The 1073442-nt window shown below is 38.3% G+C and overlaps 35 protein-coding genes, 6 long non-coding RNA genes and 1 other non-coding gene across 72 annotated transcripts; 22 read left to right on the top strand and 20 right to left on the bottom strand.

The window, feature by feature from the left end:
- Positions 1-2051: 2051 nt before the first annotated feature.
- Positions 2052-234552, top strand: LOC126380110 (dipeptidase 1-like). Of its 2 annotated transcripts, XM_050029347.1 has the most exons (14): positions 2052-2143; positions 35239-35266; positions 86617-86664; positions 102794-102935; positions 103820-103976; positions 163473-163605; positions 165957-166113; positions 188892-188946; positions 196327-196503; positions 202830-202914; positions 226200-226275; positions 228193-228331; positions 228948-229048; positions 232199-234552. In XM_050029347.1, exons 3-14 carry the CDS (start codon positions 86655-86657, stop codon positions 232245-232247), a joined length of 1281 nt encoding a protein of 426 aa, XP_049885304.1. In that variant the 5' UTR covers positions 2052-2143; positions 35239-35266; positions 86617-86654; the 3' UTR covers positions 232248-234552. The 2 variants fall into 2 exon arrangements, with proteins under 2 accessions (XP_049885304.1, XP_049885303.1); XM_050029346.1 differs by lacking the exon at positions 35239-35266.
- Positions 146941-152166, bottom strand: LOC126380121 (actin-like). 2 transcript variants are annotated; one of them, XM_050029366.1, is made up of 3 exons: positions 151834-152166; positions 150584-150755; positions 146941-147771 (listed from the first exon to the last, which is right to left on the bottom strand). In XM_050029366.1, exons 1-3 carry the CDS (start codon positions 152009-152011, stop codon positions 147003-147005), a joined length of 1119 nt encoding a protein of 372 aa, XP_049885323.1. In that variant the 5' UTR covers positions 152012-152166; the 3' UTR covers positions 146941-147002. The 2 variants fall into 2 exon arrangements, with proteins under 2 accessions (XP_049885323.1, XP_049885324.1); XM_050029367.1 differs by lacking the exon at positions 151834-152166 and adding an exon at positions 151095-151332.
- A 56553-nt stretch (positions 234553-291105) lies between the features above and the next one.
- LOC126380107 (cytochrome b-c1 complex subunit 1, mitochondrial-like) lies at positions 291106-292581 on the top strand. The gene has a single exon (XM_050029339.1). It carries the CDS (start codon positions 291106-291108, stop codon positions 292501-292503), a length of 1398 nt encoding a protein of 465 aa, XP_049885296.1. The 3' UTR covers positions 292504-292581.
- Positions 292582-292809: 228 nt separating this feature from the next.
- On the bottom strand, positions 292810-308750 carry LOC126380114 (zinc finger and BTB domain-containing protein 14-like). 2 transcript variants are annotated; one of them, XM_050029357.1, is made up of 11 exons: positions 308680-308750; positions 308023-308225; positions 306225-306398; positions 305529-305716; positions 303631-303738; positions 303297-303367; positions 302778-303018; positions 302115-302186; positions 299532-299651; positions 298710-298775; positions 292810-298521 (listed from the first exon to the last, which is right to left on the bottom strand). In XM_050029357.1, the coding sequence occupies exons 2-11, from the start codon at positions 308206-308208 to the stop codon at positions 298425-298427; spliced, it is 1323 nt and encodes a 440-aa protein (XP_049885314.1). In that variant the 5' UTR covers positions 308209-308225; positions 308680-308750; the 3' UTR covers positions 292810-298424. The 2 variants fall into 2 exon arrangements, with proteins under 2 accessions (XP_049885314.1, XP_049885313.1); XM_050029356.1 differs by lacking the exon at positions 308680-308750 and adding an exon at positions 308335-308673.
- A 5000-nt stretch (positions 308751-313750) lies between these two features.
- LOC126380136 (UDP-sugar transporter UST74c) lies at positions 313751-317499 on the top strand. Its single transcript, XM_050029392.1, has one exon. It carries the CDS (start codon positions 314025-314027, stop codon positions 315012-315014), a length of 990 nt encoding a protein of 329 aa, XP_049885349.1. The 5' UTR covers positions 313751-314024; the 3' UTR covers positions 315015-317499.
- Positions 317500-320580: 3081 nt separating this feature from the next.
- Positions 320581-329406, bottom strand: LOC126380071 (ephrin type-B receptor 1-B). The gene has a single exon (XM_050029267.1). The coding sequence runs from the start codon at positions 329057-329059 to the stop codon at positions 326024-326026; it is 3036 nt and encodes a 1011-aa protein (XP_049885224.1). The 5' UTR covers positions 329060-329406; the 3' UTR covers positions 320581-326023.
- Positions 329407-329900: 494 nt separating this feature from the next.
- LOC126380184 (uncharacterized) lies at positions 329901-331862 on the top strand. Its single transcript, XR_007568444.1, has 3 exons — positions 329901-330506; positions 330618-330726; positions 331485-331862. It is a non-coding gene; the product is annotated as an uncharacterized LOC126380184 (long non-coding RNA).
- Positions 331863-331961: 99 nt separating this feature from the next.
- On the bottom strand, positions 331962-341578 carry LOC126380168 (cubilin-like). The gene is made up of 4 exons (XM_050029441.1): positions 341419-341578; positions 336307-336441; positions 334137-334262; positions 331962-332347 (listed from the first exon to the last, which is right to left on the bottom strand). Exons 1-4 carry the CDS (start codon positions 341468-341470, stop codon positions 332289-332291), a joined length of 372 nt encoding a protein of 123 aa, XP_049885398.1. The 5' UTR covers positions 341471-341578; the 3' UTR covers positions 331962-332288.
- Positions 341579-346835: 5257 nt separating this feature from the next.
- Positions 346836-375944, bottom strand: LOC126380147 (phytanoyl-CoA dioxygenase domain-containing protein 1). Of its 2 annotated transcripts, none has more exons than XM_050029406.1 (6): positions 375821-375944; positions 363161-363307; positions 357471-357587; positions 356009-356159; positions 351209-351454; positions 346836-349992 (listed from the first exon to the last, which is right to left on the bottom strand). In XM_050029406.1, the coding sequence occupies exons 2-6, from the start codon at positions 363245-363247 to the stop codon at positions 349808-349810; spliced, it is 786 nt and encodes a 261-aa protein (XP_049885363.1). In that variant the 5' UTR covers positions 363248-363307; positions 375821-375944; the 3' UTR covers positions 346836-349807. The 2 variants fall into 2 exon arrangements, with proteins under 2 accessions (XP_049885363.1, XP_049885362.1); XM_050029405.1 differs by lacking the exon at positions 375821-375944 and adding an exon at positions 374356-374503.
- Positions 375945-380565: 4621 nt separating this feature from the next.
- On the top strand, positions 380566-536561 carry LOC126380059 (otoferlin-like). Its single transcript, XM_050029233.1, has 26 exons — positions 380566-380859; positions 433138-433196; positions 439779-439967; positions 483927-484252; positions 485587-485853; positions 489299-489485; positions 499337-499399; positions 514887-514971; positions 520857-521013; positions 523205-523391; positions 523845-524031; positions 524356-524479; positions 524800-525074; positions 525354-525544; positions 526071-526262; positions 528645-528761; positions 529072-529224; positions 529462-529662; positions 529744-531132; positions 531228-531362; positions 531511-531953; positions 532031-532320; positions 532477-532675; positions 532831-533069; positions 533570-533849; positions 534333-536561. Exons 1-26 carry the CDS (start codon positions 380781-380783, stop codon positions 534511-534513), a joined length of 6195 nt encoding a protein of 2064 aa, XP_049885190.1. The 5' UTR covers positions 380566-380780; the 3' UTR covers positions 534514-536561.
- A 3468-nt stretch (positions 536562-540029) lies between these two features.
- Positions 540030-589859, bottom strand: LOC126380063 (GRB10-interacting GYF protein 2). Of its 6 annotated transcripts, none has more exons than XM_050029251.1 (27): positions 589740-589859; positions 587862-588126; positions 583943-584078; positions 583711-583862; positions 583144-583317; positions 582888-582991; positions 582690-582801; positions 582476-582585; positions 582250-582389; positions 581764-582179; positions 580826-581690; positions 580407-580751; positions 580088-580186; positions 579674-579775; positions 579407-579526; positions 555980-556270; positions 555322-555549; positions 554391-554471; positions 554118-554221; positions 553418-553490; positions 552623-552844; positions 551976-552056; positions 551465-551588; positions 550868-551053; positions 550027-550150; positions 549515-549623; positions 540030-548213 (listed from the first exon to the last, which is right to left on the bottom strand). In XM_050029251.1, exons 2-27 carry the CDS (start codon positions 588080-588082, stop codon positions 548103-548105), a joined length of 4830 nt encoding a protein of 1609 aa, XP_049885208.1. In that variant the 5' UTR covers positions 588083-588126; positions 589740-589859; the 3' UTR covers positions 540030-548102. The 6 variants fall into 6 exon arrangements, with proteins under 6 accessions (XP_049885208.1, XP_049885209.1, XP_049885211.1 ...); XM_050029252.1 differs by lacking the exon at positions 589740-589859 and adding an exon at positions 589559-589698; XM_050029254.1 differs by lacking the exon at positions 589740-589859 and adding an exon at positions 588271-588499 and having other exon boundaries at positions 583943-584069.
- A 1816-nt stretch (positions 589860-591675) lies between these two features.
- On the bottom strand, positions 591676-593090 carry LOC126380189 (uncharacterized). The gene is made up of 3 exons (XR_007568449.1): positions 592672-593090; positions 592000-592039; positions 591676-591831 (listed from the first exon to the last, which is right to left on the bottom strand). It is a non-coding gene; the product is annotated as an uncharacterized LOC126380189 (long non-coding RNA).
- Positions 593091-598604: 5514 nt separating this feature from the next.
- Positions 598605-600659, top strand: LOC126380182 (uncharacterized). The gene is made up of 3 exons (XR_007568442.1): positions 598605-599535; positions 599921-600043; positions 600470-600659. It is a non-coding gene; the product is annotated as an uncharacterized LOC126380182 (long non-coding RNA).
- Positions 600660-600730: 71 nt separating this feature from the next.
- Positions 600731-605424, bottom strand: LOC126380177 (uncharacterized). 3 transcript variants are annotated; one of them, XR_007568436.1, is made up of 3 exons: positions 605406-605424; positions 601894-602024; positions 600731-600920 (listed from the first exon to the last, which is right to left on the bottom strand). It is a non-coding gene; the product is annotated as an uncharacterized LOC126380177 (long non-coding RNA). The 3 variants fall into 3 exon arrangements; XR_007568435.1 differs by lacking the exon at positions 605406-605424 and adding an exon at positions 605287-605304; XR_007568434.1 differs by lacking the exon at positions 605406-605424 and adding an exon at positions 602118-602719.
- A 1532-nt stretch (positions 605425-606956) lies between these two features.
- Positions 606957-634887, bottom strand: LOC126380100 (proton-coupled amino acid transporter-like protein pathetic). 2 transcript variants are annotated; one of them, XM_050029326.1, is made up of 6 exons: positions 634478-634887; positions 612885-612970; positions 611420-611560; positions 611058-611330; positions 610265-610822; positions 606957-610115 (listed from the first exon to the last, which is right to left on the bottom strand). In XM_050029326.1, exons 1-6 carry the CDS (start codon positions 634535-634537, stop codon positions 609701-609703), a joined length of 1533 nt encoding a protein of 510 aa, XP_049885283.1. In that variant the 5' UTR covers positions 634538-634887; the 3' UTR covers positions 606957-609700. The 2 variants fall into 2 exon arrangements, with proteins under 2 accessions (XP_049885283.1, XP_049885284.1); XM_050029327.1 differs by lacking the exons at positions 612885-612970; positions 634478-634887 and adding an exon at positions 612342-612865.
- A 15968-nt stretch (positions 634888-650855) lies between these two features.
- On the top strand, positions 650856-683265 carry LOC126380251 (protein AF-10). Of its 12 annotated transcripts, none has more exons than XM_050029518.1 (30): positions 650856-651160; positions 655289-655425; positions 655496-655575; positions 655691-655855; positions 655935-656010; positions 656100-656227; positions 656914-657060; positions 658295-658385; positions 658595-658645; positions 659484-659606; positions 659813-659951; positions 660602-660779; positions 661164-661256; positions 661803-661921; positions 662329-662401; positions 663848-663943; positions 664559-664618; positions 667339-667451; positions 671831-671979; positions 672695-672796; positions 675102-675138; positions 675799-675970; positions 676279-676390; positions 677626-677775; positions 678286-678401; positions 679207-679281; positions 680003-680092; positions 680175-680264; positions 680350-680436; positions 681372-683265. In XM_050029518.1, exons 2-30 carry the CDS (start codon positions 655317-655319, stop codon positions 681405-681407), a joined length of 3057 nt encoding a protein of 1018 aa, XP_049885475.1. In that variant the 5' UTR covers positions 650856-651160; positions 655289-655316; the 3' UTR covers positions 681408-683265. The 12 variants fall into 12 exon arrangements, with proteins under 12 accessions (XP_049885475.1, XP_049885478.1, XP_049885479.1 ...); XM_050029521.1 differs by having other exon boundaries at positions 677641-677775; XM_050029522.1 differs by having other exon boundaries at positions 677644-677775.
- LOC126380247 (sericin-1-like) lies at positions 681513-681998 on the top strand. Its single transcript, XM_050029513.1, has one exon. It carries the CDS (start codon positions 681513-681515, stop codon positions 681996-681998), a length of 486 nt encoding a protein of 161 aa, XP_049885470.1.
- A 5602-nt stretch (positions 683266-688867) lies between the features above and the next one.
- LOC126380778 (sensory neuron membrane protein 2) lies at positions 688868-720493 on the top strand. Its single transcript, XM_050030378.1, has 9 exons — positions 688868-689046; positions 689376-689533; positions 690420-690561; positions 694033-694293; positions 696030-696262; positions 702167-702348; positions 719133-719251; positions 719890-720015; positions 720179-720493. Exons 1-9 carry the CDS (start codon positions 688930-688932, stop codon positions 720386-720388), a joined length of 1548 nt encoding a protein of 515 aa, XP_049886335.1. The 5' UTR covers positions 688868-688929; the 3' UTR covers positions 720389-720493.
- On the top strand, positions 705773-707715 carry LOC126380777 (mucin-5AC-like). Its single transcript, XM_050030377.1, has one exon. It carries the CDS (start codon positions 705889-705891, stop codon positions 707590-707592), a length of 1704 nt encoding a protein of 567 aa, XP_049886334.1. The 5' UTR covers positions 705773-705888; the 3' UTR covers positions 707593-707715.
- A 662-nt stretch (positions 720494-721155) lies between the features above and the next one.
- Positions 721156-752527, bottom strand: LOC126380762 (uncharacterized). 2 transcript variants are annotated; one of them, XM_050030353.1, is made up of 6 exons: positions 752380-752527; positions 741256-741424; positions 736085-736225; positions 733961-735960; positions 724608-733773; positions 721156-724178 (listed from the first exon to the last, which is right to left on the bottom strand). In XM_050030353.1, the coding sequence occupies exons 4-6, from the start codon at positions 735942-735944 to the stop codon at positions 722363-722365; spliced, it is 12966 nt and encodes a 4321-aa protein (XP_049886310.1). In that variant the 5' UTR covers positions 735945-735960; positions 736085-736225; positions 741256-741424; positions 752380-752527; the 3' UTR covers positions 721156-722362. The 2 variants fall into 2 exon arrangements, with proteins under 2 accessions (XP_049886310.1, XP_049886311.1); XM_050030354.1 differs by lacking the exon at positions 741256-741424.
- Positions 752528-753053: 526 nt separating this feature from the next.
- Positions 753054-759520, top strand: LOC126380787 (galactosylgalactosylxylosylprotein 3-beta-glucuronosyltransferase S-like). Its single transcript, XM_050030390.1, has 4 exons — positions 753054-753570; positions 754102-754362; positions 754445-754715; positions 754813-759520. Exons 1-4 carry the CDS (start codon positions 753476-753478, stop codon positions 755221-755223), a joined length of 1038 nt encoding a protein of 345 aa, XP_049886347.1. The 5' UTR covers positions 753054-753475; the 3' UTR covers positions 755224-759520.
- Positions 759521-760384: 864 nt separating this feature from the next.
- On the bottom strand, positions 760385-770769 carry LOC126380788 (uncharacterized). Its single transcript, XM_050030391.1, has 7 exons — positions 770605-770769; positions 770352-770469; positions 764882-765043; positions 763566-763799; positions 762541-762672; positions 761963-762135; positions 760385-761456 (listed from the first exon to the last, which is right to left on the bottom strand). The coding sequence occupies exons 1-7, from the start codon at positions 770685-770687 to the stop codon at positions 761369-761371; spliced, it is 990 nt and encodes a 329-aa protein (XP_049886348.1). The 5' UTR covers positions 770688-770769; the 3' UTR covers positions 760385-761368.
- On the bottom strand, positions 766265-770345 carry LOC126380771 (uncharacterized). Its single transcript, XM_050030370.1, has 2 exons — positions 769458-770345; positions 766265-769139 (listed from the first exon to the last, which is right to left on the bottom strand). The coding sequence occupies exons 1-2, from the start codon at positions 769542-769544 to the stop codon at positions 766560-766562; spliced, it is 2667 nt and encodes an 888-aa protein (XP_049886327.1). The 5' UTR covers positions 769545-770345; the 3' UTR covers positions 766265-766559.
- Positions 770770-776773: 6004 nt separating the features above from the next.
- On the top strand, positions 776774-800442 carry LOC126380766 (alpha-mannosidase 2). 2 transcript variants are annotated; one of them, XM_050030364.1, is made up of 8 exons: positions 776774-776956; positions 779711-779842; positions 791504-791583; positions 791954-792037; positions 794517-794609; positions 795284-795478; positions 796089-796200; positions 796279-800442. In XM_050030364.1, the coding sequence occupies exons 2-8, from the start codon at positions 779719-779721 to the stop codon at positions 798978-798980; spliced, it is 3390 nt and encodes a 1129-aa protein (XP_049886321.1). In that variant the 5' UTR covers positions 776774-776956; positions 779711-779718; the 3' UTR covers positions 798981-800442. The 2 variants fall into 2 exon arrangements, with proteins under 2 accessions (XP_049886321.1, XP_049886322.1); XM_050030365.1 differs by having other exon boundaries at positions 791507-791583.
- Positions 800443-801496: 1054 nt separating this feature from the next.
- LOC126380797 (alanine aminotransferase 1-like) lies at positions 801497-812042 on the bottom strand. The gene is made up of 10 exons (XM_050030406.1): positions 811312-812042; positions 810667-810756; positions 810100-810194; positions 809275-809465; positions 808436-808638; positions 807791-807919; positions 806134-806340; positions 804491-804634; positions 802718-802832; positions 801497-801679 (listed from the first exon to the last, which is right to left on the bottom strand). Exons 1-10 carry the CDS (start codon positions 811534-811536, stop codon positions 801531-801533), a joined length of 1548 nt encoding a protein of 515 aa, XP_049886363.1. The 5' UTR covers positions 811537-812042; the 3' UTR covers positions 801497-801530.
- Positions 812043-812145: 103 nt separating this feature from the next.
- Positions 812146-815146, bottom strand: LOC126380795 (ADP-ribosylation factor-like protein 5B). The gene is made up of 5 exons (XM_050030403.1): positions 814803-815146; positions 814066-814274; positions 813590-813715; positions 812575-812684; positions 812146-812430 (listed from the first exon to the last, which is right to left on the bottom strand). Exons 1-5 carry the CDS (start codon positions 814846-814848, stop codon positions 812382-812384), a joined length of 540 nt encoding a protein of 179 aa, XP_049886360.1. The 5' UTR covers positions 814849-815146; the 3' UTR covers positions 812146-812381.
- Positions 815147-815308: 162 nt separating this feature from the next.
- LOC126380764 (alpha-mannosidase 2-like) lies at positions 815309-822741 on the bottom strand. Of its 3 annotated transcripts, XM_050030355.1 has the most exons (7): positions 822675-822741; positions 821733-822568; positions 821563-821655; positions 820457-820651; positions 819973-820084; positions 816730-819876; positions 815309-815836 (listed from the first exon to the last, which is right to left on the bottom strand). In XM_050030355.1, the coding sequence occupies exons 2-6, from the start codon at positions 822534-822536 to the stop codon at positions 817208-817210; spliced, it is 3873 nt and encodes a 1290-aa protein (XP_049886312.1). In that variant the 5' UTR covers positions 822537-822568; positions 822675-822741; the 3' UTR covers positions 815309-815836; positions 816730-817207. The 3 variants fall into 3 exon arrangements, with proteins under 3 accessions (XP_049886312.1, XP_049886313.1, XP_049886314.1); XM_050030356.1 differs by having other exon boundaries at positions 821733-822735; XM_050030357.1 differs by lacking the exons at positions 820457-820651; positions 821563-821655 and having other exon boundaries at positions 815310-815836.
- A 613-nt stretch (positions 822742-823354) lies between these two features.
- Positions 823355-826828, top strand: LOC126380776 (breast cancer anti-estrogen resistance protein 3 homolog). The gene is made up of 6 exons (XM_050030376.1): positions 823355-823739; positions 824003-824230; positions 824318-825312; positions 825393-825561; positions 825757-825934; positions 826225-826828. Exons 1-6 carry the CDS (start codon positions 823737-823739, stop codon positions 826584-826586), a joined length of 1935 nt encoding a protein of 644 aa, XP_049886333.1. The 5' UTR covers positions 823355-823736; the 3' UTR covers positions 826587-826828.
- A 154-nt stretch (positions 826829-826982) lies between these two features.
- Positions 826983-832670, bottom strand: LOC126380779 (protein DDI1 homolog 2). Its single transcript, XM_050030380.1, has 10 exons — positions 832150-832670; positions 831648-831860; positions 831475-831541; positions 831178-831336; positions 830989-831087; positions 830703-830865; positions 830431-830620; positions 830016-830093; positions 829608-829702; positions 826983-828844 (listed from the first exon to the last, which is right to left on the bottom strand). The coding sequence occupies exons 1-10, from the start codon at positions 832409-832411 to the stop codon at positions 828764-828766; spliced, it is 1407 nt and encodes a 468-aa protein (XP_049886337.1). The 5' UTR covers positions 832412-832670; the 3' UTR covers positions 826983-828763.
- Positions 832671-832979: 309 nt separating this feature from the next.
- LOC126380786 (transmembrane protein 198) lies at positions 832980-864997 on the top strand. 2 transcript variants are annotated; one of them, XM_050030388.1, is made up of 10 exons: positions 832980-833212; positions 835368-835598; positions 835749-835859; positions 836030-836181; positions 848710-848782; positions 849909-850000; positions 851520-851703; positions 854996-855132; positions 855876-856070; positions 856719-864997. In XM_050030388.1, exons 2-9 carry the CDS (start codon positions 835418-835420, stop codon positions 856062-856064), a joined length of 1119 nt encoding a protein of 372 aa, XP_049886345.1. In that variant the 5' UTR covers positions 832980-833212; positions 835368-835417; the 3' UTR covers positions 856065-856070; positions 856719-864997. The 2 variants fall into 2 exon arrangements, with proteins under 2 accessions (XP_049886345.1, XP_049886346.1); XM_050030389.1 differs by having other exon boundaries at positions 851520-851664.
- Positions 864998-865442: 445 nt separating this feature from the next.
- On the bottom strand, positions 865443-925705 carry LOC126380775 (nostrin). The gene is made up of 14 exons (XM_050030375.1): positions 925537-925705; positions 880433-880667; positions 876307-876392; positions 873682-873825; positions 872932-873013; positions 872517-872647; positions 872122-872322; positions 871854-871989; positions 870767-870931; positions 870236-870388; positions 869452-869604; positions 868861-869200; positions 868373-868528; positions 865443-867632 (listed from the first exon to the last, which is right to left on the bottom strand). Exons 2-14 carry the CDS (start codon positions 880550-880552, stop codon positions 867517-867519), a joined length of 1983 nt encoding a protein of 660 aa, XP_049886332.1. The 5' UTR covers positions 880553-880667; positions 925537-925705; the 3' UTR covers positions 865443-867516.
- Positions 925706-927745: 2040 nt separating this feature from the next.
- On the top strand, positions 927746-950565 carry LOC126380249 (uncharacterized). Its single transcript, XM_050029516.1, has 20 exons — positions 927746-928022; positions 928605-928756; positions 929595-929781; positions 932968-933213; positions 933710-933838; positions 935483-935612; positions 938570-938709; positions 938942-939096; positions 939271-939455; positions 941476-941639; positions 942060-942282; positions 943056-943167; positions 943695-943811; positions 944738-944849; positions 945660-945790; positions 946873-946980; positions 947744-947874; positions 948649-948709; positions 948965-949192; positions 950428-950565. The coding sequence occupies exons 1-20, from the start codon at positions 927746-927748 to the stop codon at positions 950563-950565; spliced, it is 3126 nt and encodes a 1041-aa protein (XP_049885473.1).
- Positions 950566-951926: 1361 nt separating this feature from the next.
- On the bottom strand, positions 951927-958996 carry LOC126380784 (autophagy-related protein 13 homolog). Its single transcript, XM_050030386.1, has 6 exons — positions 958539-958996; positions 958027-958375; positions 957744-957930; positions 957439-957601; positions 957118-957255; positions 951927-956865 (listed from the first exon to the last, which is right to left on the bottom strand). The coding sequence occupies exons 1-6, from the start codon at positions 958716-958718 to the stop codon at positions 956632-956634; spliced, it is 1251 nt and encodes a 416-aa protein (XP_049886343.1). The 5' UTR covers positions 958719-958996; the 3' UTR covers positions 951927-956631.
- Positions 958997-961575: 2579 nt separating this feature from the next.
- On the bottom strand, positions 961576-963399 carry LOC126380781 (uncharacterized). Its single transcript, XM_050030381.1, has 2 exons — positions 963084-963399; positions 961576-962859 (listed from the first exon to the last, which is right to left on the bottom strand). The coding sequence occupies exons 1-2, from the start codon at positions 963223-963225 to the stop codon at positions 961595-961597; spliced, it is 1407 nt and encodes a 468-aa protein (XP_049886338.1). The 5' UTR covers positions 963226-963399; the 3' UTR covers positions 961576-961594.
- Positions 963400-965434: 2035 nt separating this feature from the next.
- Positions 965435-968824, bottom strand: LOC126380796 (ubiquitin-conjugating enzyme E2 G2). The gene is made up of 5 exons (XM_050030404.1): positions 968619-968824; positions 968272-968353; positions 967919-968037; positions 967439-967579; positions 965435-966866 (listed from the first exon to the last, which is right to left on the bottom strand). The coding sequence occupies exons 1-5, from the start codon at positions 968659-968661 to the stop codon at positions 966742-966744; spliced, it is 510 nt and encodes a 169-aa protein (XP_049886361.1). The 5' UTR covers positions 968662-968824; the 3' UTR covers positions 965435-966741.
- A 2509-nt stretch (positions 968825-971333) lies between these two features.
- On the top strand, positions 971334-974731 carry LOC126380782 (zinc finger protein 28 homolog). 2 transcript variants are annotated; one of them, XM_050030382.1, is made up of 4 exons: positions 971334-971985; positions 972486-972653; positions 973298-973533; positions 973606-974731. In XM_050030382.1, exons 1-4 carry the CDS (start codon positions 971884-971886, stop codon positions 974447-974449), a joined length of 1350 nt encoding a protein of 449 aa, XP_049886339.1. In that variant the 5' UTR covers positions 971334-971883; the 3' UTR covers positions 974450-974731. The 2 variants fall into 2 exon arrangements, with proteins under 2 accessions (XP_049886339.1, XP_049886340.1); XM_050030383.1 differs by lacking the exon at positions 972486-972653.
- On the top strand, positions 972937-973008 carry Trnal-caa (transfer RNA leucine (anticodon CAA)). Its single transcript has one exon. It is a non-coding gene; the product is annotated as a tRNA-Leu (tRNA).
- A 2682-nt stretch (positions 974732-977413) lies between the features above and the next one.
- LOC126380785 (uncharacterized) lies at positions 977414-979128 on the top strand. The gene has a single exon (XM_050030387.1). It carries the CDS (start codon positions 977554-977556, stop codon positions 978685-978687), a length of 1134 nt encoding a protein of 377 aa, XP_049886344.1. The 5' UTR covers positions 977414-977553; the 3' UTR covers positions 978688-979128.
- A 6672-nt stretch (positions 979129-985800) lies between these two features.
- LOC126380791 (forkhead box protein F2-like) lies at positions 985801-1004722 on the top strand. The gene is made up of 2 exons (XM_050030394.1): positions 985801-986544; positions 1002909-1004722. Exons 1-2 carry the CDS (start codon positions 985830-985832, stop codon positions 1003160-1003162), a joined length of 969 nt encoding a protein of 322 aa, XP_049886351.1. The 5' UTR covers positions 985801-985829; the 3' UTR covers positions 1003163-1004722.
- A 1872-nt stretch (positions 1004723-1006594) lies between these two features.
- On the top strand, positions 1006595-1009049 carry LOC126380774 (protein SERAC1-like). The gene has a single exon (XM_050030374.1). The coding sequence runs from the start codon at positions 1006698-1006700 to the stop codon at positions 1008942-1008944; it is 2247 nt and encodes a 748-aa protein (XP_049886331.1). The 5' UTR covers positions 1006595-1006697; the 3' UTR covers positions 1008945-1009049.
- A 6896-nt stretch (positions 1009050-1015945) lies between these two features.
- Positions 1015946-1016693, top strand: LOC126380799 (uncharacterized). Its single transcript, XR_007568537.1, has 2 exons — positions 1015946-1016158; positions 1016341-1016693. It is a non-coding gene; the product is annotated as an uncharacterized LOC126380799 (long non-coding RNA).
- Positions 1016694-1055518: 38825 nt separating this feature from the next.
- Positions 1055519-1057924, top strand: LOC126380798 (uncharacterized). 2 transcript variants are annotated; one of them, XR_007568536.1, is made up of 3 exons: positions 1055519-1055730; positions 1055815-1057520; positions 1057654-1057924. It is a non-coding gene; the product is annotated as an uncharacterized LOC126380798 (long non-coding RNA). The 2 variants fall into 2 exon arrangements; XR_007568535.1 differs by having other exon boundaries at positions 1055815-1056862.
- Positions 1057925-1073442: the final 15518 nt, after the last annotated feature.

Raw genomic sequence — 1073442 nt, forward strand, 5'->3', positions numbered from 1 at the left:
TTATAACCTTAGTAGCATTTTATAGATTAGCCCGTCCGAGTGAGCTAGCCAATACGTTCTGTCAATCCTGTCGCTGTTTGGTCGGGACTGCTTATTTTTATATTCACAGCTAACCATCATATCTGATGAATAGTTAATCCGTATAAGAAAAATAACTCAGTACTTCCTATACCTACCACGATATTGAGCGACTTTCCAGGCTACGTTCTCCAACAGAATTATAGATGGCGCTGTAAAAGTTTACCCTCGTTTAACCTTCCAATTTTATGAATAACAGACATATGCATCGTTTATCTTTGTTTTTAGGTATAAATGGCCACCCTTTTTATTATCCTCAAGCACAAGCACAATACATCTTCCACTTAATTATTGTGATCAAAATAAAGAGAAGCAAAATAGCAGTCTTGGTAGGTGGCAACACTTACGTTCGTCATCTGATCCAAATATCAAGCAACAATTGTTTTTTTTTTTTTGTATGTTTCTAACATTACATTGTTTTTGAATAATTATGTACCTACCCGAGTAATGAGATGATTACCACGTTAAATCACTGTTCTCCAAACGATGGAACATCTTACATCGAGTCCTGCGTGCCCGAACACCTGCACGCAGGAGGATCTGATGAGCGCTGCAGATAGCGCCATACTTGTTGCCAAGTTTTGGGCCTATTTAGTTTGCCATCGACACGATAAGAAGAAGACCACGTTAAATCTGGACAGCGCGATCTACGTAGTCTGAAAAGACTCACTGACTTATTCCGTCTCGGCGATTTCATTGGCGACCGCTGAAAATTAAATGTGCCTAAACGAACAAGCGTGCGTTGTTATCGTGTCTCGCCGCGCGGCCGCGGGGCCGCAAACAGCCTGACAACTGCTCGTACTTTCTCCCGAGTGATACTTAGTGCTTTATCCTACACCTACAAGGAAAATAAATAGCTAACATTTTTGTATACCTGATTATTTACATTTTTAAAATTCTAATTACATACAACAAGATCGTTGCGCACGTTTTTTTATTGTCTTATTTTTTATCCGACCACTATGTTTTTATGTCTTACTTTCTGTCCCCTTTTCAAAAAAGAAAAAAGGCTCTTTTTGTGTAGGTGTAATATAATATAAAGAGATGTAAAACATCACATATTCAACGTTTCTCTGTCATAAATGCAGAAAAAAGCACATAATAAACCTGTGCCGCCGCCACAATTTTGCAACCCTCATTTTTTCCTAATTTAAAACCATCCGCAAGTCCCTTTACTGTAATAAAAAAGTTTCACACTGACTGCATATTATACGAGCATGAACGTCAAGCCGCCGTTAGCGTATGAGATGTTTAAAAAAAAATGTTGTTCCGAATTCAAATCGCGGCAAAGCGCGCGTAGTTGCCATTTTCAAAACAAATGACGCGCGCATTCCGTGTGCCAAGATATAGACGGCCAGAATTTGGAGACCTGTAGATTTTTGATAACGGCGCCTTCAGATTTGGGTTTCAGAGGCTAAAAGAGGGGGAAGAGAGGATCTTCAAATGTTGGAATTGCGTTACTTAAGGCACGTGCCGGGTGAGTTAACCTGCGCACAAGTTCGTGAATCAATCAACGTGGTAAGTCTGCTGGGCAATCCTTGTGGGTGTACTGTACGCATGCGTCGACTAGTGATGTCAGCTCAACTGTTTCCAAGAACCCCTGAAGTTAATGTCGATGCTTTCTTGGGCGAATGATTAAGTAGGCCTTGATCCAGTTTCACAATATATTTGAATGAAATTTCAGACTTTTATCACGTCTGGTAGATATTTGATTTTTTATCAATAACGTATTTTATCGTAATCCAGACTACGGTTAAACTTGTAACAAGAAGTGATTTTAGCAGTCAGTAGATATGCGTCTCTTATGATAACATTTTGATGAACATTTATTTGCACGATTATCTGCGTAGTAAGTATAACAAAGTATGTATAATAAGTGGCAAAGTCCGACCTCAAGTTGAACCTATCGATAAGGCCACGTGTTAAGCCAAAGCGGTACGTCACTGAACGTGAGTCCCGCGAAAACGCTCAAAACGCGCGCGTTTGCGGCAGTAAGAGCGCGCAACCGGTGCGAGCGCCCGACCGATGCAGCCCGCGCGTTCCCGCCAACCTGCGCCCGAACAAGGTACGTCACTAACATACTTCACATTTTTAAAATTCAAATTTTATTCCTTTTCGCATCTCATTATAAAACCTTCCTACATACTTTTCTTCACACCTGCCAGTCATTTTCGGCGAAATTTCCGTATCTAAGACGATTAATATTTCGGCGGTTTGTTATCTCAAGAATAATATTAAGGACATTGGGCTGTTTACATTTCTTTCTGAATAGGACACGGGTCAAATGTTTATACATATTATTATCTTTTTTATATGATAACGAACTTATTTGGCGATTTTGCGGTACGTAAACAAATGTTTGACATTGAGTTTATCGAGTTTTTAGCGGTGGTTTACTGTATAGTGTTAAAAATTAAAATAGAGTGGTGTTATAGCCTAGCCTAGGCAACAAGATATTATAATATAGAAAATACCAATCGAATCAAAACATAACCGTTTAGCTTCCCGCAGTACAAGGGTCTTAGGCTACTTGCAAAACATTATTTGCTAAGTAAAAAGTTCACGAGTATTCCACGAGGAAGACAATTTGTGGTCACCCAATGTTAATATTGAGTTTTTTAAATAATAATGTAACTCTGTTATACCTAAGTTTATTATGACCTGTGGTCGATTTGGTATTTAATGTCACACTTACGTCTGCACCTATAGAAAACAACTTGCAGTCACTTTTGATGTGGGATTTTTTAGTTCAATATACTTAGGGAAAAGCCTTTAAAAAGCGCATTTTTAAAAATCACATCCGCATAGGATTTGAAAGAGGAAAACTTCGTAATAGACAAGCTACTTTCAAACCACGTATAAAATTCTCTCTTGTCACGTAGGTCAGCTGGAAGAAATCTCTTTGTTTAGAGATAAGCTTGCCTGTACTATCTGTTTTCTTTGTACGTTTCTTGTGTCTGTTTTATTGTGTAAAAATAAATAAATAAATAATTTTTTTGTGGTGTCAAATTTTACCCGGAATTAAATTAATTGAAAGAAATCAAGGTTTAATTGAAGAAAATCACATCAAAATGTGGTTTTTCAAAAAGTCGCTTACGCAGTTTTCACTATGAGGCAACGATACGGGGAACGTATTATGGTACCCATTAATAGCATAGAGGCAGCCAATCAGCTCGCGACACCAAACACTTCAGGACCCCGATACCGACCCCACCAGCGTAGTCGACGACTCGCTGTCGTCGCGATCAGCGCTTATCGCTATCGACCCACTAGGGTCGATTAGTTCTTTCAAATATTTTTCCTCTCAGACAACGCCCTGAGCCGAAGGTTCACGCTCAACTGGGCACCTCCAGGCCTGTTGTCTTAAACGTTGTACCGGGTGAGAGCCTTGAGCGCTCCTCATTTGTCCGGCCAAGTAGCTAATGCCAAAAAAAGGGTACCTATTAACAGGTGCTCAACCCGTCGCCATCACACAGTATCATTATCCTTTGCGTAAAACCAATATCTAAGTTTCCGTCTGTAATCATGTCATAATGATTCACATTAACATAACATATTACGTACAGAAGAAATGCTTAGCATTGTCGCGGTCATTGTATAAAAATATATTCAGACGACTGTTTATCAACACGCACTCTGATCCATCAATGGTCATGTTTAATGTTAACAACTTATACATTATATTATTTCCTGGGGACCAGAGTAGAAACACAGAATGCATTCACAAAGAGGAAATAAAATCGAAAAAATCGCAGCTCTTGTCAGACCGGGACGAGCGTGTTAACCATTACACTGCCGAGCCCTTCTCCTGTGCAGAAATGCTTTCGATCTATGCATCGTGACTAAGCCGACGCAGTAAGGTGTTTATCGCGACCTGGGGCCTGTTTAATAAAACTTACAATTGTAAATTACAATGACAATTTGATGTACATTGCGGAGTGTGTGATCACGAATATTTTACAGTTTCATATTATTTACGTAATGAACATCAAATTGTCGTTGTAATTTACAAATTTTACAATTGTAAGTTTTATAAAACAGGCCCCTGGGGCCTTAGGCAAGTTGCAAACGATGAAGAAAATCGAAAGAGACAGTGATAAAAACATTATGTCGCTTCTTCGATGGCATGAGCTGAGGCTCGCGACCAACTGTGCACCCTCAGGCTTCTTGTTTTTTTTTTACCGGTTTGAGCACCGCTCGCTATTCGTCCGGTAAAGTAGTTAGGGCCAACTGAGAAAACCCTACCAATAAGTTAAGTGCCTACGTCAAATCGCTTTCTGAAATCGTTTGCTACTTGGTTAACTCTTCTGGATATCCTGGGCTCTATTTGTGAGACTGCTCTATTTTTAGATTGAACACTAACACATTTGCTTGGGAAGACATTTTTGTCCGGCCAAGTAGTTAATGCAATCAAATCTACAATAAGTCACGTCAAAAACAAAACCGGGAAAAGAACTTGGATCTTCACATCACGAGCCGCATGGTCTAACCACTAGGCCACAAAGTCCAGTAGGTATTTCCAAATATTAGTGTGGCTGAGTGGAAAAATATATCCTTTGAGTGATTGACATGATAATATTAAATCTGCCGAAAAGGAAAAGTACGAAAAATCGTCATGAAAAAATAAGGTCGGTCTAACATCAATTTAAGGTTGTCTACAACCTCTTAGAATTTGATATTTACGTTTATTTAAGCAATAAAAATACATTTAAGAAGTCAGTAAATAAATAAATAAAAATAAATTTAAGTCCAGAAAAGTTCTACCAAAAGTCAGTCACACCATTTCCCCAAAATGTTAGAAATTCTATCTGACAGGAAATATCAGAAACTGGTGAATACGGATTTATCTTTTCGCCTGACTGATTCGGAAATATAAAAAATATAACTGCTTTATTATGACGGATGGACTCGGTAATTTTTCGGCGCAATGGCACAATTACATGGGATTACGAAGGTGCGGATCTAAAGTAGGTTATCATAGCTTTCACAGCAGATCAGATTATGTGTTCTCCAACGTAATGAATTAATTAATATTGCGATGGAGTAGATAACGTCTCGTTTCCGGCCAAATATTTAATGCCATTTGCGGCATATCTACAATAAGTCGTGTTAAAAAAGGTAACCTCTCGTCTTATTAGCTAGTGGTTGAGCGCTGGGCTCACGATCCGGAGGTTCCGGGTTCGATTCCCGGTGAGGACATATCACAAAAAATACTTTATGGTCCCTAGTTTGGTTAGGACATTAATGGCTGATCACCAGATTGTCCGAAAGTAAGATGATCCGTGCTTCGGCAGACACGTTAAGCCGTCCCGGTTACTACTTACTGACGTAAGTAAGTAGTCGTTATATGAGCCATGAGGGGCCTTTAGCGGCTCAATAGTAACCCTGACACCAGGGTTGATGAGGTTTGGTCATCCATCTCGCAACCCACACGATAGAAGAAGATTAGTTTTTTTTATTCAGGTAACACTCACACATTATATTGATTTATCACTTGATGGTAAGTAAAGATGTGGACTAAGCTGGTACATGCTAACCTAGTACGCCTATTCGCTCTTGTAAAATACGAGTGCCTTTCCCCCCTCACCCCCAATATTACAGTGGTGAGAAACAGAGGGATGGAGGCGGTAATTTTTGAACGCACTCGAGTAGAAATACGGGAGATCACACGGGTCGAGAGCCACGTCGAATTACTCACGTCAGATCCACAATGTCGGTGGCAAATAACCAAACGCGATCAGATTGGTGCCAAAACATCGTGCCTCATTTGGCAATGCTGGATGTAATAAAAATATTACGGGTATTCCCTTCCGTTTTTAGCTTTTTTGCGTACCTACTAAACGTAAAGTCACGCCTGTAATCCCTAATGGCATGGACAGAACCAAAATGTAACAGAAGACTTTCTGCCAGTTTTGACATGAAATCTTACAGTATCCTATTTCAGTTTTTTTTAAACTTTGATGGGTTTGCTCTTGGCCCCAAATTTACCCGAAGGCATTGACGAGGCCTAATATGGAGCCCAGAAGGTGCCAGCAGATGCAAAAGGGCAGAAGGTGGTGAAATTTACGTTTTTAGTAGGTATTAAAATTAAATATTTAACATTACACATGCACACATATATTCATTTGTAAGTAAGTAGTCGTTGTATAAGCCATGCCAGGGGCCTTTGGCGGCTCAATAGTAACTCTGACACCAGGGTTGATGAGGTTGATAATCCACCTCACAACACACGATAGTAGAAGAGAAGAGAACATTTTGAGTTTTCGAAATTATTCGGTAAGAAAACAAATAAAACAAATAAAAGAGAAGGTACAGGTCGTGTCGTATCAGGAGGTGAAGGTTTTGGCGGGAAAAAGAGAGGAATGGCGATTGCTCCACCAACAAGAGCACAGCTCTTAAATTAAGAGGAAGGGGGAGGGGAATTATTCGGCATCTATTAGACACGAACATGGTGATTCTCCTTGGTCTTTTTAATACCTTTATGAAAGACAAAACAGTGGTATAACCCCAGCAGTTTGATCAATCAGGGAGATGATGTCATCATCGGCCCACGATTCGAGTTTTCATCGAGTACCTAGAGTTTAGCCTGTTTAGTATTCAAAGTAAGTTCTGGTTCAAACGAATGAGACCGAAACTCGACTGTAATAACAAAGGAAGAAAATGTTCACTTCATACCGAGTATCATCTATCTGTCTGTCTGTTACCTTTTTATGATTAAACCGCTGAACCGATTTAGATGAAATTTTGTGTGGATATAGTTTGAGAGTTAAGGAAGAAATAGGATAGCCTTTATCCCGGAAATCACACCCTAAGGGGACGAAAAAACATGCCGCGCACGATAACTGCAGCCCACGTGGACTAAGTCGCGGGCGTAAAACTAGTCTTATATTTAATATATTGCAACCACTTTTGAGATAAACCGTGTGGTGATAAGCATGCTGGAAAAGAGAAAATCCCTCTACTAGCATTTACGACGGGTAGATAAGTGGCTGAGCGTTCTATGTTTTTTATTCGCTTACATTCTAACATTTTCCATTCCAGTCTATCAAAGGCCAATTCCTTGACTTCCCTATAAGACACGACGTTAACCTTTTCTTTAATCTGTTCCATTGATTTATCACTTGATGGTAAGTAAATGAGTATGCTACACCGACAAGAGCGTGGCTCTTAAATTGATGATGATGACATTCTAACATAGATGCACCTTAATTGCATTTTACCCTAACGACTAAGTTGTTATCAAACAGCGTTTAACAACCCTAAATTTTATCATACATAAATTACCTAACTTATAGATTTACTCTGAATATTCAACACAATTAACATAATCAAATCTCACATATATCAACACAGTTTAACAGTGCAGGATTTTGATTTCATGTCCGAGGGGGTGAGGTAAACCTAGCTCAGTCGCTGGTGGGGAGCGGAGAGTTGCCGTTGTAAACGTAGTATTATTCCGTATTTCTATGCTAGAGCGGCAGTAAGCATTAACACGATTGGCATATCAGTTTAGGATCTAGGACAATAATAGGCTACTTGACAACCTAGTCAAATGAGATACTTTTTACGAAACGTCAAAACGAAAGTTTTCTTTGTAGTTTGTAACGAAATACTGTCCTGTGACGTCATCAATCAAAGCGGTCAAACAGCGTACTCATTGTTACTGAATTCATAAATAAAATTCGAAAATAAGTCGATAAGTAAAATGAGACTGATTTCTGTTCATCTTGACTGGCTTCTATTTCTAGATTAGCATTTTATATTTTATCTGTGATCAGTCAAATACCCAATTCTTATTTGACATTTCTTGACATTAATTTAATATACAAATGTCAAATTGCAATATTGCTTTTTAGAGGGGATGCTTCTATGTTAAAAGCCACATAACACCCCCCAGTTGCTACACTTAGGTAAACTGGTAATATGGTACAGTTATTGAATGAATCATCACATTTTTTGTTTAGTTTAGTAGTAGTTTCACCAGCTAGAGTCTGGATCCACGTTTGTTTTGGTTTAGTCCCGTGCTTTGCAACCATCGACCAAATACTTCCTTTAGTTTTCCGGTCGCCTTTAATTCCTCCTATCACTCGAGGCTGATGTCAAAAGCAGACATATCACTGTGCTATCTTTGAATCGCAATAAGTGCCTCCACTTTTCTCTTTGCAAATACAACTTTGCTCAACAGCGAACGTATTGGTGACTAAACGTTTGTGATTTAAAAATGGGCAGTCCAACAATAAGTACAGTAACATTCAGATACTATTACTTGTAGTAATACACGCGAGTACTACTACAAGTAATAGTATCTGAATAACTAAAGAAGTATAATCTAGTAAAGTAGTATCTGAATAACTAAAGAAGTCCTACGATGCATCTAACTTTTAGGCTTACACCAATGATTGTCGAATTTGTTTTCGAATTCATGTTTGGATCATAAATGACTATTACGTGCTCAGCGGTAAAGGAAACATCGTGAAGAAACCCACATTCCCGAGAAATGCATTTTCGGAGGTATGTGACCTAACCTGTATTGGGCTGGTATGCCCTTCGCGGGTTGGAAGACCAGGCAGGCACGCTTCTGTAAAAAACCGGCCCTGTCAAATCTTCAGGTTAGGTAAACGGACCCTGTGTAAAACCTTTTGTATACTATGATTTGGCTCGCCAACACACCATCACTCTGTACAGGCAGACCGTCCTGCATTGACTGACTGTTTGTCTTGCTCTGTATTTAGATGAATTATGCGCCCGAGTAGTTAATGCCATCTGCGGAAAATCTACAATAAGTCACGTCAAAAAAAACTTGTCGGTGTAACATTCTCCATGCTACTTTTTAGAGAAAAATAGGACAGTGGTTTCATTCTTGCCTTCCGCCCCGCATTACTCTGTGACATGAGTGGGATGGCGCCCAGAGTAGTCAATTTCTAAGCCGTACTTGGAATCATGTCCTCCGCTTCGCTGTGATTCTTTGTTCAATGTACAAATATTATTCATTCGGACACAAATCGCGCCCGTAATCCCGTCCCGGATATATGCAACCATCTATAAGTAAGTTATATATTATTATTTAATGGACGACGATGGGGAGCTATATTAACTTTTTTCATTTTAACTTTTTTTTTCTTTATGTACACAGACAAGTTATTATGATAAGTGGATAAAAACAAAGAACAAGGCGAGCTTAACAATTTAATTTTTATAATGAATGTCTAAGCCACCCTTTCTGCGCCTACCCAACATGAGGTTAGCGGGTTTACATCATGAAAATTCATGAACTTCATTTATTACACGAATGCTACACTTCCTACTGAAGAATAACGTGTTGGTCTCCGTGGTCGTGGTTGCTCACAATCCCCTCCGGATTCCAATGCCGATGAGGTCATATCACAAAATTAAATATCACTTTGTAGTCCCTAGTGTGGTTTTGGATATTGCAGGCTGTTCACCCGATTGTCCGAAATTATGACGATCCGTGCTTCTGAGAGCATGTTAATGTAAATAAGTCAGTCCCAGCTACTAATTACCTCTTCTACTATCGTGTGTGTTGTGAGGTGGATTACCAACCCCATCAACCCTGGTGTCAGGGTTGTTATGTCGCCATGGGCCCCTGGCATGACTCATGTAACGACTACATACTTATATCAGTAAGTAGTAATCAGGACCAACGGCTTAACGTGCCTTCCGAAGCACGGATCATCTTACTTTTGGACAATTAGGTGATCAGTCTGTAATGACCTAACCAAACTCAGGATCACAAAGTGACGATTGTGATTTGTTCCCACCGGGATTCGAACTCGGGAACTTCGGATCGTGAGGCCAACGATTAACCACTGGACCACAGAGGCCGTTTGGGAGGGAGTATTTATTATTATACTTCGATTTTGATTATTGATACAACTAATCATGAAAGTGGGTTAATAATGGTTTTTATTCTAATTTGTTTACGCATTACTTAATACTGCTTTTGACCATGCGTGCACATAAGATATTTACATTTATTTATTTATGTTTAAAAATAAATATTAGAGAAACCGTTACACCCGTCTCCACTTCTCATCCTCACGTAATCTAATGTAATCCCAAAAGCATGTTTTAAAATATGCACATAGGGAAAAGCAGACATAATTCGTTTTAAACAAAGCATTTAGGTACCTATACCAAGTAGTTAATGCCACCTGCGGCATATCTACAATAAGTCAAGTCAAAAAAAAAATGTCGTATTACTGGATGGGTTGGATAATAGAGAATTACAAATCGAAATACTACCTTATCATTTCACAAGGGCGTTTTGTTAATCTCAGAGTAATCTCCAGGTATCATCTTAATATAAAAAAAAAACAGGTCAAGTGCGAGCCGACACGTGCTCAGAGGGATCCATACCGCCTCATATAATTTGTATTACGTATTTGGAAAAAAAGTGTTGTATATGCTCATAAGGTTTCTACAGCATATCTTAGAAATATAAATGAACTGTGTAACTTGCATTGAATAATAAATAAAAAAATAAGTTTTTTTTCCACTCTGACTCTCTAACTCCACTTGGGCGGTTGCTTTTTATTTTAGCCTGAGGGATAATGCTCTATCAAGATGGAAAGGACAATCAGCTGGTTTTTACGACAAGCCTGGGAAGTTAGGCAGCTGAAGGCGCTTTTTATTCGCTCCAGATTTTAGGCTTCCAGGTCATTTAATCAACAAAGAGAGATGATGATGAAGCGGTCAGGTGAGCAGGATATATTAAGGTGCGCAGACGTTTGCGCAAAACACAGGCGCACACACTCGTCTACCCCTCCTTGCTTCAATGGAACGGAAAACCGATACGACTGAAGGAGAGGTCAGATGATGTATCTGGCCGACGATAACTATTTGCCCTCTGCCGTCGCCCTAGGCCATCCACCGTGCCTTGCTGAGTCGCCAAGTCAGCCAAGCCCTTTTGAATATCTGCATTGGGTTGTCTTTCTCACCGAAACAGACTTTTTGCGCTTTGCGCGAGGGAAGCGCATACGAAACTTGCCCACCGAAGTAGCAAGCCCCTCATCCAGGTTTAGCCCGTAGACCAAACTAAAAGTTAACAAACGTTAGTCAACAAAGAGTAGGTGGCGTACGAAACACATTGCCATAGCGGGCGTTGTGGCTAGTAACAGTAAGGAGCCCTAAAAATGTGTTTGTGTCCTTATATACAGGTTCAAAGGATTCTTTGAAGCTTTGACGATATAGGAAGTCTCCTTTGTACCCATCCTTATTGTCGTCTAACGGCTGTGACTGTTTTTTTGTCATTATTTGAATACATTGTATTTAAATGTCGTAATCGTAAGTTTGAGAGATTTTTAGGGCCTGAAAATTTTTCAAACGTACGTCTAAGTATAAAGAGAAATTCGAATTGTAGCGTGGACAGCGATTCCCGGAACGGCGACTGCTTGACATCACATCTGTCATTTACATGTACAGTTCAAAACACAATTTTAATCACGCTACATACAATATTTTTTTTCCACTGAAATAATTGCATTTTTGGTTCATTTTGTTTCATAATATTGAAAACCTTCCAGCCTGTTTTATAAATGCAGTAATCTTATGGGATTAAATATGTGATACAAAGCTACTAGGTATATATACTTACATCTTATCTCGATATTTTTTTTAATATATACTTATATCTTTTCGGATGGCTGGTTACTGGCACCTACTCTCAATTATCAATACAATCTTGTCTAATCTAGCCTACAAGATCCGACTGCTGAGCAAAGGCCTCCTCTTCCTCTTCCCATCATCGCGATCCTGAGCGCATTCCAGCCAGTCCCTCCGGCAAGCGTCCATGTCGTTGCGCCATCATAAGACACAACGCGTGACGATCCGTGCGTACCGCTCAGCGTGCATGCGACAAGCATGTCCGGCCCAACCTCATTTAAGTCTGTCATCAATACAATACAAAGTGCTTATTGGATACTGAAGAAACACATTATTTAAACAATCTCAGAGTAATAGTTGTTACAAAAGCGGCCTTATTGCGTAGCTAGAACTTTATGCTGTTAGGTATAGGATATAATTAAGTTTATCAATTAATATATAAATGATAGTTTTAGTAGCAGCAATGATGGATGATGATGTGATAACTTTTAAGAACCGATGTGGAGAGGTTTAAATTAATAAAACACATTGTCATCAATAGACTCTTATTTATATATATATATATAACGTTTATATTTTTAATAATTCTAGAACAGGCGCACACACATAAGCTTCGACGTCCTTTCGTGTTCTTCTCGTACACTGTGTGGCGTATTCTCATTATCTCTCTAGTACTCGAAGAACCTTTGAACTCTGCAGCGGGTTCGCTGGGAGAGCATCACCTCGTCAATTACTTATAAACGTAAAAATAGATGAATCCCACCTGATGTACTTTCAAGCAGCCGTAGCTTTACCGTACTTGTTAGGCGCTTGCTGCTATAGGTCCACTCCGGCCTGCTATCGCTTCAACATCATCCTGCGCCCACGTGGTTACTCTCAGGCATTGCCTAAATTCTTATCCCGGACTAAGACTTTTCACCTCATCACCTCAGCATACAAGTAAGTTCGCACTCAGTTGGATCATGAGCAATCTTGGTGGCTTTTAACAGATCAATAGCAACTTCTGTTCCCAGGGAAGAGTGACACTCTTTATGATACATAACGATGATAAGCAGCAATGATTCGATTATTTAAGTATTTTTATGTAAAAATAAATAGTGGATACCTAGGTATTTACATATATTTTAATAGCAAAGGTAAGTATAGCCGAATTACCTTATTGACAAACCTTTCCTTCAACTCTGAAATTGGTAAACGGATGCATTCGTTGTCTTCCAACTTTTTGAAAAACTGGTGACTTTCACATCAGAGAGTAACGTTCAATGAATTTCGTCCAACCTTAGCATATAGGTAACTCGACCAGTCCAGTATCGACCATTCTTTTTCTTGATTATTTGGCAAAATTTATCAACGAATAATTCCAAACACTGATAACCACACAATAGGAGTACTTTGTTTCATCCTTGTTTCACAATTTTTTGATACTTTTATTGAATTTTTACAATGAAATTGAAATTTATTCTATAAAAATAACAATAGACATGACAAATGCTTGACATGACAGGAACATTATTTATTATTTGTAATTTTATTACTTATAATATACGTATACTAAACAGTCAAAACATACATACCAAAAACTGTAAATTAGATTGAAAGAAGATTACATGCTATGATAATTTATTAAAATTGTTCAATTTTATTTGATCCTAACTAATAAATAGAACAGAATAAATTCGAATGTGAGTTTGATTGTGTGTTACGTTACAGCACAGCAATAACTAATAAAATAGTACTACCTATAGAAAACACTCTCCACGCGTTTGGAGCCAGGGACAAATATTTTAGGTACTTATTAGGTATTACTTATCTAAATCAAAATTCATTTTATATTATTCAGGCAACGGGTTTAATGATTATAATCATGGTACCTACTTAAACATAATAATTATGTTTGGTATTCTTGTAACACCTGTTTTTAGACTTCCGACAAGGCTGAATCGCATGCGAGTTTTTTTTTTTGACGTGACTTATTGTAGATTTGCCGCAGATGGCATTAACTACTTGGCCGGACAAATGGGGAGCGCTGAAGGCTCTCACCCGGTAATCGCATGCGAGTGTGTGCCTCCGCGCTTGGAAAAAGTTGTGTCAAATTAACATTTATCGAATGACGATGGCAACTTAAAAAATATTAAGATGACCAAAGACTAGGCTGTATGGGTTAAGCTCCCTTTGCATGCCTTATTTTTAAAGTGGTGTGCCACGTCAATGATGTTGAAATGATGTTAAAATCTTTTGGTGAGTTTTTTTGTGATTATTATCTCTGAACTTTGGCTAAAATAAGTTCCACATGTCCATGACAATGGCTTAATCTCACTATCTTTCTTTCAGTGTAAAACCCTCAGAATAATAACTGTAAAACCACCTAAAAATCAATGGCTTAGTACATTGCCTATCGATTATGCTGTTATACCGTCACACGTAATGTGGTTTACCTATGTTTCCGCGTCTTAACGGGGTAGGCAGACCTGTAATATGTCGTTTTGTTGCAGGGTTCAAAGTCCAACTTGGATGTCTATCTTCAAGGGCTACCTGGGGAGTTCCCCATTAAGATAATGTTGTGCTTACACTCGGAGTAATTGTCTTCTAAGAAGAAGTAATGTTAATATACATTTTTTAAAAGTGAAATTTTTAATTCCATCCCCTTTGCTTTGCTTGCAATAGGAGAGTATCATGTTCAAGGCGCCCAATCCTACTCTCTATTTTTTTGCACTCTATTAAGATCCCTTTTATTCTCTGAGTTCGGCAACTAACACCTATGCCCTGGGACCAACCCTTTCTCAATGCCCTGCCGACGGCGTCCTAGAGGTAGGGTGGGCTCATCCCCACACAGAGGCTCCGCAGGAAGTTTCATCCTTCGAAATATCCATTACAAGATTTTTAAAGCAGAATTTAACTTAACGAGGCCTATGTTTGCGCCAGCCTGTATTTACATGATAAATGTACTTAATTTTTTTTTTCAATATTCTACCCCTTCGAGGATACAGACGTGATGCTATGTTATGTCCTTTATTCCCTGTAGTTCTAACTGATCAGTTCTACCGTAGAACTATTGTATTATTTCACAATATAAAGAAGGTATAGGTCTTTTTAAAACAATGTTTATAAAAATATATTATTATATCAAAATGGAGTTTCATTAGTTGCAGCCATTTTCTCCACATAAGTACCTATAATTATTATGTTTCTTAAAAGGTAAGTAGCTAGGAAAATAATAAGAGGAAAATTAATTGTAAGTATTTGTCTATTTAAACCAAATCATAAATAAAAAGAATAGGTCTAATACTACTACTTATATAAAAACAACGAACTGAAAAGTATAAGAAAACAGTAAAACAGTTTTTACCATAACTGTACAATAACGTCAAAACTCGCTCGACGTAAAGGGAAAATAAGGCCACTCGCCGTAAAGAGAGTCGCCGTAGCGCGGGTCGCCGTTCGGAAAGTCGCTGTCAACGCTACAATTCAGAAATTCGTAAGGAATTTATTACACATACAGGGTGTTAGCGACATCGTATCGAATACTGAAGGGGGTGATACAGAGCATGATTCTGAGTTTATATCGCGCGGAATTTCTATGGCAAAATTCATGACATTTTTGTGTCTCTTTTTTATTATTTTCAATTTCATACTTTTGCTATGAAAAATTCCACTTGATATTAACTCAAAATAATGAACTGAATCATCCCTCCTTAGTATTCGTTACGACGTCACTTACGCCCAGTACAAGTACGACAAGGAGCCATACAAGTGCGTATGAGTGTTAGTGACACCGTAACAAGTACTGAGGGGGATGATTCAGACCATGATTCTGAGTTGATATCAAGTGAAAATTTCTGTTGGAAAATTCATGAAATTATTTGTGTATTTTTTAATTATTTTCAGTTATATCAACTCAGAATCATAGTCTGAATCATCCCTCAAAGTGTTCGTTACGATGTCTCTAACGCCCTGTATAATAAACTCATCCGTAGGTATTTTGGAATAGCGAGGGCAGCCACAAATGGTAAGATGTGCTGATAGTATCACACACACACACATCAACAGCCTATATACGTCCCACTGCTGGGCACAGGCCTCCCCTCAACCGGAGGGGGTATGGAGCATACTCCACCACGCTGCTCCACTGCGGGTTGGTTGGTGGTGTAGACTGATAGTATCAGTCTACACTTATATTCATTATAATTTAGCCTATTTGATCCAACTGCTGGGTAGAGACCTCGCCTTGATCTTTCCACTCTTCTCGACTTTTATATTATGAAGAGGTAACGTCTGTTTGTAGTAGGTAATTAAACCGATTTTGTTTTTTTTTTCAGTAGGAAAGTACATTATTTCTGAGTGACAAAGATATAATCTGAATCATTTATTTGCTTAAAACATGGTATTTTAACATGGTAACATGTGTAAATAATTACATCATGTTTTAAAAATAGGCATGCAATATTGGTAGTGTAATCGGGTACGGGTAATCTTAAACAGTTTTATCTTATAAATTCGTCAATTTTATATTTTTTTTCATTGAGCCAGGTGTGATTGTGGTTGCAAAGGATAATGTTTGACTCAACAAAGTAAGTACGGGCCAGTTTATCTACACTAATAGGGATAAAGTTTGTTTGTGGGACATAATATCTGATAAATAAAAAAACTTTTGTACCTATTTACATTATTTATGAACAGAATAATTCAGTACTCAATAATAAATTAGGCAGAATAGTTTAATAATTTATTAGATAAGTCTGGCGAAGTAGTGAATAATTCCAGATAAAGCTTCAAATAACTCAGGTTAAAAGTTTGGTTAAAACCTAAATAAACGGGCAGTAGGGAGAAGGGCTGTGTCGGATATTTATGGGTTTGTACATTGCTTTATGGTTCCGTGATTTGACAGGCAAAGGCTGCCGCCGCAACTTTTACATTATTCCTAGTTCGGCGAGGGCAAAACAAGGTTTTATTCCCGTTTTATTGCGTCAGGGGACGGCACGAAGACACGTGTTATTTTTAGGGTACACAAAAATCTATCAAGACACATATCGCGGCGATTATCTTCCGTATATTGGTCCGTCTTCATAGGTTATTAAACTAGGTACCTAATCCATATGGCTCGATGCATCAAGATCACGGGTTCACGCATCAAGATGGGAAAAATCAACGCTATTAGACTCGCTCTAAATCGTGGTTAAGATTTTGGCAGTCTCCGTGACCTTGTCGACGCATCGGGCACGATGGATTGGGTACCTACTCTTATAACCGCTTTCTTCGATTCCATAATTGAGGTACTTATCTTCATGACGTTACCTTATCCCGTCGACCATCCATCATCATTAGCTTCTTAGGGCCGTCCCAAGTTGACTTAGTAACTGGATATTTTGATCGACTAATTCATCTTAGGTTAAAAGCAAATAAAAGTAAAAGCTTTCTCAGTTCTCAACGGTATCGAATAACATAGCGTTTTCCAGTCGGCATTTCGTCGGCGCCGCTTTCCCGTTTCACAAATCGTCTACAGTACCTACAGACGAAACTTGAGAAAATAGTACCGAAGCCGGCGCTCCGTTTCTGTTTACCGTAAATAAGGCAGCGCGCGTAAAATGCGAATTTACGGGATTCCAGACAATCGTTCGATACTACGCGACTTTGTTTTATGATAGTACCGCTTTCTGCTGATTTGTGGAGAGGACGCTTGCATGCAACATAAATTTTTCGCGGCTCTAATCAAATATTTCTCTCGTGGAATACGGTTTTATTTTGTATATCCACTCGGTTCATGTGAGGTAGAAAATTAAATAATATAATAACAAACATTTTCACGACCGCTTAACTGGAATTGACAATTTTATTTTTGTCGTTGTGCTTCTAATCGCATTTACTAGGTACCAGTTTGAATGAACTTTATGCTTTGACAAGGACGTATATTTCTTTTAATCTAAAAATTCAGGACACTTATTGCGATTATTTTACTCGTAATTATAAAATTCCGACCACTCATTGGCCTATTAGTCCAGCCTACCAGTCGAGAGCCATCAGCGCTCGCCATTAAGTCCGTCCATAATAAATGCAGTCAAAAATACCACAAATGATAAAATAAATTATGAAATGAATTGTTTTTTAAACAAAATTTTTCTTCCTATTATTCCCCTTTGTTCATTGATAGACAAGGAGTATAAATAGATCGGGAAGTACCAGGGAGAATGCGCGAGTAATTGCTCAGAATCGCATGTGGTTTTTGTCGAGTCACCGCCCGTGTGACATGCGGGGCGTGAGTGAGTGAGAGACTCAGTGAACCGTGCATCTGTGCTCATACTGTGTTTAATAGTGTAGTCTGTGAGTTGATGTCCGGTTTCTGTCACTGGCTATGCGTTTGTCGAATGTATATCCTCTGTTAGCGACATCGTAACGAAAACTTTGAGGGACGATTCAGACCATGATTCTGAGTAGTTATCAAGTGGAACTAGAACATTTGAGAATTAAAAAAATAAAGAATTGAAAATATCAAAAAGAATCATGAATATTGCGTCGGAAAATTCCATTTGATATTAACCCAGAATCATGGTCTGTATCATCCCCCTCAGTGTTCGTTACGATGTTACTAACACCCTTTATACAAATAGCTTTCCGCCCGCGATTCTGTTCTTGTTTTCTTTAGTCTGACGGTAGGAACGCTGTACCTATCTGTCGCTGGGTTAGTATCTATCTATGTGCCCAATTTACATCCTTATCCGCACTTTAGGCGTAGAAAGTTGACAGATAGACAGAGATATTTTAATAATATTAGTGTACTATGTAGGGTTGGGTCATTTATTTTAAACAAATATTTTTTTGTGAATTGTATATTTTAAGTATATTCATTTTTTAAAAACTGACTCTCTTATTTTCATAATCATGTTATGACAGTCCTATAAATATTCGATTACACTGTCGTTTCTCCTCATCGTTTGCAACTTGGCTAAGGCCCCAAATTGTACTAGGTACAATCTTAACCTAAACGGGGCGAGCACTGCCACAGGTTATTACTAGACATTTTCCACGTGTCATAACAATATGGGAGTTTGAAAGTAATCACTTAATAGCAGCTTAAGCAAACAATCGCAAGCAGCCATGTTTGTTGAGACTTGAAGTTGTGGTATAATGTTATTGTTTCCAACGACACACCCCGGACACTTCGTACAAACAGCCTCGTTTTACACAGACACTACACATTGACGTTGTCGTACACGCGCATCTGTGTGGGTGTCGTCTGAGGGCTGCCTATTACAATACCTAATTTAACCGTCATTACATACGAAAAGCTTTTATAATCATCAGTTAATATTTATTTATTTATTTACCACATAAATCATAAACAAAAATGTTGAATTGAGATCAATTTTATTGATATTTTTTTAAATTATTAGCATGTTTCGATTAATAATCACGACGAAAAATAAATATTTATAAGTAGGAGCCACGCGGGCGCGGGCACGGGCAAGTACTCTGAGATAAAATATTCGAATCAGACGAATGAACGTCGACGTCCAATTCCAAAATTCGAACATAATAACTAAAAAAATAAAAAATCCGTGCAGACTTCATGATTCAAAACTAAAGTATAACCATCGGGGGGAGGTAAGCTCAAACGCTGGTGGGGAGCAGAGACTCACCGTTCTATACATAGTATCGTATTATTTCTTATTCTATGCCTACGACTCGCGCACAGGGGCGGAGGCAGGTCGCGCACGCCACTCAATCCACTAAATTATCACTGAATAAGAAATTAAGTATGTTGCCCACTCTACCAGTTGCTCTGTCCTCTTCAGGTCCACGTTGATATTATATTTTTATTTTTATAACACCTCATTTAACAGCCTCTGTGGTCTAGTGGTAAGAGCGTTAGGCTCACGATCTGGAGGTCCGGGTTCGATTCCCGATGGGGACATTGTCGAAATCACTTTGTGAGACTGTCCTTTGTTTGGTAAGGACTTTTCAGGCTTGAATCACCTGATTGTCTGGAAAAGTAAGTTGATTCCGTGCTTCGGAGGGCACGTTAAGCCGTTGGTCCCGTCTATTAGCCGTAAAAACACCTCCACCAACCCGCAGTGGAGCAGCGTGGTGGAGAATGCTCCGTACCCTCTCCGGTTGATTGAGAGGAGGCCTGTGCCCAGCAGTGGGACGTATATAGGCAGTTTATGTTATGTTATGTAACACCTCATTTTGTCTTCTTCTATCGTCTGGGTTGTGAGGTGGATTACCAAACCACATCAAGCCTGGTGTCAGGATTACTATTGAGCCGCCAAAGGCCCCTGACATGACGATACCTACTGATGTAAGTACATAGTCGTTACATGAGTAAACGGGACCAACGGCTTAACGTGCCTTCACGGACCCTCATTTTGTAAAAACACAAAACATTTACATTTCTAGTTCTAAATTTCACACCTATTTAGAGCCAAACGATGAGCTGTGGGTCATTAAATTTGCGACGCCAGACTAGAGAGCCTAACCACGTCACAAAAGTTTTAATGTTTGTAACGTATAACCCGGTGGAATTAAATGAACACCTTATGTTTGGGGATCGATGTGCACTACCTGCGCGGCGTCTTGATACGTGTTAGTTATACGGGTAGGTCGCTGAGCTGTGCGTTGCTACGACGTACGTGTTGCGTTGTCGTGGCGTGTTGTACGTCGCGACAACGCAACTGAACGGTAATGGCTGCGTACTTAACTTCTCTGCAATAGATAATTTAAACTAATTTAATTTGAATTAGTACTTAAGTAAAACAAGATTTGTAAAGTTAAGTCAACGCAGAATCTAATTAGTTCAACTTCAGCTTTTCAGTTTCCAAATGTTTATGAATCTTGGTACTGTTATAAATTTCAATCTTGTAGAAAGCCACGTTGTTAAACGTTCATGCTACTTCTTCAAACGCCAGAATATTCTAGAGTTTTGTCTTTATGTATATCGCCATCTAATGTAAGTTCTAAACTGGATGTTTGCAAAAACACCAAAGATTTTAATTTGCATTAACGACAATGAATTTGACGAACGGTGTTCGAAGATCTACCCAGATTATTTTTCATCATCACCAGCTCATTAACGTCCCCACTGCTGGGGCACGGGCCTTCCCTATGGATGGATTGGGAAATCGGGCCTTAAACCACCACGCGGGCCCAGTGCGAATTGATGGTTATTAAGGACTGCTAATGCAGCCGGGACCAACGGCTTAACGTGCCTTCCGAAGCACGGAGGAGCTCGAGATGAAAACTTTTTTTGTGGTCACCCATCCTATGACCGGCCTTTGCGAAAGTTGCTTAACTTCCACAATCGCAGACCGAGCGCATTTACCGCTGCGCCACCGAGCTCCTCAATAAATATTTCTTTACTGACATAAAAATCTAATGGTACGGAATGAAACATGCGGGCCCCAACTGTCAAATCCAACCCTGCTTCAGGTAATAACGGAACAAATATTTTCCGGTGTGTAAGTTTTCCTACTAAAATAACGAGTTTTTGTTTTCGCATTATCATCATGTGTGGGTAAGGTCGATGACCGCCCTGAACAATTGAGTCACACGTAATTGAACCGTCAAACGAATACTAAAATGAAAGAATATTGACAGCTATAACGACTTACTTCTTCTATCGTGTGGATTGTGCGGTGAATTACCAACCCCATCAACCCTGGTGTCAGGGTTATTACTGAGCCGCGATAGGCCCCTGACATGACTCATGTAACGGCTACGTACTTACACCAGTAAGTAATAACCGGAACCAACGGCTTAACGTGCCTTCGGAAACACGGATCTTTTTACTTTTTGGACAATCAGGTGATCAGCCTGTAATGTCCTAACCAAAATAGGGATCACAAAGTGATTTTTGTGATTTGTCCCCACCGGGATTCGAACCCGGGACCTCCGGATTGTGAGCACAACGCTCAACCACTGGACCACGGAGGCCGTTGAACGACTAACTTATTTTACGTAAATAAGTATATAACATAAACATAAACAGCCTATATACGACCCACTGCTGGGCACAGGCCTCCTCTCAATCAAACGGAGAGGGTATGGAGCATACTCCACCACGCTGCTCCACTGCGGGTTGGTGGAGGTGTTTTTACGGCTAATAGCCGGGACCAACGGCTTAACGTGCCCTCCGAAGCACGGAATCAACTTACTTCTTCGGACAATCAGGTGATTCAAGCCTGAAAAAGTCCTTACCAGACAAAGGACAGTCTCACAAAGTGATTTCGACAATGTCCCCATCGGGAATCGAACCCGGACCTCCAGATCGTGAGCCTAACGCTCTTACCACTAGACTGCGGAGGCTGTTGTGAAATAAGTATAATGGAAGTCAAGACGTCGACGGACAGTTTTTACTATTATTCGACACAAGCATTTTGTATATAGGCGGATGTGACCGTTCTATTAGCACAAGTATTAATCAGTAAATACACAGTGACACGAACGGCTTTAGCTGTTGACGTCTATAGCAACGATGACGCAGAAATATACCTGTTTACTAACACAGTAAACAGTGAGGAGCTCGGTGGCGCAGCGGTAAACGCGCTCGGTCTGCGATTGTTGAAGTTAACCAACTTTCGCAAAGGCCGGCCATAGGATGGGTGACCACAAAAAAAAGTTTTCATCTCGAGCTCCTTCGTGCTTCGGAAGGCACGTTAAGCCGTTGACCTCGGCTGCATTAGCTGTCGTTAATAACCATCAATCAGCACTGGGCCTGCGTGATGGTTTAAGGCCCGAACTCCCTATCCATCCATAGGGAAGGCCCGTGCCCCAGCAGTGGGACGTTAATGGGCTGATGATGACTAAGACAGTGTTAACGGTTCTGTCTACACTACAAAATTTAAAACGACGTCAGATTTTGTACGAAAATACGACGGTTATTAACTGTTTAGGTTATAAGTCACCTCTCAAGCCCTTCAGGATTGAAACCAGGACCTTCAGATCGTTTACCAATCGGTCCAACCGCCTGGGCTGCCAGCCATCACACCCCTTATTTATCCAGCCAAGTAGCTAATATTATTCGAGGATATTTCTAAAAAATACCTAATAAAATGACATCGATTTTTTCTCGTTTTAAATGTTAAATGGAGTTGAATAAATTTGCAACCGTAGTCATCCGTCCATGTTTGAATGAATATTGTTTGTTTGATGTATATATTACCTTGACGGTTCAATTTTAACAGTTTGGCTCTTTGATTAGGTATTTAGTTTTTGTTTGCTATATAATATTGGGAACATTTGATATTTGAACCCATGAACCGCAGATGTCTGTGTTGCTGGAATGAAGCATTATTTTAATCTTTTTGTTTATTTTAATAGATAAATTTTCTCTTTTTATTAATATAATTAACAACCTCCGTGGTCTAGTGGATAGAAAGTTAGTCTTACTATCTGGGTCCGAGATTGATTCCTAATGGTGACATTGTCAAAATTTCTTTGAGCATGGCAGGTTTGAATTACCTGATTATCCGGAAAAGTAAGATGACCCCATAATTAGAAAGATACCCGGTGGTTACGGGTTACCAGTCCAAATACCTCCAACAACCCGCAGTGGAGCAGCGTGGAGGTGTAGCTGATGCCAGCGATGGTTATATGCTACCGAAGAGTCAAAGGTCCACTACGGTTGCAGTCGGTTGTGGCGATAGCAACTGCTGCTCGCGCGTAAGAGATCTAACTGACTGAAAACTTATTTAAGTTTCAGGGAGAGACACATTGTACTTTGTATTTGAATAACAATGAGTGTTAAGACCGGATTATGTTCTCATGCGAGTTTAGTATAGTGATGATTATTTCGGATTATGTAACTGTTAAACACGATCCGGATTCGCGTGGGTAGAACCTTTCTCCGGACATTTCATACAAACAACATTATCGTACACGCGCATCTGTGTGTATGACGTCTAACGCCCAAACGATTGAAGACTAAAGTATGACCGAGGAGGGTTGAGGAGGGGTGAGGTAAACCAAGCTCAGCCGCTGTATATTAGCCGCTGTAGTTGTCGTTCTACATATAGTATTATTCCTTATTCTATTCCCATAGTCTTCTTGGAGAAATGTAGATGAAAATAAACCGGATAAATATTTAGTGGTTGTCGATATACCTAAGCCCAAAAAGTAATGTAATTTCCATGTTGTGGAAGGCAAGTACTATTATTCAGTACGAGCAGTGGTAGCCCAGTTGGTAGAACGCTTGCCTCTCACTTTGAGGTCGCAGGTTCGAATCTAGCACAGGCCCAAAACAATGATTGTCGAATTTGTGAATTCGGATTCGTGTTTGGATCATAAATGATTATCACGTGCTCAGCCGTGAAGGTAAACATCGTCAGGAAACCCACATTCCCGAGAAATGGATTTTCGGAGGTATGTGACCTAACCTGTATTGGGTTGTTTTTCCGTTCGCGGGTTGGAAGGTCAAACAGGCAGTCGCTTCGGTAAAAAACCAGACCTGTCAAATCTTCAGGTTAAGTAAGCGGACCCTGTGAGAAACGGGATAATGCTTGGGGGATGACTATAGTTCAGTACAATTAGTTATTATATGATCTGTCATATGTCTGTTAGAAGAATAGGAGCTAGTGTTGTGACGTTCATTAGCATAGTGATGTATCAGTCACGATTAAGCAGATCGATTTTGTTATATATGCACAGCACGTACATACAGAACGTAGTTGTTATATGCTCGAAGAGTTTACCTCTGGCGGTTCGATAAATACTGAAGGGTATAAACCTTGCCATCAGGGTTGGTAAGCATCGTTACTTTTTTTTATTTGACTTATTGTAGATCTGCCGCAGATGGCATTAACTACTTGGCCGGACAAATGGGGAGCGCTGAAGGCTCTCTCACCCGGTACAACGTTTAAGACAACAGGCCTGAGGGTTTCCAGCTGAGCGCGAACTTCGGCTCAGGGCGTCGTCTGAGAGAAATAATATAACTAGTGGGTCGATAGCGATAAGCGCTGATTGGCCGGCGTGGGCGACGACTTCCCTCAGGAAGTCGTCGCCCACGCCGGCGCTCGGTATCGGGGTCCTGAGCTTCGTTACTGACCTCACAAGCAACACGAGAGACAATTTGCAGCGGGTTTGTTAGGGACACGTAGAATAAAAGATCACGTTGTAAAGCCTCAAAACCGAGATAAGGTTTAATTAAAAGAGTAAGTAGTCATTGCTGGCTAGGGGAGCGAGCCGCCGAGTGGTCCCAATTAAGGGGGATCGTTGCTTGCCGAGGCCCGCGCCCCATCACCCGTCCTTTGTTAACAAATTCTCTGGTTATCCGTTATTTATGAGAACCATCGGGTTACTAAGATAACTCGAAAGATATGCAAAGGCAAATTATTTTAGGCTTTCAGGCTGGACTGAGAGCGAATATAAAACAGATCGCGTTCAGCTGCTTATCTTCCCGGGCAATTTCCTTTCCAACGTGATGGACCATTAAATGGGCGATGGGTTGATCATCTAGCCTCATACAGTTCCTCAAATCCATCTTAGGACTTCGTGCCAAAGGCAGCTGCAAGTTGTTTTGCGATTACTTGTGTCTCTGCCCGTCTGTTATGGGTTAAAGGCGTCAGTTTACTCTTCTTCTTCTATCGTGTTGATTGTGAGGTGGATTATCAACCTCATCAACCCTGGTGTCAAGGTCATTATTGAGCCGCCAAAGACCCCTGGCATGGCTCATGTAACGACTACTTACATCAGTAAGTAGCAGCCGGGACTAACGGCTTAACGTGCCTTCCTAAGCACGGATCATCTTACTTTTTGGACAATCAGGTGTTCAGCCTGTAATGTCCTAACCAAACAAAGGATCACAAATTGATTTTTGTGATATGTCCACACGGGGATTCGAACCCGGGTCCTCCGGATCTGGATCCCAACGTTCAGCCACTGGACCACTGAGGCCGTTTATTAACTATCAGTTTTTTAAAACAATTATTTTCCAACCTATTTATATTTTGCGAGTTCCCTTAGTTGTGGGAAGGTGGGGTAATCCTTTGGTAACTGGGCACCTGCCGTTCAGTGGGTAAAAATGCTCATTTTGTGGGTAATTACCCCGGCCCAGGTTTAAGTAGGACGCGTGAGGGCCATTGTTTATGATAGCCGGCACTAGTGCCCTGTAATACGAAAATAAAGAAAATTATACCAGTGAACGTAATAGTCACAGACCAAAGAAACAAGGAATATGTGCTCTCAGCACTAAATAACACGACCGCATGTCGCATGAAACGGCCGCACCAAGACACTCCGTGGTCCAGTGGTTGAGCGTTGGGCTCACGATCCGGAGGTCCCAGGTTCGAATCCCGGTAGGGACATATCACAAAAATCACTTTGTGATTCCTAGTTTGGTTAGGTCATTACAGGCTAATCATCTGATTGTCCGAAAGTAAGATGATCCGTGCTTCGGAATGCACGTTAAACCGTTGGCCCGGTTACTACTTACTGATGTATGTATGTAGTCGTTACATGAGCCATGTCAGGGGCCTTTGGCGGCTCAATAATAACCCTGACACCAGGGTTGATGAGGTTGGTAATCCACCTCACAACCCACGCGATAGAAGAAGACCAAGACATTTCTGACTGGACCGGTACATAGATTTACCCGCCGATTATTGCATAGTTAGATTTGGATAGCACTTGCGCTACTTGTGGTTGCGCGAAACCAAAGAACCTATCCATCACTTGAAAAGTTTTATAACACATTGCTGAGTAAACATTTCGTTTTGTGAATATTTCGGTCTCATCGGTTGTGCTTCTACGGCATTTTGCTGCCAATTGTAAAAAATAAGCCCATATTTCCTTTTCTTCTTCTTTATTGAGATCACAACAACACAGCCAGTGGCCACGATTACAGAACATTGTCACTTATCTTCCTTTACAAACAGGATATCTATCCCTATAATTACAAACACCTCTCAAACTATTGTTTTTAATACAATATAACTTTTAGAATCACAATCTCAAAAACAGCGGAAATCAATGAATTAATGAATGAACGAATAAATGTCAAATTAGTGTGTTCCAGTTCCATCTGTATCGCTTCATTTGACTCTAATGTGTTTTATAAATAATATCAAAGACAGATAAGAATAAAAATATTTAAAAAGTCATAAAACATGACAAAGTAAATTAATTATAAAACGGTTTTCTAACACTATAGATTTCTACCGAAATGCGGAATCCTTTAGCAACACATTCAAAGACATATCGTAGTCTAAACAGCGATATCCCGCCCGATCCCAAGTGTCCTATTTTGAATGAAAGGTCTACTAACCGTAGTGTGTGCTCTTCGGCCGCGTTCATAACAGAAGATTCATAACTGTCCCTGAAAGTGTTAACACGATCTAGGTACCTACATAAAATCACACTCGTTGCGCCGTGATCTCTAATGATAGGACACAGCAAACTGACCAGGATTTTTTACGACGAATGGACGATCTTAGGAGTCAAATGGCAACTCATCTAAAAAGCAATAAATACCTACCTAATTGCTATATTTTGATATTCGATGGTTTTACACACTTGCTTTTATATGCACGACCACGGTGCGAGCCGAGCTCTTTTAGAATTGGCCGTTTTGCACCGCAGCCGCGCAGTGTGTATTGTGAATCTTTTTATAATGGGTCGACTCGAACCGCAGTAGGTTCAGATCAGTTAAATTTCCATTTACCCAGTAGTAGTCCAAATCGACCCATTCCAAAAGATTCCTGGGGCAATTCGCTCCGCTCTAACCAACGGCGGTCCGAAACGACCCATTCAAAAAGAGCATTAGTCGATACGCACCGTGGTCCGAACCGCTTGTGGTGCGAAACGACTGAATCCCCGTTTTGTTACTTCACGCAACGCAAGGACCATTATTGGGATCAAAACATATAAATACCTATGCCATGTTTTCACGTGACAATCGAAAATGTCGTGTCGTGTCTCGATTTATCACAATTTTATTTTATGATGTACTTACCATGGAAGAGTGACAGACATTTCATATTCATTCAAAACCTTTTACATGTTATTGAAATCGGTTCTTTGTTCGACCCAACTCGTACGTTTGCGGGTCACATAAGCTTATATACCTATATTTTCTGTGTCATAAGTCCCGATGTTTATCGTCAGCGAGGTTTATAGGTATTCTGTTTTTTTTTTTTTGTGATAACAATAGGCTAGCTACTATGTCTTCAATAAACTAAATTGCCTAACTGGAGGGTGGTCGGTATGGATAATTCCGCAATTTTCAAGGAGGAATGCTAAAAAATTGTATGCGGACTAACAAAAAAACGTGCATAATTTTTTTTAGAAATCTGCCCGCAAAGCCTTGAAGGCTTGGAAGGTGAGCTCTAAAACTCCAACCACTAGACCGCTGAGGCTGGTATATTAAATATACTGAACAGAATTGTTAGGCAGGTATCTATACTGTAAAACTCTGAATGACAGAGAGACACAAATCACACCCATAATCGGTATGGGCGTGCAGAACCACGAGCCTTCGGGAGATTAGTCGCAGAAACACGTGACATTAAAGTGATGAACCATTATGGTTGCAGGTTAATAGCCCATCGTCTTTTATGAACCTAGTCTATCATTTTGAAGGGGACATAATCCTATGGCCGACTTTTATGGCTGGCCGGGGTGATAAGTTACCCCGTGTAAGTTACCCAGGCAAACCACCCCCTTTTTACTTGGGGAAATCATAACCCCTTCTGTAAGCAAATTCTACAGCTTATAAATGCAGTCATGCGGTTGTATTTGCAGTAAAAAGGTGCAAATGATATGAAAAAGAGAGCTTTATTATCTATGGCCTCCGGCAGATAAGTATAAGAGTGAAAAATGAAACAATTTTTAAAAACTAGTAGGTAAACGTCATATAAAAAAAACAGCCAGTGTCTTTATTATTACAGACTTTTTACAACAGTAATACAGTCGAATTGCCTTCGGTATGCAGTTTTGATCATCCTCATCATCTCCTTAGCGTTATCCCGTTTCTCACAGGGGCCGGATACCTAACCTGAAAATTTGACAGGTCCAGTTTTTACTGTAGGGAAAACCAACCTAATGCAGTTTCGATGCAGTTGTTTATTTTAAATGCCGTGAAGTAAAATTCGTGTGTAGTAGGTAGCTATACCTAAGAAGACACTGTAATACAAGTATATCGCATTTTCTATGCATAATGTCATTTTAGCGAGGTTCCTCACGGCGCAATTGAATTCGTATAACTATAGTAACTTATAAACATCAATGCGTACGATATCCGACGATTTGAGTAAAGGGTACTTTGTGCAAATTGATAAAGCAAATCCATGATACTTGTATGAAAATAATGTGTTACGACGTGGTCAAATAAGAATATCTATAAGTTTGAAAACTAAAACCCGACAACGGAAAAAACGCGCTCTAAAAAGTATGAAACAAGAAATTATTCTCTGAAATTCTTCGAAATAGTGATGTTTAGCTGTGATTGCGTGCCCATGATACTTCTTTAAAACAGATTGTCATTCGCCACATTGAATTTAGCGTGACGAATCACATAGCCTATAACCACCGGACAATTAAGTCGCTTCTATTGACACGTAATTGATTAAATTCTGACAAGTGGGTTCGAAGTTAGGTAGTAACACACGTGCACACACGCGTACATACATACAAACATAGCGGTCAAACTCATAACCTTCCTTTTAACTTCGCAATCGGGTAAAAATGATAATTATACGTCTATTAGGTGGTTATCACAAGACGCGGTCGACCGCGCGGTGAGGCGGTGCTCGTGTATTAGTAATCGACGGTTTACAGACAAGTCAATACGTCGTGATAACCGCTTTACCACACGGCGTATTTTAAACCCACAGATGACGCGCAAATTACGCGCGTATACGCACAAACGCTATGATCGCAGCCTTGTTACCTTACTCCTTGTCCAGGTGACGCGATTTACACGCGTTGTCATACCACAGAGCACTTAACATCGTATGGATACAAACGTTCATCTCCAAGCATGCAGGAATATATAAAGTAATCAAATTACTCTGTGGTATGAGAACACTAGTAAATCACGCCTTCTGAACAAGGTCTTAGCGCACGGGGCGATCGTGAAACGCGCGTCTACTGCGCGTATCCACGCAGATACAGCGATGCAGACGCGCTGTAGTGGCTTGTAGCTCGTAGCATTGCGGAATAGGGCCGCTTCTTAGTACGCGCGCTCTCGCTTCAAACGCACGAATACGTTTGTATCATCAATGTAAACGCAAAAATCAGCATCTAAGGCGCCGAATACTAAAGCTAAAATCGCATCCATGCAATATCCGATTGTGAGGAACTAGCTACAGTTATCACAAAATAATACACCTAAAGCAACGCAACATTATCCACAGCCATATTGCTGGGCTGACGTTCGTCTAGAATAGCAATTTATGGCAAAACATCACTCGAATAATGTCCCAGGCATAGTTGAAACAAAAACGGTATGTTAACTTCATACAAACTCAACAGTAACAGATTCTTGTCTGTGTGTAATCCAATACAGTCTTATAGTCTTATAGCATATAACCACCGGACAATCAAGACGCTTCTAGGGACACCTCATTTGTTAAATTGTGACAGGTGGTTTAGAAGTTAGGTTGAAACAGACGTGCATACACACATACATACACACAGACCGGTCAAACACATAAACCTCCTTATTATTTCGCCGCAGTCGGGTAAACAAGTATAAAAAAGTGGGGACTTCCTGTTTTACCCAACTGTAAGTATTCCTTTCGTAGAGTGACACCCATGAATTTTCCGAAGATGACCTTTTAATTTAAGAGCCACGCTCTTGTTAACATTTTCCATCTTTAATCAAATTATTCACTCTTAAGTGTTTTAGCTCACTCGTCCCGTTCGAGTCGACAGTTAGTGTCCCTCCCTTAGGAAATTGCACTGCTGTTCTCATGTTGCTGTGGTCATGAATAATGTGGATATGTCAAGCCAATTCTGGCACTTCTCTCTCTGTGATTTAAACTGCAACAATATAATGTACATTGCAATGCAATGTTATCAGAGACTTATTTTTTGTTGTTTTGGTTTTCCCCGAAGGGCAAGGCAAAGGGAACTATGCCCATACAGCCATGTCTTATGTATTTTTTCTTGGTGATTATTAATAAAATGATGAAAGGTGATGACGATGAATGATGAAACCTAAGCCTCCACTCTCGGAGCAGACTCCTACTCCGAATCCCAAACAAATTAACTGAAAAGTCCGCATAAACTTTCAAGTTATAAAGCGGCTTGTTGGCACGAATCGAAAATAGATATAATAACACTATCGCGAATGTTTTCCGACTAACTTAATGCGATCAGTAACTACAAAATACCACTTCGTTTTAATTATTTAGATTATTCAATGAAGAAAGTAACAGTCCCCGTTCCCGCCAAAATGTCTTATCAGAGATTATTGTATAATGTAGACTCAAAGTACTATGTTTAAAGTGACCGTAATAAAGCCAAAAAATAATAACATTTTGGCTTTCATTTATAAAGTATCTGATTTTTTTGGCGATTTTGATTGGCATCTTTTGTTTGCTATTGTCAATAAGACACCAATTATTTTAGCAAAGCGCGGATACGGCAGTTTGCAAAGTCAGCCACGTTATAAGCCTGTAACTGCAAACAATTGTGTAGCTGACATAAAACGAACGACTCATGATATAACAAATTGACAGACGAACAGCTGCATTTGGGGATTATGTATACTTGTTACTAACAGAACAACAAGCGGATCGTCGGGCACGAGATTTTGTATGAAAGCGCAAACAACTTCTCTCCTAGGTTCGATTGTGCTGAGGTCTAACAGCACATTCAAGCAATTCATTTATTATCGAAAGTCAAGTCAAGTTGACTGTGTGTAGTTTTCGAAATGCGGCTGGACATTGGCTTTTAAATAGCAACACCTTTAATAAATCTGGGAAATGTTCTTTTTGAAGAGCACGAACTAGATCATCATCGTATATGGCCGCAAGTTTCATTTATTGAGCACCCAAATCGATTTTCGCGGATCACGACGTTACCTATGACAATCGAGTTAATAAACTAACTTTGATTAAAACCATGGGAATTATTTTATTTTGTTTATTAGGTACAATAATAGATAATCGATAACACATGACGGAATTAATTACTAAGCAATATTGCTTACTTACATGTATTGCTTCGATGTGGCCATTTTAACCCCCCTGTACTCTGTATATTATAATTATATCATGTGTTATCAATTATCTATTTGTACCTAATAAACAAAATAAAATAATTCCATATATATCTACACAGCATGGGCTGAATCACCCCCCTCGGTATTTGTTACGGAGTCCCTAACACCGATACATACTTGTTTGGCACGTACTTGTACGGGGTGTAAGTGACATCGTAACGAATACTGAGGGAGGTGATTCAGCTCATTATTCTGAGAAAATATCAAGTGAAATTCTCCATCACAAAAGTGTAGAAAATAATTATTAAAAAGAATAAAAAAACATGAATCTTGGGACGGAAAATTTCTCCAACTAGGAAATTTCTCCTAAAATTATTTGAACAGGGGTGAAAAATATGTCGAGTAGAGCGGAACAATGCTTAATTTAGGCGTAGTCTCTGCACATTAACTTAATTATTGCTGCCAAATCGTCATGAATTATTACTTACAGTCCGTGGCATTTCATCTCTTTTTTGCAATCTTCGATCACAGCTCACAATCTCAGGGCAAACATCAGACACGTACACAAACGGCGATACTTGTGTACACTGTAAACTGTAAAGTTATATTTACGCGACCCAACTCCATTTTAAACTTTCGCAAATCGAATTCCATCAAAAGGGAGAGGAACTGTGTTGCCATTAGTTTGCGGAGCTCGGGAGATCCGACACGTGGCTACACTGGCAACATTGGCAACACTTCTCAGTTTCCTGCCGACTCACAACTTCGCAACTTGTCATTCCTCTGCTTCTGCAGAAAAGCCTACTTTGCAGACTAAGTTTCAAGTGCTTGTTTAGCTGTACCCTCGTTTTGTTATAGACTTTGCAACACATTTTGGTTTCGTCGTGGTTATTATACTACTTATTTACTTAGTACCTACTTACTAAAGAATAAACGTCTTTTGGATTAAACTAATATTTTTTAGCGATAAGTAACGATAGAATTAATAATTTTTAACATTTTAGTTCGATTTTCGGGTTGTATTTTATACTACAAATTTTTAGTTTACCGAAGGCTGGATTTTCTGGTGATAGAAAGTGTCTTTTTGACGTCTTTTCGTTGCCGTAGATGGCATTAACTGCTTGGCCGGACAAATGGGGAGCGCTGAAGGCTTTCACCTAGGAAATAAAGTAAAATGGCAGTCGTTTCTATAAAAACTCCACACGTGAGCGAACCTCGGATTCAAACGGAAAATAGTCTGTAAATAATTAGACATTCTGTATTTAATATAATAATTATGTATATTGACTTTCGAAGTCCTTACAATCGCATTTCAACAACATGCGAAACTCAAGCCAGTGCAAGTTGTAGAAGTAAAATTCGAACCGCAGTTTTCAGTTAGGTAACTTTGAATTTCACTAGTTTCAACAATTTTATTCTTTTTTGAACTTTCTCTTATTGTATTTATTTAAGTACCTAGATATTTTTTAAAAGAATAAGAATAAAATAAATTTATTGCCAGTAACAATTTACAAACTTATTTTTAATTTATTTTTTATTCATGCAAATGGCCACAGTCATTCAGCATTGCGGAACATTTTAATGCGTCAATATGGCGAAAAATTGTAAACGAAACATCAAAAGCCAAACAAAAATATAAACTATACAAGTCACCGGTAAATGTGGGGACTTATCACAAAAATCACTTTGTGATCCCTAGTTTGGTTAGGACATTACAGGGTGATCACCTGATTGTCCGAAAGTAAGATGAGCCGTGCTTCGGAAGGCACGTTTTTTGTTGGTCCCGGTTACTACTTGAATGAAATGTAAATGAGTAGGTAATCGTTATATGAGCCATGTCAGGGGCCTTTGGCGGCTTAATAATAACTAGGATTGATGAGGCTGGTATTCTACCTCACAACCCACACTATAAGAATGTAATTTTATTTTAAAATACGTCGATAAAATACGAGTGGCCGGCGATTCAGACAGGCCAATATATATATATATGTTTATTTGATACATTTAAGTAATTGAATAACCGGCGAGCATGCGTGACTTTGATAAGAGTGGAAAAAACGAAAGTGTGACTCAGGGTGGTAATAATTGGAAATCCCTAGTCTCTGTCTATCCCAATGGGAAATAGGCGTGATCTTGTGTATAAATGTATATGTAATGATAAGTAACACATGCAAGTTGTCTCCTAGGGCCTGTTCCAAGTTGCAAATGATTGTAAAAAAATACAGTGTCATCATATATATGAAGATTTGACAGGTCCGCTTTTTTTACAAAATACCGGCTTTTTTATGATACATTATACTGAGGAAGTTATTTTGTGTTATATACAGGGTGATAGTGACGTCGTAACGAATACTGAGGGGGATGATTCAGACCATGATTCTGAGTTGATATCGAGTGGAACATTCCGTCGCAAAATTCATGTTTTTTTTGTGTTTTTTAAAAATATTTTTAATTCAAATCAAATCAAATCAAATATACTTTATTGCACACAACATACAAAACAAATTCACACAGATGAAGATAGATACAGATAGATTAAATAGATAGATAGATAGATTAGATAGATTTAATTCTATACTTTTGCGATGGAAAATTTCACGTTTCATGTTAATTTACCTTATTGCATTATTTACTTATACCTGTATTGCACCGTCCCCGCTTCTAATATTTAGCGAGTTCTTTCAACCTAGGGCTAACTGGAAGAAATTGCTATTTAGCATTAAGGCCGCCAATAGAGCTTTCTCTTGACATTTTTGTAATTGTTTTCGTGTGTGATGTGTATGCTAAGGCCCCTGGTCTCTTGTGGCTCTGGTTACACTTCTGTTTTAACGCTTACCCCGAAAGGGATTATAAGTGTGAGTTTTTCTGTCGAAAATTGGGTGTATAATTTACTATGGACATATGCGTATTCCTGCACGCGTTTAAATTGCGTGATCCTAATGTTATGTTATATCCGTCACTCACTGTCACTTTACTGGTTTTTAGTCTTATATACAGGGTGTTAGTGACATCGTAACGAATACCGACGGGGATGATTCAGACCATGATTCTGAGTTAATATCAAGTGGAATTTTCCGTCGCAAAATAAATGTGTTTTTCTTTTGCTTTCGTATTTTTTTTTTCAATTCTATACTTTTGCGATGCAAAATTCCACTCGATATTACCTCAAAATAATCAGCTGAATCATCCCTCTCAGTATTCGTAACGATGTCACTTATACCCCATACAAGTACATACAGGTAGCCATACAAGTAGGTATGGGTGTTAGTGACCCCGTAACGAAAACTTTGAGGGATGAATCATACCATGATTCTGAGTTGATATCAAGTAGAATTTCCTGTCGGAAAATTCATTTTAATTTTGTGTTTTTTTTTAATTATTTTCAGTTCCATACTTTTGCGACGAAAAATTCCTGTAAGTACATATAACCTGTAAATATTATATACACTATATATACGTTGTATGTCAGGAGTCCGAACAAATACTGCGCCATTATTAAGTATTGTGCCAAGCAGGTTTCATTATCGTAAATCAACGCAATCAGTGAAACCATTCAAAAATTAATTTCACGTGCTCTAGTAACGAGAGTTCCAAGTTTTGTGAATGAGTTGCCCCTACCACTGACTTCGAAAGAATTTCATCATTTTTTTTGTAAAAATATTATCAAATTCAATGAATACAAATCATCAAATCCACATTAATATAATTAATGCGAAAGTAATTCCAATCTGTCTGTTACCTTTTCACTCTTAAATCGCTGAACCGATTTAGATGAAATTTGGTAAAGAGATAGTTTGAGAACTTTTTATCCCGGAAATCATCCCCTAAAGGGATGAAAAGGGAATAGAAAAGACGTGCCGCGCACGATAACCGGGACAAAGTGACGGGTTAATAAATCAGGATACAATTTTTGTACTTTCAATATTATAAGAGTGACATTATACCCAACTTTGGGAAGCATAAAGTATGGCTATTTTGTCAACACACACCTCGAAATCATCTTTTTGTGTATGTATGTATACCTAATAACAATACTAATGTATACTGAAAGTAGGTACGCGTTCCTAAAGTAACATTATTATAAATCAATGGTTAGTACTGAATAACAATATCAAAATATATCGTTTCACAAATGACCAAAACATGGACTTTCGACGAAAATATTGGGCTAAAACGTTTGACATCGCACTTGAATGTTCGAAACTCATGGTAACTGAAACAAAAAAAAACTGGTATAGCCACAATCAAGGAGTTAGAAGGTAATACGTGAGCGAAATGATTTCCGTGCGGGATCCAATCTAATTGTTCCACGCAGTTGCGCGAGTGAAGAGGGAATTAGCACGCAACCATAGAATAAGGAATACTACGTATAGAACGGCAACTCTCCGCTCCCCACCAGCGACTGAGCTAGGTTTACCTCACCCCCCGCGGTCATACTTTAGTCTTCAATCGTATGAGCTAGGCTCACGATCCGGAGGTCCCGGGTTCGAATCCCGGTGGGGACACATCACAAAAAATCACTTTGTGATCCCTATTTTAGGGGTTAGGACGTTACAGGCTGATCATCTCATTGTCCGAAAGCTTCGGAAAGCACGTTAAGCCGTCGGTCCCGGTTACTATTTACTGATGTGAGTAAGTAGTCGTTACATGAGCCATGTCAGCGGCCATTGGCGGCTCAGTAGTAACCCTGCCAAGGTTAATGAGGTTGGTAAGATTTAAAGATTGCGTCAAAAGAGACATGAGCTCATTTGGAATTTACCACGAGGCATGGGAGGAGCTCGCTGATGATCGAGACTTGTGGAGGAAGCGTGTGCTCGATGGACGCGACACTCATGATCACACCTGGTTTGACACACTGGCGAGCAGGAGAATGAAACGCCATCTAACTGACAACAATCCACCAGTTGAAGACTTCTTTTGCAGAGTGTGCGGTAGAGTTTGCCGCTCTAGGATTGGCTTGCACAGCCATGAAAGAAAGTGCATTTCTTCGAGGCAATGACGTCATAAATCGTCTGAAACAGATGTATAAGGCCAATGATGATGATGAATCCACCTCACAACCCACGCGGTAGTTGAAGAATCGTATGAGCGTCAGACGCCACACACACAGATTCGCGTGTAAGATTACGTCAATGTGTAGTGTCTGTGTAAATGTGTTACATGAAGTGTGCGGGGTGGATCGCAATCTGACCGACGGAACTTTATGTTGTCTTATAATACGTACGTACTTTTCTCTTTATGACTTTTATATCTCTTTTTTGACGTGACTTATTGTAGATTTGCCGCAGATGGCATTAACTACTTGGCCGGACAAATGGGGAGCTCTGAAAGCTCTCACCCGGTACAACGTTTAAGACAACAGGCCTGAGGGTACCCAGTTGGGCGCGAACCTCGGCTCAGAGCGTCGTCTGAGAGGAAAAATATTTGAAAGAATTAATCGATAGCGATAAGCACTGATTCTTTTTTTTATATCTCGGAGTGTAAGCTTTGAACCTTTTTAATTATTTTGCTTGTTTTCTATCCTTAGCCAAAAATAAAATTAAATACTTACAGAATATTTTTTTGTTAAAAACAATTTAAGTATCTACTTATCTGCTTTTAAGCTTGTTATGCTTAACAACGTCAAAACATGAACATCTATTGAGTTTGTACAAAAATACCTTTTTAGTTAACGACATCAATAGACGAATAAAATTATTTTTGTGCGGGGTCCAATCTAATTGTGCCGGTCAGTTGAACCAGGGAAGAGAGAATTAGCACCCAACCCTACCCGATACCATCGCAAGCTGACCGGCGGAACTTTATGACTTAGTTTATTAGGTACTTTCTCTTTATGTTTTTCTTTTATCTCGGATTGTCAGCTTTGAACCTTTTTATTTTTCTGCTTATTTCTATTGAGATTCTTATTCAAAAATGAAATTAAATACAAAATATTTTATTTGTTAAAAACAATTTAAGCACATTAATGTCCTTTTAAGGTTTATTATCCTCCTAGAATAGATATTCAATGGAATTTGTACGAAAAAACTAATAATTATGTCATCAATACATTAACAAAATTATTTTTGAGCGGGCTCCAACCTAATGGTGTCGAGTATTTGAGCTACCTAATCGAATCATTATTATATCCATAATTTTTTTTCATCGCAAATATAAAGTAAAAAAATCGTAGGCTAGCTTCTAGCCCGTTGTATTTGAAAGGAAGTTCAATCATCTAACAGTTTTTATGACAAACCCGGAAAGGTAAGTAGAACACACGATGACGAACTGACGAACGCAAGATGAACACGCTAAGAAGCATTGCTAAACCCACCAAGAGTTTTCATGTAAGATAAATCTTATCAAATCAAATCAAATATACTTTATTGCAAAGAACTAAATTAAAAAAAAATTAGACTTAACGCATAAATACAGTACAAATTTGGGCGGCCTTGTTGCTCTACAGGAAATAAATGTAAATGCGTGTAAATGTTGCCATCTGCACGCTAGTAGAACACAAGTGCACGCATTTGTGATTGTTTAGTTACCTTTGCAACTATTAACGTGGTCAAGTGTGACATAATAAGAAATAAAAAAAATAACACGCATTGGCTAGATCAACAAATAGTACTTGTATTCATTCGAATCTATTATTACTCTATCTTATTGTAAAGGGCACGTTGATCTGATGCCCCGTCTCTTGACACATGTCAGCTGATTGTATGGGTATTGTTGTGGTTACCCTATTATGTCCCCTCCATGGTCTACTGGTTAGGTATTTGGCTCACGATTCAGAGATCCGGGTGCGATTAGGTAGGCGTACATCGCCATAAAAACGGCAAATAGAAGACGATCACAATCTGGGATGTGATCAGAACTCGGAACCTAAGGCTTTGTAACGCTGTGTTCACAACTCTAGACCAATATTTAACATAGACAAGATTTCATGGACAAGTGTATATCAATGTACTTTCTGCGTGGAGCTAACAGACGTCACGAAGATTCCAAGTACTGAAATAGCTTATATAAAATCACACAACAATACCTCGAAACTGCCAAGAATACTTCGAGTTCCGTTCTAATTCCGGTAGTATGGTGTCACTAATCGCTAATTACCGCTAAATACCGCTATTGTTTGGAATATTTTGCTTCAAGTTGAGCAGTAAACTCCGTCGGAACGCACAACTTGCCTCGCTCACGCTTGTCGACGCTCCACTTGTCAAATAATTACTCCAAGCACTTTCGAAAATTAATTTTAAAGTTAGTGGATTGCTTTAGCTCCGTCAAATCAACAGCTCTTGCGCTCAGTTAATACGACCAGTTGTCGAAAATCTAAAGTTAAATATTTTGAAATATCTGTAGCACACAAAGTTCGTCTCTGGAAAGTATTAAGTACTTATAGCGGAGTCAATGAAAGATTTCACTAGAAGTGAAAACTTGCCAGAGACAGGTCCGATTTTGACGATTTTTTCCTTTGTAAGCGCGGTTTTTTTATATCATTTAAAATCAGAAACATCTTGAGTGGCGCAAATAAATATTTCGATTAAATTAGAAGTTAGTTAGGAAGCTCGGGCTTTATTGATTCCACCAATAAGTCGATGTAGTAGGTACAATAAGTAAGTGTCGTATATTCGTTCCAGAGGTTCGATTTACCGATGTGCCAATTTTCATCCATATCGCTCCAGCAATTTGGTCGTGAACAGTGACTTGCGCGAAATGTTCCAGTAAAATCTCTTTAATAGTAAGGACACTGGCTGCTTTCCTTTTTCAAATTATTATTTCTTGTAGTCCAGTGTTATCTGCTTAAAAGTTAGTTAATAAAGGTCTTTTTACGTAAGTTTTACGCCTTTTTACTGCCGGGAAAATTATCCAAGTGGGAATATTCGCGGGAACGGCTCATCACTGGTCGTGAAAGTGAAACTCGGTAGGTAAATATGTACTTTCGTATTTGTAATAATTAATAGGTACATGCAAAGATAATAACCGTATCTGTCCCAATATAACCGTGCTTCGGATCCCAAGTGTTACACTTAAGCAAGGCTATGCAATCCCGACTGGAGATCGCAAATTCCAGATCCCACGGGATTGAAAATATCAATCCCGCGGATCTCGTCTATTTCATAAAAAAAAATATAAAGTAGGATGGCTGGTAACAATGAAAACTGCTTATTTGTGATAGTGACGTTAAACAAAAGAAAAAAATATTTTTTGAAAGAAAACAAAAACCTTTATTCTTCAATATTACTAACTAAATAATTAAGTTTACTTTGGAAATCAGCACAATCAAAACAAAAAGTAAAAAGTATAACTCAAGGAGATTCGCCCAATCCCGTCAATCTCGAACGGGATCTCGTCAAATTATGCTACGGGATTGATCCCGAAAAATAGACGAGATCTCGCGAGATGCATTTCCTAGTGACACTATCATAAATTCAAGTTCAATGACTCGTGATCAGTGTCCTTGAAAGGGTTAAGTGTGCACATGAAACGTCAAAATGATAGAAGCAGCGTTTAAGCGAGAAGTCCTGTGAGTTTCCGCTTTTATTTTCTGAAGAGGACGGTACCGGTCACGACTGAAGGGGCCAAGCGGTCGACCGCTTGACTTTTCGAGAATCCACATACTTTTATCATGACAAGACATCGAGGCTATGGACCGATTAATAAAGAGACAAACGAGCTGGTGCCCCGAGTTTTATATGAAACAGCAAACAGAATACCCCACTCAAAAAAAAAACTTTCTTGCCAGTTCAGCAGAGAAGAAATATACCTATTTTATATGTCTATGTTTCCATTTTAACCGCCCAGGATACAAATTAGACTAACACGAGACACGTAAACGGTTCAGCTTATTTCTAGTAGAAATTTCTTCAGGCAGACCACGAAAGATACAACTAAGAGAGGGCAGATAGGCTAGTTATACATCGAGGGGTTTGAACACGCAGCGAATGCTACCTACGCGGATAAACTTGGTACGGCCGAAGCCCTCGATAAAATTCAAGGTGCGGAACCCATACTGCGGGCGATGCGTCACGATTTTTTCAAGACTTGAGCTCTGCATAATAAACACAAAATAGCCATATTTCTGCTAAAAATAAATAAAATACGGGCTATGCAATAATCCCAAAATTTCCAACGAATTAAAAACTCATGTCGTTCCAACGAGATAGGGACTATTTGGGCCATTAAATGAACACCTAATCTGTATTAAAATTATAAAACTATTTTTTAAGTTCTTTTTTGAGACCAACTGTGATTGCCAGGTAATTCTGATTACTTGTGTACACACTTAAGATAAATTATAAAATGCTAATCTAGAAATAGAAGCCTGTCTAAGATGATCAAAATCAATCTCAGTTTACATTTCGACTAATTTTCGAATTTAATTTATGAATTAAATAACAATGTGAATGACGTTTGACTGCCTTTACTGCTGACGTCACAGGACAGTATTTCCATACAAACTCCACAGAAAACTTTCGTGAAAAGTATCTTATTTGACTAGATTGTCAAATACCTAAATAGTTTCGCCTGTTTGTGGTAAATACGTCGCATTTTAAATGCCGAACTAGATAAAGTGCCCCTAGCCAAGTAAATATTATTGTTTTTCCGTGCCTCGTCCGCTACAGAATGTTTTATGTTTCATTCAATAGCAAACAACGATGGATGTTAGTTCTTAATTATTCATCCACTGGGTTCATTGATAGTTTTTGACATGCGCTTAGTAAATACATTCTTGTGTTTTTGTAAATTTTGTAATGTACTTAAATATAAAAAAAGAGGTAAGTATGCATTGAATTGATTTGTTGGGTCGTAGAAAATAATCTCAATCCTTATAATTATTAGAAATTATATTATTATCACATATACATACACTGTGATGATGTAACCTCTCATCATCCTGGCTGGCAGGCGCGTTATTTTTACCCGACTGCGGCGCAGCAAACACGAGGGTAATGTGTTTGACGTTTCTTGTTTAACCACGTATCGGAAGCTCGTTATCATTATAAATAAGACGTCAAAATATTTATATTATAAATAAAAGTAAAAGTTTAAAAACTAAATCCAGAATACGGAAAAACTACGCTCTGAAAAGTATGAAACAAGCAAAATAGATATTACCTATGTTTCTCTGAAATTCTTTCGACTAGTTATGTTTAGAGGGATTTACTTTTTAAACTTATATTTTTTTTATTTTATAAAAGGATGCCACACAGTAACAATACAAAAACGTGGTAGCATCGTCTCAGCTGAGCTCCGGCTAAGAAAATATTAGCTAAAGTTAGCTTAGATTCCAAACTTTTGCAATATTTATTAGGTTACGAAAGTTATGAGTCGGTTCGAATCCGCTTTGTCCCAAGATCGATGCTGACCTTTCAAACTCCCAACTTGTAAATGCATATTTAACTTGTTTATTAAAGTCAGGCATTCTTAAAAGTACAAAAGATTTGGATATTTTCCAATTTCAACTCACTTTTTGGGGTAAAATGTTTGCAGTGGCAGCGACAGGGAACGGAAGTTATGTTTTAATATTTATAGCTCTATTTTATACTGTAACAAAGATAATAATATAAACTAAGTAAGAGACATCACCCAATTGTATTTTAAGTAATACATATCACTTTCTTATTCGCCGAAAAGGAAAGGGACGGATGATTGACAATGATTACTTTAAAATGAATGAATAACCCAAACGAATGTCGCTGATATGTAACCCATTTGACGTGTGCTTACAACTTAATTCAGTCAGGTTATTGGCCAATGTAAAATTTTGAGAGGTTTGTTTAAACTGCAAAAATTGACGAGTGTTCCATTTTTATGCCTCTGAATTACCCGTCCCGAATTTTGTTCGGCGGATAAAAACAACAAGGTAACAATAATCCAGACCAGTGTAAGTCCAAAATAAAGTTGAAAAAACTAAAGTTAAGTAAAGAGCGAACAGTATTTGTACATGAACAGTAAGCTTCCCCTTCCACCAAATGGTAATTAGTGGGAGTAAAACAAACGAATGCAGCTGTAAACAGACACAATAGTAGCGAATTAAACACGTCCCGTCCAATGCACATTATGCAAATGTATACCAACTCTACCTAACTCTACTTATCGGACGTCAATTGGAAAGCGGGGCTTTGTATTCTCCCTAGAGCTGGGTTTCCCAAACTACGGGTCGCGACCCACCAGAAGAGATAGGTTTACAAACTTTGAGGGATGATTCAAACTATGATTCAAGCAGATTTTTCGGTCACAAAAGTGTGGTACTGAAACTATTTAAACAGAACATTAAAATTTTTATGAATTTTCCAACAGGAAACTCCACTCAATATCAACTCAGAATCATGGTCTGAATCATCTCCCTAAGTATTTGTTACAAGTGACATCGTAATGAATACTGAAGGGGATGATTCAGCTCATTATTCTCAGTTAATATGAAATGGAATATTCCATCGCAAAGGGTTGAAAAATATTAAAAACAAAAACAATCATGAATTTTGCGACGGAAAATTCCACTTGATATTAATTCAGACTTATGGTCTGAATCATCCCCCTCAGTATTCTTTACGATGTCACTAACACCCTGTAGAGGGTGCCCTGCCTGTAGAATGACCGACCGTGCCAATGGCGGAGAACAAAGTTTTCTATTTGAAAAGTTCTTTATTCATTTTGGTGACGGTTAAATTTCCTGGAAGCGGGTGCCCAGTTGGTAAACTTGTATTTGACGGGTCGCAGTCCATATAACTTTGGGAACCACTGCCCTAGAGACGTATACCCGTACTTCCGATTCTTTATATCCGAATTTTAATTGAACGACGGATCTGAATTAGGGTGAAAAACACAGCAACAACACGCCTGTATCTTCAAGGGGTAGGCGGTGTTCAATAGGTACACCCCCTCTTTCATTAACCAGGCACAAACTCTGGAAACTACGTGATACCTATTTATTTATTATTATTTATTTATTTATAAAGGTACATACAACATTACAGTGTAATCCAATGCGCTGTATGACGAGAAAAAATAAAACAATATAAAAACTAATATACTTAACACAAAATAAACAATGAATGAAAAAAGAAACAAAAAGAAAAATAAGACTATGAACATGAAAAACACTAAAAAAATAAAAAAGAATACAATTTCAAAATTAAAAGGTAACTATCACACAAAAAAATTAAAATAATAATGGAAAAAAAACAAAACAGTAAATCATTAAGAAATCTTCTCGCAAAAAGCCAAACACTCTCTCCATACACTCCACCATCTGCCAGCGAACACATCACAATGTGGTGTCGATTCCAACATTGCGGAGAGGAGACGCAAAGCACGCATGAGAGGTGAATTCGCATGAGACACAGTGCGCAGCGCGGCTGGTGGCTGCGTGCTCTCTTGTAATTGTCCGGAACGAACAGCCTACACGAGTGCTCCACCAGTATCAAACATGGATTCAATCCCAAAAAGTCCAATTCAGTGGTTTGGAGCGCAAGCCGGAATTGGAACCTCTGACACTACGACAGAAGTCATGTGTTCCCCGAACAGGACTATGCGGATTCTCTTCATATTTTAAAGAAAATGTCAGATCAAGTGTAAGTACTTTCTTTAAAAGTATACTTGGTCTGGACCAGGGGGGTTAAAGTGGCCACATCCAAGCAATTCATCTCCGAAAGCAATATTGCAATTTGACATTTGCGCATATAAAAGTAAGTGCGCAATGCGAACAAATGTCAAATAGCAATATTGCTTTCTTAGATGAATTGCTTCGATGTGGCCATTTTAACCCCCCTGAAAACTGTAAATTAAAAAAGAACACAACACACGCGAAAACAGGTCAACAGGCATAATAAATAAACACTAGTATGCAACCAGTGTTTGCGTTTCGTAAGTACGCAAAGCGGATTTTCGCGTAGATGTAAATCCACTGCACAAAATAAAGTGCACTAACTATAGAGTAGATACATAATACCATCCGGCCAAGTAGTTAGCCATCTGCGGCAAATCTACAATAAGTCACGTCAAAAAAAAAAACAAAAAAAAAAGCATAATACCATAACCACTACCTATCATAGTATTACGTAGCGTTTGAGGCTAAAAACTGCCTATTTCTCCTATCAGGTGGTGTGAATTTTAACAGATCCCCGTACTATTTGAGTAAACAGGACAATTTATTTTTATTTCATTATTTTATTTTATTCGGGGAGCTCACAGCTATATTTACAATCTTACATACTTACTTAATATCTAAAAGCCATTAACAAACTTCCACAGATTGTAAAAAAAAAACAAATAGAAAAAGTCTTAAAAATAAAAATATCTAAACAATAGGGGAAACGAAGTCTCTAACAGCTTTTTTAGCACCTTAAATGCTGCCAGCAAATAGAACCAAATTCAAGTCATGACTAAGTTTATTAAATAATATGAAACATCTCACTAAAAAGCCGTTCTTTCTAAAGACATTATTTCTTGGTTATATTTTTACACTACAAACCTTATCGCAGCGTGGAGCTGCAAAATCATTGTATTATATTTATTCCCTAAAGATCGGAAAGAGGAAAACTTAGAAAAACGTATTTTCAATCAATACTGCCTTTTTTCAACTTATGCTGTTTCCTTTTTCGTAACTCATCCTTCAGACGGGACTCTACGCTGCCGTACATTTGAGCTTCTAGTTTTTATATCCTCGTTGTATTTTGTAAGATCTCTGAAAAAATTAAATTACGACATCACATTAAAAACCTCAAAAGTAACAGTATTTTTTCACTATTTAATGGATGTTATCATACAAAATAAACCTTCCTCTTGAATCACTCTATCTATTAACAAAAAGCGCATCAAAATCCGGTGCGTAGTTTTAAAGATTTAGGCGTACATAGGGATATAGGGACAGAAAAAGCGACTTTGCTTTATACTATGTAGTGATTAACCATTTTTTTGACATGACTTATTGTGGATTTGCTTCGAATGGTCTCCGTCATTTGGCTGGTCAGATGGGGATCGTTAAGGGCTTTCGGGGTCCAATGGTTGAGGGTTGCGCTCACGATCCGGAGGTCCCGGGTTCGAATCGCGGTGGGACAACTCGACAATATAATGACACAAAACTCCCCGAGTTTAGGCTTGCTTGAATTGTCTTGAGGAACACTCAAGTGGATGACCACGGACCCCCGACGCGGCAATAAAATATTCAAGTAAACAATCATTATATATTTTTTACATTTTGAAGGCACGTTACATGACTTATTGTAGGTTAAAGAGTTCAAATGTCATTAGCTACTTGAGCGGATCGGAGGTCCTCAAGGCACTGACCTATTCCTAAGTATTTTGTCAGTTAGGTACGTAAATGAAAACAAACATAAAACACATGAACAGCCTATGTACGGCCCACTGCTGGGTACAGGCCTCCCGTCAATCAACCGGAAGGGGTACCGGTGTGTGTGTGTGTGTGTGTGTGTGTGTGTGTGTGTGTGTGTGTGTGTGCGCGTGGGGGGGGGGGGGGGGTGTACGTGTAATGTGGGTTTACCTACATGTTTTCTAGACAGAAAGAACGCACGGGAGACTAAAAAGCTTTATCTTTGTAAATGAATGCCATATTTTACTTACACGGCCATTGCCGTAGCTCGCGAATGGGTGTACATTTTTTATGGAAATGTACTGAAAACATACCTAATATATTTTTGTATTTTATATCCGTAAATATTGCAGAGTGTTTTAATTACTACTGGGGGGTTAAAAAGGCCATATCGAAGCAATTCGTCTAAAAAAGCAAAATTGCTATTTGTTATGCAACTTTACATGTGTGATACGGGATTTGTGCTCGGTTAATGGCTTGCGTCCGCATGTGACTTCAACAAAGCTGGCGAAGTGTGAGTATCGTCTGGATGAAGTATACCCTATACACTTCTGTGTACCCTTTCGGGGATTTCTAGATGAGCATGTTCCAACTTAGGTCAGTTAGAACAGGTACAATATAAACTTTAAGACAATAGCCCGGAGGGTTCCTAGTTAGGCGGAGAGGATTATATTTGAAACAATTAATCGACCCTAGTGCCGTTAGCGAAAAGCGCTGAATGAGGGAAATCGTCGATATCGGGGTAACGCGAAAACTATCTAGTACGTGTATTAAAAAAGATAAGTTTTAATTTGTAGCAGAGGGGCTTGAATAATTCCCTATAAATAATTGTTAACTGTGTAGATCGGCATAGCGGTAATAAATATAAACAAATAAATTAACTGTAAATATACAAACAAATAAATAATGAAGACAGACGGACGGACAAGAAAGTGATTTTATAAGGCCGGGTTTCCACAGACGCGGAGATGGGCGGAGAAGAGCGGAGATGAGCGGATTTGACCAATCACAGCGTTCGAAAGAGCGACAAACGAAGACGTTCTGTCACTCTCTCCCTCACGGTGATTGCTCGATTCCTGCACATCTCTACTCGTCTCCGCCCAGCTCCGCGTCAATGGAAACGCAGCCTAAGGGTTCCGTTTTATCTTTTGAGGTTCGGAACCCTAAAAAAATGTTGCAGAGAATGCGTATAATGTTTCGAGCGCGTTTCGTTTTTGTCACACCTCAGTCAGTCCATACAAAAATTTAATTCTTACCGTGTGCCGCCCTATACGTAAGTGCGAGAGAGACAACCGCGCGCGCTCCTTACTCCTTACCGGCTAATGGCTAATTAAGACAAAAAGACGACGCAAATTGGTGCGGGATGGAAAGTTGCCGTTCTGAACGGAGTATTATATTTTTTATTCTATGTTCTTATCTGTTGCGGCTACAGATCCACATTACGACTGCGACCCGCACTCGCGTATACTTTACGACAAATGTAGCTAATAGAAATAGTTTTAAAATCTACATGATTCATTTCCAGGTCAGAAAACTACGGCTAGTATTTCTTGTTTATTACATTCGGTAATGAAGATAAACGTGTTTTTTTGCTATATACAGGATGTTACTGACATCGTAACGAATACTGAGGAGGATGATTCAGACCACGACTCTGAGTTAATATCAAGTGGAATTTCCTGTCGGAAAATTCAAGTGTTTTTTTCAGTTTCCTACTTTTGCGACGGAAAATTCCACTTGATAACTACTCAGAATCATCGTCTGAATCAGTTTTCGTTACGATGTCGCTAACACACTCTATGGCGTCAACTGATAGGAACATAGAATAAATAATATGTACAGAACGGTAACTGTCCACGCTGCGACAATTCCATATTCCCGCACCCGCACATTGTTTTTATGATCGCCCGAATAATGTCTTACTAACACTAGTTTAGCAGCCTCCGTGGTCTAGTGGTTAGAGCGTTAGGATCACGATCTGGAGGTCCGGGTTCGATTCCCGATGGGGACATTGTCGAAATCACTTTGTGAGACTGTCCTTTGTTTGGTAAGGACATTACAGGCTTGAATCACCTGATTGTCTGAAAAAAGTTGATTCCGCGCTTTGGAGGGCACGTTAAGCGGTTGGTCCCGGCTATTAGCTGTAAAAACACCTCCACCAACCCGCAGTGGAGCAGCGTGGTGGAGTATGCTCCATACCCCCTCTGGTTGACTGAGGGGAGGCCTGTGCCCAACAGTGGGACATAAATAGGCTATTTATGTATAACACTAGTTTATAAGACGTTTGTATACTAACATTCTATGGACTTTGTCCGAAATAAACGATTTTTAATTCGTGTCGGGTGCCGAACTTACACCCGCTGGGTCTTACTTTAGTCTTAAACGACCATTAGCCGCTAAGGAGCAAGGGCAAGCATTCGCGGCTGTGTTTTGAAACATACTTACTTAGTGCTTTTATTTCCTTAATCTCACTCGGGAATTAACGCATTTCCGAAAACAAATGGTATTCAATATTAGTGCTAATGCGAATGTCCACCTTATGTATGTATCGCAAGTATGAATCGCCGCCCTTGTAGAAGGCATATTAAACTGTAATTTATTAAAGACTTTTAGTCGAAATGCCGAAAACGTAAGTTGATCCTGCCTATTAGCCGAAAAAAAAACGTCTACCAACCCACAGTGGAGCAGCATGGTGGATTATACTTCATACCCCCTCCGGTTGACCAACGGGAGTTTTGTGCCCAGCAGTGGGAGTTATAGAGGCTATTTATGTTATGTAAAAAAAAATATTCGATTCTTATTGTTTTCACATACCTGTTAAAAAAATGTCTCAAAGCCTGCATCCATCTAATACGCATTGTACCAGGTTGGTGTCATCACTTCCCTGTAAACAAACTTTAATTACGTTAGCCTCAAACTCTGCGTTTGCCACCGTAAACTTTAACCGATCTGACAGTTTTAATTACTTCACTAAGGAAAACGGTGCGCTTGCTGCTTTTTAACTGAACTAGACCATAAATCATAGTCTTTAGTGGGAGTAAAAGAAGGTATAGTGATGTGTCAGGATCGTAGTAAGTGGCTTTTTGTGATCTCTGCCTACCCCCAAAAAGAAATAGGCGTGACTGGTACCTGTAGAAGGAATGCTCCCCGCACTGATAAGAGCTTGATTACGTCACCTATATTTTGTGATTTCATGGTATCGCTATCGACCATCATCATCATCAATTTAAGAGCCACGCTCTTGTCGGTGCAGCATTTTCCATTTCAGTCTATCAAAGGCCAATTCCTTGACTTCCCTATAAGACACGACGTTAACCACCATAGCATACGAAAATGTCGTCAATATTCTATACTGCAGCTATTCTTTCCCTAGCACAGCGTGAGGTATTAATAAGTCTTCTTCTTTTATCGTGTGGGTTGTGAGGTGGAACCAACCTTATCAACCCTGGTGTCAGCGTTACGCCAGAGGCCCCTGACATGACTCATGTAACGACTACGTACTTACATTAGCGGGGTTAAAATGGCCACATCGACGCAATTCATCTAAAAAAGCAATATTGCAATTTGACATTTGCGCATGTAAAAGTAAGTGCGCTGTGCAAACAAATCAAAAAGCAATATTGCTTTCGTAGATGAATTGCTTCGATGTGGCCATTTTAACCCCCCTGTAAGTAGTAACCGGGATCAACGGGAAAAACCCGGGACTAACGTGCCGTGTGATTTATAAGTGAATAATGAGTTTGATTTTACATGTATTTATAAAATAATAGTAATAAAACACTTTACTGCACACAAATTTACAAAACATTCACAGGATATACTTATGTGGAATTATCCCCTTCACCTATTGTTAACATATTTATTTTGTACAATGCGGGACTTTCTAGGTTACGTTCCCTAATTAAGTAGTATTAATTTTCTCATTGAGGAGCTCGGTGATGAAGTTAAGCAACTTTCGCAAAGGCCGGTCATATGATGGGTGACCACAAAAAAAATCATCTCGAGCTCCTCCGTGCTTCGGAAGGCACGTTAAGCCGTTGGTCACGGCTGCATTAGCAGTCGTTAATAACCAATCCGCACTGGGCCCGCGTGGTGGTTTAAGGCCCGATCTCCCTATCCATCCATAGGGGAGGCCCGTGCCCCAGCAGTGGGGACGTTAATGGGCTGGTGATGATGAATTTTCTCATTGCACGGGGTAGATAATTATTCAAAAATGTAATGTAATGCCAGAGGCATATAAGATACTTAGATCAGATATGTTTAGAATTATGTTGCCTCCTACGTTGTATTGCTTCACTATTTTTTGATTACAATAATAATGTGTGGAAAACATGTTGTGCCTGGGTGTAACAACCAGGGTCATCATTTATATTTCTAATACACAAAAAAAACATAAAAAGGTGTCCTATGCGGGTTATTAAGCAATTAGAAGGTTAAACGAATGCAAATCTCTACAGCGCCAACTATTTTTTTTTTGAAGAACGTTTTCTTGATAGTACCTTATTGTTAATCCCATGAAAATAAATAAATCAACAAATAGCTGAAGTTACAGGCAGAAAGCTAGTATTTCTTATACGCTTCAGACGTATTCGTATTACGTCGGAGTAAGTTTTCCACATCGCTGACTCCCACTCATCAAGAGTTTAATATCGGCCCACGTGGATCCAGAATCAAGGATTTAATCCTTAGGGATGGTAATATTACTCTGCATAGATCGTTTTCTACGTATTTACATAAACCTTTCTCAATAAGGATTACGAATGGAAGTTTACACGTAAGTACATAAGAGTGAAGCCACACGATACGTAGCGGTTTCGTTGCGACGTCGCAGCGCGAGCGGTGACGCTTCGTCGTTCTCATCATCATCACTAATTTAAGAGCCACGCTCTTGTCAGTGTAGCATTCTCCATGCTACTTTTTAAGGAAAAAATAGTGGTTTCCCTTTTGGATTCCGCCCCTGACGCAAGTGGGATAGCGCCCAGAGAAGTCAACTTCAAAGCCGTACTAGGACTCCTGTTCTCCGGCTCTGAATAGTACTGACAGTTACTGTTGCCCTCTGTCAGCTTCCCGATTACAGTCCCTGTGACTTGCCTCTTCCCTCTTCTTTTTTCTCCTCTTCGCTCTCTTCTTCTTCGTCGTTCTTTCTACATATGTATAAAAAATCGATGAGGTGAAGAAGTTAGATGAGGCGGAATATGACTCTGGTAAACTAGCGATTCAATCCAGCTTTAAAAAAATAAAAAAAATTACAGTAAAATCGCATACAAATACATTCTGCCTACCCCGTTGGGGATTTCAAGCGTGAGTTTATGTGTATAATCAAATAACCACATCGTCGCTTGGTGTTCACAATCAACAATAACCTTCTTAATTAAATGTTTCAACCGACAGTGATCTGAATATCGGATTTACAACTGTGACAGGACCAGTGTTGTCATACCAATAAAATATCGATACACCATCGATAGCCAAGGAAACCGACGATATTTAAATATCGAAACTTATTTAATAATATTGCCTCACTGGTTTTGAATTGCCGATTTTTTTTTTGTTTTCCCCGAACTATGCCCGTAAAGCCATGTCTTATGTTTGTTTTTTGGTGATGATTAAATTAATGAAATGATGAAAGGTGGTGAGGATGAACGATCAAACCTAAGCCCCTACTCTCGGAGCATCCTCCTACTCCGAATCCCAAACGAATCAACTCAAAAGTCCGCATAAACTTTCGAGTTAAGCGGCTTCTTGGCACGAAGCGAAAATAGATAGGTAGGCACACCTTGTTTATTGAATATTCTGATATAATAACACTATCGCGATTGTTTTCCGCCTAAATTAATGCGATCATTAACCACAAAACACCACTTCGTTTTAATCATTTAGATTATTCAATGAAGTAAGCAACCATGTCGTTCACGTTCCCGCCAAAAAGTCCGAAATGCCGATGATATCGAATACAAACTGTGTAACATTGCAGTATTTCTGATGTCGATACAAAAAACATTTTTCTTTTCTCGATATTTTTAGATGATCTGTAGTTTTTGAACTGAAAATGGCCCCGATTCCTGCAGACACCTCCTAATTTTATTTTAAGTTATACCCGTCATTTTATTATCCGTTTAAAAGGAAAGGGACGGGTGATTGCCAACAAGTTAATTTTAAAACGAATGAATAAATAACCCATGGGGAATAAAATAGGCATCTCGCTGGTATGCAATGCTTTTGACGTGCTGTCGTCTACTTAACTCTGTCGGGTTATTGGCCGATATAAAATGACTGCTGCTTTGGTTTTCTGTTCCATAAAGTATATGCCTGTCCATTACCCGTCCCTTTTTTTTCAGCGGATAAGAGAATGACAGGTATTACTTAAAATGAAATTAGATGACATCTGCAGGAATTAGCACCAATATATTTATTATTACATATATGTTAAACTACTATTACGCGTAGTCGTTAGGTACATAAGCCATGACGAGCCCCTTAGCGGCTCATTAATAACGTTAGAGGTCTGACACCTGACACCAGGGTTGATGAGGTCAGTCATCGACCTTACAGCCCTCACGAGAAGATAGGTAGTGGTACGTTAGTTCGGTGACAATGGAAATACTCGTAATCCCCTCCCTCGTGCCAGCGCCGCCTGAGGCCCAACGAACCATTTTAACTGAGTTATATTAAAACATTAGCTTATGCCCACAAACCCACCCTAGTGGAAAATACTGGTATGGATTAATCTTCGTTGCAACCAACTAAACAGACGCCATCCACTCATACACTGTTGAAGAGAAAGTCAATTGTAGTCAACTGGTAACTTAAAAAATACATTAGTATCGTATATATACAGGGTGGCCCAGAAGTTCAGGTTCAAAATGAAAAAAATAGATAGAGGGACTCATTAGCTACCAGAAACACCCCCACGTATGTTCAGCAATTATTTACGGTTTAGTAGATATGACCCATTTTGTACCTTTTTCTAGATTTTCTACCTTACTTCAGAAATAATCATTTTGTCGCTATCCCTTTCTTAATAATTCTTTTATTTTACTTCATAACTATGCCTAAGGATATGTACCGCTAGGTGAAAAAATGAAAACAGTCAAATCAAAGAAAAAAAAAGGTATTGGAAGTCAAAGTGAGAATTCGACCAAAAAAAAATTGTTAAAACTTCGCCGAAGAATAATAAACACATGAGATTGTCATAGACCCTGAAAGTATATCTAGAAACTGCTCCATTTAATAGGCTTTTAGAAACATTCAAAAAGTACCCTTAATAAGGGCATAGAACTAAGTAATTAGCCCTCAAAGATTGCAAGACAGACAGATTTGAAGGATAATTTGACATTCTCATACAATGTAGCTGCTTCTTTCTAACGTTGTTAAAGGTGCTCAAAGACACATTAACAATTTTGGACGAATTCTCACTTTGACTTCCGATAACTTTTTTTTATCTTTGATTTGACTTTGATTTATCTTTGATTGAGCGGTACACAGCCTTAGGCATAATTGTGAAGTAAAATAAAATAATTATTTAGAAAGGGATAGCGACAAAATGATTATTTCTGAAGTAAAGAAAATCTAGAAAAAGGTACAAAATGGGTCATATCTCCTAAACCGTAAATAATCGCTGAACATACATGGGGGTGTTTCTGGTAGCTAATGAGTCCCTCTATCTATTTTTTTCATTTTGAACGTGTACTTCTGGGCCACCCTATATAACTCAGAATCATGGTCAGAATCATCCCTCAAAGTTTTCATTACGATGTCACTAACATCCCGTATATATAATATATATACGGGGTATATACGGGAGTTAATATCAAAAGAAATTTTCCGTCGCAAAAGTATGAAACGGAAAATATTTTAAAAAAGCACTCAAATTTTGTTTTTAGTACAATCAAATAGACGTTCCATTTTTTTTCGTTACAATAATGTCACTAACACCCCGTTTATATGTATGTATGTACCCTTTTGATATTATATATATGTACGTATATTGTAATGTGTATATATTTCGCAAAAGTATTCCGTTATATAACGGAAGATAATTATAAAACGGAAAATTCCATTTGATATGAATAATATGGTCTGAATCATCCCCTCAGTATTCGTTACCATGTCACTAACATGATAATTATGCATAATAATAATATATGATTGTTGACTAAAATAGTTGTTTCATTCGTAATGTTCACTGAAGACTATTTTTACATTAACTTACAACGAAACTCATAATCTACATAAATAAACGGCTATTTCCGACTGGGGTAAGCAGATGCTATGGATTTCCATTAGTTTTGATTTTAAAATATTCACTTTTCTTGTTTCGCCTCCATTAATCAATTCAAATTCAAATTCATAAATATCTTTATTTAATAGGTAATAGTTACACTTCGAATCGTCAATTTTTATATAACGAATGTTTCTTAAAAAAAATGCATAAATTATTGTTATGTTTCACTGGCATTGATTGAGAGTTCATTAAATATTATCTATTTTTGATTATAAAACATCTTGCGTATCCATTCTCTCGGGTCTGTGAGACCATCAAAGAATAGTTACTCAACCTTTGCTTTTGTTTCCCTTACTTCCCTTTGAGCTTTCATAGTGTTCCTTCTGTAATTACATTCAGTTTTATTATTTTATTTATATAGTAAATATTATGCTCCGCCTTTTGTTCAGGCTTAAGATACCTATGCGATGGTACGAGAATAGCTAGATGGTGAATGTAAACATTAACTATTAAACAAAGTCCATACCAAACATCAAATCAACCAAATGACCAAATTTCTAATGCTGCTGACCCACTGCGAACTGTACCATATTTATTGCAAATACATTAATTATGAATTATGTTGTTCAGCTGGTGACAGACGTATTTGAGCCCAGAGCTTTGAACTCTACCCGCCCGGACCCTTTATATTGAAACGGCCCCAGCCCTATATTAATTCAAAGACATTAATTAAATCTTAGCACTAAAGCTTTCATAACATCCATTCGCGGCGTGGCCATCCTGTCACAAGCACAATTAATATGGAAATTAATGAGAATAAATAAGATTATAATTTCAATCAAGCAGTGCTTAGGAACGATTAACAAGAAAGCTGCAATATTGTAACATTGACAAAGTTTTAAATTAAAACGCAAGTCAAACTATAAAACAATATTCAGTGTTAACAAAACATGGTAGGCCGCGTCCCAGCGGCGAGCAGTGTGAACATCCTTACAACGAACACGACACATCAAGATGCAACCGAACGCTTAAAGAATAAGAACTCGATAAAAGATTCTGAAATCCGTTTCGGGTCCGGGATCCGCGAGTGCGGACAAACCTCCTGACAACTACATAAGTCCGTAATGCGTAGGGTACGATTGTATCGACGTAACGCTTTGTAACCGGGCTTGCCGGGGTCCGTAACATCGGGAGAATATCGATTTTGAAACACACTCGCATATACAAGTGTACATTTTATCTCTTACGAGAGTGAGATTTATAATCCGCACATTTTACGTTACCTGCTTTGCCAGAGACGAAAATAAAATACTTATAAATATAATACATAAAGTGTAATCCGTGAACAATGTAGTTGTAATACTAAATATCAGACAGATTTTTTTACTAACCCATACTTATGTACAGTTGCTTTTTGTAAATAATAAATAAACATAAACCAAATTGAGTTAAGACTCCTTTTTGTAGGGAAACGTGGCACAGAAAAGTGGGTAGTTTCCTAGGCCAAAGACGTTATTAGGAGTAGGTGATTTTTGATAATATTTATCTACTTGTTTTTTTAAAAATTGCTCTATTTTTCTTTCTTCTACTATATGTCTAAATGGTACATAATAAAGCTCTCTTAGAAATTCATAACAAAAACAGCCAGTGTTATTATTATAAAAGAGTTTTTGCAACAAAAGATAAATGATTAAATTCTGATTACTAAATAAAGACAGACAAAAACGTTACTTTATTTCTATTTAACTGATTTATTGATTTTAATAAGGCATCACAGGTTGGATTTTTGTACAAATTCCATAGTAATTTTGTGTTTTGACGTTTAGTAAAAAGTTATTGATTTGGCTAGTTGGAAACTAGCCTATTGCTGAACGAATATTAACTGTATAACAAAAAAGACATAAATTAAATGCTAAAAGCGGTGCATTATTAATTTAAATGGGGGAGGGGACATAAACGAACCACGGGTCGTTTGAATGTACCAGTTTTAGTTTTGACTAATGCAACTCTAACTTGATTGTCGTCTCCGTTAAAAGTGCGTATTATAATACCTAGCGGCCAATGCAAGGGCGGTGAGTTGTGTCAAGTTATAATAAATGTATGGAGATATTGCAGCACTAGCGCCAGTGGCCGCGGGACTTCTTTCGTGGCGCGAACTCTATCACTAAACTAGACGATAGATTGTTTACCTGATATTACACAGAAGGGAAAATAAGTGCGGCTATAAGGGTTCCATTTTTCCTTTCCAGGTCCGGAACCCGAAAGACACCTAATAGTTTATTTTCACCTACACCATACCTTGTCAGGGGCTTGTTTAGTTAGCACTAAGCTTATTTGAATTAACGGACCGTAAATCCCTATTGGGGTGGCCTGAACTACCAGCTGGGCATCAGAACTCCAGAGAACTTGTATAGTACCAGGTACCTATTTAACATTTTAGGTATAATACTGTTCGGAGTCGGAACTTACATAGTAATGTGTCCCGGTGGGGACATATCACAAAAAATACTTAGTTTGGTTAGGATATAGCAGGCAGGCACGTTTAGCCGTAGGTCCCGGGCTTCTAGCCCTAACACCACCACCCCTCACTGGGTTGACAGAAGACCTGTGCCCTATTGGGATTATGGGGAACCTGTTTATGTTATTTATTAGCAATACTTATACCATAGGTATAATAATAATACTCACCCAGCTTTAATGACCAACAGGCTCGAAATAATGAGTTTGCTACAACTTTTCTTAATTAAGAACCTCGTACATCGAAGTTAATTGCAACAACAGAGAAGGGCATAAGTTTTAGTAAAAACGTTCACTTAGCAACGTTGAAAATTAGATACAAACCCCTCATTTTCAGAATTTAAATACAAGAAAAAAATGTGCCCCACATATGGGCCATGCACGTGTGAGTTTCAAATTTATTGCCTCATATGTTGTTCATACACAGTGAACGTGTTAAATTTCGGAGTAAAATCCGCCAGCTTCTGTTAAAGCGTACTCAGTTTTAATCTGGCGAAAAGTCTGATATAATCAATATGAAGCTTCGGGCATAGTTTTAAACATAAGGTATAATGATCCCTGGGATAAAGATCTTAACTTCGAGTCCTTTATATCCCGCATAACAGGCTGACTCGAGTAGTGAATTACCAATAGGAATTGAATTTTAAAAAACAGAACTCACTTAATTTTTCCCGCATTAAGAAGAATTTTGAAAGCTCACCTGTAGTTTTTGTCAAGTTTACTACTAGTTGAATAACAAGTTTGCTAATGAAAAAAAAACATTGTAGTATTCGAGTCCTGGATACCCGAGCCGGTACTCCATTACTTATCCAAATCCCCGGACTCGAGCAACAACGAACCGGGATTGATATTTAAAAGTCGCCATCGCCAGGTACCGTTTGGTTGACATATTTGATGACTCCTATTGTCATCTTTTTCTATCGCGTGGGTTGTTAGGTGGATAATCAACCGCATCAACCCTGGTGTCAGGGTTACTATTGAGCCACCAAAGTCCCCTGACATGGCTCATGTAACGACTACTTACTTACATCAGTAAGTAGTAACCGGGACCAACGAATTAACTTGCCTTCCGAAGCACGGATCATCTTACTTTCGGACAAACAGGTAACAGCCTGTAATATCCTAACCGAATTAGGGACCACAAAATATATTTTGTGATATGTTCCCACCGGTAATCCTATTCCCGGTGATCTGGGATTCTATTGTCATGACCAGGCAATATAAGAATACCTACCGCTATATACCCGTACAAATTACGTAAGTATCATAAGATGTACGTGGTGTATTAATGTGTTATTTATTACGCTTCATTGGTCGGTTAATACGGCATTGAAACCGAAACAGTAGCAGGTATATTAATCTGATTCCACAATTTACATTCAACCACAATTGCATACATCCCTCGTCAAATACAATGCACCATTCCGATACTATAACACACACATCACAAACCCTCTCTTTCACACACAATACATAACAAATACTTACATGAAATGCCAGATCAGGAATACTTTACCCAACGAGTGTGTATGAAGACTTTAATGACAGTTGATGAATAGAAAATGGTCTTGGCTTAGCAAGTTGAATTCCTTTGCCTACCTCTGTTTTTTTATGTGACGACGATTATACATTCCCCGCCACTAATAACGACCAATTATAAAAAAAAACATGAAAAATAGGTAATCTGAAGTGTAAAATCATCATTAATTTAAGAGCCCCGCTCTTGTCGGTATAGCTGTAGGGAGCGCTGGTAATTTTAATAAAACCCCACACAAACAATTGAATGAACTGTATTACTTAGGATATTAAATTAATTACAAGATCCAAACATTGAGACGCGTTGGCTTGCTCGCGCTAGAGATGTGACTGACCATAAATGGTAGACTATTAGGTATGTCCCATACAATAGCATTCTCCATTCTTGTCTATGAAGGACCAATTATTTAAATTCCTTGTAAGACACGACTTTCGCTTTAAGCTCTACTTGGCCTTCTTCTTCTTCTCTTTCCTTCTATCGTCCTTTCTATGACGTTTTTTATAAACTCGTCGTGTCTTATTAAGTGTCCAATCATCTTGTCTTTTCTGTCCTCAATAATTCTCAATATTTGTCTCACGTACTCCTTCCGTCCAAATAATTCCATTCTTCTCCATCACCACACTCCAAAGGCTTCGAGTCTCTCTGTCTTTCTATGTCAGTGTCCAAGTTTCACTTCCATAGAGGGCTATACTCCATACGAAAGTTTTTTGATTTTGGCTACCTTGGCCTTGAATATGCACCCCTTGTTATGGAAGGCTTGTTTTACCATTGTTATTCTGGATAAAATGTTCAATAAAAATATATATTTTTAGTTATTTTTAGTCATATCTATTAAAAATCTTCAATTCTACTTCTCTTCGCTCTTATTAATACCAAATTACTCAGCAACCGTTACGGCGCGATTTTGTACAAAATTCCATCTGTAGGTCCAAACATGGGATTGAAGAGATTATAATTATACTTACACGATTTCCAATGCCCTAAATGTAAAATCGTAGGATATATCGATTGCGCTTACTAAAAGGTACTATATTTTTTCTCCCAAGATGCAGGCTTAGAGTAGGAATTCCACCTAGTAATTATGGTAGTACCTTCTGTACAGATATCTGTTGCGTCGGTGCACCCTGGGAAATCTGCAAAGATACCCTTTGCAGATTGGCGAATCCGATCACTAGGTACCTATGCAGCGGTAACTTGAATTCCGAAGGATATCACGTGTATAACGATATTACAGACACACACATCGTTAAGCTTGTGGTAGAGGAGTTTCGATCCACAATACCGTACTGACTCTTAATCTTCAATGAGTTATTATAATTATTTACATGATAAGCAATGGATCAGACTTGCACAGGACCGGAAAGGATGGCGTGAAAGAGAGGAGGCCTATACCCAGCAGTGGGTGGACACAGGCTGAGTAGATAGACATGATAAAATGCAAAAGTGTTATAGGTACTTGCCGTTTTTAAACCCTCTGACAGAAGGAATGTGTCCTTTCTACCATGATGGTCAATAGTTGTTATGAACTATACCCTGATCCTTTGTCACTATAAGGTTCATCATATCTATCTTAGGACTTCGTATTGGTTGGAAGTTGTCTTTGATTTATTTCTTGTGGCTTTGCTCACCCCAATAGGGATTACGGGCGTATATTCTGTATTTTTAGTGGAACAGCCTCCGTGGTCTGTGGTTAGAGCGTTAGGCTCACGATCTGGGGGTCCGGGTTCGATTCCCGATGGGGACACTGTCGAAATCACTTTGTGAGACTGTCCTTTGTTTGGTAAGGACTTTTCAGGCTTGAATCACCTGGCTGTCCGAAAAAGTAAGATGATTCCGTGCTTCGGAGGGCACGTTAAGCCCGTTAGTATTAGCCGTAAAAAAGCACCTCCACCAACCCGCATTGGAGCAGCGTGGTGGAGTATGCTCCATACCCCCTCCGGTTGATTGAGGAGAGGCCTGTGTCCAGCAGTGAGACGTATATAGGCTTTTTTATGTATGTATGCATTCTGTATTTACATATATCTGCTCCTGGATTCTTTACATTTGTGCTTTTAGAGAAAACCAGTGAATACTTAATCTATGATTTATACTGCCTGCACCTGCAAATTCTTGGCATCATTTATCAATATTAACTGCTCGCGGTCCGATAAAACAGATTTTCGCCTGCTGCAGCAAAATTTAAAATCGTAGCTTGCTTTTTAATATCAATAACCGAATATTTTTGGTCTTTGGAATCGTTTTATAACATACTTATCTTATTCGAATGTGCCATTATTTAGAGGCTAGTGCCCTCGCATAGGAAAGATAAAGTCAGATAAAGGTCATTACAATCAGCGGTATAATTTCTGTGAATTAATTCGGATGAATAAGAAATATAAATGAAAAATATATACATTGTTTTAAGTTTACGCGGTTATTATCATAATTAAAGCACATAATAACGGGTTCTTACCGCGTTTAAATGGGGATATGAGACTCCCGAATGACAGTCATCCCGTGATCATGGCACTTGCAACAGTGTCGAAATATCGGGAGTCTCATATCCCCATTTAAACGCGGTAAGAACCCGTTATTATGTGCTTTAATTATGAAAAATATATATTCAAATAGTCGTCGTTATAAATACATACTACTGACTAATGGAGTATTAATGGCAGGTGAACTTTATTATCTAGTGCAGAGTGGACACTTAAAGATATGGGCCATTAGACAGGGAACGCAAAATTGAGAAGAAAATCTTCTTCTTATCGTATGGGTTATAAGGTGGATTACCAACCTCATCAACCCTGGTGTCAGGGTTATTATTGAGCCGCCAAAGGCCCCTGACATGGGTCATGTAACGACTTTTTTATTTTTATATTTTTAAAGAACGTCTAGGGCCCTGTGCCGAGGTTTTTCTTGCAGCTTCTTTTCCCCGGCTATACAGGTTGTGAGAAGCTGCAGTAGTTTTAGGCGGATGAGACGTTCGTTATGTAAAATTGACGATTCAAAGTGTAACTATGTTACCTATTGAATAAAGATATTTTTGAATTTGAATTGAACTACATACTTACATAAGTAAGTATTAAACGGGACCAACAGCTCAACGTGCTTTCTGAAGCCCGGATCACCTTATTGCCGGACAATCAAGCCTGTAATGTCCTAACCGAACTAGGGATCACAAAGTGATTTGAGTGATGTCCCCACCGGGATTCGAACCCGGGGCCCCGGATCGTGAGACCAACGCTCAACCACTGGATCACAGAGGCCGTTGAGAAGAAAATGGAATATTCATTACTTATTTTCTACGTTATAGCTCCATAACCCCAGCGAACTATGCTAAAGTAACGATAATCAAATATCGACGGAATGCGCACCATTTAACCGGGCAAAACTTTCTTACCCGGCGAGGGAAGTGCCCGTTATAGCTGCTATTACACCGCATGAATTGAACGATGACTCCGACGGGTTTGTTACTAAATAGACTTCTCTACGTTAAAGCATTTACTTACCCTTTAAGCTTGAAATAAATACTTTTATAAAATGTCTCTGATATCATTCTTTCGAATGTCATTTACTCATTTTAGTGTTGCTGGTTTATTTCCTAAAAAAACATTTCCGTATTGATGAAAAGCTGATTTCCAAACAGTTTTTACCATGACTGTACTATACCAAAATATCGCGATGTCAAGCCATTCACCGTAAAGAGACTCACCGTAGCGAGAATCGCCGTACGAAGAGTCGCTATCAACGCCATATTTCGTCAGATATTGACTCGCATTCATCCAGGAAAGAATAAAATAAAGTCGTTTAGAAAATACTTAGATATTTCAATAACAGTTATATTTTAGAGTATTCGAACCCGAATTCCTTAAAACATAACTGTGAAAGTATATTTTCAAAATATTGAAGTGAATATCGTAACATTAACTCAATGAACTGAATTCTTGTGACGCAATAAAAAATGTCTTCAGAAATTTATAAAAGCGCCAATTCTCAATATCGAGTTTTACATTGACGACGTATTATATTATAATGAAATACTTATAGAACCAAATACGTATACTCCCGCCACCAAATTGGCAGAAATTTAAGGAAAATTCATTTCAAATAAAAATAAATTCAAATTTATTTCTCCAAGACAAGGCATTTTTTTTCAAGTTGAGGAAACATCGGTCGATATCTGATGTAACCAACACAAAATAATAAAATCAAATATTATTATCGAGCTCTTGCCCACGAATTTCTAAAAATCGTACATACGTATTTAAACCCACGCAGGTACATACTCCAATTAGCGGTCTCGACGACCCGACTACTCTAGCCATAGAGGCGGCCAAACAGCTCGCGATACCAAACACTTCAGAACCCCGACACCGACCCCGCCGGCGTGGTCGACGATTTCCCTCATTCAGCGCATATCGCTATCGACTCACCAGGGTCGATTAATTCTTTCAAATATTCTTCCTCTCAGACGACACCCTGAGCCGAGTTTCGGGCCCAACAGGGCACCCTCAGGCCTGTAGTCTTAAATTTTATACCGAGTGAGAGCCCTCAGCGCTTCCCATTTGTCCGGCCAAGTAGTTAATGCCATCTGCGGTAAATGTACAATAAGTCACGTCAAAAAAAAAACAAGGCTTGGATACGCCAAAGTGAGCCATGGCCTTTATTTGAAGAAGAAATCATTCAGCTTTTTTACTCTATTTTCTAAATGTCGTTGAAATGCTGAGCTTGCGTTATAGGTACCTAAGTTACTCTCCTGAATTTTTATGAATACTGGCTGAGATGACGTCAGCGCGGCTAACCTTAACATATTAGCTGTCACTTTTGAGCATACGTTTTATTATAATACTAAATAATTATATGTAAGTTTCAGTAGTATGTATCTATGTACCTATATACCGCGATGTCCGTGGCCTCACTCGGCAGGGCCCGCAGAACACCAGGGTCGTGGCTCACGCCGCGAGTAATGCTGAGCGAGGTCCTTTTATTTTAGACGCCACCGCAGATGATCGAGCCGTCAGTGCGTTGCATTTAGGATACTTACTTTTATTATTATTATTATTTTGGTTTGTTTTTTTATGATTTTTGATCTTCGTTTTCTTTTTGTTTTTTTTTTTGTTTTTTTTCTTTGTATTGATTTCCGTGTGGTTTCTGTCCTGTGTTGAATGTAATGTACCTGTCTGTCTGTGTCTGTGGTGTCCGGAAGTAATAAATATTTCTTTCTTTCTTTATATCATACCATGTCATGACTCATTATATCCCTCAACAAAATATCGCCGATTGTAGCTAGAGGTAGCGAGCCTTAAAGCGTTAAATAAAGTTAAAACCAAGTACAAGTGAACCTGTATTTAAGTTTCTCCGCTCGGCACGGTGTAAATGGTGACTATTCGGTAAACAAAGGCTCAACTTCGTCATTGTGCTCGCGATTAAATTTTTACACATTAATCATGCTCCTTCGCTGTTTATGCTCAGATTTTTGTTAAAACCCTGAATGGCCCGCCCCCGAGGACGTGTTTAGGGGAGGACAATGACCCTCCTTATTCCACCACAGCTGTACAAAACAGCATTAAAGAGCCCCAGTACCTAATACCATTTTCATTCAAGTATCGTTATAATTATATTATACATGTACCACCCTAACCTCGGATTAAATATGCCCCCCCCCCCCCCCATTTCAAGTACACCCTTGCTGCCGCCATTTCCAACGCCACTTTTAATTTTCGTGACAAACAAAATGTGGGGTCTGATGTTCTTTCAACTCTTACGTCATAACCTACGCGATCGTGAATCATGAAATAAAAATAAATTCAAGATCTTCTTTTATGAATTATTATTGTCTTTCTCTACAGCACTTAAAAGTGAGAAAAAGCAGCTGTGTGACTTGAGAACGTGCGATCATACCTCGTTTCTTGCAGCCGAGGAGCATTGTAATATAATTTCCTTCATTGTAATATCATTTTCATCGCAAGATCTTCCGATAGCAATTACAGGCACCGCTTGCGTCTTTATGTCCTGTACACAATCCTGGTCGTTTAACAATCTAAGTTTCTAAGCCCCAGAGCTTTAAGTTCAAAGCTATTTGTTTCAAAGTGGTCTGCTTGCGAAACTTTTTTATACGACAATACTTTCCTAGCGCGCTTAGTTGTACCAGCAAACGGCAGGGCCCAAAACACTGAACTGGCATCAAACGGCATATTATTGGCAATAAAAAATCATAAGAAAACAACTGTCATACCAGCTAGTGTCGAAACTAACTTTCTAGAGCAAATATATTATTTGAGTGCCGCCGAGAGGAAACCGATGTTTTCACTCCAAACACACTTGCGCTTGATAAAATAAATCTCAAATTCCGAGAAAAGACGCCGGATGTAATAAAAATAAGAACAAAAATAACGTTACTTGTCTAACAATACTTATAACTTCGATACAGGAAAGTTTGCTATACTTAAGAGATTGGGCTTTTATGTGACGAGACTTAAGTATAACCAATTGATGTGACAACGAAGTATTTATCAAACGTCTTAAACGCGCATTTTAAATAAACTTAGGTAAGTAAGTACTTCATATTTTCTGGCGAAAATTCAGAAACCGATTTGCACGATCGCTCATGTTGATGGTATTTCGGAAGCATATTTATATCAAGCTTCCACGCAATTTATTTGGAGAAAATCTTTTTGCGTGACAGCTATTGTGTACAGACAATATGGGCAGGCGAGGAGTTAGAGCATTTCCACATTCACCGACACGATATCGATATATGTCGCCGATACCTACTAATCCTAATCGAGTAAAATGTTAGAGACTGGTACGTGCCCTTCAAGAACATTCTTATTTCAATCGTTACCTCTCGGTGATGGATATACTTCTGATTCCTCAAATAATTGGGAATACTGTCGTGAGCCTATTATATTGTATTTAAGTAGGTACTGAGTTATTACAATCGGTATCGATATAATTTTGTATTTGAAGGATGTTACTGCATGATTGCGTCAACAACTCTGCCCGCGTCTCTTTGACAATGAAAGTTTATTTTTGTTTTCATTTTGTCAAGGCAACATGCCTGAGGACGCCTTCGGCTCAGGGCGTCGTCAATGAGAATCATGTCTGAGAGTAGCGGCCCGGAGTGGGCCAATATCGATAAGCGATGAAAGGGGAAAATATGACAACCACGCGGATGACGTTAATATCGTTATCCTAGAAGTATTTGCTATCGCATAGGCAAAGATCTAACAAAACGCACTGACAATCTTTATTGGAGTTCATTCATCAGTGTTGCCTGGCATGAAAACGCTCTTATTGTTTAACTTTTGTTTAGAGAGTCTAATACCACACTTCGATACCTTGCCACTTTGTAAATGGAAGCCACTGGAATTCAATTTTGGTGACCTCTTCCGTAAAAAGGCAATTCTCTTTGGTCTTTTTGACATAAAAGCGGACGGCATTCCATTTGTTAATTGGGCTTTTAGTGCTCACCGTCTACCTCACAGACAGTAGAGCGTTTAAATTGACATTATAAAATCAAATAAAATAACAAGTCAAATCTATATAACACATTATAATCATTTATTAATTTAAGTATGCATTTTTTGTTGTATTATCTTCGGGGATAGGGGGAGCTTCATTTACAAATTAATACAAAGGTAGTTAGCAGAATGCGTAACTACTACCTTTGTCAACTACAAGCTTCCACATGTAGGTACATCAATGATTATGACAATCAGTCAGAATAGAAGTCTGCCTGTTTGGGCTAACCTCAAGAACTAAACGAGAACGAAACGCATACAGTTTTTAATATTATTAAATATTAGAGTAGGTAAGTTATTTATTTAAACTTCATTATTTTTCTCAAGCTATATCGTACCGAATTCCGCTAACCAAATATTTAACAGCGCCAAGTCACATATTTGATTTACTTTTTGAGTTCAGTGTACTTTCTCAATTATTCATAATTTCAATGAAATTATTTTTGCAATTCAGCCCGGGGAGTGACTTTATTGAAGTAGGTAAGTATAATTCAATATTGGGGCTTCATTTTATTTGCTTTTATTTCTGGGAACGAATATAAAAGATAACCTACAACTACAATTTCGACCGAGGGCTTGTGCTATTTCTGAATTGATGGATTTATGGACGATGGGATGATGAGTGGAATATGACTACCTACGAGTAGATACATTAAAGACTACATCGCAGAGCGAGTAGATATCATTGATCACCTGTGAATGACAGGCTGTTAGCATATGCTCGGCCTCCGCGGTCCTGTGGTTGAGCTCACGATGGTCCCAGGTCCAAATCCCGGTGGGGACATATCACAAAAATCACTTTGTGATCCCTAGTTTGGTTAGGACATTACAGGCTGATCACCTGATTGTCCAAAAAAGTAAGATGACCCGTGCTTCGGAAGGCTCGTTACTACGTTACTCGCCGTTGGTCCCGGTTACTACTTACTGGATGTAAGTAGTCGTTACATGAGCCATGTCAGGGGCCTTTGGCAGCTCAATAATAACCCTGAAAATAGGAAGGATTTATAATATTGTTCATTGTTTGTAGGTTTTCTAGACCTTCAAGTAGTGGCAAAAAGGTGTAGAACTCATTTAGCTTAGTTTATCTTCTTTGTTTTTGTTTGTTTTTTAGCTTAGTTTTTTTTTTGTTTAGTTTTGCTTAGTTTAGTTTGTTTCTTTTTTTTTTGTTTTTTTTTGGCCTGTGCCCAGCAGTGGGACGTATATAGGCTGTTTATGTGTTATGTTATCTTTACAAACGTAATAATTTCGATCACCGAATGGCATGGCTACACTTACGCCATCTATTGTCGCTGAAGTAGGAACACCCTTAATGTATCTTTGATGGATGTAAACGTAACAAAATCAGATATGGTATATTGATATTATAATACACGTGCAAGTACGTCGATTCGTTCAAAAAATCCATCAATCAGTCATCAATGCCGTCATAGTACACAATGAAGCCCGTCCCACGTATTTACGGACTAACTAATAATCTCTTTCTTCTATCGTGTGGGTTTTTCAAAGTGGATGACCAACCTCATCAATCCTGAGAACCCACACTTATTACTGAGCCACCAAAGGCCCCGTGACTCAAGTAACGACTACGTACTTACATTAGTAAGTAATACGGGGACCAACAGTTTAACTTGCTTTCCGAAGCACGGATCATCTTACTTCTGGAGAATCAGGTGATCAGCCTGCAATGTCCCAACCAAACTAGGGTTCACAAAGTGATTTGTCCCCACCGGGATTTGAACCCGGGACCTTCGGATCGCGAGCAGGTCGCTCAACCACTGGACCACGGAGGCCGTTAACTACTAATTAATTTTTTTTTAATTCTGCCTTCACCATTAAGGATTACGGGGAGTTTATGTGTACATTATGAATGTAAAGTAGGTACACAAATTACATTCACATCCTAAATCTCGTTTTAATTTCTGGCTAGACATTTTTTGGGCATTCGCGTAACGAGCGGAACATTCGACGGCGATTTCTCCCCCTAAAATGAAATTTTAATCTCATGACGCAAGTGTTGCGTTAATCGGAAAACATTGTAAATGCAGCTTTATCACGGATATAATTCTGCGCTTTTTTCTTATAAAAATACTTTGTGGTAAACAAACCGTTTTATCCGTGCGGAAGTACCGAGTAACTATACTCGCCGTCTTCCCTACTTGCCACTTCGGAAATCCCTCGAGATCCGGCCACCCTTTTACTTTTAAGCCACACCTAAACCTTCCCATACAGTGACTGATCACTTTACTCCACTCAACTGGCGAAACAGACTTGCTAAAAATCCGAAGTCAAAAGCCAAGTTGAAAATGGATCAAATGAAACCGCTTTGAACTGGTTTAGGGTTGCCAAAATCTGGATATCTGGTTTTAGCTTTTTGTATCTTAATGGTCTCCCACGAACGCTCTCTGCGGTCGCACTTATTTCATTTTTCTAAGAAACTTGCAGAAGTTTCCTAGGAACGGCACTTTACTACAGCTTTTGTTACGGACGTCGTTTATGGCGGCAATATGATAGTGTTTTCTTAGCGATTTTAATGTTTTTGATGTTCTGGCAGAGATGTTTTACTTTTCATTTCAGTGGCAAACTATTTTAAACTGTTAAAGAAATGTTTTGAATGAAATTGACATTCTTGAATCCCTTTGACCAGACGCTGACGCTGAAGATGTTTAGATTATGAACTCCTTTATTTTCATCTTCAACTTTATGGTTGTATGGCAACCGGTCGTCTTAGAGAACAGACAACCGTTACTGTCAATGCCCTTCTTTTATTTAAGTAAGTATTTCAATATATAAGTTCTATGCAGCCCCGGCATGCCAAAAAAAATAATATCTAAACGATATGTCAATGTCACCTCAGACGTTTCTCGGGCAGACATTGACAGCCCTGAAACTGTGATCGTTAAAAACTTTTTTAGTTGTAAATTGGAATTTCATCGCTAAGTGCACTCGTAATGCTACGTGTTTCCAGATGCAGCTCGACTGTTATACCGTTGCTATTCTCGACCTGCAAATGAGCAGTATACCTACCCTACCTATTACAGTAGCCGCTACTCGTCACTGTTAAATACTAGCATTGTATTGTAGCGCGAATTTAAGTAACGTCGTACCAACCTCAACAATCTACCTATGATACGCAGTAATGTCTAAGAAGAATTATAGTAAAAGAATCTAGAACTAAAATAGAAAAATGCTTTGCAATTTTCCTCTCTACTCTGATCATTCTGAGTGAGAAAAATACAACGTAAAAAAGCAAAAAAAAAAACACTTTCAAATACAACTTCTTTCGAGTTCCGCCGTTTAGATGCATAGTTTAAGAGCACCTGGCTAATTAAAGTGGAGTTGGTATTAAATATTTTATTCAAGTACCTCGTAGTGAAGGGTTCCCAGAGGGCTCTATGGGGGGCCCTAGGACGCATGAGAAAATAAGGCTCGGTTGGAAAGTGAAAACCGATCAAGTGTGAATCGTACGCACACTGAGTGTTATCATCCTGGTTTGCGCGTTAGTCTAATAAAAAAAAGATATTTTACATCTCTTGTGACAATGTATTTGTGAGCGGTGGCAGCCCAGTTAGTAGAACGTTTGCCTCTCTCTTTCAAGTCGCAGGTTCGAATCCAGCACCGGCCTAAACCAATGGCATTCATGTTTGGATCATAAATGATTATCACGTGCTCAGCGGTGAAGGGAAACATCGTGAGGAAACCCATATTTCCGAGAAATGCAATTTCGGAGGTATGTGACCTATCTGATTTCCCTTCGCAGGTTGGAAGGTCAGACAGGCATTCGCTTCTGTAAAAAACCGGCCCTGGCAAATCTTTAGGCAAGCGGACCCTGTGAAAAACGGGATAATTCAATTCAAATTCAATTCAAATTATTTAAGTATTTCAGATTAATATCCATAATTATGAGTACATTAGATTAGATTCCATTATTAAAATTAAAATTAAATTATATAAAATAAAATAATGAAATCAAATTTCAGATTAATATCCATAATTATGAGTACATTAGATTAGATTCCATTATTAAAATTAAATTATATAAAATAAAATAATGAAATCAAATAATCATAATATAATGCTTGGGAGATGATGACATCTCTTGTTACAGAGAGTGTCGATGGCGCCGGGCTCTTTTTCTATATACTTTGCATATAATTTTCCCCTTTTACAATTAACGTGTTAAGTATTAGTAAAAAAGCGAAGGTGAAGGTTATTTTATTGTTTCGATATTGTAAAAGCTTAGAGAAAAGCTTAAATAAACATAATGCTGTGAACATACCCTAATGTTGACAGCCAATTGTGTTAGTGAAAATGCTCTACCATTTAAGACTTACTTACAAATCTTCTTACCTACCACCGCGATGTACAGTTTCGCTTAAAATGGTACAGTGACATCTAGTGGTAAGAAGAAATACTAAATGCCTTTATAGGTACAAGGTGTACATATACATACAGTGGTTCTACAAGCTATGCGTTATTATATTGAGAACTAGACTCATACTTGACTTGTATTTATTATTTGTTGTTATATTATAGACCTCATTTAATTATGTCATAATGTTAATATCAACAAATAGAAAAAGGGCAGCCCATTTTTTATAATATAATCACCCACGTGAGAATGGGGACCTAGAGGCAAGGCCCCGTTTTCACTTGTGCTAAATGCGGCACTGGCAGCCGGCTTTAAGGCTGTTACACATGAAGCGGGTCGGAACGCACCACCGGTCCGTGACCACCCGTTGCCCGGACTAATGTGCCCGGTTTTTACAATGCCCGCTTTATATCCCGGACCCGGGTCTTATACGGTTTTTAAACTTTACCATGTTTTTAACTGCCCGGAAACGCTAGTGTACTTAATGGCCGCTATTTTTAGTGAGATTTTTTTTTTAATCTTTATAGTTACAATATGATGTTATATCTTTTTCATCTTTTCAACGTTATGCAAAGTCTGTTTTTTTACTGAAGCAACTGCTTCTCTGACCATCCAACCCGAAATGAAAACCTAACTAATTCTTACGGGGTTTACATACTTCCTAAAACACATTTATCCGGTTTGTGGGTTTTGCTTACGATATTTCCTTCGTCAGTAGTTGTTTTCAAATTTTTATGACCGATGCATGAATTCGAAATTATATTCAAATTCAGTGGTTTAGAGGCAGACGAGATTCAACCAGTGATGTTACGAACTGTATGTTTTTATTGCAAGAAGGTACCTGAGGGGTTAAAAAACCACATCGAAGCAATCCATCTATAAAGCAATATTGCAATTTGACATTAGCGCATATAAAAGTTGTTTTTTTAGACGAATTGCTTTGATGTGGCCTTTTTAACCCCCACTTTGTTATCACCATTAAATCAAAACCGAAATAAATAAAATAGAAAGAGAAGAGTTTCTTGCACCGAAAAAATGCCTACGAAAAAAGGACAAAAATATCCGGGAAGAACTGGTCTTCACGGACGGCCGCTGGCCCGGCTCGGAATTTCTCCCGCGTAAATCTTTCATTTTCGACGCGGCGCCACAATTTATCGCAGATTCTCCGAGAATGGTCCCTTCCTCCCACAATAGGTGTCCGCTCGACACTCTTATCTTTTGTACTAATATGAATAGGCCCGAGTTCATCTCCAAGGAAGCGATTTCACGCGAAATTTTCTAATAAATTGCACGTTTGATGCATTGAAAACTAAAAAAAAACGTACGGTACGGTATATATTTATTATTAGAGGACGCCATAGTAAAATACAAAACCTTCACAAGAATAAAATAATACATACACAAAGAAACAACAAATACATATACAGTTATCTCATTAAAATGTATATTTTAATGAGATAATAATATTTAAAATATATATTTTAATGAGATAATATTATGAGTTCCTTTCGTCTTATAAAATTATACGAGTTCGCTGAAATATATTATTTATTTATTTACATTTCACGACATTGAAGTGCAGAGGCACATTGGCATGCGCCGTGAATCTTTCATTATAATAATAAAATCAGACTTAAGTATAAATAAGGTAACTTAACTATGTATACTTAAAGAAACAGTATTATGTGTACCTGATAATTAGTAATAGGTATGTTCAGGCATTTTTGTCCCATTGAAATAGTGCAACAATATAAATAACAAGGCCGTTGAATGTCTGTATTCCACGAAGTATTGTTTTCGATGCGGTTTCCCTGAATACCATACATTTAATTACATTTAAATACCAGGGCAAATTAATTGTTAGTGGGTCGTTCTTCTTTTTATCGACAATGATCTGTCCTTCGTTCTAATAAGTTGTATGTTTTGAAATCTTATTATACTCAAAATACTAGCTAAATACTAATCGGTTCCTCGATTAGTTATTAACGTAGCTTGATTGTTTTTCACAAAATTCTGTGACAGAGTGGTAAATCGAAATGCAGTCTCCGATAAAAAGGGCCACTCTGTCACAATATTTTTTGGAATGCCCCTGCAAAGAAAAGTATGTTACCAAGGTAAAGAGAAATACTAAATAGTCCTCTACAGACACATCGTTATAATTATGATGTTTTAAAATATTTATTGCCGTTATAATTTTAAGGATGTGAAAATGTCTTTTTATTGTCGATGAAAATGATAGAACGACTTGGTATTATTATAAAAAAATCTGCAACCGACAGCCGCAAACATGGCACTCAGGAATGAAAGTTTAGCTACAATAGGTCTCTGTAGTCCAGTGGTTGAGCGTTGGGCTCACGATCTGGAGATTCCGGGTTCTAAACCCGGTAGGGACATATCACAAAATTCTCTTTGTGATCGCTAGTTTGGTTAGAAAATTTAAGGTTGATCACTTGTTGGCCGAAATTGATGTTGATCCGTGTTTCGATGGCACGTAAAGCTGTTGGTCCCGGTTACTATTTACTGATGTAAATTTGTCTCATCGTACATGAGGCTCAATAATTCAAATACAAATTCAAAAATATCTTTATTCAGTAGGTAAAATAGTTACACTTTGAATCGTCAATTTTTACATAACGAACGTCTCATCGGCCTAAAACTAGCGCAGCTTCTCACAACCTGTATAGCCGGGGAAAATAAGCTGCAAGAAAAACCTCGGCATAGGGCCCTAGACGTTCTTTAAAAAAAAACATAAAATATTGTTATGCAATACAATTTAGCTGCCTAATATCAGTTCTCAGACAGTTAATCCCATGCATTCATATCTTCTAACTAATCACTAACTTAACCCTGAAACCAGGGTTGATGAGGTTGATGATCCACCTCACAACCCAAAAGATGAATAAAACCGGTACTGGTGGACCTCAGCGCACCGCAAACACACTGATGCATGACTGAACAATTTAATTTAATTTATTCATTTATATCAGACAACACCATCCATAGATGGTTAGTTAAGAGTGTTAGTAACAATTCAACTTATAGCTATGTTAGTATTTATTAGTAGGTAAAACAAATTACGTTATTATCAATATATATTTAACATTATTTATTATTTCCTATCGCCACCTGTATCCAGTGATGCTGGATGGGACAATCAAATCGCGCCGCTATCATTTTCAAAATGCCGTTGCAGCTGTTTCGCAAACGCTGCAGCAGAGAAGCTGCTTTTTTGCGAATAATCGCATAAAAACCATCCGTGTGGGCTTCGGCAAACATACCTGATGCGCTACAGCGGGGCGGAAGCCGCAACAGCATTCTGAAAGCATTATTATATTGGATTCGCAAGACGTTGTAGGCGTGTTTGGTATATGCCACCCAGAGGCCCGCCGAGTAAAAAGACTGACAATAAGCTTTAAAAAGTGTTATTTTAACTTCACGTGTACATCACAATGTTGTTTGAATATCGTATTCCGATGCTTTGTTTTGAAGAAATATAATGTGAAGTGTGGTGTCTAGTTGAACAAAGGTAGTTTCTTCGATTTCATGATCAAACTCTCATTGTAACTCGGATAATGTCTTCAATGTCGGAAGATACTTCGCGAAACCAAAAACACTGTGATATTCGAGTTACATCAATGTGACTTGTAAAATATAAATGATTTTGAAATTCACTTGCGAGTAACTAGATAAAGTCATAAAATTGTATGTGGAAGTTTCCAATTTATATACTTTAGTTTTATTTATACTATTAAGACGCTGTAAATTTCCCAAATAAATAAATAAAATAAAAATAAAAGCCATAATTGTAACAGCACAATTTTGACAGCAGTTTTTGGAGGCTAGGAAACCATGATGGTTAAACCGAACAAAAAAACAGTCTCAAAAAGTTATCACAATAAGTATTTTCATCTATTGAAAACACATAATACCTATATTTCGCCGTTGGATTAAGTTCAGCTTTTAAAGAGTACCTTTTCAAGCCACTAGAACTTATTAAAATGACAGTTATTGTATACAAAGAATATATTTAAGTTTACAACAAAATTGTCTTTAGCAAAAAGTCCTCATACACACGAAAAGCACTCAGATGTCGACAGCGCCAACTGCAGTTGCAGAAGCATCGTAGCCAGTTTATCGACAGATGTAAGTTATTTACTCTGTCAAGAGCAAAGTGCTTTCTTTAAATATTTTTCTTTGAGACAAGTGTTCAAAAAAAGAATGGCAAGCAAATTTTAAAAATTGTATAAAACATGTATTTTTTTTGTAAGACTGTGAGTCTCAGTTTTTGCGGCAAACTGCTTGCAGAAAAGAAGTGTTCTTCATTTGAAGATTAAGCACATTATTACGACCAACAAATTGCGGTGCACTGGACTGGTGCCATTTGGCCAACAAACCGCTTAGTACTCACACTCAACTTTTTGCTTTCAACCATTATTGCTATCCGACCAAGTAGTAAATGTCTTCTGAAGCAAATCTATCATAAGTCACGGGAAAGTAAATACATGGCTATAAGTATATATCATCCCGCTACAGAAAGTCATTAATAAAATAAATAGCAATGTATGAAATATTACCCGTTTGCCTTTGTACGGTGCTGAACTTAATTTTTATTTCGTTGACCGTTTCAAAAAGTGTGCTTAATTACCAAAAGTACAAGAATGAAATAGAGCTAGTTTAAGACCTAGCAAACTTAATTACAATTCCTATGTAAAACCCAATCTTAGAGTGCTATTTATAAACTAATCTCAGCTGAGACTGCCCTCAAGATCATGCTCAAGTCCCTGTTTTTATATAAGAATTGTCACATTGACATGATCTTGAGTGCAGTCTCAAAGCCGAGATTAGTTTATTAATACTACCCTTAATTGTTTTGTCTCGAAAAATGGTTTACGAGGTTAGGTAAGAGAAAGCTCGTAGCAATTCAAATATTACCATAAATCAATATAATTGTTCATAGGAATATTATCTTCAGAGGATAATAAAAGAGGACGGAGCAATAAAGCCGTCCGGCAATGAAACATGGGTAATATCCGGCCGATCAGCTACTCGTTCCTATATCGAATAGCTCCCAGCTCTTTATTATATCTTAGGAAGAAAGGCCAAAGGAAATCTAGAATAATAAAATATGACGCATAAATTCACTCATACATAAATTCTCTCCCGTGTTTCCCTATACATGTATGTATGGTTTCAATAAAGACAAATCGAGTAAGAATAAAAACTTTGGTTCAAAATAAATTCATTTTTTCATTATTAGTTTTTATTTTCATTTGTTTTAAGATAAAAAAGAGTTATAAGGGTAGCACAATTCACGCCAATTCGTAAGCGCTGTCAAAAGTTTTGAGCTAGGTTACTCACCACGAAACAAGTCCTGAAGAGTTTAATGGAACTAATTGACAAGTCATTATAATTCTATGCAGCAGACACTGAGAGTATAGCTACTGAGTGTCAACGATTACGATTTGAAGCATTTAAGAAAACCTTTAGAAGCAATTTTCTATTTCAAATTGGATCTAGCTTTAAAAACATTTCTGCAATAATATCACAACTACAGAGAACTTGAAACATAAATTGCAAAACTAATCGTGCCTTTTGCTACCCCAAGGAAAATTATTACCTTTTGTAAAAACAATCCTTTGAGTAAACCTTTGAAAATTCTGAAGCAGGAAACACAAAGAAAATGTGCATTGTTTTATTTTTACAGTTTAAATAAAACCATGCAACCGCGTTTATAATATTTTATGGTATATAATGTCATGCGCACAAAACCTCTGACTGATAATAATCAGTCAGCCTATTCAGGGTGTTAGCGGCATAGTAACGAAAACTTTGAGGGATGATTCAGATCATGATTCTGAGTTGATATCAAGTGGAATTTTCCGAGGGAATAACAAATATAAACCGTCCCAGTAGTCGCAAAATTCATGATTATATTTTTTTAATAATTCAAATTTACTTTTGCGATGGAAAATTCCACTTGATATTAACTCAGAATAATGATCTGAATCTTACTCAGTATTCGTTACGAATACGCTTTATACTTGACGGCGGTAACGTTAGAAAAGACAAAATCCCTATAACTTTTTATGTTTGTTACGAGTATGTCCCAATCTAGATATATGCACAAAATGATAATAATTATATTATATAAGGCAATGATCGTGTTATAAAGTTTACCACATCATTCATTGCTTCTTTGGTATGGCGCAACCAGAACAAGCGTGTGTGTTACTGCGCAATGAACGGCCGGTGAATCGATGTAGCGAAAAGGCCATAAAGGTAATAGTGAGTGCATATTTCTCGTTAGTTAGTGTTATATATAGTGTTATATTCCCTATTATGAACGAATTTTAGCATAGCATAGCTAGAATAAGTGCATATTATTATTGGCCTCTCTGATCTAGTGGTTAGAGAGTTTTGGGCCTTTGTCTAGACGGCCTAGTGATACCACATATTTCCACATTGCGAAACTATCCCTAAATTGGTTAGGAAGATGTGAGTGACGTCACTACCGACGCCTTTGACGGGTAAAATAATAGCCCTAATGCAGTCAAGAAGAAGTTATTTAATCTTAATATTAGTATTCAAAGATTCCAATAACTTAGTGCAGATGGCGATTTCCTTACAAAGAAAGAGAACAGATGATATCTAACTTCTTTTATTACTTACTCAATGTAATATTCATTGGCTCAACTTTCATTACTATTTCATACTCAGAAGTACCGTATTTTGTAATAATAATTGGTTTTGAAGTATTAGGTATAGAATGGTACTTCTAACGTCCTATTATTAACCGCTAGAGGCTATAAGAAACTACATTTTCAGAATAATAAGTTTCTCGAGGACCACAATACATCATAAAATGGAAGCTCAGTGTCTTCTATCGTTCATACGAGTATTCTCGGAGACGATCAAAGGCTGTGGCCACAGTAGCAGAGATGAGCGGAAAATTGAATCGACTATTCACATCGAGCATAGCGCGCGATGAATCTTGTCTCTCGCTGCCTCGCTCTCCGTATTTGGTACACGAAGTACTATATAAATTATGTGGTATTATTACCTGCCTCCGCTTCAATACAATAGCACTGCGTCATCCGGAGGTCCCGGGTTCGAATCCCGGTGGGAACATATCACAAAAATCACTTTGTGATTCCTAGTTTGGTTAGGACATTACAGGCTGATCACCTGAATGTCAGAAACTAAGACGATCCGTGCTTCGGAAGACAATTTAAGCCGTTGGTCCCGGTTACTACTTACTGATGTATGTAGTCGTTACATGAGTCATGTTTGGGGCGGCGGCTCAATAGCAACCCCGACACTAGGGTTGAATGAGGCTAGTAATCCACACAATCCACACGATAGAAGAAGAAGAGTGTGATTTTTTGAGTGCAGCTTACAAGCTGCACTGCTACGGCGTGAGTGCACACGATGGTCAGCACGCCAAACTGAACGCTGTAACCACACGTTGATCGCGGCATACTACATGCTACAAAGACACTTCAAACTAAGGATACCTAGTGTCGCACGCCCAAAACGCCCCACCGCGCGCAGATCGCAACGCCTATTCGAAGGTGCCACCTAAGTGTAGCTCAGTGCCGCGCTAGATTGAAGCCTCGACCAAAGTTATAATAATGTCGATATAGTGGAACCTGGCGCTTAATTTTGCAGCATAACTAAAGAAAGACTTAGTTCCTTTACGATAGATAACTTATACGGTTCTTTCTAAAGTTTATTAGTTGTAAGAAGTACGTCTAAATTATTAGATATTGTATAAATACATTTAAGTATTGTTAACAATACTCAGCACCGAAAATTGTTTACCATTTTAGTGGTTTAATTCGCAAAAAAGGCCTTCTATATACCCGGTGGTATAAAACTATTCGCTGACAAAGTAACGTCAGTCAGTCATTTACTTATGTACATGTACTTCTTCGCTACATAACATTTCACAAGTTATAAGTCAGTAATTGTGAGAGATTTTGGCCCCGATTTTGGCCCTGCAGACACTTTTTAGTTTTTAGTTATACCCGTCATTTGCTTATCCGCCGAAAAGGAAAAGGGCCGATGTTTAACAACTGTTAATTTTAATGAATGAATAACCAACAAACCTGAGCAACCCGTACGACGTGTACTGTCCACTTATGCTGTCGGGTTATTGGCCAATATAAAAAAAAATGTTAGGGTTTTTAAATTCCTGCCTAAAATTGACGTGAGCTCCATAAATTTTATGCCTGTCGATTACCCGTCTCTTTCCTTTTCGGCGGATAAGAAAATGACAGGTATAACTTATAATAAAATTAGTTGATGTGTTCTGGAATTAGTTCTATCACATTATGAATAAAGCGTTATCGTATTTTATCACCATATTTGTAGCGGGTAGATGTGATTGTCGTGTACTCCGATGATGATATTTTGATTGTTTTGTGTGTTTTCTCAGATTCTATTTCGGCAGGATAATTTATTGGCATAGGTTTTACAATAATAGTTGTAGACGTTAACAAGATATAGAAATACACCGGCGGCGAGCGGAGACTTTCTTATTTATCTCTGTTTAGTCACAGTTGGGTTGACAATTATAGATAGCAATACGGCTCACCACTTATCACGTTGGTCTCACAGAAATCTCAGTGAGATGTAGGTATTGTGGGTGTACCCAGAGGTACATTCATCGCAAGATAGTTATAGTTGTGAGCTTAAGTTTAGGTACCTACTATTTAGAACAATTTAGGTGCAGTTCTTTTGAATAAATATTTCATTAATATGTGCGATACTATATAGGAGGTATCAACGTTCACATAAAACTTTACATTTCATTATGGCTTCTAATGGCGAACGAACTATGGTATCGAGTTACAACCTTATAATTAGGCTCCTGAAAGGCAACACTGTTAACAAAATATTTTTAAGTAATTAATTATAATGTAAGATAACAAACAACCAAGACAAGAGTTCAATCATCGTCAAGTCCTCGACGGGTAAACTCACTTCGAAATAATATTATGCAGAGTCTTCCAGACCTTATTCGATGTAACAGCCACTCGAGAAGACTTCGCGTAATATTGTATATTTTCCTGCGAGATAATTATGTAAATCGAGAACTCACTGAAACTCCTGAGAGACAATGGCTATTAAATTCCTCTTAGTGGAAGCATTTCTTAGAATATCAGCCGTATTATAATCCCACCTGGGCACTGGGCTTAATCTTGATTTAAGATAACCTTGAGATACAGAACGACGAATGCCTGGAACAGTTTTCCGCAGCGTAATTTGTGTTTCCAAAACTTTATAACCTTAGTGTTTTCAAGCCCTTAATAAAAGGCATAGATGTATAGCATATACAAACCGAGGAATTGGTTTTGTGGGGTTTTTATTGTACCAATATTTTCTGTATTTTTATAAAAAATAAACATTTTACTTACTTACATAAACATCCACTTTTTAGCAGCTATGTTGAAGTCCCATGTACTCGTAATAAGGGCGAGGATATTTTCTTAAACCGGGCACAAATTCAAATATGAGTTCAAACTCATAAAGTCGAATCAGTGGTTTAGAGCCCGAGATGCGATTCGAACCCGTGACCATACGGTCACTAAACAGGGCCATCACTTACCATTAGGTAAGATTGTGGTAAAATGTCAACCAATAGCATAAAAATAAAACGTACTACAGAAACACTCTATCTTTCTCTCTTTGGCCTAAGGTCTCTCTTTTTTGTTAGCCTCTTTCACTTCACTCTATCGGACACGTGCAGATGGTGACATCTTAATTGGAAGGAGCTGTCAACAGCGGTCTAATGACGGCGAATCATTAAAATTTCAAACGGGGCTTCTGTCAGACGAAGAAAGTTTAATTTCTAGCGCGGGAGGGCTAATGACAATAACGAAAAGAAAGCGACCAATAGCGAGCCGGGATTACTCAATTCGGGTCCGTAACTCCTTATAACAGTACCTACAACAACCGGTTAATTAACTAAAATGAACTTTATTTAAAGTAGATATAGATCTTCTTATCTATTATCGTTATTTTTCAACAATAGGTTTTCAATATAGCTTATTATAAGATTAATGACTACCTAAATGACAAAAATGTCTGGTACTGAATGTGTTCCTCTAGTTATTAAATAACTTGTAATGTATACCCTCATTGTTCTTTAAAAGATGTGTTGCTGATGCAGTTTCTTGTCATTTCTTCTCCTCAGCCATAACTTGCCTTGCGAAATGACGTATATTCAAAAATGTTATATTGACCTTCAACAAGTTTATCCATGATAATTGTTGAATAAATGATTCTGATTTCTGATATATAAAACTCAAAAATAACTTGTACACACAATTATATTTCTTGTACGTAATTAAGCGGCTTAATATTGTATCCCGGACGGTTTTCCTCAACTCTGCCCACCCTTTATGTAACTATGTCTGAACATAACGGTAAAGAAGTAATTATCTTGGGCAAGTTGCGACTCGGCAGCGGTCTCGATATGAAACTATCCCGGATATTGGTATCCGAATTGAAACTAAACTTCAAAGACGGTGTCTCACCGGGAGCATCTGTATTACCCGGTAAAGTCAACTCGCCGCCTCTTTTCTGAAAAGACGTACTACAATTATTATTCTTCTTCTATCGTGTGGGTTGTGAGGTGGAGTACCAACCTCATTAACCCTGGTGTCAGGGTTACTAATCAGCCGCCAAAGGTCCCTGACATGGCTAATGTAACGACTACTTACTTACATCAGTAAGTAGTAACCGGGACCAACGGCTTAACGTGCCTTCCGAAGTACTACGGATTACTATTTATTTTATACACATATACTTTATTACACCAAAAAAAGGAAACAATGAGGGACTTTCCACGCTACCTTACCCAAAAAAAAAAAAAACTCTGGATGGCGCTGTACAGTTTTATCTTCGTTTAACCTTAATTCATGGATAACAGACAAATGCATCTTTTATCTTTGTTTTTGGGTATAAATTTTAATGATGACCTTTGTTATTACACTCAGGCACAACACATCTTCCACCCATTATTATTCTGATCAAAATAAGATATATTGGTAGCAACATAATTCTATACGTATCAGATCCAAATAGGAACTACACAAATTAAAGCACATAATAACGGGTTCTTACCGCGTTTAAATGGGGATATGAGACTCCCGATATTTCGACACTGTTGCAAGTGCCATGATCACGGGATGACTGATGAGATTGGAGTGGAATAGGTAGATCCATAATTTTCTACCCTCTTTCGTTGCCGTTTAATGCGTTTTTGTTTTGTGATTTAATTATGATAATAACCGCGTAAGCTTAAAACAATGTAGGAACTACACTATTTATACTTTACTACTTACTTACTTATAAGGCCAATTTATGTTATCTTAGTGTTTACGCGCTGACAAATAGAGCTGAGATAGAATGAGAGCTGCACAAAGCCGTCAAATTGCTGAAAAACGGCAAGAGTCCCGGTGATGACGGAATTTCTGCGGAACTACTTAAGATTGAGTGCCTGCATCCCATACTGCACAATTTCTTAGGAAAATGTTGGGAGCACGAACGTTTTCCACAGGACATGCGCGATGCAAATATTATCACCTTGTACAAGGGAAAAGGAGACCGCGGTGATTGCAATAACTATCGCGGCATTTCCCTTCTCAGTATCGTCGGCAAGTTGTTTGCGAGGGTCATACTGGCTAGACTCCAGCAACTTGCTGAGCGCGTGTACCCTGAGGCGCAGTGTGGTTTCCGTTCCGGAAGATCTACGACGGATATGATATTTACTTTACGCCAGCTGCAGGAAAAGTCTCGTGAGCAGAATAGCCCCCTGGTGATAGCTTTTGTAGATCTGAACAAAGCCTTTGATACTGTTAGTCGGGAGGGTCTTTACATGGTACTCAGTAAGATAGGGTGTCCCCCAAAACTTTTAAATCTGATCAGGTCCTTTCACGATGGCATGGAAGGTGCCGTTGTTTACGACGGCAAGACATCTGCTTTATTTGACATGCGGAGGGGTGTGCGGCAGGGTTGTGTTTTGGCACCGACACTTTTTGGCATCTTTTTCTCCCTGCTTCTAAAAGTTGCTTTTGGAGATTTAGTCCAGGGAGTACACCTACACACGAGAGCAGACGGGAAACTTTTTAACTCCTCCCTACTAAGGTCTCGTACTAAACGCGAAGACTTACATATCGACTCACTGCTCTTTGCCGACGATGCCGCTTTTATTGCCAAGACTCCGCAAGAATTGCAGATTCTTATGGACAAATTCGCGCGTGCCTGTTCCCTCTTTTCCATGTCCATTAATGCCAAAAAGACAGTCGTTCTGGCACAGGGCTACAACCAGAAACCGACAATCATGTTGGATGGTGCGCCTCTTGATGTAGTCGACCAATTCTGTTACCTCGGCTCGACTATATCAAGCAATCTGTCGCTGGACTTGGAAATTGGTAGTCGACTGGGAAGGGCGGCTACGACGTTCGGGAGGCTTAATGCACGAGTGTGGAGTAACAATCATCTTACAACGAAGACCAAGATATTAGTTTATCAAACTTGTGTCTTAAGCACACTCTTGTATGGAGCTGAAACCTGGACATCGTATGCAAAGCAGGAAAGACGGTTGAACGGTTTCCATATGCGCTGTCTTCGCAGCATATTAAACATCACTTGGCAAGACAGGGTTACGAACGAGAGAGTGTTGCAAATTGCACAGCTTCCCAGTATCACCGCGATGCTTAAACAGCGAAGATTGCGGTGGCTGGGGCATGTGCATCGAATGGACGCCACCCGCTTACCACGACGTACCCTGTTGAGCGAAGTTGCCTTTGCAAAAAGAAAGGTGGGAAGGCCGTTGTTGCGATTTAAAGACTGCACAAAGCGTGACATGCTTGCTTTTAAGATCAGCCCCGATAAATGGGAGGACCTGGCCAGTGACCGGAATAAGTGGAGGACGTCTTTGGCCGATGGGTGCAAAGCACACGATAAAACCTGGTTCCAGAATCTAGCCGACAAGCGCGAGAGGCGACACAGAAGTGAGAGGGCCGATTTACCACCTGTACCATCTAGTAACCCTCAACTACAATGCCAGTCGTGCGGCCGCTACTGTCGCTCTCGCATTGGACTTTACAGCCATTTTAAAAGCTGCCACAGAAACGCTGTTTGAATCATCTGATAAAGATGTAAAGGCCTGAGATAGTGTTTACGAGAGTATTTTAGTACAACTTGAATGGCAGGTTCTTTAGTGATGTACAGCGCTCCAGTGAACGTTTACATTTCTTCCAGTAGAGTATAATTTTGAGCGCTTGTGCACTCTCCTAAAGATTTTACTAAATTACGTGTTTACATACAACGAGGGAAGGGAAGAGTAACGCGCCGGGGATTGTGCGGGCGCGGGGGGAGTATCACTTGAAACAAAAATAAAAAGCTATACTGTTTTAATTCTACTTGAAAGTCAAGTAAACGCATTAAAGCGAGTAGCGTTTACATTTTCAACTAAAGCACTCTGCTAAATACTTAAATAATGTAAATCGCGCTTTATACTTTATTTGTTTGTAAAAGGTCTATTGCAAGTTGGTATCATTTAACCCTTTCACGGACAGAGACCATAGGTCATTGATGGCTCATAATAGGTAGTATGACACCTTGGAATCGGAACGTCCGTAGACGTTCTGTCCTTGAAAGTGTTAACTCTTATCTCTTCGGATTGTTTAGTCATCAGTTTTACGGGCCCACATACTTATTTTGTACCTACCTTACACTAAACGCTCTCGGTGAGTGACCGCTTTATAGATATTGTCCTAGTATTGTTCCCAACTTGCAAACTTTATACGGCATATCTATAGTTCCAATAGCTTCGACTTTCCAAGTACCTTCTAAATACTCTATTAGATCTGAATTGGATCGCCGGGGAAGTCCAGTGTTGGAGAATGCCTTTCTTTTTACTCCGACGCTGGTATATGTTCCCATATGTCGTGCAAACATAGTTCCTACAGCCTTCAGATAAAAGCCTACTCACATTCAATCGTACGTCACTCCCGTAATCCCATATTGGTGTGAACAGAGCCGTTTCATCGATTAATTACAACGAACGAATCCCATCACTTGAATAAGCTAGTCTGTCCTATAGAAAAAACATAGTTTACAACCTATATTTTTTAAAATGTGCTGTTTCATGTGAGAAAATGAAAAGCGAATAACGGCGCATTTCAAAAACATCCAAAAGGCATTAGAAGCATGTGGCTTTACTAGGATAATACAAATCTCAATTCACAAAGGCGAAAATGCTGAAAGCGTTGTGCGGCATACCGAAAATTGCGGCGAGACTCAATCGCACATTGGCGTAGACTAAACGCTACGCGGGTACTATGGGCTACGACGCCAAGAGCTGCTTTATAATGGCCCGTGTGATTTATGGGCGTTAGTCTGTCATCGGCTACGGCGTAGCAGGCTCGGCGGCGCCCATACGAGCTATCGACTCGAATAGACCGCCTAGAGTTTAATGGTCTGTTTCTGAATGCCTCTGCTTCAGCGCCATTCAAATTTTATCTCTCACTAAAGCAATGGAATCACTACTGTAACGGCGTTTGATTACTTATAGAATAGTCCCTGAAAGCGGAATGGATAATAAAAAGAAATATTTTCGAAAGGATAATAAATGATGACGAGGACCTTAAGTTACTTAACTGTAGTGCTTCATTGAAAGCAATTTATGTCTTGATATATTTCAGCATTCCGGCGACTTCTCAATCGTTTGTCAAGCTCAGGACGGAGCGATCCAATTTAACCAAGCCGTTGCTCGAGCCATTTGACATACAAGTAGCTCTTATGAAGTCATTTTAACAAGAAAAATACTGTATAATTTTCAAGGAAGAGCCATTCCCGCCATAACTTTCAACGGAACTTGGGTTAAAAAACCAGTTATGACTTTACAAATTGATTTGATAACCGAGCGGGTATGTGGTCTGGATCTTCTATTCTTAAATTGCTTATTTTTATGTAAGTATATAGACAATTACTTACATACATAAACTTACATCATTTTTCACTACGAATTAGAATCCAATTTGTTTCCTGGAGGAAATTATAATACCGATAATTCAATCGAAATCGTCATTCATCAATCATTTATTTTTGGCGCCAGTACAGAGTATTATTAATTCCTTAATTCAAGAGCCAGACTCTTGTCGGTGTAATAAGTAAACACTAAATAGCTGAAATAAATGCGATTGCTATTCACCTGGTCAGTATCATTAATTACTTTAAACTTTTTATCGCGAATGCCCGGGCGACGGAGTCACAGTAAAAAGAGATCAGCAGAGCAATTCAGTAATTAATGCTTCTGTATTCCCATGTAATCTGTGTACAAGACGCGTGGTGCCGCGTGTTGTCTTAGAAGTTGTATTATATTAAGCGTCACGCTGTGTAAACTTCGAAAGCGCGTTCCAAGATTGCATTCAATGTTTGCGCGCCATCTGTTGGTTATAGGCGGAACTATCTGGTCTTCTGGTTGAGTCCGCCACACGACGTATATTATACTAACACGCCTGTAAACCTTGGGAGTCTGCAGGACCACAAGTGACTTTTATGCATTCCTTTAGAAAGGACACAATTCCTCCGACGGTTATAAATCCGTGATAAGATTTGTTATAAATAAATTCAACTGCACGTGAAATCAGAACAAACTGTGATACGATATGATACTGTCTCAAATCAGTTATATCTAAGTTATAAAGAGCTATTTAAGAGATAAAGTTTGTGAGTTCGTTTTTTTGTACGAGCTAATCTCTAGAACTACTGACCCGAGTTTGATCGTTTATGTATAGAGCTACATTATTCCTGAGTCCACGTTGACGGAACCGCGGGCGGACAGCTAGACTAAGATATGGGATAAGATCACGATAACATTAATTTGATATTCCAAGATGACTTCTACAATACAGCTTGCATTCGATAAACGAGAATTGGCGTCGTCAACAGAAGTTGTGAAATCGTGAAGGAAGAATTATTAATTGTCAATTTAAACGTGGCTACGCTTCATAGCACCTCCGAGAATCTTTGAGAATTGACCTATGCTCAGCAGTGAGACGTACATAAGCGTTTATGTTCTCTTTGGAAGTACAAATACGATACTTAATTTTCAAATAGCGACTGTTTTTTAGAACAGTGGTTACAAATTTAAGCGAATGGAACCACTGTATTTTTTTAACTGTGTCAACTGGTTCAGTCGGAGTTTTCCGAGAGGGAGAGAAGGTGAGGGTGTCTATTACCTTATCTGAGGCAATTAATTAAAAAAGGTCTCCCCGTTGCAGGTAGCCCGGCCAGGAGGAAAATCAAGCTGGCTAACATCATGACCGGAGGTAAGATTCAGATCTGTGGAGTAAAAGGAAAAGTACTTATTCAGTTTTAAATATTCAAACACTTTTCACATCCATCCTATAGCATTATAAATACGAAAGTAAATCTGTCTGTAGGCATGTTACCTTTTCACGCTACAACCGGTTTGAGATTCATCAGATCTATGAGAGATAATATCAGTCGTTTGCGTCTTACTTTAGTCTTAAATGGCTATATGATGATGATGATGATGAAATGGCTATGTATGAGAGATATCAGAGTAGTTTTCTTTTTACTTTAGTCTTAAATGGCTATCTATGAGAGATATCAGAGTCGTTTGCGTCTTACTTTAGTCTTAAGTATAAGGGTAAGAGCGCGAACTATCTGTCTTGCTCGCACTTACGCGTCACACGTTTTTTTAGTATGAAGTGTCTGGGGTGTGCCATTACTACTATAAAACAAAATTTGACCACAAAATATTACAAAGCAACCTAAAATAACTCTTTTAAAACAAACCAAAGACTTCAATACTAGAAAGTTTAAGTTTACTTTTTTACCTTTAGTCAAGGTATGAAAGGAAATGTAAGCCGTAGCGAGTAAAGTTCAAGAAAGAGAAACCTCGACGGTCTAACTCTGACTTGTGGAATTACACTAACCCAACCCTTACTGCAACTTCGATACTAATAAAAATCTTCCATATTCAGCTTTTTTTTGTTGCCGACATTTTATGCTTCGGACGGCATTCACTACTTTGAAAGGGATTAGGTGGCAAGTCGCCCACTTAATATCGGGCCTGTGGGCGAGTTTACACTTTTTATATAATTTGTAGTGAACTCGCCTGAATGATTTCATGAGACTGGACCAGTTTACTCTGAACGAAGAATAAAGGGGTAATAAGGAGCTTTTCCACATATAAAATATCTACAAACCAAATTACCACTCCACTTTTCGTTCCAAGTAAACTGACCCAATCCCATAAAACCATTGTGACGAGTAGGTTACAAAAAATATTTAAGTGTAAACTCGCGCAGGCCAGATGTTAAGTGGGCGACTTGCCACCTAATCCTTTGAAAGAGGTTATAATGGTCGTTGTAGGTCCGTTACGTCAACACAACGCAATGGGATCTAAATAGAGAGTGCGTCGACGTAACAACGCATCGTGCTGCTTGAAGTTAATTATTACATTGATCGTATAAAAGAGCTTTTTATATCTATTACGACATGGTAGTTGTCGTTTAACGAATTCCCTGTATTTCCAATTAAAATATATATTTTTTTTGTAATTAAAAAAATGTGAGTCGTCTCTGTTCGGTTACTTAGATTTATTTATTTTATTTTCTCATTTAATTGAATTTTTATTGAATCCTTATAGCAGACACGTAGCGTTCATTAATTAAAAATAGATATTTACGGTCTATTTCACAATTTGCTGCTAAGTTTCTAACAGTCTCATTTATAACTTATCTAGTAGGTACTTAGTTGTTCAGATATCAGACACTTATCCAGAAATTGGTTTGGTTGAAACAAGCACCATTAGTTAACCCGCTTATAAGTTATATTTATAGCAACATACATACGTAAATTCACTAGTATTTCCGATCGGGGTAAACAGAGACTGTGGTATACCATTCACCTTTTGCTTCCTCCACATTCATTAATCATTTCATACACGATTAATAAGTAACACATAATAATAATAAAATAAATTGTCACATCAGATTTAGATTAAATTTTGGGGCCTCTACGTGTTGGTTTTGCCCCACGCACGCGTTTCAAAAGTCCAGCACTCCGTAGGCCCGTCATATGGAAATGACATATTATAAATAACATTGATCCAGCAGGCGCCATAGGCCCAAAACCCAGGTATCCCGGTTCACTTACCGCCAAGCCCATTTCCCTTTGTTACTGCAATATGCAATGGTCCTACACGAACCGGGGATTGTCTTTAGGAGCACTCCCATAGAGGGATAAGCGCCGGTTGGTCTCACACAACATTTAGATTAAATTGCCCTAAGAGGCTTTTACGTGTTGGCTTCGGCCCCATGCACGCCTTCCAAAAATCCCGGACTCCATAGGCCCGAGATGTGGAATTAACATACAAATTTTAATATAAATATTGGCCCCGATTCCTGCAAACTAATTTTATTTTTAGTTATACCCGTTATTTCCAGTCATACCAGTCAAAGGAAAGGGACGGATGATAGTCAACAAGTTAATTTTAAAACGACTGAATAACCCGGGCGAATAAAATAGGCACCTCGCTGATATCTAATCCGTTTGACGTGCAGTCCTACTTAACTCTGTCTGGTTATTGACCGAAAATTTTTAGACGGATGTTATAAATTTCTGCTTAAAATTGACGTGTCTTCCATAAATTTTATGCCTGTCGATTACCCGTCCCTTTCTTTTTCTGTAGATAAGAAAATGACAGGTACAACTTAAAATGAAATTAAATGTCCTCTCCAGGAATTAGCACTATTATTTATAACAAGCTTATACACTAAAGCTCATGAAAGGCACTGCCCACAGTGCCTATTTTAGATCCTGTGTCTTGCATACTTAAAGTGTCTATATCGAAATATTGCCTGGACGTGGAATTATTAACGAAACTTCAAACTATGTCACTCAGTCAGGCTCGTCTCGGATTCTTACTCTATTTCTAGAACCATCTTATGTGTTTGAAACACATTAATTGCGGTTAGAAATAGAAAAAAATGCAAATATAAAAAAGTAGGTAGATGAAGGAAAGGACAAATCGTAATCACTTGCGCTGTTCCTATATACCTGAAAAAACCCCAGCTTAATGAAAAAGGGAAACAGTCCAAACTGATAATAATAATATGGTCTAATGGTTAGACTGTTCGACTCACGATATGGAGATTCAAGTTCAATTTTCGATGAGGATATTGTCGAAATCACTTTGTTTAAGACATTGCAGGCAAAATCAACTAATAGTCCGAAAACTTTTTTTTTGACGGGACTTATTGTAGATTTGCCGCAGATGGCATTAACTACTTGGCCGGAAGTCCGAAAAGCGAAATGATACCGTTCTTCGTTGTTTCAATATTCAGACTTAAACGACTACGTAGTCAATTCAAGTATGTAATCAAAAAGCAATTTGCAGCTACTTTTGATACGAAGTTCGATAATGATAGGTATATCAGCCTATGGTCTCTTCCCTAGAGTTATTCTGTACCTCACAGGGTCCTCTTACCTAACTTAAAGATTTGACAGGTTCGGTTTTTACAGTCTGTCTGACCTTTCAATCCGTGATAGGTAAACCAGCTCAATGCAGGTTAGATCACTTAAGAGATTGGTGATCAAACCATCGCATATATTATTATAATTGTCCAACTTGTGAAAGACACAATCCCTTCATCAGATTTTACAATAAATTCGGGAAAATATAAACAGCTGTCAACTAGTTTACTCGCTCCCAATCCAGCACTGAAGCGAGCTAGCTTTATGTTCTCCTTTAATACTTTTTCTCGTATAAATACAGCTCCCCCGCACTCGCCCACAAAAAGTAACGAAGTCTGTCCATTCGTCAGACACATTCTCTTACAAATTGTGCCCGAATAGAAATCACTAATCATCTCTCCTGACTTTATCAGCAAATCCCATCTCTGCTCCTTTACCGGATTGAGAGCTTGACTAGTGGCTCCCCACGGCTTTACTTGTCGTGATAGAATTGTTTGTAAACTCAGATTGAATTCTCTGAGCGAATCACTGATAATTTATTAGCTTTTAATTTGAGCAAAGTGCAAAGGCGTTGCTAGGGTGAGGTTGTAGGCGCGGATTACGTGGTGACATCCCTAGAATTTATACTGTTAAAATAGACCTACTTTCTTAATAGTAAAGTTTGATTTGACAACCATTCAATCTTTGTCGCCTTATTAGAAAACGAATACAAAAGATATACTTATTAACAAGCTAGCCCTGCTTGTTAATGCGCAACGTTATAATTTTATCGATAGATTCAATAATTTTTACCGAAATCGATAAGTTTGTTTTTTCCCTAACATGCGTGTCACGTGATTTTGTTCGTATTTTGACAGAACTACCTGACTTATTTGGGTTCACATATTAGCACCAATCAACGAAACGACATAATTATATCGACAGAATCGATAAAATGATCGTGACAAAATTTTATCAGGTTGTACAAGTTAGCCCTAACATCAATGATATATGAGCCACGCAGTTGCCGGCGTAACATTTTGCATTCTAATTTTTAGCCCTAAGTACTTTTTTTAAAACCAGTAGGTTTTAAATAAAGCCCGCGCCGCGAAAGAAGTCTTCGGATTTTCATGGAACTAATGATTTTTTTTGATTTTTTTTGACGTGACTTATTCTAGATTTGCCGCAGATGGCATTAACTAATTGGCCGGACAAATGAGGAGCGCTGAGGGCTCTCACCTGGTACAAAATTTAAGACAACAGGCCTGAGGGTGTCCAGCTGTCCAGTTAGACGCGAACCTCTGCTTAGGGCGTCGTCTGAGAGAAAGAATATTTGAAAGAACTAATCGACCCTATTGGGTCGATAGTGATAAGCGCTGAATGAGGGAAATCGTCGATTGCGCCGGCGCGCGGCGGTTTCGGTATGGGGGATTTTTTTGATGTGACGTATTGTAGATTTACCGCAGATGGCATTAACTATTGGGCCGGACAAAATGAAACTAATTGTCAAGTCATGATAATTCTATGCAGAATCTGTAACTTTTTTCGTTGCGCGGACTTACTTAATAAACCTGGTAATTATCATTACTATCTTCACTTTTCTTTTTGTAATAAGGAGGTAAACTAAAGTCTAAAGTTGGTTTGTGTCTTAAAGCAACACAGGATTCCGGCGGACCGAGGGGAGTTGCAACCGCAGCGGTGATTCTCAATAGGCACAAAAGATCGGATTTCATCGGATTTCAGCTCAGAAATCAAAGTAATCTATCCGTCTGAGCATTTGGAGTTTTAGCAAACAAATATAGGGTCAATATCTATGGTTTTAGTCGAGTTAGAGATTGCATTTTGTGGTTTGTGTTATAGGATACAAGGAATAGGTTCGAGCAATTAAGAACTTCTTTTGCATTTCAGTAATCATCCGATAGTTAAATATTGCGACATAACCTCACTTTTGCTAAACCTCCATTATCTCAGCTCCCAGATTGACAAAAGTTACAGAATTTTCAGTGTGTGACTGATAAGTTTAAACCTATAAATTCACATCTTTTTCATCTCATTACATCTTGGCCCAGGAATGTATGAAATCACAGTTTTTGCGTCATGTCACTTTGTGGTTATACTAATTGTCGATGTTTTTGTCTAACTTCTAAACTTCATTGAGTGTACCTAAGCCAATCATCAGTATTTAATATTTTATTTTATTTTATTTGGGGAGCTTACAGCTAAATTTACAAAGTTACATACTAACTTAATATCTAAAAGCCATTAACAAGCTTCCACAGATTGAAAGAAAATACAATTTACATTAAGTTTCTAAGACCATATGAAAAAAACCTTAAAAATAGAAATATCTAAACAATAGAGGAAACGAAGTCTCTAACAAGTGCTTTTTTAGCACCTTGAATGCTGCCAGCAAATAGGTCTAAATTCAAGTTATGACCAAGCCTATTAAATAATATATATGGATATTTTCATGTTGTACCTACTTGTCAGCTCTGACACAACAACTTGTCCTTAAAACCTTTAAAATCCCTCTCTGCAAAAGAAAACTTTACGCATACTAACCCTCAACCTCACTTTACCCTTAAGGCCTCACAAATCGGAAGGAGCTTAGCATGTGAATTGGTATAAAATGTCGTGTCATAACCTGCAGAAATTCTCGTAAATTGATAACCTGGGCGATACCGATTGATATACACCCTGCTTCTCTAACCCGCATGCAGATGGTAGCATTACTTCGGGTGTTCGGATTGCCCCGCACGATAGGGTTGCCCACTGCTCCGCGTCCCCGACAAAAAACAAAGATAAATGTTGCCAGGAAAATAAATAATTGCATTATGTTAGGTCTAAAAGTGACCTGAGCACATTATAACAATAATTTATGCTTACCAATACAATATTTTATAGTTTGATAAACTATAGCACACTACTCATTTCATTATTTTGTATAAGTAACAGAAAACATTTTCTGTAAATACTGGTTCGTAGAATCATCATTTTTATCGCTTGTAGGTATAATATCGTCGCTTTATAGTGAAACCCCGCAAGCGTATTTTCGAAAAATCACATTTGGTAGTGTTTTTTTTATCAGAGCCTCGCAATAGACAATCTAGTTTTAATCCAGATAAAAAATTACAATCTCAAGTTTTCACCCGGAATGAATAAAGAATGAAATTGAGTACCTTAGTATTTGTTGTATGTTGTTGAAGAAAATTACATCAGGTTTACACTATAGCCTTTATTTTCTTTCGAGTAATATTTAGTAGGTACTTAATAATAGTCATTTAAATCGATCATACGTTTGATATCTTTATCATTTGCAGTTCAACAAACAATACTCAGAATGAAGAATATGTTCGGTAGCATCGCGGCGCCATCGTAAATCAGTTTTATCACCATGCCACGGTAGATGGACACAATGATCGCTTCAGTGTCGACTTCAAACGGGCACAGAAAGCCAAATAATCCCATTTTTCACATCCGTGGAGTCCGAAATTCCTGGCGGCGACACTGTAACTGTTCCAAAAATAAGGAAGTGTTGCTCAAAAGAACTGAGAATAAAGCTGTAAAAAGTTTTGAAAAAGTCAAGACACCCCTAATTTTATTTTCGGTTTGGTCATATGCCTTAAATTTAACATTTTAATCCGGAGGGTTTCCTCATATCGAGTGCAATAAAAAGGGATATTTTTCCGCATAGGTCGCTTTCTGCAGAAGATTACGGGCCTAGAAATCAATACAAATACATGAAATAGATAGTGATGTATCTACTTGAATATATCAAGAGTCTATTCTAATTTCTGTTATTCTTATCGTTAGATAGAATCACAAACTTGTTTTATAGCGACTTGGCCAGGCTTCCTCTAGGGACTTACTATAATTTTTACTCTATCTTGTTCTAGAAATAACATCTATACTTATAATAAATCTGTAGAGAGGTCAATTCTGTACATTAAATATTTTTTCAAAATAACTATCAGGGGGTGATAAGTGATCGATACTGATGCCAAAAATGCAATCAGTAAAATTTTTGTCTGTCTGTCTGTCTGTCTGTCTGTCTGTCTGTCTGTCTGTCTGTCTGTCTGTATGTTCCTTATAGAAACAAAAACTACTGGACGGATTTTAATGAAACTTGGTACAATTATTCTTCACACTCCTGGACAGGTCATAGTATACTTTTCATCACGCTACAATCAATAGGAGCAGAGTAGTGAAGGGAAATCCTTTTGTATGAAAAATCTAAACCACTCAAGTTAGACGTTTGAAATTTGGCATGCAGGTACCTTAGATACCGTAGAGGTGCACTAAGAAAGGAATTCCCGAAATTCCCACGAGAACGGGAATTAGCGGGAAAATCCTTTTGTATGAAAAATCTAAACCACTCAAGTTAGACTTTTGAAATTTGGCATGCAGGTACCTTAGATAACGTAGAGGTGCACTAAGAAAGGAATTCCCGAAATTCCCACGGGAACGGGAATTAGCGGAAAAATATTTTTGTATGAAAAATCTAAACCATTCAAGTTAGACGTTTGAAATTTGGCATGCAGGTACCTTAGATACCGTAGAGGTGCACTAAGAAAGGAATTCCCGAAATTCCCACGAGAACGGGAATTAGCGGGAAAATCCTTTTGTATGAAAAATCTAAACCACTCAAGTTAGACTTTTGAAATTTGGCATGCAGGTACCTTAGATAACGTAGAGGTGCACTAAGAAAGGAATTCCCGAAATTCCCACGGGAACGGGAATTAGCGGAAAAATACCTTTTGTATGAAAAATCTAAACCACTCAAGTTAGACATTTGAAATTTAGCATGCAGATACCTTAGGTACCGTGGAGGTGCACTAAGAAAGGAATTCCCGAAATTCTCACGAGAACGGGAATTAGCGGGAAAATCCTTTTGTATGAAAAATCTAAACCATTCAAGTTAGACGTTTGAAATTTGTCATGCAGGTACCTTAGGTACCGTGGAGGTGCACTAAGAAAGGAATTCCCGAAATTCTCACGAGAACGGGAATTAGCGGGAAAATCCTTTTGTATGAAAAATCTAAACCATTCAAGTTAGACGTTTGAAATTTGTCATGCAAGTACCTTAGGTACCGTGGAGGTGCACTAAGAAAGGAATTCCCGAAATTCCCACGGGAACGGGAATTAACGGGAAAATCCTTTTGTATGAAAAATCTAAACCATTCAAGTAAGATGTTTAAAATTTGGCACGCAGGTACCTTAGACACCGTAGAGGTGTACTAAGAAAGGAATTCCCGAAATTCCCACGGGAACGGGAATTAGCGGGAAAATCCTTTTGTATGAAAAATCTAAACCACTCAAGTTAGACGTTTGAAATTTGGCATGCAGGTACTTTAGTAAACTTAAAGCTTAGTTGCAACAGGATATTACAAAATTCCCACGGGAACGGTAGTTAGCGGGAAAAAACATTTGTATGAAAAAATCAAATCTAAATAAAAGGAGAAACTGACTGACTCAGTGACTGACATATCAACGCATAGCCTGAACGGCTAAATGTAGGCATTTGAAATTTGGAAGAGACATAGCTTAGGTACCGTAGAGGTGCACTAAGAAAGGAATTCCCGGAATTCCCACGGGAACGGAAATTAGCGGGAAAATCCTTTTGTATGAAAAATCTAAACCGCTTAAGTTAGACGCTTGAAATTTGGCATGCAGGTACCTTAGTTAACTTAAACCTTAGTTGCAACAGGATATTGCAAAATTCCCACGGAAACGGGAGTTAACGGGAAAAAAACATTTGTATGAAAAAATCGAAACCGCGTAAGATAGATGTTTTCAATTCAATTCAATTAAATTATTTATTGCATTCCATGTAGTACAATGGGGTGTTACATAGGCATAGGAACAAAAACATGGACCCTGTAGGGCACAGCAACGTTGAAGGGAAGAGAGGAAGTGTGTATTAAAATTAAAACTCAATGAACAATCAATTAAAAAAAAAAATCAATTCAATCAATTGATTCAATCTAGCATGCATGCATACCTTAGTAAATATAAAGTTTATTTTTGGCTGTATTTTGAAAAATGGGAGTTATTGGGAAAAAAATTGTATGAAAAAATCTAAACTGCATAAGTTAGATGCTTGAAATTTGATATGCACTCCCACACACACAAAGATCTCTCTCTTATATAACACGCCACGCGGACGAAGTCGCGGGCAAAAGCTAGTGTTAAATAAAATGAAACATCGAAACGCTTTTGAATTTTAGTCCAACAAAACACTTGTCCAATTTGAAATTTAAATTTGGAAGTTTACTGTAAAATCTTGGAATATAAACTTGAGAGGTTTTTTGATTTTTTTGGAAATTAGCCTGAAAAATTAAAGTAGGCAAGAACTTAACCAACAGTCTTGATTCATTTGCTTTTGATATTAATTTCTACGAAATATAATTATTTCATCTTCAACCGCAGACAGGTACACTGAGTTCAATAAATGGTTTATATTTTCCGCGGAAACCTTAAATGGTAAAAGGAATAATTTGTATTGCGCTCAATTCTGGCTTCATTCTCTTTGAGTAGCATTTGATTTCCGGTTGGAAATCAAACGTCAACATAAATAGGTAACTTAGTTCAAAGTCTTTGCGCAATTAGTGTACCGAATGGCTTTCATTTAAAACTATTTATAAGCAATAGTAATTTTGCTGTTGAGTCAAACTCGCCTTTGGACATGTATATTTCAGTCTTACTTTTATGTTTTGTTTGTATGCAACAAAGAATCCGGAAAGGTCCGGGTTCGATTCCCGATGGGGACATTGTCGAAATCACTTTGTTAGTCCTTTGTTTGGTAAGGACTTTTCAGGCTTGAATCACCTGACTATCCGAAAAAGTAAGATGATTCCGTGCTTCGGAGGGATACGATATACGTGCACGATAAACCGTTGGTCCCGGCTATTAGCCGTAAAAACACCTCCACCAACCCGCATTGGAGCAGCGTGGTGGAGTATGATGCTCCATACCCCCTCCTGTTGACTGAGGGGAGGCCTGTGCCCAGCACAGCAGCTTATAGCAGTGGAACATAATATGTAGGCTGGTATATATTATATAGGCTGTTTATGTATGTATGTACAACAAAGAATAAGCCACGGAAGACACGTAATGTCGGTGGCGTAAATTCACCTAACTACTTTTATTTTGGGCGATAAGCTAACCTGTCGCAAATATTGATGTCTGTTTAAAGATATGAATTTATGGTACGTGCTCCTAAGTAGCGTTATTGATGCTCTCTTCCGTTTAAGAGCCACTTTAGGCAAATTGAGTAATTTCATCGCATCGGCAGCGGTGCCTAATACATGCACATACTGTACATTCGTGTGTAAATAAGAGCTGAGCACAGGGGCGCAACCAGAAGGCCATCAAGAAATTAATAAAAAAATTGGGGACTCTCTTCACTTCTATCGTGTGTTGTGAGGTGGATTACCTTCAGTGGCCCTGAGCCGCCAAAACCCCTGACATGGCTCACGCAAAGACTGCCTATTTACATAGGTAAGTTAGCCAGGACCAACGCCTTCACGTGCTATCAGGTGATCAGCCGGGCTGAGGGACGTGAAAAATAATGAAAATGGTATAATTATATAAATGTTTGTAACATTGTTTTTATAAGAAAAAAATATATCTATAAAATTTTGTAAAAATAAATGTGACGAAGTTACGTATGTTTCTGATTCTCTACATAGTTTACTTTTTAATTTCGAAATTGTAATGTGCCTTAATAGAAATAAATAAGACAATCGCTGTGGTTTTGGATCTAGAGTGTGTTCTAGTTCGAATTTAACTATAAAATACTAAAATGATATACGAATTTTTAAAAATAAAATATTATTCAAAATATTGTCTAAACAATTAATTAAAGTTGAACGCGACTAGTTCGGTATTCTTGTTAACTTCTCTTGTTCATCCCTAGAAATAAGTACTTTATTTCAATCCCTGGCTACTATTCATAGTAATATTGAATAAATCATCTATGGTAGTGGGATAGCATATTTGTATTTGTATTTTAAACGTATAAATATTGACGTGTGTTAAGGGTCTTAGAGGTAGGGTTCTGCTCAATTTTGTTTGATTTCGTCTGCTTTTTTTTGATGTGACTTATTGTAGATTTGCCGTAGATGACATTAACAACTTTTAAGACAACAGGCCTGAGGGTCCCCAGTTGGGCGCGAACCTGAGCTCAGGGCGTCGTCTGAGAGGAAGAATATTTGAAAGGATTAATCGACCCTAGTGGGTCGATAGCGATAAGCGCTGATTGAGGGAACTCGTCGACCACGCCGGCGGGGTCGGTATCGGGGTGAAGTGTTTGGTGTCGCGACCTGATTGGCTGCCTCTATGGCTAGAGTAATCGGGTCGTCGGGGTCGTATATTACGTCCTTCGCCGATACTTTTCAGTGCCGTCCCTAAGCGGGATGTATTCGGAACCCGCGGTTTCGTCTACTATGTATTTACCTTAGTACGTAGCCGTTACATGAGCCGTATCAAAGGTGTCTAGCGAGTCAATAATTAACATACACCTGGTCGATCAGATCGCCCTCACGAGCTACACAATAGAACAACTAGATGAATGGGTCAATATGGCCGAATGGCTCCCCCATTAATGAGAGTGAGACCCCCCCCGCCCCTAGTGAGACACTGGGTAATTACGCCACTCGATATGGGCAGCGTCTCCGTTAAGAGCCCCCAGCAGACGTCAGACGTCATGGATGATTGAATTCGATTACACGAAAACCTACTTCTTTGTTAAATTCTGACAAGTGGTCCAAAATTTTGTAGGGAACAGGCACATATACATACACCCATATACATACATAGCACATAGCCCTTCTTATTCCGCCGCAGTTACTAGGTTATTAATTTTATTGTTAATGTCAATATTCCAAATTCAAATTGATGATCGAACTCGTGTTTTGTTGAAAAAGATAGAAGTATAATTTAATAGTAGTCTCTTCACTGACAAACTAAATTAAACTTTAGTTTGTGTTCGTGGAATCGGAAAAATGACTAGTGTTTATTCATGTAATCAAAATTCAAGTTCGGAGATAATCAGGGCTGCCTCTTCTTATCGAGTCGATGGCAAACTTTTTATAGTGCGCTCCCTGTATTAGGCTACCGAAAAGGCATTTTCAGTAGCCAGCATCAAGAACTCCTGCGTACAGGCAGGGCAGGAAGGCATGAGGTATTCCATGTCCCAACGAACCGTTCCACATTCACCCTCCGAATTGGAATCTCCTATGAATCTCGTTAATGGATAAGTTTTCCTTACTTAGGGCTGTCAATTGTAAATAAGATGCTAAGTAAGAAATAAATAAAATAACAGAGGGGTGACCCTAGGCATGGGTTAAAATTTGTTCACATTCACATATAATATCTCAAAATAATGTATCATGGCACTCCACTTGAGTGGGTCCGAATTGGCTCATATCTGTTTGTGTGAATGGTTCTCGAAGAGAGACTTAGACCTATGAGACATTTGATAAAATAAAAGAGCTACTTTCACTCGACACAGCCGTCTCAAAACACGCCCCGTTTACCTCTTTTTTTTTTGACGTGACTTATTGTAGATTTGCCGCAGATGGCATTAACTACTTGGCCGGACAAATGGGGAGCGCTGAAGGCTCTCACCCGGTACAACGTTTAAGACAACAGGCCTGAGGGTGCCCAGTTGGGCGCGAACCTCGGCTCAGGGCGTCGTCTGAGAGGAAAAATATTTAAAAGAATTAATCGACCCTAGTGGGTCGATAGCGATAAGCGCTGAATGAGGGAAATCGTCGACCACGCCGGCGGGGTCGGTATCGGGGCCCAACCCGTTTACCCTAAATTGCAAAAAGTATCGTATTCAAGTGGCATTTTATTAGACGTTATTATACCTACCACATAGATTACTAAATACAATATTATAGTTACTACGTTAATCGTACACATCGATTTTTCATAACAATGGGTTTGGGTGTCAAAATTGTTAACGACAGAAATTACATTCGCGTTTATAATAATATTAGTACTTTTTAGTTTATTAGTACAAAGGACCACGACTGTAACTGTATGACCCGTCCCCCCTTTCCAACAACTAATTTATTGTATTTCCAATTAGTTCTAACTTCAAATTCCATAGAGTTTATAATAAAAAATAAAAGAAAAGTCGAAAATCGAAATTAGTTGAAATAATGTTGTACCAAGCGGTACCCAAAATAGTAGTCAAAGACCCAAATTCCGGCTAAACCCCGCGAGAAAGTCGCCATATCAACTCACTAAGACGCTTCAGGTATGTCTGGAATCTGTTGACAGAGGAGGACGTTTTAACTCAGTGTCCTTTGCCTTCGACTGCTTGGCTAAAGCTACTCGTACATGTAAATAACACAGTAAGTAAAAGTCGCTATTTCGAATTATTTTACTTATCTTCTAGTCTTTGACATACTTATAAATTCATTCCCTTTCTTCCTTTAACTGCTGAATAAAAACCTCTTAAATAAAAACAAAACATTATGAGCAGTAAAATTTTAATAAGCATTTTATTCATTTGGGTTGCAACTCCCGAAATTCAAACAAAACCTGGACACAATGCGCAAAAAACTTCTCTTCGATGAACAATGGTCGTTGTGAATAGCATCGTTTCTTCCTTGTTTTATGTTTGCGGTGAAAACTTGACGACGGAAGTCGATACAGCCCAGAAAAAAAATCCCAGCGGGAAAGAAACATCCATAAGGATCAAAATCAATAATGCAAAAAGATTTTAGAATTTCAGAAAGCTCGGCGAGTTGTGTTGGGTACTCACTTCATACATACATAAACTCACGCCTATTTCCCACCCGGGTGAGCAGAGACTATGGAATTCCATTAGCTTCGATCCTAACACACATCTCTTGCTTCCTCCACATTCATCAATCGTTTCACACACGCACACCAGTTCAGAGTAGATCGTACTCAACCTTTTTTTAAGAACATTTCCAATTTGGTCAATGTACATCGGTCTAGGTCCTCTAGGTACTTACTCCATCCCGCGACGAATGTACCTCTAACTACCCCAATTGATAACATAATGCTCACGACTACATACAGTCATGACAATTAATGTTATATTTTGTTACATTTCAATTAATAAATTTTAAGTTGTTTAATATTGTTTGTTCAAATTGAACCCAAATTCACAAAATATAGTCGCGGCGAGTTTATGGTGGCAATTAGTTTCCTTTTTTAAACATTGTTATTTATTTGACTATCGAATGTTGTTGTAGTAAAGTGGAGCAACTTCAGGTTGAGTGACGTCAGTGGGGGATGCTCCTCCCCGCGAGGGGTGAAAATATACGAATTCTGAATTTTGCATTGGCAGATGGCCCTTAATATTCTCGTACGTCTCTGCAAATTGGACGAATGCAATTCGTGTAAATTTTCATCCTATTCATATATGCTTTACTTACCAAATTGTAAGAAAAGGTCGTCCTGAGATTTATAAAATCTTCCAAATAATTTCTACTGGGCTGCCGTGGAACTTTACCATGATATTAGGCTTGATAACAATCCCTTTTCATGCAGGAATATATTGAATATTAGACTTAAATTATGAAAATCAAATTTGCTTTGCTATTACCGAATCGTAACGTTAATAATACTGTGACAATTTTCCCTGAAATGTGTAAACAAAATAAAATTTGTCTCCCCGCGGCCATTCGTTTGAAGGCAAAAACTCTTTTCTGTTTTTGACGGTTTATAATTACTTTTTAAGTCCGTCTCCCTGTAGCAGACCTTTATTGCGTATTCCACAGAAGCTGGGATTACCTGTCCTCGGCGGTGACAATATTACTAATGCTCACCCACTCCCTCTTATAACACGACATGTATTTCCATCTCAAGAGATTTCAAGTGTGTTGTTTACTCGACGAGTTGAAACGGATGAAATAATAATTGCGACCTGTAGATTCAGTTTTGATGTTCTCGCCTGATTAATTACTGGAATTGCCTAGATATATGCTGCGGAGTCAGTGCTGATACAATATTTGAGTAATATAAATAGATTATAGACGTTTCGCAACGCTTGCCTTGCTTCTTTGTACCGCTTGGGAGTATAAAGGAACAATTTGACGCGAGGTGAGCAACAATGGTGAGATACAATGCGATTTACCCGAATGGGATCCGTCGTTTTACTCTTTGCACATCCGACGACAAAGTAAGAATTTTCAAGAAAGGCAACAATAGAATATATCCTTACAGTTGCATCCTCTACATATCCCTGGCTTCGGCCCAAGTCTCGAGTAGTGAGTTTTCAAAAATTGCGACTTTATACGCCTCTAGTTTTCTGACTAGGATATTAGTTTTTTTATAATATTTATCGGTACCTATGGATAAATCGCCGTTAGCGTTTATTTATCTATCTATTCAGCTTTTATCTGCCCACTGCTGGGTATAAGCCTCCATGAATGAGAGAAGGTCAATGATAATTTGTAACTCAAGATCAAACATGTCGTAGTTTCGCTTAATGTGTATCGTCAAACCCTGTAGGACGATTACTTACCATCTTACAAATAAAAGATAAACCAGGAATGAACGTGGGTTTAAGTACATATTTGACAGCCAAGCAAAATTGAATCTAATTATCATACGATTGGACTGAACGTTCACGTTCATCCCCGGTTTATTTTTTATTTGTAAGGTGGTTAGTGTCTAATACTCTTTAACATTAATGTTCTATAGTTTTATATTTTTGGATCACGACGTTCGTGCCACACTCAGCAGGGTCCACATAAGAATAGGAACGGAGTTCAGCCCGCGAGTTCTGCTGAGTGAGACCCTTTTATTTTATGATTTCCACCACCACCTTATGATAATTTCAACAATCGTCTTTTTCGTATCATATAGCTTTGTGAAAATTTAAAATGATGGCATTGTGTTTTTATTGCGTGTGGCGTCCTTTTACAATAAACAATTTATGTTCTTTTCTAAATTGTTTAAAGTTCCCTATTGTGTACGCAGTGAGGATGGCGAATCCGTGCGAGAGACGCGCTGTGGCGTGCGTGTTACTGGCAGTAACTGCTGTAGTCGCAGCCGCATCCTACGACCGTGAGCGGCTGGAGATCGCCAAGCAAATCCTCGAGGAAGTGCCGCTTACTGACGGGTACGTAACATAACCAACATTATATATAATAAACATAACACAACAAACATAACACAACACAGCATAACACTTAAGTGGGATAGGGCATGAAGGAAACGATTATGATTTCTTTACCTTTGTTCGTTTAAAAAGTTTTATAATGTTCTACGGTTTCCTCTTTAAAAACAACCGTCCGCCATTTCTCTGTCTTTTTGCAATTCTGCCTTCTCTCTCGCTCATTCGTCGCTCTCTCTTTCACACACCTTTGCGTTACGTTTTATTCAGCCTACTATTCCTACACTCGGCCATCCTGCTCTCAGTCTGTCCTCAGACTGACACATTCTGATATTATATTTACTTACATTTAATAACTTTTAATGAGAAACATATCATAGCACAAACAGCCTTTACACGTCCCACTGCTCAGACAAACAGAAAAAGAAGAAAGAAGATAACCCTCAGTAAACCTGAAAACGAAAGAATACTAACAATTACTATGGGAAAACACCCGAAATAAATGATTTTTATTTTTATTTTATTTATTTAATAATTTATTATGCTTCTCTGTCGTGTGGATTGTGAGATCACTAACTGACTTCATCAACCTTGGTGTCAGGGTTTTGGTTATTGAGCCGCCAAAAGTCCCTGACGTAACTAATACTCCAAAGCACGGATCACCTTACTTTCGAACAATCAGGTGATCAGCTTACAATGTTCTTAGCCAAACTAGGGACCGATCGAGTCGTCTTTTCGACGTCTGCGACGCTCAAAGCGATTTTTTACTGGGATGTGTCCGCACCGGGTTATGAATCCGGGATCGTGATATTCAACAACTGGTCCACGGAGACCGTTATTGATTATACTGGAAATAGATCTATCAACCGATATCCTTTCTTCTCCATAAGGCACAACGACTTACCGTGGAACATCCGCAAGTTCCTGCGCAACCAGATCAATGAGTTCGAGCTGGACACCGACCTCAGGAGCGTGGAGCCATGGTCCATCTCCAGGTACTCCCATACGGACCTGCCGCGCCTGCGCGAAGGCATGGTCGGAGCACAGGTATGTACTCTTGTTATGACGATATATAGAAAATATGACTGACCGGTTCAAACTCGCAGCTTTTGTCAAGCCGCTTCGAGTGTATAACATTTCAACCACATCTCCATACTGCTCATGCGATTTCTTTGCGATCTGTATCTATAAATACGTAGGTACCTATTATAACGACGCTGGCGCTAATTATACATTTTTGACTGATAAATCTGCATATACAGGTATATTTACAATGAAATGTCTACTACTACTATAGAAGCTGTATCCTAATACCATATTTTATATTAAAGAGGGTGTTAGTGACATCGTAACGAAAACTTTGAGGGCTAATAGAGCCCATAATTCTGAGTTGATATCAAGTGGAATTTTCCGTCGCAAAATTAAGGAACAGAAAATAATAAAAAAAAAACACTAAAATCATAAATTTTTCGAGACGAAATTCCACTTGATATCCACTCAGAATCGAGGTCTGAATCATCCCCTTAGTAGTCCTTATGATGTTACTAACAACCTGTATAGTCCAGACCCCTAACACAGATTAGGTAATAGTTACTACCTACCATAGTATCACTGTGATACGGATAAGTAGTCATATTTATGGTGTCTTCTGGTAACATTATGGTCGTTAGGTATTAGAGACATCTATCAGCAACCATGGACATCCTAATACGGAGTTTTGACAATTTACTGCCATTTTATTATTCAAACATTTGCAATCTAAACTCGCATGCAAATCCTGTTTAATTGTGAAGTAATTTACGTTACATTTCGGGCAGTGGCTTTAATAAGCCGCAGTATGACAGGGGATTGCAGGGATCCAATCTCGGGATTACAGGGGAGAGGGGGACTGGATTAGTGTACCTGTGCTTTGTAGAGGGACTCTTGGTCAAATGTGTTTTACCCGACTGCGGCGAAGCAAAAAGAAGGGTTATGTTATTGACCACTATGTATGTATGTGAGTATGCAAGTCTGTTTCAACCTAACTTCTAGACCACCTGTCAGAATTTAACAAATGAGGTGTCAATAGAAGCGTCTTGATTGTCCGGTGGTTGTAAGCTATGAGACGTCACGCTAAAATCAATATGGTGTCCTATAGAGGATATAAATTGAGGACGAATAAAAATGTGTTGAATGTTAAATTTCAAAATACATTTTTTTTTTCTTTGCGGGTTTCCTTGTCAAGGAATTGGCCTTTGATAGACTGGAATGGAAAATGCTACACCGACAAGAGCGTGGCTCTTAAATTGATGATGATGGGTTTCCTTATATTTATTCGATAATTACGTTGAATTGTCAGCATGACTGCTCAGACGTGTTCGGGGTAAGGTATATCCAAATATTGAATAAACCACCCAACGGAAGCCCGTTTTCTTCATAAACAACACCTCATAATAATATAAATAAAAATATAAGTTTAAAAACTAAAACTAGACAACGGAAAAATCCCGCTCTAAAATGTGTGAAACACGAAAATAGCTATTCAATTCAATTCAATTCTTTATTCATAATAAACATTACACTTCAACAAATATTTCGATGAGTAGGTACACATTATATAGATTACTTTACAATATTTCATATTTCTTATTTTTTTTTATATTTCTTTTTTTTTTATTTTCTGAAATTCATCCGAATAGTATTGTTTACTAGTAGAAGATAGCTGTGGTCATATGCCAATCTATCCAAAGAGTTTGCTTACGCGCTATGACCTAAACACCACTGTTCGGAAGAATTTCAGAAAATATACCTATTATCTTGTTTCATACTTTTTTAGAGCGTGATTTTTCCGTAGTCGGTTGATAGTTCTTAAACTTATATTTTCAGTTTAAAGAACTTTATTCTCATAAAAAAACTATACATAGTCACTTAACATGAGAACTAAATGTTTTTACAAAAGATAGATAAAGTGCCGTTGAGCAGGCAGAGAGGGTATGCATATAAAATTTACCAAAAACAAGAAATACATCGCTTTGATACGTTGTTTACAAGTGTGAGTGAAGTATGACTACCTATCGCTCATCGAAAAACTAGTTAAAGGAAGGGATTGGCGTTCACAGATACAGGTTGTTCATTTAGTTACTTACTTAAAGTTTTACAAGATTATTTTTATCTATTGTAAAGTCAAAATTGGAGATGTCCTTAAAAAGGTTCAATACAATCTACTTTAAACAGGCGTGCGTGTATGAAGCCATAGATGAATGTGGAGGAAGCAAGACAAGTGTGTCAGGATCGAAGCAAATGGAATTCTATAGTGTGCTTACACCGGTGGGAAATAGGTGTGAGTTTATGTATGTATGTTGTGTAAAGTCAAAGCGTATATTCATCATCATCAGCCCATTAACGTTCCCACTGCTGGGGCACGGGCCTTCCCTATGGATGGATAGAAAATCGGGCCTTAAACCACCACGCGGGCCCAGTGCGGATTGGTGGTTATTAACGATTGCTGATGCAGCCGGGACCAACGGCTTAACGTGCCTTCCGAAGCATGGAGGAGCTCGAGATGAATTTTTTTTGTGGTCACCCATCCTATGACCGGCCTTGGCGAAAGTTGCTTAACTTCAACAATCGCAGACCGAGCGCGTTAACCGCTGCGCCACCGAGCTCCTCCACCACCACCACAAATGTTATAATATATAAAGAAATACTTTAGCTGTTGTTTTAATTTCATTTCGCACGTAAGTAATCTATGTGACCTACTGTACCAGTCTCTCGAGGCGGCAAAACCGACAATCCTCAGTCGACGAACGGATAAAGCATCCCTTGTTTTTGTTTTCGTTCCGTTTCCGAAACTAGTTCCGACACACACCACAGTGGCGTAACGAGGGATCGTGAGGAACAGCTTGCCGTGAGCGCTATCAGATTTAGGGTGACAGCGTTAAAAATCAAGTTGTCTTTCCAAACGTGACCCTAATACTCGAGGTGTCACCTCTGGGTTTGTAACTTTAGTTCGAATGTCAGTATGTTAACGAATGATCATTCTTCCGAGTCAACTTTGTATCGAACCACTCTTTTACCGACGAACGGTTGACCGAAGCATTCATCGAACAAGAAATGTGAGTTGTTCGATAAAAGCTTCGGTTAACAGTTCGTCGCTAAAGGATGGGTTCGATACAAAGTTGACTCGGAAGAATGATCGTTCGTTAAAAATATAATTCGAAAAATATTTCAGTCGAAAAAGCATTCATTAAACTACTGACATTCGAACTAAAGTTACAGACCCGTTACCTCTCGGGTGACTAACCAAATTATTTGAATTTAAGTATACAAAAAGCCTGGCTTTTTGATGAAGCCAAGTAGTAAGTGGAATTCCGACAACTTACCCCAATGAGAAACAAATGTGATCTTATGTAGGTATGTTATATTGTGTGTAAATAAAACGTGAATATTTTAGGTCCAAGTTATATTTTATGGACATCTATTCTGATTTTCATAAACGTTCAGCATATTATTCTTGGGGTGAAATCATGGTATCACCTCACCGTGCCAGCCACCCTAGATACGCTTCTGATAGGCCGGCGACCTCCAACATTATATTACGGCCAATAATTCTTCTGATCGAAGCAAAAAACGGCGAACATAAATTCAAATTTTGCCTCACTTACTCGTAGGGACAAAAACACCATATCACTCGTGTTCTGAAACTGGTAGAGGAATTGTTTACACGATGGACCGTTATATGGGCTGATCATCTGTCACCGGTTCATCGTAATATCCATTTTAGGACTTCGTATCATAAGTGGCCATTGATTTATCACTACCGTAGATACAGCGCTTGGTACAAAAATGCGGCGAAAACTTGGCGCTTGTTTATCTATGCATTCGTACACAGCGGTATATACATACAATAAAAACGTGTCTAATTAAGGAAGTAAGCATCGTCTTATTATGTAGCGCGTGGTAATTCGTAACGCGATAGGGTTATACTGCGACTCGGATTGACCGGGAGTACATGTTTTAGTGTATTTTAAACTAAAATAGGTAATAATTTTGATGGGTTTTACGGCGAAAATTAAGATTTTTAAACTACGATAACATGCACAATGTCTTTTTTTTTATAAATATGATGTTCCATCCTTCTTTTTTCGCTTTGAGCCGCGAAAAAAGCAAAAATAAAAATATGCAAATTTCACCACGCACTTTCCCGTGTTGCCAGTTCGGCGCCTAATCGCGCACTGAGGTAAAGTACTGTCAACGTCGCTATATTAACAGTAACTTTGCGTCCCACTTTTTGAGCGCTGATGTTCAATCTACGGTTGTAGTAAATGTATGTAAGTGTCGGCAAACTGTCTTCTGGTTGCTTGTAGCTTTGCGTACCTCATTAGGGATGACACTGCACTGCTTTACGTATGTTTACGAAACATAAAGTGACTGCATGGTTACGTAGCCAGAAGACGAAAAAAATTGGTGCCGAATAAAACACATTCCAGGCGGTTAAAATAAAGAAAGAAAAATGATTTATTTCTTTGAATAATAATATTATTATAATAATTATAAACCCAGTTCCCTTTTTTACCATAATATGCAATAGTCCTACACGAACCCGGAATCGTCTTTGGGTGCACTCACATAGTGCATACAGGGATAATCGCCGGTGCCACACCACATTTAGATTAAATTGTCTTAATGTCTTAATTGTCACGTGTTGGCTTCGGCCCCACATGCACGCGTTCCAAAACTCCAGGACTCCATGAGCCCGAGATATGGAAATGACATATAAATAATAATTATTATATTGTATGGGATATCAAACTTTTTCTATCAAGATAATTTGTTAAGCTATAAGCTAAGCTAACTAAAATTGAAAATTGTGAATGATACGGGAGCAGTCTTAGAGTCAATTCATCTAAAAATGCAATTTCATATTTGCGCAAAGCAAGTGCGCAATATCAACAAATCAAATATGGTCTGCTTTCAGCTTATAATATCAAAACAACAAGAAGGGAACTCGGCGAAACTCACTTACATATTCAGAGCCGCACACTAAACTAAAGTCGCAGCTATCTGTCTGTCTGGACACAATAACTGCACCATTGTTTATACAAATATAGGTACGTATACCTATCGTCACGTCCACAGCTTAGGCGACTTGGGATCAATGATGTGCTTACTCGGGGATATTCCTACTTTGGGAACTTTCGTGGCAGTAAAACTCGCAAAACGTCCGTAAAAAGAGCTTTATTATCTAGTCTTAGGCAGATAAAATCAGAGTAAACGAAAGAAGAATTTGAAAAAGGAAAGCAGCCCGCTTCTGACATGGCTCATGTAACAAATAACTATGAACATTCTTTATTATATATAACACGACGACTTAACGTGCTTTTCTAAGCACAGAAATTAAATAGGTAGGTACCTCATTTCACTCATTTGCGTACAATCAATTCATCTAACTAGAGAAAGTATTTTTTGCTTGACGTGTCCCCATCGGGAATCGAACATAGGATCCTGAATCGTGATCACAAATCTCTAACCACTAGACTCGAGGCATTCATAAATTAATTTGATATCTAGGTTTCAAGTTATTGACCAGTAACTGTCCAACTTATGATAAAGGTAAACTTAATTCGAAACGAGATTTTGATGTAAATTCTAGTTTTAAATTTCTATAGTTTGAAACGAATACTGAGAGGTATGATTCAGACCATGATTCGGAGTTGACATCAAGTTCAATTTTCCGACGCAAAATTTATGATTTTTTTATTTGTTTTTTACTTTTGCAATGGAAAATTCCACTTGATATTAAGTGAGAATAATGAGCTGAATTACAACCCTCAGTATTCGTTACGATGTCTCTTACACCCCGTACAAGTACGTACAGGTAACAAATACTGACGGAGATTATTCAGACCATGATTCTGAGTTGATATCAAGTGGATTTCCTGTTAGAAAATTCATGAAATACTCAGCGATTTTTTTAAATTATTTTCAGTTTCATACTTTTGCGACGAAAAATTCCACTTGATATCAACTCAGAATCATGGTCTGAATCATCCCTCAAAGTTTTCGTTAAAATGCCACTAACACACTGTATTTTAATACCTACTGCCTGCAAATTATTAAATTTAGACTGCTAATGAATGAATTATAACAGCCTTTTAGGTATTTTATATCATAAATTAACATTTTGATAGCTTTTGTGATGGACTGAGTAAATAAGTAACAAAACATTGGCCGCGTTGGAGTTGGCCTTGTACGGTGGGCTAATCAACTGTCACCAAAAGGTTCATTTTAATTCATATTAGGACTTCGAATCAAAGTTCTAGCTAGTTGTTTTCAGATTACTTGTGGAACTGCCCAACCAATTAGCGGACGTGAGTTTGTGTTGTAATAACATTTTCTCGATTCTGCATTATTAACGGCCTGTTAGAAGCCACTGGTTGCACAAGCCTTTTCATGGCAAAGTTGAAAAAGCGCCACAAATTAAACAAAACATACGCAAGCCAATATCGGCCCTCGCACTCATAATTAACCGGATATTTGTATTCCAAATCAAATGGGTATGCGCTCAAATTGAATCATTCGGCTGCTAACAGCCAGTGCCGGAATACACATCTGGTTTTTCATTCTGGGCGCGGACCAGGGAGGGCTGACGATTCGATTTGATTCGACTGTCGACACTCGTTTTTTTTTTCGAACAAAATGCACTTGTATGCCACGAACTCGGACGCCTTGAACTCAAATCGACTGATGAGTTCCATCTTGTTTTTGTAACTAGAAACGTGATAAAAATATCTGACGTGTTTTGCCACTCTACTAATGTGGTTAAAAATACGAGTGAAAAATGCGAGAAAGTGTTATAATTCTTCCTTACTTGCTTTTAACTGTAGCGAGGTAAAATATTTGTACAGGGCAATAGTTAACTTGCAGAAGAATAATATACACTTAAAATGCTAATCTATAAATTAGAACCCAGTCAAAATGAACCTCTTGTTGATGACGTCACATAATCGGTTCTTTATTTTAACGCATAAAAGTTTATGTAATAATTTACCATGGCATAATGTTACTTGTCCTATTATTAGTTACGCATAGTATTAATTTGTCATAACTTTTTAAGCATAAATTTGAAACTCATAACTACTATAAGCATAATAATTAATGGCAATAATGATATATAAGCATAATTATTATAAGCATAAAAACTATACTCCGAATGAGAAAAGCTTTGGCACAACTTTGAACATTTCCGAAACTTATTTCTTCCTAGGCTGCATTTGGTTCATGATTGTGAATTTTTATATTTTTTGACTCTATTTCATGCTGTTGGTCATCATTCAGTATACTTTTTGTGTGTAAGATAAACATGCTGGCGGCGTAGGGGTGGCCCGAGGGCCACCCCCGCCGCACCCTAACCTACTGTTATGCCTTGTAAAAATTATGACAAAACACTATTATTCTAAAAAAGAATTATAGATACCTATTTATATGCGAATCAAATTTATAACAACAAATATTAGTCCAAAAATAAGTTATACCTAACAAACCAGTATTCTTAGATGTTATTATGGGAAAGTACTATTATGCAAAAAGGATTATGATAATTAAAATTATGACAAAACCATTTATGCATTTTAAGAGAATCCCCACATAATCAGTAAAAAAATCCTACTGTTGAAAACAAATAACTATAAGTAAAATGTGAAACAAATTGTAATTGATAACAAACTATTTATAACAAATTATGATAGCCCATCCAAAACTGCTATCTGACACTTACCTGACACATACGCAAAACAAATCTCTGCATTTACACATTAAATTCAAAATATCAATGTCGACACAGAAAAAGTGATCGGCATATAACGCGGATACATGCGGGCGTATTTGCAACAATATGAAATTATGTTTTACCAATATGAACAGATAAATTCAAGTGCAATTTTAAAATGACGAACTGTGATCAATTCGTGATGTTCATGTCGGAACTATGTTATGATACATTCAAACTTAACATGGCCCAATTATGATACACAGGCAAATAATTCGCGCAGCCGCGCGCCGCCCCGTCGCCGCCGGCGGGCCGAACACACACAAATTATAATTTATTCGGATCCATTAATTCATTTTATTTCATGTTTTTGCACTGTTCCCTGTTTGTAACTTGATTAAATTGTCCCGTTAAATTATTTGTTCATCTGTTACAACATTCTTTGTTATTACCCATTAGGCGAGCTCAGGGAAATTTTATAATCACGGGAAAATGGTTTTGTTGAACAAAGCGTAAATGTACATTTGTGTACGCAGGGTAATTAAATTCTATTTTAATGAAATTCTAACTAGTCGTTATGCCACGCTGGTGTTCACAAGGACATGCTCCCAGCAGCCATGTTTTAATATTTTCACATTTTCCTCTTTGTTGTTCTCACAGAAATAGCACAAGTGGCCTAGTGTGTTTCCAATTCCGTTTTTTACCCGACTGCGGCGATGAAAAAAGGAGGGTTATGTGTTTGACCGCTATGTATGTCTGTACTTCTGTTCTAATCTAACTTCTAAATCACCTATCAGAATTTAACAATAGAGGTGTCAATAGAAATGTCTTGATTGTCAGGTGGTTAAAGGCTATGTGTGTGAGCGTGATTTTTCCGTAGTGGAGTTTTAGTTTCTTAACTTAATAAGTATATAAAAAAGCGTTTTATGACTCTTCTCGGATATGCTCACAATTCAATTTCGTGAACGTTACTTTAATGTGAATACACCTTCGTCAATAAACAACAAAAACACACACTCAGAACTGCGTTAAATTGTATTTATTTTATTTGTCGTTGAGGTTTAAAACTTTATTTAAAGTGGCATTTTGAAGCTTTTATAGACTTTTATTTGGTACTGCCTGTTAGGGGTGTATAGGAGCTTCGGTAGAAGATAAAATAAACACGGCTCCTAACTCGCTTAAAACATCAAAGTGGCTGACAATAACGTTGGATTTGAATAAAGGGTTCAAAGATAATCCGCTTGGACATACTTTGAAAGCGATTAACCTATTTCATTATGGAATCAGACTCTTAGTGGCTACTCATCATCATCATAATTATCGTCCAAACCGTATCCGGCGACGGTGACACTTAAATATCTATCCCGGGTCGTTGTTGTGGTGGGCTCTGATGTGGCTGGCGAAACCGAACTTCGACTTGAAGGTCCGGTCACACGGCACACGATAAAGCTGGCCTGGCGAATTGAGTGTGTGAGTGTTATAGGAGGGTTTCGGTCGAGTCTTCCGTATTTGGCGCTTTGCGTCGAGATCTTGTAGACGCTTCAAATAAATTCGCTTAAATAGTAAATTTATTAATTCAAATTTGTAGTGGCTACTACGAGGATCATCAAGGCTTTATTTGTGTGTCGGTCCGCTGGAGGTCCGTGTTGCTCTGTGATGCCTGTTGACTACCAGCTACCGTGTACTGCCAGTTTAAACCTGCGTCCATCAACACTGTCATGAGTACGGTACAGCAGAATAAGTGTATTGCACTTTTCCTTCTTCCACACTTCGTGCTTGTTATTAGATAGTTTTGTGCGGAGTTAAAAACAAATTTTGCAGGTGCACATTGTTGTTAGCAACACAAGTACCTATAAAAATATTTAAGAATATTATAAAATGAATGAAATATTTAAGAATATTTTTATATGGCAATTTTATACTGACTTGAACGGCCGACGCCTCCAATGAAAGTATAACAATTGTATAATTGTAATTCCACTTTCACTGCTGGGCAAATGCCTCACCAAAATCAGCAGGACAGGACAACATAGGTAATCGAGCTTAACATTATGCCATGTTAAATCTAAATCAATCACTAATAGCACATTGCTAACTCATGAAACACATGCCAATAATAGGCAATCATAATTTAACAAGCCCATTAGAATTTAGGTAAACGGAATATCGCTTCGGTAATTCAGATTATAACGGCTATCACTTCAATACTAATCAATTATGTGCCGTGGGTATTCATGCAAATCAATTAAGTGCTATTATCGATGATACAAACTACAGACTCCTAGTTATAGACGAATAATGGCTCACCACTACCATGTGGTTCCACCATCGACCATGTGGAATCCAGTAGTAGGTGTTGTAAAAAGCTTGAAACGGCCTAATGTGGTGAAAAAACGTGAGGACACAGTGAGTGCGGTTTGTCGTAGTGAGTTTGGTGCGAGTTCAGATGGTTCCGAACATTCCGATATCAAAAACATAAACAAGCGGCAAAGAAAGAGGGTAGACAGATATGTCTGCCCGTAGAATATTATGGATCTACCTACTCCACTCCAATCTCATCAGTCATCCCGTGATCATGGCACTTGCAACAGTGTCGAAATATCGGGAGTCTCATATCCCCATTTAAACGCGGTAAGAACCCGTTATTATGTGTTTTAATTAGAATAATGGCTGTTCACAGCCTCTGTGGTCTAGTGGTTAGAGCGTAAGGCTCACGATCTGGAGGTCCGGGTTCGATTCCCGATGCGGGCATTGTCGAAAACATTATGTGAGACTGTCGTTTGTTTGGTAAGGACATTACAGGCTTGAATCACCTGATTGTTCGAAAAAGTGCATCGAAGCCTTTCGTCCCGGCTATTAATCGTTAAACTACCAACCTGCAGTGGAGCAGAGTGGTGGAATATGCTCCATATCCCCTTCGGTTGATTTAGGGAAGCCATGTGCCCAGCAGTGCGACGTGTGTTATGTAAGTTCTGTTAACACATCTGATTAATAGATCATACGTTATATAAGATGTCGTCCGACATCAGCCAATCACGATGACTTATGTGTCTTTTTGACGTGTTTATGACGTCGTTTCAACCAATGAGAACGCGGCATTACGCTTCCTTCACTTCTCTTTCCTAAGCTAGTTGAAATAGCGAACAGATGAACATATTATGTTATCACATCTGATTAATAGATCATATATAATTGTAAGATGCCGTCCGGAAACGTGTCTTTTTTACATATTGATGATCTCGTTTGAGCCAATCAGAACTCTTCGTGCCGCTTCAATCACTTCCCCTTCCTAAGTTAGTTGACAGAATGAATTCTATGGGAAAAACCAACTTTAGGCACATATTTGGTTGTGTCGTTCATTGTGCTATGTTAACAATATTGAATCCGATAATTGGTAATCACGTAGGTTATCTTAGATGCTCGATTTGGATTAGAGAGCCTCCTCACGGCGCGATGGAATTCGTGCGATATCGCAAAATTGACGATATTTTGAGTATTGTAGATATAGTACATAAATTGACGCCTATTTCCCACCCACTTAAGCACTTCTCTTGCTTCCTTCGCATTAATCAATCATTTTATACACGCACGCCAACAACTGAAATACCTTTGCTTTTTGCTAATTATCGAAACAATGAGTTATAAATATATCCGTCAAATAATGGTCAAACATCGAACTCTTTGTTACATGAGGTCTCATAGAAAGAAAGAAAGATGTGTTTATTATGCGAGGACTCACAGCGACAATTATGGAAGACGACGTCATCATTCGGCCTTGTTGAACTTGTCAGATGATTTAAGCAGCATCTGTCGTAGGGTACAATAACGCCACTCATGTTGAAATATACCGAATCTTGAACGACGCTCGGTTGCAATTTCGACACGCAAATTGTGAATCAGCTACACTTGGGCTTCCTGATCATCAAGAAAAGGACATCGTCATCCTCCTGCCCTTATCCCACTTTAAGTGGGATCGGCACATCATGTATTCTTCTTCTATTCATTTCTGTCAGACGTCATCTCGGTACTCACACCTTTCACACACATATTCAAGTTCAAAATATTTATTTCGGAAAGTAGTCCCTATTTAGTTAGTAACAAAAAGCTTAACCTAGTATTAGTAACAGAACATAAAAATAAACTACATGAGACCGGCCCGAATCACCAAAGCCGCGGGCAGCTATGTAACAGCGTGCAACGCACCCAGCGGTTCAGCAGCGGCGAGTCGTACCGGTCCACCATATAATATCCTTTTTTACACAATCCATCCTCACTTTCCCGAGTCGTCTCCTACCCCTATATCCATTCACATTCATACTCATAACTTTCCTCGTTATATGCCTTTCATCGCTCATTACATGCCCATACCATGCTAACCTGTTGCTCCTCAATTTCTCAGTGACCGGCGCTACTTTCAGACTTCCATCATCATCATGATCAGGAATACGACTTGGACTAAAAAAATACATTAAATGGCACAGACAAAATTGTGGGATGGGGCATGAAGGAAACGATTATATTTGTTTACCTTTGTTTATTTGAAACGTTTTATAATTTTCTATGTTTTCTTCTTTAAAAACAACCGTCCGCCATTTCTCTGTCATTCTGCAATGTTCACTACTCTCTCGCTCACTCCTCGCTCTCTCTTTCACACAACTCTCTTTAACGCAAAGGGCGTTACGTTTCATTCGGCCTACCATTCCTACACTACCAGCAACTTTTAGATATCCGATCGCGCCGTGAGGAAGGTCTCTTAGCGAGATGTCCGAGAGGCAGTGGCGCATGATTATTGACGATTGAATCCGATTTAATAATCACGTGGGTAATCTCTGATGCTGTCGAATCGGATTAGCATTAAGACCGCGTCAGGTTCCTTCCCGATCAAAGGACTCGTAAAGCCTATAGATTACTGACGAAGGTCTCGAAGCTTAGTAGATAGGTTATGTTTAGTCCGTTAATTAAGCCCAGCCATGTGGTGAATTCCATTTGAGGGAAATATAACCTTCAAAAAAAGTCATGGTCATACTGGTTAAGAGCCGCAAAGTTCTCAAATTGAAATGATCAAAATTTTCGGGCCGTACTATCTTCTGCACTAATGTGCAGAATAATTGATTAGGTTATTTATAGAAAATTAGGGATTTGGGCAACTACCTACAAAGTTTTTACCTAATTTAACAGAACTACAACTATCTCTATCTGCTTCTTGCAAATCCAAGATGGATATAATGTACCGTATGGTTCCCAATGATTGCTGGTTGCCCATATAATGGCCCATCAAAGGATCCCTCAGTCGGTTTTTATGACATCACCCTAAATATAAATAGTGTTCTTTGGCAGATTCTCGCGTTCGTGACAAATGAATACACCCTTACCTTTTACCTGCCCATATGAAAAGTTTCCAAGCTGTTTATTTACTAACATACCTACGTCACAAAGGGAACGCTGTTGTTTTGTTTTGCCACATAAAAGTCAATCCGATCAAAAATACAACTAACATTGTTTTTGTTTCAATCAATGTCGCTTTGTGCTGGATATTGACAAGCAAAACTTTGACAAGTTTTAGTTTTTTGTTTTTTTTTAGTGGCGGATAGTCTCTTTGTATTATATATTTTTTTATTTCGTACTAATACGCACAGTACAGTTAACTATATACTTAGTTAAAGTTTATGCATATAATAGTAAGAACCGTAGTAGCTCAGTTGGAAGAACGCTTAACTCTCACTGTAAGGTCGCAGGTTCCAATCCAGCATGAACCCAAATCTATGAATTTCGAAATCGTTTTTCAAATTCATGTTTGGATCATAAATGATTACCACGTGCAGCGATGAAGGAAAACATCGCGAGAAAATCCACATAACCGAGAAATGCGTTGCGGAGGTAAATGCGTTGAAAGAAATGCGTTGTGACCTAACCTGTATTAGGCTGGTTTTCCGTTCGCGGGTTGAAAGTTGGAAGGTAAGACAGGCAGTCCCTTTTGTAAAAAACTGGATCTGTCAAATTTTCAGGTTAGATAAGCGGACCCCGTGAAAAACGGGATGATGCTAGGGAGATTCTATGATTACATAGTTAACTATAGTTACTATATGGTTTCTAGTGAAAAGCTTAGTAACACATTGGCAAGTAAAATAACAAATCCGAGATGTAATGAACCGTATGGTGTCAGAGGAGCGCTTCATCGTCTTTTATTCTTCATCAGAGTATAGTATAGTAGAAACAATCCCTTGTAGTAACGAGTGTCAAAGCTGCGAAACATTTTTATTATACAGAAACTGGCGTTTTGTATTCAAATCTGCATTTACGTAAATACTTTGATACAACGTCTTCCGCTCACCTGCTTTACAACAGGTGCGATAAGAAAACAAATAAGGGGAATTGTATGTTTACACTCCTACTTTGTTTACATTTGCAGGTACATTACTCAGAAGTGTGTTTGTAAAACAATATCCAATTTTTTTTACAAAAACCCTTGACGTACGTTCAAACTTTCGGCACACCCCGGACACTTCATACAAACAACTTCGTTTTACACAGACACTACACATTGACATTATTGTACACACACACAAATTCAAATTCAAAACTATCTTTATTCAGTAGGTAACATAGTTACACTTTGAATCGTCAATTTTTACATAGCGAACGTCTCATCCACCTAAAACTACTGCAGCTTTTCACAAGAAGAAGTCTTCAAAACGTAAAATATTGGTATACAATTGAGTAATTTAGCTGCCTAATATCAGTTCTCAGACAGTTAATCCCATGCATTCATATCTTCTAAATAATCTGTGTGTGTGACTGACGCTATACGACTCGAAGTCTAAACTGTGTTCGAGGGGGGGGGGGGGGGGGGGGGGGGTGAGGTAAACCTACCTCAGACGCTGGTGGGGAGCGGAGATTGCCGTTCTATCATCACCAGCCCATTAACGTCCCCACTGCTGGGGCACGGGCCTTCCCTATGGATGGATAGGGAGATCAGGCCTTAAACAACCACGCGGGCCCAGTGCGGATTGGTGGTTATTAGCGACTGCTAATGCAGCCGGGACCAACGACTTAACGTGCCTTCCGAAGTACGGAGGAGCTCGAGATGAAAACGTTTTTTTTTTCTGTGGTCACCCATCCTATGACCGGCCTTTGCGAAAGTCGCTTAACTTCAACAATCGCAGACCGAGCGCGTTAACCGCTGCGCCACCGAGGTCCTCAAGCTGCCGTTCTATACGTAGTATTATTCCTTATTCTATGCCCTCGGAGTGTTAGAAACCCTTCCAGATTAGTTTTCGAAGAAACGCCGCGGTCACAAAAATATAATCTTGGTTGTATATGTATATGCGTGCGATTATTCAAAAAAATACCTTTTGACGTTCAGAAACTGTCGACGAATGAATTCCAGAAATTATTGTAAGTATATATTAATTTTAGCTAGAAATTATTACAAACAAAAGATTTTATTGATTTTTGATAACTTTTGACGTGAACATGATATATAACCATATTTTTTTATATTTAACTATACGTATTTAGGTATTTTTTATATTTTTTTCTTGGTATTGTGTTTTGAAGATTTTAATTTTACAACTTTATTGTTTTTACTTGTAAGTACATTAACAAATTATATGCCTATTTTATGGCTAAATATGCTATAAGTACTTAAGTATTATTGTTACCCTGTAAAATACCATATTTGTGCAATAAATTATTATTTGATTTGAGAAATGTAATGTAGCAGGTAGACCTACACAACGTTCACTTCAAAAATTCGGGATAGACTGTTCAGGCCCGCTCTACTCTTTAACGCCCTACGACCATTCAGAATAAAGTGAAACTCAGAGGGGGGTAAATCTAATTCGAAACCAAATTGACGCGGGGCGGAGTGTCTGTTCCATACGTAGTATTATTCTTTATTCTATGATAGAGCTGCAAGTTTACAGACTATAAGTAACCGGGTCGTGTACTAGTTTCAAAATAAATAATTTCGACGTTATAAAAGATTTAATTGCTGAACACTGCTTCCTGAGATACAGGTCTCCTAGTTCAGGTAGCAGGGTTATACTTCTGTAGCATTTGTGTGTCCTAGCTGTAGTACCCAATGTTGTGTCGACCTTTTTCTATGACAATAAACAATTATTTTTTTTCTCTTAAATTATGAAATTCTGATTACCAAATAAACACAGATAAAACTAAGGAAAAACATTGTATTTTTTATACTTATTTTATGAATTTTAATCAAGAAATACTTATTATTAAGTTCGACATATTATCACGTTTTTCTATCACGTCACAGTGTGCTTTTTCATACATCTGTTATATTTTTACAGTTACATTTTACTCAACGTCAAAACACGATAATACTATGGAATTTGTATAAAAAAGCAACCTCAAAATGTCGCACTTAATTATAATTACATTTTTCATTATTAAAATTCATAAATAAGTTAAATAGAAAAAAAGAAAATGTTTTTGTCACCTTTAGATCTGTCTTTATTTAGTAATCAAAATTTCATAATTTGTCTTTGACCTAGGAAACTGCCCAATTGTGCCCGATTATATGGGAGTTAAACCATATAACAAGCGAGAAGTGGGTGTAATATACTATACACATCTGCCTACCCCTTCGGGGATGCAGGCGTGGTGCTATGTTATATTATTTATATTCATAATAGTTATAGGTAAGAGAAATAACGATATTCTCTCCCTTTTACGTTTTAGTTTTGCTACATAACAACGCCCTATGTGGTATTGTGGGTTCGCTCTACACCTGTTGTCCAGGGCAGCCATAGAAGGTAATTGAACCCATTCATCACTCCCTCATGTCACACCTCCGATGCTCCAAAAATCTCGATCTTACACAGACACTACGCTAGGGATGTTAGGGAACTCCGTAACCGAAACTATCGAATGTCCGTTATAAAAAATCATCCGTAACCGTCACCGAATCCGAAATAAAAGTTTCGGATAAGTTGTTTCGATCGGCTGGCCGCTGCCAGTGCCGGCCGACATACAAGCGCGCATTGTTTGTTTTTTTCTTCTTTTGTCGTTAGAAATAAAACCACTTTATTACCTACTTGTATTTTACTTTTGAAATTCCTTAAAAAAAATATCCGTTACCGAAATTATCCGAAACTAACGGATAATCCGAAATAATTTATTATCCGATCCGGTATAATAATCATTCTTAAATCCTAAAAAAAAAATAAAAATTAAAATTTCATATCCATAACATCCCTGCACTACACCTACACAGGGTGTGCCGCCTCCCGTGAGTGCGAGGGAGACAGAAAGTCCGACAATCCGCGCGCGCTTTTTACTCCAAACGCCTTAAATAGACTACAGATGCCCGCTACGGGGGTGGTGTAATCAAGCTCGTATTAGTGCGGGGGGGAATGTCACTTCTATACGTAGTAATCTACACGCTGTATAGTGTTGTGAGTTTGCACACCTGTTGTCGAGGGCAACCATAGTAATGGAGCCCATTCGTTACTCCCCGTGTAACGATGGGCCGCCACCTCTGCCGGAGTGACGAATTTATCTTGGTCTCGTGGTAAAGTGAAAAGGGTGATTCTACTTTTGTTTAGTTTTCATTCGCTTATTCGTACTAAATTCATTCCTTACTGATCAATCTCTCTTTGTTCGCTCAACCTCCGCAGCGTTAACACGTGTGATGTGAGTTTTAGTTATTTGTGTCAATTTAATATATAACCGGTGCTTATAAAAGTGACATTTTGTTTTCAACGCCCCATTGAAGCCCCGTTTGCAGTGGCATCTAAAAATTTTGATAGCATCAAAAATGAATAACTTATACTATTTCTCACAACTTGTACTTTAGTGAAAAGGGCTTTAGATCTGTTTTTATTTAGTAATCAAGAGTTTCATAATTTATCATCTTTGACTTAAGAAACCCAATTATATAATTAGAATAATACCATTACAGGCATAACAGGTAAATAGGCATTTGGTAGGTAAGCTAAGCGTGATCCACTCTAGACCATATATCGTCACTTGTCATCAGGTGAGATTGTGGTCGAACACGACCTATATGTATTATTAAAAAAAAATAAAGACATAAGTAAGTAGCTTACTACTTACATAATATGTTTAGATAGGTTTTTGACTACCTAGTTCTGGGCACACGCAACAATAAAACTCCCAAGCTTTCAAACTTTACACAACATAACAAGAGTTCTCTGAAAATCCCACATGCAACAGTTCAATGGAAAACTCACTAATACTCATAACGGCTTCTAACGGCCTCCGAAGTCCAGCAGTTGTTGGGCTCACGATCAAAATTTCCTTAGTTCAATTCCCTGTGGAAATTTGCCAAGATAACAAAAAATCTATTTGTGAAACTGTCCTTCGTTTAGTTCGGTGCAGGCTGAAAATCATTAGATTCCAGGTTTCGGAGGGCAAGTTAAGCAACAGGTCTCGGCTACTATTTACTTAAACATGTAGTCATTAGATGATTTTCTTTGTCGGTTCAAAAACAACCCCGATACCGCTTGGTGATGTCAGTCATTGACCTCAACCCAAATAAGCATAAGTACTCGCAATTTCAAATCAATATGTAATCAAAACAAATTACAATGTTTCATTCCTAAAATCGCATTTTGTATTATAATTTAGCTAATTTATAATCAAAATTTCTTAATTAGAACGTAACTCTCAAACTTCTTGGCGGAGTGAAATCTCCTTAATTAAGGCTACTTTACGAGGGTGAAGGTTGTAACGTCATCGCACTGTACCACTGGACGGCCGGACGATAGAACCAACTCTTACTTATTATACCAGTAAGAGTACCTTTGCCTTTTTGCCAATTTTATTAAAATATTGTCGTGTAAAACGACGTTATGATTATCACGTGCTCAGCGGCGAAGGAAAACATCGTGAGGAAACCCACATTCCCCCAACCCCAAGGTACGTCACCTAACCTGCACTGGGCTGGTGTCCCTTCGCGGTTTGGAAAGTCAGACAGGCCACTTTCTGTCAAATCTTCTGTCTGTGAGGAACGGGATAATGCTAGGGAGATGATGACTGTGTAATACTTATATGCAAATCATAACAGAAAAACCAGACATCGAGATTGGTCTAAACATCATCATCGGCCGTACGACGCCCACTGCTAGGCATAGGCCTCCCTCAGGTCTAAACATAATTGGGTAGTTTCCTAGGTCAAAGATAAATTGTGAAATTCTGATTACTAAATAAAGACAGGTCTAAATGTGTCCAAAACGTTTTCTTTACGTATTTAACCTATTTATGAATTTTAATAAAGAGAAATGTGATAATAAGTGCGACACTTTGTCACGTTTTTCTATTACTTTTTAATACAAATTCCATAGTAATTTCGTGTTTGACGTTTAGTAAAAAGTAACTGATTTGACTAGTTGGAAACTAGCCTAATACGAGTATCACTAAATCTAATGGAACCTTACCTAACAGATGTTACCTATATACCAAGGGGTACGTACTCGTACCTAACAATATACCTACTTAATCTAAAAAAAAACCCGAATCACTTCTTCAATAACAACGTTACAATCGCTCGGAACTTTCTCGTAAAACAAAACACGATAACGTAATATTATGTGATTAATGCAGACATCGTTGACGCTCCGCGGGCGTCCAGCACATTTTATAATGTGTGAGTTTGTACGCACGCGTGCACAAGGTAATTCGCGCGTTTTCATACAAATACAAACTCTTTCGCCACCCTGAAGCTGTCTGTGACCAGCCATACATAAACCTTCATAATTACCAGCGAAATTAATCTTTACCACAGTGGTTCTAATGTAGGGCATGTTAGGTTGTTTCAAGGTATGCAAAATTGCTACCACTTTTTTTGTTCTTTAAGTTTTTGACATTTCGACTACTAGAGCCCGCGCAAAAAAAACAAGCAGTCAATCCTGGTGATACTTTTTTCGCAGGTTTCAAGAAGAACCCAAGTTTGAACTCATTCTTTAAGTGTTACCATTTACCTCTTTTTTGGGCCGGTAGGTATACCGCAGGAAAAAGAACTTAAAGTCAAAATGGTAAATGGTACATTTAGTACACCGAAAAACTTTTTATATACTTACTTACCCTATGAAATTGATTGAATGCACGGGAAGTACAACTAGGTTAACTGACAAATGAATTTCTCTGTCTGAGGATTTTTTATTAAACGTCGGTTAAATTAAAAAACGTTGTATAAAAATTTTGTGCGTTAAACTAGAATTCCTTAGTAATAATTTAAAAGCAGCACTAACGGGGAACTTTTTATGTTGTTCTGTTATGTCTGTATTTTTTAAACCCAGATCTTCTGTACTTGGTTAAATAAATAATAATTAAATATTTTTTTTAAGATAGTATAAACACGTTTAAGTATAACTAAATATACAACGAATACTGAGGGGGATGATTCAGCTCATGATTCCGAGTTCATATCAAGTGGTATTTTCCGTCGCAAAATTCCTGTATTTTGAGTATTTTTAAATTATTTTAAATTCTATACTTTTGCGTCGGAAAATTCCACTTGATTTTAACTCAAAATAATAAGTGGAGTACGTACAGGCAGCCATACAGTAGGTATGCAAATTAATCTCAGCTGAGACTGCCTTCAAGATCATGTTCATATCCCTGTTCTTACATAATAACTGTCACATTGACATGATCTTGAGGGCATTCTCCACGCTGAGATTAGTTTATTAAAACCACCGCTAGTAACACCGTAACGAATACTCAGGGGGATGATTGAGACCATGACTCTGAGTTGATATCAAATGAAATTTCGTGTCGGAAAAATCATGACTTTTTTTTACATTATTTTCCGTTCCATTCCTTTGCGACGAAAAATTTCACTTGATATCAAGAATTATGGTCTGAATCTTACCTCAAAATGTTCATTACGATGTCACTGACAGCCTGTATAGCAGTAATTATAGTATAGTTTTGATTATACTAACGTAAAAGCGGCTTTAAACCACATGCGGTTGTTACCCTCTTACAGTGTTGATGCGATCAAAAAAACGCGAGCATGTCGGATATCCCCACGAGTAGGTGGCGTAGTAATTTATTGGTACTTATACTGATTATTAACTTAAATTAATTTGAGGAGCTCGGTGGTGCAGCACTTAACACGCTCGGTCTGCGATTGTTGAAATTAAGCAATTTTCGATTGGTGACCACAGAAAAAAAAGTTTTCATCTCGAGCTCCTTCGTGCTTCGGAAGGCACGTCAAGCCGTTGGTCCTGGCTGCGTTAGCAATCGTTAATAACCACCAATCCGCACTGGGCGCGCGTGGTGGTTTAAGGCCCGATCTCCCTATCTATCCATAGGGAAGGCCCGTGCCCCAGCAGTGGGGACGTTAATGGGCTGGTGATGATGATGATACTCTAATTCACACTCAAGAAAAAAATAAATGTTACAACAAAAATATGGTTAAGTAAAAGCATCTTTATACAAAAGAACCCTGTCACATTATTGAAATTAGATATTTAGTAAAATTTCTGTTTGACTAAGTTAATGCAACAGCGTTCAAAAAAACACATTTTTAACCGTGAATAGGCGAATTAGGCGAATGAAAATGTAATGTTGTTTGGCAGAAACAGTAAGACTTCCTTCTTAAGTAAGCAGCTTACGAAAGTTACGAAGTTTCTTTGAACTTAAACGTTTTTAATCAAACTTTACAGAACCCATTAGATCTTGCTTTTAAAATGAATACAAAGTACCTACTTATACATTTAATTTAGGTAACCGGATTAATTGCGATAAATAATTAAGTATGTAATATATTGTAACGTGATAAGTAATTACCTATTTTCTCATAAATCGTGTACATAATAGCAGAAGGATAATATAAAAAAAATTGTTGCTTGATATTTGGATCACATTATGTATACGTAGAATTATGTTGATACCTACATTGCTTCCCTTTATTTTGATCAGAATAATAATAGGTGGAAGATGTAATTGTGCTTGGTTGTAATAAAAAGGGTTATTATTTATACTCAAAAAGGAGAATAAAAGATGCATATGTCTGTTATTGAGGAGCTCGGTGGCGCAGCGGTAAACGCGCTCGGTCTGCGATTGTGAAGTTAAGCAACTTTCGCAAAGGCCGGTCATAGGATGGGTGACCACAAAAAAAAGTTTTTATCTCGAGCTCCTCCGTGCTTCGGAAGGCACGTTAAGCCGTTGGTCCCGGTTGCATCAGCAGTCGTTAATAACCACGAATCCGCACTGGGCCCGCGTGGTGGTTTAAGGCCCGATCTCCCTATCCATTTATAGGGAAGGCCCGTGCCCCTGCAGTGGGGACGTTAATGGGCCGGTGATGATGATGATGATGATGTCTGTTATCCGTGAAATTAGAAGGTTTAACGAAGGAAAATCTTTACAGCGCCATCTATATTGTTTTTCAGGAACATAGCCTGGATAGTCTCTCATTACTGATTATATTTTAATATCAATACTAAGAGCCGTGGTAGCCCAATAGGAAGGAAGCTTAACTCTCACTATGGAGTCGCAGGTTCGATGCTTAGCACGGCATTGCAGCACAGGTCCATTGATTTTGGAATTAGTTTTCCAATTATCCATCTTAGGACTTCACATAAAAAGTAACTGTAATTTTTGTTTCCATTACTTGCTCCTTTGCCCCAACGCATTACGAAGTATATTTATAGACTCTCACTTATATTTCAATTTAAAAAAAAAGTAAAAAATATTTAGAACGTCTATATCATTCTAGTTGGTGGAGTTTTACGGGTAACAGCCGAGATCAACAGCATAACGTGTTTTCCGAAACACAAAAGTCACAGGAGACCTGTACCAAGCAGTGGAATGTATATAGGCTGGTTATATTGCGTTATCTGTACCTAGGTATTATACCGATCGAACAATTTTCCTGATTGCTGGCTACGTGCGCAGCATTCGTGTCGTAGCGCGTAACGACTGCGTAGCAGGCGTAGCATGACGGCTGACGTTGATTCACCCGGATCGGACAAACCCGGCCGCGGGAGAGATAAATAACGTATTTATTCACTGGAACGGAATAAACCACAGCAAATTAGTCCTACGTCCAATCTAAATTATAATTGGGTCGAATACTCAGTTAGAGATAAACTATAAAATGCTAACACAGAAAAATATAATTTGCCTTTACGAATTTATAGAATAATTACGTAGACTCCTTACCTACTATAAACCGTGATAATCCTGGGGGTTTAAAAAGGCCGCAATAAAGTAGTCAATCCAAAACAGTGATATTGTTATTTGACATTTGTATGAATTGCGCAATTACTTTTATAATTATGCGCAAATGTCAAATTGCAATAAGTATTGTTTTTTTAGATGATTTGCTTCGATATGACCTTTGTTCAGATCAAGACCCCAATCCGGCCGGCGTGGTCGACGATTTCCCTTAATCGGCGCTTATCGCTATCGACCCATTAGGGTCGATTATTTCTTGAGGCCCTGAGCCGAGGTTCGCGCCCAACTGGGCACCTTCAGGCATGTTGTCTTAAACGTTGTACCGGGTGAGAGCCCTCAGCGCTCCCCATTTGTCCGGTCAAGTAGTTAATGCCGTCTGCGGCAAATGTACAATAAGTCACGTCAGAAAAAGACCTTTTTTTTTCAGAGACTCGCGTGTGGTTGGAATGCCGGCTCCGACTCTAAACCACTACAGGCCTAGCACGCTACGTAAGCGCGACGCGTCGCGACATAATGTCCTTAGTACACGCGACTACCGTGACATCCGCGATTTTTTCGCACTCTTTTGACATCATTGTGTGACACACTTCATGGCTGACTTTGCTAACCGACGCATCTTTTTTTTTTGCTAAAGTGATTTGTGTGCTATTGACAATTGTAAAAGGTGTAAATCAATTTGTACAAAATTGCAGATATGTCAGTTGGTTGGGTATTCAAGTCGCTACCAAGTCGGTGCGTGAACAAGGAACCTTTTTTTTTATTTTGGCTTTCCCCGAAGTGCAAGGCAAAGGGAACTATGCCCATACAGCCATGTCTAACTTTTTTTTTCTTGATGAAATTATGAAAGATGATGACGATGAATGATGAAACCTAAGCCCCCACCCTCGGAGCAGACTCCTACTCCGAACCCCAAACGAATTAACTCAAAAGTCCGCATAAACTTTCAAGTTATGAAGCGGCTTGTTGGCACGAAGCGAAAATAGATAGGTACACTTTGTTTATTGAATATTCCGATAGAACGAGGAACCGAAACTTGTCTGTCAAATGTGACAACTCACGCTTTGACATTTACTTACTTTACTCGCGCCGTTAGCGTGGCAGGCCTGCTGAACTCGACTTTGTGAATTTGAATTCATGATTGGTTCATAGATAATCGATATCACGTGGTTTCCGGGATTTGTGCTCGATTAACGGCAATAGGATCGCGCCCTATTCCATGCGACATAAATATAGCGAGGAGCGTGGTACTAGACACTTCTGCCTACCCCCTAGGAGATATAAACGTGATGCTGTGTTATGAGTAGCGTATGAGGGCAGCACTGACTATCAGTACTATTCAGAGGCGGAGGACTGGAGTCCTAGTACGGCTTCGAAATAGACTACTCTGGGCGCCATCCCACTCGCGTCAGACAGAGTACTGCGGGGCAGAAGACAAGGGGAAACCAAACATACATACATAAACTCACGCCTATTTCCCACCGGGATAAGCAGAGACTATAAAATTATATTTGCTTCGATCCTGACACACTTCTCTTGCTTCCTCCACATTCATCAATCGCTTCATACACGCACGCCTGTTCACTGTAGATCGTACTAAACCTTTTCTAAAGACATCTCCAATTTGGTCAGTGTAAGTCCTTCTAGGTCTTCCTCTGCCAGCCCTACCATCAACTTTCGCTTCATATACCGCTTTGGCAATGGAAAACCACTGCTCTATTTTTCCCTAAAAAGTAGCGTGGAGAATGCTACACCGACAAGAGCGTGGCTCTTAAATTAATGATGATGACAAGGGATCAAACAATCGCCCGTGTAAAGGTGCGTAATATTAATTATTGCTTTGACGACATGCCCATGGTTGTTTTTCTGTTCGCTCCCACTCCCGCGTAGACACTTCCCTATATTTTAATCTTGTTAAATATGCTAGTCGCTCAGTATACTACTCAGTTAGGTCGGTTTTAGTATGGCCTTCTTTTTTGTCTAAGGTAATACATCTTCTACGTTGACAGCGGCCCCGGGATTCGATTACTTCAGCAAACATTTTCCAAACCACCTCCCAAACTATTTGCTACTTATCTGCGTTTTAATTAAGTTATAATAAAATATAATCAAAATTAATGCAATAGGCTAACAACGTCGTTATATTACCACGTGACAAGATACTTTTCACGAAAGTATTCTTTGTAAGTTTGTAAGGAAATACTGTCCTGTGACGTCATCAATAAATATATAAATAACGGCCTCTGTGGTCCAGTGGTTGAGCGTTGGACTCACGATCCGGAGGCCCCGGGTTCGAATCCCGGTGGGGACATATCACAAAAATCACTTTGTGATCCCTAGTTTGGTTAGGACATTACAGGCTGATCACCTGATTGTCCGAAAGTAAGATGATCCGTGCTTCGGAAGGCACGTTAAGCCGTTGGTCCCGGTTACTACTTACTGATGTAAGTAAGTAGTCGTTACATGAGTCATGTCAGGGGCCTTTGGCGGCCTATAGTAACCCTGACACCAGGGTTGATGAGGTTGGTACGTCACCTCACAACCCACACGATAAGAAGAAGATCAATAAATGTGGTCAAACCTAAAACTCATTTTTAATTAATTCATAAATATAATTCGAAAACTAATCAAAAAGTAAAAAGGGGTTAATTATTGATCATCTCAGACTCGCTTCTATTTCTAGATTAGCATTTCATAATCTAATCTTTTTGAGCCAGTCAAATACCCTATCATGCATCTAATAAGCATTTTAAAAGATCATTTTCTATTTTATGCACATTAGAATTTTTTTTCCGTGACTTATTGGAAATTAACCGCATATGGCATTAACTACTTGGCCGGACAAATGGGGAGCGCTGAGGGCTCTCTCACCCGGAGTCAATGAAGCTAAACTGGTATGTCTGATTCGTTTTGTAGCAAGACTCCTACTGAGCTCTATATACCTGGAAACAGAACTCTTCTTCTTCTATCGTGGGGGTTGTGAGGTAGATTATCAACCTCAGCATCCCTGGTGTCAGGTCATGAAATATGATGACCACTTCATGAAATGATCGAGCACATCATAAAATGATCAATTCTAAGATCTAGCCCTGACGTACATAATATATGTACACTCTGCCTTTTTTTTGACGTGACTTATTGTAGATTTGCTGCAATGGCATTAACTACTTGGCCGGACAAATGAGGAGCGCTGAAGGCTCTCATCCGGCACAACGTTTAAGACAACAGGCCTGAGAGTGCCCAGATGGGCGCGAACCTCAGCTCAGGGCGTCGTCTGAGAGGGAAAATAATTGAAAGAATGAATCGACCCCACTGGGTCGATAAGGTCGGTATCGGGGTCCTGAAGTGTTTGGTGTCGCGAGTTGATTGGCTGCCTCTATGGCTAGAGTAATCGGATCGTATATTACGTCCTTCGAGGGATACAAGTATGTTTTGAAAAATAATAAATATTCTCTTGCAATAAGCTTCTTATTTACTTGTCCGTTGCTTATTAGTTTCCTAGCTAGGTAGAGTATTTACCATAGACGGGAAGGCATCAATGTGTTTCACTAGGGTATGAATAATGCAGTCGATAACAAGCGGCATGCTTCATCCATAATGTCCGCACCGCACCGTGGCCGACGAAGCTACTTTTTTACTTGCATAAAAAGTATATTATATTTCCACGTCGCTCCTTTCGATCCCCAGCACCAAAGAGCCTACCATGGTTTTACGTTATTATAGTAAGTAGTAGATAAGTTTCCAACTAGTCAAATCAGTTATTTTTTACTTAACGTCATCCTGTTATGATCGGCATATACACACACAAACACAGTTACACAGTCACCATCTCCCTAGCATTATCCCGTATTTCACAGGGTCCACTTACCTAACCTGAAGATTTGACAAGTCCGGTTTTTTACAGAAGCGACTGCCTGTCTGATCTTCCAACCCGCGAAGGGAAAACCAGCCCAATACAGGTTAGGTCACATACCTCTGAAAATGCATTTCTAGGGAATGTAGGTTTCCTCACGACGTTTCCCTTCACCGCTGAGCACGTGATAATCATTTATGATCCAAACATGAATTTGACAACAAAATCGACAATCATTGGTATGAAAAAGCAACCAGTAACGTCATAGAAAAATGTGACAAAATGGCCCCGATTCCTGCAGACACCGCCTAATTTTATTTTAAGTTATATCCGTCACTTTCATATCCGTCCAAAAGGAAAGGGACGGATGATTCACAGCTCTTAATTTTAGGAAGAATGAGTAAATGAATGTGTCGGGTTATTGACTGATGTAAAATTTTTAGACGGTTGGTTTAGATTTGTGCTTAAAATTGACGTGTGTTCCATAAATTTTATGCTTGTCGATTACCCGTCCCTTTTCTTTTCGGCGGATAAGAAAATGACAGATATAACTTAAAATAAAATTAGATGGTATTTACAGAAATTAGCACCAATGTCCCACTTATTATTACATTTTTCTTTATTAAAATTCATAAATAAGTTAGTAAAAAGAAATCATTTTTTTGACATCTTTAGATCTCTCTTTCCCTAGATCTGTCTTTTACTTAGTAATCAGAATTTCATAATTTATCTTTTACTTAGGAAACTACTCAAGTCCTGTTACAAAACAACACAGATGGATTGAAAGGTAGTACAACGTAATATTTGTACTTACCGTACTAAATCGGACAGCACTGCACGTCGTTTTAAATTTTGCAGTAAAGACAAAACGTCTCACTCTGTCTAATAACAATGGTATATAGTTGCGGTTTGAGGTAATAGATACGACACCGATGCTACAGTCGTCAACAGCTATAGCCATTAGTAGCACTGTGTATTTACTGATCGATACTTGTACCGACAAAACGGTCACATCCGTCTATTCAAAAGACTTGTGCCAAAACATAGTGAAAAACCGACCATCAACGTGTTAAGTAGACACCTCGTTCGGTGCTTCGACCTATTTCTACCAAAGTATTTCTCCCAGGGGAAATAGATTTCCATTAATTTCTACTACATTATCAGAACATCCTATTTTGTTATGTACCATCATGTCGACATTCAACACATAAAAATATCACGTAACACACACCGTACACATACCGTATACCTAATACTGAAATATTTTTAACTTTTAACACCTTTTATATTAATAACTATTTACTCTGTTTCTCTTGTAGTTTTTAAGTTATGAAAGGAATTATTTTAAATTTATTTAAAAATAAATATTTATTTTTATAAAGACTTTTGTTTGAGGTTATACGATTATTATTACATTGAAATTATAAAGCATGTTGTATTAGAGCAGTAGAAATGAATGGAAATCTATTTCCCCTGAGAGAAATACTTTGGTAGAAATAGGTGGAAGCACTGATCTCGTCCCTGACACAAGATGTCTATTTAATTCGCACGGGTTATTTTACAGCTCCTCTAGCGATCAATTAAGAATCTGATCTACAATTTTTACGCGATGGCTATGGAATTTATTACTAGTTTTCATACAGACTTAATTAAACTGCAGTTTGAGGATCTCGGTGGCGCAGCGTTAAACGCGCTCGGTCTGCGATTGTTGAAGTTAAGCAACTTTCGCAAAGGCCGGTCATACGATGGGTGACCCCAAAAAAAGAAATTTTTCATCTCGAGCTCCTCCGTGCTTCCGAAGGCGCGTTAAGCCGTTGGTCCCGGCTGCATTAGCAGTGGTTAATAACCACCAATCCGCACTGGGCCCGCGTGGAGGAGTAAGGCCCAATCTCCCTATCCATCCATAGGGAAGGCCCGTGCCCCAGCGGTGGGGACGTTAATGGGCTGGTGATGATGATGATGATGCAGTTTTCACTAACACAGTTGGGACCATTATAGATGGCGATACGGCTCACCACCTACCACGTTGGTCTAACAGAAAGCTCGGTGAGGTGTGGATACTTAGTGTAGTATATTCTAATATTGTGTAAGAGCTTTTTAAGATTATTTAAATATCGTTTTGAAAGAATCACTGTGTTTTTTTTTACTATAAAAAAATAGTTCGTCAGAACTTGAATAGCCCTCTACCGCTATATCTTAGTGTGTATGTGTCAGTTCTTTCATAGGCGTCCGTAGTAATTTCCGGGCCCAATATAGGCTAACCTTTTTATAAACTCGTAAAGCCCGGATTTCCAGACACAAAAGTTAAACAATGGGATTTGGATTTTAAAAGGCACCTGGGCCTTACGACGATAAGATTGTTTACTTTTTACTCAATGACAACTATCAAATTGGATGTCTACTTGCGTTTCGATTTAGCTCTATATTGCGTTTGGTTAATCACTATACTTAGTTCTTCTTGCGATCGATACCTCTTCTTCTATCGTATGAGTTGTGCCTACCTCAATGAGAGACTTTCCAGGCTACGTTCACCAAAAATAGTATAGATGGCGTTGTACAGCTTTAACGTGCTGATAATTGCCTATTTTCTCATCACTCGGGTACATAATTATTCCAAAATACACCGTAATGGTAGAAGCAAATATAAAAAAAAAATGCTGCTTGATATTTGGATCACATTGTGTATTTATAACTCTATAGAGTTATACACTGTTTTAAGTTTACGTGGTTATTGGCCCCGATTCCTGCAGACACCGCCTAATTTTATTTTAAGTTATATCCGTCATTTTCATATCCGTCGAAAAGGAAAGGGACGGATGATTCACAGCTCTTAATTTTAAGAAGAATGAGTAAATGAATGAATAACCCGGGCGAATCAAAAGGTACGTCGCTGGTATGCAATCCGTTTGACGTGCTGTCTACTTAACTGTGTCGGGTTATTGACGGATGTAAAATTTTTAGACGGTTGGTTTAGATTTGTGCTTAAAATTGACGTGTGTTCCATAAATTTTATGCTTGTCGATTAACCGTCCCTTTCCTTTTCGGCAAATAAGAAAATGACAGATATAACTTAAAATAAAATTAGATGGAATTTACAGGAATTAGCACCATTGTCATAATTAAAACACATAATAACGGGTTCTTACCGCGTTTGAAATTCTTTTCTATAGAGTTATTTTCTATAGAGTTCGTTCTATAGAGTTATGTTGCTACCTTTATTATTTCTCTTTATTTTGATTAGAATAATAACGGGTGGACGATGAAATTTAGTGGAAAGTGCCTGGATGTAAAGGGTCATCATTTACACATGAAATTAGAAGGAAGAGCTTATTTAGTTAACCTTTTAGTTTCCAAACGATCTTATTACTAGCGAACATAACAAAAAATAAATCAAATATATTTGAATAAATCAACATAACATAACAAAAAAATAATAATTAAGTAAGTACCTATATTGCAAAATACATAGTCGTGTTGAACTTTACATTACAATCATTCACCAGACAATGCTTGTTATGTGAAATGCTTTTCATTGTCAGAATCATATTTACTTGTGCTGAGTGGAAATCACTCACTGTGTTTAACATTATTACCAGTTATGTGAAGTTCCTGGAAATATTCCCGCTTTGGAAAACCGGCTGTAAGAACGCGCAAAATAGTTTTAAATAACAATAGAGCTTTACTACGCACTACTCGGATAGGATCAGAATACTAGAAACTTCAATTTGATTAAAAAATGCAGCCGGCGCTTTCCTATTTAAGAGTTTTACAACAGGGGGGTTAAAATGGCCACATCGAAGCAATTCATCTAAGAAACCAATGCTGCTATTTGACATTTGTTCGCATTGCGCACTCTTTTATATGCGCAAATGTCAAATTGCAATATTGCTTTCTGAGATGAATTGCTTCGATGTGGCCATTTTAACCCCCCAGGAACATTCTCACTTTGGGAATATTGCCGGAAACGGCACAGCTCTGATTATTACAACCATTAGCAATCAATGTTTTCACACTGACTCCCACGACTAACAGTTCAATTCATCATTGACTCCAACGTAAATCCGCTTAATGTGTGCGAATTGTAAATGCAAAATACCTACATTCAAAATGAGAAATTACAGAAGTTCACGTTCAAAATGAAAAATTAGATATAGGGGCTTTTTGGCCACCAGAAACACCCCCATGTATATTCAGCTATTATTTACGGTTTAGGAGATATGACACATTTCTTACCCTTTTCTAGCTTTTCTATCTTACTTCAGAAATCATCATTTTCTCAGAAATCATCTCTTTCTAAATAATTATTTTATTTCACTTCATAACTATTTTTAAGGATGTATAAAGCTAGGTGAAAAAATAAATACAGTCAAAACAAAGTTAAAAATAAGTTATTGGAAGGCCTTCTGGGTATGAATAAATGCTGTTCTCGGAATCAAATAAAAAACAGAACATGTTCAGCTCGTAACATCCGACAGAGGTATATCACAATACAATCAATACAATATATTTCTGGACAATATTGTTGTGGGCGATAGGCTAATCCCCTATCACCGTACGGTTCATCATATCCATCTTAGGACTTGTTTGTTTGTATACTCTTTATTGCTTTAGAATACAAAGAAAATTTACATATAATTTATCAAACTTATCTCACACTCGATTCATTGAACTCGATTTTTTTTAGGACTTCGTATCAACAGTGGTGGAAGTTGTCTTCCATTGGCTCTGCTCACTCTATTAGGCTTTGGATTTACCTCTGACTACCCCAATTGGACTAAAGTAGTGACGTGACGTGGTGGTTGGACCGTTGGGCACATGATCTGGAAGTCCGGCTTCGATTCCCGATGGGGACAGTATCGAAATCAGTTTTGTGAGACTGGCCGTTGTTTGGCTAGGACATGGCAGGCTGAATCATCTTATTCCTCAGAAATGACTTTTCGTCGATTTTGGGCTCGTTAAGCGGTTGGTCCCGGGCTACTAGCCCGAAGTCCTATACCAATCCGCACTGGAACAGCATGGTGGAGTATGCTTCATAAGCCCTCCATTTGATTTGATTTAGAGGCCTGTGCTCAGTACTGGGATGTATATAAGTTATTTTTTGTACTTAAGTAGTATACTTACTTACCTAAAACTGAGTAAGTAATTATTATTGACTTCAAAGAAATAAAGAAAAGAAAGAAAAAAAATATTATAAGACGCCACAGCTACGTGAAAACGAGACCTCTGTGAAAACGAGCTACAAATTCGAATATAACAAAAAATAAACCCCCCAATTTATTATAACGCTGTTTCGCTTCGTAATTTATTCGAATAAATGATGATTTGAAGCTCCACACGTGTGGGTGTGTAACTTATGAAAGTTACTGAAATATATTTGAATAATTTGTACGATATCAAACTGTGTAGAAAATGGAATAGACGCATACAATAGGCGTATATATACGTAATATTATTTCTCGACGTCAAAGTGATAGACATCATTATTAGGTTTTACTAATTGATATGCTATAGGTATAAGACAACTTATATCATAAGATGTGTATACGTAAGTACTTAACTAAGTTTTCTTATCACCTATACTTAAATTGGCAAGCCAGCGTGAACACTTTGATGAGAATGGAAAAAGCGAAAGTGGTGTGTCAGGATCGTTATACTTAGTGGAATACGTGGTCAATGCCTAACCAAACTGGAAATATGTATCTTATGTGTTCATGTATCTGTCGTAGCCAGATAGTAGAATTGATCATTTCATGACGTGTTCGACCATTTCATGATATGGTAACGGCCTCCGTGGTCCACTGGTTGAGCGTTGGGCTCACGATCCGGAGGTCCCGGGTTCGAATCCCGGTGGGGACATATCACAAAAATCACTTTGTGATCCCTAGTTTGGTTAGGAAATTACAAGCTGATCACCTGATTGTCCAAAAAGTAAGATGATCCATGCTTCGGAAGGCACGTTAAGCCGTTGGTCCCGGTTACTACTTACTGATGTAAGTAAGTAGTCGTTACATGAGCCATGTCAGGGGCCTTTGGCGGCTGAATGGTAACCCTGACACCAGGGTTGATGGGGTTGGTACTCCACCCTACAACCCACACGATAGAAGAGATGATATGGTCATATTTCATGAAATAAAATATCACTCGTTAGCCACATCATGATGTAGTTTGGCCAAATGAATTTGGATCAAATTAACACAAAACGTGTTACGATATGAGCAAGTAAAATGCACGATTACTTCTAAAATGATCGAGCACACCATGAAATGATGAATTCTAAGATCTGTCCACGACATATTTATAGTCTGTAGATTTCTTAAGTATTTATCAACACATTTTTACGGTATTGATAAAAATCAAATCCTTTTGAAAGCCACGTAAAAATAATCCTATTTGCGATACGAAAAACATATCGTGTGGAAGCAATGTGTTTAGCAATCTTCACATTGCGATCTCATTCTCCCCGACCGCCCAAAAAGGAGGGTAATGTTTTGCCAACAGCACCTAGATCCGTTGCCGTGAGTGTGTGTGTATCAATCCATTCGCAAATTTGTAAGGCAAAATCCCGCTCGAACCGAGTTTCAATTACGATACCCCAAAGAACATTCGGAATTCTGGTTCTTATTCAGAGGGACGAGAGCAGAGTTTGCATTTACTCGCCTTGCTTGCTTTCAGCGAGCGATAAAATGTAGATTTGTTTTGAAGAAACCCTTGCCCAAAATTATTATGAGCGCGCATTCTTCGTGCTTTAGACTCTTTTTCTTGTTCTACCGGTAAACAATCACATAACATGTCATCAGTTTTGTTGTTCTATTGTTTTATTTTACCTCCTAGTATCAGTGTGCTAAGCGATTTGTTGCCGTTAGTTTACCTATGATGACGTTACCTACTAGATCGGACTAATGGAAAGCGTTGAAAACTCACTTGTACTCGTACACTCACTACATAAAACTCATTATATTGACGCGGAGCTGTGCGGAGATGAGCGGAGATGTGCAGGAATCGACCAATTACCGTGAGTTTTTTTTTTGACGTGAATTATTGTAGATTTGCCGCAGATGGCATTAACTACTTGGCCGGACAAATAGGGAGCGCTGAAGGCTCTCACCCGGTACAACGTTTAAGACAACAGGCCTGAGGGTGCCCAGTTGGGCGCGACCTCGGCTCAGGCCGTCGTCTGAAAGGAAAAATATTTGAAAGAATTAATCGACCCTAGCGGGTCGATAGCGATAAGCGCTGAATGAGGGAAATCGTCGACCACGCCGACGGGGTCGGTATCGGGAACCTGAAGTGTTTGGTGTCACGAGCTGATTGGCTGCCTCTATGACTAGAGTAATCGGGTCGTCGGGATCGTATATTACGTCCTTCGGACGCCGATACTTTTCAGTACCGTCCCTAAGCGGAATGTACTCGGAAGCCGCAATTACCGTGAGAGAGAGTGACAGAGCGTCTTCGTTTTTCGCTCTCTCGGACGCTGTGATTGGTCAAATCCGCACATCTCCGCTCTTCTCCGCGTCAGTTGGTGCGGGGCGGGGAGTCACCGTTCTAGACGTAGAACTTATTATAGTTTATTCGAAGGGTCGTGTACTAGGTTCAAGATAAATGATTAAATTCTGATTACTAAATAAAGACAGATCTATAACTAACGAAAAACTTTTTCTTTTTTCTATTAAACTTATTTATGAATTTTAATCACGAAAACGTAATAATAAGTACGACATTTTATCACATTTTTCTATGACATCCCAGTGTCTTTTTAACGTCACAGTGTGCTTTCTTCATACAAGTTCCATAGTTATATCGAGTTTTGACGTTTAGTAAAAAGTAACTGATTTGACTAGTAGGAAACTAAAGAACGAAAGAAAAGAAAGAAAAAACTTACAAAAAGAAAAAAAAAGAAAGGAAAGTACTTATAAAACCAAGAATATACATAAATGTGTACCTTGATGACTAATAGTATGGGCTGAGCCACAAATAATCAGTAGAATGCTTTCAGCCACAAGGTAGTTAGATGTTCTAGGGTGTGACGGCAGGATAATAATGGTCCATCATATTGGAATGGACACAATCCTTGCCCGGGATGAAAAATAACTGAACACATCCTATGTTTTTTCAATCTACCCTTTTCTAGTAAACCAGAAGAGAAGTTGTATAAGAGCCAATATTTTTTTTAATACAATTCGTCCGTAGAAAAAAGTTTTGTTATTATTTCGAAGGAAATGTATTTTCAGTAAGTACCTTTGATATATTTATTTTCAGAACTAACACAGAAATTGAGAATAATAAGAAATTTCATTTTCGTAAGAAAGATTGGTATAATACAGCCATCTTTTTTTAGAATACATATGCTATACTTTAGGGTACTTGAAACAAAAAAGAAATAAAAAAGAAACAATTCTTCAAGAGTACTCTACGTACTTAAAATATAATTGAAATTCATTGAAATATCCCCGTTCGGGTTTTAACCCACTGAATTCCACTTCATTTAAAGTCATATTTGGATTATAGATAATTGTTATCACGAGGTTCCCAGAATTTGTGCCCGGTTAATAGATTCACCCGGTATTACCTACATGGAACTTAAAGATAACTGGCGACGAGTGGAAGTACAGTCATGAGCAATAGCATGTACCCACTTTAGAAGTTTGTCGCACTATCATATATTTGACACTTAATGAGACTTACGGTATTAAACTTAAAAAAACCTGTCGCTACGGGAGCGCTCTTCTTCGATGTGGCGAAAGCGTTCGACAAAGTCTGGCACAACGGCTTGATCTACAAGCTTTATTCACTGGGAGTGCCAGACCGTCTCGTGCACATCATACGAGACTTCCTCTCAAATCGAACCTTTCGCTACCGCGTGGAAGGGACGCTCTCGTCACCGCACCCGATACATGCCGGAGTCCCACAAGGCTCGGTCCTCTCCCCTTTACTATTTTCATTGTATACTAGTGACATTCCCAAATCCCCTAATACCGAATTAGCTTTATTTGCGGATGATACAGCCATCTATTCTTCGTGCCGTGGTCGAGTTATGATGACCGGAATCCTCCAACGCGCGGCCAATGCCTTGGGCAAGTGGCTTCGCAAATGGAGAATCGAGGTAAACCCGGAGAAAAGTGCAGCGGTGTACTTTTCAAAGGGCTATTATAACACCCCACGGTCACGCCGTCAACTTAAAATCATTAAGATGTTTGGCAAGCCGATCCCTTGGGAGGAGCAAGTCAAATATCTCGGCGTAGTCTTAGATAGACGTCTTACTTTTAAGGCCCATATCAAACGTGTGCGCGATCGCGCCGCGTTTGTAATGGGCCGTCTTCATTGTCTCCTTAACAAGCGAAGTAAATTATCCCTTAGGAATAAGGTCAAAATCTACACGACTTGCATCCGTCCGATCATGACCTATGCAGAGGTAGTTTTCGCTCATGCGAGTCCCTCTCAAATCCACCGTCTACAGGTAATACAAAATCGTTTCATGCGGAAAGCCACGGGAGCTCCGTGGTTCCTTCGCAATGAAAATCTGCACATTGACCTAGGTCTGCCAACCATTGCCCAATGGCTCAAATTAGCTTCCAAACGTTTTTTCGATTCTGCTCCGCACCACCCAAATCCCCTGGCAGTTGCGGCTTCCGAATACATCCCGCTTAGGGACGGTACTGAAAAGTATCGGCGTCCGAAGGACGTAATATACGATCCCGACGACCCGATTACTCTAGCCATAGAGGCAGCCAATCAGCTCGCGACACCAAACACTTCAGGACCCCGATACCGACCCCGCCGGCGTGGTCGACGATTTCCCTCATTCAGCGCTTATCGCTATCGACCCACTAGGGTCAATTAATTCTTTCAAATATTCTTCCTCTCAGACGACGCCCTGAGCCGAGGTTCGCGCCCAACTGGGCACCCTCAGGCCTGTTGTCTTAAACGTTGTACCGGGTGAGAGCCTTCAGCGCTCCCCATTTGTCCGGCCAAGTAGTTAATGCCATCTGCGGCAAATCTACAATAAGTCACGTCAAAAAAAAAAAAAAAAAAGAGACTTACGGTTTATTTTGTCACAAATATGAATGTGACATGGTATCAAAGTGTATACATATTAGTACCTACTAATACTAATAACACTAATAAATAATAATACTAATACTAGTACTCATGACCGTATATCTGTACTTGTATTATACACCTCTGTTTACACCATCAGGAACGGCCTCCGTGGTCCAGTGGTTGAGCGTTAGGCTCACGATCCGGAGGTCCCGGGCTCGAATCCCGGTCGGACATATCACAAAAATCACTTTGTGCTCCCTAGTTTGGTTAGGACATTACAGGCTGATCACCTGATTGTCCGAAAGTAAGATGATCCTTCGGAAGGCACGTAAAGCCGTTGGTCCAATAGTGACCTTGACGCCAGGGTTGAAGAGGTTGGTAATCCACCTCACAACCCACACGAAAGAAGTAGACCACTTCAGGGATACAGGTGTGATGATGTTTTTGTTGAATCAAATGTACTCATTGAAGCCCTAATTGATGAATAATTATGGTATCTATTGCACTTTACCTAAATGTGGATAGTGCGTGTATACTCAATAATAATTGTGATCCACCGCTGGTATTAATGAATAATTCATTTTCAACAGATTGAATGTATGAATCCAAATTTCACCCGTGTCAGTGAACTTTTGTTCGAGTAACGTTATTCATAACATCGAATTTATACTATCAGAACTCACAACATAACATTAACTCGCTAATATATTCAACAAGAAAAACTTTCTGAAGCCATAAAATAATATATTTATTTTTCTTTAAAATCTGAGTTCAAAATATCAAATATCCGTCTAAATTGGAAACCAATTAAATGAGAGTTGTAAATCGCGCAAGTTTCAAGCTTCTTTTCTCGAACTCTTATAACTCTTAAGTAACAATTTATAGAACTTTCGTAACTCCTAAGGAAAAAAATAAGAATGTAAACAGTTCTAAGATTTCCCTCGGAATAATTAGAAAAGACCGAATGCGAAGTGGGGTGCACTTCGCTTTCAAATCTACTTACTTTACCTTTGTAAAGACCTGCTATCGTTGCGTTCGCCGGGGATTTTCCCGCAATAATATATATTGAATTAGTAAGGATAGAATATCATTGTAAAGCCCCGTACCCAAGTCCCGACACCGGGCTTTATGAGCACGTTCGTGTGAATTTATACAAGCTAAAAGAGTTTGATATTCTCGCTTCAACGCTCATACTGTGTTGGTAACAAGTCAATAAGCTTAACCACGGGCGAGACATTTTCATCTCTTCCAGCATCAAAGCAGGCGACGACATCTAGTTTACACAAGCTAACAAGACATCGGTAAAATGTCGGAAATCCAGTAACAATTTTATCCTGTCGCGCCGTACTTCAGACGCTAGCGTATCCTGTGAAAACAGTCTCTTCAGTTTTATTACTCTGTCTTGTTGGAATTGTGACGGAAAGTACATTGACTTTATTGGAGGTTCGTCTTTGTGAGCAAAACCTACATTGGTGGAAATTAAAATATTCAACTGTCTTGAGGGAAAAATGTAGACATAGAAAACAAATTCATACTTTCCCTAAATGAAAAAAATTTGGATGTTCAAACGTCCCTACGATCTCGTATATAAAGAATCCATTTACAAAGAAAGGTAGAATGGAAATCGTCAACGCAAACTTTTTGAAATTCCGCACTTTTTTTCTGTCCTTATTGCTTGTTGCTTGATTAAGTAGATATTATCATAATCTCTAGTACTCACACACGGTGGAGCGGCTGGGGTGAAATACTCCCTGCCCGGACCCCTTTTAACACTCATTTTCTTTTAATGCTTTGATGTACTATTTATTTCTTGGTTCATACGTGGAGGTAGAGATTAGGCAGATTTTATTGATATAATTAGAAATTGTGTACTTGATAGTCGTCCGGCCAGGGAGAACCACACAGATTTTAGACCCCTTATTGGGTAGTGTACTAGGTTTAAGATAAATTATGAAATTTTGATTACTAAATAAATACAGATCTAAAAGTAATGAGGAACAGTTTCTTTCTTATGTTTAACTTACGAATTTTAATAAATAAAAACGTAATAATAAGTCCGACATTTTATCATGTTTTGCTGTTACGTCACAGTGTGCTTTTTCATACAAATTCCATGGTAGTGTCGTGTTTTGACGTTTAGTAAAAAGTAACTGATTTGACTAGTTGGAAACTAGCCTATTCGGCATTTAGTGAGATGTTGTTTTTTGACAAGTTAGTTAACGTGACAGACATAATTGAGTATTTGACAGGGTCAAAGACATTTTTTTTTGTTTTGGTTTTCCCCGAAGGGTAAGGCAAAGGGAACTATGCCCATACAGCCATGTCTCACGTATTTTTTTTCTTGATGATTAATGAAATGATGAAAGGTGATGATGATGAAACCTAAGCCCCCACCCTCGGAATAGACTCCTACTCCGAACCCCAAACGAATTAACTCAAAAGTCCGCATAAACTTTCGAGTTATGAAGCGGCTTCTTGGCACGAAGCGAAAATAGGCACATACACTTTATGGAATACCCCAATATAATAACACTCGCGAATGTCTTCCGACTAACTTAATGCGATCATTAATCACAAAACACCACTTCGTATTAATTATTTAGATTATTCAATGAAGAAAGCAACTGTTCCGTTCCCGTTTCCCGCCAAAAAGCCGGGGTCAAAGACAAATTATAAAATGCAAATCTAGAAATAGAAGCCAGTCTATGATGTTCAAAAATCAATCTCATTTTTATTTTTGACTTATTTTCGAATTTGAATTACGAATTAAGTAACAATAAGTACGACGTTTGAGCGCTTTTATTGATTACGTCACAAGACGGTATTTCCATACAAACTCCAAAGAAAACACTTCCGTTTTGACGTTTCGTAAAAAGTATCTCATTTTCGTACCGGAGATTAAAAAAATGAAAGGACTTTTTAAAAACGTCAATGCTTCTGTGTATTTACCAAATGAAACTAAATGTGTTGTCACCATTGTTTTAATAGAAATTTAATTTCAATTCTCACATGAAACAATATTAAATTGCTTTCAGCCAAATATATTGCTGTTTTGCCTGCTAAATATTGGAATTTAATAGTAATTATGAATTTAAATTGTTTTTCAAAGGGGATAAAAACTGCTTTATAATTCAGGTATCGCTAGTGTTGTTGAGTATGGAGAGTATTTCTCTTTTGTTTTGTATTTTGGTTTTTCCTGTTTGTGCAATAAAGTATTTGTTATGTTATGAGAACTGACAAAATTTAGGAACATTCGACAGTATTGCCGTCTACATTTGGAGCTTCTTATTTTTATCTTCATTTGAATCATATAACAACTTCTTTATTTAGCCTCATTATCATCTCCCTAGCATTATTCCGTTTTTCACAGGATCCGCTTACTTAACCTGAAGATTTCACAGGACCAGTTTTTTACAGAAGCTACTGCCTGCCTTACAACTATTTATGTAGCCTATTTTCTGTAACAAAATGTTCTGGATTTTCATTACAAACCTACTCCTTGTCTACCAGAATTACCACTTTGGAACCATGTCGCATTTACATACTTAATATTGAATGAGACATTAGATTCAATTTGTCAAACAAGTCAATGCGACATGGTACTAAATTGTATAGCATGTCAATGTTCGCGACCTAAATCGGGTGAGCAGATTTTATCAAGCTTGGGCTTTTGATTCCATTATACTAACGAGGCAACCCTGAAAAAACACTTATTGAATTCTTTTAGGTGCGGTAAAATTGCGAAAAAGGCAGAATCCCTGGAAATAGTTGCAGTTTCTTCTCGTTAGTAGATTTTCTCCCCAATTTAGCAATATGTAGGTGATAATGTGACGTCTTCTAGGCATCATCATCACCAGCCCATTAACGTCCCCACTGCTGGGGCACGTGCCTTCCCTTTGGATGGATAGGAAGATCGGGCCTTAAACCACCACGGGGGCCCAGCGCGGATTGGTGGTTATTAACGACTGCTAATGCAGCTGGGACTAACGGCTTAGCGTGCCTTCCGAAGCACGGAGGAGATCGAGATGAAAACTTTTTTTTTGTGGTCACCCATCCTATGACCGGCCTTTGCGAAAGTTGCTTAACTTCAACAATCGCAGACCGAGCGCGTTTACCGCTGCGCCACGGAGCTCCTAAGGTCGCGCTCTAGGTCTTCTAGGCAAATCATCCTTACTGGCAGTCGCGTTATTTAAAAGTAATCTTTAAATCAATGTCTTATAAGCCGTTGGTCCTGGTTTCTACTTACCTACTGATGTAAGTATGTAGTCGTTACATAAACCATGTCAGGGGCTTTGGCGGCTCAGTATTAACCCTGACACCAGGGTTTTTGAGGTTGGTATTCCACCTCCAACCCACACGATAAGAAGAAGAAGAATCAATATCTGATGACAGGGAGTGTCTATATCGCCACGCGCCTAGTATAATGTTGATCCGTTTACCCAACCTGAAGATTTGATAGGTCCGGAACAGAAGCGACTGCCTGTCTGACTCTCTCTGTCTGTCCGACTGGGAAAACCAGATCTTATTTTCGAAACGCATTTCTTGTGGTGGTTTCCTCACTTGTTTTCTTTCACCGCTGAGCACGTGATAATCATTGTATCTGAGCATTTTATGATCCAAACATGGTTTAGTCCCACACTGTGAACCTCACAGTGAGAGTCGAACGTTCTTCGCAATGAGATACCGAGGCACAGTCAGAGATGTATATTGATGTTTTTATGTGATTAATATAATGATGAATATTTTGACAAAGAATACTTTTGATGTTATTTTGTATTCTCATAAATACCTTTGATAATTTAATTTCCAAACTTATTTCTCAGAAATAAATACGGCCTCGGTGGTTGAGCGTTGTGCTCACGATCCGGAGGTCCCGGGTTCGAATCCCGGTGGGGACAAATCGTAAAAATCACTTTGTGATCCCTAGTTTGGTTAGGACATTACAGGCTGATCACCTGATTGTCCAACATGTAAGATGATCCGTGCTTCAGAAGGCACGTTAAGCCGTTGGTCCCGGTTATTACAAACTGATGTAAGTACTTAGTCGTTGTATGAGTCATGTCAGGGGCCTATGGCGGCTCAGTAATAACCCTGACACCAGGGTTGACGGGGTTGGTAATCCACTCGATAGAAGAAGAAGAAATAATTAAAGTTACGTTATATAAGTTTTGATTTTGATTTTTGATAACTTGTCACACCAACTTTGAGGACAGAGTGCTTTAAATACTTTTTAATATGCTTATGTAACGAAGTTGGTACGGTGCTCGAGTCTAGAATTCATTTAGCTGGTACCTGTGTAACGTGACTAATGTTATCCATTAGCAAGAGTTGGACGACGTTATTACACAGCTTACATTGGCTCCGATAACACCCGGAATTTATTACCAATTTATCCCCTAAGGAACTTTGGACTAAATATAATTTTCAACTTTTAAGATAATATATTTCTCTAATTTTTTTCAAAGCAAGTAAAATTTATTATAATCTTAGAGTAAAATTATTATTACTAAATACACTGTTAATAAAATATATAACATAGTCAAATTCAATACCTACACTACAATACGTCAAAATACACACACACATATATATATATAAAAACCATATCAAGCGTCAAAAGCCCTTAATATTTTCGAGCTTGCAATTATTAAACACTTTTGTCGTAGAGACATTAGGATAATTTTTCTACGTAGCCAATATAGTGTTCTTTTTTATTAACTGAAAGATTAAGTGCCGTTATTTTGTAGGTGAAGCATTTTTCACAAGCATAAGTTTAGTGTTTGTTCACGCCAACGTGAACGCACCGATAATAATATTCACCAACGGCAACCCCGATGACGTTCTTCCGGTTCCGGTCTATTTAGTCTGTGTTCTCTATCTACCTTTTTTTTACCTATCTCCGTTCACGACCAACGATCACGTACGCACAAAAATGTAATGTACAAATAAGTCAATAAACAATCCCCCTCAAGAAACGAAGCTTTCTTTGATGCAATCCCATCAAGCAAAACAAATAAACAATAAACCCACGCCGGAGCTACTGCAGCGCCGACAGTGTTATATGTCGATAAAGAAAACATGAACACGTATATATATATATATATATATATATATATATATATATATATATTATTAATATATATATGTACAATGTAGTGTGTGTATATGTGTAATGTATATATATAAACTCACGCCCATTCCTCATCGGGATAAGCAATAATCAAAACTTAATTGTAATAAAACGTAAAAGTATAATAATAATTAAAAACTAAAACATCATACGGTTCTTGACGACCCTCGCACCGTATTCCTGGAACTGTTGCCTGGTGACCCACATGCGCTGCGCTTCCGGGATGCCGGCGAAGGTAGCGCCGCCCATCCAGCTCACCACGTAAGACTCGTCTGACGTCAGCACCGTCACTGGCTTCTCCACCAGGTCCGTCAACTCCACCCGAAACCTCTCAGCTAGACCCGGGATCATCGACAGACCACCGCACAAAACCACCGCATTGTTCAACTCATCCCTTATGTCCATGTCACATTTCTGAGACGCCATTAAGAAAGCTTTGTGAAGCGGCATGTAACCAGTATCGTAACCCATCACCAAGTCGGGCTGGAAGAACATCTCAGACACCATGAAGGTCTCGTCGGTCACGTCCGTCTTTTGTTTTGTTCGCGGGTCCACGGCGTACTTCCTCACCGGCCTCCTCGGCATCGAGCAGTCAATAGATATGTTCATTTCATTCATCATGACTGCATCTATAATCTCGTTGGCGTCGCAGCCTAAATCTATGCCGCGGCTGGCGAGGCTTTCTCTGTAGAACTTGCAGATCTGTTCGCCGGCGTAGTTGGTGGACATCTGCGCGTAGTGGATGAGGCCACCCTCGTATGCGGGGTTGATGTCAGTACTGTCCCACCCCAGGTCTATGGTGATGCCGGTGGTGAACCCAGACCCGTACAGCGCCAGCACACTAGTCGACTGCATGCACAGCGCCGGCACGTTCAAAGCCTCGAAAAACACTTGACAGCATTTTATTCTGAAACAAAACACAAACGTTACGAAACTATATTTTATTAAAAGTGGATATTGAACAAAAAACGCGTGTGCAAAATTGGCTTCGAGAAATCCGTCGCCTCATTTTATTGAAGGGCGGGATGTGTCCATGATTCTCGGCCCCGACGAGGCGCTTAATGAATATGCAAAACCAACCTATCAGTTTTTATTTACGATCCTTGATAAAGAGAGTTTAATTTAAAGTCGGTGTGAGGCTTCAATTAATTGGTTCTTTGAGGGTTTGCCACGTGAGTTCAAATTGAGTTGAAATCACGTTGTTCTAGTAATGGGAATCGTAGAGTTGAGTAGGAGGAAGTTCACAAACACGCATCGTAAATGTACCTATCACATCACTTACACGTGTCATGGAGAACAGCGTGTTTTATGTTTTCCTTTAGTTATATAATATATTTATTTTTACGAAGCGTCAGAATGAATAATTGCCACCAAGTTTGTATGGGAGTAATGACATCATCAAAACATGGTCGAATACCTATTTACGGACTAAAGTAAGACCCCAGAACCGGCGTGCGTGTATGAAGCGATTGATGAATGTGGAAGAAGCAAGAGAAGTGTGTCAGGATCGAAGCAAATGGAATTCTATAGTCTCTGCTTACCCCGGTGGGAAATAGGCTTGAGTTTATGTATGTATGTATGTAAGACCCCAGAAGTGGTGAACTAAATCTAGCTCAGCGCCCGATACGTATTAGTGTGGTGTGGCGTTCTGTACGCCCAGACATCAAGCCAATTATTAACTATAGGTAGGTCACGAGCATTAATATGTATACACTTTGGTTCCATGTCACATTAACTTTTTTGACAAATTGAACTGTAAGTCTCACTAAATGTCAAATATGTTAGTGCGACAGAGTCCTGAATCGGGTACATTATATTGCTCATGACTGTACAAGGTCTAAATTATCGACTCCTAACTGTTAAGACGTCAATATTTTTTTAACTAGTCATTTACATTCAGTCATTAACCCAACTCGTTCAAATCGTAGAACGCGGCCGTTGGTAGATATTACATCTTTTGCCCCTGTTACTCTTGGACTTCTCCGGAGCTGTTTCAGCTGAAATTATCGCCGCCCTTCGTCAAAATTGACCTGTGAAATGTTGCACGGTCTCTCCAGGCTATTAGTATGCAGGTGGCGTCCTGCAGCCGACCCGGTGCCTTGATGATATCGAACTTGTTGCCGAAATAATTTACTGCCACCCCACACGGCTCTTAAGAAAGAGCGCACACACTGGACACTTCATACAAAGAACCTTGTTTTACACAGATACTACACAATGACGTTATCGTACGCGCGCATCTGTGTGTGTCTGACGCCAGAAGACTAAAGTAAGATCGAGGGGTACCTAAACCTCGCTCAAAAAAAGCCGCTTATGGGGAGTGGAGAGTTGCCGTTCTGCACGTAGTATTATTCCTTATTCTGTGATTAGGTTCAGGTAGTTTCTGAACATAGCCCGGTCCAAAATAATTCAAGAGTGGTTTATAAACTATTACACGCCTAAATATCTGCCCTCGTCTGGTTTTAATTTGTAATTTTCCCGGTCTGCAGGAACAGATTTATAGAATTGTATAATCAGAATTTTCACATTGACAGAAATAAGGTAAGTAAACCGTTTGTCTGCTTTCTTTATAATCAACTTATATTTGTTTCTGTGTGTAATAAACTGTAAAAGGCATATTTATTAATATTAAGGAGAAGACGATACTTATTAGTGAAGGTAAATTGTTTTGCGATAATACTTTCATTCCCATGTTGTTAAGGTTAAGTTAAAAAATTATACCTGTCATTTTCTTATCCACTTCAAAAGAAAGGGACGTAACCGACAGACATAAAATTTACGGAACATACGTTAATTTTAGGCGCAGAAATTTAAAAAACCTCTCCGAAATTTTATATTAGCCAGTAACCCGACCGAATTAAGTTGACAGCACACGTCAAACAGGTTGCATATCAGCGAGATGTCTATTTTATTCGCCGAGGTAATTTATTCTTTTTAAAATTAACAGTTGTCAATCACCCGTCCCTTTGCTTTTTGGCGGATGAAAATGTCAGATATAACTTAAAATAAAATTAGGATGGGTCTGCAGGAATTAGGGCCGTTAGTGGCTCAATAGGTAATAACACTGCAAACTGGTTTAGTGAGGTCTTAGACCACAAAAAATACAATGAAAAGAGGATGTAAGTATAAGCGACGTGTACCTATTTAATCTAATTTGTAACGCATTTAACGGTTAACTTCCGACATTGACCATCATCGTTAACCCTATAATTGTATTAAATACTTTTCTTAACGATGAAAGTTAGATGATTGTAATAAACTGCTCAAATAATAGGAAAAGTTTGGAAAGTAAACATCTCAGTGTAATGGAGGAAAAAAATGCTCTCACTAATTGTTTTAACGCCCTGTTTCTTCAGACCTACCTACATTCACACAGGGTGTAGAGTCACTTCTTCTTCTTCGTACCGAATATTTCTTCTTCTTCTTATCGTGTGGGTTGTGAGGTGGAATACCAACCTCATCAACCCTGATGTCAGGGTTATTACTGAAATGCCCCTGACATAGCTCATGTAACGACTACATACTTACATCAGTAAGTAGTAACCGGGACCAACGGCTTAACGTGCCTCCCGAATCACGGAAGTACCGAATACTGAGGGGAATGATTCAGCTCATGTTTTGGAGTAAAAATTTCCGTTGCAAAATTTAGTTGTTTTTTTAATTATTTCCAATTCTTTACGTTACTTTTTATTATGTATGAAAAAATAGCGTGCACTTACTTTTCCTCAATTGGAGCGCCCGGGGACAAGCAAAGGAGTACAGCCCTGTCTTCCGGGGCGGCTTTCAGTTCCCTATAGAATATGTGGTGCCAGATCCTTTCCATGTTGTCCCACTGCACTATCTTGCCATTCACCACCGGTGGAGTTACCGCCATATCATCATTGTGAACCACTGAAACACCAAAATGCGCTTTAGTGCTATGGATGAGGCATTCTTCTTCTCTCGTGGGTTGTCAGTCAGGTCAATGACGGATCTCAAAAAACTTAAAATCAAAAAAAGAAAAGCATTTCAAGAATTTGCAGGAGTCGTTTTTGTAAAATGGTCTAAGCTAAAAATGTCTAAGCTGCTTCGGCAAAAAATTCAGAATAAAATCACAAAACAAAATACATTATGCACACAAACTCATGCATGTTATTCCCAACGCGGTAGACACAGATACGTTATCCAAAAAATAGTCGGCCACTTCGGAAAGCACTTTTGCGGCTACCTTAACAAGATCAAATAAAATACCATTCAGGCATGCCTTAAATGCCTCTGAAACCAAGCACCAAAAAGATTTGAAAAATCCCTCTCGGCTATGTACGAAACCCGTGCTACTAGCGAAGTCTAAGCGCAAATAAGCTCCCGATCGTGAGAAAACGAATTCAACGTAAAGCGGAATACTATTTTCATTACACGCGCGTGCGCGTACTCTGTACTCCCCATTTTACCAGCCTTATCTTTTGACGTGACTTATTGTGGCCGGATAAATGGGGAACGCTGAAGGCTCTCGCCCGGTACCACGTTTAAGACAACAGGCCTAAGGGTGCCCAGTTGGGCGCGACCCAGAGGGGGTGAGGTAAATCTAGCTCGGCGCCCAATACGAACTGGCGCGGAGACCGTTGTTTACCGTTGCCGTTCTAAACATCTTAATATAATAAAAATCTTAATAATTTGTCAATGCCCTGCAAAACTGTTTAAACAGTTTGCAGGAAAGAGTCTCTACTAATAATATGAACAAAAAAAAATAATAATTTGTAAGTAGGAGCACATTGAATGTATCACATTCTTCAAAAAATTATAATTTAACACGAGTCTAAAAGGTAATGTTTAAGTAATATTTTATATTTACTTTTATTTGGTTCTAGACGGATGTTCTCAGGCAAACTATTCAGTAGTATCTTTTTTAGAGTTCTATCGCCATAATAATTATTGAGTCTAGGTACTACCGATCTCGTATTTATTTTTCTTGAACACAAAAATACCTTACCAGCTTCATCTCCTATGTAGACTTCGTAGTGACCGGCCCGGCCGTATCTGCCAACCAGGTTCCTTGGCCGAGCAACCAGGGTGCGAAACATTGACACCGGATGGTTGTCACACGCAAACCCAGCCTTCATAAAGTGGCTACCATTGTCTATCACCACTGCTGGCTTGTCGAATGACATTACTACTTTATTGTCAACTTTGTGGTTTGTGGCAACCGACTTTACGCTTTGTTATCCACTTCAAAAGGAACAAAATTCTTAGTACTAGATAATCACAATGAACTGACTAAAATCACTTTATGAGGATATATCACTTATATTGGTATCCGCCGATTTGTAAGGTAATATAAAGAAAGTAAGCTGAGAAAATAATTCCGATATTTGTAAAGATGCAGTGATGCAGTGATGTGGATTTCTTTTTATTTGCCCATTCGGGCAGGCAAAGGGAACTTAGCCCATACAGCCTAGTCTTTTGAACCTCATGCGGACTTATCATTGTTTCTTTTTTATTTGCTTATTATTTTTCGTCAATGTCATAGTTTATTGGCGTAACAGAAAAAATACGATAGAAAGAAGAAGAAAGAAAGAAACATTTATTACTTCCGGACACCACAGACACAGACAGACAGGTACATTACATTCAACACAGGACGATCTAGATGCGATAGATTTATATATTGACAAAACATTATAACAGAGACTTTATTACAGAAACAAAGATAATTATTTTATTTAAAATTTAAATGATCGACTTTCACCAAAAACAATATGGATGACGCTGTACCGATTTTTTTTCGTTTAACCTTCTAATTTCAAGGATAACAGACATATTATGCATATTTTATCCTCCCTTTTGAGTATTTAATGATGACTCTTTTTATTACAACCAGGCACAATTTACATCTTCCACCCATTACTATTCTGTTCAAAATAAAGAGACATAATTTTATACATAATGTGATCCAAATATCGTGCGTAAAAATGTATCTCTCCTTCCGAGAAACTGTGAAAGGCATACTTACAATACAAGGAATAAAAATAAAATTGTTGTTCAAAATTCTAGATTAAGTAAATTAAATTCATCTTTTTTGGGGTTATGTATACGTTTTTACAATAAAATACCAGATAATATTTTAAATTTGTCAGAGAACAAATTTAAAGCTCACGTGAAGCTTACTTTATGTAATAAAGCCTATTATAAGATTAATGATTACCTAAATGATAAAAATGTCTGGTTTTGAATGTGTTCCTCTAGTTATTAAATAACTTGTAATGTACTCTCATTGATTTAAAAGATGTGTTGCTGTTGCAGTTTCTTGTCATTTCTTCTCCTCAGCCATAACACCTTGCGAAATGACGTAAATTCAAAAATGTTACATTGACCTTCAACAAGTTTATCCATGATAATTACGTTGAATAAATGATTCTGATTCTGATTCTATCAAGGAACAATTTTATTATTTTTATACATTATGCTTCTGCCATTACATTGTAATTTGGAATAATAATTATGTACGAGCTGAGTAATGAGAAAATAGATTATAATTATCACGTTAAAGCTGTATCTATATTGTTTTTGGTTAACGTAGCCTGAAAAGTCCCTCATTGCCCATAGACACACGAGCAAATTTTCCTATTATAAATTATATTTTATCAATATTCCAGCTTACCCATTATGATTGATAACTGTTTTCCTTTAATATTAAACATTGGAATATTTTAGACGGATAATAAGCTGTACTAAATGTAAAATGAATTCTCTATAATAATATTTTAATATAATTAATATAATTAATGATAATTTGAACACATAATTCTGTTAATACAATTTATAGTTAAAAGAACTTATGATTAATGCGGTCAAGGCCAATATCTTCGTACTCTTCCTTGGCCATCCAGAAACCTCGCAAGTTGTCTAGTGATGCCAGAAGGGAACCCCCGACCCACGCCGCAGACTGCCTCAACGGCAACTCGTCAACATTCACGTTCAACACGTCACCCATCTTCCACCGCTGTGCCTTCCGCAACTCAATACTCAGACGAGAAAGCAACCCGGGGAACAAGGTCGAACCACCGGCTACAACCACATTGTCATACAACAAAGGTTTATAGTCCGGATCACATCTGTCGATAGCTTGGACTATATTGTCAACGATGCTTGGACATTTCAGTCCCCCAACAGAGGGCTGGAACAGAATCTCAGGGCATTGGTACCTCTCTTCGCCCAGAACGATCCGCTGACCGTCAGGAAACTTGTACTCCTCACGGTTTTGTCCAGAGTTGTATTTTACGCTTTCTTCTTGGTAATTTTGGGCAACATAACAACATTTTGCCTGGAAAAATATTGTTATAACATTTATATTTTTTTACCCGTGCATTTTTGGGACATGTCAGGGGCCTTTGGCGGCTCAATAATAACCCCACCCACACGATAGAAGAAGAATATTTTTTTTAAAGAACGGACAAGAAGAAGACTGTTGAGGGCGATGAGCTTTTGTCACAAGTCACAATAAAGGTACACATATCCATTACTTGTGGCTTCCCCCCCCCCCCCATTATGGACGGGCATGAGTTTATGTATGTAAAAGAACAAACAGTAATAAATTCGTACCTTAACATCATCGATTAAATCAAGTGGGATCGTGGAAGACCTCCTGTTTGGTAGCATGGTTCTCAGTCTGGTGCTGAGAGCGTTGCCGATAAAATGCTTGGAGACTATTTCATGACCAAGCGGAAAGCCTTCGTACACCGGCGTGACAAGAGAACTGCTGGCACCACTCTCATACACCACGCCAGTGGTTCGTCCACTCGCGTACAACACGAGATTAGAAGACTTCACGAGGTTCAAGCTTGCCACTGAGAACGACTCGAACAAAATCTCAACCATTTTCTCCCTAGTATAAATAGAAGAAGTGAAATATTTACAAGGGTTTTTTGTGCATCTGTCGGAGCCAAATTAAAGCGGAAAACTTTTGTATTCGAAACTGTATTAATTTATAACAATCATCATTATAGTATGGGGTCGCACGGTAAACCATACCTGTCATGTTTCGACACTAGAGGATGAACAGAATGCAGAATTTTCATTTGCTCCGGCGGCACGTGTAATTCTTTGTAGAATATATGAAACCAAAGTTTTTCAAGCTCGTCCCAGTCCTTGATATGGCCATCTTCCACTGGCCAGGTGATCTCTGTCACACCTTCTTTGGTAATGGCATCATACCCGGCGCATATCTCTGGGAAATCGTCGTGGAGACCAGAATGATGATATCTATAAAATAACACAGGTTACTCCAAAATTGTCTGGGTACATCAGCCATGCCGATATTGTAAATGAGAAGATAATTATTTTCTAGACAAAGAAGATAAATCTTTGTCTCTGTCGTTTTCACGCTTAAAACACTGGAACCGATTTGGATTAAAAATAACACTTTTAGGCCAACCAAATTTAGACGTCTCAAGCAGCAAATATTTACGTAAGTAAAGGTACCTATATTTTGTACCTTTTATATATTTTGTAGTGAATCAAATTATCTCACCTATAATTATATATCGAAGCTCATGGATGGACTTAGAATGAAGAACTGAAGACGAACGTTCTTTGCGCTATAAGGTCGCGAGGTTTCCGAGAAGCCGATGAGCCTTACCGTCCGACAACTGTAGGTAGAACAGCTCGAGGAAAGTACTCCCCGATGAAACCAGCCTTGGTACTTTTGGAGCCGCAGTCCAGTACCACTCCTTTCACATTATCAAAACTCGACATGATTAGTGGATTGTAAGTATTTACTTGCAACTTTATAACTTAGGACATTGATGTTCAAGTCGTGACCATAGTGATTGCTACAAAAAATTGGTCTCATATCATAGCACTGCCGTGTCGGCTTCGATGGTCCAGTGGTTGAGCGTTGGGATCACGATCCGGAGGTCCCAGGTTCGAATCCCAGTGGGGACATATCACAAAAATCACTTTTAAATCAAACTTCACGTTAAACCGTTGGTCCCTGTTACTACTTACTGATGTAAGGTAAGTACGTAGTCGTTACATGAGTCACGTCAGGGGCCTTAGGCGGCTCAATAATAACCCTGACACCAGATTTTGAAATAATATCAAGTGGAAATTTCCATCGCAAAAGTATAGAATTAAAAATAATTTAAAGATATACAAACATCATGAATCTGTCGCAAAACTCATGAAAGTTTTAGTGTTTTTTTTTAATTATTTTTCCAGATATTAATGAAGAATCCACACTTTTTTAAATATGTTTAATAAGATACTACAGATATACCTCACTGACTAACATTAAATGAACTTATGATTGATACGGTCAATACCCATATCTTCATACTCCCGCTTGGTCATCCAGAAGCCTTTCAAGTTGCTTTGCTGGGCGACCATCGACCCGCCCACCCAAGTCGCGACCTCTCGCGACACAAGGTCCTCGACATGAGCGTTAAAAGTCCTTGTATTCAGCCGCTTCTTCAATTCCGAACGCAGACGAGGAATCAAACCAGGGAACAAAGTGGATCCTCCAGTCACCACTATGTTATTAAACATCTGGGGTTTAATGTCAATATCACATTTTTGGGTAACAGACTCCATGATAGCGTCCACAATACTCGGGCATTGCAGGTTAGCAACTGACGGTTGGAACATAGCCTCAGGGCATTTGAACCTCTCATCGCCCAGCAGGATGATCTGGCCATCAGGCAACGTGTAATCCACTTTGTTATTGCTGTTTGCAAAAATCTCGCATTCTTTTTCGTAATTTTGTGGAACGTAACAATGTTTTGCCTGGAATAAAATGAAAAGCGTACTTACATGAGCCATGTCAGGAGCTATTGACGTCTCAAGACTAATCGTCCAGGGTTGATATGGTCTTAACTTTAATAACCAGGGACTTCAAGCGGCTCAACAATAACCCTGAAAGCACGACACCTTACCAGCTTGGTCGTGGACCTTTCAAGGTCCTTACAAAGAAGAACCTTGTACGTAATCAGAGTCAACGACCGACCTCATCAACCCTGGACAATTACTCTTGAGCGGTCAAAGTCTCCTGACATGACTCATATAACGACTACATGCTTAACTTACACAAGTAAATAGTAGTCGGGACCGACTATTTAACATGCCCTCCGAAGCAGGGACCCTTACCTTAATATCATCGACTATTTGCTTCTCAATTGGAGTAGTGAAGGAATATCCTATGTTTGCGAACATGCTGGTCAATCTGTCGCTCATGGCGTCTCCAGTGAAGTGGGTGGGGACGATTGCGTGGGTGAGGGCGAAGCCTTCAAACACTGGAGTGACAAAGGAGCTGCTCGCTCCACTCTGGAACACCAAACCCGTAGTGCGGCCACTGGCATACAACGAGAGGACAGGCGACTTTACCAGGGTTAACCCTTTCACCGCGAACGATTCGAAAAATATCTCCGTCATCTTCTCTCTAAAACAAGAAACCACTACTTACTTATAGTAGACTAGCTTTTGCCTGCGACTTCGTCCGCGTGGCGTTATAAAAGAGAGATCATTGTGTGTGTGGGAGTGCATATCAAATTTCAAGCATCTAACTTATGCAGTTTAGATTTTTTCATACAAATGTTTCTTCCCGCTAACTCCCGTTTCCGTGGGAATTTTGCAATATCCTGTTGCAACTAAGCTTTAAGTTAACTAAGGTACCTGCATGCCAAATTTCAAGCGTCTAACTTAAGCGGTTTAGATTTTTCATGCAAAAGGATTTTCCCTCTAATTCCCGTTCCCGTAGGAATTCCGGGAATTCCTTTCCTAGTGCACTTCTACGGTACCTAAGCTACGTTCCTTCCAAATTTCAAGTGCCTACGTTTAGCCGTTTAGACTGTGCGTTGATATTATGTCAGTCAGTCAGTTTCTCCTTTTATATATATTTAGATATGCATTAACTAGTTGTTGGTCAAATAGGGGGCAATGAGGTCTTTCACTCGGTGAAAAGTTAAGGCATTCATCCATGTCGCCATTTTAATTTTGTCGTAATGATCATTAAGGTGATGGTGGACTTTGAAGTGGATTGTGAACGCTTGCACTCTGTTCTGGTACATACTGTGTTGTCGTAATCGCAGTCATTAACTGCGTCCGTTAGCGTCATTATTATTATTGGTCTATTTTGGTCCGTTAGAATAGTATTCCACGTGAAAATTATGCGATTTGCATACAAACAGGTTTTGAAATAGCAATAACACATAACCTGTCTAAAACTCAAGGGAAATTACAATATTATAAGAATATATAGACTTAGAAAGTATGGCCCAAACTCGGCAAAGTTTTTAGAATGTTGAATGTGCAATCTACATGTTATTACTTTGTTCCCTCGCGTAGCTCATACAAGGAGCAATAACAACGTGGAGTTGGTATATCAATGAAGCCTGATCCGAACCGATCAAGCTCCGGTCATGACGAGCTAAAAAGGGAGGACTTACATCATTTGTTTTTGCAATGTTTCTATTCATTCGTTGAGAATTTGTGTTGCTATTGAGTTTTTTGACATTTCTATCGCTCAGTCATCAAAAAACACTTGTAGAAATTGGATAAACTTTCAACAAGTTTATCCTTGTCAATTACTTATTTGGATAAATGACTTTGAATAAAGAATATTGAATATTGAATTTTAAACTCAATTTTATATTTGCAACTCTGTCGTCCCTTGCACGCACCTTTTCTTAACAAACTGAAATATTGCATCTATTTCTTATTCTTCCCTAAATACAACTCCAGTATCCAAACAAAGAAAATCATAAAACAGTCGTACTTATGTTTATTAGTCGCCAGTGGTCCCATGGAATGCAGGACCCTAGTTTGCTCCGGGGGTATATGCAGTTCTTTATAGAAGACATGGAACCAGAATTTCTCAATTTCCTCCCAATCATTGATCAATCCGTTGACAATGGGCCAAGTGAGGTTTGATAAGCCACGTTTGCTTATGGCCTCGTCCCCGGCGTATATCTCCGGGAAACCATCGAAAAGACCAGCATGACGAAATCTGTAAGATAATATACGATAAGGTGCAAAAGTCCAATCAGTTTCTTGCAAAGTAATAAATTATCTGGTACACTAAAAAGTAAGGTACAGGGTCACTAAAAACCTCCTGGTTACATGTCGTTTCTGTAATAGACCAAAATCACCTACAAAACATAAATTTTATAATGATGACAACTAATGGTTCATAATTTCAGCACTGTTAACAAATAATTCGCTGGGCTCAGTGACTGCACTTTTGCTCTTTAATTGTACATGGTGTAGACACCGTACCGAATACTGAGAGGGATATTATACAACTCATGATTCCTTCTCCGTCGCAAAAGTATGGAACTGGAAATAATATTGAAAAGCACTAAAATTTTTATGTGTTTTACAACAGATTTGAATCACGGTATGTACGAACTTGTACGGGGTACCTATAACTAACATCGTAGCGAATACTGATACAGCTCATGATTCTAAAGTTAATAGGTATCAAGTGGAATTTAACATCGCATAACTATTCGGTCTCTCTCAGACCTTTACAACTTTAACATATGATTCAAACAACGTTTCTGTGGCAGCTTTTAAATGGCTGTAAAGTCCGATGCGAGAGCGATATTAGCAGCCGCATGACTGTCATTGTAGTTGAGGGTTATTAGATGGTACAGGTGGTAAATCGGCCTTCTCATTTCTGTGTCGCCTCTCGCGCTTGTCGGCTAGAATCTGGAATCAGGTTTTATCGTGTGATTTGCACCCATCGGCCAAAGAGGTCCTCCACTTGTTCCGGTCACTGGCCAGGTCCTACCATTTATCGGGGCTGATCTCAAAAGCAAGTATGTCACGCTTTGTGCAGTCTTTAAATCGCAACAACGCCACCTTTCTTTTTGCAAAGGCAACTTCACTGAACAGCGCGCTCGCTTCGCTCAAGTATTCGGTACGGTGTCTTTTTTTTTTTTGACGTGACTTATTGTAGATTTGCCGCAGATGGCATTAACTACTTGGCCGGACAAATGGGTAGCGCTGAAGGCTCTCACCCGGTACAACGTTTAAGACAACAGGCCTGAGGGTGCCCAGTTGGGCGCGAACCTCGGCTCAGGGCGTCGTCTGAGAGGAAAAATATTTGAAAGAATTAATCGATCCTAGTGGGTCGATAGATGGGTACGGTGTCACTAACACCGTATAAGTGTATTATGTTTATAAACAATACAAAAATTGTGTCTGATATCTCGTCCGGAGTATTTTGAAGTAATTTATTGTTTCCACTTTATTACAAGTTCCTCGACACAAATAAATCGAGTTAAAAAGTGTAGAACGAAATAAAACTCCAAGAATACTCCCGGAACAAGACCAATTCTTCCTACACGACACTACGGTCTTTACCGTCGAGTGGCCTCTGTGGTCCAGTGGTTTAAGCGTTGGGCTCACGATCCGGAGGTCCCGGGTTTAATTCCCGGAGGGACACATCACGAAAAATCACTTTGTGATCCCTAGTTTGGTTATAGAACATTGTAATGTTCAGCCTGTAGGCTGATCACCTGTTTGTCGGAAAGATGATCCGTGCTTCGGAAGGCACGTTAAGCCGTTGGTCCGGGTTACTACTTACTAATGTAAGTTATTAATCTTTACATTAGACAAGTCAGTTGGTAATCCACCTCACAACCCACACGATAGAAGAAGACCGTCGAGCAAATAAGAAACGTAGAACCCATCAGCTGCTTATCGTCCTGGGAATAACACAAAAACAGAAAGAGAAAGGTGATTTTTTCTGCAGTGGCCATGGACTGGTCACCTATCGCCATACCATTCAGGACTTTGTGTCAAAAGTAGCTGCTAGCTGACTTCAGCTCTGCCTGTAAGGATGTGACTTTACCGTCCAACAACAGTAGGCATGACAACTCGAGGGAAGTGGTCTCCTATGAAACCAGCCTTGGTAACCTTGGATCCACAATCCAGTACCACTCCTTGCACATCATCGAAGCTCGACATGATACAACTTATCACTTGTTTTGCACTTGAATTGACTCAAAACCCATGACCACCGCGATTGGCGCAAAAAAATAAAACTATGCAAAAGTTTTTAAACGGCTCATGATCAGCGATTTCTTTTTTATGTTGCAAATTTTGCCTTTAAAACATAACATACATAAACAGCCTATATGTACGTTGCACTGCTGGGCACAAACCTCCCCTCAATCAATCCTTAGGGATGTTTACAGTACAAGGAATCAAAATAAAATTGCTATTCAAAATTCTAGATAAAGTAAATTAAACTCATCTTTTTTGGGGTTACGTATACGTTTTTATTCAATAAAATACTAAATAATATTTTAAATTTCTCAAAAAAAAATTAAAGCTCATTATGAGATTAATGATTACCTAAATAATAAAATGTCTGGTATTGAATGTGTTCCTTTAGTTATTAAATAACTTGTAATGTATACCCTCATTGATTTACAAGATGTGTTGCTGTTGCAGTTTCTTGTTCTTTCTCCTCAGCCATAACACCTTGCGAATGACGTAAATTCAAAAATGTTACATTGACTTTCAACAAGTTTATTTAATTATGATAATTATGTTGACTAAATGATTCTGATTTCTGTTTAAAAACACATAACTTCGTGGATTTTGAAAACCTCATGGAAATTCAAAGCGTTCCTTTTCATCCCAAACCATCATTTCAAAAGAATACAAATTCTTATTAAACCCAGCAATATAATCTTGTCGTGACACAATTTAAGCACGGCGTATTATTATGCTAAAGAAAACATCGCTTACCTTTGTCTGCAGTACTACAATAAAGGACTACCTCTTCAAGTTTGTCATCAAAGAAATCTTCCCACCCCCACACGGCTACAAGCGACGGATCAATGCGAGGACAATACTCGCTCACTTCACTTAAAACTGCAGTCCTTTCGATAAAACGTTTTAATTTGTCCCGACTCGTACTACAGAAAGGTTCCAACAGGCTACAATTAACGGACCCATTTTTCACTGGTGTCATGAAGTTTGCTATTAGTTCAGCGCATTTCCTTGGCTTTACTGAATCAGCGATCTGTATTTAAAAGCCCATTCATGAAAACACGCTTTAATCACACGTACACTTTCAGCTTTTTAAAAATACATTATAACCCTGGGCTATGAGGCATTCCACGTTAAATTCACTCAACGTTATGGACATGTGAAAATTATGAAATAATTAAGTATGATTAATATTGGCCTCTGTGCAAATTATTTTTATTTTTATTTATTTTGGTCACGTGCATTTATGGTGAAATAAGACGATCTAGGAAAGAGAAAAATCGCTTTAAATGCGTTTAATCAAAATCAGGCCTGTGACGCGAAGGAATTAAGGTTTACGAAAGCGTGGTATTTCCCGAAGGCTGTTTTTAAAGCTAAAGTTTCTGCAGTTAATTGTTCTGGGGTGGACTTTGACATTCCCTTTAATCATGGTGTCTGACTGTAACTTGCAACGAGAGACTGTTGTCTCGTCTAGTAGCGTTAGTTATTCATGTGCTCAGAAAATCCTTACCGTGATTTTGGTACTTATAAACAGTTTTGATCCTTTGTTTCTGTTTGGTTATTAATACCAATACTGTTTGACTGACGTTGACGAGAAGTAACTTAATTGACCGCCAATGATGAGCTAAAGTAAATTTAAATTGTTCGATTTCAGACAGAAGCTTGTCTATTTTATTTAATTAAAAGTTTTTTTGGAGTAATTATTATAATAAGACTCTGAAGTGGAGATCCTTAAAACAAAGAGCCACTGTAAGAACTATTGTCGGCTCAATAATATCCTCGATAATCCGCCCGAGTGAAGAAGATAGCGGTCGTCGATTTATTAGGTACGATATCACGTACTTATCAGCCGAAAGGAAGAATCTATGTAGTTAAGTGTAGTGGGAAGATCAAAACGATTAACGATTTTAACATAGGATAGACTACAACTTAAATCCGTGATAGCCCTGGGAGGTTAAAATGGCCCCATCGAAGCAAATCATCTAAGAAAGCAATGTTGCAATTCGACATTTGCGCATATAAAAGTAAATGCGCAATGCAAACAAATGTCAAATAGCAATATTGCTTTCTTAGATAAATTGCTTCGATGTGACCATTTCAACCCCCCTGTTCGAGGCATGACTTACACCGTAGTGTCACGGGTTCAAATCTCGACTCGGGGTCTAAACGACTTTATGATTTTGAATTCATATTTGGATCATAAAGAAATTGACATCATGTGGTTACCGTAATTTGTACCCGGTTAGGCGAATCTCACACTGCCCCGCATCATGCTGTCTGTTGCGTGTCGACGCACCTACGCGCATACCTGTGGGAGTGCAGATCTGCATCATCGTGCGGTTTTTCTACGCACTCACGCGCGTAGGGGCGTTTTTTAGATTAACGCACGGCGGCTCTAATGGCAATAGGCTCAACCCTTATTACATGACACTCAACGCAGCTGGCGAAGAGTGGGTTCATAAACTAAACATACATGTTATGTTACAACTTAGATATAAGTACTTACGTTTGTGGGATTGCAGATAAATGCAATGTCGAATAGCACTGTGAGGAAGATCCCTAATGTTATAAGTTTAGTATTAGTGTAGTTTATTATTATGAATCGTAAAGGTGATCTCTGTTTGTTGACAGTTCTGGTCGGCGTTCGTACCATGCGAAGCTCAAAACAAGGACGCTGTACAACTCACCCTAGAACAGATTGACGTCATTCGCCGCCTCATCGACAAATACCCGCAGCACCTGCAGCTAGCGACCTCTGTTACCGGTCAGTAATCAGTAATACATACATTATTATTATATGTCTTTTCCATATCTCGGGCCTATGGAGTCCCAGACATTTAGAAGAAGCGCGTGGGGCCGAAGCTGACACTAGAGACCCCACACCAACCGGCGACTAACCATGTATGCACTATGAGAGTGCACCCAAAGACAACCCCTGGTTCGTTTAGGACTATTTCAGATTATAGTAACAATGACAATTAAGGGTTAGTGGACCGGGATACAGGGCTATGAACCATGGCGCCTGCTCGACCAATGTTAGTAACCAAAGATACAATGAGCAGGCGGTGACTCGCTACTTGCTGGATGGGTCACCTAGCCGACGTCACTGCTAAGGCAGCAACATGTTTGTGAGCAGCTCAACTAGCGGCTTGCGGAGACAGACTGACTGAATTCACCAGGAGCAATGCGGTCGTCACTTCCCTACGCCTTTATTATTATTATTTGAAAAATTACATATTAGCAAGCAACTCACACCCCGCGGCAGAGATCGGGCTTTAAAGTGTATCGGTTTCCGTACACAGGTAACTTGCGCACGCTTCTACCAGTGTTACAAAAGCATAGGGCGAAAGCCATCTGTGGCCCATTTGCACTGAACCTTAAAACGTCCTCTAAGAAATTGTCGCCGCTTAACGATATTGAATTTTCTCCGTCCAGATCGGATCATGGCAAACCCATAAATTAAATGATCCTACATTTTTTTCCAGTCAAGCTTTCGCAACTCCCCACCGTGTTTACACTGCAACGAAAAGTGTTTTTCAATTGCAAACGTCGCAATAAAACTAAAGTTAGAGGTATTCTAGCGGTGTTGCCGCCGGATAAATCTCCGTCGGCCGAGACGAGAACTAATTTAAAAAGTAGCGGGACGAGGAAATAAGAAATTGCTACCGATACAACTAGCAGAATCTGTTTAAAGCTCTCTTGAATTCTTTCCAATACACATTACGTGTACCTCGATACTTTACTCCATTATCGCGCTGCACGGTGTTGAAATTAAGAGCAGAGTCATTAATCTTGCGAGATTCAAATACATCAATCGACTCTATAATGTAGGCCACAGCCTTTTTAGATTGTCACAGATGCGCAGATTCGTTTAAGTGCAAGTATTTTAGACACTTCTACTAATTTATTATTTAAAGCAAGCATTATTGCAACGATAAGCGTTTTCATTTTGATAATTTTTTTCTACTTTTGCTCTGAATCAAACCGACCGTGAATATTCCACTTCTTATTTACCGGCTTGGCTGCAATAGCAACGTTATTAAAACTCGTACACACAACTTATATCACTCCTATGAGTGTTGAGTTGATACCTAAAATATCTATCTACTTCGTATAAAACAATCTCAAAAGAAATAACAAAATCCTCCAGTTAGATTCTCAAAAAGATCATTGTTATTCAAAATATTAACTTTGTTGGAAAAGAATTCTCATTTCCACTCATCTAATATTCATTTAACATCTTTGACTTCAGACGTGTCGACAGAAATTCAATTTAAATAAAGTGTTTTATGAAATTGCTTGCAAAAGTAGGGTTTGAAAACGAAACAATCCCGGTCTTGTTTTGTTATTGAATTAGCTTCTGCCACTGTAGTGCTGAGTGAGTTTGAAGTCTTCTACTTCCGTCGCGTGGGTCGATTACCGACTTTACCAAACGTGAATTATTACTGTGCCTCCAAAAGTGACACGGCTTATTAAACAGCTGCGTTCGTACTTCAACAAAAAGAAACTAAGACCTAACTGTTTAATGTTCCTAGGGCGCTTACAGACCAAAGATCGTCCACACCATTGTCGTTGGTCTGCAAGCGCCCTTACTGAGTCTCGGAGTCTTCTTATTTTCGGTTAATCAGGCGATTCGTGATGAACGTAACCTATCTATAGAGAGTCTTATAAACTGACGGACACACGACTTCACGGTAATAAGCGCTCTGACCACTAAACCATGGAGCTCGTTAAAGTGAGTCTCAACGATTGATTTCTATTTTTAACCCCCGACGCAAAAACGACAGGGTGTAAATGTGTATGTGTCTGTCTGTGGCATCGTACCTCCCAAACGGATGATCCGATTTTAATGCGTTTTATTAGTTTGAAAGGTATATCAGTCGAGAGTGTTCTTAGCTATGTTTGGTGGAAATCGGTTCAGGTCTTCAAGGTCATCAGGTCGTTTGTTAAGTGTGATAGGAATGTTACATGCTCAGTTTGCTTGCAAGCCTATGTGGGATAAGTTATTTTTTGCTTTTTATAGAGTTTAGCAATTTTAACCTTTGTCATAATTGTTGAGTACTTTTATTAGTCGGGGTTTTTTTTTAAATTATAATTTATTTTTTTGTTATGCAGATATCCTGCAGGCGCACAGCGCGCGGCCGCGGCGAATCGCGTCTCTCATCGGGATAGAGGGCGGGCACTCCATCGCCAACTCACTGGGAGTCCTCCGCAGCTACTACCAGCTCGGAGTCCGATACATGACCCTCACGCACACCTGCAACACACCCTGGTAAGTCACTAGCAGCTGACACAAGTTTGCCGACGGTACTTGATTTGATAAACAAATGCGAACTGAATGACAGCGGCAGGGACCGCGCCTATGAATCGGCATGACGTCATTTCACTGCCTGCTGTCAGTTCACGGCCTATTGTTTGTTTCTATAATTGTTCACACTACTTCTTACTTCTTTTATTAAAAAAATAATAAAGAAGTAAGTACCTTTCTGTCATACCATCGGAAAACTTTATAGCATGCTAAGCGAAAAGCAAAGCGAATGTGGTGGCGCAATGTTCTTTTTTCAAAAGTGTACTGAGCTCGTGACTCTCGTTCTACAAATGGTAATTTCACAGGTCGTTTTAAATGCTTTTAATGCCAGAACGCTTTTCGAAGGCATCTACGACATACCTCCGCGTCACTCGGTAGCAAAGTGAACTCAAAATGCATAACATAATAAAAGTGTGATTAATTGCAAGCGCTCGTATCAGATTTTCACTTGTACAAACTTTTAATAATTCGTATTTTATACTTGAAAACCTGAGAGAAATTGAATAGAGACTAGGGTCCCGTAATATATACAAGTACCTCCGTTACGTCCGGAAGACCCTTCGCAATCTGCGAAAACATCCAACACAGATTGCAACCTTTCAAGGCAAATTCCAAGGCGAACTCTGACGAGAAACAGGTTTTGTACCGCGATGGTATGGAAACTTTGATTAAGATTTTATTTTATGTTATTTAAAAATAACTCACCATTCCCCCTAGCGTTATTCCGTTTCTCACAGGGCCCGCTTACCTAACCTGAAAAAAGACAGGTCCGATTTTTTACAGAAGCGACTGCTTATCTGACCTTCCAACTCGCGAAGGGAAAATCAGCCTAATACAGGTTAGGTCACATACCTCCGAAAATGCAATTCTTGAGAGTGTGGGTTTCCTCATGATTGATTTAACACATAAACACAAATAGCCTATATACGTCCTACTGCTGGGCACAGGCCTCCTCTCAATCAACCGGAGAGGGTATGGAGCATACTCCACCACGCTGCTCCACTGCGGGTTGGTGGAGGTGTTTTTACGGCTAATAGCCGGGACCAACGGCTTAACGTGCCCTCCGAAGCACGGAATCAACTTACTTTTTCGGACAATCAGATGATTCAAGCCTGAAAAGTCCTTACCAAACAAAGGACAGTCTCACAAAGTGATTTCGACAATGTCCCCATCGGGAATCGAACCCGGACCTCCAGATCGTGAGCCTAACGCTCTTACCACTAGACCACGGAGGCTGTTCCACGGGGATTGATTTAAAAATAACCCAATTTAAATAAAATTATTGTGATCTCGTTACGTGGAATATAGACCGAGAATTTGGTATGTTTTCTTGGAAAGTTACCCAGATGATTTGAAAAGTGGTGATTTTATAGATTTTAACATTGTCTTTCCGAATTTCAACTTTGTCAACCTATCTTTTCCTCTCGCAAAGAGTGGATGTATATTACTTATACGCCTCTGCCTACCTCTTTGGGATTCCGGCTAGATTGTTGGAGATCAGCGAGAAGAGTGGAGCGCGTATAACCATTTATATGTAAAATTTTGATAGGCTGCAACTTTTGACCCGTAATGCGTATAATATGCAATACTAATAACCACATAGTCTATATTATTCGTAAGATTCGTAACCCTGAACGAGATGGTACCACTAGTAGCACCTTACGAGGCGGTAAGCGGATTTTATGTAAAACAACGGAGTACCGAGTCGAAATTTCCGTTTTAAAGAATACAAACTGAAACGTTACAATTAGTTACAATTACCCATGTGCATTGAGCTTTAGGGAATCCAAAACACGCCGCTGTTTTCCAACCAACTCCCCCGTTCTCCAACCGACTAGCAAACACGAAGCGCACCCTTTGTACTCCCACACAATCAATTAGAACTGTGATTTCACACACTACTTAACTGCCAAAGAACCTAAATAACTGGAATAATCACTAGAGGTATTGTACTCCGCGGATGCGGTACCGGTACCGTACCGTAAATGTAGGATAGTATATGTTTGAGTTTTATACAAGTTCCCGCTTCTACAGAGCTCTAGCCCGCCTGTGTGTGACGTTTTGCATACAATCTCGTAATAAATATTAATAATGTTTAGAGAGTTTTGAAGCTATATATTTATTTTTGTTAATTATTTTAAGTTTGTTTTCTTTCCGGCTGCACTAATCCTGCATCTGTCCGCACATCAATCCGCCCTGGGCCCGCGTGATGGTTTAAGGCCCGATCTCCCTATCCATCCATAGGGAAGGCCCGTGCCCCAGCAGTGGGGACGTTAATGGGCTGATGATGATGATGATTGTTTTCTTTATTTTTTTTATTAGATATAATATACGTACTTACCTCCTAAATTTTCGCATGCTTATGTCTAGCGGATCATCAAAACCATGAATCCTATGCGAATAAATGATTTGATTTGATTTTATAATATTGAAAGTTATCGAGGAAAGAAGAGGCCAAACGTTTGGATAGGACACTTATAAGACAAGACGAATTTATTAAAAACATCATGAAAGAGTAGATAGAAGGAATGAGAGGAAAGAGACGAATCTTTTTATAGTTTAAATAATTCTTTATAAGTCTTACAAAGAAGTCAAACAATAGACCTTTGATAGGCAAAAATGAAGAATGCTACATCGACAGAACCGTGGCTTTTCAATGAATTATTCCACGTTACGTTCCCCAAAAATGACATAGATGGCGATGTCAAAATTTATCAAATTCAAATTCAAATGTATTTATTGCATCGCTACAGGTCAAAAAGGTCTTAAAATATTACATACATCCACTGCAGCATACCAGTATAGGTGTACAATTTTTAATTTAGATAATTAAAACACATAATAACGGGTTCTTACCGCGTTTAAATGGGGATATCACAACAGTCACACAGACAGACACAGTCACATTCACAGTCTGACAGTCATCCCGTGATCATGGCACTTGCAACAGTGTCGAAATATCGGGAGTCTCATATCCCCATTTAAACGCGGTAAGAACCCGTTATTATGTGTTTTAATTATGATAATAACCGCGTAAACTTAAAACAATTTAATTTAGATATATTTAAAACGATTTTTAACGTGATTATTACCTATTTTCTCATTACCCGGGTACATAATTATTTAAAAATACAATGCATTCGCAGAAGCATATACCTACAAAAATAATTGTTGCGTGATATTTGGATCACATTATGCAGATAATTACGTTGGTACCTGTATTGCTTCTCTTTATTTCGATGAGAATAATAATGGGTGGAAGATGTAATTGTGCCTGGATGTAATAAAAAAGGTCATAATTTTTACCCACAAAGAAAAAGATGCATAATGTCTGTTGCTTCTATGCTGTTCTGGGAGCAAATAAAAAACATAGAACACGTTCAGCTGCTTGTCTTCCCGGGCATGTCGTAAAAACCGACAGAGGGATTGCGTCCTCTAACATGATGGATTAATGTTATGGGCGATAGGCTGATCCCTTATCACCATAAGGTTCATCATATCCATCTTAGGACTTCGTATCAACAGTGGCTGCAAGTTGTCTTTGATTACTTGTGGCTCTGCCCACCCCATTTGGGATTACGTGCGTGAGTTTATGTATGTATGTCTGTTATCCATGAAATTAGAAGGTTAAACGAATGAAACTCTTCACAACGCCATCTATTGTTTTCGATGAATATAGCCTGGAAAGTCTCTCATTAAGCTATATTTTGATCGCCACAGCAGCGTCTCGTTATCGGAGCACTCCGTATAAGCACATCTAACTAAATCAACTAACTTACTAGTAAGTAAGCAGTTTCCGATCACTATAGGTACAAGTTATTATGACTCCAATCAGTGTTTGCGTGTTTCTTTTTTTGTAATTAGAAGGTAAATTCAGATTGTTTGTTAAATGGAGCGTTTTCACATCTTGATCATGAACAATATTTATGCGATTTCAGCTTGAATTAAACTAAGTCTTGATATAACTTGCTATGACAATTCCTTAGGTGTACTTACATACAAACTTTCTGGTTTTTGTTACACGTTTTTGTATATTGATTTGATGATTTGCGTAAAGAATAATAAAAAAAAACAGATTTTCTTTTTAACGCAATTACTTTTCACGCTACATAAAGATTTTAAACTCTATTCAATGCTACAAATATTCTATTTTTATATAACAAGATAACTGAGCACTTTAATAGGAATAATATTCTCAACTGTAAAGGAAAAAGCAGGTAAAGTGTTGAGAGTCTTTACAAAGGTCTTAGAATTGAAGACAAATTATTATTTCTAGACTGAACGTCGTTTCTGCAGTGGAAAAATATAAAATTCCTCGGCGAAGATACCTAGTAGGTATTCGTATGGTTTCATAGCGTTGTGATAACGAAACCGAATGCTGTGGTGAAAGTGATATAAACAGTCACAGCTTATCCTTAGGCTTAGCCGAACATAAACAAAATTAAACGAATAGAAATGTGTGGGACGAGATAAACTAAATTAAGGGTGTGTTTCCACGGAAGTGGAGCTGCGCGGAGTTGAGCGGAGCAGAGCCGTATAAATAGGTGGCGCAGGGCTGAGTTGTGTAGCTAGGTGAAGTGGAGCCGAACAGAGCTGAGACTAGAGGAGCGGAGCTGTGAAGTGGAGATGAGCTGAACGGGGCTGTGAATACATTTCCGCTTGACGTCACGGTACCCCTCGCAACCCTGCTCCACCCCGCGCAACTCTGCGCATCCCCGCTCTGCACCGCACAGCCCCGCTTCACCCCACACAACTCTACTAAATCTTCTCAGCTCCGCTAACACTGTTTCCACTGAATCGGAGCGGAGATGAGATGTGTATTTTGAGCAATGTGTAAAGTCAATTTTTATAAGTATCTGCTCATCTCCGCGCAGCTCAGCTTCTGTGGAAACGCACCCTTAGACGACTCACGACGATTTTGCAACGGTGCACTGCGCCGCCAGGCGTTGTTTTCGTATTAGGCATCAGCACATCACATACAAGTCAATGCGAACTTGCCGACCGCTTCACCGCCAACCTCGTCGCTGCGCGGTGTCGTGTGAAAATCACATTTAACAATTTGTTAGCATTTAGTGATATTCAATCCCACGTACTGTTTCATTCGCTTAATTTCGCTTTTTAGACTAAGCATGGCGTTAATCAAATTTAGCTACGGCAAATAGTAGGTAAGATTTACTTTTACCCTGTCTCTGGATTTCTAGAAACATTTGGGTCTAAAGCACCAACACCAGTTCACACTAATGTTATAAACGCGAAAGTAACGCTGTCTCTCTGTCACCCTTTGACGGTTATTAGCTTTTATTTAAATGAAATTTGGAATAGTACAGATAGTTTGAGACCTAGGATAGTCTTTTTTTTGGAAGTCATGGATAATAAGGGGATGGACAAAATGTTCCGCTCGCGATATCCGAAGACCACGCAAATAATCTCATTAGAATGATTTTCTACGGTGACTCCCATGAAAGACCTTAAAAGTACTTGAACACAATCTCTTCTTCTTCTAATCCTTTTATCCCCTGTTGGGTGGGCTCGAATAACAGATTTCTACTCCTCGCGATCTTTTGCAGCCTTCATAGCTTGCTCCCAACATACCGAGACTTTTCAATTCTCAGTCAACCGAGCATCGCCAGGTCTCTTTGGGCTGCCTATTTTGCGTTCACAATTAAAAAAAAAACAATCAGTCGAAGACCAACGATTCAGTCACTGAACTCAGCGCATTATTTGTAATCAGTGGTGAAATTACGAACCATTAGTTGTCATAATAATAAAATTCATGTTTTCGTAGATGTTTTTGGTCTCTTAGACATGTAACCAGGAAGTCTTAAGTGCAACCAGTTAATATAACTTTACTTTGCAAGAAACTGATTGGACTTTGGAGCATATTGTACCTACAAAATCAACGGCAAAATATTAAATCGCTCATTATGATTTAAAACAAAGGTTTGCGCAGTAATACGTGTTGTGCTTTATTGTTTCATTTACCTACAGAGTTGTTTAACAATCCAAACCTTTGTCCACGGAACTATTTCAAAATTGAATCCCAAAGGCGTCAGCTGGATCGCAATATTCGCTCAATGTGTTCGAAATATTATTCCATTCTGTTGCTGTTTAGGTCGGAAATTAATATCTACTACGCGATCCACCGACGTAGTTTCGAAGTATTGTTTTACGGACACAAATATAAGCTCACAATTACATCCCAAATGGGGTAGTGTAGTAGGGTAGTCGGACTAGCTAGAGGTACATCCGTCGCAACAAAGTACTGCTTTCTCTTGTGCGTTTTACGGAATATAATCTATTTTACATTTGTTAATTTTAATTATGAGGAGCTCGGTGGCGCAGCGGTAAACGCGCTCGGTCTGCGATTGTTGAAGTTGAGCAACATTCGCAAAGGCCGGTCATAGGATGGGTGACCACAAAAAAAAGGTTTTCATCTCGAGCTCCTCCGTGCTTCGGAAGGCACGTTAAGCCGTTGGTCCCGGTTGCATTAGCAGTCGTTAATAACCACCAATCCGCACTGGGCCCGCGTGGAGGTTTAAGGCCCGATCTCCCTATCCATCCATAGGGAAGGCCCGTGCCCCTGCAGTGGGGACGTTAATGGGCTGGTGATGATGATGATGATGATGAATTTTAATTATGTTAACTAGCAATAATATTGCGCTGGACAGACGCTAGTTCATCACTAATTTAAGAGCCATGCTTTTGCAGGTGTAGCATTCTCTATTCTTGTCTATCAAAGGCCAATTCCTTCACTTCCTTATTACATCAATTTGGTTTTTTTTTCGAATCAAGTAGGTACCTACTTATCTTACTTAGAAAAATACTGTCTGCTCCTATAGATTGAAGCTCCTAATTAAAAAAATAATCGATTAGGTTTTTTTATAAGTACCTAAATAGGAATTTACCCAGAAAACCGGGGGGATTGGGTGCTTATCTATATCGGATACTAATCAATTTCAAGAATTCTGATCAAAGAAATACGTAAAAAAATAGATATTCTATTTCTAGATATTTTTGAAGTAAGCAATCTAAGCTAAAAAGTAACAACCTTAAAAGCCTACTTACAGCCACTCTTAGGTCCCTATCCCACTAGAACACCACGGTTGCGCCACCACCGGGAAACTATTCGGGATTCGGTTTTCGGCAACAAATTAGTTGCCCAACCAAGAGATTTACTCTTTATATAACTGCGTTGCGCTTGTGAGTGGCGCAACCGTGACCAAGTTTTTTTTTGGCGTGATTTCTTGTAGATTTGCCGCAAATGGCATTAACTACTTGCCGGACAAATGAGGAGCGCTGAAGGCTCTCACCCGGTACAAAATTAAAGACAACAGGCCTGAGGGTGCACTGTTGGGCGCGAACCTCGTGTCAGGGCGTCGTCTGAGAGGAAGAATATTTGAAAGAATTAATTGACTCTAGGGGGTCGATTAGTACTTAGTATTGAAATTCTAAGACTGATAATACCAATATATTTCATTATAAACCCATTTAGGTAAGGTTATCCATAATAATTTTTCAAAGAATTTTCAAGTAAGTAAGTCCTTATGAGATAAAAACTTCGAGAGTAAGTACCTACTTAGTTTATTCAGGCAATTATTCATGCAATCTTTTAGCAAAATATTCGCTAAAAACTGCGTAAGCTTTTACTTTGTATTTTAATATTACTTATCCTTTACTTTTTAAATGGAAAGTTTTATTTAAATTCTGGAATATTTCATGTTTTATTTGAAGATTTACATAGGCTTATTTAAAAAGTAACGAAGGGCACACAATTTAAAGGTCGTTTCACATTGGGTACTTTTTGTTAGTTTGTACATCGATAATGTACGATATATTCTCCGCTTGAATATTTAATCGTATTGTTTTTCAGCTGATCATTGGTGAGCTTGATATTTGAAAACTTTTTACAAAAATAATCTTGTAATTAATGCATGTTTTTCAACGGTAACCATATTAATAGAGGCAGCGCCAACATTCGTAAAATATGTACGTTCTTACAATTTTATAGTACCACGTTCTGTGTTAACGACGTGGTTTACGGTCCGTTAGGGTTCCGTACCCTACAAAGGGGTACATGGAATTTTGTTGCTGTCACTATAGGTACTATTGTAGTTTTAAAATGGAATACCCAGTTTTTTTATCAGTGATAACGGTTTAGGGCAAGAAGAGCCACTCAAGCTGATAATTTAACAAGAGTATGTTAAATTATCAGCTTGGATATCCCAATGCTGCCAACAAAACAAATCTTGCTTCTTTCTAGTTTTGAGAGCTGTTTTATTAATTACAAACGTATTGAAAGTGACCTAGTTGTTTCCATACTTTTCCTGTGTTACGCGGCTAGGACAAATCTCATCATATCCCCTCAACAATAGCTTATTCAAATAAACTCGTAATTATATTCTTAAAGAACAAAAGACCAACGACACCCGACACGACGGCGGCCTTATTGCTATTTAGCAATAAGGCCGCCTATTGTACTTATGTTTTTATTCGTATGTTTATGTCCTTTGTATATGTCGTTGTGCAATAAAGTATTATTGATTGATTGATTGATTGACACCAAACACCAATGACACCAATTGACAATACCACCAATGACCAATGATGATGGAGTGTATTTACCAATGACATGTAGCTTACGTTACCAATAAAAAATTGTATTTGTATTTGACACGGCTCTTTAGATTACTTACAAAAATGTTTTACAACACTTTGAGTCCTGTAAAGTTTGCAACCGCACATGTCCCGCGTCAGCTATTTTACCTTTTACGCAATCGTATAATTAGTTCACGACTCATCAAGCGTGTACTCGCGAATTTGTGTAATAAACTTTAACAAGAAAGTGATCAATAAAACACGCATTTTACGCTATCAAAATTGTTTTCATTTTGGCTCCACATCAGTGTATCAAGATCTTATCATTAAAAGATCTTACACGTCTAGCAAGAGACTGTATAAGACCTAAGGAAAGATAGGAGACAACATCTGTCCCAGAAATCTCACTAGCATGCTATGGTTGTGCCATCGCTAGAAATTATTCGGGATTCCGTTGCCGGCAACACATTATTTGCGCAACCAGATGAGATATCCTTTATACAACTGTATATTGTTGGTGGCGGAACCTTGATGTTTCCAATGGTGTCCTAGTGAGATAGGGTAAAGACACGATAACAGAAGTTCACACTAACGAAGCCGCAGGCAAAGGCTAGTTTTTTTGTGAAACCAAGGCATTTTATTAACTTCTTGGCCGGAAAGGGGGTAGTATAAATATCTCTCTCTCTCTCTCTCTCTCTCTCTTTATTTAAGAGCTGCGCTCTTGTCGGTGGAGTAATCTCGTCCATTTTCATTACTCCATAGATAGGGCGTTTAGAACGGTGGTTGCCCCAATCGCCTTCCGTTCCGCAGATGTTTTAGCTAAACCCCTACCAGAATCCATTTCCTCGGCCTCCAACCAGTACTGATACCGCTGCTGCCTGGCATCAGGGGTGCGATTTTGAATTAGCGGCGCCTACTCACAAGATCGTCATAGAACCTAAGTAGCATTTTATAGGTTAGCCCGTCCGAGTGAGCTACTCACTACGTTCTGCTAATTCTATCGCTGTTTGGTCGGGGACTGCTTATTTTGATATTCGCAGCTAACCATCATATCTGATGTATAAATATAAAGGACACAAAAGGCCCCCTGCTTACAAATTACAGAATAGGTGGTGATCCCTGCTATTTCTCACTGTCATATCTATGCGTAAGTACCTACTCGCCGTGCCGTGACAAATGAACGACCGACCTCGCTACCCACCGCTATTACTGAAGAAAAAGTATATTAGCAATACTACTGCACTCTATATTACTAAGTAACCACACGCCACAAGACTAATGCTTGTGTAGGACAGGTCAAAATTATTTATTAGAAGCTAAATTAAGTCTTCTTCTTTTACGAAGAGGTGAAATACCAACCTCATCAACCCTGGTGTCAGGGTCATTATTGAGCCGCCAAAGGCCCTTGACACGGCTCATGTAACGACTACATACTTACATCAGTAAGTAGTAACCGGAACCAACGGCTTAACGTGCCTTCCGAAACACGGATCATCTTACTTTCGGACAATCAGGTGATCAGCCTGTAATGTAGTAACCAAACTAGGGATCACAAAGTTGTTTGTTTGTTTATAAAATATCTTTATTTATCAAAATAAACATTTAACATTACAACTTAGTGTACATTTATCCTAAGTGAACGTAACCTAATTTAAACAGTTTGCAGGTTATATATAAACCTATATCAAACTTAAAAAGTTAAGTAATAAATACAAAGTATCATAGTAACTGTTAATCAACAAGTAGGTAAGTAGTTGTGACATGATTATTTAAGAATATGTTTACTTTGTTGAGTATACATTTATGGCATTTATGAAGACATAATACTACAGTGTATTATGGTGTACAATATAAGATAGATTAATAATAAAATAACGTTACAAATAAATAAATAATTCAAGCTGGCGTGCGAGAGGGTAGAACTAAAATTACCTATAGGTAGGCAGGCGTTCGAGTCGCATCGGCGCAGCAGCGGCCGTACAACGTGTGACGTCAAGTGCATTCCAGCACGTAGTGATGTGGCAGACGATAGGTACGATATTTATCGATATAAGGTAAATCATGTAACCTACTCCTTCCTATAGATGAAATTAACGGATTACTGTGAACTGGATTTTTAAATAGATAAAAGCGTTTAGTAAGTTTTATTATGAATTCTTTTAAGAACGGTAATTTTATATTATTATGTAATTTACTTAAATTAGTTAGAAATCGGGTATTATAAGATATCTTCAGTGCTTTGTTTTGTATTCTTTGTAATTTTTCGTGATTATGATTTGATGTACTACTCCATATAGGGCAGGCATACGTGAGAATAGGCCTAACAAGAGTAGTGAATATGGCTAGCTTAGTACGTTTACTTAAGCATGATTTTCTATTGAGAATTGGTTTTAGGGCACCTAATGCCTTTAAACCCTTTTGGCATGTTACGGATACGTGACTATTCCAATTAAGCTTTTTATCTAGGTAAACGCCAAGGTATTTAACCGAGCTACTCCATGGTATTTCAAGCCCTTTAATTTTTAACACCCTACGTGGCAACTTGCGTTGTTTAGTGAAAATGATGGCCTCAGTTTTATCTTCGTTTAATTTCAGTTTCCATTTTGTGAAGAATTCGTGGAGTAGATTGATGGATAGCTGCAGCCTGCTTATAACAATATCAACATCAGGGTCTGATGTGAGGCTTGCTGTGTCATCGGCAAAGCAAGCCAGCTGAGTTCGAGGTTGAATAGGGATGTCATTTAAGAAAAGTAGAAATAAATAGGGTCCCAATATAGAACCCTGCGGGACGCCGGCTGGGACATTACGTGGAGTTGAAATAGAACCATGAATATGCACTTTAAATGTACGATTTGAGAGATAAGACTTTATTAGTTTAATATATGGCATTGGTACTTTGTCAATCATCTTATGCAATAACCCATTGTGCCAGACAGTGTCGAACGCCTTTTCAAGGTCAACCAGAACCATGCCCGTTGAATTTCCCAGGTTAATATTATGCGCGGCAAGTTCCGCCACTCGGCCGAGTTGTTGAACACACGAATGATCACGACGAAACCCGAACTGTTCATTCAGTAAAAAGTTATCTGTAGTTAGAGCCAACCGTTTAAGAATAATTTTTTCAAATAGTTTTCCTAGGTTTGGTAACAAACTAATTGGGCGATAGTTTTTGGCAAGTGAGCAGTCTTTACCGAGCTTTTTGATTGCTATTACTTTAGCTTCTTTCCATAAATCAGGGAAGTAATGAGATTGCAAACAAGCATTAAATATTCTAGTTATCTCGATAATTGCTTTGAAAGGTAAATTTTTTAAAAGAATATTGTCAATTCCATCATTACCGGAAGCTTTTCGTATTTTAAGATTATGGATATGCTTTGCAATCTCAGCTGGGCGAACTGGATTATATAAAATAGGCATACTGTCATGGTATGAATATGATACTGGTTGATTAATTTTTTCAACAGATTCAGAAATATTCCTTTCCACTTCATCGCTATCCCAGTTTAGTGTTAAACACAGATTTTCATGGAAGGCTGAAGCTAACTCCTCACATTTTTCACTTGAGCTAGTAAGGAGTGAGCGCTTCAAGGACACAAATTCATCATTTGATGATGGGGATCTAATGGACTTGGCCAGTCGCCACAAATCAGAATTGGGGCTATCAACTCTTGACAGCTTATTGCACCATACGTTATCATTGTATACTTTCATGTATTTTTTTATGTTATTTTGCAAAAAATTGATTTGTGTTTTGAGCATTTTCTTTATATTATTGTCAGTTTCGGTCAATATGTACTGCCGTAATTTATTTTTGTAATTTATTTGACGTTTTATTTTGCGAGGCAAATGTTGGCGCGAGGCATTGGTGCACTTAACTAACGGAACATGAGACTCTTTACATTGGATAATGTTATTTTGTAAATTTGTAATCGCTGAATTAATTTCAGATTCATTAGAGTAAAATTTGGAAGAAAGTAATATGCTGCAGTTCAAAGCATCTCTATAACCATTCCAGTCAGATTTTTTGTAGTCAAACCTTTTAATAACTTTATGGAGATGGGGTTTTTGTTTAGTCAAGGTGAAGAATACAGGTAAATGATTAGATGATAAGGCAGGAATGGCTTTTATATTGCTTATATTGGAGACATTTAGTGATAAAACTAGGTCTGGCAAAGTTGGAGCAAGATCGTGACGATAATGAATTAAAGTGGGTGTTGCCGGAGCATGAATTATATACTCATTGTCCATCATATGATCGTACAATATCTTACCGCGACTATTACTATCGTTACCATACCAATGCGGGTGACGGGCATTGAAGTCGCCCATGAGTAGCACATGCTCACCAAGATTAAATAGAACATCTAGATCGCTTGAAATGAGCCGCTGATTAGGAGATTGGTAGATAGAAACGAGGACGGTTTTGCAATTGTTAATAATCATCTCCAAGCCTACCGCTTCCAAATTCTGCATAGGAGGAATAAGCACAGGGGAATGTACGATACCAGTTTTAGCTAATATTGCAACACCCTGACCTCTTCCACTAGGGTGTTTATCCATGCGATAACATTGATAGCCAGGAAGGTGAAAACTAATGTTTTTGGTTAATTTAGTCTCACAAATAGCAACTACGTCAGCAGGGAACCCACTTGTCAGCATGTCAAGTAATTCAGACCTCTTTCCTCGCACGCCATCAGCGTTCCATGAAAGTACATGCAAATTGAACTTAGACATATTTACCTAAATGTGTGAGAACCAATAACACTTTATCAATCAATGATGAACATGATAAGAAATTATCCCTGAGAGACTTAATGACATTTAGGATAGTGATCATTTCCGTGGTGGCGGCATCTTCATCGGTGATGCGATAACTTGCTGATCGGCTGCGATATTCTTGCTGATGTTGTGATATTGGCTTCTTATTTTCGCCAGTAGCTGTAACTTCAGCCCAGGAACGTCCATCAGTGTGGGCGAGATTTATAACTTTTTTGACAACGGTTGCTTCGCTATGTGGTTTTCGTTTTAGCTTGTTTTGCTCCAGATACTTCATCACAAAGTGATTTATGTGATATGTCCCCACCGGGATTCGAACCCGGGGCCTCCGGATCGTGAGCCCAACGCTCAACCACTGGCCCACCGAGGCCGCTAAATTAAGTACACACCTCTCCTATCTTTCTGTTAGGCCAATGTGACTGTGGTGAGCCGTATTGGGGTATATAATAGTGGAGCCAAATAAATTAATAACACATTCGTGGAAGTCCAGTACCGGCGCTCCCCGCTTAAGAAGCAAGCCGGTGTACCACTGGACTGCAATGCTTATGCTGAAGAGGTGAAAAATATTGTATTAGAAGCTTATAGGTTGGGTTATTTTTGATGGTTCGATTTATTATTTCCCATTTTAACATAGGGAAAATACTTATCGCCATTTTTATTCGCTTCAAGTGAAGCACAGCAGCAACATTATACTGAAAGGAATAAGTAGATATGAACGGTCCCATTTTTATAGCGATCTAGTGGTTAGAGCGTTGGGCTCACGATCTGGAGGTCCGGGTTCGATTCCCGATGGGGACATTGTCGAAATCACTTTGTGAGACTGTCCTTTGTTGGTAAGGACATTGGAAGCTTGAATCACGTGATTATCCGAAAAAGTAAGATGATTCCGTGCTTCGAAAGGCACGATAAGCCTTTGGTCCCGGGCTAGCCCAAACACTTGCACCAACCCGCAGTGGAGCAGCGTGGTGGAGTATGGTCCATACCCCCTCCGGTTTAGGAGAGGCCTGTGCCCAGCGGTGGGACGTATATAGGCTGTTTATGTTTGTTATGTATTTTAATATTGGGAAATTGTTTATTTTTTTATTCGCTTACGCAACATTATACTGAAAGGAATAAGTAGATATGAACGGTCCCATTTTTATGGTCGCCAACACAACGGTGGAAACTCTGCGCAAATGCTACTAGTTTCAATGCAATTGTACGATAGAGTTTCAATGAAAGTGAACAGAATGGAATCTCAGTTGTATGACGAACTCCTCGCCACATTTACGGGTTAAATAAAACAATACGAATATAAAAATAACATAAGCTCACGACTATATCCCAATTGGGGTAGTCAGAGCTAAATCCATCGCAAGATGAACTTAGTACTCACACCTCACCGAGCTTTCTGTTAGACTAAAGTGTTAGGTGGTGAGCCGTATCGGTGTCTATAATGGTCTATATCTATGTTAGTGAACACTGCACTTATAATAAATTAATAACTTATTGGTGTAAGTCTAGTACCGGGGTTCGAAGCGGCGAACTCTGTTTGAGAAGCAAGTCGGTGTACCACAGGACTTTGGAGTTTTTTTAATAATAAACTAATAAAATTATTTGTTATTTTTATTCACCCTGCCCAGCATACTGCGGTAGAAATACCCACGTCATAATCTCCCGAAAATAGTTCCTCGCATTGTTAGCTTCCCTTTGTGACATGAAAATATATCTGCATTATGTTAACATTGTGGCGAATAGCTAGCGAGACACAGGCCAGCTCTTTGAAAAACAAGAGTTTAACATTAGCGTGGAATGTCTACCGCCTAGATGAGGTATAACATTGCAGTAAACTTTGGACGGCGCACAGAATGTTCTCGCTGAGATGGTATTCGTCCCAAATTCGTTTAATTATGCAGGTATGTGATTCTCTAAGAGCCACTTTAGCGCTAACCTCGTGACCTACACTGTGACGTCTGTCAGCTCTATACATATGGTGCATTGTTGTGCGTTCTCTGACGACGACGTCTTACTCACACACTCATTGCTTTACGCCTGTATCCCCGAAGAGAAGACATAATAAATCAAACCATAAAAAATAGCCCATAGAACCCAACCTTTAAGCTGCTAATACAATATTTTTCACCTCTCCAGCACAAGCATTGGAGTCCTGTGGTACACTGGCTTGCTTCTCAAGCGGGGAGCACCGGTACTGGACTTCAAAAATGTGTTATTAATTTATTTGGCTTTATTATAAACGGCAATACAGCTCACCACCTATCACGTTGGTCTAACAGAAAGCTCGGTAATGTCAACAAAATTATTAAGTATTATTTTATTATATTTTTACAAAAATCTCTTTTATTTGAACGGGCTGTCCGTTCAAATAAAAGAGATTATAAAAAAACGACGTTGCAAACGCCATAAGCCAAGGTACTTCCATGCGGAAACCCGATATTGAAATCAGATACAACGAAAATTAAGGCTCTCGATTCCCGATATGATGCTCGTACGAAATTGTTTCCAAACGTGAGGGACCATAATTGCAGATATAGGCAATTCGCCGAGTAGGCTCCATCTAAATTGCTGGTCGTTTAATTTGGCCACCCACACAAAGTCGGGAGGTCAGGAATTAAATACAAATATTTGTATATACGCCAACGCTAACCCCCTACCGCAAGGGCTAGCCCTTAACTATATAATAAGAAATAATACCACGTACGGGCCTTAACAAAAACAAATGTTTTCTTAATTTAGTTCTCTCTGGAGTCTTTTTAGAAGAAAATTAGTAAAGGAATTCAATAAATAACCTATGAACGTCCCATTGCTGGGCCTCCCCCCATTCAACCGGAGGTTGTAAGCAGCGTGCTTTACCACGATGCACCAGTGCGGCTTAATGGAGAGTGTTTGGGTTAGTAGCCCGACTGTTAGCGGCACGAATTAACGATTTAAAATAAAGCGGCAACGTATTTGGTGCGGGCAACCGACTCTCGGCGCCAGATGGCACTCGCCGCACCTGCGCGTCACTTCGTTTCTCTGGCTAACCCCTCCGCCGCGCACCACGCGCTTCGGATGTGTTTTTATGTTTTCCCGTATATAATAACAACGACATCAACGACTTAACATGCCTCCGAATCATCTTATCTACTTTTACTATCAATGAGGTGATTCAGCCTGCAATGTACTTCATAAGTAAGTTAAATAGAAAAAAGAAAACGTATTTTGTCACTTTTAGACCTGTCTTTATTTAATAATCTGAATTTGACCTAGGAAACTAGCCAAATACAATTCAGAAATAAGCCAAAAAGAAAAAATAAATTGTTTCCTTATCGTCATAGGCTGGTTTCTATTTTTAGATTAGCATTTTATAATTTATCTTTGACCCAGTCAAATAACCTACATTGATTTGCGGGTGTTTCACAAAGTTAGCTCTAATTTATCAACCGCGACAAATGAAATTAAAAAAAAGAATAGCTTATGTACCTGTAAATTTTATGTGCATTATTATCCAATAAAAGGATCTTTGCGTCTAATTTTATAACCGGAGGAAATTTATAAAATAAGGTTTTTTTTTAATAATCCCCCTAAGGACACAAGCATGTTGAATTGACAGTGACACTGACATTAATAATTCAAGTCGAATATCGCCTCATATTTTATTACTTCGACACAATATTTTGGGTTACTACGGCTGCGATTAGGAACACGCGGTGCGTCATGCTGCGCGGAGTCAACCGTTTTCTCCGTTCAAGCAGCGCGTCAGACGAAGCGTCAAGCCTTGCTCGCAGTTCAGTGACAATTTATTACTTTCTGATCTTTCTGAAATTAGGACATTACTGGCTGATCACCAGATTGTCCGAAAGTAAGATGATTTGTGCTGCGGAAGGCAAACGTGCCTTCTTAAGCCGTTGGTCCCGGTTACTACTTACGTAGTAAGTAGTCGTTACAAGAGGCATGTCAGGGGCCTTTGACGGCTCAATAGTAACCCAGACACCAGGAGGTTGGTACTCCACTGCATATAACCTACACGATAGAAGAAAAAGTGACATAACGGTTCTTGGCGCGTCACCCGCCGCATCCACGTGGCGTCACCCGCCATTATGTGACAGTACAATTCAAAAAACGCTTGCAAAAACGCTTCGCCGTGAACGCTCAGTACATGATCATACGTTTGTTTTTCCAGCAGCCCGTCTCTGAACGCGGCGTTAGTGTATTATGTAAGAAATGAGAAAGCTTTTGTGAATCAGTGCGCGTCTGAAGATATAATAAGGTGATGTAGTCTGGCCACGTACCGGGCCCGTGGTTAGGGCGATATCCTTCTTATTTATTTCTACTTCAATACAATTGTTTCTACGCTGGACTGAGCGAATAAAAATCTTAGACCCCTTCACCACTTTTATATAAATTGGCCCCGATTCCTGTAGACACATCCTTATTTTATTTTAAATTATACCTGCCATTTTCTTATCCGCCGATAAGGAAAGGGACGGATAATTGGCAATTGTTAAATTTAAAATGTATGGATAACCCGGGTCAATAAAATCTCGCTCCGTCTGACGTGTGCTGTCTACTTAATTCTGTCAGGTTATTAGGCAATATAAAATTTTGGAAGGGTTTTATATTTCTGCTTAAAATTGACGCGTGCTCCATAAATTTTATGGCTGCCGATTATCCGTCCCTTTCTTTTTCAGCGGATAAAAAAATGATAGGTATAGCTTAAAATAAAATTAAGTGGTGTAATGGAATCTGGATTACTGTAGTACTGAATTTGCCGCAAGTGGTATTAACTACTTGATGTACTTATATATTATAATAAACTACTTCGCAGGATAAGTCCCATTTAGTCCTTTTTTTTTACGTGACTTATTGTAGATTTGCCGCAGGTGGCATTAACTACTTGGCCGGACAAATGGGGAGCGCTGAAGGCTCTCACCCGGTAAAGTCCACACCCCGGACACTTCATACAAAAATCTCATTCTTACCAGGAGCCGCCTAACATGTAAGTGCAAGCAACACAGTCCGCGCGGTTTCTCCCTTACTCCATAACGACTTAAGTAAGACCCAGCAGGGGTGAAATCGACGTTCGATACGCTTTGGTGCGGGGCAGAAAGGTAACGATCTTTAGGCTTTCTTTATTCCATGCTACCACTTTACATTGATGGGCCTCAAATTGCGCGTCAATATTGACTAGTGGTGCTTCGGAAGGCACGTTAAGCCGTTGGTCCCGGCTGCATTAGCAGTCGTTAATAACCATCAATCCGCACTGGGCCCGCGTGTTGGTTTAATGCCCGAAGGCCCGTGCCGGGGACGTTAATGGGCTGATGATGATGATGATGATGGTTGACTAGTGGAAGCGTATACAACAAAAGCTTAAACTAATTCAGCGTATACCACGCTTAAAACTCACTTAAACTCTCTAAACAAATAGACTCACATTCGCTAAGGAGATTTTCTAAAACAATGTCCGAACCGTGTTGTAAATACTGGGCTGTTCAAATAGTGTGCAATATCGGTAGTACAGTCTACAATAAGTCATTTGTCCGGCCAAGTAGTTTATGCCATCTGCGGCAAATCTACAATAAGTCACGTCAAAATAAAAAGGTAGTACAGTGTTACACACTGTGTCGCATCTTGTCACAAGCGACAAGATGCGACGCAGACAGATTTTTACAGAGATTGGTTGTCAAAGTTATACTTACTTCTTCAAGTTTTACATTTCAACACCATATAGATTTTAATGATTATGAATAGTCAATTTCGATAATTTATTATGGATTCTTATATGGACCCGTTCTTTTTTTGTTTTTATTTTTATGTTATACTGAAATATAGCATAAGAAGTATAGTTGGCGAGGCGTGGGTGTACTATATACTTCTGCCTATATCTTCGGGGATACAGGAGTGTTGCTTGTTAAAATCAAGGAGGCAACGGACCCACTATGTATCGTGCGACCTCATTTTATACTTTTTACCATTCTTCTATCCACTATAACTAAAAATATCAATACCGTACGTCGGATAACGACAATCGGCTGAACTTTTGAAAAATTTATAGGTTATGTCGTGGCTACGAAAACTACTTCTCCAAAGACTGATACATATTTATGTGCCTTCAGAAATGTTTGAATCCAGTCTACGATACAACGGCCACATCTATTTCGCAAATTGAATACATTTCCTGGCTACACTACGAACGCTATCTCTGTTTTCTATTCGCTCCTAGTCCAGCATAGAAAACAGACATACATAAAATCACGCCTCACGTTGGGGTAGGTAAAGACCACTGAATTCCACTTACTAATGTCCTGACATACCACCTTCGCTCTCATCAAAGACTTCATGCACGCTCGCCGGTCTAGAATACTCTTGACCTGGACTTTCTTTAAAATATCCTGGATCTAACCGTGGTATGTGCGCCAAAGTCTTCCTCTTCCAACTCCACCACTTTCACCCGAATCTTTAATCTTTTTCGTAAGTCTATATTCATTCGCTTTTAAAATTCCCCTTACAATCAAAGATAACTCAAATTTCATCAAGACGAACTTAAAAATATTTTCACGCAGAAAGTTCAAAGACGCATTAGTAAAATTATTTCGGTATGAAAATACTTATTGAAGCAACTCGATTAGACTCGTAACATCAAAGACTTCTAGCAGAAACTTCATAATTTTCATCCTCCAGCCAACCTTAGAAGTTGGCAAGCTCGATTAAATCTCCTTTGTCGTCAGTAATTCAAAACAACTAATTAAATTAAATTTATAACATTTTGGCCTTGTTTCACCACTGTCTGATTCACTGTCTCACCGGATAAGTTCTGAATAGGGTGTTAGTGACATTGTAACGAAAACTTTGATGGCTGATTCAGACCACAATTTATTCTGAGTTGATATCAAGCGGAATTTTCCGGTCCGCGACTTTGTTCGCATAGACTTCGGTGAGAGAGCGCGCCACGCAATTTTTTTCCACTCTCTTTTCGTCCCCTCAGGAGACGATTTCGGGAATAATAATAATAATATCGACTATCATCATACCACATCTAAACCGGTTTAAGCGTGAAAATGTACCAGACAGACAGATAAGAGTTATGTTCACATTTATAATATTAATATGAATAAGTACATTAAAATTTACAGCGTTTTGTATTACGGACACATTTTACTTATGACTGGAATTTAGCCTTTGAAATTATTATGTCACTTTTACCTTTGTGCCGACGGAAAGTGGAATAATGAAGTCCACAAAAAATGCCTTCCTATTTATCTCTTTTTGTAGAAAATATTCATAAAATTAACATGTAATTCGGATATGTTTATTTTAAATGAACATGAACAGCTTGTTTAACTATCACCGCGTGCTGATCTCGGCCTTTGTGGTGTAGTGGTTGAGCGTTGGGTTCAAGATCCGGGAGGTTCCCATTGACTGAATTTTAACTTTGAATCGTGAATTTAGATTGACACGTCTAACATAAAGTCACTTTCTAAGACTAGTTTGTTTGAAACATTGCAGGTTGAAAACCTAATTATTTCAAAAATAAGATGTTTCTGTGCTTCGGAAGAGGGGTGGGGGAAATGTATGCCATTGTTCCCGGCTACTACTTACTGTAGTAAGTACATATGATGAGATCAGTCATTGCCCTTAAAACCCACGCGAAAAGAAAAAAACCTGGTGATAAACAGATTGATAGCCTAACTGCTAGATAGTGTTACAGCAGTACTACATTCTACCGGATAAAGTTGCTGAAACCGATTTAAGATACCTGCAAACTCGCTCAAACTAAATCGCTTCAAGTCAATATTGACTTCTTTAACTAAATCATCAATGACTATTTGAACAACAAACAGTGGTCAATTTTGCGGCAAAGCGGTGGTACCACTGGACTAACTTCTCTGTAGTAAATACAATATCTGAACGAAATAAAGCATGCAGGAGAATTCAATAAACAAAGTTTGCATTGAAAACGGGCGCGACTCGCTCAAAGGATTCCTTTGTACTTTCGCTATCACTCTGCCTTTTATTGTAGATACAATACTATAACAGTACTGGGGAATTTAATTTTATATAACAAATTCCCAAGGACACTGGACACATCAGTGTTTGCATGAATTTTCTCATAGACTGAAAGTGAGAGTTTTAAAATAAAAGTAGAAGTGTAGGGCTAACACCAGCATTGTGACGTTCCCGAGATCATTCCCCGCAGTAAACAGGCGCAAAAGTTATGTAAAAAGACCTTTATAAAACCAGAGTACATCACCAGCCCATTAACGTCCCCACTACTGGGGCACGGGTCTTCCCTATGGATGGATAGGGAGATCGGGCCTTAAACCATCACGCGGGCCCAGTGCGGATTGGTGGTTATTAACGACTGCTAATGCAGCCGGGACCAACGGCTTAACGTGCCTTCCGAAGCACAGAGGAACTCAAGATGAAAACTTTTTTTTGTGGTCACCCATCCTATGACCGGCCTTTACGAAAGTTGCTTAACTTCAACAATCGCAGACCGAGCGCGTTAACCGTTGCGCCACTGAGCTCCTCAAGATTTAATAAGTAAATAAATAATAAGAAGAGAGTACAAGAAAGAACAATTTGAAAAAGAAAAACAGTCAGTGTCCTTATTACTAAAGGGTTTTTCAAAGGCAACATTCCTATACTGGGAACATTGAGAACTGAACATCACTGACTAACACTAACGAACGGCTTTTAAAAGGTTTTTTTTTGTGTTGGTAGAACTGCATCGAAACGGAAAAACGACTGCAATCCAACCGCAATCAAACAACAATAGAATCGTTTCATTTAATGCTGTTTGGTTTGCTGTTCAAAAGGGTTTCCAAATTGCATGGATTGTTTTCACAGATTAACGTAACGGAGGTATGGTTTAGTTTCACCCCAATCAGTTTACGCTAAACACATACGCAGCTGGTACCGGGAACGTTCTGGATTGTTTATAGATAACTGAGAGTTTGTATTTTTTTAAACTTGCACATTACTGAAATTCTCGCACCCGATATCTTCTGTTACCCCTTCTTTCAAGGCGATTCTCACACGAGGCTGTGTTCGTGTGCTAGCCATCAGCAAATCACATACAAGTCAATGCGACCTTACGGTCCGCTTCACCGCTAACCGTGACGGAACACGGTGTCGTGTAAGAATCGCCTAACTTCATTCCAATGCCTTTAAATTAATGCAAGTAATTTTTATTTTAAATGTTCATTTTCTGCATAAAATGTACCTACCTATGTGAGCAATAAGCGAACTGTTCAATGCGATGGACAAAAGCGAACGCCCGTGACAAAGCGCTGTTTTCCCGTATCATTTGCGTTCTTGTTCCCCTACCCCTCGTATACGCATTGTTGCGTCTTGGCCATCGATTTATTTGTGTATTGTTGTGTTTTTCTTAGGGCTGACTCGTCGGCCGAAGCACCCGTCGCGAATGGACTCACCGAGTTTGGACAGGTGAGAAAAAAATATTATTTTTCACTGGTGGACAAAAACTTCGACTCAAGTTTTGTAACCTGGCTTTTAGGCGGGAAGGTAGGCAAGTTGCAAACGATTTTTAGGATAAAAACTACAAGCTCTAATGTAGGTGGCAGCACTGTTCAGTGTTCCTAAATACTCTTTCTAACTAGCTGACTAAGTATCCAGCTGAAATTTGTGATAAATTGTTATAAAATGTGAAGCAACGTGGAGTGTATCCCGACTGAAGGATGAGTTACGACAGACAAAGACAGTTCTGATTGAAAATAGTTTTTTCTAAGTTTTCTTTACGATCATTGGGGAATAAATATAACACTATGATTTTGCAGTTAAACGCTGCGCGAAGGGTTGTACTAGTGTAAAAACATAACCAAAACAATATGTTTGTTTACTTATGGGAAACTGTCAAAATTTAAGAATACTCTACATTAGCGACACCTGATGGGAGAAATAGGCAGTTTTTATCCCTATTGTCATTATTGTTTGCAACCGCCTAATGCCAAAACCTAAAAAAATATATTTATAGACCGAGTTGTTTTCCCAAACGCCCGACAAATGACCTTGATTCGTTTTTTTTGTCCCTCAGTGTACTTTATTTAACAGTGTACATTATTAAAATAGCTTAAGCGAATTACTATTTTATTTAGTGTTTAAGTGCTAAAAAGTTCAACGTACGCAGCCTAGTCCCGGTCGATATAGTCTGGGCCAAAGTCAAACCTCCCGAAAATGCTATCCACATCGTAATAGGTCACAGGAATCAGCACTAGGCAAAAGTATTTCATTATATTATCACAGCGAGTTTATGCGTACAGGGCGTTACTGACATCGTAACGATAACTTTGCCCTCGAAGGAAATTCCACTTGATATCAACTCAGAATCATGGTCTGAATCATCTCCTTCATTATTCGTTACGATATCACTAACACCCATACACACTTGTATGGTTACCCGTACATACTTCTACGGGGTGTAAGTTACGTCGTAACGAATACTCAGTAGGATGATTTAGCTCATTGTTCTGAGTTAATATCAGGTGGATTTTTCAACGCAAAAGCATTGATATAATTAAAAAAACACAAAATAAGTCATAAATTTTGCGCCGGAAAATTCCACTCGATATTAACACAGAATCATTGTTGGAATTATCCCCCTCAGTATCCGTTACGATGTTACTAACACCCTGCGGTCACGAGCATTGATATGTATTTACTTTGGTACCATGTCACATTAACTTTTTTGACACATTGAACTCTAAGTCTCACTAAATGTCAAACATGTTAGTGCGACAGAGTCCTAAAGTGGGTACATTATATTGCTCATGACTGTACACAGCGTGTGTATTTGATATGGACGAATAATTAATTGATCTGATGATACGAATAGTACGGGATCATAATTTCGTTAAATTGTGTTATTAATTTGGTGTAATGATTCCTCTAAAGTGCGCCCAAGCAGCAATGTATTCCATCCCACTTTGTTCGACATAACAAGTTTCGTAATTAGTCTTATGACGTTAGCTACGTTAATTAATGTGGATGCATTACATTGCGTGCTTAATTATTATGTATAACGGAAAAAAAACCTAAATTAAATTCATATGAATAGGTTCCCTAGGTCGGTATCAAATACACACGTTGTACTATAATTATATTTTATAAAATATAAAATCCTGTTGCATTCATATTGCTACCTCAATCTGCAAGTTGACAGCACTTAATTACCAATTGTAACCACACCCTGCACACTCCATACACTGCAAATCTCATTGGGACCGTGTGCTGCCTAACTCGTAAGTGCGAGGGAGACACAAACTGCGTTGTCCTTCTCACTCCTTAGCGGCTTACGGGGCGGCCATTTTAAACTGAAGGAAGACCCAGAGGAGGTGAGGTCGGCGATACGAAATCTATACGTAGTGTTATTCTTTATTCTATGATGTAACTACGATAACGCCCTCTTATTGCAACTAAACAGAACAACCCACGCGTATACCACATTATAACCACGTGAAGTTTCGTTTATAACAATTTTCAATTCGTAAAAAAGTGTTCCTTACCCGTTGTTCTTTAACTGTGTAAATATGAGGAATTAAATTGGTCGCGCTTTGTGTTTGAAACAGTGGAAGCGTCTAAAGAGCATCCACGCCACTGTGCAAGCACTCGAGTTACGCCGACTTGTTACCCGACGAAAGCAAAACACACTCCAGTGACATAAACATACTAAATTAGGACAACAACTTTGTTACATCCCGCTATACGCAACCGTACTAGTCTTTGAGATTTTCCTCGCAGCGCGGTTCGATTCGTGCGATATCGAAACAAATGACGACACAAAGGAGAATGGGCGAATCTGGTCCAAGAACCTCCACTGATGAGACTTATATGTAATGAAAGCTTATGCTTTCCCTATGAATCTGGCAAAGTTCTATCAGATTCTGTCCCGGGGTTCTTTTTTTACGGCCATGTTTGTCCTGGCTAAAAATGTGATAAAATACAGTGGGAGCTAAAATCGGCTCAAGATTTGTTGCTGGATAACTAAGTCTACATAAATAATTATGTATCATATTGCATATTATTTTAAAGAGGATCTTTTCCAGAATCCGAAACATAAAAAAAAACAAAAAAATCTTTATGTAAGCGAATTATAGTCAATTTACATCTGCAGCGCCATTGTTTCTCGGTAGCTAAGTTCAAGTTTCATGCCTTTTACCCCTTCCAAAAGTATCTTACCGATTTTTTTTATGTTGCTTCCTGAATTTGATCTGAGTGATAATAACAAGAAAAATAAATAGACATCTCTCCGATAGAGACCGCCTAAGCTATTGCATATTGCAAGAAATCGTCATCATTAGCAAGTCATTACGGTACTGCATATAAGCTTATCAGCAACTTGGAACTTGGTCCAAGAACCTCCACTGGTGAGACTTGCATGTAATGATAGCTTATACTTGTCCTATGATTCTGGCAAAGTTCTATCAAACTCTGTCCTAGGGTTTTTTTACGGCCATGTTTGTCCTGAGTGTACAGTAGTGGACTGCAAAATCACCTCAGGATTTGTTGTCGAAAAACTATTTAACTAAGTCTATAAACTTACATAATTATATATCATAATGTATATCAATTTTAAAGGGGAAGGTTATCAGAATCAGAAACACAAATAAAAAAATGCATTATGTAAACGACTTTTAGCCAACTCACGTCCGTAGCACCATTTTTCTCAGCAGCTACGTACGAGTTTCGCGCCTTCCAACCTTTCCAAAGGAGACCAATCATTTTTTTCCTTCTTCTGATATTGCATTCTTAACCTGACAAGTGACAACAACAAGAAATAAAATAGATACCATTCCGATAGAGGCCGCGTAAGCTATGGACCTATTGCAAGATAACGTACTCAAAGGCTAGTCATTATAATCCAACAGACGTAACATGATCAGAATGCGGCAGGACGGAAATTCTGAAAATTCTGATAACCTTCCCCTTTAAAATTGATATACATTATGATATATAATTATGTATATAGACTTAGTTAAATAGTTTTTCGACAACAAATCCTGAGGTGATTTTGCAGTCCACTACTGTACACTCAGGACAAACATGGCCGTAAAAAAACCCTAGGACAGAGTTTGATAGAACTTTGCCAGAATCATAGGACAAGTATAAGCTACATGCAAGTCTCACCAGTGGAGGTTCTTGGACCAAGTTCCAAGTTGCTGATAAGCTTATATGCAATACCGTAATGACTTGCTAATGATGACGATTTCTTGCAATAGGCAATAGCTTAGGCGGTCTCTATCGGAGAGGTGTCGATTTATTTTTCTTGTTATTATCACTCAGATCAAATTCCGGAAGCAATATAAAAAAAAATCGGTAAGATACTTTTGGAAGGGGTAAAAGGCATGACACTTGAACTTAGCTACTGAGAAACAAAGGCGCTGCAGATATAAATTGACTATAATTCGCTTACATAAAGACTTTTTTTGTTTTTTTTTTATGTTTTGGATTCTGGAAAAGATTCTCTTTAAAATGATATGCAATATGATACATAATTATTTATGTAGACTTAGTTATCCAGCAACAAATCTTGAGTCGATTTTAGCTCCCACTGTATTTTATCACATTTTTAGCCAGGACAAACATGGCCGTAAAAAAAGAACCCCGGGACAGAATCTGATAGAACTTTGCCAGAATCATAGGAAAAGCATAAGCTTTCATTACATATAAGTCTCATCAGTGGAGGTTCTTGGACCAAGTTTCATACAAAAGTGCCCATTGTCATTTATACACTTTATTGCACCAAACTATTTACAATAAAACTTCTTCAATAATGAAGATTTAAATATAGGCGTGCGATATCGAATCACCCTGCCTATGCCCTCTATGGATGTGAAAAGTGGACGCTGACACAGAAAGACAGAGAGAGACTCGAGACCTTTGAAATGTGGTATTAGAAGAGGATGGAAAGTTTATGTTGGACTGAAAGAGTTACTAATGAGGAAGTGCTAGTAAGAGTAAGGAAAAAGAGGCAAATATTAAGAGTTATTGCGGACAGAAGAGGCAAGATGATTGGACACTTAATAAGACACGACGAATTTATTAAAAAACATCATAGAAGGGAAGCTACAAGGACAGAGAGGAAGAGGAAGACCAAGAAGAGCTTACATACATACATAAATAAACTCACGCCCGTAATCCCTAATGGGGTGGGCAGAGCCACAAGCAATCAAAGACAACTTGCAGCCACTGTTGATACGAACATACATGAGACAAAGAAGAGCTTACATGGAACAGATTAAAGAGAAGGCGAACCTCGTGTCTTATAAGAAAGTGAAGGAATTTGATAGACAAGAATGGAGAATGCTACACCGACAAGAGCGTGGCTCTTAAATTAGTGATGATGATATCGAAACAAATGACGACACAAATATTTATACACTTTATTGCACCAAAAGAGTAGCAATGAAACTTGTTCAATGATGAAGATTTAAATATAGCTAGATATCTAAATGGCTAGACATTCTTCCTACGAATGGTGGGGACGCGTTTCGTGTGTAGTAACTTTTTAGTAATCAAGTAAGACGGTCGTGTTCCGAGCGTTTAAAAAAAATGATCGTCGAACTTCTTTTAACAAGGTGGTCCAATACTTGCTACTGTTACTAATAACCTTTGGTATTGTGATGATGTGTGTAAGGATTTAACAAGTGCCTATGTATTTACTATAATAGGCTAGTTTCCAACGAAGCCAAATCAATTACTCTTTACTAAACGTCAAAACACGAAATTACCACAGAATTTGTATGAAAAAGCGTCATTAGTGATAAAATGACGAATTTATTAATACAACGGCTTCGGTTCCTGCAGACACGTCCTAATTTTATTTCAAATTATACCTGTCATTTTCTTATCCACCGAAAAGGAAAGGGACAAACGACTGACAACTGTTAATTACACAATTTATCTTTGATCTTGGATACTACCCAATTGGGACGTTTTCAGAAGACGATTTTTTCCCTCTTTTCTTATATTTATGATCTCCTTTTTCTCATTAAAAAGTGATTGCGACGTAGCACGTACCGGTCTTTTATTTTATCTGAGAACGTGCCAATTATAGTCAATTCTATGGTACACATTAAATCATCACAGTACTTCCCTTAATGTCGCAGATCTACTACTTACATCGAATCGCGTTGTATGGCAAAGCTATATTAAAATGCACCTACCCTGATTTAAACAGAATTCCCGAACGAAGCAGATGAATTATTCAGTAAATGTCATCACAAAACTGCGAGCATAATAATTATAATAACTTCAGTGAACCAATCATAATAATATTTAAAATATTGGTTGTAAAATAATTAAGTACCTTTTTTGCTGTGACCTATTATAGATTTGCCGCAAATGGCATTAACTACGTGGCCGGGCAAATGGGGAGGTTTCTGACCCGGTAAAATTGGTATTAAATTAATGGATTCAAATAGCGATTTCATAATTATTAGTTTTATTAATTACAACGTAATATCAGTAGCTGCATTCCTGTTGACTGTCCAATTAATATCGTATAAGTATTTGTGGTAATTCATAAGTTACAATATTATTTTGTTAATTTTATTATATTCGATAACGTTGCCTTGTAGTGAAAACCTCGTAACGCAAATTGCGGTGTAAATTTTTCTACATTAAAATTGAGATACGAAAATTGAAACCACAAATTATTTATTAATACCCTGCGTTACAGTGGGAGAGAAAATAATTTGTTTGAATTAAATTCACGAATTCGGTGAAAATTGATTTGAATGTCTTCATTATAGGAAGGGTGGGGAAAAAGGGGGAGGTTGTCGTCAAACCTCTCATTACGATCGTTGGACTGCCGACTCGGCACTAATGCAAAATGTATCGATGTCACTGGTGCGAAACATCACTTGCCATATGACACCAGCGAAAACTTTACGACACATTTACAACAACAAAAACTCATTTTTATACTAACTTAAAAATAAGACATCAAAATTAGAGAAATAAAGGTTAAATTATCTTAATTTTAATATCTAAGTGTGATGAAAAATACGGAGCGTCAATCAATTTTTTAATGAAATAACTCTGTGCCATAACTCGTCGCTCCTCCGACTAAGATTTAGACGGTTATTATTCAAACGAGACGGTCTAACAGCTGAAGCGTCTTCTCGAAGCGGCCCATAAATTATAGATGGCGCTGACTCCAGAATTAATTCTCGCCGCACTGCGCCTCGCACAACCAAACGTTTTATAATGTAATAGAAATAAACTTTGACGGGAAAACTTGTAGTTTCATAAACTTTCTGTGAACTTAGGATCGGAGTTGTTTCCGCGGCCTTTGTTATTCATAAATCACACAGAAAGCAGCTCGGTCCAACAGTGTACCGAATACTTAGCTAAGGTTGTTTGACTAAGAACTAGGGGAGGCTGCAATGAAAAATTGCTCGCAGGTTGACAAAGGGAATCGACCGTCACCATGCCGGCGGAACACTTTGACGCAGAAGTGAGTAGCGGGTTGCATAAAGCTACGTGACTACGCTGTAGCAAATTCGTAGCATCGAGGATGTGCTACAAATGGTACAATAAGACGCTTGGAAAATTGGTTCTGTGCGCGGATTTCGAATTGTATTATATTATTATTATTATGTATTTAGTAGGCATAAATGAATGTAAAGGGTTGTTTTCTTTATCCGCTTGCGTTTTAAGATGAATACATAAAAAAATTAGAAGCACGGCTCTTAAATCGATTTAAGACAATGACGATAACACAGTCGATTTACAGTCTTGTTTAAAGATGACGATTATGAATATGAGAAAGGCCAACATTATTTCATCCTTTCGATTTGTCCACAGAAAGTGGTGCGAGAGATGAACCGGCTGGGGATGTTGATAGACCTGTCCCATGTGGGGGAGAACACTACACGAGCCGCGATCAAACTCTCCCGAGCACCTGTCATCTTCAGCCACTCATCCGTCTACAGCCTCTGCCCCCACAATAGGAACGTCCCTGATGACATCATCCAGTCTCTGGTAAGGATTTCATAAGCTAGGAACCTCAAAGATTACTATCCTTCTGTAGAAATTCATCATCGAGTTAGCGTTATCCCGTTTTTACAGGGTCCGCTTACCTACCCTGAAGATTTGCCATGTCCGATTTTTTACAGCGACTAGGCAGTCTGACCTTGACAGGCAGTGGCTTCAGTAAAAACTGGATCTGACAAAATCTTTAGGTTAGGTAAGCAGACTCTGTAAAAACGGGATAATGCAAGGAAGATGATGATGATGAGGCAGTCTGACCTTCCAACGCGAAGGGAAACTCAGTCCAATGCAGAAAAGAATATTATTACATACTCTTCAAAAAACAGGCAGAGAGAACAGGCAAACAACCCGCCCAATCCCTAAAATATTTCACTTGTACGCAACCATAACGTCCTTAGTGAGATAGGGTCCTAAATGGTTACTATAGTAACACATATGCATCAATGTTCGTAATCTATTCATTAAATATTCTGATAACTTAATTGCATTATGCTGAATAATTCATCAATTCATTGTTTGCTATTTGGTAAATTCGTTATTTTGTTGGCAATATAGGGCAAAAGCACGTTAGGATCATCCGAATCGTACGCGGTGTCATAATTCTCAATTTTGTAATTCCATAAAAAAGCCATGGTAAACCAGTTGGTAGAACACTTGCCTCTCACTTGAGGTTGCAGGTTCGAAGCCAGCACGGGCCTATACCAATGATTGTCGAATTAATGTTTAGATCATAAATGATTATCAAGAAGGAAAACATCGTGAGAAAACCCACATTCCCGACAAATGCATTTTATAGTGTACGGAGGTATGTGACCTAACCTGTATTGGGCTGATTTTCCCTTCGCGGGTTGGAAGGTCAGACAGGCAGTCGCTTCTGTAAAAACCTGTCAAATCTTCACGTTAGGTAAGCGGACCCTGTGAAAAATCGGGATAATGCTAGGGAGATGATGATGATGACTGGCAAAGCTAAGCTTATACTTGAACAGTTCTGTTATACTTCCGATTAAAAAAGAAAACATTTCTTCTCTTCTCGGTTAATGATTTAACATGACTTAAATGTATTATTTTAGTTGAAGTTAGTTTGAAGTACTGCTAAGCTAGAAGTGGCACTAGAGTGTTGCGGACAGGGTGATAAAATGTGTCGTTTTCATTTACGACCTCGTCGCGGAGAAAGGTACCGCGTTGGATAAAACGAGACAACTTTTTGAATGTGCGGCGAGAGTACTATTAAATTTCACATTATAATACCTAACAACCACCCTTGTTCAGTGTCACGCGTTCTTTAATCTAGAAACAGGTTTTTCTGTAAATATGGATTATATTACATTATATTGCTCGGTGGCGCAGCGGTTAACGCGCTCGGTCTGCGATTGTTGAAGTAAAGCAATTTTCGCAAAGGCCGGTCATAGGATGGGTGACAACAAAAAAAAAAGTTCACATCTCGAGCTCCTCCGTGCTTCGGAAGGCACGTTAAGCCGTTGGCCCCGGCTGCATTAGCAATCGTTAATAACCATCAAACCGAACTGAGCCCGCGTGATGGTTTAAGGCCCGATCTCCCTAACCATCCACAGGGAAGGCCCGTGTCCCAGCAGTGGGGACGTTAATTGGGCTGGTGATGGAGTATTTATTAATATATGTACGTATAGTATAGAGTATTTATTATATTAACTTTAGTTTTTTGCATCCAAGTTGTTCGTAAATGTTTGTTTCCTTTTGATGGTTGCCTGGAAGAAATTGCTCTAGAGCAATTAGGACGCCCAAATTGTACTGTATTCATGTGTTATGTCTGATTGTTGAAATTTAGTTCTGTGCAATAAAGTATATTTGATTTATCGTTAATTTTTCATGGTTGCCTATCAATATATAGCCTGGTATTAAATGTATTCCTCAACTTGTAATGTAATTCTACATTGTTTTAAAAGATATGCAGTTGCAGTTTCTTGTCATTTCTTCTCCTCAGCCATAACACCTTGCGAAAGGACGTAGATTCAAAAGTGTTACTTAACCTTTTTTGAACAACAAGTTTATCCATGATAATAAGGTTGAATAAATGATTCGGATTCCGATTCTGACTAGGGAGTGGGGAGGTCACATTAATTCCCGACATCCACCAGTGGGGGCAATGGAAATAGAAGGGGATCCCCTGTGCATCTATTGTCATAGATAAAGACTGGCATAAAAAAAACAATAAAAAAGAGGAAAACGAGCCCCACACGAATATTTTTTAAGCAAATGCTAAAACCTAGCTATGGAATACCATTTATTTAACAATATAAAATGATGCACTACGAAATGTATTAAAAGTTAAATAAATAAAGAAATATTCTAAATACTAAATGACTAAATTTAAAAATGTTGATGGAAACTATCGCAGAAGGTTACGTGCACTCGAAGAACATTATCTTCCTCCTTTGGCAGTCGGGTAAATACTCGACAAAATTAAGCTCAGAAATAATTAGTGTTGCTTCGGAAAACTGTAGGGCGTGTTAGCCAACGAGGAAGCTGTCCCCATCGGCTTCAATGATTTATAAGCACATGAAATGATGATTTTAACGACTAGTGCGCCTATTCTTAAGGCCCTACCTCACTGGCACACCATGATTGCGCCACCACCAGCGGAAAATTATTCGGGATTCGGTTGCCAACAAAATTGGTAGCTCTTCCAGGCAAGGTACCCTTTACGCGACTACGTACATTTTAATGGTGACAACCGTGATGTCCTATTGACATGTCTTTACAGATAATTAACATTTATATTTATTCATTTATCAGTTTATTGTGCACAAAACAATCGGAGAAGAACAAAATCTTTGTATTTAATCATTAATATCATTCATATAATTTTTTTTATTTTCTTTGTTTTTGTTTTTATCATTTTGTGTGTATATACTGTATGTATATGTATGTATGTATATGTTTATGTATTGTATGCCAATGTATGTATGTTTTATGTAGATCGTTTTAAGTTAAATTGCATTATTTACTTATACCTGTATTGCACCGTCCCCGACTCCAATATGTAGCAAGTTCATTCACCCTAAGGTTGCCTGGAAAAAATTGCAATAAGGCCGTCGATTGTACTTCTCTTGTAATTTTCGTCGATTGTACTTCTGTTGTGTAATTGTTTTTAGTGTTCTGTATATAATGTGCAATAAAGCGTTTTTGTATTGTATTAATTAATGAGAAAGTATCCTGCTAAAGAAACCAGAGAACAAAATAACCTAGAAGAATCAGTATTTATTCACTTGACAAACACGAAGTAAACTATTTCGCACATAAACCGCATTTCGCAACGACAAATTCCGGTAGTTAATTAACAAAAGGCGAACATTGTTCGGGAGTTTCCGATCTAGGGTAAAGTGCAAAACGCACTTTGTCGAAAGTTTATATCACAATTTGGAAGTTATTTATTTATTTACATTTCACGACATTACTGTATTATAATTTAAAGAAGAGGGAAAGAAAATGGAATAAAAGTTTGAAGTTGGTTTACTCGAATTTATTTCTAATTCTTCTTCTATCGTGTGGGTTGTGAGGTGAATTACCAACCTCATCAACCCTGGTGTCAGGATTACTATTGAGCCGCCAAAGGCCCCTGACATGACTCATGTAACGACTACGTACTTACATCAGTAAGTAGTAACCGGGACCAACGGCTTAACGTGCCTTCCGAAACACGGATCGTTTTACTTTCAGACAATCAGGTGATCAGCCTGTAATGTCCTAACCAAACTAGGGACCACAAAGTAATTTTTGTGATGTGTCTCCACCGGGAATCGAACCCAGGACCTCCGGATCGTGAGCCCTACGCTCAGCCACTGGACCACGGAGACCACGGAGGCGTATTTCTAATAAAACCAATATGTAACAGATGTAAAATAAGTATAAATAGGTATTTGAACTTTAGGGATTCAAGGCCACTGGTCATTCGTTAAACATTAAAAAAATAAAAGGTGTAGTAAAAACCTCCCTAGCTCGGTTGATAGCGGTGGCAGGAAGGAAGCTGAGCCGACAAGGAGCAGCTACCAATAAATAAGCTGCATCAAAGAGCTGCAAGCTGGTACAGCATCAGGAAAGCAGCGCAAGAGACGCCGTACAAAAGACGTCATAGAACACCCGTACTGAACACCCGTTCAAAATACTCGTTCAAAATACTCGTACAAAACACCCGTATAAAACAATTAAGTATAAATAAAATAAGGTAGGTAGGTATCTACCTTACTACTTACTTTACTTGTTATTTATACATACATACATAAACTCACGCCCGTAATCCCAAATGGGGTGGGCAGAGCCACAAGTAATCAAAGACAACTTGCAGCCACTGTTGATACGAAGTCCTAAGATGGATATGATGAACCTTATAGTGATAAGGGATCAGCCTATCGCCCATAACATTGTTATTTATATTTAAGCCTGATTACATTTTTAAAAACGTTTCACGGCGCATTGGCGCTTCTGCACTGTAATGTACCTATCTAAGTACTTATGTGATGCGCTGAGGCATTAGTCAAGTTCCAAACTATAATAATAATCATCATGCAGAAAGCAACCATCCTTAACACCTGTCGGATAGTACGCAAATTCCTATCCTCCGACATTGACATCATGACTGAACGCAATTATATAATTATTATACCCTCCTTCCAGTAGCACTTGGTCTGTGGCCCGTGTCTCTGGTAAATACCCTCCAAAAGGGTAAACTATAGTTGTAAAAAAAATAATATAAAATTTATTTTCCACACAAAGCCATTTAACAACAATTTTAAAGTTACAAAATTAATAAGAAGCAAGTTACAAAATAATCATTTCAGCTGATGCCTAAAATAGACTCAAGCCTGTGCTATAGGCGTCAGCTACCATCTTAGTGTTACAATCATCATCATCAGCCCATTAACGTCCCCACTGCTGGGGCACGGGCCTTCCCTATGGATAGATAGGGAGATCGGGCCTTAAACCATCACGCGGACCCAGTGCGGATTGATGGTTATTAACGACTAATGCAGCCGGGACCAACGACTTAACGTGCCTTCCGAAGCACGGAAGAGCTCGAAATGAAAACTTTTTTTTTGTGGTCACCCATCCTATGACCGGCCTTTGCGAAAGTTGCTTTACTTCAACATTCGCAGACCGAGCGCGTTAACCGCTGCGCCACCGAGCTCCTCAATCATTGTTGCAATCATTTATAGATATTATTAGATTTTGGACACAGATTCGTGAAACAAGCTTAGCTTAATGTTTGACAACATTTCGACAGCGAAAAGAAAATTTATAAATGAACAGAAATTGTAACATTTGTGTTCTTTTATAAGTAAATTACAAACGCAACTATTACGAAAAAAGAATAAAATAAATGGGGGATGGACATGTTGGCTCCCCATTTGTCCGACCATGTACATAATGCCATATGCGTCATATCTTCTATAAGTCACATGAAAAAGAAACTGTCATTTCTCAGACTCCGCCCTGAGGAGAAGTTCGCAGCCCGGGTGAGAGCCCTCAGTGCTCCCCATTTGTCCGGCCATGTAGATAATGCCATATGCGCCATATCTTCTATAACATGAAAAAAAACTGTAATTTCTCAGACTCCGCCCTGAGCCGAAGTTCGCACCCACCTGGGCACCCTCAGGCCTGTAGTCTCATATTTTGTACCGGCTGAGAACCATCAGTGTTCCCCATAATTTGTCCGGCCAGTCATTTCATTAAATCGTCGCGTTACGGTTTTCGTACTTGTTTGCAACATGGCTTAGACCCTTGGTGTTTGTGGATCAGAGTTCATTAAACACTCGACGTCGAAAGCGGTTCCGTCAACTACTATAAGCGATTCTCTGAACGTTAATTAAGCGCTCACCTGGTGGATAGGCTGTACTGTCAGCTCTGTATATAAAGCGAATAGAGGTGCACTCCACGACGAAACTTTGACTATGACAAAATTATTACTTACTACTAACGGCTTCCGTGGTCCAGTATATGTGCGTTGTGCTCACGATCCGGAGGCCCCGGGTTCGAATCCCGGTGAGGACATATCAGAAAAGTCACTTTGTGATCCCTAGTTTGGTTAAGACATCACAGGCTGATCACCTGATTGTCCAAAAGTAATATGATCCGTGCTTCGGAAGGCACGTTAAGCCGTTGGTCCCGGTTACTACTTACTGATGTAAGTAAGTAGTCGTTACATGAGTCATGTCAGGGGCCTTTAGCGGCTCAATAACAACCCTGACACCAGGGTTAATGAGGTTGGTAATTCACCTCACAACCCACACGATAGAAGAAGATGGTGAAGATTGTAACAAGATTTCTGTTTTTATTTTCCACAGAAGGAGAACGGCGGACTCATTATGGTTAACTTCTTCCCCGACTTTGTGAAGTGCGGTCCCAACGCGACCCTATCCGACGTCGCCGGTAAGTGTTACCCACACACTCTGCGTTGCACTGCACCACACCCCGGGCACTTCATACAAACACCTCGTTTGACACAGACACTGCACATTGACGTTATCGTACACACGCATCCATGTGTGACCTCTGACGCCATACGAAGACTAAAGACCGAGGGGGTGAGGTAAACCTAGCTCAGCTGCTGGCGGGAGAGTTGCCGTTCTACACGTAGTATTATTCTTTATTCTATGACCGTACACAAAATGGTTTAGTATTATAGGTAGGGTTACCACTAGATAGAAAATTATCGACAACCTGTATATTGTACATAACATAACAGAATTTTCTTACAAAAACTACAAATAGGCAGCAGAAGTAAAATTACAATAGAAATTTCTTCCAGGCAACCTTAATGGTGGAACCACTTCAAGTAATTGAAGTCTGAGATGGTGCAATACTTTTATTGGTGATAGCAATGGTCGTATGCCGTAGTAAGCAAACCCTTAAGGCGGATTGGCATAAGACCACGGCTATCTCCTAAACATCACTGTTCAGAATCATTTCAGAGAAATATATAATCTATACTTATAATAAATCTGTAGAGAGGTCAATTCTGTACATTAAATATTTTTTCAAAATAACTATCAGGGGGTGATAAGTGGTCGATACTGATGCCAAAAATGCAATCAGTAAAATTTTTGTCTGTCTGTCTGTCTGTCTGTCTGTCTGTATGTTCCTTATAGAAACAAAACCTACTGGACGGATTTTAATGAAACTTGGTACAATTATTCTTCACACTCCTGGACAGGTTATAGTATACTTTTCATCACGCTACAATCAATAGGAGCAGAGTAGTGAAGGGAAATTCTTTTGTATGAAAAATCTAAACCACTCAAGTTAGACGTTTGAAATTTGGCATGCAGGTACCTTAGATACCGTAGAGGTATACTAAGAAAGGAATTCCCGAAAATCCTACGGGAACGGGAATTAGCGGGAAAATCCTTTTGTATGAAAAATCTAAACCACTCAAGTTAGACGTTTGAAATTTGGCATGCAGGTACCTTAGATACCGTAGAGGTGTACTAAGAAAGGAATTTCCGAAATTCCCACGGGAACGGGAATTAGCGGGAAAATCCTTTTGTATGAAAAATCTAAACCACTCAAGTTAGACAATTGAAATTTGGCATGCAGGTACCTTAAGTACCGTAGAGGTGCACTAAGAAAGGAATTCCCAAAATTCTCACGGGAACGGGAATTAGCGGGAAAATCCTTTTGTATGAAAAATCTAAACCACTCAAGTTAGACGTTTGAAATTTGGCATGCAGATACCTTAAGTACCGTAGAGGTGCACTAAGAAAGGAATTCCCGAAATTCCCACGAGAACGGGAATTAGCGGGAAAATCCTTTTGTATGAAAAATCTAAACCACTCAAGTTAGACCTTTGAAATTTGTCATGCAGGTACCTTAGGTACCGTGGAGGTGCACTAAGAAAGGAATTCCCGAAATTCCCACGGGAACGCGACTTAACGGGAAAATCCTTTTGTATGAAAAATCTAAACCACTCAAGTTAGACGTTTGAAATTTGGCATGCAGGTACTTTAGTAAACTTAAAGCTTAGTTGCAACAGGATATTACAAAATTCCCACGGGCACGGTAGTTAGCGGGAAAATCCTTTTGTATGAAAAATCTAAACCACTCAAGTTAGACAATTGAAATTTGGCATGCAAGTACCTTAGATACCGTAGAGGTGCACTAAGAAAGGAATTCCCAAAATTCTCACGGGAACGGGAATTAGCGGGAAAATCCTTTTGTATGAAAAATCTAAACCACTCAAGTTAGACGTTTGAAATTTGGCATGCAGATACCTTAAGTACCGTAGAGGTGCACTAAGAAAGGAATTCCCGAAATTCCCACGAGAACGGGAATTAGCGGGAAAATCCTTTTGTATGAAAAATCTAAACCACTCAAGTTAGACCTTTGAAATTTGTCATGCAGGTACCTTAGGTACCGTGGAGGTGCACTAAGAAAGGAATTCCCAAATTCCCACGGGAACGCGAATTAACGGGAAAATCCTTTTGTATGAAAAATCTAAACCACTCAAGTTAGACGTTTGAAATTTGGCATGCAGGTACTTTAGTAAACTTAAAGCTTAGTTGCAACAGGATATTACAAAATTCCCACGGGAACGGTAGTTAGCGGGAAAAAACATTTGTATGAAAAAATCAAATCTAAATAAAAGGAGAAACTGACTGACTCAGTGACTGACATATATCAACGCATAGCCTGAACGGCTAAACGTAGGCATTTGAAATTTGGAAGGGACATAGCTTAGGTGCCGTAGAGGTGCACTAAGAAAGGAATTCCCGGAATTCCCACGAGAACGGAAATTAGCGGGAAAATCTTTTTGTATGAAAAATCTAAACCGCTTAAGTTAGACGCTTGAAATTTGGCATGCAGGTACCTTAGTTAACTTAAAGCTTAGTTGCAACAGGATATTGCAAAATTCCCACGGAAACGGGAGTTAGTGGGAAAAAAACATTTGTATGAAAAAATCGAAACCGCGTAAGATAGATATTTTCAATTCAATTCAATTAAATTATTTATTGCATTCCATGTAGTACAATAGGAACTAAAACATGGACCCTATAGGGCACAGTAACGTTGAAGGGAAGAGAGGAAGTGTGTATTAAAATTAAAACTCAATGAACAATCAATTAAAAAAAAAAACAATTCAATCAATTGATTCAATCTAGCACGCATGCATACCTTAGTAAATATAAAGTTTATTTTTGGCTGTATTTTGAAAAATGGGAGTTATTGGGGAAAAAAATGTACTTATGAAAAAATCTAAACTGCATAAGTATGCACTCCCACACACACAAAGATCTCTCTCTTATATAACACGCCACGCGGACGAAGTCGCGGGCAAAAGCTAGTTATCGAATAAATATAAGAAAACCCGTAAGTAAAAGCTATATGTACATATTTGAAATATTAAAATTAATCCCTTTTTTTTGATACCTAAGACACTACCATTCGAAAAAACATTTTTGTTCTCACTTTATATCCTCTAGAGGACGCCACATTGAATTTTGCGTGACTTATTAACCAACAGTTAATCAAGACGCTTCTAGTGACACCTCATTTGTTAAATTCAGACATGTGATTTAGAAGTTAGGTTGGAACACATACTTACATTGCGCATACACATAACCCTCCTTTTTGCGTCATCGTAGTCGGATTACTATGTTTTATCACAGACTTATATTCTTCTACTATAATATTTCTCTGAATAAAGTTGACAACCCTAACTCTAGACGCCCTTACACAGATGATGCGAGTTACAGAGAGTACATAAGCACCAGGGAGTACTTTTAATTTATGATATTACCTACACTTTCCATTTTGTTCCGGTTTATTAATATACAGGCCTTGTCCCAATGACACGATTTACAGGATAATTCGTACCACAGACGAGTACTTTCATAATAAACACATATGCACGTTGTCACTGTTGATCTATAATGAAATTACTCGTAAACTGGATTTCATTATTCTCTAAGGTAGCAAGGGTAGCTGTTACAACCGACGACGGTACTAAAGCAAGATTGTATCTTTTTTTACACACAACAACACAACACAGCCTCTGTGGTCTAGTTGTTGGAGCATTGGTCTCACGATTTGGAGGTCCGGGTTCGATTCCCGATGAGGACACTGTCTAAAATCACTTGTGGAATTGTCCTTTGTTTGGCTTTGTTATCTTCGTTGTCAGAAAAAGTAAGATGATTTCGTGCTTCGGAAGACAAGCAAAGCCGTTGGTTCCGGGCTACTAGCCCAAATACCTCCACCAACCCAACACTGACGCAGCGTGGTGGAGTATGTTCCACACCTCTTCTGGTTGATGAAGGGGAGCCTCTTCCCAGGAGTGGGACGTATATACGCTATTTATGATTTATTTTGACATGACCTATTGTAGACTTTACGGAAACGACATTAACTACTTGGCCGGATCAAGATTTTATAGACGAGCGCATGTCAATAGGTGCATGAGTGTAGCGCTGAAGTTGATTTAAAGGCATCGGCAAAAGCAGTAGCACCGCAGGCGCAGCGCGGCGCATGTTGTAACACTAGAAACTATAATGAAATGCGTTCGGTAGTCGTAAACAATAATCGTTCCCGTAACAAAAAATAATGCGTCATAAAGTTGCGCATCTTAGTTGCATTTGACGCGTGCTCAGCTCAGCGTAGCGTCGTGTGCAGACCCTTATCAAAGAAAGAAAATATTTATTCGGCAAAAAATACATAATTACATATTGTTAAGTGGTAGTTAGTAATTTAACAATAGAATTATCAATAATGCCGAAACGGCTGCAGCTCAGCATATGCCATAGCCTAGCTGTAGCTGTAGTCGTCTTATAAGTCGGATAGCGACCTTTCGTGTACCCCATATTCAAAAAGTCAATTGTTTGAACTTAAGGAAGTAATTTTTTCGATTCCAAACCCCCTATTAGGTAGTTGCGGTTTCCAAATACATCCCGCTTAGGGACGGTACTGAAAAGTATCGGCGTCCGAAGGACGTAATTTACGATCCCGACAACCCGATTACTCTAGCCATAAAGGCAGCCAATCAACTCTTTGAAAAATTATTATGGATTTTTATTTTATTTATTTTTTATTTATTTTTTTTGTTGCACCATCCCGCATCCAAGCTATAAATGTTTGTTTCCTTTTGTTGGTTGCCTGGAAGAAATTGCTCTAGAGCAATAAGGCCGCCCAAATTGTACTGTATTCATGTGTTTTGTCTGATTGTTGATTTTTTTAGTTCTGTGCAATAAAGTATATTTGATTTGATTTGATTTGATAACCTTACCAAAATGGGCTTATAATCTATACTTATAATAAATCTGTAGAGAGGTCAATTCTGTACATTAAATATTTTTTCAAAATAACTATCAGGGGGTGATAAGTGGTCAATACTGATGCCAAAAATGCAATCAGTAAAATTTTTGTCTGTCTGTCTGTCTGTCTGTCTGTCTGTCTGTCTGTCTGTCTGTCTGTCTGTCTGTCTGTCTGTCTGTCTGTCTGTCTGTCTGTCTGTATGTTCCTTATAGAAACAAAAACTACTGGACGGATTTTAATGAAACTTGGTACAATTATTCTTCACACTCCTGGACAGGTTATAGTATACTTTTCATCACGCTACAATCAATAGGAGCAGAGTAGTGAAGGGAAATTCTTTTGTATGAAAAATCTAAACCACTCAAGTTAGACGTTTGAAATTTGGCATGCAGGTACCTTAGATATCGTAGAGGTGTACTAAGAAAGGAATTCCCGAAATTCCCACGGGAACGGGAATTAGCGGGAAAATCCTTTTGTATGAAAAATCTAAACCACTCAAGTTAGACAATTGAAATTTGGCATGCAGGTACCTTAAGTACCGTAGAGGTGCACTAAGAAAGGAATTCCCGAAATTCCCACGAGAACGGGAATTAGCGGGAAAATCCTTTTGTATGAAAAATCTAAACCACTCAAGTTAGACCTTTGAAATTTGTCATGCAGGTACCTTAGGTACCGTGGAGGTGCACTAAGAAAGGAATTCCCGAAATTCCCACGGGAACGCGAATTAACGGGAAAATCCTTTTGTATGAAAAATCTAAACCACTCAAGTTAGACGTTTGAAATTTGGCATGCAGGTACTTTAGTAAACTTAAAGCTTAGTTGCAACAGGATATTACAAAATTCCCACGGGAACGGTAGTTAGCGGGAAAATCCTTTTGTATGAAAAATCTAAACCACTCAAGTTAGACAATTGAAATTTGGCATGCAAGTACCTTAAGTACCGTAGAGGTGCACTAAGAAAGGAATTCCCAAAATTCTCACGGGAACGGGAATCAGCGGGAAAATCCTTTTGTATGAAAAATCTAAACCACTCAAGTTAGACAATTGAAATTTGGCATGCAAGTACCTTAAGTACCGTAGAGGTGCACTAAGAAAGGAATTCCCAAAATTCTCACGGGAACGGGAATTAGCGGGAAAATCCTTTTGTATGAAAAATCTAAACCACTCAAGTTAGACGTTTGAAATTTGGCATGCAGATACCTTAAGTACCGTAGTGGTGCACTAAGAAAGGAATTCCCGAAATTCCCACGAGAACGGGAATTAGCGGGAAAATCCTTTTGTATGAAAAATCTAAACCACTCAAGTTAGACCTTTGAAATTTGTCATGCAGGTACCTTAGATACCGTAGAGGTGTACTAAGAAAGGAATTCCCAAATTCCCACGGGAACGCAAATTAACGGGAAAATCCTTTTGTATGAAAAATCTAAACCACTCAAGTTAGACGTTTGAAATTTGGCATGCAGGTACTTTAGTAAACTTAAAGCTTAGTTGCAACAGGATATTACAAAATTCCCACGGGAACGGTAGTTAGCGGGAAAAAACATTTGTATGAAAAAATCAAATCTAAATAAAAGGAGAAACTGACTGACTCAGTGACTGACATATATCAACGCATAGCCTGAACGGCTAAACGTAGGCATTTGAAATTTGGAAGGGACATAGCTTAGGTACCGTAGAGGTGCACTAAGAAAGGAATTCCCGGAATTCCCACGGGAACGGAAATTAGCGGGAAAATCTTTTTGTATGAAAAATCTAAACCGCTTAAGTTAGACGCTTGAAATTTGGCATGCAGGTACCTTAGTTAACTTAAAGCTTAGTTGCAACAGGATATTGCAAAATTCCCACGGAAACGGGAGTTAGTGGGAAAAAAACATTTGTATGAAAAAATCGAAACCGCGTAAGATAGATATTTTCAATTCAATTCAATTAAATTATTTATTGCATTCCATGTAGTACAATAGGGTGTTACATAGGCATAGGAACTAAAACATGGACCCTATAGGGCACAGCAACGTTGAAGGGAAGAGAGGAAGTGTGTATTAAAATTAAAACTCAATGAACAATCAATTAAAAAAAAACAATTCAATCAATTGATTCAATCTAGCACGCATTAGTAAATATAAAGTTTATTTTTGGCTGTATTTTGAAAAATGGGAGTTATTGGGAAAAAAAAATGTACTTATGAAAAAATCTAAACTGCATAAGTATGCACTCCCACACACACAAAGATCTCTCTCTTATATAACACGCCACGCGGACGAAGTCGCGGGCAAAAGCTAGTAAAATATAATAATCTTAGAATTGGTATTATCAGTCTTAGAATTTCAATACTAAGGGGACATCTCACAAGGCACCCCCGATACCGACCCCGCCGGCGTGGTCAACGGTTTCCCTCATTCAGCGCTTATCGCTATCGACCCACTAGAGTCAATTAATTCTTTCAAATATTCTTCCTCTCAGACGACGCCCTAAGCCGAGGTTCGCGCCCAACTGGGCACCCTCAGGCCTGTTGTCTTAAACGTTGTACCGGGTGTTTTTTTAAGCCTTCAGCTCTCCCCATTTGTCCGGCCAAGTAGTTAATGCCATCTGCGGTAAATCTACAATAAGTAAAAAAAAACAATTGTTTCAATGTCGTACAAATCGTCTCATACTATGAAGAAGGTTCCTAGAGAGGTTAGACTGATCCAGCAATTGTGGTTTGGCAGCTGTATTGCAAGTTTGTCTGAATCCTCACAACTAACACACCATGTGTAGCACCATGTGTAGCACATATAATATACAGGCCTGATAACACAGAATAAAATGTACATTCTCAACTCGTGCGAATCAACTTGTCACCTCAGAGGAATGCAACCCTCCTTACGCTTGCCCGAGCGTTATGAGCTTCGTGTCGATACATCAATAATATTTATTACATTACATACACTACGCGACAGATTATGGTACTAAGGGGTACCGTTGCCGAACTGTCTATTATACTATCGATTGTTGACATTGAAAATCATCTACAGGATGTTAGTGGCATAGTAACAAATACTGAGGGGGATGATTCAAACCATGATTCTGAGGCCATATCTTGTAGAATTTTCATTCGCAAACATGTTATTTTTTGTGTTCTTTACAATGATATGAGTACGTATGGGTGTTAGTGACACCGTAACGAATACTGAGGGGTATAACTCAGACCGTAATCAAGTGGAATATCCTGTCGGGAAATTTTGGTGTTTTCTTAATTATTTTCAGTTCCATACATTTGCGACGGAAAATTCCACTTGATATCAACTCAGAATCGTGGTCTAAATCATCCCACAAAGTTTTCGTTACGATGTCACTAACACCCTGTATACTATCGATAGTATCGATAGCTCATTTAGATCAATACTACAGTTACACAAAAATATCAATTCCATGGATACTATTGCTTCTGACTATTGCAGAAAAGAGAATAGGTTAAAAATGTAAGTCAATAGGTTAAAAATGTATGGGACACACGTACATTTAAAAAAGAATTGTTAAACAACCCTTTCATAATTAACGTTGGAGTATAACCTTGCAGAATTAAGTTAACAGCACACGTCAAAGGGATTGTATACCAGAGATGCTTATTTAATTTTTCCGGGTAATAGTTTATTTTTCGGTATCTGCTTCAATCAGCAGCTAGCACGTAATTAATTAATTAAACAAGTATTCCTGGCTCTAAATGTACCGGCATAGTTTTCAAATTTAGCTAAGTAAACGTTCAGTCGTTGACGCAACTCACTTTGTTCAGTCACAGACGCGATACGAGTCGCTTGCACAGTTAACTTTGTAAAACTACAACAGCATTCTAACTCGAGCCACGAGAGGACACACAAAGTTTTACAATGTCAGATAACATTTCGATTCGTATGTCATTCGGATGTCTATCCTTCTTCCTCTTTGTATTTGACGGAGTTTCTTTACAAACGTACCTGGCGAGGTGTGGGTGCAGGGGAGTAACTACCTCCGTATCTGTCGTATCAATTATTCGGAGCCCCCGGGCCACGGGGGCCCCCAACGTGTGTAATCAAAAATTAATAAAAACATCCCTATTTTTTTAATTTCCCTAATGATAAAAGTCAAAAAAGTAATTTCTTTTTTCCCGCATAAAGCGTGCGTTTAAAAGTTGGCAACACTCTACCTACGTCGGTTATCGCGGGATTTCCCTATTTAATTTATTTACATCAACTAGGGAATTGTTTGTAAAGAATTCGGAATAAGTGTCAGATAAACAATTATGATGAATGAATGTTTCTTTTCATTTTATGCATTTTTTTTTAATTTGTGTGAAATCTTTACTCTATCTAAGGGCCCCCAAACATTTTTTTCTTTTATACGGGGTCTAGGCAGGGCACGCTACGCTTCTGTGATACAGGCGTCATGCTGTATTATGTGTGTGTAGTTTGCAAAACTTCTGGCGTGAAAAAACGCCGCGTCATATCACTGTCACGAAATAAGACTGGCGGGCGCCCAATAATTCAACTTTCAAGAAAAAACTTCGTAGTAACTAAAAGTACCCACCTTAAAATGTAGACGGAGTAAGTTAAGTACATACTACTCTAATGATTTTAAAGTTTCATAATATAACTTAGTTTCTCCACTCGTTGCCTACGACAAAAAAGGTTTATTCCAGCGTTTCATTACTTATCTTTCAAAGTCCATATTTTCAATGAAATCCCAATCGAAGGTTCTCCAAGGGTGTTTACGTAGAACTGAAGCCGGCATTTCGTGTTCGGGAGTTTTGGATAGTAATTGGGTCATGTAGTAGGTTCAAGATAAATTTTGAAATTCTGATTACTAAATAAAGACAGGTCAAAAAGTACTTAATGAAAAACTTTTTCTAATTTAAATACGAATTATAATCAAGAAAACGCAATAATAAGTTCGACATTCTATCACGTTTTTCTATAACGTCACAGTTTGCTTTTTCGTACAAATTCCATAATAATTTTGTGATTTGACGTTTAGTGAAAAGTAACTGATTTGACTAATATAGGAAACTAAGCTATTGATCGAGTCTATCATAGAACTATTAACCACTTTTAGAAGATAACCAAAATATATTGGATTACCAACCCGATCAAATCTCAAAGTTCTATTGGTAGACAATGAAAACCTGTATATTAATTAATTGAGCTAATTAGAGTTCGGATTATTTGTTGCGTAACCAATATACCGTTCAACTATCGTCTTGGCTGTGACGTCATCATCTCTGCCGCGACAGTGACGTCATGAATTACAAACTAAAATCATTACAATACAATACAATACAAAAACTCTTTATTGCACTTGAAACACATTAAACACAATCATCATGATTTTATTGTCATTATACATTGTTTTAAGTTTACGCGGTTATTATCATAACTAGCTTTTGCCCGCGACTTCGTCCGCGTGGCGTGTTATATGTATAAGAGAGAGATCTTTGTGTGTGTGGGAGTGCATATCAAATTTCAAGCATCTAACTTATGCAGTTTAGATTTTTTCATACATTTTTTTTCCCAATAACTCCCATTTTTCAAAATACAGCCAAAAATAAACTTTATATTTACTAAGGTATGCATGCATGCTAGATTGAATCAATTGATTGAATTGATTTTTTTTTAATTGATTGTTCATTGAGTTTTAATTTTAATACACACTTCCTCTCTTCCCTTCAACGTTGCTGTGCCCTACAGGGTCCATGTTTTAGTTCCTATGCCTATGTAACACCCCATAGTACTACATGGAATTCAATAAATAATTTAATTGAATTGAATTGAAAACATCTATCTTACGCGGTTTCGATTTTTTCATACAAATGTTTTTTTCCCGCTAACTCCCGTTTCCGTGGGAATTTTGCAATATCCTGTTGCAATTAAGCTTTAAGTTAACTAAGGTACCTGCATGCCAAATTTCAAGCGTCTAACTTAAGCGGTTTAGATTTTTCATACAAAAGGATTTTCCCACTAATTTCCGTTCCCGTGGGAATTCCGGGAATTCCTTTCTTAGTGCACCTCTACGGTACCTAAGCTATGTCCCTTCCAAATATCAAATGCCTACGTTTAGCCGTTCAGGCTATGCGTTGATATGTCAGTCACTGAGTCAGTCAGTTTCTCCTTTTATTTAGATTTGATTTTTTCATACAAATGTTTTTTCCCGCTAACTACCGTTCCCGTGGGAATTTTGTAATATCCTGTTGCAACTAAGCTTTAAGTTTACTAAAGTACTTGCATGCCAAATTTCAAACGTCTAACTTGAGTGGTTTAGATTTTTCATACAAAAGGATTTTCCCGCTAATTCCCGTTCCCGTGGGAATTTCTGGAATTCCTTTCTTAGTACATCTCTACGGTATCTAAGGTACCTGCGTGCCAAATTTCAAACATCTAACTTTAATGGTTTAGATTTTTCATACAAAAGGATTTTCCCGTTAATTCCCATTCCCGTGGGAATTTCGGGAATTCCTTTCTTAGTGCACCTCCACGGTACCTAAGATACCTGCATGACAAATTTCAAACGTCTAACTTGAGTAGTTTAGATTTTTCATACAAAAGGATTTCCCTTCACTACTCTGCTCCTATTGATTGTAGCGTGATGAAAAGTATACTATAACCTGTCCAGGAGTGTGAAGAATAATTGTACCAAGTTTCATTAAAATCCGTCCAGTAGTTTTTGTTTCTATAAGGAACATACAGACAGACAGACAGACAGACAGACAGACAGACAGACAAAAATTTTACTGATTGCATTTTTGGCATCAGTATCGATCACTTATCACCCCCTGATAGTTATTTTGAAAAAATATTTAATGTACAGAATTGACCTCTCTACAGATTTATTATAAGTATAGATTAAAGCACATAGTAACGGGTTCTTACCGCGTTTAAATGGGGATATGAGACTCCCGATATTTCGACACTGTTGCAAGTGCCATGATCACGGGATGACTGATGAGATTGGAGTGGAGTAGGTAGATCTATAATTTTCTACGGGCAGACATATCTGTCTACCCTCTTTCTTTGCCGCTTGTTTATGTTTTTGATATCGGAATGTTCGGAACCATCTGAACTCGCACCAAACCCGTTACTATGTGCTTTAATTAAAATCATTATCTTCTAAGAATAACTTAAGGTTATGTATCTCCGAGGTAGCGTCATGATGTCAGTGTCATCATCTCATCTTCAATCCCGCGATAACCGACGTAGGTAGAGTGTTGCCAACTTTTACCTTAAGTTATTGACGGATCCTGTTTTCACTAAAGCTAAAGTTGTTTATCGCAGAAGGTAACGAAACCTAGTAACGCCGAAATTGATGTCTTTTGTCCTGATGAACATTAGGCAAGTAAGCAAAATGCTGGAGATTTATTACTAACCCACTGAATCACACATCAAAACTACATCCAAACTGCTACGTAATTTCATTCAAAGCCGTTGAGCTGCTTGAGGCTTGAATAACAAACACAGAGCATCCATCCACTAAGACAGACCGGTGCGAACATGTTTCAAGTTACAACATCCTCCTGTGGCCCAGATTTTCAGACAACAGTTAAACTATGGGGTTTGGACTTTAAAACAAGTTTGGGTCTTAAAACCATAATAAGTAGGATTGTATATTAAAAATAAAAATAATAAATATTGACAGAAATCAGAGATCAGAATCATTTATTCAACAAGTCAATCATGGATAAACTTGTTGAAGGTCAAAAAAATGATAATTTTTGAATTTACGTCATTTCGCAAGGTTTTATGGCTGAGGAGAAGAAATTACAAGAAACTGAAACAGCAACACATCTTTTAAATCAATGAGGGTATACTTTACAAGTTATTTAATAACTAAAGGAACACATTCAATACCAGACATTTTTATCATTTAGGTAATCATTAATCTTATAAGCTTTTTCACATAAAGTAAGCTTCACATGAGCTTTAAATTTATTTTCTGACAAACTAAAAACATTATCTGATATTTTGTTGTAAAACCGTATACAGAACCTCAAAAAAGATGAATTTAATTTACTTAATCTAGAATATTTAATAGCAATTTTATTTTTATTCCTTGTTTTACATTATTTCCACCCCGGTATCGAACTTGCAGCAATGAGTTATTATTAACCATTATAGACGACGATACGGCTCACCACCTATCACGTTGGTCTAACGAAAAATCGGTGAGGTGCGGGTACTTAGTTCATCTTGCGATGAATGTACCTCTGATTATGTACCTCTGGTAGTTAGGGGTACGAGAGGAAACGAGGGGGATATATTCGTGAGCAAATGTTAAGTGATTTAACTAAAAGCAAACACTAACAAAAAGAAAAAAATCGAAAAAAAATCTGTTTCGGACGGGACTTGAACCCGCAGCTCTTGTCAAGCCGGGACGAACGTGTTAACCATTACACCACCGGGTCCACCTCCTATCCATGCGAATTTTTTTCGACCTATGTATCGTCATTATTTGTTTTTCTTTATGAGCTTATGTTATTACTACCATTCCAAGTGTGACTGCAAATAGTTTTCGAACCGGTAGAATTGTTAGCTTGTCAGCGCTATAAATTAGGACAACAATGCTGCTAAAGGATCTCTCATTGAACTTGTACTGTACTTGTGTACTGTATACACATACATACACATGAAATCACGCCTATTTCCCGTTGAGGTAGGCAGACACCACAGAATTTCTCTGACTACGATCCTGATACACTTTTTCCGTTTCCTCCACTTTCATAAAAGTTTAAAAATATGTTGCTGTTGCAGTTTCTTGTCATTTCTTCTCAGACATAACACCTTGCGAAATGACGTAGATTCAAAAATGGTTCATTGACCTTCAACAAGTTTATCTGTGATAATTACGTCGAGTAAATGATTCTGATTTCTTGGTATTCATACTTGCTCGCCGGTGTAGGGTACCCTTGACTTGGCCTCTCTTTACCTAACCTCGTAAATCCGAGGTTTCTAGACACAATAGTAAAATAATGGAGTTTTGATTTTAAAAGAACTGTCGGCGTTACGACTTTAGGGCAACCTCGATTTGAAAGCATGTTACTGATTTGACACAACACTTTGCATCCGTATGTATGAATATATAAATCAAAAGCGCATCTATTATGACGAGCTCTTAAAAAAGAGCACCAAAAGTGTATGACAAGAGGGTTGAGATTTCGCAGAGCAGTGTGAGAGGGAGTCGCGTGGGCGCATTTCGCATTTGCGATTCTAATTCGCCCCGCGTCGGGAATACTAATCGTGGTCTATTGTTGCATCTGCCTGCATCTCTTTAAACGCTGTAAATTAACCCCTTATTTTGTCTATTTGCGGCATTGATAACAAATATTCAGCGTCACGTCTGGCAGTATGTGTGTAAGTGTGGGTGGATTGTGTAAAGAAAGATATGTGTGAAAGGTGTGAGTACTGAGATAACGACTGTCAGAAATAAATGGAAAAGGAATACATGTTTTGCCGATCCCACTGAGAGTGGGCTGAAGCGCTGATGTTTTGGTGAAGGTGTATCCTCCTTTGACTACTTGCACTACAAGCGAGCTGTTTCCTAAACCACTAGCAAACAGCTATACGTACCTATACTTATAGGTATCGGTTTCCAATAATCTGTCCTATTATTTTCTGAAACAACAATTATTAGCACCCGATTCTTCAAATTGTTTTCCTTCTCTCCTTAAGTTCGTTCACAAATCCTCAAAAGGAAACATGCGCTATGCTTTGGTTTCGGATTTGTTACAATTTGTTTTCAATTGTCTTCAGTTGAGTGAATTTTTAGCCGTCTTCGTGTGGGTTTTAACATAGACGTATTATTTTTTTTTCTTTATTTTTTAAGGAGGTTTTTACAAAGACGTATTAATTTTTTTTCTTTAATTTTAAGGAGGTTTTTACAAAGACGTAATATTATTTTTTTTTCTTTAGTTTTTAAGGAGGTTTTTACCTAAAGGCATGACACCGTCAGAATGAAGCACCAATGACATATTAATTGAGCCGCGAAAGATCTCTTTCATGACCCATGCAATGACTAATTAGCCAGGTAATGCTTGTGATGACCTGAACAACCTACACAGCTATATTTGTGACCAAGTGATTTTGAGGTTGTCTCCGTCGTACCCAGGACCTCCAAAAGGTGTAGCTGAACGCTGAAATAAAAAAACAGAACTACTACTTTTTTTTTGATGATGTTGTCGACTTGTCTCGGGTGCCTTGCACTACTTGCCCGGATAAGTGAGGAACACTGAGGGTTCTCACACGTTGTGCCGTAGGGCTCACCAGTGTTCCGGGCAGCCCTCGGCGGAGGGGGAGGCGCTTGACGCGTTCCCATGGGCGCTGGGCCCGCAAGGGCAACCGCCGGCGGGCGGGGACGCGGTTGTGTGCAATTGCGTTCCCGTATCCCCGCCACACAGCGGCAAGGAGGAACACCGTTGGGTTTTAGTGGGTATACCGGGTGGCGACACCCGGGGAGTCCCACATAACCACGTCCATAGTATTCTCATGTTTTGACGTTCAGTAATAAGTAAGTGATTTGACTAATTGGAAACTATCCTATTTAATTTTTATTTCTGTATCATATGGGAATCTCTGTGCAATATTTCTGCTTTGTAGGGTTTGTCAAACCAATAGGTTACCCAATCTTCGAAAAAAACCTAATGGCGCGTCTAAAATAACATGGAATAAAAAAGAATAGTACTTAAACGAAACAAAACAATATCTAAGACAAAAAGTACTTAATTAACCCTTTCACGGACAGAGACCATGGGTCATTGATGGTTCATAGGTAGTAGGTATGACACTTTGGAATCAGAACGTCCGTAGACGTTCTGCCCTTGAAAGTGTTAATATAGGAGATCGTATATCTATATCCCCAAAGGTGTAGGCAGAGGTGTATAAGAAAGACACATATTCCTCGCCAGCTATGTTTTAGTCCAGATAGTAGGGGACGAGCCTATTTCCACTAACACAAATTCTGGAAACCACGTGATATAAATTATCTATATCTTTGTTACATAAATGAATTTAATATAACGTAATCGAATTTAGTGGATGCTAACCTGTGACATTATGATGTTCACGCGCTTGAAAAATAAACTTATTAAATTTTACGACCGTGGCTAACCAGTTTATACCAGAAGAATTGTTCGCTAAAAAGGTAAGCAGATAAGAATTAATGAATTATGTAACAGTCGCTGTGACGGCTTGCGTCGTAATTATAGTTGGTCAAAATGAAACTCGTATACGTGTGTCATTGCATTCGTTTCATCGTGACCATGCTCGCAACTCAATCAGATATGACATCAGCGGCACTCAAACGCAACAGTTCAAGTGATCAAACAACCAAAAATTTTATTGTACATCGAAGTATTAAGGCTCTAGTCAAACTCAGAAATAATATATCATTAACCGGTAAACCCAATGAGTTTTCAGGTAACCATTATTTAAATGAATTTGGAAACAATGGTGGTTCAATCAAACTAACGAGCAATAAATCTAAAGCATCAAGTGAAAATCAAAGAAATAAATCTCCAATCGAAATTGGAGACCTAAATTATTCAGTCGATTCCGAAAATAGAAGTTTTTCAATTCTACCCACGATCAAATCAAGTGCATTCACAAAAAATAACTATTCAATCGAAATCAACAGAAACCATTCTTCAAATGAACAGATGACCAATGATTTTTTTACCGTTCTGAAAACCAATGATTCTTCAGTCAATTTTAAAATCGACAGTTTTCCAAGAAAAGTCGATAAAAAAAGTTTTTGTAATTCAAGTGCATTCAGAAACAATGACTATTCAATCGACGTCAACAGAAACAGTACTTCAACTGAACTGACGACAAATGATATTTTTATCGCTCTTGATACCAATGATTCTTCAGTGAAACTTGACAACGATAGCTCTATAATCAAACTCACGACTACTGACGATATGATTGCATTCAACAGCGACAACTCATCAGTTGCGCAGAAAATAAACGGTTTTACTATTAACCTACTGGCCAATCTTTCATCCAGAATGGCAAATTCTTCTATGTATCTAAGGACCAGTAATTCCTCAAACATGGTTGAAAATGTTAAAACGAATAAGACTTCCATTGCTCGTGTAGACAAACAATTATCAATAACGAAAATACATTTCAATGGTAAGAGATAATTACTTATAAAGAATTTGTATAACCAGTTACTCGCAAACCCGATTTTAGGAGCCTAGTTTAATTTTATAAATAAGGAAAACATCGTGAGGAAAACCCACATTCCCGAGAAATGCATTCTCGCAGGTATGTGACCTAACCTGTATCGGGCTGGTTTCCCTTCGAGGGTTGGAAGGTCAGACAGGCAGTCGCTTCTGTAAAAAAACGGACCTGTCAAATCTTCAGGTTAGGTAAGCGGACCCTGTGAAAAACAGGATAATGCTATGGAGATGATGTTTATTTTAATTTCATCTAAACTAATCCAGATACCTTGACCTTAGCCAAGTTGCAAAACTACTACCAAAAATGACAGTGTAATCAAATTAGTTCCTAATTGAATATCACGAAGAAACCCACATTCCCAAAAAATGCGTTTCGAAGGTATGTGACATTAACCTGTCGGTATTGGGCTAGCCTTCCCGTCATGGAAGGTCAGACAGGCAGTTGCTTCTGCAAAAGACCAGACCTGTCAAATCTTCAGGTTAGGTAAGCGGATAAAAACGGAATAACGCTAGGGAGATTATGATGACGCTGTCGTTTTTACCCGACCGCAGCGAATCACAAAGAAGGTTATGTGTTTGCCGCTATGTATGTATCAATTAATGAAAGGGCTTAATTTGCACATTTCGAATAGGTACGTATGTACACATTACTAGCTTTTAGTTGCAGATTTCCTTATATTTACTTACTTGATAATTACGTCGAATTGATAACATGACTGCTCACGCATATTCCAGATAGGTATTATCTTCAAATCTTGCATAAAACATGTATCGGAAGCACGTTGTCTTAAAAAATAAGAGCATAAATAATATAAATACAAACATAAGTTTAATGCCTAAAACATGACTACGGAAAAATTACTTTCTAAAATGTATGAAACATTCTTCCGAATATTAGTGGTTTTTAAAAGAAAGCCGGTTGTGCGCCAATTTGTCTAAAGAGTTAGCTTATCACGGCATACGACCACGAAATAATATACTTATTTTCTTGTTGCATACTTTTTAGAGAGCGTTTTTTTCCGTAGTCGGGTTTAAGTTATTAAACTTATATTTTTCGTAATCGTTTGCAACTTGGCTACAGCCCCTGTTTTTTATAAATGCCACCATGATTTATCTTCTTTTGAATTGTGGCTCTGTCCTGAGCTTGGGTGAACTTATCTTTGTATCGAGGGTATATTTTCTTACTTGCTTTATTTACTGCTAATATTTTCCCATGGGTATAATTGTTATTATAGTGTCTTATAAAGAGACAGAAGTGGCTGGGCATAAGTGTGAACCATACGAGTGTCGCGACTACATTGACTGCCTAGAGGTGGTTCATTGCATATTCTTTGTGGAGCACCCTCGCTGCCTGAAGACGCCCTCGCGTCTAGGCACCATCTCCTGCTGCACATGCGTTCACAACACCAACGAAAATATCGATGATTCATTTATATTCTTTAAAACACATAGTAAATAAAATATACGTCACCTTTTTCTTTCATTTCTTAGCTTATAAAAGACAATGTTATGAAAATGCACTGCCAAAATTACATAATGTAAAGCTACTTTTAAAAAGCCAAGTAATAAAAAAATAATCGGTACTTTAAAAATATAAACTTTATCTCCATTAAGGTGTCGATTTGAAGAATGTAGGATATAAGACGCTCCATTTAACATTCAAATACCTATTATAACCGCCCGAAGCAGGATTCCAAGTTAATCGTGTTCCAGCGCAAACTCCGCTGAGTTTCGTCGCTATCTGAATAGCACCCCGCGATCCTATCAGAGCCGAATGTGTCTCCAATAAGATACCTTTGTGGAGGAAATTAAGGGTGAAATTCAAAGTGCTGTAAGGGAATTCTAACCGTTTCTCCGAGAATCTTAATGTGACGACGCAGATAGATAACCCTTGGAGGAGACGACTTTCTTTCTGGGTAAGTATTGCTGATATTTCCAGATCGGGGTTTAGGTCAGACTTATCGATGATACAACCTGCTCCCAACACAAGCATTAATATAGTTTTATATTTGCGAGTTACTCATGAAAACTCATGATTGAACAAATACAATTATTAGTGTGAGGCCCTCAATGCTTTATAGATTCATTGCGACGAGTACTAAGCGTCGACGCTTCCATCGCTCTACAATCGCAACTACTTACCACACGATGCGTTGCGATGTCTAGTTGTGGCATTGAGCACGATGAAACAACGCAACGCCCGTGTAGTCTCAGTCTAACTAAGCAATTTATAACAATAAATTAAGTTCTTGCAAGTTCACCGGGCGTAAAAAAATAAACAACTTGACCAACCTCGGGTAAGTTCGACAGAGTTTGCCCACGATTTTGACAACGTTTGCCGATTGAGCCGAGTGCCTGAAACTGTCGCTAATGCGGAGTTCCTATAGAAACCGTATATCGAGCGAGACGCGATAATGTATAATTTGGTATTATACTTTTTAATATAACTTAAATATAAATAACTTGATTGATACTACACAATATTGCAACTACAATGTTACAATATTTACAACAATATTGATGAACACAACAAAAATAACAACATATTTAATTACTATTCAATATTTAAGTAAGATGATCGGTGCTTCGGAAGGCACGTTAAGCCGTTGGTCCCGGTTACTACTCACTGATGTAAATAAGTAGTCGTTACATGAGCCATGTCAGGGGCCTTTGGCGGCTCAATAGTAACCCTGACTCCAGGGTTGATGAGGCTGGTACTCCACCTCACACCCCAAACGATAGAAGAATAATTACTATTTTGTTAAAATCTTGCATAGCAGGCTTTTTTTATTTCTAAAAATAAACTTAGGTAAGTCCCCTGGATCGTTTATCGCGTCGCGCCCGATATGTGGATGTTGTGCTACTGTTATACCTGCCCTGCTAACAACTCAGTTTTCGATATGATAGCAAAGGGGGAAGGGAGAAGTTCCAATCTCCAACACACGAGGTGGACACTTGGGTGCTGACTTTATAAGTTAGAGGAGGTATTTAGTATTTAGACGGAGTTAAGGCAAGCCCGAACTTCACCGATACTATGGTTCAAGTTAGCTTGTATATTGCTTGTAACTCTGCGCTGAGGATCATTAGTTATTATTTTTATAAATAATGCAACTAAGTTCAATTTGATGTGATCCTACCTTTATTTTTGTCAAACCATACAAACAACCTCATTTTACACGGACACTACACATTGACATGGTCAACACGCGCAACTGTGTGTAACATCGGAAGGCTGTCAATTACAATACCTAATTTAACCGTCATTACCTACTTAGGAAAGCAGCTTTTATAATCATGTGTTAATATTTATATATTTATTTAATTAACACAAAAATCACAAACATAGAATTTCTTTTTTTTTTTTGACGTGATTTATTGTAGATTTGCCGCAGATGGCATTAACTACTTGGCCGGACAAATGGGGAGCGCTGAAGGCTCTCACCCGGTACAACGTTTAAGACAACAGGCCTGAGGGTGCCCAGTTGGGCGCGAACCTCGGCTCAGGGCGTCGTCTGAGAGGAAAAATATTTGAAAGAATTAATCGACCCTAGTGGGTCGATAGCGATAAGCGCTGAATGAGGGAAATCGTCGACCACGCCGGCGGGGTCGGTATCGGGGACCTGAAGTGTTTGGTGTCGCGAGCTGATTGGCTGCCTCTATGGCTAGAGTAATCGCGTCGTCGGGATCGTATATTACGTCCTTCGGACGCCGATACTTTTCAGTACCATCCCTAAGCGGACATAGAATTTCGACAATGATGGTAGGCTATACACTTACTTAAATTAAAAGATCACAAAGAATTCATTGCATTAAGAAATGTAAAAATATGTGAATGAAATTAATGATATGACTTAGCGTAGGATAATAATAGTTCCCATATCTACGTATTGGTGTAATATGCCTACTGAATATAAATTCTTTCATTTTAATTTAAAATTTACTCAGTTTTTTAACAATTTATCTTATTAGGTTTTTACTCTGTTAATGTTAAGGTGTGTAAAAGAGAGAACGAAGAGTGAGCGAGAGAGAAGAGAGGATTGCGGAATGACAGGGAAATGGCGATCGGTTGTTTTTGACTTGAAGATGTAATTGTTAGACTGGAAAATAAACAAAATCAGCATACAAAATTTAATCGCTTACATCATGCCCCGTCTCAAAAAAAAATCTGCCTTATTGTAACTAAGTAAGTATGTAATATATATGTATTATTTCCCTGGTCTGTTGGGATGGAAGTCGGTTGGTCGGGTCGAAGGACGTAATATACGATCCCGACGACCCGATTACCCTAGCCATAGAGGCAGCCAATCAGCTCGCGACACCAAACACTTCAGGACCCCGATACCGACCCCGCCGGCGTGGTCGACGATTTCCCTCATTCAGCGCTTATCGCTATCGACCCACTAGGGTCGATTAATTCTTTCAAATATTTTTCCTCTCAGACGACGCCCTGAGCCGAGGTTCGCGCCCAACTGGGCACCCTCAGGCCTGTTGTCTTAAATGTTGTACCGGGTGAGAGCCTTCAGCGCTCCCCATTTGTCCGGCCAAGTAGTTAATGCCATCTGCGGCAAATCTACAATAAGTCACGTCAAAAAAAAAAAAAAAGGTTGGTCGGGTCACCCGATGAAGATGTCAAATAGTTCCGCATAGTACTTGTCAAACTACGTCCGAGAGACGCCAATCCAAGCCGCCTGTGTGGAGCTAACTCAATCTACGTAGCCGGTCCCAAAGTTCTGTGCTAAACCCCATAAAAATTTGGAGAGCCTGAAGTCAGATATTATTAAAGCAATCGCTGAAATAGACATGGGAATGGTGCGTGCTGCGATAGATGACTGTCCGCGGCGATTAAGGGCTGTTATTAAGAATAATTTTAAGTTATTTTAATTCATTGATAAAATGTACTCTTCTATCGAATTCATGATTCTGGTGTCGGAGTTACTATTGAGCTGCCAAAGGCCCCTGACATGGCTCATGTAACGACTACTTACTTACATCAGTAAATAGTAACCGGGACCAACAGCTTAACGTGCCTTCCGAAGCACGGATCATCTTACTTTTACAATGTACTTTATAATAGTATACACATTTTTGAAAAAGGATTGGTACATTATTTTTTATCATTACACATTTTACATAAGTACATTATTATATATGACAGAACTTTGGGACCGACTATGTAATTCGAAAGGGGCATCTCAGTAGGGACCGCATGGCGTGATTCATTCTTATACCGGCCCCAACCTGTTGTGGGGACGCACCCTTACTGATACAGCTCTACCACCTTCAATTTAAAATAGCAACACTGAAGCTCGCGTGTTGTTATTTTTTATGGTTGCTTTTTAATGGTATAAGTACTTATGCTATTTCCATGAACCTACTATTACAAAACCAAAAACGCGACGTAAAAGTGTATTTTTAGTAAGTTATTTGAACCCTTAAGAGTAGTATGAAACTAAATTAAACAGTAGAAAAAAGTTGTGTTGCCTATGTAACACAAGAAAAACTGCAAAATTTAGACTTTTTAGTTTCTGACAATCTTACAACCGTAAACTTATTTTTCGGCCAAAGTCACTATGCACACTTTTAAGTAAACATACATGCATTAACTCACGCCCGTAATCCTTAATGGGGTGAGCAGAGCCTCAAGTAGTCTGTTGATATGAAGTTATAAGATGCACATTATGCTGCACGACGCGCCGCTCAGGTTGATTGAGGAGAGGCACGTGCCCAGTTGTGGGACATATGTGTATAGGCTACTACTTTGTCCGCGTTATGGTTCTAACTTAAAATGACAAAGTTTCAAACAAATTTTCAACCCCTTTTTAACCTCAAGGGTTGAATTTCGGGCACCGACTCCAAAAATAGGTGAATATTGTAAATATTGAAATGAGTTTTAGTGTTGTTTATAATTTGGATGTTTAGATTATTTCAGGCCGATAAGAAATCTGATTACAAAGGTTTGGATAGGAAATCGCAACATCGCAAATAAATATAAAATAATTTTTAGCTTGTTAGTTACCTTATTGGTCAGCAAAAATTTAGCTTCGATCGCCATCGACTCGCAAAGAAGAAGTTACCTATTGTAAGAATGTTGTTCTAATGCGGTTTTTGTGTTTGTTTTGTTAGTTAATGTTTCTTTAAAGGCGGTTTTTTAGTTTCCATTGTTGTTGACCACTAAAGACCCATTGGGAGAATTTTTGATTATAGAAAATTTGATGCTATCATTTGTCCACAGAACATTTCCACTACATCAAGCGGTTGATCGGCGCCGACTATGTCGGTATCGGCGGAGACTTCGATGGTGTCAACAGGTAAGAGGGGATGATTACATATACATACATAAACAGCCTATATACGTCCCACTGCTGGGCACAGGCCTCCCCTCAATCAACCAGAAGGGGTATGGAGCATACTCCACCACGCTGCTCCACTGCGGGTTGGTGGATTACATATACTAATCAGAAATTTTAAAAAAATACCAAATACTTACAGTCTCTATTGATATGTAGTCCTAAGATAAATATAATGAACCTTAAAGTCTTTCATCTTATCGTGTGGGTTGTGAGGTGGAATACCAACCTCATCAACCCTGGTGTCAGGGTTATTACTGAGTCGCCAAAGGCCCCTGATATGGCTCATATAACGACTACATACTTACATCAGTAAGTCATCTTACTTTCGCACAATCAGGTGATCAACCTGTAATATACTAACTTACTGGACTGTAAGAGAAATAAAAACATAGAACACATTCAGCTGCTTGTCTTCCCGGGCATGTCGTAAAATCCGACAAAGGGATTGCGCCTTTACTAACATCATGGTCGATAGGCTGATCCCTTGTCACTTTAAACTTAGCGGTTGGCGGCCTCCGTGGTCCAGTGGTTGAACGTTGGGCTCACGATCCGGAGGTCCCGGCTTCGAACCCCGTTAGGGATATATCACAAAAATCAGACATTACAGGCTGATCAAGTAAAGGCTGTTAAGCCGTTGGTCCCAGTTACTACGTACTGATGTAAGTAAGTAGTCATTACGTGAGCCGTGCCAGGGGCCTTTGGCAGCTCAATAATAACCCTGACATCAGGGTTGATGAGGTTGGTAATTCACGTCACAAACCCACATGATAGAAGAAGAAGACGTTGGTCTAATAGAAAGTTCAGTACGGTGTGAGTACTTAGATCATATTGCGATGGATGTACCTCTGACTACCCCACTTGGGATATAGTCGTAAGCTTATGTTATGTATAACGAGAAAAAGTCACCACTCAGTCGTCGCATGACCTTCTAAACATTATTATTTAGTAGAATATCTTCCGACTCCTTATCCACAAGTTTTACCGGAAATCGTTTATAAAACATAACTTTCCTCTCTTGTATAACAAATAACTAATATTCGCTACCAGGCGCCGGTTCAACATCTTTTTAAATGAAACCGTGAGAAAATATTTCTACATCACTGCACCGAATTGCACACAAATGCAAGTAATAAATACTGCTCCTTTCCTTTCAGTGCTCTTTTCTACTGTAATCCTCTCAAGGAGCTTGCTCTCGTAACTTTGTAACTTAAAGTAAAGTGAAAGTAGTAAATTGTGTTAAATCGAGTGGAAATATAAATACTGTTGACTGCTAATTGAACTGTGAACATTTGAGAAACTCCTGATTCATAAAATAGGAAAATAAAAACAAAATGCTGAAACTCAAATAAGTTGATGGAGTACCTTCCATGAAAGAGAAAAAATGAATAAATTTCTCGATAAGATCTTACACATAAAATACTAGGATTATTTTGGTAGCCAGACTAAAGATGGTTATAAATAGAACAGCTTAACACAGGGCCTAAGTAACCAATTTGTAAATGTTCCTATTTCTACAATTGTTAGCGCATAGCCGCGCAAATCAGAATGCTTCGCAAGTAGCGTTTCCTTTGACCAGCTGGGTCTTCATGACAACCGCGCCGTGCGCGTCTCTAATTATATTGAGCGCTTCGACCAATAAACGATACAAATGCAATCTACGTAGATAGACGTCAAACGGCTATTGGTCGAAGGCCTCGATATAATTCGCGCCGCGCGCGGCGGGGTTTCAGTGCAGAACAGTCGTGTTAATTTTATTCAAAGGGGTATACATTTGCGAGTGTATATGTAGAAACTTTTGCCTTCTGACCAAAGATCAGATCCTCTAAAACATTATGCTCGCAATGTGAAAACCCATGACCGTTGTCCTTCGTTCAGGGTTCCGCGAGGTCTGGAGGATGTGTCCAAGTACCCCGAGCTGTTCGCCGAGCTGCTCCGAAGCGGTCAGTGGAGCGTGCAGGAACTGAAGAACCTCGCCGGCCTCAACATGATGCGTGTCATGCGCCAAGTCGAAAAGGTACACGAAAAGTTTATTACCACTTTTACATATTGAAACAAGATTAAAGGAATCCTAAGGTACATATCTCACTAAGCCATGGTGGCGGCGCAAGTTGCTTGCGCAACCAACAAGCCACCAGCGAGGTCTGCACAGCAACAGCGCCGCACGCGTCGCGAATTTATATCTATCTACGGTAGATAGTTGTCGTATAGCAATTGGTCGATATAATTCGCGCCGCGAGCGGCGCTGTTGCTTTGCCGAAAGAGCAGGTGAGTTAACGTTTTTACAACTCCATACATTAAATTTTGTGTCTGGCGCGGTTGTAAGCACCACCATAATTTTCTAATTAGATAAAGCCCTAGTGAGCATGCTATAATTAGGTAAGTAGCTTCACTTTCCTTTTAATATTTTTGTGGAAATATCTGAAAGATAACAATGCCGTCAAAAGATCTCGAAACAATAAAAAAATCGGTGATATTCAATCAAGGTCAGGGATCTAGGCAGATATTTTTCAAAAATCCCGTGAATTTCTATTGAAACATAGTCCCCTACATTTATAAATCCTTTGTGCCTTTGTGTGTCGGAAGCAGTTCTTTGAAGATTTTATGTATAGTCACCCAGTACCTGTTTTTAGGTCCGTGACGAGATGAGAACTAATGGCGTGGAGCCGGAAGAACACCCTGACTCGCCTAACGACAACGGGAACTGCACCAGCAACGCTTTTGCCTTTCTTGAGTAAGTTAATACTTTATTCTTTAATTTTGCTCTCTCTGTGCGTACTACGTATACTAGGTACAATACAAATACCAGGTGCTGCTGACCAATTTTCCCAGACAACCTTTAGAAATCGGATATAATAATTTTCGCAAAAGCGTAGCGGATTAGCGGTAGGGTAGCTTCCTTACTATCTCTATGAATCCGCCGTCAGAAGACAATTTGACGAAAAATTTGGTACTGTTCTTCTAAGGGCGTATACACAGATTAACAAGCGTGCGGCATATCAGTGGCAAGGTAACCTCGCCACTAATATAAAGGCGAGCCATGAGCCCCTTACGCCATGCACAGCACGCCTTGCAATATGTTTATCAGCCTTAAGGTTAAGTTATCAATATGAAGTTGTAGTCCACAAATAAAGCCGTCAACTTCACTGGACTTAGATGTCTTCTATGACAAACAGGGGTATGGTAAGCGACATAAAAGATCTCAAGCTCTAAAGTTTTCAAACGGCGGTAAATATTTGAAAGTGCCTCAATACTTAATTTCGGAGGAGCAATTTTGTTAATAATGCGACCGTGACTCCTAATGATATTCATTTGTTGAATCGGGTCTATGAGAACTTTACGTATATATGCAGCTAACACTTTAGAATCTAAGAATAGTTTCATAACTTATGAGAAAATAATTTTATTCGCCGTTTCATAATCCCGAAATGACGTCTTTTAATAACCGTCAAAGTCTACCCCTTAAATATCGCATTTTTTTTTTGACGTGACTTATTGTAGATTGGCACAGATGGCATTAACTACTTGGCCGGATAAATGGGGAGCGCTGAAGGCTCTCACCCGGTACAACGTTTAAGACAACAGGCCTGAGGGTGCCCAGTTGGGTGCGAACCTCGGCTCAGGACGTCGTCTGAGAGGAAAAATATTTGAAAGAATTAATCGACCCTAGTGGGTAGATAGCGATAAGCGCTGAATGAGGGAAATCGTCGACCACGCCGGCGGGGTCGGTATCGGGGCCCTGAAGTGTTTGGTGTCGCGAGCTGATTGGCTGCCTCTATGGCTAGAGTAATCGGGTCGTCGGGATCGTATATTACGTCCTAATATACGATACGTATTTTCTTCACCAACCATCACGGGCCCCCTGAACCATCGCTGGTTAAAAAGCATTATACATCACCATGTCCGAGGTAACTTTACCCGCTAGGAAAATACTGTAAGAAATGCGACAAGCGGCCGCCATTTATTTAAACAGAATGAAGCCGTCTCTCGCGCGATGAATAGTGCTTGTTATAGAAAGGTCAACATCAGTTCTCGTTTCTCTTTTTCGCTTAGTTGAAACTAAAAATCGTTGCACGCTTCTCTATTCATTAATCTTTTCGTTCGGTCAATTTGTACTTGGTTATGGTTACCACACCCTAATACCTTCAGAGAGGACACACACTAGAATTTGATGCACTAGGTCACACAGTATTCATATTATACAAACTCTCGCTCCCCAGCCCGCAAACCCGCGCACCGCCTCTGTGTGAGACAGCTTTATCTACACTTGCTTAGTTTGCAACCCCGCTAAAAAGCCTCAAACTTACAACCGCATATGTAACATAAGTTTACATAGAGTTCCAAGCTGAGATTAATTTAGGTTCGGTGTGAATATTCTAACGCTTTGTCTTGTTTGTTTTGCACTGCCACTTAGCAACAAGTTTCAAATGGACGGTACCGAAATTTTATCACTAGCATTTTAGAGTTTATTTTCATTATCTTGCGTAAATTTGCTGTGTTGTACAACGTTTTTATGCTTTCAACAAAGTAGCTAAGTAGCGCCGCGGTTAGCGAAGACTTAAAAGTCAAAAACTAAATACATCAAAGACTCCTTGACAATTTCTAAAGTAGCCCTTGTTTTTTCTGTGCTGCCCAAAATACTTGGCGTGGCCTCAATTTCACCAATCACTTAACCTGCCTCTCATAACGATTGGAAGGTTCAAAGTAAAGAAGTGATACATATAATTAGATTCCATTTCGCCTATTAAAGCTATTGAGCTTCAAATAATTGAATAGCTCTTAACAACAATTAATGATTCGGCTGAATACAGCTGAAACGAGACCCGATGAGATTGAATATTCCGTTTAACAGTATTCAGAGACAAACCATTATACAAATGGAATCATATTACGTTAGCTTTGTAATCAGTCAATTCGAATAACAAGTTGAAACCGATTCCAATATAAACTTGCTTCCTAGCTTTGCAAATTTTAAAATCTGTAAATTAAATGTAAAACAGAAAACGTAATGTTTCAAAAGACGCGAAGCTTATCCAATTTTTCGTCTCTAAATATTTGAAAGCCGTAGGATGCGAATCCGTCGATACAGCGACAGTTCGATTCAAATTGATGTATGTGTTAAGCCGATTGCTGTATACCGTCGAACGTCGGTGTTACTCGAGGATTGATGACGTGTGGGAGGGATTGAAAATATCCCACGCACTGTTATGTACCCCCACAACATCTCCCCTCCCCAAACAAGTCGGAATTTTATTTTGTATTTACTATTTGCGAATGAAATCCATTCCTTGTATGTCCAGAGTCATGTCAAACCTAAGAATCTCTAAGTACAAAGTAATGTCGCTTTCTCGGATCATGTTATGCACTAAAGCATTGCGCTTCTAACATATTATAGACTCCAACATTATTATTTAATGGCGACCAAACTAGGAGTAGTACCCTACTCTTAGGTTGACTTGTAACGTTTTGCAGGTCTGCTCTCAGCAAAATAATGTTTGACTCTTAAATTTATAATATATGCACAGACTTGCAGGCAATAAGATCTTTTTACGCAAGTTGATTGTGTAAACACAAAACTAAATGCTATTGTGTACTTACTTGCTTTCATATCGATGCAGCTTTGCCTGTATTGTCCGATACCTAACCATAGAATTTTCTTTTGAGAAACGAATAAAGATATCTCCTCTGATTAATTTTATCTTTAGCTCAAAGAACTTGGGATCGTAAAAGGAAAGATTAAGTTAAGCGGCGCTCACAACAGAAGCAGGAGACGTTAGTACGCCCATGAGGGTTGCCCGTCATACAATATTGTCTCACTAATTCGCAAGCGGACCCCAAACAATATTAAAAATACTTACAGCTAATCTTGTATTTCCTTTTTCAGGGAATTTGAGAAGGCAGCCTACGCGGCCCTGCTCAGTCGAACCGGGTAGATAACTCGTGCTGTTTAGAATTGAATTATTAATGTAATCAGTGTTGTAGATGCCTAGTATGTGTGCGATGTGAACTAAGCACTTCTTCCTTCTGCGGCCGCGCGTCGCGCGTCATGCGTTGTGACCGCTGTGCCGCGTCGCCGCGTCACTACCTCTCGTCCTCATCGTCTCCGAGTGGCGCCATCTAACGGTGAAATGCAACTAATACTACCTACCTAGTTCAAACATACCTTCAACTTCCCACTTAAATTAATATAAGTATATTTTTTATGTAAAAAGTTGCATTTACATCAAACAGTGTGTTTCAAAAACGTAGGTAGAACCATAATGAACAAATAAAATTTGAAAATAAATAAGGATGTAATGGGAAAGCTTACTTAAGCATTAAGAGAGAGTCAAGGTAAATATTACAAGAAACTATTTTATTTACTTACTATTGTAATAATTAAATAAAATGATATAAAGAGTTGGATAAGAAAGTAGGTAGCGAATAAATTTTAACAATGTTTAAAATAATTATTTCTCTTTTAAATAGTTTTATTAAAATTTTGGGGGTTATAAAAACGAATTGAAGCCATCGGAAGCCGTGTTGTTCTTCTTCTTTCGCTGCTTAAGGTATCATAGAGATTAATATAGGAATCATTTATAGTAGAACATTATATTGCCGTATGTACTTGAGTGTTGTATGCATAACCACGGATATCGTTCAATAGCACTACTTGTAAAATAGACGCACAATAGTCGGTTTAGCTGGACTATCCGCTTAATGCCGCTCAGTTCGATTGTTTATTTGAAACAATGTGCCATGCGCAAAGTTATAATAAGTACTGTAAATTATTTTGTTATCAAAAAGTGTAGCTTCGCCATATATGGATGCACGACAATGCAAAACGGCCAGCTAAACTGATTGCTGTGATACAGTAGCGTAAGTCATGTTTCCTACGTGTCAGTGTGTCCGACAGGTGGACATAATTATGTTTAATAGAGAATCTGTATTTTATGACTCAATGTAACTGTTTCGAATAAAATACAAGCTATTGTGACTGAACACTATATACCCTTACGTCGTTCCCTACATTTATGTTTAAAACTATATTTTTTGTACGTAATCAAGACTCGTTTCGTTAAATGACAATATACCCTCCAAATTTCGAGAGCACTCGATCTCCCGGTTGAGCTGTGAATCTTTTTACACGTTTAAATAGAGTTGTATAATATTATTATTATGATATTGTGAAATTTACTATTTCTTAGTAAAATTACGACTGATAAATTTTTGAACCTTTATCGTGTAGCGTTCTTACGACGTGAGAGCTGGCTGTTATTTTGTGATTCGTTTTGAGTAATATTTTAATGTAATGTGAATATCTTCAACACAAGCGCACGCTCCCCTTGGGTGATGAATTCCACGCTTATATTCTGTTTTTATTACATTCTGTCGTTATTTTAGTATAACAAATGTTCCGCTTACAAATATTATACATTATTTTGTCATGGATATATTTTTGACGCGATGTATAAGGTGGGCTTCCGTCCATTGCGAGTGGCAGTTGACTTTCGTAGCTCGTGACGAGAAACATTAACGCACGCATCTGTCGTGTCGTATACGATGAAAAGCGCGCCCCGCTTCTGATGTATGTCCCGATGTTTCAATGTATGTCAATGTCTAACTCGAACGACAATCGAGCGATTGTGCTTATTAAGGTCAACATACAGATTAAAGGCAGTAACACGAAGAGTTATGAAGCGAAAAGCGGGAGTTTACATGTATCCGTGCACTCGGATTTCTGTGTGAACGGGTGCTACAAACTCAAACATTAGGTATATTAGGTACGTTCCACTCCCAGAACTCTTCTCGCCTGTATTTTTATAGTTCAGTGAGTTACCTCTAAAATCATGTTATTATTAAAAAAGGAAGAAAATATAATGTTATCTGTCTGCCGCGGAAGTTCACCTTTAATAAAATATGGACCTAATAAGTAACTTAATTTAAAAAACGAGGTTAGGTTTCTTTGTGGTGATTTTGCGACGTATAATTACCCGTATAAAGTATGAAGAGCTTCTTTAGGAATTTTATTGTGCGCTTGTGTGTCGCGCGGTGCGTTGTTGTGCCTGTCCCGTTCCGACCCGCACCGCCCCCGCCCCCGTCCGCCTCAGCCCCACTGCCCCAGTCTCACTACCCCCGATCTACTGCCCCATTATCCCACAATCCCAGTGTATTCCGCCCACAACGCGCCAAGCGACGTCTTTTTAAACAATTTATATTAAGACACAACTTGATAAATAAACACTTGCTGTACAACAATGTTGGCATTTTTAATATTACCCGCTTTTACCTTACCTACCTGCTTTAACCCTGTTCATTAGCGTTTAGACCTGCAGTTACTACAGTATATACTTTAAGTAATGTCTCACTATTTATATTCGAAAACAATGAGGTATTTTCCGGTTAAGGTAACTTAAGATAATAAGATACGTGTCTAACAGTCGAACACAAAAATAAAAACAAAATCTGTCCGGAATTGCTATTAATACCAATTTATACCATAGCAGTAATCGCCCTGTAAATGTTTCTGAATGAAACAACTTACCTACATCTATTTTCCTCAATTTGTGTCAGACGCTATTTCCAATTGTATTATCTATTGGTGGAAATAAAACCCTAAAACAAATAGCATGTCGTTCAGTATATAAATACAACTAAGTAATGTCGGTTACACAATTGAGTCTATGTTATGCCGTGAAATCGATTCGAACAGTAATTTGGACGACAGCCAAATAGAATACAAAAAAGAAATATAATATGAATCGGGGGCAGAACACACTGGCAAAGGCAGAAGCAATACAATTAGGACCATTCCGCGCTCAGAAATATCTTGAAGATTTTATGAACACTAAGATTTTATGAAATTTCAGTTGCAACGACTTGTGTTTGTTACTCTAGTAGTGCCGTAGTTTGTAAGCGTAAAATGTTTTATGAACCTACGCTTGAGTAAGTGGCAATCACACTTAATGGTCTTACTTCGAATTACCTTCATATAAAACCTGTGAGGTTACATTGTTTCTATTTGAAGCGCCAGTAGAGGAGATAAGCTACTCTTTAAGTCTCTTGAGCTCTTGAAGACATTTTATTGTGGTTTTATTTGTCCCGTTTATTTGACGATGCTTTTATAAGTTAAAAATATTATCTTGTCTTATTTATCGTACAACTGATGGGAGTCAAAACAGACTCAAGTTATCAGTATTTTTTTCTCATATCGTCTTCTTTATTTTGTGGCTCTGTATAGCTTCCCCTTAAATGATACATACCGATACCTTGTGGCATTGTTGTAAAATATTTTACCAGAGTAACTATTATGGCAAATTTTCAATTAGAAGTACCTATCGATAAAAATAAAAAAATAAAATTAAATAAAATGTTTTTTTCCAAACGCCTTGCAATAAAATTTAAGTCGCTAGCTTTGACAAATCATAAAAAGTAGTCAGAGATATATCCATCGCAAGATGAACTAAGTAAACTAAACACCTTGCCGGTGAGCCGTATCGCAAATAGTTTTGTCCGTTCTAGAAAAATAACTAGGCTATTCGAATTTCAAACTGTTATATTTTTGTTTTTATTTGAACATGGAGGACGATTGATCTCCTCCAATATATCTCGGCTGCCAGCTGCTGCGTTTTGGGATGAAAGTTACAATTTGCTACTATAACAGATTGCAAGCCGAAATTCGACTCGGATTGCGGCCACCAGTAGTGACATTATGCCAATTTACAGAACGAGCGGTAACGAGCGCCATGGGAACGTGTTCGGCGAATTTAGAGTGTAGATGACTGCTAGTCAAAACAACTTTTTTCTAAACGTGAATCCATGGGATTTGCTTTATATTCAACCATAGACCTCGTATAAGAAGTAGACAAGCAATCTCTGTACAAAAGTGTCCACAACGCATCTTGTCACAAGCAACTAATTGGTGGAGGTGCTTTACGACTGATAGAAAGCACGAAGTGATCTTACTTTCTCGGACAATCTGGTGATTCAAGCCTTCAATGTCCTTAGCAAACAAAGGACAGTCTCACAAAATGATTTCGACAATGTTTTCATCAGAAATCGATCTTGGCGCAACGCTCTAATTACTAGACAACGGAGACTCTTGTCTCATTATTATAAACACAAAACGTGTCTATGTTTTATCTCGAAAGACATAAACTTCAGCTCAATCCCATGCCGCCGCCAACCCTGTGACTTGAAACACGCAGGTTGCGAACAACTTTATATGAACTAAGTTCACAATTTAAAGCCTCTGTTTTGATAATTATTTTGCTCCGCAATAACGCTGCTTTATTGCGGTTACCCGACTCATGCCCTATGCCTGCTAAACGTGGATGTGGCATCATATCTATTTGCAATACGATAATTTTCTGCTACTTGCCGCCTGACTGAATTTTTCATAATTACTGCAAAATTAAAATTTTGATGTACATTCAAATAATACTTACTAACTAATAAGTCATTTTTTTTACTAACGGGCTCCGTTATTATATTCTCCAAGGACGCATACCTTATGTAATAAAACAATCATACTTTAGTCGTAGCAGATTTGCAGTAACAGTACGATCTGAGCTGTGGATTATCCACGCAGTGGCTCTGATTTCCATATAAGTTAATCCGACTCGCCATACCCACCAGCGACCAGTCGCGGTTGTTTACAAATCGTAGACTGGACTCGAAAACCCCACCACCGGGCTTCGTTCGGACGACAACCAGAAACTCGCGCCAACCCAGTTCATCCTTATCAGGAGTACCCGACATCAGTTCATTGGCCTGAATCACTTGGTCCAGCTCTAACTTGGCACATTGCGTGTGCTCACTTAAGATCTTATTTATTTGTTCAACCAGATGTCCTGCCGCATCCACCGCTTCCTTCGTTGTCTTCGACACCTCGTTACTCTTTATACACGTGCACCATTCTTCCCCTATACTGGCCATCATACACGTCCTGTTCCCCGGTATTTCAAGAAATAGACTTATTCCTCGATTAGCAGCATAGTTTTCTTTGCTTCTTAATCGAATATTGTCATTTTCAAGTTTTTTTAGATCTGCTAGATCTTCTAAGGCTTCGTGTAAATCGTAAGGGGTTGTTAGGCGCTTAGCGTTATTTTTTAGGTTATTGAATGCGACGCTGTAGTTATTTCGAAATGAAAGCGGTGCTAGCAAGTAAACCATCGGCAATCGTTCCTCTAGACGCCCTTGCTTCGTTGATCTTATAGGACCCCACCTAATGCCGTGATCACTTACTAGAAACATTATAGTATTCTCCAAATAGTGTGATTGTTCTAAACCTTTGAATAACTCCAAAAATCGTTTGTCCATTAATTTTGGAGTATTCAAATGGTCGTGTGACATTGATATCGTCCAAAAGAAAGCGAATAACTTTGACGAACTAACTTTTTCTATAACACTTTCGATGTATTCTAGGAACACTTCAAATACGTATCGTTCTCGAATACACGTAGGTCTTGCTTTAAGATAGGCTTCCGCTTCATTCCAGAATGTATGTACGTAATAGTCAGTGGGGGTCCGGAAGAAGCCATCAGCCAAATAGTTGAAAGTACCTCCCCAAGCACTGTCTTCGACTAAAGCCGTGTAATACCCGGCTCTCTTGTACTGGGTCCAAAGGAAAGGACAAAAATCATAGGTAGCGTGTTTATGTGGATAGCATATTTTTGGTAATTCATGCTGACTTTCATAGCCTGTTAGCATTGGTATTATATTCGGGTATGAATTAAATCCGACTTTTGTATAGCCTAATAACTCCACAACGCCTTTGCTCTGTAAATATTTCAAAGTCTCAGGCATAGTTCTATGAAAGTTCAGCCGGGATAGGGTATCAATTCCCAAAACAATAACATTGTATCCTGATCTATTGATTTCATTTTCTTTGTCATTTTCGTACAGCTTTATAGTTTTCTTCCGAGCAAATAAAAAGAAATTGTTGTATACTTCAATTTCTCGCGAGTAACAGGTAACTTTAACAAATTCATCTTCAACTTCTATGCTGAGGGTGAAGTTTCTACATTCGGCATATTTGACTCTTTCGTCGATTTCAGAGTCCCATACATTATCAACAGAATCTGGTCTGTAGAATTGCTGGTAACAACAAGTGTAATTGTTATCTTCTATATTGTAGACGGCTTTATTTTCGTTTACGATCCATATATGAGTATTGTTTTTTTTAAGCAGCGGCCGAGTCGAGCATTTTATGCGTTTTTTTAGCTGACCATCAATTGGGTGCGAAAAATTTTTGACGCTTTCATCGAACGGTGTCATGTAAGGTATGGAACAACCTTCAGTATTGATGGTGAAGTTTTGTGATGTATCGTTGAAGTAAAGTGATGAATTGTTGAAGTGTCGGGAATGCGACAAGAACTGTAGCGCTGGCCAACGAAGGTGGACTCGAAATGTCTCAGTACTATAGTTAGCAAAGAAGAGTAGAAATGTACAACAGAATGCAATAACAATAAAAAACGTGTAAGCTCGTGGCATTGAATTTTTAAGATTAATAACATTATTTTCCAATATTCCATAGTTTGTAGAAAAATTCATATCGACTGCTGTAGTATTTATTGAATACGCACTCACTCACATCGCCTAATAAACTAATCACTACTTTACCAAAGACCTCATGATAAGAAACTGGTTCAAATATCACATGATTGCAACTTAGTTAATTAGGTGCATGAAGTAATTAAGCCATTAATAGGCGTGAGTGTGCATAATTTGAATTTCATGGATTGCCTTGTAGATTAACACTAAGAAGTTCACATAATAACAAAAGAAGCCTTGTGTCGGTGAGGAATTAGTTATAAGTAAATTTAGGCTGTTGTGGATGGGGGGCATGAACTTAATTATATTTTTTTATCAGTTTTAGACAGTCTTGATCGATGGGGCTGATATAACTTTGTTAAAAGCCCCTAAATAAAAGAAAAAAATGTTACGGCAGAGTTTATTGATTTTGATAAGCATGTCAAGACCAATAGGGAGACCAAAAACTAGATGGACCGATGTGGTCAAAAAAGACCTGCACTTGTGCAATGTCTCCGAACGACGCATCCGATACAGCGCGGTGGAAGAGAAATACTTACGTAAAAAGCACACCCTACTAAGGAAAGAGAGATAGAGTTATACTCGTAAGCATGTCATAAACCCACTTTAGAATTCTATCGCATTAACATAAGCAACAATTAGTGAGACATTTTGTGACAAAATTAATGTGGCATGGCACCAAACAAGAGTGCAGCCCCGATTTACCCAAAGACCAAAGCGGATTTCTATCCTTTTATAAAAAATTGACGAAATATGCCACATCTTCGATGTTGTGTAGTCTTTGACCCGCCAGTTGGTGGGTGAACTTCCGGAACTTGCTTCTGCAAATCGATCCCGGGATTTCCCATTACCGTGTTTACATTACAATTCCAATGTGACTAATTAAAATGCGAATAGTCTTTCTTAAATTATTAGTTTTTAGTATTTTACTTTTTATTACGTTATATATTTTGTAATTACATGATAATTTCACAATTTGGGTAACAATTATGACATCCGAACATGTGGGTCTTCTTCTTTCGTGTGGTTTGTGAGGTCAATGACCAACCTCATCAACCTTGATGTCAGGATAATAATTGACGTTTAGAAGTATGGAGGGAGCAGACGTAAATACACACATACATAGGATACTTAGCGTCCAAACACATAACCCTACTTTTTGCTTCACCGCAGTCGGATAAAAAAACACAACATGTAGTACAAAAATACAGAGTGTTAGAGGCATTGAAACGAATACTGAGGGGAATGATTCAGATCATGATTCTGAGTTGATATTAAGTGGAATTTTCCGTCGCAAAATTCATTATTTATTTTGTGTTTTCTTTTTTTAATTATTATAAATTTTACAGTTTTGCGATGGAAAATTTCACTTGATATTAACTCAGAATAATCAGCTGAATCACCTCTCTCCGTATTTGTTACGATGTTATTTACAGCTATACAGGTACAACAGGTAGCCATACAAGTACGTATGGGTGTTAGTGACACGTAACAAATACTGAAGGGGATGATTCATACCATGATTCTGAGTTGGTATTGAGAGGAATTTCCTGTCGGAAAATACATGAAAATTTTAGTGTTTTTTAAAATTATTTTCAGTTCCATACTTTTTTGCGACGGAAAATTCCACTTGATATCAACTCAGAATCATGGCCTGAATGATCCCTCACAGTTTTCGTTACGATGTCATTAACACCCTGTATTAGATACTTGCCATAGTTCCGAGGAGCTGATTATCTCAAGAATATCATACCACAGCTTTGGGGTCGGGACTAATTGACGTCATAACTAGAGCCATTACAGAGAAACCACCACACCATAACGACCGACCACACAAAAGCCCGCGATTTGAACCACCGATATTATATTATGTCATTTGCACGCTCGAGTCTACGTACCTACTGTACATAATAAATACTAACCTACGAGAATACAAACATACACACACACACACACATGAATATCTTTTATTTTATTCAGTTTTTATTAAACATAATTAAATTTTATTTTTCCGCACGTGCATTAAAAATATATACTTAATTAGAAAATGTGGTTAGACTTTGTGTCCACTTTTGTTTAATGTATTCCCTGTTTATCTTACCGGGTCCAACTGAAAATCAACGCCAAAGCCATAGCATTATGCTGAGGTGGAACCGTTTCGGGATACATTCATAATTGTATTTTTTTTTTCATAATATATGTGAAAACATTAGTAAGTATATCGAATAAATATTTTTCCTTCTTTTCTTTCTTTCTTTAGTTATCCAATAGACCACAACAGGCACACTCGTTCACTTTGTTGACGTACTATAGGTATAATTTGTTCTTCTTGTATCGTGTGGGTAGTGAGGTGAATTACCAAACCTATCAGAAATCAGAAATCAGAATCATTTATTCAACGTAATTATCATGGATAAACTTGTTGAAGGTCAATGTAACATTTTTGAATTTACGTCATTTCGCAAGGTGTTATGGCTGAGGAGAAGAAATGACAAGAAACTGCAACAGCAACACATCTTTTAAAAACCAATGAGGGTACATTACAAGTTATTTAATAACTAGAGGAACACATTCAATACCAGACATTTTTATCATTTAGGTAATCATTAATCTTATAATAGGCTTTTTACATAAAGTAAGCTTCACGTGAGCTTTAAATTTGTTCTCAGACAAATTTAAAATATTATCTGGTATTTTATTGTAAAAACGTATACATAACCCCAAAAAAGATGAATTTAATTTACTTAATCTAGAATTTTGAACAACAATTTTATTTTTATTCCTTGTATTGTAAGTATGCCTTTCACAGTTTCTCGGAAGGAGAGATACATTTTTACGCACATACATAATGTTTTCATAAATATATTGACTTGCGACCGTCAGTATATTTATTTCTTTAAACAGCTCCCTTAAAGAGTCCCGACAACGCAGATTATAAATAGCGCGAACTGCCCTTTTTTGAATAATGAAAATAGTTTCTACATCAGCGGCTCGACCCCACAATAAAATACCGTAAGACATTATGCTGTGGAAGTAGCTGAAGTAGACAAGTCTAGCAGTGGGTACATCTGTGAGATTCTTCTGACGGCATATGCTGCTGAACTTAGCTTGCCCGCTAGTGATACAATATGTGGGCCCCATTGAAGTTTTAAATCTACAGTAATTCCTAAGAAAACGGTGTGTTCAACAAAATCTAGTTTCTCGTCGTTAATTTTAATGTTATTATTTACTTTCTTTACGTTTGGTAGAACAAATTTAATATACTTCGTTTTCTTAGCATTTAGAACTAGGTTATTTACTGTAAACCAGCTTAGAACCTGCGACACAGCGCTGTTAGCTTCGTCAAGTTCCTCTAACTTTCTATCGATTTTAAATATAAGAGAAGTATCATCCGCGAACAGTACAATGTTAGCTTGGTTCTGTACTACGTAAGGTAAATCATTTATGTACACTAAAAAAAGGAACGGCCCCAAAATGGATCCTTGAGGAACTCCCATTTGAACATGAGAGCCATCAACCCTCGTATCGGGGTTATTATTGAGACGCCAAAGGCCCCTAACATGGCTCATGTAACGATTACTCACTTACATCAATCAGTAAGTAGTAACCGGAACCAACGGCTTCCCGTGCCTCCCGAAGCACGGATCATCTTACTTTCGGACACTCATAATCAGCCTGTAATGCCCTAACCGAGCCAGGGTTCACAAAGTGATTTTTGTGATATGTCCCCACCGGGATTCGCACCCGGGACCACCGGATCGTGAGCCAGACGCTCAACCGCTGGACCACAGAGGCCGTTACGTATATAATTGTTTATGCTTTTCTCCAAAACATTTTAATCAGAATCACTGAGTTTAAGAAAAATAATGGAAGGACGTGCATTGGCCAGATTGAAATGTCCTTAAAAAAGGTTTGGTAATGTCCTTAAAAAACGAAGAAGAATGTGGAGGAAGCAAGAGAAGTAAATCAGGGACGAAGTAAATGGAATTCGATGGTAGTCTCTGCTTACCCCGGCGATTATGTCAAGGTACAATTTTGAGGAGCTCGGTCTGCGATTGTTGAAGTAAAGCAACTTTCGCAGAGGCTGGTCATAGGATGGGTGACCACAAAAAAAAAAGTTTTCATCCTCCGTGCTTCGGAAGGCACGTTAAGCCGTTGGTCCCGGCTGCATTAGCAGTCGTTAATAACCACCAATCCGCACTGGGCCCGCGTGGTGGTTTAAGGCCCGATCTCTCCCTGTCCATCCATAGGGAAGGCCCAGCAGTGGGGACGTTAATGATAACAAATTTGAGTATGCTCCATCCACCCAAACGATTGATTGATAGGAAATTTGGCTCAGCCTGCAATGGGATGAATACAGGCTAATTACGTTACATTTTACGTAAATGAATACCTGCTATTCCATTGTAAAAACGTTATGAATGCGGGAAACTTAGAATCATTATCTCTTTATTCATTGTTGTAACATTGTTAGTGAACATAGTTTGGTTAGTTTCTTCCAGCAAAAACAAGAAACTATCAGATAATATTTATTTCAACTTGTTTTTCACTTTTTAATAACATCCACGGTACGGTAGGTAACAACTTAAGACTTCTGAAACAGTTGAACAGCAAATTGATTTTATGTGTTCTCTCTCTATCAACAACTCTGGAACTGAGTCTGTTGAAGTTGAACAAAAATGTAAACTAGTTCGTAGAGATGTTTACGTGAAAATATGTGGAGCGTCCAGTTGGTACAAATATTGAGGGTTGGTAAATACTTATGCATATAATAATAATAATACAACACTTTATTGCACACAAATTTACAAAACGTTTACAAGATAAACTTATTCTAAGGAGGGCAAAGGCGGCCTTACCGCTAAGAGCGATCTCTTCCAGACAACCTTCGGCAAAGAATAAGGTACATTTGTACAGCTGCAGTGTAAGTAAGTAAATAAGTAATATAAAATAATAGACTCTTTTTATATATACATACACAATAAATCTTGTATTTATACAGACACTATAGATATATACATACTATGGTATTACATATAAGTAAAAATAAAATACTAGTTGCAAGAAGATGATTTAGCTAAGAAAAAATTGTGAAGTTTAATTTTGAATATAGCCAATGACAGACAGATACATAGACATATACTTACTTAGACAGACAGATACATTGACACTCGTAAACTTATGAAAATGAATAAGTATCTTGTATTTAAAATCTATGATCAGCAAGTGCGGAGACAAGTAACTTAGTTGCCCAAGTACAACCGTATACATTAGTGCATAATTTTAGAGCAGTGGTTCTTAACGTTTTAGAGTTTATGGACCATTTTAAATTAATTGTTATCTTGCGGTGGACCAGCAACCTTTTAACTTAATAAATTGGTGCTGAAACCTGTACACGCCACCTAATTTTATTTTAAGTTATACCTGTCATTTTCTTATCCGCTGAAAAAGAAAGGGACGGGTAATCGACAGGCATACAATTTATGGAACACTCGCTCGTTGTGTGTAGTATTTATATAAGTAGGTATATATGTTAGCTTATGTATATAGGTTAGGTATATATTGATGCTAATTCCTGTAAATACCATATAATTTTATTTTAGGTTATATCTGTCATTTTCTTATCCGCCGAAAAGGAAAGGGACGGGTAATCGACAAGCATAAAATTAATGGAACACACGTCAATTTTAAGCACAAATCTAAACCAACCGTCTAAAAATTTTACATCCGTCAATAACCCGTCACAGTTAAGTAGACAGCACGTCAAAAGGATTGCATACCAGGGAGGTACCTTTTGATTCGCCCGGGTTATTCATTCATTTACTCATTCTTCCTAAAATTAAGAGCTGTGAATCATCCGTCCCTTTCCTTTTCGACGGATATGAAAATGACGGATATAAGTTAAAATAAAATTAGGCGGTGTCTGCAGGAATCGGGGCCAATATATTTGTAAGTATGTTATATATTTATTTGCATGTATTTATTGGTAAGTTGTATGTATAGTTTGTACCCGCAATCTTTCAATTTTTTTTTACATTTTTCCTCACCTTATGGTTGTCTGGAAGAAATCGCTTTAAGCGATAAGGCCGCCTTTGCCATGTACTTAGTTAAGAGACTTTTTGTAATTATTTATTTTTATTTTGGTGCAATAAAGTGTATTTGTATTGTCACTTTTAGGCAGAAATTTAAAAGTCCCTTCCAAAATTTTATATTGGCCAATAACCCGACAGAATTAAGTTTAATTAAGCACACGTCAAACGGGTTGCATATAAGCGAGATGCCTATTTTATTTGCCCGGATTATTCATTCATTTTCAAACAGTTGTCCCTTTTCTTTTCGGCGGCTAAGAAAATGACCGGTTTAACTTAAAATAAAATTAGAATGTATCTGCAGGAATCGGGGCCATTGTTAGAAGGTTGTTCTACAAATAAAATTCATAAGTATATTATGAATACAATTATTAGCGAAATTGACCCAAAATATTTTTTATTTTTAAAAATGTTTGCGTTGGACCACAGTCGTAAGTAATGTGGTGTAAGGTTATAAGATAATATTAACGGCCTCCGTAGTCCAGTGGTTGTGCGTTGGGCTCACGATCCGGAAGTCCTGGGTTCGATTCCCGGTGGGGACATATCACAAAAGTAACTTTGTGGTCCCTAGTTTAGTTAGGACATTACAGGCTGATCACCTAATTGTTCGAAAGTAAGACGATCCGTGCTTCGGAAGGCACGTTAAGCCGTTGGTCCCGGTTACTACTTACTGATGTAAGTACGTAGTCGTTATATGAGTCATGTCAGAGGCCTTTAGCGGCTCAATAGTAACTCTGACACCAGGGTTGATGAGGGTGGTAATTCACCTCACAAACCACACGATAGAAGATAATATTTTAAAGTAAGGGTGGACAGGACAATGTCATGTATTTTAAAATTAACGATCATTGATGTCTTCGCAGACCACTCAGACTGCTTTTAACCCTTTCACGAACAGAGACCATGGGTCATTGATGGTTCACAGTATATAGGCAGTATGAGAGTATGACAACTTGGAATCGAAACGTCATTACACGTTCTGTCCTTGAAAGTGTTAAGGCCGCGGACAACCCGTTAAAGACCACTCTTTTAGAGGATACAACACATTCGCCGACTTTTACGATACGGCCGGGATGATAAGCGGCTGCTGAACGTGTTTTCATTACTCCCAGTCCAAACGGAGGAGGGTAAATGGCAAATAAATGACGGCGTATGAGTGATATGTTCCGGGGGAGAGGCGGATATTCGGAACGGCGCGAGCGCGACTAATTACCAGGACGCTAGTCCCTCTCCGACCCGTCTATAACGCACTTAATCCTCAAAAAGCAAGAGATTCATTGTCACTGTAGCCTCTATTTATATTTGTTTGCTCTACGAGTAATTAAGGTAACGATTAAGCTCTTCGACCTCGTTTGTTCCAGACAACTCCCCTGTCTTCGCAATTTGTCCGCCCCAGAAACGCTCCCCATTTTGTCTTCTACAAAAGTAGTGGAGACCTATAAACCTGTCCACCTTAATTTAAAAAACTAGAAATCTATACATTACAGGATCGTGTATTTAATTCGGGTTTTAGCAGCAATACGTGATTGAATTTAGAATAAGAACGAACTTATTACCTAATCTGATTTGATTTCCCGAAGGCGACATTTCAATCGCATTGTGACGACAGTCACGCCTACAAGGAAGGTTCTGAGCGCGGGATGACTCGTTATAAGTGACTACATAAGACTATACTTCTTCTATCGAGTGGGTTGTGAGGTGAATTACCAACGTCATCAACCCTGGTGTCAGGGTTATTATTGAGCCGCCAAAGGCCCCTGATATGGCTCATGTAACGACTACTTACATCAGTAAATAGTAACCGGGTCCAACAGCTTAACGTGCCTTCCGAAGCACGGATCATCTTAATTTTTGAATAATCAGGTGATCAGTCTGTAATGTCCTAACCAAATTAGGGATCACAAAGTGATTTTTGTGATATGTCCCCACCGGGATTCGACCCCGGGTCCTCCGGATCGTGAGCCCAACGGTCAACCACTGGACCACGGAGGCCGTTATCTATACTGTTAGATAGAAAATAATCGATCAGCCTAATCGTGACTGGTACTTACAATGCTAATGAACGTCACAACACTAGCTTACGACCTTACGAACTTTGACAGATCTAAATATATAAAAGGAAAAACTGACTGACTGACATATCAACGCACAGCCTAAACGGCTAAACGTAGGCACTTGAAATTTGGAAGTGACGTAGCTTAGGTACCGTAGAGGTGCACTAAGAAAGGAATTCCCGGAATTCCCACGGGACCGAGAATTAGCGGGAAAATACTTTTGTATGAAAAATCTAAACCACTTAAGTTAGACGCTTGAAATTTGGCATACCTTAGCAAACTTAAAGCTTAGTTGCAACAGAATATTGCAAAATTTTCCACCTAAACGGGAGTTAGCGGGAAAAAACATTTGTATGAAAAAATCGAAACCGCGTAAGATAGATGTTTTCAATCTAGCATGCATGCATACCTTAGTAAATAATATAAAGTTTAGTTATGGCTGTAAGTATTTTGAAAAATGGGAGTTAGCGGGAAAAATAATTGTATGAAAAAATCTAAACTGCATAAGTTTGATATGCTTGAAATTTGATATGCACCCCACACACACAAAGATATCTTTTATAACACGCCACGCGGACGAAGTCGCGGGAAAAGCTAGTCTAGCTTTATAGCTAGATCTTATGATCTAGCGGGCATTGAAACTATAGTAAAACGTCATCTTTATTGAAATATAATCACCATTTTTACTGAACTAGTGGTCTGTTTAATAATACCTACGTCTACAAAGATTTTCTAACCACGCGAGAGACATGGGCACGCAACCGCATACATTATGCGTGCTTCGCCGTAATCATGCAATGACTTGCACTCACTCGCCACTGATCACCACAGATATACTAAACAAATAGACTCACAGTCGCTAAAGAGTTTTTGTAAAAAGACTGTCCAACCGTGTTGTGTAGATAGTACAAGTTCGTTCCCTCAAATTAACATGTTGTGGCTGTTCAGTTTTATAGCTTAAGTGAGTTTTTCAGTTTATAAATAGGTTTCCTTTTCTTTTCTTTTTTTATTTAGATAAGTATTTTGTAATTAATTTTCAGTACTTCATGTAATTATTATTGTATGTCACAACATGACTAAATATGCTGAGCGCTATAGGTAAGCTTCAAAGATTGAGTAACCTATTGGTTTGACAAACCCTACAAAGCAGAAATATTGCACAGAGATTCCCTTAAGATACAGAAATAAAAATTAAATAGGCTTGTTTCCAATTAGTCAAATCACTTACTTACTACTAAACGTCAAAACATGAGAATACTATGGAATTTGTATGAGAAAGCACACTGTGACGTCATAGAAAAACGTGATAAAATTTCGTACTTATTATGACGTTTTTCTAGATTCAAATTCATAAAATTAAATAAGTTAAATAGAATAAATGAAATGTTTAACGTTAGTTTTAGATCTGTCTTTTTTAGTAATCAGAATTTCATAATTTATCTTGAACCTAGTAGGCGACCGAATTGTAATAAGGTAGAGCTACATTAGATATATTACCCAATTTGGTTTAATTTTCAGACGCGACGTTTCGATTGCGTTGCGAAGTCAGTATTCACGGGATGACTCGCAAATTTCTAGTAGATTCACTGAGCACAGGTTGAAGGTCAAAAGTGACAGACTAAGAAATTATCCTTATGTATACCTACTATGCCTACAAGGTCGGTGAAAGCTCGGTGAGGTGTGGGTACTTCGTTCATCTTGCGATAGATGTAATCAAAGGGCAAGAGTTCAGTCACTGAGCCCAGCGAATTATTTGTAAACAGTGGTGAAATTCAAATCAATCAAATCAAATCAAATATACTTTATTGCACAAAACATACAAAACAAAACACAAATGGACGAAAGATACAGCACAATCTCGCGGCCTTATTGCTAAGCAGCAATTTCTTCCAGGCAACCAGTGTAAAGGAAACATTTACAGTTTGGTGCGGGACAGTGCAACATCTTGTATAAAATTATAAAATACTAACATAAAAAAGCAAATAAAATAATAAAAATTAAAAATTATGAACCATTAGTTGTCATAATTATAAAATGTATGTTTTGTAGGTGTTTTTGGTCTATTACAGAAACCACATGTAACAGGAGGTCTTAAGTGCAATTAATTTATTACTTTGCAAGAAACTGCTTGGACTTTTGCAGCTTATCGTACCTCTGACTACCCTGATTGGGATATAGTCGTGAGCTTATCTGTATGTACGCCTACAAGACCCCGGCGAGGGCATCGATGGGCGACCGCACACATTATGTCATTGTTCAGCCATTCTCGTCTAGACACCGCACAGTCAAGGAAGATCAGTTGATCATACAAGAGGCTGCAAACTCTTTTCGATTATCGGCAGCATTTTACTTTAATTTATATATCAAACATCTTAAGTAACTTCCACAACACGTTACATGAGTTTGTCCAATCAATGTATTAGCCTATTCTCATCTCACCGCGGATTCAGAAGCGAGATGACAAAATGTTCACCACTAATAGGTACTTCTTCTTTTCTATCGCTTACGCTTAGTGCCGCTTTATACATAAGGATAACCTGCTGTTCTCTCTACACTATGACTCTGAAAGGCATAACGCTGTACTGACAAATTCGCCGAAACTTTTAATCGCCATATTATTTATTTACTGTTGTAAATAGGAAAACTCCGTACAATACAGGATACAGAACATAAAGATACAAACAGACTTAAATAAAATTCGTTAAAAACGTTCTTGACATTTTGCTGGTAACATATTTTATACGTAACATTGTATTATACAAGCTTTTTTTTTTGATGTGACTTATTGTAGATTTGCGCAGATGGCATTAACTACTTGGCCGGACAAATGGGGAGCGCTGAAGGCTCTCACCCGATATTGCCCAGTTGGGCGCAAACCTCGTCTCAGGGCGTCGTCTGAGAGGAAAAAATATTTGAAAGAATTAATCGACCCTAGTGAGTCGATAGCGATAAGCGCTGATTGAGGGAAATCGTCGACCACGCCGGCGGACTCGGTATCGGGGTCCTGAAGTGTTTGGTGTCGCGAGCTGATTGGCTGCCTCTATGGCTAGAGTAATCGGGTCGTCGGGATTGCATATTACGTCCTTTGGACACCGATACTTTTCAGTACCGTCCCTAAGCGGGATGTATTCGGAAGCCGCAACTACCAGGGGATTTGGGTGGTGCGGAGCAGAATCGACAAAACTTTTTGAATTATACAAGGTAGCTCGTCACATAGGTGTACTAAATAATTAATACATCACGATCGCGATCAAATTGAAGCGTAAATAGTTTTACTTTGCCCATGCAAAGAATCCATTAAATTATTTCCATCCAATACCCCGATAAAGTACAGCCAACTAGTACCACCAGTCAAGCGTAATGTACAATTTGCATTGGAAATAGTTCTTTTCTGGAAAACCCTCTAATAAAGTCTTTAAGTAAATTAAAAACTTTCCTTTTTTAATAGCTCATTAAATTGTTGCATAAAGTCTGTTCTAAGCTCGATCCCATTGTTTTAACAAGGTATTAAAATGAAGCGGTCTCCTGTGGTGCGCAAAGAAGGTTAATAAAATTTCTAAAGTCTGAAACAATTTCATTCGTTAACCTTATCTTAAAGGGCAAAGGTTTTAAATTAATACAGGCCATATATTATAGCTGACCACAAATTATTGTCACGGAAAGCATAACACCTCTCGGATCAGAAAGCGTTTAAGAAAGGCAGGACAAACCCAAGACGGTTTATTGGTATGTCTACATTATTCCATGTATATGTACATTTATTTTGGTTAAATAAAAAATAAAATAAAAATAAATAATAAAATGTTTTGCCAAACATCCGCATCATCAAACATTTTCGAATTTGGGTCCTTTTCAGATTTCGAATTTGGAATCAAACAAATTTTGCCAATAGCAGTGCATTTGCCAAGATAACAATAGAATCTCAAAAAATCCCATCGCCATCCTCTCTACGTGCTCATTGTGTTAGATGTCAGACTACAGACAAATATAAAAGTATCTGCTTTGAGCAAATACAAAAATCGAGAGCATGTGTACTTGGGCGAGTGAAACGTGCCGCAATCCTGCCACTGACAGGTCGTAGGCAAACTTCCTCCAACGGAAAATTGAAACCGCCGGTTTCGAATAGATTGAGAAATGTCTTTCAAGACTTCCACCCAAGATGTGATGCCGAGAACACTCAGGAAGCGAGAGTTGTATGAAATTCCGCCGCGTCGCGTTCGGGTTTCCATGTGTATAATCTAGAACAATCCAAAAATACCCGCCTTTGTGTGACCTTTATTTGCAAAACCTTCTTCTATCGTGCGAGGTGTGTGGTGTGGGTTGTCAGGTGGATTACCAACCTCATCAACCCTGGTGTCAGGGTAATATTGAGCCGCCAAAGGCGCCTGACATGCCTCATATAACGACTACGTACTTACATCAGTAAGTAGTAACCGGGACCAACAGTTTAACGTGCCTTCCGAATCACGGATCGTCTTACTTTCGGACAATCAAGCGATCAGCCTGTAATGTCCTAACCAAACTGGGGATCACAAAGTGATTTTTGTGATATGTCCCCACCGGGATTCGAACCCAGGACCTCCGGATTGTGAGCCCAACGCTCAACTATTGAACCACGGAGGCCGTAAAACCAAAACCTTACAGTTCAAAAATAACTGAAAACAATAAACAAGAATTTCGAAGCTTCTAAAAGCGTATCGTAACTTGTTGTAAATTAAGTTAATTTAAAGTAAGTAATTATTTCGTAATTTTCTGCGAACCTTCTTGTACTTAGTTAGTTGTATCTTTTATCACCATACGAGTCCCTTTCTCTTATCTATCTTTCTCTCTTATTATCTTTAAAGTTACTTTTAATTCCAGGCGAAGTAAATCTCTTAAAGTAACAACAAGCAGCACTTTACAGCAAAATTAGTAGCACTAGTACGTCTGTCAGTTTGTACTTCGTAGTATAACTACCTAGATATCAACTTCTATTTAAGTAGTGTCGAGCAAGTGTCGTGAGACTCCAATGTCTGCAATTACCTAAGGCACAAACGGCTTTTCACTCCTTTGCTTAGTGCGTCATTTTGTTAGAGCGACGGTACTACATAGGTACTGAGTTCGTGGATGTTATTTAAAAACTTATATCGATCTTAGGAATCCGTATCAAAAGTCGCTGCATATTATCTTGTAATTATTTATAGCGCTGCCCACCCATTCGACATCATAGACGTGAATTTAGATATGTCTATACATGTATGTGTTTATTTGTCGTATCTATTATGTATACTTTAACCCCTTGGCATACTATCTACCTTTGACTAATACTTTCATATTTTTCGTAATCCCTTAATTCATATATTTTCTTCATAATTATATTTGCTTATTTTCTTATTTATTGTAAGTAAATCCCGACACTTTTTGTTGGCACGATAGTTCAAAGTATTTATAAGCGTAACTTAGGTACTGGCAGAATATCAGTGTTGCTAAGAGTGGTATTTCTACTATCCTTCGCAACAACATGCTGAGTCAGTCCCTTTTCCCTGGCAGTGTATTTTTGATTTGTATACTTATCTTTATCTTCTCTACTATTGTACTGCACTGTTTTGGGAATAAAGTTATTCTATTATATTCTATTCTATGTAGTAAAATGAGTAGAATAAGAGATAATACTATGGAAGGATAATGAATAGGGATTTGCTTGCTTCTTCTATCGTGTGGGTTGTGAGGTGGATTATCAACTTCAGCAACCCTCAAGAAGTCGGTTGGTTAAGGAATGGGATGGAAGAAAGTTTAAAAAATAGAAGGGTCTATGATTGGATTGTCGTCGGAGTGTAAGGGGCACTTGGTTCTTTTTTTTTTTGAAAATAAAAGGAGACAACATAATTAAAATATTTCTTTTTTATTTTATATCTCACATACATTATCATTATGAGGTACTTGATTAACTCGGATGTGCACTATAAAGTCATCGACCCTGGTACCAGGGTCGTTTTTTACTTATTGTAGATTTGCTGCAAATGGCATTAACTACTTGGGGAGCGCTGAGGGCTCTCACCCGGTACAAAATTTAAGACAACAGGCCTGCGGGTGCCCAGTTGGGCGCGAACCTCGGCTCAGGGCGTCGTCTGAGAGAATAATATTTCAAAGAGTTAATCGACCGTAGTGGGTCGATAGCGGTAAGCGCTGAGGAAAATCGTCGACCCCGCCGGCGGGGTCGTGAGCTGTTTGGCCGCCTCTATGACTCGAGTAATTGGGACATCGGGAACCAACGCTCGACCACTGTACTACTGTTTAAATGTTTTATAATATTAGGTCAAAATCAAAAAGAAATCAGAAGAGATTTATTGTTTTGTTTTGTTTTATGTGACGAGCGCCTGGTTACATATCTGCGCAACTCTGAGCAATAAGGCAATCTTGGTTATATTTTGTTTCCACTCAACAGGATTGCCCGCGGCACCAACGGTAAATCTTGCCCATCTGACGTCTCTCCTATAGAGAAAGGCCACACGGACCCGTTACGTCGTCGCGACGGACTATCAAGTATCGATGGACTGACATTGCAACGCACCGTGTGACATTTTGTTACGATTTATAATTTAAAATAAACAAAGAAAGAAAAATACTTAAAAATATTCGACAGAAAATATTTATTTACACAATTCAGCGGTAGTAATTAAAAAGTGAATTATAAATAATGCCAAAACGGTTGCAGCTCAGCAAAAGTCATAGCCAGCTAGGCTAAGCAGATGTGGATGATTATGGATAATATGAAGATGGGTAGATTATGGCGCTGATCTTCAGCTGCAGCCGATTTATAATCAAAAACAATTGAACAAACAAAAACTGGGCTTCTAAGTCCAAGCACATTTATTCCTATGATTAATAAGTTATATACCTATTTTCTTTTATATTTTCGTATATACAAAAACACGAAATGTAACTATAATTTACAAATTCAGTATAAATACACCTTGTCGCAGCAATCTCATGTGTATTAAAGTTACAATAAATTAACTTAAAGATGTGAATTATTATTGAATTTAAAAAATAATTTATAATTGGTTAATAGAAAAAAAAATACTATGACGTGACTTATTATAGATTTGCCGCAGATAGCATTAACTACTTGGCCGAACAAATGGGAAGCGCTGAAGGCTCTCACCCGGTACAACGTTTGACACAACAGGCCTGAGGGTGCCCAATTGGACGCGAACCGTTTACGCACTGACCTCACAACCAACATGATAGAGGTTCTTATGCTAAAAGTCACTCACTGGTCCTGGAAGCCAGAAGTACCGTGCTTTTAAACACTTACCTCGGCCATTACGTATTTATGCCAGACGTAAAGTAATTTAGTATTAATTCCTAACTTTCTTACTGGAACGCAAACTGAAGCGTGTTTATGTGACTGTTATAAAAGGAACATTATTATTTAAACATCTTACTTACTTATTCTTACTCGAGGCCCCCGGCGTGGTCGACGATTTTCCTCATTCAGCGCTTATCGCTATTGGCCGACTAGTGTCGATTAATTCTGTCAAATATAATCCTGTCAGCCGACGCCCTGAGCCAAGACTCACGGCCAACTGGGCCGCTCAAACCTCGTGTATTAAATTTTCTAGTAACTAATGATATATGCGGCAAATCTACAATACGTAAGTTAAGTCAAAATAAAATGTTCTTACTCTTTTGTGTTTTAAATATGATTATAAAATAGATAGTTCACAAAATATAATATAAAATTATTATTAATCTTAAAATTACAAATAATTAAAACTAGACTACTAAAACTAAAAACAAAAAGAAACAAAAGTACACGCAAATAGGCTCAATTAAAAATGCTCCCTTTTACCACCTCTCGACCGAATCTGCCCCGTTGCCCCGTTGGATGGCGAGGGAAATATGCTGCGCTAAGTAATACCCGGACCGAGTCGCCACCTTGCTCGCTTAGCCGCTTGCCCACCTCTCTGATAAAGCGCTTCGCTTCAGAACCCCAAAGCTCTGCCGTTTCGACGGCAATTATTATTATTTATTTATTTATTTATTAAAAATAAGTACAGTACTTAACACAATTTTTTACAGTTGACGCGTGCAACAAAAACGGACTTTGGTTTGTCCGTACACCGGCATTCGCCATCGTTGCTTCCAATTTGCAACATAATATCATGCTCGAACAAATACAATAAATAAAGAACACGAAGGTAGGAATTTATACAAAAAGAAAGTGAGTGAGTGTTTTTTTTTTATTCAAGTGAAGTAAACAAAAACTAGTTCGCTGCATCAGCTTCACCCCGCGCGTCACATAACTACCGGACAGCGCGACACACAGGTTTTTGCGGTTTCTCTAATATTCTTCCTGATTTAAGAAATGGTGCTTTAGTTTGTATTTAATGTTAAGTTTAGTTATTTCATTTTTAAGGTTAGTAGGTAAGTCATTAATTAACTGATGACCTTGTTCTAAACGATGATGATGACAATCGACAGTGACAGTGATAAAAATGGAGAATAGTCTAGTTTTCAACTAGTCAAATCAGTTACTTTTTACTAAACGTCAAAACACGAAATTACTATGGAATTTGTATGAAAAAACAATCTGTGACGTCATAAAAACGTGACAAAATGTCGCATTTATTATTACATTTTTCTTTAGTAAAATTCATAAATAAGTTAAATAAAAGAAAGAAAACGTTTTTGTCACCTGTACATCTGTCTTTAGTAATCAGAATTTCATAATTTTATCTTTAACCTAGGAAACTACCCAATTAGTAACTTCGCTAAGCTCCTAGATTGTTATTGAGCCGCCAGAGGCTCCTGACATGGCTCATGCAAACTACTAGCTACGTGTTAGAACTAAAATCCCAGCAAAAAGTTTTCAAACTTCATACCGGCGCGAGGAGTCCGCTTTAGATTGGCCAGTGATAGATCACGTCACGAATATTGATACTGTTTTTATTCCAGTCCACACAATGAGTGTTACTATAGTAACGGTTATAGTCTGTGTTGCTCTATGGTTATACATCACCACAGTTTATTTTTATGGTTAACCTATCGATAGGCTGTCCAAAGCCACCAAAAAATATGTCCACTATCTTCATCCGATATCGTACCTAAACTAGCGGCATGCTACGATGAAAAACGTCAAAACGGACTGATGGCCGATTTTCCTGTCGTTCCGAAGAACACTCGATTATCGTTGTAAATTTATTTTCAAACTTATGTTTGAATCTTTAATGGCTGAGAACTACGGTAAAGTAAACTATGGAAAGTCTACGATATTAGAGGACTTTTCCTTCGGGCTGGATGTACAGATAGGCAGTCGCTTCTGTATGAAATCGGACCTGTCAAATCTTCAGGTTAGGTAAGCGGACCCCGTGAAAACGGGATAACGCTAAGGAGATGATGATGAGTATTGTCGATCAATAGTTCACTATACGATGGGCAAGCAAGCAAAACACCACCAAAAATAAGTCTCCATCCATGCGTAAGCTTATGTGTATATTGTTCAAGCAAACCATCGACAGTTCGAGTTTGGACTCTATTATGTGCACAGCCTAGTTACTTTGTGTCATTATACCGTCTCCGCATCCTTCTCTGTTCTGTGGCCTGTCTATGAGATTGGCATTTAGTATACGCGGAGTGGTAATTTCCCGTGCTCATCGCTCCCTCTCATCCCCGAGTGCATTCCCTGGCGGAAAGTGGCGCGTTCACACTGTTCAGAAACTACTAGACTACATAACGTCGCTTTATAGTAAAAACCACGTAAGCCCCTACTTGAAAAATAACATTCGAACATGATTTTAACAAAACCTCGCTATAGGTAAGCTAGTTTTAATTCAGGTATTTACGTAAACTCATAGGGTAAGCAGATGCTATGAAATTCCATTTGCTTCGATCAAACATATTTCTCTTGCTTCCTCCACATTCATCAATCGTTTCATACACGCACGTCGTTTCAGAGTAGATCATATTGAACCTATTCTAAGATAATCTCCATTTTGGTAAATGCACGTCCTTCTAGGTCTTTCCCTGCCAGCCCTACCTTCGTTTTACATACTGCTTTCGTAATCGTATTATCCTTCATCCGCTCTACGTGTCCAAACTAACTTAACATTCTCATCTCAATCTTAGTCACTATGTTCGTCTTTTACACCACATCTCTCTCTTATCACAATGTTTCTCACTCTATCACTCAATTTAACACCGCAGATGCTTCGGTATGAAACGAATTCATTTCTACGGCATTAATCCTACTTTCATGCTTCTTCTGCCATACCCAACATTCACTACCGGTGTTTACTTAGTCTCAATTTTTACCCAGAAGGAATTTAATCGAAAGAAATCAGAGGTTTTGTTGAAGATAATCACTTCAGTCTTATCTGATCAGAAAGCCGCTTACATTGTTATTTTCCCTACAAGGCGGTAAGTAAGTACGTAAACCGACTCACGAGTCATTCAATATTTTTGGTACGAACTCCCAAGATCCAACTCACCCCATTTGGTCATTTTAATGGTCCCACACGTTGGAATGGATACGATCAGTTAGCCTGAGAAGTATATTTCTCATTGAAAGCTGGCCTTGCTTGAATAGAAAATCATTAAACCAGTGACGATTCAGGAATTAAAGTTATTTTAGGCGGATGTGATCTTCCACATAATTCACAAACAGATAATTAGATCGAAATAAATCTGACTCGGACAGGACTTGAACCCACAGCTCTTGTAAGCACGGGTGAGTGCTTTAAAAACAAAAATAATTCGACATTTTTGACGTAATAATAATTAATTGCCGGTATAAAATATAAACTGAATTTTACTCTTTGTAACTTTAAATAAATGTTTGTTTTATATTATTATTTTTATTTTATTTTAAGTATGTACTTAATATACCATTTCAATACCAAAAATGTTAATTTTAATTTGCTACCTAAACCTGACTTACGTAAAGTAACTTTCACAGAAATAGATGTTCCAATTTCCTTCGTTTTGCAAAAACGAAAATGTATCAATTTTGTTTACTTATTTCCCGGTAACATTACTGTGAGCCTTCCACTTTATAACATATAACATAAACTCACGACTATATCGAAATTGGGATAGTCAGAGGTATATCCACTGCAAGATGAACTAAGTACCCACACCTCACCGAGCTTTCTGTTAGACCCACGTGATTGGTGAGCCGTCTAAGTATGATGGCCACAGTAGAAACATTGATTCTTTAAGAAATTGCGGCGTTTCATCGTTGTCGGAAAAAGATACGGTTTTCTACGGCTTTGTTCGGAAATCTATAGCTCGTAATGGACGGACAAGGAAATATCTGTGATGACCGACCAACAATACCCAAAGAAAAGGAAAGAGAAATTGGTCGCTACAAATATTCGTATGTTGAGGTATAGATTGTACTCTGTCGTTAGAAAAAAATGTTTATTGCTTTATCAGTTGACTAAAACCCATACAAATAATATATATATATATACCTTAAATATATACAGTGTTACTTGTATTACAAAATGAAGATTAATATATAAACTAGGTTTAAAATATAGTAGAAGAAGTATGGCGGCCGCGTCGCTACTGGCGCAGATTCTGCATACAAATTGTTTCAATTTGTCAATTAATACTTAGGTACGGATCTAAAGTGTAAACATACTTCGACGTGCCCGTACACGATACCATATTGCGAATGAAACAACCTAAAAGCCTGGAAATGGACACATCCGTTAAACGGGCCTACCCTATTTGGTAGACACATCATTTATAGACAACATACGATTGATTGCCTCTCCCTCCGGCGAAGACGACCGAAATAGTTTCACTTCCCCTATCCCAAGATAATGAGAAAACTCTATGGACATAAAACTAAAATGCTTTCCCCATCCTACTTGCCGACGGCAATAGAAATGCTATTAACGTAAGGTTTTAATGTCAGAACTCGTTGTGATGCATTCAAATAAAGTTATACCATATTTGAGTTAGCTCACTAACTAATTCAACTGTTTAATGTGTTTTCTTTTTTGTTTTAAGAATTATAATATACTAGCTTTTGCCCGCGACTTCGTCCGCGTGGCGTGTTATCAAAGAGAGATCATTGTGTGTGTGGGAGAAAGGTTAAAAAATGCTTAATTTTATTATTTTTAAATGAGGTTAGAGTATAAGTAGCTCAGTTAAATAATGAATTGTTATTAATTTTTAGATTATTAGTTTATGATAATTTGGTTTAATATAAATTTAGGAAAATACGATCAGAAGAGGCTAACCCTAAAGTACCTATAAGCTTTCGTCTGGAATTCAGAGATGAGAATGTTTTTTTCATACAAATGTTTTTTCCCACTAACTCCCGTTCCCGTGGGAATTTCGAGAATTTCTTTCTTAGTGCACCTCTACGGTACCTAAGCTACGTCCCTTCCAAATTTCAAGTGCCTACGTTTATACGTTTAGGCTGTGCGTTGATATGTCAATCAGTCAGTTTCTCCTTTTATATATTTAGATAGTGACATAGCTATTAAGTACCTATATAATAAAGACAAATAAAAGTTAAAACCCGACTAAAGAAAAAGTCACGCTTTAAAAAGTATGAATATTATTTCTCTGAAATTCTTCTTTTAATGATGTTTAGTAGATAGCTGTGGTCGTATGCAATGATAAGCAATTTTATGGGACAGATTGACCACCTAACACGTAGGTCTAATAGAAAACTCGATGAGGGACGGTCTTAGTTTATCTTACGGTACCTTGAACTGTATGGTTGCAGGTGATTTGACCAGCCCATCGCCCATTAATTGTGTTAAAAAGGACACAATCCCTCTTTCGGTGTATGCGTCGTGCTCTCCTGGGCATATCATAACCGAGTTTAACTTCCCAGCTAAGCAGCTGAAAGGTTTCTATAGATACTTAGGTATTTTATTTTTTATTCGCTCTCAGTCAAGCTCAAAAGCCACGAGTCAAAAACAAATCAATACCATTATGATAAATGTATATCTGTGTGTAACAAGAGGTAAGTGCGGAACCTTCGTGCGGAAGCTTCGTCCGAGCGACAAAGAAGATGCTCGGAAACCCACTTGACACCTCCACCGCTGCCATTTTCGGTCTACCGCCTAAAGCTTTTAAAAAGCTTTTAAGTCCTCTTCTTCCCGTAACGTACTGTAGCATTGATAAACTAATCCTACTCAACCGCAAGAGTAAAATGTACCTGAGATAGAAAACACACAAATATTAATTCAGTACTCAAAACTTTAATAGAAATACGCACTTACACACATCTTTATTTTAATGTTTCTTTCTTCATTAAAGTATTGATTTGTTGATGACACACTAGACACATCATAGAAAAATCTAATTCTTACCGTGCGCCGCCACCTAACACGTAAATGCAAGCGAGATAGGCACAGACCGCGCGCTCTCACCCCACTCGTGGCTGCGTTTCCATTGACGTAGAGCTGTACGGAGATGAGCGGAGATGTGCAGGAATTGACCAATCACCGTGAGGGAGAGAGTGACACAGCGTCTTCGCTTGTCGCTGTCTCGAACGCTGTGATTGGTCAAATCCGCACATCTCCGCTCTTCTCCGCCCATCTCCGCGTCAGTGGAAACCCGGCCTTACTGGCGTACGGCCATGGCCGTACTAAAGTGGCGCCCGATACAGATGGCGCAGGGCGGAGAGTTACCGTTCTATACGAAGTATTATTCTTTATTCTATGTTATAGATTACATAGAAAAATCCACATTATCTTTGGTAGTATTCATGTTTAATGTATCGGTTGCATACTTACGATACGTATCGCTATAAATTGCAATTAAGGCGCAATACAGTTTCGTAATAAGCACTTTGCCAACAAGAAACTGCTTCTTAACTAAGTTCTTGTATGTAAACTCTTTGAAATCACTAACGGGTATTGCTGAGCAGCGGCACAGAGCCGCGTCGTAAGCTGGGTTTAAAAAACAATTTGGCCTTTTATGTGTATAAACGTAATTCATCAACTGCCTAGCATTATCCCGTTTTTCACAGGGTCTACTTACCTAACCGGAAGATTTGACAGGTCCTGTTTTTACAGAAGCGACTGCATGTCTGACCTTCCAATCCGCAAAGGGAAAATCAAGCATTTCTCGGAAATGTGGGTTGCCTCACGATGGTTTCTTTCACCGCTGAGCACGTGATAATCATTTATGATCCAATCATGAATTCGAAAACAAATTCGACGATCATTGGTTTAGGCCTTTGCTGGATCTAACTTGCGAACTCAAAGTGAAAGGCAAGCGTTCTACTGGCTGGGCTACCACGACTCAACGGTATATAAACGTAATTGCGTCCGAGTAAATGCGTTTTGGGGGTATGTGACCTAACCCCGTAATGGGCTGCTTTTCCCTTCGCGCGTTGGAAGGTCAGCCGTGCAGTCGCTTCTGTAAAAAACCGGACCTGTCAAATATTCAGGTTAGGTTAGATTAGTACCCTTTAAAACGGGATAACGCTTGATGATGAACAGTAATTGCTTCATATTACACATCAAATTAATGTCAAATAGCGATATTGCTTCGCATATGCATTGAAATACTCAATGTGGTCATCCTGCAGGCCTATTCTGTAACTTTTGACAACTTCGGTGGACAACTGTTGTCTGTAATTTTTTTAACGTAATTATCAAAGACCAAAGTTTGGGTTCGTAGACGAAACAATGTTACCGAAATAATCCTAAGGGTAGCTAAACTAACAGTAGGCGGGCCTAAGTGGAGGTCGCGGGAAACCGTTGGATGCGAACAGCAGATCGGTCATGGCCTTGGGAAAGGCTTGTGTGGACAATTCCCTGCTGTTGATGACGAAGAAGTCAGCAATACATTGCGTTTTACTTTAAACAAGTTACTTTTTCGGACAATCTGGTGATTCAAGCCTATTAAGTTAGAAAGTTCCGACTTTATTGACTTTATTATTCTTACAGATAAGCTTTCAATTCAATTCGATTTTTGGATACAAGCTGTCAAACGATACAGAATACGCCCGCAAAGCATCTGAGCATTACGATATCAAGAGTATCTGAGTAAATATCTGAGTATCTGAGTGTTTGAGCAGCCACATCGCACGCGGGCGTGGGCGTCCGAACGTGTCTCGGGCGCGGTCGCGTTAATTAAACTTGTCCAAACGTTTGTGGGAATAAGTTTCACTGGCTCATTCTCGGAAATTCATTCCCCGACGGTCCATTTCTAGGATCTAATCAGCACGTCGGCTCAACCTTAAACTCTCTAGTCTGAATTTCCGAGTCTGTTTAAACCAATTTCCCGAAACTGTAAACATCGATAATAATGCTGTGTGGAAATGAAATTCGTCTCAGGCTAGCGGCAAAGCAATGCATGATATTTTATGTATGTATAATATGTATGCTCGCACATATTCTGATGGAATTCAAAAGCGAATTCGTTTTGTAAACAGTCGGAACATTGTAAAGTCATGAAAGTGCATTAACATCCCTCGTGGAAAGTTTTTCGATATTCAATGTGAATTTCTCGTGAAAATATTTTCCTAGCGCCGAAAGGAATGCATTCGGCGGATTAGCGACGACGCGACGCGCCGTTATCTGCCGCGACGCGCGGCCCTCGGGAAATGTCAATACCTGTTCATACACTGCCACCCCTGTAGGCTCTGGACGGTAGACGCGTCGCGCGCGGCGCGAATTATATCGAGGCCTTGGACCAATAGTCGTTTGACGTCCATCTACGTAGAAAGCATTTGTATCGTTTATTGGTCGAAGCGCTCAATATAATTCGCGCCGCGAGTGGCGCGGTTGTCATGCAGACCCGGCTGGAGACGTCGTTCTCATAAATAGAATAATTATCATCAGATAAATGAGAAAATACCTAATACGTCTTAACTTATTATCCTTTGCCTTCTTCACTTCCTTCCTTCTATATTTCCTCCATATTTCCTATTCTATTATAGTGTTATGAAAGTATATTAAATAAAAGAAAGCAAATCTCTACTCGGGCATCAAGCGGTGAGCGAACCGTTTCATACATTTTGTATGAATCTGCTGAAACTCGGTACGAGGTCCTTTTGTTACTGTCTGCAGCAAAACGCGACCTTGGAATGTTGTCGCATTATTGTTAGCTGTACAGGATATTGAACTCTGTGATCGGTCTCGAAAGATACTTAATCATTCTCTTAATTGGTTTATCCCAGGATACCCAATGACTATTTTATTTTACCCAACCGCTAAAGGAGGTTTATCGGACAACAGTGGCACATTTTAGCCTAGTACAATAAATTTATCTACATTCAACATAACAACTACATAATATCACAACTATATACCGCAAAAAAATAATGTAGATAATGCAGTAAAAAAATCTTTTAATTTCATTTCATAGTAAACAGACATATTATGCATCTTTTATCCTTGTTTTTGGGTATAAATATGACCCTTTTTATTACAGCGAGGCACAATATATCTTACACCCATTATTATTCTGATCAAAATAAAAGAGAAGCAATATAAGTAGCAACGTGGTAGCAACATAATTCTAATAATTAGATCCAAATATCAAGCAACAATTATTTTTATACATATATGCTTTTGCCGTTACATAATATATTTGAATAAATGTTTCCGAGAAAATACGTAATTATCACGGTAATCTGGATAACGCTATATTATTTTTGGGGAAAGTAGGCTGCACTATTCAGAGGCGGAGGATAGGAGTTCTACTACGGCTTTGAAATAGACTACTCTGGGCGCCATCCCACTCGCGTAAGACAGAGTACTGTGAGGCGAAAGGAAACCACTGCCATATTTTTCCCTAAAATAATAGCATGGAGAATGCTGCACCGACAAGAGCGTGGCTCTTAAATTAGTGATGTGATGAGCCTAGAAAGATCATTGGCAAATTGAACTAAGGGTGATATTAATAAACTAATCTCTCAAGAGAGACTGCTCTCAAGATCAGGTTTTTCTTGCAGCTTCTTTTCCCCGGCTATACAGGTTGTGAGAAGCTGCAGTAGTTTTAGACCGGATGAGACGTTCGTTATGTAAAAATTGATATTGATAGTTCTTATATAAAAACAGTAAACCCACGCTTCACCAAGCTTTCTTTTAGAGAGACATGTGCCCAGCAGTGGAATGTATAGTATAGGCTGTTTATGTACGAAAAGCAGTACAAATAGCGGGCGAAAGTTAAGCTTAATCCTAGTGGTACGATGAATATATGGTTCGTATCCTGAAGCCTATCAGTCAAGATTTTTTTGCAGTCTATTCCGGGATTTTTCGGATATCCGATTTTCGGAAAAAGTGGATAAAGGACAGCGACGCAAATTCGGATATCGATTTCATAGCTATCCGGTCAAGCAAATTATCCAGCTTAAAATAGATGGAATTAATAAATAGGCACATTGAGTTAAGTTATTTGATGAAAAACTCTTACGGTGTGATAGCTAACGGTAATACTTAGTACCTAAGAGTAGTACTTACTATAGTAAATATCTAAGATACTTTAAATTAGTCCTTGACAGCCTCTCATTCAAGCCAGTAGGTATACTTCGTTAAATGTAGAAGGCGTTAGTGACACCGTAACGACGGAAAATTCCACTTGATATTAACTCAGAATAATGAGCTGAATCATTCCCCTCAGTGTTCGTTACGATGTCACTTAGACCCCTGAGTTTGAATACTTTGAATAAGAATAGTTTGAATACTGAGAGGGATGATTTAGACCATGATTCTGAGTTGATAGGTATCAAATGGAATTACTTGTCGGATAATACATGTATTTTTTTTTCAATTCCATACTTTTATGACGGAAAATTCCACTTGATATCAATTTAGAATCCTGGTCTGAATCATTCCTCAAAGTTTTCGTTACGATGTCACTAACACCCTGTATATCTATAGTTTGATTCATTTCACAACTGTCAGAATAATACATCTTGCCTTTACTTAGAACCTAAAATATTGCAGTGTCTAACTTGAAGATAAATAGTCTTCGTTGAAGCTGCAGCTAGATTTAGCCAGTTTTAACTAGTTCTGACCTACTCAGACCGGTCGCCGCTGCCTGACGACATGTTAGCTATAACAATGTAACATCGTCGCTTATTTTCGTCACTCTAATGGTGCGTATTTGTACCTACAGATTGGTGAAAAATAACAAGTATTGAAAGATTTTGCATTTATCATCTGGCCAAGTAGTTAATGCCATCTGCGGCAAATCTACAATAAGTCACGTCAAAAAAAATGCATTTATCATGAAAAGTAACACGCTTTGTAACAAATTTACAGTTTTAGTGCAGTTGGCTCGACACCTTGGTCAAACAGAAAGTTCGGTGAGGGTTGGGTACTTAGTTCATCGTGCGATAGATGTACGTCTGACTACCTCAAGAAAACCAGCCCAATACATGTTAGGTCATATACTTACCTCCAAAAATGCATTTCTCGGGAATGTGGGTGTTGTCTCTGTGTGTCGAGGATTTAATACCAATATCTACGTACAATGTTCTCACGATACCGAGTCCGCTCTTAATCCAATTCGTGACTCGCCCCCGTCCAGTTTGCAAAGTGCTTAGCCAAAGTGTAATGCATACCGAAAGATGCTCCGCTTTTGGAAGCCCTCACTTTACATTTTATGAATTTTTTATCCGCTAATGGCTATACAAATAATTATAATTATTGCAAGATAAATTGGTGGAGCATTACTGCGCAAGAATATTGTTTTCCATTTGAAACGATTTTCCTTTTTAATCTTTATTGAATTGAAGAAGAGGCTTTAGTCGCTTGGCGACTATATCAGCACTTTTTTTAAACGATTTGCTTCGTCAGATTACTCATTCATTAATCAGGAACACATATCTATATAAAATAATACAGAGATACCTTTTTAGTTTAACTCTTTCAAGGACAGAACGTCTAATGACGTTCCGATCCCAAGGTGTTATTATTATCTATTATGAACCATCAATGACCCATGATCTCTGTGATTAAATAACATTAGTAGACCATAGTTTGGGTTCGATATTAGTACCTACATACAAGTTCATGATAGTTCTTAACTGCTACTTTTTTATGGTATTGATCCTTAAATAACATGCAAAAGTTACAAATATAATGCTAATAAGTATTTCAGTGAAATCAAAACAATATTTCATTTTCATGCTAGAAGATAGAAAAAATGTACTTAAACAATGTTACGTACAAGTGACATCAGCGAACGTAAAATACCCACTCTAAATAAAAAAAGGTAAGCACTAAACGAACAAGAAAATAATGTACAAAGAATACGCTCTTCATTACTCGAGTTGATTAAAAAACGGTCAAAAGTAAAAAGCTTTCAGTTACCACCTACCTTAAGGCTTGCTTGATGCACACAGACCCGGGAAAGACAAGTGGGCTCGGACGCGGGATCTTTAGCCGTTTCGGACCGCAAACCGTTGGGCCGCGGTGCGAATGGGTCGTTTTGTATCGCGGCGTGAATCGCTGAATATATTGTTATAATAGATCGATTCGGACCGCATTGGGGTTCATATAGTGAAGAGTGTTTACTTAAATTTGATTTTACCCTGTGGGCCAAATCGGCCCATTCCAAAATATTATACGGTGGTGTAAAACGACCCATTAAAAAAAAGTCATTTGTCAATTCGCACCGCGGTCCTAAACGCTTATGGTCCGAAACAACCGCGGAGCGCGAAATTTTGTTTGCGGTTTCACATAAAATTCCGCGACCCGGTCCGCTTGTCTCGCTTTTCCGCTGTGTGCGTTAGGCATTAAGCAGGCATTGTGAATTTGAGGCTGAAAAACGGAAATCAGAATCGAACCCAAACGCCGTTCATTAAAAAGTTCCGTGGAGTAGGGACTTGACCAGGCCCTGTGGCCGGATGTGGCCTGCCACTTTTTGTTCTGACTTCGAGACTGAATAATGAAACTCGTTACGATGGAGAAAAAGTGTAATAGTACCTAGGCCCGGCAAACAGCGAGGAAAGTAAATTCGCAGGTTATTTTGGTTTAGTAGACACTACAAGTAATAAATCAATGACTAAAGAAGAATAGAAGGATCAAATAAATAAATAAAATCTGTTATTTTATCAACAGTCGACAGTCAATCTGTACTACGGTGAGACCAATCGGAATGGTGCCTTCCTCGTGGTAACACTAGTGTAACCAAACTGGTGTGACCAACTACGAGGAACGAGTCTATTTTAAAGCAGAATAAAAGTAAACTTAAAACTTTTTCTTTTTCCTGGTAACTCATGAGTATCGTTCATATAACTGAACTGCTCGCGGTGTGCTAGAACGGTAATTTCACTATATACATAGATTTACGCGGACTTCACTGAAATGTCTGAAAAGAAGCGATAAACATCTCGTCCTTATCCGCCTATTTCCTAGCCACATATTCCACGAATTGTTTTTTTCCCAACCTGCAAAAGAAATCTTCAAAGCTAACTCAAGCTTGAAGTAGTAATCTAAAACTTTCCTCCTCATTCTAATACCTGTGGAACATAAGGCATAAATATTATGCGCAGTAACATCAACATAATAGGTAACCACTTTTGTAATCTGGGTTTTGTTTTGTAATCTGGGCAGTAATTGCGGGAAATGCCGCATCAAAAAGTCCGATGTCGTCCTTTTTCTCTAATCTCCTTTATATGAAACATTTCCTAATACTAAATAAACTTGAACAACACAAGTTCCAAAATGTAACTTAGAACGAATATATTTTTAAACCAAGCACTTTTAGGGCCTAAAGTTTCATCAAATAGAAAAATAGGATAAGATCGACTTCAATTAGAAAAAGGGCGACAAAGGTTTGAGCGGAGGGTAAGGCCGAAGGAGGGTTATCCCAGGATTTCTCCGGAGGGCAGTGAGTATGAGAAAAACAGCCGCCACCGAAACCGCCCGTCATATCGTAATTGCCAAAGGGAACCGCACACAGTACGTACTCAGCTCGCTAATTTAGTTTATCTGGCATAATCCTTTTTTACGTGACTTATTGCTTATTTTCCGCAAATGGCATTTACTATTTGGCCGGACAAATGGGGAGCGCTGAGCTCTTACCCGGTACCACAATTAAGAGAACAGGCCTGAGGGTACCCAGTTGGCTTGTATAATCCAAATCACAATTATTATTATGAGAGTTAAAAAATTGACGAAACGTTTCGAGTAAAGGTACGTAGTGCCCTTGCTCTTCGCTTTACTCGACTTGGCGGGAGAACTTTGTGCCCCCGGATATACTAGTAATTAATGTTCATAATGGTAATAGTAAATCTAAAACAACTCTATACAAAAAATCCCGACAGAATTAAGTTGACAGCACACATCAAACGGTTTGCATACCAGCATACCTTTTTGATTCGCCCGGGTTATTCATTCATTTACTCATTCTTCCTAAAATTAAGTGCCGTCAATCATCTGTCCCTTTCCTTTTCGGCGGATGAGAAAATTACTTAAAGTAAAATTAGGTGTCTGCAGGAATCAGGGCCAATATAACGCTTGCTTTCATACTCTTCGTTTTACACAATTTTGTATTTATCAACTGTGATAGTCGTCAGTTTGCGCTAATGAAATACATTGATAGGAAGAAGAATTTGCTGTCAACAAGATAAGAGTCGCGTAGTGCACGCGAGCCCTAATATAAACGTTTCCTAGATAATTGGAACCAGTAAAAGAACGATAATGTGGCTCGGTTAATATGAATTTGGCAACATTACACTAGAAGGCGTTTACGTTCTATCTAAAACAAACTTCGTTAAGTTGAAGTGTACAAACTTACCCCACCCACATTTTAGTATTATAACAGATTACGAAGCGTTTCGTTTAAGCATGATAAAGTGATCTCTTTGAAATATGTATGAAAATAGTAGAGGAACGTCGTAAAAGGTCATTAGTTATTATAAATGTGGCTGGCGAATGGAAGAGGTAAGGAGGACTCGTAGCGGCGGTGCCTGACGGAACTATTAGAGCAATTTACTGTAACTGCGACATTGCAGATTACCACGGAGAGGAGCTTGATAACTGTGTGAGATTTTAGTTTCAACAAACATAATTAGGGCAACAAAGTTTTAAAACCGGGTTTTCCGTCTCGTAATATGTTTGATGTTGATCGATACTAAGTACAGGGTTTTAAATATTACTTAGTTTTCCGAGTAAGCTCGAAACAAGCTCTGCAAAGAGATCCCCGAGAACACATTTTCCCGGGAGAAAGGAAGACGGTAAGCATAAACTGTTAAGATACTTCGCTCCCGAACATAAAGTTTAATTTCAAAGTGATGAAGATTACATCACGACGGTCTAATTTTGTTAAAATTTCTCATAAATTCATATCTCACCATCACGACGAAAACTTTTACCGTTTTAAGTAGGTAAGTTCCTAGTCAAAGAAGTTCTTTATGTTTGATATATGTACGTATATAATACATATAAATAAGTTCACGACTATAGGGATAGTCAGAGGCACATCCACATGTCACCGAGCTTAAACATAAGATAGTATTTTGTGTTGTGCTGAGTACAAAAACCACTAAGGTCCCCAGCCCTCAAGCAAGGCGGCAGTGACGCAATAGGCTAGTTTCCAACTAGTCAAATCAGTTACTTTTTACTAAACGTCAAAACACAAAATTACTATTGAATTTTGCATGAAAAAGCACACTGTGACGTCATAGAAAAACATGATAAAATAACTTATTATTACGTTTTTCTTGATTAAAATTCATAAATAAGTTAAATAGAAAAAAAGAAAATATTTTTCATTAGTTACCTGTGTATATTTAGTACTCAGAATTTCATAATTTATCTTGAAACTAGTACACGACCCAATTATTCTCCGTATTGAAAACGAGGAACATTTGGATCGGATTCTTACTGCTGTAATAATTTTCCACGTTATCTCCAGTGTAATACATACGATTGTCTGAACATGAGCCAAAAGCAGTATTATCGCCATGTTGCGATCTGTTGGAGTCCTCTATCCGGCCAAGTAGTGAATGTCATTCATGCCATCCGACGCAAGTCTATACAAAAGATAAGCAGTGGAATGTTCTATACAGGACTTTAGTGACATCGTAACAAAATCTTCGAGGGATCATTCGGGCCATGATCCTGAGTTGATATCAAGTGGAATTTTCCCGTCGAAATATATGAAACTGAAATTTAAAAAAGAACACTACAATTCCACTTGATATCAACTCAGAATCATGGTCTGTATCATTCCCCTCAGTATTCGTTACGGCGTCAGTAACATGCGTACGTACTTGTATACCTAACTGTACGTATTTGTACGGGGTGTAAGTGACATCGTAACAAATACCGAGGGGGGTGATTCAGCTAATTATTCTAAATTTTCCGTCGCAAATGTATAGAATTGAAAATAATAAAAAACATGAATTTTGCGTCGGAAAATTCCACTTGATATAAACTCAGAGTCATGGTCTGAATCATCCCCTTTCGAATTCGTTACGATGTCTCTAACATCCTATACATAATATATATTCGCTCCTAGTCTAGCATAACATAAAATAAACAGCCTATATACGTTCCACTACTAGGCACAGGCCTCCCGTCAATCAACCAGAGCATACTCCACCAGGCTGCTCCACTTCGTCCAGTCTAGCATTAGAAGAATAATAAGGTACAAATTAATGCGGGCTTCCCGCAAAGTAGACTATCTAAACTCATGTCTTAAAGCTTGTCTCTCATATGCTATCACCCGCATGAAAAGCGACGTTTTGGGTAAGTATGTTTTTATTATTTTTTACCTTGCTTTACAAAGGTTATATCATCGAGTGGTGTATAATAGTATATACGTACACCCACTCCTCGGCAGCGATGTTTAAGTTCCATGTAATAGGGGGCAAGCCTAATTCCATTAACCGCGCTCAAATCCGAGTGTAAGTACGTTTTGATATAATAATGCCGTGAATGTTAGGTAAACAAATCTTTTACGGAATACGATATTCTTGCGCAATATAACCGAAGTCAGAAAAAAGCGCGGATGGAAAGCTAGTTATATCTAAGATATAACTTATAGATCCCTAAGACTTACCTAGTTTTACTTACCTACCTAGTTTAGGCATCATAAACTACTTAAGTGATTGTTTTTGCGTCGTGTGCAATTACATGTTGAGTTGTTATAATATTATGACGTTTTTACTGAAATAAATTAATATTCTTTTCAAGGAGGCTCAATAATAAATTGATACAGGCATAATTTATAAAGAAAAGAGTGTATTCTCTGTTGTTATTTTTCCTGGCCGCAATTAGCTACTTTTCTACTTTACTCAGTTGTAACAATAAAATACGAAACATGTCGGATATGGTAGATTATCATAGCGAAACTAACGGCTCGACCACTGTCGCGCCACCTATATTATGCACTTAAGGTGGTATCTTGTTGGTATTGAGTCTTGTTGGCAGCGAATCTTGTTGGTAGCGAGTCTTGTTGCTAGCGAGTCTTGTTGGCAGCGAGTCTTATTGGTAGAAACCAACAAATCACCAGATGAAGTATACTTACATCAACGGATAAGACGGTTGCAAAGTAAATCATAAATATAAATTCAAAAATAGAATGAAAAAACTTAATCGTGAAAAAGAATATTCAGGCAATAAATAATATTATTTACTGTTCGACTTTGTATTCCGGCTCGCCGTATGGTCGCCGAGAGCTTATATTTGCGATATTGTCGTCGTAAAGGACTATCTTTATTACAGTCTTACAAGACGTAAAGTTGGCTTAAAGCCGTTCCAGGCATGCAAACGAGGCATCCTTCCCCAAGTCGGATTAGCCGACGGGTCCAAACTTGGCGCATTTTTCGCTGAAATCCGAGGGTTACAGTGTAAAATTGTATTAAAGTGTATAAATATTTATTTAGTTTTAAAACTACTTATTCTTTACTCTTATTTAATTACTGTGTATGGGTTCGCTACCTATGCGACTTAAACATAGCTGGCGAGGAGTGAGTGTACATGTACACTATACACCTCTGCCTACCCCTTTGGGGATACAGGCGTGATGATACGTATTTACTCTGAGGTACCAGAAGAAGTCTCATATTAAACTATAAGTAGATATATTAATTAATGACGATAGGTACATAGATCGAAAGAATTTCGCATGGACAGAAGGTGGACCCGGTGGTGTAATGGTTAACACGCTCGTCCCGGCTTGACAAGAGCTGCGGGTTCAATTCCCGTCCGAGACAGATTTTTATCGATTTAATTTTCTCAGTAATCATATACTTATATTACCTACCTATCTTAAACAAGCTTTACGCCCGCAAGTTTATACGCGAGGACTTCGGATATGGCAATTAGTAGATTTGTATTTGGACTCTGGGAAGTTTCTCGGACATAGGGATTTTTAGGAACCGATTCTACAATATGTATGCATTTTATGCTGACTGTAAAAAGGCACCAAAGAAACTCAGCCTGAAGTATTATCTGAGCCCTTAGAGAAGATTTGACAAGACTCCTTTTAACAGTGTTAGTGACACCGTATCGAATACTGAGAGGGATCTTCTTCTTCTTATCGTGTGTGTTGTGAGGTGGAATACCAGCCTCATCAACCCTGGTGTCAGGGTTATGATTGAGCTGCCAAAGGCCCCTGACATGGCTCACTGAGAGGGATGATTCAGTTCGTGATTCCGAATTGATATCAAGTGGAATTTTTCATCATCAACATCATTATCAATAAAAAAGACAACGTACATACAAATAAAACAGACAGTACAGGTAAGCTTATCTCTAAACATAGAGATATTTAGTGTCTTTTTTTAATATTTTCAATTTTGCACTTTTGCGATTGAAAATTCCACTTGATATCAACGAATCAGGTCTGAATCATACATACATACATACATAAACTCACGCCCGTAATCCCTAATGGGGTGGGCAGAGCCGCAAGTAATCAAAGACAACTTGCAGCCACTGTTGATACGATGTCGTAAGCTGGATATGATGAACCTTATGGTGATAAGGGATCAGCCTATCGCCCATAACATTAGTCCATCATGTTAGAGGACACAATCCCTCTGTCGGTTTTTACGACAGGTCAGGTCTGAATCATCCCCCAATATGTTTGTTACGGTGTCACTAACACCCGAAACGATCTTTGCCTACTTTAGTGTATTCTTTCTGAAAACCCGATTGAAATTGAATTTCGCTTGTTAAAAAAAATAGTTCATTGCTTCAAATAGTAAATCAAACATATGACCGTTTTTGGGACTTCCTTGTAAGCCTCATGTAAAGACCTGTGTCAGGAAGCCCCGCTCTTCCTAATTGCTATTACAATTTTGATTTATTTCTTTTAACAATGTTGGAAACACCAACATTACCAACGTAATTTTGGCTGTCAATTTGACAACCAACTTCCTTTTTTTGTAGCTGTCATAATTTTTTGATATATATAATTCGCCATATTGATTCATCGAACATCGTTCGCATTGTACTCAAAATCACATAAAATTATACGTGAAACTGCTACCAACATATCGTGGTTTTTTTCCATTGTGCTTCCATCACACACCAGCTCTTCAGCTCAACAGAAGTTGTACAAACAATAATAATTAACATTTTAGAGAAATACTTATGAGATAAGATGTGTGTGTGTGTAAATGTGTGCGTGAGTGTGTGTGCATGTAGGTAAATTATTATATATGAAATTGGTGAAATAACTTGCGCATAAGCAGGTTGTGAAGTTGGCGCCAGCCTCGCAGGCACCGGTCGCCGGTATGTCGTACTAAGCAAAAGTTATGCGGCAACTTATATACGCCACCGCAGGCGCTCCGCAATATAAAGTGCCCCCATTCTATTACAGTAGGTACGATGAATCGTTCAGATCTTCAGCATACCTACATACACAGACAAACTCGCACGTAATCCCTAAAGGGGTGGGCAGTAATAAACGACTTGCATCTGTTGGTATTAAGATGGACATGGTGAACCTTGTGGCGATCAGACTTTCACCCATTAGTATGACATAACAAATACTTTATGGCACACACAGGAAATATAAAACAAAAAAGAAATCGAAAAACTAAAATAGCCGACCTTGGCTAAGTAGCAATCTCTTCCAGGAGACCTTAATAATAATAAAGTGTAGCTATGTTCATCATCACTAATTTAAGAGCCACGCTCATGCGTCACCTGGTGTCACCTCGAAGCGGGCTGTCACGATTGTATGAGGACGATAGGATTAACCTACCTACGTGAGTTGTATCGGAACGTAGTGAAAAAAATAAATAAAATTTAATAAAAACAGTCAAATTACCAACTTAACAAACAATGCGGAAGTAGTAGGCGTGAGGAGCGACACTTGGAACGGATCCGGTAGCCAACAAACGGCAAACTTTGCCGCCTCCGCCGCAAATTACAACCGCACTGCAAAAATAAAATTAAGTATATTTGCCGCTCTAAAAGTTTTCTGGCGCCGCCCGGAGTCGGGTGAAATAAACATTTCAGTTGGGCAAAATTGCACAGAGGGTTTGTCGGTACATTAATAAATTTAAAAACTTTTAAAGTTGCAACGGCGGGGCGCGTCGCTTTGAGGGGGTAATTACCTACGCTAAGTGGCGAATTTAGAGCGAAGCTATCGGCGGTACGTTGCGACGTCTGGCCGGCGATGGAGTGCGTCGCAACTACCTACTCACTCAACCTTCTGTGTGCAGCACTTGAACTAGAAATATTGCGTACTGAAAAGTGGGATTGTGTACAAAAAAGCGCGTCGCAACCGCGCGGATTTCCTTGTCAATGCGTATAAAGTTTGACACAAACGGATAAAATAAGCATTTAAAATACGTTTTCGCATGCACTAGCATTACCACCTACCTAATGTAGTTTCGTAATCTTTGGCGAGATAATAATGAAAATAGCTCCAAAGTTCATTCACACAATTGACATTTAATGTAACTTCTCCATAGTTTTTTTTAAATCCTTTCCTCTTTTTTTTGATGTGACTTAAATTGTAGATTTGCCGCAGATGGCATTAACTACTTGACCGGACCAATGGGGAGCGCTGAAGGCTCTCACCCGGTACAACGTTTAAGACAACAGGCCTGAGGGTGCCCAGTTGGCCGCGAACCTCGGCTCAGGGCGTCGTCTGAGAGGAAAAATATTTGAAAGAATTAATCGACCCTAGCGGGTCGATAGCGATAAGCGCTGAATGAGGGAAATCGTCGACCACGCCGGCGGGGTCGGTATCGGGGTCCTGAAGTGTTTGGTGTCGCGAGCTGATTGGCTGCCTCTATGGCTAGAGTAATCGGGTCGTCAGTACCGTCCCTAAGCGGAATGTATTCGGAAGCCGCAACTACCAGGGGATTTGGGATCCTTTCCTCAATACCATGTATTATGGTCGTTGTCGATATAAACTTGTACTTTCAAACAAATACTGGCTCGGAGCGCTGCCGGTACTGATACTACGTGGAGCTCTGACATGAGGAAATTTCCAGGCAACGTTCCTAAAAAAAATACAGATGGCGCTGTACAGATTTGCCTTCGTTTAACCTTCTAATTTCACAGAAAACAAACATTATGCGTATTTTATCTTTGTTTTTAAGTATAATTGATTACCCTTGTCACTAAACCCAGACGTAATGCATCTTCCATCCATTATTATTCTGATCACAATAAAAAGAAGTAAGATAGGTAGGAACATAATTCCATACGTATCTGATCAAATATCAACCATATTTATTTTCATGCATGTCTCTACGATTAGATCCGACCAAGTAGTTAATTCCGGCCAAGTAGTTAATGCCATCCGCGGCAAATCAACAATAAGTCACGCCAAAAAAACTACCATTACAGTATATTTTTCAGAAATGAGATAATAGGTAATTATCACGTAAAATCTGAACAGCGCCATCTATTTTTTTATTTGGGAAACGTAGTGTGGACAGTCCCTCATTGATTAACCCTTCAAGACAATAAGAGATTGAAAACTGAAGACAAGGCACTGGCCTAAATTGGATATTGAAAACTGAAGACAAGGCTTAGGCCTATTTTGATCGTTAAATTACTAAAGTATAGGCTGTATGGTCCCCAGATCTTTGCCTGGCTTATATAAGGAGAATTTAAACGACAACTTCTCCAACCTCCACACGAAACAGCACAACGCAACGGCTTGACAGTTCCGTCACCACTTTGTTTACCACTAGGTACAAAACTAATAGTAGAACGTGTATTTTTATCAACTTACGTTAGACGAAGTTTTATCGGCGAGATAGAAATGAGACGCTACTATGTTGGTAACAAAAAGTACACATAAACATAAATAGCCTATATATGTCCCACTTCTGGGCACAGGCTTCCCCTCAATCAACCGGAGGGGGTATGGAGCATACACCACCACGCTGCTCCACTGCGGGTTGGTGATAACCAAAAGTACCTGCGGACAATCGTACATAAATGCCAAAAACCTCCTAAATCCGCGTTAAGAGAATAATTCGATTAAGACTAAAACCAAAAGCATTCGGGTTCTGAATTAATAAATAAACAAATACGACTTTAAGCTCATTTGTAAAATAAAAGCTTATGTAATGACAATTCTGTGTACAATAATTAAAAGGCATTAAATTGCACATTGAGGTTGTTAAGCTGCTTAAATTTTCAGTATTGGTAACAACACGTGAGCATTCAGGTGGAAACGGAGTCAGTACCGCATCCAGTACATGCCGGCGCGCGTGCGCGTGTAGTGCGGCAGGGTCTCCGTGGGCCCCACCGCCGTCTGTACAGGGCACCGGTCGTACAGCACCTTCAGGCCCAGATCTCGCACCTGCTCCGCCTTCACCCGGTCCACCGAATCGAACATCTCAATCAAATTCACCCGGTTTCTATAGTACAGCATCTGCAAACCCATGTCGAAACACGAATTAATGCACCCCTCAACCTTCTTAGCCAACTCCAACTTCAAACTTGCAGCCGCCCGCAACATGTCTGGTGGTATCGTCGACGTGCACAAACACTTCAATCTATGCTGAATCTGAATCATCATATCATCAATCTCCGCCTCTTTTGGTATCACGCAGTAGACTCCGAAAAGGCCAACGTCCGTGTATGGTATATAAAAAGCTTCGTAATGGACGCAGAGTTTGGATATGGCGGAGGCGTGAGCGAGGAAGGGCCAGGTCGCGTAGCCCTGCTCCTGGCTGACATCCCAGCGGCCGACGATGTGCTTCATGAGCTGCAGCGTCATGTGGTCGGGACTGCTGTAGCCACCCGCCTCGACGGCCAGCGACACGTGCACGAAAGGCAGGTCGTCGTTGCGGTAGCGCGCGTCGTTACCCGTGAACCGACACGGCCAGTAAACTAGCTCGTTTGTCGTCTTCTCTAATAAACCGAAATCGCGTTGTGCCGCACAAACCACATCGTGGTGACTGCAAGTCGACGATACCGCCACCACCATCCTGAACGGTTGATAGTGCTGCTTCATAAATGCCGTGATAAATTCTTTATCGAACAATTTATAGTTCTTTGAAGGTCCCATCACGGACTGGCCGAGAGGGGTACCCTGAAATGCAGTTGCGTGCATGTAATGAAACACGAGGGATCGCGGGTCGCGTTCATCATCCTCCATTTCTTTAAACACGACGGCCTTCTCACACTCCATTTCTAACAAGTCGAGTTTCAAGTCCTGTACAATTCTACAAAGAAGGCTCATCATATCCGGGACACAATCATTGGTGCACGTGGCTTGGAACACTTGGTATTCTCTTTCGGTGCGGACGCTCAATTTCGCTCCGATCGACCAGATGTACTTCTCAAATGGGCATCTGTGGAGATTTTTTAGGCCTTTGAAGGCCATGTGTTCTATGAAGTGGGTGACACCGTTGTTGCAGGGGACCTCAAAGCGCGAGCCTCCTTCGACGAAGAGCATGACTGCGGCGAGAGGTTCGCAGGTCTGTTCGCTAATGACGCGCACGCCGTTGGGCAGAACGGACCAATAGCAGGCGGGGATGACGGGCATCGCGGTGTTGAAGCAGAAGTACGTAGAGTTGCGCCGCGGTGGCCGCAGGGTGAGCGGCCCGCGCACCGCCGCCACCCTGTACGCAGCCGGAGCCACGCACCGGAACATTCTCCACTCTATAAAAACTGCAAAACCTAGACGTGCATTTAGTCGAGGCCGTCTAGGCTTTGCTATTGTCAAACTGTTTGTCAATATATCTTCTGTCAAATCTTCTGCAGAATGAGGTAAAAATAGTTTTTATACTTAATACTAGAATTTCGGGCTGAACCCATAGAGCAACACGGACCACCGCGTACCGTGTTTCAGCCGACGTTCAGCCCCGCTTACCCGTGTTACTCTATGGTTATGTAATATTCCTCGGTGGAACCAGCCGGCCTATCACCGTAAGCACGCGGCTCTTTCTCGCCGCGACCGAGATCATTTGTCTCTTTCTGAGCAGTACTATGAGAGAGTGACGGGTGACGTATGTCGAGACGAGAAAGAGTCGCGCGCTTACGGTGCTAAGCCCTCTCTGGTCGGTATAGGTAGTACTTTAGACTTCTATACTTCTTTGTTTTTTATTAAAACATTAGAGTATTTTGATCACGATCCAGGCTGGTTTTAAGCAGCGATGTAGTCTAAGATGGATGGTCTATTCACTCTTGCCTTGAAAATCCCCTAAAAATGACGCATAGTTAACCGATCTATCTAAATTGATTTGCATACCATTTAAAGTCACGAGTAATAAAGACAGTAGATACCACTTCATCGAGTGTCTATTATACAGATTGTTAGTGACATCGTAACGAAAACTTTAAGGTTTGATTGAGCCCATGATTTTGAGTTAATATCAAGTGGAATTTTCTGTCACAAAAGTATGGAACTGAAAATAATTAAAAAAACATGAATTTTTCGACAGAAAATGCCACTTGATATCAACTCAGAATCATGGGTCAATCAAACCGAGTCGTGGTCAGACTTGTATGGCTACCAGTACGTACTTGTATGGGGTGTAAGTGACATCGTAACGAATACTGAGGGGGATGATTCAGCTCATTACTCTGAGTATTAACTCAGAATATTCCACTTCCAATCCACTTGATTTTAATCAAATGGAATTGTCCGTCGTAAACGTATAGAAATGAAAATACTTCATAAAAAAAAACACAAAAAATACATGAATTTCGCGATAGAAAATTTCACTTGATATTAACTCAGAATCATGGTCTAAATCATCCCCCTCAGTATTCGTTACGATGTCACTAACACCCTGTATAGAGTACTCTAAATGTATTTGCATACTATTTTAAGTTACGAGTAATAGAGACAGGGAGACTATTTCAACAGAATGTCTATTATATAACGAACGCTTATATATAGGAGCGTATTGCATGGTTAATAGGTCGATAGACCTCGACTTGGCGACCGTCAGTAGTTAATTGATTCAGCTCTGTCTGTTGGCTATCGAGTATCGTGCTGTAGGATCATAGCGACCGACCGAGCTAGCTGGCAATATAGTAATAGTAGAAGAGGATAATGGTGTGAAATGGAGCTTATTCCTAATGGCATTCATTACTAGATACTAAGAATCGTATAAGTACGTACGTAAAAAAAAGTAATCATCATCATCATCACCAGCCCATTAACGTCCCCACTGCGGCACGGGCCTTCCGTATGGATGGATAGGGAGATCGGGCCTTAAACCACCACGCGGGCCCACTGCGGATTGGTGGTTATTATCGACTGCTAATGCAGCCGGGACCAACGGCTTAACGTGCCTTCCGAAACACGGAGGAGCTCGAGATGGTAACTTTTATTTTGTGGTCACCCATCCTATGACCGGCCTTTGCGAAAGTTGCTTAACTTCAACAATCGCAGACCGAGCGCGTTTACCGTTGTGCCGCCGAGCTCCTCGTAAAATTAACACAAGTTAATAGCGTACGTAATAGTGCACTAGGGTTTCCCCTGCATCGCAGTAGCCCTATGATAAAATATATTTTTCATAAAGATTAAAAATACGAAGTCCGGTGGAGACTCAGGTATGTACATTGAATTAAACTAATAGAAACATAATGATAAGTACATTTTAAATTTAAAGAGATCAGGAATTAAACATGTAAGTATCTTAAACTCTAGGAATCTTTAGAAAAGAGAAGAAATAAAAAACCAAAAATTAAAATTACAAAAGAGAATATAACAATAAGCATAATTAGGGACTTTAACAGTGTATTTCCGACCTAACCTGTATTGGTAACCTGGTTTTCCCTTCGCGGGTTGGAAGGTCACACAGGCGGTCGCTTCTGTGAAAACCGGACCTGTCAAATCTTCAGGTTAGGTAAGCGGGGGGTGTGTGTGTGTGTGTGTGTGTGTGTGTGTGTCCGTGACCACAGAGATGAGTATTAAGATAAGCTATGATTGTACTACTATTAGAAAAAAAACCTGTGAATGAATCCGCGATAGCTTTGAAGAACTCGTGAGTTACATCGCAGTATCATGGGTTCGAATTCCGGCTTGGGCTTCAAACCGGAGAGTTGCGTGTCTTTGTGTTTTTACAGATTGCATGTCGGCGGGTGTACAGGAATTGCACGAACTGATTCCAACCGGCACCTTTCCACTATCGGACGACACGACGCGGGGACGGATTCCATCCATGTGTGGACGACATTCCTCCTCTTCGAACCGCTAGATTTGCTTCCTCCTCATTATAAATGCTGCTTAGCAATAAGGCCGCCAGATTGTACTGTATCTATCATCATCTGTGTTAATTTGTTTTGTATGTTGTGTGCAATAAAGTATATTTGATTTGATTTGATTTGATTATGCGAACTGCTAAAGAATGGAATTCTCTTTCTGTGGCATTGTTCCCCCATACATATTTGGAGATTTTCTAAGAGTGAATAAGCACTATTTGAGTTTGCGTGCTCTACCTTAGACCACATCGATGCTTAAGAACATGCTGGATCGTGATCAAACGCACTCAAACCTTTTAGTAATGAAACAAAGTACTGAATTCGGCTTAATGTGTTTAAATTCATGTTTAGATCATGATAATTGATATCATGTGGTTTCAGGGATTTGTGCCCGGTTAATGGCAATCGGCTCACCCCCTAGCTACGCCGGGCACCAGCTTCCTCTGGTGGCCGTTGAGCGTAGGCTAGGCGGGAATATAATAATGAAAATAGTGTTTACAAAAAGTAAAATCACTTACCAAGGGGTCGCGCGGGAACTAAAACTATCACTCACCACTTTTCGAATGTTTGAAGTGTTATGATGTATTTTTGAGTTGTTGTGTGTACAATAGGTGTGTTTGTGGCACAAGGGGGTTGAATAACGTCAGCGATTTAAACAAAAACTTGTAGCCATTTTGAAATTGGCAACCAAAAGTTAAGTCGCTCGCCAGAGGGCGCTGCAGTAGTGATACCACAGGTAAAAAAATAATGCGATAACGTTAAAAATAACTAACGCTAATAATGGGCGTTACTACCCCCTATTAAGTGAGACGTAAACGTAGCAGGCGGGGAGTGTTTGTAAACAGGGTGGCCCAAAGGTTCACGTTCAAAATGAAAAATGAGATAGATGTGCTCATTAGCTACCAGAAACACCCCCTTGTATGTTCAGCGATTATTTACGGTTTAGGAGATACGACCCATTTTGTACCTTACTTCAGAAAACGTTATTTTGTCGCTATTACTTTCTTAATAATTATTTTATTTTACATCATGCCTGTTTGTGAGGAAGTGGACACTAGCTGAAAAATAAAACAGGCAAATGAAAGATAAAAAAAGTTATAGGAAATCAAAGTGACAATTAGACCAAAATTGTTAGTTGTTAAAATTTCGCCACGTCGTTTTTTAGGACGTTTATGATGTTTTTTATCTTAGATTTGGCTGTTTTTATTTTTTAGGAATATGTATAAAGTAAAAGAAAATACATAGCGACAAAATAATGATTTCTGAAATACAAAATCTTGAAAAAGGTACAAAATGCGTTATATCTCCTAAACCGTAAATAATCGCTGAATATACATAGGGTGTTTCTGGTAGCTAATAAGCCCCTCTAGCTCTATTTTCTCTGAGCCACCCTGAGTATATCTAAGTATTATACGAGTACACCAAACCAAAGCTAGATCATTACTACATAATATATATGTCCATTAAGATTCCGTGCTGTTAGCTTTCCTTAAGAAATAAATAAATAAAATAAAACAATACCTATCCAATACCTTCTAAAACTGCTGACCTACTGTAATTACATTAGGAAATATCAGATTTTTGAATGTACGTGCATTTCGTTCTCTATTTGGTACCTTTAAAAAAAACAAATAGGTATACTTATCTAGCAATTTTAGTTGAATCAACAGAAATACATAAGTATTTCACTTGTGGTATGCAACCGGTTTATATTACGAGTACATTTACCTACTGCACCGGTTTTTGTAAGATATTTCGTTCGGCGCGATGTTTTTCTTTTTTCTAAGTAGGTCCGATAGTAGCATAAGTACAGTCACTCGTGAGTAATATCATGTACCCACTTTAGAACCCTGTGGCACTATCATATTTGTCATTTAATGAAACTTACGGTTTAATTTGACAAAAAAGTTAATGCGACATGGTTGCAAAGTACATGACATATTCAGGTTAAAGATTTTTTATTTCTCAAAAGAATTACAAATTCACTTAATATGAGAAACATTAAGACAGTATATATTAGCTTATAGTTATAGTTATCCAAGAGTTTATACAAACATGCTATTACTACTTAAGAAAAAAAGAAAATAATACAAAAATAGGTATATATGTTACGTTGCTGCTATATAGGTTTTAAGTTTGTTCTTAAAAGAAGTCATGGTTTCAGTATTTTTAATTTCTTTTGGCAAGCTGTTATAAATCTGCGCTCCCTCATATAATATATTTTTAATGCCATAAGTTTTAGTTCTAGGTCCACGTAATGCAATATTATCTTTGTTCCTTGTATTATGCTTGTGGGTCTTTTTGGTGAAAGTGATGTCTGAGTGAATGGTCTTATGTAAAATTTTCCTTACCAGTATTCATGTGTTATATTTATATAATTGCGATAAGTTAAAGTATTTTGTTTTATTATAGATTATTTCAGTTGGTGTTAAGTAATCTATGCGATACAGGACCTTTATTAGCTTATTTTGTGAGGTTTGGAGTTTCTTAAGATTGGTTTTAGCGGCAGAGCCCCAAATTTGTACCAAATATTCCAAATGTGGTTTGACTAAAGAATTGTAGATATATATATATTAATACTCGTGACCGTACATAGTAGCATATACCTATGCCTATATGGTGTGTAGATTGAGACGATTAACAATCCATGGCATCCGTCATTCGGCCATGATCCACAGACCCTTATAGTCTATTTGAGTATTTACTCAACCAAATACTGTTTACTTAGGTAGAACCATATCAGCTATACTTTAAACTGAGTATAAGAATAGGAAAACACAGACTATTATTTAAGCAGACTGAATATTGTATTAGAAAAAGACTACTGTTTTTGTTGTTGTGCCTCTCTATGTCTGAACAGACGAAGTATTTAGATACTGTTTACTTAAAATTCAAAATATTCAAAATTCAAAAATATCTTTATTCAGTAGGTAACATAGTTACACTTTGAATCGTCAATTTTTACATAACGAACGTCTCATCGGCCTAAAACTACTGCAGCTTCTCACAACCTGTATAGCCGGGGAAAAGAAGCTGCAAGAAAAACCTCGGCAGAAACATACCAACCATACTATATACTGAGTATATAGGAAAACTCAGACCATTATTTAAGCATACTGAATATTGCATTAGAAAATGACTACTGCTTATAGCTTCTCTATGTCTGAACAGACGAAGTAACAATAAAAGTATTTACAGTGTTCTGAATAATTTGGCGAAAACCTGCTAATTTTACAACAGGTACTCGATTTAGTTCAAGGCTCAGTAGTCCGGTTGTTTTGTGCGGTGCCCGATAGTTTGCTTATATTGTTACGGATGTGGGGTTTGGGATTGGAAGGAAGCTCACTAAGTCCAAGAGAAACGAATTTATACCCTTCACACGCAGCTTAGCTTGCACAAAGCTACGCGGTTCCACTTCGACTTCGCACTTTACGCGATCCTGGAACACCACACGAAACACTTCACTAACACAGCTTTTATTTTATTTTATTTATTTTTATTTAAGTAGATATATCAACATATACCAACAGTACACATATTATAAAGTTATAAAATGCAACACTGTTCTTCACTTCCACTTTTCCACTTCTTCTTCCTGTTCGGATTGCTTTAAAAACTGAACTGGCACTTCCCGCTCTTTATTTTTCTTTAATTTTCCGTCGCAAAACTGATAAAAATGATATATTTTTTTAAATTATTTTCTATTCCATATTTTTGCGACGGAAAATTTCACTTGATATTAACTCAGAATCAGAATGAGCTGAATCATCCCCCTCAATATTCGGTACGGTGTCACTAACATTGTATATTGAGTGCTCTCCGCTGCGATTACTCGGCTCGCGTCTAAAACAAGAAAATGAAACCCAAAGGCTCCTCCAGAGAGTCCCCTTAACACAATTTTATTTGAATTGCAAATCGCTACCAGTTTTTTTTCAACACAAAGGGGTTCACAATTAATTCCCGTCTTGGCGTTTTTTACGCATCCTCTTCTAAAACTGCTTAATCACGATTAGAACGCTGATAATTTCAAAAGACTTGATACCTCCTGATAAAATTGTAAAATATCTTCTGCCCTAAAGGCATCTAAAGCAAAGAAAATAGAGTCGATGTATACTCGATAAAAGTACACGTGATTGCTAAGAAAAAAGCCGTTATCGGCGTAATAACGAAATACAGGGTGTTAGTGACATCGTAACGAAAACTTTGAGGGATGTTTCAGACCATGATTCTGAGTTGATATCTAGTGGTATTTTTCGTCGCAAAAGTATGGAACTGAAAATAATTAAAAAAAAACACAAACGTTTTCATGAATTTTCATCATCATCCCCCGCGTATTCGTTACAGTGTCACTAACACCCATACCTACTTGTATGGCTACCTGTATGTACTTGTACGGGGTGTGAGTGATATCGTAACGAATAAGTACTAAAAGGGATGATTGAGCTCATTATTCTAATTTGATATCAAGTGGAATTTTCTATCGCAAAAGTATAGAATTGAAAATAAGTAATTAAAAAAAAACTAAAAAAAACATGAATTTTGCGACGGAAAATTCCATTTGATATTTTTATTTATTATTTATTTTATTACACCCCGTATATCCGTCAATTCATCTTTGTGAGATTCTCTAAGCACAGGGGAGTGCTATAAAAACAAACAAAAATCTCTAGACATGATTGCTAAAAACCTTGAAACACAAGTACCTACTCGTATAGTATTTAAAACACATAATAACGGGTTCTTACCGCGTTTAAATCAGGGATATGAGACTCCCGATATTTCGACACTGTTGCAAGTGCCATGATCACGGGATGAAACCTAAAACAATGTATACCTATACCTATAGTATTGTTGATATAAAATACCATTGACGATGTCAGCTGTAGACAATACATTCAGTGCCAAAATAAAATCGATTGAACTATTCTGATTGGAATTAATTGTAAGCAAGTTGAACGAGAGGAATTTTTCCACTGTTTACTCTCAGATCACTGGATCAGATGCACGTGAGCGCACCGCTTTGCTCTCGGCTTTATAAATCAATCAACATATTTAGTTTATAGCATAGAATAAGGAATGATACTACGTATAGAATGGCAACTCTCCGCTCCCCACGAGCGGCTGAGCTTCGTTTACCTCACCCCCTATAATCTTCAATCGTATGGGCGTCAGTCTACTATAATGTGTCTGTGAAAAAGGAGCATTTTTGTATGAAGTGTGCGGGCTGTGTCTTAGTCCGGGGATAAAGATAATGTACACTATGCAGCCTAATCCAAGAGTCATATCAGCAAAATAATTTTTCCTGACAGCCGTCAAATTCTATATTTAATCGATTACGGAACCATTTTATACTTAATATTCATCATCATTTTAAAAACAATTTATAAGTACAAAAAATATACCCGTATAATACCCTAAATGCATTCCCTCTATATCCAATAATCACTCTATTCAGTAGTGAAAATTGTATTATATAATTGTAGTTTTTGAGTTAGCTGCATGTTCCCTGATGCTGCTAATGCCTGTTAGGATTTTACAAAAAAATAGGAGAAATAGGTACGGAAATAATTTTATACTCGTTAATTAATTAAATAAATACTTTTATACTAATTTTATACTCGATCTAACTTTTGGAAACTGTTTTGTGAGTCTACAAGAGAGAGCGGTGAGGTCGCAAACTTAGCATTATACCAACTGACCACTAAGTCTGAATCCCGGCCAAGTCTCATAACTCTTGCATAACAAACTTTAACAATATTATGTACTTCACGAGACCATTTGGGAATACAGTCGACGTTATCAAAACAGATGGCAAGCAGTATCCTGATTGCTTGCAGCTCTGCCTGTCCCGTAAGGATTACGTGTGGGCGCGGGCGGGTACTACTTATGCATATTTATCGATTAGCCTCCTATACGTTCACAAATAGAGAAGGAGAGGAGAGAAGTGTGTCAGGATCGAAGCAAATGGTCTATAGTCTCTGCTTACCCCGGTGGGAAATAGGCGTGAGTTTATGTATGTATGTACGTTCACAAACTACTGTTAAGTCTAAGCTCTTAACTATGTAAGTCTGTAAAAAATAATATTAAGGTTTAAAATAAGTTTACAACTTCAACTTCGCCAACAAACCCCAGTAAATAATTTAAATCTTACAAACTGTCTCCCAGTTTGACGAATTTATTGATATATTTATTTAGCGATACTTATTTTGTTAGAAATATTTAAAAATAAACTAAACAATATAACAGTACAGAAACTGACGAGGGTATTTTCTACCGGAGCTGAGCCACAAGTATTCAGAAGATAACTTGCACTTAAGATGTAAGTAAACAACGGATACGATGAAGCGAACGGTGAAAGGGAATCAACAAAATGTGTCCAAATTATCAGAAATATGACAATCACTCTGTCTGTTTTTTATAACAAGCCCGAGGAGATGAGCAGCTGAATCCTTCTACGGCCTCCGTGGTCCAGTGGTTGAACGTTGTGTTCATCATCCGGAGGACCCAGATTCGAATCCCCGTCAACAAATCACAAAAACCACTTTGTGATCCATAGTTTGGTTAGGACATTACAGGCTGATTGACCAAGAGTATGATGATCCGTGCTTCGGCGTTAAGCTGTTGGTCCCGGTTATTACTTACTGATGTAAGTACGTACGTAGTCGTTACATGAACCATGCCCTGACACCAGGGTTGATGAGGTCGGTTATTAATCTGACAACCTACACGAGAGAAGAAAAATTTTGTAAGTACCTGGAAATTGGGTATGTAAAGTATTTTTGAAGGTGTTTTTCTTATATTTTTAAATGAAACGTTATGCTATTATAAAAACTAATTTGAATATTTTTACTTTTCATGCAGTTGTTAATTTTTTACATATTTTTTTAAATATCTCCTAAAGTCGGCTGAATAACGTTTATACCTTTGCTTAGTTTGTATTAACATTTTACATACATACATACATAAACTCACGCCCGTAATCCCAAATGGGGTGGGCAGAGCGACAAGTAATCAAAGACAACTTGCAGCCACTGTTGATACGACACTGTTACTAACATTAACTGTTATTAACATTTACACTGTGTGTGTTGTACACTGTTATTAACATTTTAATATTGACATTTTGTTAGGATAATGTGCTCTTACTTAGGGCGGTCCCGAAGAATACTCGGGCCCCATAAGATAGATAATACAAATAACATTTTGTTATTTTTTCTTTTTAATTGGGTTTGTATAGTTTATAGTTGTAATAAGCATGATGGGAGTTATGGAATCCTCATTATTATCGAAGTTATTTCATTAAGTTTGTTAACAGTACACTCATAGGCGGTAGGACACCTTACCCTAGTGAAATTTAGTAAAATTTTATCACTATCACTATTATAGTATAAAACAAAGTCGCTTTTTCTGTTCCTATATCCCTATGTACGCTTAAATCTTTAAAACTACGGAAGGTTTATATGTATAATAACATCCATTGGAGAAATGGAGAAATACTGTTCTTTTTGAGGATTTTAATGTGATGTCGTAAATAATTTCATTTTTTCCTCAGCATTCCACTCGAGCGAAGCCGGGGCGGGTCGCTAGTTTATTATAAACGGCTTTTAGCAAAGGCAATTTGGTTAAACCTTTACAGGTCAAATTCACGATTATTGCTAAAATAAACACCATCCGGCTGATTTTAGAGCTAAAAATAGAGAAATAAAGCTAATTAAGACAAAATCGCGAAATGGTTTTAGAATTAACGTATTTTTTTCCCTTTCATACCGAATTGCAATTTAGCGATTTTTTTTTTACTTTATTACAGCAGGTGGCATCTGAAACGAATATTCGATATTTTGATTGATTAAAAAACACAGTTAATGCATCAATCAATGTACGTTGGACCCTCTAACAAGATGATTGATAACCATCCTGTGTCCCGTGCCTTCGGCGACTGTTAATCGATACTTTTAATCGCTTAATGAATTTATATGTAAGTAGCTACAGCGAAAGTTTTAAAATTAAAAAGTTGGGTATTTGACTGGGTAAAAGAAGACATGGTTCATCCTTAACCCAGTCAAAGTTTAAAGACATGGTTCATGTAACTGTTACTTAAATACATATAAATAGTAGCCGGGACACAAGCATATGCTCACGACTATATCCTGTTAGACGATTAATACTTACTTAAATACATAGAACCCTTAGAACCCTTGCCCAGGAATACGGGTGAAGACCTCAACGGTTGCTGAGGCGAAGATGGGAGCCATCGGTACGGCAATGCACGACGGAAGGGGCAAGTCACAGGGACTGTAACCTGGAACCAGTCAGAGGGCAGCAGTAACTGTCAGTACTATTCAGAGGCGGAGGACAGGAGTCCTAGTATGGCTTTGTAATAGACTACTCTGGTCGCCATCCCACTTGCGTCAGACAGAGTACTGCGGGGCGGAAGGAAAGAGGGAAACCACTGCCCTATTTTTCCCTAAAAAAGTAGCAATCATGCTACACCAACAAGAGCGTGGCTCCTAAATTAGTGATGATGATGACATAGAAAAGGCCACGCCGGTAGTACATAAGATGCGCAGCGCCAATTGAGGGATTTTCCAATCAGCGTTCCCCAAAAACACGATAGATGCTGTTATTATTTTCTTCATTTAAACTTCTAATTTTTGGGTATAAACCCTTTTTATTACACCAAGGTACAAAACAACTTCCACCCATTATTATTCTGATCAAAATAAAGAGAAGCAATATAGGTAGCAACATCATTCTATACATAATGTGATCCAAATATCAAGCAACAATTACTTATATTTATATAATAATTATGCTTCTGCAATTACATTAGATTTTTGTATAATTATGTACCCCAGCAATGGGAAAATAGGTAATTGTACCACGTCAAAAGTGAACAACGCCATCTATCGTGTGTTTGGGGAACTTCGATTGGAAAGTCCCTCAGGACCGCTTGGTGACAGGTGGCTTGGTGACAGGTGTTCGGTCGATATATTTCTATGGAATTTGTTCATCAATAAACGAGGTATAATGTGGTCCTCTTTGTTGTTATTCTAAATTTAAATTCGTAGTCCGTCGAGAATAAAAATCTTCTTATCGTGTGGGTTGTGTGGTAGAATACCAACCTCATCAACCCTGGCATCAGGGTTATTATTGAGCCGCCAAAGGCCCCTGACATGGCTCACGTAACGACTACATACTTACATCAGTAAGGGACCAACGGCTTAACGTGCCTTCCGTTGCACGGATCATCTTACTTTCGGACAATCAGGTGATCAGCCTGTAAGGTCTTAGTCAAACTACGGATCACAAAGTGGTTTTTTGAGAATAAAAATGAGATTGATTTTTAATCATATTACACTTGCTACCATTGGGGCTGCTGTAGCATTTTATAATAAAAGGACATTAAAAGAAAACGGAAATACGAGTAATTAAAATTTGAATTTAGAACATTTAGAATGAAAGAACTTATAAAAAGCAATACCTACCGAGAAACGACATAATATAACCAGATTCTGACTGCATGCCCGGGAAGATAAGAGTAGGTTTACATAGGTACACGTCAGTTTAATAGGGCCCATCCACATGAATAAGTTAGCGACGGATTTCAGACAATAGGAGGCGTCAGACATCGTCTGTCGACCGTTTGATCACCCCCGTCCATACATTTAGGGCATTTTAGGGTAATTGAATATAAATTTATGCACATACGTAATTCGCAAGTTCTACTAGTAAATTAGGTATGTGCATAATTTATTATACGTCTTAGAACTAAGTTCGATAGTTTGAAACTTTGGACTGGCTTAAATTGAGGAACGTAAAACTGGTGTTATTTTTGTCACTTGTCTTTAGATAAGCCTACATTATAATTATGAAAGTCTGGGACTAAGGTAAGAACATAGGAGTTTTGACCCGACTATGCCGAAGCAAAAAGAAGGGTTGTGTTTGATAAATCCTGTTACTCAAAATGTATACGTTTTCCACATCCGTTGGTGTGGTGTTTCATATTTGTGCCATAAAATAAACAATACCATAGCATAGATCAGTGATTCTCAAATTTGTCTGGACTGGGACCTGTCTAATACACAAGTTTATAAACTCGGCACCCATCCCTAGGAAATTTGACCGTTACCAATATGAATAAAGGACATTTCAAATAGTAAACAAATTTATTACCGCTAGTTGGTTAGGTCGGTTGGTGTGTTGTTCTACAGGCACGGCCCCTCCTGTGGGTAGCGACCCATAGTTTGGGAAACTCTTGCATAAACATTTATAATACGCATAATATGGAACTTTCCGCCTACGTTCCTCAAAAACCTGTACAACGCCATCTATACTGTTTTTGAGGAGCGTAGCCAGGTTACACTCCTTTAGAAACTCATTTCGGACAAACGCGCAATATAAGCATAGATGTAAGAACTATGTCACGGGTTGACAAAAGTAGTCATTTATATTCTTTGGGGGTTGACAATATAAACAAACTTTACATATGCATGTTTTATTAAATAAACACACTTTAATTAAAAGTAGCTCTTTACCTTTGAGAAAATGTTGAGAGCAGCAAAATTTTTGCAGACGGGTTGGCAGCCACGACACACGAGCGTGCGCTGCTACGCGTACCCGAAGAAAGTGTTCGAGATGATGAAGAACGCGCCGCCGACTTGCTACACGCAGCTGGACAACGGGCTGCGCGTGGCCACGGAGCGGCGCGACGTAGCACACGCCTGCATCGGCTTCTTTATCGACGGCGGCTCGCGCTACGAGAGCAGGTTTGAGAACGGCATCGCGCACTTCTTCGAGCACATTGTGTTCCGCGGCACGCGCTGCCGCGCACGCTCTATACTCGAGCACCAGATGTCCAACACCGGCGCGCGCTTTCACACCTTCACCACCCGCGAGCTGTGCGGCTACTACGCCGAGTGCCTCTGCGAGGACGCGCCCATTATCATCGACCTGCTCGCCGACTGCATCTTCCACAACAGCCTCTCTCGCCCCGAGATCGAGCGCGAGAAGGAGATCGTGTTCCGCGAGATAATGCAAGCGGATGAGGATGCAAACGCTGTCCTGTTCGATTACCTTCACGGCGCCGCTTACCACGGAACGACGTTAGCGCAGTCAGTGATGGGTCAGAGCTCGAACCTCTACAACTTCTGCGACACGACTATCGGCCGCTACCTTAGTAAGACGTTCGACCCGACTCGTACGGTGCTGGCGGCGGTGGGCGGCGTCAAGCACGAGAAGATTGTCGAACTGGCGAACCATTTCGTGTCCGGCCTGCAGCCGTCCAAGTGCATGTACGAAGATTACCGGTACACGGCCAGCGACTTCCGGTTCCGGAACGACGACTTGCCGTTTTGCAACACGGCGATAGCGTTCGAGGGCCCCGGGCTGTGTGACGAGGACAACTACACGATGGACGTGGCGGCCATGTACCTCGGCGGCTGGGACCGCTCGCAGCCCGGCGGGCCTGAGCATCCCAACAAGATTGCGCGCGCCGGTCTCATCGAGAACATGTGTGACGCTTACCGAACCTTCAACTTCAAATATAAGGATGGCGGCCTCTGGGGCATACAGTTCTTGGGGCATCCGTTGTATCTGGATGAATTACTATATAATATACAGAGTGAGTTTATGAATTTGTGCTGTATGGTGACGGTGAACGAGGTTAGGAGGGCGAAGCGCGCACTGAAGACTCGGCTGATGACGAAGCTGGAGAACGCGACATGTGCGTGCATCGACCTGGGCCGGTACACGCTGTACATGGGGCGGCGGCCAGAGTTGTACGAGCGCATATGCGAGATCGACAAGGTGCTGCCGGAGGACGTGCACCTCGTGTGCTCGCACTACATCTACGACCGCTGCCCGTGCGTCGCCGCCGTCGGGCCCAGCGAGAGCCTGCCCGAGTACAACCGCATCCGCGCAGGACAATACTGGATGCGACTCTAATCTACAACGCTAGCTCTTGATTCGCGTACGCAGGGAAACAATCGCGCTCGCAGTTAATAATCAGATTCGCTAACAGCACATGCCTAGGGTGCGCATTCGCTGATGACATAATTTATTATTTATTCGTGTCAAGTTCGCTAACAATTACACATATAGGTAAAATTATACCTTACAAAACGATGTTATATATACGACAATATTTTAATGTTTTGATATATACCTACTAAGTAGCGGGTACAAAACGGTAATTTAATGATTGGTTTTTAAATGAATCTGTGGTGTGGTGTAGTCTGAAATAAAACAACATTATACAAAGTTATAATTTATTACCTCATTTAAAGCTAGTATAAAAAAAATATAAAAAGATTTTGAGTATAAAGAAAACCGTCGTGATTGAATCGACGCTACAATATATACATATACACATCGATGACGTTCGAATGTGGAAGTGACTCCGCCGTGACCCCGCATGGAGAGTGAGGCGTGAAGCCGCTCTAATACCGAGATCTTGAAATTTGCTAAAATACGGTCACAGAGAAGCACTGTAATCTTTAAAAAGAATAAACTTAAATATATTCGTAAGCTAAATATCGCTTACAAAGGTACGAGAAATACAATCACAATGTAGAGAGCATTGGACAGATTTTTTCACATAAAACTTAATTTGTTCGTTGTAAAAGCGCTACTTTACACATTACACGCTATGGCATAGAATTTGGAAGGTGAACACGTATGTAGTGAGTGACGAGTCGCGACCCTGGCTCACTCGGCTGCGGGTTTGGTTGCACTAATCCGAGAACAATAGACGAAGGGTGAAAATTACACTTGCTTCCAACTTTACTGATTGTTATCAAAATTCGCTTCCGTTCCACGCACTGTGCATGAATTTCAACATGTTGTGCTTCATTTGCATAATTACAGCATTTTCAAAAGGTGGCCTAGAATCCACGACTGTATAAAAGCCTGGTTACCAGAAAAAATGCAATGAACATTTTACCTGGATAACGAATGGTAGTGTTGAAAAAGTGATAATTAGTAGTACTACTTAAAAGCTGCCACAGAAACGCTGTTTGAATCATCTGATAAAGATGTAAAGGCCTGAGATGTAGTAGTTTCCCAAAGATAAATTATGAAATTCTGATTACTTAATAATGACAGATCTAAAGGTGACAAAAAAGTTTTCTGTAAACTTATTTATGAATTTTAATAACGAAAAATGTAGTAATAGATGAGATGTTTTTCAATGACGTCACAGGTTGCTTTTTCACACAAACTCCATAGTAATTTCATGTTTAATATTTAGTAAAAAGTAACTGATTTGACTAGCTGGAAATGCTATTTTACCAGTTGTCATTGATCGACTTTAGTTTTATAAATTCTAAAATACAAAAAAAAAATGAATGACAGCATAAGAGGATTGGTTTAAGACATCGGATTAGTACAAAAAAACCTATTTATAGTAATTTACTGTGATGTACAATCAATGTTGCTTGTACTGTACTAGTTAAGAACACACAACTGGTCGACAGGGCAACGGAATACACAAGCTGCGTCGTCATGGCGTAGCTCTATTTGTTCCGTTTAGAGCGACAAGGATCATTTGGCTTTTGGATGACATTGGTACAACGGACTTATTGTGGATTTGCCGCATATGGCATAACTACTTGCCCGGACGAATGGGGAGCGCTGAGGGCTCTTATCCGGTGCAAAATTTAAGACAACAGGCCTGAGGGTGTTAGGCACGACGTCTCGGGTAAGGGCGTCGGAGAGGATTACATTTGAAAGAATTAATCGACACTAGGGGAAATCGTCGACCGCGCCGGTGGGGTCGGTATCGGGATCCTGAACTGTTTGAGGCTAGAGTGCTCGGGACGGAGGTTCGGGCGTTGATATTTTTCTGTACCGTCCCAAAGCGGGATGTCTTCAGAAGCCCCAACTACCAGGGGGACGATAGGATGCACCATCTCCTAACAACTGTCATAAAACCACGTTTCCTAAGAATAGTTCGTTAGGCGTCAGATCAGATTTTGGCCATTTCGCAAAAGATCTTTGTCGCTCCGCTGCCTAACCTGGCTTAAATCCGCGGCGTCGACTACAATGGATCTAATGAAACATTTTCATCGATAATTAATTCTGCTCTTTGACTTTCCGGACACATTATAAAAAAATCTCGTTATTACATAGACATTCCACAGATGCAGTGTGGGTTGCTTAGCGAGACAGACAGTCCCTTCACGCTGCTTACGTCTTACGAACTGAAAGGAAACCCAAAATCGGGGGTTGGGTCTGATAGCACCAATCGGTGCGCGCCGAAGTGTCCCTTCTGTACGCAGTTTTATTGTTTATTCTTTGCCACTGTAGTCGACGCCACACTTTGAAATTACTCTGAATGCAGCCTCATCGGAACATCGCTGGCGAATTCACTGCGACGTCACACCTCACACATAAGACTTGAATACTGGCCAATCTTACATACCCCACACCAACATTTCTTGAATAAATACCCAAAATATATAATATAAAGACGACAATGGTATATACTGCTATAAAATACATGAGCAATATTCATAATATGTACTGTTCCCGTTATTGAACTTAAGAAAATATCTAAACACATTGGCTTTTAAAGACGGATCTAGATGGATACAACTATAAATTATCATACGTAATGATGCACACTTACTTCAACCTATATGGCGAGAGAGATTACGAGTAGACAATGAAAATAGAAATAGCTACTGGGTACGGCACAATATTCTTTGTAATAATCACATCAAAAATATATTCTCCAAAAATATTTAATAAGTGTTTTTTTCTTTTTAATTCTATTCTATATTCTTGCTTTATGTACTTTGTACTCAGTGTAAGATTATTTTGGAACAGCGCGGAACCCAGCAGTAGACAACTTATCCTAAACAAACGTAGACTTAGTGTCATGGGGATTACAGATCAACTGTTCGTCAATAGACACATTTGAGCACAGGTCCCTAAAGGTATACAGATTAAAGTTTCGAAATCATAGCAATGAACAGTAATATAGACAATTATTATTGTACTGCACATTAACCTTTCTATTAAGTATTGTGGCTTTAACAAAGTATCAATGATATATGACAAGCTCACCGTGCGCGTGAGTCGGACATATTTGGCCACGTGGACTGAGTATTGGTCGCGCAGCCGCGCTGCTGCACACTCTATTCCCTCAATACACTATAATGTTAGAGCATTGGCATAAAAAAAATTTGGTAAATATTATAAATGCTAAAACTATACAGCTACCGAATGGAATGTCACTTACATAGACTTTGTAATAATCTCCTTGATTTATATAATAATGACAACTTAAAACTAAGAGTACTTAAAATTATAAATAATGTATAATAAAAAAAGTTTTATCAGGTCGATTATGCAGACTTACAACTACTGGAATGTAGAAAAAAATTCGAAGTGTTAGTTCTACTACCCCTTAATATAATGGTTAGAAATACCCAAACCGCGATAAAATACATCGAATAATGGACGTATTACATTAAATAATTTGTTTTCTAACTTTAACGCCAAACTGAGCGGCGCCCGACCGCAGCGGCGCGCACGCATCTGTCGCGCCGCGCGGGCGGGCGGTCGTCTCCATTCGTAGAGAGCTAATGACTACCTTAAATTTCGCTTCGACTTGACAGCGATGGGACGTTCAACATTAAAGCTTCCTTGACGCTACGGCCGCCGGACCGGCTGCCGGCCCGCACGGCTACCTAATGGAATGCTTGATTTTCAATCACTTATATTACTCCAAAATATACAACAAATGGTTCTTGGCTTCTCTCGTGTCTCCGCCACTCAGCTGCGGACCGACAACGGAGAATATCTTACAAAAACAGTCGAACAAACGTTGAGGTATCAATTTTCTCGTAATAAATCTATCTTATAAACCACTGCACTCGCTTCGACGCACTCAAGCTAGCACAACAATGAAAGGTACTTTTTCAAAGTCCACAAGTATGAATCTTCGATTCCACCAGTAACAATTTAACAGGTATTGTCTTAAATACAAATAATTGACTTGGGTAGTTGACAAGTATCCAAACTATACGTTTTTCATTGTAGACATAAATACCCAACCAATATCGAAATATGAAAATAATCGGAATTCGTTGAAAAATAAAATAGCTACAGCCATCTGAAATCAAGAAGTTAGGAAGAAATGACAATAGCAACTTGTGGCTTCACATGTTTCTAGTGCCGTACAAGCTACAATCAGCTGCATAGAAATGCCGTTTAGCTAGATGGGACGGAGCGTTCCCCAGCGGATAGTTAAAGTCAGTACTTTAATCAATTCTCCTGAATTAAATGACATATTGAAAAACGGATTTCAGTTTAATATTTAACGAGTTCACGTGAGTAGATTGATGATATGAAAAAGCCAACTACCCTATAAGTGTGAGGAATGCTGGAGCATTTCTGAAAACTGCTGTGGAATATTTTACTTTATGGACATCAAGCAATCTGGTACTTGCAATAGTACTATATAATATGCATATGCAATAATACTATTAAAACCTCAATTGCAATGGATTTTCCGTTTTGTACGCGTAATGTCTATATTGTGAATTGATTAACCCCTCAGACAATGCTACAACAATTTAAGGTCATTATGACCTATCTATTTAAAATATAATTTTGCACGTTGGTACAAAATTAAAAAATTTGTCCGTATACCTTTCTCATCTGTGAAGACATAGTGCAGTGGTTTAGATTTTGGACAAAGTATTATAACTCATCTAAACAACCCTTGTATATTAATATGTATATATAAAAATGTATACATCATCATTACATAACTAATATAGTACGTATAAAAAGTTATTCGGTTCAAAGTCACATAAAAATGTTTCTTACAATTAGACAAACTTATAGACTAAGTAAAGCATAGATTCATAAATGAATATTATACACAATATCATATTTTGTACTGTAAGGTTATGCTTGGCGGCGCGCAGGCGCCCGGAGCTCGTGTCAGCATAATCAATATGGGACAAAACATTTGTACATCATTGAATGGCAATTCGTCATTTTAAACCTAAACGATTCCATCTAGCTGCCTAGAGAAAATTATTAATTATACTTGTACTTCGTCAAATTGTATCCTTGTTTGTTTGTGACTCACTCGAACTTGAGTTAAATGCATGTTTTGTGAATACAATATTTTAGTGAGTAATTTCATGGAATTGTGAGTCACGACGTACCAATATCCTGGCTTGTATGAGGCTGTGTGCGGGTGGAGATTGCGGTGCTCCGCTAATAGCTCCAAGATACTTCCATGAGCACGGTACAGGGTGCGTCTTTCACCTTCTATTTGCAATCTTCCAATCATTTTATTTCATGTTTTTGTTATAAGTACGACATAACGGCGCAAACTTGTTAGTCACACCTTGTACCTTCCTATGTTTTGACAATATATTATTAATATAACCATTTCATACAGTGCATGTTTATGTATAATATTTACGTTTTATTGATGCTTCAGTCTTTGGATCTTGTGTGGTGGAATGTCGATTATTTATTATAATATGTAGCATCACAGTACCACGGACGCAATTAATGTACTTATCAATATAATTCAATGTAAAAGATACTTCGATCTATCAAGTTATCTTGAAGTTATCATTACGGGTGCTATCTTTATGGCTTAAAAAGCAGTTTTTGGTTGAAATTAGGTTATCTTTTTGGTTTCATATTAGTACAGAAAATACTGGGGGTTTAGCCTTTCGATAGTGTAAGGAAATTACAGAGGTTTTAAATACGAGGATTCTATGTTTACTGGTAGCAAAAACTGTTTTTTAAGCTGACGGCGGTGTAGCTGTCATGGGTGTGCTGCTGGTAGCTGCAAGTCTGTGGCACTGTGTTGCGGCGGCGGGGGCGGGGCCTCACACCGACTCGGGCTCTGGCTCCGGGTTGGGGACCACCGGCTTAGCCCCCTCCGTGCCCGGCTGCATCGTCTCGGGGCACGCTGTTGAGTCGTAACTAGAAATTGCAAAGAAACGTTTTGACGTTTAGTAAAAAGTAACTGATTTGACTAGTTGGAAACTATCCCTATTTCAAACAGCTAGCCAATGATGTTCCCCTTCAAAGAGCCCATTGCTCTTCGTCTATTTTTACTTTCTCGATATGTCACAAAGAAAACATTAAAAAAGGTGTAAATAGCGACTCACTTTTCGTGTTCCCTGTAATCGGCGACGGGCGAAGACTCGTTGCGCCACTTGTTGCCGGTCATGTTGCTGCAACAAACAGTAAACATGTCGCGGTGACATACTTGTGTTTCGCGAGCCTCGCCTCGTAATTTTAAATCGTTCGTCCCCAACTCACGTTCGAAAATACATACCAGTTTCGTCTTGCAAATGACAAGTTCTGATGTGCTACGTGAAATGGGTGTATACTTTCGCAAGCGAATCGAAAACGATCGACTCCAAAATACGGCTCCTGGAGCTCATAATTATTACATGGGATATAAATGGGATAACGCCCTCCGTAGTTTAGTGGTAAGAGCATTAGTGTCTTAATCTGGAGGACCCGGGTTCGATTGTCGGTGGGGACATATCACATAAATCATTTTGTGATCCCTAGTTTGGTTAGAACATTATAGGCTGATCACCAGATTATTGGCAAGTAAGATGATGCGTGAGCCACGTTCAGCAGTCGGTCTCGGCTCTTATTTACTTAAGTATGTAGTCGTTACATGAGGCTCAATAGTAACCCTGACACCAGCGTTGATGAGCTCGGTCATTGGTCTCACAACCCACACGAGAGGAGAAGTGGCATATGTGGGCCATTTTATAGGTTATTGCAAATACAAAACACTTAAGACTTGTGCCCAGCTAATGGCAACAGATTTGCTCCCTATAACATGGGACTTAAACCGTGAAGCTAGTTATGTTGTTTTGATGTAGGGATGGTCTATTTTCCGACGTTCACGACATAACCAGTAAGCAAGAACCCAGTTCATACCAAGCCTGCAAAGATGAGGTGGTACTTACGCCTGCTTCATCAGATCTGGAGGGGCGGCGGCGTGCGGTGTGGCGCGCTCCGGGGTGGGGAACTTGCTCTCGGCGCCGGGCTGCTTGCTCGGCTCGGGAGTCGACATTGCCGACCCATAGCTGCAACGTCACCATAGAATAAGGAATAATACTACATATAGAACGGCAACTCCGCTCCCCAATCGCATGGGCGTCAGACGTCACACACAGATACGCGTGTAGTGATTAAACAGAAACTTTGTAAAAAAAAAAAAAACAGAAAAAAACCTATCCTTATGTTCTCCCATAGGTCTCAACATATCTCCATGCCAAATTTAACACAAAGTTCCCTTCGCATTGGCTATAGTGTGAATAATAAACTTTATTATATTACTATTGCTAAAGGCATATGCTCAATGCATAAAAGCGGTCTCCGTGGTCCAGTGGTTGAGCGTTGGGCTCACGAATCGGAGGCCCCGAGTTGCAATCCCGGTGGGGAAATGTCACAGAAATCACTTTGTGATCCCTAGTTTGGTTAGGACATTACAGGCTGATCACCTGATTGTCCGAAAGAAAGTAAGATGATCCGTACTTCGAAAGGCACGTTAAGCCGTTGGTCCCGGTCACTACTTACTAATGTAATTATGTAGTCGTTACATGAGTCATTTCAGGGGCCTTTGGCGGCTCAATAATAACCCTGACACCAGGGATGATGAGGTTGGTATTCCACCTCACAACCCACAAGATAAGGAGAGTGTATGAAATACCTACAACAGGTGCGCTGTACACAGTAACCATTAACATTTAATTCCATTAAAACAGTGATCGCTTGGTAAACTTCTCATTAAATTTAGAGACCTTACAAATGTACTTACATACACAAATACTGAGCGACAACTAATTAATCAACAGAGATCTTTTCTGAGAATTTTGATATAATGAAACGTAGGGGCATAGTTCATTGTATTCTTTTATTTTTGACTTTACTTTCTGAAATCCGTTTTTCAATATATTGTTTAACGCCGGAGATATTAATAGTTAGTGAGTAGTGGGGGAATGCTCCGTCCCATTCTAGCAAATTTCGGATGGCTGTAACTATTTAAAATTTCAGCAAATTTCCACTATATTTTCTATCTGGCAACTATAATAAAAAACGTGTAATTTTTGATACATGTCAACTTCCTTATTATGGTGATAGGTGATCAAACAAACTATCGCCAAATAACAGTTTATCATGTTGGCACGGACGCAATCCCTTACTCGTTTTCTAAGATATGCCCCGAAAAAAGAAGTCTTTACAAAAGAGTTTTTACTCCCTGTCCAGCAGGATAATATTACCATCAATTAATATCGCATAACTATAGCGCATTATTAAAAAAGTCTCGCAAATAGCAGTTCAAAGGAAGTCGCAGTTGCATATCATAATGAAACCAATCAATGTACGTCTTACTGCTGGGCATTTATTTTTACGCATTAATTCGATAATATGACGCACAATGAACTCCGCTGCCACCTCGGCTGTGCTGCTACTGGTTTTGGTGTTACGTGACTACACTTTACACTTATCTTTTTGTATTCAATATTCTTTATTTGCATACTATGATGGTGTACAAGTTTGTAAGTTACATATATGAGTTTCACATCATAGACCCTTTCGGGCACAACAAAATAGAAGTTTAAAAGAGAGGAGGAAGCTTTTCAAATAGTAACATCAGTATCATTAAGGTATTCACTAGTGCTGTAGTAACATTTATTAATGAGAAGTTCTTTTATTTTTTTTAATAAAGATTTTGTCACTTTTTTCTTCTTTTAATATGTTATGTTTTTATATGTTGTGTTAATATGTTATGTGTGTGTATGCTTGGCAGTTTATTATAAATTTTGATGGACATCACATATGGGCTACAAGAATGTAGGACGAGTCTATATATAGTATTTCAACCAGCGCAGACCCGCACTAACACTGCGCTGTTCCTGGCAGGCTTTCAGTCTGCCGAAGCTTAATTCTAAATTCTAGTCTTGTATTGGACGGTATTCATCATCATTTCTAATAAATTACGACAGACCTTCGATACGCGAAGGGCTTTATAAAGACGTCGCAAACAAATATACAAGTAATAATTCGCTTGGCACATTCGCTAACAGGCAACTTCAAAAGAGACACTTTGTACGAAACGTCAAAATTAAAGATTTCCTTTGAGTTTGTATGGAAATACTGACCTGTGCCGTCATCAATAAATAATATTCGAAATAAGTCGAAAAGTGTAATGATATTCATTTTTTATCATCTTAGACTTGGCTTCTGTTTCTAGATTAACATTTTATAATTTATTTTTTGACCCAGTCAAATTCCATATTGTTACTATTCTTACAACTGTCAATACAAACACACTTTCTTTACAAATGGCGAAACGTACATACACAAACCTACACTCTTATTATAATAAGTTATTACCTAAGACTATGTTCCAAAAAAATGTAATGATAAGTAAGACAAGATAACAATTTTGTTCTTTTTACCTGAAACGCAACGAACACAATCTTCTAGAAACATAAGGAAATATCTTACTGTAAAATAACATTGAATTAACAAAAGATACTAACTTGTCGAACTCCCTGTAGTCGACGAGATGCGAGGATTCGCTGCGCCACTTGCTTCCGACCATGTTGTGAACGCTAAAACATAAACAACAAATGTTTAAACATTATTTTCATAAATTGGTGCCTATTTAGGCGGACACAAAACTTAACCTAATTTCAGTTTGACAGCTCTTAAATTCGTGTCGTCCTTCTCTAACAATACGTGAAATAAGGAGATGGAGCTAGTTTTAATCCTTTGAAATGAAGTTGGTAGCCTTGATTTATTAAATCTGTTGGCATAAGGTTGCAGCGTAATATTTTTTTAGGAAATAATACATTGATTTATAATGTTGTAATATTATAGAATTTAACTACATCGACGAAGAGCGTGACCACAATGATATCTTTCTGATGTTTTAAATTGATTCATAGATATATTGCTGGTCCAGCCAGCTAAAAGCTTTTTCTAATTAACATGTATTGCATGTGTACTGGACAGGTAAGATTTCACTTAGGGAAGTGTTGCCTGAATAAGGCCCTTAACACAACACAGACGACAGAAGATGATATTTTAACACTTTCAGGGTCGCAAACCACAGATCATTGACCTTTCATTCATAATAGTATAACACTTGGAAATAGGACTTAGACGTTCATAAGACAGTAAAATAAAGATAATGTACGTACGCTGTCATCTGATCGCCTTGCCCGCCGAGTTGCGCGAGGTACGCGGCCTGCTTGCGGTGGTGGTACATGTGCACGCGGAGGCAGCTCGGGTTGCGCATGCGCTTCTGACAGATCTCGCACTGCAGCGTCCCCTCCCGAGTGTCATGCTTGTCACGGATGTGCACCTTCAGGTTGTACCGATTCGCAAAGAACCGGTGACACGACGGACACTTCACTCCCCCCGTCTTGCAATTCCAACCCGCTATAAACCAAAGTTAGTGTTCACAACCGATAGATGGCGGCGCTGAGACGCGAGTCCCAAACTGGTCGGTACTCTATGATCGTGCGTGTTACAATTTATAGGAGCCATTGTATCTTAAATTGCCAGTGTACATTTTTGTTGTGGATGCAGACGAGTTTCTTGTAATTGTACGAAACTAGCAACGAGGATATCTATTTTACTTTAGGTAATAAAAAAAATAAACACTTAAGTAAATGAAATGAAAAGCTGAAAACAAAAGCAGGTAGAGCTCAACTTACCGGACTCTTTAGATTCGGGTACAACGAGGACGCTATGAAACAGGTCGTTGTCGAAGTCGATGAGAGGCTCACTGGAAAGCGTATCAACATAAATAAAATAAAAAGAACTGTGCCTCAACTCAACCGCCCAAAATTGCACGTTAAAAATAGCAGTAAATGAAAAAATAAGGAAATCATTTATGTTAGTGCTTTGAAAAATAAAATTGATAGAAATGAAATTACAAAACACAACAACATAATCTTACGTGTTTGGCGGTACAACCCGCCGAAGTTGTCAACTGTGTTGTAATGGGAGCTGTTGTGTGTGTGTGTGGGGGGGGAGGGAGTTACTCACTTGTCGGAGGCGTACTCGGTGTTCTCTGCGTGTGTGGGGCTATCCTTCACGGGACGCGGCTTCTTCTTAACGTTATAGCTGTTCTTGTGAGTAGTATTTTTCAGCAGTCTGTGAAAGAAATACAATTGGCTAATTAACTGTTTTCGGATAACGCTTATGTTATATCTCTTAAAATAGCTATTTTATTTTCTCGAAAAAGCTTTATAAAAATTCTCTTCCATTATTTTGCATTTTGGTCACGTGACATTTTTCCCAGTGACGTCACATTTCAACAAACAATTAAAGAAACTGTCATAGCTTTTGTTTATTTTGTAAAATATGAAGCTCAATGACGGCCGCGCGTAATTCGGGTGATACACAAATAAAATAAAAATAAATTGTAAAAATAAAATATTTCAAATGATCTTAAGAAAAAAAAGCTAATAATAGTTAAATGATAAACTAACATATTCCACATATTTCATATTTTATTGTTACAACTCTCAAGTAACCAATTAGGGTAAACTGAGACAAAAAACGACAGAAGACAAGGAAATATCGCAGGACCGCTCGGATGAATTATCAATTACTAGGTTTCTGCCCGCGACTTCGTCCGCGGTTATCGCGTGCGACACGACCTTTTCAGTGCACATTTCATCCCCGTAAGGGATAATTTCTCACATAAATACTATCCTATGTTCTATTCTGGATCTCCAACTACTGCCGTACCCAATTTCATTTAAATTAGTTCAGGGTTTAAGTGTGAAAAGATAACAGACTTAGTTAGAGAGAGAATAACAGAGAGTTAGTTTATTTTTATTTATAAAGTTTATAATATCCATACGGATATGGATGACAGAGTCTGTAGTGGATAAACAATCTTACACGTGATCCTATAGTCGTCTTCTACGACTTGATTGCGATAATAGTAGCATCAATCATTCATTTTTTTTCTGTAATAAAATGGTGCTGATTCCTGTAGACACCACCTAATTTTATTTTAAGTTATACCTGACATTTTCTTATGCGCCGAAAGGGAAAGGGACGGGTAATCGACAGGCCTAAAATTTATGGAACACACGTCAATTTGAGGCAGAAATATAAAAACCCTCCCAATTTTTTTATATTGACCAATAACCCGACAGAATTAAGTTGACAGCACACGTCAAACGGGTTGCATACCAGCGAGATGCCTAATTTATTCGCCTGGGTTATTCTTTTTAAAATTAACAGTTGTCAGTCACCCGTCCCTTTCCTTTTCGGATAGGAAAACGGTATAACTGAAAATAAAATTAGGAGGTGTCTGTAGGAATCGGGGCTAATATTCGTTTAGTAACAATTGGTTGCTTTTGAACTGCATTGCGTGATATAATCAGTACTTAAGTCGTCAAAAAGTAAACACACGTAATTGGCATTAGCAAGTCCATCAAGGCATAAATGGTCCTTTTTCATGGTGAGTGACCATCACGCGGGCCACTGCGACGCTTTCTAAATGCAGCCATGGCGCCTAGTAATACTAAACAGCATTTTTTTAACTACACATAATCTACTATGCAGACCATAAACAGATGTAAACGGCTCCTTTTTTTTTCAATAGAAAGAATGTAATCTTAGTAGTAGGTAATCTGTTTCAGATAATTAATGGTAAATGATTAAACTGGCCCAAAAACTTATTTATATTAACAAAAACGTATAAAGCATAACTAATACTTCAGGTACAATTTTTCTTCTTTTTATTATTTTATTTTGTTCTTCTAGAAGAATTAGAAAAATACTTTATTTCCCCAAAAAGAAACAATTAAATCGGTAAGAGATACTTATGGCAATTGGCAGCCTTATAACCAAAAACTATTTGTTCCAGACAGCCATAAGTTGAGAAAGGAAACAGCGAAATTATAAAAGAATGCAAAATGCTTTACCTCTTGAGCGGGCTACGCGTGGCTTCCTCCTTAGCTTGCGCTGCAACGGGTTCGGGCGGCGCCTCCGTAGCGATGGTGTCTTCGCCCCCCGGCACCCATTCCGGCTGGCTGTCCCCGCCCTCCGCCGCTTTGGGGACTACGGGCTTCACTGGCTCCTCAGCTACCACAGGCGGCGGCGACTCGCTCCTCTGTGAAATGAAAGCATTTTTGACATGTGACCCTTTCTTTGTCCTGTTATTCTAGTTTGTTGAGATCAGCTTTATACATTCCACGTTTCCATCTGTTGTCTGATGCTGGCATTGCTGCACTCTCGTGCATGTCCCTCCTAATACATTATACACATTTTATTTATATTTCACGAAATTAATTTAAATACAAACTTAATTCTACCTTTGTCTCACGAGTCTGCAATATAAACTGCCAAAATTCTCAATATCAGAATCTGAGGTTAAATTACTTCTACTCATTCATTGAAAGATTCATTTTAACTGGAACAATTTCTGGAATATTTTGTTTTGAAACTTATAATTGAAACTTTTGTAACTATGACTTTTTTTAAATGATATCTTATGCTGAGTATATAAATGGAGAAAACTACAACCTAACTGTCACTTTTTACTATGTATGCAGTGGAGCAGCATCAGAGGCCTGTGCGCAGCAGTAATGCATATAAAGGTTGATTATACATATACTAACCTCCCTGCCAACAGTGAGTCCCTTAACCTGCAGCAGCTCAGCAGTGTGGAGGAACCCAGAAAGCTCCTGCTGACGGACATGCACCTCACCACGGTACATGAAGTGCAGCAGTTGCCGGAGCTCCTGGTGTGCAACATCTTTCAGGATCACAATCGGATGCTCGCATGGGTTCATCTGTGGACAGGTGCCTCAATAATAACAGAACAATCTAATTATAACCACAACTGTCTTCTCTGGGGTATATCCGGTGACTAAATAAGCTGCCAACGGCCAACATCAGTAACCTGGACCAACGGCTTAATGTGCCTGCCGAACCATCTTCTTTCGGACAATCGGGTGATGTCAACTTGCTTCCTATCCAGACCAGAGACAGTTTCACAAAGTGATTTTTTCTTAATGAGTCCCCACCAGGAATTGGAGATCTCCAGATCGTGAGCCCAACGCTCAACCACTGGACTACAGAGGCCAGTACCTCACCTCAATAGTCACAAAGATACATAAATACAAAATGTAGAAACTGGCGAATGATTAGCAGCTTATTACAAAGTATCTCTTCCAAGCAACTTCATTACCCTCCATTATTATACTGTATATTTCTGTCTGTGTGAATCTCTAGCTCCCTCTAAGTATAGGAATAATAATTTCTTGGAAGTGTTTAACCATATTATTACGTTTTAAAGACTGCTGACTGAACCAGTTAGGTTAACATAGCTATCTTACTAATTAGGAAGAAACATCTATTAGAAATAAACAGCAACAGCTATTAGCTACAGGATTCAGCAGATTCTGGTGTACTAATCAGTAACGCCTAAGGGCCACCACAAATGGACTTTTGCCTTTTCTTTGTATGTTTCTTGTGCCTGTTTTACTGTGTACAAATAAATAAATTATTTAAAATAAATTAGTTATATTTATAAGTTATAAATATCTTTATTTACCCCATTCCCATAGGATATTACATACATATAAGCCCCACACCATATGGAGTGCCGAGCTCATCCCTTCTGGTTCTATTTGAGTTTGAAATGCTAAGAAGCATCATTTTAACCATATTTCATATGTGGATAGTTAAAGAACTCCTTAATGTACCGCAACTAAATGCTAGTCATATTTCAGAGTGTAGTACCTATGATCCATTAAATGTCAATTAGTAAATTATATAAACTGTAATTGTGAATTCACATTCCATGGTAATGAGTCCTACTATTCCAAGACTTACAGAATGAAATGTGTAAACATGTTATTGTTGAATAAATTAAAGTATATTTTATACATTATTCATCACTAGCTTATCTCATAAGTCTGATGTTACCATTTGTAAATTGAATACTTGAAATCATTTACAAATAGTTAAAAATTTGTTCTAAATAAACAGACAACAAGAAAAAGGTTAACAAAGTTTGACCTTCAGACCTTTCCACAGATAAATTAGATTCTATATGTACACGGGTACAAACACTAAACCACAATGCTATGAATAGGCAATTACTGAAAATTCCTAAATGAGCAGATCTAAATGTCTTCAATTGAAAGTAACATTTAATAAACAACATAATCAAAATTACTTAAAATTGTAACAACCAAGTGTTTTTCCTTCAGTACATAAGATGTGTAAAGTAAACAACAAGGCATTTATCAACAACAAACAAATAGATAGGTATCAGACATATAGTATACAAAGTTCAGACTGCACAATAACTGCTAGCCCAACCCATACTAGGTATGCTGACAGACTCCACGCACTTCGTCAACAAGGAAAAACAGGTCGCAATCGCGTAGAACATCGCATGACTCATACCTTGAAGAGCTCCTTGAAGTAGGGGCTGCAGATGGAGAGGATGAGCTTGTGCGCGTGCACGTACTGGCCTCCCGCCGCCAGCGTCACGTCCACTAAGTCCTCGCCCTCCAGCAGTGCGTGGAACGACTGCGACAAGTTTGAATGGAAGTCATTCCACCGCAGCGAGAACTGCTCCGGCATCGCCATCTCCTCCTCCTCTCCTCCTGCACACAACACAAACGATATGCTTCACAAATGCCAACACCTACTGCCGCATAACTGTACAATTACACTTTCAGTACTAAGCGTCCGCACAATGAAAAAGACACTCACTGAAAATCTAAGCGATTATCCAACTGCCCACGTATGCTACTTGAACTCGTCTAGTCCTTAGATATACATGATCGAAACATCACAGAATTAGAGCTAAAATGCTTGTGAATATTTTAATATGCGAAACAAATACTATTGCCTGGCATGGCAATACACGAAAAAAATATCAAAATGTCGCTTGTTCACAATGCACCGTTCGTTGTCCGACAAAACAATGTCAGAAACTATGTGTGATTTAAATCTATAAATATACAAGAAAAAATATTTTTTTATTTAATTTTATATTTTTTTGGACTGTTATATGATAAATTAAATAATAAATATAATCTAAAACGCAAAAATTACCACAAAATTCAAAGACAAAATATGGGTGTCTATGGTTATTTTTGGTTTAAAAATTCCAGCTTCTAACTGGATTACTTGGCAAGGACAAATATTACATGCAGCCTATTCGTAAAAATAATAATTATAGTATAGATACAAATATAGATAGGCAATTTACCCGCCATTTTGGGTAAATTGCTATCTAAATTGGCAATTTACACAATTATTTATTTTTAATGATGATGTTCCCCAAAAATAATATAGATAGCACTGTCTAGCTCCTACAGGATAATAAATTATTCAAAAATACCTAAATATTGCCTAAATAGCACAAGCATTTATAAAAAATGTTGCTTGATATTTGAATCTTATTTTGTGTAGACCTATGTTGGTATTTATATTGCTTCTTTTTATTTTGAACAGAATAATATTAGTTGGAAGATGTGTTGTGCCTAGGTATCGTATTATGTTGCCTTCGGGCGCTATAAAAATTGCCTTCGTTTACATATAACAGACATTTATGCATACTTATTTTTATTTTAACTTTTTTGGGTATAAATGATGACCCATGTTATTACACCGAGGCACAACACATTTTGGAATTGTCTTGGCAGATGTGGACCCATTATTATTCTGATCAAAATACAAAGCAATATAGGTAGCAACATAATTCAATTACATAATGTGGTCCAAATATCGAGCAACAATTATTTTTATATATATTTGGAATAATTTTGTACCCGAGCAACGAGAAAATACACTTCTCATCAAAAAAATCGAAACACTTCCGTTTTCATTGTTTCTGTCCGAATTTAACACAAAAAAGAATTCATACGATGAAAAAAAAAACATAAATGTATAGCTGGCAGTTTGGCCATTACAGTAATAAGCAAAAATTCAAAATTAGAATTTCATTTGTTTATCTTATAAACGAAATGAATCACTGTTTTGAGACAAATGTGTGTTTAGGGTTGGAGTACATTTAGCGTTTAAAAACTAAAAATTGGCGCCTATCCTTAAACTTTTTATTTTTTATTTCAATACTGTGACTTTGGGACGTCTGAAAAAAGGTTTTTTTTCTAAAACGTATGGATACTTCGCTCACAGAAGCCGCCCAAGTTGTGGCATTGCTGGATTCTGGCCTTAGTCAGCGTGTTGTGGCTGCAAGACTGCATCTAAGCCTGTCATCTGTTCATAGAGTCTATAAACGTTATCGGGAGACTGGTTTGTTCACGCGCCGTTCAGGATCTGGCAGGAATCGGGTCACTTCTGAGCGAGATGATCGATTTATTGTAACAACTTCTTTAAGAAATCGACGCCTTAACGCTTTTCAACTGCAGCAGCGGCTTCGTGTTGTACGAAGGGTGGCTGTAAGTGACTCTACAATTAGAAGAAGGTTGAAGGATCGTGGACTGGTACCGCATAAGCCAGCAAATGGGCCGAAATTAACTGCAGACCATCGAAGAGCGCGCCTTAACTTTGCACGTGAGCACCTAAATTGGTCATACCTACAGTGGAGCAAAGTTCTCTTTTCTGATGAGTGTAAAATTATGCTGTATGGTAACGACGGAAGGAACAAGGTCTACAGAAGAGACGGAGAACGCTATGCACAATGCTGCATTGAAGAAAAGGTCGGCTATGGTGGCGGTTCGTGGACGGTTTGGGGAGGAATCAGCGCCGACGGTAAGACAGAGCTTGCTTTCGTGTCTGGGCCACGTCTGCCTGCACTAAACTGTCATCGGTACGTCGAAGAGTGTCTCGAGCCTCATGTGATGCCCTATGCACATTTTATTGGCAACGGCTTCATATTCATGCACGACAATGCTAGGGCTCACACCGCGGGCGTCGTACGAGTTTATCTTAACGAAGTCGATATCTCTATTATGGAATGGCCAGCAAGAAGCCCGGACATGAATCCCATTGAACATCTGTGGGATGAATTAAAGAGACGAATTCGAGCAAGAGATCCTGCCCCAGAAACACTTAGCCAGCTGCAAGATGCAATCCAAGAGGAATGGGACAATATACCACAGCATGTGATCGTGACTCTCATCCGATCGATGAAGAACCGTATGGAAGCAATAATTAGAGCTCGGGGAGGGAATACAAGTTATTAAATAAACGTTTTTTAGCTTTTTTTTTCATTTACGTGTGTTGTTTTATCCATTTCCTTTATACTCCATACGGAATAAAAATGACTCATTTAACAAAATACGAAACCTATGAAAAATTCATTTAAATTTAGAACATTAACATTAAGATTTGATAAGCTCATATTACTCACTATTAAGGTGATTCGTTTTCCATACAAAAGTTGATGCAGTGCTACAGGAAAACGGATAGAGGAATATTGTTATAAAACCGATAAATAGTAATATTTTGGTGTATTATTTTCGCAAACTAACAAAAATTTAGGGTCCGAATACGAGAAGTACCATATTTCAGACCCTCAATTTTGATCAATTCTACATTTGTAGTGGTGCAGATTACAGTGTATTTGCTGAGCGTGTAGAGGTGTCAATGTTAGTTTGTGTGCGTGATAGTTTTTTTTTTCTAAAGGCTTTGACTACTTGACAAGTGTAATAGAATGTCAGTGACAATTTATAAAGAGATTTTGTATGAAGAGAATAAATATAAATAAAAAACTAAAAATACTACAATCTGAGAAAAGGAATATTGGAAAAATATTTTTGTAATAACGTATCTTATTTAAACATTTTTAAATAATGGGTAAATACCGTGTTTTAAAAGAGGACATATATTATAATAAAAAATCAATACATAAAATGAAATGGCTGTATGGGCATAGTTCCCTTTGCCTTACCCTTCGGGGAAAACCAAATCAAAAAAGAAGTTGTTGCATTTGCCGGCCTAAATAGTAGTCATTTATAATTAATTGTTTTTCCATCCAACATACAGATTTATTTATATTCTCTTTGCCGCGGACTTTTTGGTGGGACCGGGAACGGGAAGGTTGCTTTCTTCATTGAATAATCTAAATAATCAATACGAAGTGGTGTTTTGTGGTTAATGATCACATTAGTCGGAAAACATTCCCGATAGTATTATTAAATCGGAATCTTCAATAAACAAAGTGTACCTATCTATTTTCGCTTTGCGCCAACAATCCGCTTACTTCGTTTGGGGTTTGGAGTAGGAGTCTGCTCCGAGGGTGGGGGCTTAGGTTTCATCATTTCATTAATCATTATCAAGAAAAAAAAACACAAGACATGGCTGTATGTTCATAGTTCCCTTTGCCTTGCCCTTTGGGAAAAAAAATAAGAAAAATTTTGAAATTCTTATGTATAATAAACAAACATCACAGACATCATGACAGATCTAAAACTAAATAAAATCTTTTTTCTATTTTCTATTTGACTTATTTATGAATTTTAATCAAGAAAACGTGATAATAAGTTCGACAGCAACCAGTTCAGGTCCCCGAAACAGCCCATTTCAGGCCGCGTATTATATGGAAAATACTACTTCAATACGTCCCAGCCTCGTCTTTTTTTAACGTCCTCGTTATAAAAAGACGTCCTAACCTGAACTAACTAACCTAACAATAAACACCACGCGTAAATATATGTCCAGAAATGCGCTGTGAGTCGTCTGGACTGGGCGCGAAAACAACATAGAATTCGATTAGGTGCTAAGTGTCCCGCATGCTATCACCAGCTGTCACTGACATACGTATGAAGTCCCGCGGATTTTATTGGAACTAAATGACAAGTCATAATAATTATATGCGGATACTGCGACATCAGCGCCGTGCTTGCGGGACGTCCTGAAGCGCTATTACATCTTTCAAACGCGATGCGACAAAGTTTGAACCTACGCAATTTAGGAAAAATCTACCTTATTATTACTGTACTGTGATCGTTATTTGTAAAATCATACAATACATATACACAATTCTTTATACACAATATAATTATTATGACATATTGTGGACTTTTCGGTATACCTACAAAAAAGGAACAATTCAACCATACGTTGTTTTGTTATATCTCAATGGGCTCAGGCAGCGTTTTCGCCGAAAGCTCCAAGTCGGCTATATTTGTAACGATAATTATGTTTGACATTCATCATCATTTTTGAACCATTTTATACAAAAAAAATACTTGTATAAATTATAAACCCTAAAGCACGCCCATGAATCACTCTACTCATTGGTGAAAACCGTATGAAAATCCGTTCAGTAGTTTTTTAGTTAGCCGCTTGTTCACTGATGCGATTAATGCCTGTTAGAATTTTACAAAATAAAAAATACGGAAATTACGGAAGGTACTTTAGTGCAAAGTAAATTATTGTATACTTAATTATAATATTATTGGTAAAAGTGATACTTTTTGAAAATTCCGTAACAAAATTGACGGGTTCGCCAAATTCAATTGTAAAAAAAAATACAAAAAGTAAAAACAATTAAAACATGCAGTTGGGTTTGAACCGTGAACCTTAAGAATGGCGGCTACTGCTTTACCAAATGCGCCATTTAGAAGTTAGAAGTAGACTTCAAATTATGCATCTCTTTTAATAGCTAACCTAGTTCGCATGTGTGTGTGACAGCTTCGTGTTTGTACACAAATTGAAATGACACCAACTTTTGATGCAATGTTTCAATATGATATCTTCAGTAAATACTTCAAAATTGTAGCTTAACTTAAAGATAATGTATGTAAGATTTCGCCACCTAACATTTCACTGGGTCAGTACTCAACACTAAACGAATAAATGGAAAAAAATACGAAAACTGCAGAAGTAACGCCATCTACTGACGCAGCGTTACCTAGCTGACTGAAACACATCACCTTAAACGACATTTAACATTTATTCCTAAATGTACACATTTTTCTGATAATCCTGACAAAACGTAAACTTGCAAGGTGTTTCGATTTTTTTGATGAGAAGTGTAGATAATTATCACGTTAGATCTGAATAGCGCCATCTAGAATTACGCTGGTACCTATATGATGGAGATAGACAAGAGATAGAAAATGAACAAAATGGTAACATTTTAATAACGTCACGTCAGATTGTTAAAAAATGTGTCATTGTTTTCTTTAAAATGTCAATGTCAAATCATCGTCCATCCATGTCGTTACGTTAGTTTGCAGCAAATGCTGATAATGTTATCCGCGCGGCGCCGCCGATTAGAGTAATCAAGGTTTTTCTCCATTTTAATCATTTTAATTAATGAAAGCATTAAATTTGACCATGAAAGAACTTCGTGCGTGAAGTAAAATATGAATATGTCGTAAAACTTAATCGTGACCATCAGTGAACATTCATGACGTACTCGTGTATTTGAACATGTTAGCATAACACACATTTTATTCGAGTGATTTATAGGATAATACGCAGCCATGTTGGGCCACAACAAACAGATTGAAACTGAAGAAGATAGGGGTCAGATGGCAAAGAAAATCCTCAGTGCAGTCTTTTATGCCGTGGCTTCCTTTATGATAACTGTCGTGAACAAAACTGTACTGACAACATACGCTTTTCCTTCATATCAAGTGCTCGGGTTGGGACAAATGATGGCGACCATCCTAGTGTTGTGGTTTGGACGTCAGGCACATGCAGTGAAGTTCCCACCTTTGGACATTAGTGTAGCTCGACGCATTTGGCCGCTTCCAATCATCTACCTAGGGAACATGGCAACGGGACTCGGAGGAACCAAGGAGCTAAATTTGCCCATGTTTACAGCACTACGACGTTTTAGTATCCTCATGACTATGATTCTCGAAAGGATTGTGTTGGGTGTTCGAGCATCTTGGCCTGTGACAGCCAGTGTGTTGGCTATGGTGGGTGGCGCGTTATTGGCAGCTGCTGACGACGTCACCTTCTCCTGGTCAGGCTACATTCTAGTGCTTCTAAATGACGGTTTCACTGCTGCTAATGGAGTTTTCATGAAAAAGAAATTGGATTCAAAAGAACTTGGAAAATATGGTCTGATGTATTATAATGCATTGTTTATGATTATCCCAGCTGCATGCATAGCCTGGTGGACCGGGGACCTGCACAGGTCTGCCTCCTATGAGCACTGGGATGATATGTTGTTCCTAGCACAGTTTTTTATGTCCTGTGTGATGGGGTTTGTACTTTCATATAGTGTGATGTTATGTACTCAATTTAATAGTGCTTTGACTACCACAATCATAGGATGTCTGAAGAATATCCTAGTGACTTATTTAGGAATGGTCATTGGTGGAGATTATGTGTATTCTTGGCTGAACTTTGTTGGTCTGAACATCAGTGTGATGGCAAGCTTGCTGTACACATATGTGACATTTAAACGCAAAGCTGCTCCTTCATATGTTGCTTTGAATAACACCAATGTGGTCACGATATAGCGGTACCAGAGAAGGAAATCAACCACCACCACATACTATAATGTGTAGTGTTGAAGGTTGTTACCAAAGATGTGTAAAAGATGGATTATACAATGGCCATATTGCAGTATACTTGCTTTCTTTGCAAAGTGAAAAAATAGGTAAATACTTTATGTAATAAGTTAATGTGAATATACAACATTAATGTTTATGTGTAGGTATCATTAAGCAAAATACTATCAAGTACTTCATCAGAACCCTCATAACTAAGGTCCCAGTAATAATTTATTTAAAATCCCTCAATTTTTATGCCATTTTTAACTAGAAACCAAATGTGTGTTTATAAAGAATGATAGGTGGAGATTCCGTATGTTGTTAAGCTCTTAAATTGATTATTATTTAGGTTTGTTACTTGTATATAATTTTAAATAGGTGTATATTAAGTTTACTCAAACATCTTCCATGACATGGTGTACATTGATGGTTTGTATTAGTTAATCAATTCTGATTTGGATGAAATATTATATCTAATGTACCTGCGTGTTGTTAGATTATATTTCTTATTCATTTATCCATTCATATTAATGGTTACGTTTTAATGTTATTGCAATCAGTCCTGATACAACTGTTTGCTTTGCTATTTAAATAAGAGTTTTATTCCTATAAATAGGCTTGCTTATCAGTGTTACTGTGCAATCATAAACTAATTAATCACTCTTTACTCATGATATTTAACTCTAAATCAACAGTTTGATTTTAAATAATAACTTACATTTTTGGTGTCCAATATTTGTGCTATTACTGCAATTGTATTGAAACATTGAAAACTGTGAACATAATTTTGAGATTTTGTGTACATAAGTACAAAAACTATACTTTACACTTACAGAATCCAGTAATTTTTATCAGTCAGATTATATTATCTAATGTTTAAATTATGTGTAATTCTTGCACTATCTATCTTTAATATAACAGTGTTATCATATCACTGTCACGAGAGATTTCCTGCTGTTTTTTTAACAAACGGAAATCTACAATACATGACCATATTATTATTATCTACCTACTTATTATACCTATTTGGCTGTGTTGTTTGACATAATTATTTCTGCACTTCCGTTCCCATTTACGAACTATAAAGTAGGTACCTACTGTTACTTCGCTGAAATAAAACACTTATAAGAAATTAACATACAATTAAGTCGAGGAATGTTCACAGCTTTTTTAACACATTTGTCATGTTTGTTATTAGTAAAACTGCCTGACTATTTGCCAACTAATTTTCAATTCTACTTGACTTCTGTTAATAGTGTATGTACTAATGAGGAGTCTGTTAATATGATTGTTTTATGTTACTATGTCTAAAAAAGTATTAATTACACTAAAAGAGAGATTTTTATCTTATTGGAACAAATTTTACTATTCATAAGTAGGTACCTAATACTTAATAAACTTATTACCTATCATTCTTTGTGGCACATGTGATATTATAATGTATACCTAGAAGGTGATAGGTAATGTGTATGTATGTACATACCTACATTAGAATGGAACGAATTACGCAATATAAAATTTTAAATACCGACTCCTCATTAGTACAATATGTTTATGCCTTTATGGACTTTCATACGTTTTTATGCGAAGTCAGTTTATAAAATAACGCGACAATATAAATTTACTATAGGTACCTACCTACCTACATTTATAATAATCACGACACACGAACGAATATTATGGAGTAGAAATGTAAACGAGGTTATGTAAATTACCAATGTAAATGTGTAAATAATATTCTTTTCAAATCCCTTTTATTTAAATATGATTATTATACATATTATTGTCTAGGTACATAATAATATTAGCAAAATATAAATTGCTGAAATGTGCGTAACATATCAGCAATGTCCAAAACATATTGGTGATATGTTACTTAAATAACTTTATAATGTCTGTTGTAACTCTAATAAACTCGATAATGTACTCGTATTTATGAGTATAAAATGTCGTAAAGTAGGAAATGGGTGTCCATTCCAAAAATATCTATCAAAAATCACTGCAAGTCGTCTTATGGTTACTTGCGGCTCTGCCGACTCTACTACGAATTTAGGTGCGAGTTTTTGTATGTAAATGAGGAAAAGTTAGTAAGCAGATATTTTGTCAGAAATACTCGCGTATTTTTGATAGTCGGCCAATTTATCGCCCGTGACGCCTTCGACTTCGATCGAGGCGTGCGTGACGTAGTATAATGTATCCCTTTTAATCTTTCTCATCCTCAACGTTTGGGACATCTGTACATGTGGGTACATTGATTCATTTAGGTTCTTACATTATTTTAATCCCCAAGTTTAATCCGCACCTTGGTCATACTTCCGTAATACGTGACGTTACATTATAACGTGATCGAAGATGACGTTACTCCGCAGCAACAGTTGTTTACTTCCTGCATCTAAATCGTGGTTGTGTTTAACTCTGCTTCGTTTGTATTATAGGTGTATTGACCATATTTTTGATATTGTTCAAATAGAAAATTTGGAAACAATGAAATTCCAATCCATGCACTTCCTAGCGATAGATAGAATATTTGAGGCGCGAGCTGGTGTCGTAGGTGGTACACTCACATGTTGTAGGTTAGGTACCTAACTAATTTTTAAATTATTGTTGTCTTTTTAAAGTTGTCTCAACAATTTTTGATGGTGTATTTTTAAATATTTGACCGGTAAGCGCACAGATTTCAGAGTGCAATAAGCAGTTTTCCAGTTAGTTCCATCAATATACAGATATGGCGTTCACATCTCTTTAAGAAAACTTTGTATGGCACGATATTTGACGTCTCCAAATTCAAGGGAAGCTATGCAATTTTAAACTACTAAATTATTTATAAGTAGTATTTATTCTTCTTATTAAAAAATAAGAAACCGATCCATTCAATCGATCAGTCCATTTATTTGCGAATGATGCAAATAAATGGACTATATCATTTTATTAATATTTTTGAGTACGGTCTTGGTATTAATTACTCAGTATTTAATTCCTATTCAAATAGGAATAGGTCTCTTTAGTTGTAAATTTGACCACTTTAGGTCAATCTCCTTTCAAAAAGTAAATTGAGCGTCATCTCTCTCCCTATTGAAAGAACTAAAATTACAATAGCTACTGGAAAACTCTATAGTAGTGTGATCAAGAATATACAGGGTGTAAGTGACATCGCAACGAAAACTTTGAGAGATGATTCAGGCCATGATTCTGAGTTGATATCAAGTGGAATTTTTCATCGCAAATGTATGGAACTGAAAATAATTAAAGACACAAAAATATTCATGAATTTTAGACTGTAAATTCCAGTAGATATCAACTCAGAATCATGGTCTGAATCATCCCCCTCAGTATTTGTAACGGTGTCACTGACACCCATATCTACTTGAATGGCTACTGTATGTACTCGTAGGGGGTGTAAGTGACTTCGTAACGAATACTGGGGGAGATGATTCAGCTTATTATTTTGAGTTAATATCAAGTGGAATTTTCTATCGCAAAAGTATAGAATTGAAAATAATTCAAAAAAACTAAAAAAAAGTCATTAATTTTGCGACGGAAAATTCCACTTGATATTAACTCAGAACCATGGTCCTAATCATCCCCCTCAGTATTCGTTACGATGTCACTTACACCCTGTATTTAAGCAAGTATGATACGAATTTAAAATACAACTGGTTGAATTGTTTTTCGATTATAATACATAATAAGTAATTGTTTCTTATGCTAGTAAGTACGTCGAACATAATACTAGTTTGAATGTGTAATAATTATGTAGGTACTTTTAGAGTATTCGTAACAAAATGAAATCATAATTATAATAAAAATATTTGCTAAACATCAAATTGTAATGTGATGAAAACCTATACTATTAATTAAGTATAAATAAGACCCGACCGACTGCGTTAGTATCAAAATTATTGTATTATTATTTTATTATATGATGTGATGCTAAAAAAATCTAATGTTAAGTAAGCGGCTGTGCCTCATTTGTATTTTGGCTATTTTATTTGATGAAAAAAAGCTAGTAAAAGTCACCGTCATGAGAAAAAAATATATACACAGAACATAATTCCAACTACTTATTTAATCATAACACCATTTACATTATAAATAAGAAAGCTCTATTTTAAGTAGGTGTCTTACTCATAATTTAATGAGGGATTTTCCAGGCTATGTTCCGCTATAACTTATATATAGCTGGATATAGGTAATAGATGCTCAGTGTTGACTTCGTCTAATTTCACCTTTTTATCTTTGTTAATATACCCAGGCACAACACTCGAAGATTTCGTATGTAAAGCCAACATGTAGGTGTTACCTATAATAATTATATAAAAACGGCGAAAATTTAAATTGGTGCTCAGTTATCTATGTTCCTACCTCCGAAAAATTTTCTTGATGACTGTTAGGTAGAATTCATTATTAGGTAGGTATTTATGTAAAATATTGATAAAATTTGATAATAAAGTTAATAATATAGCGGAGTAGGTAGCTAAATATATAGGTATGTGCTTATTATCTATCCAATGTAATACAGCTGAATTAGCCTTCTATACAATCAGACTAACATACCTAGTACAACTTTTCTACAAATCTATTTCAAATTGGCGGTACCATTCTACTACATGAATTTATCTCATGACGGCGACTAGTTCCTTAATACCTGCTTAGTATTTATTTTTATATACTTTCTAATTCTAAATCTTTATAAGTGCATTTATGTTATTCTAGTTAATTATTTGAATGGCGCCATATTGTTTAAAACAATTTTAATTATTAAATGATTATTTTACTATTACGTATCTCAAAACAGTATTTTATTGCTATTTCCAAACCCGACAGATTCGATGTTATATTATCCTTAGCGAGCTCAAGACTCGATATCACGAATAAATAACGAGACAGGATACATGACAATGTAACGTACTTTTTCTAAGGTACCTATAAATTCTCGGTATTTCTCTTGTCTATAATCTAACAATACTTGGTGCATCATATCTGGTAAACCATACGACGTTTACTGCATCCGGTGGCTGCTCCTCCGTGCTAAAAGAGGCACATATCATATTAGCGCTGTGGCCTCATTCATCTCACAAGGACTGTGTCATCAATTTTTGCGTCAAAGTTCGAGATTTAATGAACATTACAACCTAAACTATAAATATTGAGCTCAAAACATAGTTTTATAACTTTCAAGATTACCGCGGGCAAGACCATGAAATAAAATCTTTTTTTTATTTTTGTGACTACACTAGCCTTTTAAATACTACCGCCATCTGACGACATTAATACGAATTCTTTAGTACTCATGTTTGTTTAACCTTATTCAACTAGATGGCGCTAACAACATCGTCTATGTTGGTAGTTGTGGCACTTTGCATTCCACTCGCTCGACGCAAATACTACTTTCACTTTTCCAACGAAATACAATTATTAAACCATGATTCAAAACGACTTCATGCAGCGTAATGAAAATAATAATTACAGAATTTAAAACACACATAGATATTGGGAAATGACATAAAGGAAGAAAATGACAAAACGCTTCACATACGTATCAATAGTTTATTACATAAATTATAGCCAAGCTTACACTTTCATAGTTTTATCTAATCCGATTCATATTAAAAGATTTTTAAACTGTCTAAGGTATACTATTATAACCATCTGTGCGCTACAGGATAGCGGCGTGACGTACAATAAGTTCGTTCGAGCCGGGCGCAGAGGCGGCCCGGCCGAGGCCTACCACCGCACTCCTGTGATACGCTCTTTATATAAAAAAGAACTTATAAATAATTCTAACATCACTCTATGAATTACAATTATTTTAGGCTAGGCTTGGTGTTACTACGGTTCAACTATTCCGTTTTCTCATTAAATAATAAGAGCGCTATGTCAACTCATAAGCATCTTTTACATCTACTTTTCATTTAGGAAAGAGTATGGCTTAATACTTCGGGGTTATCTCTCACATATTCTATATAATTATATTTATTTACCTTCCCGCGTCACTTTGTGTAAAATCTACTGGTTTAATCACTGTCACTGTGCCGTTCATCATTGTATTTTTAAAGAATTGTAACTATTGTACAAATTGTCAAGTTAAAATATCACATTCGCACAATTAAGCTTGATTTGACACAGAGCAACGCAGATAGATAAATTCATTGTAAAAAATCAGATAATGACATATAATATTTTAATCGGCTATGACTATCTCCTAGACGAGGCAAATTTATTGCTTTGGGCGTAAGTAGTAATTATTATCGAAAATACAATAATATACCATCTCGTTGCAACTATTTTCCGGCTGTGCAGAATGGGTGGCAAACAATGAATGTTGGGTCTCGTGTACCCGCGCTCCGAGGACAGATTACATCCGCAGTCGAGTCCACAACAAAGTGCCACATGTCTCATTCCCGCGAGAATTCTATTGTTTGCCTTCACCCACCTAGACTCACACACCTTGTACATCTATTGATAAAATAAAATATTTTCTATACACATGAACATACAATATTGACCTGATATCGTTATAATATATACTGGACATCAGAACTTCTATAACTATCGTAGACATTTTTGCCCAATGTATCAAAAATCTTATTTAAGTAATCCATTTATTCTAACTAATCTTTCAACGCAAAGGATCATAAATAATAATATGATTTTGACCCTCTAGCGCATATATAAATTGTTTCTACTCTATATAATGAATTGCTGAAGATATGATAGTTTGGTGTCATGTTGATGAGTTTTATATACCTATAATTTAAAGGTACTTAACATTTGTGTCATTAAAGTGTTGTCTTTAAATATAATAAACACTACAAATGAATTTGATAGTTTTGAACGGACTGAATAGGAAACGAAAAAGAAATTCGTAAAACAGGAGTGTGAATGAAATCTGTAGTAGGCTATAGAGACCACCGTCCAAAGCTAGTATGTACAACTAGTACTAAACCGAAACTACGTGTCAATAGCGCGCAATAATATTGCTGTTACGACTAAGGTCCAGTCCCAATATCCAACTAACCCGATTATCAATCCTTTCGGGAGCAAGCTGTGCCATAGCATGACATTATTATATTTAAATGCTGTTATCCTATTATTAACAGTCCAAACCCTATGGTTGGGAGTTATTTCCTCATTTTACACGAACGGTGCAGTCAAACTAAGATTTATCATCTGCGTAAGGTGAGTCAACTAATTGGCCACTCCAATACAGGCTTTTTTGCGCGACTTGTCATCGTCTGAATCTCCGTAATCATCATTGAAGTTCACTGTTTGCGACGGGTAAAAATATTATGACAAATTGCACATTTACCAGAAATTGAAACTGATAGTGTCGTTTCTTTGTCATGCATGATTCTAAGAAAAGCGTATTGTAATTACGCTTCCTATCTATATCGAGCGCCATGAACGATATGTTTTTCCTTTGATGTTGGTTATCGCGCGTAGGGCACAGGTCGAATGAAATACTTAAAACATTGCATCACGCACGCGCGGTTCATATATGGAATGTAATAAGTTTAAAAATGGATCAAAGAACTTTAATAGTGTACCTAACAGGTAGGTCAAAGCTTGGAAATGAGTTAGGTTAAGGTACAATACTAAAATATAGATAGTAGCCACCGTACTAGTCGGGCAAAGGAAAATGCTCATGAAGTAGGCATAGGAAAACATCTTCAGTGGAGATTGCTATGCGGAGATGTATATTTGTCGTGATGGAAGCGGAGATGTGAGGTGTGCGCGGACAACGCATAGCGGACACGAGATGTAAGCGGCGTGCAGTTAGCGATGTAGTTTTCTTTTATTTGGGTAGTATAGATATATCAATTCTGCTTCTTCAGTAGCTCTTCTTCTTCAAGTAAAAGATACTTTATTTGTAATAATAGCGACATCATCTATCTTTCGTGTCAGAATGCGTATAGAGCACTCAACGCCTCCTACACTCGCAAAACTAGCCAGCACATTTTTTTTGACGTGACTTATTGTAGATTTGCCGCAGATGGCATTAACTACTTGGCCGGACAAATGGGGAGCGCTGAAGGCTCTCACCCGGTACAACGTTTAAGACAACAGGCCTGAGGGTGCCCAGTTGGGCGCGAACCTCGGCTCAGGGCGTCGTCTGAGAGGAAAAATATTTGAAAGAATTAATCGACCCTAGTGGGTCGATAGCGATAAGCGCTGAATGAGGGAAATCGTCGACCCCGCCGGCGGGGTCGGTATCGGGGTCGTGAAGTGTTTGGTGTCGCGAGCTGATTGGCTGCCTCTATGGCTAGAGTAACCGAGTCGTCGGGATCGTATATTACGTCCTTCGGACGCCGATACTTTTCAGTACCGTCCCTAAGCGGAATGTACTCGGAAGCCGCAACTACCAGGGGAACTAGCCAGCACACATCTCTGATACACAGTACGCATTTCCGCACAGCTACGGTGGATTTACCTGAGCTGAAAAACAACTCTTGTCGCACAGTACACCGCTCACATCTCCGGTTTGGTGGCGTCCCGGCCTGATATTGTTAACAAAATATTGTATAAGAAAGTAAATATAAATAAACATAATAAATAACTGCTCAATTGCCATTATAATATACATCACGCAATCCCTAATGGGATGGGCAGAGGCACAAGTAGTCAAAGACAGCTTGCAGCAACTATCGACACGAAGTTATGAAGTACTACGATGAACCTTATAGTGACAAAGGATCATAACAAATACGAAATATTTGATAAAAAGTAGTAATGTGTATATTGCACATAATAAAACATAAATACTTTTATAAAAATGTGAGAAAATATTTTGAGAATAAATTTAAAAAATAAATAAACGGCAATAATGTGTGAAGTCTAGTGAATAAGGCGTGTTGAAGGTGGTGGGCGAAGATGTGAATATGATAATGAGAGATAAACTGCAATACCGAAAGTTTATAAGATATGGGGACTAATATATGAAAAAATATGTACAGTCACTTCCTATAAATATACATTGAGCAGGACTTGGCAGTAAATTATCATCAGGAAAACAAAAGACCGAGCGCGGACGGCAGTCGCACCAGCAGTTCCGATAATCTACCATACAACCTTATCTAGCTGCGACATACATCAAAATATTACTATAAATAAAGATAAATTATAATGGTACGACTGCCATCACCTACAAGCCAGTTACGATTTTGCAACTAATTGACTAATTTTATAATGAAACGGTGCAAATTGTTTCACAAACCCAAATTGTCAGTTCAGTTCGCCAGCATTACATGAAACAAGTTCGCTCTTGGCATCGCACAAGTAAAATCGCATAGCGCATGGGCCGCACGCCGCCGCGCCGCGCGTACCGTGTGCAAGGCTCGGGCGGTGCACCGACGTACGGGCTGCGTGTGCGCATCGGCACAAGCACTGATATTAGCAAAGCTCTTACTCTCTATGTTGGCAATATTCTGTATACTTAATTCTAACTTGTTCACAAGTAAAAAAATATTCTAATTAACTAAATAAGACCACTATAAACTCTCAAATAATTATACACACAAATTAAAACACATTTTGTAATAAGTACTCAAATACGTATGTTTGTTGCACGTTGTGTGTAAAATTACTCAAGACGACTAAAATAGATTTATATAAAAAAAAAAAAAAAGTTCAGCCTTATATATACACGCAATGTAATCAGGCATAAAACACGTACAACAAAATAAATGCTTTGTTGTGACAAGTGTTATAATAATTAAGTACTTGGAATTGACCACGTCGAATGTGGCGCACTTACATACATTTGTGTTACGATCCTCAAAAATGAAGTAAGTAAATCACTGAGTATTCGACAATTACAATAATACCTTGTTACAATGTTTCCAATTTAAAAATCTTAAATGGATATTCACATAATTTTATTATTCAATATAATAATACAGCAAAATTGGCTATCTACAGTAAACTCTTTTATATTTCACAAAATTAAATTTATCATTATCCAAAAACACATAAGACTATTCCCAGGTTGTAGAGAGTATTGCTATTGTTTTATTTGAGGGCACTTGCGGAACACACACTTGTGTGACATCCACAGCTCCGTGTGCACTGTGCACGATGGTAACACAAGCGGTGGACGTATCATGCTGCATTACATTTAAACACTTGAGTATAAAAAGTGAAGTCAATAAGTCGACCTACATAAATATTATTAAGTTAAAAAATCACAATTACAATTATCAGTCAAGGAGAAAGATTTTTGTAAATTGCACAGTCAACAACAAAGTCATCAATAGATTATTCACTCACATGTTCCTATATTACTATAGATCACTAGCGTATTATTAAACTTTGCAAAATATAGCTTACATATAATGGGGCAGGAAAACAGATTTCGATTTATTTTACTTACAATAAATGGCTTTAATATGTTTGCTGCTAACTGTGCAAAAATAAAATAAAACTAAAAATACTGGTACTCATTAATTGAAATTATGTTTCCTTTAATCCTATATCTTGTGCAGATAATAATTGAGATAGTTTTGAAATTTATTCTTTATAATATGGCTTTGTTCTTCGTTGTATAGTACCCCTAAGAGACGGCAATTTAGTAAAGCTAATGTTGTCTAGTAGACCTGCAACTTTCATTGAATTGTTTAGGCCTGTATGATTTGTTTCATCTGTAAGCAGTCTTCTATCACACATTATATCAGCGCTTACGTGAAGAGCCGTTACTCTTAAAACACAATTATGTATACATAACAATAAAAATATAAAGGAAATAATACAGCATAATATTATCCTTGATAATTTTCTCTTAACTTATGAGAGATGTAAATGTTAATCTATATAATATCTTAGCCTATGTCCATTTCACTTTAGAAAAATATACAAAATGCATCATTTTCATTAGTATATCACTGTAATCGAATACCAAATAGGCGCGTTTCAGGATAACTGTATGTTAGCACTCAGGCAGTCTCGCCAATCACACAATCACTGAGTAACACAACACTACTTTACACAAGGAAGCCGTAAGGGCCGCTCACTCGAATCTGCGCACGCATGCTTTGCACACTGTTCATAATCTTTTTCTGGTGTCCGACGAGAGTGACACCCAATGCAGCTAGTTGATGAACGGTGAGATCGACCACTGCGTCCATATCAGTGATACCTGCTGCGCGGAACTTCTCGATATACCGCGACATCTTGATGCACTCCAACCACTCCTCTACAGAGTTAAATTGAATTAAGTCAGGCGTATCGCCGGCGAGAGGATCAGCTGACCGATTCTGAGCTATCTTACGCAAGGTATCTGGACAACGTATTAGCTTGTCTAAGGTCTTTACAATGCTTGAAAATGTCGGTCGATGCGTGCGCTCTTTTTGCCAACAATCTAGCATGAGCTGATACACAGCTTCTGGGCAGTCCATCGGCGCTGGTAGCCTGTACCCTTTTTCTATCGATTTTATGACATCCTGATTGCTCCAGTTCCAGTACGGTCGCTCACCGAAACTCATAACTTCCCAGCAGACAATTCCCATAGACCACACATCACTTGCAGATGTGAATTTTCTAAAAGCGATCGCCTCTGGAGCGGTCCATCTTACTGGTATTTTGCCACCTCTCGTTGTGTACGCGCCATCCGCAGTCGATTCTATTTCACGAGATAGTCCAAAGTCCGCGATTTTACATACAAGTTGAGAGTTGACAAGTACGTTACGAGCCGCAAGATCGCGATGGATATAGTTCATCTCAGACAAGTACTGCATGCCAGTTGCAATACCTCGTAGCATGCCCACAAGTTGCAGCACACGAAACTTGCCATCATTAGCGCGGAGGAAAGTGTCCAATGAACCATTCTCCATAAATTCTGTTATAATCATTATTGGGTTACATTTTGTTACAACACCCTGTAAAAATATGACGTTGGGATGTTCGAATTGACCCATTATGGAAGCTTCAGCCAGAAAATCGCGTCGGGCTCTTTCTGTCGACCCCGGCTTTAATGTTTTAATAGCTACATCGATTTCTTGCCCACAGCTGGCAGGCAATTTTAATTTACCACGACAGACGTCTCCAAACTCGCCTCCACCAATTATAGCTTCTATTGTTATACACGATGCATCAATTTCACGGGCAAATTCACGAACTGCTTGATTCGGATCCTCATAAGTGTGGGGATCAATATAAGTTCGAGAACCTGTGCCAGCGAAAAGTGGAGTTGTCGCGTTGCTGCTGGTCTTGGCTGGTCGCTCGGGACCAGTATACACTTCCCCATTCCGATAATTAAGAGCGTTGCAATCATTTGGTTGCTTCTTATCACATTCATCATCCGCGCGTGATCGTAAAACAAGAACGGTCGCGATGATACCCACCACTGAAAGTACAACCACAGCAACCATGACACCAGCCACCAACCGTACTTGAGCACCTTCTTCTTCTCCTACAAAAGTAGTTTCTAGCACAGAGCCAGTTCGTGCATATACTATGCCACTAAATTCTCCCCAGCCTCTCTTCATCTTAGCTCTCACCCTTATGCCATATTCTGTGTCTCTTTTTAGACCAGTTATTGTGATATGAGGTTCATTCGTTATTTTAAGAGATGCATTCACACTTTTTTCTAAATTATCTTTCGGGAAACATTTGACTTCATAGCTTTCTATAGTGTCATCAGGGTCTGTTGAGTCTATGGGAGGCGGATTCCAAGCTAAAGACAATTTGTCACTTTCTACACTAAGTACTCTCAATTTTGAAACTACACTGACTACTGATGCCTCAGTCACAGCAGTTATCTCAACCTTTTTAGGTGGTTCTCCAGTAAGCTCAGTAACACCATTTTCAGCAAATACTTGAAATTTGTATTCTGTGACTGGATCCAATCCAATCACTGTTACCCGGGTAGTGTTAAGACCATTTGATGCAGGTCGATATTCAACACTAGGGCCACAATTGGAACAATGTACCCTGTATGTGACATCAGCTCGTCCTCCATTTTTATGAGGTGGCTGCCATGCCAAAGAAATTGAGAATTGATCAGCAAATGTCACAGTCAAATTATCTGGTGCTGATGGTGGTTGGGTACAAGGCACATTTTTGGGATCCTTCTTAGCTCTAAAGAATCCAGGAACACATTTACATTCGGCCGCTGCATATGCTGTAGACTCTGAATAGTCTGGGCAAGGAATACATGGATCATCTCCTGTATGAGATTTAAATTTACCTGGTGAACATTCGTTACAGACTTGGTTGTTGTGATCTGGTTCAAACCCTGCTCGGCATTTGCAAGAGCCACTTGGAAGAGTCCACTTACCATCTCCCTTACATAAGTAAACTGGAGGAGCTTCACCTTGGGCAGTTTCAGCATTTTCCACACATGTACCATTAGCCTGTTCTATAACTGTCACTTCTCGCCCTGTGGGAGTGGCAGGGAATCTTGCAAAATTCACAGTTACTTCAGGGCATGTGATATAGTACACTTTCACAGCTAATATTGAAATACATGCTCCTTGATCTCTGAATGCAAAATACACACCTCTTTTAGTCACTGCTATGCTCTTAACTTCTGTATTTATGTCTACTTCAGAGTTAGTGTTGAATCTGCCTTCACCTGCTGCAATTCGACCAACTAATTTATAGCTTTCTGGCTCCCAAGGAGGCTGTTCCCTTGTAGCTACGTCAAATTCGTAGTAAAGTAGACTAAATGTTTCCTTACAACTGAGGGCATTTCCAGGGAATAGGGAACAGTCTCGTATTGTGAATTTTATTTCAATGTATATTCTGTTGGCATTTCTCCTCTCAATGAACGGAGTCCACAGCCAGTTGTTAACGTTATGATGTGCTACGTCGCAGACTACATACGAACGCCAGTTGATCTGTTTTTCGAAGTTGGTATAGGACTCCTCGAGCCAGCCGGGTGTGCTGGCCTGGGGGCCGTACGGGAAGCGCGTCCAGCCCAGCGTCGCCTCCGTGGTGGTGTCGAGCAGTAGCACCTGCTCCGCTCGCACGCAGGCGGCCGCCACCAGCGCGGCTGCCACCGCCGACACCCACATCATCTCGACCGCATACTAACACGAAAACACGAAACTCAACCTCCGTCTTTCCACACTTCATACACTACATAATGGACACGATCCACGAGTGTTCACTATTCGGCGGTGCATTTCACTTTGTCGCAACTAAAGGCCATCTTCGGCATTTCTCTTCACTGTATTGTCTTTAAATCTTCGTCACACAAAGGTTTTACTCGTAATACTTACGTTTAGTGCTTATGTTATGGTTCTTATATTCGCATTTCACTGATAAAGTTATATAAATAGTCCTATTCTGTGAGAGGATTCCGCATTTTCATTTATATTGATCCCGTGTTACACTACACAGATGAAACACCTTTCTTGACATGGACGCGCAGTAGGTGTGTGTTGCCAGTACAAAAATACATAAAATCTCTGCATAAAATATTTATGATGTATATGAGTCTCCGACAGAGCATCGACACTTATAAAATACGAAAACTCGGTGATTGATAAATTAATACAGTATGTTTGTCCTATATACTCTAAATTAATAATCCATTAAGTTGTTTGTTGTTGTTTCTCAAAAGCAACTCACTGTTCAGTATTAAAGAAACAAGAAAATATTGTTGTCAATCAAAAGCATTAATGTAATAATAATGTACAAAAACCATCAGCCTTTGACCGACAAAAACTAAGACCTGTGAGAATAAGGAATAATGTATTATGTCTCTTTCACACTCATCATACGCTGTTTCAGGTGTTGATTGACGGACTAAATTTTCGTTTAGTAGACCCCTAAAGTGTATTCAGCTAGTTTGTTTACTTATTTACTGCAGCAACTAGCAACACAAAGAAAAAAGTAAAAATGTCAAAAAATAATTTCAATGACGCCAAGAAATCAATATTTGTTTTCTGTTTTTCCACAAACCGATTTAATCAACGAGAAACAGACAAGCTTATTACTTATTAAGTAACATAAACGATTGTTTATTTTAATATATTTATGCTATATGCCACATGCGAGCACATGAACGTTGACGTTGAAGCAGTCGCCGTAGCCGAAACCGGCTGGATCACATCATTATATTTGTGCCATTATGGAGATTAGCATTTTTTTAAGAACGTCTAGGGCCTAGGTCTTTCTTGCTGCTACTTTTCTTCGCCTCTACAGGTTATGAGAAGCTGCAGTAGTTTTAGGCGGATGAGACGTTCGTTATGTAAACAAATACACAGTTTTAACTAAGTTACCTACTGAATAAATATATTTTTTTAATTTGTAACAACTTTGAAAAAAAAAATTCTTTAATGTACTACACTGAAAATTATAAGGGTATTAATGTGTTAAAAAGAATGGACAAAGTAAAGAAAACAAGGCCTAGGTGAACCAGGACATAGTGATTATATTCTCTTTGATCAAGGATGACAAAAACCCATGTGAAAACTATTCTAAAAACAAGAGCATGTATGGGACTGATACAGATCTAATGTATGTATTCTTCAATTACTTATTTATACTTAAGTTTTTATGTGTAATGTACAAAAAGTGTTGAAAATGTTATGCAGAATTTTTCATTATTATTCTTATTTTATTTTCCAGGCTCTGTGATCTCATCGGATAGCATCAACCATTACCCACCAACAACATTCTTCTAGCTCGGGCTCTGGTATCTCTAAATGGCAAACTATAATCAAAAACAGATTAGTGGGTGAGTATAGTGTAATATTAATAAATTATTTTCATACTGGCTTTATAGAAAAGCTTCTACACTGGCCAATTAGCAATGATTTGTTACAAGTTTGGTTACTCACAGTTCAATAAACCAAACCAAATTATACTTTAACAGTTCTTTACAATAGTCTCATAGACTCCCAGATTTCTTAACACAACCATAAAACAATGGGATTTGGATGTATTTCAAATGTAAATATTTATTTTTTCTTCTGCCTACTCCTTCATGGATACAGGCGTAAAGCTATGTTATTTTCTTTTTTATCTATTTTTTTATTGAGGCCACACTTGCCAGACTCATAGTTTACAGAGTTTAATGATAATCAAACCATCTAAATATTTATAAAAGGAGAAACTGACTGACTGACATATCAACGCACAGCCTAAACGGCTAAACATAGGCACTTGAAATTTGGATGGGACGTAGCTTAGGCACTGTAGAGGTGTACTAAGAAAGGAATTCCCGAAATTCCCACGCGAATGGGAGTTAGCGGGAAAATCCTTTTGTATGAAAAATATCTCTTATAACACGCCACGCGGACGAAGGTGCGGGCAAAAGCTAGTCACTTTATAAAAGATCAATTTATTTCACATTGATAAATAAATGGGCCTTTTTTAAAATAACTGTCACACTGTTTTATAAATGCTGTACCTTTGGTGTTTCAAGCCTCTATTAATTAATAATAAGTTATAAAGAGAATGAAACAATAAAACAACATTTACCTATATTTTCAGGTGCCTTGCCTGCACAAATAGCTTCTCATCTGTCCAACTTTCAACGAGCGATGTCGTTGCAAATGTTTCAACATCTGTACTAGAAGATTTGCTGTAAGTTTAATACTGAATAATTTTTGATATTGATACCAAAAGATGCGAATACCTTGTTGACACTTTGGTCTTATATTTTACCTGACCATAACAATGGACTGACTGTACGGCTTAACTAAAAAACATAATTTATTACTCTTTATTTTTTATTGTCTTTTGAAAAGTCATGAGCAATATTTTGTACCCACTTTAGAACCTTGTCGCCCTATCATATTTGACATTTAATGAAACTTCGGTTTAATTTGTCAAAAAAGTTAATGTGACATGGTTTCAAAGCATTTACATATTTATTAGTAATCGTGACAGAAAATTACCTATTACAATCTATTTTATAATATCTGTAGCTACTCAGGAAAATCATTTGCAGGATAGAATGAAATCATGTTTTTATTTCAAACTGATTTAATATATTAAGTAGGTAGGTTCCTAATAGTAACATTGTTAATCTTTACTGAAATTATTTTGCATCCATTTGATGTTAATTTGTTATATAACATTTTACAAGAACAAGGAATCTTTTTTCTTACGTATTACTGCTAATATAGTTTCACATTTAAGGACAAGTGCACATTAAGGTACTTTTTATAAAGTATTATATAACTAATTGTTACATCAGTGGGGATACGCCGTTAGAATATAAGTTTCCTTATTTTTAAATAAAGCTGAGCCTTTAAATAACTAAATAAATAGTAATTGTATTAAATTGTAGATTCAGATGACGACACACTCGTGAGGGAACACCAGACCGCGCATGGGGATCGTCGGACAAGCTGAAACGTAATTAAATAGGCCACTTTAGAGCTTGTTTTTAGGCTATTTTTAGTTACTTGCTTTCATGACATGATTTTTATGAAACGTCAGTACAAACATTTACTTTTGAATTTGTATGGAAAATGTGTAACATGGTTAATAAAAGCGATTAAACGTCGTACTCATTGTTACTTATTTCGTAATTATAATTCCAAAATAAGTCAAAAAGAAATAAGATTGATATTTGATCATTTTTAACTGGCTTATACTTTGATAAACAACTACTACTATTTGGTAGTTGTAAAGGTAGAACGACATGTCTTATTTGGGTTCACATATTAGCACCAATCGACAAAACGACATAATTATATCGTCAGAATCGATAAAATGACCGTGACTAAAATTTATCACATTGCGCATGTTAACCCTACAGGACATGGGCCGAATAATGGTCTTCTTCGTCGTTCCCTCACTGCTGAGGATCGCGACCACAGGTTATGGTTTTCCACTCGGTACGGCTATATGCTGCGTGGACCGCCCTCTGTATGCTGCCGCCCACCGTCTTCTTCACAATGTCAGACCACCTCGTAGGCGCCCTTCCTCGCGCACGTTTGCCATCCATTTGCCCAACGATGATCTGCTTCTCCAGACTGTGCTTCGGAGACCGCATAATATGTCCGAAGAAGCTTAGGGCACGATTCCGGCATATTGAGGAGAGCCGCGTCGTGATCTTGAGCTCTTTTAATATGGACCAATAATACTAATATGCTTCAATTACATGGGACTTAGATATAGCTGGCGAAGAGTGAGTGTATACACTATACATCTTTGTCTGCCGTTTCGGGGATATTGTGATGCTTTGTTGGGTTATGCTCAGCTGCTTATCTTTAGGGCTTGTCGTAAAAACCGACAAAGGGATTGTATCATTTCTAACATGATGATGGATTGATCACCTGTCACCATATCGTTCCACATCTTAGGACATAGTAGTCTTCTCATTACTCGTGGCTCTGCCTACCCCCTCGGGGATACAGGCATATGCTATATGGTATGCTGCCCTCCCTTTACGGGTCACAAGCGTCTTTATTAATTTACTTTAAACCTTTGACCACAGTTTCACTTATGTAAATTATGATATGGGCTAAGGTGTGGTATGTATACCTAGCAAATTGCCCCGATCCCTGCAGACACCTCCTAATTTCATTTTAAGTTATACCAGTAATTTTCTTATCCGCCGAAAGGGAAAGGGACGTACGATTGTCAACAATATAATTTTAAAACGAATAACCCGGTCGAATAAAATAGGCATCTCGCTGGTATGCAATCCGTTTGACATGCTGTCTACTTAACTCTGTCGGGTTATTGGCCGATGTAAAATTTTTAGACGGTTGTTTTCGATTTCTGCTTAAAATTGACGTGTGTTCTATAAATTTTATGCATGTCGATTACCCGTCCCTTTCTTTTTCAATGGATAAGAAAATGACAGGTACCTATAACTTGAAATAAAATTAGATGGCGTCTGCAGGAATTAGCACCAAAGTATGATTTTGTATTTATAGTTTTTGAAATACAGATTGCGCCAGGAAGTCCCATTTTAGCCTGGCGGGTTTACCTTCTACATCAGCGATTCCAGTTTTTGTAGATAGAACTATAATTTATTTTGACAACCCTAAATATATTGCTATCCCTTACTTACACTTTATGCAAGAAAGAAATACAGCTAGTTTGGGACTGTCAAATTAAAGGCAAATTAATTTGGTGCTTGGCAGAATCGGTACCGTAGTACCTGAGAACAAATATGAAATTGACCTTTTTCACAGCGGCGCCCGTAGAAGCCGGTGCCCTCACATTTGCAGGTGAACCCTGGATCCTGTACCGTCTGAATACATATCCCTCTCAGACACGGCATCCGGTAGCAGATATTCGAGCTCCTCTCTGAAGATTAAATTAGGACATATATTATTGTCTGTTAGGTACTTCTTTTCACATTGGCTTGTATTGATTGTGAGGTCGAAGAAATAGAAATAGGTACATAATGTTTCGGATCTTCTATCGTGTGGGTTGTGAGGTGGATTACCAACCCCATCAACCCTGGTGCCAGGGTTATTATTGAGCCGCCATAGGCCCCTGACATGTCTCATGTAACGACTACGTACTTACACCAGTAAGTAGTAACCGGGACCAACGGCTTAACGTGGCTTCCGAAGCTCGGATCATCTTACTTTTGGACAATCATGTGATTAGCCTGTTATGTCCTAACCAAACTAGGGATCACAAAGTGATTTTTGTGTTTTGTCCCCACTGGGATTCGAACCCGGGACCTCCGGATCGTGAGCACAACGCTCAACCACTGGACCACGGAGACCGTCATGTTTCGGATAGATGGCGCGAAGGACGTAATATACGATCCCGACGACCCTATCACTCTAGCCATAGAGGCAGCCAATCAGCTCGCGACACCAAACACTTCAGGACCCCGATACCGACCCTGCCGGCGTGGTCGACGATTTCCCTCATTCAGCGCTTATCGCTATCGACCCACTAGGGACGATTAATTCTTTCAAATATTTTTCCTCTCAGAAGACGCCCTGAGCCGAGGTTCGCGCCCAATTGGGCACCCTCAGGCCTGTTGTCTTAAACGTTGTACCGGGTGAGAGCCTTCAGCGCTCCCCATTTGTCCGGCCAAGTAGTTAATGCCATCTGCGGCAGATCTACAATAAGTCACGTCAAAAAAAAGATAGATGGCGCCGACGTCGGCGTAATGACGTTATAGATCGGAAAATTCGCTTTGACAAGATGAGGAGGAGGTTATGCAATATCATATTTGATAAAATCAATCATTTATAAAATAAGAGTCGTGGCCCGTGACGTCATCCAGCACTCTGATAGACTGGGTTTTACTTTCAAGTTACGTACCCATTTTCATTCACCGGTTGTCGACCAAAGTTACCTATGGCAATGTGTGTAATGGGGGACAAAAAACAAAGAGATGGCGTAGTCCAGAATCCAGATTCTCGGATTGGTCGGGTACATAATATTCAAAAATGCAGTGTTGCTTGATATTTGGATCAGACTTTGTATACATTTATTTTGCTACCTATATTATTTCTCTTTATTTTGGTCAGAATAATAATGGGCGGTGGATGTGTTGTACCTGGTTGAAATGACAAGGGTCATCATTAATATAAAGATAGAAGATGCATAGTAACAGTAGGTATGTCTGTTATCTATGAAATTAGAATGTTAAACGAAGCCGAATTTGTATAGCGCCATCTATTTGTTTTTTGGGAAAGTAGCCTGGAAAGTCCCGCATTGACAGACGCGAGCCGTCGCGCCATACTGTAGAGGGAATCGACGTTGGCAACGCCAAAATGCGGGTATAACTCCCGGCAAACTTCTTGAGCATCGAGTGTCGTAGTGGGGGAAAGTTCGCGCACGTACACTTCCGTGCAAAAAAATGAACTTTTGATTATTTTCTTAATTTCATTAAAAAAAACAATTATTATAAATAAAACTAAACTTATATTATTATAGTTTATTAAGACTTATATTATTATATTTAATAAAAAACTAATCGTCACGTAAGTATGATATTCCTTCCATGAGGTTGAAACCAGCAATACCAGAGCTAGTGCTAGGTTTTGGATCTGTAGACATATAGACCTCGTGCTAAATTCTTAAACTTAAACAAATGAGTAATAACAAAAAAAAACGAACAAAAGAGCAATAACAAAAACGTGACAGTTTCACTGCACGCAAGTGTATTCGGGAGTCAAAGGGACGAAGACAGAGTGCGCGGGGGAAGTATCGACTGATCTACCAATAGCCGGTCGATGCGGGACTCACCCGCCCCCGCGCCCCGTACCGCACCACCAAAGAGATCTAAAATTCGGTTGTGCGCAGTCAAGGTCGATGCTCAAGAAGTTTGCCGGAACCTATACTTCACGGTACCTACTCAAAATACTCAAATACGTTTTACCTCTGAGAGCGTCGAGACAGTCCCTCCTTGTACGGTAGATGTACTCGGTCTTGCAGCCGAAGCCACACGTGCATGCCGCACCGTAGATCTTGCACCCATTCTGCGTCTGATCCGGCTCACATGCCCTCGCGCACACTGCAGATAAACACATAAGTACATTGTTCTCCCTCAGAGCACAGACGTTTCTTTGTGTAAAGTAGGTCCCTTTGGTATGTTAGGTATGAAGGCAACTTGCGATAATGTAATAAGGACACAAGAACAGACTTGACATTCAAAAAGAGAAAATAAATCGAAAAGAAAACTGATTCGGACAGGACTTGAACCCGCAGCTCTTGTCAAGCCAGGAGCACCATTACACCACTGGGTCTCTCCCTCATTCAGCGCTTATCGCTATCGACCCGCTAGGGTCGATTAATTCTTTCAAATATTTTTCCTCTCAGACGACGCTCTGAGCCGAGGTTCGCGCCCAACTGGGCACCCTCAGGCCTGTTGTCTTAAACGTTGTACCGGGTGAGAGCCTTCAGCGCTCCCCATTTGTCCGGCCAAGTAGTTAATGCCATCTGCGGCAAATCTACAATAAGTCACGTCAAAAAAAAACCACTGGGTCTACGTTATTTACGTATTCCTATCTTAAGATAGATACTTAGGTAAATAAATATGTCGCAAAATAATAAATATATAGAATAGTAGCAGAATATTTCATATTTCCAATTGAAACTAACTCTTATGTGACATGCTGGAATCGCTGTAAACTGCAACGTTCATAACACTCGCAGTTGCAATTTTCATTAAAAAGTTTCCATCGTTCGTCCTCAGAAGTATTATCAACAAGTAACTATATACTATATGTGTATGTTATTTGATGTGAAATATCTCATAATGCACAGCTTTGCTCGCTATCTTGTTAGGATACCGGGAATTTCAAAGCTGGATGTGTTTTATCGTGCTCGCTTCCGTTATAGTTTGAACCATTTGAACTCACTGAAGTCGGCCATCGAAATTTTATATAATAAATACAGAATCGTAACATGATAATTATGATAGTTATGTAACATTGGGTTATGTAAGCTACTCTCTAACGGGACCGAACTATGTGGTGACAAAATGGTGTAATGACCATAAGGTTCATGATAACCCTAAAATTCTTTTGTGAGACGTATCACGGGCATGAATTTATGTACGTGTCGTGGCCAGATCGTAGCATTGACCATTTCATGATGTGTCATGTGTTCGATCATTTCATGAAATGGTCATATTTCATGAAATAGCCAACTTAAGTTGCCCATATAGTTGAAACGTCAACGTTTTTAAACGTTGATTATAATGATATTTCAATCATTGTTTGGCCATATCGTTAATGTAGGCGGTGTCCATGCTATGTGGTGTAATAAAAATGCGAAATCGATTCATTTCTTATTATAGAAAATTGTACAATTACATTGATTCATTACAATATTAATCAAGTTTTAAATATAAGCGATACCAGCGCCACTACCAGCGGATAATGTTACTAGTTTTACGATATGATTGCCAACGTTTGGCCATATCATCAAGTAATCATGCATTTAGTTGTTCATATCGTTAAACGTTTTGTGTTCATTGTTTTGGTCAAACTACATCATGATGTGGCCAACGTGTGATATTCTATTTCATGAAATATAACCATTTCATGAAATAATTCTAAGATCTGGCCACAACATTATGTATCTGTCCAGTTAGATAGTCGCAACCTATGTTTTTATATAAGTAACTAGTGTGTTACTATAGTAACATAATTATTATACATCAATGTACCTACTTACGACTATCTTGCTACCTCATAATTATGTTATATGGGTCGTTCTTCTTTTTTATCGACAATGATCTGTCCTTCGTTCTGCTTCTGATAAGTTATGTTTTAGAATTTTGTTTCATGTTTCCATTGTCCAAAAATATAGTTATCTTATTATACTCAAAATACAAGCAAAATACTAATCGGTTCCTCAATTAGTCCTTAGAAGCTTGATTGTTTTTCACAAAATTCTGTGACAAAGTGGTAAATTAAAATGCTGTCTCCGATGAAAAGGACCACTCTGTCACAATATTTTTTGGAATGTGTCTACAAAGAAAAGTATGTTACCAAGATAAAGAGAACCTCTAAATGGTCCTCTACAGACACATCTTTATATGATGTTTTAAAATATTTAATGCCGTTATAATTTTAAAGATGTTAAATCCTATAAATTGAGAAAATGTCTTTTTATTGTCGATAAAAAAGAAGAACGACCCACATACATCATCATCATCAATTTAATAGCCACGCTCTTGTCGGTGCAGCATTTTCCATGCTACTTTTTTAGGGAAAAATAGGGCAGTGGTTTCCCTCTTGCCTTCTGCATGTTATACGTATACATATAACCTAACATAAACATAACATAAACAGCCTATATACGTCCCTCTGCTGGGCACACCTAAATAACCTAAATAGGTAAATTCTATATGAATAGTTATCCAGCGGACCACGCCACGCTTCTCTCGTGTGGGTTGTGAGGTGGATGACCAGGCTCATCTACCCTGGTGTCAGGGTTATTATTGAGCCGCCAAAGGCCCCTGATGTGATTCAAGTATCGACTACGTACTTATATCAGTAAGTAGTAACCGGAACCAACGGCTTAACGTGCCTTCCGAAGCATGGGTCATCTTGCTTTCGGACAATTAGGTGGTCAGCGTGCAATGTCCTAACCAAACTAGGGATCACAAAGTGATTTTTGTGATTTATCCCCACCGATCGTGATCGTAAGCAGAACGCTTAACCACTGGACCACGGAGGCCGATCGAAATATTTGGAATAGAATAGACAAAACATTAAGTAGGTAAAGATAATATATCAATGGGCAATGGGGTTTAATCTTGTTGCTTGAGAACCTGTTAAACATGCTTAAGAACCCGACCACTGGGTATTGTTTGGGTTGTTACCCATGCACCGAGTAAACCCGACGGATTACCTAAGACAAGTGGAGCAAAGTTGGCTGAAGAGCTGTGGTCCACAAAAGATGGGAAATGTAATGGAATGTTTTTGAGAAGCCGACACTAAGATGTGAGATTATTAAAATTTAACTCAATACTTTACTCTGATGAGCCCTGCAGATAGCGCCATACGTGTTGCCAAGTTCTGGGCCGATGCTATTTAGTTAGCCAGCGACACGATAAGAAGAAAATACTAACCAGTCCGAAGCTCAGTAGTACAATTTTTGTATCCGGATTGTAAATCTGAACTTGAATTAATTCGATTCTCGGCATCATTTACTTATAGATAATAATTTTATCTATTTACTTATAGATAAAACGAGCGCGGATTTTTGTTGCAAAATTCAAATTTTCTATTGGTGTAGTTCTACACTGGTATGGCGTTAGCAGCGCAACGGGAAAAAGGCTTGGGCACACCCAAAGCAGGAGCAGCTCAGATGCAGCGCGAGGGCATTTCAGTTGCCATAATTGCCGTGCAATATTCTCCCACATTTTTTTTAACGTGATTTGCCGCAGATGGCATTAACTACTTGGCCGGACAAAGGGGGAGCGCTGAAGGCTCTCACCCGGTACAACGTTTAAGACAACAGGCCTGAGGGTGCCCAGTTGGGCGCGAACCTCGGCTCAGGGCGTCGTCTGAGAAAAAAATAAGTGAAAGAATTAATCGACCCTAGCGGGTCGATAGCGATAAGCGCTGATTAAGGGAAATCGCCGACCACGCCGGCTGGGTCGGTATCGGAGAAGTTATTCTCCCACAATGTTGTGTTTCCTGTATATTTGTAAGTATTTGTATTTTTGTGCCCAAATTCGACGTATTTGAACTGCTCTGCAGCTGCGCTGCAACTGCGCAGACCCACGCTCAAACTGCCTCGGCTGGGTTGCTATTGCTTTTGGTAGGATGAAGTCTTAATCTTACCACGGTTCCATTCGGATTCAAAAGCGAGATCTCAAAATGTTCATTACAGAAATTCATAACAGAGTAGTGAACGGCTTATTGATTGATTGCGATTAATATATTACATTCAAATTGCTTACATTCAAATCTTACAAATTGCTGTCGATATTTAGGTATACCTACACCAATCTATGTGCGTACTAAATTATTGACTAAGTGATTGATAACATTGGCTTTATTCAATACTACTTATACGCATTCGTATTGCACTCATAAACATCGTACTTATTAATACAATCGCAATATAGGCTAGTTTGGTTATCTATTAGGTATCCATTTAGATACTTAACTAAACTATTTTATCTCAAAACCATCGTAGTTATGAATTGTTTTCAAATGATTAGGAATCTGCCCAGCTTCATTCGAATTATGTTATTTTATTTTATTTAGGAAGATTAAAATAATAACTATAGATCTAGACAATAGATGTAAACAATGTTAATGAGAAATCTCCAAAAATAGAAAATAGACTTAAACAGGCATAAGTATAATATCTACGTACCTACTTATATATTCATTATGTATATACAAAATACAAGGAAAACAACAGTTTATACACAAACATAACGTAAAAAAAAAAACAATTTTGATATGATGTTTCAATAATTTCATGCTACCGCGCAAGAACCGCGCATTTCTCGCCGGGTCTGTACTGAGTCTATGCCTCTGATTAAGCTAAAAATAAACAATCGTTAAAAATATAGAAAAACAAAGAATAGTAGGTTATCGTGAAAGGTGGTAGCAGGCGCTTTATCGTAGAATATCCTTCCTTCTTATCTCATCGGGTAAGTCTAAAAGGTGATAGGTTACACACAAATAAAGCGTTGTCGACAACAGGAAGCTTTGTACTGATACTAGATAACGAAACAAACAAGTTTATGTTTATCCGATAGTTTTTGGTTTACTAAAACCATCTAAACATGTTATTATAAATCAGTGAAAAATAGCATTTCCATGAAAATAAATACCTATTCAACTACGCGTCAAATCTTTGTAATTAAATAAGCCTCTCTCTGTTTTTGAACCAATTTATAAAATTATAATATTTTTAAATTCAGTGTTCTATTTTGAAGGCACAATTATTCCACTATTTAAGGCTAGAACGCAAACAGAAAATTAAATACAATCGCTAGGTGAAAATAGGTACTTACAGGCGTAGCAGGCGAAGGTGATGAGGAGTAGTGCGGCCGTGCTCGCGCGCATCGTGGAGCGGGAATGTGATGTGCCGGGGCGCAGACGCAGATCGCTTCCTGCCACTGAGTGTGAATGCCCGCGGTATCGCGCCTGCGCCCTATCTCGCGCCCTCTACTCACTCTCAGTGTTGCGATACTGAATATAAACGGTATCGATACTCGATAGTATAAATACTATCGACTGATTTTTGTGTAATAGACGCTATCCATGCTATTGATATTATTGAATTGTGATACCATCGATACTATTGATAGTATGTGATACTATCGATAGTATCGATAGTCGATATCGTAACGAGTAACGACACTACTTACTGTGTACATCTCGAGCTCTTAAGCCGTGCTTAGGTAGATAGAATGTCCGATTTACAATGACGGGTGTTTTTAACTAGAGGGGTCCATGTTTGAAATAGTTTGAATGCTGAACAGGTTTTGATTAAATTTTCCGTTAACCATCTTTGTACCTTAAAATTTTTTCTTGTTTTATTTTCTGTTATAATGACGACAAAATAACTATATTTTAGACGTGTAAAAACAATTAGAGTTGGTTGTAACTTACTTACCTATCTACTAAGTTTCTGAAGTTCTCTACATTTAATACTGGCATTTATTTGGTAAGTTCTAGGAAAACGCAAGTTTAACGATGTTCAGGATCATAATGTCAGAGTTTCATTAGCGACGTCGCGTCGGCGACGATATTAATTAGACGTGGTATTATCTGTCAAAAGTTTCAGCTTTTGATGACGATCTAGTTGCTCGCTGCGACTTCATAACTTCGAGTTAGAATTCAAATGCACAGGCATATAATGTAGCTCGCGCAAATGTCATCATAATATTAACTAAGTTCTCTAAAGTCAAGTATGTATGGTGCCGATTGGGGCAACCACCAACTTAATTTCACAGGACTAAAACTAACTCCGTCTCTTTCTTTCACTTATGGTAAGAGAAGGACGGCACTAATTCAAGAGGTGTCAAATTAAAATTATATTAATTTTCTATCCGCCTGAACAGGCACCATTAGTTTCATGGAGTTCATTTAGTGTAGGTACCAGAAGATCAAATCGTGTTTTTTCTAACATCATTGATTACTTGTGGCTCTGCCCACCCCTATCGGAATTATGGGCGTGAGTTTATGTAAGTAGATATGTGGACTGTGGACCACAAATGGGCAATAGGCTCATCACCGTTGTCACAATACGGTGTATAGATAATAGGTACTTATACGTACGTTAGGTCTTCGTATTAGAAATGTCAGGTTATCTTCTGGTTACTTGTGGCTCAGGCTCTACCCACCCCATTAGTGATAACGGCCGTCACTTTACATACGTATGTAAAGATCTGAGCAATTAGGAAGTACAAAATAATAAAACGTAGGTAGTATACTTAATACTACGGAGTATTAAGCACAAGATGGTATTGGAGTGAAAAATAGTTCTTACCTACTTACCACCTAAGTTTAAGTCTCATTTAATGGGGGGCTTTTCAGCGGGCACTAATCCTGAAAAACACGTGTTATCACTATCTATGATCGTAGCTGGAATTCAAACTCATATACAGTCGGATTCAGTGTTTAGAGGCCGAGGTGGGATTCAAACCCTTGACAACAATGTAAGTATAATAGGTACAATACATGACTTCTTATTTCACAAAAACACAACTTAAAAAAATGCATGCTACAAGAGAAGCACAATCGACAGCCATATTGCTAAGTAGCAATTTCCTTACTGCGCTAAAACAATCTGAATGCCATCGAAACGACAAGTAGCATTTTTTCCAGGCAACCTTAGAGCGAAAGAACTATTGTTAAATATTGGAGACAGGGACGAATTATTTCACTAATTGAACTTAAAGTCTCAGTAAATTCTAATATGCTGTTCACCTATTCCTGCGAGTTGTCTTGTAAATGACGGGTTTCAGCCTGTCCCCATAGGGGTATGGGCATGATTTATATAGGTCTCTCTCTCTTTATTTAAGAGCTGCGGTCTTGTCGGTGGAGTAATCTCCATTCCTCTCTTCTTCCCGCCAAATCCTGCACCTCCTGATAGGAGACGACCTGCACCTTCTCTTTTATTTGTTTCATAAATGTTCTCCTAGGTCTACCCCTTCCTCTCTTTCCTTCAATTTTTCCTTCTATGATGTTTTTATAAACGATGCGTGTCGTATCAGGTGGCCAATCATATTTCCTCTCCGGTTCTTATAGTCCTTATTACATAATAACAAACAGCCTATATACGTCCCACTGCTGGGCACAGGCCTCCCCTCAATCAACCGGAGGGGGTATGGAACATACTCCACCACGCTGCTCCACTGCGGGTTGGTAGTTTATAGTCCTTATTATGGTTCTTTTTTCTACTACTCTTTCCTTCTGATTTCTGTTGGTACGTTGAGATAAATGAATAGACATCAACAGGGCATTACTCCACATTTAGTGGGTTCATAATAATCAATTCACTTTATCTCTTAAATGTGACGCGGCCATGAAAATATTGTCGAAATCGGTACACTTCGGTCAACGTACTCGGTGCGTGTCACTGCCATATCACGATATTTTATTTTTAAAAACGTTAATACATCGGCTTCGTACAGCGTTCAATCAGGGATATGATACTTCCGATATTTCGAAACTGTTGCAAGGGCCATGATCACGGGCTGACTGAAGAAACTGGAGTGGAGTATGATCCGTGGTCATATAGTATTAGCTATAATAAGGAAAAAGTATTTCCTACGTATAGAAGGACGACTCTCTGCTCTTTATCAGCGGCTGAGCTAGGTTTACCTCACTCCCTCGGTCTTACTTAGTCTTCAATCGTATGGGCGTCAAACATCACACAGATATCTACGCGTGTACGTTAAAGTCAATGTGTAGTGTTTGTGTAAAATGAGGTTTTTTTATATGAAGTGTCCGGGGTGTCGTCTTAGCTGTTGTGTGCCATGTATCATTGGGATTCTCAAGTTCCCATTTTGCCCGGCCTAGATATAAACAGACATACCTACCACCAGCTATGTCCCTTCCCGGGAATGTTTTCGGCAGTAAAGAGACGCAAAACTTATGTAAAAATAGCTTTATTGCTTAACCTTTAAACAGATAAGACCAGAGTCTAAGAAAGAACAATTTGAAAAAGAATAGCAGCCAGTAGTGTCCTTTTTATTAAAGAGTTTTTACAACGGGAACGTACCCACTTTGGGAATACCTATTCCCGGGAATGGCACATCGCTGCCTACACGTAAACATACTCCCGTAATATCTACCAGCTTTGGCACAAATAATCAGAAGACAAGTTGCAGCCACTTTTGCTACGAAGTCCTATAAGAGCGTCGTCAGAAAATACCTACACAGTTAACCTTTACTTTCACGATTTTAATATTCATCCTCACCCGTGCGGCAATCTTGAGAAAACTAATTAACGAGTTGCAGTTATTAGTTATATATTTTTCGCACTATAAAGTAAACGTTTATTCCGTAGAACTCGGTTAAAAGCAAAGATTGCGAAGCTCAGGTAAATCTGCTCACTGGGTTCATTATAAGTTCTTGGTTTTGATCAAGTTCTACCTTTTGCTACTTGTTACAACTGGGCCTGTTGTCTTACATTTTGTACCTGGTGAGAGCCCTCTGCGCTCCCCATTGGTCCGGCACCCTCAGGCCTGTTGTCTTAAATGTTGTACCGTACGGTCTCCGTTATTCCGGCTAAGTAGTTAATGCCATTTGCGGCAAATCAACAATAAGTCATCGTCTCCCTAGCATCATCCCGTTTTTCACTGGGTCCTCTTACCTAACCTGAAGATTTGTCAAATCTACAATAAGTCAAAAAACAAGCTACTCGTTACAAGTAGGGTCATAGTGAGTGGAGAACGTAGATTGCATAATTTCGCTTAAATTCTACTTCCCCACTGCTGGGGCACGGGCCTTCCCTATGGATGGATAGGGAGATCGGGCCTTAAACCATCACGCGGGCCCAGTGGGGATTGATGATTATTAACGACTGCTAATGCAGCCGGGACCAACGGCTTAACGTGCCTTCCGAAGCACGGAGGAGCTCGAGATGACACCTTTTTTTTGTGGTCACCCATTCTATGACCGGCCTTTGCGAAAGTTGCTTTTACCGCTGCGCCACCGAACTCCTCCAGTATTAGGTATCTACTGTATACTGTACCTTGAATCAATCACGTCCGTAATCCCTGGGGGGTGGAGGGTGTAGGGGAGGTAGCATGTCAGAAGATACGATGAACCGTGACTGATGATCAGACCACAAGCCACGTAACAAAACGCGTTTTGTTTATTCGCTCCAAGTCCTGCATAAACTGCAACTTGATACCCGATTCACAACACTCCAATAAGCATTCCAATCCAGCGATTAAATCCACTGACTTGCTTGACCGCTGGAATGCTTATTGGCATAGTGTGAATCGGGTATGACACGCTCTAGCTGCCGCAGCATGGATGCCGATGCGCGTCGATCTTAGAACTTATTAAGGTACAGCATAGCAATCCCTAGTGTGGTTGGTATTCAGCAACCAGGCAGGCAGGCAGAGTCGCCATATAGGGAGGTTCGTAAGTGACAACTGAAACAACCAAGAGTTGAATACATACTGTATTTATTCATAAATCATAATTGAGCGATTAGTGCTACACTGCAGCGGGCCTAGCAAAATACAGGGTGTTAGTGGCATCATAACGAATACTGAGAGGGATGATTCAGACCACGATTCTGAGTTGATATCAAGTGGAATTTTTAGTCGTAAAATTTATGTATTTTTAATTTACTTTCAATTCTATACATTTGCGATGGAAAATTCCACTTGATATTAACTCAGATTAATCAGCTCAATCATCGCTCTCAGTATTCGTTACGATGTCACTTACACCCCACATACGGTAGCCATACAAGGGGGTATGAGTGTTAGTGACACCGTTTTTTTTTAATTATTTTTGTTCCACACTTTTGCGACGGAAAACTCCATTTGATATCATCTCAGAATGATGGTCTCAATCATCCCTCAAAGTTTTCGTTACGATGTCACTAACACCTTGTATTTAGGTGGTGCGAGGCCTCACATTGGCGGCTCTCAAAATACAGTTTTTTTTTTGATTAGCTTACGGCCACCGAAATATATCTAAGTAATTCAATCTATTAAAAATGACGTTTATACCCAATACCCACCCATTAATTGTAGGAGTTTTATGTGGCCTCTAAGAGGTCTAAATAATAGGGTAGTTGTGCCCCAGTTACTCCCCTGTGGATCCGAGGCTGCCAGCCAGGGTGGTACTGTCTTAGCAGATTTTGGCGCTCCCCTAAAACGGCGCCCATTGCCTGCGCACCGTCCGCACCGTCCTAATGCCTCCACTGGTCTTCAGAACAAAGTAAATAAAAACAAAGTTTGTCACAAAAATCTTTATTCAAAGAAATTATCACAATAACACCGCAATATTGCGAATAATCACATTCTTATGTGCACATAATTGAGTAGTTTCCTAGGTTAAAGATAAATTATGTAATTCTGATTACTAAATAAAGACAGGTCAAACGATGGCAAAAAATGTTTTCTTTTTCTATTTAACACACACTCAGTCACAGGCTGCTTTTTCATACAAAATACATAGCAATTTCGTGTTTTGACGTTTAGTAAAAAGTAACTGATTTGACTAGTTGGAAACTAGCCAATTATGAGTCTATCTTATCTATTAATGTCAGTTAATTAATAGTAGAAGGCCTGGCTAAGCTGTAATCGTTTAAGCGATAGCTTTTTAGGGCAGCTCTAAGCCCAATGAAAACAATTTCATATAACACTATTTCAATGAGGGACTTTCCAGGCTACGCTGCATAAAAATAGTATAGATGGCGCTGTATAGAGTTACCTTCGTTTAATCTTCTAATTTCATGTCTATTTATGTTGAGCCTTGTTATTACACCCAAGCACAACACACCTTCCACCCGATATTATTTCGATCAAAATAAAGAGAAGCCATATAGGTAGCAAATATAGAAAGAAAGAAAGAAAGAAAAAAAGAAACATTTATTATTTAGGACACCACAGACACGGATGACATATATATACATTATATCGAGCAATAACTATTTTTATAGGGCTCCGCCATTATATCTTTGAATAATTATGTATCTGAGCAATGAGAAAAGGGGCCGTCCATTAATCATGTGATGTTTTTTTTGGCATTTTAACACCCCCCCCCCCTGGTGATACATGGTGAGGTTCAAGACTATCCCCCCCATCCTATATCACGTGTATTTTTAGTACCTACCAAAATAATTGCACGAAACGCCGCTTTTCGGTTCAGTACCGCGCGTTTGCTGATTAAAATAAATACTCGCGATATATAGAGTTACCTTCGTTTAATCTTCTAATTTTAAGTGTATTTATGATGACCCTTGTTATTACAACCAAGCAAAACACATCTTCCACCCAATATTATTCCGATCAAAATAAAGAGAAGCCATATAGGTAGCAGGAGCTCCGATGTTAATATTTATTTATTATTATAAGTACCGTTTCGGTCTTTTTTGTTTTTAATAATATTTTTTCTATTTATTTTATTATTATTTTTTATATGTTATTGCACTAAGTAATTGTAAGCGGATTATAGCGCCGAGACAAACCCGTGAGGGGTTTAGCGGTGTTATTTTATTCTTTTTTGTTAATTTTTCGTTGTATTCAATAATTAAAAAACAAAAAAAAATATTTCTACACCCCTCCTTATGATATTTCGTGTTTTTTTCATGGACCCCTCCTCCCCCTCTCTCGAGCCTCACATGATTAATGGACGGCCCCAAATAGGTAATTATCACGTTAAACCTGTACATAACGCCATCTATATTTTTTTTAATGAATCTTGGCTCTTGCTATAAGGTAACCCAATGACTATGCGATCACTAAATTCTATTCGGGTTTCCTGTAGTCATTAAGCTTAACATAAACCTTCTAAATATAAAAGTATCAGCAATAATAATTCCTTTCTGTAACTAAACAGCTTCCTTTCGGTGTTAGATATTTATTTAATTTAACTGTATAAAACTCACAAACAGTGGTCTAGTGGTTAGAGCGTTTGGCTCACGATCTGGGGGTCCGGGTTCGATTCTCGATTGGGACATTGTCGAAATCACTTTGTGAGACTGTCCTTTGTTTTGTAAGGACTTTACAGGCTTGAATCACCTGATTGTCTGAAAAAATAAGTTGATTCCGAGCTTCGGAGGGCACGTTAAGCCGTGGGTCCCGGCTATTAGCCGTAAAAATACCTCCACCAACCCGCAGTGGAGCAGCGTGGTGGAATATGCTCCATACCCCCTCCGGTTTTAAACCGTGAACCTCCGGATCGTTAACCGAATGTTTAAACCACTGGACCACGGAGGCCGGTGATGTCAACATGAAATACCAAAATGATTAGCTGAGGTTGAGTTGAGTGGAGCAAACTTCAGGTTAGCATCTTAGAATAATACTTGTGTTAGACTGGTTCTACATGAGTTTATCCGACCGTAGAATAATGAATAAACCGGCTTAGAGTGCTCAGAGTTTACTCAGACATTTCCAATGGAAGTACGGACTAAATCCTCTTGTAAAGCAACAACGTTTTCGATACAACATAAATGTGCATTCCGTTGGTTTTAGCTACTTAAATATGACTAAAATGATGTATCTACAAACTTAGAACCATATCGTATTAACTCATTTTGACAGATTGAAACTTGTCCTCAAACCTCGCAAAAATGTCGTCAGCAATATTCATTTTATATCATATCATATTACTTATTATTTTCAGATTAGCCAGCCTATTTATATATATATTATCTATTATTATAAGTATAGATAATGTTTCTGGGCGAATCTTAATGGACCGCAGACTGAATATGTCTGTGTTTTAAGATTTACACTTACCTACATATTATAATGCAACGTGAATTAGAATCATAGCAGGTCAAGAGATATTGTACATTGCCTAGCGCGAAAGAGACGTAAGATATCTCTTTCGCACTAAAGGTTTATAGCAAAGTTCTAAAGAGATGGGAGATGTTACTCTCATCATATTACGTTCTAAGGGGTAAATATCAGTACAGCGCTAATTACATTCCCCAACTCGGCCAGGCCAAGCGCCTAAAGCGCTAATTACACTTGGCAATCCATCCCGACCAATGCGTCAAGGTTTCGGGCTCGCTGATCAGGATCGTGTAGACTCATAGCAAATTGGTAGGGCGTGACCATGGTAACCACGATCTCGAGCAAGTTGGTGGGGAGTAACCGTGGTAACCACGACCTCGAGTAATGGCGTCGATTTTCCCAATCTCGATGTGACCTTGACGCATCGGTCTGGGTAAATTGTGTAATGTAATTACCGCTTATATTACATCTGTTTCGTGGTATAGATGTTGAGGAAAGGCGCGTTCTCGCCCTCTTGTAGCCAGTTGTCTGGAGAATATGTGTTGTCCATCTTCTCCACGATGTGGAAGGTATAAACGTGTCTGCTCTTGTCAGACTTGTTGGTAGCGCTCTTGTGAACCACGTTGCCGTGGATAAGGATACATGTCCCTGATAACAAAGAGAAGATTTTGCCTTATTTATTTATTAAGGATATCCAACAGCTTGCTTAACATAACAACATGGGCAATTAGAAGGAGTCTAATATTTTTTTCGCCAATTACAGGACCACATATTGAACAGACAGTACAACTTGATGATAACTGACGGGTTAAAAACGCCACATCGACGCAGTTCATCTAAATAAGCAATATTGCTATTTGCCACTTGCGCATATAAAAGTAAGTGCGCAATGCTAACAAATGTCAAAAAGCAATATTGCTTTTCAGATGAATCGCTTCGATGCGATCGTTTTAACACCCCAGAAATAACTACATAAGTATATGACTTACATAGTCCCTACTTTACACAGTAACAGTAAGATTAAATGCACGGATCTTAATTTAGTTTAAGTAGTTCTTATCCGCTGAAAAGGAAAGGGACGAGTAATCGACAAGCATAAGATTTACGGAACACGCGTCAAAAGACACAAATCTGAAACAACCCTCTAAAAATTTTACATTGGCCAATAACCCGACAGAATTAAGTTGACAGCACACGTCAAACGGGTTGCATATCTGAGATGCGTATTTTATTGACTTATTAATTTTTAAATTAACAATTGTTCATCTTCCGTGTCATTTCCTTTTCGGCGGATAAGAAGATGACGGGTGTAACTTAAAATAAAATTAGGAATTGTCTGCAGGGAATCGGGCCATTCACTACTCGTACTTGATCGGACATGAATGCAGAGTTTTTTTTTTTGACGTGACTTATTGTAGATTTGCCGCAGATGGCATTAACTATTTGGCCGGACAAATGGGGAGCGCTGAAGGCTCTCACCCGGTACAACGTTTAAGACAACAGGCCTGAGGGTGCCCAGTTGGACGCGAACCTCGGCTCAGGGCGTCGTCTGAGAGGAAAAATATTTGAAAGAACTAATCGACCCTAGTGGGTCGATAGCGATAAGCGCTGAATGAGGGAAATCGTCGGCCACGCCGGCGGGGTCGGTATCGGGGACCTGAAGTGTTTGGTGTCGCGAGCTGATTGGCTGCCTCTATGGCTAGAGTAATCGGGTCGTCGGGATCGTATCCATGAATGCAGCGCATGGGCATAGTATAAAGAATAATACCCATCCCGCCCGCACCAATTAGTCATCACATAATATGACGTGGATCGTGAGCTCAACGATCTAATCACTGGACCACGGAGGTCGTTGAAATCTTACCTTTATTAACAGGAACTGGTGTGAAGCTCGACTGGGGGTAGACGGAGGCAGGGCAGTCGTAGATAAGGGCTTCGTTAGCCTCCTTGTCCGGGTTGCGCTTGAGTCGCCGATGGACCCCAGACTTGTGGGAACCAGGCGCCATCCACAGGCAGCCGTTTTGGACCGTCGCGTCTTCAAGTGCTATCCAGAATCCTACGGGCGGGATCGGCGTTGTGTACAGATATGTTGCGTCTTGGTGAGGTATTACTGAAATTTTTAAAAGTAAGTAAATTACTTAATTTGACCAAAAAACTTAATTTGACAGGACTAAAACTAGCTTCATCTCTTTCTTGCACCTCTTGTAAGTGAAGGATGGCACTAGATTAAGAGCTGTAAAACTAAAATTACGTTAAAACGTCTGTGTGCGGCCCGTATAGGCACCTTTCATCATCATCACCAGCCCATTAACGTCCCCACTGCTGGGGCACGGGCCTTCCCTATGGATGGATAGAGAGATCGGGCCTTAAACCACCACGCGGGCCCAGTGCGGATTGGTGGTTATTAACGACTGCTAATGCAGCCGGGACCAACAGCTTAACGTGCCTTCCGAAGCACGGAGGAACTCGAGATGAAAACTTTTTTTTATTTTTTTGTGGTCACCCATCCTATCCGCATTTACCGCTGCGCCACCGAGCTCCTCAATAGGCACCTTTATATGACATTAATGTTATAAAATGTGTAGGTGCTCGCGATGCTTATGTTTTGAGATACGAAGTTAAACCTTATGACGTACCATGAAACGTGTGCCGTTTACGAGCTACTGGTATAAAACCTTTTTTAAACTAATTTAGAGGTGACCGCAACAGCTACTGTAATGCGTCTATTTATTTTATCATTAACTAGCGACCCGCCCCGGCTTCGGACGGGTAGCCAGATGCATTAACAACATCTTTTTTCGTATCAACTGGTGGCAACTATTTACTTAACTAACGTAACGGATATATACCGGTTACTGTAGCGTAGATATTAGGTAAATAGAACCCAGGTCGGCGCCCCGCACCAGTTCGAGGCGCCGATCTCACCCCATCTTGGTCTAGCTTTAGTCCTAAATGATCCTACCCGCTAAGACGTAAAGGGGTGACTAGGCACGCGGACATGCGTCGCTAGCACTCGGGCGTTAGCACACCCTGGACACTTCAGACAAAACACCTCGTTTTACACAGATATTGACGTTATCGTACATACGCATCTGTGTGTGTGTGACGTCTGACGCCCATATGGTTGAAGACTAAAGTAAGACCGAGGGGAGTGAGGTAAACCTAGCTCAGCCGCTGGTGGGGAGCGGAGAGTTGCCGTTTTATACGTAATACTATTTCTTTTGGTATGGAATATGCCTGTAGGCACCTAATTGGCTTGACTAACTGATATTTATCAAGACAGTCAAGACTAGAAGTCGGTCAACTGTGTGATCTTAGAAATTTTCAGGGGCGCACAGCATTGTGAGGCGATGTTTTCTGTAACTATTCCTAAATATATTTTTCTCATAGATAATACACACACCATGTTGCACGCAATAGTACGACTAACATGCGCACGGTCATTTTGTCGATTCTGAGGATAGAATTATGTCATTTTGTCGATTGGTGCTAATAAGGGAACCCCAAATAAGGCTAGGTGGTGGTAAATAAGTGCTTGGCACGCATTAGGGGATAGAACAAACTTATCGATTTCGACAAAATGTATTTAATCGATCGATAATTTTATCACGTTGCGCATATTGGCCTTGCTGGGCACGCTCAGGTCCGTTGACTTAAATTGAATACCGGCGAGAGCCCTCAGCGCTCCCCATTTGTCCGGCCAAGTTTTTAATGCCATTTGCGGCAAATCTACAATAAGACAGGTCAAAAAATACCTTCTATTATAGAGGTTGATAATATGGGATACTATACGAAGTAGGTACATTAAACCTGATATTGCAATAACGGGAACATTCTCCCATCTTTATTGACGGGAGCATTTTATACGCCATTAAATGTCTTCGGATCAATCTACGAGGTTAAACGTGAAGATAAAGTACCTAATAAAATAATTTCAAAGAGAAAAGTAACCTTTTTTCTATAAATTTTCCGAACCTATCTAAGTAATAAATAAATTAATAACAGGGCGTCATGTAAAAAGCAATATAGCTACTTGACATTTTGTCAACATAACATGTCAAATAGCAATATTGCTTTTTTAGAAGAATTGCTTGAATGTGGCCTTTTTAGCCCCCAGTTCTTCCTATCGCTTGGAGCCCTGTCTACCCCACGTGGGATTATAGGTCTATACCTGTATTTTTTGTATTATCACCATTTATGTGAGCTTATGTCTGAGTGTATTTATAGCAAGGAATTGAAATAAAAACTATATTATGTTTATTACGGAACGCTAAAAATTGGGAGTTTGAAGTTGTTTAATTAAGTATGCTGCGTAAAAAATGATTAATTTGATTTCATTAGTTTAAGCCGGTAAAGAATGTACCAGCGTAATTTTTATACACTTCATTCTCTTTTATTATGTACTTATATATACTGTTAATGTATTACTGTGAACGAGTTGTGCGGTGAGGGCCTCCCATATTTTCTCATGTTTCAGGGAATCAAATGCTTTATTATAATCTGTTATACTGTGTGAAATCTCAACCCAAGGTTCTTCGAAGGTTTCCCACCCGCAATAGTGTTCTAATTAGTTACTAACAATGATTAAGTAGACCAGCCTCTGCACAACATCATTAACATCTCTGCTCGTCACTTGGTCAGTAGTCGCCTCCCATCAATCTTGCTATCATTATATCATCATATACAGGGTGTTAGTGACACCATAACGAAAATTTTGAGGGATGATTCAGACCATGATTCTGAGCTGATGTGGAATTTTCCGTCGCAAAAGTATAGAACTGAAAATAATTTTAAAATGTACTAAGATTTTCATGACATTTCCGACAAGAAATTCAACTTGATATCGACCCAGAATCATGGTCTGAATACTCTTCAGTATTTGTTACGGCGTCACTAACACCCATACGTACATGTATGGCTACCTGTATGTACTTGTACGGGGTGTAAGTGACATCGTAACAAACACTGAAAGGGGTGATTCAGCTGATTATTCTAAGTTGAAATCAAGTGGAATTTTCCATCGTAAAGGTATAACTGAAAATAATTTAAAAAAATCTAATAACAAATCATGAATTTTGCGACGAAAAATTTCGCTTAATATTAACTCAGAATCATGGTCTGAATCATCCCCTTCAGTATTCGTTACGATGTCACTAACAGCCTGTATATCAATCTTGCTAACACATGGCGCTGTACAAATTTGTCTTCGTTTAACGTTCTAATTTCATGGATAACAGACATAATATAAAGTCATATCAAGCAAAAAATATATTTATATTATGCGCTCTGTCATTACATTATATTTTTGAATAATTTATTCATCCGAAAAATGAGAAAATAGGTAATTATCTCGTTAAAGCTATACAGCGCCATCTATACATTTTGGGAAAGGTGGTCTGGAAAGTTCTTCATTAACCTTGTTTATTTTAGGTAGAGATTCGTTCGATATTAGTCCGCCGATACGCCATAATTGGCCACTTGACAGTTGTAACAATGAAATATGAAATGTGTCGGATTTGGTAGTTTATCATTAATATTTAATGATAAATATCCAATAGCTTTTTATTAAGATCATTTTTACATTATTTTATTTTTACAAAATAAGAATGCTATTTTTTATCTGTTTACTACAAGACTCGGTACATGTGCGGCCATGACTGAGCTTCGTGTGACGTCTCATTTCACAAAATAAACAAAAACTATCTGTCAGGTTTGTTGTTATACCGTTTGACAGTTTCTTTGCTTATTGAAATGTGACGTCACTGGGCAAAATGTCACGTGACCAACTGTTTTCGCTCGAAATTTGAAATGAATGAAGAAAGATAATATTTTTTTCTATTATTTATAAGTATACTTAGCTTTTTCGAGAAAATAAAATATTTTAAGAGGTAGGGATAAAATAAGTATCTGTATTTTTTTAAAATACTTATCCGAACACTGTGAAGTAACCAATTCATTATCATTTAGGTATTCGTAAGTAAGTAGATGCATTGTAGTATTATTACGTAAGATATCTAACTATAGAAATCCATCATCATACATTTTTACGCATTACTTGGACTTTTTGGCACGAGTGTTAATGATACAATTTCCGTAATAACCAGTGTCAGTTCAAGGCCATTTCTGTTTTTTCAAATGACATTATCTACTTAGCCGGACAAATGGGGAACAATGAGGGCTCCCACCCGGTACAAACATTTAAGAGAACAGGTCTGAAGGTGCCCAGCTGGGCGCGAACCTCTAACCTCGACTCAGGGCGTCGTCTGAGAAGATTATAATACTTATTTGAAATAATTAATCGACCCTACTGGGTCAATTAGCGTTGAAAGAGGGAAATCGTCAACTACGCCGGCGGGGACGTTATCGGGGTCCTCAAGTGTTTGTTGTCGCAGGTGATATTGATTTGCAATCATCATCAGCCGTACGACGCCCACTGCTGGACATAGGCCTCCCCCAATTCAGTCGGTTAATTTATATCGTCGCGCGCAATTCGCTACTCGACTCGGCTAAATTATGTTTGTGTACCAATGCTGTATATATATGGCAAGTATGATAAAATAATTATTGGCACGCGTGTAGTCAAAACGTTTGATTATGATTATGATTATGATTATCAATTGATTATGATTTGCAATATAACATCGAAAGTATAAAGAGTTCTTACCTTCGCCTCCGATTAATGGGTTTTTGTAAATGTACATGCTCTGGACGACGGCAGGTTCCTTGAAACCCAGCTCTTTGCATACAGTCTTCACTCGGGAGCAGTATGTGTAGCATCTGAAGATTGGGTGGAGGAGGTGCAGCGCGTGCCCCACCTGGTGGAGAAAACTTCCATTAAGTTAATTGGCACATTAATGGACACTATCCGACCCGACTCACGGAGTCAAAAGGTGGAAAAGCAGTTTCATGTAATTCGCTTACATAACATAACATAAGCAATTTCAAGCGATGCGCTTTCTAATGAACAGCATTTGTATACAATCTCGTATATAGAGCTCATGAGAATATGAAGCTTATTTTATCTAAAATTAAAAGCTTATTATGTCACGAGTACTAATATGTATACTACACTTTGATACCTTGTCAGATTAACTTTTTTGACAAATTAAATCGTAAGTTTCATTAAATGTCAAATATGATAGTGCGACAGGGTCGTAAAGTAGGTACATGATATTGCTCATAACTGTACGTAGACAAGCTTCGGTTCACGCTCTCTGTAAAATCCCAAGTCTATCCTATATGTAGGTAGTACCAAAGCCTACTGAGTAGGTACCTATTATTCAAAGTGCGCAATGTAATGTATTTGAATGTAGTCACTGCACTGGTTTTCTAGTTCGTGGCATTTAGTACATCAACAAACCGTAGTTTAAATACACTTGGAAGCAGGAAATTTGCACTTAATGATGAAGTCAACAATCGCAGTTAGTATCCATAAATTATAAATGTTAAAGTCACATAGAACTATACAAATTGCTGAATTGTAAATAATGAAAGTACATGTACCTACGTCACGAAGGGCCATTTGAACGACGCGATTTTCGTCGTTCGATTTCAGTGACTTCCCAGTAGGCCTATCAACCGAGGGGGTGTGAGGTAAACCTAGCTCAACCGCTAGTGGGGAGCGGAGAGTTGCCGTTCTATGCGTAGTGTATAGAACGGCAACAGAGAGTTGCGCTTATGTACGTAGTGTATAGAACTGAAACTCTCCGCTCGTCATCAGCCTATGGTGACACATAACCAATTCAGTCGGTTAATTTATATCGTGGCGCGCAATTCGCTAGCATACCATATGTTTTAGTTGGACTCGGCTAAATTATGTTTGTGTACCAAATATGTTGTGTATTATATGGCAAGTATGATAAAATAATCCGATATTATTGGCACGCGAGTATTCAAAACGTTTCTCGCGTAGGTTTTAAATTGCCTCATGTGAAACTGCTGGTATTGCTGGCTAGTTTATTTATTTACGTGTAGTTCGAATTCTATTCGCGGGTTGGCAACGTTTTTGTTCAAATATTGAGCCAACCCTCCTAAGTGCTCTAAAACTGTAGTAGGTATACTAAATATATAATATTATTATGGTGTGGTATGGTAGAGGATAGAATTGTCTTTAGAACGTTAAGTACCTTATTGAGTGAGACGCTAGGGTCCACTTTTAGTTCGCCGTCGTCGCCGACCGCTTCTGCCTCGAAGAAGTAGCTGATTTTATCGTTGCTCTCCAAGAAATATTTGTCTTTCAGTTGCTGGAACAGTCACGTCACAAGATTATGCACACGGCAACCAGTCGCGCGAATTATACCGAGGGACTGCTCTCTAGATGCATAAATGTCGTACAGTTACTGGTTATAACAACGCGTTTTACGCAAACAAATGCAAACCCAATAACAAATTGTCGCGCAACTCAATCGGGAATTCGAGCTAGCTAAACTTTGCGGTTGCGGGTCGCGCTTGTTTGGGACACAAATAGTAAACAATCATCCTACTGAAACCACATGTTTTCAGGAATTGAACGCAGTAGTTGCAGTTGAATTCTACACATACTAGTTTATCTGAATGCAAACAGGCAGTATAATATCACAAGCTTACAATTATATTATCCCAATAGTAGTCAGAGGTACATTGATCACAAGATGAACTAAGTACCCAGCCCTCACCCAGCTTTATGTTTGACTAAAGTGATATAGGTGGTGACTTGGTGAGCCGTATCGCCGTCAATAAAGGCAGATATAAAAAAATAACGTTACGCTTAGAACGGTAACTGTTCGCTCTGTACCAATTCGAATCGGGTGCTGGCTTCCCCCTCCCTCTGGGTCTTACATTAGTCTTAAATGGCCGACGGAAGTCGCTCGCACTTACGCGTTGGGCAGCACACGGTAAGGATTACTTTTTTGTATAGAGTGTCCGTGGAGCGGTCAAAGTACCGAGAGCGTTTCATGCTGAGTTTTTAGTAAAGTTCAAATTTGTATACGCATTGCACACGTCAACATAGAATCCGGAACAAAAAGTTGTACCAACTTCTGCTCCCTGACCGCAACACACGCGGTACCTCTGTGTACACTAAGCTTAAAATAACAGAATTGAGGAATAAATGCGCGTTAAAAATATATACTACATCTACAAATCGATTCTGACATTTTGAATGGCGACATGACCTTAATTATATAGAAAAGTTAATAATTGATGGATGGCTGTTTGTTACACAATTGGTGCAATTCTGTAGTTACTGCGCAATTATTGTAATGAGTCATGCGGCTTTTGTATTAAGGGTTCATGTTGTGTTCTTTAGGTAGATAGATTGGTAAGATAAATAGAAAAGTAGGTAGGTATAATGTAGTATAATTATTTACTTTATTTTAAGATTTGCAACGTTTTTTATAAGATTCACGAGACACATTTAGAAAGTTCACGTGGGCAGCTTTATAAGTACTTACTAAATTTCGCCAACAGCGGTAAGGAGGCGGTGACAAAGTGTAATGATAGGTGTACAGATGACGTTACAATATAAATAGATAAAATATGAACGGTTTTTTTACGACACAGTCGAGAAAATAAGCAGCTGAATAAGTTCCTATACCTCATGTGCATTAGCACTCCCAAACTGTAACGTTTGTTGAAGAGAAATGTATATTAGGTGCATCTGCTTACCAAAAAACATAATAATTAAGTAATTTAAGTCTCTGTGGCCCGGCTTTTTGGCGGGAGACGGGAACGGGACAGTTGCTTTCTTCATTGAATAATCTAAATAATTAATACGAAGTGGTGTTTTGTGGTTAATGATCGCATTAAGTTAGTCGGAAGACATTCGCGAGTGTTATTATATCGGAGTATTCAATAAACAAAGTGTATCTGCCTATTTTCGCTTCGTGCCAGGAAGCCGCTTCATAACTCGAAAGTTTATGCGGACTTTTGAGTTAATTCGTTTGGGGTTCGGAGTAGGAGTCTACTCCGAGGGTGGGGGCTTAGGTTTCATCATCATCATCATCTTTCATCAATCATCAAGAAAAAAAATACGTAAGACATGGCTGTATGGGCATAGTTCCCTTTGCCTTACCCTTCGGGGAAAACCAAAACAAAAAAAATCTCTGTGGCCCTATGTGTGCCTTGCTTCTGAAATCGGGAACACCAGTTTGATCCCCGGTACCGGACTTGCACTAATGAGTTATTAATTTATCTTACGTACAATGAGGGACTTTCCAATCGGCGCTCCCAAAGAACACGATAGATGGCGTTGTTAAGTTTTTTTTTCATTTAAACTTCTAATTTCATGGATAACAGACATATGCATGTTTTACTTTGTTTTTGGGTATAAATGACGACTCTTTTTATTACACAAAATTATTATTCTGATCAAAATAAAGAGAAGCCAATATAGGTAGCAACATCATTCTATACATAATGTGATCCAAATATCAAGCAACAATTAGTTTTATACACTTATGCTACTGCCATTACATTACATTTTTGAATAATTATGTACCCCAGCAATGAGAAAATAGGTACTTAATTTTCACGTTAAAAGCGAACAACGCCATCTATCGTGTGTTTGGGGGACGTCGATTGGAAAGTCCCCCATTCTCACACGTTGGCTCGACCTTTATTGACGTTGACACGGCTTACCACCTGGCACGTTGGCCTAACAGAAACCTCGGTGAGACGTGGACTTAGTCCATCATGCGATGTAACACTGCTGGGCAAAGGCCTCCCCCATGTCTTTCCAAGTATCCCGGTTCTGCGCGAGCTCTATCCAGCCCTCATAAATAAGAAAATGATTTTCGTCAGTTTGTGATTAGTCTTTTTTTTAGTAATCAGAGTTTTTTAATAATATATCTTTAACCTAGGATACTAGGTACTAATTGCATCGTGCCGTGAAAAAGATCGCTTAGTGTAGCGACAGAATCCGGTCGTATCCGGTACTTTTTGTGAAAACTAAACTTTCTGGAACGAGTTTCTAGAACTCTGCACTTCAGTTTGTTACTGAATATAATAGTCTCGTTAGTTGCTGCAATGAGAGATTAAGGATTCCTGTTTTTATCGCGCTATAACGTGGAAATACTAAGTTGCGATATAGCATTTTGAAAACCTAAATATTTTTGCTTTTATAACACTCACTTGTGCTTAGGAAAACTCACAAAGAGGAAATTATCGAAAAAATCTGACCCGCAATCCTACTTAAGTGAAATAATACACTTCTCATCAAAAAAATCGAAACACCTTGCAAGTTTACGTTTTGTCAGGATTATCAGAAAAATGTGTACATTTAGGAATAAATGTTAAATGTCGTTTAATAGTGAGTAATATGAGCTTATCAAATCTTAATGTTAATGTTCTAAATTTAAATGAATTTTTCATAGGTTTCGTATTTTGTTAAATGAGTCATTTTTATTCCGTATGGAGTATAAAGGAAATGGATAAAACAACACACGTAAATGAAAAAAAAAGCTAAAAAACGTTTATTTAATAACTTGTATTCCCTCCCCGAGCTCTAATTATTGCTTCCATACGGTTCTTCATCGATCGGATGAGAGTCACGATCACATGCTGTGGTATATTGTCCCATTCCTCTTGGATTGCATCTTGCAGCTGGCTAAGTGTTTCTGGGGCAGGATCTCTTGCTCGAATTCGTCTCTTTAATTCATCCCACAGATGTTCAATGGGATTCATGTCCGGGCTTCTTGCTGGCCATTCCATAATAGAGATATCGACTTCGTTAAGATAATCTCGTACGACGCCCGCGGTGTGAGCCCTAGCATTGTCGTGCATGAATATGAAGCCGTTGCCAATAAAATGTACATAGGGCATCACATGAGGCTCGAGACACTCTTCGACGTACCGATGACAGTTTAGTGCAGGCAGACGTGGCCCAGACACGAAAGCAAGCTCTGTCTTACCGTCGGCGCTGATTCCTCCCCAAACCGTCCACGAACCGCCACCATAGCTGACCTTTTCTTCAATGCAGCATTGTGCATAGCGTTCTCCGTCTCTTCTGTAGACCTTGTTCCTTCCGTCGTTACCATACAGCATAATTTTACACTCATCAGAAAAGAGAACTTTGCTCCACTGTAGGTATGACCAATTTAGGTGCTCACGTGCAAAGTTAAGGCGCGCTCTTCGATGGTCTGCAGTTAATTTCGGCCCATTTGCTGGCTTATGCGGTACCAGTCCACGATCCTTCAACCTTCTTCTAATTGTAGAGTCACTTACAGCCACCCTTCGTACAACACGAAGCCGCTGCTGCAGTTGAAAAGCGTTAAGGCGTCGATTTCTTAAAGAAGTTGTTACAATAAATCGATCATCTCGCTCAGAAGTGACCCGATTCCTGCCAGATCCTGAACGGCGCGTGAACAAACCAGTCTCCCGATAACGTTTATAGACTCTATGAACAGATGACAGGCTTAGATGCAGTCTTGCAGCCACAACACGCTGACTAAGGCCAGAATCCAGCAATGCCACAACTTGGGCGGCTTCTGTGGGCGAAGTATCCATACGTTTTAGAAAAAAAACCTTTTTTCAGACGTCCCAAAGTCACAGTATTGAAATAAAAAACAAAAAGTTTAAGGATAGGCGCCAATTTTTAGTTTTTAAACGCTAAATGTACTCCAACCCTAAACACACATTTGTCTCAAAACAGTGATTCATTTCGTTTATAAGATAAACAAATGAAATTCTAATTTTGAATTTAGAATTTTCGCTTATTACTGTAATGGCCAAACTGCCAGCTATACATTTATGTATTTTTTTTCATCGTATGAATTCTTTTTTGTGTTAAATTCGGACAGAAACAATGAAAACGGAAGTGTTTCGATTTTTTTGATGAGAAGTGTATTTATTACCCGACTGCAGCAAAGCAAAACGGGAGGGTTTTTGACCGCTATGTATAGTATGTATGTATTTTATCTTTTTAATTATGAACTGGTGTGGGGTGAAGAGTTACAGTTCTATAAGTAGTATTATATAACGTAACAAATTATATAACATTAAAAAACGTACGGAGGTAGTTAGAGGACTGCTCCAGTCGGGAATATAATCGTGAGCTTATAAGAACATCCACCAAAAATTGATCCTTGACTTGATAATTCATCCTAAGTATTCATCTTATGACTTCGTATCAACAGTGGTTGCGAGTTGTCTTTGATTACTTGGGACTCAGCTCATCCCATTAGGGATTACGGGCGTGAGTTTGTGTATGTATGTGTCCTCCAAAAAATCCATCGCTCAGCATATATGCTTTAGCTTAGTCCAATCTATACAGGGTGTTAGTGACATCGTAACGAAAACTTTGAGGGATGAGTCAGACCATGAATCTGAGTCGATATCAAGTGGATTTTTCCGTCGCAAAAATCATGTATTTTTTTTAGTTTTTTAAAATTATTTTTAATTTTATACTTTTGTGATGGAAAATTCCACTTGATATTAACTCAGAATAATCAGCTGAATCATCCCTCTCAGTATTCGTTACGATGTCACTTACACCCCTTACAAGTACATACGGTAGCCATACAAGTAGGTATGGGTGTTAGTGACACCGTAACGAATATTGAGGGGGATGATTCAGACCAAGATTCTGAGTTGATATCAAGTGGAATTTCCTGTCAAAAAATACATGAATTTTTTTGTGTTTTTTTTAATTATTTTCCTATCCATACTTTTGCGACGGAAAATTCCACTTGATATCAACTCAGAATCATGGTCTGAATCATCCCTCAAAGTTTTCGTTACGATGTCACTAACACCCTGTATTTCTTAGTATTCCTGCATCACCATACCCCAATGAGTGGTATCTTAGCGGTGATATTAACGTTCCTAATCTTCTGCTTACCTGTTTAGAACCCTCTTTGGTAGAGAAGACGGCACGTTGTTCCGCGCTGGGCAGGTTCTTGGTCAGCTCCAGGCCAGCTTGTACCATCTCGTCACACTCCTCGGGGGTGAGGAAGTTTTCCAGCACCACGTACCCATCTTGGGCCAACTGGAAAGAAATAAGTAAGTATCAAGTGTTAAGAATATTTTAAGTAAGCAACGCGGTGAGTGTTATGGGGACCTTTGCGCCGGGTGAGGCGAGGGGGGGCCTGTTTGATTAAGCAGGGATCTCTGCTACAATGTTTAGTTAAGGTATTTTCTGGTTTTTTTTATTTTTATTTATTATTTTGTGTACTTCTCTACTTCGTATTAATTATTTAGATTATTCAATGAAGACAGCAACTGTCCCGTTCCCGTTTCCCGCCATTTAATAATCTATCGATTATTCTTTGTAGTGCCGAGGCTAATACAACACTAGTAAAGGCTACCAATTGGTGGAAATGTTTGAGTGACAACTAAGTGACCAATCAAAAACATAAGTAGCGTTTGTTTTGCACAGTTTGAGTATTAAGTAAGGTTATTACATAATTAACCCCTTTATAATAACTTGATAATAAACAACAACCCCCCCCCCCCCCCACTCCCCGCCCTGCTTACCTAAATCCTAGGGTCTTTCATTGCAATCTAAATCATTTCAATTTTGAGCCATGTAATACTGATTCTTCAGAAAGCGACAGTGACTTTGTATCTGATTTGTGAGCAAGATAGAAATACAATATACATGATTGTTTTAAAAATTTGGTGATAAAAACTTGTTTTTTTCAATCGTTTTTTTCTAATTTGTCGAATTAAACGGCGAAAATTCATTAAATACCCGTTTTTTTCCTAAGGTTTTTTTCTGATATATTTCAATGTAACAAACAAATAAAACGGTAAAAAACGAACTAACGTTTTTTTCACCGAAAAAAAAAACAATTTGTTTCTTTCGGAATTTTCGACGCTAGCCGTGGCTCATTATAATACCTAGTTTTGACTTTGAAAGCATTCAACTGGCCGGAATAGAACTCCAATCATTCGCAATGCATTAAGAGATCACGTCATTGATCGGCTCGTCGACAGTTTGCCACTTTAATGCATTTCCATTAAATTCGCCAGTCGAGCATCGAAAAGCATTTAGCACTGAGAAGTAGATTTGATACTAAAACTGTTGCAACTCTATCGACACTTCTAAAAGAATTAAACACATCGGCTTATGTTTCGTAAAAAAACTATCATCATATTGGTACCCATACCTACATGTACTTATACAGGGTGTTAGTGACATCGTAACGAACACTGAGGGGATGAACGAATCATCCCGGATGATTCAGACCATGATTCTGAGTTAATATCAAGTGGAATTTTCCGTCGCAAAATTCATGTTTTTTTTAAGTTATTTTTAATTTTATACCATAAGTAATTATCATATAATTATATACTTACTTTATTATATTTATTTATTCCCTTTCAGAATTCGTTACAATGTCACTTACACCCCATACGAGTACATACAGACAGAACAGGTATGGGTGTTAGTTACACCGTAACGATTATCAAGTGGATTTTAATGTCGGAAAATTCATTATATATTATTACTTACTGTTATTTTTAATTATTTTCCGTTCCATACTTTTGCGACGGAAAATTCCACTTGATATCAACTCAGAATCATGGCTTGAATCATCCCTTAAAGTTTTCGTTGCGATGTCACGAACACCCTGTATAGTCTTCCGTTCAAGAGCGATGTGTTTGATAGTGTAAGTCGCAGGTCGCGGTCATAAAGATATCATTGATAAATAATATATAAATAGAAAGGTTTATTTGTAAAAAAAAACAAAATTGTACGTATCTATATCGTCATCTTCAAACTTCACAAAGTTCAAGTATATCGATATTGAATAATTACTATATTTTATATTATTCATGAGGAGCTCGGTGGCGCAGCGATTCACGCGCTCGGTCTGCGATTGTTGAAGTAAAGCAAAGGCCGGTCATAGGATGAGTGACCACAAAAAAAAGTTTTGATCTCGAGCTCCTCCGTGCTTCGGAAGGCACGTTAAGCCGTTGGTCCCGGCTGCGTTAATAACCATCAATCCACACTGGGCCCGCGTGATGGTTTAAGGCCCGATCTCCCTATCCATCCATAAGGAAGGCCCGTGCCCTAGCAGTAGGGACGTTAATGGGCTGATGATGATGATATTATTCATATTTTTGGTGATCTTGTTGATCTTTTTTTACCTAAAAGTGATCGCCGGGTAAACAGTGTTTTTATTTGCTTCAATTTAAAAAAATAATTACGGTGGTTTTAACTGAACTGTTTAAGTTATTATACTTACTCATAAATTTCTTATAAAATTGTGATTTCGGACAAGTGTTACTAGTAGAAAAAAGTGATATATTAAGTAATTTATATTTACCTAATATTTTTCTAATTTTTAAGTTCGCTGTGTAATTTTTATTTTACTTTATTTTTAAATACTTACCCTTAGAGGTATAAGTTATGTACGCCGTAATTGTCATAATATATGTATTAGTCACTATACCGTTACCTTCTAAATGTAAAAATGTTTTAATGTATGTGATGTGGCTGTACTTAATAAATAAATAAATGGATTACACATTTTTTTGAAATTAGGTTGGTAAAAATCAGTACTTACTTATTTTATTAATATCGATAGTTTTAATGTTTTGCAGCACTAGTCGTGTTAACCGTTTTGTCAGCCGTGAGAGCCTTTAATTAAACAATAAAGAATCTGTCCCAGCTTTCTTTAAAGAAATGAAAAAGAAAATTATTTAGTTTCAAAGTTAATAATCCTAAGGAAAGCACTTTGTGAACTTTCTTTCTTGTAGCAAGCAGCTGGCTACCTGCACGTTAAGGTTGACTCGGGAAACAAAATGGAAAACAAAATAAGTAATTTAATAGTAAAACAAAATGAATAGCTTCTATAATGGAATAAATAGACAGGCTGGATCCTAACCATAAATAAATAAATAAACCATACCATAACATAAATAACAATAGTTAGTCCAGTGGTTAAGTGTTGGGCTCACGATCCGGAGGTCCTGGGTTCGAATCACGGAGGGGACGTATCACAAAAATCACTTTGTGATCCCTAGTTTGGTTGGGACATTGTCCGAAAGTAAACGATCCGTGCTTCGGAAGGCTCGTTAAGCCGTTGGTCCCGGTTACTACTTACTGATGTAAGTAAGTAGTCGTTACATGAGTCATGTCAGGAGCCTTTGGCGGATTGACAACCTCCTCCTTTTTTGAAGTCGGTAAAAATAAAAATATTTATTTACTCAAAACATACATTCAAACTTTTAGCAAAAAAGTACAGAAAATCATGTTGGTACGTATAACAATAAAATACCCTGCCTCTTATACTGGGTAACAACATATATCATAAGAGTTACGATTGAGGAGTCAACAGTCAAGATTGCCTAGGCTATGTTTTCCACACAATACCTAATGAATCTTGGGAGTTTTTAAGGCTAAAGCACACCTCGGACACTCCATACAGAAATCTCCTTCTTGCTACGTGCCTTACCGCATAAGGGCAAACGAGACGACTGTCCTCGTGCGCGCTCCCTTATTCCTTAGCGGCTTACTGACTAAAACTAGGTTACACTCCTGCTACTTCTCGCTGTTTCACTCCGTGCTGTGCTACGGCCTCGAGCTGTGGGGTACGGCAGCTGATCACGATCGTGCATTTGTACTGCAGAAGCGGGCCGTTCGAATCATTGCTGGAGTACCCGTCAAAACTCATGCTAAACCACTATTTATTAAACTAAAGATTTTAACACTCTGCTCACAATATTTCCTTAAACATCGCAAATACCAACATTTTCCTCTTTTCTATGAAATGTGAAGTGCACACTTACAATCTTAGAAGTAAAACCGACTTAATGCGGCCCTCGTGCAGGCTGGAAAAATCAACTAAAAGCATTCATGCTGTTAGACCAAAGATTTACAATAAAATCCCTGCCGACGTAAAAAAATGTGAAAGCGATTTCAAGTTTGAGAATAAAGTAAGAGAATGGCTTGTTGAATGTGCTTTTTATGGCATAAACGAATTCTATAATATATAAATAATATGTTGACATCATTAATAGAAGTATGTACTAACTATAAGTCTTTGATATTTATAAGTTATCATTTGACATGTAAAATTAATTTATTTTATGAATAAATGAGTATGAGTAAAGACTCAGAGGTCCAGTGTTATTCTTATCAAAACTTATTTGTGTTCAATATAGTTTATTTTTATTTATAATTATTTATTTTTTATTATAGGTACTTAATGTAAAAGTTTGACTAGTTAACACCATCACTGCATAAATGTAAACAGGCGACAGCTGTACCGCGCCCCCACGTGGTGATCTATTCCTGCGCACGAGTCTATTTTTGGAGCTTATTCCAATACCCAGCGATGCTTTGCAGTGAGGGCTTTACGTGTCTAATGCGGTTATGAAAAGGTATGCGTTTCAAAATAAAAGTCAAACATTCTCTAGATAAAAAATTAAGTTTAAATACTAAAAACCCACTAAGGAAAAATTGCGCTCTAAAAAGTGTGAAACAAGAACATATTTATCTGAAACTCTTCCGAATAGTGTAGTTTAGGAGATAGCTGCGGCCTTACAGAACAGATTGGCATTATATTGCAATAATCGACTATATCAAGGTAATGGTTACGTCACTATTGTTGTTTAAAGATGTCTGTCTACCCAGATTGTGCAACAATACTATCTTAACCAATACCTCGATATAATCGATTATTGCAGTATAATCGATTTAATCGATAGCATTGCAATGAGGAACTTTCCAGGCTACGTTCCTCAAAAAATATATATATTTTAGATGGCATATAGATTTAGACTGTATAGATTTAAGCTGAAAATTATCTATTTTCTAATTGCTAGGGTATAAAAATATTCAAAAATATAATGTAATGGCAGAGGCATTATTAAAAATAATTGTTAGTAAATTTTTGGATCAGATATGTATTGCTTCTTTATTTTGATCAGAATGATAATGGGTGAAAGATGTATTGTGCCTGGGTGTAATATTAAGGGTCATCTATTTAATTTATTAAGGGGTTTAAAAAAATATCAATCATTAATCGATATACATCGACAGTCGATTATCAGGCAACACTAGGCCAACTTGCAACCACTTTCGATTTGAGATTTAAAACTCTCAGTGCATAAAATTAACTGCTTCTATCGAGTTGTGCACAGAAAAGGGTAGCGGCCATGTCATAGACTATAGAATAACATGGCCGTGTTTAAGGACCGTTTGTTTTGAATTTAGTGCTTTCATTAATTTTATTACGCTTTTAAAATAATGATCTGTAATAAAATTAGCTCAGTTGGCTGGTCGGTTGGTAATATATGTTTACGGGTTTTTTTGACGTTTAGAACCGCGCTGTCCGGTGTGCTTAAATGCTCTGCTAGAAGGGAACAGTTCGGACAGACCTCGTAATGCTATAAAAGCTTTTAAACCGAGTTAAATATTTGTCAACAAAATGGCGCTGATTCCTGTTCACACCACCAAGTTTATTTTATCTTACCTGTCATTTTCTTATCCGCCGAAAAGGACCGGGTAAGCGACAGTCATAAAATTTATGGAACACACGTGTTTTTTTTTGCAAAAATTTAAAAGTCGTCTTAATATTTTATATTGGTCAATAACCTGAAAGAAATAAGTAAGTTGACAGCACTATTATTCGCCCGGGCTATTAATTCGTTAACTTATTCATTTTAAAATTAATAGTCGACAATCGTCCTTTTTTTTGGCGGATAACAAAATGATAGGTATAATTTAAAATTAAGAGGTGTCTGCAGGAATCGGGCCAATGGATATTTGACTACTTATAAGTATTTTTTGACCTATTTTTCTACCCCCAATCATAGAAAGCTTCGCGGTTCAATTTATCTTGCGATGGATGTAAGTACGTATAGTTCCCTCTGATTAGCTCAAATGGGAATATACTTTATCGTGATTTTTTTTGTTATGTTGGTGAAGTTTATAACTCATTGGTGCAGTGCAAGTAACGTATTTACAAGTAACGTTTCCCCAATCCGGACACACATTTCCATTTGTTCGAAAAATACGCATAAATAAAATAAAATTATATACACTTTATTCCACAGAAGTTAAGTACCTAATTCTCACATTCAATAATAATACACTTATGGGTATGGAAATAATATAGATATTTAATAGAATTACTAGGCATTGTCGGTTACATTTTTAGACCTTGCAACACAGAGAAAACGACGAGAAAGGGGAAACACGATACAATGTGAATAGAATACGTTTTCCTTTGAACCAAAGGCGAAGCGGGATTATCCACGTTCAATAGGTAAAGCAATACTTATTTCTGTAAAAAATCTGATATCGAACACGATACAAACCAGTTTCTCTTTAAGTAGGTACTTATTTCGTTTATCTTTGTACATAATAGTTTTAGGCTTGTTGGAAAGCACGCGACTCTTTCTCGCCGCGACAGAGATCATCTGTCTCTTTCTGTGCAGTACTGTTAGAGAATGACGGGTGACGTATGTCGAGGCGAGAAAGAGTCGCGCGCTTACGGTGCTAAGCCCGCAGGTATGCTCAAAAGTGACAGCTAACATTTCAAGGTTAGCCGCACTGACGCCATCTCACCCTCCGCTGCCATTTTGTAAAATATAAATTACCCACGACTAATATTTTAATCATTTTTATGTATTTATGTGACAAGTAAGAATAATTAAGTAATTCGCTTAATTTTCAATAATAAACTTTAAGTCCTTGGAATGTTGGAGATACCAATTTACTTAATGGTAAAACTCATTTAACATTACGTCTTCAAACGGCTAGCAATGGCGGCTTTTCATGGGATTGAGCATACCTACCTGCTTCTGTAATACCATGGTTTTATTATTACTGATAAATAGGTAATGAAGTAATCATTTGTAAAGTAAAATTAAACAAGATTACTAATTATGACCGACATGAAATTTTCGTTCACGACGCCATTTTTTTAATTAAGCTAATGTTGTATTATTTTTAATTACCTACTGGTTCTTTAATCCAATAGAATAATCTTCGGACAACATCAAGTGTGGCTTGAATCCGACTACGGTGCAGCAAAAGGAGGGTTATGTGCTGTCTGTTCCACGCTAACTTGTAAACCACTTATCTAGAATTTGACATATTATGAGCGTCTTGATTGTATTCTGGTTATATGACATGTGACATAGCAATATATAGCCACATACCTAATTGTCCGAAAGTAAGACGATCCGTGCTTCGGAAGGTACGTTAAGCCGTTGGTCCCGGTTAGTACTTACGGATGTAAGTATGTAGCCGTTACATGAGACTTAATAATAACCCTGATACCAGGGTTGATGAGGTTGGTAATCCACGTCACAACCCACACGATAGAAGAAAAAGACCCGGTAATTAGGTTTAATTGGTAACTCTGCTCAGTCATGTTCTGGATAGACTTTATCTTCAAATCTTGCATACAACTCAATGGAAGTGCGTTTCCTTAAAAAAATAAGTCCTAAAATAATATAAATAAAAGTATAAGTTTCATAACTAAAACTCGACTGGAAAAATTGCGCTCTAAAAAGTACGATACGACATTTTTTTTTTCAATTACGTAACCTGCGGCTGGAGGATCTAAAAAAAATGATTCTAACTAATTCAATTATAAAAGAGATTTTTTTCAATATTCAATATTCTTAATTTTCTGATATTCTTCAAAAGTAGCGATGTTCCGTGGTCGTATGCCGTGTTCGAATTTTAAATTTATATTTTTTAACCATCGAATCAAACTTAGTAAACACATTATACATCGATATTTTAAACTCATCCTTCCTTCAATCAACTGTAATTACTTGAATTGCGCAGTTTGCATTAAAAAGTACACATTTTCTATAAAAAACTTGTCACACCTGCTCTAACGTCCTACATGCCTGCTTATTAATTATATATTATGATGATAATATTTGTTATTCCTAATTAGTCAGCATTCCCCATTCGTCCGCCCAAGTAGAGAACGCCATCCAAAGTATAAAAAGTAGGTCAAGTGCGAGTTTGAGTCGCGCGCCGTGGGTTCCGTACAAATTGCCGTAAATTAACAAAGATAATCTAAGGGAGACTTCGAGTATTCCGCCTTTGAAAAACAATGATTTTCTCCATACATCGACACAGGTCGCGATAGACGATGACAACGGGTGAGAGCCGTCAGTGTTCCCCATTTGTCCGGCCAAGTAGTTAATGCCATCTGCGGCAAATCGACATATATTATATTATAGACGATGAGTTACGGTGTACAGAAAATCCTGGCGAGAGGTCTATGAGACGCCGTATTTTTTATTGTAAAATGTTAATTCTTACTTTGAATAAATAAAAAAAACTGCAAATAACTCTGCAGAGGCAAAATCATATATTATTTTGTGATGAAACAACAAATTAACGATTTTACAATACTTGTGCTGTAAGTACTTAGATTGTAAAATCGTTAATTGCGGTGGAAGTTCCCCAAAGGCGGGTGTTCGTGTAACTCATTTTGTATCGGGGCAGATAAATAAATGTGGTCTAGTGGTTAGAGCGTTTGACACACAATTTGGAGGTCCGGGTTCGATTACCAATGGGGATATTGTCTAAATCTCCAAGACTGCTCTTTGTTAAGCTAGGAGACTCAAATCACTCATTCATTTTAAAATTAACATCATCATCAATAACGAAATGGCCACATCGAAGCAATTCATCTAAGAATGCAATATTGCTATTTGACATGTTTGCATTGCGCACTTACATGTCAAATTGGGCTTTCCTTTTGGGCGTATAAGAAAATACCCGGTATAACTTAAAATATGTCTGCAGGTATCAGGGCCTTTGTTAGTTTTTGTTCTTATGAGAAATGAAAATAAAGTTCTTTAATTAAACTGTACTAATTTGAATAAAACTGGCTAAGTGAGCTACATTTTTCACGATAAAAGTTTTTGAAAAGTCGTGAAAAGCATGCATTGATTTTTATGACTGTTTCTACTTGAAAAGCATATTTACTATTCCAGTTTATTGCTCTGTAAATATTCCCCTGATTGAACGTGAAAGCTTTTTTTGATGACGTGTTTCTGTTTGTTTTCGCAGGGTTTTAGCTAAATAAAGTGCTTTATAAGAAAATGTGTATATTTGAGAACATTTGCCTTCATTCGAATCATTATGAACATTTACAAAGAAATGTGATGCGTGTATAGAAATTGTGTACAACTTTTCAGACACCTAGCGCTGCCAATTTCAGAACAATAATGTGTGTGGTTCGTTATATGCTTCAGCTATTTCCATAATATCCATGTAAAGTAAGTACATACATTTCTAATACTAAGTACTTATGTAACTACCTGCTCATAATATTAAACACACAATTTGACTGAAACTAACAAGTAAACAAAAAGAAGCGCAAAGTCCGCGCCACGACGTCGAAGTACTGCCAAGTCATAATAATTCTATGCAGAATAAGACACATGGTAGGAATTGGCTCCGATTCCTGCAGACACCTCCTAATTTTATTTTAAGTTATACCCGTCAGTTTCTTATCCGCTGGAAAGGAAAGGACGGATGTTTGACAGCTCTAAATTTTAGGAAGAATGAGTAAATTAATTAATAACCCGGGCGAATCAAAAAGGTATCTCGCTGGTAATTCTGTCGGGTTATCGGCCAATGTAAAAATTTTAGACGGTTGTATTAGATTTCTGCTTCAAATTGACGTGTGTTCTATTAATTTTATGCCTGTCGATTACGCGTCCCTTTCTTTTTTTGCCTGCTCAACCGGGAACGGTCCCGCTACTAGCTAGTATGCTTTTATCCCAAATCAACACCCTTTGTCCGTAAATATCGCTGTAATTATTACATCAGAATAGCAGTAGGTATCTAATACCTACACTCTGCGTTTATCAACGACTTGTTATCGCATAGCAGTAGGGAATTAGCTGATATAACTTAACATTACACCGAACGTTGACAAAGATATATAAACAATATAATTGTTTACCACCACCTAATGTTACTGGGTGTTAGATGTCTTCGAATTGGTCACGACACAAACAGGACAGGAAAGGTTGGATATCAACGCACAGGTACCTATGAATACTCTTAATTTTGGCCAAAATGATGTTCTCTACAGAGGATATCTTTGACCAAAGCACCTATATTCCCGTTTCGAGGTTACAAGTTGGGCTTATGATCGAACATTGGTTTTCTAAGAATTCAGCGTGTCATTCTCGGGCAAAATTATCGGATGTCCAACCCATCAAAACTTCGCAAAATATATATTTGAATTTTTATATTATATCAAAAATAAATTCATCATGATTTTTGATCATCTTAGGGTAGCGACTATTTCTAGATAAGCATTGTACAATTTATTTTTGACCCAGTCAAAAGCCCTATTTAGTGCCTATTGTAATATATAATGTCATCTCATCCGTAATATATAACTCTCCTAAGGCCCACGACCCTACTAGTAGTACTAATCCCATTGTTTAACTATTGTGTCTGGAAATCCGGGCCTTACGACGATATAGGTATGGTCGATGTAATTAAAAAGTTTCAAAGCGCTTAATACAACTCGTATCTTAAATCGTTCAATAAGTCACTGAAAACATCGATAAACCACAGTGTGAAAATACCTATAAGAAATCTTAAAATAAAAATATTGTTCATCAATTCAACGGTAGAGACAATTACTTTTTTCGTCGTGTAAAATCAAAAATGCGCTGGCGGCTTTCTGACACTGAATAGTAGAGACAGTAGTTTCTACTATTCAGTTACTGGATATATCCAGTAATATCCAGTAAAATATCCATTTTATATTGTACAAAATGGAGAATACACATCAGTGTTTTTAAATACCTACGCCTAAACATACTTACATAAATATATAAAACATTATTGGGGTAATGTCGAAATAACAAATGTTCTTTAAGTCACCAAAAGAAGTGAAAAGAAATAAGTTAAAAAGCAAATAAATATTCCACGATTTTTTATTTAAAACAACAGCGCAGCGAGAATGAACGAAGTTGAAGTTTTTAATGACACATTGAAAATAACATTCGCTTGTCAACCGGTGTACGAAATTAACCACATAATTAAGTAATAATGTATTTAAAATTAATGGAAATTACCTGGCCTCGTATGCTGTCGCGCATTGCGAAGATTGTTATGCCGCAAAACAGAACACACGTGATACTGGAACTGAGAGTGGCTTCTGACTAACAAGCTAATGAATGGGCGAGCTTGGAATGGAGTCCAACCAACCGACTCCCACACACTGAGACGTCACCAAACACCTCATCCAGTGAAGCTTGAATACCACTGTGATGAGTGCGTCGCTCGTTCGAGCGAGTGATGTATGCGCCGCCCGTGGATATAACCAACACAACGCTCGCGCACATAAAACTGCGCTGTGACACATCTGGAAACACTTGACGTCTTACAAACAACCGCCATACACTGGACCTTGTTATCGATAATGTGTGTTAACAATTGGGTCGTGTACTAAGTTCAAGACAAATTATGAAATTCTCATTACCTACTAAATACAATTAACGAAACACATTTTCTTTTTTTTATTTAAGTAAGTAACTTATTTAGGAATTTTAATCAAAACGTAATAATAAGTGCGACATTTTATCACGTTTTTCTATGACGTCACAGTTTGCTTTTTCATACAAATTCCATAGTCATTTGTTGTTTTGACGTTTGGTAAAAAGTAACTGATTTGATCTATTATTGTAAGGTTCGCATGTTAATACGAGAAAATGGCTTAGGCCTATGATAAAGTTATAAAATACGGACGTATATCATTTTGATATTTTTATTTGCCTGTCGTTGTGGACTTTTCATTTGCTAGTCCATTTATACGTACCGTGATTGTATTTGGTTGATGCCTACGGTTGATGTCCCTCTCCAATCATCGTATTTCACACAGTACAAACGATTGATACCTGAGGGACATTAATAAAATACAAGCACTGAATCTACATGGGAATTTTGATGTAGGTAACTGTCTGTTTTATTATAAAAACTAGCGAACCGCTCCGGCTTCGCTCGGGTGCAATGTATAAGCGGAAAATATGAAATTATTTACGACATCACATAAAAAACCTCAAAAGAAACAGTATTCCACTATTTAATGGATGTTATTATACATATAAACCTTCTTCTTGAGTCACTCTATCTATTAAAAAAAAACGCATCAAAATCCGTTGCGTAGTTTTAGAGATTTAAGCGTACATAGGGATATAGGGACTGAAAAAGCGACTTTGTTTTATACTATGCGGGATAGTAATTTCTAGAATACTCCAGAGGGCGAAGTAATGGGAAGTCACAAGTGGCATCTATTACTGCCTTTGGAGTAGAAGACAAAACTTATGTCAGCTTCCACCTGCGATACAGTGACGAGCGATAAACTATTTTACCGCTTAGGAAAATGAGATTCCCTTATTTCTTATTTAACGTATTCTACCTAGAGGGAGGCAGTAATGCCTGATAGTTGTATTTGTAATCTCCAAGTCCGTGGTCCGAGTTCACACAAACTGATGTGGTTTCATTATTAAGGCTTCCCACCACCTAACGTTCAGTACCTACCACCTACTGCAGATTCGGCGTTGATATGTGTTGAGACTCCTGTTCTTCCCGTAGATCACTGGCTCGACAGCGCACGCGCACAAACTGTAACAACGTCCACACTCGCCCTTGGCTCACGTGACACTCACGTTTGTTCATTTACGCGCGAACACACAAGACAATGTATGTACGGTCACGTCACGAGTACTAATATGTGTGCTCGATCATTTCATGAAATGGTAATATTTCATTAAATAGAATATCACACGTTGGCCACATCATGATGTAGTTTGGCCAAATCAATGAACACAAAACGTTTAACGATATGAGCATTTAAATGCATGACTACTTCATGATATGGCCAAACGTTGGCAATCATATCGTTAAATTAGTAACATTATCCACCGGTAGTGGGCTGGTGTCGATTATATTTAAAACTTGATTGATATTATAATCGATGAATCAATGTAATAGTATCGATTAGGTAAATAATTTTGAACCTAAGAAATGAATCGACTATGATATGGCCAAAGATTGAATACATCATGAAGTGATCAATTCTAAGATCTGGCCACGACATATTCAGTTTGAAATCATGTCACATTAACCTTTTTGACAAATTAAACCGTAAGTCTCATTAAATGTCAAATATGGTAGTGCGACAGGGTTCTAAATTGGGTATATGATATTGCTCATGACTGTACGTCTTTATTAGACATACATTACAGTATGTTTGAATGTAACCAGTAAAACATGACCGTTATATCGTATAAGGAAATCAAGTTTCCTTTTTTGACGACGGAAAAGATTTTCTCACAGTCTTTGTTTGGAATAATTATTATGATACGGCTACAGGTTACTGTAGTCAGTATTTATACTGATGGACATATCGCGTCGTTAAAACAAACAGTATTGTATTAACAGTATGTGATAATGTGACCTCTTTGAAAAACATCGTACAAGCTGGCGCGTTAAAACGTCAAAACGCGAAGTTACTATTAGGAGTTTGTATGAAAAAGCAATCTGTGACGTCATAGAAAAACGTCGCACTTATTATTATTTATTTGGTTTTTATTATGTGGCGCAACCATGGTGTCCTGGTGACAAATTGTTGATGTATTTTTGTTTAATCGGGACAATTAGCGTCCCGACCAGTTGTTGTCTTAAACGTTCAACCTATTGTCTTAAACTTAGTACCTGTTGTCTTAAACGTTGTACCGGGTGAGAGCCTTTAGCGCTCCCCATTTGTCCGGCCAAGTAGTTAATGCCATTTGCGGAAAATCTACAATAAGTCACGCCTATCATTCATATGATTAAGCTTTTTTAAAAATTGCGTTCTTAATGCATGAAGATGAAAGAGATTCCACGAAGACAGAGTTGCGGTTAATAGCTAGTAGGGAAACTTTGAAACTTTAAAAAACCAGTCGGAGTATTTGCGAATTCGTAATAGAGAGTAACAGAGCGAAATAAGTAGTTTGGTCTAGTTTTTACCCCACTACGGCGAAGCAAAAAGGAGCTGTCAGAATTTAACAAATGAGGTGTCACTAGAAGCGTCTTGAAGTTAAAGGCTATGTGACGGAAGACTCGCTGAGGTAAAAAATGTGGCGCCATCAAGAGGACATAATGTGAGGACGAAAAAATTTTTTTGACTTAATTTGAACATTTTAAATATGTTAGCTTTTACGTGCGGGTTTGCTTGTTTTACTCGATATTATGTCAAATTGAAATGAAACTGCTCAGACATGTTCCGGAAAGCTTTATCTCCACAATCTTGCATAAAACACGTATAAGAAACACATTATCTTAATAAATAAGATCAAAAAATTATATAAATAAAAAATAATATAAATACGATTTAAAAACTAAAAAGAGACTACGAAAAAATCACGCTCTAAAAAGTCTGAAACAAGAATATAGGTAATATATATTTCTCTGAAATTCTTCCGAATAGTGTGGTTTAGAAGATAAGTAGTCGTGATCAAATGCCAATCTGTCCTAAAAGTTTGCTTACCACGACATACGACAACGGCTGTCTCCTAAACACCGCGGAGGTCCGAGTTTTATGCCTAAACATCCACAATAGGTATTCGGAATAATTTCAGAGGAATATGTAGGTACCTATTTTCTTGTTGGATACTTTTGATTTTTACGTAGCCGGGTTATAGTTTTTAAATTTTATATATTATACTTTTTCTGCTTACTCTTAAAGGGGAACCCCCTTGAAAGATAAAGACGGGGAGATGCGTTCTTCAGTCGTCCAGCATGCTGTTACTTATTTACATTCTATTCTGTTGGCTCACAATCACCACTGACATGAAAGCGTCTACTTTTCGAGGCTAACAGCAAACTGCCACCAGTTTTTGTAGTACTTAACTTTTACATAGTAAGTACCAAAACTTACAATCCATTTTATAGAAATACTTACTAGAAAAAAGTAATTGAATAAGTATTAAGTAGGTACAACTTCTTTCTTTGTATTTTCTCCAGCGGAGACCCGTGTTGCTCTATGATTTTCATTGAACATTTTCCTTGACATGTCGAAAAGTAGTTTTCTGAAATGAAATTAATTTTCTTTTCAAAGCTTTTCAAAGAAGTCTTGCAAAAGTAAAATTGTGATTCTTTGATCTCGAAGGTATTAAGGCCGGGTTACGTAGGTTGTAATCTAGATAATAATTGCTATCACTTTTCTTAAAAATTAAACTAGCTATTTGAAATAATTATAAGACAAACTGCTAACTCGGGGGTTAAAAAAGCCACATCGAAGCAATTCATCTAAAAAAGCAATATTGCAATTTGACATTTAAGCAATGCACACTAATTTTAGTCGCCGGGATTATTCATTCATTTTAAAATTAACAGTTGCCTATCATCCGTCCCTTTTCTTTTCGGCGGATAAGAAAATGACTGGTATAACTTAAAATAAAATTAGGATGTGTCTGCTGGAATCGGGGCCGTAGTCAGGTGTAACTTAAAATAAAATTAAGTATATGGTGTGTATAGGAATCAGCACCATTATACATCAATGTTTATCTGTCAGCGCAGACCGCAGCGTTGCCGTATCGTACGTCAGTGCCGTAGAATCACACCCGAGAAGGCATTATGCCTACCATGGTATAAGAAGACCAGGGGCCTGTTTTATAAAACTTACAATTGTAAATTACAACGACAATTTGATATTCATTACGTAGCTAATATGAAACTGCAAAATATTCGTGATCACACACTCCGCAATGTACATCAAATTGTCATTGTAATTTACAATTGTAAGTTTTATTAAACAGGCCCCAGATATGCTCAATCCTATGACAAGCAGCCATTGCTAGCCCATCGATGATGTAAGTGTTATCATTAAATTGGTATCTCCGACATTCCAAGGACATAAATTTTATTATTGAAAATTAAGTGAACTACTGATTAATGTATTAAGTTACTATTATTTGTATACACATATATAAAAAAAATAATTAAAACTGTACGTAAATCTTTTACTAAAAGCACAAAATTTCCTTGCAAAGTAAATTAAAAACATTGAACGTGGTTAACTTATTTTTTACGAAATGGCAACGTGTAGGGTGGGATGACGTCAGCTGGGCTAACCTTGAAATGCTAGCTGTCAGTTTTGAGCATACCATACCATGATGCCTACCATTATACCTATTCCACAACAATCTAAGGACGCGTCAAGATCGCATCTCGTTCATTCTGCTAAAAGGCCTGTTTCCTGTCTAAGTGACAGCCTCGACCGAAATGGCGAAGAAAAACACATTTACATGTATTCGGAAATTGTATTTGTTGAGATGTCTGTCGCCGAAAATAGTAAAATAGAATGTTGCTGTGATATTTATCATCCTGAGAGAGGAGGTACCTATGTTGTAAAGGTCGATGTTATTTCAGTGCTTCTTGAGCTTTTCTCCAAAGAAAACCTTTTGTGACCTGCGGATCAGCCTACCCACCCCAGCTTACAAACCAGTAGCTTAGTAGTAGCTTGTAATCTCTCTGAAATATTCCCTACTACCAAAATTCGCTTTTACACGAATTATTTCCTCTATTTTTCATTCGTTGGGTTGGCTAGTTGACGTTATATTGAGAACATCTTGGATGGACACATAAACGCCTGCCACTTTGCTCATTACTTTAATCAATGAGTAGGAATTGCTATGATGTTATTGGAGGAAATTACTAAACAAAGCAACGGTATCTCGCCGCAATGGCTGTTATCGCGGCCGTTACGCGGCAGAAGCCTCCGGGGCAAATGCAACAACCTTCCGTGGGCTATTCGGGCCATCCCTTTGTTCCTCAATGCCGGATCTTCTAAAATTAATGACGCTTGCCAAATTAGTTCCATTCTGTTATCGTTACGTGTGCACAGAGTAAGTACCAGTGGTAACCACGCGCCGCGGGCTGCGGAATCTTTAATGAACACCCAGTCAGGGTTGGCGCCATATTTCAAAACACCTTATACGCAGTAACCATCATTTTATTGCGCAATACGAGCCACATTCGCACGCGGACCGTTCTATCATTCTGTATAAGTCGTGTAAATAAATCGCTTCCGTTCTCCTTTGCAGGGCCCAATGCGTTTCAGTACAATTTAAAACTTAAAAGCAGGGAAAAAAGCTTTGGGAGGTGAAACGGCTAGTATATGAGCCGCCCGCCCGCCCGGGCACGTAACGGAATAGGTCGGTGGGCGCGGGCGGCGGCGGGGCGGGGCGCGGCGGGGGTGTGCGGCTCCCTCAGTCCCTCGGTTATTCCAGCGGAGTCGCGGGTCCGGATCGGAAGTCCTCGCGAACGCTCTCCGTTGCATCCGTGCGAAAAACTTACACCAACTAATAATTTGGAACTATGTCGGAACTACTCGCGCAGCCTCCGCCGCGGTACTAGAGTGCGATGTAGAGCCTCGGGCGAGAGGTGACTTTTTCCGAGTGCAAGGGCCCTCGGAGCCTTTATTTTGCTTAATTCGAAATAAGTGTCAACTTCCGAAATGTCGCTAGTAGTGAAACTTATTCGGTTCAAAGTGCTGAAATGCAAATACGAGAAATACGCGCGTTTGGAGTTTAGAGGTAAGTTGTACTTGCCGTTGTAACTTTTTAATAAGCAGTCCTTTGTTATAACGTTGTTCAAGTTGCGTCGCATGTCTTTGTTTTCCATGAGTGTTTTCCTTTGCTCGTACGTGTTTAATTTGAGATTGATCTTTTCTTGGTGGTTCATTTTATATATTTTTGTTCGCCTTTTAATTACAGGAGCCTGTTATGTTTTATTAGCGAAATTTCGCTGATTAAACTGTGAAACAAAAACATTTATAAATTGGGAGTTTTGCGGTCGTCGGCTACAATTTCGATACTAATTGGCTTCGAGGAATATTGTGTATGGTATATTCTGCTGTTGGTTGGTCGAAGGTGTTGAATCTATTGTATTTAATTAGGTATGCAACGAGCTGGTGCGGGTTTTGCAAGCTAGACTTTTTTCAAATTATATATTATCTAGAGGTACAACTCCTAAAGTGTTATTTCAAAGTTTTTCCTTTCGTCCACTGCCGGTCTACTGCGGGAGCAGCTGGTTTTATTTCCATCGTAAATGTGTAGATGAATATTCCACATTATGTTTAAAGTATGTGGAGTACAAAAACATAAGCTGATGCTTGTAATACTTAATAGGGTGGGTAGCTCAACAAGCGACTAATCAGAAAACTATTTCAGTCATGGCAGAAGAACCATGAAAGTAGGATCAATGCCGTAGAAATGAGGTCTTTGCGTAGCATCTGCGGTGTGAAGTTGAGTATAGAGTGAGAAACAGTGTGATAAGACAGAGATGTGGTGTAAAAGACGATATAGTAACCAAGATTGAGAAGGGAATGTTAGGTTGGTTTGGACACGTAGAGCGGATGAAGGATAATAGAATTGCAAAAGCGGCTGGCAGAGGAAGACCGAGAAAGAGTTACGATGACCAAATTGGAGAGGTTTAATACGATCTACTCTGAACCGGCGTGCGTGTATGAAGCGATTGATGAATGTGGAGGAAGCAGGAGAAGTGTGTCAGGATCGAAGCAAATGGAATTCTATATAGTCTCTGCTTACCCCGGTGGGAAATAGGCATGAGTTTATGTATGTATGTATGTATTTCAGTCATGCAGTTCTTGCAACTTTTTGAACTTTAGATAGAACTTCTGATATAGTAGGATAACGTAGATGAATTGAACGGGTAGAAAGCCAAAACTTGAAGCTGAGTTTAATAATAAAATGGCCCCGATTCCTGCAGGCACCTCCTAATTTTATTTTAAGTTATACCCGTCATTTTCTTATCTGCCTGTTAATTTTAAAATGAATGAATATCCCGGGCGAATAATAAAATTAGATGGTGTGTGCGGTCACGAGTACTTATTCTGCACACTTTAACTTTTTTGACAAATTAAACCGTCTCATTAAATGTCATGATAGTGCGACAGGGTTCTAAAGCGGGTACCAATAACAAACAAACAAAGGATTCAATATACAAAGTAAGATGGGTAATTTCTATCCTATTTCTTTCTATCCTAGCCATTCAGACAAAGGTAACTGTCAAACGCATAAAGTATCTGGATTCCTAAATAGTTAATATAATGTATATTCGCAATGCTCACGCTCCTTATGCTTAATGGGGTAGATGGGCTTAATCAGAACAACCTGAAACCACATTTGATACGAAGTCCTGATGGTGAATTGATCAGCCTATCGCTCATAATGTATTTTATACTTATCATAATTGCATAATATCATATACATAGATTTTATTTATGTAATAGCTATATAAAAATGCCTAGTACTTGTTCCTCTAGTTTTTAAATAACTTCAAACGTATATACTGTTGCAGTTTCTTGTTATTTGCTTCTTACGAAATACTTTTTAAACTTTTTGCGAAATAAACGAAGATACAAAAATGTTTAATTGGCGTGCAACAAGTTTATCCATAATAATTACGTTGAAAAACAAGTTTATTCATTCTGAAGGAAATAAATGGCGAGTGATTATTGTTTCTTTTCTTCTGTTATTCTTGTCTGTTCCAACATTTGGCCTACGCCATTTTCCTGAAAGGATATTATTATTACCTAAATGAGTTGTTTGTTCTCGTAATATTTTGTATATGTCGTCGCCATATCGTAAAATTGATCATATCATGATGTGTTCGACCATTTCATGAAATGGTCATATTTCATGAAATGGCCAACTTAAGTTGACCATATCGTTGAAACTTCAACGTTCAATGATATATCAATCAACGTTTGGCCATATCTTTAATGTAGGCGGTGGTTCATGTTATGTGGTGTAATAAAAATGCGAATAGTCGGTTAATTTCTTAGGATCAAAATTATGTACATATTCGATATGGAAAAATTTAACAATTAGATACATTGATTCATCGATTATAATATCAATCAAGTTTTAAATATAATCGACACCAGCGCCACTACTGGTGGATAATGTTACTAATTTTACGATATGATTGCCAACGTTTGGCCATATCATGAAGTAATCATGCATTTAGTTGATCATATCGTTAAACGTTTTGTGTTCATTGATCTGGCCAAACTACATCATGATGTGGCCAACGAATGATATTCTATTTCATGAAATGTGACCATTTCATGAAATGATCGAGCACATCATGAAATGATCAATTCTATGATCTGGCCACGACATATGCATACTCACGGTCGTAATAGCTAATGGGGCGGGTAGAGCTATAAATCGTTGAATTGAAACTGAATATACCTATGCATTTTCTTTTATTTCCTTGTACCTACAGTCGTTCAAGTACCCAAAGTTTTAAGCGCCGGGAGTTTGCGACGATAAATAAAGCTTCATTCACACAGGCGGTACCGGGGCCTTCTGAACAGGGAATATTTTGTTCTTAACATTAGGTGTTCATACAGAAATTCATCGCGGCGCGGTTTCGGATTCTCCAGGGAGCATAGTATTACACCCACTCGCCAGCTAACTTTAAGCCCCTTGTAATAGGGTGAGAGCATATTGCCATTAAGCGGGCACCGGGCCAAATCCTGGAAACTACTTGATATCTATTATCTATGAACCAACATGAATTTCAATTCAAAAAGTCGAATCCGGCGGTTTCGAGTTTAAGATCCGTGACACTACCGGTATAAGTCAAGCGTTCTTTTACAAAATGTGTACGGAACACGGCTTACTTTTAGGAGATTTATTACGCTTTCAAAAGGAAATTTTTACCGCTTTTGCCTTCTTTTGGGATGGATGGGATAATAGCCATTAGTACATGTAGGGATGGTTATGTCTTGGACAATTGCTTTTTGAATTAAGGGTGTCATTTGCCACACGTCACCGGGATCATCACGCGCCGCACCCTTCTGAAGACCTCTTTTATCCCAAAGAATATCAAATCGAAAGAAGAAGAAGAAGAGAAAGTCAAATCGCAACTGCAACCTAAGTATTATGCCGTCGGTGAAGATTTCTTTGTTTATGTAGAGATAAGTAGATGTTAATATAAAAACATGTTTTTGGATACCAATCAATTTAAATTATAAACTCAGACAACAGTTCTTTTCAGTTCTTTGAAGTTTCAATTACTGAAGCTCTTAAATAATGTAAAACTAGGCAAATATCTTAGGAATTTTAATGTTACTTGTACTTACTTGTTTTATGAAGGCCGTTCCTAGGCTGTTATTTACTAAGTTAGGTATCGTTACTCGGAGGGCCAATTCTAAAGAAAATTACGGAACAAGGTTTGACTTTTCCATTTTCTCTGGACTTTAGAGAGTTATAAATGGTTATGGTGGCCAATTGGGTTCGTAACGCGGATACGGATTTTGGTCTTGTATCTTTTGCGGGAAAGACTTAAGCTCTTTGTTGTTTACTTTGTGACTGGGAGCGCATAAAATACATAGAATTCGCAGCTGCTTGTTTTTCCGGGCTTGTCGTAAAAACCGACAGAGGGACCGGACGTCGGTGTCGGCCACTCGTAACAGCAGTGTCAACAAGTTATGGTCGCTGACGCGGTCCAGACACCGTTAGGCGTTCTCTTTTTTACTTTCTTATTTATTATTAGCATCTCTTTGCACATTTTTCGTAAGACTCCGCAGCAAAGGGATTATAACATGTGGTGGAATTCAAACACCGGTGGCTTCGACGCGCTTCGGCCACTTGGGTAGCGCGACGGCCACCAGGCTGAGCCTTTATTCTCAACGTCGTCCATCCACATCATTCATGAGTAATGAATAGCTGCAGTTCCGGTGAAAGCCTGTTCCCGCATTCTTCAAAATTTTCCACCCTCCTCTCATCAACGAAAAGGCCTAAACAAAATATTTTCCATTTTGTTAACGCTGCGCTAGTATTAATAGAACAAAAATGTATGGAGTTGACAATTAAGTAAACTGGATGAAAGAGAGCGCTCCGTTTGTTCGGCCAAGTAGTTAATATTTAAAAGACGATGATGTCACGATGAATTTTTAATTACACAAAGCTCCATCATAGATTGTGATTATATGAGATAATATCAACTAATCAAGAGAAGACTTCGTTAACAAATCAACTGATTGAGACAATAATTTGTCAAGACCACACACACAAAGAGACAGAAAATTATAATGCTAACGAAATGTTACAGTTGATTAGCTAATATAATATGTATATTTTTCTACATTCCATTCCTCACAGATTCACTAACCACTTTCAGGTAAAATACAGACAAAATTTATTTGATTTGTAATAAAGTAAGTAAATAGAAATTGATAAAAAGATCACTTATCGAAATCCTCTTCGAAATAACCTTTTGTCAAAGCTCTCGTTTTCTATGGAAGGTCTTTGTAAAGGATGTAAAGGGAGGTTATACGATATATTGTACATGTAGTTAGCTTTTTTGTTCCTTAGTTACTTTCTAATATGTGTTATCCATATTATATTACTTCGAAATGCTTCGTGCGGATTAATAGAACTTGTGAGGAGTTATGCGCGTAAATAGGTGGCATATATCTAAATAATATAACATAAGTTCACGACTATATCGCAATTGGGGTAGCAAGAGGTACCTACATTCATCGCAAGATGCGAGGTTTGCCTATTTCCCCACGGTAAGCAGAGACTATGGAATTCTATTTGCATCGATCCTGACACACTTATTTTGTTTCTTCCACGTTCATCAATTAGTTGGACACCAGAGTTGATGAGGTTGGTAATTCACCTCACAACCTAGACGATAAAAGAAAATCAATTGGAGATGTCGTAAGAAAAGGTTCAGTACGATCTACTCAGAACCGGAGTGTGTGAATGAAACGATTGATTGAAGATATTTAATAGTAAGTATGTATTTTCTGTCAGAAAGATAAAATATCTCCATTCCGTGAATGTCAGAACCGCCTGTTTTTAGAGGTTGCTCTATCGCAAGGGGTAATCAGAGGTACATCCATCACAAGATGAACTAAGTACCTACCCTCACCGAGCTTTCTGTTAGACCAACGTGATGGGTGGTGAGCCGTATCGCCGTCTATAACGGTCGAGTCAACTGTGTTAGTGAAAACTGCACTTAATATAAATTAATAACTCTTATAATTGGTGCAAGCTCGGTACCGGGGTTTATTTTCATACTCATATATTGATTTAGCATTTTTTTTATTATTGATGATTGATTTAATTTAAAAATGTATGAATGAATAACTCGGGCTAATCAAATAAGTATCTCGCTCGTATCCAAGCCATTTGACGTGTGCTCTCAACTTAATTATGTCGAGTTATTGGGCGATGTAAAATTTTGAGAGGGTTGTTTAAATTTCTGCCTTAAAGTGATGTGTGTTCCATAAATTTTATGCCTGTCGATTACCCGTCCCTTACCTTTACCGCGGATAAGAAAAAGACAGGTGATGGTGTGTATTATCAACTTTTGATTTTGAGTATGTTTTGATTGTACATTATTGGCAGTCACGTTTGCGTCGATCACCGCTGTAGCTAACACGTACCCGTAATGCGATAAGGGCGCCCTTCGGCAGATTACTTTGTTGTATATGCGATACCAATGTAAAGTTAACGTGATTTTGTAACCAAGATAAAATATTATCTACAAAAGTGATCTGAAAGGTCACCCCAATTTTATTCACGATTTATGTAATTACTGATAATGTGATAAGTCTGAGCCTACCCGGAATGCAACCAGCAGATAATCGGCAGGATATAGCTGGATGAAACAACTTATAATTGACATGAACGCCTGTACTGTACCTATAATCCTAAATAAATATATTTGTTTTCATCCGGCTCGTAGTCCATAATGGGATGGGCAGAGCTGCAAGTCGGAAGAAAACAAGCTGCTATATTTGGTAACCGAAATCCAGTGTGTGGTCGCCACCACACGGCGGAGAGGTAGTCATCATCATCATCATCCGGAAATCGTCCCCTGCTGAACATAGACCTCTCCCAAGGCTCGCCACATTGACCGATCCTCTGCTGCCCGCATCCAGTGTTTTCCCGTGAACTTCAGCTCATCGGAACGCCTTGTTAGGTCTGCTTGCAGTTACCGGTCCGCGGACGCCACTCGAAAACCTTACGACCCTATCGGCCGTCCGTTCTACAAGCGATGTTCCCCGCCCCCTGCCACTTCAGTTTAGCAATACTTTGGGCTATGTCGGTGAATTTGGTTTGTCTCCGGATCTCCTCGTTCCTGATTTGATCATGCAGAGAAACTCCGAGCCCCCTTTCCTTCGCCTTTTGAGAGACCTTACGAAGCCCATAGTCAAGGACCACGTCTCTGTACAGTCATCACTGGTCAAAGACCTTCGTCTTAAGACACTGCGGTATTTGGGAGAGCTAACTAACGTCCGTATTTCCCGAAGGGGTGGGCAGAACTACAAATAATCAAGAAACTATTTGCAGCCACTTTTGATACATTGTCCTAAGGTGGATAATGATAAACCGTATGATGATAGGGGATCAGCCTATCGCTCTTACAGGTGATCCATCATGTTCGATAGGACGCTGTCCCTTTGTCGCCTTTTACGACATGCACGGGCAGATAGGCAGCTGAACGCATTCTATGTTTTTTCTTTACTCCCGGTCCAGCAGAGGAGTTAAGTTGGGAGAGCTAGTATCTCGGCTCGGGTGGATAGTTGGGATAGTTTCGGTGTCACTAACATCATGTGTATGGGTACTTATACCTTTATCCGGTTCAAGTTGTTGACTGTTTGAACTGCAGATACTTGACGTGGTAACTAGTGTTGCCGCTCGATAGTGCCCTATCGATAGTTTTCGATCGAACTATCGATAGTTTACCAAAAAACGATAGTATCGATAATTAATCGATAGTATCGATAGTTAAAAGATGAAAAACTATCGATAGTATCGATAGTTGAAAAACAAAAAACTATCAATACTATCGATACTATCGATAGTATCGCTCTTCGATATTGCGCAAGCTATCGATAGTATCGATAGCTCTTTTTTGGCGATACTATTGATATCGATCGACTATCGATAGTATCGATACTATCGATAGGCCTATCGGTTGGGTAGATGATTTTGGCTGTTTACTATCGATAGTAAAACTATCGATTTTTCGGCAACACTAGTGGTAACTGACGCCTCGGGAAACGAATTTGGTAGCCAGTAACTATGACAACTTTAAGTTCTGCACTGGCTAAGAGTTACTTTTAGCACATTGAATATACTTAACACCTAACTACACTTAATTTATTTATGAATTTAATCAATAAAAACGTAATAATAAGTCAGACATTTTATCTTTTCTCTATGACGTCACAGTGTGCTTTTTCATACAAATTTCATAGTAATTTCGTGTTTTGACTTTTGACGAGTTTTACCGGGTGAGAGCTTTCAGCGCTCCCCATTTGTCCGGCCAAGTAGTTAAAGCCACCTGCGGCAAATCTACAATAAGTCACGTCAAAAAAAAAAACGACGTTCAGTAAAGAGGAACTGATTTGACTAGTCGGAAACTATCCTATTGGCGCGCAGCGGAGAGTGTCCGTTCTATTCATTATTCTATGGCTTTGTATCAAAAGTGTCTCTGGACCCTAATTAGGGATCTCGAGCGCCACGGGTAAATTGTATTGATACTTAGTTCTGCATTTATGCTTGGTGTAAGAGGCAGCTCATAGAAATTCCGCCATTTATATAATAATATAATATTTGTTATTAGCAAAATGGGATATTAGAAATGTCTGTAACTTTATTTTATATCTTTGCCAAAAAAAAATAAGTAAACAGGTTAGGTTATACATACTGCCACACCCCGACCTAAAGATTTGCGGTATCACCCCTCTTGTGAAGAGGTTCTTTTCCTATATCGTGTTGGTTGGGAGGTGGATTACCAACCTCATCAACCCTGGTATCAGGGTTGTTATTGAGCCGCCATAGGCCCCTGACATGACTCATGGAGAGGTTCATAAGCCCTTTTATGACTTGTCTGTGTGTTCTGTTACCGAAACGATAACGCACGGCTTTCATCTACAAACCTATTAGTATATTCTAGTTTTAAAATCTTACTGCACCAGCAAGGAAAAAAACAAGGAAAAACGCTAAGGTGTATTATTATTTTATTATAAATAAGTATTTGGGTCTTTGTTAACTGATTGTAACAGCCTCCGTGGTCTAGTGGTTAGATAGAGCGTTAGGCTCACGATCTGGAGGTCCGGGTTCGAATCCCGGTGGGGATATATCACAAAAATTACTTTGTGATCCCCAGTTTGGTTAGGATATTGCAGGCTGATCACCTATATGTCCGAAAGTAAGATGATACGTGCTTCGGAAGGCATATTAAACTGTCGGTCCCGGTTACTACTTAAGTAAGTACGTAGTCGTTACATGAGTCACGTCAGGGGCCTTTGGCGGCTCGATAATAATCCTAATACCAGGGTTTACAACCCACACGATAGAAGAAGACGAAGTGAATATTTCCTATACTTAAAGATTGCCTGGAAGAGATTGCTACTTAGCAATAAGGCCACCTATTATACTCATTCTATTTCTCTTTTGTTTCTTTTTTTGTTTTTTCCTGTTTGTCCAATAAAGTATTTGTTATGTTATGTTAAGCGAGCCTGATCAGGCCAGTCTTGACGTTCGGTAGTGAAACGTGGGCAGTAACGCAGCGCCAAGTCCAGACCATTCAAGTCGCTGAGATGAAAATGCTTAGGTGGATGTGCGGAGTGACGATGCTCGACAAAATCCGTAACGAATACGTGCGCGGCAGTCTCGGCGTACGCGACATCTCCGAAAAGCTACAAGAGAGCAGGCTCCGTTGGTTTGGGCACGTAAAAAGAAGACCTCCAGATTATGTGGGTAACGTTACAGCCAATCTAAACATACCAGGGCTTAGACCAAGAGGACGGCCAAAAACAAGATGGGCGGATGTGGTCAAAAAGGACCTGTGTATGTGCAATGTCTCCGAGAACGACACGTCCGATAGAGCGAAGTGGAAGAGAAGTACGAAGAAGGCACACCCCACCATCAGATGGGAATAATAAATGCCAAGGAGAGAGAGAGAGAGAGAGAGATGTTAAGCGAGCCTTCCTCGCATTCGCCATATAATCTATACCTGCAACCAATGCATCAGCACCCACATCACAACAGATGTATTGAGTGTTAGATTTTCGGTATCGCGTATACCTATTATACCGATATCCGCTGCCGCACCGACAAGTCAGGAAGGGGCCTTAATCTAATAGATTGAAGCCAGTCCAACACAGTATCTTATTTAGTTTCATTATACTCAGAGTATGTTTGTAAATCTCACCAGATTCCAGTTTCAGGGAGCATATTAATTAAATTTGCAATTTTAAATTACAAAATATGCTTACACTGTGGAAACTCTAATCTCGAGCTTAAGAGTTACGGTAAAACCGGTTAAATTTATCGTTTCACGGCGTCAGAGGGGATTTCCTTGCTACTACGTCTTTGGATAGGGTATTGGTTACATAAGATAATAGTTATACTTGCTTACAATGTATAAAGCGCCGTAAGGTCTTCTTCTATCGTGTGGGTTGTGAGGTGGATTACCAACCTCATCAAACCTGGTGTCAGGGTTATTATTTTATTTTATTTTCTTCGGAAAACCAACAGCAAAAGAAATAACAGATTATGTTATAACTATACAATAATCAATTATAGGTTTTCGCAAATAATAACTTAATATCTACATGAGATGAGAACAGCAAACTCGCCAAAAACATTATAAATCGAAATATACTTTATTGCACCAAAATAAAGATAAATAATTACAAAATACTCTTAACTGTACTACTTATTATTGAGCCGCCAAGGCCCCTGACGTGCCTCATGTAACTATTACTCACTTACATACAACGGTAAGTAATAGTACCTAACCGGGACCAACGGCCTGACGTGCGCCGTAAGGTACTTACCGTACCGTAAGGTACGTAGGATACTCTTGGGTCATAATAAGATTGTGGAAATTGGGTTATATCCGAAAATATTTCAAGTTATGGTATTATTAAAATACCATAGCTTCAAATACGAATTAGGTACATTACGAGTAGTTAAATCGTTATATTTTTTCTGCGCAAATAGGTGTTAGTGAAAATGAAAGCGGATTAATTAAAGAGGTCCTTTCAAACAAGATCAAATTCCCTGTTTTTTTTTTATTTATTTATAAAATGGAAACAAAATGAATAATGACCACAAGCACAACTTATCTATCTAATGTTATACCTTAAATGTAATGTACATTGTTTGTTGTCCCAAATAAATAAACCGGAGTTTGAATAAGGGACTTTGCAATCGGCGTTCGCAAAAAACACGATATATGGCGTTGTTAAGTTTTTTCTTGGATACAACATACATTATGCATCTTTTATCTTTATTTTTTTGGTATGAATGATGACCCTTTTTATTACACCAAGGTACAATTACAACTTCCACCCATTATTATTCTTATCAAATTAAAGCGAAGCAATATACGTAGCAACATAATTCTAGACATAATGTGATCCAAATATTAAGCAACAATTAGTTTCATATACACTTCAGCCATTATATTACATTTTTGAATAATTATAATAATCCCAGCAATGAGAAAATACGGAATTATCACGTTAAAAGTGAACAACGCCATCTATCGTGTGTTTGGGGAACGTCGATTGGAAAGTCCCCCATTGCAGATAATATATTATTTTTGACTGACAAAAGATACTCGTATCTGTAAAACCGTCGCGTTGCAAGAAGTAACTAAGATGAAGAAACCGTTGTAGCGTCTCGGAGACTCCTGAATTAAAGATGACGACATCTTTCATTTACTGAATGCAATTCAGACTTCCCTTTTCAGTTCGCACCAGCACGCCGGTGCACAAATACATTCGTTTGCAACTTCTTTATAAGTATAACATCATTAAGAGAAAATGTCAGAGATACACGGCTTTACGGGCCTGCCCTTTTGAAATATTTAATTTTGACATAAATTCGTTGAGTCTTCCTATTATAAAAAATGGCTGGAATATGGGACAAAATGGCGAAAATTAACTATTTTAAAGCACTTAGATTAAGGAGCTTTTAAGAAAATTCTAAACAGACTGTCCTTTAGACAAGGATGTTAAGAACATGATGCCTGAGTAGATTTTTCAATTCAGTTGCTATTAAGTACGTCAATCTAAGCGCACAAAAATGACTCGTCACTGTCTTGATTTATTTTTTGTAAACCAGGTAAATGTACCTACTTTAAACACGTAAAATAAAGAAATTCATTTATTTCAGATTAACATATCCGTATCTAATAAATTATATTAATAGAATTAACATTCAAAATTATGAATATCAATAAAAAAATAATTAAAATAGTTACTTTATCCCAAATGCGGTGTGGAGGCTTCGCCAGAGCTCGTGTTGTGGCTGGCGTGCCAGTCGCGCCCCGCGCACACGACCACGTTAAAAATGTAGCTTTAGCGATAAAGCCGTCATTTGCCATGTACTTAGTTAAGGGTCGTTTTTAAATACTTCCTTTTAGTTAGGTACTATTACTTATGTATATTTAATAAACGGAAGTCAAAAGAAAATATCGTAACATTGCTTAAGACTTAAGACCGAGATTTCCAGACACAATAGTTAAACAATGGGGTTTGGGATTTATAAAGAAAAACTTAAAAAAGGAAAATATTTTTTCTCCTAAAACTCGCAACGACTGAGTATGCGGGGACTGCAGCCTTAACATAGATTCACATTTGTAACTTGTGACACTTCATCGTGACCTCATTCTATTAATGAACAGTGTAGAGTAGCGTAGAAAGAGAGAAATGTGATGGTAACCAGCGTCTTACCAATATTATTCCATCACTAGAGGTGCCGATCCATTAGTCGCTGGGAGCGCTTGGAGCCTCGGCTCCTCTAGGCGACATTTGTCGGACGACACTCGTTGTACCAAAAATCGGCATAATAGTTGGAGCGTCGTCGACGGATGTCTGCCGATGCTGTCTGATTACGCCCGATGTCTGCGAGGACGTCGAGTGTGACACCATGTCGCGCGACAAAACATCGCCCAGTGGACACAAGCCGTAAATCCTCATAAGTTACTTTTCGACGTGTCTTTTTGTAAGTTGTGTGTACATTTGTCTAGGATAGTATTCACTATTTGGCCAGACATTTAAGAAGCGCTGAGAATATAAAATTCATGAAAACCGGCTAGGATGCCCACCTGCGCAAGCCTCGAATTAGGGCGTCGCTTGAGAGGATTCAGAGCAAACCGGAAAGAGCCCCGAGATCATTCCGCCTTCTACGATATAAAAGTATCCTAAATAATTTAAAGCTTGGAATATTCAAAGTTTTCCTTTTCAATGTAATAAATATGAAAATAAGTTTTTTTTTATTATTTAAAATGCATTATGTAAAGCCCTGTTTATTATACAGAAATGTTAATTTGACAGTGACGTGTTATGAGTTTCCTTTATGTTGTGAGAGCTGCTTCTTTATGCAGGAACAAAATAAGGGTCCGCCGGCTGTAACGAATAATTTGCCATTTTCTGAGGACTTCGGCGAAGGTTATTTTAAACAGATAAGCAACAAAGAAAATAACTTGCCTTTGAATTTTTTATCTATTTAGATTTTTTAAAGTCTACAATAATCATGGAAATGTAACGGCCTCCGTGGTCCAGTGGTCGAGCGTTGGGCTCACGATCCGGAGGTCCCGGGTTCGAATCCCGGTGGGGACATATCACAAAAATCACTTTGCGATCCCTAGTTTCCTAGTAAGATGATCCGTGCTTCGGAAGGCACGTTAAGCCGTTGGTCCCGGTTACTACTTACTGATGTAAGTAGTCGTTACATGAGCCATGTCAGGGGCTTTTGGCGGCTCAATAGTAATCCTGACACCAAGGTTGATGAGGTTGGCACTTCACCTCACAACCCACACGATAGAAGAAGATGGAAATGTTACTTCAGAATTTCGACGTGACGTCACATAGTGTTATAATATTTAATTTAATGCAACTTGTAAATTTAATGTGGAGAAGTCTCAAATAAAATGATGATTGTTGATTGATATTAAATTCTGTGATCTTACTAAGAGCCCTAACTCACTGTGACACTGGTGGCGCCACCACTGCGGCACGCGCGGAGATGGAGGTGGAGGCCCTGGGTCCTGACGTGCCGGCAGAATACACAAATGAAGACAGGAGACGAACAGTGAACAGTTTATTGCAGAAAATCTAATTGGCACTTCACAAACAGGAACTTAAACTCACAGTTGAACAATAATATATTGAATACATACATAACATAAACAGCCTATATACGTCCCACTGCTGGGCACAAGCCTCCCCTCAATCAACCTGAGGGGGTATGGAGCATACTCCACCACGCTGCTGCAATGCGGGTTGGTGGAGGTGTTTCGTACGGTAATAGTCGGGACCAACAGCTTAACGTGCCCTCCTCATCAGGTGATACAAGCCTGAAAAGTCCTTACTAAACAAATGACAGTCTCACAAAGTGATATCGACAATACCCCCATCGGGAATCGAACCCGGACCTCCAGATCGTGAGCCTAACGCTCTAACCACTAGACCACCAATGAACAAGCTGATCCCAAAAATAATACAACCGCAATTTACTTGTAGTGTGTATTTCTTACAGATGGTAAGCATCAGACGTCATATACTCAGAAGCCTTTAGGTCCTCTCTATCCGAATCCTGTACAAGTTGTGTGTGTGTTAAAAGTAAATTGGCTCCATAGTTCGTTCAAAGTCTCTAATCTCGTCTTAAGATACGACTGTGAAATTAGTCGCTCTTTCGGTGATTTTTTAAAGTTTGATCTAGCCTTTTTTTCTGTCAAATAGGTCGCTTTAAACACAGATACGTGACTCCATCTTAGTTATGTTTAAAAAATCTATTTTCTATAAGAATCGTTTGTTTCACACCACTGCTGGGGCACGGGCCTTCCGTATGGATGGATAGGGAGATCGGGCCCTAAACCACCACGCGGGCCCAGTGCGGATTGGTATGGTTATTAACGACTGCTAATGCAGCCGGGACCAACGGCTTAACGTGCGTTCCTAAGCACGGAGGAGCTCGAGATGAAAACTTTTTCTTTTTGTGGTCACCCATCCTATGACCGGCCTTTGCGAAAGTTGCTTAACTTCAACAATCGCAGACCGAGCGCGTTAACCGCTGCGCCACCGAGCTCCTCACAAATAACACAATATAACGAAAATAAGATTCAATGGACACGTAGATCACAGTTAAAGATGGTGGACACGGCTACCGTTAAGCAATATAGATGTTACTCTTATTGATAAAAATGCTGTGTTTTTATTGACCTTGAGGTCGCGGATGTAATGCGATAGTGCAGAATAAAAGGAATTGTGGAATAGAAGACAATTTCGAAATTTAAAATGATTGGCCGTAAAAACGAGAGGCATTAGTTCGTAAACACACTGTTTCTTTTACGAAACGAGCAGAATCAATAATAAGATTTTCTTTATAGACGCTTATATATATTACAGACGACTGAGCATCGAATAAAAATACTTATTTTCCGTAAATCCCTTTTAGTACTTAGTTTATACAGGGTGTCTGTGACACCGTAACAAATAATAAGGGGGATGATTCAGACCATGATTCTGAGTAAATATCAACTGTAATTTTCCGTCGCAAAATTTATGTATTTTTAGTTTACTTTCAATTCTATACTTTTGCGATGGAAAATTCCACTTGATAATAACTCAGATTAATCAGCTGAACCATCGCTCTCAGTATTCGTTACGATGTCACTTACACCCCGTAAGTACATACGGTAGCCATATAAGTAGGCATGGGTGTTAGTGAGTGACACCGTAACGTATACTGAGGGGATGATTCAAACCGTGATTCTGAGTTTTTTTTTGTATTTTTTTTGAGTGGATATCAAATGGAATTTCCTGTCGGAAAATTCATGAATATTTTAGTGTTATTCTCTTTTGAGTTCCAAACTTTTGCGACGGAAAAGTCCACTAGATATCAACTCAGAATCATTGTTAAAATCATTCCTCAAAGTTTTCGTTACGGCTAACACCCTGTATATTACTTACTGAAAATATTAATCCCTTGTAAGCTTTTTCCAGCGATCGTTCAATAACAAGTCTGTAAATTTTTTTTAAAAACCCTTTATAAAAGAAAAAAATATCAAGTTAGTCTTCTTTTTCCATCGAGTAGGTTCTTATTAAATTGTGGGATATAGAAATAACACAGGATATATTTTACTCCTTTTATTTTATACACACCTTAAATTAAAACCAAAAACCTCTCACCTGACCGACATCGCAACAAAGACTCCCCTGTCTTACTTTTTAAAACTGCCTTACGTCCCATTCATTAACCATCCTCCTTTCATACCATAAACAATCAAATTCCCATTCCTTATCCTTCCATAGTATTCTCACTTGCCTTCTTCTCTCGTGTGGGTTACTACAGAGCCGCCATGGCCCCTGACATGGCTTTAGTAAATATTACGTAGCGGGGACCGACTGCTTAACGTGCCTTCCGAACCACGTATCTTCTTACGCCCAACAGTAGACGTAAAGCCGGCATATGTACTGTTTAGAACAACACTGAATTCGAATATATTAGAAACTAACTTGTCGGTTGCAAGCTTTTGTCAGCAACAATCACATGTATTCTTACGTAGTTTTTCAAAAAGGCGCTTACATCCTTTTCACTGTTACGCGACGATATGCGCATTAGCGCAACTTTGCCTTCTAGAAAATATTTATATTACAATTTTGCAGGTACTACTACCACCCTAGTTTAAAATTAAATTCCACTGGCATTTCAATTTATGTTTGCAAATATCCAGTTACGTTTTGAATGCGATTTGTTTCCTATCTCTATGGGTATAATTAGGTGAGCGTGCGGATTCCACATATTTCTACAAATTTCTACAAGTTTCATTACAGTACCCAATGTATCAGGCCCGATTTGTCGGGATCGAGCAGTGTAATCGCTCATCGGGTGGGCGGGGTGAAGATTTCGGTATACCGGGTGTTAGTGACATCGTAACGAATACTGAAAGGGATGATTCAGACCATGATTCTGAGTTAATATCTAGTGGAATTTTCCGTCGCAAAATTCATGAAATTTTGAGTTTTGTTTTTAATTATTTTCAATTCCATATTGTGCTTTTAGCTGCATAGAACCCAAATTTCAATAAAAAAAACAATAATGACAAATTATCGAAAATTTTCGATGTAATGGAGACAACAGCTGCTCGAACGGGTCAACGGCCACACGCACCGCGCCGCGCGCCCCGCTCCGCACGCCCCGCTCCGCGCGCCCCGCGCCGCACGCCGGCGGCGCGGCGGCGGCGCGGCCTACAAAGTAGGCACTACGAACCGATCCTATTTCTTTCTCTGTCTATCGTAAATTATAAATTTATTTTATTCTTATTCTTAAATGGACGGATAATCAACAGGCATAAAATTTATGGAATACACGTCAATTTTAAGCAGAAATCTAAAACAACCGACAGAATTAAGTTACCAGCGAGATACCTTTTTGATTCGACCGGGTTATTCATTCATTTACTCATAGGAATCAGGGCCATTATCTACCTAAAACAGTTGAAACAGTAAATAATTGTATTCTTTGTTGTCATTAGAATAACTAACAACCAACTAACACAACCACCACAGATTAGGTAATTAGTTACCTACTATGTCAACCATCCACCAACTTAGTATGTAAGTACCTACGCAAAACCTCGCTACACAAAAATCGAAAATAAATAAATCTTTTAGATCAATACCCATTATTGTTACAAAGCAAGACCTATCGGTACTATCGCTAGTATCGATCTAAATGTACTATCACTACTTTCGATAGTTTAGACAATTTTCAAGTTCAACAATTGATAATCTACCTATCGATAGTTCGGCAACTCCGCCGCGTAGGCAATGTCGGCATGTTCAAAGAAAAAAATTGTCCGAGTGGAGTGATCTTATTTTTCTTGTTACATGTTGGTACCGTACCGAGGTACTAAGTACTAAGTTATTCGTAGTTTTAAATCTCATTGTTAAATCATCAGTAAAGAACTAATTAAACCTATCCTGTTCTGTGTACAATATTCATGTAACGGCTGCGTGCTTACATAAGTACCTAGTAGACGGGAGCAACGACTTAACGTACCTTCCGAAGCACAGATCATTTTACTTTCGGACAATCAGGTGATCAGCCTGTAACGTCCCAACCAAAGGCCTTATAAACAGATTTTTGTGATATGTCCCCACCGGAATACGAACCCGGACCCTCCGCATCCCATCGCTCAACCACTGGACCACATAGGCCAAGAAGGTTCTAAGACATAATTAAAGGATCCTGGGACGCAAGACCTCCGAGTTAGGGCTTGTTTGATCTGTCTTGATGGATACTCAACAATAATAGATTTTTTTCAGTCCCATATTGTGTTTTAAGCTGCATAGAACGCACATTTAAAATAAACAAATAAAAATTACTAATTATTAAATTTTATCAATGTCATCAATAATAATAATAACGTATCTACAACTTCAGCTATGCGCAGGTGAATAGCCGGCGCACGGGTCAAGGGCAACGCTCGCCAATAAAGTAGGCATACGAACAGATACTATTTCTTTCTTTGTCACTTGCACCATAAACATACTTCTCTCTCTCTCTCTAGTCGTCGGCTCGACTCGGCCGCGGCCGGTGCGTCGTCGGCGCCCTTAGTCGGTGCCTTTGATGCTTTGCGCTAACGCCGCCGCCGCGCGCTTCCGCTCAGTCGAATACTAAGCTTGACCCGAATCGCGTGATGTTTTTCGAGGATATTTTTTTCGTGTTTGTGAGTGTTTGTTTCATTCTGTAAATGAGTAGTGTCGACTATGATGATAGATCATAGACCATTTACTGCGCAAAATTATGGAAGATTGTTGATGTTTATTAAAGAGCAAGGTGTTGTGTTTGTGAGTGCGTGTGATACCTACCTACCGCGGAGGAAACGCGATGTTGCATACCTACGTGACGTGACATGTTCTAGGGTACCTACCTAGGTACTTCATCCGAAGGAATAACAATTAAGGTAAGGCAAGAGTAGGGTTTTTATTGTTAATAAGTTAGGAACGTTTTAATAACTGGTAGGTAGGTACCGTGCGTGAAAAATCGTGGCAGTAGGTGTTCTACTTCAACAAACAACATTTTTAAACGTTGAACCACTACTAAGCATCTAAATACAAGAGAATGAAAACTCCTACCTAGATATCAACATCGTATCTCACACGCGTAACGTAGCCGCGCGTAAGTTTAGCGTCTGTGTGGCGCGTTGTTCGACTTACATTGCGGCACAGTAAAAATTGAAAATCTTAATTAAACATTTGCGACAAGAAAAACACCCACCATCGTTTTTAGTACAATAAAATAGGCGTTCCATTTTTTTTTTCGTTACGATGTCACTAACACCCTGTATATACCTACACCCGACGTATCGGACCCAATGATATGTAATAAGCCCTTACGTTATTGCTCCAAAACAGAGTGAATAAAAACGTCATCATCTAACTAAAAGTACAGGATATGTCGATGTTTAAATAAGTGACTTGTCCACTCTGGGAGTTGAACCAATGGGGGTAGGCTCGCGAGCCCAACGCAACGCTGTGACCACTACCCCACAGCGGCCGTTGATCTGTACGGATACTAGGACACAAATAAACAATATTTGTTAAATAAAAACGTACTTAGTTTATGTTTTATGTATTAAAATTACCACCTACACAAAAATTACCATGAATATGTAATGTTGGAAACCCCTGAAGGTTGCTATTATATATTATGTATGAATACTCGCGTGCTCCGGTAACTCACTTTGCTTCATTAAGGTACTCAGAACATTTATATTTTATTTCTAATTTAAAACAGTGGCTTTTTTACACAATATATTTTCCATGTTATTGATCTATCCTTTGGCTGTGGCAGCGTTTGCATTTTGCCGAGGCACTTTAAAAAGGTACCCACGAGAATACACTCACGACTATTTTAATGAGGATAAAAACAAGAAGCTCAAATGTAGGTAGCAGCACGAGTGTTCCAAATTTTGTCAGTTCTCCATAATTCCTGTAAACGCCATCTAATTTTATTTTAAGTTATATCTGTCATTTTCTTATCCGCCGAAAAGGAAAGCGACGGGTAATCGACAAGCATAAAATTTATGGAACACCCGTCAATATTAAGCACAAATCTAAAACAACTGTCTAAAAAATTACATAGGCCAATAACCCGATAGAATTGTTGAGCATACGTCAAACAGTTTGCATACCAGCGAGATACCTTTTTGATTCGCCCGGGTTATTCATTCATTTACTCATTCTTCCTAAAATTAAGAGCTGTCAATAATCGGTCCCTTTGCTTTTCGGCGGATAAGAAAATGACAGGTATAACTTAAATTAAAATTAGGAGGTGTCTGCAGGAATCGGGGCCACTGTCCAGCTAAAATTGCGATAAATTGTTATAAAATGTCGAGTAATGTCGTGGAGTGTGGCGCAGCACGAGTGTTCCTGAATTTTGACAGTTCTCCATACTGTCCAGCTAAAATTGCGATAAATTGCTATAAAATGTGGAGTAAAGTGGAGTGTATCTCGTGTGAAGGACGAGTTATGAAAAAAAAAAGCAGCCAGTTGGAAAAAGGCAGTTTTGATTGAAAATATTATTTCTAAGAATAAATGTAACACTATGATCGGTTAAACTCTGCGTACCTATAGTGCGAAAATATAACCAAATCATAATGTTTGTTTAGGTACCTACTCAAATAGTATGGGGAACTGTCAAAATTTAAGAACACTCAACAGTAGCGACACCTGGTGGGAGAAATAGGCAGCTTTTATGCTCATTGTTGGTCGAGTCCCTATCAATCAGGGTTTAGTTTATATAATCGTCTTGTTGACCAATCCTTTGCCTAAGGGTTACGCGAAAGCAGCTACGAGGCTGGCGTGTTCAAGTTCAAAGACTTGTTCATCACATCATCATCTTTAATTGTCAGTAAGTCTTTATTAAAGACCCCTGTACTTACTACTGCCAGTACCGAAAGTTCGAAGCCCGAATTAGTTTGAAAACTAAAGCTATTTAATGGAAGTCGGTAAATGCCGAAGTTATATGACCATAACCTTGCCTTACTTTTATGACTTGTCTTGTGTGCGAGGGTCTCATAATAGATGAGTTAAGACAGAAAATATGGGTAAACATTTTTGACCACAAGAGTTACTACGACGCGTCGACTGGCCAGCTTATGATCGGAAAACAAACTGAATAAAATTGTCTGGTTATAAAAATAATTGACTTTCTTTCGGATGTTTTTACTGCCACATGGTTTATATTAAGCATTTACTTATCTCTAATCTTAAAATTATAAAAAGGTCTGATGTAGACCACAGTAACGGCGTACATAGCTCTATACATTATTTTAAGTGTTAAACTTTGTAATAATCAAGATTATGAAAAATTACAAATGTATACCAAACCTATCTAACATAAATGTTTTAAAAGCTTTCTCTTAAAATTAACATAATTATCGTGAAATAAAACTTGTTGGCGCTAATTCCTGCAGATGAAATCTAATTTTATTTTAAGTTACTTATACCTGTCATTTTCTTATCCATTGAAAAAGAAAGGGATGGGTAATCAACAGGCATAAAATTTATGGAACACACGTCAACTTTTAGAAAAACTCCAAAACAACCGTCTAAAAATTTTACATCAGCCAATAACCCGACAGAGTTAAGTAGTTACATACCAGCGAGATGCCATATTTATTCGCCCGGGTTATTCATTCGTTTTAAAATTAACTTGTTGACAATCATCCGTCACTTTCCTTTTCGGCGGATAAGAAAATGACGGGTATAACTTAAAATAAAATTAGAAGGTGTCTGAAGGAATCGGGGCCAATGTATACATAGCGTAAGAAGAAATAATCAATGTCCTAATCTCGACTGATACATAGTGATGCTAATGAACGTTACAAAACTAGTTTATGTAACAAAACAGAAAACTGACATTCTTCGGTACGAGTGCTGGTACGAACAAAGCGCGATTTTTTTTAAGACTGGAAAGTAAATAGGTTATCCCACGGTCACATATAGCTGAAAATCATTAAAATCCGGAAATTGCTACGAGCATGGCGATGATGGAATTTTAGAGCGCGGTACCTATAGTTGGCAGTCAAAAGAGAAAACAAAACATTGAATGACGTAAAGGACTATTCTATTCTATTTTTTTTTGTCTGTGGCTGCATCGTTCAGTAACGATGATTCTGCCAATGTCAAGGTTCAAGAGAAACATAAAGCACTAAAAATGCCATATTCCATGTGGCAATAAAAAAGTAATATTTCAATTTGACATTTGCGCAAATTAAAATAAGTGCGCAAGGGCTTTTTGGCGGGAACGACATAGTTGCTTTCTTTATTAAATAATCAAAATAATTAATACGGTGTGATGTTTTGTTGTTAATAATCGCATAAGTTAGTCGGAAAAGATTCGCGATAGTGTTATTATACTTATTGGAATATTTAATGAAAAAAGTGTATTTTCGGTTCGTGCCTAGAAGCCGCTATATAACTCGAATGTTTATGCTGACTTTTGAGTTAATTCTTTTGGGGTTCGGAGTAGGAGTCTGCTTCGAGGGTGGGTGGGGGTTTAGGTTTCATCATTCATCGTCATCACCTTTCATCATTTGATTAATCATCATCATAGTTCCCTTGTGTGAGCATAGTTCCCTTTGCTTTACCCTTCGAGGAAAACAAAAACGAAAAAAAGTAAGTGCGCAATGTCAAATAGCCTACAGCTACAAAGTACAAAAATATAAGTACACTTAGAATTTTTTGAGGCTAAAAGATAATAACGGCTATATTATCCCAATTGGGATAGTCAGAGGTACATCCATCGCAAGATGCACTAATACCCACAACTTATCGAGCTAGTGAGCCGTATCGCCATCTATAATATAGGTAGTAGGTATAATAGTCGACTCAACTGCGGTAGTGAAAAATGCACTTATGATACATTATATATTATGTGGTCTATTTGCTTGAGTAAATACGTAACGGCCTCCGTGGTCCAGTGGTTTGAGCGTTGGACTTACGATCCGGAGGCCCCGAGTTCGAATCCCGGTAGGGACATGTCACAAAAATCACTTTGTGATCCCTAGTTTACCTGATTGTCCGAAAGTAAGATGATCCGTGCTTCGGAAGACATGTTAAGCCGTTGGTTCCGGATACTATTTACCGATGTAAGTGAGTAATGGTTACATGAGCCATAGCATGACCCATGTCAGGGGCCTTTGGCGGCTCAATAGTAAACCTGATACCAGGGTTGATGAGGTCCACCTCACACCCACACGATAAGAAGAAAAATTAAGATAAGGCTCAGCTAACGGGTGCTTGTGGCGGCTCAATAATTCAACCGTTTGTGAAATCCACACTATAGTAGAAGAATAATGAGAAAAAAAGTTTTTTTTAATTTTCTTTTCGCTTTTAATTTAGAAATTGAATGTATTTTCAGTGGAACCATACCGAACAGAAACAATATTCAACACCTTTAAAGATTCGACTAAAAGGACCTTTTCTTTGTTAGCATGACAAAGAAAACGAATCATTTAATAATATCACTAAAATTACTCAGTTAAACGAGCGCGAAATAACTCAAATTGCTTTTTAAAATGATCAAAGTTTCTTGTTTTCACAAAAGAAAAGTTTCGCTCAAGTTTTGTATAAAATCTAGAAGCACCAGGCAAGTACCTATCGAAAGTGGTAGTTTTTCTTCAGAATTCAAATGATTTCGTGTTCGTCATATAACCTTCATCACCTAAGAACCCCGTAAAGTGCATTGCATGAAAGTTAGTTACAGGAGTGAAAGTAGTGTGTGCGTTACGAGGTTTACAGAAACCACAGATTATGTTTTTTTTTAGTAAAAGTGCGCTTACGACACTATCGTGTCGACACTATGGTATCACCAACACTTTTTGGCCATTGTGCGTCTTAAAAATAACCTCTCTAAGACTCAGAATGGTGTCAAAAGCAAACCAATTTAATTTTAAAGCCAGGTTTTTATTTTAAGTCAAAGCTTTGTGGTTACTAAAGGGGTCAGCAGAGCCTTAAGCGTAATCATAATATAGAAGAAGGGCTGATGATGATGATGACTTTCTTATCATCATCACCCATCCTATGACCGACCTTTGCGAAAGTTGCTTAACTTCAACAATCGCAGACCGAGCGCGTTTACCGCTGCGCCACCGAGCTCCTCCTATAAGTATTAATAATAATAGATATAAGAAAATTTTCGGTTTTGACGACGTGCGTGCGCTATAGAAGTTCTTTGTTTTTTTATTTTTGTCCGGTCAGATTAATTGCACATCTACAATAAGAATTTCCGCAGTCACGTCACGTAAAAAACAACAATTTTCGCTCCAGGTAGTTGAAAAATCTCCATAATAAGTATAGGAGAAGATATATTATTATTTTCGTAAAGTGGCTGTACGGATGCTCTAAATTTGTTTACTTTTATCTATGCTTTTTATGCTACGTAAGTAAGTATAATCCATTATCCTATTATGTTAAAGGAAAATCTTTGAAAATATACCGATATTATATTATGACCTTTACGTTTGCCGTAGCGGAGGTTCGGTTACCGGTTGGATCAATTTAGAAAACACAATGTGGTGGAGTACGTACCCTATCCAAACTATAGTGGGTGTTGCTGGTTGTGAGGTTAGTTTATGGTCAATTTATATGAATTTTCGTATTTCGAATTCTTTGAGCAGAGTTGGTTGTTTATGTTGGCAGATTGAAGTTAACGCCCGATCGTGGACACATACATTTTCACTATTCGGGCTGTTGATTCGTCTTCTGCGGTCCGTCAGACCTCTAGAAGAAGGTTGTTCCTTTGTTCCTTCTCTTTATCATTAAAAAGTGATTGCAACTCTCTCTTATTTTATCTGAGCACGTCCTAATCAATGGATGACGAACTCCTAAAGTCGAATTCCGTAGTTTAGAGACCTAGCCGAGTTTCGGACCCGTGACAATTCGATGTATGTAAGTCACGCGCTGGAAATGTAGTGATCAATAAAGCTACAAAACAAATGTTGTGCAACTTATGTTTCGTGCCGCAGACTGTGGTTATATCTCAGACAAGTTGGGATCCTACTCAGGACAAACTTTGCAACCCTGGATAACAGTAATAAATTACTAGTCGGCTTCTTGCACCCGATATCTTGGCAAACATTAATTGAGTTGGATTCGTTTACTTACACAGGTGATACCTCATAGGTGAAGGATGATTGATGTTAGGTATGTTCAAAAGTGACAGCTAACATTTCAAGGTTAGCCGCGCTGACGTCATTTCACCCTTCGTTGCCATTTTGTAAAAAATAAATTACCCACAACTAATATTTTTGATTTACTTTGCAAGGAAATTTTTAACTTTTATGTGAAGGTCTTTTAGCCTGCAATGTCCTAGGTTCTTGAGACAATCTTATTACGTATATGTATACAGGTAGGTTCTTAGTCATTATTGACATATCCCTTCGGGAATAATAAGATCTAAAGCTGATACTTAGTAGCTTCATTATAAAGGGAAGGATTGTTACAGCTATACTCTTATAGAGGTGTATACAGATCCTGTCCCGACCGCCGGGAACGTCTGATTTATTGCCTAAAATACATCACGCAGGCTGCAAAATCAAGGGCCAAAGCCTATTTTCCATCCCAGTGACATCCCGTCACGTAACCACTATATTTCTTTGTTTTTGTCACCTCTTATTCCACAAATACGAGAACAAATGATACGAATGACGTAAGCACTCAGCTCAACTATACAGAGTAAGTATTCGAAAATGTTTTGCGTTTTATCACCAACATCACAGTTTATGTATAAATCCATTTGATGTTTTGTTTTTTATGAAGGTAGGAAACAAAAACATATTATTTTTGTTATCTCATGTGGGTAGGGCAGGTCGTAGGGCCCTAAAGTACAAAGGCCGGACTCGGCGCTATGTGTAACGCCCGACATTTTGCCCTAAAAAGACATGTTTTTTAATAGCCAAACATACTGTTTTTACAGCTGGACTGATGAAAAAAAGTATGTGTCGTACACGCAGTTCGCTCTCTGCTCGCCTGTGCCCGCCCGGGTGCTCGCCGGGCCGGTCGCCATAGGTATCGCCACTCTAACAAAAAGCCTAACAAAAGCCGAATAAAACTAACACGCAAATATTTGGCCGGACACGACAACAAAAAGCCAAACATGTACCCTAAGGGTGCCTTTCCACCAGAGATGTACTATGCAACTATGCTGCGAAGATGTATAAGCTGCGCTACGAAACTATGTGACTCTTTCCACCGATACTAAGCTATGTAGCTGTGCGAGGAAGATGCGCTGCGAAAATGCGCCTCCGGAAAGTAGCTGTGTGGGCTGCAGGTACTGTAGGTACTCTACTCGGAACATAGTTAAAGTACGCATCCACAGCACGCATCCACAGCACGCATCCATAGCACACATCTAGAGCACGCATCCATAGCACGCATCCATAACACGCATCCATAGCACGCTTTCATAGCACGCATCCATAGCACACATCTAGAGCACGCATCCATAGCACGCATCCATAACACGCATCCATAGCACGCTTTCATAGCACGCATCCATAGCACACATCTAGAGCACGCATCCATAGCACGCATCCATAACACGCATCCATAGCACGCTTTCATAGCACGCATCCATAGCACACATCTAGAGCACGCATCCATAGCACGCATCCATAACACGCATTCATAGCACGCATCCATAGCACGCATCCATAGCACACATCTAGAGCACGCATCCATAGCACGCATCCACAGCACGCATCCATAGCACGCATCCTTCCATATAAAAAACATATCTTAGTTGAATCCGTTTCCACCGGTGCTATGCTATGTGCAGCAATGAATATAATTGGTGGATATCAAACGCATCCGTTGCATCGTAGCATAGCACATCTGTGATGGAAAGAAACCCTAAATATGGGACACGGCTTTTAAAAAAATGCTGTCGTTTAAAAGTGTACCCTCAGCAGGCGGACTAGTAGGTAGCCTTCGGCCTTAGGCCGTGTAGTAAGCACTATGGTCCTCCTCAGAGCCCTCTTCCCAACTCATCATTTACTGAGACATAGATAGGAATTGCCACAACCCTCACGTCCGCCCGTTCCATCGTAGCCAACTTCTAATTACTTATAAGAAATAAACTATTATTTCTTAAAATAAAATAAAATACACAGTTCTATGTTATATTGATAACTAATACTGTGTGGTTAAAAAAGGCCACATGGACGCAATTCATTTAAAAAGCAATATTTCAATTTGACATTTGCGCTTATATAAGTAAGTGCGCAATGAACCCCTTATCCAGGGTGGCTTGCGTCTCAAACGGAGAGCGTCTTTCGATTCCCGGTACCAGACTTGCACCAATGAATTATAGTGCAATCTAGTGAAAATTGCACAAATGGCTCAACCATTATAGACGGCGATGCGGCTCATTAGTTCACCTATCACGTTGATATAACAGAAAGCTCGGTGAAGCGTGCGCTCTCAATTCATCAACAATTAGGAATACAGTGTTATGTGTAGGTAATTCAATATAGATCATTACATGTAGACGTGAATATGGAATGCTTTGGATAACAGTCAATTTATTAATACCACCGTTTCATATAAAAGAGGGATTTTCGAGGTTACGTCACCAAAAAACAATAACATGGCGTTGTACTGCCTTAACGTCAAAACTTATTTGCTCATTATTCGGGTGTACGAGTATGATTATTCCAATAATGGCAGAACCATATTATTCATCATCATCATCAGCCCATTAACGTCCCCACTGCTGGGGCACGGGCCTTCCCTATGGATGGATAGGGAGATCGGGCCTTAAACCATCACGCGGGCCCAGTGCGGATTGATGGTTATTATAAACCATAACCGAACCATATTATTATATAAAAAAAATTGTTGCTTGATATTTGGATCACATTATGTACAGAATTATGTTACTGCCTATATTGCTTCTCTTTATTTGGATCAGAATAATAATGGATGGAAGATGTAATTGTGGCTGGGTGTAATAAAAAGGGTCGTCATTTATACCCAAAAACAAAGATAAAAGATGCATATGTCTGTTATCCATGAAATCAAATGCTTAAAACGAAGGAAAGTTAGTACAGCGCCATCTAGGTATTTGGTTTTTGAGGCGCGTAGCCTGGAAAGTTCCTTATTACCTTCAGTATATTTTTTGTCCTGACTAGCCTCTCCTAATATCTTTCCGTCCTAGGTAGATTTTGTGCCCAAGGCCCAGACCTAATCGGCTTTAAAGGAAATCCCCTCGGTATACCTAACCACTTGTGAATTCAAAGACATCGTACCTTTGAAACTTTTGGAGGTAAATCACAATATCCCTTGGTTTCACCAGCTTGAAATTCTGTCCAAAACGTTGGTCGTGGGTTTCAAAAGAGACCATTTGATGCGGCTACTTTAAGGATGTTTGGACGCTCGCTCAGCAGCAATAGATGGCGTAATTGCAGCGGTGATCGAAATTATCATTTTTGCCATAGATAAACTAAACTAAATGAGCTCTACCACTTTTTGCCACTACTTGAACGTCTCGAGAACCTACTAGACAAATAAAAAATATTATAAATCCTTTCTATTTCCTTCAAGTTTACTCTGGGTCTGAAGTTACGTCCTCTTTTTGTTACACATAAACCTTTAAAAAACTTTTTTTAAATGAAGTTTCTAACAAAAGTAATAAAAATAATATTTATGTAGGAAGTTGATAATAACTTCAAAAAAATAGAAAGGATTTATAATATTTTTTATTTGTCTAGTAGGTTCTCTAGAACTTCAAGTAGTGGCAAAAAGGTGTAGAGCTCATTTGGTTTAGTTTATCTATGACAAAAATAATAATTTCGATCACCGCTACGCTCACGCCATCTATTGCTGCTGAGCGAGGGCCTCGACACCCTTAATTGATCATCTAAGCCCATGTAGAAACATAATTAGGTACATTTCAAGTATAAATCATTGCCCGCAAACTCATAGTTGTCAGAAACATGGATTTGTCATGAATAAGCGAAACCTTCATGATACAGAATAGCTGTGCAATGGATTTGTTTAACAAAAAACCTCACAAAGAGAAAGCGCGGGAAAGTGCTGTAAAAAGTATTTTATAAAAAAAGCCGTGCTGTTAATTGTCACAGCTGATTACAAATGTCATGAGTTAGATATTAATTACTATGGTAAATATGAACATAGAACTTAGAAACGAAACATAAAATATTAGTATTGCTTTCATAAAAAATATATAGGTACATACTTACATACATAAACTCACGCCTATTTCCCACCGGGGTAAACAGAGACAATGGAATTCCATTTCCTTCGATCCTGACACACTTCTCTTGCTTCCTTCACATTAATCAATCGTTTCATACACGCACGCCGGTTCAGACTAGACCGTACTAAATCAATTTGGTCAATATACGTCCTTCTAGGTTTAAAAATATTTAGATAGGTACTTATATTTTGAAAATGAAAAAGGACCGACATTTACTTAGACTGTTGCGTTTTTGTGTGTTTTAGCTGGCGGGAATGGATATAAACCTCTGTCTACCCCTTTGTAGATACAGGCGTGAAGTTATGTGTTACAGTTTTTGTTGATGACATCGAGTACAGGCATCCTCTCATTGAACGAAGGGAGTATAAAGCACTTAATATACATACCTATAGTGATCCATACTCCCTTCGTTGAATTATGTATTCCAACACGATACCATAGAATAAGAAATTATGCTACGGTTGGTGCATGGTAGGTGTCATTATACCACAGACTATAATGATGAATATATTTTTTAACCATTTAAGTTAAGATGAAGAAACGCTTTATGAAGGCAAAATTATGAAAAGCTGTTCCAGGAAATATAGAAATATCGGTTGCACAACAAATTATTTAGCTAAGTCTATTTGGGGAATAAGAGCATTCGAATACACCTATATACAGAGTGTTAGTGACATCGTTATGAAAACTTTGAGGGATAATTCAGACCATGATCCTGAGTTGATATCAAATGGAATTTTTCGTCGCAAAAGTATGGAACTGAAAAAAAATCCAACAGGAAAATCCACTTGATATCAACTCAGAATCATGGTCTGTATTTGTTACGCTGTCACTAATACCCATAAGTACTTGTATATACTTGTACAAACATATGTAACATGTGGCAAATTCCACTTGATATTAACTCAGAATAATGAGCTGAATCATATCCCTCAGTATTCGTTACGATGTCACTAACCCCGTATATACGATGCCGGTAAGCTCCCTTCACTTCACATGACATGTGGCCCAGACGTGCGCACACAGACGAGTAACCTATTCTCTGAAGTACTGAAGACGTATCTGCTTAAGGGAGCTTGCAAACCAGCGATTTATAAACCACTTACACCCTGTACAAGTACATACAACTAGCCATATACAATTAGATATAGGGTGTTAGTGACATCGTAAAAAATACTGGGGGGATGATTCAGACCATGATTCTGAGTTGATATCAAGTGGATTTTCCTGTCGGGAAATTCATGTAAATTTTAGTGCTTTTTTAAATTATTTTCAGTTTCATACTTTTGCGACGGAAAACTCCACGTGATATCAACTCAGAATCATGGTCTGAACCGACCCTCAAAGGTTTCGTTACGATGTCACTAACATCCTGTACATTATACACTACTGCCTACAGACTGCTAACAGATAAACGTGTGTATAATATGCTTACTGTAGTACCTACCCATACCTATTTACACATAGAAAGATACTTTAGATAAGATCTTTATATTAAGCTTTTTAATAACTCGTTATAAAAAAAGCCTTTGTTTTGGACATATTATAATAAGTTATTACTATAATAACAAGGCCATTCGAGCTGTTCAGCTCCAGCCTTTTCTATTTCATATACTTAATAATAATTACTATAATAAGTAGTGACCCGCCTCCACCAACTCGCAGCGGAGTAGCGTGGTGGAGTATGCTCCATACCCCCTCCGGTTGATTGAAGGCCTGTGTCCAATAGTCAGACGTATATAGGCTTGTAATGTTTTATAATAAGTAGGTATACCAAAGATTTATAAGTGTCGACTTGTGATGTAAAATAAAAATGAAATATACTTTTTTACCTTTGATGGGTTTACTCTTGCCCCAGACTTGCCCGAAGACATTGACGAGGCCTAAGATGGAGCGAGCGCGCCCAGAAGGCCTATTCACTCCTTGAAATTCACGCCTTGAAAGCACCCGTATTATATGCATTCGGAAATACAGAAGACGGCAGACAATTCCACTCCTTAGCAGTGCGCATAATGAAGGACGATGCGAAGCGCTTTGTACGAATAGTGGGGATATCCACCAAATAGGGATGGAACTCGGCCGTACGTCTGGAAGTCCGGAGATAAAAGGGGGCTAGTGGAATGAGCTCGTGTAGTTAGCGGGCACACTCCCCGTCCCCGAAGTGCAATCTGTAGAATACTAACATACTAGCGTTTTTAATATTTTCTGACCACGATGCCGGGGGTACGGGCCAAAAACCAAAGACCATTTTTTTAAACAAGTGTAGCGGACTCAACTAGTTGGCCACCTAGTTCCGCTCACATGCAGCAGATGGAGCCACATTCAATAATGCAGTTTTCAAGCAGTCGTGAAACGCGGTATCGAAGTTTACACAGCAAGACGCATATATACAACTTCCAACACAACACTGTTGGATCGTCGATCCCTAGTCACACTATCAACTTATGGCTAGCGGGGTACTATGCTCAGTTCGGTGCCCCGAAAACATCCTTTGGCGGCAGCTCACCCTTGCCGCTAAACAAGTAACCTTCATAATTACACGGATGTAAATAACGTGTGGTCCTTTGTTACTTATACCTTTCACTAATTAGCTTCCAACACTCTACAAATTCATTAAATGTGTCACGCAAAACTCGTGTTTGTTTGACTAAGGTCAGAATACGCATTTCATTCAACGCAATTGGCCTTGATTTCAGCAGATGGCGCCTAATTTTATTCTTCTTCTTCTATCGTGTGGGTTGTGAGGTAGATTACCAACCCCATCAACCCTGGTGTCAGGGTTACAGTTGAACCGCCAAAGGCCCCTGACATGGCTCATGTAACGACTACTAACTTGCATCAGTAACTAGTAACCGGGACCAACGGTAAACGTGCCTTCCAAAGCACGGATCATCTTACTTACGGACAATCATATGATCAGCCTATAATATCCTAAGCAAACTAGGGATCACAAAATGATTTTCGTGATATGACCCCACCGGGATTTGAACCAGGGAACTCCGGACCGTGAGCCTAAGTTTATTTTAAGTTATATAATGTACCTGTCATTTTATTATCCCGCCAACGAGGGAATTTCCAAGCTACGTTCCCCAAAAATAATATAAGATTAAACGTGATAATAAAAAATATATTACCTACCTACTACACAGGATGTTAGTGACATCGTATCGAAAACTTTGAGGGATGATTCAGACCATGATTCTGAGTTGATATCAAGTGGAATTTTCCGTCGCATGTATAGAATTGAAAATGATGAGAGAATAATTAAAAAAAAAACACTAAAACTATCATGAATTTTCTAACGGAAAATACCACCTGATATCAACTCAGAATCATGGTCTGAATCATCCCCCTCAGTGTTCGTTACGATGTCACTAACTCGTGGAACTTATAACCTAACTCAGCATCCGCACAAATTCGTTTGATGCTGTCAAACTCCACAGGATATTTTCGTTTTGACGTTTTGGAAAAAGTATCTATTTCGTTTGACTAGGTTGTCAATGTTGTCACGTATCCTGTGCAGCACCACACGCAGGGCAGTCACGAAGGTGTGCCTGAATGGCCGTGGTACCTCGCGTGCCCTCAGGCGGGGTCGACCTTCAGATCGTAATTGTGAATAACTTATATAATAATTATTACCTCTATTAGCTACCGAGCTTACTTATTACCTATGTGTTGCAGCCAACTAGTTTTATTCATTTTAATTAACAGCCTAGCCTTTTCACTAAACGGCGCCGTTTCGCTAACGGCCTGAATGTAACTCAGAGGTACAATCAAACATCTAGATAAATGACTTGGTTCGATAATGTTGCACTATATTCCTGCTTGACTAGTTAAGACATCTATTTTCCAGTAAGGGACTTTCTAAGCTATGTTCTTCAAAAATAGATGGTGCTGTTTAAAGTTTATTTATGTATAATGTATTAAGGTACATACAGCATTACAGTATGGCCCAATGCGCTGTTTGACGAGAAAAACAATATACAAACTAATACAACAAAAATAAACATTGAATGAAAAAAAGAAACAAAAAGAAAAATAAGACTATAAATAACATGAAAAACACTAAAAGAAATTACAATTTCAAAATTAAACTATCACACAAAAATAAAATAATAATAGAAAAAACAAAACAGTAAATCGTTAATAAATCGTCTCGCAAAAAGCTAAACACTCTCTCCATTCACTCCACCATCTATCAGCGAACACGTCACATTGTGGTGTCGATTCCAATATCGCGGAGAGGAGACGCAAAGTACGCTTAAGACAGTGGTGAATTCGCGTGAGACACAGTGCGCGCACGCGGCACAAGTTGCCTTCGTATAACCTTCGAATTTCATTGTACGCATATTTTTATCTTTGTTTTTGGCTATAAATGATGACCCTTTCTATTACACCCAGAGATAACAATTACTTACATTATTATTTTGACCAAAATAAAGAGAAGCAATATGGGTAGTAACATAATTGTAAATATATCTGATCTATTTTTTAACACAACATGTTCGGAAAAACAAGCAACTGAACGCATTTAATTTTTTTATTCACTACCAGTTCAACATAGAAGCAATTTTATAGGCTTAATATTTTATGTAAGTAGTTTGTTTTCACCCCCAACCATAGAGTAAACATTAACTAGGTAGGAAGGGAACGTCCTGAATGTATCAGACACTTTACGGACAGTTTAATTTACTTTCCTATTAATAGTATTTTTAATTCTATGAGTGGAAGCAATTAATTTTCTACCCACGCGCGCTGATCTGTACTATCAAGTTATTTGTTATAATGGATTATATTTATTTATTTATTTATAAAGTACAGCCACATCATAGGTACATTCAAACATTTTTACTTATAGTAGGTACTACGGTATTGTTACTAATATAATATGATCTTTCTTTTTTAATATACCTATCTTATACAGAAATTTTAACGGATACCTTGAATTCTATCTAACTATGTGCCAACTTTCATCCAAATCGGTCTAGCGGTTTAGGCGTGAAAGGCAGTGGTGAAAGTTAAGAGACGGTGTGGTTTTTCATTTCGTGGGAGTCCACGTGATAGGATATGATTTTGACGAAAATAAAATAATGTCATACGGTATTAAAATTTTAGCATAAAACATTATTAAAAGCTTTACTAGGACCCTAACGGCCTCTGAGGTCCAGTGGTTGAGCGTTGGGGTCACCCACTGGACCATCCGGAGGCCCCGGGTTCGAATCCCGGGGTCCATATCACAAAAATCACTTTGTGATCCCTAGTTTGGTTAGGACATTACAGGCTGATCACCTGATTGTCCGAAAGTAAGATGATCCGTGCTTCGAAAGGCAGGTTAAGCCGTTGGTCCCGGTTACTACTTACTGATGTTAGCGAGTAATCGTTACATGATCCATGGCAGGGGCCTTTGGCGGCTCAATACTATTGATGGGGTTGGTATTCTACCTCACTACTCACATGATAAGGAGAAGAAGTAATAGGACCCTTCGCACAGTACTGCGTAGCGCGCGAGGGTTTCGACCAATAGACCAATGTAGAGATGTACTCGATATAATTCTGATTGATGAAGGTGCTGTTTATGGAATGATTTCTACCAGTGCTGGTAAACCGAGCGCTCACAGTACGTACACAGAAGATCATAGCACACAGAGAATAGACTGTAACAGGAACGTTTCGGGGAAGAGATTTTTGTAATGTTCGAGTTTGTATGCACACATTCAAAAATTCACTGCGGTGCGATTTCATACAAAGTACACAAACTCCCGCCCTGCAAGCACACAACAGATATTTCTTAGTTATTTATTTAACAATTTATTGTACGCGGGATAAAACAGAAATACAATATGACAACAAGAAGAAAGGGTACTTCTTTTGAACAGAAAATTCTTCCAATAGGCCTGGGATAGCATATACGAGTAGAAAGTAAGAGATAATATATATGGAGGGATAACGATTGGGGGTTTGGTTGTTGATGGTATGAATGGAGGATGGAGAACATTCTAGAAATGTGGGATGTAAGTATGTATAATTAAAAAATCGAATCTAATCTAGCCTACAAGATCCCACCGCTGGGCAAAGGCCTCCCCTTCCTCTTTCCATTTTTCGCGTGTATAATTAAAAAGGATACTTATTACTCTTTATTTTCTAAAAACAACCCCCCTTATATTCCGACCACCATCCAATTATAGACAAAACTTTTTTAAAAAAAAAACCTTCCGTCCCATTAATTGACCATCCTCCATTCATACCATAAACAACCAAATCCCCATTCATTATCCTTCCGTAGTATAATCTCTTACCTTCTACTCACTTTCTTACAGCTTTTGGTTACAAGTCACTCACACATTAATTACCAGGAAGTTCATTTACACACGCAACGTCATTACACGTCGACGTTGTTACGTAGTACATAGGGTTGTTACGTGATACAACGTCTGTATTCGTTGAATACTGACGTCTATTACAATACAGGGTTCAACTCTAAAATTGTGGGCACAACGTGTAAACACGATGACGTGTCACAACGGAACGTGTATGATTGTTTTCTAATTTGTACGAAGAGACCAGGTGCGTAGAAGGGACAAATAGGGTTGCTTACGCGAACGTGTTACGTGTACTATCAGGAGTAATATGATGTACCCACTTTAGAACTCTGTCGCACTATCATATTTGACATTTAGTGATATTTTACTTAGATAGAGAGATAATATTCCTTGTTTTTCTTTTAATAAATTTAATACCTGCGACGTTTTCCGTCCAGAACGCTGCGCTCCCGACTCCCGACAGCGACTCAGCGTGCTTAGGGTATACTAGTAGAACACGAGGCCTCAAGAGACGTGGCATGCGCACATTAGTCAACAAACGGTAATTAGATTTTCACACTCGGCCGCCCGGCCGTCCGAGGCCAGATACCCGCCCTGTACTGAAGCAAGGCGATCCGGTGCTGGTGTTAGTATACCTACATAACTATCTGCAGTAGGTTGATAACTTGATACTCCACTGTGCAGGAGCGACTTTCCAGGCTACGTTACTCAAAATCAATATAGATGGCGCTCTACACATTTTTTCTTCGTTTAACCTTCTAATGGATAACAGACATATGTTTATTAGACATTGTAATAATTATTTTTATACAGGGTGTTAGTGACATCGTAACGAAAACTTTGAGGGATGATTCAGACCATGATTCTGAGTCGATATCAAGTGGATTTTTCCGTCGCAAAAATCATGTATTTTTTTTAGTTTTTTAAAATTATTTTCTGATTTTATTTTGTGATGGAAAATTCCACTTGATAATAACTCAGAATAATCAGCTGAATCATCCCTCTCAGTATTCGTTACGATGTCACTTACACCCCGTACAAGTACATACGGTAGCCATACAAGTAGGTATGGCTGTTAGTGACACCGTAACGAATATTGAGGGGGATGATTCAGACCATGATTCTGAGTTGATATCAAGTGGAATTTCCTGTCAAAAAATTCATGAATTATTTGTGTTTTTTTTTTTAAATTATTTTCCTATCCATACTTTTGCGACGGAAAATTCCACTTGATATCAACTCAGAATCATGGTCTGAATCATCCCTCAAAGTTTTCGTTACGATGTCACTAACACCCTGTATAATGCTTCTGCCATTAGATTATATTTAAAAAAAACTGTGTACCGGAGTAATGAGAAAATATGTAATTATAACGTTAAAGCTGTAGAACGCCATCTATATTATTTTTGGTGAGCGTCGTCTGGAAAGTCCCTCAGTGACTCTCGCTCTTCTTCTATCGTACGGGTTGTGTACCTCATCAACCCTGGTTTATTATTGAGCCGCCAAAGACCTCGTCCTCAAGGTCAAGTCCCGTCCGGGTCAGAAATGTTTTTAATTTATTTATTTTTTGGTGAGTGTTATAAAAAAACATATTTTAAATTGGCTGCATGTAATTTCTGAAAAGTTATAGTTTAACACTATCAGGAATTACAGGCGTGAGTTTAATTAATGTTGTTATACTTATATTTGTGCTAGGAGTGGTGGCCCCGCCCGATCACGCTGCCTCTCTCCAAGTCGTGTTCAGCCCTATAATTAAAATAGTACACTTGCATAATTTATAAAACCTACTAAATATCAGTTGCCATTTTTAATCGCATAGAAAACAAGTAACCTGTACTTAATTTCGTAACTGTAATTGCAATGAAAGTGTCAAAATTGTTTTTTGTCACGTTAACTTTAGATTAGAAATTTATTTGTGTTTAACACGACGGCAATAGGTACCTTACTAAACTCGTTAAAAAAACTACGCTGTACAATACACAAGTGCATCGAAATGAGAACCTCCTCCGTTTTTGGAGCATATAATAGGAAAAAAATATTTGACTTCCAAACGTTGATTGAACCAGCCACGTGGAAACATAACCAACCTCTTTGCTAAAATCAGACGAAGCATATTTACCGCGGTTAAAAAAGCACGAATAGATTAAAACAAGCACACTTCAGCAGTTACGTTGTATAACTCTGTATGTAAATAACACAATTTTCCATGTTACCTACTAAAAAAGTGTATAGCATCCGATATTCTTATCTTACTAACATCAGCCTGCAATGTTCTAACCCAACTAGATTCACAAAGTGAATTTTGACATGTCCTCGTGACACACTGGACACTTCATACAAAACACCTCGTTTTACACACTACACATTGACGTTATCGTACACGCGCATCTGTGTGTGTCACGTCTGACGCCCATACGATTGAAACTAAAGTAATACCAAGGGGGTGAGGTAAACCTAGCTCAGCCGCTGGTGGGGAGAGAAGAGTTGTCGTTATATACGTATACGTAGTAGTTCTTATTCTATGACAAATTGCTATACTGATTTGTCTAAGAACTGAACTCTAATCGCTTTATTACAAAACGAAGACTAAGTAATAAGCTTTTTAGCAATAAGGCCGCCTATTGTGCTTATGCTTTTATTCGTATGTTTATGTCCTATGTCGTTGTATATGTCGTTGTGCAATAAAGTATTATTAATTGATTGATTGAAGACTTAAAATAAAACCAAGTTGAAAAGAAAAATTCGTCTGCGCTACGAAAGAACCCCACGGATTTTTAATGAAAGTACTTAATTGACAAATCATAATAATTCTTTGTAGTATCTGCGCCACTAGCGCCGCAGCCACGGGATTTTCGTGGCGCGGACTATATTTTAAACCTGGTACTTACTTTATTTAGTCTTCAGTTTTTAGTATATTTAGTGATCACTCTATAGACTATAGAGCAATGGTGGTAGCTAGCACCGTCCAAAATTTACAGTAGTGTACGGTTTATACCGCACATCGTTATAATTTGTACATTATATCAATTTACGCTGACATATTACATGTCTATCATATGTCATCTGCGTCGAGCGGCCGTTCCGAACGGTCGTTTGTTCAGAGGTCCTGCGCTGCGTCCCGCAGCCCCCCGCGCTGCGCCCCGCAGCCCCCCGCCGCGCGCCCCGCGCCCCGTGCCGCCATTGTCTGCCGGCTACCTGCTGGCGTGACCCTGCCGCCATTCATTGAGTCAACAATAGTTCTTCTCAGAACTTGCTGGCTTATCTAAATTTCAAGGATAAAATAACGACTGTTATTTTACAGTTGCATCGATTTTAACTAAAACCACAGTTTCGTGGTCCTCAGTGGATACCTTGCGGTGTTAACTAAGCTGAGTGGGACGTGGCCCTGGGGCGTCCGCTTGCCTCACTTTGAGGCAGGCTTATTACCCGGACGGGGCTAGAACCACCGGCCTTGGGGTCTACCCTAGTCGACCCTAGCTGTCACCCGGGGTAGAGTGACCAATCTCTACCCCTTATTCTTTTCTCTTCGTGTTTCGGGGTGTAAAAACCCTCCGCACTTAGAGCATAGGAACCCTCTTGCACAATAAGATCGGCAAAGGGATACCAGCTTAGGGCACACCATAAGCACACATCCTCTTTGTTAACCCCAACCAAAGAGGCAAAACTCACTCTCACACACCCTCGAGCAATCCCACTCGAGTTGCGAAAGTTAGTGAGCGATCGCCTCAGAGTTTCTTGTGCCGCTTATTCTCTGAGGAACGCTTTTGCGAAGCGGTGGTAATTATTCTATAGCAGATTGGCCGTCCCGTAAAAATGGCCGACAGCGCCGAGCTGAAGGCCATACTCGGTGACATCATTTTGACGCATATCGCAGCGGATAGCGCGAACTACGCTAAGTTATGCAGATTAATACCGCAAGTTGCAGCGGTAAACTTGCCTTCCGCGCCCCGCGTTGGTAGTCCTCGTGCCGACCGCGCGTCGTCACCCTGTCTCCCCGCAACCTCCGGCCCAGCCGCGTCCCTCACGTCGTTTCCCGGCCCCGCCCGGCCTACCGCGTCTGCCCGCCCCGCCGCGTCTCTTGCTTCGTCTCAGTCGCGCGCGTCATCCCCTTCCCCTGCTTCCCTCCTCGCCGGTGACGATGAGGAATCGTGCAATGTCCTTATGGACGTTGCCGAGTCCGATTCGTCGTCGGAGTGTGTGGAGTCGTCTTCTTCGGAGGACATATTCACGCTCGTGGAGGGCCGTAAGGGAAAACGAGCCCGCCGTCACCGCGAATCTGAGCCTGCTAAGGTTCAGAAGACATCCTCGGGAACGTCGATTCCCTCTTCCATCACCGAGGCCCCTAAGGCCCTTTCCAGCCCTTCTAAGGCTGTCAATAGTAAAAGTGCCACCAGCGGCACTGAAGTACCAAAAGGTCCTACCCCTCCGCCCTTGTATATGAGGGAAAAAAATAGGTGGAACGAAGTCTCCCTTCGGGCGAAAGAGGAAAACATCGTCATCACCAGCGCCCGCACGACTCAAGATGGGATCAAAATCCAAGTCCCGTCATCTTCTGAGCATAGAAAGCTCACTACAATTCTGAAAGGTAGAGGAATACAATTCCATACCTACGCCCTCCCGGAGGAACGTATCCTCCGTATCATAATAAAGGGAATCCCTAAGGAGTGGGAAACCACTCTTGTTAAGGAGGACCTTGTTAACAACGGTTTTCCGGTACTCGAGGTGCACCGTATGCATCGCGGTCGTGGCCAGGTCCCGTACGACATGGTCACGGTCATATTAGAAAGGACGGATGAGGGCAAGAAGATCTTCAACCTGAAGACTTGTTGCGGTCTATCTGGCCTCAAAGTCGAAACTCCCCATAAGGGAGGCCCCCCAACACAATGTCATAGATGCCAACTTTACGGACATTCTAGTAGGCATTGCCATGCTAAGCCTAGGTGCGTAAAGTGCCTAGGTGATCACGCTACCTCGGATTGCCTTAGAGGCAAAAACGAGGTGGAACCCCCTAGCTGTGTGCTGTGTGGTCAGCAAGGTCATCCTGCGAACTATCGCGGATGCACCAAGGCTCCACGCACCCACCACAAGGTAGCCCACCGAAGGGCAGCCCGCGCTGCAGCTTCCCAACCCGGTCCCACTAAGGCCCATATGGCCCCTTCCTCGCACTCTACTCGCGATTTCCCGGCTCTGCCACTCACGCAGACCAAACTCGCGCCGCAGCGTCCATCCGCATGGATTCGTCCCCCGGCAATCGTCCGACCCACAAATCCTCCCCGCGCCCAACCTAGTAGCAACTTAGGTATTCCTGCAGCCACTCTTGCGCCTCATTCGGTTCCTACGATGGCCCCTCAGGCCTCTGCGTTTCCTGTCAACGAGTTTAGGGAATTTAGTATTCTCTTTAAGTCGGTCCTTAGTCGACTCGACAGTTTAGTAGACTCCCTGTCCCAATTTAAAGCCTAATAATGGATTGTACGAATAAAAGTAGAGTCAAACCGCGTTCCCTTACAATAGGTTTTTTCAATGCTGATGGCATCTTAGGTCAACGTGCAGAGATTCACGAGTTTGTAAAACATCATCAGGTAGATATTTTATTAGTGCAGGAATCTTTCCTCAAACCCTCTAATCGCGACCCCAAGATGGCGAATTATAATTTAGTGCGAAACGACAGGATCTTTGCGCCCAAAGGGGGCACTCTCATTTATTATAGAAAGTCACTTCACTGTATACCCATAGACCCGCCTGCCCTCACTGACATTGAGGCTTCGATCTGTCGAGTAGGCATGACAGGACATCAGCCAATCACACTAGTGTCGGCTTATCTATCTCCTAATAACTCTAAGAGGTTACTTAGAAGTGACCTCGAAGCCCTCTTTAATCTCAGTAATTCAGTCATAGTTGCAGGCGATCTTAACGCTAAACATCTTTCTTGGAGTTGCTTAACAACAAACACAAGAGGCAGGGTATTAGAAACTCTAGCCGAGCCCCTCTATTATGATATAATAACACCATTGCAGCCCACTAGATATCCCCCTGACTTGAACCACAGACCAGAAATACTCGACTTGGCGCTCCTAAAGAACATAAACTTACGTTTATGTTCTATAGAAGTACTACACGAGTTACAATCCGACCACCGACCTGTTATATTAAAACTAGGCTCCCGTTTAGACGCCCCTGATAATCCAGCACCCCCTAAGACAGTGCTGGACTGGGAGAAGGTGGCCGAAGGCCTCCAGACTTCCAGTTCAGTATACTTAGATAGTATCCCAGTAGAAATAACCTCCTTAGAGGAGGCCTCGACAGCTATTAACTCCCTCACGGATCACGTGAGGTCGGTTTTGAACGAAAGTTCAAAACAGGTTCCGGAGATGGAAGACCATCGCTGGAAACTGCCTACCGACATCCGTGATCTGCTAACGGAGAAAAACGCAGCCACCCGCGCATATGATTCCAATCGCAACGAGGAATGTCGCCGTCATTTGCGTCTCTTGCAGCATACTGTAAGAAAACGTATAAATGACATGCGACAGAATCGGTGGGATAATCTTTTGAGCGGCATTGAGCCCCACCACCAGGCCATCTGGCAGCTGTCTAGGTCTCTTCAAAAGGATACGGTTGTTCCTACTCCCCCTCTCAATAGGCCTAACCAACCCCCCGCTTTCGACGATGACGAAAAAGCCGAATGCCTTGCCGACAGTCTCGAAGCCCAATGCTCGCCCAGCACTCTCCCTATCGATCGTAGGCACCTCTCGACGGTGAACTGTGAAGTTCAGCGTAGGGCTTCTGTACCTCCCACCGATCCTCCTCTTCCACAGGTAACTGAGGAAGAGGTACTAGGTATTATCAAAAGATTTCATACCCGAAAAGCCCCTGGCTCAGACGGTATCACGAATCGTGTCCTTAAAAACTTCGGTGCTCCCCTCATCTGCTTACTAACGGCAATATTCAACGTCGCCTTGAGCAACTGCGTCTTTCCACAGCAGTGGAAAGAAGCAATTGTAATTGGTATACCAAAGCCTGGGAAACCTAAAAACGAACCTTCGAGTTACCGCCCCATAAGTCTCCTCAATTCCATGGGGAAGGTTTATGAGCGGCTCATATTTGCTAGATTACGGGACTACGCCGAATCCAATAGTCTTATTCCACCAGAGCAGTTTGGTTTTAGAACCAAACACTCCTGCGTTCAACAAGTGCACCGTATTGTTGAACATATATCTAGTAAATTAAACTTAAAAAAACCTGTCGCTACGGGAGCGCTCTTCTTCGATGTGGCGAAAGCGTTCGACAAAGTCTGGCACAACGGCTTGATCTACAAGCTTTATTCACTGGGAGTGCCAGACCGTCTCGTGCACATCATACGAGACTTCCTCTCAAATCGAACCTTTCGCTACCGCGTGGAGGGGACGCTCTCGTCACCGCACCCGATACATGCCGGAGTCCCACAAGGCTCCGTCCTCTCCCCTTTACTATTTTCATTATATACTAGTGACATTCCCAAATCCCCTAATACCGAATTAGCTTTATTTGCGGATGATACAGCCATATATTCTTCGTGTCGTGGTCGAGTTATGATGACCGGAATCCTCCAACGCGCGGCCAATGCCTTGGGCAAGTGGTTTCGCAAATGGAGAATCGAGGTAAACCCGGAGAAAAGTGCAGCGGTGTACTTTTCAAAGGGCTATTATAACACGCCACGGTCACGCCGTCAACTTAAAGTCATCACGATGTTTGGCAAGCCGATCCCTTGGGAGGAGCAAGTCAAATATCTCGGCGTAGTCTTAGATAGACGTCTTACTTTCAAGGCCCATATCAAACGTGTGCGCGATCGCGCCGCGTTTGTAATGGGCCGTCTTCACTGTCTCCTTAACAAGCGAAGTAAATTGTCCCTTAGGAATAAGGTGAAAATCTACACGACTTGCATCCGTCCGATCATGACCTATGCAGGGGTAGTTTTCGCTCACGCGAGTCCCTCTCAAATTCACCGTCTACAGGTAATACAAAATCGTTTCATGCGGAAAGCCACGGGAGCTCCGTGGTTCCTTCGCAATGAAAATCTGCACATTGACCTAGGTCTGCCAACCATTGCCCAATGGCTCAAATTAGCTTCCAAACGTTTTTTCGATTCTGCTCCGCACCACCCAAATCCCCTGGTAGTTGCGGCTTCCGAGTACATTCCGCTTAGGGACGGTACTGAAAAGTATCGGCGTCCGAAGGACGTAATATACGATCCCGACGACCCGATCACTCTAGCCATAGAGGCAGCCAATCAGCTCGCGACACCAAACACTTCAGGTCCCCGATACCGACCCCGCCGGCGTGGTCGACGATTTCCCTCATTCAGCGCTTATCGCTATCGACCCACTAGGGTCGATTAATTCTTTCAAATATTTTTCCTCTCAGACGACGCCCTGAGCCGAGGTTCGCGCCCAACTGGGCACCCTCAGGCCTGTTGTCTTAAACGTTGTACCGGGTGAGAGCCTTCAGCGCTCCCCATTTGTCCGGCCAAGTAGTTAATGCCATCTGCGGCAAATCTACAATAAGTCACGTCAAAAAAAAAAAAAAAAAAAAAAAAAAAAGCTGACATATTACAATAAATCAGTTCACGTATAACAAGCGCCGCGTGTACTCATTTCCACTCCTTTCCGAACAATTCAGTAATTTTATCATTTTAAATCAATCAAGTTAAAGATAGTACGGCCACATCAAGGACCGTACAAGTAGCAACAGACCTTGGACACTCAATACAATCGAGTCGAGTCGCGCTTCTACACGCGCATATGTGTGAGCACATGCTAGAGTCTACGCCAAAGGTATACTTAATTACTTACCTATTTAGTGAAATGAAGGCTGAAATACTTATAAAGAAATATGTCGGCAGTAATATACAATTTTAAACACAATCCTTATTATTATTCTATTAATATGTTTAATTATTATTAATATTATAATGCTGTCAAAATTATTTTTCACAACTTAAACGTCTTTATTCTTTCTTCGTTTAACGCGTAAAACCTCTCTATATTATAATACATATATAAAGAACATACTTAATCATAATATTATTCAAAAAACAAATCTGAGGGTAGAGGTGTGCGGTATCTGATTATGGTGGGGAGAGGTGAGTGTCCTTTCTGTACGTAGTACTAACGTATTCTGTGGTAGCAATGTGGGCGTTGGCCTCAACCATCTCTATAACATTAACTGAAAAATAGTTTCAACGCAGTAAATGTTCATTTTTCACAGGAGAACATTACGACCTGTCGTCCACAGCGAAATGGAAGATCACTAAATGAATGCTCCTTTTAACGTCAGCGATGTAGCTTGTGGTCGATTGTGTTAAGCCTCGTTTCTACTAGATGACATTGACGAAACATCGGGCGATATCGCCTCACATCGCGCGACATCTTATCTCGCAACTTCACCATATAGTTGACGAGATAAGTAGTCCTCGGGCGACATCTGACGACGTCGTTCAATATCACTCGATGTTTCCGGAGACACGTCTCTTGATTAATGTCCCCGATAAATAGTGGGAACGAGGCTTTAGTTTCGAATCCGCTCATCTGCAAACTCAACCATGTTCGACTTTTAATTAAGTTTGATGTGAATGGATGAATATTTAAAATTTAAATTACAGGCATTCAATTTTAATTACTCTGTGAACGGTGGTGTTTCGTTGTTATGTGCATAAAATCAGTTTATATACAATGTAATGGCAGAAGTATATATAAAAATAAATATTGCTTAATATTTGGATCACATTATATATATAATTATGTTGCTAACTACATTGGTTCTCTTTATTTTGATAAGAATAATAATGTATTTGTGGAAGATGTATTTGTGCCCGGGTATAATAAAAAGGGTCATCATTTATAGCCAAAAACAAAGATAAAAGATACATATGGCTGTTATGCAGGAAATTAAAAGATTAGACGAAGAAAACTATGTACAGCGCCATCTACATTATTTTTGAGGAACTTTGCCTGGAAAGTCCCTCATTCCCGAGCAAACTCTTGCCAAGGTGGAAAGAAATTATACAATTTAATGGCTGACTTACTTCGTCCGAGTGTTAGAACAAAGATTAGCTGCAGGAAACAAAACTTTGTTCAATAACGCAACTCATATTGCCCTTTAGGGATAAAAAAACTTTGCTTAAGTGCCAAGAAGAGTGTACTAATAAGTTTATTATTAGCTCGGATAAAGCCTTCGCGTTATGCCAGTTTGGTTGCTTGTTGTTGAAAGGGTTTTATACCTCTGTTGTTGATGTCGCTGTTGCTGGTATGTTCCTTTTGTCTATGCGATTGGGTTCAAATAAAGCATTTTTAATTAAGTAATCATTATAAGTATTAATCGTTTCGTTTTGTTATATTAACCATGGAACTTTCACATTTATAATTGTTGCTATTACTATAAGTAATTATACGTAATTAGAGGCCTATATCTACGGACTTTGATTCAATTTAGGGAGCTGACTTTCTTTACAAATTACATTAACTCCCCTAATGGAGTGGGTAGAATAAAAAATATGTCAAATTAATTTGTAGTCACTTTTGATACGGAGTTTAAGGTGGATAAACCGTGACTGGTAATCACCCCCATCGCTAGGTACGTTACTGTAGAAATCGGTAGAATTAACAAAGATCTTCTGTCGACTTTTACGACATTCTCGGCAAGACAAGTAAGTAGATGGTGCGTTTTGTGTTATTCGTGCACCCCCAGTTTAGCACAGAGAACACTCATATAAGAATAGAATTAAGAAAAGGAATAAAATAAATTATCGCAATCGTTTAGGTATCGTACTCAAATAAATGTAGAACATGTTTCGCTATGCTAGTTACTAACTAACGTGTCACAAGCCACCTGTGAAGGCAAGTTGAAGGCGAAGGCTAATTACAAACACACGTCTACTGCTGAAACCGACAGCTTTACATTCTAGAAAGACGGAGCAGGTCACACGCGGGTCTCTATCGCGTTTTATCAACGTCTATGTATCATTAGACTACTACACGAGTCGATTTGATGACGTAACTTACCAGCCTATGTCCTGGTGTCACGGATTCGAATCCCGGCTCGGGCTCTAAACGAATTTTTAATCATGTTTATATCATAGATAATTGATATCACGTGGTTCCAGAATTTATGCCCGTTAATGACCATTTATTTCGGATCTAAATATCCATAGTGTGTTACCAATAGGCTCGCCCCCTAATCCTCTGGTAGTTGTGGCTTCCGAATACATCCCGCTTAGGGACGGTACTGAAAAGTATCGGCGTCCGAAGGACGTAATATACTCTAGCCATAGAGGCGGCCAATCAGCCCTCGACACCAAACAATTCAGGACCTCGATACCGACCCCGCTGGCGTGGTCGACGATTTCCCTCAATCAACGCTTATCGCTATCGACCCTTCTTTCAATTATTTTTCCTCTCAGACGACGAACTTCGATTTATCTGAATCGTTTTCAATTCGCCGAAGTTCGGCAAATTAGCCGGTAGTGGCCCAGGGTCGATGAGGTTGATATTCTACCTCACAACCCACACGATAAGACGAAGAATGGCTTTATTATAAGTTCGTCAGTAATGTGATTTGAAAGTGCTTGAGGAGCCAAGTTGAAGCGGAATTGGGGTCTGTAAGATAAAATCACTACAGGACTGGGATAGATTTTCCTCAGATGGCATCAACTACTTGGCCGGACGTACTCATGTTACATACCACATGCAAGTAACAAAAAGTTACACGTTTCTTGACGATTACGTAACTTGTATGACTTATTTTTATTATTTATTGTATTTTTTTTTGTAAAAAAAACTAAACGTCGTTGTTTCCACTATACCTCAAATCATACCTTTTTGAATAAGTAAGTAAATTGCATTGCGCTGCGGGGAAGCTCGCTTACATACACAAACAATTTGCTTCTGCTTTGACGATGCGCATACTAAAAGCGGTCGTTGTCGGTACGTCTAAAAACGTGTCGAGATTACATATTTATTTAACGTCCTAACTCGTGCTGTCGCCGAACTTGTTAAAGCGTCACGTGTTGTTAATTGTTGAATAGTAGGTATATGCATGGCTTCACGGAAACCTGTATAACTATTTCTGTAGATATTTTTGTTTGTCGTGTGTGGATATATTTCGTGATTGGTTTTTTAATGTATTTTAAAGTGCAATACAGAGTTTTTATATTGTATTGTATTGATATGTCTCAAGATCTATTTCTACCTGTAGTTGGTCATGGTAGTTTAATAATACCGTGGTAATGCCATTATCATAAGATGATATACATACACACATAAACTCACGCGTATTTCCCACCGCAGAGACTATGTAAATCCATTTGCTTCGATCCTGACACACTTCTCTTTCTTCCTCCACATTCTTCAATCATTTATACACGCACGCCGGTTCAGGGTAGATCGTCCTAAACTTTTTTTAAGGACGTCGCCGATTTGGTCCATGGACGTCCTTCTTAGTTTTCCTCTGCCAGCCCTACCAACAACCATAAGATTATTTGTAATAATGCCATAACACTTAGCTGTAGAACTATATGTATATCCAGCTTGCTGGGTATTTGGACCAGATTATGACAATGTGTATTATGTTGCTACCTATTTTGCTTCTCTTTATTTTGATCAGAATAATAATGGGAGAATATTTAAATTTAAAGTCACAACCGTTTATATAACATAACATCACATAAATAGCCTATATACGTCCCACTGCTGGGCACAGGCCTCCTCTCAATCAACCAGAGGGGGTATGGAGCATACGCCACCACGCTGCTCCACTGCGGGTTGGTGGAGGTGTTTTTACGGCTAACAGCCGGGACCAACGGCTTAACGTGGTCTCCGAAGCACGGAATCATCTTACTTTTTCGGACAATCAGGTGATTCAAGCCTGAAAAGTCCTTACCAAACAAAGGACAGTCTCACAATGTGATTTCGACAGTGTCCCCATCGGGAATCGAACCCGGACCTCCAGATCGTGAGCCTAACGCTCTAACCACTAGACCACGGAGGCTGTTATAACAGCAGGAGCAGGAGGTATAGGTACAAAGTATGAAGACTCCATTCGGTTAGGTACGTAGTTTTAAGCTCTTTTTTTAAATCTTTGTTTAAGGCTTACTGCCAGTCATTCTATACGTGCAGCCTGTGGGTTCATTACACACAGAAGGTCTATGGCATATAATGCTCACGTATTCAATATAACAATCATTCAGGTGTCTTCTGCGTCTTCAAAAAAATTGTAGCACATCAGACATGTATACCGAGGCGCAAAATTTCATTTTTATTGTTGTTTCTTTTTTTATATATATTACTAACATTAACATTTTAAGTTCTTTTGTAAGTAAGTACCTACTAATACCTATGGATCCAAATCCGAAGTAATCATTCCATTCAAGAAATACAGCTGAGAAACATATAATCTGAGATTTTTCTAACCCTTAAGTATTATAAGAATCTACCTTCGGTAGAAATTTTTGAATGAGGGTTCAGGACTTGTTTGTCCAAACAAAGCGCAGCAGATGATTAGTCATTCATAATAAATACCTACTTACAATAAATTTTAGATTGCGACGACTTAATTCCCATCATCATCATCATCAGCCGTACGACGCCCACTGCTGGGCATAGGCCTCCCCCAAGGATCTCCACGACGATCGGTCCTGCGCTGCCCGCATCCAGCGGCTTCCCGCGACCTTCACCAGATCGTCGGCCCACCTTGTAGCGGGCCTACCCACTGAGCGTCGTCCGACACGTGGTCGCCATTCCAGAACCTTTCCGCCCCATCGGCCATCGGTTCTCCTCGCTAACTTAATTCCCAACTGCTGTGAAATGTAGTGCCATCACATATGTACTATGTACCCACGTTGCACCGAGCTATTTTCTAGACCCCGAACACTTCATACAAACAACCTCGTTTCACCACACATACCACACATCGACGTTATCGTACACACGCATCTGTGTGTGTGACGTCTGACGCCATATGATTGAAGACTAAACTATGTCGGGGGGGGGGGGGGGGGGGGGGTGAGGTAAACCTAGCTCAGACGGGAGGACGCTGGTGGGGAGCGGAAAGTTGCCGCTCTATACATAAAACATAAACTGCCTATATACGTCCCACTGCTGGACACAGGCCTCCCCTCAATCAACCGGAGGGGATATGGAGCATACTCCACCACGCTGCTCCACTGCGGGTTGGTGGAGGTGTTTTTACGGCTAATAGCCGGGACCAACGGCTTAACGTGCCCTCCGAAGCACGGAATTAGTTAGTGTTAATCTTACTTTTTCGGACAATCAGGCTCTATACGTAGTATTATTCCTTATAATTCCTTATTCTACAGTGATAGGTGGAAAAGCGAATCACCGCCTGCTGTCATTCTTTGATCTATGGTAATGCAATATTAGTCCTCCATATTGCAAAATAAAAAGTTTTTCAAATATAGGTAATAATAATGTGATTTATTTATTCAGGTGCGCTGTTTACCTACGGATTTATTCGTTAGACGTTTGTTACCTCGGCCGGTTTTCTCAGTAAGTAAAAAATACGTAGGTATTACATTGAAATGGACATTAATATTCTAAGTACAATAATAGAGCGAAAGTAGCAATTATGGATAATTGCTTGTTTGAGCGACAAGATAACGATGTTCCCTTTATTTGTTTCACTGAATACTTAGAAGAGGCTTTTAATTTATTTAAAAGAGAGTAAATAACGGACTCTTTTTTATTCAATACGGGGATAAACAATAATTTAAACACTTATGTACAGATAGTTCAACTCAGTTGTGCGCGCGGCTCCAATCTGTGGGTAAACCTATAAACAGTGACTTTGTAGTATTTAGGTCGAATAACGAAAAACCTAAAATTATTTTTCTTACTGTAATCGAACTAAATGCCACGAAAGAAATAAGTCGACTTTATATTTATGATCGTTAGTTGGCGAAATAAAGCCTATTGTATATCAGTATCAAAGACAGGGTTTTTAATAAACTTAACGTGCGCGATATGCACGTATCCCCGACTAAAATTGTATTACTGTTTCACACTCCTATTCCATGTTCTATTTAACAAAGAGAGGCGTCGTTTTTTTTTAAATCATTGAGATTGCTGGCTACCTGATTGTCTGAAAAATAAGATGATTCCGAACTTCGTTTGGAGGTCGTCTCTTGTCTTTTTAATTCTTCAGTAAAGGCGCTTCTTTTACTACTACGAACGTAAAAAAAAACATAGTCACTTTGACAAACATCACTTGAACACGCTGTACACGTGTTCTACGCGTAAATAAATCCGTATTTCAGTAACTTACTATTAATTACTTAATTAAAAAGACGTCGGGTGAAATTATAGCAAGCGTTTTCTGTCTCCATCGTATGGTCGGTCATTACATATATGTCGGTCACATAAATAACATTTTCATTAATTCTGCTTCCTCTGGTCGTGTCATAAAAAAATACACGCCTATTACTTATTATCTTTGTTTTTCCTGTTGTTCTCTACTTGATACAAAATTTGGCTCTAGGGGGACGAGACAGGTATAATGGAAGACATTAGTAGGTACGCAAAATGGCTTAGGGATGAAGTACCTAACTAAACATACTACATAGGTACCTACGTCTTAGAGTTTTATTTTAGTAGACATACTTAATACACGGTTTTAGTGACTTCGTAACGAATTCTGCGCAAGATAATTCAGACACGGTTCTGAGTAAATATCAAGTGGAATTATCCATCGCAAAATTCATGTTTTTTGTTCTATTTTCAATTTTATACTTTTGCGATGGCAAAATCCACTTGATATTAACTCAGAATCATGGTCTAATCTATCCGTTAAAGTTTTCGTTACGGTGTCGCTAACACCCTGATTTGTTACACTATTCACGTCGCCACACCGCAGACTCCCATACAAAACTCTAATTCTTACCGCGTGCTACATGACGCGTAAGTGAGCATGACAGACAGGTCATGCACTCTCCCTTACTCCTCAGGCCATTTAAGACTAAAGTAATATCCAGAAGAGATGAGGTCGGGTTTCGATACGAATTGGTGCGGGGCGTGAGTTTCCGTTCTATGACGTCGACGTTACGTGAAAATTGACGTTGACGGCGTCGACGATTGCGATGTTAATCGCGACGTTTCACGACGCCGCCACAACGTGAATGTCCACGTTATGACGCCATGACCTGGACTTGTGGACACGGCTAATACTTCGCTGTAGGTGAAAACCTCTTGAGGACATAAATTTACTCGTATTTCTTAATAGAAAGTATCTCAAACGTCTAGTAAAAGCAAAATGTATTGTAGGAAAATTTGTTGTCCCGGGGCTTTTAGCTTCCTGAAGCGATTTGTTTCGTTCAAAAATTCAATTCGAACTGCTGATTTTTTTTATTCTTTTGCATTAGCTTTTGTCGGTAAGTACATAACGTTTGTTAACACAAGGTAAAATAATATTGTAGGTATGTTTGCTGCTTGTATTATAAGCGAGCGTAGCAAAATACCGAGAAAACGTAACTGGGTACTGTGCATAGTTGTAGCATGGATTATATATTACGTTGTAGTATACTACACGAATATCGCCTCAAAGCACTCTGTCTAAATAGTAGATCAACCTGAAATTTGCGTCAAAATGGCGGTATCAATTGCTTAGTGTTGAAATTGCATATTGCAAAACAATACCTAAGTTTGTTAACTAACATAGTATACGGAACGAAATTTAAGAACATTCAATTTGATGAGAAATAGGTAGTTTTTATCCTTATTCAATATTGGAAATATTAAAGAAAGGGTACGAGATTCGTCGGGTCGATTAGTGTAAAGTACTTAGTTCTTAAAAATACAAACAAGTACCTGAATATATATAGAATAAAATGGGGATATTAAAATTATTTTGACTACATTTATTTTCAAAACTGAAAATGCCCCTTACATTCCGATGACAATCTAATAATAGACAAACATCTCAATTTTTTAAAACCTCCTTCCGTCTCATTCATAAACCAACCTAAATTCATACCATAAGTCACACCATAAACAACCAAATCTCCATTCGTTGTCCTTCCATAGTATTATCTATTACTTTCTATTCACTTCCCTTCATATATTTATATGTGACTGTGTTTACAAGACTAGTGACTTTCATGGCTGAATGTAAACTTGCCTGATAATATAAATGTTTGTTACAGGAGCTATCAAATACTCCTCCGTGCTCGTCGACAATGAAGAGATCATATTCGTTAACGAGGTAAGCTGACTGCGTATTTATATTTAGAAAACTAATCATAGACGTGTCAGTGTGTATTATGAAAGATATAAAATGATTCTATAGTAATATATCATAAGGGTCCTTAATCGCTAATTTTACACGTAGGAGACGTGACGTCGTCAAAAATTGCGTAGGTACGTCGTACTTGTGTCATAATTTAATTAAAAACAAAGTACAGGTACCAATCTGCTCTAATCATGAATAGGGTATTTTCCAACTGGTCAAATCAGTTACTTTTTACTAAACGTCAAAACACGAAATTACTTGAAAAAGTGTCATAGAAAAACGTGATAAAATGTCGCACTTATTATTACATTTTTCTTTATTAAAATTCATAAAATAAATTGAATATAAAAAAGAAAACGTTTTTGTTGCCTTTAGATTTGTCATTATTTAGTAATCAGAATTTCATAATTTATTTTGAACTTATTACACGACCCAATTGAAAACGTTTCATTTCATAGCGTTGCAATTCGAAAACCATTTCGAGATATGACTTTACGTTGCTTTACAGAGCAGGAAAAAAATATTGCGATTTTTCTGGGAAACTACCCAATTCCATTATACGAATCAATATTTTTATTCTACGATTGTGTTGTACAATAGAAACTTCGCAACATAACTACAAAGCAAGCCCACTCGTGAAACGTATATAAAAGTTACTTTTATGCCGACTACTATACATTATACGTGTTGGAAATAGAAGTACATTTATTGTGTTGGAGCTTTATAAAATACGTGACACATTTTACAAGGGTAGCAAATAGGATTCCTATTTAGTTTACACGTAAATAAACAGCGCACCAAGTATAATATATTACAAAATGCTGTTCATGCGCGCTGCCGTGTTTGTACATAAAAATCAATCAATCAATCAATAATACTTTATTACACAACGACATAATACACAGGACATAAACATACGAATAAAAATAAGCACAACCGGCGGCCTTTTTGCTAAACAGCAATTTCTGCCAGGCAACCTTAGGGTGAAAGAGGTTTATGCATTGGAGCACGGGATGGTGCAATAAACATTATAATGATACCAACATAACTAAAACATACCGCAAATAACATACAGTACACAATTTTTTAGCTTCTAAGCTGGATACAAGATCACGCTTATTTCTCATTGGGGTAGGTACGGAATTCCACTTACCTACTGCGATCCTGACACACCACTTTCGCTTTTACCACTCATCAGCCATCATGTGTATGCTCGCCGGTTTCCAATACTCCTGATCTGGGCTTTCTTTAAAACTAGCTGAATTTGATCGCGATATGTACCCTCATAACAGCCTCGTAACAACCTCCGTGGTCTAGTAGTTAGAGCGTTAGGCTCACGATCTGGAGGTCCGGGTTCGATTCCCGATGGGGACATTGTCGAAATCATTTTGTGAGACTGTCCTTTGTTTGGTAAGGACTTTTCAAGCTAGAATCACCTGATTGTCCGAAAAAGTAAGATGATTCCGTGTTTCGGAGGGCACGTTAAGCCGTTAGTCCCAGCTATTAGCCGTAAAAACACCTCCACCAACCCGCATTGGAGCAGCGTGGTGGAGTATGCTCCATACCCCCTTCGGTTGATTAAGGGGAGGCCTTTGCCCAGCAGTGGGACGTATATAGGCTGGTTATGTATGTATGTATGTATATTTACCCACATAATGGTGCTAATTCCTGTAAATACCATCTAATTTTATTTTAAGTTATATCTGTCATTTTCTTATCCGCCGAAAAGGAAAGGGACGGGTAATCGACAAGCATAAAATTTATGGAACACACGTCAATTTTAAGCACAAATCTAAAACAACCGTCTAAAAATTTTACATCAGTCAATAACCCGACACAGTTAAGTAGACAGCACGTCAAACGGATTGCATACCAGCGACATACCTTTTGATTCGCCCGGGTTATTCATTCATTTACTCATTCTTCCTAAAATTAAGAGCTGTGAATCATCCGTCCCTTTCCTTTTCGACGGATATGAAAATGACGGATATAACTTAAAATAAAATTAGACGGTGTCTGCAGGAATCGGGGCCAATGCCTTCCTCTTCCAACTCTGCCACTTATACCTGTATCACTTTCGTTTCCAGTCTAAGGATCCCTTACAATAAATGCAAAGAAATTGGTTACATAAGAGACTTAACTAGGTACATGGCAAATGGCAGTATGGCTTAAAGTGATTTCTTCCAGACTACCATAAGGCGAGGAAATACCTATGTTAAAATTTAAAGAATTTCCTTTCTCAATTCTCGTCACTACATTTGTTTTCACACCACAAAACTCTGGGCTGGGATACAAAGCTGGATTGGGAGCGCATAAATAATATTGAGCGCGTTCAGCTGCTTCTCTTCCCAGGTGTGGCGTAAAACTGACTGTAGGATTCTATGCTTTCTAATACAATAGTCCATTATAAGAGACACCATGCATGTACCTAGTAGCAATAAGCAGTAAATCTCATCATTACGGTCACGAGTACTAATATGTATACACTGTGATACCATGTCACATTAACTGTTTTGACAAATTAAACCGTAAGTCTCATTAAATTTCAAATATCATAGTGCGACAGGGTTCTAATGTAGCTACATGATATTACTCATGATTGTACTGTAGGCTACTTGACAACCAAGGATTTTTTGGCGGGAACGAGACAGTTGCTTTCTTCATTGAATAATCTAAATAATTAATACGAAGTGGTGTTTGTGGTTAATGATCGCATTAAGTTAGTCGGAAAACATTCGCGACAGTGTTATTATATCGGAATATTCAATAAACAAAGTGTATCTATCTATTTTCGCTTCGTGCCAACAAGCCGCTTCACAACAAAAAAGTTTATGTGGACTTCTGAGTTAATTCGCTTCGGAGTAGGAGTCTGCTCCGAGGGTGGGGGCTTAGGTTTCATCATTCATCGTCATCACCTTTCATCATTTCATTAATCTTCAAGAAAAAAAATATACGGTCGAATTGAGAACCTCCTTCTTTTTGAAGTCGGTAAAAAAAAAAACGTAAGACATGGGCTGTATGGGCATAGTTCCTTTTGCCTTACCCTTCGGGGAAAACCAAAACAAATAAAAAGACAACCAAGTCGATTACGAAACGTCAATCCGAAAATTTTCTTTGGAATTTGTAAATTATATGTGTAATTTCCATTTCAATAAAAGCGGTCAAACATCGTACTCGTTGTTACTTAATTCATAAATAAAATTCGTAACTCGTAAAGTAAAATGAGATTGATTTTTGATCATCTTACATTGGCTTTTATTTCTAAATTAGCATTTTATAATTTGTCTTTGACCCGGTCGAATACCCTATTGTGTAGTCTTGTTGAAAACGTTTTTCTTTTGATACCTGCAGCACACCGGAATTGTGCCGGAACCGGAAACCCCAAATATGATTATCTGTATCTGTGAATCGATGCTGAACGCCGCGTAAAGTGGGGCAATTCGGGAAATTGATTACCTTCGACATTGGAATTAAGGACGTTTGAGAATAACTTCGAAATAGATTAGACGTTTATTCGAAAAGTGTGGTCTCAAAGGGCTTGTCTTAATAAGTTTAGGAGTTCAAGTACCTGCTCTTCATTTTGATGTTAATACTTTAATATGCTTAAGCATAATAAATTTTAGACACTTATTACTACTAGTTTAAGCCAGTGCAGCTTTCAGTTGGGTAGGTACACGGAATAGAAAAAAGAGGTTGAAAAGGCCCTAACGCGCATTTTGTATGAGAGCCGCTGTCGCCGGTTCAACCCCACTCTCTTTCATTACTACTCCTGCAAACACATAACGACGATAGTTCTACAGCTTCTCAAATTCCATAGCCATTTTACCGGCATGTATATTTTATGTGATAGACTGCAATTTTATCATCTCTTCGTAAGATACTGCATACAAAAATATTATTTTGATAAATTGGCGATCGTACTAAGGTTTTTAGCTTTTATGTGATAAGTAGGGGTCTCATTGCAAGAAAGTCGATCTTTGATTTTTCGTCCTATAGGTTATAAGACACAAAATGGACTTTTAATATACTATTGGGAGCTCCGAGTGTCGTAAAGTTTCCGGACGACTGGAGTGCAAATTCGAAGCGTAAACATTCTACCTCTAGTGTTCTATGGGTTTCAAAAGGCCTTTTTACGCTCAGTGGGTAGGCCCGCTACAAGGTGGACCGACAATCTGGTGAAGGTCGCGGGAAGCTGCTGGATGCGGGCAGCGCAGAACCGATCGTCGTGGAGATCCTTGAGGCCTATGCCCAGCAGTGGGCGTCATACGGCTGATGATGATGATTACAATAACCGTGCAGCGCCGTCCAGCGGAGCGTACGTCACTACGCTCGAAGGAATGCAAACACATGACCAGTGAGGTGCTGTTCCCAGGAATGTTCCCAAAATGGGAATGTTCCTGTTGTAAAATCTCTTTAATTTTTTTTTGTGGAAATTGTTCTTTCCCGTACTCTGATCCCTTTATTCCCATCTGCCCCCTTTAGGCTTGCCACCGGGGTGGTGGTTGGGAAAATAGGTGCCGTTTACCACCCCGGTGGTCGATGGCACTTAATTAGTTTCATCTGCCCCCTTTACAGTTATAGTACGGGGGTTTATTCTCATGTCGTACTGGACATAAAATAAAAAAATGAAAATTTAGCAATATTAATTTAAAATTTTCCGTTTCTTTATTGGATAAAATAAAATAAATTTTACTGATTGCATTTTTGGCATCAGTATCGATCACTAATCCACACAACACCCCCTGAGAGTTATTTTGAAAATATATTTAAAGTACAGAATTGACCTCTCTACAGATTTATCATAAGTATAGATGTAAGTATTAAACTAGTCCATTATTGTAAATTTACATATATTTTTTTGAAAATATTATCATTTTGAACGTTTTTTTTATTTAATGTCCAGTACGACATGAGAATGAACCCCCGTACTATAACTGTAAAGGGGGCAGATGAAACTAATTAAGTGCCATCGACCACCGGGGTGGTAAACGGCACCTAATTAGTGCCAACCACCACCCCGGTGGCAAGCCTAAAGCGGGCAGATGGGAATAAACCCTCTGATCCTATCTGCGTAAAGACTAGGCAATAAAGCTCTTTTTACATAACTTTGCTCCTTTTCACTGTCCCACTTTGGGAACATTTCCGAGAACGGAACAATACTGTACATGACCAGGAGGAATGTTCAGAAAGTCGGATGTTCCTGTTGTAAAATCTCTTTAATAAAAACACCGGCTGTTTTTTCTTTTCAAATTGTTCTTTCTTGTACTCTGATCCTATCAGCCTAAGGGAGAGGCAAAATGCTCTTTTTATAGGGCTTTTTGGCGGGAACGAGAACGGGACAGTTGCTTTCTTCATTAAATAATCTAAATAATTAATACGAAGTGCTGTTTTAAATGATAGCATTAAGTTAATCGGAAAACATTCGCGACAGTGTTATTATATCGGAATATACAATAAACAAAGTGTTCCTACCTATTTTCGCTTCGTGCCAACAAGCCGATTTATACTCGAAAGTTTATGCGGACTTTTGAGTTAATTCGTTTGGGGTTCGGAATAGGAGTCTGCTCCTAGGGTGAGGGCTTAGGTTTCATAATTCATCGTCATCACCTTTCATCATTTAATTAACAACGTCAAGAAAAAAAATACATAAGACATGGCTGTATGCGCATAATTCCCTTTGCCTTGCCCTTCGGGGAAAACCAAAACAACATGCTCTTTTATATAGCTTTGGCGCCTTTTACCTGCCGGGAGCATTACCTAAGTGGGAACATTTCCGAGAATAGCACATCACTGCACATGACACTTTCCAATGCGGTTTTCATTCCATTCTCGGAGTTTGGTAGAGGTACATTTCTCAACTAGCGAATTGTAGCGATCTAGGCTTTGTGAACTCTGTGGTGTGAGTGGTCAACTGAACCCTTACTGTGGTATTACTTAGTTATACGTAACACCGTAGTTACGCCATCACTGTCAATCATCCGTCCCTTTCCTTTTCGAAGAAATAAATTGTCAGATATCTTCTTCTTCTAATCCTTTGATCAATCAATCAATCATCCAATCAATAATACTTTATTGTACAACGACATATACATATATAATATTTGATGTTGGAATGTAGGGCTCGAAAAACAGATTTCCACTCTTTTTCACCACTTTGCAGCCTCTGTAACTTGCTGCTTGTTGGCATGTCATACATGCCAACCATTTTCAACTCTCGGACAATGAACGTCGCCAGATCTCCTTGAGCTGCCCCCTTTTGCCTTTTCCACGCGCACACCAGGTCAGAGCGTCGGGACGGGTCTTCTAAGGATTTGACCAATCCTCCTCCATTTCTAAATGCGGATATCAGCCTCCACAGTATTTTTCCCAGACAATCACCACAGTTCTGTGTTATTAATAGTTTTAGGCCAGGAGGTCTCAGGAAGAAGAAAACTAAAAATAAAATTAGGTGTCTGCAGGTGTTATAGGCCTTCCCTCAATCAACCGGAGGGGTTATCATCTTCATCTTACTTTTAGGGCCATTACCTTACTAATATTGAACTTCTTTATTCGTAGCGCTTCGAATGGGTAGTCACGAAGTCAGTGGGCACTGGCGAGGTGCTCACACTGGAGTTGCTCGCGCGTGGGCGCTGGGGCACGCCACGCACTCTGGGCGTCTACCGCCTGGGCCTGCAGATCCTGGTCACGGACGGCCAGCTCTCCATCACCGACACCCTTGTTGACGACCGCAATCGCCCAGTGCCGGTAAGTACACTATATTATAAGTACACTATTATAGCGCACCCCTGATGCCGGACAGCAGCGGTATCAGTACTGGTTGGAGGCCGAGGAAATGGATTTTGGTAGGGCTCTAGCTAGAACATCACCGATTGAGAAATTGGTCGGTGTACTGCGGAACGTAAGGCGATTGGGGCAACCACCGTTCTGCACGCCCTGTCTATGGAGTAATGAACATGGAGGCGATTACTCCACCGACAAGAGCGCAGCTCTTAAATAAAGAGGTAGAGAGACACTATTATAGGCACTATTTGAGTTTTCGTGCTCCGCTTTGCAACTCTGACCGGCGCTTTTGCCTGTAAAATATGGAATATTACCATTCACACGTTACATAAATGCAAATGCTTCAGGAAATACTTATACTCAACCTTCTTCCCTGAACAGATAGGATCATTACATTGCACACAGACCGCAAATGCGCCAAGCAGGTGGAAGTTACTCCAAACTTAAGTTCCCTCCTCACAACTTCCTCCTATTCAACCAAGCGTATAATATTGTCTAACTACTGGAAAATTGACCTTATTTGAGTCCATTAATCTGCAAATGTATTGGAACAACACCCGCATAATATTACAATGATGTTTATATGTACAGCGTGTCCTTTAATAATGGACCAAACATACAAATGGTACAGTCATTATTTCACTAGAAAAAATACCTTATACATTCGGGCTGAGTTAATAGAAACAAATTAAAACTTTAAGAACAGACAATTTACTGTATTGAATACTTACGCTCTTCTAAAATAATTCACAAGACATTATACAAAAATGACATTGTAAATTGGACTTTACCCCCGCTCCGGGTCTTACTTGGCTCAGAGGTTGTCCGTGGCAATCCGGCGCGGTAACGCTGCTAGTGTCATGGGCACTTTTGGGTCAAGTTTGACACGGAGTGGGTTCTACGTTAAGTAATTTTAAGTTAAGTTATTTGACGACTTTTTTGTAATACTTACTTGTGAAATAAAATTAAAAGCATTATTAATTTGACTAGAAAATAATAATAAATAAGTATAAGGACTTTTTTATTCTTGTTAATTAAATTAGTTTTAGATAATTAGGTGAGCTATCTCCCATCAACCCAACGAATGTAATTCAAAAAAGGCGCTAAGACGTGGTTTTTACTATAAGGTGACGGATGGTTCTGCCCACCCTATTAGGAATGACGGGCGTGAGTTTAAAGTATCCGTATTATTAGTTTGCAATCGGCAAATAAATGTCAATAATGAAGCTTATCTCATTATGCCGTCAGGTGCGCAATAGCAGCACCGATATGATGTGCATTTTGCTATAAATTAGAAGTAAATTATGATAATCGGGGTGGGAATTGACAGCGCGGGTTAGGCACGTTTCGGCAATATACAATATGCCGTATCTATACAAAGTGTTAGTGACATCGTAACGAATACTGAGGGGGATGATTCAGACCATGATTCTGAGTTAATATCAAGTGGAATTTCCGTCGCAAACATAACTTTTCTTGTTTTTTTATTAAATTATTTTATATTTTTGCAATGGATAATTCCACTTGATATTAACTCAGAAAAATAAGCTGAATTATCCCACTCACTTTTTCATTCGTTACAAGTACGTACAGGTAGTCACAAGTATGTACGTATGGGTATTAGTGACACTGTAACGAATACTAAGGGGGATGATTCAAACTATGATTCTGATTTGATATAAAGTGGAATATCCTACCGAAAAATTCCTGAAAAGTGGAATTTCCTATCGGAAAATTCCTGAAAATGTATTTTTAGTTCCATACTTTTGCGATGGAAAATTCCACTTAATGTCCACTCTGAATCATGGTCTTAATCGTCCCTCAAAATTTTCGTTACGATATCACTAACATCCTGTATTAGATACTTGTTGCGCTCGCTTCACCCAGTAGGCTTTTCTTTATGGCAAAACCATAATCGTTTTATGGTTGACATACCCTTAGTAATGCGTACTATATTCACCCCAATATTACTTAAGGTAGTATTACACCAGCGTTTTAATGATAAGTGCGATATGATACTTAATATATTTTTCATCATTTTGTGTTCTTTGAGTTTCAATACTAGAACCAAAGGAATTTGACAGGCGATAATTCCATCGCCAATGGTCCTAACACATGTATTGTTAGAAAAGACACAATCCCTCTGTCGGTTTTCGTTTTCCACATCCCGGAATATAATTAGATAAAGAAAGCAGTTCAACGCTTTACGTGTTGAAGGCCTCCACCAATAACCGTACGGCGTTTATCCACGTGGATAGAATTCGCTGCGTCTATTGGTCGAAGCCTTTGATATAATTCGCGCAGCGCGGGTCGGAACCCGTGGCGCGAACGCAGGAACATTTTACTGTATTAAACAACAAACAGGCGTGGACAAAGTCGGCGGCATAACCTAGTAGTGTTTCAAAATGCGTCGCACGTATTGGGCTTAACGTAGACAGAAGACGAAGTTAAAATGAATATTGTAAGAGGTTTATATACTATACTATACTAATATATACAAACAAGTTGTTTCCCGACACTTTATCCACATGGATTTTGAGTTTCTTGAAAAGTATGTACTACTTACTTTGTAAGTAATTATCCTTTTCTGTACTCATGAAAACACGTATTCAAGATTTCATGATGATCGGAGAAAGAAACTCAATAGGTAGCAGAATGAGACTGCAAGATGCCGTAAAACTTACCTCGCCCCCATTTCAGGCTTTGTAGTGGCCTCTATAAATAGGGTTGACAAGTCTGAAGTGATAAACAGCGCAACAGCGGGATTAAAAAGCGGGACGTTTGCGTAGTCGGGACTCGAGAGCCCCTAATAAAAACAGTTTTAACAAATAAACATTGTTAGTGACACACTTTAGTGATCTAAAGTTTAAACAGATATATACCTATATATGTCGTGGCCAGATCGTAGAATTGATCATTTCATGATCAAATCAAAATCAAATCAAATATACTTTATTGCACACAACATACAAAACAAATTAACACAGATGATGATAGATACAGATAGAGATAGATTATGTCGTTGCCAGATCTTAGAATTGATCATGATGTGTTCGACCATTTCATGAAACGGTCATATTTTCATGAAATAGCCAACTCGAGTTGACCATATCATTGAAACATCAACTTTTAATGATATTTCAGTCAACGTTTGGCCATATCGTTAATGTACGCGGTGTCCCGGCTATGTGGTGTATTCATGAAAAGTAATAATAATAATAATAATAATAAAAAAGTTTATTTAGGTAAAATCTACGACACACATATACATACAAGTACGTCGATTAATTTCTTAGATTCAAAATTATGTGCCTATTCGATATGGAAAATTGTACAATTACATAGCTTCATCGATTATAATATCAATCACGTTTTAAATATAATCGACACCAGCGCCACTACCGGTGGATAATGTTACTAATTTTACGATATCATTTCCAACGTTTGGCCATATCATGAAGTAATCATGCATTTAGTTGCTCATATTGTTTTGTGTTCATTGATCTGGCCAAACTACATCATGATGTGGCCAACCAGTGCTATTCTATTTCATGATTTATGACCATTTCATGAAATGATCGAGCACATCATGATCAATTCTAAGATCTGGCAACGACATAATATATAAGTGCTACTAACTGCGAACAGGTCTCTCATTAATCACCTGTCCGAAGGAATTCGAAGTATTCAAATTCAAGTTACTCGGCAGAATAAAGCGCAGTGTCTAAGCGGAACATACTAGACTGTCCCTTGTTACATATTATGTCCCCCGTAAATTGGGACACCTGACCACTCTATCTATAAGCCTCTTTCATCTGAAACTCCGCTAAAGCTTCCAAAGTTAACTGTAGACTTAATTCTACATTTCGATGTCAGTATATCCGGCCAAGTAGTTAATGCTGTCTGAGGCAAGTCTACAATTATGTTAGGTACGTCAAAAAATATGAGTACCTATTTATTAAGGTATTTTATCCTAAATAAGGAATATTGCTTGATTCTCAAACGGGGAGCACCGCTTCTAACCCAGGTACTGGGTTTGCACCAAGAGTGCAGTTTTCACTTATCGACGACTTCCGTGATCCGGTGGTTGAACGTTGGACTCACGATCCGGAGGTCCCGGGTTCGATTCCCGGTGGGGACATGTCACAAAAATTACTTTGTGATCCCTAGTTTGGTTAGGACATTACTGGCTGATCACCAGATTGTCCGAAAGTAAGATAATCTGTGCTTCGGAAGGCACGTTAAGCATTTGGTCCCGGTTACTACTGTAAGTAGTCGTTACATGTGCCATGTCAGGGGCCTTTGGCGGCTCAATAGTAACCCTGACGCCAGGGTTGATGAGGTTGGTACTTCACCTCACTACCCACACGATAGAAGAAGAACTACTTATCTAATTTCTATCAGTCTATATAGTCCAAACGGGGAGCGCCGGGTCGCACCATGCGTCAATGAGTTATTGATTTATCTTAAATGCAGTTTTCACTAACACAGTGGGCTGAAGCCCAGCCATTATTTACGGCGATACGGTTCACCACCTATTAAATTAGTCTAATAGAAAGCTCGATGAGGTGTGGGTACTTAGTTCGTCTTACGATAGATGTATCTCTGATTACTTAGGGACGGTACTGAAAAGTATCGGCGTCCGAAGGACGTAATATACGATCCCGACGACCCGATTACTCTAGCCATAGAGGCAGCCAATCAGCTCGCGACACTAAACACTTCAGGTCCCCGATACCGACCTCGCCGGCGTGGTCGACGATTTCCCTCATTCAGCGCTTATCGCTATCGACCCACTAGGGTCGATTAATTCTTTCAAATATTTTTCCTCTCAGACGACGCCCTGAGCCGAGATTTGCCGTAGATGGCATTAACTACTTGGCCGGACAAATGGGGAGCGCTGAAGGCTCTCACCCGGTACAACGTTTAAGACAACAGGCCTGAGGGTGCCCAGTTGGGCGTGAACCTCGGCTCAGGACGTCGTCTGAGAGGAAACATATTTGAAAGAATTAATCGACCCTAGTGGGGCAATAGCGATAAGCGCTGATTGAGGGAATTCGTCGACCACGCCGGCGGGGTCAGTATCGGGGTCCTGAAGACCGGTTGCGAAACGGTAAGCTAAGTTACTTTAGCTTAGCTCGCATAGGTTTCGAGATTTCGACACATCTAAGTACCTAAGTATGACAATTTATTTTCATCCAAAACAGCTCAGCAATTTTGCCAGTTGCAAACCGCGAGAAGCTACATTAGTTTAGCTTAGCCCGCCTGCTGACGCAGTTTTCCATAGTTTGCAGTCTGCAAATCTAACAGACAGTGACTTTCGTGTGCATAATATTTTTAGGTATGGATACTTAGTAGGCATATTTGCGGACTATCGGAGTCATTAAGTAATCTCCTGAAGTTATGAAGCATAACTAAGTCCCAGAAATTTCGATTCCGAGTTTCGACTTTAATCGGTATTTCCTTTGTATAACTAATCTCGATTTGAGGATAAAGCGATGGCTGCTTTAGACAATAGTTTGGTTATGCGAGAAAGTACAAAGGGATGAAACGTGACAGACATCAGCTGTTAATAGGTCGGTTGTCGGCTCCGTGTATGCGGGTTTGACATCTTACGAACTAGACAACATTCATCATCATCGTCATCTATTTTAATTTGCCTGTGCACAACTCTCTGATATCATATTAGCTAGTTTAGGGTTATCAGTGGAAACCTGTAATTAGTTTTCAACTGTTATGTTTGTTGTTTACTTTCAGTATTTTATAACTGTTGGTTTTCCTTAAATAAAATAAAGAAATAAATAGTCTGACGAATGGTAACGCTCCGGACAAAGTTGTCATACGTCATTTGTGTACTTTTATACAGGGTGTTAGTGACATCGTAACGAAAACTTTGAGGGATGATTCAGGCCATGATTCTGAGTTGATATCAAGTGGAATTTTCCGTCGCAAAAGTATGGAACGGAAAATAATTTAAAAAAACATAAAAAAAATATAAATTTTCCGACAGGAAATTCCACTTGATATCAATTCAGAATCGTGGTCTCAACCAACCCACTCAGTATTCGTTACCCATACCTACTTGTATGGCAACCTGTATGTACTGGTAAGGGGTGTAAGTGACATCGTAACGAATACTGAGGGGGCTGATTTAGCTCATTATTCTGAGTTAATGTCAAGTGGAATTTTCAATCGCAAAAGTATAGGAGTGAAAATAATTAAAAAAAAACTAAAAAAAAATCATGAATTTTGCGACGGAAAATTCCACTTGATATTGACTGAGAATCATAGTCTGAATCATCCCCTTCAGTATTCGTTACGATGTCACTAACACCCCGTATAGACAAGATTCCATCGAAAAGTGCACGGGAATATGCCGTCACAGCCTAAGCGTCGAGCATATACATAAACATAAACAGTCTTTACACGTCCCACTGCTGGGCACAGGCCTCCCCTCAGTCTACCGGAGGGGGTATGGAGCATACTCCACCACGCTGCTCCACTGCGGGTTGGTGGAGGTGTTTGGGCTAGTAGCCCTGGACCAACGGCTTAGCGTCCCTTCCGAAGCACGGAATCATCTTACATCGGACAATCAGGTAATTCAGGCCCGCAATGTCCTTACCAAACAAAGGACAGTCTCACAAAGTAATTTCGACAATGTCCCCATCGGGAATCGAACCCGGACCTCCAGATCGTGAGCCCAACGCTCTAACCACTAGACCAAGGAGGCTGTTGCAAACGAGCATATAATAAATAATAATACTACGTATAGAACGGTAACTCTCCACCCCGCACCAATTCGCATCGGGCGTTGACCTCATCCCCTCTAGCTCTTACCACGCTCTTACTTTAGGCCGTAAGCTGCTAAGAAGTACGGGGAAGCACGGGCTATCTATCTCGCTTTCTCGTTAGGCGGCACATAGTAAGAATGAGAATTTTCAAATCAAATCAAATATACTTTATTGCACACAAACAAAACATACAAACATTTAGCAACAGTACAAATGGGCGGCCTTATTGCTCTGAAGCAATTCCTTCCAAGCAACTACTACCTGGAATCAGTCATAAAAAAACTTGGATGCAGGACGGTGCAACATCATGGTATAAAGTAGTTTACCAAACTGTATAAAATTTTTGTATGGAAAGTCAGGAGTATGAAACTAGGAAAGCGCTGGAGTCGCTTTTAGAAAATCCGTAGGCTATTTATCAAATGGATCGTCTTCCTGCACCAAACTTTTCAAGTTAAAACTGTTTATAAAATAACGAATTAACGTTCCTAATTATTTTGTGGATCTCTAGGGAAAGTGTTATCGCATTTCTTGACAGAGAACAGTTTAATTACTTTTATGATAAGTTTGAGTTGACGAGGAGCTGGCGAAGCGAATTTGTGACAGCTTAGAAATTATATAATAACTGTAATATCTCAGGTTGTATGCGGTCGATCTAAACGTTTAGGTTAATCATTTGTATACCTACCTACCTAAAATACAGTGTGTTAGTGACATCGTAACGAACACTTTGAGGAATGATTCAGATTAGGATTCTGAATTGATAACTCACGCCGCGGCATAAGCTGAGTGAGGACCTTTTATACGGGACACCATCCACTACACATGGGTAAGCCGACATGACGTCACATTTTAATTTAGGTATAAGTTTCTGTGTTCGTTTTCTATATAGAAAATAATTTCGTGTGTGCGTTGACTTCTGATGTGATGTCATTATAATGTATATATATACGTATGTATAATCCGTGTCTGTGGTGTCCTAAATAATAAATGTTTCTTTCTTTCTTTCTTTCTATAACAAGTGGAATTTTCCGTTGAAAAAGTATGGAAATGAAAAAAATAACAAAAATGCATACATTTTTATGAATTTTCTGACAGGAAAAACCACTTGATATGATCTGAATCATCCCTAAAGTTTTCGTTACGGTGTCACTAACATCCATAGGTGCGAATCATCACCGATGTCACTAACACCCTACTTATGTGTGTGACAGTAGTTAATATAATACAGGGTGTTAGTGCCGTGGGATTATTCCACTTTGACGGATTATAACTATAACGGAAAATTCCACTTGATAGAGTTAACATCAAGTGGAATTTCCCGTCAGAATTATTATTATATATATTTGATGAGGAGCTCGGTGGCGCAGCGGTAAACGCGCTCGGTCTGCGATTGTTGAAGTTAAGCAACTTTCGCAAAGGCCGGTCATAGGATGGGTGACCACAAAAAAAAAAAGTTTTCATCTCGAGCTCCTCCGTGCTTCGGATGGCACGTTAAGCCGTTGGTCCCGGCTGCAATAGCAGTCGTTAATAACCATCAATCCGCACTGGGCCCGCGTGATGGTTTAAGGCCCGATTTCCCTATCCATCCATAGGGAAGGCCCGTGCCCCAGCAGTGGGGACGTTAATGGGCTGATGATGATGATATTTGATCTACTGCGGCACGGTACAAAATCAGACTGGAGCGCCATCCGAATCCCCTGGCTGAAACGCTCACAAAGCCTACCCACCAAAGACGACTGAAAAAAGCCGCAGTAATGGACTTGAGCAAATAGACTGCATGTCTTACCTTAAAGAAGAGAGCGTTCCATTTGGAAAGTAATCTCTGCACTGCCTACCAACACCTGATCTGCTTATAGTTGACTGACTGATCGCAGATAAAAACGGGAAAAAAATAATATTTGTGTTGTATGAAGAAATAACTAGTATTATTTACTAGCCTGCAGTGCGGGTTGAAAACATAAAGTAAGTTAGAAATAGAACGGAAAAACGTCGTGTACCGTCGCACCAGCCGTGGAATATATTTACAGTCGTAGGAAGTCCTCCTGCTGTGGAGCAGGAGTACTCTCTCCCCGCGCATCGCGGTTGATGAGGGGACGCTAAGTAGTGCATGTCGCGACTACTAAAAAGAAACCAGGTTTTCTGTTTCAAGATTACTTGGATTTTTTTTCACTAAGTACATTAATTTTATTTGTAGAAGACTACACCGCCATAGCTAAAGAACATAAACACACTGCTACATAGCTGAAGAGGAGTGGGTGTACTATACATCTCTGCCTACCTCTTCAGGGTTACAGGCGTGGTGTTATACTCTTATGACATTGAAAACTACAATTAACAATTAATAAAGTAGAACAAACAAACTAACTACTTCCCCCAATAAATTCGGGGGCTTATGTTTAGTTATGTAAAGTACAGAAATCGTCTGGGCATACTATATTCATTTACATACATACACTCACGCCCGTATTACCTAATGGGGTGAGCAGAGCCACAAGTAATCAAAGACAACTTGCAGCCACTGTTGATACGATGTCGTAAGCTGGATATGATGAACCTTATGGTGATAAGGAATCAGCTTATCGCCCATAACATTAGTCCATCATGTTAGAGGACACAATCCCTCTGTCGGTTTTTACGACATGCCCGGGAAGACAAACAGCTGAACGTGTTCAATGTTTTTTATTTGCTCCCAGAACAGCATAGAAGCACCATATTAATTTATTTAGCACAATAAAACGCAAGAAGTATAAAATCAATAAATTAATAGAACAAAAAGTCTGTTAGCAACAGTGGTTTCCTAATGATATTTTTTTTTGTGTTCCAAATTCCAATAAATGGATACCCGGAATTCCGGATAGTCAAGCCTATAATATCATTCCCGGAGATTCAACCAGTACCCCCGAGGGACTGGGTAATTGTATGTAATTTGCCCAATCGTATAGACTCAATTATGGTCGTCTATACATTATACTTTTTCGATCGGATCTTTTGTGACCTTGGATATACTGAGGTAACCAGCAATTAATTACATTCTCCTCTCGTGTGGGTTGTGAGGTCACCTCACCTCACCATCAGATCCCTGGCGTCAGGGTTATTATTGAGCCACCAAAAGCTCATGTAACGACTGCGCACTTAATATGTCAGCCTGCAATGTCCTGTTCAAACTAGGGACAACTTTACAGAGATTTGTTTAACATGTCCCCAAGCGGAATCGAACCTAAGGCCTCTAGATCGTGAGCCCAGCGCTCTAAACACTAGAACACGGAGGCAGTTATTCATTCGCTAAGAACTACGTAGCAGGCAAGGGAAACCTAGACTATATATTTTAAAATGTTATTTACACCCTGGAAAAGCCAGATTAACTTAATTAATCAGATCTTATCGTTATTATTTATTTACCAACGTGGTGGATTGCATACCTACTTATGCAGTTTATAAATATAATTTTATAGGCTTAATTTATTACATTTTTAATGATGATTAAATTTGAGTAGGCACCGCAGCGTACTTCCGGAATCATCAATCAGCGAACACTTATTCAAATTGAAGATTACAACACACTTCTCATCAAAATAATCAAAATATTTTGAAGTTATGTTCTTTAAATAGATATAGAAAAATATTAAATATTATATTAAGAATAAAAAATAAATATCATTTTACAATAAATATTAAGTACTTACAGTCATGCTATAGCGTAGCATATATCATACCTACCCACTTTAGAACCCCGTCGCACTATCATATTTGATATTTAATGAGACTTACGGTTTAATAAGTCAAAAAAGTTAATGTGACATGGTTTTAAAGTATATACGTATTAGTACATTACTCGTGACCGTACGTTAGGATATTATTTATAGGGTTTCGAAATTCAAATTAAAAATTTCATTCAACGTAACATGCCCTCAGTCCTGTATCCCCGGAAGGATACGCAGATGTGTTAGTACACACAATACACTCATTTGTCGGCCCCTGTGGTCCAGTGGTTGAGCGTCGAGCTCACGATCCGGAGGTCCCGGGTTCGAATCCCGGTGGGACATATCACATAAATCATCTTTGTGATTCCCAGTATCGTTAAGACATTACAAGCTGATCACCTGATTGTCTGAAAGTAAGATGATTCGTGCTTCGGAAGGCACGTTAAGTCGGTGGTCCCGGTTAAGTACTTACTGATGTAAGTGAGTAATCGTTCCATGAGCCATGTCAGGGGCCTTTCGGGTTCAATAATAACCATGACACCAGGGTTGATGAGGTTGGTAATTCACCTCACAACCTACACGATAAAAGAATAGGGTTTTTGTTCTTAATTATAATATTCGGAATTCAAATTTAATATTTAATTGAACATAACATGCCATGAGTCGTATCCCCGGAATTTTAAAATAAAAATAATATACCTAACTGGCCCCGATTCCTGGGGCCATCTCCTAATTTTATTTTAAGTTATACCTGTCATTTTCTTATCCGCCGAAAAGAAAGGGATGGATGATTGACAGCTCTAAATTTTAGGAAGAATGAGAAAATTAATTAAAACCCGGGCGAGTCAATAAAGTCTACAAGAATTAGCACCATTGCTTAAATAAATTAACCTTATCTTTACTCTGGACTGGAGGCGAATAAAAAACAGAACACTAACTCGGTTTACGAGTGACTATTTTAAAAGTCCACGTCTACCTGGTAGATTATAAAAGTTTAACCAATCAACACAAATTAAATCGTATTTGGCCTTTATAATAATATATGTTATGGTTGAAATACATGCAAACTGCATTGTGTTCATAAAAACTGTATTGAGCTGGTTTTCCCTTGGCGGGTTGGAAGGTCAGCCTTGTTGTTGTAACTTGTGCCTTATGTCTATCTTCTTGTTGTCATATTGTGTTTCTGTGTACAATAAATAAATAATACGGTCAGCCAGGCAGTAGCTTCTGTAAAATTCGGAACTGTAAAATCTTTAGGTTAGGTAAGCGGACCCTGTGAAAACGGGATAACGGGAGCTGATGAAGGCCTGTGTGCTTTGTTCCTGATAGAGCGCATTATATTGAGCCCGTATCGAAGATAGTGTCGAACTATTGTGTTTTAACGTCATGTTTCGTGTTCCGGCGTAATACACCAATAACATTTAACACAATGATGTATTATCTGTTATAACCTATATTGTACTACGTATATTGTATATTATGCATAGAACACAATACGTATACATTCACAATATAGGTAGTACAGTCAGAAGCAAATAGTGACAGTCAAAGTATGCATATATAATTTAGCATCATCCAGAACGTCCAATAATTGGAGATGTTCAAGGTGGCCGTAAAGATAGTAACACTCTAAGTGACCAAAAACATCGGCACAACCTCCGTGTTCAAAAAGTTGGCAACAACCTAATCCTCCACATATTTTTGTACATCTTGACTGCTTGGAAACCACTGGCGCAGTGGATGGTGTCATATTTACTATTGACAGCCGAACTATTTGACATTGTAAGCGTCTCGTGAATCTAGACGATTAGGTTGCCAACTTTTTGATCACGCAGGTTATGCCGATGTTTTTGGTCACTTAGTGTTTCTGAAGTCTCTAATTATTGAACATTCTGGATGTTGCTAACTATACAGAGTGTTAGTGACATCGTAACGAAAACTATGAGGGATGATTCAGACCATGATTCTGAGTTAATCTCGAGTGGACTTTTCCGTCGCAAAAGTATGGAACTGAAAATAATAAATAAAAACACAAAAAATTTCATGAATTTTCCGACAGGAAATTCTACTTGATATCAACTCAAAATCATGGTCTGAATCATCCCCTCAGTATTCGTTACGGTGTCACTAATACCATACCTACTTGTATGGCTTCTGTATGTAAGTACTTGCACGGGGTGTTAGTGACATCGTAACGAATATTGAGAGGGATGATTCAGCTCATTATTCTGAGTTAATATCAAGTGGAATTTTCTTTCTCAAAAGTATAGTATTAAAATAATTTAAAAAAACTAAAAAAAATCATGAATTTTGCGACGGAAAATTCCACTTGATATCAACTCAAAATCATGGTCTGAATCATCCCTCAAAGTTTTCGTTACGATGTCACTAACACCCTGTACCTATACTGTATACCGTGACTGTCACTAACTATTTACTTCTGACTGTACAATATAGGTTATAGGTAATGTAATTATGGCACATCCATCAGAATGATAATAATGAAAGGACATAATAATTATAGTTTAATAGTCACTGTGGCCCTGTGGTACAGCGGCTTCGCAATTGGGTAGTGCCGGTTCAAACCTTAATACCGGACTTGCACCAATGAGTTATTAATAATTTAACTTCAGTTCAGTTTTCACTAACACAGTTAGCTCGACTATTATATATGGCGATACGGCTCATTGCGTAGCCATAGAGGCAGCCAATCAGTTCGCGACACCAAACACTTCAGGACCCCGATACCGACCCCGCCGGCGTGGTCGACGACTTCCCTCATTCAGCGCTTATCGCTATCGACCCACTAGGGTCGATTAATACTTTCAAATATTTTTCCTCTTAGACGACGCTCTGAGCCGAGGTTCGCGCCCAACTGGGCACCCTCAGGCCTGTAGTCTTAAACGTTGTATCGGGTATTTGTCCGGCCAAGTAGTTAATGCCATCTGCGGCAAATCTACAATAAGTCACGTCAAAAAAAAGACTCATTGCGTTGGTCTAACAGAAAGCTCTGACTACCCCAAATGGAATATAGTCGTGAGCTTATGATATGATAGTACTTATGTAGTTTCAATCAGTTTCAGCATTTGATAGCGCGTAAAATGGACCGAACGCTTTCCTCCTCCGCTTAGTTGATTTTTAATCTGTGAGCAACTGAACGTACATGCAGACATTCTTTTTTAGTTGGTACTTAATCGTTATATGGCCCATGGCGAGTCCGGTACGGTGCTTTTAAAGTTTTTATTTTTTTTAAACGGTAGTGCAAACGAAAAATAGTTATGACCCGAAAAGACCACAGGACAGACAAAAGATTTCCCTTAGTAAAATTAGATCAAACGTGAATGTTAGGTAATGCAACCCATTATTCAACAAAACTCGGCACACTTAGGTTAAGTACCTATTTTATGGACTCGATATAAATCGGTGACCGATTAAAAACAGTCACGACTGCGTGTTTCAAAAGTGCGTTATTTCTAAACGATTACAGTATTTATTATATTACGGGCTTTGTTGGCTGATCGTGTTCTTTGTATTTTATTCACTCCCAGAAGAAGATTAAGTTTAGTCTTATAAAAATACCTTAACGCTGTAAGCGCGAAATGTTTTCAGTAGGTAGGTTTCAGTAATGTTATTCAGCGTTGCTGCATGCTATTACAGCATGCAATAGTTACAAGGGTGAACAAATTCGCGGAAATTGCAAACGAATTGAGAAAATTTATTCTACGTGCCCTTCGTGGAATATTTACTTATAAATAGTAAATTCTAAGTAGGTTAACCAAGTACAGTCCTGAGCAATATCATATACCCACGTTGGAACCCTGTCGCACTATCATATTTGACATTTAATGAGGCTTATGGTTTAATTTGTCAGAAAAGTTAATGTGACATGGTTGCAAAGTGTATAGGTACATATACTCGTGACCGTACCTAGTAATTATGCGTAGGTACCTTAGAAATAAAAATAAAATGCTTTTTTTTTCCGTGAGACGTAATAATAATTCTATGTTTTATAATATTTTTTGTAATTAGGTATATTTTATTTCTGTATTAACTATGTGTACCTTGTAAATAATGTACCTTGTTTCGTATTCCGTTGTCCCTGCCTACCCCAAGGGGAATAGGCGTGATCTTATATAAGGGGTGCGAGGAAGTAACACATGATACAGATTATTAAACACAATATAAATAGGTAGCTAAGTATATGAGTGATAAGCTTGTGATTTGTGTAACAATCTTCGCAGGTCGTTGTTTGATTATACGGATGAAACGAACCGCCTGAGGCTCGGCAAGATAGGCCACGCTCACTACAGTTTTAACAACGTTACCAACCTTCTTGCTACCACTACCGCCACTTATCACGTAATACCGTCGGCAAATATATTTTTTAAGATAGGTAAGTAGGAAACTACGTTGTGGCAGGAACAATTTCTACATCCAATAATGCAACATATGTATGTAAAGTAAACAGCCTCCGTGGTCTAGTGGTTAGAGCGTTAGGCTCACGATCTGGAGGTCCGGGTTCGATTCCCGATGTGGGATTCCCATTGTCGAAATCACTTTGTGAGACTATCCTTTGTTTGGTAAGGACTTTTCAGGCTTGAATCACCTGATTGTCCGAAAAAGTAAGATGATTCCGTGCTTCGGAGGATACGTTAGACCGTTGGTCCCGGCTATTAGCCATAAAAACACCTCCACCAACCCGCAGTGGAGCAGCGTGGTGGAGTATGCTTCATACCCCCTCCGGTTGATTGAGGAGAGGCGTGGCCAGCAGTGGGACGTATATAGGCTGTTTATGTGTATGTATGTGAAGTAATGCCCATTATTAGGTATGGTTTTTGACGTGACTTATTAGAGAATTGCCACAAATTACATTAGCTACTTGGCCAGACAAGTGGGGAGCGCGGTGAGCTCTCATCCGGTACAAAAAGGACAGCAGGCCTGTGGGTGCCGAAGCTCGGCTAAAGCTGTCGTCTGAGAACCTATAATAACTCACGTCAAAAAAGTATCCAAATTGGCTGCAATATTATTATATATAATATGAAACATTTCAAGACAAAGAGCATCTGTTCGGTTGAATATCAAAACGAGCGAATATCAGCCCCGTTTGAAACACGTCAGTTGAAATGCTTGATTCTATCCTGTAAGAACAATAAAACGTTCCATGCCGCTCGTTTCGCTGAACAGACAAAGAAAACAGTAACAGTACGGACGGTTACAGTGACAGTACGTACAGATTGTTTCATACCCATGACTGTACGACATAAATTAAGTGGTCGAGTGCTAGCGACTCGGCGGAACGTGGAAAGAATGACACTTCCCGTTCCATTCGCCTGCCGTTTCTCTCCATAACACAATACCTGCGGGCTTAGCACCGTAAGCTCGCGACTCTTTCTCGCCTCGACATACGTCACCCGTCACTCTCTCACAGTACTGCTCAGAAAGAGACAGATGATCTCTGTCACAGCGAAAGAGTTGCTTGCTTACGCTGCTAAACCCGCTGGGGATGTTGTATAATATCTTTTTACTAGGTGAAAGCCTCTCGAGTCAAATTTGCAATCAGTAATTTCAGAAAATATACCAATTTATGTATTCAGGGTATTAGTGACATCGTAACAAATACTGAGGGGGATGATTCAGAGCATGATTCTGAGTTAATATCAAGTGGAATTTTCCGTCGCAAAATTCACCCTCCCGACCCGTGGTACAACTGCAATGTCCAACTGGTTGTACTACGGAAACATCTTTACCACTGGCTCAACTGGAGTGAGTTGTCCTTTCTTTGGTCCAACTAGTTGTACTACTGGGAAATTTAAATGTATCTATGGAACAACTACTGGAAGAAGGCTAAGATATTGGGACATATAAAGTCCAAACCTGAGAAAAGAGTAGTCGGAATGTGTTCTGTATTACCTTTAATACCAACCGGGTTAATCATGGACTTCTCCGTAGTACAACCAGTTGGACGTCGCAGTTGTACCACGGGTCGGGAGGGAAAATTCCCCTCACGATTTTTTTGTTTATTTTCAATTCTATACTTTTGCGATCGAAAATTCCACTTGATTTTGACTCAGAATAATGAGCTGAATCAGCCCCTTAGTATTCGTTACGATGTCCTAGGTACCAGTACATACAGGTAGCCATACAAGTAGCTATGGGTGTTAGTGAATCCGTGTTAACGAATGGTGTTAACGAATCCGTTACGAATACTGAGGGGGATGATTCAGACCATGATTCTGAGTAGATATCACGTGGAATGTCCTGTCGGAAAATTCATGAAAATTTTAGTGTTTTTTTTTATAATTTTCAGTTTTTTTGCGACGGAAAATTCTACTTGATATCAACACAGAAGCATGGTGTGAATTAACCCTGAAAGTTTTCGTTACGAACACGATGTCACTAGCACCTTGTATGTATGATAAAGTTGATCAGTCCACAGACAGACACATTTACATACAAACAGATGAAGCGTAATACACACGGGCGTGAGTCCACGGTCCGTTCCGGGGTTAGAATAACTACAAATAAGTATACGAAGTCTACCCACTCTGATGAAAATTATAATCTAAAGTTAAAAATGTATCTATTTGTGTAAGAAAATAAACTTTTAAGTATAAGTTTATCGCTTATCGCCCGCTCTAGTGCCTCACGGGCACTTCAGTATCGCGTCAGCAGGCAAAAGCAGTGAAATATTTAACGTAACTCGAATTCTTGACATGATCTTGTACTAAATATCTACATAAACAGGCAATATACCTACTTACTTCTAAGCTGGACCAGTAGCGAATAATATAGTGAACACATTTAACTGCTTATAACTATTCTCGAGTACTTATGTCGTAAAAACCAGCTGAAATTCACCATCCAAAAAATGGTGATAAGTAATGGTTTTCTTTATGTAGTACAAATATGTTTTGCCACATTGCCTGCCTGTATATTATTGAACTAGCACAGATCTTCAAAGAGTTCATAAACAGAATTTAAAGGATACTTAAACGCTGTACTTTTACTAAAGCTTCCAGGGTAACTTTAATTGGTGACCTATTCTAGAGAGACGTTTCGCTCCCCGCTATATCGCCCGCTGTCGGGGACTACGGAATGTAGGGATGCTTCAGCACAGCGTCAACGGGCGAGCAAAGCTATGAAATATTCAACGTAACTCGAATCTCTGACGTCATCCTGTACTGTACTATACACGCATACAAATATTTTAAATATACATTACCGGGATGTACCAGTTTCTAACTTTAACACCATGTCCCAGATTTTACACGGACGGTTCCCTCGGTTTTTGTACAGTTTATATCATAATTTATGACCTACCACCATTTATGACCATTCATGAACCTTGTAATCGCATTATTCGTACCAATTACTTCGTAAGGTTCGTACGCTAGAATAAAAGCGAACGTATTATTTATAGGCATTTTTATGCACTTACCGAATTGTAGGTATACATAAATAACGTCTCTTTATATAAGTACTGCAAGCACATTTTTGTCAGATCACATTCTGATGTGATTTCTTTAACAAAAGCGCGCAATAGACATGCAACTTTCAATTCAGTTAAAATTAGTATTCTTAATTTCCATCCGGAATGAGACTCGTGTGTGTTTCGAGATTTCATAGTCATATTAAAATGAAATTTTTCCAAAGGCTATTTTGGCAGTTGAAATATGTCGGATATGGCAGTTAACTATAATTTTATTTTTACAAAATAACAATGCTATTTTTTATCTGTGTATTACAAGACCCGAAACACGGGCGGCCATGACTGAGCTTCGTGTGACGTCACATTTCACAAAATTAACAAAAACTATCTGTCAGGTTTCAAGTTATACCGTTTCATAGTTTCTTTGCTTATTGAAATGTGACGACATTGGGCAAAATGCCACGAGACCTAGAATCTTCGCGCGAAATTTGAAATTAATGAAGAAAAATATGTTTTTTTGTTCTATTATATAAAACTTTTTCGAGGAAATAAAAAATTTTAAGAGGTGTAAAGTAAGCGTTTGTATTTTTAAATACTTATCCGAAAACTGTCAAGTAACCAATTACATACCTATAAAGGATAAACCTACGCTCATACTTGTATAGATAGATATACAAAAGGGCCATAATACACATTGTTTATGGCGAGAATCCAAAGAAAATCGAATCTCCTATCGCGATTCAAATTGGAATCCGAAAACATTGCGTAGTATCGAATACCAACCCTTATTTTCGTTAGAAGGATATATATTTTGTGTACCTACTAAAAAGCTTTCAATTTCATGAATATATTCGTCCCTTGATACTAGATATGTTTTATAGACTGTTATAATACATTCTCAATGCTGGACTGGGAGCCAATAAAAAACAGAGAACACACGTTTTTACTGATTATCATTCTGGGCGTTCAAACCTACAGAGGGACGCAGTTCAAATTCATATTCGCAGTTTTACACTTTGGATCGTTTTATGTACCTAATAACATTTTTTCGAATGTACCTACCGCCTTCTAATAAAGCTTCTAAACCTGCGTAGCTGAGGGAAAATTGCTGCAAGGAAAATCTCGACAGCGGCCTGGATGATCTCAAAAAAATACAACATCAGTGTTTTAGCTGCCTAATGCTGGTTGTTACTTCCGAGACGGTTATTCCCAAGCATTCCTGTCTGTTTTACCTGTCACTGAACAAGTCTTCTTCTTCTATCGTGTGGGTTGTGAGGCGGAGTACCAACCTCATCAACCCTGGTGTCAGGGTTAGCATTGAGCCGCCAAAGGCCCCTGACGACCACGTACTTACATCTGTAAGTAGTATTCGGGACCAACGGCATAACGTGCCTTCCGAAGCACGGATCATCTTACTTTCGAGCAATCTACTAGGGACAAAGTAATTTTTGTGATATGTCCCCACCGGGAATCGACCCCAGGACCTCCGGATCGTGAGCCCAACGCACATCCACTAGCCCACGGAGGTCGTTACCTGAATACGTAGCGACCTTTTTCACGAAGTGTTTAATTACAGTTCTAGAAAAGTGGGTATATGTTTTGTTATGTGGGTATAGTATATACCCAATACCCACTTACCCAGAGGTGCTGCCTAGCTCTTCGGGGACACAGACGTGACGTTATGTTTATGTTTATTATGTTGCTAACATGACAAATGTTAACAACATCAGTAGTATCAAAAGTGGCTGCAAGTTATCGTGTGATAATACCAATATTAGAGACCAAATAGATAAAGAAACACAATCTCACACACACACAGATCACATCACGTGTGAGTTTATGTCCGCATGTATTTTTGCCTTGATATTAAGAGTTATTGAGGACAGAACAGGCAAAATGATTGGACACTTAATAAGACACGACGAATTTATTACAAACATCATAGAAGGAAAGCCACAAGGAAAGAGAGGAAGGGGAAGACCAAGATGAGCTTCATGGAACAGATTAAAGCACATAATAACGCGAGTTCTTACCGCGTTTAAATGGGGATATGAGACTCCCGATATTTCGACACTGTTGCAAGTGCTATGATCACGGGATGAATGATGAGATTGGAGTGGAGTAGCTAGATCCATAATTTTCTACGGGCAGACATATCTGTCTACCCTCTTTCTTTTCTTTCATTTAAACGCGGTAAGAACCCGTTATTATATGTTTTAATTATGACAATAACCGCGTAAACTTAAAACAATGTATGGAACAGATTAAAGAGAAGACAAACGTCGTGTCTTATAAGGAAGTGAAGGAATTGGCATTTGATAGGCAAGACAGAGCGTGGCTCTTAAATTAGTGATGATGAGTCGATGTGTCAAGCTGTCAAAGTAATCCGTAGCGACATGAATGACAACTGAAATTATACGGACATGAGTATTTCTATTGAGGGAAATTAGAGAGGTGTTTTTTTTTAATTACTGGGTTGTTTAGGTTACCTTCGGCATAACGAGGTGGTTGTTAGACGGTTTGATGTATCACATGCCCTTGAGGGATGACAAAAAACTAACACCGAAGGGGTGGATAACCTGTGGGCGACACGGTGGCCGAGACCAGATTTTTTCTTCTTTTGTAAGGTAACTAACCTAACCTAACCTAACCGACAATCTAAGGTTCTTGGACCAGGTTTCATACAAATGTGCCCATTGTCATATAAGTCTCATGACTGTAATGATTATGTAAGTAATGAAAGCTTATGGTTTCCCTATGAATCTGGCAAAGTTCTATCAGATTCTGTCCCGGGGTTCGTTTCTACGGCCCTAGCAAAAAATGTGATAAAATATAGTGCGGGACTAACTCGACGGAAAATTCCGCTTGATATTTACTCAGAATCATAGCGGAATCATCCCCTCAGTATTCCGTACGATGTCACTGACACCCTGTATAGACAAGTTGGGAATGTCTGCAAATACATATAGAGGTAAGAGTCAGTAGTTACATCAAAGGTCGACCCTTCAATAAAATTAAATCACAGTTTGCTGAGGTAGAATCTCGTTATTCTCGTTTCATTCGTTTGTCAATCGCATGTGTCGCGGGTTTGAATCCCGGCTCGGTCTAAACCACTGAATTGGACTTTGAACTTGATTTTCTTTTGACGTTGGAAACTTTGAGTTGGAATTCGCGTTTGGATCATAGAAAATTGATATGACGTGGTTTCCAGGATTTGTGCCCGGTTTAAGGCTTATCCCCTATTAAATAGAGATTAAAACATCGCTACGAGGAGTAGAGAAAATAAAGATTGCGTTGATTTAGAAGCTTAATTTTTATACAGCTTCCAGGGATCGCAGACTTAAAGTATTATATATTAATTTCAACTTGATACCTCTACGCGTACCCGAAAAAAGGGGTCTTGACTGACAGACGGACTGACAACAAAGTGATCCTTTTTTTTCCTTTTGCCCATTTGAGGGTCAGGCTAAGATCATAAGTCCATGCTGCCTAGTCTTCAGTACATAAAAAGTGATCCTTTTGAGGTTTGGAACCGTAACAAATGAGCGTGAATAATTTACATTCTATGAGCATCCTCAGAGTTGGCTCAGACTCTCAATGTTACCATTAACAACTTGCACATTTCTTTTCAAGGTTCTTTTTTTAACATGTTAATGGTAACTCTGCAAATGTGCAGGTGCTTACTTCTAGAGTTCAACTCAATTAAGTCATAACATGATTTAAGTCTGTAGTTTCAGTGCATTTCAACCATTATTGCAAAGTTTGCCAGATATTACTTACAGAAATAATATTTACGTACTCGAGCTCATACTCCGTTCAATGAATTTCGACCTTGATTCGGGTCTCGAAAAATGAAAACGTATAGCCAGGTCCGGATATACTAAGGTGCAGATTAATAGTGTTAGGTTAGGTAACTCCGCACTACATTCGATCCGAACGGAAATGACGGATCCGTCCAAATTCCATAGCTACTTTATCGGCAATGTATATTTTATGTGATGGGCTGCAATTTTATCATTACTTTTCGTAAGATACTGCATACAAAAGTATTTTTTTGATAAATAGATCATAGGGAGCGGAGGGAGGCCCTGTAAGTTATAATACACAAACCACCTTTTAGTATTTTTTCGTGGAGTTCCGTGCATCGTAAAGTTTGAAGTATGAACTATTTACTCGTACTTGTAAATCACGCATTTTCGCTCACTTGGCTCTTCCAACCTCTTTCTTCTATTCCGGAAATAAATAATTATAAAATTGCAACCTACCACATAATATATTCATTGCTAGTAATGTGGCTATAGAATTTGAGAAGCAGTATATCGTAGTTATCTGTTTGCTAGAGTAGCAGTAAAAGAGAGATGCGCTGGTGGTGATGCAATGGTCCTAAACCTTTCTTACTTTTATCTGAGATTCCGTGGTATTTACCTACTACTGAGCAGACAAAAAACCTCAGTTGACAATTACTTTGATTTTATAATAATTAGTTATGAGTAACACAATTACAAAGGTAAACATTTTGGTACAGCTTCGGAGGTTCCAGCCACTACTTTTTATTGTTAAAGTTTCTAAAAGCACTTTTGTAATTTTAATATTATTGTGTAAAAAGGACAGCGAATTTATAATTGTTATAAGGTTGCATGATGAGATTGTTCAGTTCGCGTCACATGTTAGACTTGCGTGAAAGGGCGTCATCAGCCTCTATTTAAATGTGGCTTTCGCTTTAGTAACCACTATTAAAAACGTTGTTAAACTTGATTCCACCTTTCAAGCGCTAAAGGTCATCTAAAATACTCTCAATAAGTAATTATAAAAAAGAAGAAAGAGACAAAATATTGTTATCAAAGCACTGTCATAGTTTAAATCACGGACCAAACACCTTTTGCGGCGCGGACTATATTTGGCCCTGATTTCTGCAGTCACCTAATTTTATTTTAATTTATACTTACCTGTCATTTTCTTATCCGCTCAAATGAAAAGGGACGGGTGACAGCCGTTAATTTTATAATGAATGAGTGAATGAATGAATAACCCGGGTGAATCAGATCAGAATCTTGCTAGAATGCAACCCGTTTGACGTGTGTTGTCAACTTAATTTGGTCAGATTATTGGCCAATGTAAAATATTGAGAGGGTTGTTTAGATTTCTGGCTATGTTTGACGTATGTTCCATAAATTGTATGCTCGTTGAGAACCCTATGTGATTTTTGTTTACAAAACCTCACAATAGATGAGCTAGTTTCAATCCAAGAAAAAAAATCTGGTACAATTTTTTACTAAGGTAACTTTGATTGGTAATAAGGCGTGTGGCGTCTATTTGGGGTAAATAGATACTTTATCGGGGTTTATGTCGTGCCTAGTTAAGAACGTAATACACGATCCCGACGGCCAATCAGCTCGCGACACCAAACACTTCAGAACCGCTATACCGACCCCGCCGCCGTGGTCGACGATTTCCCTCATTCAGCACTTATCGCTGTCGACCCACTAAGGTCGCTTAATTCTTTCTAATATTGTTCCTCTCAGACGACGCCCTGCGCCCAACTGGGCACCCTCAGGTCTTAAATTTTGTAGCGAGTGAAAGCCCTCAGCGTTCCCCATTTGTCCGGCCAAGTAGTTAATGCCATCTGTGACAATAAGTCACGTCAAAAAATGTCATGCCTGATTGCAGAAGCGACGTGTTTTTTGCCAAGGTTATTGCCTGTCACGAATATGTTAGCTCGTAATAAAGGTTCCGGACTTGTTGCGCGCTCCATTTTGTAACTTCCGGAACAAAGCTTGTTGCGTTTTGGCCGCGTGCCAACCTACTGATATCCATTCTGTGGTACAGGGTTACCATACTCAAGTGGATGGCACCAATAATACAAATTATTTCTTTTTCTATCAGTTTGTACCGTCAGGATAGATACTTAATTAAATTCCCTATAAATAGGTAAGTACCGCCTACTAGGTATATAATGAAATTAAAATCAGCATTACTTTTTTCAGCGTTTTAATTTGGAGAAACTTAATTAATTTGGTTTCTACATATTTAAGGTTCCTTGCCTAAACGGCCTCCGTTGTTCAGTGGTTGCGCGCTGGGCTCAGGAACCGGAGGTCCCGGGTTCGAATCCCGGAAGGGACATATCACAAAAATCACTTTGTGATCCCTAGATTGGTTAGGACATTACAGGCTGATCACCTGATTGACCGAAAGTAAGATGATCCGTGTTTCGGAAGGCACGTTAAGCCGTTGGTCCCGGTACTACTTACTGATGTAAGTACGTACTCATTATACGAGGCAATAATAACCCTGACACCAGGTTTGATGAGGTTGCTAATTCACCTCACAACCCATACGATAGAAGAAGAAGGTTCCTTGCCGACACGGCCTTTATAACATTATAAAACCCAGGTTTCCAGACATAATACTTTTAAACAATGGAGATCCGATTTTAATAGATATTTGGGCCTTACGAATGTATTATATTGAAATAACGACTACAGACACCTTACGGCTGAAAAAATATTGTGGTGACTTTCATAATTAAGTACGTCTATCCGTAAGACAAAAGAAAACTCTTAGTGCATGTAAATTGGGTTTAGTTTCGTCCACATTTACTAAAACAATTCAATCCAATCGTAACAAGCCATTAATGTTGCATTAGCAATAAGTAAGCCAACACATGTTAACCAATTTCGCCGGGATTACCGTGTCGAAATAATATGTCATATAATAATGTGCATGTGATTTTGGATGTATGTGACCTAACCTGTATTGGGCTGGTATTCCCTTCGCGGGTTCGTAGGCCAGACAGGCAATCCTTTCTGAAAAAAATCGGACCGTCAAATCTTCAAGTTAGGTAAGCGGACCATGTGAAAAACGGGATTATGCTAGGGAGATGATGACTCACGCATGTGATTCAATAGGCTAGTTTCCAACTGTACAAATCAGTTACTTTTTATTAAACGTCAAAACACGAAAATGGAAAGTGCAGGTTTTCATAGCCCACATGATAAGAAGATGACATTGTAATAGAGGGCGACTCGTCCGCCATTAACCGGCCACAAATCCTGGAAACTACGTAATATCAATTGTCAATGATCCAAACATGATTCAAAACTCAATCAAGTCACGCATTCTACGACTTTTTTAATGCCTAATATCCTAAAATTTTGTTGTTACTATGGATGGTCATGGGCAATAAAGTTCTCGTGTTTGTTGTGAGCTTAAGGCGAACAGGTTATCCTCAATACAGAATTGATCCATAATATCTGTAATTTATCTTAGCTTCTGCGCGTAAACAATAGGAGCTCGTCAAGCATGGCGTGTGGAAATTCTGAAATGTTCAATAATGCATGGCGAGACACTGTGTCAGGCAGACAATGGGATGAAAAGTCAGAAGATTGCATAGCATGCCTATCATACGGAAACAATACGGCTCAATGCCCATCGGTCTGACAGCTTTCTGTTGAGCTCAGGTGAGGCTTGAGTACTCGGTTCATCTTGCAATGGAAGCCCTATTGTGAACATAGTCGTGAGATTGTGTTAAATTGTAGTTATGTTCGTACGGAACCTGTTCAATTTATTTATTTATTTACATTTCACGACTTTATAGAGCAGAAGCGCCAATGCGCCGTGAAACTTTTAATATAAACAAAAATATAATTAGACATATAAAAAAATAGGTGTAAACAAAACATATTGAATTCGATACTTTGGCAAGTAGCTTTAAGCTGCTCGTATTTCTTGCAGTTGTAGAACTTGAACGCACTGTTTCAAGTACTATAATAGATCGAGGACACAGAATGCTGCTGCCTAACACGCGCTCGCAGTGTCGGTAACGGATCTGTGACAAATCGTCAAATTCTCAAAATTTAGTTCATAGATAAGTTCATGATTATTAGATACTGCCACACTGTACCCCTATCAACGTCAAAGGTATTTTCATATCCCACATAAAATAATTAGGTATATCCGGAGCCCAGTTATATAACTGGTAATTCCAGGTAGCTACAGAAAATTTGTGGAAGCGAGCTGCACTGTAATTGCCGCACAGGGCGTAATTCCAATTTTGGATTCAGGTTCTTATTTGTAAGTCAATACGTAGTAGACCAGACTAGCCACGTTATCCAGTCTCCGTAAAGCTGACACACAGATGTGGTATCGAGAGCGTTCCGCACTGGGTCAAACAGAAATGCGTGCGCGGCATGGTAACCCATACTCGGGAAGGCTTCTCGCCTTGGTACGTACGACGCGGTCGTCTGGGTACGTCGAGCTCAGGTCTAGGTGTGCGATTCATGTTTTACGACTGCTTCATGCATTCACAGAGCCCTCTCGGAGGAGTTTGATTTATATTGTAATAATTTTACCGGATAATATACGGCCTTCCGGCGGTTATTTATGGTGGGCGACTTGGCCCCAGCCTAATTGACCCGCGCCACGTTCAGGGAAGCAACAAGGCATGTTGATAGAATCGGTTCGATACTCACTGGTATTTTATTGGGACAATAATTACAGCAACCCCGAACGTGTTATTACAAAGCGATTAGTAAGTAAATAAAAGCCCAAATCGATAGTTTTATTGAAATAAAAAGAAATGTTATTACCTACCAGATTTGCTTCTTCTTCTTATATCGTGTGAGGTGGAGTACCAACCTCATCGACCCTGGTGTCAGTGTTACTATTGAACCGCCAAAGGCCCCTGACATGGCTCATGTAACGACTACTTACTTACACGGATCATCTTACTGTTTAGACAATCAGGTGATCAGCCTCTTATGTCCTAACCAAACGGCCTCCGTGGTCCAGTGGTTGAGCGTTTGGATCACGATCTGGAGGTCCCGGGTTCGAATCCCGGTGGGGACATATTTGTTATTGCACATTAAAGCAAGAACTAAGAGGTTAAATAAATACAATGAAATGAAAACTCGACTACGGAAATGATTCTCACTGAAACAGCCTACGAACATTTTATAGATACGCACATAGCTGGTGCGATGTAGTCATAACCCTCTAATCTCTGTAATCTTGGATTCCGTTTGCCGTGGTCGGGTAAGAAATAATATCATATATAGTGCTTCATATCACTGTCTGTGGTTGTCTTATATCGACGTTCAATTACGGAGCGCCGCAAATGCAATTTGTCTTGCAATTTCCAGTGGTGCACGCTATTAAAAAAAGCTTTCTTGAACATGTGCTTCCTGAGTATCTTTTTCTATCGTGTGCTATTTTCTGGTGTGAGGGTAATAAGCCGCCAGTGGACTCTCGTATGGCTCATCTAATGAGTAGTAATGAACCGGGACTAACGCGAATCATCTTACTTACATTTCGAACAATCAGATGGTCTGCATTTACTCTACTATTTGAACATGGATACTAAATATATGTACTTACTAATACAAAAAATTACTTCTAAAACTACTTTCCCATGCAAAAATGACCTCAACTGAAACTCTTGCTACTAAAATAGCTTCTAAAATATAAATCATTTTACAAAACTTGAACAAATTTATTAAATAGTAAGAGTGTATTTATAATAGTGGTAATAAAGCGCAAATTCGCGTGCCCCGGCACATAAAACCGAATGTTCGTACTCATGGAATGGTGTTGGACATGCTATGTAAACTTTTCAAAAGGTTTATGATACTTACACAATATTACATACATATCAGATACATAATACTAGTATTAGTAAACTGACCTCTAGCTTGGCCCTGTGGTGAGCAGATTGACAAGCTACTACGTGAATACTACGATGTAAATGTGATAAAGTGAATGAGGACAGGGGGTCTAAAAAGGTCACATTAATAAACACAAGAAAACTTTTTTTTTGCGTAAGTAACTTATTGTAGATTTGCCGCAGATGGCATTAACTACTTGACTGGACAAATAGGGAACGCTGAAGGCTCTCACCCGGTACAAAATTTAAGACAACAGGCCTGAGGGTGCCCAGTTGGGCGCGAACCTCGTCTCAGGACGTCTTCTGAAAGGAAGAATATTTGAAAGAATAAATCAACCTACTAGGGCTGAATGACGGAAATGGTCGACCACGCTGGCGGGATCGGCATCGGGGTTCTAAGGAAAACCAAAATAATAATAAACAAAACAAATATAAAAATACACATACGAATACCTGTTATTTGTATTAAGTACATAATAAAATGGCTTTTTTCATACGAAATAAAGAAAATAAAAACAAAGACATATCCATAATAAGAAAGAAAAATATATAGTCTATTATTCAATCCGTTCATAAAATGTCAAGCATTCTCTGCACACAATATTCGTAGGTTTGTATTCTAGGCTATGTGAACTTTACCTGTGAAGTCATATTTTATCCTGAGGCATTGCTGGGTACTACAGTACCACAGGAGCACCCCATATATTCAGTAGGCTTTTCTTTGTGTACTTACTTACGTAGAAAGTTGAATTAGTTTGCATTCCTTATACATAATATACGTACTTAAGTAGATATTTCACGTAGCATAACATATTTAGAATTTAAATATTTAGAATTGCAATAGCCAAACAAGCATTTAACAGGAAAAAATACATTTTGAAAACCAAAAACATATCATTAAAAATAAGGAAACGGTTTATTAAATCATATATTTGGAGCATTGCACTCTATGGAAGTGAAACGTGGACTATGACACAGAGAGACAGAGAGAGATTGGAAGCGTTTGAGATGTGGTGTTGGCGAAGGATGGAGGGTATAAGCTGGACTGAAATGGTGTCAAATGAAAAAGTGCTGGAAAGAGTTGAAGAAAAGAGAACCATATTGAAGACTATAGAGAACCGGAGAGGAAATATGATTGGCCACCTGATACGACACGATTCATTTACTTATAACAAACATTATAGAAGGAAAAATTGAAGGGAAGAGAGGATGGGGTAGACCTAGGATAACATTTATGAAACAAATAAAAGAGAAGGTGCAGGTCGTGTCGTATCGGGAGGTGAAGGTTTTGGCGGGAAGAAGAGAGGAATGGCGGTTACTCCACCGACAAGAGCGCAGCTCTTAAATAGAGAGAGAGAGAACATATTTATGTCTCCATAGTCTAGGCTATGGCATTATGCTGAGGTGGAACCGTTTCGGCATACATTCGTGATTGTATTATTTTCTTTTAATATGTGAAAACATTAGTATATCGAATAAATATTTTTTCTTTCTTTCTCTACTTCTACTGATTAGAGTATCTAAACCGTTCAATGTAAGTAGTATTCTTTTTTACGATTATTATTCGTAATATTGATATTCAATTCCGTCGCAAAAGTATAGAACTGAAAATGTTATATTAAAAAAGGCACTGAAAGTTTCATGAATTTTAATACGTAAAATTCCACGCATAGTCATGAGCTGAATCATCCCACTCAGTATTCGTTACGATGTTACTAACACCCACTAGCCTCAATTACATCTTTCAAATATTATCCCCTCTCAGACGACGCCCTGAGCTGAGGTTCACGCCTGGGCACCCTCAGGCTTGTCTTAAATTTTGTACCGAATGACAGCCCTTGTCCAGCCCAGTAGTGAATGCCGTTTGCGGCAAATCTACAATAAGTGAAGTAAAAAAAAAAACTGTATAGTTATACGTTTTTAATCGTTATTTTCTTGCCACAGTGAAGTTGACTACTAAGGCAGCATAATAATTAGCAAAACTGCTCCGACTGAGTTAATTGCACTTGAGCAAAAAGAACAGACGCCAAAGGGTACCGTTTTTTAAACTTAGGTACACCACAGAACCGCTGAAACGCTTATCAACCCCTTAGCATTATACCGTTTTTCACAGGGTCCGCTTACCTAACCTGAAGATTTGACAGGTACGGTTTTTTTACAGAAGCGACTGCCTGTCTGATCTTCTAACCCGTGAAAGGAATACTAGCCCAATACAGGTTAGGTGACATACCTCCGAAAATGAATTTCTCGGGAATGTTTCCTTACGATGTTTTCCTTCACCGCTGAGCACGTGATAATCATTTATGATCCAAACATGAATTCGGATATAAATTCGACAATCATTGATTTAGACCTATGCTGGATTCGAAATGCGACCTCAAAGTCAGAGGCAAGCGTTCTACCAACTGGGCTACCACGTATCGGCGCTGAAACGCTCATAGTACTTATAAAATTAAAACATAACAACTTGTACTTATACTAAATTACGAGAAGATTAAACGAAAACATTTTCTTCAGTTTTCTGCGGATTTATGGCATTATTATTTTATGTTGTCCTCACCCACTGTTAGTAAGATAATTTTCTTATTATATAGCATAGTATTAAGTATATAAATACATATTAAAAAACACAGGTTAAAAAAAATATCTAGAAAGGAATTTAGCCATTTGACATTTTGTTGACAATTCGCACTTACTTTATAATGAGCAAATGACAAATTACGTGTTTTGAAGATAAATAGCTTCAATGTGACCACTGGTTATAAATGACAAAATCCCTTAGTCGGCTTTTACGACATGTCGAGAAACACGAGCAGCTGAACGCGTTTAATGATGTATTCGCTAGCATAAAATCAATTTCAACATACAGAGAACACTACAACTGTGTGGTCTTATTGCCCAAGAGGATTTTTTTTTCCAGGCAGACACTACCAGGAAATAACCATTTACTAAAATTGGATCTAAGTATTTTTTAAAAAAGGAAGGGTTATGTGTTTTTGCTAATATTATTACTTGCCTTCGTATTTATAGTCACATACACACCACATGAAAGTTTTACCGTCCTCGTAACTATGTCTCGTAACTGAATTATTTTGTTGAGCACATTTGAATACTTACAGAAAGGATGGCCCGCGGAAAACTTCAGGTTGAATTATTACGTGACGTTGTTTCTTTCTCTCTTAAATGATGCATAATCTTTTTCTCTTAGAAATTTCACGTGAAGAAGGTCTTCTATAAAGGCGCTAGGCTTTTGTCTGGTGAAAACAGGTGACGTTTTGTTATAAGCAAACATTATTTATTATTATGCTCGCATTATAGAAGAAAATAAATCCCGTTAAGCGTGTTCAGATAATACGTAGAATGAAACAGATAACTTTAATTAATTGTAAGTATATAAGTAAATTCTTAGTATGTACAAAAACTGAAACTTTATAAATTAAAACCCCTTACACATAAAAAAGTCAGCTAATAAGCTAACTATTAATCGCCATAAATAGTGTCTGTCTGAATCGCCGGTCACTCGTATTTTGTCGGCGTATTTTAAGTTGAAATGGTGCTCAATAATTGCTGCCCACCTTGTGCCGCCTAGTGCCTATCACTAGATATTTGCTTTCAACGTATTTTAACGAAAAAATAACATTTAAAGGTGACCGGTGGTTCTAACGACAAGATGGCCGGTCACTCGGCGTGATTATGACGGACAACATAAATAATGAATCATTTGCAGGATGCCATTTGACGTGCGTTACATCATCCCGCTATATCATAATAATATATCTAATATTAAATATCTTATACATTCAAAGGTTGCCTGGAAGAGATTGCTACATAGCAACAAGGCCGCATATTCTACTCTTTCTATTTCTCTTTTGTTTTGTATTGTATACAGAAAAGTATTTGAAATGTTATATTGAACTTATTGTTTTACGAACACGAACGAATAACATATTATCATGTATTAATTTTATACGTTTAATATTTATAAACTGCGAAATATCAGTCATTACCTACTTGGAATATTAATTTATTAATGCCTATCCGCAAAATATTTTGTAATAAGTACCGGCAAAATTTAATGTTAATCATAACACGAGCCGGGTTTTCTCTTTAGGTGTACTCCCATAGTGTACACAGAGATAATGGCCGGTTGGTGTCACGCCACATTTAGATTAAATTGTCTTAAGGGGCCTTTACGTATTTGTTTCGGCTCCGAAATATCGAAACGACATACAAATCATAAAATTATTTATCTCGGGTAGCTAGTAGCCCCATGGCAATACAAATGATTTATTATTATTTTTGTGAACAGATTTCATGTAAACATTTATTAAAGGTACATGGAACTACTTATGGTGGTTACAAAGTACTTAGTTACGCATGTTGGATTGTATATTCGTACGGTCAATGTTCTGCTTTGATATCTGCCAACCATTGCCCAATGGCTCAAATTAGCTTCCAAACGTTTTTTCGATTCTGCTCCGCACCACCCAAATCCCCTGGTAGTTGCGGCTTCCGAGTACATTCCGCTTAGGGACGGTACTGAAAAGTATCGGCGTCCGAAGGACGTAATATACGATCCCGACGACCCGATTACTCTAGCCATAGAGGCAGCCAATCAGCTCGCGACACCAAACACTTCAGGTCCCCGATACCGACCCCGCTGGCGTGGTCGACGATTTCCCTTATTCAGCGCTTATCGCTATCGACCCCCTAGGGTCGATTAATTCTTTCTGGACACCCTCAGGCCTGTTGTCTTAAACGTTGTACCGGGTGAGAGCCTTCAGCGCTCCCCATTTGTCCGGCCAAGTAGTTAATGCCATCTGCGGCAAATCTACAATAAGTCACGTCAAAAAAAAAATCTGCTTTGAACTAATCCTCTCACTTTTGTATACTGTAACAATACTTTTTTTTGACGTGCTTATTGTAGGTTTGTCGCAAATGGTATTAACTACTTGGCCGGACAAAATTTAAGACAGACCTCGCCTCAAGGCGTCGTCTGAAAGGAAAATATTTGAAAGAATTAATCGACCCTAGTGGGTCGATAGCGATAAGCACTGAATGTGGGAACTGTATACTTTATACAACTGAACACTGATAACCGTTAGGTCCACCCAAATAATTAAGCAATAATTCGAAGCAAACACAGGGTGTTGTTAGTGACGTCGTAACGAATTCTGAGGGGAATGATTCAGACCATGATTCTGAGTTAATATCTAGTGGAATTTTTCGTCGCAAAATTCATGTTTATTTTTGTGTTTTTTTTTTTAATTATTTTCAATTCTATACTTTTGCGTAATTCCACTTGATATTAACTCAGAATAATGAATCATCCCCCTCAGTATTTACACCCCGTACAAGTACGGGTGGGTGCTTTATGTAACGTTGTATATTTACTTAAGATTTATTTAAAAACTACTAGGTAGGTAGATTATCAAGAAATATTTTATCAGCAGAACAAGAAACCAGGTTCTAGCAGGTAGCATTGTGTTACCCACTTCATATAATTAAACACTTCAGCTCCATTCCGGATTCCGTTCTTTGGAAATTCAAATATTCCGTATACTTATTTACGAGCTAACGAGAAATATTTTATTGATACGAATTTCTTGAAATACAATTTTTCGCTTAATGTATTTTTTGGTTTCGTTTCTTTTACCCCGTTTTTGCTTGTTTTTTATTTTATCTCTTTTATACTCTGCCGTTTATTTTGTAATCTGGATTCAAATGCAACTTCTTGTTTTTTTAGAATCTAGTATTCCCAAGTTTGATTCCCAATTCGTGAAACGTTTTATCACAGAATTTAACCCATTAAGGCCTGGGTCTCCAAATAGAAAAACTAGTTTCTTAAATTGACCTTAAATTAATTGGAGTCGGTGTTTATTGACGGCCTCTGTGGTCCAGTAGTTGAGCGTTGGGCTCACGATCCGGAGATCCCGGATTCGAATCCCGGTGGGGACGTATCACAAAAATCACTTTGTGATCCCTAGTTTGGTCAGGGCATTACAGGCTGATCACCTGATTGTCCAAAAAGTAAGATGTTTGTGCTTCGGAAGGCACGTTAAGCAGTTGGTCCCGGTTACTGCTTACTGATGTAAGTAAGTAGTCGTTACATGAGCCATGTCAGGGGCCTTTGGCGGGTCAATAAACCATATATATATCTATCTATATATAGTATAATATATTGGGATTTATATATATGTATATCTTGACACCAGGGTTGATAAGGTTGGTAATTCCCCTCCCAACTCACACGATAGAAGAGGATTGACGAAGGGAGGCCTGTGCCCAGCATTGGGATGTATATCTGCGTCTCACGGCTGGGCTTCTTTCAGGTTTAGTACCACCACTAACTCAGTTTGTCTACCTTCATATTGAGTACAACGCCTTCACACGCCCGGTGGTCTTGATTTAAATTTGAATAGAAATGAAAAATAAAAAGTTGAGAAGATTTGCATTGTACCAGGTTGTGAAGATTTATATTTACCGAGGCAAAAGCTGTCAGCAACAGAAAAAAGAGATTTGGCGCTCTATTATTTTCTTGAATACTTAAAGTACTCGTAGGTGTACAAGATTAGCATAAAAATATACACAGACATAACGTGTCATAATCACGCATATTTTAAAAAGAAGTTTTATTATTTGCAAGTACTTAGATATCTCAATATCTTACATGGATATTAACTAGGTTAAAGTTAAAAGTTACGAAACGATGGAATATCTATGGACTATTAATTTACCTGCATTATAACATACTTTTATCGTCCAAGAAAATGGTCTTATAATTTAAAAGTATTTTAATGATTTATGATATTATTAAATAGAATTAATATGAATATTTATAATTGAAAATGTTATACAACTGATTAATTAATTATAAAAGTAAGTAAACAGAAAAGGCGGGAACGGAAGCGAGAATGCGCGCGATCGAAATATAAAAGAAGAACAGGGTTTGACTTGTTCCCCGACTTTTCTAGGAGATGTTGGTTGTGAATTGTTGTGAAAGAAATACGATGAAAATGATAGATAGTCGATTAAGTCACTCAATTACAGTGTTTTCTTGAAAGACGTAACATCTCTAAGGAAATTATTGATACCATCTATTCACACTTCTTTGTTATATTATTAATCCGATTGTGGGTTTAGACCTGTGAAATATAACGGGCAGCTCACAGTGAATAAAATATGAGATATATTTAATTGTTCAAAGCTGGGTTTATTGAACCGCGGTCTGTAGAAGCGTGAAGCGGACAATAGGGTATTTTGACAAAAATATTTTTTGTAAAATGCTAATCAAGAAATAGAAGGCACTTTATTTTTTTATAATAAATTGAGGAGGTAACAGAAATTGACATGCGAATGTCGTCTGTCCCTTAGTTTGACCGCTTTTATTGATGACGTCATACGGCTCCGAAGAAAATTTTCGTTTTGACGTTTCGAGAAAAGTATCACTACAAAGTGACTCATTTGACTAGGTCCAAGTAGCCTATTCGAACATTGAAATTCGAACAACAATTTATTTATCAAATTGTGCGAGGATTTTTCAGCAGAATGTGGCTAATTACGTATCAGTTTCCGTTGTCACAGGAACTCCACCGTCTCCGACTCTTGTCCTTGGCTCTTATAGTCAAGTTGCTAACGATTACGAGAACGACTATGACGGTGACAAAAATAAAAAAAGACATGTCAATCCCATACATTTTTATCAGTGTCACTTTTGCTTTTCGAAATCGTTTGCAACTTGGCAAACCTCCCTGAAGACGCTAGCAAAAGAGGATAGGTTACACTGTAGTTGTGGTTAGGTTAGCTGCTGTGGCTGAAGTGATATTAGAAAAAAGAACTTTGAAAAAAGAGCCAGTACGGCCGGACGGAGCATCAACAATAACGATTTATGAAAAAAGCAGGTATGCTGGATGTTTTAGTATTGTAAAAGTTTTGCAGTACCATGAGTTGTGACATCCTCTGGCGTAAGTGCGTGGCGTAGTTTAGCGAAAGTAGCATAGGAATCAATACAAAGGAAGAGATCCTGACGCACAGCTGCGTCCGCTCCGAACTCCGGTTAAGTAAGCTCATAGAATTACGCTCCGCTTTTCATAAACGCGGCCTAAAAATAACGTAAATGCTAATTAATATATCTCAATTTGCGGAAGTAATCCGGATTGTTGGTATAACTTTTCCATTCAGCAATATATCTAAAGAGATCTAAAGGATTCATTCGGGGATTAGCAGCAGAGCACACTTCAATAGCGAGTCCGGTTATGGGAAAATCTATATTAATAAATCCAAAAGTTACTGTCTGTATGTTACCTTCACCCAATTTAGACGAAATTTTATGTGGATGTCGTTTAAAACCCAGGGAGCGATGTAGGTTAGTTTTTATTTCGGAAAACAACCGATCGCGACTACAGAAGTACGGGAAATGAACCTACTCTGTAGGTAATTATTCGTAATAAACTCATTATCGTAATCCCTGATGTTGGGCAGAGCAATAAGTAATCAGAGACAACTTGCACTGAATGTCGATAAGTCCTAAGATAGATATGATGAAACTTATGGTGACAAGGAATCCTATCGTCCATCATGTGAGAAGAACACCTACCTACTCACTAAAAAGTTAGCTAATTATTACATTTATAGCATAGGTAGATACTGGTGGTGATTCCTGTATACACCTCCTAAATTTATTTTAAGCTACCCGCCGAAAAGGAAAAGGACGGATTGCATATAAACGAGGCGCTTATTTTATTCGCCCGGGTTATTAAAATTAACAATTGTCAATCATCCGACAAGAAAATGACAGGTATAACCTAAAATATAATTAAGGGGTGTGTGCAGGAATCGGGGCCAGTCTGGGTATGTAACTTAGCGACCATAATAATAAAGTTAATCCTTCGAGAAGTTAGTTAAGTATAAAGCAAAGTCTAGATTATATGATGGGACGAACACTCCGTAATAGAGTTCTCAGTAAGGTTATTTACTCTCGTCACACTTAAAAGGGTACTGCACTTCTAACTTTACCTCTTAGTGCTATTTCATGTATCACTTATATTATTCGCTCCCTCCTTTGATATTTTGATAAAATACAGGGTGTTAGTGACATCGTAACGAATATTGAGGGGGATCATTGAGACCATGATTCCGAGTTAAAATTTCAAGTGGAATTTACCGTCATAAAATTCATGTTCTTTTTTTAAATATTTTGAATCTATACTTTTGCGATGTAAATTCCACTCGATAACTACTCATAATAATGGTCTGAATCATCACTCGATGTTTTCTTTACGATGACACTAACACCCTGTATGTGTATATCCTCCGTAACAAAATTAAGTTATAAGTACCTGTCCTTTTCTTATCGCCGAAAAGGAAAGGGTTTTATTTACCTCTTATGGCACAAATAAAACGAAGCATTAAAAATAACTTTTGAAATGAATAAGTGAATGTATGAATAACCCGGGCGAATCAAATAGGTGTCTCGCTAAGATCCAACCCGTTTGACGTGTCAACCTAAATCTGTCGGGTTATTAATTTTGAGAGGGTTATTTTTTTCTGTCTAAAATTGATGTGTGTTCCGTAAATTGTATGCCTGTTGGTATTGCAATACGAGTAGACAAGCTATTTTCCTTATTTTTCAATCCAGGTAAAAAAATAATACCCGGAATAAAATTAATTGAAAATTGGAAGTTTTGTTTACAAAATTATATCGAAATGTGATTGTAAAAGGTGATTACGTGGTTTTCACTATAAGGCGAAGAAATATAAATAATCTCCTGCCAGGACAAACAAAGTTTAATGAGTATGATGACCATACTCGGGGCCGGTACCAGAATGCTCGTTTCTTTAAATTGGTTCATTTTTATATCGTATTGCAAAGGTCAAAAGTGAAACCGGGGAAGGTGCGAAGCTACACTCATTTACTTTCTTTTCAGTTTTTTCCTTTGCCTTTTCTCTGTGAAGGAAATAAGAACTCTTTGCTAAGAATAGCCTTGGAATGATGACCAAGTGTTTGCCGGGTACTGGGGAACTCTCTAGGGGATTCGTGGGATTAAGTCTGTGTTCTCCGCTCGGTTGGATGTAAATTGCTAGATGTTTCTGGAATTCGCCATTCGGTAATTTACCTTGATTCCCTTTGTATCCGCGGTATAGTGGATGCATGTATTAGTAATTACTTTGTAAAGCATAATATAGATTAGGTATACATAGATTATGTTTAAAAATTAAATATGTAGATTTGATAGTAATCACTCTGGTATTAAATGAAATAATAATAATATTTATACTTAGCTAACCAATTGTATGCAATAAACTGTATGCGTTATTATTTTAAACACTCAATAATATCGACAAAATGATTTTTTAATGTTTCTTTCAAGCACTACATTTGGAATGGCATAAAATGTAATACACAATTAAGTTAAAGTGTAATAATTAATTAAGAGGAACAGACACTTTAACTTAAGTGTAAGTGTAAAGCTCACGATTCACGATGGGGACATTGCCCAGAGCACTTTTTGAGACTGTCCTTTGTTTGGTAAGGTCCTAGCACATTTGAATCACTTCCTTTTCCGAAAAAAGTAAGATGTTTCCGTGTTTCTGAGGGCACGTCAAGCCGTTGGTCTCGGCTATTAGTCGTAAAAACACCTCCACTAACCCGCTGATTGATGGGAAGCATGTGCCCAGCAGTGAGACGTATGCAGTGTTGTACCTAGTCTATTTGTTTATATACGAGAACCATGCAGTTAACGCACTTAGCGACGCATTTTTGACGAGGCTACCTCAACAGTCTCGTATTATAATCTCTTTGGTCCCGAAACAATCCGGAAAACAATCGACGACTTCAAATAAAATTTTAAAAAAAGAAAAGAATTCGAAATCCAAATTCAAACAATCCAAATAATACAACCGAAAATCATCCATCGGCAAATGACACACAGTACCCATCGTTTGATTGAGAGGAGGTCAGTGCTTAGTGGTGAGGGATATAAAATAACAATATTCACGTTAGGTATCTATTACAATGTCTCTTTTCCTAGCCTAAACAAATAGTCGGTTATGTTGAGTTAGGACTGCTATCTGTCTGACTATCAACAAAGGAATTTCAATCACTGTATTGGAAATATCGATGCTAACGACTCATGACGTAATAATAAACGCTAATAGGTACTTACTATTTCCATCTTAAGATTCGTTTCCAAGAAAGATGCCTTCAAATAGACTTCGACTCATTCAAGTAGCTCCTAGCTACTACCGTACCCACGCCTTTGTTCTAGATAATTTTTCTGTAAGTACTTAAATATTCTTATTCCTATTATTGTCTGTTATGCCTTTTACAAACTTACCTCTTGGATGCACTGGAATGTGCAATACAAAGACTCGTTTTGAAAGAAAATAGTCATCTTTCGTGTGGGTTGTGAGATCAATGAACAACCTCATCAACCTTGATGTCATTACTATTGAACCGCAGTAGGCCCGACCCGAATTCGGAATCATTTTCTGTATCATCCCCCTCAATATTCGTTACGTTATCACCAATAATTCTCATTTCTGTTTCAATTGAGTTTTCGCAAATTTAGATATCATTGAATTAATAATAGCGAGGTTATATTTCTCAGTTTTTGTAAATACAAATTGTGCGAAATCCGTGACAAATTAATTCCTATAGGAATACGTACAGGATTTCATTTTGTATTTCGTGTATGCGTTACACAGCGCCATGGAAATTTACAAGGCCGAAATATTGAATATATGAAATCAAATCTGAAACGTGTGAATCCAATTCACAATTTACATTCGGCTCACATTTTACATTCGGTCCACAATTCGAACTTTGCGGCGCAGTCCGTTTCGAACTCAATAACAATACACACTCATTTGCGGAATATGCATAAAGTAGAATAATATGCAACACGAATAACTCGTGGGCAGGAATTATTGTTCCATTCTCGTCCCTTATTAGGTTACGTACGAGTACAAACCCTCAATCAAACATAACACTAGGGTCCGACCTTTGAAATATTATTTCATAATAATGGATATACCGCCCCAGCATCAATACCTTCACAACGTACCTTCACAACGTACCTTCACAATCTGACCACCCTCACTGTGCAGCCGCTACCGCCGCTCTCTCATTGGACTTTACAGTCTTTTTAAAAGCTGTTACAAGGACTCTGCTCTTCTTCTATCGTATGGTCTGTGAGTTGGATTACTAAACTCATCAACCCTGGCGTCAGGATTATTACTGAGCCGTCAAAGGCTCCTGACACGGCTTATGTAAGGACTACTTACTTACATCAGTAAATAGCAAGTTTAATGCGCCTTCCGGAGCACGGATCATCTGACTTTCGGACAATCAGGTGATCAGCCTGTACCTACTAGGGATCACAAAGTGATTTTTGTGATATGTCCCCACCGGAATTCGAACCAGGGGCCTCCGGATCGTGAGCCCAACGCTCAACCACTGCACCGCAAAGGCCGTTGGACGCTGCTTAAATCATATGACAAAGATATAACGACTTGATAAGTATAAATTAGGTTTGTCATGCACGTATTTGCATGTGGTTATTATAACTATTATAATCTGCATTTGTTTAAGAATGAAATTGAGATAAAATTATAAACAGGCGAAGTCGCGTCATATATATAAATGTGACACGTTTTCGGCCAAGTTTATGTTTTGCTGAACTTTTTGTGTTAGTGACAGAGCTAAAGTGAAAAAAATTTCAACGTACTTATATAAAAATGATACTTTTTAGAAAAGCTTGTCCGTCATTGTTTTACTGGAAAATGTAGGAATTTTTCCATTAGAACTGTATCGCGTTTACATATTTAAAATCTCGTCGCCTTTTGATTATTTTTTTTCAAGTAAGTAAATTAATGTGACATGGTGCTAAAGTAAAGGTATACATGGCTCTTACTGTATAAACAGCTAGTTTCATAGAAGCTTGACAACTTTACGTTGAGTTTATGACGTAATTCCCTCGAGTCAGTTTATGGCTAGTATCACGTTTCTTGACTGGATTTCAGACTTGTTTCAGACTTAATAGAACATTAAGGTCAAATCTTGTCGAGCGTTTACGGAGAAGAAATTAATTACCTACTTACTTACTTACTTACAAGATATTTTGCCAAAAATGTTACACGTGGTACGCATTAACTTACTCATCTTATAAAATTACTTAATCGACACAAAGTACAGGACTGTATTTAAACCATTGACAAAATGAAAACGAAAAAGCATTTTAGAAATAGTAATCGGTTAACGACCAATCGTCAATATATTCGAGCTGGGGAATATATCTCGCGGAACACAAAAAAAAAACACAGAGTATATACAACAGTAGTTACACAGTATTACTTAGTCATTATTATGCTGTGGTATCGCAGTGATTGCCGTCTGAATGAAACACATGGCTTGGCGGGCCCGGCTGAATTTTAATGATGATAACTTACCGAGGCTAGGGACCCACTGACCTATTTCCTCTGACTAATACCAACCCAGCACAACTATTGCACTGAAAGTTGTCTCTGCGTTAATTGTGGCATCCCGCACTCGTAATAAACGTGAGAAAAAGTTTAAGAAAAGGGTAAGTAGACTTTTCTACTTAACGCCTTTTGATAAATTTTTAAGTTGGTACTCTCACCTTATTGTCGTTTGTCATGTCACGCCTCGTTGCTGTTATGCCATATAAGAGGCAGTTACATACCTACCTACCCATAATTTTTACACGCAGACGCTTACGTATATTAACTACAACAACTTGTATAACTTGTGACTTGCAATAAACTTCTATTCTATTATAACGGTCACCCATCCTATGACTGACCGCTTCCCACATTGTTATCTTTTGTTGTTAGAAATAGAAATACCTACTCTTTATTTGCCTTTGAAAATGGTACATTAATATGTAAAAAACAACACGCTCAACTATATTTTCTCAAGTTAAATACAAGTTTGTAAAAAGAATTACAAGACCCAAAAGCTTTCGCAAACCAAATATAGACGAATATAGTACATAACATTCCCAAACTAATGTACTTATATTATGAATTGTATTAGCGTCACATACCCGTTTGTATACCCGTACGAGTATGTCCGAAAGTTAGATTTTGGAGAAGTTATTCAATTAATCACAAAGCAAGTCATCTAAAAAAGCAATACTTAATACTATTTGACATTGTTTGCATTGCGCTCTTACATTTGAGCGCAATATGGCTTTTTAGTTGAATCATTTCGATGTGGCCTTTTTAACCCCCAAGGTGTCTTAAACACGAAAGATAACTTACGTACATAGTCAGTCATTCATTTATTATGTTTTGTCAATTAATAAGATAATTTCAATGTCTCTACACACAAGTCACATATTTAAACAAGAAGGGAATATAATTCTCATTTGTGTTCTCGACGAATGAAACGAGAAATTTAAGCTCGAGGCATACAGAGGCGGTACCATTGAGCGTTCTATGAGCTTAATTTATTGTAATTTCATATTCAAATTCAAATTATTTATTTTCAGATTAATATCCATAATTATAAGTATTTATTATTATTTATTTATTAAATTACTTATATATAAAATCAAATAAAATTAATATTATTAATAAAAATGAAATAAAATATACGAAATAAAATAAAATACATTGGTGAACATTCGGGTGCACACAAACCCAACCCAATTTCAGTTCGACAGCTCCTAAATGAGTGCCGTCCTGCACTTACAATAAGTGCAAGAAAAGGGATAGAGCTAATTTTAGTCCTGTCAAACCAAGTCATAATTAGTTCGGTGGTTGCTCGAACTGTCACCAATGATAACATTTTCATTGCAAGAGAGGTGATGAGCTGGCATGCAGTCTTATCCATCTCTTCAGCATCGGCGAGTCCCACCTCTCAGACAATGCGCTCAGGGTACCGTTAGTGCTGCTACGAAACCGCTTTAGCAGCGAGGCGCTCCGCTTCCGGATGATCCGAATTTGGCCGCGCCGGCGCGATTTTAAGCAAACTCCCGTTTCCCTACTCGGCGGGCTAGTGGCACCTTTTTTTTTTGACGTGACTTATTGAAGATTTGCCGCAGGTGGCATTAACTACTTGGCCGGACAAATGGGGAGCGCTGAAGGCTCTCAACCGGTACAACGTTTAAGACAACAGGCCTGAGGGTGCCCAGAAAGAATTAATCGACCCTAGGGGGTCGATAGCGATAAGCGCTGATTGAGGAAAGTCGTCGACCACGCTGCCGGGGTCGGTATCGGGGTCCTGAAGTGTTTGGTGTCGCGAACTGATTGGCTGCCTTTATGGCTAGAATAATCGGGTCGTCGGGATCGTATATTACGTCCTTCGGACGCAGATACTTTTCAGTACACTAGCGGCACCACCTAAGTGTGCATTGAGCTTAAACATAGTTTTCAAGTACTACTCAATTATTACTCAAGGTTACTCGGTAGGGCGAATAACAGCATCCATTTAAGGTCCTTCATACAATATGCAGCGAGGCAACGAGCGGCTAACAGGCACTTTATTCACATTATGATTGTGGTACGACATATTTACACACGTGTCTTATCAAAAATGTGTGCGGAGAAATTAATAAAGGAGCGTATCGTGAATGACTTTTGATTCGCCTAAAATTGTTGTCTCGTTGTTATCTGAACGGAAGTAATAAGCGTATGTTACTTTCCTATTTACGTCCGCAAAGACTTTTCGGAAAGAAAGAATGGAGGCTAGGAAAATTAAAAAAAAATGTTTTTTTTTTTATTAATACTGGTTAATGTTTTGTTTTCATGTTTTATGTTAAGATAATTACTAAAATGTTTCACTTCATAATGTTTTGTATAAATACCTAAGAATCTAGATCGAGTGTTTATTTATTAAGTATACACAACAGGTTACAGTCGTATATATGGTTTAAGATTAGGTAATGCGGTTTAGGTTCAGACTATACAAGTTATAATTAACAATTAATGATGTAAAAACGGAACAAAAGAGAAAGAAATAAAATAAAAAAACATTACTTAGCCCTAAATTAACATAGCAACAATTAAGTACGGTTTATTTACGTTATGGTCATATTACGTCAGCATCGTCGTCTGGTATTGTTTCTGATAACGTCAATATCGTCTGTGGCTACTTACACAAGAAGCTCCATGCACACATCACCCACATTCTATGCCTGTTGCGACAGCTATCCCAAACAATTTATTATTCCGTCCGTGTAATGCATAAGTACTGAACCGGAGAAACAGATTGACGTCACAGTGGAGTTGAATGGCGTAACAGGATAACGAATATGTTCAATTTACCATCACACGTTTGCTTTGTGAGATGAAAAATTACAGCGGATGTATTTCCCACAGGTGTTCGTGGAGATGGATGTGTTCTACACGCCGCCAGTGATACCTTCGAAGATTGAAGAAGTTAGTGCTCGCAGCGAGATCACTTCCGTACGAGGACTGGGTTCGATCATGCCCTCAGTGCACGGGTCGACTCCTGGCTCGCTGCAAGGCTCCTCGGTCAGCTCAGCGATCCACTCAGACGACGATGACAATGCTCTAGAAGATCTACAGCGCAACATCGCCACTCTAGAGCGCTCAATCCAGAATCGCGAAGTCGTCATCGACATGGAATCTGGCGACGAATCCCGAACTCGCAAGCTCAAAATTGTCGGCAGGAGATTTCTAAGGTGTGTATTGTAATTGGGTGAATTTGTGAAAGAGCATGTACTTAGTTATCGTAATTTCGATAGCACAATTATGATTTTAGCGAGCGCAGTTTACAATAAGACAACATTTGACGAACCGAATGTTCTACGACGCCCTTAAGGCCCTGCGCAGACGACAGACTATCCGTGACGCACTTTTTAGTCTGTGAAAATATAACCTATGCAATTATATGCAGTAACGCACACGACGCGCAAAAAGTCCGGCGCGTTACTGCATATAATTGCATAGGTTATATTTTCACAGACTAAAAAGTGCGTCACGAATAGTCTGTCATCTGCGCAGGGCCTAATTGTAGAAACTCTTTAGATAAACATGCACAGACGCCACTGGAATAATGGTATGCGGACACTTTCAATTTTTTACCCAATTTATTTAATAATATGTTTCATTTTCTTATCTGATGTAGCCTACTCCACTGCTGGGCAAAGTCCTCCCTTTGATTCATCCACTCTTCTCAACTCAGCGTTGAGGTCATCACAAAATCTTTTATTATATATTGTTCAAAACTTCAATGGGGCCCACATATTGTATCACTAGCGGGCAAGCTAAGTTCAGCAGCATATGCCGTCAGAAGGATCCGACAACTCACAGATGTACCCACTGCTAGACTTGTCTACTTCAGCTACTTCCACAGCATAATGTCTTACGGTATTTTGCTGTGGGGTCGTGCCGCTGATGTAGAAACTATTTTCATCATTCAAAAAAGAGCAGTTCGCGCTATTTATAAGCTGCGTTGTCGGGACTCTTTGAGGGAGCTGTTTAAAGAAATAAATATACTGACGGTCGCAAGTCAATATATATATGAAAACATTATATATGTACGTAAAAATGTATCTCCCCTTCCGAGAAACTGTGAAAGGCATACTTACAATACAAGAAATAAACATAAAATTGCTATTCAAAATTCTAGATTAAGTAAATTAAATTCATCTTTTTTGGGGTTATGTATACGTTTTTACAATAAAATACGAGATAATATTTTAAACTTGTCAGAAAATAAATTTAAAGCTCATGTGAAGCTTACTTTATGTAAAAAAGCTTATTATAAGATTAATGACTACCTAAATGATAAAAATGTCTGGTATTGAATGTGTTCCTCTAGTTATTAAATAACTTGTAATATATATCCTCATTGGTTTTTAAAAGGTGTGTTGCTGTTGCAGTTTCTTGTCATTTCTTCTCCTCAGCCATAACACCTTGCGAAATGACGTAAATTCAAAAAATGTTACATTGACCTTCAACAAGTTTATCCATGATAATTACGTTGAATAAATGATTCTGATTTCTGATGCAGACGAGGATTCTCGATGGGCGCCGAGAAAGCGGTGACGATTTCTGAGCGTGAGCATAAGCGCCACTCCACGTTGAAGACCATGAGGAGTCTGATGCGCCTGGGCAGGGCTCGGCCGCGAGACAGCAGCGGAGACGAGGAGCAAGGCTTGCTGGAGGTGCCCGGGCCCTCCACCGACCTCGAGCGGCCCGTCAGCCAGACCTCCATGTCCTCAGACGAGGTCCTTGTCGACACACGCTCGCCGACCGAAACGCCCAAACTAAAAAAATTGTAAGTACTTACGCATTTCATTTTAACCGACACATAGATAGTTACAGGTAGTTAGATATAGGTAGTTTTTATACGTAGGTACAAGTATTCCCATGCTGAACTATCCCGCTATATTACATAATATTAAATATCTCCTATACTAAAAGGTTGCCTGGAATAGATGGCTACTTAGCAATAAGGCTGCCTATTGTACTCATTCTATTTCTCTTTTGTTTTGTATTTTATTTTTTCCTGTTTGTGCAATAAAGTATTTGTTATGTTATGTTAGGTAGATCGAAACAAACGAATACTTGCTAGGGCCAGAATCAGAGAACTTTCCGGGTACGGGATTGGAGTTCATACCGAAATAGCCGAAGTCCCGTGGATGAACTCATTGGCATATAGTATAATACACAACAGTAGGTATCTATTATTCATTTATTTGGTTCAATTCCTTAAATATTGTTATTTCTGATTATTTTATTATCACAGCCTAATATAGGCCTAATCACAAGTATACCTAATGTCGTACAAGTATCGTAACGTTACCTCGCATGGTGTCATGGTGTACTCTAAGGCATTTTTTTTTCTTTCATACATTCATCATCATCAGCCCATTAACGTCCCCACTGCTGGGGCACCTATGGATGGATAGGGAGATCGGGCCTTAAACCATCTCGCGGGCCCAGTGCGGATTGATGGTTATTAACGACTGCTAATGCAGCCGGGACCAACGGCTTAACGTGCCTTCCGAAGCACGGAAGAGCTCGAGATGAAAACTTTTTTTTTGTGGTCACCCATCCTATGACCGACCTTTGCGAAAGTTGCTTAACTTCAACAATCGCAGACCGAGCGCGTTTACCGCTGCGCCACCGAGCTCCTCATTACACTACATTAATTTATTAAATTAGGCCAGTTACAAGCAGTGATGCATGAGAGAACAACATGGAATGTTTCAATCATACGACAACCCACAAAACATACAGCCAACGATCAAATTTAATTTACATTAATTGACTGTTTTCAATATCCCTCCAATTTTCAATAAATATACCAAATTACATTTCAATATGGTATCTATCTGTCACGAAATGTTATTAAAATCACACGTGCCGTGCCGTGTGTTCCGTTCTTCGGAAGGCACGTAAAGCTGTTGGTCCCGCTTACTACTTACTGATGTAAGTATGTAGTCGTTACATGAGCCATGTCAGGGGCCTTTGGCGGCTCAATAATAACCCTGACATCAGGGTTGATGCGGTTGGTAATCCATCTCATAACCCACACTATAAGGAGAATAAGAAGAAATTACACGATTCATCACATCCATTTAAGGGCTTCGTATCAAACGTGGCAGCGAGTAGTATCCGATTACTTTACACCTGCCCACCTCGTTAGAGGTTACAGGCGTGAGTTTAAACATGTGACTCAAAAACCAACTGGAATCTTCTTCTCTCGATGATCCGAAACACGGATCATCTTACTTTTGGACACTCAGGTGATCAGCCTGTAATGTCCTAACCAAACTAGGGATTACAAAGTTTTTTTTTGTGATATTTCTCCACCGGGATACAAACCCGGGACCTCCGGATCGTGAGCCTAACGCTCAACCACTGGACTACGGAGGCCGCAAATCGCGAATCGGTCCCACGGCTTAGAATTAAAAGTAATACTGCCTATCCAGCTTAAAAATACACATTCTCACTATAAACTCACAGTTAAATTGGAACGTACACTGATCGCTCGAATTGAATACGAAACAGCGTATATACGTTTTCCAAGGAAATGAGGAAACTGTCACACTGCTTGGCGTAAAATACTGAAATGTTCTTTGTAACAACGATTATATTTCCCGATACGAAGTTCCTTACAGAACATGAATTCTAAGATGAAATTACTTAAACATTTTATTTTCTGTCACGTTGTCTTGTCTTACACATTTTGTACCGCGAAGAAAGCTTCCTGTTTATTTAGGTAAAGTAGGTACATACTTACTTATAATTATGAACATCGTGACGAATACTGAGGGGAATAATCGTCTAAATCAGACTATGATTCTGAGTTAATATCAAGTGGAATTTCCTGTTGGAAAATTCATGAAAATGTTTTTTTTTTAATTATTTTCAGTTCCGTACTTTTGCGACGGAAAATTCCACTTGATGCCAAATCAAAATCATGGTCTGAATCATTCCTCAAAGTTTTCGTTACGTCGAGGATTAGGGATTTGTGTTCGTAACTAATTCGGTACGATACTCGAAACCATTACGATTTCAGATTACGCAAGGGTAAGGGTAAAAAGTAATCCTTTAAATCAATTTAGTTTATTTTGTAAATTGAAGTTACCTTTGATTTAAACAAATATTTATATAGCGCATTTAATAAGAAAGTTACAAAGCGAATTCCAAACTCTAAAAAACATAGTTCTCTTCAAAGGAATTATCCTGAGTTTCTGTAAAGGAAACGTCTTGCCTTAACTTCAATATCCGATGCATAGCTTCCCTTGTGCAGCGCAAATCCTTGCCCAGAACTGATGTACGTGACCCGACCTGTGTATGAAATGACGGGTCGTATTTTTGATCTGTTTTCTTCTGTATTTTCTGGACTTACCTGTGTTTTTGTAGTGTCAATATCTAATAGTACTTATTACTTATGATTTTTTTATTTAATTATCTAAGTACCTACCTACAGAAACAAGTAAACCTCGACGTCATTCGAAATGCCAATGATTTTATGCATTTACTTATGATGAGTCTCGTGTGATGAGTTGGTGAAAACCCCAATTTTTTTATGAGAATGCAAATTACGAAATTGTATCTCGTTTATTTCTCTCTCAAAAAGCTAAAATGACATTAAAACTATTTTATGAATACATTTTTATAACCTTCACTTGTGAACTATAGTTATTTGAATCCTTGAGGTACCTAATTGGATTACAAATATTTTATTTTTTGTTTATTCTTTTCTGTAGACGTGTTTTTCCATTAATTTTAATAATCAGCTCGTGTCTAACATTTATGTTTCTTTTTATTACTCGACTGCGGTGAAGCAAAAAAGAGGGTTATGTGTTTGACTGTTATGTATGTATGTCTGCGTGTCTGTATGTATTCTTCCGAATAGTCTTCTTCTATCGTGTGGGTTGTGAGGTGGATTACCAACTCCATCAACCCTGGTGTCAGGGTTATTATTGAGCCGCTATAGGCCCCTGACATGTCTCTCACAATAGTGATGATTAGGAGATAGTCGTTGTCGAATGGCATTCTGCCCGAAGAGTTTGTTTACCATGGTATACGACCATATATCCTAAACATCACTTTTCGAAAGAATTTCAGAAAATATACCTATTTTCTTGTTTCATACTTTTTGTAGCGTGATTTTTCCGTGGTCTGGTTTTAGTTTTGTAGTTTAAAATTTTTGTTCTATTCTGTGTACAAAACAAAACTGTTAGATAAATCACGTCTCTTGTCACCAGGCGCACAGTGCTGGAGACGGGAGGTCCGACGGCTTTGAAAGCAGCTGACTTCCAAGTGTGCGTGACGGTGATAGAGGCCCGCCAGCTGGCTGGACTCAACATGGATCCTGTGGTGTGCGTGCAGATCGGTGATATGCGCAAGTACACCAGCGTCAAAGAGAGCACGAACTGCCCCTACTACAATGAGGTAGGTAGCCTACATTCACTTGTTTTGGTTCGTGAACGCGTTCTGAATTTAAATTCTGATGCCACCCGTTAACTTCCATTCGCCAGCCACCAAAGTCGAGCCACTAACAAAATGTATGCAGTTGAAAATGGGCATTAGCCAAGTTTCGAAAAGTGACAGCGATGACAATAAATGGGGTTGACAATTTGACATTTCGGGAATGCGACAAGATATTTATTGCATTCCTGATGTTTTTACAGAGGTCTTAAATGTAAAGGAAAGTACGAACAGGAACCCTGTAAGGGCACTACAACAACAACTTAAAATTATACACAATGAAAATAGAAAGAAAGAAAGAAAGAAACATTTATTATTTAGGACACCACAGACACGCATTACATATATATATATATATATATATATATATATATATATATATATATTATGTATATAAATGGTCGATCATTTCATGAAATGATCAATTCTATGATATGGCCACGATATATACATTATAATGACATCACATCAGAAGTCAACGCACACACGAAATATTTTCTATATAGAAACATGGAAAACGAACACAGAAACTTATAAAAGGTCCTCACTCAGCTTATGCCGCGGCGTGAGCCGCGACGCTGGTATTCCGTGAGACCTGAGTAACAACAACAGAATAAAAAAACATGTATTTCATTAAACTTATCTTGTTATCTCCTGTCAATCCCATACATTTTAATCACTTGGAACTTGACTAAGGTCCCAGATGAGGTATTCTTATAAAACTGCATATATTTTGGTAACCTTTGACTGTGAGTGAGATAGGACCCTAATGTTCACTACATTACATTACAGTACAACTTGCAGCCACTTTTGATATAAAATAATCCTAGAGTAGGTATTAGCTGATACTAGATAGGGATAATATAGGTATTAGAGATAGATACCTATTTTTTTACGAGACTTAACTACTCATACAACATAAAAACACAGATAATACAGAGTGTTAGTGACATCGTAACTCAGACCATGATTCTGAGTAGATATCAAGTGGAAATTTCAAAACAAAAAAGAAACACAAAAAATTACATGAATTTTCCGACGGGAAATTCCACTTGATATCTACTCAGAATCATGGTCTGAATCATCCCCCTCAAAATTCGTTGCGATATCACTAACACCCTATATAATCTATCCTCAAAATACAAGTTGCAGCCGCTTTAAAAATTAGTGTCAAAAAATATGTAATGAACAGTCCTTATACTTGATTACTCATAATCAACAATAAAGCACCGTCATTAACAACGACAACAACAAAATTGCGCAAATTTATTAAAAGAGCTTTTACCATGCAAAACATGGAATGAATTGTAACGTGAAACGAAATTATCTTCCTTCATTTGCTGTAAGTACGTAAATATAATGTTAACATATTCTATTGTATTTTATTAAATCTTCGCATTAATTGCCAAATAATTTAAATCGTATTCATATTAAATTCGGAAAAGGTCAACTAGCGATGTGCCGAATCGTTAAAAATGTTTATCCGTGGATGCGTATCCGAATACGGATATTTGGTATCAAGATCAGCGTATACGCATACGGATCTATATTTTCTTATTCATTATACATCTCTCTCTTTATTTAAGAGCTGCGCTCTTGTCGGTGGAGTAATCGCCTCCATTTTCATTACTCCATAGATAGGGTGTGTATAACGGCGGTTGCCCCAATCGCCTTCCGTTCCGCAGTACACCGACCAATCATTATAATTATATATACTTTCTATTATTTTGATCTCACTATAAATATAGTAACGGCCTCCGTGATCCAGTTGCCAGCGTTGGGCTCACGAGCCGAAGGCCCCGGGTTCGAATCCCGGTGGGAACATATCACAAAAATCACTTTGTGATCCCTACTTTGGTTAGGACATTACAGGCTGATCACCTGATTAGATGATTCGAGCTTCGTTGTTGCATACTTACATCAGTAAATAGTAAGACTCTCTCTCTCTCTCTCTCTCTCTCTCTCTCTCTCTCTCTCCCTCCCTCTCTCTCCTTGGCATTTATTGTTCCCATCTGATGGTGTGATCTGCCTTCTTCGTACTTCTCTTCCACTTCGCTCTATCGGATTTCCTTTTAGATTTTCTATCTGAATTTAATTGATGAAGTGGCCTTTTCCAGTTCTTAAACCGTACAACGTAAACCGGCACTAACGTACTGATATGCCCAGACGTTGCACTCTGCAAGGTGGTAGAAGCTTCTAAGCTAATGACCTCAGTCGGGCTGAAGCCACAACGGCTGGCGTGGCTCAAAGACCATTATCTTGTTACAACTAGGAACGTCGCTTGAACCGACGCATAACCGTTTGGAATCGTCACTAGGGATGCATCGAAGATAAGGCCAATTCTATCCAAGCGGCAAAATACATATTTTTACAGTTGCTATCGTTATAATCCATAAACATAACACATCATTAACAACCTATATACGTCCTACTGCTGAGCACAGACCTCCCCGTAATCAACCCGGAGGGGATGTTGTGCATACTCCACCACGCTGCTCCATTGCGGCTACTAACCCCAGGACCAACGGCTTAGCGTGCTTTCCGAAGCACGGAATAATCTTACCTTTTCAGACAATCAGTTGATTTAAGCCTGCAATATCCTTACATAAAAAGGACAGTCTCACGAAGTGATTTCGACAATGCCGACATCGGGAATCGAACCCAGACCTCCAGATCGTAAGCCCAACTCTCTAACCACTAGACTATAGAGGCTATCGTATTGTTATAATCCATCCGAATGAAATGAATACCTTGCAGTTATGCGAGGTAAAAATACTCCCACCTAGGAAAACCCCCGGTGCCACCTCTGTGTGCGTCAAGCTTTATATATGTGGATTCCGTACATCTGGCTGATTTGACAATGGTCCATTGATTTGCTGATCTTTCACAGTTGAATACCGATAGCAACAGAGTTCAAATTACAGTAGTGCGAAGCCTCGTTTGTCGCCACTGCGGTAACTCAGGTGAAATGCTTAAGCTTGCATAAAGTTATATAGAGTAAACCGTGGAAATGATCTTATAAAATTCACGTAGGTACTTACCTAAGCGATCTCCTCTCAATACACTATTTTGGTAGAGTAAATAACAACCAGCTATACTTTATAACGAAATGTTAATAATTATAAAATAATAATCAAATTGGACCAATCAACTTAACACCATTAGACCAAAGTCTGTTATGAACTAACAGATAAGGCACTGCTAGCACTTCCAATAGGTAAAACCTGTGCTATAATATTCGTAACAGTTTGAGTGGAGTTCACTCCACTCCACATATTATAGCACAGGTTTAGTCTAGTGGTGGTTCAATACAAGATAGAATTTAATAATAAGGTGATATACTCTAACAAAAACTATAGAAATTATGAAGAAAAAATTAAATTCTTTGTGCTAGGATGTGTGAGAGTGAGGTATTCGTGTTCACGTATTTTTTTTTTTTTGACGTGACTTATTGTAGATTTGCCGCAGATGGCATTAACTACTTGGCCGGACAAATGGGGAGCGCTGAAGGCTCTCACCCGTATTCACGTATGTGTATGTAACACTTTCATGTAAAATGTTGTCAAGACAAGATCATATCCCATTGATCGCAATATCAAAAAGTTATCAGATCTCATGTAGGGCCAAGCTTCTAGAAACTCTACACGGGCTAAGTATACAAACCCTAAGTTTACAAATTATACACAATAGGCAAAATATGGGCTTTCGTAAGAAGAAAATAGAAGAAGAAGACCTTAGGCTCATGGGACGGTAGTGAAACGTCCAAGCCACTTATCCTACCTTACCTATCGTGTGTGAATTTGTAAAGTTAGGGTTTGTATAGTTAGCCCGTGTAGAGTTACAATCTTGGCTATACACTACTAGCGCCCTGCCGTTGCGCTTCGCTTTGCTCGTTTTTTCGGGGGCCCTCCCGTGCCCCCAGATAAGTAACGTGTGAACGTCAGCAAAAAATGGTCAAATGTCAAACTCTTTGTACATGTATAGACTTAGGTTTTTTCGCGCCTATTACTATACGTGGTTCAATACTAACCTTAAGGTGCCCTAAGCTAAACTCGCAAATCAGTCGATCAATCGATCGCGCCGTGAGGTAGGTTCCTAACTACAAAACAAGGGTCCCAAAAATATGCAGGTATATTTTATAAGTACAGAAGATTTTCTTACAAGTAGAAAGTTGGGCGAGTTTCTGCACCTTCAATCCCGTGTAACGGTAATCCCCCTAGAGTCCCGCTGTCGCGTGTCCGGTAATTGCCTCATTAACCTAGACCAATCCAATGAGACCAACTCTATGAATTTCCAAGTGTCTTGAGTAATAACGCAGTAGAGTTTTTGATGGGTCTAAAATATTATCATCCACAACTACTTTCTGAATAGTTAAGTTGAGAGGCCAACAAAATAATTGTTTAATAAATTAAATTATATTCATTATAAATTTAAATTATTTATTTATTTTGAGGAAGACTTACGGCTATATATACATTTTCTAAAATAATAACCAGACAGTAACTAAAGGCTAATTACAAGTCTCCACCTAATAGTGGCTAAGTTATTTACCATTTTACAATAAAAAAAAATCACAAATTAAGTAAAGTAGGTTCAGTAAGGTAGGTACAAACATTTGTTTGTTATAAGTATATAAAACTTGTCAGAACTTTGTAGAGATAATAATGTTTTTTCCAATAGTTTATTTAAAACAAAAATATGTCACGGATTATACAGTTAAAATCATTGATGTAGGTATAATGACCCCGATTCCTGCAGACACCACCTAATTATTTTAAGTTATAAGTACCCGTCAATTTCGTATCCGTAGAACCGTCAACTGTAAATTTTAAAACGAATTAATAATCCGGGCGAATAAAACATTCATGTCACTGATATGCAACCCGTTAGACGAGGGCTGATAACTTAATTCTGCCGGGTTATTGGCTAATATAACAATTTGGGAGGGTTTTTAAAATTCGTGCCTAAAATTGCCGTGTGTTATATAATTTTATGCATGTCGGTTACCCGTCCCTTTCCTTTTCGTCGGATAAGAAAATGACAGGTATAACTTAAAATAAAATGAGATGGTATGTACTGGAATCAGCAAAATTATGTTACCATAGTAACTAAAACCTTTATCTACTAGATTGACCATCAATGTCACAACATTTATACATTCGCAGCATGATCCGCAGTGGGAATATCCTACTCCATTCGTCTTGATACAGGTGACGCTCAGAGTCTGAGCAAATCGAATGAATAATAAAGACTACTTATCTCTACATAGTATAAAACAAAGTCGCTTTTTCTGTCCCTATATCCCTATGTACGCTTAAATCTTTAAAACTATGCAACGGATTTTGATGCGGTTTTCTTTAATAGATAGAGTAATTCAAGAGGAAGGTTTATAATAACATCCATTACATTGTGGAGAAATACTGTTATTTTTGAGGTTTTAATGTGATGTCGTAAATAATTTCATTTTTTCCTCAGCATTGCACCCGAGCGAAACCGGGGCGGGTAGCGACCCGCCCGTTTCGTAAACTAGCTAGTTTACGTAATAAACGAAACTTGGATAGCCGAGATTTAAAGGATACTAAGGAAGTATTCCACTTCCCAGTAACTTATTATGACGTAGGTATCCCTGGAAACGTATTCTCACAATACGTATAGTCTCACTTGAAAAGGTAAACAATCGTCAAAAAAGTCAATCAACACGAAAACAAACTCGAATGCTGGTCTGAACTAAACTTCAAAGTTAGAACTGGTTCTATCCAAAATTCAATGTTTTAACCCGGAAATTTTAGTTTTAACACAGGATTTTTAGTAAAACTTGTTTTAACAATCGAAAAAAGCGTTTTAACTAAAAACGGGATTTAACTGTAGGTACTACAGGTTCATATTTAAATAATTTTATAACAACCTTGCAAAATTACAGTCAACTTTGTCTGCCTACGCATTCAATAACAATATCCAAACAAAGTTTGTTTTTCATCTCCCCAAAGACATGTTTCTTTAAATGAAAATAATTTCTATTAACATTCTCTTTGTTCCTTTACGTAACGGATCGACGAAAGAAACATGCAAACATTTTAAGGATTTCATTGAGACAAAGTGTAGGTTTAATTTCCATCATCATCTTCATCATACGCCTCATACGTCTGCTTCAGACAATTCTTGACTATCATTGTCACGAATTGATGCACCTTTTTTCATGGCTGTGCAAGCCAATTCTGAAACAGCAAATTCTACCGCTCTCTGCAGGAGAAGCCTCGGACCAGGTGGAATGCTGTCGGCTTGATATCGTTTCAGACAATTTTCATATTGAAACTAGAAACGTGCATCTAAGCGCTCGGTTGTAAGCCAACTCGTGTCTTCATAACAGAAGTATAAATAAATTGTATCTCACCGATTTATATATTTTCTCAGTCTTTACAAAGTTCCAACTGCTTTGGATTTTAAAAATTACGTTGGATAAGTACCTCAAAAGGACGTATTATAACTTTAACATTTTAGTTTATGATAAGACTATCCTTTATTGTGGGATGATGGAGCCACTTTAGCACTTTACGTGTGTCACTTGTTGAGTGGATTTTGGCAACGTTTCGAATAAATAACCCTGCATATATTATTAAAGATTTTTAGAGACAGCGATGTCAACCATCTACGTACCGAGAGAACGAAAAAAGTAAGAACCGACATTACTTAGTACTTAGTTAAATAACCCGCTAATACTATTCGAAGCATTTTTGTAACGTGTAGTTAAGAGTAAAGTATATTAGAATCCACAAAAAGACAAATACCGTAACAATTGACTTAAAGTTAACACAGTACAACATATCTTTGTGGAGGGCCGATGCCTATACTAGGTGGAAACCTGTATTATAGGTCATTCCCCCCCGGGATGACACAGCGTTGTTGTACCTTGCATTTATACAGTTGTAGACACTAAATTAAAAACAAATGAGAAGCTTAAAATTAATTTTAAGTCATTGAAGACAGACAGACGGAAATGGTACATAGGTTAATTCTTATAGAAGAAAAGAACATAGATATAATGCGTTCAGCTGCTAATGATTCCGAAGACGTAAAAATCAACTCAGGGCTTTTGTCTCTGCTACCTGTACGATGTATTGTGTTCGCCAGATTATTCTATGGTTCACCACTAAGCTCAGCACTATCTATATAGTGTAGTAGGCATTTAATTGTGTAGGGGTGAGATGACTGTGACATGAGGTCTGCGTCTATAATAAGCCCAACGCGAACCCTTGAAAGCTTCTACAATTAATATAACAATACATTAGCTTGAGGAAGGAGAAGAAAGCCGTGGTAGTCCAGTTTGTAGAACGCTTGTCGCAGGTTCGAATCCAGCACAGGCCTAAATCAATGATTGTGGATTTTTTTCGAATTCATATTTTGATCCTAAATGATTATCACATGCTCCGTGGTCCAGTGGTTAAGCGTTGTGATCACGATCCGGAGGTCCCGGGGTTCGAATCCCGGTGGGGACAAATCACAAAAATCACTTTGTGATCCCTAGTTTGGTTAGGACATTACAGGCTGATCACCTGATTGTCCAAAAAGTAAGATGATCCGTCCTTCGGAAGGCACGTTAAGCCGTTGGTCCCCGCTATTACTTACTGATGTAAGTTAGTGGTCGTTACATGAGTCATGTCAGAGGCCTATGGCGGCTCAGTAATAACCCTGACACCAGGTTGATGGGGTTGGGTTGCAAGATCACATGCTCAGCGGTGAAGGAAAACATCGTGAGGAAACCCACATTTCAAGACAGCTAACATTTCAAGGTTAGCCCAGCTCTCGTTGTTGGCAACATCAAGGTCTATATTATTTTTACTGTAATATTTTGTCCTATGGCAATATTACAGGACCTTTACGCCACGGACTTTGCCGACGAGGCACGTTTTCTTATATCTCTTAACTTTATGTAAATATTTCCTAGTTCTTAATTCTAATACAGTCCACTTTAACATATCGAAGAGGTTTTATTTACCGGAGCGACCATCGCCTCCAACACTCGTCATCCCACTCTGCGTTGCCATTTCGTAAAAAATAAATTACCCACAATCAATGTTATTTATTTTATTATTAGGAAGGAAATTTTTAAGTTTTAGTTGAAGACTTAATGTTTTTTATATATGTGACAAGTAATAGTAATTAAACATTTTAATTTTCAGAAATAAAATTTACGTCTTTGTTAGAGATACCGTCAAGGGGCTAGCAATGGCGGCTTGTCACAGGATTGAGCATACCTGGTTTTCTTTCAACGTGGGACAGATAAACAAACGTCGCGATCCATTCGTAATTACTGTCAGTTATCTCGGGACCCGCAGTCACAACTCACTAATATTAAGATGGATGGCATTAATCCCAGTAGCTTAATTGTAGCTACCTGTACCTCTATCCAAGTCAGACGGATGGACACTTCATGAATGCGATCTAATGCCGTATCTACTATGTTGCATTTATGTAGATGTAAGTAAACTTACCAATGGAATAAAGAATAATATTGCGCCTAGAACGGTAACTCCCCGCCCCCGCCGTCGCCGTATCGGGCGCCGAGGTGGATTTGCCTCACCCCCTCTGCGCGAAATGTCTGTCCCGTTCGCACTTACGCGGTAAGGTTAAGTAGGTATAAAAATGATATTTTTGTATGTCGTAGTATCCGGGGTGTGACTTTACGTAAACTTTAAATAATAATTTTTCTTTAAAAGTGGCTGCATGTTGTTTTCTGATTACTTGTGGGCCACAAGTTGTGGCTCTGCTCAGCCGTTGAAATATCCTTTTATTGCATTCACTACTTACCCGAACAAATGGGGAGCGCTGAGATCCACACCCGGTAACTAATTGTTAAAATCAGTTTGTTTTTTCTGAGAATATTAATTACGAATGTCGTCAGGAAAGTCAGTCTATTGTGTTTTGTCGTATCCCGCTGGTGTAGTGAAAATTGGACGGTCAGCTGAAGCCATTGTTCTGCACTACAATAGCTGGCAAGGCAATGAGACGGCTAGCATTCGTTCCTCCTTTTATGAAATACCTACTCCTTACGCTTCACCCTGTTTTGGTAAAGCCTAAAGATTGATTATACGGGGTACAGTCATTTGGAGCATACTCCAACACGCTGCTCCACTGCGGGCCGATGGAGATAGTTTTTAGGGTTCCATACTCAAAGGGTCAAAACGGGACCCTATTACTAAGACATGGCTGTCTGTCCGTCTGTCTGCCACCAGGTTGTATCTTAAAAACACACGATAGCTATACGTACAGTTGATTTTTAACAAATTATGTATTTTTTAATAACAACAAATACTAACAGAATAAAATAACTATTTAAGGGGGCTCCCACACAACAAACGCGATATTTTTACCCTTTTTAAATAGCACTAATGGCAACCAACGGGTACTTAGGTAATTGTAACAATAATTCACAAAATACTCAGTTGTATTTTAATAATAAAATAAAATAAAATAAATATGTAAGGGGGTTCCAAAAAAGGGAGGGGTTACAATAACGCCACTTTTTTGCATATTTTTCCTTAATGTCAAAATTATTACAATATGAGTGTACGGTCACGAGTATTAATATGTATACACTTTGAAACCATGTCACATTTAACTTTTTTGACAAACTAACCGTAAGTATCATTAAATGTCAAATATGATAGTGCGACAGGGTTCTAAAGTGGGTACATGATATTGCTCATGACTGTACGTACCTACTGTTGTTTTCTTAGTCAATGCTACGGAACCCTTCGTGCGTGAGCTCGACTCGCACTTGGCCGGATTTTTAAACATGTTGTTTTGTTTGTCCACAGTATTTCGTCTTCGATTTCCACATGCCGCCGATTATGCTGTTCGACAAAATAATAACGTTGTCGGTAAGTTAAATAAATATTACTCATAAAATGACTTATTTTTACGATCGCGTAATACTTAAAAACTTTTCGAGAGCTCATGGTGTGCAAGGCGAAAAAATATAATTATTTATTTACCTACCGTATTTATTTGAGCTCAGGTTTCACGTAGTACCATTTGAAATGGAAAAATACTTAAAAGATTTTTGAATTCTCAAAACTATGTTCACTTTAAATAAAAACCACATACTAAGCGCCTTTTTGAAAAATCACATGCAGATGTGATTTTTGTTAACATATCCTCACAATGGACTAGCTACCTACTTCCAATGAGGCCAAAGTTAGTGGTGTCAATTTTTGCCCGGAATAAAATTAATTGAAAGAAATTTATTTATTAAACACAAAACAACATACAGTTATGTACAAATAGAAAAACTCCAAAGCATCACACCGAGGCAAAGTGCCCAAAAGACTGGCAGTGTGTCCCCTTTGAACAGCTGCTAAACCTTTTTTTTGACGTGACTTATTGTAGATTTGCCGCAGGCGGCATTAACTACTTGGAAAATTGGGGAAAACAGCTAAACCAGCCCTTTGACAAAAGTAGCAAATTAGTAAAAGTAGTAAATTGAAAGAATTCATTCAAAAATGATAATTTTCAAAATGGCGCTTACATGCTGTTCACTATAAAGCTACGTTGTAGGGGCTTAAAATGTTTCATAATTCTATAAAAAGCAATATTTAGATATACTTACACGGTAATATGGAAACGTAAAGGCGGAGAGGTGGTCTAGGTGAAATGCGTATTTCACTTACAAGTAACCATTTGAAGCGGAAAATTCCAAGAGATGCCTATTTTTAAGTTTCAAAACTAAAGGGATGTTTTTCTCAAAATTCTGTAAATAGCAATAAGTGGTAGCTTAGGTGGGTAATTACTTAGGTAGAATAATATAGTAGTACAACATGGAAACATGAAAACGAGGAGGCGGTTTAGGTGTAGTGGTGCAGAAGGAGTAGGTGCCTAATATAAGTGTGGGAGACAGAAATCTTTACTCCTTATTAAATATCTTCACTGCGTATATTTTAACAAAATCCTCTAACCTGACCGACATCGCAACAAAGACTCCCCTTTCTTACTTTTTAAAACTGCCTTACGTCCCATTAATTAACCATCCTCCTTTCATACCATAAACAATCAAATTCCCATTCATTATCCTTCCATAATATTCTAACTTTCCTACATAAGTATTTACTGTAAGTACTAGTTTTTGCCCGCGACTTTGTCCGCGTGGCGTGTATCTTATCACGCGGTTTACATTTTTTCATACAAATGTTTTTTTCCGCATACTCTCGTTCCCGTGGGAATTTTGCAATATCCTATTGCAACTAAGCTTTAAGTTTACTAAGGTACCTGCATGCCAAATTTCATACGTCTAACTTAAGCGGTTTAGATTTTTCATACAAAAGGATTTTCCCACTAATTCCCGTGCCCGCGGGAATTTCGGGAATTCCTTTCTTAGTGCACCTCTACGGTACCTAAGCTACGTCCCTTCCAAATTTCAAGTGCCTACGTTTAGCCGTTTAGGCTGTGCGTTGATATGTCAGTCAGTCAGTTTCTTATTTTATATTTTTAGATTTCCTACATAAGTATTTACTGTATTTATTGAAGCTCAGAAAGGTACATGTTACCATTGTGGCCTTTTTAAACCCTCAGAGCGTCATAATAATGTGTCTGTGACCTAGGGATACTACGGAGAGGCAGTTTATCGTAGTGGAGTAAATGCGAGATGATACGAGTGTAGGCCTAACCACATCAATCTTTCTTTCGGTGTCTACCTACTCCAAGGGGCTATAATCAAAAGCCTCATTACCTATATGTATGTATCTCAGCAAAATTGCTAAAACGTTGGAATCGGATTCTGTAACCTCAACCTCTCTTAAATCTTATCTTGAAGTTCTAATTATAATTTAATATAAAATATTTGCCAAACAAAAGTGCGCAGTACTTACCTACTTATAATGTATACGTAAAAAAGCACAGAAATGTAATAATGTAGGTATTTATTTTAAAAGGCTCTCAGCAAAGACACGTAATAAAAACTCTCTGTACCAGCCCTGGCGATTTCTTGTTCATGTTAAAAGCAAGAGCGTGGCTTGTGGCGTAGTACGGTCACGAGCATTAATATGTATACACTTTGGTACTATGTCACATTAACTTTTTTGACAAATTGAACTGTAACTCTCACTAAATGTCAAATATGTTAGTGCGACAGAGTCCTAAAGTGGGTACATTATATTGCTCATGACTGTACAACAAAAGCGGCCATACGGGGTAGCCGGGGTAGCCGTTTGATGACGTAAGATTTTTTTTTTTTTGACGTGACTTATTGTAGATTTGCCGCAGATGGCATTAACTACTTGGCCGGACAAATGGGGAGCGCTGAAGGCTCTCACCCAGTACAACGTTTAAGACAACAGGCCTGAGGGTGCCCAGTTGAGCGCGAACCTCGGCTCAGGGCGTCGTCTGAGAGGAAAAATATTTGAAAGAATTAATCGACCCTAGTGGGTCGATAGCGATAAGCGCTGAATGAGGGAAATCGTCGACCACGCCGGCGGGGTCGGTATCGGGGAACGATGGCGTAAGTGTCATATGAGTGATACCATTAAATTGGTATCTCCAACATTGCAAGGACTTAAGATGATTTAGAGCATGATTTTGAGGTGTTATGAAATGGATTTGCCCATCGCGAATATCATGATTTTTGTGTTGTTTTTAAATTAATTTTCAATTGTATACGTTTGCGACAGAACATTCCACTTGATGTAAACTCAGAATCTTACATCAGTCATAAAAAATTTTACATCAGTCAATAACCCGACACATTAATTTACTCATTCTTCCTAAAATTAAGAGCTGTGAATCATCCGTCCCTTTCCTTTTCGACGGATATGAAAATGACGGATATAACTTAAAATAAAATTAGGCGGTGTGTCCAGGAATCGGGGCCAATGTTTAATTAAATAAAAAAGAATAGTACGTGTAGTACGGTAACTCTCCGCCCCGCACCAATCGTATCTGGCGCAGACCTCACCCCCTTTGGGTCGACACTTACTTTAGGGGTGTGATCAAACGCAAACTTTTTCTTCTTCTATCGTGTGGGTTGTGAGGTGGATTACCAACCTCATCAACCCTGGTGACAGGGTTACTATTGAGCCGGCAAAGCCCCCTGACAAAACTCATGTAACGACTACGTACTTACGTTAATAAGTAGTAACCGGGACCAACGGCTTAACGTGCCTTCCGAAGCACGGATCGTCTTACTTTCGGAAAATCAGGTGATCGGCCTTTAATTACGTAACCAAACTAGGGATCACAAAGTGATTTTTGTGATATGTCCCCACCGGGATTCTAACCCGGGACCTCCGGAGCGTACGCCCGTGCTTATTTTAAAGCAAACTTATTTTAAATAAAAAATACTTCATATATGATATTTAGATGAACGGCATTGAAAATGCAAACACAATTGGGGTAGTAAGCGGTTCATCCATCGCAAGATGAACTAAGTAGGTACACCTCTCCGAACTTTAGTCCAGTGTGATAGATGGTAAGCCGTATCGCCATCTATAATGGTCGAGAGAACTGTGTTAGGGAAAACTGCACTTATGATAAATTAATAACTCATTGGTACAACAAGTCCGATACCGGGGTTCGAACCGGCGTTCCCTGTGTTAGGCATAGAAAACTTCAAGATCCTGGTCGTAAATCAATGGCTTTAACAGACATTTTGGTTTGACCATTAATTACTGAACACATTGTGTACGCCAAGCCAGGAGTAGATAATTATGCTTGTTGGCGTCAGATCTGGCAACCCCCGTTGCCTAGGTATTGTTGTTTTTATGGCGCTTAGCAACGGGGGTGTAAGTTAGGTTTTTTTTACATTATTATAATTTTGTGATCTTTTACTCTTTATTATACATTAATACTGAGTTGGTCATCTTTCATTTCGCTCGCTGATATCGTGGCGCTATAATGGCTCTTCGAAGATTTATTGCTCGCCGTGGATGCCCCGTCAAGATCCTGTCGGACAATGGGACGGCCTTTGTTGGTGCAAACCGTATTTTGAGAGAAGCTTGGGCCGCAGAAAAAATTTTGAATTTTGAAAAGAAACTGGTGTATAAATAAATTGACTCGAAGGACCACGATATTAGCGAGCGAAATGAAAGATGACCAACTCAGTATTAATGTATAATAAAGAGTAAAAGATCACAAAATTATAATAATGTAAAAAACCTAACTTACACCCCCGTTGCTAAGCGCCATACAATCAACAATACCTAGGCAACGGGGGTTGCCAGATACGATATTAGCGAGCGAAATGAAAGATGACCAACTCAGTATTAATGTATAATAAAGAGTAAAAGATCACAAAATTATAATAATGTAAAAAACCTAACTTACACCCCCGTTGCTAAGCGCCATAACATCAACAATACCTAGGCAACGGGGGTTGCCAGATCTGACGCCAACAATGCTAATGCGAGATAATTCACCAACTCTGTGGTAAGCGTAATAGGGTCGACAGTATAGCATTATATTACATCCATCGGACACAAGAAGGTAGGTATCAGGGGATTTGAGTGGAGCGGAAGAGACTCAAGACAATTTCTAGTAACATACGACAATATCACGAGTACCTACCTATCAAGGCAAAGTGTAGGTTTAAACTATTCTCGACTATGTCTGGAATTAATTCAAAAAAGGCGTGGATAAGGAGCTCTGAACAGCCTCCGTGGTCTAGTGATTAGAGCGTTAGGCTCACGATCTGGAGGTCCGGGTCCGATTCCCGATGGGGAAATTGTCGAAATCACTTTGTGAGACTGTCCTTTGTTTGGTAAGGACTTTACAGGCTTGAATCACCTGATTGCCTGAAAAAATAAGTTAATTCCGTGCTTCGGAGGGCACGTTAAGCCGTAGGTCCCGGCTTATGTTTATAAGTAGATATAAATGTTAGAGACCCTCTACACTAGCGTCTTTCGGGCGTCGTCGTCGTGCCAGCGTCCGCGCAACATCGACCGGCTGTCGAACGCCGAGCGTGCGCGGCGCTGGCGTCGCGTAGCCGCAGCGCAGTCGGTCTCACTCAAAATTAGGATACGTTTCTAGGGAACCGAACTATCGAAAAAGATTTCGATTTCAATTACGAGTCTTGGGTCGTCAATAAGCTGGAAGTTTGAAAGTTCTACGAAGTACGGAGGTCTGTCCCCGGGAGACTTGCCGCAAACTTGAATGAGGTGCTTCCTTAGTATAGTCAGCATAAAGCCGCAAACTATTACTATCATGTGCTGTTACTGTGGTGCTATTCCAGCTACTCGTATATTCTGTTTATATTAAATGCCCGCGCACGTTAAATCTTCAGTCTCGCAGGCTTTCGGACAGAAGGCGACTGAAACTGGCTAAAATACTTAACACGTGAATTGAGGGATAATATATAATAATATGTAGGATCAATAAAGAAAGGCATTTTCTTTTTTAGAATTAAAAATAGTAGTTCTCAAGAACTCGTTAGATGGCGCTTAACCAACTACCAACTGGCTCCATGGCAGCACAAGCTGAGCCATTTCCTTTTGCCCGTATTCGCAATATTCATAATTACTTAGTTTATATAGCAAATGTAAATTGTTACTGGCAATAAATTTATTTTATTCTTATTCTACATTCTTATAGGCCATTGCCAAGTTGCCAAGAATAGAAAAAAACTTTCATTTAATTTAAGAAATAAATAAACTAGACAAGGATTTATTTTCTTATTCTCATTTTCTCGTGACATTCTGATAAGATTCGGTTTTCTTTCTTCGTTATTTTATTTTTATTTTCAAAACATAATCATTGGGACAAATTCGTTTCGTTTTAAAAGATGGTCATAAATAATATAACGTTCCGTTCCTTGCAGTAATCTACAAAGTTTATCGGCATCTATCCAGCAGCTAGGATTAAAATTAAAAAAAGCCCTCATTAGTCAGCAAGTATGATAGGAGGTTGATGTTAGATGTACCTAACTGAGTTTTAGTAATGAGCCAATTAGTGATGTTTCAATTACGTATGAGCCGAAGCTCGTTGCAAGCGTCGCTTGTGAAAATGGCAACCAAATGCAGCAGCGCACGCCCAGCTAATTGCTAATAGCTTTTATTACTCCATGACCCGACTGTGTCTCGAAATTGGACACGGGAGCCACACGAGCCGCAAAAATTTTCATAGCAGAAATATGCAAGCCTCCACGCTTTCTAACACCATTTTTTAAACGTGTCAATTTTATTTGTCAGTTGATTTTTCTCGGCATTTCGTGGTACTATTGGGCCGCTTTGAAACACAGGAGTTTTTGACTTTCACGTTTGAAAAAGTCCGTCGTTGCAAAATGTTAGGGTTATCCAACCATGATTTTTTGTGATTTTAGGTGCACTGGGATTGTTTCATACATCACGTTGTCATCCTAGTCGTCTATCTAAAATTTAGGTAATCTGTTGTTGTTGAAACCATGAATATAGCAGGATTGCATAGTGTATGCAACTTGATAGTTTGATAGTACTCGTGGAGCAGCTACCAAAGTTCTTCAAGTCAAAGCGGGAGCTGATAATGAACAAGTGATTTGAACCGCTGCCAGTTGTCTGCACAGCGATAACTTCGCTCGAGATAATATTCAACACTTTCACTGTGTATACTTAAATAACCATAATACTTCACAGTTAGCCCGTATAAACCATAGACTCTTCGAATGAGGGACTTTCCAGGCACCAAAAACAATACAGAATGCGTTGTACAGCTTTAATGTGTTACTGAAAGGTATCGGCGTCCGAAGGACGTAATATACGATCCCGACGACCCGATTACTCTAGCCATAGAGGCAGCCAATCAGCTCGCGACACCAAACACTTCAGGACCCCGATACCGACCCCGCCGGCGTGGTCGACGATTTCCCTCATTCAGCGCTCATCGATTAATTCTTTCAAATATTTTTCCTCTCAGACGACGCCCTCAGCCGAGGTTCGCGCCCAACTGGGCACCCTCAGGCCTGTTGTCTTAAACGTTGTACCGGGTGAGAGCCTTCAGCGCTCCCCATTTGTCCGGCCAAGTAGTTAATGCCATCAGCGGCAAATCTACATTAAGTCACGTCAAAAAAAAAACATTGTATTTTGGAATAATTATGTATCCGAGTAATGAGAAAAGAGCTAATTATCACATTAAAACTTTTTTTTTTGCTTGATATTTGGATCACATTATGTATGAATCATGTTGCTACCTATATTGCTTCTCTTTATTTTGATGGGAATAATAATGGGTGAAAGATGTAATTGTGGGGTGTAATAAAAAATTACATCATTTTACACCCAAAAACAAAGATAAGAGGTGCATATGTCTTTTTTTTGACGTGACTTATTGTAGATTTGCCGCAGATGGCATTAACTAGTTGGCCGGACAAAAATGCATGTCTGTTATCCATGAAATTAGAAGGTTAAACGAAGGAAAATCTGTGCAGCGCCATCTATATAGTTTTTGAGGTACACTGAATTTTTCTTATGTTGTGAGAATATGTATTTTATGTGCCAAAGCAGACTACTGATCCAAAAACTGAAAAGCGTCTGAAAATTTTGACATTTACTGAGCACTACGCGGTTAGGATATAGACCCTAAAAAAAGTAAGAAATGAAATTATTAGGTATTTATATTAGTGATGTTCCGAATATCCGTATCCGCGGAAATCCGAGATAAAAGAAAAATCCGTATCTGTATCCGTGTCCGTTACTTTTCACGCGGATCTTTTACGGATCTTTTTCAGGTGATTAAGTAGAATTATTAAATAAAAATCTATAAAATTCCATTCAGATTGTTTTTATTTCTTAAAATCAAATATTTGGCACCTTTATATTGCAAACATTTAGACAGATAGATCTTTATAATGAAAGCAAGATAAAATATCACTTTTATAACAATTAAATAACTAAAACTTTAATCTTTTTGTTTAAGAAAATAAAGATCCGTATCCGCGGATCTTTACACTAAATATCCGTATTCAGGTCCGTATCCGCGGATATACATTTTTAACGATCCGGCACATCACTAATTTATATATAAAATATATATTATATAAAAGGACGCCACACACAAAAACAATACGAAAACAGCAGGTTTAAAATCTTTCGGAGTTTTCAAGTGTGTTGTTCAATTAGCGTAGTAAAACTTTTATATTTTTAAAGTACCTTCTTCGCTAGAAGTACTTAGTATTACATCCATGATCCTCTTAAAGACGGGAGTTTCCAGAAAATTCTACTTACTATGTTCCGGAGAAACTTAATAAATGCGATCGAGAGACTGATCATCAATAGAGGCCAGCTTATTAAATGGCTAGATATTGGATTTTATAGCACTTTATTTTCCGTTATTACACATTGTAAGTACCAGCAATATTGCAACGTCGACGAGATTCAAGTGGACTGGAAAATTACGAAATGTGTGAAAGTAATATAAATTCTGTACGTTTGCTGCTGTGCAGCCCCATTTGTCCGGCCAAGTAATGAGCGACTTTCCAATCGGCGTTCCCCAAAAACACGTTGTTAAGTTTTTCTTGGTTTAAACTTCTATTTTCATGGATAACAGACACATGCATCTTTTTACTTTGTTTTTGGGTATAAATGATGACCCTTTTTATTACACATAAACATAAACTGCCTATATACGTCCCACTGCTGGGCACAGGCCTCCTCTCAATCAACCGGAGGGGGTATGGAGCATACTCCACCACGCTGCTCCACTGCGGGTTGGTGGAGGTGTGCTTTTTATTACACCAAGGTACAATTACCACTTCCACCCATTATTACTCTGATCAATATAAAGACAAGCAATATAGGTAGCAACGTCATTTTAAACATAATATGATCCAAATATCAAGCAAAAAAAATAATAAAAAAAAATAAAAAAAAAATATTAAAAATTATTTTATGTGATGAATTTAATATCAAGCAGCTTCTTTATATATGCTTCTGTCATTACATTAGATGTTTGAATAATTATGTAGCCCAGCAATGAGAAAATAGATAAGTATCACGTTTAAAGTGAACAACGCCATCTATCGTGTGTTTCGGGAACGTCGATTGGATAGTCCCTCATAAATGCTATTTTCGGCAAATCTACAGTAAGTCACGTCAAAAAAAGCGGATGTACAGAAAGTTACACACTTACGTAATAGCGTAATCAAATCCTTAAAGAGTCCTAAGGTATACCTATTACCTTCTAGGCACTAGAGTGGTACCATTGCTTATGCAATTTTGCAGGACATTGCATTTATACCAGTGTTATTTAAGTCTTAATAATAATAATAATTATTATTATTAATAGCCCTCAATGTCCCACTGCAGGCTTAATAATAATAAATAAATAAAATAAATAATAAATTCAGACAAATATATTCATATTATAGATATGCTCTCAGCATTAAATGACACGAGTCTGCATGTTGTCTGTTAACTCACGTCGGCGTGTGAAGAGGGCGCACCAAGTCATTTCTGGCTGCACTGGTACATCAATTACCCACCGTTAATTACGTTAGTAACCCAAGCGATAGTTGTGTTTACGCAATATAAAAAGCAATGAACGATGTGGAAAGTTTTAAAGACGATCGTTGCCTTATGTAATATATACGTAGAGGTATAATCGTTTTCTGCTTATTTTGGTCCTACCGGCTTTACTTCCGCGGCGTCTCCCTATAAAAAGAACTCAAGGTATCTTGTGGTGAAGTAAGAAAGATATATGAGCTAACAATAAATGTAGGTACAATTAAAAACATAAACATAGCACCGTTTGGGTACGCAGAGGTAATATCTTCTACTTGTTCTATCGTGTGGGTTGTGAGGTGAATTACCGTATTAGGGTTACTATTGAGCCGCCCAAGGCCCCTGACATGGCCCATGTAACGACTACTTACTTACATCAGTAAGTAGCAACCGGGACCAACGGCTTAACGTGCCTTCCGAAGCACGGATCATCTTACTTTTTGGACAACCAGGTGATCAGTCTGTAATGTCCTAACCAAACTAGGGATCACAAAGTGATTTTTGTGATATGTCCCCACCGGGATTCGAACTCGGGACCTCCGGATCGTGAGCCCAACGCTCAACTACTGGACCACGGAGGCCGTAACTATTGGGAGGCAAGGTACTATTGAAACTTCTCTTTACACGTCTATTTTTGGTGTCCCATGTGTCTAGATAATTGTACTGAATGCTCAAAGTAAACAGCAGCTGGGAACATCGTGCTCTAGCATTTAGCGGGGATTATGGAAAATTTAAATATAACTGGAGCTTCCACAGCCCATAACCAGCGTATAACCCGGGCTAAAATCGAATAACTTCCCTTTTTCCCAACTTTCCCTTATCGTGGATTGTAAAGCTCGGTCCCTACTGAGGCGGCGACGAAAGCGTTACGGACCGGGTTTTTTATATGTTTGAGATTGTAGTAGGGTAGGTATGCAGGTGTTTGATCTTTTGGTTGCTATGTTTATATACTTTTCCCATGCCAAGATTTGGTGTACAACTTCACGTAACGTTCACACTTGATTAATAGCATCAACGTGGACATTTCTTTATTATATTTTGTTTATTTATCATTCAGTTTGCTTTCGTCGCCTTTTACTAATATTCCATTTGAAATAATTCTTGTCCGCTGAAAAGAAAAGAGATGGGTAATCGATGGATTAAATTCATGGAACACATTTAAATTTTAGGCAGAAATTTAAAAACTCTCTCAGTTTTACATTGGTCATTAACCCAACAGAATTAAGTTGACAGCACACGTCAAACTGATTGCACATCAGCAAGATTTTATTCGCACGGGTGATTCATTCATTCGCTCATTCATTTTAAAATTAGCAGTTGTCAAGCATTCTTCCCTTCCCTTTCCATAAGAAAATGACATGTATAGAGCTTAAAATAAATTTAGGAGAGGTGAATTATTTGAATAGCCTCTATTTTAGGTATTTTTCCCGGTATTTGTTATGGTAAAAGCATACAGTGAGGTAAAACAATTAAGTCTAACTGAACTTAGCGTTAGAGGTCAAATTAAAGTCAATTTCCGTTGCTTTGACGTAACTTGAGCGGCTGACTTAACGAAGTTAACTTGTTGATAAAGTGTGTTTTGGTTTTAGATTATCAAAGTGACACTTTATATAACTACTTAAGTTATGTGAATTTATTTAAAGTACAAGTGGACGTTTTTTAAGTGCCTCTATAAATACTTCTCTGGCACATTTTTTTTCTACAACGATAATAGATAATTGGGCATACCTTTGTGTAAGTATACAGGGTGTCAGTGACATCGTAACGAATACTAAGGGAGATGACTCAAGACTGTCTCAGACCATGATTCTTAAGTTAATGTCAAGTGGATTTTTCCATCGGAAAATGGATGATTTTCCATGCTGTATAGCATTTTGCCATGGAAAATTCCACTTGATATTAACTCAGAATAATGAGCTGAATTATCCCTCTCAGTAGGAGTCACGATGTCACTTACAGTAAGTACGTACGGGGATGATTCAGCACATTATTCTGAGTTGATATCAAGTGGAATTTCAATAAGTGGAAAATTAATGAAAATTTTAGTTTTTACAAATTATTTTCAGAATCACCCTTAAAGTTTTATGTATACCGAATCAAATAGTCTATGAGGATTTTATTTGTAACCAACTGTTTATACAAAAGTATATACAAGAGAGGCACTTCCGAAAATTCACTCTTTCTACTAAGTATATTACTATTATCGTCGAAACGGCCTCCATGGTGCAGTGGTTGAGCATTGGGCTCGCGATCTGAAAGTCCTGAGTTTGAATACCGGTGGGCACATCACAATAATCATTAGTTTGGACATTGCAGACTGATTGTCCGAAAATGAGATGATTCCGTGACGTTAAGCAGTAGGTCTCGGCTATTATTTAGCTAAGTAAGTGCTATAAGTCGTTACATGAGCCATGTCAGAGGTCTACTGCGGTTTAATAGTAAATGACATCAAGGTTTAATGAGGTTGTTCATTGATCTCACAACCCACATGAAAGATGACTAATTTCTTTCGAAACGAATAAGTATTTTTATTGCACATTCCAGTGCATCCAAGATGTAAGTTGGTACCATTTGTAAGAGGCATAACAGACAATAATAGGAATAAAGAATTTAAACGAATTCCTATTTATAGAAAATTTATCTAGAACAAGGGTAACGTGGGTACGTTAGTAGCTATGAGCTACTTGAAAAGTCGAAAGCTTTATCAAGGCGTCTTTCTTAGAAATGAATCTTAAGATCGAAATAGTCCTTAAAGTACCTATTAGCATTTATTATTAAGTCATGAGTCGTAGCATCGATATTTCCAGAACAGTGATGAAATTCATTTGTTGAAAGTCAGACAGATAGCAGTTCTGACTCAACATTACAGAATATTTGTTCAGGCTAGGAAAGGAGACATTGTAATAGATACGTAATATGAATATTGTTAATATACTTACTTAAGTATTTATTTTTATATGCCCCACCACTAAGCACTGGACTCCTCTCAATCAACCGACGAGTACTGTGTATGTTACTCAACGTTGGATCATTGGCGGTTGTATTATTTCGATTGTTTAAATTTGAATTTCGAATTCGTTCCTTTTTAAATTAAATTTGAAGACGTCGATTGTTTTCCCGCAGATTGTTTCGGGACCAAAGAGATTATAATACGGGACTGTTGAGGTAGCCTCGTCAAAAATGCGTCGCCAAATTATCTGCATTGTCCTCGAATATAAACATTGACGGCGTGTCAAGATCGAATTTTGTCGCAATGCCGATACCTATTGTTCTTTATTTCAACAGCCATAACATCTTAATTTGCGAGAACGAACTTATACTACCTACATAACTTAATGAATACGTATTTACAATACGATCAGGACGGTATTTTAGAAAAAATCCTTGTGTGACTATTTCTTTATAGTGTGTCAGTGGTTAACTGCCACACTTTTCAATGTGAATTGTTTTGTGATGTCATCACTGGCGACGTGACTTTGGCGTCAAAATACTCCTCTTAACATTTGAATAATCTCTAAACCTGCATTTCTACTGCAATCTTGAAAGCCTCCAACGCCCACAAACAAACGACTTTATCATATACGTTGAGAACCAGTGCCTATGTGAAAGTTAGAATAATAAAGTATTCATAATTGCTCGAAGACTCACGAGAAAATGGCTATGTCTGCATAAATCATAACATTTCCTTTATGAGATTTAAGACATGCATAGAGCCGGGAAAGCAGGCCCCGGGGTTTTGCTTGTGGTTTCATACAAAACCCCGCGCCCCGGCACTTCACCCCCGGCTCCATACAAACATCTTACCGTCCACGCGCGCCCCTCCGTACTCCTTAGCGGCTTACGACCATTAAGACTAAAGTAAGACAGAGAAGGGGTGAGGTAAATCTATCTTAGCGCTCTTTTGAATGCCAAATTAAAAAAGTAAAACCGTTATTATACCATGTTTTAGGAGCAAATAATTTTGAATTTTTGATACGAATTGGTGCCGTAAAAATGAAATGAAATAAAAACGTATTGTCATAAATGTGGTAGGTATATCGATGGAAGTGACGCTTATAGCGCTCAGCACATTTAGTCATGTTGCGGCATACAATAATAATTATATAAGGTACTTCATCATCACCAACCCATTAACGTCCCCACTGCTGGGGCACGGGTCTTCCCTATGGATGGATAGGGAGATCGGGCCTTAAACCACCACGCGGGCCCAGTTCGGATTGGTGGCTATTTACGACTGCTAATGCAGCCGAGACCAACGGCTTAACGTGCCTTCCGAAGCACGGAGGAGCTCGAGATGAAAACTTTCTTTTTTCTGTGGTCACCCATCCTATGACCGGCCTTTGCGAAAGTCGCTTAACTTCAACAATCGCAGACCGAGCGCGTTAACCGCTGCGCCACCGAGCTCCTCGGTCAGTAAGGTACTTACTGACAAATAATTACAAATCTACTTATCTATATAAAAAAGAAAAAATAGCAAAAAACTATTCGGAGAGTTACAGTTCTAAATTGTTCCTTATTCTATGCATTGCTTGATATTCGATACAGTGTCATGATCACGCGTATTTTTAAAAGAAGTTTCAATATCTGCAAGTCCATATCTCAATATCTAACATGAATATTAACTAGAGGTAGATTAAAGTTAGAAGTTACGGAATGATGGAATTTATATGGACTATTAATTTACCTGCACTAGGATTTGCTTGCACAGCCATGAAAGAAAGTACGTTTCTTCGAGGCAAGGACGTCATAAATCGTCTGAAACAGACGTATAAGGCCAATGATGATGATTATGGTATGTTGTCCTCCTCCTCGTCGTATTCATCAGCGCTGAGGGTCGTGACCTCCCTTCTGCATCACTATCTCTTGTATATTTCTCTTACTGTTTATCCCCGGTGGTGTAGAAAGCGTTGTGAACTGTAGAGTCAAGAGTGATGCAGATCTGGTTAGACCAACGTACTGAGCTGCGTCCGCGGGGCATTTCCCATCTACTTTGCCAGTCACAATGAGCTTCTCGAGGATGTCAACGTCTTTTGTTGTAATGTGACCGAAGCATTCAATAATTCTGAATTAATAGTACCTTCTGTTAAGACGTAGGTACACTTTTGTACCTAATATATTGTTGGGTGATATTATGTAAGTTTGTGATTTGAGCTAAATTGTAAAGGTAGGTACATGCTTTAATAACAAAACAGCTTTAATTGGAGTACCTTCTAAAGTACTCTTAGTATAAGACTATTAGCCCGTCTGCGTTTTCATCAAAATATTACAAAGCCTCGATATGATGCGCTGAAAGATATTTAATTTTTAATAAGTACCAATTTATTAAGTAAGTTTACTTAACAGGTGTTTGTTCAAAATCAATAGTAAGTCCGTTGATTTCGCTGGCAGGCATTAATGATTCGTTATTATGACATGTACTTACGACACGTCAGACAGTCTTTACTTGTACTTAATGTAAGAAAATATAACAAAATCTATATTTAACAATCAAATCGTATATAAAAATCTGCTAGGGAAATCATCGAACAGTTTGTCTTAGAAAATCATACTAATAACATTTGCGTGGAAAAATGATACTTATGTACGTTTTTAATAAAGTTTGTTATGCCCTAATGAGGGTACGGCTCGAGCGAAAGGTGAGGTTTCGGGTACTGCCCCCGTAGCATGCTGCTCGCATATCGCACACAACGCGACAAAGGAGCCAACTATTTTAGCTACGCGGTAAATAATCCATTTCTATCGGCTCATTTATCGCTCCGCGCGTTATGTCTGTAATGTGTTGTGGCTAAAAATGTCGCGAGAGTGTTTTTTCTATCTTTTATTGACGTGACTTATCTACTATAGACTTGCGTCGGATGGCATTCACTACTTGGCCGGACATGCGATGGTTTGGCTTGCATTATGTACTGTGCAGGTGCTGCAGTCACGCAACATCCTGCGAGCCAATAAACTGCTCGGCAGCTTCAAGCTGGACGTCGCTACGGTGTGGAACCAACCAGGTACTGATGGGAAACGCTCCTGTTACATACATACACAAACTAATGCGCGTAACCCCTAAAGGCAAGGCAGAGCTCCAAGTATTCAGAAAACAACTCACAACCGTTGAAGCGAAGTCCTAAAGAAAGTTAAGTTAAGACCCAGTCCTATGGAAATGATGGTATGCAGACTGGTGATCAGCCCATCAGCCATGTAATGTTCCATCATGTTGGAGAGGACACACTCCCTCACAACCGACCTTTCCTATTACCATTACACTTTACCCCACATTTCTGATCAAATAACAAAGTACATATACATAAAATTATAAGAGACCCCTTCAAGACCCTTCAGCTACCTGGTACTCCAATACTTTAAGTGTACACTATTTTAATCGTTATTTTATTTTCTAAATGTTTGTGACTGGAGCATGAAATAAACTTTTATCTATCTCATATTTATGTTAGCCAGTGCTTACCCACCCACAAGGGATACGATTTTAAATCCTTCCTCCTACGATCAAACTAAGTACCTCCATGTGTTAGTGACATCGTAACGAAAACTTTAATGGTTCAGACCATAATTCTGAGTAAATATCGAGCGGAATTTTCCGTCGCAAAAATATGGAACTGAAAATAATTTAAAAAACACAAAGAATCATAAATTTTCCGAGAGGAAATTCCACTTGTTATCAACTTGATTAAACTTAGAATAATGAGCTGAATCATCTCCTTCAGTATTCGTTACGGTGTCACTAACACCCATATGTACTTGTATGGTTACCTGTAAGTACTTATACGGGGTGTAAGTGACATTGTAACAAATACTGAGGGGGATGATTCAGCTCATTATTCTGAGTTCAATCAAGTGGAATTTTTCATGAACTCACTCAATTTTTCATGACTCATAATCATGGTCTGAAGTATCCCTCTCAGTATTCGTTACGATGTCACTAACACCCTGTATAAACTATACAGACCGCAGACCATATTCATGTTGCATAGGATACAATAAGTAACTCTTGCGTTGTGTTTGATAAAATATTCTAAGTTTGTTTCTTTCTCTTTTTAAGAAACTGTTGTACCTTAAAAATCATCGAACCGCCCTCAGCGAGTATTATGTATAATGTCTGTCAATACCTATACTAAATACGGACTTACTTACGTAGTTTCGACGACCTCTCCTGTAAAGAACGATACATACCGAACCCAAACCCTTTAGACCATCTGGACTTCCACGCCTTCCCTACTCTGAAAACTCACCATTACTAATTGAAGACCACGAGCGCGTCGGCGTAGTTCATGCTACTTTTATAGGGAAAGATTTAGGGTTTCCCTCTTGCCTGCCGCCCCGCAATACTCTGTCTGACGCGAGAGGAATGGCGCTTAGAGTGAGTAATGGTGTCTATTGTAAAGCCGTACTTGCAGTCCTCCGTCTCCGAGTAGTTCCTGATGTTCCGTCAGGTTCCAGGTTACTTTGAAAACTAAACTTTTCTTTTGCTGTTTTCTGGCTAAGGTCGATATGTAGGTATCGCTCTTTAAAATTGAGGTCACTCCAACTTTTTATTACTTAAATACTTAATGGGGCTAATTCCTGTAAACACCATCTAATTTTATTTTAAGTTATATCTGTCAGTTTCTTATCAGTATAAAAGGAAAGGGACGGGTAATCAACAAGTGTATAAAATTTATGGAACACACGTCAATTTTAAGCAGAACTCTAAAATAACCGTCTAAAAGTTTTGCATTGGCCAATAATCCGACAGAATTATGTTAACAACACACGTCAAACCTTTTGATTCGCCCGGGTTATTCATTCATAAATACTCATTCCTCCTAAAATTAAGATCTGTCAATCATCCGTCCTTTCTTTTTCGGCGGATAAGAAAATGGCAGGTATAACTTAAAATAAAATTAGGAGGTGTCTGCAGGAACCGGGGCCAATAATACACATAGCTTGTTAACAATGCATGTTTCTTCAGCCTACTGTTTTTCACGCACTGTCTTTATGTTATTCACGCAATTTCAGAGTAACCCTCTACGGATGTCGCGCCTTACCGCCATGACTTTTAGGTATAAGTATATCCTGAACTATCGCTTTGGTCTCGTGCTAACGCTTAGTTTGATGTTAGACTCATAACATACACACACACAAATTCACGCCCGCAATCCCTAGTGGGATAGGTAGAGCCACAAGTAATTAGAAGAACTTATAGACACTTTTGATTCGAAGTCTTTTGATCGTTTGGCGTATAGTCAGCGAGTAATAACAATATACTTATAGTGCTTCTATTTTTTTATAACCTTCGCCAATCATCGCGTTTCCGAATAAACAAATGATAATTTCCATATTCCAGACTTTCCAAGTTACGTTCCCAAAAAGAAATAGAATTTCATGGATAACAAACATAATGGTGCTAATTCCTGTAAATACCATCTAATTTTATATCTGTCATTTTCTTATCCGCCGAAAAGGAAAGGGACGGGTAATCGACAAGCATAAAATTTATGGAACACACGTCAATTTTAAGCACAAATCTAAACCAACCGTCTAAAAATTTTACATCCGTCATTAACCCGACACAGTTAAGTAGACAGCACGTCAAACGGATTGCATACCAGCGACGTACCTTTTGATTCGCCCGGGTTATTCATTCATTCACTCATTCTTCCTAAAATTAAGAGCTGTGAATCATCCGTCCCTTTCCTTTTCGACGGATATGAAAATGACGGATATAACTTAAAATAAAATTAGGCGGTGTCTGCAGGAATCGGGGCCAATGCCTCTTTTATCTTTGTTTTTGGGTATTTATAAATGATGACCCTTGTTATTACACCCAGGCACAATACATCTTCCACCCATTATTTATTATTCTGCTCAAAATAAAGAGAAGCAATATAGCAATATAATTCTGATCCAAATGTCAAGCAACAATTATTTGTATATTATACGCCTTCTGCCTCTGCCATTATACCCGAGCAATGAGTAAATAGGTAATTATTACGTTAAATCTACAGGGTGTTAGTGACATCGTAACGGAAACTTTGTGGGATGATTCAGGCCATGATTCTGAGTTGATATCAAGTGGATTTCTCCGCCGCAAAAGTATGGAACGGAAAATAATTAAAAAAAAAAAAACAATTTTCCGACAGGAAATTCCACTTACTTAATATCAACTCAGAATCATGGTCTGAATCATCCCCCTCAGTATTCGTTACGGTGTCACTAACACCCATACCTACTTGTATGGCTACCTGTAGTACTGGTAAGGGGTGTAAGTGACATCGTAACGAATACTGAGGGGGCTGATTTAGCTCAGTATTCTGATTTAATATCAAGTGGAATTTTCGATCGCAAAAGTATAGAATTCAAAATAATTAAAAAAACATGAATTTTGCGACGGAAAATTCTACTTGATATTAACTCAGAATCATGGTCTGAATCATCCCCCTCAGTATTCGTTACGATGTCACTAACACCCTGTATATAACGCCATTTTTTTTGGGAAACGTTTTTTGGGGAGCCTGGAAAGTCCCTCGTTTTTAGATTTATCTTGAATCAAAATCAGGATTGAAACTGAGAACAGTTTTGAACAAAACATCATCATCATCATCAAAATCATAAGAGCCACGATCTTGTCGGTGCAGCATTTTCCATGCTACTTTTTTAGGAAAAACGGGGCAGTGGTTTCCCTCTTGCCTTCCGCCCCGCAGTACTCTGTCTGACGCAAGTGGGATGGCGCCCTGAGTAGTCTATTACAAAGCCATACTAGGGCTCCTGTCCTCCGCCTCTGAATAGTACTGATAGTTACTGCTGCCCTCTGTCAGGTTCCAGGTTACATTCCCTGTGACTTGCTCCTTCCGTCCTGCATTGCCGTACTGATGGCTCCCATCTTCGCCTCTGCAACCGTTGAGGTCTTCACCCGTATCCCTGGGCAAGGGTTCTACGTTATATCCCGTAGGTCTGACACAAAACATACTTAGAAGAAAGTAGAAGCACTACATAATGACCGTCAAAGTAGCTAACACTGACATGTAGTTAGTGGGTACTTAACGTAATACCTATATACCACGGCATGTGAGGTGCAAGTACTTAATGAGAAGTCAACTTGCAACCACTTTTGTTACGAAATACCAAAACTTGAGGAACTTTATGGTGCTCCCATCGTCTATACATATAATATAAAGGTCCATCTCATAAGAAACACTACAATCTCTCTATCTTTTAGGACTACATGACAGGAAAATAAGCGAACGAATGTGTTTTATGTTGTTTCTTCGCTCGAATAGCTTCCTACTTAAATGGAGGTCAGTGAACCCCTGCGTTCCTGGAACCTCCTTAAGTGGTCCGCGAAGTCCTCAATCATCAAGGTTTTCAGAATGACAATATTCAGAGCCGCAAAAATTTATATAAAGAGTTATTTTTTGGTTAATAAATAATTTCATAAAAGAGAACTCCAATTCAAGTTCAGTTAGTGGTACGTGACCCGTCAATTAATTCAAATGATCCCTGAATATTGAAGGTTAAGAACCACCGTAGTGGGTAACTAACATTATTAACAGCGATGTCCCGTTCCCGGGGATGTTCGTTGTAATAACTCGTTAATAGTACGGAAACTGTGGCTGTTTTTTTGAAATCGTTCTTTTTGGAATCTGGGGGTGAAAATGGCCACATCGAAGCAATTCATCTAAGAAAGCTACAGCAATATTGCATTTGACATTTGTTTGCATTGCGCACTTACTTTTATATGCGCAAATGTCAAATTGCAATATTGCTGTAGCTTTCTTAGATGAATTGCTTCGATGCGGCCATTTTAACCCCCCTGGAACTACACATCACTGATATTATCATATTTATTTAATACCCATCAAAAAATTACCTAGTCTGCACTTCAGTACACTCACCAACATTATGTCTTCAACACGTCTGATAACTAAAGAAGAATATCAAATACCATGGATAACTTATACTAGATTGTTCGTCTAATGTATTTTTGCTGCAATTCATTTGTATTCGCCATTAAGCTCAATGCATAGAGAGTCGTGGTACCGTTTTGGGACGACAAGAAAAAAAAATAGGTACACAACACCCCGATGCCACGGATAACCAACTACGAACGCTAAATAAAATATAGAATGTTATAACAATTCTCGCATCTGGCGGCTCTGTATACATTGAGCTTTATTAATATTCCAATAACTACCCTCGGTTGCAGAGCGGACCATCAATATTGCGCTGAGCGACTTGCGATTTTCCATTTTATCAATTTTCGAATAAGTTGACCTGAGGCCGTCTTCGCTGGCGAATATTGTTGCGAAGTTTCTGCACTGCGAATTCTGCGGCTTGTTCACTATATTCTTAACCCAGATAATGTATCAGTTTCTCGATTCTATCACCGTATTTAAGTAGAACTTTAGTTATATTACCAATGCATATCAGACCAGTGACGATGGTGTCGACGACGTCGCAGACCATCGCCGCGGCAAGCCGGCGATGTCGTCGACCGTCGCCGCGGCATGTCGGCGACGTCGTCGACCGTCGCCGCGGCATGTCGGCGACGTCGTCGACAGTCGCCGCGGCAAGCCGGCGATGTCGTGGACAGTCGCCGCGGTATGTCGATGACGTCGTCGATACCATCGTCGTTCGTCTGTAAGCGCCCTAAGTCGCATGCGGTCAGTTTGCGCTGTCTCCCAACGAAACATTATGATACATTATGTGGAGCCAATTTTAAATTATTTTTAGAAGTTGTATGTGTAATATACTTAGTAGTTTTAAAGCCAGTGTCATGTTTTCGCTTCCCTCTGCGCCACAAGTTACACATCCCTATAGCTATCTATAAATTTCATTAGAACGAAGAGCGCTTCCTTGTTTATGTAAATGTCGGTACGAGGTGTGTGATTGTCTACAGATCGGCAGTTCTACCACAAGTGGGCGTTGTTGACGGACCCCGACGACGTGGCTGCGGGGGCGAAGGGCTACCTCAAGTGCGACATCAGCGTCATCGGCAAAGGAGACACCATCAAGATCCCCCCCAAGAGTGAGAAGGATGAAGACGACATCGAAGCGTAAGTATTGCCATAGAAACATTCACGCCCGTAACAGTGGAGTGGCCGCTTTCGAATCGCAGTCTCATGGGTTCGAATCCCGGCTCGTGATCTAAATCTATGAATCGAGTGATTTTCTACTTTATAAGTTTGAATTCATATTAATATTTGAGTTTGAATAATCGATATCCCAGGATTTGTGCTCAAATAATGGTCATAGCACCCTATTTATTACATGGGACGTAAATATAGCTGGCTAGGTGTGGTGTGGTGCATATACCTACGTATATGTGTAGTATATACACCCACCATAGATTGTACATAGGAGTAGGTATAGGTGTAGACCTATGCCTACTCCTTGGGGTGTATATTAACATCGGCCATGTTAACAGGAATGTACTTATTTTGTACAAAATTCTACCTGTTACATCTACCGTTTAAAAGATTCCAAACGGGACAGACGGTCTAGGCTTAGTAATCCCATCTCAGTACCGTAAAAATATTCTCCCTTCGTTGTTTCAAACCCTCGGTGGCACAAAGCGCAAAGGCAAATTTTCCCTCGTCTAAATTAAATGAAAAAGTAATTCAACAGAATCCGAGTTCTTACCTGAGCAAACCCGAAACTTTGATGACTATTTCGTTATAATGTAGAGGGTGCTACGAAACCCCTAACTTTGGTCTGACTTCCGGTCAAGTGCTAAACAAGCTAAACTTTACACCTGAGTCTACAATTTTCTGGAAGGCAATAAAAGTGATGAAATAAGCGACTAAATTTACGTGTAGGAATTCCAGTTTTCGAACAATACGAGTATGCTTACCTAACAACCTGCGCTAATAACAATATCTACATGTAGGTACCTAAATAAGTTATTAATAAGTAATCTGCAATGTGCCAAAATCTATCCGTTTTCGATCAGTAGATACTGCTTCACGGGTAGAACAAATAGAGGCTCCCTCCTGATAAACCAATGCAGTGTCGTTTGCTTCCTGCCTCACGCAACCCTAGGATTGTGTGTTAGTGGAATCTGAGCGATATCACAGCAGTAAGACACGAAAGGGATTCGGATAATAGAGGTGTATAATAAAAATAATAACGCTTTATGAAACATTCCGGAATCCGCGAGGTCTGGGTCCGACCAGGTCAGGGGCACAGACGCCCCCGGGGACTACCCGGAACAATTTCCCTGTTATTTCACTCTCTGTTCGGGCCGCGTTATGCGTTTTCTGATGTTTTATTCGTATATTATTTATACGACAGCCGCCATAGCTACTCTAACGTTATACTGCAGTTTTACTGCGGAGCTAGGCGAAGACGAAATATAAAACGAGAGGTAAAAACCCTGGCTTATTACCCTCAGATCTTTACTTTGTGTATTAAATCCACAAGGACCTAATAAAGAAAAATATTCTAAGTACTGCATACTATAGTGCATGTTATTAGAGGGAATGAAAAGAAGACTAGAAGGACAATTCTTTAGTGACAATAACTTGTATCATGTACACGCGTGTACCGAAACCCGAAAACAAACGCAATTCAACGAAACAAACTTTCACGTACAATGCACCGTCCGTGATTCAATATCATTCTGCCATTTACTGCGGCGCATCTTCGCCCTCTAGCAATATGTTCGATTACATCGAACACCTTTATAGCACGTGCGGCCTGATTCAACCGATTCAATGCATTTTTCCGCGTCACACGTCTCAGGTGAGTCATAACATTCGCTTCTCTAACATTTTTATCGGAAGTCTTCTGTGATCAATACATAATTACCGAGTGAATGCCAACAACCAACTAACATACACGCAAACGTCAACTGTAAGATACGTTAATTTTCTTCTATGGTATGGGTTATGTTATGAGGTGGGTTACCATCCTCATCAAACCTGGTGCCGGGGTTATTATTGAGCCGCCGAAGTCCCCTGACTCATGTAACGACTACGTACTTACATCAGTAAGTCGTAACCGGGACCAACGGCTTAACGTGCCTTCCGAAGCATGGATCATTTTACTTCGGACAATCGGGTGACCAGCCTGCAATATCCTAACCAAACCAGGGCCCACAAAGTGGTTTTTTGGGATTATGTCCCCACTGGAATTCGAACCCAAGACCTTCGGATCGTGAGCTCAACGCTCAACCTCTGAACCACAGAAGTCGTTCAGTAAAATAGCTAAGAAATAAATTACTTACATCAGTGGTTAATATGTTAGGAATCTGCTCCTGCCCGACGGAGTGCCGATCGAGCGTCAACGAGCCAAGTTCATCGTGAAGATCTACAGAGCTGATGGTCTACCGAAGATGAACTACTCCATCCTGGCGAACGTCAAGCGAGCCTTCACTGGCGAAAGCCAGGATCTCGTCGACCCTTATGTGCAAGTGTGCTTCGCTGGCATGACCGTGAGTGAACCACTAGTTTTTACCTACTTACATAGTCCACCTAATGTCATATATCGGTGTCCGAAGAACGTAATATACGATCTCGATGACCCGATTACTCTAGCCATTTTCTTCATTAGCGACTTTCTTTAATGACAAGTTTATGAGAAATGCAGATTTTCTTCTGGCAGCTTTTACCTAATATACGAGTACTATGTATCTCAATCTCAACATTACTGGTACTAATAGGAATGAACCTCTCTCGTCTGGACGTGAAATTCCTATACAAATCAAGAACGTCGAAGAATGAAAACCCAAGGCACACTGGAATTAAAATATTACTAAACTGTGGATGTAATTTATGTCTTCCACGTGACGAAGTAGGTCATCTTTTCTGTTGGACAACTAACTGGATTTGGAGCACAACTAGTTGCGTCAGTGGGAAAAAAGATACCAATAGATTTTCTTCACCAGGGCTCGACATCGGTGAAGAAGAACAGCTACACGCCGGTGTGGAACGAGCAGCTGGTGTTCACGGAGATGTTCCCGCCGCTGTGCCAGCGCATTAAGATCCAACTGCGAGACAACGATCCCGTGCACCCAAACGTCATCGGCACTCACTTCATCGACCTCAAGACCATCTCTAACGATGGCGAGAAAGGTAAGTAGAGCAGTTAGTTATACACGTAATAAGAAGATGGAATACAAAACTCTATTGCATATAAAACACAAGAAATTACCCATGGAACTAATATGTACCTACACGTACGCGAAACTGACGTTCTACTGTAAAATTGGAAACTGTGTTGAAGCCAAAAGTTTCTAAATCATTTCTAATCGCACTTAATGGTGAGTGACTCGATGCAGCTCGAGCAGTTTAGAGTATTTCTCAGTTTTAAGTTTTACTCTAGGTGTACTTTACAGGAACCCTATCCATTGGAAGCTTACAGTGTCCTAAAAATTAAGATGCCTTAAATTTGTCCAGGGTTTCTGCCGACATTTGGGCCAGCGTACATATACATGTACGGATCTACCAGAGACTACAGCCTCATCGACCAGCATGCCAACCTCAACATGGGCATGGGTGAAGGAGTCGCCTACAGAGCCAGGTACCGTATTTTTAACATTTGCCTTTTATTATGCACAAATGAAATCATGTGAAGTTTTTGCCGTATCGAAGAACAAATAAAGCAAAGTGCATTTATAATATTAGGAGGTTCAGGGCTTGAGTAAAATTAACAACTCTAAAGTAATCCACAAAGAAGAAATATCTCTCGTCAAGCCTTATCCGAACATCTAAGTATATTAACATTAAGTATGCTGCGCCGGGTGTATCGGGATTCAAACCGGAATTACATCATACAATACAATTTCCCCGTATTTTTTTCTGATTGTTTGAATGTTTAAGTATAATGTATTGCATCTCCAGGGTCCTGATTTCCATACGCACAGAAATCACGGACAGTATGGAGTGTCCAGCTTCTGAGGTGGAGTTGGAACCGGTTCCTCCTATCAGTGACAGTTCCTTCGGAAAGAACGAGGAGTTCTTTCTCTTTGCCACGGTGTTTGACGCTAATATGATCGACAAGCGGCTCACAGACAAACCCATACAGTTCGAACTCAGCATCGGCAATGCTGGCAACTCACTCGACGGACACAACGAGTCCGTGAAACGCCCGCAGGATTTGGATACTGAGGAGCTTGGTGAGTGATGGATTTTAGTCCATGTATTTTCTGGAATGAAAAATCTAAGTTTATACCGCCCATTTTATCCCGTCCTATTTTTTTTTTATACTTAATAAAAATGCTATGAGCGAATTAATTCGCTCAGAGCAACTGACAAACAAAGAATTATTATTCTTTGTACGTACGAGATTGCTGTTGAACAGATCAGAATATCGGATGGTCTGCTACACTAATATAACCATTAACACCTACCTAATGTTACCGTTGTAGATTCAGCCATAAAATCCTAACTTTCAGACGAACTGAGCGCAGACACTGGCTACTGGCAGAGCATGACGCAGCCGACGAAGGCAGCCACGAGTGACAAGAACTACTACTACCTGCCGTACTGGGACCACAAGCAGTGCATGCACATCCGCAGCATATGGCCGGACCACCGCCGCCGGATGTACAACTCGAACATGATCGCTAAGATTATCGAGAAGTTTGTGAGTATAAACTTGACCACAAGAGTATGCTGTATTTACGCGACGTTTGGGGGAAGATGAGTTTGTAAGAGACTGTGCCGTCGCGCGCCTTTCCGCGACACAAATGTGGCTTGCATACAAAATATTCCGTACCCAGAACGCCTACATTTTCGCCTCTGTATGCATGTAGCCTTAACTTCTTCTAAACGAGGTGCAAAGTACGTGAACCTTTTGCGTATAGCATTGTGCGTACTGGGTACGCACTGGGTACCTACATTTTCTTGGTACGTCTCTTTCGCACTAGGCTTAACTCTTATCTTTCTCTTCTGCGTACCACGCTAAACCATAAATAGGGGGATTAAAAAGGCCACATCGAAGCAATTCATTTAAAAAAAGCCAATATTACAATTACACATTTGCGCATATTAAAGTGAGTGCGCAATGCGAACAAATGTCAAATAGCAATATTGCTTTCTTCAATGTGGCCATTTAACCCCCCTATTTATGGTTTAGCGTGGTTCGTGATCTGCCTATAACCAAATTTCAGGAGGAAGGTCTGTCAGACACCCAGCACGCGCTGGAGACGGAGGTGGGCACTGACTGTGTCCTGGTGCTGAAGAACGTTCTGGAAGGTATCAGCGCAACCTGCGCCTCCTACGTGCGTTATATGACCAACGCTCCGCCCATCGGGAACACCAAACTTGACCGCGAGAGGCATAAACTATGCCTCTTCGAAATCGTGAGTACAATCCTATGCAACAAGAAAGTTAGTGAAGATGTAGGGATGTTTGTTACTCTTTCACTCTGTAATATATCTTATACATCAGAATAACGCTATAATTTATAAAAATCATACAAAGACGACGTCCCGGGCCGCCACTAGTTCAATATACAGGGTGTTAGTGACATCGTAACGAATATTGAGGGGGATGATTCAGACCATGATTCTGAGTTGATATCAAACATGTCAAACTTTTTTGTATTTTTCTTAATTATTTTCAGACGGAAAATTCCACTTGATATCAATTCAGAATCATGGTCTGAATCATCCCCGCAATATTCGTTACGATGTCACTAACACCCTGTATAGGCGGGTATAGTCGTCGTGGCAGACCCCGAAAGAAATGGTGTTAAAGGGACCAACAAATCTTACGAATGATGAGGCTTTTACCCAGCACTAGTAAGTAATATGAACAATAAAATGCCCGGTTAGAACTTTTGAGGAGTAGGTTATGAGTAATAGCAGCCACCAAACATCAGCCACCACCTTTTTTTTTCAATATTTTGCCCTTAGCCCTAAGTAATATAAGACATTACATACATTTTCCTTCATGCCACCAATGCGGGCCCCGGAACAAACAGTATTCTAAAAGATGGACAAAGATAGGGTATAAGCTTTTTCACTCAAGGGACTTGCGATCATAGCCACAATAGTTTAATAACATAAGGTTTTCATGACGGAAAGCATATAACATCCAGCAGTAAAATGCTCGTTGCTTTATTGGCCACGAGACGTGAGTAAAAGGAGTATCTACCTAATATATTTATTTCCCAAAGGTTCTATTAATTTTTGATGTCATGTGAAAAGCTTCTCACGCGCCCCTCTCATCCATGGGCTAGTAGTAATTATATTTATACAACTAGGTATCTTAAAAAATACTGAAAAAATAACAAGAGAAGAGAAGATTATTAGCAAGAGAAGTGTGTCAAGTCAGGATCGAAGCAAATGGAATTCCATAGTCTCTGCTTACCCCGGTGGGAAATAGTTATGTATGTGTAAGTATGAAAAAATACAAATATTATTTTTATTTCTACTATCCCCTCTTCTAAATAAATCAATAATAACAACATTGAAAAGAAATGGTTTAATCTCCTAATCTAATATTGTAGGTAGGTATGTAGAAAAAAATCATATTATTTATCTCCTCCTGGGCACGTTAAGCCGTTGGTCCTGGCTATTAGCCGTAAAAATACCTCCACCAACCCGCAGTGGAGCAGCGTGGTGGAGTATACTCCATACCCCCTCCGGTTGATTGAGGGGAGGCTTGTGCCCAGCAGTGGGACGTATATAGGCAGTTTATGTTATTATCTCCTAAACTAATACGCCTATAAATGTGATTTTTTGAACCATCATCACCAGCCCATTAACGTCCCCACTGCTGGGGCACGGGCCTTCTCTATGGATGGATAGGGAGATAAATGTGATTTTTTGAACCAAAATATATTTTTTGATTATATTATCTATCAAATTAAATACTTACCTAAAACTTACTAGAAGTTAATTTATCCTATGTTTGTGTGGGTTACAGCAAGCACCTATGTAGTTTAACTAGACACCTGCCACCTTAATACAAAACGAAGACTAGGATAGTACTAGGTTCGGCACTAGGATTAAACCTGGATAAAGTATTCTTTGTAAAAAGGCGGTTACCAACAATGGCGGCAATACCTTCTATAAAATCCTAATCATAAACTACGCCATTATATTATCGATGACTGCAACTTTTCCAAAAACCAAAAAAAAAACTTCTTTTACTTTCCAATTCGCTTTCTTTACTTTCAAAAAGGGCTCCAAATTCTTGTGTGCCCTAGGGCCCCAGCCTAGTTTAAGATGGCGCTGGGTATTAGAAAACATTAGACACGCTTGAAAAAAATCTAAATCAAGAGTCGATTGTCCATCATTAAAACTACTTATTTTTATTAGGAAAAAGGAAACCACAATGCACGTTGGTTGCACGACTAATTAATTGAATGGAACAGAATGAAACAAATAAAATGATTTAATGGAATTGTACATCTGGAAAACATCGTTCCTCTATGCTGAGCTGGAAAAGTGACTTTAGTTTCCAAACGAACTTTGACTTTTTTCCTAATTACGCGACTACAGCGAAGCAAAAAGGGTTACGTGTTTGACCGCTATGTATGTATGTGTATATGCACCTCTGTTCCCTCCTAACTCCTAAACCACTTATCAGAATTCAGCTAATGAGGTGTCACTAGAAGCGTCTTGATTGTCTGGTGGTTATAGAATATATGACGCCACGCTAAATTCCATGTGGTGTAAGAAAGAATAAAAAATTTAAAAATTAATCTCACATATTTCTCATCTCTTATATCACAGGACCAGATCAGCACGATGACGCGCAGCTTGCGGGCGTTAATCACGAAGCACTCGATCAAGGATCGCCTGCGCACGGCTTACACGTATCTGAACAAACTGAAGCATCTTTGCGAAGATGTAAGTACTATGGAACTAGCGCTCATTGGCTGTTGAAGATTTTGTATCTTATTAGTCCACCTATGCATCCTACACCGCTCCAACCACTTTATTAACAGTTTCGAGAAGCCCTCGGTACGGAACCAGAAAAGACTTTAATAAATCTATTTTTCTTTGGAATAAAAATATCTATATTTTTATATATGATTGAAATATTTATTTGCCCCATTTAAGATGTTTGTGAGAACTAACCCTACAAAATAAAAAAACTTCAAAATCGGATCTGTTCATGGCAAGTAAGTAGTGAAACCCTTCATTGATTCCACTACAGGCACAGCACGCGATGCCAGACATTTTCATCTGGATGGTCAGCAACGGCAAGCGGCTGGCGTACCACAGGATACCAGCCAGGGATATCATCTACTCCGCCGTCGCCGAAGAAACTGGCAAACATTGCGGCAAGATGCAGACGCTATTTCTTAAAGTTAGTACAAATTCTTACCCCTTCTGATTACTAAAACCATGATATCCTTCAAAACTTACCAACTTACCTCGCAAGATAGCTCTTCTAGCAAAAAATCTGGTTAGATAAATAGTAAGATTACGCGACGTGATACTAAAGTACTTATATATTACTATTGCTCGTGATGGTACTAACTTAACTTCGAATTAGGTACAATTATTCCCAAAAAATCAGCCTTTCTTCGTAAAATCCGTACAGTGGCCGGGTAAGAAGGCAGCGACCCCAAGTGGCTGGAGCATCCCAGCCAAGATCAGCGTGTACCTGTGGCTGGGCCTGCTACAGGACAAGAAGCACTACATCGACGGACTGCCCAAAGGATACGTGCTCGGCTCCGAGCTGCGGAACGCCGACAAACTCCGCTCCAACGCACCCAACGCCATTTTCTACGCGGAAAAACACGTGAGTTGAAAATTAATATGCTCTTCACGTGTCTGTTTTTATATGATATTTTAACTACTTACTTGCTTTTTAATCTTTTAGACTTTCCAAATGCGGGCGTATATTTACCAAGCAAGATCCCTCATTGGCTCCGATTCGTCAGGGTTGTCCGACCCGTTTGCACGAGTCATCATCGGAGAAAATACAGCGACAACGCAAGTGATCGATGAAACATTGAGCCCCACATGGGATGAATTGCTGGTCTTTGACGACGTTTTGCTGTACAGCACCATGGAGCAAATCAAATCAGACCCTCCCACCATTGTAATCGAAATTTTTGACCAGGATAAAGTAGGCAAATCTGAGTTTATAGGGCGGACTCTAGCCAAGCCTCACGTTAAGGCTTTCGAAGACTCATTCAATCGACCACCACCTTCTTTAGAGTGGCATGAGATCACACGGGGCGACGACAAAGCCGGAGAACTTCTAGCCACCTTCGAGGTTCTTGAAATTCCCGCTAAACAAGACCCTTCAGTGTTACCTGAACTGCCGACACCAAGAGAGGCTAACGGGAAAACCCCAGTGGACACTAACAAAGGCCCGATTCTTCCGGTCCCGAGGGGTATTCGGCCAACGCTGTCCAAATACCGCATTGAGGTTCTATTCTGGGGTCTGCGTGATCTAAAACGTGTCCATCTACTGACCGTCGATAAACCACGTGTGGATATTGAATGTGCTGGCAATATTCTATACTCAACTGTCATACAAAACGCAAAGCGCAACCCGAATTTCACCAACCCTGTAAAATTTGTGGATGTGGAACTGCCAGACCAGGACCTATACAGGCCACCCCTGACCATCCGAGTGCTCGATTGCCGCAGCTTTGGCCGCATTACACTTGTGGGCACCCACACCATCAATTCAATCCACAAATATATTTACACGCCAATGAGCAAAAAGGAGCGAGAAATCGAAGATAGAAAAAAGTCTTTGATTCAGTTGCAAAATGTTGACTTGCGCGCAAATTGTATCGTGCCAGACGATGTATTTACGATTGAAAATGAGAAAGAAAACTGCCCTCTGTTGACCCGCGATGGGCGGTCTGTGACTTACGGATCCGGATCAAAGCAGACGATGCGTAAGAAGACAGCAAAACGCGAATCAATGAAGAGAAGGAAACTAAGCACAGATTCCGTGCTAAGTGACGATGAGCGAAGTAAAGATTGGTGGACGAAATACTTCGCTTCTGTGGAATGTATGATTGAAGAGGAGAAAGAGGCGAAAAGGGAGAGGCAGGGCTTCTTGCAAGCTCCTCAAATGATGTACGTGGATGAAACGCGGTCTCCAAGAGAGGAGGTTCACTCACCGCGTCCCGACCGGGACCGCAGCAAGCGCCGACAGCCACTGTCACCGAAAGCCAAAGTGAGCGTGAGCGTGAGCCCGACCGCGATACTCAAGAAAAACGAAATTCCACGCTCCGGCCTCACAAAGGTATTAAAAATAAACTATATTAGGTATTCATCTAAATATACTAGCAGGTAATAAATGTTTTATCGATAATATTTTCGAGTTTTAAATATTTTTAGATTTATCCACATGAGCTGGAAGCGGTCCCAGAATATGACGAATTCAAGGAATGGCTCCATTCCTTCGAATTATACCGCGGAAAGAAAACCGGAGACGACTCCGAAGACGAAAACCGAGTTGTCGGCGTGTTCAAGGTATATTGGTATTAGTTCTTTAAAAGAACATAGATAGTATGATTTATTATTCTGGACATTTTTTTGATAAGAGTACCTATGTTTCTTTGAGCTTTATTTGTTCCGCCAATCATTCCACAATTTCGTAAGATTATCCTTTCTTCCGTAGGGTGCCATCAAAGTTTACAAATGGCCCCTTCCAAAGGGCATTGACGATCACACAGTGATGGGATTCGACCCAAATTATGGGTTCTTCCAAGGTGTTCCCAACAACGACCCTATACACGTATTGGTGAGGGTGTACATCGTGAAAGCCACGGATCTCCATCCAATGGACTTGAACGGGAAGGCTGACCCCTACATAGTCCTACATTTGGGCTCAAAGAGGATAAGCGACAAGGAAAACTATGTGTCCAAGCAACTGAACCCCGTATTTGGGAAGTGCTTTGAGATTGAAGCAACATTCCCACAGGACTCTATGCTGACAATCCAAGTCCTCGATTGGGACTTGCTGGGGTCAGACGACCTGATCGGAGAAACAAAGATCGACCTGGAAAACCGTTTTTATAGCCGGCACCGCGCTACTTGCGGGCTGCCCATGAAGTACGAAGAGTAAGTAGTAATAAATTACTTTATATTTTGCATGTTGTACTAACAAACTAGAATATTGACTTACTAACCCAATGCAGGCAAGGATACAACCGGTGGCGCGATGCTATGAAACCGACACAGATTCTGGCTAAGTTGTGTAAGGATAGCAAACTAGAGCCGCCCGTGTATGAGTATGGGCGGGTGAAGGTCGGGCGTACGGTGTTCACCATGCCGATGGAAGACACGGAGCTGTTCTCCAACCCGGACACGGTGGAAGAGCAGATGGCGCTGGTGGTGCTGCGTCGCTGGCAGGAGGTGCCCCGCGTTGGCACCAAGCTTGTCACAGAGCACGTCGAGACACGCCCTCTCTACAATCCAAGCAAACCCGGTAAAAAATGGTTTTTATTTAGAATTTTGGATAAGTAAGCACCTGCTCCACGTTACCAAAATTATTATATTTCTGAACGTACCTGTAGTATCTATTTAAGTAAATTCACCTGAAGTAATTAGTATCCAATAATAGAGCAACTCTTTCACCTGGCAGGTATCGAGCAAGGAAGGCTGGAGATGTGGGTTGACATGTTTCCCATGGACATGCCGTTGCCAGGCCCACCGCTAGACATATCGGCTCGCAAGCCCAAATCCTACGAAATGCGGGTCATCATATGGAACACTGACGACGTCGTCCTAGAAGACGATGCCTTCTTCACTGGAGAAAAAATGTCCGACATTTATGTGAAGGGGTATGTTTTATACAGAACTAGGTACTTACAATCACTGCACTTACAAAGTCTACAGACTTATAGGGTTCTGGCGGTACTTAGGTAAAATACCCAGACATATTGTCTACTTTAACGACTTTGATATCTCTCTTAAGTACAATTTGTCCGAATTTCAGGTGGCTCAAAGGCCCAGATGACTGTCAATGCACAGACATTCACTACAGGTCCCTGACGGGCGAAGGTAACTTCAACTGGCGTTTCATATACCCGTTCGATTATTTGGAAGCAGAGGAACGGATAGTGATTTCACGAAAAGAGTCAGTCTTCTCTTGGGACGAGACAGAATGCAAGATACCCGCGCGCTTTGAGCTGCAAGTATGGGATGCTGACCACTTCTCGGCTGATGATTTCCTGGGTAGGTTATTTGAAATATGGCTAGCTAAGTAGGTAAATAACCATAGCATCAATTACTTATTTGCCACGAAGTTAAACCACAAACCATTTTATGTAATGATAAAAGTTAAATACATGATCATATTTCACCTGTGTTATTACTTATACTGCTTAGTTTATTCACATGTCATCATCATCAGCCCATTAACGTCCCCACTGCTGGGGCACGGGCCTTCCCTATGGATGGATAGGGAGATCGGGCCTTAAACCATCACGCGGGCCCAATGCGGATTGATGGTTATTAACGACTGCTAATGCAGCCGGGACCAACGGCTAAACGTGCCTTCCGAAGCACGGAGGAGCTCGAGATGAAAACTTTTTTTTGTGGTCACCCATCCTATGACCGACCTTTGCGAAAGTTGCTTAACTTCAACAATCGCAGACCGAGCGCGTTTACCGCTGCGCCACCGAGCTCCTCTACATTATTCACATGTATTTTATACATGTAATCTTGCATTTCAGGAGCGATAACCCTGGACCTGAACCGTTTCCCGCGTGGCGCTAAATCGTCCAAGCTCTGCACGTTAGACATGCTCCAGAATGATGGCTCCGTGCCGATGGTGAACATCTTCAAGCAGAAACGTGTCAAGGGCTGGTGGCCCTTCTACATCAAGAGGGACACTGAAGAGATGGAACTCACCGGCAAAGTGGAGGCAGAGATACATCTTCTGACGCGGGAAGAGGCCGATAAGGTGCCAGCTGGTCTTGGACGTAACGAACCCGATCCTCTGGACAAACCCAAGTGAGTAGAAAATCAATTCGATGGTACATAATAAGCTTGTTCTCATGTCCACATGTGTGTCTCACCAACCCTGGTGACAACATTATTATTACTTAAGCAAATAGTAACCTTGGACAACAGCTTAGTGTGACTTCCGAAGCGCGACGTATCACTTTCAATATTCCAACCAAAGTAGGGATCACATCACGATCACATAGTGATTTGTGTTGTCCCCACCGGGAAACTGACCTTCAGATCGAGAGGCCGTAAACAACAGATGGTTTTAGTATTATGAAGATTTGTCAACAAAACACTATTTTTACCTTTGATGGGTTTGCTCTTGGCCCCAGACTTGCCCGAAGGCATTGACGAAGCCTAAGATGGAGCGAGCTCGCCCAGAAGGTGCCTGTTCACTCTGACCTTGAAAGCACCCGAGTTATATGCATTCGGAAATACAGAAGACGGCAGACAATTCCACAATTGCTATAACCTTACTTCTTTCAGCCGCCCAGACGCATCGTTCATGTGGTTCCTGAACCCGCTCAAATCGATCCGGTACATCATCTGGCACAACTACAAGTGGACCATTTTGAAGGCAACCATCATTATTCTGGTGGCGGTGATGTTCCTGCTACTGATCTACGCGGTGCCCGGATACTCCGTCAAGAAACTGCTCGGAGCTTAAATATTTAGCATATTATTATACCTATCTATCGTATAACTTCTGTAGTTTACTCCTTAAACCACTATAAAAAAATATCGATCTCTGTTATTTGATAATTATCTGTAACTCTTGCACCACACCAACCTTGGTCAATAAAAAGTACCAATAAAGTTTAATGCTTTCTGGGTTGTGTGTCAATAACTGGCTTCATCGACTTTTTTTAATTTTTGGCCTGGTAACAAAGACCTTTAGGCCAAAGCTTCATGAACCCTGGTGTCAGGGTTACTAAGCATGCGGCCGCCAAAGGCCCATCTTAATCTCGTTCTTAGTGATTTAATTGATTTATGGAGATTTTAGAATTTTTGTCATGGTGAGTGATTTAAGGAGTGAATCACTTCTTGTAGATTAGTCTTTTGGTGTTTATCAAACATTATAATGTATTAATACTATGTATAATATTACGAAAGGATTGTTTGTTATTGCGAAACTTGATTCAGTTAGTATAGGTACCGATTGAACAATTAAATCGAATGCCGCGTGTCATTGCGCTAGTGAAGACACTTACTAGTGGAAAGAGATAAGTGCTAAGCGCTATAAAGAGTAGCACTAGTTAATTTTCCAAACCAAGGCTTACTACACCATGTATTATACTGAAGTAAAGTACTAAATTTAATTCCTACTCGATATCATCAATCGTCATCGTCGTATTCCGTTTGACATCCGCTTACCTAACCTGCAGGGCGCATGCGCAACATGATAAAACTATCGATCAATTCAATAAATTTTGTCGAAATTGATAAGTTTGTTTTTCCCCTAACACGCGTGCCACGTGATTTTGTTCGTATTTTGACAGAACGACACTTATTTGGGTTCACCAATCGACAAAACGACAATTATATCCTCAGAATCGATAAAATTACCGTGACAAAATTGTATCACCGTGATAGTACAATTTTTTTTACAACAGGTACTATTTTTTTCAATGAGAGTACTATTTTTTGGTATGGTCAAATTATTTTTTCGTGCCCATTTTTTTTTTGAGGCCGCTAGCTTGACGCACACTCACGTTGCGCATGTTAGCCCTACAGAAACTATTGACAGCTCCAGTTTTTAATTAAGCGGCTGGGAAACTGACTTTCCAACCTTTCAACCTTCTAATAAGTACTATATTAGGCCACACGCCTCCGAAAATACTTACGACGCGACTTTACTCTTCGTTATCATTCCAAAAACAAATTCTGAGTGATCTAGAACCCAAATCGGTATTCGAATCTGCAACCTTCGTATCAACAGTTTTCTTTAACTTACTTATATTATATCGTTTTTTCGTGTCTTCACGGTTACGGTAAGGTGTGTTAACACCTTATAGAGTAGGCAGTTACATGGACGCGTTGGTTTAATTACAACACTTATTACGTATTATCACAAGTCTCACATCGGTACCTGTAAGAACTACATAATTGATTTGTTGAAGAATTCAGAAGAAATACTTATTTTTTTAGTAAAGTTTGAATATAGACGCATGATAGTAATCATAGTTTATCTTAAATGCAATTGAGTACTTACTTCATCTTGCGAAGGGTGTACAGTCATGAGCAATATCATGTACCTACTTTAGAACTCTGTCGCACTATCATATTTGACATTTAAGGAGGCTTACATTTTAATTTTTCAAAATAGTTATTGTGACATGGTTTCAAAGTGTATACTTAGTACTCGTGACTGTTCCTCTGCCAAGCCCATTGGGGAATATTATTTGTGGGCTTGCTAATATATGTTATAGAAGTATCCAATAGCTTTTTGTCGTAGTGCAACATTCATTACCTAAATATATTTTTTAAATTTAATCCATTAAATATTGTATTTATCGTAGATACACTAAACACTACACCTCTGTTTCTTCACAAATCAATTTCGTTGAAAAGATAGCCAGCAACCGTAGCGGCGATTTATATTAATAAATAAATATTATAACCAATATATTAATTTCCATAACCCTGTAGAACTGTGTATTTTAATGATCAATTTAAATAAACGAATCTATTATTGTGCTTTCTATAGATGTACAACATTGGTGTTTCATTTATCTACTGACCTGCGATTCCTTTATTTATTGCAGAACTATTTTATAAGTAGGTACTTTATAAGAAATACACGTACGGTCACGAGCATCAATATGCATACATTTTGCTACCATGTCACATGATTTTTTTTCTTGACAAATTGCACTGTAAGTAACACTAAATGACAAATATGTTAGTGCGACAGACTCCTAAAGTGGGTACATTATATTGCTTATGACTGTACATGTACCGTACCTACATAACAACTCGTAGAAGACAATTTGCAGTCACTTTTGTTACGAAGTGTAAAATGGATATGATCCACTATATGGGGACATATGAGTATCTGCCCATCGCCCAAATAATACTAGTGCATCATATTAGAAAGAACAACAACTCCTCTGTCCTCGGCATTAAGTAGTTATTGCTATAACCTCACAACGTGCCCGGGTAGGCAAAGCAGCTGAACCTTCTGTTTCTATTCTCAGTCCAGCATAGAAGACATTAGAAGAATAAAATACACACAGAATAATAAATAAATGTGTACTTTCACAATATGTATCACAAACAATTTAAAGACAAATTCTGACCCGTACTGAAAAGTGCGTTGCGTTAATTAAAACATGTAAATTTTCACAATATGTTTACACAACCCTCACCGAACAGCAGCGGCGGCGGCATCAGCGGCGCTGCACGATGTATGGGCAGCGTCGGCACTCGCAGCACAGTGTCGAGCGGCGGGGCCGCATGCGCCGCTGGCACCGCTTGCTCGGCCGCCGGCGGCACCGCCCCTTTCGCTTCACCGCGTCTTGAGCCACCCAGTTAAAATACTGCGAACCCTTCCTCTCCAAAAACCCCATCTCTATCCCATTCTGTAAGATCGTCATCACCTCGTCTGCAAGATGTGTCGGGTTTTGCCTGCTCTGCACTTTAAGATGGTCCATTATCTGGTACAAGTTCGCCCCATGCATATTCTTCCTGAGAAACGATATAATCGACTTCCCAACGTTGCTGTCGGGAGGATGCGGCGGCACACACTCCGTTGCTGCATCAGATGTCATGATTTTCAATACTTTTGCAATTTTGCTACCTATTGTAATGCACGAATTTCGAAGGAACTCCAGTATAACCGAAAAGTTTTACGAAACAGAGCTAAAATATTGTGCTGTGGATGTCAAAGCCCCCCCGAATACATTTTTCTATTATCTTTGTTTGAGTGGTTCCACACCGGCGCTCATGTCTTTGTTTATAAATATTCTCTTTGGTTTATAAACATAACAGAGTATAAAACTACTATAGATTTTATATGTATTAAATTTAAGCTGAAAGAGGTTGGAAGTAACTTTCAATAAGTCCAAGGCGCGCGAGGGTTACAGGGCGGGAGATCGTGTAAACAGGTGCATAAAATACACTGAACCATGATAAAAATCGCGCCACCAGAACGCTTTCTGATCCGCCTGTGTGCATTGTGCTTAAAAATTGGACTTTTTGATGTCGACACCGAATATTTCATTACTTCAGGAGATATTTATGAATTCCAGCTGTAAGAATAGTTTATAATTCTGAGTATTAGCCTTTTTGCCTACCTAGGATTCGTAGTACCTAGGATTATAAGCTATTAAATTACTTAAAACCTCCTAATTAAAATAAAAAGTTGGCTGATATTCTGAAACAACTTGACAATCTAAAAACAGAAGAAAGTAAAAGTCATTAAGATTAGGCAGTCATTCCATTTTCAAGCTTTTTTATGAATCCGTATTTATGATAATTTATCAAAATTATTTACACAACTAATTTTTTTGTACATTTTAAAGCCATGTTAGTTCCATAAAACAAGGCAAAGCTGTGAAAATGTCACGCTACAACGACTCGTACCAACAACAGCAAGACGACAACACCGCCAAGTTGGTGATGAACACCTTCTACAAAGTGGTTGACAAGGACGGAGTCACGGCAACGGAAATTGCAAAATATTTGCAGGAGAAGTTCGGTGACGTGTGGAGGCTCACAGCTTTAACGGGCAAAGCAGAAGAGACTCTGAAAAGAAGTGCTGCTTTGGGATTCTTGGACCGACATGGAGACCGTTACATATCGAACATAATGCGGGAGGCAGGGTGCTGCCGGCGCCGTCGCCGCCGCCGCCGCAGCTGCCGCCGGCGACGACGCCGCAGACGCTGTGGACGCCGTCGCCGGCGCAAACGTAAGCGCTCTTGTTGCTGTACCGGATAATACCTGCAACTATTGTGTAATATTTTGGCGCTTATTAAATTAAGATTAGGAGTTGATCTGATCATGGTATGAGACTAATTATTATTTTAGTCTAATTTTGTAATTAGTTAATGTAAAAACTTTGGCCAGCTTTTCCGATTATTAAAAAGCTGACGCGATTTGATCCGCATAACAAGATTGTAGTGGTGTAGAAAACCTATACTGAATTCTTACACGATAAAATCTAAGACTAGAAATTATACAGTGATGTATTGATTTACAAGGATGCGGCACTAAATTGTTAATTAAACGAGTTTATTATAAAAACGGAATTTTTATTTGTAGGTAATATAATTCATTATGATTGTGTTATATAATAAACTTACCATGTGTAATGGTTGAGGGCCAGTACTTCAATAGCTGAACGTACTTATTTTAGTTTTTTTCGTTTCGGGCTCCTCCGAATTTCCTTTTGCAAGCTTCTTGGTGAATCGTAGTTGTTATTATTGTACAGCTCAAGTTCCAGAACAAGGATATCGCCAATTTTTTTTTTCTATTCTGAAGGTCCGCAGCAGGAGGCCCGTGTTGGTCTCCGGTTCTATTATCTAGATACTGAGACAAGACAGAAGTTTTCCTTTATTATTCTTTAGTTCTTACACCATGTATGTTTGATCAGTTTTTCCAGAGGATTAAGAACTAATGGGAGTTACCACTGCACTAAACCCCTTGTTGGTCGTGGTACACCTCGACAGTTTACCTAGGTGGACCACAAACATTTTTTGTTGGTAGTCTACCTAGGTGAACTGATACCACCAGGAGTATCGTGGGTCTATTAAAATTAAACGACACCCCTGTTCGAAATGACCGTAATGTTGTAGTGTCGCGGTGTGGAATGCGGAAATGCATTTATCTCGTGTACTTATGTAAATGACACTGACGAGATGTACCACGACCAACACGAGCACTAAACCACAAGCGGGCGCCTGGATCAAGATATCTGGCAAAGTATTTGCTGTCATAAGTACCACCACGTCGCATTATCTCGCTCTACCAGGCAATGACCGAGTGTCAGAACAGGATAGAAAATAGGATGGACGAAGGGCGAACGTGCGGTCTCGTGCTGCCAGATGTAGCTCCCTTATTCTTCAAGAATAAGAATAAAATAAATTTATTGCCAGTAACAACAGTTCTTATCACTAACAGTTACACATTCATTGTTAAGGATGTCAGTTTAAAATATATTTCAGAATGAAAACGAAGTAGAAATAATAAGAACAGTTTTAATGATTAAATAATATTATATTTAACTCTAAAATAGTATTTACACGTCTTTAAAACATATTCATATAATAATGATCGAAACATTTAACATTTATTAAGTTTACATTACACGTTTATCATGCATTATTGCTTTATTATTATCCTAGGACAATGATAAGGCCAGAAGGCGGAAAGTACACAATGCTATTAGTGAGATGGTGATGGAATTTGTACTCCAGACGTCGGACGGAGAAGTAAACCTATCAATTCCCACCCCGCTACACAATTAGGAACTTTCCAGGCTACGTTCACCAAAAACAGTATAGATGGCGCTGTACAAATTTAACGTGATAATTGCCTATATTACTTGGGTACATAATTAATCGTATATAAAAATAATTGTTGCTTGATATTTGGATCACATTATGTACAGAATTATGTGGCTACCTATATTGCTTCTCTTTATTTTGATCATAATAATAATGGTTGGAAGATGTAATTGTGCCTAGGTATAATAAAAAGGGTCATTATTTATAACCAAAAACTAAGATAAAAGATGCATAATATGTCTTATCTATGAAATTATATGGTTAAACGAAATAGAATCTGTACAGTCATGAGCAATATCATGTACCCACTTTAGAACCCTGTTGCACTATCTATTTGACATTTAGTGAGACTTACGGTCTAATTTGTCAAAAAAGTTAATGTAACATGGTAAGTGTATACATTATTAATGCTCGTGACCGTACAGCGCCATTTATATTATTTTTGAGGAACGTAACTTAGAAAAAGACCTTCATTGCTAATCATGCTGATAGGTAGTAAGGTCCGAAGTGTTACGCCCAGGAGGATTGGAAATGTTGTAATAGAAGTCAGAATTATAAATATGAATACAAATTAATTAATACACTGGGGTTGAGAACACAATGCGCGATGTTATGTAAAAATGGTTAACCAGCGTTAATTTATGTCAATAATGGTACTAATTCCTATACACACCATCTAAGTTTGTTTTAAGTTAAACCTGTCATATTCTTATGCGCCGAAAAGGAAAGGCACGAGTAATCGACAGATATAAAATTTACGGAACACACGTCAATTTTAGGCAGGATTTCTATAATGGCCCACAACCCGATAATTAAGTTCGGATTATTAATTCATTCACTCATTCATTTTAAAATTTACACTTGATAATCATCCATCCCTTTCCTTTCCGGCGCATAAGAAAATGAAGAGTTTAACTTAAAATAGAACTAGGTGTCTGTAGGAATCGGGGTCATTGGGAATATTGATTTAGACTGTTTGACGTCGTTTGACCTAGAGACTTGTACACTGCGCCTGCGGTCTGAGTTGCGCCCGCGCTAAGCAACATGTAACCATCATCGTCGTTGATGTAAAGTTGATCTATACAAGTTCCTTCGTTGCGTCACATGTTACGCGTCAGTTGCTGTCTAGTGAAAACATGGATGTATGGTCACATTAACAAATCTTATAGTATTTATACAAACAATTTTCCTTACACAATTTCATGTCCCATACTACATCTACATTAATTGTGTACTAGCCGCCTTATTTACCTACAATTATAAAACAGCCTTAAAGGAGTCATCTTCGTGAATAGGAGGCGTAATTATTAAAACAATTCCACATTAGAATTTTCCTTATAAATATACTTACATGGTTGAATTTTATTCAATTTCTCTTTTCATTACATTATAAACATACTTTACACATTGCTGATATTATGAAATAAGAGTACAAGACAAGGTGTTTCAGTAAATAAAACAATTGATTCTAAAACAAATCATTTACAATACACTTAACGATTTTTTCCATATTATGAAAATTCTATATAAATTAAAATCATTGTATCAAGCAGGGATACATGCGCAACTTGATAAAATTATCAATCTTATCAATAAATTTTGTCAAAATCGACAAGTTCCTTTTTTTCCCTAACATGCGTGTCACGTTTTTTTGTTCGTATTTTTACAGAACGACATGACTTATATGGGTTCAAATATTAGCACCAATCGACAAAACGACATAATTATATCGTCAGAAATCGATACAGTGACCGTGATAAAACTGTCATGTTGCGCATGTTAGCCCTATAGATAAAAACTTACCTAAATTGAATATTTAAATATAAAATGCTGTACTGCATGAAATGAAAATATAACACAAAACACGTCGTGCCCGTACTCCAATTAAAACAGTCACGTCATCAGTAGCCGCAAACGCAACCAAACACCTTACCAGGGGTACACTAAACTTTACAAAACGTCCAAACTCACACAACTTAATTTTTAAATGTTCCATCAATCTTCTCGTGGGCCGTGTTAATGTGCTGACGACAAATATACTGGGTATAACGTGGCATTACGCCCCCGCGGGTAGCTGGCAAGTCTATCACATCTCAAGTGGAATATCATTCTAGAAACCTCGGCGCATGATAATTAACAATAAGAACGAATAGTACCAATCTTCATCAGATCCTGACAACATGTTACAAGTTTATGTGAAACGAAATACTCAGCTCGTAATTCACGCGAGATAAGAAACAAAGTATATACAAATGATTATATAATATTTAAAAAATATATATACATAAAAAGCTAACAAATCCTTACAACCGTACTATTTTACAACTAAAGTAACTAAACCGGCCGATTTCATGTAGAATTAAAAAGTGTTTGTACAAAAGGTAGCAAGCAACGCAAATATATTTTCCTACGACCATAATGTTCGCTTCGAGCGAGCGGAATATACACATATCATGTTGTGATGTCACTGCCTTTTAAATTAACTAACTGAAAATTTCATTTTCAGACGTATTGTCTAATTAGTACTGAGTAATTCTAAATTATTGATATTAATAAAATATGGTGTCGATTAGCAGCTAAAAGTTTGAAACAAATACTAATGATTGGGTATTAACAGCTTCCATACTTTTTTAAATAATTATAATAATAATCTCAAAACTTTCTTACAAAGCAAATAACTGGAAGTCCGTGTCTTAAAGCGGCAATACCCGACTAGAACTTGATGAGAACACCCAACGCGTATTGCCGCTCTGACGCGACGGTTCGCAACACGCCCACAATGTTGTAAGTACTTCAAAAACTTAGATACTGCATTTTAACGGTAGTCATCTAATTTAAATTTTAATACACCTTATCCGCACGTTTTAACTTTTAGTTCACTAATAAATTATTATTATCATTCTTATCGGAGACTGTTGTTAATAGTTGCACGAGCTGAACACAAACAAATGACGGTACAAAACAATGGCACAAAATTACTAGGTAAAAACATGTTAATTAGAACAATAAGTTTCAAAAATCTTTTGTGAATCTAATTTTATTTTTAGAAAAAATATTTTAAAAAATATGTAAAGGCGTACATAAACAAAACGACTTGACACTGGCATTCATTCGTTTGCGCATTTGAATGACAACCAATACTTGGGTTCGCGACAACTTGCCCGCCTTGAAGACTTGGCGGTGTCTAATTGCACGGTTACAGATTGATATCTCACGGGCCGGTTAAACTGAGCCAATCGCGATCCGCCTGGGCAGATTATGATGTGCCGGCATTTTGTGATTTGGCCGATAATTTCATGAAGTTGGTCAGATCGATGGTAGCTACGTATTTATCCCTAGTAGTCAGGTCACATCGAAATATTCGCGAAACTGGTGGCTCTGTTTGCGCTCCGTCAGTTGTGTGTATAGTACGTGTATATATGCGAGAAAAATGGCGGCGTCACAAGTCAGTAGGGTGACCAAACCAAAGTATTATCAAATATAAATAGCTTTTATTTTAAATTACGTTAAAATAAAATGTAAAAAAAATAAATTAATGAATGTAATATTAATTACAGGCATTATTCTTTTTTATCTGAATAAATAATTAAAATAAAATGATAAATTAATGAATACATTGAAAATATATATTAATAATAAAATAAAATATTAAAATTATTATTTATATTTTTCTTCATTATTAAAATATCAATATTTTTATTTTATTTAAATTATTAATTAACAAAATACAGGGTGTTAGTGACATCATAACGAAAACTTAGGGGATGATTCAGACTATAAATCTGAGTTGATATCAAGTGGACAATCCTGGCGCAAAATTCATGAAACTATTGGTTTTTTTTATTATTATTTTCAGTTCCATGTTGTGTTTTCAGCTGCTTAGAATCTAAATTTAAAATAAAAATGAGAAATTATTAAAAACAATCAATGGTAAACCAATTGCACTAAAAAAATTGCAATATTACTTTCTTAGATGAATTGCTTCGATGCGGCCATTTTAACCCCCCAAATCCTATTTATTTTTCAGTCTACCGCCTACAACAAAAAATGTTTCTCTCTCAGTCTACTCGACGGCTCGGTAGCTGCGGGTGGCGGCGGCTCCTTTGACACTGCGCTACCGTCGAATCAGATGCAAACTTAGATCGCGCGTGGGTTACGTAGTAACTGTTACCTAATCTGTGGCGTGGACGACAAATTTTTAGAGGATTTTTTTTCGTGATTTGAGTTTGTTTTGTAAGTGAGTAGTAACTAAAAGCAGGGTTGATGAGGTTGGTACTCCATCTCACAACCCACACGATAGAAGAAGAAGAGGGAGCAGTGTCGCCTATGATGATGGATCATAGACCATTTACTGCGCAAGAGTATGGAAGAAAGTTAATGTGTTATTGACAAGCTCACATGGATATCAAAGAGCGTGTGTTGTGAGGTACCTAGGTAAACGTTTGCGACAAGAAAAACACCAACCATCGTTTTTACTACAATCAAGTAGATGTTATATTTTTTTCGTTATGATATCACTAACACCCTGTATACGTGTAGGTTTACATTTGTTTTATCTTAAAATTATTTTAAACTTTGGACACCCTACAGACTAGCACAGCTGGCTAAATCTTTATAAACGCGTCTTTTTTTAGTAAAATTTCAAATTATGTATTACTATCTTAACTTGCCAAAACGTTATGATTCAAACGCTACAGTTGGTATTAATTAGTGGGACCTATCATGAATTACGGGCACATCATATCACGATCTGCCTAGGCAAATCTCTATCGGCCCGGTTTAAAGATCAGCCCACAACAGATATACCATTATACGAGAAGAATTCTACTCGCAGTCTACTTTTATTATGCTTAAAATACAAATAGTTAATCAATAAACGAATTCCGTTCTGCATTTCAATTCTGTAACACACATACACTTGTCTACATTTTAGGCTAGGTTTAATCGACCCCATCAATTGCACGGTAGTTTTAGAATAAATAATATTGTATTAAAATTAAAAACATCATTCTTTAAAACATTTCATATAACATTAATATAATGCAAGTCGAAGATTCAAGTCATGCTGGTATAAAAAAATCGGGGAAAACTTACGTTTTATAGCCCCACGTTTAAAATTATAATCTGAAATCAGATTATGTTCACCAACCGACGCCAAGAACACACTGAAGGCACAACTTTGTCGGAATTACACACTACATACACACGCATAAATATCACGTAGGGCTCGGGGATGTTCCCGTAGGCACTCAACGATTTTCGTAGATCTATAATAATCTTCGGTAATTAATAGTGTTCAAGTTCTTTTTTGTTGTAGCGCGCTCTGCCTTACTCCTTAGCGGCTTACGGCCATTTAGACTAAAGTAAGACCCAGAGGTGAGGTCAATCTAGCTCCAAGTAAGACCCAGAGGTGAGGTCAATCTAGCTCCAAGTAAGACCCAGAGGTGAGGTCAATTTAGCTCCAAGTAAGACCCAGAGGTGAGGTCAATCTAGCTCCAAGTAAGACCCAGAGCCAAGCCCGACGAATTGGTGCGGGGCGAAGAGTTAGGCAACCACAGTACAGCTACCTCCTCCGGAAGGATGCCGCAACTGTAAGTTTCGAGAATCTTCAATTCCTTACAATGTAGATTCTTTTAACACGAAACGTCTTAGTAGTTATTACACATTTTTGAAATAGGGTGGGTAGACATTGTTTGATTCACGGCGACGCTTTAAGGCATTCATAGTACCTACGAAACACGAGTAAATTTCCTCTGTAAGTACCTTTGCATCTACGACTGTTTCTATTACACAACGAATGATTACACAACATTTAAATATATTAAAACGTGTCTGACACTTCGATTATATATTGAGCTAAGTTTTGTTTACCACTGTACATAACGCGACTAAGTTATGGCTAATTGACGAGATCTTCACTTAATTCCCGTGCATCCCGAATATATAGCAAAAGTTCATATTACTTATTATCCATAAGTGTTTTTCTATCATACTTTTGTGTGTATGTATAACTCTTAAACAATTAACAAGATACTACTTTGATTTTACGTTTAGTTGTAATAATATGAATGTAATATTGAACTGATATTGTAATCTGTAATTTCAAAAGGAATGCAGCAATATTTTTTTATATGGTACAAATATCCTATCCACGTCTGAGATTTTATTACAACTGTATCGACGATGGAACATTACGATTGTTTTGAAACGTCTGGACGCCGTGAATGGTAATAAATGCCACCGACATTATTGGCATTCATAGTTGCTAGCAGCAGGAACAAAAAACGTGTAACTCTAGCAAGCTAAACTCGGTAATGTTTATATTTTTTTCCCTAGTGTGGAAGCGGTCATAATACGCGGTCTTTACGAAACCAAAGAAGCGATATTTTTTGGACATGCGATACATATCGCGTTCGATGAAAAAACAATAAAAATAATATTTATGTGTGCTACTACTACCGCTTCGGGAAGTGTTTATAAGTGTTGTTTTAAACTAGTACAATAATATAACTCTTGGTACCCGAGGGACGTATTCCGTCAATCACTTATGATGCATGTTTTTTCCAACGAAGACTATTTTTATTAATTATTATTTTTATCGCAAAACTTTGGGGGTATGTACATGCATTCATTTCTCAGATACTTAAAAAATTAAGTCTTCAGTTCATTCGATAAGAAGTCTATTAATGTACCGTGCGAATATTTTTTAAAGTGAGCCCCTTCACCTGCTTGAGGGTTGTCACTTTGGCGTACGTCTTCCAGTGAATGAGGATAAAAACTAGAAGCTCAAATGTAGGTGACGGCACTGTTGAGTGTTCCTAAATATTGACAGTTCTCCATGTTGTCCAGCTAAAATTTGTAATAAATTGTTATAAAATGTGGAGCAACGTGGAGTGTATGCCGACTTAAGGATAAGTTATGAAAACGAAAAGCAACCATCAGTTGGAAAAATGCAGTTTTGATTGATAATAAGTTTTTCGGAGGTTTCTTCTTCCCGATCTTTAGAAAATAAATATAACACTATGATTTTGCAGTTAAACGGTTAAAGTGTAAAAATATAACCAAAACAATATGCTTGTTTACACAAATAATATGGAGAACTGTCAAAATTTAAGAACACTCAACAGTAGCGACACCTAATGGGAGATATAGACAGTTTTTATCCTCATTATTTCGACATAATTTTAAACTTTATGGGATATTTTCTATATGGTGTAGATTGGACGTAAGATAACGTCAATACATGTTCTTGGAAGCCTGTATCAGTTAGTTCTAGTTTATTAACCTGCTAGTATCCTGTTGTAAATGTAAAATGCGGCCACTGAAAGAACGAATTGACGGTTCTATAATTGTAAGGTTGGTTTCCGTCATAGCATAAAGGAGAGGAGACGAGCGAGGACTCGCGGAATCAACCAATCACAGCGTGCGAGAGGGAAGCGTCGTTTTCTCCGTCGCGGTGATTGGTCGATCCGACTCGTCTCTTTTCTCCGCTTTGGTGGAACCCACGCTTTAAGAGTTTCTCATGCAGATTTGTATTACGAACTTGACTGCTGTCAGATTGTCATTATTTCGGGGGCCGCACTTTAGCGGCTAGCACATGGTGCGTTACTGTTATGAGTAGTAGAGTGCGCCGTAAGAGTGTACTATTTATTGTCGCGTGTAAGGAAAGTATAGTCTAGTAAGAGTACCACAGGTTGTGACCCGGCTAATGATATCACAAGGCGAGTTAGTGAACACGGTGCGCGGGCGCTTAGACGGTGTCTATATCGCCCACGTTGATGCGGTCCTCGGCCGCCGTCACGGAGAATCCGAGGATGTTAGCGTCCACCTTCATCATTTTCTTCTTCGTCTTCTTCTTGCTCTGCAAAGACAATTTCTCAAGTCGGCAAGTATGGAAATAACACCCGCATTTTCGTGTAGCGGTTAAAACAAAGTATGATTGATTGATTACGAAAGCGGTACATATGGCGAAGGTTGTCGGTAGGGCTGGTAGAGGAAGACCTAGAAGGACGTACGTTTACCAAATTAGAGATGTTCTTAGAAAAGGTTTAGTACGACCCACTCTGAACTGGCGTACACGCACGCCGATTGATGGATGTGGAGGAAGCAAGAAAAGTGTATCAGGATCGAAGTAAATTCCAATAATGGAATTCGAGGAAAATTGAATTCCATAGTCTATGCTTATCCAGGTGAGAAATAGACGTGAGTATATGGATGAATGTTAAAAACAAAGCAATTTGGTACATTATATTTTCTTAGGGTCGTATTTCACCGCTTGATGTAATTGCACCAAGTAAGGTAAGGCTATCAGACACTGGTAAGTCACTATCTATAGCTATATAGGGCTTCTATTTTCTTCACGGCCCTCGGCAGTCGCTGCATTTCCGAATACCTTTGCTAATTTCCACGTTCTTCAATATTATAATATTTATCGTTGTATAGTTGAGAAAAAAACTACATTAATAAAATAGAAGCTCTATACATTATACAGTGTGTAAGTGACGTCGTACCGAATACTGAAGGGGATGATTCAGAGCATGATTCCGAGTTAATATCAAAATAATTTATATTTATATCAACTCAGAATCATTGTCTGAATCAACACTCAAAGTTTTCGTTACGATGTCACTAACACCCTGTATTATCATAATAAATTTATATAGAGCATTGGGCTCCCGATCTGGAGGTCCGGGTTTGATTCCCGAAGGGGACATTGTCGAAAATCACTTTGACATTGCTTTGTTTGTTAAGGACTTACAGGCTGAATCACTTGATTGCCCGAAAAAGTAAGATGATTCCGTGCATTGGAAGCCACGTTAAGGCGTAGGTCCTGTGCTACTAACCCAAATGTCTCCAATAATCCGCACTGGGGCAGCGTAGTGGAGTAAGCTCCGTACCCCCTCCGGTTGACTGAGGGGAGGCCTGTACTCAGCAGTGGAACGTATATAGTTCATGTACGATATATCATTAGACACCAACACCAAAAGTGGCTGCAAGTTGCTTACTGACCAATTGTGTCTCTAAATGATCATTGCGATTTGTCTACATACATAAAACCACGTTCGTAATCCCAACGGGATGGGCAGAGCCATAAATCGTCGATAAGATAGCCCGCAACCACTCAAGTTATTCGTTCTAAGATATCAGTAATACAAAGGTTACCTTAACCTCCTGATAATCAGATCCCGACGTGGTGCGCGGATTGACGGCAATAGCTGGTGAGCAGAGGTCGTCGGAGGGAGTCACCATGCCCACGCGTAGGAGTTTTGACCTGTCGCATGCATTATTTTTATTTAAACATTTATTGTTACATTGTTACAAACATATTTAATTGCACGTCGTTACACCCCTAAAGGGTCCCGACAACACACCCACAATACACTTTCTCATTAGGTTTTGGGATAAATTAGTATTATTAAAAGGAAATGTCTTTTTGCCCGTGAAAGTATTTTTATAAATTATTCAAAAGTGGATTTACATATCATTCGACACTATGGACAAAAATTTATCCTAATAAGAGATTACTGTCACTTCACTATAAAAAAGTGATATGAAACAGTACCGAGACACTGTCAAATGTTTTGTAACTCATAATCAATCTAGTTTTCACTAAGAAAAGTTAAACTAAAATTATTTGGCTTGCACGAAAGCACGCAAGAATTAAAAAAACTGACCTCCTTTCAAGGAACTGGCGAGCAAAATCGTTTGAGTCCTTAGAATCGCCCAAGTAGCACTTCACGTAGTCCTTCACTTCATACGGCGATTCGATATCCTTCAGAAAACCGACGAACGTAGGAACTGACAGAAAAGAAACGTATCACTTGCAGATAAATTGTCTGGCAGGCCATCTGGCGGATGTTTTCACCAACCCGCATTGAAGCAGCGTGGTGGAGTATGCTCCATACCCCTACTAGTTTATTGAGGGGAAGCCTGTGCCCAGAAGCGGGACGTATATAGGCTGTTTGTGTTTCTGTAATGTCGTTACTATCTTGCGGATAAGTTCTGGAACCTAACTTCACATGGACGATCGGATAGCTAGTAGAGTATAAACTCTACCCTTAAGGTAAGTAGTACCCTTACCCTTAAGTAGACCTTAAGGTCTGAAAGAACTTGCTGCCTGTGTTATTTGCCCTGACGCTATGGTTGGTGAGGTCGGTTATAAATCTTACACATAGAAGAAGAATACTCTTGCGAATAAGTTGGCTACTAGTCCAAACACCTCCACTAACGTAAGATGAACGTACCCACACCTCACTGAGTTTTCTGTTTAGACCAATGTGATAGGTGGTGAACCGTATCGTCGTTTATAATGTTCGAGCCAACTGTGTTAGCTAACTGTGCGTGTGTGTATATAAGTTGTTTGTTTTAATGTTGTAGTGATGAACAAACAAGGTGACGAACTCAGCAGCGGGCGTCTCCTTGACTGGGACTGGCTTCTACTTGGCCTTATTCTGGTCGGTCGGCAGTACTCGGGACGATTATCGTCTGTTTATATTGTACCGTATAGATACGTACCATCGATCTTGGCGCTCCAGGAGGTGAGTATAGTGGTGCACCAGCTGTCGAACTCAGCGGCGGGCGTCACCTCCTTCTTGACCGGGACTGGTTTCTTCTTGGCCTTGTTTACGTCGACGGCACTCGGCTGCTTCGGCGGCTCGATAGGCTTAGGCGGCTGGCTTGTAGGCGAGTCCCAGAATCCGCCTGCGTTATAATATCACATCAGTATGGGGGATTGGGTTGTCTCAATAAAACGAATATTACCGAACCCATTTGTTTTATTATAATGACCAGAAGAAAAGCCTTCACATGTCAATTGCGCTTGCTTATTCCTTTATTCACTGACATCCTATAAACAAATAAGACTCTAAAATCTAAAAAAGCATACGAACAGTGTTGTATATACGTATTTATGTGGATAGTATAAATTCGTTCCCTCGAATTAAGATGTTATGATTGTTAAAATAAAGAGCAATATCGGTTGCAATATAGTTGCGCCGCGGACACTTCTCCACAGAGATTGGTTGTCTATTTGCTATACGAGGTCTATGGATCCCGCTTCATATTTAGTCATGTTTGCAAATACGTCCACGTTGGTGAGAAATGACGGCCTACCTCCATTTTGCGAGTTACCCCACGGCATGTGGTTGATGGTTGGCGGGGGCAGAGCCTGCGCCTCCTCGAAGACGGACACGGCTGCCGCGGCCGCCGCCGCCGCCTGCTGCTTGCGAGCCTCCGCCTGAGGAAACCAACCTCTTTATTATACCGCGAACAGCACTCGTAGCGTGTAGCAAGCATATCGCCGCGGCACGATAAATGATAACGCATAGAAATAGAGTTAACACATTCATCGCATCACGTGCAATATTCGGGCAGCATATGAGACGTTACGACAGCTCCATTCGTTTCAGCCTTCGCCGCAGTACACGGTCTACGCACGCAGTGATTAATGGTTTCACTACCATTTGCCCAGGTTCAAACATACAAGTAACATTAAATTTTACCTTAAATTAGTCTCTTAACCATAAATTTTCTCAAATCTCCAAAATGTTAACCACCGAGTAACGAATGTTGACAAAAACTGTATTATTTTTTAAGTTATATTCAACAAGTTATTTTAACACACCTGAATTTCGGCCATGCTTTGTCCCTGTTGCATGTTCATGTTGTTCTTCTTTTTGGCCCAACCGAGACCAGCCTGCATTTCCTACAAATAAAAAAGGTAATAATTAAACAAAACCATTAACAGCTTGATCACTATCTGTTACTAAAACTACAAATTCTATACCATTGGTAAACAAACGGAAAACAGCCAAGTAAACTTGCCACAAAAATTTTAAAAAAATCTTCTATTTTTTAAATCTTTATTATAATATATATTGTTATTATAGTCCTACCGCTGCTTATTGTACTTATAGTATTCACAGCAGGGGAGTTAACATAGCCACATTGAAAGCAATATTGCAATTTGACATTTGTTTGCATTGCGCACTTACTTTTATATGCGCAAATGTCAAATAGCAATATTGCTTTCTTAGATGAATTGCTTCGATGTGGCCATTTTAACCCCCCAGATCTTCTGACTGATTACAAGGCATCAAATGACGGTCGACCGGTACTTACAGACTTAATTTGCGTGCTGCACTAGTTATTAGTAGGTACATGTCGTCCTGTAGTAGTAAGCCGTACCCTCGGATACGCTGTTGAGGGATATCTAATAGCAAACCAGCGCGATTATACTGTACGCTGTGGTATGAAGGGACGTGCACGTACTTGTTCGCGAGCGAGCGCGGCGGCCTGCTGCTGCGCGATGATCTGCATCATCTGCTGCTGTTCCTTCATCTGCTCAAGTTTCTTCTCTCGCTCGAGGCGCTGGATCTCCGCGAGCGTCAGCCCGTCCTTGTTGGGCGCCTGCGCCTGCGCCGCCGCCGACCACGGCGCCTTTTTCGCCACCGACTCCGCCTGACGCTGCTGCTGTTGTTGCAGTTGCATTTCCTTCATGTTTTAAAATTAACAAATTCAACGTAAAAGTAAAAATCATATAATGCTAAATTAAAGAAAGGAATCCATATTAATGCTGCAAACTAAATGGTTTAGCAAATCGTAAATAAGTGTAAATGCGCGTTAATTTTTGTGCGTGGGATTTATTACATCTGTTTTAAAATACTTATAGATCAAATAATACTTCCCACAACAATCGTCTACGAATAAAGACATTACTTTGCTATTTTAATAGAGTAAACATGTTAAAAAATATGTTTTATTCAACACAACATTTTGATTGAACAGAAATATCCAAATACCGAAATAATTTGAAATATAGCAATTCGTAATATAAAACTGACCAAATATGAAAGAGTCACATATTACATTGTCATTTAATTTGGTATCTTAAATTTTCGTCATTATGGTAAAAAAATCGAAAGACTACTTTATTTTTCAAAATTCTATTATAAAAAATTTACGTTTCACGCAAACGGTAAAAATAATACAAATTAAAAGTGTAATCAACATAAATTACTACAGAGCCACATCGAGTATGTCTAAATATAGTAAACAAAATAATACCTGCTGTTTCCTAAGGGCTTCTGCCTGCCTCTTCTTTTTTTCCTCCTCAGCCATGAGACGTTCCTCCTCTCGCCTGGAAACATTGTAATCTATTATAGGGCCAATTAAATACGTCAAACTTGACAGCTTCAGATTTTAATAGACGTTAGCCAACCTGGATTATTAAATCTTATAACTATGAGAAGGAAACGTCAAATAATTCTATCAAATTTGCCCTACTATTATTACAGTAAGTAACGTTCATAATCAGTGTGAATTATTTTGCTTCTGTTTAAAATACAACCATTGTACAAATTAATTACAACAGCAAAGACAAAAATACATCTCAATCTTTCAACAGACTTTAAATTTGTCTTTATTCTATCTACTACATAACTTATTCTGGATTGGTGAAAACTATGAATCTTTAACTTTCAGCTTTAAACTAAATAACATATTATATAATATTAAATATCTCCTAAAGAGATTCCTACTTAGCAATAAGGCCGCCTAATTGTACTCATTCTATTTTTCTTTTGTTTTGTATTTTGCTATTTGTGAAATAAAGTATTTGTTATGTTATGTTAAATTCAAATAGGTATTATATTGTTTTCAATCAATTCTGCGTAAAAGGTGTCACGAGAATAAAGTTGAGAACCATCATTCCCTTCTATAAAATACACAATATTAAAAAGTAAAAGAAAAGCAGTGCATAACAAACCTCTTGCGTTCCGCCTCCTCTAATACTTTGGTTTCTTCAGATTTCTTCTTGTTGTCTTTGTTCTTTTCAGCCTTGACAATAGTGAAGCCCTCTTTGATCCATTCCTAAGCAAATATTCGAAAGGTAAATTAAGCATTTTTTTAATGCTTTATTTAAATATTACCACAGTTACCACTGTAATGTGATTAAGTTACATTGGTCTTATTGAATAACATACACAAACACAGTATCTGATACAAATTGATATTATTTGTTTTTTTTTTTAATACACACCTTCTTCTCTTTCTCAATTTCCTTTTTGTTTAATTTCTCATCCTTCTTGTTCTTAGTTGGCGAAGTTTCGTTTGACCGCTTCTGCAATTAAAGTATTGACTATGCTGTGAAAATTCATTCTTTAACCCCACGATCGACCGGTGGGTAAAATAAATACTGGAAGAAAAAATGTATTTATAAATAGTACAGCGTGTGGATGATTCAGGTCACGATTATGAGTTATATAAACTGCCTATATACGTCCCACAGCTGGGCACAAGCCTCCCCTCAATCAACCGGAGGGGGTATGGAGCATACTCCACCACGCTGCTCCACTGCGGGTTGGTGGAGGTGTTTTTTACGACTAATAGCCGGGACCAACGGCTTAACGTGCCCTCCGATGCATGGAATCATCTTACTTTTTCGGACAATCAGGTGATTCAAGCCTGAAAAGTCCTTACCAAACAAAGGACAGTCTCACAAAGTGATTTCGACAATGTCCCCATCGGGAATCGAACCCGGTCCTCCAGATCGTGAGCCTAACGCTCTAACCACTAGACCACGGAGGCTGTTGATTATGAGTTAATATCATTTATTTATTTATCAATCCATGTTTTTACGAAGGAAAATTCTACTTGATATTAATTCTGAATCATGAGCAGTATTCGGTACGGTGTCAGTAACTCTGCATACGGCGTGGAGCGGCAAGCATACATACTCGACAACATCGTCCAGCAGTAGTTACACGTTTTCCCTCTCATATGAACACAAATTAGCCATGATTGTAGATGAAGCAACTGAATTAACACCCAGGTAAACATCCCCATCTCGAGTGACGCGTGAAAATGTCCCCTCTTAGTTCCGGAGATTGCAACTATTAGACAACATACTTTAAATGATTATTCTGTATTGGCAAATTATTAGTTGTACGTGTGTACGTTGACCGACTCACCTCCACCTTAGAATTGTCTTCTTCTTTCTTTGATTCAGAATCATCCCTCTTATCTTCCTTGTTTTTCTTATTGTTTTTACTCTTAGCGACGTTATTTTCCTTATTCTTATTTGATTTTTCGTTTTCTTTAGTTTGCTTGGCGGTTTTCTCGGCAGCCGCTTTGTTTTGCGCGGCCACTTTAGCAGCCAGCGCCTCCGCTGCCGCCTGCTGTTCCTTCTCTGCGATCAGCTGTAACGTTACGAAATTAAAATTATTCCTTTCTTATATTCTTAAGTACTACAATATGGCTAAAGCAGACTCAATTTAGGAAATCAATCACGCAGCGCTGTATAAGACACTACAATCACAAATTACGGTATAATTGGGTAGTTTCCTAGGTCAAAGATAAATTATGAATTTCTGATTAGAATTTTTAGATCAAGACAGATCTAAAAGTTTTTCTTTCGTCTTTTGACGTTTACTAAAAACTGATTTAACTAGTTGGAAACTACCCTACACTCTGTTCGTAACAGTTTCGCATTCGATCCCTTTCAAGAGGCGATGTTTTGAAGGCCTCATTTGCTCGTACTTTTAACAATGTATTCAAAAATGTAATAAAAATAATGTTCATTCGGCACTGCGGCATCACATACGTATTGAACCGTAAATATTTCCTTACCTGAGCCTCATTGTCTTCTTTCTTCTCTACTATAGGAGGGGCTACGTCTTTCAGGGTGTCCTCTTGTATCAGTTTCTGTAGCTCTTCCAGGTTGGGGGTGACATTAACGTTGGGGAACACGTCATCAGACTTGCCAGGCGGCGGCGGCGGCGGCGGCTCGCATACGAAAGGCAGCTTCGGAGGCCCAGCCATCGCCTGAGAAGCTCGCAGTTGAGCAAGTATCTGATCCTCAGTTTTCATCTCTTTGGCAATCTCTTCTGGCAGTAGAGCTTTGGACGCGATAGCGGAAGGCTGAAATCGTTCAATTAACAGGCTAGTTGATAACTAGTCGAAGTAGATACGTTTAATAAATGGCAATGGTAATTTTGAACGAAAACAGTGGCTTAAGACGTCGTATATTTAAGCATAAAATAGTGTTTGACTTTTCCCATTTACCTACTCAATATATATAGAGAATAGCGATAGAGAAGGCGAACGTCGTGCCTTATAAGGAAGTGAAGGAATTGGTCTTTGATAGACAAGAATGGAGAATGCTACACCGACAAGAGCATGGCTCTTAAATTAGTGATGTGAAATATTACCATCAACGATTGCATGTAAACTGTTGATAGCATTCACCATATGGCGCTGCTTACGACTTGAGACTATGCTTACACCGGAAGATATTAATGGTATTAGTGTGTGTTATTTATTATGAAAGAATCTTAACTTTCCTTATAATTATAATATTGTTACCAATAAAGCCAAAGTAGTGGTGGAGACCAAAATAAATCCAATTGAAAGCGCGAATTGGTAAATGTATTATACTAATTTAAGCTATTCTACTAATGCAACTAATTTTCATCTGTAAGGGCCAAAGTCCATCAAATCGGAGAGATTTGTTTTAACAACCAATAGAATATAAAATAAGAATCTAGAAATAGAATAGCTAGTCTAAGATAATCAAAAATGAACCTCATTTCGTTTTGATTTATTTACGAATTTTAATTAAAAAGTACGTAACAATGACAAGACGCTTTACCACATTTATTAATGACGTCACCGTTTTGTGTTACGCAATACCAATGAACCGTTTTGACGTTTAGAAAAACGTACCTCATTTGGCTATTGATTGACACGCAAAATGACGGGATGGCCAATAACGAAATTCTATTGGTTATTTAAACACGTTTCTTCTTCGCTTTGGTGGAGTCTAGCCCTAATTGCTTGCGGTGTATAATACAGTGTTCCTCCGATTAGGGTTAATAACAGACATGTCTTGGATATTAACCCAAATAAATATGTGTTAACAGTACTAGCACATACCGAATCATTTCGGTTTTCTTTATCAAACGGTTAATATAAACACTTGTTAACATAATTGAATATATTATGTCAACAGGAATTAAAGGTTACCGCCTACAAACGGTTAGCCCTTACCGTATCATAACGGTTATTTTTCATGTTGCCATTCCGTCGTGCGAAACGAACGCTGGCAACGCTGCGCCAAGCAACCTGCCGACGTCGTTTAATCGTTCCACGCACCTAGTTTCTAACTATTTCAAGATTTATCTTGATGAGCATTCTAGCTCTAGGTGATTTTGGTGGCTGGTATTCAGGGTCTGATGATGACCAGGAGGTCATAGGAAATCGAATTTAAAAAACACGAGATTTCTGACTTTGAGTTTGTTTGATTGTCTTCATGAGCACTCTGAGTCTAGGTGGTTGGTTCATGGTGTGATGATGACCATGTGGCCATAGATTAGGTAGGAACTATTCATATTAAAATAACGCAAGACTTCCAAATTTGGTCTTGTTTGAATTATGTTGATGAGCACCCAAGCTGTAGATGATTTTGGTGGTTGGTATTCAAGGTGTACAAAAGTTGCTGTTTGATGATGATGATGATGCTTCACAGTCGATTTCGACTACAGCGACAGCAGCTGGTGGATTCATTGACGGTTGCCATTCAAGAGCTTGGTAAGTCTGCTCTCTGGTGTGCTCTGTGATGGCTCGTATAGCCAATTTTATGTGAAAACGTGCGCCCACATTTTGGACACGTCAGCACACCCCCTACGTAATTATAGGTGATTGCCGCAGGTGGTCGGGCTTTCAGATCATCACGTTTTCTATCCAGATCTGACCTTCTTTCTTTTTCGAAGCCAGACACCTTTTGTTGAACAAGGCGTCTCCACTCCGGGCGCTGGCTTGCTTACGCCTCCCAGCATGAGGGCTCGATGTGGCACCGTTTCATGTGCCTTTTCAGAACGTCCTTGTAACGCAGGTATTGGCCACCGCATTTTCGTTTGCCCGACTGGAGTTCTGAAAAGAACAAACGTTTCGCCACTCTCTCGTCTGACATTCTCGTCAAGTGCCCACACCATCGTAGCTGACGCCGCATCAAATATGCCTCGATGCCGCAGACATTCGCTTGCCGTAGAACGTCAGTGTTCCTGACTCGGTCTGACCAATGGATGTTTAAAATGTCGCGGAGGCATCTTAGATGGAACCTGTTTAGCATACGAATGTGCTTTCTATAAAGGCACCAGGTTTCCGCAGAGTACAAAAGGTTAGGCAGAACTATCGCCATATATACGCCGATCTTTGTCGCTACCTTTAAATCGTGGGAAAAAACCTTTCGTCGCAGTTTGCCAAAAGCAGCCGAAGCTGCCCCTATCCTGCTATTTGTCTCAGCGTCAAGATCACATTTGGCTGAGATTGTGCTACCCAAATACCTGAATTTGTCCACACACTTAAGGACGTCATCATCAAGACCGATTTCGAAGGGCAAGGAGCAACGCGACTCCAAGACCATAACCTCAGTCTTTTTGGCACTGATCTTAAGGCCAAACTTGTAGCATGTTTCATTAAGTGACGTCATCATTGCCTGCAAACCTTCACGAGTATCCGCCACAAAACAAAGATCGTCCGCGTACATAATCTCCGTAATGATGTCATAGGAGACCTTTGTACTAGCTCGAAGCCGAGCTAAGTTAAAAATACTGCCTTCCATTCGGAAGCGAATGCGAATGCCCTCTGTAAGATGTTGCAATGTTTCCCTTATTACTACGGCAAAGTACAGAGCAACGCCACATGTAATGTTCACGCCGCATGTAACAGAGAAAAACTGAGACTGCTCTCCGTTGACTGTAACACAACACTTCATATCGTCATGCAGAAGGCGTATCAGTCTAACGAACTTGTCCGGGCATCCCAGCTTAGCCAGGAGCATCCATAAAGCTTCCCGAGGGACGCAGTCAAGAGCCTTTTCCAGATCGACAAAGCATAGGAACAGAGGTCGATCTTGTTCTCTGCTTTTCTCCATAAGCTGACGGACGGAAAAAATGGCTTCGCAGGTCCCTCTGTCCGGTCTGAAACCGAACTGGGTTTCTGGCAACAGAGTTTCAGATAGAGGCAACAAGCGGTTGAGAAGGAGTCTAGCGAATACTTTTCCCGGAGTTGACAGAAGCGAGATGCCCCTATACGAGTTACAATCAGAGCGATCCCCTTTGTTTTTATACAGAGAACACACGCGAGAAACTTTAAAACAATCGGGTACTCGCATTTCATTCCACATGCGTGTAAAAAACTTCCACAAGACCTTATGTAGCTTCTCTCCTCCGTACTTAAGTATCTCCCCACAGATATTATCAACACCAACCGCTTTATTGTTTTGTTGTTGTCTGATCGCAGCGACAACTTCCTCCAAAGAAGGTGGTTTGAGAAGTTCAGTAGCTGGCGCGAGGTCCGGGATGGACTTGATGTACTCTAGATCTGCTGATCGATCCACATTAAGTAAGGTGTTAAAGTGCTCAGCCCAACGTTCGAGTACATCTTCTTTGATGGTCAAGAATTTGGAACCATCCGCAGACGTACGACGTACCATAAGTGCGATAGGCACGCACTTATGGTACGTCGTACCAATTAACTTGCGCACTTCACCATAGAAAGAGCCAAGTTGGTTAGTATCAACCAGCCACTGCATATATTGTATTTTGTCTTGCCACCACTTATCTTAGATATCGCGGGTAAGCTTTCTTAGAGCAGCACCACTCATCCTTACTTGCTCAGATGCGTTACTTTGGCGATTGTTGTTACGTGACTGGCGAAGGAGAGTACGATGCTTACTGACGGCTTCAGTAAGTTCCCTGTCGTTAACATCAAACCAGTCTTCATTTTTCCGCGTTTTAAGACCCAGAACTTGATTGCTGGTGTCAATCACATGTGACGATAAGGCCTGCCAGGTGGTGTTCAGATCGCCATTCTCAACATCAAGCAGATCAAGCGGGTCACTTAACGCCTCCACATAAGCCTTCCGAGTCTCAAGTTGGCTAAGATTTTCAATATTTGTACGTATCTGCTTAACACGGTCTCTTCTGCGGGGAGGCTGTAACTTGAGTCTAAGTTTTGGTTATGACGAGTTGGTGGTCCGTCCAACAGTTGGCACCGCGCATGACGCGTGTTATGTTCACCTGCGAAATGTCTCGTCGTCGTACAATGGCATAGTCAATGAGATGCCAGTGCTTAGATCGAGGATGCATCCAAGCTGCCTTATATTTTGCCGGAAGTCTAAAAATGGTGTTAGTGATGGTCAGGTCGAATTGACTACAAAGTCCTAGCAAGAGCTGTCCATTGCTATTCATGTTTCCTATACCATGTCTTCCGAGAACATCAGGCCACGCTTCAAAATCACGCCCAACTCTCGCATTAAAATCCCCCAGCAACAGTATCTGTTCGCAGGGACGTATTTTGGTGAGTGTATGCGTTAGTTCCCCATAGAATGCATCCTTTGTCTCATCGGTTTTGTCCAACGTTGGTGCATACACGCTAATTACATTTAAGAATTTATTATTTTCCACATGCAGCCGAATGGAAATAACTCGGTCCGAGGTGTAAATTGGACACTCTTGTAATTTTTTGGCTATGTCATTTCTAACTGCGAACCCAACTCCAGAACGCCTTGATTCAGACGCAGCAGTCCCCTTCCAATAGAAAGTGTATCCACCACCACGCTCAACCAGCTCTCCTTCATCAGCCAAACGGGTCTCACTAAGCGCAGCAATAGCCACGTTGTAGCGGCCTAGTTCTCGCGATACAATGGCTGTTTTGCGTTCTGGACATTGATTCTTCTCACGATCCAGGAGAGTGCGTACATTCCACGCAGCAAAAATCAATTCCGATGTTTTTATTTTTCTTTTATTATGTCGACCGCGAGAATAGGTTGCAAAGGCAGCCGCGGTTGCTACCTCCCTGTATAGTATAGTTGGGGTAAACATTTGTTTAGGGCACCTTTTCTAGCCCCTTCCCCGGCTGAGCGGGGGAAGCAGTGCGTCCCTAAATAGGGCTGCTCCGACACTCGGAGCGCTGCCGAGTCCACGCTGTTACCCCGGGTCAGCGTAGAAGCGACCATCGACACCCGAGCCGCCTGTGTGTAGACCTTAGACAAAGCCCAACCTGCAATACAGCCAGACCTCTCTACCTCAGCCCATCGCCACAGGACTTTTAGAAGTTTCAGAATCCATTTTCCAAAAGCCGTCATCTGCGCAGGACATATTTTTAAGTGCGTAAGCGCGCGCGCATAGACAGACGCACTCTCTCGTCCGCCCACTCCTTAATCCGATGGAACGGACAGCCGCTACGACCGGAGGAGTGTTTGGATGCAGTGTCTGGCCGACGGTCTCTCTTGCCCTCTACCGTCGCCCTAGGCCATTCACCTTGCCTTGCTGCTTCACCGGGTCCGCCAAAGCCCGTTGCATATCTGCGGGGGGTTGCCTTCCCCACTGAAGCAGACTTTGTGCACTGTGCGGGAGGGATCCGCGTAAGACCTTACCGCTCAGAAAACAGCAGGTCCCCCTCTGCCAGGTTTAGCCCGCGAGCCGACGCGGTTTGCCGGGATGTGGCCGCTGCATGCATTACAGCTTCTTGGAGCCACTGGCGAGAGATTGCAGAGCACTCACGGTCAGCGAAACACCATCACCCTCAGTGGGTCGACTAATGGCGCTCCTAAAGTTACTACCGACAAATGCTCCACTACATCCCCACACAAAGTTGCTGTTTACCGTGCAATTATCATGTCCGCCATGTTCTATTGTCCCGAGATGTGGTGCCTGTATCGTGGTCATATGCGCACTCTTGATCAGTTTCACCAGAGAAGTCTACGAGACATATTGAACGTCAAGTGGCAAGATAGGGTGCGCAATGCTGATGTATTAAGGCGCTGCGATATTGGAGGCGTAGAGGCTTACCTGATGAGATGACAGCTGAGATGGACGGTCATAGGTTAGAAACTCGATATTAAAATAACGCAAGACCTTCGAGATTAGCCTTGTTTGATTGGTCTTGATGAGAACTCTAGCTTTAAATGGTTTTGGTGGTTGATATTCAGGGTCTGATGATTACCAGGAGACCATAGGAATTCGAAATTTAAATGATGCAATACCTCCGAGCTCGGATTTGTTTGGCTTTGATGAGCACTCTTGACTCTGGGTGGTTGTTGGTGGTTGATACTCAGAGTGTGATGATGACCAGGTATTCATAGGCTAGGAACTTGATGTGAAAATAACGCAAGACTTCTGTGTTTGGGATTCTTTCATTTGTTTTGATGAGCATTTTGGCCCTAGGTGGTGTTCTGGGTCTGATGATGACCAGGTGGTCACAGTAACTCGACTTTAAAATGACGCAAGATGTGGCCGTCTTCATTGTCTCCTTACAAGCGACCCCGCTGGCGTAGTTGACGACTTCCCTCATTCGGCGCTAACCGCTATCAACCCACTAGGGTCGATTAATTATTTCAAATTTGATCCCCTCAGACGACGCTCTGAGCCAAGGTGCCCAACTGGGCACCCTCAGGTCTGTTGTCTTAAATTTTGTATGGGGTGAGAGCCCTCAGCGCTTCCCATTTTTCTGGCCAAGTATTTAATGACATCTGCGGCAAATCTACAATAAGTCACGTCATAAAACGTACGTTACGGTTTTGCATGATACGTAAATTAAAGATTTGAATCGAAACTTTCTTGGTCGATTAGACTTGAATTGATTAAAAGAATGACTTAAATCCACTCGACTCGATCCGACTAACGTCGACTGGATTCAACCGAGTCGGCAGGAATCGTCACAATCAACTTATATCGATTTAAAGTGAGATTGACAGATTGAAATCAACTAAGATTGACAGGAATGAATGAATCCACTGCACTAGATTCGACCAAGAATTGACAAAATTGACTGGATTCGACAAAGTCAACTAAAATCGTCTGAATTAGAGTAAAATTGACAAATGTATTGGAATCTTGAAAAGATGACTTGAATCCACTTCACTCGAATGGATTCGACAATAAAGAGAATTCGACTAAAATCTATTGTAGTCAAATGAACTGAAATCGGAAAAATGAACTAAAAACGGCTAAAATCAATTGGATTCGACCAAACCGAGTAAAACCGTATGGAATAAATAATAATAATAAAAAGGGAAGTCTTCGACTACGCCGGCGGGGTCGCTTGTAAGGAGACAATAAAGACGGCCATATCTTGAATCAATCTGAATGACTTGAATTCACTCCACTCGACTAGATTCCACAAAGTCAAGTGGATTCTACTAAAATCGATTCGATTGTATTCGTATTCGATCGACACCTACCTTGAAAACTGCGGAAAGTCCCATACAAAATTTCACCCACTCTTTAAAGGGGTTGGGGGCAGATTTCCAAAAAAATTATGCACGATTTTTTTTGTTAGTCTCAAATAGTTCGCATAGCAATTTTTATCTTTCCACCTTGAAAATTGTGGAATGCTCCACACAAACTTCCACCCCCCATTTTAGGGAAGTAGGGAGTCAGAGACAAAGAGTAGCTTATGTCACTCTCTCTCCACTTAAAAAATCACGTCGATATATCGCTCCGTTCTGCCGTGAAAAACGGATATACAAACAGACAGACACACATACACTTTCCCATTTATAATATTAGTAGGGATTTTACTCTTCGTAAGTAATAATCTACATAACCCAGGTTAACCTTTGTTTATAACGGTTCACCTTTATACGGGTTTTCCGAAAGCTGGATAATAACATACTAAAACTTTGCGTGTTGCAAAAATGAACAGGTAAAATGCGATCTTACAATAAGATTTTGATGATTTCCTCGTTAATCACTCAAAGCATTTTGACTCAGATTATATTTTTGTGAGGTGCGTTGAAGGTACATTTTTTTGGTAAATATATGAACCGTAACTTATCTATTTCGTTCCGCCATTCTATCAAGACAGCGGCTCACTTTATTATTATAATTGATTTTCGCTCAAGTACATTCAGGGTATCATCATCATCATCAGCCCATTAACGTCCCCACTGCTGGGGCACGGGCCTTCCCTATGGATGGATAGGGAGATCGGGCCTTAAACCACCACGCGGGCCCAGTGCGGATTGGTGGTTATTAACGACTGCTAATGCAGCCGGGACCAACGGCTTAACGTGCCTTCCGAAGCACGGAGAAGCTCGAGATGAAAACTTTTTTTGTGGTCACCCATCCTATGACTGGCCTCTGCGAAAGTTGCTTTACTTCAACAATCGCAGACCGAGCGCGTTTACCGCTGCGCCACCGAGCTCCTCCATTTCAGGGTATATTCCTTTCATATGCAGGACGTTAGCGACATCGTAACGAAAACTTTGAGGGATGATTCAGACCATTATTCTGAGTTAATATCAAGTGGAATTTTCCATTTCCACGATGTCACTAACACCCTGTATAACATATTCAACATGCAACAGTACACCTACCGTTGTTACCCACACAAAACCTTTTACGTTACGCCGACAGATTTTCTTTCTCTAACCATTTTTTAGACTCGCTATTTTTTAGTTCATAAATAATTAATAATTTTATAATCGTGCCGATTTGGAACAACTTATATAATATACCCATTGTAAATAATAATAGTAAGAAAAGAAATAACAGAACCCTAAATAATAAAACCATTTACCAAATTAAAATAGTTTCCTTCGGCCCCCACCACATGGCTACCAAAATATATAACCATCTCCCAAATAATATTAAAAATATCGACAAACCTATTCTATTAGACAGTAATCTAAAAAAGTTGCTTGTAAGTAATGGTTATTATAGCGTTCAAGAATAATTTGCAGATAAATTAAATACTTAATTAAAAATATATGTATAAATATATTTAATTAAATGATTGTTGGTATAATTTAGTTATTTACATTTATTTACACATCTTAATCTTACTACCTAATTTTACAGGTGCAACTTTATATATTGGTGCTGATTCCTTCCTGTACACACCATCCAATTTTATTTTAAGTCATTCATACCTGTCCTTTTCTTATCCGCCGAAAAGGAAAGGGACTGGTAATCGAGAGGCATAAAATTTATAGAACACACGTCAATTTTAGGCAGAAATTAAAAAAATCTTCCAAAATTTTTATATTGTCCTATAATAATTCGACAGAATTAAGTTGACAGCCCACGTCAAACGGGTTGCATATGAGCGATAGCCTATTTTATTTGTCCGGGTTATGCATTCCTTTCCTCTTCGTCAGATAAGAAAATGACAGGTATAACTTGAAATAAAATCGGATGGTGTGTACAGGTATCGACACCAATATTATTAAAAAGATGCACATGCAAAATTATAAAATTAGGATGTGTCTGAAGGAATTTGGCAAGTGTTACCTAATTATCTAATTATGACGCCTAGCAACGGCACAGGAACATAAAAGAAGCGATACTAGTTGCCTTACCTACTTACTATGTACCACCTTAATGTTTTTGTGACATGCAATAAATAAATATAAATATGAAAAAACATGAAAAATTTGCACTCTTGTGAAACAGTTTGGGCTCATCGAGAAAAGTTTTACACATTCATAAACTCACGCCTCTTTCCCACCGGAAGACTATGGAATTCCATTTGCTTCGATCCTGACCCAATTATCTTGCCTCCTCCACATTCATCAATAGCTTCATACACGCCTGGTCAGAGTAGATCGTACTAACCCTTTTCTAAGGATATCTCCAATTTGTTTTTGGTAGGGTTGGTAGAGGAAGACCTTCTGCTTTATATGCCGCTTAAGTTTTTTAGGATATAGATAGATTTTATATAATATAGGGGGCAAAAGGATCGCCTGATGGTAAGCAATTACAGTCGCCCATAGACACCCGCAACACCGGGGGGGTTAAGGTTAGCAACAAGCAACAACAACAGGGTTCGGTAACATAGTCAAAACGATTACCACAAAAAATGATTAACCCTCATTTTGGTAACCGTTTGAACGGTTTACAGATTCAATGTATTAACAGAATGAATGTGTTGACAGATATAGGAATCGTTAAATATAAGTCTTAACTGTCATCAATAAACTAGACACACACAAAACCCACACCATAAACACTTGTGTCTTGGTTAACAGCCTAAGTGCCCAAGACGCAAGATAAACCAATCAAAAAGATTAACCATAATGAAATGGTTAACAGTGGTAACACAGGTTATAATATGTTATTTTGTGATTGAATTCATGTTAGGATCATTGACACCTCTATTAATACAAGTACGAATTAATAGAGATCAGTGATCATTGATTATAATAATAATAATAATAATCATTTATTTTCAGATTTACAATCCATAGTTGTTAGTAAAAATGCAGTCTTAACCTATTATTATTGTGTTCGGTTAATGGCAATAGGCTCGCCCCTAATTACACTTATTAAATTTAGCTGACGAGGAATGAGCGTGTATAGTTTATATACACGTGCCCACCCTTGCGGGGATACAGACGTGATACTATGTGACACCTAATAGCTATGTTTGTTAGGTTAGTTATAAGGTGATAATATTGAGTATTATTTGTTTGCATACGACGACAATAAGCAAACGGTAACAAATTCGTAAAAAATAAATAATTACCGTCTATTTCACAAATATGTCATATATTAACAGTTCTGTTTTGGAAAATGTATTGATTTGATTTAAAAAAACGTCGTATGAAACGCATAAGCTTTGGTCACTACATTCTCGGCTGGATTACGCCGTCGCTTTCGGCTCTGGCTCAAATCCACGCTAGACTGCAATGACCAACATAACTCACTTGTATCTAATGTATATTTATAGGGACTGTCATGCAAAATTGATAAAACCTACTATAGAGTAGAAAACTTTATTAAAGAAAATAACAAAAACAATAAATGAAAAAAGACCGAACTCGCTAGGCGAATGGCGGGAGAACTTCCAAAAGAACATTTCCGTTTCTCCACACTTCGACAAATGTACATTACAAACCTAATAAAAATAAGTATGAAAAAATAATCAGCCATAATTTAACTAAATAAAAAAGAAAAGGAATACAACATTTTAAAGTACAATATGTACTTAACAATCTACCTGGATCCTATGTGTTATGGTTGCAAAATTATCAGTCTTTCACCCAGATCCACAGGCACAAATCATGCTTGTTGTACATAAACTTAATGGCCAATTCAAGCTCATTTCACTTTCAATATTTCACCCTTACACGTCGCATAACTGTTTAGTTTTTATAATCAAGAAATGTGCTACAAGCTTTTGGTTCATTGTGTTTATAATCTCCAATGACTCGTGCACTTTATTCTTGCATACTAAATGCTACATTTAAGGCGCGTAATTTTTTGGCGTAAGCTCTAAAAAACGGGCCTAATATTCTAAGTCATTATAATCAACAGCCTCATTTTATTATTCATACACTAAGAATACTTCGAGTCAATAAAGCGTTTCGCTTCTGATTTCGCAAGGACAAGTCTAATTTAGATGTTTTTTTTTCTTTTTGAGGTGTGTTTTTATATCATTTAAAATCAGAAACATTTGGAGTGGAGCATATAAATATTACAATCATATAAAAAAAAAATATTTTTTTTTTCAACACGCATGCAAAGTAGTTATTATGCACCGCTTTTAGGTACATAAACACGTGTTTTAATAACATCATCGCACAATAGTGCTTTTTTATAATTTAATCTCATCATGGAGTTCTTACCTCCAGGCATTAAGAAACGCAAATATTAAGTAGTTCTATGAATTAAGTAGTTCTATGAAGAAATAAACTGTTATAAGTAATATGAAATAAATAAACATTTCATTTCATGAAATTTAGTTTACATTACAAATAAATAACTGTATTCAGTTTTGTATATTTTTAATATTGACTGCATGGCGCTTGGCGCCAGTGCCTCTCTTTCTATCGTCTAAGACAACCAAAGCTCAGAGAAAAATAAATTCGCGCGCCATAGCCGCTTTTTACAGATGTTTACAGTTGTGAGTTTGAAAATTTTATATATTTTTCCTTACAAGTCTGTTGAAAAAAATCGTATGAACCGTATGAAAATTAGTTATTACACTCTCTGTTCCATTGCGGTGATTATTTATTTATTCATGACCAACATTGCCCGCCCATTTGCGGCATCAGCATCCTACTATTATGATTTTATGAAAAGTTGTTTTTTGCTATTATACTCGTAATGCATATTCTGTTGTAAATTTCAACCGGGTACCTAATATGTCTCGAAAGAGAATGGTGAGACCCTCTGCATTTAACATCCTCTGACGGAAGAACACAAAAACTGTTTAGGCATCAAATAGAAACCGTTCGAAAACGTTTCTGATTTTATAGAATAGAAACAAGTATACCAAAAAGAAAAAAATATATCAAAGTCGGACTAGTCCCTGCAAAATAATTTGTTAGGCCTATTTTACTGCTTTATTGACTCAACTAATAACAGAAATCATAGTTATACTATACTACCCTAAGGATGTCGTATACCGACGGCAATATTTCATTTCAACCTTAACATATAATCTAACGAAATATCCAGGTGGGCTATTGTATGTAATTATTGAAACCAGATGAACCGCCAACGGCCCTGTGTAGTATTTATATTATGAATAATATAAGTTGCTACAGAGAATAACATAATATAAATCGTAAATATGAAATAATGAAATTGTAGTCTTCAGAGTCATTTGGAAAACCCCTAATTCGAATTTATTACCAGCCACAAAAAAGACAAAAAATATAACTCGTGACAATTTATAGTCTATTGGTCTTCCTATTCACCATTATTACATTTGTCTTAATTATATAATATTAGAAAAAAACCACGCTAAGGCGATGAATATGGTGCCGAAAAAACCTCGATTTTAGGATAAACTAGGATAAGCGAGCATCGAGTACAAATGAAACCAAAAAAAATGTGTATCATGCGAAAGCCAGAAAATTAGAACAACCAAAACCGATTCATATCTTAAGATAGAATATTTATAGATGGGATATCTCTCGATTTTAATATCATACAATATTACTATTTAGATTTAATCATATTAAAAGTTCTGAATCTAATAACACAGTGATAACTGTTATTTTTAAATATCAGATACTTGTACAACTGACTGATCGATCCTTCATGCTTCGGATTTACTAGTTTAACCTTGAAAACCAGATTTGACGGTAGCATATACAGGTCAATGGAATGCGTGGTAACAAATCAGCAACTATAACTAACCTAAAAATGACTAGGGAAAATATATGTTATGAGACAGTACAATCTATCTCTATGTCCCTTTACCGTAATAAATGCAGTTTAAATGAAACCGCAAAAACATATTTTCGTAATATACTAAGGTACCTTCCCTTTTATACATGTTTAAGCACCTCTAAGGCACTAAATAGACGATATAATAACAAATGAGAACAAACAAATTATATGCCTAGGCTAGTGTTTTGCTAACAATAAAAATACCTGCTTTCTTTTCACTTCCCGAAAATATATAGATATACTTAGCAACGTTTTATGCTAATATTTTTTTAATATCTTATCTGTAGCAGGCTTTTTAATTAATTAAAAAATAACTCTCACTTTCTTGTCTCACAAACGAAGGTGTAATCAGATCAAAAAAAAGTCTTACTCTAATCGATCATATATACTATCAATGACTTCGCCTAAAGCATTTGACATTGGAACAGGCTGCATTTGCTTTTCGTTTTCTCAATATGCGCATCGTATTTTGACTTCTGATATATTTTATAGATATATTGCTCGCAAACTTCGATATGGTGGGCTTTGCCAGGAAGTATTGCAGTGCAATAATCGTATAATATATCACACATCGAAATCAGAATGCTATGCACATATTTTGCAAATATATATCCTTTAAAACCCCGACCTAAATCAACGTCAACATTTCCTATTACTAAAAACAAATGACAGGTATATTAATAAACTATTCAAGTATCATAAAGAAAAACATAAATATAACTTCAGCAAGCCCACAAAATGTAGATTGAGAGAATGTACTGAGTGTGGTGGAACCCTAAGAATTAGGACGCTCAAATTAAAACGCCAGAAATTCAAACAATCTGTGTAGGACCTGCCGTATTTTAACAACAATTTTTGCTCTGTTTGGATTCGACTCTGGATATCATTGGCGATATTGTAAGAAATGTTCTTTAATTAAGCTATTGAGGTATATTATTTATTGTGTGCTTACCGTTTAAACTATAATTATTCTTCGGAATTATTCTATAGACAGGTCAACCAAGAATAAACCTAGAAAACGTTTTGCGCCTAATCATTGGCGTATATATTTCATGAAGCTAAACTACTCAAAAATGAATATATCCCCAATTTCTGGAATTTTCGTTTGAGCTCTTCTTTATTACTGCGACATTAGATAAATTCTGACTCTTAGATATTGGTCCTACATATTTTGTCTTGTTTTTTTTACATTTTAATTTCGATATTATGGACGCGCTGGAGTTACACATTACAACTACTTTACATACAGAAATTAATAAAGAATAATAGTGCACTCGCCGAGTTTATTCCTGAAAAACATTCACAACATATATTTTCTTCGCCAGCATATTTGATAACGTGTCTACAGCTTCTTCTTTTTAACTAACGTAATCTTCCATAGCTGCTATTTCCTTTTACGTATTCCATTAATATTTCGCCTGAAAACGACACCGCTTATTTAGCTTTTCGTATATAATCAAATTCGATTGGAACACATTTTCGTATAGATTATTCGTGTAGGAATCATGAAAGACGAACTGAAGACATGACGAAAAATTACCGGGTTGAAATCATTCTGGCGAGACTGAAATGTCGCCCAGAAATATAACCGATATCTATTTTATACGGGATACCATACTTTACAAAATATAATATACTTTAATAAAATAATTATAATACTTTATTCAATTGTCGTAAATTTTAATTAATTATGCACTGTATCATATACCTTACTATTTAGACATGTAAATGTGTCAGCAAAATACACCAGTCCAACATAGCATCTGCTGTATAATAAACCTTGTTATAAAAAGTCAACGTTAAGTCAACGTAGGTGTAGGGAATACTGCTCACCCGCCACCAACACGTGAAGTATGGGCACTTAATTTATTTTGCTAGAGGTAATAAATAACCCTACACCAGGTATGATGAGGTTGGTACTCCACCTCACAACCCACACGATAGAAGACTAGAGGTGTACCTCCGACTGAATCCGAGTATAGTTGTAAGCTTATATTTTGTAGCAAAGCAATTGGGTAGTTTCCAATGTCAAAGATAAATAATGAAATTATGATTACTAATAAAGACTGTTCTAAAGCTGACAAAAAACGTTTTATTTTTTCTATTTAATTTATTTATGAATTTTAATAAAGAAAAATGTAATAATAAGTGTGACATTTCGTCACGTTTTTCTATGACGTCCCAGGTAGCTTTTTCAAACAAATTCCATAGTAATTTCGTGTTTTGTTGTTTATTAAAAAGTGACTGATTTGACTAGATAGAAACCACCCTATTTAACTCTCATAATCTTGGCCTATTTATCTTTATTAAATAAGTATTCGCGAACAAATATGACGAAATGAGGATAAAAACTAAAAGCTCAAAAGTAGGCGGCAACACTGTTGAGTATTCCTAATTTTTGACAGTTCTCCATACTGGCCCCGATTCCTGCAGACACATCCTAATTTTATTTTAAGTTATACCCGTCATTTTCTTATCCACCGAAAAGAAAAGCGACGGATGATTGTCAACAAGTTATTTTAAAATGAATGAATAACCCGTGCGAATAAAATAGGCGTCTCCCTGATATGCATTCCGTTTGCCGTGCTGTCTACTTAACTCTGTCGGATTATTGACCGATGTAAAAAAATTTAGACGGTTGTTTTACATTTCTGCTTAAAATTGACGTGTATCCTCGTAACGCCGAAGCATAATTACGATTTCGAAGTAATAAACGACGGTGGTACCTTGAAAAGGACCAAATTCTTGTAGTCGTAAAGGCCGAGCACTTCAAGTACAAATTTTAAAGTGTTAGAGTTATCCGATCGGTTTCAAATTAAGTGGAGACCTATGTAAGGATGAATAGAAGACATTTTTGAAAAAATACGTTATTTTTTTAGTTCTTCCAGAAGGACTCCCGGTTTAAGTCACTACTTTTAGTAAAATCTGAAAAATATTATTATAAAGGGTTATGTATTTTTTCATTAACTATATTTTAATTTAAATATATATAAAATGACAAATTACGACAAGTGATACATATTTCTTTTTTATTAAAGCCGCCTAAATTGAATGAACTAGTTCATAGACAAAATACTTTTTTTCTCAATCGGCGCAAAGGTTTGAATTAAATTGACAGGCAAAGTTTTGGTACTTTTAAAAGTACCTTCGTTGATTTATTAGAACAAACTATTTCAAAACCTTCGGCCTTTATGACTACAATTATTTGGTCCTTCTCAGAGGACCCCAGGGCTTACGAGGGTATAATAAAATTGATGATTGTATCCCATCTGAAGGATGAGTTACGAAAAACAAAAGCAAGCAGTTTGATAAAGGCAGTTTTGATTGACAATAAGTTTTTCTAAATGTTCTTGTTTCCGATCTTTGGGGAATAAATATAACACTATGATTTTGCAGTTAAACGGTTAAAGTGTAAAAATATAACCAAAACAATATGTTTGTGTTTGTATGTTTTTGTGTTGACACTCTGGCACCTTCTCATGTACCTTCGACCTCTGTTAGGGCAGGTGCTGCGGCCCGGGCAGCGGAGGAGGGGAAGAAAAGGAAATATGTGGGTTTAAGTGGGTCGTATATCTTTTTGCCATTCGCAGTGGAGACGATGGGACCGTGGGACCCTGAGGCGAAGTTATTTTTGAATGACATTTCGGCGCGTCTCATTGAGGCTACTGGCGATACGAGAGCTGGCAGTTATTTTGCGCAGAGAATAGGCCTGGCAGTTCAGAGGGGAAATGCTGCCAGCGTTTTGGGCGCTCTGCCTCAGTGTGGCGCGCTGGAGGAGGTTTTCTATTTATAATTAGCTCGTGTTGTTGTTTTTGTAATTTTATAGTAACGAAAAGACATATATTTGTATATGTTTGTTTACACAAATAATATGGAGAACTGTCAAAATTTAAGAACACTCAACAGTAGCGACACCTAACGGGAGATATAGACAGTTTTTATCCTCGTTATTGCCATATCTAACAATTATTATTCAAACGGTTATTTCTGTCAGTCTCAGTTTAAATACCTATTGGTTATTGGAGTGCTTTTTCCTAATAATTAAATAGGTATTATGCCGTTATTATATACGTCAAAAATATCTATAGATTGCAGTATTTGAACTTTAAAGTTTCTATCTAAAAATGCGGTAAATCAAATCTATTAATATTGAATATAGGTGGGGTGGGGTTAACCTGATTAATTGAGTGAGTGCAGCAAAAAGGAGATTTTTTGGTAATGTGGAGTCTGGGCCAACTTTGTGTACATTTCCTTTTAGTGACCCCAGACGTCGTCCAGTCTGGCTGATCGCAACGCGTGTCCAAATACTACACAATCTAAAGCCGTAAAAAACATCAAATACGCTCGAGCTATTTTCAAGACTTTGCGAGATATTTTTATTATAACTAACTTTACAGTTGCGACAGAATAGTGCTATTATCGACGTTTTTCTGGTATATCTTCTAAAGATTGGTTATATGACTTGAATGGATCACCAGTTTTTTTTAATTGGAAGTGATGTTTAGAAAGATAAATTCGGTAACAAATCGAGGTCCTTCTACGGTTATTTTTATGAACTCGCACTGATAACTTAAAAATTAAAAGATTTTGTTTTGGACAGGATTAAGTCCAAGTCAGCTATTAACAAAAAATAATAATCATAATAGGTCATGGACTTTCATCAACCTCTGATTTTATAAGCAACGAGAAAATGGTGCTGATTCCATTACGCTCCATCTAATCTTATTCCTCTGTCACTTTCTCATCCGCCGAAAAGGAAAAAGACGGGTAATCGACAGAGGTTTGTTCCATAAATTTTATGCCTGTCGATTACCCATCCCTTTCTTTTTCAGCGGATAAGAAAATGACAGGTGTAACTTAAAATTAGATGGTGTGTACAGTATATAAATTATAATAGCGACTAATAGGGTTTTAAATATGCATTGATGATGGCCGACTTAATAATTCAGAGTAAGTAAAATGCATTTTTTTTTTCAAGAGATTATCTACATAGTGTTATTTCCGCGTATTTGCACCTTGAAACCCTGAAAAGTATTTGAGCACTACACAATTAGCACATGTTCTTCACATCTTGGACGGTTTTACGCTATTGGTTTCAATTATCAATCCTAACAATATAACTCAGTATCTAGGTGCAGTGTATTGCTTGCGACCTAACTCGAATTGTGTGCTTAATATTGTGGCGTATTTGTGTCAAAATCGTGTGCCATACAGTAAAGGCACCAAATATAAAAACTGCAAAAGTATTCACATTCGCGAATGTCAAAAAAACGATATTCGTCACATCCTCTGGTGATTTGTCTGGAATAGGTTTTATATGCATTATTCTATAATAGTGTACCAATACAACACAGTAAATTATTTGCTGTTAAATTTATAATTTGTTTTCAAAAAACCAGCTCAAATGTAAAATTCAGTATTTTTCGGATGAAATAGCCGGACTGGCCTTAATGTGAAAAAAATTATGACTGAACTGTAACATTGCATTAAAATACTTCTACACTTTATTGAGTTTCTAAAATGGTATAACACTTAATAGTCCTTATTTTTACAAAGATTAAATATGATTGGATTTTCCTTAAAAGAATGGCAATGGCTCATTTAAGCTTTATATATTTTGCCAGTGCTTTTTATTTTGCAGTGACAAAAAAAATGGTACGTATTCTTAAAACTAGCCGTTTGAATCAATATCTAATATGGCACAAAAATTGTAGGATTATTTCGAGCCAAGGTATACTTAAATTTTTCACATTTTTTTGATCAGCGCCTTCCTTATTTCAATATCAAAATCTATGTAATTATAAATACTAATAAGTATTATACCATTTTAGAAAGTTTTTATTGTAGTGGTACAGTTCACTGTCATATATTTTTTTCGTAGCACAGCTTATTAAAGTTTAGCTATTACACCAGACACAAATGAATTTTACATTCGAGCTAGTGTTTGGAAAACAAATTAAAACTGCATCATAACCCTACATATTTATATTTAAAAAAAATGTTTTACACTCACAAACTCAACGATTCAGTTTACTAATTCAAAGCGATTGATTGAACAGCCAGCCACCATATTTATATTACATCTATTACTGTAAAAGCCGGGGGTACGGTAAACCTTAAGAAATGCATTTGCAACTCGTCATAAACGTCGCTCAACCAGGAGCTTATACTACTAAAAGCCCCCTGACATTTTTCCATTTGGCAACATCCTAGTGGTCCGCCTAGATGAGCTGCTTTTCACTTTGTAGACAGACGGTTCAATTCCCCGTCTGTATGAAATTATCCAAGTTGAAATTTCCAATTTAAACTTTTCTCTCTGCTGGCTGGTGTCTTAATACTAGCTTCAATAATATTATGAGAATAGTACAATTAATATGAATACTGGATATTGATGAATGACATATAATTATGAGAGAACACAACATGACATCGCTGCTTTAGTCAATAAAATAAAAACTACGTTTCTATATCCCTGTACTCATACCAGGGTGCGAAGTATTGGTCATTCTCAAAATGGTCATATACACCTTTCATACATTTTTTTGGCAACTTCTCCTAATAATCATCAGAAGATAATGATATTGCAAATAATTACGATTAAAAGCTTAATTTTCTGTGTTAGTGCCATACAAATGTTTAAAAGATCACATCAGTAATTAGTTACGAATGTGTGTATTATAAATATAATACAACCAACATTATATAGTATATACATTCGTAACTATCTCTGGATTGATGTAGTATAACGTAGTTTTTCTATATTTCATTTAGGCATCAGTCTTGGCTAGTTTATGTCAAAAACCAAACATTTTGCAAATCTATGTTTAAACATTAATTTGTCTAATGAATATTATGGATGCAAATAATGTAACGGCGTTTATTGCCAAGGCTATGTTTATAATCGTAGCTGGATACTAAAAAGAAAATCCTATTCTACTTATCGCGCCGAAAAAGCTTATATTTATTGGGGCGCAATAATATCACTAGATTTACACTTAAAAAATAACATCATGTCACGAACGAACACTGAAATATTAGGACAAAAATAATCATACTGATATTACAGCGCCTTGTATCAAACAATTGACAACATTACATTTTTATAACAGTTATTTTTTATTGGTCATATGAAAAATATACGTAATAACACCTTACAGGTTTTTTTTTTAAATTTCAATATTAAAGTCATACCAAATATTTTAAAGTCAAGTCAAATACAAACCCACGTTCATCCCTGGTTTATTTTTTATTGGTAAGGTGGTAAATATTTTTATTTTAATTTTCAAAATGTGCTCATTGTAAAAGAACGTAAATACACCTGAAGGTTTATTATGTCAATTTCCATAGCCTACATGGTATTAAAAAAAATAATGATAACAAAGTGTGCCGTCTACTGTCAAATTACTGAAGTTATGTTAGGTTTTTGTTGTATAGATTTTATGTTATTGCAATTCAAGAAAATGACAGTAATAACGTAACAGAAATCCGTGGTCAGGAACGCTAAGTTTATCTGGGGAAAGTTATAACTTTGTTTTTGCACATTGGTGCAAAACATGACGTTGTAGGATATCTATTAAATATGAGTATACCTAAATGTTTATTCATTTTAACTGCTTACACTTAGTCAGCCAATTCGCTAAAACAATAAATAATAAACAGCAAAGCAATTTCACAAGCAAGTTTTATGTAACTTTAGGTTTTTCAAATAACTCTTATTTTAGCGGATAACAAATTCTGGAAAAAAATGTGTTCAGAAAGGCAAGACCTTTAGTTTTTAGTTCTATACCATTATAAATTTTAAATGTTGTCAATTCTTTTTTAGTATGTAACTTTGGTAGCACATTAAAAGGAATCATGAAGAAGTCTCGCTGTTGTGTTTATTTACATTCTTAGCATCTCCGGATTAAATCACGGAGATGATATAATATACGAATTAACCCTTCTAATAACCCTTCTCCTGACAATTAATGTTACAAAAATCACCGTGTGTCGTTTGTTATTGAAAAATGAGAGCCACATAGCAGTCATGAGTAGCGATAAAAATAACTATGTTTTAATGTAAACTAACATGCTACGAAAAGATTTATAAAACAATTTGATTGAACTTAAAAAATCTATCCAAAACCGAGAAAAAATACATCGACAGCCACTCGTTATCAAAAATTTACGATTTTATTATTTTGCACAAATCTCGCGCAATATTACATAATCTTATTATACGTCATCATATGCAGCGATTGATGACAACATAACTCTCGAGGTATATATGGTAATATAACTAAACTACTTACGTTTACAAAAATAACTATACAACTAAATATGGAGTTAAGTTTTAAAACAATTTCTCATTGTTTGTGATAAATTTCACAAACTTGAATGTTTCATATAAATATCTTACAGCTTCTTAGAAGTGTTGGTTACTACGAGTGCTATTGAGTTAAACTGGGAACGAGGAAGGACTAGCAATATTACAACTATATGTCCGTATATAAAAGCACGGTAAAAAAAACATGCTTTTATCGCTTCTCATGACATTGTATTACACATAATATAATAAATATATATTTACATGTTATCGCATCGTTCATATTATTTATTTGCAATATTTCCATCATGTCATCCATTAAAATGTTTAAATGTCAAATGTAATCCGTAAAAATGCGGTTCAATGTCGTTCATGATTCCTTGATCAAGCCAATCAAACTTTATGAATTAGGACAGTGAGTACAGATAAACACGCGTGCTGTATTTTATACTGTCAACTAAAGCATGTGCATCCAAATAAAAAAGGTACTAAGTGTACAAACTAGATAATATTGTGTGTATGAGGAAGCCTGTACCAAGTGTTACATAATAGGGTAGTTTCCAACTAGTCAAATCAGTTACTTTTAAGTCAAAACACAAAAATACTATGGAAATTGTATGAAAAAGCAACCTGTGACAAAATGTCACACTTATTATTACATTTTTCTTTGTTAAAATTCATAAATAAGTTAAATAGAAAAAGAGAAAACGTTTTTTGTAATCTTTAGATCTGTCTTTACTTGGTAATCAGAATTTAATAATTTATCTTGACCTAGGAAACTACACAATTAAAGGCACAGACATTCATACCACTCGATATCTCTATTCTATGCTAAACTACTATGTATAGCAGTTTTAATAACTTGACCTGTTGTTACATGTTGCTGAAATTGTCTGGCAAAGATACCTTACAACATATCTATGTGAGTGTATTTATAGTTATATCGTTTGGTTAACATTGATCCTTTTTGTCGTAGTTACGTAAAAGGGAACAACGATAATAGGAATCATTGTTAGCATTTGTTTGAAATCATAGTTATTTCTGCAGTAATATTATTTATTTGTAGATATATCTGTACCAGACTCATGAGTACCTTTTTCGTTCGGAGAACTGCATATAAATACGTAACATAAGCTCGATAAATCACAAAATCATTCAATAGAACATAAACATCATTGGTTAGAAGAGTAATGTACATTTAACGTTATAGGAAGACTTTTATCTTGGAAAAAAATTACGACGTGTGGAGTAAACGTGTTTGCTTAGGATGCTTATCTATATATACCAAATATTGAATATCCACCACTAAACGAATGTTTTGGATAAGTTGTAACGGAAATACATTTTGGTTTGCCCCTCGTTTATTCCTGATTAATGCATGATAGATAACGGCATATAAATAAATTTTAAATTGAGGGATATTTATCTTAATGGGGACGAAGCCAGTAAATCAGTAAAAAAATAAAGGTATAATTCGCGGGGCAAAAAAAGCATCAACTAAAATAGGAATTATCGAGCTTCTGTAGCAAGTGCAATGAGATATGGCGAGGTGCGTGCACATACCTGTTGGTCCCAGAAGAACATGGGCAAGTTGTTGACCTGCGTCTCGTTGCGGGCGGACATCGCCTGCTGCATCCACATCAGGTCCGGGTGCGGAGGCGGCTGGCTCCACAGGGACTCCACCTGCCATATACAAACACACTGCATACCTTCCCAATAACTCAACTTCCCTTATTAATTACCTACGCGATCCAGAGAAAAAAGTATGTTCAAAATAACCTAAATTTTTTGGTAATATTTTATTAACAAAGTAATTTAAATAGAACATACCATTTGCTGTTGGCCAAAAGATTGATTCCTGATTAGACCCACAGTCCCAAATTGTATTGAGTCCATAGAGTTGGTGTTGGACATATTGCTCATGTTCATTACCTAGAACATTGTATAATGCAGATTACGACATCCGAAAATGTCGCAGCCTATAGTCAGAACCAACAGTAATGATTTTAGGATTCGACACAAGTTTCTTTAAAATCTTGCATTATTAAACTAAGGATCTGAGCCCCATTGAATGTTCTATTTCATGAATTCCACCTATTTCAATCATAATGCAAGCGTCACATCACTGCCTGACCACGTTGTGTTTACTTTCATGGGGGATGCAGCTTAAAATATACACCACATACAAGACAACTAGTTCGTTAAGCCGTCTAAGATCCAGAAGAATGAACGCAAGCTACTTACGTCTAATCCAAGGCCTTGTTGAGAGTTGAGCATAGCTTCGTGAGGCCCTTGACCACGTGGCTCGAAGCTGCCGCCGAGTGGGAATGGCGACATCATATCCTGTTCGTAAATTATTATTTTTAGTACAATTTTCCCTACTCATCAAAAACATCACTTCCGAATTTCGATTTAACAATGATATTATTTTTTTATTTCTAATACTCGTATTTATTGTTTTTCTGATAATATTCAAACCGAAACAAACTTGCGAAGTGCTCATGGTTTTTTTTATGACTATGATGTGTATATTCTTATGGACGCGAATACATTTTCTACTCACCATTTGCGCAAATGGAACAACTGGTCCGTAAGAACCAAGTGGACGCATCATAACATCACACGCTCTTCGGACCATGAGACTGGGGCTGAAGAAACCTGCGCGGTACCAGCTGTACATCTCCTTGGAAGAAAATGGACCTTGGATGTTTTTCGTTGGATCTTCATAATACCACTGATCTGCAAGATTTTGCGAGTTGGGAGGATTTGGCTGTTGCGACTGCTGTATGAGGTTGCTGTATATGGAAGTGTTAAATGCTGCTTGTGACCCCGAGTGCTGCAGGCCGTGCATCGGGAACATGTTAGTTTGACTCGCGTGATTCAGTTGCAAGTCACCAGGTGATTGTAGCTGCAAGCAAATTATTTGTCATAATATTCTAATCACTTGTGAAAACTTAACAATCAAATATTTGTATATCTCACCGAAGAATTGTTGTTACTTTGCCCCAAGAACAATGAACTGTTGACAACATTGGCACCTGACATTCCCGGTATTCCGGCCGAGGGGAACCCTGGGATACTTTGGCCGCCTGCTTGTAGCCCTGCAGGACCCATGCCAGGGTTCCCTATACCCTGTCCCGGTAGCATAGGCGGCGGGCCGCTCGGCAACGGTATACCCACCAGGTTTTGACCCATATTCTGACCCATACTCTGACCCATATTCTGACCCATACTCTGACCCATACTCTGACCCATACTCTGACCCATACTCTGACCCATATTCTGACCCATATTTTGTCCCATATTCTGTGTCATGCTCTGACCAATACCCTGGCCCATGCCTTGGCCTGAAACCTGGCTCATACTCTGGGCTATACTTTGGCTCATTCCCTGATTCATTCCTTGATTCATGCTCTGAGCCATACTTTGGCCCATACTCTGAGCCATACCCTGACCTATGCCTTGGCCCATTGACTGACCCATACCACTATTGGGAGGCCCAAGAGGTAGTCCTAAAGACGCATTTAGCGCCGAATTCGTTATGCCAACATTCTGCAGTCCAGAACTTTGCAACCCGACAGATTGTATTCCAGGGGTCACCATATTGGATTTGGGTATCATTGTCAGGCCTTGTGTCAGATGAACAGGACTAGACATTCTTAATTGCATGGGAGGGGCATTCATTTGGGAAACTGAATTGACCATAGTGGACATTGTAGCAGATGTCCCTGAACTTGACTGCAACACATCAGTTGGCAATTTTGAAAGTATTTGTCTGTCTTCTAACGTCAAATCCATGATATCATCCACTATTTTATCTTCAGGTCCCCGTAGCTTCGCTAGTTCACTAAAACAAGAATATCTTATTAGATATTTATATAATAACGAAACAGAATACATAATCTACATAGTCCACTTACCTGTCAGGATTTTGTCCGCCGCCTTGAGCGCCATGTAACATTTGAAGAATTCCAGGTTTCCGACTTTGTCTACTCATATTATTGGCGGCGGCCACAATATTTTGGTGTTTTTGACGCAAGCTATTATTTGGTGTGATCATAACAGACTGGAAGTTGCCCCTTTCATCACTAGCTTCCTCTAGATTTATGTCTGATCTCATAAGCGCATCGAATGTTTTACTCTCTGTGAACCGAACGCTCTTTTTATTGAAGGCGTCATCGGGACTGTTGGCAGAATTGCCCTCGGCATGTTCTTGAGCGGCGAGAGTCTCCGACGACTCTGTCTCTTTGTTGGCCGGAGATTCTTCTTTTGTAGTGTTTGAATTATTTGTGTTTGAGCTTGCCCCGGAATTTAAATCCGGAATAACGGAATTGGCCTGTAAGTTTAATACGCATTAATAAGACACTAAAACAAATATCTACCACGTAAAATATTTGAGTGCATACCTTCTTGAATTTAATATCACTGGCGTCAAATCTTTTTGGGGACAACTTTTTTGCTTTTTCAGAAGCCCACCACTCTTCTGAACCTTCTTCTGCAGGTTTTGAGCGCACAAAACTTCCATGTGTATGCGAACGCGTGAGAGCTAAAAGTACAAAAAAGTTATAAAAGTACCATGTTTTTGTACAATTTCTGCAGTTGCTTAACAGAAACAAAGAATTATTGACTCACCATACGCGGATTCCTGACTTTTTGGTAAATTGGTATCATCATTACTGTAACCGTGGAATGCGCCAGAAGAGTCAAACGTTCCGCCACAAGCGCCAGGTCCATCCATCGCCCTATGAGAAAAAAAATGTTTTAACATTCTTTCCAAGAGCGCCACAAGTACATCAAAAGGTAAGAAATACAAAAAAAAATATAAATTTAAAAAGTTAAGCCTTACCATTCCGGCAAGTTTTCTTCATTAGACTGTGTGTCGCCGCCCACCCATGTCCGACGATTTGAGCTCCACGACTGGGATTTGTCTTGGCTAGGTCGGTCGCCCCAGTCTCGTTCTACACAAGTCGACAAGTACATTACAATATGTAATGAATGTTATATAAACTAAATGTTTTAAATGTGATAGAAATGAGATGCTAACCCCATTTATCCTGTGTCGAGCGAGACCTATTGTTATCTTGTGGACGCCAATCTTCATCTTCGCGTGACGCCTGCCGCCAATTAGTATTGCTGCCAGGCCGCTTGCTACAACACAAACATTATTTATATTCTATTGTTATTATCCAAAAACTACACACAACCCATGATAACTATGTTTTATTAATTTGTTTTACTTCAAGCAGTTAATTCACAAAATCAAAAATAATTTACCATGAAACTTCCGTGTCAATATTTACCTCCTATACATTTTATTTTGACTCCATTCACTTTGATCACCACCACTTCTTAATGTAGCATTGCCCCCATTACTGTTATTGTTCCAAGATCGTAATGGGGAAGATGAATCCTCGTCTCCTCCACTGGTATACCCAGGCATACGAGGGCTGCTTAAATGCCAAGATGTTGTTCCCCTAACAAACATAAGCATATTATACATGATACAGGAAATTGATGAAGGTGACATCATCATCACCAGCCCATTAACGTCCCCACTGCTGGGGCACGAGCCTTCCCTATAGGGAGATCGGGCCTTAAACCACCACGCGGGCCCAGTGCGGATTGGTTATTAACGACTGCTAATGCAGCCGGGACCAACGGCTTAACGTGCCTTCCGAAGCACGGACGAGCTCGAGATTAAAACATTTTTTGTTGTGGTCACCCATCCTATGACCGGCCTTTGCGAAAGTTGCTTAACTTCAACAATCGCAGACCGGGCGCGTTTACCGCTGCGCCACCGAGCTCCTCATGAAGGAAGAAGGATGAAGGTGTAATAATACATATTTAGATAAATGAAGACACTTTACCTCCCTGTTGATGGTTGACGGACGAAAGGCATTCGCCCTCTCCCACGTACTTCTGGAGGAGTCATGCCTCGACCTGTTCCCCGGCCTGCCCCATATCTTTCACCTGGAGACATTGCTCCTACAGGTGGTGCGGCTCCTCTCATTGTATCTCTCTAAAAATATATTACAATAATGGTATCACACTATTTCTCAATATACTAATATAAAATAATACTAATGAGAAATTATTTACCATGTCATCTTCGAAAGTGTTGTTTAGCGCCACTGGTGGCTTTCCCCTTGGTTGATATAACATCTCTATACACTTCAGCTCGGATGGTGCTTCTGCTGATTTATCGTAGAGCACCAACATCTCTTCTCTACCATATCTAAAAGTAAATACAAATGTGTAAGGTATAAAGGGTAAGGATCTTATACGAGGGGTGTTCAATAAAAAGTGAGAAGAGACACATACTCCTTGGAAGTAGAAAACTAAAATACTTGCCGGTATTGTATGTACATGTATTGAATAGCTGCTGTCAAATGTCAATGGAAGCAGAAGTGCTCTCTAAGTTAAATTAAAAATAAGTGCATAAAAAGCTATATTGTTGTTTAAAAACATTACCCAAGTAGGACCAAACATCTGTGGAGTAAAAGATTTAAAATAAAAGAACTGAAACAATTTCTGGTTCAAGTTGAAAACGATACTCTACAGCTCCACTTAGAAAACTTAACGCCATCAGCTCCAGGCAAAAGCGAATATTCGTTATGGAAAATTACCAAATCATACCAACAACCACAGACAGCCAAACATCCTTTAAAATTAGAAAACGGATTGTGGGCCAAGACAGATGAGGACAGCGCGGAAGCTTATGCAAACTTTCTAAGTGGTGTATTCACACCGAACGACGATGTGGGCATGATGGAAACTGATGCCGATGTACAATCGACCTTCAGCTAAGTCCACCTATTCTATGTACACCTGGAGAAGTATGCCGCACCATTCAAAAATCAGAACTGAAAAAGGCCCCGGGAGTTGACATTATTACCGTTGAAGTATTACGAGAACTTCAGCTTGAACTTGGTTACTACCTCAGCGTCTGGAAGGGGTCATAAATAAAAATGGGTCCCGAAACCAGGAAAACCACAACATCTCACTTCATCATATAGGCCTATTTTGCTAACGGTACTATCCAAAATTCTAGAAAAAAATATATCCACTCGCTTAAATACCTACCTAAATGAAAGCATCGTCATACCCAAACATCAATTTGGATTTCGAAGTAAACATTCAACAGTGGAACAAGTTCATAGAGTTTGTAATCACGTAAGAAACGCTTTGGAAACAAAAAAATACTGCTGTGGTGTCTTTCTAGATGTACAACAAGCGTTTGACAAAGTCGCCAGACTTTTCAAACTAAAAAGGCCTACTATTCAAACTAAAAATATGTCTCCCGCATAACACGTTCATGCTTCTAAAGTCCTACATCAAAGACCGCGTTTTCTTTGTCAAAATTAACGATGCGACGTCAAACTACTACGACATCAAGGCTGGAGTCCCTCAGGGATCAGTTCTTGGCCCTTCCATTGTATTTAATGTACACAAGCGATGTGCCAGACTCGAAAGACGTCGCGACCGCAACATTCGCTGACGATACGGCAATACTGGCATCTGACACCAGCCCAGCCACAGCTTCGAATATAATTCAGAAAGATCTTGATAAGATACATACCTGGATGAAGAAATGGAGGGAAAAGGCCAGTGCAACCAAATCCCACCAAGTAACCTTCACCTTGCGAAATGAAAACTGGGAAGCTAGGAGATGAAGAACTACCCCACACATATGTGTCAAGTATCTTGGCTTCCACTTAGATCGCAAACAAACATGGAAGACACACATCCAAAATAAGCGAGATGAACTAAATCACCGGTACAGATCACTAGAATGGCTCTTGGGAAGATCTCGACTATTTGTCAATAACAAGTTATTGATTTATAAAGTTTAGGGAACCGCAAAAACCTCCAACACAGAGATATTACAAAGATATTCTGGAGGAGCTCGGTGGCGCAGCGTTAAACGCACTCGGTCTGCGATTGTTAAAGTTAAGCAACTTTCGCAAAGGCCGGACATAGGATGGGTGACCACAAAAAAAAAGTTTTCACCTCGAGCTCCTCCGTGCTTCGGAAGGCACGTTAAGCCGTTGGTCTCGGCTGCACTAGCAGTCGTTAATAAGCACCAATCCGCACTGGGCCCGCGTGGTGGTTTAAGGGACGATCTCCCTATCCATCCATAGGGAAGGCCCGTGCCCCAGCAGTGGGGACGTTAATGGGCTGATGATGATATTGTTCCTTAAATAGCAGTCATTTGTTTAGTACTTCAAATTGATGTTGGCACGGTAATAAAATACTTGTGGTTGTAATTTTTAATGTGGAAAAAATAAATCTATATATAATATAATAATAATAGTGTTCTACTATTAAAAGTTTGAGTCTGTAATATGTGTCTACACTCAGCGGGATCCCCTGTCTGGGAGACATAAGAGTGATGCAGAGAATTAGATCTGAATTTGTTCTACTGAATTATCCTGAAAACAGAATTTGTTCCATTAAAAAAACGGAAATACAAAGTTTTCTAACCGACCTCCAGCCAGCGGGATATTTCCCAAAGTTAAGTCTGATGAAGTATAAATTGGTATTCAACTTTTAGATCTGTATTTATTCTGTTCAACAAAACAAAAAAACTACTTCTGACGTTCTTACTTCAGCTACAATCAAGCTGCAATGAAACCTCCAGTCAGCGGACTTTTTCTCTCAATGACATTCTTTAGTAACTTTTACACTAAGATAATAAAAATTAACCTATTTACGACTATAATTTCACTTAAATTACCTATTCGTACATCTAGTGCTTAAATTAAGAAGTATAGAATTTGAAAGATATTATGTGGGTAGAATATAAAAAAAAAACTATGTATCAGGTACAAATTGAAGCTGTGAGAGAAAAAGTCCGCTGACTGGAGGTTTCATTGCAGCTTGATTGTAGCCGAAGTAAGGACGTCAGAAGTATTTTTTTTGTTTTGTTGAACAGAATAAATACAGATCTAAAAGTTAATACCAATTTATACTTCATCAGACTTAACTTTGGGAAATATCCCGCTGGCTGGAGGTCGGTTAGAAAACTTTGTATTTCCGTTTTTTTAACGGAACAAATTCTGTTTTCAGGATAATTCAGTAGAACAAATTCAGATCTAATTCTCTGCATCACTCTTATGTCTCCCAGACAGGGGATCCCGCTGAGTGTAGACACATGTCTGTAATTAAGCATGGAAAATTGTCTGTGACCTAGTGACTGAAGTAATGGTCAAGAGTTAAAAAATAATGTATTGGCACACCATCATGTTACGGTTCATTTTATTGCCGAATAAATAAAGATTGCAGTAGGTTAGAACTCATAGCATGTTACTTTAAGGGTTAAGGATGAAAAAAGTATCTGCACGTTGAGCACCCAGAATGCTGCCTTTTTTAGCTCGATTCATAAGTATTTACAATACACGAGTGATAACAACAACCCATAACTCCTAAGCAATTCAAGGGGAAATCTACCTCCTACCTCCGGCCAAATGGGAGCTCTCTTTTCTGGGACAGTCAAGGGACAAGGGACCTTAGTAATGATGTAATACCTTTGTCATAAAGCTACTATTACGGGATCACTATATGCAAAGCACATAAACAATTGTGCCATGAAATCCGTGAAAATCGGAGAGGAAACTTGCTTTTATTCCACATAGACATTGCGCCTGCGTACAACTCCCCAGTTACCATGGCTGCTATCCAAGGGGCTGGCTTTGAGATCCTCGAGCACCTACCTCGAGCCACCAGAGCTTACCCCTAGTTATGTTAATCTATTTCCGAAGCTGAAACAATATTCGTATCGCCAAAAACCATGGTCGCCGCAGTACATTTTTCTTTAGAAGATCAAGACATAGGCATTTTTATAAATAAATTTTAATATTTTTTGTATATACCTTAGATACACTATTGAAAAGTAATGTGCTAGAAAATATAATTAACTCATATGTACCTAATATCATAATCAATCCCAATATTTATTGAACACCCCTCGTATTACAAACTGTTTAAGATCCACCGAACATTATTAGTAGCCAATCACCTGAGTTTAGCCAGTTGAATTTTTGAAGGATTATTTGTATTTGCGTTAGAACTAGATGTGTTGGTGGCTCCTCCGGATGGCCCTGGCCCAGTCGCCGAGGCACTGGCTGACGTGGAGGTAGCATTCTGACTGGTAGCCGCAGAGCTGCCGGCGCTGCGCTCGCGTGCCAAGTTGCGGAGCCATTCCGGGCCGAATTTAATAGGATTATTCCGATCGCCCATTTTTGCTGGTTAACTTGGTGGAGAAACAAGGAAAGTTCAAAAGGCTGAAAACAAAAGAAATATCTAATTTAACAGAATATTCTATCGTTATCTACTAGTATCTACACAAAAAGAGCAAAAATAAAATTATATTGCAATATTTTTTCATTGCTGAGCTTAACTTTGCATAATAATCATAGATTTCCTACCTTTTTTTTACAGAATATAGATCCAATTTCGCAAAGCATAATAGACAAAATACATATACATAGATGCTCATATTATATTTGTATTGATTTACACACATATACTGAAAATATTACATATCACCATTTGCTTTGTTAACCTATCTTCACGCAGCAAATGAAGACATAACACATGTTTTTGAAATAATCATGGTTGTAAGGATGTTGCCTGACCTCACCAGCCGTAGTGTCAGACTTATTATTGAACTAACTAAGACATGGATAATGCAACAACTATGTAAGTATTGATTTCTGTAAATAGAAACCCTTTTGTACAATGAAAATTAAAATAACTAAGTAGGTAGGTACATCAGAAGAGGATGTTTATTGTATTTGCAATCACAAAAGAGGAAGGCACGCTACAAAAGTTGGCATTGTAGTCACTCTTATTGTGTTGTTGAGTACCAACATCTTCAGTGTAATAATAACAACTACTGATATGTATGGATGTACTACCACAATGAGGTATAACGCATCTTAGCAGATATCCCTGTGTAGTTCAGTAAATGCACTGTGTATCTACTTACAAGCCATAAGCACTCTTATAGAATAAGACACATTCATAAAAAAATCGCGTGCGCAGTATATTTAACAATAAAGTAGGTACCTAATATAAACTTATTCAGGAATAAATAAATAAATATATGAGCCATGCAGGTTAATATGGAGAACTGTATTGACTGTTCCATGATTAGTGTTAAAATGTCAGGTTCACAATTTTTGTTTATAAGTTACACTACGTAACTAAATAAGTTACACTGCATTCTATATTATGATGTTGTTGTTTTTAAACAGTGTTCTCCAACAAATCTTGTTTCAGTCAATGTACTAATACTTGTTTTAGACATAAGTAGGTACTAATCTATCACATAAATAGGACTTGTAAACTATTTAAAAACTCTTCTGTATGTCAGTAGGTATTTGTACATAGATATGCAACCGTTACATTATTATTAATGTATACCCACATAAAAGGCAAAAAAATATATTAAATATAACTTATGAATTATTACCAACGTTTTCGTATTACATTTACAACATATCCGCTATGACGTGAACTGAATCACTTATAGAACAGAACTAGATTATAGGACAAAGAATAATATTGCATTTGGTTGCTTATTGTAGCCGTGGCCCGATATTTGTGTTGTTGGTTATTAATCGCGGATTACATGTAGTATGCACTTACTGTTAACGCGCGTTATAAAAAGAAGGGTGGCGCAACAAACACTAAGCAATAAACAAGTGATACCTCGTGAGATTTGATTCCACCAGATTGAAACAGATAATCCAAGAGTCAAGGTGGCAATAAGTAAACTCAAAAGAATGATTAGTTTTCACACGTGGAAATGTCACCGAGATTTCTCCGCTGCTAAACAGATATCATCTATCTGAATAAAACTATTTATAGTATGCGATTAGATCATAATTACCTATGGGCTGATGTGCTTCAATATCAAACGCACGCACGGCAAGGAGACAAAGCAATATGGCCGACCAATGTGAAATTGTGAGTGAAGGAAGAAACTTGCGTGTTGCGTTGCGAACGAGCGGACCACGCATAGACATTTTTTTTTTTTTAGGTAGGTACTAGGTACCCAGTAGACTGTCAATCGATTGAATCAATGACGGGCTTTTTGGCGGGAATCGGGAACGGGACAGTTGCTTTCTTCATTGAGTAATCTAAATAATTAATACGAAGTGGTGTTTTGTGGTTAATGATCGCATTAAGTTAGTCGGAAGACATTCGCGAGTGTTATTATATTGGAGTATTCAATAAACAAAGTGTATCTGCCTATTTTCGCTTCGTGTCAGGAAGCCGCTTCATAACTCAAAAGTTTATGCGGACTTTTGAGTTAATTCGTTTGGGGTTCGGAGTAGGAGTCTACTCCGAGGGTGGGGGCTTAGGTTTCATCATCATCACCTTTCATCATTTCATTAATCATCAAGAAAAAAAAATACGTCAGACATGGCTGTATGGGCATAGTTCCCTTTGCCTTACCCTTCGGGGAAAACCTCAGAACAATAACTAAAGCATAGAAGGAAGGCTAAAATAGCAACAGAACTCTATAATTCTGCTCTACTTTATCTTACGGAACCGGCGTAATGTTAGACAAAGACGCATATACAAAAATTGTTTCGTAATTTCGTAGGTTGTCACAAGTTTTTCATTGCCTAGTGTTGGGTTTCACTTTAGTAATATGTCGATAAAATTAAATTTACTTACAATTAATGTCGATAAATTTTTTTTACAAGATTTCTTTTTGTAGGATGCAATTATCTTCTTCTTGATGAAAGGAGACTCTGTCTCTGATAGGTAAGTATCTAACCATTTTTGGATTATAATGGTGCTAATTCCTGTAAATACCATCTAATTTTATTTTAAGTTATATCTGTCATTTTCTTATCCGCCGAAAAGGAAAGGGACGGGTAATCGACAAGCATAAAATTTATGGAACACACGTCAATTTTAAGCACAAATCTAAAACAACCGTCTAAAAATTCGCCCGGGTTATTCATTTATTTACTCATTCTTCCTAAAATTAAGAGCTGTCAATCATCCGTCCCTTTCCTTTTCGGCGGATAAGAAAATGACAGGTATAACTTAAAGTAAAATTAAGAGATGTCTGCAGGAATCGGGGCCATTGTCTGGTTTATATTAGTTTGGAGCTGCAGCTCACATTCAGGAAGGAAAGAAAATAGCCAACTGTTATCGTTTCATCGGTAAGTATTTTGTAATATTCGAATTTATTTATGATGTCATCCGCCGTGCACTGGTGTCGATCGACGTGCCGTGCAAATTGGAACCGCCGCCGCCGGGTCTAAGCCGCACAGACGGTAAGAGGCCCGATGGGGTCACGCCATAGACATAGAAAAGAGTATGGACTGGAAATATCTACAGAAAAAACGTGCCACTCTGTAAACATAAAATGGCGGTCTTTACTAGGGCTACAAGCTGTTTCAATACTAGGATTACCATACTCGTACCTACTAGATATAGCATTATACTTAAAAAAATACGGCATACAAGTATTCATAAGAGAACAGAAAGGGAAAGTAAAAGGTAGGTAGGTGGTGTACTGTATCTTTCGTGTAAAACTTGTAAGTATTGTATGTTGTGTGCAATAAAGTATATTTGTATTTGTAAAGGAAGGTTTAGTCAAGATTTATCTAAGTCGCTTACACAAATCTATAACATTCATTACATTCTTTATTGGGCGCAGTTCGTATCAACCTGGAGTGTTTGAGTAGGAGTAAATAAGAACAGGAGGTAAAATGAAATATAAATTAGATCGTAAATCTGTTCATTTTCATTAGCAAGTATTTATTTCACACGTTATTAATTACGTACATTATATTTACAATAAATACAAATTTATTAATTTCTAAACAGTGTCAATTTGCTTAGAAACTGTCTTTGTGACACCCTGTCACATTGTTTTTTTTTTCATTAAGTCGTTTGATCTTGAGGCGGGACTTGTTCAGCTTTTCTTTTAAATTTTTCATCTCGTCTTCTTGAACTGACTGAAATAAAGTTTAATAATAATGTTAAAATAGTATATGTACAAAATAATCTATAAAAATAAAAGTAAAATATATCTGATTTAAGTGCATTGTGCAGCTGGTTGAATTATACACTCTATATATGTATATCATGTTAAAAATATAAAAAAAGAAAATTATTTGATATACCTTTTCATGTAAATCCAGTCGACACTTTTGGATTTAATATCTGAAATCAAAGATAATAATAATTTACTTATATAAAACGTGTACAACTCATAATTGTTTAGACATAAAACAACTACAGACTTAGTATATACTAAGTTTATTAAGTACATAATAATATGTAGTTGAATGATAGATAGTATAAACGTGTTGTGATAACATGATACAAATATCTTATCTATCTATCCAGCAGTGAGATGATGCAGGCTAGGCTGAAATTTAAATTTAAACACCATTTCATCTGTCTGATCTATAATGTTCAATGTAGGAATAGCATCGTCTCGAAGACGCCTCCACTTTGAATTAGGAACACACATAAATGAATCCGCAGTAAAATGTTTCGAGCAAATACGGCTGTACTTATTTGGAATCCAATTTCGTCTATTAATGCGAATTATCCATTCTTTCTCTTTGTTATCGTCTACAGGAAATCTAAAAATTAAAAGTATCGATAATTTTAGTACATCACTATGGACAATCAACATAACCTCAAATCAATTCCGTATTCATCGATGAAACGTATAATATAATGGATATCTCAAATATTTTATGCTACAAATCTATTCAGCAAAACATATTACTTTCCTAAAATTGTTCAGCAGTTCACATTTCACTAGAAAATTACAAAAAACTTACCGATGAAACGACAGAAGTTGTTGGCTATTTTCTTTTCTTCCTGAATGTGAGCTGCAGCCCCATACCACACAAGACATAATGTCACACAGTCGAGACACTCAATTATTTGATATAAATAAAAGTTTCTTTCCATTTATTTGGAAAAATATTGTTAAATTATCACTTAAAACAATCTGAACACAAGACACTCGTAAACACAGTTGACGCGACCGTGTCAAATAGTTCGGTAAATATAAGTAAAATCTTCTTATGTATGTTACTATGTATTTGGCCGAGTTAAAATGAGTCCAATAGGTCCAAATGACATTTCATGTTGTGACAACCTCGGAAAAAATGAAGCAAAGAGCGAATCATTTGTCCTTTTCTCACTCATAGTTTGTGTCGTAAGCTAGAAGAGAGCCGGTTTATAGTTTCTGAATTCTTATTTTAGCCTTCCTTCTATGCTTTAGTTATTGTTCTGAGGGGAAAACCAAAACAAAAAAAAAATGAATCAATGACGTTTTAACCATAGAGCAACACCGCTCCGATCATATGGGCGGTTATCTTCATACATATCATTCTCGCATTATGTCTATGGTAGCTCTTATAGAAGATGACAGTTTCACCCCGCCCCTCCTTCATACTTCTTTCCTATTTCCTGCCATGCCAGAGTGCAAAGACCTCAGAACAATAACTAAAGCATAGAAGGAAGGCTAAAATAGCAACAGAACTCTATAATTCTGCTCTACTTTATCTTATGGAACCGGCGTAATGTTAGACAAAGACGCATATAAAAAAATTGTTTCGTAATTTCGTAGGTTGTCACAAGTTTTTCATTGCCTAGTGTTGGGTTTCACTTTAGTAATATGTCGATAAAATTAAATTTACTTACAACTAATGTCGATAAATTTTTTTATAAGATTTCTTTTTGTAGGACGCAATTATCTTCTTCTTGATGAAAGGAGACTCTGTCTCTGATAGGTAAGTATCTAACCATTTTTGGATTATATTGTCTGGTTTATATTAGTTTGGAGCTGCAGCTCACATTCAGGAAGGAAAGAAAATAGCCAACTGTTATCGTTTCATCGGTAAGTATTTTGTAATATTCGAATTTATTTATGATGTCATCCGCCGTGCACTGGTGTTGATCGACGTGCCGTGCAAATTGGAACCGCCGGGTCTAAGCCGCACAGACGGTAAGAGGCCCAATGGGCTCACGCTCATACCCTAGGAGAGGGGGCGTGCTTTATTGTGGGACGCGACCTGCGCTTGCAGGTTTGCAGCAACGCACCTGCCCCGTACTACTCGAACCGCAGGGCCGGCTGCCGAGTGGGCCGCTAGCCAAAAACTGGCGAAATATGGGAATTTAACGCGGACCCACAATTTTGTCCCTTTTGCCGTCGAGACTTCGGGTGTGTGGTGCTCGGCCGTAATTACTATTTCATCTGTCTGATCTATAATGTTCAATGTAGGAATAGCATCGTCTCGAAGAAGTCTCCACTTCGAATTAGGAACACACATAAATGAATCCGCAGTAAAATGTTTCGAGCAAATACGGCTGTACTTATTTGGAATCCAATTTCGTCTATTAATGCGAATTATCCATTCTTTCTCTTTGTTATCGTCTACAGGAAATCTAAAAATTAAAAGTATCGATAATTTTAGTACATCACTATGGACAATCAACATAACCTCAAATCAATTCCGTATTCATCGATGAAACGTATAATATAATGGATATCTCAAATATGTATTTTATGCTGCAAATCTATTCAGCAAAACATATTACTTTCCTAAAATTGTTCAACAGTTCACATTTCACTAGAAAATTACAAAAAACTTACCGATGAAACGACAGAAGTTGTTGGCTATTTTCTTTTCTTCCTGAATGTGAGCTGCAGCCCCATACCACACAAAACATAATGTCACAAAGTCGAGACACTCAATTATTTGATATAAATAAATGTTTCTTTCCATTTATTTGGAAAAATATTGTTAAATTATCACTTAAAACAATCTGAACACAAGACACTCGTAAACAAAGTTCACGCGACCGTGTCAAATAGTTCGGTAAATATAAGTAAAATCTTCTTATGTTATGTTACTATGTATTTGGCAGAGTTAAAATGAGTCCAATAGGTCCAAATGACATTTCATGTTGTGATAACTTGTGACAACCTCGGAAAAAATGAAGCAAAGAGCGAATCATTTGTCCTTTTCTCACTCATAGTTTGTGTCGTAAGCTAGAAGAGAGCCGGTTTATAGTTTCTGAATTCTTATTTTAGCCTTCCTTCTATGCTTTAGTTATTGTTCTGAGGCAAAGACCAGTCGCCATCTTGTTCGATATGACATTTTCAAAGTTCCTCCACAATAGTGTTGCCGAAAAATCGATAGTTTTACTATCGATAGTCAAACAGCCAAAATCATCTACCCAACCGATAGGCCTATCGATAGTATCAATACTGTCGATAGTATCGATAGCTCTTTTAGAGTTTTTTTTTTTTTAGTTTTTCGTTTTTTAACTATTGATAGTATCGATACTATCGATAGTATCGTTACTTATCAATAGTATCGCTAAAAATAGAAATCGATACTATCGATAGAGTCGATACTATCGATTAATTATCGATATTATCGTTTTTTGGTAAACTATCGATAGTTTGATCGAAAACTATCGATAAGGCACTATCGAGTGGCAACACTACTCCACAACATTTAATTCCGTAACTTATCCTCCCAATTTTGTAGCTGTATTATCTAACTTTCACCATAAATGTAGTGTTGTGAGTTGTGATAGTAGACGAAAAGATGCAAATTTTTATAGATTTCCAAAATCTGAGATAGAGCTCCAAAAATGGGTAGAATGTATTGGTTCTGAAAAATTGCAAAATGTCCTGAACTTACGAAAGCAGAAAAGGTTTTTCTCATTGCCACGCGTGAGATCCCGCCTTCGTGTCGACGCCTATCCAACATTATGTAGTGCTGAAGAGATCACTACTGACTTACACCACGACGCCGATGGATCCAGTAAGTACCCATAGAGGTATTTAAAATAATGTATCATATTATTTATTATTAAGTGGCTATTTTATTAACAATTGATGCTCTGTTTGTTGTTCTGCTCAGATAAGTTGGTCTGTTTGGGACAGTTGCTAGTGAAAAGAACAGTGGCAGAAGTCTGAGAATGCAACTCACTGAAACATTTATTACTTTTTAGAAATTGTTTCTCATGAGCACAATTATTGCAAGAGGAGACTGCATGAAGACCATTCCTACAGCAAAGTTAGTTCCAGAGAAACATACAAGAATCGAAAGTGGTAAGTTTACACATCAAAATGTGATATCAATTTATTTAATATGTATGATATACACAAATATCCAGTTACAGACAATTATTTTGATATTGTTTTACTTTTCAAATTTTTCTACAGTTAGAACACAAAAAAGAAATGCCCTCGACAGAATGAACTAAGTATGTGGCGTAGTAGGATGTTTATTTGTTTCTGTCAATTTAGAGCTGTTGTGAGGTTATTTTTTTGTGTTTTATTTCAGATGCACCCATTTACTCCATTCCTCGAGGCCCTAGACGAAAAAGGCGTGTGATTGCCACGAAAAATCTCTGACGTCAATTTGTGCAAGAATTTACTCTGAGTACATGAGATCCAGAAAACAATCCATTAAGAAATAAAATAATTAATAAATAGCACTACCTATTTCATTTCAAATTCCCATTCCAAATGAAAATAATTACATTTTATCACAAAAGGAAAAGGAGAGGCGACTAAGGCTTAAAAAGACTAAAATTGCTACCACCCAAAGCTACTAACTTCCAAGGCAAATAATTCAATTAAAAAAAGAACTGTCGTGTTCTATAAGAGCAGTTTCCATAGAGCAATTTTTACTATGGAACATTTCTGTCTGATGCGTAGCATCTCTCTCTACTTGGTCTGTGGGCTAAATCTTAGGGCGTCCGCACGCACTACCTACATCGAATCTGAATCCTAAGCAGAAGCATATAATATATAAAAATAATTGTAGCTTGATATTTGGATCACATTATGTATATAGAATTATGTTGCTATAATACCTATATTACTCCTCTTTATTTTGATCAGAAAAGGGTCATCATTTATACCCAAAAACAAAGATAAAAGATGCATGTACTCGTACGTTATCTATGAAATTCGTCCTTGAATTAGAAAGGAAGGAAAATCTGTACAGCGCCATCTATGTTTTTGAGAAACGTAGCCCCTAGAAAGTCCCTCATTACTGTGAGATATTGGATAGAGATGTAGTGCGCAAGCTGGATCCAAAGTGGTTGTAGAACTATTTGTTTGGGGTAACTTCATAGACGCACCTATAGATTTCCCAAAGTAGCAGGTAGATTGCTTTGCTTAACTATATAGTTAAGCTATATATGTCTACTAGTGTTGCCGCTCGATAGTGCCCTATCGATAGTTTTCGATCGAACTATCGATAGTTTACCAAAAAACGATAGTATCGATAATTAATCGATAGTATCGATACTATCGATAGTATCGATAGTTAAAAGATGAAAAACTATCGATAGTATCGATACTATCGATAGTATCGATAGTTGAAAAACAAAAAACTATCAATACTATCGATACTATCGCTCTTCGATATTGCGCAAGCTATCGATACTATCGATAGTATCGATACTATCGATAGTTTTGTATGATCGATAGTGACCTTAATTTCGATAGTATTGTAAAAAAAATCCTATCCACTCCACTTAACAGTGTTTTTTTAAGTTTAGAGAATTGCCTACTTCAAAACCAAATATCCACTGCAAAAACACCCACGTAATATAAAATATATTAAATACGAGCTTTAAATGGTGTGAATTGTTCCACACAATGCTACATTCAATACTATCGAAATTAAGGTCACTATCGATCGTACAAAACTATCGATAGTATCGATACTATCGATAGTATCGATAGCTTGCGCAATATCGAAGAGCGATACTATCGATAGTATCGATAGTATTGATAGTTTTTTGTTTTTCAACTATCGATACTATCGATAGTATCGATACTATCGATAGTTTTTTATCTTTTAACTATCGATACTATCGATAGTATCGATACTATCGTTGCTTATCAATAGTATCGTCAAAAAAGAGCTATCGATACTATCGATAGTATCGATACTATCGATAGGCCTATCGATTGGGTAGATGATTTTGGCTGTTTACTATCGATAGTAAAACTATCGATTTTTCGGCAACACTAATGTCTACCTGCTATATATGTATAAAGATCTCTATACTATACGCACCACATCCGTCATCCAATATCTATAAGAATTACTATCGATCGTTATTCTCGGACTCGGATCGGAAATGCACTGGAATTCCATAGTCTCTACTTAGCCCGGTGGGAAATAGACGTGAGTTTATATTCGGTATTCGAATCGGAAAAGAATCGGATGTAGTGCGAAACAGTGAGGTGCCGTTCCCGAGAATGTTCCCAGAGTGGGAATGTTCCCGTTGTAAGAACACAACAAAAACGTCACATCACTGGTGCGCAAACGCTCTTACTGTAGGGAACTTGCGTATGATTCATGGATCTGTCTAACATTTATACACAAAACAGAGATAACCAATATCACCAATCAAATAATAAAGCCTTTGAGCACAGAGTATTATAATCCTGTGAACCTCCCGCCGCCTGTCCGATGCATTCGAATCTGTATATTTTATTCTTGTATATATTAAACTCAAATGACAGAGGTTCCAGGCTACGTTCCCCAAAATAAATATAGATGGCGCTGTACAGATTTAACGTGATTTTACATATTTTCTCATAGTTCAAGTACACAATTATTTAAAAACAAATGTAGCTTGATATTTGAATCAAACCAAGGGACCCGTGGCCTGGAAAGCCCCTCATTGGTGCCGATTCCGGCAGGCACACTTAAATTTAAATTAGCTAAGATTACGGTTTAAATGTCAAAAACTGGATTTGTATTCTGGCGGCACATTTTAGTTGACGCCTAATTTTAAATTTAGGAATGACGTTTCTAAATTACTCAATTTAGTGCAATTTAGGTTTAGGCGACAAAAACTACTACTAACAATAAAATTAAGCAAATACTAACAATAAATGGATCTTGTTATCTTAAATAAACAATAATAAATAAATAAAATAAAAATAAAAAGCTATTCTAGCGAACATTAATTTGACGTTAAACTCTTATTCTAAATTAATTTTATACGGTTTTCTAAACTTGCCGGATAAAATTAAACTTCTTAAAATTAAGTACATGAATCAGTTTTTCGGAACTTTTTGGGCGCTTTTTATGAATTCCGGCCACTGTGATTTCACCTGCAGATCATTCGGAAGACCTTGCCGCTCTCAAAATAGCTTAAATAGCGATAAAGAATCTTCTAAATATACGAATAGAAGGATCAACGAGAAATATTTGTTTTACGTCGTTTACCGTCGAAGACCAGTAAAAGAAAGAAGACGGCGAGGAGGCCCCATCGAAACAAAAGACTCTTAGCTGGTATGATGATGTCTCTGGCATGAGTATCATCTTCAAAGTTAATCCAAACATTTATCTAAGAGGACAATCTAATTGTGTCAATCTTAAACACTACTTTCAACTGGACCGTGTGGTGGATGCTTGAAACAATGCAGTGCCAGTGATATTAACGATTAATGTGTAACATCAACACATACCTAGCTCTGTGTGTGTCAAAACTGTAATGACTCCTACCAGGCGCGCAGTGCAGGCTGCACTGCCTGCTTCTTCTTATCCTTTTGACCTGAAGGACTTAAAATTACTACAAAAGTAATGTACCTATCTATGGAATGGAACTACAGAAGTACACTGAAGGAAGGCCTCCACAGCAAGGTAAATGTTATCAGGTATAAATAACATGGCAGCAACCAAACAGTTTATTGACCAAGTCAAATTACTACGCGCTCTGGGTACTGGATACCTTACTTGTTGGTTTATTCCTTTAGATTATTTCAAAATACTTTATGATGTGAACCAAACAAAATCACCAGTTAGCAGTAACAAAAGGTGGGCTAAAAACTTCTTTTACAAGCTCTTTACTGCTTTATTTCAGTTTCCACGAATATCATGGCATGCTAAATGTACTGGGAATGTGATGGAACCCACATTTTTTGTTTACATCCTTCTGATCATTATATTTGTTTCTGTCCAACCCGTTAGGAAATGTAAGCATGAATTGATGTATGTATGTATTCTAATTAATCCTTTTTTATTTCAGGTGATAAATCTTTGACTTTGACATTTGCAAGTAGTCCTAATAGCCACTGCATCCTGAATTGTAATTATGAGCCACCAATAACAAAAAAGACGTCTGTGACATGAATCCCTAATGTTCTCTCAGGTATGTAAGTACATTAAATATGAATGCAAATCTGTCTACCTATGAGTAACAGCCTCCTTGGTCTAATGGTTCTCTAACCATAGCTCACAATCTGGAGATCCGTGTTTGATACCCGATGGGGACATAGTCAAAATCACTTTGAGGCTGTCAAGGTCCTTTGTATGGATAGGAAACTGCAGGCTTGAATCATCCAATTGTCTAAAGAAGTCTGATGATACTGTGCTTCAGAAGGCACGTCAAGCAGTTATTCCCGGGCTATTTAGCCCAAACACCGTCACTAATCTGCAGTCAAGCAGCATATAGTATGCTTCATACCCCCTCCAGTTGATTTAAGGGATGCCTATGCCCAGCAGTGGGACGTAATAAATAGGCTATTTATGTTTGTTTCTTATTAGAATAATTATCTAAGCATTATACTTGTTTTAGATGGTGACGAATAAAGAAAGAAGAACCCAGGAGTATAAAAAAATACTTACATACATACCTACCATTGTGGTGCTGTACATACATACATAGTCACACCACCATAACAGGATGGACTGAGCCGAGCACTACCAAGAAGACCAACTGCAGCCTCTTGTGATGGACATAATGACCAGACTGGTGACAGATAAGCAACCCATCACAAATATAAATATTTTTTTTCTGTGCAAGTTTTGATGTTATAAATAAAATACAATCAAAAAGTATTTGTAACAAGTATGTTTTATTACTAGTTTAGTAGGGAACAGAAATAAAATAAATAAACAAATTTATTTTGTCTTTCTTCTACATCTGTGAGGTTTATTTGGGAACATTCACCAGTTTTTTCAGTTAAGGCCCTTGTTATCCTCCCATTGTTATGTAATCTGCTCGTTGTCACTCACAACTCCCAAATCTGAAGAGAAAACAAATATTATAAATGCTGTGTACACTTCCATCTCTCTAAAGTTTAATAAATCAAGACAACATGCAGTCAGTTTTTTAAGATAGATACCAGTCCGTTACCTACATACATACATAAACAGCCTATATACATCCCACTGCTGGGCACAGGCCTCCCCTCAATCAACCAGAGGGGGTATGGAGCATACTCCACCATGCTGCTCCAAAAAAGAAAAACACCTCCACCAACCCACATTGGAGTCCGTTACCTAGCCCATTATAATACTGAAGATCCCTTCCTTAGTTACTATTCTTCTTCTATCATGTGAGTTATGAGATGGATTACCAACCTCATCAACCCTAGTGTCTGGGTTATTATTGAGCCGCCAAGGGCCCCTGACATGACTCATGTAACAACTACATACTTACACTAGTAAGTAGTAACCAAGACCAACAGCTTAACATGCCTTCTGAAGCACTGATCATCTTACATTTGGACAATCAGGTGTTCAGCCTGTAATGGCCTAGCAAAACAAGGAATACAAAGTGATTTCTGTGATATTTCTCCACCAGGATTCGAACCCGGGACCTCTGGATTGTGAGCACAACGTTCAACTACAGGACCACGGAGGCCGTTATGTGTTTAGTTACTATGACTGGCATGATAAATGTTTCATACATAAGAGGCAAATTCACAAAGAGAGAGTCTTGACTCCCTTACTAATTACTTAAGTACCTATAATAGTCATTTCATAAGATAAGTAAGCTATGTCAAGGGCCTTTAGTCCGAGACACCCAAATAGTCACAGCAGCAGGTTGATGAGGTTGGTCATTGATCTTACAAACCACATTAGAGAAAAAAACAGGATTAGTTGTTCCTCATATCTGGCCGTCCTAGGCCTGAGCCTAATCAGCCATAAAGGTAATCCACTTAAAACGAGCAACACTCACTTAAAAAATATATTTTTAACTAGGAATATGCTTACATGTTGCCATTGCTCCACGATGCATCAAAATTCTTCCATACTATTGTTTTATAAACATTAAAAGAGTTCATCCTCTTATTGATTTTCTTTATAATTATGTCATCCCACTTAAGGTTTCTGTCAAGTATTGCCTGAAAATAAGTAAAAAATCTGATTAATACAAGTTACTCAGATTAATATGATGTCTACAAGTTCTTCTATGACATATTTTTTCGATCACTCACCTCTTCATCACTAAATTTGTAGTGCAACTGCTCAGGAGGAAATCTAATACAATCACTCCTGTCTTCAAAACTTCGTGCTCACCTCATGCTGGACTTTCTCTACTTGGTAATTTAAGGCTATTTACGTGTACGAATGAGTCTCCCCAATATGCCGGAATCGTGCCCTAAGCTTCTTCGGACATATTATCCGGTCTCCGAAGCACAGTCTGGAGAAGCAGATCATCGTTGGGCAAATGGATGGCAAACGTGCACGAGGAAGGGCGCCTACGAGGTGGTCTGACATCGTGAAGAAGACGGTGGGCGGCAGCATACAGAGGGCGGTGCACGCAGCATATAGCCGTACCAAGTGGGAAACCATAACCTGTGGTCGCGATCCTCAGCAGTGTGGGAACGACGAAGAGGAGTCTTGTTGGTTGAGGACTTTTAATGTGCATTCACAGCGAGTTCCGTCGTTCTGATACAACACAACTTCCACTTTTACTAGTTCCGCCTTGGTCTTCCTCTTCATCGACGTCCTTTTATTTAGTCATTTTTGTGTTTTATTAAGTATTTTTGATTTGAAAACCTAACGATACCTAATCTCAACACATTTTTTTTTAAGTATGATCTTGACGCTGTGTTTTTTATGGTTTAGAATAATGCCAGATGTATGTTTTAAAATTCATAGAAAAATGTTTTATTGCATTTATTTATTGTATTTGCTGCCAAAACACACATAAATTATGATTTTGTATTCCTTCGTACGAAATTATAAGAAAAACATGTATTTTTTTTGTTCGAATGACGATTTCATTCACTCACTTCCATTCATTCTTCTTTACCAATTCTTTACGAAAAAAACGGCACCAGCTGGTTGACCATAGACCTCGTAGCGTTCTATTAAATTTAAGCGTGTCAAAAATCCTGTTAAAATATTTTAAATTTAGACGACCAGATAGCCAGAATTGCACTTTTTGCTAAACTAAAATAAAATTAGGTTTTCTAAGATAAATTTAGATTTAAGTTGGTGTTTGCAGGAATCGGCACCATTGTAGTTACTTAGATACTCCAGTACCCCCGTGTGAGATCGCGTAAAGCTGCGTTTTTTTCTTCAGTCACGGCAAAGATAAACATGCCCATAATGCCAAGTGAGTGATTCGAGCGAAGATAAAGTTTTATTATATTTTAATCATAATAGCCAAGAGATTATCCATAGTAACATGTTATTATTATTATTCAAATTAACGTTTTTTATATTAAGTATCATACTGGCCCCGATTCCTGCAGACACCGCCTAATTTTATTTTAGGTTATATCCGTCATTTTCGTATCCGTCGAAAAGGAAAGGGACGGATGATTCACAGCTCTTAATTTTAGGAAGAATGAGTAAATTAATGTGTCGGGTTATTGACTGACGTAAAATTTTTAGACGGTTGGTTTAGATTTGTGCTTAAAATTGACGTGTGTTCCATAAATTTTATGCTTGTCGATTACCCGTCCCTTTCCTTTTCGGCGGATAAGAAAAGGACAGATATAACTTAAAATAAAATTAGATGGTATTTACAGGAATTAGCACCATTATCCACCAATGTTATTATACAACAATAATTTGCGACTTTTAGCGGATTATAGCTTTAAATAACATCTTTTTGTACGTGACTTATTTTAGATTACACGCAAATGGAAAAACTACCTATTTGGCTGCAGTTTTTTAGACACCGTCAGCAGGATTTGCATGACGACCGCATCGCGCGCGGGGCGAATTATATAGAGGGCTTCGACCAATAAACGCAGTGAATGCTATCTACGTAGAGAGACGTCGAAAGGCTATTGGTCGAAGCCATCGTACCGCGTGCGTGCCGCAAGGGCAGATGATGGAAATCAAATAATATTTCTATCTAAGGCAACGTACCGACACCGCCGCCCCTTACTGAAAAGTCTTATTCCTTATTCCATGTCGCAAGGCTGCTGACTCACCTAATTAGGTATAATAAGTAATCTACCTACTTAATAACCTAGTGGACCTAGATACCGACCCCGCCGGCGGCATCGGTATCGGCCCACTAGGGTCGATAGATTTCTTGAAATATTAATCGTCTCAGAAGGCGCCCTGAGCTGAGGTCCACAACAGGCCTGTTGTGTTTTTTGTACCCCTATTTGTTCGTCCAAGTAGCTAATGCCATCCGAGGCAAACGTAACAATAAGTGACGTCAAAAAATGATAGGTACTTAGACATAATACTTAATAATAACAAGCTAGTAAGTAAACTCGTGACTCTCACCATTAGGTACATCACCCGCCATTACTGGACCAATAGGTACTTGTTCTAAGTATTCTGTTCTAAGGCAGAAAATAAAATCTCACAATAGGCTATTATCCAACTACTTAGTCAAATCAGTTACTTTTTACTTAACGTCAAAACACGATATTACTCTGGAATTTGTATGAAAAACGCCAATTATAATAAGCTTGTTCAGGATTTGGGGATTTGAGGATATAACTGGTGTACAATGAAAATAGTGAAGGGGAGAGGACGGAGCCTTATGGGACTCCGGTATGTATCGGGTGCGGTGATGGGTGCGTCCCATCCACGCGATAGCGAAAGGTTCGATTTGAAAGGGACTTTTCGTATGATGTGCACGAGACGGTCTGGCACTCCCAGAGACTTTATTATTTACTTCCTCTCTACACTACATAATATGTGGAATAGCACACGCGACGCAACTAACACCCCGGACATCGACCAGTTAACACAATTCATCTTCATCATCATCAGCCCATTAACGTCCCCACTGCTGGGGCACGGGCCTTCCCTATGGATGGATAGGGAGATCGGGCCTTAAACTATCACGCGGGCCCAGTGCGGATTGATGGTTATCAACGACTGCTAATGCAGCCGGGACCAACGGCTTAACGTGCCTTCCGAAGCACGGAGGAGCTCGAGATGAAACCTTTATTTTGTGGTCACCCATCCTATGACCGGCCTTTGCGAAAGTTGCTTAACTTCAACAATCGCAGACCGAGAGCGTTTACCGCTGCGCCACCAAGCTCCTCCAATTCATTTTACGGTAACGTTATTCTAAATACCAGGAAACATCGTTTTCATTGAACTGTCTAATTATCTACCTACCTACTATAGTATATACAGCTATGAAGGTACGACAAGCTTAACCTATTTATGTATACTTACTTATCATTATGTTTACACTACTTATCTTTCCAAACTGTAAACACGAGGAATGCCCGCTAAGCATTGATTTTAATGATCTATTCGGACCAAGGTATAAAATAAGGACTTAAAATGCTTACTTCACACGCGACGCGACAATAACGCGGATGTCGACCAATAGACGCGGCGTATGTGCTTTCGATAAATGTCTGAACGTGTTAACTTCACGTCTAGAATGTGCAATGATGACGCGTTACTAATCTCACGGCGGCAACGTGACCCAAACCAAAATGGCCGAAACCAGCGCGCGTCGTTTTTATTGAAATGTCTATTTATAGAAGAAATTCAGTCTGTATTTGTCAGCAAGACCCACCTCATACGATGCAAGCAACACATAGTAGCCACTGCCGAAACTATCTTCAGACTTTTAGAGCTACTGTATAAGTATTCCGCGAGACTTAGACAAACTAAGTAATTGCAAACTGACCAATAAATCGTTTTGGTTCGAGAACTTATAGAAACTTACTAATTTTATAAACGCCCACTCGACTTGTAAACATTGCGCATGACAAATAAGTACATTTCCGGGGTCAGGACAAAAATAGATGTCAGCTAATTAGTCCATCATTAGCTGAGAGCAGCAGCAGCTAATTAGTCTATCGACAAGCGACATGGCTACTCCTCTCAAGAAATAGGTTCACAAGATTAGAAGTTACAAAGACTCTCACGATACCGCTAAGTATTCCAAGAAAGTGAGTAAATCACGACAATAATACATACATATTCTGTATTTATAGGACGCGATATTATAATAAAATATAAATATAGCCTGTAGTGGCGCGGCGCAGCACCAACCAAAACTAATAACTTAATGGCGCCCAATTTGGGGCCAGTGCATACCAGACTTTTTCACTTAACTTTTCCAGGTTATCCATCAACTGAGCACCACATTAACTGTAGGTAACACCTATTATAAAAGCCACAATACGCTAAGTCACACGCGTAATACGCGAAGCCACAATTCGTTAAGTATGATAGAAATCTCTTTTTAACTATTAGCACACCCTGGACACTACGTGCAAAACACCTCGTTTTATATAGACACTACACATTGACGTTATCGTGCACGCGCATCTGTGTGTGTGTGAAGTCTGACGCCCATACGATTGAAGAATAAAGTAACACCGAGGACGGGTGAGGTAAACCTAGCTTAGCCGCTGGTGGGGAGCAGAGTTGCCGTTCTATAGATGGTAGTATTATTGCTTATTCTATGCTTCTTCTTCTATCGTGTGGATTGTGAAGTGGATTACCAACCCCATCAACCCTGGTGTCAAGTTTTTACTGAGGCGCCATAGGCCCCTGACATGACTCATGTAACGACTACTAACTTACATTAGTAAGTAATAACCGGGATCAACGGTATGTTATTAGTATGTGATGAGCAACTTTCGTCTCCTAGTATCCTAGAACTGGGAATACCGTTTACTTTTGGTATTGGAATTATGTGGTCCTGTCTAACCCAATGCGAAATAGCTTCATAGCTATTTAAAAGATCGACTAACTTAAGTACTTAAGTAAATGGTCAAAGGATGAAGGATCTAGGAAAAAATATGTAACACATTTAACTTTATTAAAATTATGTTAATAATTCGTGAGTAATAGACGTTTAGTAACAATATCAAACAACAGGATTATCTTAAAACTGATTTATTTTTAATACTGTAACAAAACAACCACTACTATCTAGAATAAGTTGGTTGGTACTTAGGTACTACGTACTTCATACCAAAATATACTTTCTTAGGAATGATCTTTAAATATTATACTGTTGTATACTCATTATACCATACAGCCCTAGTAGATATAACTGTATGTAAAATTTAAGTATCAAAAACATTTTATCTGAACGGCGTTACATAAATTTATTCAGTATAATTTATTACATTAATCAACTTGAGTTATTAAGAAGTGGTATGTACGAACAATGACCAAATAGATTTTGCTAATACGGGCAAATGAAGCGGCATCACACCAAGTATATCGTCAGATCTGTTTACTACTATTAGGTATCATAACTTATTTAATCTAACTACAAATGACTCACATAACACTAGGCAAAAGGGCCTAGATGCGATAATAATCATTTTCAATAATTTTCAGTATTATATTAAACGAATAAAAATGTTCGCATTGCGTTAACGCTGAGTCTAAATTTATTAAGGAACATAAATAATTACTTATCTAGTTTGAATGAAGTAATAGGACCATTCATTAACTCTTAATAGCAAGTTCATCAAAGTTTTTATTGTATGACAAGGACAGTAGGTGAATTTACGATTAATAAGTGTGAATCGTCACCAATTCAGTATAGTTACTACAGAGAGAATTTACGAGAGGTTTATATATAGATCGTTCATTACAACCTATCTTCTAGATTTTAAAACTGGACGGGTAAAACCCATTCTTACAGAAACTTGTCTCATAACGAGAGCGCAAGATGCTCATTAAGACATTGTCCGCAATGTCCCTTTTGAAATCCAATGTATTCAATTTTTATTTTAAGGTCAAGGGCGGTTACAAATATTATTTTGCAGGTGAGAATAGTGGGTATTTTGTAGATGGTAAGCCGGCTTCCGTAGCAGAGACTGGAGGGGTACGACCAATGATGTTGGTACGTCCGCCTTCACTTCAATGACAATATAACATCAACGACAAAACGAACTCGACAACTGTAAACATAATCTTATCTTATCATTGTACCTTAACTAAATGCCTAAAAGTTTTAAAATGTTCAAACAAGCTTGATATGAATATCTATACTATATAGGTACGCAGATAATTATACACTTAGGTTTTTGGTACAGAAATGCCTTTAGAATATCACAAAATATGCTTTATGAAAAACGGCGATTGGCTCTAAAATATTGTTTTAATTTATTAAGGCGCAGAACAAAGTTCTTTGATGTTATATGTGTAGAATTTATAGTCAACTGTCTTAAATCAGTAAACATCAAAATTAACATATCAATCATTTGCCGTTCCACGAGCATTAATTTCATTTGCTCAAGGAACGGCAGATGACTAAGTAAAAGAAAAAAGTACTTGAAGCTAAAAATAGATTTGGCATAAAAATGGTTTGAATTTGCCAGTACATTTCTGTACAACTTTGCACTGCGTCCTAATAACGATGGGGTCCATCGTGCGATCCAGGTTCTTCCTGGCGCTGTCAACAATTTTACTGTACTTATACATAGTACAGAACATAGGTACTTTTACCAAGAAGATAACAACTGCGTCAAATTATCGTAAAAGCAACAACTTTAAATTGACGTTTGATTGGCGTGGGGTAATTATTAGAGGTATGAAGTGCTCAGCACTCGACCCCACGGAAATACCCCAAAAGTGAAGTGCGTGAGATATGTATTAGTATGTATTACTCATGCCTCGTTTATTTTATAATTATTTTCATATTCGTCGAGACTACACAAAGAATATATCGTAAAGTATCTTTCGTTTACTACGTTGCCCTTCGTACGTCTAGTCCGAAACATACCTACCTACAATCTTTTATAGTTGATTTCTTATAGGTAAACCGCAATTCATGCCTTTCTATCATATTATAATAACCTAGACGTATCACATTTCGATAATGCACTAGAAAAATTCTCACATTCATAAATTTATTAATTTATCTACTAAATGCTTACCTACTCTAAAGTGCTACAGAGATTCGGGGCTAAACAATGATATTTCAAATAGGTCGCGGGGATTTCCAATAGAATAAAAACGACAACACAACCTGCATAAACCAGGCCTACTTAAATACATTTTAAACCTATCAGAAACTCAAAAGTGAAGTAACTATAATACTAATCTCAAACAATAGCATTTGAGCATTACGGAAAGCTAAAAAGTAGCTATATCGTAATATATACGTACTTACATAAAAATTATAAAAATCAAAATACAAAGAACTATAAGCAAAAGGTTACAATATATCTAAGCTCTAAATAATCAGATTTGAGCCTTAATGTATAACACAATCAAGAGTGGGATAAACCCGCATAGTAAGTGTTCAGTACCATAATCCTAGTTCGTGATTTCACTCTCAGTCCTTCTTTAATTATAGGAATATCGATATTTATGTCATTTTTAGAATAGGTACCCCGAAGTAATTTAGAACAATTTATATTTGTGTCATTTCATTAGTTAAATTAGATACACGGATATAAGTAGGTACCTACTACTTTCTTACATGGTTTAGCAATCTGACCAACTCCTCAAGGGATATTATTAAACTAAACACGTAGGTACATAATCAACGTCAATATTCTACAACTTTCCCAAAATTATAGTCAGATAACAGAAAACGGAAATATTACGTTTTTACTCCGTGTGGTACAGAACATTAAAACAATATCAACGCAGTCTGTTTTTACTCTTCCCCGTTGATTATAGCCACAATGCTTACATAGGAACCTGATAGGAAGCCCAAAATTCCAAACGATACCATGAATATATTTTTCCACAGCACCCAGTTGAACCTACCGAGGCCGTTAGGTCTGTCCCAGAAGGTAACAGTTTCGATAACGGCCGGGAATATTAAACCGAGGAATGACAGGCATACAGCGCCTACTAGAGAAATGAATGGTCCCAAATTTGGAATAGCTATAGCTAGACATAAGGTCAAAATGATGATGCCAATCCTTATACTGTACTCAGCCAGGTTCTTTTTGGCGCCGAACCAGTGCCGAACGTTCTTCCAGATGATCTCCATGGGGACGTAGAACTGGAGGCTGTATGTGAAGAAAATAGCTACGGCGATCATCAGCTTCACGCACTGTCCCAATCTGCAACCATCACAGAAAATTTGTTAGCAAACTTTTAACAGGTCAGTTATTTCGTGTAAGTAACAAAGAAAATAAGAAACAATAGACAGGTTACAAAAGAAGCCAAAAAAATGGAAGAAAGAGTAGCTTAATTTAATGCAAATACTCACACTTCGTCTTGCGGCAAATTCAGCGTAATACTGCTCTTAGTATCATCTCCATATTTCAGGTATCCGAAAAATCCAGTAAAAGCATACAACGATACGACGAAGAACATTCCGAAATTGAGCACTCCGGGGCATCCGATGAAATGGGTGGGGGTCTTCATGTTGTTTTCTAGAGGCATCACAACGCCAATACCTTCAAGAGCGAATATGGCAGTTCCGAAGAAGGTAGGCAAGCGTCCCCAGCCGGCAAAAGGCTTGCGTTCACTGATGCTCGGAACATCTTGAAACAAGTAGTAGAAGGTGATACCCATACCAGTACCCACGAGAAGGTTGGCAATCATCGAGAAAGGCGCCAGATATTTCAGATTCCTTATCAGATTCATCAAGATCAATAGAGGTAGAAGTATAGCCATGTAAATTCTGACATCCATATCGTGCGGTAACCAATCGCTACTCTCAGCGTAGAAGTCTACAACTTGCTTCACATTTTTCGAGACGAAGACAATGTAAACGCAGCAACACCCAAGTAAGTCGATCACCAGGAACCAGTTTACTATAGCCCTGAAAATAAGAAAACATCCGTTTTTATAAGGGTTTTTATCAGGAAATCAGATTTTCAACTTTTTAACTAGGAAGTTACAGTGCAGTTAGTTAGTGTCTACGAAACAAAGCAACAATAAGGTAGGTATAAATCATGAAAATGGAAATGCGATGATTACCGAGGGACATTAAAAAATAGAAGTAAGTACTTTGAATGGCTGTGTTGTTTGTTTCTTTGGCTGATTTGTATACTTACTTAGCAAGTCTTGAGAACTTATGGACGGCCGGTGGGCCAGCCAAGAACGCCGCTTCAGCAGTTTCTGCGAAACCCAGCGAAGGTTTCTGTATCCGTCTGCAGAGTTCATGCGCCGTTTTGACGAGCACGTGCACGCAGTAGGTGCAGATGCCGCCGATGGCGAAGGTGGCTATCAGCCCGAAGTACAGGCCGGCATTGTGGAACGCCTCGGGCATGGCCAGGATCCCGCTACCGAGAGAACCTTTCAGCAAATGGATTAATGTATCCATGTCCCTGGAAAATACGAAATAATGTTACGTTACTTTTCATTTGATTCCTACAACGTTCGTAATGAATACAATAATCATGTCTGTGATACTTACGATGTAGGATGAGCGAGTTTTCGGTGTTCGAAGGGGTTGTAATCCTCATCTGCCTCAATGTCCCTGCCCGGGATCTCCATGAGCGGCAGGGTGGACCCAGCCTGCTGTTCCGCTGGGATTTCATTTGGGTCAACTTTATACCTGTGGAAATTTCCCCAAAAAAAATGTTATAGCGTGTGCAGTAATTGTTACCCTTAAAACTACATAAGGTATTTGTTTAGAGGTAAGTTAAGTGAGTGATGGTAGAAGTGTAGTTTGAATAGGTCACAACAAAATCGTATAAAAGCGTAATGGTGGTGATAACACAGAAAGCGCCACATTTCAAGCTTGTTCAAGAAAATGATTGCCGAGTGGTGGAGAGAGTGTGACATCGACTGTGACTCTACGCGCGGAGCTACATCGTGGCAACTGTTAATTACTCGCGGTGTGTGTGTAGGTATCTTTAGTTATTGTAAGTGTTGATGTGTAAAGTGTGATACATTTATTATGGTCTCCAAAATAATATTCAAAGCATGACTTGTGCGATTCACTCGATTAAGACTCGGCATTTACAAATCATGGCCAAAACTGTTAAATTCAATACAGCTTTACGTTGTCTATGTAATTTCAAATAAAACTAACTCTGGTGTATGTCTCTAAAAGTGATACCATTACGTTACAAGAAGAACATAAAATAAATAATTAAAGAAGGAGGTTTTTGAAGTGAATTCATAAAGCTAAATCAAATTTGACAAACGCAACAGTTTATTGGCCAATCCCGAGCCTGAACAGAGGTGACGCACGCGCCCCGCACCCGCCGAGCGGTCATTCCCGACGTCGGCGAATGCGAACACTCTCATTCAGATATTGATTTAAATCTTTACCAGAACAGACAAAACAAATTAAATAAACAAAATTGAAACCATAAAATGGAGTGATGTACCGGTGTATAAGTCCATTGCAAGACGATCAAGGTCGACGAGCGACTTTAATCTTGTGGAAGCTGCACACGTCTTCCCGGAACGACTCCGTACGGCGGCGAGCATTTAGCTCGATATAGGGAGCAAGTACTTAACAGTCAACATACAATATAAAATACCATTATAACGACAAAACATGGCAATAAATACATATAACATCAACATTCGGGCAAAAGAGCCTTTATTAAAGAAAAATATAAGTACTCGAAAGTCTACTAATTTTCTTTTCGACATCCTGTTGAACAAAAAGGACAACATTATTCCGTTATGCAATTCCAACATAATTCAAATCAAACATAACTTGCTGTTGAATGAAACCAAGCAGTAAAGCATGCTTCGATGCCTCTTTAAGACTCTAACTAAGCGGTAAACAACAATTTGGTTCATAAGTAGGTATACCAAATTTAATGTCTAACACTGTTACAGGCAGTTAAAGCGAAGTTAATGATCGATCGAATGTAGTTACAAGTTGAGAGCAACACCAATAGGAACAAAAGACCACTTACTTGACCATAACGACATCTGATAAGTCATTTCTGACTCCTTTTTTCTTTGGATCATATTCGGCTATCATGGGCCGCATTTGAGGTTTCTGAAAAACAAAAAGAGCACATTATTAGCATTCACTGACCTCGAAACATACTTTTCACAGATACTTATTAAGTATAATATATAATTTAAGAAAGTTCGCTGCGTCTGCTTGTTGTAAATCTATTTTATTTATTAGGTACGTTTTGAATCGCATTTTCTATAAATCGGGCCGAATTACTATAACGATACGTTTTGTTTGAACAGTTTCAATATAGGTAAGGTCATTTAATTTTATAACATTAGTCATTCTAAGATAGCAAATACTTATTTCATGTTGCGTTTCACATTTTTAGTCAAGTTCTGTTATATGCTGCCGAAATAAAGACTGATCTACCTATCTACAGGCATCGAATATGGATAATGTAAGAGGGCGCCACACGCCGGTCGGTTGATAAGTATATAATAACTGGCCAATTACTGCACGGCTGGACTCATGCGCAGAGATTTCATTACTACGGCTCAAGAAGAAAAAAATGACTCTTGAAAATATGGCACACTGAAGTCTAGGTTTCATTCTGCTATTTATTTGGAATGATATTTGTTAGTTAAGTGTTTGTTTTTAGCGTTTATATTGGGCGGCCTTAGAGCTTATTAGAGGAAGTTGGTGACGCTTGATGACGTCTTCAGGATCTGGCACACATGTTTGAGCTCATAGGTCTGCTGTTGTGGCACGTGACGACGCTCTGCTATTTCGGGAGAGTATTTATAGCAAACGCTCCCGTGTCCGAACGGAGCGACTCGCAAATCTTAGAGGACTTGTCCGTATGCGGTGTGAGCATTATAATAACGTCTAATATAATACTTAGCTGAAATCTTACATCTAAATATAAATCTAATAAACAATTACTTTATATATTTCCGTAATATTTCATACTACTTGTACTGTTTTAGCGTGCGAGGCTTTTCAAAGCATCACGATTTGCAAGTGAAGTGAGAAAGTAAAGTAACCTACATAATTATGCGTTAATATTCAACGAGGGGCCATTTCCTTTATAAACCCTAACTGGAATGAGTCATAGTGCTTTAATGCCGTGTGTGCATGCAAATTTCTTCCCCCTGGATTGGTTGACGGTCAAAACATTTAGTGCTTTATTAAGAAGGGACAAGAACCACCAAATGTTGTCTGGCAATCTGTGGAGGCCGCGGTTATTGTGTGCGGACTGGATTGAACTGGTTTCGAATTATAAATGGGAAAGAACGAGTTGTCGACGTGTTGTATTGCCGCAAATCCGTTGTCAGTTGACACGTTTGTCACGTCTACATATCAGCATCTTCAACACATTACAATCAAATGCCATCTAAAGTATAAAATCGTTTACTTGTGTGTTATGTAATAAACATGTAATGTAACAAACGATAACTTTAGAAATCAATGACTCTTAATAAAGCAGTAGTGCGTTAAAAACTATTCAGCTGAAATCTGCATTGTTTATGGAAATTTGAATATGGATGAATATGCAAAAATATTCAGAATCTAGTTGGGCAGACAGAAAGTCATGTACGTTGTAACGAAGTCAGATGCTGATACGGTTATATGGGGAATTTACATGATTGAATCTAGCTTGGGGATGCAAATGTAGATGCGCTCTGTTTAACGTGTGACTTGTGACATACATGGGTGCAATTTGATAGCAATTAAGTGTAAGCCGTTTATCCATACTAATATTATATATGGGCAAGAGAATGCGTGTGTCTGTCTGTTTGTTTGTCCGTCATTCACGACAAAACGATGCGACGAATTGGCGTGATTTTTAAGCGGAGATAGTTAAAGGGATGAAGAGTGACATAGGCTACTTTTTGTTTCTTTCTAACCCCCCACTTCCCTAAAATGTGGGGTGAAATTGTATAAGGAACTTTTCGCAGTTTTTGAGGTAGGAAGCTAAAAATTGGTACATTAGGAAAGGGGAACAATGTTACCCCGAATTTAACGCGACCAAAGCCGCAGGCCAAAGCTAGTTTATAATATAATTCGTAAGTCTTAAGATAGATGAATGTCCCGGTAAGAAAGTGCATGTATGAAAACGTATAGGGTACTTGGCACAATAATGAAAATCCATAATTTTATAAACCTTAACTAGAAAAACTATAGGTACTTACTTAAAAGTGATACTATAAAATACTATAATTTTGAAAACCCCATATCTTGATTAAGTATACAAGTTTTTGTTAATTTAAGGCAAGTAGAGTACCTACTGATACTTAGAAGCAGCGCAAAACCAGAGTGGCCGAAGCGAACGTGCCGTGCGCCGCGATGGCAGCCGCCGGCGCGGCGAGTGCCAGACCATAGATATGCGCGCAAAAAAAACTAAATCTACGTGCCAGACCAAAATTCTACTAATTTAAATAACTATTGTTAATATAAGTTAAGACAACATAGCATCACGCGTGCATCCGAAGGGACAGGCAGAGCTTTTATAAGACATTGCGAAATATTTAAGTACTGTTATTTATGAGTATTCACTTAAAATAAGAATATGGATTCTAACTACTATTCTACGAAGTATCAATGCGATATAATTTTGTTCTAGGTAGGAATATAAAGCTGATGACGTACGCGCGGATTTCTGACCAACCTGTCGTCACATAAAGCGTCGGGTAAATATTTGTTGCTAATACATTGCCAATGTCAACAGTCTGTATCACGACACTTATTATGTACGAGCTGCTGCTACCATATCATGGCCACTGTATTGTACTCCTCGTCATGAGGCTATAATAGGTAATATAACTTGTGATCTATGACGATAATAAGGTACGTATTGTTTGATTATGGTTTGTGCGCACATCGATATAAATCATCCACCAAGGCCCCTGAAGGACAGGACAAAATTATTTGCAGAACCGACACGCCTCCCGACGACGTAGCAGCATGAAAATAAACTCTGTAAGCACATTACAATCGCCTACGGCTATGGTATTATAACGTGAAGTCACGACTGTTAAACATGAGACGTGCCTTCATTTCTAGAAATGTACAGTACTAATTAGACAGGCAGTCGTGTCTCCAGTCTGATTTGTATTTACTAATACAACCGTTTATTAAACAGCTACAGGGCGGACGAACTATCTTTGTGTTGTTTCCAAATAAAACTCTAAAATAGATTTTGTTTGCGCCTTGGGAGATAAGTAAATAAAAATAATATTATATAAATTCACGACACACCCACCGCTGTTTTAAATCTGGAAGCGTAAGAAGAACCAGTAAAATATTAGCTACAACTTTTTTGGCTAAAGGCCAACATACATAGGTCGTTTATTAATTGACTGTATATTTACATTAGGTACATAAGACGTTCACTCTTTATTTTATTTTAAGCTTAGTGAAAGTGTTGATATATAGGCAACTAGGATTCTTCGCCAGGTTAATTAACGTAGTTTGAAAAACGAACATAAATTTCGAATACTGAATCAAGGGTATTATAACTTCCTGGAATTACCTACTTATTTATTAAAATGACTAGAGTTACCTACTTAACGTCTATTCCGGAATTTCCTGCAGATACGTTTAGGAGGAGCGTAAGAACTCGCTTAACGTCAAACGCAAATATTACAATGGCAGTGCCAATTTGTAAGTTTGATGTTTTAGCACTATCTAGTTAACGTATCAAAATCAGTGACGAAACAACTTCGAATTTATTTGTGACTGAGCAAATCAAGGACCTAGTGTCGTTGCGAAGATAAGGGGGGGGGGGGGGGGGGGGTGGGGGGGAGGGATGGCAGGGGCCACGTGTGAGGGCACCTATGTCCTACATGTATCCGGGTTCATTATGCGAAATTGATCGAACCACCGGGCTGAGCCGGATCATGATGATTTAGCACTTAGAAGTGATGACTATATCGAGGGGGGAGAAACCAGCACTCACATCCAAATACCAATCATCTAAATCTCAGACCCTGGGCGGCCACGCGTGACGATCGACTCCCACGGAACACATTCCAGCGAGCAAACAACCAAACAAACATAAAAACATCTAAGTAAATTGGAAGGTATCTTGTGAAAGGTTTGTCATTTGTACATTGAGTTTTTTATGTAGTTGGCGAAGGTAGGTCGCTGTCAGGGGCATTGATTGACACTCGCTTTAAAAGTTTTCAGAGCATCAACAAGACTTTGTATATAACACTGGACAATCGATTGGAGTGGTCTCAGCTGACCACGTGATGTATCCTCTGTCGCTCACATCAGTCTTGCGACGCAAAAGAAATTTCTAAATTTAATCCCGAGTCAACATAATGCTAGCGCTCTCCAGGTAGGTAGAGCAGAAACTTAGCGGTTGAACGATTGGAAACTAATTATTTTCTGGTTAGCCACCAAAGTTTCTTCCTTGTTTAATCGATAAGTAGTTGCTTTTGGTCAGTTTAATTGAAACCGTATCATACTTTTATGAGAAATACTTAACTAGCTTTTATTATGATTATGGATACGGCACGGCACAAGCGTCAACATTCTTCAGTCTACATTCAGGAGTAAGTATTCGACTCGATAGACACAGATCACACATTGCTTGCAGTTCCTTTGGCTTCCGTAGGAACTATCAATCAAACCGGTGCGGTGTAGGTCACAGCGTTTGTGGGTCGAGCGCTGAGCTGAATGGAGGCAGGAGACACAAAGCCGCGTCACGGCTCTGAATAACATGGCCTTGCTCTACCGGAAGCTGACACTTACGACAACGCAGATTTTTCAAATTGACTTCACCGCGTGTATGGTAGGTACAAGATCTATTTTCAAATACACGTTGAGTACTTACATTGGCCATGACTTAGAAAAATGTGTGGTCTCTTCCTAAAGTCCAAAATGCTATGTCGCAAATCTATAGTGCCCCATTTATCCCAGTCTGTCGACTCCACGACACCTTGTTACTCGATCCACTCCTGATCACTGACTACCTAATATTCATTATCAGTCAATGTTAACGTGCGTAATTTCCCAAAGCTTTCGCTCACACCGTTTTTAGTTTGCTTTTATGTCATATGTTAGATAAAATTTGATTAACGATTTGATTAATCATTAGTAATTTTAAAACATAAACAAGCTATCTGAGAAGCCTTAGCAGTCAACACCAGATTGAGGAGCGAGATAACTTTCTATTTTTGTATCTGTCAAGTGATGGATCACATGGTGAAGTACAACATTCTCTAAGGCTTGAAAAGTTACTTTATGTCCGTGTAACGTTACAATCGTGGCCACCATTTCTTGTGGAGTATCTTACCGGCAACTTCCGCGTGATGTTGACAAGGTCGTTCTAATCAGTGCATCGCTCAGTGGCTCTGTAGTGACAGATACCTATGCTCAATTTGATATCATACGCGTAATTTGGTCTTATTTCTTGATATGCTGATATTATTGCTTGCTCATATCCACCTACATGGAAATTAATTGATTTGACGTTTGTGCAAATCATTATCGTTAACGCTTATTACTCTGTTATTGTGGGACATAACAAAACCCATGGGCTGTGGTGGGCATATTAAATTAGCATAAATCTGCTTTTCACGGTATTGGATAGCAGACACGTCGTTAGCATTTACCTATATTGCGTGTAATTGTTGTAAGTATGAGAAGAAAATCAATACACAAATAAGGGCGCTTACAGACCAACGACGTGTTAGAACGATTGTGTCGACGACGTCGTCGACGTGCCGACGGCAAACGCTAGGCTGCGATGTGTGTGATAGTTGTCAAATAGTCTCGGAGATTAGACGTGCTCTTTCTCTTGTTACTGTTACTGGGTAGTTGGGTACCTCTTAATATACCTATTTATTTGCAAAAGCTTTGTCGCTTTTGCTGTTGGTAACAGGTTTTCAACGTCAACAAAATATGTGAAAATTATATAATATTTTATAAATAAATCTACAATGATATACGGTTGTATATCATTGTAGATTTATTTATCAAAAAGGTTTTTTTGATGTTATTTTTTCTTTACTACTTGCAAAATTTTCGTGCTTTAGCATTGTCTACACTGCAATGGCGCACTGAAACGTCACAACTGAGCGTTTGCCGTCGTCTCATGACGACGACATCCTCAACACCATCGTCGCCGGTCTGTAAGCGCTCTAAGCGCCTCTGTGGTCCAGTGGTTGAGCGTTGGGCTCACGATCCGTAAGTCCCGGGCGCTAATCCTGAAGGAGATATAACACAAAAACCACTTTGTGATTCGTAGTTTGGTTAGGACATTAAGATGATCCGTGCTTCGAAAGGCACGTCAAGCCGTCAGTTCCGGTTACTACTTACAACACAAATGATTTCACTTGCTGAATTCATTCTAGCACACATGACACAAGCAAGTTACACTGGGATAACTAAGGGTGGTATTAAGAAACTAATCTCAGCTGAGACTGCCCTTAAGATGATGCTTAAGTCCCTGTTTTTATATAAGACATTGACATGATCTTGAGGGCAGTCTCGAAGCTGAGATTAGTTTATTAATACTACCCTAAGTATATCGTCGTCCAAGCATGCTGTCCGTTTAGCTATATCGATACCAAACTAAAACTGGTCCACAGAGATATAACATTCTAGATATAAACTATACCTCAATTATTGTAATTCCCTTTCAACTTTGATTTTACTCTACTACTAGGACTAGGGCTCCGTGCTGGGAGGTTTTCTGGCCACGTGTTTCCCTCAGCGTTACAGATTCCGATGTGGTAGTAGTTTTACAGCTAGTTACATAATATGTAATTTAATTTTTGACGTTCAAAAAGCGCTAACTTTGTAAACGGAGAAAAGGTAGTCAATTTGACTACAGTAGTGCAATTTGACATTTGCGCATACTTATAAAAGTAAGTGCGCAGAGTATCAATAAATGAAACCATATTGCATTTTTTAAATGAATTCGATGTGGCCTTTTTAATGATTATAAATACAATAATGTTTTAATAAATGTACTTACATACATACATACATACATGAACTCACGCCTATTTCCCACCGGGGTAAGCAGAGACTATAGAATTCCATTGGCTTCGATCCTGACACACTTCTCTCGCTTCATACACGCACGACTGTAATGTGTGCATAATATATGATTCTACTATTTGTTTTTAGCCCCCATTTCTAAATCGTACGTAAAGCACGTTACGCAGGATGCGTCGGGGGAAGTACCACGTGGCGTATCTATGTGACGTCACTGTCTGGTCCGGTCCCCCTTGGCGCCAAGCCTGGCATGCGATGGGGGCACCCCCACCCTTGAAACCAGTTCGCGTCAATCCCATCACGATTTACTAAGATCCAGTTATGAATACTTTTCATTCGCACTTCAAGCTGTGTTAATGTTAAAAATAAAGGATTTTGTGAAATGCTTATTTGATTTTTTTTGTGTTTAGCTAACCAAAAAGATATCTACTAGACAAGGTTTGTTTATTTGGGTCATACATAAACACAAGAGTGTAGTTCACCGAGGTTTAGATTGTAATCCTATTCTTAAATAGGTATGGGTAAAATAGTACTCTTATCACATATCTTTTAGTTGGAGCTAAAGGAAAACTATTTGCATTTAAAAACTATTTTCGTCTACGATCTTTAGTTCTCTCTGGACTGGGTGTAGACATTTCTTTATTGACGTACAAGTATTCCCATGCTGCACTATCCTGCTATATTATATCTCCTTATACTTAAAGGCTGCCTGGAAGAGATTGCTACTTAGCAATAAGGCCGCCTATAGCACTCATTTTATTTCTCTTTTGTTTTCGTATTTTGTTTTTTCCTGTTTGTGCAATAAAGTGTTTGTTACGTTATGTAACTTATTGTGGGTTTGCCTCAAATGGAATGTAGGTACTACTTGGTCGGACAAGTAGGGAGCGATGAGGGCTCTCACCCGGTACGTTTAAGACAACAACCTCGAGGGTGCCCAGATGTGCGCGAAGCAACCACCTGCGAGATACAGCGAAAGGCACAACGATGTGTTTCCAAGACTTTCTGTTGGCTAGACCACAGACATAAGTATTGAATGTCTGTGGGCAAGAGGCTAAACGTCCCTGACCTCTTCTCTACAATACCTCCTACACAACTCCTTCTTATATTAGGTATTATTTTGAATAAATAAAGCACCCACATGTTTAGTAAGTACCTATCTGGTCTACTAACTTCGTTACTTCTGGCAACCCCCAGACTGGCCGCGTATGTTATTGATACATCTCATAACTTGGAACCATACTATGCGATTCTTGATAAATTCATCTAGAGAATACCAGTGGTTATGGGGTCTCTTATTGATAACTTGTGACTCGTGTCCTGCCGGATAGGAACTAGAAACTAGGACACTAGAAATGTCCTTGGAATCTGCAGATGGCGAATGCACCTCTAAAGCAATGCACACAAAGCCGGCACCACTGCGAAGGTTTATAGCTTTCAGAGGTGGACTTGGATTTCTGTGTCTTTCTTCGCTTCTTCTATCGTGCGGGTTGTGAGGTGGATTACCAACCCCATCAACCCTGGTGTCAGGGTTATTATTGAGCCGCCAAAGGTCATGTAACGACTACTTACTTACATCAGTAAGTAGCAATCGGGACCAACAGTTTAACGTGCTTTACGAAGCATGGATCATCTTACTTTCGGGCAATCAGCCTGTATCTAATATCCTAACCAAACTATGGATCACAAAGTGATTTTTATGATATGTCCTCACCGGGATTTGAACCCGGGACCTCCGGATCGTGAGCCCAACGCACAAACCAATGGACCACGGAGGCCGATTTCTGTGTGAACGCGTACATCTAACCATTACAAAAAATCCCATCTCATTACGCCCCCAATACGTTACAGCCTTTGAATCTAACGAACTTATGTAATTGTGTAATTACACTTAAAGATCCTGGTGAACCTAATTTGATTCGCAACCCCTGGAGTTGGCCCTACACTGGACTGCAAGTAATCAATACTGGCTGGCGGTCACGGTAGCCAATAACCCGTTCGCGGCTTTTTATTAAATTAGCACACAGCTATTTGCATTCGGATATAACTCGCATGGAGCAACAGTTTTATCTGATTGTTAGTTAGTTTCACTATAGTTTTAATTCTTCTTTTTTACGAGTCGATGGCAATCGATACTCAATTTTTGCTGACATAATTGGCCACGTTTACGGCATTGTCAGTGGCTTCGTAAAGGTCTTTAATAGTGCAGGTGTTAGGGCACTTAGTGCAGCACAAAAGGTGAGCCGTAGTTTGTGGTGATCCTCCACACTCGCAACCATCAGCCAGGTATCCCCACCTGCAGAGATTATCCTTGCAGCGGCCAACCTGTGACCGGGGCCTATTTAGTTCAAATAATACACGACAGTCTCGTCAGTAATCCTTAACGGGGTGGGCAGAGTCATGCCTGAGATTCGTTCCAAGATGATAAATAAGAACCGCATGGTGTCGGTAGCTCTTCTCAGTGCTCCCAGACCACGACGCCTACGATAGTTTGAATCGTCACTAACACCGTTTTCAAACTGTTTAAAGACTTGTGAAGTTGTGACTCTATCTAGAAAAAAGTTCCCTAACTTTGCTAACTGACGTATCTGATTTTTTTGCTAAAGTGATTTGTGTCTTATTAACAATTGCAATAGGTACCAATTAATTTCGCCAAAATTTACAGATACGTCAATTCGCGACATTATCGATGAATTGTATGTGTGAGGGTGTGTATGAAAGTTTTTGTATGAAACATACAACGACCAAGCTACTTTGCTCATTAGTGGGATTAGTTGGATGAATAGGCATATGAATACCAGGTTTTTTTTTTTTTTTTGACGTGACTTATTGTAGATTTGCCGCAGATGGCATTAACTACTTGGCCGGACAAATGGGGAGCGCTGAAGGCTCTCACCCGGTACAATGTTTAAGACAACAGGCCTGAGGGTGCCCAGTTGGGCGCGAACCTCGGCTCAGGGCGTCGTCTGAGAGGAAAAATATTTGAAAGAATTAATCGACCCTAGTGGGTCGATAGCGATAAGCGCTGAATGAGGGAAATCGTCGACCACGCCGGCGGGGTCGGTATCGGGGTCCTGAAGTGATTGGTGTCGCGAGCTGATTGGCTGCCTCTATGGCTAGAGTAATCGGGTCGTCGGGATCGTATATTACGTCCTTCGGACGATGAATACCGGGTAAACTTTATTATTATATTAAATTCAGTCATAAATGTTAGCAATAAGATTTATTGTTCATATATCGACCGACTGATTCGTTCACAAATTCGTCTCGCATTTGCATAGCACTAGATTTTATTTCCTTTGCCTTTTTTCAGCTTTACGCATTTCAATTTTCTGCTGATATCTTATGAAGTAATTCAGAATGCGCAGTTATATTTTTTATAGTTCACCAGATATACAAAATATACTCTTAATGTTGTCAAACGTCAGTGTAATATTACACTTGGTTTATAAATCGTAGTTGATTAATAAACGCAGTGTAAGGTTGCTGAGACAGTAAGTTACACTGCACTTGTAACATGAAACATAGTGATACACTATAAACGAGGCACAGACATACTGTAGATAACAAATTCACAAAACAATAACGCATGCAACTCGCCATCGATTTCATGTTTACATTATAGGTTCATGCATTGTAATGTAATGAAAAGTTGATCTGTTTTTTTTTTGTACCTGCAACCGCATACCCTCGAGCAATATGTGATTCCAATATATCCAATTGCGACCGATATAGCGGAAAGGGATTATCAATCAATGGGATTAAAATAGCCGTACCTGAATACCACAATAACACTACGTGCCACGGATAATTTGCGTATCAAGCCGAGTTCCCCCGTTGGTCTGATAAGCGACCATTGCAACCGTAATACCTACCCATTTGAAAACGTAAGAAGTTCTTCAAATAATAAAACTTATAATTAAAACTGTATATCGCAACAGCTCACTCGCACGTGTAATTATTTTCACGAAGTCAGGTTTTCAACTTCAAAGGCGAGACAAGAACATTGCTCTGTGTATGAGTGTGTATGTACTTATGGATGTGTCGTGATACTTCCGCACATTCACGCAAAACAATAACTATGTAGATCATATAATTGTGTACTCAACGTTTTTAGCGTTTGTTTCATTATAATACTGACCAGTACACACACATTTTAAGTGGCTAATCAATAAAGAATTTTAATTTTAATGACGGTAGATATTCTTTCCGACTTTTATAAATGCAGAATGTTAATCATTTTCCTAGAACGAATAGAGAGGTGCCTAACCTTCCTATTTTACCTACAGATAGTTTATTGTTTGTATTCCTGCACCGTTTCAGTTTGTCGCACAAATGCTTGGAACAATCTAGAAACAAGCAGTGACGCAGGTAAATTTGTAGTCAGAAAGCCGCGCTGAGCACCGCGCACCGGTTACTGCGCGCGCTGATAGCGTGATGCGTAGAGTCGGTCGGTGCGGGTGTGTGTGTGGTCGGTCGGACGCTAACCGCACAGATCTTGTTCCAAAGCTCGGCGCCGGCGCACCACGAGGCCCCCACGTGGACGCCGCGTGCGCCTGCTTCTATGCCGCTCGAGTGCCGCGCGCCGAGCCGTGCGGACCGCGGGCTATGTCCCCGAGTCGATTGTTACCAAACCGTAACCGAGCGAAACCAAATTATTTGATATAAAAACGACAATAGCCGACAAGGGAAATTACTCGTACAATCAAATAACCTGATTGACGAAAAATGCCTACGTGTAGGTAGGTACTATGGTACATTATACTTTTGCATTACTGCATTAGACACTTTTTATATCTGTTAAATATTTCTGATATAAATCCCAAATACAAGGGTGATAAATAATTCATTTAAAGATTTCAGATGTTCCATAGACGGTCAAGGATGAAAAAAAAGTTATGATTTTCCTCAGCACATAACTCTTAATCGTATTACAGGCGTTGTTCTTTAAGCTGATGTACCAAAAGTGTCTGCAATGTGGTATTCTTACTATTTGACTCTATCTACCCCAACAGCGATCACGTGTGCAGTGTTAGTTATGTATTATACTTGTAGGTAATAACATTTTTAAGAACACTCGAACGGAAGTGAAAGTAAGTAGGTACTTGCGTCTGTTAAATCTAGTGGCGCCTTGCAGCTCTAGCTAAGCACTAACTGTGTTTTTCTAAGATACGCATACGATACGTGAATAACAACGCAGTTGTATTTTATGGTGTAGGTTGTACATTCGACTGAACCGGCTGGAGAGCTCACGCAGCTAAAGTGCAAGCAATCGGACGCGCTGTGATCATACCAGCGATGCCGTGAAAATTGATTGTCAATTTTCCACTCTCGATACGAAATGCATGTTATTTAGCCGCAGTGTAGTCGGCGGCGCTCGCGCAGGTATGCGCAGAAAGTGGTCATTGGTCAGCAAATGATCGTGTTGATAAACGACGGCGTCGCAGAATATAAACGTGTGCTGGATTCCCAGAGTCGCCGGCCCGCGCCCGCGCGGCCGCGGCCTCAATACCGACTCGCACGCATTTCCCGGAATACACTCTTAAACACCTTACTAACCAATATTAAACAAATTTATCGATCACACAAGGCATTACTTCTGCCACGTCTACACAATACTTCACTACGTGATCCAAACTACAAACTTTCTCACCACAATGAGTAATATTTATAAACGGTGCTGCTTCGAATGTTAACACAGAATGAAGATTGCTGGTATAGCCGCTTTGAACCGGTTCAAGGAGTAGAAACTGCAATCTACGTGGCAACTTTTATAATAAGCATGTCACCCTTGTAATGTGTAATGTAAACGCTCTCGAAAACGACTTGTAATGTATAATGTCTAAGTTGGTTCACTCGTTCATCCCAAACGCTGCCAATATTTTCTCTTTACTTTAATTTTCCATGGTCAATACGATACTCACACGAGTTTACTCATCTATCTATCTACTCAGCCTGTGTCCATCCACTGCTGGGTATAGGCCTCCTCTCTTTCACGCCATCCTTTCCGGTCCTGTGCTAGTCTCATCCATTGCTTTCCGGCGCACCTCACAATGTCATCCGACCATATTTAGTTTACTCATATTCCCACGAAATATTTTCCAAGATAAGTATACTGATCGCCATCAAGATAGCAGAACACATGAATCATGAATATAACGATGCTTCTAGGATATTTTTATCAGCAGATAGGGATATTCCTTGTATCATTGATAAGGAATCCGCTAAAGGAAATAAAATTACTATTACACTTATCGAATACTTTCAAAATTTATCTATAATGTTATAAGATAAGTAGATAACATCTCTGTCTGCACAATGATGGAATAGACCAATGTAGGTATGATTATATGAGTCATTATAGTACGGTTGACACAACAAGAAAGCTTTCCGTTCCGAGGCAAGAATCTACATGTCAAAATGGAAATGATAGTTCTTGTAATTTGTTTCCACGCGTTCAATTCATTTATCCACTAAAATATTGTAAATGGTCGTACATAGATATAACGCGACGTTTTGAGTGAATAAAATAACGGTCTAGAAGGACGTATATTGACTAAATTGGTAATGTCCTTTGAAAAGGTTCAGTACGATCAACTCTGAATGTGGAGGAAGCAAGAGAAGTGTGTCAGGATCGAAGCAAAATTGATTTCATGGAATTTCATAGTCTCTGCTTACCCCGGTGGGAAATAGGCGTGAGAGTAGTTGCGACAACTATTTCGCCCTAGCCACTACTTATGGCGTTGGATCACGAAATTCAGTTGCGACGATCCAATCTAGGTAATGATTACACAACTAATTTATAGGACGCTTCCATGTACATGACCGACGACTGCGATAAACCATTTCCGATTCTTATGGGTTTTGATTTGAATGTGCTGGCTGAAATAACATACATCCAATTATGCTTTTGTAAGTAGATTTAAATTTGGTATAGATCCTCACAATGCCATCAACAGTCTTAAACAATGCCACTTCTACTGAGCATACTTATAAATATCATTTACTGGGATTTTAAAATGTGTTCTGTAGAACTCAGTGATAATCTATTTAACCAGATTTTATTGCATGAAAAGTAAGCAAAATCTGTACTCACTGAGTGAACCAGTAGTGCCATTATATGAGTGTTATAACCCTAACATAAACTAGCAAATCCATAGCCAAAGTCGCGCTTTATCTTATCGCTGTGGGCTGTGCGTGCGCGGTAATCGATGCGAGAGCGTACAGCAATGAACGTGTTAGGATTTTTACACCGTAGATGAGACTTGGGAGTCGATATAATCTTTCTTAATACGCACGCACGCACACACACACACACACACACACGCACTAATACCAATGAAAAGTTACATTATAATACAAACTAAATAAAAATTTCAAAAATTAGATATACGTATAAAAGCATGGCTAATTTTTTCATCTTTAATCATTTTCATTTTTTTTTTTAAGTTCTTCTGTCAATTAGTGTAAGGTACAATTACGAACATTGTTATGGAAGAACGGAGTCACCTAATACAAGCATATCTATGCTTAAAAGGTGGCTCCAAACCCAGTATAAACTATGTACCAAAAGAAACTGCAATAAACTTCTTTTTTTTAATATCATCATCATCATCACCAGCCCATTTACGTCCCCACTACTGGGGCACGAGCCTTCCCTATAGATGAATAGGGAGATCGGGCCTTGAACCACCACGCGGGCCCAGTGCGGATTGGTGGCTATTAACGACTGCTAATGCAGCCGGGACCAACGGCTTAACGTGCCTTCCGAAGCACGGAGGAGCTCGAGATGAAAAGTTTTTATTTTTCTGTGGTCACCCATCCTATGACCGGCCTTTGCGAAAGTTGCTTAACTTCAACAATCGCAGACCGAGCGCGTTTACCGCTGCGCCACCGAGCTCCTCCTTTTTTAATATATTAAGTATCTATTTTTCTTTTCTTGCCGTTTGTCTTATATCAGGCACTACCTAGCCTGGTGCGTTTTCATGATCGCATCAAGGGAATGGTTAACGTAATACCCAAATCCACGCATAATTTACAGTGAAATATAATTACTAAATTAATATAGTGAACTTGTTCAACACGTACTACAAAATTATTGTAAAAAAGACATAATTACAAATCTATTTATAGCTAACCATTTGTACAGTCATAAAGTCAAATTATGGCAGGTTTGCGCACATTGATCAACTTAATACAGATAGAAACTTTATTTGGTTGATTGATGTAAACATTTTTGAACAAAAGCCTACTTCAACGGTCATTCCTGATGGGATTTTCCTCCATTGGTACATTTACGGAGGAGGTTATTTATATTTTCCGTCTGGGTTAATTGAAAAATACATTTATTCTCGTCGCTCTGTATCCAATGACTGTACGTATATATAATTGTAATCTACCGCAATTCTAGATCATTACTTTTTTTATTTATAAAAGGTCACCAACAGAGTTAACAACAAGTCTCTTACTGTAAAGATATGCACAAAATGACAAAGTAATTGTTACCCCAATTATAGGTGACAACGGCATGGAATGGATTTACAGCAAAGCTGAGCTAGGCTAAATCAAATTGTACAAAGAAAAGCAAAACTTTAATTATAACAAAATGATGAATGCGGCCAAGAATTTGTCAGGCCCGCGCAGTTTTGCAAACGGCATCAAAGCCGTATAATAAGTACATACATATACACAATCTCATACCCGCACGCATCATGAGGGGATGTAGGCAGGTCCGCAGGCTATCAGAAGACACGTGTAACCCCTCACAAAGCCCCTGGATGGGCGCGGAGACTACTATATCAAGTACCTAGGTGCCTACTTTATCAAGATTTGACAAATAAATAGGTACACTTTTTCAGCGTGTCCGCTTAATTCTCAGAAGTTCATCCACAAAACATGAGCCTTTCAAAAGATATAACAATATTTTTTTTGTTTTTCATTTCTTCCGAGAACAATGGGTATATGCGAAGTTCGTAAGATGTCTGTGTTTGATATAAGTTTTGTGGAAGTCGAGTTCTTTCGATGTAAAGAGTTAACTTCTGTTAATACGTTTTGTACCTTTATGTACTTGTTTATCTTTTGTTCATGTGTATCATTTACGCGGATATAAACCTAACCACAATCGGAATTGAAGATCGGGAAGAAGACAAATAGATCAACTGTTTTATGCTTAATGTTGTTTTTTCGGGCTGACATATTATTATGCCCGTTCAGTTTTTTGGCGGCCATTTTATCTTCGTGATACTCGCTACCGGAAAACGTTATTCTTAGGCCTTAGCCAAGTTGCAAACGATTACGAGAAAAAATGTAAATGAAACCGAAAATTGACAATATTGACAGTAATTTTATTCGATTACACCAAATGTAATTTTTGGCACGTTGGTAGATATTAGATACCAAACAGTGCGTCTGTGAGTCAAGGAGCACCTTATTAGTATTTCAAGTGCGGTCAATATACAATGGGCTTGTGAAAGCCGTGTAGGTAAGACAGACTATTCCATCACAACGCCACCCACGACGTAACAATACTTCTTACCTGCGTTCATTATTACACGCAACCCGCTAAGGAACTAAAGATATGTTATGAAACTTTACACATTTAACAGCTCAATACTCGTATGCTTCTAACCAATTGTCCTGTTGATCTTGTAATAGAAGTACGTGAATCACAATCAATATTATTGACAATATTAACAGGCATCCAATTGAGTATAAATAGTAAAGGGACCACCACGCAAACAATGCTCAATAACTTTCATTAGGTACCTACAATATTCTCGTAAACGGTAAAGAATGACTGTTTAGTGAACGAGATCTTTCAAGAAAGGGAAACAATTACAACAAAACAGGTGGTATTGTTTTGTGGAAAAAATGAAAGATTCACGAAGGCTACTTACACAGGTAACAACGCACAAAGCCGGCCTTCCATTCGCGTTTCAATTTGCAAACCATTATTTTTTTGCTGCTGAATTTTGTCTGCGAAGCGCGGCGTGGCGACGACGGCGCTAGCGCCGAAGGCAATATTAAGTAACCCGCTTTGATCTCTTCTTATTAATGTTTTATTAGCAGTCGGACGCCTGTAAACTATAGCTTACAATACATCATAATTGGATAAAAACGACATTCCTTGCCTTCGACGTAGGTAGTTACTTCCTGAAAGCTACTGTTATGAATTTGTACTAATCATGTATTCATCTCATCACAAAATCGTTGTTTGATAAGGCCGCGATAGTCGAGGCGCTGACAATAAGCTTTGAGCGGGATCGGGTTTTGGAGAATCCTTTATGAATTTTATTATGGGGAGCGCCACCATGAGAACGGTATGTGCGGGGTACGGTACGGGTAGAGGGGGCAGGGCGGCGCGGCGCGGGCGCGGTCGCGGGCGCGGCGAAACCCAGTGGAATATTCCATTGCTCAAGCGACGGGTTGCGAGGCGCGCCGAGCGAGCGACGTTGCCCGCGGCCGCGACCGCCGCCTCCTCTATACTCTTCACACCAATTTGGAGGTCGCGCGTGCGCATTTCGGATACAAATCGGCGGCAACAGTGCGTGGCGTAAGCGCAGGCTGAAATTTCATGCAAACGTTTGTACATTTTATATCTAAAGCTAACCTACCCCCATCAAAACCTACTTCAACTGTAATTGTACCCTTGTTTGTCATTGAAGATCATTATCTTCAGCTTAAAATGATTTGGAATTGTCTAAAAATCCTATATTGTCTACCCGAACAGGACGGATTACCTATATGAGAGACAAGCTGGTAACTACACCGTACGTTACGGACCTATCCATCTTTGGACTTCAATTCCAATTGGGTTCTGCCCACCCCGAAAGGAATAACGAATATTCTGTACGTCTTTTTGTTTGAAAATCCCCCTAATATAGATACAACCTAGTCAACGGTACTTTTCATGAAACGTCAAAGAAATAAATTTCTATTGTAAAAAGTCACTCGTCACATAATATGTAATATGTAACCGTATAGGAACTATGCTTTGTAAGCGTCTAATCGACATTATTACATGAAATGTACAAATTGATTTTTCTTTCTATCAGCTGACCACATTTTATTAACATTTTATCTACTACGGTAATAAACATACTTAATGTAACATTAACAACTTAAATATTAGGACACAGTCATCCCCAACATTTGATCCTTCGAAACCAAGTGAAGTGTGTTTGTGGGTGAGAGATTTTCTACGATAGTTAACTGGGGGATTAAAAAGAGCACATAGAGACAATTAATCTAAAAAGCAATTTGACATTTGCACTTTTAAATTAAGTGCGCAATATTGCTTTCTTAGATGAATTGTTTCAATGTAGCCTTTTTAACCACCGCGGGTTTCACGGGGAAGTTCGACGCGAGGAGGCACATATCGCATAGAATTATTAGCAGTCGTTCGGAACGTGAACCTACAAGAACCACAGCTATGGCTACATCATCCGCTATGGAACATAGGCCGTCAGGAAATCATCGCCGACGGTATCCATAAAATTAAGGAGTTCCTCGCTAAAAAGGAACATGGTGCTACCAATGAGGTTAACCAATAGAGGCGCAATAAAATAACATAATATTATACATCAATGTCGCTAGCTATCAGAATAGGTAGATGCCTACGGAGACTCAATTTGGCCCTATCTATGAGCGACTCTACTCTTCCACAACCTACCTAAGGAAGGGCTCTACGAGAACGTTAAACACGCGACTACATAGGTACCCACATACTCCAGTCTGTTTTCCGCATTATTGAAAGAGTATAAAGGAAGTATAGCGGAAAACTGCATAATTATATGCGGTATGTAGGTACCTACCTACTATTAAGTAAATCCAGCAGTAGTTTTTTTTTCCTCACAAGTACGGTGTTAAGGTGGATATTCTTCTGAGAACTGCCTTTAAATGAACAATAAAGAAGGTGTCATCTTGCGACCAATGCACTGGACAATGCGTACTTGACACCTGAATCGCAGAAAACACACGGCGAATAATTACATTATCAAATACTGAAACCAGGCATGGCAATAACGGGCTAACGAAAGGCATCCATGGCCGAGTGATTGAGCGTTGGGCTCACGAACCGAGCTCCCGGGTTCGTACCCCAGTGGGGATATAATCATAAAAAAATGAGATTCCTAGTTTGGTTAAGTTTAGGACATAGCAGGCACGGTTTATTAGTTCCGGCTACGATTTACTTAAATAACTACTTATATCAGCCATATAAGGGCCTTCGGCGGTCCAATAGTAACCCGGCACCAACGTTGATCACTGATCTCACAACCCAACCGAGAGAAGAAGAAAGACATGGCAATCTATTGCCATTTAGGTAATCCTTATCTCTTTGTACTTTATTCAAGGCGTGTAGGTATTAACCTGTGCTATACCTAAACCAACTGAACGTTAGTCAACGGAATAATACCACGACGAAAACAGTTCCAGGAAACGAAGTTATAAAATAGTTCAAACAACTGTAACTGCGAACGAAATATTTAAAGGAATAATATTAGGCATTGAGTACATCGGCTTACTAGCTACATTAGTTTTAATTAAGTATCTGTGTTCTAGATCTTCTGTCGTCATAAATTTTATGTACAACAACGTCACAATTCATGAACAATATTGAGTACGAGTAAACATTTGTACAGCTTTTAAATGTATGTACAAAATCTATCAACAAAAATAATCATTGGTTACTCTATGAATAGAAATGTCCCGTTTGAGTTGTTCAGTTTTAGAAGTGTGTTGCCATTGTTCAAATATAAACTCAAACATGAGGAAAACTGTCTGCCATGTGCAGTGACGTCATTCTAAGTAACTAAATTATAATTTCCGAATACGCGATTCAACTGTGAATAATTGAATACAATTGGAAAATTTTAAGTTTCTTATTCTGAATTTGCTTTCCATAATGTAAACCTTATTTCGCGACAGAAAAGAAAATGCTAAGAATTTTTTCTAAATTGATTGCAGAAGAAATCTCATCTCCACACGTTTAGTGAAATTAAAAAAGACAATATAAAATTAGAATAAAAACACAAAATATGATAGCTTTGTTATTTAAAACTGCAAGTTATTGATATTGTAATGAGCTATTGTTTAGAAACCGGTCCATAGGTAAGTAACGTACTTACCTATTAAGTAAGTATATTTTTTATTATTCTGAAAAAATGCAGTATGATTGGTTCAACGGATTTAGGGTTTGGAAACTGAAAGAGAGAAAACCCTATGTTCAGTCCAGTCTGTCTGTACGTCACGTGAAGTCATGTCTTACAATACAGCAACTTTGACTATCAAGGTTTTTATGATACGTATATTTTTCAAACATTTCCATACTGATAAAATTTTAAGTCGTATATTCGCATAGGTATATTTATAAGAAAAATATGCACTTTATCAAATCCATTCACTTTTATAAAATGCATTAAAGTGAATGGAAAAGAAAGTTATTGTTCTCAAGATTCTTCTTGGATGACTAGGTATCTCAGGAAGTAAATAATAGGATGGGTTCGGAACCCTCAGTGCACATTCCGAGACACAAATACACACACACGTGACGTCATTTTTTTAATAGTGGTAATTTTTATTGTAGTTTTATGAGGGTTGCTACTGTGCGAATGTAAAATATAATCTAGAATTAATTAAGCACGTAGTTAATGTACTTTTCGTCTGATTCGAGTACTTAGTAGGTATGTAGCTAGGTACCTTTGCACGTAAATTCCAATAGATAAATTTCCCAATTTTAATTACAGTCCGTATATTAGACAATATTATGCTTATCAGATTTTGATACTGGAAATTATGGAGCAATTTTTTACGAAAGTAATATTCTTTTTAGGTATTTTTTTAAATAGGTACGTAAGATGTGTTATAATTATATGCGGAAATCAAACAGAATACCTACTTGGATACTCCTATAGGTATATCTACTTAAAATATACTAGAATAAAGGTGTTATTTCCCCGTATGTTGTCAGATATCTATAATAGGTACTTGTACTATGTGAGGCGCAGCATAAATACAATCGCTCAGCAAGGAGATCGGTAACATTGATGAATGTTTCAGGTTCAGGAGGAATCAGCACATTATGATGCAAGCTACCAACGCGTTACACAACTTACGTTATCCGCTCGTTGCGGCGATGTTGCGTTCAAGGAAAATGAGTGCATGAATTTGGAGAATATAAGGACGACGGACAACGCGACAAATCTACTTTTTAAACTATTTAAATACCGCCTCCCTGTTTATAAAATGTAAAACACTACTAGGTGTTTAATTATAACTACCTAAAGTATCTGTAAAACAACATTGCTATCTCTAAGGGTTGTACTCAAATCGGGCGGGCAAAAATTAAGTGTTTGAAAATACCTACATACATACAAAACTCTATCTTTGCTGAGGGCAGTCGGGCAAAAAAACTGAAATTCAATAATCGCAGAGCATGGTTATATTTTTACCTACAGTATTTATTCCGAACCTAAATTAGGTAGGCAGTTGGGTACTTACTTTAAAACTTTCTCAATATTTTATACTAATTTATTTCGCCAATGAGTGAAGAAGTAAGTAAGTAGGTAAGTACCTAAAAAGAAATGCTCCACTTACCTTAAATACCGCCGGCGCTAAGGGTATAGCTGCTTGATTGTGAAGATGTTTTTTCGACATTTTGACTCCTTTTTCGTTGTCCTGGTAGAATAATCGGTAAAAGTCGTCACAATCTGCTCAAAATTGCAATCTAAGGCGTTTTATTACTTAGCGAGATGTGTTGTCTACAAATCGCAGATGTCTAACTAGCCGCTAAGTTTTTGCCTTTCGAAAATTTTACTCGGTTGCCGTAACTAATTACTAGTGATTTGTGTTTTTAAACAGTTTTAATTTAAGTTATTCACTTTTGCGGAGTTTTAGTGATTTAAAAAAATATGTAACCGTATATTAAAAAGTAAACAGGAAGACGCGCCGGCTAGAGTAGAAGCGTGGTGCTACTCTAGCGGTCAAGTCGGCAATGAGCGGGTGCGGCGGACTGGGGCGCATTCGAACGCGCGGAGCGAACGCCAGCGGCGGCGGAGCGCCGGGCGCTCGGTGGCGGCACGACGTCACATGCCGCCGTCGCCGCAACCGACGACGCCGACCCTGGCCTCCACGCTCCTATCACTGCTCTGATTCTTCAAATCACTCTCCATCCTCCAATCTGGACCCTTGAAAACTTGTTAAAACGTATCAACTAGTCGTCATAACGTCAACAACTACTTCACAATACTAAGCAAATAGGTTTCGCCACGTCATTAAGTCGTTTTAAGGTACTAAATTAATTACCAGCATTTAGGTAAGTACTGCTTGTATCTAGAGGATTCGTGGGTCTTCTAAAAACTTCGAGCATATTCTGTAAACCTCCGTGTAAAATGAACTTAGTTCCTTTCTACCTGTCCTTTGACAGACGATGTCAATACAAAAAAAACTACCATTATGTCGTGACGTTTTCGCTGTCGTCATCATCGTACCTATTATGTAGAGCGTTTATTTTAGAAGAGGTGCTTCGAGACAACAATCCATTCATAAAAGCAGGTAGAAAAATTGCACAACGTTATTCAATAAGTAGGTACAGTATTCGAACCTTGTCTTTCATCGAACAAATTCACGAGACCTTCAATCACATTTGAAAATCTGAAGCAATCATGAACTGAAGTAGGTACAATGCTTGATTATTTGGTACCGTTATGAATGTCTGAGTCAAGTGTATGGTGCCTACCTATCTGTACGAATCTGGATATAAACAACTAAAATCAACGACCTAAGTCCAAATACAGCCAAACAGAAGTTTATAGCTTCCTTATTCATCTAAACAAGAATTTATTGCGAATCAAGTATAGAATCATAAACTTTTTATTGTTTACGTGCATACTAACGCGGAGTGAATCCAATGGAAATCTCCTAGCTAGCTGTGGCATAGGCGACAAGTAAGCATTCATCGGAAAGCGTTACTTTCAAAATGTATGGACAATAACGTGGTAAACAATAAATTCTTTGACTGACCACAGAGGCACAAACGGTAAATAAATATTTATATTAGGATTACAGCGATCAAACACTACAACACGAGTTTCTCGGAAGTACTCAAATTTGCCGTTACGATAGATATTATAACTGGGAAAATTCCTGCATTCTGTAAAGCTAACAGTGTTATTCTGAGTGGCAAGGCTTGCATTAAATTTATTGTAATGTAGACGGCTTAACTGATCATGAATCGGCAAGATTATGAGCATTTCGACATTAAAATCCTCGTTACGACTGACCCTGAAATAGCTTTCATATTCGAAATCATATGGCGCCACTGAAATGTTTTGCGATCGTCCCCTTACCATAAATGAATAAATACGTACTTCATTTGCATTTAAGTAAGTATACATTATATTAAACTGAAAATACGTCAAATTGTGTGTTACATTAAATTCATGACTTATTTTATTAGTAAGTACGATTACCACAAATTGGTGTTATGATTTGGTTTACGATACTAACGGAACTCAGAATTAATTGTGAATAAAGCCTAAAAATCATAAGCTAAGACAAAACAATACGCGTAGTAAGTAACAAAACATCGTTAAAAGTAGGTTACAGAATGGTAAATAAAAAGTACAATCAAAGAGGAAAAATTGAGTCACTGAGCCCAGCGAAACAGTGGAGAAGTTATGAACCATTAATTATTTGTCATAATTATAAAATTTATGTTTTGTAAGTCTTTTTGGTCTATTACAGAAACGACATGTAACCAGGAGGTCTTAAGTGCAACCTGTTAATGGAGATTTCCTGTGCAAGAAACTGATTGGACTTTTGCAGATTATCGTACATTATTTTCCTCATTGTCTTTTTTTTGGGGTGACTACTTGGCCGGACAAATGAGGAGCGCAGAGGGTTCTCACCCCTTGAAAATGATCTTTCACTGTCGACAGAAGTCATCTGTTATGAAAGACCAAAAGTAACTGTGTTCGTCTGGCTGAATGATACGACACCCCGCACCAGAATGAAGCTGCGTGGAGTCATGTACCTATTAAGTATTTGTCTATTTATACATACTAGACAAGCGTCTGTGAGCCATGTCAGGTGGCTCAATAATAACCCTGACACCAGGGTTGATGAGGTTGGTAATTCACCTCACAACCCATACGATACTAGCAGTAGTAGATAAATCTTTACCTATGTACCGACGAAGTAAGAAAATTCTAACAGGTAGGTACTACTTTCTCAGTTAAAATGACTTTCTAAATAATTCGAGGGCTTCACTATTGTGACTTCTAAGACTTTCATGATTGTGACCACTGCGAAGTCTTCCAATTAAAAACTTCAGAATTGTTTTCTAGAAACTGAAAAATTCTATTACGTGCAAAGAAAAATTTATTCTCACTTGGTCGACACGTAAAACCCTTATAATTGAATTTTACAAGTATGCAATGAAAATGTAAGTTTTCTAACCTGAAGTAAGTCACGTTGAAGAATATTTTTTTTTAGTTTTCTATAGTTTCATACGATTTTAATTTAGTAAACGTTACTTGACAAAAATATGTATCCTACCTAATGTACTTAAAGATATTTTTCCATCATCGTTAGTCAATATTGCTCAGATCTTAATTTAATTGGACTGCGCAGTAGCATAAATTTGTGAGTAGCGGTCTTCACTGAAGATGGACTTTATAAGGATGGTCAAGTTGCAAATTGAACCGTCATACAATTTAAAGCATCATGCGAAACAATGTATACGTACTCGAATGTTAGCACGTCGCGGTGCTAATGATAAGGATCAATCGATGTTCCAATCAGCACTACCTATACATACTTTAAAACTGAGATAAGTGCATGGCACATACGTAAACTTATATGATTTCATTTTTAGCTAGAGCAGTATTTTCAATAAGTTCCAAATATTACAAGTATCTTTGAATGCGGCAATAGGAATCGCGTGGAAATTTTATAACTCCGAAAGGAAAGGTATTCGAAAGTATTACAGGCAGGCGTGCTTTATGAAAGTTTTGCAGTGAAGGCGGTTATTGACCTTACAACATTACTAGCTAGTAGGATTTCCTCAACACGCTAAGTTCCTCAAAGCGCATTCATTTTCGCCAACAGAATTGTAACGGCCTAAATTCACGCTTCGCCCGACAGATATGTCTACCCCAGAACCCATTAGTTGTCCTTATAGATAACTTTATTTTAACGAGTCGTGAATTATTTGAGTGATGGATAGATAATTAACAACACACATTTTCCTTGTCACGTTTATGTGATAGAAATAATTCATTTGGCTGCAAATCTGAAGATAAGTAGGTATATTCAATGCGAACGGAAAACTTCAGCTACATACGTACCTACATAGGAAAATACTATTATGGATTTAAAGTTTAAAATCATTGTCGGGGTTTTACCTTGATAACTAACATAACAAAGTAGTATAATCAGTAGGTAACTGTGCTATCGTAATAACTTTATTTCTTGGAGGAACTGTTTTCTATAAATATTAAAAAGGCCACATCGAAGCAATTCATCTAAAAAAGCAATATTGCTATTTGACTTTTGTTGGCATTGCGCACTTACTTTGCTTTTTAGATGAATTGCTTCGATGTGGCTTTTTATCCGACTGTCAGTGTTCTGTAATGTTTTTAACCCCTTGAAGAGCAAATTTTCGGAGGAGTGGCCTCCCTGCACTCTACCCTAAGTGACCGTTCTCACTGGCTTGGTCGTCATATTCCTAATTACCTATTGTCGCCACAGACGGACGAAGTTATATGGAACGTACCTATACAGGGTGTTAGTGACATCGTAACTAAAACTGAGGGATGATTTAGACCATAATTCAGAGTTGATATCAAGTAGAATTTTCCGTCGCAAAAGTATGGAACTGAAAATAATTAAATAAAGCACTATAAAATTCTTATGAATTTTCCGACAAATAAAATCAACTCAGAATCATGGTCTGAATTATTTTCCTCGGTTTTTGTTAAGCTATCAATAACACCCATATATGTACCACCTACTTGTATAGCTACTTGTATTACTGGTACGGGGTGTAACTTGTAAGTGACATCGTAACAAGTACTGAGGGGGATGATTCAGCTCATTATTCTGGGTTAATACCAAGGGGAACTTTCCATTGCAAAAGTATAGAATTTTAAATAATTTAATAAAATTAAAAAGAACATGTATTTTGCGACGGACAATTCCACTTAATATTAACTCAGAATCATGGTCAGAATCATCCCCCTTAGTATTTGTTACAATGTCACTAACACCCTGTATAAGATCGCTGTCACTCTCCATCAGAACGATAATTTCTCGAGTACCAGACATTCCGTTTGGTAAGTTTTAATTACGGGTTATTACAAATTTTAGGGCTGAAATATGTAGGGTAGGGCTTACAGAGTGACATCCAGATTACAGACACAGTTTTTGTAGATTAGCCACATAAGCACCATTTTGAAAGATAATTAAAGATAATTATTTTGATTTTTGATTTCCCGTAGTGGAGCAGCGTGGTGGAGTATGCTCCTTACCCCCTCCGGTTGATTGAGGGGAGGCCTGTGCCCAGCAGTGGGACGTATATAGGCAGTTTATGTTGTTTTATTTTGATTTTTAATGTGTGTATTACATATTTTAATGTTGTAAATGTAGATATATGTGTGTCGAAGGTTTTACCTAAATTAACTTTTTTATTATTTGTATGTCGTTTCCATATCTCGAGCCTATGGAGCCCCAGACTTTTGGAACGCGTACGTGGGGCCGAAAAGCCAACACTTAGAGGCCCCTTATTATTATTATTAAACATCACATTCTGATGTGACTTTCCTTTTTTCTTCCAAACAATTTAATTCCGAGTAAATTTTTATTGTTTGTTACTTACTTGGGGGTTGAAAAGGCCACATCGAAGCATTTAATTTAAAAAGCAATATTGCAATTTGATATTTGCGCATATAAAATTAAAGCACGCAATGCAAACAAATGTCAAATTGCAATATTCCTTTCTTGGATTAATTGTTTCGATGTGGCCATTTTAACCCCCCTGGTTTTCATTATAAGGCGACGTAATGGCACAGACTACTTGGCCGAACAAATGAGGGGCGCACCCGGTACAGACAGACAGACAGTTCCTAGTTGACTACGGAACCATAAAAGCAAGGAAACCATGCTATTTATCATCTCATTCTTATTGTAGAAGTCTATTTAAGTAGCACGTCGTGTTAGCCGTGACGGACATATTAGGCGATTTGTCGATGAATTTTAGCACCAACAGCAATAAACACATTACCCTCCTTTACGTCGCGTAGTCGGGTAAAACTTTCGTAAACAAAGATTACCTACGGGGAAACACCTACGTTTGTTCATCTATGATAATATTTAGGAATACCTACTTATTACAATAACAAACGTACTACTTAATAACAAGCCTAAACAGGTGTCTTGGTGGTCACGGCCTCCGTGGTCCAGAGGTTGAGCGTTGGGCTCACGATCCGGAGGTCCCGGGTTCGAATCCCGGTGGGGACATAATCACGGGATAACGCTAGCGAGATAATAACTTCCTTTTTTCCACGAGGACTTAGGGCACATCTCGTCCCAGTCTTAAACTGAGCCCAGGGGCGAGTTTGCCCATTTCTAATTTGATAATGGGTAAATGGGCCCACTACGATTCAGTTGTTGGGACGATTATACCATTGATTATTTTCTAGGGGTTTCTTGAGCCCTACGTGATGCTGCCTCGAAAAATAGGAAATAAGACACAAGTGTAAGAGACAAACTCGCCCCTGGGCCCAGTTTAAGACTGGAACGAGATGTCCCCTAAGTCGCTTATGACTATGTAGATTTTCCGCAATTTGACTACCTATTTGGCTGGACAAATGGGGAGCGCTGAGAGCTCGTATATTACGTCCCTCGGGCGCCGATACTTTTCAGTACCGTCCCTAAACGGGAAGCCGCAACTACCAGGGGATTTGGGTGTGATGACTTTCAATAAGAAACATTCGATTTCATTCCGTTAGTTTCGTTTCAAATTGAGTCTAAAATTTTAACTGCTTTGAAACTAGGTTTTGTTACAAAACCACGTCCGTATGTGATTTTTCAAAAAGGCGCCTCTAAGGGTTTTTATCATTTATAAAGCGACGAAATTGAACTTACGTGTTAAGAAACAGTGACTAATTGGGTCGTGTACTACTAGGTTCAAAATAATTTATGAAAATCTGATTACTAAATAAAGACAGATCTAAAACGAATGAAAAATATTTAATTTTTCTATTTGACTTAATTATGAATTTTAATCAAGAAAAACGTAATAATAAATCCGACATTTTATCACGTTTTTCTATGACGTCAGTGTGCTTTTTCATAGTTCACAAATTCCATAGTTCGTGCTTTGACGTTTAGAAAAGTTACTGATTTGACTAGTTGAAAAGTAGCCTATTGATATTTCAGAAAATTAAACAAGGTTAAGCATGTTTTATCATCTAGCAATGATTACACAGCTTATCTAAAGGTATCTAATTATAGCCGGCAGCATCAGATTGGCATCACGTAGAGAACACGTGATAGGTACAAAAGCTCGTGCAACAACAACGCACAACGTGGGATGTTTGTTCTGTGAGGAAAATTTCACTGTTAGAAGAAAACAATAGCGTAGTGCATTAACATTAGTGCTATTTCAAGGCTGCTCTAAATGCTGTAAATCTTCAGCACTGCGCAACTACAAAATGCTCAAACTGAGCCCCAGTGAGTCCCAGTAGTGGCTAGGCACAGGCCTCTCCATAATCCACCGAAGGGGGTATGCATATCTTTTTTTTGACGTGACTTATTGTAGATTGGCCGCAGATGGCATTAACTACTTGGCCGGACAAATAGGGAGCGCTGAAGGCTCTCACCCGATACAGCGTTTAAGACAACAGGCCTGAGGGTGCCCAGTTGGGCGCGAACCTCGGCTCAGGGCGTCGTCTGAGAGGAAAAATATTTGAAAGAATTAATCGACCCTAGTGGGTCGATAGCGATAAGCGCTGAATGAGGGAAATCGTGGACCACGCCGGCGGGGTCGGTATCGGGGTCCTGAAGTGTGGTATGCATATCCACTACGCGACCCCAGCATGCGGGTTGGTGGACGTGTTGGAATAGCGCGAGACCAACGGCTTAACGTGCCGAAGCCCGGAATCAACTTATTTAAATCATACAATCAGGTAGCTAAACAAAGGACAGTCTCACCAACGGATTTCGAGTTTTTGTTCAGGATGCTAAAAATTATGATTCGTACATTTTTAGTAAGTAGGTAAAATACCTTTACGAGGTTCACATTATGATAAACATCACGGTGGTATATTGTAAGTAAGTCTCAATCAATCCGATCCCACAAACTGGATTCTACTAGTTTAGTAGGTTAGAATATTTCGTTATCTACTTATAATTTAAGCTGGCTAATGATAATAAACGGAGACTTCAGGGGTTGTGCAATGAGTCAAAATGAATGAATGACTAATTTATTTGAACAGACAAGTTTAGTAATCACGTGGCGCGATATATTGACCTAATATTTACCTACAGTTGCAATTAGCATTTATAGATTTTTTCAACATCAATGAGGAACTTTCCAGGCTATGTTCCTCAAGAACAATACACTTAGATGGCGCTGTAAAGATTTTCCTTCATTTCACCTTCTAATTTCATAGATACCAGACATAAGCATTTTTTATCTTTGTTTTTTTAATATAAATGATGACCCTTTTCACCCAGGCAATTACATCTTCCACCCATCATTATTCTGATCAAACTAAAGAGAAGCAATAACCTAACCTAACTATGTACCCTAGTAATGAGAAAATATATAAGTATATATTTATCACATGAAATCTCGACAACGCCATCTATATTATTTTTGGGGTACGTAGCCTAGAAAAAAACCTCATGGTCTGAGCTTTACTTTTTAGCATTTCTTGCCGCCAAAGTGGGATTTTTATGAGGGTTGCTCGGGCTTTTTTTGTCGTGACTTATTGTAGATCTGCCGCAGGTGGCATTAACTATTTGGCCGGACAAATGAGGAGCGCTGAAGGCTCTCACCCGGTACAACGTTTTAAGACAACGGGCCTGAGGGTGCCCAGTTGCCCACCTGGCTAGAGTAATCGGGTCGTCGGAATCGTATATTAAGTACATCCTTCGGACGCTGATACTTTTCAGTACCGTGCCTAAGTGGGATGTATTCGGAAGGTTGCTCGAGCGAAGGCTCCTGAACTTAAAGAAAAGAAAACTCATTTTTCGTTAAACACAACACAAATATCACGTGTGAGAATGACTTGCACCTTGCCGGTATTATATTCATGACTGTGTTGTTGTGACTATCTATGCGGTATTCGCTGACTGACGCCGGCGGCGCCACACGATTACGCCAAATTATATTAGTAGGTATCTGTCACAGAGTCCTTGTCTATCCTTACTAAGTAAATACGCGTAATTTCATAAACAATTCGTGAACTAAAATCGTAAGATAATTCGTAATAACTTAGGGCACTTACCGTCTATAAGCGCACTTTTATATAATAGGTATAACTAATTTACATGCCTCCGATTCCTACAGACACATCCTAATTTTATTTTAAATTATACCGGTCTATTTCTCATTCGCCGAAAAGGAAAGGTATAACTTAAAATAAACTTAGATGATGTGTACCGGAATCAGCGCCGATACTTATTTCAATGAAAATAACTTGGTAAGTACACAGAACCCCCAACCCTATGGGGTTGAATGTCCTGTTGGTTTCGGTTGAATTCAATGTAGATACCTAAGTTATTACATTATATAACGGCCTCTGTAGTCCAGTGGTTTGTGCGTTGGGCTCACGATTCGAATGTCCCGGGTTCAAATCCCGGCGAGGACATATCACAAAAATCATTTTGTGATCCCTGGTTTGGTTAGGACATTACAGGCTGATCACCTGATTGTCTGAAAGTAAGAATATCCGTGCTTCGAAAGGCACGTTAAGCCGTTAAGATGTAAGTTAGTAGTCGTTTCATGAGCCATGTTAGGGGCCTTTGGCAACTCAATAATAACCCTGACACCAGGGTTGATGGGATTGGTAATTCACCTCACAACCCACACGAAAGAAGAAGATTAGATTGAATTTGCGAAAAGAAAAATCTCTATGTTTTCTCGTTCAGCAAAATATAATTTCATAATCAAATAAACTTCTTCACCATGCCCGAAATCTTTTCCGAATTTTATATCAAATACTTATGAAGATAGGTATAGGTAAGTATAGGTATTCACCGAATTGAACTTACAGCACGCGTGTCGTCACACTAACGCGGTGATTTTCCTATAAAGCCTTATCAGGTTTATCATTATTTCAATAGGTTTCATTACATCACCTCTTCAAATGGGTGTGTCGTATTCACTGACTCATCTGCTGTAAACACAATTCTGGATACACGTCTGTCAATGCTTAAGTTTTCATAGAGTGTGTGTAATAACAGGGTAGTTTCCAACTACTCAAATGAGTTACTTCTTACTAAACGATGGAATTTGTATGAAAAAGCAATCTGTGACGTCATAGAAAAACGTGACAAAATGTCGCATTTAATTTTACATTTTTCTTTATTAAAATTCATAAATAAGTTTAGAAAAAAGATAACATTTCTTGTCACCTTTCGATCTGTCTTTATTTAGTAAGTAATCAGAATTTCATAATTTATCTAGAAAACTACCCAATTGTAAGATAATTAAATTAAATTGCCATGACGTGTTCGTTACACTTGTATACTATCCAGATAGCTGCACTTACCTACATCACACTCATAACACGCACGTCAGTTCAAAACAAAACAGCACTTCTGCGCTTAGGAATGCGATACTCGGTCTTTTGCATCGAGAGGTAGGTAGGTACCTACTTCAGTAGGTACGTACATTAGTACTATGTATAGTGTATCCTTCATTCTATGCGTGTAGTACTGTGTGCATTGCTTGGCAGAAACTGATTGCTGACCTACTTAGAACCTAACTTAGAAAGACTGGCCAATGCACGCGACAATATTTTAGCTTACAAAATATTTTAAGTTTTCATTTGCGTCCTTGAAAGTGTGTAGTTCTATACTATACCCACACTTTTTATGATAAAAATATTTTTTTTATCTCGTAGCCCTTGTTTAATGTGACTTATTGCAGATTTCTCAATCTGTGCTGTTCTAGCTAGAGCCCTACCAGAATCCATTTCCTCGGCCTCCAACCATTACTGATACCGCCGCTGCCCGGCATCAGGGGTGCGCTTTTGAAGTAGCGGCGCCTACTCGCTACGTCACAAAATCGAAAAATTGAGAAATTGGTCGGCCTACTGCGGAATGGAAGGCGATTGGGGCAACCACCGTTCTACACGCCCTGTCTATGGAGTAGGTAATGAAAATGGAGACGATTACTTCACCGACAAGAGCGCAGCTCTTAAATAAAGAGAGAGATTGCAGATTTGTCGCAAATGGCATTAACTATTTGGCCGGACAAATGGGGAGCGCTAAGGGCTCTCACCCGGTACAAAATTTAAGACAACAACAGGCTTGAGGGTGCTAAGTTAAGCACGAACCTCGGCTCAGGGCGTCGTCTGAGAGGATAATATTTGAAAGAATCAATCGACCCTAGTGGGTCGATAGCGATAAGCGCTGAATGAGGGAAATCGTCGACCACGCCGGCGGGGTCGGTATCGGGGTTCTGAAGTGTTTGTTATCGCGAGCTGATTGGCCGCCTCTATGGCTGTAGATTAAATAGTAGCAAAAACAAATGCTTAGCTCCTCGTTTTGGCTAGACACACGTGCCATCTTTTTGCACGGTGTAGACATGTTGGACGTTTTATTTGCGCAGTCCATTTTTTTCACCTGGCCACGGGTAATAATTGTTAGTTTTTAAATAACAAAATTGTTTGGCCAGTTAGCCAAGAAGCGGGGGCACGTGGAGGGCGAACTTGCTAACTGATGTGGGTGGTCAGTCCTGGATCACACAGTTTTTTTTTTTTACTTCACAGAATTATTGGCCGTCTTCCCGAGCCGAATTGCGACTAATCGGCACATCATATTCAAATTGAAATTGAAATTCAAAAATATCTTTATTCAGTAGGTAACATAGTTACACTTTGAATCGTCAATTTTTACATAACGAACGTCTCATCCGCCTAAAACTACTGCAGCTTCTCACAACCTGTATAGCCGGGGAAAAGAAGCTGCAAGAAAAACCTCGACACAGGGCCCTAGACGTTCTTTTAAAAAAATAATAAATACTTAAATACAATCTTGACTAATTAACACTTAAAATGGCAACATCGAAACAATTCATCTAAGAAAGCAATGTTGCAATTTGACATTTGCGCATATAAAAGTAAATGCGCAATGCAAACAAATGTCAAATAGCAATATTGCTTTCTTAGATGAATTGCTTCGATATGGCCATTTTAACCACCCTATAATGGAATATTCCCAGAATCGCAGATTGGTAGTAAACTAAGTACATTAATATTCGTACAAATTCATATAAAAATTCATAAATATATACGAGTAAGTAGATAGGTAAGTAAGTATCATCTGTGCTATTTTACAAGCAGTCATCAATAGTTCGTTGATTATACAATATATTTTTTTTTACGAATTCAAGTGCACTCAAAACTTACTTGTATGATAAATTAATTATCATAGAGTTTGGTATTGCAGTAAAAAATGGCATACCTAAGTTCTAAATTTATTCCATAAGAGCAAGAAATATTTGTACCTACCTACATTCAATTCCAGACCCTATTTCACAAGCGTCAGGTTTACTTTTGCTTCTTTTGTTATCGAATGTTTGGAATAGGAAAGTAGAGCAACTTCAGGTATAGTGACGTCAGCGGGGGTGCTCCCCGAAAGGGGTGAAAATATTCAAATTCTGAAGTGTGAGTTGTAAAGGTACTAGACGAAGTGGTACCTTGTATATCGTGCGTGCTCCTTATTGTAACGTATTACGTAAAGACGCTATTGGGCGCAGGGCAGCGGGTAGATATGCAAACAACTACAAAGACAGCGAAGATGGACGCAGCCGATCATCATAACGTCAATTCATAAAAACGTTATACTTACTACCCAAAGTGCAGTACACAAATAAAGTAAGTACCAGTAGTTCGTGCGTCACATGAACGTCATTTGTTTATTTAGGGGGATGGATACGGGAGGGTAGCCGGGTGCCAGCCTGGAGCTGACATTGAATGAGCAGCCGAATCGATGGCGCCGGCGGCGCCTCTCTGTCTGCTTCCCAGCTGACGTCACACGGGAGAAAGTCCGGAGCTTGCCAGGATATACCTATTTTCAGATCAGGAGTTCTATTATTCTTTATCACTTTGTAGGCGTAGCTTTTATTTGAGAAGTTTTGAAGGTTGTTTATAATGTAGGTACCAATGTATAGCAGCGGCCTGTCATAATATCATAAAATTAATAACATTACAAACAATTTGTGACAACCAAACAGCAACTCGGGCCTCTAGGTGACAACATAACAACGTTAAGATACTACAAGCATAAAATAAGGTATATCTACAAGTAAAGCCAAGCTAAGTAGGTAGGCACATTAATATATCTTTCTTTATTTTGTACCATTAAAGCCTTAAATATATGACAATATTTGTTTACATTTATAAAATATGTAGTTACAGGCTGTGACATAATTGCTATGAGTCGGCTGTTATCCCTAAAAGTTTTAAAACTGAGCTAAGGATACCAGCTACCATCTAAAAGTTGTATGCAAAAGCCAAAAGTGAGGGTGCTGACAATGAATATTGTTATAATATTTAAAATTTGAATAATATCAAGTTATCAATAAAAAAATAATAATAATTAATAGTTAAGGTAAAATGCAACTTGCTATGTGCGTGTGTGTGTGTATGTGTGTGTGTGTGCGTGTGTTGTGTGAGGTGTATCTACTTGTACATTGATTCAAACCTAACTTGCTTGTTGCCCTGGAGTTGGATCTGGTAGATAGCAACTGACTATAATGTTGATCCCCACTTAGTAGTCGCATTTCAAATACGAGAGTACGGGACTTTTCAGGTTTCGTTCCTTAAAGAAAAACTATATATGTAGACGGTACTGTCAAAATTTTCCTTCGTTTAACCATCTAATTTCAAGGATAACAGACGTATGCGTCTTTTTTCTTTGTTTTTGGGTACGAATGATGAGCCTATTTATTACACCCAGGCACAATTGCAATGCAATACAAATACACTTTATTGGACCAAAATAAAAACAAATACTTACAAAAAGACTCTTACATTTTCCTATTCTGAATAAAATAAAGAGAAGCAATATAGGTACTCGTAGCAACATACATCTTCTCTCTCTTCTTCTATCGCGAGAGTTAAGAGGTGGATTTCCAACCCCATCAACCCCATCCTTATATGTGATCCAAATATCAAGCAACAATTATTTTTATACTAGCTTTTGCCCGCGACTTCGTTCGCGTGGCGTGTTATAAAAGAGAGATCTTTGTGTGTGTGGGAGTGCATGTCAAATTTCAAGCATCTAACTTATGCAGTTTAGATTTTTTCATACAACATTTTTTTCCCGCTAACTCCCGTTCTCGTGGGAATTTTGCAATATCCTGTTGCAACTAAGCTTTAAGTTTACTAAGGTACCTGCATGCCAAATTTCAAACGTCTAACTTGAGTGGTTTAGATTTTTCATAGAAAAGGATTTTCCCGCTAATTTCCGTTTCCGTGGGAATTCCGGGAATTCCTTTCTTAGTGCACCTCTACGCTATCTAAGCTACGTCCCTTCCAAATTTCAAGTGCCTACGTTTAGCCGTTTAGGCTGTGCGTTGATATGTCAATTAATCAGTTTCTCCTATTATACTTATATTTTTATATATTTATATAAGAAGATATGCTTCTGCCATAACATTGTATTAAAATAGGTAATTATCACGTTAAATTTCGACAGCGCCATCTTAATTTTTTGGGGATCATATCCTGGAAAGTCCCTTATTAGATCTCGTGTTAGTAGAAGAAAAAATTTTAAAAATATTTGGCTACTTATTAGCAGTGACGTAGGTACTCGCAACTTGTAGCTATCACAATAAAATATACCTACTTACTGCGCATTAGAAGTGTTTGCCATAGCATTTAATCCGCCCGGGCGTGTCATAGCCATCAAACGGGGGATCACATTTCGTGTGTTCGTGATCTAACACGTCGGAGGTGTTGTAGATGAGAGAAAATCTGATATTTCTGACTACTAGGATATAAACAAATTATATAAAGTATATAGGTACCTACAGCATGACATAGGACCACCTATCACGTTGGTCTAACAGGCAGAGAGCTCGCTGACGCGTGGGTACTCAGTTCATCTTGCGATGGTTGTACCTCTGACTATACCAATTGGGATGTAGTCGTCTTCTTCTTGATTTATCTAGCTGGTAAATCATCTTTTTTTTTTTTGACGTGGCAAATCTACAATAAGTCACCAACTAGGGTTATTATTGATTCGCCAAAGATCCCTGACATGACTCATATAACGACTACGTTACTTACATCAGTAAGTAGTAACCGGGAGCAACAGCCTAACGTGCCTTCCGAAGCACGGATCATCTTACTAGGACAATCGGGTGATCAATGTGCAATGTCCTAGCGAAACCAAGGCTCACAAAGTGATTTTTGTGATATTTGCCCAACCTGGGTACGGAACCAGAACCGTAAAATTGTAAGCCCAAGACTCAACCATTAGACCACGGAGGCCGTTATGTAATCGAGGATATAGTCGTTAGCTTGTGTTATGATATAGGAACATTGATACACAACTGCTATAGGAACCTCTGTTCGGCAACCTGAGGAGAAATGGAAATGGAGCGTAGGTACCCTACTACACTGCTAAATTGGTTAATTGATGGTGGCATCTACGCTGATAGCCAGCACAGTTCGTCAAGAGTTTGCTAACTTAAGAACTTGAGTAGGTATAGGTACTGACTACTGACTTCTATCAAACTCATAGAACACGTTCTGCTGCCTATCTTTCCGAACATGTCGTAAAACCGACAGAAGGGATATATTGTGTGCTCTCCTATGGTGCGCCAGTATGGATTGCGCGGAAGTTCCACTCTACCGTCATAGGACTTCGTATCAAAAATAGGTATAAGTTGTCTTTGATTACTAGTGTCTCTGACCATCCCGTTAGGGACTGCGCGCGTGAGTAAACTAGACACGTGAAAAAAGAGATAAAACTTCCAACAACGACTGCGATATCTAAGAACAATACCATTTGTATTATGAATTAAGTATTAAATTATTAATAAAGATCGGTCAGGTGCGAGTTGGACTACTGCATAGCTAGGGTGTCGCACCAGCATAGCAAAGATTCAAGTCAAGTCTCAACCCATGGTGTAAACCACGTATAACGCAAACATAACCTTTCATATTATTTTACGAAAAAGCTTGGTAGGTAGATACAGAAGTTATGTTTTATTTTACACTTCGCTTTTTTACTGCTCTTTTAGGCTGACGTAAGTAAAGTAATTTATTCGTATACCTACTAACTGTCCGTATGCGACTTTATCCACGTGGAGCCCTACGACTCTCTCCCTTTCGGTGCGGGAGTCCAACTCGCAGTTTATATATCGCGCGGGAACCGGCGGGAACCGAGGGAAGCTGCAGCGTGTTTGGATACACGTTTTTAGTATTCTCAATTCAATACCAATTGAAGAAACTTTGATATAATAAAATAACAGAAAATATTTTCCCTTTTCCATTATTTTCTCTAGCTCTTATTTATTTTTATAATCTTCCTAATAATGAATTATAAAAAGAAATCGAATAAATTAATAAAATGGTACGTAAACGTTTCGCATCTTATCGAAGAAACTGTTAATCGGTTTTCAGCCTATTTAGCGCTTTATAGTTTTGATATATATTTGTATGTATAGACGGTTATATAGTTATAGCAGCTGAGCAAATAGTGAGCATAGTGCATCAACAAAACAAAATGCAGCAAGCGAATTCAACATGGCTTGCTTGTTGTAATGGCAGCCAGTTTGTAAAATTAATATATCAGTGGGCGCAACAGTGGATAAAAATCAATAGTTGCACTAGTACCTAAAGTGGTTAGCAGTTACGCGATTTGGTTGAGAAAAAATTCGTTTATTCAATGATTATTCGTTGTGTAGTACTCCATTTTAACGTTGTTGCTAGGAGCAGGTGAGGTAAAAGCTTGTCGGTAATCAAAACTAAAAATGTATGACTGAATTGTTGCCGGAATAATCTCCACAAAGAAAGGATGGTTTTTTTCTTGGTAAATATTTATTAATTAGATGGAAGCTGTACCTCATTTCATGGTGTTCACAGCAGCTTTATTTCCATCTTCATACTTCAAATTGTATTTAGCTTCTTTTGAATTGTGATATTGAAGAATTTGCAGTAACAGATGCATCTGAAATCATTGTCGTACCTACCATCTCTACATATTCTCACGGAAAACTAATATTATTTTAATGCTAGTAACCTATAGTAAAGATGCGAATGAGCAACACACATTTTACTTAATTCATTGATCAATATAAACTCTGTGGGTTCTTTATTGGGTTAAGTCACCAGCTGTTTAGGTATAAAGATCATCTAAAGTAGATAAGACAAAAAGTTATTCAAGCTGTATGAGCATGTAAAGCGGTGAAAAAAATCACCAATAGTAACGCTTCATTATGCTAGCCTCATGTGTTTCAGTATGTATATTGGTGGATTTTGTCCTCAAAAATCACTCCACCACCTCTTAAAAGGTCTTATACAATATTATCATAGATTATTGCAATAGCAGGTTAGAAAACAACCACTGCTTAGTTATTTTTGACTAAATGCTCCTTCTGACAACAAAACGCACATGAATAAGCTTTTTAAGGAAAAAATACACTATCTTCAAGAAGCTGTAAATAATAATTAACAGTGCAGGCACCAATCTTATAAGGACAAATATGTGATATTCACATAGATACAATGATACAAAAAAATTAACTAGCAATAATTCTTTCTGAAATCATGTTTCTCTTGCCCCTCTTCATTATTTAGGGTTAGTTAGAGATATAGAGTTAAGGAACGGGTCAATTTTCATTAAACAGAGTCCCAGTTTGAGCCTTCTACTACACCCCATACTGTACGAACCTCTCCTTAGCCTTCCACTTGGTCCTTCGATACTATAAATACTAATATGTACTTAGTACCTAGGCTGACATTTTAGATCTCTAATATTCACTTCTATTTATTCTTGTGGAAATGTCACAAGTATAAAATCTATCTAATAGATTGTAATATAAATTTCCTTTTCATCTGAGTTTAGCTTGGGGTGGAATACAAGAACAGATTCATATCTGAATAGAGAATTTTATTTCATTTAACTTTTGCACACATATGATAGGTAGAAAAAAAATGTTTATTCAATAAAACTAAACATGTTTCGTTATAATAATCACAGTAATAGCTTTATATTGATGATGATAGGCTATTTGTAAAAAAACTTCAGTGAAAGTTATCATTGTCTGTCCTCATAAGCCTCCTCTAGAGCTCACCAAGAGTCTGGAGCTGATTTATACACACGGCAGTGTGATAGCCTAGTTAGAGATAGAGCACCCATAACTTAAAATCTGTTTGCAAATCTCGTAAGACCATCTATAATAAAAATAAATAAACAAACATAAGACATCTACTCGTACCAAAATCAATTATCGAATATCTTATTGTTCACTAGGGTTGAACACCCTAAATTAAAAATAAAACACCCTATTCTACAACTACACGAGTACTCATGAAAATGTTAGAACTTCCAGATGACTTGGGGAGTAAAAAAATGGTATAGAGTTAGATTATGGGATGTGAATGTTGTGAATTTCATGATGTAAATCGATCATTTTATGAAATAGAACACACACTCATAATGACTGTGTGTGTGACTGTGTGTGTGTGTGTGTGTGTGTGGACTCATTGGCCACATCATAATGTAGTTTGGCCAGATCAATGAACACAAAACGTTTAATGACATGAGCAACTAAATACACAATTACTTCATGATATGGCCAAACATTGGCAATCATATTGTAAAATTAGTAACATTATCCACCGCCAGTGGCACTGGTGTCCATTATATTAAAACTTGATTGATATTATAATCGATGAATCAATTTAATTGTAAAATTTTCCATATTGTTAGTATTGATTATTTTATTTATTTTAAATTAGGTAAATTATTTTTAAACTTAGAAATGAATCAACTATTCGTGTTTTTATTAAATCACATATCATGGACAATGATATGACCAAATATTGACTTTTCAATGATATGGTCGAACACATCAAAAAATGACTAATTTTAATATCTGAACATGACATATAGAAAAAACTTCTGAACCACCACATTAAGGGTTGGGAAAGAAGTTAATAGAAGACAATTTTTACCTGACTTCGGTGAAGAAAAAAGGAGGGTTATGTGTTTGACAGCTATGTATGTTTAAATGTATGATGTATGTGCATATGCATGTCTGTTCCAACCTAACTTTTAAACCACCTGCCAGAATTTAACAAATGAGGTGTCACTAGGTAAATTTAATATTTAATGTGGCGCCCTCTAGAGGACATAAACTGAAGTGTGTTGCATGTGTTGGGTATCAAATAAAAGGCCTTAATTCGCACATTTGAAATATGTACATATACTTACTAGCTTTAATTTGCGGGTTTCGTTATATTTACTCGATTATTACGTTAAATTGATAACATGAACATGACATGGTCCGGATAGGTTTTATCGTACATATCGTGTCAAGCGTTATCTCATGGAGATGCGGCGCGGTTCAGTGACATAGCGGTTCTTGGCGCGTCACCTGCCGTGTCATCCGCTGCATCACACGTTTCGGTTACCGCAGCTGTTCATTCGGTTCTTTCGCAACAACTGTCATAATATACGAACTTTAAATCAATGAGTTCTCGTAGCACGAAATCTGAAGGTGGAATTTAATTGTTTCAATCTCGATTGACGTCTCCGGCCGCGTCGCCCGCCGCATCGCCCGCCGCGTCTCCCGCCGAGTCTTCCGCCGCGTCGCCCGCCGCGTCTCCGGCCGCGTTTCATGCCGCGTCTCCCGCCGTGTCTCCGGCCGCATCGCCCGCCGCGTTTCATGCCGCGTCTCCCGCCGTGTCTCCGGCCGCATCGCCCGCCGCGTTTCATGCCGCGTCTCCCGCCGCGTCGCCCGCTGCGTTTCATGCCGCGTCTTCCGCCGTGTCTCCGGTCGCGTCGCCCGCCGCGTCGCCCGCCGCGTCTCCCGCCGCGTCGCCCGCTGCGTTTCAAGCCGCGTCGCCCGCCGCGTCGCCCGCCGCGTCTCCGGCCGCGTCGCCCGCCGCGTCGCACACCGCATCGCCCGCCGCTTAGAAATCGCTTTTTTTGTTATGAACTTAAGCAGCGCGTACTTTTTTAATCTTGTCGTCATTTTTAAAATACTTACTTCTCCGAGTGTAAAAGCCAAAGTTTATCTACTTTAAATATACGCGATAAATCTATTTATTTTATTAACACTTAAATGGTTCATTCAAAATAAATATTGGAAATATATTATCAAATGTATTTGTGGTGTCTAAGTGGCTTACATATAAAAGATAGATACATATAAATGCTGTTGATGACTTTTTTATACGTACAACTGATTTAAAAGATAATTCAATTAAAAATCACTTTTTATAATTACTTAAATTAGGTAGGCATATTATGTATGCTGTATACATTAAAAATGCGTAACAAAATGATGAGTGTCGGTTATTTCGCTTTTTCGTTTGTTTGATTTTGAGCTCATGCAACAAGTGTCGGTTAAATAAGAGCATTCAATATGCATTAAATACAAAAGTCGTTAAGCTAGGAAAAGCGTAGGTAGTAGTTAGGTAATGCGCGCCGCGTGAGTCCCGACCCGTAGGTTTGCTAGGCAACCGGCAGATCAATACCCATCTGAAACGCATTTAGACCAGCGTAAGACCGTGCGCAGAACGCTAACTTGATCAAACAGCATCCCACATACGGCAATGCCAGTAGTGTCCGTGCTACATTCATTCAGTGGACAAGTACAATTTGAAGTAACATTTAAATTCACATGTTCTCATTTAATTGTGTTGGTAAATCCTAAAACAAGTCTGTTATTTTTCTTCCTTGTAAGTGCATCAAGTCGTTAGTTTCCACAACATCAACGCAGTTTGTACCTCCATTTTCTCATCTCTACAAAATATTTTTCCAGTATTCGTCCTTTTACTATTTTGGTTTTAATAAAGGAATGCGCTGACATTTAAAATGATTATTTGCTGGGCTACCATCATCACCATTGCTGGAAATGCCGTTCACCTCAATGTACTTGTTGAATGTCTAAGTTGTGAAATAGTATAAGTAAGATAAAATATTTTACAGGATTTAGAGTAAGAATGCCTCCTTCAGCATGAAGGAGATGGTAGGTGGCTGCTGCGTCTGCTCGGATGAGCGAGGTTGGCCAGATAACCCGCTCGTCTACTGTGACGGCAATGGTTGCACCGTTGCAGTTCATCAAGGTATTGGAGGTGTCCAAATGCTCATTCGAATTAAATAAATTCAAACTACAAGTATCAATTTTATTTTCAGCGTGTTATGGAATAGTAACTGTGCCTACTGGTCCATGGTATTGCAGGAAATGCGAAAGTCCGGATGCTAAAATCAAAGTTGTAAGTATTTGTTTTTGTATCTGCACTCCTGATATTGATTTTGACGCTGCATCTTATAGGTCGCGTATTTGTTGCAGCGAGAGTTGGTTTGTTAACTTGGTTGTATTACTTACAGCGTTGTGAACTATGCCCATCCAAATCGGGCGCTCTCAAACGTACGGACACGGGCGGCTGGGCGCACGTGGTATGCGCCCTCTACATACCCGAAGTGAGATTTGGCAATGTAACCTCTATGGAACCAATTGTTCTGAGACTCATTCCACAGGAACGTTTTTCCAAAGTAAGTAGCACAATCACTCAAAATTCTGTTTCTTTGATTTACTTAGGTTAGGATAACATTGTTTAATTTTGTGTTTCAGATATGCTACATTTGCCAAGATTCACATAAAGCCCACAGGGCAACTGCTGGTGCTTGTATGCAATGTAACAAGTCGGGTAAGTTTAAATCATTACGATCTAATTGCTTGTTTCTATAATGGGTATCATTATCGATGTAAAATTATTATATTGGGTTGATTGTTCAGGATGTAAACAGCAATTTCACGTGACTTGTGCCCAAAGCCTGGGTCTATTGTGCGAGGAAGCTGGCAACTATTTAGACAATGTCAAGTACTGCGGATACTGCCAGCACCACTATGGGAAACTTGTAAGTGTAAGTATTCCTTTTTTTAGCCATAGAATTGTTAATTCCAGATCCAGACCAGAGTTTGTTCAGCCATTGTTGGATCTCAATATTTACAACGATAACATTATAAATACTACTGCCAATTATACGAGTGGGCGCCATAACTCCATTCTTATTTATAAATAAAAATATGCTACTTAATAAGTTAACAACTAGGCTAGAGGTCGTCACGCAATAAATTCTGCGGTTATGTTACCAAATATGGTGGAATAAAACAATACAATTTTCTTTCTTTATGACGATTCCTGGTCAATCACAGGCAGATTTCGAAAAGGCTCAGATATAGCAGTCCAAAGGAATCACTCGTTCTTATTACGGCATTCTGTACTAAGATCGCAGTCTTCCGAAGACATGTTCAGTACATTAATCATTGAAAAGTTGAATTCAGCCGAGTATTGTTTTACTTCACCATGCTTTTATCAAAATTCATAAACAAGTCAGTGTTAACTTTATAAAAAGATCGTGTTAACACTGACTGGGTACTACCATCTCAAACTAAATGCCAAAGATAAGTGCTTTATTGTATAAATATAGTTAATTACAACTAATCTATAATTGACGTGTAAGATGGATTAAGAAATAAATCTTTGAATAAAAACAGATTACATGATAGTTTGCTTACGGATTTGGACTTCATAATTGGTCGTGTGCAGAAAAAGGGCGGTAACGTGAAGACCATCCCGCCTTACAAGCCTGTGTCCCACGACAGCCAGTCCAGCGACTCCAGTGGTGGCGAGAAGGAGGGCGGCAACTCCCCCCAGCCTGGCAGCTCCACTCCTACCCAAACCACTAAGAAAGGGGTACGTATTTGCAGAGTGCTGATATCCATCGTGTCTCCACCAACACCTATCAATCACTAAAATAATTTGTCTAACATGTCTTAATTCGCCTGTGACATTTGTCTTGTAGATCCCAATGACGTCTTAGTCTGAATCATCATCATCTTTGAGATCTTTGCCTAATGTTCGTGAAATATTGCGGGTAGGAACGGACTTTTTGACCAGAACCTCTCAAACGTAGCGAGGTACACAACACTTAGTTGATTCTTAGATACTTTTATAGCTATATTTTGTTTCCACAATGCGTTAAGATGTATGTCTGTTGAAGTTATACTTTCGCCAACCTGCAGGGAAGCAGCTTGGTGGAATATCATCCATACACCGACGATGTCTACAAGTTTGTATCCAATATTGAAAATGCAAAGGCGTTTTATACGCGACCATTTTAATAGTGCGGACTTTTGAACTATTTAGCCAATTTTAATTAAGTGGATTCTTTGTTCGAATTGTTTCTTACTTGTAATTACAATGCGTAGCTTCATACTTTGACACACCTCAATGCATTATGGGAACAGAACTGAAAGGTACCTTTGACGATGAGGTATAATGCTCCTTGTCAGCAATTGATGGCGAGAGTAAAACAATGAACTTTTCAGATGAAAATGTTTGTGTTAAAAATGTTCCTGGCTAGCACTTAGCCAGTTTATTCGTTTATACAATCAGGCCTAAATCTAAAACTGCTTGCTGACGACCTAAGCTTAAAATGAATAATTTAGTTAAATATTTAAGGTAAATTCGTAGTTGCATTTTATATTTGCGGGCGTTCAATAAACTTGCGCGCAATTGGGTAGTTTCCTAGGTCAAAGATAAATTATGAAATTCTGATTACTAAATAAAGGCAAATCTAAAGGTGACAAAAAAGTTTTCTATTTTCTATTTAATTTATTTATGAATTTTAATAAAGAAAAATGTAATAATAAGTGCGACATTTTGTCACGACGGCATTCTCTGACGTCACAGGTGGCTTTTTCATACAAATTCCATAATCATTTCTTGTTTTGACGTTTAGAAAAAAGTAACTGATTTGACTAGTTGGAAACTACCCTATTGTCGGTACTATTTATAACTTACACTGAAAATCGTTTGCATTGTACTCGTTTATCTTTATGGCAACTGTCAGTTACCACACCAGTAACAAGGAAAAAATATTTTAAGCTATGGACGTAAATCAGTAACCGCGGTGTTTGCCCTGCAGCCCGGCCGCAAGTCGTCGGCCCACGCTAGCGGCTCCGGTGGTGGGAAAAACACTCCCTCTACTTCCAAGGCTTCAACTTCCACACAGCCCGGTGAGTACCATCATTAAAATAGCATAGATGTATAAAAAATATAAGTAGGTATGTCATTGTATTTTATGCAAGCATTTTCCCCAACTTCCCATTATTATCGCATATATTTGAGTATTTACAGTTTAGCTAATTGTATTGAAGTACTGTTTGTAATATTAACTGTATTGCGACTAACGAATGGTCTTTTTGCCTTCGCCCGTCGGCTACAGACCCTGAAGTGGAGACACCAGCGGCGCCCGCGCGCAAACACAAAGACAAAAGTGTGTTTACAATTTTTCTTACGTAGTTGATGTCGTGGCATGGTAGACACTTCATAGAGTGGTTTGTTTATTTCCTGTGAAACTGTCGATGTTGCTGTACAGTCCAATGGAACTTTCATAAGTTAATGGATAGTGAATGCATGGATCTGACGAGTTAAATTATGTTACCAACATGAGATGGCATGTTTAGAAAATTTATTGAAACAGAGTTGCAATGAAGTATTTTGAAACTTTTATACCGCACGGGCGACAGTTTCACGAACACATGATTGTCTTGCATGAACATTGCGATGCAGGTGTACCTACTCCTTGTTGTACGAATAGCTTCTTGTATTGATGTCGTGTTGTTTTATCAAACAATTAACATTACAAAATATCAAACATTTCATTAAGATGTTATTACGTAAGTATATGACGTTACTTATTGTAATTCCGTAAAAAATATCCAAATAGAAGATGAGAATAAGAAGATGTTTCTTGAGTTTGATCTGTTTCTAAAATAGTCTAATAACAAAAGCCAAAAGTTATTGTTGCACACCCCTTTATAAAGATGTGTTGGTGGAAGAAGTGTGTTCAGTATTATTTTTAAATTAAATGCTTATAATCAAGGTAGAATGCCAAAAATCTATTGTATAAGTACCCGCACTTTTTTCATCTTATAATAAATTCACGCGCAGACCAGTCATTACGATCTGCTTTATTTTGACTAGTATTGTGACAGGATTCCGAGACAGGAATGTTCTACAAAGCAAACATCAACATAATGTGAGGTGTGCGTTGGTGTAGTCTCAGGCTTGTAGTGGGAGTAGTGTGACCGTTTGATTGTGTGTGTGAACAGATAAGAAGAAGCCGTCGCCGTCTCGCCGCGGGTCGTCCGCGGGTGAAGGGGGAGGCAGCAAGGCCAGCACCCCGGCGCCTTCGCCCCAGCACACTTCTGACGCTTCCCAGCAACCAACTAAAGGTAAAGCCTTTAACTCCTTTAACTTAACAGCCACGCTCTGACGATGCGGCATTTTGAATTATTCCATGGTACGTATTTAGGGACCTTACAAACACCCTTCTTAATAGATATGAAAGAAAAAATATCCTAGAATTATTAAATCCTAGTGATTTTTAAACTGTACCTTGATTTGCGTTGCCCTGTGTACAATGAAATGTTGTTTCCAGGCGGGTCTACTCCGGGGGGCAATTCGAAGGTGACTCCGCCCTCGGCCTCGCCGGGCTCCAAGCACGAGCCCGCCGGCGTCATTAGCTCCGTCGCCTCCGCCACCGCCGCGTCTGCTACCGTCACTAGCGCGCCGCCCAGGTGACCAATCTTATCATCATACATACACAAACACATGCCCGCCATAATCGCCACAAATAATCTGGAGAGAAGTTGTAGCTACTTTGGATACAGGCTCCTAACATGGATGACAGGTGAATTCAAGTGAGCAGCGACTATTTAGTTTATTTTATTTGGTCCATTATTTTAGTAAGGAGAAAGTCCCTCTGTCGGATTTACGACGTCCTCGGGAAGGTAAGCAGTTGAACGCGTACTATATTCCTACTCGCTCCCAATCATCATCATGATCTCCCTAGCATTATCCCGCTTTCACAGGGTCCGCTTACCTAACCTGAAGATTTGACAGGTCCGGTTTTTTACAGAAGCGACTGCCTGTCTGACCTTCCAACCCGCAACGGGAAAACCAGCCCAATGCAGGTTAAGTTACATACCTCCAAAAATGCATTTCTTGGGAATGTGGGTTTCCTCACGATGTTTTCCCTCACCGCTGAGCACGTGATAATAATTTATGATCCAAACATGAATTCGAAAACAAATTCGACAATCGTTGGTTTAGGCCTGTGCTGGATTCGAACCTGCAACCTCAAAGTGAGAGGCAAGGGTTCTACCAACTGGTCTACCACGGCTCCTTACTTGTCATAAACACAAATAACCTGTGATTTTGTTACCAGCACGAACGCATCAACGTCGGTAGTCCAAGTAGCGACTTCGAAACCGTCGTACCAGGAGTCGGTGATTACCAACACCGAGTCGGTGGAGACCAAGCAGACCAAGAAGAGGAAGGCAGTCTCAGCCGCCAACACGCCCACCGCGCCGCTGGACTACGCCGCCACCCCGCCGCCCAACGCGGTAATATTATCGTCGCTTATGTCGCGAACTGACGTACCCACAATTTTTGACGAAACTAATTTGCACCTTTTGTAATGAAGGACTTAATCGACGTTCCCCAAACACACGATAGAAGGCTTTGTTCACTTTTAACGTAATCATTACATAATTACGTAATGACAGAAGCATATATAAAACTAAATGCTGCTTGATATTTGGATCACATTATGTATAGAATGATGTTGTTACCTATATTACTTCTCTTTATTGTTATCAGAATAATAAAGTGGAAGTTGTAATTGTCCCTTGGTGTAATAAAATGGTGTAAACGTGCACAAAACCTGGAAACCACGTGATATCAATGAAATATTAAAAATTAGTAGTAAAAGCAATGTTTGATGACAGTTGGATGCGAACTCGCAGAGCGGCAGCAGTACAGCGTGGGACAACGCCAGCACCGACGTGCAAATGGAGGCAGCTGACAAACTCGTCAAAAAGGTATGTTTATAAACGTTTACATAGTTTTTGAGATTCGCCGTTGATATTTTTTACCCACACCGCACTAGTATAACAATACTACTCACGCAACAAGATAACGGGTCAGATCGTCAAAAACCCCTGAAATAAGACTCCACTGATAAGAGATCTTATTTGGTTTTATCGTTGGCTCATAAGATGTATCAGAAATATTCCTGGGCTTAAAATGTTTAAATGGACTTTCCTCTTTTGAATTTGGATGCATTTTAATATAATTTTTGCAGTATTTTTATTCGTGAACCGTTATCTAGTTATATATCGTTAGTACTGTTGATCGAAGAGTGAGAAGTAAGCCCAGAGACTAGCGCTTTAATTAGCGCTAATTTCTCGGCATCTATTATAAGTTGGTGTCATTTAGACTTAAAACTCTTTAAACACGTGTAACATAAATGTTTTGGTGTTGTAACGTCTCGTAAAGTGTCGTACTGTAGTGTAATACTAATCATTTCGCAGCTTACCATCTTGCTTTAATAGAAGTATAATGTAAGTTTCGAGTGTGTGTTGCAGGCCAAGACGGAGGGTCTAGAGAACGTGCCGCTGCCGCCGTCACACTTCTCGAGCGTGAGCCCCGCGCCGCCGCCGCCGCCGCCGCCCGCGCATAGCCCTGCCTCGCAACCCAGCCCCAGGTATACCACACACCAGACACTACATACAAACAACCTCTTTTTACCAGAAAGTTGCTGGAAACGAATAAAAACAACACCTTCAAAGAACACGTTCTCCTGTTTATCTTGCTTGGCTTCTCGTAAACGGACAGAGGTATCCTTTCTAACATGTTGGACTATTATGGGCAATGGGCTCGTCGCCTGTCATCATGTCCATCTTAAAACTACGTTTTAAAAGGAAGGAAAGAAAGAACGAAAGAAAATATATTTATTATTAGATGACGCAACAGCTACTAAATAAATCATAATATGAAACTTACACTGTCAGAAACAAAAAAGTGTCTTCTGTTGTATTTTGTTTACTTGCGGCTTAACCTTTATGTATGCATAAGAACCATGTATCTAATAGAAATTCGTCCTTGGTCTAGACACCTGCCCAGCCCCATGCCGGGACCAAGCGGCATGAGCACAGCCCACATGCGCTCGCCGTCACAGCCACCGGTCAGTATAATCTACGTAACAGTATAGTATGTAATATGATTGTCATTCCCTACCTACATGAACATCACAATTATCCTTTCATTCGCCGTAATTTGAAATCTAAATTCAATAACGATTTAGTTGATTACTCACCCACAGATAATCTCACTCCCTGGCTGAGTTTCCACTTGATTTTTTAGTGATAAATTGTTGGATAGTCCCAATGTTACTTTATTTCGATTGTTTTGTTTTTGAAATTTTGGGATGGAAGTAGTGACTGACATACTAATAAAAAAGCCAAAAGGAGGAAACTCAACCACCTAAACCCAAAAACTTTAAAATGGTAATTAGAGAAAACTCGTAATCGCTACGACCTGGTTTTTATAATAAAAAAAACTCTCGATAACTGTCTTTCATCGACTAAATAGCAAAAGCTTCGCTGTTTTACGACGACAGCTTGGTAGTACCTCGTACGCTTCAAGTGCTTAAGAATAATAAACCATGGAACAGCATGTTCATTCCATCGCGCTGTTATGTATAACAAGCCGCTTGACATACTAAATAGAAGTGCTTCCTTCATGCATATGCCATAGGATTGTTTGCGCAATCAATATGTACAAGCAGAGTAGATCGAGGCTTGTATTACAAAAGTTATACAGTGTTGCCACCAACTTAATTTTAACTTAATTTGACAGGACTAAAAGTAGCTAAAGTAGCTCTCTCTCTTTCTTGCACTTATTGAAAGACGGCACTACTTTAGGAGCTGTCAAACTAAAATTAAGTTCGTGTCCGTCCAAATAGGTTCTCGTGTCTTATGTTTAATTTTGACATAGAATATAACATTCATAAGCATAAAAAAAAACAAATACTTGATACTTATGCGCATGTGCCAACATATACACAGACACACGCTGTGATTCTGTGTACTGTGTTCACTTGCAAAGCGACAATGCTTGTACATATTCACTGTGCTGTTAGCATCGTGTCATTCTAAGTGAGATGTAGTTTACGTTCACTACTACATATTCACATTGACCTTTAACCATTAATTTCTGAGCCCGTTACGTACATAGTCTATAAATAAACAATTTCAAAACCTAAAGAGGAATTTTGAAAACAATACAAAAAAGATTAAAATGTTTTATATACCTTTCCGGAAAGTATTTAAAGCCGTAGAATTGTTTACATTTCCAAACCTTATAAAAGTTTTCTTTGTAAGCTTTAAATATAACTGGCAGAATACTTGGCATTTGACCTTTTGTCCAAGTTTATATAACTGAACTGAATCATTGGTTTGCGTGGAAAAGATTTGAAACTTTTTGAATGTCGCCACCATCCTGTTGGTATAGGTCAAGCGCGAAGTAGATTGCCTGGTTAACTTATATCACTTATTGAAGGGATGAGTGAGTGGTGGTGATATGTGGACGGGCAGTGTTTCCTACCGTACTCATAGCGCGGGTTGTATAGGGCGGGAAAAGCGAGCGCGACGCCCCGGCTTCACTTCTCGTGTCGGTGCCGTTGCCATCGACCAGCCATGGACTCAACCTCTCGGCGCACGCACAGGTTCATACCGCGGGTTCACACTCAACTCATTACCCCATCTACCCCACATCCAAACCATCAACCCTCTGCGTGTGTGTGATGTGACTACATGTCTGAAATATACTCAGATCGGAGATCTATGTATTTCATTGACAATCTATCATAAGTGCACAGAGGAGTAACAACTAAGTTAATTCATAATTTCAAGTCAAGAACGGAGTTTAATCATTTCTAAAAGTGGTCTAGCGGGTTTATTTCTATACATGTTCATTCATGTCTGTCGTTGTACCATACGAGCCGTTTTAAATAGATCGGTTTTCATATGAGTTGTGTGTTTATCCGACAATGCTTTATTTATAAGTCTACCTACTAAACTAACAGAAATCGCTTCTGACTGTGTACGAGTGTAGGGGTCTGGACGATGCACGACATCTGAAATAAATAATACAGGGCTTAGCTTATGCAACTTACGAACATATTGTATGCATGAATATATTATATCTTATAGTGAAGCGATTAAAGTAACACTCAAAAACGTCATATGAAATATTTTCTTTATAAAACTTGCAGTAGAAAACTTGAACAGATTTTTTTCTTTATATTTAGTAACGCTCACATGTACACTTGTTTCAATAGGTGTCCGTTCCGTCGGAAATGGGCCCGTCGCCCCACATCTTCCACCAGCCGCAGAAACAAGTAAGTGACTGACACATTAAATGCATCTTAATAATAATACGTTCTGCGAATGCAATCCAGAGATCGGGATTCCGCGATATCTCGTGCCTTTTTACAAGATCAATCCCTAATCAAAATTTAGCGAATTCTCGTTCAACATTGACAAGATGGAGGGCCCGGGTTTGAATCCCGGTGGGGACATATCACAAATATCACTTCGTGATCCCTAGTTTGGTTAGGACATTACAGGCTGATCACCTGATTGTCCGAAAATAAGACGATCCGTGCTTCGGAAGGCACGTTAAGCCATTGGTCCCGGTTACTACTTACTGGTGTAAGTACGTAGTCGTTATATAAGTCATGAGAGGGGTTTGGCGGCTCAATGGTAACCCTGACACCAGGGTCGATGAGGTTGGTAATCCACCTCACAACCCACACGATACAAGAAGAAGATTGACAAGAATGGGCTGCTGTAGATAGCGACACTAACGCGTATGCTCGGTACGCATATAGCGTATCAAACATCTAAAGTTCTCTTTTGCGTGTTTCTACAAGTTCAGATAGATTAAAATGAATACTAAAGAAAAAGTTCTTGACGTCTCGAAAATACCGAGATTGTATTTTACAATCTCGAATTTGCGATCTCAACTCAAGATTGCATTTTATAAATACATTACGATTGTAAGAAGATCCCCTTATTTTAATATGCTTATTGTGGATGGGATACCCCAAAATCTGAATTATATTAACTTTACCGTGTCAAGTAGGGATGAAAAAAATATAATGTATTAAGGTGGAGATTCGTAGAAGCGAATATGACATTGCCACCCTGTTATCGCACCCTGCGTAAAGGGCGCGATTTAGTAAGTACCTGCGCCCCATCCCGGCTACCTGGGCTGCGGGTGCGCCGCACATGTGCTTGCCACTAGGGATGTTCGATGTTGTTAAAACATCGCTGGTTGCATCGATAATGACATCGATGTTTTTTTGCAAACATCATTATCAATAAATAAAACTATTAATAAAAATCACAGTAACCAGCCCTGTAGTAACTCGGTCTATTCAATATCGTCACACAGCAATATTATTACTGTCGATAGTACTGCTGCTTTGGGTGCGTTCAGAATCTGACTGAAATGTTCTTATACATAAAGGACCAAATTCCCGATTAAGCAGTCCGTAACATCAATGTTACGATGTTTCACATAATTTTTTAAACATCGATGTTTCATGTTCATCACTCAAAAATCGATGATCCCTACTTCCCTACTCGCCACCGAGCAACCCTACTGGCCGCTCGGACCGAGCTCTCAGTGTCGTCACGCAGCCCAGCCGGGCCACATCTGCCGCAAACAGTACGCGTGGTTCCTATCCTTGTCCTTGACAGTTAAATAACGCTCATATTGTCACAAGTTATACGGCGGGAAAACATACCGTACATATTGTTGGATCAAATAGTGGTATAGAATCTGTTTTTAAACATCATAATCCAATGCTAAGTGGCTATAGTGAAACTCGAAACCGGCGAGAAATTGCACGCGTAAGTTGTTTGTTTACAAAGGGATTTTGTTGTGTGCTATCTGCTAAATACATAGAATATACCTATTTCATTTTGTCCGCGTGTTATTTATGATTTGTAAAGTGATCTAGGAGATGTTAGCAATAACCCTGAAACTCAATTCGTTTTTAGTTCATTTTGTAGCACTAATATTAAACTGTCGCTGTAGATAGTATTCCTACTGAATTTGCGATGTACTTTTGTCATTACACAGTCGTAATATGCATGCTTTAACTAAAAACATCTAAAATGACACGTGACGCAAATATTAGTAAATAAATAGTTTTACAAAAAACGGATGACAATTTCATAATGTATTCTATTTGTGGTGATTAAACATGAGAAAGTTTAAATACAGATACGCATAAACTTTTTTTTTTCACGAAAAATGACTTCTACGCACTTGATTGTATTTTTAAAAGGATAAACAATTGAAATTCTAATTTTGAATTTAAAATTATCGTACATCATTGCTAAGGCCAAACCGCTAGTTATAAAATTATGTATTTTTTGAAATTAATTGCCTACCTACATAATCCTGTTTTTTGTTTAATGACCTCAAGAACAAAACATACGGAAGTTTAGATTTTTTTGGGTGAGAATTGTATATTATTATTACAACAAAAAATAATACATATTCCAACTTGTTTTTTTTTTTCTTTAGAAAACCAATATAATTTACAAACAATTAGAAACATAGCTAACCTCACATTTGTATTAGCTTATTTTTTAGCATAAGCTTTATATTTTTTCTATTTCCCTTTTGTTGTGTATTTATTATTTTCTGTGTGTCCAATAAAGTATTTGTTATGTTGTTAAAAATATACCTAATATATAAGGCACCAAAATCGAATATTCGGCCGACTACGAACGAATATTCGTCGCATCTCTAGGTATAACTGAACTTGTCAAATCTCTAGATTAAATGGTCCCTACCATTCTCCCTAGATGATGATGAATATATACGATACAATAGGCTTTTTCATCCTGAAACCTGGTCCGACTAGGTATCGAAAAGCCTTAAGTTGTTTTAAAAGAACGAATTGGTCACCAATAGTCGAATCAGACCCCTGACTTGTACTTAAGCTGTAGATCATAAGTTCCGAGTATTAATCCTGGTAAAAACCTGTCTATATAATGCATAGTAAAAACAATATATAATGCGTAGTTGGTTGTGTTTCAGGCTGCAATGGAGCCAAATGTTCCGAGCCACTCCTCGCACGGGATGCCTGGCCGCGCGGCTTGGGGCGGTCTCAACGTCGCATACGAGATGCAACAGGACCCTAACAAACCGGGGTAAGTGCTGTACATATGTGTGTACATATTGCGTTACAGCATGGTGCGTAGGACAGCTACCGGAATCTCTCCCTCTGTCTCCCTTTGTCTTACGACCGTGTAGAATAGGTGAGTTTCCAAATAGTCAAATCAATTACTTTTTACTAAACGTCAAAACAAATTAAATATGAAAAAGGACACTGTGACGTCATAGAAAAACGTGATAAAATCTCGGACTTATTATTACGTTTTTCTTGATTAAAATTCATAAATAAGTTTAATAGAAAATTACAATGTTGTGTTAGTTTTCTATATACGTCCCACTGCTGGGCACAGGCCTCCCCTCAATCAACCGGAGGGGGTATTTAATAATTCTACTTAATCACCTGAAAAAGATCCGTAAAAGATCCGCGTGAAAAGTAACAGATACGGATACGGATTTTTCTTTTATCTCGGATATCCGCGGATACGGATACGGATATTCGGAACATCACTAGTTTTAACACGTTTGCAGGCCAGTGATCCATACGGGTCATGACGGACTAGCTCCATACGTCCGTGACCCATACATGGGTCACTAAAAAAAGACCAGGTACGCACTAAGGGCGGGTGCTCTACTTGAATTTCCGTTTACATTCATTATATTCGTTTATAACAGGACGTATACAAATTTAAGTAATACACGGGACTTACAAGGAAGTCAAAACATTTTGTATGGAGACTGTCAACGTGTTAAATTTGTCATTATTTTGTAACCAGTGTTTCATGATTTATCTTTGACGTAGGACACTATCCAATTTAGAGGACGACAAATATAAGTTGATCGGTCCATGTTCGGTGTAAGGTGATCTACAGTGTATCCAACCACAATTAGGTTTTTTTTTCTAAATATTAGTTGCTTCTGCAGTGTCAGAATAGTTAATTTTAATAGTGTGTCTCTTTCGCACTAAGACGTGCTCTATATTTCTGTCCTGCTGTCATACGCACCATACTAGAGCGCAACAACTAGAGAATCAAATAACCTGACGCGTTTTCGTACGAACACCGTCGTATCCAAAGTGCGACAGGCTATAAGTAACCGTGGTTTTCAATATTAAAGACTAATTTAGTTCACTTACTCCTCATCGTGTATTCTTTTATGGTCAGTCCAGTTTACAATTTCTAAGCGAATATTTAATAAATGTTAGTTATATAATGCTGAAGCGTGCCATATGGTTCATATAAAGTGTCGCAGAGCGATATTACTTTATAAAAAAAACTATGTAGACAATGTAAGTTGCTTTATTAATCGAGTTCTTCACATGTGATAGTTAGCGATTATGTTATAAATAAAAACAATTGCGTTCGTTTCCCAGTTGGGCTGCCACGTGCAAGCACATGTTTGTTCTACGAAAATAAGTCAAATAGAAAAAATAGACTGATTTTTTATCGTCTTAGTTTGTCTTTCTTTTTCTAGATTAGTATTTTATGTTTATCTTTTACCCAGTTACATACCCTGCTGCCTGAGCGAAAACAACATACTATGCGTTGAGCTGCTTATCTGCCATGTACTTGATTACTTGTGATTACTAGTATTAGAGTAGTGAGTTTATGTATGTATGGCGTTAAAACCGTCGTAGGTAATGTGACCATTGTACGAGCGACAGGCTAATTATCAGAGGTTTTGTCACATCCATTTTGTTCGTATGAAAAGTAGCTGCAAGTTTTCTTATTACTAGTCACTGTGGCCACCCCATTGTAGATTCAGAGCGTGAGTTTTTTGTATGTATGTCCACTATAGTTAAATTGTGTCAATAGTGCACCCTACACACTGGTCCACTAGACGTTGTTATTTGAAGCTAACAACGCCTGTGTTGTATTGGAAGTAGAAGAAGGAAGGAATTACCATTATCACTTACATACTTGGTAGAAGGTATTACATTTTTATCATATTAGGTCTCAAATTATACTTATGGCTCTGCCTACGCTGCTACACGTTACAAGCGTGAGTTTATGTATGTATGTGGATACTGTTTGCGACTCTGAACTTAATAACTTTGGGTGATGAGCCGATGATTACCGACCTATTACGGTTCATCATAACCATCTTAGGACTTCGAATCAGATGTGACTGCAACTGTCTTGTTATTACTTGTAGTTGTATTCACCCCGTTACCATTAGAAACTAAGGGCTTGAGATTATGTATGTATGTAGAAGCCCTCTGCAATGCTTGAGTTTCTGAGCACCAACGCAACAACAACTCCAATCAAACTTTATGTGCGAAATGATATTTTTAAGCGGATGTATTTATAAATTGTATTGAGAAATTTTCTTACAAACGAATATCAACTCCCTTTTATAATTTTATCCTATTATTTACTCGTCTGCGTAACTTTTACAGCCTTGTGACTGTTATTAACTTTCAATTTACTTGAAAAGTGCGCAATTTTTAAAAGCATTGAAATCTGCCCTTGTATTTTAAAAACGCCATTTGTTTGAAAGTGGCTTTACTTTTGAACGATTGCGCGTAAGGCTTCTTACGGAAATAACATTTCACTTATTTCTTTGCCATTATTTCAACATTAAAGGGATCTTTACACAGCTCAGCAGTGGACTATCAATATATTTATTCCCGTCATTTATTTGCATCTCTTAAGCGACAAGAGATTCATAAACATCCTTTTGGTTAGTTATTTGGTGGTTATATGAGATGGTGCACACCAACGCCCTCGTCACTGTCGTCTAATAGCCGCAAATACCTACATTTTATGCTTTAGCGAAAACAAAGACATTGAAATTTATTTGACAACATATCAAATAAAATACCCGCCTATTTTATTTCGTTTTCGAGGACATATCACAAAAACAGAAGACCCGTATTTTTTAACACTATAACATTTTAAAATGTTGTCTTTTAAAGATCGGCCACGGAGTTTCGAATTGCATTCAATAAGCTCAATCAATATATCCTCAGCGTTTTATTTTAAGTATGTAATTAGAGTAGTTGCATATCGCTATTCCTTTTTTGTTGCTATTGTTTATATTACATGCCTTTGCGAAATTGTATATGCCTACAAACAGTTGTATAAATTATTTTAGTCCAAGAGATCGTAGGTAGAAGCCGTGTTCATAAATTTGTATCATGCGTATTAAACAACGGGCGGCCAGAGCGGTCCCTAGGTAGGTGATGTGGTCCTTAATATGTGACCGTTCACACTTACTAATTATGTCTCGTAGCGAAAACTTTGAGGGATGATTCAGACCATGATTCTGAGTTGATATCAAGTGGAATTTTCCGTCGCAAAAGTTTGGAACTGAAAATAATTTTAAAAAACACAAACATTTTCATAACTTTTCTGACAGGAAATTCCACTTGATATCAACTCAGAATTATCGTCTAAACCATCCCCCTCAGTATACGTTACGTTGTCACTAACACCCATACCTACTTGTATCGCTACCTGAATGTACTTGTACGGGGTGTAAGTGACATCGTAGCAAATACTGAGGGGATGATTGAGATCATTATTATTAAAATAAATCCTGAATTTTGCGACGGAATAATCCACTTGATAATCATGGTCTGAATCATCCCCGTCAATATTCGTTACGATGTCACTAACTGTATAGTTTAGAACCATGTCGCATTTACTTATTTGACAAATTTATGTCGCACTAAATAACAAATGTATGGATATTATAGGGTTTTAAGCTATATACATGATAGAACTCGTGATTGTAACTGATAATTCGTAATATTTTCTTCGTCAGAAATGTGGCACAATATCTATAACAAAAAGGTTCCCCACATTTCACGTTTAAGAAATAACACGGGACTTAAATACACATGGAATAAAACAAAAATCCTTTATAATATGTTGTTCTCGGTGCTCACGGTAATATTGTGCTTTGGTGATGAAGTGCATCGCAATAAGAGTTAATGTTCCTGTTCTTACTACCACTTAAGTTTAAGCTACATTATAATATAAAAAATACTGGATTGACCATAAACCTTATTTAATTCTAGATGTGGTAAATTGTATCATAGGCAGTGGCGTCCCCGTCGCGATCTTATCCATTTTTTTTTTATTATCCTTTACTTGGTCTAAATATGTTCTAGTTATTCTTCCGTTGTAACTTCCTCCAATAATATGAATACTTGTCTTACAAAAGAAGAGGACTTTAAAGTGTTATTTACCAGTGAAATACAGGGAGGGTGGATTCCTACCAAAGCCGAGAAGAGAAGAGACGTGCGGATTGGGCCGATCACAGCTTGCGCGAGAGTGTCGAGACGCTCTGGCGCTCTCTCCCTCGCGGTGATTGGTCTATTCCGAACAACTCCGTTAGCTTCCTCTCCGCTTTAGTGGCAACCCTACCTAAGGTAACTAGTAGATGTTTCAAATGTATGGGTTTTGTGCAGTGTGAGTGGGGTCGCCGGGCCGAGCAAGGAGCCGGTGCCGCTGGGCATGGTGCCCCTGCCGCCGGCTACCATCCGCAACAAGAAGCGCGCCGCCATGGCCACCTCGGTCGTCTCCATGGCCACCGTGCCAGCACCCCCGCCGCCGCTGCGTAAGTTACTCATTTAACATACCTAACATAAACAGCCTATACACGTCCCAATGATGGCACAGGCCTCCCTTCAATCAACCGGAGAGTTGATTGTTATCGTCTTCTTCTTGTATCGTGTGGGTTGTGAGGTGAATTACCAAACTCATCAACCCTGATGTTAAGGTTACTATTGAGCCGCCAAGGGCCCTTGACATGTCTCATGTAACGACTACGTAATTACATCAGCAAGTAGTAACCGGACCAGCGGCTTAACGTGCCTTCCGGAGCACGGATCGTCTTACTTTCGCACAGTCAGGTGATCAGCCTGTAATGTCCTAGCCAAACTAGGGATCATAAAGTGATTTTTGTGATATATCCCCACCGGGATTCGAACCCAGGATCTCCAGATCGTGACCCCAACGCTCAACCACTGGACCACGGAGGCCGTCGTTGTTACCGTATCACGTCTAAACAGGTGGACCTATTTGGCTATGGTACATAATTAGGTCAAATTCCAGAGGCAAACATATGGTACTTACTACCAGATACAGACAAAATCTAAAAACATAATGCATTGTATTCTTTAGAACTCTGACGCATTAACGTATTCGATATGTAGTGTAATCTTATTTCAATGTACCAAATAATTTAATGCGACACGGTTCTATAGTATATAAACATAATATTTTGGAATGTGACCATGGCGACCGTTGTGAATGTGACGTGGTCGTTTCAGCGACACCGACGCAAAGCCTGGCGAGCGTGCGCCGTCACCCGCAGCCCACGCCGCCGCCCATCTACCACGAGACCATCAAGGACTCTCCACCGAGCTCGCCGAGTAAGCATACATTCCTTACCGATACAATTAGGCAGATTGATTATATCTATTTAAAAAATCGTTACAACCGAAATCATTTTAAAAATGTAGACAAACCTACACTCTTTACAGTAATTTATAAAAGTTCGTTCAAGGAACTTTTTTAATATTATTATAGCATTCAAGATTTCTTTGCTGATTAACTAAATACTCAATAGCTTCGATATCTCTATATATTTAATGACTGTTTGATATAATCTTGTTCTACCATGTTACCCCTCCATAGCTTGAACAATTTTAAAGAATTCTTCAGCTGTCTTTACGTTAGGTGGAGTAGGCTCTGGTAGCTGCTCTGATCCAGGAAGTTCATGAGCATAAGCCATATCCTCATTTTAGGGGAAATGATGATGATTTTGTTAAGTTTTTTTTTGTAAAATAAAGCTTTATTTACAGCATAAACAAAACAGAACAAAAATATGAAATAAAACAAAAATAAAATTAAATAATAATTAGTATAAGTAGCTGTGTTATTCTAGGTAATTTTGTAACTTTACAATAATTGTATATCTAATTACCTAAGTTGATAATACTTATATATCTTATAATATTATTAAGAAGGCACCTCCTGTCGCCTCTTTTATGTTGTCGTGCCTTGCAGGGCGTCACATTTACCTTCTTACTATGTTCCACCTTAATTATGTTTGTGACATGCAATAATTGAATATGAAACGCTACAAAACCAATTGCGGGGTTTGACTGTGGAAGTGGAGTTCGCTCACTGACGACTGGGTCATACATACAATATAAAATGCTAATCTGAGAATAGAAGCTAGTCCTAAATTATCAAAAATAATCATATTTTTGAATTTTAATCAAGAATAAGGTAGTTTCCAATTAGTCAAATCAATTACTTTTTACTGAACTTCAAAACATGAAATTACTATGGAATTTGTATGAGTAAGCAACCTATGAACCTATGGTCATAGAAAAACGGAACAAAATGTCGCACTTCTTACATTTTTCTTCATTAAAATTCATTAATAAGTTGAATAGAAAAAACAAAACGTTTTTGTTACCTTTAGATCTGTCTTTATTTAGTAATCAGAAATTCATAATTTATCTTACACATTGGAACTACCCGATTCCCGCCAAACTTAAAATCGCATGTGCAAGAAACTTCGGTCACCACATGCGCAATATGCACCCGTCGTTAATGTCATATCACGACCTATGACCTATTTTTTTACCCCCATCCCCCCCACCAGTACGCAAAAATTTCAGGTATTACATGGGCGGCTCTGTACATGTTGCTTGAAACTTCCCGCTATTATTAGCCATCCCAGTAAAGTTCACGACGCATGCGCGGAATCTAGCAATAGGTCACTAGATGTGTCCTAAGTCCTCTGGTGCATATTGATTGCTGTATGCACCCGGTACAAAGGAGCCAGGACAGGCATGCGTACAAGTAATACCTGCGCGCGTCTAGACTGCTGACGTCACACGATGCACTAACATTTGGCGCGTCTTTTAAACTTAAAAAATCTTATACACTTTGTATAATCATTTGAATGATAATTTTATTGGGTAGTTTCCTAGGTCACAGATAATTTATAAAATTCTAATTACTAAATAAAGACAGATCTAAAGGTGACAAAAAAGTTTTCTTTTTTTTCTACATAACTTATTTATGAATTTTAATAAAGAAAAATGTAATAATAAGTGCGACATTTTGTCACGTTTTTCTATGACGTCACAGGTTGCCTTTTCATACAAATTCCATAGTAATTTCGTGTTTTGACTTATAGTAAAAAGTAACTGATTTGTACTTTGTTATAGTGGTATTTATACTTTATTAGGTAACTTACAGCAATTATATAAAGACTTAAACAATATCATTTGTTAAAGATAGTACAGCTTTCACAAGTTACCACGTTGTAAGTCTAATGTCTCTTCTTCTTCTAATCCTTTTGTCCCCTGTTGGAATGTAGGGTTCGAATAAGAGATTTCCACTCCTCGCGATCTTTATAGCCTCTGTAACTTGCTCTCATAACTTGCCGAAAGATTTTGATTGCCGGTCTACCCAGTGTCGCCAGGTCTCTTTGGGCCCCTTTTGCGTTTTCCACACGCACACCAGGTCAGAGCTCGTCGGGACGGTTGTTCCACAGGTCTTTTAAGGACATGACCAATGCGCCGCCATTTCCGTGTGTAGATATCAGCCTTCACATGTCTATAGTACCAGAATATTATGATTAATTTATTTATTACTTACTAACTTTATTATAGAATCGATGTGTGTTGCCAAACTTACCAATACATACCTTTACAGGTTCTGAGCGACCACTCAAGCCGAAAATGGAGACCAAGTAAGTATAAAGTATTTAAACGGAAATATCACACCACTGGGTCCTCAGTTCTCATCCTCTCGAACAAATTAACCGATCTGGGTACACGTCAACGTTGAAGCTATCTATTCGAAGTGCTTTTCGCCCTTCGCTTTTTAAGTACAGGATGATAGCACAAGGTCGATCGCAATTTGAACACGTTTTCGTGCGAACTCGTATCGAGCGTACACGTACGAATACGCATGCGAATACGTAGAAATAATCTCAAACAGCTTTCAAGTAGAAAAGAGGCACACTGGATTGCTCGTCGTAGACAATTAGAGCGCAACCGATCTTGGAGCGCTTTCACATATACCTAGGCGTTTTAGTTATTCGACTGCACCGCTTCTATGTTGCGCTACAGAACATACCCATACGTATTTAAGTAGCTCGACTGTCACGTGACAAACACGAATGCTAGGGGTGGCGGATATGCCACCGTATTCTTTAGTCTAGCCTTAGTCTAACGAACGATACAGCTAAACATAAACGTGGGGACTGACTGGTGTTACGAGGCGTTATGTATCGTGTTACACAGCGAGCGCTTGTGAAATCAGTACGAGGAAACAAGGCACTCGCAGCGGGCATCAAAACGGATTTTAGCACACGGCGTAACACCCACCTTAACGTGTATTTTGTCAGGATTGGCGCCAGCTGCACGGCGCCGCATATGCTGGGCAACGAGCTGAACCCGGACAGCGGGGCTGCGGCGCGGCTGCAGGAACAGCTGACGGCGGAACTGGCAGCGCACGCGGCCGGCAGCGCGGGCGGCGACGTGCTTATACCGCCGCCGCTCATCAACAAGGCCCTGCCGGTGACTATACTCCATACAGTCGATCAATTCGTGTCGTAGCACTTAAGGGTGATCGTCGTATTATGTTTCCTTAAAATTCGCTGTCGTACGACGTCGAATGTTACTATCGTCGATCGATTGTCATCCATAGATTGATGTAGTAGCTCCCTTTTGTTAGAGTGCGTGAAACGTCGAGTGAGCAGCGGTTTCGATTAGTTGTTCTTCAATTTAATTTGGTTGTTTGATGTTTGTAGGAGACTGTTAGACGGAGAATAATATATTAATATTAAATAATAATTGTACAATTAACATATGTGTGTGCATTCCAGGGTTCGAGCGGTACCCGCGGCGGGTCGAGCGCTCAGAGCCTCGACCAGTTGCTGGAGCGCCAGTGGGAGCAAGGATCGCAGTTCTTGATGGAGCAAGCGCAGCACTTCGATAGTGAGTTAAATCCAATTATCTTATAGGTGTCCCATTGTATTGTATAACTCGTGCCTGTCAACTTGGGTGTCAAAATGTTGGATCAATAACCGGCCTCATTAATCCTGCGGGTCGCGTTTCGACCAATAGACGCTATCTACATGGATAAACGTCGTACGGCTATTGGTCGAAGCCCGCGATATACATCACGATACGCGTGGTTGTATAACCCGCAGGTGTCAGTGCTATTGTTGAGCTGTCAGGAGACCCCTGACACGACTCATATACTTACTTAAGTATATAGAAGCCGGGACCAACGTCTACGAAAGCATGGAATCATCTTACTTTTCCTGGTTGTAACGTGAAACAGCGTGCGTCCAAACCAAACAAAAGACAGACTCACAAAATGATTTTGACTCGAACCATCGTGAATCGAACCCTCAAGTTGACTCGGACGAGTAGTATCGTATTAGTCATGCAATCAATGTTCATACATTTTAACAATTTTGTGCTTTAGTGTTCATTTTGCGCTTTGCGTACATTGACCAAATTGGAGATATCCTTAGAAAAGCTTCAGTACGATCTACTCTGAGGGAGTGTATGAAACGATTGATGAATGTGGAGAAAGCAAGAGAAGTGTGTCAGGATCGAAGCAAATGGAATTCCATAGTCTCTGCTTACCCCGATGGGAAACAGGCGTGAGTTTCTGATGTGCTATAATTGCCCATAACACAACATTACATTGCACAATAAGTCATCTATCACTGCAGTATATTCATAAAGAAAAAAACATTTGTTGCATTACTAATACCTAACTAATACTTACAATTTTGACACCGATATTTTTAAGCATAGTAAAAGGAGAAGTGCAACCGAATACCGAATACTATTCGGTTTGACAACTACGTTGCGCGTCCGCTTGAGCGGGATCGAAGCCAACAGTTAGCTCCGATTTCGTTAAGGCTGCTTTTCCACCAGAGCTGTGCGAGGCAAATGTCTCGTACGATGAAGTGTTGTTTTGTATGTAGAATAACCTCGCTTCGCTAAACCCTTTCCCACTAGAGCTGAGCCGAGCGAGGCTAGGAAAATTAAGTTATTCTATTGGTAGATTTTTACCTCGCATCCGCTTACCTACCTCGCACAGCTCTGGTGGAAAAGTAGCCTAAAGAGGACGTGCAGCTGCGCTTTTTTCTTTTTACTATGGTCGATGTTGTGGCCCAGTATAGGAAGAGTGGAGCGACTATGTTTATTATCAGTGGATGTGTTTACAGTAGCGTCGCTGTTGTCGTGCCTGCACCAGCTGCGGACAGAGAACGTGCGGCTGGAGGAACATGTGGGCAGTCTGCTGCAGCGCCGCGACCACCTGCTCGCCGTCAACGCGCGGCTCGCTATACCGCTCACCACCGGTAAACTCACACAAACACTTCTATCTGAGATACTTGCCGAGTAACCCGCCGAGACATTTCACTCGGCCTAGTGACCACTTGACATGTAATAACATAATCTCATCGCATTGGTCTAACAGAAAGCTCGATGAGGTGTAGATACTTTCTTCATTTTGCGATGTACCTCTAACTACCCTAATTGGGATATAGTCGTTCTTCTATCGTATGGGTGGATTACCAAGCTCATCAACCCTGGGTCAGGGTTATTATTAAGCCGCCAAAGGTCTCTGACATGACTCGTGTAACGATTATGTACCTACTTACATCAAGAAGTATCACGGATCATCCTACTTTCGGACGATCGGGTGATCATCCTGCAATGTCCTAACCTAACCAGGGCTCACAAAGAGATTTTTGTGATATGTCCCCACCGGGTTTCGAACCCGGGACCTCAGAATCGTGAGCCTGTTACCACTGTACCACGCAGGCTGTTAAACTATAACAGAGTTGAAGAGTGTGTATTGTGTCCAGTTCCACCGGGCCCACCGGAGCCGCAGCGCTGCCCGCGGGAGAACGGGTCGCAGGTGCGCGGCCCGCCGCCGTCCGTACGCGCCGCCGAGACTATTACCTCCGAGAGATCCCACCAGGTAGTGTCCGACCGAAACAAGATTTCGCCCGAAACATAAACCGAAATAAATAATAATTAAATGCTATTAATTTGTAATTTTATAAGTATCTTTTTAAGTTCATAGAAGCAGATTAATAGTTTAACTCCTCTAATATTTCTCTATTTTATTTGATATAGGATGAGAAACAGGCCCTGTCACTATTCAACTGAATATTGACTGATATATTATAAAAATGAATGAAAGTATTCTAATCAAGCAGAATAATAAAGAAGGTATACTTATCTGCAGTCCAAAAGACTAAACATATACGGACGAGCAATGCGAGCTTTAATTTTAAATTACAAGGTACTTCACGTATTGCACACGCGCCGCTTTAATATGTTTAGTCCTTTAAATACACACAACTCAGGATGTGACGCCATAGCGAATGGCTTCCTGGTAATGCTTCTAATAAGGCGGAACGTTTTTCATAAACAGTTTACGCATTTTTTTATGAAAACTTATAAATGAATAGTCATAAAAATAGATTTTTTACCAAATATTTTCGCGAACCTAGAATAAATTTGTTTTTGCCGAAAAACAATCCGCCTTAATTATGTATCTTACAGGTTGACGTAACCGGTAAATTATACAAAATTTTTGTAGGTAATGCCCTCCTCCATCAGTGGATCATGATACAACTATAACGGAAATATAAATCGATTGTGGTGAATATATTTTGGCATGACAGTCCAATGTAGAGTTTAGGTCACCGGCTTTAGGTATATAATATAAAATGCTTGAGCACTCGGATTTTATGTTATTCGAGTGTTTTTTTATTCAGTTAAGGACCATCGTGGCTGCAGGCGAAAACTACATTCCTCAATACTGGGAGCTTCTAAGACCTCAACGAGAGCAGGTCAGCTTGAAAAAAATATATATTCTTATAAATATATATATGTTGTTGTTGCGACCTACGTCATAAGTGACTGAGAATACTTGTATGACTGACTGGACACAGGTTCTAAGCGTTCCACGTGAAAAGGTTCTAACAGTGGATGACGTCAACTTATGGCGGGTAACTTATCTTCACCTATATGTGTTGGAAAATGCGTCTTTTATTTGATCGGTCTATCTGGCCAAAAATAAAGAATGTGTTTGTTACAAAACTTTTTTGTAGATATATCTTTGCTGGAATACTAACAAAATTTTCTAATAATGTGTAAATAAATACAATTCTGTTTCCGTTATTGTCATTGCGAAGAAAAGTCTAGTCTTTGAATAAAACGATCTCCAGCCAGATAGACTGAACGTTGAATCATGTAACTGTATTTGTTGACGATGTACGAATGAACGCGGCCGCACGGTCACCAAAGACTGATAAGAGTGGATGGCAAAATGTATTTCACACACCAAGCATAGATGTTGAAGCTGGAATTTAACGACCAAACCTAAGACCCAACCTTTGCAATAATTGATTCGGGAATATTTTATCACTGTTTCTCACTGGCCTCGGTTTGGTGCCCCTACCATAATGAAAGAAACAGTGCTGTCAAGACTAAGAATTATAATAACCTCCGGTCATCTCTTAAATAAGTTTTCCTAAGTTGTGTGTTGTTGTGGACTATTTTTCTATGCAGTTGATACGTCAACTCGCGCCGTCCGGCGATATCGGCAACGGCTTTCTGCACCTGTGGCAATGGCATCAGCTGCTGGAGTACCGCGCCCAGGTCAGAGATACACAAGTGAACTGTCAAATATAATTGTTACATTAAAATTACTACATTATGTGGATTTGTTTTTGATGCGCAGCTAACACTACGAGTTATCCCCGGACTATTGCAAGAAATAAGAAGCCTCACTTTCGTGAACAATGAACAGCTGCAACACCAAGTCTACAAGGTCAGAAGAACAATCTACGATGGACTTAAATATAATTAGTTTTCAATGAACCCGGGTTGTATTTAAACAATGTTTTCCTACACAGCTCCGGCGCCAGATTATGGCAATTGAGAATGAGTGGGAGGACTCCGCTCGTCGGCGACAGGATCGTATGATTGCGTATCAGCGACAGGTTAGATTGCTAGTACGAGATATGGTCCAAACTATACTGGTCTGAATCAAATTTACGTCTAACATGTACTATCAATTTCGTTTATCTAATTCGGGGATAAAAACCCCTGATAATTTTGCCCTCCCCCTATCCCTTAGAAATGTCAAAGTACATATTTAAACTGGAATATGGCACCGCAATTTGTCATCTGGTCGAGGATTCTGACAATATTTCCCGTCGTCAAAGAATGGTAAAGGTGATAGTGGATCGCACTGCGTTTCCTGGCAACACCAAGATGGTAAAAGAAGGTTTGAGCGGCAGACGCCACGCCGGGACGGCCAAAGACATAGAAACACTGGCAACTAGGCTGTCAAAATCTACAGTCCTTAAAGTCCAGGCTAAGATCTCAAGAAATATATCAAGAAATATATAAAAAAAGATATCAAGAAATATGACTAACATAGTAGAAGCTACCGCGTTATCCTTATGAAGGAATTACCAGAAGTAATCGAGCACATACGTCGTGCAATACCGATCAAAATCCCGTGGATACATCATGATAATGCACCTGCCTGACCATTCGAACGCTGAAATTCACCACCCACCTGCAGTCAGGACTGCTTCGAAACGTAAAGTAAATTTGTGGGCTAGAAAATTATCTTTTGTTGATAAAGAAAACACTGAATTTCAACCTGTTTAAAAAACTTTACTGAAGCAACGGTCTGAAAAATGCGTTAAATAAATCGAATATATATAATACATAGTATTTTCTTTGAGATACCGGACACTTTTGGACCATACCTCGTATGCCTCGTCTCTATGTATTCTGTACCATAGCCGCGTGATCGCAGATTTATTTTTAGCTTGAATACTATCTTTGTTGCCGCCATATCCCTCTGTGCTCTGTTCTATAAAAAGTAAATGTGTGTCAAAATTAATGTAAATGTACATTTCAGCTGATGATGCGCGAAGTGCAACAGAAGCCCAGCTGAAAGGAGCAGGGCGGCGGCAGAGGCGGCGGCGGGGCAGGCAACGGCCGCGGCGGTGACTACGGGGCTAGCGGCAGCGGCTACGGCGGCGGCTACAGCGGTAGCGACATGGGCTACGGCGGCCACGCCAGTGGCTACGGCGGCAACGGCAGCGGCTACAGCGGCAACGGCAGCGGCCCCAACATTACCGGCAGTGGCAATTACGGTGGTGCCAGGGGCATCGGTGGCGGTGCCGGTGCTTCTGGTAGTGGTAGTTATAGTGGTGCCAGTGGTAGCTTCATTTATAGTGGTGCAAGTGGTAGTGGCATGTATAGTGGTGCCAGTGGTAGCGGCATGTATAGCGGTGCCAGCGGTAGCGGCAATTATTACGATGTCGGTCCCATCGGCATTGGTGGTAGTGCCCGCGGCGATATCCGGGGCGGCGGCGGAGGCGACGTTCAAGGCAGAAGCAGCGTCGCCGCGACGGCTAGCCAGCCAGTGCCGGGCCCGTCGTCCGCCGACCCGGACGCGCTGCGTACTGTCCACACCTTCATCATGCTCGAGCAGCGCCGCAGAGCTGACTTCTCCATCGATTCCATCCTCAAGTCGGACTAGACGCGCGGCCTCCCGGCTGCCGCTTCCCGGCCAGTACTTGACGCGCAACTCGATCAGCACGTCGATTAACACTGGCCGCCGCGGACGCTCTAGTGCATTTCGTTTAGTGCCGCGTTGTTAACCCTAGATATGTCGACATACCAGACGGCATAGATTATATATTTTTTCTTTTGTAGATCTGCGTACCGACATTCTAAGGGTTATTAGTAGACTGACAAGACTATACATCATTGTCCAGGCGTAATATTCCAAAACTGTTATCCCTAAGTAATCTTTCAGTGTTCTACAGTGATTATTACAGTCGTTTAAACAAAAACAATATATGTTTACATTCTTACAATGGTCGATGTTGTGTGTCGCATATATAACTCGCTGTGTAATAACAAAAATACATGTTGATTTTAATCATAAAAGTGAAATGCATGAAAAATTAAACAATATTTAAGTAAATTATATTTTTCTTAAATAAAGTTAGTGGAATTATAACCGAAGCTGTATTTTGTACAAAGTGCAAAAGCTATCAGATGGTATGTATCTTCTCTGGGCTGGATCAAATATCTGCACATCGGCAGATTTATTTGTTAAGTCTTATATAAAATGATGTGAGACTGAAAAGCCAAATGTATACACGTTCGTTACTAGATAGAATTCTCTTCTAATAACATAGTTGTACTAATATAAATGAAGACTATAATAGTAAATGTTTATGCAATTCCTTTTTACTGAGTATTTACTCGCCCAGTTATTTGACTGGCGGACATAAATGTCTTACCTAAATCAGATAGAGATAAGTAATACAAAATTAACATTAAGACCTACTATGATTAAAAAGTCGAGCTTTTAACATTTCGATGTGACGATTTTAATTACATTTCAATATGATAGTAAAGTTGTTGATGTTTAATTTAAGTACATAAATATGTGGACAAAATGTTTTGTATAGACCATTTAGTGATTATATTTAGTAATTATTATTCAATGTCAGTTTAACGTAAGAGCAAAATAATGTTGAAACGAAGGATCTCTGTGTTGTACTGATTAAGTCAAGCCAATGTTCGAATAGCGAATGGACAATGAAGAGCTAAGCTTCGGACTTCAAACAAAACACATAGTTAGAAAAAGTGTAATTAGTAATAGATTCTTTTTGTGATGGTTGTTTTCATACTTTGGCGGCAAAATTGAAATGCATTTATAATCAACATATTTGGAGTCAATTACTAAATGTGCTAGTAGATATGCGGATTCAATATATGTCCAATCAATATTAGTGGTTGTTTTATTTACTAGTTGCTACTGCCCTTAATTTCCGTTTACAGATCGTAGAAAATTTAATATCGCTAATGAACATACATACATAGACTCGCACCGTAATTCCTAATAGTATACCATCAAATAGAATCAGGTCCAAATTATGATGGTAGGGAGTACTATTTCATAAGAGTTTATTGACATTAGTTACAAACTGAAGTATGCAAGCGTTCCCCAGATAATAGGTATTTTCAAAACGTCAAGCCAGCGGGATCAAAGAACTGCCTTTATAACTTTGGAACCGTTGAAGTACTAATTTCGGTATTTTGCAGGGGGTGAGTACTATTTCGATAGTAATTTTTGGTGAAAGACCTTGTCGTTAACTCTCGCCAAATTTCGCTCACCGTCAAGCTAGCAAATGCAATAAAACATGGCTATAAATCCAGAACCGTGATGGTACTATTTATTTCAATAAGAGTACTATGGTATGGTATGGTAAAATTATTTTTTCGTGCCCATTTTTTTTTTGAGGCCGCTAGCTTGACGCACACAATCTTCGTGACAAATCCTATGTACCAACAGAAAGGTGTCAACATTTGACTTTATTTGACCAAAATCGTACCACGGCCAAGTATATTTCCATTTTAAAATGGACGAAAATTTCAAGTTAATTTGTTACTTTCAATGTCAATTTCATTGTCATTTCGTTACTTTCGAGTACCTTCCTTTCGAGTGACCAGTTTGATAATCATTATCTTTTCGAGTCTCTAAACTTGTTCTATGGAACATATTGAAATAAAAATGTACCTATTAAAATTAAATGTCCTATAGAGCAAATAAAACTAAAAAGTCATTTTGTCCGAAATGACGTCTCATTTCTATGAAACAAATGGGACCTACCCGTCACATTGTCATGATCTTGAGGGCAGTCTCGAAGCTGAGATGAGTTTATTAATACCACCCTAAGACTTATTTTAGGACATTTATAATCTATTTATTTTTAATCTGAGTGTCATAAAACATGTGAAGCTTTTCTATTATCTTGTGGGTTGTGAGGCAGATGAGCAACCTCGGCAACCCTGGTGTCAGGGTTATTATTGAGCCATCAAAGGCCCCAGTTATGGCTGTAACGACTACGCAAGTAGTAACCGGGTCCAACAACTTAACTGAGACTCAACTTGCCTTCCGAGCATGGAAGATCTTAAAAAAAAAATGGGGAAACTTCAAAAGCGTGACAGCATCTGAGGACAGCATAGACCTTTTGTGTGACAGCAAAGAGTTTAGTAATGTATAGGGTGTGTGACATTGACTTTAGTTGAGGAACTCGAAATATTTTAACTAGGTAAAAATATAATATCCAAGTATTGTTTCATAGATTACCGTCGATGGCGAAAGAACTGAAAAAGTTAGTACCTGAATTTACAAATACATTATACCTAAGCATATCCCCTAAGTACATTTCAATCGATAGACATATTATAGAAGAACTAAATCTACTCTAGAAGTTCTCTATTATTATACTCCATATATATATATACTCTATTATACAAGCACTAGCTTTTGCCCGCGACTTCGTCCGCGTGGCGTGTTATAAAAGAGAGATATTTGTGTGTGTGGAAGTGCATATCAAATTTCAAGCATCTACTTATGCAGTTTAGATTTTTTCATACAAATGTTTCTTCCCGCTAACTCCCGTTCCGTGGGATTTTTTTAAATATCCTGTTGCAACTAAGCTTTAAGTTAACTAAGGTACCTGCATGCCAAATTTCAAGCGTCTAACTTAAGCGGTTTAGATTTTTCATACAAAAGGATTTTCCCGCTAATTCCCGTTCCCGTGGGAATTCCGGGAATTCCTTTCTTAGTGCACCTCTACGCTATCTAAGCTACGTCCCTTCCACAAGTGCCTACGTTTAGCCGTTTAGGCTGTGCGTTGATATGTCAGTCAGTCAGTTTCTCCTTTTATATATTTAGATAGCCATGTGGTTAGCCAATAAGTACTTTCACATAGCGACCGCGGTAGGAAAAATAATAATGGTCTATAATAGATCTTCCCCACGGCATAGAAGAAAGGTTGGAAGGGCCAAAGGAGCGCGAAACGCGCGCCGTAGAAGTATGAAGAAATAGTTCATACTTCAACTTTGCAATCCACTCGTCCTCAAACTTTACGACCCATGGAGCTCCGCGATATTATAAAAAGGTTGTCTTAGGCATTGTAACCTGCAAGGCTTTTGTCCGGCAAATATCGACTATCATGCAAAGAATGCTAAAAACTTTACTGTGTGTGATCGGCTATTTATCAAAAACTACCTTTGTTTCATACAAAGTTACGAAAAGTAATGATAAAATTGCAGCTTATCACATAAAATATGCATTGTCGGTAAAGTGGTTATCGTAGTTATCTGTCTACAGGAGTAGTAGTAAAAGAACGGGGTTGAACCGGCAACAGCGGTTCTCATACAAAATGCGCGTTATGGCCTTTCCAGCCTTTTTCTTCTATTCCGTGAACTTCCCCATACAGTTTAAAATTATAGTTGTGGTCTCACAATTTTTCATCATTGGAATATTATATTTCAGCTTCCCAGAGTGTCAACTTCACAATATTCAAGAACCTTGCACATGGATACCCAATAGTCACAAGAAGTCGTCGCAAAGAATTAAAAATATATCTAAACATTTTAAGGCCGCCGCGGGTGTGTTGGTGTACATAGTATTAGCCGCCAGTTTTTTCTACGTGTTCTCGATTTGGCTTACTAATACTGATTATTCGGATCTTTTACCCAGATATGACCTGATCCAGAAAAAAAAAAGACCGGCCATTGTTTGGTACACCCCTGAATTTGGAGACATTCGAGTGTCCAACAAAGAAATAAATTGTTTCACACAACATCAGCTATATAAGTGCGATGTGTACCAGCGACAATCACAACCAGATGATACTAAAGCATTCCTGTTCTATGCGCCCTCTTTAAATCAGTTTCCTCTGCCGCGTGATTCTAATGTATTATGGGGATTGCTACAAGATGAAACGCCTATAAATAATTTTATCTTCATGCATGAGAAAGCCTTAAACTTGTTTAACTTTTCCGCCACTTACAGTAGACACAGTGACGTGCCCTTTCCTCTGATGGCGATGCTAGGGCTAGACTTACTAACCAGCACACAGTACTTTAGCAACACGCAGAAAAAAAACGTTCATCTTTCAAAAATTGCACCCGTCATGTACCTACAATCAGATACGTGGACTTCAACTAACAGAGACGCGTTTGTAAAAAAACTAATGCAATATATTAAAATAGACTCTTATGGGAGCTCCTTACACAATAAAAACCTACCAATCAACAAAATTTACACCAATCCTAGATTGCACGATTTATATATATATAGGTCATACAAATACCTGTATGACCCCGATCTGCTAGAATTTATAGGAAGATACAAGTTTTTCATAGCTATAGAAAATGCAGTGTGTGATGACTATGCATCTGAGAAGTTGTGGCGCGCTTTACAAGTGGGTGTGGTGCCGATCTACTTCGGTTCGCCGCTGATTAGGGACTGGCTGCCGAACAACAAGTCAGCCATACTGCTGGAGGACTATCCCACGCCGGAGTTGCTTAGTCAACACCTGCATTACCTTCTGCAAAACGATTCTGCGTACGAAGAGTATCTTACTCATAAAACTTTACGACAAATCTCAAATCAAAAACTTATCAGCGAAATCAAACTGAGACCGTATCAGAATAATTTGAGCACAATTATGGAAAAGTTTGAATGTTTTATGTGTGAGAAGCTTCATAGCAAACGAACTACTGAAGTAAATATGATGACAAAAAAGCAGTTCAATTGTCCGCCTGTAATGTCTGCTCTGTCGCCCAATGGGCCTGGTGAGCCTGGTGACTTTGTTTGGCGTGAAGTTATACACGGCTATCTAACTAGGATAGATAGAATATATGAAGAGCTACGGTATGCAGACAGTACAGTGTGCTCCTCGAATTCTAGTTGGCGTCAAGAATAAAGATGCAAAATAAAATGACGCTCTGTAACAGGTCAAACTAAGTTCTAAATAAAATTTACATTTAACTAAAATTACTTAGTTCTTTTTTTTGTAAGTATTACGAGTAGTTCCCATTTGTTCTAGAGAACTGACGTCACTAGGACAAAATTGGACAATATTTTCTTATTCTTTTCCATAGAACTATATACAAGCATCTCCATCCTGATTCATTCATTTAAATTGGGAATAAAATTTTCCAAATAGTTCTATGTACATAATATTATCTAAACTGCTGAAAAGGCAATATCTAAGTGATGTTATAGAAGATTCTCAGGGTCAGAATATTGAAGAAGAATCACAAAGTATTTTATCACCGATGTATAAAAAAGTAAATTATTTCAAGTGGCCAGTTGATAATCAAATCACTAAGGAGTCTTGTTATCGTGTTCCATAGAACTATTGAGAAAGTGAAATATAAATATGAAATATTAATAAATATTAATGGGGTGGCCAGAGCTGCAAGGAAGTAAACAAAAAGCAACTTTCGCTCACTTTTGATACAAAGCCTTACCTAAATATTGTGCGGAGGTAAGTCGTCAGGCCATCATCCAATACTTTGAAAGGACACAGAAGTATTTATTTTTTATTTATAGTAGATATGCGGTTGTTTATCTGCAATGTCTTCCGTTTAGGTTTGGATCCCGTGCAATTAAATGTATTGATTTTTATAAAATATTTGTGTTAAAACCCTGTTTTACTGGTAATATAGAATGATAATAGCAGGTCGTGCTCGTGGCAATTGTAATTAGTATAATTACACGGGCCGTTATCGCGACAGCCGCGGCTTAGCCGCGACCATTCGGTAGCGAGGTATAGGGACGCGAAGGTTGCAACAGCGATAATGCCAATCAGAGTTTTATAACCAATAAAACGCTTTATTGTATGTGCAATTCACAAGACATACAAAAAAAGCCTATACTGAGGTGGGCGGCAGCCTTATCGCTAAGACCGATTGCTTCCAGACATCCTTCGCCAGAGGATATATGTAAAACTGCAATGTGTGCACAAATAAATAGAAAACAGTAATACATAGACGTCGTGATAACTATAAAGGACAATGAGTCAAAACATTCCCCTTCACCAACAGATCGACATACCTCATTCGAAGCGTCTTAACAGGTTGATATTTTTGTTCTATGGCGACTTTCTCGAAATACGCGGGGTTTAGTCGAATTTCGGGGTTTCAAGAATGATTTTGGGTTCTTCCTGGTACTCGTAAATCATTGTTTCAACCGACAGATTCCATATATAAAAACTAATTTCTTACTGAAGTAAGTACATACTGATAATACTAATGAAAACACTTACACGTATAAAGTATCTGTTGGAAGGGGGGACGGGTCTCATACAGTTACGGTCATGATCCTATATGGACCTTCTCTTAGCCGGCTGCCGTTGCATCATGTAATTGAGTCAATTTAGATCAACTCCTCGATATTATCTATAGGATGAAATGAAAATACCATTCTTATCACACGCTGCTAATCCACTGATTCGGGGTCTAATTAAACTTATATCGCTATTATCAGGCAAAAACATTTACTAAGATACAGGTGCAATCACAGGGCTCTCGGCCGTCGAGGCTGACCATTGTAGTATTAGTGATAAAATAATAAATACATTTTATAAAACATGTGTGGGTTTGCGTGTGGACTGACCACCACAGTGCTGAGTGCCGTCCTAGCCGTCATTATTGGAGTCGTAGGGTATGCAGTACTCCCCGGAGTTATTGATAACCTTATCGTGGCCGTAAGTACTCAATTTACCACCAGCGATGATAATTTAAGCAAGTCACGGTACCTACATTCCAGAATTTCAATAAGTTTAAAAACACGTCAATCTAGCATATTAGGTACATCGATACATAATCCTTTTTTGTCCGCGGTACGATCACGGAGCTCGACTGGTAGATACATGGGTGTTTTATTTTGCCAGAGGTCCATTTAATCGAACTAATACGATAAAATAATTGAGGCAAAAAAGGAACATAAGTACCTAGTTACTTTATCTAATAGCCCTGTCATGTCCTGCGCTATAACTCGCTTGTTAAACCCTATACATTCGTGTAATATTTTCAGAACGTCGTTTTAATAGATGACACGATCCAACTGGAGAGGTTTGAGCGGGTGCCATTCCCCCTGAACTTCACAGTCCGTGTGTGGAACATCACCAATGCTGAACAGGTGCTGAATGGAGCTGTCCCCGTTATGAACGAAGTCGGACCTTTCATTTACAGGCAAGATTTAAAACTATCAAACATGCTTGCTTCGCTCATAAAGACCTTAATTACATAAAATAAACCTTCAAAATCAGTCTAAAACGTAAGAAAGAAAACTTTCATTGAATAGTGTGAAACTTGTGAAAGTCAGGTCAAGTATTAGTAGGGAACTCGGCGAAGAGATGTCACTGCAAAGGCATGGCCATTTTAGTCTAGTCACCTCACACGTTTATAGGTAAGTACCTAAGTACATTTTTAATTATTGCTCGTATAGGTAAGTAACATTGTATTTAAAAAAATATCTCGCTTTTTTAATCGATTATAAAATTACGCAGAAATTGAATGGATTTGTGGCGTATGACAAGGCTGAATGATGTTGTAGCCAGTGCCAAGTAAATTCGACTCACGCTTGGCCAGATGTCACACCGCTCGCCCCCGCACCTCCCTCACCTCTCTCTCTTGGGTGAAAGTTGGGTGAAAGGCTTGCTAGGCGACAGGTGCACTTTTAACTCGCTCTGAGATTTTTATATAAATTACTGGATTGTGTTGTGTATTCTGTCCTACCCGTGTATATTGATGAACAAAGAAGTTACCCATCATAGTTCGGACTTTTATTTATAAAAGGAGGCCCATCTCCTCAGATTATTAAACAATATTGTATTTTGCCGCAAATGGCATTAACTACTTGGCCGGACTCATTGGGAACGCTGAGGGATTCAATAAAGTAGTAGCATGTATTAAACTAATAAGTATACACAGTAGGTAGGTACTATTGCCAGGACAAGATCTTTCGCCAAATCATTTTTGACATTTGACCCAGCTTTTTAAGCACTATAAAATGTTGACTCATTCTTTATCCATAGCAAATGGTAAAAATGAATTCTCACTACCATATTTCCCACAGGTTACGAGTGCAAAGAGTCATTGAAAACGTAGAAGAAGACGAGCTCACCTACCGACTGCTTTATCACTTCGAGTTCGATGACGTCGCGTCCCATCCCAACAGGGACGACGATATGGTCACCATAGTCAACGTAGCCTACCATGTAAGCCATTCAATACTTCCTTCTTTGTTTTGTCCTGCTGTTTCATTCAAATCGTGGGGCTTATTACACCTCAAGGTCACGGGTGGTTACCATGGTTACTCCCCACCAACTCGCTCGAGATCGTGGCTTCCATGGTAACGACCCGCCGATTTGCTATTAGACTACACGATCTGATCGGGAAGGAAACGGGAGTTGGTGGGGAGTAACCATGGCAACCACCGTGACCTTGACGCATCTAGCCTGTCGGACAGGTGTAATAAAACAGGGTATAATAAGCCCCCCTTTAACAGAGTACTTACTTATTAACTTTATGCACAATGAGGAAAGGAAATATCTTTACTGTTTACTGTCTTTGTCTGTACTGCTCGCTGCGTGTGCGGCAAGCATTAGCTGAGCTTACTTGGTTATATCATTTAAACATAAATCGTGGGGCTTATTACAAAACCAAGTCTAAAGTTAAACTATTTTTAAAAATAACCCGCGCCATGGAAAAAGTTGATGGATTTTAATGGAACTAATTAACAAGACAATAATTCTATGCAGAATCTGTGGCAGTAGTGCCGCGGCCGCGGGACTTATTTCTTGACGCGGACTATATCTTAGACCTAGTTTTTCTTTTAGTCTTCGTTTTGTAGAACATTGTGATAATTTTGCGAATATTTGTATTTCTTGATTTGCGAATGACATTGCAACAGCGCGTGCATTTGACTCACTAAACTTTTACGAAATCTTATTTACCTACCATTAACAACCTCCGTGGTCTAGTGGTTAGAGAATGAGCTCACGATCTGGAAATCCGGGTTCGATTCCCGATGGGGATATTGTCGAAAATACTTTGTGAGCATTTGTCCGAAAATTTAAGATTGAATTGAAAATAATTAAAAAAAAAACACAAAAATTCATGAGAATTTTCCGACGGAAAATTCCACTTGATATTAACTCAGAATCGTGAGCTGAATCATCCTCCTCAGAATTCGCTACGATGTCACTAACATCCTCTATGTTTGTCAAAAAAAATAAGTTATAAGTATGTAATGTTTGTCAAAATCGATACCTACCCTGAATGTCGGTAAACTAAGGCATTGCATGCAATACGCATACCGTTTAACTATTCAAACCATTTATCCATTCCTGGGGATTAGGCGCCAAGCTAAGTCGCATCTATGTTTAACTACGCTACTTAGGCGGCTTATAGCGTGAGCACTTAGAAGCCAGTCGCATTAATATATTTGGCGTTTAGTGAGACGTTGGATTCAATTAGTCAAATAAGTTAATGGTACATGGTACTAGAGCGTTACGTCTTACTTGAGACCGCACCTATAATAGTCATAGAATCTGAAGGTAACACAGAACAGGATAAGACAATTAGACTAACTAAACACAGAGAAACGGTTAAACTTATTTGTAGATAGTAAAAATATGTCATTAAGTAGGTAGTAACCTAGTTGTAACACATACAGTTGTTAGTTACATCGTAACGAAAACTTTAAGGGATCATTGAGACCATGAATCTGGGTTGATATCAAGTGGAATTTTTCGTCGCAAAAGTATGGAATTAAAAATACATTTTCATGAATTTTCCGACAGGAAATTCCACTTGATATCAACTCAGAATCATGGTCTGAATCATCCCCCTCAGTATTCGTTACGATGTCACTAGCAACCTGTATTTTTTTTTCTATTATTTTTTATGTTTCTGTATTCATATGCTTGGCACAGTAAATTAAATGCTCTAGTATAGTACCCAGTGGAACAAGGAGTTTGATTTGGGTATTCTTGGCTTTATGTTACTTCAGTAAGAAAATATCTTTAACTTGATTTGTCAGGGATGGACCCAGTCGCTTCTGGTGGGGCTTGCTGAGCGCTTAAAGCCAATACTAACCACTAACAAAAAACCTGCGGTGTAAATAAGTAGGCAGATCTGCTATGGTACTTTTAAGTTTTTTTTGGCGTGACTTATTGTTTTGCCGCATATAGCATTTATGTACTTGGCCGGACAAATGGGGCGCTACGGGCTCTCACCCGGCTTTTAAAATTTGTATTTAGTATTTCTAGGTATCGTATTCACATATAAGTAGTACTATAATATAAATATCAAACTGACAATCACATCTGCTGATAATATTATTTGCGTAACACTGTGAGGTGCCTACTGTTTACATGGCCAGCATAGCTTACCTACAACAACCTACCTACCTACGTAATTTTATAACACTCGTTTCATTAAAGGATTTCGAAGCAACTTGCCTAATCATGGAAAATAATATGTTTATCATTTAATTGCAACGTCAACTCAATACATTACGATAAAATTATTTCATAATTAAATTTGACACGACGATTGATAAATGAATTAGAACACGGATTATCTCTGATAGGTGAACAACTATTTCAACTAGACACCTTTAATCTGTAAGTTGGCCTTATATTGTGACCCTGGCCATATTACGATTCAGCCATTTAACATGTTGGTAATTTTCACTAAAGCTTAATGCATAACTTGTAACTATCATCGCGCCTATATCATCAACGGGGTAGGCAGATGTGTGGAGAATATTGTCCTACTCCGCGCCAGCTATGTTTAAGGCCCACGTAATAGGGAGCGAGCCTATTGCCAATAACCGGGCACAAATCCAGGAAACCGCGCGACATCAATCTATGATCTAAACATAAACTCAAACTCATAAAGTCGAATTCATTGATTTAGACCCGACCCGGGATTCGAGCCCATGACACTACAATGCAAGTCACGCGTTCTAAGAACAGGGCTATCGCGGATTTATTTTTGATTTGGCCGACGAGTGACGAGGAGAATGAAACGCCATCAAACCGACAACAATCCATCAGTTGGAGACTTCTCCTACAGAGTGTGCGGTAGAGTTTGCCGCTCTAGGATTGGTTTGCACAGCCATGAAAGAAAGTGCATTTCTTCGAGGCAATGACGTCATAAATCGTCTGAAACAGATGTATAAGGCCAATGAGGAAGCCGACGAGTAGGGCCCGAAACGAACAGACAAGTCTCAGTTTAATTTTATACTCTGAGTTCATTAAGCTTATTTACTTGTCCTTTCAGGCTTTGCATGTTATCCTCTCTAGCCATAGAGAGACACCAAACACTTCAGAACTCCGATACCGACCCCGCCGGAGTGGTCGACGATTTCCCTCATTCAGCGCTTATCGCTATCGACCCACTTTTCTCTCAAATATTATTCCTTTCAGACGACGCCCTCAGGCCTATTGTCTTAAATTTTGTACAGGGTGAGAGCCCTCACCGCTCCCCATTTATCCGGCCAAGTAGTTAATGCCATCTGCGGCAAATCTACAATAAATCACGTCAAAAAAATCGCATTCAAAAAGATCGCAGAAAAGCATACAATACAATACAAATACACTTTATTGCACCAAAATAAAAAGAAATAATTACAAAAAAGACTACAGCAAAAAACATGAAGAAGCATGTTATCCTTTCAGGCAATACTGCAGGAGGCGGAAAGTACCTTCCCAGGTTTGATGTCCGTTATAAATATGGGCATGAATGGGATATTTGGGAGTTTGAACAGCCCCATTGTGACTGTGCGGGCAAGGGACCTGTTGTTCGACGGGATACAGATATGTAACAACCCGGGAATTGTGGCGGCTGTAGCGTGTTCACAGATCAGATCCCTCAGCCAAGACGCGCAGAACATCGCTGAACTAGAAGATGGATCCTTAATCTTCTCTCTGGTCGGCTACGTAAGTAAATGTTTACATAAACTCACATCTAAAATCCATATGGGGAAAGCAGGGCTAAACAAAAATCAGCCCCTATCTAGGTTTGATATACTTTTCAAAATTCATACGATGACCCGTACAGTGACTAGTTAGAGGCCGTCCATTATATCACGAGGTTTTTTAACAGCTTTGTATTTAACCCCCCCCCCCCCCTGATGATACGTGGTGATTTCCCCCCCCCCACACCCATAAAAATCACACGTATATTTTTGGTACAGTATTTTAAAATTTTCAAATTATTACTTTTAAATCAGGTACCTACCGGCTGAAAGTAGAATTTTTGGCTTAGGAAGTTGGTCACACGCTATTTATAGTCAAAATTTTGGTTTTGAAATTATGCGTTCAGTAGTGAACGTACGTGATGTCTGTCAGTAAGTACAACCTAAACGAAACCCCCCACATTCTGCTATTTTTTCTGAATCCGACCCCCTTACGCGCCTCACGCGTTGAATGGGAGATCCCTTATCAGTCCATCGCCCAGATAGATAGTTCATCTATTTTTTTGCATTGCACATAATAGGTTAGGTTAGCCTAGCCTACCTTGAAAAGATAACATTCTTATCTCCAATTAACTCTTCATACAGACATCTTCATCATTGTATGTAAATCGCCAATTTCATTTATCTGATCAACACTATTCAAGACTTATCAACAAAAAAATTCAAACACTTTGATGATTAACATGTAAAAAATACGTTACATGTGTGATGTATGAAAGTGTAGGTTCTTTTACCTACATATATAAGATGAACGAGTAAGAGAGAAACAGGTATAAAAGACAGAGATGCAAGATGCGTGTGTGAAAGAGAAAATATATGAGCGAATGGTGAAGAAGTAATTCTGTGGAACCAATGGAACAGAGTGGAAGAGTGAGAGGTATGAAAAAAGAAAGGGACTGAAGAGGAATGGAGGGCTTCTAATACGAATAATGGTGCTAATTCCTGCAGACGCCATCTAATTTTAAGTTATACCTGTAATTTTCTTATCCGTTGGAAAAGAAAGGGACTTTGCCTGTCGATTGACAGGCATAAAATTTATGGAATAGACGTCAATTTTAAACAAAAATCTAAAACAACCGTCAAAAATTTTATATCAGATAATAATCCGACAGAGTTAAGTAGACAGCACGTCAAACGGATTACAATAACAGCGATCTCGCCTATTTTATTCGCTCGGATTATTCATTCGTTTTAAATTTAACTTGTTGACAATCATTCGTCCCTTTACTTTTCGGCGGATAAGAAAATGACAGGTGTATAACTTAAAATAAAATTTGGAGGTGTCTGCAGGAATCGGGGCCAAAGGTTTTAAATTCTATTCTGCGCTATGTAAAATCATTTTAAGATAATCTAGTGGATTGTGAAGACTTCAGTCTTTACTTTCCCGCTTCCTCCCACATACATATAAAGGTACTTAAAGTTCATTCAAAGATTTATTTTTTTCACGAAAGAAACATTTTTTTTCGATTGCTTTAATAAAATTCATAAAACTTCTACGAACCTTCCGCAGCTAAGGAAAGGTATAGGTACCGTAAATGTTGCTTATTTTTTAAATCGGTTCTCACGATACACAAGAACACACCTGTTTCCGCTTAGGTACCTAATAGGCACAATCCTGACATACCACATTCTCTTCTTCCGCAAGCATTAAAACGGGAGAAAAATTTCACGATAATTTATTTAATTATTTGGCAACAGAGGAATGCAACTCCGGGCTCAGAATTCGTGGTGTACCGAGGGTTGGGAGAACCAAGAGACATGGGACGAGTTCTCTCGTTCAACAACTTGCCCCACCTGCTGTACTGGAGAGACGGAGAGGAGAGTCGCGGGAGCAGTGTGTGCAACATGATTAACGGCACTGACTCCAACATCTTCGGACCCTTCGTCGACAAAAAGCAGTCCTTGTATGCCTTGAACACTGATATTTGCAGGTAAGCCTTAAGTACTTAACTTAGGTCACAACTTAAGTTTCATTTCTTGTGAATTAGAAACCCACATAAACTCATGTAGTTTTCCTTCACCGCTGAGCACGTGATAATAATTTATGATCCAAACATGAATTCGAAAACAGACATACTTTCATCGGTTTAGGCCTGTGCTGGGATTCCAACCAGGACCTCAAAGTGAGAGGCAAGCGTTCTACCAACTTAGCTCCCACGGCTCTCAATACTGGCTGATTGCGCTATCACACAAAAACAGTACGAGCTTAGTACTAATGTGATAATGTAGTACTATCTATCACATTTTATGTAGATGTATATGACGATAAGTGTCCAATAGGGGTCCGATACAATGCCGACTGAAGTATGCAGGTAGAGGCCTTATCTTAAGGTATATCTATATTGATAAACAGCTAAATAAAATAAATAAAAATAGTCTTTAATCACTGACATTATTACATAGTTTTACTTATACATTGGCCCCGATTCCTGCAGACACCGCCTAATTTTATTTTAAGTTATATCCGTCATTTTCATATCCGTCGAAAAGGAAAGGGACGGATGATTCACAGCTCTTAATTTTAGGAAGAATGAGTAAATTAATGTGTCGGGTTATTGACTGACGTAAAATTTTTAGACGGTTGGTTTAGATTTGTGCTTAAAATTGACGTGTGTTCCATAAATTTTATGCTTGTCGATTACCCGTCCCTTTCCTTTTCGGCGGATAAGAAAATGACAGATATAACTTAAAATAAAATTAGATGGTATTTACAGGAATTAGCACCATTGTTTTAAGTTTACGCGGTTATTATCATAATTAAAACATATAATAACGGGTTCTTACCGCGTTTAAAATAGGGAGTCCCTTAGGGAGTCTCATATCCCTTTTAGTACATAAACTCACGCCCGTAATCCCTAATGGGGTGGGCAGAGCAACAAGTAATCAAAGACAACTTGCAGCCACTGTTGATACGATGTCGTAAGCTGGATATTTGGTGGTTTGGTGTTTTGGTGTGTGGGTTTTTGGTGTTTTAATTATAGTTTTACTTAATTATCTATGTTTATTTATTTGTCGGGCTGTCCTACGACATAGGCCTCCTCCTTATTGTGTTACACCTTCTCCAACCTTGTGGTAGATCGTCTTCCCACCTTTCGTTTGGTTTCCCTTTCCTATTTTACAATCTCTGGGGTACCATTCTGTGATATCTTTAGTCCACTTTTTTATTCTAGACCTCATCATGTGTCCTGTCCAGCGCCAAACAGCTACCATTTTATTATTTATACTGTTACGCTTATTCCTCACGCTTGCCTCTCACTCTGGGTTCACAGGTTCGAATCCAGCACAAGGAAATCGTTTTTCGAATTCATGTATGGATCATAAATGATTATCATTATCAGCGGTGAAGGAAAACATCGTGATAAAACCCACATACCCGAGAAATTCGTTTCGGAGGTATGTGTCCTAACCTGTATTGGCTGGTTTTCCCTTCGCGGGTTGGAAGGTCAGAGAGGCAGTTGCTTCTGTAAAAAACGGGATTTGTCAAATCTTCAGGTTAGGTAAGCAGACCCTGTGAATGGATAACGCTACGGAGATGATACCATGTAATTTTATTTTAAGTTATACCTGTCATTTTCTTATTACGCTGTTATTGCCCAACTGCGAATTGTTTTATAAAGTTCAAATAAGCCAGTGACAATTGAAACAAAGTTTTTTTTTTTAAACTATCTTTTTCTCTCTCAACATGCTATCCATATTCCCGTGTTATCTTTTCGTTCGACACTCATTAGTAAAACAAGTTTTTTATTTTGCCAATATGTATCGGCACGTTTACGAGCCGCAAACTACCTACTAAAATATATTAATGGCTGTATCAAATAAATGATAAAGTGTCTAAAATTACGTACATAAACTTCACCCTTAAAGGCGAAGGCAGAGGCTTATGTGTAGATGAGCATGGTATAAGAAGATCAGGTAAGTATGCTCAATCCTATGACAAGCTCCCATTGCTAGCCCTTTGACGACGTAAGTGTTACCTTTATATTGGTATCTCCAACATTCCAAGGACGTAAATTTTATTTTTGAAAATTAAGTGAATTACTGAGTAATGTGTTAAATTCTCCACCAACCCGCAGTGGAGCAGCGTGGTGGAGTATGCTCCATACCCCCTCCAGTTGATTGAGGGGAGGCCTGTGCCCAGCAGTGGGACGTATATAGGCAGTTTATGATGATATGGTATGTGTTAAATTACTATTACTTACCACATACATAAAAATCATTGAAACTTAAGTAAATCTTTTACTAAAAGTTCAAAATTTCCTTGAAAAGTAAATATTAAAGCATTGGTCGTGAGTAATTTATTTTTTACAAAATGGCAACACAGGGTGGGATGACGTCAGCTGGGCTAACCTTGAAATGTTAGCTGTCACTTTTGAGCATACCTAGTTTTCTTATACCATGGGTAAGCATACTATGCAGGTGAGTAAAGTCATTAGTATTTAAGTAAATATTGCGCTGCGCTTTAGTAAAGAATACGTAATAGTAGATAGGTAGGCACACCTACCTATACTTAGTAAACATTGCAAAGATGGTGACTTAATGATGACTGGTGGATGTTTTGACACCTGTACCTACCTGGAAACAAGTTTGCAAATATTGCAAATGTAATAAAAGACGCTACAAGACGTCCTTACGTTTACTAAGTAATTGCTATTATCTTCTGTGAACATGTCGCATTTGTAGACCTTGGGATTATGTACCGAGCATGCAAAGTAGATAAGTCTTAGGCCAGGAATACCAATAGCAGAAAAAACTCCGCACGCGCGTGTAAAGGTTCTCCCTCACCGGGACCATTTGCCTGAAATGTAACATTTACTATACAATTTTCAACTTCAAATTTATGGTTTATGGCAACCGGTTGTCGTATAGTAGACAACCATTACTGCCAGAGTCAAGTAGAATAGAAAACGCACTAAGCATTACGTTACAATAGGCTTGACAACCTGGTCAAATGAGATACGTTTTACGAAAGAAAAGTTTTCTTTTGGGTTTGTATTTAAATACTTTATTATATTTTACTGACCCAGTCAAATGCCCTACATTCTGTTTAGTTAGCGGTTGTCTTGCTGTAATGCTCGGATTTGTAACATTTGCCTGTAATGTAGTTTTACAGATCGCGCGCTATCGTATAAAGCCACAACACTGAATTGCTGAATACTTAACAATATTTTTTATAGGCTCATATGTCACTGACAATAACAATTTATAATGCTATGGCAATGAGGGACTTTCCAGGCTACGTTCCCCAAAAATATACAGGGTGTTATTGATATCGTAACGAAAACTTTGAGGGATGATTCAGACCATGATTCTGAGTTGATATCAAGCGAAATTTTCCGTCGAAAAAGTATGGAACTGAAAATAATTTAAAATAAACTAAAAAAAAATTTGCGACGAAAAATTCCACTCGATATTAACTCAGAATCAAAGTATGACTCACCCCCCTTAGTATTCGTTACGATGTCACTAACACCCTGTATATATGGCACTGTACAGATTTGCCTTCGTTTAACCTTCTAATTTGATGGATAACAGACGAATGCATCTTTAATCTTTGTTTTTGTGGTTTAAATTAATTATGACCCTTGTTATTACACACAGGCACAACACATCTTTCACTCTATTCTGATCAAGATAAAGAGAAGCAATATACTCGTAGGTAGCAACATAATTTTACTTAAGTATACCATAGAATAAGGAATAATACTTCGTAGGTACTTACTTATATGTAACGTATCTGATCCAAATATGAAGCGACAATTATTTATATATAATATGTATTTACCATTAGATTATATTTTTTAATAATTATGTACTTACCCCGAGCAATGACAAAATAGGTATTAATCATGTTGAATCTGAACAGCGCCCTCTATATCTTTTTTTGGAGATCGTAGCTTGGAATATCTCTCACTCATACGTAATACAGTTTTGGTTTTTTAAGATAGTGCGGTGAGGGAGCACCTTAACAGGATACAGGACCGATTATCTACGGGTTCAAAGACGCCATAGCTATCTGTATCTGTCATGTGCTCTGATTTGATTAAAAATAATGTTATTCCATTCAAATTTAAATTAATTACATTCTTACAAGAAGCGGAACGTACCGTTATTTATTTGTGACAATCATAATAACTTTTGATATGCAATGTACAGGATCTCTTTGCATTTTAAACCATGTCGCATAACGGTATATTTAAATAACATGAGTACCTGAACGTATACGTATATATGCATAAAAGTAAGTGCGTATAGTTCCGAATATTTTTTTAAATCTATACGCAGACCAATACTACTCTATACACAGATCAATGTAATTACCTAATCATCGTTTTGTAGTGAAAATCTCAGGGTTAATGGGGTTGGTAATGCACATAACCCACACGATAGATGAAGAAGTAAAACCGCGTAGGTACAAGCGTATTTTCGAAGAATCATGATGTTCTTCAACAAAACTTCCAAAGTAGACTACATTTTTTTACCTGGATTGTGTGATTGTATTTTGTATCGTTTGCGAGGTTATACTAACGAAAATCGCCTTAGAAAGGTACTCACGAGGTTTATATCTATTTCCGAAGTCAAAAACCTAACTCCTCTTAACAGCAAATAAAGCTACTTGATCACAAATAGGTAAATATACGTTTTTGTCGCACATTACACATAAATTAAAGTGATTTATATCGAGGTCGTGATTAATTACCATAAAGTCAAATTCCCATTTTAAAAAGTTCTTTTCGTGTGGTTCGTAAAGTCGATGACCGACCCTAACGACCTTGGTGTCATTTTTTTTCTGTTCCGCCAAAGGATTCTTACATGACTCATGACAACTATATGTATACTTACTTAATTAAATAACTAAATAGTAGCAGAACCAATGGCTTAACGTTCTTTCATATACTCCTTGACATAAGCTCAGGACTCTGTTCCCTAAGCGTAGTCAGAGGCACATTCATCGCATGTTGAACTAAGTACTCTTCACCTCACCGAGCTTTCCGTTAGACCGACGTGATAGGTGAATTTTCACACGTAAGATTTAACACACAGAGAGACAAAGAGAGGTTGGAAGCGTTTAAAATGTGGTGTTGGCGAAGAATGGAGAGTAGGTATATATACGTAGAGCTGGACTGAAATGATGTTAAATGAAAAAGTGCTGGAAAGAGTAGAAGAAAAAAGAACCATAATAAAGATTATCAAGAACCGGAGAGGAAATATAATTGGCCACCTGATACGACACGATTCGTTTATAAAAAACATCATAGAAGGAAAAAATTAAGGAAAGAGAGGGGTAAGGGGTAGACTTAGGAGAACATTTATGAAACAAATAAAAGAGAAGGTCGTATCTTATCAGGAGGTGAAGGATTTGGCGGGAAGCAGCTCTTAAATAAAGAGAGTTAAGATTTAACAACTCATTAGTGCAAGTCAGGATCGAAGCAAGCGGCGTTCTCCATCTGAGAAGCAAGCCGACAACACACGTGGCAAAAGTGACCACCTTTCAACAACAGATAGACAAACAGTCTCTACAATAGATATACGTAGTAATGGCCAATGATGATGATGATTATGTTATGTTTACATGGTGTTAGTGACATCGTAACGAATACTGAGGGGGATGATTCAGACCATGATTATTGATATCATCTCAGAATCATGGTCTCAATAATCCCTCAAAGTTGTATATAAAATGTAGTAAAAAATTATAGTTTCACACCTTTTGTTAAAATGTTTCGTTATATGATACCCCCAATCCAATGTAAAAAGAACATTATAATTATAAATTGAATTTCAGACGGTTATCGTAGGAAATATTTATTTTACTATAATATTTTTATCATCCATAGGTCCGTGGAACTTCGTTACCAGCATGACCTGGAGTTCGAAGGCATCCCAGTGGTGCGGTACTCGGCCAACGAGTGGTTCCTTTCCAACGACGAGGGTTGCTTCTGCATCAACCACACTCGGGGCATCAACCGTGATAACGGGTGCCTGCTCCGCGGGGCTATGGAGATGTACACTTGTGTTGGTAAGGCACCTAACATGTTAACTCAAATCTTCCTCCATTTCGTCTTTAGTTGCGGCGACCTTTATAGTCAACTTAAAATACCAAAACGCTCAACTCGGGCCGAGTCTCTTTATTTAATTAAGTACTGCGCTCTTGTCGGTGGAGTAATCGCCATTCCTCTCTTCTTCCCGCCAATACCTTCACCTTCTGATACGACACGTGCACCTTCTCTTTTATTTGTTTCATAAATGTGTTCCTAGGTCTACCCCTTCCTCTCTTCCCTTCAATTTTTCCTTCTATAATGTTTGTTATAATTGAATCGTGTCGTATAAGGCGTATCGAGTCGAGTACACATGCTGTAAATGTACTTATATATATATATATATATATATACAGAGTGGCCCAGAAGTTCACGTTCAAAATGAAAAATTAGATAGAGGGGCTCATTAGTTACCAGAACCCCAATGAATGTTCAGCGATTATTTACGGTTTAGGAGATATGACCCATTTTGTACCATTTTCTTGATTTTCTACCTTACTTCAGAAATCATCATTTTGTCGCTATCTCTTTCTTAATAATTCTTTTATTTTACTTCATAACTATTTCTAAGGATGTGTACCGCTAGGTGAAAAAATACTACTTGCTAATGTAATACCTACATTAAATACTTATTAACCACTTGCAGTCAAATCACGTATTTTATCTACCATACAAGCACCGGGTCTTTGAACAGTTTATCGGTCAAATCTCGAGCTTTGTTATTCATTATCCTTGATTGTCCGATATAGGTCCTTTTGCAACTACGGCCTCCGTGTATGTGTATAAATAATCTGAAATCATGTATCTATAGTACTTATCTACTTACGGCCTACGTGGTCCATTGGTTGAGCGTTGTGCTCACAATCCGCAGGTCCCGGATTCGAATCCCGGTGGGGACAAATCACAAAAATCACTTTGTGATCCTTAGTTTGGTTAGGGCATACAGTCTTATCACCTGATTGACCAAAAGTAAGATGATCTGTGCTCCGGAAGGCACGTTAAGCCATTGGCCTCGGTTATTACTTACTGATGTAAGTACGTAGTCGTTATCAGTCATGTCAGGGGCCTATGGCGGCTCAGTAATAACCCTGACACCAGAGTTGATGGAGTTGGTAATCCACCTCACAATCTACACGATAGAAGAAGTACTTATCAAAAACCACACACGCGGACAAGTCTCACCGCGCGATATCTTCTTTTAATTCCTATTATCCCCTGTCAGGGTGTAGCGCGAATAACAGATATCCACTCCTCGCGATCTATCGCCGCGCCGCGCGTTACCTAGGTATACCGCTTTCAAATCCGCTTCACCGCTCCCACCTGCCGCGTCCCTTTATCGTGTAAGAATCGCCCAAATGTCAACTCCATTTTTAATTTTCCTCATCAGAATGATTTGATATTTTTGGTGACACTACGTAATAACAATTATCTATGATTCAAACATAAAATCAAACTCAAGATTGAATACAATGGCTTCTAAACCACTCGCTGCCCGGTTTCGAACCCGTGACCCTACGAATTCTTAGCTGTTAATTCTTAGCTATGATTTCTTCCCGGGAATATGATGCAAGGAATTGTATTACCTTTACATGGGGAACCTGACCACCTTAAGGTTCATCACGTATATTTCAAGCCTTCGTACCAAAAGTGGCATATATATTACATGAGTTTTTTATACACATGTACATATGAATAGTATACCTTTCAAAATAGATAATCTAAACTAAGTACTTAACGTTATTTTAGTACTTATCAAGTAGGTAAACATTTTTTATTGTTATAAGAAGCGTTACTTAATTAATCATCATAACTTACTTGACCCCATCTCATACAACCGAATGATTCCTTATTATTGACAATGTTTGCGGAACTAACGTCTTTTTGGTCACGTAACTTGATCTTTAATAAAATAGTGATTTCATGTAAATAAGATATTAATTTAAACATTTGTCTTGTCGGCGAATATAAAACTATGTATAATGATCCGGTTATTGCAACGTAGTCGTATCGTGCGCTATATGGATATAACGTCATCATCATCATCATCAGCCCATAAACGTCCCCACTGCTGGGGCACGGGCCTTCCCTATGGATGGATAGGGAGATCGGGCCTTAAACCATCACGCGGGCCCAGTGCGGATTGATGGTTATTAACCACTGCTAATGCAACCGGGACCAACGAATTAACGTGCCTTTCGAAGCACGGAGGAGCTCGAAATGAAAACTTTTTTTTTGTGGTCACCCATCCTGTGACCGGCCTATGCGAAAGTTGCTTAACTTCAACAATCGCAGACCGAGCGCGTTTACCGCTGTGCCACCGAGCTCCTCGATATAACGTGAGTGTATTTTAGATTATGACTAAGAATACAAACATGAAAACGGTAGTGCGTTGTGTGTAGTAAGTGGGTATCGCTTATAACGTGTTTAACGTGAGTGATGGGCATGCGATTGTCAGTTTGATTAGACAACATTGGGAGGAGGCCTCGAATCTCGCGATTCACCTCTGACCCGACCAACAGCTGATATTTACACTAACCGTTTCACGTCATTCAAAATAGAATTCCTTAAGCATAGAGCAAAAACAATAACTTGCAATACAATACAATAAAGTATACAAAACTCTTTCTTACTTACACTTATTTTTATTATCCTAGGCCCAACTTTCTTCAAACTCAATTATACTACTTATTAGCGAGCGAAATGAAAGATGACCAACTCAGTATTAATGTATAATAAAGAGTAAAAGATCACAAAATTATAATAATGTAAAAAAACTTTCACCCCCGTTGCTAAGCGCCAAATAAAACAATACCTAGGCAACGGGGGTTGCCAGATCTGACGCCAACACTACTTATAATTACTACTTGATAATAACCTACGTTTTACAAGACGTCACGTTGGTCTAACAGAAAGCTCGGTGAAGCGAGAGTAGTTCTTCTGGCGGTGGGTGTACCTCTGACTATCCCAATTGGGGTACAGTCATGAGCATATGTTATGTACACGTCGTCAATAGATTCCATGTAAGTTTTATTACGATAGCCACTAATCCCCGACGTTTATGTTGCCCTAAAAATTGCCTATTTTTTTTAACAAATGTTATATCAATGTCGTACGCCATTAATTTTTGAATTAGTTTAACGTTATGTAACCTATAGCATAAAACTTTTTTAAATAAAATTAATATTATGATTAATACGCGTGTCCTCAAAAAGTGCCGGCAGGTTAACTGCACTTACTTATTTTGCGAGACGAAAAGGGAAAATAAATAGGAAATAACGGAACGATGGGTGCGCAGTTGCTCACCTCTGTTGAGAGGATGACGTCAGGCCAAGGTGAGCCGCCGGAACTGCCATCCTTCGTCGACTGTTCCGCGTCCCAGTCTATAGGTACAACTAGTGCCCCTGAATCTGGAAAACTCTTATTATGGGTGCTCTAAAATGTCTGGCACCTCAATTATGAATAAAAGATTACCGTAAAAAATACGGGCGTGACACAGTTCTGGCTGCGGCACGAGGCGGGAGATGGTTAAAAAGACGAGTCGTGCGTCGCACGCGCAAACGCATGTTGCGATGACCGGCGTCGCGTGGTGGACGTGCGCGCTGCTGGCGGTCGCGAGCGCGCGCATTTACGAGCGCTGCGAGCTCGCGCACGAGCTGCAGCGGCTGGGCGTCGCACGGGAACACATACCCACGTGGGTGTGCATTGCGTACCACGAGTCGCGGCTCGACACGGCCGCGCACAACCCCGTCAGCGGCGACCACGGCCTGCTGCAGATCAGCGAGCTGTTCTGGTGCGGACCCGGCAAGGCGTGCGGAGTGCCCTGTGACGCCTTCCGCGACGATGACATCGCGGACGACGTGGAGTGCGCGTTGCAGATCTACGAGGAGCACACCCGCCTGCAGGGCGACGGCTTCCTGGCGTGGGTCGTGTACCCGCTCTACTGCAAACACACCACCAAGAAATATCTAGCTGAATGTGATAATTACGTCAAGAATACTACTTTGAAATCCGAAGATAAACCCAGTGCTCGTGCTTTTAGCAATACAAACTTCTCATTTACACAAAATCCTAAAATAGATGAATTAAAACCGCCGTATTTGGCGATAAGCTCATTATTGCGAGATAGGCAGCGATATAACTCGATCCCAACAAAAAGAGATTGGGTGAATTATAAATTCGATAATATAGATGAGCTGAGACTGCCTGTGTTTGGTACGAGCTTTAGTACTCCTGCTTCGGTGATCACATCGCCTGCTACAACTATGACAACTTATAAACCTCCAGTACCTGTGACAAATAGACCAACAACGCGATTTATATTCACTACACCTGCAACGGTCGAGGCGACAACACGCAGCAGTTACCCCACGACGACGTCTAAACCGACAACCAGGTTTACATTTGCAACATCGCCTGCAACTTCCAAGCCAACAACGCGCAGTTACTCGCAGTCCACCACCCCTCAGCCTTTACAAACGTTTACAACAAGCAGATCGACACCACGTCCTACATTTAAATCCACGACACCTGCAACTGTGACATTAACAACTCCAGCCATATTTAAAACGACACGTGCCTCATTTACGACCCCAACTGTTAGTTCTACAACGCCCGCCACCTTTAGATCCACAACACCTCCCATTTTTAGTACAACGAAGCGTTCATATTACACTTTAGCTCCTCTCCAAGTAACTACCTTAAAGGCCCGTGGCTTAGCATTACCGGAAACTCCCTTCAGAAGAATCGAGACGAATCAGCTTAAAAGTAAGGTGAAAACTACGACGTCAGCCCCTAGTACTACTACCTTCAGCACTCTGCCTCCATTTACAACGTCTAAATACAGAGTTTCGACAGGATATTTTACAACTCAACGACCTCTCTCCTTCGGCATCCTGACATCAACTACAGCGAGACCTATACATACATTTAAATCTTTCACGACGCCAAAACCTTTTCCGCAAATGACTACAAAAGCGGAAAGAATTTATGACTTCATCGATCAAGAAAAGAAAACAACTCTGTCCATATTCGATCTTTATTTGAAACCTACAAGACGACCGAAATTGCTACCATTCAGCGTCCATACAATAAACAGTCCTTATAAATTGAGTATATTTTCCGGCGGAACCACTGCTGCTCCCACAGCGAACACAGGGGACGCTAAAACACCGACCGGAGGAGCCTCACGTAATCATTTCCGAAGACAAATTTCTACTTCTGAATAATGAGGTCAAGAGCGGATAAAACGTATTGTGAACAAAGTTGTGATAGTTTTGTATAAGTTTATATTGTTGTGATTGTAAATTAATTATTTATTCGTATGCCAATAAATCATGTCTATAATTATATTTGTAAATGAGATCCATGGACTCATTACGTTCTCTATGGTATTAATAATCTTTGTCTTATAAAATGTCAAAAATATAATTTTATTTTCTGAAGAAGAGGTTATGTAAAAATGTGAATTATTTGCTTCGAATGTTGTTTCTTTATTTCAGGTGAATTTAGTTATTTAGTATAGAATAATGTAATTACTTACTTACAAAACAAGTGTATTAATAAAAATACTTTATTTCAGAGAAACGCAACGTAGTTTTTATTCACAAGAATATTTCATTGTCTTTAAGAAGACATTATAAAACAACATTTAGCAAAAAATGGAGAAATTTAAATTTGAATTTATTGTAAAAGCGTGTGAAGATCCCAAAACAAATGTAATCTGCTTAACCTCAATCACAGATGCGAAGGAATCAATGTTTTTTATTCCGGAACAATACCAACCGGTAAAACTGCATGATAAACTGATAACAACACCAACTTTTCAAAAGGTAAAAAATACACTACAAAGGAGGCATGATAAAAGACAAGTTTGGATTACCGTGACACCGGAAATAAATAATGTTTACCGAGATGAAGATGGAAATATGCAATTTAAAGGATATTTATTAGAAGAGATAACACCAGAAACGCGACAACATACTGTTACTACCGGTATTACGGAAGACACTTTAACTCGGATTTTAGAGAATTTTTCAGAAACAAGAAAGGATACTCATAGACCATACAATATTGGGAAATTAACAGAAACATTTACAATAGAAAAATTTACCAAGAAAACATCAAATGTGGATCAATGGATGAGTATTTTCGAAACAGAATGTACCCGTTTGGGAATAGATGAGGATATTAAGAAAATTGAGGCCCTTAGATTGTTCTTGGAGGATTCGTGTCTAGATTGGTACAGTTCTATGCTCATAAAATATAAAATAAATTCAAAGTGGTCATTATGGAAAGAGAACTTCTGTGAAACCTATGCAAATAAGGGATGGTCTCCGATCAGGTACGCAATGTTGTTCAAGTACAGACAAGGATTATTATTGGAATATGCCTTAAAGAAAGAGAGACTTTTGTTGGAAATGAACAAATCAATGGACATACAAACTCTGATAGATCTGATCGTTACAGGACTCCCAAACTATATAGCTGATAAAATTGATAGAAATAACCTGAAAGAGACAAAAGATTTATTTGGTAATATAAGGGGATTGGAACATTTAATAAAAAAAAATTATTACGAAAAGAAAACAGGAGGTTTTGAAACTAAAAATAAAGAAAAGGATGGAAAAGAACAGCCGTGCAAAATATGCGAAAAAGAAAACAAAGGAATACGTTATCATCCAGAATCATTGTGTTGGTTCAAAAATAAAAATAATGACAGATATGGACGGGAACAAATCAGATATGTTAATAACTCGGAGATAGAAACAGAATTACACAAAATAAATCCAAAAAACTAGCCATTCCACCATTAATCAAAATAAAATTATTAATAAATGATACCATGAATATTATGGGAATTTATGATTCGGGATCAAATGTGTCTTTAATAAATTCCAAATTATTGTCCATAAAAGGTAATCTAAATGACAAAGGATGTGACAACATTGAAAATACAGGCTTAAAAACGATTAATGGTGTTAAGAGTACTAAAGGAATAGTAAAATTGAAGATAAAGATATTTGACATTGAGGAAAACATAAATGTGTTTGTGATAGATGAAGAAAATTTTGATTACGACTTTCTAATTGGATTGGACTGTATAGAAAAATACCATCTTGTACAAAATGACAAACTGGAAATATCACAAAATATATGTAATTTGAAGAAAGAAAGAAATACAGAAGAAAACAATACAATGATAATTCCTGGCTATACAGGTAGTATTGAGAAAGAAGATAACTTAAATAATAACAATAACAAACAGGATTTTCTGGAAAAGTCTGGTCAACGTACTAATACTGAGTATGAAGTAAACTTTAATGAATACGTGGAAGAATCAAACTTTAATATTACTGTAAATCATCTAGATACACAAAAATGCTCAGAAATAGAAGATTTATTATGCAAGTATAAATCTCTTTTCGCTAAAGACAAATATGATATCGGCACAGTAAGAGAATATGAAGCGCGTATTGATTTATTAATTGATAAATACTGTAGTAAAAGGCCATACAGATGCAGTATTGAAGATAAAAAAGAAATAGAACGACAAATATCGAAATTGTTAGAAAGAAATTTAATTGAAGAATCTTATAGTCCGTTTGCTGCTCCAGTAACGATGGCTTTTAAAAAAGAAGAAGGAAAGAGGTCACGGCTATGTATAGATTTCCGTGACTTAAATAAAATTGTGATACCACAATCGCAACCTTTTCCATTAATTGAAGATTTAATGATCAAAACAAGAAAATGCAAAGTCTTCTCAACATTAGACATAAATTCAGCATTTTGGTCAATACCATTGCGAATTGAAGATAGGCACAAAACTGCTTTTGTTACCCAAGAAGGACACTTTCAATGGACATGTTTACCATTTGGATTGAAGTCGTCTCCAGCAATCTTTCAGAGAGTATTAAGTAGTATTATAAGAAAACATAACCTATCAGATTTCGCAGTAAATTATATTGATGATATTTTAGTTTTTTCAGAAACATTTGCAGATCATATTAAACATTTAACATTGTTGTTGGAAGCAATATTGAAAGAAGGGTTCAGATTAAAATTTTCAAAATGTAATTTTGCACAAGACTCAGTTAAATATTTAGGTCATATAATACAAAATAACACAATCACTCCACTGAAGGACAATCTAATTGCTATAAAAGAGTTTCCTATTCCTAAGACGCAAAAGAACGTACGTCAATTTCTAGGTAAAATAAATTTTTATGGAAAATATATACCTAATATATCAATCATATTAGATCCTTTACATAATTTGTTGAGAAAAGGACAAGCATTTATTTGGTCAGAGGGATGTCAAGATTCCTTTGAGACCATAAAAAAACTTCTATGTTCAAAGCCTATTTTAGAAATCTTTGATCCGGATTTACCTATACATATTTATACAGACGCAAGTATACAAGGTATAGGCGCAGTCTTGAAGCAACCACAGCTCAATGGAGAAGAAAAACCGTGTGCATATTTTTCGCGCAAACTAAACGACATCCAAAAAAAGAAAAAAGCTATATATATAGAGTGTTTAGCAATAAAAGAAGCAATCAAGTATTGGCAACATTGGCTCATGGGAAAAAAATTTAAAGTTTTCACCGACCATAAACCTTTGGAGAAAATGAATATAAAAGCAAGAACGGATGAAGAGCTGGGAGATCTAACATATTATATATCACAGTATGATTTTGAAGTAATTTATTCCCCAGGAAGGGACAATTTAGAAGCAGATTGTTTGAGTAGAAATCCTGTACTGGAACCATGTCACAATGAGGAGGAATGCTTAAAAATTGTAAACCTAATTAAACTAGAAGACATAAAAAATGATCAAGAAAGAAATGAGCAGATAAAACAAAATAAAAATAAACTAAAAATGAAAGATATGATATACTATAAGAAGGTGAGAGAAAAAGAAAAAATAATATTAACGGAAGAATTTAGTAAACAATTTATAGAGAAAGTACATTATGCTTTCTGTCATATAGGGACACAACAATTAAAAAGAAAAATTAAACCATTCTATGAAGTTAAAAATTTAATGTATAATATAAAAAGAATTTGTGAAACATGTGAAGTCTGCATAAAAAACAAATCTAGAGGAAAATACAAATTTGGATTGTTGTCTCAGTTAGGTCCGGCTACATATCCATTTGAAATAGTATCTATAGATACCATTGGTGGATTTGGTGGTTCACGTTCTACTAAGACTTATTTGCACCTCTTGGTCGATCACTTCACCAGGTACGCTTATATTTTAACTTCAAAAACTCAAAACTCAAATGATTTTATAAAACTTGTTCAAAATGTAACTTGTGAAAATAAAATTGGCTTGATTCTGTCCGATCAATATCCAGGTATAAATTCGAGAGATTTTAAAAACTTTTTAGATAAAGAGAATATACCAATTATCTTCACTGCTGTAAATGCACCGTTCTCAAATGGTTTAAACGAGAGACTAAATCAAACGCTAGTTAACAAAATTCGATGTAAAATAAATGAGAGAAAGGAAAAACTTGCTTGGACGACTATAGCACATGAATGTACAAAAAAGTATAACGAAACAGAACACACTGTAACAGGTTTTGCCCCAAAATATTTATTAGAAGGAAAAAATGTTGATGTTTTACCCGAAGAATTGAAACTAACAATATCATTTAATGATTTATTACAAGATAGAAAAGAAGCATTGGAAAATACTATAAAATCACACAACTATAATAAACAATACTTTGACAAGAACAGAATAAAATGTGAACTAAAAGTAGGGGACTTAGTATATGTTGAAAACGGGAATCGATTAAATAGAAAAAAATTAGATGAATTAAGAATTGGTCCATATATAATCTTAGAAAAGTTGTCAAACTCAATATATAGAATAAACACAGGACATAAGAAAATCGAATCAAATCTTTTCCACATAACAAAACTTGTACCAGTGGTATGTACTTATTAGAACACTTAATTCAGTATGCGGTGGATATTCCTCTGAATACCCCATTAAGAAGAATAGTCGTGAATTTTGCTGATTGTTAACAGGGGGGGGAGATGTAAATGAGATCCATGGACTCATTACGTTCTCTATGGTATTAATAATCTTTGTCTTATAAAATGTCAAAAATATAATTTTATTTTCTGAAGAAGAGGTTATGTAAAAATGTGAATTATTTGCTTCGAATGTTGTTTCTTTATTTCAGGTGAATTTAGTTATTTAGTATAGAATAATGTAATTACTTACTTACAAAACAAGTGTATTAATAAAAATACTTTATTTCAGAGAAACGCAACGTAGTTTTTATTCACAAGAATATTTCATTGTCTTTAAGAAGACATTATATATTTATAATATTACTCATTTTGTTACATGTATGGTCTTGAAAGTCCACAAATCGTAAGTGTAAGTAAGTAGCTAATTAAAAAACACCCAACTAAGAATCGATCCGAGCTGGCGCACCAAGGGCTCCTTACTACCACACAAATTATACGCGTACGATAAAGTGCAAAAGTTCAATCAGTTTCTTGTAAAGTAATAAATTAACTGGTTGCACTTAAGACCCCTGGTTACATGTCGTTTCTGTAATAGAACAAAAACACCTACAAAGACATACATTTTATAATTATGACAACTAATGGTTCATAATATCACCACTGTTTACAAATAAATTCATTGGGCTCAGTGACTGCAATTTTTCTTTTTGATTGTACGTATAAATAGGTGTTATGTATTAATAGAAAAGGATTTCCTTTCATTCGGTTCGCGATTGTTAGTACCTTACACTTGGGCACCGCTGATTGCTTATTACGGTTCAAAATGTACAACGCATTAGAAAAGGCAAATGATAGACAAACGCAGCATAGTAGTTAGTACCAGGGTCAAGGTAAGACGCCCCTAAAAAGTCAATATGTCTTTGTATTTTTTAAGTCTCCTCGAACCTCAATATGTCTTTGCTAAGCGAGACATACGTAGGTCCTGACTGCATCTATACATACTCAAAACTATTAGCTCTGCTTCCCCCAGTAGGAATTGTGGGCGTGAGTTTCTGTTGTCCACTAGCTCGGGTGTTGCACGAAATCATTCAACTTAAGTACTTACTTACTTATATATTTCTTTGTATTGTTTAAGAATAAAAATAAAATTAATTTATTTTTTAAGAAGTTTGATCAGCTTTGCGACTTTAAATTATGTATGTTATATTATATAAATGCGGCGCCTAGTGATTGGATTTCATGAAATTGTAATAATATATACTTACGAGCATGCTGAATTATGTTACCACCAATATGATAGCGACCTGCCTTTTTCTTAGTTTTAGTAAATACGTAAGGTTTAGTACGGTCTACTCTAAACCAGCGTGCGTGTATGAAGCGATTGAGGAATGTGGAGGAAGCAAGAGAAGTCATTTTATGTAGTAAATACTACATACATAAGAGTAAGTATATATATCTAAGTGAACAGTCAATAATAATCAAATCACCCATATAAAATTATAATGTGCCATATAGTTAGGTAGTAGATACTACAGTTGAATTTCGTACCCCACACCACCCCAAACCGTGATCTATGTAGTTACTAGGTCTCACCTAGGTACTTTAAAACTGTTCAATAGACTGTGAAGCAAAGATTAATAGATCACACCAGATCGAAGGTACAAACGGATTTATAGAATATATGATTTACATTATTATTGATGATGTTATTGAAACTTGTTTTAAAGATTAATTAGTGACCTTAAAGATTTTAAAGCGTTGATTAATATTCATGTTCTCGAGAATCAAGTTGACAAGATGTATTCACCTTAGCCATAGGGGTGTCACTTGATACATCCACACAACATACGAGTTTCTACAAATATGTAAAGTGAAGCTACAATACAAATGAATTAATCTGATTATGTACATGATGTCACCACTTACGTAAGTTATTTATACTTATCTCGATAACATAATTATCATTATAAAAAGAAATTAGCGCGTCAGGTGTCTCCCTATTTAATAAGTTAAAAAATTAAATTACTTACCTACTAAATTCACCACTGATGACACGCAGATAGATACAATAATATCAGGTCCGTAATCCCTAATGGGGTGGGAAAAGAAAAAAAAAGAAAAAAATATTTATTCGGCATACTTTTAACACTAATTAACAAAAAAATAATAATAATTACACATAATGCCGAAACGGCTTCAGCTCAGCAAATGTCACGGCCTAGCTGTAGCAAGACTATGACGCTGATTTTCAGCTGCAGCCGGTTGGGGAATCAAAAAACAGTAAAACAAAAAGAACCGGGCTCTAAAGTCTAAGCACATAATTACGTACCTAAACCGTAATATAAAGTATTTGAGGAAAAAGAAAATAATAAGAAAAATAAATAAATTAATAATTCTGTATAATATATATTATTATGTATTATACTGTATGTGTGTGTATTATGTATATTATATACTGGGTGTTAGTGACATCGTAACGAATACTGAGGGGGATGATTCAGACCATGATTCTGAGTTAAAATCAAGTGGAATTTTCCGTCGCAAAATTCATGATTTTTTTTAGTATTTTTTTAATTATTTTCAATTCTATACTTTTGCGATCGAAAATTCCACTTGATATTAACTCAGAATAATGAGCTAAATCAGCCCCCTCAGTATTCGTTACGATGTCACTTACACCCCGTACCAGTACATACAGGTAGCCATACAAGTAGGTATGGGTGTTAGTGACACCGTAACGAATACTGAGGGGGATGATTCAGACCATGATTCTGAGTTGATATTAAGTGGAATTTTCTGTCGGAAAATTCATGAAATTTTTTGTGTTTTTTTAAATTATTTTCCGTTCCATACTTTTGCGACGAAAAATTCCACTTGATATCAACTTAGAATCATTACCTGAATCATCCCTCAAAGTTTTCGTTACCATGTCACTAACACCCTGTATTATACTATTACGTATGTGAGTTATATATGGCTTACATGAAGCATGAATATTTGTGGGCACAAGCACATGTAGATATTCAGAAGATGCAGCCATTCTTGATACAAAGTCTTATGTACGTACCTATATAACGACCTTGGTGATAGGTGGGAAGTCCATTGCATATTAATAGTCCAACAAGTGAGAAAGAATAATATCTCTATGACGTCGGTTTTTACGACATGCCTGGGAGTATACACAGCTGAACGCTCTTGTACCTATACACATTGTACAAATGAAAATTTGACAACCCTAAAATAATTTGCGCTAAAATGCCAATGGGAGTAAAAATAAAGGTGAATAATTAATTTTAGTCCGCATATGGTATGGTACGTCGCTTAACCGCAGCTTTTATTGGAATTTCATTTTAACTTAGCCGTGATAAGGTTATATCTAGGAATTTACGTATCTACTTTGAAAACCACTTCCGGCCAAGTAGTTAATGCCGTTTGTGGCAAATGCAATAAGTCACGTCAAAAAACATAATCACTAATTTAAGAGCCACGCTCTTGTCGGTGTAGCATTCTACATGTTATGGTCGTTTCCCCTCTTGCCTCCCCATTTGCCTTCCGGCCCGCAGTACCCTGTCTGACGCGAGCGGGATGGCGCTCAGAGTAATCAATTTCAAGGTCGTACTAGGATTCCTATCCTCCCCCTCTAAATAGTACTGACAGTTACTGATGCCCTCTGTCAGGTTCCAGATTCCAGTCCCTGCGACTGGCTCCCATCTCCGCCTTTGCAACCGTTGAGGTCTTCACCCGTATCCCTGGGCAAGGGTTCTACGTTATACCCCGTAGGTCTGGACCCCTGACCGAACAAAAAACATGCTTACTTCCAAATATTTTACTAAAAATCAAAAGTAAAAATATATTGACAAAATAATGTCAATAACACGGACAAAATACCACAAATACTTAAGTGTGTTAAATATGCAAGCAGAGAATAAAATTAACATACACCTGTGTCTTTTTTTATTTTCCAAGAAGTGTATTTTTTTGTCATAAACCACAATCAAGTACCTACCTATGAACTCTGTAAACTTATGAGTTAGGTTGGTAAGAGATATGTCATCGAAGAATCTTTTTTTAAGAGCATCACACCTGTTTAAAGTCGGATTCTGGGGTTAAAAGCCCGAACCGGGATTCAAACCCGCGACACCACGATATAAGACATACGTACGCGTACTCCGAACAGGCCAATAACGGTAAAAAAACTTACGTAACTACGAGTATGTTTCATATAGTATGTTTCAGCAGAAACATAGAAAACTACAAGAACCTACGTTTTGTACTTATACTATTCCTTATTCTATCTATCTTATTCTATGACTTAGTTCTGTTCTACCCGCCCCAGTAGGGACTGAGGTTTATGCATATATGTACAGGTTATCTACTAGGCACATTTGCCAGTATCACGTACGTACATTGACCTGATCTATAGATGTAAAACAACCGATTTAAAACGTTTTAAACAAAATGCCCTTTTAAACCCCAAACAAATCGTTTGAAGCTATTGAAAACTCGCCTACATCAATTAAGAAAATGTACTTAAATACTTAATTAAGAAAAACATAGTCATCAACTGCAGCCGTTTTAAACCGAAAAAAATAGTTAATTTCGGTTTTAAACGGCTTTTTTAGTTTTGAACGGATTAAATTACATCTATAACCTGATCACATAGGTTTGTATCAGATTGTCTAGCTAGCAATTAAAATAGCGACTCTTCTTCTTCTTCTATCGTGTGGGTTGTGAGGTGAATTACCAACCTCATCAACCCTGGTGTCAGGGTTACTATTGAGCCGCCAAAGGCCCCTGACATGACTCATATAACGACTACGTACTTATATCAGTAAGTAGTAACCGGGACCAACGGCTTAACGTGCCTTCCGAAGCACGGATCATCTTACTTTCGGACAATCAGGTGATCAGCCTGTAACGTCCTAACCAAACCCTAACTAAATAGCGACTAGAATCGATGTTATGTGAACGTAACCAAATACTTTTTGAGGTTTATTTATTACATAAGTAGGTACTTAGTTAAATATTTCATGCTGCTACGGTTTCTGGAATCTTCAATCCCGAAGCGTATCTTACGCAGTGTTAGTTCTTTTCTTATCGATTTGATGTAGATTTGCCTCTAACTACTTGGCCGGACTAATAGGGACCGCTAAGTCTCTCACTCGGAAAATTTAAGAAAACAGGCCTGAGGGTGCCCGGATGTCCGTATACACAACAGGACCCTTCGTCTGATTCGATCGACAACCAGAGTTTCACTTTCGTAATATTTAGTACCTTCCGAGTAGTGTAAGAAAAATAATAGTACCTTTACAGTTAAACAAAAAACTTGAATTAATTTCCAGCAGGACCCTCCGTGGTTTGAAGGTCTTGAGACCATTGGTGTATATCCCTGTATAGCGGTGCATTAGTACCTTCAGATTATCTTCGTTTTCTTTTAAAACAAATATTAGTTTATAAGAAATAAATCTACAAAATTTTTATACTGCCAGCAGGACCCTTTTTTGTTTTGGTGCTCTCAGTCTAGACAGTCATATTTCCTAGCAGCAATATATTAGTACTTTTCAAAAAAATATCGCTTCGTTAAAAAATGAGTAGTATAAAGTAATAGTAATAAGACTCTGATTCATTATCAGGGAAAATATTCTAAATAGCATAACGTTACTTCTATTCCCGGAGTTTACTTTACCTATTATTGTTTTATTTATGTGATGCAACCAATTAAATAAAAATTTAGTTTTCATGTTATTTTAGGTAGGTACGTAGTTTAATCGTCGAAGAACATATAATTCAATAATTTACAAAATTGAGGGTAGATGAAAAAAAATAACCGATTTCGTAGTGTCATATCGCATATTAGTAACAGAGGTTCATTTGTGCAGTTACGTATTGTCGTTCAGGTTATTTAAAATATTTTTGTGCTAATAATGGTTAGGTTTTTTTTAATTAAGCGATATTTTTTTGAAAAGTACTAATATACTGCTGCTAGGAAATATGAATGTCTAGACTGAAAGCACCAAAACAAAAAAGGGTCCTGCTGGCAGTATAAAAATTTTGTAGATTTATTTCTTATAAACTAATATTTGTTTTAAAAGAAAACGAAGATAATCTGAAGGTACTAATGCACCGCTATACAGGGATATACACCAATGGTCTCAAGACCTTCAAACCACGGAGGGTCCTGCTGGAAATTAATTCAAGTTTTTTGTTTAACTGTAAAGGTACTATTATTTTTCTTACACTACTCGGAAGGTACTAAATATTACGAAAGTGAAACTCTGGTTGTCGATCGAATCAGACGAAGGGTCCTGTTGTGTATACGGACATGGGTGCCCGGTATGGTGCGAACTTTAGCTCAGGGCGTTGTCTAAGATGATTCTAGTGTTACTTCGTTGCCTATATACCGATGTAATCTAATTTAATAGGTAAATACATAGATAAACTCACGCTTATTTCCCACCGGGGTAAACAGAGACTGGAATTCCATTGCTTCGATCCTGACACACTTCTCGTGCTTCCTCCACATTCTTCATTCATATGTCTACTATAATATTATATAAGAAAATTCAATAATGTTATTGTTATTTCATCATCAATTTAAGAGCCACGCTCTTGTCGGTGTAGCATTTTTTTTTTATTGTTATTTACCTTATGTAATATTTAATCACGCATCGATTCGTTAAAAATAGTTTATTATGTATAAAGTACGCGATTTTTTAAGTGACTAAGTTAAAATTCGTTCCGTGCACATATTAATTTGATTATTGGCAAATTCCAGGTGCAAACGTGGTACTAACCTACCCTCACTTTTTGTACGCTGACGCAACATATACAAATGGTATTCTCGGCACCCGACCTGTCGAGCATGATCATAGGATATACGTTGACGTCGAGCCGGTAAGTTGTTTTAAAATTAACTCTATTCGAATGTGAGTAAATACAAAATAAAATGCTCAGCTGTTTATGGTGGCATGTCGTCAAAGCGGTAACTCTCCCCCCCCCCCCCCGCCCCGCACCAATTCATAGCGAGCGCCGACCTTACCTCCTCTGAGTCTTACTTTAGTCTTAAATGGCCATAAGCCACTGATCAGTAAGAGCGTGCGGACTATCTGTGTCTCGCTCGCACAGTATAATTGAGATTACTGTATGGAGTCTCTGGGGTAGGTATGTCCACTGCCGGGTCGCGGAAGTATGCTTCGGCGATTCCCGGGTCCTGGCAACACAGTGTACAAGACGGAACACCGTTGGGTATTAGTGGGTATACCGCGTGGCGACACCCGAGAATTCACCACCGTCCCCCCGGGCGGTGTGGTATGCGTAACGCATTACCCAACGTAAAAAACAGATATGTCTATACCTTCTGGCGATTCCTTGGTTATAGCACCATTAAGTTCTTCTGGTGGCTGTCGTGAGATGTGTCTGTCCTATTTAAAACGCAAGTGATTTCTTAACTGCCGTAGGTACCAATGCTTATAAATATAACTTTAATATTTTTATCACTTAAAATAAATCATTGAACTCTTTTGAATTTCCAGCAAAGCGGAACAGCGGTAAGAGCAGCGAAAAGGGCGCAATTCAACGTGTTCATGCGACCCGTGAGCGGTATCCCGGCGACGCAGGCGCTGCGAACCACTCTCACTCCAATCATGTGGATAGAAGAGGTGACAGGCAAACTGTATTCCTTTATACCTGCATAACAATTTTAATCAGCCTTTTATTTCCGACCGCTGGACAATCCCCCTTCGCTAACAAAACTTACCTAATAATGATTTAGAATCATGGAAACTTCAGCATATTTATTATCTATTAATTTACAAATTTCAGGGGATGTCGCTTCCAGAAGAATACGTGAATGAACTGAAGAGTAAAATGATTACGCCGTTGAGGCTGGTGGAGATCCTCATACCCACCCTGCTGGCGGTGAGCGCCGCGGTGCTGATACTCGGCGTGATCATCCTTGTGCGTGCCAGGACCAAGTCCGTCAGTCCCGTCACCTCCACGCCGATCTCAACCCCCGCACCAGACAAATATTAATTCATCAACTCCAATAATTTATATCTTATAACTGTTAGAAAAAAACATCAATTAAATATATTTATTTTTATAATGAAATATACTTTACAAAAGCTTGGGAGTTACCATTTATATTTTCATATCCAATGCTGTACCTACCTTAAGGGCTTATTCGGTAAAATAACTATTTAAAAATTGGTAGGCGTTTACAGTTTGTTTTGTTGAATGTTTATAATTATAAGCTTGATTTAAATCAAATCAAAAATACTTTATTGCACAGAACTACATTTAAACAATCAGACATAACACATGAATACAGTAAAATTTGGGCGGCTATAGAGCAATTTCTTCCAGGCAACCACCAAAAGGAAATAAACATATACAAACTTGGATGCGGGATGGTGCAACAAAAAATAAATAAGTACCTAAAAGTAAAACTAAAGTTAACATAATAAATACTCTATACTATACGTACATATATACTATATTAATAAATACTCAATATAATATAATTCATATATACTAAAAATATACCTAACCATAATCTAAGAAAACTATAATAATAAATAATAGACTATATACACACACACACATACAAAACAAGTAGTGAAATAAATAAAATACATCATACATAAAAGTAATATCTTAAGAATATCCACACAAGGATTCAAAATGAGCTCGCAACTGGTTTTTGAAGCTCTGGAGAGAGTTAGCGACTGATGGAAGCAGGTAACTGACAGCACAGCAGAAAGATAATCCATAAAGGTAAGGATGTAAATAAAACACAATTTCAACATTGAGCTTTATTCAAATATTCTTTTAAACTTGATTACCATTTATTTAAACACAAGTCAATGCACACAAGCTTGAGACATAAACTTACTTGCGTACGCGATGAACAAAAAATAAGTCTTCTTTCAATATGGAAATCACAATCAACGAGGCTGATAATGAGGTTATAGTCTTTCCTTTACTGGACTAGAAAAAAGCAATAACTAATGCATGAGATTTCATGTTATTACTGACTATTCAAAAAAATATCTAAGTGTATAAAAATAGTTAACAAATCAACCAACTCCAAGAACACAAAATCACCCACACCACGTTATCAGCCCCATCCGGAATCTACAATATAAACTTACTCAGCCCTGAATCGATTTTAATCAATTTCCAAATAAAAATACTTCCGCAGACTACAGTAGAATCCGGCTATATTATGCTAGTTAAACAATATTATTATATAACATAAAACCGTCCTCGAATTTAATATAAGGGATTGTGTTGACATACAGGGACACAGGGTGACAGTACTGTCGTGCGACTAGTTCCCGTCGTGCGATACAGGTGATACAGGTGACTACAGCCTCTTAAGTTTACAGATTTTTTTTATGTAGTGTTGAAGAATTTGTATAGCACATTCATACATTAAACATTACTTCATCTTGATTACGATTCTTTATGTACTTTTAATTTATATTAATAGACATATAATACGACACTGTAGTAAATTGGAAATAATCGCATAAAGTGATAGACAACAAAAAAAATTTCATTTCTAATTAAATTTGGAATTACGTGTTATTAAAGGTAAATATCGGGGAAAATATAAATTGCAGTTGCCTTGTAAAATAATGTTATGAGGTTTACAGTACTTCAACTAAAGCTCCAACTTAAAATAAATAAAGGCAAATGTCGTCCCCCTACATTTAAAAATATTTCTGCCGAATATTAGGGGATTCTGCAAAATATCATAAATTTTAGCTAATATACTGCAAGGGCCGTTTAACATCAATTAAATAAATTCTGACCTCACGGTACATCAATTTAACTAAATAAAATCTATAAAAGATATACAGTATTTACACAACTCAACTCAATTAAATTTTAGCTTAAAAAGGGTTTCTGGTCAAAATGTCAAGAAATTATGACATTTATAAAGAGCTAAAATATTATTTACAATATATTTACAAGATTATTATATCCTAAAAAGCTATATTACTCAATGAGATGACGTTCGTCGTCATTATTTCGCTTGCGGCCCTTGGCGTGCGCCAGCATGGTGACCAGCTTCTTGTGGCTGGGGCCGACGATCCAGCCGTGCTGCGGCTGTTTGTCCGGCTTGTCCTCGCTCTCCGACGTCCAGAAGGAGGCGGCGGTGCGGCGCACGCGCGGCGCCAGCACGTGCAGCGCGGGCATCGGCACTCCGCTCCCGCCCGCGCCGCCGTGTGACATGCCCGACGGACCCGCCTCCGCCGGGCTGACACGCCCGCTACTCTCCTGAACACCGCTGCCGCCTCGGCTACTACCAGACGTATGCCGACTGCCGAAACTTACCCTGCTTTCAATTTCTTGCTTCTTGAAAGATGCTTTACCTCGTCTCCCAAAAGACTGCTGACCTTCTCGTTTTTTACCCTTCTTTTTACGGCCAGCGCCTGCCGCTATTGACTCCGCGCTAGTGCAGCGCGCTGGTGCGCCGTCCGGCTCGGATTCAGAGCTCCACGTCTCCGCCAGAACGTTTTGCTTTCCTACTGTGCATTTCCGACGCGCCCTCTGCCTTGCGACACCTGCATCGTCCTCGAACTCAGCAGTGAAGTCGTACGATTCCTCAGATTTTTTCACAGATGACTTTTCTTTCCGCTCAGATATTTCGTGGTCATCTATTGACAATGAATAATACTGTGGAGAAGTATCACGGTTTTTAGAAAATGAACTATCAAGTCTCTTATTACTTCTATATTCTCTTGCCATCATCTCATCAGCCATTTTCGATGTGCTCGGACCGTAAAAGTCACATAAATCTGTTTTTGATGTAGATGGATAATCATATCTATTAAGAATGTCATATTTACTTGTCATCGATTTATAATCCGAATCGACTTTTTTGGTGGTCAAACTTGGTATAGGTGTACTATATCTTTCAGGAGACGTCGGTATAATTTGTCTATCATCTTTAGAAACATCAATATTAGGCGAGTCCAGGTCGTATGACTTGGATGTTTCGTACTTAGACAACGCGTCGTCCTCAGATTGAAATTCTTCTCGTTTGGATGAATCAGAGTCCTTATTGAGCATTGACGAGTTGGGTTCATCTTCTAATAAACTGTCAAATAACTGATCTAGATTGGCCTTGGGTTTCACAGTCTCTTTAAGCTTTGTAATCTTTTTCTCGCTTCTCACAGCATTGTGTTTAAATATTTTTCCCATAACTGCATTCTTTTCGATGACGTCCTTTCGTTTTAGTGATGTTTTCTTGAGGTCGGTTTTCCCGTTGCCCAACTCACATGAGAGCATGCTGTTTTCAGTCTCATCCTCGCTGCACACGTAATCGTCAGACATGTACACGAAGTCGTCGCCGTCTGACACGCTGCCACATGATTGCTCGCGTTCTTCTGCTCTCGATTGATGTTTATCTTTCGAAGTACCAGGTGTATCTTTGTTGCTGATACTTTTGAAACGCTCCATTAACGTTGACGGTCTAAATTCAAACAGCTCTGCGTCTTCGTTGTCCATAAATTCGTACACGTCAACTTTCTTCTGGGACGAGCTATCCTTTAAGCGGTGGTCGCTATCGTACTTACTGCTTGTTTCAGAATATTTCTTCTCTCTCTTCTTCTTAGATGTTGTTTTCTTTTTCTTTTTTGGAGAATTTTCTTGAGATGGAACGATAGCGGACATGTTTATATCAGAAGTTGGTATTGACACCTTTATACCGTCGAAGCCTTTCAAGGCTCCTTTCGTCAAAACCGTGTTTTGGTAGTTCTTTTTTGAGATCTTTTTTCCTTTTTTCTTCTCAGACTTCTTTTGCCTGTGCCTGTTGGATAGGTAATTAATCAATTAATTAATTTGGTACTATTACTCGTAATTTAAAGGTTTCAATTCAACAATTTAAAATTCAAACCTTTGTAAAGTAAAAAATGATCAAGCCGAAAGCCGCAAGGGTGATCATATGATTTTTATGCCATTCGCCAAATGATATATTTTTGTTAACTATATGACTATTTTTCAATAATTTTATCATCATACTGCAAAAATCAATTTAAAAAATAGACTATTACACTTATAAAATAACGCTGTATTTATTTTCTTAATTGATTATAACTAAATAAGTATTGTTACATCAGTGATGCCAGGGGCCTTTGGCAGCTCACCAGTAACCCTGACACCAGTGTTGATGAGTTGATCTTTCAACTCACACGAGAGAATGCTACCAAAATGAAATCAATTAAATATTACGCCTTACCCTGTAGCTGCTTTGATCACTGCCTGTGCTTGTTTAGCTGCTGCCGCTTGAGATCTACATTTCCGCTTTATTTTATCAAATTTATCTTCAAACATATCAAACTCCTCGATATCAGGATACATTTTCTCTTTAACTTCTGGATATTTTTTAACCTTATTTTCTTCCTGTTCTATAAGCGTCTCCTGTTCAACAGGATCCTCATTTGTATTCTCATTTGTCTTCTCGTTTATATTTTCATTTATCTTTTCATTCGTCTTCTCTGGCAGCTGAGGCTCCGCAAAACTAGAGCTTGAAAAATTTGCTGAACATATTTCGTGCGGCTCCACAATAGTACAAAGCGCTTTATTATTGCTGTTTGCAGCCTCTTGAAGCCCTGAAATTAGATCATTTTCAAGATTTCGAACTTCCTCGCTTTCTAAAATGTTTTTAGCCGTAATTGAATCTACATCCCCGTCACTTTTATCCGTCTTCTCTATGTTATCAAAAAAGTCAAAATCTGGAATAGGCGATGGTTGTGTATATAGCCTGTGACAACAAGTTGTAATAGCAAAATGATTTAATTGATTGAATACTGGATCTGATTCCGGAAATATTATCTTGTTTTGTACATAGCGATTACGCGATTCTTTCAATAACTCGCAACAATCAACAAACAAAGCCTCATCCCGGCTCAGTCCTGCTAACTGTTGCGGTCTTGTACTTCTATCTACTACTTCCAAAATATCATCCAAAGACAGTAATGATGGTTGCTCATTTTTCGGTTGATTCTTATTTCGCTTCTTGTTCTTCTTCATACGTCGACGTATTTTTTTCCTACGCTCTATTACATAACTTGGTTCTTCATCATAATCAGGGATAATGCCACCTTGTAATTCTATTTCTGATAATCTTGCTATGTGCATTAAAGTTAATTGGTGACGGACATAGTTATCTGGCCGTTTAAATTCTTTTTTACATGAGCTACAATAGCGTGGTAATGGTTTCACAGGTACTTTATCTTCTTTTTTTTTCTGCCCACGTTTAAAAGTCCTTTTAGCTGGAGAATGTGAAGAACTATCTTCAGCTATTGATTTTTTATTATCAGTGTGGGTTCTTTTGCTTGTCCGTTCCTTTGATGGATAGTACATATCATCACTGTCATTGGCTATGATGTGGAACGTCTCAGATATTTTTTTAGATGCTAGTAGATTAGATTTACGTGGCTTCCTTTCTGAAAAGAATCCGAAGCTTTCCATGAACTGTTCTGAGCGCAGTTGCTCTTCGCTTTCATGGGAAGCATCTAAACTCTTATCATCATTGTTGACAACTGTAGTACGTTTTTTCTTTTTAATCTGCTTACCCTTATTTCTTTTAATACGATCATCAGATATTTCTTTTTCTGCGGCTTGAGTATTCTCAATGTCAGTCTTCTTCTTTACTTTATCATCAACATACTTTTTCAACGGCACGTCGCTTTTGGATGACTCATCAGAATCACTTACATATTTTATCTTCGTGTCAACAGGATCTTTAATAAGTGCTTTTGCAGCTTTTTTACCAACAGACTTTAATTGTAGGCTCCCAGGCATTCCTTTTTCAATTGTATCTTGTTTATTCTTTTTCGTTTTCTTCTTATTTTTTTCTGATGTATCTGTGTTGTCTACATTAGCCACAGGATCAATAATTCCTGAAGTCTTTAAGTCGGATATCTTCGAAAAATATCTAGATTTGGATTTACCTGCTTTAGTTTTTGATTCAGGCTTTTTAAGAGGTTCTGAATTTTCAATCATATCATCCATGTCTATATCGTAAGGATCGTAAAACTGAGCACTGGATGATTTAACAACAACCGACTTCGATCTAGTCCTTCTCGCTGCAACGGGCAAATTATAGCAAGCAACGGATCGTGTTTCTGGCGTTAGCCGCACTTCTGATTCAATCGGATTAATGGGTGCTTGGCTTGTATTTATTTCGACATTGTCTTGCGAGTCGGATGTTATAGTTTCAAGACTTTTGTTAAATTTAGCCTTTTTAGGTTTGGAATATTGACCATCTTCAACATCGTTAGTCATATGGGTTATCTTCCGCTTTTCTATAGAATTTTCTGATTTGTTAATTGAATTATTAGTTTCAGGGACTTCCTCTTCAGCTTTCTCATTAATGGCTGATGTGGTGTTGTCGGATTCGATTATATGAGAAACATCATCGACGCTGTCACTGGACTTAGCAACGTTTTGGTCTTCTTTCAGTAAATCGTCAAATTCTGGCTGCTGCTTTTCTATCACATTTAACTGATCCATACATTTTGTTTGCGTTTCTGCAGAATTGTCGGCCGGAGTTTTAGTATCCGTTTGAGAATCATCGTTAAGGATATCCGGTATTTCCACAGACTTCTTCTTCTTGCATTTTCTTTTTGATTGTGGTGATTTTTTCCTCTTGAGAAGTTTGCACGGCTCCACCGCAGCTTGGTCAGTGTAAGTATCTTCTCCTGTTATTCCACTGCCACTGTCTTCAACAGTTCGAGCGTCAAAATCAACTATCACATCAGTTACTTCTTTTTCTGGAGCTTGCTTTGAAATTTTGGTGTGATTTTCTTCATCCAGCAACAACTTAGAAAAGATCAGTTGTTTTTTAGTCAACGGACCTCTGTAATCGGTACTCTCGGTATTTGAAATTATTTGCTCAGTTACATTACTATCCACAAAGAGAGACTTCCCACGCCGACTACGTCTCAAAGGTACACTAAGGTTTACGTCAGTTTCAATAACGGTTGGTAAATCGCTGCCCACGAGATTTTTATCAATATTTGTGAATAACAGATTTTTTACAGTTGCCTTGGTGCAATCCAATTTTATTATAGCTTCAACAGGATCTAAATTTTCGTTTTCATTTTGTTCCTTATAATTTTGAACTTCTTCCTTTAAATCTTTGGAATCATCGGTGGTGTGCATATTTATATTGGTATTTTTATGCACAGTTGAATTTTCGCTTAGGTTATTTTCATCCTTTTTGATAGCTTCTTCACAGAATGATTCATCTTGGTTCATAGCATTTTTATCCGTTAAGGGAATTAAAACTTCGCTTTGTTTTTTTCTTTGTCTTGATTTTGCTTTTTGTCTGGTCTTTTTACTCTTCAAATTTTTTGATTTATTATACACGCAATCTTTTTGTTCCTGCACTAACGTAGACATTTCTATTTCGTTAGGATTTATTTTAGGTATGTCTGAATTTTTGTTTTCAGTTCCTTGCGCTGATAAATGATCACTTTCTGCTTCAGAGATCACAATCTTTTGTTTATCTTCTTCAAGTGATTTCATTGTCATGTCTTCTTGAGATGATTTTTCATCGACTTGTTGTTTTGATGTATTATGACTTACTTTTATACTATTTTCCTTGTTTTTGTCAAAGTCTATATGTATAGATCTTTCTTGTATATTTTCTTCTACAACATTACATTCCACTTCATTTTTCTCCGATCTACGCGAATTATTGTTGTCAAATGTAGTGAAATTTAAATTTTCGTCTTCGCCCGACTGAGATTTGGCAAGTTTTATAACTTCAACTATTGGGTCTCCAGCCTTCATTTTATTAGAAGATTCTTCTTTGGCATCGATTTTTTTATTTACCCGTTCTTTTTTACCCAGTTTCTTTGACTTCTTTTCTTTCTTTTTCTTCTTTGCTGGTATATTTACAGTCGCACACGGTCTTCGCTTATTTTTCTTTTGTTTAGCTATCGCTGCCAGTATTATATCATCTTCAGAGTCTTCTTCATCGTGTATGGCAACAATTTCTTCCTTGGCAATCACGTCTTGTTTGAATGAGTCTTCAGTGATAGCTTTTGGTTCAAGCTCTTGGGGTAAAATAGATTTCTCCGTAGGCGACGTAGTTTCAATATCAGGAATTAAAATCTTGGGCACATCGATAGTACTCTCAGTGTTTGCGAGCGCTTTGCTACCAGTATTTTCACTCAACAAGTTAGACTTTAGAGTAACTAAGCCAGGCGCGAAAGTGGGGCTCATGGCTGATTCAGGTGCTGTTGTATTATTTTTAATCAAATCAGGAGGAGTAATACTCTCTCCAGAATCCGCATCAGTGCCTTTAGGGCAAGTTATTACCACCATTGCACACTTTTCCATGGCTGTTGTAGTTTTAACGTCAGTAGCTTGCACTAAATCTTTTTTATCATCTTGGCTGTCAATGATATCAGCAATTTGACCGACCACATGATCTTGTACGGATTTGGTAACTTCTAACAGCTTATTGACTTCATCGTCATTAGACTTTAATACGACTTGCGAAGATTTCTGATCTATAGAAGCTCGTTTCAGCATTTGACTTTCCTTTTGCCTTTCAGCTGGAGCTTTAATACGAACTGCTCTTAAACTAGCAGTTTTGTCATTGTTTCTTTTATTCTTTTGTATTTCCAGTTTTGGACATGCTGGTGTTTCTTGGTATGTTTTCGTCGGAGGTACATCAGTTACTTTCGCAATTACTCCAGGCAATGTTTCATCACCAGTCAAGTCAATAATTCGATCTTGATATTTTAGTCCTTCAGGAATATTATCCCGGTCAGTAATTACATCACATGATGGTTGTTTATTATTTTCCGAATCGATATTAATTGGTTCTTCTTTATAAATATGCGATTTCTGTACAGACGCAACAGAAATGTCATTGTGTAAATTTTGAAGTGTAGAAGGAGCGGATGAAACATGTAATATATCCGGTATATTTTGATGAGCAGATAATCCTGACATCTTGTCATTTATGACAACTTCTTCACCACTAGATGGCGATTCAACGCTTATTAGCAGCGGCGTTGTTGATTTAGCTAGGGACCGTGCCGCATCATATGACGAAGTGGAAGCTGCAGTGGATGAAACATACTGCGGTAATACATTCAACAATTGATTTCTGTGGTCTACTGGCATGTTGCCTAAGATATCGACGAGCTCTTTTGGCAGCATAGCAATTTTACGAGCTGTTTCTGGGTCTTCGTCTACTTTGGAGCAATGATTACTAGTAGGATCATTGTGTACCTCTTTGATTGGATTAATAAAACCGCTTTCATTATCTGTTCTGTTAGGATCACTCGATGCACCGGTTGGTAAATAATTGTAACTCACGGATGTATTATGCATTTCGGTTTCATGAATAGCACCAATTTTGGCAGGTGCACCAATTGTTGTTCCTGTAAGAGTGTAAACCGGCGTAGTACTCGCAATCGTAGATCCCGGAATACTTAAAAGAGTATTGGTTAGTGTGGCTGAACTTGAAGACTCAATTTTCGTTACTGTTATACACGCTTTAGCTAAAGTGTAGACTGGAGTAGTACTTTCCATTCTACTCAAAGATGCAGTCATTGCCCGATTCGAAAAAGCATGCATGGGTACAGTATTACTTCCATAAATATATGGCAAATTGTCATGTGGTCTCACCGACGCGTTTTGAGATATGTTTGGGCTAGCAACAGCTTTATCGATAAACGTTACCGGGTCTGCACTATCTCCAATTAACCCTTCTGACATTGATTCCGTCGATCGAATTTTATACTGTGGTATCTTCAATGTAGGGTCATATACAGGTTTCTGCGTGTGCGCCGATCTTTCAGAGGCAGTTTTATCTTGGTTTGTTATTTCATCAGGTTTTGTATCACATTCCTTTGCCGAAGATTTCAACTGTGCGCCATCTTGTTGCGCATCGTTCACTTTCTGCTTTTCTTCTCTGTTATCAATGCTTTCTTTTTGATTCAAATGTTGGGTTAATTTTAACGGTACGTCATCTTTATTCGTAGCATTTTCTTTTTGAGTCAGTTTTGAAATAGGATGAATCGATACATTATCTTGTTTAGGGTCTACTTTTGAACTCAAATTTCCCACAGATTTTAATTGAGCATCATCTTGCTTTATGGCGCTCACTTTTTGAGTCAAACTAGGCATCGGATTCACTTGTGCATCATCGTGTTCTACTGTACTTGATAGGGACGTCGATTGTGATGAAGATTTTAGCTGCGCATTGTCTTTATACATTGAGGTTACTTTAGAAGTTAAATGTAGCGCAGAATGTAACGGTGCCAAGTCTTGTTGAGTTATGCTAATCTTTCCAGGTAAATGTGTAGCTGACTTCAGACGTGTATCATCTTGCGAGCCTTGGTGAATCGAATGCTGTTCAGGTTTTTGTTCACCATCGTAAAGTATACCGCTCACATTAGGAATCAAATTTAGTGCAGATTTTGCCTGTACAGAGTCTTGCTTCGGAGCACACACTTTCAGAGTTTGACTCAAATGTGTTGCAGATTTTAGTTGTGCACCAACTTCTGGCACAGCACTTACGTTTTGACTCAGGTTTGGTGTAGTATTCGGTTGCACAACATCTAGCTGTGGTACACTGACTTTTCGGGTTTTAGTCGAATGTGGTGCAGGTTTTTGCACTACACCGCCTTGTAGCACAGCACTTACGCTTTGAGTCAAATTTAGCATAGGTTTTGCCTGCACAGCTTCTTGCTGCAATGCACTAACCTTCTGAGTCAAATTAGGTACATCCTTAAGCCGTACCATATCTTGTGTAACTGTACTTTCAGTTATTGTGTGAGACAAATCACCTGGTGTGGTTCCTGCTTTGTTTATTGCAGGGTCAGTTAAATCAGCAGACCCCACAAAATTGTTTCCTTTTGTATCTGATGCGAGACGAGGAGCCGAGCGTGTCATAATTTGCCCAGATAAATCAGGTGGATGTATTTTTTCTTTATTTGCACACATATTTTTGGGCACATCATCGGTGTAAAAGGTCTTAGAAACCGAAAAATCTTGAATAACGGATGCGTCGATAGATCTTCTATCTATTATGTGTAACAAACCCGTCTCTTTGCTCTTTACAGATAAATCAGTTGGATAGTTGTCACTTATATGCGAATTTGTGAATACATCTGGCAATATATTTCCGTTGTTGGACTTTACACACAAATCTAGCGTACTTGACTCAAGAGGCATTGCTTGTGTCGGTTTCACACTCAAATCCACAATAACATCATCACCTTCAGACTCGTCATATACACAATTGTTATCGTAAGTTTTATTAGACAAGTCTAATGTTTCACCACTATCATAATTCATGTATGCAGCGTCTTGACATGAAAACCCTTTGGAATGACCGGGTATTAATACCTTGCTCGACAAATCTAAAGGAGTAGATATGATTGACTCCACATTGGTGCTTGCATGGGCCGGAGGTATATTAGTAGGAATATCTAACATATTACTCCCCGGATAGATATTCAATGACGTTTGAGAGGTTAAATCAATTTCTTGTGCAATTTCTTGTCTAATATCCTGTCTGATATCATGCCTCACTTCTTGTCTGATATCATGCAGCACTTCTTGAGTAACATCACGTCCGACTTCTGGTCGGGTGTCATGTCCCACGTCGCGTCTGGCGTCGTGCCTAACTGCTTGTATGTTATCATGCCTCACTTCCTGTCTGAATTCGCGCCTCACTTCTTGTACCTTCTCATGTCTCACATCTTGTATATTATCATGTCTCACATCTTGTTCATGTCTCACATCTTGCCTCATATGGTGATTCGTTATTTCTTGTCGATTTTCAGGTAAATTCTTAAGTGTCACGTTTTCCGGATAAATATCTAAATGTTTAGACACCACACTAGCCTTCTGCCAATCGACCTTTGTTTCAGGTGCGACTTTAGATGACTTTTTTCTACTGATTTCGATATCAGCTGGCAGCAGCTTATTCAAATCATTTTGTGGGATCATTACTTGCTGCCTTGAATCATGGCTTGAGCGTCGAGTATCACTTCGGGAACGTGTTTTTACGGGTGATTTTCCATAAAAATAGGTTTCTGTTTGTTTTTGTCGACTGATGTTAAGCTCGGTGCCGAGTGGAATTGTTTTAGGTGGCATCATTTCATGCTCGTAAGATTTTCCTCGTGGAGACTTACGTTTTCCAACCACTTCAGTTTGTTTAACCTTGGGCAAAGTTTCCAAAACATGCTCAGGCTGCAGTTTTATTTTTTCCGGATCCGGATGGAACTCTACTAAAGTCCTCGGCACAGGGGTAGAATGAATTAAACTGGGTTGCAAATCCACGTTAACTGCAGCGTCCTTATGTATAGAGGCTTGAATAAGAGGCCGGGGATCCAGGTCTATCGGATCATCATTGCCACACTGAACCGACACATGCCCCGGTGTATCTTGAGGCAACGGATCAACTAACTTGTTCTTGAGCATTGCAATGCAATCATTAAGCCCTTTCCGAGGTTTATTCAATTTATTCTTTTGCAGAGCATTAAGATCTAAATACCTTTTTTGGCAGAAATTTAGAGGTGGTTTATCCAACCTCGTGACAACAGCTTCATTTTCAAATAGAGTGTGTTGGCCTGTGGGAACAGGAACATGTTGATCGGTGTTATTGCATTCCTGTTGTACGAGGAATGAATGATGAAATTGTACAGATTTGTCGTGAGTCTCAGAATTCGCAGTCAAACGCGCAATGGAATGCTTAAGCGGAACGTTTTGTGCTGGTGCGCAGGAATTATTTGCGTTTCCATTAGTGCCACTGCAGCTGGGTCTTTGTCCGTCTCGATTACCGGATGCACTGCGGTTCCCATTGTTGGATCCACTGCGGTTTCCATTGCTGGATCCACTACGGTTCCCACCACCGGATGCACTGCGATTCCCGTGATCTCTAGTAGTATATGATCCTCGTTTAACATCAATTCTGTGAGGCGTTTCATCCAAAGAAGCATTTTCCATTGCCTCACTCGAACCCTCTATAACTTTGTCTGTACTATCCACATTTCTTTGTTCTACGCGAATAGATTTCCTTTTTGCCCTTTTTACAACAGATTGCCTTTTAATAGTTTCGCGCTGACGAGTCTTGTTTATTATAGATTTTAATTTCGGTCTCAACGGTTTATTATCCTCGTCATCATCGAAGTTAGAACTTTGTTTAGCAGTGTCGGTGCTAACGGACTTTGCTTTTCTGTCGGACAGAATTCTTTTATTACCACACTGTTTTATATTCTTAACTCCTTGTGAGTTCTTCTTCATTATCATTTTAGGTCTTGTTTTGTCTAATATGCGCCGTGGTCTTTGTATCATGTTTACGGGATTCACCACAACACGATGCCGCTTCGCTGGTAAGTCAGCTAACATTTTTCGAATTGTTTCAGCTGAAAAAAGAAAATAAGAATATTTTTAGTAAAATACACATTTATAAGAAAAAAACACAATAACAAATATTTCAAATTAGTCAAAAAGGGACACATGTGAAAGTAGAAGGATTGAGGTTAAATTACTAAGCGCTAATATTAGGAAAAATTCAAATATATATAAACATATTAAAAACAGGATTCTCACCATCTCCAACTTCAGTTCTTGGGCGTGGTCTAGGCCGCATATGAGATTTTTGTCTGCGTTGTTGTGATCTAATATCTTTGCGCATTTTTTTGCGGATGGTATTATCGGGCATCCTAGTTCGGCGCCTGCGCACGCCAAAAGGTCGGTAGCGGCACTGGCGGCGGCGCACGGCCGGCGTGTCTCCGGCACAATCGAGCATGTGCTGATGTAAGTCTTCAAGAGTTACAGACTTCTGGCATTTTGTGCACTCCCTGAATCCTCTTGGAGGTCGAGTTCTATTGCACACCTGGCTCGGTGGCACATACAAATGCTTCAAGATGTCAGCATTCAACAGTGGTTCACCGACTATTTCGTAGTATTGTACATTGGCGTTAGGATGCTGAGTGGAAATGTGTGACGAAAGTCCCTTCGACTCTGAAGTTTGTTCGCCACAAGCACAGCATACGTAACATCGAGGTCGCACCCATTCACCGCTTAGAAGTGCAGGCTGCATGTCATAGGTCGGCCCTGCTGGAGCCAGGCCCAAACAAGCAGGAAACTCCGGGGCAGAGGTAATCGTTGCCGGTTTATCAGTACGCTTTACAATTTGCAGAGGTGACTTCGGGATCTCTCTGCTCTCTAGGATCTCCTTCAATTCTTGGCTTATGATGTTCTGTTTTTCAGTCTTTTTCTCAATCGGCGCCCTGTTAAATATGATATCAAATTTTCGCCGCATACTCAGTTGCGTCCATATATCCAAGCTCGATATAAGTGTAATGATGCAATTATTTGTATGGGAGTCCCTCTTTATCTGGTCTGGATTTAATGGACCCTTGTCGCTCTCTGGACTGTCCCATTTCCATTTGTGCTTTGGTGCTATTGCGCGAGGCATGTACCCATCGTTAACGTTGCGGGAGTATTGCTCGCGAGCTAGAAGTATGGGAAAACCTTCAGCAGTATTAATGACCGCGTTATTTTTGGATTTTCGTGTTTTGATCGTGCTGTCAGGATCAGGATTAAAATTGCAAGTACCATCCAAGAATTTGGCGAGATTTTCCTGAACGTTGCTTGCCACTTGAGAATAAAACTTCGTATCGAAACATTTTTCAAACTTAGTGTCATCAATAGTCTTGAACCAGTCCTTTTTAGTAGATTCTCCTGTTCTCGGCGACCGGTGCACCACACCCAGTCTGGACAATATTTGATCCGCATCCGTGTTATGGAATGAAAAGTTGGAAGGAATTTTTTTGTTCCATTGCAATTCATCTAAGACGATGACCGCGCTCTTTTTTATGATAGCATTATTTCCTAGATTTTTGTTGGGTGGTAAGATTAAATTCGTTGTAATGTTATCTTCAATGTCCGCCCCATCTTGATCTTCTGAAGGCTTGAGTTCACAGGATATAACAACGCCATTAAAGCCATGCTCTTCTTGGGAGTCTTTGTTAAAATCGTCCTTTTCTTCAATGTGGTGTGACTTCTTGATTTTTTTGATGCCACGTGGTTCTTTTTGGCGAAGTTTAGTGCGGTACGAAACCTTCAGTTTTTCACAAGCATTTTCTTTATGCTCGGCAAGTTCCGATGAAGTGAGAAGCCGAGTGCGACAATCTAGGCAAGCGAAGTATTGATCAGGATGGTTATCAACCATGTGTTGAATGATGCCAGAATCGGCCTGGGACTCGTTACAAAATAAGCATCTGAGAAAGGCGTCGGGCTTCGAGTAATGCATACGTTGAATATGTTTTGTAAGAGTTTGTTTTGAAGCGAACTTCTTGTCACAAAAGGGGCAAAGAAAATACGGAGTGTGAGTAAAATCAGACTTGTTTGGGAGATCATCTTGTTTGTTTGGCGACGCCTTGGACGGGTTGGTAGCCCTTTTGGGTTTGTCCAACGCGATCCTGCCTTCTGATTTGGTTCGGGATTTGTTTTTTGGACTAGGATTGGACTTCCGAGGTCGCAGTCTTCCATTTAAACCAGACGAAGGTTCGTCGTCACCCGCATTCATTTTTAGTTTCTCAGTCCTGAAAATAAACGATTAATAAATATCAATGAGAACTTCAATTAAAAATTCATTCATTAATTTCATTTCATTTCATTCTAAATATGTAATAGTTTCGTTATTTTATTAGCTGAAGGTATACATACGTGGTCAGTAGGAAGAGATCAGGCGGTGGAAAGACATCGAAACAATCGTCAGATGCTAAGGGGTCAGGAGCGATGATGTGCGGGTTCACCTCTACATCATGCTTAACATCTTCCGTTGTCAATAAACCATTTGGTAGGAATCTGGACAAAACACGTAAAAAAGAATAATAAACACATACACGTAAATACGTAAATGTTAAATCTAACGCACAGCATATAAAATTACATTAGTAGGTACATACTTTTATTCATTTTTCCAAATTAGTTATTAAGTGACTGCCAAAAATAAAAGTACATTATCTGCTTATGTTTGAGAATATATTTTCAATATGGTGTTTTTTTTCTAAAATGAATATCAGTCATTTGAAATAAATAACTAACTAAAACGTAGCGCACAATCGAGTGATAGGTTAATTCGCTTGAGTGATGTCAATGAAGCAAAATAACTAAAACTGGTCGCTGGGCAGTTGATATACAACACTACGCGCAGAGCGAAAGCGTATGACTTTATAAACAACGAATTTTGATGTACATAGGTAGACACTTTGGGAAAATACATATTTTGCTACTAAATATATTTTTGCTACTAAGTGTATTTCATATAAAATGACATTAGTCATTTTATTTATTTTTATAAACAATATAAAAATAATCGACGGGTTTGTACAAAGGTATTTTTATAATGTAAGTAAGTAATGTAGCACAGAAATCTTATTTCAGATATGCACGCGTGGTTGTAACTTGTGGATTAGATTAGTCTCCAGCCATGTTAGAATAATCCTCCGCGCAAATTAACAAATACATAATCCTATACTTTCACACCAAGACATACTCCAGAATAGTTATACGAGGAATAAAGTTTGAGCTTCAAATACACGGTCCTTATTTTCGCGCTTTTGGGGAAGATAATATCCGTATACCTAACTTACATAACTCATCTCGTATTACGTCCTTTTGATGCTTAGTATAAACCCTTAATCAGTTCAGTCGGGACGCCTTTACACATCACTAAATCAATAACTAGAAACAATTAAAAAAGCAAGAACAGTCAAAAATATTAACACTAGGGAACAACACTTATTGAAAGTAATAACCTGAAGATTTGACAGGTCCGGTTTTACACAGCGCAACAAAGCGACTGCCTGTCTGACCTTCTAAACCGAAGAGGAAAACCGGCTTAATTGCAGTTTAGGTTACATACCTCCGAAAAGACATTTCTCTTATATAGTGAGGATATCTCCTAACTATGTTTTCCTTTACATGATTTTTCTATTCAACAAGTCTTAAACTTTCCCCAATGTATTGTGGATGAATAGACGCGACGCAAGAAACTCCTCAATAATATTAAACAAACTTTTAACCAGCAAGTGAGATGCGCTAATTTGAAAATCCACATATTAGACATGTCCCTGGTACCGCAAGACACCAGTTATACTTAACCACCAACCAAGTTACAAGTTCCTCTAGTTATAAGTTTTTGAAAACTGATTTCGAATATAACTTGCTACAACTACCACACCTTTACCAGCTACGAAACTTGTAACTACTTGTAACTCAATAAAAGAAAATAACTTTGACATTATCCTCTTCTTATGACACATTCATATTCTCTTATAAAGGCCGTTAGGGTTAAAAATTAATAAATTAATTAAAATATTGAAATCGACAGAGTGTCATGTTACCATTATATTATAGGCGATGAATCACCATATGTTTCATCATAATCTGTCTAAGGACTTCTTTCCAAAAATGACTACGAGTGGTCTCCTAGTAGCTCTTCCATCCCATTTGGGATTAGGGGCATAATATTATAATATATGTACGTAAAATATTGATAAATAAAACCCTTTATCGTATTACCGTAACCCCGTGTCAATGTCAATATGTCAACCACAGTGATCTAAAGGTCAAAGCTTCGGCATACTATCTGGCTACTGGGTTCGGTTCCGTATGGGGATATCGTCAAAAGAGGCTAGATTTAGGTCACCAGGGTACCGAACGCTATCAAAATTAAAGGTAATGAAGTTCCACTGCATGGCTACGTATACCTACATATCTCTCCGACGAGACGAATCGTGGAAAAAAGTTGTAGACTAACGCTACAAGATGAGGTTCCCGTCCTATTTAGATTATGCTCCCTCCAAGTAATCAGCGACAATAACGAAGAGCAGGACCCGCCCCAAATAAAAAAACGAAATCCTAACTCGTAAGAAGCCCAATGGAAATTGTTGGCTGTACACTGTTGGGCACAGGCCTGCCTTCAATCAGCCGGAAGGCCAGAGCATACAGCACCACGCTGCTCCAGTGCGGGTTGGTTGTATATGTATAACTATTACGGTTACGATATGTCGGTTGAATTGAAGCTATTCGTTGGATGGGTTACCGTTTAGTACCGTTCATACTCATCCTCCGTTCCTCCATGTTTCTGAGCTGAGTTGGGCATTATTCGAATAAATTATTATCTAGATATCAAATGGTTTTAAGATTTGTGCCCGGCTAAGGGCAAGAGGCTCCTCCCCTATTACACATAGCTGGTAAGGAGTGGGTGTCTACCTACGTGATGTTATGTTATGTATTCTAGATAATTATTCTACTAAATAGTTATTCGCAACGTAATTATTCACGAATAAATTATTCACAGATGAATTAACTCCCCTTGCATGGGTCATCTGCATAACAGTTTCTGACAACATGTTTTGAAGAGAGGAAAGCTTCGTGAAAATATAAATATTAATAGTTTTAAGATATAATCGTGTAACCTGCTCATTGAAGGCGAAATAACTGGTGCTTAACACGCTTTCGTCTTTCATTCCCTAAAGTTGAAACAGCTTAGGACACAGTACCTAACATACAGACGTAAGATGTATAATTTATTATATTTTTAAAAGAATAATCTAACCGCTGTTTAACCCTAAAGTTGTTCTTTTTGTTGTTCCTCTAATTATTAAATAATTTGTAATGTATACCCTCATTGGTTTTGAAAAGATGTGTTGCTGTTGCAGTTTCTAGTCATTTCTTCTCCTCAGCCATAACACCATGAGAAATGACGTAAATTCAAAAACGTTACATTGACCTTCAACAAGTTTATCCATGATATTTACGTTGAATAAATGATTCTGATTTCTGACTTAAGTGGCCTAATGGCCGAAAGGATAAATTAAAAAAAAAAACAAATGGTCGTTATCTGTTAGTAGGCAAAGTAGTTCTACATCGCCGCATCTCCGCCCTTCTAGTCTTGGTGGTCATAAGTAACCTAACCCACTCGTAACCTGTGTGGAAGAGCCGCGAAGATCTATGCTCGCACCCGTTACCGCCGTCGTTGGCAAAGCAGGTCTACACCGCGGCTTTTCGGCCCTTCCTGCCTCGCAGGAAGAATTCAATAGGTACCCATGATTCGTGTTTTAAAATATATTCTTATTCTGTTAGTCGTTTTATTATTAGGTCTTTTTAAGTGTAGTTGTTTTAAAATGTAGCCCTTTGTCTATAGGTATTATGTCCTTAGGTATTCAACTTTAGCCATTATAATACGCAACCTCTTAACACTAATATTTCGTATTTTATTTTTATTTATTAATCTAATAACGAATGAAATACTTAGTTTATTCATCTATTGAATAGTTTTCTTTTTTTGTTAATGAGTACCATATTTATACAAATGAACGTGTATTTATTCACATTTTAAATAAATTTAGTAGTCCTGTCCTTGTTTCTCAAACAGGGAGCGCCAGTTCGAATCCCGGTACCGGACTTGCACCAAAGAGTTATAAATTTATCTTAGTGTGGTTTTTACTAACGCAGTTGGCTCGACCATTATACACGAAGATACGGCTCATCACCTATCACGTCGATGTAACAGAAAGTACGATGAGGTGTGGGTACTTAGTTCATCTTGCGATTGGTATACCTACCTCTATCTACCCCTACTGGAATATAGTCATGAACTGATGTTATGATAAATACATTTGCCCAATGTTTCGGAGGGCACGTAAAATAGTCGACCCCGACTAGCCCTATATGTTCTCCGTTCGCCGGGAAAAGTAGTATTATGCTACCCGAGGCACATCCAACATCCAAATGCAAATTAACTGTGTAGGTATTTACGAATCTACACGAGGCAAGACTGTTCATAAGATCTAATGATATTACATTCTACGAGGTAGTAGTAGGTCTCACACTCTTGCACGCTATATATATATATATATAAATCGTGCGTATATAACGCACGCACATGCACGCTACACGTAAGTTTTATTGCACGAATATTCCTAAGTCCCACAGTAAGACACACCCAATAATGTTATGCCACTTTAAAAAACAGGCATAAAATTATGGATATACTAAGATCCACCTCATAAGTAAATCATTCCTATTCTATATTTTTCCAGCGCAAAGCCGTATCCGTCCTCCAATCAGATCTTATTTCATAGAGTACAACTATGTCATAAATTGCAGCAACACCTACCTAACCATATTCAATTGGATATAAAGATAAATGCGCTACCACAAGCCTAAGTCCCACTGCCAGGCTATGCTCATCTAGCCGAAACACAGAATATACATTCGACGCCTCTCACCTCGAAGTGGTTAATCAAATTCGCTAATGCATTAAAACGCGATGAATGAATACATCAATTCGCCGTCACAAACGCGACCACACTTGTCCGTGTAAGTCTAGTCCGCAACAAGTGGCTCGGAAGTACTTAAGACAGCTCACGTGCGAGAACTCGCAAGCAAGATAAGTATATTGTCTTCAAAGCTCAAACTATAATCCCCCAAAATTGATAAATTTATAATCCTTAGTTGAAACCTTAAATTATAAAGCCTTTACAAAGCAAATGTACAGGACCGTGTTCAAAAAAATAAAGAAAGAAAACAATTTTGCATTAAAATAAAATGCACTTTGAAATCAAAGAAAGAAATGAAATCTAAAGAACTCAGAAATGTATAAACGAAACGCCAACAGTGTAATTGAATGATATAACAAGAACGAACGAAATAAAAATAGAATGCAGCTAGCCTAGATAAATCCTAGGGCGCAGGTATACAAGCTAGCCCGGACGTCAATAAAGCCTTCCCAGTTCCAGGTAAAATTGGATAATATCTGGGGCTCAGTCAATCACTATAGCAACGGCCGGGGAGGGCAGTGTCTGTGTGTTGGTGCGTGCACTTACATATGCAGTTGTGGGGCGGCGCAGCGCGCCCGCCCCCGGGTGGACGCAGGCCCACACGTGGCGCCTCTGTCCGCTGTAGCAAATACGCAAACAACCTCTACTAATCACTTCACAGCAGCCTCACGGAGCCGTTGCCGCGATGATGAAGGGTCAAACGAACAGACAGTGCCTGCGAACAAAGAAATTTCAAAACTATCTACCAACAAAATCACTGACTAGCAAATACCTGTTGCGTAACTGGGGGTGGGGAGGGGGTATAGCATCCAATACACGTACAAGGCTCCCAGTACACGCACACGCGCACTAACAACAAACACAGATAAAACTATCTAAGGGATGTATTTTCGATTGTAATTACACTGCATTTTTCGGGCTAACTTAACAAAAGAACACGTTTTACGTTATAAAGATTGACATAGAGCAAAAGAAACCTAGAGTCGTAAACAAGTAGGTCAGATCACAACGCACTCACAGAACAAACACCGGCGAGTGCATTCGCCGGCTATCCCGACTGGAGTGAGCCTCGATGCAAGGCTCACCTCGCGTCGCGCTATCACTGATTGAAATATTGCCCTCTCTTTTTTTAATTGATTTACACGGGACCTGACACTGTCAAGCAAAGGCTTCCTTTTCAGTTGGATAGGGTTATTTCAGATATTTGTTATGTAGGAGATCTTTTTAATGGGAAACGTCAATATTACGTAGACGTGACATTGAGTTTACCCTTATACCTCGCGGAGTAGACAGACTACCAACATGTTACAAATAAGAACACCAATTATTTTACAGAATATTTTATGAAAAATAAGATTTTGAAGTTCATAATGCAAAAAACCTGAGGCGATTGTGCGCATTTAAACATTAGAAAAGATAATGCATAGTAATCTTATGGTATTTGGCTCTTTGAAATGTTTCAGTAAAGTTTTATTTAGGATTATCATAGACATTTTCAGGGACACAGTTTATGACACAGAGTCGACTCAGTAATAATGTTCTACCTTCGACCCAAAGGTCCTGTGTTCGAAACTGGAGCACAACAATATTTTTTTTAAGAACATACCTATATATACAGATTTATAAAGTTACTTGTCTCTGTATTTACTAAATACTGTTTTCAGACGCAATTGATGGCGTTGCAAGACAATTTTAGAAATTTTAATTTAGTTTGAAGCATACTATTCTCACTGGGCACGGTTGTAACTTACTCTCCAAGATTTAATACACTACGAATGTCTCGAAGATGTTTCCTTAGCCACAAAGCCAGCAGTAAAAATACAAACCCGTATATAAGCTTCGACTAAAGAATTTCATTAGTTCAAGGCTCTGGAAAGACAAGCACGCATAGCTACCTTAACCGCTGTTTATGTTATAAGACAAAATTTTTATGTATTTCCCATTACAATAGAGCATTATAGGTAGTAAGGATACCACTTGTGTCATCTCCTGCAACATCCTCCATTGAACATGTCAGTGTCAGACGTGAAGCACTCTAAACAGGACATAATTGACAGATTGCTACTTAGCCTCGTGCTTTACTTAGCCTCGTACTTTGTTCTCTCAGAACAAAACAGCTACTAACGATAAATGAAAGAAATATCAAGTTTCTAACACTTCCATTAAAACACCATAGACGCTGAAAAGCCTTTGTACAAAACACCCCCAATGTGTGCCAGCCAATATACTTTAAAAATTACAATGTGTTTCTTGTGTTGGTTTATGTTATGTGATGATGATGATGATCTCCGACCGATTTCGGCCATGGCGACCACGTCGACTCCTAGTCGGCACGACCCTGGTGCACCCGAAAATGGCATATGTAGCCTATTGTACATCTACGCTGATGATATTTGTCACGTTGGCGGACAAACTGGGAACTCCCAGAGCGATCACCCAGTAGTTTTAAGACAATACATACAAGAGCTATAAAGCCCGTATAAAGAAGGCCTTTTGTTTAGTCCGTTGTCTACGAAAATGGACTCGAATAAAGTTTGCGCCGACTGGCTGGTCAACCCAGACAGCCCTTCCTAACCCAGGTCCAATCGTAGTTATGTGTGACTGTATGTCAGTGGTAAAGCACCTATTTCTTAGGTTTTATCAGAAACAGAAATTACTACCACCTCCAGGGAAATAGGGTGATGCAACGTCGAGTGCTTTCGTATGGACCAGGGGTTTCCAAACTTTTTCAGTACGCGCCTTAGCTGGACGAAATAGGGCTCAATGATACTCGGTCGTATGTATTCTTCTTCTTCTATCGTGTAGGTTATAAGGTGGATGACCAAGCGCCAAAGGCCTGACATGACTCATGTAACGACTACGAACTTAACCGAGACACTTTATGTGCCGGCCGATGCACGGATCATCATACTGTTGGACAATCAGTAATCATCCTGCAATGTCCTAACCAAACTAGGAATCACTCTCACTAATTTAAGAGCCACGCTCTTGTCGGTGTAGCATTCTCCATGCTAATTTTAGGGAAAAATAGGGCAGTGATTCCGTCTTGCCTTTCGCCCCGCAGTACTGTCTGAAGTGAGTGGGATAGCGCCCTAGGTTTGGGGGAGCGGTGTAGTAAACTAGGGATCTCTAAGTGACACCGGGATCCGAACCCGGAACCTCCGGATCGTGAGCACAACGCTCAACCACTGGACCTTAAGATTTTAGGTCTAATATAAATACTAGCTAATACTGCATAACTTTATGTTTTTGGAGATGAGAATACAAACGCGTCTCACTGCGCTTCTCTCGACGCACTAGGGCGCCGCGGCGCAGTTTGGGAACCCCCGGTATACTTAGACATATAAGACATATGCTAAGCAAAATCATTGTGGAAAACAGTCCTCAACATACTGTTAAACCTTAACATAACATTTTCTTTGTGCATTCAATGGCCGCGATTCCTGCAGACAACCTAATTTTATTTTAAGTTATATCATTTTCTTATCCGCGGAAAAGGAAAGAAACGGATGATTGACAACTGTTAATTTTAAAATGAGAGACTAACCCGAGCGAATAAAATAGGCATCTCGCTACTAACTTAATTCTGTCGGGTTATTGGCCAATGTAAATGGCAGAAATTTGTACCTAAAATTTACGTGTTTCCTTAAATTTCATGCCTGTCGATTACCCGTCCCTTTTTCAGCGGATAAGAAAATGACAGGTATAACTTGAACTAAAATAAGATGGTGTGTACAAGAATCAGCACCATTATTCATATAACTACGAAGATAATTTAAATTAAATCCGACATTTTAGTTCTTTACCAATATTAGCCAAGATTGTTCGCATGGAGGTTGCAACAACTGCTTATGTAACTGTTAGTTTCAAGATATGGCGTATTGGTTTTGCTCTCGTCTATATTAACAACTTAGACCAGCAGAAAAAGTGCTAATGAAAACAATCTAAAATAACATGCAGATACTTTTTGTTCAGCTCTTTCTAGAATCGTTTATTCAACAAAATTTACAAAATTCCTATGGTTATTTTGGTAAGAGTGGGGGATTTCAACTTGACAAATAGATCAGGATTATGAAAGCGACATAGGCGTTAAATTAGAAGTCAAATTTATTAATGAGGTTACTTTCAAACATTATTGTGTTGAAAACTGGGTGAATTAGATAACTTTGACATACGCTATGGTAGCTAAGAAACTGTAAATCGTATGTTTATCATTAATAATTATTTTAATTTAGACCATTTTGTCCTATTAGTACCCCTTTCCTTAGCTAAAATAAGCTGACGTTTAGTTTTGCTAACATTTCAGACAATTTTGAGTCGGGAGGAAGTACCTAGAAGTTTTAGTCCGGGAGGAAATAAATGTCTAACGAAATTTGCGCCAGGCCCGGGCACTATACGGTTTATAGCAGCGATGTAGTAGTGTGAATCGTTACCCATATAGGTCGACTGAGTACCAATTTAAAGAATAGGGGGCTGTCGTCTTAAGCGATTGGTGCCGGTCAAGCCCCCGACCCGCGTCGGTATGTAGGTATTGCCAATTAAATTTAGTTTTATACCTACATATACATAGTAGTTCCATTAAGGGGTTGTAGTAGGGTTTATTAGCTGTCGAATCTGGATACTTGCAATACTGTTATATAAAAGTTTCCGCTCGCGACTTCCATTCCTGAGACGTATTTTAAGTATACTTTGGAAAGTCCCTATGTCTGTCACCCCGGTGTTTCACTCTCCCTCCCACATCGGACCACTGGTTAGGCATAAAACGGTAAAAGACACAGTTACTTTTTGCATTCCCGTAAATATAGACTCAAAATAAGTTACTTGTTAGGTACATTTGATTTTTATATTTGTCTGAAAGTAATTACGGACATTCCAAATAAATATTTGTGTCGCTTTTATAAAAAAACCCAGACCGCGTTCGGCTGCTTATCTCTCCGAGCGTGTCGTGGAAAACGACAGAGGGATTTTCTTTTCTAACACGCTGCAACATTACATGAGAGATGGGCTGATAACCTGTTACCGTACGGTTCATGTCGTCGCCATATAGCGAAAACCACATAGGCACTTTTTTGTAAAGTCACATTCTCATTTTTTTCAATCTTCTGATTCTTTCATATAATTTCATTTGTATTGAAACTAGCATGTGTATCTGATTGTGATTTTTCAAGAAGGCGTTTGCGTGGTATCACTATAAGGCTACGTTACACCTTAGGACTTCTTATCAAAAATGTCTGCATGTCGCCATCTGATTGCTTGTAGCTCCGACCATCCTATTACTTGGAGATTACGACCAAGTTCAAGCAGTGGGCAATTTGACCTACAAACGAGAAATGAGAAATCTCAGCCTGTACCTAATAGAGATGCTTCTCCGTTAATTCTTAATTATTCCAAACGAAAAGCTAGACTATGGTTATTCAGGGGAGGCTTATACCCATCAGTGAGACGTGATATTTACGCACTTTATGCGTACCTACTATGAGTTCTCAAAGAGAGAAAAAGAGCTCAAACACCTGCGCCACTCCACAGTAACAGTGTGGAGTATGGTCCATAACCCCCCCCCCCCCTTTATTAAGGGTGTTGAACAGCAACATGCACTCTTAATATAGATATCTAGGTCGCGACAAATCAGAGGTTAACACAGACAACTTTATGTCTGGGTTGTGTTGTGAGGGCAAAAATCGATAGAGATTTATCTGATTAATCAGACTTGAAAGAAATAAAAGTTATATGAGATAGAATTAGCGTTTAGTTCATAAGATTATTGATATTACGTAGTTTTTAGGATTTGTGCCCCTACTACATGGGAGCTCTGCCCACCCCATTAGGGATTGCGGGCGTGAGTTTATGTATGTATGTATATGTACTACATGGGACTCAAGAGGAGGGAGTGTATACATATACCTATTGTTTATCTGTGCCCACCCCTTCGGGATATACAAATAAGAGCCTTTTTCATATACAAACAGAAAGAGTAGTGACAGTGATTAAACACATATTTGTAATACATGTAAAACATTTTTATACAAAAACAACTTGCGTGTGCTAGCACAAATTAAGTATATCCCTAGATCCTATGACTAGATCACAGACGATAGGTAGCTTGTGTGTCGGTCGTTTAAAAGATAGACTTCGGCGAGTGTGCGCAGGAACTTCACGAGTTAATTCCGCCCACTCCATTCCATCTACTGACAACTAGACGTTGGCAGGCATTTCATCCTAATCTTGTGGTTACACCATAAATCCACACCAAACGTTTCGCATCTTCCTTTTTAATGCGAACAGCGAAGGATTGGAACTGCCTGTGAGAGCCTTCAAGGGTAGAGTGAATAGGCATTTGCTAGGTAATCGTGATCCACCCTTGACCACATGGTCACTTGCTTATATTTTTTTAAAATAACCCAGACAAGTAAAAATTGCAACGACGTCTGAATGATGGGAAGTACGTAAATTATATACAGGATGTTAGTGACATCGTAATGAAAACTTTGCGGGATGATTCAAACCATGATTCTGAATTGATATCAAGTGGAATTTCCCATCGCAAAAGTTTGGAACTGAAAATAATTTTAAAAAAATCGACGGAAAATTCCACTTGATATTAACTCAGAATGATGGTCTGAATCATGCCCACAGTATTTGTTACAATTTCTCTAGCACCCTATTATACCTACTTATTTCGAGACGTTTACTTTGGGCCAATTATTATTATTTTTGTATCGATCTTAATTATGTTTATTATTCGCTTTTACTCGATATATCGTCCCTGGTATCGCAAACTGACGTATCTGCATTTTTTGTAGAAACTGATTTACACCTTAAGACACAAATCACTTTAGCAAAAAAATACGGATACGTCAGTTAGCAAAGACAGCCACGATATTTCTCCTGTTTTACCTTCGTTGGGCCTGAAAGTTTTTTCTGATTACTTGTGGCTCTACCCACCCTATTAGGGATTACAGGTACATATTACATATTATGATGCCTTTGGTTTTGGTTTAGTACTAGGTACTAGGGTCAATTAATTCTTTCAAATATTTTTCCTCTCAGACGACGCCCTGAGCCGAGGTTCGCGCCCAACTGGGCACCCTCAGGCCTGTTGTCTTAAACGTTGTACCGGGTGAGAGCCTTCAGCGCTACCCATTTGTCCGGCCAAGTAGTTAATGCCATCTGCGGCAAATCTACAATAAGTCAGGTCAAAAAAAAAAGTTTCATACAAGACCATTAACCCGGCCCCAGGAGTGAAAGAGTCACCTTCTCTGCCCCTCTCAATTCAATTCCTGTTCGGCGCGTCTTTGCCGCGGGAGTGGGCGCCTCTTACTTCAGTAGGCCAGAGTGAGATGGTGGCTGAGTTCGGATAGGGACCCAGACTTACGGGGTATAACGTAGAACTTGAGTGAAGACGGTTTCATACGCGGAGTTGGGAGCCATCGGTACAACAATGCAAGACGGAAGAGGCGAGTCGTAGGGACTGTAACCTGGAGCCTGACAGAGGGCCGCAGTAACTGTCAGTACTATTCGGAGGCGGAGGACTGGAGTCCTATTACGGCTTTGTAATAAATAATTTTGAATTTTATTTTTTTTAGTCTACTCTGGACGCCATCCCACTTGCGTCAGACTTAGTACTGCGGGGCGGAAGGCAAGAGCGAAACCACTGCCCTATTTTTCCCTAAAAAGTAGCATCGAGAATGCTACACCGACAAGAGCGTGGCTCTTAAATTGGTGATGATGATGATTACATATTATGTATGTACGTGTGAAAGTAACTCCACCGAAATTAAGTGCATTTCTACGTCAGTCGCGAATCAAATGGCGTCGTTATCGATCGGCCCATTTCAAGCTCAACTATCAATTTAAACAGGGAGTGAAGTAAGTGTAGGTACTTACTTCAATAAATTACTGCGGTCAATATTTTATTACATAATATACTTAATAATTTTACTCAAAAAAAGAGGATGTTAACGTTTACTGGAAATTTCTCACAGACTGTACCAAATTAATGTGACGTAAGCGACGAAGCGTCTACCACTTTTTTGCGAAATATAGTTTTGACAAGATATATACGATAATGATTGTAATATAATGACCATTGAAATTGCTTCCCGAATAAAAAAACTGTTTCCCTGGGACTTAAACTATTGCAATTTAAGCATAGTAAGGTAAGAGGCACACAAAGTTACATTTAAAACAAATATTGCAGTAAGTGATAATGTTGCCTGACCGAGGATTCTGGCAACGAAAACGCTCGCCATCATATAACAAATTCATGTGGAGATGGTTGAAGCAACAGTGGTATTAAACTAAGTTCAAGATGTACTTTGAACCGTAAGAACGTCAATGGCCCTGATTGCTAGAGACGCGATAGAGAATCCGTGTCGTCTCTATTCCACTTATGATTAAAACTTAACTAGCGTTCCGTCCGCGTCTTCGCCCGAGTTAACTCCGGGTTCGTAAAAAAAATACGTGAAATGAATATATAGGTAGCGCATGTCACGTATTTTTTTACCATCCCCCTAAAATAAAAATACTACCCATGTCATTTAATTTAAATTTAAGCTCCATCGGCTCAGCGTTATAAGCGTGACAGACAGACAGTTACATTCATATTTTTAATGTAAATGTTAATATGGAAGTATAGATTGGAAGCTAAAGCTTTATTACATTTCTTAATATAATTGTTTTAAGTTTACGCGGTTATTATCATAATTAAAGCACATAATATCAGTCATCCCGTGATCAAGGCACTTGCAACAGTGTCGAAATATCGGAAGTCTCATATCCCCATTTAAACGCGGTAAGAACCCGTTATTATGTGTTCTTAATATAATTGTTGTAGATGAATTGATTACAGCTTTAAACTTTGCTAAATTGCTCTAATCATTATTTTTTCATCATTATTTATACATAAGCCTCGACAGAGGAGTGACAATACTTGGTATCAACATGTGTTGTACTCCACACAGTCCAAGGCTGTATGTAAGTTTAACTGTATGTGTGCATCTTGTAATGGATGTACTTCTCCGATCTGACTACCCCAATTGGGATATACCTCCGTTCTTTCCTGTCGATGACAAGTCGAACAACATAATCCATAATCAATATCCATATATAGATTATGTATTTATGGGTATAGTCATGAGTGTATGTATGTAATATATATGTAAAATTTATTTGGTATTTGGTTATTTGGTATTACGTAATCTTGTAAGGAATTTTCCCTCAGCCAACTGGTAGAGTAGAGCTTTTTACTAAAAAGGTTACTAACTGGTAGAATAGGAGCTTTTTACTAACTGGTAGAGTAGAAATTGCCTGGCTAAGGGAAATTTCCTTACAAGATTACGTAATACCAAATAATAACATATTTATTATTACTTTTCAAACCAAATAATAATAAAATAAAAATAATAAAATTTAAGTTCTTATGTATTTGATATCTAAAATGTAATCAACAAACTTAGCATTAAGTTATAATGAAGCCGGTGAAGTGAATTATGAAGACAGTAATATTGAATTTGTAATATTGTAAAAATATATGTACTATATTGAATATTGCGTAATCAAACTTGAACAGAACATAATAATAAAAAAGACAATAATTATATTCCTTTTTCTCTGTCAAAACAATTATAAAATAATTACCTAACTTGGTACAGTGCATATTGAGCTTAAGTTCTTTTTAGCAATGTTACCATTATGCAAAAAACATTGATTATTTATGTAAGTGCAGATAGGAAAAAATCTTTAATAAAGTATTAATTAGTCCGTATGATGACTTTGAGTATGTTAGTATTAGTAACTATAATTTTTGAGGATTATAGGATTGCAAAACAGTATATAAAGCGAAGAACGGTGGTACGACTGGTAGAGGAAGACCTAGGACATACATTGACCAAATTGGAGAAGTCCTTAGAAAAGGTTCAGAAAGATCTAATTTGAACCGGCGTGCGTGTGTATGAAACGATTTATAAATGTGGAGAGCAAGAGACCTCTGTGTCAGGATCGAAGCAAATGGAATTCTACAGTCTCTGCTTACCCCGGTGGGAAATAGGTGTGGGTTGATGTATGTTTGTAACTTTGAATTTTATAATTAAAGGCCCATGAAAACATTTATTTTTAATTAAGAAGACTATAAGAAAATACTAGTAGTGGATAATTATCTGATAAGTGTGATCTTAATGTATGTGTAATTGTCTGATAAACTGACAGTAACTATTTCCTTGTAGTCTTCAACTTTAAAAAATGCTATATCTGCTTATATATTTTTTATATAAAAAGACCACATTGAAACAATTATTCTAAAAAGCAATAATGCAATTTGACAATTGTGCATATTCAATGTGGCTTTTTAAGCCCCCAGTTATCAAAATGATGGTATCTGCGCATTTATCTACTATAATGTGCTATTTAATAAAAATACCTTCAAATACTATATTGATATACAGTAAGTGATAGTTAAAGATTAAGTGTAATAAAAAAAAATGACAAGAAATTCATTCTTACTACTTTTACAGTAAAGATTTCTCTTAAAAAATAAAATAAATAATACAGATCAAGAGTACTAAACCAGCTTGAATGAATATGTAGATTTTGATGCGACTGACTGGAAGATGTGAGAGTGGTTTGTCAGGATCATATTAAGTGGAATTCTACTATATTTGCCTACCCCAATGGGAGATAGGCGTAATAAAATACATGTGTGATGGTAGCTTATGGGTACCATATTTACAGGATAACTTAAAGGTGTATCAAGTTGAAACCCGGTACATGTTCTGATTGAGTGAGGCAATATACATAGATTATCTGTCATTTTAACCTATTAACCCATTAATAGGTTAAAAAGACAGATAATTCAAGACATTAATATTATATTCACTAAAAGTTCTTTTATTTATGTATATATTTTTATATATAATCAACTGTAAACCAAAATACACATACAATGCCTTCGATAGATTTCTGACATGAACAAAAATGGAAATACTTGCAATTCTTTTTGTTTCAATTACTAGATACAACTTGTTTGTCTGAAGTAAACCATCACCTAGTGCATCAGTTTGATGCAAACAAAAGAATGCAGCCTTAAGTAATCCATAATGTTAACTCAGAATGTTATATGTAACATTATATGTCTACACACTGAAATATGACTTTCGACTTTATAAAATATTTCAGTAAATCACACTGACTTAAGTATTTTCGCAAAATGTTCAGGCACTTCGGTACTCGGTAGGTACCTACCTACCTATCCTATACCTCCTATCACCTCCAACCATTATACATACTACAGGTTGTTGGCACACATTGGCGATATCCAATACTGAGCTAAATCATATCTAGTAAGTAATTTCAAAGCTAAAAAGTAAAAATCGACCCGAAATAATACACACTTCGGCTAAAAAGCGTCTTTACCTAGATTTATATATGTATGTACATAGTATAGTACCATGCACGTAGCAGTAAAATATGGAGGATGCATATCCGAAACCGTCGAAAAACTGGTTCTTAGGACAAAATAGCACTGAACACGGGGTAAAATATTATTTCTATTACATTTAATAACGAAGGGCGATCGTTTTTAGTGATAAAATAGCTGATAATGGAAAAAATATTGTTAGTTCCACCAAAATCGCACCGCCCTGCGCTGATGTTGATGTAGCATAAATTATCACTTACCACGCTTGTGAATGACATATTCAACAAAGAAAATGATAATTCTTGAACAAAGAAGAAAACTATAAGGAAATTTTAAAGAAATAATATCGAATTTAGTTAAGATTCACAATTTTTTCCCACAAAACAATAACACTACGCGCAATCACTATCGCACCACCATACTGAAGTTGTTGTCAACGAGCTCAGGATAGCCAACCAAACAGATAAAATAAATCAATTATTTCGGAACTACTTCACGCGGTTGGTGGGTGCACCGTAGACAGAGTAGAATGATACATATAGGTGCAGAATCTGTACCCAAATTACCGAAATATTTGTTTTTTAATGTTCTCAGAAAAAGTACATACGAAAATGTTTGAGATAAAGAGAACATATTAAAATTCAAGAGCGTTTTTAGCGCAAAATAGCAAAATGGAAAAAAATGTTTTAACTCGATTTCAATAGGTCTGCTGAACTCTGAACATCATCTATCTACACATCTAAAAAGAAGCACTCATGAATGCTCATGAAGCACTCGATAACTCTATGAAATCGTTTCTTATGAAAAAAATAAAATACTTTAGCTTAAATATTAAGCATCAAAGTCCAAAAATATAAAAATAAAAAAGTACGAAATTGACAGATGCGTTTAAAGAAATATTCATCAGTGCTTTTCTTTGTCTCAATATTTTCGTAATATTTTTTTATTTTTGAAGCTGTTACAAGAGTTTTCTTTAAAGAATTAATTTATACATTACGACTTTCGTATGTAATACTAATTTTGGTTTAAAATTTGAAAGAAGCAGTAAAATGAATATAGACTAGAACATAATTCATTTTTTTTAAACTCGTTCAATTTGCTGTATGCAAGACAGTGGCATGTATGACTGAATTTTTTGGCCTATTGATGTAGGTACCTTCAGTATTTGTTACATTTCTAACTTAATTTAAATGTAATGATTTTTTACGTGATTATATTACTGCAGTTAACATGAAAAAATAAAAAAATCAAAGTCAGAACTAATAAAAATAATGGACTTGATTTGAAGTTGATTTTCGTTACTAGTAATTTACATTATATATATGATTTGCCTAATTAATTTACAATACGGATGTAATGAGATTTGTAAAAGATATCAAGAGCATATTTATCATGTCTCTTTTAATAAATGCTGCCCTGTTTATAATATTTTGGAGTGATGTGGAGTTGGGGTAAGTGACAATCTATTCAATACAATCACAGAATTTTTGTTCAAAACATTTTATTAAGATGTATTCAACAGTATAGAAATTATTACCGGGAAACTGTGACTTGTCTCTTTACACATACATGTTGATACACTCATCAATGTAAATAAAAGACAAATACCTAAAAATAAATAAGTTACTTTTCTCTTTTATAACAATTAATTTTAATAAATAAATATCACCATAATGTAAATCGTGAGAAAGAATACAAACATAAATTACATTGAATTGAACTCTAACAAAGACAATATTGAACTGAAATTACTCTGTTTATTGCATGAGTGACGTTCTTTAGTAATATTCCTTTTAATAGGTATCATATAATTGATATCATAAATTGCTATAATATCATAATCCTAATAAGATTGCATACTTGTCATACCCAGTTTAAATTTAGAATTAATTTTGTATTTTAATTCAAATTCAAATTATTTAATTCGGACTACATCCATATATTTTAGTAACAAACAACTTATATACCAACTTAACTTTTAGCCTTGAAGCTGTGTTCCAAAGAGCTATTAAGCTGCAAGTGAAAAATAAAGTTTGTGATGTTAACCTCAATGATGATCGACCATATATTAGCAATAAGACTGACTTGAAGATGATATACTATGTGACACCGACATATCCACGTCCAGAGCAGACTCCAGAGCTAACAAGGCTGGCACATACACTGATGCACGTGCCCAGTATTCACTGGATTGTCGCTGATGACCAACCAGTGTGTTCTGACCAAGTGTTAAGTATTTTAAGGTATGTTTAAGGCTATACTTACTTTTATGTTATTATGTAGTTTTTGTCACAATGTTATATAAATAGTTCTTGCTTGTTACAGGAAGACAGGTCTACCATTTACTTACATATCCAGTCCAAAGCCTTATCTATATAAAACCCACAACTTTCCTCGTGGTGTGGCAAACCGGAGAGCTGCTCTCACTTGGCTGCATGAGAATGTAAAAGAAGGCATACTTTACTTTGGAGATGACGATAACACGGTGGACCTTGAATTGTTTAATGAAATCAGGCAAACGAAAAAAGTGTCAATGTTCCCAGTGGGCCTTATTGGTGAATACGGTGTATCAGCACCAGTGGTCAAAAACGGAAAGGTAAGAAAATAATGGTTATACTCAGTTACTTATTACTTCTAGGTATTACATTTACTCGAATGGTAAAATATAAAGTTAGTACAAAATTACTTCACAGGTAGTTGGATTCTTCGACTCGTGGCCTGGGCTGAGAACATTTCCTGTAGATATGGCAGGATTTGCCATTAACATCGAGTTTTTGAGTCCGAATGCCATCATGCCTTACACTGTAGGTCAGGAAGAAGACAAGTTCCTAGTAAGTACAGGTGTAAAACTTGAAGACATTGAACCTTTAGCAAATAACTGTTCCAAAATACTAGTATGGCACACAAGAACAACTAAAAACAAAGTTCCAACATTGAAAATAGACATAGAGAAACTCAATAACATGTTAAAGTACGATAGCTTTGTCAATTTATTGAAAGAACTTACGAAAATGGGCATGGCACATGTTAGCCCCAATAATGGCAGCAAGACTTTTATAATACGCAACCGGTCGAAATATGACCCCCTAACTGATCTTAAATAGTGTTTACTCGGTAAATCTCAGTACTGGAATATTCAAGAGTCTAGTATGAAAAACTTGCGTATCACCATCATACCGAATTCGAGTAATATAATATGTATGGGAATTCAAACAGCCCCTCCACTGGCTAAAATAAATGGAACCCTACATTTTTACCCAGACTGACTATGCGTGTTTCATGCTAGGCCCACTAAACTGAAAGTAAAAAAAACTCAACTTATTTACCTGTCCACAATGCAAAGAAATTCTGTTGCTATATGTTATTAATTAGTAGATTTCTAGAAAATATCAGAATTAGAAAAATCGTTGAATATTTAATCTCTTGAGGGTTAAAATGTTACACTATTTTATATTTAGTAGTCGCTCTCTATTCAGCTTCACAACAGCTTCAATATAGTTAGTTTGATATAAGCAAATTACAATCATTCCTCCCTCGATGAGTCCTTCAATTAATTATGATCACCGTCGCTGTGCCAGTGTCGTGTCGGAGTGCTTAAACATGTTATGGCCTAGATTAAATCTACATAATATACATTTAGCCTACACAATATTTGACAAAAATAATCGACAATATAAGTTTGGACCCCGAATTTCACAAGTCACACGTTGTGTGATACTACTCAGTCCGCTACTCGGTAGTCGCTAGCCAAGGTTTATATTGTAATAAATAATTCTCATACCTCTTACCTATAAATATAAGTGAAACGATCACTCGATCACAGGAAAACGTAGTGAAAAAATTGTTATTTAATAATTAACATAATACCCAATGAAATGTAAGCAATAATTTTAATATATTATATAGGTACCTAATAGAATTACGAGAGTGGAATTGATTTTGCAGATTACAGCTACATGATGGGGTTTTCGGATTTTAGACTGAAACTTAAACAAATTTCGTCTGTGATTGTAATTAGCGTAGGCAAAAAAGTAGGCGGATCAGCTGAGAATTTGCACTTAAAAGTAGACTGTCTAGTGCTTATCTCGTATTCAATTATTATAAGAATACTCGTAAGTTCATTTTTAAATCGAAGACGACGTGTGCTGTTTGGTATTGAATTCGTTAAATTGTCTACGATTATAATAAAAACGTTTATTTACACGTGATAGGACGTAAATTAAGTTCTAAAAAAGACATTTTTTAAACATCTAGTCAAAACAAAAGGAAATGTAATAATGAGTGTATAGCAAATATAAGTTGTACGTCGGATTAATGGATTAATGTAGTAGAGTCACTTTGGACTGGTTACCTCCGATGCATTGTCTTTAAACAGTGCTCGGACCACCTTGCGTAACTGGGCAGTTGCCTGGAAGAGATTAAAAATCCACAACGTCTAACTTCTATCGTATTCTAGCCATAATTTTGCGTACACTCGTGAAAAGCCTTGGTTTTTATTTATGATTATTATGTCAATTATAATTTTGCTCAATTCTTTTAGATAATCATTATACCAAAGTTTTGTTGTTCCTTTTTTAATAGGTAGTTCGAATAATTAAATATATTTACCTACCGAATACAACGAACTAATCAACGTATATAACAAGCAATGTTTATTACAAAATCGGTGTTTGCTAGTATAAGTAGATCTATTTCCGTAGCAAGTTAGTAAGTAATTGAAGGAATGTATATGGAACATATAGGTGATATGAAGCAATGTGTCAAGATGAATGCAATGTTACGGTGCCATGATATTTAAGAACGATTGCGACTTAATATTGTACATGTTATCGTCCTAAAATCGTTTGATATGTCAAAGAAATCACTACTGGGTTAGCTACCATTAATATTTATTATGCCGATATCGATAAAGAATTAGTGCGTTAAAATAAAACTGCACCGCCGCAATAATATTATAAGTAGTTTAAATTACTTAAAGGAAACTTGGTGATGTAACGTAGAGTCTTTTGTTATAATAGGTTTTCGACGCCCACGACTTTTGAATAACTACAATACCTATCTCAGATAAAGAAATTAAAATGTCAATAGCAATAGATCGTTACATCAGTACTATGCTGAGGGTCATAACATAAATAATAAACATGTACTATTTAAAGAATAATGTACTGTGCTGCAGTCCAAGAATAGTACGCCGAGATCAAAATCTTTTATACCTACGTTGAGAATTTACATAAAGTACCTACGCCCCATATTATGCATGTGTTGTCCGTGAAAATACAGTTACTTAGAGAAATCGAATTATGGAATTTAGTGTCATATAATTTAATAAGCTACATGGGAACACACCTATTTCCACGGATTCAGATTAGATGCAGTACCGCAGTTTCATCCAATGACGGAACGAATCATAAATATCTTTAAGTTGTCAAATTGATGGCCCGTATACGGGTCTATCCGCTCTCCCGTTAGGGATTACATTCTATGTAACGTAGAATATGTTTAATCCTCATTAGCTTCGACTATTGTTAGCCCTGGGAGGCTAAAATGGCCACATCTAAGTAATTTATCTAAAAAGTAAATAGTGCGCAATGCAAACAACTGTCACTGTCAAATAGCAATATTTCTGTTTTAGATGAGTTGTTTTGATGTGGCCTTTTTAACCCTGCTCTGTTATAAAGGTCGTTTTATGCAATCTCGTGCCCGGGGCAATAATTTCAAATACCAGAGTAACACTTTAGGAAAATTAGGAACAATTATGTTTTAAGATACCTTTATTATTTATATTTAAGCATTGAATACAACCATCGAACATTATGTAAAACTAGTAGTAGAGTAACCAAAGATTTTTTTATATAAAATATCATTTAAACGCGTTACGTACGTACGTACCTACCTATATTTTTCTGGACCTGAATGCTTGGGGATTCTGCCTACTGTCCATATAAATCTATATTGATCAAAAATAGAAACAAAAGAAATACCTAATGCTAGTATTCAAGGTCCATTATTATTATAAACTTGTTAATATTGACAAAAAACAAAAAGTGTTTGAATTTTGTACCTAATTTGTAAAATAAATATAATTTATTTATTTATTGCATTATTTCCAAATAAGTATGAATTTTATTTTACATACATTTTAAAAAAGACATAGTTAATTATTAAATATCGCAATAAAAAAATAATTCGATAAATAATGAATATAATTATATCAAGGGCAGCGCTAAGTAAAAATATGTAATAAACTATAATAATCACTATCACCAATAAAAAAAATATAATAAATAAAAATATTAATATACCTTCTTACGTAGTAAAGTTTTCCCTCCACTGCAATTTTACCCCTTATCACGATCATATAAAGCACTTAATTATTGCGCCAGTAATAAAATAATAATTATTAAAATAAGAGCATACTCCACCAAGCTGCTCCTATGTGGGTGAGCACTTATTGCTTTCCATTATTATTTTTAAGATATTAACAAAGGTTAAAAAAGTATTGTAATATCAACTAAATAGGTACATGACCATGTGTGCGATATAAAGGTACCCAGTTTAAAACAAAATACTCACCATTTTACGTGTGTCTTATTATACAGGGTGTTAGTGGCATCGTAAGGAAAACTGAGGAGAATGATTCAGACCATGATTCTGAGTTAATGTCAAATGGAATTTTAAAAAGCATATATTTTTTAAATTATTTTCAATTCCATACTTATGCGGCGGAAAATTCCACTCGATATTAACTCAGAGTCATGAGCTGAATCATCCTCTCAGTATTCGTTACGATGTCATTAACACCCTGTATAGTACACTGCTACACTGCACTGAACAGATAATTATATTATACTTTTAGCTTTTCGCACTAACTGTTAATCCTAAAATCTCTCGATACGAGTATGTTATAACGATGATATGTTTAACAGGGAAGTTATACTATTCCAATTAGCTAAGAAAAGAGAAATCCGTGATAGTCCTGTTCAGAGAACGCGTGATTTACATCGTAGTGTCCCGGGTTCGAATCCCGGCTCGTGCTATAACTGAACCACTGAATTCCACTTTATGAGTTTGAATTCATATTTGGATCATAGATAAATTGATATCATGTGGTTTCCGGGATTTAAGCCCGGTTTATGGCTATAGGCTCTATTACATAGAACTTAAACACAGTTGGCGAGGAGTGCGTGTATATACTATACGCCTCTGCCTACCCCTTCGGGGGTACAGGTGTGATGCTATGTAGTAAGAAAAGACAGGAATATAATGTGTATAGGCATAATAGCGTGCCGTTTTCTGTATTAGTCTCAAATGTAAGTGCCTATCAATAAATTGGTTGTTAATACGATGCACACATGCACTTGTACTACCTGTTTAAAAAATAAATAAATATAACACGCCTTATTATTTTATTCCTTACCTTACTACTACACGTGTTACTAACTAGACACCTTTTGATAAAAGTAATCATCATCAGCCCATTAACGTCCCCACTGCTGGGGCACGGGCCTTCCCTATGGATGGATAGGGAGATCGGGCCCAGTGCGGATTGATGGTTATTAACGACTGCTAATGCAGCCGGGACCAACGGCTTAACGTGCCTTCCGAAGCACGGAGGAGCTCGAGATGAAAACTTTTTTTTTGTGGTCACCCATCCTATGACCGGCCTTTGCGAAAGTTGCTTAACTTCAACAATCGCAGACCTAGCGCGTTAACCGCTGCGCCACAGAGCTCCTAAAAAGTTAATTTAAAAATCCTCCGACAACAAACTGTATACTATACTTACCAGAATATTTATTTATAGGCGCATCGGGAATCACTGCTAAGAACTGAGATGCTGAGGTGTTAAAATGGCCACATCGAAGCATTTCATAAGATAGCAATATTGCTATTTGACATTTGTTTGCATTGCGCACTTAATTGTATATGCGCAGATGTCAAACTGCAATATTGCTTTGTTAGATGAATTGCTACGATGTGGCCCTCTGGTGTTAGAATGTAACATCTTAATAAATGAATACCAATTTATTATGACTATTATTTCAATTTGTGAATGATTCACTACACATTTCTATTACGAGGTACTTCTAACAGTGTGTGCGCCTGCGTTTTGCGCGAACGTCTGCGCACCTTAATATATCCTGCGTACCTGACCGCTTCTGTTTGACTAGGAGTCGAAGTGGTCGCCATGGCTGAAATCTGTCGGAGAGATCATACATACACTTCTAAACAGTCTCAGACGCGTCAATAAATAAATATTCAGGTACGCATAGTCATAGTCATTTATTGATAATAATAATTACACGTCACAGATATTACAAAATTCAATTCAATTAAATATTACTACGGAATTCAATTACATTAAAATATATTATCAATTACAGGTCGTCAAAACTATAGAATGCCTGCTCAATAAGCCATTTTTTAAGTTTATGTTTAAATATAGTACAATTCTTTGCTTGTATGATATGGTCAGGCAGTTTGTTGTATACTCCCGGGGCCATGACATGCACAGTTTTCGCGCTCCTCCGGAGCCTATGAGGCACCCCGTCGAGTATATGCGCGAGTAAAAACTGAAAATATGATCTACATACGTCTTATTGGCCAGGTATGTAATGTAATGTGTTTTTGAACATAATTATGGCGAGTAGGTAACCAACAGAAAATATAAGCACGATAATTTAATTAGATACAGGGTGTTAGTAACATCGTAACGAAAAATTTGAGGGATTATTGAAACCATTATTCTGAGTTTTATCAAGTGGAATTTTCAGTCGCAAAAGTATGGAACTGAAAATAATTAAAAAACAAACATTTTCATGAACTTTCCGACAGGAAATATCACAGAATCATGGTCTGAATCATCCCCCTCCGTATTAGTACGTACTTGTACGGCGTGTAAGTGACCTCGTAACGAACACTGAGGGGTATGATTCAGCTCATTATTCTGAGTTAATATGAAGTGGGAATTTCCATGGCAAAAGCATAGAATTGAAAATAATTTAAAAAAACAACATAAATCATGATTTTCACGACGGAAAATTCCACTTGATACCAACTCAGAATCATGGTCTGAATCATCCCTCCCAATTTTTCGTTATGATGTCACTAGCATCCTGGATTGGTACTTAAAGGGATAGTATTATTTCCAAATATCGTATTTTTTCATCATTTCTTTGATGTGCTTGCTTGAGGGAAATGGACCTCAAGACCCTGAATCTCCCGAATCCTTACAGCCTAGTAATTCATCAGTTAATGACCCCTCTGCAACTTGTCCAACTCTTCTTTATATGCGGGTAGTTCCACGTCGTCCCAATGCAACGTCACTTTATCGAAGAATCTGGAAATGAATTGTAACTGATAGGTATATTTTATACGTATAGCTTCACAAAGCATTTAAAATTTTGTCCGATTCATCACAAAATCATCAAATCATGTCTGTAATTACTAAACGCCACCAGATCAACCCGTCGTCGTCGACGAAAGATATAAAAGTACCCACTTATGTAAGACATTTTTTCAATTTTTTTTATGGTCACGAGTCATTGATCAATCAAGTTTAAGTATAATCGACACTAGCGCCACTACCGGTGGATAATGTTACTAATTTTACGATATGACTGCCAACGTTCGGCCATATCAAGAAGTTATCAACCATTTAGTTGCTCATATCGTTAAACGTGTGGCCAACGAATGATATTCTATGTCATGAAATATGACCATTTCATGATGTGACCAATCCAACGTGATGGACTGTTGTGTGGGAGATCACTTGTTCATCACATTTATCTCCGGACTTCGTGTCCAAACTGCAAACTATAATGAATTATTCATTATGATACTTGCCTAACTTGTACTTCTTCCAAAACCTTTTTCTCGTGGTCAGTAAGACCGTTGTCCGCGACTTCTAGGGTGTCGACGAGTTGGTCAACGTTGTAGAAACCACAGACATTGGTGTCTATGCCAGGCTGGTTCAAGGAGAACCACGTTGCTATCCGAGCCAGCTCAACATTCCGCTCCTGTTTAGGTTTATGTTAATTTAAATAGTAGATCAGCTGTTTTTGTCTAACACCCAGCGGTCCCCAGACCTTGGTTATTTTAAAAGCGAAACTACCCACTAACCGATTTGGAGACAACGTGCAGTGAAACTTTCAGCTTTTATAAAATAACTAAGGACCGCTGGCTCTCAGAATAAACTGCTAATAACAATGAATAATATTTAAAAATACTTTTATTGATGATACTAGCTACGGAAACTTTATACTTAGTTTATACGAAAAAAGGGCAAAACCACAAGTCACTTCAAAATAACAAATACACACCGCTCCGTATAAAGATAGACCCTTCTAAACTTGGAGACTTATTTGGTGCCAGGTATGGAGATTTGTGAGGCTTCAAAAATAAATTGGAATTTAAGTAATTACCTTACAATATTCGGAGGCACGTTTGCATATAGCCTTTATATCGTCGCTTGCAGGATGCCAGGGTTGTGGGCCCTTGTTGGACAACAACCCCATACCGGTGGCCGCCGCATTGATAACTCCCACGCCTTTGCTCTGTTAAAAATTGCCGTCAATTTAAAACAACATCTACGTAAGTATTTTGAAATCCACAACAGACTTGGTGTCACGTTAACTGACTTATTTATTAAAATGTTTAATATAAAAATCCATAATTTTATAAACTGACAACAACAACAACAATTAACAATTTAACAATTTAATTTTATCCTCGTAAAGCTCGGATGATGTCCAGACACATAAAAACAAAATGGTCTAGATTCCGAGCTTACAACATTCACGAAAACCGATATTATACTTACTTAATCCTATATTCTTACAAATAAAGCACTTTGAACTTTGAACTTACCTAAAGTTATTGTTTATTTAAGGTACTTAAGTTATGTATTTGGGATTTATTTTGGGTTACATAAACGTTGTTACCAAATCGGTTAAGTACTTAAGTATGTACCATACTTAATGAAAAAAAAAAAACAGCAGCGCACGAGCCAAACAGCGCTCTGCAGCGAAAAGACCGTGCCGCGTCAGTGGCCGGCGAGTGCCATTCCGAATTCTACCAACTCAATCATGATTGCTATAATACCTAGTAGATGACTATAACTCCTCTATCTACCCCTTCGGGGGTTCAATAGTTACTGACATTGCGGAACTTTGAATGCAAATTTTTGCATACCGTGCATATTTTTAATCCACTTTTTTATCAATTAAGCATTATTTTAATAATACATTTTTTATTGCACTTTATTGTGGGCCTCTTAGTGTGATACCTGTATTGTATTAGTATGGCTTAAGAGCATGTAGGCCAAAACCTTCAAAAAACCCAAAATAAACAAGTGAAATCAATATTTTTTGTTCCGCTGACTGCACAGATTAAACTCATGACCACAGATGTTTGAGGTAGGACATTAGGTATAGGTATCCAAACTTACCTTGAAGTAGCTGATGTGGTTCTGTAGCCTGTTATCGAAGAGCGTAGACTTCGCATAAGATAGTATGGTGGAAATCTTCACATCTGATTCCTCGACGATTTCTGCCATTAACTCGATGTCATAGTCAGCAATGCCTATGAAACGAGCCTTGCCATCTCTCACTGCCTGCTCGAGAACTGGTAACGTTTCCTTCAGGATCACAGATGTGTCCGGTGCGAATGTTACATCATGAACCTGTTGTGTAGAAATCATTAGGGTTTATCTAAATTACTGATAAGTAGACCATTTTCAAGAATATATTGTAATTGAGAGACTTTATCGACTATTTATTATTTCCATCCTATTTTTTTCCACAACCAACATCTAGAAAAGTCGAGCAACAACAAGTTAAACCCCGTTCTTCATTTGTTTCATTCACCGCGTAATTCTCACTTCCGTCATAGAATAAGGAATAATAAGTATACGACTTCCGTTCCCGCCTTTTCTGTTTACTTACTTTTAAAATTAATTTATTAGTTGTATAACATTTTCAATTATAAATAATTTATATTAATTCTAGAATACTTGAGAAATATTTTAAATCATTAAAATACTTTTAAATTTGCTTGGACGATAAAAGTGCAGGTAAATTAATAGTCCATACTTATAAATTCCATTGTTTCGCAAATTTTAACTGTAACCTAGTTAATATTTATGTTAGATATTGAGATATCTACTTGCAGATAATGAAACTTCTTTTAACATATTATGCGTGATCATGACCATAGAATAAGGAATTCATGACACCATGTAGCAAAAAAGATGTAGCCAAGTAGTAAATGCTGACTGAGGCAAATAAACACCTAGGTCCCATTGGAATTAAAAAAATATTAATTATTAGTCACATTTTGAAGTCAGAGTATTTATTTTTAGTATAATAATATGTTTTGTAAAGTAAGGACGATACGAAATTAAACTTATACAAATTAAAGGAAATCCAATTATTTACGGCCAATGGTCTTGTAACCAAAGCCGCAATAAATTAAAAAAAAAGGAAATCCAAGCTATAGGAAAATAAATAAATGCGTTATTTTCTGTTGATTTCTAAGTACAATATTACACTTTATCCGTTTTTTTCTGACCCTAATCATTTCATTAGTTGAAACTCTAAAGATATTTTATATAAATTAAATGATTTTCAACCGTAGTCCTAATGGATAAGGCGTGTATCCCCTTTGGCCATAATGACCATCTAGACGGGCATCGTGTGTGACAGCTAGAATTGGATTAGATTGCTCTCAGCCTTGCACTTGCATCTTGACTTTTATTGGGCTGACCTGAATTAAGTCGACGTACTCCAACCCGAGGAGATTAAGCGTATTATCCACTCCAGCCGCAGTCTTCTCCGCGGAGAAGTCGAACATTTTATCAGCAGTCTTCTCATACCGTCCGACCTTACTGCCGATGAAGTAAGTCTCTCGCGGAACTCCCTTTAGTGCCTAGAAAAAAAAAGAGGAAAATTATCTACTACCAATGAGGGACTTTCCAGGCTACGTTCCCCAAAAATAATATAGATGGCGCTGTCGAGTTTTGTTGTGATAATTAACTATTTTCTCATTATTCGTGTAGATAATTATTCAAAAATACAATATAATGGCAGATGAATATATAAAAATATTTTTTGCTTGACGTTCGGATCACATTATGTGTAGAATTATGTTGTGACGTATATTGCTTCTCTTTATTTTGATCGTAATAGGGCATTTTTTTTCAAATGTGTACCATGGTTTTAATAAGATGATTTTTATAAAGATTGCTATATTTTTGATTTTATGCATTCTAGACAATATTTAGGACTTCAAGTATCTATATATAGGAAAAATCTGGCAAAGCATACACTAATTTCAATAAAATAGCCCGTTTTATGTGACCAAGTTAAGATATTATTTTCTTTCCGTTACCACACAATTTGGGTGATAATTATTGAAATAAATAGGAAAAAACTATAGAAAAAGTTATATTTCACTGCATTTACAGTGTTTTTTTAATGGTCATCATCATTTTAGTAAAATATGAGCCCAATTTCAAATTACAATCTTTTAATTATAATTCCGTTACCAGCTGACCAAAAACGTTACAAATTTTTCGTTGCTGTTTTATAAATAAGAGATAGAATTTAATTATTTTTCATTCTGTAGTTTGAAAAATAATATTTAACAATTTCCCAAAGTCTATAAAAGGATTACATTATTAATATTTTAGAAAATAATAACATAAGTGTATTTTTTTTAGCGTCTGTAACGGAAAGAACGGTAACGGAATTCTAAGGCAATATACATAAGAGTAGCAATATTAACATTTTTGAAATAATATTCATTTCGGTTAGAAATAAAAAAAGTTTTACATGAATTATTTTTTTATTGAATTCTTACATCGTTAACTTATGTAATAGCAAAAGTCTTTGAATTTTTCATCATAAGTCTTGTTCTATTCAGTCTCTTTATAATATCTAATTTCCACCAATTACTCAGTTCTAACATCACAGATGTGATGGATGCGGGCAGCGCAGGACCGATCGTCGTGGAGATCCTTGGGGGAGGCCTATACCCAGCAGTGGGCGTCGTACGGTTGATGATGTTCATCATCAGCCGTTGAGATCTAATTTCAGAACCTATAATATTCTATATTTTATTTGTAATATTATATTTTTTATATCTATTAACCTTATATTATAGTTAGACAAATGTATTTATATTTATATATATGTATATTACTTTATTTATATATAATATATTATACGTAATTATATTTTGTACTATTTGAATTATCACTATTGTTTCACTACAGTTACATTGTTGTCAATCTTTATAAATCTTAGTAATATTAAACAACTGAATCTTAATTAAAAACTTTTACAAAGTTTTAGATTTGGCATTTACTTATAAAAAACAATCACAGCTTTTTTAACTTATAATACGTAGGAACTTATGATACTCTTAAAGAAAATAATTAATCTCAGTCAAGCATGATAATTGAAGAATGTGATTCATCGTCCGAAGGACCATTTTCTAGACACATTTCGCAGATATAATCAATATAGGTTTGCCCACTACTACATTTAAAGCAATATTTCAATTTGCACGACATGCATGTCGTTACGCTGTTCGAAGTAAAATGCATCACAGTGTGACACTTATTACACTGAAATGATCGTGTAATTACTGTGCGCAAAGATTTAGGCTTAATTAGTTTTTCTTCAGAAAGTCGTCGTTTTTTATGTTGTGACCCTTCAGCTTTTACGTCCAGATTTTTCTGTTCAAGGTGTTGAGGATGAGAATTGGCATCCGTCATTTTCGAGTTTAAAATGGAATCGTTTTTTTTTGGAGTCATGACTTTAATTTTGTGTTTCTGAATTGGTTGATGAATTTGAACTGCATGAGTAAAATTGTTGGATGAGGTAGTAGGCAAGCCAGGGCATTCTGTATTATCGGTTTCAGATTTTGGTGATTGTATTTCCTGTTTTGGAGGAATTGTGCTCTGAGAAATTGTGGGAAATATGTGTTTTTTGGGTAAATAACAAAGGCATACACGTTGCTTGGTGCAAAAGCAGCTGAGGTTTCGATAAAACATCTCAGTGTTAGAATTTGTAGCAGCAGGTTGGTAAAGAACTTGATGTATTTGTAACGTGCACGGTACTGCTTTTAAAGTCGGGACAAGTTTCTGTATATTGCTGATGTCTCTTTCCGTCACATAAATGCACTTAACAGACTTCATGCACCTCGTGAGTACATCATAGGCATTTAATCCGCTGGTTATATCGTTGCCATACAAAACTTGGCGATCAAGTGACCGTTTTACGGAACCACCAATTCCGTCCGCAACACCTTTTCCATGCCCACTCTCAAAAAATGACCATGTTAAAAAGTTAAGCTTTAGCTTTAATCCGAACAGGCAAAGAAGGTAAAAATTCTTTTTTTGTCTGTACTGAGATGAAGGCCCGTCGGAGTAAAAGTGGATGGTATCGATAGTAGGTGTTTTAGCTTTAATCATCTTCAGTACAGGTAAAAGATGTGCCCAAATAGCAGGCGGGTCATGCGAATTATTGTCCAAAATCGTGCAAAATGACTGAGCCTCATTAGCCCAATATACCATTCCACAGTGAAGCGTGATTTGGTTCTTACTAGCACCAAAATGCATTGCTTGGATTTCTTCATGCAATTTGCATGAAAAATTCTCTGAAAAGTCACACAATATAAGAGCTTCATTTGGTCCTAAATTTTTAATAATTTCTTGGTATTTTTGCTGTTGGTGGAAAACGTTATAGCAATGCTTCTTGTATAATACAAAATTTTCTTCAAACTTCTTTTTAAGTTCTTCCTCGCTTCCTGTTTTCGTTTGCTTTTCGGTTTTTTTTGTTATCAAAAGTTTTGGTGTTCCGTTTTCCACTTTTGTATACTCGTGATTGACTCGCTCCCATTGCAGCCATGTTACTAATTCCGTTGGACTTTCAGAAACATTGTAATTACATTTCTGATTTTTACATGTTTCACACTCTCCGTACATGCATTCTCGTTTTTTTGTGTCACAAACTAGGCTGGTCAGCAGTGCAAAAATATTTTGGTTCGATAACAATCCACTTTGTTTAAGGGCCATAAATAATAAATCCATGTTACTGTGCTTAATACACAGACATGTCTCTCTGTTGGTAAGACCTGGTGACAATACAAAAAATGGTTTGTACTTAAAAAATGTGGAAAAGCTGCATTTTCCCCCTTCCTTTTTATACTTTTCGTATAAATTAGACAAAACATCCAGTAAATATCTTCTTTGTTGCTTATTTTTCTTGTTAGTTATACATTCTTTTTTACCCGAAGTACATCGGCTGACGTCATCACGGAGATAAAAGGCTCGTACTTCCTTCTCAAATACTGAATATTTTGGTAGTTTTGCTTTCTTGTGTCGAATTCTTCCACGCAAACCTAGCAATTTCGCTACGTAACCTACAGATTTGTTTTGTTTAATAGGTTCCTGATTGACAATATTCTTCAAAACGTCTTTTTCTGTTGAAGAGGAACACTGTCTGTAGACATTGCGAAGCGAAATTTCTAGGACCTCCTCCCGGGCTTGTTTCTTGTTAATAGTATCTTCCAGTTCCTTAAGTTTTTGTGCAGTAGTAGTTTCCAAGTTTTTGTATAGTTTTCTTCTATAATCAATTATGTTTTTAAGTTTTTTTATTTTTGTTAAAGCACGATTATATTTTTTAACTAAGAGCGAATGTGCTCTATCTTTTCTTTGTTTTCGGCATATCTGTTTCTCATCATTATGATTCTTTTTTTTCTCTTCAAGTTTTTGTTTTTCATCATCGTGTATTTTTTTTTCAAGATTTTTTATTTTTTGTTCCCTTCTTTTGTCTCTCCAAATTTGTCTTTGTTCTTTTTTTTCTTCTTCGTTCATCTCGCCAATTTTCTTTTTAGCTATATTTTTCCGAATTCTATCTAAATCTTTCTTTTTTACCATCGCATATTTTTCTGGATCTTGTTTAATTCGTTCCCTGTAATTTTTTTGTTTCTGGGCTGGTGTTAGAGGCGCCATGATCTAAAAAAACCATATCAAACTGTAGAATTTAATCAAACCATGTTTTTTTACTGAAAAGTTTATTATGTGATTGTGGTCGTGGCTTTATATTTCCATTCCGTTACTTTTTGCTTTCCCTATATACGTTACTATCCATAGAGTAACAGAAAGGAACGGTAACGAAATTTTCTCTGCCTACAAAAATACATATTTCTCAATTACCACAAATTGTGTAAAGAATACTTTACATAATTCTAAATTTAGATTAAATTTCAGTTTTAGTAATGTTAAATGTGTATACATGATTCAATTAAAGTATTACGTATTTGGAGTACTAACCTGAGGTTGTTGGGGAACACAGGGATGAGACACGTCGAACACAAACGTTCCGTTACAAATTCCGACGCGAACTGACCGGTTTTTCATACCTTTTCGGTTGCAACCGCTCAAAAAATGTTGCTATATTCAAATAAAGGACAGAGTTTGGTAGTTATCTTTCGAATTTGGGATTTGTAACGGAATTAATTTTGGTAACGTATAGGGGAAATCCATTGTAGCGGAATAATATAAACTCACTTTTAAAGTATTTGTAGCTTTATTTTATGTAGAATTACGGTTTAATATGTAATTTGAGACTTAGACCATTACATAAAATAAGTCTAGCAATAACACAATCGAAAGATCGCGAAGATATAGACGTTTATTTTTCAAAAAATAGTTGGCGTCTACCGAAAAAATTCCTTTCCGTTTTTTTTATTTCACAATATCTTTTTATTTATAATGAATTTAAATAGATTTTATTCGTTTTAAAATAAGTTAAATATTCAGCTAGCCTGTTTTAAGACTGCCTATGCTCTAACTATAAAAGTTATTTTTCTATCACCGTTTTTATAGTAGCGGACATGTCATTAACCATAGGTACAACGAAAAAAAAAAATGCCCAATAATAACGAGTGGAAGATGTAAGTAATTGTGCTTGGGTGTAATAAAAAGGGTCATCATTTCATACCCTATAACAAATATGAAAGATGCATTATAGGTATGTCTGTTATCCATGAAATTAGAGGGTTAAACGAAGGAAAATCTTTACAGCGCCATCTATATTGTTTTTGAGGAACATATGAAAATTCCATCATTATTAAATGTGTGAAGCAAACACAACTTCCACATACTTAGGTCATTATAATTCAGTTCAGGCGCAAATGGCGTTAATTCAAATAATTTATTTTTAACCTTGCCGATAGTCCGCTCGGAACTTCCCTGGCCATACCACGGACCGGTTTCTAAATAGTTAACACCACGCTTCAGAGTCTCGTTAATTAGATCCAAACTCCTCTGCTCATTGAATGTTCTGAAATAGGCGGGAAACAATATGGTTACCATGCGCAGTAGGTAGGTATGTTGTAAAATACAGTGTTTAGATAGGTCTAGATAATAAATAATAATGGTTCATGCATGCGTCACGAAATGTTTTAAAACCGCTTACCCGTATATATTACTGAAGGCAGCCCCCCCCAAACTGACATGGGATACCTTAAGGCCGGTATCGCCGAGGTTATTGTATTTCATATCGGTATTTTTAAGACAATAAAAATACACTCATAGAACGACTTGCCGGCCTCACGGTTTGCTATGGAATGAGCCGAGAGGCGTGATAAGCTGCGTGTACACCAACACAACATACCTAATAATCAACTAACCGACTAATAGATCAGTGGTTGCCAAACTGAGCACACCAAACATTATTTTATAGTACACCATATCAAATGATTACAAATCAAAATAAGTACTTACACTAATTTAAAAATGGACACATTTTAAAATGAAAAGCTATTCTTTTTTTGACTGTAATGAATGAAATTGTAAGTATCACTGTTTTATCAATAGTAATATTTGCTTTAAAGTTGGCTATTAGGTATGTTCGACAGACAATAATTTTGCGGAACCCCTAAGTTCTGCGGAACCCACATTTGATTTCGCTATAATAGACAGACAGACAGACATAGCCTTTATTATGGACTTATTGTAACAATTTTTTTTTTTTTTTTTTTTTTTCGCTATAATAGACTAAAGCTAAAATACCGACGACGTGGTTAATAGAAGACAATGAGACATTGTTTTGACGTTTATGTCTGCGGCTAGGTAAAACAACTTGAACTTGATGATTTGTTCCTACGCCCCACTTTTCACTACTATATTTGTAGGTACGGTCACGTCACGAGCATTAATATGTATACACTTTGGTACCATCACCAGCCCATTAACGTCCCCACTGCAGGGGCACGGGCCTTCCCTATGGATGGATAGGGAGATCGGGCCTTAAACCACCACATGGGCCCAGTGCGGATTGGTGGTTATTCATCATCATCAGCCCATTTACGTCCCCACTGCTGGGGCACGGGCCTTCCCTATGGATGGATAGGGAGATCGGGCCTTAAACCATCACGCGGGCCCAGTGCGGATTGATGGTTATTAACGACTGCTAATGCAGCCGGGACCAACGGCTTAACGTGCCTTCCGAAGCACGGAGGATCTCGAGATGAAAACTTTTTTTTTGTGGTCACCCATCCTATGACCGGCCTTTGCGAAAGTTGCTTCAACAATCGCAGACCGAGCGCGTTTACCGCTGCGCCACCGAGCTCGTATACCTCCACTTTGGTACCATCTCACATTAACTTTTTTGGCAAATTGAACTGTAAGTCTCACTAAATGTCAAATATGTTAGTGCGACAGCGTCCTAAACTGGGTACATTATATTGCTCATGACTGTACTAGAGATAAAGATGCGCCGAATATTCGGTATTGCGCACCCAAACCGAATATTCATCATTCTTAAACATAAATGCATATACCGGGTGTTAGTGACATCGTAACGAATACTGAAAGGGATGATTCAGACCATGATTCTGAGTTAATATCTAGTGGAATTTTCCGTCGCAAAATTCATGAAATTTTGAGTTTTGTTTTTAATTATTTTCAATTCCATATTGTGCTTTTAGCTGCATAGAACCCAAATTTCAATAAAAAAAACAATAATGACAAATTATCGAAAATTTTCGATGTAATGGAGACAACAGCTGCTCGAACGGGTCAACGGCCACACGCACCGCGCCGCGCGCCCCGCTCCGCACGCCCCGCTCCGCGCGCCCCGCGCCGCACGTCGGCGGCGCGGCGGCGGCGCGGCGGCGGCGCGGCCTACAAAGTAGGCACTACGAACCGATCCTATTTCTTTCTCTGTCTATCGTAAATTATAAATTTATTTTATTCTTATTCTTAAATGGACGGATAATCAACAGGCATAAAATTTATGGAATACACGTCAATTTTAAGCAGAAATCTAAAACAACCGACAGAATTAAGTTACCAGCGAGATACCTTTTTGATTCGACCGGGTTATTCATTCATTTACTCATAGGAATCAGGGCCATTATCTACCTAAAACAGTTGAAACAGTAAATAATTGTATTCTTTGTTGTCATTAGAATAACTAACAACCAACTAACACAACCACCACAGATTAGGTAATTAGTTACCTACTATGTCAACCATCCACCAACTTAGTAAGTACCTACGCAAAACATCGCTACACAAAAATCGAAAATAAATAAATCTTTTAGATCAATACCCATTATTGTTACAAAGCAAGACCTATCGGTACTATCGCTAGTATCGATCTAAATGTACTATCACTACTTTCGATAGTTTAGACAATTTTCAAGTTCAACAATTGATAATCTACCTATCGATAGTTCGGCAACTCCGCCGCGTAGGCAATGTCGGCATGTTCAAAGAAAAAAATTGTCCGAGTGGAGTGATCTTATTTTTCTTGTTACATGTTGGTACCGTACCGAGGTACTAAGTACTAAGTTATTCGTAGTTTTAAATCTCATTGTTAAATCATCAGTAAAGAACTAATTAAACCTATCCTGTTCTGTGTACAATATTCATGTAACGGCTACGTGCTTACATAAGTACCTAGTAGACGGGAGCAACGACTTAACGTACCTTCCGAAGCACGGATCATTTTACTTTCGGACAATCAGGTGATCAGCCTGTAACGTCCCAACCAAAGGCCTTATAAACAGATTTTTGTGATATGTCCCCACCGGAATACGAACCCGGACCCTCCGCATCCCATCGCTCAACCACTGGACCACATAGGCCAAGAAGGTTCTAAGACATAATTAAAGGATCCTGGGACGCAAGACCTCCGAGTTAGGGCTTGTTTGATCTGTCTTGATGGATACTCGGACGTGAATAGCCTCACGGATCAAGGGCAACGCGCGCCAATAAAGTAGGCATTACGAACAGATACTAGGTATTTCTTTGAGTTGATAGGTATCAAGTGAAGTTTCCTGTCGCCAAATTCATAAAAATAATAGATTTTTTTCAGTCCCATATTGTGTTTTAAGCTGCATAGAACGCACATTTAAAATAAACAAATAAAAATTACTAATTATTAAATTTTATCAATGTCATCAATAATAATAATAACGTATCTACAACTTCAGCTATGCGCAGGTGAATAGCCGGCGCACGGGTCAAGGGCAACGCTCGCCAATAAAGTAGGCATACGAACAGATACTATTTCTTTCTCTGTCACTTGCACCATAAACATACTTCTCTCTCTCTCTCTAGTCGTCGGCTCGACGCGGCCGCGGCCGGTGCGTCGTCGGCGCCCTTAGTCGGCGCCTTTGATGCTTTGCGCTAACGCCGCCGCGCGCTTCCGCTCAGTCGAATACTAAGCTTGACCCGAATCGCGTGATGTTTTTCGAGGATATTTTTTTCGTGTTTGTGAGTGTTTGTTTCATTCTGTAAATGAGTAGTGTCGACTATGATGATAGATCATAGACCATTTACTGCGCAAAAGTATGGAAGATTGTTGATGTTTATTAAAGAGCAAGGTGTTGTGTTTGTGAGTGCGTGTGATACCTACCTACCGCGGAGGAAACGCGATGTTGCATACCTACGTGACGTGACATGTTCTAGGGTACCTACCTAGGTACTTCATCCGAAGGAATAACAATTAAGGTAAGGCAGAGTAGGGTTTTTATTGTTAATAAGTTAGGAACGTTTTAATAACTGGTAGGTAGGTACCGTGCGTGAAAAATCGTGGCAGTAGGTGTTCTACTTCAACAAACAACATTTTTAAACGTTGAACCACTACTAAGCATCTAAATACAAGAGAATGAAAACTCCTACCTAGATATCAACATCGTATCTCACACGCGTAACGTAGCCGCGCGTAAGTTTAGCGTCTGTGTGGCGCGTTGTTCGACTTACATTGCGGCACAGTAAAAATTTAAAATCTTAATTAAACATTTGCGACAAGAAAAACACCCACCATCGTTTTTAGTACAATAAAATAGGCGTTCCATTTTTTTTTTCGTTACGATGTCACTAACACCCTGTATATAGGTACTACCTATTTGGCGGGGCGAAGCATGTAGAATGTGTATCTGTCTACAGGGTGTTAGTGACATCGTAACGACAATAGAACATCACGGACCTCCGCGGAACAAAATCAAATTTCAAAATAAGGATTTAAATAAATTCAGTCAAATGCGAGTTGAACTCTTTTATCAAGAAAGTACCGTACCAGCATCACAGGCTAGCATACAAAAGTTGAGGGTTGAATGTATTATTCCTTATTCTATTAAAAAAAAAAATTAAAAAAAAAATTAAAATTTATTTATTCATCACACACAAGTAATAAGTTTACAAAAGTTTGGAATAGCTTTGTATGATTGCCTCGAGTGTGTGATCTGGAGCCTAAGCTAGGGCGACCCTGTATTTCAGGACTCCAAGTCCCCACCCGCGAATCGCTTAACTAAATAAAATAGGTGCAAAAGAATTGATATCAGGTCTGTGTGTGCATGTATATGTCTATATGTCTGTGTATGAGTGTGTGTGTGTGTGTGTTTGTGTGTGTGCGCGCGTGCGTGTGAGTGTGTGTATGTGTGCGTGTGATTCTATGTCTAAACTATGTTCAAGGGGTGAGGTAAATCTAGCTCTGAAGCAGCGGAGAGTTGCCGGTCTACACGTAGTATTATTCCTTATTCTATGGTTGAACTCAACTGATGGAGTAATACTTACGAAATGCATCTTTATAAAATATTTAGATGATTTTCGACTTATTAGACTGCACTTGACTGTATCAATCATCAACACTCTGGCCTCTGCCTACCCCAATGACAGAATATTTTGAAGACTTAATTCAAATTCAAAATCTTTATTTTCAGACTATTGTCCATAGATGTTAGTAAAATAAATGTAAGTAGATTAAATCTAACAAACATTGTTTAAAATAATTACTTACATTAAAAGAATGTTACGAAAATGCACGACTCGGTAATCTAGTGGTGAGCGTTGTGATCTCGCACGATACAGAGGTCCGCATTCGATACGCGATGTAGGAATTGTCGAAATCACTTAGTGAGACTGTCCTGTCCTTCGTTTGCTACACTGCAATAAGATCCGAGTCTGATTGTAAGTAAGAGAATTCCGAGCTTCGGAGGGCACGTTGAGCTGTTGGTCTGGGATATTAGCCGTAAAACAAATTCACCAACCCGCAGTGGAGCAGCGTGGTGGAGTATGCTCCACTTCTCCAGTTCATTCAGGAGAGGCCTGTGGACGTATAATAGGCTGTGTGTAGTTGTTCGTTTTAATCCTAAAAGTCGTAGTTCAAAACCCAAAAGGGATGAAAAAAAAACAACGTCAAATCTTCGATTAGTGATGTGTCGTGTTGTGTCACCTTGTGTTGTGTCATGTTCAAGTAACTTTCACAGCTTAAATTCACGGTGATTTATATCAAAATATTTTTTTATTGCATCAGTGATATTCATAGACTTGCAGTAGATATTACATACATTGTTTCGGCACATAACGTACAATTAGTACAATAATATTATATTATAATAATATAGTGTGCATAAGTGTGCGGAAACCCATAATTCACATCTAGCGATGTCTATCTATAACTGTTGTAAAATAGAAATTGCTTGAAATATTTATTAAAGTTTATATTTATAATTTCAACAACAAACATTTTATAATGTTGATTTTGTTGCACACACGCCATATTTATTTTACTTTTATACAGGGTGGCCCAGAAGTTCAGGTTCAAAATGAAAAATTAGAAAGAGTGGCTCATTAGCTATTTTGTACCTTTTTCTAGATTTTCTACCTTACTTCAGAAATAAGTAAGGTAAGGTAAGGAAGAAAATCTAGAAAAAGGTACAAAATGGGTCATATCTCCTAAGCCGTAAATAATTGCTGAACATACATGGGGGTGTTTCTGGTAGCTAATGAGCCCCTCTTTCTAATTTTTCATTTTGAACCTGAACTTCTGGGCCACCCTGTATAATACCTCTGCAGTAACCGCTCTCAGACTGTTAGCGTACTTACTTAACTCAAATCACGCGCAGCGTTTTAAGCGAGAGTGGTGGAAATTAATAAACTAGCAATAAACCGTAATGTTCCATGCAAGGTAGGTTTTATATTTTTTATAAGTAGGTAAATGGTTCAAAACCTTTTAGTTTAACACCTGTTAGAAAACAAGTAATAGTGACAAATATCGGTTATGATTATGACTGTTACATCACTAGCCCGCTGTGCGTTCCCCCCGACCCCGTCCCTCCCACGCCCACTCAGCTCACAATTTATTTTCATTTGCTCATGTTAGGTGATTGGTCGGCAAGCTGAGTGTAGTGCAGAGCGGACAGCATTTTCCTTGTTATTCTTGATTAAATTAAATTATAGTTAAGTGTGCTAGTGAAAAATATTATATAAAAAAAGATGTGAACAGCCCTTGAAGTAAAACTGAGATTTATTTCAGAGTAAGTATTAAAAGCGTGGTGTTTTTTAGGGAGCTTTCTGTCGGCAATTCTTAATTGTTTACTTCTTTGCATGTCACTAAGATATTAATTTGCCTGGCGATTTTTCTTATTGTTGTTATTATATAAGGAAAATTATATGTTTTAACTTGTCAGATCTGTTTGGAGCAATTGCAGATTCATAGTTTCGAATCTTGAGCTTTTTGAAAGAAACATTGATCATCGAAACAATGCTCGTAACAAAGCGACTTTGTAAATATGTGTTCTTGGCGGACCTAACTTAAATAATATAGTTTTAAGATTTATTTAGCAGCTATCAATGATAAAGCTTATTTAGTTTGCCTCTAAATTAATTGTATTTTTTTGCTAGCATACCTACTGCCAGTTTTAGAGTCATAATGCAAAGAATAAGATTATATTACAACTGATACAAAATATTGGGTAGGTGTTATATATTTGATTTTTTTTGGGTTTTTTAACATGGAGATTTGGGCACATAACACAGAAGTAACACCATAATATTAATGTTGTATATGAGTCCAGAATCAAAAGTCCAACTTGCAGCTAACTGGTTCTTTTAAGTTTCCAACTACTCGGTAAGACTACTGGGAATAGGGGAGTCAATCTGCTTGATTAGTTTTAAGTTCCATGTGAGAGGAACCAGCATGACATTTGGGTGTCCAAAAGCTAAAGCTAAAGCTTTTAAGGGTGTTTTCGCACTTCATCCCATCTGAGTTCAAAGTGGTAGTAAAAGTATTTATATGGTAGCTTATGCACTACATCCAATATCCATTATCCGATATCTCCTGATATCTCTGATAATTTTCTACTATGACTACTACCTGTCATTTACAGAATCGGATCAAAAAAGTGTGTAAAGGTAGATGGATGTCACTTCTTGAAGAGAGGGGCTTAATGAGCTTTGTCTTGTATAGGAGCTTTGTGAGCCTGGAATGGTGTGGGAGTACCCTAATTAGCTTTCTTCTTCGAAGATTATTTCAAGGAAAGTTGTCTGATCAGCTGTTTAGAGTGAATCAAGCTTGCCGAATCCACCATCCACCCAACCACTCTGTTGGTGGAAACTCACATAACGCTGTTTGATTGATGTCTCACGTGGTTGATGTCTCATGTGTATGATGGTCTTCTCATTGCCATGATCCCATGGATTTGTCCATTTCTGGAAATGTTCTTTAGAGCTGCCACACACAAAGACATGCTAATGAGGTTTCGATTTTTAGTTTATTTGTCGCATCGCTGTTTACGGTGGCTGTCATGCTACGATTGCGCTTCGCGAAAGGGTGGTGTTGGTACTGCCCCTATATTTAACAGTCTGTGTCTACATATTCCTTCCCATTCCTCAATCTTCTACTCCAACGGCCTCAGTGGTCCGGTGGTTGAGCGTTGGGCTCACGAGCCGGAGGTCCCGGGTTCGAATCTCGGTGGGGACATATCACAAAAATCACTTTGTCCAAAAGTAAAACGATCCGTGCTTCGGAAGGCTTGTTAAGCCATTGATGCCGGTTACTACTTACTGATGTAAATACATAGTTGTTACATGAGATCTTCATAATCTATCTACTCCTTTTCTTCCAGTGGTAGTTTAAGTATTGATATTTATTTATATATTATAACAATTATATGTGTCGACATATTATTAAAGATACTCATCTGTTCAAGACTGACAAGGTCAGCACAATGTTTGGTACACTAGAGTAGTGAGTAGTTTTATGCACTAGCTGTACTTATAAATGGAATATTAGTTTTCAGCTACTTATAGGTATAGTGTACTAGGTAACAGTCACCTACCTACTTTAAATTACTGATATGCACAGATAAATCTATTTTTGATTCTGATGAAACACCTTGCACCTTACCTACACTGTCCAACCATTACTTATGATTGTTTCTTTTTTAAATTCTCAAAGTTCACTGGGTTAACAATAAAATTTAGTTTATTGCATAATGATTCATAGACAAGTATTTTTTTTTAAATATAGTCAATTTATTTCCTCCTGGGCATGTTAAGCCGTTGGTCCCGGCTATTAGCCGTAAAAATACCTCCACCAACCCGCAGTGGAGCAGCGTGGTGGAGTATGCTCCGTACCCCCTCTGGCTGATTGAGGGGAGGCCTGTGCCCAGCAGTGGGACGTATATAGGCAGTTTATGTTATTTCCTCCTGAGTAAGGTCATATTGTCATATTAATAATTTTACCCAACGAAAAAGGAGGGTTATGTGTTTGTCCAATAAGTTTTATCACAGATATTAGAAAGTATACATACAGTTAAACATTGCAGTAAATATATAGGTAGATAGGTAGGTACACCTACTTATGAAAAAAAGATTCAAGTTTTGTTTGTCGGGCGTTTGGGAATAACTCCGTCCATAGAAACGATTATGGATATGGTATAATGTAGGCGAAAGGTACTCAGCTAGAGCGAGAAAAATAATTTATACAACAAATAATAATTCTTCTAGGTAGGTTTTTCTGTCCACCTGTGTATATTTCTTATCAATTCTCAACTTAATGGTTAATAAAAAACTGAAAACTTCATTAGATTAAAATATTTATCAAACCATAAAAAAGATTGAATATCGTCATTTCGCTATGTCGATCGACATTAGAATTATATTTTTTAATTATGTTACGTTGGAAGGAGACTAAAGCCTTAAAACTTTATTATATTTTCTGTTGAACTTATTTTCATGAAGTGTGATTTTAGTTTTCTCTTTCGGTAATTGTCTTTTTTTCTATGTAGCGTCCAAGATGAGGACTCGCATCCGACGCTGCCGACCGCTGTCCACAAGGGTCTGGGCTATCCTTCTCCTGGTCTTGGCATTTGGAGCCTACTGTTACTACTATAGCAGTCCATCATATAATAATAAAACAGGTTAGTGCATATTTTTATTCATGTAATATCAGGGTGTAAGTAGTAAAGCACGTCCATTGGAGTTGTCTCGGAGCGCTAGGGTCTCTCGCTTTGTATTGATTCCTTTAAAGAACTGTTCAAAAGATCGTCAAATCCATACCGGGAATTGTTATTGTTGTATCAGTGATGTCCCTGGAAATGTTCCCCTTGTAAAAACTCTTTATTAGTTAGGACACTGGCTGCCTTTTCCTTTCAAATTGCTGTTTCTTGTACTTTAGCCTACCTAAAGGCTAGGCTAATGAAGATATTTTTACATAACTTTTGCGCCTTTTTACTACCGGCTTTTTCTGTATTCCCAATTTCCCAAAGTGGAAACATTCTCGGAACTGGCACATTATTGATAGGTACATAAATGACGCTCCATGCGATGCGACCGCTCAGTCCAGTCCAGGCGCGGCTTAAGTAAGAGACCCAACCAGTCATTATGCTATTCACAGATGACACTTTTCTTTTAAAATCGACAGAAAGCTAAAGGAACTTGACGAAGCAAATAGCGCCCTGTCGCAGGTTCTACATTGGTTTACAGTGAAAAACCTAGTTCTAAATGCTAATAAAACGAAGTGTATTAAATTTGTTTTACTAAACGCAAAGAAAGGAAATAATAACACTAAAATTAACTACGAGAAACTAGATTTTGTTGAACACACTGTTTTCTTAGGAGTTACTGTAGATTAAAAAGTTCAATGTAGCCCACATATTGTATCACTAGCGGGCTAGTTAAGTTCAGCAGCATATTATTATGCCGTCAGATGGATCCGCCAACTCACTGATGTACCCACTGCTAGACTTGTCTACTTCAGCTACTTCCACAGCATAACGTCTTACGGCATTTTTCTGTGGGGGCGAGTTGCTGATGTGGAAACTATTTTAATCATCCATAAAAGGATTGCTGCCGAGCAGCTATTTATAATCTGCGTTGTCGGGACTCTAAGGAATTAGAGCTGTTTAAAAAATAAATATACTGACGATTACTGAATTCAATCAAATAAGCACTATAAGCTTCAATATTATAAGGAATAAAAATCAAATGGCGATTTAATATTCTAGATTAAGTAAATGAAATCATCTTTTATGGGGTTTGGTGTGTAAATTTAGTAAATTAAAAATAAATAGTAAATTTTAAGGCCATGTGGAGCTTACTTTATGTAAAAAAGCTTCTTATAAGATTAATGATTGCCTGAATGATAAAAATGCCTAATATTAAATGTGTTCCTCGATTTATATTTAAATAACTTATAATGTATACCTACAATCATTTAAAAGATGTTGCTGTTGCAGTTTCTTGTCATTTCTGCTCCTCAGCCATAACACCTTGCGAAATGACGTTGATTCAAAAATGACAAATTGACCTTCAACAAGTTAAATGATTCTGATTTTCGATTTCAATTCGATTTTACATTCCAATACAATCATGGAAACCGGATGTGTTCGAGTCCTAATGGTCTCAGTAAAATCTCTGATATACCTACGTTCCTAATTAAATATCATTATTATTATTGCGTATGGCAGACAAAAAGAAAATATCCTGCGTGGATCATATATCCAGCTTAAGCTCCCATAACCAAGTCTCTGCCGCATCCGTCACATAATGCAGCTCGGCTATGCCAGCTGGGAACCGGTGCAGAGGGTACTCGTTCACTATGTGAGATATGGTTTGATCCGGGGGACCACATTCACAGCAAAAAACACTTAACACCACACACAAATTAAACACCTAATTAAATATAAGTATTACTTTACTGTATTAGAAATATGAACAAAATATTGTAAAAGTAGGTTCGATAACTACCATACTATCTACACGTAACTCATATATTAATCCGCCGACCGCAAGTGATAAACTGCATGCCTATAATGTTGTAAATCTTACAACAAATTATAATGTAAGTAATAGCAAGAGTTTTATGTCAAATCATTGTTTGCCGCTTAGCTTGCTGCTCAACTAGTGCAGTGGCAAGCCACGAGCAGTTGAAGGTCAATTGGTCGCCGCATGTCATCAAGTAATTGATGCTATCATTAGTCACTTCTTGTTCCAAAATGAAATATATGTACGTATAAATACTTCATAAAGATCGCAATCGGGATATGTTTGCTATTGACGGCAAATTAATATTAACCTGCGAATAGTGAACAGTAAACACTGATTTACAAACATTGATAAATGTGTGCTTATAAATGTTAAAGTTGACCAAACCATGCAACAACCGCAAACCACTATGCACTATTGTGAAGCCCTGTGGTTTATTTGTTATAATAATGTTAACGCTATTTGTGTCTCTCTGCCATTGTCCAATAGCTCAAGTTAGCTTCCATGCGTAACTCCACTCCCCTGGTACTGATTATGCCCCCTCCCATCCCAGTGACGGAAACGGAGAATATCTGCGTCTGAGGGGCGTATGACGGTACCTAATAGCCACTAGTTCGTCAAAGCTTTATAGCGACTATATCGCCACAACGTGAGCATACTCTCTGATAACCTCAGATTGTGCTCTGAACCATGTCTCTCGCACCTGTTTACTCTCTAGCACATAACATTACGGCCTGACTGACTGACACTTCATACAAAAAAACCTTGTTTTACACAGACACTACATTCACACTGACATTATCGTACACGCGCAACAGTGTGAGTGACGTCTAAGAGCTGCCTACTACAATAGGTACCTAATTTAACCGGTACAAGAAGCTTTTTTACATTAAGCATTTAGCCTAGGTAAAATTTTATTGCAAATTGTTAGCATATTTTGATAAACAACCACCATGAAAAATGAATGAGATAAAGGCGCCGCGCGGGCGCGCCGGCGTGGGCAATGACTGTCAGGTCAAATTTCGAATCAGACGAAAGAACGTCGGCGTCCAATTTCAAAATTCAAACATATAAAATATACTTATGAGAATGAAAAGTACAATGGTCCGCGCTTGAAGACTAAAGCACGACCGAGGGCGGGTAAGGTAAACCTGGCTCACTCGCTGGTAGGGAGTGAAGAGTTGCCGTTCTACATATACGTGGTATTATCCCTTATTCTATAGTAAAAGTCTAATTACGAAAGTCTAAAACCTCGTTCCCAGCCCCACTAGGCGACATGTCTTCGGAGAGTCGAGACAACAACAAAATTGGAATAAATATTAACTTCTCAGTTTGTTTGGTGGCACAATACACAATATACGAGCTAAAAATTATTGAATTAATCTAAATTGATGTTAAAAATATGTTACTAATGACGTTTCGATAAACATCGAGCGTTGTCAAAGAGTAACAAGAGAAAGGAGTAGACATACACAGGCGTTAGACGTGACAGGTAGTCTAAATGCGTGGCTGAAACAACGTCCTTGAAAAATGCCTAATTGTACACGGTTTTTTTGTTGCAAAAAGGAATCGGGCTCGTCAAATTTACAGAGGCTTCACATTTTAGTAATTTTATATCACATTAGTTCTATTAACTTCTCGTAAAAAATAAAAATATTAATTATAACCGTCCTGTTGTTTACGGATTTGTTTACCTACACGCTTCGCACATTATGCGGATCAGTCAAGCGGCTATGAGCGATTGTTTTCTAGTTGTCACGGAGATGGTAGTTGTCACTTTCATCGAGCGCTAGTGATTTACCGGTTTGTAGATAGTTATCGATGGCAATGTCAAAGACCACGTCAATATTATAGTAAAACTACGAAAGCGCCATTTATTAAAATCATATTCGGATATGATTTTCGTGAATAAAATCTCGCAAAAGACAAGCTCATTTCAAAAAGCAGGTCAAAATTTCAGGTCCCAATTTTCCCCTGGATTTTGGATTACGCAGTTACTTCCTCCCATTGGGGTTGAAACACGCAGTTGTTCATGGCGATTTTGAATATAAAGTTGCAGCATAGAGTTAATACAAAATATCGTAGTTCTGGCGAATATTTTAATGTACTAGGCTTGCCACTTTTACTTGTTTTTATTACCTTTAATTTCCTCCACTTCATTTTTGACAATTTTGCAACTATTTTTTTGTATCATATTTTAAACCTGATTTCCCGAACGAATTTTTGAATTTATCGATAGTCCTTTTATCGACAATTTGGCACTGTCACCTTGCTGTCCCGCAAAAAGTGGCAGAAAATTTGTATTGACAACTAACACTTAATTATTTACTTATTCTAGTTTTAGCAGATTCTAAACGCAATTATGCAACGGTTTATGTGAAATAAGTACATTATGTAGAATATTATGTGGTGCTTGTTGGATAAATAAAATAAGTTTTTGTTGAAGTACATACCTGCATACATTTATAAATTCACGCCCATAATCCCTAATGGAGTGGGCAGAGCCATAAGTAATCAAAGACAATTTGCAGCTTAAGCAAAGACAAGTAAGTGCTGTTGATACGGACATCCGAAGTCGTAAGATGGTTATGATGAGGTGACAGAGGATCAGTATATCGCCCATAACAATTGGCCGACGAAATGTCCGGGGAGAAAATCAGTTCAATGTATTCTGTTTTTTATTTGCTCCCAGTTCAGCATAGAAGATATTATTATACAGTTAAATATAACACAAAAATACCTATAATATATATTTTTTGGAATATTCAACATATCATCATCATCATCAGCCCATTAACGTCCCCTGCTGGGGCACGGGCCTTCCCTATGGATGGATAGGGAGATAGGGAGAACATATAAATACATTAAATACAAATACAAAAAAGTTATTAAATTATAAGTTATTTCATCGCTACAAAATATATGTACCTATCTATGACAATAAGAATTTAAATTGTTTGTAAAATTAGCTTTGCGTAGCTCGAGTTTTTCGTCTATTATGGCTTCGCACGAGACCTGTGTATGTGCAATGTCTCCGAGAACGACACGTCCGATAGAGCGAAGTGGAAGAGAAGTACGAAGAAGGCAGACCCCACCATCAGATGGGAATAATAAATGCCAAGGAGAGAGAGAGATGGCTTCGCACGAGAGATTGCATTATAATTCTGCGCGTTTTCCTCTGCCGGGACTGCACACCGACATAATACTTACTGCTGTATGTAATAATACTGTTTTTACATCGACGAGAGTAAAGATATCCTTTGTCCTGAGTCCTCTATCTGACTGACGCACAGCCAAAAGTAATATATGTTCGATAGATTTTTTAAACTAAGGGAATGGAGTTTTTCGTGGAAGTAGACTAATGGTCGTTTCTGCTTACTAAAGTAACTTCAGACTATTATGTTGACGTATTGTGTATCAATTGTCAAAAGTTGATTAACAATGAAAGTGGATTACCAACCTCATCAACCCTGGTGTCAGAGTACATAGCCCATGTAACGACTACGTACTTACATCAGTAAGTAGTAACCGGAACCAATAACTTAACGTGCCATTCGAAGCATGGACCATCTTGTTTTTGGACAATGAGGTGTATTAGCCTGTAATGTCCTAACCAAACTAGGGATCACGAAGTGATTTTTGTGATTTGTCTCCACCAGGATTCGATCCCGGGACCTCCGGATCGGGAGCACAACTAAAGCGAGAACGGTGGATAGTTAGATTCTTGAAAATAGCCGTTAGAGATCACGCCCCTTCTGGCGTGATAGACTATTCAACATTCAGGTCACCATATTTATTTTATAGCAACGAAAATAAAATGAATGCCAGTTGTCTTCTTATGACTTTTTAAAAGTGTTTATTGAGGGAAAACTAGGGGGTCTGCATATAATCACGCCTGTAAAATACGTTACATATGAGTGCATTAGGTATATTGTAATTGCGGTGCCAATGACACTTACGATTAGGGAATGCTATCCCGACTCAAGATCGCAACTTCGAGATCCCGCGGGATTGGAAATATCCCATCTAGTTCATAAAAAAATGTAAAGTTAGTATAGCTGAAAACGATGAAAACCGCTTGTTTGTGACAGTGAGGTATTTTTTGAACTAAACAAGAACCTTTATTCTTCAATATCACTAACTAAATAATTAAGTTTTCTTTGGAAATCAGCTTAATCAAAACAAAAAGTATAACTCAAGGAGATTCGCCCAATCCCGTCAATCTCGAATGGGATCTCGTCATATTATGCTTTGGGATAGATCCCGAAAAATTTGACGAGATCTCACGAGATAGACATTGCATTCTCTACTTACGTTAATTTATTATAGTCCTACTAATACGTACGGTTTCATAATTGGCATTGTGCCGTCTTGTAACATTAATATACTTCAGACATAAATAAGATTAGAAGTTTGTAAGTTATGGTTATCCATTTTTTTATACTCCCGCATACAAAACAAAACGAACCATTAAATAGGTAAAAATAATTAAGATTTATCGTGATTATGCATGATTTCTTGACCAATGTCGTTCAGAATCATTGGTCCATTAAACCTTGAAAGTATTGGTATCCGTTTTCGCAAAATGTTACTAGTGGTTGACGCGGCGCGGGCGGCGTGGTTTGACTGTACATATTAAAAAAAGAATAGAACAATAAATTTTAATATGATAATCGCGCGACTCTTTATTTTATTGTAGGTATGAATTTACAGTATGAAAATGATACAACAATGTTGTAGATGTAGTATAAAGCACTAAACGTGTCACTCGGGAAAAGGTACGATTCCCAGCCCGTGTGTATTAATTATTGAAACTCGTTGGTACTCGTAATCAATCGGTCACTCCATTTTGTCGAGCAATGTAGGCAGTTACCATAAATTAATCAGATTTAAAGCGAGTAAAAAGAAATATTTTTGCATCTGCAAATAATGCGCAAAGAACATAAGTGCTGCTAATATAATTTAATACCCGTAGGTGCAGAGCTTTCTAGTTCCTTTTATAAAATATACTGTGAATTTTATAAACTGCTTTTATAACGTAGCGGGCTTTGCTAAGGGTGTAAAATATGGCGTCTGTGTTTTACACATACTCTTTAGAGCATTATGTGTTGTAAACGCGTCTTATGTTCATGAACATAAACATTTATTTAAGTCGCTCTTTTACTCTACAAGATTATATTTTCCTCATAATTCTTATCAACGAAGTTGTTTTATAAATAATATTTGCTTTGAAAGACGCTCTGCACGTCACATCGCAATTATGTACGATAACTAGTTTGACCAGTTGATCGTATATGGGCAAGATCGCATTATGTCTTACTTCCGCGGAGCACTTCATACGGTCAATATGGTCAACCAACCGTACCACAGCCACTTAGCATTATTGTTTCACACAATATCAAACTTCTAATGACTTTACTCTTAATTAACATAGATCAAATAACCTATTTACGATTACGAGTGTATGCAAATAACAGCAGGCAGACAAAAGCCGACGATAAAATTTTTTTTTGTTCTTAACAACGTAATGAATAACGCGATAAAAAAAAAAGCTGATTCGAGCTCAAAAATCTTTATTCAGTCGGTAACATACAAACTTACTCTTTGAATCGTCAACTTTTTTTTGTCGAACGTCTCATTCGCCTGCTGCAGCTTTTCAACCTGTATAGCCGAGGGAAAGTAGCTGCAAGAAAAACTTCGGCACAGGGCCCTAGACGTTTTTAGAAAATGTTGTATACATTTTCAATATACAGCAGTTACTCCTAAAAATACATCTAAAAATAAGGAAGTCATGTTGAATCTCCGAAGCGAAAAAGGGCGCGCCGCTGCGTGGTTTCGTATAAACTCTGTGCCGTGGTGCCGGCTAGCATTCAGCTGATGGGAAGAAATTTTATATTGCAGTATAATATGACCACACATTTGAAAATTTCAAATAAGGAGGGCGAATGCTCCAGACGCGAAGCCTTTGAAGCGCGTTACCAGTATTAGTTATTGCAAGTATTACCCTAGGATTCATTTGAAAACGCGGTATTGGATTTTATGAGTTATTTTTACTCTTTTCAGACGGACGTTTCCCGTGAATCCTGGAAAATATCTGGTGAAAATGTTCACTACGTAATGGTATTTTTATTATAAAAATTGTATTTTCCGGTTCACGGAATACTAGGCATGTTAGGAGGGTGTTGCGGAGTGTAGTTTGAAAATCCTAGTTGTAAACATGACGTGCAAGAAATGTGTTTTCAATTAGCTCACGCTGCGATAGGAACAATCACCTGCATGTATTCTTTATTTTATTAATATAAAGTCAACTGACTCATTTCGTCAACTAGTTCTTATATAATATTGCAATGGTCGTGGTAACGTCGCCCCGGGTTCACTACTACATAATCCCTCTTGTCGGCTGTGGTAGTACCTTATAAATGAGGAAAAAGCAATAGCATTGTCTTTAGCAATTTAACAATAGACGGATATGACAATCGCGTTGAACTACAATCGATTTCTGGTTTCACTCCTGTATTACCTAGTTTACAATCAAATGATGTTGATGTTTTGTTCAATACTAAACTCGTTATAAAAATGACAGTATCTTGTATATCATACTTAAGAATTTTGCACTTCAATTGATACTGGTGGTTGGTTGTATAATACAATTTAATTAGAAATACATAATTAAAATTATAGGCCGTAATCCGTAATGGTGTGGGCAGAGCCACCTTTAGGTACATTTTTGGAACTGAACCGACCTCGCCATAATTCAGTTTCCGTCACGGGTGAATATGTATTCTGTAATCAATATTGTCACATGGGCTTTTGCGAGCGGTAATAAAATCAACAATAACTTTCATGATATCTTTATAACTCTTACAGTCCTATAGAAATAAAAAAAACTTGTTGAAGGTTGCTTGTTGATGTTGAAGGGACAAGCAACTTTTACTTACTTTCCAACTAACCAAAGACGTTGATTTTAGTCGTAGGATCTTCCTCATACTTATGACTAAAATAAATCAACCGGATTTATATAAATATATATTTAAACAGCCCTTACATGTCCCACTGCTGGGCACAAGCTCGTGCCGCCCGAGAACCGAACTCGAAATCTGTGTCGTAATGACTACACTTAACCACCAAACTTTATAAATATAAAGATATAATGCGACAATTGCTAAACGTGGTCATGCGAGAATCCGCTAGGAAAAGCCTCATTTAGAGGAGGATGTACGCATGATTTATTTTATCTGAATGCGAACAGGTTCTTGCTTTTATTTTATTGTTTCAAGTCGTATAGTGATACGACTTGAAAGACAGAGTGAAGTGCTATATTGTAATACTAAGGTCAATTAGGTTATCTTTCCCCTGCAGTCAGTACGGGCACATAACTTGATAACATTGTGTCACTGGTAAATCCGTATTACGACCTCGCTGGTACGTTTCGTGCAAGAGATATTTTTTTCTGGAGTCTTGTTGTCTTAGGACCAAGTGTACTCGTGCGAGAATCTCACAATTCTTAGATAAGCTACACAAAATTGTATTCGTAAAATTTTATCGTCGCATTGTATTTAAAGTACGTAGGTATTAAAACTTCTACCATTTTAATGTGATTCATTCCGCTAAGCTTTGTAGAATTTGTTTTAAAAAATACGAGTACTTAGTCTTGATCAAACAACACACATGGCTAATGTTTGTTTTAGATGCCAGTTCATGAAATATTAATGTGTCTGTTTGCTAATAGGAAACTAGTATTGTAAGGAGTTTATGCCTCTAAAATAATTTGTAAACTAAGTTGATCTACTTCATTATCCGAAATGTCTGTTCTACTATATTACTGCAATAGAACTTGGGTTTGAACTATCTTCAAGGGCCTTATTACATTGCGCGATTCATCGAGCGCGATGTTTCGGGATCGAACGATGCAATATGACATCCGATTTTGCCCCGTGGCTTATGAATGTATTTTTATTTTACGATCTCACGATGTAATTTAAACTATATACGATGGGAAATTATGGTGCTACGCAACCTACGTAGAAATAGCCCGTGTGCAATGAAAGTAGGACGTAGGTACGGCGAGGGGGGGCAGTGATATTAAGGTTAAGGAAATACTCGCATGCAGATCACGGTCTCACACACAACTACGCGCCACAATACAACAGGGCCGTTCAAAACAAAAATTATCAAGAAAAATCTACCGTCTTCACATCTTGACTACAATTTCCCGGTATCTTTTAATGGTTTACGACTTCGAAAGCAATTATAATTATACTATTTCTAACTATTTGTGTGCGTTGGAAATAGTCCACGAACACCTTTCCGCACCGCAGACTGTAATGATATTTAATCTGTGGTTATCTCCCGTAACAGTCAGAGAAATTTATGTCACGACAACTCACCCAACAAACTTTGAATTAACTTACTTTGTGCCAGTGCGAGTTCAAATATTGTTGCGATTTATATACTTAAGTAGTGGTTGTAAATCGATAGCTATTTACCTAGCCCTGTATTTGCATTAAATAACTCATGATCTCCCTGCGTTGTATGCAACGGGGGCGCGGTGGGGGATACTGGGGGGTTGGGTTAGCCCACCACCTATCAATGTGATTATTATACAAGCGTCAATATACCTTGTGATATATGCACAGCGTTTGCTTTGAAGCAGTAACGCCAGCAGACAACGGCAATCAAAATGGTGAAACCAATAAAGGGAAAAGTTTAATTCAAAGGGCTACGTTCCGTGACTAAAACCACTTTTATTGATACTTTATGCGTGTTTTACATTTTTATGTTACGCTACCAGAAGATCTGACTATCTTGTGAACATAAATTGTACGTATTGTGAAAATATCCCTTATTTCCTAGCGGACAAGAAAATCGTATTTGCCGATTTCCGCTACAAACAAAAATAATTCTAGAAACATGAGTGAAAGTGATACGATAGGCTTATTCGGATACTTAAAGTTACATTTTTGTGATATCAATATAATTATATACCTGGTTATATGTATGTAGATATCATGTCGTCTGTCACACACTATTATTGATAAAGAAGTACATTAAAAAGTAGGTGAATTTTTGAAAAGCTGTTGGTTACACCAGGTGGTTTTGAATTCTCAAGATCTTTTCCCATAAAATCCCAGTCATAAGAGGATCTTACCTTAAGTTTTGCATAGCACACATGTATTCATTATAATAGCGTTATAATGAATACATGTGTGAAGTAAAACATTAATTAAACGTAAGGCCTATGACAGGTTATCACGGATTATTATGAAGTAGTTAACATTTAAACTATTTACTACACCTATGCTATTTTATTTATAATTTGAGACCTTAATAACACGAAGTCAAAAATCATGTAGATTGATTTTACGAAGCAAAGTACATCCTTTTCTATATTTACTAACAGCTACTGTTGACTTTTACAATTTCCATTTGTTAAGATATGTGTGGTATTGACAGACGATAGCCAGTCGGGCGGACATCCGTAGGTAGGATAATAGTTTTCCATTTCAGGCAGTTTCCAGGAAATCAAACTCTTTGTCATTGCTCCCGTTCGTGCTGTGGTTTGCGTGTCCGCGATGTCACTGACACATGTATGTTACATTACGATACAAAGGACTGGAATATGACAGTCCACGTTTTGTTATATCAGTCATCCTTCAATGTAGTGTAATTAACAGTCAGCTACACGAATACCCAGAACACTCCCGACCTCACGTTTTCGCAACGTGCTGTCGTTTCCAGAGTGTAAATAAAAATACAATTGGAAATTGAACGAGGAATAAAAGACGTAGAAACATTGGAGATTTTCTTTTTGTTAGCAGGGAACAGCATAGCTGGCAGCGAGGACGTCGACCTCAAGTCGCCGCCGTTTTTCCGCGAGACGCTGCATCAAGAAAAAGTGCGTAATTGATCGGCGCTAATTAAAGTATACAAACACTGTTGTTATTTGTTCTTTTCACCGTGGGTTACTTACATCAATCGACTTTCGATTGTAGAATTACGTAATGCAAGTTTTGCTATATGGCGTGTTTTGCTGATGGTTGCTGTTGGTCATCATGTCCCCTCGTATTGTTTCGTAGATACGAACAGACGTTAGTGGGATGTGGTTTGCTATACCCACGAGCTGTTTTAGCCCTAACGTAATTAAGTTACGGGGACACGTTTCAGCATTCAGTAATACTCGGAACAAGATTAATAAGTAGACTAGACATAAACTGGTCGAAGGCTAAACAGAATAAAATGTATGAATAATTATTTGTTGTTTAAAGGTACCTGAGGAAAAATGCCCGGCCCTTAGAGACAGCGCCGCAGATATAGACACCGTTCAGGTGTACCCTTCTTTCGAGTTCCAGGTAAAGTAACATTATAATCTTGGGAGTTCTCAAAGGTAGAGTGAATAGACATTTGCTAAGTAAGCGTAATCCTCTCAATATCTCACGGCACATCGTCACTGACCATTGTGGTCAAATCCGTAATAGCTCTATTTAGAAAAGGCCTGACTTAGGTATTACGGGTTCAAATCCCGGTTTGCGTGCTAAATCACTGAATTCGACCTTGAGTTTTAAGTCACAGATAATTGAAATAACGTAGTTTCCAGGATTTGATTTTATATGGACTTAAACATGTCTGGCGGCGAGTGGTGTACATACTATACACTGCCTACCCCTACGAGAATGCAGACGTGCTATGTGCTATTACGTTATGTGGTCAAATATTAAAAAAAAAGTAAATAAATACTTCTTTTTCGTTCGTCTTTTGTGTAAGTTAGGGTTCTGCGTTTATTGGAAATGCACAAGCATTGGTGAAGGCTTACTAAGGCAGGAATTGGTTTATCAACGGATTGCCATTCGGCTGGCCACGGATGCATCAGGTTTCAGTGTTATTGGAAATACGAGGACTACTAATTGGACAACCGGAATTCAGGAATTGCGCAGCTTTACATCGAATATGTTGCAGTACTCATGTTTCGTATTTGATTTTATTTAATAACGCCGGCCGGTTTCCGCTTCAAAAAGGCTTACTCTTTGGAAAAAATCCATTTCGACAGTTATTTGTTTTGGAACTCGTTATTTTGAGTAAATATTAAACAATACATGTGAAATTGTTGAAATACAACGTTATTTAGGAATATTGACAGGTGTTCAAAGTAAAAAATAGATAGAGGGGCACATTGGCTACCAGAAACACCCCCAATATGTCCAGGGATTAATTACGCTTCTTTGTACCTGATCCAAGATTTTCCACCTTACTTTAGAAATCATTGTTTTGTCGTTATCCCTTTCTAAATAATTATTTTATTTTACTTCATACATATTCCTAAGATAGTGAATCACTAATTGAGAAAATAAAATCCAAATCTAAGATAAAAGCAACATCCTAAAAAGTACCCTTATGTAGTACTGAGTCACTGTAATCTCTGTCTTGACTCTTAAGACGTAGGTACATAATATGGGTATAGGCTGCGTCACATTTTATTGATTACATTTATGATTTTCGGGAATCGACCCAGGACACCTGGACAGTGAGCCAAAGTAATCACTAGACCACCGAGAAATTAAATAGTTCTCAATAGTGGAATAATAAGTCGAAAAGTTTTCGGGCGAAATTAATCATTTTTCAAATACGAATTTCCAGGCTTCGTTCCCCAAAAACTAAAAGGTGTTGTATTGATTTACACGTAATAATTACCTATTTTCTCATTGCTCGGGCATATAATTATTCTAAAATATAATGTAATGGCAGACGCATATATAAAATAGGTAATTGTTGTTTGATATTTGAATCAGATATGGTATAGAATTATGTTGCTACCTATATTGCTTCTATTTATTTTAATCAGAATAATAATGGGTGGAAGATGTATTGTGCCTAGGTGTAATAAACAAGGCTGCCTAAAGGTTTCTGATGTAGGATGCTCCATATTTCTTTTGTTAGGCGGATGAGACGTTCAAAACATTGACGATTCAAACTTACTTACTGAATAAAGATATTTTGGAATTTGAATTGAATTTGGGAAGGATGTCGAACGCACGTTGTATGTGGTGCTTCTCAGACAATTTTACTTATACAGGGTGTAATAAGTTTACAACATGGATGAGAATTCCGCCAGTGTCTTACACAATTGAAATACGCTTAAAACAGTATTCCAACAGAAGCAACTTTTTCGTGCGAATTTGAGTTATTTTATAGTTTTCTGTCGTATTTAATATTTAAATAAATGTCAAATAATTGCTCCGATAAGCGATATCGTTAGCGGCTTATCGACGCATGCCTTGGAAGATTAAGGCATGCTGGTCCCTTTTGTAGAACATAGTTTCATTATACACAGTAACACGACGGATATCACACACAACACCATAATTGGGTAGTTTACTAGGTCAAAGATAAATTACGAAATTCTGATTAAAATAACAAATAAAGACAGATCTAAAGGTGACTTAAAAGTTTTCTTTTTTCTTTTTAACCTATTTATGAATTCTAACAAATAAAAATGTAATAATAAGTACAACATTTTGTCACGTTTCTCTATGACGTCACAGGTTGCTTTTTCATACAAATTCCATAGTAATTTCGTGTTTTGACGTTTAGTAAAAAGTAACTGATTTGACTAGTTGGAAGCTCTATTCTTTTACACTTGAATGGTTTTTTGTCATTATTACATATCAATTTTACTACATGAACCAACATACAAAGAACACTTGCAATGTACCCTGCGATAAAACCCACTTTTATGTTCTTAAAAATTATCGCGCACGGCGGAGTACGCATAGTAATTTATATAATGATAATGAAGTTTTTTAATAGCATGAAAACGTTTTTTTGTTTTTTCAGCCAGGTTGGGTGCGCACTAAAGAATTTTGGGATCGGTCTTTCGAAGAGCGTTTTGAAAAAATCAGAAATGATACTCGCCGTCCTCGACTAAAGGTAATTACTGCAAAGAAAATTTCATGTTAAAAATAACACTTTCAACTCCTCTGTACAGAAATAATTGATTACTTAAGTACTTTAAATTTACATTGCCTTGAAGTACCAATAGAAACAGGTTTTTTTATCACTTGAAATTGCAATACCAGTTTAAATTTCTTAAATTAGTATTTTACAATTAACTAACAAAACAAGTTTAAATGTTGTGTTAGTTAATTTTAAAATACAAATTATATGCCAGCGTTCAAACACTGCGACTTATTATCAAAAAATGTTAGTTACTATTTAATTATTATTATTATTTTGTATTCTATCGTCGTTCAAATGTATTTAAACTGTAATTGTGTTATAAATAGTTATCGTAACAGACATTACAAGTACTAGGAAAATATAAGTAATTATTTACAGGAAAGACACCCCCTTGTTTGCGGTTTTCCTACACTTGATTAGAAGTCATCGCGACGATTTACTATGCAATTAAAGCAAATGTATTTATCATTTAAATCATTTATGCTATAATTTCTCAAGTGTACTTAATAACAAAATTCTTCTGCTATTTCCTAGATTCTTTCTCTTCCTCCCTTTAAGATCCTAGATTTTTTTTACAAGACCTATTCAAAAGAGCTGGGGGGTTAAATTGGTCTTGCTTGAGAACTAAAAGATTTTTTTTTAAGGTCATCGTTGTTCCTCACTCTCACAACGACCCAGGATGGCTGAAGACCTTCGAACATTACTTCGAGCTGAAGACCAAGAACATAATCAACAACATGGTGCATAAACTGCACCAATACCCTAACATGACCTTCATATGGACTGAGATATCGTTTTTGAACGCGTGGTGGGAGACCTCGCATCCGGTCAAACAAAAGGTAACATGAGTTTATTTGGCCTGGAAGTTCTAGTTACAGCGCTTAGCGGTGAAGAAAAATATCGTGAGGAAACCCACATTCCCGAGTAATGCATTTTCGAAGGTATGTGACCTAACCTGTATTGGTCTGGTTTTCCCTTCGCGGGTTGTCTGGTAAGACAGGCAATCGCTTCTGTAAAAAACCGGACCTGTCAAATCTTTAGGTTAGGTAAGCGGACCATGTGAAAAACGGGATTATGCTAGGGAGATGATGTAGAAGTTCTAGTCACCGCCTAAGGTATGCAAGACGGCAGAGAAGACGAACAGTGACTGACGGACTGAGTCAGCTTAGCACTTCCCCGTCTCATCGCATATATGCCTCAAGCGGTGAGTAGACTTTCCGCGCAGACTATACAAAAAGTTTTTATTATGCGAGTGTAAGTTAATCACGTGAGATTTTTTACGTTTATCCCCACTCCACCGCCGTGTGGCCATAGCCTAACCTCTCCAGCAAAAGAAACCGAATATAATCTTGTCTTTCAATTAGAGTTCTGAAGTGAATGGTCCTTATAGACAATAAACGATTTCGATGAACGAATCAATGTAAAATGTATATTTTTCGTTGTTCGCAGGCGTTAAAGAAGTTGATCAAAGAAGGAAGGCTGGAGATCACTACCGGCGGCTGGGTGATGCCCGACGAGGCTTGCACTCATATTTATTCAATCATAGATCAATTTATTGAAGGTAAAAAAATACTATGCGTTACTTACAAAATTTAAAATAAATTTTCATTACCTATGTTAATGTTATTTTTTATTTCAGGGCACAACTGGGTAAAACAAAATTTAGGAATAGTTCCGAGGACAGGCTGGTCTATCGACCCGTTTGGACATGGACCTACAGTGCCTTATTTACTGGACAAAAGTGGCCTAGAAGGTACTATAATCCAAAGAATCCATTACGCGTGGAAACAGTGGCTGGCTGAGCGGCAGATCGAAGAGTTCTACTGGATCCCGGGCTGGTCCGGCCAGAAGCCCTCCCTCGTGGTCCACAATCAACCGTTTGACATTTATTCCATAAAAAGCAGTTGCGGCCCTCATCCCTCTATATGCCTGAGCTTCGATTTTAGGAAAATACCTGGTGAATACTCCGAGTATACCGCCAAACATGAAGAAATTACCGAAAAGAATCTTCATAGCAAATCCAAGACTCTAATAGAAGAGTACGATCGTATCGGCTCCCTGACGCCGCACAATGTGGTGCTAGTGCCGCTCGGCGACGACTTCCGGTACGAATTCGCCATCGAATTCGATGCCCAATACACCAACTACATGAAGATGTTTACCTACATTAACAATCATAAGGATTTGTTTAATGCAGAAGTTCAATTCGGAACACCTTTAGACTATTTCGAAGCTATGAAAGAAAGACACAAAAACATTCCTAGTCTCAAGGGCGACTTTTTCGTCTACTCAGATATATTTAGTGAAGGAAAACCAGCTTATTGGTCGGGTTACTATACTACCAGACCCTACATCAAACTCCTCGCTCGGCAATTTGAACATCAGTTGAGACTTTCTGAAATTCTGTTTACATTCGTCTCTAATTTCGTGAAACAACAGAATAAAGTAGAGCTTGAAGCTTCGGGGAAAAGACTGGAAAAATACTACGAGCAATTAATAAACGCTAGAAGAAATTTAGGTCTGTTCCAGCACCACGACGCCATCACAGGCACGTCCAGAGCCAGCGTCATGTATGACTACGGCGCCAAGATGCTCACTAGCTTATACCATTGCATTCGACTGCAGGAGGCTGCGCTCACTACCATTATGGTCCCAGACCACACAATGCACTCGCAGAACATTTTACAAAGTGAACTCGAATGGGAGGCTTACGGGAGACCCGCGAAGAAGTTGCAAATAACCTTTCTCGACAAGAGGAAACTGATACTGTTCAATCCTTTAGCAGAAACGAGAACAGAAGTGATCACAGTGAATTGTAACACGACCAACATCAGGATATACGACACTCGCCGCAAGCAGTACGTGCAGTATCAGATATCGCCCAACATAGAGGTGCGCGACGATGGCCGCCGTGTCATTAGCGACACCAGCTTCGACGTGATGTTCGTCGCGACCCTGCCGCCGCTCGCCACTGTCACCTTCGACCTAGAGGAGCACGTCAACAAATCGCACCACTGCGTCGTGTTTTGCTCAATCTGTATGGCAGAAAAGACCGATATATTCCCGACGAGGCAAATGATGCCTGGCGATATACAATTAGAGAATTCAGTTTTGAAATTATTAATCAATAGGCATACAGGATTTTTGAAACAAATATACAGAAAGGATGCTAAAAAGAAAAACGTTGTAGAGGTACAATTCGGTGCGTACCAGAGCGCTCAGAGGCACTCTGGGGCGTACCTGTTCATGCCCGACTACGACGCGCCCGAGAAAAACGTTTTGAATGGTTATGCAACAAACTTGAATAAAGATGATAATATTATTATAGTCTCGGGACCGGTTTCAACAGAAATCATAACTATGTACGTGCCTTTCTTAGTGCACACCGTTAGAATATATAACGTGAACGACCCCACATTATCTCGCGGAGTGTTCATGGAAACTACAGTCGATTTTGAAAGTCCGCCCAAAAATAGAGAAACAGAGCTTTTCATGAGAATACAGACGGATATACAAAATGGGGAGGTGCCAGAATTTTACACTGACCAGAATGGGTTCCAATATCAGAAAAGAGTGAAGGTAAGTAAGTTAGGAATAGAAGCGAATTACTATCCTATTACAACTATGGCGTGGCTGCAAGATGAGGAGACGCGGTTGACATTAGTAACGAATCACGCGCAAGGCGCCGCCGGGTTCGAGCCTGGTCGCCTGGAAGTGATGCTCGACCGTCGCACTCTGTACGATGACTTCCGCGGCGTCGGCGAGGGCATCGTCGACAATAAGCTCACCACCTTCCACCACTGGCTCCTTTTGGAGTCCATGTCCGAGCCGGCGAGGAAGAAACGGGACACGAGCGAAAAGGAATTTCAATCTAAAAACGAGCGACATTTCAGCCCTGATCAAAAAGATACAGCGTATCAGTTACCCTCAATCAACGCGGAGTACTTCAGTAGAAGTCTCAATTACCCCGTGAACGTGTACTTGTTGGACACCAGCGAAGTTGGTGACGTGGAGGTGAGGTCTCACCTCAGCTTCGTGCGAGACTTCCCGCCGGGATTACACTTGATGACGTTGCGCACGATCACGGACGACATTCTAGAGCAGTTCCCGAGCTCGTCGTGCTACATGGTGCTACAGCGGCCTGGGTACAGCTGCAACGTGGGAGACAAGTCACGGAACAAATCTACCGCCTTCACGACCACCACCGCCTTCACTGGGCTGCGTATCGACAACATAGCATCTGTCAGCCTCACGGGCCTTAAGACCTACCAATCATTAAAAAGCTTGAGCGAGATCGAGCTGGAGCCTATGGAAGTGAAAACTTACAAAATTGGGTTTTAAAGACTGTTAAAGACTAGGAAAACTAATTTGTAATTTTATATTAACTTTTTATCGTCATCCTGGAGTGATATTGACAAATGCTTTTGGAGGTAGACATGACATAATAATGTATGTGCGTGATACAGTTTTTTAAAGTACATTAGCGCATAATAATTTACTTGTGCTATTATTGTGTAATTGTAATTTATTATTATACAACGAGCGTCTCGTAAAATCATGTTAAATGTTAAGGAAATTATTTCATCACATTGCCGAACTTTTTGTGAGAGTATAAACTACCTCAGGACCAAAAGATTAACATAATATAGGCTGGTGTAAACTCGACGCTTTTTGCTCATTGGTAACAAAGAAAAGCAAATATAATTCATATTAATATCAGTTGTAAGATTCTGTTGTTATATGTGTAGAATATTATAAATAAATATATTTCCTATTTAATGACGTCGAGTTTAGTACCGCGCTATACAAATCTATTTACATACCTATTTAATTTATTAGTAAAATGTTGTTAGTCATGCTGTGTTTTTTTTTTTAATATTTTTCAGATGTTGTCTTAATATACTTCATTTTCTACTATTTCTCTGATCAAATGAAGTCATACTTTGTTTGTCACTTGCTTTTATCTTATATTTTTACGTCGTGGCAATGTTCACGCTGTGCTCTCTTCGGATAATTTAGTTGTGTTGTGGCCATAGCATGTTTAAGGTGGTGAGTTGAGGGGGCAGCTATTCTTTATTGTTATTTTTTTATGCCTTTGTGGTATTTGTAACTAAGATTTAATTAAAATACAATTAATACTTTATTTGAGGCCGTAAAGTACTAGGTAATTGGTAAAATGTTTTAGTAATTGTATTTTTTAATATTTCACTTTAAGCATTTCCATGTTTTGTTCTCCAGTAAATTATAAACATATTTGTATATACCTGAGGGAAATGTAAACAGTTCTTTTTTTTAAGTTATTTGTAAAAGCCGTTTAAATTAGATCATAAATTCGAATCTCGACTAATAATCATTTTTAGTATTTGAATCTCTTAATTTATAAGTTCAGCGTGTCTCTCTAAATCTTTGTAATGTTTTATATACATACACAATCACGACGGCCTCATATGATCATGTTATATCTCTACACCGCACTTTCGAATATTTATTGTATCACATAAATTTCCTTTGTGATTAAATATTGTGTAATTTTATTTAAAATTGTGATGAATCTTGATATAAGCATTTACTGTACAATTGTACATAGTGATATCATTTTGTGTAGAACTCGATATATTTTAAACAAGCACCCAAATGGGGAGGTATGAGTAATAAGGCATTTTATGATACCTTTAGTCTGCGCACCCTGAGCCCTAACGTGTCTTAGTATTTTCCAATGTCAGTTTTGGTTGTAAGACTATATAAAATGTGTACATTTTTTGTGCGAAGGAAAGAGTAGATGAAATAAAATATTAAAATTATATACATGCTTTTTTTAATTAAACTATGAATATTCCTATGTAAAAATATACGTAGCGGGGCCCCGACCTCCGCCCGGGGGGACGACGTGGTTATGTGGGACTCCCCGGGTGTCGCCACCCGGTATACCTACTAAAACCCAGCGGTAAGTTGCAAACCATAACGAAAAACGACGTAATTTGGTAGTTTCCTAGGTCAAAGATAAATACGAAATTCTGATTACAAAACAGTTTTATTTTAATAAAGGATGTAATAATAATAAGTGCGACATTTTGTCACGTATTCCATGACGTCACAGGTTGCTTTGTCATACGAATTCGTATTAATTTCGTATTTTGACGTTTAGTTAAAAGTGAACTCATTTGACTAGTTGGAAACTACCCTTTGTCAACCACATATATTTTATTCGATTACACTGTTTGCAACGTATATCTGTTTGCTTACTGCTTGATTGTTCAGCGTCTGTTGTCGTAAGGACACGTCTACTAACATAAACAACATTCTAACTAATAAGGGGAGTTCACAGTATACTTTTTCTCAAATACTATTCCGTTTTTGAGATATAACGCGTAGAGTGGGGTGCGTATATGTTTGTATAACAATGTTTCAAAGGCTGTAACTTGACCCGTAACAGTGTCCAGTACACAAGATATATAATAGCCGATATCAACACTTAATTAAAAGTTCATAAAATAATAAAGGGAGGTCTTTTGCTTTCTCGTTCGGTGATTGGTCGATTCCGTCTCCTCGCTTTTTGTGGAAATGCGAATATAACGGTGCAAAACATCATCATCAAAAGTTCGCAATTTAAAGTTCATAAAATATTAAACAAAGGAAGGTCTTTAGAAACGTGTTTTTTTCAACATATTTGTTTTGGCTATATTCTAAACACGTCAGTACATACTAGTGGCAAAGGATTATAAATCAAATGTTTAGAAACGCTTCTTCCTAGAAGAAATTCCTTTACTAATACGTGTGTATTTTTTAGATTTATTTAAAATGTCAGTCGGCAAAGTGAGTATTATTATAAATAATAATAAAATGCTTTTATTAAAGGTAAAAAACCAATAATTTATTATGACGACGGGTGTCTTAACAGTATTCCTTTATGAATTTGTTGTGGAATTTCCTGAAGACATCGAGCATCTCCATGAGCAGTTGGTGTTGCGGCAGAATGGTGGTCCGGAAGTGGTACGTGTCTGGACGTTGACCGAACCCGGACCCCGGCATTACACAGACACCTACACAGAGAAAATAATATAAACTACACGCAGAGACAACACAAATGAACAGCCTTTCGATATACTGGTGTCTATGGGTGGGTTTCCATTACACAGAATCACACCCCGGACACTTCATACAAAAAAACTCATTTTACACAGACACTACACATTGACGTTATCGTACACGCGCAACTGTGTGTGTGACGCCTGAGGACTACTAATTAAAATACCTAATTTAACCAGCTTGATTTACTTAGATGCCTAAGTACGCAAGAAGCTTTTATAACCATCAGTTACTATCACAAATTAGAATTTTCGAAAGAGTCTGAATGGGTGTTATAAATTCAGTAAATAAATAGGCAGTACACTTAAAAATTCACTGAAGTAATTAGGATTGCATTTAGGTATAATTTTATTGCAATTATTAGCATATTTTGATAAACAATCACCATGAAAAATTAAGTAGACAAAGACAAAGGGATTTACTGTCATAATCAAATAAAACAAATTAAATATTCAAATCGGACAAAAGAACGTCGGCGTCTAATTTTAAAATTCGAACGTATGAATATACCCGCTGATAAAAACTAAAGCACGACCGAGCGGGATTGAGGTAAACTTAGCTCAGCTGCTGAAGATGAGCGGAGATTTGCCGTTCTATACGTAGTATTATTTCTTATTCTACAGAAGTAGAACGGAACGGAGATGTCCAGAGACAGGGATCCACCGATTACCGCGAGTGAGATATCGCTTTCTCGTTCGGTGATTGGTCGATTCCATCTCCTCGCTTTTTGTGGAAATGCGAATATAATGGTGCAGATTATTTCTCATAATAAAAATCTATTTTCATTTTTGATACTCAATATTATGAATATACCCGGTGTTAGTGACATCGTACCGAAAACTTTGGGGGATGCAAAAGTATGGAACTGAAGAATCACTAAAATTTTCATTAATTTTCCGACAGGAAAGTCCATTTGATATCAACTTAGAATCATGGTCTGAATCATTCCCCTCAGTATTCGTTACGATGTCACTAACACCCTGCATACAGACCAGCCTCTTCCAGCAGTTTGCAGGCGTAGAAGACGTCTGGTGTCATACCGGCCTCCACGGCTGCGTCGACGGCGCGCGGCGGGAGAACGATTCTTGGGAACGCGTACAGCGCACCCTGAATACACAAATATGTACAATTTAAATATTCAAAGCTATAGTATCAAATACTAAAGGGGATATGTTGATATTAACTCAGAATAATGATAATAAACTTGCGGCACGATGGGTGGAGAGGATGGTATCCCGACGTAACAAAAACTTTGAGGGGTGATTGAGGCCATGATTCTGAGATGATATCAAGTGGAATTTTCCGTCGCTAAAGTATGGAATTGAAAATAATTAAAAAAAACACAAAAAATTTCAGGAATATTCAGACTGAAAATTCCACTTGATATCAACTCAGAATCATGGTCTGAACCATCCCCCTCAGTATTCGTTACGGTGTCACTAACACCCATACCTACTTGTATGGCTACCGTATGGACTTGTGTGGGGTGTAAGTGACGTCGTAATGAATACTGAGGGGGATGATTCAACTGATTATTCTGAGTTAATATCAAGTAGAATTTTCCTTCGCAAAAGTATAGAATTGAAAATAATTTAAAAAAAAAACATGAATTTTGCGACGAAAAATTCCACTTGATATTAACTCAGAATCATGGTCTGAATCATCCCCCTGAGTATTCGTTACGATGTTACTAACACCATGTATATTGTAGTTTATTAATAACACTTCTCAAACAAATCCAGAATTAGAGGGCACGGCCAGATCTATACAGTATAATATATTTATGTTGTTCTTATGAAGGTCGGGGATGCAATAAGTCAGTGTAAAATGAAAGGAAATGCGGAATGGAATGAGAATTTCGTAATTTAAAATGATTGACGGTCAGAACGAAAGGCCAGTATGTGCAGAGTTTGTACTCTGCTACAAACTCGCCCCCATATCCCTAATGCCGTAGGCCGCGTCACAAGACAACTTCCTTGAGGTCCTGCGATGTATGTTATGAACCGTACGGCGACTAGTAATCAGAATCATCAAACAAAATGGAAGATCCCTCTGTCGGTTATAACGACGTACAAATCAGGCTACAAACTCCTGAAATAAATAGGTACAGTCAGTAGACTAAAGCAGTTATTATGGGTGCTATCCATCCCCTCCTGCCCGTTGCGTCAAGGTCATGAGTTCGCGCATCGAGATAGGGAACAACGACTCTATTAGGCTCGCTCGAGATCATGGTTACGCTCACCAATTTGCTAAACTAGTCAATGTCGATTGTCGAGCCCGTGACCTTGATGCATCGAGCAGGATAGATTGGCAAATGTAATAACCGTTTAACATAAGTATACAAACTTAACATGGCTCTAACAACGTAGATGCGGTCGGTTATTGATCTTACTACTCATGGTAAAAGAAAACCAGGTATGCGAGCCCATTGATGACGTAAGAGTTACTACAGTGATACCGTTAAATTGGTATCTCCAACATTCCAAGGACGTAAATTTCATTATTGTAAATTATTTAATTATTACTACTTGTCACATACATATATAAAAATAATTAAAAGTGTAAGTAAATATTTTACTAAAATTTCCTGGCAAAGTTAATATAAAAACATTGGTCGTGAGTAATTTATTTATTACGAAATGGCAACCTAGGGCGGGATAATGTCAGCTGGGCTAACCTTGAAATGTTAGCTGTCACTTTTGAGCATACCTGGTGTTATTACCCACACGAGAGAAGGAAAGAGCAAGTGGTCACTGGCCATGTACCTGCACAATGTTGCACTGGAACCCCGGCATGGAGTTGAATGTGCTGGCGATCATGTGCGCTTTCTGTTTCAACGATTCCTGCACAGCTATCTTCTCGAAGATCCACTTGCAGTACGACGGCTCACCAGGCATCGGGGGCTTCACCTGAACATAATGTATCTACTATTAATAACATACATGCATAAGATTACGCTTATTTCCCGTTGGGATGGGCAGACCATGAAATAGGGTAGTTTCCAACTAGTCAAATCAGTTACTTTTTACTAAACGTCAATACACGAAATTACTATGGAATTTGTATGTAAAAGCAACCTGTAACGTCATAGAAAAACGTGACAAAATGTCGTACTTATTATTGCATTTTTCTTTATTCAAATTCATAAGTAGCTTAAATAGATAAAACTAAAACTTTTTTTTTTTTTTTTTTTTTATTTATTTCAAAAATTTTGTACACACAGTGATTATGCTAACTAGCATCGTTAAACCATGGTTTGTGTCGATGCTAGGTATCTACGATGTCCGTCTTACGTTATACATAGATAAGTAGGTAACAAAAACTTGTTGGTAAGCAATAGGTAAACAAACATTTTATGCAGTTTGTGTCTCGGCTACGTATCGCAGAGCGCAAGCAAGTGATATGATAACTACATAGTTACAATTGTACCTATAAAACTTATGCCTACTGGCCGATGTGCATAGCAACACGGTAATGGTGGTGGCTGCGCTCACTGCTAAGCCGGACCCTCCCGCCTTCACCTCAGCCGCCGAGTACTCGGAACCGATATACAGGGAGGCCCAGATAATGTTAACTAGATACGTACCTACTTATTTTTAAATTATGTGGATATTTTAATTTTATTATTAATTATTTATTATTATTTAACCTGAAAAACTACATTTATATTTATTCTAGTAATATTGTTTATATTTTGTAGCAATTATATAAATATTTTGTCACCTTTAGATCTGTCTTTATTTAATAATCTGAATTTCATAATTTATCTTTGACCTAGGAAACTACCCAATTCCACATACTACGATCCTATACAGTAGAAAATTTAAAGCAACAGTCCTAACGTTGCACAGTGACGGTGACTTCGCTAGTTCTTACCGTAAGCCGTTAGGGCTGCCCTAAACGGCTTACAGCCATTTCGGCTACAGTGAGACTTGATGCGGGTCAGTGTCCGTTTCACACGTAGTATTATACTCGCGCTCCGTCTTTCGAGATTAGCATGAGAAAGCTACTTGTAGTAACGCATACCTTTCTCATCTCTTCGTCCGAAGCGCTTCGTATAATTATGATCGAACTCCACTTACAGGTAAGTTCGCGTTTAATCACTAATTATTCTTTATTTTATGTTATGGGCGATTATCGCTATCCCTCTCTTCGGTTACATTGTTTACAGTTTGTGAGGTTGGCTAGCCCCGGACACTTCATACAAAAAAGTTATCGTACACGCGCATCTGTGTGTGACGTCTGACGCCCATTCAATTGAAGGCTAAAGTAAGACCGAGGGGGTGAGGTAAACTAGCTCAGCCGCTGGTGGGGAGTGGAGATTTGCCGTTCTATACGTAATAATTAATTACTCGATGCCTCGGGGCCCACGTTGCGCAGCTCCACTATATTCGGTGAGTGTACTAACCACGCAGTCGACGGCAGTCTGGCCCAGCGTGGTGGGGCACACCGACACGCTGATGGCCTTGTCCAGGTTGGCCCGCACCTCCGGGTCCACGTTGCACAGTTCCACCCACCCGCCGCGGAGCCCGCCCTCGCACACGTAGCCCTTCGATATAGAGTTGAATGACGCCAACTCCTGATCCTTGTATTCGCAACCCATCTCCGTGAGTACCTGGTCAGACATCTCACGTTATAAAAAGCCGGTCAAGTGCGAGTCCTTTTTTTTTGACGTGACTTATTGTAGATTTGCCGCAGATGACATTAACTACTTAGCCGGACAAATGGGGAGCGCTGAAGGCTCTCACCCGGTACAACGTTTAAGACAACAGGCCTGTGGTACCCAGTTGGGCGCGAACCTCGGCTCAGGGCGTCGTCTGAGAGGAAAAATATTTGAAAGAATTAATCGACCCTAGTGGGTCGATAGCGATAAGCGCTGAATGAGGGAAATCGTCGACCACGCCGGCGGGGTCGGTATCGGAGTCCTGAAGTGTTTGGTGTCGCGAGCTGATTGGCTGCCTCTATGGCTAGAGTAATCGGGTCGTCGGGATCGTATATTACGTCCTTCGGACGCCGATACTTGCGAGTCCGGTTCGCGCACCGACGATCCCGAAGTGTTAACTTTGCCGTTAAAAACTATTTGTCTCCATACATCAACACACACATAGGTCGCTTTTACCAACTGCAAATAACATTGTTTTAAGTTTACGCGGTTATTATCATAATTAAAACACATAATAACGGGTTCTTACCGCGTTTAAATTATGCCCAATGCCCATTTAAACGCGGTAAGAACCCGTTATTATGTGTTTTAATTATAACTGCAAATAAGTTTGTAATCACAAAAACATGTTTTTTTTTTGTGATGGAACAACAATTTTCGGATTTTTTGCCTACACCTACTTGTGCTGTAAGACTTTGGTTCTTCCTAAATCATGATTTTGGTCTATGGGAAGTACCTCATAGGTTTTTTTTCCCCCTCGAAATGTACGAAAATAAGGCTAAAAATGGTCTTTGGATTGCGTTGATATACCTATAAGCTTGATTTTTTACAGCTTCAGGGTACCGCAGATAAAATTTCAACTTGATATTTATACGCGTTCCCGACGTTTTGACAGACAGACGTACTTACAAAAAAAAATATACGGTCGAATTCAGAACCTCCTCCTTTTTTGAAGTCGAAAAGTGATCCTATAAGGGTTCCGTTTTTCGCCTAAAAACGATTCCATCTTTAAGTATCTTTAAATGGACGGCCTCCGAGGTCCAGTGGTTGAGCGTCGTGCTCACGATCCGGAGGTCCCGGGTTCGTATCCCGGTGAGGATAAGTCACAAAAATCATGTGATCCCTAGTTTGGTTAGGACATAACAGCCTGATCTCCTGATTGTCCACGTTAAGCCGTTGGTCCCGGTTACTACTTACTGATGTAAGTAAGTAGTCGTTACATGAGCCATGTCAGGGGCCTTTGACGGCTCAATAATAACCCTGACACCAGGGTTGATGAGGTTAGTAATTCACCTCACAACCCACACGATAGAAGAAGATTCAAATAGCAATATTGCGTTTTTACGTGAATTGCTATGATGTGGCCTTTTTAACGCCCTGATCTTCTTCCTTGAGACGTTACCTTCTTGAAGGAGTGGAACCTGCATCCCGGCGCGTACACATTGTCTTGGTGCACCTCGTCTGCAAAGATGAACAGGCCGTGCTCGCGGCAGAAATGAATGACGCGCTTGATGGTCTCATACGTCAAAACCTGGCACAGTGTAAACACAGCCTTAGACTATGAAACAAACAGAGCAGAGCTAGTGAAGGGCTCTGACGACTAAGTACCTCTGCTACCACAGTTAGTTGGCGTGATTTTGTCTTATATTGAAGTGTACCTTCTTATTTATACAGGTGTTAGTGATCGTAACGGAAACTTTTTGGGGTCATTCAGGCCATAATTCTGAGTGAATATCAAGTAAAAGTTTCCGTCGAAAATTCACTTTTTATATTTTTTAAATTATATTCATTTCTATACTTTTGCGATAGAAAATTCATGTTCTTTTGTGTTTTTTAAATTATTTTCAGTTCCATACTTTTGTAACGGAAATTTCTGAATCTCCCATCAAAGTTTTCGTTACGACGTCACTAGCACCCTATTGGTATATTCAATCTCCTTGTTTAAATAAAAATGAATATAGAATTATATTCATTAATTACATTCATTCTATGATTGTTGAGTGTCCTCCCACTCAAAAACACTAATCATACGTTATAAGAGGAATACCTGCCCAGTAGGGTTGCCGGGGTTGATGACGACGATGGCCCGGACGTTGCAGCGCTTGCTGGCCTCCTCGACGGCTCGCTGCAACTCGGGCACCTTCAGCCCCCAGTTGCGCTCCTCGTCGAGGAAGTAGTCCACCTGCACCAGCCCGAACTCCGCCAGCGCGGCCGAGTACATCGGGTACTGAGGTACCGGTACCAGCACGCCTGCAAACATCGGTTACCTGTAGGCACACACGGGACCCTTCATACAAAAATCCTCGTTTTACATAGACACTACACATAGACGTTATCGTACACGCGCATCTGTGTGTGTGACGTCTGACGCCATTCGATTGAAGACTAAAATAAGACCGAGGGGGTGAGGTAAACTTAGCTCAGCCGCTGGCGGAGGTATAAGGTCAGGTTCGGGACGAGTGAAACAGCCGAGTATCATCTCAAGACTCCTTTATTAATGGATCCTATCTTAGTCATCATACATAACTTATAAATACATATACTACTACACTACAGAGGTTTGTAGTAGAAGTATACATACATAAACTCACGCCTATTTCCCATCGGGATAAACAGACTATGGCACTCTTGCTTCTTCCATATACATCAATCGTTTTTATTCAAACACTTATGGTTCAGAATAGATCGTATAAAAAATATGTTTGAGAAAAATACATAAATAGCCTACCTATATACGTCCTATTATGGCCTCAAACTGGCCTAGGACAAGAGCCTACTCTGGTCGGGCCTGCCTTAAATTTTGCATCGAATTCGCAATTTGTTCGCTCAAGCAGTCAGCACCGTCCGAAGCACGCCGAGAGACATAATAAAAGAAAATGATCTCACCGGAAGGTTTCCCGTCGAGGTCGTTACAGAACATAGACAGACACAGCTTGATGGCTCGCGAGGCGCCAGCGGAGAGGCACACGTTGCGCCAGTCGGCGGGGCAGCTGTCACGGGCCTCGATGTAATCCGCCACGTGGCGGCGAATCACTTCGAGCCCGTGCGACGCCGAGTATGAACCCATTGATTTGCCGCTAAAAGTACACAAAAAGCTCACTAGTAACCTAGGTAAATCCATGCTTATACTTTATACGTACACACATAAACTCATGCTCATGATCTTTGATCCTGCGGAGCCACAGTTAATCAGAAGACAACTTCCATCTACTCATGGGTAATACAAAGTCCTAAGTAAATACGAGGAAACGGTTCTCACTTCGGACTTCATCTAAGGGCCATCAGAGAGAGGACACAATCCCTCTGCCGGTAAAAAAAACAACTGTCAATCTTTTATATTTGCTCCCAGTCCAGCAATTGCAATAACTTATGCAATATTTGATAATTTAATCATCAGACAAAATTGAACCTTATTATTATTATACCTACGACACAGACTCGAGCTTATACAAGGCGAACGGCCTCTGCGATCTTGCAAGATCTATTGTAACTATTTGTGACCAAATCCCCAATTTAAAGAAGTCCTCCTCTAGACCAATCCGTCAGATAAGATCCAGTGTCTTTTTGGCAGGATGTTCCATGACATCATGGGTGTCCATTATATGGCATCCCAGTGCCCGACTCCTGCTGTATATGAGAGCCTCACAGCTGCACTACAGGTGTAATCATCTTCCTTTAAAAAAAATCCGCATAGGTAAAATTGAACCTTACCCGCAGGAATCGAGGAGAAGCTGTGCGCGCTCCTTCACGTCGGCAGGGATGTGACTCTTCGTAAGCAAGTCTGGGAACGCTACGCACGCTACCACCTGCACGCACGGAAGTAATGCCCGTTGCACACAGAGCCGGGAAAGCGGGAAGAACGGGCTGGGTCGCTGATTTTGTTGGCATCAAATCGCGAACAAATCTCGCGGCCTAGCCTGCTTGTCTCAATGCCACGTGTGGGCAAATACAAATTACGTAATTAAAGGCACCTCTCGGTAGCTATTTTTACTGTTATGTTAAATATTAAATTGGTGGTTAAGTTGATCGGCTATTAGCCGTACAAAAACACCTCCACCAACTCGTAGTGGAGCAGCGTGGGGAGTATGCTCCATACCCCCTCCGGTTGATTGAGGAGAAGCCTGTACTCGGCAGAGCCACGTACAGGCTGTTTATGTTATGTATGATACGGTGCTGCATTTCATGGTTCTAAAAAATAGATTTGTTACCGTACTATGGAGTGCACTCTTCGACAATTTGTTTATTCCCTTGTTTAAAAGAGGAAAGTATGGAAGGTACCTGTCTGAGATACGTGATGGGCCGCTGGCCTAACGCGTGTCCGTCTCCAATGTTGGCCTTGATCACATGCTTAAACGGCTTCAGCGCACCCTGAAATGTAGCCATAATCTTCACACGAAACCTTCCTGTATAAACGCGAAAGTGAAAAATGCATGGTTCCAGTAGATAGTTCAGATTTTACATTCAAGCTCCACGTCCACGAATACGAGCAGTTGTTGGGTGCCCGTGAGGAATCGAAAGCAGGTTCACCACACCGAATTCTCGAACCATAGACATTGATTAGATGCAGTTGGTAAGGTTACCAAATAAGTGCTATATTGGCGATAGTCGACAAGTTGCGGATATCGGCTTGCGTAGGTATACTTCACCTTCACCAGCCACGCTCTTGTCGGTGTAGTATTCTCCACACACTATCTGACGCAAGTGGAATGGCGCCCAGAGTAGTCTATTTCTAAGCTAATAGGACTCCTGTCCTCCGCTTCTGAATAGTGCTGACAGATACTGCTGCCCTCTATCAGGTTCCAGTCCCTACGATTCGCCTCTTCCGTTCTACATTGGCGTACCGATAGCTCCCATCTCCACCTCTGCAACCGGTACACCTACACCAAAAAAATGTAATATAAAATAGCTTTGTAGTGAACATACCATGGCAAGTTCTTTCTCTAAGACCTCAGCTCGCTCAACAAGAGGCCCTCGGTCAGCACATTTCAGCTTGACGATGTTGGGGTTCAAAGTGTTCAAGGTAAGCGCCTTATTAGAGCGTGCACGTACGCCGCTTCGCTTCCACACGCGCGTCTCCTCTGCGCACCTCGCTGATGCTCCTCTCCACAACTGACTGGCACTTGCCGCTCTTATCTTCATTTGCGACATGACGGATCCTCCTCCCGGTAGGTATATTTATCTAAGAAACTTTAAACGTCGTCTCCCCAAACCTCACATACATAGCTAAAATTCAACCAAAAAACTACATGACCTACCGCGAAAATGAGCTCAATTGATCGTTCCCCCCTTTTGTTAACACTACGCCGATTGTGAATAAATAAATAATAATATAGTTGCTGCGATGATGCTTCAACGACTTAACTTTATAATTCAAAGAGAAGTTTTGTAGTTTATGGCATTATTAACCGCTGAGCAACAAGGAGAATATAAAACTACTTCAGGATAAAAGTATTTTCACTTACGCGGAGTAAAAGAATGGAATGACAAGTAAACCCCACACTTACGACTGTTCTCTTGTAAAAGGAGTCATTCTGCGAATTCACTCGTAGCACCCGACCTCACTGTTCCTGGTCAATCAGGGACTAACTGGGGAGAGATAGTATTTCGCCCCACTTGATCCAGGAAGAACGAAGTCTTTCCGTGGCCTTTGGCAAGAAATGTACCTAGGTTAGTATGTACTGGTTGGAACTACGCTCGCCATTATTTAAAATGTGTACAGTATTTGTGCAGGGAAACAGTGGAAATAAAATATTAAAATACCATGTATGTTTTATTTAATTATACATATTCCGTCATTTGAAACAATCGACATAAAATTCTGACAATTTCATTTAAAAACTTAGTCAATTAGTTGTTTTATTGTGTTAGACATTATTAAAAATATATTTCATTATCTAAATAATAGTAACATTAACATCCATACTTGCTTTATGCAATACCACAACACCCCACTGCACATAGATATACACTAGGTAAAGTAACGAAAGTTAATATCATTTCTTCTTAATTCTGCTTGCTATCCATTCTAGACCCAAATGTAACCTGGAAAAAAAAATAACAATTTTCAACACTGGTTGTCAAGGATCAACTTGGTTTTTGTGTATACCTAGATAGTATTTCCGTAAATCAAATACGGAATGATGCAATGTATTCGGTAAGTATATACATGTACACAGCAATACATACCCTTCCCCAGTTAGAGCACAGCAGGCCTGTATGTGCCACGGATGCTGCTTAATGGAAGTCAAGTCCAACTGTTGCGATATTTCCGCTGCACTCATGGATCCCTTAATGTCCTAAATTGAGCAGACATGTGTCAATTATTCGAGAAAATACTATTCTTTTTATAAATAACGTAGGACTGAAGAGAAAACAAACTTGTATCACACTTATGTTTAAGGAAGCGTAAAGATATTGCATCGACAAGAGGTAAGGTTTGATGATGATGAAGGCTTTTAACATTGTGTTAAATAAATTAACACAGTAATTTGACAATTTCAAACCTATTTTGTAATAAATTTATTTATAAGTTAATTATAAGGTTTATAAAGTAATACTAAAGCCAGTCTGGGCAAATACCTCCAACACAGAGATATTACAAAGATATCGGAATGGTGTACTCAAAGCAGGAAAAAAATAATATTTGTTTCGCTCTAATAATGCCTTAAAATTAAAAGAAGCAACTCATGTAACATTTGGCGACTGCACAGCACATATTGTAAACAAAAAGATTGACACAGATGTTGCATGTGTCCGTTCATTACGTTCATCTACACAAACTAGATGTTATTACCTACGAATATAATAAGTATCTTAATTTGTAATGTCGCAAGCAGCTGTTTCCCTATTCATTTTCCTTTTCCGTATTACTTTAAAATATTCCAATGCTTTGCTTAGATTACACATTCCCTTATATGAGCAAACATTTCGCATTAAATTCAACTCATAGTTTATAAAACTACTCATCACAGCTAGATTCTTAAAAAAAGTTTATTTCATTTACAATAACCTTAATTAACAATTATCAGGGTTGGAAGGCTCCAACTCAGCAGGTGCTAAGTAAGTGCAAAAACACCTGTGACAACAGGATTCGCTCCTCCATAGCCATTCTTAATTATACAACATTTACCGCTTATGTTGGTAGTTACTTTCTTTTTACAAGGCAGTTGAATTTTTGGCAATTGAATTGAAAAATTCTTACCTGTTTATTTGCAAAAACAAGGAGACAGGCTTTACTAAGTTCTTCGTGAGTCAGCATACGATGAAGCTCTTCTCGGCTTATACTCAAACGTTGTCTGTCAGTGGAGTCAATCACCATGATGATAAACTGGGGGAAAGAAAATGAAAGTCATAAAATAAAGAGAATAAAACCACATGCAATATAAAACAAGTCTGCAATTTAAGGCACAGTATATTTAAATAACAATAAAATTAACAAAGCTAATACAGTAATAACCAATTACATAGTTTTCCTTATTATGTCTAGTTGTAATATTATTTCTCACAGCACATTTTCTAGAGAATAACAGGGAAGACATGATCAGGTAAATCCTAACTGTTTGGATTAAGGTAGATAATTGTGTTTTAAAAATAATAGATAAATAATGTGAAGATCTTTGAGGTAGACAATGCAAAAAAATCATTTTTTTTTATTTTCTACACAAGGTTAATCATTACCTCACTATTTGTGTAGTAAGTATTCCACGCTGAACGTAGACTTTGCTGTCCACCAAGGTCCCACATAACAAACCTCAGGTTCCTCCACACCACCTCTTCCACATTGGAACCAATTGTAGGCCTTGTATGTACTGCTTCTCCCAAGAGAAGCTGGTACAGTATAGTAGTCTTCCCAGCATTATCTAGGCCAACCAGAACTAATTTATGCTCTGGAAACATAAGATTAAAAATGTGTTACAGTACAATTACATATTTACTATTTGAAAATCTATTACAGTATGTGAATAAAAGAAGTTAACATACATAATCAAAACACTTGTCTGTCTTCTAGGAACATTATTTAATTATCTGATCTATAGATTTGTTGCAGTCAGTTTAAAATAGATACATACATTCTCGAGAAGATCACTTATATTTTGTTAATAAATATCAATAGAAAGTGTAATTTTATATAACAGATGGTAATTTTATCGTGAGTATACGGAAAGTAAGATTATTAAAGGTCATAGCCTTAGAACAACTTCTAAATGTGTAAACTAGGTTAGCAAACTATAGTTATTTTGATTGGACTTTACAAACATGTACGTAAATACTTAAGGCAAATATTCTGGCACGCCAGTCCTTTTTTACGCAAGAATCCCATGAATTATTACAGCTATCTTATCATTTTTTATTGTCATGTCAACACGATACTAACACTGATATACTACGCCATATGTGTAAAACATAATACTTACCCTCATTCCCAAAGAGGCTCCATATTTTAGAAATTAATAAGCCCATTATAGATCATGTAATATGCGAAGACCAAAAGGGACAAAGGCTTGAAGGCAAACTACTTGCTATTTCATGCTTTCGTACACATAACAACAGTCACTATTATTTTGGGACGTATATATTTTGTTTCCCATTAAAAATACTCCGTCTACTAAAGGGTACAGTACAACTTGTTATAAAAATACGAATTTTTAAGAATACATTATGAAAAATATGTTACGCGTCGAACTCTCATGTTTGCAATGCGTTCCGTTTTACGACAAATTATATCACCTTTCGATGTTGCTGTTGCCACTCAAGTGAACGAAAGGAATGCAATGACATTCCATTTCATATTAAAAAAAAAACATGGCTTTGGAATATGGCATTTTAATCCACTTTTCTTTTATACAAAAAAATAAAATAATAGAAACTGTTAAATCTAACTTCGGTACCTACTATTAATTCCCAATTATCTTGGCCCAAGAGCAAAATGGGTCGTACGCCCTCCGTCGCCATGCAGTCCAAGCCGCGTAGGTGGGGGTTCGCTTCCAGCACGCGTGCCGGCAAAGTGTGCACCGGCGTAGGCACCGGCAGTTTAGCGTTGCGCATCGTTCGTACTTTTACCACATGGCTCTCTCCGTTGGTACCCCGAAGTTTGATCTTCACTCTTCGTGACTGATTGTCCTCAACAATGTTGCCGCTCGCGGTCACCAGGCCCAGCGGGGCGCCAGGCCCGCCAAAACCCTCAACGCACGACTCGTCCACCACGGATATAGTGACTCCGTCATCAAGGAGTGCGTAAGTGGGCGTCTCACGCCCGTCGTCGTCGATGATGGTGACTGGCAGCACCTTCAGCAGGGCGCGCGTTCTCTCGCCGCCCATGGTCGTTACTGCTTCGTCAGTGCTCTCGGGGTTGGCTGACGCTCTACTACCCGCAGCCGGCCTGTCCTCTTGCAGAAGCGTGTGGTGTGGCCATCGACATCTGCTACATCGCTTGGCTTTACAGTATTTTCTGGAATGAGACCCAAGAATGGGACCCCAGATGCTGGTAAAAGGTTTATCCTGGCACTGCCACCATACAATGCTTATAACTTAAAACGGGCCGTGACGGTAAATTCTGATATTTGGCGACTAATATCGACAAATTTACGACATTTTTTGGGTGCAATCAGATCGTCGCTACCTGCTGTTGTTATCGAGATACAAAGAAATTGGTGCTGGGATAAGGATTTTGTAGGCGCTGTCACAAAAAATCTCTTACAACTTTTGAATCAGCGTGTCGAGGAGTTTAGCGACGAATTATAGTCATTTTGTTGGTGAAATCAGATCTTTGCCAGGTACTATAACAAAAAAGTGATGCTGGGGAAAGCCTCATCCTGGCACTGTCATCAAAAAATGCTTATAATTTTTTTTATGCTTATAATCGGCATACAGACAAATTCTGATATTTGGCGGCAAATTTCGACAAATTATCGTAATTTTTTTCTGTGTAGTCAGAATCCGGATCCGTGACGGTGGAAGTGCCAGGATAAGGGACACTGTTAGTGACATCGTACCTAATGAAAACTTTGAGGAATGATTCAAGCCATGATTGTGTTGATATCAAAAGTGGATTTTTCCGTCGCAGAACTGTGGAACGGAAAATAATTAAAAAAAAAACACTTAAAATGTTCATGAATTTTCCGACAAGAAAATCCACTTGATATCAACTCAGAATCATGGTCTAAATCATCCCCTTAGTATTCGTTACGATGTCCCTAAAACCCTGTATTTTCTCCTTTACCCTTGGCTATTTTTACCTAACTTGCCCTTGGTGTACCTACTTAGATATTATTTTTCTATTGACTATAACTAGGATATCTACAGTATTTTAAATAATTAAAGCACATAATAACGGGTTCTTACCGCGTTTTAAATGGGGATATGAGACTCCCGATATTTCGACACTGTTGCAAGTGCCATGATCACGGGATGACTGATGAGATTGGAGTGGAGTAGGTAGATCCATAATAAGTATTTTAAATTCACCTTTGAAACAAAATCTTTTAATTAAGAAACTTTATTAATTTTTCACATTCTATTTTTTATTTATTACAACACTTGTTGTGGTCTCATAGCCGACCATTTATAGACATGAGTTATTTATGAGTAAATAATACTTACTTATGTACAATTGTATATTATTTGACCCTAAAAATACCGCTACTTATTTTTAAGCTGGCACGGCATACGGCCACCAAGCTATTCGTTAGGGGGAATGGCATGCAAATAGCTTACTAGAATAGGGTATAATATTTTCGTAATCGCTGCTGCAGCAATATCGTCATACAAAAACGATCCAAAAAATACCTGTCATACAGACCCAAAAACTACCTCGGTACTTTTAAAAATGAATTTTTACTGTAGTTAATTCCATGGCTGGAAAGTTCATGTCGTTAAAACTAGAAATCGGTACGCCCTTTTTTGTCCCAGATAAGTTTGTTTGATAAACTGATTTTACATTATGTAGTATTTTATCTAAGGAAAAATTATTGTCTCCGTTACAGTATAGTTGCACGTCGTAGTCTGTATGGCAGGACACGCTCTGGCGGTGCAATATCATCAGCGCCGTGTTTGGAGTTTGATACATCAGGGATCCCTTCTTGAACACTACTCTATAATTGATCAACGAAACATCACAGGGAAAAGATGTTTTTACCAACGGTAGGAACGCGTAATAACAATGATCTGTTTTATTCTTTTCTATTATGAACACATCAAGCTGATAGTCTAGGGCGCCCGACAAATGGATTGCAGATAAACTTGGCAATTGCAAATTTAATTGCCGCGAATAGTAATAGTTGGTATGGTCGACGAAATTTTCCAGCAAAATAATATGTCTGTGGCACGTGGCACTACTGTCGGCCAGGCCCTCGTTGCTACCCCTGCCATCGTTGAACAACACCCTCCTGTCCAGCATCACCACCAATTGTCCTTCTTGCAGAGCGGTGACCCCTTGCGCGTGATCAGTTATGACTGTAAGCCGAGTTCTATGATCTTGTAAGAAGCTCATAGTCGTCATAGGATACACATTAGACTCAATACGTCTCGTAAGATTCAGCAGTCGGGCAGTATATTGAAAACCATTACTATCAGTAAAAATTTCAGGAATATTACCATTTGCAATATCGGTTTGGATTGATAGAAATATTTCAAGTTCTCTGTTCTTTGGCGAAACTTCATAATCTACTTTACTTTCAACGAAAATTGCATTCGATAGGGGACTATTTAATAAATTGAATATTTTGAAAGTGCTTTGTAAAAGTCTACCATAGATAGAAGTAAGTTCCGTTACTACTTGTCCTGAAACTATCATTAAAATATTTGTTTTCATACCGATTCTGTATGGCATAAGAATGTCTCGTAACGGTTTCGTTATGTTGGTATTAAATAAAAACATGCCTGAATTGATATCAGAGCTTTTGAAGGCTCCATAATCAATTACGACCGTTTTTTCGGCTCCAGTAGCTTTCTCGATGACATGTTTAAGGAAACCAGTGTGCTCGTCGATAACTAATCTAAACTTGTAACTCTCTAGCTGTATGTCTCCTGTCTGGATACGTTGAATGTGGAAAGGGAATGTGGCCATCTCGCCGGGGATGTCGTCCACGACGCACGCCACGCAGTATATGGTGGCGGCGTTCTGCGCGCCGTCGTATGTCTCTTTAATTCTATATAACTCTAACGTCATCGGAGGAACCACTATAGCGAATGTGACTTTGTAGAATCTTCTAGATATCCGGATTATATTATCGGAGTTATATTTCCAAACCGGATTTATTTGAATTGTAACTTCCTTCTTGTTGTGATCTATGATTCTAATATTTGGGGTCCGTACTATTAATTCTACTACTTCAGTCCTTTCATGGCTTAAAGAATTAAAAACGTATACCTGATCACCAGGACCTACGGTCTTGAACCCTGACACAAATTCTCCGTCACGATACACGAATTTTTGAAGATACGGTGATAGAATTGTTCTGTCCGGTTTAACACTCAACAGACTAGCTGTTACTTCTTGAATGTACCAACAGTTTTTGACCGTCAGTAAAATCTGCTTATAAGCGTATTTTATAGAATTGGAAGTTAAGGTGCCACTCACTACGTTGCGATCTTGAAGACGAGCCACCATTTCTCTCGCTTTAATTAAAAGTTCAAACAGCCCAGTCGTATCAAAAGTGTGAAACGCATTTAAATTTATCGCAAACGCGAAAAGAATTTCTGTGCTCCGTAAAGTAGATTGGAGTCGCCTCAAAAGTATTTTGAACAGAGGTCTTGAAGTAAAATATCCAGTCCAATAGGCAGGTTTGCCGCTGTTCAAGTCTGCAAAGTTCAGAAAATCTCCTCTTAAAGTCGGATATGCTTTATGTTTCTTTAAAACAGTGTTGAAGTAGTCTTTAGGCGTGCCAAAATCTATGCTTGCTTTATAGATATCTCGATTGGAATTAATGTAGTCTGCCAGTTTTTGATAATTATTGTATTGGTAGTCAAACTCTGCTTGTTTTTCAAAATTATAAGGACCGCCTATTGGCGCAATTATAGTATTATGTGAGGACACTGTTCCCGTTTTTGAGTATTGTTCAAGGAGTAACTCCGATTTTTCTTTGACATTGTAAGTATAAATTTCTGGATTTTGACTTGATTTGACGAAGTTGAAATCTGAGACACAGATAGCTTGGTGAGGACCACAGGCTGTAAAACCTGCAGAGTTAAATTGCATGATATGAGTTAGAACCGAGTGTTTGGGCAGACGATCTCCTCCGATTCTGCCTAACACCATATTAATGCTGGATGGAACAGAACTGTCACTTCTCCAATTTTGCAGCCAGATGAAGTCACTATATTGATATTCAGCAAAAAATTCCTCCCATGAAAAGTGCACGTTTGTGATCACCAAGTTTGATATGCCGCTGGCAGACAGAAGATAAGCCATGGTTGGACTGTGAGCTACGCTGTTAGTGAGCCAACCTACGCTCGGAAGATAGCTCAGATGATCTTTTAGCCATTGCTGACCTGTAATTATAAGTATCATACAATATGCATACAATAATCAAACATCACGCAAAAGTTGTCGCAGTTTTATCGAAATATACTTATATCTTATCTTACCTTCAACCAGTTGATGTATTAGTCCAAAAACATGTGTCGTGGCTTCGTCGGTCTCAACCCAACCTCCAGTCGTAATTTCAAGGCGACCATCTTTTATTAATCGTCGGAGAGTCTGCATGACGAATATAATTGCATTAAATATATGCGCCACATTTCATATAAACCACGCTTACTTACAGCATGAAGTTAAGTGGGTTGTGTAGGTATACTAATTACAAGATAAATTAAAAAATCTGATTACTAAATAAAGACTGATCTAAAACTAATGAAAAACATTTTCTTTTTTCTGGTTAATTTCACTTATTTACCAATTTTAATCAACAAAAATGTAATAATAAGTCACGTTTTTATCACGTTTTTCTATGACGTCACAGTTTGATATCTAGTAATTTCGTGTTTTGACGTTTAGTAAAAAGTAACTGATTTGACTAGTTGGAAACAAGCCCATTATTTAAATGCCGATGTACCTAAAACTGTTTCTTACCGAGCGACTCTTTGATGTGGTGGTTTTCCACCAATGGCTCAGGTGCGAGACCTCGTTCCAGTGAAAAGTTAGGTTTCTATAAAATTGAAGTTTTTTGACAGCATTTGATATGATCTTGTGGACGCTGTCATTATGGTATCGTTCAAATGTTTTCTTCCAAATGCTATCCACGTGCGAACGGGGTATCAATATTACCTGACGGAAAACATTTCGAATTGTTTCATTATTCAAGAGAAAAGATAAAAACGATAAAATTGTATGCTTATCAAAGTCTCGTTTTGTTTATCAAGTATATTATGATTCTGTAGTCGAGTAGTTCACACACTAGTTTCGCCTACATTGTTACATGTTAATACTATGTAATGTCACCTAATGACCGATAAAATGTTCAATACCTGTCTAGGTACTGCCTAGAATACTAGACAGACACAACTCAAAGAACTCAAGTCATTATTACAGAGTATCAGGTTTCTCCGTCGTATAATAAAACGGCGGAAGTTTTCAAAATACATATTAACCTCAATGAAAACCAGAAGGAGAATCGCGTTCAATTGAATCAAACATTGCAAACACGCCAGTCATGAGGAACCTTCTATCCAACTTCCTTATCAATGATATGAGAAAGTTAGTAGGTAAATAAAGTAGTCGCCTATTGTTATTTCTTTGTGATTAAGTAATTTTTTTAGACATACCTGTCTCAAAGTAGGACATGGATGTGAAACGTGGACGCTGACACAGAAAGACAGAGACAGGCTCGAGGACTTTAAAATGTGGTGTTAGAGGAGGATGGAAAGAATAAGTTGGACTGAAAGAGTTACTAATGAGGAAGTGTTATTGAGAGTTGTTGAGGACAGAAGAGGCAAGACAATTGGTCATTTAATAAGACACGACGAATTTATTAAAAACATCATAGAAGGGAAGATACAAGGAAAGAGAGGAAGGGGAAGATCAAGAAGAGCTGACATGGAACAGATTAAATAGAAGGCGAACGTCGTGTCTTAGAAGGAAGTGAAGAAATTGGCCTTTGATAGACAAGAATGGAGTATGCTACACCGACAAGAGCGTGCCTCTTAAATTAGTGATGACTTTGAGAAAGACAGATTTACCTTCAAGGGAGGCCAGTTTGGATTTCTCATTAAAGTTTCATACCGACTATCAAAAATATGATTCCAATAATGTTTTTTCCATATCCAAGTGGGCTGTGGGGACAGAAAAAATATCTTAAAGTTGATAGACGGCAACAATTAGACTTAAGCGAATTGTAAATATTTGCTACCTCAATGTCGAGTTCAATAAACTTCTGCTGTGCGTCTATATCGGCTTTAGATTTGGGCAGAGAGGTGCAGGAGTACACGTTGACAGACACGTTGTAGCTGTACACGGAGGCCGGGCCCAGGGACTTGGCCTGTATCAAGTAGTCCACTCTATCGCCCTCCAACTCCGCACTCACATCCACACTTTGCATTTTAGTTGGAGGAGGCGAAGGCTTCACCTTCAACTCCGAATTAGCAATGAAAATCCCCTTAACCAATGCACTACTATTTTCTCTCGACGAACTATTCGGTATAACAATCGTGTCCTTGCTGCCGATTTCAGGCGGAATGTTATGCGCATCATTTGAAGATAAAGTCTTCACGTTCGATAGCGTTGGCATTTTGTAAAACGTGTCAACGGCAATTTCGCCCGAGTAACTTTTGTTTGAAAATTCGTCTTGGACTTGGGCACTGTGCAGGGGGAAGAGCACGCTCTCTGCGTTGCGTGGCGGCGGCGGCGGCGGCGGGCGCGGCACAGCCGGCGGCCGGGTCACGCTGTGGTTCAGGGTGTTGCGTGTCAGCCTCAGTTCGTTTGGCAACATGTTTTCTTTTTTATCCGATTTAAATTTCGAATAAGCTGATTTCCCGCAGTTGCCCGTGTCGACAGAGGACAAGATGGTGGAAACTTTAGATCGTTGCATTTTATGAAGCTTTTTCTTCACTTGCGCGTGTCCTGAGAACATTAGTTCATCGCTCGGCTGCAGGGATGTGTTGCGCCAGGCTACGGTGTTGTCAACTCTTGTCTCACTAAATGGTGTTTGAACCATCTTAGACTGATTTCGCACAATCTTACGCAACGCTGTAAATACCGCCACATTTTAATTGAGATAGAACGGAAATAAGTATACACCAAATTAGTAGGTAGGTATAAGACAATGTTAGACTTAACAAACAACAACGCTTACTTTTCTCATAGCAAGATACTCTCAACAAAACGAGTATAAATACAAAGCAAACGCGAATTCCACTAACACCCATGCTTGAAACTAACGAACAAATGATTCTACTGCGCTGTTCCCGGCGAAATGTTTAAAAAGTATACATTCAACAAAGTGTTTTGTTTCCGGATGCCTCATGCGAACCTTTTCATTGCAACATTGTTGATTTTTGTACGAAGAATTGTTTAGATACTACTTCACTACAGTGTTACGTCCAGTGGCCGTTTCTAGCTGCAAGTGGAGAACCTAGTCAAATGAGATACTTATTACGTCATAATGTTAATTTTCTAAGGAATTTGTATACACGCGTATGACGTCATCAATAAACGTGGATAAACTTCGTCGCCTTTGATATGTAATTTTAATAAATACCTACATCATATAAACTACTACAGTCAAAAAGAAAAACGAGATTGATGTTTATTAGACCGGCTTCTATTTCTAGATTAGCATTTTATAATTCACCTTTGACCCGGTCATCTAGCATAGGAATATTTTGCTGTTTGACCCTATACTAACATAATTATTATACATCAAACTTATCATAGGCAAGTAGGTAGATACTTAACATTATTTAAATGCCGGGCGCAACAGATAGTGTGTCTGATAAAATAAAATTCAAGTAAACATTAATGCTTAGCGTAAGCGCAAGTAGGTATTTTAATTTATAAATGGAGCATATAAATACAATTAGCTGTCTAATGGAAACCATTACAGTTACTTATCGAAGTTTGAGTAGTTCGACTTTAAAAAATGCAGACACACATAAATATTATTGACGCATGCGCGCTGATAGGGTCTTGATTTCATTTTGCCAACATGAGGGTGAAAACGGGGTGGTTCGGGGTATTGATCTGGCGCGGTACCGGCGCGCCGGGGATCTCGCTACTACGACCGTGCGCTCTATAGATACTCACAACATTACTCCCACACTACTAATCAAATACCTATTCAACGAGATTTTTCAAACATTTTGTGGTTCTAAGTGGTGTCGATGTGCTAAAGTATCACTGAACTGATTTACTCGCAATGGTAAGTTAATATTTACATTACTTACTATTTACTATGATAGTTATGTTACCAACATCATTATTTTGATAAAAGTCCAGTCGACTACGTCTATAGGTACCAGTAAAGCCGGGTTCGATTTCCGGTCAGCTCTATACGATGATAAGTTAATTTATAAATCGTCTCTAAGTAAGGTCTTTTCCTTGGAAAGGGACGTATGTATTGTGTAGGCTATTTATTTTATGGAAGGAATACCGGCTACTAGTAGTTTCTACCTATCTTTTCAGGACACAAGCAGCATGTCCACATCAGGGCTACTGGAGTGGGAGTTCTCTTTACCATCAGACCAGATCATCTCCCACGGCTGGTACCACGGCGCGCTCAGCCGCACCGCAGCCGAAAACCTTCTCCAACAGGACCGAGAGTTCCTAGTGAGGGACTCCTCTTCGCAACCTGACAACTACGTACTCAGCTGCCGTTCTAACGGACAACACCTGCATTTCGTCATACAACGGGTAAGAGCTGGCTATGTAAACTTACCTACTACGTAACTTACGTAAGGCAAATACAAAACCTGTCATTAAAACGTAATATTCTTACAGATTGTCGTGCACCCTGAAACTGTATACGAACGGTACCAATACCAGTTTGAAGATGAAGCGTACGACACAGTCGCTGATCTGATAACTTCCTACGTGGGATCTGGTAAACCGATATCTGCCGCATCTGGAGCACGCATACAGTATCCTGCCAATCGCGTTGTTCCTCTAACAAATTATTTGCCTACCGACGATGTCAATTCTGTAGTGTCTCCCGTCGGCGATGGGTCCGGGTATGGCAATCCCTACAGCTTGTACAGTCATTTCGCAGCTAAACCAGGACTACAAATGCGCGTACCATTTAAAAAACAACGATCTCATTCACTTACACCGATTGATATGAGCCAGCATAACAATCACGCTAAAAGTGCGAGTGCTGATGGTGTTATACAAGGCCAGAACAACAAACACGGAAAAAACTTTTCAGGCGACTCCAACTCTTCTGGGACATGGGAAGCAAATCTCCCCACCAGCCCACCAGCTAAGCCTGCCAGGTACGACGGCCCCAAGGCCGACGACAGACGTCTCGAGCTACAGAGATTGTATCACGTGTCTGGGTCTGACTCCGGCAACGGCTCCGGCGACTCCACTCAAAGCTCTGCTCACAGCGACCCCAACAAGTCACGGCTGGAGTCCGAGTATCACATTGTAACACCAACAATAAGACAGCAGTTCGATTACGACCTTACTGAAGCGCGACTACTGCAAGCTGAAAATTTGGATTATTCTGTAGAATCAAGGATAAATCTTGAAAAATTTCAGTCACAGATTATATCATCAGGGTTATCGAAGCCGTTGGAGTCGGAAACGTTACACACGATCAAACTGCTGCTGAGGACGTCTGGTCCGCGGATACTGGCCAACCATTTGACTAAAGTCGATCTACATTTCCTGTTAGAAGACGCTCCACAGATCGAGGGAATTGAAAAGACAGCTTCAGGATTAGAGCTATGTTTCTTGCCGCAAGGGAGGTCTCTGCGGTTGGATGTAATAGAAAGGTGGGTATTAAAACGACCGGACAGCTAAATCTAAGTATTTATCATTGTTACATAATATTAATAGGTCCTGACTGTTTTAGGATTGAAACATTCCGCCTCCTGATAGCGGTGACGATTCTGACGTGTCAGACGGACAGGCAGCGCGCGGACACCATCAACGACTGGATCCTCTTGGCTGTGGAGACCAAGACGGCCTTGGGAAATCTTTACGGCTTCTCAGCTATCATGTTCGGTTTGTGCATGCCTCAGGTGGGTTTAATACTTACTGCACATAGAAACGAGAAAAGGGACAAGCGCGAGTGTGTGCGGGATGAGGGGAGAGTCACGCCCCGTTTATCCCTTTTCCCGACTCCTGTTTGTATCAAGCTTAAAGTGGTTAATACCTACGCTACGTCTATGATTTATATTGTTTTGAAAAGATGACTTATATGGATTTTTGTTTAGGTGGAGTGTTTGGAGAATGCATGGAACATACTACGTCGTGTGTACACCGACAATGCCTTCATGTTCGAGGCGAAACTGAGACCCTGCTTCAAAAGCATGAACGAGGGAACGAACCCGCTACCTCCCAACACTACTACTCCCTACGTGTTGCCGCCTGTGTTGTGCTTTCATTTATTTGGTAAACAACATTTTTTTGTCATCAGTTCGTTATACTCGCATCCACTTGAAAGGCAATAGAAAGCCCTACGGTTACTTTGTTTCCATACACTCAATTATTTACTTTGTGCCACTTACAGCGACTAGAAACGAATTCTTCAGGGACCATACTTGACCTACTGGTAGAACCATGGTATAGATACCATATCGAATCTACCCGATATGATAATAATATTAGAAATGATAGTTGTTTTCATTCGTCTTTGCATATTTGTAAGACTATGCTTATAATAATAACATTGTTTGCACCAGATGGCGACGGAGGGGGCCTCATGCAGCCAGACGACACCTTCCCCGGCAGCTTGTTCAACAGCCTGGACTTCGATTTCAACGCCACCGCGGCGCACCTCGAGGCCGCGCGCCATTTCCCCGAGCAAGTGGACATGTTCAAACGCAACGCCCGCACCGTCGTCCAGGAGATGTCTTCTCTCGGCCCCACCCTGGATCCAACCCTGCTAGAACTCTTCCGGACAGAGTTCCACATAAACTTTCTTTGGGGCGAGCGAGGAGCCCTCACGACGCCCAATCAGCGGTTTGCGCGCCTCACCGACATCCTCACAGCGATGGCCAACAAACTCGCGGTCCAACCGCTAGAAGACCAAGAAGTTGTGTGAAACCAAACTTCTCACGAACTATCATAATCTATCATCGAAAAAGGCAATGGTCAGATTGCCCTATTACGACAACGTGTCCTTTTCGGTAAAATTTACAATATCTACTCGTATTTGATAAGAACGTACCTACCTAATTCTGTATAGTAAGTGATGCACTAACAATAATAATCTCAATGTTATTTATGTCAGTTCCCAAATAACGAATTTGTAATACGTTTGTAAGTAAATCGTTTGAAAAATAAATGTACACTTAATATGTGTCGTAGAAAGTTATTTACCTTTAGATTAATGTATTATTCAAGATCATGATTCACGATGTATCGTAATCCTAGACAAAGTACTGAAGTGTCGGAGGTTCCTACCAATAATACCTAATAATTTTGCAAGAAAACAAAATCACTATAATATTTTTTTATTGAATCGAAAACATACAAAATACATAAATCATAATTACCTAATACTTATATTAATTAGATAGTAGGATACATCCTCTGTTGCACACATTGTACATATAATAATATTTATACTAGAAACGCGACTATTATCAAGTAAAATTAGAAGTGTTTTACGCAAAGAATAGAAGAAAGAGGATGGAAAGGTCCTCACGCTCATTTTGTATGAGAACCGCTGTCGCCGGTTCAACCCCGGTCTCTTGTACTACTACTCCTGCATACAGATAACTATGATAGCTCTGAATGATAGCTACTGCTTCTCAAATTCCATAGCCGCTTTATAGGCTGCAATTTTATCATTACTTTTCGTAAGATACTGCATACAAAAGTATTTTTTGATAATTAACCGGTCATATTTTTAGCTTTCCTGTGATAAGGAGGGATCTCCTTGCATGATAGTCAATATTTATTTTTTACCCTGCATGCTGGACTGAAATGGTGTCAAATGAAAAAGTGCTGGAAAGAGTTGAAGAAAAGAGAACCATATTGAAGACTATAGAGAACCGGAGAGGAAATATGATTGGCCACCTGATACGACACGATTCATTTATAACAAACATTATAGAAGGAAAAATTGAAGGGAAGAGAGGAAGGGGTAGACCTAGGATAACATTTATGAAACAAATAAAAGAGAAGGTGCAGGTCGTGTCGTATCGGGAGGTGAAGGTTTTTGCGGGAAGAAGAGAGGAATGGCGGTTACTCCACCGACAAGAGCGCAGCTCTTAAATAGAGAGAGAGAGATGCAGGTTATAATGCACAAGACAACCTTTTGATATACTATCGCGGAGCTCCGTGAGTCGTAAAGTTTTCGGACGAGTAGAATGCAAAGTTGAAGTATGAACATTTTGCTCATACTTGTATGGCGCGCGTTTCGCGGTTTACTTGGGCCTTTCAACCTCTTTCTTCTTTCCTTGGTTTTACCAAGAGCAACCAACAGTTAGTACCTTCTGACCATCTGCCCAAGCAAACAGTCTTAAAGCAGTCAGGAGTCAAGTCAGCTGGCTATACCTGCCAGTGAGTTACAATAATCGGTCACAGTTCTAAATTATTAGACGAATAGTTGCAATTTATCCGAGTCATTTTACATTCGCGAACAATATAGCCAAGTACAAATTACTATTATATTCAACGCGTAAATAAGCATATGAAATTCGGCAGAGTTAAGGATAATAAAGGGAACAAAATAATTTTCCCGAACATATTTTTTATCAGCCTTATCTAAGTCACTTAAATACATTTTATAAAAAAAAATATGTGCTCACACAATAACAATGTATATCAAGCATAGAGAACTTATACTTTAAGTCTTATTTATTATTATTATCATCGTCAAATATCTATTCCCGTCACATAAACTCTTAAAACAAGATCCAGATGCCCAATCGATAAAGGTACCCCTAGGAAATGTCTAACATACAAAAAAAATAATTCATATCTGTAGAATACACGCACATGAGCAGACCCCTTTTCCGACATTAATCGACTAAAAAACAAAACTATTTGAGTAATGCAATAAGGTATCGAGATCTGCCCTGTAACGTGTTTACTGCATTTATCTAATTATTGTACACAAGCCTGAGTATATATTTGATAAACAGTCGTAATTATTGTATTGTGAGTATTGCTTATCAATTCGTTTTAGTTCAGGTGTCTTTCAGGTTTTAATCAAATATATAATATTTTTTACCTCTGGTCGCTGTACATGAGAGTGTGTGTCGTTCGTCATCAGAACTTGAGGGACTTTGCGAATAGAGCTACTGTAGCCTGAGTCTTGTCGCCGTTGAACCGCCGCAACTCGACAATTGCCTAAAACACATAATTTTATTTATTAAGTACTTGACAAGTCGCAAGTATAGACATCTACTTCTTTAAAGTCCCTAATATTTTCTTCTGATAAATATAGCCTACGTTACTCAAGAGATAATGTAGCATCATGCTGAAACAATTTCGGAAATCAGTCCAGTAGTTACTGAGTTTTTGAGAATAAATATACAAATTTGTGCTTTATATAGTATTAGTACAGATGTAAGTGAATAATTCAAAGTTATCAATGGTTTTAATAATTTTTGTATACATGCTTCAATCACGGTTTAATTGTACTAATTACTAGATGATTAAATATCAATATATTAATGTGAAGATTTCTGAATATTAAGAGATATTTTAATGATAACAGCCTTCATGGTCTAGTGGTTTGAGCGTTAGGCTCACGATCTGGAGGTCCGGGTTCGATTCCCGATGGGGACATTGTCGAAATCACTTTGTGAGACTGTCCTTTGTTTGGTAAGGACTTTTCAGGCTTGAATCACCTGATTGTCCGAAAAAGTAAGATGATTCCGTGCTTCGGAGGGCACGTTAAGCCGTTGGTCCCGGCTATTAGCCGTAAAAAAGAAACACCTCCACCAACCCGCTTTGGAGCAGCGTGGTGAAGTATGCTCCATACCCCCTCCGGTTGATTGAGGGGAGGCCTGTGCCCAGCAGTGGGACATATATAGGCTCTTTATGCTATGTTATGTATTTTAATGATATTTTCAAAGTGTATAACTAGACTAAGTAAACATAGCATTACCTGTTCCCTGGTGAAGCCCAGGGCTACGATTTCTTCTACTTCGGACTCTCCAAACGAGTCAGTAGGCAAGATTGTCTGGCTCGGGTCACCAAGACCTACAAATATGTAACAGTCCATTTACAATTGTCAAAACATTTGTAATTTTGTATTACATTTAAATGTAAGTTTAGACGATTTTCTAAAATTCAATTTAATATAAAATATACACTAACCATAACCATTTTTCTTTGACAATATTACTGTATACAATATTAAATATTCAGAGTCAAAATATTAGAATCACTTTTTATTCCTTTATTCTGTCTTTGGTCCTTATATACATTAAAATGTTATTTACTAAAACCCTAATAGTGGTTTTAGAATTAAAAACAATTATCCTTTATTATATGTGAATCATAATTGACATACCCATTCTCTGATTGCCTGTTTGTGAATTTGCAGATGGAGCCCCGGATGTAGACGGAGACCTCTGTGTCCCTCCAGCTTCTAAACACCAATGGGATGTTTGTCTGAGCTCATTTAGTTATGGACAAGTGTTACATAACATGCAAATATTATATAATTATACTTACATTATCATCTCGGTTAAACTAAATAATCATAATCATTAAAGCCATGCCTTCACATTGAAAGTAGTTAATTATTTATTACTTTCTAACTACCACAGATACAACTTTTATTTTTACGATTTTTATTACTTTAAGCATTGTTACTCATTTTTTATATTTTTGTTTTAAAAACTTATGTATGTACAGGGGGTCAAGGCACAAATGTATCAAAATTAAGTTTCTGACATAATTTTACTTCTTTTTTCCGCGCCCACCTTGCTTTGATTTCTCTAGTGCCTCCTTCACTTGTTGTTCCTCATGCTCTCGCACAGATTGATTGACAATTTCATCTTCTGAATAGCCTGAGAGACGAGCGCACTCTGGTAGGTCTGATTCAGGCAAAAACGGGGTCTCGGTGCCTGTAGTGCCGATGCGAAGAACATTCCGTTTTAAGTCTATGTTGCACTGGAATGATCAAATTTATTATTACCATGATTGAGCAAAATTGAAATATCATTTATAAGCACTAATATATTTAAGGACAAACCTGGTGTCTTTTAAGCATATCCAAGCCAAGTAACATGTCCATAGGTTGTTCTTCCAAAACAGAGAAAGATGTGGTCAGGAAATCTTTCTCAATTCTCATCTGGACCATATGGATACGACCAATGATTCTCTGAACTCCCACACCTTTAGCTATACCTGCCCATCTGGAAATGTTACATGTATGTATTAACCTAGTAATTTTAATAGAAAAGTAATTTCTTTCATATTATATACAACAAGAAGATAAATGATAAAATAAATTGTACAGTTTTATTAGTATGTCTTACCGAGTGTCCACAAGTCGCATAATATTACATCTTTCTGCACATGCTGCAGACATAATTGTAGTTTGAGCTCCCGAATCTATGAAAGCTTTCACAGGAAACCTAAAAATATATTTATATGTAAAAATAAATACATAAGTTATAATAATTTGGTATAAAATCAAGTGAAGAATATCTAAAGCCGTCACATACCCATTCACATGACAATTTATATAAAGCATAACAACAGTGCCAAATGTTTCTGGGTTGTACTCCATGGCAGCCTCCATGTTTGCTTCAATGTTCTTTTGTCTGATTTCTTCTGCAATCATTCTTTGGGCTTCCGTATCAAATGGATCTGAATTCATCATCCTGCAATAATCACATTAATATAATAATATATTAACAGTGAGTACACCAACTCACTAACTATCAGACAATATAATAATCAAACAAGAATGCCAACATTTATTTCAAAAGTTGGTTGACATCTGTCTAGTTATTTTTTACCTTATTCTTTGTTGTTGACGCTGAGTCCTAGCAGTTATTTGTTCACGAAGCACAGATGCAAAAGTATCTACAAAAAATAAAAACTATTTTAGATTATGGTATGGGAAATCTTCTGACAATGACGAAACAACATTGTTCATGACAACTGGCACTGTTTACTTTTGTTCACTTACCAAGGTTTCCACTAAGTAGAGCATCTGCTAGTCTAGGATTATTCTGTTTGAGCAGAGCAAGCTGGTCAGGATTGGCAAGAAACATTTCTCTAATAATGCGTGGGTCTTCCTCAACTGGCGGGTTTCTTGCAGCCATTGAAGTACTTGGTCCAGTTGGTACTGTTGGTACTTGAATATTGCTAAAATCTAGGCTAGCTAAGCCCGATGGTAGAGCTGCAAGGCAGATTTTATAATTTTTTATAAAATGTTTTCTTATATTAAATAATATCCAAAAATGTAGTAACAGATTTTTATATAAAAAGGCAAAATGATGACAAACGTCATAATTTAGTTATAAATTTTTGACATACTGTGATACATGTAAAGAAATTCAGCAGCCAGTATCAATTTATGGGTGTCTTTATTTACTTTTGTTAGAAATAAAATCGCGCGTCATGTATGACAACAAGAAAACATGACAAAGCAGTTTCAAGCACAGTGAAATGTTTGACATAGAATGTACCTTGATTAGCATCAGTGAGGTTGAGATTGGAGCCGGACTGTACCAAGTGGACGAGCACGATGACGTCTCCATCATGCACTCCATGCGCCTTCAATGATTTCTTGTCGTCAAGCAGAGGTTTCCCATTGAAATTCAAAGTTATTTCCTTCGCAGGAAAACCGGACTCTATTTCACAAAATGCCTTGAAATTTTCCAACTCCAAATCCTCTGATACTTGCAGAACGAATATATCATCGTTAAGAGTGGTTACTGTAACTTTCATGGTGAAATTTTGATGATTGTGCCGACTTGGAGTAAACTGTTTTTGTGGAAGCAAGGTTGCGGTATGTGACTATTTTTAGGGAATGACTGTCCAAAACATTTTACAGTAAACACATTCTTGGAACACAAAACGAATTCAAGAGGACAAAACGAACAAATAAACTTTTGGGTCGTTCCTGTGTAACATTTGCGAGTTACGATTACGCTACCTCTTCCTACGTACGAGCAACACACGAATCACGAAACAGAAACTGGGATGGAAATTGAATATAGGGATGCACGTAAACATCGGTTTTTGATGTTTCAAATTTTGAAATTTCTCGTACCTATTGGACATTCCCTATTTTGTAAGAAGTTTTCGTAGAACTATGACTTCTTCAGATATAATCATTAAGACGGTGTTTTTGTATTTATTTCTAAATATTGCAAGGAAATAAATACGTACGTCCCTGTGAGAAGAAGAGAATCATAAGGTAATGGTTTTGTTTTGATTTTTCGGTAAATTACGGTTTATAAATGTCAAGCAACTAGGCTACATGTCAAAAAGAAGAAAAGTACGAGTACATCACTTCACTAGACAGTTAAAAAAAATAATTTGAGAAAATTGGTGAAAATCCTTTGTTATTTTATTCGTTTTCTTTCAATCCTTCCGATAGAAACCATCAAGAGGTATTTCACGTGTTTTCGCTTAAATGAAAAGTTTTGTATGAAAATGAAGTGACGATCTAATATTATTGCAAGTTTCGAGTGGAGGTGGATGCCTAATTTACAATGTGAAATCGCTACCTATCATCGTAGAATGGTGAGTGTTTTCTTCCACGGTGGACAATTTTATGTGTGTATTTTTCTTTTTCAGTTTCAGCTTTAGTGATACATGTTAGTATTAAAATGATATAATTACCTCACGATATAGTGAAAGTGTTTCTCATACGAGACTAGTTGAATGCCGTGTCGAGGCTAGGATCGAGCTCTGTTCGGATCGTGCTTTGTTATCGACTCTTAACCACTCTACAGTCGTTGGTAATTATAGCTACCGATTCCAAATTCACCTCAGGAGTCGATGGTAGCTATACTTACCAATAGTCGGGGTTCCGTTAGGGTGACCAATTTTATGGATTAACTAGTTTTACAAGCTAGTATAGATTATAAAATTATACTAGTATTGTGTACTATAAAAATCCTTACTAGGTGGTATTTGCATCTCTTCCCTATGAGTTGGTAACATTAAAAAAACAACTGTCGAAGTCAGACGAGTGTTGGTCGAGTCTACTGTCAACTACTGTGTTTGCGATTGAGTGTTTTAGACAAGAAATATGCCGTAAGTATATAAAATATATTATTTTTATTGATTAGCATACATCTTGAATATATCCTCTACCGTTTTCTACAAAAACCTGAACATTTAAGCCATGATTTTGTTCCAAAAACATTAAGAGAAAAATATCGTATCAAAAAAAACGTCTCTTGACACTAAAATGGAGGCAAATTACGGAATATTACACGACGCATTATATTTTATAATGTTTTAAATATATCACGTTACTTATTAGTTACTCGTGGAAACACATTATTTACCGAAATAAACAATTATTTCAGCAGATGCCCAGGATATTGATTACAGGGTACACCAAATTTGGTCAACTTTCATCATGGTAACTAAACCTACCATCGACTTATCTGGGTTTAAGGGTTCGTACAAACGGAGCGCTAGCGTTATTTTAACTTCAGTTCTAAACAATGACTTTTTTTTTCAGAGATGCTATAGTTCAGCTATAGAGAGGACACAGAGAGTAATTACAAAAAAAAAACGAATTACTAAACTGCCAGTAGATGTCCGACAGGAGCTTACGGACAGAAAGCGGCAGGCGCAATTAGATTTAGCAATAAGGCCGCCTTTTGTCTCTAGTGTCTCGATTTATTTGTTTGGTACGTCATTTTGTGCAATCAAGTATATTGTATTGCAAGACTGTAATTTTAAATTCTAATAAAAAATATATATTTTTAAGGTCCGAATGTTAAGTGCTTGGTAAAAAATGTAAATAAAACAAGCATTCAATTATAAATTGGGTTTAGTTCATATTAATAAACCTTAATTTTTCTACTGGTTTTCTTTAATTCCTGAAATCACACACACAAAATGTCTATGTTAATCTTACCCGTTATTGGTAACCATAGTTACCATCGACTTAAAAAGGCAGAAACGCTCAGTGCGAACAGAAACTTAGCGAGGGCGGCCATCTTGGTAAGAATACGGTGTTACAAATAAGTCGTGACCAGGTGTTATATTTATATTTCTTGTGTTTAAACTAAATAACATTAAAATATAATTTGAATACTAGTAAAAAGTGTAAGAAATGCGCTTTCAAATAAAAATTATTACAGTCCCTAGAACATGATACTTTACATGCTATTAACAGGCATGGCTGGGATAACTGAAAAAATGAGCGGATTCTGTCAATTCTAATTGGATTTGAGATAGATTTTATAATGTGATCTTTTTTATTTTTATCTAATTAGAATCATTGCACATCTGGCTTGCTGTTTCTGAATTTTCTTTATTATAGCCACAGTAGTTTTTGAGTTACAAGCCTATTTATAACACGCCACGATATCGCCCACCGAACGCCGCGCAAGTTCGAAATGCCTGGACTGTTGAGGCTAGATTTGCTAGTGCGCCTGGACTGTCAAGTGGTTAAATTGATCTTTTTGTCACGCTTTCATAGCTGAGTTTAAGTTTGTGTTGACCAGAAACCATGTAGCTTCAGTCAAATCATATAATGCTGTGGTTAGTGAGTCACTGTATTACCTACATTTATTCCAATTCATTAATATATCTTAGTAAGTGTGCTAAACAAATGTCAATTGTAAATATTTGATCATATTAACAGATTTCAGTAACCATTCTTCTATTGTGTTATACAGAGTGGTAAAAATAAACGGTTATTGTATATTTTCAGAAAGTCAAAGCATTTATTGAATGAAGTTTAATTGATTGAGGAGTGGGAAGATGTCGTCGGTAGGCCAGCTAGTTCCGCAGGTGACCCGGAGTCCCCCCAACATGACAATCCAATTCAACGGTCCACACATAGAGGGGTCTTTCTGCACATCAATAGATTTAAATTATGACCCTATAGTGAGTGTTATCTGTGCTATGTACATAGCATTTGGAATTGTTTACACATTGTTTGGTAAGTAACATGGTTTGTTTAATGTTTTAGCTAATTTATACAAATTTTGATGCATTTGTTGTCATTAAGATATATGATATATTGTTTGAGAAAATTCCTAAAATTATGTGATATACACTTATGTTAGTAAATATAGTTTATTTGTTGCAGGGTATCGTTGTTTCAAGGCTAGTATGTTCCTCACGGGGTTTACATTTGGATCTGCAATAGTTTATCTAATATGTCTTCAAGAATACCTGTTACCACCTTATGGTAATGTTGGTAAGTTCAAGGAGAAATCTGTTCATTACTCTTTTTTATTTTGGATGTTCTAGAGTTATATATTGATGAAATAGTTCATTCTAAATAATGCTTTAGGTTATATGGTCTCTGTGTTGTATAAATGTTACTTCAAGTTATAGAATGGTACCAATAACCCGATTTTCTTGTAGCTGTGGCATTATGTGCGGGACTACTGTTTGGGCTAATAACAATGCTGATTCAATATGTGGGTCTCTTCATGACTGGGTTCCATACCGGACTCCTCTTAGCAATTGGGGGCTTAGCAGTCTACGACCACTTTCTTGACAACAGACCCAATACGGTAAGTGTACTATGCAAACTTATAAAATGATCATGTGAAAGTAGTTGCTCACTTCCCACATACAGTCCCTTTAATATTGAAAATATTATTTCATTTGTGATTATGCAATATTTCTTACAGATTCAAAAGTTGTTTGTTTATTGCTCATTCTTAAAATGAATCAGTATTTTACTTGAAATAATAATTCAATTCAATAATTTCAAATATTATTTTAGTAAACTTATAAAAAATGCTTTGCGATATTTTTCAAGATTCAGGGTTTTATGTAGGTACTTGAATATGCATTCTAATACATTCAATTTGTTAGCATTTGTTAGATGATACGGGTACACAACATACAAGTACTTTAGTCAAGTTAAACCAATAAAGTGCAACAATGGAGTGCAAATGAACCAACAATTTAACAATATACAGACGTTCTCAATTGCGCGACGCAATGTGTGCCAAATGTTCATTGCGCTGCGCAACCGATACCGTGGTCACGCATTGACGCGTGTGGCTCGCAGGCGCACCACACGCTCTATATTGTGCCTGCCCATCTCACTAATACAAGCCTGATAAAGTCAAAGAAACTCTAAACTGACTTTAATCAAAACGAGCCCAAGATGAATATGTATAAATATAAATAACATTCTGTAAGCTTGTGTACTATACTACTATCCTTGTTCGGCTAATGGGTTACTCAATTAGATTTCCAATTGCAAGGCCAGTTTTTTGCCTTATGAATTTATAATTTGTAGTCATTCAAGCATCAATTTAGAAACAGTAGAATTGTTTCCCGTGATAGTACTTATCGGCGGTATCACTATTTATTTTGGGCGATGATATCGTAGGCTAGTATGTATGTACATTGCAGCGAGCGTGTAGCTTGTGCACTGATCAAACAATTACCGCTGAGCTCAATGTCCGCTGCTGCGAATGTGTTTGTAGGCCATGCGGGTACGCCTCGCTAGCTTCACTCGTTCAGTCCCGTAGGGGCGATTCACAACGACGAGGGTTACCGGACGAGAGCAGCAAAAATATCACTTATATAAAAAAATGCGTATTAATGCTCTTGAAGATAATATTTATCTTACTCTCCATGCTAGGTTGAACACAGTTCGTAATTATGTAGTTTTAAAGCACCTAATTATGGACAGGGTTTTATAATGATATAGGTAGGTGTAATTACGTAGCATTTTGCGTTTTTCCACCGGTCGTAGGCACCTGTCGGGGTATTTGGTTTTCAGAGAATTATTTCATTCGAACAATTATAAAATAAATGCAGTCCAAATAAGAAGAAGACACCAATAACATGCTATCGAGTAACTTAACTGTAGAAAGTTTTGATTTAACTGTAAGACACTGAATGAAAGTAATGTGACAACCCTAAACGGTTGTTAGGTCTTATTACATACACCATTGGATTCCATGTTGAATAGAACATTTTTTGTATTTAATAAACACTTACACGATGCGTATTGTGGGAAAACGAAGCGATATTTATAGCCTTGTGAATTGTATTCCTAGTAAAAAGTAAGCTCGATTGTTGATTCTTTGTTCGTTTTAGATACAAATGAAAGAAAATAGTGGCTTCTTTTAGCTGTAACCTTAAGATGTATACGGAGGTGATGGTATATTACATATGTAACAAGGTCTGAGCCCATTCTTGTTCTATCGTGTGGGTTGTGAGGTGGATTACCAACCTCATCAACCCTCATGTCAGGGTTACTATTGAGTTGCCAAAGGCCCCTGACATGACTTATGTAGCGACTACGTACTTACATCAGTAAGTAGAAACCGGGACCAACGGCTTAACGTGCCTTCCAAAGCACGGATCGTCTTACTTTCGCCCATTAGTCCACTACGAATGATAACATGAATCCGTGTGTGAGAAGCGGAATTTAAGGTGATGCATTTCAGTCAGCTAGGTAACGCTGCGTCATCAGATGGCGTTAGTTCTGCAGTTTTCGTATTTTTTCCATTTATTATTTTATTGTTCAGTTCTGACCCTATGAAATGTTAGTTTGCGAAATCTCACATACATTATCTTTAATTTAAGCCACAATTTTGAAGTATTTACTGCAGATATCATATTGAAACATTGCATCAAAAGTTGGTGTCATTTCAATTTGTATACAAACAGGAAGCTGTCACACACACATGTCAACTAGGTTTGATATTGAAAGAGATGCATAATTTGAAGTCTGCTACTAACATCTAAATGGCGCATTTGGTAAAGTAGTCGCCACCATTCTTAAGTTTAACGGTTCAAACCCAACTGCATGTTTTTACTTTTTGTATTATTTTTTTTTTCAAATTAATTAAACGAACACGTCCTTTTGTTACGGAATTTCCAAAAAGTATCACTTTTACCGTATATACATACATAAATACATATTTCATATTTTATTTTGTAAAATTCTAACAGGCATTAGCTGTATCAGGGAACATGCGGCTAACTCAAAAACTACTGATCAGATTTTCATACGGTTTTCACCAATGAGTAGAGTGATTCATGAGGGTGCTTCTAGGGTATAATATGGGTATATTTTTGTATAAGTAAATTGTTTTAAATATTATGAATGTTAAACATACTTGAGCTTTCAGCGAAAACGCTGCCTAAGCCCATTGAAATATAATAAAAGATTGTATGGTGGAATTGTTCCTCTTTTGTAGATCTACAGAAAAGTCCGCAATAGCGTATGTCTATACTATTTTGAGGATCACTTACTACATAAGACTTTGATTAGATTCCGCGCCTTCTTTCAACTATGACTTAGCATTCAAACAAAAATCGACCTTGTTATTACTGTAAGTACTGCAATCGTTATTTGTAGGGTCATGTGTGGTTTGTCAGAGAGCCGTGGTAGTCCAGTTGGAAGAACACATGACGGTCACAGGAATCTCAACAGCCTAAACCAATGATAATCGAATTTGTTTTCGAATTCGTGTTTGAATTCAGTCAAAGGAAACATCATGAGGAAACCCACAAACCTACCAGAGAAATCTGTTTTCGGATGTATGTGATCTAACCTGCATGTGACCTAACCTTATACGAAGACATATAGATTAGCTGTAAGTAAATAAAATAAAAAAGTACAATTCGTTAAAAATTTATTAAATTTTTTATAGGGTGCACTCAATACACCGGGCTCCCTTGCTTATCCTCCGTAATATTATTTCAGGCAAGACTGAATTTTTGTAAAATGTAATTAGTTTCGGGAGCATATCGGAAATGAACTGCTCATCTCTGGTTACTTCCAAAACTGTTATTGGTTGTACAGGTGATACAAAGCCAATGAAATAGCATTTCTCCATTTTCGTGACTCGCAGCTGCCCTTGAACCTGCAATTTGAATAAAAACATAGATCCTCAACAAATAATACTACTTAGTAGTGCTAACATACCTGATGTGGGGTCATCTAAAATATTCGTAGTGATCTATTTTTTACGTTCTTTATGGACATAATTTGGAGAACATACCTACAGTGTGTTTGTTATTTATGCAATGTATTTTACGTTCATTCTGACGTATGGTTTACTTTATTCGGTTTAGGGTTTAGTCATATCGGTAGTAAGTAAATAAAAGGACATCTACAAACCTGATAGTAATAATTGTGAGTTTTATTCATCTCCAACATCCCATTCGTTATCTTTAGGGGGAATAATTTTTTTTCTTTCGCTGCCATTTCTATAGTTTTGTTGTTCCTAGCCAATGAGGGGAAGCATTTTATTTCTAAAATTGCTCTTTCATTTTCCACAATACCTAAAACAAATATTAACTATATTGCTTGCTTGCTGCGTTGCGCTGCACGGACAAACATCAGCGCCTTAGAGATCAGCTCACCATAACTACACGTAACAAATAAGATTGAAGTCTGACGGCGTACAAAATAACTTTGGGCGACGGATTTTGTTTACGGTTTCATACAAGTGGCCCGCTTGTCTCGGCTTTTGTCAGGCTCTTTGTACTGTAAGCTCGGATGTAAGTATACTTTATTTTAAAAAACCTTACCATCGGGACTGGCTCCTAAAAACCCAAATTCCTCATCAATGTACAGACCGGATGGTCGTACACTTTTTTTGTAGTTTTCAATAAAAAACGTTCTTGCCATAGACTCATTTCTTTGCCCATATGTCATGTCATTTGTCATGATATTGTTTTTGTACAATATCTGCTTGACATGATTATGGCAAGGAGTGGTATTTCTACGTTTACATATCTGTAATAAAATATATAAAGTTATTTCATAAACCTGTACTTTTTGTTGAATTTATTACATTATATTATTATTAACAGTTTATAAACATCATTTGCACAAAAAAAGGGTCAATCGTACCATTCCAAAATTACTAGCCGTCAATCTGTCACATCGATGCAAATTATAAAGATCATTTTCGTGTTGACCAATTGTTTCCTCAGCAATTTGTTTAATTTCTTGGATAGTTTTCTGGAACTCAGATAATTTCTCCAAGCAATTTTTTTTTAACTCTTCAGGTTCAATTGTTTCTACGACATCTTGGGCGTCTGGGCCATAATTTTTGTCAGGTTGGGCAGGTTTGGTATGAACAGTATAAAGTCGCCTTCTTACACGATTTTGCTGCCGGGCTTTGCTTTTTTCCTTTCTCTCTATGTACTTTTTAAACGTTAGGCCAGGTGATCTTGACAAATATCTGTGCCATGCCCTTTGATGCCAGCGCTGTCCAGTGATTTGTGTGAGTCCTGTAAAATTCAATTTAAACTGGGTTACCACCTTCTACAGAAATAACACCAAAAAAGCATGAGTATTCTTAAATAATATTAATATAACCTGCAAGGTAAACTCTTCGCTGGTACGAACCACCTTTGTGGAGATTGAGACGCTTGCCACAATTAAATTTGCTGACAATGCTCATAAAATTCTCTGCGCAATTTGTTGTCTCGTTGGACAGTCGGTGGGTTTTTGTAATGACCATTTCATTGGCAGCACATATAAGAGCCCAAACGGTTGGCGCCTTCTGTTTCATGTCGTCCAAGTTATTATCAACATCTTTGACTTCTGGATTCGTGAATTTGCAATAATAATGTTTGCAGTTGTCATGATGTCCGAAAACGTGAGAAGGGCCATTTTTTAAATCTTCTCTCATATGTGTGCGATTACTGTGATTTTGCATGATTATTTTTTTTGTGACCACAGTCAGTTTTTGTATTTTGGCCTTTAGTAGCCTCCGCCCATATAGAGGTAACTTTTTATTTGCAAGGATCTGCAAGTATAAATTAAAAGTTCAAGACACTTGAGTGAAGAACTCCATATATCATTTTAAGCGTTTGTAGAACGTCTCTTCCGCCTAAAACTTCTGCAGCTTCTCAGTCTGCATAACCGAGGAAAAGCAGCTGCAAGAAAATACTCGGGGCTCCAGATGTTCTATAAAACTGTTGTTATACAATTTCACTAATGTGGTCGCCTAATATGATAATCTAAACGGTAATGCTCAAGCACTCCTGTCTAACCTTTTTTACAAAACTACAATTTTTACATGTATTGGTTTCCTTTGTAAAAAAATATAAGTAATCAAATAAGAACATAATAGCTCGCCTTGTATAAAGCGCTGGTGTAATTTTTGATGACGTGGTTTTTACATTCAATTTTTTTGATGTAACGACCGTAGGACACCTTTTCTTTTAGTTGGGCAAATACCGAAGAATCGCCATCGTCAACAAAGGATAAATATTGTAGCCCATGCATTTCTTCCGATTTTTGAAATCCTTCTACTAGTATAGCTGCTTCCATACCAGTAGAAGGACCTTGGTAATTTTTGAAGCAAAAATGTGATGGCACATCTTTGTTGTCTTTTTGATACATGTGGCAATGGTAACAATATTTATTTTTGATGCCAACGAAAAGGCATTTTTTGGTTTCTTTTCCAATTATGCACGCCTGTAACAGTAAAGCATACAATATTTAATTAATTCATTTATATCAGGTTCGATTAGAGAGACAGTTTTGTGTGATGTGCACGAGATGGTCTAGTACTCCCAATGAGTAAAGCTTGTAGATCTAGCTAGCGGAAGACTTTGATAAAGTCTGGGTCATTGTGGCTTCCGCCACATCGAAGTATAGCGCCCCCATAGCGACAGATTTTTTGTAGTGCAATCTACCAGAGATGTGTTCAAGAATACAGTGCACTTGTTGAACGCAGGAATGTCTGGTTCTAAAACCAAGCTATTCTGAGAGAATAAGACTTTTGGATTGGGCGTAGTCCAGTTATGTGGTAAATATGAACCGCTCATAGACCGGTAACTCGATTTATATTTGTTTTGAATTTCTTTTCACTGCTATAAAAAGACGCAGTTGCTCATAGTTAAAACTGCCGTTAGTAAACAATGAAGGGAAGACTTCTGTCTAAATACATATGTAGTCATCCGTATTTTTATACTTATTGAAAATATGTGATATTACCATTCCTGATGAAGAGCTGTAGTCATGACCATAAGACCTTTTAGCCCATCCTCCGTCAACATAAACTTCAATGAATGGAATGCCTTCTTGGTTAATATTTCCTTTTTCAAGAGCTATAGCTTTTTCTTGCTGTCCAACTTTGTTTATTTCGTCAGTGAGTTGGTCCTCCCATATAGACCCTAATAACTTTTCGGTATTTCGAAATATATTTGCGGACATAGTGGGTATATCCATAATATTTGTAATATGCGCTGCCTGAGTGTAATAACTACCTGCCGTGACTGCTCCCCAAACAAATGATTGATTAAGAGTTTCAATTTTTTCGTTACTCTTTCGGTATTCCTTCCCACACATAGAACATTGGAAAATATAAACGCAATTAAATCCATTTTTAATTTCTTGAATAAGTTCAATGACACCGCCTTCACAATTCAAGCTATGTTTTTGGAGTTCAAACGCCCAACTCAAAACATGGTGAATATCGACAATTCTATTTCCTGATAATTTGGACAAGTTGTCCACTGAAACTCTTTCCACAGTCAATTCATAAGTTGATAGATCTGGATTAGTAACTGGCCAATTCACATCCAAAACTTTAGCTTTTGGAATCGTAGGCTGCTTGCTGGTGGGTTCATTATTATAAGTCGCTTCTACGCGATAACTCGGCACAGCTCTGGTATATTTTTTAATTGTGTTGACTCTATAATAAAATTAAATTTTGTTATACAAATAAATGAGTAAGTATATAAAGATCGGCTTACGAATCTCAAGCACGACCATCCAAACCAATCGTCGAACACTAACAGCGGGCACGAACCTCAAACATGCATATTGGTCTAACTTATACAAACATAAACAGCCTATAATGTGTCACTGCATCAGGGTATCAATCATACTCCACCACGTGCTATACATTTTGACAATGTCCCCATCGGGAATCGAACCCAGACCTCCAGATCGCAAGCTGAACGCTCTAACCGCTAGATCACTAAATTATAAATTACTAAATGAAGTCTAACCTTGAAGCATCAGTAGAATCATTATCGTCAGTTTTTGTTTTTTTACGCCATACGTCGCTACGTCTAAAAAAATTAAATGTTTTATATTAGTTTTTAAGAGTACCTACAAACTAAATAACATGTTGGACATCACGTGTCCGACGATGTGTCCCCTGTGAAAAATGTGAGAATTGTCCAAAAATCGCAGAGACTTTTTTTGCAAATATTGGTGCTAATTCCTGTAAATACCATCTAATTTTATTTTAAGTTATATCTGTCATTTTCTTATCCGCCGAAAAGGAAAGGGACGGGTAATCGACAAGCATAAAATTTATGGAACACGCGTAAATTTTAAGCACGAATCTAAACCAACCGTCTAAAAATTTTACATCCGTCAATAACCCGACACAGTTAAGTAGACAGCACGTCAAACGGATTGCATACCAGCGACGTACCTTTTGATTCGCCCGGGTTATTCATTCATTTACTCATTCTTTCTAAAATTAAGAGCTGTGAATCATCCGTCCCTTTCCTTTTCGACGGATATGAAAATGACGGATATAACTTAAAATAAAATTAGACGGTGTCTGCAGGAATCGGGGCCATTATCTGGAAATAACTAAAAAATAATATACCGCTGGGTCGGGGTGTCGCAAAAAGGGTCACATACAAAATTAGGACTTAGTTTTTTTTTATCAAAAATCGCCAAAAGTAACATTCGGGATCCGGGGGGATGTGGGAGTATTAGGGTGGGGGGAAACCACGGGTGACCTTAGATGACCTAGGGAGGTCACTGACCTCAAAGTCAAGGTCATGACCTTATTCCCTTATTCTTCACAAATATAGTGTAGGTCAGACACATCAAAGGTCAAGGTCATTGACCTTAAGGGTCAAGGTCACTTATCCAAAATCAGAAATATTACCATTATATCAACTTTATGCAGTAAACTTTCGATTTCAGTGACCTCAAAGGTCAAGGTAACCAAGATCATTGATCTTAAAGGTCAAGGTCACTTATCCAAAATCAAAAATATTCCCATAATATTAACTTTATGTAGTAAACCTTCAAAGTTCGTGACCTTTAAAGGTCTTCACCGCCACCTCTCGGCCCTTCGGGCCTCGACGGTCACAAGTAACCCACTCGGCTCGCTTTGTTTTGCTCGCCCCCTGCCATACAGCCTTCGTAACCTATATTTGCAGTGACGGGGTGCCGCGAATTTCCGTGCTCGCTTCGCTCGCACCCATGACTGCTGTCGTTGCGAAACAAATCTTCACCGCCGCCTCTCGGCCCTTCGGGCGCTCATACAAAATCGACCAAAATTATTCTAAGTCTCGGACCCTTTTTGCGACACTACGTAGAATCAACTTTTGAAAATTTTAGTCCAGCTTCCATAGTAATTTCACTCGAAAATTCGGCTAAGTCAAAATCGAAGTGAAATTTTTCTAAGTGTTGAGATCCCTTTTACGACACCCTAACCGACCGCTGAAATCAATGTAGGTACAATGTCTACATTGAAATATATAAAAAAAACGTAAGAGAAGACCAACTAATCATGTACTTACGATACATCTTCGCCATGTTTTCTCTTCAGGACTTCACGAACATGTTTTATTTTTTTTCTTGGTCCTGAATATTTATGGTCTCTATAAGCAGCGATCGACGTACGCAACGATGACATCTTTGATAATGGCGGCAAAGGGAATATAAATCACTACGTTGCGTTGGATGGAAAAATAATTAATTATAAATGACAACTATTTATGCCGGTAAACGCAACAGTTTTTTTTGGTTTGGTTTTCCTCATTTCCCCGAAGGGCAAGGTAAAGGAAACTATGCCCATGCAGCCATTAAACACTTTTTTTAAACACCGTACTTGCACGTTATTTAAAAATGTTTAAATAATATGCGTATAAATAAAAATATTTTTCCAATAAGTATTCCTTTTCTCAAATTGTAGTATTTTTAGTTTTTTATTTATATTTATTCTCTTCATACAAAATCTCTTTATAAATTGTCACCGGCATTCTATTACACTTGTCAAACAGTCAAAGCCCAGAGAAAAAAAAACTATCACGCACACAAACTAACATTGACACCACTACACGCTCAGCAAATACACTGTAATCTGCACCACTACAAATGTAGAATTGATCAAAATTGAGGGTCTGAAATATGGTACTTCTCGTATTCGGATCCAAAATTTTTGTTAGTTTGCGAAAATAATACACCAAAATATTACTATTTATCGGTTTTATAACAATATTCCTCTATCCGTTTTCCTGTAGCACTGCATCAACTTTTGTATGGAAAACGAATCACCTTAAGTAAGTTTATGTTTTCGTCTGTGATAATTTACCGTCTATAGTGAATGAAGTATTTTCAACACACACATACATAAACTTTAATGGGTAATGGGGTTGCCCAAGCCACAAGTAATCAGGAGACAATCTTCAGCCATTTGATTTGAGGTCTTAAGATGGATATGATGAAGAGTATGCTAACAGGCGATCAGCCCATCCCCATATAAGGACCATCTTGTTAGAAACGATACAATCCCTCCGTCGGTCTTTACGACAAAACGTAACATAGCATCACGTCTGAGTCACCAAAGAGGTAGGCAGAGGTGTTTAGTATAGTATACATACATAGGTACACCTACTCCTCGTCAGCTATGTTTAAGTCCCACGTAATAGGGGGCCTATAGCCATTAACACATTCAAGGACAGAACGTCTACGGACGTTCCAATTCCAAGGTGTCATACTACCTATTATGAACCATCAATGATCCATGGTCTCTGTCCGTGAAAGGGTGAACCAGGTATAAATCCTGGGAAACCACGTGATATCAATTATCTATGATTCAGACATGAATTAAAACCCGTAAAGTGGAATTCAGGTGTTTAAAGCCCGAAATTCATGTCTTTTTTACGACTTGCCCGGAATGATAAACAGCTGAATGCGTTTTGTTTTTAATTCCCTGTCCAACAGAGAAGCAACTCAATGCAACTGCAATAGCAGTTTGTAACCGGAATGCTATATATAAACTATTAACACCTCGGTTCCGTTTGTATCACATAATACATGGAAATGGAGAAAGCTACGCAATAATATTTATTAGGTAGTGAAAGTTGACGTAAACTCGATTTGGTTTTCATTAGCGTTTCGTAACGATAGAAGCATAATTAATTATGCCTAACAGTAGCATCATAGGTAGTATTGATAAATATCTACTAGGTATGTAATATAATTAGTATATAAAGTAAAAAATAAATACATAATTATATTTATCAATTTGCATATGCGCGTTTATTTATACGTAATATGATGCTCTGGTGAACATATATCCCTAATGCTAAGCGAATGCTATGTTTTTCTTGGGAATGTAGGTATTGTATTTTAATAAAGCTATTAACTGCCGTGATCTTTCTACGTTTATATTTTTACTTGCGATCATCGAAGTTTTCTCCTGCCAAGTAGTTAAGTATCGTCAAATAAAAAAGTCGAGAAGTCCTACTAAAAGATACTTTGTCGTCAAGATGTTTGTTGGGCTCTAAAATATATACGTAAATGGGTATAATAATATAAGCGAAAGATCACTAACTCAATTACTCATTAAGTAGGTACGTATCTAGTTAACATTATCTGTGCCTCCCTGTATATCGGTTCTGAGTACGCGGCGGCTGAGGTGAAGGCGGGAGGGTCCGGCTTAGCAGTGAGCGCAGCCACCACCACTACCGTGTTGCTATGCACATCGGCCAGTAGGCATAAGTTTTATAGGTACAATTGTAACTATGTAGTTATCATATCACTTGCTTGCGCTCTGCGATGCGTAGCCTAGACACAAACTGCACAAAATGTTTGTTTACCTATTGCTTACCCACAAGTTTTTGTTACCTACTTATCTATGTATAACGTAAGACGGACATCGTAGATACCTATCATCGACACAAACCATGGTTTAACGATGCTAGTTAGCATAATCAACTGTTTGTACTTAATTTTTGAAATAAATAAAAATAATATCGATATCTCACAAACTACAAGTTCTTGGTGTTTCAAATTGTGCCTTTGGGGTTCTTTTTAGGACGTAGGCATAGAATAAGGAATAATACTACGTATAGAACGGCAACTCTCCGCTCCCCACTAGCGTCTTAGCTAGGTTTACCTCACCCCCCTCGAACATACGTATGGCGTCAGACGTCACACACACACAGATGAGCGTATACGATACCGTCAATGTGTAGTGTCTGTGTATAACGAGGTTGTTTGTATGTAGTGTTCGCGGTATGACCCAGGTGCTCACTAAGATGGGACTTTGTGTAATTCAACCTCTATGAAACTTCTATAGTTTTAATAGTATGGTTTCACGCGAACGAAGTTGCTATAGAAGTAGCTGTCATCCGTCAGCTACTGTATCATATAAGTATACAGGGTGTTAGTGACATCGTAACGAAAACTTTGAGTGGTGATTGAGGCCATGATTCTGAGATGATATCAAGTGGAATTTTCCGATTGTAAAAGGTCACCGGCTTCTTTTTATAGCGAATTGTTTGTGTTCATAGTTACGATGATAATGTAATATGTGTGTATTTTATCGTTGGCCAGTAATTGGGTAGTCTCCTAGGTCAAAGATAAATAGGCTACTTGGCAAACTAGTCAAATGAGATGAGTTTTTACGAACCATCAAAACGAAAGTTTTCTTTGGAGTTTGTATGGAAATACTGCCCTGTGACATCATCAATAAAAGCGGTCAAACGTCGTCATATATATATTTATTCATAAATAAAATTCGAAAATAAGACGAAAAGTAAAATGAGATTGAATTTTGATCACTGTAGACTGGCTTCTATTTCTAGATTAGCATTTTTTAATTTAACCTTGTCCCACTCAAATACCAAATTTTGAAATTCTGATTACCTACTAAATAAAGACAGGTCTAAAACTGACGAAAAAGTTTTAATCGAGAAAAACATTTATCACTTGTCACTGTGACGTCACAGTGTGCTTTGACATACAAATTTCAAACGAATTTCGTGTTTTGACGTTGATAAAAAGTAACTGATTTAAATAATAATTGTTATTATCAAATTATATGCTTCATTTTCAGTACTGGCTGTGTGTCGTGTCTCTTTTGGGGTCGGGAATCTTCTTTGCTGTCATTAACTTGTATTGGAAGAAAGGTAAGACCTAGTTTGCTATTAAGTATATAATCCCTAATGGGGTGGGCAGAGTCCCAAGTAATCAGCAGGCAATTTGCAGCTACTTTTGATAAGAAATTTATAGATAAAAAAAAACTAAAGATTGACAAGTAACAAAAACTACGTTTTTTTTTACCTTTGATGGGTTTGCTCTTGGCCTCAAGATTTGCCCGAAGGCGTTGACGAGGCCTAGTATCGAGCTCGCCCAGAACGTGCCTGTTCACTCTGGCCTTGAAAGCACTCGGGTTATATGCATTTGGAAATACAGAAGACGGCAAAAAATTCCACTCCCTAGCAGTGCACATAATGAAGGACGATGCGAAGCGTTTTGTGCGAATTGTTGGGATATCCACATGTTTTTATAAATAGCCTATGTACGATGATAAGGAGCTTAATCCACCACTCTGCTCGACTGCGAGTTGGTGGCGCTTTGTGTATAACTTCACCTTACATTATTTTGTTACCGACTTCAAAAAAGGAGGAAGTTCTCAATTCGACCGTATATATATATTTTTGTAACTTGTTGAATATGTGTTGGTAAGTAAATATATTCTATTATTATTATAGCCTCTGTATCCTTGTTAGGACGTTGGGCTCACGATCTGGAGATCCGGGTTCGATTCCCGACGGGGACATTGTTGAAATCTGGCTAGGCCATTGCAGGCTTGAATAACCTGTTTGTCCGGAAAAGTAAGATGATTCAGGGCTTCGAAAAGCACGTTAAGCCGTTGGTCCCGGCTGCATTAGCAGTCGTTAATAACCATCAATCCGCACTGTGCCCGCGTGATAGTTTAACACATTGACAGTCCCCATACAAAATATTTTGACTTCCTTGTAAGTCCCGCATACTTCAACCTTTGCTAAGTTACCCGGGATCCAAATGGAGCACCCGCCCTTAGTGCGTACCTGGTCGTTTCTTTGTGACCCATGTACGGGTCACGGACGTATGGAGCTAGTTCATGATGACCCGTATATGGATCACTGGACTGTCAACGTGTTAAGGCCCGATCTCCATATCCATCCATAGGGAAGGCCCGTGCCCCAGCAGTGTGGAAGTTCATGGGCTGATGATGATGATGATGATGTTATGTTGTTATTTGTTTGGCAGCGTTGACAATCTTCGGCACGAGCGTGTACGGCGGCGCGGTGATCGCCACGTCGTTGGACTATTTCTTCGAAAGAATGATGATGCTCAAGTGGGTCAGTACAGTATACTTGAATTATTTATTGACATACTCGCCGCATTCGCTTCACACTACTTTCGACTTTTCTATGCATTTCTTTCCTCTGTTGCATCTTTTCGTTATGCGTTAGTAGTTTTAAGTATTTGCCAGTGTGTTATGTTGGTGTTACGTACGCGTACCTACATGTAAGAGTTGAAGTGATAAACGCAACTATGATTTGAACATACTATACTGTACGTAAAGCCACGCCTACTTGTTTTCGTAATGATGTACGCAGTGATAAGTACGATGTTAGACTATGTTCATTTAGATTAGATTCATTTATTTCACATTTAGTTATACAATACATTTTAGACACAATATAAAACGGTAACAACATAAATATGATCGTCAAAAATGATAATAAAATAAAATAATGCCAACAAAGAAGATAATAAAGTAAATCAAAATGTCAAAAGATAATAGATCAATTTCAATGTCATGACTAATAATAATTATAAATTAATTATGTGTAAAATAAAATTACATTCAAGTAATTACAATAAATAAAATACAATGTCAATTTTTAATAAAATCGTCCACAGAATATAGCTCCATATCCAACAATTTTTGACGTTGATGACGACTCCGATATTCTCGTAAAAATTACATAGAAATATGTCGTTTTGAACGTACAGCTCGTATACTATTCTGACCTTTAAGTGTTCTGTAATACAAGCGTAAAAACATACTCATTTTCGCATTCATAATGTTAGTTAGCATGTAAATACGCTCCGAGCTGCGAGGAGGTTAGTGCTCCATACCATAAGCTATAATGCAGTCGTACAGGTGTATGCTGCCGAGAGTTGTGAACGTCCTCAACGATAAGACCGCCTTTGCCCGCCTTAGAATAAGTTTCTTCTGTAAATGTCTTGTGAATTTGTGTGTAATAAAGTGTTTTATTATTAATTCACGTTGGTCTAACAGAAAGCTCGATGGGGTGTGGGTACTTCGTTTATCTTGTGATGGATATGCCTATCGTACCTCTTACTATCCCATTGGGATATAGTTGTGAGCTTATGTTATGTTGTTATTATTTGTAGGTCGTTGTGGGTCCAAAGCCAACATGTAGAGGCCCCTTAATTTAATCTAAATGTGGTGTGACATCAACCGGCTATTATCTTTGTATGCACTATGAGTGCGTTCAAAGACAATCCCCGGTTCGGGGACTATTGCAGATTATGGGAACGAAGGAAACGGGGCTATTGGTTATTATGTTTCTAAACCTTAGCAGTGTTACTACAAAACACAAACTAAAAATAAACTAGGTTTAAAATAGTATGTACGAAAGAAGTCTGCGGATTTTAATGAAACTAACTTGACAAGTCATAATAGTTCTATGCAGAATCTGCGACAGTAGCGCCGCGGCCTTCGGGACTTCTTTAGTATAGTATAGTTTATCTATTAGTCTTTGTTTTGTAGTAACACTGTTAGTGTCTTCGACTTATGTAAGTTTACTGACGTGCACGGGCCTAAGCCAATTATGTTAATTGCAGGTGTGGGAGCGTGCGAAGCTAGAGCCAGCGGTGCTGCCGCCGTGCCGCCTGTCATGGCTGACGCTGGCCGCGTGGCCCGCCGCCGCCATCGTTGGCCTCACCGCGCAGTGCGCCCTCACCGGCACCGGCATATACCATGAACAGAGTAAGGCTCTCACTCCAACTGCACGCCACGGGAACAGCGGTACGACGACCTCAACCTTATTATAACTCTTGCGAATCAAATAGACTCCCCGCAGGCCTATTCTGGACACAAAAATATCTTTATTCAGTAGGTAACATAGTTACACTTTGAATCGTCAATTTTTACATAACGAACGTCTCATCCGCCTAAAACTACAGCAGCTTCTCACAACCTGTATAGCCGGGGAAAAGAAGCTGCAAGAAAAACCTCGGCACAGGGCCCTAGACGTTATTTAAAAAATAAATTAAACATTAAATATTGGTATACAATTGAGAAATTTAGCTGTCTAATATCAGTTCTCTCACAGTTAATCCCATGCATTCATATCTTCTAAATAATCACTAACTTTATAATAACCTTTTAAAGTTTCTGTTTAACTACTGTCTATTTTGGACCCGACATTCGAATTCAAAAATATCTTTATTCAGCGGGTAACATAGTTACACCTGAATCGTCAATTTTTAAACGACGAACGACACCTGCAATTTCTCCCAACCTGTGTTGCCGGGTCCTTCGGTTGTTAATTAATTTCTGTGAAAAATCAAAATCAAATTCATTCTTTAATGCCTTGTTGGCACGCGCCGAGTATACCGGCGAGACACTGCAGTCGGTCGAGTATTCGATGCGTATTGCTAAAGGAAAAATCGATCGTATGTGTTCTGTGCGTGCGCACATGCGTCAAGTGTACACTAACTGACTGCACTGTCCCACTGTTTACTTGGCATGTTTGAACAAGCCATTTCACTGACACAGACCATCGGTCATTGACCTTTCATTCATAGGGCTCCGTGACTCCGTCTATAGACCTACTGTTGGTGTAGTTGTTGACATTATTATCCAAAATAAACTTTAGAAAGTCAATTTCACATTGCTTTTTACTGTAAACTTGGCGTTCGACAAGTTTGTTTGATAATAAAGGTGTAATAATTGATATGATTTATATAAGCTGAGAACATTACCAAAATAGGCCTACTGGGTATGCAAACCCATTGATGAAATGTGTAGTTAATTCGCACGGGTTATATATATTTTATACGCCACACGACTTATCAATACTTACTATGTTCAATGTTCATCGACACAACTATAGAAAGTAATCTAACAAGGGAAAAGTTGATACTGTTGATAATAATTTATGTGTCTGAATATTCTAGTCATAGAAGGCAAGATTATGCAAGTTAAAATGCTAAAGTTAGATGCTTTAATTCTGTATTGGCGATTAGGTTTTCTGTACTAAAAAAGGGTAACATATTTTAAGGGTACCTACTTTGTTCAAAGCTTCTATAACGATATATAGTATATTATTATAAGTAATAGGTGCAAATTGCATGTAATTGGAAATTAACAACACCTAGCTTACGATTCTGCACAGCTTTGAACGTTGGCTAATCGATAAAATGTGCAACAATTGCCTAGTACTGTACTATAATGTAAATAATTTGAAATACGTTCTACTAGTGGTATTTATGAATATTTCTTGCGAGTTACCATGTCACATTAACTTTTCTGACAAATTGAAGTTAAGTCCACTTAATGTCAAATATGTTAATGCGACGGGGTTCTAAAGTACTGATGTTGTTCATGACTGCGCATAGCGTTCTACTATGAACGTAAAAGTTACAACCAGTTGTGCTATTCATATCAGGTGTATATTTGTACAATACTTTGTTCCACTTTCATCTCTCTATTTACTATATCATCATTAATTTCATGGTATAAGAAGACCAGGTATGCTCAATCTTTTGCTAGCCCATTGATGACTTAAGTGTGACCATTAAATTAGAATCTCAAACATTACAGAGACGTAAATTTTATTATTGAAAATTAAACGAATTACTGACTAATGTATTTAATTACTATTACCTACTTGTCACATCTATAAAAAATATTAAAACTGAAAGTAAATCTTTTATTAAAATTTCAAAATTTCCTTGGAAAGTAAATATAAAAACATTGGTCATTTATTTATTGGGTAGTTTATTTATTACGAAATGGCAATACAGGGCGGGATGACGTCAGCTGAGCTAACCTTGAAATGTTAGCTGTCACTTTTGAGCATACCTGGTTTACTTATGCCATGATTAGTTTAAGAGCCACGCTCTTGTCGGTGTAGCATTCTTCATGCTACGTTTTTAGGGAAAAATAAGGCAGTGGTTTCCCTCTTGGCTTCCGCCCCACTACATTTTCAGTCTAAAATGTTAGTGATTTAGCTATTTACAACGTATTCCACCAAAAGGTTGGGACAGACAGTTCGTTTAATACATACGAGGTATTATATCGGATACAGCCATGCAGAAATGGGTAGGAGACTGGCAAAACTCAAATGTATAATAAATAAAGGCCTTACGCAGGTTCCGTGCGGCGTGTTTAATAGTAGTTGTAGCTGCTTCTAGATGATCCAACTCGAACATTTATCATTAAACTGTTCCTGCCTCATCACCATTCTTATCAACTTGTACTGTGAGAAATACTAAATCATTTTTTTTGCATTTGCATCACTGACATCCTATAAACAAATAGACACACATACGCTTAGGACTTTTTCTAAAAAAGGGTCCGAACCGTGTTATGCAAACGAACTTATACTATAGATAGTATATAAGTTCGTTTGCTCAAATTAAGATGTTACGGCTGTTCAAATAAAGTGCAATATCGGTTGTACAGTCATGAGTAATATTATAATGTACCCACTTTAGGACTCTGTCGCACTAACTTATTTGACATTTAGTGAGACTTCAGTGCAATTTGTCAAAAAAAACATGTGACATGGTACCAAAATGTATGCACATTGATGCTCGTGACCGTACAGTGTCGTTACGTAACACGCCTTCGCTTTTGGCCAAGATGCGCCGCGGATACATTTTTACAGAGTTTGGTTGTCTCTTTGTTATACGACGTCTATGATTTGCATGCAATATTTAGAGCTTATTTATTGTACGTTTTTCAACCAACGCGTACACTCTGCGCGTCGTTACTAACGGTAGATGTAAACAGAGGGGTTAAATTGTTCGCGCAAATGTCAAATTACAATATTGCTTGTGGCCATTTTAACACTCCGGATCTAAAACGGACGAAAATTTTTTTGTTTTTCTATTTAGCTTTTATTTATTAATTTTAATCAAGTAAAACATAATAAATAATAATAAAGCCCGACATTTCATCACGTTTCTGTATTACGTCACAGTGTGCTTTTTCATACAAATTCCATAGTCATTTTGTGTTTAGACGTTTAGTAAAAAGTACCTGATTTGACTAGTTGGAAACTAGCCTATTTAAGGGTGTTCTTTGGCAGGTATAGGCGCCCAGAAGCGTCGTTTGAAGGCGCAGCAGGCGCGGCCGGTGACACGCGAGCAACGTGCCGAGATGAAGCAAAGGAAGTACAGATATCTCTACCAGGTCCGCACTGCACATGGAGACGTTATATCACAGGTTGGTACAAGCTGGGATCACTAGTGAACCGAGTGAGAGCCGCCAGAGCTCCCCATTTGTCCGGCCATGTAGTTAATGTGGCCAACTTAAAATAAGTCACGTGTAATAAATGAATTTGGTTGTTTGGTTGAATTTCCTGATGTTTTGTCCTAATGCGGATATATTTAATACCGGAACGGTACACAGATCACCCACTTGTGTCTAAATACGGTGTTCGTTATAATTCGGTGCAATGAGGCGTAATCGGGGCGGCGTTTTCTTTTTTTTTTAACTGTCGCGAAATTTGTCTTCTCAGCGGCTTAACATTTGTATGATGCCTTAGGACCCACCTAGCCGTAGTTATAATGATGTATACGCGAATAAATAAATTCACGCTCTCTCTTCATACTTAGCGCGGTGGCCCGAGCCACAAGTTAGAAGACGAATTTAATATCTGGGGGTTAAAAGCAATTCATCTAAAAAAGCTATATTGCTTACATTTGCTGACGTTGCGCTCTTACTTTTATGTGCGCAAATGTCAGATTGCAATATTGCTTTTTACATGAATTGCTTTTTGTTGGGAATTGGGAACGCACCCATTATTACTAGCCTAATATGTTGGCTAATCTGCGAGTCAGTAATTATGTTGGCAATACTTTTAACCAGTCATTCTGTTTTTCTGTAAAACAAGTCTTCGTTTTTCTAAATATTAACCAGAAATATCAACACTTTTTAACCCCCTGATGAATGTATTGTCTGCGTAGTCATACGTCCAAGCGCTGCAGAAGAAGGCGCAGTGCGGCAACTGGAGCGGCAGCGGCAGCGGCGGCGGCGGCGGCGAGTGCAGCACGCTGCAGAGTGACAGCACGCACCTGACGGTCCTGGCGGGCTCCGAGCACGCACCGCCCACTGACTCCGACGACGAGCTGCATCAGATACGGGCCGCGCACTAGCCGAAGGTTACAACTGTCATAACACTAACAACCTGCGGGCTTAGCACCGTAAGCGCGCGACTCTTTCTCGCCTCGACATACGTCACCCGTCACTCTCTCACAGTACTGCACAGAAAGAGACAGATGTTCTGTGTCGCGGCGAGAAAGAGTTGCGTGCTTACGGTGCTAAGCCCGCTGTACTCGAAAGGGTACGCAGAGATAAACAATATACATGGTGCCGGAAAAATCATAAAAAATTTAGTGTTTTTAGAGCAGGATGGCCGTGTGTGGTATGGTAGGCTGAATGAAACGTAACGCAAAGGTGTGTGAAAGAGAGAGCGACGAGTGAGCGAGAGAGAGGAGAGGATTGCGGAATGACAGGGAAATGGCGGACGGTTGCTTTTAAAGAAGAAAACGTAGAGAATTATAAAAGGTAACGAAATAATAATCGTTTCCTTCATCCCATATTAGCTCATATATTACATCATATATATATCCCACAATTTTTGTGACGGAAAATTCCTCTTGATATTAACTCAAAATCATGAGCCGAATCATCCTCCTGAGTATTCGGTACGGTGTTACTAACATCCTGTACCACCCAATCCCATGTAATAGGGTTCGAGAGAGCCAATGTTATCTTATATGAAATTAACAATGTTTTTTTTTCTTCAGGTCGATGAAAATTATTCAAGTGACGAAGAGGTGAGCGAATTAATTTCCCTTCTATATACGCAGTATTATTGTAAGGAGATCCCTCTCATATTATTATTATTACTACTATTATGATACTAGACGTTATATTTGTATTTAACCATATTTGTACTCAACTCTGATTATTGTACTAATGACATTATACGTGTACTTGTAGGAGTTCAAGGCCTTTACATGATTCTCAATGATTACGTTTTGTTTTTTATTATACAATCAGTATTTTTACCTATATTTCAAACGGCAGTCATTGTAAAATACGGACCTATACCTTCAGGTTAGGTAAGCGGAACTTGTGACCGCTAGGGAGGAGTCCACGCAAGACTTAAATTTAAAATTACGACCACGAGTACTAATATGTATACACTTTGATTTTATGTCACATTATCTTTTTTGACAAATTAAACCGTAAGTCTCATCAAATGTCAAATATGATAGTGCGACATGGTTCTAAAGTGGGTACATGTTATTACTCATGACTGTACACACTACATACCTATACAATGTTGTTTTTTATTGTTTTAAACAGGCTTTACCTTTTACATTCCATTTTTTATTTGTTAGAAGGACTGGATTCAGTATTATTTTGCATAGAATTATATATTTTTAAAGATTATTTTGGCTTTAAACTTTTTACTGAAGATGTTACTGAAATCATCTGTTATTTTATGATCGTTATTTTTAAATTATAAGCTCACAATATTTTTTTTTTATTTACTATAAACGTTTGTAGACATGCGCGACTTTTAATAAATAGGTTTGTTTTCGTTTAGTCTTCTACAGAAAAGGAAAACAATTAGTCTATCTTAATACTTTATTTAAAACTATATTTAGCATATTAATGATTATATATTATTTATAATATTATCATATCCTTTGATGTGTCACGGTGAAAGAACTGCGTACGACGTTTTTAAGATTGTCTAGGGCGTGCCGGATATATCTGGAAATACAGTCTAGAACCTTGTAGTTTTAATATATTTGCCATTTACTGAGACTTCAAAATCATTTTTATAAGTTAGTTAATGCGACATGGTTCTATACCGTATACGTAATAGTACATTATAGTTATACACAGTACATCTCTTATACTTATATATATATAAAACGAATACTGAGGGGGATGATTAAGACCATGATTCTGAGTTAATATCAATTTTCCTTCGAAAATTTAATCCTTTTTTTATGATTTTAAATTCTATACTTTTGCGATAGAAATTTCTCAGAACTTATGCTCTCTGAACTAAATAACTCAGAATAATGATCTGAATCATCCCCCTTAGTTTACGTTACGATATGACTTACACCCCGTACAAGTACGTACAGGTAGCCAGTACGTATGGGTGTTAGTGACAACGTAACTAATACTGAAGGGGATGTTTTAAACCACAATTCTGTGTGTGGAATTTCCTCACGTAAAATTCATGAAATTGTTTGAGTTATTTTTTTGATTATTTACAGTTCATACTTTTGCGACGGAAAATTCCACTTGATATCAACTCAGAATCATGGTCTGAATCATCCTTCAAAGTTTTCGTTACGATATCACTAACACCCTGTATACATTTATTATATCATAAAGTAATTACGATAATACTGCCAGTAGGATGGTCTTGAACTCCTGTTTGAATGAGGTTGTGTTTTCATCGATTCATATTCACAAGTTGGGTGACGAAAGGTTGTTTCGTGAACGAATAAAAACGAATAATTCGTATTATTTATTAATATATTTATGTCGTGAGTGATCGAGGCCTTTCGCTTCAGCCTATTTCAATTCGACTGTTTAAAAATATGTTCCATGCTAAAATTATATGTTTATCTACCCTATAGAAATCAAATTATTTGAAACTATCAAACTACTTATTCAAAACAAACTCGTTGCTTGTCGTGAGTATGGTAAAATTACCCATAAAAAACGAAAAAAGAACAACTAATGTCCATCCATGGCTTTGTATTTCGGACTTCAATATCAAGGGTAGATGGAGCTCGTCTTCGGATGACTCGTGGATCTAGCACCTCGATGAAGAGTTGAAGGGTATAATATACATTCTAATACGTTCCAGTATAAACACAATACTCTAACAACAAAAGTCCTGTGCTATTAAGCTGGTATTAAGATCCTTGCAGCAGAATTGAAATGGGCTTTGTCGGCCGTAATAATCTGACAATGAGGATAAAACTAGCAGCTCAAATGTAGACCGTAGCACTGTTGAGTGTTCCTAAATTTTGCCAGTTCTCCATACTGTCCACTAAAATTTGTGTTAAATTGCTATAAAATGTGGAGCAACGTGGAGTGTATCCCGTCTGAAGGATGAGTTAGGAAAAACAAAAGCCATCGGTTGGAAAAAAACAGTTTTGATTGAAAATGTGTTTCTAAGTTTTCTTCTTTCCGATCTTTAGGGAATAAATATAACACTATGAATGGTTATAGTGTAAAAATATAACCAAAACAATATGTTTGTTTACGCAAATAGTATGGGGAACTATCAAAATTTAAGAACACTATTGTAGCGACACCTGATGGGAGAAATGGGCAGTTTTTATCCTCATTTAGAGTTGTAGACGAAAATATTTCATTGTGCATAATGTTTTAGGTAACTTGAGTTTGAGTATGGAGTATGTTGTAATTAGTATAAAAAGAACAGTATTGCTCAACGTAACAGCTGTTCTTTTCAAAGAATATGATGATGTCGTCGTGTTGTAAAGCTACTTGTCATCACGACGTCTGCCTCTGACCTTTACGTCACTAACGTCTAAATATTTCTTGCCAAAATCTGTATAGACTTTAAAATGCTTCAACTGTCCATTTTTATAATGTTCTTTTTATGTATGTTGTTGTGAAAATTGAAATGTGTATAGCACAATGGATTTTGGATGTGATGAACGGGTAAACTCTTATGAAGAGACTAGCAATAAGTTGTACTATGGAATTTGATAGGAAGATTGGGAACGGAATAGATTAATCGGATACTTATTGATACTTGAATTTAAATGTAAAATTGTTTGATTTGTATTATGCCAAGCATAAAAAAAGTGTTATGAAAAAGGAAGTAAAATTGTTTCTTTTTTGTTGGCGATTATTATTGTGCTAAGATTGTTTTACAGTTGTGACGTGGGTGCTGGCGTTTGGTATTTGTTTGTTTGATATTGGAGCCGATTCTAGCGGACAAAACTTTATTTTATTTTACTCCGATAGCACTAAAAATAGTGCCCTCCTTCACTTATGGCGACTGTAAGACAGAGATAAAGCTAGTTTTATATCTGTCAAACTAAATTAAAGTTAAGTTTGTGTTGTCGAATCGGCACCACTGTGGAGCGTATTAAAAATTTTATCACATAAATAATATGGAAACGATAAGGCACCTCACAACTGTGGACAACCACCAGCTATTATAAAACTTTCATTCTATTCAGCTTGTGATAAGTTTATTGTTTTGACCAAAGTTTATTTTAGTTGTTACTCCGCTTTGAGCACAAAACTGTTTTATCTTTTGAATGTTATATAGGTAGTTTATATGGAACGAATGCAGGATATTAATAAGTAATCCGTATATATTTTACTTAAAAGTGAAGCAGGCCGACGGTACCGTGTAGATTTGCTGTTAAGATATATCGTGAAAAGTGTATTATATACATTATAGAGTATTGTTAAGGTACGTGTAGGTATAGCTAGTCTGTAGGGCAGGTGTGAGCACAGTAGACACGACTTTACCAATATCTCTCATTCTCAACATTGGTGCTGACTCCAGTACACACCAGCCAAATTTAAGTCATACCTGTCATTTTCTTATCCGCCGAAAAGGAAAGGGACGGGAAATCCCAAGGCATAAAATTTATTGAAGACATGTCAATTTTAGGCAGTAATTTAAAAAATCCAAAATTTTATATTGACAATTAACCCGACAGTCAAACGGATTGCATACGAGTGAGATGCCTATTTTATTTGCTCAGGTTATTCATTCGTTTTAAAATTAATAGTTGTGAATCATCGGTCCCTTTCATTTTCAGTAGATAAGAAAATGACAGGTATAACTTAAAATAAAATTAGGAGGTGTGTGCAGGAATCGGGGCCATTGTCCACGTGACCGCTCAATTTCTAGTCTTAATTTGTATAATTCCTCGACAATGATTCTGTTTCAATTTTACAATAAGCAGTGATTTTATATTACATCACCTATTTATACCTATTTGTTATTATCACGTAAGATTTATTTATTTCCATTTATTTTAATAAGGCATTTATGTACATTTTATGAATGCATGCCTTTAAGTTTGTAATAAAATTATATTCTTTTACATTTTTATTATTTATTGTTATTATATTTTTGGACTATTTGGTAAGTGAATATATTTTTTTTTGTTTTATTTTCTTACCTAATTCCAATTTAATAAATAATAGCCCTAGCCTTAATAGTACATCACATAAGTAACCATGCACTCGTATTCGTGGCAAGACAATCTAAATATTCTAAATTCTAATATTTTAAATAAGTTATGCAATATCGTCGTGCTTTCGTCGTATTTACGACATTAATTACAAAAATACTTCAATTATTTGTAAGGAAACAATAATATTATATTACTAAATGTGAACTATGCCGTACAAATTCTATCACTGCCAGTGTAACCTAATTTTTTGGTATTTGTTTGCAATTTAAACTTGGAAATTGATTTTAAATAAATTACAAGTTCTATTTATCTACGATTATAGCGAGTAAGATGTAACTATTTATACATTTATCAGTCCATGTGGCATGCGGCAAATACTGCTGGTTTTGTCCAGATAGACAGTGTCGCTGCGACTACTGGTCGAAGCCCGCGATATTTGTCGCGATTTGCGCGACAGCGTTACCCATACAGCGCAGTGGGGAGCGATAATAGAAATCTTAATAGTTTCAGGAGATATGTTCAGAAATCTTCACTCGAGTACACCTAGGTAGGAAGATAGTCAGCTAGCCTTAAACAATATGAAATCTAGATTATATATCAGTACCTATACTTATTAACAAAATGTTAGTTCGCATTGTTTTGACTGATTCAGGTGGCTAATATACCTTAATTCCTTTATAATGATCAAACAGATAAATAGGTGGTATATATTTCAATGTCAATTTCACCGTAGCTTGGCCCTAAGAATTTAAGTAATAATACACACTGGACTGGACACTCCATATAAATATCGTCCTTACCGCGTAACAAGCGAGACAAAGAGTCCGTGCGCGCTCTCTTACTCCTTTCGGCTATTTAGACTAAAGTGAGAGTCAGCGGGGGTGAGGTAAATCTAACTTGGTACAGCGATACGAACTCGCGCGGGGGAGGATCGTCCGTTCTATACGTGGTATTACTTTTTATTATACGGTTTATCTCCTTACTAAATGATGGCCTATCTATTATAAGCGATGGGCGGGTAACATCCCATGCAGTACTCCATATCCGTCTGAGAAGTTCAAAGTGGCTGCAAGTTGTGTTCTGGTGAATTGCCGATCTGCACACCATGATATAAATCACTATTGTAATATTCAATTTTTCTAACATCTAACATGCTTTTTTAGTAGTTAGTCGTACAGTCAGTGTCAAAATATCTTCATCACATGTTTAATTTTTCAAGTAAAGTGTAGAATTGTATGGTTTCTAAAGTAAAGAGGGCAAGAGAATGAAAATATTTTACTTATTCAAAGACAGATGAGTGATATCTTCTGTACGGTCACGAGCATTAATATGTATACACTTCGGTAGCATGTCACATTAACTTTTTTGTCTCACTAAATGTCAAATATGTTGGTGCGACAGAGTCCTAAAGTGGATACATTATATTGCTCATGTCTGTACATTATTGCATTGCATATAAATTAATATTATCCCCATAAACAACATTTATTTCTTACATGGCTTTTCCTTACTTTATAATACTTAACATTGATTATGTAGATCTGTATAAGTTGCGCGTTCACTTGAGCGGAATCAGAGCGAATGGGGCGTGGAGCATCGGCATTTACGAATTTATAAACATGGTTAGTGACATCGTAACGAATACTAAGAGGGATGATTCAGACCGTGATTCTGAGTTAATATCAAGTAGAATTTTCCGTCGCAAAATTTACGATTTTTTTTTCAAATTATTTTCAATTCTATACTTTTGCGATAGAAAATTCCACTAACTAATGTCAATTAACTCAAAAAAATCAGCTGAATCCCCCATCTCAGTATTTGTTACGACGTCACTGTTATAAGTACATACAGGTAGCCATACAAGTACGTATGGGTGTTAGTGATACCGTAACGAATACTGAAGGGGATTCAGACCATGATTCTGAGTTGATATCAAGTGCAATTTTCTGTCGGAAGAGTCATGAAAATTTTAGTATTTTTTAAAAATATATTCAGTTATAAACTTTTGCTTGATATTAACTGAGAATCATGGTCTGAATCATCCCTCAAAGTTTTCGTTACGATGTCTCTAACACCCTGTATACCCAATTCCAATAAATGAAGATGCCGATATGAACTCTGTCGAAAATAATTAATTCTTACGCTCTGTATGCTTCGTTTACGCTCCAGTAGACGCGCAGTGGTACTGCCCTTAACACGTAAATGGACGCCAGCGAGCGTCAAGGTGCCCAAAACGCAAAACTAGCCACACGCTCGATATAAATAAATAAATGCATATAATGTATACATACTATTTTTGTATAATAGGACTTAGATGGATGAAAAATCTATTTTCAAGTAAACATAATTTGCAATTGAATAGCTATTTAGGAGGTTCAAAGGTTAATACTAAATATCGATTGTGTATGTATCATTTACTAAATACTGTCATGTAGCCTAACATCGTCCGGTCCAGAAACACGTTACAGGGGGGTTAAAAAGGCCACATCGTAGCAATTCATGTAACAAAGCAAAATTGCAATTTGACATTTGCGCATATAAAATTAAGTGCGCAATGCAAACAAATGTCAAATAGCAATATTGCTTTTTAGATGAATTGCTTCGATGTGGCCATTTTAATCTCCCTGAATCACAATTTGATTCATCATTTCTGTAATGTTTAACGTAGGTTGATGTCGTAGATCAATAAATTGTAAATTAAGTGGAATGAGAATATGTTTGCGTCGATGTGACGCCGGGCGCCTTACAGTTTGGAAAATCAATATATAATTCGATTCATTCAAATAATTTACTACGGTATCTTTCCTGCACGTTTTGAGTTTAGCTCGGTAAAGCGTAGGTACTTAATACATCGTGCGAAGGATGTATCTCTCATCTTTTGCTATATATCTCTGATCTCAGTATCTTTTGCTCAGAGAACTTTTGGATACATTCTTTCAAAACTACTTCGCCACCACAGCTAAATTAAATATGCAGGTACCTATAACAGATCACAAAATGTATCCCGCTACATCATTAGGGACTAAAGGCGTCAAAAAAGATAATTCTCATCGAATAGAGAAATTGATTCAAACAATCGCTCAAATATTCTTCCAAAAAATGACTGGAATGCCAAGGACTGGCTCCTCTCGAATATCATATTGCTAAAAGGATTTGTGAAATGTTTTTGCATTATACCACTGTCTAAAAGAAACAAGACGTATTGTATAGGAACTGGGTACTGAGGAGTTTCTCCTGGGTACTGCTTATGTTTATCACAGTTAAAGTTTCTCTTGAAGCTCGTCCGCGCGCAAGTTGTTGTCTGCGCCTGAGGTATGTGAGCGGTGGGGAGCGCGATTGGCTGATTAGGTGCCAAGCTGACTCAGTCCGCCAGTCAATGTTTGTCTACTTTTCCCGGCCTGCCGCTCACGTACCCCAGGCGTGAGCCTATATACCAAAAGTTACTGTGTAACTTCATTCATCAATCCTCTAATTGGATGAATTTCAGAGTACTGAAGTCAATATAATTCCTGTCACCGCAAAAATACCCTAAAATCTAGTCTTTGTAATAATTATCTAGTTACAACTTAGTTGGTAACGTATAAATACAGATGAGTCTTATATATTTTTTCGGTGACAAAAAATGTCTGGACTTGCGGTGCTCTGAAATTAGCTACGGTAATAAATTAATTGTATTATAACTACTTGGTTCGCATATTTCAACCGCTTCGTATATTTTATGACTATAAGAAAGTAACGCAATAGACGCATTATGTATGAAATCAGACTTCGTAATAAATATTCGAGAAAGCAGTCTTTTCTTGCCAATACTGTATCTACGAAGGTTATTTTAATAAATAATTTGTTGTCCTCTCTATGTGAAGTTTTTATTTCTATTAACAATATGTCACCATTCTTATATTTTTGTTATTTTAAGCTGCGCATCGACTGGAGTAATGTTGAAACGCATGGTTTGTCAGCATATGCGAATTACTGTAGAAAACCATCTGTTTTCTAATATATCTACTGATTTGACTTTTGTCCGGCCAAGTAGTCAGTAGTAGCCATCTGCGGCAAATCTACAATAAGTCACGTCAAAAAAAAAAACTGATTTGACACACTGTTGAGACCATCGATATAACCTCAACGCTCGCTCTCTCTGATTCCTCTGCAGTGGACGCTTGAGGACCGAGCGAGTGGCGAACTTGTGACTTTTGAATTGTAGTTAAATACTTCCTCTAAGTATATATCGTAAGGTTTTGAATCGATAATGGACTATGGAAGCACTAGTCGTAAAACTCCAAATTAAACTCTTAACAATAGAATTTAAACAATTTATTGAATATTAAACAACACTTTGGTTTTATTTTATAATAGTTAATAATTTACATTTCTACAATAAGTACAATTAAATTAATTTCCTATATTATAATATGTAAAAGATACAATAAGTAAACAACCTTAAACATTGGAAGAACCATAATTGTATACTTAGTTTGCTGCGGTGCAGTCTAGGGGTCTAGCATGATGTTTTGTTGCGATCCACTAGAGGCTGTCAAAATAAATATGTTACTCTTATGGCAAAGCCATTCAAACGCCCGAGTAACTAGTTTAAATATTAGTTGATGGTAGACCCCTTAATCAGTACCCGTTTACTTGGCAGAGGGGGGTGTATCAGAAGGTACACGCCTCGCTAGGTATGTTTAAGTCCCATTTAATGGGGCCTAAACTATGCTTCGTCTAAGTACACGGTGACGAAAGTACATCATGATTATGATTCCACAGAATGTAACGCTTAATTAAATGACTATTGTGAATCTTTGTGAACATCTTTGAATTTCCAAGACTCACTTGCATTTCATCCATAATTGCATTTAGATTACGGATTCTCCTCTCACCTAAAATATATCTTACCATAATATCTACTTTGCATTTAAGCAGCTTTTCAGCTTTATTCACAAAAAAATAAATAATACTCCATATATCATAGGGGCATCCCATTATATTCGGAAGCCTAAGCAACCAACATGTTTTATAAGTTCTAACTAAAACACATTAGTGTTAGAAATAAATATTTTTTAAAATGGCTCAATAATATCTGAATCAAATATTAGTTAACGATTGCTGAGATCGAAATTATCAATAATTCACTGCCAGTAATCAATACATACAGGGTGTAGGGTGTCACTAAAGATTAGGTTACACAGTGCGAGCAGCTGATGTGACAATAGACAGCTACTGTGCCTGTGTACTCGTATGAAAGTAGCTCGACTCGCCTCGCACGGTCACACTATCCAAACTGCTGGCGTCGCAGAAGACAGCTACTATACCAGTGTGCTGGTATAATTCGTTTGTATCATGTCGCCCAAACAAGAAACACTGTACCCGGCGTGGGCCCGAGCGTACGAGCTACTGTCATTTCGCAAAATCGTGCGAATTGACGACCGAGCGGCGAGTGGTGTGGTAGGCGAAAAGTAGCGAGTAAAAACAAAAAATGTTGAAGTAACTCGAACGCGAGCAACTGTCCCACTCGCATAAGACAGTAACTCGTATGACGCGGTCACACGTGCGTAGTAGCTGCACCTCAATAACTGACTCGGTCAGTTCGCACTGTGTAACCTAGGCTTAACAAACACCCTGTATAGTTAACGAGACGGCCGAAGTTTACCGTTCCTCTCCTTTCATAACTTATTTACGTACATCTTTAGTCTATATTATGGTCGACGCACGATCCATACAGATTTCACATATTGTTTTATAGTTGTGCTTTATTACTCAAATATTGCAAGCGTCCGCATCGTAATAAGTCTTCTCCAAGCACTAAATTCCGCCAAGATCGATTCGAGAATTCACAAAGTAATGAGAGACTTACCTAACAATCGACGTTCCCCAAAAACACGATAGATGGCGTTGTTAAGTTTTTCGTTCGTCTTTCGTTAAACTTCTAATTTCTTGGATTACAGACATATGCATTTTTATCTTTGTTTTGGGGTATAAATGATGACCCTTTTTATTACACCAAGGTGCAATAACAACTTACCCATTATTATTCTGGTTAAAATAAAGAGAAGCAATATAGGTAGCGACTTCATTCTATACATAATGTGATCCAAATATCAAGCAACAATTAATTAGTTTTATATATGCTTCTGGCATATATTTTTGGATAATTCTGTACCCCAGCAATGAGAAAATAGGTAATTATCACGTTAAAGTCAACAACGCCATCTATCGTGTGGTAGGGGAACATCGATTGGAAAGTCCATCATTGCTTGAGTCATCCAACAAAGTACATTTAGGTACAATAATGAAAATTAAGTTATAGTATGGTAGTAGGGTTTGCCATGTTACATTACTAGCAAGAGAAATAAGTACAGCTTTTTAAGTCGTGCCGTCATATACATGTGGTGATCTCTTCAACGTACGACGAGGGGAAGATACCGAAAGACCCGTTGAGGTCCCCCGACCACCACCCGTCGTCTTGTTTCTCGTGGATGTTGATTATGTCCCCTGTAAACGCAAGAAGGACTTAAATATAGGCTGTTTAATGGCAAACAATGCAACATGTTTTAAGTATTTGGTATTACTTTTGCTTACTTTGAATCAGTAATCACGGCATTAGCAAATACAATAACAGTTTATTAATGTTTGTTAATTTGCGCTCAGCGTTTATTATCGACATAAACAAACGGAAAACTAATTTACTAGAATACTAAGTACTTTAATTGACGTTAGATTTTGATCACCGTAGCGTGCATTATCAAAGATATTATCCAATTCATTATGAATATTAATCAATTTTGAAAATGTAATAATAATAAATGTAATTAAAACATATTTTATAAATAATATATGTAAAGTTATTATATTATTTAACAACTGTACAAATAAAGGCCATCCCATACTAACAATAAGTTATTAGATACCTACCTACATCATAATAGGAAAAAATATTATCTTCATAAATATATATACTAGTTATCTTTATTGTCAAGACAAATACATTTATGGTAGGTAATTAACTTCGTATAAATGACTTCGCTTTGCAACTTTGCACTTGGTGACGCCAAGTAATTATTCTACGTTAAATAAAGCAATACGCCGAGCAGTTTTAAGATCTACACACTCAGAAATAACGGTACAGGCGCGGGCTTTTTGTGACCCTGACTAGTGACGGGCCCGCCTTTCAAAGGGTACGTTAAAACATGAAAACCACATAAAGAAACCAGGTTATGGAAGTTCGTTCTTACCTGGAGACAGTGTGAGCTCGTCGTTAAGCCGCGCCTCATACGTGTACAGGGCTCGACATTTTCCTATGGACTGCGCCGGCGCTGGAACCTCGCCATTCTCATTCTTCATCATATCCGTCAGGTCTGTCGAACTATCACTTTGTGAGGAGAATTCATCTGAAACAATCAAAGTCGCAAATGTAATTTCGGTGAAAACGAGTACTTGTTTTACAAAGGGAAAGATAATGCATAAACTCATTCGGAATTCCTAAGGACAGAGCCAAAAATAATTACAAGATAACTTGGATATAATAAACCATATGGTGACAGGTGATTAGCCCATATCGCATGTGTGGTCCGTTACGTTAGTAACGATGCAATTCCTTTGCCGGTGTATTCTACATGCTCAGGAAGATAAGCAGCTGAATGTTTGACTATTTTTACTCGCTCCCAGTCCAGCATAGAAGCAAAAACATAAAAGTTGAAGATTTGGGCACGCAGCTGCTTACCGAAGTCGCTGTCTTGTTGATTGGACAGTCCGTCTCCGGCGCCGCGCTCGCTCCAGTCCAGCGGACTCTCTGGAGGCGGCAGTACCTCAGGAGTGGGCGTCTTGATCGGCGGCGTCGGCAGTTCCGAACACACGGGGGTCGCCGGCGCACTCTTATGCTCCGTGTTCCTCCTAAACGACAGGTGCTCGATGCGCAGCTTGCTTGATGCCCTGCTCATGATGGAATCCCGTCTTTCTCTCTCCTCCCCTCCACCGTTCACGCTTTTGGTTAGCGCTGTATAGTTTGGCTGAAGGTTCTTGTTTACTTCGCTTTGGTAATCCGCTTGCAGCCACGGCGGTACCTGAAGAGTAGGTGTTAGTTGTAAATGTTGTTTCTTTGTTTGTTCAGGGTACAAACTTGGTAAAGACTGAGACAATTATAATCGTTAAATTCGCAAGGACAGGATGAGGACCCGGTGGTGTAATGTTTAACACGCTCGTCCTGGTTTGACAAGAGCTGCGGGTTCAAATCCCGTCAGAATTTTTTGATATACTTCTTAATTTCCTTTTGTGTGTTATGGTATGTAATTGAAAGTTTAGTCTGCATTCTTACTTTAAGTATGCTGTGTTGTTGTCCTTGTTTGTCTCTAATTATTTGTATGTGACTCGCGAGAGGGTGTTGTGGTGTGGGCCTGCTGTCTAACTCGTTCAAACTTGATGTGATTTTGTACCTTACTGCCTCTAAGTAAGTTAGCATTGATCTCATCTGAAACAAAAAAACAAATGTTGAAATAGGTATATTGTAATAGGGGAAACCGTCGGTCCTTCCACCTATTTCTCCCAGGGGAAATGAAATAGATTTCAATTCATTATCAGAACATCCTATTCATTTATTTTTGGTATTATAATGTACCAGCATGTTGTATTAGAGCAGTAGAAATGAATGAAAATCTATCTCCCCTGGGAGAAATACTTTGGTAAAAATAGGTGGAAGCACCGGAAACTTTTAGAAGACCTTTAAAATTTTTAGAAGACCTTAAATGCAAGGTGTGTTTTTACGCTTTTTAGTGAGATATCTGGAGCTGCATGGTTAGGACAACCAAAGGGGGCTAACATCCTTTCGGAGCAGTTTACCAGATTCTCAATTCACCAGATTCGCAACTAACCAGATTCGCTACTCACCAGAAGTACACTTAAAAGTAAAAACGCGTAAACTAGTGGCACGAAATTAATTTCATTGATGCATTTCTGGGTTTGGTAGTACAAAATCTGGTGAGTACCGAATCTGGTTAGTTGAGAATCTGGCGAGTGCTCCGAAAGTCAAAGATACAAGAACTATAATAAGAACTGTGAGATTATGACAGTTTACCCTAGTTAAGTTGAAAAATGTTACTCACATGATACAGTTTATCCGCTACGTTTTGTTGTGAGTCGTCGGTGCCGAACGTCGGCGTCTGTTTTATCGCCATAGATAGTTTCTCGAGTCCTTGTTTAGATTTGCGCTCTCTGTCGATATCTTGTTTTACTAATTGAAGTATCTTTAGTAGTGCCTGAAAAGTAAAAAAACAGTGTTCAATATGTTTTATTGTTTGAACGCGTCAAATCATATTTGTAACACGAAGCTATAATAATAAGAAATAGGTGTAAGCGTATAATTGAAGCCACGTTACGAACAATTTGGCCCGAAAAGTGTAAGTCATTGATCTATTAATACATTTCTATAACGATATAAAAAAAATGAATACCTATTAACTATCACCGAACCTCTCCTCTTCTTTTAAACTACGCGCACTATGTCTGGAGAGCGGAATAATGCGGGTAAACAAATCTCCAGCGCAAGGGTACAGAAAGCATTATTGTTCTGTTGATTTTTAACGTTTTTTTTACTTTTATCTTACATCTATTACGTGTTCTTCTTGTTATGGTACCTGTTTACGCCGCTCCCTGTTCATGGCGAGGGTAGTGTGTTCGCAGTAGAAGTCTGGTAGCAGTTGTTCACTGGCGCCCGCGGGTACTGAGCGCACTCCTCTAACCACACGCATGTCCATGTTCGCATTTGCATTCTTTATCGGGCCCACTAGTAGGTTTGTCGTCTGTAAGAGAAGGTTCTTTGTAGATAATAGAATATACCTACTGTTAGATGAGAGGAGCTCGGTGGCGCAGTGGTAAAGGCGCTCGGTCTGCGATTGTTGAAGTTAAGCAACTTTCGCAAAGCCCGGTCATAGGATGGGTGACCACAAAAAAGTTTTCATCTCGAGCTCCTCCGTGCTTCGGAAGGCACGTTAAGCCGTTGGTCCCGGCTGCATTAGCAGTCGTTAATAACTATCAATCCGCACTTGTCCCGCGTGATGGTTTAAGGCCCGATCTCCTTATCCATCCATAGGGAAGGCCTGTGCCCCAGCAGTGGGGACGTTAATGGGCTGGTGATGATGATGACTGTTAGATAGAACAGAATGGATCAGCCTAATCTCGGCTAATGAACGGTCACGAATAATAATATGTATACACTTTGATACCATGTCACATTAACTTTTTTGACAAATTAAACCGTAAGTCTCATTAAATGTCAAATATGATATTGCGACAGGGTTCTAAAGTGGGTACATGATATTACTCATGACTGATCGTCACAACACTGGCTTTGTACTTTAAGAGATGTAACTCCTACCTCTCACATTGAAGCTATTGTAAAACATTATTGAAGTTTATCTCAGCACTAATTGTGCTGAGCTAAACATTCTGTTTATTACTACGTAGTCGCATAAGTGCGTAGTGCTTATTGATTTAACTGCATAACTATATGCGTAGGTACTTTTTGAAATATGTAGGTATTTGAGGTCTTCTTGCGATATTGTATTAAAACTGTTGCTATTTTAAGAAGTATTTATTTAGATTTCAAGTTCATCGGATAACTGAGGAAGCCTGTGTTCAGTAGCAGGAACAGATACTGTATACTAGGTAAGAAAGTTTGATTAAGAAATTACAAGAAGCTTTATATGTAGCGGTAGTGGATACCTCAGCCAGCTGGGGCGGCACGGCTGCAGTCAGCTGCAGGTAACAGTCGGCGCATGTCTTCAGCTGGGCTAACCTCTCCTCCTCGAGAGATTCCAACATCCCTGCGCCTTTCACCACGCTTGACTCCCATTCTAACCTGTCGAACGTGCCATTCCATTAGAATCGGGACTAATCATTGCGCGGGAAAATCTACTAAATGCATAGAGCCATCCCTTCCAAATTATGTATTATTAAGACAATGTTTTTCGGGACTTCTGATTCATCTTACCTGGCGCGTTCAGCTTGCACGCAGACATTGTAATACTCGACTTCAGTCTTCTTAACAGCATCTTCTGTCTTCCTCTTCTTGACCTTGAGCTTGGCGGCGTCTCGCTCGCTCGTAGCGTTGTTGAGCCGCTCGGCGCGAGCCGCACTCAAAATAGAATGTGCGTGTGGGATGTGTCCTACACTCGAACTACGAGATATACCCCTGTAAAGAAACATGGAACGTGGACCCTGGTCTCATACATCAAGAACTTAAAACCTTCGCAATAAAATAATAATTCGCGCGGCATAAAGGATCCTTTTTAGAAGCTGAACGAAGAAATGTCCTGATAGGTGATTTAGGTAACAAAAAGTTTGAAAACAGGACATTGTCTTCGTCGAGTATATCGCAAGGCAGACCTAATCTCGAGGGTGGCGTCTTGTAGTTTCTCGTTCTCCCGTGCTGCCGCGTGTGACTGTTTCTTGGACTTGGCTTCCGCCGTCCGCCATTCTGTGAGGGTCCGCGTAGTCTTGTCCACGTTACCTTCAATCTGTAATCAAAATATACATTAAACAGTCGAAAGAATTCGAAAGGTCAACACACCCTGATGATGACGAAACGCGGGTTCCGAAGTACCATCTTAAACCTTATTTCTGATCATTAGGAAAATGCCTCCCACTCGCGTCAGACAAAAAAATAATGCGGGGCAGAAGGCAAGAGGGAAATCACTGCCCTATATTTCGCTAAAAAAGTAACATGGAGAATGCTACACCGACTAGAGCGTGGCTCTTAAATTAATGATGGTAAGGAAAAATTCTGAAACTGTATGCTGACCTTCTTCCTAAGCTTAAGTTGGTTGTCAATGACGTGTTTCATTGGCTTCACAAGTTCATCGGCTAAAGCACTGGAATATGACCTGAAAACAAACATGATACTGTCATTAGAATTTACTTTTCTTTAATGATATTCATATTTGGCCAATGTTTACGTATTTGTCAAGCGAGGGGACAGTAGGTACGGGCATTGTAATGAGTAGCTTATTTTCTTTTATCAAAGGAAAAATAGAATGAAAAATAGGAATACTTACAAAAAAAAACTTATTCACTATAAACGTCATGCCTCCGTAGTCTAGTGGTTAGAGCATCAGGGTCACGATCTGGAGGTCCGGGTTCGAATCCCGATGGGGACATTGTAGAAATCACTTTGTGAGACTGTGCTTTGTTTGGTAAGGACTTTTCAGGCTTGAATCACCTGATTGTCCGAAAAAGTAAGATGATTCCGTGCTTTGGAGGGCACGTTAAACCGTTGGTCCCGGCTATCAGCCGTAAAAACAGCTCCACCAACCCGCAGACCAAACAATGTGGAGCAGCGTGGTGGAGTATGCTCCATACCCCCTCCGGTTGATTGAGGGGATGCCTGTGCCCAGCAGTGGGACGTATATAGGCTGTTTATGTATAAAGATCATGGAAAAAGCGTAACTCGTAAGAAAGAGCTGTTGATTGGTGCATCAAAAAGTAGCACTTAGTAGTTTACATTAGAATGGTTATTCTCCTGCGTCCCTATTATGTATATAACACTATTTACCTATGAATTTCAGCTCTTTTCTCCATCTCTATGGCGACATGCTTCCATGCCTCTGCGCAGGACCCGACGCTCTCCTTGCATGCTTTGCTCAACTTGGTGCCAAGTTTCGCTAGACATTTCGAGTAGTAGTTCTCTGCTTCTACCCTGAAAAATAATGCCATACGGCGCGTTATACAGGGTGTTAGTGACATCGATTCAGACCATGATTCTGAATTAATATCAAGTGAAATTTTCCGTCGCAAAATTCATGATTTAAAAAAATATACTTATTTTTAATTCTATACTTTTGCGATGGAATATTCCACTTGATATTAACTCAGAATAATGTGCGTTTTAGTTACGATGTCACTTACACCGTTTACAAGTACATATAGGTAGCCATACAAGTAGGTATGGGTGTTAGTGACACCGTAATGAGTACTGAGGGGGATGCTTTAGACCACGATTCTGAGTTGATATCAAGTGGAAATACCTGTCGGAAAATTTAGAATTCTTTTAAATTATTTTCAGTTCTATACTTTTGCGACGGAAAATTCCACTTGATATCAATTCAGAATAAATATGGTCTGAATCATCCCTCAAAATTTCGTTACGATGTCACTGTATGTATGTTATAATACTTATAATTATAACCGTCTCAAATTGCAAAGGTATGGATCAGAACGCTTTGTTTGGTCTATCCCTGTCTGGTTGTGAGAAACAATGGATTTTGGACAGCTCCGGTTATCACTAGTGACTTTAGTCAGTGATCTAAACCGGGAGATTTAGGACCATCTACAAAATATGTACAGCATGTGTTGTTTAAGTTGTTAGATAATGTAAGTAGATTTCTTTGTTACTATAATTCGTTTCGCATATCGGTTCGATTCAGTTTCGTTTGCCTACCTAAATACATAGGCTAATTTTGTTCTGGTCGAAGTACCTACCTATCTAGAGATTGAACTACCAGAAAATCTTGTTTGTTACTGTATACTTTTAATACTTATTAGCTTTCAACAGCAGACCAAACAACGCAACCCATTATAGAAATTGGTGTTCAGATTACCTCAAAGACGTCTCAAATAAGAAATACCTATTACGTTGTAAAGATTGCGTGAAACAGGGACAACGATGCAGTCCCGCCCAATCAGAGATGAATTTTTAGAACGCATATTTATATTTGTGTCTGGCGAGTCTGGCCCACTTGGCGGCTCCTCGCGACGAGCTATTTCTGAATTTATGGCCATTGCCGTGCCCTTACAATGTTATTTTTCCAACACGTTCGCCGCTATTCAATCACACCTAATATAATAACGATAACAATCGATGTTTGTTGAATTTCGTCGCGCCCGATCATATTATTTATTTCATTTTACTACATTACATCAGTCGCTTTTGTTTGTGTCTATTTTGAAAACTGAGAAATTAAAAGTATTTCGTGGCTTTTAGTTGAAGAGTTGATTCTCATTGTTACGTTGAGTTGGTTCGCCTGAAACGCCGTAAGTAGGTATATTGCTGTAAGTACGTACGGAACAGAAAAGGTCGATTACACTTTATCGATTATGTAGAATATCCTAGAATCTGGATAAGAAAATGACAGGGTATAACTGAAAATAAGATGAGTAGTTTGATGTACAAGGCCTTGATTTCTTTCAAATAATTTCGACCACAAATTTTATCTGGATTAAAACTAGCTGGTCTTTTACGAGGCCATATTAACAAAAAATACATTCGAATGTGATTTAAAAAAAAAAACGCTTATAAGGGAAACATTAGTAATGCCATTAGCAATAAACACGCTAAACGAACATAGTAAATAAAACTCCTGGAATCTTGTATTTTGTAAATATCCAGTTACTTACAACTTACCTATGTATGCCGCCAACTTACGTAAGTTCTAACTGGATATTTGCAAAAAGACCAAACATTCTAGGATATTTTTGCGTTAACTGTAATGATATTCACTGATTCTAGATAGTTATCTATCTTGATTTCTAGTAAGTATAGCAATGACAACCACGAATTACCACCATCAGTGAATTTCACGCGACAATATAAGCAGTCACTACGAATCTACGGAGCCGATTTTCGGCGAACAAATGCGGTTGGGTCATAAACAATAAGGTATTGTCAACCTCTGTGGAAAGCAAGCACTACATAGAAATGTCGATAAGATTGCTTATCGATTGCGTGCACGACTGAGCCGAAGCTGGAGCTCTGAAGCGTAGCGCGCGTTCAAGTGTAGCGAAACAGTAAACTTGAATACCCAATAAAAAGTATGCGCATTATGATATTAATATAGGGAAGCGAAGAACAACTGTAACACCGGATGAACTCATGTTTTATTAGAAGTACCTCACCTCACCTACCACGTTCCGTCTAACAGAAAGCTCGGCGAGGCGTGGGTACTTAGTTCAGCATATGATGAATGTAGGTACCACTGGCTATCAGGAATATAGTCGTCTCACCTACCTAGGTATGCGATTTGATCGTCTTGTGTTTTGTCAGAGCAACACAAGTAGTTTATTAAATAGTGTATTATTTGTTGTGAATGCGTATGTGTAGGAGCGGACACAACTCACGCAAAGTCGAAAAAATCCATATAAGTAAATAAAAGTAGATAGTTTGGAACTGATGTAGGTATACCTTTCTTGAAGTATAGCAGCTAGCTCCTTGCTGAAATCACTGCCTTGCTTCACATAACGACGGAGCTCATCGAAACCGTTCTGAGCCTGAAAAAGAAACAATATAATTGTATCGTTTTAGTGTGCGTCAAGCTAGCGGCCTCAAAATAAAAATGGGCACGAAAAAATAATTTGACCATACCAAAAAATAGTACTTACTCTTATTGAAAAAAATAGTACCTGTTGTAAAAAAATTAGTACCATCACGGTTCTGGATTTATAGCCATGTTTTATTGCACTTGCTAGCTTGACGGTGAGCGAAATTTGGCGAGAGTTAACGACAAGGTCTTTCGCTATGATTTAAACACCAAAAAATAGTACCGAAATAGTACTCACCCCCTGCAAAATACCGAAATGAGTACTTCAACGGTTCCAAAGTTATAAAGGCAGTTCTTTGATCCCGCTAGCTTGACGTTTTGAAAATACCTATTATCTGGGGAACGCTTGCATACTTCAGTATGTAACTAATGTCAATAAACTCGTATGAAATAGTACTTCCTACCATCAAAATTTTGATCCGATTCTCTTTGTAGAAATATGTTAAAAAAGCATCATAACCTATGCCATACATTTGTTGTTGATACAGTCACGTAGACAATTATATAACCTCACAATTTATTCGTAAGTATTGCCATCGCCAGTATTGCCATTTTGGAGGTCTACCCTACCATTTCTTTGTACTTCAGAGTGTTGCTATTACAAAAAATTGCTATTGCATACACCCATATGCAATAATTTTAATAAAAAATGGCTGCATGGGTCTAGTTCTTATTGAAAACAATCTGTGATTTTAATACATCATAATACATTTTTAATCTGCTGTTTTATTTTATAATTTATACCTTCATGTTCAATTTGTTACGGATCGAAGTGTTTGTTAATAAACAATTTGCAGTATTTGTAGAATAACTCAAAGAGTTTCAACAATGATATTACTTTCATCTGACAACCCTGGCACTTCACCAATTTATACCCAAAAATGGGGAAAAAATACTAAAATCTGACAACATTCTTCTTGAGCATGTGTAATAATTTTGTTCGAGACTGTACCTGTCTTGATAAATGTATGACATAGGTTATAATGACTTTTTGACACATTTCTACAAAGAGAATCAGGTCCAAATTATAATGGTAGGGAGTACTATTTCATACGAGTTTATTGACATTAGTTACAAACTGAAGTATGCAAGCGTTCCCTAGATAATAGGTATTTTCAAAACGTCAAGCTAGCGGGATCAAAGAACTGCCTTTATAACTTTGGAACCCTTGAAGTACTCATTTCGGTATTTTGCAGGGGGTGAGTACTATTTCGGTACTATTTTTTGGCGTTTAAATCATAGCGAAAGACCTTGTCGTTAACTCTCGCCAAATTTCGCTCACCGTCAAGCTAGCAAGTGCAATAAAACATGGCTATAAATCCAGAACCGTGATGGTACTAATTTTTTTACAACAGGTACTATTTTTTTCAATAAGAGTACTATTTTTTGGTATGGTCAAATTATTTTTTCGTGCCCATTTTTTTTTTGAGGCCGCTAGCTTGACGCACACATCGTTTTATTGCTTGAAACGCCAGGAACTTGCGCATTAATCCTTCACTTTAATTGCAATTGCAATCGATCGTATGCCATAGTTCAGTATAATTTGCGTTTGATTAAAATTATTTTGAATTGACTCTTACGTACCTACACGTAGAACTAAAATATATATTCTGTCGTATTACTTAGGTAGGTATGTTAGGTACATATGTCGAGTAAAAATTTGTGAATCAAAAGATATACGGAAGTAACAAGTCGATTATAGCATTTAGACCAACAGAGTATCAATATTTTCACAGCAGGTTGATATTACCTTCAGTTCAGCGAATTAGTGCCGCTAATTGAAACGAACTTCGCGATCGTGGTCAAGTTCAATTAGAAATTGCCTAAGAAGTAGACCCCACTCTTACACAAGTAATCAGACTTGCCGAGCTGCCTACAATAAACTTAATAAAATACTATTAGTGTTGATCGTAAACTTGGGACTTGGGGATAATAAATCAATCTGAATTTTAATCAAACCGCAATATCGTCGCTTTAAAGAAAAAACTACGCAAGCGTCTTTTTGAAAAATCACATTCTAAAGTGATTTTCTTCAATAAAACCTCTATTTCTTTCAAATAACTTCTATACGGGTAAAAATCAAGACCAAAATTTTATTGCCTTATCAAAAAGGCGCCTACGTGTGTTTCACTAGAAGACGACAATATGTCATCACACCGTGGCTCGCATTCCGTGTTCTTTGGTCGTAATATCATTCTAAAATCTTGACGGCTGAGTCAATGTAGGTACAAACAACAAACTGGACTGGATCCCTTGCCTTGGCGATCGCGCACATTTCTTTTCTATTGTTGGCTACCGCTATTGACCAGTCGTGTCTGAAACACGTTTACGTTTCTATTTATTATGTTCACGTCAGCCGATGGCAAATCGCTCTTTATCTGCTGGTCACGCGCACGCACGTCAACAACGTACATCAATGGATTAAATGATACCCTCAATATATAACTACAAAACGTACAATAACTTTCTTTACAACCTAACTTTCACTGCGATTGAAAAGGACCTCCAACGCGGGGTCCACAAGAGTGAATATAGAGCGGCGGCGGCAGACAGTTGCTGCGCTTCGAAAACGGTGTGCGCATGAGTTGAATGGTGACGAACGCATGCGCTTCCGCCCGGGAAGTGTGTGCAGCCATTATGGAATAAAAATGGGTCCAAACAAAAAATAAAATTACTTAATCGAGGATTTCAAATGGATTTCAGAACCTGATATTATGTAACGAACGCATCGTCTCAGATTTCTGAAGAATGAGTCGAACTCGAATATTCAATTAAAAAGAATGAAATTGATCGTTATTTGTTTTAAATAAAATAAGTAAACTTCATTTCTATTTGAGTGTTTAGATTTCTCTTGGTTAAGTATTAAATGCGCTTATGTATTTGCTCACACTTTGGTTGGTGATGGCGCGGGTTGGAGCGGATAGAATAATGGAGCGTGTGGTGAAGTGGAGAGGTGGAACATGTGGTGCAAACACGTGGACGGTTAACTTTGTATTTCGTTATCTGAGTTTCATTCGCGTTTATAAAACTTTATAACTTGAAACTTTCACCGTTTAGAACCATTTTAAGACAATTATTTTCTTTGAGAGAAAAGCAAACCAAAAAGAGTTTAGTCTTGGGGCAAATATGTTGCAACAACTTGTTGGTTTAGTAAAAATTATGTCATTTTGCGCTCGCGACGAAGAGCTTGCCTATTACCCCAATTACAGTGCGATCATATTACTTTCTCTCTCAGCCTGTAATCTCATTGCGGCGCGAACTCTAGAACAATGCAGTATTTAATTGTTTTCTTTTACATTGCATCAACTGGGTGCATACAAAGTGCCATTTATAGTCATACAATGAAACGTTACTTACTTTCATTTTTATTTATGACCTAAAGTACTTAGTACTGTAGTGTTTGTTTTTACGAGTAGTTTTAGATCCGATTGTCAGTCAATTGTTTGTCAATAATGCAGAAATAGGATTTCATAAAAATTACATTTTTATTATTAAAACACATAATAACGGGTTCTTACCGCGTTTAAAGTAGGAATATGAGACTCCCGATATTTCTCTCATATTCCTACTTTAAACCCGTTATTATGTGTTTTAATTATGATAATAACCGCGTAAACTTTATTAAAACAATGTATTACATTTCATTCTATCGAGAGCCGTGGTAGTCCAGTAGGATGAACGGTTGACTCTCACTGTAAGCGCAGGTTCGGACCTCAGTTAACCAGTGATTTTCGAATTACTTAAATGTAGGTATCTGTCGTAGGATTTCGTACTAAGAATTGTAAGAATGGCTGCAAGTTAACTTCTGTTTACTTGTGGCTTTACATATCCCTTTAGAGAATAGGCAGGTTGGCCTAACAGAATGCTGGGTGAGGTGTGGGTACTTAGTTCCTCTTACAATGGATGTACCTCTGACTACCCTAATGGGATATAGTCGCGTATGTGATGTGTTGGAGTATTATGTAAGATGGTCAAAAGATTGAGTCGTACCCAGTAATTGTCCTTAAATACTTGGTTGTTGGAGGACCGGAGATTTATCATGTCTTCCAATGTATTCTGCCATCGGTCCATGCCGGCAGCGATCTTGTTGGAGACGTTCTCGCGGTTCATGGCGGCGTCCTCCGGCGCAGCATGCCCGCTGGTCTCGTCAGCCGCGCTCGGCGCCTGCGCACCCGCGCGGTCCGCGCTGCCCGCTCCACGCTTGCTGCTCGCGCCGCTGAATGACCTGCAACAAGGTAAAGAAGATTTCTTTACAGACGGATGTGGTATAGTAAGATTTAACTTATGAGGGACATGTAACACTAGCAGTACATGCTGGTGGATGTAAATCACGCTTTTTGAGCCTTGCTATCATGGATTTTGATACTTTTGAAGTTTGAACTTCATGGTGAGGGGTGATCATCACATTACACATATAATATAGTCTATGGTGTTAAAAAGACCAATATGCTTGGGACGATAAACTGATGAGCTTGATTGATGAGGGATTTTTATTAGTGCCCAGTCCAGCACAAAAGCAACGCACTATATAACCTACGTATTATACAAGGTGTTAGTGACATCGTAACACCATTTTTTAAATTATTTTCAGTTCCAAATTCAACTTGATATCAACTCAGAATCATGGTCTGAATCACCCTCAAAGATTTCGTTACTATGTCACTAACACCCTGTATATGCAAGATAACGTTATAGAATAAGTTATTTTATAAATAGACATTTTCACACGCACTTTCTATTAGCACTTTTTACCTGCAAATGCAGTCTTAGATTATTCCGCTAGTATATACGCACATTGCTGAACTTTCTCTCAATAACATGCTGGTAGCACTACAGAATTACATTAATTTAAAGAAATCGCATATTGTGTGTGTTCTTACGTATCTATCCACGGAATGAACGTGCAAAATACTAAAAACTGACTCGTTATGTGATTCACACTTCCTATTCGAATGCGTAACATATTTCTTACTCATCTGATGTCGAGACTCAGAATTATAACAGCCTAGGTATGCAGCTGAGCCACTGTCGCTGAGGAAATGTAAATATTATAATAACAGAGTGATTTTAGTAGCTAACGTCGAGTAGTTTGTTTAGCGAGAGAGATAACAAGACGGTATCATACGCAATGTTACGCCAATGTTTATTTCTCTGAGAATTTACCACTAGAAAGTTTTCAAAATTATAGTCTTCTTCTATCGTGTGGGTTGTGAGGTGGATGACCAACCTCATCAACCCTGGTGTCAGGGTTATTATTGAGCCGCTAAAGGTCCCTGACGTCATTCAATTAACGACTACATACTTACATCAGTAAGTACTCGTAGTAACCAGGACCAACGGCTTAACGTGCCTTCCGAAGCACGGATCATCTTACTTCTAGACAATTAGGTGATCAGCCTACTATGTCCTAACCAAACTAGGGATCACAAAGTGATTTGTCCCAACCGGGATTCGAACCCGGGACCTCCGGATCGTGAGCAGAACGCTCAATCACCTGACCACGGAGGCCGATTAAGATTATAGTGAACACACTTGAAAACACGTACCGTTCTGTACACACTGACACTACTTCATCCGGTGGTGGTCAAACACAAAGTTGAAAATATTAACGGCCTTACAAATAAAAACTTACTTATTTCATCCTTATTTCAAGATTATACTAGAAATAGATAGGGAGGTGGGTTGAAAATCAGTGTTGCCCTCTGGGTAAACACTGAACCCTGGCCTTTTTTGGTGAGCTGCGGCACCCATATACCTTGTGTGTATATTTTAATGTTGTAAATGTATATGTGTGTCGTAGGTTTTACCTGAATATACTTTTTTATTACTAAGTATTTATTTATTTTTAATGCCATTATTGTTCTCATCAAAATAATCAAAGTAATTTTACTAAATATTAATATAACAATACGTCACAAAAACAAACTTAAAAACTAGTCATTAAATAAATTTAATTTATTTTAATTTATTTTAATTTAATTTATATCATTTAATTTATTTTTATTATACTTAAACCTGGTATAAGCCGATAATAAGGAGAGATAATATAAAAATTTCGTGGTCAAACCAACAAATCACCAAAAAATCATCTCTGTCAATGTCAGTTACGTTTAGGTTATTCCGAAGGATGAGAGCTGGTTTATAGTCCGCCACCGTCTGTCGCCCCGCAGGAGGGTCGCGCACGAGATTGCCGGACTATAGCGATAGTATGAGACGTTACACCAAAGTAAAAGTTATTCCGAATTTATTTGTAGAGATTTTGCTTATTCTTAGGTTTTGATCGGTATAAAATGTTACATCAGGTTTATTTGTAAGGCCGTAAGTTTTAGTAGGTACTAAGATACGTTCTAAAATAACTGAATGTTAGTCATTGCGTGCTGTGTGAGGGTTGTGATCCATTACTGTAGAGGTCATCAGCAGAACATTGCATTAGTATGCAATCCACCAGTAAGTACATTGCATTTACAAATGCGGCAAATAAAATCACATCGGCGGAGACCGGCAGGTTGCGATGTTGCAAGATGGTCAGACCAGACACGATTTGTAAATGATAAATAGACCGCTAGCTCTCCGCTGACGCGCCCAACGATATCTCTTCATTTGCCATTGCAATAGGATATCTGACTGGGTCAAAGATAAATTATAAAATGCTAATCTAGAAATAGAAGCCAAAAAGATGAACAAAAATCTATTTCGTTTCAGTTTTCCATTTATTTTCGAATTCTATTTATGTATTAAGTAAGAATTAAGTACGATTTTGACCGCTTATATTGATGACGTCACAGGACAGTATATCCTTACAAACTCCAAAGATCCTTTCATTTTGACGTTTCGTAAAAAGTATCACTAGGTTGTCAGTAGCCTATTGCAAGTACTCCAAGATTCCACTGAAGGTCGCGCATCAATCATCGCAATGAAAGCTAATATTACGTTAAGATCATCTCATTTCAGAAACAACTTAGGTAGGTACTTATTAACTAAATGCCGGTTATCGCAAGCCGGCGAATAGCGTGACAGTAGGAAGGTTACAGCTAAACAATTGTTTATCAGAAAAATCTCGTTTCACATGATTGTAAACGTAGTATTGTGGATAAAAACCCAACTGTACGAGACATCGTTTCTGAGAGTTGGTACGGCGTACTCGCCCGACCGGCCGTTACGTCACATCACAACCGCCGCTGGTGACCGTTGGAGCAATTTAGTCTCTACCTACCTATTATCTATACCTACACATACCTCTCTAATACCAGTACCTATGAACACCTCAAACGTTATTGTTTGTAAAGCGTGTTAGTACTCGTACGATGACCTATTGAAGTTTAAAAGATGCTAAGTAACATTTTTTGCGCAATGCGAAAATGTATTTATTTGAGTACTTACTTAATTTAGTTGTATCTACCCAGACAACGACCAGACACGAAAGTGCTAATAGTTAGAATTGTATTTATAGTAAGATGCCAATAAGTATTTTTATTTAAAGCAATTCGTCAATCACTACGTGTCATTCCTTAGGTATAATAAAGAGTCTCAAAAGATATGGGCACTCTCAACGGTTTAGCATCTGGACGTTTCCCCAGTCAAGTCGCTACACAATTTTTAACATTCGATTCGCATAACAATAACCGGAAAACAGCGCTCGATGGCACAAGCCCGCAATCACTAGGAGAAAACATTTACTTATGATGCAATTCCCGTTCAACGGACAATTTATTTATGCACCTATACTTAAATTTCTATGGCATATACGATTACCGTGCGATAGCTACCTATTGGCCAGAGTATGACATCATATACGTAACTAATACCAGCGTAGATTAATTTCATAATGGAGGCAATATTACAAATGTGAGGCGTTTACATTTCGAAGGAATTTACGCAACGCCATTATATAGGTATAGAGTATCTAATAATATCATAGAGTTCGTTAAATCAGGCGGGACGTAAATGTGCAGGTATGCAGATATCCGCAAACAAGGCTTTCCACTTAAGTAATAATTTAAGCGTTACTGTAGCCGCGAATTATATTCAGTTTTCTCCAAATACCTGAGTGCTAGGTATGGTTAGTGCAAAGGAAAACGAGCGCGAGGATCGTTCTGCGAATGTCAATCGATTCAGCGCGACGAAAGTGTTGCAGATTGATGACTCCACGATTTGGCACTTTCACTAGGTGGCAGTGACCGCGGTGACGTCACACGACGTCATCTCGTCACTAGATGATCGATGCGTATCACTGCGAGTGACGCGCCTGAAGCTACACTGAAAGTTGTCGGTCACGTTTAACATTTAAATCTGACACTAAGACGCAACGCATAAAATATGTTTATTTGTACAATATTTGCGTCATAATGCAGACAACCTGCTATTGCAAATCGTGTTCTTAACTTATCGGTACAGACGTAATCGACTATTACAAAATCTGTGGAAATGCATTAGATAATAATGTGCTCTGCCGTTTTACCTTCAACGTTACTGAATTTATGTTAATCACGTGACATTTCCGATCGGATCTCCATTTCGGCATATGTTACTATAGATAGCATCGGACAGGCTTACTAGTATATTATGCGCAATCTCCTACCTGACCTAGCAGAATAGATAGACTTCTTGATAAATCGATTAAGTCATTTTACCTTGACTTCATGTTGAAGATATAAATCGATATCAAATTCTACTTCTCGTTTATCGAGAACAATAATTAAATCTCGGAATCAAATTGTTCTGGTCTATGACAAAGTCCTTTGCCAGCTAGATATCACAAAAAAATAATTGGTTTTCCAGTTGGTAAGTGCAAATTTAATTAGCTATAAATAATTCCATTGCCGGCAGTACCTAGTCAGTGCACTTGAAATTAAAGTAATGGCTACGTGGTCTATGTCAACACGTATATCCTTAGGATATTTGACAATATTGACAGTATCAATTGGACATATTAATTTGCATAGTACTTATATATTTGTGTCGTATCTGGCTTATGCAAATTAGCAAGTAAAAAGGTAATGTCAAATGACGTTAATAAGAACATCGACAACGCATAAGCACACAGGTTTCGTAATATCCAATAAATATCACCTAAGTACCTACATATTTCCTTGTGAAAGTCACGGCCTTTTACAAAATTAGGGAATATTGTTGGGTACTGATAGACAAGGTTATTATTTCGTTTCTTATACATATTATTATTTAGTTAACATGTTCACATTCTACAAAAATAATAGTGTCTACTTACATAATGTAATGGAGACAGTTGTTGGTAGACAAGCATATAGGTAAAGCTATACTTTATATGCTGGGATGGGGGCGAATAAAAAATATTATATACTGTTGGTACTTTTGCGACGGAAAATTCCACTTGATATTAACCCAGAATCATGGTCTGAAACATCTGCCTCAGAATTCGTTACGATGTCACTAACACCCTGTATTGTTTTTGGTGAACCTAGCCTGGAAAATCCTTCATTACGCACTTAGTACTGGAAACTATGCCCGTAGAAAGCACTAGGAATTTTATTTAATAAACATTAACTGAAATATCTGTGTGTGTGACTGTGGTACGTGTTGGTAAAACAATCGTTCTTAATAAACAATTGGCAGTATTTGTTACCGTGATTGTTCTACCAATAGTTTATTATTATTATTATTATGTTATACCTTTAGAAAAATAATTAGTTTTTTTAAATGCTATTCGAACTATATTAGGGTATTCGTATACAAAATGCTCTATCATTTTCACACATCTCTCTAGCATTATCCCGTTTTTCACGGGGTCCGCTTTTTCCGACAGGTCCGGTTTTTTATAGTTCAGAAGCGACTGCCTGTCTGACCTTCCAACACGCGAAGGGAAAACTAGCCCAATACTGGTTAGGTTACCTAACCTAGAGGTGTATAGAATTAAAATAATGTACTTAACAAAAATAAGACTTGACGAATTCCGTTGTCTTTTGTCAATCTACACTTTCAATATGTTGATATAATAATTATAATCAAACAACAGGATCAATTTTAAGCTCTCTATATACTTTATAGCCTTGGTACTTTGAAAGACTATGCTCCGCTTAATGGGTATGGTTTGATTAATTACAGATTACTTGACAAATGCGAAAGAGACCTTTTAGGAAAATATAAATATTCTTCTGTCCTTACACCTGTCAAAATATAAATATTTTGACAGGTATGATTTATCATTGATGTCCCTCGTTGCAATCCGTACTTAAAAAAATAAATAAACTGTTTATTTCAAAATGAAGATTGGGTACATTGTAAGGTAGTTTGGTTAGGACTTTACAGGCTGATCACCTGATTGTCCAAAAATTAAGATGATCCGTGCTTCGGAAGGCACGTTAAGCCGTTGGTCCCGGTTACTACTTGCTGATGTAAGTAAGTAGTCGTTACATGAGCCATGTGAGCCGTTTGGCGGCTCAAAAATAACCCTGACACCAGGGTTGATGAGGTTGGTAATTCACCTCACAACCCATACGATAGAAGAAGAGGATTTTAAGGTTACATGCTGAATCTTAAAAGTATAAAGATTATTTGCATGCAACATAATACTGTTGAGTTCGTTTCACTCACAGTTATCTAATGAGTGTAGGTATTTATCTTCTACTATTATTTAATTCGTTCGGTATTCTTACTTATCTTTATTCGTATATTCTCGTACCTATAACTGGCCTATATTTGTGGCGATTCTTCAGAGAAGCACTTGGCGTGACAGCACAGACAATAAGACAGGATCGTGATCAAGGTCTCCTCATTTGCAGCACGGAAACGTTCAGATCTGAGGCGATATTGACGACCGGAGATTAGCTGGTAGAACAATGACGAATATCAGAAGGGAAAAACGGTCAGGTTCTGTAAATACGATTATTATCATTAATAATAATAAATAATAATAATAAATTGTTTATTTCAAAAAAAAAGATATACAGCTTACTTTACGTACACATTTACAATTTTACATGGTTTTACATTGTTTCTCAAATATAATAAACCATCGTATCCTAAGCTAAGTTCTTACTTGAGACTTGTGTTATAGGATACGAAGATTCTCCGTTACATGGGTAAATGATACAACCGCCAATATACATGGGTTTTAAGTATTATTTCTGTGGAATGCCGTACAGCGCGAGTGCGCGCTGCCGCACTGCTGTGTACATATTAGTGTCGTGCTTGGTGTGCGCGAGAGCGCGCGCGCGTGTGTGTGTGTGTGTATATGTGTGTGTGTGTGTGTGTGTGTGTGTGTGGTCGTGTATGTGTGTGTGTGTAGGTGTGTGAGGTATGTATGAGTAAAATAAGTTATGTTATATGTATTTATTTAACCCTACAAGTACAAGAAAGTCACTCAACTAGCCAATTTTAACTAGAAGTTCTTCCGTTTTCTCGTACGTTAGCTCCTGCAACCAAACATTTAGTTTCTTTTTAACTTCGTGCTTGCTTAACTCGTAAATGTTTAGACTTTTATTAATTTTATTATATATCCTAGAGCTTAAAGCCTCCATTTGCCCACGTGCAAAAGCGGTGTAATATCGCTTGATGTCGCATATAGGGAATCCTTGACGTCTGCTAAGGGAGGCTGGGTCAGGGGGTAAATGCGAGTGACGACGCAACACACACTTTAATATAAATAATTGTCTCACAGTGAGAACTCTAGTTTCGGAATATAGCTTAATTGTGGGGTAGTCTCTGGGTTTAGATAGAATAGTCTTCAACACAGCTCTTTGTGCGCGTTCAAGGGTCAATAAGTAGGTTTTATATGTACCTCCCCAAATGGGAATACAATAAGACATAATCGACTCACACAAGCAGCGGTAGACCATAAGAAGCGTTTCATTGTTGACACAGTGGCGCAGGTTTTTAAAAACATAAATCAGTTTTCTTACTCTACCACACAGATTATGAATATGGGGTCCCCAAGTCAATCTATCATCAAGTAGAACCCCCAGATACCTCACGTAGCTAGTTCTTGTAAGCGTAGGGCATTGACAAGTTAACACGTTATCACAAATGTGCGCTTTGATGGATTCCGAGGCAGTAGGAGGTGTGATGTTAGATATATTGAAACGGAGGTACATGGTCTTATTTATGTTTAGTGTGAGTAGGTTCTTGGAAAGCCATTCCATCACTACCCTCAGAGAAGATTCCGCTCGTGCTTTTGCCGATTCCCAGTCCCTATCACAGACTAAAAGCGCTGTGTCGTCAGCATAAGTGAAGATTTCACAGTTTTGCAGACTCAGCGAACATAGATCATTGATGTAGACTAGGAAAAGGGTTGGGCCTAATATACTTCCCTGGGGCACGCCATAGTTCAAAGGTTCGTCACCACTTTTAAAGGAATCAATTTTCACACTCTGGGTACGTCCGGAGAGGTAATCGTGAAAGAGTTTTAGACAGTTGCCACGTATTCCAATACGCTCCAGCTTTGAAATTAGGATGGGGACAGAAACGGTATCGAACGCTTTTGATAGGTCAAGGAAGATACCATAGCATTTATTTTTATTGTCTAATTTACCTACTAACGCTTCAGTAAAGTCAGCAATGGCATCCTCCGTTGAAACGCCCGTTCTGAAGCCGTATTGGTTCTTTTTAATAATATTAAATTTAGACAGGTAGTCTGTTAGGCTATTGTTCAATATCCTCTCTAGTATTTTAGATAAGGAGTTGAGTACTGAAATAGGCCTATAATTAGAGACACTGGCTCTGTCCCCATTTTTATAGATTGGATGTACTATAGCCTTTTTAAAAGCCATAGGGAAAACGCCATTATTTAAACAGAGATTACAGACATGCGTTATAGGTGGAGTTAAAGTCAGAGAAGAGTTTTTAAGAACTCTTGCCGGAATATTGTCGGAATATTGTCATGGAAAATAACGGCCTCCGTGGTCCAGTGGTTGAGCGTTGCGCTCACGATCCGGAGGTCCCGTGTTCGAATCAAATCACAAAAAACACTTTGTGATCCCTAGTTCGGTTAGGACACTAAATGTTGATCATCTGATTGTCCAAAAAGTAAGATGATCCGTGCTTCGGAAGGCACGTTAACCCGTTGGTCCCGGTTATTACTTACTGATGTACGTAGTCGTTACATGAGTCATGTCAGGGGCCTATGGCGGCTCAGTAATAACCCTGACACCAGGGTCAATGGAGTTGGTAATCTACCTCATAATCCTCACGATAGAAGAAGATCATGGAAAATCTACTTGAATGCTCTATTTAGTTAGGTAAGTACTTATTCACAAAGAGAAAACACGTAGCATCACGCCTGTATTCCCAAAGGGGTAGGCATATAGTATACAGTACACACCTACTCGCCAGCTTTTGTGTAAGTCCCATTACCTATTATGTATTTTGTGGTCCCAATATAAATAGGGAGTGAGCCTATTGCAAAGCGAAAAAAGATCGAAAAATTCTGACTCGGACATGATTCGAAATTCGAACCCAGAGCTGTCAAACCGAGACGAGCGAGTAGAGAAGCCATACGGTGTGCTCTAAAAACAAAACACCATTTATAATGAGAACTTCACTGAAAAAAATATTTTACCTGTTATTATAGATTTTATGGCCGTAGTAATTTTATCCTAGCCGATTTTAGCTCCATAAAAGAATGTTATGGGCTCTAATGAGACTACTGTGTAGCTCAGGTTATTCGCAAACATGTGTTTACAGGGGAAGTTAACATAAAATGCCAAGTACGCAGTTATATCTAGTTATAATGGTGGGCTGTACGTGGTGGAGGCCATAATTGTGCCAACAACGTTAATAAAACCTTTAATACTTTAAAACTTAAACAGTGTTGGGTATGTTTGAACTCACCAGGATCTCGGGCGTGAGTTTATATTTGAATGTTGGTATTAATATCCAAAATTGATTCTATCATTCGTATATCTGACCTGTTTATTTACATATTGCATCATCCCGCCTCCTATCCTCCTCCATCCATCCTATATGTTATTTGAGTATGTATCATATGTTTATTACTAAGTATTATTTTATTAGAACAACACCATTACAATATTATTTTAGCAGTCACGGCCGATAGCCGAACTCCATCGCACGCGCACTTAGTACGGACATACACACGGATATTAACGTCTATGGAAAAGGCAAGTATTTTTACATTCCACAATAGTTTAGTTAGGCAGCTACTTACTTATTTATTTATATTATTTTTTATTGTCGAGATAATTAGGCAAAGCAAGTAAAAGAGTGTGCTACTAAACTAAGCACCTATGTGTAAGTTTTGCTATTTTACTACTTATAGGTCTACTTAGGTAGGACCACCCACAAATAAGTTTGCTTTTGAATATTTTTCGAAACAGTTGACACTTTGGATTCGCTGCAAATAAAGGTGTCGTGAACCATACATAATCATGTAAGGTTCACGACAAATGGACTTCAAATCATCAAATTATTTAATTCGATCGATACAGTTAAGAAAAATGCGTCTCTAAAAAAATTTATCGAATCCATCTTGCTACATTATATCTACGACGTGAGCCAGGCGGTGGTGCGCGTCAGACCGCAACCGCCGCTGCAAATGCAACGATGCACTATTGATATAGTTTATGAACACTCATGGCTCTATATCCCACTGGTGTGGTCAGAACCACAAATTAAGTAATCTAAATAACGATTGATCAATTTGGAGCAAGGGAAGTGTGTCAGGATCGAAGCAAATGGAATTCCATAGTCTCTGCTTAAATCGGGAAATAGGCATCAGTTTATATAATATGTAATCATTCATCAGGCCTCATACATCTTTTTCAGATGATTTATACAGTGTCTATGGTTTTTTTTGCATGTGTGTATGTAACTGACTTACTTACCTATGTAACTAAGTACTTATTACTAAACAGAAACTCGAATCAACATTCGAGTCTTATAAACGAGAAGTGTTAGAAAAGTAGCTACAAATACTTAAGCGACTGCAATAATTAAGTACTTACTTATATTCCCTGTTGAGCGAAGTTGCCTTTGCAAAAAGAAAGGTGGGAAGGCCGTTGTTGCGATTTAAAGACTGCACAAAGCGTGACATGCTTGCTTTTAAGATCAGCCCCGATAAATGGGAGGACCTGGCCAGTGACCGGAATAAGTGGAGGACGTCTTTGGCCGATGGGTGCAAAGCACACGATAAAACCTGGTTCCAGATTCTGGCCGACAAGCGCGAGAGGCGACACAGAAATGAAAGGGCTGATTTACCACCTGTGCCGTCTAATAACCCTCAACTACAATGCCAGTCGTGCGGCCGCTACTGTCGCTCTCGCATCGGACTTTACAGCCATTTTAAAAGCTGCCACAGAAACGCTGTTTGAATCATCTGATAAAGATGTAAAGGCCTGTGATGACTTACATTCATAACGCCGTATGCGCACAATGTGCAGGATTATAAACGTGAATGATATCGGAATACAAATATAAAATACCAGCTTTTCCAGCATTTTCCTCATGGTTATAAACATAATAGGTATATTTAAATATTACCATCTTTTTAAAATATCTAGGTACGCCTATGTATTTCTTTTGAATTTCAAATTGTTCTTTGCCAACTGGAAACTAGGACACAGTTACAAATAAAAAGAACTTATCAGTAGATAAGGTTTGAAGCGAAATCTTATTGCATTTTACTCTATTAAATCAAACTTACTGGCTGTTGGGATGTAAGTACCTAAAATAACTTCGATCGATATTTGTTTTGTTTTTTTTACACACTAAATGGCAAAGGTAACATGTTTTTTTATCAGTCTACCAGATTGCTACAATATTATTTTTTTTTGTTTTGGTTTTCCCCGAAGGGTAAGGCAAAGGGATCTATGCCCATACAGCCATGTCTGACGTATTTTTTTTCTTGATGATTAATGAAATGATGAAAGGTTATGATGATGAAACCTAAACCCCCACCCTCGGAGTAGACTCCTACTCCGAACCCCAAACGAATTAACTCAAAAGTCCGCATAAACTTTTGAGTTATGAAGCGGCTTCCCGGCACGAAGCGAAAATAGGCAGATACACTTTGTTTATTGAATACTCCAATATAATAACACTCGCGAATGTCTTCCGACTAACTTAATGCGATCATTAACCACAAAACACCACTTCGTATTAATTATTTAGATTACTCAATGAAGAAAGCAACTGTCCCGTTCCCGTTTCCCGCCGAAAAGCCTTGCTACAATAAAGTTGCTTTATTTTCATAGAGCAACACGGGCCTCCTTTACATATATTTAAGTGAAATCTCTTTTCAATATCTTATGCAATGGAATCTAATAATTTTAGTGTTGGTTTTTAATTTGACTATGTTATATATTTTATTAACATTGTATTTAGTAATAATACTTAATAATTTTCTGATTAATAAATACAGTTTGATGGAATCTACGAATAAATAATAAGTAGAATGGAATAGATGAAATTGCCATTGCTTTCATTAGCCAAAAACGTACATAACACAATGCTGTTTGATTTCAGATCTTAACCTGTTTTGATAACACTACGACACTCTTCTCTGAATGTTTACCAGAAATAAGGAATCAGTAGTAGTACCTAGTTATTAACAGATACCTACTATCGTAATTTCCATATTTACAATAACATAATTGTACCTAAATACGAGATTTACAATACGTTATTGTAAATATTACATGTTATGACATTTAATAATAATAATATTATTAAATTATTATACACGGCCTCATATTATTTTTAAATGGACACACACCGACAATATTGTAATTAGGTATATTGAAACAAATGCATATTGTTGTAAAAACAAACAATATTTACTTATAGTATAATGCAGTAAGTATAATTATCGCACTCTGCATGTAACGTATATTGCGTTTAGCCGTGACCGTAATTAATTTGGATATTGAACTTGTTTTCATGGTACTGTGATGATGTGACAGAGGTCACATACGCGCCTAGCAGCCAGGATGATGTGCTAAATGTTATTTTTTAAATAAACGTTATTTTTTTTTTTTTTTTTTTTTCTCTTTGGCGTCATGCGACTTGCATATTTGCCATTAAATGTAGATTTGAATGTAGGTAGAGGATAAAGACTTAGGAAACGTTTATGGAGATAGGAATTTGGATAGGAACGAAATTTTGAAATAAAGGATCATAAGGTAAGGTAAGGAATATCAATATACTTACACATATAAATAGGTATAAAAAAAACATTTATTAACTATAATTTTATATTATTTACTTGAATAAATGTGGCTAACAACTTATATATTTGAGGATCATTAGAAGCAAGTAGGACCGAAATAGATGTAGGAAGAGGGACTTTTTGTAATAAAAGATTTTTAAAAAGAAGGGAGTTGTCATGTAGAGGGCAAGCCAGAAAAATGTGGTTAACATGACCAATATCCAAACCACATTCACAGTCGCCACTTGATATAACGCCAATCTTTGCAAGGAAAGATGCACAGCATGTATGACCGAGCCTCATACGTATGAGGCAGGACGTTGCTCTCTTGCCAACTTTAACCCGGAAGAACCAAGGCTTTTTTAAAATAATTGGTTGAATTGATGAATAAAATTTACCTTTGGTCTGAGAACTCACTGCCCATTCATCCCCCCAATATTCATGAAGATATAAGCTAGGTAAATTAACTAAATCATGGGTGTAGTTTTTATATGTAAATAAGTCACCACTATCCACAGCCTCTTCAGCAAGAAGGTCGGCTTTAATATTGCCAGGTATTTTGCTGTGTCCAGGGATCCAACAAAAAGAAACTGAATACCCTAGGCGAATACATTTATACAGTGACCTTCGTATATCTATTTTAAGGGAAACACCGAGAACTTGTATTCACTTAGTTTATTTCGAATAACTTAAGAATTTACAAAAAATGTCAATAGGTCACGCGGTAGCGCCGCTCGACGTTGCGGAACTGAACACTGTAGACTGAACCCTGCCGCCCGCGCACCGGGAAGAGACGTACTCGCAGGGAAGCAAGGGCCTCGTAGTTTAGGGTGTACTATGGTCGCTCTTATAGTCGGCCATCCTGATATCTGCGCGTCCCGCGCAGAAGTCCTAAAGGGAAATCTTATACAGCCTCCAAAGGCCTCACCAATCTCTGAAGATTGGGAACAGTAGGCTTCTGAAAGCAGATGATTAAACCTCCGAAGGTTGGGATCCAACATTGACAGTTGGGTGAAGTCAGCTTCTGAAGGCTGACAATGGACGGGTAATATTCACTTCATTCTCGTGATCGTTCAACATACCTCTGAAGGTTACTAGCCTCCGAAGGCCAGCGAACAGCAAGCTAGCAACAGATGGTCCACCTCTGAAGGTCTCACCTCTAGCATCCCGTCGTAAAAGTCTTGCCCTCTGAAAGGCCGCATGCGTATATTACAGGAAAACCTCTTCGGTTATCTTATTGTCTTTTTATCGTGCGCACGTATCCAGATGACTTACAAACGACCACCTCTTAAGGTGACGTCTATGTACCACTTTCATTGTCATCTCAACTCACTACCTCTTAAGGGTGAGTACAGGCCTGGTAAACGGTTATGATAATTAATGATGATCGATCATAGACAATTTAATAACACAAAATCATCATTACTCTAATAACAAATTATTAGACAATTTCTCTAATAATGAATCAATCAAACAATAAAGTGGTTCGGTTCTTAATCCGAGTACAAACATGATCATAAATGAAGAAGTACAACATAATCACAAATTAGAGATTGGCAACCCGATCACTCTTAAGTGCTAAATTAATCTGAATCGGCACTAGACGAACGGAAAGACTTTAGTTTGTCTCTTGCAAAAACGTTCTCGTAAGGGCGACCACGAGTATTTGTACTCTTAAGTACATATCTGTCGTGAGGCAAAACCTTAACAATAACATATGGTCCATCAAATCGTGGTATCAATTTGCCACTGCGGAGACCCTTACGGATAATCTTACGTTCAGCAAGCACCAGGTCTCCGACCTTAAACGACTTTTCAACACGTCTAGTTTTATCAAAACGCTGTTTCGCTTGGTAAGCCGCCTCCCTTGAACGAGTAACGGCAGTCTCCCTCATTTCACACATATCGTTACGTGTAGGTACGACAATGTCACCCGAAAGACGCGGGCGGAAACCATACAGCAACTCCATGGGCGATTTACGTGTGGTATTATTTTGGTTGGAGTTTATGCCTAGTTGAACCTTTGACAGATATTTTTCCCAATTGCCTTGATCATCGTCCCCAACGTAGGCCACTAGAGCATCCAAAATGGTGCGATTGAAACGTTCAATTTGCCCATTCGCCCTAGGACTAGCAACAGCTGTCATTACGTGCTTTATTTGCCTGTCAACACAATACTTTTTGAAAGCATGACAACCGAACGCTTTACCACGGTCTGAGATGATGCGGGTCGGCAGACCAAAAGTTTTTATGAACTGATCAAAGGTTTGCAATACCTTCTCACAGCTAGTATCACGCACCGCCTCGATCCAAATGTAGCGGGTAAACGCATCAATGATGGCTAAGATATACATCTTGCCCGTTGGGCTTTTGCAAAAAGGACCGAGATGGTCAGCGTGTACTGTGTGAAAAGGAACTGCAACCTTTTCAATCGAATGTAAAAGTCCCACTTGACGACCTGTAGGCTTTTTAGCGTATTGGCAGGAGATACAACCACGAACATATTTTTGTACAAAATGGCGCATGCCACTAAACCAGTACTTACTTTTCATTGCATCGTACGTCTTATTATAATTTACATGCCCATTATTGTCATGAAAAGTCTGTACGAGTGACCAACGCGTTGACCGCGGTACGACAACCTTATTTTCGCCATTAACCTTTCTGAACAAAACATTGTTTTCAACGACATAATCTCGAGCCAGACCACTAGTATTGTTCTTTGAGAGTTCGTCCTGTAACTGTTCGATAGTTGATCGTATTGAGTCGTCACCTCTTTGTAAACTTTCAACTAAGTCTTTCTCTACACAACGCATGACTGATTCTACGGGGTTACGACTCAACGCGTCAACGTGCGCCATAGATTTACCGGCTCGATATTCAACATCAAAATTATAACCCTGTACTTCGAGCCACCACCTGGCGATACGAGGGTTTAAGTCGCGCTTGGTCCACGTCCAACGCAAAGCGTTGCAATCTGTCATGATTGTGAACTTTATACCGCTGACGTACACTTTAAATTTTTGGAGACTCATAACCACCGCCAACGTTTCCAGCTCATAGCTGTGATATTTTTGCTCAGCTGGGGTGGTCTGCCTACTGGCGTAAGCGACAGGTTTCCAAGACTCATCCGGTTGCTTTTGGAGAAGAATCCCACCAAGACCGACTTTAGAGGCATCTGTGTGTACCTGAGTTTGATACTCAGGATTAAATAGTGCTAATACTGGACGACTGATTAAAATTGATTTTAATTCGTCGAACGCCTGTTGCTGACCTTGACCCCAAGCCCAAGGCTGATCTTTCTTTGTGAGTAATGTGATGGGACGCGCAATAGATGCAAAGTTACGGACATACTTTCGAAAATAACTCGCGAGCCCCATGAACTGCCTCGCCTGGTGCACATTTTCAGGAACTTTGAAATCGCGTACAGCATTCAACTTGCGCTGGGCAGGTCTTACCTCACCGTTGCTCACCTCGTGACCCAAATACTCGACAGTTGACACAAGAAAAGAGCATTTGTCCAATCTCAGAGTCATATTAGCCTCGCGAATCCTCTCTAGAACCGATCGCAGACGGTCCAAAGCATCGGCATTATTCTCGGCGTAAATAATTATGTCATCAAGATAAGCGGTAGCGAATTTGAATTTAAGCGGTCCTAATATATCGTCCATCGCTCTTTGAAAGACGGATGGGGCGTTGACCAAACCAAAACTCATTCGAGTATATTGGAAGTGTCCATCGGGTGTAATAAATCCTGTGTACTCCTTACTATCATCATCAATCTGTACGCAATGATACGCGGACGTAACGTCTAAACAAGAGAATACTCGTTGATTTGACAGGCGGTCTAGCTGATCTTGTATTAACGGGAGCGGGTAGCGCTCTTTCTTTGTTATCTTATTTAGAGCGCGGTAGTCAACGCACATGCGCTTCTCTCCTGTCTTCTTAGACACTAGAAGGACAGGGCTGGCGTAAGGTGAGTTTGAAACTTCTATAATGCCTTTGTCTAAGAGTTCTGATACCATCTTACGTACAAGCTGACGATCCTCAAGGGACATTCTATAGGGACGATAATATACAGGCTTATTATCAGTTAATTCTATTTTCATTTTAACGGCGCATTTCCCTATTTTATTCTCATCACCCGAAAAACATTCCGAAAACTCTTGAAGAATGTCTTCAAGGGTCGCAACAACAGAAGGTTCCAAGTCTGATCCTACTTTATATGACTGGGGATCAGCCATTGCGACAGTCGCACGTGCAACACAGCTACCATTTGGAATCATTACCACCTCATTTCCTCCATTAATTACGTTTACGACCAACCGACCTTCAATTATATCCGAAATACTCTCCGGTATAATATACTCAGACCTTGGTTTCGAAATCTCAGTGTTGTTTATTGAAATGGGACCCGATACATCGGTGCAACACAGGACTATCTTATTCACACCAGGCTGCAATTGAATGTTTTCTTGCGCACACAACTTAACGCGATCATTATCTTCACAGATATTTGATTTCGGTAATTCGTGTAAGTAATTAGCATTATATATTTTCAAAGAAGTAGGTGTCTTTAGTACGTAAACGTTGTAGTATTCCGTAAAAGGTTGACCGATAATCAGGCCCAGATCCTGTGCATAATCCGGAACAACATACGCCTTAATACCCTCGCAAGTAGCCTCGTCCACCGTCACGTTAATCAAACTCTCACCTATTGGTGTTATTTGTGAACCGCCGAAACCCTTAATCACATTGACACCATTGCACTCATTAACATTTAAATGTAACTGCTTCGCAATGGTTTCGGTTATAGTGACGCATGAGCTACCAAAATCAATGAAACTGTAAACAGACACGTTGTTCACTTTCGCCGTCGTATAATATTTTGAACCACCTGACGCATCCTGAATAACACGCACTGTATGTGTCGATTGCCCTGTATCAGTATTCGCAGCGGAAGACCTACGGCTTTTCAATTTTAAACATTCTTCTTTAACGTGTCCCATTTTGTTACAGTAAGAGCACTTACGCATTTTTGTAAAACAATTATTTTCTTGGTGCCCCTTTCTACCACAAAAATTACAGACTGAGACTAATTTGTCGCGAATCTTATACGTGCAACGAGCCGCAGTATGCCCACGTTTTTTACAGTTATGACACTTGATAACATTCTCATTTTTAGTGCTGTAAGAGCCACCGTATCGGTTTGTAACACGCATAGTCGCCCTCAGCGATGACAAGTAATTTAATAGTTTATTAGGGTCAGTACAGCCCGCGGACACCGCCCCAACCTCTACGAGATCGCTACCGATTGTCCCAATAATCGCCTCGGTTATCAGAGGCGACGGAATACCGCATGCATTCCCCAACGCTAATTTATCGTAATAAAATTGCAGGTAATCGGCGTCGGGTTGCCTGACAATATTCACTAAATCACGCATCATATTTAACTTACTTTTGTGGGACGGAAAGGCAGTCAAAAGCTTTGTTTTGAAGTCGGGCCATGATGTATTCATGTCATTTGCAGGCAACTGATCGTACCATTGACGGGCGTAACCTTTTAGTTTCGACAAACAGTTAAACATGACTGTCTTTTCGTCCCAACTATACATACTGGCTATTCCTTCTACTTTACGTATCCACATTTCCATAGTAATCATAGATGTTTTAGGATCGAACTCCGGTATAGGGTCATTACGACCGACATATCTAAGTGACGGCAAATTAGTTGAATTTTCGACATACCCAGAAAGTCCAATACCAGAAAAACCTGGATAAACCGCAGGCGCCGGCGCCGGCGGCGCGGCGCTGCTCCCAGCGGCGGACGGCACCGGCCCGCCGGCTGCGTCGCGCACGGAGATATGCGGACACGGCGCAGCATTCGCCGACACACACACAGAGGCCGGCAGAGCCTCCGTCGCTCCCTCCGGAGCAGACGGCGGCGCAACCGCGTTCATCGTAGGCGCTCGCAGCGGCGCGCTCGACAGCCGCGTTGACTCGAACAGAGGAGCGGTGAAATATCCCTTAACTCCTTGAGTTGGTGCAGTCCAACCCGTAGGTAGTGGTGGCGTCCCTGCCTCGCGGTCGAAATCCTTGCCCGCGCCAGCCCGCGCCGGACTAGAGACCACGCCCGCGCCGCCCGCGCCGGGGCCAGACCCCGCGCGAAGTGGCGACGGCGGCGATTGCTGAATATCCACATACTGTTGATTACCGGCGTCAGCCACAGGCACCGACCTACCCCAGGTCTCACGAACGCTAAATATCTCCTTTTCCAATTCTTGTATTCGTCTCGATAACCGGCGAGTCTCTAATTCGAACAATAATCGTCTACGGAGCTGATTTTCACGCTCCTCACTTGTATCACGACTTCTCATATTTCCGCACTCACTATACACTCTTTTAATATTAAAACAATTGTTTTTATTTAAGCAGAAACACAATTAAGTGGAAAACAAACTGTAATTCACTCATAAAACGCACAAGCACGTGTTAGGTACCAACGAGCACACACAAATCAAGTAATCGAACCGCGCGCGCGATGTTGCCAGCTCGCGCGACCTTACGACAAAATAAATAGATACTCCTGAACATGTATTTTCATGTTTCTAGCACTATAATCGAATTTTAACTTGTAAGCATGACTTCATCTCACTTCTGAACTTTAAGGGAAACACCGAGAACTTGTATTCACTTAGTTTATTTCGAATAACTTAAGAATTTACAAAAAATGTCAATAGGTCACGCGGTAGCGCCGCTCGACGTTGCGGAACTGAACACTGTAGACTGAACCCTGCCGCCCGCGCACCGGGAAGAGACGTACTCGCAGGGAAGCAAGGGCCTCGTAGTTTAGGGTGTACTATGGTCGCTCTTATACTATAATAATCGGAAATATTATTTTAGTTCTGAATGGAAATTTTAATAAAGCCTGAAGACTGCTTCTAGCATCTGAAAAAACTACCGTGTTCTTAAGTTTCATGGTTATAATGTAATCTATTGCTTTAAAAAGATCTAAGCATTCCCCAGTAAAAACAGACGTTTCTGGTGGCATTTTAATTTTCTGAATTATATTATACTGAGCATGGTATAAATGTTATATGACAAAGAGTGTCCGACTTTTTGGCGGGAACGGAAACTCTTTGTATTTTATTGTTTTGGTTTTCCCCGAAGGGCAAGGCAAAGGGAACTGTGCCCATACAGCCATGTCTTATGTATATTTTGCCTTGATGATGATTAATAAAATGATGAAAGATGATGACGATGAATGATGAAACCTAAACCCCTACCCTTGGAGCAGACTCCTACTCCGAACCCCAAACGAAATAATTTAACCCCAAAAACATAGACTGTCCGCGGAGGTCTGTGTTGCTCTATAATTTAACTAGTTGGAAACTAGCTTATTGTAGCTAGTTGGTTACTTTTAAACATTATATTAAACGTGGGTACGAATAAAATACGCAGAAAACCGTCAGGAATTCATTACCTTCTAATATGGTAGACCATTATTTGGGTGGTGGCTTGATAATACCTATCTTAGGACTTCGTATCATACAAAAATGGTTGTAAATTGTCTTGTGAATTCACGTGACTCTGGTCGCTCCTTTAATGATTAGATAGAGGAAGTATTTTTGTGTAATTGTCCAAAATATAAAATGAATGTTCATTCATAATGTAACTTAGCTCGCCTCGCAGCCATGATACTGATAAGCGAGAGCACATAGTCCAAACTTGTCGTTTGCCCGACAACCTTCCATATACGATTTCACAACGAAAAAATAAAAAGCGACTGAAGGTCGAATTGAAATTGACCAGATATCTACACGCCCAAACAAGGTGTTATGTGTAAAATGCCCTTCAAAGTTCACTTTTTTTCCTTTATGCAATGGTTTAGTTCGTTCATTACAGTAAGTATAGAACTTACGCTGTTGAATTATATAAGTACCTTACACATAAATACATTTTACTGGCTTGCAATATATATATATATATAACGGGGTGGGTAGAACCACAAGTAATCAGAAGCCAGTTCAGCAAACAAGCTTAATATCTTCAATACCTGCCGTGGAATATTTAAGAATAGAAAATTAGTAAGCTGAATAGTTAGTAGTGGAGAAACCCGCAGTGGATCAGCATGGTGGAGTATGCTCCATATCCCTTCCGGTTGATTGAGGGGAGGCCTGTGCCCAGCAATAGGACGTATAGGCTGTCTGTTATATGTTATGAATGTTAAAGTTAACACTTTTAACTTCCTTTCGTGATCGTCATTGACCACGAAACCTGAGACGGCCTCTGCGCCGGGATTAAGTAGCTATAACCAATAAGTAACGCCCCAGATCCGTCAATATTGTTTCCCAAACTAACAGATTGCAATATTACACTGTCAGAGTACCGTGTTTTAAAAAAACAACATTTAAAGAAATAAAACATGAATTGTACAAAGTAAATACAACGAATGTTACTTAATTAGTGCTGATCGCGATCACCAGCTGGGACACGTCGATTGCACGACTCGAGCGATACTTACGACAATAGTTTCAACACCATACACTTGTAAAAGTGTGTGAAAGGAGTACTAGTTACAAGAAAAAAGTTTAGCTCTATAAACGTGTTTGTTGCACACGAGAGACGGGACAAACGAGCTGAGGCACAGGATTTTCGCGGTTTTATTTCACCACGGGCACTCTATAATGTCATGATTTTAAACAAATCAAACATATTTTGTAACACTTGTCAAGTTATCAGTTATTAATCTATGCTCTAACAATGGTATTTAGTTATTATTCTGCGGTATTTAGTCTATGATTAACAGTGGCGCCATCTGTAGGTATATTAACTGCGGAGGTAGCATTGATGAGTTACATTCCCGCGCAAATATAAAAACGTAAAATGTGACGGAGGCGGGAAGAAAATACTCCCTCCAGGGTTTGGGAAATTGGGACATCCATTCTGATAGTAGACACGAGCAAGGCAAGACACAAACAAGAAGGAATCATTTTAATACATACCTAATACCATATGCCGCCTAACACGAAAGTACGAGCGAAACACAGACCGGTGCTCTCTCTCTTACTCCTTGTACAGTCATTTAAGACTAAAGTAATCCCCAGAGGGGGTCCTCACCCCCTCACGGCTACAGTACCTCTACTGTACCCGTTACGAATTGCCGCGGGGCGAAGTTACCGTTCTATACAGAGTATTATTTATTCTATGCTGTTAGTTCATCGTTACATCTTGATCAATACTTGCGCTCGAGTCATAATGACTACTTATCATTAAATCACGTAATTGTTCACCTTGCAATATTCCATAAAGCAGTCTAAATATTTCTTTAAATGACTTTCATTTTAAGTTTGTTTTCATTTTTTTTTCTGAGGAACTAATAATTGTAGATAGTTATCATAATAAAAAACAAACAATGCATTCGGGCAAAAACAGTTTGTTACATTACCGTCCCTGCAGGGTTTTTAGAATCGACGTTGAAGAATTTAAAGGTCGATTGCGTTCCGATCGCAATATAGTTTAGTTTTTGTTTACGGCCCCGCTATGGCGTGGCGGTGAAACGAATCCAACGTACAAGCCGAACACAATCTGTTTTGTATAACGTGACAACCTGCCATGATTCTAAAATTGACCGCAGTTTACTAATAGTAATGTTATTTCAATATTAAAGTACTTATTTCGTAAAAACAACTAATGTAGGACACAGCATTAAGTACCTTCGTCTCGTAACTCTACGAAATCTGCGAGAAACATGAAAAATAACAAGTCACACTGTTACTCGAAATAAAATGAATGTATTATGATAAAAATAGTAAATAAACGATGAAAACAGATGTTCCAAATTCAAGTTAGGTATGCCAATGCAAAGGAGCGAACCTCGCCACTAAAACTAAGTACTTTATATTATTATGTTATCTTTGATTTTTTACATATTTCCTCGCCTTTTGGTTTTTGGAATATTCAATTTTTTCCATGTAAGTACCTAGTTATTCCGTCAGTATTTTAAGTCTCTTAAATTGTAACTTTTCTTTTATTTTGGTGCAATAAACTAAATTTGTATTCAGCACCTATTTGTTACTATAGTAACGTAGGTATAAGTATTTTGTCTTGGTACAGGCAGTCAGTCAGTGCTCTAACATAAGTGGACATTTGCCTAAGCAGTGCCCCACTAAATCTGTATACATAGGGTACTGTGTCTTCAAAATATGGCAAAATACTTCTTCTCTTCCAAGTTACATAACGGCAAAGGAGTGAGCCATACAGCCTCTTCTTGATAAGTAGCGGTCGTGACCGGCTTAAATATCGAGTAGGTAAGTAGGTTTTCGGCTTAATTGTCACATCCGTGCATTGTGCCGGGTACGCCGGTCTTTGTAGCTGATCAGGGACAAATGAAGCTGTTCAACGGGTTTGTTCCGTAGTTTATGTTGTATTATATCTCTACAGGTCAGAATCTCACATCTATAGTGTCTATCGCATAGATAATGAAATCAGACTTTTTACTAAACGTCTTTTTTTTGACGTGACTTATTGTAGATTTTAGGAGACTGCCCAATTAGGCACTTATTGGTGCTAATTCCTGTAAATACCATCTAATTTTATTTTAAGTTATATCTGTCATTTTCTTATCCGCCGAAAAGGAAAGGGACGGGTAATCGACAAGCATAAAATTTATGGAACACACGTCAATTTTAAACACAAATCTAAACCAACCGTCTAAAAATTTTACATCAGTCAATAACCCGACACAGTTAAGTAGACAGCACGTCAAACGGATTGCATACCAGCGACGTACCTTTTTGATTCGCCCGGGTTATTCATTCATTTACTCATTCTTCCTAAAATTAAGAGCTGTGAATCATCCGTCTCTTTCCTTTTCGGCGGATATGAAAATGACGGATATAACTTAAAATAAAATTAGGCGGTGTCTGCAGGAATCGGGGCCAGTGAGGAAGACTCGGTGAGGCTTGGGTACCTAGTTAGTTCATAATGCGATAAATGTATTTCTAACTACTTACCCTATTTGGGAGAATCTATAGTCGTGAGCTTATGTTATGTTATCAAGGATTTAAACTTGTCTTGTTTATAAATTCTTTTGGCTAAGTAAGAAAAGCAATCTGCGATATTTTCATTTGTAAACGAGATTGGGTAAAATGTGTAGGGTGTATAGGTAGATATGTCGGAATGAAAGATTATTATGAACGTGATGTGTATGAGGTGAAGTTTATGAACGTCTCTTTTTATAACGGGTTTTATATAATCACCTACATCACCCTACAGATATATTTACAGCCCATATTTGATACCCTTCTAGATATAATTATATCTTCCTCAACGATGTACTTTGGATTGTATCGGTGACCTTGACCATGTATAAGGAAACAAGAAGCAGTCATGAGGCGTGGGCAGGTGTACTTCACCCGGGTTCGGCCTCACTAATGTGAAACATACAGAAACACCCGGCAGCGCTCGCTGATGGAACGATAAGGCGTCTACGCTGCTCTTATTAGCAAATTTGTTGTTCAATGTTTCATTTACTAAGTGTGTGTTTGGCCTACTTTACAATAGCGGGGTTAGCAACGAAAATGTTCTGCACAAGTTGGTAAAAATAAAAAGAAACATGCAACACCTAATCGCTAATGTAATGCGGAGATTCATCGAGCCGCAGTAAAGAAATTTAAATAAAACCTAGAATTAATTTCGGCGGAGTAATAAAGCAGCGCACTTTCACCATTCTCAGCCACAGACTGGCACATTGTCTGAGTCTCATTAAACACCTCAAATATCATCCACGTTAGGGGAAAGTACATTAATGTGTAGTTAATTGGGAGCCACGGCACACACTCGCAATTATTCGCTATTACGCAGCCTCCACTCGCCGACAGTATGCAAATTTCCTCAACATTATGTGAAATTAAATCATTTAAAAACTTCTATGTCTTAGCACAGATTACATAACGCTTCGAAGATTAATGTGGCATTTCATTGAGCGCGGAGTAAATCGTGTTGTGAACACGCCGACTGCCAGCAGGTACCCTTTATGTGCCTAATCACCTGCCAATTGCTCTAATGACCGACGTCGACACGACCGGCGACACTCAGCCGCATCCACTAACGGTTCAGCAATTTCACAATCACATAGATAGACGTGATCACTCGCCGTGTCCCATATAGTGCATGTTAGTTTGCAGCGACAATTGACTCCTGTAGAAAGGTCGCCATAATTGAATTAGCGCTGCTCTCCTAACATGAACGGTCCTCGCGCTCGCACGAGTTGATCTAGAGTGGTCTATACATTTTTGTAGACCACTCAACGCGAAATTATGGGAAAGGTAATCGTCGGCCGGTAATTTTAGATATAAAATGAGAAAATCAATCGATTTCGCTGTGATGGTTCGCCGCGTAAATAGAGTCGCCGTCACTTCCTTCGCTCTAAATATTTGACGAGCGAAAACCGCATAATGCGAACAATAATTTTGTCGTCAATAGAAAGTAAAATGGTCGGTACGAGATATGAGTGCGGGCGGGTTGTCTGGCTGCCGGCTGGCCGGTCCGGTTTCTGATCCCTGATGTTGCCACGTAACAGTACTGCGCGGGTTCGAGTGCGCCGCGCGCCGGTGACGGATACGCGACGCCCGCGCCGTGGCTGGGACACGTTAATGCCACAAACGAGGTCAGTGGAGTCTGCGCCGTCCCGCCGCCGCCGCCGGGCCCGCTCCGACCAACACTTGGGACTTACACAAATAAAACTACCATTTGTCAGCCGCTCGCTATTAGGGCACGTGTTACAATGTGGGTTAGTATGATTGAAACAGAGACAAAACACTCCACGGCAGACATAACCGAGCATGTTATTACCACATGGTTGAAGCGATATCGGAGTGCGAGTGCAATTTACGTTGGATTTGAAATTAGAGCAGTGGACATTTAGAAAGTGGTCGATGTGATGATAGGAACTCGTAGTGGGTGCTCGTGGTAGTGTGGAGTGGTATCATTGAGAGATCAGCGGCGGCGCGGCCGGCAGCTTCCTGACGCGGCACAATGGTGTAGTCAGACAATGCGGAGCCGGAGATTGTGTTTACTAAATAGCTACGACCGCTGCAGCCTCGCCGAGCTGCCGCGATAACGCATCTACAGCCCAAACGCCCTGTACACAAGTACTTACACTGCAGAACATTGTTTGCACGCCCGGCGACCTCTTTCTTTCTTCTGTTTCTATTGTAAACATTTTTGTCTTCCATTGCACAATATAGCTTTAAAATACGGGAAATTATTACTTATTATGACTTATTCAAGGAAATTTCCTATACGTAGTATACTTATACTCGTAATAGTACGTCATCGTAATTATGATGGATTATTTTACCAAGTTACGTGGGCACCTATTTTAAACTTCTATGTTATTCACTATTATCTACTCTTTGGTTATAACTACGTAAATGATAACACTGACTTTCCTATTACACACACTTACAAGTGTAGGCACCTTTGTGTAACTTTAATGCGATTTGGGTGACTAATTTAAACACCGATTTACCTACATTTTAAAATGACTTCGGCAGTTTAATCTGATTAGGGTAATTTGTGGTAATTGTCTAAGTGGACGTATGAGCTGGTATATTCTCTTACTTGACGAGAGTGGTGACATAGCGCTGGTCGTGCATCCGGTGTGCGTTGTATCCCAGCTCCACACATGCATTTGTTCTGGCTGGCTCTACAGTACTGTCGACTAATATGCACGCGGTAAACGAAATCATCACGCGAACAGTGATTACAGCTGAAGCAGCCGGTATAATTCAACTCCGAGGTATCTTAAGGAGGTTAAAAACGCCATATCGCAGCAATTCACCTAAAAAAGCAATATTGTTAAGTATTTCACATTTACGCATGTACGTATCTAAAAATAATTGCGCAGTGTCAACAAATGTCCAATAGCAATATTGCTTTTTTAGATGTATTGCTTCGATGTGGCGTTTTAAGCACCCAGATTTGGCGGCCGAGGCCTGATGGTGTTGTTTGTATTTTTTTCTTATTCTTCAATGTCTTGTGATCCCTAGTTTGGTTAGGACATTACAGGCTGACCACCTGATTGTCCGAAAGTAAAACAATCTGTGCTTCGGAAGGCACGTTAAACCGTGGGTCCTAGTTACTACTTACTGATGTAAGTACGTAGTCGTTACATGAGTCATGTCAGGGGGCTTTGGCGGCTCAATAGTAACCCAGACACCAGGGTTGATGAGGTTGGTAATCCACCTCACAACCCACACGATAGAAGAAGATTGTCTTGTGTAATAGGTAGGTTTATTAGTTGTAAGATTTTTGTATTCTGAGTAGACGTACTAGATTGACTTTATATTATACGTATAGAGTATAGGACGACGGTGCAGAAGAATAGCAAGTTAAACCGACTTCCGTCATAAGTACCTATCTTATGCGTCTTCAGTGTATTTGCCTACATTTTTCACATTGCCAAGTGTCTTATCGGTAAGGCAGGGTGTGTATAGTGCTGTATGTATTTGTTTAGTTTATCTTTACAACTTTCTAGTGACATAATTAGACAAGGAAACCGCATATTGCGGAGGGAACAACCGCCGAGGAGAACTCAGTCTTACTTATCACAATAACTGCACGATTTGTTAGAAATATGTTTGTTGTAGTGTAAATAGGAAAGTTGTATGTGTGATGATGATAATCGTACAATTGCTTTAGAAAGCTTCTTCCGTGACGATAGATACAAGACGCGCTGCAGTTAACTATAACATTTTCCTTTCATTGATAAACTTCAAATAGTAACATTTTATAAAATTCAAGTGGATATCTAGTCTTATTACTAGAGACGTTACATTTTAGGATTGATAACGAGCACGATTTACTTGAATACCTATTCCAATTACGATACTTAATTGGAGTCCTATCACTTTCTTGCAAAGCAATAAATTACATGTCGTTTCTATAATAGACCAAAAATACCTACAAAAACAAAAATTTTATAATTATGACAACTCATCACTACACTTATCTAAGAGCCACGCTCTTGTCGGTGTAGCATTCTCCGTGCTACTTTTTAGGGACAAATAGGGCAGTGGTTTCTCTCTTGCCTTCCGCCCCAAACAACTACTAAGTGGTAGTTATTATGACATAATTGATCATCACTGTTTACAAATAATTCGCAGGGCTCAGTGACTGAACTTTTGCTCTTTGATTGTACATGTCATATATAGCTCTCTTTGAAAATTGCAATACCATAGAGTTAAAAATAAAACAAAATTGTAAGGTGCATAGTAGGCATGAGCCTGCGCGAGACTAGCAGTGGACAAATATAGGCTGCTTATTGATTAAAAAAGCGTTTTTAAACTTTTTATTAAAATCTTTAATAAGTATACATTGAAGTAGTTCAATCAAACAAAATCTGGGCTTATCTGTTCCAGCTCCAGCCAGCCAACCCCGCGTGGTGTGAGACGGCAATAAAAGTGGGATGGCACAAATCTATTTTAAAGTAGCTTATTATAGATTTGCATCGGTTGATAGGACAAAGAAGCATTCTAAACGCGAGACGTCCTTCCTGTGCGTATAATTATTCTTATACGCTATTTACGCGATGCATATTCGTTGATAATCGCATACCTACCACCCGCACGACAGTCATTGTCGAGTAGTATAATAGAAGCCAGGCGTTTGAGATAGATTATTCACTGATGGATAGATATATAGACAAACGTGTGGAAGTGAGCATTTCTACTAATGCGATGTTAGAGAATGCATTAGGTAAATCTTTACGAAAAAACAGTCTGTTTCTTATAATTGAAAGTACTGTCCTGAATATAAACGCAGAAATGTTTATTTACTTGATAAAAACGTCCACATCTACTTTATACTCATTAACACTGAATACATTTAATTAGTTACTTAATCATTAGATAATACAGCAGAATATCCTTAATTCAGTTTCTTTCCGTTCTCTCTCGATTTCAAACTATGAATATGCAAAAGTCCAAAGTTGCGAGCGTATAAGAGATCTTTCTAAAATCCTAAGGAAAGGATAACCATCGTGAATGGTATAGTTCGGTGTCAGTGTTGGGTAATGTTACAGGCGGTTACGCAAACATTGCGCAACGGAGGCCAGTGGGACGAGCAATTGATTGTCACCCTCGTCCGCGTCAAATTACAGGTCGTCGCCTCACTCTAGTTAGTGATGCACCACTCTGTCACAGGTGGACAGACTCGACATACTTACTCGTACTTCCAAAGTCGTAAAATGATCCATATGAAAGTTCATATGAATTGCATAAAAAAGAATATATATTGCAAATAAACGCTGTGCAATGGGTTATAGAGTAAAATATAACCAAAACAATATGTTTGTTTACTCAAATAGATGTGGGGAACTGTCAAAATTTAAGAACACTCAACAGTAGCGACACCTGGTGGAAGAAATAGGCAGTTTTGTACCACATTTTGAAAATATTTTTATGCACAAGTATCTATTCTACTACTTAGTTAATTCTCATTTTATAAAGGCCTCTGTGACTGTGGTCATTGTTATTCGACCCACACGAGAAAAGACAATTACGTATTATTTTATTAATATAGGTACGTATCAAAAGAAATAATAAGGTCAGGTAACCAACCATCAAAACTAATAATTACTATGGAATTATATAGAAAAACGTGACAATACGTCTCACTTATTATTATACTTTTCTTTATTAAAATAAGTTCATAAATGAGAAAATAGAAAAGAAAACGATTTTTGTCACATTTAGTTATGTCTTTATTACTAAATAAAGATTTTCATAATTTATCTTTGACCTAGGAAAGTACCCAATTAAGTTGATTGTCAATGTCTAAATCCAAAGTACGTTGTAGCTGTGGTAGTAGTAAATATATGAATCATAAATAGATAGATATAATAAACATAAATAGAAATGAATAACATAATTATATTCTCTTTGCCTACATCAAAGCATAACCAGCAGATTTAAATCTCTCCCAACTCTAGGCAAACACTACTGTAGGTAGTAAATACGTCATTATGTTTGTGTAATATGGCCATAGTAGGAGCTGGAGTGCTACTAGGTCTGAGTAGGCCGCATTAGAACCGAGCTAACCTAGCCTACTTACAAACAAAGCTTGGTTTCTTCTAGCTACACCTGTTCAGTTTAAGTACGTATTTATTGTGTTCCGGTGTGTTATATACTTTATAAAGCGGGGCTTTCCAGGCTACGATCACCAAAAACAATCTATATAGCGTTGCACAGCTTTATCGTACATAATTATTACAAAATACAATGTAATGGCAAAAGCATTTTTATAATATATAAAAATAATTGTTGCTAAGTTATATCTACCTACTTATATCGCTTCTCTTTATTTTCATCAGAATCGTAACGGTGGAAGATGTAATTGTGCTTGGGTGTAATAAAAACGGCCATCATTTATACCGAAAAACAAAGATAAAAGAAGCATTATGTTTGTTATCCATGAAATTAGATGGTTAAACGAATCGTACAGCGCCATCTATATTGTTTTTGAGGAACTCACCCTGGTTAGTCTCTCATTATCTCGTCCGTATTTCTATCGGACTGGGCAGAGCGAAGTCATTAAGACAACCGAGAGTCGCCGCATAGTAATTCTTGATACGATAAAAATGTTATGTAGGTAAGTACTTATAGAATACATGTATATATTATATACGTATACGAAGTCAAATAGCATTTATATAAATTAATTAATTTAAAATAAGAATATGGATATCGCAAAAAAATGTGCGAAATGCCGATCGATCGGTTCTACCGACTGCGCAAGGGCATAGCGCGGTATGTGTGTACTAATTTACATATAGAGATATTGTGTTTCTCCGTACCATTTGCGTGTGCGGCGGTCCATGATCCTCACATCACATATCTGCTGACAAATGGAGCGTGTGCGCAGATGTACGGGCTGTCTTTCTTGTACTACTACAATTATATTACTTATAGTTATTTTCTTTGGCTGAATAAAATTTTAATAGCATGATAAGCTCTTACATACGGTTTGATTAAGTGAAACCTTAAAAGAGTTGTATATAATAAGTACTAGGTAAGCACAAGTGTAAGTACTAGGTCAGGTGATCTCTGTCTAATTGGGTCTTGAATTTATTCATTTAAATCAGTACCTACTTACTCATGTACGATAAGGTGTAAAAGTCCAGTTTCTTGCAAAGTAACAAATTAACTGGTTGCACTTAAGACCACGGTTACATGTCGTTTCTGTAATAGACCAAAAACACCTAAAAACATTAATTTTATAATTATGACAAGTAATGGTTCATAATTTCGCCACTGTTTACAATTACAAATTCGCTGGTGTGTGATTGAACTGGGGGGTTAAAATGGCCACATCGAAGCAATTCATCTCAAAAAGCAATATTGCTTTTTGACATTTCTTTGCATTGCGCACTTACTTTTTATGCGCCAATGTCAAATTGCAATATTGCTTTCTTAGATGAATTGCTTCGATGTGGCCATTTTAACCCCCCTGTAGCTCTTTGATTGTACCATTAATTAACAGATACTTAACATAAATATATTTACTTATAATAAATAACTGACCCGTGTTCTAAGAAACTCAATTCTTTTTTTTACAGAATACCATTAATTCAACTTCTAGAGGTCTGTTTTACAGATATCGATCTTATTCTATCGTATGGGTTATGAAGTGGATTACCAACCTCATCGACCGAGTGTCAGGGTTATTATTGAGCCGCCAAAGGGCCCTCAAGGACTACGTAATCACATCAGTATGTAGTAACCGGGACTAACGGCTAAACGTGCCTTCCGAAGCACGTGTCATCTAGCTTCCGGACAATCGGGTGATCAGCCTGCAATGTCCTAAGCAAACCAGAGCTCATGAAGCCATTTTTGTGATATGCCCCGGTTAGGACATATTGTTAATATCAATATGTGTGTTATGTTGTATAGTACATATCAATGTGTTATATTAAGGTTTTGTTACACAATGGTGCTAATTCCTGTAAATACCATCTAATTTTATTTTAAGTTATATCCGTCATTTTCATATCCGTCGAAAAGGAAAGGGACGGATGAGATCACAGCTCTTAATTTTAGGAAGAATGAGTAAATGAATGAATAACCGGGTCAAAAGGTACGTCGCTGGTATGCAATCCGTTTGACGTGCTATCTACTTAACTGTGTCGGGTTATTGACGGATGTAAAATATTTAGACGGTTGGTTTAGATTTGTGCTTAAAATTGACGTGTGTTCCATAAATTTTATGCTTATCGATTACCCGTCCCTTTCCTTTTCGGCGGATAAGAAAATGACAGATATAACTTAAAATAAAATTAGATGGTATTTACAGGAATTGGCACCAATAAAACAAGCAAAACTTTAGTCATTCGTATTATTCGTAAAATAAGTATGAGTAAAACAAAGGTGTTTTAAATTGTTTGAATAACAAGGGGAACATCTAGAACGGGTCAATGAAATTTGTTCAAGTGCCCTTTACTTAGCACACGCTGCCAGCAGGCACGCTGCTTTATTTGCACTATCTGCCATAGTTATCTACATTTTTAAAAACTACTGTAAGTACTTAAGAATTGGGTAGCTTCCTAGGTCAAAAATCATTTATGAAATTCTGTTTATTAAATAAAGACAGATCGAAGTGAAAAAAAAACGTTTTCTTTTTAATATTTATTTATTAACTTATTTATGAATTTTAATAAAGAAAAAATTAATCTTAAGTGCAACATTTGTCACGTTTTTCTATGACGTCACAGGTTGCTTTTTCATACAAATTCCATAGTACTTAAATGAAATGAAATGAAATATATTTATTGTGGATCATAGGTACAGTATAGGCGTTCATATCAATTATAAGTTGTTTCATCCGTTGTTGTTTGTTGTTGTTTTGTGTAATTTCGTGTTTTGACGTTTAGTAAAAAGTAACTTATTTGATTAGTTGGAAAATGTAATTATTTAATTTGTAATTGTTTATAATGAAGGCCTTTCCAGGCTACGTTCTCCAAAAAAAATATAGTCGGCGCTGTAGAGATTTGCGTTCGTTTTATCTTCTAATTAGAGGGAATAGAAAAGTGCGTCTTTTATCTTTGTTTTTGGGTATAAATGATGATCCTGGCACAAGACATCTTCCACCCATTATTATTCTGATCAAAATAAAAAGAAGCAATATAGGAAGCAACATAATTCTATACGCATCTGATACAAATATCACGCAATGCCTGTGCTGTACATTTTTGATTTGCGTTTGAACGATCTACTAAGTATTCAATGTACTTAAGTAGTATGTATATCAAATTGCCTAATGACTTACTTACATTTCGGATAACGAATCAGAAACAAAACCAAGGTTAGCGACAGGATTAAGAAACGGAAATTATATATAAAAAGTTTTATTCCACCTGCCTACACCACACACCGAATTTAAAATAATTACTTGAAATATCACTCAACTGCCTTGGATCGTCGCGAGTTGCGCCGGCGCGGCGCGTAGACACGGACGAGTTTCTTGATCAACAAGAGTAAAATATTCACAAAAAAAAGAGATACTCGTAACAGGGAATTAAATAAACTATAACGATCTCTGTAATGAAACAAATACGTCATTACAATAACGGTTTACTTTTTGTGCAGTTCTTTTTGTTCACAATGCAGTTTAATTGGTTTAAGCTGTGTCGTCTGAAAGCGCCATTTATTTTATGTACAACATACACGAGAATATTTTTATTTATTTTAACCCGACTGCCAAAGGAGATAACATGTTTTTCGGGTGTATGTATGTCTGTTTTATTTGTGGCTTCCTGTAGCCAAAACGTTTGATGGATTTTGATATATGAGGTATATTTAGATTCGTCTTGATCACGGGAGTGTCAAAGGATACATTTATCCCGAAATTCCAACGTGATATTGGTTGTGTCTGTTTACAATTATCGGTAACCTTCGGTAAACCCTCTGTTGGTCTCCGCCTGCGATATTTATAAATTATATTTATTTAGTTAGTATTTAGAATAGCTAGTGGGGTATATGAAAACGTTTATATATAGTTAAGTACTTTGATTACCATACAACAAGGCTGAAGAGAAACTGCATGAAATGGTGCTGTCAGTTGATTTGACAAGAAAAATTAATTAGTCATTCAATGCAAAGTCGACAGTATTATTTGCATAGCGATTATTTAATCGAACAATATTTTTTATTTCCATTGGCTGCCTACATTTCGGCCTTCTTCAAGTGGTTTCGTAATGGTATAATTATTGTAGGTTCCAAATGTGTACGTGATGGTGATCCCACGCGGCGGCGGCGATGCGCGGGCGCAGGCCGACTCCAGCGCATGTGGCTACCACAAATATCCCACAGAAACACAAGAAACGAGACGCTTCACACGTATTTTATTTATACAACTCCGCATTGTCATCACATCACACTTAATAGATTGTGGAATATAAAACTACTTACGTGCTTAAAAGAAAACGTGCGAAATATAAAATTGAGTAATTTATTTAATTAATTAAAACGAAAGTGAATGCATAAAATTGAGTAAGACTGAAATAAAAATCTCAATTAAGTACTACCTTATTCTTTAATTGTTCGTGGTCCTTTTATTGTCTTTTTTGCGTTTGCATAAAAGTTGTTTATTCTCTTTCAAGTAATAAAATAATTGAAATGTAACTGTTAATTGCTTACCTTTTTAGCTGGTTGTACATCGTTAAGTTAAACTGGTATTTTCACAATTATAAAATGGGATACATTATAAATGCGTGTGTATGGTAGTGTTGGTCGTTTGAGACGTTTGAACTGTATCTCCAAGGTGTTATCGTGACGGATCGAGTTTAGATATCGCGTGTAATCTGTCGGCGACAAGTGAACACAGGTTTATCTCGTGCGTCTTGATAATAAGTAGATCTCTTATTGCCATGTCACGTGGAAATGTCCACCAACGACATCATTCAAGCAACTCCGACAATATACTAAGGGACCTTCCCCACGACGCAACTCGATACAATGCATATCGCATAATATCGCAAGGATGTGCAAAAAATTCTGCTAGTTAAGTACCAGTGGACCATAATGTATATAGCCTATATTCGTCCCACTGCTGGGCACAGGCTCCTCCTAAATCAACCGGAGCGGGTATGGAGCATCCTCCATCACGCTGCTCCCGTTCGGATTGGTGTAAGCTTTTTGAACTAGTAGGCCGCGGGATGTAGTAATTAAAACACAATGTAACAAAAAATTGTCGTTAGACCATTTTTTGAAAACATCACTTTATTATTTCATACAAATATCATAAAACACGTATCACGATGTTTCGTAAGAAGTATAATCTATGGTGTCATTTACCCTATACCTATTCTCATCATAACTCGATAGAAATCGCCCGAATCTGAACCTCGCCTATTCTTGTGCTTGCAGTACACAGAGTCGGGAAGCCGGACAAGCGAACAGAGGCGCGGGACTTGAGTAAACATTTCGCTGATAAATTGTCTGGTGAATTCTTAATAGTCTGGTTTCAGGCAACTTCAAGCAAGTGGTGAAATAGGCCCTAAATGGCGTGGCGGGATTTTGTTTGCCGTTTCACACAAAATCCGGGTGTACAGGTTGTGAGAAGCTGCAGTAGTTTTAGGCGGATGAGACGTTCGTTAAAAGTTGACGATTCAAAGTGTAACTATGTTACCTACTGAATAAAGATATTTTTGAATTTGAATCCCGCGTCCATGTTCGATTCTCCCGTTCCCCGGCTCGGTGTACAGCAAGCATTAAACTTTATTCAATTTCCCCAGCCCTCCCCCCCCTGCTCTGCCGTTCCATCGATAGATGGAGATAGCAAGAGTACCTATCTGTTATCATTGCTATCACTAAACAAACACCTCAGCGTCTCTTCTCTCAAACAACGCACAGCATTGAAATAATTTCAACAACAATTCGTTTATCAGTAACATTTACGTTACTTTAGAAATTGCTACCTTAGCAATAAGGTCGCCTTCTCTGCCATTTGTTTCTCTGTAAGTTGGAAGTATGTTCTGTTGGTGAATTAACTTAGTATTATAGTACTTACTTGTACTTATTGTATTGTAAAAAAAAGCACCCCCATTACTTTATCTTCATTAGAACGTAAAAACAATTTAAAAACGAGGCGTGATGTGATTATACACGTTTTTAACAAAATCAATACTGTCGCGTTATATTTTAGTCTTCTTCTTCTATCGTGTTGGTTGTGAGGTGGATTACCAACCCCATCAACCCTGGTATCAGGGTTATTATTGCGCCGCCATAGACCCCTGACATGCTCATGTACTTAACGACTACGTACTTACACCAGTAAGTAAGTAGTAACCGGGACCAACGGCTTAACGTGCTTCGAAGCACGGATCATCTTAGTTTTGTACAATCAGGTCGTCGTATACTCAGTGAAAATTTCATAAGCACCTTTTTGAAAATTTACATTCTGATGTAATTTTTGTTACCAGAACCTTGCGACAGTCACGCTAAGTTCCAATCCAGGTAGTAAAAATATGTAGTCACATTTTTTATCGAGGTTTAATAGCAGAAAATTACCTCGGGATGTGATGTTTAAAAAAGACGTTTAGGGGAGTTTCACTAAGTAGGTACTTACGGCGATAATAATTATGCAACAACTATTTAAATGTTGGCACAGATCAGAAATAAATTGATAAATGTTTAAAAGTAAATGCAGAAAAGTAATTAGAGCGCAGTAAATGAGTATAATCTGTGGTGTTGTAAGTACATCAGCTGACCGCGGCCCCGATCCCACCACACTGGTCTAATGCCGGTGCGACGTTACTTTTGCATGCCCCACTTTTCCAAATGCTCACTTACTATAAATAATACCACGCTTTAAATACTTCAAACATGCTTGCTCTGAGTTTGAATGTTTGAATCATAGATGATGATGATCACGTGTTTACCAGGATTTGTGTCCGGTTAATGGAAATAGGCTCGCCCCCTATAACATGGGATTTAAACATGCTGGCGAAGAGTGGGTTACACTTTTGCCTACACCTTCGAGTATATTAAGCTAATCTATGTTAATTTGTAATATATAAAACTCAGTAAAACGGCATTTGCATTTTTTATCAATCATAATATTTTGATATGACATAAGACCATAAGTAAAACATAGATATACCCACAGGTCTCCCCCCTAAATCTTATCATCATCAGCCCATTAACGTCCCCACTGCTGGGGCACGGGCCTTCCCTATGGATGGATAGGGAGATCAGGCCTTAAACCATCACGCGGGCCCATTGCGGATTGCTGGTTATTAACGACTGCTAATGCAGCCGGGACCAACGGCTTAACGTGCCTTCCGAAGCACGGAGGAGCTCGAGATGAAAACTTTTGTTTTTGTGGTCACCCATCCTATGACCGGCCTTTGCGAAAGTTGCTTAACTTCGACAATCGCAGACCGAGCGCGTTTACCGCTGCGCCACCGAGCTCCTCAAATCTTATAGTTAGCTACTATTCGTTGGTTGGTTGGTTGTTACTGCGGTCTGCAGCATTTGGTCAACGTGCCTCTTGCATGGTCAACGTGCCTCTCCATCATCTGTAAGTGGACAGAACTGTGGAGATTGATTGGGCAAATTACTGCGAAGGCTGATATCCGCACATGGAAATGATCGTGGATTGGTTATATCCTTAGAAGAGGCTTGGTGTGCGCGTGGAAAACGCAAAAGGGCATGCCCCAAAAAGACCTGGCGTCGTTTCATAGAGACCTAAAAACTCTTGGCAAGTCTTGCGTGGGAGCAAGCTACAGAAGCTGTAAAAGATCGCGAGAAGTGGAAATCTGTTCTTCGAGTCCTAAAAAGGAAGGTGATGTTTGTAAGTTTTTTTTTAAGTTTCACATGTTGTTATACTATTCTACTATCTAATTTTAAGTAAGTATTTGTCTGTTTGTTACCTGCTCAAGCTAAAAGGGCTGAACCGATTAGGATGAAATTTGTTACGGAGATGGTTTGAGGCCCAAGGAAGGCAGTAGGGCAGGGCAGGGCAGTTTTTTATATTTCGGAAGTCACGTAAGAGTATAAAAAGGGCGCCTTTTGTTTATTTTTATTTACAAGTACATTTTTTTATTTAATACAGTACATCACAAACTTAAAAAGTTTTACCGTGGATGGATAAAATACGTGCGTTACTATTGAAATCGGATAATTAGTTTATAATAAAGTACAGTTATGAGCAATATAATGTACCCACTTTAGGACTCTATCGCACTAACATATTTGACATTTAGTGAGACTTACAGTTCAATTTGTCAAAAAAGTTAATGTGACATGGTACCAAAGTGTATACATATTAATGCTCGTGACCGTACGCAATATTAAGTACTTACACCTTATAGGAATATTACTTAATTTGTTCTGTGGTTATACTTAGATTATAATGATATAGTTTTATATATAAACATTACATCTAAGCATGGGTCTTTTTGGCGGGAACGTGAACGACATTATTGCTTTCTTCATTTAGATTATTCCTAAATAATTAATACGAAGTGGTGTTTTGTGGTCGCATTAAAATAGTCGGAAAACATTTGCGATAGTGTTATTATATCGGAATATTCAATAAACAAAGTGTACCTATCTATTTTCGCTTCGTACCGAGAAGTCGCTTCATAACTCGAAAGTTTATGCGGACTATTGGGTTAATTCGTATGGGATTCAGAGTAGGACTCTGCTCCGAGGGTGAGGGAAATACAATATAAAAATAATTGTTGATATAAGTAACTGATATTTCAATCACATTATGTAGGTACTTACCTTTAAAATTATGTTGCTACTGTATTGCTTCTCTTTATTTTGATCAGAATAATAAGTGGCAGACGTAATTGTGCCTGGGTGTAATAAAAAAAGGGTCATCATTTATACCCAAAACCGAAGATAAATGATGCATGTCTGTCCATGAAATTAGAAGGTTAAACGAAGGAAAATCTTTACAGCGCCACCTATATTGTTTTTGAGTCTCTCCTTGTTATGGATGATCCCTTATCATCGTAAGGTTCATCATATCTTAGGACTTCGTATCAACACAGTGGTTGCAAATTGTCTTTAATTTCTAGTGGTTCTGCCTACCCCATCAGGTATTACGGGCGTGAGTTTATGTGTAAGTATGTTTGTATTTAAACTAAAATACTTTTGTAACTTGTGTGGGACAGGAGTCAAGAATTCTACCTGCCAATTAAGCGTTTATAATAGCGACAGGTTTCTATCATAATATTGGCAACAGGTTTTACTTAAAGACAATTGCTATGTAACTACTAGTAGCGGGATACATTGTGTATGTTTAAGAGTTATTTACATAGAAACCGCCTGCAATTATCGTCTTTACGTAACGTAACGACTGCAAATTGTTTTGTTCTGGTGGAACACAGCCAACACTGCGCAGACAGCCTTGCCAGGGGTGCACCCAGGGGCATGGGCGGGTCGAGGGGGGGTCACTGCAAGTTTGTTTAATTCTCTACGCAGATGGGTTGTCTGCGATCTGGTGAATCCCTGACATAAAAGCTACATCCATTCTGGACACCGGGCTTGGGACAGACTGGGTGTTAATCAATAGTCATCACGCATCATACATTAAGAAAATACACACATACTTACGCCCGTAATCGATAAGGTCAATATTTTTAAGTACCTAGGTAATCAAACTTTTTAGATGCACGACGGTGCCTCCCAACACAAGCTATTATATGCTTAAAGGGAGACATCGGTATCCTGTCTAATATTATGAAACCTTTTAAAGAAAAGAAACATATTTTATTTTTTTTATTTTATTTTTAGATGATTGCTTCAATGTGGTCTTAGGACCTGCCCACGCGGCAAAGGAAGTATATCGAGGGTTTTAGCCAATAGCCGTACAACGTCTATCCACGTAGATAACATTCGCTGCGTCTATTGGACGAAACTATCGATATAATTCGCACCGTGCGAAGCGTGATTCCCGTGAACATAACTCGCAGTCAGTTTTGATACGAAGAACTAAGATGGATGGACGCGGCTTGTAACACACAACATATTTTTTCTTTCTTTTTCAATTAGACTTTTATTCATAAATGAAATATTTTAAACCTTACGAGGTTAGGGCTAAATATCATGAATTTAAAACACGTCAACGCGTGAACACTCCATTCATTCCATACTACATATTTACTATTATAAGTATAGCAGCTCTGAATCCGACTCTGATTGTTTCGTCTAGTGGAATGAGCATGCCCCAAACACATCGTGATGTGTGGAATGTCTGATCCAGTTGCTATGACTACTATGCCAATGTTTCCGACTGCTATCACTCTTTTCACTTTTACATTAGCTCCATAACGTCTTTAGTCTACTGAGTTCAGTACAGCCCCAACCCATAGGAAAAATCTTTAAAAAAATCGAAACCACGAAATTATATTATTCGTAAGAATGATTATGATTTATGATCTCATTTATGATGTTGATTGTGGGTATTATTTTAGTTCTGAATTGTAATGTTCCAAATTCAAAATTATAAGTTTGAACTCGTGCTTTATTGAAAGAAAATTCGGAAGTGTATCGATTATTTTGATTATAGTTTATGTAGTTGTTAGGAATGCTATTTAAATACGCAAAGCTACAATTTAGATAATTATACAAGGTGTTTGTTTAACAATTGTTCTTCAGAATAATATAGAGATAAGAACTACGTCGGAACTCCCATAAAGGTACCTACCTACTCTGATGTAGGTAGGTATTATATCTCCCAAATAAACTTGTTCTCCAACTACTCAGACTGTCTCAAACACGCGTACCGTAGTATATTTATTAGTCATTGTACAATCCATTATTTAGTTTATGCTTTTATTTTTTTGTTGCCATTTTCCTCCGTTACAACCTTCACACAGCCTGAACATTGTTTTAAATAACGTCCGCTTATACATATAGTGGCCCCGATTCCTGCAAACACCGCCTAATTTTATTTTAAGTTATATCCGTCATTTTCATATCCGTCGAAAAGGAAAGGGACGGATGATTCACAGCTCTTAATTTTAGGAAGAATGAGTAAATGAATGTGTCGGGTTATTGACTGATGTAAAATTTTTAGACGGTTGGTTTAGATTTGTGCTTAAAAATAAAATAAAATTTTTAACAAAAAAAAACCGACTTCAAACGCAAAACTAAAAAGCAATAAATAAATTTACTTCGCACAAAGTAATTAGTACGTATTTTCAATTAGTTAATTATTTTATAAATCTGAAGCCGGTGCCAAGGAAATGCTACAACGAAGTACCGATTCATATATTTTTCAATACTGATTGTTTTGTAATTTTTTTGTTTGACATTGTTTTGTAATTGCTTTGATATAGGTATTAAACAATATTGTGTGTACATAGTAATTTGATATTGTAGTAGGGTTGTTGTAGCATTTACTTGGCACCGACTTCAGAATTATAAAATAATTAACTAATTGAAAATACGTACTAATTACTTTGTGCGAAGTAAATTTATTTATTGCTTTTTAGTTTTGCGTTTGAAGTCGGTTTTTTTTTGTTAAAAATTTTATTTTATTTTACGATTTTAAGTGATGGTTAGACCGAGCAAGGATGCAGACAGACAGATTTTCTGATTTATATTCATATATAATAATATAATATATTATTAGTAGTGATCACAATTATTATTGATGAACATGTTTACACACACACACACTCACACACGCGCTAACGCACACGAGCACACGCGCACGTACACACGCACACACACAGACACACGCACACACACACACACACACACACACGCGCGCACACACACGCACACACACACACATGTGTATGTGTACATACACACATGTGGTTGTCAGTGGAAGCTGCTATCATACACACTCACGCATACATATAGATACAGTAGATTTCGCGTGGTTCGCTTGCTGCTAAAGCAGCTCGCGTGTTCTGTTTATTCGAAACTGTCCCTCTTCGTATGGCGGCCATCTTGTTTTTCCGCCACTTTGTTCTTTTTCACCGGCGACAGAATTTGACCAAGATTAAAATGGGTGTCGTGGAAACAAACAAAATCCAGGTGCAATAGGTTTGCCAGGCCGTAGGATGTCTCCCTGATTGGGAGCAGTTTTCAAAGATGACGTTCCGATCACACGCCTATACATCATTTTTACCCCCAAGACATTTTCTGGAAAAACAAAATTTTGTATGGCGGCCATCTTGTTTTTTCGCCATTTTGTATTTTTTTCACCGGCCATTAAATTCGACCAAGATTTAAATAGGTTTCGTGAAAGAAAAATTGGTTCAGGTGTGATAGTTTCGCCAGGCCGTAGGGTGTCACCCTGATGCGGAGCAGTTTTCGAAAATCGGGAAGTATTTCCATACTTAACATGACGATCCGACCACAACCCCGATATATATTTTATATCCCGAGACATTTTCTGAAAAAACAAAATTGTGTATGGCGGCCATCTTGTTTTTCCGCCATTTTGTTTTTTTTTTACGCGCTATGGAATTTGACCAAGATTTAAATAAGTGCTCTGAAAGAAATATTGGTTCACGTGCGATAGTTTTGCCAGGCCGTAGAGTATCTCTCTGATGCGGAGCAGTTTTTGGTGATCAGAAAGTATTTCCGTACTCTACATGACGTTTTGAGTAAGCGCCCCATACATTATTTTTACCCAAACGGGCTTCTTCCAAAATCGACAAAATTTTGTATGGCGGCCATCTTTTTTTTCCGCCATTTTGTTTTTTTGCACCGGCGATTGGATTTGATCAAGATTTAAATACGTTTCGTGAAAGAAAAATTGCTCCAGGTTGTATAGTTTTGCCAGGCCATAGGGTATCTCCCTGATGCTGACCAGTTTTCGAAGGCCGGGAAGTTTTCCCGAAGCCTAAAGATCGATCCGATCAATATGACTTTACAAACGCACTAGTCGCTCCTACGATTTTTGAAAATTCCCCTCGATTTCTCTGGTCTTCCATCATCAGATCCTGACTTCCTTGACATGGGACCCCCTTGGGTATATCTCCTTTCAAACAAAAAAAGAATTATCAAAATCGGTTCATATACGACGAAGATATGCCCGAACAAACATAAAAAAAAAAAAAAAAAAAAAAAATATACGGTCGAATTGAGAACCTCCTCCTTTTTTGAAGTCGGTAAAAATTGACGTGTGTTCCATAAATTTTATGCTTGTCAATTACCCGTCCCTTTCCTTTTCGGCGGATAAGAAAATGACAGATATAACTTAAAATAAAATTAGATGGTATTTACAGGAATTAGCACCAATGTCTATTTATTCTCATGACTGTACCCTGTCTCTTTTGAAACGAAAATAATAATAACTACCTAATAGTAGCGCTTGTATTTGGACACCAAGTTTCGTATTGGCTGGCTGGCTTATCTCATTAAACATACCTACCTACAAAAAAACATACCTGGTTTCCCAAGATGGCATTGCCTAGTTTGGGGACCCCTGTACAACTCCTTCAATCTATCTTTTTTTCCTAGCAAATGCCTATTCACTCTAGCCTTGGCTGTCAGATTATTTATAACTAGTCGAAAAAACAGACGAAGGCAGACAGTTCCAGTCGTTTACTGTTTGCATCAAAAAGGAAGAGGCAAAACATTTAGTGCGGATTGGTGGTGTATCCACAACATTTGATATACCTGTCGACGTCTAGTTGTACTATCTAGAATGTAAGACACATTTAAAATTGTTTTAAGTAAACATTTTTGTATTTCTTTTATTTTGTGGAATAAAGTTTATAATATTATTATACATAAACTCACGCCTGTTTCCCGTCGTGTTAAACAGAAAATTCTATTTCGATCCACACATGACACACTTCTAAAACCTAACCTAACTTTAACTAAAAGGGGATAAAAATACTGTTGAAAAGGGAGGTTCAGACGCAATGATGTGATATCGAGTCTCATCCCATTAAGGAATATATAAGTAAAGATAGATAATTATGCGTTAATGATAGCGCAATTAAAATGCTTATAACAGTATGCCAACAACGAAAGTGGCTAATAAACGAATTGCAACAAATTACGCTGTTTTGTCAGCTATAGGTAGTGTACTGTATACTGTACACCTTCAAGGATACCTTTCAGGGTTGCCACACACGAATCTATTTCAAAATTCCCCATGTCAATTTTAATATCCTTCAATATAAAAATGGCAGGATGAAAAATTGGTTGAAACAACGAAAAAAAACATGGGGAAAAAATCCCCATTGTTTTCCCAATCGTTCTTGTTTCTCCAAAACTTCTCTAACAAGATATTTTTCCCCAAAGTTGCGAAAAACACCCCCTATGTGGCAACCATGTTACCTTTATACGTACGGCGCATCACCTGCGTATTGCATATACGTTATACCTGTATCATGTGTTTACATACTGTAGGTATTTCAGACTATTATTCGCAAGTATACAGTGTGTCATCAATTGTACTGCTATGAACAGAAAAACCAGTCACTCATGGTGTTTTGTTCAGTGGGGCTGTAATAATGAAGCGAGTTAAGCGGCGCTTACGTCACACTCATCAACCATTAGCCGAACCATTCATCCACCTGTCTGTCTGTCTCTCTGTAATATTTCCTCATAAAATAAATAAGTAAGTAAGTAGGTATAATGTCATCTGACCGATGGCTTGCATATGACTCAATTTCAATAATTTGCAAAAGGTTTGCGCTTATTCATCGAACATTTTTCCTTTTATAAAAACGAAAATGTTTTGGTAGGTAGGTATCTATCACTAATTAGTGTTATCCTGTTTCGTTATAAGTAATTAGATTTAGGATTGCTTTAGTTTTTATACGAAATAACATTTATATTGAAAGACAGAATACTCCCAACTCAATAGTTGTAAGTAAAACTCAATTTCATTAATTACATCACGTAACAACAAAACAAACTACAGTCAATTAGATGCGTAAAGAAAATAACTAGGAAACACTTACCGGATCCGTGTCTTTACTTTTACACTGCTAGATAAGCAGAATTAATTCCACGAGTAAGTTGTCCACAGGTGATAAACTAGATTTATTTCACTTGGTTTTCTAGCGGGGAAAACTTAGGAATTGTCGTGTGTGGTGGGGGTTACGCGCATACGTCCATACGCGGTGGCGGCGCGCGAGTGACTGACTGACCGACTGAGAGCGAGCGGCGCCGACAGCGGAGCTAGAGGACCGGTCATCAGGTCCTCGTTCGTCACTTAATCACTCATTCCTCGCTCCTCACATGGTGGTCCCGTGCTCCCAAGCTTGACCGATTTGTGTCGGTTCACCTGCGTCAAGTCTCTGTTGATAGTTTTTATTTATAGAGGTATAAAAGGTAGCTAACCTACCTAGGTCCCATTTTATTCATACGGTACACATTCTTATGAACGTAATATGGCCTTATAGGTACATTTTCTATTTATCATGATTTATTTGTGTTTTAGAAATTTTAGGAAAAACAACGATTTCGTTGATGTGTTTTATATGGAGAAAATATTTTATTGTAGGTATAAAACTTTAAAACAAAAAAGTTTAAATTCTTTAAAGAAATATTTGTTACATTTAAACATACACAAATTCACGCACGGGGTCCCTAATGGGGTGGACAGAGCCACAAGTAATGAGAAGACAGATAAATTTAAAAAATCTGATTAGGTACTTACTAAATAAAGACAGATCAAAAATTGTCAAAAACGTTTTATTTATTGAGTTCAACCTATTTACGAATTTTAATAAAGAATAAAATATAATAAGTGCGTCATTTTATCACGTTTTTCTATGACGTCACAGGTTGCTTTTACATACAAATTCCATTGTGATTTCGTGTTTGACGTTTAGTAAAATAAAAAGTAACTGATTTGACTAGTTGGAAACTAACCTATTGAACTGTCAAAATTTAGGAACACTCAACAGTGCTGCCGCCTGTATTTGAGCTTCTAGTTTTTATGCTCATTTAAACCTCTTTACGAATATAATTAAAAGTAAATACAGGTACCGAGTAGCGACGTCAAAACACCAGTGCGTCAGTTTGATTGTTTCAAACGTTAGATTGTAAACAGAAATTGGTTTTTTGTATTATAGTTTGTGTTATAGAAATAATTAATATTCGAGATAGTATCACAAGATGAATCATCAAAGTCAACATCACCGTTCGACTAAAAAGTTGCACGATAGCACGACATCGGACAAAAGTCGGTCGACAGTCGGGTCGAAGTCCACCAACGTGATGAAGGTTTCCTATTTCTTTTTTTATTTTACGTACCCATTGCACCGTCCGGGACGTCAATAAATGTAATTAAATATATATTATAATAAATTCTACCACCCTAAGGTTGCCTGGAAGAAATTTCTGTTGATAAATAAAGTCGCCAATTGTCGCCGCCGATCCTTTTGTACGCTAGTATAATTAGCAATTTCACTTAGTTGCTTTCTATTTCCTATGAAATACAACATATCTATACTAGGGCACTTCAAGATCGTAGTGAGAATTCTGTGTCTCTGCTTACCCCAATGGCGAAATAGGCGTGATCGTATGATGGACATATACATATGCAATAAAGAGTTATTATTTAATTAAGTTTCGGTCCCGAATACTATGCATAAAACAACTCTCAACGACCTGCAGTGGCGTCGCGTGGTGGAGTATGCTCCGTACCGTCTTCGGTTAATTGAGGGGGAGGCCTGTGCCCAGCAGTGTCACCACCTATCACGTTGGTCTTACAGAAATTGAGGTGTAGGTAGTCAGTTCATCTTGCGATGGATATACGTCTGACTACCCCAATTTCGATATAGTCGTGAACTAATGTTGTTGTGTTGTTTTTTATTTATTTATTTATATTGTATGCATGATTAATTGTAGCTTCTAATCCCCTGCTATACTGGTTGTGAAAAGCAGCAGTAGTTTTAGGCGGAAGAGACGTTCGTTATGTAAAAAATGACGATTCAAATGAATGACTAGTTCAGTACAATTATTGATTATATTTTAATAAGATAACATTTTACAATCGTCTCAACGCGCGGTAATAATTAGTACTTACTGTCAAAGTACATAAGCTAGTGATGTGACATTCATTAGCATACTAACGTATTAGTCGATATTAGGTCGAACGATTCTCTTCTAACACTACTGAATAAAGGTATTTTTGAATTTGAATTGAAGGACAAGTCAAAAATGGACACGATACCTGAGAAAAAAGAGAAGGAGCGCGCACCGAGGCCGCGGGGCGAGTGTTTCACACCAGCCAGTTCCTCTCACACGCACTTCTACAAGAAACCTCGGCCTAACGAAGACTTCGACAGAGTCACACGGGACCAGTTCCTCAGTATATCCGAGTCCATATCCGGCTCCAGCAAGTCTTACAAATGCGTGCATCCTGAAGGCAGGAAGTACTCAGAAAAGGCGCTCTTGAAAAGAAACATTAAGAAAGAACTGGACCCTATTCGAACAGGTACCCAGTACATATTACTCCACCGTATATTATTATAGATATGTCTCCACAGGGATTTGAACCTGGGACCTCCGGATCGTGACTCCAGCGTTCAACCACTGGATCACAGAGGCCGTTAAAGTCTTCTCTGTAAAGCGAAGTTATCTTAGTGCAGTGATTGATCTAAGTAATTGTAGTTTATAATAAAACAATCTCACACCTCATTTGTTGATGAAAGTGATAAAAATAAGGACGCTCCTTCTATTGCAATCGAAATCAATGGCGCTTTCCCTTACCCACTTACCCTAAGTTGCACTAGTACAGTACGTACTTACCTACATTAATTTCGATTTGATTTCTAGTAACGTACCATAATCTGACGAAATTGGTTTGGCCCAAACATTGTTGTGATCGTGATCACCACAACAACACCTCTAACCCGCAGGGGATCAGCATGCTGGAGTAAGTATGCCCCATACCCTCTTCGGTTGACTGAGTGAAGACCTGTGCCGAGCCCAGCAGTGGGACGCCTATTGGATGCTTGTACTTATGTATACGGATAATGACAGTAGACAAGTAGACTAACCCCAATTTGTATGTCAGACCGGAAGTGGTGTGGGGACTGCCCACCGACATACGGCTGGGAGATCGCCAAGACGCTGGAGTTCTTGGTCATGGACCCCATGGGAGTGCAGCAGACGGAACGCCTGCAGCAGCTGCTTGTGGAGTTCAGCAAGATATCCAACAAAGGCTTCGTATCCTTTTCTAATATCATTTATATCTGGGCTAGATTGAGGGTAAGCGTGCTAGAGGAAGAGCACCGATTAGGTGGATGGACCAGATCAAGCGGGTGGCAGGTGGCCCTATACAAAGAGCTGAACCCAGTGGAGAAAGATTATCTTACAATCACGATCCTCAGCAGTGAGGTAACGACATAAAAGAAGAAAGATCATTTATTCAACAAAAAAGTAAAAACGCGTTCAGCTGTTTATCTTCCCATGACGTAAATCGGCAGACAGGTGTTTTATCTAAAATAATGGACCACTATGTGATGGGCCTATCACGTGTCACCATATTGTTCGTCTTATTCATCTTTGGACTTCAGATTGGCAGTCGCTCTTGTAAAATTTGGACGAAGAAGGAAGATGAACTGACTGGATAATATAAAAAAATGGACTGACAATAGGGACGCTGCCACGCCCTTCAGACTGGCTCAGAATTGGGAAGACTTTGCGGTGGTGGTCACCGACGCCCGTTAGGGCATGGCAGACTGAAACAGAAGACCGTCCCGAGTTGAAGCGACCTTAAGAAAGACCTCCAACTCAGTTCAAAATCGGTACTCCCTTATCTCTAGTTTAGGTACTGCAATGAGGTTGAGTGGAGACATAATGACATTATTTTCGTATTATTTTGTTGGCAGCATGATATGCTGATAAGTAAAGTCCCCAACTCGAGAAAGTAATATATCAATTTAAAATACCAAAATGCTCAGCTGAGGAGTTGAGTGGAGGAAGAGTTGAGTGAACATCTTAGAATAAAGGTTTTAGTAGTTAGTTGAAGCTCCATCGATAATTTTCTTCTATAAGTAAACAGAGAATAGATACCTTGGATTGTTTGTGCACCATTTTGGACTTCCTCGTGGAGTCGTTGACGACGACGCCGTCGTACCGCGAGGGTCTGGTCCTGCTGCTTAAGAACATAAAGCTGCCGGTCCTCCTCAACGTGTGCTCTGATGTCATCACGCTCTTCGAAACGCTTAGAAACTTCATTGGATTCTTAGGTAAGGTGATCAGATAAATGTTTCTACTAATAAACTGATGTGTCGCGGATACTTACGCAAGTTTTAAGATAAATACTAAATAGAGCATCTATGTTAATTACTTTGCCAGTTTGCAACTTGCTGAAAACTTAGGGAAAACTGTAGGAGTGGGCGCAGCCAATGTAACAGAGGTTGGTTAACAAAATACTTAATCGTCGTCAACATCTCGCTAGCATTGAACCATTGTTTTTTCACAGGGTGCAAATATACGTACTCCTTATAGACAAAGCTAGTGTAGGTACTTATCTATGGTACAAAAGAGGATAACACGTAATTCCACAAATTACATTGTTTTACCAGCAGGGCTAACAAGCGCAACGTGATAAAATTATCGATGGAATCAATAATTTTTGTCGAAATCGATAAGTTTTTTTCCCCTAACATTTATTGCGTGCCACGTGACTTTGATCGTATTTGACATGACTTATTTGGGTTCACATATTAGCACCAATTGACAAAACGACATTATTATATCGTCCGAATCGATAAAATTACCGTGACAACATTTTGTATCTAGCTGACATATTGCAGTGTTTTTGGGGCTTATAGGGTAAATTAATGCTTATAGAGGAGCTGTGTGCAATTTGAGGAACTTCTGCTGAGTTTGATGAGACTAATGGAGAATGTAGAATTTGTAAACCAGCTGAGGTATTAGCTAAGACAAAAAGTAAATATCGTCACTAGAAAGGCGAAATTACTTAAGCGCCAAGAGGCCGTTTCGAGAAAAAGCCGTTTAAAGTATTTTTCATAACTTTTACCCATTTATCGAATTTGGACGACGTCCACGTAAGATTACCTATCTTTTTTATTTTTTCATTTTCTACCTCTAATAATACATAATTATCATAACATGGACTGCTATTTTATGATATTTTGGCGCTTACGTATTTTGCCTTTCCAGTACTTTACATATCGTCATATGTAGTAAGTAAATTTTAGGTGCGTGTAGGTCCTTTGCATAGTCGCACTCTGGGGATACTTCTCGAAGATATGTAAGTGTGTATGTGTGTCATCCATTCACGCTGGATGCCATTGGCGATGGCACTGCGCATGATAATATCGTAAGGAGGGCAGAGCCACCGACTCGAGGGAGTTTTACTTCCATTATGGAAGTTATGGTTTATGGACCGGACGTGTTTGTAATGTGCAAGAGTAGTTTATTGTCTTACTGTAGACCAATCAATGAACTACTTTCGAATGCCCTTTGTTTGAACTATATTTGAGGGACGTGACTGCCCACAGGTAGACAGACTTGCATGTTAAGATTGCGAGTGCGAATCCCGCTTAGGGGTTGCACGATCGATTTATATATCATGTGTTTTAACGGCAAAAGTAAACGATAACGGTTCAGTGGTTGAGCGGGTTCGAATTGAATCCCAGTGGGGAAATATCACAAAAATCACTTTGTTAATTAAGTGTTACATGGGAAGTTAATAATGTTAATGTTAGGCATGGGAAGTATCACCGTATTTAAATGAGAATTCCTTTTCGAGATTCGAACCAGCAACTTATGCAGCTAGCAAGATGACTAAGTAATGTTTTAAGAGACGGGTACCTAGGTCGAAGCGGGTAGGTCATGTAATGTTACTATGTCTTAAAATGTGTTAAATATCCGCGAGAAACCCGAATTTTTTAGTATAAAAAGAATATTTGACTATCTAATGGAGTATGTGAACTCGTGAACACACAAAGAAAAAACTACAATGTTTAGACAGTTTCAGACGACTGCTGACCCGTTGTTTTAAATTTCTCAACAACGGTACAATAAACTAATCCGGATTTGAGACAATGCGTTTTCCCAGGCTATCTTTTATAGCGGATGGAGAATGATGAACTGTTCCAGGCTATCTTTAGATGCCTGAACTGTTCCAAACAGCCTAGCAAGTTGCAAACGTGTCTACTTCGCTAACATATAACTCGCGGTAGTCGGAGCCGTGGTAGCCCAGTTGGTAGAACGCTTGCCTCTCACTTTGAGGTCGCAGGTTTGAATCCAGCACCAATATTTGCCGAGTCTGTTTCCGAATTCATGTTTGGATTATAAATGGGTATCACGTGCTCAGCCGTGAAGGAAAACATCGTAAGGAAACCTATGTAGGTTTCTCAGGAATGTTCCCGAGAAATACATTTTCGGAAACCTAACCTGTTTTGGGCAAGTTTTCCCTTCGCGGGTTGGAAGGTTGGACAGGCAGTCACATGTGTAAAAAAACCGGACCTGTCAAATCTTCAGGTTAGGTAAGCGGACCCTGTGAAAAACAGGATAATGCTAGGGAAATTATGACTACTCGCGCTAATCCACTTGCATCGTTCCCTCTCGTGTATGCATCGTCATAGACGTAAAGGTGTTCATTTAGTTCCGACGCCTTATATAAGTTGAAAACGCTTTTAGGTAAGTATGTATACATGTTACTGTAAAGTCCCAAGTACGGTAAATCCTAAAATTTACCAAGTAAATGAATCGTTATTCAATTATCGTGTAAGTGGTTTTTGTGCCGGGAATCAAACATGTCTTTTGTTTAGCATTTACCATGGCTCAGTGGTAAATAAGCAATGGACAATTATTGAAGAACGATTCGAGCTTTTACCAATCTTAGGATTTACCAGAAAATCTTAGTCGCAAAAGTACGGGGAACCGAAAATAATTTAAAAATACTTAAGTACACTAATATTTTCATGAATTTTCCGACAGAAATTACACTTGATATCAACTCAGAATAATGAGCTGAATCATCCCCCGTAATATTAGTTACGATGTCACTAACACCCTATATACTCATGTAAGGAAGTAATTTTATTCTAATTAAGAATAAGAATAAAAAAAAATTATTGCCAGTAACAATTTACATTTGCTATATGAACTAGGTAATTATGAATATTGCGAATACAGGCAAAAGGAAATGGCTCAGCTTGTGCTGTAATTATAGTCACCTTACAGTGAAAACCAAGTACTTTTAAGCGCCTTTTTGAAAAATCATATTCTAATGACAGTTTCTTCAACGACACCTCAATTTTTTAATTTTTTATCTGAATTGAAATTATAAAATTAAATAGTTCGTATATTGCTAGGTTATGTTGTTCATTAAAATCCTTACATGGTTTCCCCTTTATGGCGACGTTATGTAGATATACATATGGAAGATGGTGTTCCAGGCTATCTCTTAATGCGGTTGGAGGATGACGAGCTATTCGAGCTGGTGGCAGAGGGCCTGCTGTTCCAGCTGTCAGCTCCTGACTCCAAGAGGGGTCACGGGTCGGCGCAGCTGCGGCACACACTGGCTGCAGCCAAGAACGTGCTGATAGATACCGTGGCCAGAATGATCGCCGTCGCCAAGCCGAGCCGGTATCCCGCCTATTTGGAGATCGCGTTCCTCTTGGCTTGCGATTCTGTTGATAATTGTAAATAGTTCTTTTATTTTTTTAGTGTTTAATGGCTTTCGTGGTCCAGTGTTTGAGCTTTGAGCTCCGAGGTTCCGGGGCATGTCAGGGGCTTTAGCGGGTCACTAATAGCCCTGACACCAGGGTTGCTGAATTTGAATCAGTGGCAGCCCTAGCAAAATATTTAGGTGGTGCGACACCTCAAAGTGGCACCCCTCAGCCCCTTAAAAATAAAAATACGGGCACCCGGTATGAGCTATGTAACCCGATGAAGTTAGTTTGCGGCCAGTGTGAATCAGTCTTCGTTGATTTTAGCGCGCTACCGGGTGAGAGCCCTCAGCACTCCCCATTTGTCCGGCCAAGTAGTTAATGCTATCTGCGGCAAATCTACAATGAGTCACGTCAAAAAAAAAGAAGCGCGCGGGACGGAAGCTTGTGATTTTAAAATGTAAGTACTTAACTTAAAATTTAAAAAATATAATTTAATGTCATTAATAAATCTTTCTCGTCTCTAAAGGTGTGGCGTTGATGATGGAGAACATTATAGAGAACATCTTCTATCGCTTCAACCCATACTTTCCCCATAGATTGCTGCCAGACTACGAATGTAACCCTGCAGATTTGACCGACATTAATATAAAACTAGGTAAGTACTTAATTTGATGGCCATATCTATCTGGTGTTCCTAATTAAGCTTCCCCATTAACACACTCCGGACACTTCATACAAACAACCTCGTTTTACTCAGACACTACACATTGACATTATCGTACACGCATCTGTATGTGTGACGTTTGACACCATGCGATTCAAGTCTAAACTGTGTTCGAGGGGGGGTGAGGTAAACCTAGCTCAGACGCTGGTGGGGAGCGCAGAGCTGCCGTTCTATACGTCGTATTATTCCTTATTCTATGCCATTACTAAGGGCCTGTCCACATCACCACGGCACGACGTCGTCGCCGTGGAACGGTGCGGTGCCGTGGCGCGGCACGTTGCCGTAACGTGGGAATTTACGTTGCCGTACCGTAAAAATGTACCTCACGACACCGCAAAGTTACTCGTTGCCGTGCCTTGTAAACTTTCGGTACATTCTTCACCAAATAAATAACAGTCTCGTTGTAGATATGGACCGCACAAAACGTATTCTGCTTCTGTTGTGTGTGTAACTTTGCGGTGTCGTGAGGTACATTTTTACGGTACGGCAACGTAAATTCCCACGTTACGGCAACGTGTCGCGCCACGGCACCGCACCGTTCCACGGCGACGACGTCGTGCCGTGGTGATGTGGACAGGCCCTAACAGTTGCCTTTTCTTACTACTTCTACTTGCGCTCCACAATAGCTGCTATTACAGTCGTTCTCAATTGGTGGTCTGTGGACCCCTGGTCGTCCCAGGAACCTTCTAAAGTGGTCACCAATTCAATGATGCCTAAATTTTAAAATACCTTTTGTATTATTTTTCTCCTCCGGTTGACTAAGGGCAGGTTTGCCCTACTGTGCGACGTATATAGGCGTAGTTTGTATTATTTTCACAAATAATAATATATATTAGGTAATATTTTTGATTATTACTTACTTAATAATTTCACACGTGTTTTATTCATAGAACACATGATAATAATGTTTATTACCGCCAAATAGTTGGTAGTCATGGTATGTCAGTAATTCATTCAAAGAGTCCCTGAACAAAAAAGGTTAGAACTACTGTTCTAACTTACACACCCGATAAGGTTCTTTTTTACATATTATACAGGGTGTAAGTGACATCGTAACGAATACTCAGGGAGATGATTCAGATCATGATTCTGAGTTAATATCAAGTGGAATTTTCCGTCGCAAAACTCATATTTTTTTTTTGTGTTTTTTTTAAATTATTTTCAGTTCCATACTTTTGCGACGGAAAATTCCACTTGATATCAACTCAGAATCATGGTCTCAATCATCCCTCAAAGTATTTGTTACGATGTCACTAACACCCTGTATAGGTACCTATGATGACGATGTGCAGCCTGCAGCGCCATAGGGTCCAACCAACCAACCAACTCACACCCATTAAAACAATTTATCAAAAACGGTCCAGTATTTTTCGAGATTGCAAGACAATTCACCGCATTTTTATTTGTAAAGTTAGGTACACTTATATTCAGCATCTAGGTAGATAATGAAGGGTGTAATATTGTTACAATAAGTACTTAACAGGTGCCGACGCAGTGGAGTACTTATTGCTTTGTTTCTCCTTATTCTCATTTACAATTAAATCATAATGTTCACTTATAAGTCTTGCGTGTTAGGTGAGAGCAGCGTGAACCTGTCGATGGTGCTGTCGCTGTTGCTGGTGCTGGTGAAGACCATGAAGCAGTATGTGGAGCAGAACCCTACCCGCTGCCGGCAACTGCCCTGTCCCGACAGATACTCGCAGATGTAAGCACCCCCCTAACGATTAAAGCGTAAACCGCTTATACACGAGCACCGAAGAGGAATATGCTCCATACCCCTTCCGCCTGATTGAGGGCAGGCCTCTGTCCAGCAGTGAGCAAATCTCACTCATTTTGTTTAATGTACAATCAAAGAGCAAGTTCAGTCACTGAGCCCAGCGAATTATTTGTAAATAGTGCTGAAATTATGAACCATTAGTTGTCTTCTTCTTCTATCGTGTGGGTTGTGAGGTAGATTACCAAACCCGTCTACCCTGGTATCAGGGTCAGTTGTCATAATTATAATATTTACTAGCTGGTACCCGCGACTTCGTCTGCGTACTTTTAATTTGAATATTAAGGATTATATAAAAGGAACGGTATAGCATGTGATTAAAAGAGAGTAAGTAGGTATATTTAAAAAAAATAAAAAATATCTGTTTACAGTCGTTATAAAGTACCTATGTATTCCATTGAGTGGCAGAAATTACCTAGGAATATTTATCGGTCCCTTATGTCCAAGACACTTACAGGGGTCAGCGTCACGTTGTGTACAAAAATATTTTAAAATGACCTAATTTAAAACTTTTTTGTACACAACGTTTGCTATTTTGTTATTATTTGTTAAAATGTAGAAATTGTTTGGACTCGACACTCGCGAGCAGGCCACGTATACACCACGTGCGCTCCCCCACCACAAGACAGCGCCGTTGACTGCCGCCACACTTCGGCGAATGTGCGCGACGACGAACGACGACCGACGGCAGTGGCGGCGATGCAGAGTATTCGTTAAAAGGAACTTTATCTACAAAAGCCAAATTTTTTTAACTTGATACATCCAAAACTACTAAATATCATGTTCCTAGGTTCAGTGGTTAATATTTTGTATACAAAAAGTTTGGCTTCGTAGTTCCCGTTCCGAATCCGTTCCGTTCCGTTCGAATTTCGGAAAATCCGTTTGTTGAAAAACTCTGCACATCCTAAGAGACCTACGTACCAAGTTTCATGGTTTTATCTTCAAAAATGACGAATACCCATACAAACATTCAACCCGTATTTCACCCCCATACTGGTAAAAATTTCAAAATGCTTGAACAAACGATTTTTTGTTTGTTATTTAGTGCCTAAACACAAAATTTAATATTTTTATCTTGAAAAATGACGAACCTCATAAAAAATTTCAACACCTATTTCATCCCCTCAAAGATCGAATTTTCAAAAACGCTTTAACAAATTGTTTTTTTATTTCTTATCAAGTTCCTAAATATAAAGTTTCGTGGTTTTATCCCCAAAAATGACGAACTCCCATACAAACTTTCAACCCTCATTTCACCCCCTCACTGGTCGAAATTTCAGCAACGCTAGAACAAATGTTTAATTATTTTTTATCAAGTGCTTAAATATAAAGTTTCATGGATTTATATTTTAAAATTAAAATATCCCATACAAACTTTCAACCCCTATTTCAATCTCTTCGTCCCTTCTTTTCGCAATAAAAGGTATCCTATTTTCTTTCTCAGGGTCTAAAGATTGTCTGTGCCAAATTTAATCAAAATCGGTTGAGAGGTTTTAGCGGGAAAGCGTAACAGACAGACAGACAGACAGAGTTACTTTCGCATTTATAATATTAGTAAGGATTATTTTCCCTCGTTAAATAGTAAACAAACTAAGTGTAGGTGTTATAATTTCGTTGACGAACTGATTACCTATCCGTTTCTTTGTCTAAAATGAGTATTACCTTATTACTATGATTGATTACTGGGCTTAAAGTTCGTATAAATGTCTATCGAATTACCTCCTCAAGTTTAAAGCGTAGCTAGTCATGTAGTACTATATTAATTATGTGGTGTAAGTAATTAGATTTTATCTGTATGTAATGTAATAGTTAGTTGAATAAAAAAACTTATACAAATCAGATCAATTAATTGGCGTAATGTGATTCTAGAAAGAGTTTTAATGTTAATAGATAGCTAGCTATAGCTATGTGTAGGTTCCTGTAGGAATGAGATATAACTGTTTAATAAAGACAGTTGCATCAAAATTTTATCATAAATTCCCTAAATTATGGCGCCTACCTACCCTCTAAGTTAGAAAAGTGATCAAATACTAACTTGAGGTCACTCAGTTTAAAAAAAAACATCGAAATCATTCCAGTAGCTATGGCGTCATACGCTTCTTGACACGATCACGAAATCTAGATTTCCGCGGGAATGAGGTATTTTCCCGCCATAAAAAGTAGCCTGTGTCCGTGCCTAAGATCCTATCTTTAAATTAACCAAGTCTTATAAAATTCCGTTCAGACGTTAAGGCGTGAATGAGGCAAACTTTTAAAACAAACAATTAAAAATCACTAACCTAGTTTTCTGTCTACTGCCTACGCCTTAAGTACGATAGCATAAATATTAATAGGCCATATCCTTTTCTAGATTACTATCTATCAGCTAACTAAATTTCATCAAAATCCGTTGAGCCGTTTATAGACAAAACTCCCAGCAAAAACCATAAAAAAAAGCGTGATTATTTATAGCCTATGACCATTTCTAGGTTATCATCTGTCACCATACCAAATTTCATCAAAATCCGTTGAGCCGTTTAGGCGTGAAAGAGTAACAGACAGACAGACAGACAGACAGACAGACAGACAGACAGACAGACAGACAGACAGACAGACAGACAGAGTTACTTTCGCATTTATAATATTAGTATGGATATTTTTGTAGGTGTTTTTGGTCTATTACAGAAACGACATGTAACCAGGAGATCTTAAGTGTAACCAGTTAATTTATTACTTTGCAAGAAACTGATTGGACTTTTGCAGCTTATCGTACCCTTTTAGGAATGATTAGGAATGAGATAACTTGCCTAAAATAACAGCACTAATCAGTAGGTGGAGTGTCGAGGTCTGCCTATTCAACTCTCTTATGTTAGGGATGTGTTTAATAAAAAAAAATGCGGTGTTGTCAGGTGTTTCATATGGGCGTATCGCTACGAGTGTCGTGCGCGCGAGCACCGCCACCAGCGCAATACTCTCACCGTGATCGCCAACGTGCTGCTCCACGTCTTCGGAGACCGCCTGTGTATCTTCTCCAACATACTTATGCCCGGTAAGCCTGTCTACTCAGTCTGTATCCACCCACTGCTAGGCCTCCCCTTTCACGCCATCCTTTCCGGTTCTGTGCAAGTCTCATCCAATGTTTTCCGGCATACTTACCTCACAATGTCATCCGACCATCGGTTTGGGGGTCTGTGTCGATATCGTATACCATTCCTTGGCCACCATTGCGTAACGGGTAGGTGATGATGATGTGATCCAGCCGAGTATCCGCACGTTTGCAGACGTTATGACCCTGGCAGTGTTGACGGAGCTGCCCCCCAGGAACGACTGGACGCGTACCGTCAGCATCAACACCTCGCGTGCTGACGTGCAATTCAAGAAGATGCTCGTGTACCTCAGCGTTGACTTCCTTAAAGTATTTCCCAGTAATAAATTTGTGAGTAGCATTTTTATATCATATCCTGTGATGTGCCGTTCCTGGGAATGCTCCCACTTTGGGCAACTATTCTCAGTAGTTCCTTTAGCGAGTCCCGGAGTTTTGAAAAGCGTGTGTGGGGCCGAAGCCAACACGGTTAAGACAATCTAATCTAAATGTAGTTACGTTTTGCAGATGGTTGAAGACAGAAACTGGGTGACAGGATTGATATATCTGATAGACCCTGGCCTTAGCAGTCTGCGAGCTAAATGGAGCTCGGTGTTATTCGCTGAGTTGCGGAAGACAGCGCTCCAAGCGTTGATGGTATCTATGAAGCTAATACCTGACAACCTGCCGACTCAACACAGCTTGATCCGGAGGTATCCACATATTGTATCACTAGCGGGCAAGCTAAGTTCAGCAGCATATGCCGTCAGAAGGATCCGACAACTCACAGATGTACCCACTGCTAGACTTGTCTACTTCAGCTACTTCCACAGCATAATGTCTTACGGTATTTTGCTGTGGGGTCGAGCCGCTGATGTAGAAACTATTTTCATCATTCAAAAAAGAGCAGTTCGCGCTATTTATAAGCTGCGTTGTCGGGACTCTTTGAGGGAGCTGTTTAAAGAAATAAATATACTGACGGTCGCAAGTCAATATATATATGAAAACATTATGTATGTACGTAAAAACTTATCTCTCCTTCCGAGAAACTGTGAAAGGCATACTTACAATACAAGAAATAAACATAAAATTGCTATTCAAAATTCTAGATTAAGTAAATTAAATTCATCTTTTTTGGGGTTATGTATACGTTTTTACAATAAAATACCAGATAATATTTTAAATTTGTCAGAAAATAAATTTAAAGCTCACGTGAAGCTTACTTTATGTAAAAAAGCTTATTATAAGATTAATGTCTACCTAAATGATAAAAATGTCTGGTATTGAATGTGTTCCTCTAGTTATTAAATAACTTGTAATGTATATCCTCATTGGTTTTTAAAAGATGTGTTGCTGTTGCAGTTTCTTGTCATTTCTTCTCCTCAGCCATAACACCTTGCGAAATGACGTAAATTCAAAAATGTTACATTGACCTTCAACAAGTTTATCCATGATAATTACGTTGAATAAATGATTCTGATTTCTGATTTCTGGTAAACACGTATTTCTCGGGACAATATATTTACTTATACAGGGTGTTAGTGACACCGTAGCGAATGTTGACGGGAGTGGAATTTTCCGTCGCAAAACTCACGGAAATGTAAGTGTCTTTTAGAATGATTTTCAGTTCCATACTTTTGCTAGCGGTCACTAACGCCCCGAGCGTTTATTGTCTTATTATTTATTATTGCCAAGGTAACAAATAAAAGGAGACGCCTATTACTTACTAAACGTCTCGTCCACGTCCTAAAGTTGCTTACTTGTCCGTATGTTGCAATCTATAACTGTTGATACGAGTAATGTCAGATTGTTTCTAAACTTTAAGCCAACACTTCTTACCTAAAATTCAATTCTTTTGCATACTAACTGAACTGCGGCGACAGTTTTTATTTGCACACATAAGCACTGCACAACACATTGACACTAAAATATACGCGTACCACGACTCACCTTACATAAACTCATGCCCGTTATCCCTAATGGGGTGGGCAGCGAGCCACAAGTAATTATAAAATAACATGCAGCCACTTTTACGATACCATACGACAGCCATTATTACTACTAAAATATTAAAATACTTAGGTAGTTTATTAGAAATACTAGGTATCAGTTACAAAGATAGAAAGCCGTATTGTGTTTGTAAATATCATATACTTATGTGTTTGTGCAATAAAGAAATTATTGAAAGCCAGTCGTAAGTCAAAGAGACCTGGCGACACTCGGTTACTGAGAGTTGAAAACTCTGGGTATGTCATGGGATTAAGCTACAGGGGCTGCAAAAGATCGCGAGGAATGTAAATCTGTTATTCCAGCCCTACATCCCATCAGGGGATAAAATGATTAGAAGAAGAAGGGAATCAGTCACAAAAATGTTACAAAGGAGGCCAGGTATTACTTACCTAATACGGGATTGGATCTACCTAATAGTTAGATATTACCTTGGTCCGGATAGTCTATCAGACACTTATTCCTTAAAAATAGGTCTTTATTTCAGCCTAATTAGAAAAATAAGTACCGCAGTTTGGAGATTTGAAGACCTTTTATTTAACGCTATAACCTCCGTAGCATGCTGCTCACATAACGAGGTGATGATTGTGCCAATAAAATTATTTATCGCGTAGCCTATTAATTATTGATAATAATACTAGGTATACCTATCACATATTATAGGGTTGACTAATTTATCGCGCGCGATATCCAGGCAGCTTGTTACGTTTATATTTTCGTTTCCAGGACGATGTGGTACGTGGAATGGTACTCAATTAGTCCGTATGAGCTGTCAGTTCTGTACTGGTGTGTGAGGGTCCTACAAGTGTCCCTCTACGAGAGAAAAGCTCCTAGTCGTAAAGTAGCAGTAAGAGAATTACTTCATAGCCACGGCATTATTGTGCTTATGCGTAAGTTAAAAAAAACATTTATTTTTATTATTAGAAATGTCTATTGCAGCATATTTGTATTGACAAAACAAGTAGGTACACTCCAGCTACTAGAGGATACTGAATCGTACTGGAATCGAACCTGCAGTTCTTGACAAGCCAGGATAAGCATGTTAACCATTACACTACCGGTTCCTCGCCTCTTCTATGCGAATTTTTTGATCTGTAACGTCATCATAGTGGTGATATAAGAACAAAATTGGCAATTCACAACTTAACAAGCTCACGGCTATACTTATTCCCAACTGCGCTAGTCACAGATACATCCATCGCAAGATGAACTGATTACCCACGCTTCACCTGAACTTTCTGTTAGACCAACCGTATCGCCGTCTATCATGGTTAATAGCCAACTGTGCCAGTAAAATTCTTCTTATTTAGACCTCTGCTACAAGCTGATAGAGATGCAGCCTCCTCTGGAGAAGATGCAGATGATCCTGGGCTTGGTGCTGCGTGTCCTCACCAGCTCGTTGGAGTACAAGGGCCGGGTGACCTGCGTCGTCTATCCCCACATCAAGTGGCCCAACTCTATTAACACCCTCGTCAATGCTATGCTCGATATGGTCATGTTTTCCCTTGAAAAGCATTACATCACTAGCGACAGGTCAGTACTGAAATGATGGCACACCCGTATTGATTGATAACTATGATTTTGTCATCAGTTGAGGCGACCTCAATGTCTTGGTCAAAGTCACGGCTCCTCAAATTAAATCGGGTTTACTCCAGTTAGGCAAGACGTCATTAATTTCAGCAGTGAGATATGTTCGACTCCATTGAGTAACGTTGAGGACGTAAATGTCAGCTTAAAATACCAAAATGCTTAGCTGAGGCAGAGTCGAGATGAAGAGTCTTAGAATACCTACAACTCTTCTTCTACTACTACGATGCGTTTAAGTTGTCATTTGCATATTTCGCGCCAATTTTGAATTTAGAACTGTTCAAAATTCAAATTTGTTGGAATTTCGTACTATTATTCCGCGGTCAATCACTGCGGGTTGGTGGAGATACTCATACAAACAACTTGCTTTGATACGAATGCCTAAGAAGTAACAGGAACGGCTGATAAGCCCATCGTCCGTCATGCCGCTTTATGCTATGCTATGACATGCTCTGGAAGATAGCCACCCGTGACCCGTTTTATGCTTTTTAATTGGTCCCAATCCAGCAAAACAGAACTTATTGATCTATGCAGCCAATTTAATCTCAGTGTGCTTACTGAGTTTCCGCCATCAACCATGTGGTTTCATGGCGGGTTAGTGGAGAATATGAGAACTTCACATACCGTCGACTTTTTTTCCATCCCGTCATCTTGTTTCCTCGCCTATTTTATCAAAAGGCATTGTTATGGTCGTAAGATAATTTTCATCTTGAACTCAGGTGGATGATAGCTTTGCTAAACTTCATCTGGCAAGCAATAATATGGAAACCTGAATACAGGCAGATGTTCTTGGACAATAACGGCCTTTATCAACTGCTGGATATGGTAACAGTAAGTGGATACCTACTTGAATAAGGTACTTTTGTCGCCTGAGCTGTAAGCGCAGATCGTCACACTTTGGATCATCACGAATGGTATAGGGGTCGACTAGGGGTAAAAAGATGGCGTGACGACCTTGACACTTACCAGAGTACGACCAAAGATGGAATAAGGAGGAGGGTTTTCCCAGCAGCGTGACTTTGTAGGCTAGATAGATAAGATTGTACTGTTCACTATAGTTAGCATAGTAAATACTGAATGCTTCCATTTCGTGATCATCTTTTTTAAATTATATTGTCGTCACCAAATAGTATGGGGAACTGTCAAAATTTAAGAACACTCATCAGTAGCGACACCTGATGGGAAAAATAGGCAGTTTTTATCCTCATAAACTATTATATGTCACGTGATTTGTTTATGACAATCCTATAGTTTCTTTCGTTTACTTACCTACCTAACTTAATTTGTATGGCTAATAGATGCGCTAGTGTGTATTAAAGTTAAATGCAAAGGAAAAGCTGATGATGTTGTATGTGCAGATGACACGGTACCCTGTGCAGTGCTTGGCACTGGCGCTGATCTGTGACATCGCTCGCGCCGGCGACGCCGTTGGACAGCTGGTCACCTGGAGAGCCGGCCTTGCTGCTAACTATACCGTACGACCACTGACAAATCCCAAAAATAAATAGACTCACATTCGCTAAGGAGTTTTTCTAAAAAATGGTCCGAACTGTGTATGTATGTGGGTATACATTAGATTACGTAGGTAGTATAAGTTCGTTCCGTTAAATTAACATGTTATGGCTGTTCTAATAAAGTGCAATATCGGTTGTGCAGTGTTTTTACACGCTGTGACAAGATGCACCGCGGACACTTTTTTTACAGATATTGGTTTTATATTTGTTATACGAGGTCTATGCGTATGAGCGATATTAGATCTCACTGTGACGTCATGGAGAAGCCTGATAACTGTTGCGTTTTTCTTGATTAAAATTCAAAGAAAAACAAAACGTTTTTTGTCAGTTTTAGATCTCTTTATTTAGTGATCAGAATTTCATAATATCTTTTTCCTAGGAACTACTCAAATTGTGTGTTCAGAACCGTTATTTAGTTGACCTTGTACTCGTCGTTACAAGATCTTTACAGAATCTTTGGCGGCTCACTAAGAAGCCACCAGGGTTGGTGAGGTCGGTCCTTCTTCTTCTATCGTGTGAGTTGTGAGATGGATACCCTATCTCAGCAACCCTGGTGTCAAGGTTATCATTGAGCCGCCATAGGCCCCTGAAATGACCCATGTAACGACTACGTACTTACATCAGTAAATAGTAACCGCGACCAACAGCTTATCATCCCTTCCAAATCACGGATCATTTTACTTTCGGACAATCGGGTGATCAGCCTCTCCTAACTAAACTGGGGATGAAGAAATGATTTTTATGCTGTCTCCACCGGGATTGGATTCCGGTTCGAGAGTCCAAAGCTCAACCACTGGATCACGGAAGTTAGTCATTGGCTTTATCCAGACTATGGGACTTTTATATAATGGCAGATGGGTGGATGGAACTCTGTATTTTGTTTACAGGACCCACATCTGGTAAATCGTGGCGCTACGATAGCCACCCTACTGGCTGCACTGTTTAAAAGAGAATGCATTGCGGAAGAAATCGCTCTTGACGATAACAATATAATACAAGGTTAGACCCTTACAACAATTTCCAACACACTTTTTTGTGTTTCTTTGCTGGATTCAAAAACAAATTAAGCTCACGACTGTATTCCCAATTGGGGTAGTCAGAGGCACATACCCACGTGATAAACTAAGTACCCGCGCTTCACCAAACTTTCTAACGGCCTCTGTGGTCCAGGGGTTGAGCGTTGGACTCACGATCCGGAGGCCCCGGGTTCGAATCCCGGTGGGGAGATATCACAAAAATCACTTTGTGAGCCCTAGTTTGGATAGGACATTAAAGGCTGATCACCTGATTGTCCGAAAGTAAGATGATCTGTGCTTCGGAAGGCACGTTAAGCCGTTGGTCCCGGTTACTATTTACTGATGTAAGTGAGTAATCGTTACATGAGCCACGTCAGGGGCCTTTGGCGGCTCAATCATAATCCTGACACCAGGGTTGATGGGGCTGGTATTTAACCTCACAACCCAACGCAACCACCTCACAACACACGATAAGAAGAAGACCGAACTTTCTAATAGACCAACGTGACAAGTGGTGAGCTGAGTCGAGCCAACTGTTTTAGTTAAAAACAAAAAGCTGCTTATCTGCCCCGCTACATCGTATAATCCCACAGTGGGGTTGACTATTTTCTAGCATGTTAGACCAGGGGGGTTAATCTGAGAAAGCAACATTGCTATTTAAAATTTGTTTGCATTGCGCACTTTTATATGCGGAAATATCACATTGCAATACTTATTGCTTTTTAGATGAATTGCTTCGATGTGGCCATTTGAATCCTAATTTCACCAGTAAAAATTACTTATTCCCAAACAGATTTGGATTATCCCCTAATATCGAGTGACGTTAAGAAGTATATGTATTCTCAAGACTTCAAAGTGGGCAGGAACAAGAGGACGCCTGTCTGTCTCGCCGCAGCAGACTTATCAGGGTCGAGAATGTCCAAAGTAATAAACACATTGAATATACACATGTTAAGAAAGTCCGGCCAAGTAGTGAACGTCAAATAGATCTGACATAAAGTAGAATTTAGGAGTAGTAGCAGAGTTACTTAGGACACTAGACAAGACGGGAAGACGACAGATGGAGCAAGGCTGTTACGGTATGGTAGCCAAGAGACGGTATGCGATATGGAGGCTGACCACCAGCCTGATGGTCGGATGACATTGTCTTCTATCGTGTGGATTGTGAGGAGTATTACCAATCCCATCAGCCCTGGTGTCAGGGTTATTACTGACCCGCCATAGGCCCTTGACATGACTCATGTAACGACTACTTACTTACATTGGTAAGTAATAACCGGGACCAACGGCTTAACGTGCTTTCCGAAGCACGGATCATCTTACTTTTGAACAATCAGGTGATCAGCCTGTAATCTCCTAACCAAACTAGGGATGACAAAGTGTTTTTTGTGATTTGTCCCCACCGGGACCTCCAGCTCGTGAGCACAACGCTCAACCACTGGGCCACGGAGACCGTTAAAAATGCTGAAAGCAATGGATGAGACTTGCACAGGGCCGGAAAGGATGGCGTGAATGAGCCTGTACCCAGCAGTGGTAGGATACAGGCGGAGTAGAAGCAGAGTAAAAATACAGTTAGGATATAGCAGACAGGAGCGTGTCTAGCCAAGTGAAAAATGGTGCTATTTCTATACTTACTAACGCATAACCCGACCCGAAATGAACATTTTGTGTCAAGAAACTTGCGCACCTGCAAGGCGTAGGATTGTTCAGATAGCAATAGATTGACAATCGCTGATACATCTACTTACTACCATGTATCCAACATGAATTAATCATTTCAACAAAACAGATATTTTTAATGCAGATTATAGAGTACCTCCAATAATTAAAAAAAGTAGTTCGAAGTATTTTGCTTTTTATTTTACATATTAAAAGGTAGGTTTTCTAAAAATACCTAATAATAGATAGTGTAGTGAATCCGTACGAAGTGAATCACCATAATATGCAACAGTTAGTCACTTTTATCACCTTTATAATGATAAAAGTGACTAATGTTCTTTTTTCAGTGTTATGCCCTTTTGCAAATGCTTTCCGAAGACTTAGAAGGGAAGGTGGCCCTGGCCGACGAAGCTTACAATTTGTATAAGAATGTTAAATTGACGCCAGAAGATGAGGTGGGTGTAAACATAGTAATAGGTACATACAAACGAAGGAATATAAGCATAGACTTCGTATATAACAAACCAATCTCTGTAAAAAAGTGTCCGCGGCGCTTCTTGACATAAGCCACGGCGTCTAATTACACACTCTCTCCCTCTCTTAATTTAAGAGCTGCGCTCTTGTCGGTGGAGTAATCGCCTTCATTACTCCATAGATAGCGGGTGTAGAACGGTGGTTGCCCCAATCGCCTTCCGTTCCGCAGCACACCGACCAATTTCCCAATCGGTGATGTTCTAGTTAGAGCCCTAACAGAATCCATTTCCTCGGCCTCCAACAAGTACTGATATCGCTGCTTCCCGGCATCAGTGGCCCAGGGGGGCATAGGGGGGGGGGGGTTTAATGACGTTGTAAAACCGATATTACACTTTATTTGAACAACCATAAATATGAGGGAATGAACTAAATCTTTATAACTATGTGCTTGTAAGTTCCTTGGCGAATGTGAGTCTATATGCTTCTAGGATATCATTGAATACAGGGTTATCCTTATTCTGTCCTACTAATACATTCAAGAAGTAATGTGCCAATGTTGCCATAAAGTAGTGCCGAGTAGACTGGCGAGATAATACAGTTGTCCTAGTAAACATGATACACGCGTGATAAAGAACATATAAGGATTTTTCTTTGGCAAGACGCATCGAGTACCCTATAGACTGCTTTGCCGTTTTACACGGCACGTGTGAACAAGGCATCAATGTTAACTATTTTTCCCACTAGGCATTGTTGGTGCTCTGTTCTCATTTCTTGACGATAAAACTAAACGAGGCCTGGATGGAGGCTCTCCTTCAAAGTCCCGGCTACGTCCCTAAAGATAAGGACATCCTGGATGAATTCCTACAAATCGGCAGGTTAGTGGCATAGGCCAGGTAATAAGCTAGTCAAAACGAGATAGCACTATGACGTTATCGACAAACTAAATTAATTATTCAGTAAATCAACTTTGAAAATAAAGTCAAGTGGGAAGACAAGTCTGAGATGGTTTTTGTGTCATATTGACTAAATTAGCATTTAACTTTGATCCAGTTATTTAGCCAATTGAAGAAAACGACGAAATAGGGACATATTTCTGTATGAGGAAAAAAGCTGCCTATTTCTCCAACCAGGTGTCGCTACTGTTGAGTGTTCTTAAATTTTGACAGTTCCCCACATCTATTTGAGTAAACAAACATATTGTTTTGGTTATATTTTTACACTACAATCCTTTGCATAGCGTTTAACAGCAAAATCATAGTGTTATATTTATTCGTTAAAGAACGGAAAGAAGAAAAATTAGAAAAACTTATTTTCAATCAAAACTGCATTTTCCAACTGACTGCTTATCTTTTTCGTAATTAATCCTTCAGACGGGATACACTCCCCGTTGCTCCACACTTTATAGCAATTTATCACGAATGACAGAGACAGAGAACATGGCTGGACAGAGAACTGTCATAATTTTGGAACACTCAACAGTGCTGCCACCTATATTTGAGCCCATTGATTCTGTTTAGCAATATAGAGAATCTTCGGATCCGTCGCAATAGCCAATAGACTTTTATCAATTTAAATATTAAATTGCAGAACATTCAGCTTTTCAACATTCAAATTCACAAAGGAGCTAATTAATGCCTGTATATTTACAGGGGCTGGGCTAAACAAGTTCAACAACAACAAAGGGATGTGATAGATCAATTCAAGAAAAAGGTAAAAGTTTTATACATAAATATTTTCTGAATGTAAATCTGTCGTGTTAAGTATGTGAATTATGCTCAGGTACTTAAACAGTTCAAAAAACCTGTTGATTTGGCGCAGGACCGGGCCCAATGGAGAAAGATTATTTACGGTCACGACTGACTCTCAGTAGTAGGGGAATGAGAGAAAACCTAAGTACCTACTTAGTATTTCAGTAGCAGTTCTATTTTTAATTGCCTTCAAATGGCTACATCAATTTTCCACCAGGAATCTGACAAAGAGTCCAGTCTGCACGCGTTCCTCGGACGCGTGCGCCTGAACATAGCCTTGGACGCGTTGCGTGAAGTGCGTTGCGTAGCGCGCACAGCGGACCGCGAGCGCATTGCGTATGCGCTGCTCTATGAAGCTGTGAACGCGTACAAACGCCGCTCCGTCGCCATGAAGAAAATCTACGCGCCTATCATACGCACTTTCGAGTCCGCTATTGATGAGACGGTATTTTTCTTAATACACATTACAATGAAAACAAATTTTTGCTATAACGTCAATTCACATAATGATTAGAAAGTATAATATGAAATCGTATACATTACTATAACTAGAAAAACCCTAACCTAAAGTTAACAATGGCGGTAATAGGTAAAAGCGAAGCGAACACAGAACTCCGCTGTTGATAAACCAACACTGTGCATATAGGTTACGATGACTTACAGCAGGCAGGGACTAGCCTTTCTCCCGAGTATAGCCTGGTGGGTAAGGTTGCTTGTGACCATCGAGGTCCGAAGGGTGGACAGTTGCCGGTAGAGGCTTTTATGCAAATTAAAAATTAGGTGAATAAAAATTAGATGAAATGAATATGAATTGTTAGTTTTAATGACAATATGAAAAGATAAAACAAACATATTATGAATTAATTTTATGCTTTTTAATCTTTATGGGTATTTAAATTATACATGTTAAAGATATGCTTTTTTAATTTATACCTTTCAACATTATAGATTTCAGTGATTATGGATTTTAATGATTAGGTATAGTGAATTTCGGTATTTTCAATTATGGATTCTAATATAGACCCCATATTCCGCCATGATGGCCCGAACTGCAAAGGAATATGCGAGCATAGTGTTACGAAAGAGTGGGACTCTCACTAAGTCCAAAGCGAACCCCAATTTATTCTCTACACACGGTACAGCACCCGCGCAAGGCAACGCAGTACAACTCCGACACCGTCACTTCACTTTATTTAGCACCTAACGCGACACTTGAACACTACACGAGACACTGCACTAGCACTGCACTACACACTGACCTTGACACTGCTTTGAACTCTGTTCTTCAAACTGAACTGGCTCTTCTTGCTCTTCCCGCCCTTCATATACACCTTATGGTCACATACTAGAACTGTAGACTCCTTTCTCGAATAGTCTCGGGTGGAACAGTGATTATTCTAATAAAGAAAGACAAGGACGCTGCTATGCGACAGAAGGATGCCGCTAAGAGAAAAAAGAAAGGAGGATTTTACTATGACATTCGAGAACTCTCTGGTTGCAGAGTTTATGTGATGTGACAAAGTCAATCCGGTGTAATAGACTTCTCGAGGTCTCAGGTTCGATTCTAGTAGAGTAGGTTTGTTTCCGAATACCGCCAACTTGGTATTGATGACTCCTACATGCGTGAGCAGATTTTAAAGAACTTTTGCAGCATGATGACCATCTTGTTTTCATTTGCAGAACGTCACCAGTCAGTACATGAAAGTGTTCACCATTGTACCTAAAGAGAAGCCGAAGAAAATTAACTTCAGTTTAGTTTCTGATGATTCCGACCTTGGCGAAGAAGAGGCTAAAACGGTTTCTCAGACATTGCCCTGAGTCGAAATTCGGACGAAACACCTGAGGCACGTACCCTCGGGCATGTTGCCTTCTTTTAGGGTGAGAGCTCAGCGATCTTCCATTTGGCAAGTGCCTAGTAAATGCCATCCGACCATAGAGCAACACGGACCTCCGCGGACTCTGACGCAAGTCTACAATAAGTGATATCAAAATAATTAAATAGACTGCGTTGAGTCATTTTAACTTTTCGGTATGTTGTAAGTCACAAATATACCGCTTAACAGGAATGCATTACAGACATTGGTATACAACTACCCTATGACAACTCGTATATCAATGATCAGAGGTGTTATAATCTAGTATTTCTAAAATACCTAATCCATTATATCGTAGTAACAACTATTACTTACAATAAATCTAGCGAGATGTTAAACTGACCTTTTTGTAACCAATAATTGTTTTATGGTGTGAATTACGATTTGGATCGATTCCCTACCGGGTTAATTTAGGATATGACTTTTCTAAATGAGAGATTATCCAGGCTACGTTCACCAAAAACAAAATATAGATGGCGTTGTACAGCTTTAACGTGATAATTACCATTACCTATTTTCTCATTACTCAGGTACATAATTCCAAAATATAATGTAATGGCAGAAGCATATATAAAAATAATTGTTGCTTGATTTTTGGATCACATTATGTATACAATTATGTTGCTACCTATAATGGTGCTCTCAATTTTGATCAAAAAATAACGAGTAGAAGATGTAATTGTGCGTGGGTGTAATAAAAGGGGTCATTTAAGTAATAAATGTTTCTTTCTTTCTTTCATTCATTTATACCCAAAAACAAAGATAAAAGATGTATATGTCTGTTATCCATGAAATTAACGAAGGAAAACTGTACAGCGCCATCTATACTGTTTTTGAGGAAAGTAGCCTGGAAAGTCACATTGTTTTATTGTATGAATTGTGGTTTGGATTCGATTCTCTATCGGGTTAATTTAGGACAGCGGCGTAGCGTAGTGGGGGTGGCAGGGGCGGCCCGCCCCGGACGCCATTTTTTAGGGGGCGGCAAAATATCACAATCTATAATATAAATAAAAATGAAACCCGAAAACTTCTCTAGAATTAATGTATGTAATGTATAGTATACATTAAATTGAAATATCTAAATAAAAGCGCGGCAAAATTGTCTTCCGCCCCGGGCGGCCGACACCCACGCTACGCCGCTGATTTAGGATATGGTTTTTCTAAATTGATTCAGATATGGTTCTGAGTACCAAAGGAAGCTTGTGCTTAGCCCAACGCGGCACGTAGGCTGTTGCTTTTTATGTTATTACTTTTCCATACTACTTCCAAGATATTTCCTGGAATTTTAAGTTAATAAAAGTTACGTTCATAGCTAAATGCTTTTTTATTTATTCTTATATTCGATAAATATACAAATAGCCTATAATAATACCTCTAAGTATTCAAATAGTTAAGAGCAATGGCACACTTGCTGAATATGGAGTACAAATGAATTGCAAAAACATATAGGTAACCATATAATAAAATTATCCCTTAATCATTCCGGACCTAAGGGTTGAGTCTAGTTCTAAACGATTATATAAATCATATCAATAACCAAGTTTTAATTGGAATAAAGCAAATTAGAAGGTATCCAGCTATTAACAACCATTATCATTATTTCCTCCAGCTTCCGTGGTCCCATGGTTAGAGCGCTAGGCTCATGATCTGTAGGTCCGGGGTCGATTCCCGATGGGGACATTGTGGAAATCGCTTTGTGAGACTGTCCTTTGTTTGGTAAGGACTTTTCAGGCTTGAATCACCTGATTGTCCAAAAAAGTAAGATGATTCCGTGCTTCGGAGGGCACATTAAGCCGTTGGTCCGCGCTATTAGTCCATACCCCCTCCGGTTGATTGAGGGGAGGCCTATGCCCAGCAGTGGGATGTATATAGCCTGGTTATGTTATCATTATTTCCATCATCATCTCTTAGAGGTGATTTATAAAGTAGCACTTTTTTCTCATGACTATACGACACAACGCGGGAGCGGCAAGGTCTACCACACGCTCAGCAGATGCCAGTCAGTGTCAGGTGATCCCGTGCCACTTTCGTGTCGTCTGGCCCTCATTTTTTTATAAACACTACCAATTATATTAGACGAGAAACGAATTTACAATAAAATAATAAAGGGACCTGCCTTTAATATGATAATTGTCAATGTTAAGATTTTCGCAGTTCATTTGCAATCCGTATGCAGTTAGTTTGCTAAACCCCAATGCACACAGAGGCGGTACCGGGAGGATCGCGAGCCGGTTACGTTCCGTGAGAACGCATGTACTGTGCTTCTATTTTCTTAATATCCCTCGTCTATCATTGCATTTCTGAATACAAACGAATGATCATCAAATATTAGATTTATCGTGTATCAGAATTTGAATTCGGAACTAAGTACCAATGTAAAACTTTGATAAAATATTAATTTATTGATTTATTTAATATCATAATATTGTGTTGTTCTGAATTCAAATTCTGGTACACGATAAATCTAATAATTTATGAACATGAAATGAGAATTCATATTCGGAAATGCGACGTTTGCCGAGGGACTTTCAAAAATGTGCACAAGCTCGAACTTTACAAAAAGAAGCCCAACCTGGTATGCTCCCCGTGAGGCCTCTGTGTGCGTTGGACTTAACGCCCTTATTACAGGAAAGTACGATGATATAGTACACATAAAGCGCCCAGTCAGGACTATTCATACAGCGAACATGTAATAACCACTTAATTAAGTCTATTTCTATGTTCACAGGAGATTATATAAAACCTACGGAATATGTATTGATTACTAGGCCACAGCAGACTGTGATCGGCCGATAGAGGTCCTTCTGTCAAATCTACCTTTTCTTGATATCCTTCACATTAATTATCATGATATTGCACAGCAAATATTAAATTATTGAAAAGCGTAGTCTTAAAAAATTAAGATTTATCTAATGAATCGAGTCAATCAACGAGCGATAAAGTTATCAAAAATTCACAAATATTCACAAAGCACAAGGACCGTTGTTGAACGATATTGATCACTATCAGTCGATCAAAAAGCTTAAATTACAAAATATAACAATATATTTTTTATGATCAAGTGACAGATCTTAATAACATTAATTTATTAGGTGGGGTATCGAATGTTAACACATATACCGCCATACGCTTCATTTGCACATTTTTATATGCAATGAATTTTCTAAATGCAAATATCAAAATCTCCTGCGAAACTAGCACCCAATCAAGTTATTTACTGCGAATATGATAAATACACACTGCGTTTCAGTAACTACCTAGTTCAGAGTACACGATGGGAAATGTAAAAAAAAATAAACAAAAACTTAAACTAAGAAATGACCAACTAAATACAGTTTAACTGTATAAAATAAATAAGCTTATAAAATATTTAGAAACTGACCAACACGAATCGACGCGTATTGTGCCTGCTGAAAGCCGTTTAGGAGTTCAGTAATGTGCAACTTGTACCTACAAGCTACCTTGGCTGCTTCAGATCCAGGGGTCTAAAATGCCACATTGACGCAATTTATCTAAAAAGCAATATTGCAACTTGACATTTGTTTATTACACAGGTCATAGCGGAGTATCAACAGTGGCTGCAACTTGTCTTTGATTACTTGTGGCTCTGCCCACCCCATTAGGGATTACGGGTGTGAGTTTATGTATATATCATAGCGGAGTACTTAGTGGACCCAGCCTGGACCATGGTATAAGAAAGCCAAGTATGCTCAATCCTAAGAAAAGTCGCCATTTAGCCGTTTGATGACGTAAGTGTTACCATTAAATTGGTATCTCCAACATTCCAAGGGCGTAAAGGTCAGTGACCAAAGTTGTATGGAACTTGGTCCAAATATCCACCAGTAACGAGACCTATGTACCGAAATAGACTACTAAATACTGAGTAGATAATACCTGTCAGTTAAAAGTTATGGCTAAATGAAAAATCACGTTTTATAACCTTTTCATGGGAAAATATTTTCTAAGTACATCATTGCCCCGAAGTTTCCGAACCGACATTTCAACTGATTCGGGGTTGTTTGATTTGTTTTGACATGCTCTCTGGTTCTGATGATGGAGCCGGAAGGTGCTGACAAAACTCTGTTATAATACCACACAACAATGTCGAATTGGAGCTCGTTCGATTCGTCTTGCCAAGCTTTTGGTATTTTATACTCAGTATTTAATGGTCTATTTTGGGTCTCGTTTGTGGTGGACATTTAGACCAATTTTGGTCAATCTCCTTTTATCATTGAAAATTAAGGAATTAGTGACTTATGTATTTAATTACTATTAATTGTCACATATATAAAAATCATTAAAATTAAATATTTTAGTAAAAGTTCACAATTGCGTTGCAAAGTAGGTAAATTAGAAACATTGGTCGTGGGTTATTTATTTTTTACGAAATGGCAAGCAAGGTGGGATGACGTCAGCTGGGCTAATCTTATTAAGCTGTCACTTTTGAGCATACCTGGTTTATATCATGGGCTGGCCTGGACATGTGACGTTTTTGTTGGGATTGATAAGAACATTTTACGAAAACGACGTGGCAAGGGGGCAAGCTAAGCCAGTGTCTGGCTTCAAACGAGGCGCACAGCTTTTTTTAATTTGAATATTTTTATCCTAGTAAAGTTGATGTAACTGACATTTGCCACTATTCGGGCTTTAGCAGTAAGATAATATTTTCATACCTACATTTGTTAACATTTGTATATTATACTAAAGTTTTTAACACGATAATATTTTTTTATGTTGCAACACTTAAGTACCTATCAAAGACCTAACGTTTGGCACTCTCCAGGCGTTTAATGCAACGCTAATGATAAATATTAATCAAGGAAATTGTCAATTTCTTGATTGACTTTAGGCAACTGAAATGCAGTGTGTTCACTAATCAATTAGTCATCATAATTCGCAGCAAATGCCAATCTCCCGCCGCGCCATTCTCACGAACGTGTAGGATAAATCTTTACAATAGACTAGCAACTTAAATTGAGTATTTATTATTATATAATAATAAAAATAAAATTACGAAAATTCAACAAGGTCATGAACATGATTTCAAGATAAGAATATGCTTCAAGTCAACATAACATAGCTTTAATGTACACAAACACTCTCGAAAATTATTCAATTATAATTATTTCTTATAGGTACATTTATTGATAAAACAAAATTAAAATTATACATGTTAAAATAAAAGTTGGCACTTGACATAATCAACATAGCATTACATAACTTAATTCGCTGATGTGATGATAGATAAGGCACAAAAAGTTTGTATTAGTCTAAAATACAAGTCTTTGTGTCAGCTTTAATACAAATAAATAATCATAAAATGTCCTAGTTACCTAGGTAAGGATTTTTTGTATTTTACAGGTCTACCCACATGGTCGACAAGTTTATAAAAATATCTAATTAGTTCGTATGTTTGAAACCATAATTTCGCGATTGAGTATACATACAACAATAGCATAATTTGGACATTAATAAATTTTTCACTTGATGGAATTATTTATCGTAATCTTACAAGATAGTTTTACATTAATAAACTTTTTTTAACTGATATTATATACTTTTGTTGATATTATTTTTAATTCCAAACATTATAAATACAAAACATCAATCTTTCGCTAAGCTCGACGACAATGCCCAATACAAAATACTTTTCCAAATAAATATTGTTTGTAGAAAATAAATCTACCTACAATATACTCAAAAAAGCCCACAGATATAATAATTTACGCAATAAATAACCCATGTAAGCCTTATTTTCACAAATTTTGGTTTCGCTTATCGCTTATTTTAACTGCACTGTTATGTTGTCTTTCTTATATTTTTATGAATTGAATATACACTGCATTTTGTGCATGTTATTACCATTTATATAAACATAATTCACAGCTAATTGCAATATGCTACAATAATTTATCATAATTATTAAAAAACAAATCAAACAAAGTGATTGAAAAGTGCAATTAAGAGATTAAAGAAACAAAAAGGCAGAGTTTATTCCAGTCTTACCTCCTTAAGTGTCTGAGCCGTGGTCTGAGTTGGTGAACATTGAGGCGACCATATTGTCAAACTCTGGCACCGCTTCCTCGTACATCTTGAGCTGCTGCGAGAGTGACTCGGAGTCAGTGGAGCCCGAAGCCTCTCCAGCCACATCTGTCCACTCCTCACTCGCAGACCTCGCCTGCAGACACTCCTGATAGAAGTTCGCTAGCTCGGTGATAGGACTGCCATCCGCAAATGGGAAATCCTGCAATTATTTTTATCAGTTCATTAGCAACATTAACATATTTAGTCCACATGAAAAATTTTAATCATTATCATTGATAATATAATTATTATAGGCACTAATTTTATTTAAAAAAAGACCCTAAAGCGTTGGTTGCAACAATAAAAAAAAATATATTGAAAAATATATATTCTTATTATATATATTTAAATGAATAAGTATACTATTTATTAAAATTCATTTAACAATGTTTTAGTATTAAAGGGACCATACCATAAGACTAGCATATTTGTCATCTTTCCTCGGCACCTCTATAGCCTTACTAGGTGTAACTGGCGCATAACATGCTCCCTCAGTACTACTCCCGGGTTTATTCATATTGATTTTGTCAGCAGCTGCTATCTTCAGCCTCTGCAATATGTGAATAGAAAATAGGATCAGATTACATTGATATATATAGAAAAATAGCAGAATACAAACAAAACTTTAATGTCTTGTGTTTTATACGACAAGAGACTTTATACTCTCTCCAGGTTTGCCTTTGGCTGAGTATGGCTACACCTAGAAGGATCATTTAATTTTTTAAAAGTCTACCTTTTCCATCTTCTCCTTCTCTGCCAACAACCAGCTCATGGGTGGTTCTGGGGGCAGTTGTTGCTGCAGGGCGTCATGCAACTCTCTAATCTTTTCAGCATCTACAAATGCACCCGCAGTCAAGGGCTTGTTTAAGTCTACCTCCTTCTTCTCATTGTGTTTCCTGAAACAAATGTATAACTTTACAACATATATTTCATTCTAAACAAAATGTATTCATCATATTATAAGTGAGTATTGTATTGTGTGGAGTGAGTGAGTGAGTATTATATCCTAAGTGTAGGAATTACTTTCAATTTGCTTACCTAGGGCTTTCCATAGGGAAGTGATCACTTTTGACCATGATATCACTTTCAGTAGGTGGTTGGTGTTCTAACACTCTACGTCGGCTATCTGGAAGTATTGTCATTTTGGTGCGATATGCAACTTCTATAATCAAAGTGCCAATAGGTGTGCATAGTTCACTAATTTTAATCTTCTTATATTCATCACCTGTAACATATGACATAATTAACCTTGTAAATTGTAAAGACAATGCACATGAAGAAATGATGTGAAAATGTGATTGTATATGACTAATGCACTGACCTAATAAATCAGAGTTTAAAGGCCCTCCATAAATTTTGTGGTAAATCTTGTAATTCTCTCTATTCTGTGCTCTAGACATCTTATATGCAGGTGTTATGCGTGAAATGCTCAGTGTCGATTTAAGCATGACACTCATGCGGTAGTATATTGCTGAAACTGATGACATGCTTGCATCACATCCTGGAGCCATCCGTACTGTCCATATCTCCAGGACCATTTCATCTCCGTCAGTAGTTTTCAATGATATCTCAATACAGAGCATGTTTGATAGTGCAGCTACAACCTCTCCATTGAGCACTTGTTTTGTGTCACAGTTGACTTGGGGTTCATCCGGGACAGACAAGTTGAACTAAAAATTTTAAAATTTATCAATGTTACCCAGATACAGCTATTTATCACTATGATGATATTCTATCAATGATACTCCAACTGATTTGTTAGCAAATCAATCAAGATTCCATTAAGAAACTGGATAGATATGAAGACAAGGTGTGCAAGTCCAAAATACTCACCCACTGTAAGCCAGTTGGAGAAGCTGAAAGCCCGTTATCAAGCGGCTTTATCACATTGCATTCGTGAGTGATTTTCTTTCCTTGTCTACTTTGAACCACAATTTGAGCCACCTTCAGTGCCAGTACCTTAGTGAATTTATACAGCCTAGACCTATCTTGCGCTTCCGCAGACGACGCCATTCCGATTAAAATAAATAAATAGAAGAACAATTGTCAACATATACCATTTAATATTTGCGCAGTACAAAAATAATAAATTCCAATGTTATTGTTTAAGTATTGAATTACCCGGATTTAAACGTAAAATCACATACAGGATTCATAGCGCTCATAGAATAGTCAAGACGCACTATTATTGTACAACCAAGTGACCTACGACCGTAACTTAGAAACATATTCTATTTTATCAGAAAATAAAAAAAGAATCGCCAACGACGTACACTCAGAGGTTATTTCGAATGGTGTTACCAAAGAAAAATATATACCTACCAATATGTTACCACAGTTACGAATTTTAACAATTTTAATCATTATTATTTTTATTTTAAGTCTTAATTACCAAAAATACAAAACGTATAATTTAGAACAAAATTTAAAGATTACACACATATTAAATTTTACAATAAGCCATATAAACTGTCGTACTTCGTGGTATCTTACCGAAGTCTATGCTAATAATTTAATTTTGTTTGTGGGACTGGCACTGCTCAACCCAATAGGAGAGGGTGAGCTTATCTTACGTTACGGCACCGAGAAGATTTTTAATGCTATAGTTACCATTATGTAGAATTTGACTTACCTACTTGAAAATATCTTGATAAAAAAAAACAGCTTCAAACGTCAAACTAAAGTAGTAGACTGACTCGTACCCAATTAAAACTACAAATACAAAAACAGTGAAAATAAAACTCATCAATTAGTTAATAGTATTTGTATTGAAACATTTATGTCCTAAATTTACACTGAGCAAAGAATACACTGAGCGAATACAAAAATGGCGAAATATTTATCTACCCTCCGTCAAAGACCTTGTATAGAATAGACGGATAATATTTTAGAGTGACGATCAAACTATCACAGCTCTCTTTCTTCCCTATGGCAACAATCTCTGTGGAAAAAAGAAACAAACATAGACAAACACCGCTGTCTAGAACGTCAGTGTTTACCGTTTTGAGATGTTGTGGTAGTCAGCTGGATACCAAACCTGCCGTTAGTTTTTTGGTGTTTTGGGACATTATTTTAACTTTTTATATAAACAATCTGTGAAATAGTTATTCATTATGAACCATGGCTTGCGTAGCTATTGGTTGTGAGAGTAGAATGGGTGTTATAATGGAGAACGATCAAACAATGTCTCACCATGGGTAAGTTATCGACCACATAATACATGTTTGTGTGCAAGAAATACATTACCTGGTCTGGTTTTTGTAAAGTTTATTGAGCCCTAAACACGATGCAGACGCATATTTTCAGCAAAGCCGTCACATTTGTACAAATAATTGATTTCACATTTTACGTTAATCAGCTTTGACAGATCATGTACCCAAAGTATTATAAGTAGTGTTGTCCTTTGATATCGATAACATAATATTATGTTTGAATGTAACATGTTGCGTTATTCTATTCACGTTTAATTTATTTTTCGACCTGTTTCCGATTTGGATGAAGATTACATAAAGATATTGTATTTTCCAGATTTCCTAAATATCCTAATTTACGAAACAAGAAATTAAGAAACAATGAGATTCAGACCATGAAACGAGATAATTCTCTCTTCTGAAGGACGCCTTCTCCTTATTTAAGCCTGTGATAATTACATTTCGATGTATCTTGCTTTCTATCGAGCAGGATACCAAACAAAAATATTACATAGAGATGCAGTACCAACAATATTCACTCACATATCTCACATAAGGTGAGTTTAAGTTTAGTTATAAGTTTATAGATAAATTTGCAGCTATTTCGTTTTTGTATTCTACATTAGCATGGAAAAAATATTTCAATGCAATACAAATATTCTCTACAAATATGCACAAAATAATTAGTATGAATAACTATTTTAATAAATATTTATTTGAATATTTATTTTGGTAATTACCTGTGACTATTCCTTCTATAAATAATTAGTATGAATAACTATTTTTGTAATTACCTGTGATTATTCCTTCTATGTGCAATGTGTAAACATGCAATGCTTGTGTATTTGTGTGCTCCACGTTAATATGTGCCATTCTTGCAGGTAAAGTTATAACGACCAGAGCCGACACTATACACTTCTAAAGAAAGTAAACAAGAGGAAATATTTTTTTTTATCACCAAAAGTCGGAATTGTTCAGTGCTTCGTAGTCATTGTATTCTAACTATATTGAATAAAAATCTTATAAAGAAGTATTTGCTTTTATTCTTTAATCGCATTGAGATAATCCCCGAAATATACTAGAAGGTCGTCTACTTCTTGTATCGAGAGCCGATTCGATTTCCGGTCAAGTCAATGAAAAACGTGTATTTAATTTTTATAAAAGGGTAGGTATGTGATTTATAGCAACCAAAGGGTGGCCGCAATGTCGTATTAAAATGATACTATAGTATATGTGGACTAGATGGACCGTCCTCGACCTCCTCGGCCATAACACCTTGCGAAATGACATAGATTCAAAAATGATAAATTGACCTTTAGAGTCTGTGCGGAAAGAGAACCGTCATAGGATTTAGAGGCGCAGCTGTGCTTAATTACCGTTTTTGTCATGTTGACAACACTGTTTTGTCATTACAGTGCGACTGTAACATCTTGATATTTTGTGGCTGTTAGAATATTGATTCATTTTTGTGATGAATATAATTTTAAGTTAATAATATTTTTATTTATTTTAATAATCATAAATGTTAAGTAAATTTTTAGGTATTTAATTAAGGAGAATAAAGTATATAATAAAAATTTGATAAAGCGACAAAATAATATCAAAGATATTTCTGAATGGATGCAATGTGCAGTTTAAAGTAAATTTGTTAAAGTAGGTATAAAATAAAACTAAAAATGTATTTATATAATTTTATATTTATTCACTGGCTCCATGATCAGAATCATAATCAAAGTCTGATTCTAAATATTGAATGCCGGACACGGTTGAACTTTGTTTGGAACTACCAGAGAGATCCAAAGAATTATCTTCTTCTGAACTTGATGTGCTCGAATCTGTTACATTTATAATAAATTCTTGCATATCCTCCATTAAACGGTCTTGTTCCCAATATTTTTGTTCTACATGTATCACATGATCACACTCTTTTCGCCAATGTTCTGCGGTAATAGTTCTGAAGCATTCATTTATAATTGGTAATAGTTCTTTTGCTGATATGTTCACATTCTTTGATGCTACTTGTCTTTTTGCTAAGCTCCATATCATCTCAATAGCATTCAAGTCGCAGTGATATGGCGGTAACCTGACAACAGTATGACCATGCTCCTCAAGTAGTTGATCAATTTCAAATATTGGTTCTCCTTTGTTCCTTTTTACTAAACTTACAAGTTCAGCTTTCAGCGCGTCAACTGGATATTCTATTCCATTATCTTCCAACCATTTCTTCAAAGTTTCTTTCCTGTCATTGCTATTTGGAGGTTTATTTATGCGTGTACTATGATAGGATGCGTTATCTAGCACAATGACAGACGGTTGAGACAGGTTTGGCAAGAGTTTTTCTTTTGTCCACTTGGTAAAATTATCTCGATTCATGTCATGGTGGTAATCCGCTGAAATACTTTTAGTTTTATATGCAAGTAAACAATTTTCAATGAATCCTTCTCTGCTACCAGCATGAACTATAATATATCGTTCACCAAGAGAAATTGCTTTAGATACTCCAGGTTCATTGGGGCCTTGCCAACACTTACTAACTTCATGTGCAGTATGAATATATGTTTCATCAATATATACAACCGGTTTTCCAGTTGCCCTCAAGTGTTTCATTATTCGCAAATATTTAGCGCGCCAGACCACGATATCATGTCTCTCTATGAGAACTTTTCGTTTTGACTCACATTTTTTATATCTATAACCCAGTTCTTTTAAAACCCCACGGAGACTAGTGATTCCACCGCAAAAGTTTATGTCTTCCTTTAACACACGATGTAGCTTCCTCAAAGTCGGTACCTCCTTCCTTACAGCATAAAATTCACGTATTTTGTTACGGATGACGCACTTATCAAAATCATCAAGAATGACTTTGTTTGGTCTTCCTTTGCGTTTTTTCCCTGGTGTGCACCACACGCCGTTATTTGTGGAACCTTCTTTTTTTATTTTAGATATTGTATCTCTACTTAAGCCTGAAAACAAAATTTTAAGTTAGTCTAAACGCATTATAAATGAAAAGTATCAACACTCTTTGTACCTGCTACCCAAAAACATTGATTGCAACAAAACAATCAATTATTCATATATATTGTCACATATTTAAATGAATTACTTCTAATTTGTATACATTTAGAGATGTCAGGGATCGGAGGTTACGAGGAAGTCTAGAAAACGTTCAAATAAAACGGATACTTACAGGACATAGCTGCCACACGTTCCGTGACTTTGTTTAGGTCAATAATGGTGTGTTTCGCGGATTTCTCTCTCTGGCAAAACTGAATAATATTAAATATTAATTCCCTTGTAGAACTGCGTAAGGTTTTACCTCTTTTCGACATGATTTTAATCAAAAATCACAAGAAAACAACACGACAAAAAACTGTATCAATGCGAAATCACGTTTGACATTTGACAGATGGCTGGATTGGGTTGCCATGTAAAAATCATAATGTTAGTTCCATTTTACGCCACGCCGGTTCTCTTTCCGCACAGACTCTAACAAGTTTGTCCATGATAATTACGTTGAATAAGTGGTTCTGAATCTGTCACCGCAACGTACGGTTCTTCTTAGGTATCTTTCTATCAGGGTACAAATAGGTATCGTTTTAACTAATTTACTTGTGGTTCTACCCACCCAGGTATGGATACTAGGTCGTTATTTCTGTATTTAATTAATCATTCAATTTGTAATGTATATTTTTTAGATCTTGGACTAACATGAAATATTTAGCCAATAATAATGTCGATAAAGACATGGAACGGCACTAGTGGTTCTGATACAAAAACATATACTATAGGTACGTTTCTATAACAAACCCGCTACACGAGTACAAAAGACGTTACGACGATAGTATATTTATCTCTTTTTAACTTATGACGGCTCACATGAGTGCGAAAGACAAAACCTATGTTTTTCTTTCGTCTTAAATATGCTCCGTCTATTCTATACAAGGTCTTTGACCCTCCGTTCCGTAATAGTTTTTAGGTATCCGTACACCATAAAAGAACCCACAACTACTCTCGCTCGTTTCTACTTATTGCTTTAAAGGCATTTATTTGGGAATGCGGAAACCATTTGACGTAAAATTTCATACAAAGCATCTTATTGACCGGATATTAGCAGTTACCTTTCTTATTATTTTACTACATATGTATCAAAACCTAATATCGTGGTTTGATGTCTTTGATGTTCTGAATAATAACGAACATTGTAAGTTGCACAGGCATCTTTTATGGACGTAGTATTACTCTTTGACAGGCATACAAAACTGTATATATAGATATAATAATGATATATAATATGACATAGGTACACTCAAAGTAATGAATTAAAATTTATATTTATTATACATATAATATAAATAATTATTATACATCAATTCAAGGCATACACTAAACATACATGAACACAAATAATATGTTACGTAAAGTAATGTGTGTATAGTATACCTAATATGTATTTTGTTATGGTATTGGTACCTATACACCCCTACCTAAGTGCCTACCCCTTTCGGGATACAGGCGAAACTATGTTATGTGTTAATAAGTTGCACAGTAAACTACTGTACGGAACTCTCCTGGAATTAAAGTCTACTTAGGCAGTTTTTTTGAATGTAGGTATCTTTACAAAGTCTAAATCGCGCTATCAAAGTGTTTTACGTTTTGTACTAAAGATATGCTAAGAACACCTTGTGGAGGGGAGTCCGAGGCTACAAATGTAAGCCAGGTTCTAAGGACACAGGCCGGCGCCTTGTAAATAGATTCCCCATCATTACCATTCTGTAGCCGATTTTGACTCCTTTTATATATATATGATTAGGTATATTTTTAGTAAGTATATATTATACTATACTGTGTATTTATTATATTAACTTTACGTTTAGGTAGGTATTTATTTTTAGGTGCACCATCTTGCAACCAAGTTTGATAAATGTTTGTTTCCTGGTTGTGGTTGCCTGGAAAAAATTGCTCTAGAGCAATAAAGCCGCCCAAATTGTTCTCTATTTATGTGTTATGTCTGATCGTTAAAATTTAGTTCTATGCAATAAAGTATATTTGATTTGATTTATATGTATCTAACAAACCTGACAATTATTTGTACTTTTGTAATACTAAATATTTATGTAATATGACAAGTACTTTTTTACTAAGCACCTCAGCAACAATTTTAACAATATCAAAATAACTATGTGAGACTGACCTTTCTCGGGATTTCAGTGTTTGTACTTTATATACATGTGTTCGTACTTTTTTCTATAGTACAGTTGGAAGAATGCTTGACTCCCACTGTAAGGTCGGAGGTTCGAATCCAGCACCAATGATTTTCGAAACCGTTTTTGGAATTCATGCACGTGATAATAATCATTCATGCTTATCACGTGTAATAGACAAATTGCAGCTACTGTTGAATATGAATAGTTATAATCTTATTGAGGTCAGCCTAGCGCGCATAATGATTATCCAACACGATAAAGACAAAATCCCTCCTTCGGTTTTATTTATTTCATGTCAACTGTGTTTTTAAACGATTTAAAATAATATACCCACTTAAGTTTTACCTTATTTAATTCCTACAAGCATAAAAAACAACATTTATACAATTCGTAAAGAAAATTTCAATATATTATTTATTAAATTAGTACATTTTTAAAAGTGATGGATTAGGACCATTGGACCATGCAATTTTGGTATACAAGTATTTCTAATTGTAGTTTTGAGATGAGTTCTCATATATTATGTACCTACTGAAAACAAACTACTAACGAAATCACATTTTGCATTCAAATAAATAAACATAGTATAGATTTCTGCACTTTCAACCATGTCACAACGTCGTAATTTATTGAACTGTAAATTTTTAATTTATTTGCCAATAAATTTGAAAGTAGCACAGCCTAAATTATTCAAGGCCTCAAATTCACAACAAATGGGGCTTCTCTATTGCTAGATATTTCATATTCTGTTTCATCCACTTGACTCAGAAGTACTTCACAATATTCTTATCGATATCATGCATGATTATGAAATAAAACTTTCTGTTACCAGTTTTCACTTATTGATACATCAAATAAATATTCCTGAGCCATTTAAATGAGACTGAAAATGAAACTTCTTGAGAAACACTAATATTTTTTACTATACAAATATATACCTAGCATTTACAGTGTGATGTACGAGAAATATTCTAAACATTTCCAATTAAAATATAATCGTAAAAAATGATGGTCTTTAGTAATTAATTTCACACACAAATTGAAATATTTAGTAAAGTTGTCTAATTAAATAACCATAAATAATGTTGGATTGCTTATAAAATAATTATCTCGGATCTCTCTTAGTATAGTTACAAGCTGAATCCATCCACATACAAGGCTTTTTATTGCTTCTCTAATTAACTTATGACACATTAATGTAATTAAAAAACTTTTGATTTCTTCAACATCTACCTACCATTTTCCTTTTCCCTTACCTGGCTGAATAAAAAACCAAACTCCATACATAAGAAAGATTACAAACAAATATAAGGATTCCACTGCCTGTACTTACACATTCATACAGTTGATTTCTACTACAATATTCCACCATCCCGTCAAGTTTCTTGTCTCATTTAAAAAAAGTTTTGATGTAAGTTTTGCTGTTACTCAATAGGCATTCTAAACATATAATTACTAAGTTTGTGAAACATTTCAACACTTACTGCATAATTCTAGTTTTGAATAGAAGGAATTCTAACCAATGCAATGATTGTATTGTATGTATGTTAGATGATTGTCTAGTTGTGTCTAGTATAGTCAAACAGAAGAGTGATAACACTGTTAACAATGGGTGACCAACTGTCCAACCCTAATATCTAATTACATTGGAGGTGGAAGGCCTAATGTTTTTCTGACAAGTCGTTCAGCAACTTTATTGAATTGTTCACGGTCTTCTCTCCACATTTTAGCTGCATCAACATTAGCTCCACTCTCATCATTGGGCTCTGAAATTAAACAAATTTATATAGTACAGTCACATCTAAAACATTAATCACTTCAGCGAAAATTCATACTGTATTTATACCTTTTTAATTGTGAATGCACAAAAAGGTTCTAGTTTAGGACATAGCATGACATATTAGTATAAACTGCAATAATTCAGAAAGCCTGTGCCTTTACTTCTGTGATTCCAATGCTATTCATATTTTAAACTATGTAAGACCTAAGTAAAAGTGTGAAAAACTGGCCAAGTGAGACGCCGTCTCGCACACAGAGGCTTGAGAAGAAGCTCTGATTCTACCATTGAAAAATTGTCTCCATACATCGACTTAGGTCACTATTATTTACCAACTGCGAATAAGTTCTTTTTGCCATTGAGAAACTGTTGTCTCCATATATTGACATAGGTCAAGATTAGTTTGTAATCAATATGATAGATAAACAAGTTAACATTCGATTTTTTCCTTTGCTTGTGCTAACCTACGATTTCAGGTCTAAGGGAAATACCCCACAGGTTGTGACTCCCTGGGATCCGATTTTCCCTTTAAGGTTAGGAACCCTAAAAATAACACTTTACCTGCTAACATGCTGACTACTGACAACAATATCTTCTCCACACTCTGCACTGGAGACCACCGCTCCGCACTGCTCTCATATCCCATGGGATCATCCCCAGGGGCATGCAGTATAGATATACAAACTCTACCATCTGCATATACTGAAAAATTCATGACAGTTGGACATTAGCATATCATAGATATGAAATAATCTTGTGGAAGAAGTTTATTATACTGAAAGATAACTCAAAAGAAAAGAAGACCTTAGCATAACTACATATTAAGTAACAAAGGTAAACAAAATCCAATCACAATGTGCCAGTGCAAATAGTTTTAAAGTAGTCAATTATTCTATTTTAATAAAAATACCTAGGTGCTCTTCATAATGATAGTAATGCTAAGACATATTAAATTGCTATTGTTGTTGCCTTAACTATTAGAATTTTTACCACTTTAATTATTATTTTGCGCCTTGTTTTCTTTAGGAAATATCTACTTACTGTTTGGATGGAACATTTCACATATAAACTGCATCTTTGGAGGGCTCAGTGGATAGTCAGGTGGAAACACCAGTTTAGCAGGGAATATCCCCCCTTCAAAGCATGTTCCTTCTGGTCCACTGGAAAATAAGTTATTCTTAGATATTCTCCTATCAACTAACTCTGGGTTTCACTCTTTTGAAAATTGCGACCAAGTCATTCTGTAGTTTTTGAGATTATTGTGTTCAAAGTAGACAGATGAAATGGATAACTTTCCTTTATAACATAATGGAACATAGCACATCCTTAAGTGTTTAAAGTTCCACAAATATTCCTACAAAGATAACATAATCAAAAGAGAACTAAAAACTTACGTGATTAAAGCTTCCCACTCAAAAAAGTTTTCCTCATTTATGGGGCCTGCTATAATACCTTCTGGAGGATTTAGCGTTAGTTCTGAAAATAAGAGTGTAACGCTTTTTAAACTCCCAAACTGATAATGCTAATTAAAACACTATATATAATTAGTGATTTAATTGTTTCATCTGGTTATATTATTTAAGAGTGCACGTACAGTCTCCAAATAGCCGACTCGAATAAAGCTAAAATAGATAGACGGTAATAGAATATAGATTCTTCTGAGTATAGAGTCAGTGATAGAGAGCGGAATGCAACAAATAATTAATTTTCATTGTGTTGTGATGTGTAGAGCTAAACTTACGCTTATATTCAGCCATAAGCCGCCTTAACGCGGACCCAGCCATTGTCGTAGCCACGATGAAGGATTTTATCAACACGGCACTAAACAGGCAAGTGTAATAATTGGAAATTAATAATCAAAGAAGCTTGAAAATCGCAAACGTGTCGTCGTTCAGTACGTATCTTGTCGTCGTCCGTCGTGTCCGTCACCCACCAGCAAAGCACCAGTCAGCGAATGACATTTAAATTGACAGCCAGGGTTACCAATTACAATTTGTCAAATTCCCAATAATCTAAGTCATAACTTAAGGAACAGTCCCACAAAGAGATTTTTTGTTAATACAACATTCGTCCGCAAGGCTTAGGTAGTTTCAGACCAGGTATATTGTTGAGATTTTTTGGCGGGCATTATTACCAATGGATTATTTACAAATATCTCATTTTGATAGACTTTATATCAATTTTATATATTATTCTTTATATTTTTTGCCTATAAGCGAATAAATAGAGTTGACCCGACAGAACGGTCACTTTAAATATGGTTTAATATTGATACATAAACCCACAGTTTTCAAATTATATACTTCACCTATGTAAAAAAATCTCATAAAAAAAACCGAAATACTTTTCAGTTTTATTAATTATAATTAATTAATCTAATAACATCCACTGTAAAATGTAACTTTTGTCTTTTTTACTTACGAACAACTTACGAAATACTTATAAACTTGCGAGTTGTTACGATTTTTTTGATGAGAAGAGTATACTTAAATACTAATAATCTTTATCCTGTGGAAAAAGTAAGTATTCAGTAAAAAAAAAAAACAATTATAAAAGAAAGTATTTATTTTTCATAATTTAACAATTGCGTATTCGTACACGAATATTGATTTCTTTCTTGATTTCTTATGTGGTTACTAGTTCTTATTTTTTTATGTTCAATTAAGCATCTTCAGGTGTTTTTCAATATCAGAGGGCTGCTAATGGATACGTACTGATACGCTATAAACCATTTGCCATAAAATAATAACTTTTATCCTAATACTTGTGAGTAAACTTTAGAATCGCTATTTTCTTTGGCATCGCTACAAGGACCGTATGTCCCCTTTCTGTTTCAATAACATCTATTTGAATAATTGGGCACATTGAGAGAACTGGACAGTCAAGTCGTTCCATAAAGTTATACTGTTTAATGTATTCAGCATTTAATACATCGAACTCTCCACAAGAATACGGTGCATAATAAATTCTAAGAACTCCCCAATTAGATCCCACGAAAACTACGTCTCCATACGAACGTACTGTAACTATATCACGCAGAGGACCCGTAGGCACACTGTGGTTTAACACATACATCCATTGAAAGTAAATTCTCCAGTCAAGCTGTTCTAGAAAGTTATATTCGCGAAGTACGTGCAATAAGTTAGAATTAGCATCAAGAGAACACACGTAAACGAAATTTTGACCAATCACAGTGTATATATCTCGCTGGAAAGTTAAAATATTCAAACAGTTATTCTTATATCCAAGAGTCATAACACCTTCGCCTGACCGCTTTATATGGCAATTATTGAAATGCGTCTTATCTAACTTGCAAACAAATATGTCGTCACTTAAATTGACATAATAAATATTATTTCCATCCACTAGAAATGATTTCACGTTATCAAATGTTACATTTGTTTTATTGTGACAATCGCATGGTGCTTTTTGTGTAATACAAAGCTGTAAACGGAAGTTTAATGTAACTAATAGATCTTCATTTTCTGAATATCTTAAAAAATTGCCGTTGACATGGTTTTCGTGGCATCTCTGCCATGTATTTAAGTCGTAATATACTATTGCATTGTGCTTATGTACGCCTATTGTGCCATTGTGTAATATTTTGAAATTTTTAATTTCTTGATTTACGTGTGAAGCTGAAGCAAATTCATCTATAGTTACAGTAGCCTCACCTAATTTAGGCCATAGAGATAAACTTTTATAAATGTTGAACCAAGATAAACCAGGAGGACTATTCACCGGTGGCGGCTCATATAAGTTTTTGAAAGTTAAATCATAAAAGTGATGCCATAACGCTTTCTTTGATTCGAGACCATCCACGATGTCTCTCCAGCGACGGCACACCTCTCGGCATTTAATTATCTGATTTGCTGGAAGATGTAGAAAAATATCTATTAAGATTTCCGTTGGTAATACCTCCAAATAAGATTGTACAAAGTCCTCGTCTTGCATTGTTTTAAGTCGGTACCTTCAGATGTTCATATTTATTTTCAGAATTTCAGTATGTACGTGACCAAAGTTCATTTTAACTTCTACCACAAATCTTTTGTTTCTAGGTCATTATTTTGTTATATGGTTTGCTGGCATGGTTCTTGTCTAACATTATTCCATCTTTCCAAAATTCTTTCCAAACCTACCTACAGAGTATCTTGAGAGTGCCTCAGAGTGCCTTTCGTTGTTGATTTGTCCGTCATGTCATGATGTTGTTGTTTAAATTCACCTTATGTAAGGCAGGCAAAGATCTGAGGACCATTCAGCCTTGACTTTAGGAGTAAAAGGTAAAGATTCTATGCACGTTTTATGGGTCACTGCTACTGGCTTAGACCAACACGGACCTCCGCACGTTCCGAACCACGGAACTGCCGTACAAAGAGCAACACGGACCTCCGCGTCGTACATAAATATCAATAGTAATAAAATTGCCCTACAATAATAATAATAATATAATATAATATCTTATATTATTATTACAATCCATGGACCTTATCCAAGGCATATAAATAACAATAACACAAGAGGCCACCTTACTACTAATAAAGAGAAAACCAGCCCAGTTACAGGTTAGGTCACTTACTTCCGAGAAAACATTTATCGGGTAAGTAGGTATGTGGGTTTCCTCACGATGTTTTTCCTTCATCCACCATACATGTTAATCATAGTAGATAAAGTTTTTTTCGGTAGTATACCAACTTACATATTTGTAACCTATACATTTTTGATTGGTCGATAATAAAGCCCACAAAGTATATAGAGTTACTTGCGAAAAAAAAAAAAAAACAATGGCAGTATTGGCAGTTGAAGGTTAAAATGGCGGTTTGTATTTCTTTGACAATTTGTTATTTGAATTTGTCAAAGTATCATTTTTTGATGTTGTTTAAACGTGTGTCATCATTCCGGTAACATTTTACGATGAAAGTTGAAACGTCGATACGGGACGCGATTCCGCTTCTTAAAAAAATACTTAAAAAGCTTTTATGTAATAATAATTGATTCAACTTTTCTAGATGACCATGGATGAAATAGAAATCCAGGAAAATAATCTATCATCACAAGTAATTACGGCTCCTTCAGATAGCATAACAGATAATGCCGCTCAGCCTCCCCAGGTACGTAAGCAAATTCCAGGTTCCTACCTACCTACTTTATGTCCTACGAATTTTGAATACGTAGGTAGGTACGTATTCCCCTAGACTTGCATAATATTATAATATTTATAAGTTCCTTTGTAACAATAGGTTTTATTACCAAATGCAAATGCCTCATTAGTTCAGTCTTTACCTAACATTTGAGTATAAACATCTCAGAATAAACACAGAATACATTATGGTACAACAAAATAAAGTAAATATTCAATTATGTTTGTACCACAAACTATGGCTCACCTTTTGTGCTGTCCGAAGTGCCCTAACACTTGCATTATTAAAAAACTTCACAAAGCCACTGGCCACTGACAATGCCGTAAGCATGGCCAACTATTGGTCAGCAAAAATATAGTATCGATCGCCATCGACTCGCAAAGAAGAAGAATTTATGTTCTCTTAGCTAAGTACCTAGGACTAGTACCAGTAGTACCTTAGTAGTAGGTAATATTGTTACATGATTCTAGTCCTCCTTACTGTGGGAAGAAGAAGCTGCAAAATTTGTATGTCATATGTGTAAGAAAACATTCTACAACCGCAATGCCTTGCAAAATCACAAAAACATGTCTCATGATGTCAATGACTCTAGCAGCGATGGAGATATAAATTGGAGTTCTTCTTTCAAATTAGAACAGGCAAGATTTATACCTACCTTTATTGTGACTAATTCCATAGTGTGTGGGATATCTACAATCTCATTTTTTCCTGCAATTGCCAACCAATCAGACAATACCTGAACATGGGTATTGTGTAAAGTAAATAGCAGCATGCGACCCAAATAAAACGGATCTCTTCCGACAGTTCAACTGTGGTAGGTATATGAGGATCGGACATGAGAGTACTTACCTAAGTAATTTTAATAGTTGAAATAGTTGAATAGTCTATTTCTATTAGGATTTTGCGGTCTCTGTGGTAACGGCCTTTGTGGTCCAGTGGTTGAGCGTTGGACTCAAGATCCGGGGGCCCCGGGTTCGAATCCCGGTAGGGACATATCACAAAAATCACTTTGTGATCCCTAGTTTGGTTAAGACATTACAGGCTGATCACCTGATTGTCCGTAAGTAAGATGATCCGTGCTTCGGAAGGCACGTTAAGCCGTTGGTCCCGGTTACTCTACTTACTGATGTAAGTAAGTACTCGTTACATGAGCCATGTCAGGGGCCTTTGGCGGCTCAATAGTAACCCTGAGACCAGGGTTGATGAGGCTGGTATTCCACCTCACAACCCACACGATAAGAAGAAGAAGTTAGGATTTTAAACATATTTTTTGTTTCTACAGAATGTAAATAGCCTGTTTGGTTTCAAATATATACCACTTGTGGCTTCTGGTGATACAGAAAAGCACACAGATGAAAATGGCCTCACAATATGTGTATTTTCTGAAGATACTTCTTATCTGATTGTCAAAGTTGCAGAGGATGATGTTGATAGCATTGACAATATTAAAAAGTCTCACCTTGATGGCATAGTCCGAAAAAATCAAATGAAGACTGGGAAACTACCTGTCGATCTCAGGTAAGATTTCTAATCATGTAAAATTTGTTGCTTCAATCTCCATACATCTTACTATTCAATATCTTTACCTAGGGGTCCATTTACGTGCACGTTTCCTTCAACGCTACGTCCAGATTTGCAGTGCCGGAAGATTTTTTTTAATTGCTGTGAATATTCTCTGCACTATCGTGAGGAGCACACCAAGCGACGCAAGGCCGCGTTGAGGTGTCAGGTGTGTGAAAAGCGACTCGATCGAGATTTTAACGCAAGCGACGCAATCCCAGCGCAACTACACACTGAAAACAGTTTCACCTTCTCGTGTCGGCTGTGCGGGTTGAAGTTCCCAGACAGCTTCAAGTTCGACGAGCACAACCGTATCGTCCACGCTAAAATGAAGCCTCACCAGTGTTCCATCTGCTTCAAACGGTTCACCCAGCAAGGCGGACTACAACAACATATGCGCATGCACACCGGCATACGACCATTTGCCTGTACCTTTTGTACGAAAGCGTTCACTCAGAAGGCGGGGCTCGACCAACATCTCCGAACTCATACAAAAGTGAAGCCATTCAAATGCGTTATATGTAGTAAATCTTTTTCCCAATCTGTGCATTTGCGACAACACATGCGGACACACACTAACATCCAGCCCTTTCAATGTTCCATTTGCGGGCGGAGGTTTAAGCAGAGTAGTCATTTGAATTTCCATTTGAGGTCGCATATGAGCGACGCGAGTTCGCTAGTAGTGGAGACTTATGCGCACGTCCAGCAGCAGGACCAGATGGAGTTCCTGAATCTGGCGAGCCTGCAGCAGGTGCAGCACGGGGAGACGCTCTACTACGCTGCTGAGCTCGCCACGCAACCTAACAATCTCAACAACCCTTTTGAATACCCCACATCACAACCGAATATGCCCGAAAATGGACTGTCACTGTAGCCTTAGTTTTAAAACATTGTTTAATTTTTTTGCATGTGTACCTCTGATTCAATTAGCATTTTAATGATACTCGTAATAAGTTACTTATTCATGTTAGTGTTTAGTAAGTACTCCAAACACTTCAAATCTAAATATTTACTGTACTTACCCAGTTACTTATACTTTAATCCCTGCGCCGCCTAGATGGGGTCGACTCCCAGTATCTCACCAATCCTTTCCGAAAATGGATTGGCGGCATTGTTGCTGTAGTTTCAAAATATTGTTTATTTTTGCATGCGCATGCATGCGTAATTAGTATTATTAATAAGTTAGTTATTAGTGTAGTATCCCAAACAATTTTTAAAACCACACATCTATTACTTATACATTTTAATACACACCGTTCCTGTAGTAATATTAGGTACTTATATGGGCAAGTATATACATTTTTTTTTGTATTTTCAACGCATTATCTTTCGTATATTAAACGAATTAGGTCATCATGAGATTTGATTCTCGATGTAAGTGTAAAAAATGACTGGAAATTCGATTTGATATAGTAAGTAGCAAATACAAAATTGTATACTTAATATAATACCCCATTTATGTGTTATCTAATACTTTCGTCACCATACAAAATCAATCTACAGTGAGCGTTTGCTTTAGACGATATGGCGGGCATATCACGAAATGCATGCACATCATGATCTGCCCAGGCAGACCTTAATCCGACCATGTATCGGCCCACATTATGCATTACGTATCTTTATCTACCACGGTATCACGGTATACCCCGATTTTGAAATAAAAAAAATGTGTTAACACCATAGTAGACCTGTTTAAATAAGTGATATCTAGATACATCAATATCAACGTGTTAACAGTTAAACGTTTATTTTATCACCTAAGTTTAATAAAATATTGTTTTCAATTTAAGATTTTTTATTTCGCAAATAATATGAACTAAGTAGAGAAGTCCTAAAAAGAATAAATATTATGATCATTCCCATGCATGGTGACATGTTATATAAGTCCATTGAATTCTAAACATCAAAATTTATCTATGCCTATTTTATTAGCATGCTAGTGTAAAGGTTCTTTACACGATTTTAAGGGCTCAGGATGGTGTAATAATAATAAAAAAATGTTAATGTGACATGTTAATGTTATTAATAGGTATGTATATTATTATTATTGTCAATTTATTTGTGTCGTTTTGTAACTTTTACTATTTGCATAATTTAATGATACTAACATAGAATAAGTCATATTACTAACGATTATGGAATTTATACATACGTATTTTCTGAAATAAATTATTTGAATAATAAGGCGAAGGGCCTCGATTTCGTTATACCTACTAATAATACCTGTAACATCGCAGCAACAGTAACAAATAAGGCTTAATGTTGTGCGTAAAATTTTCACAAAACACAAAGTACTAAGATAACCCGGTGTATGTAGGTACCTACGTATGATGGATGACGCTTCGTCAAAATACTGAGATCGCAGCGTGTGGGCAGCCCGCGGTTACATTTCGGTCCAGTGTATATTTTGTTAGAGCTCGTACGGCGGACTAGAGAAAACAAAGGGCGGCGTCGCGTCGCTCGCGTCCTCTTCACGGCTGCATTCCCTGAAACAAATGCACTGCTCTTTAATACATGGCGGTTCATGGCTACCCGTTAACCGCATTTTCGAATAGGAATTTTAGAACTTATTCCGATTTTGAATGGTTTTCATTTCTTTAGAAGTTAAAAGGACGTGAACAGGTAAGTACTAATGTACATCACGTACACAAGTAGGTATCTATCTTAGCCCGAAGAGTATGTAATCACTACGTTGGCCCCGCCTTCACTAAATGCTGCTTAGTTATAAATCATTAAAATACATCATTATTATTACGTCGATACACCTTTGGCTTAGAAAATAAAAACAACCAAAACAAAACTTTTATGAAACTACGAAGGTCTGGCGACCGCTGCCTCTTACGTATTTATAGGCTATATAGGCAGGTACATTTAGTTGATTTAGTATGTATTTTAAGTACCTAACTTGCTTGAAACTAGGGAATATGTTACGTTATACGAATTACTCCTTATTCTATGGTCATACGTAGATTTGGGGTCGAGGGACGGATTTTTTGTGCTGATGGAAGTTTTTTAACCGGACCGCACATATGTCCCGGCTGTACTGATTTACATTTGTTTACATCCGTTGATTGATAGTTGCGGAGGTGGCAACATGCTCCACACGTTCAACACACACACGTTCACGTCCTTTCACTTCCAAAGATGCCTAAATAGCTTGCTGAAATCAACTGCACGACATTTTAATTAGTATTAGTGACGTAATGAATGCCTATTTTTCAACATTCGCAACATCTGCAGAATGCGAGAGGGAACGGGAATTTAAATCACTACGGGATTATCTATACAAAGACGAAAAAGACTAAACACGTATTTGAAAGCTAATATGGGACTCTCCAGGCATATAATTTTACCTATTCCTTATTCTACGGACGGTCCAGGCTACGTTTCCAAAAAAACATAGATGGCGCTGCAACATAGGTACTTCGGTACTTCTTGGTCGGCTTTGGTCGGGTACATAACATACCTACCTAATTATTCATAAATGTTATGTAAAATGACAATTGCTATTTGGATCTGATATGTATAGAATTAATTATGTTGCTTTTGGTTCCTATATTGCTACACTTTGTTTTAATAATTAGAAGGTTAAACGAAGACAATGTTGTACAGCGCCATCTATTTTTTTTTTGTGAACGTGGAAGTGGACGTGAAGATTCGCAGCCTGCCTGACTCTTCAACTTCAATCAAATAATCTGGCTTAAAGGTCGTGTAAATTATATTAAAAAAGTATACGTATATGACTTGGCTGTATCGGCTGCGCTTCCTTTGCCTGCCTTGTACGGGTTGGACCTTGGAAAAAAATATGTGTATTGTGTACACCATAGAGCAAGTGGACGTAGTATTACTCATTAGGTACTCTTTGCAACAGTAGGTAGGTACACAAACAAACAAAAGTCATTAGAAAATTGAGGCGAATTAACAAAAAAAAGTTGTATAAACTGGACCAATTGGACCCTAAACGTGAACCCAGACGAGATGGATACATTACCGGAGTTATTCGACAAAGTTTCCCTGACTACTTACGATCCTGATTCTTCATATCACGTAAAAATTACCCACATCAACAATCCACATAGTTTTTATGCTCGTCCTACGGCTTATACGACTTATTTGCCGAGCCTTGAAGCAAAAGGAGAGCCTATAAATGCTGAAGAAGTGCAATTGAAGGACATGGTGGTATTTAAATCCAAAACACTGAACAAGTCTCTTAGAGGAAGCATTTTTAACATAGATAACAAATATTTTGATATATTTACACCAGACTATGGATTCCTGGAGAAGAAGGTGCCGGTGACTGATATTTTCAAACCGAAAATTCTTGGTGTAGTACCTCCATTAGCAGTGCATTGTAGACTTGCCAATTGTAAGCCAATAACCGCAAAGTGGGAGGATAAAGCTATTGAAAGTATGAAATTTTTTGTTGGTGAAGAACGAGCATTGCTTTGTGTTGTAGAAAAAAATCCACAGATTCTTACTGTGGTGCTTAAAAACTCATGCCCAGATGATATATCTTTAATGCTTGCATACTGTGGACATAGCGTTTTGGGTTATGTAGAAAACCAAGTTAGTAGACTTACATCTCCACCATGCCAAAAGTTGTATTATACTTACAGAGAACTAAAACTTAATGACCATATACGTGTCAGAATGCAATCGGGAAAACTTCCTAATGATTTTTATGTTGCTGTCAGGGAAGATTATGAACAATACTTGGATCAACAATATAATTACACTTACTTTTGTAAAAAATTTTGCAAGCTGGAAGTCATTGACAGGTTACAAGTTCATAAACCAGTGAGTGTACGTATGGACGTGACATATAAGTATGAGCGGGGTATAATCAAAGAAATTATTTCAAACTCAAAAGTTCGAGTTCTACTAGTTGATTTAGGAACCACTATAGAGACTCATGTAGCCTCCTTAAAGGTGCTGTCAGATAGATTTTTGCACTATCCAGCCGCTGCTATTCATTGTTGTTTGGATAAAAATCAACTGAATGAAACTAAATTACTAACATGTGTACACCCAGGCAATGAATTCTTTATAACAATTTTAGAAGTTGGTGATAATATTGAGAAACCCCATGTAGTAAAAATTACACCAATATAAGTAATTACAATATAATTACGTATTTAAATACTATCTATGACTATACCTAGTATTAATATAAAGTAGCTTTATAAGTAAGATTGATTTAAACTTTTACTTACCTCTTAGCAAAAAGTCAGTTTTGATGTAGGTATAATTTGTTAAACTATTATCAAAGTAAAGTTTGATTATATTTTGTTCATTTAACTTAATTACTCTATTGTACCTACATATTTCACTATGAAATGGAATTCCTCTATATTTATGGGATTTCCTTATTTCCTTATTATTTCCTTTGGTTTATTTACTTATATTTAACATATAACATTTATAGCCTACTTATATTGGGCACAGGCCTCCCTTCAATCAACAATAGGGGCTAAGAGGCATACTCAAATATTCATTTACTTATTTACCAAATGTAAACTATAAGTTAAATTAATAAAAATTCATTATTATTTATTGTGCTGTTTTTTTGTCATAGCATTTAGTGTTTTTTTAAGATGTTTAGGTAAATAGGTGGCCAAATATGCGATCATTGATTATACAGGGTGAAGTTACAAGAAGGATTTGTTGGATGGTTTATCTTGTTTCATTAAAATGTTTTTCAGGCCAACTTTGATCTAGGAAGGTACAATAATTATTATAATGTTGGTTATTTTTATAAAATTCTTCAATTTCTTCCTATTCTCACATCAACGAATATTCCGAATACCGACATGCGGCATCAAAACCGAATATCGAAACCGGACCGAATATTCGTATTCGGGTGAATATTCGGCGCATTTCTAGCCGTTTGTTCTATCATTCTTTAACTTTAAGGCTGAATGATTGAAATTCGGATTTTTAGTTTGTCTTTCGAAGTTACGTAATAAAAATATCGAGAAATATTAAATATTGCGTTAACCTAACTAATAATAGCGGAACAAAATAGCGGCGATCTTCTAAAGGCTCAAATCGCCTCGCCTGTTTTAAGTCACCGCCTTGCGATGTGATGGTGTTTACATTTAGTTTAGACTGTAATGGATCCTGTGCCATGCAAATGTAGGCATAATGATAGAACTAGGTAGGCATGGGTAGGTAGGTACTCTCGACAACCTCCTATTCATGTATGTGAGGTGTACTGTGGGGCACGGTTGGCAAGTCTTTGAAAATGTGATTAGGATTTAGTGAATAACCTAAAAGAATTGTGAATGTTGGAATCAGATTCAGTCAAATAAACCAATTATGGAATGTAAAGTTGGGCCCCGAATCCTCTATGTGATAACTGATGGCCACCTGTACCGGATAAACTATGGGTACCTACTTCTCAAAATTGTTTACGCCAAAATCTAAGCCAATAGGTACCAAACAAAATTTGTGAAATAAAGAAATTACTGTAAAACGCTATCCCATTTTTATATCTTCGTTCAGAATGCTACGAGTACGGTACGCGTAAAAATTACGAAAATAAAACACTTTTTTTTTACTTTCTATTAGTTACTTAATAATTTACGAAAATTGGTCAAGCAAGGTCACTATTTCTCTTTGTTTGAAAGTTATGACATTAAGAAAAAATCTCGGGCGTTCGAATTTCACATTTTTTGTTTTAATTTTTATGAAAATTATAAAAAGTCGACGAAACGTTTCGAGGAAATGTAGGTATTAGACTGTAGTGCCCTGCCGACGGGGCCCTTGTGCCCTTGCTCTTGTGACTGCTCGTCTTGGCGGGGCACTCCCGTGCCCCTAGATACGTACCCCTACCTATATACCGATCTAGTATCAACTCCGCTTGTGCAGATAACTAGGTACATTAGTGTTTTCAGCTACTTACAGTTTTTTTAATAAGTAGCCACTTTTCTCTTAGACAGCTTTCGTTAGCCAAACTGTAGTTAATTATAATAACTACCTATACTTAGTTATTAATTTCTACCCTAAAAGTAAGTACCTAGGCATCTAATGCGAGAGTTACGTAGGTAACTCAGTATGTAATATTTCTCTGTAGGTAGATCTTCCAATATGTATTCCATCTTCTCACAACTGTAGTTCAAAGTGTTGCGCGTGAGCAACGTTCCCGTTCCCTTTTGTTGACGGACTCTGCGCACATGGCCGTGCTCATCATAAAACATAATTTACGGCTACTAGTGCAGCGCATGCGTCCTTTGTCTCGCACTGTACCAGTACAGCCGGGAAATCTACACGAATTTGTTCTCCAACCTAGATTCCGACGAGTTATATCATATCATATTTAGGTAGTTATCTACCAATATGTTGCTTAGGTACCTATATACATATTTAGGAAGAAATTCACTCAATACGATCACACACACCACTTTCGCTTCTTTCAATCTCATGAGAATCTCCATGCGTGCTTGGCGCTTTAGATCCTCAAAACCGGGGCGAGACAAGGTTCACCGGTATATAATCGGTACAATTACGGTATCAATTTCCTCTCCCTCTCTATATTTAAGAGCTGCGCTCTTGTCGGTCGAGTAATCGCCATTCCTCTTTTCTCCGCCAAATCCTTCATCACCTGACACGACACGACCTGCACCTTGTCTTTTGTTTCATAAATGTTCTCTTAGGTCTACCCCTTCCTCTCTTTCCTTCAGGTTTTCCTTCTATTATGTTCTTTATAAATGAATCGTGTCGTAACGTATCAGGTGGCCAATCATTTTTCCTCTCCGGTTCTGTAAAGTGTCTATTTTGGTTCTTTTTTTAAATTGATGCAGCCGGGCAAGGGGGGGTTAGGGAGGGAAAAACATATAAAATTATTAATTTAATTTAAAAAAAAGCATCTGAAATATTAGCATTTGCGCATATAAAAGTAAGTGCGCAATGCAAACAAATGTCAAACAGCAATATTGCTTTTCTAGATGAATTGTTTCGATGTGGCTTTTTAACCCTCCCTGAGCACTTATACGATTTATCATATCCATCTTAAGTAGTACGTCGTATGAAAAGTGTGTGCAAGTTGTCTTTTGATCACGTAGCGTGAGTTTGTGTATACGTGTAGACAGATATAGGAAGCTATTCAATGAATTGCCACCGTACCTATTACCTTTTGAACGGCCTCCGTGGTCCCGAGGTCCCGGGTTCGAATCCCGGTGGGGACAAATCACAAAAAATCACTGTGATCCCTAGTTTGGTTAGGACAATACAGGCTGATCACCTGATTGTCCAAAAGTAAGATGATCCGTGCTTCGGAAGGCACGTTAAGCCGTTGGTCCCGGTTATTACTTACTGATGTAAGTACGTAGTCGTTACATGAGTCATGTCAGGGGCCCATGGCGGCTCAATAATAATAACTCTGACACCAGGGTTGATGGGGCTGGTAATCCACCTCACAACCCACACGATAGAAGAAGACCCTTTGATTTGCTGTCCAAAAGATTTCAAGGAATTAATTTAATCTTATCACATTCATGTACACAAGCGTCCGCAGGTGTCATGTATCACTTTATGCGTATTATGCATATCTCAACAATGTATTAGGTAGTAAATATTTTGTATCTCAAAGACTCAAACCAAGCTTTTTTCACGGCCAAATGTCATATTAACATAAATAAGTCATAATCCAATCACACATCTTCGTATCGTAAACCTTTAGTAGCGTTAATATGGATATTATTTTTTATTTTATCTGTATTTGTTTTTATTATACTTACAGATTGTATTTTGTAGATGTCCTAGTTCAAACCACCTAACATTTTAAGTACTTAAAAGTGTTGCTGGCAACACAAGTATAAAAATAATTAATATTTTTGGCATATTATCAATGTTGTACGAATCGAACGGCCGACGCCTCCCGCGAAAGTGTATAAGTGTATTTTGATAACAATTTAATTAAATAGTGACAAGGAACAATCTGGTCAACCCTCGACCTCTCACCATCTACTACACATACAGTCCACTCACACCAAGAACTTAACAAAAAGTACTTATCGATTTATATATCGATTATTCATCGCACTTCGAACCGTAGTCACTTAGTTCTAGTGCCGTTCCGGAGACGTTCCCACTTTGACAATATACCCGGTATTAAACAGGCGCAATAGTTATGTAAAAAGAGCTTTATAACCCTAAATCGCGTTTATAAAGCTTTATAAACGCTAGTTTAGGCAGATAGGATTAGAGTACAAGAAAGGCCAATTTAAGGTTTGAGAAAAAAAGCAGTGTCCTTACTATGAACTAAGTAGGTACTATGACTTTTTTACATTCCCGGGAACGGCACGTCACTCGTATTTAGTATACTTAGGGTACTTACCAGCCACCCAGCAGCAGTTAGGAAAAACTAGGCCCAGGACGAATCATTGATAAAAATTGTGGGAACTAATACTTAGTCAGAAATTTTGTTTTGTTCGGGAACCAATCTTTCCGTCCTCCGTTGGAAAAAGTCGACCCCACATCAATATGGGGTCGACTTATCTACTTAGTTGTAGGTATTGAGTATGAATTTCACACGTCATACATTAGTTAGTTTTAACCGTCACCATATGGCATGGGAACCGAACAATCACTGAAAATCTGAAGAAAATCTCATTCTGAGGAAAATTGGAGTGAAGGGACGTCGAGACGATTTTATGTTCTTCAATAAGACTTTATACTTCTCAGTTTTTCATTCATAATCATGTAGGTATTTAGTATTACTTAATAAATTATACAATCTAATGTGTGAAAGAGAGAGCGAGAAGTGAGCGATAGAGAAGAGAGGATTGCGGAATGACAGGGAAATGGCGGACGGTTGTTTAAAAAGGGAAATGTATTAAATTCATAAAACGTTTTTAATAAACAAGGATTAAAGAAATGTAATCGTTTCCTTCATGCCCCATCCCACAATTCGCCAATGATGATGATAATGAATCTGTTAACCTTACCCTTGTAGGCCTAATATTATCACAAATGTATCGCCGTCACATTCATCAACCATTAAAATATTTTCGATGTAGGTAGGTATGTGGACTGTGGGTGAGTTGTGGCTCATAGTTTGATATCGCGGACGAAGATAGGTATATCATAATGCTGAGTGATTTCATTGCTTCTCGGAGCCGAGGTCGTTCTAAAGTAGAGGATGTCGCTTATCGGCGTGGTGTAGGGTGTAACAAAGTGCCGGCACCCGCTGACTCATTATACCTGCGACTAAGTTATGACACGGTGTACATTAAGTGACTTGTTATTGCTAATATCATTAGTAGATCTCTTATCACATAGTTGTAATAAGCTCAATGTAACGGCGTATGAAATAACAGAATACAAGTAGATGTTTGATTTTTGTTCGGTTTCGAAACGGAATTATGTTTTGATTGCTGCAAAATGTTTCCGCATTAACCAGTAAAAGTCTAATTGCATTCCAAAAATTAAGGCGAAACCATAAAGACTTCAAAGCAAACATTACTAGCTCGTAAAATGTGATGAATGGAGGGTTCAAGATCAGGCAATGATCCGCGCCTGCGCATCCTCCCGCCGCTGCGCCATCTTGTGGGCGGAGCCTAGTCTTCCTTTTCATGACGAAATTAGTTTCCCTCTCAATTCCGCTACATATCGACTGAGCGTGATGGAAAGAGAAAGACAGTGTCTGGAAGTTAAAACATGTATCAGGTCTTTACCTGCTTTACTTACCTGTAGTTTTGGAAGAATGATGATTGGTTCAGTTTAGTTTCAGACGATTGCAGGAACTTACAGGAACTGTATTTTCTTATTTCCGTGGGTAATTGGTATATGAAGTATTACCTGCATAACAACATAACATAACATCACGCCTGTAAACCCAAAGGGGCAGATAGAGGTGTATAGTAAGTAGGTATACCTATAGGTAGGTTCACCCAGTCCTCGGCAACTATGTTTACGTTTAAGTGACTTAAAATAAATAGGGCGCGAAATATATTATTAAATAAAAAAAATATCTCCCATTTTATTGACATGTAAAGTACCTACTTACCTATGACCTGGGTTAGGCGGGTAGGGTACCTATAGAATTATGCTTAAAGTGTGGGTAATATTTAAAGTGGTGCTAATTATCTACGATAACGTAGTTTACTAGAGGGGCGCGGATTGTTTACAGCAACGATCAGCTACCCGGCGCGGCGCGGGCGCATCCGCCGCGACTCTGTCTGCAGCACTGTTCGATTTGTTATCGTTTTACTTAATTATGTATCATGCATGAGTTCAGAGATTAGTTGTAAAAATGTAAAAAATATATAAGTTCTCATTTTACGTTAGATCATTCTCATCTCGTCAGTCGAGGAAGTTGTCAAGTAGGTATAGGTACGTACTTAGGTACCTATTGCGGAAATTAAGAATGTTATTATCATAATCAGCCCACTGCAGTCCACTGCTGGACATAGCATTTTTTGTTGCATTCCCAACTGCGACAGTATAAGCACGGCTCTATGTTTTACGCATAGAGAATAAAGCTCACTTTGTTAAGTTTGTTCGCTACGACTTCTTTTCAGCGCGTTTCAGCATAAGTCTATATTACAGCGTTGTTTAATACTAAACTCTGCTACACTGCAACAAGGCGTACTTTCCAGCGATATTACATCAGTTTATACGAACGTTAGTAAATAAATCCGGCAAGTTTAATGCAAAACTTTTGGTTTACGCTTTATGGTAAATATTTGGTGTTACGTTGTATAACTGTTTTATAGATCTAGTAAAATGTTTGGTTTAATTGTGCTAGGTCAAGAGCGGCCGTTCGACAGGCGTCCTTGCGCGACGGGTAAATATTATTGTCTAAGCGGGTATCCGCCGGCAGTTTGTGGATTATGATGCCAGTCGGCGGTCGGTGCAACGACCCGCGGCGGGACTTGCTCAGGTGACCACCACATCTTATAGCAATGCCACTTATGTACGCATATTCATGACATTTGCTGATAAGTAAACTTAAGAACTTACGGCACTCCGACGGGAGATCCGCTCAGTTGCAATTTAGGATAATGTTTCCTGCAAATTAACAGAATTTTAATAATGTAGCTAATATTTTTTTTCAATTGCCGGTGTAACAATAACTAGATGGTAGAGCAGAGGCGGTGGTACGTAGGAGTGACGTGGGGCGTCGTCGGGCGCGCGGCTGGGCGGCGCGCCGCATGCGGGGGTGAGTGGGGCGCGGGGTCGTGGCCGGTGGGCGGCGCGCGCGCACGCACTGTCCGACTGCACGCGCCTCGGCACGCACGCGCTCCACACGCATGAAGACCGAAGAGCAGACCCCTGAGGAGGCGGCGCGCCGGCCGCCCGTCACGCGCCGCCAGGAGAAACCACCGTTTTCCTACATCGCACTCATAGTTATGGCTATCCGACACTCACCCACCAAAAGGCTCACGCTCAGTGAGATCTATGCCTTCCTTCAACAACAGTTCCCGTTCTTCCGTAGTTCGTACCAGGGCTGGAAGAACTCGGTTCGACATAATCTGAGCCTAAACGAATGTTTCGTCAAACTGCCGAAGAGTTTGGGGCGGCCGGGCAAGGGGCATTACTGGACTATCGACCCGTCCTCCGAGTACATGTTCGAGGAGGGTTCATTCCGACGTCGGCCGCGCGGGTTCCGGCGTAAATGTCAGGCGTTGAAGCCTCAGTTCGGGAGCGGGGGCTACCTGTGCGGCAGCGGGGTGCCGGCGCTGCCGACGCCGCAGCCGTCGGGCTACGAGCTGGCGAGCAGCGGCGGCGCAGGCGCGGGCGGCGCCGCCGTGGAGTACGGCGCGTGCGCGTACCCGCATGGTGGCGCGCCGGGCCAGCAGCTCTCGTTCGGTGGCGAGTACTGCACATACGGCGGGGAGCGCGAGTGGGGCTCGCCATATGGGCCTGTGGACCCCGGCTACCGGCCGCTGGCTGCTGCCTCGCCGCCGCACCACGACCTGCCCGACCTCATACCCAACTACCAGTACGCCGTCGCCAACGATCACGGTGAGTTATTTGTATTACTTACTTCTTTCTATTTCACAAATTAGGCAGCCTTTACATAAATTATAGACGTCAAAAGATCCAGTGCCCTACACACTGTCTCTCTGAGAACCCTGTATAGAATATACCGTGATGCGTTTTCCTTGTTTTATCTTGTTGCTAAGTTACAGGCATCTACTTACTTTTTACGTACCTAACACATTTTGCGGCTGTTCTGTATAGGTTTATAACACTTGTAATGTTTAGTAAATAATGAAATAGTAAACATGTTGAACGTAAACAATAGTCTCTGGCTACATTGAAGGAGTAGAGTGCGGTGTCTATGGTTTCTACAAACTGCTTATCACCCGAGAACGTTGTAACTGCTGACTAGGAGATTTAGTCTTTTAATATAATGGGTGATGCACTATCTATCCGCATAGACAGCCCAGCCTATCCTCACGGATAAGTTGGTAAATCTCACCTCACCAAACGGGTTATCTTAGGATTCATATTTCAAGTAGTATTTTTTTGTGCTTGAAATAGAAACCAAGTTGCATCCCGGTAACTTTTGGAGCTGTGGTCTGGTGACTGTCTCGGTCACTGTCTTTCTGGTCCTGTGTATCTCCTGCTTGCTTCTCAACCTGGGCGCACCCGCGCGTTCAAACCCCGATATCGGACTTGCACTAATGGTGCAGTTTTCGCTAACACAGTTGGCTCGACCATTATAAACGGCGACACGGCTCACCACATATTTATCACGTTGTTCTAAGAAAGCTCGTTGAAGCATGGGCATGGGTACTAAGTTCATCTTGCGATGGATTATGTCTCTACTAGGTCAATTAGAGATCTTATATGTTACTAGCGACCCGTCCCGGCTTCGCTCGGGTGCAATGCTGAGAAAAAAATGAAATTATTTGCAACATCACATTAAAAACCTCAAATATAACAGTATTTCTCCACTATTTAATGAATGTTATTATACATATAAACCTTCCTCTTGAATTACTCTATTTATTTAAAAAAACCGCATCAAAAATCGTTGCATAGTTTTAAAGATTTAAGCGTAGGTACATAGGGATACTCGTATAGGGACAGAAAAAGCGACTTTGTTTTATACTATGTACAGTCATGAGCAATATAATGTCCCCACATTAGGAATCTGCCGCACTAACATATTTTGACATTTAGTGAGACTTACAGTTCAATTTGTCAAAAAAGTTAATGTGACGTGGTACCAAAGTGTATACATATTAATTAATGCTCGTGACCGGTACTTAGTGATGTTACGACCCTTGACACTGTCCAATCTGTTAAGATAACGAGTATGAGTGGTGTCTGCTTGCCTGTTAAACCTATTTTTCTTTAGTTTTTTACTAAGGTAGCGTTCGAGCGCCATTGTAGGTAAGCGACGGCATGGTGTAGGCAGGGATGATTCGTGATACAACCTGACCCAGCCTTCACCTCCGCTAACCTAGCCTAAAAGTTTCACAGGCCCGGCTTTTTACTGAAGCCACTACCTGACTAACCTTCCAACACGTGAAGGGAAAGCTAGCTCATAACAAACCTGTTATGTTATGTATGTGACCTAACCAGGTCACATAGGTACCTCCGAAACGCATTTCTCGGGTACGGGGTTTCCTCACGAAGTTTTCTTTCACCTATGAGCACGTGATAGTAATTTATGATCCAATCATTATGAATTTCGAAACAAATTAGAACTTGCAACTTCAAAGTGAGAGGCACGTGTCCTTCCAACTGTGCTATCACGGGTCTATCTGACCCAGCCTGACTTTACATTATTGCTAAGAATACAAATAAAAAAATAATAATTACTTAATAATAATATTGTTATTTTAAAATATTATTTCATACATAAATACATATAAACAGCCTATATCCTCTTAAGACCGAGATTTCCAGACACAATAGTTAAACAATGGGGTTTGGATTTATAAAGAACATTCGGTCTTAGGAAGATATACGTTCGACTGCATGCTGGGCACAGGCCTCCCCTCAATCAACCGGAGGGGGAATATATTATTTAATAATTACAAAATAAAAGACACATTTCTACGCTTTTAAGATTTGACACGGAAGTCATTCGCTAATTTGATCGGTCAAATGATAAACGGTGAGGGCTCTCACCTGGTAATTTTTTCCTTCTGTTTTCCTCGGGACAGTTTGGTTTTTACTTGTTACTAAAATGTTTTTTCTTGCATCAGACAGATCGATAAGCTCTTCCTTTATATTTTTTTGAATATACGAGTGTATATTCAAACTTTTCAACGTTTTTGTATTGGCATAGATGAACTTAGTTAACTTTAAAATATTATATAGATTAGTGACGTCATCCGCTATGAAAACATAGTGGTGGAGTATGTTCCACGTATAGTTTTGTATTTATTATTATCTCCTTGCAAGTCTATCTTGTGGGTTTTAAGGTGGATTTATCAATAGCTCAGCAACTCTGGTGTCAGGGTTCGTTTAAAGCCTCATGTAACGACTACGTAAGTAGTATAGTGTTACTGGGACCAGCGGGCTAACGTGCCTTCCGCGATACACGAAATCAATCAGAAAAAAGGTGATTCAAGCCTCACATAGTCAAAGGACAGAACAGTCCAGTTAATCCATGAATTTAGAGTTTCATTTCATTTAGAAAGTTTTCATGATTTCTAGGTCTATGGGAAGTACCCCACAGGTTTTGATTCCCCTACGAAATGTTTTTTTTACATCTTCAAGGATCCGCAGACATATCATGTTATTAATTATAATGTAATTTCAACTTGATATTTTCACGCGTTCCCGAGAAATGGCTCCTGCTGACATACAGACCGACGGACAACAAAGTGATCCTAAAGAGTTCCGTTTTTCCTTTTGAGGTTCGGAACCCTAAAAAACTAAATATAAAAATTAATGAAAGATGTGCTAAAAATGCTAATCGACTTTGTACCTAGCATATAAAAGACATCAACGCGAGTACCTTTTTTGTTGACCATATAATTTGTAACATGTAAGTCTTACCTATAAAAAAATAAAGGTTTTAGTGTAATTTTGCATGTACTTACTAGGTGGTAAACTTACTTTTTTTGAAACCATTTATTTATAATAAATTTGGTACTGGAAGATCTAGGAATAAAAAATATAGTAGTCACGTTGAAGTCATTACTTTTTCGCATTAGCATATTATCTGTTTTGTTAAAGTTAAGTACGTACTGACTTACCTAAAATAAAAAATATACCTATATTCAGGGAGGTATTTTTTTTTATTTTTCTGTTGTTCCTACATTTTTATACCTACACAGCATAAAATAAGTAAATACTTAAATAAAAATTATACCCGAATACAGAAAAAAAAACATTCTAAAAAGTATAAAACAAGAAAGTATGTACGTATATTTCTCTGAAATTCTTCCGAATGGTGATGTTTAGAAGATAGCCGTGGTCGTATGTCTATCTGTCCCTTGCAGACCAACGACCCTGGTGTCGACGACGTTGCCCTAAGAGCTTGCTTCAAAGACCTTGTTACTACGGCATACGACCACAGCTATCTCCTAAACATCACGCTATTCGGAAGAATTTCAGAGAAATACACTTCTCATCAAAAAAATCGAAACACCTTGCAAGTTTACGTTTTGTCAGGATTATCAGAAAAATGTGTACATTTAGGAATAAATGTTAAATGTCGTTTAATAGTGAGTAATATGAGCTTATCAAATCTTAATGTTAATGTTCTAAATTTAAATGAATTTTTCATAGGTTTCGTATTTTGTTAAATGAGTCATTTTTATTCCGTATGGAGTATAAAGGAAATGGATAAAACAACACACGTAAATGAAAAAAAAAGCTAAAAAACGTTTATTTAATAACTTGTATTCCCTCCCCGAGCTCTAATTACTGCTTCCATACGGTTCTTCATCGATCGGATGAGAGTCACGATCACATGCTGTGGTATATTGTCCCATTCCTCTTGGATTGCATCTTGCAGCTGGCTAAGTGTTTCTGGGGCAGGATCTCTTGCTCGAATTCGTCTCTTTAATTCATCCCACAGATGTTCAATGGGATTCATGTCCGGGCTTCTTGCTGGCCATTCCATAATAGAGATATCGACTTCGTTAAGATAATCTCGTACGACGCCCGCGGTGTGAGCCCTAGCATTGTCGTGCATGAATATGAAGCCGTTGCCAATAAAATGTGCATAGGGCATCACATGAGGCTCGAGACACTCTTCGACGTACCGATGACAGTTTAGTGCAGGCAGACGTGGCCCAGACACGAAAGCAAGCTCTGTCTTACCGTCGGCGCTGATTCCTCCCCAAACCGTCCACGAACCGCCACCATAGCTGACCTTTTCTTCAATGCAGCATTGTGCATAGCGTTCTCCGTCTCTTCTGTAGACCTTGTTCCTTCCGTCGTTACCATACAGCATAATTTTACACTCATCAGAAAAGAGAACTTTGCTCCACTGTAGGTATGACCAATTTAGGTGCTCACGTGCAAAGTTAAGGCGCGCTCTTCGATGGTCTGCAGTTAATTTCGGCCCATTTGCTGGCTTATGCGGTACCAGTCCACGATCCTTCAACCTTCTTCTAATTGTAGAGTCACTTACAGCCACCCTTCGTACAACACGAAGCCGCTGCTGCAGTTGAAAAGCGTTAAGGCGTCGATTTCTTAAAGAAGTTGTTACAATAAATCGATCATCTCGCTCAGAAGTGACCCGATTCCTGCCAGATCCTGAACGGCGCGTGAACAAACCAGTCTCCCGATAACGTTTATAGACTCTATGAACAGATGACAGGCTTAGATGCAGTCTTGCAGCCACAACACGCTGACTAAGGCCAGAATCCAGCAATGCCACAACTTGGGCGGCTTCTGTGGGCGAAGTATCCATACGTTTTAGAAAAAAAACCTTTTTTCAGACGTCCCAAAGTCACAGTATTGAAATAAAAAAACAAAAAGTTTAAGGATAGGCGCCAATTTTTAGTTTTTAAACGCTAAATGTACTCCAACCCTAAACACACATTTGTCTCAAAACAGTGATTCATTTCGTTTATAAGATAAACAAATGAAATTCTAATTTTGAATTTAGAATTTTCGCTTATTACTGTAATGGCCAAACTGCCAGCTATACATTTATGTATTTTTTTTCATCGTATGAATTCTTTTTTGTGTTAAATTCGGACAGAAACAATGAAAACGGAAGTGTTTCGATTTTTTTGATGAGAAGTGTATAACATAACAAATACTTTATTGCACAAACAGGAAAAACAAAATAAAAAACAAAAGAGAAATAGAATGAGTCCAATAGGCGGCTTTATAATATACTTACTTAGCTATTTTCGTGTTTCATACTTTTTAGAGCTTTGCTAAAGCGAGTGTGGTTTAATTACTTTCACCACTCGGTAGTCTGTAGTAAAAAACGCTGGATGTTTTGCCACTTCGCATTAATTCACTTTAAGTAATTACAAAGGTTACAAATACGTCCGACAATAAGAGATAGATCGATGAATATAAAATTATTTAAAAAGTAAAGAATTAATTGTTTTTACAACCTTTTTTTTAAAAGGTATTTTTATGTTGCAATTGGAAACAAGCTTGATATTTCCGTAGTCGGGTTTTAGTTTTTAAACTTTTATTTTTTAAGAACCAGTATGAGAGTTGTTATCACCTAACGGGGCATATGTTTATATTTGCGAAGGTACAAAAACAGGTCTGTGTTGAAATTATCTGAACTATGCGTAGCTTCCGTGCAGTGAGGTACTTATCACGTAATATTGGTAGGCCCCTGACTCTCGACGAACCACTTGACTGAGGTGGTGAAAAGTGTACCCTGCTTTGCCTCAGCTGTCGACACCCTCAAGTACACTAGCATGATATAACAAAACAACACACGCCGGTAATCCGGATCGGGGTAGGCAGAACCACATGTCACACAGTATCTGTAATCTGGACAATTGAAGCAATAGGAAAGGTTTATTTCTTCTTTTCTTGTTCTAATCCTTTTATCCCCTGTTGGGATGTACCAACTCACCGCGATCCTTTGCAGCCTCTGTAGCTGGCTCCAATGACATGCTGAGAGTTTTTAACTCTCGGTCAACCGAACGTCGCCGACGTCGTCGGTCTATTTACTGGTAGTATTTGCGAGAGCCAATAGCGTAGGCTAGGCAAGTAATAAAGAATAATACCGCTTATTAGAACAGTAACTCGCCGCCGCCGCCCGGACCAATTCGTATCAGGCGCCGCGCTTAGATTTACCTCACCCCCTCTGGGTTTTACTTTAGTCTACATGGCCGTAAACTGTTTAGGAGTAATTTACGTGGTAGGGTGGCATGAAAAGATGAGGTTTTTGTATGCAGTGCCCTGGTTGTGGCGTAGGTTCATTATATATGCCGTACCGTCGTGAGCAAATATAATGTACCCACTTTAGGACTCTGCCGCACTAACATATTTGACATTTAGTGAGACTTACAGTTCAATTTGTCAAAAAAGTTAATGTGACATGGTACCAAAGTGTATTCATATTAATACTCGTGACCGTACCGCGTGCGATATAGCTACTGGACTTGGACACGATCCATTTTAACATTTATACAAACTGTTTTATACCATTTAAATTATATACTTAGTTACATGTAATTATAATGTAGTCAAACGAGTCATGTCAGGGGGTCTTTGGTGGCTTTATAACAACAGGATTAATGAGATCGGTTTTTGACCTTGAGGGGGCATGGAGCATACTCCACCACGCTGCTCCACTGCGGGTTGGTGGAGGTGTTTTTACGGCTAATAGCCGGGACCAACGGCTTAACGTGCCCTCCGAAGCACGGAATCATCTTACTTTTTCGGACAATCAGGTGATTCAAGCCTGAAAAGTCCTTACCAAACAAAGGACAGTCTCACAAAGTGATTTCGACAATGTCCCCATCGGGAATCGAACCCGGACCTCCAGATCATGAGCCTAACGCTCTAACCACTAGACCACGGAGGGTGTTTCTGCACTTAGTCAGATGTAATTCGCGCATTGAAGCTATTGTAAAATGTTATCTAAGTATATTAAAATATAATATTAATAATGACAAATTGTACTGAAATAGACGTTTTGTTTAATAAAAAAGACATGTAAGTACTTAGATAGAACAAAGATTTTAGAGGCGAATCCGAGTGAGTAGAATTGGAAATGGAAGGAATCAAACTTAAGATGCCTTACAGCATGCTAGAGACATCGTAACGAAAACTTTGAGGGTGATTCAGACCATGACTTTGAGTTAATATCAAGTGGAATTTTCCGTCGGGAGAAATTCCACTTGATATTAATTCAGAATTATGAGCTGAATCATCCCTCTCAGTATTGGTTACGGTGTATGTAACCTACTGTATGGGACATACCTAATAGTCTACCATTTATGGTCAGTCACATCTCTAGCGCGAGCAAGCCAACGCGTCTCAATGTTTGGATCTTGTAATTAAATTAATATCCTAAGTAATACAGTTCATTCAATTGTTTGTGTGGGGTTTTATTGAAATTACCAACGCTCCCTACACCTACGAATAAATAAGGTGTAACTAACACCCTGTATTAAGAGTACCCTGAACTGGTAGCATATATAGGATAAATATTTTAAGAGAGCAAATTCTTCAGTAAGAAATAAGCGTGTCCTTACATCATACAATACGGTTCATTATAATTATTATCCATTTTAGGATTTCGTATCAAAAATCTAGTCTTGACTTCTGATTACTTGAATTGGCTCATGTACATTAGGTATGTGACTCCTAGCCGCGTGGAGTAAACCCGATGATTCATCCTTGATTTATTTCCAAACTAATAAACACCGGCTAGTTCTTTTTTTGTGGTTATGAATCCGAATTGCAAACGAATAAACAGCATTGTACTAGTTTGCATCCCATTATCACCTGTGTAAACCATTTGGCGCTTGTAGCTCACTTTGAATTAATAAAAACAAAAATCGACCTTCTCTGTTCCGTGTCGTGTACGATTTGGAAGAATTTTGATTTGCTACCTACTCGTCTATCATTCTCGCATATTATCTAAAAACTAAGCTGAAGATTTTTCAACATGCATATAACAGTGTTTTATCGTAAAACGGGGCCGTTACATCGCTGCAGTTTCGCGTGCGAATGAGTTGGATTATTTCTGGCAAACGTCGGGAGCCAAAACGAATGAGTACATAAGCGGGAAATAAATGCCTCGACCAGAGCCGGGTAATCGACAATTTATTGCCGCCCATATGCGCAGCCACGGTTCTGAGAAGCTCGAACACTCCCTTACGACGGTCGTAAAAGTTGTGGTAACATGTGCCAGGGCCCCGTCTGCTATGCGCTCCAAGATCCACATCTTGAACTCTTGCAGTGCCTGTGTAGGCACAGTTGGGCATGTGCCCAACTCTACAGATCCTTAAGCACCGCCAGAGAATCTAGCCAAGGTATAAATGTTGTTATTCTTATTGTTATTCCATTTCTAATGCTAATGTATAACTCTTACGGGTTATATTTAATTCATACGGGTTATATGTCGTTAGCGATACACAGAAACATTTGTTCAGCAATCTAAGTACATGGCTATCCAACTATGAGACCTCCTTACGGCGAGATCGCCTATCGCATGTGTGCGATTTTAGGGTAAGGTTGCATAGACACGTTTTGTCAATTTGTAAAAAGTGATCAAATGGTCATTACCCCAGTAATCTCTATCTGTCTTTCATATTTGTAATAATTTGATATGGGGTTCCATAATATATAGATAATTATTGATATTATAAACTTTCTTAGAATATTTCTATAAACTACCAAGATAATAAATAATTTTATAACTGTGAATAGATTAGTAATAAAACTTCGTCATTTTCTCTTTGAAAATGTTAGAGTGTAAGTAATTGATTCTTACTATACTAAATTGACTGTAATCACATGAAATTCATTATGTAGTTTAATGCTAATCTGTGACTATTTATCCATACTTACTGTAACATTACGTAAAAATCCGTGACAAGGGGGGTTAAAATGGCCACATCGAACCAATTCATCTAAGAAAGCAATATTGCAATTTGACATTTGCGCATATAAAAGTAAGTGAGCAATGCAAACAATGTCAAATAGCAATACCTATTTTAGATGAATTGCTTCGATGTGGCCATTTTAACCCCCAAGTGCTTAGTCCTGGAGGAGTAGGCGAGACGTCTATCGTAATGTCACGGGGTCAAATCCCAGCTAGGGCTCTGAACCACTGAATTCGATTTTATGAGTTTGGATTATTTTTTGAATCATAGATAGTTGATATTACTTACATGGTTTCCAAGATTTGTGCGCGGTTAATGGCAATAGGCTTGCTCCTTATTACATGGGGCTTTGACATAGCAGGCGAGGAGTGGATGCTATACACCTGTGCCTGGGTAGTGTAGGCAGGGGTCTTCGGGGATACAAGTTTGGTGGTATGTTGCGTTATGTAAAATAAAATAACATTTTAATAACAATAATAAACAGCTAGTCGGTTTGATTACCTACTTTTCTAAGAAGGTAGCAATGATTTAGTAAATACTATTCAAATTAATATAAGTATTAGTATGCATTCCCAAGAAAATCATTTTCGGAGGTATGTGACTTAGGTAACCTGTATTTGGCTGGTTTTCCCCTCGCGGGATGGAAGGTCAGACAGGCGGTCGCTTCTGTAAAGACAACGGGATAATGCTAGGGTGATGATTATATAAATTAATACAACTACTTAAAAGTACTGAGGTAGTAGATTTCCATCGGGCGCTGCACGATTTTCAGATAGCATCTTCATGGTAGGCCCAGGTTAGCGGACTGGGAGATATCAAATAACAGATTATACGTAACACTGCTGGTTAAATATTATTTGCTTCACACGGCCAATAAGACAGAAGTTTGACAGATAAGTTTTTCCGCGAAAATTATGCATTAGGAAACCACTTCTCGTTTAACAATAGGTAAATCGCTACAAAACCTCATTCGTTGCGATATCGAGTCGGTCGATATGGTCACATCAATGTCCACACCGTCAAATATTTTCCGTCCTTATTGTTGTTATATTTTCTGTCATTGCGCATTTTGGTGTCAGTAATTTAAAAGATTTTTTTGTTTTGAGAATGAATTTCAGACACAAGACCTACCTACCCGTTGTTCTATCTAATTTTCAATATCACAACTCGGCAGATCAAAATAATAGTCATGTTCATAGGTTAAAACGCCCTTCATCTTCGAGATGAAAAACAGAAAATATAAAGCTCAAGTAAGTGCGATGGTGTGATGTATTAGAGTTTACATCCAGATAATGGCATGCGTTACGTTGCGCAGCCGCGGGGGCGGCGCAGGCGCAGGCGGGCGCGGCGGCGGCGGCGCGGCATGGCCCCGGGCACGCGCTCTAGGTATGATCTGTTTACATGAACGCCCGTTTGTTCCAACCGTTTGATCTTTATAAATGCAATAGGTATTTCAAGAATATCGTTGCCGGCGGAACTCTAACGGGTGTTAGCTTAATAAAAAAAAAATCGAGAATGATTTTTAAGAACGACAACCTTGATGCTCTGTTTATTCTTGGGCTATAGGTGCTCCGTTTATGAGCATTTTTGATTTAGCGTAACTGACGTTTGTTTGAAATTTTTAATTCTGGAAGGTACAGCGCGTATCTTACCCAGTCTTGCAGGCAGGCAAACCCGGGTAGTTCACATTGCTCAATCTACAAATGAACGTTTTCATTTAAACACCCACAGCATTCATACGTGTAAGTTGTTTGAGTAGATAGAATAAAATTGGATTATTATTAAACAATGAAGCAACAGGGGATTTAAAAAGACCATATCAAAGCAATTCATCTAAGAAAGCAATATTGCTATTTGACATTTGTTTGCATTGCGCACTTACTTTTATATGCGCAAATTTCAAATTACAATATTGATTTTTAGATGGATTGTTTCGATGTGGCCTTTTTAACCATCCAGTTTTCCAAATTTTCGTTTATCTTCAGTATATTGTGTGCCTCGTGACGTTGCAGGGATATTTATGCTGAATGATGAGCTGGACTGTTAAAACTGGCAGTAGGTAGGTATGTACGTCTGTACCACTGTACATTAATGCTCGAGTTTGATTTTTCGTTTGATGTGTGGTATAATTGCGTCTGTCATCACATCACTCATTATTCTACTCCATCTTTCTTGCTTAGAGTACCTACTGTTTTTTTTTTAATTACGTGGTATTAGTATTTTCTTTTCCTATATTTACCCCCGTATTACTATGGTTCTGTGATACACCGGCTTGCTTCTCAATCGGGGAGCGCCGATTTGCACCAATAAGTTTTTTCAGTTTCATTAACACAGTTGGCTCTACCATTATTAGCTTCAAAACGTTTTTTCGATTCTGCTCCGCACCACCCAAATCCCCTGGTAGTTGCGGCTTCCGAATACATCCCGCTCAGGACACGGTACTGAAAAGTATCGGCGTCCGAAGGACGTAATATGCGATCCCGACGACCCGATTACTCTAGCCATAGCTCCCCATTTGTCCGGCTAAGTAGTTAATGCCATCAGCGGCAGATCTACAATAAGTCACGTCAAAAAAAAAAGAAAAAAAAAGCTCTTCATTATAGACGGCGATACGGCTCACCACCTGTCACGTTGGTCTAACAGAAAGCTCGGTGAGGTGCGGGTAGGTACTTACTTTATTTTGCGATGGATACCCCTGACTACCCCAACTGGGATATAGTCTAGAGCTTATGTTATGTTGAAATTGAATTCAATTTTTGCCTTTAACATAGGTAAGTAAGATAAACAACACAAAAACCTCTAGGATATTTATTACTACGCTATTTTTCACTAGGATATTTATTAACCAGTTACCTAGTTAAGTTTCGTAAGGACATCACTAATAGATAGATAAGCGTAATTTGCGAAAATAATATTCGCCAATCCAATCAATGAGTTGTATATAATCTCAGCCACAATTCATTTTTTGAACAACATTTAAGTATATTTTAACTGCAGTATACCTGTGAGTAGAACGATCTGTCTGTACAGAACCACTCTGAACCCTGTAAAAATAGTTCCGGTAATTGACACTGAAATCGATGCATTAGACTCCGTGTGCGGTCCGCATGACGTGCGTTATTGGGGTAACTCTAACGCGGCAGAATCCGCTTGCTGCCCGCGCCTTCTGTAAACATCAAAAATTAAAACAAAAAACACGTCTTCCAGCTTCCTCGGCACAGATAAAAAATATCACCCTTTCACATGGCAACCCCTTGACCCATGTTTACACAACCCTTTTTTAGGAGGTAATTTAATATGCAGTTGCAAAGATATTCCCGATGATTATGTCAAAAATTAAAACGCACATTCAGTTTTCTATTTGTGAGATGGATTTGTTAAAAAGGTTACTCTACATTTACCACAGATATTATAAAAACATAGATTTCCTTATAAAATGTTTGTTGCAGTTTTAACCAGTTGCAATTACATTCGACGTTTTTTTTTTAATGTACTTATATCTATTATGTTGTATTACAATAATAAATAAGTAATACTTAATAATAAATACAAAATTTTGCTTGATTTAGGTTAGGGAGGATCGAAGGCGCAATACGAGACGGTACTACGTCTGACGTCGACGTCAGTTTATATCAGGTACTGAAGTTCAGAATCACTGCAACGCGAATTCTATACTATTCTGTACTATTGTAATGTACCTGGGGGAATGAAGTTGTGTGAGTTCATTGTTCACCCACTGTGCGTAAAGTATAACATGCACACACTTCTATTTTTCTCGGATATTGCGTCCTCGTGAATCCTTAATGCCTAAACAGCTCCAAATATTTGCACCTGTAGATGCTTAGCTTAAGTATGAAAATATATCTATGTTGAATAACATAATTAATGTTTTTAAAGGTATCTCCGTAATAGGTTTGTATATACTGCCAGGCATTCAGGATTCACATACCATGCTGGCGAATTTCATCTAAATATAGGCCTGAAAATGCACATTAACTGGGTGAGTTTCAGTGCAAGTCGATGTCATTAGTGTCAAGGGTTAACACCTGGCTTTTGTCTTTTGAAAATGACGATTGGAATATAACCAGTTGGTTAACAAGATGAGTAAGTTTTAACTGGATATTCTCAAAAACACAATACTTACATTGTTGATTTATAATAATTTATAAGTAATAATTATTTATTTACCAAACATGCAAACAATTACAGTAAACTTAATAAGAATCTAGGCAGATGCATAACAATACAGTGACATTTCGTAGCATCGTTAATGAGGGTAGAAATCATGGTCGCCGCGTTCGTGTGAACTTCCAAGTTTCTTCGTCCAAGACGCCCGGTTTGAACACTAACACTTGGGGATTAAAAAGGCCACATCGTAGCACGTCAATTAAAAAAGCAATATTACAATTTGACATTTGCGCATATAAAAGTAAGTATCCATATTTGGACTTCGTATCAACAGTGGCTGCAAGTTGTCTTTGATAACTTGTGGCTCTGCCCACCCCATTAGGGATTACGGGCGTGAGTTTATGTATGTATGTATGTATGTATGTAAAAGTAAGTGCACAATGCAAAGAAATATCAAATAGCAATATTACTTGTTTAAGTGAATTGATTTGATGTGGCCTTTTTAACCCCCCTGATATAGCAAACAATAGTACTCGTTATCAAATATTTTTATTGTTCACTTAATTTAATGAGGAGTTCCGATGCTCTGAAATTCACTCATCGTCTACCCCCTTAAGCGAATTCTTTAAATAATGTAAGAATGTTACTCCCAAATAGCTTTGAACGCATGCGCGTTGAATCACTAGTTTCTCATAGCACTTAAGTAATAATAAATCTGTGGTTAAATAGTGGAAAGTAATCGAGAAGGTGGTGGTGGTGTGATGCGCGCCGGCGCATGTCACTCGTCGCCGCGCCGGCGCGGGCGCCGCTCGAGAGCGGTTACCATCGACAAGATGTATGGCTTAGAAGCAGTGATGTGCCGTTTCCGGGAATGTTCCCAAAGTGGGAATGTTCCCGTGGTAGAAACTCTTTAATAGTGACAACTCTGGCTACTTTTCTTTATTAGATTGTGGCTTTTTGGCGGGAAACGGGAACGGGACAGTTGCTTTCTTCATTGAATAATCTAAATAATTAATACGAAGTGGTGTTTTGTGGTTAATGATCGCATTAAGTTAGTCGGAAGACATTCGCGAGTGTTATTATATCGGAGTATTCAATAAACAAATTGTATCTGCCTATTTTCGCTTCGTGCTAGGAAGCCGCTTCATAACTCGAAAGTTTATGCGGACTTTTGAGTTAATTCGTTTGGGGTTCGGAGTAGGAGTCTACTCCGAGGGTGGGGGCTTAGGTTTCATCATCATCACCTTTCATCATTTCATTAATCATCAAGAAAAAAAAATACGTAAGACATGGCTGTATGGGCATAGTTCCCTTTGCCTTACCCTTCGGGGAAAACCAAAACAAAAAAAAAATATTAGATTGTTCTATCTTTTACTTTTGTTTTATCTGCCTAAAGGTTACGCAATAAAGCTCTTTTTATATGTATAAGGTTTGCGCCTTTTTTTGCCGAGTGTTCTCAAAGCGGGCACATTCTCGGGAACGGCACATCACTGCTTAGGAGGCGATGACAACGGCACGGCTTATGAAACCGCTGTAAAGAGCTCGCTTGAGTGCACTATTATATTCGTATTACCAAAATATACGGCTATAGTTTAATAATAATTTTGGTACCTATGAAAGTATCGTTTGTTCAGTGGTGCTAATATTAGTTTGTAAGAGAGGTTTCATCGCAGAATCTCCTTTTCTCAAATTAATATAGTTAAGTGCTACCCACTTCGATGATGTAAAATGTGCAAACGGTAGGTACAGATAGATGATCACCCAAAAATTATTTTGGTTGAAGATAAATTGCACCTGTAATATGTAGCAAAATCATTTGGACACATTATTTTGTATTTCAATATCGCGAGCTTTATACGTACAGTCATAGCAATATCATGTAACCACTTTAGAACCCTGTCGCACTATCATATTTGATATTTAATGAGACTTACGGTTTAATTTGTCAAAAAAGTTAATGTGACATGGTTTCAAAGTGTACCTATACAATATTAGTACTCGTGACCGTACAATTACCAACTCGGTAACAAAGTAAATCCTTGTAGATACCTACTTAGTTCTAGTTTATCCGCTCAACACGTGTATAAAATTCTAAGAAAACAAGCTCCCAGCGTGATTTTATATTGGTAAAAAAGCCCAATTTGGTGCGGTCGCTGGTTTGTTTAGCTTACAGCGATTAGGTACGAGCCTTGCATGTGGCCGACAACGGACGAGCAACAGACGTGGAGATGGGAACTTACAACGTGCAATTATAGCTTAAATCTAATGTGGAACATGAGTTCTGGTGGGGCGGGAGGGCGGCGGGCGAGGGGGGAGGCTGGCTGAATCCCTGGACCGTTTCCGTCGTGGCGCGTATCAGCAGCGTCACTCGTTACTGTACATTACGTTCATCGGATACCGCTTGTCTACAGTTTTCTATTAGACGGTGCGTGTACCAGATTACCCTGTAATCTGCCCTATTTTAAGACGGATATATTTGAAAGTAAATTGTAGCAGTACGCGCGTAACTTTAGCAAGTATCTATTCACTCTAAAGTTTAAAGCTAATTTGGAATCGACGTTCCGGGGACGGAATTTATGCTGAGCCACAAATGTTAGCAATTTTAAGAGCCGTCAGTCAGGATGGGTCGTCGTATCATTTTCACCTTGGCATGGCTCCGTCTTTCACAGGGTTTGCTTGCCTAACCTTAAGATTTGGCAGGTCCAGTTTTTTACAGAAGCGACTGCCTATCTGCCCTTCCAACCCGCTAAGGGAAAACCAGCCCAATACAGGTTAGGTCACATACCTCCGAAATGCATTTGTTGGGAATGTGGGTTTCCTCATGATGTTTTCCTTCACCGCTGAGCACGTGATACTTAATAATTAATTCGAAAACAAATTCGACAATCATTGGTTTAGGCCTGTGTTGCATTCGAACCTGCGGCCTCAAAGTGAGAGGCAAGCGTTTGCCAACTGGGCTACCACTTGGGCTGGGATTTTTCGCCGTATATGAGATTTAATTTTTGGCTCCTCCGTGACACGCAAAATCATCCATTCCGATTATTGACGTAGGTGTAGGTATGCCAATAATTAAGCTAAGTCGGAGACATTCGGACGGTTCGAATACTAGGTTGGTTACGAGCTCGAATACTATCAATCCGCAGTAGAGTAGCATGGTGGAGTATTGCTTGTCCACACCCTATCCGGAGATCTAAGCTGTGCCCACCCAGCACCCAATTTACGTATTTTATTTTGTCATTGCAGGTACGGCGCCGATGTTCGCGGGGATGCGCAGCGTGCACGGCCAGATGCTATCGGGCGGGTCTCTGAGCACCTCCGCCATCACGGGTCTGGGCGGCTACGGGTTGAGTACCCCTTTGCCGGCGTTGCCTCCGGACCGCAAGCCGTTCGCCACCCCGCCGCCCGCGCCCCTGCCGGCGCTCCCCGCCTCCGCCTCTCTCGCCGCAACATCTTCGGCACCCTCCACTTCCACCTACTACCACAACAACCTGTATTAGATGTAAGCTATTGTTATAGCATTATGTACCTATTTCTACAATCGCTAGGGCGAATTTCAGAGCACCTGAAATCAATATCAACAGTGTAACCGCAAAGGTAAACTAGCATCTATTGTTATGCAATAGTTAGAATTCAGGTTACTAAATCACGTAAGTTTTAAATTACAGTGCTCTTGAATTTACCCACGAATTTAAACAATGCATCACGTCAAGGCCTCCTTATGCGTAACTGAAACGCGTCACATATTTCTGAAGTAGGCATTCCTCTTGCAACTACCTAGGAAGTTGTACCTACCTATGCGATCTCCAATGTTGAAGTAGGTACCTAACACAAGTGAAATTAAAAGGAACTTATTAGTATAAAAAACAAATCGCCGCATTTTTTCTGATTGTGTAGTGAACAGGGAGTGTTGGTAGGACCACACCTACATAATTTAATGGTTTAATACATATTAATACTTCCAGAAGTAAGTATACCTACATAATTCAAAATGATTAGGTGAGGTAGTGTAGTAGTGCTGATTACTACCTATAAACAGGAGGAGGAATTAGGGGAAGGGACCTGGAAGGACTAAAGAACTTTTCTTTGGCATTTTAAAATGTTTATATACAGGGTGTTAGTAACATCGTGACGAAAACTTCCAGAGATAATTCAGACTATGATTCTAAGTTGATATCAAGTGGAGTTTACCGGCGTAAAAGTATGGAACTGAAAATAATAAAAAATGTACTGAAAGATTCATTAATTTTCCGACAGGAAATTCCACTTGATATCAACTCAGAATCATGGTCTGTTTCATCCCAAAAAGGTTTTGGTTACGGTGTCACCAACACCCATTTGTACTTATATGGCTACCTGTGCGTACTTGTACGGGGAGTAAGTGACATCGTAACGAACTGAGGCGGATGGTTCAGCTTATTATTCTGAGTTAATATCGAGTTGAATTTCCCATCGAAAAAGTACCCATATAATAAAAAAAAGAGTTAAAAATCAACAACAAATCAGCGACGGAAAATTCCACTTGATATTAACTCAGAATCATGGTTGGAATCATCCCCCTCAGTATGCGTTACGAATGTCACAAGCATACTGTATAATAATATTTTATTTTGACAGATAATATTTTTAGAAGTAGGTACTCTTACTCAACTCTAGAATATTTAAATTGAAAATATAATCAAGCGAGATGGGTTATAAGTAAAAACATGGTAAAAACGAAGGACGGGTTTTTGTTATAGTTCATAATATCGCAAAACGTTGTAAGTACATTGTAAAGTACTCCCAACCCCACGGGAGTGACTTTAGGATCCAAAGAATTGACTTAATACTAAGTATTTAGAGATTTGCTAGATTAAAATTAGATTTTAAGTAGTTACCTTTAATACCAAATCTAAAAAGCATGCGTATGCCATACACGTGATAAAAGTTCAAATCAAATGGTATACTGTACCAATAGGTATCTTTAGATTTAAGTATATTACTGTACTTATCCAATCATATCGTATAAGTATTACTATTAGTAAGTTGTTTCTATAAAATAAATAGCTATCTATATGGAACATTTTGTCGTTAATTTATTCTTTTCACTTATATACCTTTATCTACCAATACACAACCTGCACTCGTCAATTGGGTAGTTTCCTAGGTCAAAGATAAATTATGAAATTCTGATAAAGTACTAAATAAATACAGATCTAAAGGTGACAAAAAACGTTTTCTATTTTCTATTTAAAATAATTTTGAATTTTAAAATAGAAATAAGTAATATTAAGTGCCAAATTTTGTTACGTTTTTCTGTGACGTCACAGGTTGCTTTTTCATTTAAATTCCATAGTAATTGCGTGTTTTGATGTTCAGTAAAAAGTAACTTACTTACTTACTCTTACTTTTTTTTTTCACTAGTTGGTAATTTGACTACCCTATTAAAAATTTGAGGCAGAGGGCGGGTGCGAGATTGCGTTAATTTCAGAGCACCGGAAATCAACATTAACATAATAAATTATGTACCAACTGGATATGTAGAAAGCCACTAAAGATTCTAGAATATTTTTGCGTAGACACGAATGTATTACTGATTTCCGGTGCTCTGAAACTTACCTGAGACTGATATTTGTTCATTGTTTTTAGGAGCCTCATTCCTCTATCAAAAGGCGTTCCCTTTTCAATAGTTGAATCACGTTCCCGGACACTGGAGCACTGGATTGTCAGAAAACTGTAGGTAGGATATGGATACAACATAATAATATTATGTGTACATATATTTGGTATGGTTAAATTCTTTATAAAATTATATTTATTACTCTAAAGATTTTAAGTAGAAAAATCTTAAACGTTTCAATTTATAACTAATTTAATAAAGGTGGTCCTAATACGGTACGAGTACCTTATATAGGTATGAAGTTATAAAAAGGTTGCTTGTTGATTACACAGAACCCTAAAAACAACACCCTCGCACTGTGCGTGTGAGTCGCACATGGGGAAACGCGAGTTTCTAGTAATTTTTTTTTCAGTAATGCAAGCCAACTTAAACATATGTCCATAATGCCAAGTGATTCGAGGGACTACACTAGTTCCATTTATGAATTTTCAACAATATAGAGCCCCAATAGTAGGCGCAAAAGAAGATTTTCTATATCCTAGATTAATTTAATTTTGAGGCAGCAGTAGGTAATACTTACAAGGTTGGAAAAAATGCGATTACTAGCTTTTTTAAAATCTCGCAACTTTTTTATGAAATCACTGGCAGATTTTTAGTTTTCAGTATTCTAATAATAGCAGGCCGCGTAGCGAGGACTGGTCAACTGGTAGGTAACACGAGTTTCGTGTGAGACATACTATTGAAATGTATGGGCCGTGACTCGTGACGCAAAGAAAAAGCCCCAGGAAACTGAAATACTTCCGAGTGAGACCGCGCTTAATTGTATTATAAATTAGGTTATCCACAGCCTTCATTTCGTTTACTATATTAAAAAAGCTTGTTTGTAAACACTATTTTATAAGCAACAAAAATGTTTCTACTCACAAAAAAATATGTCGACTTCTTGGCGGGAACGGGACAGTTGCTTTCTTCATTGAATAATCTAAATAATTAACACGAAGTAGCATAAGCATTAAGATAGTCGGAAAACATTCGCGATAGTTAGCTATCTATTTTCGCATTGTGCCAACAAGCCGCTTTATAACTCAAAAGTTTATGCGGACTTTTGAGTTAATTCGTTTGGGGTTTGAAGTAGGAGTCTGCTCCGAGGGTGGGGGCTTAGGTTTCATCATTCATCGTCATCACCTTTCATCATTTCATTAATCATCATCAAGAAAAAAAATACTTAAGACGTGGCTGTATGGGCAAAGTTCCCTTTGCCTTGCCCTTCGGGGAAAACCAAAACAAAAAAAATCAAGTCAATGTCAAATTTGACATGTTTATTTTCAGAAAATTGTATGTCAAATCGTAGTTATGTAGTCATTTAGTCAAAATGTTAATTTTGTTTGTTCCCTTTCGGCTTCTTCATGAAAGAAATAAAGAAAGATAAATAAAGAATGAGCTTCCGTGATAAACTCAAACCAATACTTCAAGTTTTGAAAGTAGGTTCGTATTGCGGAAGCGTTGTAATGTTTATTGCTTATCATATCCATGGCACACGCAGAAGAATAAGCAGTGTTGTGAACTCCAATGTTCTAGACAGAGAAAAAAAGCACATCCCCGAGTACATCTATATCGACGATCCTTCCTATGGCGTTAATTTAAGACTGGAGCAAGATCGAGAAAGTAGGAGGTCTATAGGTCTTTTTCGTATATGGAAAAGTTTAAAGCACTCTTTGGCATGGCGGCTTCTTTGGTTATGTCGGCACGGGAACCGGGACCAGCGCAACATAGCGCTCGAGCAGCTGGCGGCGTTCAAGAACAACAAACACTGGGACTGCTTGAAGCTGGCGCAGGCCATGGACAAGAAAACGGCGGTACTGCTGGCGCGCACCAACGGCGCTGACCTGCGCTACTTCCTGCCGCCTCCTATCCACGTGCGCCGCGCCGCACTACGTCCTGAGCTCCTCTCCTTCAAGCTGATGGAAATGCTTGCTGCAGTACAAAGTAAAATTCCTCATAGTTGTGTCGGAAACTTTCTTTCCAAATATTACGCAAATGTTCAAGAACAAGCTATGGAGCAAGACAGTGTTCCATCAAAACCTGATAACATCAGTGAACGTGATCTCTGTTTATTGTGTCTGGATGCAATACATCATCATTTAAGTCTCTATTATAGTTATGATTTTTCAGAAGATGAAGCAACACAAACATTAGTTAAAATGGGCTTAATACCATGTCTGGGTGAATGTTTTTTAAGAAATAATGGTGATTGTGAAGTAGATTTGGCTTTGCTTCGAATTCTAACTGTATTGAGTATACATTGCCCTTTACTTCAAGACTTTTTTCAAAATGGTCTTATCAGAGAGTTGTCCAGGTTGATAAGATCGAAGGATGTGAGGCTCGCCAGCTCTGCAGCTGTATGTCTGTCTAATTTATCAGGAGAGTGCTGTTACAGGCCTGGCTTGTACCTATTGCATCCCTTGTATAGAACAAGAAACTCTCATACCTGTGATTTACTGCTGGTACATGGCCTTAGAGGAGGAGTGTTTGTCACCTGGAGGCAAAGGGATAAAAAGTGTGCTGAACCATTAGGTATTATAGAAGTTACAATATCTAGTGTTGATTCGTGTGATGCACGCACAGAAAATACAGCAGAAGTTCCTTATCTAGATCCAGAATTAAATGAAGTTATTGAAGAGTTAAAGCAGTTAGAAGAGCAATCATTGTTATCAGATTATGAAGTAGTATTGCATGATATTCCAACAGAAGCTAAAAGGGAACATGCAAACATGCCTTACACGGCACATGATAAGTATTTAGCCTTAACAAAAGAAAACCAAGACAGATTCAGTTACACATATTGTTGGCCTAAAGATTGGTTACCAAAGGACTGTGACAATTTAAGAATTCTGGGTGTAAACTATTGGAGTACTTTATCCGAATGGCTAGAAAGATGTCCCCTGCAGACAGCAGATATATCCGTGAGAGCAGCAGACCTGGCACCTTCACTGGTGGATGCCGGGGTGGGGGTGCGGGACACCCCTGTAGTATGGTTGTCACATTCAATGGGTGGTTTGATAGTCAAGCAGATGCTCACAGATGCTGCTATGTCTGATGACCCCACTGTGTCAAAACTGTGTGCCAATACAAAAGCTGTGCTATTCTACAGCACACCCCACAAAGGCAGTGCCCTGGCCACAATGCCTCGACCTGCTGCTGCTATTCTTTGGCCTTCAAATGATGTCAGACAATTGCAAGAGAATTCTCCAGTTTTGCTTGATCTACATCAAGCATTTATGAAGTATGCTGATGCTTATGGGTGGGAAACAATAAGTTTTGCTGAAACTATGCCCACTTTAGTAACAGCATTTAAAGTTCCTGTTCATTTTGTTGAGGCTAATTCAGCAGATTTGGGCAGGGGAGTATTTTATGAACTACCTCTCGATCATTTATGTATCTGTAAGCCTGCTACACGGCAATCTATTTTATATACAACTATATTGGATGTGTTAAAGAGAGTAACTGCTAAAGACATAGAACTTAGGTATACAAATCCATTTGTGCAGTGGTTATTAAACTGGTTGTGGTGGTTTTCAAATAGTAATGCTTCAAAAGGGTTGGATAAAGTAGATGAGAATACCAACAGTGAAACCCTTCGATGGTATGAAAAGATGCTTTTGGATACATTCACCGATTTCTAACAGTATTAATTTAAATTGTTCAATTTGAATCAATTTAAACATTTATAATAATTACTATTTTTAATTATGTAAGTATATATATTATTAAAACTTGTATTTCTTCAATGACTGTTTTATTTGTTTCCTGATTTTTACACAGTTTTAAAGAGTGTAAAAAGTAAAACAAATTGCATAATAAAATGGGTAAGGTCACCATACCTATCGTAGCTATGTAGGACATCGTATAAAAAATGGTTGCAAGCTATTTCTGCTCAGCCCATTAGGTGCCACGACCACTATTATACCGTGAGTTATATTTGTCATGCCAAAGTATCCGCTGATCAATAGTGATCACGACATCTATATAAATTAATTTGAACTGTTAGATGGCTGGTTTATGTCCGTTAAAGTGCCATCTTGTGAGTTTTACGTGTAACTCGATCTTATGAACTATCGTGCGTGCGGATGTTTGTGCGTTCGACCGTTCGTGCTTATGTACTACAGTGTGGTTTAAAATTATGCCAACAGATGGTATTAACTAGTATTTTTTACCTAGGACCAAGTATGAGTTTTTTACAATCTGTATTCTCTGCAAGAACTTATATTTATTAAATGATGTTATTTCGTTTATTCTTAGTTCAATATATTAAACAAATATTTTTTGAATCTTGCTAGGTATGTCTATGACAAAAAAACTTTTCATACACGATTTATAGATGTCGCTACTAGCGTCTACAGGCAAAAGATCTAAAACAAAATTCCTACACTTAGATAATGGTTTATCTAAACGAAATAATTATTAGTGGGTTCCTAACCTGCATTATACAATATTATCGTAAACTATTTTTTATTTTAAAATCGTTGTTTATTAAACTACACAAGAACTTTGTTGCAATGTGAATTCCAAGATGGCGACACTATCTCAATCAACTGCAAACACTTCTCGATATGGTATTTTTTGTAATATCACCGAATAACACATAAGCAATACAAATAGTGTAGTGCTCGAATGATTATTGTTATTCTTATCGCTTATTGAATGCAGCAGGAATAGTAGAAATAAAATATTACGTTTTATTGTGTGGGTGGGTAGGTTTCACATTATCAGTCACATAAGTAGGTGACAAAGTAGGTAGGTACTTATCTACCTACTATACTAAATCACGAATCTTGCGTTGCGGTCTTTGATTTCTAACTAAAGAAACTAAGTTAACGTTTGATCCCTACTCACCTTGACATGGAAAATGGTCCGTTGTCAGATCAATATCACGAATAGGTAGTAGGTACCTTACCTACACCTACCTATTGTGGATTAAGTACCTACCCATAGGTGGGTATACTGTTACACATAAGTGGGGACACATAAGTTACAGTTTACAGCGGGACTGACTGTTTTAGATGCTTGGTAGGTACCTACCTAAATATCAATACGGTGAAAAGATACCTACCAGGTCAATGTGGTGCGACTTCATCTGTCTGACCTTTTTTGTGTGGTTATTTACAGTGCAAACTATTTCAAAGGCAAATGGAATTGTATAGGTTAACTACTAGGTAACGTAAGGAACTTTGCGCAGAGTACCTACCTAGATACCTGGTAGGTACAGTACCTACCAGGTATATCTAGGTAGGTACTCTGCGCAAAGAGGTACCTACTTACTTAGTTCAAAACTTTTTAGATGAAAAATAGGGCCGATCTGTACGAACTATGAACTGATAAGTACCTACTGATGCTTGCATTTGCAGCTGATTATTTGTATAGGTATAGTAGATCGTACCTATGTTGCCGTGTTAACTTTAACATATTATAATCGGGGCAAGTTGGATAAAATGCATGATCGTCGGATCGGCGGCCAAGACAGAGTCGGCCGGGATCGATAGGGTAGGTACAAGGAGCCGTTACCATGGTGATAGCGCCTGGTGTCCGACATTCAGCTGCCAACTGCTGCCTACCTACCTAACCACAGCCTTACTCGAACTGTGACACTTTCCCAACTTTGAGTTCCCTCTTCAAAAAACTTGATTGGAATACAACCATTTAACTTTTATTTTGTATAAAAGTAATTAATTACCTAGATACTTAACTCTTGTTCTGATGTGGGAGCGAATAAAGTATAGAGTCCTTTTTCACATGATGGACTTACTGTACGATAGGCTGAAGGCATAGGCACTGTACGTTGGTATTTACCAACGAAAATAACTATAGTCTATGATAGATGGGTACTTACTCTATGCGACATCACTCTTGACAGTTGTCAGTTCCACGGGCGTCGTGCTCTTCCCGCTGTTTTTGTTAGTGGGATTCTAAAAGTTGTAGGTGCTATATTAAAACGGTAGTTTGAGAAATGTTTTCTAGTCGTGGAGATAGGTAATTCTTTGGTTAATTGGTTATTTTCATTCTCTAACCGTTTTCTGTTTCATAAATTACCTATAGCACCCGTAGGGGTTTCCGATACACCAACATGTAGACATGTTCAGCAATTATCTATGGTTTATAGGGGATACTACCAGTTTTGTACTTTTTTCTAGATAGGTGCGTCGTAGGTAGGTACTTTGTTAAGATTATCTCCCTAGATCAGAAATAATTACCTATTTTTTTTCTTCCTTTCTGTTGAAATTACTTCCTTTCACTTCGTAGGTAACTATTATCTGGTGGCCAACTTACTACTGTACTGTAAAAAAACGTGTCAAAGTACTTACCTACCTATAACTGTATTTAAAATTGTTAATGTTATGGATACTTTGTAGGATTATAGAATGAAATGAAGGGTCTATACTCTGGCAATAATTTCAAATACTTACTAGTAAAATGTACCTCTATTGGGGCAAATAGCAAAGTTATGAAGAGAAAATGTAAGTCGAAAAAAAGCAAAAATGTTATTTAAATAGCAAAGTTGTTCACGTTCAACTATTGTAAAGTGAGGTCCAAGGATTCGAAGCTCATTCTCAGCTCATTCAAGAGAAATGTCATACATTGCAGCTGGTGGTTATAACACTTTTATAAGTAACTAGCTTTTGCCTGCGACTTCGTCCGCGTGGCGTGTTATAAAAGAGAGATCTTTGTATGGGAGTGTCAAGCATCTAACTTATGCAGTTTACATTTCTTGATACAATTTTTTTTCCCGCTTACTCCCATTTCTCAAAATACAGCCATAACTAAACTTTATATTTACTAAGGTATGCATGCATGCTAGATTGAAAACATTTATCTTACGCGGTTTCGATTTTTTCATAGAAATGTTTCTTTCCGCTAACTCCTGTTTCCGTGGGAATTTTGCAATATCTTGTTGCAACTAAGCTTTAATTTAACTAAGGTACCTGCATGCCAAATTTCAAGCGTCTAACTTAAGCGGTTTAGATTTTTCATACAAAAGGATTTTCCTGCTAATTCCCGGTCCCGTGGGAATTCCGGAAATTCCTTTCTTAGTGCACCTCTACGGTACCTAAGCTACGTCCCTTCCAAATTTCAAGTGCCTACGTTTAGCCGTTTAGGCTGTGCGTTGATATGTCAGTCAGTCAGTTTCTCCTTTTATTATTTAGATAAACAATTGAAACCCACGTCAATTACTCCTATAAGAGTAGAAATAACGAAATACCTTTCCTTTAACCACAGTCCGAAGACAATTCCGTAACGAGTGCTCTACCTCAGGACTTCGGCTCGCTTGACACAATTTTTTGGGACATTCTGTATCTTAGGTAAGTAAGTACCTATATTTTTATTTATAATCTAGTAAAAAAGTCTCAGGAAACTTTGTAGGGAGTACTCTTAGTTATTGTCGAAAGTAGGTACCTGCCAACTCTACTAGGTACTCGAATACCTACACTTCGAGCGTTTTTACATAATTTGTTACTTAATTACATTGTTAATTAATTTATAAATAAAATTCGAAAATAAGCTGAAAAGTAGCAAGACACTGAGTTTTGACCATCTTAGACTGGCTTCTATTTCTAGCTTAACATTTCTTAATTTATCTTTAAGCTGGTCAAATCCCCTATTGTAATGTGTCAAAACGGCCATCGTAAGCATGGCGTTCTATGGCACAGTATGAGGCAAAGATAATATAAATCACTACGTACGTGATACACTGGCGAAAAACCTTCAAACATTTAAATCATTAATTCTACGAATTACAGGATTCATTCGACGAACAGTCTTGTTATCAGGTCAAACAATTTTAATTTATTAAAGCACTAAGAGATAAGTAGGTAGACTTTGGTTTAGTTTGCTCCCAAGCCTCCCAATTTGTAAAACTTTGTAAAACATCACTCATAATTATTGATTAGGTAGGTAGGTACCTACTGGCTACTTACTCAAAACGTTTGCCTCTACGGTTATGGAGCTCAAACGCGATAGTTGAGACTTGAGAGTCAAGTAGGTAGTAGGTATGTGCGTACTTATCAAGTTACAAGGCTCTAACATTTTTAATTACAATTATTTATACCTGTAGGTACTTACCTACTCTGTACTCCGCAGTAGAATAAAAAAGAGGCAAGTTTTTATTATTACTAGCACAGAACACGTCATCTATCAGTTTAGTTTTTTGCAACCAATCGATCAGCTTGTAACCGCTTGTTTTGTTAGTACCTATACCTCAGACATAATGAAGAATATATATAATAATTATGTATGTGCTTAGAGAGCAGTTTAAAATGATAACTTATAAGTAAAAGTCTTTAGACGTAGGTACCTACGTGAACATTGTGTTTTTTAGTTAGTGATAAAAATGAGGACAATTTTCTTTACTGACATGATGATTTTTCCATGGTTGCTGGAGTCCGGGTGAGAGCCCTCAGAGCTCCCCATTTGTCCGGCCAAGTAGTTAATGCCATCTGAGGCACAACCATAGAATAAGGAATAATACTCGTACTGCGTATAGAACGGCAACTCTCCGCTCCCCACCAGAGTCTGAGCTAGGTTTAGTTGAAAGAAATCGAGGTTTTGTTAAAGAAAATCACACCCAAATGGTGATTTTTTAATCAATACGTGGTTTTCACCAAGTATTAGGCGACGATATACAGTAGCATATGGCATGAACAACATTAGCTGATCAACGCAGTCTTTCAAACCTAGCTCGAGCTGTTTAAAATTACAGCGCTCAGTGATAGTGCGGCAGCCTGTATCCTGCAAACAAGACATTTCCTATCCAAATCCACATAAAGAGAAAATTTAAATCGAAAAAAAATCTGACTTTGACGGGACTTGAACCCTCAACTCTTTTTAAGCCAGGATGAGCTTGTTAACCATTACATCACCGGGTCCTCCTGTCCATGCGAAATGCTTTCGATCTATGTATCGTCACTAAACCGACGCCGGCGTCATCTATCTAGAATATTGAGTACTAGTATTACTTTAGACCGTCAAGTCTCAGCCACATGTAGATTTAAACTTGTCGTAAAGATGACACCTGTGCTTTTTAGCCATTTCCTATCCAGTTACTTAATTACAAATTCATGTAAGATATATTTCAAGATTGAGCATCGATAGTTTTAGCTGTACTATATTATTATACTTACAGGTGAAACCAGAAATTGTTCTCCCATGATATAAAATTCTTTCAAGGAATCGTGCCACCATTCATCTTCCTAGCATTATCCCGTTTTTCACAGGGTCCGCTTACCTAACCTGAAGATTTGACAGGTCCGGTTTTTTACAGAAGCGACTGCCTGTCTGACCTTCCAACCCGCGATGGGAAAACCAGCCTAACACAGGTTAGGTCACATACCATACGAAAATGCACTTCTCGGGAATGTGGCGTACCTCACGATGTTTTCCTTCACCGCTGAACACGTGATAAACATTTATGATCTAAACATGAATTCGAAAACAAATTCGATAATCATTGGTTTACGCCTGTGCTGGATTCGAACCGTAATCGAAGGAATCGTAATGCCATGCTAATCGTAAATGCCATAATATGAAAACATAAAGCCACTGGGGACGTTCCGTCTGTAAATAAGTAATATAATTGGCAAACATAGAACAGTCGTCGCCACGCTGCGGATTCGGGTCATCGATCCAACACCGCACTTTGTCTTTCTTTGTCCCTCAATACAATACCTACCACTCGGCTCATCCGTCTTTATATTTAACGCTCTATACGCGGCTTATCTGGAGGTGACCTCTGCCATCGCATGCTGCTGATTTTAAATACTGTTTTGCATACTAAGTGTATGTTATCATTTCTATAAATCGACCTGTGAACTCGCAGTACAAAGTATGTTTCCACAAAGAACGTGGATGTCGTTGCCAATACGTTGTAATAATATTCCATGCACATGTTAGTCAGGTTAGTATTAGAATGCCTATTTCTGTAGATTGGTCTGTTTTACAATACGTTCGGTTGGCACACGAGTTGTAAAAGCGAATGTGTTGTGGACATGCCGACGCCGCGGTATGCCGCTGGTGTGCTAACTTTATGCTATGTAGACGTAGGACATAAGTACCTCGTTTACCTTAGCATTCGCTTAAATAAATGTGCTGATTGAAATTAACTTTCATAACTTGAGCTATGATCATCAGTCAAAATAAAACCGTTTAAAAAAACTAAGCAACCAGCCACTACAGAATGTAAATACACTTTGTTTGTTCGGATCACGAACAAAATGTAATAATGTCTATGGTTTTGGTTACTATAAAAAAGGTATTGTCATAGACAAAGATGGAGACTTCCTTCTTAGCATCCAAAATGGATGCACAAAATGTCTTCTTGTGTTAGATAATTAATTTTAAAAATACAAAAAAACACGACGATTGGTAAAACAAGTAAAAGTGTAAAATGTGAGACAATAAACTTTTCAAATGTTACTTTATGCCGTTGTTTAATTAAAATACCAGCGCACCGATTTAAGAATTAAGACTTGCCACGCCACACACTTGTAGTTGCTTTTTTATAATAATTTAATATTATATGTCCAAAATGTTAATACAATATACAATACATATGTTGTATCCTCTCCTGTATCCTAGATAACAATATTACTCTCATCCGGATGACCCATGTTAATCTGTTAGTGCATATCGTTGAACGACTCATTGTGATACTGACGCTCATAAAATAGGACACCGTCTTTTCATGTACCTACATATATACCTATATTCTATACATGTTTAAGAGTTACATGTCATAGTTACAGTTGAGGCTTTACGTGCCTATATTCTGACGTCATCTCCGCATTTATTGAAGTCTGCTTCCCAATTTATCTACTTAAACAACAGCTATGAAGGTTTATACATATAGGTAGGTACGTATATTGATATTTATGTTATAAATAAACCATGCGAGTCTTTTGTTTCCACGTGTACGTTGTTGAGGAAGTTAAATTCCGATTACGACCATCATCGCACAACAAAGACTCTCATAGAACGGCATGGTGTTCATAATTTATACACGTATAACCCTGTGTTTAATTACACGTCAAGGCGTCGCGTGTGGACTCTGTGCGGTGGTTTTAGAGGCGGTTTTGGATTGGAGGTGGAAGGCAGTTGGTGTGGCGCAGTGTGGTCGTGCGTGGTGCGTGGAGTGGCGGCGGCGGTGACGTCAGCCCATGATGTCACACCAGAAGGCCGCCGCGGCCGGCCTACTCCGCCGCCACGACAACCTCTATCTAATGCCAACCTTGATTCTTCATTATTACCTTCTACCTAGTACTACGACATTTAGGGATACCAGCTGATTCATTAAGCATGTCACAGCCTGTAAATCCATACATATACATAAGTACTTAAGTACCTATTGTAATATAGAAAATAAAGACATTACATAAACACCCGTACTATAACCTTTACAATTTACACAGACCCACAGCTTCCGGTTCATAAAAATGATGTTGGCAATCTACTCCAAGTAGGTATTGTCAATTGACTCGCTATTGCAAATACTCGTACCTATCTAGTTGCTACCTACAGTACAGATTAGAGAAATACCGAACAGTTTTTGAAACACACGTTTCAAATCGATGTTTTTGTGTGGTGCTTTGTCAAGTTTGTCACGGAGTTGCCACTTCCAATTCATTTGGAGAGAATGTAAGTGAGTACTTTAGATTATGCACGTGATATAAGTAAAATATCAAAAAAATGTATATATATTATATGGCTCCTCTGCAGAACATCTCCCCAGCAGTGGAACCACTAAGAATGCATAATATACCTACTACCTATATTCTATCTAATATACTTCTTCTTCTATCTAATATAACCTACCTATCTTCTCAATGTTTTGTTTTTCTAATTTAAGACTTGAGATAAATTACATTTAAAACAATAATCATTGAATTATCAAATATTTACCTAAGTTATTAGTTATTACGTTGTTTTTCTTTTTAATTTACTTACGAATAATTTATTTTCACGTAGTATTTTACTTACATTAAATTTGATCCTCTCCGACTGAATCAGAACTGGTGAGTTCTCGATAGAGCATCACACGTTTGTTTTTCATATTGGTTACATTAACTAGTAAGTAAGTACAGTGCGAGGGCAAAATAAAGGGGTTTCATATTCATTGCGTTGCGAGAGGCGTAATATTCAGGAATTCCGTGCCGAAATTCGTTCGCTTAACTAATCTAAATTCTGTCTCTGTCTCTCTGGTTTGGAGGGGCAAAATCGGAGGAGGATGGAGTGAGATTTGGCGACGGCAGATCGGCCCAAGTGAATACGTATAGGAGGGCCGCGCCAAGTATTGATTCTAAAATCATCTTGACCTACTTTCAGTACGAAGCGTTCGGCAACCGACCTTTATCTACCTCACGATATACGGACATACCCTCACTGCCTATAGATACCATGTTATACTAATCATTGTACTCCATACAACCATACGCACGCATGCTTACATACTAGTACTTCTCGACGAGACATTCAATAATGCGAAACCTTTTAAATTGATGTCATCGGCTCATCCGTCAGTATTTAGTGTTTCTTTTTGTTTAGGTCAATTTTGATCTAAATATGGATACTTAGTAGTTAGGTATATGGGTGATGACGTGCAGTTGGCAGTGGTCGGCAGCTTCCAGAGCATTCGACCCCGTCAAACATTCAGCATCAGTTGAACCACTTGTCACCGGCTCCAGATGTACCTACACTACAACACTTTGAAATCTAGAGCATTTCAATCAAAGTCAATTTAATTCTCGACCGGCAATCAACTGTTGGCTGCTTCCGTTGATACTGTTCCAATATCAACCTTAACACGACGCGTTAGAACTGCTGGCTTACCTACATTAAGATTTGTAGGTCCTGAATTGTCGGTAGGTAGGTTGGAAGGCTAGATTAGTGCCCTGTTATCTATTGTCAATCTGGATCACTGCGCCGCAACGTGTGAGAAAGGCTAGTAAGGTCTGCAATAAAATCCTTGTGTTTTGAGTAAGGTTTTGAGAATGACAATTTTCTTGCCACTTTGAGAAAGTAGTAGGTACTTAGAAGAGCATGCGATCGTCACGTCGTGGTTCACGATGTGATACACGTGGCAGAGTGACATCGCTCATTATAATGTCAGTGGAATGATAAGCTGACCCCGATTTATAGCTTCTAATACACTGTAGGATCAGTCGTTTAGATTGGTCCCAAGAAGTACAAAGTTCCTTATACCATTCAGCATAAGAGCTAATAGTTTAGAACAGGGCGTATACAATTTGGACGGTAAAGGTCGCGGTGGTTCATATAGCTCTATGATAAATAAAATAGCTCGTTGCTTATCGCATGCCAGCCGGCTGCCTGGCCTTGCCCTGAATGTGTTTACTGCCGGCGCAACTAAGTACTTAATGTTCCTGATTTTATTATGACTTCAATCGCTTAATCGATCTCAACAAAACGTGAAGTCTTAGATGGATGTTATCATATAGGTTATAGTCTTGATGATTCCAGACATGGCGCATTTTTTGCGACTGATTGTAATAAGCATAGAATAAGGAAGAATGTAATAAGTGTCCTGGTCAATTACGTCTCGGAGTTCAGAATATGGGCAGTTGGTGGCTATGACACTGGCAACACTAGAGGCGTCAGGCGCCGCACCCCGCACGCCGCCGCCCGCCGCCCGCGGAAGATTAACGTTCTACAAGCTAACAAAGACACAAACGCACCTGTGCTATCGCACCACACCATTATAACCCGTATTACGTTAAGCTATAAATCTACCCATCCGCAGCACCGCACTGGCATCGTAGACGATGGAAACGACACAGCTGTTGCCAAGGACGTTATATCTAAAACTGTTATTTTTCACATCCATCTAATACAACTATGTACCGCGTTTTACGAGACCATTGCCTAATCGCCTCGCAGTCCGCAGTTCCAGTTATTCAGTACTCTTATTTTCCTGTTTTCCTAAGCTTTAACGTCTTTCAGAGTTTCATTTCAAATTCAAATTCATAAATTTCTTTATTCAGTAGGGAACATAGTTACACTTTGAATCGTAAATTTTTACATAACGAACGTCTCATCCGCCTAAAACTACTGCAGCTTCTCACAACCTCTATAGCCGGGGAAAAGAAGCTGCAACAAAAACAGGGCCCTAGACGTTCTTTAAAAAAATAAATAAACATAAAATGTTGTTATACAATTGAGTAATTAAGCTGCCTAATATCAGTTCTCAGACATTTATTACATACATACATAAACTCACGCCCGTAATCCCAAATGGGGTGGGCAGAGCCACAAGTAATCAAAGACAACTTGCAGCCACTGTTGATACGAAGTCCTAAGATGGATATGATGAACCTTATGGTGACATTTATTAATCCCATGCATTCATATCTTCTAAATAATCACTAACTTTATACCTTTTTGTAAAGTTTCTGTTTAACTACTGTCTTAAAACAGTTGAAATGCAAATTCTGAATGTCAATGGGAATCTTATTGTAAAAACGTATGACATTGCCCCTTAAAAGATTACATTGAATTTAGTTTTTCTCGTAAAGGTTCGGTGGCTGGTGGAACGATAGGTAACATTTGGATATTTTTTAACAGAGAACAGCGGAAATGCGTTTGTAAACTGTATAGGTACTCACATTTAGCCGCATTGCGTTTGTCCCTGATTAACCACATAGTTGTGCTCGTATCCTGACTATAAAGGAACTACTTACCTACCTACGTCACGAAAAAGATGGCGTTTTCGATATGTTTGAATAGTCAGTTGCCGGTAAACCTAAATATGTTAATAAGTTCGATCGGTAAGCAAAGAAGGTATCTAATTATCCTTATTTTTATTAAGTAGGTATACAATATTGGAGCGATATAGGTACTTAAAATTAGTATTAAAATATTAAAACTTTGAACTTTGACAACTAAATAATTTTACATAAAATCAAGTGACTTATCATCAAAATGGTGTAGTAGAATTATGGCTTTGACAACGGCGATACCCGCTTCGGTGAGTCTAATACTAGGACTTATGTCATCATCATCAGCCGTACGAGGCCCACTGCTGGGCATAGGCACTTATGTAAGTGCATTAAATCTTTTACAAACATGTACCTACTTCAGTTTCAGTAGCTCTCCCTTCTATCAATTTTAGCACTCCAATGTCGGATAATTTTACTAGCGGAAAGGGAAAGCGTTGCAACACCATTGAGCGCTTTTAAAAAAAAAACACATTCAGATGTGATTTCTTTTAATAAAACCCCGACTTTTCAATTAATTTAATTCTGCGTAAATATTGAAACCGCATTTTTTTACTTGGATTGGAAATAGCTTGCCTATTGCGACGGTTTGTTAACAAAAATCACGTCCAAATGCGATTTTTCAAAATGGATGCTACTTAGTTTTTACTAGGCTGTTTTAAAGAGAGCCTTTTTTCTGACAAGTAGTTGATACTGACGAAACAAAGAGGAGCTTCCCAGGCAACGTTCCTCAAAAACAGTATAGATGGCGCTGTAAAGATTTTCCTTCATTTACCTTCTAATTTCATGGCTAATATGCAACTTTTATTCCTGTTTTTGGGTCTAAATGGTGATCCTTTTTATTACACTCAAGCACAATTACATCAAAATGAAGAGAAGCAATATAGATAGAAATATATTTTGTATACATAATTTTCTTTTGTGGTTTTATCTTGCGATCAGTCTCATTGACTATAAACAGATGAGTTGGGTTTATATGGCATGGAGGACCCTACTCTCAGCGAAGTCAGTCCTTTCTTTGAAGTAGTCATTCGGCCTGACTGTCCTTATCGAATACATAATGTATAAATACATAATGTGATCTAAATAACAAACTAACAATTATTTTTATAAATGTTATCCCAAAAATAATACAAGTTAATGTGGTGACTTGATGAACTTTCGGATTCATTTGAGTAACATTTTGTTTTTGAGGTATTGTGTTGAATAATTATTATCTATATGAATAATTATGAAGTACGGTAGTGAATGTTGGGTATGGCAGAAGAAGCATGAAAGTAGGATCAATGCCGTAGAAATGAGGTCTTTGCGTAGCATCTGCGGTGTGAAGTTGAGTGATAGAGTGAGAAACAGTGTGATAAGACAGAGATGTGGTGTAAAAGACGATATAGTGACTAGGATTGAGAAGGGAATGTTAGGTTGGTTTGGACACGTAGAGCGGATGAAGGATAATAGGATTGCAAAAGCGGTATATAAAGCGAAAGTTGATGGTAGGGCTGGCAGAGGAAGACCGAGAAGAACTTACGATGACCAAATTGGAGATGTCCTTAGAAAAGGTTCAATACGATCTACTCTGAACCGACGTGCGTGTATGAAGCGATTGATGAATGTGGAGGAAGCAAGAGAAGTGTGTCAGGATCGAAGCAAATGGAATTCTATAGTCTCTGCTTACCCCGGTGGGAAATAGGCGTGAGTTTATGTATGTATGTATGTAATTATTATCTATCCGAGTAACCCGAAAAAAGATAATTATCACGTTGAAACTCGACAGCGCCATCTTATTATTTTTGGGGAACGTGGACTGGAAAGTGTCTCATTGGCGGGGCGATTACTATTAGGAGATATTATACCTACCGAAGTAGCACAGAGACGTTGTCTTAACGTTCAGCGGCGGCGGCGCGAGGTCGCTACCTACCTCGCTCGGGCCACGCAGACCCTAACTGTAAAAACCGCATGGAAATCCATCTAGTGGTTCTCGAAATTTAGCCCGTCAACAATTCTACTCATAATATTTCCTATTATACTATATATTGTTTGATCGCTGCCTTCTTACCCTTCTTCTTCTCCTACTTTTACCTATATTGAGACATGTAGATGATACATGACAGTAAAAACGGGATACAAATCCATTCAGTGCTTTCCGAGATTATCCCGGCCAAGTAGAAGAATGCCATACCTATGCGGCAAAAATATGCAATAAATCACGGCAAATAAAAAAAGTATTTTTTTACTATAAAAAAAAACAATAAGCCCTAAAATGCGAAATAAGTACCTATGGTTGGTTTCTAAGACACATTAACTGCAATATTGGCCTTGATTCCTGTAGACACCTAATTTTATTTTAAGTTAAAGAAATTATATGGTGTGTATTGGACCGATCGTAGTGGAGATCCTTGGGGGAGGCCTATGCCCAGTGGGCGTCATACGGCTGATGATGATTGGAATATCAGCACCAATGCAAGGGAAGTGGGTTTTAGATTGGAAGGAAACATACGCAGTCCAAGGAGAGTGATTTTTGAATGGCACAGTCCTTGCACAGAGCTCCGACTTCTGGGCACACTTCCCACCTACCATACCATCTACGAATAAATCTTGAGTAGGTATATTGTTAACTAACGTTTGCCTTCTAAAACCGTAAAAATGTAACGTGTTGTAATATATACACCACCTAGTTAGAAAATCCACACTGGCTTATGTATATGGTCACCCTACAGTAGGTACACATTCGTCCGACAAGCGGAGGCTAGGTCGACTGCGCTAGCGCATTGTCCAGTTGATTGCGGCTTAATGGTGTCAATGTGTGCTATGCATGCCTTTTATAAATCTATCCTATTCTGCTCAACATAACTACCTAGTTATTCACGTCTTGTCATATTCTTGTCACCATATCTTGCCATCACAGGCCGGACACTTCATACAAGAATCTCATTCTTGACGTGTGCTGCCTAACGTATAAAGTGTGAACGAGACACAGTCCGCACGCTAACTCTCCTTCTCCTTTGCAGCCTACGTCCAGGCTTATTACATTACCTAATTCAATGAGCCCAATTCATCAAGAGCGAGAAAATAAATGTATTCATTGTCCGATCCCGCCGCATCATCGTCCGGTGGATTGGATAGTGTAATAAGCTCTTGAAGTAAAACCCAGAGGGAGTGAGGTCAGCGCCCGATGCAAGTTGGTGCGTGGTGGAGATTACTAGAGAGTTACCGTTCTATACGAAGTGTTATTCTTTATTCTATGACCGTTATGGTTCATCACGTTATCCACTTTAGAACTTTGTGGCTGCAACTTGTTTTTTGATTTTATATTTAGCTCTGTCCTCACCATAAGGGCGTGATATATACGGGCACATGTATAGTGTATGTACGTAGGTATATTATGAATTAATCTTCTCGTGTGATAATAACAAACAACGATAATTGACCTGGAAAATCGCGCCACGGTTTCAGGAGATTGCAAATAGATCGCGACAAGGTTTTATATTTGTTTATTCATATCGTATTAATTATAATATTTAATGTCACTACCATTTAATGTACCATCGTGACTAAAGTTCGTGAATATAGTTATTACGTTGTGGTCCCATTAAAGTACCTACACCTGGGTGTTTAAAAAGGCCACATTGAAGCAATTCATCTAAGAAAGCACTATTGCGATTTGACATTTGCCCATATAAACGTTAGTGCGCAATGCAAACAAATGTCAAATAGCAATATTGCTTTCTTAGATGAATTGCTTTGATGTGTTTTAACGCATTTTAAATCGAAGTAATTTATTTAAGAAAGCCAATATTGCTATTTGAGTAGTTTCCCAGGTCAAAGATAAATTGTTCTGAAATTCTGATTACTACATAAAGACAGCTCTAAAGGTGACAAAAAACGTTTTCTTTTTTCTATATTTAACTTATTTATGAATTTTAACAAACAAAAATAAAATGCAATAATAATAAGTGAGACATTTTGTCACGTTTTACTATGACGTCACAGGTTGATTCTTCATACAAATTCCATATTAGTAATTTCGTGTTTTGACGTTTAGTAAAAAGTAACTGATTTGACTAGTTGGAAACTAGCCTTTTTACATTGCGCACTTACTTTTACATGCGCACATTTCTAAATTTGCAATATTGCTTTCCTAGCGTTAATGTGACGTTTTTATTCCCCTTGATTTCAAACAAAAGATTTCAGTATACTAACCAGACGTCTATTGGTGGGTTTTCTTGGAGTTTTCAAAGTTAGATTACAAAGTAGATGGGCATTTGGCCGGCCAAATGGAGAGCGCTGACGGCAATTGGTAGAGCGTGTTGCGGGTTGTAATCTGAGCCTATTTTAGATAAGATCACGCCTATTTACCGTTGGGGTAGGCAGCGACCACGGAAGTCCACTTACTGCCATCCTGACACACTCATTCGCCCCTTTCGGTTCGCTTCTTCCAGACTTCATGCGTGCTGGCCTGGTTATTCTTTACCTGGCCCATCTTTCCCATCCTGGATCTTGACCGCGGTACGCCTAGTTCTTCCTCTTCCAACTACAAAACTAACACTCGTAAGTAATCGTTATTGTAAGGAGGATAAGGGTAAGCTCGCCTTTACATTGAATTGTTCTTGTTAGGGAATGTTAATTGTTAGGTTATGTTTTTGTCTTTTTGTTTTGATAAGCCGTTGATTAAAAACTTCTGTATTTCTTTGTTTCGATAACATAAGTATGTATACTAGCTAGCTTAACATAACATAGGTAAATATCCAGGAGAGAGGCATCAAAGGCTGTAATACAAGTATTTTTATACTTACTCAGCTATGGTACCTACCTATTTATATCTGTGTCTAATACTAAGCTATGTTTAAGGTAAGAATTGTACCCACTTTTTTGGCAATAAATGATTAAAATTTATTATTATTAAGTTGCCACAATGAATTTGAATATATACACCATTAACACATGTTTATGAAATACGATGTTCGTGCGTCATCCAACAGGGTCCACATAATATCAGCGTCGTGGTTCACGCCGCGACTTGTGCTGAGTGAGGCCCTTTTATCTCAGGACGTCCACCACCACCTTATGGTCATTTCGACAAACATCCGTCTTGCTTTTTTGTAATTGTTTTAGTGGAAATTTGATAATGATGTTGTTGTCTTTTTTTTGTGTGTGGCGTCCTTTTATAATAAACTTTTTCTATTCTATTCTATTCTATTCCACAGGGTGGAATGTTAGGTTAAGTAAGTAAAAGGGACGAAATTTTAATGGTCTCCGTGACCATTGCACTGATCTAATATTACAGTTGTATGCGTGACGTCGTAGTAACATTAAACACCATCATCATCACCAGCCCATTAACGTCCCCGCTGTAGGGGCATGGGCCTTCCCTATGGATGGATAGGGAGATCGGGCCTTAAACCACCACGCGGGGCCAGTGCGGATTGGTGGTTATTAACGACTGCTAATGCAACCGGGACCAACAGCTTAACGTGCCTTCCGAAGCACGGAGGAGCTCGAGATGAAAACTTTTTTTTTGTGGTCACCCATCCTATGACCGCCCTTTGCGAAAGTTGCTTAACTTCAACAATCGCAGACCGAGCGCGTTTACCGCTGCGCCACCGAGCTCCTCAACATTAAACATACTTGGTAAATAATATCTAAATGTTCAGCTTACCCGTACAGTTATATTAAAAAAAAAGGAAAATATTCTCATTATTACGATCGTCAGTTTATGCCGTCGTAACTGGTTACGCAATGGAAAAATACCTACGAGGTGACGTATGCGCTTAGGAAAGGGCCGCGGCAAATGATAAAAACGCCTGGTATTAAATATGTGTTCCTCTAGTTATTAAATTGACTTGTAATGTATATCTAGTTCAACTTAAAAGATATGTTGCTGTTGCAGGTTATCGTCATTTCTTCTCCTCAGCCATAACAACTTGCGAAATGAATGTTAAATTGGCCTTCACCAAATTTATCTATGATAATTACAAATGACGAATGAAGGAATGAATGATGATGAATGATTCTGATTTCTAAGAAAATCGGGAATGCTGAAACCGAACCCAGGAGTATACGTACATGCTACAGTAATCAAAATCCAGTAGCCTAGTCTGCTTGTCGCTGTTTGCGTGAAGCTTAAGGGCCGAAGTCGATATATATATATATCGCACATCTAGTTCTTTAAGGTCATAAATGTAATTTTTTAAATTTTACAGTAGAGTGCTTTAACGATTTTTGTTTTGCCATATCTACGTTAATTACTAAGTTAAATCCATTTCAGATTTTTTGACATTTATGACTTTTAAGAACTAGATGTGCGATATATTAGCGTTAAGTACTAAAAAATCTTCGGCATCCGTGGTCCAGTGGTTGAGGGTTGGGCTCACGATCAGGAGGGTCCGGGTTCGAATCCCGGTGGGGACATATCACAAAAGTCACTTTGTGATCCCTAGTTAGGTTAGGACATTACAGGCTGGTCCGAATGTAAGATGATCCGTGCTTCGGAAGGTACTTACTCGTTACTCGGTACTTACTCGTGAAGTACGTAGTCGTTATATGAGCCATGTTAGGGGCCTCTGGCGGCTCAATAATAACCCTGACACCAGGGTTGATGAGGTTGGTATTCCTTACAACCCACACGATAAGAAGAAGACTAAAAATCCATGATAGCCCTATTCGGATAACGCGTTACTTACATAGTGTCACGGGTTCGAATCGTAGCTCGAGCTCTATACTACAGAATTCTACTTTATGACTTTGAATTTCTGTTTAATTGTTATCACGTTGTTTCCAAAATTTGTGCCCGGTTAATAGCAATAGGCTCCCTATTACATAGGTATGGGTGTATTTTTTTTTATTATACAAAGTATAGTAAACTTATTACTATGTTGTACAGCTATATTATGGGGAAATGAAGAATGAAACTGTTAGGATGCAACTGATGCTTAAAATAGGAAAAATAATTCCTGTGCTATAAGCATCAAGATACACCTCTGCCTAGCCCTTCGGGGATACAGACGTTATGCCATGTTATTGTAAAATATTTTAATATAACAAGTAATAAAATCAGACGTCAGGCGCATGGCATTGTGTGTATAGATAAGTAGGTACTCGCCTAGTAGTTGGGAGCATTCAAGGCTAGAGGCGATGTAGGAGTTGAAACTTGGTCAAGGCCCTCCCTCTAAACAGCCAAACGGTTCTTATTAGTCCGAATAGACGCATATTGGCCCCGAAACTTTGTAGAGCGTGACTCTCGAACATAAGACACACAAAGGATTATTAGAAACACAAAAGATTCCAACAATCAAATGTATATTCAAATTCAAAATCATTCTTTTTATTTCTTTGTTTATTTATTTATTAAATCTTATTATTAAATGCACAATTTAACAATGTTTGTCTGCAGGAGCCGCCTCCGTGGTCTAGTGGTTAGAGCGTTAGGCTCACGATCTGGAGGTCCGGGTTCGATTCCCGATGGGGACATTGTCGAAATCACTTTGTGAGACTGTCCTTTGTTTGGTAAGGACTTTTCAGGCTTGAATCACCTGATTGTCCGAAAAAGTAAGATGATCCCGTCCTTCGGAGGGCATGTTAAGCCGTTGGTCCCGGCTATTAGCCGTAAAAACACCTCCACCAACCCGCATTGGAGCAGCGTGGTGGAGTATGCTCCATACCCCCTCCGGTTGATTGAGGGAAGGCCTGTGCCCAGCAGTGCGACTTTGATAGATGATTTAGACTACGATTCTGAGTTCAAGTGGAATTTTCCGTCGCAAAAGTATGGAACTGAAAATTTTCATGAATTTTCCGACAGGACATTTCACTTCATAGCAACTCAGAATCATGGTCTGAATCATCCCCATCAGTATTCGTTAAGATACAGTCACTAAAACACTGTATAATTATATCTAATAGTAATTTGTAAGTATATCTCAATATGTGTATCACATTAAGTTACTAAATACACACGAATCTAAAAGGTAAGTGTTGTTTAAGTATTTTTTTTAAATTATTTTCTTTGGTCCTAAATGCCCGTAGTGTGTTAATACAAAATTACTTGCAAATATTAGTACTTATTGATATAATACAATAAAACAAAATTAATGACACACGGTTTGCAGTTGCATTCACCGCAGAATGGAGAGTCTCACAGCTAAGACAACACAGCATGCAAACATATAGCTATAAAAATTAAGAAAAACATAATACGCGCTCAGGAAAATAATTATACACAAACGAAGAAATATTAACAAAGGGCTCGATATGCCGCCTTATTGAGTAGCAATATCATCCAAGGAAACTTGCTTTAAAAGTCTCCTAGGTTCAGTCTCAACAATACACGAATCTGACATGAATAGTAGAGTGACGATTTCTAGGTACGCAGATATTTGTAGCCTAGAAATATACATCTAGTTATAAGATAAGAATTTATTTTCAACTGAGGTAATCGTGCGTAATATTCAAACGTTGATCATAGTAAGGTAGCTGTTATAAGTATCTTCATTCTAAGATTTCTAAGTGAGCAATAATTTCCAGCATAGAAATTGACATAACTCAAGTAGATTAAGTTTTTTAAATTTATTTCGTGAAACAAACTTCCTTACCAAAGTGTTACTGCTAATAAGTTTATGTTTATTTTCAGCTAATACGTGTGTATTATAAAGTATGCAATATCAGTTTCAATGTCGTTTTACTGAATTCGCATGTGAAAATGAAGTACAACTAAGTAGTAGGTAAACTATGAATGCGTCCTTTGAAATCAAAATCGAGGAATGCTTCTTATAGTTTTTAAGGAAATAATAAATGAAACACTAATAAGTACATACTTAAGATCACGCTTATTACCCCATGGGGTAGGCAGTGACCATTGATAATGTAATATATTTATGAAATAATAAAATCAGTGTCAGCCGGATCGGATGTCGTGTCACAAAATTATTGTCATCTGGTTGTGGAAAACCAAAAGATTCAGTTTGCATTACTGTAGCGTGGTTCGGAAATGTTTCAAAATTCCTTCATAAAATGTCAGTTGATGTTAGTTCGTTTAAATATAAAGCTGGAGGTTGGCCAACGGGCACGCGACAACGAAGCGGTTCGCGGGAATATTATAATTAGGAAATTTAAATTTACTCTCTTACTCAATTCGCTTGTACCTACCGAGACACGCTAAGACATGGTTACAACACGCCACACACGCTACACTGATACATTGATTAACAAATTATGTCACACACATTACAATTTTGTAGCATAATATTATGTAGAAATATATGTATGTAAACTTAGTAAGAAATGGAAATACATACTTATAGACTAACATCACGCGATTAAGCTGAGATTGACGGAGCTGTATATGTCCAATTTACGTACTTACCTTATATTGTACTGCTTAACTTTTGTTACGCAGTACCTAAGTCAAAACATCATAGACTTTTTAAAACTCTCTAAGTCTATGATGCTAAACTTACCAATCTATTATAAATTTCGTGCAACGGTACGTACGTATTACGCCTTGGAAATAAGCCTATTATAATATCATAAGAGGCTTATATCCAACACCCTCGTACCGTACTTAGAGATGCAATAGGGTAGTTTACTAGTCAAATCAGTTACTTTTTACCAAAGCAACCTGTGACGTCATAGAAAAACGTGATAATATGTCGCACTTATTATTATTCTTTATTAAAATTCATAAATAAATAAGTTAAATATAAAAAAAGAAAACGTTTTTTGTCACCCTTAAATCAGTCTTTATTTAGTATCAGTATTTCATAATTTAGCTTTGACCTACACAATTACGGTTGTTTCTTAAATATTTATTTCCCCTTAAAGTTTTTTCCTGACATTTCAGGTTGACGGATTAAATCCTTGGATTAGTTTGCTAGATAATCAGAAAATGATTAAAATAGTTAAAGAAGCTCACAAGAAATTGAATTTTTAATTTAAGTATAAATTACTTAAGTATCATCATTGGCCACAGCATCTATCGTAGATGATTCTTGCAGCACTTGTGAGTCTACGGGTTCCCGCAGCGCCATCGATGGCTATAGAGCCCTATAGCAGCGCGGCATTTCTTGCCACATCGTTCGCACTTAAGTATCATGTTCTAATTATCTTTCAACATTAACACTTTCAAGGATAGAACGTCTAATGACGTTTCGATTCCAAGGTGTCATACTATTATGAACCATCAATGACCCATGGTCTCTGCCCGTGAAAGGGTTAAATGAAAAATTTAAAAGTTTACAAACTAAAATCCACCTACTTACCGAAAAATAACGCTCTAAAAATTACGAAGCAAGAAAATATTTCTCTGATATTTTCGTAAAAATATGAGAAATGATTAAAAGCAACAATAGTAATAATATGTTTTTTAAATAAATATGTCTTAGGTAAGTACTTATTATTTTTTGTAAGCACGTGGTACTCAAAAAATCGAAAAGGGTTCTTCAAAGAAAAGTGAACCCCTTCAGTTCAAAGGCTCGAACATAATGTAGTCTCGAATCCTGTTCGAAACATTTATTTGTCATCGAATTAAACTGTGTAATTTTCCTTTCTTCCCCTCAATGCAAGATTGGTCGGTGCGATTCCAGGAACAGAACAAGGAAAACGTTGTCAATTGCCTATCGGGAGTTTTGAGCAGGCGAATTTATAAAATGTAAATAATTCTAATTAAGTAACTTGGTACCTACTTATGTTCATCCACAGTGCGATAGTTCGACTTCTTTCTCGAGCTTTTAATTGAGAAAGCGAAAAGAAAATGTCTGTTAAATAATTTGTTTAATATTTCAGGTTTAATATAATGATATGATAATGTTTAATATAACGAATGTGTTCATATAGGTTAGCAACGAATGTGTTCATAACATCAATCCCGTAGCACCTACGTAGTAGAAACACAAGGCAATAGAAAAACATCAAGGGGAAGGTAAACGTTTTAAATAAAGCTCGATTTGACAACAAAATGTATGGCGTTGAAAAATGCACTTATATTCTCGTACCACAACAAACCAGCCAGCCGGCTCAAAATTAAAACCTTTTAGCGCTTCGACTACGAGAGGATTGACTGACAATTAGTGCTGTACCAGTCACTGGGTTTCAGCCGTTTGATGCATAGAACATTCATTTAGGTTACCTATAAATCTATTCTAGCTAGCTTTTCGCTCTCCACACATAGAGGCGGATCTCCAATTTTATTTAGACATAACATAACACAAGTTCACAACTATATCTCAATTGGGGCAGTCAGAGGAGTATCCATCGCAAGATGAACTAAGTACCCACACCTCACCGATCTTACTATAAGACCAACGTGATAGGTCCGGCGTTCCCCGTTTGAGAAGCAAGTCGGTGTATCGCAGGACCTATTTTTTTTTTTTGACGTGACTTATTATAGATTTGCCGCAGATGGCATTAACTACTTGGCCGGATGTATCGCAGGACCACAGTCTAGCTATTATTATATTTTTTTGAAGGTAAGTAGCTCAGACGGCATTAACAACTTGGCCGGAAGAAACAAAAACAACCGCGGCGACTGAGTCTCATCATTGCAAAATATTTCCTGTGTTCATTCTAAATATTTCGGCCGTTTGTGAATAGTGCATTTATAATGGTATAAGCCTGGTTGGCCTTAGTAAAAAAATATTGGCTTACGTAGCTTTTAAATTAAGTATATACCTACCTCATTAAGTTTATCCATACTCTATCTGCTGTGATACAGTCCACCAAAAGCCCCTCATTTTGGGAAATGAATGAACAATACACATTGACGTTATCATACACGCGCAACTGTTTGTGTGACGTTTGACGCCCGTAAGATTGGAGCCTAAAGTAAGACCGAGGGGGGTGAGGTAAACTTAGCTCAGCCGCTGGTGGGGAGCGGAGAGTTGCTGTTCTATACGTACGTGAAGCCCTCCTACAACTATACGTTTAATTCTGCTGGCCAGTTATTCTGTGCGCCATGTGGCCGAACCTTTAAATCGAAGTTCGGTTTTGTTAGCCTCATAACAACGACCTGGGATAGACATTTAGGAGTCGCCGTCGCCGGATACGGCTTGAACGCATGATGATGATGACTGTGTGTACCTACGTACACAGAACGGCCTATCAAAGGTAGAAATCGAACGCTGGGGTGAGGCCTAGCTATTGGAATAGAACTACCATTTATTTTTGAGGTTGGACTCGATTATTCACAACTACCAAATGAAAAACAAATATGAAACTGGAGGGAATGCTTTCGTTTTAGATTTTGATGCAAGCGAAGCTGCAAGCTTTCCAATTAAGTGCGTGTCACAGACTAATAAGAAGATAGGTACTACGTATCAGACGACCGAATTCCATACATATTTTTTAGGTATACAGACGGGGTGAAGTTGAATTTGGCATTTAATAGTTTTTGTTTAAACTTTGAGCCTTTGAGCAAAGGCAATAAGTTAATTCTGCCAATTTGACACGCTTAGTCCGCTTTATAAGGGAAGAGAAAGAAATAACTTTTCGTAGCTGTAAAGTGTTTTGTTTTACGTAGGTACCTAAAACATTTTTTTTTATTCTTTTCATTTATTTTTGAATTTAATTTGTGTGAGACAGATATAAAACTAGTGCACGATAATAATAATATCAAAAACCGATACAAAATAAATATACTTATAGGTACTAAGGACACTACGTAAAAAATAGTAACTTTATTGCTTTTCTACTCAACCTTTTTTTGACTGGAGCCACTATAACTGCATATTTTATTATCGCAAGGTAACTTGGTCTTTCTCCTTTAGATTGATAGATGATTTTTAGAGCCTTTCTGTTTCTCAGCATTCGAAGATTCTCGAGCGCTATTTTCCGAGAATTCCTTTTAAATAGAGAAATAATGATTTCGTATTCTTTCTAAACTTCTCGACAGGATATTTCCCGGTAGCAAATTACTTTGTTTTCCCGGGAAATCGAGAACGACAATTCTCAGGTCGTCTAGGGTTAATAAACTCTAGCAGAAACGAAAGCTTCTATGATTACATTTTATGTTGAAAAGGAAGGACGTTGAACGGAGGTCCCGGGTTCGAATCCCGGTGGGGACAAGAATCCCTACTTTGGTTAGGACATTACAGGCTGATCACCTGATTGTCCAAAAGTAAGATGATCCGTGCTTCGGAAGGCACGTTAAGCCGATGGTCCCAGTTATTACTTACAGATGTAAGTACGCAGTTGTTACATGAGTCATGTCGGGGGCGTATGGCGGCTCAGTAATAGCCCTGATACCAGGGTTGATGAGGTTGGTAATCCACTTCACAATCCACAATTCAGAAGAAGAGGCGCGTAGTGTAACTGGATGGCATCCGAACTTTGCAAGATCTACCTTAATTAAAACACATAATAACGGGTTCTTACCGCGTTTAAATGGGGATATGAGACTCCCTGGGGATGGGGATACCTACTCCACTCCAATCTCATCAGTCATCCCGTGATCATGGCACTTGCAACAGTGTCGAAATATCGGGAGTCTCACATCCCCATTTAAACGCGGTAAGAACCCGTTATTATGTGTTTTAATTATGATAATAACCGCGTAAACTTAAAACAATGTAAGATCTACCTTCTCTGTTCTGTCATAGTGATTATAATTAAATTTAATTATGAGTGAATTAAGTAATTTTGATCTGCTTTCAGCAGTGACCAGAAAATTTCACCCACACATATGGTGTTGGAGCCTTAAGATGAATATGATCAATCGTATGGTGACAGTTTATCAGCTCAATCACAAGTTTGGAGCAACACCAGGTCATTTGAACATTGAATGCGAGTAACTTCCGAATACGTATATACATCATACCACTTGCATAACTAGTCAGTGGGTATATACAACTATTAGACGATTGCCAATACTGGCAAATGTACTAACGTGTACTTACATACTGTACTATGAGAGCAAACAACGAATACAATCCTCGCTTTGCATTCTAAGCTAGATGGATGGAGATATGGAGAATTATCAGACTTCAATAAAAAACAATACAATTTAGTGAAAAATACATATTAGTGACAAGCAGCGTTCTGGTATTGGAACTTCATTAAATTCAATTAGGTATAATTGGTTACGCCTTATGTATATTTTTATCGATACTCGATGTAAGTACTTCAACATTTTCCCTTTTATTTGTTATTTTATTCTCGTTATTAGTTACCGCAGCGATCAAACGTGCTCTATTCAAATGTTTTCCCATTTCTGATGTGATCTTTTGGACAATTTTTTGAGCCGCGGTTCTCGTTCTTATAAAAATCTTGATTATAATAAATAAATAAATAAAAATAAAGTAAAAATCTTTTATTTCAGACTAATAGTGCCCATTTTTGTTAGTAACAATGTAACTTACAAACTATTTTAGTAACAACAATGATGTGGTGTGAAAATTTTATAATAATATCCCATCTCTACCCGTTAAACGTGCAGATCCAGGAATCGGCCAAAGACATCAGAGTCCATTCTCGCCTCTATCATAAGTATTGTTACATACAGGGTGTTAGTGACATCGTAACGAATACTAAGGGAGTGATTCAGACCATGATTCTGAGTTAATATCAAGTGGAATATCCCGTCGCAAAATTCATAATCTAATTTTAGTTTTTTTTTAATATTTTCAATTCTATACTTTTGCGATGGAAAATTCCACTTGATATTAACTCAGTATAATGAGCTGAATCATCCCTTTCAGTATTCGTTACGATGTCACTTACACCCCGTCCAAGTACATACAGGTAGCCATCCAAGTAGGTATGGGTATTAGTGACACCGTAACGAATACTCAGGGGGATGATTCAGACCATGATTCTGAGTTGATATCAAGTGAAATTTCCTTTTCATCAAAATGTTTCTGTCTTATTTTATTATTTTCATTTTCATACTTTTGCGACGGAAATTTCCACTTGATAACAACTCAGAATCATGGTCTGAATCATCCGTCAAAGTTTTCGTTACGATGTCACTAACATCCTGTATAAAGTACCTATTTCTAATGCGCCCTTCGGTTGAAGCTCGTCTTTCATTCGGGATTAGCTGTACTTACCTAATCCTTAGGTCATCACACCTGTAGAAAGTGTGAATAACAGATGAAAGAAAGAGGGAATGTAACGGTTGAATATCATATAATTATAAGAGGATAGAGAAGGACCAGATAGTGTCAGATTTACCCATAAGCTAAATAAGTGTCTTGACTACACAGTCAACATCTTTTAGAAAAAGTGGAACTTATTGCAATAAATAACTTCATTACTTAATACATATACCGACAGAGGATTTAACACTTTCTCCCGCCTTTTATTTTAATTCTAAGTGTATACTTAGAATAAATTAAAATAAAAGGTAAGGCAAAAATTGGAATAGGTTCTTACAGATCCAAGACACTTCATTAATTGCTAATGCCTAAGCATATTGGACGTCAAAACACGAAATTACTATGGAATTTGTATGAAAAAGCAACCTGTGACGTCATAGAAAAACGTAACAAAATGTCGCACTTATTATTACATTTTTCTTTATTAAAATTCATAAGTAAATAAGTTTAGAAAAAAGAAAACCTTTTTTATCACCTTTAGATCTATCTTTATTTAGTAATCAGAACATAAATTATTATCTTCGACCTAGGAAACTACCCAATTCTAACCCAATAGAAGATTTTTTTTCTGACGTGGCCTATTGTAGATTTGCCGCAGATGGCATTAACTATTTGGTCGGACAAATGGGGAGCACTGAAGGCTCTCACCCGGTACAACGTTTAAGACAACCGGCCTGAGGGTGCCTAGTTGAGAAGATTAAAAGACAATGAAGATAAAATATCTCTATCCGACAATTTAGTAGAGAAGTAACATTATATAATGTGTTACTATCCAAGAGTACACACTGAAGTAGGTACCTACCTATGTATAGTGTTGTGGTTAGTATGTGCTTCACAAACATATTGTACCGCAAATAGTGGTTACTCGTTACTACTCATATAATAATACTGGTTTTCCTTGTTCATGACTTATAAGAACTCAATGAATTTATTTGTACCGGTTATCCTTCATGTATAGCATAATTAGGTATGTACCTTATTATTTACGTCATAAAGTGTATCAAATTGTAAACTGTAATTTAATTTTGTTGTTTAGAAATCAAACGATTCCCGATGTAATATAACTTCTACTCTAGTATATCTTAGAAAAATTACTGGCCGTCTCTACCATTCTTTAGAAGTACCAATTTAATAACTTTAATGTAGGTATCGAATAGTTATCACAAAAGTGAAAATTTAAGAGTAACTAAATTCCGCGCGGTGGAGGGGGGTCATGAGCGGCAGTCATGAGCACTTCTATCGAAATATCGTTCAAACTAGGCCACTTAAGTGCGATGACTCCGGCGATTTTCGGCGCAGGCGACGCGATAACAAACGTCGCGTTACCTCCAGCTAGCACACTACCACGCGGTTGGATTACCTGCTTCATTACATTTTCTCTACATTATATCACGCTTGTATCTACTTGTAATTTTGTAATGTGAGTGCTCAACAAACCCGTCGTGTCCCGGCTGGGAGGGCCGTTACTCAGGCCGCGTCGCACGTCATTAGAAATCCGTTTGCGCGTTGCGACACAATTGTTGCACCAACAAACCAACTTGTTAGAAAGGTCGGTACATTTTTTCACGAGTGACCATGGAGTGAAAGTCAGTCGTCGGTGAGCGGGTCTTTTTGGCATTGCTAAATCATGGTGGCTTAGAAAGGTGACGCAGGCCGGGGGGCGATGCGCTCGTGGCATGACGAAACCTTTGGTAATGAGAGCCGCGTTATGGTTATGTTGTAATGTGTCCTGAGGGCATTCTGTAGTACTCGTAGTTGCCACGCGGCGCGGCATGGGCCCCGCAGGGTTAGAACCAGCGCGGTCGCCGATTGTACGCAGTTGGTAACAGGTGCTAGTTGTCCTCGCCAGCCGATGGAATTGACCATCACTCGTCCCCTTTTTGATGGATTAGGTTTTACTCTGTGGTAAATAATGTACCATCTAATGCAAGTCGGAATATTGCTGCTTTGATGTAAACGAAGATACCAGAATTAGAATTACAAATGAACCGAACATCAACTGATAGTACTAGCTATGGGTACTGACACGTGCCAAAAAACCTTCTTACCCTTTCAATACGTGAACATATTTTAGAAGGTAGTAATTATGGTCGTGCAGTCTGGCGTACATAGCTATAAACTAGCTCGTATTGTTCTACGTAGCACGCGAATCCTGCCCGTGCGTGTGCCACAAATGGTTCAGTCTAAGCATTATACATTTATGGAATATATTTCATCAATCATTAACTGTCCGGCTGGCAAGCGGGCCACGCTAAAAACAGACTGCAATGAATATTGACACGCGAGTTTCGCGATCGCCCGTCCTATTTCTCCGTGTAGCCTCGTGTGTTCATCTCCTTCAGACACGTTTCACCTCCAAACGCTATTTGGCTCCAGACGGGCCAGGACCCGTCGAACAGGTTTCTAAAAATAGCGGAAACGGCAGATTTTTTGAGAATTGCCTAAGGTCCGTTCGGCAAGCCGCGCCAACTGAACATAATTATAACTGATTTGAAATTCCTACGGCTGAAAGTTTTAAAATAGAATTGTGGAGGCAGCTGAACTTTTAGTTAAATATCAGTTGATACGGCATTTCAAACGTTTGGTATTCGATTTTTCCATCAGTTTATGTAGCTTATGTAGGTTGTAAGCCGCTTTGCGGAGTTGCGAATGTAGCGATTGTGCTGATTGCAACTACAGAGTATTACAGGCGGGTAAATGGGCACATGACTTTTATATTATGTGAACATATGACCTCAAAATTGGTCTAGAATCGGCAATAACATACATGACATAAACAGCCTACCTGTATATGTGCCACTGCTAGGCTGGGCAGATATAAAATAAATTTAATTTTATTTACATCTGTCAGATCAAAAAATTGTCCTATTAATTTCTTTTTTACGCTAACATAAGGACAGAAATTTTATTTTTCATGTTTGTCAGAATTAGCGGTATTATCCAATGAAATATTAATACTTTTATTACTATGGTGACTAAGTGTAGTTTGTGGCAGTATAAAAATAATAATTATAGTATTTTAGGAGTAGGTACGCAGTGGCAGTTGTTGGATACGTTGGACGTTGTACTTGTAATGTGCTGTTCCCGGGAACGTTCCCAAAGTGGGATCGTTTCTGTTAGATAGATAGATAGATCGTTTATTTGCATGAACACAGTACAATGGTCTTAATACAGTGAAACCTGGTTAAGTGAGACATCAAGGGACCTGCAATGTCGTTTCACTTATAGAGGTATTCCACTTACCCAGTGTCTCAGATATACAGGTATAAATAAATATCTGTCTCATTTACAGAGGGTTCCATTAATAGAGGTGAGAATACAGGTTATTTCAGTTATACAGGTGTGATCATTAAATAAAATAACGTGTTAGGTATGTATTTTTCAAATAAACATCTGTATGATAGTAAAGCGAAACTAAAAATAAAGGTAATTGAAGCTCAAAATTTGTACTTAAGTACTTAGAATTACGTGTGGAATTTGTGGGTAGAATAAGAATGAGTAAACAAACAATGTTATCTCAGTTACAGAGGTTTATGCATATAAAATTTACTCGCTGTCTCCAGTTACCTCTATGTCCAGTTATAGAGGTAACTATGATGATAAATCGAAAGAACGAATCCCAGATATAGAGGCTTACCTCGTCCCACGAACAGAGGTAATTCAGTGCCAAAGTGTTGGGACCTCAGCATGAGTTCCAGTTATGGAGGTTTCTCACTTATCCAGGTCCCGCTTAACCAAGTTTCATTGTAAAACAAAACTAAAACAAAACTCAAGTCAAAACTCTTTAATAGTACGGACACTGGCTGCTTCTTTTTTACATTGTTGTATCTTGTACTCTGATCCAATCTTCCTAGTGACTAGGTAATAAAGCTCATTTAGCTACATATCTTTTGCTCATTTTTACTGCTGGGAACATTCCTTAAGTGGAAATATTCTCGGGAACGGCACTTGGCTGGTGTAACGAGCGGCGTGCGACGTCGGCGGCAGCGCAGCAGGTGTCTCGTCGGATAACGAACTGGCAGATACAATGCCTTGCGTAACCTAAAGGCCTGTATCAGTCCTTCCACCCGCTTAGAACTCTGAATAAATCCATTATATAACAATGCTAGAGACAGGAATATTGTACCGTATAGCCCAGTACGTAGTGTACTGGGCTATACAGTCATATGCAGTCATATGCAGTCGTTTACCTTCGTACCCATTGATTTCTAGTAGTAAATCTATGTTCGTAGCTTCAAAGTTACGTCAACTGTTACCTACTGATTTTCTTTTTATAAAAGCCAGTGTTTATTCATATAAAATTATTTACTACGTACATACTCGGCACATAAACCAGCCATAATTCGATGCGATGCGGTGTGAATACATTTCAATATAAGTACCTAACTTAGTAGGTGGTTTAGAGTATTTTTTTTTTGTATTGGTCTCGGTTACTACTTACTGATGTACTTGAGTAATCCTTCGGCGGCTCATTGATAACCCTGACACCAGGGTTCATGAGGCTGGTATATAACCTCACAAGCCACACGACAAGAAAAAAAGATGTTGTCAATTTATCATTTAGCCTAGTAAAAAGGTACTTTCATAAATAATTCAATCAACCTTACAGAGTGGTACCTACATTAAAATCCACGTTATTTCAAAATTACTTAAGTACTTAGTTTGTATTTCGCAATTTAATAATATGATTTTAGTTTTTACAGGACATAAAGTGTTTACATAATATAAAAAGCTCTGAAATCTCCCCATTATGCTATGGCTAAGGTTACTCTACTTTCCCGCTGCTATTATATTTGTACAAAATTTTCCTGTACCCAAAGGTTGCCTGGAAGAAATTGCTGCAAGACCATTAAAGCCGCCTATTATGCCTTTCTGTATCTATTGTCCGTATTTCTATATCTTGTGTACATTGTGCTCAATAAAGTATTTTATCATCTTTCCTATGAATTAGGTACAAACAGATCCTTTTTCTAGTATCATGTTCACTTTTACGCTTTATTGGCCTCTCCTAATTTAAAACAAAGTGGTAAAAAATTTCACACGCCGGTCGAGTACAATAACGGCACACTATCCATATTGAATTTCTGGAAAGTCACTCAACTCACCACTCCACTGGTTATCGAACTGAAACTGAAACGCTTTTACAATTTTTCCTCTTCTTTTGTTTGTCGGCTCGCTCTCGTGCACCCCCCGATACCGACCCCGCCGGCGTGGTCGACGATTTCCCTCAATCAGCGCTTATCGCTATCGACCCACTCGCGTCGATTAATTCTTTCAAATATTTTTTCCTCTCAGACGACGCCCTGAGCCTAGGTTCGCGCCCTACTGGGCACCCTCAGGCCTGTTGTCTTAAACTTTGTACCGGGTGAGAGCCTTCAGCGCTCCCCATTTGTCCGGCCAAGTAGTTAATGCTATCTGCGGCAAATCTAAAATAAGTCAAGTAAAAAAAAAAGTCGTGCACCAAAAGCGGCTGAATATACGGCTGTAGATCAGGATACGGGGTTAACTCTACTTTTTATTTGAATGTGTAAGCTCTGTACCTCTCTCATCTATGACCAGACGTACACTGGCTGTATTTTTTTTACCCTAGGTACATAGTTACTGTAGATTGGTTTCAGAGGGTGTTCACTTGTTCGTGTTTAGGGTTCTTATTTTCTCACCGGTAATCCTGAGACAAAATGCTTGATTGTGTCCAAAGTGAAAAGGTGGGTAGGTACCAGGCTCGAATCGGGATATTGTTTAAGAGGATTATGTTAGAAAGAGACGGTACGGTGTGGACCAATAGCGAGACTTAGCAGAGGCATCGTCATACCATCAAGGAGAATCGAAATCGTACCTGGGATATGAAGTTGTTAGGCTACTGAACCCTAATATTGAAATTTTAAAGAAGCTTATTTTTGAGCTGCAAAATTGAACTTCGCAACAGTAAACTTATTTTTTTATTTTATTTTTATTTATTTATTTATCATAGATACAATAAAGTACAATGTGTAGTTTAATGTTACATTAAAGTTAACTTAAAGTTGTAAAATGTCTACAACCTAACTGGAACCTAATTTGGAAGCATCTTACAGGTAAGTACTCAACCACCCTTGTTTTCCGTGTTAGTCTTGATATAACGAAGAATTAATTTTGTCATTAAAACTCGATAGACACAAAAGCGGTGCAGAGCGTTTCGAACCCGCCCCGGTCTCGTGGTAAATAAATAGTCAAATTTAAAATAAAGTAAGTAACGTCATTCGACCTTTATGAAGCCACTGACAATGCCGTAAGCGTGGCCAATTATTGGTCAGCAAAAATTTAGTTTCGATCGCCATCGACTCGCAAAGAAGAAGAAGAAGAGTAACGTCAAGAATTGAAGACGCCGAGCCGTCGCGTCGCTCAATGTCTTCAAAACCTCCGCTTCCAATTTTCCCTTCCAAAACCATTTCCTGCCTTCCTGTCTCTTGGTAACGAGGCAATCACATTGCTTCCAACGTGTAAACATAGTAAGTATAAGACCTTTTTTTGCCGTGACCTATTGTAGATTTGCCTCAGATGGCATTAACTACTTGGCCGGAGGTATAAGAAGACCAGGTATGCTCAATCCTTATGACAAGCCGCCATTGCTAGCCCATTGCTGACATAAGAGTCACCATTCAGTTGGTATGTCCAACATTCCAAGGACGCGAATTTTATTATTGAATATTAAGTGAATTACTGACTAATGTATTTAATTACTTACTAATATTTGTCGCTTATACAAACCTAATTAAAACTGTACGTAAACCTTTTATTACATACATACATACATAAACTCACGCCTATTTCCCACCGGGGTAAGCAGAGACCATAGAATTCCACTTAAACCTTTAAAACCTCTAAACCAAACATTACAACCTTAAACCTCTTCCTCTTTGGTTTTCTTAAACCTTTTATTAAAAGTACAAAATTTCCCTGCAAAGTAAATTAAAAACATTGGACGTGGGTAATTTATTTTTTACGAAATTGCAACGCAGGGTCGTATGACGTCAGCTGGGCTGACCTTGAAAATGCTAGCTGTCAGTTTTAAGCATACCTGATGTTCTTATACCATGCGTGTAAAGAAGAAGTGCTAACTGCTAGTGTAGATTTTAACCTTAAAATAAGTATAAAACCCCCAAGCTTACGTAGTAACTATGAAGTAATAATCTGTACCTAAGCGGGCTTGTGTTTTGTTTGACATGACTTATCGTAGATTTGCCTCGTGTTTTTTGGCGTGACTTATTGTAGGTTTGCTTACATGACATTAACTGCTTGGCCACATGATTTGCCATGGATGGCATTAATTATCCGAACGAATAAAGAGCTGAATGCCTCTCACCCGGAAGGACTTCGAAAAAAAGGTACAAATTGTATGCACCTATATAGAAATCTTATTAATTTTATAAATGCGCAAGTTTGTGACAAAAAATACTAATAAATCGAAATGAAACTTCACAGTCATATAAAATTATGAATGTATGCCGAAACGGTTCCACCTCAGCATAATGCCATAGCCTAGACTATAACGCTGATTTTCAGTTGGAACCGGTAAGGTAATCAGGTAACACATTAAATAAAAATGGACACGAGTCTAGCACATTATGAAATTTCTAATTAAATACATATTTAAAATGAACGTGCTATAATATGGATAACACATGGGTCATTTAAAAAGATGTTTACTGCAATTCCGAGCAATCATTAATTTATTTAAAAATGTGCGTAGGTACCTAGCTCGTAGAAGTCTGTTAAAGAAATGTAGGTGTATTAATGCTTTAAAAGATCGAGTCCCGTTCTCGCGAACTAACCAGCCGGCAATAATCGACTGATTTAACATTAACGTAGTTTGGCATGCGACGTCTGCTCTAAGTAAGTACCTACAAAGCTGTTCCAAACTTTAAGCGAGCAGCCGCCGTATGGCGGGTACTTAGGAAGTACTTACAAATCGATAAATGTAAAGACTGTTGGTACTGGGGTAGAGCAGTTTGAGAATATCATTAATTTGTTCTGACTTAGATTTAGATTAGAGACTAAAAAGGAATTGTTATGACTAATAGTTTAAGTAGAAATAAACTTTCTTTTTCTGTCTAACTAATACCTAGCCTAATAAAATGTTCTGTCCTTGACAGATGTCAACAACACACAACACAGATATGTTAATAGTTTACACAAAGTTATGGCCAAAAAAATCATTATAGAAAAAACAATGAACTCGTTGATGTCTTTTGATCTGATCTATGATCTATTTATATCTGATCACTTGGTTGTCCGAAAGTAAGATGACCCGTGCTTCGGAAGGCACGTTAAGCGTCGTTACATGAGCCATGTCAGGGGCCTTTGGCGGCTCAATAAGAACTCTGACACCAGGGTTGAGAAGGTTGGTATATCACTGGTAATAATGTACTATTTCTTGTTGATTACAAACGTTCCATATGACATGCATAGGAGTATATTCCACAGTGCAATTACTCCTACATTGTACAACCTTGAAATCTATTATTCTGATAGTGCAATTGTGCAAGTAGGTATTTACATAACATTTGATGTACATGTACAATGTCCGCAAACGTGAAAAAAAATGCTAGAAAAAACTTTCGTGTCTGTTTTATTCATAAAAAAGTGGATTGGATTGCATTTTTTCTAATCGGAATATTGTTATGGGCGATATCAGATCCCTTGGCACCATAAGGTACATCATATCCATCTTAGAACTTCGTTTAAACAGTGGCTGCCAGTTGTCTTTGATTACTTGTGACTCTGCGGACCCCATCAGGGTTTACGGGCATATTTAAAGGTGCTAGTGACACCGTATGAGGGGTATGATTCAGCTCATGATTCTGACTTAATACGAGTATCTAGTGTAACATACGCCATATAATAATATGATAATACGAATTGTAGCGTTGACTGCGACTCTCCGAACGGCGATTCCCGCTACTGCGAGTCTGTTTACGCCGAGTGGCTTGATGTCGCGCGTTTTTTTTTTTTAATTACGCTATTAACTTAGTATTTTGAATACCATATTTAGTCAACTAAATATTTTTATCTAATAATGAGTCTATTTTTAATTGATATATTGTAAGCTTGACTCTTACTGCAAGGTCGCAGGTTCGGGCCTAAACTTATGATTTTCGAAATCGTTTTTCGAATTGAAGTTTGCATCACAAATGATTATCACGTGCTCAGCGGTGAAGGAAAACATCGTGAGGAAACTCACATTCCCGAGAAATTCGTTTCGGAGGTATGTGACCTAACCTTAATGGGGGTGGATTTCCCTTCCCGGGTTGGTAGGTCAAACAGGCAGTCGCTTCTGTAACAAATCGGACCTGTCAAATCTTCAGGTTACGTAAGCGGACCCCGTGAAAACGATAGAGATGATATTGTAGACGTGACTCGGATGATACTTCAACCCGCGAACTTCAGGTCCGGGCGTCATCTGAGGGGATTATATTTGAATGAATTAATCGACCCTAGTGGGCCGATAGTGATAAGCCTGAAGTGTTTGATGTCGCGAGCTGATTGGCCGCCTATTTGGCTAAAGTAATCTTAAGGGTTTGGGGTTCTTAGGGTTTTATTTAATTTAATTTTTGTTTTTGTTTCAGCTTTTTGTTCTGTAACTGTTTTGTTTATGGTGTTAATCTTAAGGATATATTCGGAAACCGCTACTACCAGGGAATGACGCGAAACATAAACAAGCTCTGCGGCTCTGCCCACCACGTATCAGATGCGAGCGTGCATGTTAGTCCGCGCGTATAATAAATAAATAATACCTTATCAATATTGTAGGTATAACTATTTTACAGCGCTCTCATCTTTCCATGACGGCTTTTTCAATATAAAAAGTAATAGTAATAAGTTTTATTACTATTTCAAATTATTTAATTTCAATTTGAAATGCCACTACTTTACTACGCGTTTTCAGTCTATGCCTTTAATTAAATACATTTCTTAAATACATTTTATTTTATACATCTATCTTTATTAAAATAAAAATGATCATTATTCTAGTAAAAATGTAAACTTATTTATTATACGTATATTAAATTTGTTTAATAAGTAGGTACCTACCTAATGTTGTCCCTTTGGGTCTGTTGGCCCGCACATGGCCTATTTACATTATTTGTTGTTACTTTATAGTATGCACTATAAGCGTAACGATTACCGTGGTCCAATGGTTGACAGTTATACTCACGATCCGGAGGTGCCGGGTTCGAATCCTAGTGGCGACAAATCACATAAATCACTTCGTGATCACTAGTTTAAATAGGATATTACAGGCTGACCACCTGATTGCCCGAAAGTAAGATGATCTGTGCTTCGGAAGGCACGTTAAACCGGTGGTCTCGGTTACTTACTGATGTAAGTACGTAGTCTTTACATGAGCCATGTCAGGGGCCTTTGGCGGCTCAATGATAACCCTGACACCAGGGTTGCTGAGGCCGGTCATCTACCTCGCAACCCACACGATTGAAGTGAAGAATTCAACTTAGCTACCTATCGATCGGATAGACTGACAGACAGCATAGCCTGTACAGTCATGAGCAATATCATGTACCCACTTCAGGACCCTGTCGCACTATCATATGTGACAGTTAATGAGAGTTTAATTTGTCAAAAAAGTTAATGTGACATGGTTTCAAAGTGTATATGTCGTGGCCAGATCGTAAAATTGAGCATTTCTTGATGTGTTCGATTATTTCATGAAATGGTCATATAACATGAAATGGCCAACTTAAGTTGACCATATCGTTGAAACGTCAACGTTTAATGATATAAAAAATACGATATGATACTAAATAATGTAGGTATTAACCATAATAGCATAATCGAATTTTCCTGTTATCTACTGAGGACTATTACTCATTATTTCAGTCGATAAGTTACCTACTCGTAAATCTGTTAAGTCGAATAGTAACGTTTTGAGATCAGTGAAAAGAGCCAACCAAGCATACCTCGGACACTATACTTACAAAAGTCTCATTCTTACTACTTGGTGATCCCCTGGTAGTTGCGGCTTCCGAATACATCCCGCTTAGAAACGGTACTGAAAAGTATCGGCGTCCGAAGGATGTAATATACGATCCCGACGACCCAATTACTCTAGCCATAGAGGCAGCCAATCAGCTCGCGACACCAAACACTTCAAGACCCCGATACCGACCCCGCCGGCGTGGTCGACGACTTTCCTCAATAAGCGGTTATCGCTATCGACCCACTAGGGTCGATTAATTCTTTCAAATTATTTTTCCTCTCAGACGACGCCCTGAGCGGAGGTTCGCGCCCAACTGGGCACCCTCAGGCCTGTTGTTCTAAACGTTGTACCGGGTGAGAGCCTTCAGCGCTCCCCATTTGTCCTGCCAAGTAGCTAAAGCCACCTGCGGCAAATCTACAATAAATCACGTAAAAAAAAAATAAACTGCTTGCTGTAAACGCGAATGTACGAGAGAGACAGTCCGCGCTCTCCCCTTTAATCCTTAGCGGTTTACTGCCAGTAAGACCCACAGTATTTATTATTCTTTATCCTAAGACCCCAAGTAACATACTAGTGTAGTGTATTTATTTAGAAGACATGAATGCATGGAATTAACTGTCTGAGAACTGATATTAGGCATCTAAATTAATCAAAAATAAATTTATCAATTATATATATGTATAACAATATTTTATGTTTATTTTTTAAAATAACGTCTATGGCCCTGAGCCGAGATTTTTTTGCAGCTTCTTTTCCCCGGCTATACAGATTTTGAGAAGCTGTAAGTATAGTTTTAGGCGTATGAAACGTTGGTTATGTAAAAATTGACGTTACCTACTGAATAAAGATATTTTTGAATTTGAATATTCTGCAATCAGAATTATTTCCCAGATTCACACAGACAGAGTCGCCGGGAACAGCAAGATTATTACCGGACTAAATCAATTACCGGACCACTATGTAACTGTAGTTAACACAGCCTGGAGTGGATGAACTCATGTTCCGAACTAAGAAGTTTATAAGTGCTTCGCGAAAGAGTTGCAATTAAAAAGTTTTTAGCTATTGTCGACGTTCCTAGTTCACTGGTTGAAATGCACAAGAAAATGATAGCAATTGCCATTAAATAATTTATTTTTATTTGACGCGTGTAAGTACTTTGTAAAAAGTTTTTATTAGAAACTCCTTTTATATTGAGTTGAGACCAATGGTGTACCGTATATCCGAGGATGTTGCCAAAGTATGAATGTTCCTGTTATAAAAACTCGTTAAAAGTAAGAACGGTTTCAAAGTACTTCATATTCATTCATTTATTTGTTGCTATGTCACAAGCAGGGATCCCGATCTCGCGAGATCTCGTCAAATTTTTCGAGATCAATCCCGAAGCATAATATGACGAGATCCCGTTCGAGATTGACGGGATTGGGCGAATCTCTTTGAGTTATACTTTTCGTTTTGATTAATGCTCATTTCCAAAGAAAACTTAATTATTTAGTTAGTAATATTGAAGAATAAAGGTATTTGTTTTCGTTCAAAAGACTTTTCTTTTTATCCTCACTATCACAAACAGTTGTCATCGCTTTCAGCCATCCAAACTTTACATTTTTTTATGAACTAGACGAGATCCCGCAAATGCCGGGATCTCGGGGGATTGATATTTCCAATGCTTTGGGATCTCGAGTCGGGATTGCATTCCCTAGTGACACACAAGTGACATACAAGTAGTAGGTATACATGTGACGCCCTGCAAGGGCACAGCAACATAAGAGGTGACAGCAGCTTTATTATAATACTTACTTCCTGACTACTGTTATACTTTGATTCTATCTGCTGAATGCTAGTTAATAAAGCTCTTTTTACATAACTTGTTCCTAAAGTGGGAAACATTCCCGCGGCACATCACTGGTTGAGACACCTTAGATATGCAAAAGTTTTTTTGAGTTCACTGACTGAAATATGCAAAGGAAAATTATTCAGTCGTAAAAGAGAAACATGTTTATTTTTATTTTCTTATTCCTAGCTATTTTTTAATATTCCTAGCCGAAAGGCTATAAGGACTTTTCGCATGAAAGATGCCACAAAGATGCATGTTTTTCACAGTTCACTGGCTGAAATGTGCAGGAAAATTTTACAGTCGTCTTTTAATCATTACGTAATTTATATTTTCGGTATCACCGGCGAGTGTATTTAAAAAAAAAGTTTTTGTATGAAGGGATTTTTATCCCTTTGTCTGTGTGTGTCTATCTGCACCATTGTAACTTGATTGTAACTCAAGAACAGATGGTAAGATTTGAGTTTGTTTTTTTTTCTTCATTTGATAGGTGGTGATGGCGAGAAGGTTCTTAGATATAAATGAAGGGTCCAAGGTCTAATGATGACCAGGTGATCATAGGAATTCAACATTAAATTTACGCAAGACCCCGACTTTGGTCTTGTTTGATTTGTCTTACTCTTTCTGGCCCTAGGTTACTGGTAGGTATCCGGGGTTTGGTCCAGACAAGTCGAAGAGTCGTCATAGGATCTAGACAATACAGTAACGTTACCCTCTTGAGTACGGGCTCGTTTAAATGATCTTGATTAGAACTTTGGTCTAGGGTGGAATTGGGATGATCTGTAGCCGTAGCATGGAGTCTGTATCCAGTGGCGTAGGTAGGAATAAAGAGAGACTAGTGTTTTGAAAAGAAATCACTAATTCAACTAATTTAACATTATTGTCTATCAAAGGCCAATTCTTTCACTTCCTTGTAAGACACGACGTTCGTCTTCTGTTTAATCTGTTTCTTTTAACCTCTTAAGACCGAGATTTCCAGACACAATAGTTAAACAATGGGGTTTGGATTTATAAAGAACATTCAAATCAAATCAAATACACTTTATTGCACAGAACTACATTTAAACGATCAGACATAACACATGAATACAGTACAATTTGGGCGGCCTTATTGCTCTAGAGCAATTTCTTACATTCGGTCTTAGGAGGATATAATCTGCTCTTGGTCTTCTCATCTTCTTCTTCTTTTCTTTGAATAGTAATGCAAATGTAAAATTCATTCGAAGTTTCTTTTTTACTTTATGTTCCTTAAATTTTCTTCAGATGACATTCACTACTTGGCCGGACGTAATTGGTTAAAAACTAAAACTCATGCCTTGAAATCCTTTTGGGATTGAGTAGAGCCAGAATTTATAAAAAAGACACCTCGAATATGTAGGTACTTACTAAGTTTGGTATTCCCCAATGTGATGCACTTTTATTTAAAAGGAGAAACTGTAGGGGTTACAGTAGTTATCACAAAGGGATTTAGTTCCACCTGGGGAAACACAGAACTACGTAACTCGTGCCTCGTTTGTGTCTGAGCTTTGAGGTTTAATTGGGCTTTATAAAGTCAGTGTAAAGCTTTTACGCTAAACGGGAGCGAATAACAATCACATATCGCGTTCAGCTGCTCATCTCCCAACCTACGGTAAGCTTATCTACTCGGAATTAACTACATAAGCCGCCATTCCGCTGTACGAGAAAAATCTAAAAAAGGATCCTCAAAAAGGAGCGTATGGTTTAATCTAAAGTGCTTGATGATGATTAAACAAGCCAGAATTTGTCAGGACGCTTTGCAATTGGTAAATATAACGAGTATTGCAGTCGTTTCGAGCTTTTAGAATTGTGGTGGCTTAATTAAATTGGCTCTGTATCCCGGCGTGAAATTGAGGCCTGCGGGTGCCTCCGTAGACCGATGGCTACTCGAAGCATTTCCAATAATCCTCACTCCCCACCCAACTTGTCATTGTTTTTTTAGGATTTCGTACCGAGCCCTCTCTCGCAGACCCAATTAATAAACCTATATGCTCTTGTAGAAACCACTGTATCTTTTGAACCGTAATTGGTGGTATGAGGCGAGGAGACATCTTGCCAAATATAAACATAACATAATTGGGGTCGTCAGAGGTACGGTCACGTGTATACACTTTGAAACCATATCACATTAACTTTTTTTGACAAATTAAGTAAGTCTCATCAAATGTCAATTATGATAGTGCGACAGGGTTCTAAAGTGGGTATATGATATTGCTCATGACTGTACATCCATCGCAAGATGAACTAAGTACCCACTCCTCATCGAGCTTTCTGTTAAATCAACGTGATAGATGGTGAGCCGTACCGCCGTCTATAATTGTAATAAGTAATACAAAATATTTTTTGAGAAATATATTACATTTAACTGTTTGCGAATTTATCTCGTATTATTCCAGTATATTCTGTAATCTGTTTATTATTACAGCAGCCCTCGTGTTTAAATCCGCTTTTAAGTTAAGAGCTTTTCACCGCACTAGCCGGTACTTAACTCTATGGAGTGAATATTAGTTAAATGTACTTACTATTATGTATTTCACATTCATAAACGACGCAATAACACATAAATGAGTATCACGTGCTCAGTGGTGAAAGAAAAGATCGCGGGGAAACCCATATTTCCGAGCATTTTCGGAGGTATGTGACTTAACCTGTATTAGGCTGGTTTTTCCGTCGCGGGTTGGAAGGTCAGTCGCTTCTGTAAAAAACCGGACCTGTCAAATCCTCCAGGTTAGGTGAGCGGACCCTGTGAAAAACGAAATAACGCTAGGGAGATGATGAAAGAACGCAATAACACGTTACGTAATTTAAAATTAAAAGTGAGGTATTTTGTCCGTAATGCGATAATTTTCATGAGCTTTTCACGAGAGGAAGGCACTTTTCCTGCAGGCATAACTTGGAAGTGTTTTTCTTATTCTCCTTATATGTATTATTATATTGTATAGGCTGTATAGGCTGGCTTGTATGTATGTATGTGTGTGTATGTGTGTATGTATGTGTATGTGTGTGTATGTGTGTATATATATATATATATATATATATATATATATATATATATTATTTTATTATTACTATTTTCTTATTTTTTTTTCTTTTTATTTTTGTTCGTGTCATTATATTATGTTTATTGCACCAGCCCGTGCTCCAATGCATTAACTTCTTTCACCCTAAGGTTGCCTGGCAGAAATTGCTATTTAGCAATAAGGCCGCCTATTGTACTTATGTTTTTATTCGTATGTTTATGTCCTTTGTATATGTCGTTGTGCAATAAAGTATTATTGATTGATTGATTGATTGAGGTTTTTTTCGTTTCTCTAGAGACCACCACGCCGCCAAAGAGTAGTATGAGAAAATCGGAATAATTTAAACCACTGTCCATTATCTCGAGTTAATTTGATTGTATCGCAAACCGGAATCCATTTCCGAATGTTAGAGCGTTACAGAATTGCATTAGTGCTAAACATTAAACAGGTTTATGTCTTTCGCTTGGCGCTTAACTCGATTTTGTCTCTCAGTCTGTGATAAATGGGGTAAATGCAAATTGGAACTTTTAATGAAAACAAAAGCTACATACCAAGACTCGATAAATGGACCGGGCTTAATATTAGGTGTGCAATTTTTGCTTTTTCATCCTGTTTTATTTGTTACTTATCCATTAATAAATAATAAATAGTGAAAGAAAAATTGTTAGAATTAAGTACGAATAAATTAAATTGTTCGATTCCTAATTTGATTAATAAATAAGAATAAAACCCGGAATATAAGCATTAATTAGTAACCATTATTTTGCTTTCAAGCAGCAGGTATTTTATTTATAGTGCAGCTATTACATAATTGTATCTTGAAACTATGAAGCTTCTTGTAAAGTTAAAATATTCAAATTTTCACGAAGCTTTACTGTCTTCAAAACATGTTGTCAGAAATTGTTATGCAGATGACCCATGCAAGGGGAGTTAATTCATCTGTGAATAATTTATTCGTGAATAATTACGTTGTTAATAACTATTTATTAGAATAATTACGATTAGACTTGTAGAATATAACTAAAATGATAGGGTGAAGGAAAACATCGTGAGGAAACCCATACCCGAGAAATGTGTTTTCGGAGGTATGTGACCTAACCTAACCTAACCTGTAAAAGGACTTACTTTCCCCTCCGACTGACCTTCCAAGGTCAGTCAGGCAAAAAGGTGCCAGAAAGCAGCTCTCTTTTTTGACGTGACTTATTGTATGTGTTTGCCTAAGACGATTATAAGTAAGTATATAACTATTTCGTTGGAAAAGGTCGGCCGAGCAAATACCCGATCTTAATAGAAAATATCTCAGTATGGCTAACATGCGTAACGTGAAAAAAATATCGATCGATTCAATAAATTTGGCAAAATCGATGTTTGTTTTTTCCGTAACATGCGTGGCACGTGATTTTATTCGTATTTTGACAGAACGGCAATACAGTACAATACAATACAAATACACTTTATTGCACCAAAATAAAAAGAAATAATTACAAAAAGTCTCTTAACTAAGTACACGGCAAATAGCGGCCTTATCGCTTAAAGCGATTTCTTCCAGACAATCATAAGGTGAGGAAAAATGTTAAAAAATTGAAAGATTGCGGGTACATACTATACAATACAACTTACCAATAAATACATGCAAATAAATATATAACATACTTACTTACAAATTTTAATATAATATATACCTAACATATATACCTACTTGTATAAATAGTACACACAAAATACCTAATAATAAGCAACTCAAGAGCTTTAGAATATGAGCACTACAACACACTTCATTATAAAAACGGAACCATTAACAATTCTTCCTTTTAAAAAACTTAAAACTTAAACGACATGACTTATTAAGGTACAAATTATATCGTCAGAATTGATAATATGGCTGTGACAAAATTTTATCACGGTGCGTATGTTAGACCTACAGGAATCATATTCTTACCTATTTATTAATGCAATATAATTAGTTGGGATATTCCAGAACTTTTGGAATAGGTAGGCGTTATATGAATTCATGTGATGATAACGCAAATAAACCTAAGTACCTATTAGAATTTGGTTGTTTGGATAATTTTCCTCAGGGCTCCCCATTTGTCCGACATTTGCGGTAAGTCTATAATAATATGTCACATAAAAAATACTAAATTCACAGACTTTCTTTGACGTGTTCTTTATGTAGATTTGCCTCAGATGGCGTTCACTACTTGGCCGGTAATGCCACTTGTTCTGCGTACTTACTTATTCTGTTTTTGATACCAGTAAACGTTTGTGTTTCAACAACACGAAACTGTTTGTGTTTCTTCTATGTTGATAGAAAAAGAAAATGAAATAAATAAGAACTTAAGTAAGTAATTTGAATTTCTCTGAATGTTGGTAACTTGGTTTCCATAAATTCACCGTTAAAATACCGTCTCGCTCAAAGGAAAACTATCGTCAAACTCTACAGTTTTGTTTGAGGTGCACTCGCGTTGGCGAATTCAAAAATTTTCTGAGTTATTTTCATTTTAGAATTTATAAATTAGGTCTTCTTCTATCGTGTGGGTTGTAAGATGCCAGCCTGAGCCGCCAAAGGCCCCTGACATGGCTCAGGTAATGACTACTTACTTACATTAGTAAATAGTAACCGGGACCAACGGCTTAACGTGGTTTCTGAGCCACGGATCATGTTACTTTTTGGACAATCAGGTGATCAGCCTGTAATGTCCTATCCAAACTAGGGATCTCATAGTGATTTTTATAATATGTCCCCACTGGGATTCGAACCCGGGACCTGTGGATCGTGAGCCCAACGCTCAACCGCTGGACCACGGAGGCCGTTAGGAGGTACTTAGTCGTAGTTTTACGTAGTACTTAAGTATATTAGTTACTTCATGGTTGTAGGAAGTAATTTTACTGAACTTGATATTTGTTACAAAATGTATAAATTCCCCCACCTATAACCAACTATAACTTCCCCAACCCCAAGGATTCAACCAGCGTTACTTACGCTGGTGTAATACATCGATTGGCATAGTGCCGTCTTGATCAGCGGTGTGCTATGTTCTATGCTCTGTGGAATGTTCCCAAAGTGGGATATTCCCATACAAAATTATGGATCTACCTACTCCACTCCAATCTCAACAGTCATCCCGTGATCATGGCACTTGCAACAGTGTCGAAATATCGGGAGTCTCATATCCCTATTTAAACGCGGTACATAAACTGCCTATATACGTCCCACTGCTGGGCACAGGCCTCCCCTCAATCAACCGGAGGGGGTATGGAGCATACTCCACCACGCTGCTCCAATGCGGGTTGGTGGAGTTAAACGCGGTAAGAACCCGTTATTATGTGCTTTAATTGGGAACACCCGTTGTAAAAAACTCTTTAGTAGCATAGACACTGACTGCTTTTCTTTTTCAAATTGTTCTTTCTTGTACTCTTATCTACATAAAGGTTAAGTAATAAAGCTCTTTTTACATAACTTTTGCGCCTTTTACTGCCGAGTACATTCCCGTGAACGGCAAATCACTAGACACGATCGCTGATTTATTAACTCGTTTTTCGTCCATACATTTTCAATATTGTCCTTTGCTTGTGTAACGATGCTGATGAGATAAATTAAGTCTACTGAACACAACCGTCTCTTTAACAGAATTATGGATGCTAACATACAATGAAAATAATAAATGCTCTTCGCTTAAAATACTTTATTTTTTCTACCTCATTCCTAAATATAAAAACTATCGTTACACATACATAGGATCACGCCTATTTCCCCATTGGGCTAAGCAGGGATCACGGAATTCCCCTTACTACGATCCCGACGCATCACTAAGCGCCCACGTGTGAAGATGCGCACTTACGAGTATGTCTACTGTCTGACCATTCCAGTATTAAAAATGTCAGCAAATTACGTTGCCAATTTCCATTGTTCAGCATTCTTACCGTACTGTAGCCGATCAGGTTTCACAACAGATGACTAACACGTGGTGGCGCAGCCAGACGTTGGTCTGCAACTCAACTTGTGGTTAATAGCCGAGTATGCTAAATTATAAAGGGTGACGTCACATGATAGGCTAGACTGAGTCACACCCCGGACACTTCATACAAAAACATGAGGAGCTGGGTGGCGCAGCGGTAAACGCGCTCGGTCTGCGATTGTTGATGTTAAGCAACTTTCGAAAGGCCGGTCATAGGATGGGTGACCACAGAAAAAAAGTTTTCATCTCGAGCTCCTCCGTGCTTCGGAAGGCACGTTAAGACGTTGGTCCCGGCTGCATTAGCAGTCGTTAATAACCATCAATCCGCACTGGGCCCGCGTGATGGTTTAAGGCCCGATCTCCCTATCCATCCATAGGGAAGACCCGTGCCCCAGCAGTGGGGACGTTAATGGGCTGATGATGATGAAGACTAAAGTAAAATCGAGGAGGGGTGAGGTAAACGTAGCTAAGCGCGTGAGTGTGGAGAGTTGCCGTTCTGTACGTAGTACTATTCCTTAATCTATGACTTAGAGGAATTTTCCGATGCTTGCATCGTCAGTGGACGATGTTTTCTTTCTCGCTCGTCGGCCATAGTCCGCTGAATTGTTTGCATAGTAGCCGGTATTGTAGTATAATGTGCATTGTGCCATTAGGGGCACACCGCTCACCGTGCGTACAGATAACGTACAGACTGATCGATGGTAACGCTGTTTTCATCTTTTAATTGGCAATGAAATGTACCTTGCAATGTTGTTGTGGGGCTTCTCCGCTGAATCCTCCGAATCTTATTTTTTTACCGAATAAATCGTCTCTAATGCGTAAGTATAAAATACATATTGTTATGCAAATGCATTATTTTGAGCATATCAATCGATTGATATGTTTTGGAATTTCTGTTGTAGAAAATAACATTGGAAAAAGGATTGAGTTCCCGATGTATGATAACGAATTGGTGTGAAGTGAACCAATTAAACACCACCACCACAGCTATCACCTAAACATTACTACTTATTTGGAAGAATTACAGATAAATATTTTCTTATTTTAAAATTAAGTATATTTGTATTTATATTACTTTGAAGTCTTAAATATTAACATCCTCCGTTATATATTTTATACAAGATTTGTAGATAAAACCTAACCGGAACATGTCTGGAACCCCCAAGTAAAAAGGTAAGTAATTTGTGGGGGTTTTTGGTAAGTAATCTATTTAAAAAAATCTTTAATCTCAACATCGTGTTTAAAGTCACTTTGGTTCACATTTAGTCCGTGTACGAAATGGTAATGTATTTTGGTGACCCTTTTGGTAAGTACCTACCTAAACTTTTTCAAATGTATACTTGTATTATACATACTTACCTAATATACCTATTACATTCATAAGTGTTTCAAATATATATGCTGCGACACCTGAATATTGCACAGTTGCAAAAAAAATATCAGGAAATAGGTATTGAAGTAGGTACTACCTCACGATTCAGCCATGACCTGCGCTAACAAGAATGAATGAAATACGAGATCTAAGCTGCATGCTGAGAAATACGTTATACCAGCGAATATTTTTTAAACACTCTGAAATACTTAGATATAGTTATTTTTCTTAATCAACGACTAGTAAGTACCTTCTCATTGGAAAGTTCATAACTTTTATACTTTCACAATTTTACTTTCTTTGATCGATTTTTTTATACTCTTTTCTATCTAAATTCAATGGCTATAATGCCCGCAAAAAGTTGATAAAATGAGTACTGGTTAAGTATACTTAACTACTTTTCTGTATTTTCTAAATACCATTAAAATAGATTTCCGATTTAGATTTTTATCCTTATTATTTCAGATAATAGGAAGCTCAAAATCTAGACGAACACAGAACCATATAGGAATAAGAATCGAATAAGAAATGTCACGATGTGAATTCATATTAAACTCTTTTAGGCATCCTAGTTTACGGTAAGTAGATAGATGCCTATCTATATATATATCCTGTCTAGTTACCTAGGTATGTGCTTTTTACTATTAGGTGTTATCTCCTGGGTTATAAACGCGGAACAAGCGAAATTTATAAAATCTAATTTATATTGTTTTTCCTTTTTGTAATTTCGAATAAGATTAAGCTTAGATACTTACTTAAATCTCCATTCTGAAGCGGAACTCCCTTATTCCTAATCCAGGTTGACCGGCAGTTCGTTAGGTTATCAGTTGTTTACGAAAACCTGTTTATGTCTAGACTAAATCTCAGATAATTAACTTGAAATAATCCGGTTGTCTGAGCGACGTATATTAAGCGTTTTAAGTTATATTACGTAACTTGAAGTAATTATGATAATTAATTGTAAACTTATTATATTTTTTTATGCTTCAATTGTGTCCCGTAAAACGAATGTAGGTACTTATAAAACTTCGATGTCGGCAACTTTTTCCAATTGCCTTCGTTTACGATTTACGAGTTTCGAGAAAGCCTAGGGTAGTTATTGTTGGCAACACCAACACAGAATTTAAAAAATATAATCTTACTTAGTTTTTGTTTGACGTGTCTACTTGGTCTGTGCCTGTCTGTCTGTACTCTGTATTGCTCCGCGTCTTACCGCAATTAAAAGTGTTCTTTCAAGTAAGTACCAAATGTGTTTACTTTGTAGTGAAGACAGCTCAAACCAAGCAACCCTACAGTCCACTTGCCCCAGCTGACAGTTATGTATTCCCAGTTGTAGCTTTGTTTAGTAAAAAAAAATATTCTCTTTCAGCCCCTGATGCAATATCGTCCCTTAGCTTACAACACCGCTCAAGTCGAAAATTGGCGGTTTTTACATTTCATTGGATGAAGAAGAAAATAAAGGTTAAAATAAAGTAAATCGTCAAAATAAGTACTTATAAATAATTATTTATTAACCACTAACTAGAGTATGTATTAAGTAGCAATAAAAAAATCTACAGATATTTTAAATAAGACATTTTTTTTCGTCTCCTGTAAAGTTGGTAAAAATGACTTAAGCGGTGTTGTAAGCTAAGGGACGATATGTAGAAACATAGTAAAAATGTCCAGACTCCGTTCACTAACTTCACAATTAAGATGAGAGCGAGTGGGGGACGGTCGCTTGATTACATTCAATACAAGCGTCCCTTTTACCATTTTGGAACGGAACCCTAAAAAGCGAGTGTACTTTCTAATAGGTAGAGTTTGTCGTTTATAAATTATTTAAATCCGTCTCAAGTCTTCAAATGCCAAGTGATCCTTCTGGTGAACCCCGATAGGTTGGTGACCGTGATTGCACAATACGTGGAAATCATGCATAACTGTTAATTACTATTTACAGTTTAACAAATTATTCTTGTCAATTTTATTATGTGTTAATTAGGTAAGAAAAAATCAGCTTGTCCAGAATCTAAGCAGTTCTTTTTTTGACGTGACTTAATGTCTTTGCCTCAGATGGCATCAAGTACTTGGCCGGGCAAATGAGGACCGCTGAAGGCTCTCACCCATTTGTAATTAGCGTGTTTATGCATTTTCCTATTTACTCTTTTCTTTGGCCATGATTTCACGTACCTATGTTATGATTGTATGTACTCAGCTTAATTACCTATTACTTATGTATAAAAATGACTCTATGTTAGAAAAAAATGTAAGGTAAATAGTATTCAATTCAAATTTAAAAGACATTATTTTAAATTCGTAAATCTTGTCTTTTGCCGCGAAATTTTATATATTTTACTAATAACAGGTATTTGAAAGTTTTAGTTAACGACTTGAAAGTAAATTAGACAGGTAGGCACTTTAATGTGTACCTAATGGATTTCAAGCCAATTCGCCGAAAGCATAGGTGCCTACTTTTTTAAATGGAACGAACGGCTCGACCAATTTCGTCAAAGTTTGGAAGGGCCTTTGAGCGCCAATTTTTTTTTCGCCAAGCATCTTTTTTTTGTTGTATGGAATGCGGTGGCGGCCAGGCAGGATGTGGCGCGCCATTGGCCAACGCTGGAGGGGCGGGCCCGGGGTGCAACCCACATGGACACTAACCATCACCCAAATTAATAGATAAAAAAATAACTATTTTACATGATAACCTTTACGACGCCACTACTACAGAACTAACAAAATATAAGGTAGGTACCTAAACCAAAAAGGGATCAAAATTATATTATAAGTAAAAAATATTTTGAATATTTAAAATATTTAATCATAAATCGAAATCGCAATGCCAAGTAGGTATATGTACAAGTTGTAAAATATCAACAGTCGCAAGTGGCAGTAAAAACAGATAAGAAAATTTAGAAGATTGAGAACATGGCGGCGGTGTCGAATAATGGCCGCTGAAACAAAAAATAAAATTAAAAACCAAGCGTTGTAATTGTTCGCGCTTCTTCAGCGCAAGAGTTGAATTTTAGGAAGCATCGGAGGAGACGTTGCGGGGAAGGCGCGGCGCGGGGCGAAGGCGCGCAGAGCGGGGCGGGGGACATCCGCTCGCTCGCGGATTGCCCAATTCCCGCCACGAGTGCCGCGCGCGGTCATTACCTACCTACTTCTATTTCATCATGTAGATTTACACTGGCCCGACCGTACAATTACGACATAAATATACATAGCAATCGACGGATGATGCAATAAGTCATGAATGCGAAGACAGGTTGCGGTTCCAATAAACGGCCGAGTCTTGAGCAGAAAATTCAGTGATTTCGCAGCCGAATTAAATGACAGCTTGCGTAATCTCCGACGTCACTGCAGACTCGGTTCGCAGGGAGCGGCGCGACGGCGGAGCTGCGGAGCGGTGGCGCGCGCGCAGGCTGACGGATACATGCCGACCATATAGGAGAGAGAAAAAGACTGACTGATAGTTTTAAAGTCGAGTCAATTTCTCCCGCCGACACGATTGACATTAATAAAGTCTTCTTTCTTCATTTCTTCCAAGTTTGTGACAACTTTCTTCAACTCCAACTGCAAGTAAAATGGTAGCTTAAACCAGAACACTGATTGGCCGCAACTACCGCGCGAGTCACATGACAAGACAAAGGAAAAATGTGACTAATTGTCCGAGACTCTGAACTGCCGAACGAACGCGGTCCGCGTGTGCTAATGTTATAACTTCTTGACCGAATGATAAAAAAGTATCAAGATGGCGGCTAAACCACATTGCGGAAGTTGCAAAAGTAGGTCGCGAACATCTCACAGTTTAAAACTGAAGCTAAAATAATTAAACACTTCCGTAATCAAATATTTATCACTTATAGTAACTTGGATAAAAAAATAACGCGGCTTTGTTCGCACGAAAACTAAGTTTAAAAATTCTGAACTAAGTTTAACTAGCACAAGTGAAGTCTCTAGTGAGGAAACGACTGAAGCAGACGGCGGCCAAAGAGCGAATGGTAGCGCGTGTCGGAGAGCGGTGGCGTAGTGAGGAACGGCGCGAGGGGAGAGGCGGTCTGAGAGGGAGGGGGAGGGGGGGAGGGCGGCGACTGCGCGCGCAGAGAAAGGACGCAAGTGGTGATGTAATCGCGATCGATGCACTCCGCTCCATACGACGCGATCAGCGACGACTTCACACACGACTACCATCCTCTCCGAATACCATTACCTCCAGGTGAAGAGGGCACTAGTGCTTTTCGTGCTAAAGCGGAACTGAAAGAAAGAAATGACATTTGCGGCAACCAGCCCTCTGGATATGCCAGAAATGACAGGTCAGTGACCGCTGTTGGTGACACGTGCTTGTCTATGGTCCACGTGGTAACAAATTAGGATTGTTGCGCAGCTCTTAGCAGCAGCTAAGCGCGCATCGTTCTACATGATGGACGAGCGAGCTGCTTAGCTCGGAGTGGAGCTAATGCTGGTATTGATCAGAACAACGAGCGCGGATCGCTCGGGCGAGCTCGGTAGTCTCCGCGCTCGCTCGGGTGCTATCTAGGTCACACGTGTAAGCGTTATCCCCTCCACTCCGGCCTTGGCTTACTTTAGGCCAAATGGCTAGCACCTCCCCTTCTCCGGCGACCGCGCCGCGCGCCGCGCACCACACGCGGCGCGCGCACCTTGCTCTTCTCTACTCTACTACCATTGTCCTTGTCAAACTCTTTGTGTAACAAAGTTGTTCCGAGCTTATGTTGTCAAACTAACTGGCCCAAAATATCCATATCCATATATTTGTCCTCCTCTTAAATAATATTCGACGTTATCTATTATAACCCTCCTTTCTACTTCGCTGCAGTCGGGTAAAACATTTTTTTACAATCTGGCACTATCTCACATGCCTACCTATATTGTAAATATCTACTGTTCGATTTATAACCTAAAAATTCGAGAAAGTACCTTTAATAGAGTCGAAAAGTTGAGCAGTTTGAAAATTTCGTTTTAAAATGTAGAGAAGGGGATATGGGGGTGTTGCCGACGGTTCCCACCCCGCCCTCTCCGCACGTCACGAAAAATATTTTTCGCTTTCGGAAGTTTGACCTACATACTTACGAGTTAATCTAACTAATGATCACATTTTTATTAGCATTCGTTGAGTGTCGTTCGATAATGAAGTCAATTGACAAAAATGAAGTCAATTCATAAAATGTGTGTGTGCGCGGTGAGCGGAGCAGCGACCCGCAAGTACCTAGGCCGGAGCCCGCGAGGTCGCCGCCCAAAGTGGCCCCATCGAACAACTCGCTGCTGATGATGAAAACGGCGTTTCAAACGACCTCGTTTGAATCTAGGACAGCACCCGAAATAACTAGGGCACCGTTACTGCGCAGTCGCTAACGCAACTCGTAGTCAAAGCCAACACCGACCAGTGATGCTGGAGCCTCGACAAACGGGTCCTCGCCACCTGCCCGCTTCACTCATGAAAAACACGCAATAGTAGGGGAGGCTCAGCCGAGACTGGTTGCCAAAGTTCCGAAATCGACCTCTCACACTGCGGAAGTTTGATGGTACTTCAAATATCTACACTAAAGTGCGTAACGAACGAATAACGTAATAATATTTCGTATGTAGTTTTACGAGTCAACCAAAACCTCTGTTGACACTCTATTGCAATACAAAATTTTATGAAACGACTAACATTTGGAACAGTGGCAATGATTTATAGACTTACAGAGGCATAATGAATTCTTGATTATGTTTAACGTTAAGACGTGGAATAACTATTTGAATAGAAAATTTATAAAACATTTATGGTTTCCGAAATAAGTAAGAATAAGAATAACAAATACACGATTCAAACATGGCGAAACTTTAAATAAAGTATTTGTATCGAAAATAAGTTACGTGAGTGTGAGACAAGCTTGTTCTTTTTTATGTGAGCAGCAAAGGGTTGATATTGTTGCTGTAGTAGAATTATGAGTACACCGAAATGTCCGAATAATATGAATAAAAGTATATACCTAAAGGTAATACCTACTCAAAAGTGTTACAAACATTGCAAAGTAACATTCACATAACATATCACCGAAAACATATTCAAAACAAAGCGAGACAAAGGTTATTAAGACATAACAAATATTCTATTAAAACCGTTACAAACCCCTAATATGGAACTTGTGGACTCTATCACTACGAATGTAGGAAGAAACGATAAAATGTGATGTGACGTTATTTTGAATAAACCACACCACAATAGGTACGTTTGATAGGGTTTGAAATGTCCGTTACAAATTGATAACAACATGCGGAACTAAATTAAAAACCCGTGTGGATTCGACGGCGGATGCGCGCGCGACGCTTGTAGTGGAGGCTCGCCGCTGAAATTCATCTCTGAGCTCCTGGGATGCCACCAGAGAACAACGAAGACTCGTAAATATCCACCAAACACAACTACAAAACATTTTACCTCGAAAAACTTGACAAAATATCATAAAAATCTATCCAACATTCGATATTATAAACAAATAACTAAGCAAACAAGTTTTCAAACTTTTCAAACTACACTCGACTGAGTTATAATAATGTATCCGAAGTCGTTGTACTTTCTGAAGCATTTTTTATGCGAAGTGTTGATAAGAACGCGATAACCCGAATTGTTGAAATGACGCCAGCAAAATTGCAGTCAGGAAAATCGCAAAGATTGCGGAGCGCTCAGCGAGACTCACCTGGGCGACGACTGTGACGACGGCGGCGGCAGCGGCTGACGCGGGCGCGGCGGCTGCGGCTTGTGCTGGAGGAGTAGTGGCGCCGATCACTGCCATGTTATGTATATTTATGACGTCTGCGGCGGCTAGTACGCTGGCGCACGGCCCACGTCGCGTCGGCGCACAGCGGTGCCGCATTGTGCTCTATACGTGTGCGCGACATCAGGCCCCGCGCACCCCGCGCACCCCGCCCCAAACGTCGCTCCGCGCACAAACGACCTAACTGCATCCCAAACTTGTAACTCGATTTAGATCTTTCAGGCCTCATTGATTCTTGCCGCATTTTCTCGATTAATTGCACGAGTACTCGACAATAAACCACTCACAATGATAAGAGGCAATAGTGAAGTTCAGTAGAAATTCCTTTACTCCTACTTGAAATCGTCTGCCCAAACTTGTCACCTATGATTGGACACAAGAAAATAAGATACATACGATCACGCCTATTTCCCGTGGTCTTTGCCTACCCCTAGGATCCTGACACACCACCTTCGCTTATTCCACTCTCATCAAAGTCTTCATGCATGCTCGCCGGTTTAGAGTGCTCTTGACGTGCCTTTCTGTAAAACATCTTGGATTTCATCGCCGTATGAACGCCTAGACCTTCCTCTTCCAACTCTATCACTTACACCCGCGTCATAAATAATGTTCGTAAGTCTACTTGCTTTCATTATCTCTACATGTCAGAGCTATCTAAGAAAATAATCTTCTTCTATCGTGTGGATTGTGGAGTGGATTAATCATCAACCCTGGTGCCAGGGTTATTACTCAGCCGCCATAGGCCCCTGACATGACTCATGTAATGACTACGTACTTACAATAGATAGTTTTTTTATAGAGACTCGAATCTATTACTCGATACATATTCTGCCACTCGACCTGTATAAAAGAAAACAACATTAGAAAATATTAGGACCAATTTAAAATCAAAATAAGATAGGAAATCACTTAAGAACCCATACAAGATACGATATAACCAGGCAAACCGCAAAGGCAAGCAGCTGAACGTATGTTATTCTCTCTACGTGTGTTTATGTACCTACATATGAATACCTATGCATAATAGACGACTTTACAAATTTTTACTGATTATTTATTCTAATTGGGTCATGTACTAGGTTCAAGATAAATTACGTAATTATGATTACTAAATAAAGACAGATAATATATAAAATCAACGAAAAACATTTTCTTTATTCTATTTGAATTATTAATGATTTTTTTATCAAGGAAAGCGTGATAATAAGTTCGACATTTTGTCACGTTTTTCTATGACGTCACAGTGTGTTTTTATACAAATGCTACAGTAATTTCGTGTTTTGACGTTTAGTAAAAAGTAACTGTTTTGACTAGTTTGAAACTGGCCCATTAATCTTTGGTCTAGGAAACTACCTACCGACTGCTGAACTAATGTTTTTGCACGCTATGGAATATCATTGCAAGCCAATTGGAAATACTGAAAGGCTTTCATTTAAAATACGGGTAAGTATGTAAAATAGCAATAAAGAGATTGACTTGCAACTAACCGTGATTTTTTTTTATATTCAACTTTATATATTTTTTATATTGCTTTCTGTAATGAGCTCTCGTTGATGTCTTTTGTATGAAACTAATTTGTCTTTATACACGGTTTCAGTGAGATCGTAACGAATACTAAGGGGAATGATTTTCCGTCACAAAATTAATGTTTTTTTTTAAATTATTTTCAGTACCATACTATTGCGACGGAAAATTCCACTTGATATTAACTCAGAATAATGAGCTGAATCATCCCTCAAAGTTTTCGTTAGGATGTCACTAACACCTTGTATACACTGCAGCCTATTTGACAGTGTAACCAAGTGCCATTGTAAAATCATCAATGTTTCCAGTCACTTGTAAATATATCTGTCTCATTGTAAAAGAACAAAGAAAACTGCATTATTTCTGCTCTAAGAATATATTTTACTCATGAAAATTGGTACAAAAGTTCATTTTCACTTTTAATTGAGTACTTAATTAATAATGTGAATTCAAATTAATGGTTACATGAGTTACGAAGTTAATAATTATTATAATGAATACATTTGCTTAATTAGTAAGCGTATTGTGCCAGTTTTTGTGATCATTTAGAAACAACTTTAGGAAACTTGGTAGAGTAGAGTCACATCAATTCGCTCTGATAAGTGTCTGATAGTAATAATACTATATGCAGGATAAGTGTCAAAGAGCAATAATACAATCTTTCGGATAAGTGTCTGATATTAATAGTACTATCTGCGATATAACAGTCCGATAGCAATAATACTATCTATCGGATAAGTGTCAGATACCAATAATACTATCTGCAGGATAAGTGTCAGAGAGCAATAATAGAATCTGTCGGATAAGTGTCTGATAGTAATAGTACTATCTGCGGTATAAGAGTCTGATAGCAATAATACTATCTGCCACATAAGTGTCTGATAGCAATAATACAATCTGTCGGATAAGTGTCTGATAGTAATCTACTACTATCTGCCATATACTATCTGATACTATACTATCTGCCATATACTATCTGATACTATACTATCTGCCATATAAGAGTCTGATAGCTATTATACTATCTGCCACATAGGTGTCTGATAGCAATAATACTATCTGCCACATAATTCCACATGATGTCTTCTACTGCGGCTTTCGGGCCACACATGACGCCTTACGACTCTCACTCACCAAAAAATGGTCATCTTGACGCTCATCGTTTTCTCCCCTAACTTGGATCTTCTTGTGACCGAACCAGTCTCTTGTTACCGCTGACAAGTCTTCTGGACAGTTGGTACTAAGTTTGCCAAAAACCTTATTAGGGCTAAGAAAGGCTGTTATTAACGCTCTATCAGCCAAAATAATTATCAGAAAGTGGAATTTATTTGATGTAAAATAATTCCCAGATTTCTTTATAAAACTAAAAATAGCTATCATGCCAGAATCCTGAAAAATTGCATGATAAATTACATCGTCAGGGTAATTAAAACTGTTTCTCATAATATTTAAATTCCCTGTTTTTATTGGCAAAAGAGTAGTTTTAGAAAACCGAGGCGGCAAACAGCAACCGTATAAAGTGCCAACTTCAAAACTAGTCGACGCAATGCGGTGGTCATCGGCCGAGTTTCAATAGGTATTTTTGCGTACAGCCAGTGTTTTCAGGGTCTGTAAGTATATAACGGGCGATAAGTATATTGGAGGCGATGGGGCTGCTTACGTAAAGCAGGAAGTACAAGTAAATAGGTCGCGGGGGCATGGGATTAAAACTGTTTCTCATAATATTTAAATTGCCTGTTTTTATTGGCAAAAGAGTAGTTTTAGAAAACCGAGGCGGCAAACAGCAACCTTATAAAGTGCCAACTTGAAAACTAGTCGACGCAATGCGGTGGTCATCGGCCGAGTTTCAATAGGTATTTTTGCGTACAGCCAAGTGTTTTCAGGGTCTGTAAGTATATAACGGGCGATAAGTATATTGGAGGCGATGGGGCTGCTTACGTAAAGCAGGAAGTACAAGTAAATAGGTCGCGGGGGCATGGGATGGCTACGGGGCGGGGAGTGCGGAGCGGGCGCGGCGGGGCGGGGCAGGGTGGAAACTAGGTGCCCTACATGTGCACAGGCTGCACGAAGCTTTTTCATAGAAGCCTTACGGCCGTAAATGAATTATTTCGACGATCCCACCCCACACGGTTTTAATTTGTGTCACCCGTCATCTTGCATGCACCAAGTTCAGCGACGCAGCGCTGTTATGCCACTCATTACAGAAACACGTGAATGCCCACTGGCTGGATTGCATACTACTAAAATAAAGAGAGAATTTGTGGTAAAATTTTGTTATCAACAGTTTTGTCCGCTACCCAACACGAATATTAAAGACACCAGCTTTTACAAAGGGACTGTTATTTGACCTTCTAACCTAAGGCAAAAACTAGGTCAATCCCAGATCAGGTCACACGCCATCAAAAGTATTTTCCCTAAACATACCCAATATCATCAGGCCGACTTTCACAATGTGCTAAAAACGCTTGAAGGCAACGTTTTTCACACAACGGTTTTCAAAAATGGACTTTTCGCTTTTGGAAGTATGAATCCCGTATGTACTTGACACTGTCTTCCAAAATACAGGTTCGCCTAGTTTGGGAGACAGGGTTTCAACGAGAACTATAACTGAGCTATTCAATAAACATTATTATTATTATATTATTATACTTACTTGTACTTGGTCATTCGCAAACTAATCTCAAGCGTTGGCGGGACCAACTCGTCCATTCTATTCTTCAACTTTATGAAAACTGTGGTGAAATTCTCTTTGCCGAGGTTGAAAGCACCCCATTGTCTGTAACTATGGACTTAAAGCATTACTCCGGAAATGAAGGGTTTTAGATTAAAATTTACTTCAGCCCGAAAGACAAAGGCGCCTTCATCGCTTTGTTAGTAGATCGCAGTCATAACATTTTCATGCAACTGTAGATTACGCCATTAATTCGCCCAGCGGGTATTATTACCGGCGCAGACAAAGAAGTCTTTTAGGTTTTCAGTTTAAAAATAAGTAATGTGGCACACGTGTCGTGTCAGTAGATAAGCGCACTGAATAGTCCGCGCCGCCCTTTGACACCACTGCGAACTACTGTACATTCCAGATTCATTTCATTTCTCAGTGTATGCGCATTGCCAGTTTGCCATATAATACTATATTTTCACTGTCAATGCATCTAGGCGATTCATAATGAATTACTGGGTAATTTCACGATCAATACTAGCCGGGTAGAACCAGTTTAACCTGAATTTTTAATACTGTTTCCTTCATAGTTGTTCTTTTGTTGAATCTGCAATTTTAATATGACACAAATATACAATGGCTATCAAGGATGACTGTGACAATGGCTACCATGTTGCTTCTCTTTGTGCCTCCTAGACTGGTTACCTATGAAATAAAAGACATTACGTGTCTATTCAGTGTTCGTATAATGCAATTTTATCTTTTTTGTATTATAGCGACAGAAAACAGCTTTACAAAGGCCTAGTGAGATTGTTCTCAGAGAGAAGAGGTGAATACGCCGCGGGAATTTTGGGTGTGTCTACCCTACTGCAGTACCGAGCCGGGCTGACGGCGGCGCGCGGCTAGCTCGGCTGACTAAATAATTTAACGTGTTTGGATTGGCACTCGACTGCGTTCCGGCTATATGAAAGGAGTTTATTTGGGAACGTAGTACTAGAGCCTAATAAGACCGGCGCGGTGCCAGCATTAATTTAATATTTCTCCTACACACTTTTGTTTTAAAGGCCTTGCATGTTGAATTAAAATAACCTAAACGAATTAGCTATCGCTAATAATATTTATGTAATAAAAGACAAGTTGATCTAGACTACATAATAAGTATAACATTTGAAACTGAAAGTATCACGCGAGCTCGGCGCACGGTAGTAATGTTTCCAGCAAACGTGACGATAAACAGTAGAGATTTGCGGTTTTAAGCGTTGTGTAAGTATTTGTGTAAGATAGGGGTTGGAACAAAGAGTGGTTCTGTATTTATTTTCACCCGGAGACTTTATTCCCCAGACAGGCTCGCCAGCACGCTCGGTGGCTCGCGCGCGACAATGTAGCTGTTTATTTTGATATGATAACACCTCTAGTGTTTGCATTGGGTTTTGGTAACCTACCTAATACTAATCCCGTCACCGTCTGGGTGTATCGTTCGTGACTGAGGCAACGGTACCGCCAAACTGCTGATTATACTTTAAGCTTAATTACTTAGATGTAGGTATGATGTTCATATTTACCAATGAATAGGTTAGTTTTACAAACACAGAAACGAAATAACCGCTTTCGGTGAAACTTTAAATAAGAAAACGACTTCAAAAACTGGTAGGTAAATCAAATATCATTGCTTGATGGCCAAAAAGAAGTAGAAAAGCTAGTTGATTGTATGGCACAGTAGGAGCGGGTGTTTGTTGCTAACGCGATCTGGGTCGCCGCGTCCTACGAGCCAGCGCACACAGGCGCAGACCACGCCCACAGCCGCAGTCGCTGGCCTCGGGCAAGAACTAGGCCGAAAAACTCGCGCATGCGCACACGACCTCCTCACTTCACTATACCATACTTGATAACGTCGCCCCCCATTTTCTAATTTACTTCTCTCTAAGTCTTCTTTGTCGCGTGCACCACATCATTGGATAATTCCTTTGTTCCCTTCCATTCCGGTTGCAAAGAATTATTCTCTTTATCGCACTTGACGATAACAATCATTCGCATTAGTCACCTACAAGTTATCAATTTGATAATTAGATATCATCCGCAACATAGATAAGCAAATCGAGACACGAGAAAATTACTTTTTAAATTACGTGTGTTATAAAACTTATAAAATCTACAAGAAACATACGTACCTACCTAAGTATTTATATTTTATTGTAGATGCCTAATATTCATAGCATATGAGGGTAAATGCAGGAATTAACTAAATTTACTATGTAGATATAACACGCAACACCTTATTCAAAGGTAATGAATCTGAAACAAAATTTTCGCTAGCAAAGCGAGGCAATAAAAGTGTGGTTCGGCATCCGTTGCAGAAAGATCTCGCTTGTGTGGGTAATTTTTCGTTTAGACGATGTCCACCGGTGTGTGATGAGCTGCTCTTAGCCCCGAGATTTGGAGAACCGCTCGAGGCCACAGAGGAGCGGCCCGAGTTATGCGGACCAACTTACAGTGGCCTATTGTAGAGTTGGGTAACATTGTCAAAACTGCGTTGGTGTGCGGCTTGTCTGCTTAATTGAATTGTGTATGTGTTGTGTAGCACTGGGGCCCTGTTTGGGTAACTAACAACACGGTGGAAAGTATCTTCACGTTCACGGTACTTCAGCCATGAAAACTTTATCACCAGCCGTACTAAGTAGGTACTTATTACGAGGCAAAAGTATTGCAATCTGCAGCCAATTTTATCCAAAACAAAATTTCGTTAGGAATTTAGAAAGTTAGACGAAATTGCAGCAATTCAATGGGAAGAAAAATAGAAAGTAGGCGGGCGCACTTTCGTTTTGGACGGGCAGCGAAACTTGATGTAAGTAGGTAATAAAAAGGCACATTTGACTACAAATATGTAATTAAATGGGGTGAACGGCTAGAAATAGAAGATTCGATTGTGAAGTGAAAGAATGTCTAAATCGTGGACCGTTTTATTTTTTAATGCTGGAGTAATGAATTCTGCCGACCCACGACGGATTTAATTAAAACGGTCAGCTGGCAGAGCTGGAGTAGGCACTTACCTCTGTATATTTTAAAGTACCTGCAGGATGGACTATAAGACTAAGCATCGTGATGCAAGGAGAGTGGGTAGGTACTTATAAACCGAAATAGGTATAAAAATAGATGACGTTTACGAAGTTTATTTTATTTCATCAAACCATGTGCATTATGATCAAGCAGGTAAGTATAATACGCAAACTAAATGTTTTGCATGATAACGTAAAGAGAGTGGTTTCTACGAAAGATAATCAATCAAATCGTATTGTCATAGTCAAACAAACCAATCCAAACATTATGTAGGTACTTACTCTATACCTAGACACAGTTAAAAGATATAAACATAGTAACTACCTATTAAGGTATATAGAGGAAAATTTTGCTGAAATTTCCCTACAATGTTCGTGTTTTAATAGAACACTTTGTTAGGGCCGAGCACAAATGGAAAGTGGTGTTTCAAACGTAATCCGCGAAGAAAAAATAGAGTGCAAAGAAGTGTAAAGTGTTTTTTTTTAACCAAAAATCCCTCTACAATTAAACGGAAATACTAACTACTTAAATAAAACTGGGTGGTACAGCTACCACCCAGCACCCAGTAAACTGGGTAGTTAGTATTAAGATAAATCACACTCTTACAATGAATACCAATTATAATTAGGTACTACGAATTATAATAATAAAATCCAATACAGCAACTAGTCTTCCAGTTTACGCTTTTCACAAAAAAAACCGTCTTCAATTGTTTTGTTGTCCTTCGAAGTAGCAAACGAAACTCCCGCCAAAATGATTTTTCTTAAAAACGTGACGTAACGTTCCTTTTTCGAAATTGCCAACATTAAGTACTTAATACCTAAAGTAAATAGAAAGCGGGCTAACAAAAGTTCCTGATATGTCATCACTGTTTTAAATTTACTTGTCATTATTATTTGAAAGAGAAGAAAATTTATTAATTAATTCATGCAGGTTCTGGCGGCAGGTAGGTAGAGTATGTCATGTAGATATTATGTGACGTATATCGTTTGTTAAATTTTGGCGTGCGCTCCGGCCGCTACTGCCGCGCTCCGCTGACCCACTTGCAGCCCGCTACCCTACTCATCTGCCCGAGGTTTCGTCATTATACGATTTCCTCTCGCCTCCTGGCGGGCGACATACCCAGTTAGATTGTCGTACAAAATTTATATTCAGTTCAAATATAACTCTTAAAACTTAATAGTTTACGTATATAAGTAAGTAGTAGATGAGTGACAGTTTCCGATGTTGAACCATTATTCTTCAACGGTTTATCATATTTAATGACATAAGTGCAAAGAAGGGGATAACCTTGTAAGACAATCTGGAACCGATTTTTGAGGTCTTTCAGCGTTATAATAGGTACTCTTTGTTTATCAGTGTCACTTGATGGACGAGAGATAGAAAGATCACAGCTAAAAGCTCGGCCTAAAAGCCATGTCAGATGTCTATTAGCAGCTTTTGTTTGAAAGTTATTGTCTACGCCAAAAGTAGGCACAGGGAGACGTGTCGTATTACGCGAAGGTACGGTCACGCGTAGGCTCTATCACAGAAAAAAATATAACTACGAAAAAATTGCTACGGATAGGTAGGTACATCTCTTTTCCGTTATACGAATACGTAATACTCGAATACGCATTTCTTAAAATCTAAGTACCTACCCGCTTACGCCAGGCGCGCACTACGAGTTTTTCGCCGCGCGGCAGAAAAGAGCAGCGGCATAATGTCGCACTGTAATACTGCGCCGCTGCGGTGGCTCTGCCGTTAAGTGCGCGCAATACAATTTAAAACTGTTTGGTACCTACAGAATTATAGTGCGACATTATGCCGCGCTGCTTTTTTCTGCCGCGCGGCGAAAAACTCGTAGTGCGCGCCTGGCCTTAGACCATACAATATAAGATTAGTCTAGAAGATATGAATGCCAAATTACTAAATTGTATATCATTATTTAAAAAAAAAAACATCAAGTACCCTGTGCCTAGGTTTTCCTTGCAGCTTCTTTTCCCCGGCTATACAGGTTGTGGGGAACGTGCAGTAATTTTAGGCGGATGAGACGTTCGTTATGTAAAAATGACGATTCAAAGTGTCACTATGTTACCCATTGAATAAAGATATTTTTGAATTTGAATAAATACTTATAAATAACATCGTTTATAAATAATACAAGTACATTAAATACCAATTGTTGTTTGCTCGAAAAAGGCGGGCCGATTTGGCTGATTTTGTAATATTTGTCCTAGTAAGTACAGGGAAGGTTTTAACGACGATAAATTATGAAAAAGCGTAATAGCGGTAGTTGAACGGCGCATCTATTATCTAATATTGACGTTTAATATTTATTTTTATTTATTTATTTAACAATTTAGTGTGCACAATGAAAACTCAGAAACGCAATATGACAGCAAGAAGAGTGACAAAAGGCACAACTCATTTTAAGTTGGTGGGTCGTGTACTAGGATCAAGATAAATTATGAATTCTGATTAAGTACTTACTAAATAAAAATAAACACAGATGTAATACAAACGAAAAACATTTTCTTTTTTCTATTTAAATAACTTATTTATAAATTTTAATCAAGAAAAACGTAATAATACGTCCCCGTATTTTTTCATAAAAATTCCATAGTAATTTCGTGTTTTGACGTTTAGTAAAAACTAACTGATTTGACTAGTTGGAAACTGGCCCAGTGGCGCAAGGTTACCGTCGGTCACGACAATACGAACCGTTTCCCTTCAGTTATTGTAAATTACACTTTTCCTTTACGCCATTGTAATGGTACTCGCAGGTACCTATCTCCATTTAAGAACTTCAACCGCGTTTGATATTAATACGTGGACGAAGGAACATTCCATGAGCCCCTTTCTAGAGACTACGCTCTGCCGTAGAGTAAATGAGTAAATTCCTGACTTCACCCGCTCTATCATATTGATGTGCAGAGAGGAATTTGACGTATTTTTCACAGTTCTTCGATAAAGACAAAGACTTAGAAGCCGCAGACTTGACAAATACACCTTGGTACGCTTGGTAGGTACGATTAGGTACCTCTAGCTGTGGGACCCGTCATTGATTTTATCAGTGGTGGCCCCATTGAGCACTCTAATTAGAATTAGTTTTACAAACTTTTACTTTTAAACCAAAATATTAACTTTCTATTAGTAGGTAAGTCATTATGGTCCCGAATAG

This window comes from Pectinophora gossypiella, chromosome Z (assembly GCF_024362695.1).
Source record: "Pectinophora gossypiella chromosome Z, ilPecGoss1.1, whole genome shotgun sequence".
In the NCBI taxonomy this organism is placed as follows: domain Eukaryota; kingdom Metazoa; phylum Arthropoda; class Insecta; order Lepidoptera; family Gelechiidae; genus Pectinophora; species Pectinophora gossypiella.

Excerpts from the sequence above, each read along its gene's own strand:
- LOC126380247 (XM_050029513.1), top strand. The coding sequence starts at position 681,513 with ATGGGCTACGGCGGCCACGCCAGTGGCTACGGCGGCAACGGCAGCGGC.
- LOC126380114 (XM_050029357.1), bottom strand. The coding sequence starts at position 308,208 with ATGGCGATGCCGGAGCAGTTCTCGCTGCGGTGGAATGACTTCCATTCA. Across the intron at positions 306,399-308,022 it reads ACTTCAAGGAGCTCTTCAAG|ATGAACCCATGCGAGCATCC; the intron begins GTATGAGTCATG and ends ACCTGTCCACAG. Across the intron at positions 303,019-303,296 it reads ACCCGAATCTAAAGAGTCCG|CGGGTTGGAATTGCAAGACG; the intron begins GTAAGTTGAGCT and ends TTTGGTTTATAG.
- LOC126380781 (XM_050030381.1), bottom strand. The coding sequence starts at position 963,225 with ATGTCGAAAAGAGGTAAAACCTTACGCAGTTCTACAAGGGAATTAATA. Across the intron at positions 962,860-963,083 it reads ACGTGTGGCAGCTATGTCCT|GCTTAAGTAGAGATACAATA; the intron begins GTAAGTATCCGT and ends TTTTGTTTTCAG.
- LOC126380147 (XM_050029405.1), bottom strand. The coding sequence starts at position 374,379 with ATGCGCGACAGCATACGAGGCCAG. Across the intron at positions 363,308-374,355 it reads GCGACAGCATACGAGGCCAG|TTGGCCCAAGATGGGTACGT; the intron begins GTAATTTCCATT and ends ATTTCTTTCCAG. Across the intron at positions 356,160-357,470 it reads CTAGCGTCTCACTCAATAAG|GTGGGGCACGCGCTGCACCT; the intron begins GTACTTAACGTT and ends TTTCTCCACCAG.
- LOC126380059 (XM_050029233.1), top strand. The coding sequence starts at position 380,781 with ATGTCGCTAGTAGTGAAACTTATTCGGTTCAAAGTGCTGAAATGCAAA. Across the intron at positions 489,486-499,336 it reads ACTGCCCCTACTACAATGAG|TATTTCGTCTTCGATTTCCA; the intron begins GTAGGTAGCCTA and ends GTTTGTCCACAG. Across the intron at positions 514,972-520,856 it reads TACGGTGTGGAACCAACCAG|ATCGGCAGTTCTACCACAAG; the intron begins GTACTGATGGGA and ends GATTGTCTACAG.
- LOC126380071 (XM_050029267.1), bottom strand. The coding sequence starts at position 329,059 with ATGATGTGGGTGTCGGCGGTGGCAGCCGCGCTGGTGGCGGCCGCCTGC.
- LOC126380774 (XM_050030374.1), top strand. The coding sequence starts at position 1,006,698 with ATGAGCTTCCGTGATAAACTCAAACCAATACTTCAAGTTTTGAAAGTA.
- LOC126380121 (XM_050029366.1), bottom strand. The coding sequence starts at position 152,011 with ATGTCATTCGACAAGCCAGCAGTGGTGATAGACAATGGTAGCCACTTT. Across the intron at positions 150,756-151,833 it reads CTACATAGGAGATGAAGCTG|TGGTTCACAATGATGATATG; the intron begins GTAAGGTATTTT and ends TTGGTGTTTCAG. Across the intron at positions 147,772-150,583 it reads GGCGCTCCAATTGAGGAAAA|AATAAAATGCTGTCAAGTGT; the intron begins GTAAGTGCACGC and ends GTTTTGTTTCAG.
- LOC126380168 (XM_050029441.1), bottom strand. The coding sequence starts at position 341,470 with ATGCGCGCGAGCACGGCCGCACTACTCCTCATCACCTTCGCCTGCTAC. Across the intron at positions 336,442-341,418 it reads CACCTTCGCCTGCTACGCCT|TGTGCGCGAGGGCATGTGAG; the intron begins GTAAGTACCTAT and ends GTTTATCTGCAG. Across the intron at positions 332,348-334,136 it reads CGGGCGCCGCTGTGAAAAAG|CTTGTCCGACGATCCCCATG; the intron begins GTCAATTTCATA and ends ATTACGTTTCAG.
- LOC126380771 (XM_050030370.1), bottom strand. The coding sequence starts at position 769,544 with ATGAAAAACCGGTCAGTTCGCGTCGGAATTTGTAACGGAACGTTTGTG. Across the intron at positions 769,140-769,457 it reads GTGTTCCCCAACAACCTCAG|ATCATGGCGCCTCTAACACC; the intron begins GTTAGTACTCCA and ends TGGTTTTTTTAG.
- LOC126380063 (XM_050029251.1), bottom strand. The coding sequence starts at position 588,082 with ATGGGCGATCGGAATAATCCTATTAAATTCGGCCCGGAATGGCTCCGC. Across the intron at positions 555,550-555,979 it reads AAGAAGACAATGAGGCTCAG|CTGATCGCAGAGAAGGAACA; the intron begins GTAAGGAAATAT and ends GTAACGTTACAG. Across the intron at positions 553,491-554,117 it reads GAGGAGGCGGAACGCAAGAG|GCGAGAGGAGGAACGTCTCA; the intron begins GTTTGTTATGCA and ends CAATGTTTCCAG.
- LOC126380778 (XM_050030378.1), top strand. The coding sequence starts at position 688,930 with ATGTGTGGGTTTGCGTGTGGACTGACCACCACAGTGCTGAGTGCCGTC. Across the intron at positions 702,349-719,132 it reads GGAGATGTACACTTGTGTTG|GTGCAAACGTGGTACTAACC; the intron begins GTAAGGCACCTA and ends GGCAAATTCCAG. Across the intron at positions 719,252-719,889 it reads TATACGTTGACGTCGAGCCG|CAAAGCGGAACAGCGGTAAG; the intron begins GTAAGTTGTTTT and ends TTGAATTTCCAG.
- LOC126380779 (XM_050030380.1), bottom strand. The coding sequence starts at position 832,411 with ATGAAAGTTACAGTAACCACTCTTAACGATGATATATTCGTTCTGCAA. Across the intron at positions 831,861-832,149 it reads CCTCACTGATGCTAATCAAG|CTCTACCATCGGGCTTAGCT; the intron begins GTACATTCTATG and ends TCTGCCTTGCAG. Across the intron at positions 831,337-831,474 it reads CGTCAACAACAAAGAATAAG|GATGATGAATTCAGATCCAT; the intron begins GTAAAAAATAAC and ends TGATTATTGCAG.
- LOC126380100 (XM_050029326.1), bottom strand. The coding sequence starts at position 634,537 with ATGTCGAAAAAACATCTTCACAATCAAGCAGCTATACCCTTAGCGCCG. Across the intron at positions 611,561-612,884 it reads TCAGATGTCGTTATGGTCAA|GTATAAAGTTGACCCAAATG; the intron begins GTAAGTGGTCTT and ends AAATTTCCACAG. Across the intron at positions 610,116-610,264 it reads AATTTGCCGCAAGACGAAGT|ATTGGGACAGTGCGTGAAGC; the intron begins GTGAGTATTTGC and ends TGATGGTTGCAG.
- LOC126380787 (XM_050030390.1), top strand. The coding sequence starts at position 753,476 with ATGAGATTTGTAAAAGATATCAAGAGCATATTTATCATGTCTCTTTTA. Across the intron at positions 753,571-754,101 it reads TGGAGTGATGTGGAGTTGGG|CCTTGAAGCTGTGTTCCAAA; the intron begins GTAAGTGACAAT and ends CTTAACTTTTAG. Across the intron at positions 754,716-754,812 it reads CAGTGGTCAAAAACGGAAAG|GTAGTTGGATTCTTCGACTC; the intron begins GTAAGAAAATAA and ends ATTACTTCACAG.
- LOC126380796 (XM_050030404.1), bottom strand. The coding sequence starts at position 968,661 with ATGGCTGGGTCCGCGTTAAGGCGGCTTATGGCTGAATATAAGC. Across the intron at positions 967,580-967,918 it reads TGAAATGTTCCATCCAAACA|TATATGCAGATGGTAGAGTT; the intron begins GTAAGTAGATAT and ends TGAATTTTTCAG. Across the intron at positions 966,867-967,438 it reads AGTAGTCAGCATGTTAGCAG|AGCCCAATGATGAGAGTGGA; the intron begins GTAAAGTGTTAT and ends GTTTAATTTCAG.
- LOC126380251 (XM_050029518.1), top strand. The coding sequence starts at position 655,317 with ATGAAGGAGATGGTAGGTGGCTGCTGCGTCTGCTCGGATGAGCGAGGT. Across the intron at positions 667,452-671,830 it reads CAGGACCCTAACAAACCGGG|TGTGAGTGGGGTCGCCGGGC; the intron begins GTAAGTGCTGTA and ends GGTTTTGTGCAG. Across the intron at positions 675,139-675,798 it reads AAGCCGAAAATGGAGACCAA|GATTGGCGCCAGCTGCACGG; the intron begins GTAAGTATAAAG and ends GTATTTTGTCAG.
- LOC126380777 (XM_050030377.1), top strand. The coding sequence starts at position 705,889 with ATGGTTAAAAAGACGAGTCGTGCGTCGCACGCGCAAACGCATGTTGCG.
- LOC126380788 (XM_050030391.1), bottom strand. The coding sequence starts at position 770,687 with ATGAAATACAATAACCTCGGCGATACCGGCCTTAAGGTATCCCATGTC. Across the intron at positions 763,800-764,881 it reads AGTACGTCGACTTAATTCAG|GTTCATGATGTAACATTCGC; the intron begins GTCAGCCCAATA and ends TCTACACAACAG. Across the intron at positions 761,457-761,962 it reads TTGGAAGAAGTACAAGTTAG|ATTCTTCGATAAAGTGACGT; the intron begins GCAAGTATCATA and ends ATTCATTTCCAG.
- LOC126380136 (XM_050029392.1), top strand. The coding sequence starts at position 314,025 with ATGTTGGGCCACAACAAACAGATTGAAACTGAAGAAGATAGGGGTCAG.
- LOC126380110 (XM_050029346.1), top strand. The coding sequence starts at position 2,104 with ATGCAGCCCGCGCGTTCCCGCCAACCTGCGCCCGAACAAG. Across the intron at positions 166,114-188,891 it reads CACACCTGCAACACACCCTG|GGCTGACTCGTCGGCCGAAG; the intron begins GTAAGTCACTAG and ends TGTTTTTCTTAG. Across the intron at positions 202,915-226,199 it reads GACCCTATCCGACGTCGCCG|AACATTTCCACTACATCAAG; the intron begins GTAAGTGTTACC and ends ATTTGTCCACAG.
- LOC126380775 (XM_050030375.1), bottom strand. The coding sequence starts at position 880,552 with ATGAACCGCGAGAACGTCTCCAACAAGATCGCTGCCGGCATGGACCGA. Across the intron at positions 872,323-872,516 it reads GACGCCACCCTCGAGATTAG|GGGTATATCTCGTAGTTCGA; the intron begins GTCTGCCTTGCG and ends GTTTCTTTACAG. Across the intron at positions 870,389-870,766 it reads ACAGGGAGCGGCGTAAACAG|GCACTACTAAAGATACTTCA; the intron begins GTACCATAACAA and ends TTTACTTTTCAG.
- LOC126380776 (XM_050030376.1), top strand. Across the intron at positions 824,231-824,317 it reads TGCATTTCGTCATACAACGG|ATTGTCGTGCACCCTGAAAC; the intron begins GTAAGAGCTGGC and ends ATATTCTTACAG. Across the intron at positions 825,313-825,392 it reads CGGTTGGATGTAATAGAAAG|GATTGAAACATTCCGCCTCC; the intron begins GTGGGTATTAAA and ends TGACTGTTTTAG.
- LOC126380762 (XM_050030354.1), bottom strand. The coding sequence starts at position 735,944 with ATGAATGCGGGTGACGACGAACCTTCGTCTGGTTTAAATGGAAGACTG. Across the intron at positions 733,774-733,960 it reads AAGAACTGAAGTTGGAGATG|CTGAAACAATTCGAAAAATG; the intron begins GTGAGAATCCTG and ends TTCTTTTTTCAG. Across the intron at positions 724,179-724,607 it reads GTGATCAAAGCAGCTACAGG|GCACAGGCAAAAGAAGTCTG; the intron begins GTAAGGCGTAAT and ends CCTATCCAACAG.
- LOC126380785 (XM_050030387.1), top strand. The coding sequence starts at position 977,554 with ATGGATACATTACCGGAGTTATTCGACAAAGTTTCCCTGACTACTTAC.
- LOC126380782 (XM_050030382.1), top strand. The coding sequence starts at position 971,884 with ATGACCATGGATGAAATAGAAATCCAGGAAAATAATCTATCATCACAA. Across the intron at positions 971,986-972,485 it reads ATGCCGCTCAGCCTCCCCAG|TCCTCCTTACTGTGGGAAGA; the intron begins GTACGTAAGCAA and ends ACATGATTCTAG. Across the intron at positions 973,534-973,605 it reads AAACTACCTGTCGATCTCAG|GGGTCCATTTACGTGCACGT; the intron begins GTAAGATTTCTA and ends ATCTTTACCTAG.
- LOC126380784 (XM_050030386.1), bottom strand. The coding sequence starts at position 958,718 with ATGGCGTCGTCTGCGGAAGCGCAAGATAGGTCTAGGCTGTATAAATTC. Across the intron at positions 958,376-958,538 it reads CTCCAACTGGCTTACAGTGG|TTCAACTTGTCTGTCCCGGA; the intron begins GTGAGTATTTTG and ends TAAAATTTTTAG. Across the intron at positions 957,256-957,438 it reads AGAAGGAGAAGATGGAAAAG|AGGCTGAAGATAGCAGCTGC; the intron begins GTAGACTTTTAA and ends CACATATTGCAG.
- LOC126380791 (XM_050030394.1), top strand. The coding sequence starts at position 985,830 with ATGAAGACCGAAGAGCAGACCCCTGAGGAGGCGGCGCGCCGGCCGCCC. Across the intron at positions 986,545-1,002,908 it reads CGCCGTCGCCAACGATCACG|GTACGGCGCCGATGTTCGCG; the intron begins GTGAGTTATTTG and ends TTGTCATTGCAG.
- LOC126380795 (XM_050030403.1), bottom strand. The coding sequence starts at position 814,848 with ATGGGCTTATTAATTTCTAAAATATGGAGCCTCTTTGGGAATGAGG. Across the intron at positions 814,275-814,802 it reads GAGCCTCTTTGGGAATGAGG|AGCATAAATTAGTTCTGGTT; the intron begins GTAAGTATTATG and ends TTATGTTTCCAG. Across the intron at positions 812,685-813,589 it reads TTGTTTTTGCAAATAAACAG|GACATTAAGGGATCCATGAG; the intron begins GTAAGAATTTTT and ends TGCTCAATTTAG.
- LOC126380107 (XM_050029339.1), top strand. The coding sequence starts at position 291,106 with ATGTTGAGAGCAGCAAAATTTTTGCAGACGGGTTGGCAGCCACGACAC.
- LOC126380249 (XM_050029516.1), top strand. The coding sequence starts at position 927,746 with ATGGACACGATACCTGAGAAAAAAGAGAAGGAGCGCGCACCGAGGCCG. Across the intron at positions 928,757-929,594 it reads AGATATCCAACAAAGGCTTC|AGAATAGATACCTTGGATTG; the intron begins GTATCCTTTTCT and ends ATAAGTAAACAG. Across the intron at positions 943,812-944,737 it reads GCCTTGCTGCTAACTATACC|GACCCACATCTGGTAAATCG; the intron begins GTACGACCACTG and ends TTTTGTTTACAG.
- LOC126380766 (XM_050030364.1), top strand. The coding sequence starts at position 779,719 with ATGAGGACTCGCATCCGACGCTGCCGACCGCTGTCCACAAGGGTCTGG. Across the intron at positions 779,843-791,503 it reads ATCATATAATAATAAAACAG|CAGGGAACAGCATAGCTGGC; the intron begins GTTAGTGCATAT and ends TCTTTTTGTTAG. Across the intron at positions 794,610-795,283 it reads CTCGCCGTCCTCGACTAAAG|GTCATCGTTGTTCCTCACTC; the intron begins GTAATTACTGCA and ends TTTTTTTTTAAG.
- LOC126380764 (XM_050030355.1), bottom strand. The coding sequence starts at position 822,536 with ATGGTTCAAACACCATTTAGTGAGACAAGAGTTGACAACACCGTAGCC. Across the intron at positions 821,656-821,732 it reads TTATTGAACTCGACATTGAG|CCCACTTGGATATGGAAAAA; the intron begins GTAGCAAATATT and ends CTGTCCCCACAG. Across the intron at positions 819,877-819,972 it reads AATACATCAACTGGTTGAAG|GTCAGCAATGGCTAAAAGAT; the intron begins GTAAGATAAGAT and ends TTATAATTACAG.
- LOC126380797 (XM_050030406.1), bottom strand. The coding sequence starts at position 811,536 with ATGTCGCAAATGAAGATAAGAGCGGCAAGTGCCAGTCAGTTGTGGAGA. Across the intron at positions 804,635-806,133 it reads AGACTGCCGTCGACTGCGTG|GTGAAGCCCCCGATGCCTGG; the intron begins GTTAGTACACTC and ends CATTATGTTCAG. Across the intron at positions 801,680-802,717 it reads CAAACTGCTGGAAGAGGCTG|GTGTCTGTGTAATGCCGGGG; the intron begins GTCTGTATGCAG and ends TTCTCTGTGTAG.
- LOC126380786 (XM_050030388.1), top strand. The coding sequence starts at position 835,418 with ATGTCGTCGGTAGGCCAGCTAGTTCCGCAGGTGACCCGGAGTCCCCCC. Across the intron at positions 835,860-836,029 it reads ACCACCTTATGGTAATGTTG|CTGTGGCATTATGTGCGGGA; the intron begins GTAAGTTCAAGG and ends ATTTTCTTGTAG. Across the intron at positions 855,133-855,875 it reads ATGGAGACGTTATATCACAG|TCATACGTCCAAGCGCTGCA; the intron begins GTTGGTACAAGC and ends TTGTCTGCGTAG.